The 1,153,433-nt window shown below is 45.6% G+C and overlaps 4 protein-coding genes, 1 long non-coding RNA gene and 1 pseudogene across 12 annotated transcripts; 3 read left to right on the forward strand and 3 right to left on the reverse strand.

Annotated features, from left to right (window-relative positions):
- Positions 1-114,643: 114,643 nt before the first annotated feature.
- On the reverse strand, positions 114,644-116,804 carry LOC144799210 (reticulon-1-A pseudogene; annotated as a pseudogene). The gene has a single exon (XR_013603774.1). The product of XR_013603774.1 is annotated as a reticulon-1-A pseudogene (transcript).
- Positions 116,805-209,061: 92,257 nt separating this feature from the next.
- ARL2BP (ARF like GTPase 2 binding protein) lies at positions 209,062-493,447 on the forward strand. Of its 4 annotated transcripts, none has more exons than XM_078671594.1 (7): positions 209,062-209,213; positions 273,940-274,009; positions 370,294-370,355; positions 419,147-419,253; positions 423,124-423,209; positions 461,501-461,597; positions 490,158-493,447. In XM_078671594.1, exons 2-7 carry the CDS (start codon positions 273,969-273,971, stop codon positions 490,254-490,256), a joined length of 492 nt encoding a protein of 163 aa, XP_078527720.1. In that variant the 5' UTR covers positions 209,062-209,213; positions 273,940-273,968; the 3' UTR covers positions 490,257-493,447. The 4 variants fall into 4 exon arrangements, with proteins under 4 accessions (XP_078527720.1, XP_078527723.1, XP_078527722.1 ...); XM_078671597.1 differs by lacking the exon at positions 209,062-209,213 and adding an exon at positions 270,953-270,973; XM_078671596.1 differs by lacking the exon at positions 209,062-209,213 and adding an exon at positions 273,391-273,411.
- LOC144799960 (uncharacterized) lies at positions 401,178-716,955 on the reverse strand. The gene is made up of 3 exons (XR_013603909.1): positions 716,902-716,955; positions 564,539-564,612; positions 401,178-401,478 (listed from the first exon to the last, which is right to left on the reverse strand). It is a non-coding gene; the product is annotated as an uncharacterized LOC144799960 (long non-coding RNA).
- XAF1 (XIAP associated factor 1) lies at positions 709,130-888,366 on the forward strand. Of its 2 annotated transcripts, none has more exons than XM_078671591.1 (8): positions 709,130-709,249; positions 767,325-767,460; positions 774,767-774,823; positions 789,179-789,389; positions 827,316-827,386; positions 830,121-830,507; positions 859,026-859,098; positions 883,944-888,366. In XM_078671591.1, exons 1-7 carry the CDS (start codon positions 709,218-709,220, stop codon positions 859,071-859,073), a joined length of 942 nt encoding a protein of 313 aa, XP_078527717.1. In that variant the 5' UTR covers positions 709,130-709,217; the 3' UTR covers positions 859,074-859,098; positions 883,944-888,366. The 2 variants fall into 2 exon arrangements, with proteins under 2 accessions (XP_078527717.1, XP_078527718.1); XM_078671592.1 differs by lacking the exon at positions 709,130-709,249 and adding an exon at positions 717,365-717,497.
- Positions 888,367-928,946: 40,580 nt separating this feature from the next.
- Positions 928,947-941,763, reverse strand: LOC144799562 (uncharacterized). 3 transcript variants are annotated; one of them, XM_078670930.1, is made up of 3 exons: positions 941,644-941,678; positions 939,341-939,680; positions 928,947-938,855 (listed from the first exon to the last, which is right to left on the reverse strand). In XM_078670930.1, exon 3 carries the CDS (start codon positions 933,068-933,070, stop codon positions 931,973-931,975), a length of 1,098 nt encoding a protein of 365 aa, XP_078527056.1. In that variant the 5' UTR covers positions 933,071-938,855; positions 939,341-939,680; positions 941,644-941,678; the 3' UTR covers positions 928,947-931,972. The 3 variants fall into 3 exon arrangements, 1 of the variants encoding a protein (XP_078527056.1); XR_013603839.1 differs by lacking the exon at positions 939,341-939,680 and having other exon boundaries at positions 934,279-938,855; positions 941,644-941,763; XR_013603838.1 differs by lacking the exon at positions 928,947-938,855 and having other exon boundaries at positions 939,514-939,683; positions 941,644-941,744.
- A 37-nt stretch (positions 941,764-941,800) lies between these two features.
- On the forward strand, positions 941,801-1,097,979 carry PSME3IP1 (proteasome activator subunit 3 interacting protein 1). The gene is made up of 7 exons (XM_078670931.1): positions 941,801-941,903; positions 965,108-965,241; positions 1,007,309-1,007,407; positions 1,025,282-1,025,403; positions 1,037,328-1,037,461; positions 1,053,447-1,053,511; positions 1,097,677-1,097,979. Exons 1-7 carry the CDS (start codon positions 941,890-941,892, stop codon positions 1,097,892-1,097,894), a joined length of 786 nt encoding a protein of 261 aa, XP_078527057.1. The 5' UTR covers positions 941,801-941,889; the 3' UTR covers positions 1,097,895-1,097,979.
- Positions 1,097,980-1,153,433: the final 55,454 nt, after the last annotated feature.

Genomic DNA, 1,153,433 nt, shown 5'->3' on the forward strand with positions numbered 1-1,153,433 from the left:
ACAGGCAGCCATGTTTTGTGTAGGCCCCAAAAATAAAACAAACACAAAGATAATATTAATTTCATGTAAATCAGCCCATTATGTTTCCCACGTGCATTATTAATTCACACACATTATAAAAAGAGGTGTTATTAACTGAAAATGTTTATCAAAATATGCAACAAGTCAAAGTCTATTAAGACAGGAATAATAAATCTAGATTACATGGATGAGCTGGGAAGAGAGAAACACATTCTATTAATCTTCAAAGGTAAAAAGGCCACTTTTTCTCTACATTGCAAAAAAACATGTTAATTCAGCAAAAGCATTTTCAGGCCTCACTTTAATGTTTTTCATGTGCCATGTTTTTAACCTGCACCAAAATGTGCGTGGCAATTTAAATGCAGCCTGTCTGAAGCACAAAAAATAAAACAATGCATGACTGCAGATTAAATCTGCTCCATCACTTTAGGAAAAAGGAAAAATCAGATCCTCACAGGGTGAGCATCCTGTGTCTGCCTTCTTCTCATGTTCCTGAGGAGTGTAATATCTGTCTACAGTTCCCTAAAAGGACCCTAAAGGACAGGGAGAAGACCAGGCTCCAAGGTTTGGAGCAGAGAAGGCAGCAAGGACAAGGTGGGTCTGGGCATGAAGGGGCTCCTTCCTTTGCCCATGCGCAGGCCTCTGTGGGGCTCCCCAATACGGAAAAGGCCAGAAAATGCCATCGGTCTCCGTCGACGTCGATGGCCTCGGCGTCGAAAAGAATGACCACATTCACGTCTCCCCAGGGCTCTGGGTCGAAGCGCCGTCGACGTTCGATGTCGAGGGGACTGACGTTGAGACCTCTGACGAGGCCGACGTCAAGGACTGACTTGTCGTTGAGCCATTGACGTCGAGAGGGGTCAAGACACCGGCGCTCGCTGTCGAGGCGACACCGCCGGTCGACGTCGACACGTAAGTCTGCGGCGTCGAGACGAAGATCAGCGTCGAGACGGAGGTCGTCGACGCCGAGGAGATCGCCGTCATCGAGAAGACGATCGCCGTCGAGGCGTCGACGTCGAAGCGACGGCCATCGACGCCGAGCAGACGTTCGTCGCTGTCAAGGAGACACACGTCGAATGGACGCTCAGCGTCGAGGAGGAAGCCTAGACGTTCTAGGACCAGGACGGAGTCTTTGGCTTCAGCGAGCACACGTCGCGGTGGCGCCGTCGCTAGTCTACGAGGGGTAGGGCCTCAAGATCGCTCCCCCTCTGGACAGAAGAAGAAGAAAAGGAGAGTGGGACAGTCTCCGGGCTCGGAGTACTCTCAAGTTTACTCACCCTCCAAACCGAGGTTGCCTACACCTCCTCCTTTGCCAGTGGATCCTCCTCCGCGTACCCCGACTCGTCCTCCACAACCTCCTACTCCTCCACCGCCTCCGGTTCCTCCTCCTCCACCGGCTCCGCCGTGGTCTGCCTTGCTACCTCGATTGCCGACGCCGCCTACGGGGCCTCCGCAACCTAGGCTCCCGGTTCGGCCTCCACAGCGCCCTCCTTTCCGGCCCGCGGAACGTCCGAGGCCGCGGAAGACGAGGTCTCGCCCAAGACTGGGAGATAGGTCCAGGAGTCGCCGTCGCTAGTCTACGAGGTCCAGAGGGTGCCGTAGGAGGGACAGGTCTAGATCCCGCCACACGATTCGTCCAGTGCCAGGGACTACTAGCCGACCCTGTCGGACTCCCCTCGGACGAGGGTGTCCCCGATCGACGACATTGTCTCCTTCCAGGAGGTGTTGCTGCGAGGGGCAGTGAAGCTGGGCATCACACTCACGGTGCCCACGCCCTCGACGTCCGTCATCTTCGAGACCCTGCACAAGAAACAGTTGTCTCGCCCCTTGTTGCCGTTGGTGCCTGGGCTGGTGGAACCCGCCATGGAGCTCTTCCTCACCCCGGCGGTTACGAAATCAGCGCCTTCCAGTCTGCAAAAGAAGTATCGGGCCCCTGACTCGGATCCTATGTTTCTTCGCTTGGACCCTGTGCCGGACTCGGTGATTGTGACGGCGGCGAGGAAGCAACACGCCACGCTCTGTCATCGACAGTACCTCCTGACAAGGTGAGCCGCTGGATGGATTCGGCAGGCATGAAGGTCTGCGGGGCATCCACGTCTCTGAAGGACGCAAGTGCCTCGGCCTTGCTGGGACGTTATGATCGGTCCCTCTGGGAGTCCCTTACACGGTTCGTGGAACTCCTTCCCATGGAGAACTGGGAGGATTTCCAAGAAATCCTTAATGAAGGACTGATGGTCTCCAACCAGGTGATCAGTTCGGCTGCGGATTCCTCCCTCCTGGCAGCGCATGGATACTACCATGGGGTCAACCTGAGGCGCCACGCCTGGCTGCGTCTGACGTCCTTGAAGCCCGAGGTGCAGCAGAGGGTTGCTGATCTCCCCTTCTCGGGTGAGAACCTCTTTGGAAAACATGCGGACGAGGAGATGGCCCGCATGAAGGCGGAGGCGGAGACATGGACGGCTGTCGGATTGGAGAAGCCGAAGGAACAGAAGAAGACCTTCCGCTCGTTCCAAAGACGGTACGGGGCGCAAGGCAGAGGGCATAGTCGACCGGCTGGGCAGCAACAGCAGCAGCAGCAGTTCCAGCGGCGCCTGTTCCAAAAGCGCCAGAGGGGCCGTGGTGGTCAGCAGGCCTCATCCGCGACCAAAGGCCCGGCTGGGTCTAGGCCCTGAGGTGCTTCTTCCCCCTCATCTGTTACCCGCTCCGGTGGGGGAAAGCATCCAACATTACCTGGCAGAGTGGAGAAACATTACTCAAGACAAGTGGGCGCTGAATATTGTTTGCAATGGTACAGTCTTCGGTTCACCAGTCCGCCTCCGACGATTCCACCGGTCAGCTCGCAGTTCCGGCTGCGCGAGCTCCAGGTGGAGGCCGATACCCTATTAAGAAGGACGAGAGAAGACGTCCCTCTGTCTCAAAGGGGAAAGGGCCTTTACTCACGCTTCTTCCTAGTCCAGAAGAAGGCCAAGAACGAGTTCAGACCCATTCTGGATTTGCGACAAGCAAACAAGTGGATCCGCAGGAAAAAGTTTCGAATGCTGTCTTTGCACCAAATTTATCCTCCGCTACAGAGAGAAGACTGGCTGTGTGCGATAGATCTGCAAGATGCGTACTTCCATGTGCCCATTGCACGGAAACATCGGAAGTTCCTGCGCTTCCTCGTCAGCGCCAATCTCTATCAGTACACCGTACTACTGTTTGGACTAAAGTCTGCACCCAGGACTTTTTCGAAATGCATGGCGGTGGTGGCAGCGCACCTGAGAAAGAACAAGGTGTTTGTCTACCCGTACCTGGACGACTGGTTGATCAAAGCCTCCACCTTCCAGGAAGCACAGTTGCACTTCAACAGGACGGCCGTCCAGTTGAACAGTCTGGGGTTGCACATCAATCTGTCCAAGTCTGTCCCGATTCCTGTGCAGTGCCTGCAGTACTTGGGAGCCTCCATCAATACACTGTCGGCAAGCGTGTCTCCTTCGGAGGAGAGACGCTTATCCATCCTTCGGAAGGCTCAGGCTCTCATAGCTGCACCATCTACAACAGTAAGGACGGTGTCTTTTCTAATGGGATCGATGGCCTCTTGTATCTTCCTCACTCCGCACGCGCGCCTACACATGAGGCCGCTACAGGAATGTTTGGAGGACCAGTGGGACCAGCGGAAAGGGTGTTGGGACGACCGGATTCAGCTGTCTCTTCAAGCCCAACAATCCCTGAGATGGTGGTGCTCGGCAGAGAATCTCCTCAGAGGGGTTCCTTTCCACAAGGACATCCCGACTCAGACTATCGTGACGGATGCGTCTCTCCTGGGCTGGGGAGCGCATTCAGACCATCTACAGATCCAGGGAACGTGATCTCCGGCGGAGTCCACGTATCACACCAATTTCCTGCAACTCAGAGCTGTTCATTTGGCACTGAAGGCCTTTCATCTGTCCTTCCAGACCAACTTCTTGCTTGTGCAGACGGACAATACGACCACGATGTATTACCTCAACAAGCAGGGGGGCTCAAGATCGCACACACTGTCACAGGAGGCGCAGGCGATCTGGCACTGGCTTCTAGCCAGAGGACTGACGATAACGGCAACTCATCTGCCCGGTGTGCAGAATGTTCAGGCGGACACCCTCAGCAGGTTGCTTCAAGAAAACCACGAGTGGGTCATAAACGACGAGGTGCTCGACGACATCTGCCATGTGGGGCACTCCAGACGTGGATCTGCTCGCCACTGCCGAAAACAGCAAATGCCGCGACTTCTCCTCAAGTTATTACCAACAGGGGACCCTGGGGAACGCATTATGGATCTGCTGGTTGAACAGCATTCTGTACGCTTTTCCACCCATTCCCCTGATTCCGGCGGTGTTCATCAAGCTGGCCCAATCCCGGGCGCGGATGATCCTCATTGCTCCGGAATGGCCCAGGCAGTGGTGGTTCATGGACCTGCTTCACCAGTCAATCCTGCCTCATCGGCGGCTGCAGTGTCGGCCGGACCTTCTCACGAAGTTCGGGGGGGGGGCAGATGGTGCACCCTAACCTCTCATCGTTGAGTTTGGCGGCATGGTTCCTGAGATAGTGCAATATGGCCACTTGAATCTTCCTGAGGATTGCATGGACATATTGAAGGAGGCTAAGAAGCCATCTACTAGGACCTCTTATGCTTACAAATGGAAGAGATTCTGCATCTGGTGCATGTCTAAGAACTATGATCCAACGACCTGCAAGGAGGATGTTATCCTTCCGTACCTTCTGCATCTAGCTCAGTCTGGCCTTAATTTCCATTCCATTAAGGTTCATCTGGCTGCATTGACTGCTTACAGAAAATGCCCTTCGCAGACCTCCTTCTTCCAGATTCCTGTGTTTAAGGATTTTTTGGAAGGGTTGAAGGTGTTCCCTCCTGTTCGGCTTCCTTTGCCTTCATGGGAACTGAATGTGGTGCTGTCCAGGCTGATGAAGGAACCTTTCGAGCCTATTCATAAGGCTTCACTGCAGCACCTGTCTTGGAAGGTGGCGTTCCTCGTGGCCATTACATCGGCCCGCAGGGTGAGTGAAATTCGGGCATTGTGTTGCCGGGAACCTTATACTGTATTTCATGCTGCTAAGGTTGTTATGCGTACTCACCCTAAGTTCCTTCCCAAGGTGATATCTGATTTTCTTGTTAATCAGACTATAACTTTACCAACATTTTTCCAGAATCCTTCCACTCCAGGGGAACGGTCTTTACATTCCCTGGATGTCAGAAGGGTGTTGAAATTCTATCTGGATAAGACCAAGGATATTCGTAGGTCCGACCAGCTGTTTGTCAACTATGGGTCGGTTAGGACTGGTCTGGCTACTTCGAAACAGTCCATCTCTAGGTGGATTGTGTCATGAATCCAGCTCTGTTATCGGAAGGCTAATAAGACCTTAGGGCAGAGGTCTTCAAACGTTTGTAGATTGAGCCCCCAGTTGTATTTTTTTTAGATGTTGGGCCCCCCACCACCTGACAGAAATTTCTGGAATCTGGTACACTACATAATCGACTGCCACGTGCATATCACGGGCCATATTCGGCAAATAATGTTTAACACAATAAGAGTGTTTAGTAAACTGCAGGTTTGTGAATGGGTGTGGTGAAATGACAGAGGCGTATTACACAGCTCAAAACACAATTTTCCAAGATAAAATGTGCGCAAATTCTTTTACTAGGATGCTTTGTTTTACACATGACCTAGATTAGTAATAACACCACCAACATAAATGTGTGGACCAGTTTTGATCTAAAATTGCATGAAACTAAAACATTTCTCTGCAAATAGTAATAGACTCTCTCACATCAATCACATTAAAAAGAAATGAAACAAAACAGTATTTACAAGAATCTGTTTAGGAATTATTCCAGGCCATCAGGGCAAAAACAGAGAGGGGAACCCCTGAAAGGCTGGATTGCAGTGCATGTAAATATGTCCTTTTGTAATTTAGGACGAAAACATTGATGGGGCACGACATGCCCATACTAACTTCGGGGGGGGGGCTAACACTCCCATCCAGGGCTGGCCCTTGCACTGGTCGCACATAGTGCAACGGTCTGTTTTGGCGCCCCTCCCCCATTTCCTCCTTCTCCATGAACTTCCTCACTACCACTCACCAACAATGCCCCCCATCTCTCTATAGCACCTTTCTGGCAAACATTTCATTTTTTTATAGTGCTACTCATAGATTACCCACACTCCGTTCTTTGATCTGCATGGTACACATTATTTGTAGCAGGCACATTAAACCTCTGCGCTGTGTGAGTGCATGGTGATCAGAGTGAGTGCATGGTGATCAGAGTGAGTGCATGGTGATCAGAGTGAGTGCATGGTGAGCGCTGTGAGTGCATGGTGATTAGTGTGAGTGCATGGTGATTGGTGTGAGTGCATGGTGATTGGTGTGAGTGCATGGTGATTGGTGTGAGTGCACGGTGATTGGTGTGAGTGCAGGGTGAATGGTGTGAGTGCAGGGTGATTGGTGTGAGTGCATGGTGATTGGTGTGAGTGCATGGTGAATGGTGTGAGTGCAGGGTGAATGGTGTGAGTGCAGGGTGAATGGTGTGAGTGCAGGGTGAATGGTGTGAGTGCAGGGTGAATGGTGTGAGTGCAGGGTGAATGGTGTGAGTGCAGGGTGAATGGTGTGAGTGCAGGGTGAATGGTGTGAGTGCACTGTGATCGCTGTGAGTGCACGGTGATCGCTGTGAGTGCACGGTGATCGCTGTGAGTGCACGGTGATCGCTGTGAGTGCACGGTGATCGCTGTGAGTGCATTGCTGTGATCTTTAACAGGGATTTTAAGTGCTACCTTGAATCGGTTGACATACCTGGTTGCGAAGCAGCATTTTTTAAAATTTCACTTAACCCTAATTTTATGTTTTCTGGTTTTTTAATTTACCGGCCACCTGGAAATAGTAATGCTTGGGCTGCTAATCTTGCCAATTTCATCTCACCTTACTATCTCAACGCCCAAAATGTAACCATACTGGGAGATTTAAATCTTCACCTGGAGGATAAATCAAACACTATTGTTACAAACCTCCTTGAGGACCTCGCCGCTTTTAATATGACTTTGCGAAATGAGGGCCCTACGCACAAAGCTGGCTAGACCCTGTCATATCGAATATAAAGGAGCTAAAGTGGCTAAAAACCGACCCCATTTGCTGGTCAGATCATTTTCTAACACTTTTTAGTATTACCCTCAGAGAACCCACACACTCATGTTCCACCCGCCCACCGACTCTCATGAGAAATTGGAAAAGGTTGGATTTGACTGAATTGCAGATTGCACTGAAGAAATCTCCCCCTGTTTTGGGTTGCGACATGGATAATAACGCGCTTGTAACTCATACATGGTTAGAGAAGGCGGTTGATACTTGCCTGTCCCTTGCTAGGTGTAGAGGGAATGTTCATCGTCCACCTGCTCCCTGGTACACTGAAAGTCTTAAAATAGAAAAATCTAAGTGTAAGGCGCTTGAAAGACAATGGCGTAAACACTATGACCCTTTAAAAAAAGAGACCTATCGCAAGGCTAGAAATCTTTATCATTCGGCCTATACGAAAGCTAAAGCCTGTTATGTAACGGAAACCATCAATACTGCTGCAAATAGATCACGTACCCTTTTTAATACGGTGAAAGAACTAGCTGGAGCTAATTCAATGTCCTCTTACTACCCAGAAATGTCAAGACTTGGCCACTTACTTTGTGGAAAAGATCGAGACCATCATCACTAACATTAATCCTCCTACTACGGATGACAGAGAGGACTTTCCTCCGATCACAACTGGAGGGTGTCGGCTTGAGTCTTGGCCTCTTATTACGCTGGACACTTTGAAATCTCTAGCTACCTCCATCGAGTCAGGTTCCCCATGTGATCCTCTTCCTATCAGTATTCTGAGCCAGTTGGATGACCCCGCCCTGACTATCGTTTCTGAGACACTTAATGCCTCTATTCGACTCGCGAAAGTTCCAGCGGCATGTAAACACGCCATGGTGAGCCCTTTGCTGAAGAAGCCTACTGCCGACCCTGAGGTGGTAGCCAATTACCGTCCTATCTCCCTACTTCCTGCCTTCTCAAAAATCTTGCAGAAGCATATTCACAGTGCTCTCAGCACATTTACGGAAAAAAACGGCTTGCTCCATTTCTCCCAGTCAGGCTTCAGGGCTGGACATTCCACCGAGTCCGCCCTTCTGGGAGTCACTGAGAAGATTAGGGAGCTCTTGGACGATGGGCAAACGGTTGCACTTGTCCTGCTCGATCTTAGTGCGGCCTTCGATACCATCTCTCACTCCAGACTGCTTGCCAGGCTGGGTGAGGATGGTGTCGGAGGGGCAGCGCTGGATTGGATTGAATCCTATCTTTGCAACCGTACCTTCCAGATCGCGTCATCTCAGGCTCAGTCGGACATTTTCAGCTCGCCCCATGGCGTGCCTCAGGGTTCAATTCTGAGTCCGCTATTTTTTAATCTGTACCTTTGTCCCCTCGCTGACTTAGCGGAGCGAGTTGGCTTAGAATTAATGACTTATGCGGATGATTCGCAGATAATTTTTTCTCTCTCAGAATCTGACCCTTCATCTCCATCTGTGCTTAAACTTGGCCTTCATGAAGTCTTCAGCTGGATGTCAAATAGCCAGCTGAAGCTCAATGGGGAAAAGACTGAGATTCTTCTCTTAGGTAAAAATAGGGACCTCTGGAAGGACACTCATTGGCCGCCATCCCTGGGTGCTTTTCCTACACCAGCTACCCAGGTTAGAAACTTAGGGGTGCACATCGATGACACATTATCGATGAAACAACAGGCCAATAAAGTAGCTGGCATCTGCTTTACAATTCTTAAATGGCTGCGCAAGATTATATGGATGCTGCCCTCGGTCACCCAGAAGACCGTAGTCAATGCCCTCATTACATCACGGCTTGACTACGGTAACATCCTTTACCTGGGTTCCAACCAAGCTGTTATTAGACGTCTCCAGCTTGTCCAGAATTCTGCAGCCAGGTTGTTGTGCAAAATCCCTAGAACAGCGAGGATTTCTAAACACCTTAAGGACTTACATTGGCTCAGGGTGGAAAACCGGGTACGGTTCAAGGCCCTGAGTTATATGTTTAAAATAAAGGCAGGTACCGCACCAAAGTATCTGCAAAAACTGGTTAGGCCTTATCTCCCCACACGCAATCTCCGCTCCTTAAATGCAGCGAATTTTGCAGTGCCCAGATTTAGACTGGCTAGAGTCGGAGGGAGGTCCTTTTCCTTTTTGGGACCGACCCTTTGGAACTCCCTTCCTCTTGTTATACGAAAGGAGGAAAACTTTGCCAACTTCAGGAAAAGCATTAAGACCTGGCTTTTCAATAAATAATCTGGTCTCTAGTCGTTTCTGCTTTTGTACAGCTCTGGTTCCATAGGCCTGGCGCCGGGAAACCCTTTGTGGGTATCTGTGCGCCTTACAAATGCAAAAAATAAATAAATAAATAAATTAATTGTGAGCATGGAAGTGAAGGGCGAGAATGACGAGTTGTCTGAATGCAGGGTGCATTCTCAGACACTTGAACTAACACAGCAGGTTATTGACAGCAGCGTAGGGTTTCATATATGTTAAACTAAGGCTTTTATGGCATTATCCCAAACTTCCAGTTTTATGGTTAGGGTTGCCAGCTCATTGTTTATTTTTGTACCAACTGGGCCATAAAAATAGTCACCTAAAGCTGCATTGTCAGCACTTGTCTGTGCATACTTTGAACAGCACATATAAATAGTAGCACTTTTAATTGTGTTCTAGGACTGCCTGAATGGTCCATGACTGATAATAAAATGGAACAAAGACAGAAAAGTCACATTACAAATGTATACATACTTATTTATAAGTATATTTGGTGTAAAGACAAGCAATTTGCAGGCTGTTTAAAAAAAAACACATGGCTGGCTGGCTGGCATTTTTCTTTTGGTAACTTGAAGCCCTGTGGGTGTTGCATCGCCTGCCTGTGTAATATTTAAAAGAAACTTTGTCTCCTTTCTGCTAACAGCTTCCTCCTGGACGGAGTTAAACTGGTAGAGCTGAAATGCTTCAGCTGCTTTGGGAGGCAGGATGTATCCTTTGCTAAAACTGAAAGCAAGGAACAGAGGTCATTTCAGCTGCAGTGGGAGGCAAGGAGTCTCCTCTGCTATGAAATCGAATGCAAAGGAACAGGACTGTCTGTTCATTTGCTTTCGTTTTTAGCAGAGACCCTTCCTCCCACTGCAGCTGAAGCAGCCCAGCTCTACCACTTAACCCCCTCCTGGGAAGGTTAACTGTTCGCTATGTACATAACAAAAGCGCAAGTCCTGCCTTCTCTATTCCCCTCCCTCCCTCCCCACTCCTCCAGCTCTCAGTCACCGGAGCTCACAAATAAACAGCCCCACAGATTGAAGAACTCTGTCTTAGGGTGTAAGCATAAGGCTCATTCTACCAGGGGCAAAGCAGCTACAACAGCTTTGCTTCGAAATTTTCCCATTGCAGAGATCTGCAGGGAGGCCACTTGGAAGTCGTCCACACCTTTGCTAAGCACTACTGTCTGGACTCGGATGCCAGAGCAGATGCTCAGGTTGGGCAGGCTTCGCTGCGGAATCTGTTCGCACAATAGTGGTGTTGTCTTTATTTCTCCACCGTCGGATTGTTTTTGGATGGGCTTGACATTCTATTCACTAGATTATGACTATACACAGAGATCCCCTACTACAGAAGGAGTAGTTTCTTACCTGTAACTCCTGTTCTGTAGTAGGGGTATCTCTGTTATAGTCATAAGCGCCCGCCCTCCTCCCCGGTGGAGAAAATGGTACTGTGATATATGCTACAGGCCTTGTTTTATGCACCTTCAGAAAGAACTGAAAGTAAAAGAAGGGGCTGAGCATGCTGGGATACCGAGGGTCTCCAGAGAGTTCCTTAAAGGCACGGTATCCCTTTTCCAGACACATAATGGCAGCTCTCTATCATTCCAAGGACTTGGTGAGGGAAGGAAAGTTTCTCTATGGGTGAAACTTGACAGATTGTGTTAAATGTGTTATTGATGTTATATCCTTGGCATTTCTAGCTGAAGTACTGGACAGTGTAGCCTTGTAGGTACAGGCAGCATTATTGTCTTTAATTTTCTCTTAAGTGTCTATGCAGAACTGCAATGAAGACAGTTTAAGAGATTATTTTTGATTGCTCCGGGGTCCATGCACATGGGCGGGACTATTCAGTAGATTATGACTATAACAGAGATGCCCCTACTACAGAACTGGAGTTACAGGTAAGAAACTACTCCAACTGTCGACGGCGTTTCGATACTATACATTACATTACAAGGATCATCATCAGGACTGCAATTTTACATTGCCTGAACTGAAAGAATACAAGCCTGTTGAAAGATAGGAGAAGAAAAGGCAAGAAACGTTGCTAAGCAACCATTGCTAATAAAACCAAGAAAACTGCATAGTTACTTCAATTCTGACCATGCTTAATCGTGGAGCCTTTCATACGTGATTTGAGCAGTGAAAGGTATTCCATGACAGGGTAATAGCTAGCCGAGGGGTCACAGGTGAATTATTGTGCCTAATGAAGTGGGTCGGTATTGTTCGAGGGATTCGTGTTTAGGTGAGAACTCGTGCGTAGGTCTCATTCCTTAAGGGGGTGACTGGGGCGCACGAGTGCAGAGAATAATCTCACCTTAAGCTAAAGGCAGATTGGATTTAGACGATGCGGCGCATGTCAATTGGAGCACAGGGCGTCCAAGGTGCGCCAAGGTTTTTCATGGAATAGTTACTCCAGTGTATGAACCATCCGGGGAGTTCTGTTAACGAAGGACATAATTAGCGACATATGGTGGCTAATTGTGATAGATGGCGAGGTGCTAATAGTGCGCGTCGCGCGGTATACCAGCGTCCCCTCTTCAAAGTTTGCCTGAAAATACCCTATCCCTTTTCATTACTTTTTGGTCATGTCTTATATGTTGATGTTTTTTATGTACTGGATACAGGACTGTATCCCACTGTATATTTGTGCACTTTAATCCTTTTGAATTTCTTCCTACATTGATTTAATTGGTTCCTGGCTGGACACTTCCTTGTTTATAGTACACATTGTTGACCATTGAGAAGGGAAGCATGTGTAATTAATTGGTCAATAAGAAGTTTGTGTTCCTGCTATAAAAATTGATTTATTTTTTTTAAACTATTTTTAGATCTTATCTTGCATGCCAGCTTCCTCCCTGTTGTTTATAACTGATGCATGAAAGACAGCAGGGTGCTGCTTGTCATGGTAGTTCAGTATAGTCTCCCAACCCATAGGGAAGACATACATGGGGACTGCATCATTGTATCCCCTCTACAGTTACTGGAAGAGAGAGGCACTATATGGAATCATCATTGCGATGGAGCAGTGAGAATCTAGTAGGCATGTCACCCCCATCCTCAAAAAAAACAACATACCCTCTCCACAAATTAAGAGCCCCCTTATTCACTTTAGCAGACTCTATAAACTCCAACAATTTTAACATAAGTGCTTTGACAGGTGATAGGAGACCTTTATCATGTCTGCAGAAAGTGGGCCATTTGGTAGGCCTTTCTCAAGAGAAGTAGTTTGCCAAAAACAGAGGATGATTATCAAACATAAGCTGGCCTAGCTGCTGAATTGGTGCCTCGTGAGGTAGTAGCTGAAATCGATAATAGGAAAAGAAAGTATGGGGATTAGAATTGTTCAAGCATTTGGATTTGTAAACTGTCATATTACAGTAAAGGACACTATGAGCATGCTGAAAAGTGAATATAAAACCATTGAACCTGGAAAGAAGTTATTATAGGTTTTGTCAACTAAGGTGGAGAAACTGTAAACAAAATCTCCAGTTGTGCAAAAGGGTTGGAGAAAAGCTGCACATACCATACAGAGAGTAGAGTTTTCTGAGCTTAAATCATTCCAGTTAAAGCAAGAGCTCGGTAAGCAAAAGCAATGTTCAACTTATGCTTTGCATGGAGGAGGAAAACTTGGCAGACAATCCCAAGCCTAATGCTTTACAATCTGTGTTTTGTCTTTTGAAGTCAAGGGAAGAGTGGGACTCTGCAGGAATCAAACCTGCACAGAAATGACAGGATTTCAGTAAGCTACCACACTAATGTAGGAAGCTTGCTCTCTATATAGTGGACCAAAGCGAGGTACACTATGTAGAGAACCCAGGCAACCCATATTGGTTTACTTAAGCAAAAATGATAACACTAAATGCTCTCTTTTGTTGTAGTGTGTATCTGAGCAGTTTAGACTTATCGGAGGGTAGTGCTAAGCTTTTGTTGTACTCACAAAGGCAATAAAGGAGACCCACTCAAGAATAAATCTGAGACCAATTTAGAAAAATAAGTCATTTTTTATGTAAATTTTGATACCAAGAACTTCGTTATCAAGTAAGTACTTTTTTAAATATAGATTTTTGCAGGTAAGGAAAATGTTTACTTAAATGCGTCTTTGCACAACAATGCTTTCCAATGGGGAAAAAAGGCACATATTGCATAGAATTATTTATGTCAGTTACTGGGGGGCTCCTTCTGGACTTATGTACGTGTCGGACCAAGGCCCAAAGTACAGCCAGCAGTTACTCGTTATCTGCCCTGGGGTACTCTGGTGCAGAGGTGCTGGTCGGGTTGGTAACTTTGCATTCTATGCTTGTGGAAAGAGGGGAGCACCTAAAAACAGGCTGCAGAGGGGGACTTGGGGGCAAGTCCAGGAGTTCCCAATGGGGGGCTCAGGTCAAACGGGTCTTGCGAGCAAGAGGGCATAGGAGTTTCGTTGGTACCCGGGCTGGTCGGCTGGGCTCTGTGCTTCAAAGGCCCCAGGCTTGGTTAAGTCCCGAGTTCAATTTTTTTTAAAGTATCCTAGTCAGCCTGGAGGAAATAAAACTGAAGAAAAAAAAATAACTTTCTAAAAAAAGGTCCCTACTGATCTACTGATCTAATGCGATGTTTAAGACAGACGGTACTAGCCAAGCGATCAATCTGGGTCCCTACAAGAAGCTTAAGTTGGCCTAACTTATGGACCTCTGTAAAGAATTGAACCTTGCAATGGGGTCTAAACCTATTAAGGCTCTTCTCCATAGCCTGCTTGCTGAGCATGATAGAGCCATGGCAATGGAAGAAACCCCTAATGGGTCAGGGCATGGAGATATCAGTGAGGATGATTAATCCTCAGATTCCCCAGCTGACATCATCCTTTCCCGGAGTACCTCTGGTAGTACCCCAGATGATATAGAAGAGAAAGATCCTGTTCTTCAAAACCTAGCTAGAAAACTAGCTCTAGATGTTAAAATCGTAGCAATAGAAGAAACAAGAGTGGAGGTGGTCCTAAGACCCATCTCTGGTGGCATCAAAATTTAAAATAGGGAGAAAGATTAAGCGTTTTACCCTAAAACCCAAAGGGGATTGTCCCCAAATATGAAATATGTAGAAGGTGATGATATCACCAAGTGGTTTACAGCCTTTGAGACGGCTTGTAGGATGAGGAAACTCAACCAGAAGTATTGCTGCTCTCTACTCTGGGAGGTGTTTTCAGGAGAGTTCAGGGATAGACTCATGACACTTAGGGGCCGATTATGATCGCGAATAATCCGCATCCTCCGGGCCGGTGGAAGCCACCGCCGGCCCGGAGGATGCGGATTATCCGCTGCGGACAGGAAAAAGACCCCCCGTCAGATTAGGATGGCTGGGGGATCTTTTGTCCGTCCGCAGCTGTTCCGCCGCGGTCTCCTTACGACCGCGGTGGAAAAGCTCTAACATGGCTGGCGGTGTCTATCAGACACCGCCAGGCATATTAGGATGGCGCCGTTCCTATGCCTTTCCACGGCGGCATTTTCCCGTGAAAAGGCATACGGTCTTTTCTTTGGGGGGTGCACACCCCCCTGCCTTTGCGTGCACAAAGCGGCAGGCACCACGCGGTGCCTGCCGCTTCGTGCATGCAAAGGTCAACATGCACTGTTTAACCTTGCGGCGGGTGCTGCTTCAAGCAGCATCCGCCGCAATGTTAAACATACAGGATGTGACCGCCAGGGTGGCGGTCACATCCTAATTTGCACGGAGGGGCCGCCGTTGCCCCTGCGGATGGTCCCTCCACCTCTGGGGTGGCGGACAGACGCAGGTCCGTCCGCCATCCTAATAGGGCCCTTAATGAGACAGATGCTAAGCCTTAGACCTCCTGATGGATACCCTGATTAAGGGCTTTGGACTCCCCACTAAGGAGTACAGAATTAGGTTCAAAGAGATTCACAAAACCTCGAGTCAGACCTGGGTAGATTTTGTTGACTTCAGTCAAAACACTTGGTGGCTGGTTTAAAGGCAACAAGGTGCAAGACTGATAGGCTATATAATCTTATCAAAGAGCATCTGTTGAGTAACTGTGTTTCCAAACAATTGCATCAGTACTTGGGGGGACCTAGGTTCAGTCTCTTCCCAGAACTGGTAAAGGAGGCTGGCCATTGGGTCAAGACTAGGGTGTCTAAAAAGTCTCATTGAGGGGTGAACAAAAGAAAGGGGTTGATAAGCCTCCCAAGGGTAATATGGTAAACACTCTAAAGATAAAAGCAAAGAATCTTCTAAAGCCCCCCCAGAACCTGTTCAAGATGGTGGGCCTGAGACAGTACACCGACGAAGGGTGGGTACCAGGGTAAGAACAGCGACCCTAAGAAGGCTTGGTGCTTTAATTGAAGAGCCATTGGGCACTGAACTGGAGACCCTATCTGTCCCAAAAAGGTGTCCACTAGTGCACCCCCAGTTTCCACTGGTGTGGCGATTTCCCAGATGGGATCCTTGGTGTGCCCTGACCAGGTCATAGAAAATGAACCCAAGTGTCTTTACCCACTTGACCCTACTCGCACTGCTAATAGCAAACCTACTGTTTGCACAAATTAATCCAAACATTTTGTGTATATGCTTTACACACTTTTAATGTGTTAAACAAACATGTAGCCTTCAAAAAACATGTAACATTTTTACTTAGCAATTTTTTCTATATACATTGATAATCTGAAACAATAATTGCTCAGCCTATACAAAACAACACTAATCATTAATCTATTGCGAATCTTGAAGTGATGCTGATGTTATTGCAAGTCCCAATGCATTTCGGGATTATATCCCTTCTTCAGGGGAACTGAAAAAGATGTTTGGTAAAAAGCACTGTCAACTGATACAATGATTCAGCACAATGCAATGTGAAAACAGTAATGAAATTGCATAAATGTTATCAGGATGACCAATGAAAGAATATAGATTGATCAACAGCAAGTGAAAATCAAAAAGAACAAAGTCAAATCAAAACTGTGAAATACCCAGTGCTCAACAAATTCAGCTGTGCCGCACTTACCAACTTCTAACTGTAATAACAGTGTACGTCAATCAAGATGATCAATAAATGCTGGTTGCTAAAGAGAAATATGCAAAAACCTCTTACTCAGAACCTGAATATAGTGCCATAAATCACGGTATACACAACAACATAACCGACATTCCATACTCAGGCTTATATAACCCACCTGACCAATGCAAATCTGAAATGTTAAAACCTTTGCAATGTAAGCTTTCCAATAACACAGTGAGTTGTAGCCTAATTCACACCAAGGAAAAAAATTAATCAAAGGGTTAAACATACTTCAAATGAATAATGCCAAACCTCTGAATCAACGACTATGTCGCATGTGAAATACAAAACCAATAATGCCTCTCAATTCGACTAATAGAACTTAGTTGTTTATGAAGTACCTTCATCAATCCTGAGTCTTCACCCAGCGATGTTTGGCCAATTCCATGAAGGTCACCGTGGAATTTAAACGCCAAAGTCAAGAACCGCTATTGCTTCTAATAGCCACGCCAACAGATGTGGAGAACTGGTCGCTAAAAAATAAAGTTCAGTAGGATTACTGCACGCGAACATAAAATGTTTGGTGCGATAAGCTCGTACAACCGTGATCTATATAATACCTTAAACTGCAGCAAGCACTCCACCAAGTTTCCGTTCAACTCTCCTCAGGTCTTGCTGCTGTGGGCAGTTCAAAACTCAAGTGCCTGCATATAATGCCTGAAAAAAACTCATTAATCAATGTCCCTACTCATGCTAGAAATTCCAACAAACAAGCCTATCCTCCACAAACCGTACCTTCCAATGTTGAATACACTACTCCTGAATCGAACCAAACTGACCGGCTTCTCCCCGCCTTTGCAACACTCCTCAGTACAAATACGCGAGATCATGATGCACAATGTCATCATTGTCGACGAAGGACAACTCGTGCTGTGATTCTCAAGCCCAAAATGCCCGCCATTTTGGAACAGGTAAATACGCAGATTCCTACTTCTGGTAACTAACCCCTAATCTCCCAAACAGAATCATCACGTTCTAAATAATGTGCAACTTGATTAACGCTTCTTATTAATCCCGGTGCAATAAAACAAGAAAAGGAAAGAAAACATGGATCACCCGAAATCGTGCTCAAAATTCATCACCTGGTAGAAAGAAGTATACATTCAAATATCAAACACCACGGATCAACAAATTACATCAGATAATAGTGCAGATTTGTCACATCATATGAAATAACAATTTCTCATGATCATGAAATGAATATGCAATAACAAAAAAAAAACTCATTCTGATATTAACAATTGATGATGTGGGTTCGTTACAACAAAAAGTGTAAACTGATCCTGGCTAATTGGACACCTAATGCTCACATCGGATGTTTTTAATGTGAATGCACTTTCTCAATATGTGACTGTATGATACTCATAATTGTTACAAAAAGCAGATCATATCAAGCTTATCGTTGAGCCCTTTCAGTGCCATTGTCTCCCAAGAATTTGATCCACCAGATCTCCCGTTGTGAAAGCCATTTAGCATTATCTCGATCTGACTCCACTTTGATCTGCTCTAAGACTAGAACGCGTAATTGTGGGATTGAATGACTCATTTCAGCCCAATGTGTAGCAAGACTTGAAGTAGTAGTCTTATTTATAATCCTGCTCTTGTGTTCAGTAATGCGCACTTTTATTTTGCGCTCAGGCTTGCCAACGTACAATTTGCCACAAGGACATTTAATGCAGTAAATGACGTATGATGAGTTGCAATCTGTCTGACATTTAAGTTTTATACTTTTGCCAGTTTGAGGATGTACAATATATGTTCCCACTATAACATTATTACAGTATGTGCAGTTTAGGCATTTTCGCATCCCTGAGTTGCAAATTTGTTTATGCTCTTGGATGGTAGGATTAGTCACCAACTCATTTAAATTCTTATTCCTTGTATACGTGAATAAAGGTGGACTCATAAACAAGTCTTGAAAATCTTCTTCCTGTTGCAATAATTCCCAGCGAGTTTTCAAAATTCATTTGGTTTGCGGTGATTCCGTGGAAAATTTAGAGACAAAAACCATCCTATCTTGTTTCGTCTTGAATTTCACTTGTAGTAGGGCATCTCTTGTTACTGCTTCAATTTTTTTTTCTGCTGATTGTATAATACTAGAAGGATACCCACGAGCCAAAAACCTGTGTCTTTGTCTTTCTACTTCCTGCGTAAATGCTTGCTCAGTAGATGCAATGAGTTGAATCTGCAAAAATTGAGAATATGGCAAATTTTGCAATAGTGCTCTTGGGCGAAAACTAGTGTATAATAAAGCATTGTTGCGGTCCGTGGGCTTGTGATAAATTACAGTTTCCAATTTAAAATCCTTAACAGTTACCAATACGTCCAAGAATGGAATTTTTGAGTTGTCAATGGTATGCGTGAATTGAATTCTCCTGTTTCTGGTGTTGAGTTCTTCCATTTTGGTAATTAGCAAGGATTCAGGTCCTCTCCATAATAAGATGATGTCATCAATGAGATGTCATCAATGAATCTTTTAAAAAAGATAGTATGCTCAATCCATACTGCATCGGAAAGAATAAAATCATTTTCAAATTTTGCCATGAAGGTATTAGCAAATGAAGGAGCTCCAGAAAACCCCGTGGATGTACCACTGATCTGTAAAAAATAGTCGTCCTTCCATTTGAAGTATGAGTGCCGTAAACAAAATTGTAACCACTCCAAAATAAACACTTTGTGTGCAGCCACTTGAGGTAACTGTAAAAGTGCCTATTTGCATGCCTCCAATCCCTCTGCTAATGGGATAGATGTATATAGTGCGGTGACATCAATCGTACATAGGAATATGTTGCGATGCTCTAGATCAACAGATTGTAAAAGTTGAAGAAAATGTGAGGTGTCCCTCGCATACGTGACCCAATTTTGCATGAAAGCTTGCAAAAATTAATCAAATATTGGCCCAGTGGCTCAAAAATAGACCCGCAACCTCTAACAATTGGTCTTAATGGAGGATCATGTACATTTTTATGAATCTTCGGAAGCATGTAGATTTTAGCACATCTAGGCTGTGCGGTAGTCAAAAAGTTCTTGGTGTTGACATTAATCTATTCCATTTCAAAAGCTTTACTTAAAATAAGCTCCAAGGTGTGTGAGATCTCTGTAACTGGATTATGTGGTAATTTCAGATATGTAGTCTCATCATGGACATGTGCCCAGACTTTGGTCTCATAGAATGAGGTGTCCATTATCACTAATGCTCCACCTTTATCTGCCTTTTGAATAGTGATGGTAGTGTCATTGGCCACATTTTTAATGATGTTCTGTTCATGCTTGTTAATGTGTTTCCTGATTCGTTTATTCCAATGCAATTTCTGAAGATCCTGTTTAACCAATGTTTCAAACATGTCCAGTGTCTTGTGAGACATAGGTGGCATGTAAGTACTCGGGGCTCTTAATTCCTTGTATTCCCCCTGGTTCTTTTTGTTGTGAATATTCCGGCAGAGTTGGCGTAATCTGAGTGTACGCATAAATTTGAAAAGATTGATGTCAGTTTCAAATTTATTGCTACTATAGGTAGGTACAAAAGAAGTCCCTTTCTCAAGTACTTGAAGTTGTTGTTTATTCAAGTTTTTAGATGATATATTAATCACCAAGGTTTGTTTTTGCTCCGCAAGTTCTGACTGACTGTCTCTTTTCCTACGATGTTTTTTTTTGGGTCGATTGATTCTGGTGGTTTTCCTATTATATGACCCCTTTCTAAAAAAGCAGATTTTTGTTGAATGATGCCTTCACTGCTGGATGTTTGAGCTCCATCTCTCTCAGTTGTAATAAGAGATGTTTCTACTGTGATAGGTTGTCGTGAAGCTGATAAATCCTTGTCTGACACTACGCTTTTCTATGAAGATGTTAACGGTTTGGGGGGAGGCCTTCTCTGGGCGTACACCTCAGCCCAGGTGTACACCTCATTGAGCTTGTAATCTATTGTGTCTCTTTTGTACTTGCGGAGTTTCCGGTCTTGTGTCTCTTTGCCATATCTGTCAAGTTTTTCTTTGAGTTCTTTTAACATAGTTTCAAACTCTTCAGCTTCCAATTGTCTTGATATCTCGCTTTTCAATATGTCGAGTTCTTCTTCTAAGTCCTTGATGGTTTTGGACAATTCTTCCACAAGTAGTAAAATGAGATCCAGGAACATTTGTTTAATATCGCATACCACTTGTCCATGAAATGCTTATTGAATTGGAATTTGAAGAGCATGGGTTTAATTGGTAGACGTAGACCTCGTGGAAACCTCTGAACTTTGTGGTACTAAATGAGCGTTGACGCATCTAACTTTTGATTGAGTACTCTCCTAGACAAAAATTCTAGCTGCCGTAATTATCGCGTGACTGATCCACGCTTTGTGCTGAATGTTTGTATATCCAAAGTCAATGAATAAATATCCACCGCTTGATCCGATGTGTACGTTTTTGTATCCACTTTGTTGTCTGTGATGTTTGATATTGAGTCAAATTACATTTTGTAATCAATGGGTGCAACTGTACTGGCAGCTCAAAATATGAAATAGTAATAGTTTGTGCTGTGCACACCTGTGTTATCTAAACTAAAACTCTATCCTGAGTAATCACCTGTTTCATCAGTGCATTCTGGGCGGGAAGGAGGATGCTACCCTCCGTTGAAACTATAATAAATGAGTGGGCTCGAGAATCACGGCACAAGTTGTCCTTCCTCGACAATGATGACATTGCGCATCATGATCTCGCATATTTGTACTGCAGAGTGTTGCAAAAGCAGGGAGAAGCCGGTCAGTTTGGTTCGATTCAGAGGAGTAGCGTATTCAACATCGGAAGGTACGGTTTGTGGAGAATAGGTTTGTTTGTCAGAATTTCCAGCATGAGTGGGGACATTGATTAATGAGTTTTTTCGGGCATTATATGCAGGCACTTGAGTTTTGAACTGCCCACAGCAGCAAGACCTGAGGAGAGCTGAACGGAAACTTGGTGGAGTGCTTGCTACAGTTTAAGGTATTATATAGATCACGGTTGTATGAGCTTATCGCACCAAACATTTTATGTTCGCGTGCAGTAATCCTAGTGAATTTTATTTTTTAGCGACCAGTTCTCAACGTCTGTTGCCGTGGCTATTAGAAGCAATAGTGGTTCTTGACTTTGGCATTTAAATTCCACGGTGACCTTCATGAAATTGGTCAAACATCGCTGGGTGAAGACTCAGGATTGATGAAGGTACTTCATAAACAACTAAGTTCTGTTAGTCAAATTGAGAGGCCTTATTGGTTTTGTATTTCACATGCGACATTGTCGTTGAGTCAGAGGTTTGGCATTATTCATTTGAAGTATGTTTAATCCTTTGATGAATTTTTTTTCCTTGGTGTGATTAGGCTACAACTCACTGTGTTATTGGAAAGCTTACATTGCAAAGGTTTTAACATTTCAGATTTGCATTGGTCAGTTGGGTGATATATGCCTGAGTATGGAATGTCGGTAATGTTGTTGTGTATACCGTGATTTATGGCACTATATTCAGGTTCTGAGTAAGAGGTTTTTGCATATTTCTCTTTGCAACCAGCATTTATTGATCATCTTGATTGACGTACACTGTTATTACAGTTAGAAGTTGGTAAGTGCGGCACGGCTGAACTTTTTGAGCACTGGGTATTTTGCAGTTTTGATTTGACTTTCTGTTCTTTTTTTATTTTCACTTGGTGTTGGTCAATCTATATTCTTTCACATTGCAACGTGCTGAATCATGGTATCAGTTTACAGAGCTTTTTACTAAACCTCTTTTTCAGTTTCCCTGAAGAAGGGATATCATCCCAAAATGCATTGGGACTTGCAATAACATCAGCATTGCTTCAAGATTCGCAATAGATTAATGATTAGTGTTGTTTTGTGTAGGCTGAGCAATTATTGTTTCAGATTATCAATGTATAAAAAAAATTGCTATGTAAAAATGGTATGTTTTTTGAAGGCAACATGTTTGTGTAACACATTAAAAGTGTGTAAAGCATATACACAAAAATGTTGGATTAATTTGTGCAAACAGTAGGTTTGCTATTAGCAGTGCAGGTAGGGTCAAGTGGGTAAAGACACTTGAAGGTTCATTTTTTATAGTTTCAACGGAGGGTAGCATCCTCCTTCTCGCCCAGCACGCACCGAAGAAACCGGTGATTACTCAGGTTGGAGTTTTAGTTTAGATAACACAGGTGTGCACAGCACAAACTATTACTATTTCTGACCAGGTCATAGAGCACACTGATGCCACTTTATTCTCATAGGGTGGTGTGGATGTAGCTTACCTGGCTGTCTGGCCCAGTAATCTGGAAAAATACAGACAACAGCCAAGCATTAATGGTGTTCGAGTGGAAGCACTGAGAGATGTAGGTACAAGTGTCACCATGGCGACTGAAAAACTGGTATCTCCAGAACAGTACCTGACTGGACAAACTTAACCAGTCACCATTGCTGATAATGTGACCATGGATCTTTCTATGGCCAAGATGTCCTTGGAGTGTAGGAGGAGTTACTATCCAAAAGAAGGTGGTCGTGTCCACTGCAATTCCTGTTGAATGTCTGCTAGGGAATGATCTGGATTCCGCATGAACTGAGGTAGAGTGAAGATCCCATGCAGCCATGCTGGGAATCCCCAAATGGATGTGCGTAAAAGCCCGAGCACAGAGCAAAGTCCAGGGTAAAAAAGAGGAGTTGGATTCTGGAATAATGGCCCAACCCTCCAAGAGAAAAGGTAAGAAGTCTGGGAAAGCAACTTCTGAACAGCCACCCATTCAGGTCACTCTCCTCAAGACCTGTCAGCCCCCGAGGGAACTGAGCCAGAGGAACTTAAGCCTTTCACGGCAGAGCTCTTATGCCCAGTGAGTTCCTCTAGGGAAGAGCTGTGCCAAAGACAGAGGCCCTGTTGTACTCTTGAAAGCTTGATACATCAAGCTGCTGCATAGGAACAGGGAGATGTTAGTGGCTCCCGCAGGATCCATTGGGAGGAGGGGCGACTCTATACTGAGGCCAGAGACCCCAAGCCTGTTACCACTAGGAGAGATAGTGCCTCAGCAATACAAAACGTTTTTACTCTCATTGGCCAATGTCATCCCCTAGCTGGTCATCCTGCCCAGAGCAAAACTTGGAGTAGGCTAGTCACCCACATCTACTGGCCAAACATGTCCCGGAAGGTGAAGGTTTGTAACTCCTTTGTTGCCTGGCAAGCCAGTAGCAAGACAGGAAACCACGCAAAGACCCCCTTAATTACACTTCTAGTGGTTGGGGGGGCGTCCCTTTTAAAGGGTAGGGGGTTGATGTCGTTGAACCCTGGACTTTCCAACAGCATCGGGGAACAAATTCATACTGGTAGTCATGGATCATGCCACCAGGTACCCTGAGGCTATACGCCTAGGGACTGTCTCTGCTCCTCCAGTTTGCCAGAGCCTTCTTAAGTATTTTTACAAGAGTGGGTTTCCCTAAGGAGGTGGTGTCAGACAGAGGTAGTAACTTCATGTCTGGCTAACTGAAGACCATGTGAAATGAATGTGGTGTGAATAACAAGTTCACTACTCCATGTTATCAACAAACCAATGGTTTAATTGACAGATTCTACAAAACCATGAACGGTATGATCATGGGACACCCTGAAAAACTCAGAAGGAGATGAAATGTCCTATTGCCATGCCTGCTTTTTGCCTACAAGAAGTACCTCAGAAGGGAGTATGGTTTAGTCTCTTTGAACTTCTGTTTGGGCATCCTGTTAGGGTACCATTGTGTCTAGTTAAGGAATGCCGGAAGAGGCCTTTCAAAGAGCTTAAACAAGACATTGTAGACTGTGGTTGGCCTACATTCAAGGATCTTGATTCCGGTCCAGGGAAGACATGGCTTGGCAGTTAGGGCTGGACTGTTCCCATGAGGCACAGGGTCAAGGCTGATTTGCATATGGCCATGTCTGAACTGGGGTGGTGTGGTGAGCAAAAAAATATTAGATTTAGGCCCAGATCTCTGTACTGGAGTGAATGTATGACATTGTTCTGCATTCTGTCCATCAACTGTTGTTTTTACATTCAAGGATGGCTGAGTACATGGGTAAAGCATCCAGAAACCTTGAGGCCAGCCAAGAGCTTCGTAAGGTTTGGTATGACCAAAACGCTGCACTGGTGGATTTCCAACCAGGGTGAATGGTATGGGTTGTGGAGCCTGTGGCACCCAGGGCCCTCCCGGACAAATGGAGTGGTCCCTATCCTATCCTTAAGAGGAAAGGTGAGGTCACATCTCTAGTAGACATAGTCACTTGCAGGAGCCCCTACAGGGTCATCCATGTCAACTCCCTGAAGCCTTTCTATGACTGGGCTGATGAGAACTTGCTCATGGTCACTGATGAGGATCAGGAAACCGAGAGTGAACCTCTCTCTGACCTCCTCTCCTACAGCCCAAAAGATGGGTCAGTGGATAGAGTTGCCTTTTCAGACACCCTCTCTGCTCAACAGCAACCTGACTGCAAGCAAGTCCTGGAGCAGTATGCAGAGCTCTTCTCCCGAACCCCTGGTCAGACAACCTGGTGTACCCATGATGTGGCCACTGGGGACAACACACGTCAAAAATACAATATATAGACCGTATGATCAAGTTGAGGAGAGCATCAGAGCTGAAGTCCGCAAGATGCTGGAATTGGGAGTCATTGAACCCTCTGAGAACCTCTGGGCCAGCCCAGTAGTGTTAGTCTGAAAACCTCATCCTCAATGCTGTTAGAGTCCCGACTGGACTTAAACAGGCCTTGGTTGCTACAAGCGGTCCGGTACTGCGGGTATCGGTGCTGTGCGGCTCTGGTCGATCCTGGTGTCCTCTCATTTGGTGGGGGCAGGTCTGACCTTCAGGAGTACTGGTACCTCTTCTTTGGGGGCTGCTGCGTCGGGCTGGCTCGGGAGCAGCAACATGGTAAAGCAGAGTCTAAAACGTTGGTGCCTGCTGTGAGAAGTTGGCCTGATATATGATGCTCACTAATTCTAGTGATCACCTTGTATCAGTCCAAACAACCCTTATGGGGATTGGTTGTAAGTCAACCTGATAGACCAGCTATCCTAGTAGCGTGGACAAAAGCAGTCTTTAGGCTAAACTCTTTTGGCATGTGAAGCCAGCTGTTTTACCACAATATAACCCCTTGAATACCAGATGAAAGGACACCACACAGGTTGTTATGAAAATAAACGATATATTTATTAATAACAACACCTCTGAACTCTTTATGAGGTCAGAGGGCTAAGCACATGACAATACTACAAAAGAAATACGAGTTCGCACAATATCTATACAAGTGCCTTAGGGGCACGACAAACCATATACTCAAAACAATGGAATGCGAGGAAGGAAAGTACTGTAAGAAGATCCAGAGGCTGGAGGATCGGTGGGACTACGCTACAAACTAGGTAAGTAAGGAGCAGGAGGCCCATGGGACTCACGTGCAGAGTGGAAACTCTCACGCGGGATGCGTACCAACGTCTATGGATGCTACAGTTTACAAAGTTACGGATTCCGGACGAACCAGGCTGGATGGAGGGAAAACAACAGTGGACCTGGACACTAGGATAGTGGACACAGACTTCAGCACCTAGAAGTTTTAGTTAACTAACCCACAGGCTGCGGGTGCATAGGGCTGAAGTTGCGTCGGGTTTGCTGTGTGGATCCCGGTGATGCCTGAAACAAGAAGTTGCTGGCAGGCAGCCAGATGGAGGAGTCCGGTGGTTCCAAGGATGGAACTAGGAAGAAGGAAGTCCTGAAAAGGAAGGGGACAGAGTCTTGGTCACTAGCCAGTGACGGTGCTGGAACCAGGAGGGAACCAGGTGCTGTCGCCGCGTTCAGGTGAAGGAAGGGTCGCTTCTCTCTGTAGCTGCGCGGACCAGGAACTGTTCTTCACGACCAGGCTGGAGGCACGAGCTGTCCCACGTAGTCTGCTGCTGTTGGCGGTGTCGGATCGTCGATCGGGACAACAGGCCTTGGCTAATGCAAGCCACGCGGTGTAACAAAGATGGCGTCTGGAGTGGACCAGGAGGGTCCGGGGTGCTTCTCTTTCACAAGGAAGCAAGGGCCAGTCTGGGGGACCAGACTAGCAGTGTTGAAATCTTCGGGTCGTTGTCTCAGAGGTCACTAGCCAGCCGGCAAGTGACCAGACAACAGGAAGGGCAGCAACCAGGCAAAAGGGCCCCACGCAGATCACGGGGATGCTGGGGGGCTGGTCGTTGGTGCAGGAGCTGCGTCGGTGTGGGGCTTCTCAGTCCCCAATGCACTCACTCGAGGAACCCTCAGGGGTCGTGCTGGAAGCGCTGTGCAGGTTTCTTCAAGATGGCCGTCTCCACGTTGCTCGTCGCACCCACGGGTCCCAGCTGTGCTGTGGATGTGGGTAGAGGTCAGAGAGGTCTGGAGGTCCGGGTCTTGTCGAGCTGGGTCGTCGGATTCCGGGATGGAAGGACTTTGCAGCAAACCGCACAGGAGCTTGATGGTGCCTGCGAAGCAGGATGGTCACTCCCTGACCATAGGGGAGATTCTTCAGTCTTCTGGTGTCCAGGAGGTCGAAGGTCAAGAGTTCTTCGTGGAAGTTGTCAAGAGTAATCTAATCTGGAATGGGACCAGCTCCTACCTTTATTCAGCTAAAGGGGGCTGAACTACGACTAGGTCCCTCCCCTGGGTGGGACCAGGAAGGGGGGTGGTTACACCCCCTATCCTTTGTCCAGTTTCCCGCCAGAGCTGGGGCTGGAGTGCCCCAGCAACTGGTTGGAACCGGTGTATGCACAGGGCACCTTGTGTGCCCCAGGCATGTCTCATTCCTTTCAGCCTTGGCCTACCTAATACACAAAATCCTGTCTGGGGTGGTGCTAGCACCTCCCAAGGCAGGAAACCCTTTGTCTGAGTCTCCCTTGCTGGAAGGACTCCCAGCAGCAGGAGGTCAGACTTGTGTCTGTGGTGGCAGCATCCATTTTGTGATGCTGAGGCTCGAGTTAACTTTAACCGGGGTTTACAGTTACATACATGTCGTGTCCCTCTAGAAGGGTGGAATGCTAACCCCGTCGCCAGAATTGGCGAGGGGTTATTATTCCAATTCGTATGACACCTTACTCGACATGTTTTGATAATGCTATGCCAAAGTTAGCATTTAACCGCGAGGATTATAATGCACTTAAGAGTATATGGTATAGCGTTATCATGGAACAGCTATAAGGACTTGGTTCCGCAAGCTGCAAACGGGCTCAGCTCATGCCAGAGCACCATCTCACATAATTCCAAGCACTCTGCCTTCAGGATTGATAAGGCCTGCCATAGGAGTGACTGATAGGAATATATGTGTCCATTTTAGGGTTAGATATAGGAATACTATATCTAAAGCAAAGGGTGATTACACCACCTTGCCCCAGCTGTCGTGCAGCCAGTTGTGTCAGATTTGGGTGGCCAGCCAGGGGTGGCATAATACATGCTGCAGCCCCTTGTAGGCCCTGGGTACACCTATGCCCTGGATACCTAAGGTATACTGTACAGGGACTGATAAGGTGGCCCAGTACCAATTGGTAAATGCACCTAGGGTACATGGTTGTAATTTAGAGAGAGAACAGCTAGGCTGTGGGTCTGATTAGCAGGCCCACAGCCAGGGAAGGTCGTAAACCAGTGAAGCAAAAAGCAAAAATCTGGGGTGGCCATGGGATTGCAGACCCCACTCTCCTACATAACCCCCCCCCCCCCCAACTTAGGGACATTAAACTAACCTTGACCAGGTGAGTCTTCTTGCTCTAAGTGGAAGTACCTGGAGAGACCATCTGCATTACCATGGTCAGTCCCTGGGCGGTGCTCCACTGTAAAGTCCATCCCCTGTAGGGAAATGGACCACCTAAGAAGTTTGGGGTTTTCACCCTTCATTTGATTTAGCCATAAGAGGGGCGTATGGTCGGTCTGAATCTTGAAGTGAGTACCAAACAAGTATGGCCTCAACTTCTTCAGGGCCCAAACCACAGCAAAGGCCTCCCTCTCAATAGCTGACCAACGTTTCTCTCTAGGGGTCAGCCTTCTACTTATAAAAGCAATGGGCTGGTCATGACCATCAATATTCAGCTGAGATAGAACAGCTCCCACACCCAACTCAGAAGCATCTGTTTGGACAATGAAAAGTTTGGAGTAGTCTGGACTCTTGAGAATAGGTGCAGTGCACATGGCCTGCTTTAGGTCATCGAATCCCTTCTGACAGCTAACTGTCCACTGAACTTTCTTTGGCATTTTCTTACTTGTCAGGTCATTAAGTGGAGTCACAATGGTTCCATAATTTCTGACAAATTTCCTGTAATAACCAGACAGGCCCAAGAAAGCTCTGACCTGTGTCTGGGTGGTTGGAGGAGCCCAGTCCTTTATGGCCTGTATCTTGCTCTCCAGAGGTTGAACTTGGCCTCCACCTACAAGGTGGCCCAAGTATACAACTTGACTCTGCCCTATCTGGCACTTAGTAGCCTTGATAGTGAGGCCTGCCTTTTGCAGGGCCTCTACAACTTTCCTTAGGTGGATCAGGTGATCCTCCCAGGTGGAGCTAAAGACAGCAATATCATCTAGATATGCTGCACAAAAGTCATCCAACCCAGTGAGAACTTGGTTCACCAACCTTTGAAAAGTGGCAGGTGCATTTTTCAAACCAAAGGGCATCACCACAAACTGGTAATGACCTCCTGGGGTAGAAAATGCTGTCTTGGCCTTGGCATCCTCAGCTAACCTGATTTGCCAATAACCAGCTGTCAGGTCAAATGTACTTAAGAAAGTGGCAGAAGCCAACTTATCTATCAGTTCATCTGCTCTTGGTATTGGATGGGCATCTGTGTTAGTGACAGCATTGAGACCCCTGTAGTCTACACAAAACCTCATCTCTCTCTTACCATCCTGGGTGTGAGGTTTAGGTACTAGAACTACAGGACTAGCCCAAGGGCTCTCTGAGGGTTCAATGACTCCCAATTCCAACATCTTTTGTACTTCAGTCTTTATGCAGTCCCTGACGTGGTCAGGTTGCCTGTAGATTTTACTCTTTATAGGCAGACTGTCTCCAGTGTCCACCTCATGTGTGCACCAGTTTGTCTGACTGGGGGTCAGAGAAAACATTTGTCTGAAGGATTGAAGGACTTGCTTACAATCCTTTTGTTGATGCTCAGTGAGGCTGTCAGAAAAGACTACACCATCTACTGACCCATCATCAGGGTTCTCAGTGAGCAGGTCTGGGAGAGGGTCACTCTCTTCCTCCTGTCCCTCATCTGTGGCCATGAGCAAGCCCATGTCCTCCCTGTCAACAAATGCTTTGAGCCTATTCACATGAAGTACTCTGTGAGGGCTCCTGGGAGTTCCCATGTCCACCAAGTAGGTGACTTCTCCCTTTTGCTCAATGATGATGTGGGGTCCAGACCATTTGTCTTGGAGAGCTGCTGGGGCCACTGGCTCCAACACCCACACCTTCTGTCCTGCATGGTAAACAGTTAGGACAGCCTTTTGGTCATGCCAAGCTTTTTGAAGTTCTTGGCTGGCCTCCAGGTTTTTAGATGCCTTCTCCATGTACTCTGCCATCCTGGAGCGGAGACCAAGTACATAGTCCACTATGTCAAGTTTAGGCTTTTTGAGAGGTAACTCCCATCCTTCCTTCACAAGACATAGGGGTCCTCTTACAGGATGTCCGAACAAAAGCTCAAAAGGGCTGTAACCAACCCCCTTCTGTGGGACCTCTCTGTAAGCAAACAGAAGGCAGGGTAAAAGGATGTCCCATCTTCGCCTAAGCTTTTCTGGTAACCCTTTTATCATCCCTTTGAGGGTCCTGTTGAAGCTTTCATCAAGCCCATTGCATTGTGGGTGATAGGGTGTGGTAAATTTGTAATTTACACCACACTCCTTCCACATAGCAGTCAAGTATCCTGACATGAAGTTTGCACCTCTGTCAGAGACAACCTCCTTAGGAAACCCCACTCTGGAGAAAACTCCAACCAGGGCCCTGGCCACAACAGGAGCTGTAGTGGTCCTAAGGGGAATAGCTTCTGGATACCTGGTGGCATGATCCACTACCACCAGTATAAATCTGTGCCCAGATGCTGTTGGGGGGTCCATTGGTCCAACAAGGTCAATCCCCACTCTTTCAACGGGAACCCCCACCACAGGTAGTGGTATAAGGGGGGCCTTTGTTGTGCCACCTGATTTGCCACTGGCTTGGCAGGTGATACATGAGCGACAAAACTCTTTAGTGTCCTCAGACATATGAGGCCAGTGAAAGTGTGGGGCAAGCCTGTCCCAAGTCTTGTTCTGGCCTAAGTGACCTGCAAGGGGAATTTCATGGGCTAAGGTGAGAAGGAAACCTCTAAGAGACAAGGAGATGACCAGCCTCCTGGTAGCACCAGGCTTGGGGTCTCTTGCCTCAGAGTATAGGAGTCCATCGTCCCAATATACCTTATGGGCACCTGTAGCATTCCCTGCAGCCTCAGCAGCAGCCTGCTGTCTGAGGGGTTCAAGAGAGGAACAGTCTAACTGTGCCTGCCTCAAGTCTGCCCTGGAAGGCCCCCCTGTCCCAAGAAACTCAACCTGTTCAGGCTCAAGCTCTTCTAGGACAGTTCCTTCTGGGGTCTTGGGGTCAGTCTCCTGAGAGAGCTGATCCTCCACCTGAGGCAGGGGGGAAGGGTCCACCTTACCCCTACTGCTCTTTCTCTTGGGTAGTGTCTGGTCCATTCTTCCAGGATCCAGCACTAGTTCAGCTGGGCATTTCTTGGCCTGTGACCTAGTCACAGCAAGGACATGTGCTGACAAACCTAACATTTCCACATGAGTCCTATACTCCGCATCTGACCATAAGGAGGATTCCAAATCATTGCCCAAAAGACAGTCCACTGGGAGGTCTGAACTAACAACAACCCTTTTGAGGCCATTTACCCCTCCCCAGGAGAAATTAACAAGTGCCATACTATGGGAGGTAGTGGCATTGCTAGCATTGGTCACCAGGTAGTCTGAACCTAGTATTACCTGGTCATGGTCCACAAAGTTTGGTGTCACCATAGTGACACTGGCACAAGTGTCCCTGTAGGCCTGAGCCATTTTTCCATTGATCAAAGGCGTCTGCCTGTACTTGCCCAGAGTACTGGGACTTATTTTAGGGGTCATATCCATGTCCCCAGTACAACCAAGAACAGCCTGAGTAGGTGTCCTGACTAAGTCAGAGCCCGCCTCAGTTCCCAGGGTTAACCCCACTATAGCCTTGGGAGGATAACTACCACTACTTACTGTACTAGGGGGTGCAGGTGCCTTAGGGGCAGTAGTGGTAGGAGTTGGGCCTTTCTTGGTGCACTCACTAAACCAGTGAGTATTACTTTTACAGTAGTGGCACCATGGTTTCTTCTGACCATTATTCTTCTTCTTCTGGGAATTCTGGCACCCACCCTCTTTAGATTGTTGGGGCCCTGTTGAAGACTTCTGGTCATTTTGCTTATTCTCATTACCCTTGGGGTCTGCTTTCTTTTGGCCACCACCCTGGTTCTGGTTCTGCTGCTTGACCCTTGTCCTGATCCATCTGTCTGCCTTCTTTCCCAATTCTTGGGGAGAGGTCAGATCTGAGTCAATAAGGTGCTGATGCAACAACTGATTCTGACAATTACTTAAGATTTGTTCTCTCATAATTAGATTATACAAGCTTTTTGGGAGACTGATCCTGGACAGGTTACAGAACTGGATCGATGAGATGGAGATCTTGACTCCTTACCAGGCGGGATTTAGGCAAGGGGTGTCCACAACCAACCAAATTTTTAGGCTCAACCTATTATATTGGAAAACAGCACTAATTGAGGGCGGCACTTTGTACACAGTGTTTGTGGACTTACGTGCCGCCTTCGATTTGGTCCCAAGAGCGAAATTATGGCAGGTTATGGAGGAGATGAATGTCCCGGGAGAAATTTTGGCAATCCTTATGAGACTGCACCATAACAACTATGCGAGGGTTAGGTGCGGTAGAGGTGGCAAACTAACAGGAAGGTTCCCCGTTTCCAGAGGGGTAAGGCAGGGTTGTGTGCTTGCACCGACCCTGTTCTGCCTCTTTGTGAACGGGGTAATCGCGCATTTGGATAGGATTCCCAATATTGATGCCCCAAAATTGACCGGCAGCAGGGGGCCTGCAATTATGTTTGCAGATGACACCCTGCTGCTGTCTAAATCCCCGATGGGCATACAACGAGTCTTGAATGGTTTTCTGGAGTTCTGTACAGATAGGGGACTCGAAATCAACCCGCAGAAAACCAAATTCATGATTCTTAACCCCAAGCCCCTCAACCGCCCACCACCCACCCTAGGCACAGTCCAACTGGAACGGGTCCACACCATCGAATACCTGGGGATTACGCTCAATGAAAATCTAACGTGGCTACCCCACCAATTAAAGGCAAATATCAAACTGGCACAGTTGGCGGGTGGTATTATGAGTTAGCGAATAAATCACCCTATCGGCCGCTTACCCCCGTTATTCAAATTTACAAGGCACAGGCCCGGGGAGGTGTTATTTATGGGGGTGAACTCTGGGGGCCATATCCCATCACTAAAAATACTCACCACTGAGAACAAGTTCCTGAGGCAGATCACTGCTCTTCCATTGAGCACTCCAATTCTCCCTTTAAGGTTGGATCTGGGCCTCCGGCCCATAACGGAGGAGTTGGGGTTCAAACCCCTTGCATTCTGGAGACGCCAATGGAGTAGCCCAGATCTCTGTATCTACAGAGCGGAGCTACAGGAATTCCTAACATTGCCGAATGCCACAAGAACCCCGTGGCTAAATTACATCGAGTACTTTTGAGGCAATAGGATTCCCTGAACTATGGTCAGATCCGGTTAACACAAGTAATAGGATCTCCAGAAAAGTACTATCGAGAGCCTATTATGACCAAATGCTCTTACAATCCATCGATGGCATCCGAGACGGATCTCTAACCAATCAGTTCATAAAAATTAAAGACTCCTACCAACTGGAAAGTGTCCTAGATGCCATGACTCCGGCAATAACTAGGAAACTATTCCTTCAATGGAGATATGGGACTCTCCCTTTGGCATCTTTCACAGCAACATGGTCTTCCCACTCCTCTACAGAAAATTGCCCTGCGTGTCTCCATGTAAAAGAGAACGATGTACATGTGATTTTTTTCTGTCCAGCCTATGAGAGGAGCAGGAAGTACTGGCTCGTTCCTTTACTTAAAAACATGGGATTCAGAACTTTCTTGCCTGCCTATAGAGTTTTAAAGACTGATTTGGCCCCAACTCTGGTATTTGCACTATCTAAATTTTTAACTTCAATGTGGTATGCCCGTAAACGCTATATCAAGAGACTTGGTGAGTTAGTATAGTCTCGATTTCTGGCATACCTCAATCATATTAACTAACCATGATCACTACTGTTATTTAATCCGTTCTTAAATTGTAAATGAACTGTTTTATGATGTCATGTATATCTTTTATGATCATGTGATCGAAATAAAGATTTTCGAACTCGAACTCGATTATACAATCCTGTGTAATCAGTAACTTTACTTCCCAGTAACCAGCCTTCAAAAGCCTTAGTGGCACAATCAACAAAGTCAGCCCAATCCTGGGACTGAATTTTCTGGGTGTCTCTGAACAGCAACCTGTACTGTTCAGTTGTTAAGCCAAACCCATCAATCAGTGTATTCTTCAGGACTTGGTAATTGTTAGCATCCTCAGCTCTAGTAGTGAGGAGCTTATCTCTACCTTTACCTTCAAAGGAGAGCCACAATATAGCTGCCCACTGACTCTGGGGGATGCACTGGACAGTGCAGGCCCTTTCCTAAGCAGTCATCCATTTGTGGATGTCATCCCCTTGTTTAAAGGGGGGCACTATCTTACTCAGGTGTCTAGTATCAAAACTCCTGTCTTTATCCTTAGGGATATTGCTGCCACCAGTGGGGACTGCCCCACTCAACTGTTGCTCTCTAGCAAAGGCAAGCTTCTCTTTGGCAAGGGCAAGTTCTTCCCTCTGGATCCTCAGATTAGCCTGTTTCATCCTTGCTTCATGTTCTCTTCTCTGAGGGGAAGTCATTCTCCTCTGGGGAGAAGTCATTCTCCTCTGAGCAGAGGCATGAGAGTGCATAGATCTATTGGAGTCCCTAGAATGAGACCTATCTCTTCTAACTCCAAAGTTAGGCCTGCTTAGGGTCAGTACTGGGGGTCCCCTAGATCCTTCCCTATGAAGGTCTAAGTTGGCCCTAGTAAGTCTGCTGACTAGCTCAGGACCATTGTCTGCCTCATCCTCAGAAAGAACCTCTTCATCCTCCTCCTCAGGATCACCAAGGGTACCTTCTCAGGCTGGCATGCTCTCCTCTGTATGAGTAGCTTTTCTAGCTAGCATCATATGTCTCTAAGAGACCTAACAGAAAGGGAGTGGTAGGGTTAGAACCCTGTTTCAATTTCCTGGAGGTACACAATTGTCTCATCTCCTGGAAACTGAGAGCTGCATATCTGGAAAGGACCTGTGGAGGGTCACTAGCCACTAGGGGAGTCTCTGTGGACTCTCCATGGGTAGACATGCTTCTAGTGTGGTGTAAGTGATGCACCTACCTACACTATGGGTTTACCTACTGATCCCTTGCTAGAGTTGTAGTCAGGGTGTGCTAAGCCCTGTTACACTACAACAGCTGGTTCAGTAGAACTCAGAGTATTTCTAAGCTTGTTATATGTACCTAGGTACCTTATGTGATCTTTCAAATGATATCTCAAGATTATACGTGGTAAAAACAACAGCAAGCTCAAATCCCAACCGCTGCACACCAATGTGAGAAGTTGGCCTGATATATGATGCTCACTAATTCTAGCGATCACCTTGTATCAGTCCAAACAACCCTTATGGTGATTGGTTGTAAGTCAACCTGATAGACCAGCTATCCTAGTAGCGTGGACAAAACCAGTCTTTAGGCTAAACTCTTTTGGCATGTGAAGCCAGCTGTTTTACCACAATATAACCCCTTGAATACCAGATGAAAGAACACCACACAGGTTGTTATGAAAATAAACGATATATTTATTAATAACAACACCTCTGAACTCTTTATGAGGTCAGAGGGCTAAGCACATGACAATACTACAAAAGAAATACGAGTTCGCACATTATCTATACAAGTGCCTTAGGGGCACGACAAACCATATACTCAAAACAATGGAATGCGAGGAAGGAAAGTACTGTAAGAAGATCCAGAGGCTGGAGGATCGGTGGGACTACGCTACAAACTAGGTAAGTAAGGAGCAGGAGGCCCACGGGACTCACGTGCAGAATGGAAACTCTCACGCGGGATGCGTACCAACGTCTATGGATGCTACAGTTTACAAAGTTACGGATTCCGGACGAACCGGGCTGGATGGAGGGAAAACAACAGTGGACCTGGACACTAGGATAGTGGACACAGACTTCAGCACCTAGAAGTTTTAGTTAACTAACCCACAGGCTGCGGGTGCATAGGGCTGAAGTTGCGTCGGGTTTGCTGTGTGAATCCCGGTGATGCCTGAAACAAGAAGTTGCTGGCAGGCAGCCAGATGGAGGAGTCCGGTGGTTCTAAGGATGGAACTAGGAAGAAGGAAGTCCTGAAAAGGAAGGGGACAGAGTCTTGGTCACTAGCCAGTGACGGTGCTGGAACCAGGAGGGAACCAGGTGCTGTCGCCGCGTTCAGGTGAAGGAAGGGTCGCTTACCTCTGTAGCTGCGCGGACCGGGAACTGTTCTTCACGACCAGGCTGGAGGCACGAGCTGTCCGACGTAGTCTGCTGCTGTTGGCGGTGTCGGATCGTCGATCGGGACAACAGGCCTTGGCTAATGCAAGCCACGCGGTGGAACAAAGATGGCGTCTGGAGTGGACCAGGAGGGTCCGGGGTGCTTCTCTTTCACAAGGAAGCAAGGGCCAGTCTGGGGGACCAGACTAGCAGTGTCAAAATCTTCGGGTCGTCGTCTCAGAGGTCACTAGCCAGCCGGCAAGTGACCAGACAACAGGAAGGGCAGCAACCAGGCAAAAGGGCCCCAAGCAGACCACGGGGATGCTGGGGGGCTGGTCGTTGGTGCAGGAGCTGCGTCGGTGTGGGGCTTCTCAGTCCCCAATGCACTCACTCGAGGAACCCTCAGGGGTCGTGCTGGAAGCGCTGTGCAGGTTTCTTCAAGATGGCCGTTTCCACGTTGCTCGTCGCACCCACGGGTCCCAGCTGTGCTGTGGATGTGGGTAGAGGTCAGAGAGGTCTGGAGGTTCGGGTCTTGTCGAGCTGGGTCGTCGGATTCTGGGATGGAAGGACTTTGCAGCAAACCGCACAGGAGCTTGATGGTGCCTGCGAAGCAGGATGGTCACTCCCTGACCATAGGGGAGATTCTTCAGTCTTCTGGTGTCCAGGAGGTCGAAGGTCAAGAGTTCTTCGTGGAAGTTGTCAAGAGTAATCTAATCTGGAATGGGACCAGCTCCTACCTTTATTCAGCTAAAGGGGGCTGCACTACGACTAGGTCCCTCCCCTGGGTGGGACAAGGAAGGGGGGTGGTTACACCCCCTATCCTTTGTCCAGTTTCCCGCCAGAGCTGGGGCTGGAGTGCCCCAGCAACTGGTTGGAACCGGTGTATGCACAGGGCACCTTGTGTGCCCCAGGCATGTCTCATTCCTTTCAGCCTTGGCCTACCTAATACACAAAATCCTGTCTGGGGTGGTGCTAGCACCTCCCAAGGCAGGAAACCCTTTGTCTGAGTCTCCCTTGCTGGAAGGACTCCCAGCAGCAGGAGGTCAGACTTGTGTCTGTGGTGGCAGCATCCATTTTGTGATGCTGAGGCTCGAGTTAACTTTAACCGGGGTTTACAGTTACATACATGTCGTGTCCCTCTAGAAGGGTGGAATGCTAACCCCGTCGCCAGAATTGGCGAGGGGTTAGTATTCCAATTCGTATGACACCTTACTCGACATGTTTTGATAATGCTATGCCAAAGTTAGCATTTAACCGCGAGGATTATAATGCACTTAAGAGTATGTGGTATAGCGTTATCATGGAACAGCTATAAGGACTTGGTTCCGCAAGCTGCAAACGGGCTCAGCTCATGCCAGAGCACCATCTCACATAATTCCAAGCACTCTGCCTTCAGGATTGATAAGGCCTGCCATGGGAGTGACTGATAGGAATATATGTGTCCATTTTAGGGTTAGATATAGGAATACTATATCTAAAGCAAAGGGTGATTACACCACCTTGCCCCAGCTGTCGTGCATCCAGTTGTGTCAGATTTGGGTGGCCAGCCAGGGGTGGCATAATACATGCTGCAGCCCCTGGTAGGCCCTGGGTACACCTATGCCCTGGATACCTAAGGTATACTGTACAGGGACTGATAAGGTGGCCCAGTACCAATTGGTAAATGCACCTAGGGTACATGGTTGTAATTTAGAGAGAGAACAGCTAGGCTGTGGGTCTGATTAGCAGGCCCACAGCCAGGGAAGGTCGTAAACCAGTGAAGCAAAAAGCAAAAATCTGGGGTGGCCATGGGATTGCAGACCCCACTCTCCTACACCTGCAGATTGCAGTGGAGTAGCTCCTCTACTCCAAGGGAGATTGCTGGCAATTTGCAAAGGGTGGGCAATCTACTGGGGTTCTTGGTAGTTGCTCAGCGGCAGGACGAGTCACTCTGTCACGATAGTTGAGAGTGGTGCAGGCAGAGTTTGGCACCAAAAGTCTACAACATGTCTTCAGTTATCGTTCTCATGTGGCTCTCTTTGTCCTCTTCTTCTGGATCTGTCAAACTATAAGTGTCTGGCATCAGGGTGTGTCCCTAAATACTCCATTTAGGAGCAATAAGGGGAGTGACGGGTAGTAGCCAATAAGCTAATTACCTTTAGGGTGACTACATCCTCTAAATAACAACTTCGTGGTAACGACTTGCGTTGTAGCGGCCCCGTGGTAAAGGTATGCGTTGTTACAACCTGCGTTGTAACAACGTACATCCGGCCGGAGCAGGCATTGTTTCTGCTCTGAGTGTGGGATCTTACATGCAGTGGATCAGAAACCTGTCTGTGGTGGCAGGCTGGTCTACACCATTGAACCAGTACACGGGAGGTTGGTAGGTTTTCAGGGGGCACCTCTAAGGTGCCAACTCGGGGTGCATGTATTAATAAATCCATCACTGGATTCAGTGTGGGCTTATTAACACAAGATGTTTGAGACCAAACATCCTTAGTTTCAGTGAAGGCATCATGTCACTGGGGGAACGTAATCACCAGTGCCCAATACATATAGTCAAGACGACTTCCTTGTTCACTGGCAGTGTCCAAAAATCGACGTGGACATCACAGAGGCATATCTGCTCATGCAGATATGTCCTCGCTTGTAATATAATGCACCCTTTCTTAGGGCTCTAAGGCCTGCTGTATGGGTGGCTTACATGTATTCTATGGAGTTTCTGCATACATGGCACACAGGAGGTGTACCATGTTATCCTCACTTTTCTCTGCACCATGTCATGCAGCCTACAATGGCAGTTTGAGTGTGCTGAGGAATCCCTAAGGGTGGCACAATATATGTGGCAGGCCATAGGAACCCTCTTTAGCAACCCTGCTCTATGTACCAGGGGTACCTTTTACTAGGGACTTACAGGGGGTGCTAAAGATATTGCTTATTGGGGAAACATTTGTACAGTTTGAGGGTAAGAGATCTGGCACTTGGGACTTGGATAGCAGGAACCCAGTGCACTTCTGTCAAAATTGCACAAATACCATGCAAAAAGTGGGAGGGACTATGTCAAAAAGGTGGCACTTTCCTACAACTAACCATGCATTCTCATTGCCAGCAAGCATACTATAAGAAAGAGTTCTGTAAGCAATGCCATCTTCTCAGCCGCACTGCTGCTAGACTGTACTATTGAAGACACAAACAATTGTGTCTGGGATGGGAATTGTCCCTGAAAGCCAACCGTCTTGCCTCCTATTTATGGATTTACCTGAAAGAAATACCTCACAAAGAGGATTATTGATAAATCCTACTTCCTTATCTCCAAAATTGTCAAGATGGATGTTACTATGGTCTGTGTCAATGACCCATGCACAAATGATTTATTAAGAAATTGTTCTTGATACATTGAATTTGAGACTCACCATTGTCGGAGGAGAAACTGAGTGTTAAACATCTGCAGAGAGATGACATATTTTCTACTAGAGTGGAAAGTTGGAGAGGCCTATGGTGTAGAACGCCACATCATTCAGTCTGATTATACAACATTCAAAAAGTAATCAAATGGTTTAGTACAAGCAGATGGGGATGGTGTTGGCAAACATCAGGAAGGCTGACTATTGGCTAGAGAAAGAAAAACTCAGCTTCTCAAATTGTAATATGCAATGAGCAAGTGCTCCTATGAGATTCTGTTAAGCATGGGCGTAAAATCCGTTCCGCTCGTGGATTTTGCGGATTTTCAGCAAATTCGCAATCCGCGAACTCTCGCGAACTTGCAGAAAATTCGTAAAATCCGTGCGAAGCGGATTTTTTGCTTGGTCGCACTTGCCAACTAGAATACTATACAATTTCGCGGGAGTAAACACTTGCGAACACGTAGATGCGGCGGGCAGCAACAATCTCGCAATTGCGAGATTGCAAAATTTGCAATTTCGCACAAGAAATCCACCAGCAGGCAGCATAAACCTTGAAAATTATGATTTTTATCAGAATAACTCCTCAGGTTGACATTTGCCTGCACTTTTTCTTTGCAAGCAGTCCATTTGGGGGGGGGGGGGGGGGGTGGGAGGAAGGAAGTGCCCCACAGTCTCCAACTTCCTGTTCCTGTCCAGCAGGCTCCTCCCAGTGCTTTCTTCATGTGCTGGTCACTTTGATTTGGATCTTGACCTGGAAGGGTTACTTTTTGTGGATGCTGCTGGATATTTGGATTTTTGCAAAACTGAAAGCACTCAGCAGGTGCAAAAGTTCAATCTTATCATTAGTAACCTTTCCCTGTAGTGCTTCCTGAGGGGCCCCTTCAGAGTTCATTTGCCTACTTGCAACTATTCTATGACCCTCCTCTGACCCTCACAGCAGGCTCAGAGAATAGCTACAGGTATACAACAAAGGTCCTGTTAAAAAAATTACACTGCAACAGAAAGCAATTACAGACAAAACTGAAAGCACTCAGCAGGTGCAAAAGTTCAATCTTATCATTAGTAACCATTCCCTGTAGTGCTTCCTGAGGGGCCCCTTCAGAGTTCAGTTGCCTACTTGCAACTATTCTATGACCCTGCTCTGACCCTCACAGCAGGCTCAGAGAATAGCTACAAGTAGGCCACAAAGGTCCTGTGAAAAAAAAATTGCACTGCAACAGATAGCAAATTACAGATAAGGAAGCAGGTGCCAGCCAGACTGGAAGTTTAAATTCAGTGACACATTAATCAACCCCAAATTAATTCATGTCAGTTGAAGCAGGGCAGGTGTGCTTGCTTTTTTTCACCCCCATAATCTACAGTGATAAACCAACCAGAGGGTGGCAGTGATGTACCAGAGGGTGGCATGGGTGTACCAGAGGGTGGCAGTGGTGAAACAGAGGGTGCTGTGAACCTGTGATGATGAACCAGACGTAGAAACAACATAGTCGCGGCCGTTGCGAGCCGACAAGTAAGTTCGCAATTGCGAACTGGTACACAACCCTCGCGAAATGGCAGAACCCCTTGCGAACACAAAAAAAAAAAAAATCCGCAAATTCGCGAGAGTTCACGGATTTTGCGGATTGCGAATCCGTAAATACGCAAGTTCGCGGATTGCCAATTCGCAAAATCCGCCCATGCTTAGATTCTGTGATAATATAACTGTGTCCACTTAGTACACAGCACCCAGAGTCAATTGGTAAGTGAAGGGTTTTCTTTTGTAGACCTTCAAAGTAGGTAAGATGAAATGAAAAAAATGTCTTTATTGGCCTCTGTAGATTCTACAGATTCATCCATATGCCCAACGGCCTAGGGAACTCCAGTAGAACTTGATATGAAAGACCAGCAGAGACCTGAATCTTTTTGAAGGTTCAATGCAGACGGAAATCTAAAATAGCAAACTTTTCTTGGGTAAATACTGTTTTTGCCAATTATTCTTTATACATCATATGAGCAGAAGGCATAGATGTGGATTTTTTTCAATGTAAAATACAAAAAAGGTGATGAAAAGATTGCGCACAAATAGTCTAAACTAATTGCAGTCACTCTGCGTATCATGATAATCCATTGCTTTTCACTGACTGCGTTACTCTAGACAGAGGCCAAATGTCTGCAAATCAGTACTGACCCTGCTCCTCATAGGAACAATCAATCCTCAATTGAAAGGTGATGGACCCTCCGGTGGAGACACAAGCAACTTTAGACCTTCCAAAGTTAAAGCAGTTGTGTTAGTTAAAAAGAAATACCATAAAGGCACTTTAACGTTTCTTTGGATTCTGGCATTAGTACCACAGTTTGTTACTGTATTTTCCAAGGTATCCTGAGTATTAATTGACTTCTCTATGGATGTCCGCCTGCCAGAAAGGTGGAATGTCATATGAACTCTGCATGAACGAAAGGACAATTTGTATACCACTAAACGGCTACATTGGAAACAAAGTTTCCTGACACTTGAGTGTCAACCAAAACATTCAAAATGGGTTGTCCAAAATGCTGACTACAACAGGTGGGTAGCAAGCGAGTGCCTAGATGTTAAGTACAAACAAAAAATATTTAAATTGCTTTCTATAAGTCCTGAAATTGTGTTTCCTTCACCCCTGCCAGAGAGCGTCTACCAGTTCTGGCTCTCTTAAACTCTCTGACCCAAAAAGCATAGCGTGATCTCAGCTGCCAAAACAATGAGGATATGTATGAATGCAAATTCTGATTATGTAAACATTTATGACATGTGCATCGAGTTTTGAAATGACACCTTACCAAACCAGGGAAGCAGTGATGTTTCACCAGTTCACAGCAACTCACCGGAGATGGGCATAGAGAACTGTAAGGCTTAAACCAGTCTAGATGTGGCATTTTGGAGCAGTTGCAATCTATGCAGGACAACTTTAGGCAGTCTACCTAAGGTGAGTTGCAGTAATCTATTCTGGATAGGATCAGAGCCTGAACATATCTTTTCTAGATGAGGCTAGTATGAAACGAAAGAATCTTCATGATGATTTTCAAAAGCCTAAAGCCAGTGATACATGTGATTTAATGTGCTCATCAAAATATAGGTCCGAGTCCACTCAAATTACAGGCATGGTGGTAAGGAGTTGGCAAGGACCCAAATGATTCAATTTTTCTGACCAAGTGGCACCTGACCCGAAAAACACTATCTGTTTTTTTTTATCTGTTCAAAACCATAGTGCCTGCACTCATCCAATTGGAAAACTCATGGATGCAATTTCAAGAGTTAATAGCCATTTTGTCTGGACTTTCGATTCAGCCATATCATTTGTGTGTCATCTGTGTATGAATAAAATATAGTGCATAATGATTCAATCAGGTTTGCCATCGGAGCAGCATAGAAATGAAAGAGAATGGGACTTAAAACCGATCCTCGGAGAACAGTCATTTTGGGATTTGATCTAAAGTTCTCTAAAGCTACTGCTTACATTCGATCTTTTAGAAAGTAAGAGAACCATGCAAGCACTGTGGCCCCAAGGCAAGATGATTTCAGTCTCTATAATATGCAGAACTGGGAGATGGTGTCAAAAGTAACTGTCAAATCTAATAACATCAGAGCTCCCACTCTTACTCCTTCTACGATGTCTCTAATATCCAGGGTTGCATTCGCTAGCACTGTCTCTAAAGAGACACCCTTACGAAAGCCTGATTGGAATTTGTGATAAAGGTAATTAGATTCAAGATATTAAACTACCATTGTACTACACTATGTGTGAGTCTTTTAGTATTATCTGGACTGTACAAATCCAACAAGAATTCAACCAGCTTATTCAGAATCACAGTAATGCTCCAGTGTTCGATTATGCTGATCCACTTGTACAATACATTGTACATATTGATGCTAATTAAGGTGGACGAGGTGTAGTGTTGTATCAAGATGAATATAGGGAAGCAAGACTTTCTTCGGCAAGTGGAGGATTGTCTGCATCTGAGAAGAACTGTCCTCATACTTAGCTGAACGGGGCAGTAACTGCATGGTTTCATAATCACCTGGATGGAGCACAGTTCACTATGAGAACAGTTAACAATTAATTAATTTGTGTTCAAGAAGGCCATGTAAGGTACAACTGGATGGCTTGCTGCTTTCTTTGTTAGAGTTCCGAATAGATTTGTGGCATGGCAAGACTAACATCAATGTAAATGCTCTATCCCGGAGAAGTCTGTCCGTTTCTTAAGGATAGATCTACCTGCAGATTTCTCCCAGGTGGCAGACTAGTCTGGAAACCTTTCTTCTCCAGTGGCAATTCTCAAGCGCTGTCAGCAGGTGCCAGGTGGCTTCCAACTCAACTACACCTGCTAGACATTTGCTACGGATGTCACCCTCAAAGTTTGCTCAGACATTCCAGGTGGCAAACATGGTGGTCAGAACTTGCATCAAGAAGCAGTTTCTTCCTAGGGCCCCGAAATTCGTCCCTATGGAAGAATTATTCAGCTTGATGCCATTACAGAGCTTGGGAAGATTAACATTGCCCAGAGGATGATGATTTGGAGGCTGACAATTTTCGTCCTCCTTACTCGAATGCTGGACTTGATTGTCTACAAAATGCTAGTGGTTTAGACCACTCTCCAGAAAGAAACATCCCTTACCTCTCTCAAAACAGAGGATGTATCCTGCTTTACCCACAGTGGAGCATACAGTTGTAGAAATTCTGGAGCGGGCTTTACCTTCCAAGAAACTAAAATCTGACATTTTGATGTAAGTCTTGGAACCTAATTCTTCATTTGTAGAGTCCTTGCTCCTATTTAACAAGGGGCTTCTGGAACCTGTTTTGGCTGTCTGGAGAAAGCCTCTCTCAGGCCCAGGAATCCACAGTCAAACAGTCAGATGACCTAGACCAGCTCAAAATGACTCAAAATTCTTGCCTACATAACAGTCTTCAGAGTGCCTGGTGGTTCAGCATTTGTATTCCAAACTGAAATTCAGTATCTTCCTTATAGTCCCTCCTGACAGGGGGCTTAAGTGTATGGATGCAATGGATAGGAAAGTTTCTACATCAGGCAGTCTCACTCTTCATACAGCATAAACCAAATGCTTACTTGGCCGCTATTTCCATGTCTTTCCATGCTTTGTGGGAATTGGCTGAGCTGTCATTTGTAAGTCTACCCCAACACATGAACACGCTATTTGTTTCCAAATGTGGTCAGTGGCTTGTAAATGTCAAAACCGACCCTGAAATGTCTTGCAATTTGACCACATCCAATTGCTCTGCTGTTAGACTTTGCCTGGATTTCTTACAGTGGCTTCTCTGGAGATGTACAGGCCAACCTGGTAGAGTTGCACTACAACGATGAGTGGATTTTGGAAGGACGGCTGGCTCTGAGTAGGACCTTTTCAAGAAAGACATGGATATGACTTGGTTACTGGAGCTGACCTAGCCAGCAAGATAGTTCTATCAGCAACGCAGGAAATTCTAGGACTATTTCAGAGCTCAGCAGTCCCAGCAGAGGTAACCCACTCTAATTGTCTGCATGGCTCCGCAAAGGTACTGCGCCTTTCATTGTAGGGGTGGATCAAATGGCCTCCCATCACCAGCAACAGTAGATCAGTATCCTTTGGCGGCTCTGCTTCCTCAAGATTTGTCTATCTCTCCTCCCTTACAATACCATTTTCCATTTTGGTCTGGGGTGGGAGGAAAGTGTCCTACTTTCTGTCAATTGGTAGACACTCTTGACTGACTACTGGGTCATCTACTTGATCCATAAGAGCTACATCCTACACTTCGCTCACTGCAGATTCCCCTCATTCCACAACTACATGCTCTTTGGCACATAGAGGCAGACGTTATTGCCCTGCTGAAGAAAGGGGTCATAGAGTTGGTGCCCCAGAAAGAAAGGGGAACAAGTTTCTATTCCTTTTATTTCATGGACCCCAAAACGGACCATGGTTTAAGTCTGATCCTGGATCTCATTTATTTGATCATGTTCATTCAGCAGGACAGTTCAAGGTCATGGATATTTGGGAGATAATTCTGGGATTTCCTGACTCAAATGCAAATTGAGCATCCTGCAGGTTTCGCTTAACAGATGGCAGATGAGAGCCATCTAGTGTTGCTTGTAATGGCAGTGACTCCAACACCAAGCGAGTTCTCTCAGCTCAAGTACAGATGTTCCAGTTGATCTCTTTAAACCTTCACTGGTGGTTGGACCTCTCATCTGGAATCAAGCTGTCCACTCATCCCTTCACAAACACAGGCTACCATGGTAATGGACACCCCCTTGATAGTGGCCATCTGGTCAGAATGATGACATGGAATTGTTTAGCCACTTAGTAGCAGCACCTGCACATGAGTGTGTGGGAGCTGCGGACAGACTACCTCGCCATGGAGGCATTTCTCCCTTCCATCTCAGGGCGCACCACTCAAAGCAGGTCAAACAACACCACCATCCATTACAGCAACAGGAAAAGTGCTGTGAGGTCGTGGATACTACATTGGGAGGAGATTTACCTGCAAAAGAGGAAGCAGTGATGTAAGGTTTTCCCAGTACTGGCCCATATGGCAGGTTAATTCAATATGAGAGCACATGCTCTCAGTCTCCACTCAGAGGGCAGTGGAACTTACACCCAGAGGGATGAAAGTAAATTTCTAAAAACTGGAATGTCCTTCTGTGGACCACTTTACCACAACCCAAAACAGAAAGTGTCTTGGTTCTGTGCCATACACTTCACTCTGATCCGTTCCCTGAGAGATGCTTTTGTTTTCATATGCCTTCATGTTCAGAAACCTTTTGTACATATTCCCACCAATCTTTCTTCTGCTGGATGTGCAGGTGGACCCGGCACTACTGATCCTGACAGCCCTAGACTGGGCAGGGAGAATCTGGATCTGTTGCCACTCTGCATTCTCCCATCTCTACCTCTGCTGTGGAGGGTGGACTTCGATTGCAGCTGGATGGTCCGGTCTTCCACCTGAATCGTCATATGTTGCAGGTACAGAGGTGGAAACTGGGTGTAACAGCTAGTCAGTTTTGCCATGCTTACAAGGCTGCAGATGTAATCTTGAATGCTTTAAAATCCACTACAAAATTAAATAATCGAGGTCGCTGTAACATTTGTGAAGTGGTTGGAGTAAGAAGGCTTGGATTCTTTTAAATAGCACATTCCTAACATCCTGCATTTCACAATATCTCTTGCACCGCCACCCTTTTGACTTTCAGGTGTCTCCCTGATGAACTATTGATGTGTGTTACCTTTAGTGCATGTGTTTTTTACAGGTCTGCTTTTTTGTTTTCTCTCCCCCAGTTCATTGTTTCTCAGTGGAATCTGAACCTTGGGTTGTCTTTAATAATGCCAGATTTGAGCTGATGCACAATTATCCTATTCGACTTCTTACCTTGAATATAGTATTGTAGTACCAATCACATAAGCTTGAAGGGTAGTGGGAACTACAGGTCCTCTCAGTTTAATCCACTTTCACAGTTTTCATCCTGGATTATTTGGTCTTCTGTAAATGCCCAACCTTCTTGACTAGGGTAGTTTTGGCTTGTGATATGGACCAGTCAATAACTCTTCCCTTTTCTTCCCTCCTCATCATCCCACAAGGAAACGAGTGTTCTCCTACTACATTGCCTACTGGACAGGAAGTAATGGATGAACAGCTGTTTATGGGCTTTGCAAGAACAAAGAAAGGCAAGGTGATAACCAAGTACACCATTGTGTTCGTACTGGGTCATTCTATTGTAGGAAAGTGGAATATTATGTGGTATGGCTGGGTAGCCTTACTGTGTAATATTCTCACAATAATCCAAATATGGTCCTTCAATTCACACTAATATATGCTTAGCTCAGTCCTGGTAGGGTGGCAGAGAGGAGTCAGTCTTTACTAGATGAACATCTATTTAGGATTTCAGAGTACCAACTTGGATGATAAGTAATTGACAAAGCTTCAGAGCAGTCCGACACAAATTTATAAAAATAGAACGTATTTTATCTTAATTTGGACACCAAAACGAAAAGAATAGCATGCATATAACCAGAGTTATAGATTTTTTAAGCAATATTAAATCAGTGCAGAAAAATTCATTGACAAAATAACATTGCGGTCAATGGCAAACGCCACTAGTGACTATCGGTCAATTGCAGGTTGAGGTATGTGTAACCCTTGGGCCAAAGAACCAGGACATGACAGTCAGATACATTTTACCTAGCCCGTGGAGTCAGTGTGCAAAATTGTTGCGACTGTCCTTGGTGCGGAACCGGTGCCGCAAGTGGTGCGGATTTTACCGCTTACATGGTGCTGCAAGAAACAGAATGCAAAAACACAACAGATACACAGCTGTTGACGTCGAAGATTGTTCCATGGTGTTCCGTGTTGCTGCAGTGTTGAGTGTGGGGGTCAGTTAACGGATTGGTGACCAACAAGCCTTGGCAGTGGTGAGCACAACAAAAAGCTTCTGCAACTTCACTTGATGACGCAGCAGCCTGAAAGTTTGGGGCAGGCGAGACTACAACTCCCACAATGCACTGGACCACCTGGATTTGGGCGATCCCACAGAGGACCTAATGGCTAGCGATTCTTTGGATCCGGCGTGTGTTCTTACCTGCAATTTGCAGGAGACTAATGCCACTAGTCCAGGGGAGACTGAGTGTTCTTTTGGCTTCCACAAGGGTCCCTTTCTTTGGATGTGTCTCGTTTTAGCAAAGGACAAGGGTCGTATACTCCATTCCAAGTCTGTTGCATTGGGGACAAAGTATCCTACTTTTGCTTTGGTGCTGTGGCAAAATCATGTTGTCTGCGACATGGGTCTCCTCTTGGTCCTTCCTTGAAGTAAGTTATTCAGATCCGAGGTTCTGGTGTTTTGGGACCCAGGACTTTAATTCCTAGATTTAGGGAGTTAGGGATGTGGGAGCTAGTAACCAATGAGCAGCTAGTCCCTGCTGCTAATCCACCCCTGATGAGACAACATCCGGTGGTGTATGTCACCTTTTCTACCCAGAGCCCACTATTTCTGCCCGCTAAAGATGGCAAAGCTCTATTTTAGGTGTACAGATCAGGCTACCCACCCTAGAGGTGTGGCCAGCCTTCTTGGAGGTGTACACCTCCTGGATATTTAATTTCCCGTCTTGCCCGGATGCAAGTGTGCCTATGGAGGACTGTGTCCTCCTCAGAGAGACAGCCCAGATGCATATCAGAGACAGTGCAGCCTTTGAAGCTCACCGCCTTGATGTACCAATTCACCAGCCTGACTGGTAAGAGGGAGGTGTGACCTCCTTCCTGCCCATGCCTTTGTTCCTGAATCCTGGGAGTGATCACACTGCCTAGCAGAAGGTCTGAATACTGTTTTGGTGGCAGCCGGTGCTGGAAAACGCGGGCAGGTCAGCCAGAGCACAGTAAAGCTGGTGCAACCAGTTGGGCAACCTCAAAGGTGCCAGCTGAGTGCTTGCCACGTCACCCAGGGCATGAGATTCGTGTCAGGGGTGAAAAGGCATGTTGTTAGCCAAACATTACGTATTTTAGTACCATAATGGAGTTGCCAATCTTAAGATTGCCCAGTTTCAGTCCATCTTATCCTATGAAAAGCTAACACTTATAGTAGTTTTAAATGAGGAATGCCACTATAGGGACTTAGAGACTTGCACTTATATGCCCACGCCTTTCATATAATGTACCCGGTCTCCTGGGCTGAGGATGCCTTTCCTCGGGGTGTCTGACATATATTAAATATAGTGCATTGACTGTGTTACACATGGTGAGAGTACAGTTGAGTTCGAGCAGTTGTCACCACTCCTGCAGTCTGCAAAGGCATGCCTGCTGTCAGTAGTTTGCTTGGGTCTCCCAGGGTAGCACAAATCGTCCTAAACTCGGCAATTGTGTCACTGCTGCTAATATGCAAGTTGATGACTGGATTTCTGGAGCTCTGGATCGTATTGCACCTATAGTTGAGAGGGTAGCACATTGAAACAAACCCTCAGCGGGCTGGTTCAACAAGGAATTATGAGAAACAAAAATCCGGAATGCCGGAAAGAGAACCTAGCTAGTAGAGTAGATTACTATCAGTGATAGATGTAATCTTAAAAAGGAAAAAAATATCCTTTTTCTTGAGTCCCCTCACTCACCGGAGTTTCCTCACGGTGACATGCTTCATCATTGGGGCCCACCCAACCCGCTATGGGTTGAGGCGTGCTGCGACTTGCAAAATACGTAGGAGCACTTAAAGTGAGGAACTATGTGTGGTGCAGTGATGTGTGTTGGTGGAGTGGTGTGGGTTAAAAATAACTAACTAGTGGGCAGAATTGCTTTATTCTTGCTCCTAGTTGATATGTTAAAAACAGGGTGGGTCTCTAGGTTTTCTTGGTAATTCAATGAGTCAGGAGCCCAAGTAGAGTGCCAACATGTTTCGAGCTGTACCCCTTAAGCTCTTCTTCAGGACAGCACAGGGACCAGCCCTATGAGTACCACTCCAAAGTGTAGTGTGAGAAAATGCCTAACATTAAGCATTTAGATTCAGTCAAATACACTTTATTCGATTTATAAAAAATCATAAAAGGGATAAAACATTTATATACATACATAAAAACATTTATATACATACTTAAAAAACACATCCGCTTCATAAGTTACAAACACCATACGGGGACATCGTAAGTAAATGCAATACACATGATCCTAATGTACACAGCATAGATAGTACATTTGAATAGAAAAATTAATTATACTAAATTAAGGGGCGCTGTGTTTGTTTTAATTCTAATTGCTGCCACTAGAAACTAGCCACGCAAAATATAATGCGGGTACTATTCAAGGACTGTAGATGGGCTAGAGCAGGCCTCACCTGAGTGAAGCCAACCTCCCTCAGGATTGGTACCAGATATTTTTGCCTTATGTCCGAATATAACCCGCAAAACATAATAAAATGCATGGTATCCTGTGGTGAGAATTTGTCACAACTACATGGTGGCCCCCCTTCTGGTTTAGCCCATGTTTGATAACTACCCAGAGAAAAATGGATCAAATTAAACCTAAATTTAATCAATAGGAGTCTATGGAAGTGCTTAGTTACGATCATAAGGTATGGCTCAAGTGAGGGGGAGATTGTTAACATGTAATGTGCTCTTACAGAAGGTTTTATCAATTCCTGCTCCTCACGAGCCAGTCTTGCCCTCTCCATGAAGTGTGTTTTAATCCAATTGACGTCCTCCCTCCTAATACTAGATGGTAATAGAAAGAGTTCAGGGCGTCCTAGCTGGGCGAAGATGTTTCTCAAGTATTCCAACCAAGGTATTTTCTTTACGTGATCCAGTGACATAACGTCAGTCAAGATTGCATGATTAAGAGATAGCTCATGGTTGAGCCAAGTCTTTACCCAAAATATTAAAGGTGCCAGGTTAAGCTTGTCGGTACGTAGTCCAGACCAACCTCGCAATGAATTGAAAAGGTTGGTGTGGACTGCGGGACAGACAAAAGATGTCTCAAAAACCTGTTCTCCACTCTTTGGATCAATTCGTTAGATGTATAGCCCCATAAAGGTGAGCCATACATGGTAATTGGGATGCATTTGGTGTTGTAGACTTTTAAAAGGGCCTCCATGGGCCTAGCCCCTAACCTTTTTGAAAACCCATGAGGGCAGACGTGGATATGGCCATAGATATGCTCTTAGCCTTCACCTGGGGGCCCCACGTACCCCTCTCGTCAAAAAGAACCCCCAAATAGGGGAACACAGCAACCCTGGAGACCACATCGCCCTTGCACATGAAAGATTTAGATTTACACTTTTTTCTGTGGTAACCAACCACCATCGTGTGGGATTCTTTAGCGTTTACTTTTAGGTCCAACCAATCCCTAAAAACACCAAATGAGTCCAGCAAACGCTAAGGACCCACCCCGGTGCTGGCTATTAAAACTGGTATCCTTGCTCCTCCTACATGCGGAACGTCCCCCTCCACTGACTCTAGATGGTTAACCAAGCCATTAATATAGATGGTAAAAAGGAGGGGTGCCAAAATACACTCACACAGATTTAAAGCGACTCATGCACCTCCCCTCCTTAGTGACCCTAACTGTAGCAAACAGATCCTGATGGAGGGACGCCATAAAATTTACCAGCGACTTATCAATCCCAATCTCCAAAAGAATTTCCCATAATTTGGCCCTGTTCACTAGATCGAAAGCCGTGGAGAGGACCATGAATGCCAAAAATAACGACCCCTCCTTGGCTACAGTATATTTGGAGATTAACATGTGCAGGTTACAACACTGATCCAGGGTGCCCCTCTTAGCTCTAAAGCCATACTGGATGTTTGATAATCCCTCACTTCTCTCGATGTTATCCCTTAATTTAAATACTAAAACTCTGCCTAGTATCTTGATCGCAGAGTCTAGGAGAGAAATGGGTCTGTAGCACCCCGGGTCATCTCGCTGCCCTTTTTTAAAGATTGGCACGAAAATTGATGTAGCCCAAGTAGTGGGGATGGTGTTGCCATATGCAGCCGAAAAAACGTTAGTGAGCACCTTAGCCCAGAGCTTTGGGGAAAGTCTGTAAAGATCGGCCGGGACACCATCCGGCCCGGGGCCTTGTTCTTAGAGGTCTCCAGAATGGCTCTCTTCACTTCTCTTTGAGTAAAAATAAGAGGAGCAGACCCAAGTGCCACCCTCGGGCAACCTTGAACTCCAGAGTCTGTGTCGCCGTACACATTTCTGAATTCCCGAAGCCATATGTCTTCAGGGATGACACAGTCCGTATCCATATTATCTAAGTCTGAGAAAAATGGCTGATTTATCGTTGACCAAAACTGGGTACTATCGCGCAATACGTTGATAGAGAGTAATTTTTCCCATGCTGCATTTTTTACATCGTTCTTTCTCCTGTTAGTTATTGACTTATACTCCTTCCTTGAAATGGCAACAGCTGCCTTGTCTCTCGGAGTAGATTTAAGTGCTTGCAATAATGCCCTATGGGCTCTTGAGCAATTGGAATCAAACCATCTGCGATGTTTAATTCCCCCGAGCCTGATTTGGCAGTCAACGCCTTAGAAATTTGTATACATATGGATTCGAAGGCCCCCATAATCTCATGGTTTGTGGCGTTATGATCCTGGCAAATCAACATATTCCCCTCAATATTGGGGAGTAGTTCTTCAATAAAGTTTCCAGGGATCACCTTGGCCCATTCTAACCTTCTCCCTCGGTCAACGGGGCGTATGGCCGGCCCTGATTGTGCGGGCCAAGACTTAGTACCCATTGAACCTCCTCAATACACCTCAAGCAGCACCGGATTGTGGTCACTATATATCGATACAATAGCTCTATAGGACGCAACCCTGTGTAAGATGCCTGGGGTCAGGAAAATGTAATCTATTATGGACCCGGGGTTAGTACCTTTATAAGTAATTGTTCTTGCCCCCCCATCAGTGTTAATTGATTCAAAAAGGTTCAAATTAGCCAGCATTTCCTCAAGAGCCTCTCCTGCCTTTGTATGCTCAAAGTGTGGGGCCGTTGAGCATGGTGGACCCTCAAGTTCTCCATTGTTGCACAGGTCCTTGCAGAGGTGAATGTTAAAATCGCCCATTAAAATGAGCTCAAAAGTAGTGTGAATATTTTGACTGAGCGTAAATAAAAAGTTTTCCAAGACAACAATGTGTTCATTTCCATTGTTCCTATCCCAAGAATTATAAAAATTAATTAGAATAATTTTGCGGCTAGGGGAAACTACCCATTCCACAATTAAGAGATTCGGTGTGCATACTTTGACCATATTCAGGGTCCCCTAAGTTGTAATGAAAAGAGAGTAATAAGACCCCCCTTAGCCCTACCAACGGTGCTTGGGACAGCCGGAGAAGCAAAACTAGTAAAGCCATCCAACCAAAAGCCATCCAATTCAAAAAGGTTAAAATTAGCCAGCATTTCCTCAAGAGCCTCTCCCGCCTTTGTATGCTCCAAGTGTGGGGCCGTTGAGCATGTTGGACCCTCAAGTTCTCCAGTGTTGCACAGGTCCTTGCAGAGGTGAATGTTAAAATCGCCCATTAAAATGAGCTCAAAAGTAGTGTGAATATTTTGACTGAGCGTAAATAAAAAGTTTTCCAAGACAACAATGTGTTCATTTCCATTGTCCCTATCCCAAGAATTATAAAAATTAATTAGAATAATTTTGCGGCTAGGGGAAACTACCCATTCCACAATTAAGAGATTCGGTGTGCATACTTTGACCATATTCAGGGTCCCCTAAGTTGTAATGAAAAGAGAGTAATAAGACCCCCCTTAGCCCTACCAACGGTGCTTGGGACAGCCGGAGAAGCAAAACTAGTAAAGCCATCCAACCAAAAGCTGGGGGAAGTGTCCCGAGATTCCTGAAAGGCTATAATGTCGTGGCTGGTAACAAAATCGACCCAAACTGCATCTGCCCTCTTTGCTCTAATTCCGGCTACATTCCAGCTAATGATTTTGCAGACTGCTGGTGCATCGAGGTGGATAGCGCTGGGGGTAGCAGATGTAGACGGGACTAGCTGTCAATCCAATTCCTCTATCTCTGAGAGGGGGGCAAAGTGATTGCTCAAGACTGGGCCCTCACCTCCTAAAAATATAGGTACTGACGGAGGAGAAGATACCACCCGGGATCCTAGCCCTCCAATTGGGGGATATATATGTGTGTGCCCAACTGCTCTATCCCCTCCCACTACTCGATTCGGACTCCTCTTTACTGTTAGAGGGCAATGAGCCCCAAAATGGGTTACTAGGGGCGGGTAGAAAAAACCCAGGGGAACCGGTCTCATGTGGCCTGAATCTGAGATCTCCGAGCCATCCCAGAACAATCTATCGGCCAGGTCGTGGCAATTAAAGTTTACTATCCTATTTAGAAGATCCAGTGTAGATTCACCTTGGCCTTCATTAAGTCGGGGTACACCATTAAATATGGCAACTAATGGTGCTGCCTCAGGGGGAAGATCTAATTTCACTTGGCAACCTCTTGCCCACCTACTTGGGACAGTACTTGGGGACTGTAAATAGCTACCCGGACAGCATGGATTTGAATGTATTGCCTCTGTGCTAGAGAGGGCTGTGTTTAAATCCCGGGACCCATTATTGACTGTGGCCTCCTCTTTATCACACCGCGGCGGGCCAGATTTGCCAACAACCTCGCTAAGGTTTGTGCCCTGTCGATCTATGCCCACTCTAGGTAGTGTCGGGGCTAATGTATAGTCATTTACAATTCTATCAATGAGTGAACATTTCTTTAACAGACCAGTGAGACAGGTATTTAAAGTTTCCACAATGTCTTTTGCAATGCCCACTAGCAGGGGCTCAATGCGGTTAACAAATAAAGCTTCAAGCTGGACGCCCAGATTATCATCTGACGCATTTTTAACAATGGGGGTGCCTTCCGTTTTTTTTCCATCTTTTTGAGTTCTGCTTCAGTTCTGGACGGGTCGCTTGGGTGCTCTGTCCCGGGATGTTACCAGAAGAGGGACCGGACATTTGTGCCACTTGTGAGTTGGGATTTACCACGATCACCTCCGGTTCTAAAGGAATATGCGGTAACTGAGCAATATCAGCGGAGTTGGAACCATTTGTTGTCGTATGGGGAACCAAACCCAACTCATGTTCAGCACTCGCAATTTCTTTAGTAAGGGCTCCCACAGCTGAGGAAAGATAAGATATAATAGTCTCAGAGTGTCTTGGGACCTTCGCATTCTCCCCCCCCTCCTCGGCATGTTGGGCTTTCTTGCGCTTACCCATGGTTCGGTCGATGTTAGGGGGTTGGCCCAGCCCTGACTCCTCCTGCCCCGGCGCCGCCCGCGCGCGTCCGCGACGCGGAGGGAACTCCTGCTCTTTATGCACTTCCGGGCGCGCTGTCAGGCGGAAGTGGGCGGTGCAGGCAAAGGAGCCTGGGAGCTGTAGTCTCCCCTCTCTGCGGCCGCGCGGTGGTGCTTGCTGCGGCGGCAGGGGAGACCAACAGCGTCAGGGCCCCAGAGCGTCTGATGTGGCGAGTGTTGCAGCCTCCGGTCCGCAGGTAAGTTTGTTTGCCCCCGTGCAGCGTTTATGGCCCCCGCTCCTCAGTGGGAGCTCCTGCTCTTTATGCGCCCCGCGGGTGCGCTGTCAGGCGGAAGTGGGCGGTGCGGGCAAAGGAGCGTGGGAGCTGTAGTCTCCCCCCTCTGCGGCCGCGCGGTGGTGCTTCCGGCGGCGGCGGCAGGGGACACCAACAGCGTCAGGGCCCCAGGAGCGTCTGATGTGGCGAGTGTTGCAGCCTCCGGTCCGCAGGTAAGTTCGTTTTTCCCTGTGCAGCGTTTATGGCCCCCGCTCCTCAGTGGGAGCTCCTGCTCTTTATGCGCCTCCGGGCGCGCTATCAGGCGGAAGTGGGCGGTGCGGGCAAAGGAGCCTGGGAGCTGTAGTCTCCCCCCTCTGCGGCCGCGCGGTGGTGCTTGCTGCGGCGGCAGGGGAGACCAACAGCGTCAGGGCCCCAGGAGTGTCTGATGTGGCGAGTGTTGCAGCCTCCGGTCAGCAGGTAAGTTCGTTTGCCCCGTGCAGCATTTATGGCCCAATAAGGGTTTAGATTCAATAAAAATTCAATAAAATCATATACATACGACACAACGATATCCAACATGGATTCACCCATGGCCTGTTAGCTGGCGGCCATTTTGAGAAGTCCCCGCTCTAGTCTTGCTCTCATGAGTAGGTGGGAACACTTCCTTTAATAGTGGCTCCTGGCACTGAGACGGAATCATCCGGTCTCGAGGGACACCGAGTAGGTAATCCGGCAAGGAGAGAATCGTGACAAGTAAGTCCATTTCTTTGCAGAAGCAACTGACCGAGGGCTTCCACTGTGTTTGACACACACAGTCTTCCCTGGCAGCCCGATGCGGTTTATCCGCCATCCGCGGAAAAGTAATTACGCTTTCATCTCTGTTTTTAGATAATTTCGCGGGTCTCCTATCCCCCGATATGACCATGAGGCTCAGCATAGCCTAACAAAAAGTATGTTTAACATTACGTGTTTTTTGTCTTGTATGTTGTCTTACCATTGTGTTTATGCGTGTGACTTTCACTATCATGGGTCTTTTTAAATTCCAGAAACGCCATGCACACTGATCTAATGTCCTTCTCTTCCAGGACCACAGATGCATGCGGTTTCACAAGGGCATATACGGTAAATGTTTGGTGCATATTTTTGTCATTTTTCCAGATCCAGGCACAATAGCATGACAGCATCCTAAAAAAGATATAACATTCATGCATTTTCAGAGAATTAAAGCACTGCACAGTCGCTCTTGCTTTTAAGTAAACACGAGGGAAAGAGAAGATCCTGCAGAAGGCAGGGCGCTATACCCTAACTTTGTTCTTCTTTTTCCATTTACAGATAACGACTGAATACTGCTGAGTCGTATGTATATGATTTTATTGAATCTAAATGCTCAATGTTAGGCATTTTCTCACACTACACTTTGGAGTGGTACTCACAGGGCTGGTCCCTGTGCTGTCCTGAAAAAGAGCTTAAGGGGTACAGCTCGAAACATGTTGGCACTCTACTAGGGCTCCTGACTCATTGAATTACCAGGAATACCTAGAGACTCACCCCGTTTTTAACATATCAACTAGGAGCAAGAATAAAGCAATTCCGCCCACTAGTTAGGTATTTTTAACCCACACCACTTCACCAACACACATCACTGCACCACACATAGTTCCTCACTTTAAGTGCTCCTACGTATTTTGCAAGTCGCAGCACGCCTCAATCCGCAGCTGGTTGGGAGGGCCCCAATGATGAAGGATGTCACCGTGAGGAAACTCCGGTGAGTGAGGGGACTCAAGAAAAAGGATATTTTTTTCCTTTTTAAGATTACATCTATCACTGATAGCAATCTACTCTACTAGTTAGGTTCCCTATCTGGCATTCCGGATTTTTGTTTCTCATATACTAGATTAGGAGGGTGAATCTAGCATCCATCCCTCTAACTCCCCCCTCTTTTGTATTTTTCAACAAGGAATTAGCCATGCTTAAAAAGAATTGTAAGCGCTACGGATACTTTGATCAGGCTAGCATGGATTACTACATTTCATCCTTAAAATAATATCATAGTCGCATTAGGCATGTGTGATTGGAATTTTGTTGTAACAAAATTGAGCTGGCTCAAAACTCTTCTAGAGATATTTTTTTCTATTGTCAAGACTTTATCCTTGCTAGATCAAGTTTCCGCTGCTATTCCTCCCTTCGGAGGACAGATGCAACACTCTTGCTGAATATTTCTCTGACAGAGTAGCAGCCATTTTTTTTTCTTTCCCGGAGTCTGCTAAAAATGCCCCCTGCCTCAATGTCTGGTTTAAGCCTTCTAAAGACTCTGATAGATTACTTTAGTTTAAACCTATCGCACTCTTTGAGCTGCAGTCTTTCATTTCATCAGTCAAGCCTGGCTCGCCTCTCAATCCAGCTTCTCCCGTTAATCTGAAGCCCAGAATGGATGAGCTTCTCAATAATTATTTCACGGGGACTCAGGTGTCTCTGAGCTGGAAGCATTCTTCGGTGGTCCCACTGCTTAAAAAGCCTTCTCTAGATTCCTCTAATCTCGAGAATTATAGACCGATTTTGCTGCTACCTTTTCCGTCGAAAGTGGCAGAAAGGTTTATTAATCAGCAGCTCTCACGGTTTATTGAGGAAAAGAATCTTTTGCACAGAACTCAGTTGGGCTTTCTCCCTCAGTATTGTACGGTATAGTACGGAGTCTGCTCTTCTTGCCTCAGAAGCCATGCACCAGGTTATGGAGAGAGGAGACACTGCAGCATCATTGCTACTGGAGTGCGGCTTTTGACACTGTATCTCACAGCCGCTTATTAGAGCAGCTGTGGAGCTACGGGGTTGGCCATAGGGCCCTAAAGTGGCTGCCTTCCTTCTTGCAGGGTCCTACTTTGCATGTTCTACAGAACCCTTTTCGATCACAGGTGGTTTCACTGGCACAGGGGGTGCCACTGGACTGGATACGTCTCCAGAGGCTGTCTGCTTTCTACCCCTACCGTGGCTACGGAAGAGGGAGACTCTTATGCAATGGTGGTGCAGAGCACGACTGAGATCCTTGACCTTCAGCTACCCTCGTTGGCAGTCAAGACTAATCTCTTGACAGAAGTGCTGCAACTGGGAGTCTCCACGTCGGAACCCTTAATCTCATTCAATTACATCTTTTTTAACGTCCTGTTGGGTACCTAGTCCAAACCCAGCACAGGGGCTCTTGTAAATAGGGTGATTTCTCACTGCCATCGCTCCACACTTAGGGGCCCAAACTTCCTCGTGCAACACCCTACCCCTCAGAGCTTGGTGGTCCAAGCCTCCAACTCCAAAGGCACTTTCCCTACCGCTCCCCCGCATAGGAAATCCATGAAGCTGGACTCCTTTGGGAAGATGTTTTCTACTGCCAGCCTGGCATTGCAGTCTGTGAACACCCAATGCCTTTTGGGCAGTTATTTCCACACTTTGTGGTGATACGGTTGCGCAAGTGTTGCCACATGCCCCAGGGGAGGCCTGGGCTGTACTCTCCCACGCTGTCGCCTATGGGAGAGATGCAGCAAAGTTCAGTATTTGATGCAGACTTGACACAACTGACTCACTAGGCAGAGCGGTTTCCACAACAGTGGCCCCTTAAGTGCCACACCAGGCTGAGGATGACTGGCTTTTCGGGGATGTCCAAGCCTCCCATATGGACATGCCCTTCAATGGCACCCGTCTCTTTGGAGAAGAGGCAGATTTGGCACTCGAGCGCTTTAAGGATTCTCCTGCTACAGCCAGGTCCTTAGGCCTCTCTGCTACCCCATATCCAATTGAATCCGCCTTTCACAGCTACGGAAGGGGCTTCCAACCCTTCCAAATCCTGACCAGCCACATGTTGTACAGGCTCCCCAGCGTCTGCTTGGCTGACTGGGTGGTACCCACAGACCTCGTGTGTCAGGTGGCCAGTGGTCTGGTCATTCCACCATCCCCCACTGTATCAGCAAACCCTCCTAGTCTGCCACTTTATCACCATGGGCACCCAGATGACTGCAGGATTCGCCATCACCTGCCCCACTGGCAGTCCAGAACATTGGACAGGTGGGTTTTGCAGATTGTCTGAAGGGGCTATGCATGCCCTTCAAAATTATCCCTCCTGCCATGCCACCATCCCACGATCATCTGACGGAGGATCATCTGTCCTTTCTCCACGAGGAAGTCACAGGTCTTTTGGCCAATGGAGACATAGAGAGGGTTCCAGTGCCAGAATTAGGCTGTGGTTCCCTCTACTTTCTGGTTCCCAAAAAGGGCAAGGGCCTTCGTCCTATCCTTGATCTCTGAATTCTCAATCGCTTCCTCAAAAAAGAGAGATTCTAAATGCTCAAGTAAGCTCAGGTCTTGTCTGCTGTGGACCTAGGAGACTAGGTGGTAGCATTGGACTTGCAAGATGCTTATTTTCATATTCCTGTCCTGCCTACCCACAGGCGCTATGTGCGGTTTACGGTATGCGATTAGGACTTTCAGTTCACCATGCTTCCCTTTGGCCTTATCAGCGCCCCTGGGGTGTTCACCAAAGTGATGGCGGTGGTTGCAGATCATCTGCGGAGGTCAGAGGTGCCAGTCTTCCCCTACCTTGACGACTGGCTACTGAAGGCGGGCTCGCCTCAGGCTGTTGTCTCCTACCTCCAGAATACGGTGAACCTTCTGCACTCGCTGGGGTTCACTATCAACATGCTGAAGTTTCACCTAACTCCCTCTCAGATGCTCCCTTTCATCTGAGCTGTTCTAGACACAGTGCAGTTTTCGGCTTATCCTCCCAAGTGGTGAGTCCAAGATATTCAGGTTATGGTACTGATATTTCAGCCTCTATCCTAGGTTTGGGTGAGAAGGACTCTGAGGCTGCTGGGCCTTACGGCCTCTTGCATCCTGCTAGTGACACATGCCAGATGGCATAAGCAGGCTCTGCAGTGGGACCTGAAGTTTCAGTAGGCACAGCAGCAGGTGATTTGCTCTGATTTGGTCCAGATCTCAGAGGGAACTGCAAACTCTCTGCATTGGTGGCTAATCAACCTCGATTGGTTCAGAGGCAGGCCCCTCCCTTCCCCAACCAGATCTCACAGTAGTGATGGCTGCGTCACTCCTGGGATGGAGCAGCCATCTGGGAGAGATGGAGCTCAGAGAACTCTGGCCTCTGGCAGAATCCTGATTCCACATCAACATGCTGAAGCTCTGTGCAGTCCAATTGGCATTGAAAGACTTTCAGGCCTCCATCAGGGGATGGCTGGTACAATTGTTCACAGACAAAACCACAGCCATGTTGTATTGCAATAAACAGGGCGGGTGGGGTCATGGACCCTTTATCAAGAGACCCGACATCTCTGGACATGGCTGGAACAGCAGGTTATATCCCTGGTGGTTCAACAGCTGGAGGGTTCTCTGAACGCCAAGGTGGACAAACTCAGTCGAAGATGTCTAGCGGATCACGAATGGCGTCTCCACTGGTAGGTGGCACAAGGTCTCTTTCAGCAGTGGTGAGAGCCTTAGTTAGATCTGTTCGCCTCTGTCGAGAACGTGCATTTTGCACCCTGGAGTTTCCTAGGCGGCGTTTGCTCGGAGACAATTTTCAACTCGAGTGGAGTTTAGACCTCCTGTATGCTTTTCTGCCCATACCACTCCTGCCCAGAGTTTCAAGAAGATCAAGAACAACTCTGCCCAAATTATCCTTGTGGCTCCGGACTGGGCACGGAGAATCTGATATCCCAAGCTACTGAGCATGACCATTGATCCTCCGATCAGGCTGCCCCTTCAGGAAGATCTCTGTTGCAGCAGCAGGGGAGGGCTCTTCACCCGAACCTGTCCACTCTCCATTTTCTTGCGTGTAGATTGAGCAACAACAGTGGACTGCTTTTGACCTTCCTCCTGAAGTCTGTAATGTCATCTTGGCAGCCAGGCATCCTTCCACCAAGATGGTGTACAGCTGCTATTGGAAAACATTGGTGGCATGGTGTGCCTGAAAAATCAGTTGATCCCCTTTCTTCCTATATTTCTGAATTTCTGCTTTTTGTTTTTTCTCTTGCCCATTACGGTTCTGCTCTGGGCCCTATTAAGGGCTATCTAGCCGCCATTTCTGCCTTCTTGCGGTTGCTTGATCAACCTTCTTTGTTCAAGTCCCCTATTGTACATAAATTAGGTTTTTACTTTTTAGGTCTCGCCTACGCAGTGTGCATGCGCTGCATAGGAGACCTTTAGCCATCGTTCAGCTCTTTTTCCAAGCACCAGCTCGTGCTTGTGGCGGCATACACCTTGCGGGAGCGCGTAGGGGCGCGCCATAAACACGAATATGTGCTTCGAAAAAGAGCTGACTGCTCTCCCGGCTCAACATCCTTGCACTTTCACTTTCGTTCGCGGTGAGCGCGCGCGCGCACGCACGCACCACTCGCGGGCTCCACTCCTGCTCCCTACCTCATCTCCCTCTCTATTCTCGCCCACACGTTCCTCTCTCTCCTCGCCCACTTGCTCCACCGTCTCCTTTCTGAAGACCGCTTGTCTGATTTATGTATTGATTTCGGTTTTAAACTGTTTCTTTATTTTAAAATGGAATACGTTTTATAACCACACAAAAATGTGTGTTTTTGCACTATGTTGTTGTTGGCTTTTTCCATAAGCTTCCTGGCGACACTCAGCGTGAGCTTGTTTTAATATTGTTTGCAAATAAAACTACAGATCCCATGTGAAACCAGGAAATGGTTTATGTAAATCACGCATGTGCTGCCCTTCAATACTGTGCGCAATCTGCAAAGGGGTAGTTTATTTTACAAACTTTAAAATTATCTAAACTGTAACAAATATCTTTTTCTACAAACACATGCGTGCATAATACTACGTTGATGTTTGCTTTGTTCCCATGCTCATTTTAAAAAATTGAAATACTGCTGCGCTCCTGTTTATATAATGCTATTTCCTTTTTCCAATACCACCATCTCCTTGTGGTACAGTATGCATTCATGGTGTCCTATGGGACCTCACTTGATGTAAGCTTTATACAATCTTTTCATCTCGTGTGTCTTTCCTTTATATTTGCACTCCGTTGCTGTATCGGTTTGCTCCCCGAACCTCGACTCTTTTTGTAACAATGTCGGTTTTTCTTGTAAACACACAGAAATGTATGTGTTTTTACACTGTTAGTGATGCTTTTTCCACTAGATTCCTGGTAACACTTGCTTTAAGCTTCTTTAAATATGGTTTGTAAAAAAAAAAAAGAAAATACAGAATCAGTGCATACCAGGCAAATGGTTCATTAAACACAAACTTCCTCATTACAATAGTAACCTGCAAAAGGACTTTCCATTTTCTGAAATGTATAAAAATATAACTGAAACAAATTTCTCTGTGGAAAACACACGTGCACATATTACGGTGGGGTTTCTCTTTTTTCACGAGCGTTTAAATAAAATATTTTGTGAAAAGCATTAGCGGTCATTATTTGTATACTTTGATATTTTATTATTTTTCTTCAAATCACCAGCTCCTTTTTAAACAGCATGCAATCATGGTATCCTAAATTTAAAATTAACTATAATGCAACTGCTATCTCTTTTAAAATAAGCATTGGCATAGTCAATAGGTCTCGCCTTTGGGACCTTATACGTTTTTTGCCATGCAACAGTTGGTGTTGTTGCACCAAAGATATTGTGCTGCATAACTAAATACTTAGTGGAGTGGTGTGGCTCACTGGTTAGAGGCGGCAGACTGAGTGGAGTGGTGTGGCTCACTGGTTAGAGGCGGCAGACCCGGAAGCAGAGGACGGCCTGGGACCAGGGTTCTATCCCCGACGCGGCAGGGTCGTGGACCAGGGTCAGCGGACTCGATAATTCTCGCCTCGGCGCCTACTCTAACAATGGATCACACTCGGCAACTCTGGGCATTAGCTTGCCTCATCTCCACAACGGCCCCCCACATACGCCGGGGATGCCTGGTTTCACTTTGGAGATACCCAGTAGGGACCATCTCACAGGGAAAGCCAGGACGGGTTCCCCAGCGGTCTACAGCGCAGAGATACTCCTTCGGGAGTCGATTCTAGCGCTTTAGAAACCCACAATTAATTAATTAATTATAAGGTCCCAAAAGCGAGACCTATTGGCTATGCTAATGCTTGTTTGATGTGTGTTCCCTTTGAGCTGCTACACAGCTGTCCCCCTCAGGCTTTTCACCTTGAAAACAGCCTTCCTTATTGCAATAACATTTGCCCGCAGAGTAAGTTAGCTCCAGGCCTTATCATCGAAGCCATCTTAACTCTGTCTATCCCAACTAAGTGGTGCTTCGCACAAGGGCCTCCTTCCTACCAGAGGTGATCACCCCTTTTCCTGAGAGCCAATCTATCACCTTACCTACCTTTTATTCTCCTCCACGTCCCTCTAAAGAAGAGGAATGACTCCAATGTCTGGTCCCAAAAAGAGCGTTGTCATTCTACCATGAGGCCACACGAGATTTCCGGATGGACGACTAACTCGTTATGGGGTATGTTGGTGTAACTCAGTGAATTTACATGTCATTATCAGGGGGCTATGCAAGTCTGTAGCTGTGTTCTCCCCCGCAGAAATACAGCAGCACCTTGTGTCAGTTAGTCTCTCTCGTCCTACTCCGGAACAAAGGCTGGAACTGGATGAACCGATATCCTCAGAATACAGGCCGGTCTCTGTGCCCTGGCAACGGGAAGGGCCCGCGGTCCAGATGGTCTCCCTACAGAGGTTTACAAAGCTTATTCCACTCTTTTGGTGCCTGAGTTACAAATGGTGTACAATAATGCGCTCTCGGATTCCGGCCTTTCAACCTCGCAACGGGAGGCACTCTTGGTCTCCCTCCCTAAACCGGACAGAGACATAACTGAGCTAGGATCATATAGACCGCTGTCAATGCTTAATACCGATTACAAAATCCTAGCCAGTATTATTGTAGCCAGGTTGGCCCCTTTGGTCCCTTCACTTGTGCACCCCAACCAAAACGGTTTTGTACTATCATGCAACACTTCTCTAAACATACGGCGGTACTTTTGACTTCAAGAGTACGCACCCCAGTTATGGCTTGGATCGGGCTGCCTTGTCCTCGACCTGGAAAAAGCCTTTGACTTGCTCCAGTGGCGCTATTTATTCTCGGTCTCCACCAATTCAGATTCGGGAAACTGTTTATGCAGCTAACGCGGTAGCTATACACAGATCCCCTTGTTAGGGTCCGCGTCGGACAGCAGATATCTGAGCCCATTCCCATTGGCAGGGGCACCAGGCAGGGCTGCCTGCTCTCACCTCTGTTATTTTCATTGGGAATAGAGCCACAAGCACCGGAGCTGAGAAAAGGGGAGTGGAGTGGGGTATTCTCCTAGGAGATGGCCTGCATGTCGTGTCTCTATATGCACAGGACCTGCTCCTATACCCGAGGGATATCCATAACATCCCAGATGCGGTTTTAGAGATCCTACTGCTGTTTTACCAACTGTCGGGCTTGGGGTTAATTGGAGGAAGTCTTGCCTATATAATTTCAATCCTCGTATGCAGGACCCGGGACTTACAGTCAACGAGGAAAACATACAATGGCAACTGACGACCTTCCGGTATTTAGGATTCTGCATCTACCACTCCGCCGAGGACATCTGGCAACCTCACTAGGGCAATAACGTCTATCAGATCGCTGATGAGGTTCTGGCGGACTCTTCCGCTGCCTGTTATGGGTCACATCGTGCTCATAAAAATGATAGTGTTGCCCAGGATGCTCTACTATTTTACCAACCTACCAGTATACATCCGAGCGAAAATGCTTCACGAGCTAGAGCACTGGATAATGGAGTTCATTTGGAACAGAGGGAGACACAGGGTGGTGTTACAGATATTGTACCCACCAGTAGAGCAGGGTGACTGGCCGTCCCTAATTATGAGCTCTACTACCTAGCCGCCCAAGTACAGTGGATTATCGAAATGACTAGCGGGCCTGTGGCTGGAAGACACAGCGACACGATCCCTGGCATGGACACTGACTAACATATATCACCTATTCCACCCTGCGACTGGGATACCTGTGCCTAGGCCTGGGCTATTAGCTATGGCCCACCGCTGTTACAGGCGCAGTCTGTACCTCACTTGGGGGATGGCCCAATATGCTCTGGCACTGCCCCTGCAGGGCACTCAAAGGAGTAGGGTGGTCACCACGTGGACGGAACTGGTGCCATGGCACGCGGCAGGGAAACAAATGATGGGTGACTTACTAGAAGATGGAAAATTGTTGACATTTGAGGGCCTATCACAGAATCAGACATTCCACCAGGTCAGTTCCTAGTATATAATTTGCTAGTAGCCTCACTGACGTGGATTTGGGGAAACCTAGATACTGAACCCCAACAGCATCTGGCAATACAATATTTACATGTAATTGGGTCGGACAGCCATATAATACACTGGTTGGCTGAGGCACTGTTGGCGCACTCAAGGGATCTGCTTGTCTTATTGTGGGGCAAGTGGGAGTCAGATAGAGGAAGTCCCTGAACTGACGCAGAATGGGACATGGTTCTGGCCAATGCTACACATATACCACGGAATACTAGGTTCCGCCTTATTCAATGCAATATAATCCACAGGGCATACCTTTCCCCTATAATTTAAGTAGGTACTTCCAAATGAGCTCTGCGGCCTGTCCCCGATGCTGGGTGCTGGTAAACTACACATTCTATGGCCATACAAAGCTCTGCTTCAATACTGACGGGAGGTGACCTTCTACCTAGCCATATGTACAGAACGAACACAACTACACACTTGGTAAGAATGTATATTGGGTTTGTTCCCTAGATCTAAGAAATACGAAGCAATGTCCAAGTTCCTGGACCTGGGTCTGGTCACAGCCAAGCGATTAATTACGTTCAGGGGGAAAAAACGACTTCCCCCCGGCCTCCCCTGCCCCCCAACCCCCATCACATGGCATGGAAACAGTCTTCTAGCGTGGGCACAAGCGGAAAGTACAGCACTAAATAGGGAAGATACTCTGAGGCTCAAAAAATATCCCATTGCAAAACACTGGGACTCCATATTAGGGGGCCTACAATGTATCACTGACCCGGTAGCCGGGGACCCCACAGAAGGGGACATTGGAATTGAGACAGAAGTAGCAGGACCTCATGCGTGTAGTCCTCTGAAATGCATGATAGTTATCCCTCAATTGACTAATGTATTGCTGAACATCAGCCTGCTCCACACAGATGCTAAATGTTTATATTTTGATCATTGTTATCTATTACTAATGTCAATACTCACTTCTCTGTCTTCATCTAATTTACCAATGTATGTAAAACAATACACAAAATGCCAATAAAGAGATTTAAATTAAAATAAATGGGGTATGTTGGTGCAAAGAAAGGTTGGGCAGTGCAGAAGAGGACCGTCCCCAGATGTGTTGTGCTCTGCATCAAAATCTGCTACGCACTGGACAAGAAGCAGCCCTCTGAAGGTTTGTGGGCTGGTTCTATCAGAGCTAAAGCGGCCACCACTGCATTAGCACCTGGAGTTCTGGTCCTGGATGTCTGCCAGGCAGCAACATGGGCTTCCCTGCACACGTTCGCTAAACATTACTATCTGGACGGTTAGGTCCGCATGGATGGGCACTTTGTCCCTTTGGTCCTGCAGGATTTTCTCATTTGAAATTAGTTCACAGTCCTTCCTACGGGAATGGTATTGCTTGGGTATCAATTTAAAAGGTAAGGAATATGCAGCTAGAAGTCTCTATCAGAAGATCAAGTTACTTACCTTCAGTAATGCTTTGTCTGGAAGAGACAATATCCAGCCACAAATTCTGTATCGCCCTCCCCTTCTCCCCACTCTGCGAATGAAATTCTAGGGACAGGGATGTCTCCTTTTAGGGCCCTAGTTTTGACACACCAGTGGCGACGCGGATGATGGTGACGATGGATGCAGAGCTACTGTTGCTATGGGGTACTGCTCACGAAAAATCTTCCAGATCCGGTCTGACACCTGGGAAAATTCAAAAGGTAAGGAATCTGCGGCTAGATATAGTCTCTACTAGATAAGGCATTAGCAAAGGTAAGTAACTTTTTCATATCTCTCTCTCCCCCTTTCTCTCCCTCCTTCTCTCTCCCTCCTTCTCTCTCCCTCTCTTCCTCTTTCTCTCTCTCTATCTCCTTCTCTCTTTATCTCCCTCGCCCCCCCTCTCTCCACTATGTAATTCTAGTTTGGTCAGAGTTTATAGGACGAGCATTCTGTTTTGCTAAAAACGTTGGAGCTGTTTGATGAACCTTCACTTAATTTTCCTGGAAAAAGGTTTCACCACCCATGCTCCTGCCATGGACGTTTTGGGGTGATCCATCATGTGGGGCCAAGAAAAGGGAGGGGGGACCCCAAAACGTTTTCCCATGTTAATTCACAAAATATATTTTGGGAAGCGATACAGGAAAAATGACTGAACAGAATTATACCAAATGTGGCAGAAAGTCAGAACTTTACTCTGAAAGCATGCTTTTCGTTAGCTATTTTCGAAAAATTTGCTTTGAAAGAAGTGCTCAGCGTGGGTTTGAAAGGATTTAAAAATAAATAGGTATACATGAGCAGTTACAGTAATGTAGGTCTTCACCAGTAACATAAATTAGGGTGATCTGATTGGCTGAGGGAGCTCTTTCTCCCGGGCTCTGGGGGGCTGTGGAGGGGTAACAAACTTTTTTTCATTTAAGATTTGTACCACAGTATTCCTACGGTACCAGGTAAGAAGCCATCGGTAAAAAATTGGCAACATGGGTATTTGACCGGCACTGCAAGAGTACCACGGTATTCAAAAATGTAATAAAAAAATTAATTGGCTGCCCACTGGGGAATGGATATAAGCGGTGCAAAGTCCTATAATGGCTAATAAAGGCCCACTCTGTTATTATAAGCGCTCTCTTTCAGCTTCGGCCAATTACTCTAGAGTGGGCCTTTAATGTCTGATATAACCTGCTACAGCTTCTCCTGAACGTTTATTTTTAATTTTTTTTACTGTTAGCATTTATCTACTTCTTCTAAACAAAAATCTCTACTGTGGATACTACCCACTCTCACACAGTAGTAAACTCTCGTCCTGCAGACTACAAGTCCCAACATGTATTGCTTTGCACCTCACTTCTCATCTGGCTTTCGGCCATACAAAAATTCCTGTTGATACGTTGTCCTTTCTGGGTTACCGAAACAGCCCCCCATCTCCCCACGATCTTCAGGAACCAGGATCTGGTCAAAGCTAGTTCGATTAGAATCTTTGGTCAAAACTGCTTGAAATGTTGGCGTGGCTAGCGGTGTCAAGATGGCGGTCGCACTTTGAGAGTGCTCCGGGACCCCCTCCGTCCTCCACCTGCCATCCACCCTATGCAGCCTACCTGACAGCCATCCATTGCCTGTGTGGGGACCTTGGTGCTGCTCGCTGTCCCCCGATGCTGTTTTTGGCCGCCTTTGTCCCTCCTTGCGGTAACTCAGCTCCTGGCCGCTCGCGGCCTGATCCCTCCAAGATGGCGGCCCCCATCCGACGCTGCTAACCCGGTGTGCCTGGTCCACCTGAGATCCGCGACGCTTTCCTCCCGGTGGCGGAAGACCGCGACTGTGGGTCCGAGGGGCTGCTGTCCCTCCGACGGGCGCCGAGTGGTGTGGAGCTGCCGGGTGCTGGTGGCCGCGGACGCTATCTGCGGCCCTCGTGGCCCGGGCCTGGCCGGCGGCGGTGATCTGAGCCTGGAGACGGCGGCTGCTGTAACCGCCGAAATCTGACGCTGAGACCTGGGGAACTGAGACCAGCGCTGCTGTCCAGGACATCGCAGGAGTACCCGCTGAGGTGAGGGCACCCGGGGGTTGAGGCGCCGGGGTCCCCGCTTGCCACCCGAATCCTGGGCCCCGCGGACGCCCGTAGGTCTTCCGGTGCCCTGCCTGGCTGGGCCCCGGGGCCCCCCGAGGAGAACTACAATATGCCGGGGGTCAGCGGAGGGCAATCCCGAGACCCTCCACTCCACCTACGCATGGACACCTCTGCCCCCCCTGGCTGCCGTGTGAGACTTATGACATTGGGACAGCGGTGATTGGCCCCCTACGCTGCCGAGGGACGGCGGCGCTGCGGCTGTGGCTTGTGCGTGGGGATCTCCCTCCGGAGAACACGCCTGCGGACTGAGGGAGTCGAGCTTATCGGGGTGGCCGGGTTGGGTGAGGCTGGGCCCGGTGCTCCCTTCTGGACTCTGCACCCCCTATTGACTGCACCGATACGCCCCCTGACCCGGACCTCGGCCGGACCCCGGGACTGGCCCTTTCGGGGCGGCAGATCGCCCTGGGGCCGTGCACCAGGGGCCCCACAATCTTTCCTTCTTTTGTGGAGTGCGCCCGCACACGCCCTATACCTTGGCGGGCCGCGTGGGGCTGGAGTCTGGAGGAGCTTCCGGGGGGGTCTCCCCGGGGCCCGGTCTGATCTGAGCTTGTATCCGCCGCTGTACCTGAGACACCCTGGGCCCGCAACGTCCCGGTCTGGGGCCAGTCTGAGGACATCATATCTGCCGTGGACTGTTGGGGTGCTGTCTGGCCCTGGGTGGCCACCCCGGCGCCTCTTTTGCTCCTCCCTCCCCTCCTCGACGGCCAGTCCGGAAGACTCTGTTTTGTGGTAGCCTGGAGCTGGGGTGAGGCCTGACCACTGAACCGGGTGGATGCGACACTGCCTTGCCTCCTGCCCGCTCCCTCCCGGCGCCTGATAGCTGGCCACCGACAACCATGGGCAAACCCAGCGGCCCCCCGGACTCCGGCTCCACGACCCAAATGAAGATGGACCAGTTTGCAACGCCGGATCGGAGGCGCGGTGGGGAGGGGGCGGTCGGCCCGACCCCGGCCGGAGGAGACCTCTCGACCATCTTGCAGGCAATCAACGCGTCCCACGTGTCCGTGGAGAACAAGATAGGGGAGGTACGGATTGACATGGCCCTCATTCGGCAGGATCTTCGCAAGGCCACAGAGCGCATCACGGAGGCTGAATCCCGCCTCTCTACTGTGGAGGACGACGTCAACTCCCTCAAGTCGCAAATGGCCTGTCTCCGATCACAGACCTCGGAACTCCATCGCCGAGCCGAGGATGCCGAAAACAGGGCGTGCCGCAACAACCTGCGCCTCCTGGGCTTTCCCGAAGGGGTGGAGAAGACCAACACCGCCACCTTTATTGAAACCTGGATCTGCTCCTGGATGCCTGAGGGCAAACTTTCCCCTTGGTTTGCGGTGGAGCGGGCCCACCGCTCCCTCGCCCCTAAACCACCACCTGGTGCCCCCCCCGTCCCATCATCCTCCGGGTCCTTAATTTCCGCTATAGGGACGCCGTATTGGGGGCAGCCAGAGAACTGAGACCGCTGCACCACCAAGCCTTCAAGACATTGGTCTTTCCGGACTGCTCGAGAGAGGTCCAGTCACCGCGCAAATCGTACGATGAGGTCAAGGAAAAACTTAGGGCACTCGGTCTGCGCTATGGTCTCCTCTTCCCGGCCCGACTGAAGGTAATTTTCCAGAACAAGACTTTTTTCTTAGATTCCCCTCAGGCTGCTTGGACTTGGCTCACGGAGGAGCGGCCTCTCCTGCCGGGGGCTTCTCCCCCGCCGCTCCAGCGGGCCCCGGAGTGACCGATTCGGACCGCGTCGCGACCCAGGAGACGCAGGACCGGATCCTGGAGGAGGGCCGGCCGCCGGGGTGGTGGCTCCCAGTCACTGATGACACGGCCCCAGCACTCCCCGCCCCAACCTCAGGAGCGAGGACCCGCGCTCCAGCCATCGGCCTCCTCCCTGATTGACATGGGTAGTGTCCCCGGACCTAGTGATACTCTGAGACGAGCCGTGTCGGACTCTGATCTCTCCGGAAGCCCTGTGGTCGCGGCATGGATGTGGACACTGGACCCTGATCGACGCTACTGCCGGGGCCCGCAGCTCCAATCTGGATTTACCCACGGACCCTTGTACACGGACCGGCCCCTACGGACTCACCCGCTGCTTGCCGGACTAGTTGGGTGGGATATTTGTAGCACTGCATTTCTGTCCTTCGACACCTTGGTCCACAGATACTTGTACTTTTGCTTCCTCTAACTTGCTGTTAACACTTTATCCGTACAAATGATGGGGGTCTGATCTAGCCACGTCACGATCTCGTAGTTGCTAACCATTTTAGCTTGGCTGTTCGCCTCCTCGTGAGCATTAGTGACTTGTTCTAGGGCGACAGATGCTTCCTGTTCTGAAGTATAGGGTGGGGGGAGCTGGGAGGCGAGGGTGGGGGGAGAGACCGTTGTCTCTCGAGGTTTGGTTGTTGTTGGCCGCCTCTGGGTTGCCTTGTTCTGTTCATGTGAGTAGTCACAAGTCCTGCTGTGGTCTGCAACTGTCACATATGCCCCTGTTTTCCCTACCTGGGCCCCAGAGACCTAGATTCTGCTGGATCCCTCCCCCTGGTGGGGGTGGACCCCCGAGTCCCACTTGCTTCACACCAGACCCCGCCCCCACATATGACCCGCACCTCTGACACGCCTCTCCACATCCTCTCCTGGAATGTGAACGGCCTCCTGGATCGCATCAAACGGACTGCCGTGCTGCGTGCAGCCCGCTGCCACATGCCTGCTGCCCTGCTCCTCCAGGAGAGCCACCTTCTGGGTTCTCAGTGCCATTTCTTAGCAAGTTACCGGTTCTACCGGGTCTGGCATTCCGGCTTTACCAGGGGCTCCCGGGGGGTGGCCATTCTTCTGAGGCGAGGGCTCCCCTTCACTGTAACCCACGCTGTCACCGATACGTGGCCGTGTCGGGCTTGATTGAGGGCAACCCCTTGAACCTCCTTTGCGCCTATGCGCCCCCAGCACTCCTGTCCTTCACTCTTCGGCACCTCACACGAGTAGTTTCCTCCCTTCCCCAAGGCCTTACAGTTGTCGGGGGAGACTTTAACGCCATCCTCTAACCCTTCCTCGGTGCAGGGGCTCGCCTCTGCGAAAAGTCTTGTGGGCTGGGCTTCGGCACTGGGTCTCTGTGATGTATGGAGAGTGTGGAACCCTAGAAAGCAACAGTATACCCATACGTCTGCCGCCCACCACACCCACTCACAGATAGACTTGATTCTGATGCCCGCCACAGACTGCCAGCTGGTGTCCGGGGCAGAGATTCTCCCCCGGGGAATCTCTGACCACTCTCCCATCGCTGTCCGCATCGGGTCCCCATCCACTGGCCCTAGGACTACCTGGCGCCTCAACGCGTGGTGTTTGCAGGACCCCGAACTGGTAGAATCCCTTGGTCAGGAACTCCGACACTACTTCTCTGCCAATATGGGGTCGGTCCCTTCGCAGGGAACACTCTGGGAAGCAGGCAAAGCAGTGCTTCGAGGAGTCGCCAGGGGGCTTGTGCATGCAAAGCGTGCGGCCCAGTCTGCCCAGCTGGCACAGCTGGAGTCCAGAGCCGTTCGCTTAGAACGGGCTCAGCTGGAGGCTGACGCTACTGATTCCTCCAGACAGCTGGCTCTGGTCCGGGACGAGATCCGGCGGCTTTCCCTAGAGCCCGCCCAAATGCTCTGGGGATCCTCAGTTGCCCGTATCTACGGATGGGGCGACAAAAACGGGAAACTGCTCCACAATCTGGTATCCTACCCTAGATCCACAGCATTATCCCTTAGATCCGCACGGCCCAGGGGACATGCCAGGTAACCTCTCAGGCCATCGCGCAAACCTTTGCACAATATTACGAAACCCTTTATACTGCAGGCCCCCCGGCGCCTCCCTCATGGACTTGATGGCAGAATCCGGACTATGCCTACCGTGTCTCCCCAGGGAGGCGGCGGATACCCTCGATGGCCCGCTCACTCTGGAGGAAATCCGCGGGGCCATCACCCTGTTACACTTCGGCAAAACGCCAGGGCCGGATGGATTCCCCCAGGAATACTACTCTATGTTCCGTGAGGATCTGGTTCCCCATTTGACGGAACTCTTCCGCCATGTTGTGGACGAAGGGTCCTTCCCGTCTGAATCAGACGTGGCGACCATTGTGGTCATCCCAAAGACACACCCCCCCTCCCTAGACTGCACCGACTATAGGCCCATTTCCCTGATTAATACCGAAATTAAGATCTTTGCCACTGCCATTGCCCAGAGACTCCGGCCCCTCCTGCAGGACCTGGTCCACCCTGATCAATGCGGGTTTATGCCGGCCAGGGGCACCCGACACCGCGTCCGCCGTCTCCATCTTGCCCTGGCCCATCGCCATCGGCTCTCACCCTACCTGGCCCTTCTCCTTCTCGACTTCGAGAAGGCCTTTGACACGGTGGACTGGGGATACCTGGGAAACGTTCTGGAAAAGATGGGTTTTGGCCTTCCCTTTCGCCGCCTGATCCGTCCTATATCACAGCCTGATAGCCCGTGTGCTCGTCAACAGCAGATTCTCCGAACCGTTGCCGATCCGGAGGGGTACCCGCCAGGGCTGTCCCCTCTCCCCACTCCTATTCGCGCTGGCGGTGCTAATACGACAGGACCCCCTGATCCGAGGCTGGCAGTGGGATCGGAGCCAAGTGGACAAAATTGTCTTATATTTGGATGACGTGCTGCTCTATTTGGCCGACCCGGAGCATTCCGGCCCTAGGTCACTGAGAGCCCTTTCAGCCTTCGAGCAAATCTGGGGTGTCCGCCTTAATCCGGCAAAATCCACGCTGGTCCCCCTCCACCCCTCACGGGCCTGCTTTGACTGGCAGGCGGTGATCCCCCTCCGGAGGCACTCATTCAAGTATCTGGGTGTATGGGTGACCCTCCTGCCTGAACTAGAGTGGGCACTCAACATCGCCCGCCTAGTCACCCGGATGAAAACCGATCTTCGGAATTGGCAGTCCCTACCCCTTAATCCGCTGGGACGAAGCGCCCTCTTTAAAATGATGATCCTCCCCCGCTTCCTTTATATTTTACAAAACACCTCGATCCCCCTCACAAGCGGTTGGTTCCGGGAACTGGATAGCACGCTCATCCGATTTCTATGGGGGAGGGGACGCTCACGGTTGTCCCTGCCCCATTACCGAGTTCCCCCCTTTGACTGTGGTATGGGAGTCACCAACCTCTATGCCTATTACCTGGCCACCAAACTCTTTGTGATCCACGACTGGTTCGCGGGTGGCTGGTCTGACTCCGCCTACCGGGTAGAACTCACTGTCCTCGATTTCACACAACTGCAGGGCTTCCTGTACAGCTCCCCAGTGCCGCAAGCCATGCCCTCCTTCACCAGATCGGTCCTTATGGCTTGGCGCGCTGCCCTTCGTCTGGTGTGCTGGGAGTGGAAGTTGACTAGACAAACGCTCCTCTGGTGTGGCACCTGGCTGGGAGAAACCGCTTCCCTGGAGGGTTCCGCCGATGGGACCTGGTGGGAATAACCCTACTAGGAGACATGTGGGTGGGGGACCACATACGTTCCTTCTCTGACCTACAGCACAGACACGCCCTCCTACACTCCCAGTTTTACAAATACTTACAACTCTGCCATGCCCTCCACATTCACCTCCCCGTACCTACACCTACTTCCCTTACGGAATTTAGTCCCCTGGAGACCCAAGTCATGATGGGAGATCTGGGGCGGGGGGGTGTCCTGAATATATCGTGCCTTGATTAATAATTCCCCCACATCCCTGGACCGCTTCAGAGAGCGCTGGGAGGGCTGAGTGGGCCCTTTAGATTAAGCTGATTGGAGTGATGCCCTTATGGCCCCCAAAACCCTAACCACGTCTTCAAAATTGCGCCTGGTCCAGCTTTACTTCCTCCACGCGGCCTATTTGACGCCTGCCCGCCTCTTTCGAGCGGGTGCACGAACCTCCCCGGCCTGTGCCCGATGCGCTGGCACCCCGGCCGACTTCTATCATATGATGTGGTTGTGCCCGGCCTTGGAACCGTTCTGGAGAGGGGTGGAGAGAGAACTTACGACTGCTTTGGGTTGGGTGGTTCCCCACGACCAGAGACATCTGTTTCTGGGAGTGTTTGATGGACTGGACGGCTCTCGAGCCGATAAGCGCTTCTTGGGAACGGCGCTGGCGGTGGCGAAGGCCCGGGGTTGCCCGGAGCTGTTTCATAAAGTATGGGGCAAATGGTTTGGCTTGTTACCATCTTGATGGGCCCCACCTTGATACATCATCGTGCTCGGTGGGTGCCTGTAACTTTTTCCGCTAAGGCTGATATGCTCTGGGATGCCGGGGGGGGGGGATATTTTAATGGATTATGTGATTTACGGCAAATGAATTTCTTTGTGTTGGAAAATTCAATAAAATTTGATTATCAAAAAAAAAACTGCTTGAAATTTTAAGGTGCAGTAATCGTTTCTATGGTCACTTAAGCTCATCCGACTAAGTCCAATCAGATCCACTCAGAACTGCTAACACAGAGGAGTCTGGCCCCCTTTCCTACCCCCCTGCGACAGACTCTTTTTTGAATGCTTAAGGAATAAAAGATTTGGGTTCAATTTCAATTCACAATTACAGTGCAACCCATTTGGTCACACAGTGAAGCTCTGAGTCAATTCAATCCAAATCTTTATTCGGCACAAATACTAATACCATAAAAGATCATAAAATATGTAACCAATAAATATAACATTTAAAAACAATCAAATTGTCCCTGTAAATTTGCACTACAATACAATGCTTTTCCTGAGATGTATAGCGCTCCAAATATAATGTGCAGTACCAAAACCTACAAAACGATATTCTAGTGCAAATCTATGGTGTGCAGCGGTTTTAAAATCCCTGATATTTTGTGCAATAAAAATTGGTTAAAAGTAACATCTCTTGTAACCAACATAAAAACCACAAAATAAGATAAAGTGCTGCGTGCTTTGTGTTGATACACAAAGCTCAGAGTCATTAAGTATGATTAAATATGAATGTGTTACAAATTCAAAGCCAAAGTAATAAAAATCAGTCACAGACACATGGTATAGCAATACAAGATTTTCAAAGGAAAGGCAAATTGGTGTACAAACTTTATCCTCAATAGCAAGTAACTGATGAGGATTTCAGTAGCACTCATACAAAGTATAAGGAAAACAGTATAGTGGTGGGATTTAACGTTTTTTCCCTCCTGCCTACAATACATGAGATTACATTTTTTTGCCAACTAACCTACACTAAAGAGTGCTAAATGGAAGCAAGTGTAGATTCAGAAAGTTAGAAAGGTGTCAACATAAAAGAACTTCTGTAGAAGTTCTTTAAAGCAAAAGTATTGAATAACATGAAGCCAGGCAACACAAATAGCTCGTTGAGGTCTGTACTGCTCCTAATCTAAAAGGAATCTGAACAAAGCTAAAGAGTATTCCCTAGTTATACACACAGAAGGACCCTACTAAAAACAGTATCTAAGATCCAATTATTGACCACCTTCCTTGGCAGACACACTCGTAATTGTTCCATTTTGATCCACATATTCAAAGTTGTCTTGGATTACATCCCCTCATTCCCGACAGACAGTAGTCCTCCTTTCTGCTCAATAATTTTTTATCACCCTCGACTCCCCTCATGCTTCCCTATCTTGTTAACACAATGTACCTTTCACCATTCAGTAGATCCTGTACCAGGCACCTACAGAGGAAAATAAAACACTGCACCCAAAGAAAACATTCACGGTGAAGGTTAAACATTGTGAAATCCAAATGCTTAGGGCCTTTGGTCAGATTAGCAAAGTGAAGATTCAATACAAGTTGCAACTGCATGAATACAGATACATAGACAGTGTTGTTATAAATGTAAGATGCAATTCTGATTGATACTTGTTCCATCACTCTCTAAGTGGCTTTAAGTGCACTTGACTTCATTAGTCACATCATATCACATGAATGCATAAGACCCTAAACGAACTGATTCCTTTAGCCCATTTCCTCTCACTTTCTTTTTCTTCCCTCGCTTTTCTTTTCCAGACTCCTCACCTGTCAATACCGGATAATATTTGGCTTCCTCTATCATATCCATCCTCCACCTCTTCTGCATCCTATCTTGCATATGCATACATACGTACTGACCTTCTAGCTCTTCCCTGATATCTTTCTCCCTAGCATAAGCAGGACACTCCAAACAAAACATTGAGTGCTTCAAACTTTGTAGGTCTAGGTTGTGGTTTCATTTTGTATAAAACCCTTCTCAAATTTTCTATAATCCATATATTAAATATATCATAGCAAGGAAACGCCAGTGCACCTTCCTTTTCAGTGATATTGTGACATTGTTTGAGCCAAATACAAGTGTGAAGCCCTATGTTTATCGCCATATAGTGACCTGCAATATCCACAGGCGGTGCCTCTTCTCCCTCTCTAACAGGTACGGACACATCTCCCCTAACTAAATCCCATATTACTTTAAAGCATTTCATTTTTGATTCAATATGTCAAAAATCACAATAAAAATGATCCAAGAAAACAACAATTTCTACACAATTGGTTTTCAGAATCAATAGACAATACCAATGCGGCACCCTTTGATGTAACCAACAAATAACAGCACAGCTTTACACCAACCCACCAATCCCAGTTTGGCACATTGTGACGCTGATCTCACTCCTTGAAGTGCTTCACTCTCATTTACAATTTTCACGTACACACTCTTTCAACTTCACACATAGGACCAAATACAATACAATAGCAACAAAAAACAATTGGTTGCTTTACTAAAGAAATTGACAGAATACAATGACACAAGAAACTCTATTCTAACACGCATTCAAGCGAAACCTCAACTTGCGTGTTATTCACACTGATCAGTACAGTATCCCTCTTACCCGGATCAGTACAGTATTCCTCTGCACAAAAGGTCAACCATACTAATCGTGCTTCTCAATCACACGTAAAGATAAAGTCTTTAACTCTATTGGGCTGCTGACGCTGTCTCATGACAAATCTCACAAAACCCTAGCGGACAATTACAACACAGTGTCTTCTACATCTTTAATACCATCCAGGACCTTAGGCCACATTGGACCCATTAAAAACTTCTCCACACTAAACACCACATTCACACAAAATTCGCAACACCTCCACCAAGCATCACACAATTATTACAACACAGAAAGTTAAGCGCAAGCCAAGCACACAACCCTGTTGATACTCACACCTGCGCTGCTATTCCTCCTGCACCGGACACTGGAAATGCGCTGATCTTCCAAATCGAAAAATTGATTTCTGAACTGGGACTAAACTAAACTGGGACACTAACTCTTTTCTTAGAAAGACCCCTAACTCCCGATTTCAAGACCCAACCATCCTCTACTACCATTTTGCTGACGCAAAGGAGTCAGCCCCCTTTATTCCTCCCTGTGACAGACATTTTTTGAATGCTTGAGGAATGAAAGAGTTGGGATCAATATGAATTCACAATTACTGTGCAACCCATTTGGTCACACAGTAAAGCACAGAGTCATTAAGTAGGATTAAGTATGGATTTATTAAAAATGTAAAGCGAAAGTAATATAAATCAGTCTCAGAAACATGGTATAGCAGTACATGATTATCAAAGGAAAGCCAAATTGGCCAACAAAGTTTATCCTCAATAGCAAGTAACAGATGAGGATTTCAGTAGCAATCGTACAAAGTATAAGGAAAATAGTATGGTGGTCGGATTGAAAGTTTCAGTCTTCCTGCCTATAAGGCATGAGATATCCTAATTTTCTGCAACTAGCCTACATTAAAGACTGCTAAATGAAACCCAGATTAGATCCATTAAGGTAGAAAGGTGTCAGCATATAAAATCTTCTGTAGAAGTTCTTTAAAGCAAGGGTATTGCATAGCATAAAGCCACGCAACGAGAATAGTGAATTGAGGTCTGTGCCGCTCATAGTCTGAAAGGAATCTGAACAAAGCTCAAGAGTATTCCCTAGTTATACCCACAGAAAGACCCTTCTAGCAACAGTATCAAAGGTCCAATTAGTGACCCCTTCAAACGATACTCTTTGGCAGACTCACTTTCAATTCTTATTTGATCTACATATTTGAAGCGGCCTTGGACTACATCTCCTCATTTCGCACAGACCGTAGTCCTCCCTTCTGCTTGTTCATTTTTATCACCTTCGACTCCCTTCATGCTTCCCTATCTTGTTCACACAATGTGCCTTTCTCCATTCATTAGATCATGCACCAGGCACTTGCATAGGAAAGAAAAAAACTGCAACCAAAGAAAACATTCATGGTCAAGGTTAAACATTGCTCCAGAATTTTCCCAGTACCGGGCAACTGGCAAACATGTGAATGTCATCCGCCTCTCGAGCTCAGCACCTTTTACGTTTGGCCTCCCCACCGCCTCTTATCCTAATCAGCTTCGCCGGTGACCGGGAGATTCTTTGTAAGGTAAAGAAGTGATTCCTTCCTAATGCAGCAGACTTAATTACAGAATAAAGCATGCTTAAGGATGCTTGCCATAATTCATCCAGCTCTTCACTTGGAAAGTAACCTTCCCAGCCAGATACATGGGTCTGATGCTTTCTTTGGCTGCAGCAGCCAGATATCCATACCAGTAAGCAACCTCTTTCTTTCTCGGCTTCTGATCCTGAAGGTCATTCTCCGTAGGATTTTCTTTTTGGGCGGACCACCTCCGATTTCTGAACCATGCAGATATTTGGAAAAACTTAAACCTGGAAAGCGCACTGTTCATCAAGTCTCTCCATGCGTCCCATGAGCGGCACGTACCCCTTTCCACCATCTCTTACCAGCGTGTTTTTCCACACATTTCCAGGGTATTGCCAAGCAATCCAATAAATATGCTGGAGTTCCAGGAGAGTCCTACAGTGGTGCCCAATCACTATGGTAAGAGATACCTAAAAGGGATTGTCACTCGTGCCATGTTTTTGCTGCGGGCTTTAGAACTTTCAGCCGAACTTTCTTGAAGAATTTAGGAGCCTTGAATTTATACATAAAGCCCACCTCTGATGTATTAGCCATCATAGCGTGGTACATACGATCCACAAGTGTACTATCAGGCCGGAGCAAGAGTATCCTGCTATTCTTCATTTGTTATGCCCAACAATATAATTAGAAGTCAGGGAGTTCCAATCCACCACTTCGTAGCCTTCTTCTCAACTTCTTCCAGGAAAGTCTTATCCCCTTTCCAGCCCAAATAAAAGATGTAATTCTCCCCTGTATTCTTACGAGGATCTTCTTGTTAAATTCTAGTGGTATATTATCGAACAAGTAAGAAAACTTAGGTAAGATAGACATCTTGACCAGGAGAACACGACCATACAAGGGAAGAGGGAGATTATGCCATTTCTTTAGAGTCTTATCTACTTCCTTAAAAACGTTCTCTAAATTCACCTTGGGGACCTCCTCTAGATCCTGTAAAATTGTTACCTCAAGATATCTCTGTCTCTTTGAAAGTCTGATGCCTCGATGGTCCTGATTCCATGCCTGTAGTATACAAAATCAGATCATCGGCGTATGAAGCAATCTTCCTAGAGAAGGTTCCCACGATGAAGGGGTTACTATCCCTATTATGCCTTAAGCTTTTTGCCAGGGATTCAATGTATAGTTTGAAGAGGACGGGTGACCGGGGACAGCCCTGTCTGGTACCCCTTCCTATCTTTACCAAAGCTGTGAGGCTTCCGTTTGACCAGTATGTGTGCTTGAGGTGCCTTATATATATCTTACTCAGGACATTTCAAAACACCTCGCCATACCAAACGCTTTTCATGTGCCTCTCAGGTATTTCCAATTTACACAATCAAAGGCCTAAGCAGCGTCAAGGGTTACTATTGCTAGGGGGTTCCCTGAGTAGGAGCAAAATCTATTAAACCTATCAGAGTGTGTGGGAGTTCCCTCATCTGCCTTCCTGTAGGAAGCATTTCTGGTCTTCATTAATTAGCACCACGGCTATCTTACATAAACGGGATGCCAGTATGTTAGTGAAAATTTATTTTATAGACGCAGATTAGCAATGATTTTGGTCAGTATGACTGACATTGCACTGGATCCTTGCCTGGTTTTGTAGTGTAGTTCCTATTATCCCAATAGGCTCTGCGCATTGGAATAATATCTTCAATAGTATAGACCTAGGGCAGAGGTTAACTAGGTCTTCTACTGACGATATTAGACTTAAAGTTTTTGGTTTTGCCAGCTAGCTCAGAGTTCACTAGAAACTTTCTCGAATAGACAAGGAGGAGTTTAACCTCCCTGGATAGACAAGAAGGGATTTAGTTTCTGACAACCATAGAACATGACAACTTTGCTCTCCCCTAATCAAGAGTGTATCTCTAGAGTCGTGTGAAAACAAAAGACAACTTATTTTACTCAGTCAGTTCAGTGCATTCTTAGTTTCACCAGATTGTAGAGAAAAGGAAGAGACGGGCGTGTTCAATAAAAAGATGTTATTTATTGATCAGTCTCTTTTCTCATACAAGAGAAATGAATCGCTATTATTGCAATACTTATAGTTAAGTAAAGTGCATACAGTAATAACAGAATTATAAAATAATACTATAAAAGCATTGATATGGTTTCTTAGCCATATGATACTTAAAATGGATAAAATAGATACATACATATATACATTGACTAATCGTACTCAACTGGTGCTTCTAACTACGCCTACCCCAATGTACCTGACCTAAGCCTAATACGTGGGTGGGAGTAGATAAGTAGCAGTTTATTTATTTGGATGAGCAGGTTCCTCTTTTTCCGATTTCTGCGAGGAAGTCTGAAAAGATTGAGAGGGACGTGTATCAAAATCTTGATATCTATCCGGTTTCTTTATGTTATCCCTATTTCTAAGGTTGTATTTTTTCACAGAGGGCTCCCTTTGGGGAGACTTGTGTCCTTGGTCCAGAGATCTTTCTCTCCGCCGAGGAGACCTTCCTCTGGACTGGAATCTCTTTTCTCTTGGATTGGATTGTTTGTTTCCATCCCAGTTCTTCTTTTGACTGTTTAGATTATTTTTAATAAATATTATTTCAGGACTTTCAATTAGTTGGGGCTTCACTGGTATTCCACCCAAACTATCTCTACCTAGTTCTTCATAGGATTTTTCTATAATTCTGGCAATTTCAGCTGGTTGGTCAGCTATATCTGTCTCTTTTAACCTCTGGCGGATCGCCACATTCGCTGCTTCTCCTTTTATGTTGGCTAGTAATATTGCCGAGACATGCTTGAAGTCTTTTAGTAATTTCATACCGAGAGTTAAAGCGGGTTCTGGACCGTATTCGTCTTGAATTTGTTTTAGCACATCTGGTATTACCGACATGGATGGTACACCATGTGTTTTTATGTAAATGGAAGCAAAGACTGTACCCCAAGTGTCACAGTCCTCCACGTGTGGTGCGATTCCCATTGGAAGAGAGATAGTCAGAATCCTGTGTTTATCCACAGGGGTGGTGTCTGGAAACACCGCCTCTATTTGGGTGATTTTTTGTGCTAACCAGAATGGTATTTGTTCCCGTTTAGCTGGTACTTTACCTAGGCAGGACTGTATGTTCTGTGGTGTAATTTTATTTGTGTTCCCCTGATGTGGGGTCAGCTGTGGAATTTTAACTACAGGTTGGATGGTTGAAGTCCGCATTACATATTGGACTAGTTGTCTATATATTTTAATTAGTTGTTTTAGTTGTACTAAAACATCTGCTGCAGACATTCTTTCGATGTCTGGATGTGGTGTGTATCCGGCTAGGACCGGCCACGTTGCTCCTGGTCTACCTAGTGGACCGAGCCTGGTGATATGATTATTATGTTCTAGGGCGCCATTAAACAAGAGCAGGTGCTCTTGGAATTTGAGTGGTACTTCCACTTCCTTGAAAGGAGTGTAGGTATCCGGTGGTTCCTCTATTTTATAATAGTGGAACTCCTTTGTTACAGCATTTGCTGCTGGAAAGTTTATCCATGAATAGAATACCTCTGTCTGCCGATATTCGTGTGCCTCAATTACGAATATGACTGTACCACCTCTTGGTGTCAGTCCATTGTCTATAAGTTTTAGGGTTATAGATTTCCTTATGTTGACCGGGATGAGTATTGCATCTGGGTCATTTTCCAGCAGACTATTGTCTGCTACTAGGAGTTCAGCTGCTATTCTAGCTGTCTCCCTTTCTTCATCACTGTCTATCATTTTACCGACAGGAAGGTTATTCTGTTTGTTTGCAGATCAGGTTTCTATGGAGACAAAGATTAGATGCACAATATTTTGGAACAGTGTATCCTTCAACGTTGACTAAACCAAGAACCATACATAGGAGTCTCCTCCTGCGAGGTTTGGCGGATATGACCTTTCACCCACTCCAGACGTCTTTGGAGTATTATGGGAAAAAAGGGGTTCTGTGTGAAAAAGCACGACTGAGTTACTCTAATGTCTTGCGTTAGTTTTATCGCCTATCCAAACGTTGGGCGCCATGTAGTGTAGTTCCTATTATCCCAATAGGCTCTGCGCATTGGAATAATATCTTCAATAGTATAGACCTAGGGCAGAGGTTAACTAGGTCTTCTACTGACGATATTAGACTTAAAGTTTTTGGTTTTGCCTAGCTCAGAGTTCACTAGAAACTTTCTCGAATAGGCAAGGAGGAGTTTAACCTCCCTGGATAGACAAGAAGGGATTTAGTTTCTGACAACCATAGAACATGACAACTTTGCTCTCCCCTAATCAAGAGTGTATCTCTAGAGTCGTGTGAAAACAAAAGACAACTTATTTTACTCAGTCAGTACGTGCATTCTTAGTTTCACCAGATTGTAGAGAAAAGGAAGAGACGGGCGTGTTCAATAAAAGATGGTATTTATTGATCAGTCTCTTTTCTCGTACAAGAGAAATGAATCGCTATTATTGCGATACTTATGGTCAAGTAAAGTGCATACAATAAAAGCAGGAGTATAAAATAATACTGCAGAAGCATTGATATGGTTTCTAAGCCATATGATATTTAAAACTGATAAAATAGATACATACATATATACATTTGACTAATCGTACTCAACTGGTGCTTCTAACCACGCCTACCCCAGTGTACCTGACCTAAGCCTAATACGTGGGCGGGAGTAGATAAGTAGCAGTTTAAGTTAAGTTTGTTTTGCCAAGGGACTGACTCAAGAATTCTCTGCAAGGGGTTGTTCAGTTCTGTACCTGAGGTCTAGAATGATTGAGGGCTGGTATCTCTCGTCTCTTGTCTTGATATTCCAGCTGCCTGCGAGGGCTGCTTGGAAGCGCCGGAGCTGGATTTCTCGGCAGGAGAAAAGCAGCGTCTCGTTCTCAGCGCGTCAGGAAGGCGGGGCAGCGCGTGTGGGCTTTGCTCTCTGCTGGGCTCCTCAGCGCGTCTCGCTGCTCCGATCTCATCACCACCGCGTGTGTTTGCTTAAAGCAATGTCGGTAATATTTATACCTGTAAGGTGCCGAGATTGACGTAAGGATGGACATGGATACGTCAATAAGGATGTCATACGAACGGGCTTGTTCGCACATCCTTTTGCTGAAGTTCTCGGTGAAATCAAAACAATGGGCGCAGGGATTTTCCCAGGTTGTCATAGGTTTGATTTGTTTTGAGAACTCCGTATGCCTTATCAGGGGCTGGAGGAATAGTGCTTGCCTAATTAGATGGCAAGCGTTATGACCTAAACGCGTTCCTGTGCCGTGGTGTGGCTTAATCAGATAACGGTTTTTTGTACCGTGGGATGGCTGCTAGTTAACTATTAACCAGAACAGGGTCAGGAATAGGGGGATCGATACAGAACCTATAGGAATACATCACACCCACTCCACGCAGACTATGTCCATGTTTACAAGATCTAGGCATAGTAAATATACTAGTAGAGCATGTGTATACCGTACCACCCCAAAATACATCCATATGCATTTTGAAAACATGAAATATACGAAAAGATATATATATGCATTATATGCACTCAAGCAGTATAACAATGCTAAATAAATCACGCATATTCATACATCATTATTAATAAAATATGAAAATTACACATGAAATGGCTCTTAAGACAGAAGAAAAAAAATGCGAGACCATTTTATCACAAAATAAAATATATTTGAACATGCCAGAGGGCAGCTAATGTCTCTAAAGTTCCTAAAATAGAAATTTAGTTCCCTAAGAATAGTTTCTACTTTAAGCAGAAGATAAGTGTCCCGAAAAACTGCAAAATATTTTGGGGCCGCTGAAAAAATTATGTTCCGCTGTCCGTAAACTGGAAAAAAATTGTTCATGATACTTTATTATCAAAGTTGAAGGCCAAATTCAGGGTGTTGGGAACGCCGTGTGCTAGCCTGCTCAAAAGTCATTATTTCTGCTCTGGTGAGAACATCATATCATTTAGACTCTCGAAAAAACTGTCAACAGCTTCCTGCGAAAGTTCCATTAACTCGGAAAAAGATGTTACCATGCATTCATGAAAACCAATTGGAAGTGGATTCCGCACTCAAATTGTTTGATGTTTTAAATGTTCTAAATGTTCAGTTTGTTTCGTTTGGTTCAGTGGTGCGTAGGTAGGTTACCCTACTGAGCAATAGGGTATGTCCAATATAAATATCCTATGTGGTTCCTGGCACTCAAGAATCACTCCTGCCTCGCACTCCTTTATATTTTCCTTAAATAGTTAGTCCATTCAAGTAAGTTTTGTTCATCATATTTTATTTTCAATCATAATCATTATTTTTCATACTCGTGATTTCTTCCTTATGTATTGTTTTCATACCATGTTTTATACATTTTGTACTTCCCAATGCATTTCAAGCAATAAAGCCCTTCCTCAGGGGATTCTTTCTCTTTGCACGATCGTCAAGACTTTGTAAATGGATTCGTGGTTCAAAATCACGATCTGCACAACTCAATGTGTTCTCGTCTCGTTGTCGGGTCTGCGGGCGTTTCCGGGTTTTTGAACCACGAATCCATTTACAAAGTCTTGACGATCGTGCAAAGAGAAAGAATCCCCTGAGGAAGGGCTTTATTGCTTGAAATGCATTGGGAAGTACAAAATGTATAAAACATGGTATGAAAACAATACATAAGGAAGAAATCACGAGTATGAAAAATAATGATTATGATTGAAAATAAAATATGATGAACAAAACTTACTTGAATGGACTAACTATTTAAGGAAAATATAAAGGAGTGCGAGGCAGGAGTGATTCTTGAGTGCCAGGAACCACATAGGATATTTACCATGCATTCATGAGCATGATTGCCTTCATTGATGTTTTGATCAGCATAGCTGACAGAAGGTCGTACCTGATCGATGCTGCTTTCATCTTGAACCTCACTACCCCTCAATCGTAGTGGTGAAGTCTCCACGAATGCCGTCATCAGGATTGGTAGCCGCAGGGGACAGCACAATGCATGAGCCGTGACCGGACCCAACAAAGTTTCTGCATCCATTGGCGCATCCGATTGTAGCGTCAGACAGGTGTCTAACACGCATTCTTCTCCGCATAGCAAGTACCTTAATACAGGTAAAACACAGCTTTGCCACATTGGTCTAAATGAAAGAAACCAAGTCATGTTTAGGTCTCTAAGCCGGGACATTCCAAGGATTTTAGATATCCGGTCCCGGTATCCAATGGCTAGGATTGTTTCTTCCCTTGTCGCAGGTGTTTTGTCTGTGACACGGTTTGCCATAGCGAAATAACAGAATCAAAAATAGGATTCCTGCCACTAGTCCCAAAAGGAGAGGAAGTCCACCAAAGATGGAATGGACAAAGTCCGGAAAAATACCCAGAATGGCTTTAAATTGTGTTAAAGCCCCCGAAAACACTGTCTTAAATACATTTGAGACTCCACTGGTATCAGAAATATTTAAGATTTCGTTCAGGATTTCTGCGAAATGTATGGGGGAATTAGTTGATAACAATGAATGAATCTCTGCCGTTGTCCTTGCAACTTGGAGATCATACGTTTCTTTTGATGACGTGAGCCTGGTCGGCGTCTGAAGGAGCACTGTTTTCATTCTGCTTAAAGTATCAACTCGAATGGAAGCAATTTTCAAATTCGGCCATAACCTTGCCTCCCTGTCTGGCATTGCGCTGGGGAACAATACTCGTTCACAGCACATAACCTTCGCAGTCGTAGTTATGAGATAAGCTATTCCGGGCACCAAGCTACAACATCTGCGGTCTACGATTATAATGTAACTCCCGTTCGATAGTCTCCTAAAGAATGGTTCTATTTGTGTCGCAGGTGTGCCTAGCTGGTGACATGAAAGGTTATTTGAGGACCCTTCACAGGCTCCGTGTAAACTAATACCATTACACAGAAGTGTACCGCTTAGTGACATGGCACAATTATTGCCACTAAGAAACACTTTCCGGCCTTTATTACTGACACAAGCATGTGAATAGGGCAAGTTCCATGTTGACTTAATGTACCCTTTACCCAATTTTTCGTACATGCCAGCCTGTATATATTTTTGGCAATATTGAAACCTGAAAGTAGATATTGGAATATTAATTATTCCATGTATTATCCATTCACTGACAGGTCGTTCCGACATTGTCAATGGTAATCTCTCGAGTTTCTCAATGCTCAGGATTGTATAATCAGCACCCTTCTGTGCCATACTGATTTGTTTATCAGTAAGGTTAAAGATATTGAACAGTGACGTTGTGTTGATTAAACGCCAAGGCACATAGCCTGAACGCAGATTTTGTAACGTCCAGCCAAGTTGTACAATAGAACGCAATTGAGACTGACCGTGTTGTAACAACAGTAAGTCTTGCGATATTATGTCGATTGCTGAAGACACAATGCTGTCCAAAGAGTATATTCTGGAGGACAGAGTCATTAACCCATTGTCCACTACAGAAAGTGATTTTTCCAAATTAATACGTTCAATTTCCCGTATTCTCTCTGATGTTTCAATTTGAGTTATTTTCCAGGCTTCGTTATAAGCTGCATATACAGAGGCTGCTATGAAGCGTTTTTGACGCTGTTTGCGCGGTCCCATAATGAAATCACGCAAGTCAGCACCATCAGTAAGTAAAGTCAGGTGTTGCTTAATTTCTGCCAGTGTGGATGTTTGTAGCCATTGAAGGCAGAGCTTGCCCACACTGTACGTGGTAATTATCCCTGGGTGTTGTCTTTGGGAATATCTAGGGTCTGGCCTGGTCAATGTGAACCCTTGGATTTTGTTCAGGAATCTGTCTTGACAGTTATTTGTATCTGTGGGCCAGATAAACCACTTTTTCAAATCAGGATGTGTTCTGTTTTGGCTTAATATATGGTTTACGTCTATCTCAACATCTATAGAGCTATTACTGTTCATTGATGGCTTTGGAATAGACGGTTTGTTTAAGTCTTTGATTTTGGCTAGGCCAAGACAGGTAGTTTGTTGAACAGTGTCATTCAAAAATATAATTTGTTCTGGGATCATGCAGGCTCTAAACAATGATTCTATACCTTGTACTTGCCATTCCTTTGTACCCCAAACACCTTTTACTTCAACATTTTTGTCCCAGTATTCAAATCCAAATGTACTCATTTGCTCAAAAAACGAGTCTGAATATATATCAATTTAGTGTTTGTAAGCATGGACTTTGTACCTGTCTTATTTGATAATTTGAAATAAAATGTTTCTGCATTGCTTGTGTTGAACCCTGAAAAATATGAATATTTGTCATAAAAAGTTCTTGAGCTACCTTTTGGAGGGGTTGCACAGTGTTCCCATTGATTATAATTCAAAACATTTCTAGGTTGTGCAGATTTATGCAGATAATGATTACTATAGTGATTATAGCAGAACATTTTATCATAATTAGACGAACCCTGCAAATAATCATGTTTTGTAAATTTAGCAGACATCACTAGGTCAGACATCATATTATTAATGCTTTCAACGTCCCAATCATCAGCAACTGAGCTTGGTTTTACAAAGTCACTCAATGAGATCTTGATTTGATGTGGATACTTCAGGATTTCAACCGGACCATAGATTTCATAATCAGTATTGTCCCATGCTACCCCACCGGGTATAGGATTGGCTGTGAAGTTGACTGAAGAAAGTTCTCTTTTCTCGACGTGTGAAGACGTGTGTGGTTTGAGGACCAGGTTGATTATCTGGCTTGCTGTGTCCATTTTAGCATATTTTCCCTCAATGAAGTGTCCCAAACATAGTACCATGATGAGCCAAAGTATGAGGATAAGTGCACCTAAGGCCACCCAGAATTCTATCCACGGAGAAATCAGATAGGTTTCTTTCAGATGTTGAAAAAGTTCCTTAGCTTTATCTTTAAAGGTTTTTGTTGATGTTTGTTCCTTTGATTCACTCAGGTCTTCAGATGAATCACTGAAGTTGATGAAGTAACCGGATGCCGTTCTGTCTATTGTTCCTATTGTTTCAGGATTGCTGTTTGCTTTATTAGTGTGTTTTGTTGCAGCAGCATAGTCATTTGTTACTTCATTGTAGATTGGTGTGTCTCTGCTAAATGTTTTTATTTGGGTTTTTAGAGGTTTAAGTTCCATAGCATTGTTGCATAGTCCTTGTTGTTGTTCTGTTGGCATTTCAAATGTGAGTAGCCTCTTAGATTGAACCTCTGTGTTTGTAGCAAACCTTGGTGTTCTGCTACTTATCGGGAGTCCACTTGGCCTACTGTTTGTTATCGGCCACATGACTGTGGTTTTATCAGGTCGATTGATACAACCCTGTTCTCCTTTTTACCAGCAAGGGGCGGTAGTACTACTGATCTTGTCCCGTTGATAGACAAGACAGGAACTGCTTTTCTGTAAGAAGGCCCAAATTCCTTCTTTACCGCGATCTTTTCTCTGACTAGATCCCCGACTTTTGGAATCCAGACAGGTCTTGCTGGGACAGGTGGTTTTTCTTCAGTGGTCGTTGGCTGTTGTTTCAACTTTATGTTGCTCAGGTCTTTCCTTGTTTCGTTTAAGTCCTGTAAAATAGCCAAACGATCTTTGATATCAAAGCTTTTTTCTTTAACCACTGAAGTCTGACTGTCAAGATCTAAGATCATCATTCTAGTTCCAAACAATAATTCGTACGGACTGAATCCCCTCAGAGAATTTCTTGGCAGGTTATTTAGACTACGTTGGACACTTATTAGATGTTTGACCCACCCAGCTCCCGAACCTAATACCTTCGCTGTTATAGATTGCTTTATGTCACGGTTTTTTCTTTCTACGATTCCGTTTCCCTCGGGATGAAATGGACAAGAGTACCGCAATGCAATGCCCATGCTGGTCATGGCCTCCTTATAAGCTCTAGAGCTAAAAGCAGGACCCTGGTCAGAATGCAGCATGCCAATTGCGTATGTGCCGATAAAGACTCGCAAATCTTTTATAACAGTTCTGGCGTCAGCCGATCGCTGGGGCCACATCCATATGAATCTCGTGCATGAATCCACTGCAACCAAGATATATTTATAGTTACCATCCCTTTGTAAGGGACCGCAGTGGTCCAGGTAAACACAGGCTAATGGTTTATCCGAGATTAGAAGGGGCGTCTGCGCTGGTCGTCTCACTGTTGATACTTTCATTTTTTGACATATTTCACATTCTAGAACATAGTTCCGTGTTTGTCTTCTCATTTGTGGCCACCAGTATCTCTGTTTTAATAACGATACTGTGGCTGAGACGCCAGCATGTACAGAAGCAAGTCCTTCGTGTGCCACTATTATTAGTCCGAACCTATGTTCCATGTTTGGAATTGCCCTATCCCCCACTCCAGGGATTCGAGCAAACGGAACATTGTTTGTATCAGTTATATATGAGTACTTCACTGGAAAGCCTTTCGGGAGTGTTTCTATCGAATCTTTTTCTGTAGCGCTGACAGCTTGCAATATATCGCTGTCTATTTTTGTTTTTGACCGTGTGATGGCAGCTACGGAAGCCGTTTGTACAGCTGCCTTCGCGGCCTCATCAGCCAATGAATTCCCTGCAACGTGAACGCCATCACGTTGATGACTCAGTGTATGTATCACGTGAGTCTTTGGTAGTTCTTTTTGCAAATGAACTACTTGTTCCCAAAGCATTTTATGCTTGATTGTGCCTCCTTTTGCATCCTTAAAACCATTCTGAAGCCAGATCTGCAAGTATTCATTGTAAGACTGAACGCAATAATACGAATCGCACACTATGAGTGTGGGGAATTCTCGATCCGTATTTTCAAGCGCCATCTTGAATGCTAGTAGTTCAGCTCGCTGAGCTGTACAATCTCCTAGAGATTGTGTTTTAGTGACCGCTGGTTTAAATTTCCCTTCGTGCCAGCGACCTTTAACAATCGCGCACGCAGCACTGTAAGCTTGTTTACCCCCTACTGCGGGTTGTGCTGACCCGTCTGTATATATTATACAGCCGTAGTGTTCTAGAGGCAGAATTTCGATTGGCGGAGGACATTCAAATTCGTATTGGAGAAATTCTTGTGTTTTTAAGTTGGGATCAAATTCGTATACCACGTCTGTTGCAGCAAGAGAATTAGCCCACTGTATCCACCTTGGATGGAGTGCTTTAGCATTCGGAATGCTTGCCTTTGTTACCGCCTCCAGGGCTGGTATCGGTGTCACGATGATTATTCGTTTACCTTGTGCTAGGGCCCGCTCCTTTGCTACAGCAGTCTGTACCGCGGTCAGAATTTTTTCCGTTGGACTAAATTTCATTTCAGCCTTTGTGTACAAGTGTGATTTGTATGCAATTGGTACCTTTTCTCCCTCATTAGAGGTCAGGTATGTGAATCCGCATCTTCCTGGGATGACTCGAATCACAAGATTCCGTGTGTTGTCACGTGTTTCTAATTTTGTTTTAATTAACATGTCTGTTTGTAAAGATCTCAAAATTTCTGTGTGTTTTTGAGTCCAATTGATTCTTTTAAAATCTGGTTTTATTAGATCATAAAGGGGTTTAACCCTTTCTGCGTAATTTGCAATGTATGTTCTTCCGAAGTTTAGGAAGCCTAGAATTGATTGTAAATTTTTTAGTGTTCTAGGAGCTTGGAGTACAGCACATTTCTCTAGGAAATTGTCAGCCAGGCTTTTGCCTTCACTTGATAATTCATATCCTAAAAACAGGACTGTTAGATGGGCAATTCTTGATTTTTTAAAGTTGAATTTGTAACCCTCTGCTACGAACCCAAGTATTATGGTGTTCACTCTCTTCAAGTGAGTATCCAAGTCATCATCTGTTAGGTAAATGTCGTCGACATATGATAATGCCTCGTCATCGTATGTTTGTAGTAATTCTGTTACTCTTTTTGAGAATAATCCTGGGCTGTTCTTGTGCCCCTGGGGTAAACGGCAGAAACTTTTTTGCGAGCCATTTACCGAGAACGCAGTCAAATATCTGCTCTCTGGTGCTATATTTTGACAAAAGAATCCATTAGAGATGTCTAATGTTGTTTTGTATTTTTTGCACACTATGTTATTCATTAGTGCAGCACTATGCGAGTTTTGCACTGCAAAGGTTTTGCAACACGAGTTAAGGTGTCTGTAATCCAAAACTAGACGATATGAGTTGTCTGGTTTGGAGACAGGAAACAAAGGATTGTTCATTTGTGAGGTGCAAGTTTCAATCACCCCCTGGTATTCAAGTTGATCTAGGATCTCTTTTACCTGTTTTTTAGCTTCTTGCTTAATTGGGTACTGCCTCTGTGCAGTAGGTTGTGATTTTAACTGGATTTTGTGAGGAGGAGAGTCCTCATCCCATCCCACATGATTTTTATATAAAGCAGGAGCTTGAGCTACTGCCCACTTTCTAGCAAGTGTATATTTTTTATGAATTGGAATATGATTTGAGAAGGCAGGCATAATTATTTCTTCGCCATGAGGACACTCCCTGACAAACTCTGGTGGCCAGTCTTTCTCAGCTAGAAGGATGTCATAGCCCTGGGAGAGATTATCCCAAAATAGTCCCCTTATTTTTCTAGTCTTATCCCCTTCTATACGTAATGTAATTTCATATATTTTATGAGGTTTGCTAACTCTGGTATCTGCAGTTTCCACCTGAATGTATTCATTCGTGTCCACTGTCTCCAGATGATTCATAAGGACTTTCGAGCTATGCTCACTTCTGCTGCGCTGTCTAGCATTGTCTGAGCCCATTCTCCGTTTTTCAGCTGTGTTCTCAGTATTCTCGGCATCTTTGATTACTTTAATACTGGCTACCTTCTTTTTTGGAAATTGTAACTTTTTATTTGGATGAGCAGGTTCCTTGTCTTTGGACTTGACGTGCTCTTCCCTGTGTTCTGATCGTCCTCTTCTTTCCGATTTCTGCGAGGAAGTCTGAAAAGATTGAGAGGGACGTGTATCATTATCTTGATATCTATCAGGTTTCTTCAGATTATCCCTATTTCTAAGGTTGTATTTTTTCCCAGAGGGCTCACTTTGGGGAGACCTGCGTCCTTGGTTCGGAGATCTTTCTCTCCGCCGAGGAGACCTTCCTCTGGACTGGAATCTTTTTTCTTTAGGATTGGATTGTTTGTTTCCATCCCAGCTCTTTTTTTGAGTGTTTAAATTATTTTTAATAAATGCCTTTTCAGGACTTTCAATTAGTTGAGGTTTTACCGGTATTCCACCCAGACTATCCCTTCCTAGTTCTTCATAGGATTTCTCTATGATTCTGGCAATTTCAGTTGGTTGGTCTGCTATGTCTGTCTCTTTTAACCTTTGGTGGATCGCCATGTTTGCTGCTTCTCCCTTTATGTTGGCTAATAATATAGCCGAGACCTGCTTGAAGTCTTTCAGTAATTTCATACCAAGAGTTAAAGCGGGTTCTGGACCATATTCATCTTGAATCTGTTTTAGCACATCTGGTATTACTGACATGGATGGTACACCATGTGTTTTTGTGTATATGGAAGCAAAGACTGTACCCCAAGTGTCACAGTCCTCCACGTGTGGTGCGATTCCCATTGGAAGACAGATAGTCAGAATCCTGTGTTTTTCTACCGGGGTGGTGTCTGGAAACACCGCCTCTATTTGAGTGATTTTTTGTGCTAGCCAGAAGGGTATTTGTTCCCGTTTTGCGGGTACTTTACCCAGACAGGACTGTATGTTCTGTGGTGTAATTTTATTTGTGTTACCCTGATGAGGGTTCAGCTGTGGAATTTTACTTGCTGGTTGGACTGTTGAAGTCCGCATTACATATTGGACTAATTGTCTATGTATTTTGATTAGTTGTTTTAGCTGTATTAAAAGATCTGGTGCAGGCATTTCTTCAATGTCTGGATGTGGTGTATATCCGGCTAGGACCGGCCACGTTGCTCCTGGTCTACCTAGTGGACCGAGCCTGGTGATGTGATTATTATGTTTTAGGGCGCCTTTAAACAAGAGCAGGTGCTCTTGGAATTTGAGTGGTACTTCCACCTCCTCGAAAGGAGTGTAGGTATCCGGTGGTTCCTCTATTTTATAATAGTGGAACTCTTTTGTTACAGCGTTTGCTGCTGGAAAGTTTATCCATGAATAGAATACCTCTGTCTGCCGATATTCGTGTGCCTCAATTACGAATATGACTGTACCACCTCTCGATGTCAGTCCATTTTCTATAAGTTTTAAGGTTATAGATTTCCTTATGTTGACCGGGATGAGTATTGCATTTGGGTCATTTTCCAGCAGAGTATTGTCTGCTACTAGGAGTTCAGCTGCTATTCTAGCTGTCTCCCTTTCTTCATCACTGTCTATCATTTTACCGACAGGAAGGTTATTCTGTTTGTTTGCAGATCAGGTTTCTATGGAAACAAAGATTAGATGCACAATATTTTGGAACAGTGTATCCTTCAACGTTGACTAAACCAAGAACCATACATAGGAGTCTCCTCCTGCGAGGTTTGGCGGATATGACCTTTCACCCACTCCAGACGTCTTTGGAGTATTATGGGAAAAAAGGGGTTCTGTGTGAAAAAGCACGACTGAGTTACTCTAATGTCTTGCGTTAGTTTTATCGCCTATCCAAACGTTGGGCGCCATGTAGTGTAGTTCCTATTATCCCAATAGGCTCTGCGCATTGGAATAATATCTTCAATAGTATAGACCTAGGGCAGAGGTTAACTAGGTCTTCTACTGACGATATTAGACTTAAAGTTTTTGGTTTTGCCTAGCTCAGAGTTCACTAGAAACTTTCTCGAATAGGCAAGGAGGAGTTTAACCTCCCTGGATAGACAAGAAGGGATTTAGTTTCTGACAACCATAGAACATGACAACTTTGCTCTCCCCTAATCAAGAGTGTATCTCTAGAGTCGTGTGAAAACAAAAGACAACTTATTTTACTCAGTCAGTACGTGCATTCTTAGTTTCACCAGATTGTAGAGAAAAGGAAGAGACGGGCGTGTTCAATAAAAGATGGTATTTATTGATCAGTCTCTTTTCTCGTACAAGAGAAATGAATCGCTATTATTGCGATACTTATGGTTAAGTAAAGTGCATACAATAAAAGCAGGAGTATAAAATAATACTGCAGAAGCATTGATATGGTTTCTAAGCCATATGATATTTAAAACTGATAAAATAGATACATACATATATACATTTGACTAATCGTACTCAACTGGTGCTTCTAACCACGCCTACCCCAGTGTACCTGACCTAAGCCTAATACGTGGGCGGGAGTAGATAAGTAGCAGTTTAAGTTAAGTTTGTTTTGCCAAGGGACTGACTCAAGAATTCTCTGCAAGGGGTTGTTCAGTTCTGTACCTGAGGTCTAGAATGATTGAGGGCTGGTATCTCTCGTCTCTGGTCTTGATATTCCAGCTGCCTGCGAGGGCTGCTTGGAAGCGCCGGAGCTGGATTTCTCGGCAGGAGAAAAGCAGTGTCTCGTTCTCAGCGCGTCAGGAAGGCGGGGCAGCGCGTGTGGGCTTCGCTCTCTGCTGGGCTCCTCAGCGCGTCTCGCTGCTCCGATCTCGTCACCACCGCGTGTGTTTGCTTAAAGCAATGTCGGTAATATTTATACCTGTAAGGTGCCGAGATTGACGTAAGGATGGACATGGATACGTCAATAAGGATGTCATACGAACGGGCTTGTTCGCACATCCTTTTGCTGAAGTTCTCGGTGAAATCAAAACAATGGCCGCAGGGATTTTCCCAGGTTGTCATAGGTTTGATTTGTTTTGAGAACTCCGTATGCCTTATCAGGGGCTGGAGGAATAGTGCTTGCCTAATTAGATGGCAAGCGTTATGACCTAATCAGATAACGCGTTCCTGTGCCGTGGTGTGGCTTAATCAGATAACGTTTTTTTGTACCGTGGGATGGCTGCTAGTTAACTATTAACCAGAACAGGGTCAGGAATAGGGGGATCGATACAGAACCTATAGGAATACATCACAGTTTCAAGATGAGCGAAATAACAGCCTCACTCCAGGACTCGGGCATAGGAGATCTCTCCTTAGCACCTCATTGAATTGTTCTAGCCAGACCGGAATTACTACCCCAGAGAACATTATATAGACTTCATTTGGAATCCCGTCCAGCTGCTTTCCCCTTATGTTTGACTGCTGTCAGGATTTCATTCCCCGTTTTTCCTGGTTCAAATATTGCTGGTCCTCAACACTCCGTTTAGGTAATTGTTTCCCTAAGAGCCAGTGATCTAACACAGCCTCATCCACCTCGAGGTGTTCTAAATATAAGTCCTGGAAGAATTTTAAAAAGGCCTGCTCTATTCCTTCCATGTCCTCTACCACTCTATCCTCTTCATCAACCTTAATTCTCCTTATAAAGTTTTGGGACCTGCCCATCCAAGTCTTCTTAGCCAACTGTTTTCCACATATCGCTCCCTGCTCATACTCCCTCAACTTTCTCACATCCCATTGCTGTTAAGGTTTCTTCTCCAACTTCAATTTAAACTAAAATTGTAAGCCCTCAACTTTTTCTTCTAGACTCTTTCTTGTGTTTCACTGGAAATACCCTGATTTCAAGTCTTCTTCCACTGCTGCTAACTTCTCTTCCAGCACAGAGACTTGCTTTTTTTCTTTTTTTTCCAAGCCACAGAGGAGTTCCTTAAAACCCCCTCAGCTAGGCTTTAAAAGCATCCCACAACACATAAATAGGGGTTGAAGCTAGGTTCCACCTAAAAAACTCAGTTGCTCCCTCTTCTATCCCTTTCATAATTCCTGGTTGCAGAAGTAGCCTTCTATTTAAAGTCCATCTTCTTAATACAGGACATGAAGGTAGTTTTAGCTTTAAACATAAAGCATTGTGATCAGAAATATGGATAGGTTGACATTCAATATCCATGACTCTTTCTGCTTCTAAAGCCTCCAGAAATAAACTGTCTATCCTGGAATAGTGACCGTTCTTCTTGCCATAAAAGTAGTCATTTCTGGTCTTGCCTTTTACCTTACGCCACACAACACAGATATTCAAATTGTCTAATATAGATAAAAGATAAGCCTTGATTCTTGGTGAGCTGAGTGCGGGCTTATGACCTGTCTAGGGTATTGTTTAATAACACATTAAAATTGCCTCCCAATATAAGTGGAGCATCAAAATCTAAAAGGCTAGAGAGCAAGATGTTCAATGTTGTAACATCATCCACGTTCGGACCGTAATAGCTGGCATGGGTGTTCAAGGTCTGTTCAGCTTAGATCTCCGCTATTATCCAGAGCCCTCCTTCATCTGCCTTATATTTCCGTAGCTCTACCCCAGAGTTTACTTTCATTACTATGGTTACTCCTTTGTTTTACAGTGTTGCTTATCTGTAACTACAACCTTCTATAACCATCTTTGCTTTGTAAATAGCCCTATACTTTCAGAGTGTAATATATTAGTCTCTTGTAGCATTATAACTTAAGAAGAGTATTTAAGGTCTAGATGTTGCCTTCTTTTAACCCTTAATCGATTCACATTCTATCCCAGAATATTGATCAGCCCGCTGTAATATCTCTTTCCCCCATTACCCTCTATCGAATACCCCCCAACAACCTGTGACCCGATCTAACCTATATGAGGGGGAAAAACATTATAATTCTCCCTATACTCCCTACCACGAGTGCACCCTCCCACTTCTTTCTCATGGCATACTAAGCCAATTTGAGCTACCATCCATGTTTCCAGTCCAGTATTGACAGTCCAGTATTAGCTAACTCATAACTTCTCATTAACCAATATATCTAACCTACTTATCGCTTGCAGCTTTCTGGGCTATGAAATTATCCATATCCTCTGGGGCAAGGAAGTTATGCATTTTGTTGGACCACTTAACTTTCAGGATTGCCGGAAACCTTAATTGCACTTGTGCCCACATTTTCCTGATAAGCTCCATTTGCTTAACCAGCTCCCACCGTCTATAGTGCTGGAAATGTCCGACCTGTACCTGCAATGATTTATCCTTTAACGCTGCTCCTAGAATTTTCTCTTTGGTAGTATAAGACTGAAAATTGACTAGAATTTTCCTGGGCTTCTACCGCCCGGGATTCAGTTTAAAGGGATCTCGATGCACTCTCTGGATCTCGGTTTCCAGATTCGTAACAGAGACCACATGGTGAAAAGCTTTTGTCAGAAGATCTACCACAAATTACTTAAAATCAGCCCCCTCCGCTCCTTACTTAACCTCCAGGATCCTGATGTTATTTCTCTTGGAATTGTTCTCCATTCTCTCTAGTTTCTCTGTTAGATCCTTCTCCCTTCGTTTTAGCCTTCCTACCTATCGAGTGTTATCGCTCACATTTAGCCCCAGCTCCTGAACCTTACTTTCTAGAGCTTCTGTGATTTGTGCAAGGATTGACATCTTCTGCTCTAGACTCCTACACATGCCTTGTATCACTCTCTGGTTAGCTTCTGATGTTGAGAATCGTTCCTTAATCTCTAATGAGATTTGGCTTATCCTAACCTGGACCGTCTCCTAGTCTGACACGCCACTGCCTTCCTTTCCTGGGGAATGGTCCAGTGGGACACAATGTTTGCGTCTCTCATACACATCTGCTGTGCTTTCTGCACCACTACTCCTCTTCCTTATCATTTAACGTTAAAACGTATCCCTCCAGTGATGAATATCTATTTATGGTAGGGACATCTGGATGGATTACGAGATTATCCACTTCCCTAGGTTTATCCTTTTCCTGACATACCAATTTCTCCACCGCTCCTGGGGTTTCCGTATTAGACATAGCATTTACTTTAAAGTGAAGGAGTTACTCTGGGACCTTTTAAGACAGTCTTGTTTATTTTCTCTTTTATAACAATGTCTTTCTTTTGTGATATTCTATTAAGGGGGCTTTTAGCCTTACATAGAGTTGACTCTAATGGCTGCTTACTCTTTCCTCTAGTAGGACCAATTTGGGTATCTAAATCTTTTAATAAAAAGGTGCTAGATCTAAGCTTGTATCTTTTCCCCCAAATCTTGCTCCTTAATGGCTAATTCTGCCAAATACAACTCTCTTTGCTCTCCTATCGCCACCGCCTCCCTCCCTTTAACCACCTTACCCTTCAGTTGGAGGCTCGCAGGTTCCATATGATCAGGCTTGGCAGTATCCTTCCGACATTCTCCCCTCCGTTGACTTGGCAGGGTCAGTAGGCAGTTGACGGGTCTACCCTGCTTTTTCCTATGCTGCTGTTGCTGTGCAGCTACTTTTAGTGCCCACGCGTTGCACATGTTGCAGCCACCACCTCTTCCTATGCTAGTGCTGACTCTTACAGCCCCCCGGACTGTTTCTGTGTCGGGAAGGGCGCACTGAGCCGCACTGTTGCTAGAAAGCGCACTTGCTGCCGTAAAGCACTAGAGTCCGGGGTGCCTGTACATTGTCCCTCAAGCATCTAGAAATAGGAGGATTGCACCTCGCCACTGACGTTTGTACCCTTCCTCATTCTTCGCCCCCCGGGAATAGCAGGTAAACCTTCAAACACTTAACACCGCATTCTCGCCGCACTCTCCTGGAACCCATGAGTGGAGCTCCCGACCAACCCTGCTAGCTGGCCGCCATGTTCCCTCCTGCTTGTGCACTAGGCACCTGCAGAGGAAAGAAGAACACTGCAACCAAAGAAAACATTCACAGTAAAGGTTAAACGTTGCGAAACACAAATGCTTAAGGGCTTTGGTCATGTTAGCAAAGCAAAGATTCAATGCATGTTGTAACCGCGTGAATACAGATACATAGACAGTCCTGTTATAGGTGTAAGATGCAATTCTGATAGATATGTGTTCCATTATACAGTAAATACAGGATACCTTTAAATGAATATGTGAATACCTGAAGATTTATTTAGGTTATTGAAACACACATGCGCAAATATACATGAGAACTGAAATTCGTTGTTATCAGGTATACTCACGTTTTTGCAGGAACATCATGCAAATGGTGTAAATTTCCTCAACTTCCCCAGATCATCTACTGTAACCAACTTAGTCAAAGTACTCACAGTAACCCGGGGAAGAAGGGAGAAAAAACGAAAAGGGGGCAAAACCCAAAGGTTCCATGTTGTATCCCAGCCTGGGGTAAAGGCAAGCAAACAATGAAGTCTCTGTGGAAAATAGAGAACAAGAGAACAGGTATGTATACACAGTGTTATGTCCCTATGAATACCACTATTCTCGTAGTAAAACTAGCATCTACCTGGTAAACTCCCTTCTTCCGTGTGCATGGGTGGGTGGAGTAAGTAAGAGTGTGCAGGTACCTGGATAGAAGGAAAAAACAGAGAAGCATATTTTAGATAGTGTTAGATACTCTGATAGGATAGGTATCGATGGAATGCGTTAATGAAACCTACCTTAAAAACAACAATTAATTACTTTCTGGTTCTCTGATATGCCCCCATAAAAGTATTCTCCTTAGCAGCAGGGTATATAACTATTCCTTTCTTTCTTCAGGATATAGTGTAAAACAATAAAGGAAAAACCAGACCTTCTTGAACCTGAGCATCAATTAGATAAGAATGAGGGAAGTAATTTGAAAAAAACGAAAAAACTGCGAACAAGCTCTGTTCATTAGGTACAGCAAAGCAACTGGTTCATTGCGCTATGAGTACCACAAAAACAGGAAACCATTCAGGGGGTTTCTTGGAGCCTACCGTATCTGATAGAGGTGTCTAGCCACAGATTCCTTAACTTAGAATATCCCCAGGCGTCAGACTGGACCCGGAAAATTTTGTGCAGCAGCACCTCTGCGTGCCATGGTGCAGCGCCGTACGGCTCCGCCCTGATGTCGTCCATGGACGTGACATCAGCGGAGCCATATATGCCTCGCCCTGGCGCGCCTACTTCAGTTTTCTTCTTTTCTGCGTCACAAGGCGGATCCTGGAAACCAGCAGTTCCTGGCCTAATTTTGGGACTTTTTTGGCACCGTTGGTGTCGTACCAGAACAGTGTGCAAAGCCTTCCGGGTTAAAAGCCTGTGAGGCCTGTGTGCGTCAGATATCTGGCACTGACCTGCACCTTATTTGCATGTGGTGCCTTGGTGTGCACGACGACTCCAAACAATGTGGCGACTGTCAACAGATGAAGCTGAAGTCCCTACGGGAATGCAGCATGAAGCTGTTGGCCGCATGACTGTCCGGCCCAGCCTCTTCTCGTCGCAGCTCTCCCTCTCCAGAGGGGGCTCGTTCCCAAGGCCGCTCCCGCGACCTAAAAAATGTAAGCGGAGCCACAAGCGTCCACAGAGGTCCACCTCTCGTAGGCGTGCCACTGGCGCCCACTCCTCTCATAAGGGGTCAGCTAAAGGCACCGGGAGGTCACCTCCTCCATACCCTCCTTTTCCAGGAGTTGGAACGACGTGTGCTGAAATGTAGGCCTACTCCCGGGCTCTTCAGGCCTATTTCGAGTCCCCCTCTACCTGGCGCGTCTTCGTGCCCACAGAGGTGGAGGGTACTCCAGCCGGGCCCTCGTCGGTGGATTCTTCCCCGACCAGGGCTGTATGCACCGACTTCGGAGCTGAGGTGACGACGTTGGGCCGTGGCCCAGACAATCTTGGTCGCTCTAGCACACGCCACCAGTCAACGCATAGCCCTGTGCAACTTCCTGCGCAGACGATAGAAGCGGCGTCTGTGACGGCGAGCTCGGCGCCAGGCTCCATGTCAGAACCGAAGCCGGGCTCAACGTCCGAAGCCGGGCTCGACGTCCAAACCCACACCCTAAGCATGATCCGACGTCTGGGGCAACGCTTGATCCGACGCCGGTTGATGTCGAGGTAGCGCCCCCAGTGGAGGCCGTCGACGTCCAGTCGACTCCGACACGGCGCCCACCGACACCGCTGTCGACGCATCCATTGCCGCCGGTGTCCATAAGTTCATCGACACCGGTGTTCATGCCTGAAGTTGACCTCCCTCCAGATTCCTCCCTTCTGACTCCTCAGCGGTGTCAGGCGACACCGGTATCCGCAGCAGTCCTTACAAAAGCTGCTGCTTCCCCTGGTCGGGGGCCTCTGGTACAAGTCCCTAGTGTGGCATGGCCTCGGGTCATTCCCCGGCCCCGCTCTTTATGGCAACTGGGAGGATTAGCCTCCAACCGCCTCCTACAGATGGCCTCTTGTCCCCTCCAAGGGTGACTACTGAGTTAGGGGCCGCCTATGTGCAGACTATCAACAGGGAAGCTGCTATCCTCGGCTTTCAGCCTCCTGTGGTACCCCTCATTCCCGATCCCTTAATGGATCTATTCCATCTGGAGCCCATTACCCTTTGGGGGTGCTTTATTAGAAGTCCTGTGTGGCACATGGGCACAGCCCTCTTCCAGAGCCTCGGTTGATCGGGCCGCTGTTGGTAGGCACCGTCCTGCCCTGGGGGATCCACTTTGCCTGTCCCTCCACCCTACTGCTCAGGGCCAGGTAATTCAGGCAGCTTTTGGAGTGCAAGACTCCTCCAATTTGCCTTTGTTTCCTCCCACCCGGGAATCCCGGTGGCTGGATGTATGTGGAAGACAGCTTTTTGCTTCTTTTAGCGCGGCCATCCGCACTTTAAACACTACATGTGTATTTGCACGTGCGTCCTCCGCACTCTGGGACTCCGTGGCTAACCTTCATCCTTCCCTTCTGGAGGATTTGCACCCGGAGTTACTCCGTATTGTCCTTCACGGCAAGGAGATGTCACATTTTGTAATACGGTCCTCCCTGGATATCACAGACTCTTTGGGCCGTGCTCTAGCATGGTTGGTGGCCTGGCGTCGCCATGCCTGGATGCGTGACAGTCGCTTCCCTGATAATATTAGGGACAGCCTCCAAGACATGCCATTTAATGGAATAGACCTTTTTGGGTCCCATGCGGACTCAGCAATCTCGAGGCTTCTGTCAGGGCTGCCGTAATTCTGCCGTGCCACTGACTGACTTTTTTTTCTGATTGCTGGGCTTCCTTTACGGACCAGTTTTTATCAGAGCCAGGTTGGTGTCTCTGTATTGTCTGTATACCCGTATGGCTGGGTTGTTTTGTTATCAGTCCTCTGAATGCCTGTTTGCCAAGAGGACCCCCCTTCTTGCCAGGAGTTGACCCTTGCCCTATGTGGGGCATTGACTGGTGGCAGGTGTCTACATTTGCCTTTGTACGCTCCTGTGGAGTTTTCATTGTGGGTATCCCTCTGGGACTCATGTACCCCTTTTTACTGCATTCCACAGAGTTGCATCGCTCTATTGTCTGTTGTTCTTCAACTCCTGGTCTAGGTCTATGCTGTGTGGTATCTACCTCACATGGCCTGGCATCCTGGTCCGTTCTTTGGCGCCAGCCCCTTCTGGGTTGTTCTCGCCAGTAGGGAGTTGCTGTGGGCCTCTCTGTTGTACGTTCTTATCGCTTATTCCCCAGCAGTTTTTTCCACATCCCCGCTGCTTCCGCGCAGGGATTTCTACGTTCTGCTGGCATTCTTAATGTGGCGGCCTCATGGAGCCAGTTCTCCTTGAACTCTGTTTTTCTTGGCGTCTAGGGCCCGTAAAGTGGTCCTGAGTACTCCCTTGTTAGGCTCGTCTTTTCTTCTAATTGTCTTGCGAGGAGACTGTTCCCGCTTCTGGACTGGAGGCATACGATGCTTATAGTCTGGACTAGTTTCACTTTCTGCATGACTGTGGGTACTTTTGAGCGTGCCCTGGTCCCCGGGTTTGAGCATTCTCAATGAGGCTGTTTCTGCGCCATGTTCTTCCTAGTGGCTTGTGCGGGCTTTCCTGCCTTGGTATTGGCCCAGTCCTCTTACATCACCAGATCTTCTCTGGTGTTTATAGGCTGTTGCCTTCTTGCTATTGTGTGTATCTCAGCTGTTCTTGTTGTCTTGTTTCCTGGTGTTCCTTCTGGCCGCATATGAGCGTCCTTCTGGCTGTGTATGCCTTTCACACGTCTGGCTGGCGAGGGCCGCCGCAGTACTCTTCCTCTGTGGTTTATGTGGGGGCGATACGCATTCTCCCCACCATACCACTTACCAGTCTTTTGGGTTGGTTTTGTCGACTGCCGCATCCTGCGGTTCTTTCACGCCATAGGTTCAGTTCTACTTCCTGCGAGGTGCTGAACTTCCTCTTCACGCCAGTTTCTTTACTGGGCGTGTTTATGTTCCATGTTGGCCCGTGCTGGGCAGGGATCAGTATTCCGCTGCCTTCGTATCTTTACAGGAGCAGGCTCAACAGATTTTTACACTGTTCGAGTTGTTTAGCTGGGGATAGCTCTGGCTTCTTGTAAACACCTTGGATCCTGTGGATCCTTCATACCTCTCTGCTCGTCTTCTTTTGAAATTTGGCATTTTTTCAATCAGGCACAAGCGTTCTGGCTTGTATTTTTCCTTCTGTCATCCCCTCTACATATGGGGGTTTTCGTGTTTTTCTGGATGGGCTGTGGTGCCCTAGCCTCCCCTTGATTCCCGCTCTCTTCAAAGCATAGGGGTCTGGTGGTTGGCTGCGCTGTCATTTCTGTCCCCAATGTGTTTCGTCCCCTTTGGTTGCCAACACTCTTTTGGTTATGTTATTGACGGCTAGGTCCTCTCTGGACCTTAGTGGGGTTCAGTCACAGTCCCTCCTCCTCTAGGGGTGTGGCTTTGGTATCTATTCTAAGTTAAGGAATCTGCGGCTATACGTCTTTATCAGATGAACAAGTTACTTACTTTCGGTATGTCTGGTAGAGACATAGTCTAGCTGCAGATTCCTTAATGCCCGTCCGTCCTCCCCGTCCTGCGACAACCTTTTCAGGTTGGGCTTCTTGCCTTCGCCTCCCTTTGGGTGGCTTTATTCCTCTGCGGGGTGACGTCTTCTCTTCACTCCAACTTACTAGGCTACATTCTGTTTCGTGGCTCTGCTCTACCCGTTCTTGTGATTGGGCGGTATGCTCATATGCCATGTGTCCTTTACAACCCTTACCCTGCGTTGTCCGATGTGAGTCTAATTCTCCCCCACCCCGTCCTTCTCTTCTATCTGCTTCAACCGCTTGAGGTCTCTTGCCTCCCATGCACTCTAGCAGTTGCAGTCTCTGGCAATGCTGCATTTGGTAGGTCTCTTATTGGGATCGGATGTCTCCTTTTGGTGACGCATTATGGTAGTTTGTCCTTACTCCTGGGTTCTGGACTGGTGTTCCTTCACTGTCATATATTGTGGTTGCAGCCTTTCTGCTGGCTGCTGTTATGGTTCACCAAGGTGCTATGGCTCAATGGTAAGTCTTGTGCCTCTGGGGGCACAGGATCACACAGGCCAAGGGTTCGAATCCTGCCTATGCTCTGCATCTTCTCCTACCTCCAGGGGAGGTTTTAGCCTTTAGGATTGAGGGGGTCCCTCCCTGAGTGGTGCTCTGTTCTTTTCCCTCACTCAGTTTACAATATACGGTGCCTGGCACTGTCTTTCTATGGTGATGTTTTTCAACATACCTTGTTTTTTCTTTTTCTGCACACTGTTCCCATATTTTCACAGTTTTTAGGTTTCGCCTGGCCGTAGCACTGCGCAGCAGTGCTCGCGCAGGCGAAATCTTTTGATGTATAGTGGGGGGCTTTGTCCCGCCTCTCTCTTCCATTGGTTAGCTCCGTAAATGGAGGCTAGCCATTGGAAGAGATTGGTTGTCAATCACTCTTTCCCCGTCACGACGTGATTCGGGGGCGTTTCTGGGTCTTTTTTTAAGTCCCACCCTCTCCTCTTCCCATTGGCTGGAATTTTACCTTCCAGCCAATGGGAAGGGGAGAGCACGAAACCCCCCCCCCCCAATCCCAAAATGACCTTGTTTTATTGGCTACTTAATTGACTATCTTTTTCCCACCGCCGGGGGCTTTTTTTCTCGTCCTGGACCCTTTTTATATTTTGTTAAGTTGTAAATTATGGTCTATTTATATTTTAAAATATATATGTATATATATGTGCGTGTGTTCGCTGTATTGCCTCACGACAGCCTCTACGTAACTAGCGCGTAGAACACATCGTCAGTAGCGTGGAGCGAATACTGCTCTGTTGATTGGCTTATTTTTCCGAAATATTTGTTTTTGATTGGCCGCAAATGTTACAGCTTATCCTCAGTGGTTGCCTTTTTCAGTGCGGTAGATGATTGGCTGTTGAGATTTGCGGGGCGGGCGGACTCGCCCTCATACCGCCTCTTTTTTTGCAGGAGATATTCGTTTGGGTCGCCGTCTTCTCTTTCCTTGGCTACGGCAGGAGGGGTCGAGAGAAGCCCCCGGCAGCAGCGACACCACCACCACCACTACCATCAGGGTGTACAACATGTCCGAATTCGACGAGTTTGAGCGGCAACTGAACGAAAACAAACAAGGTGAGGCGCGTGGTAGAGGGGGAACTTAAGCGGTCCCAACAATCGATGTGCGCAGCGGCCTATCGCTGGAAAATGGAGGATGCTCTAGGCCTAAAGCCTGTTCTCGAGTAGTTTGGGGGATTTTGTCTTAGTATTTCTAGGCTAATTACGCACGCTGCAGAGACTTGACAAGGGCATCTGTGAAAGAATGTTGGTCGTGGGGCACGAAATGCATTTTTATAAATGCACCGTGGTCAAGCTCACGTACTTGACCGACGGGATGTTTCATTGTTCACCCCATTCCCTCTTACCAGCAATGATTAAGCCAGCCCTCCACTTTAAGCGCATTGGTTGTAGCACCGTGGGAGAGCACTGATGCTAGAGCTCTGCCCCGGTCTCTTTCATCCTTTTTTCCACCCTTTTTCCTGGCGGCTCGCTGCACATGGCTTTTGGTCTAGGCACGCGAGCACATGAACAGTGTTTTGCCTTGAAAACTTTCAACGGGTAGGGGTGCAGGCTTTGAGGTGTTAATATAACTTGCCACTTTTATTAGTAAAGTATGACGATGTTTTAGATCTTTTCATAGCACACTCGTTAAGTGACATTTTAAATACTGTAATGTGTTATTTGGATCGGATAGCGATAGATACTTTAAAGTATGAGGTCTGAAAACATTGGCTTGTGTTCATAGTGCATTTAATGCCACTGAGGCAAATTACGTTTTGAAATGAGCACCAAGGTTTACTGTGGAAACCTGATGAAGGCACGACTACTTATATATTAGTCTGGCAAAGCAGTACGGTTGCACTCGTGCGCTCTCTCTGATTACCGTATTTTATGCCAGGCAGTTAGTCAGAGAACTTTATTCGGACATTACGACTGTCAAAAGTGCAAAGACGTACAAAACAGTGTATTTACCAACGCATGCATTGCCATAATTCTTTCTGCAAACAAATGTTAACTGACAGATTAAAATATATCAACTTCATAAACTGTTAAAATAGGGACGTGTGTGGTGAGGAAGCCGAATGATGCTCGCACATAAAAGAACCATACGAAGCATAGCGTTAATGCATTATAAGTGCAACGTCCGAATTCCTATTAGGAGGATCCATCAGCTAGACTGACCACTATAAACTATGATTTGTAAAAATCCATTTATAAGTCTGTATGCCGGTAGAATAAAACCTAGACAGAATTACACTAAGGAGATTGCTCTCACGGGTTGGACCTCATAGGCAGATGTAAAAAAAAGTGCAAGTGCGTTTAGTGTAAGGGTACCATAATGCATACATATTAGGAAAACCAATGGGAGCACAACTTGCATTGTTGTTGGTCACTTAGCTTCGTTAGAAATGAGCATTGGTAAGATAAATGAAGCAATGTGTACAAAATAGTTTGGTAGTGTTGCCGTTCTAAATTGCAATTGTACGAACACTTGAGTTCCTCAGTGGTCCCATGGATAAGCAATGGCTTGCCTATCTATGAAGTCTTAAGTTCATCCGAGCCTACTTCATCTTGCTCATTGTTACTACGTTGCTTTTTGTTTGAAACTAAATCCTTTTTTTCACTTTATAGAACGTGACAAGCAGAACCGTCACAGGAAACAAAGTCACAGTCGCTCTAGGAGCCGCGAGCGAAAGCGTCGTAGCCGCAGTAGGGAAAGGCGTGGCAGAGACCAGCGTAGTGGCTCCCTGGACCGAAGACGTCACAGGTATGGGTGTGCCGTTCGTTGGCTTAGACCAGTGAAAGGGTGGGACCACCGTTTTTATTTCCATATCTTTTATAAGTCTATTGCATACTTTTTTGGTCAGCCCACGTTCGCATAATTCCTTTGCCACGAATCTCCACCCCCCGCCCCCTTAATCGGTTTCCTCAAGCTATATATACATTGTGCATTCTACCTATGCGTTTTAATTGCTTTGTTAAAGACTGCTTATTCCTTTCTGATCTATGTTTTGTGACTCACAATGGAAAATTGATTGTTAACCACTCGTTTTACTCCTTATCGATTTTTGTCTAGGGATAACCTTGTAGAACACATACAGCCATCGTTTGATAAGAGGTTAACATACCAATTCCGGGCTCCTGACATAGTTGGGTGCTTTCACACATTTCGCTATTTCTGTCTCAGCCACTGCAAGTCTTTATTGTTTCTCCTGTTCACAGCAGGTCTCCCAGGCATGAGTAGAAAAAAAAGATCCGCAAGTACTGGGATGTCCCACCTCTTGGGTTTGAACACATCACACCAATGCAGTATAAAGCCATGCAAGGTATATATTTTAACGAGCATCCCACGCCAACATACCAAATCGCTTGTTGTATAGATGTACGTGCATGTATGTACACTACCACAATTAGCTATTTCCCTTTGGGCATCTATTGGATGTCGTCATTGGTGGGCTTTAGTATGTGTCTACGAAAGCAACGTTTAAGCATATTTGCAATTCAATTGGGCTTCTTGACAGTGCCCTAGCAAACCGCAACTCGGTGGAGTGTCTATGTATATATACACATTGTACAGACATACACACAAGCAACTGGAGGAATCCTCTGGTATTCATTTTGTATTCACGCTACACCCATGTTTTGTGTGTATGAACCCTTTTGATATTTGGGAAAAAAACTTGCTTCTCTTGGTCCATAGTCTTTTTCTTTATAACAGGTTCTCTCTTGTCTTGCTTCCTTCGGCGAATCGTATCTACCTCTGGTACAGGGATAGTGTTTGTTTTGAATGTTTGGATTGGTGTTTCTCTCTCCTAGCCGCAGGTCAGATTCCAGCAACAGCTCTCCTTCCGACCATGATCCCAGATGGACTGGCCGTGACCCCTACCCCTGTGCCCGTCGTCTGCAGCCAGATGACCAGGCATGCCCGCCTACTCTACGTTGGAAATATCCCCTTCGGAATCACTGAGGTACCCGTGGTTTCCATATGCCGTCCTCCGTTCTCTCCTACCGAAAAGCTTTGTGTGCAGTAGGTGTATAGTAAAGATTGCATTGGAACCTGGTCACAAAACGAACTACCTTTTTCCCCCATTTTCAGCTCCTCGTATCTTATATTTCAGGTTTTGTGGCCGTTCAGTTAGTCCCACCAGGATTCTGTCCGTGTTTTACTTTCCTCTAGCAGTGCATGTTTCAGATGAACAGGCTTTTTTTTCTGCCCCCGAATTTGATGGGTATAGACACGAGGAAATTGAATCTTCTTTGGAATCCAAGCTGTTGCATTTTAATTAAGCTTGGTGCACTGAAGCTCTATTATTGTGTCCTTTTGTTTGAACCGGCTGCCACGTGTTGGAATCGAGCTGTGCATCTCCGCAGCTGTTTTCAGCTATTATACCCCAATTCTCTGTAAACTATTTGTGTAATGGCCGCCGTTCAAATAATAAAACCTGCCATGGCTAGACTGTCATGGCTTCGTTCACTGAGTGAGTCAACCGCCACCTTTAGAAGTTGTGCAAGATACATTAAACAAAAAAAAGGACAGAGAAAGTCTGATCGTAAATAGTGTGCATAATATAGAACATGTACTTTTAGTAGGCCAAGAGGCAGCCTGTCGGGGCAATTAATTTAATACAAATACCTCTGCACAATAAGAGGACGGAGGGATTCAGGGTTTAACAGTATATATTTAATCGTGCAGTAGTTACTTTTAGGGAGCGGTGATGTTGCTGCTAGACTTCCTGGACGGTTCCCAGTGGTCTAGGTTTCTAAACTGGTTGTGGGTTTGTTTGTATTCCCCTGCCCATGGTGGCTGGTGAGGGTGGGCGTTAGTTGTTCCTTGTCGTGGGCACCTGGAAATAACCATGTAATGGACTGTATCAGGATAACCCATTCCAAAATTACATGGCTGACTAATGTGTTTATTTGACCATAAGCTTCTTTTGCAGCTAGCGATCAAAGGTCAATTGGTGTTAGATTTTTATTTTAAAATGGAAAGTATACAAATAAAATTGACTCCCGCTTAATAAAAACAAAGATCAAAGAGTTGTTTCCATTTCTTTTTTAAGTGAATTGTGGGGCTGAAATCCCTTCGTAGCAAAATAAGTTTGCTGCCATCGTCCAAGGCAAGTAGGAGCTTCTAAATTTTAAGCCTGCTCTTTGTTATATATTCAGCGGGTTGGTGCCACATAAACCCTATATCATGTTGGTGTTATTTTGTGTTTCCTTCTTCATTTTCTGCCTCCTCTGCAGGAAGCCATGATGGATTTCTTCAACGCCCAGATGCGCCTTGGAGGTCTGACACAGGCCGCAGGAAACCCTGTGCTGGCTGTGCAAATAAACCAAGACAAAAACTTGGCATTTCTGGAGGTGAGATTCTAATTCGGGATCTATTCCACGTCTTGTCTTAGTCTCCTCCCATTCACACCCACCTCTGCCACTTAAGCGATCTCGGCATGGTTTTATAAAAGGTACACTTTTCGAAAGGGAGTTGGCGCTGCATGTGACTTAATTCAAGCCTGTACCACAGTGGCCTTCGTTGCCTCTTTACTAACGATTGGCTCCGGTATAACTTCCCGTAGGAATCATTTGCAGTTTATCACACATTGCCCAATTTGCTTCTGTAATACATGTCCTAGTAATGTAGATTTTGAGCATGACTTGAGTTGATATTGAATGGGCAGTGATACTTCTGGGATTGTCATCGGTCACTATCGTGTTTACAGCCGGGATCCTGGTTGGCAGTCCGTATAATAACTATCATTGCTGTTGACTATCCACGTGCAATGGTGTCAAGTTTGAGTTGTGGCATAAACTCGTTTCTTCGTTTTAAGGTCCTTGAAGTACACCTCACTTTTTTGCCGTGCAACGTTGTATCTCTGGAGGGTATGAAACGTTTGTACAGATTGCCAGATTTTCCCTCTTTTGCAGTTCCGCTCGGTGGATGAAACGACACAGGCCATGGCTTTCGATGGTATCATTTTCCAGGGGCAGTCTTTAAACATATATAGAAAAAAGAAGAAAGGGGATTGAGACTGCTCTGCCCGCACTATAAACAAGAAGTTCCAATTATTTTTATAAGAAAGAAGGTGCTGGTGATCTGGGACACAATCCCCTGAATCCCAATGATAGAAGGACAAAGCCTTGTCTCTCCAGTATACTGCACAAAAAATAGATCCCGCACCCTTCAAATATCAATTGTAATATTCAAATATCAATATCACTTATCAATCATATAATACTTGTAAACATCAAATTGTTCTCCCAAGAATCTTGCGGAATCAGTTTCTTCCACAAAAGAGTTCCTTTATTCATCAATCATAACAAATTCAATAGCCAACGCGTTTCGTCCGTGATCGGACTTCTTCAGGGCTATACAAAAAAGAAATATACAAGATAAAATATTTACATATACACAAATATATACACCATTATTGCATACACACAAAATGTATGTCCATTAAAATTTGTACAGAAATAAAGAACCAGATAATACAAATTGCAATTATATTAGTACCATTAAATTTCTTATTCGAGGGAGAGCATAAGTCTGAGAGCACAAGGTCACAAGGACCCCAAAAGTAAGCACTGTAATAGTGTCAAACAACTAGTTTCCGCAATTAAGGCTTCTTGTGTCTGATGACATCATTATAAAAAACTTCATTGTAGAAGCTCTATAGGAATAGTCAAAATCTATATATAAAGCAAGTACCTTGTTCAGTTTCTCCTTTAGCCTTAAGGATAATTGTTCCTCACCTATGTAAGATCTGGTAATCTGAAATTACAATATTATGTACTTAGTAAGCAGCAAGGCTCTAAGATCAAGCCTTTATTCATCCAGTGATTTAAAAACAAGAAAAGCATTCTAAATTACAATGTTGTTCCCATTAACAGTCACTATAATGTATACACATTTCATTTGATGCATGTTATACTCTCAAAACTGAAACATGATATTACTCTATGCTCCTAATAAGCAGAACTTAGGTGTATAGGTGAACATTAATTTTTAGATCTTTTCTCTTTCCTGTCAGGACTGTTCATATGAACCCAAGAGATCATACTCTTAACGTGAAAACCCATGCTGAGAAAACAGTTAGCTCAAAAGACTTCACTTCTACTTATAATTCTCTTAGCACTACATTTGCAATTACTTACAGCTTATGTTCTGAACAATCAGACTTCAATACAGGGGAATGTTCCAAGATAAAAAGATCTTTAAATGTGGAAAGCCTAAGAAAACAAATAAATAAATAAAGGAAAAAAGGAAAAACAACTTGTTTGGTGGGTGTCCTATTCATTGGGCATAGTAAATAAATACATATTGAAGAGACAATAATTCAACTTATAAGTAAGTTGTGAGTATCTATTATTATTGTCCGACTAACCCCAATTACGTCGAAACTATTGCTACCGGATACAGTTTGTCAAACGATATCAGCGGCCATCTTGGCTTAGTCACACGTTTTTTCAAAAGTTATTTCTTTTTGCCAAATTCATCTTAGGCGATTAGACAGAGAATAAATTATGAAGTCACTACAATATCCCACAGACATGGCGACTAGCACTAGAATGGTTCTCCAGCAGATCGAAACTCACCGCAGAAAGTATCGGCACGTCGTAGAAGTGTGTTCATCTGGTTCAAGAAAGAGAGCACTGAACCACGAGTTTATATACCACTTGTGTTAAACAATCAGTCATCAATTAACACAAATAAATTGGTAATTGACCCCATTATGGTCGAGCGATTGTGACGTGTCTCCGTTGTTGTTTTTTTGGAGCGCCATTTTGAATAAGTCACACTAAATGTCTATAAAGTTCTAAATAGGGCCGCCATTTTAGGCTGGTCATTCTCTAATGTGAATAGTCGGCCCTTTTGACCTAGTCAAAAAAGTCCGTGTAGAGACCTTAGATTCAATATCACAAAGTAAGATTGCCGCAGATCTTGAGGGCGGATTGAAAATGTACACTTTCAAATCGTTCTTTTCGTGTACGTGATTGTGTATACAACACCTTATAATCCACCAAAGCAAAAAATCAAGATAACCTTAAAATTACGGCGACCATCCTAATCTAGTCAAGTCTAGATGTGACGTGTCGGCCATTTTGGCCTAGTCAAATTAATGCACGTATGCATAATAAAAGTTCAAAAAGGACTTTATATATGAGGATTTTTTACAGATATCGAGACAATATGAAAGTTCTCTGAATAATCAACCAGTTACATATAGTTTTTTAGACATGGTCAACAGGAACGTATTATAATCGATACTTCCATAAGCAATCAACTTGATAGTTAGCCAACATTTGTATCACTTTACCATGAGTTGTAAGTTCAGTATGAAGGCCTAATATGTTGGTTAACCGCAAGTTACACTTATATGTTGGATTGTAGTAGATTATAGGAACTGATATATACCGGACAGATATAGCAAAGTTCATTGGAAGAGATCTATTCAAATACAGACAAACAGCAATCCTAAAATGGCAGAGGCCACACAGTCAGAGATGGGCATATTTATTGACTCTTACAGAAAATGATGGAATTCATTATTAACATTGAGTCCATGACTCACTGATCGAAGTCTACAAATCCAGCGAGCCTCTAACTGTCTAAGATATGTAGTCCTATCACCTCCCCGGGTATTAGTCAATGCTCTATCAAGTGCATGAAACCTAATATCCTTTTTTAGGGGATGACACTCCAAAATATGTTGGGCCACTGGACTACGTATATCGCCATGACTGATATTTCTAAGGTGTTCCTGAATTCTTTTTTTTTTTTTTTTTAGGTCTATAAGCTTTATTGATACTTTTTTTACAAGTCACAATGCATTCCACAGAATTAGATCAGCACAGCTTTAACTGCAATAGTAAAAATCTTCACTTGCAATTTCTTGCATCACGATGTTGGTAATGTCCAAATAACATTTTTTGCAGCGTTCAACATTCTAATCCACATATTAACTGACGTGAAGAAACGGGGTTTGCTTAAAATCAACTACGTTGGTGCGATGTAGTGCAAGTTGCAAAGTTTATGCGTTGGTGCCTTTTACTTTTAACAAAGACGTGTTTCTAGAAATATTTGTTGTTTTCAAGCAAATGTGTTACAAAGCTGGTCAAAATCAGTCTGTTCTCGGAAACATCAAGCGCTGTGGAGAAGCTGAAAGTTTGAAGCTTTGTGAAACAGCATATATATTTGCATTATCATACAACAGTAAAGTCACAAGACAGCAATTACTCTTACCAAAAAAAGCAAGGTGTCCCTCACTCCTGCTTTCATGGCACCATTTCTTAACACCTCCTTTTAAAAAAAACCTGCATCTTTTCAAATCACAAACCATACACATTGTCCAATTTGTAAGAACCTGTACACCCGCTCAGCTGAACCTGCACTACGATTTATTAAAACGCGGCAAGACTACCCCAGATGAAGCACATTGTACAGCTTTCTAAAAAGCTTTAGTTCAAACCAATGCTTCCCACAGGAGAAACGAAAAAAATTAGTTTTAAATCCGTACATAGCAGCTGACAATACTTAAGATAAAACAAATGGCAATCAAAACAGGTACCTATCTCCCCCTCCCCCTCCACAGCCAATGTTGTCCTCCCTCAAACACTTGCTAAAAAATAAAGATCTCTGAAACTGCACTTAAACATCAAGAGTTGGTTGTCCCTTGGTTAGCATTCCTGTGTAATCCAAAATGAATATACCCATCAAAGATAAAATTCCTATTGATTTGTTTCAAGCTCTTTATTCAGCTTTGGGCTTCAGGCCAGGGATTTTAGATTGGATCTTAGCAACAACATCTTTAACATTCCTGTTTACAAGTCCTAGGTAGTGATCAATTTGAGTCTGATGTCTTTCATAAATAACTGGAACACTGAACAGTGAAATCAGGGCCAAAATCAGTAGTGTCAGACCATTGAACAAGGCACCAACATATGTGAACACCCACATCAACACTGCAAACTTTAAGGAATCCACCAAGTCCTCTACCAAGAAGAGACGCCGGAGCTCCTTCATAGCGCAGTTTAAGTGGTCCAGTACAACATTGCTGTATTTGTGAACCAGCTCGTCAGACAAAGCAACATCCCGCTCCAAGTATGCCCTGAATGGATGACCATCATCGGATTTCTGGATAGCCTGGAAAACTCCTTTGTACATTCTGTAGCTGATAGTAACAGAAAGCAGGGCTAAAGCAATGTATGCCGACACACTCACGATGCTAAAGACTGTCAAAGACAGCAGAAGAAATAAACTGGCTCCAAACACCACTCCCGATTTCTTGATATCTCGCCAGTAAAGAAGGTCCACAACTACAGAGCCGGAGGGGCCCCTCCGCCGGGCCGGCTCCTCCTGGGGGGGCGAGGGAGGCGCCAGCGGGGCCAAGGGAGTGATGACCGGGGCGGTGGGTCTGCGGTCGGGCGGCACTTCCTCCTCCTCAGATGGGGCCGAAGGCTGCGGCCTTTCCGGGGCTTCTTCCTCCCAAGACGGCTTCCGTTTCATCTCTTCTCCCCAAGCTGGCTTCTCCTCCTCGTAAGCCGGCGCTCGGGGCGGCACTTCAGCCCCGGGGAAGCGGACGGTGAAGGGCGGGTGCGAGAAGTCGCCGGCCCCGCCCGTTAGGTCCAGCACCTCGTTGTCCCCGAAGTCATCCTCCTCCCAGGGCCTTCTCTCGGCCGGGTCGTCGTCCTCGTCCTCTTCCTCCTGCGGCTCCCGGTGCACGGGCGGCGGCGGTTGGGCCCGCTCCCCGGTGTCGAGGAAGCCGCCGCTGGAGGAGATGAACGGGGACTGCGTGGGGGGCTGCTCTTCCATGGCCGCGGCGTCGGTTGGAGGGACTCTGAGGCCGGGCGGGTGACTGGAGCCTGCTTCTGCTGCCGGGGCCGGTGGGGGAGTGGTGCCGTGCACGACCGGCTCACAGTGCGAAAAGGGAGGGAGCTGTTCCTGAATTCTTACCTTTAAACATCTTGTGCTACTACCCACATAGACCATATTGCAATTGCAAATAATCACGTACACCACAAAAGTGGTGTTGCAGTTGATAAATGTGGTAATCCTGTGCTTTTTAGGGCTATTATAACTGAAACTCTCAATCTTGTTGACTCCATGTTTGCATACAGAGCAAGTAACATGGGGAAAAAGACTAGCATCAATGTATGCCTCTTTGACCAGTCCAAGATGGTGGACCCAGCTTCGCGTGCATGCGATCTTTTATGGAATTGTTTTATTGTTAGACAAATAATGTAGGGTAACATTTATATTGAATATATAAACCTGAATACGGTGTGAGATCAAGGCTTTATTTACTATGCCCAATGAATAGGACACCCACCAAACGAGTTGTTTTTCCTTTTTTCCTTTTTTCCTTTTTTTTTTCTTAGGCTTTCCACATTTAAAGATCTTTTTATCTTGGAACATTCCCCTGTATTGAAGTCTGATTGTTCAGAACATAAGCTGTAAGTAATTGCAAATGTAGTGCTAAGAGAATTATAAGTAGAAGTGAAGTCTTTTGAGCTAACTGTTTTCTCAGCATGGGTTTTCACGTTAAGAGTATGATCTCTTGGGTTCATATGAACAGTCCTGACAGGAAAGAGAAAAGATCTAAAAATTAATGTTCACCTATACACCTAAGTTCTGCTTATTAGGAGCATAGTGTAATATCATGTTTCAGTTTTGAGAGTATAACATGCATCAAATGAAATGTGTATACATTATAGTGACTGTTAATGGGAACAACATTGTAATTTAGAATGCTTTTCTTGTTTTTAAATCACTGGATGAATAAAGGCTTGATCTTAGAGCCTTGCTGCTTACTAAGTACATAATATTGTAATTTCAGATTACCAGATCTTACATAGGTGAGGAACAATTATCCTTAAGGCTAAAGGAGAAATTGAACAAGGTACTTGCTTTATATATAGATTTTGACTATTCCTATAGAGCTTCTACAATGAAGTTTTTTATAATGATGTCATCAGACACAAGAAGCCTTAATTGCGGAAACTAGTTGTTTGACACTATTACAGTGCTTACTTTTGGGGTCCTTGTGACCTTGTGCTCTCAGACTTATGCTCTCCCTCGAATAAGAAATTTAATGGTACTAATATAATTGCAATTTGTATTATCTGGTTCTTTATTTCTGTACAAATTTTAATGGACATACATTTTGTGTGTATGCAATAATGGTGTATATATTTGTGTATATGTAAATATTTTATCTTGTATATTTCTTTTTTGTATAGCCCTGAAGAAGTCCGATCACGGACGAAACTCGTTGGCTATTGAATTTGTTATGATTGATGAATAAAGGAACTCTTTTCTGGAAGAAACTGATTCCGCAAGATTCTTGGGAGAACAATTTGATGTTTACAAGTATTATATGATTGATAAGTGATATTGATATTTGAATATTACAATTGATATTTGAAGGGTGCGGGATCTATTTTTTGTGCAGTCTTTAAAGATCCCTTGACCACACGATAATCAGCCACTTCCTGGCATGTCTGAAAATCCTTCCGTATACGTACCAGGTAAGACTAATTACAAAATGCATGTCGGTGTCAGTAATTCGGTACAATTTTAATTAGCGTGTCATTGTCATAGCATGCTGGACACTTGAGTGCACAACTAGCCAGCAAATAAGTGGTACTTCACATTTAACCCAAGTCTTTGCTAATCGCATGGTCTCTTCCTACAGGTGTGGTATCTACTGTGGTGCCAGACTCTGCACACAAGCTGTTTATTGGAGGTTTCCAACTATCTGAATGTTGACCAGGTAACCATGGCATAATTTGTAACATTTTCTGTACTGGTTTGTCTCTGTACATTGAATATGTATTATGGTCAGCTCAAGTTGGTATTAAGTTTCCGGCTAGAAGAGGAGTTAAGTGGTAGGGCATAAAGCGTCCCATAAACTGTACTGCAGAAACCAAATCTTCAAATATGTTTTTACCTATGGCGGCAAAAACAATCAATAATACATATGAAACAGTGGTGAATTCATAAGATTACATGAAGTTAAAATGCAAATAGTTCAAAACATTCAGCAATTTTGAGGGTTGCTGTTACCATTGACCATCTTGCCGTCTTATAGTTGTGCTTTCTTAGGTTTCGCTGAGCCAGCGCATGCGCTGCGAGACATTTAGTGTATGTGTGGGCTTTTAAAAATACTACCACACGCTATTGGCTGGCATAGAGCGTGCGGTTAAGCGCTCAATGACTAGCAGAGGCGCCATATGGCTTTACTCTCTCGTCGTGGTGCGCTCACACCACTCGCCAGCCTGCATGTTTTTTTTTCTTCATTTTTGCGTGCACGCACAACTCCCGGGCCTGAATCGGGTCTGTTGGTGTGTGAGCCCGATTTGTGGCGGGCACCGGTATATAAGCAGAATTTGGTTTGAACGTCAGCCTTAAAAGTACGATTATTTGATGTGATTTTTTTAGTTTTTTTGTAAATGTGTATTTAACCATCTTTTTGGTTTATCTCTAAACTTTGTGGAACTGTTCATGTGTCCATCCTGCTGCAAAATGTAAAATCGGTGAGTAATTGTGATCTTTAAAAAAATTACAAGGAAACCAAAAAGTTTAAAAACAGCTAATGCTCGGTCATCCCGCCTTTGGTATTCAGAACAGTCCTCGATGGCATATCACCCGCATGTGTGGCAGGTTTGGCGCCATTGCAGCTTTATAGGGGGCCTCTTTTCCCCTGTGAGTGTGAAATTGGCCTCTCATAAAGACTGGTGGAGACCACAATGTTGTGGTATGCAAGTGATAAACAAATGGTCAAAAGACCACATTTACACCCAAACACATGGCTGGCTCTTATTTCAAAAGGCCCTTTTTAGGTTTCGCCTGGCGTCCACTGCGCTGCAGTGTTCGCGCAGGCGAAATCTTTTGAGTTTCAGTATGGGTCTTTAACCCGCCTCTCTGTTCCATTGGCTAGCTCCATAAATGGAAGCTAGCCATTGGAACAGAGATGCGTCAGTCATTGTCCAAGCAGATTCGTGGGCGTTCTGCCGATTTTTTCGCTCTCCGCCCCTTTAACAACGTCATTGCGGCGGTGGGCGGATGTTTTTTTTGTCATGGTTTTTTTTTTTTTAAGTGTCTTTTGCCGGAGTGGGCTGCAAGATTTAAGTTGCCAGGAAGTACTTTGTATTTGCGATCAGGCTCGTGGCTGTCTTGCTGTCCTGCCTTCCCCCGCCTCCCCTCCCGCTGTCCGTGTCTCCGTTCCCACCCCCGCTCCATTGCTTTGCATGTGCTTGTTTTTTCCCTTGTTGGGCTCCCTCTACTTCACTCATCTTTTTCCCTGACTCGGTGTGGAAGGTGATGGGGGTGTAAGGGAACACAAACCGGAAGTCGCTTGACAAGACTGACCTTCTTAGGGCAAGGCGTCCCTCCTGTACGCATTTTTGGGAAGAAGGGGCAGAAGGAAGAAAGTAGATCCCATGCACGTGCACACTAAAAGCCTCGGTTCGGGGGAGCTTGAGATCCTTATCCTCACGCTGGAAGTAAGGGCACCAGGCACTACAGACTTGAGCAGGGCAACAAGAGGGTGACTCTCTGCTCAGCGTGTGGAAAGGACTGTGAATGGGAAATCCTCAACGCGCACGCACTTAGAAAGGAGTAAGTGGCGGGAAGAGGGCAAGCTTCCCTCTTTCCAGTACTTCGTTTGCTGCTTCCTTTCTAAAGCGCCTTGACGCGACCGAGTTTTTATGTTGGGCAGCTGTAAGTGAAAACAGCCCGCTGGTCTTGTTTTTTATTGTGCTTCCTGTAACCTTTTGCGCTATTTTGGATCTTTCAGTGTAGGTCTGATGTGCCCTTCTACTGAACGTGCTGGTCAAATAGGAACACTTGGTCTTACTGTTGTTGCTCATGTTCCAGTTTCATGATGTCCGGTTGGTACAGCGCGTATTAAGTGTGTGCACTCGGAGGAGGAGCCAAGATGGCGACCGGAGCGGACGTGTAGTCGCCCGGCTCCGCTGGCCCTTGCATTCCGCTTTGAAATCCTGATATTTTTCCTGGTTGCATCCAGCGGCGGAATGCGTCTGAGGATGTGCTGAGCGCACCGATCCCTTTTTTGACCTTCTAGCGCGCTCGGATGCTGGGAAAACTTGCGGTGCGACTCCCTCCCCGGACCCTCGCTTCAATGGCCGCTCGTCGTCGGCTCCTGGAGGCTCGGAGATGACCCGCTCAACTGGATAGCGCGGATGACTCAGTGGCGGCGCCTTTCCATCTACAGCTGTCACCACCGCACTGACGCTGATGTCTGCTGCAGACTCCGCTTGCACTGTGACTGCCGACTTGGGCAACTCGTGGATGGTGTTTTTGCTCCGAAGGGGAGATGGGCGACACATGGTGCCGGGCGACCTAGCTTAGTGCAACCGATTGACCCTTCCTCCGTTGCCCGGCCCGATCCGAGACGGCTTGCGGGAGGTGTTCCTGATTTGCTCTCGGCGCTGGTGTCTCGAGGACATGCTCGCCCATTCTGCGCCCTCCCCAGATCCACTATCGTGTGACGGCGCCATGGCTCCCTTTGTTCTGCCGCGGCTGAGGAGGAATCCCTCATTCCTGTCTGTGGACGACCTTACCCTGCCAGTGCGGTACATCGACTTGCGAGCACCGGCGCTGGAGCCTACCTCGAGGGTCCTGCTACCTTCACTGTCCCATGGGTCTATCCTGGCCGCCCTTTGTGATCTCCGCTCGGAGATGATTGATGGCTTCCAGGCGCTGTGTGCTCGCCTGGACGCCATGAGGTTTGCCGAGACTCGTGATCGCAGCGCCTGCCTTCAGTCGAGTGTGAGTCTGCTTTTGCCAACCCACGGTGCTACACTGTTTTCCTTTGCCTGTGCTGATACTAAACTTGCGGATTCCTCGCCCGGGGCCGACGGCTGGCGGCCCTCTGATCCTGAGACTGCTACATTGTTTCCCCTTTCCTCCTGGCTTGACTTCTTGATGTCTGCACCACCGAGTTTACTTGGAGACACGACTGAGCGACTTTTACCCTACGTGTCGACTTTTGTCTGCTGGTCTTCATCCCTCTCCCCGTGGAACTTTTGCCCTTCGGATGCTCTTATTGAACTGAGTTTGGCGGACAACAGACCTTGTACAGATGGCCGGTGGCCATTTTGTGATCCTGCTTCGTCTTCTTCTTTTAGGCAGCCATGTTATCCTGATGTGTGCGGGGGGAGGGGCTCTCCTGTTGTACTCTGCATTAAGCTGCATCCACGATCGGGCCAGGGTTAAGCTGCTTTCTCGCTGCTGACTGCTTTTGTTAACTGTAGGGGATGGGGTTGGCCCTGGCTAAATGTGTGTACTGGGCTTATGTCGCATGATGTTTTTATACAATTGCATTGTATGCTCACTTGACTCTGTATCGATGCTTGCCTTCTCTCCTTGTTTTATCTGGGGCGGTGTCTAATCCGGGTTAGAGTTTTGGGATGCTCTTGAGATCAGGCCGGGGATGTGATTGACCTCCTTTGTGTTGCTTCTGCTGGGAGATGGGTGGGGGCCCGGGAGGGGTCGCTTCCACGACGCGTTATGAAACGATTTTTGTGTCTCTCCCCACCTTTTTGTGCCCTTTTCTGTTTTGATGCTCTGATTTGTTATCGTGGGTGGTGGGGAGTTTTCATGGCCGGGAGCTCGGGTGATTTCGGAGATATAATATGGCCCTCCTTCACTATTAGGGGATTCTTTTCCATTTCCTTCTTTCTTCTCTATATTTCGGGTTTTCATTGGGCGACAGACACGCTGGCGGGGGGGGGTAGGCCGTGGCCTCCGCATTGTTGTAGGGTGGGGGGAGGGATTATTGTTTCATTCCTTCTTTCTATGGCCTTCTATTTTCTGCGCTTTTCTCTCCCTTTTTCTGTCCTGGGTCCGGTGCGCCGGTTAGTGGGAGTGGGTAGCACTGCGCGTGGCATGTATTTCTCATTTGATGTTCCTGTTGTTTTGTCTTGATCCGCCATGTTGTTTTCTAGACTGACTTTTGGGGTTAATATCGTACTATGCTGTTACCTGCTCCTGATGCGAAGTGATGATTCGGACTCAGTGCTCCTTGATCTTTATTCTTTACTGTTTATGTTTACGTTATAGCATTTAAAATTAACCTTCGCTGCTCCGGTTAGCCGAGCGGCGCGTATCGTTTTTGGCGTTGCTCCTTGATTATTACTGTTTCTTCTGGTGCCGCTGGGGCTTTGTATTGTTCGCTATGGTGCTGAAAGTATTGTGGCCGGCCTGATGGTTGTGGGCCCGTATTTGTTCTCGTTTTTTTTTTTGCACCAATAAAGGTTTTAAAAAAAAAAAAAAAAAAAAAAAAAAAAAAGTGTGTGCACTCCAAGCAAGTCGTGCTTGAAGCTGACTACATGGAAGGAAACACCCCGCCCATAGCAATACCTTCGGGTCGAGTGGGCGCTATATAAAACTGCAAAACAAAAAAAAAATATATATATATATATTTATGTGTTGACATATATACGTTTGTGCGCAAAATCAAATTGAAAAAATTCCATCTCCTACAAGGAACAGGAAAACACAAAAAAGTACTTGCGTTGAGTAGTGCAATTACAACACCAACTGGTATAACAGCAATGGATGCTGAACTAATGCAAGATTTGTATGAGTTACGAGACGAAGGCAACATCACGTCTGAGCCTCTCAGCCAAATGTCCACAGAACAAGTTCAAGGACCACTAACTGCTTTCAAGGTAAAATCAAAATTCTGCCCGGTGATGATACGGGATAACATTGATATCTTTCATGAGAAGGTGACACAGGAACTAAAACTCTTGTACAAAAGGCAGAATGAATCTAAAAAAAGATATACAGACAAGGATGAAGAGTATTTTAAGTTGATGACTAAATTAAAATCTAATATCAACATAATAGTACGCCAGTCGGACAAGGGAGGAAATATCGTCCTTTGACCGCGTGACATGTACATGGCTGAAGCAATCAAACAACTTGGTGACAAAGATTGCTACAGGCGCTGTGATATGGGAAGTGTAAAGGCATCCTGGCAGACATTTTATTCCAGCCTAGTAGCATGGAAAAGCACTGGCCTTTTGTCATCAGAAGAGTTTCGCTTTCTCAAGAATGATTTTCCTGTGATGCCAGTGGTATACTTTATACCCAAAATCCACAAGAGTAAGGAAAATCCACCTGGCAGGCCCATTATATTGGCATGTGGCAGTTTGTTTGAAAACGCAAGTAAATATGTGGACTTTTTCCTTCAGGAACATGTGCGATCATTCCCATCTTTTATTCTGGACACAGGAGATTTGCTATGCAAATTAAAAAATGTGGTTTGGAACAATGACTATGTGCTCATATCAATGGACGTTTCCTCATTATATACAAGTATCCATCACAGGGATGGATTGAAAGCAATAAATAATTTTTTGAGGAAACGTCCAATATGCTATATGGAGCACAACAAAATGTTGATGGCAATAATAACTTTGTGCATAGAGAACAACTATTTCATGTTTGCCAAACAAGTGTTCCAGCAAATCAGGGGCGTGGCAATGGGGGCCTGCTTCTCCCCCAGCTACGCCTGTCTACATATGGGGCTGTGGGAGGAGCAGGTCCTATTGTCGGAGGACAATGGGTTTGTGAACAATCAGATAGCACATATGTATAGATATATCGATGATTTGCTATTCATATGGAAGGGTACAGAAATTGAGGCACAGACATTTGTGGATTCACTGAATGTTAACAACATGAATTTGAAATTTACGAGCCACATTAGTAAAACCTCTGTGTACTTCCTGGATGTGGAGATCTTTGTCTCAGAAAGTGTTTTGAATACCAGGCTGCATAGGAAAAATACGGCCGGGAACTCGGTATTACATGCTGAGAGTAGTCACCCGGCGCATCTGATCCGTAGCATCCCCTATGGGGAGATGCTGCGGATCAGAAGAATATGCAGCCTTGACACTGACTGTTTTAAAGCTCAGTTGGAGTGTCGCGCCAGATTCATCAAGAGAGGATACAGTCCAAAAGTAATTGATAAAGCTATGAATAGAGCCAATGCACAGGGTAGAACTCAGGCACTGATAACTAAAAACGTGACTAACGATATCCCTAGTGAGGAACAACAGTTGAGGCTAATTCTAACATATAGTAACCAACATCCTGCTATAAGGAAAATCATCAATAAGAATTGGCCCCTCATGAAAAATGACCCCACATTGGGTGAAAAACTCACACGCTCTCCCAACCTAACCTTTAGGAAGGCCAATGCCATGAGCAATACTTTGGTCTCCAGCAGCCCTGAGGCAAGGGTTAATTGGGGAGAGGAGTTGGCCTAACGGCTAGGGCGCTCGACCTCGGACCTGGAGGAACTGGGTTCGAGTCTCGGTAACGACGCCAAACATCCTGTGATTCTGGGCAAATCACTTAATCTCCCCGTGCCTAAAATGAATGTGTGTCTGTCCTCATGTAACGTAACTGGTGCTATGTAAAGCGCTCTGATACCTGATTCGGTTCGGGTCTAGTTCGCGCTATATAAAACTCTGCAAAAAAAAATAAAAAATCCTATATGGATTACTGGGAGCAAGGGCTTTATCAAATGTGCCACCTGTAAGGCGTGCAAACAAGGTGTTAACAAGACAGAATATCATAGTCCCTTCAGGAACAGACCTATCAAAATTAACAAGAAATTAACCTGTAAGACGGAGTTTGCAGTGTATGTGCTGGAGTGCCCTTGTGGCCTACGGTACGTGGGGAGTACCAAACTTGAATGCCACAAGAGGATACTCCAGCACATACGCGCGATCAAAAATAGGGATGAGTCTTACCCTGTAGCCTGTCATTTTGATGTCATGCATGCCAAAAACCCTGATGAGCTCAAATATTATGTGGTGGACTGTGTACCCCCATTGAGACGTGGTGGTGACCGCAACATGAAACTGAGAATGTTAGAAACAAAATATATACTCGAACTACATACAAAGACATCGAATGGAATGAATGCCAGTGAAGATTTTTATACTCATTTATAAACATGATTGAAGGTCTTCTTTTTATCCATTTGTAAGTTACTGTATTGTATATATATCAATGAACTATCCTCGCTGACCGCCTATCAAGAATTACAGCATTTTAATTACTGTTTTGCACTTACTTGGTTTTAGGGAATGCACATATTTTAAGATACACATTGCACTTTATCTTGGACAAATAACTACAAATGCCCACTTGGGCTGTACAATCAAGCATTTTGCCATGAGCACATTGGTAGTGGTGGTTATCCTCTGTATCCAAAACGGCTTTTCTCAAATGTAGTTACTTTGAGATGTGATCATAATATTGCCTTTTGAAACAAATCACTGGATTTTAATTAATCCTGTTTGATGAAAATGATTTCTGTGGGCTAAATTGATCAAATTGCTTTTATCATGAATGTTTTATTATATATTTATATATTTAAATATTTATTGATGATTTGCACAGAGGGTTTGCACTATTTTGCACAAAATTGAAAATTTATTTTACAGCTACTATTTTGCACAAAATTGAAAAAAGTATTTTACATCTACTTTGCACATGGCAGGTTCAACAGTCTTTTGTTCATGTTTACTCACAACTAGTTGCACTGTCACTTTAAATGTATGGCCTGCCCCATGTAACATGTCAGGTGATCAAGGTCCAAGGGGGACCGAAACGCGTCATGGCGGTGGTGCTGGGCAAGAAAATTAAATAAAAAATATTCAGCACGAAGTTGGGTGCGCCTCGTCTCTTTGGAGAGAATTCCAGTGGTGTGAGTAGAGAACAAAGATATATTTATGTGTGTGTGTATATGTTGGTTTCCGTCTTCGTCTTTGCCTCCGTGTTCTGGTGTTCTGTTGTCTCCTTGTATTGTTGTGCGTTTTCGTGTCTGTCGTCTTTGTTTTCCGTCTTTGCGTGGCTCGTGGCTGTCTTGCTGTCCTGCTTTCCCCTGCCCCCCCCTCCGGCTGTCCGTGTCTCCGTTCCCACCCCCCCTCCATTGCTTTGCATGTGCTTGTTTTTTCCCTTGTCAAGTCTGCTGCTTTCTCTGTGAACCATGCCTTCTGGCATTTCTCCACGCAGTCGGGTTTATTTCACTGTGGGGGTAAAAAGTTAGAGGCTTATTAAAATTCCTCCCGCTGTCTGACCGGGCTGGAAATCCCCCACATGCTTCGTGCCGTCCAATGGGGAGCCCTCGCCACGCTCTTGTTTCACTGGCTGCCGCCGTACCCTGCCGACGAACCTCCTGCCTGGTGCGCCTATCACTGGTGCTGCCCGGAGGTAAGGCTACTCTCTCCCACTTGTCTTGCAGAGTTGGGCTCCCTCTACTTCACTCATCTTTTTCCCTGACTCGGGCCGAGGCTGATCCATGGATCGACGGTGTGTCCTGGAGATCTGCCCTGCTATGCAGACTCACGGTCACAAAAACGACTTTCTCGCGGTGCCTTGCTCTGTTGTCCTAAAACACACGGGCGATCCCAAGGTGCTAATCGTGAGCAGCAGTAGAAGGAAGCACAGGGTCAGAAATCTTACACGAACTACTAAGCGCGGGGTAAGTTGCTAATTTACAGACTAAAAGAAAGCCTCATCCTATTCAACAATGCAACACATTTCCATGTATGTATGAGACCGAGCAACATGGCCGATGCCCGGTGAGCTGCCTTCCCTCTAGCCTTGTGGGTATTTGTCCCTTGTCTACCCCATCCTCCCAGTAACACTTCCGGTCACTCCACTCTCTCCTCGCGGCTTCCCCTGTTTCGTTCCCACTGTAAAACCCTCTTTTCTTCTTGTTTTGGTTTTTTTTTGTCCTCATCTCCACCATGGTTGTAATCTGCCGAGCTTCTGAACTGGGAAGAAAGACATATAGTGGTACTGACATGCTGACTCAGTCGAAAACTGGTAAGGGTACAGACGGTACGTGGGATTGCCAAGACCCTGAAGCTATGTCATTCACCCTGCCGATCTTACCCCCAGTTGCTTGTTAGACAGAAACTAACCATAAGCCAGTTACCATTATTGCTTATATCAACCAATACGCCAAACGAGGAAGGCGAGATTGTTTAGCAGAGAAAGTATATCATGGCTTCGTAATCATCGGACGTGGGGGGAAAAAAAAAAAAAAAAAAAAACCCTGCACAACTAGTGAGACCAATCAAGTAGGTGCCAAAAAGCTCTTTTTCCTGGTTTTCCCGCCCTGGCGAGATCTAATTTTGATATTTGTAGCATTGAGGTACACCAGTCATGTAAAGAAGGAGGAGATGCCTCTTTCCACCGCCTACAGATTTCTCTGCGGGCCACCAAGATGGAATAAAACAAGAGGTTTTTGGCAGGACTTCGCTTCTGGTCTACAACACCGAAGATTACTAGCCGAAGATCAATAACCACTGTAAAATCGGTGGAAGATGTAAGTTTGTTGTTAATTAGATCCCAAAAAGACCTCAGGTGAGGGCAGTCATAAAACATGTGTACATCAGAGGCTGCCACTAGACCACAGCGAGCACATGCCACCGAGCCCCCTGTTGAAAATTTAGACAACCTCTGAGGGGAATAGTAAGCCCTATGAAGGGTGAAAAGGTGGTTCCTACGGAGCCAGGCTGGTTTAACTAGGTCCCACAAGACTTTACAAGACATTAGCCATAGATCGTTCAAGTTCAGGGATGGCATCAAGGAACCCCACAGTAGTTCTGGGAGATGGAATTCCCCATTGATCTCTTCCAAGATTAAATTATACCATAGGGAGACTTCCTTGGGTACTGTTGGTTTATTGAGCAAAAAGGATTCCAGTTGACTGCCTCCTCCTAAGGGCGTGTTATAACGACGAGGGGCTCTAGCTGACTGCGCTTGGGCCCAACTTGAGATTTGCAGATACTTCAATCTAGAGAAGTTTGGGCCCACCTTGCTCGCTTGATGTTCCCAGGAAAGCGTGGTCCCTTCCACAAACAAGTCACCCCATGTTGAGATTCCGGCGTCTTTTAGTGGAATTACCAGTATATCGTTTGTCCAGCCAGTAGCAGCAGGAAAATCCCATATAGGAGATCTGTTTGAGTAATATCCTAGTTTGGTTGCAGCTCTGAGATTGTACCAAGTTCTTGCTAGGCCCTGCAGCATCTTTAATTTGATCTTCTTGAAAAATTTAGGGTCACCAAACTTAAAAAGAAAACCCGACTGCCCAACTCCTTCGCCCTGTAATAATGCCGTAAACATCAACCCTATGCCTTGGTCTGATGGGATTTTTAACAACATTCGTGCGTGTGTCATTTGAAAGGCCCACGCATATATCTGAAGATCAGGACCGGCCAAGCCACCTTTCTCCCTACGACGCCTTATTTTCTTCCGAGCTATTTTTACACTTTTATTTTTCCAAATAAATGAAGAAATGTCACTTTCCATCTTCGCCACGAGTGATGTATCAAAAAATAATGGTATAGTATTGAAAATAAAAGTCAACTTAGGTAAAATAGACATTTTCACTAAGTTTGCACGACCCAGAACTGTCAAGGGGAGATGCTTCTAAGACGCCATTAACTTCCGGCAATCTTTGGCAACTATTGCAAAGTTGGTAGATGCAATCAGATTGATATCTTAGACCGAGATATCTCAAGTTACTACTTAGTTGCTCATTAAAACCTGTTACATCGCTGTTCCATGCCATAATTTCGGTTTTAGAAGCATTTACCTCATACCCTGAGATTTTCCCGAATTCCGGTGCTAGATTTATAGCTGCCGGGAACGCGGTACTAATCTCTGACGTCATGATCATAATATCGTCTGCATACAGGGACACCTTTTTTCCCCAATCTCTGTACTTAAAAGGCTTGATGTTATTATCCTCAGGAATTTTTTGAGCAAACGGCTCAATGTAAAGATCGAAAAGCAGAGGGGATAAAGGGCACCCCTGCCGTGTGCCCCTTTTGATGGTAAATGGCTCGGACAGACCTCCGTTAACCAGGACCGATGCAGATGGATTGTGGTATAGGAGTTCCACCGCTCTGCGAAAAGCCCGACCCACGCCGAATATTTCCAAGGCCCCCGACAGGTATAACCAATTGACCCTGTCTAAGGCCTTGGTGGCGTCCAACGTGAGGATTGCTAGAGGCATAGAGGAGCTTGTCGCCATGTCGATTGCTCCTATTGTGGAAAATTAATTCGTATTGGTAAACATTGTCTGCGCCTTCTTGCCTTTTTCCCAATGCCACACTTTCGTCGCACACGGCAGCCAGTTTAGATGCCTTGATCAGACCCCCCCTCTCTGCACGCCGCCGATCCTCAGCACGGCTTTCCACCCTCGCAAACATCTCCCCCACGCACTGGTTACCCTCCCTCTCTCCCTCTCATGCATGGGCCATAAAAACTCCTCCATCTGCGCTGCTCTTCCCTGGGAATCACACCCCGTGCCTGCCCGACACCTCCCTTTCTTCCTATGCGCTATCACACCCTCTGACACCCCTCTTCCTCCGTGTCCGATTGTCCAGGCCGGTCCCAGGCTATCACCTAGCCCGGCGGATGCAGTTTATGGCCCCAACTGTAAAGAATCGCCCCTCTTCAAAGGAGTTACGATAGATCAAGGCCCCCACCCCATGAGATCCGTCACACCACACGCATTCCGGGAATCGGCGGAATGCCCTGCTGTTCCTGTCGTCAGATGACAGTCCTGTATTATGATTGGGGAGGGGATTCTCACTGTAAGGGTGCGTGGGAGCGGGTCTGAAGCGGAAGATTCCGGGGATGTCTTTCATACTTCAAAGTACCTTTATTGTAATAAAGAATGTCTTCCTGCCATAAAATGCGTGTATAAGAGGCCAGGCCTGAGAGATGCAGTTAGAGCACCTCGAGAAGATTCCCTGTTGGTCTGATCTGACGTGTTCTCCTCCGGAGAGAATAAACCTTTGTTTCCTGCCTTCCAGTCCCCAGCGCCTGCCTCTTCATTGAATTATACTTTGTGGGATAAGAGGTGACATCGCCGAGCAATACTTAAAGTTATTTTGTTCGTTGATTGCCTTCCTGCTTTAAAATTGGCGTCCCAAGCGTGGGGCCCATCAGCGACACGTGGATCCAGTGGGAGAGGTCCTGACGACAGAGTGAACGACTGCAACGATCGGGAGAGCTCCTGTCCGATAGACCCTCGTCTGACAGCCGATCATCCGAACTTCACTGGTTCCGAACCGACCTCTCTCGAGTGATCTACGGTCCTGACTGGGAACCATCAGGAGTGCTGCGGCAATATCGGAGATTGGAGGACGATCGGGCGTTGGACGCGGAAGACGAGAAACAGCCCATGCGGTCCGGGTAAGGTCGTGTAAAAACGACAAATTGCGAAACGATGATGGTTCTTTGAGACATTCACTGCTTACAAACGAGGAAGAGTACAAATACTCTATCTTCCTTTGTGGATAGTGAAGGGTGGGTAACGTGGACTTTTGTCCCCTTTTGTAATCTGTCGTGCCTATCTTTTCTCCCCACTGTTTGTTTGATTGATTGATTGTCAGAGTAGCTCCCTTTTCTTTGATTGTCAGAGCAGCTCCTTTTTGAGGCATTCCCTGCCCGCAAACGGTGAGGGATAAAAAGAGTCTCTCTCCCTTTGCAGATAGTGAAGGATAGGTAACGCGGACCTTTGTCCCCCTTTGTAATCTGTCGTACCTATCTTCTCCTCACTGATTGTTTATTTGGATCTAGTTCTCTTGAAGCATTCACTGTTTGCAAACAACGTAGAATAGCAGTATTCTGTCTAGTCTTTGCAGGTAGTGAAGGATAGGTATTGCGGACCTTTGTCCCCCTTTGTAATCTGTCATGCCTATCTTCTCCCCACTGAGTGGTAGCTGATTCAACCCGGACCGCTTGTTAGAGGTGGATCATCCAGTCCCACTGGAAGGCACCCCTAACAAGGACATGCTCACAAAGCATGGATTAGTCGCTATAGCATATAGCAAATTATGGCACAGGTATACGAAGAAGGAACCCCAGAGTCAGTGGCCACTGATAGGATCCTTTGAAGAAAGCAAACTAGACGCATTAGATGAAGTTCTAAAAACTCGTAGAACAACACCGACCATGCTAGACAGCGTTGGCCTGTGGCGCAAAGAAGCTGTACAGCGAAAAAAGAAAGAGGAGGCTAGGAAAGACAAGGAGCTACGTAAAGCAGCTCACCTAGCCGCAAAGAAACTAGAGGAAGAGATAAAGGAGAGAGAGGAAGCTAAGCGGAAACGAGAAACCGAAACATCGAGTCAGTGTCCCGTTAGAACACCCTCTGCGCTCTACCCTGAATTACCCTTGAAACAGCGAACCAACGATGATCTCTTATTATGTCCTCCGATCATCTACATGCCCCCTCCATATGCCCCTTCCCAACCTTCAGCGCAACACTCGCTGCCCCCAAGCACAGGAGAGAGTAGCCCCAGGGCCTCGGCCCCCATGGCCTCCGCGTCGGCCGAACCCCTTGTACCAGATATAAAACAAGCAGCAATATTAGATGACCATGAGGCCCGAAAGACAGATCTCACGAGAACGAACAGGTTGAACAAATATGAGCGAGCAGGGATTGATAAAGTAGTCAGGACACTAGTAGAACGAAAGGAGAGTGAGGAGCACATCATGGATATGTTCAACTCATACGCGGGAAGCCACAGACGACACTTTGTCGTACGACTGTGTTATTACGTCCTAAATGCTTATGAGGACCGATACCGAGACAAAGGTCCCGAGAGCCTAACGGCTCTGTATAGAAAAGTCGATATCGGGGATGAGGGCGAGTGTGACGTGACGGACCTCCTTGCGCGTACGCTTGAGGTTTTCCGCCACCTCACTGAATCAGAGTTGGAAGCTAAACCTACGACACCTGTAGCGACCGAACCACGAATAGAGCAACCTAGCACCATGATGCCGATAAGAGAGGCTGCCCCCTACTGGGTCCCCCCACGAGGTCAGGGAACACACGATGATGTCAACCATCAGGATGCACGAGGGAGGGTAGTGTACAACTGAGTCTACCAACCATGGGATCGTCAGGATATTCTGACGTTCCGAAAATCTCTACCTGATTTACGGAAAAACCCCACTGCCTTCTACACTGAACTAGGTACAACCTTAGGTTCCACTGTCATGACCCTAGCGGACATCGATTTGTTCTTCGGGTTATGTCTGACAGCTGATGTGTGGAAGCAGATCCGCAAGGTCGACCACCTTGAGCTGTTCGGATATACCTGGAGACAACTCGATGAGATCGACAAGCAACTTGGAGCCGGACAGAAACCCGTAACGGCTATTCTTGAACTCCCGGACAAAATCGTCCAAAAACTCAAAACCCTGATTCCCGAGAAGAAAATAGACTGGTCAATAGTGACGGCCTGTAGACAGAAACCGCAAGAAGACGCCTCGGAATACTTTTCCAGGTTAGAAACGGTGTTCTCCGACTACAGCGGCCAAGATATGACCACTGCAACCGGACACCACTTGTTCGTCCAGAACTTTGTGAAGGGTCTGGTGCAAGAGGTTTCTCAAAAGCTGCAGGCGAGCGAAAGCAGCTGGGCAGCCTCTAAACCCGCGGCTATCCTCCAGATGGCCCAATACTATGAGCATCAGAAGAATGAGAACGACAGGGCATCCGAACGGAAAAAGAAGGAGTTGAAAGAGAGGGTTATGATAGCTCAACTGCAGGGGGTGACGATGGGTAGGGAACCCTCCAAAGGAAACTACCAGTCGACAGCCCCTAAGAATACACCCTCCAGAGAACGAACGTCCGTACCCTATGCAGGTCGTAGGGATTTAGACGAAAACCAATGCGCGTTTTGTAAGGGATACGGTCACTGGAAGTCGCAGTGCCCGGTCCTCCATGAAATGTACAAGAACCGAGAGGCCAGGGACGGGGCAAGCGGACGAAAGAACAGGGACCAGGGACGGGGACACACCAATGACGCTAACTATGACAGATCAAACCGACCTAACACCTTTGACCACCCACGACAGAATCAGTATCAGCAGTCCGATTGCGAAAACGCCCACGACTTCGCATAGGACAGCCAGGGACAAGGGAGGGATCCAGTCGAGCTTTGTGTTAACCAGCAAGGTCCTTATGTCACTGCTAAGGTCCTGGGTACGAAGTCCCCATTTTTGGTGGACACTGGGGCAACACGTAGTGCGTTATCTAAACGACTGATTCCAAGGGCACCCTTGTCTGGCTCACACGTGACATCAATAGGCTTTGATGGAACGCCCTCTACTAATCCCTTATCTGCACCGATTCCCTTTGACTTAGAGAACAACATCACGGACACAACCTTCCTGCTATCCTCCAACACACCCGACGCCATTATGGGTCTTGACCTCCTGAAACACTTTCGAGCCACCATTCGGTGTTCCCCAGACGGAGTACGAGTCATACTATACGATAACCAGAATCTGTTCAGGCCTTGTCCCACCCGACGCATGTTTTCCATCACTGACGCCGACTTGTCCCTACTAGACACTTTACCCTCGTACCTTTGGGCCAAGACCGACTCGGACGTAGGACGCATGATGATAGACCCTGTGCACATCACTGTACGGTCAGACGCTATGCTCCCAAAGCTCCCACAGTATCGGATATCGCCCGAAGGCGAGAAGGCATTGGTTGAAATCATTCAGTCCTTAGTCGATGCAGGAGTGGTAGAGGAAGTAGTCAGTAACGTCTGTAACAGCCCTATCCTACCCATTGTTAAGAAGCAAGGCGAGGGAGATGAGAAGGCTTATCGCTTCATCATTGACCTCCGAGAAGTGAACAAAGTAGTTGTACCTCAGTACCCAGTAGTCTCCGACATCACCACTATCTTGACCCTGATCCCCTCCACTGCCACTGTCTTCACTGTCATAGATCTCAAAAATGCTTTCTTTTCCATCCCCATCCATCCAGACAGCCGATACCTCTTCGGCTTCACCCTAAAGGCCCGTTCATATAGATTCTGTAGAGCACCCCAGGGCTACACTGAAAGCCCCAGCATCTACAGCCAGGCTCTCAAGAGACAGCTGGACGCAGTCCAGCTTCCGGACGGAGTGGTGTTAATCCAGTATGTCGACGACATTCTCCTGGCTGCCGACACCACTCCACTTGCCACCGCAGCCACCATCCAACTCCTGCACTTCCTCGCGGAGAACGGTCACAAGGTCTCCAAGAAGAAGCTGCAGTTCTGCCAACCCCAGGTGACATACTTAGGCCACCTCCTGTCCAAAGACGGGAGGAAGCTCACACCCGATCGGATCCGGACCATCCTAGAGACCCCTGTCCCAAAAACTCAGCAACAAGTTCGCTCCTTAGTAGGTCTCACGTCCTTCTGTCGGCAGTGGTTGCCAAACTTTAGTCTCATAATCAAACCTCTACTCTCTCTGTTAACAAAGGATGTTCCCTTCCCACTCCCTTGGACCCCTGAATGCCAATCCTCCTTTCAAGAACTACGAGATGCCCTTTGCTCAGCCCCTGTCCTAGGAACCCCCGACTACACCAAGCCCTTCTCCCTCTTCACCCACGAAAGGGAGGGGTGCGCTTTGTCTGTCCTAACACAACCCATGGGTCCCAAACAACGCCCTTGTGCCTACTTCTCTGCCACTCTTGACCCCGTAGCCAGAGCTCTGCCCGCCTGCCTTCGAGCGGTAGCTGCCGCCTCTATCCGATAAAGTGAGGGGATCATACTTTCGAATTCCCTCACTGTGCTGGTCCCCCATGCTGTCGACACACTCCTGACCCAGACCAAGACTCAGCACCTGACTAGCGCACGACTGACTGGTTACGAATTGACTCTGCTTGCACCTCACATCACATTGAAACGATGTACCACTTTGAACCCTGCCACTCTGTTACCCCTCCCTGATGACGACCCCAATTTATCCCCTATGCATGACTGTGTGACCCTCACGGACGAGCAAACTAGAAGTAGAGCTGACCTCCGTGACACTGCTATCCCAGACCCTGATGGAGAGCTATGGGTGGACGGCTCGTGCATTAAGCTCCCCGACGGTACGACCTCAGCTGCCTATGCAGTCACCACAGCCCGGACAATAGTTGAGACGGCCCGCATCACCCAACGGTCCGCACAAGCAGCAGAACTGATTGCCCTCACACGAGCATGCATCCTAGCAGCAGGCACAGTCGCAAACATTTACACTGACAGCCAGTATGCCTTCGGGGTGGTTCATCATTTTGGACTCTTATGGAAAGAAAGGGGATTCCTGACTTCACATGGCACACCCATCCTTCACGGAGATCTAGTCTCTGCCCTGATCGATGCAGTCCTCCTCCCCAAGCGGTTAGCGGTGATCAAATGCCAGGCGCACAAGAAAGTAACAGATCTCATTGGACAAGGGAACGCACTAGCTGACACCACAGCCCGAACCACAGCCGAGAATAGGACGACCACACGCATGTACGTGACTAGGTCACAGACGGAGAAATGGAAGGACGCTAGAGAACACATTAGGGACATACAAATGGCCTGCTCCCCCCAAGAGCTGACTGAATGGGCAAGGGTGGGACTGAAAGATGATGAAGGCTGCTGGCTGACAAAAGACGCGAACAAATGGCTGCTACCCAATTCCTACTTGATCCCCATACTGACTATGGCACACTCCCCAGCACACATAGGATCTGCCCCCATGATTGAACTCATCACCCGAGTCTGGCACAACAACAAGATTCCAGACTCTGCTAGACGCCTAGTTCAGCAATGCTTAATCTGCTTGCAACACAACCCAGGGAAAGGAGCTGTTGTCCCTCGGGGTGGGTTCGGGGTCCCCGACCATCCCTTTGAAGTCCTACAGATGGACTACGTTCAGCTAGAACGTTGCCTGGGTTTGAAGTACGTCCTTGTTGTCGTGTGCGCCTTCAGCAAATGGGTGGAGGCCTATCCCACACGCGACAACACTGCCATGACCACTGCCAAAGTCCTGTTAAAAGAATTTTTACCCCGATATGGCCTTTGTCGAATTTTATGGAGTGACAACGGCCCCCACTTCATAGCTGAAGTTATCCAACTTATCCTAAAAGGGTTGGGTGTAAAACAGAAATTTCACACAGTCTTCCACCCCCAATCTGCAGGCCTGGTCGAGCGTCACAACGCCACACTCAAGCAAAAAATCTCTAAGATTGTTGCCTCCACCGGACTGAAGTGGCCTGATGCCCTCCCATTGGCATTGCTATCAATGCGTTCCACCCCCACTAAGCACCATTTGACCCCCTACGAAGTAGTATTCGGGCGACCAATGAACATTTGGGCCGCGCCTAGGCCAACTTCGATTCATGACGTCCCAGACGTCCTAATGTCTGACTATCTGTACACCCTCACTAAAACCTTAACTGTCATTCATCAACAGGTGCTGCAAGCCATCCCAGACGCTTCCAGGGGCCCAGGACACGACATTCGCCCAGGGGATCACGTCTTGATCCACAACTTCCAGCGTGCCAGAAGCTTGGAACCTCGGTGGACGGGCCCCTGGCAAGTCCTAATCACTACACGGACGGCTCTCCGAGTAGAAGGCAAGCGTCACTGGGTGCATGCGCACCATTGTAAACGCTTCCCATCAACCCTGACGACGGAAGAAGACATCGCGACTCAAGAAGAGCTCCTGACAAAAGACAAACCATCATTGAGCTGTTACACCGACACAGAGGCACTCGAACTGGCAAAGTTTCCCGACCCCACCGTGCCGTCCAGAGAAGGGTACAACCTGCGTAAAAAGGGAGGAGCTTCGGCAAAGCAGACCACTGACTAGGTAAAATCTCAGAGCAGTAGCCTAAAACACTCAAGGTTGCCCAAAGAGAAGTCAGAGGAAGTCGGTGGTTCTGCCCGCGACCGAGCACTCTGAAGATGATGGAAGCGCCCGATTCCCCAATGATGGAAGCAACCGGATATCCGAAGATGACCTACCGAAATCCAAAGACTGACAAGCTGCACAGCTCAAAGACTATAGCCATTTTCGTTACCCTTCTCTCTTGTCTCCTCCTCATGACAACCTTCTGGATCGCCGAAGAAGGCACACCCGCTCACAAAACGTTGCTCCCCACTGAACTACCGACAGCTACCTCGGAACACTTCTTGATTGCCCTTTCACCACAGCTCCGAGAAAGGCGCAGGGAGTTCTGGAATAACTCCTTTGTGCAACTGCTACACCAACACAACCTTGCCGCTAATGCCACTAATTGCTGGATCTGTGGGCTGCTGCCCCATGCAACCGGACACTCCATCCCATTCATTCCTTTGCCTTTTTCCATCCACGGCTCCTGTCTTGCCTGGCTGATCCTTCTGCAAGAAAGCTTTAAAGACAATGCCACTTCAGAAAGAACTGTTTCACATTTCTACCACGGGATATGGCTGAATAAGACTGGGCGAACCGCTACTCCCTTTTGCCCTCTGACCTCTGGTGCCACTATTCACATGGACATCCCTGCCAAAGAGCGAGTCTAAATGCAGGTGTTCCATAACCCAGCCAGACCCACTTTCTCCTACCTCCGGAAACGAACAGCCGCCACTCTGACTGTGGCCCTGTCTGTCGTCAACGTCTCAGGCCTTGTGTGCATCGAAGGCCTGGGAACGCAACTGGTGGAACAAAGCGCCTGCGCCATCACCAGAACACTGGATTCATCCGACCCTCCCTCCTTTGTTACTTCTCCAAATATGTATTTTGTTTGCGGCACCAAAGCATACACCTGGCTCCCCAAAGGTTGGGGGGGCACTTGCTACATTGCCTTCATTCTTCCACCTACGTATGTGGCCCCGGCAAGCCACCACCGGCAAAAGCGTGCAAGGGACATCGACCAGGCCGACTCTACAGGGGCACAGTTCTTGGATGCCGCGAAGGGACTTGTGCCATTCTGGGGTCCGATGGCGAACAGCCGTGCCATCCGACATTTGACCCAGGCAGTTGAAAGCACCATGAACATCACAGCTGGCATCTTGACCAATAACACCGCAGAGCTTCAGGCAGTCCGCCTGGTGGCTCTTCAGAGCCGCCTTGTTCTTGACGTGGTTCTGGCAGACCGAGGAGGAGCATGCCGCATCATTGGGTCCAGCTGTTGCACCTACGTGCCAGACAATTCACCTTCTGTTTACAAGGCCATCGAACACCTCCATAGACTGTCCTCTGAAGTGCACCAGGAACAAGAAGGATGGTCGCTTGGGAGCTGGTTCTGGGACTCACTGAAAGCCTGGGGGTGGAGGTTGTTCACATTCATTCTAATTCCGATTGTGGTGCTATGCGGGTGTTGCTTAGGTATCCAATGTCTGCCTCCTCTGTGTTCATTATTTTCGAATTGCATTTGCCCAAAGACTTTGGACTTACAGACTGAACGCATGAAAGCTTTGTATGATGCAGAAGTACGTGGCATTATGGGGATCGACCTGAATTAACAAGTTGGCGAGAAATGTTAAAAGGGAGGACTGTGGAAAATTAATTCGTATTGGTAAACATTGTCTGCGCCTTCTTGCCTTTTTCCCAATGCCACACTTTCGTCGCACACGGCAGCCAGTTTAGATGCCTTGATCAGACCCCCCCTCTCTGCACGCCGCCGATCCTCAGCACGGCTTTCCACCCTCGCAAACATCTCCCCCACGCACTGGTCACCCTCCCTCTCTCCCTCTCATGCATGGGCCATAAAAACTCCTCCATCTGCGCTGCTCTTCCCTGGGAATCACACCCCGTGCCTGCCCGACACCTCCCTTTCTTCCTATGCGCTATCACAACCTCTGACACCCCTCTTCCTCCGTGTCCGATTGTCCAGGCCGGTCCCAGGCTATCACCTAGCCCGGCGGATGCAGTTTATGGCCCCAACTGTAAAGAATCGCCCCTCTTCAAAGGAGTTACGATAGATCAAGGCCCCCACCCCATGAGATCCGTCACACCACACGCATTCCGGGAATCGGCGGAATGCCCTGCTGTTCCTGTCGTCAGATGACAGTCCTGTATTATGATTGGGGAGGGGATTCTCACTGTAAGGGTGCGTGGGAGCGGGTCTGAAGCGGAAGATTCCGGGGATGTCTTTCATACTTCAAAGTACCTTTATTGTAATAAAGAATGTCTTCCTGCCATAAAATGCGTGTATAAGAGGCCAGGCCTGAGAGATGCAGTTAGAGCACCTCGAGAAGATTCCCTGTTGGTCTGATCTGACGTGTTCTCCTCCGGAGAGAATAAACCTTTGTTTCCTGCCTTCCAGTCTCCAGCGCCTGCCTCTTCATTGAATTATACTTTGTGGGATAAGAGGCGACATCGCCGAGCAATACTTAAAGTTATTTCGTTCGTTGATTGCCTTCCTGCTTTACACTATGAGGTCATACGTCAGCTCGAAGAGCTGGCGACCCTTCACGAAGCCCTTCTGGTTGGAATGTAGGACTGCGGGAGCGACCCGGCCCAGCCTCTTAGCCAAGAGGGACGCAAAGATGTTGTAATCCGCGTTGAGAATTGAAATGGGGCGGTATGAACCGCAGTCGGTGGCGACCTTACCTAGTTTCAGGATAAGTGTGATGGATGCATTATTCCAGGAGATAGGAGGTAGAACTCCTTCCTGCAAGATTTGATTAAATATTACAGCAAGGAAGGGAGCAATTTCACCTGCGAGGTGTTTATATATCTCGTCCGGCAAGCCGTCAGGCCCCGCCGCCTTACCCCCCTTGCTGTTTTGTATTGCATTCACCACCCCTTCTTCCGTAATCGTCTTGTCTAGAGATGAGCTTTGTTCTGGGGATAGTGATGGTAATGAAATACAATTCAGCCACTCCTTTATATTATCAGGGAAAATATTCATGTCCTCCTGGTAGATATTCTGGAGAAAATCTTTGAAGGCAGATCTTATCTCTAAGTCCGAAGATACGGTCCCAGCCCTGGTTGTTATGGAATCTATATTGTTCCGACTCCGATCGGTTCTGGACTTCCAGGCTAGTAATTTACCTGCCCCTTCTCCAAATTCAAAATGGGCTAATTTACTAGTTTCCCATTTCTGGAGGATGCGCTGATTAAGGACAGAAGCCAGTTGACCTTTGAGTTCCAGCAACTTCTCCTGCTTAGCCAAAGCAGTTGAATTAGAAACATTACTGCAGGCCTCTAGGGGCCCGATGTAGGTAAAAGTCATTTACCGATTTTAAAATACCGATTCATACCGAATCGGTATTCTGAAATCGGTAAATGATATGTAGAGAAAAAAAATCGTAAAAATACCGATTCGGTAACAATCGGTATCGTGTTTCTACACTTACCGATTCGGTATTTACCGATTCGGTATTTACCGATTCGGGAAATACCGATTCGGGAAATACCGAATCGGTAGATACCGAATCGGTAGATACCGAATCGGTAATGGCAATACAACCGTATGGGCCAAGGCCCATAGGAAAGCATTGTCAAAACCGATTCGGTATTTCCCGAATCGGTATTTCCCGAATCGGTAAATACCGAATCGGTAAATACCGAATCGGCAAACACGTGATCGGCAAACAAGGAAGTGAAACTAATGAAAGCAGCCAATGAGGTGGAAGCACCCTCCCCCACCCTAGCAGGGAGTGGCTACCCATGCAGGTGCAACTCAGCAGAACTTTCTGGAAAGGAAGCCAGAGCTGAACAGGGAGAGTGAGCAGCAGAGAGAGTTTGGGGAGTACTGTGTACACAGTCAAAATGGCAAGCAGCTCTGAGAGCTAGAAGGCTGACAGGAAGAGAAAGGTCAAGTTCAGCAGCTTGGAGCTGAAAGTATTGGTGGAGGAGGTGGTGATGGTACACAGGCAGCTGTATGGGAGGCTGTCCCTTACAGTACCAGAGTCAACGAAGAGGAACCTGTGGAGTGCCATCAGCGAGAGGGTGAATGCAGTTGGTGTGACCCCCAGGTCCATGGATGACCTCAAGAAGAGGTTCTATGACATCCGGAGCCTCACCAAGAGGAAACTGGCGGAGATCAGCAAGCAGGCAGGACTGACCGGTGGCGGCAGGAACCCCGCGCCCCCCCTCACTGAACTGGAGGAACTGGTATCGACAACTATCGAGAGGGAGAGTGTGGTCGGAGTGGGGGACCTGGACAGCTCAGTCAGAGCCAAAGCTAAAGGTAAGAAGCATGCACAGCATGACACACCCTACCAGACACCTCCCCATTGGCCCCCATGTACAGCCAAACCCCAGTCCAGTACTGCTAGCAATATAAATGTGCAATGCATGATGTGAAATGTAGCCAGCTAATGTAGGAACATTTTACAGTGCACATGACACTGCAATGCACCTTAAGAAATAATCTGAGTAATGAACTTGACATGTGCAATGCATTTATTGTAGTGACAGGAAGACATTTCCACTCAGTTGACAAATGCTACTTTATTCCTAGGGCCACCATCAGGTAGTGGAGCAGCAGCTGCACAAGCATCAGCACCAGCAACAGCAGACAGTGCGGTGGCAGGGCCAAGCAGCATGGCTGAGTCGCAGGAGGTGGAGGACAGCAGCGAGACTGCAATTGAGGATGACTCAGGACATTCCCTCTTGTTTCCCCACTCCCCCCATTTGTCGCAATCCCCAACACTCCAGTTCTCCCCAGAGGACACACCCACATAGTACCAGCCAGCACCTGCCACAGCTACAGCCAGGAGAATTAATGTGGCCCCATTGTCCATCATGGAGGGAGATGCGGGTCAGGCACCAGATCCCACACCTGTCACACCTGTCACACCTGTGGCACAGCAGCCCATACAGCAGACCAGCACCGAACGCCGCCGTCCACGCACTTCCAGCAGTGGCAGTGCTATTCCATCACGGGAGGGCAGCGTCTTCCAAGGGCTAGAGGGGAGCATGGTCCGGATACAGCGGATGCAGGCCAAATCCATCCTTGCTTGTCACCGCCAATTACGACAGCACAACCTGCAGATGGGGGAGTTGACAAAGGGGATTGTTGACTTAGTTGCAACCAACCGGGAAATAGCCACAGGTATGGGCAGAATGACAACTGCCATGACACAGCTGTGTGCAAAGTTGGACCAACATGAGCACATACGGCGCAGGGATGCCCGAGTACAGAACCGGGCAATTAACAGGCTTGCGGCATCAACAGCCCTGCTATGCCGCCGAGGGGCAAATATGGAGGAGTGCCTCACTAATAACACTGCTGAGATGACCAGGGGCATGGCCCGCATCACCAGTGCCATGGAGGCACTAATTATTTCTAACACTATTGTGAATCCTGCCCTGGACGTGGCAGAGGCTGGGGACAGCAGCAGCCGCAGCAGTCCTGCCAGCGCAGTGTTCGAGCCGCGCCGGAGCACCAGGCGCTCGGCAGAGGCAGCCGGACATGCAGAAGGGGGGAGGCGCATCCCAGTGGGTCTGCAAAGCGCAGCAAGAAATGAGACTGCCAGTGTGGGTGAGGCAACCCGGCCCATTTCCTGACCACATATTGTTTTTTTTTTTTCATGTGTTGCACATCAGTGCTGTGACGTTATACCGAAAATTAAAAATGGCATTTCTTCACATTCACAACGTGTCAGTGCATCTGTACTCACTCAGAAATAGTTGTCTGTTATCTCCTCACGTCTGTACCTCCCATCACTTGGTGTAGGCACTCCAGCAAGTTGTGTTAGTGGCACAGCTATGTCATCGTCAGGGTCCTCGTAGTCAGACAACTCTACCTCTGTGCCCTTCTTGACCGCAAGGTTGTGCAACATTGCACATACAGCAATCATCTTGCAGCAGGTGATGGGGGTATATTGTCTTGCACCTCCGCTCTTGTGCAGGCATCTGAACCTGCTTTTCCAGATGCCGAAGGTCCGTTCTACTACATTCCCTGTGCTTTTGTGCGCACGGTTATACCTCCTTTGGCTGGGTGTTGAGGGGTTGAGGTAGGGGGTGAGAATGAATGAGCGGAGGGCATATGCACTGTCGCCTAGAAGAAAAAGGGGTAACATTACTCACATGCATACATGTACTTCACACTGCTATTTAGGTTATGGGGGTCTGACACTGTGTCTTACCTAGGAGGTATCCTTCACCGAATTCCCCTGCCGTCAGCCGTGCATAAATTCCGCTATTTTGAAAGATGTAGGAGTCATGGGTACTCCCTGGAAATTTTGCTACCACGTCAGTGATTACACACTTGGCATTACAAATCACCTGCACATTTATGGTGTGCGTTGACTTCCGATTACGGTATATGTATTCCGTGTCAGCAGGGGGACAAATCGGAATGTGTGTGCCATCTATGCAGCCAATGATGTGGGGGAATCTTGCCATCTGGTAGAAGTCTGCTTTTGTCTGTACCAGTTCTGCATGGGTTGCAGGGAAGGAAATGTATTGGTCCATCCTTTGTATCATGGCGTCTAGGAACTTGTGGAAGAACCGGGACAGGCAACTCTGGCTCACCCCTCCTACCACAGCTACTGCACTTTGATAGCTGCCAGACGCAAGCAGGTGTAGGCTGCATAGCACCTGCACGTGCACTGGGATTGCGTGTGCCCTTGGGGTAGGGTGCTGCAACAGGGGTTTGAGGTCCCTAATGAGCTCTATGATGGTCTCTGGGTCCAGCCTGTACCTCTGTAGGATCTCTGCTTCTGTCAACATGAACAGGGTGATCCGCTGTCTATACACCTGCTCCTGTCTCAGCCATTCCCTCTCTCCTTCCTGCTGTAGCCGTAGCCGTCTTGCTATGACATAACAAGCTGCCATGGTGCAAGCAGAAATGCATTTTGGGTCCTTTTTTATAGGTTGCACCTGGTTACCACCTGATTCCAATCTATGGTAAATACCGATTCTTAAATACCGAATTTGACGCTAAATCGGTATTTCAGAGCTTTCCTACATCTCAATCTTCAGTTTTGCACACAGAATCGGTTTTATACCGATTCGGTAATTTTACCGATTTGATAAATTTACAGAATCGGTATTTTTTTTCCGATTCTGTGTTTTTCGGAATCGGTATTCTACCGAATCGGTGAATTTTCCGATTTCATATTTTTTACCGATTCGGTTTGTTACCGAATCGGTATATTTGCCGATTCGGGGTAATTTCCGATTCGGTATTCTAACGAATCGGTAATTTTTCCGATTCGGTATATTCAACGAATCGGCCGGTTTTGGGACTGCTACATCCCGAGGGCTCGATACCTGTCGGTAACGGCCGAAAATACCGATTTTCGGCCGTTACCGACCGACCTACATCGGGCCCCTAGTTCGGTTTGGATCAGTGACAGGTTGGTTTCTATAGATACAACTTCTTGGGTGTATTGCCTCCTGCGGAATACAGTTTTATTCTTGATAATCCCTCGCAGGGAACACTTAAAGGCGTCCCATACAGTACTAGAACTCGCAGAGCCGATCTTAATTCGAAAGAATTCTTGTGCTTCAGCTTTAATACATGCGAGATCATCTGAGGATGTAAGAAGGGACCAATCAAAAGACCATGACCTGACCGGAGATCTAGTCAAACCAACAAGATCTAAAGAAACTGCGGAGTGGTCCGACAGGTGCGATGGTAGGTAAGTGACATTTTTTACCGAGTCGAGCAAAGCTGTACTTATTAAAAAAAAGTCAATCCTGGATTGATGATGATATTTAAAATTTCGAAATGAGAAACCGGTTTTCTGGCCTGCTCTTATTCTCCAGATATCTATGATTCCGTATTGACTCATAGACTTGAGTAGAAAAGCTCTGGATTAGACAACGTTTGTTGTCGACTAGACGGGGTCTTGTCTAGCAAGGGGTCAAGTACGATGTTAAAATCTCCTGCTATTATGACTGGTTCTGGGAAGTGCAAAAGTTCGGAAAATAATGATTCTAAGGCTGACGGGTCGTCCTGATTAGGCCCGTAATATCCTGCTATAGTAAAATGTGAGCCATCTATAACCACTGTGGCGATAGCCCACCTGCCTGCGGAGTCTACCTTCTGCATTATAAGTTTTGTAGTGGATAGATTGTTTAAAAAGAATAGTGACCCCTCTAGTGGTAATTGTTTGCGAAGTAGAAACAGACAGATCTATCCATCTGTTTTTTTTTTTACCAAATCAAGCAGCTCAGCCTCAACCAGGTGTGTCTCCTGGAGTATAATGACCTGCACATCCGAATCCCGTAAGTATTGTAAAATCCTATTTGATCTGGGCTTGGTGCGCAGGCCATTAATATTCCAGGAGAGAATCCTAAGCGTGCTCATGGCTGGTAAGGCTAATTCGGCTAGACTTACAGTCTTTAACCACTAACTGAAATACGATACCTGTCCATGATTTAAAAATAGAAATAAGATTATCAACAACCAAATCGGAAATGAGGAACATTTTATTCTTTTTTGCCAAACCCTCCACACCCAAGTGAACCCCACCCACCCTTGAGGAACCCTTGTTCTATCTAACCGGAACATGTCCGGTTTTTGGTACCCCTAACCCTTTTCTGAGCCCCTGCAAAGCATTTTAACTTATAATGTTGAGGACAGAGTAATACTGCTATTGAGGCTTATCTACTTTAGTTCCCCTAGAATTTGAACCAATCCCTCAAGGTGCAAGGTAGCTACGGTTGTGTTTTTCACCTCATTTATTTATTTATTTTATTTATTCTTTTGTTATTTTATTTTTTCCCCCTTTTTTCCTCTTTTTTTTTCTTTCCTTATTTTACTTCCCCCTCTCCACTTTTCCCCTTTTTTTTTTCCTCTCTCCTTTTTTTTTCCTTTTCTCAGTATTCTCATATACTCATATTCACCCTCCCCCTTTTTTTTTGTTGTGAGAAACCCCTTCCCTCTTACTAGTCTGTTATGATGTCCTCTACTAGAGATTTATCTTTTCCTTTTATATATACATATTTATATATATATATTTATTTCTATTATGCATGTCACCCTATAAGAGAAAGGGAAGGGGGCTAGAAGGAGAAAGGAGACACAGCAACTGGGATGGTCAAAGAAAAGACAGAAAAAATAATCTAGCTCTCATAATTCTCATCCGGAGCCGCCTTCGGCCCCCTTTGCACCTCCAAAGGTCATCAGTAGGTCATCTGCAGCCTGAACTGAGCGAATGTTAAACATTTTATTATTCATCATAATCTTCAGAGCTGCAGGAAATCTCAACTGTACTGTCGCACCTAGATTTCTAAAGGCCTCCATCCTCCTGCCCAATTCCCATTGCCTATCTAGGGTGGCCCTTGATAGGTCAGATCTTATTTGGAAGGGAAAGCCTACTCCTGATAAGGATTTTTGTTTGAGCTAGATTAAGGACCTGGTCTTTTAGTGAATAAGTGTGAAAGTTTACTAATATCTTTCGTGATTTAGTCCTCTGTGAGCTTAGTCTAAAGGGGTCCCTGTGTATTCGCTGAATGTCAACAGCTAGCTCCTCTTCCGTATGATCTAGATTAAGAGATTTCTTTAGGAGTTGGATGATGTATGCCTTGATATTTGAACCTTCACTGCCTTCTGGCACGTTCAAGATACGAATATTCAAACGCCTAGAGTTGTTTTCCAGAATCTCAATTCTGTCTGCCAGAGCAGTGTCCTCTCTTTTTAATTTAACAATTTCCTCTTTAGCATTATCCACCTCAAGAGAGATCCCAGCAACTGTTTCTTCAAGCACACCAGTTCTTGAAAATAGACCATCTATCTTGCTGACTAAAGACTCACAATAAGATCTGATCTCTTTCTGGATTTTTGTCGACTCTTCAAATCCCCGTTTCATGTCAGCTGACAAGTTGGAGAACATAGGTAATAATGAAGAGACTGAGAGATCTGGGGGGATGCTAGTGATGGAAACAGGGGGGCTAGAAGATATAGCACAGGTGGAAGAGGGATTAGGAACTGTTTGCAGCGGGATATTCAGTTTTAAATCTAGATTGGAGTCCTCCTCTAGACTCTGACTCTGACTTTGCCTTTGAACCTCTACCTCAACGAAACTGCTTGATGCGGCAGGAATTACTGGTGTCAAAAGAGATTCCGCTGAAGAGCCACCAGCACTGATATTACTTCCGACATTTAATTCTGCCGATGGTTTAGTGGATGGAGTAATGCTCGGGGTAGAATTAGCATTTGTCAAAAAAAGGCTAGTAGAAGTGCTTCCCACCCCAGGTTGAGCTTCAATACAGGACATCTCTATATTATCAGGTGTAAAATCAGCCGAAACCAAACAACCGGACTGAACCGTAACCGTGAATAGGTCTGGGGAGGCACTCGCTGAGGGGGCGTAACTCTGAGCCAGGTCTAACACTTGAGGGATAGCCTTGAAGTAAGAGCGGAGCGATGGCGTTATCTTAGAGCTAGAGTCAAGGACTGTTTTAGCTGACTTAGGTTTTTTTGCTTGTTTAGCTTTCACTTCAGTAGAAAGGTATGAGGAAATTTTAGAGGGGGTTTTAGTATTACTTGTTATTTTAAACGACTCATAATCCGCTTCAGCGATTCCCGGAGTCGCACCCCCAGACTCGAGCCTAACTGGCGTCTGTGCTCCAAAAACAGGGGACCCACTCCTGTCCCCCTTCCTGTTATTCGATTCCCCCCCCCCCCCTGTTTTGATATTTATTGCCTCTTTTGCCTCTATACCCCTTGCTGGATATCTCTAGCTGTATGTTAGAGGGGGTTACAGATGAATTAAGGCAGGAGCTTCCTAGAGTGGATACTCGTGGCGTAGGTAACACACTGAGATTCCCCCGCTCTACATTGGAACCCAAACCTAACCCCAAACCAAATGGTCACTGGGACAGTTTGCTGACAGCTGCCCCCCCCCTCCTGGCTTCCCCTTCACCTCCTTTATTGAAGTTGCACGTCGGGAAGAGCCGGCTACTGTAGCTGCTGAAGCCGCTGGTGCAGCTGCTGCTGTTTTGTCTGCTATATCAATCCCCTCGAGCTTAGCGGCGTTCTCCACACGCTCACAGGGGCGGAGGTCTCTACGGAGAGACCGCAAGTGTCTCCCGCGGCGGAGCTCCAGGGCGGCCTAATGCCACGGCCAGAATCCCGACGGCGGTGACTGCTGCAGTGACGGGATTCAGAGGATCGCCGAACCAGGCAGGAGCACGCCCCTCTCCCGACACATGGATAGGGAAGAAAGACCGTCGCGTAAACAGTCCTGTCCGCGAGAGCAATCTTCGTTATTCTGAAGGTTTTGAAAGTTTGGCGATTCTTCAGCAGAAGACTCAAAAATAGCAACGGAGGTTACTCAGGATTCCTGCACCGGGAAAAACCCCTCATTGCTCGTGAGAAGAAAAAATGTGCACCGCTCCGCTAGGGCTCAGAGCGGAGTACCGCGGCAGCTATCCTACTGCCGCCATGTTCCTCCTTGAACCGCCGATGTTGCTTGATAAAACCCTCTTGTACTTCCCTCGCGTGCGTTTCTACCTCGCCACCCCTGACACGTTGCACTTTCCATGTGTTTCTCTCCAGTCCCTCTCATTGTGTCACCTGTTCTCTACAATCTGCTTCGCGTTCCTGCTTCTCTCGTCTTTCTCTCTCCCCTACAGATCCCCCCCTCTGTTTCTGTAACCTCGTCTCCTGTTTCTCTCTCCTCCAATGTCGTAATGAAATCTCTCTCTTAAGCCTATACCTTCTGTGTAGAGTTCATCTCTCTTCGGGTTCTCTATCCTCTCGACCATCTGTTTCTCTCTCCGCTTTACTCTCTCCTTTCTGCTTCTTGTTTGTGGACGATTCACTACACCCAGCCCCTCTCACACACACTGGATTATCTCTAGCTTTCCTTTTGTTTCTCACACTTGTGTGAGTGACCCCTCTTGCACTCTCGGGGCATTACTGTTTACATCTCTACCCCTTCTGTGTTTCCCATAACTGCTTACCAGCAATGCTTCTCACCCCTTATCCTATTGGGTCTTTGTTCTCACACTCCCTTCTCCACTATTACATGGATCTGACACCCCCCCTTTACTCCATACTTTACCCTCCCCTGCACACACACAGCTATGCAGTTTAAACTTTGCGCCCACGGGATTCCTCCCCACCCACCCCCTTATAGCAGGAGAACACTCTGCAGCCCTAGCACCTTCTTTTGTTTTTCCTCTTCTTTAGGGGTTCACACCTCTCTCAGGTGCTTTTTACCTCAATCCTACTCTACCCCCCCTCGGATTCTCTGCCTATCTCCACTCTCTTTCTGCCCGCCGTCTCGTGTCCCACTCTGTCTTCCCTCACAGACGGGTCTCTTCAGTTCACCCCTTGGATACCAGAATCAGGGTGCTTTGTATACGCTGGTACATCATCGTGGTTTTTTCTTTACAGTGTCAAGCAAGGTACATTGAGTCTGCAGGTCCTCACAATACTCTTTATTCTTAGTATAACTCAATGACGTTGCCTTGTGAATGGTAGTACATCAGACTAGTCTTGATTTATTTTGCTCCACATCAAACTGTACAATGTTCTTTAGTATATCGCAATGCAATGTGTTTAGAGCAATTCCCATTGTCTTTGTATGAAGTATACCACAATATGGCTGCATTGTTCAATAGTACATCGCAGTACCCTTATTATATACCCCATGTTGAATGAATTGTGTTTACTGGTACATCACAATGCCTTTTGTTTATATTATAACACAACCACAGACAGACAGACAGCATGCTACTCCACTGGGACTCAGTGTTATTAGGGAAAGGTGTTTAGTAGTTAATGGTGTATTGCCTCAGTCAGTTTCACTGTTAGGGGGAGTGATTAGTGTTTTGTTTTTGTTTAGTGATTAGTTCTGTTTGGTAGAAATTAGAAGAGCGAGCTGCTTACAGTATTGGCTGTGCGCGGACTATTTGGTTGGGTTTATGCAACCGGCTAATATGTGTTTTTAGTTTGTTTGTTACACCTTTGCTTGAGTGAATGCGGCGCTTGTTTAGGATGCATGTTGGTGCCTCTGAAATAACCTGTACGTGGTTGGGGAAGGTTTGGTTGATCTTGTATGAGTTTATTTCTGATTCTGGTGCTCTGTGGCGTGACTTGTACAGTCAGTTGATTCCAGAGAGGAAGAACCAGGTCTTTTCTGCCTTCCTGAATGTCAGGTGAGCTTCAACGCACCCTTCATCCACTGGGAGTGAGCACCATCGTTTTGCTGCTTGCACAGAGAAAGATGTGCAACCAATGGTTTTCTTTTTGTAAGTCAGAAAAACCAGTTGTGGTGTCAATCTACAGCGAGGTAATCTTTTCAGGTAGTGTGTGTTGATCTTTTGATGGAAGGTTGGTGCTGTTCTATTCATGGCTTTGTGTGGCATAAACAGGGTTTTGAAGGTGGCTCCCTTTGTAATGGGCAACCAGTGAAAGGCCTTCAAAGTAGCAAGATGTTCTCTTATGGGTTTATGTGCAGGAGCTGTTGTAAGGGCTAACTTCTGGATTCTTTGTAAACACCTCAAGACACAGAATCTTTGGTTAGGCTGGTGGCATAGTTGTCATGGATGTGCTCTGCATTATGAAGTCAGAAGTATTGCTGACATGCCATATATTTTCAAAAGCTAATTTTGCTGGGGCAAAGTCAGACACTTGTAGGAGTACTTCTGGGAAAGTTATGTTGGCTCTTAAAGGCCAGTGCTGCAGAGGGGGGGGGGGAGTTGACCCTATTGTCAGGCAGCCTGGACAATTCCTTTATAAATGATAATTTGGTCATGATATTTCTGGCAAACAGTATTGTTACTAATGACCACTGTCTATGAGGTCGCCCGAGTGGGCGAAGCAAAGGTATGCAGTCCCAGAGTGCGGCTGGAGAGTCATGGGGGCATTGCATCTAATTTGACTCTCATGGCGTCTGCTGACCAAGTTTTCCCCTGTCAGTTAAATACTAAACCCTCTCGCCCACCATAACAATGCAGGATGGGAGTGGAGTGGGGAGTGGCCAGAGCAGGTGGATTGATTTACAAATATATTCGAAATTCTCCCTTCTTTATTGATGTGAGCAAAAACACGCATACACTCACAGCAAAGCATATTGAAAAAGAACTACTACTCAACATATGAGCTCTTACACCTGTTTTTTCGATTATCAGCCGTCATGTCTAACAAGTAATGGGATCTTAGGTGAGAATGATGGCAGCACATTTCTGGGAGAGAATAAAAGTGACACGTGGAAATGCTTGAATTACTCTAAATCACTAGCAGTGCATTCATGCTATCGTTTTAGCTCATCAGTATCATTTCAGAAAGAACCAATCACTTGGGCCTTGGTTTTGCTCCTCGCCCCCCCCCCCCATTTATGTGTGTGTGTTTGTGCTCTGTGTGTGTGTGCAAATGCAATAGGTCTCGCATTTCTGAGAGATTAAGCTATTGGCATTGTAAATGACAATGCCATTTATTTATCTGTTTTCCAAACCAACACATAAATACAAAATTTGTCATTTACAATGCCAATAGCTCTAACTTTTACAAAGGTGAAACCGTTGCATGGTAAATGCTTGTTTGGTGGTGGCTTCGCGTTCTGACGCAGAAAAGTCTTCTGACAAGAACTGATGTCGACGCACCTATGCGGGGCAACTATGGCTCCGCTGATGTCCATGGACGATGTCAGGGCGGAGCCGTACTGTGCCGCCCCCGGCGCACAGAGGTGTTGCTGCACAAAATTTTCCGGGTCCAGTCTGACGCCTGGGGATATTCTAAGTTAAGGAATCTGTGTCTAGACTATGTTTCTACCAGATACATTGTTACCGGAGGTAAGTAACTTATTCGTTGGGGCTAGAAAGCCGAGAAGACTTCCCAGAGGACAGGAGCCTGACGCGATAATAGCAGATTCAGCTTGAGAGCAGGAACAAGAGCCGGAACACCGAGAAGCAGAACACCGAACAGACAGGGAAAACCCGGGAGGAGCCGCGATGACCCAGAAGTGCAGAGAAGAACCCAGAAGGACTAATCCGACCCGGAGCAAGAATGCGAAGCGTCACTGCTCAGGTGCTGCCGGGTCTTAAGCTCCGCTGTTGCCTTCTACGCATGTGTCAGTGCAGGAGCCGACCATAACTGTAGTTCCCTGGCCGCACGCACTTGGCAAACCTGACAGTTGATACTGTAAAAGAAGCATTAATGTACACATATATAATTGTCGAGGTTACATGGTTGTCAGGAAGTAGGGGCGGATGACTCCGGGTGAAAAGAAAACTACAGCGAGAGTCTGTGGTATCCTGAGGTACAAGACAATAAAAGCGGGGTTCTGCATTCACAGAATATAACTGAGAGGCAGATAGAAGGTGTGATAACGGATGGTTTGCTAACCATTGATAGAGCAAACAAAATCAAGTGGAAGCACCCTTTAAGATCACAAAGCCAAAAAATCATGTAATAGGCCTCAAGCCCAATAAAAAAAAATATCTTTCCGGGCATGTGGCATGTGGGAAGTGAAGGAAGGAGAATCAGAGGAGGAAACGGAACATGACATAACCGGCTGGAGAACTGCATTATGGGAGAAGAGCTTCTCAACTCCTCAGAGAACGCCGGCTCCAGACGACAATGAGCCACCCAAGGAAGCCGTGAGCAGCCCCAGCGACCAGCGACACTATGGGAAGCCCCGCCATGTCCCTGGAGGGACGTGGCTCTTGCAGGTACGTGTGCAGTGGACTGGGAAGAAGGTGAAAGCCTATACTAGCATAGAAAATGCTAAGGGAACCCCGGTGTAAGGCCACAGGTCCCAATACTAAAGCTCTATAAAGAAAGCCAGGAGGTTTTTTTTTCTCTTTTCCATTTCCCTTAGTTAATGAGGAAATTATATTGTTTCCCTTCGCTTGTTTGCTCTCCTGCCAATTATATAATAAAGCCTAGGCTGATAACTAGGAGAGAAAATGTAAAGGAAATTGAGAAAAGCCAACACTGAGACACTTTGTGGTGGAGAGTGTGGGTGATCTTTTTCCCCTCACCAATCCTTCCCCTCCCCCTGCATAAACATACAATTAGACCAATAATCTTACCTGCATGTTTCTTCTTTGTACGAGGGGTATTATTCCAGTGGTGGTCCTGGTCTCCAAACCCTGTAGGGAAGAAGAAGAGATAAGGAAAAAGCGATCACTAAAGTCTCTGGAACTGATTAAAATAAAAAGAAGAAGTTTAAGAGGAATTATCACGGTCTCAAGACTCTTATATTCTGCTACAAATTCACAATGGTAAATGCACTCTCTATATGGCTTTAAGTGCATTTCATTAGTTACATCATATCACATGAATACATAAGGCCCTAAACCAATGTATATGCAGCCTAATCAATCATAATAAGTGGGGAGCCAAAATTACGCTTCTCCAGAACCATCACCTCTCCTACCAGATCTGTTGGTGTGCAAGCCTGTGGCTCATTTACTTGCACATTACGAGGCAACTACTCCCAATGGACATTAGTGCTCCCCGATGGACCCATCTCTACTTTATCAAATCTCACACATTAGGATGAAGTTTAAACACTCACAATTAGAATGACAGACCAGCACTAAAATTTAAAAGTTTACTCAAAGAACATAGGTACATACTGTAGGAAGCTGGCTCTGTATATATTATACCAAAGTAAGGTATAGTGTGCACTGTGGATCCGCGAAGGCTTCACAGAGGCTAAAGTAGATAATATTAATGCTCTCTTTTGTGGTAGTGGGGGTGAGCAGTTAGGTTTTTCAGAGAGCATTGCTAAGCATTTGTTGTACCCACACAGGCAAGAAATTACAACACACTCAGTGACTAAAATCCAAGACCAATGGTTTGTAAAAATATTACTTTTTTGTATATTTATTTCATACAACCCAAGATACTTTGTTGCAGTAAAATACGTTTTGCAATATTACTGGTTTTCATTGTAAAAAGTGGACACAGTGCATTTTTCAATCGGTACCATGTTATCCTATAGGAGGAAAACACAATCAGCAATATGCAGGTAAGTAAATGATTAACGATATTGAGCTTTTGGATGAAGAATCAGTACTATGCAAGGTTCAGGTAAGTGACCTCACTGCACCACCAGCAGCTCTGGGGCGGCCGGGTGCAGAGGTCAAACTCAGGTTCTGTTGCCAATGTTATCCAATAAAGAAAGGGGGCAATCGAAGTGGTCCTACTTACAGGTAAGTAGAATGGTTTGGTAACTCAGTCTCTGGGGGTTAGGTTAAGCACAGGGGTCGCAAGGCACCACCAAACTTGCACCCTCAGCGGCACCTAGGAGGCCGGGTGCAGAAAGCCAACACAGCATTGGGCGCACAATGCAAACAAATGGAGAATCTTGGAATCTTAAGACAGCTAGGTTAGGGCAAGACAAAGCCTCCAGAGCACTATGGAGCTCCAAGAGAGGCCGCTCCCACCAATCCTAGGGCTGCTCTCATGCTGGTGAGAGCAGTCCTAGGATTGGCCACGGGAGTTGTTGCATCTGGTTCCTGTGTTGTAAGAGGTCCGGAGTGAAAAAGTAGCTGAGTTCAGGTATGTTTTAAAAAAATATATAATTTTTTAAGCGCACACGCATGCCTGTCCCCATTTCCATAGATGGCAGCCGCCACTTCTGCAGGCGTCAATGTGGAGTCTGGCTGGGGTCAACCCATGAATGATTCTTGCTCAGGATCGCTAGGAAACCTTTCGTGGACCGGTGGGCCTCTTGGACTCGGCCATGGCCATCGGGTGCAGAGGTGGTCGACTTCGTGGTTCCACAGGCAGAACTTTGGTCTTTAAACTTGTTTTTTTTCTGGACAGGTCTGCTGTTCACAGGAGATCAGGAGTCTTTTTTGGAAGTCAGGTAGTCCTCCCAGGGTTCTCGAGGTCACAGAGTTGCGGGACGAACCGCTCTACTGTAGCAGGGACTTTGAGGGCAGAAGGCACGCCGGTAGGGCTGAGCACAAGTCAGTTGGTATGTTCAATCTTCGCTGCTGCATGGCTCTACTTTGTCCTCTTCTTCATAGGTTCAGGTGTGCCCCTAAATACTCAATTTAGGAGTGTTACAGGGGTTAGGAGGTAGTAGAAATAGGCAACTTACCTTTAGGGTGACTACACCCTTTGTATGTCCACTCCCTCTGGGGAGGGGGCATATCCCTAACCCTATTGGCTAGAATCCTCCAATACAATATGGAGGATTCTCAAAGGAGGGAGTCACTTCAGCTCAGGGCACCTTAGGAGTGGTCCTGGCTGAGAGGGTACACACCTCTCTTGCTTACTAATTTTCCCTCCGACCATGTCGCCAAAAGTGGGGCTTTGTCAGGGGGTGGGCATCTCCACTAGCTGGGGAGACCATGGTCAGCATTAAGCCTCTGAGTCTCACCACCGTTCTATGCTGTTACTGTTTGGGGGTAGGTGTGAAGCACCTCCACCCAGATCAGGCTTTGTTTCTGACCCATGAGAGCAAAAGGCTCCCAACTCAGGGGGTCAGAAACATGTCTAGAGATGGCAGGCTGGTGCAAACTAGTCAGGCACATACTAGTGGTTTGGTAGGTTTGCAGGGGGCACCTCTGAGATGCCTGCTGAGTGAATTTATTAATGAATTCAGCACTGGGATCAGTGTGGGCTCATTAATCTGTGATGCTTGGTACCAAACATCTTGGAATCTGGTGAAGCCATCATGGAGCTGTGGAACAGCTCCTAGCCCGTGTACTCAGTATGGCTTCACTGTACACTTATAATGTCTAAGAATGGACCTAGACACTATTGGGGCATATCTGCTCATGAAGTTATGCCCTCACATGCAGGGGCGTAGCTTCACAGGGGTGTTTGGGGTGTTATACAACCCTAAAAAATATATTATTTAATAAATAGTTGGGGACAGGAGCTTTCAGTGGGGTATGGTAAGGTATCAGTCAGATTTCACCTGCACTTTGTAAATACTTATGCAGAATAAAACAAATAAACACACACTCGTCTCTGTTTTGAAGGTCTTAAAACATGGTTATTTGATAAAATACTGTGTTTAAAGATCCTCATCACAATTTGCACTCCTTTCCCTTTCCACTGGCCCTTAAACTCCCCCCATGAGCTGCTTCTCATATAACGATTAACGTGATATGCCAGTGTGATTGTTGGAAAAGCTGAAGCTTACCACCCCTCAGTCTTACTGACCAAGCTGCGTCCCTGCTCCCATGAGTTGGAGTGCACCCTGCCTTAGGGTTGTAAGGCCTGCTGTAGGGGTGACTTACCTATAACTCCTGCAGTGCTGGTAGGCCTGGCACAAAGGGATGTGTGCCAGGTCCAATCTTCACTTTCATCTGCCCAAAAACATGCAGGCTGTTACTCGGTCTGAGACTGTTAAATTGTCCTTGATTAGATACATCGCGTTCAATGTGACTGGGAAAGTCTCAGTCCTCTTCAGTGTAAACCCACAATTCTATGGCAGGACCGGAGGCTCAGATTATGCTTTCTCAATTTCTTTTCTACTCAACAGCAGCCAATGAAAAAAAAGTAAACATTACAATAAACTACATTTCACATGAGGCTTTGAACGACGCCTCCTTAATCATCCAATAACAACAGAGGTTAGCATATAAAATAATAAGGCACCATCTTAGCTTCCTCTTTCTTTGCTGCTCCGCAGTCAAGATAAGTGCCTCATTATTTTGATCATGCTTTGTCTCTGTTATAACTTTTATGATGCCTTATTTGGTTAATGTATGCATTTTTATGTTAGGATGTAAACGTATGATTGCCTTTAATCATTGTTTTGTAGCGAGTTAGCGCCGCACCATGTTCATCGCGCACGACCTGGCCTTGTTACTATAACTATCCCAGCGCGTGTTGCGCGGTATTTTTATTTTACTTTATTGTCCGCTTTTAAGCCCAGTAGTGTGTTTTCTTTGCTGCCGGTTCGCGTAGCGAGTGCATTGCCCATTTCGCGCTTCATGCTCGGGCTGGGATTTGGCCCCCGCCCGCCTTGAAGGGAGCAAGGCGCACGCCGGAGCTTGATCATGCCGCCTCTGTGCGTCTCGGGAGCCTGCACGCGCAGGTGTGCGCGGGCATCTCCCTTTACAAGCTGGAAAGATGCCTCGCCCAGGGCTGGTTTGTGGGTTATCACAGCTGGCTGACGGCGGAGCCCATCCCAGGCCTTTATTCAAATCTGGCAGCATTCTTTCAGTCACCGCTTGTGAAGGGTTTAACCCCTGCATTACCAGTGTTTACTGGGAAATCATTTTTGGCAACCCTTGTCTGCGCAGGCAGGTAGGGTCATATGTCTTCCATTAGTCCTAGCACCAATGGCTTCTTTGGTATCTGTGTGGCCTCCACTGCCCCAGCCTTGCTCCTGACCGCCACCCAACCTCTTTGAGAGCTTGGGTAGCAAAAAGTATGCTTCTCTCTGGAGAATTTAGAGATATATAGATATAACCTAAATACACTACAGAATGTCGGACTGCGAAGTCTATGAGGAGGCGGTAGCTGCGTTTGAGCATCCTGAAGATGCAGATTACTATTATGATGACTCTATGGACACTATCATTGATAAGAAATTAGATGCTAAGCTGGATAAGGTCATATCCTCTGCCTTATTGCCTATTTCCCAGCGTCTGGAAGAACTAGTTGGTAATAACCCAGCTTCCACTGGTTCTTCTGCTCCCGCCCTCCTCCCCCTCCTGAGCCAGCTGGGCTTCCCTGGCCCCACGTTCAAGTTTACTCTAAACTGCTCAGTGCTAAAGAGCAGGCCCACGGTAACAATCCTGCCCCGTCCTCTCCAATTCCTTCTCCTCTGTCCCTGTTCCCACTACAGATACTGACACAGATACGGATTCATCCCAAGAGTCCCGCCCTCACAAACGCGCCATGAAACGCAAACACTCCTCTTCACCCTTCCAACCTTCCCTCTTTTCTTTTGATCCTTCAGATATAGTTCATCCCCGTTCCTCAGACTGGGTTCCTCCACCGGCAGTGGCAGAATGTATGCAAATCCACTTGCGCAAGAGTTTTGACAAAGAGGTACGTGCCCCCCCTCATATCTGAATGCCCACGGCCTGATCTGGCTCACAAGGTGGCCCTTACCCCGCATATTGATTTCTCTATGACCACTTTCTGAAAAAGTATAATAAATATCCAAAAAAGGGCATAGATCGCGCCCTTAGGGCGTGCCAGGACAAGTTGTTAGACGTTTCAGGCCCACTAGCTAAGATCCTGGAATTGGCCCTTCAAGCACAAGAGACCGGGGCTGCTATTCAGCCGGAGGTCCTGGCGGGGTGGATCCTGAGAGCAATTTGCCTCCTTGGCAACGCCAATTGCGCACTCTCATCGCAGAGGCACAAGTCAGTTCTTCTGCAAATCGACCCACAATTGGTGGAATTGGCCCAGGCCGAACCAAGCCCTCTGGCTGAGGGTCCGCTTTTCGGGGAACGTTTTGTCAAAGACATAGCGAAGTTCCTCAGCACTTTTGCATCTTTAGACAAATCGCAGTCCTCACTGAAGAAAGTCGTCATCCAGTTTCTGGATATCAGCCTTCATTCAGCCTGGATAGCTTGACTCCAGTGGTGTGGAGAGCCTGGGACTCACGTCTGAGCATCCCTAGCCCACTTGGGGTGAAAATTGCAAAAAGTTTATACACCAAGCTTGGGCTCCATCCACCCGCAAACGATATTCTGCATCATAGAGGCGATGGGTGGGTTGGTGCCTTCAACGACAGGTGGATCCCGTGGGATCAGATGTGAAGGAAGTATTAAACTTTTTATCTGAATGTGCTGAATCAGGTCTTTCATACAGGTCTGTTAATAATTTCAGGTCAGCTCTCTCGGCTGGACACAATCACATTGATGATAAGCCAGTAGAGATGCACCCCCTTGTGTGTAAGTTGCTGAAGGGCATCAGAGTGGCTTGTACGCCTCGTCCCAGATATACTACGTTATGGGAAATTTGTAAAGTTTTGTCTTTTTTGGAATTCTGGCCAGATAACAATGTTTATCGTTAAAACAATTATCTGCTAAACTTACTATGTTATTGTGTTTAATCTCCTGTAAGAGAGTTTCTGATGTGCACACTTTAGATTTGGCAGGAAGGATGTTCTCCCCACAGGGTGTGTCTTTCATAATCTCTAGAAGGACTAAGACCATGTCACGTTCGTGTGAGTATCCTGCCTTTCCTCACAATGACAAATTATGTGTTTTAAAGTATTTCAAAGTATAAGAGGCACGCACAATAGCTTATAGAACAGATCCCTTTGGTCACTTGCTGTTAGCTATTCAAAAATTATTTCGGTCCAGTTTCAGCGGCCACCTTGGTGCGCTGGGTCCGGTGAGCTATGTCTGAAGCAGGGATTGACATTTCTGTTTATGGTGCGCATTCCACCAGAGGCGTTATGGCCTCTAAGGCATATATTCTGGGGTCTCGTTTAGAAGGCATTTTGAAAGCTGCAGATTGGTCTTCTAACTCAACGTTAAAGTGTTTTATTATAAACCTATTGCGCATGTTTCTTCTGTTGTGGTAGGTCAGCTTTGAACCAGCATAATCTGAGCCTCCGGTCCTGCCATAGAATACAACATTTTCCAGCTATCGCAGCCAGAATTTTAGATTCTATTAAGGACACGGAGGCGAGGATTATCCCACCCATTGGGACAGTTAAGATGTCAATTCTCATGTTGCAAGACACTTAACTATGCAATGTTATTTTTTTCCCACCCTGCGATATCAAACCTGTTGGGTTCCTTATTTTCAAACTTGTTTCTGTTTCAGGAACTCACTCCAAACAGAATTAATGCTACAATGATCCATGGTATGGATCTCCTTGTCGTTGGAGGATTGCTGTCGTATCCGAGAATGTTGGGACGTGCTCTCAATTGAGAGTTGGATCTGCTGTGACTGCTTCCGTTGAGAGCCAGGACTGTTGTGTTTTTTCGGACACTTTCAGGTCTGTTTTTTGCAAAGAAAGAGGAAGCCAAGATGGGGCTTCATTATTTTGTATGCTAACCTCTGTTGTTATTGGTTGATTAAGGAGGCGTGGTTCAAAGCCTGACGGGAAATTTAGTGTATTGTAATGTTTACTTTTTTCTCATTGGCTGCTGTTGAGTAGTAAAGAAATTGAGAAAGCATAATCCTCACCTCCGTGTCCTTAATGGAATCTAAAATTCTTGTTGCGATAGCTGGAAAATTTTGTCTTTTTTATTAGTGAAAAACAACAACGATCACGTGATAACCTACGTAATATCCAAAATGGAAGAAAACACATTTTTCTGAAGTATGTGTGATATTGATTTCTTGTGCAGGAAACACTACAATAAAAAAACAGATCCCACATGACCTTCTGTAATGCTAAATATTACCAGCACGTAATTCATTAATTAAACTAAAAAAATTGCAGCGTCCCTAACTCGTCTGAAATAAAATGTAATTTCTTAAAAATAACATTTGGGCAAATTCCTCACCTCCGACAGGCGGTCTATGTTCACATGCTCTGTATATTTGTCAACGCATTGAAAGAGAATTAGATGCAGTAGTCGAACTGGGTCGGATCGGCAGGGCACGGCGTGCCTCTACATCTTTAATTCTAAAGATTCCATTCCCCTACTTTTTTATTTTGAAAATGCGTCCCAGGACGCAAGAAATCGCCATGGCCTATAGATAAAGCTTGGCCTTCCTAGTGTTTGTGACTGGCGGGGTGGCAGAGAAGTAACAGGGCTCTGTCTTTTCCTCCTTGCACAGAGAAGACAAAGACAGTGTCCGCTTCTGCTCTGCCGCTTCAGCTGCTCCCCCCCCTCTTTCCTTCTGCCCTCTCTTTCTGTCTAGCAGTTCTTCTCTTACTGAAAGGCGTGACTTCAAGACAGGGTTCTCACTCTCTTTCCTCTCCTTTCTTTTATTTGTTCCTCTGTGAAATGGATACAAAAAAGAAAAACACTTTTGCTGGAAATGTCGTATTTTTCTGACATTTTAATTCCAAAGTGTAGCATCGTGAATAAAAGGTTAAAAATATGAAAAGTAAATAAAGTAAGACAGAGTGGTAGCAAACTGGCCAGATTGATTGTATTCATACCCAAACACATTAGCGCCACTTTTACAGAGTTTGCCAGTGAAGAGCTATTGTTTAGGTCTCGCCTACGCAGCATGCATGCGCTGCTTAGGAAAGAGACCTTTAGCCATTGGCACTGCTGTGGGGGCAAAAACGTGCGTGCGTTGCATTACTTCCCATGGCAAAGCCTGCACATCTGGTGATTCCCTTGCGGGAGCGAGCAGCGCCATATGGTCACAATCATCGCGCTTTGCTGCTCGCTCCCACAAGGGAATTGCGCAGGCCCCCCTCCCGCCGAGCGCTTGTGCTGTGCTGGTTTTATTAACCACGGAGCAGGCGAGCATATGGGGATAACTGGCTCCATGTCCCTCTGACAGAGTTTAATGAAATGGGGCCAGGGCTGCTGTCATGGCATTCATGGGTACATGATAAATTACCGTAGTACCCCTGGCAGAAGCTTTACGTGTTTTTGTGTGCGCCCTTGTGAGTCAGTGAGCGTTTTAGTGGCTATAGTTTTGTCAAAGACATAGCGAAGTTTGTCAGCACTTTTGCATCTTTAGACAAATCGCAGTCCTCACTGAAGAGAGTCTGTCATCCAGTCTCTTGTAGGGCCGGCCGTGGAAGGGAAAGCTCGGCAGGCCGCTACAACAATCCTAGTCCCCAGCGAGGCTTCGCTCCACGATTCCGGTTGGTACACCCAGGAACCAGAACAGGCTGGCTTCTACCCCTCCAGATACCGAGGCTTCCGTGGCCGGTATAACAGGGGTGTCAACAGGGGCTACAAGAACTTCGACTCCCAGTCATCCGGTACGTCCGCTACTCTTTCCAACGATCCCCCTCGGGGGCCGATCCTTACATTTTGTGATGAATTGGACACAGTTAACCTCGGATGCGTGGATCCTCCACACGGTTCAGGGTTATCAGATAGAGTTAACAGACTCCCCTTGTCAAGTGGCTCCTCCTTTTCCTCTCCTTTTTTCCCTACAGGAGCAAACTTTTATTGATTCAGACCTTCAAGAGCTTTTGGCCAAGCAGGCTAGTGCCATAGGACCCTTCAATCCCGGCAGGTTTTGCAGCAACGTTTTCTTGGTGCAAAGGAAGGGAGGAGGCCAGAGATTACTTTTAAATCTCGGGAAGGTCAATCCCTTTGTGGTATACAGACATTTCAAGATGGAGGGTATCCATCAGTTGAGAGATCTTCTTTTAGACAGGTCCTGGCGGGGTGGATCCAGAGAGCAATTTGTCTCCTTGGCAACGCCAATTGCGCACTCTCGTCGGAGAGGCACAAGTCAGTTCTTCTGCAAATCGACCCACAATTGGTGGAATTGGCCCAGGCCGAACCAAGCCCTCTGGCTGAGGGTCCGCTTTTCGGGGAACGTTTTGTCAAAGACATAGCGAAGTTCCTCAGCACTTTTGCATCTTTAGACAAATCGCAGTCCTCACTGAAGAAAGTCGTCATCCAGTCTCTGGTAAGGCCGGCCGCTACAACAGTCCTAGTCCCCAGCGAGGCTTCGCTCCACTATGCAGGGGGTACACCCAGGAACCAGAACAGGCTGGCTTTTACCCCTCCAGATCCCCAGGCTTCTGTTGCCGGTATAACAGGGGTGTCAAAAGGGGCTACAAGAACTTCGATGCCCAGTCATCAGGTATGTCCGCTACTCTTTCCACCGATCCGACTCGGGGGCAGATTGATACATTTTGTGATGAATTTGACACAGTTAACCTCGGATGCGTGCCGTTGGACCCTTCATTCCCGGCGGGTTTTGCAGCAACGTTTTCTTAGTGCAAAAGAAGGGAGGAGGCCAGAGATTAGTTTTAAATCTCAGGGAGTTCAATCCCAAAGTGGTATACAGATATTTCAAGATGGAGGGTATCCATCAGTTGAGAGATCTTTTAGAGAGGGACTGGATGGTCCGTTTAGATCTAAAAGACGCTTACCTCACGGTTCCCATTTGCCCCTTCCACCAGAAGCTTCTCCAATTCTCCTAGAAGGGGCAATGGTACTGGGATCTTTCACTCCATTTCGGACTGTCCTCAGCTCCGTGGGTGTTTACCAAGCTACTAAAGCCGGTGGTCACTCGTCTGCGCAAGATGGGAGTTTGCTTGATCGTCTATCACGACGACATGTTACTTCTGGCGCAGGACCGGACCCTCTTGCTCACATATTTAGAGTGGACAACCTCCCTGTTGCAAGAATTAGGGTTCGTGATAAACCTAAAAAAATCAACGACCACCCCGAGCCAATGGATGGACTTTGTGGGGTTTCAAATAAACTCAGTCACCGACCAGTTACTCCTGCCTATGTCCAAAATCAAATCGATAAAGAGAGAGATATCCTCTCCACTCTGTCTAAACAGATGATCTCATTAAGATCCCTAGTGAGGATTGTAGGCCTACTGGCTTCCTCGATTCAAGCCATATTCCCAGGTCCCCTTCATTACAGGGCTTTACAGTGACTCAAGATCTTTTATCTGCAAAAAAGATATTCGTACAACCACATGATTCCCCTTTCTCCAGAGGCTAAGAAGGAGCTTCATTGGTGGTTAGAACACATGGAAGCGTGGAATGGCAAGGCCATTTTCAGGGCCTCTCCAGATGTCATCATAGAGTCCGATAAATGCTAAAACAACGGTTGATGGACAGAATGCAGAACAATGTCGTACATTCACCCCAGCACAGAGATCTGGGCCTAAATTCTTTGGTTTTTTTCTCACCATGCCATTCCAGTTTGAACCCAGTTATATTCAAATCAGTCTTGAACCTGTGCCTCATGGGAACAGTCCAACCTGAACTGCCAAGCCAGGTCCTCCCTGGACTGGAAACAAGCATCCTAGGACCGGTTTCGGTGTTTCACTTCTTTCAAATAAACTCAGTCACCGCCCAGTTACTCCTGCCTATGTCCAAGATCAAATCGATAGAGAGAGAGATCCTCACCACTCTGTCAAAACAGATGATCTCGTTAAGATCCCTAGCGGGGATTGTAGGCCTACTGGCTTCCTCGATTCAAGCCATATTCCCAGGTCCCCTTCATTACAGGGCTTAACAGTGAATCAAGATATTTTATCTGCAAAAGGGTATTCGTACGACCACATGATTCCCCTGTTTCCAGAGGCTCAGGAGGAGCTTCATTGGTGGTTAGAACACATGGAAGTGTAGAATGGCAAGACCATTTTGGTGCCTCTCCAGATGCCATCCTAGAGTCCGATACCAGCCGATGGGGCTGAGAGATGTGGACACTTTGCCACCGGAGGACTATGGTCCGCAGATGAGTTAAAGTTGCACATCAGTTGTCTGGAACTTCTAGTGGGTTCCTTTGTTATAAAATCGATCTCGCCTCTGAAGAGCAATTGTTGCATCCTTCTCAGGATGGACAATGTTTCCGTGGTACGATACATCAATCGCCTCGGAGGGACAAAATCCCGGCTGTTGGCGAACATTGTAAGGGAGTTTTGGCACTTTTGCCTGGATCAGAAGATCAGTGTGATAGCGGAGTATCTGCCCGGCAAACTCAATCAGATAGCGGATTGGAAATCCAGGTTCCTGCAAGATCTTCAGCGATTGGAAACTCTATCCTTCGCTTTTTGTAGAGATCATGAATATGTGAGGTCCTTGCAGGATTGACCTCTTTGCCTCTCGTCTCAATGCTCACCTCCCACGCTTCTTCAGCTGGAGACCGGATCCGATAGCGATTGGAACGGATGCGTTCCTTCTACATTGGGGGTCTCAGAGGAACTATGCCTTTCCCTTCTTTGCTCTAATTCCGAGAGTGGCGGACCAGGTCCGTCGACAGGAGACGTCAGTAGTGTTGGTCACACCATTGTGGAAGACTCAGTCGTGGTTTTCAACACTATTAGAGTTATCAGTGGACTTACCTTTTCAGCTACCTGTACTTCTGATGCTTCTCCAGGACCCAGTGGGATCTCCTCATCCTCTGGTCCTGCAGAACCAGTTGTCCCTCATGGTTTGGACGCTCTCATGAGACACATACGAATTGAGGGCCTTTCATAGGTGGCTGCCGAGTTTATACACCATTGCAAAAAACACAGTTGATGGACAGAATGTAGAACAATGTCATACATTCACCCCAGTACAAGGATCTGGGCCTAAATCCATCGTTTTTTGCACTCCACACCACCCTGGGTTAGACACTGGCTATATGCAAATCAGCTCTGACCCTGTGCCTCATGGGAACAGTCCAGTCCGAACTACCAAGCCATGTCTTTCCCAGACCGGAATCAAGCATCCAAGGACCGGTTTCTGGCTATCAGCCTTCATTCAGCCTGGATAGCTTGACTCCAGTGGTGTGGAGAGCCTGGGACTCACGTCTGAGCATCCCCAGCCCACTTGGGGTGAAAATTGCAAAAAACACAGTTGATGGACAGAATGTAGAACAATGTCATACATTCACCCCAGTACAAGGATCTGGGCCTAAATCCATCGTTTTTTTGCACTCCACACCACCCTGGGTTAGACACTTGCTATATGCAAATCAGCTCTGACCCTGTGCCTCATGGGAACAGTCCAGTCCGAACTACCAAGCCATGTCTTTCCCAGACCGGAATCAAGGATCCAAGGACCGGTTTCTGGCTATCAGCCTTCATTCAGCCTGGATAGCTTGACTCCAGTGGTGTGGAGAGCCTGGGACTCACGTCTGAGCATCCCCAGCCCACTTGGGGTAAAAATTGCAAAAAACACAGTTGATGGACAGAATGTAGAAATGTCATACATTCACCCCAGTACAAGGATCTGGGCCTAAATCCATCGTTTCTTTGCACTCCACACCACCCTGGGTTAGACACTGGCTATATGCAAATCAGCTCTGACCCTGTGCCTCATGGGAACAGTCCAGTCCGAACTACCAAGCCATGTCTTTCCCAGACCGGAATCAAGCATCCAAGGACCGGTTTCTGGCTATCAGCCTTCATTCAGCCTGGATAGCTTGACTCCAGTGGTGTGGAGAGCCTGGGACTCACGTCTGAGCATCCCCAGCCCACTTGGGGTGAAAATTGCAAAAAACACAGTTGATGGACAGAATGTAGAACAATGTCATACATTCACCCCAGTACAAGGATCTGGGCCTAAATCCATCATTTTTTTGCACTCCACACCACCCTGGGTTAGACACTGGCTATATGCAAATCAGCTCTGACCCTGTGCCTCATGGGAACAGTCCAGTCCGAACTACCAAGCCATGTCTTTCCCAGACCGGAATCAAGCATCCAAGGACCGGTTTCTGGATATCAGCCTTCATTCAGCCTGGATAGCTTGACTCCAGTGGTGTGGAGAGCCTGGGACTCACGTCTGAGCATCCCTAGCCCACTTGGGGTGAAAATTGCAAAAAGTTTATACACCAAGCTTGGGCTCCATCCACCCGCAAACGATATTCTGCATCATAGAGGCGATGGGTGGGTTGGTGCCTTCAACGACAGGTGGATCCCGTGGGATCAGATGTGAAGGAAGTATTAAACTTTTTATCTGAATGTGCTGAATCAGGTCTTTCATACAGGTCTGTTAATAATTTCAGGTCAGCTCTCTCGGCTGGACACAATCACATTGATGATAAGCCAGTAGAGATGCACCCCCTTGTGTGTAAGTTGCTGAAGGGCATCAGAGTGGCTTGTACGCCTCGTCCCAGATATACTACGTTATGGGAAATTTGTAAAGTTTTGTCTTTTTTGGAATTCTGGCCAGATAACAATGTTTATCGTTAAAACAATTATCTGCTAAACTTACTATGTTATTGTGTTTAATCTCCTGTAAGAGAGTTTCTGATGTGCACACTTTAGATTTGGCAGGAAGGATGTTCTCCCCACAGGGTGTGTCTTTCATAATCTCTAGAAGGACTAAGACCATGTCACGTTCGTGTGAGTATCCTGCCTTTCCTCACAATGACAAATTATGTGTTTTAAAGTATTTCAAAGTATAAGAGGCACGCACAATAGCTCATAGAACAGATCCCTTTGGTCACTTGCTGTTAGCTATTCAAAAATTATTTCGGTCCAGTTTCAGCGGCCACCTTGGTGCGCTGGGTCCGGTGAGCTATGTCTGAAGCAGGGATTGACATTTCTGTTTATGGTGCGCATTCCACCAGAGGCGTTATGGCCTCTAAGGCATATATTCTGGGGTCTCGTTTAGAAGGCATTTTGAAAGCTGCAGATTGGTCTTCTAACTCAACGTTAAAGTGTTTTATTATAAACCTATTGCGCATGTTTCTTCTGTTGTGGTAGGTCAGCTTTGAACCAGCATAATCTGAGCCTCCGGTCCTGCCATAGAATACAACATTTTCCAGCTATCGCAGCCAGAATTTTAGATTCTATTAAGGACACGGAGGCGAGGATTATCCCACCCATTGGGACAGTTAAGATGTCAATTCTCATGTTGCAAGACACTTAACTATGCAATGTTATTTTTTTCCCACCCTGCGATATCAAACCTGTTGGGTTCCTTATTTTCAAACTTGTTTCTGTTTCAGGAACTCACTCCAAACAGAATTAATGCTACAATGATCCATGGTATGGATCTCCTTGTCGTTGGAGGATTGCTGTCGTATCCGAGAATGTTGGGACGTGCTCTCAATTGAGAGTTGGATCTGCTGTGACTGCTTCCGTTGAGAGCCAGGACTGTTGTGTTTTTTCGGACACTTTCAGGTCTGTTTTTTGCAAAGAAAGAGGAAGCCAAGATGGGGCTTCATTATTTTGTATGCTAACCTCTGTTGTTATTGGTTGATTAAGGAGGCGTGGTTCAAAGCCTGACGGGAAATTTAGTGTATTGTAATGTTTACTTTTTTCTCATTGGCTGCTGTTGAGTAGTAAAGAAATTGAGAAAGCATAATCCTCACCTCCGTGTCCTTAATGGAATCTAAAATTCTTGTTGCGATAGCTGGAAAATTTTGTCTTTTTTATTAGTGAAAAACAACAACGATCACGTGATAACCTACGTAATATCCAAAATGGAAGAAAACACATTTTTCTGAAGTATGTGTGATATTGATTTCTTGTGCAGGAAACACTACAATAAAAAAACAGATCCCACATGACCTTCTGTAATGCTAAATATTACCAGCACGTAATTCATTAATTAAACTAAAAAAATTGCAGCGTCCCTAACTCGTCTGAAATAAAATGTAATTTCTTAAAAATAACATTTGGGCAAATTCCTCACCTCCGACAGGCGGTCTATGTTCACATGCTCTGTATATTTGTCAACGCATTGAAAGAGAATTAGATGCAGTAGTCGAACTGGGTCGGATCGGCAGGGCACGGCGTGCCTCTACATCTTTAATTCTAAAGATTCCATTCCCCTACTTTTTTATTTTGAAAATGCGTCCCAGGACGCAAGAAATCGCCATGGCCTATAGATAAAGCTTGGCCTTCCTAGTGTTTGTGACTGGCGGGGTGGCAGAGAAGTAACAGGGCTCTGTCTTTTCCTCCTTGCACAGAGAAGACAAAGACAGTGTCCGCTTCTGCTCTGCCGCTTCAGCTGCTCCCCCCCCTCTTTCCTTCTGCCCTCTCTTTCTGTCTAGCAGTTCTTCTCTTACTGAAAGGCGTGACTTCAAGACAGGGTTCTCACTCTCTTTCCTCTCCTTTCTTTTATTTGTTCCTCTGTGAAATGGATACAAAAAAGAAAAACACTTTTGCTGGAAATGTCGTATTTTTCTGACATTTTAATTCCAAAGTGTAGCATCGTGAATAAAAGGTTAAAAATATGAAAAGTAAATAAAGTAAGACAGAGTGGTAGCAAACTGGCCAGATTGATTGTATTCATACCCAAACACATTAGCGCCACTTTTACAGAGTTTGCCAGTGAAGAGCTATTGTTTAGGTCTCGCCTACGCAGCATGCATGCGCTGCTTAGGAAAGAGACCTTTAGCCATTGGCACTGCTGTGGGGGCAAAAACGTGCGTGCGTTGCATTACTTCCCATGGCAAAGCCTGCACATCTGGTGATTCCCTTGCGGGAGCGAGCAGCGCCATATGGTCACAATCATCGCGCTTTGCTGCTCGCTCCCACAAGGGAATTGCGCAGGCCCCCCTCCCGCCGAGCGCTTGTGCTGTGCTGGTTTTATTAACCACGGAGCAGGCGAGCATATGGGGATAACTGGCTCCATGTCCCTCTGACAGAGTTTAATGAAATGGGGCCAGGGCTGCTGTCATGGCATTCATGGGTACATGATAAATTACCGTAGTACCCCTGGCAGAAGCTTTACGTGTTTTTGTGTGCGCCCTTGTGAGTCAGTGAGCGTTTTAGTGGCTATAGTAAGCCACTATATTCCTGTACGGTTAATCTGTATGCATTGATATGTGCATGCCATGCACATAACCCTTTCGCCCCTCAGTCCTTTGTCGACTTATTACAGCTAATCTGCTTTTAATTGAGTTATACGAGGCTTATGCAGCACGACTAAAAAGAAATTAATCCCAGCATTCCCTTCCAACCCAAATGCATGCCCCGGCCGCCTTCCCCGTCTGCTCGGCTCCGCTTACTTTGCTAGGACACTGTTGCTTGTTTTCTATGACACAAAGTAGCAGGGCGTAGTGTTGTTAAAGAGGCTTACACTGAGAGCTTCACAGTACAGAGGGAGGACAGTCCGTGGTTTATCTGCATCCTCTGAACTAGCATCCAGTGGGTGGTGACCCACAGCAGTGGCATCAGATCGGGGTGTAAAAGCATCAATATTAATCTATTTTAATCAATTGCAAGGGATTGTTGAGCTTTTGAAGGGCGCGTTCTACATTTGTTCAAGGCTGTGGGACTCACGTAAACTAATTGAGGAGGTCTTGATATAACAAAGGAGCATTTGCCACCCACCCCCCTTCTGTCTGCCTGATGTCATGAAGTAAGACCTTAGACATGTTCTGAGCAAGTAAGCCGTGGGGCCATCCTTTGAATAGACACAGCTGGAGCGGGACAGGCATCATGTTAGGATGCCTAGTTTTCATTTCCTATGATTTCCTCTGTTTATGCAACCGCCTCTAATCTGTGGCGTATGGTGTACTGAAATCAGACGTGGTCAGAACACCGATATAATATAGATTGTTAGTAAAAAATTGTTTCAGTTGTTTTCTCCATCTTCAGTGTCGTCTTGGGGTGGTTTCCATGTTATGTCAGATGAATGGGTGACAGTGGCGGATGCCACTGAGGGATACATATATGGTTTTGGATAGCCTATCGAAGGGCCATGATTAGCATTAACGTATAGATTAAGAATATGAAGGTTGTTGAAGTCTGGTTTGATGGAGAATGATCCTTTCAGGTGAGTCTGGACAGAGTTTGTTTTACGCTGCAGTCAGCTGCTCCAGGGTTTACTGGGTCCTTGCTCCACAGGGTCACTGTTCAGTTGTTGGCACTGTTAAATCTTTGGGCATTTCCTGAAGACTGTAACTGTACTCTTGTGGGTGGTTTGAGAGCCCCGATGGGGCTCTAATCCAGAGTATTCGCTCCATGTATTGTCGTTTGTACTATTAGCAGATAATTTGAGTTGGTTGTTTGGCTATTACTAGTCGTAATGTTCAGTAAGGTTAGCTTTTTCATATGTGCTGGCCACTGATTCAGCAAGCCTTATTGTGCTCAGTAGTTTGTCTTCTCCTGTGATCTGTTGTAGTCTTGTACAAGTCTTATGATGTAATTTTTTTCTCTCAAAGCGAAGGAAGGCATTGTCGCCTAGTTCTGCACATGTATTTATCCTCTGCGAAAACATTTTTTGGTACATTTTTAATAAATTGCAATACAATAGTTGTGTACACAGTTCAAGTCATACACACAAGTTGGTCCATTTTGATGCAGAAGCAGCTTTTTGTCGAGTGATGTTAGTTGGAGGTACTTCCGGACTGCTGTTTTATTTTGAAGCTAAGTTGAAGTTGGATCATCAGATTGGTTCCTAGGTAAGAAGTGCAAACGCATCAAACAGCATATAGTTTGCACGATGGGCAGCCTCAACAGAATTTAGAAAAGCTCCAACCTTCCCACTAAAATTTACTTTTTGGGTTCTTAATATTTTTTTAATTCAATAAAATATGTAACCATTTGCGTTTGTTTGACTATTATTTCCGTATTTTTGTGTATTATTCAGTGGTTCAAATCATCATGGTTGCTTGGAAGGAGGTCCCCGGATTCTAATAATGATTCAGCGGAGTCTCTGGATTCAAGTAATGATTAAAGGGGTCCTCAGAAAGAATGAAAATTTGAAGCGCCGCCCAGCCTCCGGGATGTGGGCTAACTGGCTGTGTACTGTACTCCTGTCATGTTACCGATGGGGATGCCACAAGTGTATTGGTTGGTCTATTGCGTGATTTTGTTTCTACTTCTGCAATAAAAATATATTTCAAAAAATAAAAAATAAAAAGGGGTCCTCAGAAGTCAAAAGGTTAAGAACCACTGTCCTAGAGCGTTACAAGACATCCCATTCAACCCCTCTGTAATAAACACAGTGGGGAGTGTAATCATACCATTTGGTTGAGGGAACAAAATCTTTTAGTAGAGAATCTGTGTTGGGTGATTCACAACCACAAACTTGTGTCAGCTCAAAGTACCAACAGACCAAATTAGTACTGTGTGCAATATAAATATCCAATACAAAGGCATATTCACCACTAATCCCTTTGGGATTCCGGAGTACTGTGGTACTCACCGAAAAAGTACTTCGACTACTTGCACGGGGTAGTAAGCGCTATATAAATGCAATTAAAATACAGTAGAGAATTATAGATGGGTAACTATGTTTTTCACCTTGTGTATCTAAGTGACATCAAGTAGATAACTAGTGCACAACTTGTGTACGGCATTACTTGAAACTGACGTGGAAAAAATATCTGTTAATCAGATGGGGTGTTAAATCCTGTACTCTCAACGTTGGGGTTTCAGACGGTGTCGGGGGTCTTACTTTGTCCTGACTGAGAGTGACGCTTAGGTGGTTGAGATATATATATATTTCCTGTTGTCATTTAACTTCCATTTCAGTAATTGACTCTAGGCATAGTATATTTGAAAAAAACTAACAGTTGCTTGTTGGCCCAGGCCCGGTCAGGGATTTCTGTTATTCCCTGTGTCAATCGTTTGCGGGATAACGTGTAGAGAGTGCATGTTAATGGTAATTGTAGTCTTACGAAAATGACTTATTCTGCAAAACAGGGCAGGTTTTTCCTGTGTGGCTTATGCACCTTACTGTCTCTGCTGATATTTTACTTGAACTCCTTTATTCAAGATCCAAAAAAGCCATTCATCTGTTTTGCTGTAAAGCTAACTAGTGTACAGTGCAGTGAAGAAAATAACTGATTTACTTTTCCTGAATAATGCATGCATTAGATACTTAAATGTGAAAAAGTGTGATGATTGAATGTGCTTTTCAGAGATAGAATAGTACATTTTGCAATCCAGTGGAAGCACTACCTAGGAGGCATAAGATACAGCCAATAACATGAAGGTGAGATTAATAAACTTGTCAAGGATGATATGAGATGTGATTTAAAATGCCGCAAACCAGTGGGTGAAGGAAATCACTGGTGTAGGCCAGCGGTTTACAGGGGCCTGACCTAAAGTCCATTCATTGTGTTTTTAACACAAAGGGTTGGCAAAAAGCATAGCAAAAAGGGGCATTGTGTTATGTAAGAATGGGAATCAAGGGGCTGTCCAAATAAAATAAAACAAGCATTGACATAGCCAATAGGTCTCGCCTTTGGGACCTTATAAGTGTTTAACCATGCAACAGTTAATATTGTTGCACTAAGGATATTGTGCTGCATAACTAAATACTTATAAGGTCCCAAAAGTGAGACCTATTGGCTATGCCAATGCTTGTTGTTTTCTTGGCTTTGTTTTCCCTGGGCTTGGACCTAGTGCACCAATCCTGGAGGTACTGCAAGGTGTGGATTGAAAAATAAAATGTGTATGGCGGCTCTACGTCCAGAGATGTTGTCTTTTTAGATCTCGTCCTAAGCAACGCGCATGCATTGCATAGGAGGGGACCTCATGTAATCGACTTGCTTTGTGGGCCAAAAACGTGCACGCATTGCATTGCTTTCTATCACAACGTGCGCACGTTTGCCAGCCGCTCCCTCCCGCGAGTGAATCACGCAGGCCCCCTCCTCTCTCCTCTCCCCCTGCTGCGAGGCGCGCACGCTTTTTGGAAACGCCGGGTTCCATCAGAGAGAAAATGATTACGCTCATTGGGTAAAAAATATGCATGGTTGACGGTTTCAAAAGAACCAACAACAGAAAAGGTAGCAGCCTGCAGGAAGCGTGAAAATCGAACTTTACAAAACTTGCCACACGTTTGCACAACACGCACTGACATGAGCGATCCTCTCAGTGCCCATTTATTGTACTGAGGCATTGCTTTTCCTGCCCCCTCCCTCCTCCCCTGCCCCGGGGCTGGCGTGTATCAATAAAACCCGCAGTAATGGGAGCAGTGCGGGCCCTTTTGTTCACTCTGCTCAGGGTTTGACAGGCGTGTGCCGACAGATTGGCCGGAGACAGAGTATAAAACAGGTTTTTTTGTTCCTGGATACTGTTCAACAGCTATAGGTGCGGATTGTGGGGGAGGGGGCAGAGTGGGGTTTCGCTTTAGTGCCAGGGACTTTTGAGAAGGTTTGAGGTCGGGTGTGCGCTGTGACACTGCAGCATTTCTTGTGTGTGAGAACATCTGGAGCAGAGCACCGGGGGAGGGGAAGGGCTGTACAGTACAGCTGGAATCCTGCACTCGGGTAGTTCTGTTCGAGCTCCTGTTTCCTTCATGCTGGATCAGTTTCCATGGCTGGAGGGGAACAGGGAGAGAATATATGTGGCAAGTGCAGCCTCCTACTGCAAGGACATACGAAAGCCGAGCTTTTTATAAGGGATTTTGACTGAGGTAGTTTCATTTATACTGCGCGCAGTAGGTGCCGCGAGGCTGTACAAGAAGACAGGCAGTAAATAAATAAAGCTGCAGTTCACCTTTCGTATGCAGCACACTGGCTCTGATTGCCTCTAGACCAGAGTTCTTCAAACTGTGGGGCACGCCCCCCTGGGGGGGCGCGACACCATCCCAGGGGGGGCGTGCACTCGACCCTAACATCTGCTTTTGTTGTCCTCCACTGTTCCCCGCATCGCAATCTTAACCCATTTCAAATGGGAATTTCTTTTCATTCGAAACTCCGGTGACAGAGGGTTGGAGGGGGGAGGGAGGGGAAATCACTGGGCGCGCCGTGTCATGCTTTTGTCTGCTAAGTGATAAGAGTTCACCGTCCCAGGAGGGGGTTAATTGGTTGAGCTGAATGCTTCAGCTGCAGTGGGAGGCAGGAAGTCTCCTTTGCTAAAAACGAAAGCAAACGAAGAGACAGTCCTGTTCCTTTGCATTCGATTTCAAAGCAGAGGAGACTCATTGCCTCCCACTGCTGCTGAAATGACTGTTCCATAGCTGCCACGGTTTCAGATAGCTATGTGTTACACTTTATAATTTCAGTGTAATTATGAGTGACATTTCAATCACTGAGTGACACTTTTCTCGCGAGCAAAATCAAGCAGTAATGACTAAGGACATTTATATAAACATTAGAAATGACACACATATTGGAGCATTCATTCAATTAATTCACTTGTATAAATTCTAGACCGCCTTGGCTGCAGAGTTTACGTGAGTTATCAGATCTTTAAAAACTATTTCTGTAATATCAAAATTTGCATTGTGTTGCTTGGCTTTTGAATTCCATAGGATAACTCTGTTATTTAATGACAGAATCCTACATTGACTTGAAAGTCATAATTGGCTAAATATATTTACGAACAAGCTACCTGAGAGCTTCAGAATATTGAATGGCATTTAAATGTGACATATTGCTTTCCATTGTCATGCTGCCAATGGCATTCCTATTTGATTATATTTTCCGAAATTCAAATGCTTTGTATGATTGTGGTGGTATTTAATTCACAGTTCTTCTTACCCCCATACACAGTCCTCCTTCCTGTCACCTCACTCAGGTAAACTTGTGTGCCATTCTGCTCACTGCCACTTGGATCGCAGGTGGAAAAGGTCTAACGCCACTGTATGTCGATTGGATAGTAAAGACTGTGAGCCTTATAAAGTTATTTGCTGCCTCGTCGCCACTGTAGCAGACTCAGTTTCTCTACCATGCCGGCGGTGGCTAGGCCGCCAAATCTACAGTTGTCTGCTGTTAAACAGACCCATACATACATGGGTAAAAGATACATCATGGCTGCAGGTCAGCCATGCCGGCATGGTGTTCTTGTCATCACATGTGGTTCCTGATTGTAGGCCTCCTAAAGCAGAAGGTGGTGAGCCCATCCTAAACTAACACCCCCCATGCTGTGATAGTGTTCTTCCGTGGTGTGGTGCTTTTCTGCTCTACTACTAGTACTACACAAACCTAGTCACGTAGCTCAAAAAAACTGTAACAGCAATCTATTCACGGCAGCAGTGGATAAGTGTTTAAAAAGATGTAATTGATAACTACAGTTTAGTTAATAGATTATCTGCTCTATCAGGAACTTAATTATTATTCATGATCGTCACTAAATGTAAATGTGTGGGACTTGTAAAGCGCACTGCTGCCCGTAAGCGTCCTGGCGCTGAAGACCACTGGGGAACCCGTCCTGGCTTTCCCTGTGAGATGGTCCCTTCTGGGTATCTCCAAGGTGAAACCAGGCATCCCCGGTGTCTGTGGGGGGCCGTTGTAGAGATGAGGCAAGCTTAATGCCCAGAGTTGCCGAGTGTGATCCCTGGTTAGAGTAGGCACCGAGGCGAGAATTATCGAGTCCGCTGACCCTGCCGTGTCGGGAATTGAATCCTGGCCCCGGGCCGTTCTCTGCTTCCGGGTCTGCCGCCTCTAACTAGTAATACACACCACTCCACGTCACTGGACAGCAGCTGAGCCCGGATGCGGCCCGGATGGCTTGGTCCCTCCCAGTCACATGGTATATTACCGCCACCGATGTGCCATCAGTCATGCTGCAACCAATGAGCACAGCAGCTTGCTGCACCCACTCTCACTGCGACTGTTCCACCCCATTTCCCCCCGGCGCTGCACAGTGACCCTGACTCGTGAGCCAGCCAGCCTCTCTAGCCCTGATTTTGGCTGACTGGTGCAGGTGGGATCCAATGCCACATTGGAACCGTCCATGAGCCATCTTTACCGCAGATGGTCGACGGTGCCCTGCATTGGCAACGGTAAAAATCAGCGGCAGCTGGCATTAGTTACTGTTGGAAATACCTCAGTGTGCTGCGGTCAGAGCGGCGAGTTCAGGAGGAGCATGAGCTGCGCATGTTAAGTTAAAGAAATACAGGCGGCAGCAGGAGGACCGTCGGAAGTGACACACATAGCCTAGTATTGTGAGTCTTCTTCATCTTTGGGCACAAACTGCAAACTGCAGTGACGTTGACACTTTAAGTTTGGCGCCATGTCTGTCAGCCCGGCCTGGAAGTGCGTCTAACATGAATCCTACAATTACATTGTAGCAGAACTAACGCGCAAGCCGCAGAGCTGCAAATAGATCTAGCAACATTATTTGTCGGATATGGCCCGTGATATGCACGTGGCGGTAGATTACAAAAATTTCTGTCAGGTGGTGGGGGGGCCCCAACATCTAAAAAAATTCAGATGGTGGGTGTAGGACTTGGCCCTTTCCACAGAATTTTTTCACTTTTTATTCCTTTAATTTAGGGTGACCCTTATTGTAACAAAAGTGAATAGGCCTTGTGTAGTGGAGATGCCCTGCGTAATGTTAAACTAATGTTAAGGTGCAGGTGCCCTCTTCCCCTAACATGGCTGCCCCTGACCCCTGCTACTGCAGCGCGGTCTTTGTGGGTGCATTCTAGTGGCCAGGAGCTGGCTGGAACTCTCATACAATGTATCAATACTAGCCTGCCCATAGCCAGAATGGTGGAACCTCCTAGAACCTCCTGGAACCTTCTGGAACAGGTGAGGTGACACCAACTGCCACTGCCAACTGGCACTATAAAAGGAAAGGGAGGGAAACTTTCCTGTGAGATTGAGGGAGCACAGACCTGGGGAAGAACCTACGCAGGAGTTTTAGGCAGTGGGGCCTAGTCAGGGACTTATGATACTGGGAGTGAAAGGGCTTAGATGTTGCCTCCCAAGTGTTGAAGAATCCTGAACTTACCCCCTGATCTGGCCCGGCGGGAGGGGAACCCAGAGTCCACCTGAAGGGAACTGGCTGAGGAGATTTGATATCAGCCATCAACCCCAACCCCCCCCCCCCTTTCAAGGAACCCAGAGACTGCTATTTACAAGGGAGCAAGAAACATAAAGCGCCAAGAAGAAACAAAATCCCCAAAGGACTATTGAGAAAACAACCAGGTATTGGCGCTGTGTCGCTCCCCGCGATCCCTGACGCCACCTGGGATCCCTTTTGCTGGTTTGCCACTGTTGTGTGGCCTGTCCTGTTGGTCCTGCTGATCGGATTCCAACTTAAATGAACTGACTGCTGGCTAAGCGCTCTTATTCCCTAGCGCTAGCACCCTGAACTACCTGTCCTGTTTAAACTGTGAACTGCCTCCCACTGAAATAAACTACCTGTGAAGCGCTATTGCTGAAACTACCTAAGCGCTGGAATGGCCGAGTGCTGCTCTGCTTTGTGCCCAGGCGTGGAGTACCTGAAGCACTGTAGCCTGTAACCTGTTGAATGCCCAAGCGCTATCTCTGCCTAGCGCTAGCCCACTGAACTGCCTAATTTATCACAGCTTACTGAACTGCCCAGCGCTGTCGACCCCAGAACTGCTGTGCCAGAAGAGCGCTGGGTTTTCCCCTCAAGCGCTGCACTGACAGGAGTGCTGTGGCCTTCCTAGCTCTGTAATTGCCAAGCGCCGAAGTCTTTGCGCACTGTGCCCCCGAGTGCTGTACTTGCCCGCGAAGTGCTGCCTGAGAGTGGGGGACTCACCGGCGCTGCCCTGTAGAGGCGCCGACACTGCCCTCATTTGCCCCCGGCGGCCCCCCTACACCAGGAGAGGACCGCCGCCGTGCGCCGCGGGCCGTGCCAGGCCCGGAAGAGTGAGCGGAGGAGGGGCGTCATCCGGCCCAAGAGTGAGGAATCCCCGCGGCGGCCCCCGGTGCCTGAGGTAGGCCGCCGTGAAATCCTGTCAGGCCGCAAGAGGCCTGAAGCCGGAGTCCGGCATCACGTGACGGGGGCGCGTCACAGCCTCCGCCCCCGCCACGCTGTGATTGGGCCTTGAAGCCACGCCCCGCAGGCCGCCCTGTCATTGGCGGCTGCGGGTGCGCCTAGCCTCGGCCTGCGTCTAGTGATCCCGGCCCCCGGAGCCATTGGGAGGACCGGGGCTTGTCTGTAGACAGCGAGGGGCCTTCACCGCTGCATCGAAGGCCCCAAGTAGCCCCCACCTGCCGGTGCAGCCCCAGTGAAGGCCCGGACCGGTCCCCTACACACGCCGGAGAATCTCCGCATGGGCCTCAGAGGCCGAAGATTGAAGATAACCCCCGGGGAGGAGGGCGGGAGGCCGCAGAAGGCCCGAGTCCGCCCCTCCCCTGGGGCACTATGTTGTTGGCCCCCGCTGTGCCCACAAGGCTTCTGGAGCTGGGCCGAAGGCCAGTATTAACTGGAGAGCCCACAAGTTAACCCCTGACTAGGGGAATGGTGAACACGGATGCAGAACTACTTTTAGGGGATCGGCTAGGCCCCTGTTCTAATGATTGTTCTGAAATGTTTAATCTAGCCTGAGAGTAATAGGGTTACCCCCATAGCTGGGGAATAGGTAATTACCGATCATTAATCTGCCCTGGTCAACCACAAGATTACTCGTGGCTTATAAAATGTGGAAGGCATTTTAAGAGAATTGTATGGAGTCATCTAGAATGGTTTGGAATCGCCTAGGAAATGTTCTGCAATATTGCTAAATGAATAGGCGACATTTACTTAATGAAACACTTGGTGCTGGGAAATGGAATGGTTATTCTTCCATAGGGAAATTGGTAGTTAATTGCCTGGTTACCTTTGCCTAATGAATTGTTACCCAATCTTTAATGAGCTGTAGCCTGGTCCTCAGGGAACTGTTTTATTTCTGCATAGGGAAGGGTTATATGCCAAGTGCAATGTTCCCTAAGTACAACTCCTGGAAATGTTTAATGCTGGGTAATGTAACGTTTTAATCGTTATTGAAATAAGTTATTGTTATTGAGAATATGAACGGCACTACATGAAATGTTGTTCTCACCTGCAAACAGGGTAATTCCTAAAGAAAAGTCCCTACTAGATTATGGGGGTGTTTACCCTGGTATTGGACTGTTTTAGAGGTCCCAAGGCCCACAGTTTATAGGCCTCAATTCATAAAAAGGTTAACCCCTGATTAGGGGCTGTAATAGAATGCCTACAGTACCAGGATGAAGAGTATTAGCGAGGGCTAGGCCCAAACCCTGGGATTATCCATATTTCGCCTAGTGTCCTGCTCAGCCTAGGCCTTATGCATGGTTTACCTGTTATTATATGTTTACTTCTGCTCAGAGAAGTGGTTACTTCCTGGATGAAATGTTGGTGCATAATTAATGAAGAGTTCTACTTCTACTATGGAACTGCTTAATGCTCATTCCTGCTGGGAGTGATTCTTAAAATGGTTAATCCTGCACAAGGGGATGTTTATCCTTAATGAAATGTTTTCTCCCCTTTAGTGCCGCATTTACTGGAAGCCTTCAGTTATTTATTTACATGTTTACTGCTGTGAAACGCTCACCCTTGCTTGGTGAGAAGTGGGTAAAATGCCTACAGAACCAATAAGATGCAATGCCATTTAGTTGCCTTTTGTAATGTATTTCTTACAGGGTCTGACAAGGAGCAAGGCTAAGGTCAGGCCTGTGGTTATCTATACTTAAAATTATCTAATATTCAATATTTATATGATATTTAATATTTATTCCTCTGAGTATTTATTACAAAGTGTTGAAACATATGTATTCTGAAGGAAAACTAATAAGTAATTGATACTGTAATTTGTGATTACCCTGACTCTGCTCTATATAAAAGTTATCTAATTTTTATACAAACTAACTGGAGTGGCGTCACTCATTGCGTGCCCATTTTTACTGTCTCAGTGGTTGTGTGTGCTGTATGGTCGCTTTACACGTAAGCTTTCGGATGCCTACCCGCTCGTGCCATGCTACCCACGGGGAGCTGGTGACCCCAGTTCCAACAGTGGGGCTTAACCTACCAACGTTTGAAGACCTCTGCTCTAGACGCTTGGGTTTGGTCCGACAAATTAAGCGTCATTGATATTGTAAATATACATTTTTTTGTACAGCGCCTTTGCCAGCTGGCTGTACGAGTTTACAAAATCAAAATCGCCACTTATGCTAGTAACACACCACAGAATTATGGCGCTGGTACCATAACACAACGCTACCAATCACAAGGCAATGCCAGCATATATCACCACACTGCTGAACTATGCTCCCCTCATCAGTGTTTTGCTACGCACAGCATGATAGGCTCTACAACGCATTACAATAGTATGCCACCTGCACCGTGATGCTGTTTCCTTCTTACCAGTACCACTATGTTTGAAAGTGCAAAGATACGCGGTATAAATGTTTTGCAAGATACCGGAGATGGCATGCATTTGTGCTTGCTGCAGTTAATGTTTCTGATTTTATCAGGGAAATGAGGAAATCGACAGTAAAAAGAGGCCAAACAGACCATAAAACACACCCACAAACGGCGAAAACCGGCCCACACACAGGCCTGTCAGACCAGCCCTTCTGGCACTGCCAGATTGCCGCATCCAGGTGTTTATAGCCGGCAACAATTGGGTTGTAGTTGAAGGCAGTGTGAGTTTTTCTCAGTGGGGCAGGATGGTGTTCAGTGGGGGAGAGAATGTGGCACTATGGCCAGAGCTGCTGAATTTGGAACTGGGGAATCAGGTTCAGCCTAAATAACCAGTCCACCAAAGCACTCTCCTCAGAGAGCACAATCCCATGCTAGATCTTAGAAGGTGTCGCAAGACCTTGAAAGCTCTGGTGTCGTAGCACCAGCAGGTGGACCCTAGCATGACAAGTGTAGGTTAACCTTCAAGGCTTGTCCACCTCTATCCATACTGAAGTTCACCTCCAGTCTTGCGGGCAGGCCTATGAAGCTGCACACCCTAGAACAACAGCCACTGAGATCACAGGACCCTTGAGTAGGGCCAGCTCTTGGGTGGTGCAACCCGTGTGACAGCACCCAGTGCTGACTTTAGCTATATAACCTTAAATAATCATGTGTATCCATTGGGTGATTAAACTGGGCAGTGAAATGCCAAACAAATACTAAAAATTGGGATAATTGCGCATTCTGGCCACACCTCTGGCTCCGCCCACTGATCCAATCCTTGGGTTATTCCCTCCCTCTGATTCTCCGCCCAAAGTTTCCCTACTTTATTCCCCCCACTTCCAGGGCTTTAAGTGGGCCTGGTCTCACTGGGTCGGAGCACCAGCAGTTTTTTAAAGGGGACCAAAAAATGGGTCTCTTTCGGGCATTGTTTTATGGCTGCTGACACTGCAGTCCGTTTTTTCCGGACTGCAGCCACAGGGTTGTATGTTGTTACAACAGATTCCGTTGCAACGCATGCGTTACAATGGAATGCTATTTCAACGCACAACCTTTACCACGCATACCTTTACAACGATTTTCGTTGTAAATGTATGCATGGCAAGGGCATACTCTTGGTAAATGTTATACCCCTCCCCTGTACTCTTACATGACCCCCACAGTCCCCACTCCTTATAATTACCCCTACCCTTAACCGTTATTCTTTTTTTTTTTTTAACTAAAATTCCCCTTACCTTTTCATGTCGTCTCCTCTCCATCTTCCTTGGTGACGTCGTACGTCGTAAAGAGGAAGCGGAAGTTTCTTTCCATTTCCTCTCAAACAACACTGATTGCCTCCGTTTTGGAACATCAGGTACGTTTTTTTGGGGGGGTAGACCCCCCCAAGCCCTCTTTTTAGGTCTCGCTGGCGTTGCAGGGCGAAGCCCTGCCGCCAACGAGACTTATAGTCACCGTGTTTGCCTCCAAGGGAGGCAGACCTGGAGACAGACCTGTGCACGAACCGATTCTAGTATGGGCACGAGCTCAGGTCTGTCTCCAGGTCTGCCTCCCTGAACGCGCTTCAGGCTTTGCAGGGCCGCCACAGGCACAAGCCGCACGGAACGCCAACGTGCACGCTCACGGCGTCACGCTCCTACCCTCCCGCATCTCTTAGAAGGCTGTTCTGCGCTCCAGGCCGACTTGTGTTTTTTTGGATCCATTTCATGGTGAGCAACTAAATCAAAACAACCGTGACGTCTTATTTTATATGTGCTTGTGCAAACTTATTTTTCCCAGAGGAGGTAAGAGTTGTGAGTACTGTATGTTGCACAAAAATAGACTGAAATCATGCCCTACACCTTCATTTGAGTGGCAGAGCCTGCTTCGCACTGTCTTCAATCTCTGTTTATATGTTTTTGTGATTATTTCTTTAAGGAAAGATTGCACGCTTTCATCTCCCTCGCCCTCCATCTTGCTTTTGTAGAAGTTCAGTTCATTGGGGAGGCTTGTTGAGTTACGCAGTGTGCCAGCCCTAAGTGAGTACTAAGTGGGATGGGTCTTTGCTTTCGGGCACGGTAATAACCCAGGAAATCGCATGCTTCTACTTCCTTGCAACCCTTGAACTTCCGATGCAGGCTGACAAGGCGCCATTGCATTAGGGGCCGGAGTTAAAAGCCTAATGTTGTATTAAGAGCTGCCAGACTCTGAGAGGCCAGGGCTGGAAGGATTCTTGTCTCAGCATTATTCGCCTGCAGCTGGCACGCCTGATTAACGCCAATTAATGCAGCCAGGAGAAGCAGCTGCTACCCTTTGCATGCTCTTTTGTACCCCTAGCAATACTCCTGCTACCCCTGGTCTCGGGGATCATGAAGGCAGCGTCAGGAATAAGATGGAACCCGTTTTCTACCCCGTCAGCAGCTAAATGTACCATGTTCAGAAGGTAAATGTGGGTCAAAGGCGGAGTTCGAGGTGGGCAGGAACTATTGGGATCGGAGTTCAAGCTTTTTTTTGTTTTCTACACGTAGTATATATATATATATTATATATATATATATATATATATATATATTATATATATATATATATATATATATATATTATATATATATATATATATATATATATTCGGCTCTGCCCTGCCTATGGCTGAGTTTGTATTGTCGTCCAGGGCAGTCAACCAAAGGAAGAAAATAATTTCGCGAAAGGCGTGTATTGTATTGTAGCTGAATGTATATAGTGCTTCTTACCTCTGAGGAAGTGCGCTAGAAGAGGGGTAAGCACACTTCACCGCAGGGAGTGTATCATGGGAAGAGTGCAGATTCAGAATGTAGTTTCAGAGTGCAGATTGTGAGTGCAGATTGTGAGTGCAGATTGTGAGTGCAGATTGTGAGTGCAGATTCAGAGTGCAGATTCAGAGTGCAGATTGAGAGTGCAGATTGAGAGTGCAGATTGAGAGTGCAGATTGAGAGTGCAGATTGAGAGTGCAGATTGAGAGTGCAGATTGAAAGTGCAGATTGAGAGTGCAGATTCAGAGTGCAGATTGAGAGTGCAGATTGAGAGTGCAGAGTGCAGATTGAGAGTGCAGAGTGCAGATTGAGAGTGCAGATTGAGAGTGCAGATTGTGAGTGCAGAGTGCAGATTCAGAGTGCAGATTCAGAGTGCAGAGTGCAGATTCAGAGTACAGAGTGCAGATTCAGAGTACAGAGTGCAGATTCAGAGTGCAGAGTGCAGATTCAGAGTGCAGAGTGCAGCTTCAGAGTGCAGATTCAGATTCAGAGTGCAGATTCAGAGTGCAGATTCATAGTGCAGAGTGCAGATTCAGAGTGCAGAGTGCAGATTCAGAGTGCAGATTCAGAGTGCAGATTCAGAGTGCAGATTCAGAGTGCAGAGTGCAGATTCAGAGTGCAGAGTGCATATTCAGAGTGCAGAGTGCAGATTCAGTGTGCAGAGTGCATATTCAGAGTGCATATTCAGAGTGCAGATTCAGAGTGCAGATTCAGAGTGCAGATTCAGAGTGCAGATTCAGAGTGCAGATTCAGAGTGCAGAGTGCAGATTCAGAGTGCAGAGTGCAGATTCAGAGTGCAGAGTGCCGATTCAGAGTGCAGATTCAGAGTGCAGATTCGGAGTGCAGAGTGCAGATTCGGAGTGCAGAGTGCAGATTCAGAGTGCAGAGTCCAGATTCAGAGTGCAGATTCAGAGTGCAGATTCAGAGTGCAGATTCAGAGTAGATTCAGAGTGCAGAGTGCAGATTCAGAGTGCAGATTCAGAGTGCAGAGTGCAGATTCAGAGTGCAGAGTGCAGATTCAGAGTGCAGATTCAGAGTGCAGATTCAGAGTGCAGATTCAGAGTGCAGATTCAGAGTGCAGAGTGCAGATTCAGAGTGCAGATTCAGAGTTCGGAGTGCAGATTCAGAGTGCAGATTCAGAGTGCAGATTCAGAGTGCAGATTCAGAGTGCAGATTCAGAGTGCAGATTCAGAGTGCAGAGTGCAGATTCAGAGTGCAGATTGAGAGTGCAGAGTGCAGATTCAGAGTGTAGATTCAGAGTGCAGAGTGCAGATTCAGAGTGCAGATTCAGAGTGCAGATTCAGAGTGCAGATTCAGAGTGCAGATTCAGAGTAGATTCAGAGTGCAGAGTGCAGATTCAGAGTGCAGAGTGCAGATTCAGAGTGCAGAGTGCAGATTCAGAGTGCAGATTCAGAGTGCAGATTCAGAGTGCAGAGTGCAGATTCAGAGTGCAGATTCAGAGTGCAGAGTGCAGATTCAGAGTTCGGAGTGCAGATTCAGAGTGCAGATTCAGAGTGCAGATTCAGAGTGCAGATTCAGAGTGCAGAGTGCAGATTCAGAGTGCAGATTGAGAGTGCAGAGTGCAGATTGAGAGTGCAGATTCAGAGTGCAGATTCAGAGTGCAGAGTGCAGATTCAGAGTGCAGATTCAGAGTGCAGAATGCAGATTCAGAGTGCAGATTCAGATTCAGAATGCAAATTCAGAGTGCAGATTCAGATTCAGAATGCAAATTCAGAGTGCAGATTCAGAGTGCAGATTCAGAGTGCAGATTCAGAGTGCAGATTCAGAGTGCAGAGTGCAGATTCAGAATGCAAATTCAGATTCAGAGTGCAGATTCAGAGTGCAGAGTGCAGATTCAGAGTGCAGAGTGCAGATTCAGAATGCAAATTCAGATTCAGAGTGCAGATTCAGAGTGCAGAGTGCAGATTCAGAGTGCAGAGTGCAGATTCAGAGTGCAGATTCAGAGTGCAGAGTGCAGATTCAGAATGCAAATTCAGAGTGCAGATTCAGAGTGCAGAGTGCAGATTCAGAGTGCAGATTCAGAGGGCAGATTCAGAGTGCAGATTCGGAGTGCAGATTCGGAGTGCAGATTCGGAGTGCAGATTCAGAGTGCAGATTCAGAGTGCAGATTCAGAGTGCAGATTCAGAGTGCAGATTCAGAGTGCAGATTCAGAGTGCAGATTCAGAGTGCAGATTCAGAGTGCAGAGTGCAGATTCAGAGTGCAGATTCAGAGTGCAGAGTGCAGATTGAGAGTGCAGATTGAGAGTGCAGATTGAGAGTGCAGATGCAGAGTGCAGATTCAGAGTGCAGATGCAGAGTGCAGATTCAGAGTGCAGATTCAGAGTGCAGATTCAGAGTGCAGATTCAGAGTGCAGATTCAGAGTGCAGATTGTGAGTGCAGATTCAGAGTGCAGATTCAGAGTGCAGATTCAGAGTGCAGATTCAGAGTGCAGAGTGCCGATTCAGAGTGCAGATTCGGAGTGCAGATTCGGAGTGCAGATTCGGAATGCAGATTCAGAGTGCAGAATGCAGATTCAGAATGCAAATTCAGATTCAGAGTGCAGAGTGCAGATTCAGAGTGCAGAGTGCCGATTCAGAGTGCATATTCGGAGTGCAGATTCAGAGTGCAGATTCAGAGTGCAGAGTGCAGATTCAGAGTGCAGAGTGCAGATTCAGAGTGCAGAGTGCAGATTCAGAGTGCAGATTCAGAGTGCAGATTCAGAGTGCAGATTCAGAGTGCAGATTCAGAGTGCAGAGTGCAGATTCAGAGTGCAGATTCGGGGTTCAGATTCGGAGTGCAGAGTGCAGATTCAGAGTGCAGATTCAGAGTGCAGAGTGCAGATTCAGAGTGCAGATTCAGAGTGCAGATTCAGAGTGCAGATTCAGAGTGCAGATTCAGAGTGCAGATTCAGAGTGCAGATTCAGAGTGCAGAATGCAGATTCAGAGTGCAGATTCAGAGTGCAGATTCAGAGTGCAGAGTGCAGATTCAGAGTGCAGAGTGCAGATGCAGAGTGCAGATTCAGAGTGCAGATTCAGAGTGCAGATTCAGAGTGCAGAGTGCAGATTCAGAGTGCAGAGTGCAGATTCAGAGTGCAGATTCAGAGTGCAGATTCAGAGTGCAGAGTGCAGATTCAGAGTGCAGATTCAGAGTGCAGAGTGCAGATTCAGAGTGCAGATTCAGAGTGCAGAGTGCAGATTCAGAGTGCAGAGTGCAGATTCAGAGTGCAGATTCAGAGTGCAGATTCAGAGTGCAGAGTGCAGATTCAGAGTGCAGATTCAGAGTGCAGAGTGCAGATTCAGAGTTCGGAGTGCAGATTCAGAGTGCAGATTCAGAGTGCAGATTCAGAGTGCAGATTCAGAGTGCAGATTCAGAGTGCAGAGTGCAGATTCAGAGTGCAGATTCAGAGTGCAGAGTGCAGATTGAGAGTGCAGATTCAGAGTGCAGAGTGCAGATTCAGAGTGCAGATTCAGAGTGCAGAATGCAGAATCAGAGTGCAGATTCAGATTCAGAATGCAAATTCAGAGTGCAGATTCAGATTCAGAATGCAAATTCAGAGTGCAGATTCAGAGTGCAGATTCAGAGTGCAGATTCAGAGTGCAGATTCAGAGTGCAGATTCAGAGTGCAGATTCAGAGTGCAGAGTGCAGATTCAGAGTGCAGATTCAGAGGGCAGATTCAGAGTGCAGATTCGGAGTGCAGATTCGGAGTGCAGATTCGGAGTGCAGATTCGGAGTGCAGATTCGGAGTGCAGATTCAGAGTGCAGATTCAGAGTGCAGATTCAGAGTGCAGATTCAGAGTGCAGATTCAGAGTGCAGATTCAGAGTGCAGATTCAGAGTGCAGATTCAGAGTGCAGATTCAGAGTGCAGATTCAGAGTGCAGAGTGCAGATTGAGAGTGCAGATTGAGAGTGCAGATGCAGAGTGCAGATTCAGAGTGCAGATGCAGAGTGCAGATTCAGAGTGCAGATTCAGAGTGCAGATTCAGAGTGCAGATTCAGAGTGCAGATTGTGAGTGCAGATTGTGAGTGCAGATTCAGAGTGCAGATTCAGAGTGCAGATTCAGAGTGCAGATTCAGAGTGCAGATTCAGAGTGCAGAGTGCCGAATCAGAGTGCAGATTCGGAGTGCAGATTCGGAATGCAGATTCAGAGTGCAGAATGCAGATTCAGAATGCAAATTCAGATTCAGAGTGCAGAGTGCAGATTCAGAGTGCAGATTCAGAGTGCAGAGTGCCGATTCAGAGTGCAGATTCGGAGTACAGATTCAGAGTGCAGATTCAGAGTGCAGAGTGCAGATTCAGAGTGCAGATTCAGAGTGCAGATTCAGAGTGCAGATTCAGAGTGCAGATTCAGAGTGCAGATTCAGAGTGCAGATTCAGAGTGCAGATTCAGAGTGCAGATTCAGAGTGCAGAGTGCAGATTCAGAGTGCAGATTCAGAGTGCAGATTCAGAGTGCAGATTCGGAGTGCAGATTCAGAGTGCAGATTCAGAGTGCAGATTCAGAGTGCAGATTCAGAGTGCAGATTCGGGGTTCAGATTCGGAGTGCAGAGTGCAGATTGAGAGTGCAGATTCAGAGTGCAGAGTGCAGATTCAGAGTGCAGATTCAGAGTGCAGATTCAGAGTGCAGATTCAGAGTGCAGAGTGCAGATTCAGAGTGCAGATTCAGAGTGCAGATTCAGAGTGCAGAATGCAGATTCAGAGTGCAGATTCAGAGTGCAGATTCAGAGTGCAGAGTGCAGATTCAGAGTGCAGAGTGCAGATTCAGAGTGCAGAGTGCAGATTCAAGAGTGCAGATTCAGAGTGCAGATTCAGAGTGCAGATTCAGAGTGCAGAATGCAGATTCAGAGTGCAGAATGCAGATTCAGAATGCAAATTCAGAGTGCAGAGTGCAGATTCAGAGTGCAGAGTGCAGATTCAGAGTGCAGATTCAGAGGGCAGATTCAGAGGGCAGATTCAGAGGGCAGATTCAGAGTGCAGATTCAGAGTGCAGATTCAGAGTGCAGATTGAGAGTGCAGAGTGCAGATTGAGAGTGAGAGTGCAGATTGAGAGTGCAGATTGAGAGTGCAGATTGAGAGTGCAGAGTGCAGATTCAGAGTGCAGAGTGCAGATTCAGAGTGCAGATTCAGAGTGCAGATTCAGAGTGCAGATTCAGAGTGCAGAGTGCAGATTCAGAGTGCAGATTCAGAGTGCAGAATGCAGATTCAGAGTGCAGATTCAGAGTGCAGATTCAGAGTGCAGAGTGCAGATTCAGAGTGCAGATTCAGAGTGCAGAGTGCAGATTCAGAGTGCAGATTCAAGGTGCAGATTCAGAGTGCAGAGTGCAGATTCAGAGTGCAGAGTGCAGATTCAGAGTGCAGATTCAGAGTGCAGATTCAGAGTGCAGAGTGCAGATTCAGAGTGCAGATTCAGAGTGCAGAGTGCAGATTCAGAGTGCAGATTCAGAGTGCAGATTCAGAGTGCAGAGTGCAGATTCAGAGTGCAGATTCAGAGTGCAGAGTGCAGATTCAGAGTTCGGAGTGCAGATTCAGAGTGCAGATTCAGAGTGCAGATTCAGAGTGCAGATTCAGAGTGCAGATTCAGAGTGCAGATTCAGAGTGCAGATTCAGAGTGCAGAGTGCAGATTCAGAGTGCAGATTCAGAGTGCAGAGTGCAGATTGAGAGTGCAGATTCAGAGTGCAGAGTGCAGATTCAGAGTGCAGATTCAGAGTGCAGAATGCAGATTCAGAGTGCAGATTCAGATTCAGAATGCAAATTCAGAGTGCAGATTCAGATTCAGAATGCAAATTCAGAGTGCAGATTCAGAGTGCAGATTCAGAGTGCAGATTCAGAGTGCAGATTCAGAGTGCAGATTCAGAGTGCAGAGTGCAGATTCAGAGGGCAGATTCAGAGTGCAGATTCGGAGTGCAGATTCGGAGTGCAGATTCGGAGTGCAGATTCGGAGTGCAGATTCAGAGTGCAGATTCAGAGTGCAGATTCAGAGTGCAGATTCAGAGTGCAGATTCAGAGTGCAGATTCAGAGTGCAGAGTGCAGATTGAGAGTGCAGATTGAGAGTGCAGAGTGCAGATTGAGAGTGCAGATTGAGAGTGCAGATGCAGAGTGCAGATGCAGAGTGCAGATTCAGAGTGCAGATGCAGAGTGCAGATTCAGAGTGCAGATTCAGAGTGCAGATTCAGAGTGCAGATTCAGAGTGCAGATTGTGAGTGCAGATTGTGAGTGCAGATTCAGAGTGCAGATTCAGAGTGCAGATTCAGAGTGCAGATTCAGAGTGCAGAGTGCCGAATCAGAGTGCAGATTCGGAGTGCAGATTCGGAATGCAGATTCAGAGTGCAGAATGCAGATTCAGAATGCAAATTCAGATTCAGAGTGCAGAGTGCAGATTCAGAGTGCAGATTCAGAGTGCAGAGTGCCGATTCAGAGTGCAGATTCGGAGTACAGATTCAGAGTGCAGATTCAGAGTGCAGAGTGCAGATTCAGAGTGCAGAGTGCAGATTCAGAGTGCAGATTCAGAGTGCAGATTCAGAGTGCAGATTCAGAGTGCAGATTCAGAGTGCAGATTCAGAGTGCAGAGTGCAGATTCAGAGTGCAGAGTGCAGATTCAGAGTGCAGATTCAGAGTGCAGATTCAGAGTGCAGATTCGGAGTGCAGATTCAGAGTGCAGATTCAGAGTGCAGATTCAGAGTGCAGATTCAGAGTGCAGATTCGGAGTGCAGAGTGCAGATTGAGAGTGCAGATTCAGAGTGCAGAGTGCAGATTCAGAGTGCAGAGTGCAGATTCAGAGTGCAGATTCAGAGTGCAGATTCAGAGTGCAGAGTGCAGATTCAGAGTGCAGATTCAGAGTGCAGATTCAGAGTGCAGATTCAGAGTACAGAATGCAGATTCAGAGTGCAGATTCAGAGTGCAGATTCAGAGTGCAGAGTGCAGATTCAGAGTGCAGAGTGCAGATTCAGAGTGCAGAGTGCAGATTCAAGAGTGCAGATTCAGAGTGCAGATTCAGAGTGCAGATTCAGAGTGCAGAATGCAGATTCAGAGTGCAGAATGCAGATTCAGAATGCAAATTCAGAGTGCAGATTCAGAGTGCAGAGTGCAGATTCAGAGTGCAGAGTGCAGATTCAGAGTGCAGATTCAGAGGGCAGATTCAGAGGGCAGATTCAGAGGGCAGATTCAGAGTGCAGATTCAGAGTGCAGATTGAGAGTGCAGAGTGCAGATTGAGAGTGAGAGTGCAGATTGAGAGTGCAGATTGAGAGTGCAGATTGAGAGTGCAGATTGAGAGTGCAGAGTGCAGATTCAGAGTGCAGAGTGCAGATTCAGAGTGCAGATTCAGAGTGCAGATTCAGAGTGCAGATTCAGAGTGCAGAGTGCAGATTCAGAGTGCAGATTCAGAGTGCAGAGTGCAGATTTAGAGTGCAGATTCGGCGTGCAGAGTGCAGATTCAGAGTGCAGATTCAGAGTGCAGGTGCAGATTCAGAGTACAGGTGCAGATTCAGAGTGCAGGTGCAGATTCAGAGTGCAGAGTGCAGATTCAGAATGCAAATTCAGAGTGCAGATTCAGAGTGCAGAGTGCAGATGCAGAGTGCAGATTCAGAGGGCAGATTCAGAGTGCAGATTCGGAGTGCAGATTCGGAGTGCAGATTCGGAGTGTAGATTCAGAGTGCAGATTCAGAGTGCAGATTCAGAGTGCAGATTCAGAGTGCAGATTCAGAGTGCAGATTCAGAGTGCAGATTCAGAGTGCAGATTCAGAGTGCAGATTCAGAGTGCAGAGTGCAGATTGAGAGTGCAGATTGAGAGTGCAGATTGAGAGTGCAGATTGAGAGTGCAGAGTGCAGATTCAGAGTGCAGATTCAGAGTGCAGATTCAGAGTGCAGAGTGCAGATTCAGAGTGCAGAGTGCCGATTCAGAGTGCAGATTCGGAGTGCAGATTCAGAGTGCAGATTCGGAGTGCAGATTCAGAGTGCAGAATGCAGATTCAGAATGCAAATTCAGATTCAGAGTGCAGAGTGCAGATTCAGAGTGCAGATTCAGAGTGCAGAGTGCCGATTCAGAGTGCAGATTCAGAGTGCAGATTCAGAGTGCAGATTCAGAGTGCAGATTCAGAGTGCAGATTCAGAGTGCAGGTGCAGAGTGCAGATTCAGAGTGCAGATTCAGAGTGCAGATTCAGAGTGCAGATTCAGAGTGCAGAGTGCAGATTCAGAGTGCAGAGTGCAGATTCAGAGTGCAGATTCAGAGTGCAGATTCGGAGTGCAGATTCAGAGTGCAGATTCAGAGTGCAGATTCAGAGTGCAGATTCAGAGTGCAGATTCAGAGTGCAGATTCAGAGTGCAGATTCAGAGTGCAGATTCGGAGTGCAGATTCGGAGTTCAGATTCGGAGTTCAGATTCGGAGTGCAGAGTGCAGATTCAGAGTGCAGATTCAGAGTGCAGAGTGCAGATTCAGAGTGCAGAGTGCAGATTCAGAGTGCAGATTCAGAGTGCAGAGTGCAGATTCAGAGTGCAGATTCAGAGTGCAGATTCAGAGTGCAGAATGCAGATTCAGAGTGCAGATTCAGAGTGCAGATTCAGAGTGCAGAGTGCAGATTCAGAGTGCAGAGTGCAGATTCAGAGTGCAGAGTGCAGATTCAGAGGGCAGATTCAGAGGGCAGATTCAGAGTGCAGATTGAGAGTGCAGATTGAGAGTGCAGATTGAGAGTGCAGATTGAGAGTGCAGATTGAGAGTGCAGAGTGCAGATTGAGAGTGCAGAGTGCAGATTCAGAGTGCAGAGTGCAGATTCAGAGTGCAGATTCAGAGTGCAGATTCAGAGTGCAAATTCAGAGTGCAGATTCAGAGTGCAGATTCAGAGTGCAGAGTGCAGATTTAGAGTGCAGATTCGGCGTGCAGAGTGCAGATTCAGAGTGCAGATTCAGAGTGCAGATTCAGAGTGCAGATTCAGAGTGCAGGTGCAGATTCAGAGTGCAGGTGCAGCTTCAGAGTGCAGGTGCAGATTCAGAGTGCAGAGTGCAGATTCAGAATGCAAATTCAGAGTGCAGATTCAGAGTGCAGATTCAGAGTGCAGAGTGAAGATTCGGAGTGCAGATTCGGAGTGCAGATTCAGAGTGCAGATTCAGAGTGCAGATTCAGAGTGCAGATTCAGAGTGCAGATTGAGAGTGCAGATTGAGAGTGCAGATTGAGAGTGCAGATTGAGAGTGCAGATTGAGAGTGCAGAGTGCAGATTAAGAGTGCAGATTCAGAGTGCAGATTCAGAGTGCCGATTCAGAGTGCAGATTCGGAGTGCAGATTCAGAGTGCAGATTCAGAGTGCAGATTCAGAGTGCAGATTCAGAATGCAAATTCAGATTCAGAGTGCACATTCAGAGTGCAGATTCAGAGTGCAGAGTGCCGATTCAGAGTGCAGATTCAGAGTGCAGATTCAGAGTGCAGATTAAGAGTGCAGATTCAGAGTGCAGAGTGCAGATTCAGAGTGCAGAGTGCAGATTCAGAGTGCAGATTCAGAGTGCAGAGTGCAGATTCAGAGTGCAGAGTGCAGATTCAGAGTGCAGATTCAGAGTGCAGAGTGCAGATTCGGAGTGCAGATTCGGAGTGCAGATTCAGAGTGCAGATTCAGAGTGCAGATTCAGAGTGCAGATTCAGAGTGCAGATTCAGAGTGCAGATTCGGAGTGCAGATTCGGAGTGCAGAGTGCAGATTCAGAGTTCAGATTCAGAGTGCAGAGTGCAGATTCAGAGTGCAGAGTGCAGATTCAGAGTGCAGATTCAGAGTGCAGAGTGCAGATTCAGAGTGCAGATTCAGAGTGCAGATTCAGAGTGCAGAATGCAGATTCAGAGTGCAGATTCAGAGTGCAGATTCAGAGTGCAGAGTGCAGATTCAGAGTGCAGAGTGCAGATTCAGAGTGCAGAGTGCAGATTCAGAGTGCAGAGTGCAGATTCAGAGTGCAGATTCAAGAGTGCAGATTCAGAGTGCAGATTCAGAGTGCAGATTCAGAGTGCAGATTCAGAGTGCAGATTCAGAGTGCAGATTCAGAGTGCAGATTCAGAGTGCAGATTCAGAGTGCAGATTCAGAGTGCAGAATGCAGATTCAGAATGCAAATTCAGAGTGCAGATTCAGAGTGCAGAGTGCAGATTCAGAGTGCAGAGTGCAGATTCAGAGTGCAGAGTGCAGATTCAGAGTGCAGATTCAGAGGGCAGATTCAGAGGGCAGATTCAGAGGGCAGATTCAGAGTGCAGATTCAGAGTGCAGATTGAGAGTGCAGATTGAGAGTGCAGAGTGCAGATTGAGAGTGCAGATTGAGAGTGCAGAGTGCAGATTCAGAGTGCAGAGTGCAGATTCAGAGTGCAGATTCAGAGTGCAGATTCAGAGTGCAGAGTGCAGATTCAGAGTGCAGAGTGCATATTTAGAGTGCAGATTCGGCGTGCAGATTCAGAGTGCAGATTCAGAGTGCAGATTCAGAGTGCAGGTGCAGATTCAGAGTACAGATGCAGATTCAGAGTGCAGGTGCAGAGTGCAGATTCAGAGTGCAGAGTGCAGATTCAGAGTGCAGATTCAGAGTGCAGATTCAGAGTGCAGAGTGCAGATTTAGAGTGCAGATTCGGCGTGCAGAGTGCAGATTCAGAGTGCAGATTCAGAGTGCAGATTCAGAGTGCAGGTGCAGATTCAGAGTACAGGTGCAGATTCAGAGTGCAGGTGCAGAGTGCAGATTCAGAGTGCAGATTCAGAGTGCAGAATGCAGATTCAGAGTGCAGATTCAGAGTACAGAATGCAGATTCAGAATGCAAATTCAGATTCAGAGTGCAGAGTGCAGATTCAGAGTGCAGATTCAGAGTGCAGATTCAGAGTGCAGAGTGCAGATTCAGAGTGCAGATTCAGAGTGCAGAGTGCAGATTCAGAGTGCAGATTCAGAGTGCAGATTCAGAGTGCAGATTCAGAGTGCAGATTCAGAGTGCAGAGTGCAGATTTAGAGTGCAGATTTAGAGTGCAGATTCAGAGTGCAGATTCACAGTGCAGATTCACAGTGCAGATTCACAGTGCAGAGTGCAGATTTAGAGTGCAGATTCGGCGTGCAGAGTGCAGATTCAGAGTGCAGGTGCAGATTCAGAGTACAGGTGCAGATTCAGAGTGCAGGTGCAGAGTGCAGATTCAGAGTGCAGAGTGCAGATTCAGAGTGCAGATTCAGAGTGCAGATTCAGAGTGCAGGTGCAGAGTGCAGGTGCAGATTCAGAGTACAGAGTGCAGGTGCAGAGTGCAGATTCGGAGTACAGAGTGCAGATGCAGAGTGCAGATTCAGAGTGCAGATTCAGAGTGCAGGTGCAGATTCAGAGTGCAGAGTGCAGATTCAGAGTGTAGAGTGCAGATTCAGAGTGCAGGTGCAGATTCAGAGTGCAGGTGCAGATTCAGAGTTCAGAGTGCAGAGTTCAGAGTGCAGAGTGCAGATTCAGAGTGCAGATTCAGAGTGCAGAGTGCAGATTCAGAGTGCAGATTCAGAGTGCAGAGTGCAGATTCAGAGTGCAGATTCATAGTGCAAAGTGCAGATTCAGAGTGCAGATTGAGTACAGAGTGCAGATTCAGAGTGCAGGTGCAGATTCAGAGTGCAGGTGCAGATTCAGAGTGCAGATTCAGAGTGCAGGTGCAGATTCAGAGTGCAGAGTGCAGATTCAGAGTGCAGATTCAAGATTCAGAGTGCAGAGTGCAGATTGAGAGTGCAGATTCAAGATTCAGAGTGCAGATTGAGAGTGCAGATTCAAGATTCAGAGTGCAGAGTGCAGATTTAGAGTGCAGATGCAGAGTGCAGTTAAAATGTTGCTAGGCTAGGGCTTTAAAGACACCCCAAATGTGGAAAAGACTGCTGTTTTTCTTTGGTTTTGTCCAATCTTGTCCAGACGGTCACGCCTAGTATTTTTTTGCAACTATCTTTTCTCCTAAAACATTAATATGCAGGATTTCTGAGGGGTCTCCCCTGTCAGTCCTCGTGGTTGTTTTTTGTGAAGCCCCTGCAAGAAATGGCCATAAAACAATTGGCTGTTTTAGTTGTCTAGAAACACCACAGATTCTTCTTGACCTGGGCGTGCTCCACGACTTGCAAGTGGAACTTCACAGACAACTACATAAAAAAAAGCATTTGCAATGCAATAGGTCTCGCATTTGCGAGAGTTTAACCTATTGGCATTGTAAATGACAATGCCTTTTATTTATGTTTTAAAAACCAACACATAAATAAAAGACATTGCCATTTACAATGCCAATAGCTCAAACTCTAACAACTGCGAGACCTATTGCATTGTAAATGCTTGTTCTTTTTTAGCATTTACCACACATGCCTTTTCTATGTATCTCCTAGTAAAGGTATGCGTGGTAAAGGCTGTTATTGTAACCACGCATGCGTTGTAATGCATGCGTGGTAAAGGTTTTCGTGGAAACTGCCGCGTTGTAGTGGCCGTTTCCCCAGCCACAGCAGGCACTTCATGTGCGGGTGCTAACACTGCTCTCTTCTCACTAGTGGAGAAGTTACGGCATGACCTCATGCCAGGTGAGCGTTGTAGGGGAAGGGAAATCCTTTAACCCCTTGCACACTCGTGACGGAACCATTCCGTCACGAGCCACGGTGGGGCTGTGCTGGTGACGGAATGGTTCCGTCGTGGCCCGGCTGCCGCGCCGATTTCACGCCTGCGCGGCGCGTTCTATTGAGCGGGTGGGGCCGTGACGGAACCATTCCGTCACAAGCACAGCGCCACCGCGGCTCGTGACGGAGTGGTTCCGTCATGAGCATGGCGGCGCCGCGCCCCCCCCCCCCCCCTGCCCCCTAGCGCCGCGGCGGAATTACCGCCGCGGCCAAGGGGTTAAAGAGTCATTTTCGCTCTGGATTTCCCTTCTCTTTTTGCAACTCGGGAGCAGCAACACTGCCCTGGTGTCACCAGGGCTTCAAGTGGAAGATTTTTCAATATTATATACAAGCCATAGTTGCTGCTTATTTATCTAATGCAACTAACAACCATTGATAAAGCCAACAGTCCTGGCTTGTTTTAGGTATGATGTTACTTGTTGTCAGTGGCGTAACGAAACTTGAGGGGGCCCCCCTGCAAAGTACATGGAGGGGGCCCCCCATTCTCCGCGTTAGTCAAGAGCTCTCAGGCCAGCGACCTGCCATACTGCAGGGGCTCACCCCAGACATAAAAAAAGGATTCTGGTTCCTTCATTGGTCACATCCACCTTTCCATTGGGGCGTTTTACATACATCAGTAAATACTGCTGCTGCACCTTCAAGCAAAGTTACATGACACTGCCTCCAGCTGGCCCACCAAACACATCCTCCTACTTAATGACCCACCTTCAAGCAAAGCCCGCTCAGTCAACCACCTCCAAACACAGACGACTGCCTTCGTGCCTGCTACTAACTCCTCCATTACACTCTACTCTCACCCCTACGAAACCCGCAGTTATGCTTTTCCGCCCACCTTTAAACCACCCCTCAGATGTCACTGCGAACCCGTGACCGCCGCCCCTTGCTCCCCAGTCCACCACCGACAGAAAGACTGATGGCCGGTCCCCATCTAACCACTGCCTACCAGTAAAGACAGAGCCTTTCAGCTGCTGCCCTGCCCAATGCCACTGTAGTAGTTTAAAACATGTTAAACAATCTCTTAAACTGACCACCCAAAACAGTTCTTCCTGCTAGCCTCTATGGCATTAGAGCCGTTCTTGCTACTTTTCATCCTCTGCATGATGCACACAATAATATTTAAATGTACAAAGGGTCTGATTTTTATTTCCACACGCTAACATTAATTTACCTATGTACCCCACTAAACCATACCTCCTGTCAAAGGCAAACCTGATCCCATGTGTAGCACCAGTCAGCAAATACACCATGGACAACCAGAGAGAATGCGCGTTCATGTAATTAAACCTACAGTGACAACATAGCATTTCCCCAGCCACTGTCAGCCCAGCGAAGTCTGCAACCGGAAGGTAGCCATCTATACCTACAACATCTACAGCGCATTTCCACTTCCTCTCAATGACAGCTCCTGATACATATACCTATGACTTCTGGGCGGCATCTACCACAGACCACAGCATTCTTTGTCTGCCTAAGACTAACTGTTGGACAGGCCCCACGAAGGGCTCGCTCCCTCCCCGCATGACAGGGCCCAGACACCGGCTCTCCGGGGGCTACCCGCAGAAGCAACCCGCAACCCGTCCCCTCCGGGACGCCTGCTCCCGGATGTCTCTGTGTCACGGGCCCGGGCCCCCGTCAGCCCCATTGCCCGGCCCAGCCGCCATCTTGGACACTGCACCACGCGGCCGCGTGGCCTCAGCTCGACCCCAACCCTGGACCTGGCCAGGCCCCGCCATCCCGGCACCACCATCCACCCAGGAGGTGAACGGACCACTTGGCAGGCTAATGGGAGAAAGAAGTGTCGATGGCTCTCCCCCCGCCAGGTGCCGATCGCCCCCAGCCTCCCCGGGTGCTGGCTCCACCCCCCTGCTGGGTGTCTGGACTCCCTCATCCCGGACCTCCCGACCTCCCAGTGCGAGGGTCCGGACATCAAAGGGCGCCAGACCTATAACTGAGGCAGCCCCAGAGCAGGAAGGCAGTTGTATCCTGGAGTCGAGAGACACCGAGAAGAACTCATCCTTGACAGACTGCTGGCGCTGCCGCAGCCCTGCCTTGTGAACTATCGCCCTGCCTGCTGGCGCTGCCGTGGCCTTCTGCAACCTTCATCCTCGTGGGACCTGCTGGCGCTGCCGCGGCCCGTTGTAACCGTCATCCTCGTTGGGGCCTGCTGGTGCGGCCCGTTGCCATCTACGACCTCTTCGGGACCTGCTGGCGCTGCCGCGGTCCGACCCGTCCGAACACCGAGCTCGAGGATTGTGAGCTACCGCCGTTTCACCTCAGTACCAGTCGGTACCAAGACTGTCCCGCTACCCCCTTTCCCTACTAGAGACTAGAATTGAGAGGATCATCGTGTCCTGACCTCCTTGTATCGTACTACCTTACTTCCAGAACTGCCTATAAAAGGTGTTAATCTGATCTTCGTGTGGTGTCCATCTGTGGGGGGGGGGGGAGTTACTTGTCTGTACGATCGCTGGAGACGGCCCTCACCGGAGGCCTCTCCCCTTGTGCTCGGCCGACCCTCCAGGTCCCCGTCTAACATTGGTGGCCAGCGGCGCGATCCGAACCAACGCGTAACCGTACAGAGAGTAACTCACCCTACGACTAATCCACAATGACGACCAGAGAGAGCGGATCTGCAGAGAAATTCCAGATGGAAAAACTGGAAGAGTACAACCACCGAGAGCTAAAACAATTTTGCATAGAACTAGGCATTGCCACCAACGGTCTGAGCACGAAAGAGGACTTCAAACATGCCCTAGAATCCTGGGCAGAGACAAATATCGCCGGACCCCGGGACCCCGAAGCCCCGGAGACAAACACCACTCTGACGGAAGAAAGGAGAACGGATCTCTCCCGGGAAGAGATCCGAGAACGAGAGAAAAATAGACTACACGAGTTAGAGTTGGCACGGCTCAAATTAGACGGAGAATTGAAACTGGCAGAACAAAAGATGAACTTAGAACACTTACGGCTCCAAGAAGAGCGAGAGGAAAAACAGAGACAGAGAGAACTCGAAGAAAAAGACTGGCATACGAACACGAGTGCAAGCTGGCGGAGATAGAAATGCGCAAACAGAACAAAGACCTAGGGGTGCCCGAGCAACCGCGCCCCCCAGGGACTACCGAACAGAAGGTCCACATCCCCAAAGATGTGGTCCGTGAATATTATCGGAACGACGACATACAGCAGTGGTTCAAGGCCTACGAGATCGCCATGACTGCCCACCGGATCGCTCGAAGTGACTGGGGAGCCGGTCTATGGGGGAGATTCGTCAATGAAGGCCGGGATGCCCTGCTGCAGCTTCCGGACCATCAAATGACGTCCTATGACCACATGAAGGCCGCCCTCCTCAGTCGATATGGGCTAACGCCCGAGATGTACCGCCAGAGGTTCCGCAACTGCACCCGGATTCCGGGTACAACCTGGATAGAATATGTGAACTATTTCAGCCGAGCCTTCGAGGGATGGATCAAGGGTAGCAATGTAACCACCTACGAGCAGCTCTTCAACCTCATTGTGTGGGAGCACCTCTCCAACAACTGCTTCGTCGAGCTCAGGCAGCACCTCCTCGACAGCAAATTGACTGACCCACGGCAGCTCGCCGCCGAGGCTGACCGATGGGAGAGCACCCGAGTGACCCGGAGTGGGCCAAACGAGCAGAACAGAACCAACCAAGGTCATCATCGTCCCCGAGGAGGAGGAGGAGGACAGGGCCGGGGCAGAGACGCCGTCCCGGCCGCTCCCGCAAACAACGCCCCGCTCCCGGCCGGCCGGGGCAACCCCCCGATGCGCCCGGGGTTCCGAGCCAACGTTACGTGTCACCGATGCCAACGAGTCGGCCACTATGCCAGTGACCCGACCTGCCCAAAGAACCAGACCCCCGGGCCCCGCCAGATGGCTGCCGCCGCCCTAGGGGAAGAGCAAGTCTCCGAAGAGCCTGACGAGTACGAGCAGGAGCAGCCCGAGTGGGAACCCGCCGCCATGACCCTGGCCTGCCTAGGGGGAAGAGACCTGATCCCGCGGGCTCCCCTACCAGCCAACACCAGGAAATACAGTCAGTGGGTGAACATAAATGGGCGTAAGGCCGAAGCCCTGCGTGACACCGGGGCCAGTGTGACGGCCGTCCGTTGTCACCTGGTGACCCCAGAACAAATCCTGCCAAACGTTCTTTGCCCCGTCCGATCGGCCGACAATTCGGAGAGCCTGTGTCGGTTGGCCTGCGTCCCCTTCGAATGGGGAGGAGTGTCCGGTATGCTAAGAGTGACTGTCCGCGACGATGCCCCCGTGGACTGCCTCCTGGGGAACGATCTCGAGAGTTCCCCGTGGGCAGCCGTGGAAAGAAGAGAGCACCTGGGGATGTTGGGCCTCCCGGGCTGGGCGTGTGTAACAACCCGGTCCATGGCCGTCGACACCATCCCTGGATCTGAAGAACCCGAATGGCCAGCACCGCCTCCCCCGATCGCTCCAGAGGGAAGCTCCATCCCTACCGACCCCCTGGAACAAACCCAAGGAGAGGCCGCTCAGCCCCAAGACCTTCCCGACCTGGCTCAGTGGCGTCAGGAAGGGGGGCCCACCCAAGAACAATTCCGGCAAGAGCAAAAGACATGTTCCTCCCTCGAGGGACTGCGACAGCAAGCGCTCGCCCAGAGCGCAGGAGACACCGCAGGAGGCCACTGGATCTATTGGGACAATTACTTACTGTACAGCGAACAAAGAATAGCGGAGCTGGGGGCCAGTCGAGTGCTGGTGGTGCCCCTCTGCTTCAGAGACTTCCTTTTGAACTTGGCCCATGATGTCCCCCTGGCTGGACACTTGGGGCAAGACAAAACATACAACCGCCTGGTGACTCACTTTTACTGGCCGAAAATGAGAAATGACGTCTCCAACCACTGCCAGTCCTGCCCGACCTGCCAGGCCAGCGGGAAGAGCGGCCGCAAACTCAAGGCACCCCTGCAACCATTCCCCGTTGTGACCACCCCGTTCGAAAGGGTGGGAATAGACATTGTGGGGCCCCTGGACCCCCGAACAGCACAAGGGCATCGATTCATCCTGGTCCTGGTGGACCACGCCACCCGCTATCCTGAGGCGGTTCCCCTTCGAACTGTAACCGCACCAGTGGTGGGTCGAGCCTTAATGGGAATCTTCTCTCGGGTGGGCTTCCCCAGGGAAGTCGTCAGCGACAGGGGCACGAACTTTATTTCAAAATATATGAAATCCTTATGGCAACAGTGCGGAGTCACCTACCGATTCACAACCCCCTATCACCCGCAAGGAAACGGACTGGTCGAGCGATTCAACCGCACTCTCAAGGGGATGATCATGGGGCTGGAAGAACCCCTACGCCGCCAGTGGGACGTGCTACTACCGTGCCTCCTCTTCGCCTACCGAGAAGTCCCCCAGAAGTCCCTCGGCTTCAGCCCTTTCGAACTCCTGTACGGACACCCTGTTCGCGGGCCTCTCAGCCTAGTTAAAGAAGAGTGGGAAATGGCCCCCCTGAAGACCCCTCCAGACGTCTACAAGTACCTCCTGACCCTCCGTAATCAGACTCGGCGATTCAGAGAGATCGCCAAAGCCAATCTTGAAACCAGTCAGGAGGACATGAAGACGTGGTACGATCAACATGCCTCCTCCATCGAATTCGAGCCTGGCCAGCAGGTATGGGTGATGTCCCCCATCGAACCTTGTGCCTTACAGGACAAGTGGACGGGGCCCTTCAAGGTGATCGAGCGTAAGAGCCCCGTCACCTACCTCATCGACATGGAATCCCCCCGGAACCCCCTCCGGGTCCTCCACGCCAACAGACTCAAACCCCACTTCGTGCGCTCGGAGCTCAGCCTGCGGATGGCTACAGACAGTGGGGCGGAAGAGGACTCCGAGCCCCTCCCTGACCTACTGGGGACCGGGGAAAAAGATGGTTCGGTGGACGGGGTCCAACTCTCCGAGGCTCTGACCCCGGAGCAGCGCCAAGACTGTCGGGCCCTCCTGCTGCCATTTGCAAACCTATTCTCCCTCACACCCGGGGTCACCCCCTGGTGCCTGCACGACGTGGACACTGGCGACAGTCCTCCTATCCGACACCGGCCGTACCGAGTACCAGATCGGGTACGCACCTGCATCCAAGAAGAAGTCTCCAAGATGCTCGCACTCGGAGTCATCGAACCCTCGGACAGCCCCTGGGCCAGCCCGGTTGTACTGGTCCCCAAAGCTGCGGCCCCGGGCACCACACCCGAGCTCCGGTTCTGCGTCGACTATCGGGGTCTGAACGCTGTCACCCGCACCGACGCTCACCCCATCCCCGAGCCGACGAACTAGTTGACCGCATGGGGGCGGCCCGCTACCTAAGCATCTTCGACCTGACGGCGGGCTACTGGCAGATCGGCCTCACCCCCAGGGCACAAGAACGATCCGCTTTCTCCACCCCGGATGGACACTACCATTTCAGAGTGATGCCATTCGGCATGAAAAACGCTCCAGCCACGTTTCAACGACTTGTGAACCAGGTATTGGCGGGCCTCGAAGAGTTCAGCGCCGCATACCTGGACGACATCGCGGTGTATAGCCGCCACTGGTCAGACCACCTCCGCCACCTCTGAGGGGTCCTGCAGGCCCTCCAACGGGCCGGCCTCACCATCAAGGCCAGCAAGTGCCAAATCGGCCAGGGGTCCGTGACCTACCTCGGACACCAAGTGGGGAGCGGTCTGGTGGCCCCCCTCCAGCTCAAGATCGCTGTCATCCAGTCCTGGCGCCCCCCCGTAACCCAAACCGAGGTCCGAGCCTTCCTGGGGCTCACCGGGTACTATCGGCGGTTCGTAAAGGACTATGGCAGCATTGTGAGGCCCCTCACGGAACTCACATCCAAGACCAACCCAAGAACCGTCAACTGGACTCCCGACTGTCAAGCGGCCTTCGAGAGGCTGAAGGCCGCCATGTGCACCGCTCCTGTGCTCCAGGCCCCCGACTACAGCCGTGAGTTCATCGTCCAGACTGATGCATCAGACCATGGCATCGGGGCCGTCCTCTCCCAACTGAACCCCGAGGGAGTCGACCAACCAGTGGCCTTCATCAGCAGACGCCTACTGCCCCGAGAACAGCGCTGGAGGACCATTGAGCGAGAGGCCTTCGCAGTAGTATGGGCCCTCAAGAAGCTCCGGCCTTACCTCTTCGGAACCCACTTCCGGGTACAAACAGATCATCGGCCCCTGCAATGGCTAATGCAAATGCGGGGGGAGAACCCCAAACTATTGCGATGGTCCATCTCCCTGCAGGGGATGGACTTCACTGTGGAGCATCGCCCTGGCCAAGACCACGCCAACGCGGATGGCCTGTCCCGCTTTTTCCGCCTCGACGAGGAGAGTCCCCAAGAGGATGGGTGACTCTCCCCGCCTTCAGCTGGGGGGGACGCATGTTGGACAGGCCCCACGAAGGGCTCGCTCCCTCCCCGCATGACAGGGCCCAGACACCGGCTCTCCGGGGGCTACCCGCAGAAGCAACCCGCAACCCGTCCCCTCCGGGAAGCCTGCTCCCGGATGTCTCTGTGTCACGGGCCCGGGCCCCCGTCAGCCCCATTGCCCGGCCCAGCCGCCATCTTGGACACTGCACCACGCGGCCGCGTGGCCTCAGCTCGACCCCAACCCTGGACCTGGCCAGGCCCCGCCATCCCGGCACCACCATCCACCCAGGAGGTGAACGGACCACTTGGCAGGCTAATGGGAGAAAGAAGTGTCGATGGCTCTCCCCCCGCCAGGTGCCGATCGCCCCCAGCCTCCCCGGGTGCTGGCTCCACCCCCCTGCTGGGTGTCTGGACTCCCTCATCCCGGACCTCCCGACCTCCCAGTGCGAGGGTCCGGACATCAAAGGGCGCCAGACCTATAACTGAGGCAGCCCCAGAGCAGGAAGGCAGTTGTATCCTGGAGTCGAGAGACACCGAGAAGAACTCATCCTTGACGGACTGCTGGCGCTGCCGCAGCCCTGCCTTGTGAACTATCGCCCTGCCTGCTGGCGCTGCCGCGGCCTTCTGCAACCTTCATCCTCGTGGGACCTGCTGGCGCTGCCGCGGCCCGTTGTAACCGTCATCCTCGTTGGGGCCTGCTGGCGCTGCCGCGGCCCGTTGCCATCTACGACCTCTTCGGGACCTGCTGGCGCTGCCGCGGTCCGACCCGTCCGAACACCAAGCTCGAGGATTGTGAGCTACCGCCGTTTCACCTCAGTACCAGTCGGTACCAAGACTGTCCCGCTACCCCCTTTCCCTACTAGAGACTAGAATTGAGAGGATCATCGTGTCCTGACCTCCTTGTATCGTACTACCTTACTTCCAGAACTGCCTATAAAAGGTGTTAATCTGATCTTCGTGTGGTGTCCATCTGTGGGGGGGGGAAGTTACTTGTCTGTACGATCGCTGGAGACGGCCCTCACCGGAGGCCTCTCCCCTTGTGCTCGGCCGACCCTCCAGGTCCCCGTCTAACACTAACTGAATGCTGTTGGTGAACGCTTCTCTTCCCCTTCCTTACTGCTAACTAATGGAGGATAACAAAAAAAATATATAGTATTTTCTTATGCAAATAACGTGTCAAGCACTTTCATGCGCGCAGTCCTCACCAGATCCATACGTATCAAGATACGCTTCTTACAAGCATAGCACAAAAGGAGGGTTCTGGGGTTTTTCGGCCAGAGAATTTGGTTTAACAATGGTGTAAAATGATGCATTTTCAAACACAAATTCCAGAAGAATTTGACAAAAAGCATTAGTTTGTACAGACATTCCTATAGAAACACTCAAACAATATTTCATAGAATTCCTGTTTTGCCAAGTAAGCCGACATATGCAAAAACCTAATCTTTTCCTAGATTTATTTCTCATCTCTTCCTTGTATTTATGTCCTACATATCTTCTTGTCTGCCACTTCAGTTCTTCTTCAATAATCACCTCATACTTTGTAACTCCTTTCCTAATTGCCACCTCACCCCTTCCTTAACTGTCTCCTCCTCTGTTATTTTGCTGTTTCTTCAGTTGTTTCTTGATTGCTACCTCACCCTTTCTTCTATCTCACTGCATCCATTCCTTGATTCTCTTTTCGTTCATAATTTAGCTGGCCTTTGCCTCTTCCTTAATTGTTTGTCGTCCATTTGTTTGATGTCTCCTCATGCCTTTCTTTACTATATCCCACAGGTTCTACACCCACAATTCTTCTAAAACAGGGCTTGCACTACCGCATCCTGTAAAGATATCCTGTGTCTACAGCTACTGCACTAACACTCAGCACTCAGATGTTCTGCACTCACAGATTATGGACTAACACTTTGAGCCCACACGTTTTGCATTCAAAACATTCTTGGCACATAGTCTAAATCAATAACTAATTTCCTGAGCCCCATTAACAATGGTTTGGGATCTGACCTGGTGGACATGTAAGCAACATCTGGTTACCTTGTTGCAAGTCATTTGATTTCAGTTTAAGTAGAAGGTTGGTAGCAGAGGGCTGAAGTAGGTCTCACCCTAGAATGCTTAGTTCAGTACTTGCTGTCAGATTACAGGCTTCCATCATAACTCTTGGGTCTACTTTGGTCAAAGTTTCTGGTTATACCACAGACTGGCCTAAGATGTCCCCAGGTAACAAAACATGGTGTCTTAGTATGTTCTAGGGTGACTTCCATTAACCTATTTCCAAATGCCCAATCAAAGAAACAGAGATGCGTCTCCCCGGAGTGCACCACATAACTACACAACTGAGACATAAAAAGTTTAGAAATTATTGCCCACAAAAGTGCACCTTTGTGTGCAACATAATAAGTATTCTAGAAAATGTGTAACCTAAAATTTTATAAACAAAATAGAATGTTGGCAGTGGTGAGAGGGGGTTGTCAATACATGGAAAGTTTGTGCTCATTGCTTAGTTCTTGCAGACTTCCATTTTTTATGTCACTGTATACATTCATTGTAATAAATGGTGTACCCTTTTATTCTGCTCGAGGTAACTATTAGTCCCTATCCATGCCTGCTGTTGCTCACTGTGGCGTGCACTTGCTCAGACTGAAGGTGTGTTAAAAATAGGATATTAAACAGCCCTGAGCACAAGTAACATGTATGCCAAATTCTCTAACATGTTTCATACACATCCAGCAAGAGCTGCTGTTTTGCGACAGGAGTGCTTTTTGAGAAATAGCTTCTGCACGATGACTGTCCATGGTGCTTCCTAATGCATGGTCTGGCTGTGATATTCCCTGAAAACAAGGGGGCAGATTTACAAGCCCTCTGCCCCACCAGTATGTCACTTTTCGTGACGTACTGCTGGTGCAGGGGGCTCCTCCATATTTACAAGGACCATATTTACAAGGACAGGAAAAGCCACCCAGCGTGACTTTTCCTCTCCTTGTAAATACGGCCCCTTCACACGCAGCACTTTGCGTTGAAGGGGCTTTCCATGGTTGTTGCTGTGGGTGTTCCCACGCAACACCCATGGAACAAGACACATCTCCAGATTTACGAGAACTCGTAAATCTGGAGATGCGTCTGAATGCTACGCCACCCTAGAGGTGACGTAGGGAGGCGCAACGAGGAGAAATGTTTTCATTTCTCCTCGTTTTTTCTTCTTTCAATGCGTGCTGCATTCTACAGCACGCATTGAAAGAGGAAAAAGCCTTTAGTGATTGTTTTTGTTCAGGAAGGCGCCCCTTCCTGCACAAAAACAATCTCCTCATGGCACAGGCATGGTGCAAGAATGCCTGCGCCGGCGCTTGGCAGGTGTTTGTGCACCAGCGCAGGGGAGAGCACAGGAATGCGACATATTCTTGTAAATATGTTGCATTCCTGTGCTCTGAAAGTGCCGCGGCGTGGCGCAGACAAAGGGCTTGCGGTGCCATGCTGCGGCACTTTCTTGTAGATCTGCCCCAAGGGCTGTTCCTGGTGTTTGCAACACAAATGCCTCTTTCCGGTCCTCCCTAAACTTAGGTCGGTCTCTGGTTCGCCTGTGCACACGGCCTTTCCTGGGTCATCACTGCTTGATGCAGAGTTGTAGTCAGACCTAAATCTGCCAAAGCGCAACACCTATCAGTGCTGTGAACAAGCGAGGATCTGTTTTACTTCGAGTATTATGAGCACTTCCACAAAACGCTACCGGCTCTCGCGTTTCCATTTTCCTACCTGTGTAGCTCAGAAAACCATGTTTTTTCTTTGCTTTCTGAGATTCATATATTTTGTCATCTTATTAGAAAATTTGGACTACAAGTCCCACAATGCAAAGAAACACCACCGTCTGAATGAGCTATTCATGCATGAACCTTTAAAACTTGAGAGCTCTGTTTCCACTACTACACGAAGTATGCATTTACCCCCTCTAAACCGAAATTGAAGATCATCCTGGGCAAATATCTATATTTATGCTTGCCTCCTCTCCCCCATCCCATATGCACAACCAGAATATTCAGAATATACCATGTCCATAGAATTAACAGAGCAGGAGCGTGTTACTTAAAAGTCAGAAATTATTTTCACCTGTGCTGGATGCTCTTCTTGTCATCTACACTCCTAATTGTGTTTTCATGTCTCAGTGACGCTGTTCACAGCTCGGGTGGGGTCTTTGAGATTTGCCCAGTGCCATCCCTCCCTATAACGAGGCCAAAAAGGTGTAAGGTCACTGAGTGACAGACAGACTCATGGAACACAGGCTGAAGCTGAAAGCACCCGGCCTGTGTTCAATGACGAAGGCTTTCCCAACGTCAAATAAGGGTGTGGTTTTACATAGTTTAAGACCACAATGGTTCAGGGATGAAAACAAACAAGCCCTGCAAAACATGCGACTACTGGCACCTGCGCATTATAGCATAAGCCTTTCAAATGCGCCTGACTGAAAGCAAGGCAGATATAAAGGAAAAAACATATCTATGTGGTGGCAGTAAAATAAAGGAAATACAAGGTGGAAAGTTGAGAGGGCAGCGCTCCGACGCTCCAATTAACCCACTGCTGTTCAGGGGGCCCCCTTCATGTACTGAAGACTGGGGGCCCCCCGCACTGCAGGGTCTGCGGGGGTGTTTGTTACGCCCCTGCTTGTTGTATCATATATCTAGATGCAATGACAGAAACCGCAAAATACAAATCGGGGACACACTATGCTAAGAACAGATTTTTTAGTTTGAGTGTTTTAAGCCACGCCCTTAATTACACTGGCCACCCTCCAGACCCTCCAGTTTTTTCATCCCACTTAAAGCCATGCCCACTTCGACCACAGATTAGATGCAACGTGTCTTGAATACGAGAAACAACAACCTCGACAGACTTCAGTAATCATTTCGCATCGCGCCCCAGAGACGTTTTCCACAGTTTATAACAAAGGCATTTTACGCTGGGAGAAGAGGAATGTGGGTAGTGTAGTTCACAGAGATTAACCCGCCATGAGTTATTAAAGAATCGACCAATACGCGCCGCCCGGGCATTTTGACTCCGTTTCTTAATATTATATTCCTTGCATCCCAGGGGCTGTCTAACCACCTCTCTCTACACCAGCAGCTATGAAGAAGGGACGTTGTGTCGGCTTTGGCATTTCACGTGGCGAATTTCACTCCACCGCAGCTTCCGTCTCCATGGCAATAACTGACAGTCGAGTGACTTCGCAATAAGCGCTACTCTGATTGGACGAGGCTTTCGCAAAGTCGGCGTCTGATTAGAGGGAGTGTATTGAATACCGAACAGGCATAGGTGGTGGAACTAATAAAGCAACCAGCGGGGTAAGTACTTTCTCTTCCTTTTTCGGGGAGAACTCCAAAAACGTACTCCTCCGTTAGATTACAGTGGACAGCCACATTGTTTGTATTTGAAGACCCAGAGAGAAGCCACAGCGCATATGTTTTCGTGAAGGCCAGGCCGCACAGCAGAGCGCCAGATGTCCAGCCACAAGCTTCAAAACAAACGTTCGGCCAGGTCAGGCAGGCGCCTGGACTGTTCTCCAGCTAAGGGAGTTTCCAGCCCCCCTTACGAAGATACGCTTGCTAGAGTATGCGTTCCTGAAGCTGGCACGTTATAATGTACATAAACGTATCGAGAGGCATCTTCCTTATTACTAACTTTCGCTGTTTGATTATCGAAAAAGACTTGAGCCAGCCCATTTTGCAATTCATTTTGGAAGTCAAAGGCGGCCTGTACAGTAACCAGTTTAATGCATTGTGTATTTTTAGGGGCTTACCTGCTTTAACTCCAAGTGTATAATGCATTGGCTGCAGTAAGAATCTTGCGCGGTCTCTGGTTGAACCATACTTTTTTCAGGGAGTGACTTCACCAATGATACAATACATTTGGATAGCAACGTGGATTTTATGCCACTCCTAGCTATGTGATTGATTACTGTAATAAATAACCATATCAAGGATTTTGTGGTTAAGATTCATCTTGTATTGTATTGCAACATTTATATAGCGCTTACTGCCCCTATTTGGGACGCTGAAGCACTTGCCTGTGTGTGGAAGTGTTTTGTCTTTGCCTTGATCCTATGAGTGAAGTGTTTCCGTGTCATGGATGATGACCATTGAGGAGCGGTTATGGCATAGGACACTGCACTTAGCAGAATGATGAATGAAGAGGTGTGAGTTATGGTTTTCAGTAAAGCTTTTAGTACCTTACCAGTTCCCTTCAAAGTATTTCTTATTATACTTAGCTGGTTGCTTCACTAGGCTGTCCATTCTTGGATATTTTCTCTCCTGTTGTGGCCAGCCAATCAAGCATTTGCTCCCACTGGACCTTCACTCCTGCCCTAGCTAGTGGGCCCAGGGAAAAAAACACCCTCTAGGCTAATCGTCATGTTCTAATTTTTTTTTTTATTGAATTCGCAGGACTCTAGCAAGAGTCCCTTGAAACCAACCGTCCAGATATACAAATATGTTGTACCTTAATTTCTCAAAAACTACTGAACGGACTTGCACCATATTACAAAAGTGCGCTTTCTGTGCCAAGATCTAACTCCCTGCCATATTTGGTATAATTCTGTTAAGCAGTTTTTGCTGTATGGCAGTCCCAAACATGAATTGAAAAATGCTTGGAAATTTTGCATTTTTGAATCACCTCTTTTTGGTGACCTCCACTTGTCAGATCACCCCAAAACTTTCCAGGGAGGAGCTGAGTGAAAAAGCCAGTTTTGGAAAGTTTCAAGAAGATTCGACTAAATGGCCCCAAAGTTATTAGCAAACCAAAAAGGCATTTCATTTGGAAGCACAGACCTAACTATAGCTACCCAGTGGCGCTGTCACTGGCTATACACAGAATATATTTATTTGATTTTGACCTTTGATTTGAAATCACGCTTTGTGAGTGCAGTGTTTATTTATATAAAAATATATTTTGACAGAAAGTGTGTATAAAATACATTGTATCCCAAAAATAGAAATGGAAAATCTCAATTAGTTGTTAAAAAAATATGAAATGAATATGTATATATTGCTATTTGGTTTAGGCTTTCTTTATGTGTACGTGCTGTATACTTTTGATGTTGTAACTTTTTTGACCTCCTACCTTACTTCCTTATGCCACAGGATTACGTTCACTAAGCTACTTTAACCTGTACGTGTTGGTACTGAATAGCTGTTTCAGTTTAGTTTGAGTAATTTCTACTGGTATTTTACACTTTAATACCATTCAATAACAATAATAATCCTATCCTTCCCTCTTGAGTGCGCTACAGCAATAATTTTGCTATTGCTAATAGACCAAGTATTTCCGTTCAGATCTCTCAACATAATTTAGGGCCCTTCTTATAAGGATTTTCCTTCCCCGAGTTGTCACGCTGAAGCAGTCCTGTGCCAAGAACTGGAGCACTGCTTCCCATAATTTGTTGTATTGCTTGTCTCTATCCTTTCACTTGCCAACAGCTCCATCCCCTACATTAACCATAACCTCTGTAATCATAAATTAAATCATGCTGCTTCTTTTTTCTTTATAAGGCCTGTTTTGCTGCCAATAATAACAAGCATTTACAATGCAATAGGTCTCGCAGCATTAAAGTTTGAGTTACTGGCATTGTAAATGACAACGCTTTGCATACGTATTTTTAAAAATTTGCAATTGGATGTGGTGATGTCCCTGAGTGATGTGGTGGTGTCCCTGAGTGATGTGGTGGTGTCCCTGAGTGATGTGGTGGTGTCCCTGAGTGATGTGGTGGTGTCCCTGAGTGATGTGGTGGTGCCCCTGAGTGATGTGGTGGTGCCCCTGAGTGGTGCCCCCGAGTGATGTGGTGGTGTCCCCGAGTGATGTGGTGGTGTCCCCGAGTGATGTGGTGGTGTCCCCGAGTGATGTGGTGGTGTCCCTGAGTGATGTGGTGGTGTCCCTGAGTGATGTGGTGGTGCCCCTGAGTGATGTGGTGGTGCCCCTGAGTGGTGTCCCTGAGTGATGTGGTGGTGTCCCTGAGTGATGTGGTGGTGCCCCTGAGTGATGTGGTGGTGCCCCTGAGTGGTGCCCCTGAGTGATGTGGTGGTGTCCCGGAGTGATGTGGTGGTGTCCCGGAGTGATGTGGTGGTGTCCCTGAGTGATGTGGTGGTGTCCCGACTGGGGTGGTGGTGCCCCTGAGTGATGTGGTGTGGTGCCCCTGAGTGATGTGGTGTGGTGCCCCTGAGAGATGTGGTGCCCCTGAGTGATGTGGTGCCCCTGAGTGATGTCGTGCCCCTGAGTGATGTGGGGTGGTGCCCCTGAGTGATGCGGTGTGATGCCCCTGAGTGATGTGGTGGTGTCCCTGAGTGATGTGGTGGTGCCCCTGAGTGATGTGGTGGTGCCCCTGAGTGATGTGGTGGTGCCCCTGAGTGATGTGGTGGTGCCCCTGAGTGATGTGGTGGTGCCCCTGAGTGATGTGGTGGTGTCCCCGAGTGATGTGGTGGTGTCCCCGACTGGGGTGGTGGTGTCCCTGAGTGATGTGGTGTGGTGCCCCTGAGAGATGTGGTGCCCCTGAGTGATGTCGTGCCCCTGAGTGATGCGGTGTGATGCCCCTGAGTGATGTGGTGGTGTCCCTGAGTGATGTGGTGGTGTCCCTGAGTGATGTGGTGGTGTCCCTGAGTGATGTGGTGGTGTCCCTGAGTGATATGGTGGTGCCCCTGAGTGATGTGGGGGTGCCCCTGGGTGATGTGGTGGTGTCCCTGAGTGATGTGGTGGTTTCCCCGAGTGATGTGGTGGTGTCCCCGAGTGATGTGGTGGTGTCCCCGAGTGATGTGGTGGTGTCCCCGAGTGATGTGGTGGTGTCCCCGAGTGATGTGGTGGTGTCCCCGAGTGTTGTGGTGGTGTCCCCGAGTGTTGTGGTGGTGTCCCCGAGTGATGTGGTGGTGTCCCCGAGTGATGTGGTGGTGTCCCCGAGTGATGCGGTGGTGTCCCCGAGTGATGTGGTGGTGTCCCCGAGTGATGTGGTGGTGCCCCCGAGTGATGTGGTGGTGCCCCCGAGTGATGTGGTGGTGCCCCCGAGTGATGTGGTGGTGTCCCCGAGTGATGTGGTGGTGTCCCCGAGTGATGTGGTGGTGTCCCCGACTGGGGTGCTGGTGTCCCTGAGTGATGTGGTGTGGTGCCCCTGAGTGATGTGGTGTGGTGCCCCTGAGTGATGTGGTGCCCCTGAGTGATGTGATGTGGTGCCCCTGAGTGATGCGGTGTGGTGCCCCTGAGTGATGCAGTGTGATGCCCCTGAGTGATGTGGTGGTGTCCCTGAGTGATGTGGTGGTGTCCCTGAGTGATGTGGTGGTGCCCCTGAGTGATGTGGTGGTGCCCCTGAGTGGTGCCCCTGAGTGATGTGGTGGTGCCCCTGAGTGATGTGGTGGTGCCCCTGAGTGATGTGGTGGTGCCCCTGAGTGATGTGGTGGTGTCCCTGAGTGATGTGGTGGTGTCCCTGAGTGATGTGTGTGAGGGTGATAGGGTTGTGAGGGTGAGGGGGGTGAGGCTGTAAGGGCGAGTGAGGGTGTGTGAGGGTGAGTGAGTGTATGTGAGGGTGAGGGGGTGTGAGGGTAAGGGTGACGGGTTGAGGGTGATGGGGTGTGAGTGAGGGTGAGGGGGTGTGAGGGTGAGGAGGTGTGAGTGAGGGTGGGTGAGGGTGAGTGATGGAGGGTGAGTGAGGGTGGGTGAGGGTGAGTGATGGTGGGTGAGAGTGTGAAGGTGAGTGAGGGTGTGAGGGTGAGTGAGGGTGTGCGGGTGAATGAGGGTGTGTGAGGGTGAGAGGGTGTGTGAGGGTGAGGTGGTGTGAGGGTCCAAAGTAAATGGTGGCAGGGCAGACATCATGAGATAGAGGGAAGAGACTGCATGGTGACTGCGTTGGTCAGTTTCAGAATCAGGAGGGGCAGAGCCAGCACAGTCTACGAGGGATCAACGTGTCTAGAGGCAAAGCATAGCCGATTTTGCATTGCAGCTAGCAAGTTGAGTGTTCTGAAGCTGAGTGTCCCTAGAGAGAAGCCTTTGAGGAGCAAGGCTACTATAAACAAGCATGGCAGGCTTTTACTTTCCTCCAGAAACAAGCTCTCAGCATTGCTGTGGCGGGGGGTGGGTGGGTGGGGAGGGCAGAGTTTGAAGTCTGATGCCGAGGCACAGACAAATGGTGGTGCGTGATGTGCACGCGGGGGGCGGGGGAGCGGCAACCTTTGAAGTCTGATGCTGAGGCACAGACAAATGGTGGTGTGTTATGTGGCTGGCGCTGCTGCTGACATCTGCATCATTCCAGTGGTGCATGATGACTTAAGTGTGAGCATGCATCAGAAAGCTTGCACACCAGAAGAATGTCATGGGTGCAATTTGCTTTGCTTTTTTTATTTATCAATACAAGATGGTGGACGATGCTTGAATCAGTAAATATTTTTTCATGCAAAAGTGCAAATAAAATAAAAAATTAGAACGTGGGTGGTTACGGATGAGCAAATTAGGGATGCAGGTGATGGAAGTCTTTGTTTAACAAAACCAGGAGTGGCTGAAGTCACCCAAGTCATACCTCCAGTTAACAGCACGGCTTGGAAGGAAAACAACAAATTGGCTCGATTTAGGATTCTGTGCATGTCTAAATTAAATCAAACTATTATTTTCCATAATATATACTGTGATCTTTGGGCCGGCCCTTTTAAACTATTGGGTTTACTCAGTCAATCACATCTTGCTAAGCCCTGGGGAGGATTTCTATCTTCTAATGCTATTGTCTGCGCCCTTGCAGCTCAAAGGAGCGCATATTGCAATAAATTAGGTACTGTTTTATACATCTCTGTCCCTCTGTTGGTTCCTTGTGCTGACACATGTACAAACGCACACGTGCGCATGCTTCTCTTCCAAGGTTACATCCAGAATGGTTGGATTTACCAGTGCCTGTTCTTCTTCAGTAATTTAGCCGTTCAGCAGGTGATATGTTCATCCAGCCTCAGATTAAGACGTTGCTCTCCGGGATGGAAGGAGCTTCAGAGGCACCCGGGTTTATTTGCACTGTTTCTCCCTGACAGCATCTCAAGTCCCGGCGCGCTGCCTGCCTGGCTGTGTCATCTGCGTCCACTCGCGTTACCTGCTGTCGGAGCTGCTCTAATCTTTCCCGGCAGAAAACGCTAAGATCACATAGCCTAAATGGCAGAGTAACAATGTAATCAATGTGTATATCTGGGTCTATACGTGTTGATAAATGAAAAATGCTCTGTACCTAACTTGACTATGCGGCACAGTACATAACAAAATTCAAAACGGAACAAAAAGCTTGCTTAAGAAAGCATACAGACAGTAAAATAAGATAATGACAATCAGAACCCGCTGCTTAATTAATTTAATTCTGAAACAGATGAAAACAAGTCTGGAGCGCTGTAGAGAGAATCAATAAATGAAGACTATGGTCAAGGGGTCTCACATCAGGAAAGTCAAAGAGTCTGGACCCAATTTCAGTGACAGGTACTCGCAAACAGTAGATGATGCTGAAACCAGGATTTGATTCGAGATTTTGAAATCGCAGATGTCGAACGGGCAATTGGACCACTTTGCAAAGCAACATGGAATATGTCCAAAAGCAGTTAACAATTGTTAGTCGTACACAAGTTGGCACATCAAGGAAAACAGCAGCTTTGATGGGCAATTGCACTGTACTGATCAGATGAGTAAGATACCAGCAATCAACAGGAAGCACAGCCTGTTATTTCAACAGAATGCTCATGTTGACACACTAAAAACAGTTCAAGAATAACAAGCAATGGGATACCACATACTTGTGCTGGCGCGATCGAGGGCTGGAGGCACCCGATATCCCACAGAGCAACAACAAGCTTCGACGCTTATCAGCGCCGCGCGCCTCTCTGCAGACTCCCCCTGCATTCCAGAGAGGTGCGCAACGCGATCCGGTCCTTTCTGACAAGCTGTGGAGAAAAGACCTGGCCGCGCGCACAACGTTATCCTATGGGGAAACGCTGCGCGCGGCCAGGTCTTGTCTCACTTCGGCGTTCTCAGACTGCTGAGACACCGACTATAGTTCTCTGGCGAGAACGCGCTTTCAGCGCGTTACTAGCCGAGACCTAAAAAGGAGATTGTTTTCTTCTTGGATTTAAATTGTGGGTGTATCTTGTCTGATGATGCACACAGAAATATAACTGATGGATGTTGGGGCCAAGTCCAACTCCATTTCCTTAGAACTTTTTAGTACCTCATTCCACTATGTAAGTGTAGGCAATGCCATATGATGTGCGGCAATGTAGCCCACCCCTGCAACTTTTCCAACATGTGGCACTGGTGCTGTCAGTGCGGGGTAAGGTGCCAACCTATCTAGAGTTTTGTATACTACCTCTCTATCTTGTGAATGTTTGACATAATTATATGTTCCTCTAGTATCTGATCCCATTGGTCCCCGTCTAAAGTAACCACCTCTTAATTTTCCAAGTGTTTTCAGAAAGGATATTGTTTGTTTTATGTAGTCTAGAACAAGTTAAGGGGGGTAGGTGAAACCTGCAGCCCTTAAAGGGTAGAGAGATCCTCTAAGGTGAGAATGGAGGGATACGTCCTCCCTGTGGTATACTATACAGCAAAAGGTATCCCTTCCAGAGCGCGACCGGCTCCTTGAAGGCTAATGTAGGACCAATGGTAGGCCGCGTGATAGCACCCCCACTATTAGGGGTGGGAAGGTAAAAGTGAGCCTTTTCTTTATATAACCCTCACCCACTGTAGTAGTGGCATGCTTCATCATCCAGGCCTTCTGTTCCCATTGTTTGCATTAATCACCCACGGATGTTAGTGCGTGTTGTTTAGACCAGGGAAGTCACTCCTTTAATAAATACCTCAGAAAGCCTCTCTCTGCATGAGTGAATTCTATGAGCCCTCAGTCAATGGTCTTTCTGTCATTTGCACGTCACATACAAAGATATCAAACCAGTTCATTGTGTGTTGGTCAAATTAGTGTTTCATCTGGTCGAATGTTTTGATGGTGTCTGTTCATCGGTATGAAGTTACTGAATTTGAAAGTTCCTGTTCGATTCCATGGCTGAAAGCCTTTAGGTTGATCCACCTCAGATCGTGCCCTACACATCTTAGGACTTTCCCCGTTTACAACACCTTTCCAACCAATCGAAGCAATGACGGTTCTCTATATCTTAATAACTGTTTATATAGCTTGTGGTAGCTTTGAGCACTCTTCCCACCATACAGGTAGTGCATGTCGGACATGTTGCCCATGGTGAACCTGCCAATCCTGATTGAGAGCTACCTGGTTGATACATACACCTATTCATTAATGACCATCAGGTTTGAGGTACCATACAAATTTAGAATGTAAGAAATACATATGCCTCCTTCATAAACCATTATATAAAGAGTGTACATGGCAAACCAATCGCTTCCAGCCCCATCCCATTATCGCAAGTTTGCACTCACCTTCCTGAAAGAACATATTGGGAACGTAAGGAATGTTCTACAGAATGTGCAGAAATGTAGGAGCTGATACATTTTTCAAGATTGCAGTACATCCTAACAGTAAAAAAAAACACAGTCTTTTCCACTGTTAGATGTTGATTTGTAAATTCATGATTACAATGTTGTGTGCGATTGATGGCCACCTCGCATAGAAAAAGAAATCTATGCTCATCCGCTCGGGATTGGAATCTAGTAGTGGTCCAGTGTACTTAGTGTAGGTTTGGGGTAAGAATTACCCCAAACCTACACTAAGTAAAAATCAAAATCATAAAAATTGTTGTCAAGTACAGTGACTTGAATAATCTACTCAACCTAACTGTAATGAGCTTGACCTATAAACTGGTTTCATATTGTGTGATCCTAGGCAAATATTTTGTTTCACGGAGTCCCTTTTTTCTTTATTATCACATATGAGAAAACCTTCAAATATGTGCACTACGCATTCTTGCTGTATAAAAAGTATTTTTGTTTGATTTAGTAGACTAAACATTAGTCCCATTTATAATCAGAATCTAGCCCACATATAGGGTAAACATGACACCTAACTTACCTCCGAGTTCACTAATAGCATTGTTAGCAGGTCATGGGCAGAAATGTTTCTTGGTTCATGTTTAAAATCAAATGATAATGTGCAATTAATGATAATGAGTAGAATTTGGATTTCAGCAAATAGTTATCATTTGCACATCACCAAGTAAAATGTTCATATTTGTTTTGATCCTATTAAAATCTTTGTTTCTACCACACTTCGGAATTACAAAAAAGAGCTTTCCTAACTGCGTATTCATTTTACAATATGTGTACACTTCATTTAAAGCGCCTTAAATGTTGTGTTAGAAAAACCTGATATCTTACAGCCTTTCCATTCACACTCCCTGTACTCCATCACGATTGTCAGGCCGTTCACTTTACAAAATCCTCTAACTTTGCACTGCGTCCATCATCTTGTTGTGTCTGCAAATTTGTAAGAAGACATAAACTGGTATCTGATCTCTGTCTTTGAACGCATTGCAGTTACAAAATAAAAACAAGATTTAAACGCATCTGTGTTGCTCATTTTCTCACTTTCTCAATGAAACAGTACACCTATTCTTTGCCAGCTTAAGCTTTCTCTCCAGAACGGGCCAGTAAGCCCTAAAAATAGCTCGCCCTGATAAAATGTGACTCGGCAAACCAAATGGCCAAGTGGATTTTTCAAGGCCTGTGGAGTGGCGTATCCCATTTGATTCAGTAATCTGAATGCCTTTCTTATCTTGGACTATATATTTAAGCATTGTCATGGTATGCCATGGCTCGGCTATATAAAGCCAGATACCATATGCATGAAGAAAAATCCCATCCCCATTCTTTGATTCCCACCTAAAACCCCCTCACCAGTGGGGCACTTCTGATCCAGCAGGCCAGAGGCTTGATGGTCAGTGCAAAAAGCACTGAGACGAAGGGGCAGTCCTTTCTAGTCCTCCATCCAAAGTTTAAAGTTTGGGACAGTACACCAGTGATGTGCAAAGACAAAGTGGGCTATGCTGAACAAAAGTTTCAACCATGGCCTTAGGCTAAATCCTGCAACAAGATGAGGAGAAAATCTTATTTGACAGAATGTAACACTACTTCTGCATTTAAGGGAAGGAATGCTACCGGCTCTTCAACATTTTCCGCCCATTACATATAATTAAAGACACCCCACAGGTTCCGCTTAGTTGACCTTTTGGGCACAAATCTGGGCTAGTTCAGATGTTTGTGAGAGGTAATAATTGGGAGGAGTCTACTGGCTAGCACTCTGGCCAATACCATAGGTTCAATATTTAAGGGAGAGTGGATGATAGGAGGAGCACTCAGTAGTTGCCTTTCCTCCTTGTGTGTAAGAATTATAGCATGCCTCAGGTCATCGGGCAGTTTTTCTGACTCTTTTGCTTCACAAATGTTGTGTATCCCAAAGCCAACCTCACTGGACAGTCTCTTGAACAATTTGCCCGGCTGCTTTTAGGTCCAGGCATCTTCCTTTTACTGCAATAGTTTTAGTGATCTGGTCTTGTAAATACCTCATCTAACCCGCTTCTGTCCTCTTCCACCAAGTGTGCATGCCATAGCTCACTGAGGAATTAGGCCATTGTTTCATCATCACGCCGAGGCCAAGCTCAAAACATATTCTAATAATAATTGGTAAATGTGTGCATTATTGCTTTGTCATGGGAGGAATTAGTCCATATCCTACATATTCCCAACCTATCTGGACTACTCATCCTTTCTGTACTGCAAGGCAGTCAGGCTCATGGCTTAGTTGCCCTCTTTATTCAACTCCCTCTTGGTCCTAGTGTAAATCGCCCCAACTGCTTGATTCGCTAAACTCTTATACCCTTCTCATGTGCAAGCCAGTTGGTGAACAGTATGTGGTTCAGTTGAACTCTCCAGCTGGCCATCCGAGTTCTAGAGGCTTTCCCAAAGTCTTCTGATGTTCTCTAAATTCTCGTCTTTTTTATACTTTACTCAAGTCGGCACATGTTGTTTAAGGACGATTTTGTGGACTTTAAGTACTCCTTTGAAGGGAACTGAACCAGTGGCTTTCTGTAGACTCAGTTATTTCTGTGTCTACAAGTTCCCTGCATTCAGGCTCTGTAAGAACCCTAGTCGCAGTCCTCCACCTACGATAGTTATGATTATGGGCTAGTGATTGGAAATACACGTACATGGATATTAATTATTGTCCACAGGAGAAATCCCTGAATCTGATGTAACGAAATAACGTGATGTTTATTTCTCCTTTTGTGCAGTGCCCTGACAGGCACTACAGCCTGATGTGCTTATTGTATATAGTATAAGACTTGATTGTGTGGGAGAAAACTTCAGGACATTGCATTTTGAATGAGTCAGTAAAATATATTTAACAAAGCAGCAGACTAGTGCTGCTGCCGACCCCAGACAAGATTCTGCCCTCCTGCTGCTGAGCTGGGCTTGAGCAGGAGAAGGTAGAACAATAGGTTTCCTGTCACAGGGAGGTGTGACCACCTCCCAGAAAAGACTTGGTGTATTGGGCTGGGGTGGGGGCGCTTGCCAGCGCCACCAGACTGCTTTCAAGGACACATTTGGTGCCCTCCTTGCATATTCTAGTTATAACCAGTTCTGGTAACCCTTGGATCCCACTCTGGTGCGAACCTGGTCAAAGGACATGGGTGTATCCTCCCCTCTGTCCAGCCCCTCCTTTGGGAGAGAGCCAGGAGTCATCCTAACCCCTTCTCTAGGGTATTTAAGGGCTTACCTGTGGGTTGGTCCTCGGATTCATTGTGGGACAAGACTCAAGCCTGAAATCACGTCACTTTTCGACCATCTGAATACTTGGACTTCGCCTGGAACCAAGACTGCATTATGGAAAACTCGTGCTGCTCCTGGACTCTCTGTTCTGCAAGTCTTCGTTGTCTGTGTCTGTGCTTCATCCAGGATCTTCAGCAGACCTGTGGGCATCAAGAACACCCAAAATAATCTCCCTTGGAGTGAAGGAGTCACTTCCCTGCATCTGAAGGCACCACAAAGGAAGCTGACTGGTCTACTGCTCCTGACGTCCCACAAACTTCAAAAGGCTCAGCAACACAGATTGTTGTTCTGCAACTCTCTCAAGGCCTGATCTGTCCTGCCTGTAATTTTGAGGCCAGTAATCCTCTTCCGAACAGCTGGGACCGAACCCGTGTGCACAGCGTCAGCTTGCCGTTGCCAAGGCTTGTTGGCTCTGCACTCTAGAGATCATCGGCTACAAGAAGCTCCAGCCTCCAGCATCTCTTCCTGCCAAGATCTTCGTCCTCGCTGCATCCTCTACACCGTGGGCGTTCTTCTTTGGTGAGCTGCTCGATGTCCTCTTGTGACTCCTGCGCCTTCGGCCTGTGGGTCCTCTCGAAGGTCTTCTCCTGCTTCAGTGGGCTCACCTACTTGCTCAGGGTCGGTTCTGACTCTCTGGCACTTGGTGAGTACCTTGGATCTTGCTGGTCCCAACGTTGCTCCTTCATCATTTTCCTCATCTGTTGCTGCTGACAAGGCTTGTTGGTGCTCCCGCCAGACACCGACCCCCTGTTTCTTGACTTCTAATGTGGGACAGCTCATGAACGGCTCCTGGTCTTTCTCAGCATCGCCTGGTCCTCACAGCTGCAACAACAAGGTCACTGTAATCACTCCTGCATCTTCGGTCATCTGTGGTCATTACACTTCCATGCCTCCTGGTCACCTCCGAGTGGCATAGACTCTGTCCCCTCTGCTTGCTGGTTTTTTTTCTTCAGGAATCCACCCTTGACTTCCACCAGACTCCTACACAGACCTCGCCAGCTGCATCTTTTCTGAAGTCCTCCATTGTGGTCTACGGCAATATCCGACGTCACTTTGCAACTATGCACCCGGCTTCCCCGGTGTAGGTATCCTGGTTTCTGGGGTATCCACAGATGGGGTGACTCCAACCTTCTGTCTTCCACAAGGTTTTTTAAGGGTCCACTGGAAAGGGTCCTTCTTCTTCAAAACTGCAACGCAACATTCACATTGACTTCTATTGAGTACGCAGCTGTGTTTCCACTCTGGACACTGCCTCCGTGGGGTTCCTGGATACTTACTTTGGGTGTCTCCTTTTGTCCTTCGCTCTTTTGAGTCTCGTGGTCCAAGTCCCGATTTCAGTTGCAGTCTGCTTCCACTTTCTTGGTATATGGTTGGGTCTCCCCATGGAGACCACTGTGTATTGTGCTTACTTACCTGTTTACAATTGAAGACGTGTGTGTATTCTAGTTGGTATCTCGGGGTAGAAAATATTCCAATGTGTTAGTGAGTGTTATATAATAAATAGACATATTTTTATAAATAAGCTGTGTGTGTGTTTTGTTTCCATTTAATCTACACTACATGATTAGATCTGGTAAAACAAGCTGCTTAACAGTACTTCTGGACTAAGCCTTGAAGGCGGCTTTCCACAGCTACCACGTAGAGAGCTTTCTATGTTTGTCTAAGCCCTCTAAAATTGCCATAAGGGTTTTCTGGATTAGTGCAAGGTGCTTCACTTAAATAAGTGTGCACCATATACTAAGCGGGCCTCCTGCAGAGGCCTCGAAAAATATTACTGCTACAGGTTACATGATCAAACATAATATATTTTGTTTTCACACTAGCTTGGAGTGCAAATTTCATTGCTCGTCAGGGCCACATTATCTTCAACATAGCCAAGTTACCAGTTCACCTCATGCAATGTCTTGTGGTGAAATCACTCCTGTTTACAAGTTAGCCATCAGTTTCAGCATAGATGCCTTAGCATGGTCCAGAGGTTAAGCATGTGTTTTTTTTTAATCCCTAGAGCTCCCAAATGGGCCAGTGATGTGCTTTTCCGCATTGTTCCATAATCAGCAATGTAGCAAGACACACCACTAAACAAAAATAGAGCAGAGTTGAACAGTGGCAGAAACCATCCACATTAGAATAAATTCTATTGGAAGTTTACACCTTCTTCTAGTTTCATTAGTTTGGTAATGGGCTAGTTTGTAAATATAACTGTGGCAGCAAGAACGCCACATTATCTTCTGGATATGTCTGCATGGGTCAGTTGAGAATGTTCTCATTTGGGCATTTAGCTGTGTGATAACACCCTGGTAGACCCTGTAACATATCAACATTATAGGTTGAACTGTAATGTGGGCTTTCGTGGATGGGAAGTGATGTGAGGGCAGGCAGTATGAGGAATAATAGTGCTTCTGATAGGGCAGGACTCATGGTGGGTAAGAGAAAAAGAGGTAAGATAGATGGAGACACATTCAAGCCCTTAATATTCTCTGTCTCCCCTTTCAGGTCTTGCTACTTACAGCTTTAGCTGTTTGTTGCAAGTGTTCTTGCAGGCATTATGTAAAAAAGAGAAGTGTAAAGAGGTATAGAGAGTTGTTGGTGTTGTTCTCGAACTAAAGATCCACAGGCAATTTTTTTTTAAATACAGCGAAAATACCGTGATTTTGTCAAAATCACCATGTGATATTTTGCTTTGTAGGCCATTTAAATTCACTACTTTCAACAAAAACTACATCTTCTGTTTTATCGTTCTTCTTTTAGGGCACAGCTTAACTTTGCTAATGCAGTCTGTTCAGCAAAAGGGTTCTTTATACAGCTGGCAACTGGACATATTGGTACCAATAAACATATTGTTGGCTTTGGTCTGACCGTCTATACCACTGGATTCTTTTTTTTTTTTGAGTGAGTTTTTTTCAGCCATTGACTTGTGACTTTTTCAATTAAACATGGCTCAGCCCAGCTGCATATTTCTCTCTCACCTAATGCTGTTGGCTGTTTGTATGTATTGTTTTGCCTCCAATGTATTTTGTGCATTGCAAGGTATGAGGGATTATTGTAGCTATCTTTGTTGGTTTCAGCTCCTTCCAAGTCTTCCGACTTTCCCCTGTCTATTGGTTCATAGTTCCTCCCGCCACCCAGTGGTGGAATTGGGGGGATCTGAGGGGCACAAAGTGCCTATACTTTTTTAATTTTAGAAAAACAGTTCCCCTACTTTTTGTGAAAAGACAATAGTCCTGGGCTGTTATTTCCGACAGCGAAAATACTTCAACTGAAGTATCAGGGAGAGAGTCTACTGTGCTATGAAATCTTCACCATTTTAAGCATAACATAGTTGCTAGCACGCAACATTGAGCAGTTTACATATATTTTTTTTTCACAACAAAATGTTTATTTTATTGATCAGGTAAGGCATATATATATGCAGTCCTCCACAGTCAGGAGAGCCCTGCCAAAACATCAAAGCATGTATGTGCACATCACAGACCCAATCAGAAACAACCCCACCCACCCTCCCCCAACACCCACGACCATCCAATGACCCCTCTACCCACCCCTTATCCCTCCCTTACCCAGCGCACGCAAGTCCAACCAGCCACCAGAAACTGTTTGTATCAAGCAAGGAAACAAGTGTCTCCTCAGGCCTGGGGCCCATCTTCCAAATCCACATCATCGTCAGGTTCCACCGGAGGATCCAGAGTCAAACCCCTATATTCCGCCCACCTCTTCCATATCTTGTAATGTTTTCGGGGGCATCCCCTGGCCTCGAACACCGGGCGTTCAAGCCCCATACAATAGTCCATCGCTGTTTTCCAAACGCTCAGCGGGGGGGCACGATCACTCTTCCATGCTTGCGCCAAGTCCCGCTTGGCCACAACAAGGCCCAGCAGCAGGTGACGCTTGTAAATGTTTCCCCCAACGCCCTCCAGCACATGAAGAAGAGCCAAACGGGGAGTCCGGGGAAGATCCCATCCCAGTACCTCCGACAGGCAGCTCCATACACCCCGCCAGAATCGGGTCAGACCAGCACAAGACCACACAGTATGCAACAGCGTATCCATCTCAGCTCCACATCGCAAACACTCTGGGGACCCAATCAACCCCACTTTCCACAGTCGCTCTCGCGTATAGTAGGCCCTATGTAGATATTTAAATTGAACCAGTCTGAGGCGCACCGCGATTGCAGTCCCTCGCGGGGACTCCAAAGCTTCTCTCCAGTCGTCTTCATCCCATGGTCCAATGTCCCTTTCCCAGGCTTCCTTCAACTTAAGTAGGGAGGAGGAACAATGAGTGACTAGGGTTTGATAAATACGTGAGACCTTCTTGTCTCCAAGGTCTCCCATGAAAACCTTCGCCTCCAGAGGGCTAAACTCCGGCAGCGATTCCAGACCCACTAAGCTGGGCCCAAGCGCTTGGCGGAACTGTAGGTATTTAAAAAATTGAGTGTTGGGCATATGGAACTCGTCTTTAAGTTCCTGGAATGATTTGAGGGCTACGCCGGATACGACATCACCCAGGGAAGAGATCCCTATAGAATCCCATCCGCCGAACCCCGGCAGCGAGGCCAATGCGGGCAGTCGCCCGTTATTCCACAAAGGAGTCTCCGCTGTCAATCTACCCCACCAGCCCATGCGACGCAGCGCCTGTCGCCATATCATAAACACCACCTGCGTGGCTCGGGGCAACCGCCTCCGCAGTCCGGCCAAATACAAGATCTTATGCAAAGTGTGAACTCCCATCAGCGAGCGCTCTAAGGCGTATGCTGGGTCTCTCCTATCCCCGTACCACCATTCATTCAGCACTAACAAGTGGGAGGCTTGGTAGTATGACAGCACGTCTGACAGTTTACATATATTTAATGCATGATTGAGCTTCATCTATGCTGTAAGCCACCAAGCTGGTGTTTTATCACTCCGAAAGAAACAGAAATAGTGTATAGTGTCTTGTAATAACATGCTTTGTAACAACCAGAGTTCACTTCTTAGACCCAAAGCACATACCGTGTCACAACCACTAAAATATAATAGTGTTATATCTTGGATGGGCAATTTGGTTGATAAAATGTGTAATTTGTTACTAATTTCTTCAGACCGCCTTCTGGGAAAATGACTACATTCTCTATAAAGGTGGTTCTTAAATGTCTGTAGATAATACAGGAAAAAGTATGATGTACACATTGAAACGTGTTGTGCACAAAGAAATGTGTTTTCCTTGTGTAGTGCTTTTGTACTGGTAAGCTATTATGCTCGGATTCATACTACATTTGACAGCCCCTGGTTTAGTTTAGCATTGGGTTTGCAATTATTTTGCTGCTAAACGACATTGGTTAGAAAGGCCCGACACGGTGGTGCAATACTTATACATGGGAAGTGCTGCTGTTACGTTGTACTGCCTCTCCATAGACACCATTCCAGCATTTTCCACATCTGTTTGCACTGTGAGAAACTGATCGAAGTGGTTCATGCTTAAGGCGGCAGCTGTGATTTTCAGGTCACACATACATTTTATATACAGCATTCCCACAGCCAAGCTGTCTCTCAGTTCCTGCTTCACACATGAGCTACCCTTCAAATGAAAATGCTTCTTCACCAAAACACAAGAGTCCACTATTACTGCTTGATTTATAAAAAAAATTGGCACCAGCCCTGCATTTAGCACCTATAGGTAACCACTGAACCCAGTGAAAACCTATGCTTGCCACGCACCACCACAAAGGAGCACCGAAGGAACGCTCATCACCTGCACAGATGACATCCGCATGATCCTGGACAAAGGAAACATGGCGGCCTTCTTCCTCCTGGAACTCTCTGCAGCATTTGACATAGTTTACCACCACCCCATCCTTGTCTGACACCTGCAGGAAATTGGCATTCAAGGACCTGCTCTCTACTAAATCTGCTCATTCCTGACAGGCAGAACGTAAGCTGTCAGTATGGCCTCATACTCATCGGAAGCTCACAAACTTGTCTGTGGAGTGCCAAAAAACTAGTCCCTCAACCCTACCCTCTTCAATGCTTACATGATCCTTCTAGCCAGGGTCATCCACATCCACAACATCCGCATTCTCTCCTACACCGATGACATGCAACTTGAAATCTACCTCTCGGACAAGACCCACAACGCATGGAAATAGTTCACAGCCTGCTGGCAGAAGTCCCCAACTCGATGAAGTTGACTATCTAGAGCTAAACACCGACAAGACATAAGTAGTGTTTAGCATTTGTTCATGAGCATTTTCTCTTAATACATTTGACCAGGTTTTTGTGGCAAAATCTGGCAATGGAAAATTGTGGAGTATAGTTAATAGATACACAATTCAGAATCAGATTGGGGCTCAGACTTCTATTTGCGCTCTGATGGAAATAAAAAAAAAACCCAGCATGAAATCATGGCCTGAGTAAAGTTGGTAAAGTTATAGAAGGTAGGTAGGTAATATTATGTTAACACAGAATTGTTTATCTCTGTGTTGCTATTATTATGTCCATGTAGTGGTGTAGGGTTCAAGTATATTGTACTGCATTTTAATTGTATTTCTATAAAATCTACGACTCCTTATAAGAATTTGAAGCTCCCTGCTTTGTGAGAGTACTATGGATGAAATGTGTTTGTCATGTGACCTATAAAGATTCTGTATATGTTGTGCATGATGTTCAGAGTTGTGCTCATGCCATGTGTTGTCAGTAGAGATGCCCGTGCAAAAGCTGAGCCCTGAGAATGTTTGCTATGTAAATCACACAGGAAATATTACGTAAAAATATTTCATTGTTCAAAAATTTAAAAAGCACATTTCTTTAACACGTGAAGCTTTGTCGTTAATATGTCACATTATAGCACTGCACTGAGAAGTATTTATTAAAAGATATGAAGAAAAAAGTTTTGGTGAAATAAAATATTTGCTCAGGATCACACAATTTAAGTGGTGAAGCCGCTATTCATCCAAGTTTTCTGGTTTCACTTTGTACAAATCCGCCAGCAAATGGGTATCTTTATCTTTCCTTATGTTAGGTCTTTGATTTTACCTCTTCGTGACCGCCTCCTAAAAATCGGATTGGAGCACTTTAGATGACAGTGTTTTACATTACACCAGATCACATTAGTTGTTTTTAGGCATGGGTAGATTAAGCGATTTGCCCAGAATCACAAGAGTTTGAGCTGATGCCAAGACTCGAACCTGGTTCCCCAGTTCCAAAGTCAACAGCACTGGCCGCAACACCACATCATGGCTAGAGGGGGGGAGGCAGGCAGGCAGGCAGGCAGGCAGAAAGAATCTGCTTGAGGTTCCAACAGGACATTAAGCTGAGACAGTCAGGCTTCAGGCTCGAGCTTTCAGTGGCTTGCCCATGCATGAATTTGCAGTGGAGTGAGAGATTGGTGCACTCGAATGATTCTAATGTATTGATGGATAGAAAGGTGTGAGTGCATTGTGTCCTATATTTGAAATGTTTTGGTATGGCATGAAGAGTTCTATCCTTCCAAGGTGTAAAGATAGTGATTTAAGCAGGTTAAGGTTACACAAGTTTACCCAATTGCCCCCAAAGCAGTCTCTATGGAAAGAAGATTCCAGATGCATTTTGCAGTACAACCAAACCTACTGCACCCACAATAAACTGTGCTAAAAACAACAATTACCTAAAGCCCTTTTAGCCCTATGGGTCTTCGTACTTGTGCTCAATCTGTTGCGGGAATTCTGCGCCTACACAGAACTATGTGCAGGAAAACAGGACCTCGGTGTACCAACCTATCACCTTAGTACCCAAAATCCCAAACCTGACTAGCTACAGTGTCTCATTCGTTCTACTCCAAAAATCACGAAGCTACAAATGATTAGACAACCAGAACACAACACTCCAGACTTTCTCAGGAATCGCGGTAGCAAGACATACTCTTTCGCTCACTCACTTGTACTTGTCTACAATGAGACTAGGCAGAGTCACTGTAATAGTTCAAAATGTTTGATCGAGCCACTACAGTAGCAAAATGCATAAACTAAGAATGGTTAGCATGGTTACAGTTCCATAGAATATAAAAGGGGATGTCATTTTATAAAGACAGTGAAATAAGGACCAGAAGGCCTTAACCACCCTCCCCTTGGATGGAAGAAGTTTATTTATATAAAGGAAGAACTCTGGGCTTTGACAGCAGATCCCATACCTTAAAGCCTGGATGTAAGGTTTACATCATAGGAACAGCGTAGCTCTTCTCCATGGAACGGCTTTCTCCAAGTGTGTGTTAAAACAACATGCATCCCCGTAATATCAAAGCACGAGTCTCCGGCATTGCAGCTGGGTTTAGCATGTCTAGGTACTATGGGCTGACCAGAATAGAATAACAAGGGGCATTGTTTTCGACCTTGTACAAAGTGTTCAGACTAAACTTCAAGAGCGCAGCAGAGAACGTGAAAAGCAGACGGTTCTCATGTGAAAGGCATAAACGAAAGAGTCTTGCAAAATAAAGTCATGTAGTAACGTGTGCAAAAGCAGCATCATGGCAGCGAAGCTCATGCAAACTTAGCAATGTCGACAATGTCCCTAAGGGCCATATAACACCCTCCCTCTGGCAAAGTCATAGGACATATACAAAGGACTAAATCAGAGTTCAAAAGCTAAGCAGGGTTCAAAGCGCTGTTAAAAAACGAATTGAGGAAAAAGGGAATATATATATAAAAAAATATCAACTGTTCATTGACACTACTAACAAAATGTGGCCTCCATGATACTGTTATTAGGGGGGAGGTTGTTAATCCATCAAAGTACGTTAACTCAAGAATGCAATTCCATCCAAAAGATCATCCCTGTCGTTAGTTGAAAAATGGGATGCCATCAAATCAAGTAGGTCGAAGGAACAAACATGCTCCTCGTAATCTGATGCTTCCAAAAGCATAACAGGACAACTTGTGTGATATTAGATGAAACTCTGATGCAGGAAGTTCTGCACAGCCGCACAGATGTCCCATTCAGCCAATAATCCAAGCACTGCTGCACGTGTCATACGGCACTCCCCAGAACAAGCCTGGTCATGGGCCTCTAAGGGACCCATCGACTGGTTAAAATCCGGGAGTGGACATGACGTATTGGAGAGACACAAATCCATAGCCCAATAGAAGGGGCATCGCTGACAGTAGAAGACTGGTTGCATGCAAGCAAAGTAGGCAAAGCGATAAATTAATCCATAACCCACTCTAAGAGTTGAAAGGTGATGAAAAATCTTTGTTTCAGTTAATACAAACCATAGAATATCGAAAGTACTTATATTCTCCGTATCTTAAAAAATATTTTGCCAAAGATTTCAAGAAGATTATACAAAAGTGATTTCATACAAAAGTTTACAGTGTTGCTGACTTTCTATCTAAAAACAAAACATAAAATAATTTAAAAACCTATCTAACCTATTAAAACCAGAATACGTAGACCAATTTATAATTGCCAAGAAGCAGGGCTACCGTTGCTTCTTATTTTAGTCCCAATATTATAGTAAAAAATGCAGTCCCTACTACCAGTTCATATTTGTTCTTTGCTAATGGACTTAACGTTTTTTGTTGTTGTTTGTTTTAGTACTTGGCAAACACTACCCCATCAATGGCATGGTTGTTTTGTTATCCTTTTTCATTATTATCTGCTCGTATCGTACCAGAAATTTCATCATCTTACAATTTAAATGGGAATCCGTTGCGGCCAATCCCTTGATTATTGCGGTTCTACAAGACCTAATACCTCTCTCATTAAATGCCTTTTTTTAAAAACCACACCAGAGTCAACCTTGAGTCAGGACATATACACATAAGATGAATGAGGTCTTGCTTCTCAGTGCCACATGGTGTGCATGCCGTAGGCCCAGTGTATATCCATTTCGACTGATCCGCTAAACTTGGTAGTAGCCCAAACCTGGTGGCCATAAGTTTCTGTTTTAAGTAGTATGAATATGTTGTACTCAAATATTCAGCCGGACGTAATTTTGTATAGGACTGTATTACCATCCAGGCGTGAGACCTCTTTGCAAAATTATTTTTACCCTCTATTAATGCATGTAGTTTCTCCATTTTGTTTACCACTTTATGAAAAACAGGAAAAGGGGGGACTGTGCCCAAAGTTCTTTGGACTTTGTTTCTTCCATGTCCATTTTCAAAAACTTGCCATAATTGGAGTGCTGATCTTCTTCCTGGGCTCGCCACAAGGCATCATGTACAACGTTGGCTCGACTCCACCAGATTTTATACCAGCTCTTGACATATGCATAGTTTCTCCCAATCCCTTGATGGATAAGGCCAAATTCCAACCTCACCTGCGCCGGGATGCCCTAGGGTAGCTGCGCGCTATATAAGATTTTAAAATAAATAAATAAATAAACCTGTGCTGGTGACGCATTCTGCGGTAACTTAAAAACCCTTTTGTGTGCTCTCACTTGAATCTTATCCAACAGTTCAGCATCTGTTCCATGTAGAATGGCGCTTGCGTACTCCACTCTCTGCATCAATTTGGCAGCCATTACGTCTAATAAAGGCTTTAAAGATGGACCCTTTAGCTTTTTTGAGAGGGCACAAAATGCGTATATTAGACCATTCCCTTTTGTTTCCAAATATTGTTTATGTTTTTGGAAATGTAAACGATCACCAATGTACAGCCCTAGATATTTGTAGTTATTAACTACCTCTAATGTGATTTCTCCCAGCCTGACAGGAAATTTGCGTCCTGCCCGCTTTGCAATAGTCATCGTCTTTGTTTTCTTTATCTTGATTTCCAAAGCGCTGACCTTTGCAAATGTCGCTAGCTTGTTTAATGATCTTTGTAAGCCAACTCATGTCTGACTGAGTAGAACTATATCATCACCATAAGAAAGATGTGTTATCGACATGGACCCAGACGAAGTGGATGAGCATTTGTCTCGTTTAATTTTATAGAGAGATCCGCCATAAAAAGATTAAATAAATGGAGGGCTAGTACGCAGCCTTGCTTTAGCTCTATTGCCGTGTGGATTACCCTTGAAATTCTCGTACCATTTGCAATTTTTATTCGTATCCAGGTTCCAGTATACAATTCAATAATGGCACGCAATAGTAATTCTGGGAGACCCATTTTCTTCAATTTACACCACAATAGACCTCGTTCTATGCTGTCAAATGCTGCTTTAAAATCAATAAAACGGAGCTGTATTTTTAAATTCAAACGTTTACACCTTTCTGCAATCATGGTCAATGCAAGTATATTAGTTGTTGCACCGAACCCCTTGCGAAATCTGGTTTGATTCAAAGGAATCAACTTATTTTTAGTAGATCATTCCACTAGGTCCTCCAAGATTAATGAAGCGTAATATTTCGCTTCCAGATCCATTAGAGCTATGAGCTTATAATTTGCAGGATCCGATCTGTCTCTGCCCTTGAATATTGGGTTGATTATTGTACCTTTCCAACTCATCGGCAGATTATTTGATCATTTTGCCTCCATAAAAAGTCCTGACAACTGGCTCGCCCAGTATTCGTAGTCACTTGAGAAGATGGCCTGCGGTATTCCATTAGGCCCTGGGGCCCCATCTCTTCGACCTGATTTATTATTTTCATTACCCTATCGGCTACCTGGTAATCTGGCGTTATTTGGGAACCCTTAATTTTAAACTGTTCCTTAGGTGTATCTGGAGAGTAAGATTGCAAGCCAATATAACTTTTTTTATTTTCACCACCTGTATCTTTCTTAAAAGTACTACTCAAGTAGTTTACCGAGTCCGACTCCATCACACATGCGCTATTTATAGTTTGGGAGGGTCCGGATATTCCATTTATTATTTTCCTAAACGCTTGATTGGTAGATTGTTTGGCGCAGAAAAGAAGCCTTGTCCAGAACTGCTCCTGGTTCAATTTTTGATCCTTCCAAATTTGTTTTTTATATATTCTTTTAAGATTTTGTATATCATTCCAGGAAGTCACATCATTATTTATCCTGTTCTTTCTAACCGCCTTCCTAATTTCTTTCCTTAATGTTAGTACATTGTTTGACAGTTTCACGGTCTCCCTGCTTCTTTTATATTTTATATGCTCCTGTTTGGGTGCGAGCCTCATGAACTTTTGTAGTGAAAGTTGCCCAGTTTTCAACTTGGTTGTTTTCTGTAGCTCTGTTTGATTCTAATACCTCCTTTGCTAGCTTTGTTATCTCTACTAGATTACCCGCCGAACATCTTATTCGCTTCAAATTAGTTGTAGATAGATTACCTATTCTTGTGGGGGCTCCCTGATGCTTGTTAAAATTAGTTATTATTTCGAGATGCTGATATGAATGATCACTGTGTGTTGTAAACTTAATCATGAATTTCCTCACATGGTTCAGTAAAGGTAAAGACAGAATTGTAAAGTCTATTATTGACTGAGCATTTATGCCTTGATATGTCCAAGATGGAGGCCTATCATCTTGCGTTCTTCCATTTGATATTCTTAGACCTAGATGTTCCAGGACCATAACTGTTTGTTGACCGATTAAACCCCTGCGTTTTGCCATTGAAGGTGTTGTACTGGTACAGACCAGAAAACATTTTGCGCAGTTATTAACTCATCTTCCTCTGGGGTGTAAATAAGGTTGATATTGAAATCCCCTGTTATTATGATTTCCCACTCTGGGTTTGTCAGTCTGTATTCTGTAATTATCAAGAATAGTTTATCCAACTGCTGTCATTGGTTTCCAACATTTGGATGCTAATAGATATTTATTAATAATATTGTTGTTAAATCATGTATTGACAAATTGTCTAAGTTGCTCTGAACCTATGGTGACTGCCGTTGAAATGTATACTGCTAGGCCTCCCTTTATTTATTTATTTATAAAGTTTTATATAGCCCGAACTGGCTGATGTCCGGTGGAGCTGCTCTCCCATAGCGATTTGAACCTTACAGCGTTGACGTAATGATTTTTATAATTAGCTACTTCCTGCGCTCAGAGTTGCTAATGGCAGGCATCCAAAAACTTGTTGCATTCGATCACGGTACAGTTACAACTGGCCTAGTCAGTGCAGTACTACAAGATGAGCAGCCATTGCACCGCAGGAACAGAAGAAGCAGGATTCCACCAGCTAATGCCAGTATTAAAGGGAATCCTCAGAAGATGCTGGGAAAAAATGGGATGAATAAAAGCTGGTATTACTCCAAATATTGTTCTGAAAGGAAGTCACAAGGCGAGATCCCACACGTTAAAACATGTGCAAGGCCTTTAGTGTCTGACGCATTGAAAATTTGATATATAAGCTTTCCAATCAAGTGGGAAGTTAGTATTCAGAAGGGACTGTATCTCGCTAGATGTTCTAGCCACCTGTAACTCGAAGGTCTCTCGAGCCGAAGTGAGGGCTACTTCTTGTTGGAATAATAGCGCTTTGAGCCTGCTCAATTTTTTGAAATCCGTCTTCAAAGTGTGAATAGAAGGCCAAATTGAACTATCTACACTCCCTTGCGGGGGCGGGAAAAGCATATTGCTACAAGTTACGCACTGGGAAACTGTTACTAAATATGGGACTCCTGCCCGTAACCCACAGCAGTCTTGGTTGTTCAAAATAAGATAACTGCTGTTAGAAAACAAACATGGGAATTATTCACGGCACTGGTGTCCCTTTTAGAAAACAAGCCAGATTAGGCGCCGAAACGTTAAAAGCGCTGTGCAATTTAACATATTTGCAAACCAGGAAATGTCCCACTGTGGAATCGCAGTCCTCCCCTGTTAAAAAACTTCCTAATCTTCCTGCTGACATCTGTAAGTGAAAGGCAGGAACCACAATTTGTGGAGAAACTCGCTACCCAGTGGTTCAAAACAACCAATTGGAAATTTTTGCATGCACAGCTTAAATTGAAACAGCGAGACAGGGAGAGAGAGAACCCCGTGAATTAACCAAACAGCAGAGTCTGTTTCCACTACAGAGAATGGTAAAGGCTCTAATTGTTCAATATGCAACAGTGTGAAGGCAGCATCTTTCATGAACATAAATCTCTGTTTATCAGTTAGATTAAAAGGTAGAAACAAAGCAGAAGCATTCAAATAATCCGAAGGGTCTTTTCCCATCTTGAGTGTTTGCAAAGTCTATGCAAACTGCATAACAAATCTTAATTGATTCTGACCGTGATCCAACACAGATACATCACTCTGAACAATATTGATAACAGATGAAACAATATTATCCAATGTATAAATTTGTGATGAAAGTTTATTAATACTATTGTCGGCTACGGCAAGGACTTTGTCTAAATTTGCTTGATTAATTTGGCAAAGACAGAATGCTGCTTCCATCTGCGAAAGCTTCCAAATTTAGTTGTAAAGCGGCATAAATAAATCTCTCAGATCTTGGATTTCATGGCCCTAAGATAAAAACAGTCAAATTGATGTCATTCGACAAGAGCGCCAGGTGTTTTTTCACAGATGCCAAGGTGGAATGTTCCAGCCATTGTTGGCATAATTTACCCACCGAGTACGTGGTGAACGAATGTGTAAGTGGATAACGAGGATCCTGTCTAGTCTGTGTGAAACCATGTGTTACATTATAAAAACACAATGGACATGCATTTGAATGTTTGCCACACCAACCATCAGGATGAATCAAGTTCAGAGACGTTGAAAGTGCCGTTTCGAAACAATGCCTGTAACCATCGATAGTATAATTCGTCTGAGCACTCCAATTGTCGTATTCCACCAAGGACGGAATGGACGGTTAATTCAAATTTTTTACAGTGGCCAAGCCAAAACAAGTTTTTTACACTGTATCATTCAAAAATAAAATTTGAGTTGGAATCAGGCAGGTACGATGTAATGCTTCAGTTCACTGAACCTTCCAATTATTAGTACCCCAAATTGACTTTAACTCAATGGTCTCTTTCCAGTGATCACAACCCTGTGTGGCCAATTTAGCCCTAAAAGAGTTTGAGTATATTAATTTAGTGTGGGTCAATATGAATTTAGATTGAGGAGACAAGTGTCGTTTAAGCAAGTATTAAAAATGCAATAGGCCTCGCCTTTCATTAAGTTAAAGCCATTTGTTTTGCTATACAATACCATTAGCAACTCAAATGGCTTTAACCTAATCAAAGCATAGGTATACTTCTATGTGTACTCAGATGGTTGTGCCTATTCCTTTCACTATGTTACAGAAACCGTGAGCTGTACGGGATTTGCAGAGGAAGGACTACATATGCCCAAGTACAGGTGATACGGTTGTATCTGTTGCAACCGTCTCTGGGGTATTTTTATGTATCTTTATACATTAGAGATTCATTTAATATAGTTTTGTACACAGTTGCAGTAGCAAAATAATAGTGGTCCTGAAGAAGGCATGGGACGGATTAATGTCCATAGGTGCTGAAACATGTTGACCCTTTAGTTACGAACATCAGACTGTTATTTGTTATAGACTGTCATTTTTGCACTGTTTTTAGGTTTGATTTGTGCAAGACAATAATAAAGGTCAATTTTAATACACTATCATTTCTTTTCTTATGCACTGCATTCTCTTCCCATAAAAACTTAGTTGCTCTCATCTGAATACTCACATACTGTCCTTGATAAAACATCCTTGGGCTCCCTCATCCTTTTGATGAGGTTGTAGCCCTTAGTGTCACGATCGTGACATCAATGAGGAGACCCAGATGATGAAGCATGTCACCTACGGGTGAGTGATGGGAATCCGTCTACTTGAATATCATTGTCTAGTATAACAGTTTCTATCTTGGAAGCTGGCGCACACATTTGGTTTGGTATGTTTAGGAAGGTATATTGTTCAGAGATGTAGGTTTAGACCCCTGGATACCTGTGTGTATAAATGTTCTGGTGGGGCCAACTATCCAGGCTAGGTCTTTAACCACTTGGCTGCTAAGGCACCTGATGAGCTTCCATTGACTTTCCATTGAAATCAATGGAAAGTCCATGACGAGTTACCCTTGTCATTAGCGCTGAAGTGGTTAAATATTGCCTCAGATCCCCTCTCAAAGTGTGTTTGTAGTGAATGATTATCTACGTCAAAGGTTGCGGCAGCCGCCACAACGTCTAGACCGTCAAGGTCTGCCCCAAACATTTTAATACCAAAGAGCATTTTGTAAGGGCTCCGTCCACCCAGAGATCTTCTAGGGAGATTATTGAGTGCACATTGAACCCCATACAAGTGTGCCAGCGAGTTCCTGCCAGTACCTAAGACTCTAGCTGTCAAGGATTGCTTTAAGTCACGGTTCATTCGCTCCACAATTGAATTGCCCTCAGGCCTACATAGAGACCAAAACTGCACCAGTACCCCTTTCGACTTCATCGTGTCCTTGTATGCCTTGTAGGCGAACGCTAGACCTTGGTCCGAATAGAAGTTACCACAAGCAAACATCCCGACAAAGACACGCAAATCCATGGTGACATTTCGAGCGTCAGACTGCGTTGTGGCCAAACCCAAAGGAATCTAGTTGCCAAATCTGCTACAACAAATCCAAAAGGATGATTAGAGATACACAGCTGTGTCTGTGGCGGGCGTGTGACCTGAGACGGCTTAATTTGTTGACAAATGTCACAAGAAAGTACATAATTACGGGTCTGTTTATATAAACCACACCACCAGTAATTTGCTGTAAAATAGAGACTATGGCTGACACCCTGGCATGTGCAGAAGCCATGCCCTCGTGCACTGCTTTTGATCAAAGCAGGTCTGGTGTCCAAGTTGGGAATCAACCGATCGCCAACTGAAGGAATCTTAGCATAATGAACCTGTTTGGTAGTTATATGATAAGAGTATTTAGTGGGGAACCCATGAGGATGAACAGTTCCCTCCCTTGTGGCAGCTACTGCTGCCAAGATATCATTATAAATTTTAGCCATGGATCTTGTAACTGCTGCTTTGGAACACGTGGCCACTGCTGACTTGTCCGCTTCATCAGCCCAAAAATTACCAAAAGCAGGTGCTCCCACTCGCTGATGGCCAAGAGTGTGGATAACCTGTGTGAGGGGCAGACATTGTTTAAGGTCTGCCCCTCGAACCCAAAGCGTCTTATGCTAAATTGCGCTGCCTTTAGAATCTCTATAGTCATTTTGAGACCAAAAGAATAGGTTGTCATTGTAAGATTGAACACAGTAATAAGAATCGCATACAATATGGGTATTCACATTAGGCTCAGCAAACTCAAGAGCAAGAATAAGAGCACGCAGCTCCGCCAATTTTACCGTACAGTCTCCTAGTGCCCGAGCATGAACCATGGAAGACTTAAACTCTCCATTCATATTTGAGCCAGCAACAATTGCGCAAGCCGCCAAATAAGCATGCTTAGAACTACGACCGGTTGAGCCAATCCATCGGTATAGATGATACATTTGTATTCATCCAAAGGAAGGAAGGACCGAGGAGGAGGAGGAACATGTTCATACTGGAAGAACTCCTGTGTCTGAAGAGAAGGATCAAAGATAAACGTGACATCAGCAGATGTCAATGATGCCGCCCATTGTATCCAACGGGGATGTAAAACCTTAGAGTTTTGCACACTCGCCTTTATCACTGCTTCTAAAGTACGGACTGGCGTGACCATAAGAATGCGTTTACCCTACGCCAGAGAGCGTTCTTTCAGAATCGCCATCTGCACCGCTGTCAAAACTTTGATTATTGGAAAATCGCATTTCAGCCGACGTGTACAAATGTGATTTGTATGCAGTAGGTACTGTGTCACCCTCATTGAACTTCAAATAAGTGAAACCCACTGTCCGTGGAACTATACGTAGTACCAGGTTCGCGGTGTTATCATACGTAAACAAGTAGTTAGTCGCAAGCAAATCAGATTGAAAAGAATTGAGGATAGGGGTATGTTCCGGATAGGGGTATGTTCCGGAAGCCAACTGGCAGAAGAAATGTAGGTTGTATCAATGCATAAAGTGGTTTGATACGCTGGGCATAATTGGGAATGTATGTCCTCCCGAAATTTAAAAACCAAGCAAGGACTAAAGTTTCTTCGGTGTCGAGGGGGGTTGCAATTGCGCACATTTCTCCAAGAAGTGGGGTGCGAGCCTCTTTCCTTAATTATTGAGCTCATAGCCCAAAAAGAGCACCGCCAAATGGGCGAAGTGCGATTTTGCAAAATAAAATTTTGTATCCAAAGGCGACAAAGGACAAAATTATATTCTCGACTCGGACTAGGTGCGGCATTGTCCATCAGATAACTATCATCAATGTACGAGAACCCATCTGGACCTATGTCGTGCAACAGGGACACAACACGTGCCGCAAATGCCCCGGGCTATTCTTATACCCCCTTAGGCAAACGCGCACATTTTTTCTGATTTCCGACGGCGGTAAATGCTGTCAAGTCACGACTCTCGGGTGCGAGAATATGACTGTAGAAACCATTGGAAATGTCCAGTGTAGTTTTGTATTTTTTTACGGACCAGATTGTTCACCAGCGCTGAGCTGTGAGTGTTTTGCACTTCATATGTGCAACAATGACTATTCAAATTTCGGTAATCCAATACAATCCGATATGAACCATCCAGTTTTGATACCATAAAGAGACGATTATTCATTGGTGATGTACTTGGTTCAATCACTCCTTGATACTCTGTGTTACAGTGTCACAAACGTGAGCCTTAGCTTCACGCTTGATTGGGTATAGAGGTTGTGGCTGCGGCATAGATCGTAAAGGTATCTCATGAGCCGGTGAATCGACAACCCAGCCCACTTGATTACGTTACACCGCCAGGGCAAGGGCAGCAGCCCACCCTGCCACGAAAGCCTTGGCATGCTCCTCAGGGACGAAACGCAAAAAACTCTGAAGTCTCATGTCCTCCCTCCTAGGAGCTGCTAACACAAAGGGTGGAGGCCAGTCTGCCTCTGCTAACAAAATGTTGCATGAGGAGGTTAAATTCTCCCAGAACACCGCCTCGATTGGACGCGGTATGTCACCTTCAATTTGGTAAATCATGTCATAAAGTCTATCCGGGGGGGGGCAACCCTGGTATCGGCTGTTTCTACTGTAATAAATGTGTCAGTTGCTGTTGCCTCACGACAGGGACGCAGTGCCTCCCGCACTGTGATAACCTCTGCTGCGCTGTCGAGCAGAGTCACCGCCCATGTCCAGTCTACGAGTTGCGTTCTCACCGTCTGAGGCAAATCTCACTGTTAAAGCAGCAACTTTCTTCTTTTGATATGGTGGTCGAAAACAAGGCAAATCCTCTTGTTTCCTTTTACCATAAAATTGTCGAGGCTGATCGCCTCCCTATGGTGTAGGTTGACCCTTGCCACGATCCTGGCGTTCCCCTCCACCCACTTGAGAGCCTCATGTGTCCTGTAAAAAACGAAGAGAGCGCTGATCAGGGACTTGACATCTATCAGGAGACTTACTTTTCGCAGGATCGCGTAAGTCATAAATACGCTCAGAAGACTCAGGTGTCGGTGAATCAGCACACAAACCTTGCTTCTGTTGTTGCTGCCCCTGTTTTTTATTTTTCCAGGTTTTTTTTAGGAAAGAACGGGCACCCAACTTTATCCGTCTGGGCTTTTTGGTGTGTTTTGAGATTGTGTTTGCGTTTGAGTAAAAGGCTTACCTCCCAGACTATTGTTTTTTTTTGTTTTTTTTATTTGTAAGTTTTATTGAGCACAAAGTGGTCATACAAATAGCACACATCTGCGTTTGTCCTGATACAGAAGCGTGACGCTCATGAGCAATCAATCAATGAAGAGTGTAAACAATAACAAACAGAAACAATGCCAAATGTCAAATCCCATATCATTACATGGTCACTATTACAGTCTGTGTAGTCCAGATACATCCTCGTGCCTAGCCGAGCACGCTCCCCCTCTGAAACAGAATGACATCATTGCATCAAATATCCATACCATTCAGCCCACAACCTAGGCCCTGTCAGTGAGACCTAGTCATTCAGAGTCCAGCTCAACCCGGGCCATTAGGTATTCTCGCAAAGGGGCCCAGATATCCCTCGGACGGGAGGCAATTCCTCAGCGTACATTTCCAGCTGATCCGGGCAGTAAACCATATCCCTGAGCCAATCATCTGACCTAGGATACAGTCTACTGCCCCATGTGAACAAGGTACGCCTTTTTGCCAAAAGTAAGGCCAGCTGCACAAATCTCCCCAAAGCACCCTTCAAGTGTGGGCCGTGGCCCAACAGGCACAATGCTGGAGTGTTACATAAAACCAATCCCGTAATGCTGATAAGACGACCCACCACGTCCTCCCAGTACTGGAAGACTCGTTGACAATGCCATGCAAGATGTATAAAGCCTGCCTCCCCCATCCCACATCGCCTGCAGTCGGAATTCGCCCTCAGACAGATCGTCCACAGCTTGTGGGGAGTGTGAAATGTTTGGTGGAGGAATTTAAGGTGTAGTATACAAAGGTTGCTGTTGGACGTCAATCGCCCTGTGACCGACGCGCGTCCACTCCTCCTCCGTTATGGGAGGGTCGATGTCAGCATTCCAGCGTGTTAATCAAGGGGCAGAGCTATGTGGTGGGCCCTGTATATCTTAGTGACCAGCTTACGTTTCATGGGTGTCAGTTGCAAAACAGATAGAGCCGCAGGTTCATCCGGAAAGCATGTGTAGTGTTCCTTCATCACGCGCCACAATCTAAAGCATGTGAATTGGAAGAGTAGTGTGGGATTTTGGATGTACGCCAGGTCCTCACCCGATATGTACGTACCGTCTGGGAACAAGTCGCTCATAACTGTGATGCCCGCTGCCTTAAGTGCTGTAATCGACCCCCTGTCACTGGCAACCGCTAGCGCCGCATGTCCTGCTATGGGTAAAGCAGGCGCGTATAGTGGAAGTCTTTGTGTCCGACGGCCAATCGCCTGCCACGTTGCCACTGTGGTGTCGATGGTATTGATCTCTAGCGTGGGTGTATGTCGGTGAGTGTGCGTTAAAATGCCACATAGGGGGACAGGATGAGCATCTCCCTCTTCAACCGTGACATGCGGCACAAACCCATGCGGCTTGTACCTGTAGAATGCATGCTGTGCCTGGCAGCACAGATAATAAACATAAAAATCAGGTGCGTTGAAGCCCCCCCTGTCGTAAGATAGAGATAAGGTTTTCCAGCCTATACGTGGCGGTTTGGCGCCCCAAGTCAGCCGCAAGAGTTGCGTTTGCAGTGTTTTAAAAAAATGCATAGTTAGTGGGATCGGTATATTACAAAAGAGATATAAAAATCTAAGTAATATCACCATTTTTATGATAGAGATGTGGCCCGCAAAGATAGCGGGAGACACTGCCATCTGTCAATCTGCGTGACAAGGGCGGAGTATGCAGCACCATAATTTGCAGTTATCACTGTCTGAGGGTCCCAGTGTAACCACACCCCTAAATACTTAACAGGGTCGGCTGACCAGACCAACGGATAGTCGACCGTGGGGGTGTAGTTATGGCTGAGGGATGATCACCGACTTATCCCAGTTTATATGTAATCCGGAGAATAGACCAAATTTCATGTATTCCCTTAGTATGGGGGCAGGTAAGTGTTTGGCTCACGAACGTACAGGACAATATCGTCCGCGTCCAGCGAAATCCCCACTGGGCGATTATGAAATCTCAGAGCCGCCGCTTTGTGCAGCTGTCAAATTTTACAGGCCAATGGTTCCAATACAATGGCAAATAGTAGTGGGGAGAGAGGACATCCCTGTCGGGTGCCTCTGCTCACCGTAAATTGCTCCGACGTATCACCACCCACTCGGACCCTCGCAGTGGGTTCCGTATATAGCAACTGGATCCACTGTAGAAAAACAGGGGGGAAGCCCATCCTACGCAGGATGTGCCTCATGTATCGCCATTATATGGAATCAAATGCCTTCGCGGCGTCCAGTAGGACCGCAACAGCCGGAAGATCGGGGTCCAGGACATGTAACATAGCGAAGATAGTGCGTTGGTTTAGAGAAGTGGAGCGATCAGGGACAAAACCGGCCTGATCAGGGAGTACAAGAAGTGGCATTAGGGGGTTGCAATTTGGTGGCAAGAATTTTGGCTAGTATTTTGGCATCAAGTTTAATAAGGGATAATGGGCGGTATGAGTCACAGCGTTCGGGGGGCTTGTCCTTTTTCAACAAAGTAATTATCAGTGCCTGTCGCAGCGTGGGGGGCTGTAAGAATGTCCGAGTGGTCGTTACAATGAGTCACTAGTCATGCGGGGTATCAGTTTAGAGCGTCTTTATTGGGAACGTTTGTTCTCTTTTCTGATTAAGGACAACTCTCTTTTCTCGATTATACAGTTCATGATATTATAACTATGTACAAGAACAGGTGATGCGTCTGACGCTTTCCGGGGTGGCTGGTCTGTTCGTGGGGTACCGTCTTCCTGGTGTTGGTCTGTTCCCCGTTGGCTCTTCCCGGAAGGAAAAAGAAAAAAAAGGTCGGGATCAGTCAAACTGCTTTTTCTCCTGAAATGCTACGTGCTACAGTCACCATAAATCGTGGGGATATAAGGGAAGGTAGGGGTGTGTGGGAAGGAGGCCGGCGTGAATCATCCAGTTATCACCCCCACTGGAAAGCACCCCTCAGTGGTACTTGCCTTGGACCACGGCCCGTCCACAGGGACGTGGCGTCCGGACCCGGGGTGTTTTCTCCCTTCCTGGGACCGCCGGGCGTGAGCGCCTTGTACAATCTTGGGGTGTACTCCCACGGGTTCCGGTCCGCACCTCCTCCGGGACTGCTGGGCTTCTCCGGACGCTGTTTCCTGCCAGGACTGCTGGGCTCCTCCGATCTCTGCTCCTCTCCTGCTCCGCTGGGCTCCTCCGGTCTCTGTTCCTCTCCTGCTCCGCTGGGCTCCTCCGATCTCTGTTCCTCTCCTTCTCCGCTGGGCTCCTCGGATCTCCGCTCCTCTCCTACACTGCTGGGCTCCTCGTCTTCCTCCGGGCACCATGGAATCGCTTCCTGTAGACGCCGCCGGGACTCTGTGTGTGCCGTTCTTTTATTGTCCGTCCTCGCTGTCCCCGCCTGCCTATGCACACTAACAACTAGACCGGCAGCTACTTCCGGGCGGTCATGGGTGTCTCCGCCCGACAGGCTCCACTTCCGGTCTTCAACCGCGGCGGACTCCTCGACCTCACCACAGGGGCAATCGGCCAGAGTCAAATGCCTCTGCATACATCTCCAGGATATGGGGAGCCAGTATGTCAGCGAATGCCTTATAAAATTCCGCCGTTAGGCCACCCGGACCGGGGCTTTCCCATTCGGAAGCGTCTTAATGGCGTCCGTAACATCCTCTATGTCTATGGGGAGACTAAGATACTTGCGGTGTCCGTCCGAGAGCCACGCACAAGCGACGTCGTTGAGATAGTCATCCATTTCCGACTCGTCCATCCCTCCCGCAGAGGTGTATAGCGTAGAGTAAAAACGACGAAATTGTTCCACTATAGCAGGGGGAGAAAAATGGGACAGGCCATCATTATCTACAATATGGTCGATTGGGAGCAGACAGGACCTCGATTGCAATCGGCCGGCCAGCGTTCTGCCCGGCCTCCCACCCTCGCCGTACCGTCTGGCCACGTGTCTACTGGAGAGGTATTTCACCTCGGTGTCTGCGAGTGTGTTGTATTCATCTATGTGGGCACGCATATCAGCGATGATGGCGATCGAGGGAGCTGACTCGTACTGTGTTTCGAGCTCACGTAGTTTTGACTCCACAGTGGAAAGGCGACCTCTGATGTCTTTTAGTATTCCAGCGAATGTGCCTATGCACACGCCCCTGATCGTGACCTTGAAGGCCTCCCATAATATTTCCTGGCTTTCAACCGACCCCGCATTATTCTCGAAGTAGTGCACTATCGCCTTTTTTATGGTGTCGGCGTATATCGGGTCAAGAAGAGACTCCGCCCGAAAGCGCCAAGTGAACGGTTTGTGAGGGTTGTGTGGGACGTGCAAAGTCAGGACTACCGGGTTGTGATCTGAGAGCGTTCTGGGGAGGTTGCGGATATCTGTAACCCAAGTGTGCACGCCCTCACTCAGCAGCCAGTAGTCTAGACGGGACCATCCATTAGTCGCAGGCGTAACGTGTGTCCCCCCCCGGGACCCCCAAATTCCTGTGTCTCCAAGCATCGTGCAAACCAAACTCTAGCATGCCATCTCTCACACATTGAGCTACCCGGGCCATCCTGGTGTTCAGTGGATTAGAGTTATCGACAGTGGGGTCAAGATAAGTGTTGAGGTCACCGCCCAGGATAAGTTCCGTGTCTGGCCAGTCTCGTAGCACCCCAAATAGGTGCGAGTAGACCGTCGTGTCGTCCACCGCAGGGCCATATATATTCCCAAGTGTCACCAATACGTCGCCCATTTTGCCCATCACAATCGCCCAGCGACCCTCCTGGTCTGTATGTGTGCGCAAAGCCGTGAAAGGCACCCCCGTCTCACCAGCACAAGGACCCCCGTAACATATGAGGAGTAAGAAGAGGCTAATTGGTATGACGCCCAGCGCCTGGCCACCCTGTCTTCTGTCAGTTTCGTCAGGTGTGTTTCTTGCAATAGCGCTATTTGCACTTGATGTCTATCTAATTGCGCTAATACCTGCCTAATTTTTTTCGGGGAGTTGAGCCCTCTAACGTTCCAAGTGACACAGTGATATGTGGACCCAATCATATGTCGCGTGTCAGAACCCGGATGTAGCATTTAAACATGTAATAGTGGGGTGCGCCCAACCGGCACAGAGGTGAATCATAATGAATCGTGCAGTACGTAACATTGGCATACAATAAACAAGAACAACCCCGCCACCCGCCTCCCACTTCAGCATACCCAACCTGCTAAAGACATGCCCCTCAGTCAACTCCTTCAAACAGCCCAACAATGGTAAACGTAAGTTCCGTTGGGGATCACCCATTTGGGTGGTCGTGTCGGCCATAGCCACTCCCAGGTGAAATAGGGAGTGGTGCAACCCGTTATTCATTGCCTCCCCCCAGCTCTTGCTTCGGCGCCACAATTAAACATTGCATAGATAGAAACGTAGGAACCTGCATATATCAAAGGCCTCTCACGTGGTAGACAAGCAACCCGGGCTCCCGCTCCTCAATTACAGCATGTCATACCCTGCTAAGGGTCACACAATAACCCCCTTACTGTTCAATCACCAATGTCCGACGTTTGGGAGGTAGGGGGATGCTGTTTCTGGCGCCGTAGAGTTTTTGCGTGTGCCATCGCCTGCTTAGGAGTCGCAAAAATCTTGCCATTCTCCATGGTGCCAATCCGGAGTCGGGCTGGGTACAACATTGCATACGGGACCTGATCTTGCTGAAGGAGCTTCTTGACGGCTTGGAATTCCTTGCGAGCTGCCTGAACATTCGCTGTGAAATCCGGGTAAAAGGACAGTCCGTTGCCCTGATAAGTGATGGAACCCTTCAATCTTGTGGTGCGGAGGATGGTGTCCCGGTCTCTGAAATGGTGTAGCCTCGCAATGATGGGTCTCGGTGTAGCCCCCGCGGCGGACGCGCCGCAAGTGACCGGTGTGCGCGTTCAACGGCGAATAGGGGAGACAGATCGTCCTTTCCGCAGATGTCTCGAAGCACCCTCCACGTACTCCTCTAAATGCCCCACGTTTGTAGATTCTGCCAGGCCCAAAATACGAATATTGTTCCGGCGCGAACGCGCTTCGATGTCCTTATTCTTGGCTTGCATGCCCTCTAGCAGCTTAGAAATATCTGAAGTTTTCGCTGCCACTTGTTGGAGACCATCTTCTGCATCTGAAATGCGTTGTTCGGCCTCCCCGATCCGCTTTGCTTGCTTGTCTAGTTTAGCAGACAATTGGTCCATTCTGCTATTTAGAGCTTCGATCTTACCGTCTATGGCCTGTAGGCTCATCTAGATGGCCGCCAGAGCTTTATCAGTCTGACCAGGCTTTGTCCCCTTGCGTAGCTCAAACGTGAGTCGGGGTTGGCACTTGTCCAGTTTACCCATGGCTTCGGTAGGGTATCTCAGGTGTTGGCGAGCTGTATCCGTGGCGCACATCTCTATGTGCGTGTGTCAGCACAGGTGCCCTTATCAACCAGGCAGTGCAGGAGGTAGGCCCAGCCCAGCCTGTGTCTGGCGCAGTTGGAACCTCCGATTTCACGCCACGACTCACCGCACTGTGTGAGCAGGACAGCAGCGCCCAAGTCATTTACGCTCGATCCGCTGCCCCCCCCCCCCCCCCCCCCCCCAGTAGTGCGAGTATCTCAGCAGGGTGTCCAGAGGATCCTCGAGGCTGTGCGGCGCTTGAGAGCGTGCAGGATAAATGGGCCTCCGCTCAGTTATGCTCCGCGGTCCACCCGCAATACAAAATGGCAGACGGGGCTCTGGTGGCCAGCGCTGCGCTGCGACACTGCAGGAACAGGCGACACAAAAAGCATTCGCCAGCAGCCAGGCAGATAGATGTAGTCCGGTGTCTCCGTCCGCAAATATAGGGCAGCGAAGCGTCTCTGGAGCAGTGAGGGGGGGTCCACTACATTCTTGGTGAGGGGCCGGCGACTCGTTCCGATGTGCACTGTTTTCGCCCTCCGTGGCCACAGGACCCGCACCGCGCTGTGCAGGGGAAAAGGAGCCTCAGCACGTCTCGTGGGCTGTCAGCGCTGGCTCAGTTTAAGAGGAGAAGGCGTAAGGTAGGCCGCTGCAGGGCGATGGCATTTATGCGGCGTATCGCGGCCCACTCTTCACCTCAACGCCGGGCGTCTGCGTGACAAGTCGCGCCCGGCGGGGACCACGCACTGTGACCGCCGCCGCCTCCGGATCGCCACCACCAGTGTCTTCCCGCCTGTATCACGAACAGACGCCTTCTCGCCCTCGACAGCGTCCAGCGAGGCGATCTTCTGCCCTGCGCCCTGTCGCCGGAATGCAAGCAGCGTCCCACAGTCTTTGCCTTTAGATCGCGGCCGCCATTACGCGATCCACCACAGCAGCCACCCGATCTCCAGCGATGCGACTCCGAGCACCTGTATGGGATTGCCGCACATCTATAGATAGCTCTGGGTGTCAGGAGTACAGTCCCAGCAGTATAGCGCCGATTCAGCCGAACTGGGGAAGGATATCTGCAGGATGATTGTAGGTGGCAGGCAGAGCAGCACTACAGTGCGGCCATTTTCCCGAGCCTCAAGCCACGCCCCAACTCCCAGACTACTGTTACCAATGGTTTTATAAGCCTTTGCAATAATCTTTGGCAATTCGGCTTTTTATCTGGGTCAGCCTCCAAACGGTTTGCCACCTGGAGGCTTACAGCTTCACCCTTGACATTAGCGAGGATCATATTAGCAACCACGTCGAACACCCCCACCAGTCTCATCCCCAACTCTACAGCCGCTTTGGCTCTGTGTTTATCTTGAACGCGTTTTATCATGGAAGGTAGTTTTCAGTCATGGAAGGAGTGCCGGAACACTTTGGATATACTGCCGCAAACCCCTTGCCCCAGGTTTTACAATCAGCGAGTTCGGTAATTAAGTCTTTAGGCAAACTAATAGTTAGTATCCTGTGTTTTTCCACAGGACTGGTATTTGGCAAAAAACAGCCTCTAGTTGTCCATATTTCTTAGCAAGCCAATAAGGTAAGTCATTCTTATTCTGTGAACGCTTGCCCATCAGTGAATTAACCATCAGCGGGCTGATGGTCACAGCACCAGGATCCGCAGGTTGCGCAGTAATGCCAGGTGGTCCCACCTGAAAGCTGCACGTCATGAACTGTATCACAGCTCTATGCATGCGTATAAACGACGTATGTAACACTTGGAGTTCTGCAAGCGTCGCTGTTGTCAGCCGACGTGGGTGTGGGGTATACCCAGCCAAAACGGGCCACGTGGCAACATCTATAGATAAAGGAACTAAACGGACCAGCGTTATTGGGTAAGGAAGGGCGCCATTAAACCAAATTTGGTGTTGCCAAGCTGTTAGCGGAACCTCAAGAGCACTATACGGTTTATATTCCTGCGGAGTCGCGGTGACAGTAAACTCGTGAACAAACTGTCTGTTCCATCGACTGCCGGAAAGGTAACCCAAGAATAAAACACCTCGAAACGGAAAGCTGGATCCGCTTCCACTACAAAGATAAGAGCGTCACCCGCATCAGGTACTCCATATTGAGCTGAATATGCCCTGAGCGATGCGCGAGAAGGAGGCGTAAAATCAACCGCCATATTCAATAGTTAGCAAACAATAACCTAAACCGTGGCAGCGCAATAACAAGTTAGGAATAAAGTGAAGGAACCTTTTAAAACTTCCAACTTGAAAGAACCCATATCACATCAATATAGGAGGTTACACCGTCACAGCTGTCTCCGGAAACAGGAGTGAGGGGATTGTGGACAAGCACAAGCACTACTCAAGAGTCTTGCAAATAAGAAACAGACCAAACGCTGGCAGCACCATGTTGCGGGATTATGCACCTACACATAACTATGCGCAAGAAAACAGGACCTTGGTATAAAGGAGTGTACCAACCTATCACCTTAGTACCCAAAACCGACTAGCTATAGTGTCTCATTCGTTCTCCTCCAAAAATTACAAAGCTACAAATGATTAGACAACCCAGAACACAACACTCCAGACTCTCTCAGGAATCGCAGTAGCAAGACATACTCTTTCGCTCACTCACTCGTACTTGTCCACAATAAGAATATAGAGTCAATGTAATAGTTCAAAATGTTTATTTTAACTATCGTGCTCTACAATACTGTATACGAGCCACTACAAGCAGCAAAATGCATAAACTAAGAATGGTTAGCATTGTTACAATTCCATAGAATATAAAGGGGGATGTCATTTTATAAAGACAGTGGAATAAGGACCAGAAGGCCTAACCACCCTCCCCTTGGCTAGAAGTTTATTTATATAAAGGAATATCTCTGGGCTCTGACAGCAGACCCCATACCTTAAAGCCTGCATCTAAGCTTTACATCACAGGAACAGCGTAGGTCATCTCCATGGAACGGCTTTCTCCAAACAACATGCGTCCCCGTAATATCAAAGAACAAGTCTCCGGCATTGCAGCTGTGTTTAGCATGTTGTGTCTAGGTACTAAGGACTGACCAGAACAAAATAACAAGGGGCATTGTTTATCGACCTTGTACAAAGTGTTCAGACTAAACTCCAAGACCGCAGCAGAAAACGTGAAAAGCAGGTGGTTCTCATGTGAAAGGCATAAACAGAATCTTGTAAAATAAAGTCATGTAGTAATGTGCGCAAAATCAGCATCATGGCAGCGAAGCTCATGCTAACTTAGCAATGTCAGTAATGTCCCTAAGGGCCATATAACAAATCCAAACTCTGACTAATTAGACTGCAGGCAGCGGAGCTGTCTAGAATTCACACTTGGAGAGCCTGTAAGGTGAGGGTTTGGACAGTGCTTAATTTGAGCTGGTGGAGGGCACTCCGTTTTGGGGCCTAAGGAGCCCATCCGAACTTATTTTTTGGGACTGGCATTTATTTTTTTCTCATCCAACATTTCCCGAGTGCAAAAGAGGGAAAATACACAACGTAGAAGGAAAGATGGGAAAGCTGTCATAAAGAGAGAAAGCATGAACCTATAAGAGAGAGTGATAATGGGGTGGGAACGTCTGGAAGTCGGTTAAAGAGGTATGAGGTTTATTCCAGACTATGTAGCCTTAGTATTCTTTGAGTTGGGGTTTCGCAGGAGGAACAATATGCCCACTGCGCATGAGAACTGCAATTGTTGTATATGGTCTGAGGGAGTCCACGCAGTTCTTTAACACGGATTCAATCAGTGTGATGTCTCCCTCAGATGTTCCAGAGGCCGTGAGCATGTAAATTAGAGCTGTGCGAAATGTTGAATCCACTGGTAGAGTTACAATTATATAATTTTGTTAATCTAATTACACGTGTGCCTAGATGTTTCTGCTATGATGTGTTTTTTTGGCAGAACAACTCCCTATCAAACACCATTTTGATCTACAACACTTAACCAGTGGAGAGACACCAGTGCAGCACAGGGTAGATAAACTGCCACATGCTCCTGGTAAAGAATGCAGAAAGTTACCTGGGGCTCCTAGGGACACATTCACTTTTGCAGACTTTGTGGTGTCTGATGCCACCTATGAATCCAAAGACTCATCTGTAGCTTGGGGAACTATCCCCCGTTCACCCCTGAAACCGTTATGTAGCAAAACTCTCAGAAAACAAATGATTCTAGCCTGAATCTCATCCTTCCCTCAAAGATCCATATGTACCGTGAAAACAATTACCCACTGTTTGGCTTTTACATGACTATCTTCTAGCAGATGTGTCTTGCTGTGCAAACTTTGTATTAGTACCATCCTTTCTACTTTGATTTTGTAGCACTCAAGCATTCCAAGTTGTGCTTCCTAAAAGGTTTGAGCATGCGAAAGCCGGCAACCATAAAAAAGATTACAAGGCTCAATATTTTGTATTAGAAATGTAGTTCTTACATTGAGATCTACAATATACAAAATTACATTCATCAGTACAACTTTAAAAAAGAGCTATTATTTTCTTTTACATTTTACAACACATTAGTGCATTCATTTGACAATTTATACTCTCCATTGCAGCTCTCGCCGTTGAAATATGTATATATTTATATATCTTTTTAGGTTTCGCCCTGGGCGTTGCAACTGCGTAGCAGTTGCTCCGCCCACGGCGAAACCTCATAATCCTACATATGGACTTTGGTTCCGCCTCTGTCTCCCATTGGCTAGCTCCATAAATGGAGGCTAGCCATTGGGAGACAGAGGCTGTCAATCACGCTTTCTCGTGAAAACGCGATTCGGGGGCGTTTCTCGGGCTTTTTTTAAGTTCCGCCCCTTTGTCCTGGGCCGCGCTGTGATTGGCTGCCGGCCCGGAAACCCCCGTGACGTCATTCCCCGGGCCGCGCTGTGATTGGCTGGCCGGCCCGGGACCTGACTTGTTCTGCTTGCCATTGGTTTACCTGTGGCATTGCTATTCTTATCTTGCTTTCTATTGGCTGTTTATCCTATGGTAACTTCCAGTATAGTCCCTAAGCAAAGCAGCGGAGCCTACCTACAGTTTTCCTCCGCTCAGCTCGCACTTGCTTTAATTGGGTGCAGTGGGCCATCTGTTTTTGCATTTGTTTATTTATTTTGGAAATCACCCCCTGTGTCAGTAGGACTTAACAGTACCCGGGCGTTCCCAGGGCAAGAAAATATGGGTAGAGCGGAATGCTGTTTAATTTTTTAGCGTGGTCTGACACACGTCCTGCCCCTCGCGCCGAAGAGACAGCAGACATCAATAATGTAGCCTCTCACAGCAAACCTGGCAGCAGCATCCCCGGGTGCCGTCCGGCATGCCAGCTATGTGTTTACACTGGACGGAGGGGGCAGCGGGGAAACGATTAAAGCTGCTCTGATCGGGATTGGGGGAAGATTGCTCAAGCTAGAAATCCCTGAGCCTTCCATTAGCAGGCAGGGACCCACGGCACTGCGCACGCCTGCCCCGGCTCTCGGTATCACTCAGGCGGGTTATCTAGTATCTCCCGGCTCTTCGGTGCTTCCTGGGGAATCAGGAGCTGGCTTGGCGTGCAGAGGCCATTGCTAGGCGACGGGGCCTTTACACCTTTGCCACAGAGCCGGGGCTTCTTGGTCGCACACAGAGCCTGATTTGCAGGTCAAAAAAGCGGGGAGCGACCGCCCTCCAGCCATCCCCCCCCCCTCCTCCTTCAAACCCGCCCGCCACCTGAAGCACCGGCGGCACCCTTCAGGGCTGGCCAAGGCTCGGCTGAGGGGACTGGACGCCTTTCACAGAAGAACACACGATGAGAAAACTCATAAATTTGGAATACTTCTCAGTGTAGGCTGTGGCTTGCTGGCAGTGTTTAGGGCCATTAATTTAATTGACATCGGGGTTTGGGCCTGTTGACAGTGTGCAAAGCTTCGAGTTTGGAGGACAGTGGGGGTATCACTGTTAATGAGCATATACTTCTGCCTGCTAGCAGTGTTTCCGGGCAGCGCTGCATCAGAGGCATCGCGGGCGCTGCAGGGAGTCTGCCAGAGTGACTGGTGGTTATGGTCTGGGTCAACATGTTGTGTCACTGCTGTGCAGCCGTGACCAAGTCACCATGACCCCGTGCAGCTCACCGCCGCGGCCGCCGGACGAGAGACCGTGTGTGAGATAGTCAGCGAGACTGTAAAGAAGACAGGGAAGACAGCATGTCAAAGTTGACGTGAGTTTATACTGTGTTTGATTCGTACTAGTTACTTTCCGCCAGGCTGCAGGCGCTGCTGCCACTGACTTAAGTAGCCTCTGTCACTGTGTAACTTTAGCACAAGTTCACGCACGCTGCAAATGAGATCTCATTTATTCAGACTGAGACATTAGACACAGAGTAAAATCTGCAGGCGCAGGGCTGCTGTCTCTCATCCTGAGTGTGAGGTTATGCACGGCAATGTCAGTCAACCTAACAGAAGACGGCTGCGCTAGGAAAACCGCATCATGGGGAATGGGGATTGTAGTCTTAGCTGCATATTAAGCATATTAGTTACTGTTCCTCTTCATTATTATAACAGAGGTTACTGTCAATACACCACAAAGTAGCGCGGGACAGGCTGGAACAAAGTACGATATAAAAGGCATTTTTATTTAGCTATATTTAGGTCAGTAGATATGTTGCGCAGGATAATTTCTTTCTAAATCTATTTCTCTATAAATAGGTTGATGTAACTTTTTGAGACATAGTCTCGCACTGCTGCGTGACTGCAGGAAAATTAAAATGATGACCTCCGACCCTGCCTTTTGATTGCTGAGTGAGTGAGTTGCAGGACTGGACTCTCTGACGAGGCAGGTGACCTGGCAGTAAGTAAACACCCGTAACTCGTAGCCCCAAGTAAGTGAGACTGGGACCTGCATGGCAGCGCGTCATCAGCTGCTTGCAGTCAGTGCCGGTCATGAAGGTCTGCCCTGGGCATGGCTGTAGGCTCGAGGCTGCTGGCTAGCTATGACCAAGTGTGTGCTGCCTCTTTGCCCAAAATGCCTGGGGGTGCTTGCTGTTGTCTGCCGCAGCAGTTAGTGTTACTACTCCCTCGGCCAGCCAACAGCCACAGCTGTCCTTTACTTTTGTGCAGCAGCAGTAGCGGGTAGCGGCGGACAGTGACTGCGGGGATGGGCAGGGTACCAGTGGAGGAGGCATTCCTCCTCTTGGGACGCATCTTTGTCCCGTGTAGAATACATAATTTATGCAGGTGATTGGTAGTGGAGGGAATTCATTTTTGGGGTCTGAGAGAGTTATTTTTCTTCCACCATATTTTCTTCCAGAGCTAGAGAGAATTACATAAAGGGAGCAAGAGGAAGGCAGAGGAAGATCATGGAACAGTGACAATTGGAGATAGCAGGAATGAAAAATAGCCTGCAAGAGTGAGATAAGGAGACAGGAAGTGTAGGTTGATTGAAGAAAGAAGCATGATGTGGGATCACGGCACACCGAAAAATTATACACGTATCAAACAGGGTAATGTTAAGACTAGTATTTGACTAGAGCTCAGCAAACCTAAACCATGTAGGATAATGGAAAAAAACAGAATGAAGCCCAGATGCTCAAATGGGTCTAATGTATTATATTGATATGTTTCCCTTGTTTTCATTGCTTGAGTTTGTTCACGAGAAAGTGTCACTCATGGTCGAACGAGCTGCAGAGGGCAGGAGTCACCGCAGCAGTGTGGTGTCGGTTGCTTTTGTAATTTGTTCACTTGTTATGTGGCCGCCAGAGGACGCCCTGCCCTGACTCTATCCCCGTGATCCCGGGCTCCCGACCCACTCTTAAAACAGCAAAATCACACCTCAAGAAAAAGGCACAAACATGGTGGATTATTCAAGATTTGAACGTCATCAGTGCACCCTTGCACGATTACCCTGAAAGAAGAAACCGGATTATGAGTGGAAAGGTGATTTTCAAACTGCTTGGTGTCATCAAATCATGCAACACTGAAGCCAACTCCAAAGCATAGCTTGATCCTGCAGTGCATTCAGAGCTGGTAGTTGATGCCTGTTCTGTGATCCTGGGCACCACCCTTGTGAAACGTGAAATAACACCGATTTACCATATCACTGGACATGCCATTCCGAACCTGACAAAACATGAAAAGGCCTGCTCGCGTGCTTAAAAAGGGATTCTTGTCCCTGTATGGATACACAAACATTTCCACAGATTTTCTAAGAAAAGGCTCTCACCGTTTTAGTGGCTTTCATCTAGTGCTTAATTTGAGCTGGTGGTTGCCAGTGGAACCCATCGGCACTCCTTTTTGGGGACCGTCACTTTTTCCCCCCTCATCAGACACTTCCCAGGAGCCATAGAGGAAGAACAGACAAAGGGGAAAGACGGGGGTCGAAAAATACGTTGAAAAAGTCTAAAAATTAGAAAGCAGGACCCCGCAAGAGTGAAAGGGTCAGGGAATGTCGGGAAGTAGTGAGGCACGAGAAGGTCAAGACCGACTCGCTGAAATGTAATATGAACGCTGGCCGCGGGCTTGTGAGCATCACTTTGGAGACCAACCCTTATTATTTTACAAATTAAGCCACCGCGTCGTCATCACCACATGTGGCAGCCCGTTGCCTCGTCGGGCAGAAATCTGCGGGTTACACCTTCAGTCCCACTGCCTTTGAATCAGACGTCGGCAGGTGAAGGCACTAGACCTTTCTTCCATCTATAGTCTTTTACAGATGTTTCTGCTGGCCTGCGGTCTGTCTCAGCCCCCTGTTGCTAACCAGTACGTTTGATAACTCTAAAGCGTGTCTGTCCGGTTGCTATGAAGGAGAAGGGCCTCGGTGCTATCGTGAAGCTTTAAAGCTCATTTCTGAGATAGACCTTATTGATACCCAGCATTTAATGAACTTTGACCTGGTCAAGAAGTCGTCCAAGGATTATTGTTTCAAGAAGCGGACGGCATATGTCCAGCCTGAGCTCACTAATCACGAAAGTGACTGACCGAGAGCACGTGTCCAGTCATCCCGTGTGTGTCCCTGAGTAGAAGGGCCTTCGACTTTGCACACAAGGGTCCCTGTGTCCTTTTGGCTACTAAATGGCTTCTGAGGCGAAAGGTGTGGCTGTCTTCTCCGCCCACCGCCCTCGGAAACCCGCCAACCCCCACAGACCACGCACACAACCTGGGAATCATCCTGGACTCCGAGCTCAAAATGGACCGCCAGATCAACTCTGTCTCATCTTCCTGCTTCCACACCCTCCGCCTCCTTCGTAAGACCTTCAAATGGATCCCCCTCGAACACCGAAAGACAGTCACTCACGCCCTGGTCACCAGCAGACTCGACTACGGCAATGCACTCTACGCCGGAATAAACAAAAACCTCATCCGCAAGCTACAGAACATCCAGAACGCCGCCGCAAGACTGGTCCTCAACCTGCCAAAACACTGCCACATCTCCCAGCACCTGCGCACACTCCACTGGCTCCCCGTCAAGGCGAGAATCACCTTTAAGATGCTCACCCACGCACACAAGGCCCTCCACGGCACCGGACCAGCATACCTGAACAGCCGACTCAAATTCCATGCACCCCAAATGACCCTACGATCAGCCCAGCTTTCCTACGCTGTGGTCCCCCGCACCAGAAAGACCAGATCGGGAGGCCGCTCCTTCTCCTTCCTCGCGGCCAAAGCATGGAACGCCCTTCTGCTCCACCTGAGACAGACAACATCGCTCCCCATCTTCGCAAGAAACCTCAAAACCTGGCTCTTCGACAGACCCCCTCCTTGATGGAATGGAACCTGCACCCCCCCAACCCCCCCACCCCTAGCGCCTTGAGACCCTTACGGGTGAGTAGTCACGCTTTAACAAACTCCTGATTGATTGATTGATTGTGTGAACTGGTGTAAGAATGTGCCACGTGTGTCAGTCCGAGAAAGCAGCCATGACCCGAACCATTCCGACGTCTCAATGGATGATTGATGTCTGTAAGGAAATGGACGACTAGAGCGCTCATCACCACTGACAACATGTTTGCTACCTCGGATTCATATAGCCTGCTCGTGTGTTCTTGAATGAACCCTTGTCTCAAGCCGTGCTCTCATCCGTTTTATTTTTAATTTATGTGTGTTGTGCAAAGGTTCCGTAAACTTGCTACATAAACTGTTTTCATGTCTTCAAATCTTGACTAAGGAAAAAAAATTGCCAATTACTGGGTGTTGCAACAGTGAATGTGTGCAAGCTCTGTTGGTACTTGCATTAGTCTCAGAAAGTTATTTTTCTCTCCTGAACTAAGTGAGCAAGTCATCCAGATGCCTTTGGGTATAAAATGGGCAATGATGTGTTTTTTTTTTTCCAAAATGATTTAACATGTTCAGACGGCAGGAAGGTCTGAAAGATGACTTTGCTTCTTTGAGCGCGCTGTAGAAAAGTTTTGGCCTTTTTATTAGTTTTTGGGTCGCTCGCTTAATTTATAAATCCCTGGTAACACTTTCTTTAGTAGGGAATGGTGGTCACTGAAATGAGGATAAGTGTAAGGCATTAACGTCTATTATGCATGTTTATGGTGTGACGACATAAAGCTCTTGGTCTACAGCTGGGTTAAACCACAAGGCAGGCAGCCGAGTGGTTTGTATGTATTATAAGTTTATTTGAGGACAGTTTAAACAGCTTTATTTTTTTTTTCAACGGGGAAATGTTTATGAAAATGTAAGCAAAAAAGTGTGCCATTTGATTTTGTGTGTGTGTAGTGTGGGGATCTGTGTGGGGGGGGCTCTGTGTGTGTGTGGGGGGGCTCTGTGTGTGTGTGTGTGGGGGGCTCTGTGTGTGTGTGTGGGGCTCTGTGTGCGTGTGTGTGGCTCTGTGTGTGTGTGGGGGGCTCTGTGTGTGTGTGGGGCTCTGTGTGTGTGTGTGGGGCTCTGTTTGTGTGTGTGGGGCTCTGTGTGTGTGTGGGGCTCTGTGTGTGTGTGTGTGGGGCGCTCTGTGTGTGTGTGTGGGGCTCTGTGTGTGGCGGGCTCTCTGTGTGTGTGTGTGTGTGGGGCTCTCTGTGTGTGTGTGGGGCTCTCTGTGTGTGTGTGTGTGGGGCTCTCTGTGTGTGTGGGGGGGCTCTCTGTGTGTGGGGCTCTCTGTGTGTGTGTGTGTGTGTGTGGAGCTCTCTCTGTGTGTGTGTGTGTGTGTGTGTGGAGCTCTGTGTGTGTGTGTGTTTAGGGCTCTGTGTGGGGGGGGGCAAGGGAGACAATGACCATGTCCACCTGACAATCTCACAGGTCCACAAAAAGTTGCTTGTGCTTGCAGTACTGCCCCCCCCCCTCGTTGCTTGTGCTTGCTGCCCTGCCACCCGTTGCTTGTGCTCGCTGTCCTGCCCCCCCTTGCTGTCCTCCCCCCTCGCTGCTTGTGCTTGCTCCCCTGCCCCCGTTGCTTGTGCTCGCTGTCCTGCCCCCCTTCCTGTCCTGCCGTTGCTTGTGCTTGCTCCCCTGCCACCCCGTTGCTCGTGCTTGCTGTCCTCCCCCCCTCCTCATTGCTTGTGCTTGCTGTCCCCCTCGTTGCTTATGCTTGCTGTCCTGCCCCCTCGTTGCTTATGCTTGCTCTCCTGCCCTGCTATTGGCATTGTAAATGACAATGCCATTTATTTATGTTTTTAAAAAAAAAACATAAATAAAAATAATGTCATGAGCAATGCCAATAGCTCTAACTTTTGCAAAGGCGAAACCATTGCATTGTAAATGCTTGTTTTTTTATGGTTTTAAAAATCTGTTAATTTTTTAAGGCAGGATGGGCAAATGTAACGTTAAGTGGTCTGTACATCATTATAACATAAGGTACATATTTTTTCATCCCAATTTACATTCTGCCGTGCATCTGTCACAGTTTTTAATGGTAAACATTTCAGCTTACACACCAGTATCCATCTTTACACTCTATGTTCCAGATTCCAGTTCAAATATACCTGAGGGACTGCTACCTGACATGATTGAATAAGACGGGGGAAACATTGTTTTGCTCTACATGTCTCTATATCGTTTTCCATGGAGCAATTTTTCATAGCATATTTAAGATATTTTTTAAGATGAACATCTGAGCTAGTCAAAGAAAAGTTCTGAAGGGCAGTAAAAATATTAGTTAAAAACGATCCACCCTCAACAGTATGAGCAACACATTCCGAGGCCGTAGGTATCCTTAAGGACTTTTCGTTATTATGTAAAATACAATGGTATCATCCTAAAATAGCAGCCAATCCTCTCATGAAAGCGCTCACCAATCCTAATTCTAACCTTAGGGCTTCTATAGAGACCATAAACTTTAAAGTGCAAATAGCGCAAAAAACCTTTCGCTCCACCTTATGCATAAAGTACCACTGATTGGTATTTATTGTCTCTATAGCATATAAAAGTGTTGGTGGAATCTTCATTTTTTAAAATACTGTTAGGAGATGATTAAAGTGCCTGTGAGCTGTTGCTCCATAAGGTGACTTTAGCGCATTTCCATATGCAGAAGCCTTATTTGATATATGTGCAATATGTTTGCTGTCCGCCAAGTTTGCTGACATTATCCTTACAAGATGAGGGTAGGATTTTACTACTTCAGTGGCAGAGTTAATATAAGGCCACTTATACTTTGTTTTTACCCAAGTCCCCTTTGGGCAAAACCACATGACCATTGTTTATTTATGTTTACCTTCAAGAACTGAGCATCTGAATATGATCACAAAATATCAAAACATCTCTGAAAACCTTTAGTAGTCCGGTCTAGCAGGACTATATCGTCCACATAAAGGAGAGTGCCTAAAGGATAAGAGCCTAATTTTGGGGCATCACCAGCTGCTTTACTCCACACACCGGGCAGCTCCACCCTATATATTTAGAAAAAGAGGGGTGCCAAGAGACCCAAGTTTTAAACCATTTCTGGTAGGGGTTTTTGGTGTCATACCCCGCCTACCTCCTAACATAACATGACACCAGGTCGCGGTGTGGAGAGCAGTAATGGGTTTCAGAAGACCCTGTGGTATTCCCATGGCGCCCAACTTCCTCCAAAGGCCCAACTTCCTCCAAAGGGTCTACCTATCTATGCAATCAAAGGCAGTTGAGTAGTCCATATAGGCCACATAGACAGGCATCCATCCCCCTTTGTTTCACGTATTTCTCCAGTATGAGATGTATGACAGTTATATTATTCAGAGTTGAATGGCCTGCTCTAAACCATGCTTGCTTCAATGGAATAATATTTTTTACTCCACCCATTCTACTAGATTAGGTAAAACACATTTAGAGAATATCTTTCCTTGGCATCTAACAGGGTAATCTGCCAATAATTACTAGGTATGTTTAGGGGGCCTTTTTTATGTAGTGGCAAGATTACACTACGCCTCAACAAACTGGGGACCTCCCCTGTATAACAATACTGGAAGAGCACCACTAAGTAGGAGGCCCATAGGTCCATCTCCAGTTTTATGATAGTAGTGGGTAAATGATCTGGACCTCTTGCAACAGTATTCCTGGCAACCTTAAGATAAATGCAGCACCTTCTGTCTAGAATGAGGGAAAAGGGGAGGACGTCTCCAAATAAATATCCTACCAAGGGACTCTATAACAGTATCGCTATCCATTTGATTATTCAAAGCATAGAGGGAAGTTATGTATTTCTGCCATTCCATGCTCGGAATATAATTTTCTAGGGTTGAGAGAAAGAGCCGATATTTTCCCCAGTATTTTTCCAAAAGTCTTTTTGATTTTTACATTTCACTACTTCTGTTATGTTTACCCAGATGTTATCAGACCTAAGTCTTTATTGGATTCTTACCCACCTAGTTCTTCTTCATTTCAGACAAGAGATCCGCTTATTATACTCCTTGGAATAAAAGGTGCATTGCCTTCTTTGTAAGTGATTAATACGCTTATTAAAAACAAATAATTTATTGAAATCTTTAGACTGGCTTGTGGATTTTTTTTTACATAAGCTACATACCAGATTCGGGGTTACCCTCACAAATTTTCGCATGTTCTCCTCAAAAATGGCAACAGGTAGCCAGCTTGATGGGGAAAGGGTTTCAGTGATTTTCTTCAATCCTACTGATGGAGTCTGCCTACCTTTCTTAGCCCATAATATCTTCCAATTCACAGCCCTAAATTACATATAATCACTATCAGAGATCTGCCAGGAATGTATATGCTCAGGTTTGCTATTGATAGTAAGTAGTAGAATATTGTCGTGACTCCAAATATTATTTGCCACCTTCAAATCTGATACATAGGGAAAAACCATGTATGAACTAATAACTTAGTCAATTATCGTAGTTGATATTGCTGAGACATGAGTGGGATTAGCTAGAATTTCGCTCTGTAACCTCCCATTCAGGATAATTAAATCATGTTCCCTTCATGCTCCAGGAGCAGATTTCCTCTTTTATTTCCCCTTGAGCCGGGGGAGCATGGTGGCCGGTATATTAATGGCCTCTTCCCCTTCTTTACCCTTAAATAGAGCGAGTGAATGATTAGAAACGGAAGCATTAAGATCTCCCATTATTAGAACTTTAGAAATTCCTACTTTCTGCATAATCTTATTTATATAATGAAAAAACTAGCAGAACAAATGGTTGTTTTCCTGACCAGGTAAAATATGCAAATTGACCAAAATAAAAGGAAAAACGGTGCATTGGCCCGAATTCTGCTCTGGAAATACATTGCAATGTAATACATTTGAAGAGTGGCAGTACAACTGATATTTCCAAGTAAAACTTGTTGACCAAAAAGTGTCACAACCACCATTAGCATGGGCTTTCTTTGACTTGCTGATGGCCTTTTTTTAATTTATTTTTATTTTTATGAACAGCACAATAATGGAAACACAATGCACATACAGAACAATCAGAGGGAGGAAGACGATAACAGAGTTATGGTAAATGGATCGGTTCGTAGACAACAGAAACAACCAAATGGAAAAGGAAGCTATTACAGTGACAGGGGAACGGAAATAACAATCCTGACAAAATAAAACAATTATCATAGGAATGACATTCAGAAAAAGTTTCCCCATATCCTTTCAAATTTCCTTAATGATCGTGCTCCTCTGAACTTGGTCAGAGCAGCCTCCATGGAGTGTATTTCATTGACCAGCAACCACCATTCCAGAAAGTGAGGGGGCTGAGGGGAGATCCATGCTCGAGCAATAGTTAATTTGGCGCAGGACATTAATATAGTGACTAGATTTTGCTCTAAAGAAGAGAAAGAATGAATGTCTAATAAAATCAATGGAGCCGACAATAGCGGTGGCTTACTCAGTTTCATTTTCAGAACCTTTTCTAATGCTGACCAAAACTCCTTTAGCACAGGGCAAGAAAAAAACATTCTAGGTCAGCGCCGTCAAGGTCGCACTTGGGGCATTTAGTACGATCATTATAGGCAGGATTGATAGACCATTTAGAGATTACTTCGGGAGTGTGATAGAGCAGACAGGTGGTTTTAAACTGTTGCAGCCTTAAACTTGACGAACGAACAAGGTTGTTTAGGTTGGTGAGAGAGTGAGCAATCTGGTTAGATGTTTTGTTGCACCCCATCTTCAAACTCCATTTCTCTGATAATTTAGAGCAGTCGCCTGTCTTGTAGGTGTTTAAACATTTATAGCTTTTACTTATTAAAGACTTGATCTTTGTTGAGTAAAAGCAGTCCCATATGTCAGAGTCAAGAGTTTCTGAGATTTTCACGTATTAAAAAGTCGTGGATTTGAATATATTGAAACCTCATTGAGTCTGTAAGTTTAAATAGATTCTGGAGTGCCCCGAAGTCTAAGAAACCTTCAGCCCCGTAGAGATCCCCCAATGTTCTAATTCCATGAGCGGACCATTTATTTGCCCTGCCATCATTAAAGATCCCAGGAAGACCCGGATTTCCCCACAATTGCAGTCTGGAATGAAAAAAAGAAGTGTGGCAAAAAGACAGGATATTGAACTAGATTTTGCAGAATCTCTGGCCGTCTTAAATTTGACTCTTTTGTAGTAATTTGGGTCGTTTCATTTTAACAAAAACATTCTGGAGTCGGAGTTGAGCATAAGAATGTGAACGCAGCCGACCTATAAAGGTAGACCAGTAGTATAGTTTAAAGTCTGGAAAGTTAAGTCCCCCTGCCTCTGCGGTCCTTTTTAATAATGTCAATGACCTACGAACCTTTTTATAGCCCCAAATAAAACTACTAAACAGACCATCTAACTTCTTAAAGAAAGAATTTGGGAGTGCTAGGGGTATAGAACGAAATAAAGAAATTTGGGAAGCACTTTCATTTTGATCAAGTTTATTCTGCTTATGATGTTTAAGGGGAGTTTGTGCCATTTTTTCAGTGACAAAGCTGTAGATTTTAATAGAACATCGTAGTTTACGTGGACAATGTCACTAATTTTAGACAATATTTTGACCCCCAGATAATTAGCAACCTTACAAATTCCGGTAATACTTTCTTGTGGTTTGTAATTTACTGCTATTTGTGTTTTATTGATATTTAATTTGTACCCTGAGACAGCACCAAATCTGTTAGCTTCAAGGGTGATACCCTCTAATGCCTGGGATACATCCGTGGAATAGATGGCGATATCGTTCGCATATGCGGTAATTTTCAATGAGAGAGGGCCATGTCTAAACGGTGTAATACGGGGTTGTAGCTGAAGGGCAGACAAAAAAGGTTCCATTGATAAGGCAAAGAGCAGGGGTGATAAGGGACACCCCTGCGGAGTACCGCGAAAAATGGAAAAGACGGAAGAAGTCAGCCCCGCATAGCTGATACTCGCCATGGGTCTATCATATAGTGCTCTTATCCAGCTGACAAAAGAACCCCCAAATCCCATGAAAGACAGAGTTGACCAAAGGTAGTCCCATCCCACTCGGTCGAAAGCCTTCTCAGCATCTAGTAAGATCATACCGAGTGGGACGGACTCTGTCTCAGCTATATCAAAGGCAGTTATGGCTGTGTTTATATGTGCCGTGGTGTCTCTGCCTATGACAAATCCGTGCTGTTGAGGATTTACTATTTTTGGGATATATGGTGCTAATCGATTAGCAAGAATTTTGCAAAGACCTTGGCGTCGGTGTTAATCAGAGAAATGGGTCTGTAAGACCCACACTTGTCTGCCGGTTTGCCTTTTTTGAGGAAAAAACCCATTTTCGCAGTATTCCAGGAGCTGGGGGCCTTCCCGTTTTCCCCTTTGAATTGAATCACTTGCAAGAAAAGAGGGATCAGTTCTTCAGTGCATAGTTTATAAAGTTCGACAGGGATGGTATCTTCACCGGCTGCCTTCCCCAACGGTAGTCAGGAAATAGCATGTCTGATCTCTGAAATAGTGATCTCCTCCGATAGTTGATCTAGCCCTGGTAACTTATGTTTCTCTCTAATGTTGGTTTCCAAGTAATCCTGAATCTTTCCTGCATTGGGTTTATTCTCAGGGGTATATAGAAGATTATAAAATTCCACGAAAAGTGCGAGTATCCGTGCTGGCTGAGCGTGTGTAATGTTTTTAGAGTCCCTAATACTCTTAATCATGGTATGAGCCCTATCCTCCGCAACTTTGTGGGCCAGTATTTTTCCTATTTTATCTCCTCCTTCATAGTGAGTGATTTTTAATTTATGCAGTTTGGCGCTGCTCTTTTCAATGAGAGTTGTTTTCAGATTAGCTTTTAGCCGTCCCAATACCAACCCAATATCATCAATTTTAGAAGAGCCAGTTCGAACTGCGTCTGCTAAGAGCGACTCTTGTGCTGAGATATTAGAGATTAGTATAGTATTAGCCTTACGGTGTTCAGAGTTTTGTCTGAGAATATATTGTTGGGTAAACCCTCTAATGCTGGCCTTGCAGGCGTCCCAGACAATTATGCATGAAGTTGAGTTGAGATTAAATTGAATAAATTCGGAAATATGTTGCTTAACTCGTATTATAAATACCGGATCTGATAATATGTACAGAGGAAACGAAAACATTCTTGGGCCTAATGGAGCTTGTAAATTATTAAAAGTTAATAGGATTGGGTTGTGGTCCGAGGTAACACGAGGACAAATCTCCATAGACCTTGTAGATAGTATAATGGTAGAGGCCCAAGCCATATCAATATGAGAACATAATTTGTGTGGAGCGGAGTAGTATGTATAACCGGGGATCTTTGGGTAGAGAGAGCGCCAAATATCCCTGATATTATGTAATCGGCCAATTTCCAGAATAGCTGCACGGACTTTACGCATGCGCTGAAAAGCGCCCTGTCTGGTGGTGTCTAGCCGATATTCCATGATACAATTGAAATCCCCCATCAGGGGTAATTCCCCTTCCCACCCCAAAAGCACCGTGTTTAATTGATCAAAGACGTAATCTTCATCGCTATTAGACCCATAGATTACACAGAGTACTACATATTTGTAGTTTCCTATAGATATTTGAGCAATTGCCCAGCGGCCGTTTGTATCTGAGGTAGTTCTAAGCGTTTCTGTTCTGATACGTCTATCCTTGAGAATAGCAACTCCTCTGTTTGATACTTGTAGCATAGAGCTAATTATCACATCATAACCGAGTTGGCTAAGTAGCTTCCTATCCTTAAAAGCAATGTGTGTCTCGGATAAAAAAATAAAATGTGGGTCGGATAATCTAAGCTCTTCCAAGACAAATCGTCTTTTATTCTTACTGTTTAACCCCGCAACATTCCAAGCCAGGCATTTTAATTTATACATTTCAAAACGTAAATTGGAATCATTCTACAATTCTGTCCATTACATAGACAAACGTGTCTTCTTCCCAACATGTTCCATAATATACCACTTTGTGCTGTTTTTTTTTTTTATTTTACCCCCTGAAGCCCGACTCTCCCCAAGGTACCCAGCCCCCCCCACCCTCCCCCCCTGTCTTACTCTCCATCTGGAGAGAAAACCCTCCCTTGAACCTGCTGCCGCTGTAGAGGCAGCTAAGGAGAGCAGCAGTCATGAGAGCTACCTGCCGCCTTACTACTTTTCAAGAAGATAAACACTGGGAAAACAGAGAAAAAAAAATATATAGAAGAGACGGAGAATAGAAAATTCATAAAGTTTCATAAGAACAATATCTATGCTGTGCTTGGTAAAGAAAAGTGAATCGAACATTAGCCTAGTTGTGATAGCAAGGTCTCTGCCTCCTTCTCATCCGTGAAAAAATAAGTGTGGCCTCCCTTAATTACCTTTAGACGGGCTGGTTCTTGTAAGAACACTTGCACTCCTTTCGATTAAAAAGGATCTATAAGCTTCCTTAACTTCCACCTCCTATCCATGGTGGGTTTGCTCAAATCTGACTGTACAAAAAAGGACAGGTTCTCCGTAGTGACCGGGGAGTTGGGGAGTGCCTTCAGGGAGACTGCTTGCCTCAAAAGAAAATTACCAAAATAAATAAGAAAAGGTCTAGGGAATTTGCTTTCTTTATTCCTTTGGACTAAGGGAAGCCGATGAGCTCTCTGGATTTGGGAGTCCCAATCCCAATCCGCTAAATCGGGGAAAGCCTTGGATAGTAGAATGACAAGATAAGCTCTCGCATCTGACCCTTCGACCCCCTAAGGCAGGGGTCTTCAAACTTTTGTAGGTTGAGCCCCCCCAGCTGATTTTTTTTTAGATGTTGGGCCCCCCCACCACCTGACAGAAATTTCTCAACTCAACCGCCACGCGCACATTCCGGGCATATTCAGCGAATAACATTCAATACAATAAGAGTGCTTAGTAAACTGCAGGTTTGTGAGTAGCTGGGTGTGGTGAAATGACAGAGGCTTATTAGACAGCTCAAAACACCACTTTCCAAGATAAAATGTGTGCAAATTGTTTTTACTAGGATGCTTTGTTTTACATATGACATGGATTGATAATAACACCACCAACATTAATGTGACGGGAGTGCCTGTTTTTCAGAGACGGTCAATCTGTGGATGGATTTTTGCTACTGCCATCCTCAGGTTGTGCTCCACATCCAGTCTTGAACGGTACTTCGTCTTTAATACCGCAAGTGCTCAGAACCCAATCTCGCATAAATGGGGCGAGCTGAAAGGCAAGAGAGTTTTGATAGCAGTTTCTCCCAAAGCTGAATATTCTGCAGACATTTTCAGCCAAGACAGGGACTGTAAGGGAGACAGTGTTGTCAGATGTTTCGAGAACTCCCAAGCTCAGAGCTGGAACACGAGAAACAAATCTTCTCTAGAAATCATTAACAAATGTTTTAGGCAGGATTATAATGGGACAAAATGCCCACCAACCAGTTATGGATCCGAAGACAGTTGAAAGTCCACAGAGAAGGCGCTGAACAAACACCTCACTGAGAATTCCTTAGTGGTACGATAAGTTGCTTGCCTGAAGTAGTAGTGGTTTGGGACACGTCAGGCTTATGTTTAAAAAAAATAGACTAATAATAAATTAATGATGTTGCCTAGTTTACTTCAGAGTAATGTTGTCTGACACACTTTGTGATGGTAGGGACATGTGGGTGCCCTGGACCAAAACTATTTTGGGGGCCCCTGTTCAGTACAGTTTTGAGTTTAAATGATTTATTTTCAGCTCTGCTATACCCTATTTAGCCAGGCTACTAACGGTGCACAGGCACTGTAGTCGAAATTCTAAAAGCGTTTACTGTTAATATTCAGAAGTGTCTCGATCAAGGGCCCCCTGGAAGGCTGCATTGTAGTGTATTTAGATGTCTCCTTTTGTAATTTAGGACGAAAACCTTATTGGGGCACAACATGCCCATACTTGTGTACAGGGGTGAGTGAGGCGACCATATGAAATTGGGGGCGCATGTTAGTGCAGAGTGGGACGAATGAATGTATAGTTAGTGGTGGGCTTATTGGAGTGAGATTGCAGATTGAACAGTGAGGGGGATAGGTGAGTGAAGTGTCACGAGTGCAGGTTGAGTAGTGTGCTCGTGTGACTGCAGGCTGGGTGAAAAGCGCAAGTGAATTGTGAGTGCAGAGTGATCACTGTGAGTGGAGGGTAAGTGGGTGAATGGTGTGAGAACATGGTGATCATTGTGAGTGCAGGGTGAGCGGGTGAATGGTGTGAGTGCATTGTGATCGCTGTGAGTGGAGGGTAAGTGGGTGAATGGTGTGAGTGCATCGGGGTCAGTGTGAGTGCTGGGTGAGATTGAAAGTGAAGGGCAAGAATGAGGAGTGAGTGGTCTGACTGCAGGGTGCATTCCCAGACACTTGAAGTAACTCAGCATATTATTGACGGCAGCATAGAGTTTCAAATGTGTTAAACTATTGATATTGTGGCAGTAACCAGGAATCAGGGTGGAGGAAATAATGTGCTGATCCCTCAACAAACTTCCAGTCTTATGATTAGGGTTGCCAGCTCATTATTTTGATGTCACAGATGGTATAAAAATAAGCAGTCACCTAAAGCTGTATTTTCAGCACTTGTCTGTGCACACTTTGAACAGCAAATATAAATAGAAAGAACTTTTAATTGTTTTCTAGAGCTTCATGAATGATCCATGACTGATAATAAAAGGGAACAAAGATAGAAAAGGCACATTACAAATGAATCAACAAAAATAAGGGGGGACCGGGAGCTCGTTAACATTACAAATGAATACATAATTCTTATTTAGAATCATATTTAGCAATTTGAAAGCTGTTTAAACAACACATGGCTGGCTGGCATTTTGCGCGCCTGCCTGTGTAATTTTAAAATAAACTTTCAGGGACGTTTTAAGGATTTTGGGGCCTGTGGGCCAAATGTATTTTTGGGGCCCCTGTTCGGACCAGCTTTGATTTTATGATCTAGTCTCCGCTCTTTCATGCCTTCTTTGGTCAAATACTAAATGTGTGTACATAGGATATTCAGGGATAGTGATGTGTGTTTTCAGTATGTAACACAACAGCAGTTCACTAATATTACTGTAAATAATCTGTCACCACCTTCTATTTCGCATATGTGAGGTCATGTATTGATCTAAAATAAACTTTTTATATGGAAGTCGCATGACGCATAAACACATTTTGTCTGCAAAATGTATGTAATAGACTTTTACACATTAAAAATGAATGATTGAAAAACGATATTTACAACATTGTGTTTTTGTAATGATTCAAGGTCATGAGGGCAAGACTGTAGAATAGAGCTGGCACTTTCAGTCCCCCCCACCCAACCCCTTTATTTATTTATGCGTTTTTATATAGCACAGACTTTACCCGAAGGGGTCAGAGCGCTTCACAATAGGAACAGAACTGATACATGAGAGAACATTACAAGTGAACAAATTACAAAAGCAAACGCTAAATTACATGAGGCAAAAGTGACAATCATGAGCAAACAAATACAAGAGAAAGTAAACGGAGCATTATGTCCCTGGAAACTTTGTCTCCGTTCTGGGAAGAGCTAACTCTCCCAGAAGGGGGTTAATTCACAGAGCTGACATGCTTCAGGTGCAGTGGGAGGCGAGGGGTCTCCTCTGCTAAAAAACAGAAGCGTGTCCCACTGCAGCTGAAGCTGTCAGCTCTGTGATTAACCCCCTCCTGGGAGAGTTAACATAACAAAAGAACGGGCACCTCCTGCCCTATCGATCTCCCCTCCCTCCCCCTTCCACATACCGGAGTCCGGAGTCCTTCAAGAAGACTTGCACGGACAGATGGACGACTGCAGGGCACAAAGGTCAAATTGAAGTGGAGTTCGCGCCCCCCCTGGGAAGGTGTCGCGCCCCCCCAGTGGGGCGCGCCCCTCAGATTGAAGAACACTGCCCTAAGGGATGCCAAAAAGTCTCAGATTCGGGCGCCGTTGGCGATTTTCTAAGTCTTCCACCTTCAGCTGCAGAGATGTAATCTGAGCATCGTGTTGACTCAGGGAAGACTCAGTATGGACACAGTCCTCTTCTAAATGTACCACTCTCTTTTGCAGCTCCTCTATTTCCTGTGACACCCGCCCCCAGTTTTGAAGTCACCTCTGATAATGCATTCTGTAATTTATTATTGTCCTCCCGCAGTTGTAAGAAATGTTCTTGAGCCTCCAGACGGTGTTTTGTTAGGGTTAGCAAAATGATGTCATGGGGGAGAGAGCAGTCTCCGAAGAGGGTAGCGATGCTGTGTTGGTAGCGTCGGAGATTGGATCAGTTGATTTATGTTTGGACGGTGGAAGAGGATCCTGTAACATAGGAGTAGTTGTAGGAAATGAAATTTTATGATTTGATGAGGCTACAATGGTGGTTGTATGATGGTTAGGAGCCAAGGTAGAGTCAGAGGGCGAAGCGTCTAGTATAGTTACTGAGGCCACCGAAGACACCGAAGACACCGAGACATCAATATTTGATGGAGAAGGGCTTGTATTTCCATTCTCAATGTTAGTGGTATTAATATTAGTATTGATGTTGGTAACTGTAGGAGATAGAACCCTTGGTACCACGGGAAGCCTCTGCGGAGACTCGAGAATCGATAGGCTTGTGCCGGATAGCTGCAAGGTCGTATTTCTAGCTAGCCCTTTAGCCTGTATCCACTTTCTGAGAGGACTCTTTTCCGTGAGGAATGACTTTTTCAAAGTAGTAGTAGTATTGATCGTTGGCCCCTCGGAAGAGGCAATTCTCCCCTTCTTGCGCTTTGACTTAGCTTTAGTTTTAGATTTTTCCCTTCAGCTAGCTAGAAATTTAGCAGTATCTTGAGAAGAGCCGGGTGTGGAATTAACAAGCTCCACGTCCTCATTCTCGTCCTCCACCTCCACCTCCTCGTAATCCTCATTGGAGCCTGTCTCGTCACCCTCCGCCTCTGCCTCCGCCTCTGTCTCTGTCTCGCCCTCATCCCAGGAAATGAAGAGGTAGCGGTTTCTCTGTTAGCTTGTGTGTTAGCTTGTGTGTTTTGGATATTCACCGGCTCAAGACTAGTTTCCTCCTCCAAAGTACCCTCCGAAACAGCATCTCCCTTCTTCACTCGATCTACCTCATGATCATTAACTGAGCCGCCCCCGGCTGATGTTGCCCCCTGTTGCCCCTCAGTTGAAACAGTATTAGGGCCCCTTTGCACCATTGGGGGTTGAGCCTTTAAATTAGAGGGGGGAGAAATGTCAGGTATAACTGAGATCATCTGGTCTGAATTGATGTTGCTGCTATTGATATCTTCCTTACCAAGCGACACAGTATCTACTGCAACAGAAACAGGTAATTGAAAAGGCTGCTTACCCGCTCCGACTACCTCTGCAGCCCCCGACTGCAGATTCAATATATCCACTGAAGCCTGGTGGAGTGAAGCTGCTGCCGCTACCGCCGCAGTTATAACTGGAGTTCTTGAGGCAGAGGCCGAGATCGAGGCAGGGGCCGGAGCCGAGGGTGGGGGGGTTAATTGCAAGGTGGCTGCGGATTCCGTAGCGGCTGCTTTAGCCGTCCGTGTGGATTTCGGCGGATTTTTGGGGGGTGCCATTCTCTCCTTCCTTCTCGAGACCTGGGCCGGAGCCGGAGCGGGCTGCCCCCGCTGCAATGGCAGACCTAACCAGCCGAGAGTAGAAGACCGGACCAGCCGAGAAATTGTGCACCTCGTTGTATGCAGGAAGCCGCTGGTAAGGTAGGACCACAGCATTCGTCCTCTCAACTTCTTTGTGTTCCCACAATGGAAATGGTAATCCTGAGACACCAACACGAACAGCCTACAGATTCATAAAGTTTCATCAATCCGTCAATAAGCGAACTTCGCTTCCTTGCCTGCCTGCCTTACAGATTCGCCAGCTCACAGCCCGCTACACACCATTGGTCAGCAGACAAGCACACAAGCAGAGCCGTTAGTCCGTTACTCCCGATTGCCAAGTCCAATAACCGCCGTCAGCTTCTAATTACCCCCCGATAGTCAGGGAAAGCTAAAGGTAGTTTTCTTCTCGGTTTCTTCTCATAACTACTGGCATTGTGAAACAGATAGAGACAAGTGTTTTCCCAATTGCTTTCTTCTTCGTATTTGTTCCCCTGTTACATTTGTTAAGGCGACAGGAGCCTCAGAGTGAGCTGCTGCTTCTCGGCGTCCTCACCCCGCCATCTTGGACACCGGTCTACTCCAGGTCCAGGACTTGCTGATAACATAGTAATTTTCTGCCTCAAATATGTGCCCCTGTTTATTGTAGACCTATTACCACAGGACCTAATATGTCCAATACGTCCAAATTCCGGATTGTGAAAAGATTACAACATAATTCATGATGATGTGTGTTTTCTTCCAAATTGTATACAATATTTCCACATTCTTCTGATACCATTCCACTCATCCAAATTCTCACATCAACATTCACCGATATTTAAACAAATTCACATGCCATTCTCTCTCCATCAATCTTTTAATACACCCCTCACTCGACACACCAATGTCATATAGCGCAACATAACTCTCCCAATAATCTCACTATACATTCATCCAGTTCACCACGTGCCACTTCGTTCAGCTGACCTCATCATGATTCAGCTGTTAACATGATTGCACTACCAAACGCTCAGAGTGGGGCCAGTGACCTGTTTTACGCAGCTTGATTGACCCTGCTGTGCGGGTTCTTGACCTGTGTGGTTTGTGGGACCCAGGAGGTAACCACTATACTGTAGCTCATACCTGTGAGATGCTCTCAGCCCCATGACTACGGTATGAGGACAGAGCCAATAACAAATTTACATTATCCCATGATGGATAGTTTTCACCTGCAGCGCCCATGCCTCTTGGTCCTTGGTCCCTGTCTCTTGATGGTAGTCTCCTAGTCAAGGCCTCAGACTGTCAGATAATAGTTACCGCCTTTGTGCATACTAAAAGCAAAAAGGTGTGCTTTATTAATAAAAGAATGAGTTCATGCTTTTCATTAACAGTGCTGTAAGTTATAACCAAGAAGTCTAGAAAACTAGAAAACTCTTTAGTAGTTCATTTTTAAATACCATTTTCAAATATCAGACAAAAATGTAATTATGTTTTGCGATACCTATCCTGTCATTTCTACCTGTTAAAGCTGCCTACGATGCCTAGATACCATACTTAATCTACATTACCTAACATACCATAACTAACATCCAGTACCCAAAGGATTATACCGACCTATTGAACCTACCTGCCTTGCCCACTATAATTTAGCTACAATAACTGACCTAACCTACCTACTATACTTGACCCTACTATACTTGACCCACTATACATACCAAACCGAACCTACCTAATTGTCAAACCTAGGGCCAGATCCCTGTCCACCGTATTGCAAGTGCATTGTATGAATGAATGAAGTGCATTATATCCTGTGGAACTTGTAATAAGGTGGATGGGATATCCATCATGTTTGTGATAGTAACCCATCCTCCAAACTCTAAATCAGGCCCCTAATCTATATCCTCCCCTGCTGTGCGTATATATTATGTCTGCCCTGTGGTGTTGTGAAAAGGGGCAAGGTATGCCTGTGGGCCCACTATTAACAGCTTAAAGTGCATCAATCTGCTACAGACAGCACTTTTGTATAGCTCGAGAGACCTCTAGTATAAGCCAAAGGTAGTGCAGTCTACATGGGAAAGTGCTGCTTGCAGCTTTTAAAGGCTTGATATTGTGAGTGCCATTGCTTCTTTAACAATATGAAGCCCTGCTGGGTTTGCCAATGCTTGTTCTTCGTCCCTTACCGGAGACCACCATCACCAGCGAATAGAAAGGCGAGAAGAAATGCTGCTACTCCTTCTATGGTTGAACCGTTCGTTAGGTAGCTTGTGAGACAGAATGGTTCACATAGCTTTAACATATAGGAATCTTTCTGGATTGTTATGGTTCAAGCAGGACACCAAAAGGAGAAGAAATCAGCCTGATCTCTGTATCCTTAAAGGACGTCTTGCTAAATGATGGACCTTCTAGAAACCTCTATGGCAGGGGGAACAAGAAGTCAGGGTAAATAGCAGCAGTCCTTCCTGGAAGACGATGGACACAGGAAGTGAAGAGCAGCAACCTCCAAGACGCTGAGTAGAGCGTTGGAGTATTCGATTCCAAAGGCGTTGGTTGGATTACCGGTACGCACCTTAGTTTGTTTACAGACGACCGACGGCGACGGCGCTTTGATAATGTCAGGTGCTTGTATGACAGAATGCTGTGGCATCTCACTATGGCAAGGTTGGGGGAGTATGGATGGGAACATATAGGGTTAATCAGTGGCGCCACCTAGCAAGTTAATAATATTTTCATTGCATCCTCCCTTTGTTGCCTTGACATTTACCATTACAGGTGGGTGGAGCTGCTAACCCTGTGTTTTTAGAGATTGCATTTCTCACCTCTGCCAAGTCTGTAATTCACCTTGCTTCTCCGTCAGTTGCGCAGGTGGTGTGGCACTCGAGCGAGTTATTTAAACCGCATTTGTGTTAATGAGCTTTGAATGCACCCATCTCTGCTACTGGGGTTTTACAATTTTGAAACCGGCATTTATCGTAAAAGAAGTTTGCCGCGCTTTTCTTTTGTGTTTTAAATTAAACATGATAGTGCGATTACTATGTGAAAGTTACAACGTTTTGACTTTAACCTGATCTTGTTTTCTGTGTTAAAAGATTTTGTGTGCACGAGGAATGTACCAGTAATGATGGAAAATTTTGAAGAAGAGAATTTTGCGGTATCAATGTAAGTGGAAACATTTCTTTGTCGTAGACTTTGTTGTTGGACTTGCAGAATCATATTTGTCCAAAATAAATTATTGACCGTGATATACTGTTTTTGGCCTCCTGCGAATAGCTTGTCTCGCAGCTTGTCTCTTAAGTAAATGTATTCTTGCATAGTAAATAATATTAAGTATTTGTTGTAGCTCTCCGAGTAAAGTGTTTCAGCTATTGGGACATATGTTTAGTAAGGACACCATATTATATTCCCCCCACCCCCCCTCCCAATCAGTTACTGACAATTCATTGAAATTCGTTCTTTTCGTCATATGACCAATGAAAAGTAGAGTTGTTTATTTAGCAAAAGAAAGCAGGTCAGTGTTATAAGTAAGCCATATTACATTGCTTCTGTATGTTGGGGGACATAGGAGATCGACGCTCTGTTTAAAAGCAGTCTTTAATTCAAAAACAGTGATTTTGTATTTTCTTTCGAAACTGTATTGGTGGAGATGCAGCCGAGCAGGTCTGAAAAGAGCCGCTTCATGTGAGCTCTGTAGATCGTTAGTCTTGGCCTCTGCTTTCCCAAAGAAGGTATTCCTATACCACAATATGTAAATGGCTGGGCATTCAGAGTCCGTTATTAAGCATAGCACAAAGAAACTGGCTCTCCATTTCAGGGACAGTGGCTTCAAAGAATTTCCCTAAGCAGCACTCTTCCCCCAGTCATCCGGGGCAAAAGTGCCGGTTAACAAAGAGGGGAGCATCGCACTCCTTTGTTCATCCTCTTGTCGTAGTATATACTAAACTTCTCCCAAATAAAGAGACCAGGAGTTGGCAGGGCATATTGGAGTCTAGGCTCCATGGTAGAAATCAAGAAAAATGTGAGGCAGCATATCATTAAGAAATTCCTCCTTCGGTTCATTGGAAGCCAACCACTATATTTATTTATAAAGATTTATATAGCGCAAACTTGGCCCAAGAGGGTATCGGAGCGCTTTACATTTAGGATTGTTGCATTAAAATTTACATCAGATACAAGAGCATAGTAAGATACAGTACATATATTCGGAGGACAGCGAGTGATCCACAGGAAAGAGTCTGATTTATAGAAGTCCCCAAAAAAAACCCTCATTGAAGATCCTTCAAAAATATCAAGTAGATTTGAAGGCAGACAAATGAGGTTGAAAAAAGAATGAAGGTTCTTGAATCAAATTTCTGCTTTGAATCAAATACAGAACATCCTGAAAGGGAGTACAAAAGGAGTACAACAGGTGTTTTTTTAATATGGCAAGCACCAAGAAAGGTATGACGATTTGCACAATTTAACTATAAACATAAATGTACCACTTGCAGACCCTCAAATGCATATCCAGAATACATGTCTTCGGGATGCCATTGGAAATAGAAATGGAAGGCCTGAAGGTGGTTATGGAATATTTCCCAATGATGCAGATTAACTCAGAAGCTAGACCCTATGCTTCAATATTCAAACTAGAAAAAACAACACAGGGTCGTGGCTCTGACCCAGTAAGGCTAAGCCTAATGTAACAAAAGAACAACACAACTGCCAGTACTGGACTTCACTTTCTGCTATTTATACTAACCTTTATGAATGAATCATACCAGTCCATTTTTTTTTAATTTACGTCACTTAGTTTTTTATTAAGTCATTTTTATAGTGAAACCATATTACTTCATAAAGATATCACTTATTTTTTGTGCATGTACAAACAAATATAACACAATACACTTCAGAGCATCATAATTTAAATATACATTACATTTACAAATTTACAGCACATCCATCATCCATACTAGGCATCCATTCATACCTCATTCATAACTACAAAAACACATAAAACATTCTTTTGAGCCTAATGTCAAAGAAATGGGTTATACGTCCAAGTAGATGGTATTACACTTTGTTATTTTGACATTAACAGTCTTATTTAGTTAGAACAATCAATTTAGGGACAGAGCTCTTTTCTATTCTTCAGGAAGGCCGAGATTCAGGGATCTTAGGACCCAAAGAATTTTCTTTTTTTACAAAACAAACATCCTAGAACACCAATGTTTTATGTCCTTCCCAAGCTCCATAAGGATGAATCGGACCCTCCAGGACGCCCGATAGTCTCAGGTTGTTCGTCACTCATTGAACCAGTTTCACAATACATAGACTTCTTTTTAAAACCTTTCATTGCAGAGATTCCAGCGCACCTAAAAGATACAACAGCATTTTTAAATCAAATAACATCAGTTGAATTTGATGCAACCAAGCAATTGCTAGTAACGATGGACGTAGTCTCGTTATATACACAGATATCTCAGGAACAGGCATTGGAGACTACTACATTCTTTCTTGAACAAAGGGAACGCCCAACAAGAGTCCCCACGAGTTTCATAGTCCAACTAGCAAAATTTGCTTTACAAAAAAATTATTTTCAGTTTGATACGGATTTCTTTTACCAGATCAAAGGGGTAGCCATGGGCTGCCCCTTTGCACCAGAATTGGCAGTACTGTTCATGGGCCTCTATGAAAATAAATTCATTTATAACAACAATCCATATGCTGAATACATCAAAAAGTATATGAGATACATCGACGATGTATTTATGATCTGGTCGGGGACACAAGACAAATTAGACGAGTTTATGACTTGGCTAAACCAAAGGTTGGAAGACATCAAATTCACCTGCACATCGTCCAACAAAAATATCACCTTTTTGGACGTGAAAGTCTATGCAGCGGATGGCACGTTAGGCACGACATTGTTCCGTAAAACAACGGACCGAAATAAAGCACTCCATTACACGAGCCACCATCCTAGAAGTCTTAAACAGAATCTGCCATTCGGCCAATTCCTTAGAATAAGACGAAACTGTTCTAACAAGGAGGAATACTCTTTTCATGCCAACGAATTGGTAGAACGATTGCTTGTAAGAGGTTATCCGAAGAAACTGCTAAGGCATTCGTTGAAACGAGCCTGGTGGGTCCCGAGGGACACACTGTTACAAAAGAAAACACGACCAGAACAAAAAAGAATTGTCTGTTGACCACGTTCGGACCTAACGCTAACCATTTACGTAAAATGGTGTTGCAAAACTGGCATTTAATAAAGGACCTACACAGTGACCTCCAAGAAGCGCCACTTTTCGCTTTAAAAAAAGAAAAGTGTTGCAAATCACATCGTGAGGGCAGCATTGCCCCCGGCCGCAAAAACAACGCTACGAGACATGATGGGACTACCTCCGGTAGTAGGCCACCATAGATGCGGAAACTGTTCATGCTGCACACAGACAAATGAAGGCACAGTGTTCAGTTTTAACGGAATTCACTGGAAACATGAGGCTTTCACCAATTGCCAGACCAGGAATGTAGTTTATGGGATTATCTGTCCATGCCCCAAACTATATATTGGAAAGACTACCCAGGAGGCACGCCAGCGCATTACGCAACATAAGTCCAGAATAAGAAAGGAGACACCAAATGCCCCTTTAGTACAGCACTGGCTGTCAAATAAACATAAAGAGGAGGACCTGCGGTGGACCATTATTTCCAAAATCAACAACGACCTACAAGGAGGAGACATTGAGGTGAGATTCAATCAGCGGGAAGCATTACTCATAATGAAATATAACACAGCAACGACAGGGTTGAATGAGATATCAGAGATTTTCAGAGGTAATCTGTGAACCCAGTAATAATGAGTAATGGCGTTGAATGCTGCACTACAAATTGCCCCGCATGACGCCAAAAAGGAACCCCCAATCTGGTGTGTACCGACTTTATATACATATATGAACATCATATGCAAGGATCAGTCTAGTTTCTAGCGAGATATGTCCATACAAGGTGCAACCAAAATATAACGCTCAGTGGAATTTACTAAAATATCTACTTGGCCATGGGGCAGGTTGCTTAATAAATCTACTTGTCCTGTAACGAAATGTCCCTTTGGTTCCATGTAGTGCGGCGACAAATTATGGCAGCAAACTCATTGTATAGGAGCTCTGATATAGCCTCTCTGATTATGCCAGAGCTCATACCACAATTGTGTTTGCATACTTACAATCCCCTTATGTTGCCATGTTTTCACAGATCTACTACATACTGGGGCAGAAGGTAAGGGTAAGCAATAGTTCCAGGGTTAGAATGCCCTTTTGACTCTGTGCAAACCTACTAACTTGCATGTTTTAAGGGGTTTCAACAACTCCTCTCAAATTTTTTCCCATTCTGAGAAATGTTGGAAATTTACTCCTGACAGTGGTTGGAGGGAAAGTGAACTTGCAAACACTCAGATTTTCACATTAGCTAATCTACACATGCATATTTGCTCATGTTAAATTGCAGTTCACAAATATTTTCTAGGAGTACTAAGTCTTGTCCTACTTCTGTAAATTCTTGGGAATTCACGAAAGGCATATAGCTGCACTTAATACAAGGACATATACCAAGGGTGCACTTTTGAGACTTTCTTTAATAATTGGGCCCCTAATTTGGTCTGGCGTTGACCATGGCCTTTTGCATTTATTAAAATTCTGACCCTCTCTCTGTATCTGCTGGTTTCACTGTGAGTGACGGCATTCTGCTCTTTCACAAGGATCATTATCAGCACACGAGTTTTGTTCACTGATAGAAACTACTGTGGCAGTGTGTGCTTTTTGAGACCAAAATACATTTTTAATTTTGCCAATGTTTGTTATAATGCGGAGGGCCTGGCAGCTCCCACACCAATAAGGTTTTACAAAAACCATGCCAAAACAATTCGCATTTTGACAACTAAAAAGCTGACCACCAATTTCAGACCTACTGGGTTTGCCAATGCTTGTTTATTTTTGTTTCCCATAACCTTATTAAAACAGGTTACACTGATTTTCCTTTATCAATATTTTTGAGAAACCCTAGCATGCATCAACACATGTTTCTAAATGATTCTGCAAAGAAATGGTACCTGAAATGTACAGTAGGTTAGCGAAATGTGTATTTTTCCTGCTTTCATTTTTTTTATCAACTTTTCAATCTTTTTTGGAAAATGTTTTCAGATGGCTAAAAGAAAAGGAGGTAATGCATTCCAATTTTTTATGGCTGCCAAATAGCTGAAAGAGCGCGCACCCTTTCTTGCTCTTTGGATTTTAGTGACTTTACCCAGATGAGCTCCGGTTGACCTGAGGTGGCGAATCGGATTATGGGGGGACAAGTAAATCATGGGGATAACTAGTGCCTTTGCCCCATAGACTCCGAGGACAAAAGCACAGGGCTTTAAAAATAATTCTTTTGTTAATAGGCAGCCAGTGCAGGGAGTCGAGGGCTTTCACGGAGGAAGCTTTTCTAGGTAAGTTAAGAACTAAGTGAGCTTCCGCATTCTGGCTGCGTTGCAGCCTATGGAGACATATTTTTCTTGCTCCAAGATAGAGGACATTTCCACAGTCCAATTGGGACGTTACAAGAGCATGAACTAGGGTTTTCTTGGCTAAAATAGGGAGGATATCCAGGGTTTTTCTAGCATTTTGAGAATTCCAAAACATTTCCCTGTGATCTTCCTAGTGTGGGTCTCGAAGGAGAGTGTACGGTCCAGCCAGGATCCTAGATTTTTGACTCCCACCTTAGGGATAGGTGTAGGACCCAGAGTCTGGGGCCACCACGCTGTGGACCAGAAGGAGGGGAACTCCCCTACAACCACAATCTCAGTTTTGCTCACTTTCAGTTTGAGACAATTACTTGACATCCAGGAAGCAAGGTCACTCCAACAGGAAGAAAACTGGTTGGCTGCTTCTTCTGAGTTATGAGACAGGGTGACAACAAGCTGCTTGCCATCCGCATAAGATACAATGGTGACATTGTATCTTTCCACGATCTCCGCCAGGGGTCTGATGTAAAGATGAAAGAGTTGGGCTCAATATATTGAGCTTTGTTGGACCCCTTGTGAGAGTGCAATGCTTTTGGAAATGTGTGGACGCTGTGTAACTTGGAAGCTGCGATCCTGGAGGAAGGAAATCATCCACCTTAAAGCAACTCCCTCCAGCCCACCTGAACTAAGTTGCTGCTAGAGCAGTTTGTGGGATACCATTTTGAAGGCTGCGCTGGGTCCAACGGGACCAAAGGTACAGTCTGACCTTCATCCGCACACCTGCGTATTGTCTCCGTGACGAAGAGTAATGCTGACTCCGTACGTAGCTCTGAAGCCTGATTGTATGGGGTGAAGTAGGTTGTGCCGATTGATATGCACAACCAATTGTGTATTCACCACCTTCTCTCCAAATATTTGCATCAAATCAGAGAGCATTCTGGGAGCATTATACATAACCTTATATTGCTAAACTTTGAAAACGTGTGTGGACACTTTTTTATACTGGAACCAATGTTCGTAGTGCAGTCAGAGCTTAGAACATTTACTTAGCGCGCTCATCCTAATAATAAAGGCTTTCAAATAATGAGCCATAAATACAAGTTTGAACAGCATTAACATGTAGACAAAAATATTACCTTGATCGCAGACAGTACCAATTCCTGTTCCATAATGTGGTACTGCAAACTGGCAGCCAAAGGGTTTGTGCTGCAGGGGGGTTGGGTCTACTTGTCCCAAGGACAAAATACACATGAAAACTTGTTGCGCTTGACCCCAAACAATATGTCATGGGCGTCAGGCTATAGGAATTCCCACATCCCTGCTACAGATACTGTTGGATATATCTTCATCAACTCATTTTTTAAATGGGGAAGCATAAGCCCTCATAGATTCCCCATAAAGTGGTTCCTCGTACTAACCTCAATGTTTTTTGCAAAGGGCAGTGGGAGTCATTGACAGAGATTTTGCTAGCCAAACATCGCTTGTCGCACTCTCCCCCCCTCTTTTGTATGCCAAAGTGCCCCACTAGCCTTATCGTTTGCTAAAATTTTTGATGTAAGAACTACAGCCGACAGTCAAGCTGCCAGGTTAGGTGCCAAATATGCACCAGCTAGTACCCCTACTGTACATCCTGGGGAGGTATAACTCAAACTCCAACCTAGTGGCGCTAAAACCAGGGACTAAGTGAGTAAAAGGAAGAGAGACAAAGTAGGTACTAAGTCAAAGAGGCCATGTCCCTCAACTCTTTCCCCTAGGAAGGAGTATGTGGTAGTAAAGAAAGACAATCTCACAGATAAAATGAAAGACCAATGCAATAAAATTAAGGAATCCTTGTTTGGCAAGTTTGAACCATTTTATTAATTCACTTTTTGTTGTTCAGCAGCTGGTTGCAGTGCCACTTGTTATTTCTTGCCCAGGGGGCACAACTCCTAGTTCCCTGCCTATTCCTTCAGCTTCCATCATCGCAGCTGTTGTTGGCATCATCCCCTAACCAATGTGCCAGTGGCTCAATCCAGGGTGGCCAGGAGGGAGCAAGCCGGAGTAGGAACATGATCATTGAGTGGGTTAAGGGAAATCGAAAGGGCAAGAGATATAGGTGAAGCTAACCAAGCATTCAAAACTATGGACATCACCTTTCCTCAGCTTACCCTGGAATGTACCCCGCATGTCATAGATCTAAAGGATGATCCGATTTTCCTATACACAGACGACCTGCTTATTTACCTCAAAGATGTTAGGTCATCTTATGCTTCAATTGAGCGAATATTGCTTGAATTTGCTAAAGTTTCAGGACTCCGTGTAAACTGGGACAAATCATGCCTGTACCTTTTCTCGGAGACCACTTCGAACCCACGACTGTTCCTCAATAACAAGCCAATCCATTGGCAGGTGTCGGCATTCCGATACCTCTGGATACTCATCTACAGAGAGCCTGCAGACCATCTTGTAGGTAATCTGGTGCGAGCCATCACTGCGATACGGGCGCAGATGACTTTCTGGGGCACTCTTCCTCTGACGGTCGTGGGGAGGATAGCGGTACTCAAGATGGTGGTACACCCGCAACTGCTGTACCACTTTGTAAATGTGCCCTCATGCCTCAAACCAGCGCTGTTCAAAAGCTTAGAGTTGGATGTCTGGAAGTTCATATGGGGCAGGTCGCGCAGCAGGGTGGTGCTAATCAAAATTTACCGTTCGGCAACCAGCGGGGGGTCTTTCACTATCCAATATGGAGCAGTACTATCTTGCAGCGCAGCTCCAATGGGTGGCGAGATGGCTTGATGCGTGCCATCTGAAGGATTCAGTGACTTGTGCCCCGGGACACACCCACCCGCAGATAGTGGTGTTGGTTGTTCCACCCTAACAGAAAGGGCAGTCGGCTTCCCACCTACTAGTGGAGGTGGCCCACTACTGCTACCGCTGCAGTCTGCAAGTTACCCGCCATGTGACTCCGTATGCGCCGTCTCTCCCCATCCTTGGCACATCCAGAGGGCGCCGAGCAGTAACCAGTGCGGAACGTCCCCAATGGGAGGAGGCGGGTAGCCTAACATAAGGGGACTTATATTGCGACAGGCAGCTCCTGCCGTTCGGGACCCTTGCGGAAAACACAGGCCTCCACGGGGTTAGTTCTTATTACAGTGGCACGCACTCTATAAGTGAAGGCATGGGGCGAGGTTGCACAGTAGCCGGCCACGCATTTGACTGTGCAATATCTGCATGAGCTGGGCGCAGCCCGCCATTTAGTCAATTTGTTTGTGGAATCAATAAGAATATACACAGCTCCGCGGCTGGAATCCCTTTGAGCCCACTGGGACGCGGATCTAAAGCACCCCAGCACCTAACACGAATGGGAGGATATCCTCAGGAGCTCCACCCGTATCCCCCGCAACGCCAGGTTCCGGCTCATACAGTACTATATAGTCCACAGAGCATACTTAACCCCAGCCAAAATAAATAAATACTTCAATCTTACCAATGCCAGCTGCCCTCGCTGTGGTGAGTTAGGAGGGGATTTATTACATGTACCATGATCCTGCACATCCATACAATCATATTGGGGAGCGGTCACCAGAAGTTTAGCACAGTGCACAGAGTGCACACTTACCTGGTCATGGGAGGTGTGTATTTTGGGGTTATACAAGAGGTCTAGTAAGCATAAAGTAACATCCCGCTACATTGACTTAAGGCTAATAGTGGCCAAGGGCCTACTCACGAGGCTTTGGAAATCCCTGTAGCTCCACCCCCCCCCTGCGCGAAATACTGGTACCAATCGCTACTTTGCTGGGCACAGGCTGAGAGCATAGCATTGCGTCAAGAGGACATGATAGGCATTAGGAAACAGCCGATGGCGGCGGAATAGGACGCAATCCTGACAGACTTCGCGCCATATGGCAGAATCCCCCCAGGACTCAGACAATAAGTCTGAGTAAATGGCTGGCTAGCACTTGGTGTCCCGGATGATAAACGCATGGCGAGCTAGTGCATAAGACATAAGCTCATCACTACGTGCTGCTTGACCGAGCTGGGTGTCCAGCCTCCCACCTGCTGACATTCACCCAGGTCGAACATCACAACGCACGACGACTACTTATCAGGTAATGAGAATCTTGGCAGAGGCATACATCTAAAGAACAACACAGCTATGAACAATGCACATGTGTAGATCAGCAACCAGGCAATCAGATAAGCGTAGTTCAGAACATGGCGCCGCCATCTATACCTTAAATTCTTTTTATGAGAGGAGAGAAATGTGTTATCTACCCTGTTACATCAATGTTATGTTGCAAGCTGTTTTAAAACATTGTTTTTCATGGAAGCATACTGTTATGTACGATCACTCTGACTAATTATTGATGTAAAAAAAATGCTGGAAAATAACATTTTGCATTGTTATATAACTACTGAAATGATGTGTACCATAAAATGGAAAAACAATAAACACATTTAAACACATTCCGACTTTATTAGCATCTATGAAAGATTACACTGCCCTCAAGAATAAGACAACCCACTGGCTCAGGAATAATTTTTCAAACAAGGTAATAATGTTCAAAGGTCCCCACCTGGATTGCCTCTCGTAAAAAAGGAAGCAAATGGAGATTGTGTGATCATTAACTTTAGAACCTCAAACATGGTAAAAACACTCCTTAATCACCTTGGTAATCTGATTCAACCTTCAGGATCCATACAGGTGTTGCCCCTGATATACTTTTATAAGCCTTCTGTCCTCCCAAATAATAATGTTACAGCAAGTGCTACCTCCCCTATAACCAATAGGCCAACCTATAATGTGGAAGTCCAAAACTCGTTTGAAGCATTGACCTCTTTGGAAGATTTGGACTGATTTTGCTCTAAAGTGAAATGGGAAATTGGGGATGTTGATTTTAAATTTCTTACACAGGGAAGCCCCAAGTCACCGGGTGAAGGAGAATTTTCCACAGTACAATATCTTGAATCTGATCATCCACCCCATGGAACTTACCAATTACAGGATGATGCTAAGCTGCTACAGTCTAAGTCTCTGGCCCAGCTTGGAACGGTCTCAGTTTTATTTCCTGGAACGTTTTGGGAGCTCGCTCAAAATTCACAAATCCTGATTGGGTTAGGTTTGTCAATGCCTTTGAAAATATCTGCTGCCAAGAAACATGGAGGGCAGAAATATATTGATGGGAATCATGCTTTTATTCAGCCTGCCCTGCAGTCAGAGGCAGGAAGGGCTAAGGGCGGCTTTGCTACTTTTTTCTCTTGTAACTTTGGTCTTCTCCTTACTTTTTTATAACTCTTATCTTTCCCTGCTGAACATGATATTATGTTGATTAATTTCTATTACAGTATCTTTATTTAGAGCTGTAATTATGTGAAAGACCAACTTGATGGGTTTTGAGATGACTTCTTCCAGAACACATATTGCAGAGACTACGTGATATGGGTTATGGACTTTATTATTACTTTATGTCAACATACTGACAATCGTGTAATAATAATAATAATAGATAGCTTATAGAGTGCGTGGCTACTTCCTATGGAAGTGTCACGGCGCTAGTAGTGCTTTTTAACATAGGCATGGGAAACCGGTGGTGAAGAGTTAGGGAAGAGCAACGAGCCATGTTTTTAATGCTCTCCTGAAAGTTTGTTCAGAGTGGATCTTCCTTAGATATTCTGGCATTGTATTCCACAGAGTGGCAGTTTTAACTGAGAAAGAACAACCTCTGTTCCTGGCCTTTGAAAACCGTGGGACGACCAGAAAATTCTTGTCATTAGATCTGAGTGCTCTGTTGTTACTGTATTTTACAAATCTTCGCCTCAGATATTGCGGACCAATGCTGTTCATTGCTCTATGAGCCAAAGTAAGGGCCTTGTGCTCTACTCTTCTTTTCACTGGTAACCAGTGAAGACCGATCAGATGGGGAGTTATGGGATTGGTGTCAGTACAACGCGTTGTATTACAACGCATTCCGTTACAACGCAGATTTTACAACGCGGGATCCATTACAACGGATGTCATTACAATGCATGGCATTATATCGCAGATGCTATTACAACGCATGGCATTACATCGTAAGTATAGGTAAGTTGACTTTTTTTTTTAAAATGTTATTTAGTTTATTGTAATTAATTTTTTTAAAATAATTTAATTAAAAGACATTTAAAAATTGTCATTAATTTAATTTAATAAAATAATATCTATTTAATAAATGTAAATATATTGAAAATTGTAATTAATTTAATTAAAAAAAGTAATTAGTTTAATGTACATATTTTTTATAATGAAATTAAATTAAATTAATAATATTAATTAATTTAATTAAAAAATGTAATTAATGTAAAATAATTAATTTAATTTATTAAATATATTTCAATTAATTTTAAAATGGTAAATATAATTTAATTATCCCTAAAGCCAAACCCTGCCCTAAAACCTAAAAACACCCCTGCACCCCAAAACCCAAACCCTGCCCTAAAACCTAAAAACACCCCTGTACCCCAAAACCCAAACCCTACCCTAAAACCTAAAAACACCCCTGTACCCCAAAACCCAAACCCTGCCCTAAAACCTAAAAACACCCTTGTACCCCAAAACTCAAACCCTGCCCTAAAACCTAAAAACACCCCTGTACCCCAAAACCCAAACACTGCCCTAAAACCTAAAAACACCCTTGTACCCCAAAACCCAAACCCTGCCCTAAAACCTAAAAACACCCCTGTACCCCAAAATCCAAACCCTACCCTAAAACCTAAAAACACCCCTGTACCCCAAAACCCAAACCTTGCCCTAAAACCTAAAAACACCCCTGTACCCCAAAACCCAAACCCTACCCTAAAACCTAAAAACACCCCTGTACCCCAAAACCCAAACCCTGCCCTAAAACCTAAAAACACCCCTGTACCCCAAAACCCAAACCCTGCCCTAAAACCTAAAAACACCCCTGTACCCCAAAACCCAAACCCTACCCTAAAACCTAAAAACACCCCTGTACCCCAAAACCCAAACCCTGTCCTAAAACCTAAAAACACCCCTGTACCCCAAAACCCAAACCCTACCCTAAAACCTAAAAACACCCCTGTACCCCAAAACCCAAACCCTGCCCTAAAACCTAAAAACACCCCTGTACCCCAAAACCCAAACCCTACCCTAAAACCTAAAAACACCCCTGTACCCCAAAACCCAAACCCTGCCCTAAAACCTATAAATACCCAAACACCCCAAAACATATACCTCAGTACCCCAAAACATATACTCCTATACTCATACTTATTTAAAAAATCACTATATTTAATTTATAATATTTAAAAACTAAAATAAATATTTTTTTTTATAATTAATAATAATTAAATCAATTAAATAATATTAAATGAAATAAAAAAAAATTAAATACTTACCAATACTTACGATGTAATAGTATGCGTTGTAATAGCATCTGCGATGTAATGCCATGCATTGTAATGACATCCGATGTAATGGATCCCGCGTTGTAAAATCTGCGTTGTAACGGAATGCTACGTAAAAGTTGCGTTGTAAGTGTAACATACCGGAGTTATGTGGTGATGCAATGGCACGTTCCGCACAAGCCTAGCTGCAGCGTTCTGAATAATCTGCAGTCTTCTGAGTAAGTACTCCGGTAGTCCCATGTTAAGACTGTTCGCATAGTCAAGTTGAGAGGTGACCAATGCGCACACAACAGTCTTCCTGTAGTCCATAGGAAGATAGTGAAGAAAGCTCCGGAGAGCCTTCAACTTCCCAAAACACTGCCCAGAAACATGGGCAATTTGCACTTTGCTAGACAATTGTGTGTCACACTTGAAGCCCACATTCCTGGCAGAGGTAGCTGGAAGAGGCGGGGGATTTAGCTCAACCGGCCACCAGAGCTCTGGCCGTGGGGTAATAGGTTGATTAAAAAACAGGACCTCCGTTTTATCTGTGTTTAATTTTAAGCAGTTCTCTGTCATCCAGGATGAGATGTTCAAAAGACACTGCTTAAAATTAACAAAGGCAGTCTCGCCATGATCTTCGAAGGAGAACACTAATTGTGTGTCGTCCGCATACGAGACGACCATCACCCCATATTTCTCAATTATTGCCGCCAAAGGAGTAAGGTACACATTAAAAAGTGTAGGGCTTAGGGCCGAACCCTGCAGAACCCCACACTTAAGGGGGCTGGCGTTGGAGATGTGAGATTGGAGAACCACTTACTGCATGCGCCCCTCTAGAAAGGAGCGGAACCAGGCTCAGACCGTGCCTGACACCCCAAGACCCTTGAATCTGTTTAAGAGGCTCCTTTGTGACACTGTGTCTAAAGCCACGGATAAGTCCAGCAGCATCAGCACCCCACAGATTCCTTGAGCTACAGTTTCCCGGATAGTCTCTGCTACGTCCAGCAGAGCCGTTTCCATACTATATCCGGATCTAAAACCAGATTGGAAGTCGTGTAGGTGATGGCTTGACTCTAGGAAGTGTGAAACAGTAAAGGTATCGGATCCTACATCTGACCAACCCGGATCTCAACAATAGGGAAAACAGAACAAAGTGGTTGGACAGGATTATTCATAAAACAATTACCTAGACACACAGTCAATCTGTACCATGTGACCACTGGATTATTATTCCAAACAAATTTATTTTTCTTTTTTATATATATTTGTCAACAAATTTTTGAAAAACAAGCACAAACAAACACTGTCAGATCAAAAAAGGTTCATATATACAGTATCTACAAACGTACATATTTACAAATTTGCAACAATGAATCAATCAAAAAGTGATTAAACACACCAAAAAAAACATTCACATATATAATAGTCCAAATGAATTGCAATTATATACAGTGCAAAAATTAGTCCATAAACAAAAACAAGCACCAGTCCTAGGAGCTAAAAAACCAGACGACAGGCGGGATTGAGGTCGAAAACAAGCCTGCCTGTCTACAAAAGCCTGTGGTATAATGTTTTCTAGGGTTGAAAGGCTAGGGTACAGAGTGGTAATATGATTTACATCCTAGCGACACCCTTTGTTGTAGCCACAGGGTGGTATTGACTCTAGGAAGTCCTTAAGTTGTTTCTGGACTTCCTTTTCTAGAATTTTAGCCGGAGCAGGAAGAAGAGAGATGAAATCTTTGGGCTCCGTGGGATCTGCATTTTCCTTTTTTAGAATGGGCTGGACATTTTTCCAGCTGAAGGGGTACACTCCCGTAACCAGCGAGGAGTTCCAGATCTCATTCAATACCCGGAGAAACCAAGGTCAAGAAGTTTAAAAAATCTGGCCGGACATGGGTCCATAGGAGAGCCTGATTTTATCTTATTAAGTTCCCCCAAAGATATTTCTAACTTTAGTGTATGTGGTTTTAGGAATCCAAGGAACGACATTCATACCCATTTTAAGCATACAGTATATGGCTTGGCACTATATACCCACATTTTGAAGCACAGTCACATTTTTTTCCATTGACATGTTTTATAGGTAGAACGCCAGTTGGAACTGGGGTCACCAGCTCCCCGTGGGTAGCATGGCACTAGCGGGTAGGCATCCGAAAGCTTATGTGTAAAGCGACCATACAGCACACGCAACCACTGAGACAGAAAACTGGGCACGCAATGAGTGACGCCACTCCAGTGAGTATGTATAAAAATTAAATAACTTTTATATATAGAGCAGAGTCAGGGTATTCAGGAATTCACAGTATTATTACCTTATTAGCCTTCCTTTCAAATACATGTATTTCAACACTTGACAATAAATACTAGGTGAATAAATATTAAATATAAGATAAATACTGAATATTAGATAATATCAAGTACTAGAAAACCACAGGCCTGACCGTAGCCTTGCTTCTTGTCAGCACCTGTAAGGAATACATCACAAAAGGCAACTAAATGACATTACATCATATTAGATCTGTAGGCATTTTACCCACTTCTCACCAAGCAAGGGTGAGCGTTATACAGCAGGAAACATGTAAATAAATAACTGTAGGCTTCCAGTAAATGCGGCACTAAAGGGGAGAAAAACATTTCATTAAGGATAAACATCCCCTTGTGCAGGATTAACCATTTTAAGAATCACTCCCAGCAGGAATGAGCATTAAGCAGTTCCATAATAGAAGTAGAACTTCTCATTAGTTATGCACCAACATTTCATTCAGGAAGTAACCACTTATCTGAGCAGAAGTAAACATTTAATAACAGGTAAATCATGCATAAGGCCTAGGCTAAACAGAACACTAGGCGAAATATGGATAATCCCTGGGTTTGGGCCTAGCTAATGCTCTTCCTCCTGGTACTGTAGGCATTCTATTACATCCTCTAATCAGGGGTTAACCTTTTACGAATTGAGGCCTATAAACTATGTGCCTTGGGACCTCTAAAACAGCCCAATGCTAGGGAAAGCATTTCCTTAATCTAGAGTAGCCTCTCTTCAGCTAGAAATAAACAGTTCCTTAGGCAGAAGTTAGGACATTTCATTAAGTAAGTATCCCATAAAAAGGCACAACATTTCCTGAGCAAGAATAGGCATCCCCTTAGGTAAACATCCCATTAGGTTAGAGTAAAGGGAGCAATTCACCAATGCAACACATACAATAAAGGCATAGCCTTTCATTACTTCCTAATCAGCATTTCATTTTACACTGGTAGGCAATGCATCATCATTTCTCTAGGCATGGATAAATCAATGAACCTGCAGGGGGATTTCTCCTTGTGAAACTCAGTCCCTGCCGAGAAGCAATCTGACTGAAGTAATTCCACAGCTAGGGACTACTTCCTCCTCAGTCTAGTCACGAAATGAGCAATTTTGGGGTTTCTTATTCTGTCATTAAGGGCTATTGCCCATATCAAAAGGGGGGGCCTTCTACAAATTATTAGGACCCACTGGGCTCATTGACAGTGTTCCCAATCACACAGGCTCTCAGGGCCAGCAGGGCCCAACTTCAACTTTCCCCCGGGGAGGGGCGAACTCGGGGCCTTCTCCGGCCTTCCGCACACCTCCCCGGGGATTACCTGTCTCTTCGGCTCCTCAGGGAGCCCTTGCGTGGATTCCTGCCAGTCAGGATGAGGGAGGGGGCTCTTGGGCTCCTTCTAAGCCCTCCGGTGGTTTGTGGGCCAGACAGGGGAGGCTACAGCGCTTGAAGGCACAACAGCCGTCTCAGGCAGAGTCAGCGCTCATCAGGGCAAAAGCGCTTCAGGCAGGAATAGCGCCCAGGAGCTTCGTGGCGCTTTAAGAGTATAGCGCTTCAGGGCCCAACAGTCTGCAGGACATGAGCGCTTCTCAAGGAGGCACAGCTCTTCAGCAGGTGATCGGAGGGATAGCGCCTGGGACACAGCGCTCTGTCCAAGTCAGCAAGCTGAAGTAAATTAGCCAGTTCAAATGATGCAGGACAGCACTTCAGGCAGTCATAGCGCTTCAGGGTTATAGCGCTTCTGCAGGCTGTTACAGTGCTTGAGCCTCAGGCAATTCAGTCAGGCTAGCAGTTCAGGAGGCTAGCGCTACGCAGAGATAGCGCTTAGCATTCACTTCAGTGGGGCACTTTCCTCAGGACAGGAAATGCAGGGTGCTAGCGCCAGGGAATAAGAGCGCTCAGCCAGTAGACAGTTTATTTTAGTTGGAAGCAGGTCAGCAGGACCACCAGGACAGGCCACACAACAGTGGCAAACCAGCAAAAGGGGTCCCAGGTGGCGTCAGGGAGCGCGGGGAGCGTCACAGCGCCAATACCTGGTTGATTTCTCAATAGTCCTGCGGTGATTTGGTTTCTTCTCGGCGCTTCATGTTTCTTGCGCCCTTGTAAATAGCAGTCTCTGGGTTCCTTGAAGGGGGGGGGGGTTGGAGTTGATGGCTGGTATCAAATCTCCTCAGCCGGTCTCCTTCAGGTGGACTCTGGGTTCCCCTCCCGCCGGGCCAGATCAGGGGGCAAGTTCAGGATCCCTCAACACTTGGTAGGCAGCACCTAGGCCCTGTCACTCCCAGTGTCATAGGTCCCTGTCTAGGCCCCACTGCCTAAAACTCCTGCGTAGGTTCTTCCCCAGGTCTGTGCTCCCTCAGTCTGACAGGAAAGTTTCCCTCCCTTTCCTTATTTAGTCCCAGTTGACAGTTGGCAGTGGCAGTTGGTGCCACCTCACCTGTTCCAGAAGGTTCCAGGAGGTTCTAGGAGGTTCCACCATTATGGCTATGGACAGGCTGGCAGGCTAGTATGGATACATTGTTTGAGGGCTCTAGCCAGCTCCTGACTACTAGAATGCGCCCACAAAGACCACGCTGCAGTAGCAGGGGTCAGTGGCGGCCATGTTAGGGGAAGTAAGCACCTGCACCTTAACATTAGTTTGACATACACAGGGCTTTCTTCACTACACAAGGTGTTGGACCTGCGATGGGCAAGCCCAGCACAAAGGGGGGTAGCTTGGCTCAAGTGTCAAGGCAGTGAAGGCTGTAGTGCTAAGCCGGCTCTGACCCAATAATAACCCCCTGCACAGTCACACTAAAAAGAAGGACACCACACCACTGCTGTAGAAAAATACGATTCCTTTATGTAAAAGTTCTCTGCTTGTGAATAGGGATCAATTGGAAAGCACAGTTACATTTCACTTTTCACAAAACTCTGGGATTCAGGTTAAGAATAAATACAGGGAATAAATACAATACCTAGGAATTCAGGAATACTGGTATTGCATAAATATTGAGAATAACTCTGTTCAATAAATAGATTAAATAGCAGGCTCAACTGTCACCATTACATGAATTAAATACCACTTGTACATAGCGCATTACTTTCTAGTTCATTTAGTCTTCAAAGCCACGTTTCCATTTTAATAACGCTGCCACCAATTAGAGAAAGTCATGCAGTTGACTCTGGTAAGTAACACACTTTTAGTAAACGGTTGTTTACAGTACTTGTGGAGTTCTGAGGACTGCCTGCGGTCACACGGTGAGCGGGGACTCCTTTTAGTTCACTCGGGAACTATGCGCGTATGACTGGAAAGACAAGGAAACCCAGTAAGTCCTTCATTCGGCCCTACGCGGCCACCGGGGAAGGATGTCCGCTGCCGGTGGGGGTTGACTCGAGCCTGCAGTGCTACTGCGGCCTCCTAGGCGGCTCAGTTCGACGTCGCTGGACGGACAAACGGCCGCACACAGGGGTTCTTGCCTTCAGCGCTCACTTAACTCAATGTCGGGCACAGTTCCACTTTACCGCGGCGCACCAACAGGGGAATCAGATTTCCTCACAACGGCTGGATCGATTAGCGATTCAGTCGGGCACAGTATTCTCCTACGCCAGCATCAGGGAACTCGCGGGCTCCCGGGACCTCCCTCCAACTTCCTCACACGGGGGCTGGTCCCGCCCACAGCAACAGTTTCCCGGGTCTCGGAAAGGGCAGGGACGCAGATCCCGACCAGTAAAGGCCGGCCTCTCCCCGCCCCGGCGCACCACCTCACCTTCTCACTTTAAGCACCAACCAGGAAGCGCGCAACGCCGGTGGGGCTCGGAGGCGCTACACGTGAAGGGGGGCACAGGATGAGGTCACGGTCACGGCGATCGGGCACACGCCTAGCGACCCGACTTCTTCCTCAGTCTGACGCCATCGGGGGGGGGGGGGGAGGCACACAAACTCGGCCACAGTCTTCTGGGGCACAGAGGCGCTAGCTGGGCAGGCGCTGTAGGCGCAAGGGTTCAAAATTACGCCTGACTGGAACGCCAATCAATATCCACAATATTAACCCTTGCCACACTACTGCCTGTACTCTCAGCCACCTCAAGGGTAAGCAGGGCAGGTATCTTCTCTGGTGTCAAGTCAGGAATAGGGGTCACACCTCTTCAGCAGCTATCAGCATCTAGGTGTAGTAGTCTAATCAACTCCCCTTTCTCTTCAATAAAATGGCCGCCAGGGTCTGGGCTTTATATAGCCAGAGCCCTGAGGTACTGGCACCAGCCAGAAGGTTCTAGAACCTTCCCTGGCTGTGTCAATGGGTTGACACATTCTGAGGTGTCTTATGGTCACTCACAGCCACCATACTGGGGCTCTGGAGCGGCCATTTTATGTACCTGAAGAAATCTTAAGAATTCCTGTCAGGAAAGCGCGCCAACCAAAAAGGGCGCCAAAACCTCAGAAGGTCAGGGTTCAAGGAGGCTCCAATGGGAGTCACTCTCATGAGGAAAATATGTGTCCACCATTTTAAGGTTAAACACACACAGGTTGCCAACCTCAGTTTTAATGGCCACAGGGTTCGCCAGGCGCCTTGTACATAGGTGCCAGAAACCTTGTGAGCAACTGGGTGTCAAGGAACACCTAGCCCCATGAAACAACACACAAAAAGGTCCTGGTAGACAAATAAAAAGCGACAAATTTTGGGAGGTACAGGGGAACAAAAGAAATTATAGTGGTGAGGGGACTCTCGGAAGCAGACGGGTCCAACACAAGGCCTATACCCTTTTGTTACAATAGGGGGCACCCTAAATTAAAGGAATAAAAAACGATTCTGGGGAAAGGGCCAAGTCCTACAACGCCTGTATCCCAACTTTCTCAGGAAACTATTCTGGAAACAGTATTGATTAGTTTATGATATCGGCTGAGCTTTCTTCCCAACTTCTAGATTTTAAAGTGGTTAGTAAATGAGCAAGTGATCATAATCCTTTCATATCACTCTGAACTCTCATTCTAAACTAAAAGGCCTTAAAAACAAGGATAGGATAGTATATTCCAAGATTAAGGAATTAACCTGTTTACCGCGGCGAACATTCCGCTGCGGTGCGGGCGTGGCTGCGTCAGCCAACCGAGCGGGTTAAAGCACGGAACTGGTTAAAGCTAAAATGCAACAAGGTTAATCACTTGTATTTCATCGAGATACTATGGCAGAGTCCATTAATTCTATTTAAACCTGCCTGAGGAGATGGGACCTGATAATATTCAAGCTAGGCTCAATAACATTTACAGGTCAATATCAGAAAATGTAACCTCCAATAGCACAACATCGAAGTGCTTTGTTATGGGGATACACACTTAGAAAAGGTTAAATATTGAATTATTTGAGAATCTTTTTTAGTTTATCTTGTAGCTGGACTTTACTATTCACTCTTAGGATCCCAACATCTCAGTAGGAACATAGAGGCTAGATTTGCACACAGACTAAGGCACAAACCAATTAAAGAGATATTAAGTACAAAAGCAGATGTACCTCAGCAGGGGCATAAGGTGCAGGGGCCATCTAGTGTGTTGCAAAATGTTTTGCACTTAGACTACTGTCATTTGCTGGAGGTACTGCCCCTTTTATTGCTACAAGGAATTAGGAATACCATACTTGATTGGGCTTGCACCTCTATTGCTTTGGATTAAGAGCTGGAGAACCTTGGAGACGGGTCTTGTTAGACCCTGCATTGCAGATTGGTTATATCTTGATAGGGTAGATCATATTAATTGGTTCTCCTTTTTGAGGAAAACCTTCCAGATCTTAGGCCTCCCAGAACTGTACAAAAACCCACTTAAGATTGCGCTTAAACACAAAGAGGTAATCAAACAGTGTTATCTAAATCACTGTATGAACTTACATCAAGAGAGGGCCCAGTTTAACAAATTAGGGTGGGCACTTTGAAGCATTTCCCCCACTTTGGCCTGTGGGTGATGAGTGACTCTCCGTCTTAGGTATGCCAACAGTGGTTCCCAGATGTCTTCAGGCGGGATCTCGGAGGGATGAGTTCCCAGTATGCATAAAGCTGTTCTTGGCAATTAATTGAGTCTTTGACGCCTGTCATCTCCCCAGTGCACAGCGACTTGTTGTTTAGCCAGAAGCAGGAACAGGGCCTTGAGGTGCCGGTACTCAGGGGAAATGTCTTTAATGTATGGCAACAGACCCACTAGTGGAGTCTGCAATATTGAGTGGCAAGTAATCTAATGCAGGATCAAATAGACTTTGGACCAGTAGATCAGCACCCGCTGGCACACCCAGCAAGGTGTAGGAAGGAGTCCCGCGGGACAGCACAGCCCAGCACAGGCTGTGGTCATCATCGGCAAGCTCTGTTTGGCGCAGCTGCACCGGTGTGCGGTACAGTCGGTGCAGGAATTTGAAGTGGATAAGCCGGAGTCTATAGTTGGGTGAGAGGGCGTCGTCCACAGCAGTATGACCACTGTGCATCAGTGATGGGGAGGGGGATGCGTGTTGGTGGCCAAGGGCAGCCTGAGTTGCTGGGGCACGCACGAACGCCTTGTCCTTTACCCAATATGCAAGGGGAGGGATTTGTTAGCATGTGTTCAAGTTTATGGAGTACAGGGGGTGGTGAGAGGAACGTGTCATACAGCACATGGCAGGTGGCTCGCAGCTGATGGTAAAGAAGGATGTCTAACATTGTGGTACAAGTGTGTTCGTCTGCTGCAAACGGGGTAGGAATTTGCCATCCGGATATATTTCAGCAAAGAACCATCATCCTGCGAGCACCATCATCTTGCAGTGGCGGCAGCATGGGGTTGCCTGCAAGGCGAATGGAGTGACCGTAAATGCACGGAAGCTGGGCGCAGCACAGAATGCCGTCACACACCCATCAGGTGCACTAACTATTTCAATTTCTGCCTGTGGCGGCTTGTAGGGCTGGTAGAGTGCTGTGGTCAAGTGCAAAGGAGCTGCCTGATTGGCTTACACTGCTGCAAGGGGCTGAAAGCGTGTTGGGTAGAGTCATAAATGAGTATATTCAGCCTCCGCACACAATCCGTATAAGGTAATTTCTGATGGATACATTTACCTGTGGATTACTCACCTTTTGAATATCCCAATGCGTCAGCATTCCATGCAATCTTTTCTTCCCAGCTTTCCCAAGTTGACAAGGACGTCATAATGCCTCGGCTCCATATGCGACTCCGTTTGACGTCATCAGAGCCATAAGAACCCCTAGTCAGCGTACTGACATTAAGTTGCCTTTTTTCTGTGCCTTCGATGGGTAAAGGTTTTTTCTAGGTTCTCCCTAGTACTTGGAAATCTTGTGACATTTTTGCCTGGAAATATTAACGTTGTTGCCTCCGAGGAAGTCTGAATTTAAGTCTTGCAGGGAAAGTGAGCATAAAATAGCGATCATAGATCGTCATGGCAGCTGTCTTTGGTGTTTCAGTTCAGATTACGACATCAACACCTGTTCTTGCCAAAAGATGAACCCCAAGGTGTTGAAGGAGAGGGAGGCAAAGCTCTTTATGTCCAAGGTGAGAGAGGAGAAAAAAAGACGGCGGAGGTCTTGTACTCGGTCGGAGTCGCCGTCTTCCCACTCTTCAAACTTGTCTAAGAGAAAACACAAGAGGAAGCGGTGTTATGGTTCTTTGAAGACTGACTCACCGAGGTCGGTGCCCCCGGATCCGAAGACTCGTGAAGGCTCCGAGGTGAGGTGTCTCCGACTCCATCTCCAGAGGTCACTCCTGTGCCGCCCTCGAGTCAATGGGCCTTAAATCCACCTGGACACTCTGATTCAGAATCATCAGTACCAGATTCAGTTCTACCACCGCCGCAGCCTATGCCTCCTCGACAGGAGCAAGAGTATCCTGTGTTTCAGACGGTGACTCCATCTGGTGTGCCTGCGGGCCCCATGGGTCCTGTTTCTTACTCCTTGGGAGGTTTTCCGGCACTCTATCAGCAGGCACCATCCTGCCATTTATGCTGATGGCCCAGGTTCCTGGCCTCCTCCGGCGCTGAGAAAGGCGACGCCATCACCAGTGGAAGAGGTTCGACAAGAGTCTCCAGTGCCGATTTAACTTCCAGTGTCGACTGGATCCGTGCCAGCGTCATGCTGCTCCAGTCTAGTTGCCACGTCGCTGACGCCAGTGTTGCCTTCATCAATACCCAAGCATAGGTCCCGGATAGAGGCCCAAAGGCTTATTGAGGAGGTACAGTATTTTTATTAACAAAATTCGGATATGGAAGAAGGTGAAACCGTTTCTTAGGATCCGGAGTTTGAAGGATTGGAGATAGTAAGTGGTTTGGGTCCCTCCTCTGAGGGGGAATTGCTGTCTCCAAAAGGCAATCCACCGCCTGAGGTCACAGCATACCACGCTGTGATAAAAAATACTTCCGAGATGCTGGAGTTATCTTTGCGTTCTACTGAACTCAAAAGTAATTTGCTAATAGAGGTATTACATTCTTCAACATCCTCATTAGAGACCATGCTGCCTTTCAAAGAAGCTCTCAATGAGCCAATTCTTGAAATTTGACAGAAACCTGTGACACTGGCAGTAATTCCTAGGTCTATTGCAAGAAGGTATAAGCCTGCTCCTGATATCCTCCATTCTTGTCTAATTCTAGACCTGAATGTTTTTTGGTACAGGCTTCCTGTTCTTCAAAGCTAACGCCAGGATTATTTCTAACGACTCCTGCAGATATGGAGTCCAAGAGAATGGAACAGTCTGCAAAGATGGTGTTTTCTTTTGGTAACATGGCCTTGAAGTCAACCAATGCAACCTGTTTATTGCAAGGATATATCCATGTGTTAATGAGATCAGCCAAGGCAGTGGTACCTAAGTTGCTTGATGAAGTTCAGGGACATTTTTCAGAATTACTGAACGATAGACAAGTGGCTACCTGTCAAGTCATTCAGTTAGGTTTAGATATGGCTGATTCAGTCGCCATGGCGAGGGATCTTCAGTTGCCACAAGGAGGCACGCTTGGTTAAGGGGTCTGGCTTCACGCCAGATGTGCAAGCAACCTTAACGGACTTGCCATTCGATGGTTCAAGGCGGTTTAGTGCCAAGGCGGATTCTACCTTTGAGGGATTTAAGTACAGCAAAGCAACTGGAAGACCTTCAGGCTCAGCGTAAATTTATAGGCAATTTTGTAAGTTCCAGGGGTTTGGCTGGAACTTTTCCTTTTGAAGCAGTAGCCTATTTCAGCCACAGCAACAGCAGCAGACATCCAATCCCCCTACAGAAGTTATAGGGGGTGGGGTAGAGGCAGACAATGTGGAACTGCCCATCAGCTTTCTTTTTCCTCTTCCTCTCTAGCCAATGTCACAAGAAAACAGCCCTAGTTCTGCCACCCTGGAGCATACTTGTCCAGTGGGAGAACAGTTTGCCTTTTTTCTAGCTCAATGGAGATCTGGAATAACAGATCTTTGGGTTTTGTTTATTGTGGAAAATGTGCACTACCTACCCTTCCAAGAGTTCCCCCACCTTTTCCTCCCCGCAGGGCTTTTGTTCAGAAGAACATGTTCTGTTCCTCCAACAGGAGGTTCAAATTCTACTTCAGCAGGGCTTCGTAGGGTTGGTTCCAGAGCAGGAACGGGGTCAGGGATCATGTTCCTGGTATTTCCTTATTCCTAAAGGAGGACGATCCCTTGCGGATCCTCGACCTCAGGATTTGGAACTGGTCCCTCAAGCAGGAAAAATTCAAGATGCTGATCCTTGCACAAGTGAGTAAGACTGGATGGTTTTAATAAATTTGCAGGATGCGTATTTTCACGTACCGATTCTAAAACACACGTGAAGTGCCTCAGTTTTAAGGTGTGGACACAGCATTATTAGCTTGCCATCCATCCGTTTGGTCTTACTTCCGCACCTCGAGTCTTTATGAAGGTGATGGCAGTGGTCGCAGCACATCTCAGAAGGTGGAAAATACCAGTATTCCCTTACCTGGACAATTGGCTGATCAAAGCCAAGACTCCAGAGTTGCTGTTGCATAATTTGCAGTTGACAACGCAGTTGTTTTTTAACCTTGGTTTTACTATCAGCGTACCCAAATCTCACCTAAAGCCCAACTGCCTCCTCAGAGGATTCTAGACATTCAAGCTATGATTCCGATATTTCACAATGGAGCTATGGTTCCAGTCCTGAAGGTCTTACGCCTGCTAGGTCTGAAGACCTCCTGCATTCTGTTGGTCACCCATGCCCGCTGGCACATGAGGGCCGTCCAGTAGTGCCTCTGCAAGCAGTGGTTTCAAAACATAAGGGATCTCAGAGAGTAGGTCAAGATCTCTAGAGACACTGCAGTAGATCTTCAGTTGTAGAGTGTGCCCTGCAGTCTGCCTCAAGGGAAGCCTTTTTCCCCTATGCCACGGTCATAACAGATACCTCCACTCTAGGTGGGGAGATCATGTGGGGTCTTTGAACTCCAGAGGAAAAGTTGTTACATATCAATCTTCTGGAATAGCAGGTGATATGTTTGGCTCTCAAGGCATTCCTCCCTTCCCTTCACAGTCAGTTATTTCAAGTCTTAAAAGACAATACTACCGCTTTGTAGTACATAAACAAACAGGGAGGAGTGGAATTGTATCCTCGGCTCTACGACTCTGGTCCTGGACTCGGGACCACCAGATCTGCATCATGGCAATTCACATAGCAGGAGTTCTGAACGTGCGTGTGGTCATTCTCAGTTGGCACTTTTTCTGCTGATCATGATGTGGCATTTCCATCCAGAAACAGTACAACACATTTTCTGGCTATGGAGGACCCCTTAGATAGACCTATTTGCCAGTAAAGAGAACATGCACTGCCTGTCGTTCTGCAGCCTTCAGTATCAGTTGCAGGGAGCTCTCAGGACATGTTTAATTAGACTTAGGCACTCAGCTGTTTTACGCATTTCCCCCCAGACCCTTAATTCCTTCGGTGTGGAGGAAGATTCACCAAGACCGGGCCCAAGTAATATTAATAGCCCCGGATTGGCTGCAAAGGGTTTGGTATACAAACCTTCTTTACCTCTCTCTGTTCCCTCTGCTCCGTCTCCCTCACAGGGCGGACCTCCTCTCAAAGTTGCAGGGGCAGGCTGTACACCCTCACCTCCAGTGCCTGCACCTACATGCCTGGAGATTGTACAGGGCAACCTGAGTTCTTTTTCTCTTCCTCCTGGATGTGGGTGATGTTATACTATCAGCCAGAAGACACTCCACCAAGTCGTGTTATCCTGGCAGATGGGCAAAATTCATAAAGTGGTCTGGCTAAAATTCCATTGACCCTGTAAAAGCCCATTAATCTGACATTTTACGCTTTGCACTGTCCCTTGCGCTGCAAAGTGCGTGTTTGCAAAAGTTAAGGGGTATTTGTCTGCCCTTTCGACATTCCTCTGCTTACCAGACCAGCCCTCCCTTTTTATGTCCCCTACAGTGTTATGGTTTATTAAGGGACTTGCGAACAAATTCCCTCCCACTCCGTTTATCATGCCTTAGTGGGATCTTAATTTGGTGTTAACCTTTCTTATGGGTGCTCCGTTTGAGCCCCTACATAGTTGTCCCTTAAGGTTACTTACTTTCAAAATGATTTGTCTGGATGCTATAATGTCAGCTAGACATGTTAGTGAATTGCAGGCATTAAGTGTGAAGCCCCCTTCACCACTTTCTATGCAAACAAGTTGGTATTTAGAACCAGGGCTGCTTACCTGCCAAATGTGATTACTTCCTTTCATTTGGGCCAGTCTATCACCCTTCCTACTTTCTATTCTCCCCCACATTGATCTAACCTAAAGGGGAAGAAAGGCTTCAACATTTGGACCTTAAGAGAGCTGTGAACTTTTATGTGGACAGGACTCGTGATCTCCGTCTGGATGATCAGTTGTTTGTTGGCTATGTGGACAACATGAAGGGGAAAGCAATGCATAGGAGGACATTAATCCAGGTGGATCATCCTGTGTACTGGAGTGTGGCATAATAGGGGAGTAGCCCCCCACACAAGCGAGGAACCCATTGGTCCCAACCTGTACCTATCTGAAACAGCCCTAAATTTAGTACAAGACAAGCAAGAAGAAGGATCGAATAGCCCTGCTAAAGGAAGAAGAGGCAGACACCAACTGCCTTGGCCCGACCCTATTGTCCTGTCCCGACCTCAACCTATTCCAGCGGAATCCCGGGATGTCCTGCAGCCAGCAGCCCCCAGAACCTGGAGGACCTGCCCTGCCTTCTTTACAAAGACTTTGCCTCCTGTGAGCACCGGACTTGCTCAAGAATCAGATTCTGGCTCCAGCCGAATCCATGAGTCTACACCACTCTGCAACCGACGCCCACGGTGACCCAGCACTACAAGGAGGTTCTCCAGCGATCCTGACTTGGGACCTGGTGACCCCTGACCTACCGCAAGCCTCCCGACGACACCTGCAGCCTCTATCTGGAGGGTCCTCCCAACCGCGACTGGTAAGGCAAACTCGACACCTTAAGACACACATGCACCCAACACCCCACAGCTTTGGGTGGCCCAACCAACGGTGTACCGGCAACCCCCAGGATCCCAACTTACCTCTCCAACCGATGGTCGCCTCCAAGAAGCCTCCTTGCCCGAACCTGCAGTGTTTGTTCCGACCGGAGATCTCCCATTGTAAACAACAGGGCACCAACGCTGATCCAGCACCCTGCGCCAGTAGCCCCTGTGCAGGTGTGGGGGCACCTTGTGTTCTTACTTGGATCACCCTTCGCCCTGAGCTTAACCCTAGGAGCTGTTCTTCCTCAACCCTATGGCCTTCCCGAGTGCAGCCACCAACTGACGACCCCTTAGCCCCAAGGGCTAACAGTGGGCCTCCGCACCCTGCACCCGGCTGCCCCAGTGCCGCTGAGGGTGCTTTTTGAGTGCATCCTTTTTTAAAAAAAAAAAACTTTATTTTAGTTTTTTATTGCAACAGCAAAACAATCCCCCCCGCAATTGGCATCAATAATACAATACGTGTATACTGTTCGTTCACCTCATTATTGAGTGCATCCTTGACACTGGGGGAACCCTTGTTCTAACCCTGGAACTCAACCCTCAAGACGGTTTACATACCTGCAGACCGATAAGCTGATTTTTCTCCATAGGGTTGCATGGACAGTTTTCTTCTGAAAAACTTGTGTTGAGAGTGTTTGTATGGAAACATAAGAAACGGTGTTTTGATGAAAACTGCTTTACTTACCTTCTATCTAGGAAATGTTTCAGTGTGATATCTAGGCATATCACCCTGAGTAGGAAAAGTTATTAAAAAAATACTCTAAATAGTAATCAACAGTAATCCTAGAGTAATTACAACTGTATGTGAGTATTTTACAAGCCTGTAACAAAAGTCATTCTCATCCAACTTGCTTGTGAAGTACAATTCTATTTACCTGTGCCAAGTTCTGCTTGGTTCTAAAAATTAAATACAACTAAAGAAATATGTTTAATACAAACAAATGGTCTGAGTTCAGTCTTTGAGTGTGTGACATCATTTCTTGCCTGAGTGTGTACAATAAATGCTGAACACTACCCTTTAATAAAGCCTTACTGCTCGCCGACACTACCACAAATAGAGAGCAAGGTATCTACTTTTGCCTCTGTAAGCCTTTGGAGATCCACTTGACTGTGTGTACGCAGAGCCAGCTTCCTACAGCGCCCCATACTTCAGAGACTTCGTAAATCACCAGAAGGTGTGAGGCCATAAAAACAGCATATTTCTTGTAAAAAAAGGTAGTGAGGCCGCCCAGGCCTGGCACCTAGCCACTGGGAAGGCCTTGTATTACTTGGAGGATTTTCTCCACTGTAAAGGGAGAATCCAGGTAGAGACGGTGGGCTTGGTCAAGCCATAACAGCTGAATAGTATCTAGATAGGCCAACAGTTCCTCCTCGTCCTGAACAGTCCATGCACTGTAGAACCTAGAGTTAAAGGAGGTCATAGTTTGTATCAGCCCAGCGGTGATTGTCTGGCACTCTTGGTGCTCATTAATAAGCTTCAAAACATGAGCCGAAGCCCAAGGCCTGCATAGTATGTTAGTCAGTGTCTTTCCTAGGGTGGTCTCCCTATCTGTAGCAGTGCACATTTGCCTCGCGGTTTAAATATCAAGTCTCTCTCTCAGCCTCCTCATATTCCGAGAGTGGAGGCACTTTAAAACCTCAAATTCAAGGTCCCTTTCAAGCATAGCAGGTTGCCCCTATATTGCTTGGAGAATACCGACTGCTTCCCAACGCAAGTGCTGCGTATTCAACCTTTAAAGCCTCCCACAGTGTTGACGGTGAGCAGACCGACTGCTTGTTTGTAGCAAAAAAAGTCAATGATCACCATTCAGACGTCGTCCCGGAGGACCGCATCACGCAGGGTTCCGGAAACCAAACATCTGGTGAAAGCCCGTGGGGTGGCCAGTAGCTGGGAGATCTGAAGCACAACAGGAGCATAGTCTGAGAGGGTTCAGGGCAGATGTGTTGCAGTGGCGGGCCGGGTAAAGACATCCAGAGTGAGTAACCAATAGTCTATGTGCAACCAGGCGCCATGCACTGTTGTAACGCAGGTGCCCTCAGCGCTAGATGCATGTGTCACTCGCCAGACGTCGGTGAGGCACTTATCGGTCATGAGTGTGTGAATTTGCTCTGCTGCCTGAGGATTGGGACATCTAGAGGTGCCCGATCGAGTACCACATTGAACTTGCCTCCCAAGATGACCGCGCCTGGACCCATGCCTGCGATCAGTTGCCACACTTTGGTGAAGAACTCTGGTCTATCAGTGTTGGGGCTGTAGATTGAGGCCAGGATGACTGGGTGCCTATGAGGTGTGCCAGCATGAAACACAGATCTCATGTTGTTGTCGCACACAGCCTGCCGCAAGTACCAGGGCAACCCTTGGCCGGTCTTTCGGCTGGTCATTTAACCCACTGACATTACAGGCCAAGGCATGAAAGTAGTCATCGAATTGCTAAGTAGGGGGTGGTGTGTCTGCGTGAAGATGGGCTAAGAGCAACCAGTCAGCTGCATGGGACGGTGACGCAGTGTGGTGCAGTGCCTAGGGCAAAGCATGTTGCAGGGAAACCTTAAAACATAACCCAATAAACAATACCACCACCCTGCCCAACTTAAGCCAAAAACTAGGTGGAGAGCCCACATCCCACATCCCACCCCCACCCAATCCCACGTCTAGAAAACAATCAAGCACGCTAGGAATCATCCCTTGAGGCTTCCAAGAGCCAAGCAAACGACCCAGTCAGAAGCTAACTGGGTGGTTAACTGAGATGGAGTTGGTATGGGCTCCCAGAGCACGTATACAGAGCAACAGAAGAGCGGAGGCAGGATAAAAAAGCAGGCCATGTGCAGTCAAGGACTAGTGGTACAGAGGAAGTGCCGCCGCGGGGCGGGACAGTGCAGTCTGCTCCATAGGGGTTACTCTTTGTCACAGAGGCGGCAGTCATCGTGATGAGGCGGGGATGCACGGGGAGCTGTTTTCTGGGAAGAGATTAGTTGAGGGAATTTTAGTGCTGCGTTGGCATCAGTAAAATAGTGGGGCTTCCCATTGTGGTGTGTGCGCAGCTTGGCATGTTATTGCAGAAAGTAGGTAATGCTAACCTTCTGGATAAGTCTTTTGACTGGGACAAATTCACGGGGGCCGCCAGCCTGAACTCTGGGTACAAGGAGACATTGTTCCCTTGATATTGGCTACAGTGTTGCTCCCTAGCGAGTCGGATGACCACATGGTCCCATTAATTAAGAAGTCTAGTGACTATGGGTTGTACCGGAGTGCCAGTGGGAGGGAGCGGGCTCAGGCATCTGTGCGCCTGTTCCACAATAAAGACAGCCGACAAGGCGTCCACAAAGTCCTCCATTTTATTGATGGCTTTGGATTCCAGAATCTCAATGATATGAAGGTTGTTACGCTGGGAGTGCACTTTCAAGTCTTAGCTTTTAAGTTTGATGACCTCAAGGACTTTGTCCATGTTGAGCCGATGTTCACCAGCCGCCATCTGAACATCCTCTGCATCAGATGGGCCTGCTTCAAGATGATCCAGCCGGTCCTCGTGCTTATCCTCCCGTTCCTGCATGCCATCGATGCTGCTTGTGAGGTGGTCATGTTTGGTGTTGATGGTGCGTAGACTATTTTTGACATCCACGAAGATCTCTTTGAGGTCTGGATCTTGTAGAGAGGCTCCCTGAGATTTCTCTGGGGGTCCTTCATGGCTTTATGTGACTGCCGCTTCCCCTGAAAGGCCAGTTTGGCCTCCACCTTCCCCATGTCTGGCAGGCTGGCGGGGCTGGCAATACGAAGGGAGGCTGAGGGGCGCAAGTGGGTGAGTGCCCCCAATGCCTTCACTAAGGTTCTCTCAATGCCAGGTAGGGATGTGCTCAGGGCGGTCCATCAAGAAGGACATTGCAAGATACCTTAGGGGCTGCATGAATATCTGGCAGCACCTCCATGCCAGTCAGTTCCCAGAGTGAGCAGGGACCTGGTGGGTGCCAGGGCACAAGCAGGCCGGCATCGCAGGGGGGTAGGGTACATCAATGTGGACCCTCCGCTGGCATGTGAGTTGCTGAAATGACAAGGCCTTTCAAGGAGCAGGGTCCAGGTGGGGGACTCCGCACCCACAGGATATGGCAGTCAGAAGCAGGCCCGGCTGCAGGAAAAGGCTCGCCCTCCCCCCAAGCACAGGGCCATGGAACTGGGGCACTGCAGGAGGCACTTCTCTGTGCAATGTTAGTGGCGGTTCCTCTCGTGATCAGCGAAGGGTCAGAATGTGTGAGGCTGCGGACCACTGACAGGAGTCAACTCACTTGGAGTTCAGGGCCACCTGCATGGTTCACAGACATATTGTTGTGCCTGCAGTCCAATTCAAGGCCTAGGCAATGCACACTTCAGGCCGTGCCGCGAGCGGTGCCTATTCAAAACCCCGCTCACCGCGGCAGTGTCTCGAAGGCATTCTCTGTATCTGGAGGCCCTATCCACGTAGGAGACGCAGGCCCCCTCTCCTCCGCAGTGCACAGGCACCAGGAGCAGCTCCTGCTGCCCTCTTTCTGCACCGTCTGTGCCCACTGGGGGCAGGGTGCTAACCCACAAGGTTGACAGCCTTTCTCCGCACCTCTCCAGGAATCTGCAGGGCTGCGACGCCGAAAGTTTGGGGGCTCTGCCTCTCCCCAGATCCGCTGGTGTCCCACCTCTACAGCAAGAGCTTTTGCTGCAGAACCATGAGGCGTCCTGTGCATTAGGCCATGACCATGCAAGATGGAGAAAGTCTGCCTCAGCCAATCCACATCTGGCGCACTTATAATCTGGGAGGGGTCGATAGCGATGAAGTTGGGTGGGTGTATAGTAGATCCTATAAAGAAACTTATAATAAATAAGGCGGAGTCAACTGTTAGGGGCAATGTGCCCAGTTTGTGCACACCAGTATTCCAATTGGTCATCCGTAAGGGTAGCATCAATGTGTGTTTCCCACCCTGTATGCACCTACCCCCATGTGTAAGGAGCCTTGGCTTGCGCAGTGCAGTATAAGATGGAGACTGGATGGCGTGGAGTATCCACTTGAAGTATAGCATTAGGGAAGTCCGAAGTGGCATCTTGACATTGTAGCACAACCTAATGTACAGAAAGATGTCTAATGGGGATGTTGGTTCTTTGCCAAATAAGTCATCCCGGAAGATAAAAGAGCTACCTGATATAGATCCGCCCAATTTTGAGATCCGCTCTTCTGAAGCAGTAGCCTGCAAGAAGCCTCATGATTGACTGGAAGAAATGGGTGATAGAGAAGTGGTAGGAATGGAGAATATATGATCACCATGCCTAACTTCCAGGCCAGTATGTGCCAGGCATTAAAGGTACATGCAAGAGTGGATCCAGGACAGTGATTACGCAGCAGAGGAGGAGCCCAGAAATGAGGAAGCGGGGCTAGGGGGCCATATATCCCTGCTCCATTACTAGATGATGGAGTAGGCTTACAACAATGTATGGCATGATGAGCCTGAGCACAAAGATAGTACTTGTCTGGGGCTTTAAACCGTCCCTTGGAAAATGGCATTGTTAGAGTGTCCCATTGCAAAAAAGGGCTGCTTGCCTGCCCACGCTAACCTTATCTGATGTTTTTAGCACTTGGACAAAGAACTACTCAGTGGGAGGGGTATGTTGAGGAATAGGTATAAAAATGTAGGTAGTATCATCATTTTCATCAACACAATGTGGTCTTCCAATGATGGGGGAAAAGAAATTCAGTGACTATTATGATCAGTAAGTGCAGATAATGGTGTGCCATAGTTAGATCTAATTATTTCCTCTCGATCTTTCAAGATCACAACCTCCAGATATTTAAGGAAGGACTGACACCACTGTAGAGGGAAGTTCGGGACAAAAGGCTTTGCAGCTGGCGTTAGTGGAAAGAGTTGCAATATTTCCCAGTTAATCTGTACCCCTGTACTCACGGAGGACACCATTAAGACTATATCAGGATGGTGCAAAAAGAGGGTCCTGTCATCCGCATATAGCACTATCAATAGATGCCTAGAAGGGTAATGAAGCGCATAGTTAAGGTGACATTGACTCCACTTGGGGGCTAGCGGCTCCACCGCCAGGGCAAAAAGTAATGGTGGCAGCAGACAACCCTGTTGTGTGCTTCTGGTTATAACCATGGGGGAGAAAATGGATCCATTGATCCTAACCTTGGCTACGACCTGTGAATATAAAAGTGCCAGCCAGGCCAGAAAGGAGAGAGGAAGTCAGATCTGCCGTAATAGTCATTAAAAAATCCCAGTCAATTGAGTCAAAGACTTTGGTGGCTGCAGTCAGGGCGGGGTCAATATCTTGAATCACTGTGAACAATGTCTAAAAATTGTGAGATGTGGACCATCCGCGGATAAAGTATGGTTGGTCAGGGCGTATTAAAATTTCATATGGAGTAATACATGATTGGCAAGTACTTTTCTTAAATTTTAACATCACAATTAATTAGAGATAATGGTCTAAGATTTGCAGTGATCAGGTGGTTTACCCAGTTTGAGCAGGGTAGTGCTCATAGAGGGGGGAAGTTGGCCCTTGTTTTTCTCTTCCTGAAAGACTGAGCTAGCACAGGCACCAAAAGATCAACATAGGCCTTGTAAAAATCAACTGGTAGACCATCTGGCCCGGGGATTTGCCAGCCTGCAACTGTATAATCACCTCCTTGATCACATCACTAGTAATTTCTTGGGCCATGAAGTTTGTTTGGCTGTCATTGAACCACCCCAAAGCTACGTCCTCCAAATAGGAGTCCCCGTCAATGGGCTACGATCTCCGAGAAGTTTAGAGGGAACTATAAAAAGATGAGAAAGTATGGAGTACATCCGGGGTATTTTTGTGTAGTTGCCTCTTATCATCTCAAGCCTCCAAAATATCATTTGTTGAAGGTGGTTTCCGGATTATAGTGGCAAGAATGTGTCCAGGGCGATAGCTTTCCCCATATACCTTAGCATTGACATACTTGTCTCGGTATAGGCATTCTCTCTCCGCTATTTCATGGAATTCAGATCTAATCGTCCTAATTTGCTGAGCCACGGTAGGATCATCTACACCTCGCGACTGAGCTTCAAGTTATTTAAGTTCTCCCTCAAGTCGACCCAGGTGATTGCGCAGTGAGCGCAACACTTCCCCAATCTTGGCAAGGCAGATTCCACAGATCGTGACTTTAAATGGCTTTCAACCGGTGCCCAAGGGGGATGATGGACGGAGCTTATGAGCAAATCAAACACTCGCCCCAGTCAACTGATCTGGGTTGAATCAAAGTGAGCAAGGGACCCACGTCTGGGCATACCCTGCCAACATAGGGCAAATAAAGCGATACCAAAGGGGATGATGGAAGGAGCATTTGAGCAAATCAAACACTCACCCCAGTACTAATCTGGGTTTAATCCATCATCATGAAGGATAACTTTGTTTTCATCAAATTGCAGGTTGTATTTCTCTGGCGAGGTATAGCACGATTGCTGTAATTTAGGAGTCTGGTGATAATCGGTAAAGCAGGAGCACCAGTTTGTAGAGGGGCCAGTAAGGCACGATGTGCTTGTTTTTACTATATTATTACTATATTATGTGATTATATTGATTATACTGCCTTATTCCCTGTATTTTGCTGGAATGTTCTGATCTAGTGACTTTTATGGTTTTACTGCAAAAAAACTGGATAAAATTGATTGATTGACTATGAGGAATGTGGCGGAGTCTGCCTAAACAGTGTGGTGAGTGGCCGCTCAACAATTTTACCTGTATTTGCAGATTCTGGCACTCCTAAAATACTAAGATTGTTGTAGCGAGGTCTTGTGTCAAGACCCGCAATGAATTGTAAGACTTTTTTCCATGTTGAACAATTTGTTGCCTTGAGACGAAACAGTATTTTCCACTGTGGAAATGTGTTGTTTCCCTTCTTAAAGTCGCCCATCATGTTTCTCACGTTTGTGCTTGTCCATTCGGCTACGCATAGTGTCCATTTTGAACTCAATAAATGAACGAAGTGTTTTCATGTCTGTTGAGTTAGAAAGCTCATTCAAGGAAGTGCCCCTGGCAGAAGGCTGCTTTGTCCTACTCTCCGGCACGCAGACAGTACAACAGGAATCAAATTGTAGCTTGGCCTGATTGCCATTGGATTTGCCCCTGGTGCTTACAATGAGCTGACTGCTGGGGTGACCAGGGCCAGAATGTAGTTGCTGATAGAACAGTCGTACAGGTAGTATATAGTTGGCAACACCCATGCGCCTCCCAATACCACCACGTCAGAACAGTGCAGGTGGTGATTAAGCTATGATTCTCAGGTACAAAAACCACAGAAGTGTGCCTACACCACCCTTACTTTTATACAATTCAACTTGTAAAGGCCAAACACTCACTTTTATAGTTTGACCAGGCATTTTTTATTTTATACCATTCATTTTTTTCTTTTTCTTTCAAAAACTTTTTTATTTTTAAATGGCAAAAAGGGAATGACTGTACATTTATATATGTACTCTGTGGTTCTGAAATTCTGGACCCTGCTGTTGTCCCGGTATCGAGGTCCAATACCCGTGTCCCGAAACATCAACATACCATGACGAATTTGGTGTCGACAGACCGGTAATGACTAGGACATCATCCCTGTATATTTGCGTCATGATCGAGGAATGCCAACACCCCTAAATCGTAGTTTCCGTTCCGACCCCTCAGACTCCATTTTGTAAACGGCATCCATCTTGTGTCTTGCCCTCATGATAAGTCAATTGAGTAAGGTCGAGCTTGATCTAAAAGGACACGTCCACCTCTCCCTGACTCCCCCCTGACCTGTCCCAACTGACTCCCTCGCCTCCAGCCAAACCTGTTTGGGCAGCTCCTCGCCCAGTGGCCGAATACGATAGCATCAATGCATAACATACCACAAACCATTCACCGCGTACAGATCATGTTTTCTACACACACACACACCTGTCCACGCACCCTGTTTATGTCCAGTTTTATGACTAGGAGGTGCCCTTCTTTATTGGGGTTTCGTCGATATCTGATGGGAGTTCCGGGCCTGGCCGGGTAATCTATCACAAATTGGACGTCTAAAATATGGGCTTGCCTACATGACTTCGCTCTTTGTATTATTGTAGAAATATGTGTACAGCCATATCATAAACTCAAGAATTCTTGCTTGCAGCTATTATTTCTGTATATAAGGAGAAGGCTTGTTCTGTAAAAACGAACAGTCTCCTGAGAACACACGATCCGCGTTGTCGTGCTTCTAGGACACATGTTACTTGGTAGCTGCCAATAAAACTTGATCTCTGACTGCGACTAGAAGACTCCGTGTTTCTGTGGTCCGGAACAAGGGAGAACTCAGAGGTCTTCGGGTGTTATTCCCTGGCACCACCGGGTTCTTAAAAACCCGGCACCTCAGTTGGCGCCCCACGTGGGGCGGTATCAAGCGACGACGGTCCAAGCCAGATGTTCGTGAGGAGCTTCGTGTGAAAATTCCAGAGGACGGCCAGCCACTTCAGCGACCCCTGTATGTCGACGTGGTTCCGAAGGTCTTTGCTGCGAGGTTCCCTGCGTCCCGACGGCTATGAAGGACTGCTGCCCTGACTATCGCCTTGTTTTGGACCCAGTGATCCTTGGTAGAGCGAAACGATAGACGAGTCTTCTAGCGACGTCACCGATCTTCAAATACTTCAGTTAAGTATAAGTGGAGCGTCTCCCAGTCCTTAGTTTGATCCTTAGTTTTTGGTATCCTTGAGATACGCTTTGATTTGGTACTTGCAAGCCCCAAAGCCGAAGGACTCGTGTTTTCACGAGAAATATCGTAATCGATAATCCTTTGAAGTTTGAAGCTAAACGAGTGAGCAAAGATGCCTTGCTTTAGCGGACTTGGAAACTTGTTTTGTCTTGGTTGTAGTAAGGACTCCCAATTAGAGGATTCTTGTCCGGTTCCTCCGATTGGAACTCCAACGTATGAGCTCTATGTGAAGCATGGCGTAGGTCCTATCACATATAATGAAGTGTGGATAAAATACACCCGCAAGGATGGTGTTTTAAAGTGGCCCCAATATGGTAGTTTTGACCCAGAAATCTTAGACAACCTAGAGGTCAAATTGTTCAAGAAAAAAGCCCGGCCGGCAATGTTTGACTCTTTTCGCTTATGGCGCAAAGAAGCCAAACAGAAAGAAATGAAATTAGCAAAAAGGAATAAAAGAGGTATGTCAATGGTACAAGCTGCCGTTGCATACAGAGATAACGAGGAAGAGCAGGAAAGCGAACAAATACTTAGGAGCAAGAAACTAGCAGTAGATAAATGCTTCCCGATGTTACCAAATGAGGGACGAGGTCAAGAGGAAAGATCCGAGAAGGATCCGTTAATGTCCCAATTATTGAGCTCACCTCCGCCGTATGCGTTAGACGCTACCGCACCACCAAAGCATTTTACTATACCGCGCCCCGGCGCACGTAACCCAGCTCTTGCACGAACGCCAGCTCCTCCTCAGCTGGTTTCTACTTCTCCGGCGCAGCCTTCTCAAGGGCCGCCATCTTTGCTACATACTCCATCTACTTCTACCACTTTGCCTACAGCTCCAACTGTTCCCTATGATACTACGTCTGCCACTGTTTCAACTTCCTCTGCTATGGCCTCGATTTCTTCTTCGCCTCAGCCTGTCTTTTCTGATGCATTTGCCCCTCCGCAAGCTTCTCCTTCTATTAGACAAAGAGTGACAGGTACCGTCACTGGTCTGCTTTCACCTTTCTTCGGGTTGCCTAAAACGACCCCTAAAACAGAAGATAGACAGTTACGTAGTCAACTGCCTGATTACGAGGAAAGAAAAGTGCTGAATGAACTAGCCCGCCAATGGATTGCGGATACTGTTAGATATGATGTTCAGTCTGTTATGGAAGTTTTCCGTCAATGGAATGCACCCACTCAGAGATACGTATTCGAAGAGATGTGTGTATATCTGTGCGAAGATTTGGAGACGAATGATCCCAAATACACAATGGACGAACTATGGCATACGCGTTTTAAGTTCCATGAAGGTATGATTATAGGTGCAGATGTTGAGAAAGCGATAGAGTTGTTGTTCTCTTATAGGAGTAAGGGAAACGTCTCTAGATCATTGTACCAAGACGACGTATCCGGTAGGAAAAGAGCGAGACAGTACCCCATGAGAGAGGTTCCTCCGGTTTGGAGGGAAGGCGATGCGAATGTAGTACCGCCAATTCTGCCACATTTCCAGCGTGTATGGGTACATGTCCCCTGGAAAAGATCAGAAGTTTTAGCACTCAAGCAGACACTACCTGATCCCCGTAAAAACCCGACTGGGTATTATAAGGAGTTATCGCAGACTGAAAACTCATGCATAATGAATTTAGCAGATGTAGACATGTTGTTTGGGAATGTTGTCCCACATCCTTTATGGAGTAAAATTCGTCATACGGACCATGACCAAGAACTAGGTGATTCATGGGCTAATATTACCGCTATAGATGCTAGACAAATTGGTGGTTCTAAACCTGAGCCGTTAATAGCCGAACTTCCCGGTAGAATTATCACGTACATGAAAACATTAATGCCTGAGTTACGGGTAAACTGGGACAAGCTATCTGCGTGCAAGCAGAAGAAGGATGAGAATGTGTCTGACTTTTTCACGAGATTTGAGGAGACTTTCACCGATCATAGTGGTCAAGATATGGCTACCGAGGGTGGTCAAAGATTGTTTGTAGACAAATTCGTACATAATTTGCTTCCTGAACTATGTACTAAACTAAAAGATTCAGAGAGTGCTTGGGCTGTCTCTACGTCAGCGCAGATTTTAGCTACAGCCCAGTACTATGAAAATAGGCGCAAAGACGAGCTAGATAAGGCAGACAAAAAGACGAAAGATTTAAAAACTAAAGTTCTTCTCCAGCAGGCCTATCCGCCTCGTATGGCTAGTCAGCCCAATTATCAACAACAACAGCAGTATTCGAGAAACGCGCAAGGAAACGAGTTTTCCCATCAGCGTCTTCCGTATGGCCCGAATCAATGTGCGTATTGCAAGGAAGAGGGTCATTTTAAAGGTAATTGTCCGGCTCTTGCGCGACGTTTAAACGGCGTTTCAGGTGTAAGGGGAAGAGGTGTTCAACATGCCCCTAGAGGTAGGGGCCGTGGAAATTTCACCCAGAACACAGCTTCTTTTCCGCCTCAGAATTCCATGAACAGCTTTGACCAACAGAATAATGCATCGTCTAGGTCAGCTTAGTACTATGCTGACGACTATTACACCGAACACGAAAATGAGGGTAATGATTGCTAGGACAGCCATGGACAAAGAGAGGGAGTCGTTTCAGTTCCAGTAGATCAGAATGGACCTTATGTCGAGGTAATTACCTCAGGAGTGTCAGAGCCATTTCTGCTGGATACTGGTGCTACAAAAAGTTCTATTATGCACTCGAAACTTCCTGGCGCACCTTTGTCTGGCGAAATGAATGTCGCAGTAGGTTTCTCTGGCGCCCCTGTTAGAAACCCAATCTCTAGTCCCATGTCCCTTTCTGTTGGCCCATGCGAATTAGAAGCACCCCTCATTTTGACAACAGGTTGCGGTGAAAATTTGTTAGGTTTGGATTTACTAAAGAGGTTGTATGCGACTTTGTACTGTTCTCCCTTGGGAGTACAGCTTACTTTAGGTAAGAAAGTCGTTTCTCCAATGTATTTGTCAAAGGAAAATATTCCAACTGAATTATCATCACTTCCTGATATACTTTGGGCTAATGGTTCTAATGATGTAGGTCGTTTGGAGATAGCACCGTATGTCATAACTTTGAAAGCCAACGTTAGGTTGCCACGTATTCCCCAATATAAAATATCCAGCGAATGTGAAAAGGCGTTATTGACGATTGTTTATGACCTGATTGATAAAGACGTCATCGAAGAAACAACAGGAAATGTTTGTAACAGTCCAGTTTTGCCTGTCTTAAAACGTACTGATCCTTCACAACTGCCTGTGTACAGGTTCGTGATCGACCTCAGAGAAGTGAATAATGTAGTTATCCCACAGTTTCCAGTTGTCCCCGACATTACTGCTTTATTGACAATGGTTCCAGCTTCAGCAGCTTGGTTCTCGGTGATTGACCTGAAGAACGCTTTCTTCAGCATCCCGATTGCTGAGGAGAGTAGAGACATTTTTGGCTTCAATTTAGGAGGACGAAGCTTCCGCTTCAAGTGCGCTCCTCAAGGCTACTGCGAAAGCCCATCAATATTCAGTCAGGCCTTGAAAGCACAACTGGACACGATTGTTCTACCAGATGGTTCAACTCTGATTCAGTATGTAGACGATCTGCTGATCGCTGCAGACACTGAAGAGATTTGCAAGAAAGCTACGTTATCATTATTACGTCACTTATGTGACATGAAGCACAAAGTCTCTCTTTCCAAACTACAATTTTGTCGACAAGAAGTAACCTACCTAGGTCACATCTTATCGAAGGAGGGAAGGAGACTGACACCAGAAAGAATACAGGCAATTGCAGAACTGAGTGCCCCAAGGACACAGAGAGAGGTTCGAGCCTTCTTGGGCATCACATCGTACTGTAGACAATGGATACCGAATTTCTCACTACTAGCCAAACCCTTGCTGGCACTACTCTGTAAAGACACGCCCAATCCTATGCCCTGGTCTGAAGATTGTCAGACGAGTTTCCACGAGTTGCGTGATGCATTGTGTTCGGCTCCTGTGTTCGGAAACCCCAACTACAGTAAGCCTTTTACATTATATGTCCATGAGAAGGAAGGTTGTGCATTATCAGTCTTAACACAACACTTTGGGGACAGACAGCGCCCATGCGCGTATTTTTCGGCAACTCTAGATCCTGTGGCTAAGGCACTACCAAGTTGTCTGAGGGCTACCGCCGCAGCAGCTGTCTGCATTCGACAGTCCGCTGGATTAGTCATGAATAATACTCTGATCGTTATGGTCCCGCATGCAGTAGACATTTTGCTAAAGAGGACGAAGACACAACATCTCACTAGCGCTCGACTATCCAGTTACGAACTTACACTGTTAGCAAGTCACATCCACATAAAGAGGTGTGATACACTCAACCCCGCTACGCTACTACCCATCCCGACAGAAACAGACGAGATTGATAAACATGACTGCTGCTTTAGGACAGAAGAAGAGACAAAAGGGGGTGTAGACTTACAGGACACTCCCCTTCCTGAATGCAATGATACTTTATGGGTTGATGGTTCATGTTTCAAGTTGCCAAATGGTGATACGACTGCAGCCTATGCCGTAACAACATTACACACCATTATAGAGACCGCGCGCATTTCCCACAATTCTGCACTTACAAGAGCATGTGTGTTGGCGAAAGGAAAGCGAGTGAATGTGTACACTGACAGCCAATACGCCTTTGGTGTGGCTCACAGTTTTGGGAGATTGTGGCGTGAACGTGGGTTCCTTACGTCACATGGTGCAAAGATACAGCATGGTCAGCTAGTTAATGAGCTCCTCGAGTCACTGACCTTGCCACTACAAGTTGCCATTGTGAAATTCAGTGCACACAAAAAGATTCAAGACGATGTTGGCCGCGGGAATGCATTTGCAGACGAGGTTTCGAAAGAGACTGCAAGGAACACAATGAGTACAATACCGCCTTGTCAACTGCCAAAGCCCTTGTCAAAGAATTCTTCCCTAGATTTGTTATGCCTAGAATCGTCTGGAGTGATAATGGAAGTGAATTCGTAGGACGTGTGATGAGAAGAGTGTGTGAGTGTCTAGGCATACGCCAAAAGTTCCACGCTGCAAATCACCCCCAATCAGCTGGATTAGTAGAGTGCTACAATGGCACATTGAAACTCAAACTAGCCAAGGTCCAAGCCAGCACAGGTCTTAAATGGCCTGACGCCTTGCCTCTAGCACTCTTGTCAACCAGAATGACCGTCCATTCCAGATTAGGACTTAGCCCCCATGAAATAGTGTTTGGCCGCCCAGCCAACGTCTGGGGCGTGCCAAGGCCAAAGAAACTCAGCGAAATAGAACACCCCGTACTGCTTGACTATTTGTGCGAATTGACAACTAAATTGCGTGTTTTTACACCAACAGGTTCACAGTTCCTCTCCGCCAGCCTCTGATGATCCAGGTCACTCCATCGAACCCGGCACTTGGGTCTTGGTGCGGAATTTTCGGCGCACAAACAACGAACAACCCAGGTGGACCGGACCGTACCTTGTGCTTCTTTCCACGAGATCAGCCGTTCGGGTGGAAGGAAAGAAAAGTTGGATACACGGGACCCACTGCAAACGGGTCCCTCTGCCCCTTCCATACGACCGGTGGGTCAACGAAGGAATTGCCGACTCCGAGACAGAATCCATACCTCGCTTCATCCCTTTCAGCGATGCACGTTTAAAAGAAACTGGTACCGAAAAGGAGAGTGATCATATTTTACAAGGACTTGTGCCACCGTCAATGCAGTTGGACACTTCAGAACCTAAGACATTGTTTGAAGACCACACCGTACCTGGGAAACGACAATACAATCTAAGGTCTAGACAAAGAGACTAATAAAAGGCAAACTAATATGAATTTCCTTTCCCCTAAGAACTATTTTTGATTTTTCAGCTCTCTCACTCTCAGGGAAATTGCTCATTTTTGATTTTCGAACCGCCATCCGGTTCTGCTGCTAGGGTCGCGGTTGAAGTCTGGGGAGTGCAGCTGGGGACGTTTAGGTCAACGGTTCTGGTTGGTCCAAGGGAGTTACCCCGGACTGAACAGAGCGCACTCCCTGGCAGAATCAATCTACCACCGCGGGCAGCAACTAGAGGATGTAGTTTCCTAGGGTAAAGAGACCTACCAGATTCACGAACATTGAAAGACAACTATGCACTGTACTGGCCAAAAGAAGGTTTTTGATAACATGTATTTTAATGTTGTGTAGCATAACGATGTTTTTGACTGGTTATACTCTATTCGTATTCCAAGTTACTTTTTCAAATGACACCCGGCCACCACCTCCTCCTACTATCTCTCCACACTACTTTCACCCTCTACCTGAACACGAGTCTGCCAGAAGACTCGAATTTGTAAACAACTCATTTATTCAACTCCTACACCAACACCAGTCCATAATGAACACATCGAACTGTTGGATATGTGGACTCATGCCACACACAACTGATAAGGGTATCCCATACTTCATCCTGCCATTCAGTTATTATGGTTCTCTGTGGGCTTTCCAGACCATGTTCCTGTTCGCCCTAGAACCATACCCAACCCGTTCCATTGAAAGCGATTCCAACAACAAGGCACTAGTGGCAGGGATAAGAAATATGAGTAGGGAGTTCGACACATATCAAACGATCCCCAAAGATGAACTCACTCCATACAGTCGTTGGAACATAACTAAGAATGGGATTTCCCTGAGTAAGGGACAGACAGCAAAGAAATCCCGCCCAGTTTGGATAGTACCCCACCGAGGTCACTTATGTTTACAAGGTATCGGTAGGGATCCCAAAGCACAATTAGGAAAGAGCATATGCACGGAAACATATGTGTTCGCTTCCCGAACTTCCCCTATATTCTTAGCAGCCAAAGGCACGTATTTCGTCTGCCACGACCAAGCCTATACATGGTTGCCCCCTGACTTCTCAGGCACGTGTTTCATCTCATTTCTGCTGCCTCCCACCTACACGGCCAGAGCAGATTACCATCGGACAAGGACAGCTAGAGGTGTCGTGAGTAAAGACGACACCGCGGGTCAGGAATTTGCAGACTTCGCAAAGGGTTTTCTGCCATTTTGGGGGCCTATGGTGAACAGCAGGAATATTTGCCAGTTATCGAGGATATTTGAATCCGCCGTGATTACAACGGCCGGAGCCCTTGACAACTTGACAACCGAGCTTCAGTCGGATCGACTTATGACCCTTCAGAACCGAGTTGCCCTAGATATCATACTCGCCGATCGTGGTGGTGTATGCAGAGTGATCCAATCTAGTTGCTGTATTTTCATCCCTGACAGTGTACCAGGCCATCTCCAAACTACACGAAATATCTGGTTCCCTTCACGTGGAAAAAGGAGATTGGTCCCTTCTAGGGTGGTTCTGGGGCCTGATCACTGCCTGGGGATGGAAAACACTGATCTTCGTTGGGATGATCTTAGCGCTTCTGTTTATGTTCTGCCTGTGTGTACAGTGCGCTCCTGCACTATGTGGCCTCTGTGCTACCCCATGTGTAAGGAAGCCTGTGTCAAGGGACGAACTGAGCAACAGAATGATGCTACAGCAACATCTCCACGAATTCATTAATACAGATTTGGACTCAGATTAACATGAGTTATTGCCTTATATGAGGGCAAAAGGAGGGTCTGTGGTTCTGAAATTCTGGACCCTACTGTTGTCCCGGTATCGAGGTCCAATACCCGTGTCCCGAAACATCAACATACCATGAAGAATTTGGTGTCGACAGACCGGTAATGACTAGGACATCATCCCTGTATATTTGCGTCATGATCGAGGAATGCCAACACCCCTAAATCGTAGTTTCCGTTCCGACCCCTCAGACTCCATTTTGTAAAAGGCATCCATCTTGTGTCTTGCCCTCATGATAAGTCAATTGAGTAAGGTCGAGCTTGATCTAAAAGGACACGTCCACCTCTCCCTGACTCCCCCCTGACCTGTCCCAACTGACTCCCTCGCCTCCAGCCAAACCTGTTTGGGCAGCTCCTCGCCCAGTGGCCGAATACGATAGCATCAATGCATAACATACCACAAACCATTCACCGCGTACAGATCATGTTTTCTACACACACACACACCTGTCCACGCACCCTTGTTATGTCCAGTTTTATGACTAGGAGGTGCCCTTCTTTATTGGGGTTTCGTCGATATCTGATGGGAGTTCCGGGCCTGGCCGGGTAATCTATCACGAATTGGACGTCTAAAATATGGGCTTGCCTACATGACTTCGCTCTTTGTATTATTGTAGAAATATGTGTACAGCCATATCATAAACTCAAGAATTCTTGCTTGCAGCTATTATTTCTGTATATAAGGAGAAGGCTTGTTCTGTAAAAACGAACAGTCTCCTGAGAACACACGATCCGCGTTGTCGTGCTTCTAGGACACATGTTACTTGGTAGCTGCCAATAAAACTTGATCTCTGACTGCGACTAGAAGACTCCGTGTTTCTGTGGTCCGGAACAAGGGAGAACTCAGAGGTCTTCGGGTGTTATTCCCTGGCACCACCGGGTTCTTAAAAACCCGGCACCTCAACACTACTGTACATTACAACTTATACACATTCATAGAACAATACATATATACATTAAAGTTGATTTCCCACATCATACATCCCAAAGAAAATTCTCAAACAAAGACAACACATCATAAGTTCATATACAATTGATTTCAATAAATGAAAGACAAAACCACAAGGACGAGGAGTATAACCAATAAATGAGGCTTAATCAATATTTTTTATATACAAACTAATGTTATTTTAAGCTATATGGCCATTAACTCCTCTGGTCTGCCGACGCATTTCGAAGCCAGGAAACCAGTTCCTGGATTCTCATCAGGGCCTTTTTCTTTTGTCAAGTTTTTATGAGGCAAGAAGCTTTGTGCAGTGCTTTCCTTAATCTCAAAGACTTCTTTTATTAGGTTCCACTCGGCATGCAAATGGCTCCTTACTGTGCGCTTCACACAACACTCTTTCATGTGGTCTTTATCTTCTAATGTTGTAGGAGTCTTATTTCTCTTTTACACGGCATTACAATTCATTTCGCCAGACATGTTGTTGAAAGCAGCCTCCTTCGTTTATAATTAACTTGCGGACGAGCGCAAACATCAAGCCCGGCTGTAAGCCTCCAGGTCCGCCACCCTTCATTTCCTAACCCGTGTGAAGGGTGGCAGACCTGGAGGCTTACAGCCGGGCTTGATGTTTGCGCTCGTCCGCAAGTTAATTATAAACGAAGGAGGCTGCTTTCAACAACATGTCTGGCGAAATGAATTTTAATGCTGTGTAAACGAGAAATAAGACTCCTACAACATTAGGAGATAAAGACCACATGAAAGAGTGTTGTGTGAAGCGCACAGTAAGGAGCCATTTGCACGCCGAGTGGAACCTAATAAAAGAAGTCTTTGACACAAAGATAGCTATGACTAAAACGTTTTCTTATTTGGGCATCATTTTTAATAATAGGGGCACATGGTCCTCAGCAATCACCTCCCGGAACCTGGCCTTTGCTCGCAAGATTGGTGCGGTTAAACAATTTGCTAAAAGACTGGGTGGGAAACCTGTAGATATATTACTTAAGATCTATGCAGCGAAATGCGTGTCCACAGCCGTTTATGGGGCTGGCATTTGGGGATTGGCAGATAGCACCCAAATACAAAGGGTGGAAAATGCCTTTTTGAGGTACCTTTTAGCAGTCCCGCGTTCCACATCTACTACCATATGCCATAAAGAACTTGACAGAGCCCATATCAGTGATCTGATAAAGATAGCGCCAGTTATGCTGTGGTACAAGATTTGGACATGCGAGGACACGACCTTCAACAGGGAAGTAATCCATGACTGCCTGGACCAAGCCGCGGGCTTTAAGCAGCCATGGCTGGCCTTCGTCAAGAAATTCCTGACCTCTATTGGCCAACCAGATCTCTATTCAAACCCAACATCATGCCCACAAATATCAAAAAAAGCGTTAAAAGGGGCATGCCTTGGTTTATTGGAGGAGAGGAGATATTACTTAGATGGGAATAAGTCCACTATTGTAGCCCATCGTCAAATTCTCCATGACCAAGGCCTTCATCCATATCTGGCGCCAACCTATTCGTGTTATCATAGAATGCTTTTGTCACGAATGAGGACGGAATCTTTTTTCAGGCTAATAACGTTCCCTGCCCCAAATGATTGGTCTGTGAAGTTGATAAAATGCCCGTGTGACGGCTTAGCCACCCAGTCTAATATACACTGCATTTTCTTCTGCGAGTACTATCAGTGGGGGAGGAAAAAATACTTGCTACCATTGCTAAAGACATGGGGTTTGCGAAGCTGTAAATCTGCCCTGCTTAGATTGTACTTGCTTCAAGATGAGTCAACTATTGTAACGGCGATAAAATTTTTGACTTTCATCATAAAATGTAGAGGGACCATGCGCAACGATTAGAGCCTGAGGTTTAATGAGTATTATTCTGTGCATAATAACACCAAATAATACACAATAATGAAACATTTATCTCAAGCGATGTATTAATTCAATGAATTTACCCATTGAACATAATGAATTTTATGAAAACTTTTTTTAAAGAATTTTAAGATTTGGCTATTTGTTTGTTTATACGACATGTCCTTTTTATAATCGAGTTTTAAATGAATAAGCTTTTTAATGTGTTTGTGTCTGTATTATGCTTTTATGTTTGCTTTTATGGTTTTTTGTCAAAGACCGAATAAAGCTATCTTTGAATCTTGAATCAGTACTTCTGTTGTATCTGTGGTAAGCTGCAGACAGTTGTTCTTCATCCAGTCGGCGATGTTTGTCATGCAACTATGGAAGTTGGTTCTGGTGGTGGTGGTGGTGGTGTCGTCCGTGACTGAGAGGATGAGTTGGGTTTAGTCTGTGTAGGAAATTATGTTGAGACCGTGGTATCTGACGATGTTGGCCAGCGGGGTCATATATGCATTGAGCGTGGGGCTGAGGGAGGAGCCCTGGCGTCTGAAAATGTTGCGGTGGTGATAGCACTGTTGAGTAGGGTGGCGAGTTCCTGGCCGATCCTTTGGTTTCCAAGGTTGAAGATGTGGTGTGGGCATGGGTCTGTGGGAGCTCCAGAGGGATGGATTTAATGGTGGAGGTGGTGTCTTGGGTGGAGAGGATGTTCCAGGTGGGCAGTGTGAGGTTTGTGTCGGTTACGGTGGGGCATATCTGTCCAGGAATTCTGTTGGTGTGGTTTGGGGTTTGAAGTTCTCTTATATTGTTGCGATCTTCTCATGAAAGAAGTGGGCGAGGTTGTCGCACATTTCCTGTGGGGGTGTAATGTTGTTTTCGCTGGCAGCAGGGTTGGAGAATTCCTTAACGATGTTGAAAATTTCCTTGGTGGTGTTGGCACTGGTTTTGATGCATGTGGCAAGGGCTGTCTTTTTTGTTTCCCTCATCAGTTGGTGGTAGAGGTTGAGGGAGGTCTTGAAGGCTGGCCTGTCGGATGTGTCCTTGCTGGTGCACCATCTCCTCTCCAACTGTTTGCTGTCTCGTTTCACTGTTCTAAGATCTTGGGTGTACAAGTTGACCTTTTTGGAGAATTTTCTCTGGGTGTTGCTCTTGATGGGCACAATGCTGTCTGCACAATTGCGGGTCCATGCATTGACGTTTTTCACTCCCTCTTTGAGGTTGGTGGCAGTAGCAGGGTTGGAGGAGCTGATGGCGTTCGCCCAGTTGGGCTCTGAGATTTTGTTCCACCTCCGGTGGGGGGGCGTTAGTCATCTTGGGGGTGGTGATGTAGGTAGGGGCTAGAGATGCTGAAGTCGACGATGGAGTGATCGGTCTATGTGAGTACTTAGACATGGCTGTAATTGACGCAGTAGCTGCAGGTGTATAATGGGTCCAGCGTGTGTCCTGCAGTGTGTGTAGGGTGCTCATACTGTCAAGGAGGTGTGTGGTGTTTTTCTCATTGGGGTCGTCAATGAGGAAATTTATGTCGCTGAAGAAGATGTAGTCCTTGGAGTCTAAGGCTAGGGATGCAATAAAGTCTACGATGGTGTTGCAGAAGCTGGACGCGGGCCTTGAGGTCGGTATGCAAGGGTGCCTCTGATGGTTGAGTGAAGCATGCAGCACAGGGTTGCGTTCCCTCCGTGGTCACATACAGTCTTCCCACAATCAAGGGCAAAGAGCTCCTAGTATTGAAATGAGTAATGTAGCAACAAATGCAGCGGTATCCCAGTAGGGGTTACAAAGAGCCTGTTGAGGTCAATCCCATGTGACCAAACAGAAGCCTAGTCTCGCCTCACCCCCACTCTTCTGTCACAGGTGGGCACAAGCAGACTCCGGTCTTCCCCATAATCTCCAGTCTCATGTGTATTCCATGGTGACAAATGAGGTTGAGTTCCCTAGTATCCCAGGCCTTTTATCCATCCCAACATTGAAGTCAGGTAACCTCTTTGCAGTTGTAGTTTATGCAGTGAGTGTTTTTATCTCAGTCTCAGGCCTTCACCATAGAAAACAGTGTACCAAATGGGCTTAAGCAGTATGGGTACCAGAAGAAGCGTGCACTGCTGCCATCAAGGTATCATGCGCCATCCAGAGGCCTGAACCGGACATCAGTGCATGAGGCTCATATACCGGCATCTGTTTCAGGATTCACAAGGCCAGCCCTCCAGCCAACAATTAGAAATACCAGTTGAGGCTTCACAAGTGTCAGATCCCCAGTTGCAGTTTGGAGACCGCAATGCCCCCATCTAGATTCACCACTCCCTGGCGGTAAGCCCTGTAAAAATGTGGAACCGCCACATCAGCCAGTGTAGTGGGGAATGGACAGGCATAGCCTGCGCACTAACCAGCCAGAGTATAGTTGTGTAAAGTCTCCTGGGGTCCAGCGTTTATAGAGACAGTGGAGGCAGCAGTGCAGTCCCTCACCGTAACGCCTCATCCAATGACTGCTGAGTCGGCGGCCAGCCCTGCGCACACCAATCCTCCTCGAGGCAGCTGGCATTACCAGCGAAGCTCCTCGGCGGCCCTGGATAGCGGCCCGCCGCAAGAGCAGGGGGGTACACTCCTTTCTCCCCCTGACTCCACAGCATAAGCGATGTCAGTAATGCTGCTGCGGCCAGCTGTGTAATACTTCAAAAAGGATCACCAGGGCAACGCCAATCGCTCAGGCAGCCGCCATGTTTGCTCGCGGCACAAGCCGCTCAATTCGACTCCCCTCTGAGCAGGGGACAAAAAACACCAAAAAAGGCTTGATTACATCTAATCATGCAATCTTTGTAAACTTTATTAACTGTATAATTAATTAAAATCAGTACAGTAAAAACAAACCGTATATAAAAGCTCAAAACAATGATTTCAAACTTCAGTGCTGGGTAAAATATAGCACCCCTCCCCGAGTCCCACGTAGTCGGCCTTTCCCCAGTATTTATGGACCTGTTGTTGAAGCCCCCGTTTGTGCCCTGAAGATGATCTACATTTCGGAGCTCTTGAACTGCCCTCTGTGGCTCACTAAGTGTCTCTCAAGGGGAAATGCTCTCTTGGGGGGAGTGCGAGAGGGGCACTGTCATTAGTGCATCGTTGAGGGATCCCATCAGCTTTCATCTGCAGCGTTTGCCATTCACTTCCACTGGGTTTTGCTACTTTTGTTGACGACTTTTAAGGCTATTCTGATTTGATGGATACACTTCGCCAGTCTCGCTAGAGCCATTGTGTTAGTGGTTGACAGACACAAGGTTGATGCTTCGCTGCACAACTTTATACCTTTGTTGATACAGATCGGGTGCAGAAGTCGCCGGCGTTCGTTGTTGAGTTTGGGATAGCAGCATAAGAGATGCAACCAGATTTCCTCTTGTAGTGGCACAGTCTACAAATTATGGATTCCCCTCTTCAGGTCCATGCAGGATTGAAATCCGCAATCCCAAGCGTGGTCATCCTCATGAATAAGATTTCACTTCTGGCCTGTATAGTGAGGGCCTCACTTAGGTAGGGTTGTGCTTTTCCTGCCGTGTAGGAACTGTTCAACAGATCTAGGTGAGAGCTTCGGCGGAGAGTTTTAAGGTCGAAATCAAAGGAGATTTTGCATACTTGTTTGTTAACAGCTCTCTTCCAGGCATTCAGGGGAATGTCCAGCCGCGGAATGCTTTCTTTCTCTATCTTCAGTACTTTGATTGCATTTCCTAGCCTAGTGTGCCAGGCCGAGCCTGGCCCCTCAAATATAGATCTCAGATTAGTTTTTTAGGAGTTAGCCGGTGCCCTTAATAGCCTTGGATATAGCTTTATGATCTCCCACTGGCAGATCAGGTCTGGCCTTGCCAGGCCTAGCTCCAGAATTAGCCTTGTTTTTCTTGCTGTCCTCCGTATATATAGCACTGACTTTTATGCCTTGACTTGGGCTGAATTGAGGTGAGTGTCGAGTTTCCCAGGGAAGGCAAGGTGGCCGTAGCTAATTGCTGGAAGGAGCTTCGCTCTTAAAACTGTCAGAATTGGGCTGGCGGATGGACTGATCAAATGCTGGCTTAGTTTTTAATGGATGTGTAACCTTGCTGGCCTTGGAGCTCTGCTGTTTTAGGTGTACATTTGTCTTAGCCCGTTCCGTCAACCAGACCTCTAGGTAGTTGTATGAAGCCACCAAATTAATTTGCACGTTTCCCAATTGCCACAGTGCATTCTTTTTCAGATGGTAGGACCCAAAATGATGACCTTGGTTTTTCCTTGATTAACTATCAGGTTGTTGATGATGTTAAAACTGTTTATTGAGTTTAGGGCTCTTTGCCACGCCCACCTTGTATGGTCCTTTATGACTGTGTCGTTGGCATACTGTAAAACTGGCTGCCTCACACTTCCTAATCTTGGGGCACTAAACTGGCTCCTTTTAGGGCCTCCCCCAAATCCACCGTGTATAAGTTGAAGAGGAAGGGAGCCAGCACGCATCCTTGCTTCAGTCCATTCTCCGTGGTTATTTTGGGGAAACTGTGCGGGCACTTGTTTTGGCCCGCACCCAGGTGTCCTCATATAATGATCTTATTGCCTTCAGGAGATTTTTTGGTATGCCCCTGTTTTCTAACTTCCACCATAATCTTTTTCTGACTACTTTGTCAAAGGTTGTACTATAATCCACGAAACAGCAGAAGAGTGGGGGATGGTGCTTCGGGTTAGCCTGGGCTGAAAGGTGTGCTAGCGCCAGAACATTGTCCATGGTTGATGCCTCTGACCTAAAGCCAGTCTGGTGCAAGGGTATTATGTTTCTCTCTTCGACCCGAGTCTTCAGATCTTTCAAAAGTATGCAGGCATATGCCTTGGCTTCCAGATCAAGCAGGGCAATGAGCCTGTAATTCAACGGCTTTAGGTGGTCTCCTTTTTTAAAAATAGGGACCAATATGGAACCCCTCCAATTCTCAGGAGTTATGGCAGTTAGGAAGATGTAATTGAAGAGCAGGGTTAGGAGTGATGCCCAGAACTCTAGTGCCAGTTAAAAGACCGGTGCTGGAATCCCGTTAGGTCCAGGGGCCACACCATTCTTCATGCCCCTGATGGTTTTGATGACCTATTGGGTGTTTATCCGGGCCGGTGAAGTGCCATGAGCACCGGCCGGAGATCTGTTACCCATAGGGACTTTGCCTGGGGGTGGGGTCCTGACTCCTGGCTTTGTGCTAACTAGCTCGACTTGCTCGGCTGGGTCCGCCCTAACACTTGTTAGATTTCCGTTAGTAGACACTGTTACATATAGCTGCTTCACATATAGCATCCAATCTTTTTCTGCAACTCGATTTTCTCTTGAGGGTCCTCGATTGCTCAGCTGGTTTATATGTCTCCAGAGTCATGCTGGATTATTTTATTTGAGCAAGGAAAAGACTTTGAGCCATTTTCTTTCCATATTGGCTTTTTTGCATTCCCATAGTTTCTTCCGTAAAGATGCCCTTAGCAATGCAATTGATGGTCCCTCTATTTAGCTGCCCCCTCTTTTCTTTTCTGTGAGGGCCTTACGTAGAAGCCTTTTGCATTGTCGTATATCGTTATTTGGACAGGTGCTTCCTGGTCTCAGTTGTCCTTTCGGTCTCAGGTTTTGAGACTTGGGGTTCCCGAGCTTGTTTTGTAGGTCCTCAATAATGTTATCCCATCCTTTTATGGGTGAGAGCTCTGCGGGCAGGCTCCCTTCCTGTACCTTGCCCAGCCATGTTTGTAGTGTGTTCCCGGTCTTGTCTGACCACATGATCCTCCTCCGGACGCTGTGTTTTTCCTCCACACTTGTCTCCCCAATGTGTTGGTAGATGGTAGCTGGCTGTACGTCCAGCTGAAACTCTGCTCTTAGTGGCCTGTGATCGCTTTCCCTCCGATCTTCGACTTCAAAGTCTTCCATTCCAACTTTTTCCAGTATGTAGGTTGATGTCAGCTTATAATTGTTCAGAAGGTCATGCAGGGGAGCTGCCCTGCGTGATCCCCGATGGGCTAATTCTGTTTTGTCAAGATCTTTCAGATTAAAATCCCCGGCTAGAATAACCTGATATGATTTGTGTTTGTTTAGCAGGTCTTCTAGGTTCTGTTCATACACAAAAAGACTCCTCCTACCAGACACATATTCTAGTGTAAAAGTGACTCTCTGGGAAAATCAATTTCTCTTATTTCCCTTTTTATAAGAATATCATTTATTCATATACGTCACTGTGTCCAAGTTATAAGAAACACACACACTGCCCATCAGCTACCACTATCAGATCCCACATTCCATCCAGTGAAAAAATGTGAGGAACGAGAGAGAGCACCTCACGGAAGAACCGCCACAAGGTTTTTCCGTGTCGGCCAGTTTTTACGCTATCGGCGCAACTGTTCCGATACAAATACTTTCCTGGAACAATCTGAGGAGGTGATCGACAAACTGGCAGTGAGAGGTTAGCCTATGAAGACAGTGAAAAAAGCACACAAAAGGGCTCCTAACACCCCACGTGAAGCTTTATTGGAAAGAAACATTAGAACCAAGCAGGATTACATTCCAGTGGTTACTACCTTTGACCCTCTGTCCACTCAAACCAGACAAATTATACGTAAACATTGGTGTCTACTAAGTACATCTTCGGATGAAATGCCGCCGCCGCGCTTTGCCTTTAAGCGAGCGCCCAACCTAAAAGATAAACTGGTCCACACTCGCAACCCCAGAGTGTCAACGACCAGTTCGTTTCCAGTGGGTCACTATCCGTGCGCTAATTGCTCAGTATGCTCCCTCACTGATGCCACCAAGGAAGTCATTTTAAATGATGGGAGCGTCTGGCATCTTCGACGCTTCAGCAATTGTAATACCTCGCACGTGATCTATAGACTCACCTGCAGCTGTGGTCTGCACTATATTGGGTTGACGTCGCGAAAGATAAAGATTCGCATTCAGGAGCACTTAAGTACACTTAAGGCAAAAAAACTCTCTACACGTCTTATACAACACTTTATTGAGAAAAAACACGAACCCAGGGATTTGAGATGGGTGGTTTTGGAAAGAGTGTTGGGTGAGTCTCACAATATTGAAAACATACTGGCCAGAAAGGAGGCGAGATGGATCTACTCCGAGAAGGCGGACAAGGAGGGTCTTAATGACCTTATCGAATGGGATAAGGTTAGCAGGTACTGAGCCCCAGTGTTCTGGAAAATAGATTACTGTCTATGCCTAAAGCTGAGTTAAAAGATATATCTAGCACAGGTAAACGTTATGCACACCACCTAGAACTGACCTTTTTTTCCCCTTTTTTCGTTTGGACAATTATGGTTTATACCATTCCTCTCATCGCAAATTGTTATGAAGCGGATTGGGTGAGAAAAATTGTGTGAAACTCAGTTGTCCCTAACTAACATGTGGCATTTGTATTTGAGTGGGTGTGTTTTGACAAATGTATTACAGAATTTTTTTAAAGTTATGGATGGTGAGAGCTGTTGATCTTTATATGTGTCTCCCCTGAGGTGCTTGTACATTGCTCAGCACCTGTGGAAAATCTCTTAATAGGGGACATATCGGCGTGTGGAGAGAATTCGTGGTGTAATAAAGTTTGTGTATACATACACTCCACTGTGATAGAAAAGTCGTCACTGTTGGCCAAATAGTAACGATAGTGAGAGCCCACGGAAAAAGACATTGAAATAGTATTACTTGCGATGGGCTCTACACACTTTAAGATGGCCACCATTATTCCGCACTACACCGTCCTTCACCCGGAAGCTGCACACCGATGAGCGCGTTTGGGGAAGTGACGCGTACAGCGGTTTAAATGAGTTTGGAATGCTGCGTCCGCAGTCGGTGCTCCTTGAACGCCGGTGGGACGCGGCAGCGGTAAGGTAGAACGGAGGCTCTGAGATCTGCGGGCGGGCGCCGATGTAAATGTGGTGCGCCGTTGTTGGCGTCAACTGAGTGAATTCGGGCATTTACCCGCGGGTTTTAGATCAGAGGGGTGCACTTGCCTAGCGACACTATGATTATTATAGGTGCACGAAAATGAACTTTTGAATGAGACTAGCCTTATGAAATGGAGGGAGAGTTTCACCTTTGTGTTGTACACGTTCTTTTAAAGTGTATAGCTCTAAACTATGAACAAAGTAATGATTCCAAGGGACTGGCAGTTCGGTCAGCTTGCCCCATGGGAGATTCTATACTTACTATTACTCACACTAAGCGATCACCCTCTACAGTCAGAATATATAAGAGTTGAACTCTTGAGGCACTGATATGTACAATTGTTTGTGTCTTCCCCCCTCTGCCCACTCGAATAGAACCCTAGCAGTGTGGAGGGTGTTCGCAGGGAAACGTGATCGATTGACACGATATCCCGGACAAGAGGTGTGCTGGTATGTTGTCACTGCGCCACCTCAAGGTAATTGTGTTTTGAGTGATCCAACTGTCACTACATGCAACAGATTTTCATTATTGTTGCCCGGTACAGCAATTTCTTAATTTCTTTTAAATTTGCTTGTCTATCATTTTCTACCACTGCAGGTGTTGAATTGAAAAACACAGAGGAATGAGTGAAAGGATGAACCCCTGTAAGCCCTGATGAAGTTGCGCAAATTCACAGCAACGAAACATGTTGGCAATTGTACAATATGTTGGTTATAACAGAAACCAATTTCTGATAGATACATCTGCTGTGTGGATTCTTCACCTTGTGAATATCCCCCTTGCGTCCGCAACATTCGGAATTTTTTCTTCGTAGCACGCCGGCGTGGACGACGTCACAGGAGCACGGCATCGCGCGTGACTCCGTCTGACGTCACCGACTCCTTATTAGACCCACGTCGGCGTGATGACGTCAGTTCCCTTTTTTCCGCGTCGTCGACGCTAACGGTTGCTGGGATCTTCTGCGACACATAGTAACTTTTTTGTGTTACTGTTTCTAAATTGAATAATTCTTCTTCGTCGAGAATGTCGTCGAGGAAGACAGGATTCAAACAGTGCGGGTCTTGTGCTCGTATGATGTCAATTACCGATCCGCATAACGATTGTTTATGGTGTCTTGGATCGGACCACGATGTTAAAAACTATCGATCCTGCTTCAAGATGAATCCTAAGGCGTTACGAGAACGTGAAGCTAAACTTCTTCTTGCGAAGGTAAAGGGAAGAGATACTGGGAGATCTTCGAGGTCGACGTCCAGACGCTCGAAGTCGAGACAGAAGTTGCGTTCGAGGTCGAGGTCGGCTTCGAGGTCCAGGGCGAGGTCGAGATCCAGAGAGAGGTCGAGGTCTGGATCCAAGTCAGCTTCGGGTCATGCTTCGAGCTCATCGAAGAAGAAGCACAAGAGGAGAAAACATAGCTCAAGACATCATTCAGAAAAAGAGTCTTCGGATTCGAAGAAGTCTCGTAAGCATCATAAGGACTTCATATCTCCTTCTCCTTTGCAATCTCTTGGAGGTTCCCCGTTTCCGGAACAAGAACCGGATCCGGAGTCACACCATTCTTCGGAGCATGAAGAGGAAGAGGAAGTTCCTCGAGCTCCGACTCCGGTAGTAGTCCCTGTAAATCAAGAGGACCAGAATGAACCGGTGTCGGAGCAGCCTCCTTCAGAACAACCAATAGGTTCGTACCCTCCTTTTCCTCGTCCTGGACAGGACCCCTCGCATTTCCTTAATGCGATGTTTGGGGTTTATACGAGAGCAATGTACCCCACTGGTGCACCGGCTGGTCCCATGGGTCCATTATCTTACAACTTGGGCATTCCTCAAACTTACGCCCCAGCTCCTTTTATGCCATTTATGCCGGCGCCTTATACACCTTGGCTAGGTACGGCTCCACCGAGGTCATCGACTCCGCATACGGCTTCGCCGGCTCCGGATCAACCTCGTGATTTGGATCGAGGTGCCACGCCAGTTCGTGAGTCTCGTCCTCCAGCTGCCCCGGCTCCTCGTTCGACGCCGGATCCGGCTCCGTCGGAGTCGTTACCGGATCCATCGACTTCGGTTCGTATGGAGTGGTCGAGATGCAGAGCTCAACGCCTCTTGGAAGAAAAGAGGTATGAAGATTCTGATGTAGAAGAAGGTGAACTTCTAGATCAAGGGGACTGTTTTGAAGACCTACATAGTGCTAGTGGTCTGGAACTCTCTCCTGAGTGGGGTTTACCATCAGTTTCTGATGCACCATCTAAGGACATGGCACCCTACCATGTTGTTATTAGGAAGGCTGCAGATCTACTCAATCTGACCTTACCTACTGTTGAGTACAAACCTAACATACTCACAGAGGTTTTACACTCTCCTTCATCTATTATAGAGCCTACACTTCCATTTACTGAGGCTTTAACTGAACCAATAATGGAGGTCTGGAAGAGACCGTTGACTGCTCCTGCGGTTACCAGGTCTGTAGCAAGACGCTACAGGGTGGCACCTGGTGACCCCGAGTTACTCTCTTCACATCCTTCGCCGGAGAGTCTGGTAGTACAGGCCGCTTGTTCCAACAAGTCTGCAGGTTCTTTTCCTCAGGTACCAGCAGACAAGGACTCTAAAAAGTTAGATCAATCTGCAAAGAAGATTTTCTCCTCAGGTAGCATGGCTCTAAAATCTACTAATGCTACTTGCCTTTTGGGGAGATATATTCATGCGTTGATGGACTCTGTGAAACAATTGTCATCTAAGCTTCCAGAGGATGATAGAAAGATCTTTAATGAAGTGGTCTCCGATACTCAAGCTGCAGCCCGCTTGGTAATTCAGAGTGGCATGGACACAGCGGACTCTGTTGCCAGGATTATGGGCTCTACTGTTGCCACCAGAAGGGCCGCATGGCTGAAATCTTCCTATTTCTCTACAGATGTACAATCCACGTTGATGGACTTGCCTTTTGACGGGACAGGCCTCTTTGGGGAAAAAGGCGGATGTAGCTTTGGAAAAATTCAAAGATAGCCGGGCTACTGCAAGATCTTTGGGTCTCCAGACAAGAGGTTCTACCACTAAGAAGTTTAGGGGGTTTGGTAGATCCTCCTTTCGTCCCTTCAGACAAGGCCAGCAACAACAGCAGCAGCAACAAAACCCTCTGTACAAATCTTATAGAGGTAGACAGAAGGGTCGTGGACGTGGTCGCCAAGTCTCCTCTTCCTCTACTTCCTCCAATAATACCCAACCCCCACCTACATCAGCAAAGCAGCCCTAGATCCACCATTCTGGATCATGTGGGTCCGGTAGGGGGTCGGCTTACTCATTTTCTACGGGATTGGGAATCGGTTACATCAGATGTTTGGGTTCTCAATCTCGTAGAGAATGGGTATGCACTTCCTTTTCAGGAGTTCCCTCCCAATTACCCTCCTTGCCAAGGTTATTGTTCAGGGGACCATCTTCTTCTCCTGCAGGAAGAAGTCCTGGCACTGTTCCGAAAAGGTGCGATAAAGGTGGTTCCAGAGCATGAAAGGGGTCAGGGGTGCTACTCCCGGTATTTCCTGATACCCAAGAAGGATGGCAGGCTTCGGCCAATCCTGGATCTCAGGATTTTGAACCTCTATCTCAAACAGGAGAAGTTCAAAATGCTCACACTTGCACAGGTTCTTCAAGCGCTGATGGAAGAAGACTGGATGGTGTCGATCGACTTGCAGGATGTGTATTTTCACAACCCCACTCTGAAGTCGCACAGTATCTTCGTGTTACGGTGGGATCGCAGCACTACCAGTTTGCGGTCCTTCCTTTTGGACTTACTACTGCGCCTCGAGTTTTCCCCAAGGTGATGGCAGTGGTGGCTGCGCATCTCAGAAGATCGGGGATTCCTGTGTTCCCCTATCTAGACGACTGGCTGATCAAGGCGGAGTCGCCGGAGAATGTGCTTCATCATCTGCAAGAGACAACTCAGTTGTTGCACAGGTTGGGTTTTTCGATAAATGTACCCAAGTCTCACCTGGTGCCCTCCCAGCGCAACCTGTTCATAGGTGCGGTACTGGACACTACTGTATGTCGTGCATTCCCTCCACCTCAAAGGATTCACGACATACAGGAAATGATTCCTTTATTCTACAATGGAGCGGTTGTTCCAGTCCTGAAGGTCCTTCGTCTGCTCGGTCTGATGGCTTCTTGCATTCTGTTGGTCAATCATGCACGCTGGCACATGAGGGCACTCCAGTGGTGCCTCCGCAGGCAGTGGTATCAGCACAACGGAGATCTTAGGGAGTCAGTGAGGGTCTCCAGAGTAACTGCAGCGGATCTGTCTTGGTGGAGTGTGGAAGGCAATCTGTCACAAGGAAAGCCTTTTCAACTTCCTCCATCAGTGGCCACAGTGATAACGGATGCATCCACTCTCGGGTGGGGTGCTCATCTGGGGGACCTGGAGGTCAAAGGGCTTTGGTCTCCAGAGGAAAGGTTGCTTCATATCAACCTTCTAGAATTGCGGGCGATACATTTGGCGCTCAAGGCCTTCCTCCCTTCCCTTCGCGGTCAGTCGGTTCAGGTCCTGACGGACAACACGACCGTGATGTGGTACGTCAACAAACAGGGAGGAGTAGGGTCACAGTGTCTCTGCAGAGAGGCTCTGCGTCTCTGGTCCTGGGTTCAGGACCACCAGATTTGTCTGATGGCAAATCATCTGGCCGGAGTTCTGAACGTTCGTGCAGACAGTCTCATTCGGCAGTTGTCTGCCGACCACGAGTGGAGGCTTCACCCGGAGGTGGTTCATGACATCTTTCGGATGTGGGGGACTCCTCGGGTGGACCTGTTCGCCTATCGCGAGAATGCTCACTACCTGTCATTCTGCAGTCTCCAGTTTCCGATGCAAGGAGCTTTGGGGGACGCGTTTCAGTTGAGTTGGAAAAATCAACTCCTTTACGCGTTTCCTCCCATACCCTTGATTCCTCGGGTTCTGAGGAAGATTCGCCAGGACCGGGCCCAAGTCATATTGGTCGCCCCGGATTGGCCAAGAAGGGTGTGGTACACAGACCTTCTCCACCTCTCCTCTCACCCGCCGCTCCGTCTCCCTCACAGGGCAGACCTCCGCTCTCAGATGGAGGGGCAGGTTCTACAACCCCACCTCCAGACATTACACCTTCATGCCTGGAGATTGAACGGGGCAACTTGAATTCCTTTTCTCTCCCTCATGATGTGGTGGATGTCATTCTTTCTGCCAGGCGTGACTCCACTAAGTCCATTTATTCGTATAGGTGGTCTAAGTTTGTCTCTTGGTGTAGGGAGAGGGATGTTGACCCTTTGAAGGCTCATTTGTCTGACATTTTGCAGTTTGCTCTTTCTTTGGCGCAGCAAGGATTTGCTATTGCCACGGTCAAGGGGTATCTTTCGGCTTTGTCGGCATTTCTCTGTTTGCCGGATCAGCCTTCTCTTTTTAAGTCTCCTGTGGTTTTAAGATTTTTGAAGGGACTCACTAATAGATTCCCTCCTACTCCTTTTGTTATTCCTCATTGGGATTTGAATCTTGTGCTGACCTATTTGATGGGTTCTCCCTTCGAGCCCTTGCACAAGTGTCCCATGAGACTTCTTTCTTTTAAGATGGTCTTCTTGGTTGCAATCACCTCGGCAAGGAGGGTGAGTGAGCTTCAGGCTCTTAGTTCTAAGCCCCCATTCCTGACCAGTCATGCTGAAAGACTGGTTCTTAGGACCAGGGCTGCTTTTCTGCCTAAGGTGGTAACTCCCTTCCATCTAGGACAGTCCATTACCCTTCCTACCTTCTATCCTCTCCCCTCACCCGTCTAAGGAGGAAGAGAGACTACACCGTCTGGACCCTAAGAGGGCGGTGTCTTTTTATCTGGACAGAACTAAAGACTTCCGGATGGAAGACCAGCTGTTTATTGGTTTTGCTGGCTGCAAGAAGGGCAGAGCGGTGCACAAGCACACACTTTCCAGGTGGATAATCCTGTGCATCAAGATTTGCTACTCCCTGGCGGGTAAGGACCCTCCTGAGGGTATTAGAGCACATTCAACTAGAGCAAAGTTTGCAACATCTGCTTTGTCTAGAGGTGTTCCTTGTGAGGACATTTGCAGGGCCGCGACTTGGGCCTCCCTCCACACTTTTGCGAAGCATTACTGCTTGGATTCCGAGGTGAGGAGGGACGGCCACTTCGCGCGCTCAGTTCTCCAAGATTTCCTGGTATAGCAGAGTGGACGCCCTCCTCCGGGAGTAGGGACTGCTGTGGGACTCTATTCACAAGGTGAGGAATCCACACAGCAGATGTATCTATCAGAAGAACAAGTTACTTACCTTCGGTAACGCTTTTTCTGGTAGATACAATATCTGCCTTTGGATTCCTCACATGCCCACCCGCCTCCCCGTTGTCCACTCTGCTATACCTGGTTTTTATGTGTGTATATTTTCTGCTATTTTGCTAATTTTGCTGCGCACTTTGTGTGCGATTTTGATTTGTATGTACTGTGTACATTGTATATTAGCATATTTGCTGTCGTTGGTCCGTCCGGGTGCCTCGAATGCACGGAAAAAAGGGCGGAACTGACGTCATCACGCCGACGTGGGTCTGTAACGGGGCAGCCCGGCCGCCCCGTTCCGTTGCCATGGAGGACAATGTGACGGACAATGGAACACGGTGCGAACTGTCTATCACTCCCCCCTCCTCCTCTTGTCTCCCACAGCAGTCGGACGATCTAGAGTACGGAGGAGGGAACTTCTCACGCATGGAGAGTGAGGACGACTGGCCCTTTAAATCAGACCCGGAGTCGGAGTGGGCGGGTGAGCAGGAAGAGGCGTTCCCTGTAAATACGGAAGCGAGGGTGAACCAGGGGTGCTTGTACACCGGAGGCGAAGGAGAGCGGAAAGGAGAGAGCGGAGTGAAGACAAGATCGAGAGGACCGGAGGAGCCCGAGCCCGAAGGCGAGAGACCGAGGACGGAGGAGACGCCTGGAGGCCCAGGTCACCACGAGCCGCCCAGCCACTCACCCGGGGGAGGTGTGTGGCTAGCCCAGGTCCGGAGTGCCGAAGGCCAAGAGCAAAGACGGACCCCTTGGACTGCCGGCCCCGCCGAAGCCCGGAAGGCTATCGTCGGACAGAGACTGCCACACCCCGAAGCCAGAGAAGTGCACGGAGTCGTTCCCCAAGAAGACCTGTCCCCCATAGGAAGACTTGTACCGATTTCCTGTTGGAGACATTAAAACCCCCTTTGACTAAAACCCGTCTGTTGCCTCTCCCTCCTGCGCCGCGCAAGCCTGCGCCGGCTACAGGGTCTAATAAGGAGTTGGTGACGTCAGACGGAGTCGCGCGCGATGCCGTGCTCCTGTGACGTCGTCCACGCCGGCGTGCTACGAAGAAAAAATTCCGAATGTTGCTGACGCAAGGGGGATATTCACAAGGTGAGGAATCCACAGGCAGATATTGTATCTACCAGAAAAAGCGTTACCGAAGTTAAGTAACTTGTTCTTTAGTTTGACAGGCTTGGAGCCCAGAATAAAGGTCAGAGTGGCCAAGCGAGCCTCTCAATTTTATTGATGAGAATCACATTTTTGTGTTGTTTCACGTGGGGTGTATGCTTATGTGGATGTGTGCACAAAATGGGAGTTATTATTTATGTTTCCTGATTAGTGAAGTGAGTTGTTGATTTCACTTTTCGTTTCTTTCCTTTCCTCTTCTTTTCACGAGTGAGAGAGAGTTACCGATGATGATAAGTGGGTAAACTGGTAATCACCAGCCAGTAACCCCTTGTGGCAGTTCTTCCGTGAGGTGCTCTCTCTCGCTCCTCACATTTTTTCACTGGATGGAATGTGGGGTCTGATAGTGGTTGCTGATAGGCAGTGTGTGTGTTTCTTATAAATTTGACACAGTGACGTATATGAATAAATTAAATTCTTATAAAAAGGGAAATAAGAGAAATTGATTTTCCCTGAGAGTCACTTTTACACTAGAATATGTGTCTGGTAGGAGGAGTCTTTTTGTGTATGAATAGGCTTTGAGTGGGGGGCAGCCTCCTCCTTTCTTTTTCCCCCTGTGCTCCAAGTGAAGTGAGGCTTCTAGGTTCTGTGCCAATACCTCCAGCTGATCTTTCATGAGCGTCTGTACTGGATTGATAGAACAGTTTATTAACAACAGGCGCATTGGATGTTTATTGAAACTCAATCCTTTGTTCTGTAGGGCTTGCAGTCCAGGGAGTTCGAGTTGATAGCTGTGGCAGCGACGGCACATTCATGTTTTATAAAAACTGATAAACCGCCAGCTGGACGGCCGAAATGATTCCTTTTTATGGCTGGGACCTGGTGTTCATAGTACCCTGCCAAGGGGGTGCTGGACAAGTCCCATGTTTCCTGAAAACAGATTATATCCCCGCTTCCCAGGAACTGCTTCAGATTTTCACTTTCGCAGATTTTACTAATCCCTGCTGTCTTCCAGGAAATTATTGTTAATTGCTGCTTGTGGGTTGATCCTGGCCCAGCATCTCCTTGACAGGCTGACTTTTGTCGCAGTTCGGAATACTGTGGCCTCCTCCTTGCGAGTCCCTTTTGATCGGAGATAAAGGAGGTGGTGCGTATAACCCGATGGTTATTTTGGCATGAGATTCTGATGCCCATTAGATCCCTTTGGCCCGTCTGGCTTTTGTCCGAGGGTCCCGAGCTGTTTATCCCGTGCAGAACCGACCAGGTGGCCTTGCCCCCAGTGTCTGGGGCCAGGACGTGTGGGTATCTTGGATGCGGCAATGTCTGAACTTCAGTGCCCCACTCGGCTAGTAGGGTGGAGTTGTTCACAACGGCTTGTTGTATTTCTTTGTTCTTCAGGCCCACCACTGATGTGTCACCATGTGTGTCCCCCTTCGTGCTCAGGAATTTCACCCATTCTAGGTCCCCTGTTTGTATCTTGTCTAGGGTATCCAGGTGTTTGAAGAGACGTAAAATGTTGCTGCGATTCAGGATGTCATGCTGTCCCGTACTAAGGAATCTCGGTGTGAGGACCACCTCATATACGACTGCTGGTGCACCCACAGTTTGGGCCCTTTCTCTAGCTGACAACTGTTGTTGATCCTGTGCTGGTACTTCCTTGGTGGATTGAGGCAGGTCATGCTTGGGGCCACTTGCTATGCCAGTTATTGCTCCTGATGGCAGGCTGAAGCCCCAGGCTTAGTTGTGATGGATTTGGGGTACCCGACTGTAGCGTTGATGTTGCCGAGGTTATCTGGATGAGCAATTCTGCAGGAGATGGACTTATTCCGGCCGTTGGATCATTGTCTATAGGGTGATTTGGCCTTACTAATGACTTTTGACCCTTCGCACTTGGAGGTGCTTGGTGATGTGGTTGGCTTATGCTGAATTTCCAAAGGCGGGGAGACCGGGGGAACCTTCTTGCCCCAGTTTTTGTTGGTGAAAATTGGGTACAACTGAGTGACTTTTGTGTCCGCTTGTAAGGGCAGTTGATTGATCTTCAATGACTGCAATTGTCTGTCAGTCAGAAACCTTTATTCGATTCCAAATGAATCATAAAAGTCCACAAAGAAAACATACAATTGTCTCACTTTTAGCTTTGTTTTTTTCTGTTGCTTCTTCAGCTTCTTTTTTGCTCTCCTTGATAAGGAGGGTTTGTATATGTCCATTGTGCATGAGGTGTGATCCTGCAAGTCTGTTCTAATGGCGTCGCTGGCCCTGAAGTTTCAGCTTTGTGTGTCTTTGGGTGTTTCTTAGCTGCTGACGGGATTATTTGTTGTGTGCTCTGCACTTTTGTCGTTGTCGGCTATGTTCTTCTGTCCTGATAGAACCCCTGCTGGCTGTGTCGCCTTCGGGATGTGACTTTTGTGCTTTGCCCGATCGTCTGTGTTGTTTAAAGTCCGTGCCTCCATACGCCCTTTCGCTATCTTAACTATGTCTGCTAGAACCTCGGGAAGAGAGGCCCACTTCTCAATGAGATTTGAGCAGCGACAGGAGCAGTTGCCCCGGTTGGAAACCACATATTGGGAGATCCTGTTGTCGAGGTCCTCCACCTTGGAGCTTATGTCAGGTAGGCGCCCTGCAATTGCTTGTAAAAGATCTATTTGGACTTCTATCTTGGTCGATTGCCACAGGAGGGCTTTAGTAGTGGCGCTGTTTGTCTCAATCGAAGATGATTTCTCTGGGACCGCATCAGCGTTGCTATTGCAAACAAGATAGTCAACTTTTGAGTTGGGGGCCCATGGGGGACGCGGAGGGCCACAACAGGTTTGGGGTTAGATCAAGGGTTCTTTCGATCTTTTCTCCAAGGTTGTGAAGGAACTAGGCTGTAAGCTCCCCACCACAGGGGACTCTGGGGCCTGGGGAGCTGGGTGGGACCGGGAGTTAGTTGGTTTTGGCTCTTTGAATTCGTATTGGGGCTCACTAGTCTCCGTGGTCTGAGGGTATAGACTAAAGGCGTTTGGCTGGTGGATTTGCACCGTCGTCATTACTGTGGGCTTTGGGCAGAGCTGTGTCAAGAGTCTTGCTGGTTGTGCTGTCCTGCCCATTGTCTGTAAAAAAGAGGGGGGAGTTCCACACCTGAATAGGCCTTCCGGTTACTTTGGGTAGGGATGCTCGTGGGCTGCACTGGCCGTTTCCTGGTTGGTCCTAAGTTCGTCGCAGGGGGAGGTCTTGTCCTTGAGTTTGCAGGTATGATCGGGCAGTCGTCTACTATGTTCATTAGTGCTGCTATCTTGAGCCAGGCGTGGCCCATCGGGGAGGGCGTCCTGTGTAGTGCTGTAGTCACTAGTGGGGGGGTCGTTTTTCTTGATGAGGAAGTTTCTAATCAAGCCCCTTTAGTCTACCTCTTGTGGCATTTCATTTAGGCGATCTGTTAATGATTTGCTCCTCGTAGTCCTTGTTGTTGTCCCTTTGTTAGGCGGGTGGCTCGTGAGGCTTTCTTCCGGAGCTATGTTCCATCCACTCTGGTTTGCCAAGGGATCAATGCCATCCTCCAGTGTACAAGTTAAATCCGCCTCTCACCAGTAAGGTAAACAAAACTTATTAAGAGTTAGATTAGAAATGTTCATTACCAGACCTAGAACCAAAAGAACCTTTGGGAAAAAAATCTACCAGGCCAACATTGTGGCAAGTGACGATGATCACACCCAAGCCAGTTCACACTAGAAGGTGGAAAGCCCATTTTGGAAAACTGAGACCAATTTATGGGATAGTTTGCTCTCATATCGCACAAATTACGGGAGAGCTAATTAGTGAAAAGAAAGGTTGAATAAAAAGAAAAAAGTGTCTGAAAAAGAAAGAGAGATCAGAATGAGCAAAGGAGATAGGGAAGAACCAGAAATAATGTTGGCATGGAAAGAACTGGAAGATGGTGGAAGATGGAGAGAAACATGAAGACTAGTGATGGATATGAGAGGTAGGATATAGAATGAACAGAATAAGAAACAAATAAGAGAGTTTAGGACGAACGAGGATGAAAAATGAGAGTGAGGCAAAAAGAATGAGTGAATGGCATGAGGGGAAGAGACATGAAGCGATAGGAAGGAGACCATGTGAAAGAAGGACAGATGCACGAGGATGGAGATAGGGAGAAGAGCAGTGCCTAATTTAAACCAGTGGTTTCCACCCCTTCCCCCCACCCACCCCACTGCTGCTTCCAGGCAGCAGCTGCAACTGCTTCTTTGTTCACAGAGCCCTAAAATGTGATAAAAAGCAGAAATGTAAAATTAAGATTCCTCATATCCCAGAAACGAAACAGCTGTTTTTTCTTCAAGGCGAATTGCGCAGGCCACATGCCATATTTGGCAACCCCATGCTTAAAAAAACACCCAACCTCCCTTTGCCTGTCTGCTTTTCTAAGATTGAACAAACAAAACAGACATTTGTGCAGCAGGTAGGTTATTAACATTTAACATTAGAACGCTGACCTACCACCTGTGGCTTGTTTAAACTGTAACAAGATTATGGACTATTTCGCAGAAAGATTTTTGAAGGTCGAATACTCCTAGCGATCCCTAAATCCTTTAAAACTCCTAAATATCCATTACCCTCACCCACCTATGAACCCTAAACACCCCTTATAACCCTTACCACACTGAAACCTTAATTGTCCCAGCACCTGAACCCTTAAACCGCCCCCTTTTTAAAGGTATAAGAAATATTATGACATTGAAAAAATACCCGCTTGGTAAAGTACTATCTGGTAAAGTACCAAAAAATGTCCCACGTGTTACTTTACCCTCGTAATTAGATCCTGCTGGTTAAAGACTTAAGGCTGCTTACTGACTGCTCCAATGTCGCCCTAAGCATAATTATTTGCATTCATCCTACCACGTAATGCTCTTATGCAGTCACTGTTGACTGACTGCCTGCTTTACTCAGGCCCACATAGTACTCTGAAGCGTCTTTAGGCGCGGGGCATACAAAATGTGATACTCCTAAAATATGTAAGTCTGAAGTTCCTAGGTGTGGCGCCGCGGCCAGGGCGACTGACGCTGGAATCTGGGGACCACGGTTCGATCCCCGGCTCCGGCGGCAGGTTAGCCCAGCACCATGTGACTCTGGGCAATAGCTCGCTTAACCTTCCCGACGGCCCCCCAGCGCCTAGAGACCCTTACGGGTGATTGTGCGCTTTACAAATGTGGACTTTACTTTTTTTTTACTTTTAGCTAAGATGCAATCTGTAAAATAGTAGGTTCCAAAATTAGGGGAAGGGGGTGGGCAAAATAGAGAAGGCCCTGCCCGTTTAAAATGAAAGTCACAGTATTAATCAAATTTTGTTTTTAAAGGGACACAGCCGGGCAGCAGGTCAGACATCTTCATAATTTTTATTGGTAGCAAATAGGGTTTAACAGGCATGCACTTTTGCCGCTACTTACTCTGCTGACGTGGCATCTTCATGTATCTTCCTTTTTCTCCAGTATTAGGGGTGTCTTTCATAGATTCACATGCCTGAATCATTCCCGGTCGTCGGAGTGGGAGTCCCATGGTAAATAAAATAGCAATAATATGCCATAATATCATAGTAAAAACCAGTAATTCCCAACCAGGAAGTAAAGTAGCCCAAGCTACAGGAGAAACAACTTCCACACTCATGACTATCCTAGTCATTTTGTATAGACCAAACTGCAGCCAATCAGGCGACAGCACCCACCAGAAGGTTCTCCCCAAAGGCTCAGGCTCTCAGAATTTCTACCGCACATCGTGTGAAGGGAGTCTCCCTGAGCTCTGCTCAGTACTTCTCTATTTTCCTTCTGGAATCTAGTGTTTTGAAGATGTCTACCAAGAAATCTCTATTCAGGCCTTGTGACTCTTGTGGTAAGCTCCGGCTTTTTAAAGAAGATCCCCACAAGAAGTGCATTTACTGCCTGTATCCTGAACATCAAGTGAAGGACAGCAAGATCTGTAGGACCTTCCCTCAGAAGACCCTCAGGGACAGAGAGGGCCGTCTGCTTTTGTGACTACAAAAGCTCAAGGATTTGGATTATCCTGCTTCTGAGGTAGGCAGTATTGCCTCCGGGTCTACTTCAGCCTCTGGGAAGAGAGCTGCTGATGAGGTTTTAACTTCTCCTGGGGCTAAGGTTGCGAGGAAGCAACAACCTGCTAAAGGGTCTGACAGGTCTTCCACATCTAAGGCTACTCCCCCTGTTAAGGAGAAAAGTGGTTCGGCTACGCCCCCAGGAAAATCCACAAAGAAGTTACCTCAAACATCTTCTGAGAAGACTTTACCTCAGAAACAGACCCTGTCGTCGACGACGCCGTCGACACTACGTCTACGTCAACGGTAAGTTTTTCCTCTCCTAAGCCTGAGATGATTATGTCGACGGCTTATTCATCGCCGACGATGGTCTGTGTTACTGTTAGACCTATTTCGTCGACGGCAGAGTCTTCATCTTCTGCCATCGTCAGCGCCTCGTCGACGGCTAAACTAAAGAAGATCCTGTTGACGACACCGTCGGCGCTTGTTCTCCCGTCGACGAAGAAGCCACCGTCGACGGGATCGTCGACGACTACCACACCGTCGACGAAGACACCATCGTTGACGAAGACACCATCGTTGACGAAGACACCATCGTCGACGAAGACGTCGACGAAGTTACCATCGTCGACGAAGCCAACATCATCGACGAAGACAACAGCGTCGACGAAGACACCACCGTCGACGGAGCCATTATTGTCGACGACGAGAACTATACCGTCGATGATGACCTCATTGTCGTCTACCGCCAAACTCAAGTCGACGGGTCCTTTGGTAGAACCCCCGTCAACGCCTCAGCTATCTTCTTGTACCACTTTGCAAGTGTGGTCGCCGTCTACGGCTTTTCTGTCGACGCCAAAACCGTCTTTGCTTCAGAGACGTGGTTCAACCTTGGAACTTTTATCTCCTCTGCATATTTCACCGCAAAAAATACCTCTACAGGTTCCAGACAAGCTACTGGATTCTGAGGACAGTGAGGAGGATTCTGTTATTGAGGAAACATTTGGAACGACGACAAGTCCTTCCGAATTGAATATAAAATATCAAGAGGACGAACAAGAAGATCAGCTTTCGCCTGAGCAAATGACATCAACTGTGACAAATGTCCCTTCAGCTCAGGTGCCAATAGCATTGCTCACCAACCTTCAATGCATGCTAGATGACTATTACAGGCGTTTTCCGCCATCGGAGTCAACAGGCTCTGTATCTCCTGCACCTGTGGTTGAGACGCCTTTGCCTGACCTCAGACCTCCAAGGTCTCCTCCACCTACATAATCCAATCAGCCGGACGAACAACGTTCTTCAGACGAAGAAGAAAGAGAAGAAGGAGAAGTCGATAACGAGCCATTGATGTCGGAGTGGGATGATTACCAGGTTCAAACTCCTTCTCCTTCGCCACCGGCTACTTCAGATTCACCTCCAGTGGACATGGGTGGATTCCACCTTTTAATGGAGCGGGCCACGAAACGCTTCCACATTCATATGGAGCATACAGAACAGGAATGCTTCCTATATGATTTTAAAGACCAGCCAAGGAAGCAAGCGAAGTCAATACCCATTATAGATTTCATCTGGAAGGAGGGGATTAAAGTCATGTCTAACCCAGCTTCCATTCCTCCAGTCCTTCCAAGGATTGATAAAAGGTATAAGGCTCCGTAGAAGTCCCCTGCTTGCCTTATAGGACAACCAAAACTGGATACAGTAATTGTTCAAGCTGCACAAAAGAGATCTAGGAACCCTTCATCTCCAATCGCGGCTCCACCCGATAGAGACAGTAGGCGCCTGGATGCCATTGGCAAGCGTGTTTCAACGATGGCAGCTACCACGGTCCGAGCTGCTAACTCATTGGCAATCCTGGGCAGATATGACCGGCAAATGTGATCAGATATCTCGCCATACATAGACCAACTTCCAGAACCTTCTAAGTCTGAAGCGCAAAAGATCACACAGGAAGGTGAGAGGATCTCAGCTGAGACTATTGATTCTGCTGTTGATGTGGCCTCAACTGGCTTCAGGCAATTGGCAGGTGCTGCTGACCTGCGTAGGCAAGGGTGGCTACGCTCCACTTCGTTCCGTCAAGAAGTGCAAACAAAGGTATTGGATATTCTTTATGACGGAGAGTTTCTGTTTGGTCCGCAAGTGGAAGAAGCCCTGCAGACAATCAAAAAGGATACAGAAACCGCTAAATCCTTGGGCACCCTGCAATTTCGTAAGCCTCCCTTTCGAGGAGCGAGAGGACGTGGATCGTTCTCTAACCGAGGCGGATATACGCAACAGTCCTCTTACAGGCAGGGGAATCAACGCTATCAAACACAGCGTTATCAATCCTTTGGTCAACAAAACAATAATTATTCCCAGAACAAGAGGAGACCGGCCTACCGCGGAAAGGATAAACGACAATGAGCCTTATCACCTGCCACCGCTTCTGTCCCAATCTCATGCAAAAATTGGAGGACAAATATCAAAATTCTACTCAAAATGGTCATCGATAACATTGGACAGGTGGGTCCTGGACATTGTGGCCAAGGGCCTGTCCTCGAATTCGAACAGTTTCCTCCGAACGTTCCCCCAAAGGGACCACCTCCAGCTCATCTAAAGGAGCTGTTTACCCAAATCATTTTGATGTTGATGTTGAAGAAAGGAGCAATCGAGAAGGTTCCTCAAACTCTGAGGGGAACAGGATTCTACTCCCGAATTTTTCTAATAAAGAAGAAGTCCGGAGAATGGCGTCCAATTCTGGATCTCCGTGCCCTAAACAAATATCTGAAAAAGCTAACATTCAGAATGTTAACGCTACAGGAAATACTGCATCTCCTATCGGCTGGAGACTACATGGCCACCTTGGATCCCCAAGATGCGTATTTCCACATCCCCATCTTACCTCGACACAGAAAGTTCCTGCGATTCAGAGTGGCTGGCAGTGATTATTAATTCAAGGTCCTTCCCTTTGGACTACGCTCAGCACCCAGGGTCTTTACAAAGGTCCTGGCTCCGGTAGCAGCACACCTCTGGCTGGAGGGAATACATATTTGGACGACTGCCTTATCAAGGCCAGTTCTTACGCAGACACAGACCAACATTTACAACAGTGTCTAGCTCTCTTTCAATCTTTGTGCCTTTCCATCAACGTCAGCAAGTCCCAGTTGGTACCATCCCGAAGACGAGCTTTCTTGGGAGTGACCCTAAACACCAAGCTGCTCCAAGCCTTCGTGTCGGACGAAAGACAAGTCAGAATACAGGACATGGCTCGAAATCTACTTTAAAAAAAGTCTGTTTCAGTCCGACGATTCAAATCCTTTCTGGGGATGGTATCGCCTTGCATTCCGTTGATAACGAATTGCCGTCTCAGAATGAGGCCTCTTCAAGAAGAACTCCGCTTACAATGGCTGCAGGTCTCGCGTTCATTCAAGGACCTCATCTAGATCACCCCTCGCATGCGGGGTTCCCTTCTCTGGTGGATGCAAAGAAAGAATCTGCAACAGGGCTGCACGTTCCTTCAGGACGCACCAAACTTTACGATCACCACGGACGCATCCCTCGAAGGCTGGGGAGCTCATCTTCAGGGACTGACAATCAGCGGCAAATGGAGCCCTCAGCAGAAACGTTGGCACATCAATCTGTTGGAGCTGAGAGCCATCTTCCTTGCCCTCAAATCATTTCGGGCCATCATTCAAGGAACCACTGTATTGGTCCGCACGGACAATACAACAAGTATGCACTATGTCAACAAACAGGGAGGGACAAGATCAGCTCTCTTGTCTAAAAAATTAATTATGTCTGGGGAAGCTTTGCTTTACTCTGTGTTTTTTTTCTCTCCATCATTTATAGTGAAAACGTTTTACCCCTGAAGAACGAAGTCTGTATCAATGATTGATGCTAACAACAACACAGCATTGATTTTCAGGACTTTACTGCGGTGAAAGGGTTCTGTACAGTGAAAGTGCTTCAACCTTACAGATGGCCATGTCCGAGTAATTTGGGCCTAAAAATGGTGCTTAGCCAGGACTGCCAAACGGTCCTAGAAATATGGGTGTTCAGAAATCTTTTTTTAAAAGGCATATGTCCAGAACTCTCCTGAAAGTTGGTCAATTGGCTAACATCGAATAGGCTGACTTCTCCTAAGGTAATGCATTTCCCTCTGTGATTGATCATTCCAAAACCAAGATGGCTACTTTACTTAATGCACTCCCAGCATTGAAAGGTTACTCTGTAACCACAAACAAAAGGTTAGATGGTCCTGAGTGAAGTGTTAAAGTTTAACAAGAATTTACAACAACAAAATCTCTGTGTTTCCTTAGTAGCTTTTATGGTCTGCCTGAAAGGGTAGATCCCAGTTTAGCCTAAGTATAGTTCTCCATGTACGCATAAGAACTAGCACTTCGTACAGAAGGTGCTCATTGATGGATACTAATACTCCCCATAACCTTAAAAATACAATTCTATGTTCTGGGTAATATTGAAAGCATTGCGATTTGTATCTTTCTTGTTTTTTATTTTGTTTGTTTTAAATCATTTGTTAGGCATGCTTCATTCTAAAATGATCTACATTTAATGTTTTCCGCATTCTCCTTATTTGCTTTGCATCATGTGATTGCAATAGGATGTGAACCAGATTGTATGTTACTTGTTTAGCAGCTTTTAATTACTTTCTGAATTAAATGGCTCCCTGTTTCCTTAGTGGTCAGTATCCCCCATCGGCTACCCAGACAGGATGAATGTTGAAGAGCACTTTCTTACTTCAAATTCTTACAGTGGCTAGAAAGAAGGGAGAAGGAGGTCAATTTGTAGTTTGATAACTTGCATGTTGAAACTTCTGTGGCATACGTTTTAAGAAAAGAATAGGCAACAACATTTAAATGTGAAGGTCTAGACTCCCATCTGTGGGAATTCTCCTTTCTCCCCTACTATCCACTTGTGGCTGTTGAGCAAAGGCTTCAGGATTTGGCAGCCCCTTCCCTACTCCCTCAGTCCTTTATCCTTCCTTAGTATGGCAGAAATATGAGAAGGTATGATGCTGTTTCCATTTCTGCTCCTGATCGTGATTTTTACAATCGGTACTGAAGGTTGACTTTTTTTCATCTGATCTTTGGACAACATCCAATAATACTTTTTCTGATAGATACATCTGCCGTGTGGATTCCTCACCTTGTGAATATCCCCCTTGCGCCAGCAACGTTCGGAAATTTTCTTCGTAGTACGCCGACGTGGGCGACGTCACAGGAGCACGGCATCGCGCGCGACTCCGTCTGACGTCACCGACCCCATATCAGGCCCACGCCGGCGTGATGACGTCAGTTCCCTTTTTTCCGCGTCTTCGACGCTAACGGTTTTCGGGATCTTCTGCGATACTTAGTATCTTTCTATTAATTAATTGCCACTGTTTCTCTCTTACGACTTGTTTCTTCTCCGAAGATGTCGTCGAGGAAAACAGGCTTTAAGCCATGTAGGTCTTGTGCCCGCACGATGTCCATCACTGACCCACATAAGGATTGTTTGTGGTGTCTTGGTTCGAGTCACGACGTCAAGAACTGCAATTCCTGTTTTAAGATGAATCCAAAGGCGCTTCGAGAGCGTGAAGCTAAATTACTTTTGGCAAAAGTAAAACAGGATTCTGGTCGTTATTCGAGATCGACGTCACGAAGATCGAAGTCGAAGCAAAGGTCTCGATCGAAGTCGGGATCGGCGTCGAGGTCCAGAGCGGGTTCGAGATCTGGAGAGGAGTCGAGATCTAAAGCGAAGTCAAAATCCAGAGAAAGATCTAGATCTAGATCTAAATCGGCTTCAGGTCACGCTTCGAGCTCCTCGAGGAGAAAGCATAAGAGGAGGAAGCACAGTTCGAAACATCATTCGGAGAAGGAATCCTCTGATTCGAAGAGAAGGTCTCACAAACATCGTAAAGACTTTGTCTCTCCTTCGCCTGCTTTATCAAAAGAAGGTTCTCCAGCCCCGGAGCCGGAGCCGGATCCGATATCCTCGGAGCATGAAGAGGGAGAAGAGGTGATTCCTCTAGAACCGGCTCCAGCGGAGTCTCCTGTGGACCCGGAAGGTCAGAGTGAGAATGTGTCGGGACGGCCTCCATTGGAACATCCGGTAGGTCCGTACCCTCCCTTTCCTGGTCCTGGACAGGATCCCTCGCATTTTCTAAATGCGATGTTTGGAGTATATTCTAGGGCAATGTACCCCACTGGAGCGCCTGTTGGTCCCATGGGTCCATTATCGTACAATCTGGGTATTCCTCAGTCGTACGCCCCGGCTCCATTTATGCCTTTCATGCCGGCGCCTCTTCCACCATGGCTCGGTACGGCTCCACCGAGGTCTTCGACTCCGCATGCGGCTTCGCCGACTCCGGATCGACCTCGCAATCGAGATCGAGGTACCACACCTGTTCATGACTCTCGTCCTGCTGCTCCGGCTCCTCGATCGACGTCGGAACCGGCTCCGTCGGAGTCGTTACCGGATCCGTCGACTTCGATTCGATTGGAGTGGTCGAGGCGAAGAGCTCAGCGTCTTCTCGAGCAAAAGGATGATGAAAGTTCTGATGTGGAAGAGGGCGAGCTTCCTGATCATGATGATGATTTCGATGAGCTTCGGGATGCTAGTGGTCTGGAACTCTCTCCCGAGTGGGGTCTGCCTTCGACTTCTGATACTCCGTCTAGGGACGTGGCTCCCTATCACGTGGTTATTAGGAAGGCTGCTGAACTTCTTAATTTAAAGTTGCCCACAGTGGAGTACAAGCCCAACATCCTCACTGAAGTCTTGCATTCTCCTTCTTCAATTGTTGAGCCTACACTGCCATTTACTGATGCCTTGACGGATCCAATAAAGGAGATTTGGAAGAGGCCATTATCTGCTCCTGCAGTTTCAAGAGTTATTGCAAGGCGCTATAGAGTGGCTCCTGATGACCCGGCATTTCTTTCTACGCATCCATCTCCGGAAAGTCTTGTGATTCAGGCGGCTTGCTCTAATAAGGCTGCAGGCTCTTTCCCTCAGGTGCCAGCTGACAAAGAGTCTAAGAAATTAGATCAGTCTGCGAAGAAGACTTTCTCTTCTGGGAGCATGGCTCTTAAGTCATCAAATGCTACTTGCCTTTTAGGTAGATATGTGCATGCTCTAATGGACTCAGTGAAGCAATTGTCATCAAAACTTCCTGAGGAGGATAAGAAGAACTTTAATGAAGAGGTCTCTGACACTCAGGCTGCTGCCCGCATGGTCATTCAGAGCGGCATGGACACTGTGGATTCTGTTGCTAGAATTATGGGTTCATCCATTGCGACCAGGAGAGCCGCATGGTTAAAGTCTTCAGATTTCTCTGCGGATGTGCAGTCTACATTGCTGGACTTACCCTTTGAAGGAACTGGCCTTTTTGGTAAGAAGGCTGATGTAGCCTTGGAAAGGTTTAAGGACAGCCGTGCCACCGCAAGATCTTTGGGTCTGCAGATGAGAGGGTCGACGACTAGAAAATTCAAAGGATTTGGAAAATCTTCTTTTCGTCCCTTCAAGCAGGGTCAACAACAACAGCAGCAGCAGCAGCAGAACCCTCTATATAGATCCTATAGAGGTAGACAGAGGGGTCGTGGACGTGGACGTCAAGTCTCCTCTTCCTCCACTTCCTCCAATAATGCCCAACCCCCACCCGCATCAGCAAAGCAGCCCTAGATCCACCATTCTGGATCATGTAGGGCCAGTAGGGGGCCGGCTTACTCATTTTCTACGAGATTGGGAATCGGTTACATCAGATCTTTGGGTTCTCAATCTCGTAGAGAATGGGTATGCACTTCCTTTTCAGGAGTTCCCTCCCAATTACCCTCCTTGCCAAGGTTATTGTTCGGAGGATCCCCTGCTTCTCCTGCAGGAGGAAGTCCTGGCACTGTTTCGAAAGGGTGCGATAGAGGTGGTTCCAGAGCAGGAGAGGGGTCAAGGATGCTACTCCCGGTATTTCTTGATTCCCAAGAAGGATGGCAGGCTTCGGCCGATCCTGGATCTCAGGATTTTGAACCTCTATCTCAAGCAGGAGAAGTTCAAAATGCTCACCCTTGCTCAGGTTCTTCTTGCGCTGATGGAAGAAGACTGGATGGTGTCAATCGACTTGCAGGATGCGTATTTTCACATCCCAATCCTGAAGTCGCACAGGAAGTATCTCCGTTTTACGGTGGGATCGCAGCACTACCAGTTTGCGGTTCTTCCCTTTGGACTTACTACTGCGCCTCGAGTTTTTACCAAGGTGATGGCAGTGGTGGCTGCGCATCTCAGAAGGTCAGGGATTCCTGTATTCCCTTATCTAGACGACTGGCTGATCAAAGCAGAGTCGCCGGAGATGGTGCTCCATCATCTGCAAGAGACAACTCAGTTGTTACCCAAGTTGGGTTTTTCGATAAACGTACCCAAGTCTCACCTGGTGCCCTCCCAGCGCAACCTGTTCATAGGTGCGGTACTGGACACTTCTGTATGTCGTGCATTCCCTCCACCTCAAAGGATTCACGACATTCAGGAGATGATTCCTTTATTCTACAATGGAGCGGTTGTTCCGGTCCTGAAGGTCCTTCGTCTGCTCGGTCTGATGGCTTCTTGCATTCTGTTGGTCAGTCATGCACGCTGGCACATGAGGGCACTCCAGTGGTGTCTCCGCAGGCAGTGGTATCAGCACAACGGAGATCTCAGGGAGTCAGTGAAGATCTCCAGAGAAGCTTCAGCGGATCTGTCTTGGTGGGGCGTGGAAGGCAATCTGTCGCAAGGAAAGCCTTTTCAACTGCCTCCATCAGTGGCCACAGTGATAACGGATGCATCCACTCTCGGGTGGGGTGCTCATCTGGGAGACCTGGAGGTCAAAGGTCTTTGGTCTCCGGAAGAAAGGTTGTCTCACATCAACCTTCTGGAATTGAGGGCGATACGTTTGGCGCTCAAGGCCTTCCTCCCTTCCCTTCGCCGTCGTTCGGTTCAAGTCCTAACGGACAACACGACTGCGATGTGGTACATCAACAAGCAGGGAGGAGTAGGGTCACAGTGTCTCTGCAGAGAGGCTCTGCGTCTCTGGTCCTGGGTTCAGGACCATCAGATTTGTCTGGTGGCAAATCATCTGGCCGGAGTTCTGAACGTTCGTGCAGACAGTCTCAGTCGGCAGTTCTCTGCCGACCACGAGTGGAGGCTTCACCGGGAGGTTGTTCACGACATCTTTCGGATGTGGGGGACTCCTCGGGTGGATCTATTTGCCACTCACGAGAATGCTCACTGCCTTTCATTCTGCAGTCTCCAGTATCCGATGCAAGGAGCATTGGGGGACGCGTTTCAGTTGAGTTGGGGAGATCAACTCCTTTACGCGTTTCCTCCCATACCTTTGATTCCTCGGGTTCTGAGGAAGATTCGTCAAGACCGGGCCCAAGTCATATTGGTCGCCCCGGATTGGCCAAGAAGGGTGTGGTACTCAGACCTTCTCCACCTCTCCTCTCACCCGCCGCTCCGTCTCCCTCACAGGGCAGACCTCCTCTCTCAAATGGGGGGGCAGGTTCTACACCCCCACCTCCAGACATTACACCTTCATGCCTGGAGATTGAACGGGGCAACTTGAGTTCTTTTTCTCTCCCTCACGAGGTGGTGGATGTCATTCTCTCTGCCAGGCGTGACACCACTAAGTCCATTTACTCCTATAGGTGGTCAAAATTTGTTTCTTGGTGCAGGGAGAGAGATGTTGACCCTTTGAAGGCTCATTTATCTAATATTTTACAGTTTGCCCTTTATCTGGCGCAGCAAGGTTTGGCTGTTGCCACGGTCAAGGGGTATCTTTCAGCCTTATCGGCGTTTCTATGTTTGCCGGATCAGCCATCTCTCTTTAAATCTCCGGTGGTTTTGAGATTCTTGAGGGGTCTCATAAATATGTTCCCGCCTACTCCTTTTGTTGTTCCTCATTGGGATTTGAATCTTGTGCTGACCTTTTTAATGGGTTCTCCCTTCGAACCCTTGCACAAGTGTCCATTGAGGCTTCTCTCTTTTAAAACGATCTTCCTCGTTGCAATCACCTCGGCAAGGAGGGTAAGTGAGCTTCAAGCTCTAAGTTCCAAACCCCCATTCCTGACCATTCATGCTGAAAGGATGGTTCTCAGGACCAGGGCTGCTTTTCTGCCTAAGGTGGTGACTCCTTTCCATCTTGGGCAGTCCATTACCCTTCCTACCTTCTATCCTCCCCCTCACCCGTCTAAGGAGGAAGAGAGACTGCACCGCCTGGACCCTAAGAGGGCGGTGTCGTTCTATCTGGACAGGACTAAAGACTTCCGGATGGACGACCAGCTGTTTGTTGGTTTTGCTGGCTGCAAGAAGGGCAGAGCGGTGCACAAGCGCACACTTTCCAGGTGGATAATCCTGTGCATCAAGATCTGCTACTCCCTTGCTGGTAAGGACCCTCCTGAGGGTATTAGAGCACATTCTACTAGAGCAAAGTCTGCAACATCTGCTTTGTCTAGGGGTGTACCTGTTGAGGATATTTGCAAGGCCGCGACTTGGGCCTCCCTCCACACTTTCGCAAAGCATTACTGCTTGGATACCGAGGTGAGGAGGGACGGCCACTTCGCGCGCTCTGTCCTCCAAGATTTCCTGGTATAGCAGAGTGGACACCCTCCTCCGGGAGTGGGGACTGCTGTGGGAATCTATTCACAAGGTGAGGAATCCACACGGCAGATGTATCTGTCAGAAGAACAAGTTACTTACCTTCGGTAACACTTTTTCTGGTAGATACTATATCTGCCTGTGGATTCCTCACTGACCCACCCGCCTCCCCGTTGTCCACTCTGCTATACCTGGTCTTGCTGTATATATGGTTTATACTATTGATTTAGTTCTATATGTACTGTGTACATTGTATATTTGCATATTTGCTATCGTTGGTCCGTCCGTGTGCCTCGAAGGCACGGAAAAAAGGGCGGAACTGACGTCATCACGCCAGCGTGGGCCTGATATGGGGTCGGTGACGTCAGACGGAGTCGCGCGCGATGCCGTGCTCCTGTGACGTCGCCCACGTCGGCGTACTACGAAGAAAATTTCCGAACGTTGCTGGCGCAAGGGGGATATTCACAAGGTGAGGAATCCACAGGCAGATATAGTATCTACCAGAAAAAGCGTTACCGAAGGTAAGTAACTTGTTCGTTAGTAAAAAAAAATATTTGTTTTCCCTTGTGTATTGTTCTGGAGGTAATTTTTGGATGGTAAAAGCGAAAGTGTCCTACATTCTATTTGTTGCCATCTAGGTGGCTCAGTGAAGTAAGCATTCGCTACAGACATCTGCTGTCATCTTCAGCACAAGTTCACATCCTGTCTAAGGTCATCTCGTCCTTCCATCCTTCGGATGAGTAAATTGAGAAACAATAACATGGATAATAGTAATACTTTATATGGAGTAATTAGAAACAACAGTGGCATAACATTAATCTCTGTAAAAAAAAAACAAGTTTACTATTGGTATTCTTTCAGTTTTATTTTATGCGGATCTTACTCTTGCAGTTTTGTTGGCTGTAGGCAGACATTCTACCACAGTCTCTGAATGGGTTAGATTTGATCCTTTTCATTTTCATCATTTCCTTAGTGCCACCTTCACCCAGAATAAAGATCGCATGTTGACTTGAATTGAAGCAGAGTAAAACACTGAGTAGATATAAAAATACCAATAGTCAAAATACACATACAACCTCCATTCTGGTCAGTGGCGCATGGGGGGAGATTATAATGCTCCACTAGAGATCTGATTTTACTACAGTGCCTTCTTCTTTACAAGTCCATTTTTTCAGAGAGAGATATATTTGACTACCGTGCCACTTGTGATCAGGGAATTTTTCTTTCTGGTGTTGAATTTTAACCACTGCTCGTGAGGTTATTGGCATTCCTTGAACTTACAAAATGTTATGGTTTAGCCTATGTGTACGTCTAGATTCAGAACTTCCAAAATGGTATCTACTAACATCAGTCCCTTTGGCACTTTTTGTACTCTCTCAGATTCTCCTCTTGTACTATTTGTACAGGCTGAAACATGTAGGATCTTAACACATCCCACTTGGTTTTAATCGTGTGCCAGGGAATTGAGAATTAAGGTTTTTGTAGATGATGCATTTAGATAACCAGGATTTAGTTTTTGTCACAGTGAAAAGGTTGAAAGTACATGCTGATCAGAGAGTCGATACCATCCTCACGCCCTTCTCCCCTTTACGGGGGATCTCATCTGGCAGTTTATAAGAGGTTCACCAGGTAAACATACTTGCAAGTACATGTTAGAGGGTAAGCATTAAGTGGCAAGTCTTGTAATACTACATTACTTAATCAAGCCAGATCGTAGGTACCACATGTGGGTGCTACTTCACAAGAAGCACTACATTATGGGAAACCCTGGGCAAGCTCATACTTTTCGGACCAAAACACCAGAGATAGTTGCGTCTATGACTAAATTCCTCCAGTTGATGTTTAAACCAGTCTACTTACAGTCAGTCAGTCAAGAAGCTTTTATTCGATATGCAAGATAACTTATAAGCGTACACAAAATACAGTAAGTACAAGAATAAAAAGACATTATTTTTTAAAAAACAGTATTTAGATGTACCTTTAAAATGGATAAAAGGACGTGTAATGTCAAGATAAATTAGCTAAAAATGAATTAAACCGCAATTGACAATCTCTTGCATCGGATCAGCCAAGACTGCTTTAAAAATTTAGCTACACCACAAACAATGGGGGGGGATGTGTCCGTCATTAGGATGCGCATGGCTACCAGATAACTACTCGTGCCCATATTGCGACAAAGGGGTTTAAGCCAAAAACTCCTAGACTTAGCATAGTCGGGACACTCGAACAGGATATGCGTAATGGATTCTATCCTGGTGGGACAGCATGCACAAAAAGGAGACGTGTGAGCACATGATTTCCACTTAGACACCAGTGCACCGACTGGGAGGGAGCCCACTCTAAATTTAAAATACAATGCTCGATCAAATGGTAGAGTAATAAGGTCCAGATACGGCTCGTAAACCACAATATCCTTTACTATTAAAAAGGCAGCTGTGGATTTACAATGTCCAGAGTTTGTAACTAGCTGGTCCTTAACCCAATTCCAGTACAGTCTTTTCAGGACCTCTTTAGGTGGAGCCGATCTAGACAACCAACAATTCCCCAGACCCAGATCCTCCAAAAGTTTTTTGACGTCTCTCAGCCACTTGATTTTTGCCCAGCCACCCAAGCTCATTATCTCAGCCAACCCTTCAGCATACAATTTTAACTCTTCGCCCCTCCAGATGCGTGCCCATAAGAGCAGTGGGCGAAGGCGGGCTTGGTCTTTTATGTTCTTACATCCTGTGTCCAGCAGCACAGGCACTGTTGGCGTACTTGATGGGATGGCGATTAGGGATTTCAGGAGCTTACTCTCTGCTGATGCCAAGGAGTCCAGACAGCAATTCCCCCACAGTTCTGCCCCATACAAGGCTGATGTTACTACCTTAGCCTTGTAGATGTCGATTACTGGGGCAAGCGACCTCCTGGGTGATGCCCGGAATTCCCTCAGGAGGGCACCTCCCACTCTCTTATGGTTCAATACCATCTTAGCAATGTGGGGCGTCCAGTTCATGCTGTCCGTGATCCGAATTCCAAGGTAGTCAAAATCGGATACTTTTTCCAAGGCGACAGAGTTGAGAGTGGGGGGGCGGCCCAGTTTCCTTGGAGGATTTAGAACTAGAAACTTAGTTTTGTCCACGTTGATTACTAAGCCTTTTGCACCGCAGAAGTCCTGGAAACGAGTTAACAGTTTCTGCAGGCCTTGCGGAGTCTTTGATATCAAGAGCGTGTCATCCGCAAAGAGCAGGGTGGGGATCCTCACTCCTCCGAGACAGGGGGCGTCGGCTGGTTCTTGCTGGAGATATTCCACCACCCCATTCACATATAGGGAGAAAAGGGTGGGGGCCAAAACACATCCCTGTCTCACACCCCTAGACACTGGGATTTTCTCTGTTAGTTCTCCATTTCTTCCCCAGCGGACCTGAGCAAAGGTATGAGCATGAAGGCTTATGAGGAGGGACAGGATGTAAGGAGGCAATCCCAGCCCATGAAGCACCCTCCATAGCTCCTCCCGGGGAACTAGGTCAAAGGCAGTCCTCAGGTCTATAAAGGCCAGATATAGGCTGCCCTTGCCTAGTTCCACCACCTTCCACCCAAGGAGTGCCAACCTAAACGCCTGCTCAATCGTCCCCATTCCTGCCCTGAAACCTGCCTGAAAGTCTGATAATATTTTATTTTCCTCCACCCAATGAAGGATCCTCCCAAGTATGGCTTTTCCTGCTATCTTTTGGGTGGAGTCTATAAGGCTAATGGGGCGGTAGTTTCCCGGGATTTCTCTGCATCCTTTTTTATAAATCGGGACCACCACCGCCCCCTTCCAGGAATCGGGCACTGACCCTCCCATCATAATGTCATTGAGGAGTGCTGCAATAACCCTTCCCCATACCACTGGATTTGCCCGCATAAGATCCCCCGGTAGACCATCTGGGCCTGCTGCCTTGAGGGGGGCTACCGACCCTATTACCTTTTCAATCTCTAAAGGTGTAAAGAGGTTATAGGTATGGGGACCAGATACCACTGGGAAGGTTGCCCTTTCACTTAATTCCCCATCCGCCGGGAGGTATAAAGCCCCAAAATGGTTTACCCAGCTTTGAGGGGGAATACTACATGGTCTCATAGATTCCTCTGGCCTGTTCCGGGAGCCTACTAGGTTCCAGAATTCCCTAGAGTCTTTACTTTTGCTAGCACGGAGTAGGTCCTCACAAAATTTCTCTTCCCACTCCATCCTGGCACTTTTAAGGGAACTATTGTAAGCCTTCCTTGCTTCCAGTATAGCACTGTGGGATTTATGTTTCAGTGCCTCTACGAGCAATGTTTTGTGTACCCTACATGTTTGCGTGTACCATCCATTACCCTGCTTTTTTCCTCGTTTATTTCCTAACTTAACAGAGGGGATAGTAAACACATTGGTCAAGGCCTCTACTAATGAGACAAAAACCCCACTAGCCATACCCACCCCTGTCGGGAAGGACCCCAGATTTGACTCAGCTTGATTTAATAGGGTTGAGATTTCTCCAACTTTTTCCTCGGAGAGGACCAGTTTAGCCCATTTTAGGCGCCTACCACAGAGAGAGACCACAGACTCGTCAGGGGGAGCTACTGCGGCATCAAGGGGACCCTTTTTAAGAGAGCACCACCACTGGGCCAAGGTCAAGGAGAGTGGGTTGTGGTCACTATCAATCGTTGGGACCACCACCATGTCCCTCGCTTGGCTCCAGAGATACACCTCTAGTAAGATATAATCTATTCTAGAGGTGTGACCTGGTCTATTGTATGTATGAGCCCCCACCCTGTCTGAAGCTGTCCTTCCGTTCACTGCTCTTAGATTTGATTCTAGGGTCAGGGAGTATAATTGTAGCGCCACTTCTGTCCATCTCCTGATTGGTGGAATCTCTAAAACAGGGATCCCTAGTCTAGCATCCTCCTCGTCCTGGTCTAGGCCGACATCCGAGCCCAGGGGCTCGAACGTGCAGTTCATGTCTCCCGCTACTAGGATACATGACTTGTGTGGAGTTATGTTCAATAGTGGCTCCAGGAGAGATAATACAGAGGACTTCCTCCCGCCCTTAGTTCCTCTAGCATACACATTGTAGACATTCAGTATAATTCGTCCCCTACGGTCTCTTAAACTAATATTTTGAATGTCCGGGGAACCTGTCTGTGTTTCCTCTATTTTGCAGTCTAGGGAGGCTGCTACCCATATGAGCAGACCACCCGAAGGACGTCCTCTCCCTGATTCAGAGGATAGGGCAGGCACATAATGGGAAGAGAATCCCACCCTATGTACCGGCTCCAAACTCCATGTCTCTTGAAAAATGCATAAGGAATGCTCATCCACCAGGGCATTCCAATCTGGAAGGGCCAACTTTCTTGCGATCCCTGCGATATTCCAGCTGAGAACCTTAAAGACCTGGTCCGTCACAGTTGGTATATCGCCGGTCGCAAGAACACTACTGGCCGGGGACCTCACAGAAGGAACATGCAAATTACACTCAAGAGGGGTTGGCAGAGAGACTACCGACCCACTGTCGCTTACTAATGAGGGAAAGGGTGTTCGTGGTGGTGACCCTACCCTAGGGCCTATTCTGTTAACTGATACCACATCTGTAACTGCAATTACCCTCATGTCGCCCTCCTGCAGTCAACAGCTTCCTGGGCCCTGCGGGTTCAACCCGTTGGCACCAGGACCCCCAGCCCTTTGTGGGTCCAAAATTTGGCAAGAGCCAAAAGTACTAGGACCCTCCCAAGGCGGCGTGGCAATTTGCCTGGGGTAGAAAAAAGTTAAGTCCACTACTTTGACCCCTTGAGAATCCATGCTTTTTATAGGGCCACAGATTGAGCTCACTACTCTAGGATCTTGGAAGTTTATTATCACACAGTCCCCCTCCTGTGTTTTTTCCCTTGCCCTATCCACCCCACTCTGCGAACACTTAAAATAAGCCCATCCACTCCAGTCGAAATAGGCTTGTTTAACTTTAGCCAGTGGATGCACTTGTTTTTAAGTGACTGGTGGTTTTCCAGTTGACCTTCCTTCAGTGGGGGAACATTTACCAGTACTGCAACAAAAGGTTGGCAATCTGGGGGGAGGTTTATGGGGGGGATCTGTCGTCGTGAGTTAGGGCGGACCGCTGTGGTAACAGCTGGGGTTGTAATTAAGGGGGCAGTTTTGGCAACCATTCCTGACACTGATCCCTTAATTTTGTCTTGTTTACCATGTATTTGACTTTCTTTAGGTTTATCCTTACTTGCCAAGGGCTGCCTTTGTGGAGTTTGCTTAGGTGTAGATTTTGCAACCACTATGGGCGTTGTCTTTCCCTTAGGGTGAGGCCCTGCTACAGGTGGGGTAGAAATTTTAGGGACTTGGGCTCGCACTCTGCTAGGTTCAGACTTATTTGACCTGGTAAGGGAATTAGAGTCTACCTGTGGTGACGAGGAAGCTAGAGGAACTACCTGGGGCGCACTCCCCTCTAGGCCAATATCCTGGCTATTACTTACTCGATTTAGATGTTTGAAAGTGGTTTTAAGTGAGTAAAAACCATCTAGAGTTGATTGCTCCAGTTTGTCTATTCTAGCCCCCAAGCCCTTAACCTGAGTCAGCAAGGGCATCAAGAGACTATTTACCCTCTCCAGAATGGAATCAATAGTCATGGAGACAATAACTGCAGGGGCATTATCAGTACTATTGCAAGGGGGCGTGCAGTTATTTGAACCCATTTGAGAGGCTACAGTATCCCCACCCACCTCTGTCTTGTCCTCTTGCACCAGCCCCATTGCATTGTTCCCGCCCTGACCAGAAGGCTTTTTTGTTTGTTTAGAGAACACGGCCTGTCTCACCTGCCTCTTCTTATTAGAATTGGCTGCCTTTTTAGTTTTGTCCCTTTTCTTTTGCTTACTTGCCTTGTGCGTCGATGGCGCCACTTCTAAATTTACTGTGGTAGGGACTGGGGCTATGGATAACGGTGACTGGGTTGCACCATTATTTGGAGGCATAGGTGATACAGGTAACGGTGGTACAAATAAGCTACCCTCCTCCTCAATGCCACTAGGAGGAAGCGTGGCCGAATACTCCAACCTGTCTGTGTTTTGCCCTAATTCGTGCAGCGAAGGGGGGTCAATGGGGCAACTCTGGACAGCAACATGGAGGGCACGTTGGTCTCGCTCACAAGCCGGTGTCAATGCCTGTGCTAAGGCCCCCAAGGATGAGCGTCTAGAAGGAAGATAGACCTCAGAGAGACGACGTTCGGAGATAGCAATTTCCTTGTCTATGACTGCCGCCACTCTAGTTATAAAGCGGTCCATGGTTCCAATTACTGGGCTCCCACCGGCAACTCCCCTTTCGCACTCGCTCCTGAGTAATTTACCTGAGCGGGTAGACATGATGAAGGGCAGAAAACCCTAGTGAGCCACGCAACCCGCCTGAACTCGGGGATGGATGACAGAGATGTGGCCCAGCCCTGCCTCCTCCTGCCCCGGACGGCCACAGACGGCCCTCCCTTTGCTCGGGCTTCGCTTGGCGTCCCGCTCGCGTCCCGCTGAGCGTTGGGCAGAACGTAAAATAGGCACGTTGCAGGCGGGGGGCGTGTCTGTTGGTGGGCGCGTCCGCGCGCACCTGGGGAAGCAGGGACTCCTGGACTTCCGAGTCCCTGCTAAAGCGCCGACGTGATGTTTTCCTCAAGCGCCTCCAAGTGCCCAGCGCTTTAGCCTCAGCTCTCCCAGCGAAGCGGGTGCGGCGAGAGGCACAGCCCAGCACAGCCCAGCACAGCAGTCGGTCCCGAGATCGAAGGGACAAGCAGCAACAGGCAACAACCTTCACAAACTCCCAGGTGGGTCTACTTACAGCATCCCAGTACCAACTCACCTCTGCTGCACAAAGAATCCTTGGGAAAAACATCCTGTTTCTGACCTACAAAATATGCATTGTAAGGATTAGAGAGCAAAGTTATTCTTTCTAGAGTCCACTCTCTAATTCACAAGCAAAAAACGACAAAGCAGAAAAACAAGATAGTTCAGTGCCCGTATCGAACACTTTTACTCTGTGCACCAATCAATCTAAAGCTAGCTTACAACCCCACCTTTGATACTTCTCCTCCAAGAGATCATTTCATATTCAAGTAGTAGGTTAATGCTTCTGATTTTTCTCTTACTCTTTCGTGGCAGAGATTAAAACCATAACCCCTTCAGTTTTCTATGGATGATCTAGGCACACTCCCTACTTTAAATCAGAGACAAAGATCTTTTAATCAGTCCCCCTTTCCCCTCCTCCAAATATTGGAATACGCCTTCAAAGGTTTTAAAGCCAGAGGACAATAAAATAAGGTACTTTCGATGTTCTAAGGCTAACAAACTATTTAAATATGTTCTGTGTGTGTAATCAGCACAGAGATACGTTTACATCCAGGGCTCCCAATTTTATGGTATATTTTTTCAACATTTCTGTCTGTATTTATCCATGGTTTTTTTTGTGACCATGTTATTGGTATTCATCCATATCGATTTTGTGTTTTCCTAATAAATGAGAGTTGTAAAATGGTTTGTTTCTGCGTTTCATTAACTGATAAACATGCACTCATACTTTGATTCCAGTCATGCTTTAACAAATTAAGCAACCAAATATAACAAAACACTACAGCCACAGGTAAACATTAGCATTATTCTACAAATATATGTTAACGTAATCCTGTATTTAGGGAAATCACATCTTTTTTACCCCCATGCTCTCTGTCTGCTCAGCTGTTGGCCTGGAACTCGAAAACGATAGCACAAAAAAACCACTCACAAGAAGCACTATTTTTATTATAGGTGCTGAGAGAGGGGAAAAAGATGGCACCAATGCTTCTTCCTGAAGCTCAGCTGAAGTTGTTTGACATTGAAAAATGGTCTGATGGCTTCGTACATAAATTTTCAAAGCTTTGTCGAAGGAAGGAAATTTGTTATTGTTTGAGATCTTAAACAATTTGGGACGTTTTTGTGAAGGAAGTCTCCAGTAATCCGAAGAAAACAAATGTGACTGTCTTCTGTGGTAGATCGAAGTGGATACTCGGAGGCCATTTATTGTAGTTAGATTAGTTTAGCAAATATTTCCGATAGAGTACTCTTCTCAATGGTCAGAAGTGAAATTAAGGTCTTGGGTAAACCAGGATAATGTCAGTACATTTGTGGAGGGAATCTCTAAAAGAGAATGTTTTCAAGTGTTTACTTAAACAAACAACTTTGTGTTAATAAACTCAGCTGTGATGGAAGACTGTCTAAAATATAAATAGATTTGACACCAGAAGTTGGCTTTTTACGTTTCAGACATCAGTACGCAAGAATGAAGGTCAAATCACACACACACACACGAAATGCAGAAGAAAAATAAGGGTGGGAGGATTTAGAAATAGGCAGTGTTCAAAAGGGGATCCAGTGGTGTATTACCAAAGGTCATGTTGTGTAAGGGAAATCATTTGTGCATCTTTCACAGTTAATAGCAGACAACAAGTGCGTGTTGAGAAATAGTTTTTGTGACAAAATGGATCCATTTATTAAAAAATGAAACCAATTTGTGTGTATATATCTATAAATATGTGTGTGTCTGTGAAGCAGAACTAATGCATTAAAAAAATATTAGTGTTAAAAGACCTTTATGATATCATGGTTTTTGAAGGTATTTTATGACCTATATTGAGAGATCTTTATGACATTAAGATGTCTGAGGCCTTAGACTTTAAAAAGTGTGATTTCAGAGATTTGTTACTGTTTTAGCCTTAACGATCTATGAAACGAGTTGTTGTTCAGCTCTCTAAGGCCCGAGATTGTGATCATTCTGTGACATTATTTTCCTCTCCTGCTGCTTAAATTAAAAAAAAATTATAAGATGTCCTACGAAATTGAATTCCAAGCGTATTTGAACTAGCTGTAATACTTGCATCTTTTAAGGTATTTCCTTTAGTCAATGCTTCTCTAACGAGTAGCTCTTGAGATACTGGTACCTCGCCAGCTACGTGTGAGTAGCTCTCATGTGTGCAGCCCAGCCTAGTAAATCAGAAGCTTTGCTTGGTTTGAGTTAACATATGTTTTCCAAAAATGGAAAGCAAGTGTTTGAGATGAAATGTATGCATTTTCAGAACTCATTAGCTTATGTTTGGAGAAAAATATTTTAATTTCCAAAATATATTTAAAGCTGATTCTGATAGATCAATCATTCAGCACTGTGGAGACTTATTACTAATAAATATTGCTTTGATACCAAGGCACTGTAGCTATGGCTATTGTCCATTACCCACGTAGAAGCAATCCACATTGACAAAGCCTTTTTTTACATATTTGTTGGCAACCCTGCCTGATGTACTGAGGTGATCACTGCTCGTTATCTTGCATATATATGGTGGCGACAAATATCATCTTGCCCTGATGCCGTCACCTTTACAACAATAATAACATTAGTAGCTCGGGATGATTTTCATTGACAATTAGTAGCTCTTACTACAGAAAATTTCTGATAGATACATCTGCCCTGTGGATTCCTCACCTTGTGAATATCCCCCTTGCGTCAGCAACATTCGGAAAATCTTTTCGTAGCCTCGCGCCGACGTGGACTTAGACGTCATAGAGACACGGCCTCGCACGCGACTCCGCTTACGTCACCGACGCCTATAATAGGCCCACGCCGGCGTGATGACATCAGTTCCCTTTTTTCCGCGTCGTCGACGCTAACGGTTATCGGGAATCTCAGTAGCCAACTGATACTTTGTTGCCTTTTTGTTACATTTGTCTGCTTCTCTGTTCCCATTTTCTTCGACGATGTCTTCGAAGAAGACCGGCTTCAAGCCCTGCAGAGAGTGCGGTAAAATGATGTCTATTACCGACCCGCACAATGACTGCATCTGGTGTTTAAGTTCTGACCATGATGTTGATGATTGTTCTTCGTGTCGGAAGATGAATCCGAAGGCCCTGAGAGAGAGAGAAGCAAAGCTCCTGATGGCAAGACTGAAGGCTGGAAGGGAGAAATCGTCGAGATCTCGTTCTCGAAGGGCGAGGTCGAGGTCTAGATCTCGTGAAGGTTCTTCCTCGAAGTCGAATTCGGAACATGCTTCGAAATCGAAGAAGAAGCATAAGAAGAGGAGACATGAGTCCCGACATCGTTCCGGTAAGGAGTCGAGGTCGAAGTCACCGAAGAAGGTACGTTCTAAGGTGGTTACTCTTGATGTCTCTGAACCTGAGCCTGAAGGTGAGGCCTCGCCTTCGGAGTCGCGAGTGCGGTCTCCGACTCCAGCTCCGAATCCGTCTCCGAATCCGTCTCCGGCGCCATCCACGGCCCGAGAAGAGGAAGAGGTTCAGGAGGATGTGGATTCCGCGCCTGTTGAAGAGCCGAATCCGGACACTCCCCGAGGTCAACCTGAAGGTTTTCAGCCGCCCTTTCCTACACCAGGCCAGGACCCATCAGCGTTTCTTAACGCTATGTATGGCTTCTTTTCAAGGGCATGGTACTCCTCTGGTGCACCTTCGGGTCCCATGGGTCCTCTGGCTTTTAATTTAGGAGTTCCTCACTCCTATCCTCCGGCTCTGTTTATGCCTTATATGCCGGCTCCGACGCCGCCTTGGCAGTTTCCGGCTCCACCGAGGCCATCGACGCCGATTCCGACGTCGCCTGCTCCAAGTCGTCCTCGAGTACATCCCTCTGAGCCATCGAGTTCGATTCCGACGTCGATACCGAATCCGTCAGAGCCGATGGTGGATCCGGTTGCAAAGCGTGTGAAGGAGAGATCCAGAAGGGAGGCTCAACGCCTTTTGGAAGAACGGAGATTCTTGGATTCACATTCTGATGTGGAAGAAGGTGAATTGAATGAGGATTGTTTTGAGGAGTTGGCTGACACAGGAAGCCTAGATTTCTCTCCAGAGTGAGAGTTGCCCTCAGGCTCTAGTACGCCTTCTAAGGATGTTCAACCTTATCATTTAGTTATGAGGAAGGCTGCTGATCTCCTTAAATTAACTTTGCCGACTGTGGAATTTAAATCCAATATTCTAACTGAGGTCTTACATTCTCCAAATTCAGTAGTGGAACCTCTACTTCCATTTAATGATGCCTTGACAGAGCCCATTTTGGAGGTATGGAAGAAACCATTGTCGGCTCCTGCTGTTTCTAAGAGTGTAGCCAGGAGGTACAGGGTTGCTCCTGAGGACCCTGCCTTTTTGACCTCTCACCCTTCACCGGAGAGCTTAGTCATTCAGGCTGCATGCTCTAAGAAGAATGTTAGTGCTTTTCCCCAGGTTCCATGTGAAAAGGAGGCAAAGAAACAAGATCAGGTTGCAAAAAAGACCTTCTCTTCTGCTAGTATGGCATTAAAGTCAACAAATGCCACTTGTCTGATGGGGAGGTATATGCATGCCCTTATGGATTCTTTGCGTGTTCTTACTCCTAAGGTTCCTGATGCCAACAGGAAGGACTTTGAGGAGGGGATTTCAGACGCACAGGCAGCGGCTCGCCAGGTTATACAAAGAGGTCTGGACACTGCAGACTCGGTGGCGCGCATCATGGGCACTGCTGTCGCTACTAGAAGGTCTGCCTGGTTAAAATCCTCTGACTTTTCGGCGGATGTTCAGGCAACTTTATTGGATCTTCCCTTTGATGGGTCTGGCTTCTTTGGGAAGAAGGCTGATGCGGCCCTTGAGAGATTTAATGACAGTAGGGCTACTGCTAAGTCTTTAGGTCTTCAGATAAGAGGCTCTTCGACCAGCAGAAGATTCAGGGGTTTTGGTCGCTCTTCCTTTCGGAATTACCGACAAGGTCAGCAGCAGCAGCAACAGCAGCAGCAGCAGCAAAATTCCATATACAGATCGTACAGGGGAAAGCAGAGAGCTCTCCCTCGTGGGCGTCAAGCCTCTTCCTCCTCCACTTCCTCCAACCCTCCTGCCCCAGAAAAGCAGTCCTAGATCCGCCATTCAGGATCATGTGGGTCCGGTGGGGGGTCACTTACCCATTTTCTACAGGATTGGGAATCGGTTACATCAGATCTTTGGGTTCTCAATCTTGTAGAAAATGGGTATGCCCTTCCCTTTCGGGAATTCCCTCCCAATTACCCGCCTTGTCAAGGTTTTTGCACCGAGGAACACCTGTTGCTTCTACAGGAGGAAGTGCAGACTCTGTTAAAAAAGGGTGCGATAGAGGTGGTCCCAGAGCAGGAAAGGGGTCAGGGATGCTACTCCCGGTATTTCCTGATTCCCAAGAAGGATGGCAGACTTCGTCCAATCCTGGATCTCAGGATCTTGAATCTCTTTCTGAAGCAGGAGAAATTCAAGATGCTCACCCTTGCTCAGGTTCTTCAAGCGCTATTAGAAGAAGACTGGATGGTGTCACTCGACTTACAGGATGCGTACTTTCACATCCCAATCCTGAAGTCGCACAGGAGGTATCTCCGTTTTACGGTGGGATCGCAACACTATCAGTTTGCGGTCCTTCCATTTGGACTTACTACTGCGCCTCGGATCTTCACCAAGGTGATGGCAGTGGTGGCGGCGCATCTCAGAAGATCAGGGATTCCAGTATTCCCGAATTTAGACGACTGGCTGATCAAAGCAGAGTCGTCCGAGAGGGTGCTCCATCATCTGCGAAAGACAACCCAGTTGTTGTACAGGTTGGGTTTTTCGATAAATGTACCCAAGTCTCACCTGGTGCCCTCCCAGCGCAACCGGTTCATAGGTGCTGTGCTGGACACAACTGTATGTCGTGCATTCCCTCCTCCTCAAAGGATTCGCGACATACAGGAAATTATTCCTTTATTTTACAGTGGAGCGGTCGTTCCAGTCCTGAAGGTCCTTCGCCTGCTCGGTCTGATGGCTTCATGCATTCTGTTGGTCAACCATGCACGCTGGCACATGAGGGCGCTCCAGTGGTGCCTCCGCAGGTAGTGGTATCAACACAACGGAGATCTCGGGGAGTCTGTGAGGATCTCCAGAGAAGCTGCGGCGGATCTGTCTTGGTGGAGCGTGGAAGGCAATCTGTCTCAAGGGAAGCCTTTCCAACTACCTCCATCGGTGGCCACAGTGATAACGGATGCGTCCACTCTAGGGTGGGGTGCTCATCTGGGGGATCTGGAGGTCAAGGGTGTTTGGTCTCCGGAGGAAAGGTTGTTTCACATCAACCTTCTGGAATTGCGGGCGATTCGTTTGGCGCTCAAGGCCTTCCTCCCTTCCCTTCGCGGTCGTTCGGTCCAGGTCCTGACGGACAACACGACCGCGATGTGGTACATCAAATAACAGGGAGGAGTGGGGTCGCAGTGTCTCTGCAGAGAGGCTCTGCGCCTCTGGTCCTGGGTTCAGGACCATCAGATTTGTCTGATGGCAAATCATCTGGCCGGGGTTCTGAACGTTCGTGCAGACAGTCTCAGTCAGCAGTTCTCTGCCGACCACGAGTGGAGGCTTCACCCGGAGGTGGTTCACGACATCTTTCAGATGTGGGGGACTCCTCGGGTGGACCTGTTCGCCACTCGCGAGAATGCTCACTGTCCGTCATTCTGCAGTCTCCAGTATCCGTTGCAAGGAACCTTGGGGGACGCGTTTCAGTTGAGTTGGGGGAAATCAACTCCTTTACGCGTTCCCTCCCATACCTTCGATTCCTCGGGTTCTGAGGAAGATTCGCCAAGACCGGGCCCAAGTCATATTGGTCGCCCCAGACTGGCCAAGAAGGGTGTGGTATACAGATCTTCTCCACCTCTCCTCTCACCCGCCGCTCCGTCTCCCTCTCAGGGCAGACCTCCTCTCTCAGATGGAGGGGCAGGTTCTACACCCCCACCTCCAGACATTACACCTTCATGCCTGGAGATTGAACGGGGCAACCTGAATTCCTTTTCCCTCCCACCTGACGTTGTGGATGTCATCTTGTCTGCCAGGCGTGACTCCACTAAGTCTATCTATTCTTATAGATGGTCGAAATTTGTCACGTGGTGTGGGGAAAAGTCTATAGACCCTTTGAGAGCCCATTTGTCTGATGTTCTCCAGTTTGCCCTTTCTCTGGCTCAGCAAGGGCTTGCTATTGCCACGGTTAAGGGTTATCTTTCTGCGTTGTCGGCATTTCTCTGTTTGCCTGACCAACCTTCTCTTTTCAAGTCTCCTGTGGTTTTAAGATTTTTGAAGGGCCTCACAAATAAGTTCCCTCCTACTCCTTTTATTGTGCCTTAGTGGGACTTAAATCTTGTCTTGACCTTTCTGATGGGTGCTCCCTTTGAGCCTCTTCACAAATGTCCTTTGAGGCTTTTGACTCTTAAGACAGTCTTCCTCGTTGCAATAACCTCGGCAAGGAGGGTAAGTGAGCTTCAGGCTCTTAGTTCCAAGCCCCCTTTCTTGACCATTCATGCTGATCGAATGGTTCTTAGGACCAGGGCTGCTTTTCTTCCTAAGGTGGTTACTCCTTTCCACCTTGGTCAATCCATTACCCTCCCTACCTTTTATCCTCCCCCGCATCCTTCCAAGGAGGAGGAGAGGTTACACCATCTGGACCCTAAGAGGGCGGTGTCTTTTTACTTGGACAGAACTAAAGACTGTCGTTTGGAGGATCAGCTCTTCGTTGGTTTTGCTGGCTGCAAGAGAGGAAGAGCTGTCCACAAGAGAACCTTGTCAAGATGGATCGTATTGTGTAGTAAGATCTGCTACTCTTTGGCCGGTAAGGAACCTCCAGAGGGTATAAGGGCTCATTCTACAAGAGCTAAATCTTCTACCTCAGCATTGGCTAGAGGTGTTCCTGTAGAGGATAGTTGCAGGGCCGCGACTTGGTCTTCCCTCCTCACTTTCGCTAAGCATTACTGCTTGGCTTCCGAGGTGAGGAGGGACGGCCACTTCGCGCGTTCTGTCCTCCAGGATTTTCTGGTTTAGAAGAGTGGACACCCTCCTCCGGGAGTGGGGACTGCTGTGGGACTCTATTCACAAGGTGAGGAATCCACACGGCAGATGTATCTATCAGAAGAACAAGTTACTTACCTTCGGTAACGCTTTTTCTGGTAGATACAATATCTGCCTGTGGATTCCTCACTGACCCACCCGCCTCCCCGTTGTCCACTCTTCTATACCAGAGTTACTGTAATGTAATGTTTATTTCTTTTGTTGTCAAGGAAATGTTTCAATTGCTTTCCTGCATTTGCTTTACACTGTGTGTTTGCCTTGACTATTGTGTACTGTGTATACTTTGTATATATCTACTGTCATTGGTCCGTCCGTGTGCCTCGATGGCACGGAAAAAAGGGCGGAACTGATGTCATCACGCCGGCGTGGGCCTATTATAGGCGTCGGTGACGTCAGCGGAGTCGCGTGCGAGGCCGTGTCTCTATGACGTCCAAGTCGGCGCGAGGCTACGAAAAGATTTTCCGAATGTTGCTGACGCAAGGGGGATATTCACAAGGTGAGGAATCCACAGACAGATATTGTATCTACCAGAAAAAGCGTTACCGAAGGTAAGTAACTTGTTCGTTTGAGACCCCCTACGTTAATCTTTCTTAGTTCTAATCTAGGCAAAATCAAGGAGTGGCATAAAACCATACCCTTTTGGGGCTTTTACGTGCTAGTATGATAACTATTTGTTTAAATTTGTTAGTCACATGAAATCCAGTCTTCACATTTTACTTATTAGAAAGTTTATAAGTCCTCAGGTCTTGCATGATAATATAATTTAGTTTTGTTGAATTATAAAAATAAATATTCTAGCAAAGTTCAGTCTTGTAAATAGTGCTGCTAAAGAAAGCATGTATTTTGGTGTCTTTTCTTGTTTGTGAAATAGATTTAAGCATTTTTTTTACGTAAAAAAAATACGTTTGTATTGGATTTTACATTTATATATTTTTGTCATTGAATTTCCTGAAAAAGGTGTATCAACAGCCTCACTCTTTTTTTTCAGTTCTTCCCCCTCTGATGCTGAGTTTGACACTGCTGTTGGATACTTAGAAGACATTATAATGGGTAAGGTTGTAGAAATTGGTGATGAGCCACACGTTCTAATGCCCTGAGGGCCACTTTCAGACTGCTTTCGGAGATGAAGCAATAAATAAGAATTTTGAATTGCTAATAATATTGGAACTTACAACACATTAAGCACATGCTCAAATATTATATTGTTTTTCGATCAAGTGGTTTAAATTATTGTGAGTTAACATACACTTTTTAGGCTTTCGGCCCTGCTACAATTAAATGATGTATATCTACAGCTATTGAAATACACTTTAACATGATGATGGTCTGTCCTAGGATTTTGGCGTAATAAACCACTATTTACTGGGTATTCCTTCACTGGTGTTACGTCACTGGTAGATGTCTTCAGCAACAATACTTTTTAAATAGATTATCAATACATTAATACAGTGGTGCATTCAAGAAGCAACAACGTTACTAGGTTCAGAACATAATTAATGGAAGGAGTTAAACTTGTGTTTCTTCCAGCAAAGGGTTAGTGTGAAATATGTGTGAAAGTGGAGCACTTGGTTGCAAATACATGGGCTCCTGCCAAAAAAGGGACTGGCCATTTTTTGTAAGTCATCAAAATCTAATATTTTCAATGAATCTTATCTTACATATGTATCTACATGCTCCAAATAAGATGTTTCTAATGTTTTGGGAACAAAAGTCAAATAGAGTTGGGTCAAAATGTTGCACTTCTAAACAGAAGCATCAGCAACCCGTGCATAAAATTCAACCATGGTACTTCTTTTGTGTCAGATTGTTTTTATTGAGTTTTAACAGGGCACAGCATTATACAGTGTCACCAATCGACAACAGGATCATCAGCATTATACATTTGAATGCTATTGAGACACACAGTTTCCAGTGGGTATTGACATCCGCTGTTGTGATCAAATGCACCAGTGATAGCACTGTCAACAAGTGAAAGAGACATTTATATAGCGCATGGCTACCCGGAGGCATCCCAGAGCTAGAAACAGCTAACAAAAGAGAACAGCCAGACTAAGAAAATAGCCAAGTCTTTAAAAGTTTCCGGAAGGCAATATGATTGGGTCCCTTACGAAGATACAATGGAAGGGTATTTCAAAGCCTGGCGGCAATAAGTACAAAACGCTGGCCTCCACTACGGGCTTTCCTGATCTTAGGTACAATAACAAGATTCATGTCATCTGAACGGAGGCATCTTTTAGCCCGATAGGGCTGAATGATGGAATAATTAATGGTGGGGCCCTTTCCTGCTAAGGACTTGTGGACAATACACATCGCTTTGAATTTGACTCTCTCACTGATTGGAAGCCAGTGGAGAGAGTTCAGTGCGGATTTTGCTAACTGGAATTTGGGGATACCCAGAAGCATTCTGGTTGCCCAGTTTTGGATGGTCTGGAGTTTAGATTAGGTCGAGATGGGAGCACCCTAGTAAAGGGCGTTTCCATAGTCCAGATGAGACCAAATCAATGCCTGAACCATGAGAAGGAAGTAGGGCAACAATTTCAGGATACCGTGGCACCCACCTGCTAAGTGGCGTGCCCGTGTCCTGAAAGTAAAGTCATGGTCCAGCCAAACACCCAGGATTTTTAGCTGAGTCTTGGGAGTGGGGACAGGGCCCAGGGAGGTCGGCCATATTAGGTTGAGTTATGAAACAATCAGAGAGAGAGATGGTGTAAGACACTATTATTCCCCCAGGTTATGTATGCAAAACAAAAGAAGAGTGTCAAATGCACTGGTATCTATGTGAAGACACAGCGGCAAAGACTGTGAAGAGGACTGTGAAAAAACTGTGAAAAAACTCTTCTCATTGACACATTGGAAACCTTGGTTTTTTTTTAGGAAGCCCTCACTCACCAACCTGGTTGGTGACATGCTTCATCATCGGGCCCACCAGGAGAAGCCGAGTGCCTCCCTGGTGTGCTACAACGCCAGATTACTGCTGAGCTGGTTTTTGTGACAGTGGTGTGAAAGGTGATGTTAAAAATGTCTAAAGCTGTACCAATCACAATGATTTATTTGTTGGTCAGTTTCGATATGGTTAAAAAGGGATATGCGTGGAAAAACTACCGCAAATTATGATGGGAGTTTCCACTTAAAGTGGGGTCAACATGTTTCTGCCCTTCCTAAGTGTAAGAATTACATGGGCATTCGTCAGGACCATGTAGCGTGTACCTTGGCGGTATGGGCGCGCTAAGGCCCACCCTGACCAAAGGACGTGAAAGTTAAAAACTGTTTTATGTGTAAAAAAAGTGCAAAACAGAACACAAACCACAAGTTGTGGGATTTACCTCCACTCAGAGGAACCTGTGTAATCTGGAAAGGAAAAAGACAAACATACATGTAGGACAAAACAAATGATCATTGTTTACAAGTATGAGGTTGTCAGGACAGTCTCTGCGTTTAGGACGCTGTAAATTGGTCTAGAAGGAGACCTGGTGCCATAAATCTATTTTAGTGCCAGGAAGCGCTGTAGGGGTGCCCAAAGGGCATTACAGGCATGTGGGCATGCACTATGGCAGAACATTTTTTTTTGCAGGCCGTGGGACAGAGCGGCTGAATTTACAGCACTCGTGAATAGAGATCAAGCGACCAAATAGTGGTGGTCTGAAGTGCTACCTCCTACAGGAATGGGAGGACACACAGGTGTTGATATTTTAGAGCTCACTTGTGTAATATAAGATCCACGCCCCATGGGTCTCGGGGGGGGGGGGGGGGTGGGGGGTGGAGGCGAAAATGGCACACCCTGTAAGTCAAATAAAGGAAAGGAAAACCTCGTGAATTTGCGCGGTTTCACAATGAAGACAAACAGGACATGTACTTAGCTCAGAGTTACTGATGTGCAGAATCCTTACGCCCGCAACGCCTAGCACCCCCGTGGCACCTAGCTACTCCTGCTCTGGACCCCGTGGATGTGGGTCTCGGCGCCGGGGAAGCTAAAATGGTGTGTCGATCGGGGCCGGGGAAGGCGGGGTTAGCCGCAGCCAATCGGAGGCTGTTCTCACGCTGAGGCTTGGAGGCAAAGTCCTGAAAGGACCAATCCCGAGCCAGTATCCATACGAGGCTTGGGAAGCAAGCTCGGTGGGCTGTAACCAAAGGGAGGTTTGGAAAAGCGGAACGATGCTTGGGAAGCAAGTGTCCTCGTCCTGTGTGAAAGGGATGTCATGGCAACGTATAAACATTGCTGGGGAAAGAACTCAGCACTGAATTTGCCGAGATAAGTGGACAACATTCACACCGTAATTGCTATCGAGATTTGGGGAATGTTCTCAAATAATTAAAGTGGGAATAGCTCCATAAGGTAATAGGAAAGGAAAGGAGCTTAGTATGGTAGAGGTCCTATACTGCGCCTGTTATTGGAGACTACAAGAACTGGCACCGCTGGGGATAATTGCTGGTACTGTACCCCAGTTCAATGTGTGGTAACCGGTGTTTACTTTAGGTTGCAGGTACACCAACTGTGCACGTCAGAAGTTTCAGCGTTTCAGTACTGAGGACCACGGGATCTGGTTGTTTAATCCATTTAGGTGTGTACCCAGTCTATACACCCACCGCTGTTCTTTTTCAAAACGTATGCTAGCAGTGTTGGTAGTTGTTTCAATGTGCTCTATGATGGTCCATCTCAAGTCATTTGGTGTGTGGTTCTGTTGGATGATATGGAATCTTTATCCACGCCCACACCTTTTAAGAACTTCTCTGCTGCGGAATACCAAGCCCTCACAAACCTCAAAAATGACAGAGGAATTACAATAAAACCTGCAGATAAGGGAGGGGGCATCGTCATTCAAAATACCCTAGACTATGAGAAAGTCTGTATGGATCTACTCAACAATGAGACCAACTATACCCTTCTGAGGGAAGACCCCACCCCGGAACTGAGAACTCGGATCCACAATATAGTGAAAGAAGCAGAAGAAAACGAGTACATCTCTAAAAATGAGGCATCCTTCCTGATGGCAGGAGGTACAACTATTCCGTATTTCTACACCCTACCTAAAACTCACAAAAACAAAATTCCACCACCAGGGAGACCCATAGTGTCGGGCATTGGGTCCCTCCTGGAACCACTGTCAACTTTTTGTGACCATTACCTTAAGCCTCTGATACAAAAAAGTACCACATATCTCAAGGACACAAAGAACTTGCTACAACAACTTGAAAAGATCACTTTTGAGGCAGACTCGGTCATCCTGGTAACGCTCGATATCGAGAGCCTATATACTAGCATTCCCCAAGACGAAACCCTGAAAGTTCTAGCAACAGCCCTAGACTCCACCGTCTGGGATTACCAAACGCCTAAGTCCTTTATACTCCAGTGTGCGACGATAGCTCTCAAGGAGAACTACTTCGAACACAAGGGCAAACTATACCTGCAAACCACTGGAACCTCCATGGGCAGTACATTTGCTCCAAGCGTAGCGGGGTTGTATGTCTATGATTTCGAATCTAGACACATCTTACCATCTGACAACCCTTTTTCCTCCTCCATAGGACTATGGAGGAGGTATATTGATGACATCCTCTTAATCTGGAAGGATAATGAAACATCCTTGGAGCAGTTTTTGAACTGGATCAATACCTTGGATACCTATCTCAAGTTTACACACAGCTACAGCAGAAAAGAAGTCATCTTTCTTGATGTGGAAATCATGGTCAGTGGTACATCCTTGACCATAAAAACACATTATAAACCGACGGCAAAAAATAACCTTTTGGAATTTACAAGTTTCCATCCTAAACCACTGAGGGAGAACCTTCCCTATGGTCAATATCTCAGGATACGCAGGAACTGCAGCAGTGTCATAGATTATAAGAACCAGGCATCAGACCTAACCCAGAAACTGAAATCAAGAGGGTATCCGTCCAAGATACTTGAGATGGGCAACAAACGGGCTAGAAACCAACCCCGTGAGGCCCTCTTAGAGGATACTATCAAGGAACCAGCAGAAATACCTCTAACTTGTGTCACCACTTATAGTACCCTCTCCAACCAGATGAACAAGAAATCTATAAACAAACATTGGAGCATAATCAGGAGCAACAGAAAAGATTGGCAGAAACCACTTTTCTCCTTTAAAAAAACAACCAGCCTCAAGGATACCCTGGTGCATACCCGACCCAAGGTCGACAAACTGAACCATCCAAACCCTGGATCTATCACCAATGCATGGGGCCTACCACCAATAGTAGGGCACTACCCATGCTCTAACTGTAGCGTATGTCATCTGACGACACACACAAAAGGACTTTCCTTAGAACCGGGGAAAACCTGTTTTCAAAAGAAACATACCAACTGTAATTCAATGAACGTCGTATACCTCATCACCTGTACGTGTGGGATGAAGTATGTTGGGATGACGACTCAAAAGGTCAAACAACGCATTTGCGAGCATCGCAGCAACATCAGATGCCGCAAAGTGACTACTAAACTAAGCGAGCACTTCATCCAACAGAACCACACACCAAATGACTTGAGATGGACCATCATAGAGCAGATTGAAACAACTACCAACACTGCTAGCATACTTTTTGAAAAAGAACAGCGGTGGGTGTATAGACTGGGCACACACCTAAATGGATTAAACGACCAGATCCCGTGGTCCTCAGTACTGAAACGCTGAAACTTCTGAGGTGCACAGTTGGTGTACCTGCAACCTAAAGTAAACACCGGTTACCACACATTGAACTGGGGTACAGTACCAGCATTTATCCCCAGCGGTGCCAGTTCTTGTAGTCTCCAATAACAGGCGCAGTATAGGTCCTCTACCATACTAAGCTCCTTTCCTTTCCTATTACCTTATGGAACTATTCCCACTTTAATTATTTGAGAACATTCCCCAAATCTCGATAGCAATTACGGTGTGAATGTTGTCCAGATATCTCGGCAAATTCAGTGCTGAGTTCTTTCCCCAGCAATGTTTATACGTTGCCATGACATCCCTTTCACACAGGACGAGGATACTTGCTTCCCAAGCCTTGTTCCGCTTTTCCAAACCTCCCTTTGGTTACAGCCCACCGAGCTTGCTTCCCAAGCCTCGTTTGGATACTGGCTCGGGATTGGTCCTTTCAGGACTTTGCCTCCAAGCCTCAGCGTGAGAACAGCCTCCGATTGGCTGCGGCTAACCCCGCCTTCCCCGGCCCCGATCGACACACCATTTTAGCGTCCCCGGCGCCGAGACCCATATCCACGGGTCCAGAGCAGGAGTAGCTAGGTGCCACGAGGGTGCTAGGCGTTGCGGGCGTAAGGATTCTGCACATCAGTAACTCTGAGCTAAGTACATGTCCTGTTTGTCTTCATTGTGAAACCGCGCAAATTCACGAGGTTTTCCTTTCCTTTATTTGACTTACAGGGTGTGCCATTTTCGCCTCCACCCCCCTCCCGAGACCCATGGGGCGTGGATCTTATATTACACAAGTGAGATCTTAAATATCAACACCTGTGTGTCCTCCCATTCCTGTAGGAGGTAGCACTTCAGACCACCACTATTTGGTCGATTAATCTCTATTCACGAGTGCTGTAAATTCAGCCGCTCTGTCCCACGGCCTGCAAAAAAAAATGTTCTGCCATAGTGCATGCCCACATGCCTGTAATGCCCTTTGGGCACCCCTACAGCGCTTCCTGGCACTAAAATAGATTTATGGCACCAGGTCTCCTTCTAGACCAATTTACAGCGTCCTAAACGCAGAGACTGTCCTGACAACCTCATACTTGTAAACAATGATCATTTGTTTTGTCCTACATGTATGTTTGTCTTTTTCCTTTCCAGATTACACAGGTTCCTCTGAGTGGAGGTAAATCCCACAACTTGTGGTTTGTGTTCTGTTTTGCACTTTTTTTACACATAAAGCAGTTTTTAACTTTCACGTCCTTTGGTCAGGGTGGGCCTTAGCGCGCCCATACCGCCATGGTACACGTTACATGGTCCTGACGAATGCCCACGTAATTCTTACACTTAGGAAGGGCAGAAACATGTTGACCCCACTTTAAGTGGAAACTCCCATCATAATTTGCGGTATTTTTTCCACACATATCCCTTTTTAACCATGTCGAAACTGACCAACAAATAAATCATTGTGATTGGTACAGCTTTAGACATTTTTAACATCACCTTTCACACCACTGTCACAAAAACCAGCTCCGCAGTAATCTGGCATTGTAGCACACCAGGAAGGCACTCGGCTTCTCCTGGTGGGCCCGATGATGAAGCATGTCACCAACCAGGTTGGTGAGTGAGGGCTTCCTAAAAAAAAAAACAAGGTTTCCAATGTGTCAATGAGAAGGGTTTTTTCACAGTCCTCTTCACAGTCTTTGCCGCTGTGTCTTCACATAGATACCAGTGCATTTGACACTCTTCTTTTGTTTTGCATACATATTAGGTTGAGACCAAGAGGAGATCGGTTACCTAAAATCATCAACTCACTTTTATCCCCATTCAATTTCACAAAGGAGTCGTTCATCCGTTTGGCCGTTTCCTCTAGACAGCAACGTAGGTTAGATGAGGAGTTGTCAGCTCTATTGAGCCCCATCACCAGTTGTGTGTCGTCAGCATAGGTCACTATGTGTACGCCAAAGGGTGACACTGATTCTGCTAACGAACACATATAAGCATTAAACAAGGTGGGGCTCAAGGATGATTCTTGAGGGACTCCACAACATAGGGGCAACTGTTTGGAGGTCTATCATTGTCAAAAACCTGGAAAGATCTGTTACATAGGAAGGATTGTAACCAGTCAAGAGCAACTCCAGTTATTCCCGGTTTCCTGAGTCTGTGTACCAGGGTAAGGTGGTGGACTGTGTCGAAGGCAGCACTGAGGTCCAATAGAATGACCACAGCGATGCCTCCAGAGTCCACAATCCTTTTAGACTCTTCCACAACTGACAACTGAGCTGTTTCTGTTCCCTGACAAGGTCGAAAGCCTGTCTGAGATGAATGTAGAAGGTTGTGGGTCTCCAAGAATGTAGACCGCACTGAGTTAGTGTGTTTTTCTGCGATTTTACTGATACCAGGAAGAAGAGATATGGGACGATAGTTCCCCAGGGCAGTAGGATCAAGGCTAGGTTTTTTGAGAAGTGCCTTCTCCATGGCTTCCTTCCATAAAGGAGGGACCACTCCAGAGGAGAAAGAGGCATTAATCAGCTGTAGAATAACGGGGAAGACGACTCCTACAGCCTGTTTCAGTATCTTTAAAGGTGCAGGGTCTTTTGGTGAGCCACTTTTTACCTAGGCCAAGATGCGCTCTAGAGCCGAGTGATCCATCAGAGGGATGGTGTCCAGGAATGGTTGAATACTATGGGTACAAGTAATGTGTCTTGAAGAGTCTCAGTTAATCCCCAACAATGATCCCCTCCCCCAAAAAACAATGTAAACTATAAACCATGAGTGAGATTAACAAAGTCATATGTTGTGGAATAAGTGCAGGTGTACCTGGCCCGAGGGACCAGTCATAAAATAATTTGTAATCGGCCTCCCCATAGAGTGGTTGAACCGTGGTATGTTACGCCATAACCTCCGCCAGTGTTCCTCGGGGATACCTTCCCCCAGTACAGTGGACCAGAAGTCCATGTATCGTGGTGGAATTTTAGGGGCTGTGTTAAGTAAATGCAAGTAAAGAAAGGAAATGGTACTCCTAGCACCCTCCGCTTGCCTTACACATTTTTCAATTGGGGAGAGTTCTCTAGTGGTGGTGTCTTTCATGTCTGGATGCAGTACCCAGTGTTTCAATTGTGTGTAGTTGTACCTCTCGGAATTTGTGAGTCCAAAGTTTTGCTGACAATTTTCAAAGGTAAGAATATCCCATCCTTGAAACAAGTCCAAAATGATGAGGCACCCACCTTATCCCCAGAGATTGCAAGGGCCTGACTTAAGTACCGGAAGGAAGGCTGGATTTAAATGGATTGGCGTGAACGGGGAAGGGAAAGTGGTCCAAGCTGAGGAGGTATTCACCTCATCTCAGGCTCTGAGGGTCATTTTTTTGGGGTGTGCTAGTGTATGCATTAGGGGTTTGGTCCACTTTTGGTTTCCTCAGTAAGTTCCAGATATATCTGCCCACTACTGCCCAGTCCATGTGAAGCCAGTGTTTTGTCTGATTTCCCCAGAGATCATTCGGAGATTGCTCTCAGTTGTGCTGCTTTATAATGAGAGGGAAAGTCTGGTAAACACAGTAATTTATTAAGGAGTTGGTCTCTATTGCCCTGCCAGATAAAGGTAGTCACCAGAGAGCGCAGTTTTGTGAAGAGTCCCACTCTACCTGAATTGGAAGGCCCTGAAAAGGTATAAAAATAGTGGTAAGACAGTCATTTTGATTACTTGGATGCGATCCAACCATGAACCCTCACCTTTTGAGGTCAGCTTAGATTTGCCTCAGAAGCAGGGGATAGTTGGCCCCATACAGATCAGATATTTTAGAAGTGATTTTAACCCCCAAGTATGTGAGCTCTTTTTTGACCCCTTCAAAGAGGGTGTTACTCGCTAGCATCTCCATCTCTGACAGAGGGAGAGTCATGTTCAGGATGAAGGATTTATAGAGATGAATACTGTAGCCTGCTACTTTCTCAAAAAGAGCTAGTTCTTGTTGTAAGGCCGCCAAGGAAGTCACAGGGGCGAAGTAGAGGAAAGCAGCACATCATCTGCAAATAGTGGCATTTTGTGATTAATAGATCCAAAGGTGAGGACTTGAATATCTTTCTCCTCTCTTATCCTAGCTGCTAGTTTTTTTTTACTGAGTGTGAATAAGAGCAGTGAGAGAGGGCATCCTTGAAGAGTTCCCCGCTCTAATTTAAAGAGGTCAGACACTACCCCTTTCACCAGTACTCGCAACAGTGGATTTGCATAATTATCCTGGACCATGATAATAAATTGCTTGCCCTTGACAAAGTTACAGAGAGTGTGAAAAAGGAAAAAAACAATCCACCCAGTCTAAGGCTTTTTCGGCATCTAACATCCGTTAAAGTGGCAGTATGAGTTTCTATTGGCCTTTTTACCAGGTGGATAACCCTCCTCAGATTATCATGTGTTTGTCTCCCCTTAATAAACCCAGACTGATCTGGGTGAATCAATCATGCATAATGTCTATAAATTGGGATTCCAAGATCTTGGTATATAATTTAGCATCCCAGTTTAGTAAAGCGATGGACCTATATGAAGAACAGTATTATGGATCCTTCTTTGGCAGGACTGAAATTAGAGCTTCACTCATAGAATGTGTAATCCATCAAGAGGTAGCTATGTGGTTGAAAGTTGGGTACCAAATCAGAACTGAAAGTTTAATAAAATTGGGCTCTGAAGCCATCCAACCCAGGTGACTTATGAAGTTAAAGAGCAGAGATGACTGCCTGGACCTCGTCGTCTCTGATTGGACTACCTAGAGTCGCATTTTGGTCCTCAGTCCCTTGGTGAAGAGTTATGTTATTTAGGTATTTTAGTTGAGTTGTTTGCACAGGTTGCTCAGCAGTGTACAATTGTTTCTAGAAATCTCTGAAGGCAGCAGCGTTGTCAGTTTCCTTTGTTGCCACTCGCCCGCCTTCTAGGTTGATACAACCAATTGAGTCCGTCTCGTGTTTAACTTACAGTTGGAAAGCTGGGCAGACTCCCACCTTATTTCTCTCATTACATCCTTCTTAAAAGAGACTTTCCAACCTTGAAATCCAGGGCATTCCCCTGTCCTGGACTCGGCCTTACCTTAGCTGCCGGACTCAGCAAGTATCCCTCTACCCTTTTGTCTCTAATGAGAAACCACCGAGTTGCAGGGTCCCCCCGGGCTCGGCACATAGCCCTCTCTTTTTTTAACACCTACCTTTTCCCCCTCGCAACGTTAGTTGAATCTCAAGGGGTGAGAGTAATCTCTTATGCCGATGACACCCAATTGGTGTTTTCTTTTGAAGACCACTCGGAAGCTGCATTCACTAATTTCTGACAACCTGTCACTATTAGTCACTAAATATTTCACCCTCTGTGATTTTATGTCATTTCTGTCCCTGACAGCCACTTTTTACAAATTGAGTGATACATGTAAGATTTCTATAATAAGAAGAACTTTTCAAAGTGAGAATTGTTGTGTGTGTCCTTACATATCATACCGTAAATGCTGACTGAGTGAATTATATAAAGAATAATTATATTCACGAATATAGCAAAGAAATTCAAATCCGACAGAACCAATTGTTTTTGTTTAACTTCGTGAGAGAGAGGTGAAATGTCTGGTGGCCAAATTAAAAGGTAAAAAGGAAAGGAAGACTTCGAGGTCGCGGTCGAGGCGGACGAGGTCGAAGTCGAGATCGAAGTCCTGCATGGCGTCGCCTTCGAAGTCGTCATCGGGACATGCTTCTAGATCAGCAAAAAAGAAGCATAAGAAGAAAAGACATGGATCTCGTCATCATTCTGGAAAAGACTCGGATTCGAGACCGAAGTTGCCTAGGAGGAGACATAGAAAAGATGAAGTATCTCCTTCACCAGAGATTCTGGATACGGAGGTGAGGCCACGCCCTTGGAGTCGCCGGAGCATTCACCGGCTCCGGTATCGAATCCTTCTCCGGCGCCGTCTCCTGCTCGAGAGGAAGAAGAGGCTCCTTTACCAGAGGGTTCGATGACTCCGGTTCATCCACCTGTAGAAGAGGAGGCGAATCCGGATCCTCCACGTGAGCATCCAGTGGGTCCTTACCAGCCCTTTCCAGCTCCAGGTCAAGACCCTACACAGTTTTTGAATGCGATGTATGGGGTCTACTCAAGAACTTTGTACCCCTCTGGTGCACCGTCAGGTCCTATGGGTCCATTGGCATATAATCTGGGAGTTCCCCAATCATATGCTCCAGCTCCATTTATGCCCTTTTTGCCGGCGCCAACTCCGCCTTGGCATTTCTCGGCGCCGCCGAGGTCTTCGGCGCCGATACCGTTGTGGGTCCGACCTCGAGAACATCGGCCTGTGCTCCCGGATCCGATCTCGACGCCGGCTCCAGCTCCGGTTCCATTGGAGTCGATTGCAGATCCGACGACGCCGCTCTTGAAGGAGAGATCGAGGCGTGAAGCTAAGCGCCTTGTTGAAAAGCTGAGGTATAGAGAGGCTGAAGCTGAAGTCGAAGAAGGTGAGCTTCAAGAGGATTATTTTAATGACTGGAGGGAAGCTAGCGGTTTGGAGCTTTTGCCTGATTGGGAGCTATCTTCTGTTTCAGATGCCCCTTCAAAAGACGTTGCACCATACCATGTGGTCATCAAGAAGGCTGCAGATCTTTTTAATTCAAGTCTTCATACTGCTGAATTCAAATCTAATCTTTTGACAGAAGTCCTCCATTCCCCATCTTCTGTTGTGGAACCATTACTTCCTTTTATTGAGGCTTTAACAGACCTATATTGGAGGTTTGGAACAGGCCTCTCACAGCTCCTGTAGTTGCTAAGGGGGTTGCGAGGAGGTATAGAGTGGCGCCTGGTGACCCAGAATTTTTATCATCACACCCTTTGCCGGAAAGTTTGGTGATACAGGCAGCCTGTTCAAAGAAGTCTGTTGGTGCTTTCCCTCAAGTGCCTGGAGACAAGGAGTCTAAGAAACAAGATCAAACTGCGAAGAAAATATTCTCATCGGCGAGTATGGCTCTTAAGTCATCTAATGCCACATGCCTTTTGGGGAGATACATACATGCATTAATGGACTCTGTAAAGCAGTTGGCTCCTAAGATTCCGGAGGAGAACAGAAAGGATTTTAATGAGGTGTAAGCTGACACACAAGCTGCTGCGCGTCATGTTATACAAAGCGGACTTGACATTGCTGACTCAGTAGCTAGGGTTATGGAGACTTCTATTGCCTCTAGAAGAGCAGCCTGGTTAAAGTCATCTGACTTTTCTGCGGATGTTCAAGTAGCCTTATTGGATTTGCCCTTTGATGGTTCTGGTCTTTTTGGCAAAAAGGCTTTAGAAAGATTTAAGGACAGTAGGGCTACAGCCAGATCTTTGGGGTTGCAGACCAGGGGCGTTGCGAATAAAAGATATAGGGGTTTTGGACGTTCCTCCTTTCGACCCTACCATTAAACTCAACAGCAGCAGCAACAGCAAGATCCGCTGTATAGATCCTACAGGGGCAAGCAAAGAGCTCGTCCTCTAGGACGCCAAGTCTCCTCCTTTTCCTCCTCTTCCTCTCCCCACCCCCCTCCATCATCAACAAATCAGCCCTAGATCCGCCATTCCGGATCATGCGTGTCCTGTAGGGGGTCGGTTTACCTATTTTCTACGGGATTGGGAATCGGTCACATCGGACCTTTGGGTTCTCAATCTAGTGGAGAATGGGTGTGCACTTCCCTTCCGGGAGTTCCCTCCGAATTATCCTCCTTGGCAGGGTTTTTGTTCGGAGGACCACCTGCTTCTCTTGCAAGAAAAAAGTCCTAACACTACTGAAAAAAGGTGCGATAGAGGTGGTTCCAGAGCAGGAAAGGGGTCAGGGATGCTACTCCCGTTATTTCCTGATCCCAAGAAGGATGGCAGACTTCGTCCAATCCTGGATCTCAGGATCTTGAACCTTTTTCTGAAGCAGGAGAAGTTCAAGATGCTCACCCTTGCGCAGGTTCTTCAAGCGCTGCTGGAAGAAGACTGGATGGTGTCAATCGACTTGCAGGATGCATATTTTCACATCCCTATCCTGAAGTCGCACAGGAAGTAGCTCAGTTTCACGGTGGGTTCGCAACATTACCAGTTTTCGGTCCTTCCGTTTGGTCTTACTACTGCGCCTCGAATCTTCACCAAGGTGATGGCTGTGGTGGCGGCACATCTCAGAAGGTCAGGGATACCTGTATTCCCTTATCTGGACGATTGGCTGATCAACGCAGAATCTCCAGAGATAGTGCTTCATCATCTGCAAGTCACAACTCAGTTGTTGTACAGGTTGGGTTTTTCGATAAATGTGCCCAAATCTCACCTGGTGCCCTCCCAGCGCAACCTGTTCATAGGTGCTGTACTGGATACAACTGTATGTCGGGCATTCCGTCCTCCTCAACGGATTCGCGACATACAGGAAATTATTCCTTTATTTTACAATGGAGCGGTTGTTCTAGTCCTGAAGGTCCTCTGTCTGCTCGGTCTGAAGGCTTCCTGCATTCTCTTAGTCAACCATGCACGCTGGCACATGAGGGCGCTCCAGTGGTGCCTCCGCAGGCAGTGGTATCAGCACAACGGAGATCTCCAGGAGTCTGTGAGGATCTCCAGAGAAGCTGCGGCGGATCTGTCTTGGTGGAGCGTGGAGGACAATCTGTCTCAAGGAAAGCCCTTCATCTTCCTCCATCGGTTGGCACAGTAATAACGGATGCATCCACTCTAGGGTGGGGTGCTCATCTGGGGGATCTGGAGATCAAGGGTCTTTGGTCTCCAGAGGAAAGGTTACTTCACATCAACCTTCTAGAGTTGCGGGCGATACGTCTGGCGCTCAAGGCCTTCCTCCCTTCCCTTCGCGATCAGTCGGTACAAGTCCTGACTGACAGCACTACAGCGATGTGGTATGTCAACAAGCAGGGAGGAGTGGGGTCGCAGTGTCGTCGCAGTGTCTCTGCAGAGAGGCTCTGCGTCTCTGGTCCTGGGTTCAGGACCATCAGATTTGTCTGATGGCAAATCATCTGGCCGGAGTTCTGAACGTTCGTACTGACAGTCTCAGTCGGCAGTTCTCAGCCGACCACGAGTGGAGGCTTCATCCATAGGTAGTTCGTCACGTCTTCCGGATGTGGGGGAACTCCTCGGGTGGACCTGTTTGCCACTCACGAGAATGGTCACTGCCCGTCATTCCACAGTCTCCAGTAACCGATGCAGGAAGCTTTGGGGGACGCGTTTCTGTTGAGTTGGGACTCAAAACTCCTTTACGCGTTTCCTCCCATACCCTTGATTCCTCGGGTTCTGAGGAAGATTCGCCAAGACCGGGCCCAAGTCATACTGATCGCCCCGGATTGGCCAAGAAGGGTGTGGTACACAGATCTTCTCCACCTCTCCTCGTGCCCTCCGCTCCGTCTCCCTCGCAGGCGGATCTCCTCTCTCAGATGGAGGGGCAGGTTCTACACCCCCACCTCTAGACCTTACACCTTCATGCCTGGAGATTGAACGGGGCAACCTGAATTCCTTTTCTCTCCCACATGATGTGGTGGATGTCATTTTATCAGCCAGGCGTGACTCCACCAAGTCTATTTACTCTTATAGGTGGTCTAAGTTTGTTTCTTGGTTTGGAGAGAAAACCATCGATTTGAGGGCTCGTTTATCTGACATACTTCATTTTGCGCTTTCTCTGGCTCAGCAAGGGTTTGCTGTAGCTACAGTCAAAAGTAATTTATCGGCATTGTCGGCATTTCTCTGTTTGCCGGATCAGCCGTCTTTATTTAAATCTCCTGTTGTCTTGAGGTTTCTAAACGGCCTTACAAATAAATTTCCTCCTACTCCCTTTATTGTGCCTCAATGGGACTTGAACCTTGTACTTACTTTCTTGATGGGTTCACCCTTTGAATCTTTACACAAGTGTCCTCTGAGACTGTTGTCTTAAAACAGTCTTCCTGGTTGCAATTACCTCGGCAAGGAGGGTAGGTGAGCTTCAAGCTCTTAGTTCTAAGCCCCCATTCTTGACCATTCATGCTGAACGAATGGTTCTCAGGACCAGGGCTGCTTTTCTGCCTAAGGTGGTAACTCCCTTCCATCTAGGACAGTCTATTACCCTCCCTACCTTTTATCCTACCCCTCATCCTTCCAAGGATGAGGAAAGACTTCACCGCTTGGACCCGAAGAGGGCGGTGAGCTTTTACCTGAACTGGACCGGAGACTTCAGAGTGGATGACCAGCTCTTTGTTGGTTTTGTTGGAGCCAGAAGAGGCACGGCAGTGCACAAGCGCACGCTGTCAAGATGGATTGTCTTGTGTATCAAGATTTGCTACTCTCTGGCGGGTAAGGAACCTCCTGAAGGGTTAAGAGCTCATTCCGCTAGAGCAAGGTCTGCTACATCTGCCTTATCTAGAGGTGTGCCTGTAGAGGACATTTGTAGAGCGGCGACTTGGGCTTCCCTCCACACTTTCTCGAAGCCTTACTGCTTAGATTCCGAAGTGAGGACGGACGGCCACTTTGCGCGTTCTGTCCTCCAGGATTTTCTGGTATAGGAGAGTAGACACCCTCCTCCGGGAGTGGGGGCTGCTGTGGGACTCTATTCACAAGGTGAGGAATCCACTGACAGATGTATCCATCAGAAGAACAAGTTACTTACCTTCGGTAACGCTTTTTCTGGTGGATACAGTATCTGCCTGTGGATTCCTCACTGGCCCACCTGCCTCCCCGTTGTCCACTCTTCTATACCTAAGTTATTGGCAATGTTTTAATGTATATGTGTTGCTTTCAAAAGTAGTGTGTTATTCTACTTGATTAGCTTCATTGTCTTCACACTATGTGTGTTATCTTGACTATTGTGTACTGTGTATACTGTGTATATATTTCTACTGTGATTGGTCCATCCGTGTACCTCGAAGGCACGGAAAAAAGGGCGGAACTGATGTCATCACGCCGACGTGGACCTATTATGGAGTCGGTGACGTCAGCGGGGCCGCGCGCAATGCTGTGCTTCTGTGACGTTGTCCACGTCGGCGCAAAGCTACAAAAAGAATTTCCGAATGTTGCTGATGCAGGGGGATATTCACAAGGTGAGGAATCCACAGGCAGATACTGTATCCACCAGAAAAAGCGTTACCGAAGGTAAGTAACTTGTTCTACTGTCCCCTGGGACAGAGACGTTTTAATGCATGGGCAAAGTGGGCTCTGGCCCACGGCCCCAGCCTTTCAGGGGGCCCCCTGACAGAGTCAGCTCCGTTCTCCAGAGTTTTGCCCTAATGACCTTGAATGTTTCTTATACAGATTGTATTAAATACTGTTTTCTTTTATTTTATTTTTTATGTACCTGATGTGTGAGTCTAGCACAGCCATTTTGCAGAGAAATGTTGTGTTTGTTTCATGTAATGTACATAAAAAAAGTTTCTTTTAGATCAAAACAAAGCCTAACATATAAGAAATGGGAGGGCGTCATAGAGATTATTTGCAGTAATATTGGTGAGGTGCTGCTGTGTTACAATATTGAAAACACACATGACTAACCCTGAATATTAGGTGTACACAGATTTAAGGCCTTATTTATGAGAAGTGATGCATCGCTGCGTGAAAACAGGGATGCATCACTTCGTAGTGCGCCCTCCTTGCGACATGATGGATGCGTCATATTTACTGTGTGATGCATCATGTCGCAAGGAGTTACAGATATGTCAGTATTTCGGACGTATCTGTAGGTGCAAAAGTGATGCATTGCTGGGGTGTGTGTGTGAAAATAGACGCAACTCCAGCAATGTGTCCTTTCACATGGGGCTGCATCAGTCTTACACCTGCTGTGAGGCAGGTGTAAGATATTGGTGCAATGGCGAACTAGTAGTGGCGCACTGAGTTCTCATGGATTTCAATGTTCTACTTCTACGAGGCTTTTTGCGGGGCAACACCCACCCTGCATACATTATACCTGGCACTAGTATAATGTGGTGCAGGGTTTACAAAGTGACGCATCTGCCTAGATGCATCACTTTGTAAATAGGGCGCAATATTGCACCTTTTTACGCTGCCGGCATCGGCGGCATAAAAGTGAAGCAAAACCTCATAAATAAGGCCCTTACAATTTGGACGAGTGTTCCTAAGCACTGTCAGGGACCTAATGAAATGAAATAGTGTATTTCATAAGCGCGCAGCTACCCAGACTAGAGTGTTTGCTGGCACGCAGGGCTTTAGCGCTGGTGGCGACCCGTGCAACAATTTTTGATGGCGCCCCCCACAGACTCCCTTACTACCACCCTTTAACTGTGCCCCCTCAAGTCTCCATAATCACTCTCTCTCAGATGTATTTAGTTGTATAGCGCCACCTATACCAGTGTAGGGTGTCAGAGCACTTTACATCACACACACATTACACAGAGACAATCAATCATATTTGTGTAAATCAGTGAATAGGAAATGTTACATTAGACAGAAGACTACAAGGTGAGTCACATGTTATTTATACTGGTCGGCAGTGTAGTTTGAGTGCTTGGTCTGGAGAAGCACAGACTCAGTATTCAAAACATAACCATGGTTGGGGGTTACATTTATTAATAAGGATTGTTTTTCTACCAAAAGGAACCCTTTTTGAAACATTAGAAAAATGAAAGAAGAAGAAAAAAATCATAATGCTCTAATCTATACCTTGCAGTTTGATTGCAGCTCTTTGATGACTGTTATTATCTCATTGTTCCATGTTGGGATTTTAGCATCTACCCTACTAGTAACAAAAGGATCTTTCTGACAAAATCACTGACCTTTCTAAACCATATGCACTTTGTGATCTGCATGGTACACATTCTTTGCAGCAGGCATATAAACCCTCTGTGCTACCATACAATGAGTTAAAACTTCTACTAGACAAAACTTCTTCTCTCTCCAGAAAGAAAGTTATTCACCAGAGTTTTCTTGACATTTTTATTGTTGTATGAAAATTGCCTTAGGCCAGCAATGCAGCAGCAGGTGCTTTTAAACCATACAATACTTCCAAACACGGCGCACCCTCCAAGAATCAGCACCTGGTGCGGTAGCACTGGTCGCACTGCCCTAGAGATGACCCTGCTGGTGCATGACAGCGGGAGTAAAATGTGTGTAAAAGACTCATCAGTTATTAAAAAGCCAGGTTTATAAGTTCTTCCTGAAAGAGAGTAGGTCTCTGGTTAGTGTCAGAGACTAAGGGAGGCGATTCCACAATTTAGCGCCTAGAACACCAAGGGATCTGCCTCCAGTGCTGGCACGGCATATTTTAGGCACGGTGGCAGGTTGGCATGGGAAGATCTTAGGGGTCTAGATGTTGTGTATGAATTAACACGCTTATTTAGGTAGCCAGCTCCTAAGCCGTGGAAAGCTTTGAAGAAGATGGTCATCGCTTTGAAGTCGATCCTTTCTTTTATGCGGAGCCAATGTAAAGACTTAAGAATAGGAGTCATACTAGATCTGGGTTTAGGTCTCAGGATGGCTCTGGCCGCCGCGTTTTGTACCACTTGTAGGTGCTGGATTAGGGATTTGGGAAGACCGAGGTACAAGCTGTTGACATAGTAAAGCTTTGATGACATCAGAGCCTGCTCTCAAGCGGTAACAGTGGCAGGAATTTTGTTTAGCATCCTGCGTATGCCAAAGCAAGCACCAGTTAGATTTTGGATTTGAAAGCGCATGGAGAGTGTCTTGTCTATGACAATTCCTAAGTTTCTGACTTTCTCTTTTTTCGCGGGCGGGGGCAGCAGATCTTTTGGCCACCAAGAGCTCCAGTCAGGCATTTCTAGAGTACCAAAGAAAACAACTTGAGTTTTTTCAGGATAGCACTTCAGCTGATTGATCTTAAGCTAGTTAAAACCCTTTGTGAGGCAAGACCTAATCATTGCCCCATCAAAGTCGGTTCCTTTTTCACACGTAAAAATCAGCTTAGTGTCATCAGCATAGGAAACTATTTTGGCGCCCTCTTCCTCTTCCAGAAATGCAAGGGGGGATAGATTTTTATTAAAAAGGGTAGGACTGAGAATGGAGCCCTGAGGGACACCTATATTCATGGCTGTGACCGGGATGAGAAAGGAGGTAGCCAGATGTCCTGAGATCTATTTGCCAAGAAGGATGACATCCATGTTAAGGCGGTCCCCCCAGGCCGATGTTAGCATGTCTCTCCAGGAGCCTTTCATGTGGGTCTGTATCGAAGGCCGCTGACAGATCAAGCAGTATCAGAACAGCCTTGCCTCCCTGGTCCAGCTTACCCTTGAGGAATTCAGTCACTTCCATCAGAGCGGACTCTGTACTGTAGTTAGCCCAAAAACTGCATTGGGACTCATGAAATAGCTTCCCATCTTCAATGTGTTTTTGGAGGGCCTTGTTTACATGCTTCTCTAATACTTTGGAGAGGGCCGGAAGAAGGGAGATTGGCGTGTAGGTGGCAGGGTCAGTCAGTTTGGCGTTCGGCATGTTGCATGAGGAGAGGGAAGCATTAAAGAGCTGGTTTACTGTGGGGTTTATGGTGGGAGCTAATAGGTTCATGTTATTCGCAGGACATGGGTCAGTAGGACAGCCAGACTTAATGCTTTGGAGGAGGGTCAGTGACTCTTCAAGCTGAAACTCAGGGATAGCTAGTAAAGATGGAGGATCCAAGAGGTGAAATTTGCTTTTAGAACTAAAGTAGAAGGTCAGTCCTTCCTCTGAGATATTAGTGAAGGCTTCTTGGATCATGAAGATCTTTTTGTGGAAGAGTTCAGCTATTTACTTAGACCATTCTTCCGTGCATGGCCCTTAGTTTGTGCCAGCTTTCGCGGCGGTAAAGGATTTAACTATGCTAAAGATTTCCAAACTCCTATTTTGGGCATTTTCCATTTTGGTTTGAAAGACTTTTTTCTTGGCGGCCTTCATGAGAATTTAATGAGCTTTTAAGGTGTCTTTATTCATCTTCCTGTCCTCAGGTAGATAGGATTCCACAATTTCTTTTTCTAGATCTGAGGGAATCGTTAAACCATGGAGCTGGTGGGGCCGACCTCTTTGAGGAGCAGGAAACAACCGGTACCGTTGCATCAATGTTGGTTCGGAGCCATGAAGCTATTGAGAGGACGTCCGAGTCGGGGCAGCCAGATAGTTCCAGTGAGGAACGACCGAGGGCGTCTGCTAACATCGGGATGGATATTTTATGGAACATCCTGTAATTAGGGACCATCTGCTCTGCGTTAGCCTGGGGGGTTGTGGCAGAGTTGGGAATAACCAATTTTGCTAAAGATTTGGTCACGGGTATGGCCCTTCTGATAGGTGGCCAAAGAAATAGATGGAAACATGTTGCAGGCCTGCAGCGTCTCCAACAAGGGAATTATTTGAGGGTCTTTTCCATTGTCCATATGTATATTGAAATCTTCCAGAATAAGGCAGTTGTTGTATTTTAAGGCCAGGGAGGTTGTGGCTGTATTAAGCGTAGTAATAACATTTCCAATTGCACTTAGAGGTCAGTAAATCAGAAAAACAGCTATGCTATGATGGGTGGATAGGGTACAGCGGAAGCCTAAGGACTCTGCACCCTCGATGTTTTCCATCTGGATGGGAGAGCAGTCTAGTATTTGATTGTAAATTATGGTGACACCACTCCACCTTCCCCCTCGGTCGGTCCCTTCCAAGGATTTTATAACCCGTAGGGATGGCCAAGATGATATTACGGTTGGAGGCTTCATACAGCCAGGTCTCAGTGAGAAATAAAAGATCAGGCTGCTAGTCTAAAAGTAGGCCATAAATGTGTGGTTCATGCTTTTGCATAGAGCGACAATTTAAAAGGGCGGCCTTTAAGTCCTCTGTTTTCTTATTGTTTTTACACTTATTGTTGTGTGGGAGGATCTTGGGGGCGAGTTTCCTGGGCTGGAGGAGAGATCAGTTGCACTTATTGCATCGAAAGTCTACCTCCAAGCTCGGATCAGCCGCTGTACACTGACATAATGGTAGCCACCTAAGGCTAAGCAGTTTTTCCCTTTTGTAATATGATGGAAGCAACTCACCGGAGGGGAACTGGGCAGCATAGCCGGTGCCGGATGCCTCCGGGCGCAGACGGGCTTGCCTTTGGCCCGCCAGAGGTGTGCCCGCTGCGCACGTCCGCTGCGCTCGTCCGTTTGCAACTGAAATATATAGGCTAATGCCTATGATGCAAACTGGATCGCTAATGCAGCTGAGGAAGCGGAAACTGCGTGGGGGGAAGTGAGGAGCCCAATAGTAGCCCCAGCCCTCCACACAATTGGCGTATCAGCCGCGGCGGACCAGGTCTGGAGGAAAACTGAGATGTGAATCTGTGCAGCTAAAGCGGTGTAGGCAAGCAGAATCAAGTAAAGTACAAGTGCGCGTAGGTAGGAGGACTTGTTAAAAAGCACAGAGTAATTCAGCCACACATATACAATTTAAAAAGTATTAAAAACCTGTAGCAGGGCAGGAAACACTAAATCCTACTGCTGTCAGCTGCACGCGTCCATTTACATCGGGAATATATAGGCTAATGCCTATGGTGCAAAGTGGATCGCTAACACATCTGAGGAAGCGGAAACTGCGTGGGAAACAGGGGGTCAAATTGAATCTTGAATTCAAAGCTGTTCCGAACAGGGGCCCCCAAAATATATTTGGCCCAGGGCCCCCAAAATCCTTAAGATGTCCCTGCCCTGGGAGGGTCCCCTAAATCTGTCCAACCCTCTCCTGTGGGTACAAAAGGGCTTACCTGGCTGTAGACCCTAGATTCGATGTGGACAAGATTCTGAACAAGATACCACTGAACTTTAACTGTCTGGACACACTGGACTTTTCTGGACGTTGTTTGGGCCCGACTTAGTCTTCCTCTCAGTCTGAAGCAACGTCTGTGTTCCGTGCACCATACAGGCTCCTTGCAGGACATGTGGAGCATTAAAGACAACTGAAGATATCTCCTTTGGAGTGAAGGCGTCACTCGCATGCATTCGCAGGCACCCAAAAACAACTGTCCGGTCTGCTGACCCTGAGCTCCTACGGACTCAGAAGGCTTCAGCAACACTGGAGGTGGGTTTCTGTGTCCCTCGAGGTCCGAGCTGTCCTTTCACCAAGTTTAAGGTCAGAATCCCTTGGGGCTGCACTACCCGATCCCCTGTGCACTTCGTATATTAGCAAATGCATATACTACTTGACGTTTTCTGAACAAGTGCACTGGGCACCGAGTAACCGCAAACTCTGGCACCATTTCCTACAAAGAACTTCTGCCTCCTCACACAGAGTGCTCTGTGGGCTTCTGCTTTGTATTGCTTGAGGTCCTCTCGCAGCTCCTGTGCCTCCGGCCTGTTGTGTCCACTTGAGGGTTATCATTGCTCTTCTTGGGCTCCCATGGTTGCTCCAGGTTTTCCCTGTCTCCCCTTGCTGTGGTGAGTCTCCTGGATCTTGCTGGTCCGAACCGTAATCTTCTTTGACCTTCTGCGTTGGTTGCCGTTGCCAAGGCTTGTTGGTTCTCCCGCTGGTCTCTGACCCCTTGGCACTCAACATCCTTCATAGAACATCCGACTCCTGGTGGTCCTCGACGTCTCCTGGTCCCCATGGCTGCAGAGTCAATAACCCCCTCAATGCACCTGAAGCACCCGACATCGGTGGGCATTCGTATACCGAGCCCCTGGTCACCCCTGAGTGACCCAGACTCTGTCCACTCTGCTTTCAGGAATTCTTCGACAAGAATCCACCCTTGGATTCAAGCGGACACTTTTCTTCCTTCCAGCCGTGGCTCTTCTTCAAAGTCCTCCATTGAAATCGACGGCGGGTTCCAACACCACTTCAGACCTATGCCCCTGGCTCTGGTACTACGGTATCCACAGGTGGGGTGGCGCTCCAACCTCCCAACTTTCACGAGGTTTCTTCAAAGTCCACTGGAAAGGGTCCTTAAACTTTAACCACAACTTCCTCATAGAATTGTACGGAGCACGCAGTCGTGTTTCCACACTGCACCCGTCCTCTGTGGGGTCCCTACTTAATCACCTTGAGTGGTTCCTTGGGGTCCCAGCGATTCTACGTCCTCTAGACATTGTCTCGACTCAAGTCGGGGTTCTTATACCACTATTTTATTATATGATGTGGTCTCCCCCTGGAGCCAACTGTGTATTAGTGCTATTTACTATTCTTTCTGTGCTACAGTATTATGTGCTTTGTGAGTATCTTTGTGTAGAGGGTACTGTGTCATACTAGAGAGTGTTATAATAAATACATATTTTTATAACTACTATGTGGGTCTCCTTTCATTTAAGCAATACTATAAAGTTGCATTTTGGTATAACAAGCTGCTTACATTCCTTTAAGACTAAGCCTGAAGGCTGCTTTCTACAGCTACCACTTGGATAGCCATATAAGAGTATCTTTGACCTACTCTCCTGTATGACAGAGATGGAGCTCGCACCCTCCCTGCTGTTGACGCACATGGGATACCCGCATGATCTCCCCTAATCCAAAAGACGATTTGTTGCAATTGCACTCCTTATCTCCAAAAAGCAATAACTGGCCTTAAACTGGGGTAGCACTTTCACCCACATTGAAAATGTGGTTTCGCAGCATGATATACTGCAATACAAACAGTGACACATATGCACTGCTACAACCACTGGCCTCCAGGCCCCTTGATATATGGCAGCCACTCCACTCATATTTATTAACTGTGCAGGACACAGGAGACATACTACCTCCAATGCAACACACCTTCTTAAATACTGGGACGGAGAAGGAAGCACATGGATCCACTGGGGAGTCCACAATGCGACAGTGATGTGCATGTATGCTATTGTTCTTTTGTTACTCAGGATTGCCGTGGTTAATATTTGTTTTGATGACTTCTACGTGTAAATGGATAAATTAGGCTATCTGGTTTTCAGTTTAAACCTATATTAACTGATAAAACCCCAACAAAAGGAAAATAGCTATCATCGATGTAAACATATAAACACTGAAAAAACACCTTTGCCACCACAAACTAATTGCCATTCATAGAAAGGAAAAGATGAGTGAAAGGGTCATTTTTATGTCTTCCTGAAGGCCCATGTAACTTTGTTATACAAGGTAGCATCAAGAAAGACGGGGCTTACATTAGTCTGCTTGAGTTTTGTTGTTCAAGAAGTCACTAAAACTTTGTCTCTTCTTCCTTCTGCTTTTTTTCAGTTTTGTGGTCTTTGGTCTAAAGAAGCTGTGTTTAGAAGCATGTTTTAGGTCTTATTTAGTTATTTTATAAACTGTAGGGAATCGGGAAATATCAAAATCAGATTTGAAATGTTGGCTACATTTAATTTCACTAATCGGTAAAATGGCTGGTATCATAAGAATTTTTCCTAATATGTACCATCACTACACCCACAGACAGAGAATGGGTGAAATCCTTTAATAAATCAACCTCCTTTTCTAGTGAGTCGGTATTGATTGCAAGTGAATTGCCAAACACCCCAGTTTTTAAACATTCAATGCAAGATGAAGTGACAGGTATATGTGAAAAGAACGTTGTCACCAAGCATCTGAGGTAGTGGTGAAAACATTACAGGCTTTTGGTAAATATGGAATGCAGTGTCACTAAAAAATTCCTTCCAAGCTCAATAAAGATTGGAGTGATATTGTTTGTATTTGCAGTAATTCAGCTACGTATATGAAAGAGTTGTATGATGGTCTGTCAACATCGATACCTGAGCTGAAGTGCTTCCCTGTAAGAGATCCTTGTCACTTGCTACATGGTATGCTGAAAGCATCTTTACATTCTTCAGAGATAATGAAGAATGCTATTAACGTTGTAGTCCATTCTGGTGCAGTAAAAATGTATTTGGACCTCATATACCTAGGCTGTGGGGTTTTAGGTTTAACCCTATAATAACTGATAAAACCCCACTGAAAGAGAAATAGCCCTCACCAGTGAAAACATATAAACACTGAAAATACACCTGCACAACCACAAACTAAATGTCATTCTTAGAAAGGAAAAAGAGAGTGAAAGAGCCATTTTTTTTCTTCCTGAAGGGGCCAATACAATGTAACCTTGTTAGACGAGCTAGCAGTAAAAAAGACTGGGCTAACTTTATTCTGCTTGAGTTTTGATGTTTAGGGATGCCACTAAAATATTGTTTCTTCTTCCTATTGCTTTTTTCAGTTTTTGTGGTCTTTGGTCTAAAGATGCAGGGTTTAGAAGCATGTTTTAGGTCTCGTTTAATTATTTTATAAACTGTTAAGCATCAGGAAATATCAACATCATATTTTATATTTTGGCTGCTTTTGATTCTTCACTGATAGGTAAAATGGCTGGTTTCATAAGAATCTTTCCTAATATGTGTCATCACATTTAGCCACAGAGAATGGGTAAAAACCCTTAATACATCAGCCCACAGTTTCTAGTGGGTCAGTAATGATAGTAGGTGATTTGCCAACACCTCGGGCTTTAAACATTCAATGCAAGGAATAGTGACAAGTGTATGTATAAAGAGCGCTATCACCAAGCATCTGGAATAGTGGGGAGAACATGACACCAGACTTTTGGAAAACATGGAACGTAGTGCCGCTTGGAATGCTCTGCAAAAAAGGTTCTTTCCAAGTTCAACAAAGATTGGAGTGATATTGTTTGTATTTGCAGTGATTCAGCTACAGCTACGTATATGATGACCTGTCAAAATTGATACCCGAGCTGAACTGATTCCCTGTAGGAAATCCTTGCCACTTGTTAGATGGTATTCTGAAAGCATCTTTACATTCTTCAGAGTTAATGAGGGATGCTGTTGACTTTTTAGTCCATTCTCTGGTACACTGTTTTCTTATGCACAGGAACTAAATGCAAATATTTATAATTTCTTGCTTTGTGTGACATCAAAGAAAGAGTCATCCCAACTGTGTCCTTTAGCTGATTGTTCTCAGTCCAAGGGGCTCTAAATGCTATATTATCCATGTGGCAACCGTTTACATAATTTATGCTGAGTGATGATGCCAAAGGCAAGAAATGTGAGGATCTTTGGTCGCATATTGATAGTGATGTAAAAAAAGTACACTCCACTGCATTATTAGATTTTTACAGGAAAGCATAACTGCTGTAGTGGACATTATAAAAAAAAAATTGGAGTCTGAAAAAACCCTTATCTGCCAAGTGTTCAGCATAATTGATGTATATGTAAAACATCTCCTTAAGAGTAGGCTCGGCGACACCTTTAGTGACTTTGGCACTGCAACATGTTCCATGTTAGAGTGCTTGCCACTTGGTAAGCACAGCAATGTTGAAGAGCAATTCAGGAACGTTTATTTTACAATGTATGAGAAATGGCTTGCAATGATGCATAGAAATGTCCCGTCACCACCAATTGCATTTGAAGTCAATGAAATCTCACTGTGGTACTCTGTACAAGTTCTATATCCCTTCCATAAAGGGGAATTTCCTCCGTAGTTTCAAAAGTGCTGCTTCATTTTTGACCCCTTCAATAACTCTGAGGGCATAAGTGCCCAGCTCAATGCAAATGTTGCAGAACCTGCCATGAGAATCGCATTGTTCAAGTGCACCAGTATTGGCATGGAGAGCTATGTCAGTGGCCAGAGTTAACAAATTGTGTACTGGCTGTTTTGGCGTTTGGACCTCATATACACTATACGTACACTGTCTATATACCATTAATGGAGAAAGCAAGCAATAATAAAAGCAAAACGTTCCATAAAGACAGGAAACACACTTTTTCTGTTGTTTTTAGTAGCGTGCAAAAGTGTAACCACTGATAACAACTGTTTTTTAAGGTTTTGAAATCACTTGAAAAACCCCACAAGAATCTACCAAAAATAGAAACTGAAAACAGGAAAGCCGACCCTTACCCAAACCACACAAACAGAAGAATACAAGAAATCACTAGGTTACATAAAAAAAAAAATCATAATTACATTTCAAGATCAGATCACTACTGATATTCTAGCTATTTGTACTGGTTATATTATTGTTAGTCTAATCAAATATACATGTGGATTGATCGAGGTCCTTGTCCATAGACAACATTCCTGTTGACAGTTGAAGTGACTTACTGTACCTAACATAGCTTAGTATAGCCATTAGAGTTCAATCAAAGAAGGTCAACTGGTTTGTGTAAAGACCAGTTTCTTTGTTCTGTGATTAGTAATACTTAATCCTACTTACAGTAGCCCACTTGAGCATCGAAAGTAGCGGATCAATGTGTTGTCTTCAGATCTCAGAGCAGTCTAAGTGTTGCCTGAGGTTTGTTATGGGAGGAATTTGCCCATTACAGAGGACTTAGTCTCCTTTTTGAATTGTGGAGCATAGGTGATTCTTCTATTATTCGGTGGGAGCGAGTTCCTTGGTGTAGCACCCGTGAACGCTCTATCGTAGGTTCTCTACTTACGGAAGAATGCTGGTTTCAGTTGGTGTGCTGTTTCTGTGTCCAGGAGAAACATCCTAGCTGTAGTGTTTTTGAGTGTTCAGTAGAATAACAAGCAGTACAGATCCCGCAGGAGTAGTGTCCGCTAACTGGAGAAAGGTTCCAAAGTGTTGTTAGTGAAATGGGTACCTTTGCTCCAGGTCTAGTGTGTACCAGTTGATCTTGTAAATTTGATGTCCTTCTGAAGGCAAAGCTTGGTCATTCAAGTTTAACATTACCTGTACTCAAGATGCTCCAATGTTTCAATATGATGGCCTTCACTTTGTTAGGTAAGGGTGTGACGGTAGGGATGCAAGTCATTGTATCATCCTTGGTTCGTGTATTGTTTTCTAATAGAGACTCCCTGTTGTTATTGCAGGACATCCTTTGATACAATGCAAGTTTCAGACATGGCTGGCTAGGGGACATTTTGAAGGGCTTTTACATTCACATTCGCCAATTAGAGAGCCTTGTCTAATGTGAAATCTGTTTATTTCTCGCCTATTAACCACTTCAGCGCTAATGACAAGGGTAACTCGTCATGGACTTTCCATTGATTTCAATGGAAAGTCAATGGAACACCTCGCACACCCTTAGCAGCCAAGTGGTTAATGCACAAACCATTTTACCTCATGGCACATGTTTACATTTAAGCTTTCGAAAATTAGGGGGTATGGGGAGCACTCCCATACTTAACATGCTCAAATAGTTCCATCCATTTTTACTAAATTTCTCATTTGCGTGCTGGTAGGATTAGTGCCAAAACCCTATGGAATCTGTGAATAAGTCCATGAAGGGGGCAGTATGTTGCCCCAACCGACCGCACTATTGCATAGCGCCTGTCTGGCAAACATTTTCTTCATTTTAAGTGTTTTAATCCAGTATTTTTCTTCTTTAACCATTTTTAGTCTGTTTATCTGAAATTTTCATCCTTTGTTTCCATCCACGAACGGGATATTCATGCCATTTTTCAAGTTTCTAGTGAGAATGCTATGCCCATCCGAGCCTTTTGCATAAACACGACAGATGCAAGGGTTCTTCTCAAACAGCGTTTATTAAAAACCAATGCATTTCGAGCATCTAGTGCTCTTCGTCAGGGTACGCTGTAAACAATACAGAAACACATATATAATAACTTCATTACAATGCAAGGTCATACTACATCTCTCCTTGTTACTTGATACCTAATTAAGTGATACGAATCTGGCTGACTAAGAACGCCTGAAACATCTAAAACAGGTATGTGGAAAGTGAATGGAAGGGGAGCGAATGGACGATGATAGACGTGTTCGCAAGATACGTTTAAGAGCTGGGGAGCGGAGAGAGAATGTAGCATGGAAGGTGGAGAGGCAACATGGGACGGGATGAGAGAATATATAGGGTGGTCACTTAGAGTAGAAGGATAACATACGATAAGGCGAAGAAATATTTAGTTAAAAGGGTTGGTGCTTACATGTTTACACGTTTGTTTTTTTAAAAAGTGATTAGTTCGAAATGGTTGCAGAGACGGTTTTGATAAACTATATTTCCAGAACGCTATCATATTTAGTTTAGTCTCTCAATTAGGTATCAAGTAACAAGGCTAAAAATGGTTAAAGAAGAAAAATACTGGATTAAAACACTTAAAATGAAGAAAATGTTTGCCAGACAGGCGCTATGCAATAGTGCGGTCGGTTGGGGCAACATACTGCCCCCTTCATGGACATACATTTAAGCTTTAACATGGAAACAGCCTTGCTAGTTGTATTACATCAGCAAAACCTTTAGGGAGCTCTCAAGCTCTGACCTCAAAGGATTCATACTTAGCTTTCCACGAATTCACAGGATTGCTGAAAACAATCCCCTCACTTATTCCTAAGGTTTTGATGCATTTCTATGTTCATGATAAAATAATTTCTGATTTGTAACCAAGATCTCATATTTCCTTGGTTGAAGAAACTCTCTACAACATTTGTTTCCAGGGCTGTAAAAAATGTCCTGGATAGCGCAACAACCTTTCGGAATGTGTGTATTTTTCAGTTTTTGTTGTGAATGTATTATTGACAACAACCAGATGAAAACAACTATTGCCGGGTGGGATGCCTAATGCATATCACATGAGTGGAATGGAAGCTAGTCTGTGGAGAAGTGTGGCTCACTGGTTAGAGGAGGCAGACCTGGAAGCAGGGGTCAGCCCGGGACCAGGGTTCAATTCCCTGCTCGGCGGGGTCTTGAGTCCTAAAATGTCCATGGACTCGACAATTCTCGCTCTGGTGCCTACTCGATTCACGGGTTCACACTCTGCGACTCTGGGCAATAGCTTGCTTAATCTCCACAACGGCCCCTCGCGGTGGGATGCCTGGCTTTCACCTTGCGGATACCCTGCCGGGGTTATCTCACAGGGGAATACCAGGACGGGTTCCCTAAGCAAGCGCTTAGAAACCGCTCGGTGATTTGCGCTATATAAATTCCTGTACATTTACATTTACATTTAGTCCAAAACTTAATTCTCCTTCATCCAAAGCTAAGGCAGCAACTGTGGCTTTCTAGAGGCTTGCCCAAATAGCAGAAATAATGTGTCACCCATGGACTTGGGCAACCCTGCATGTTGTTTATAACTCTTACTCTGTGGATGTGTGTTTCTGTGAATGGCTTTTACCCAGAGACTTCTCCGCAAATCTCTGCTTGTGTGGTGCCAGTTACATGCAGTCTACCATTTCCACTGTTTTTGAGGCTGAGTAATTAGGTTACCATCCTGTTGTGAAGCGAGATGACTGGAACGGTAGAACCCCTTTCTTAGCTATTCTGATACTATTATTTTCCCTTCTTTACAAGCAGCGCCAAGCTCACCCCAGTTAAGCAAATGCCATGTTCCCACGAGAGTCAGAAAAAATACAGGGAAAAACTTTCTGTTGGCATGCTTTAAGTACAGGTATTTACCAAAAACTGTGGTTAAGAACCAAGTGCATCATAATCGTCATGAACATAATGTTTCTTCTGGATACATCTGCCTGTGGATTCCTCACCTTTTAAAATACCCCTTGTGCAGCATTCCACAGACGCTTTCCTCCATAGCTCTCCTACATTGACGAGAAAGTCACAATGGAACGGCTGCGCTCGCGACCCTGCGGAAAGTCATTGGAGCTATAAGAAGATCTCGTCGGCGTGCAGGCGTCAGCTTCCTTTTTTCTGCACTGTCGACGCTTAACAGTTTTTCCAGGGCTCTCCATTTCTGAGTGTTTCATTGTTCACGTTCTCCTGAAATTGAAGCAGTGAAATTGCTACTCAGAAGAAAATTATTGATTCTTTCTGTATTTGCTTTCACTTTTGCCAACAATGGACTCATATTAATTTCAACTAGCCTATCTAGGTCGGCTGTGATCTTGACACCTAAGTACATAACTTCGGGAGCTACTCTTATGTCCTGAAAGTACACCCAGTTATTTTGTATAATTTGTGTTTTTCCTTTATTAAGTGAATATCCTGACACTGCCCCAAAAGCTACAGCCTCCTGTTCAATTTCTGAAATAGCTAACCCTGGCTCTGGGGTAACCACCGCCACGTCGTCTGCATAAGCAAGTGTTTTGTATTCATAGTCATGCAACTTTATCGGGAGAATGTTAGGGTTCCCTTCCAGTCTGCGCAGAAGTGGGTCAAGATATAAGGCAAATAACAGTGGCGAGGCCGGGCAGCCCTGCCGTGTGCCTCGTCTTATACGTATTTCTGCAGTATACCCTCTGTTTATCCTCACCTTCGCCGTAGGTTCTAAGTACAGCGCCTGTATAGCCTTTATATAGCTTGCTCCTACCCCAAACCACTCTAAGGCCTTCCACAGATACCCCCAGGAGACCCTGTCAAAGGCCCTCTCTGCATCCAAGAAGATGGCCGAAGCAGGGTCTCCTGTGGCACCTGCAGCATCTAATATGGTGACCATCTGCCTTATATGTTGTGTAGTCCCCTTCCCGGGTATAAATCTGTGTTGTGTTGTACATACCAGACCCTCAATTACCCTACTTAGTCTTTGTGACAATGCCTTGGAGTAGATTTTTGCATCGGCATTCATAATTGTTATTGGCCTATATGAACCGGGATCCAAATGTGATTTGTTTTTTTTCAAAATTACAATGATGTTTGCTCCGGCCCATGATTGTGGAATATTTTCCCCCCTCTGTGCTTGGCTTAATGTTTCCATCATGTCAATCCCCAGGATATCCCCAAAAATTTTATAGAATTCCGCCGGAATTTGGTCGGGCCCCGCTGCCTTCCCTGAGGGGAGTTTAGTAACAGCATTATGGACTTCTCCCAATGTCAATGGTAGCTCCAGTGCCTCCTTATTCTCCTCACTCAGTTCCTCATGTAAGGTTCCTGATAAGTAGTCCTCTATCTCAGTTTCAACATTCCCCAGATCTTGATCGTATAGATCAGAGTAGAACTCCCTAAATACCTCCCTCACATCCTCTACCTTGGTCACAACTTTTCCCCTTTTATCCTTAATTTCTTTAATTTCTCCAGCTGCCAAATTTTGTCTGATACGGACTGCAAGCATATGACCTACCCTCTCATTAAATTCATAACATTTTTCCTTTTTCATTAAATAGTTACTTGCCGCTTTATTTGCCAAACTTTCGCTGGCCTCTGCTCTTTTCAACTCTATCTCTAATAGAATCTCCTCAAGATGTTCTTGGTTAATGACCGCTTGTATAAGCTGTTGTTCTAGATCCATTAAGTCCTGTAGTCTATTAGCTAATTCGAGTTTTTCATTTTTACTCCTGTGGAGGGTGTAGGCCAGTGTTTCCCCTCTTATTCTTGCATTAAAGGTATCCCATACCACCCCTGCAGATGCAGAGCCTCTATTTACTTCCCAGAATTGTCTAATCCATAGCTTCATTCTATTAAAATAATCTTCTTCCTTGAGTAGCCCTCTTTCAAATGTCCAGTTATATTCTTTATAGATAGCGCTAAGGTTCTGTGGGATAGTTAATATAAGAGGGTTATGGTCTGAAAAAACCCGAGGGAGCCTTTCTATTTTTGAGTCTGGTGCTAAAGAGCTAGAGACCAGAAAATAATCCAGTCTAGCGATAACCTTGTGAGGAGCGGAGTAAAAGGTGCTTCCTGTTCCAATGGGGTTGTTAGTTGACCAAACATCTACCAATGCATTGTTAACCATTAAATTACCAATAGCCCTTCGTGTTCTCTTTTTACGATCACCCTGCATCCCCCCACCCGACAAACCCAGCCCTGATAATCCATTAACATTAAGATCCTCGCAAAATATCACCGGTTCTGCCCACAATGCCAACTCAACATCTAAGAAGTCAAATAATTCAGATTCATCCTCATTAGAGCCGTATACTGATACAATGGTATATCGTCCCCCAGCTATCTCCCCTTCTATCATAGCCCATCTCCCTCCATCATCTTCTTTCTTTTTCTTTACCTGCATAGCTCCTTTTTTCGCGAAAATAGCCACACCTTTTGTTTTTGAGTCTTGCTGTGTACATGCTAAAACTTCATAACCAAGTTGATCCAAAAGATATTTATCCTTTCCCCTCACATGCGTCTCCTGAAGGCATATAACGTCTAGTTTCAATAATCTACACATCGCCGCGACTTTCTGTCTTTTCCCACCATCATTTAGCCCACAAATGTTAGATGGGCCGGATCAATGTAATAAAAATTGTAACATTCCCAAAAATTCTGTATATGTTTAGGTCGATCCCGTTATTCTTTGACAACATATGGTTCAATAAGCTAGAAGCGATCTTGAATAAATTTATTTGGGTTAAAGGGGAGACAAGGAGAGCCTATAGACATCTAACGGTATCCAGAGAAAAAGGCGGCTGGGGGGCACCAGACTTTAGGCTCTATTATTGGGCTGCCGTAATGCAGTATTGTCAGGGGTTGATAGGCGGGGGAGGTACAGAACACACAATGGAAGCCAATACTGGATTTACTAATGTTTACACTACATTACTTGGAGAGGGGGCAGAGAATGGGTTTTTAAACACAACTGACTTTAGTTATTTTAAACATACACGGTTTAAGACGTTAAAGGCGGCCTATAGGGTTTGGAAAGGAATGACAAAAAAATTTGGTCTAGGAAGGTATAATAATTATACAAGACTGTACACAAACTGCTCATTACCGAGGGACATTTTTAGGGACATTACTATGAGGGACTGGCATAACAAGGGTATAGTGAAAATAGGGAATCTGCGGGGCGTGGCTTGCCGGGCGATGATGGCGGTCGCAGCGTTGTAGAGCTCCCGCCTGCCCTGACATAATCCTACCATTTATCCTGACCCCCGAGCCCGCTACCTGCCCTACCTGAGTGGCGATTGTCCCTGGCAGCATCTGGACTTGTCCGGTGAGGCGCGCTGTCCCCCCGGCTGCTCTGGTGAGCCGACATCGGATGTGGAGTGGTGCGGCCTGGGGCCGGCAGGCGGAGCCGGGACCTCAATTTTCGAGGCATCGGCTGGCGGCCGCTGGTCGGACCGGTGGGAAGCCTTCCTGATTGGTGCCTGCGACACCGGAGGTGAAAGGAGCTGCGGCGGTGACCGGTGGAGCGGACTCCCACGCCGGGGTGGCCCCTGGAGGCTCCGGTACCACTGCGGCCTATGCTGACCCCGAGAAGCCGGGGCCTCGATTTTGGAGACGCTGAGCTGACCCGCGCCTGGGAGGTGGTGAGTCGGCGCTGGGTGCCCCTGGGGTTGGTGGACCGAGCTCTTGCCACAGGACGCCATTCGTCGTGAGGAGGGGGTGCCACGGGAGACCCCCCGTGACTGCGGCCCATCTGCATTGTGGGTTGGCCCCCCTTTTGGTGGCGTGGGTCCGGAGGTACAATTCCCTTGCTTGGGACTGAGGCTGCCTGGTTCCCGGGGACGTGACGGAGGGCTCCCCGGACTGCCTTTGCTGTGACGACTGGGGGACCTGGCCCCCGGGGACGCCGGAGTGGTGCTGTGCTCTGCTGGGCCTCTGGACGCCGGGACCTTGAGGTTGGCGGTCCCCGCCTGGCGCGACCGTCTTTGGCTCTCTGTCGGGGGAGCCGACGCTGTGGTCAGTGGCGCGTGGGGTCGAGGGCCCCTCTGCGACTGGACTTTTACGGATCCTGCGGCTGTGCTGGCTGGGCAGTGGATCGGTGGCAGGCAGTGTCCAGTGCAACCTATCCCCGCCAACCTGGGGATCGCGCCTGCTGCCCAGGAGTGGACTGTGGCCTGATCCGACTGCGACACGCGGAGAACTGTGAGTGCCCCCCGATTTGGTGTGTCCACCTGCGGTGTGCAGCTAAGCCCCCGAGTGCATTCTACGTCTACTTTACTGCGGGTGCGGAGGGGTTCGCCCGACTTCCCCTGATCATGACAAGAGGTGGGGGCGGCGCTGGACCCAACAAGCAAGGTCCAATCGACAAGTTTACCGGACCCAGCGGGGGGTCAGGAGCCTCGGGTGGCGGCCAGAACGCGGGACCTGACAACGCGGCCCTGATGGCGGCCATCACGCAATCCAGGGACTCACTGGACGCCAAGATCGGGGCCGTTGGGGCTGATGTCATGCTTCTGCGCCAGGACCTTCAAAACGCGGTTGCTCGCATCACGGAGGCTGAAACCAGGATCACGGGAGTGGAAGATGATGTTGGTGCCCTAAAGAAGAAAGTGGCGGAGATGGACAAGATTCAGAGGGGTCTGGCACTCCGAGTTGAGGATGCAGAAGGGCGAGCGCGCAGGAATAATCTACGCTTCATTGGCTTTCCGGAGGATTGCGAGAAGGGGCCCATAGATGCGTTCTTGACGCGTTGGCTAGAAGGTTGGCTCCCCCCAGATGTCCTCTCGAGCTGTTTTGTGATCGAACGGGCCCACAGAGCCCTGATGCAGAAACCGCCTGTGGGAGAACGACCGCGCCCAATCATCGCAAAAATCCTCAACTTTCACGATAGGGATACCATACTTCGAGAAGCAAGGGCCACGGACGCGTTGCTGTTCGATAATCATAAGGTCATGATTTTCCCGGACTATACCAGACAAGTGCAGCAGCAGCGTCGCTCCTTCCAAGATGCGAAAGCCAAGCTCCGGGGTTTGAAGATTCCTTATTCACTGCTCTACCCGGCCCGTCTACGCGTCGTTTTCCAGTCCAAGACTCACTTTTTCGATACTCCAGAGGCAGTGTATGGTTGGACGGATGAGACTATCCGGCTCCGGCCGAACGCCCAACCGGGCCTGAACCCAGGGCCATCACGTGGATCGTCGCAGGAGAGGAGTGACTCCTCCACTAGGGGTAAAAGACGCGGGAAATCTCGGTCGCGGAGACGCTCCCATTCCGGGGGCGCCCCGCGGGATGGTGTACAGTCCGACACTGATCAGTCCGGGAAAGGGCTTTGATGATCATGAGACCTCCATTTCCTAAGTCAGTTCTCTTTTCATCAGTGGACTATCCGAGAGGCCCGGAGCAACTGCCGCGATGGCCGAGGAACTAACGCCAGGGGTGGTGAGACCCAGACATTGGTTTGGTGGGGCGCTGTTGGTGAGGCCTGATTGCCTCGCCCTGACCGTGTTACAGGTCACTAGTGGTTCATTGGGGCTCGGGGTGTTGACATATGGGCAGCCTTGTCCTCTCACGTTGGGAGGCGGCCCCGAAGGGTAGTTCCCGTTAGTTTGGGGGGTGTAGTGGGATCCATTGGTATGGGTGGTTTTGGGCACTATGTTTTGGGCCCGAAGCTCCCCATGCCGCGACAGGTACTTCAAGGTTTCATGAGGTATAGGGGTGGGGGGAGGCGGAGTGTTGGGTGTTGGGTGGTTTGTGGGGTTGTGTCAGTTGGGGGAGCTGGGGGGGTGTTGGACGGGATGCACGTGATTTTGGCTACAGTGATTTGCATGCTACAGGGTGCCTGGGCTGGGTCCTGGGGCTTTCTGAGACTTTTTCGTCAGGACAATGGCTGATCCCGCACAATTGACACCTACTAGTGGATCTATGAGAATTTTAAGCTGGAATGTGAGGGGGATGTTGGACAAAATTAAGCGTGGGGCAGTGTTGCGCTGGGGCAAGAGAGACTCAGCTGATGTCATGCTATTGCAGGAGACACATATGTTGGGAACAAAGGTGCTAAGCTTACAGCGCTTTGGCTACACTCAAGTGTTTCATGCGGGATTTTCTAGAGGTTCGAGAGGGGTGACCATCCTTATACACAGGAGACTGTCCTATACCCACGAGCGTCATTGGCTGGATCCCCAGGGTCGATATGTCTTTGTCAAAGGGGTGATAGGCGCGGAGCCGGTGGTGTTTGGCTGTGTGTATGCCCCTCCTCCTCTACAATGGTCCCTGGCTGAGCGCCTCTTTGCGTTGTGGGCTGAGATTCCGGACTCTTTGGCTGTGATAGGTGGTGACTGGAACGATGTGGTAGATGTGTGCCTGGATCGGCGAAGGCTGCAGGAAACTGCGGTGGCCACCTCCCCTACTCGCTTGAAGGCGATGGTTGATGGGCTGGGCTGGGTGGATGTCTGGAGGCATTTGCATGCCAGGTCGCGTGAGTACACATATGTCTCTGCTGTGCATGGCTCCTTCTCCCGACTAGACTGTGTGTTTGTGCCGGGGGCCTTTCTTGACAGAGTGAAGCAGGCCGTGATTCAGCCTCGTGGGCTGTCGGACCACTCCCCAGTCGTAGTACAGATCACACTGCACAGGTCGCCCCAGCCGTTTCGGTGGCGGATGTCCTCGTGGCATCTCCAGCAACCAGACTATACTACTCACATGCGCGGAGCGATTGCCCACTACTGGCACGAGAACCTGACTGAGGAGATTGATGGGGTGATGGTCTGGGAGGCCATGAAGCCCACGTTGCGAGGCGTCGACATAGCTTGGTGTGCTGCAGCCCGTCGACGTCGTCGTGAGGCTATAATGGCGGCGTCAGATAGAGTAGGGGTGTTGGAAGCTCGGTGTCGGACTGACGGTAATGGGGTAGCTCTCAGGCTGCTCCTGCAAGCGCAGCAATCTTACGCCTCAGTTTTACTTGACGAGGCGCGACTGGCCTGGCTGGCTACGAGGAGCAGGGTCTACCAATGGGGCGACAAATCTTGCACCATGCTCCATAGATTGTGCCAACAAACACTGCAGCCGGTTACTGTGCCGGGCCTCGTGGACGAAGACGGGTTGGCCATGACGGATCCGGCTGCCATTGCGGCGAGCTTCGCTCGCTATTATGCGATACAATATGCCCCTCGGGACAGTCTCCCGCCGGAGGCTATTGACAAGTTCATCGCTGACCTTCCCCCTCGCGCGATTACAGACGAAGCCAAGACCGCCCTTGATCTCCCCTTGACGGCGGAGGAACTAGGCGATGCATTGGGTCAACTCAACACTGGCAAGGCGCCCGGACCGAGCGGATTTCCCAGCGAATTTTATAACAAATTCCACTTGCGGCTGGGGCCGCATTATAGGCGGGCACTAGAGGCAGCGCGGGAATGTGGTAGCCTGCCGATTGACTGGCGTCAGGCCGAAATTGTGGTTTTTCAGAAACCAGGCAGACCACCCGACAGACACGAGTCATATCGTCCCATATCCTTGATCAACTTTGAGGCCAAATTGTTGGCCAAGGCGTTGGCGAACCGCCTCCTCCCGTATATGGCGGACTTAGTCCACCCGGATCAAGCGGGCTTTATGCCCGGTAGGGCGACGCGTCACAATATCAGGCGCGCGCAGGTGGCCGTCGATGCGATGGGAGCGACGGGAGAACAAGCGGCGCTTCTACTAGCGGACATCGATAGGGCATTCGATTCAGTCAGTTGGACTTATCTCTTCGCTCTTTTGCCACGGCTCAACCTCGGTCCAATTTTTGTCTCGTATGTCCGGCTTCTATACACAGACATCACCGCCTCGGTGCGTGTTTCGGGGGCTGTGTCGGAGAAGTTCCCAGTTGCCAGGGGGACTCGCCAGGGGTGCCCCCTCTCCCCGTACCTTTTTGCCTTGGTCATGGAACCATTGGCCGCGTGGGTGCGCATTGATGCACAACTTCGGGGCTTTGTGTGGGGAGCTGGACTCTCGGACAGGATTGCGTTATACTCAGACGATGTCCTCTTCTTTCTGACAGACCTTCACCGTTCTGGCCCGCGGATCCTAGACATAATGCGTATTTTTGGTGAAGTGTCGGGACTCTTCCTTAACCCGCGTAAATCGACTTTATGGGTGCTGGGCGGGAGATCGGAGGTGTTCCCCTGGGCCTCGGCCTTGCAAGTCGCGGTTGGTGGTCTAAAATACCTGGGAGTTTTCCTGTCTGAATCTGCCGCGGTTGCATGGGAGCGCAATGTGTTGCCGGTGTGGGACAGAGTTCAGTCGGACGTCAAGACCTGGTCTCGCATGCCCCTTAACATCTATGGCAGGTCGGCGATTTTTAAGATGGTCGCCCTCCCTAGACTCCTTTACCAGCTTCAGAACTTCCCATATAGGGTTGACCCACAATGGTTCCGTCGCGTGAATTCGGTACTGGGACGTTTCCTGTGGGCAGGGTGTGCCTCCAGAGTGGCACTGCGGACTTGTTTCCTGTCCACGTACTGTGGTGGTCTCGCTACATCAGACATACTATCCTACTACCAAGCCTCTCATCTGCTGGTTCTGAATGAGTGGTGGTACGGTGGGCGTGATGACCCGGCATACGCCCTGGAACGCTTTCTTATGGGGGATGCCACGCTCCACACGCTGTTATACTCGGCCAGCCGGCGGCGGAAGCTGCCGCAGGCTACTCAGGTGGTTTTCATGCTTTGGAGACAGGTGCTACGTCGTATGGGCTGGTGGGGTCGCCTAACAGCGGAAACGCCACTCTGGAACAATGGCCGGCTCCCTGCACTTGCCTCACTGTCGGGGTTTAGTGGATGGGACTCTATTGGGATCTCGACGCTAGGCCATGTCCTTACTGGGACTACTCTTAAAACCTTTCAAGCCCTTAGCGCCGAATTCGACATGCCCAAGACCCAATTTTTTAAATACTTACAACTGCGTCACGCTCTTGCGCCGAGTCTAGTGGGGTTAGACCAACTCCCAGAATTTAGCCCCGTTGAAGCCAAGCTCTTCATGGGGGATCTGGGGGATAAAAAAGTCTCCAAAATTTATCAAACCTTAATTACTCACTGCTCCTCTTCCCTCTTGTCGTTGAAGGCCTCCTGGGAAGTAGATGTTGGCCCCTTGGATGAGGATGATTGGAGGGAGGCACTGGAGTCCCCCCGTGGGGCAGCCATCGCTGTGAGACTCCGATTTATACAGTTCAAGTACCTGCATCGGGCCTATTACACCAGAGAGAGACTGTGGAAGGCTGGCCTCATTGCCACCCCTGTATGCCTGCGTTGTGGGACGGAGAGCGGTACGCTGCTGCATACTGTGTGGTCGTGTGTGGGTCTGACTCGATTCTGGAGTGGGGTTTGGTCTTGCTTGTCAGAGGTGCTGCAATGGGACCTTCCTCGCACGCCCAGACTAGGTCTTTTACATATCATGGATCAAGTAGGGGGTAACATCTATAAGCGTCACCTCCTTCTGTTGGGCCTGACGGTCGCCAAACGGGATTTGGCAAAGGCGTGGAAGAGTGACCGCGCCCCCCCACTCAGCGCATGGAGGGCGGGACTAGATTTTCTTATGGGACTGGAATTGCCTGTGTTTGAGGCCAGGGGCTGCCCCCGCAAACATTACAAGATCTGGAAGCAGTGGGCAGAATACAGAGACTTGCCATTGGATCCTCCCGTTGACCTGGATGATGGACTGCCTACCGGCAGTGACCTCGGGGCCTAGGTGGCTCCTGGACACCTATTGTGCTTTACACTATATGCTGCAGCTGATGGTGATCACATGCACTGGGTTAGGGTGGGATAAGGGGTGGGTAGTCGGGGGGTTTTTTGGGGTTGTTGGCTGGGGGCGGGACGGTGGGTGGGGGGTTAGTTGAATGTCTAGGCTGTTCATGCATTCTATTATGTGTTTTCCACTGGCAGTGTCCTCATGGCTATGGAGTACTGTATGTATGATTTGCCTGAAACCCTTAATAAACACAGTTGTGAAAAAAAAAAAAATAGGGAATCTGCTTGACAGCCAGGGGAATATGCTACAGTTTGGGGTGTTACAAACGAAATTCGGGTTAAAGCACCAAAGTTTCTATAAATATCTCCAAACCAGAAGTTTCTTAATGCAAAAGCAGGGCGGTCGGGCAGGGTTGGGTCAATGTAGAGTCATGGAATACATAGAAACTGCTAACAAATGCACGATAAGACAGCTATACGCCGAACTGAAGGATAGTAAAACTGATGAAAGGGGGAAATATGCACAAAAATGGTCAGAAAAACTGGGGTCAGGGCTAGAAAACTTTCAGTTATCCTTGGATCTGGGCAGAACGGTGCTATGCTCAGCTACCCTGCAATCACAACACTTTAAGACAGTGTTCTCATTATATCACACCCCGGCTAGAATCGCCCAGTGGGGCGGTACAACCGGAATAACATGCCCCCGTTGCGACTCAAGTGAAGCAGATATTGTACATATGTTTTCGCAGTGTCCTCAATTGTTCACCTTGAAAAAGGCTATTGAAGAGTTTTTGGATAAGTCACTTAGGATTAAGATAAAACTTACAGATGAATTAATTATTTTGGGGGTAGGGGACACGGCAGATGTTCTGCCAGTAGAATTTATTTTTGTTTCACTTGCGGTTTATCGCATATGTATAGCAAGAAACTGGTTGGACAAGGCTCCCCCCCCGTTTCAAGTTTGGATCGCAAGCCTTCTGTCTATGTACAATCTAGAAAAAGCAATATATGCTAGGAAAGGTAGGAGAGCTAAGTTATTAGGTAACAGAATATGGCAACCTATTACAAGGTGGAAAAATAACAGGTTAAATCTAGGATAATGGATGGAAGGCTGTCATAATACCCTATAGATGCTGTTTCTCTTTCTTTTGTTTTGTTATATTGTAATGGGTAGTACATATCGCTCATATGTTTGGTGTATTCCGTATGTCACAATGTAACAGAGCAATGCTGTAATGTATGCAACCACTTGCGAAACTGTTGTGTGCTGTAACATATACAGGAATATGCGGAAAACATTTTTTTAGAAAATGTTTAATAAAAATATTAAAAACAAAAAAAAAAAGAAATTGCTACTCAGAAGAAATCTGGTTTCAAACCTTGTAGGGAATGAAGGTGTCATATGTCCATCATGGACCCCCATGATGATTGTCTTTGGTGCCTGTCGTCGGACCACGACGTCTACGGATGTTCATCGTGCCAACGCATGAATCCAAAAACCCTCAAAGAGAGGAATGCCAAGTTGTTCATGGCCAGGGTGAAAAAGCAGAATAGGTGCCGAAGAAGAAGAAGAACGGGATCTATGTCCAAGTCACCGACTCTACACACCTCAAAGTCATTGAGGAAGCACAAGAAGAAGCGGCGTCATGGTTCCAGACATTGTTCTTCTAAAGATAAGTCACCGAAGTCGGGGTCCCTGGTACTACGGCGTCACACAAAGGATTAATTCTCACTTTCCGCTTTGCCTCAGGTGACTCTAGTATACTCTGTGGCAACGAGAGGCTCTCAATGCCCAGGGAAGCGTCTCCTTCGCCTCCACCCACTCCGCCTCAGGCTCCAGTGTGTCCGGCACCGCAGCCGGAACCAGTCTTACAGCCTCAAGTGATTCCTGAACAGGCGGTACCAGACCCGTACCTACCCTTTCCAGCCCCAGGTAAGGATCCTTCACATTTCTTGAATGTGATGTATGGCATGTTCGCCATGGTGGCTAACCCTACTGGTGCACCTGTTGGCCCCATGGGACCGCTGTCTTTCATCGTAGGAGGCTTACCATCTTATTTTGCACAGGCACCTTTCATGCCGTTTTTGCCGAAGATGTGGCTGGTTGGCCTCTCCCAACGCCGAGGTACTCAACGCCGGTGGAATCCCCAGAGGAAAGAATGGAGTGTTCTCCGATGCGATCTGGCAGCGTTTCAGCCTCTCCTGGCGCCTTCAGCTATCCCTGTGGAGCCTCCACCAACACCAGCCCCAACGTCACCGGCACTGCGTCTGGCACCGCTGACGCCGATACCCAAGTTGAGATCTAGAAGGGAGGCACAGAGGCTTCTGAAGGAGGAAGAATTCCAGAAGCCACCGGAGGAGACTGAAGAGGGGGAAATTATTGATCCCATGCAAGAGTTTGAGGGACTACAGGAGGCTAGTGGGTTAGATACTTCTCCGGAGTGGAAACTCACTTCTCCCAAATGCCTTCCTTCGCATAAAGTCTCTTCTTACCACTCATAAGGAAGGCGGCGGATCTACTGGACTTGCAGTTGCCTACTGTGGATATCATGTCATACATCCTGGCAGAGGTTCTTCACTCTCCTTCTTCTGGGACAGAGCCTCTGCTCCCATTTAATGAGGCTTTGATGGACCCAATCTTAGAAGTATGGCAGAAGCCTATGACTGGCCCTGCTGTGTGCAGATCAGTGGCAAAAAGGTACAAAGTAGCACCTGGAGATCCAGCTTTCCTATCTACGCATCCATTACCTGAGAGCTTAGTAGTTCAGGCTTCTTGCTCTACAAAGCAGTCTTCTGGCCCTTTTCCATCCACGCCTGGAGATAGGGAATCTAAGAGTATGGAACAATCAGCTCGGAAGGTGTTTTCCCCAGCCAGTAAGGCATTAAAATCGAAAAATGCAACATGCCTACTGGGAGGCTACATTCACGCTTTGATGGATTTGGCTAAGTAGGTGACCCTAAGCTTCCAGAGGACGTTCAGGGCCATTTTGCGGAGGTTCTGGCAGACACTGAAGCTGCGAACCATCTGGTCGTTTAATCTGGGCTTGACACAGCTGACTATGTTGCTAGGGTGATGGATTCCTCAGTGACAACTAAAAGTCACGCCTGGCTCAGGGGGTCTGGCTTTTCTCCAAATATGCAGGCCACCCTTTTGAACTTGCATTTTGATGGCTCTTGTCTCTTTGGTACTCCAGCAGACTCAGCGCTGCAGCACTTTAAGGATAGCAGGGCAACAGCTAGATCGTTAGGCCTTCAGTACCAGCCTAGAGGCTTTGGCTACTGTAGATTTCGAGGGTTTGGCAAGGCTATGCCCTTTCGGGCCCGGCAGCAACAGGCGAACACTCTGTATAGATCATACAGAGGGAAAGGTAGAAGTCACCGGCAAAACTCAGCTCACCAACAAGTCTCCTCCTCCTTTCCTGTGTCCCCAACTGGTGCAGCAGGGAAGCAGCTCTAGATCCCCTATCTTAGATCATGTTGGTCCCGTTGGAGGTCGGGTGTCCCATTGTCTATGAAATTGGAGATCAGTTACATCAGATCTCTGAGTGTTGGATCTTGTAGAAAATGGTTACACCCTTCCTTTCTGGGAGTTTCCCCCTCCTTTCCCCCCTCCCCATGGCTGGTGCTCGGAGGACCATCTGTTGCTCCTGCAACAAGACATTCTGTCTTTACTAAAGAAAATTGCAATAGTTGTTCCGGAGCAGGAAAGGGGTCAGGAATGTTACTCCCGGTATTTCCTGATCCCCAAAAAGGATGGGCCATTGAGATATGTCCTAGAACTCAGGATCTTGAATTTTTACCTCAAACAGGAGAAATTCAAGATATTGACCCTAGCTCCGGTTCTTCTGGCTCTGCAGCACGAAGACTGGATGGTGTTGATCGATTAACAGGATGCAGATTTTCACATTCCCATCCTGAGGTTGCATCAGAAGTATCTCTGTTTTACCCTGGGATCTCAACACAACCAGTTTGCGGTCCTTCCGTTCGATGTTGCATCTGCTCCACGGGTGTTCGCGAAGGTGATGGCGGTGGTAGCGGCACATCTCAGAAGATCGGGATGCCTGTTTTCCCCTATCTGGACGGCTGGCTGCTCAAAGGAAAGGCGCCTGAGATGGTGCTGCATCATCTGCCGTAACAACACAGCTGTGGTTCGACTTGGGTTTTTCGATAAATGTAGCTAAATCTCACCCGGTGCCCTCTCAGCGCAACCTGTTCATAGGGGCAGTACATGACACTATGAGTCATGCTTTTCTGCCTCCTCAGAGGATTCTAGACAATCAGGCTATGGTTCAAATTTTTCAAGATGGAGCGACTGTTCCAGTCCTAAAGGTCTTACGCCTGCTCGGTCTATTCGCTTCCTGCATACTGTTGGTGAACCATGCACACTGGCGCATGAGTGCTCTCCAGTGGTGCCTCCGCGGGCAGTGGTTTCAACACAACAGAAATCTCAGGGAGGTGGTCAGAATCTCCAGAGACACTGCAGCAGAGCTGTTATGGTAAGTTGTTTCAAACAACCGGCCTCAAGGGAAGCCGTTTCAACCTCCTTCTCCAGTGGCCACAGTGATAACGGATGCCTCCACTCTAGGGTGGGGAGCTCATCTGGGGGATCTGGAGGTTAAGGGCCTTTGGTCTCCATAAGTGAAGTAGTGTGGCTCACTGGTTAGAGGCGGCAGACCCGAGAGCAGAGGACGGCCCGGGACCAGGGTTCGATTCCCGGCGCGGCAGGTTTCTGGACCAGGGTCAGCGGACTCGATAATTCTCTCGCCTCGGTGCCCACTCTGATCAGCGTTCACACTCGGCAACTCTGGGCATTAGCTTGCCTCATCTTCACTAACGGCCCCACCAGACCGCCGGGGATGCCTGGTCTCACCCTGGAGATACCCATTAAGGGACCATCTCTCAGGGAAGCCAGGAAGGGTTTCGCAGCGGTCGAAGCGCCTTGGGACCCTACGGGTAAGTAGTGCGCTATATAAATGCCTATACATACATACATACATAAGACAAATTGCTTCACATCAATCTTCTAGAATTGCGGCCAATACGTTTGGCTGTCAAGGCTTTTCTTCCCTCCCTTCACGGTCAGTCAGTTCAGGTCCTGACGGGGCAATACTTCTGCGATGTGGTACACAAACAAACAGGGAGGAGTAGGGTTGTATCGTCTCTGCAGAGAGGCGCTGCAACTCTGGTACTTGGCTCATGACCATCAGATTTGTGTTGATTGTGAATCATCTGACCGGGGTGCTGTGTGGACCGTCTCAGTCTGCAGATCTCAGACGATCACGAGTGGCGTCTTTATCCGGAGGTGGTCCATCACATTTTCAGAATGTCGGGGTTTCCTCAGTTGGACCTGTTTGCCACTCATGAGAACGCGCTTTGCCCGTTGTTCTGCAGTTCCCAGTATCTGATGCGGGGAACGTTGGGGAGCGCATTTCAGCTAGATTGGGGCTTACAGCTTCTTTACGCGCATCCTCCCATACCCTTGATTCCTCAAGTTCTGAGGAAGATTTGCCAGGACCAGGCCCAAGTCATATTGATTGCTCCAAATTGGCCAAGAAGGGTGTGGTACACAGAACTCCGTTACCTCTCATTGCACCCTCTGCTCCGTCTCCCTCTCAGGGAAGACCTCCTCTCGCAGGGGCAGGTTCTACACCCCCACCTCCAGAGCTTGTACCCCCATACCTGGGGATTGAATGGGACATCCTGAGTTCATTCTCTCTTCCACCAGATGTTATTAGCCAGGAGACACTCCACCAAATCTGTTTATTCTGGTAGGTGGGCCAAGTTTGTTAAATGGTGTGGAGAGAGATCAATTGATCCTTTGCAGGTCTGTCTGTCTGATATTCAGAGTTTCTCTGTTTCCCTGGCTCATCAGGGTTGTGCAGTGGCTACTGTTAAGGGCTACTTGTCTGCTTTTCTTTGCTTACCAGACCAACACTCTTTGTTTAAGTCTCCCATAGTCATGAGATTCATTAAGGGTCTCATTAACAAGTTTCCTCCCACTCCATTTATCATGCCTTGAATGTAATCCTTACTTTCTTGATGGGGTCCCCCTTTGAACCACTGCATAGTTGTCTATTGAGATTTCTAGCATTTAAGACAGTTTTTCTGATTGCGATTACTTCTGCCAGGGGGGTTAGTGAGCTGCAGGCCCTTAGCTCTAAGCCTCCTTTTACCTCAATTCAAGCAGGTAAGATGGTTCTTAGTACCAGAGCTGCGGTCCTGGCTAAGGTGGTCACTCCCTTCCACTTAGGGCAATCTATCACTTTACCCACTTTCTATCCTCCCCCTCACCCTTTTAGGAGGAGGAGAGACTTCACCGCCTGGACCCTAAGAGTGCGGTCAGCTTCTACCTGGACAGGACTAAAGACTTCAGGTTGGATGACCAACTCTTCATCCGATATATGGGCATGATTAAGGGCAATGCTGTCCACAAGAGAACTCAGTCCAGGTGGATCATCCTCTGTATCAAGATCTGCTATGCCTTGGCAAAGAAGTAGCTTCCTGAAGGTATTTGAGCTCATTCCACCAGAGCTAAGTCTTCGTCTGCGGCTTTGGCTAGAGGTGTCCCTGTTGTTGACATCTGCAAGGTGGCAGCTTTGCCTCCCTCCACACTTTTGCAAAGCATTACTGCTTAGACTCAGAGGTGAAGAGGGATGGTCCCTTTGCACGTTCTGTGCTGCAAGAGTTTTTGGTATAGATAGGCGGGCACCCTGCTCTGGGAGCAGGACTGCTTAGGGATTCAATTCAAAAGATGAGGAATCCACAGGCAGATGTATCCATCAAAAGAATAAGTTACTTACCTTTGGTAATGTTTTTTCTGGGGGATACAGCATCTGCCTGTGGATTCCTCACTGACCCACCCGCTCCCTGTTGCCTGCCTGTTTATTCCCAAAAAGGTATTGGCATGAAATTCATGTATTTTACTGTTATTCAAAATATAATGGTTGTCACTAGGAAATGTCTATATTTTTGAATTTTCAGTTTCTCTTGTTCTTTTAATCGCATACTGTGTATACTTGAGGAAATGGTGTGTACTTGTGAAATGTTGTCGGTTCACCCGTTCGCCTTGAAGGCACAGAAAAAATGGGTGGAACTGACGTCAACACACCAACGAGGTCTTCTAATGGCTCTGATGACGTCGCGAGCAGAGCCGTTCCATTGTGCTTTCCTCATTGACGTGGAGAGCTATGGAGAAAAGTTTCCATGGAATACTACACAAGGGGGAATTCAAAAGGTGAGGAATCCACAGGCAGATACTGTATCCACCAGAAAAAGCATTACCAAAGGTAAGTAACTTGTTCTTCTGGTGGCAAGGGAGACTGTAACCAAATTGGCACCCCAGTCCTCGAGTCTTTTTCCTTGATGATCACTCGTTTTTAACAGATAATGGTATCTTATCACAGCTGAGAGACATCAAGAACTCCACACAGATCTAAGCTGATTAGAACTTCCCTGGAGTCGATCATGCTGTAGCTGGGTGTGTTAAAATGTTCAACTGGTTTTCTGGCGATTTTCTGTTCATAAAGGTAAAGCCTTGTTTTTCTAAGGGGGTAAGTGTATTGCCTCAGTATTCATAGACTCCAACATACACAAATCCTTCACAAGTGCAGTTGTTTCAAGAGCTCTTAACAGTTTGCATATAAAGACCTACAGAGAAAAACAAGATGACAGATGTATTACTTGAGATGTCTGTATTGTTTTTTAAATCTGTGTTTCCTTATGTTATTTATGATAAGAGATGATTCTAAAGGAACATTTGCTTTCAGGCTCATGTCGAAGTAATTATATAACTTATTGAGTGTAAAGATTACCCAGAGACGTTTTGGCGCTATAGTGACCAGGTCAGATATGCCATACGCTTCTACTGACAGAGCATCCAAGTTTTAGTGATTTCCGAGTTTCTATGTTGCTAGTGGTGTGAGGCTAAGTCATATGTATAGTATGATTTACGGTTCCTCCCCTAGGTTTTCATCTATTCTTAAAAGGGAGGATTTGTCTCGTACTTTGACATAAAGTCTTTGTCCACTAAGCACAGCCATTAATGTTATATTGCCCCAAGCAACATGCTATGTTCATAGAATCATAAAATTGGTGCTAATTATTTTGTTAAATTATAAGTTTTTATGTTCATTGAAATGTTGAATTTGGTTGTTTTTGTAATGTAGATGAAGAATTCCAACTGCTGCAAAGAACATTTATGGATAAATATTACTGTGAGTTTGAAGATACAGAAGAAAACAAACTAGTCTACACCTCCATATTTAATGAATATGTAGGTATAAAATACTTTTTTGTGCTTTTCTGTGACTGACTGGTAGGCCTTAACACATCACACTTTGTCTTTGTCAGCAAATATTTTCAAATTGGTTTGAGTTATCTTCAGCAGCTAGCGAGAATATGGATGTCCTTCTCTCCCGTCATTCAGGCCCACAGGTTCAGTAAAACGTATATTTTAAAATAAAATTAAGCGTTTAAAATAAAACCTTTACTTGCAGAAATAGCAAGCCAAACTGTCCAGGGTGTGGAATTCCTATGCTTGATGCCCACTACATATTGTTTGGAATCCATGTCAACATTTCATGTTTAGTTTGCCCACTGTACAAGTAGGCCCAGCTCCTTCCTGAACAAAGCCTTTGACCTCCAGTTAAAAGTATCACACACTGTATGAATCTGTGGAAAAGGATTGTCTGTCACTAAGGCAAGGTTTGTTTCTGTATGTGTACGTTGTCCAAATGTTAGCACATGATTCCTTAATGCAATTCCCTTACTATTTCGGCGAGCTCTCTACGGAAATGTAGTGAGATGTGAGTTCAGCTTGCAGTACTGACAGTGATTCCAGTGTAAAAAAAGTGTACACGTTTGCCTAATTTACCAGTTGGAAGCTTTTTATAAAGCTCCCTGATTATATGGAAATACATAAGTATGAAAACAAGACTGGTGATTACTTGTCTTCAAAATAAAATGTATACACAAATAATTGCAACTTGAAAAAGTTTTGCTATGCTATTGTTAAAATTAAATAAATCCCTCAGGGCATTTAGGAAAACGTGTTTGATGCATCCTAATATTTTTAAAACTATTATTAATGGGGAATCAGTGTAAAACCCTTCTGGGCAACAGGAAAAGAAATGAGGGGGCTCACTAAAAGAAAATCACCAAAAACCATTCACAGGTATGTTTATTTCTCTGCAGTAAATGCAGATTTATAACTTTTAGAAATTAAGATTTTACGGATGTATACCTGGAAATTATATTCCCTGCAAATGTCAGGATTCCATTTTCGCATGAGCAGATCTTCTTACATACATTTGCTAATGCAAAAATCTGCAGAGCAATTGCAAATTCCCTATCCCTAGTTACCCTGTTTTCCATCACCCTGGAAACAGTTTTACAGTTGCCCTTGTCAGGAGTACATTTCCAGGTTGTTTCCAGTGTGGGGAGAGATTGAAGAGGAATTGGTGAATACCCTTAAAGATATTGGATTGTGGATGTGCAGAGAGTCACTGGGCATTCCAACAATGAAGCTTTCGCTTCTAGCCGACTGAGCCCCTGTATGTAGATTTGGTTAAAGATGGCAAAACCTGAGAATTGCTTGAATCTAAACGTTGTTGCAATATGAGCCTTAACATAATCCCTCGAACAACTAGATATTTAATAAAATTCCATTCCAAACCCCTGCTGTAACACCAAGGCTGGGGTGATCACTCAAGTCTATTCACCTCCTACCATAAATTCAATCTTGATGCATGTTTGCTGATACATCTACCAGCAGTCATGGTTAACCCCTTCAGTGCTGGCCACGTTCAGCCGACGTCGCGTGCACTACCTCGGTAGTGCTGCGCACGTCCGCTGAACGTTCCGACCCCGCCCGCGCAATAGAACGTTCCGCACCACGCGGAACGTTCAGCGCAGCGGAGGGGTTACAACCTAGTATCCAGACATCACTTTTTAGGTCTCGCGTGGCGTACTGCGCACATGCGCAGTCGAGCTCGCGAGATTTAATGTTTTTAGGAGTACTTCACTAGCGAGGGTTAAGCCCTGCCCCTCTTCTCCATTGGCTGGCGTCCTAAAACAGTGGCCAGCCATTGGAGAAGAGGTCCTAGTGACGTTCTTCTTTCTCTGTAAGCCCCGTCCTTTTCAGACTGGCTTACTTGACTTATGTTTGTGGTAAAAGCTTTCTTATCTTCTTTAAGGGGCCATCTGTTTTGCACCATAAAGAAGATAAGAAAGCTTTTACCACAAACGTAAGGCCTCTTTCCCCTTTGTCACGGACCCTGACGCTGTTTCCGATCATCGCTGGACCAGGACCACGAGGCGAGTTTGGAGCACCGCGCTGCCTGATACAGCCCCCCCCCCCATCCTACTGTTTAATGGCAGCGCGGTTTAGCCAAATATGAGGCATTTAATTGGATCATGTGCGACCTGGCCCCCAGGTTAGGCCGGTTTTCATCAGGCCGCCGATTTGTATGGAGTGGGGGCGGGCCTTGGGCACGGAGAGCACAGTGGGGACCCTACCCCTTTCATCCCCAGACTTCATGCTCCCTGCTGCAAGCAAGTGTCCCCGATAGTGGTGGGGCCTACCCCCAGGGCAGGCCTGTTTTCGAAGAAGCTCCCGAGTTCGGGCTCGGCGAGTGGCCAGCCTCCCAGCCCCCCACCCCCCCACCCCTACCGCTCTGAGCGTTGTACTATGATGTCGTGTGGTCTGGCATCCCGATTGTAATTATGCCCCCGAATTTTTGGTATGGATCGGGGTGGGAGGAGGCCTCGGGCTCGGCGAGCGAGGCCCATGCTGCATCCAACCCAGAACCCCCACCTCCCCCCCACCGCCGCGAGAGCTGGTCCCGTAAAACTTGCACCAACATACACACCCCATGCCTCACGGCACACTGTGCTTGCACCAACACACACACACCCCGTGACTGATGGCACACCGCACTTGCACCAACATACACACACATGCCTCACAGCACACTGCGCTTACACCAACATACACTCCCCATTTCTCACGGCACACTGTGCTTACACCAATATTCACTGATGCCTAAGGGAACACTGCGTTTGCACCACCATACACACCATACCTCATGGCACACTGCACTTGCACCAACACACAGATCCCATGTCTCGAGGCATGCGGTGCTTGCACCAGCACACACCCCGTGATTCATGGCACACTGGGCTTGCACCAATAATCACTCGTGCCTCATGGCACACTGTGCTTGCACCAGCCACACACACTATGCCTCATGGCACACTGCGCTTGCACCAACACACAGACCCCATGTCTGAAGGCATGCGGTGCTTGAACCAGCGCATACACCCCATGTCTCAAGGCACACTGCGCTTGCACCAGCACACACCCCGTGACTCACAGCACACTCTGCTTACATCAGCTCACACTCCTGACTCACGGCACACTGTGCTTGCACTAATAATCACTCATGCCTCATGGCACACTGTGTTTGTTCTAAGAATATGTTAGTTGTGATGGAAAATTAAATGGTATGCTTAACACATGGACAATTGAAAACATTGAGCTTTTAATTTATATCAGACAATCTTGAGTATTTCCACATGTATCTGATTCAAGAGTATGATTGAACCTGACCATTTTAGGGTCTTGATAAATAAGAACTTAAGTTTATGAATTTGAGTGAAATGAAAGGGTGCTTCTCTTTCAAAGGCTGTTTTCCACTCCTTTTCTTCTACTATGATTAGTTGTTTAGTATGTCCTTATGTAATTGTCAGTAATTAAACATTTCCTTGTGAACGTTTGTTCTTTTGATAACTGACTGGCATTTTCCCTGTGTTAAGTGTTAGCGTTTTTTATTTAATGAAACTGTGAGTGGGGTGCTTAGTAAAGCAAAGGCTTTGATGACCTATTTGCTAGATGTAAAACAGTCTACTCTCCTGAAATATCTGTCCCTTAATTCTTTTTTTTTTTTGCAAAACGTCAGGCATTTTAACAATGGTGCAGAAAAGTACGTTATTACCCCCCACTATATTAGCTGTGGAAATTGGCCCAGAGACACCATATTGTCGGCATGTAACACAAAAGCATGTACCCATTTTTGTATTTCAGAATGGATAGGTAGTGTGAACATTTTACATTCAAAATGCACCTAAACATGAACTTCTTTAGATTTCTTTAGTTGAGAAGTACATTGAAGAGCAACTACTGGAGAGAATGCCAGGATTTAACATGGCTGCTTTCACAGCATCGCTACAGTAAGTTGTATTTTATGCTTTTTTGGTGATTTGTAAGCAGTGTCTGTATTTTTTTTGCATATAATGTTCAAGTATGATCGTATGTTTTTTCTTTGAAGATTTATGAAGTTAATGCAAGGCTTCATATCAAAATTATTTACGCTCGTTTGCAGATGGTGGTAAATCAGTTCCATCATCAAACAGCCGCCGTGTATTTTGTAGAAAAATCTGCTTCATCACGGCCACGTTGTGTCAATTGTAAGTTATCGCCTTTTTTTAGCCCACAAACACATTCAAGTCTAGTCAGATATTCTTTATTCGGTTGTAAAAATAAGCCATATATGGTACAGACAAAAAGCATAACATTTCTTATAGGCGATAAGCTTTTAAGTAATTGTACAGCACCAGATACTAAATTGGCCACAGACAAACCAATCTTTACGCCTGATAATAACATCAAGTAAACCAAGGTGGGACTGACTTGGGTAAAGTGGGAACCGGCAAACAATGGAAGTATAAACAGTTTACACTGTTATTATTAAAAGAACAAAACATTATAAAGTGCTACATGTCCTGAGGTGAGTTGCCATGTCATCCACAGGGAATAACAACTGACTCAAAAGCACTCCTTCATGTAAGGGTTAGCAGATGGTGGCTAAGGTTTAGTCTAAAACGAGTCCATAAGAACCAATTTATGGGTTGGCATATCCAAGTGAAGGTAGGGTTCGATAAGAACAGTAGTTCTGATAGATACATCTGCCGTGTGGATTCCTCACCTTGTGAATATCCCCTTGCGCCAGCAACATTCGGAAATTCTTTTCGTAGCTTAGCGCCGACGTGGACTTGGACGTCATAGAGGCACGGCACCGCTCGCGACTCCGCTGACGTCACCGACGCCTATAATAGGCCCACGCCGGCGTGATGACATCAGTTCCCTTTTTTCCACGTCGTCGACGCTAACGGTTTTCTAGGATTGTACTGTAGCTTCTTAGTAACTTTGTTACTCTTGTTCTATTATTGCTGTTTCTGTTTTCTTTGAGATGTCGTCGAAGAAGACTGGCTTTAAGGCTTGCGGAGAATGTGGCAAGACAATGTCTATTACTGACCCGCATGAGTGCTGCGTCTGGTGCCTGAGTTCCGACCATGACGTCGAGGATTGCCCTTGTTGTAAGAAGATGACCCCAAAGGCCCTGCGGGAAAGAGAGACGAAACTCCTTGTGGCAAGGCTGAAGAGTAAGAAGGTTAAAAAGACTTCGAAGTCTCGATCTCGGCGGTCGAGGTCGAGGTCTCGTTCGAAGTCGCACTCGAACTCGTCTTCAGCTCATGTTTCAAGATCCTCAAGGAAAAAGCATAAGAAGAGGAGCCATGAGTCACGTCATCACTCAGGGAAGGACTCTGGTTCGAGGCCGAAGTCGCAGGTCAAACTTATTAATAAAGAAGCGGACGTTTTGGCGTCGGAGGCTCAGGACTCTGTTGGTGAAGCTTCTCATCCGATTTCGCCCGAGTCACCGAAGCAGATGGCTATCCCTTCTCCAGATCCGTCCATCCTTCTGGTCAGGAGGATGAAGGTGAGGTGCTGGAGGTTGGTGAGGCCGAGGTTCCGGTCCCTGCGGGTTCGTCGACCCCGGTTCCGGGGCTCGAGGAAGAGGTCTACGTCGTGTCGACTCCGCCTCCTCGGAATCAGCCCGGAGGACCGTATCCAGATTTTCCGGCTCCAGGTCAGGATCCATCCCAATTCCTGAACGCCATGTTTGGTGTTTATTCTAGGGCGATGTACCCGTCTGGTGCACCTGTTGGTCCCACGGGTCCTATGTCTTTTAACTTGGGTGTTCCCCAAGCTTATGCTCCTGCGCCCTTCATGCCTTTTATGCCGGCTCTACCACCGCATTGGCATTTTCCGACACCGCCTGTGTCGTCAACGCCGAAGCGTACGACTCCGAGACTGGATTCTGTTCGACCTCGTGTGATACGACCTCATCCGACTTCGGGTTCGACGCCGGCCCCGGCCCCGTCGGAGTCAGTTCCGGATCCTTCGACTTCTATCGTGAAGGAAAGGTCACGGAGAGAAGCCCAGAGACTTCTGGAGGAAGAACAATATCGGTATGCTGATATGGAGGAAGGAGAGTTGCAGGAGTCTGAAGATCCTTTTGAGGACCTGGGAGAGGCCAGTGGGCTTGAACTGTCTCCTGAGTGGGATTTGGCTTCGGTGTCGAATGTGCCTTCAAAGGATGTGGTGCCTTATCACACTGTTATCAAAAAGGCGGCAAATTTGTTGAACATTACTCTGCCCACTGCTGAGTATAAGTCAAATCTTCTAACTGAAGTTCTTCATTCACCCTCCTCTTCTATTGAGCCAATGCTGCCCTTTAATGATGCGTTAGCTGACCCCATCTATGAGGTTTGGAAGAAGCCTTTGTCTACTCCTGCGGTTTCTAGAGCAGTGGCAAGGAGGTACAGGGTTGCGCCTGGTGACCCTGATTTTTTGTCAACGCACACCCTGCCTGAGAGTTTGGTTGTGCAGGCTGCCTGCTCGAAGAGGTCTGCTGGTGCTTTTCCACAGGTTCCTGGAGACAAGGAGTCCAGAAAGCAGGATCAGTCTGCCAAGAAGGTCTTCTCCTCAGCCAGTATGGCGTTAAAGTCAACCAACGCAACTTGTCTGATGGGGCGGTATGTCAATGCCTTGATGGATTCTGTTAAGCAGTTGGTTCCGAAAATCCCTGAGGAGGATAGAAAGGATTTTCAGGAGGTGATATCGGACACTCAGGGCTGCTGCGAGGCAGGTGATTCAGAGTGGGTTGGACACTGCTGATTCGGTGGCGAGAGTCATGGGCTCTTTCGTGGCCACTAGGAGAGCCGCATGGCTTAAAACGTCGGAGTTCTCTACATATGTTCAGTCTGTTTTGATGGACTTGCCTTTTGATGGCTCAGGATTGTTTGGCAAGAAGGCTGATGCGGCCTTGGAACGTTTTAAAGACAGTAGGGCCACTGCGAAATCTTTGGGCCTTCAGTCCAGGGGTACTACTGGAAGGCGCTTCAGAGGATTTGGCAGATCTTCCTTTCGTTCCTACAGACCATCTCAGCAGCAGCCACAGCAACAGCAAAATACGCTGTACAGATCATACAGGGGCAGGCAAAGAGCCCGTCCTAGAGGACGTCAAGCTTCCTCCTCCTCTTCTTCTTCCCCTTCCCAGCCCACTGCCAACGCAGCAAAGCAGCCCTAGATCTGCCATTCCGGATCATGTGGTCCCAGTGGGGGGCCGGCTTACCCATTTCCTACGAGATTGGGAATTGATAACATCGGATCTTTGGGTTCTCAATCTCGTGGGGAATGGGTATGCTCTTCCCTTCTGGGAGTTTCCCCCAAATTACCCTCCTTGCCAGGGTTTTTGTTCGGAGGACCACCTGCTTCTCCTGCAGGAAGAAGTCCTGGCACTGTTCAGAAAGGGTGCGATAGAGGTGGTTCCGGAGCAGGAGAGGGGTCAGGGATGCTACTCCCGGTATTTTCTGATCCCCAAGAAGGATGGCAGACTTCGGCCAATCCTAGATCTCAGGATCTTGAACTTTTACCTGAAACAGGAAAAGTTCAAGATGCTCACTCTTGCACAGGTTCTTCAAGCGCTGCTGGAAGAAGACTAGATGGTGTCGCTCGACTTACAGGATGCGTATTTTCATATTCCCATCTTGAAGTCGCACAGAAAGTATCTCCGTTTTACAGTGGGATCGCAACACTACCAGTTTGCGGTCCTTCCGTTTGGTCTTACTACTGCGCCTCGAGTCTTCACCAAGGTGATGGCAGTGGTGGCAGCACATCTCAGAAGGTCGAGGATTCCTGTATTCCCGTATTTGGACGACTGGCTGATCAAGGCCGAGTCGTCCGAGAAGGTGCTCCATCATCTGCAGGAGACAACTCAGTTGTTGCACAGGTTGGGTTTTTCAATAAATGTACCCAAGTCTCACCTGGTGACCTCCCAGCGCAACCTGTTCATAGGTGCGGTACTGGATACAACTGTATGCCGTGCATTCCCTCCTCCTTAAAGGATTCGCGACATACAGGCAATGATTCCTTTATTTTTCAATGGAGCGGTTGTTCCAGTCCTGAAGGTCCTTCGCCTGCTCGGTCTGATGGCTTCTTGCATTCTGTTGGTCAACCATGCACGCTAGCACATGAGGGCACTCCAGTGGTGCCTCCGCAGGCAGTGGTATCAGCACAGCGGAGATCTCAGGGAGTCAGTGAGGATCTCCAGAGAAACTGCGGCGGATCTGTCTTGGTGGAGCATGGAAGGCAATCTGTCGCAAGGAAAGCCTTTCCAACTGCCTCCATGGGTGGCCACAGTAATTACGGATGCATCCACTCTAGGGTGGGGTGCTCATCTGGGGGACCTGGAGGTCAAGGGTCTTTGGTCTCCGGAGGAAAGGTTGCTTCATATCAACCTTCTAGAGTTGCGGGCGATACGTCTGGCGCTCAAGGCCTTCCTCCCTTCCCTTCGCGGTCGTTCGGTCCAGGTCCTGACGGACAACAGGACCGCGATGTGGTACATCAACAAACAGGGAGGAGTGGGGTCACAGTGTCTCTGCAGAGAGGCTCTGCGCCTCTGGTCCTGGGTTCAGGACCATCAGATTTGTCTGATGGCAAATCATCTGGCCGAGTTCAGAACGTTCGTGCAGACAGTCTCAGTCGGCAGTTCTCTGCCGACCACGAGTGGAGGCTTCACCCGGAGGTGGTTCACGACATCTTTCAGATGTGGGGGACTCCTCGGGTGGACCTGTTCGCCACTCGCGAGAATGCTCACTGCCTGTCTTTCTGCAGTCTCCAGTATCCGATGCAAGGAGCCTTGGGGGACGCGTTTCAGTTGAGTTGGGGAAATCGACTCCTTTACGCATTTCCTCCCATACCTTTGATTCCTCGGGTTCTGAGGAAGATTCGCCAAGGCCGGGCCCAAGTTATATTGATCGCCCCGGATTGTCCAAGAAGGGTGTGGTACACAGATCTTCTCCACCTCTCCTCGTGCTCGCCGCTCCGTCTCCCTCACAGGGCAGATCTCCTCTACCAGATGGAGGGGCAGGTTCTACACCCCCACCTCCAGACCTTACACCTTCCTGCCTGGAGATTGAACGGGGCAACCGGAGTTCTTTTTCTCTCCCGCCTGATGTAGTGGATGTCATCTTGTCAGCCAGGCGTGACTCCACTAAGTCCATCTATTCTTATAGGTGGTCAAAATGTGTTACTTGGTGCAGGGAGAAGTCTATAGACCCTTTGAAGGCCCATTTATCTGATGTTCTCCAGTTTGCCCTTTCTCTGGCACAGCAGGGGCTTGCTGTTGCCACAGTGAAGGGTTATCTCTCAGCGCTGTCGGCTTTTATCTGTTTGCCTGACCAGCCCTCTCTTTTTAAATCTTCTGTAGTCTTAAGGTTTTTAAAGGGCCTCATAAATAAGTTCCCTCCTACTCCTTTTATTGTGCCTCAGTGGGACTTAAATCTTGTTTTGACCTTTCTGATGGGTGCTCCCTTTGAGCCTCTTCATAAATGTCCTATGAGTCTTTTGACTCTTAAGACAGTTTTCCTCGTTGCGATAACCTCGGCAAGCAGGGTAAGTGAGCTTCAAGCTCTTAGTTCCAAGCCCCCTTTCTTGACCATTCATGCTGATCGAATGGTTCTTAGGACCAGGGCTGCTTTTCTGCCTAAGGTGGTGACTCCTTTCCACCTTGGTCAATCCATTACCCTTCCTACCTTTTATCCTCCCCCACACCCTTCCAAGGATGAGGAGAGGTTGCACCGTCTGGACCCCAAGAGGGCGGTGTCTTTTTACCTGGACAGAACTAAAGACTGTCGGTTGGATGACCAGCTCTTCATTGGCTTTGCTGGCTGCAAGAGAGGAAGAGCGGTCCATAAGAGGACTTTATCAAGATGGATCGTCCTCTGTATTAAGATCTGCTACTCTTTGGCCGGTAAGGAACCACCAGAGGGTATAAGGGCTCATTCTACTAGAGCTAAGTCTTCGACCTCAGCATTGGCTAGAGGTGTGCCTGTAGAGGATATTTGTAGAGCGGCAACTTGGTCTTCACTCCACACATTCGCGAAGCATTACTGCTTGGATTCCGAAGTGAGGAGGGACGGTCATTTTGCACGCTCTGTCCTTCAGGATTTCCTGGTCTAGAAGAGTGGACACCCTCCTCCGGGAGTGGGGACTGCTGTGGGACTCTATTCACAAGGTGAGGAATCCACACGGCAGATGTATCTATCAGAAGAACAAGTTACTTACCTTCGGTAACGCTTTTTCTGGTAGATACAATATCTGCCTGTGGATTCCTCACTGACCCACCCGCCTCCCCGTTGTCCACTCTTCTATGCTACAGTTTCTATTATGTATTTGTTTTATTTTCAAGGGGTTGTTTATTTCAAATGTTTTGTTGCATTTGCTTCACACTGTGTGTGTTACCTTGATATTTGTACTGCGTATACTGGGTATATGTCTACTGTCATTGGTCCCTCCGTGTGCCTCGAAGGCACGGAAAAAAGGGCAGAACTGATGTCATCACGCCGGCGTGGGCCTATTATAGGCGTCGGTGACGTCAGCGGAGTCGCGAGCGGTGCCGTGCCTCTATGACGTCCAAGTCCACATCTGCGCGAAGCTACGAAAAGAATTTCCGAATGTTGCTGGCGCAAGGGGATATTCACAAGGTGAGGAATCCACAGGCAGATATTGTATCTACCAGAAAAAGCGTTACCGAAGGTAAGTAACTTGTTCTTTACAACCGAATATATAATTTAACTGAACGTTTGTGAATTGCCACTCTTTCATTGGTTTTAAAAAGCTTTTTTAGGCCACAAAACATCACTTTTGAAACTTGAGTCTGGATTACTGAAGATTTCAGTCCACCTAAGTATAGTAAAGCTGGATTTAATATTACTAATCCATGGGATAGAGGCCACTCGATCCAGACTCAAGCAGTCTTTGTAAACCAGACGTTTAAAAAGTTTCTCGAGGTGGAGCCGAACAGATAACCAGAGGAGAAGCGGCGTAACTGTAAAATGTACTCAAAAACAAGTTGTGAGTAATACAAACAGGAGTACTCTGAGAAAGACCTAAACGTCGTCTTAAAAATGTATCCTCGATTACTGCTTGAACAGAAGTTTCCGCAAAAGCTCCATATTTCACTACCATAAGCAACTACAGGGACAGCACTATCAATCTCAAGCAAAATCTTAATGGAGGAGGAGGGCGCCCTGCAATGTCTGCGGAGGAGGCGGTCGGCGGACGAAGAGTCGGAGGGCGCACCGGGAATCAGGGGAACGGACCACGCCCCTATAGATCCGGGCTCCTAGCTGCGGGACTGCTGGCTGTGCGGCAGACTGGCCCCGGCCACATGCGGGACTGGAGGCTGTACTGCGGAGGTCCGGGATGGGGCGGACTTGATCACTTGCCCCTTCCACCCCTCCCCCACCCCGGAGGTGCGAAGAGCAACGTGGTGCTGTGCGGAGGACCGCGCCTGCCCCAGTCGATAACCAGCCTCAGGGAGTGTGTGTGCAACCGGCCGCTACGGCGGGTGCACACATGAGTATCCTGGCATAGTGGAGGAGAGGAGCCAGCACAAAGGGAGGTAAGGGGGTCCCCCAAGGAGAGTAGAAACGGTGCTCTGGTGGCAAGTGGGGGGCCCCACCCCCTCTTTCCCCACAGACTGGGTGCAGTAGGAAAATCCCACTGTGGTCACTGAGACCGCGCCCCTCACGCACTGACCACTGGCCAGTCAAGGAGGCTGAGCGGCACAAAGGACTCATTGCCAGCCACACATACTGGTCCTCAACAGGCCCCCGGACTTTTTGGACCTTTCTACGTGCTGTGTTCCTTCGTCGTCGAGTGGGTGGCTCACAGAGGGCCCCCACCCCCCTGGTTTGTCACTAGAGACACTACATTCCTAGGGAGCCCCCGTGGGTAGCCCCGAGCGCCGGGACACCTAGTGGGACACTGCGCCGCACAGGAGGGGCCACACATGACCAGCTGACACTGCCTGGTATGACGCCCCCTGGGCGGACCCCAATACTGTTTTTAGCTACTACGGAGCCCGAGCAACCTTGACCGATGCCCGGTGGAGCTGTCCTATACAGCTATAGAAGAGTCTGGCCCCTTGGCCGTCACCTACCCAGCCGGTCATCTGTCATTGTTTTCCTTGTCTCCCCGTTTGTGTCTCCTTCGCTCGCCCTCCACCTCCCTCTGTGATTCTCTGATTCATACTGATATTACTATGTAACCCGTAACTCGCTTATTCAACTGATGTAGATAACAAAACAGTTTTTACCTACCACGGAGCCTGAGCAACCTTGGCCGATGCCCGGTGGAGCTGTCCTATGCAGCTATAGAGGAGTCTGGCCCCTTGGCCGTCACCTACCCAGCCTGTCATCTGGCATTGTTTTTTCCTTGTCTCCACGTTTTTGTGTCTCTTTCCCTCCCCCTTTGATGGAACTATGACGACGCCCCCTGGGCTGACCCCTAAACTGTTTTTACCTACCACAGAGCCCGAGCAACCTTGGCCGATGCCCGGTGGAGCTGTCCTATACAGCTATAGAGGAGTCTGGCCCCTTGGCCGTTACCTACCCAGGCAGTCATCTGACATTGTTTTTCCTCTTCTGATAGATACATCTGCCTTGTGGATTCCTCACCTTGTGAATATCCCCCTTGGGTCAGCTACGTTCGGAATATTCTTCGTAGCACGCCGGCGTGAACGACGTCATAGGAACGCGGCATCGCGCGCGACTCCGTCTGACGTCACTGACTCCTTATTAGGCCCACGTCGGCGTGATGACATCAGTTCCCTTTTTTCCGCGTCGTCGACACTAACGGTTTCTGGGATCTTCTGTTGTTACAGATAGAGACTTTGTTGCTTTTTGTCTGTTACTGTTCCTGTTCTTCGTCGAGGATGTCGTCGAAGAAGACGGGTTTCAAGCAGTGTGGCTCGTGTGCCCGAATGATGTCGATTACCGATCCACATGATGATTGCTTGTGGTGTTTAGGTTCGGATCATGACGTCAAGGGCTGTCCATCCTGCTCTAAGATGAATCCGAAGGCTCTGCGAGAACGGGAGGCTAAACTTCTGTTAGCCAAGATTAAAGGTAAAGAAGCCAATAGATCTTCGAGATCAAGATCAAGACGCTCCAGATCGAGGCCGAAGTCAAGGTCGAAGTCACGATCGAGGTCGCGATCGAAGTCACGATCGAGGTCGCGATCGAGGTCGATGGCCAGATCGGAGTCGGCATCGAAGTCGGCTTCTGGGCATGCTTCGGGTTCCTCGAAGAAAAAACATAAGAGGAAGAAGCATAGTTCTCACCATCATTCGGGGTCGTCGGACTCGAAGAAGAGGTCTTCTCGGAAACTTCACAAGGACTTTGTGTCTCCGTCTCCTGTTGGTGGTACCACGCCGATACGGTCTCGAGAGCATACACCGGAACCGGAGTTGGTTTCGAATCCGGGTTCGGGCCAGTCTTCGGAGCATGAGGAGGTCGTGGAGGTTCCACAGTCACCGACTCCGGAGGATGACCTGGAGGGTCTTAAGGGTCAGGAGGAGCCGAATCCGGAGCAGCCTCCTGCGGAGCCGTCAATGGGTTCATACCCTTCCTTTCCTGGTCCTGGTCAGGACCCTTCGCATTTCCTAAATGCTATGTTTGGAGTGTATGCGAGGGCAATGTACCCCACTGGAGCACCTGCGGGTCCCATGGGTCCTTTGTCTTTTAACTTGGGTGTCCCCCAAGCTTATGCACCGGCGCCCTTTCTACCTTTTATGCCGACTCCATATCCTTCTTGGCTCGGTACGGCGCCGCCGAGGTCATCGACTTCGCGCACGGCTTCGCCGGCTCCGTAGCGACCTCGAAGTTTGGATCGGGGCACGACGCCGGTTCCTGTTTCTCAACCTCCTGTTGTTCCAGCTCCTCGTTCGACGCCGGCTCCGACTCCGTCGGAGTCGTTACCGGATCCGTCGACTTCGGAGTGGTCGAGGCGTAGAGCCCAGCGTCTCTTGGAGGAGAAGGAGTATGGGGAACATGAAGTGGAGGAAGGCGAGCTTCAGGAGCATGAGGATTGCTTTGAGGATTTGCATAGTGCAAGCAGTCTTGAACTTTCTCCAGAATGGGGGCTGCCTGTGGTTTTGGATGCGCCCTCTAGGGATGTGGTGCCATACCATATGGTAATCAGAAAGACTGCTGAGTTGCTGAACTTGACTTTGCCTACAGTGGAGTTCAAGTCTAATATCCTTACAGAGGTCTTACATTCGGCTTCTTCGGTCATTGAGCCGACTCTGCCATTCACTTAGGCTCTGACTGAACCGATTTTAGATGTCTGGAAAAAGCCTTTGTCTGCACCTGCGGTGTCTAGATCAGTGGCGAGGCGTTATAGGGTGGCTCCTGGAGACCCTGAGTTCTTGTCATCTCACCCTTCGCCAGAAAGTCTGGTGGTGCAGGCCGCTTGTGCGAACAGATCAGCAGGCTCTTTTCCCCAGGTTCCTGGAGATAAAGACTCCAAAAAGTTGGATCAAGCTGCTAAAAAGGTTTTCTCCTCAGGTAGCATGGCTTTAAAATCAACGAATGCTACTTGCTTACTAGGAAGGTATGTGCATGCCTTAATGGACTCGGTCAAGCAGTTGTCAGCTAAGCTTCCGGAGGAAGACAGGAAAAACTTTAATGAGGTTGTTTTGGACACTCAGGCGGCAGCCCGCCAGGTTATTCAGAGTGGCATGGACACGGCGGACTCTGCGGATAGAGTGATGGGTTCTTCAGTGGCTACCAGAAGAGCTGCTTGGCTAAAGTCCTCGGAGTTTTCCGCTGATGTACAGGCTACTCTTATGGATTTGCCTTTGGGAAGAAAGCGGATGCAGCTTTAGAGAGGTTCAAAGATAGCCGGGCGACGGCTAGGTCTTTGGGCCTGCAAGCGAAAGGCTGGGCCACCAGGAAGTTCAGGGGCTTTGGCAGGTCTTCCTTTCGTCCTTTCAAACAAGGCCAGCAGCAGCAGCAGCAGCAGAACCCTCTTACAGAGGTAGACAGAGGGTTCGTGGACGTGGACGGCAGGCGTCTTCCTCCTCTACTTCCTCCTCTAATACCCACCCCCCACCTACAACAGCAAAGCAGCCCTAGATCCGCCATTCCGGATCATGCGGGTCCGGTAGGGGGTCGGCTTACTCATTTTCTACGGGATTGGGAATCGGTTACATCAGATCTTTGGGTTCTCAATCTCGTAGAAAATGAGTATGCACTTCCTTTCCAGGAGTTCCCTCCCAATTACCCTCCTTGCCAAGGTTATTGTTTGGAGGACCACCTGCTTCTCCTGCAGGAAGAAGTCCTGGCACTGTTCAGAAAGGGTGCGATAGAGGTGGTTCTGGAGCAGGAGAGGGGTCAGGGGTGCTACTCCCGGTATTTCCTGATCCCCAAAAAGGATGGCAGACTTCGACCAATCCTGGATCTCAGGATCTTGAACTTGTATCTGAAGCAGGAAAAGTTCAAGATGCTCCCTCTTGCGCAGGTTCTTCAAGCGCTGTTGGAAGAAGACTGGATGGTGTCAATCGACTTGCAGGATGCTTATTTCCACATCCCCATCCTGAAGTCGCACAGGAAGTATCGCCGTTTTACGGTAGGGTCGCAACACTATCAGTTTGCGGTCCTTCCGTTTGGACTTACTACTGCGCCTCGAGTTTTCACCAAGGTGATGGCAGTGGTGGCAGCACATCTCAGGAGGTCGGGAATACCTGTATTCCCGTATCTGGACGACTGGCTGATCAAAGCAGAGTCGCCAGAGAAGGTGCTCCTTCATCTGCAAGAGACAACTCAGTTGTTGCACAGGTTGGGTTTTTCGATAAATGTACCCAAGTCTCACCTGGTGCCCTCCCAGCGCAACCTGTTCATAGGTGCGGTACTGGACACTACTGTATGTCGTGCATTCCCTCCACCCCAAAGGATTCGCGACATACAGGAAAGGATTCCTTTATTCTACAATGGAGCGGTCGTTCCAGTCCTGAAGGTCCTTCGTCTGCTCGGTCTGATGGCTTCTTACATTCTGTTGGTCAACCATGCACGCTGGCACATGAGGGCACTCCAGTGGTGCCTCCGCAGGCAGTGGTATCAGCACAACGGGGATCTCAGGGAGTCCGTGAGGATCTCCGGAGAAACTGCAGCGGATCTGTCTTGGTGGGGCGTGGAAGGCAATCTGTCTCAAGGAAAGCCTTTCCAACTGCCTCCATCGGTTGCCACAGTGATATCGGATGCATCCACTCTCGGGTGGGGTGCTCATCTGGGGGATCTGGAGGTCAAAGGTCTTTGGTCTCCGGAGGAAAGGTTGCTTCACATCAACCTTCTAGAGTTGCGGGCGATACGTCTGGCGCTCAAGGCCTTCCTCCCTTCCCTTCGCGGTCAGTCGGTTCAAGTCCTGACGGACAACACGACCGCGATGTGGTAAATCAACAAGCAGGGAGGAGTAGGGTCGCGGTGTCTCTGCAAATTTCTAGCAATAAGGACGGCATCGTCCACATAGAGCAATACCGGAATGGAACGGCTGCAGTGCAGATCTGTTGGAAGCAGCAAACACCTTTGACCATCAGGTGCTGGCAATGGGGGGAGAACTGGTGCGCACAACAGGAGAAGTCGGGTTTTGGGGCTTGTGGCAGTCCTCAGAAGATGACCGAATATGGGGGAGGTGGTGTAGCTATTATGGACTGTCGATATGATTCCATACGGTTTTAAAATATTGATGTCTGAGCTTGCTGTATTATACGAAGACAGTTTTATCTTTCGCTCTGTGTGACGCAAAACCTTCGATAAAGTTGATTATAAAAATAAAATCTACAGGCAGTCCATCAACACTAGGAGCCTTGTTAGAGGGAAGCAACCGTACAGCATCCCCCACCTCATTATGTGAGAATATCACAGGAACACCAAGAGTATGTGACAAGGGGAAATTGCAGGGTGTGGAAGGAAAATTAAGCCCAGAGTAGATATGCTCAAAATGTTTGACACAAAGCTCTGGCGAGATGGTACAAAGTAAAGCAGGGTCAGTTTCAAGCTTAAAGATCAGGTGATTAATAACTTCCTAAAACAAGGTACCATCACGCATCCTGCTAGCAGAGAGCAGTTGTTCCTATGCCTCGTTCTGCAAGGCTTGTTGTGATCTCTAAGGACAGACTTCAAGGCATCCATCATTAAGCGATAAGCCTTGGAACATTTAGCATCGTACCATTTGGATGGATTTGCAGCCCTAGGACTGGATTCTGAATTCAGAAGGAGCTTAATATTGTCACAAATAATCGACAATGAACTCTTAATACTCAAATCGGAAGAGTCGCTCCTCAAACATAACTTAATCTCAGGGTAACAACTTTTAAACAAATTTGAAAGGAAGGTATCCGGAATCACATCATTCCACTTACGGCGTTGGCGACTAGAAACAGAATACTTCTCTTTGTGGGAGGCTGCCCCTGTATCCCTACAAAAAAAGTCTGCTAGGGGATTATGGTCACTCAAAGGGCATCAGACCACCGAACAATTCAACAGCAAATTAACCAATGATGAAGAAATAAAAATATAATCAATAACGCTAGTTGCACCTCTCCCAGTAAAAGAAGGTGTTGGTGTAGAGCAGCGTCTGTCAAATAAATGCTCACTCAATTTAATTTCAGTAAGCCAACAAGTCTTTTGCCCCAGATTGCTCTCACCGCCTTCTGTCTGCAAAGACTCCTCAAGTGTTCCATAAAATTCGAATTTTCATTTCAAATTTGCATCTCGTCAAAACATTTTCACGCAGAAAATAAATGTAAACCGTTTCCGTATCTGATATAATTTCCCAAGCTTGGGTCAGCCATGGTCCCTCTCAGGGTCTCGCGATACTATGCAAATTTCCAAAAAATAATGTGCACCTGAAAGGACAATAAATAGTATAGCTACACCGTTGTTATCATAAGACAATTGTTACCTAATTGTTCAAGTTAATCATTCAACCAATATTTGATCGAGTTTCACCCTTTTAGATTGATTGAATAAGTGCTTAATTTGCTTGCAGCTCTGTAAGTGACCCTGACTGCAGTGCACTTAAGGTCACATACTTAAAACAATCAACCATGAAACAGCAACGTTGGCCTTCTATCAAGGCAGGCACTCGTAACACAGAGAATATTTCACTGCAGTGGAGGCACAGCGTTGGTGCTTTCTGGAGCTGCTGTCGGGTGTTCCCTGAAAGCCAGTTGGGGGAGGTCAGATCCCAGACTCCGCTGTGCATAGAAGAATGGCTGGTGCCAGCCTGAACTGCTGTGACCGGCCTGAACTGCTGTGACACCAGTCCCGGTCATGGGCCAAGGCAGTTCAGTGCTGAGCCCACAGTATATGACCAAGCAGAGGCTGGCTGCAGCACTTGGAGCCAGTGGGAGACTTGGAGGTGGGCTGCACCTCTTAGATGGGTTGCCATCAAGTCATTGAATGCCACAGTGGCTTACTGTTGGCTTCTTAACACCTTTGAATTGTAACACACCATATTGTTCCCTAGCATGTCTTTCCTAAATGCAGTAATATACTTCCTTCGCTTACCTTTCAATATTTCGAACATAAGAATTGAGAGCAAGTCCGGGTTAGTTTCCAATTCATCAAATGTAGTAATAGCAGCAGCAGTTGCATCCTATTAACTCTTTGACTTTAGTGGTTCATGAATTTAACTGAAACGTAGCACAAAGGAAGTTGTGATGCTGTGGTGGAGGAGGAGAATCATATTAAGGAACGGGGGGAAAAGATAAAATGAGAGCACCGGAATATAGTACCTAATCTTGGGTACTCCTTAGTAATGTATCTTTTAAGCACACCCCTATCCTGACCAGTGCAACCTTCAGTGGATTGGTGTGGTTGACCTGACTTCAGCCCACAGAAACTTGCATTTCTGTGATTCATCATGATCATGCTTTGACAGCAGTTAAATCGCAACCTTTTCTTAGTTTATTAGGGATGAATAGGATGTTTTAAAACCGGTTCTAAAGACCTGCCTTGACACAGCAGCTTAATCGATTAATACAGAGTTGTCCTTTGGAGGCAGGCACCAGTGTATTCCATAGGCCTTTCAGGTGGCATGCTGAGAAAGTGGACATAGAGCCACATCAAAATCACTACATCTAGCTTCACCCACTTGACGGTTCCATCAACAGTCCTGTAGATCTCCTGAGTCCTACAGGTCCCACCCATCAAGTCAAAAGCAGCCATCACAGCACGTTCCAGAAATCCAGCATTTTTTGAGCATTAGTACAAGGGCAAATGAGGTGTTGGCAGTGGTCAGTAGCAGCAGTGTTTATCCTCTTCCATTAGGCTGCTTCTCCAACGTAACTTCAACTTTGTCTCAAATGTTTATGTTCAAGCTATATACAGAGGGGTCTTATTATTTTTTAAACATTTTAGAAACTTAACCTCACATCAGTTAATGTGTTGTATTATCCAGCTGGGTTATGGTAATCTATTTGTGTTCTGCTAATTCCTTCCTAACCGTATTCACCTCCCCATTTAATCTTAACTTCCTATCCTTGATAAAGGAGGTCCTTGCTCTTCTCAACAAAGATTGTAGAGAACTCTCCAAAGGCAGAGAATGGTTTGCAATTCTATTCGCGCTATTTTCTAGTTCTCAAAATATATGGCCAGCTACTGCCCACATTGAACATTTGGATTGTCACCACATTTTTGAGGAGGGAAAAAATCAAATTGCTTTCCATAGCACATATTCTGCAGGGCTTGGTCCATCAAGATTGGATGGCAGCCTTTTCCCATATCTCTATCCTTCAATCGCACAGACATTACCCACAGCTGCTCAACAGACATCAGGCCACCGGTCTAAGTATTTCAGACCTTTTGCCCTACTGAGGGAGGTCGTTCTGATTTTCTCATTTTTTATGTGTGTTTGTGACCGCTTAGAAAAGCCATAAAGCAGGCAGTGTTGAACAGATAATTTTGAGAAAGTGTAAGTAGATGGCCAGTTGTTCATTGGTTTTGGATGGTAAAAGAAAGGGAAAGATGGCCCATAGCATGAATTTCATGGGGGATTTTTTTCGCATTATAATCTGTTGGGCTGTGGTGAAGAAAAAGCCTAGGGTTAAGGTAGCTTTCTCTGTATTATCTAAGGTGTTTCCTGTCTAGTATCTGTTGGACTGTGACTTGGACATCTGTACATATGTGCACGACCAATTACTGTTTGTAATCCCAAACTAAAAGTGATCCTCATTTTCTCAAACCGTGATTGTCTCAGACCTGCCTCATAGGGAATGCATAAACAGATGAGGAGTCTGGAGGAAAAAGTTGCCATCACAAGAATAAGTTACTTACCTTTGCTAACGATGTTGCAAGTAAATACTCTGGGGTTGATTTAGATCTCGGCGGTCAGGTTACTCCATCATGATGATGATGGATATCCCATCCGCTGAAATATAAATCCCATTATATCCTATGGGATTTATATTTCGGCATCATAACGGTGCTGGATATCCAATCCGTCGGAATATAAATTCCATTATATCCTATGGGATTTATATTTCGGGGAACGGTATATCCGTCACCTTTGCGATGGAGTAACCAATCAATCAGGCATTTGAGCACGACTACTCACCCGTAAGGGTCTCAAGGCGCTGGGGTTGGGGGGCGGAGCAGGTTCCAGTCCATCAAGGAGGGTGTCTGTTGAAGAGCCAGGTTTTGAGGTTTCTTGCGAAAGTGGGGAGCGATGTTATCTGTCTGAGGTGGAGCGGAAGGACGTTCCAGGCTCTGGCCACGATGAAGGAGAAGGAGCGGCCTCCCAATCTGGTCTTTCTGGTGCGGGCCCATGATGAGTACTTCTGTTTTGTTGGTATTAAGTTGTGGGCACCTGTATTTCATCCATTTGGCGACAGCTTCCATGCCTTCTCAAAAGTTGTGTCTGATGGTGTTGGGTTCGTTGGATAGGGAGAGGATGAGTTGGGTGTCGTCTGCGTATGACACAATGTTGAATCCGTAGGTTCTGACGATTGGGGCGAGCGGAGCCATGTAGACATTAAAGAGCATGGGGCTTAGGGAGGAACCCTGGGGGACTCCGCAGATGGATTATGTAGGGTCCAAGATGAAGGGAGGTAGTCTGACCTGCTGCGTTCTGCCGGAGAGGAAGGAACGGATCCTTGTGAAGTCTGCATATTAGGGTGCGGTGAGAGACTGTGTGGAACGCCGCTGAGGGGTCGAGGAGGATGAGGGCACCTGTTTTTCCTTTGTCCAGTAGGGTGCAGATGTTGGCTGTTGTGGCGAGGAGGGCGGTTATTTCTGAAGCCGGATTGGGAGGAGTCAAGGATGTTGTGTTCGTCGATGAATGTGGCGAGTTGGCTGTTGATGGCTTACTCAATGACTTTCGCTGGGAATAGGAGCAGGGAGATGGGTCTGTAGTTTTTGAGGTCGGTGGGGTCTGCCGAGGATTTCTTCAGAAGGGGGTTGGCCTCGGCGTGTTTCCAGTCGTTGGGGATCGAGGCGATCGTCAGGGAGAGGTTGATGGTGTGGCGGAGAATGGGTGCGATGGTGTTGGCGGCTCTGTTAAAGATGTGGTGGGGGCAGGAGTCCGTTGGGGCCCCGGAGTGGATTGACTTCATTGTCTTCAGTGTGTCTTCGGTTGTGAGGGCTGTCCAGTTGTCAATCGCTGGCTTTAGGGTGTCGGTGGTGGTTGGTTATGGTTCAGTGTGTTGGTTGCCTTCGTTGAAGTTGTTTTAGATGCTCTTGATTTTGTGGTAGAAAAAGGTGCTGAGTTTGTTGCAGAGGTCTTGTGAGGGAGGGATGACTCGCTAGTGGGTTGGGTGAACTCCTTGATGATGTTGAAGAGTTCTTTGCTGTTGTGTGCGTGTGTGGAAGTTCTGTCTTCAATCTCTTTTTTCCTCGTTTCTCTGATGAGTTCGTGGTGGGCGTTGGTGGCGGCTCTGAAGTTGTTGTAGGCTTCTGTGGATTTGGTGTTCCTCTAGGCCTTTTCGAGGCGGCGGCAAGTGCGTCTGGACTCTCGAATTTTGGTGGTAAACCATCTGCTTTCTTGGCGTGGGTGTTGTTGTTTTTCTTGAGGGGGCAATGGTGTTGGCAATGTCAGAGATCCATCTGTGCAGGGTTCGGGCTGTGGTGTTGGGGTCATCGTTTTCCGTGACGGTTGGGGTGGAGTTGCTGAGTGAGGAGGTGAGCTGGCCGTCTGTGATTTTGGTCCAGTTTCTTCATGGGAGTAGGTACTGGTGTCTGTGGATGGTGGGTGTTCTGAAGGTGAAGTGGACTCATCGATGGTCACTCCGTGGGAGTTCGGTGGTGTGGCTGAAGGTGATGGAGTTTCCTGTTGTGAAGAGGGGGTCGTGGGTGTGTCCTGTTGAGTGTGTGGGTTTGGTCACGATCTGGCGGAGTCGAATGTTGTGGAGGTTGTCCAGGAGAGATGTGGTGTTGGGGTCCAGTTGGTTGTCGAGGTGGAAGTTGAGGTCTCCCAGCAGGTTGTAGTTGGTGAATGTGATGGCCTGCAGGGAGATGATGTCCGTGATGGCGTTGGCGAAAGGTCCGCGGGGTCCAGGGGGTCGGTAGATGAGGGTTCCTTGGAGGGTGGTGGTAGGGCTGGCCAGTATCTTGAAGTGAAGTTGTTCCATCAGGTCTGTGGGCTCATCGGGGAGTGTGCTCAGGCGCAGGGTGGATTTGTGGACGATGGTGATTCCTCCTCCCGGGCGGGTGGGGCGGTCCTTCCTGGAGATCTTATATCCGTGGGGAATGGCGATGTCCGGTCCCGAGGTGGTGTTGGTCCAGGTTTCGGTGAAGATCGCTATCGAGGAGGTCCCAGATTTCTGTGGCGTGTTTGTGGAGGGATCGGACGTTGAGGAGGATGCATTGCAGGGTCTTGGGTTCGGTTGTGTTCTTGTGGGCGGGTTGTGCGTGGTCTGTGTTCTTGGCGGTGCTGTAGGTGTGCCGGCAGCGGTGACAGATGAAGGGTCCGTGGGTGTCGGCTGGTGAAGCTAGCTTGCAGTTGTTACGGCCTGGGTTGACTGCGTGGAGTGCTGCTGGGTCGTAGCGTTGGTGGGGCGGAGGCCCAGGGTTCCTGGTGCTGGCCGCGGACGGGCACAGACAGGCTTGCCTTTGGGGCGCCTTCGGTGCGCCAGCAACGTGCCCGCTGTGCGGCTGCCATTAAGTAGGGGTTGAGGAGGGCTGGGCAGCTGGGAGTCGGGAACGACGAGGGGAGCTGGATTGGGCCGGTTGCGCTGGTCGTGCTGGGGGGGGGGGCGGCGGGGGAAGTAGCGGGGTGGGAGAACGGTCGGGAAAGGAGGAATAAAGGAGAATAAAAGTGAAATAAAGCAGAAATGCAGAAAAGTGCAGAAAATAGATTTAAAAAGAGGGTGAAAATGAGTGAAAATCGGAGTGGAAAGCGGAGCGAGAGAAGGGAGCCAGAGGTCCATTGGACCACCAGGGATGAGGCGCAGGTAAACCTGCGGGTGGAGCAGGGCCTCGAACACCAACACTCGAGAGTGCAGGGGCTCGGGGGAGGCCTCACTCAATGGTGCAGCTTCGAGGGTGGGAGAGCAATTTTACTGACAAAGAGTCCGTGGTCTTGGTCCCATCCGCCAAAATCTAAATCAGTTTCTGTGTATTTCAGAGATTGCTTATCACCAACTTTCCTCCTTGTACTGAGTGATGTGGTCAAACGATTTCAGTGATACTGTGTTTTAAATGCTTGGCTATATATTGGTGCATTGCTTGTGGGTTTTGTTATTTCTCTGAATAATGTCAGAAACACATAAGGAACTGACGATAGCGGGCAGAACTGCACTTTATATGGCTTCTTGTGATCAGGTGTGATGTAAAGGCGACATCGCTATGTGACTACCCAGTGCCACTGGGCAGAGACTGATATAAGTAAAGTTTCCAGGTCCAGGCTGGCACCTGGAGGTTTTCTCAAGGTGAGGCATCTGTGGGAAGATAAACTAGCCACTGGAAAATAGCTTATTAAAAGTAAGGAACTTCTTCTGGGTTACATTACACTAACTGTTTGTGAAGCATTTTTTTACGTTCCGTTACCCGCTCTGTATTAAAAGTGAGTTTGAAAATAAGACCAATGAGCTACCCATCCCCTTGTCAGTGTGTGCTCTGTTTATAAATCTTTCGCTATTAATGCAATTTTTTTCCTTGTGTGTGCTCCCTCCTCCCATATGCTGTTGCCATATTATTCTTGCAGTGGCAGAACCTTATGGAATGCTAGTCAATCCAAACTCCAACACTATCAGTTGGCCCTTGGTTATTTTTTGTCCTCCATGTCCCAGTGGTGTTTGAACACTTGGCCTTCTCCTTTAGCTTTTTCTTCTTCTAAAACAAAAGGATATTCTTAAAACAGTATTTCACTTTGCCTTTTCAGTTTTGGCTACAGATTGTGTAAGCCTTTTGAAAACCGCATTTTATCAGTACTTCAGAAAAGTATGTTAAGAAGTACAGGGCTTAGGGTCAATCCCCTTCAGCCGTTGCCTTTCATGTGTTTTTCATGGATTTCCATTGCTTGGATGGGCTTTCCATCAAGGTCATAGCATTTTAAGGATACAGTATTGTCCCGTTTGTGTTCCCATTACATTAAGAAGCCATCAAGTAGTTTATAAATACAACATGTAGGTTGAGACCCAGTGTGTGTTATTTGATATATTTACTGTGCTGCCACAATAACATTTCTATATTTTATATATTTTTTTTATGTATGAGGTGTTGGCTGTTTGGATGTCTTCGCTTACTGCAGGGCGCTAGCCACTAACAGCAATTTTGTTTACAAATTTCCACACTTGTAGACTTTCTTAAAGGTACAACGAGAATACTCTATTTGTCAAAAGTTTCTACTATCCAATATTTTACTATGTATACCTTTTAAGTTGATTACTTTCAATGCAAACGTCTTCTGACTCCTTTTCATAAAAAGTTCTCTACACGAACAAGTTAACTCTGCTAATGCAGACTTTTCACCATAGGGACCTACTCCAGCATATGTATTAATATAGCTCAAGATGGTGCTTTATTAAATGATTTTCTTTTGATAATACAACTAGGACCAACATAATTGTTATCTTTTAACTGTTACCAAACACTTCTACTAACAAAAAACCCCAGATATATTGGTTTTGCCAACACTTGTTCATCTCAGCTGTTTTTCCTCAACTGCTCTCACTTTGCTGGCTGTTTTTTTTAAGAAAAGATTTGTGCAGGTTTTCTTTCACCATCCCACACTGTAAAAGAGAGCCCTATTTGAGGGGAGGTCCATATCCGGGGTGAGGAACAGAGAAGGAATTTACCTAAAGGCCAAACTTTGAGCTCTGGGGAGAGATTCCTTGTCTCATACACAGAAGTGTGCCCCCTCCCTGCATTAAGGTTTACATTTTGTCAGAGGGCCAGCGTAGTTTTCGTTTTCACCATGCATCATTCTGGACCACCCTTGACACACCCTTGTTTGCTCTTAGAAAAATGGTGCCACCATCTGTGTCGTTTTACATTTGATAGCATGAGAACCTTCCTATTGGCATGCCCATGTTCAAGACCTCATCCAAGGTCTTTGACATTAAGGACTTTGATGTTGAGGAGGCATACACTATTCAGGGTTTCAACATATAGGACGTCACGATCAATGTTTAAGATGCTGTCATCAACAGATGCAACAGTGATGACCTCCAAATCGACACCTATCTTTCTGCAGAAGCTGTACACTCAAGAACCTATGGCATCAATTTCTGCCCTCCTCTTACATGTCCTTTGCCTTCTGTTTGATTCTATTGTCCAGATATTGAAAGGTCCTGTTCAAGAAGACATAGCAGAACACCACACAGCAGCCACACTTCAAGATGACAGGAAGGTCATCTTGAACTATTCTGTTCTCATTGTACTCTGACTCCTCTGGGAAGATGACCTAGTACCAGATGTGAATTAGGATGAAGCATATAACCTGAAAACTACCGTCCCTTTTTAGTGGTTCCCAAATAAAAGGTATAATTACTTTTAGCATAGTTGAACATATGCTGATGTCAGGGGAAATATCCAGGCCAATGTGCACAAGTGCAGACATTACTTATCTTTGGAGCTCTGCAAAACATGCACCTTGCTGATCCCGGATTGAGTTGATACCAGGACCTTTGGAGTGAACTTTGGATACCCTACTGAGTCAGATTTTGTCTTACAAATCAATTCAGTAGAAAAAATATGGTTCAGGACCATGATCTTGTCTTTTTAAAGAGTTGTGGTTAGGTTGTGACTCCACTCCAGAAAAGAAAAACATACTCTTAGAGCAGGTGGAAAATGGTATGTGGCAGCACAGCTACTTCTGTGCAAGCAGCAACCTAAACCCAACTGTTTGGATAAAAGCTGTATAATCTGTGCAAATACGAGACATACAATTTTAAAGTGTTGTACAGTGCATAAAAAAGGAACCGTACAACAGATAAAGTAAACGGAAGAAAAGACAACTATTATTCACATGATCATGGATGTTAGATAATTCAATTCAAGGAGATGAGCCATCAGCAACGATTTAAGTGTGAAGATGAATGCAAGAATCCTGGTTGAGTGGGAACTCGTTCCCCATCTTTGGTGTTAAGAGACAAAACAAGCAGAAATGATGTGATGCACAAGGGGGCTGAGGTACAATTATAGCTGCAAAGAAGCAGAACAAAGAGTGTGTAAGGAAACCAATGATAAATGTAGCAGAACCAAGGTGCGCACACACACACACGCAAAGACTAGAGAGAGAAATTGAAACCTAAATTGAAATGCAAATGTAGCCAGTGAAGTTGGGCAAGGAGATGTGTGCAATAGGGATATGAAAATATAGAGGAACACAAGAGTTTAGAATAATCTGAATGAACGCAGCAACATATTCAGGAAGACCAACAATTGAGTTACACAACCATTCAAGGCCGATAAAAACTGAGGTTTGGTGTAGTAGTTTCTCAGAAGAAAAATAAGTATTTTAATGATTTTTATAAACATGAATACAACAAACTTTGGATGGAGGAGATTTGATGAGAAACATTAAAGTGAAATCAAAGATAAATCCAAGGTTATGAGCTGATTTGGACACATGTTGTGAAGGCAGAAAACAATTGCAGGCAGAGTGGCGATATAAGATTATGCAGGAAAACTCTTATGAATTGAAAAACGTGAGTGGACACCCCTCACTCAACAACAACATCAAAGAAACCTGTGTTTGAAGAGAAGAGTTGAAAGAAGAAAAGTTAGAGAGGAATTGTAGTCATCAATGTAGATGTACAGTTTCTCATGTACAAACTTGTATTTGAAAGATTGAGTAGGGCTCAAATGAGTTTACTAGTAGTATTTTTTAGTGGAGAAGAAGGCCTAAATTAAGAATTCAAACACACTTCTAATCTTAAAACATCAAATTACTGGTTGAATAAAGAAATGTTCAAAATGTTGCTATTCCATTATATCTATAAACACTGACATAAAAGTTCTCAATAGATGTTCCTGGTGCATATTTTCAATCCCCTTTCACGAAGACGAATTAAGAGAGTGCTACTGCAGGAGAAACACCTCATCAGTTGGTCATAACAGATGCTCCTGTTATTGGTTGGGCAGCAAAAACTGATCACCTGTCAGTTCAAGGAACGTGGTTCCAGAAAATAAGCTGTATCACATCAGCATGCTGGAATTATGATGGGTTAACTTAGCCTTGCGATCATGCTTTTTCTTCACTCTGTCACACCCGATACTATTGCGGTGCAAACCTGCAACATGACTACCATTTACTCTGGATAAGCAAGAAAGGATGAGATCCAGGACCCTGTCAAAGTAGGCTCTAGCATTTGTTCCTGGCATTGGGCCTTCAGGTCACACCTATAAATAAATATAAAAAAGCAGACTTCTTCAGTAGATCACTGGTTCATCAGTGTCCAAAGTAAATACAGATGTTTTGAACAGTGAAGAGCATCGCAAGTAGACCTCTTTTCCAAGATGAACATAAAAATCGAAGGCTTCTTGTCTAGGCTTCAGGAACCTACTCCAATGGGTATGGATTTTTCATTAAATGCTGTTTTTCTATACTCCTAATCCTATCTTGCTAAGAGTCATTATCTAGCTCAACAAAGCCAGGGCAACCATGTTATCCAGTATTTGGGTATCTTTCATAGATTCACGCGCCTGAATCATTCCCCGTCGTCGTAGTGGGAGTCCCACGGTACGTAAATAACAAAGTAGTAGGTCAAAAATAGTACCTTTCCATAGCTATTATGGTAGAAACCATATATTATATAGCCTATTAGTCTCCTTTTACAAAAAGGACCAAAGTGAAAACTCAGCCAATCAGCAACCAGCACCCTCTAGAACCTTCCCCAGAGAAGCTGAGCCCCTCAGATTTTCACCGCATTTCGTTGTGCAAGGGAGTCTCCCTGAGCTCTGCTCAGTTTTCTTCACTTTTTCAGATAAGTTTCTTTCAGATTTCTTTAGCAAGAATGTCTGATAAAATTGGATTATTTAGAGCCTGTAATCCTGTGGGAAGAAGAGAGTGCATGTGGATGATGCACATAATGACTGTCGCTATCCCAGCCATAAGACAAAACAATGCAAGATCTGCCGCACCTTCTCTACTAAAACCCTGGGGGATAGAGAAGGAAGACTTCTAATCTGGCTAAAGAAGAAGCAGTCTGCTGCCTCTGATGTGGATAGCGACACATCCTCTTTGTCAACCAAGAGTCCCAGGTTGCCTGAGGGTCAGCTTGAAGAGAGAAGGAAACATTCTAAAGTCTCTCATGTGGCCAAGGAATCTAAAAAAAAAAAGAGAAACAGCCTAAGGTCTCATCAGAGATTGGTTCCCCTCAGTCCTCAGGAGTGCCAGTGGAAAAACCAGGGTCTTCTGGCTTTACCAAAGGTAAATCAAGCCAAAAGTCTTCTTCAGCGTCAAGTCACCGTCGACGCCTGTTTCCACTTTGACGACTGCTGTGACCCTCTCGTCATCGAAATCGTTGACAGCGTTAACCACATCAACGGCAAGTATTAAAGTTCCCTTACTGTCGATGCAGCCTTTATCGTCGATCACTACGCCGTTGACGAGAGTAAAGTCTTCATCGTCGACGAGCCTGTCAGCAACGCTATCGTCGACGAAGACAACGACAATGACACAACTGACGACGAAGTCATCGTCGTCGATGACAGCGACGAAACCGTCAACGAAAATCCCATCATCGATGAGAACGCCACTGTTGACGACGCCAGTGTCGACGACTGGAGATGTCCCAATGACAGCAGTCTCACCGGCTGTGACTGTAACGTCGACTATCACTACTTTACCGTCGACGACAAAAATGTCTCCGTCGTCGACGAGACTAACAGCTCCATCAACTCCATTTCAACAATCTGCCAACCTCAAGTCAGGACACCAAAAATGTCTCCGTTACCTCTAAGCCATCTTTTGGATATTAAGGATTCAGATGACGACGAAGGCCAGTTTCAAGCCGCACGAAGTCCTTCTGAACTTAATGGTAAATATCAGTAGGAGGATGACGAGTATGAGGATGAGGAGCAGTTTTACCATCATTACCAGGCCACGCCTGTTCAGTACCAACAATACTTTCAGCAGCCTAGTCGGCAGTCTTCGCAATTTCCTCCGACATTAATTTTAGACCTCCAGAATATGTTGGCAGACTATAAAAGAAGATTTCCTCAGGAGGATATTGTCATGCCTCCTCCACCTCCTCAGGTGCCTCCACATGCACCGCAGCCTCCACCTCCGACCATGTCCCACTACTCCTCTGCCTCCCAGAGAAGACCCTACTATATCAGAGGATGAGCAGGAAGAAGGAGAAATTCCAGATCCCACTCCACCAGCGGATGAGTGGGATAACTATGTAGCACCAGTGCCATCCCCTCCGCCTCATCATCCCTCGGACTCACCTCCGGATGATATCGGAGGATTTCACAACATTATGGATAGTAGATTTCATCTTCCTACAGTGCTGCACCAGTTGGACTGTTTCGTTTATGATTTTAAGGACCAGGCAAGAAAAACTCTCAGATCAATAACCATCATTGATCATATTTGGGAAGAAGAAATCAAAGTCATGAAGACACCAGCTTCTGTGGTTCCGGTGCTTCCAAGATTGGACAAAAAATATAGAGCACTAGAGGGCTCTCCTGCGTGTCTTATATGTCACCCTAAACCTGACGCAGTGATCTCGCAGGCGTCTCAGACACGGTCAAAAAATCCATCTACGCCTATAATTTCTCCACCAGACAAAGAAAGTTGACGCCTTGATTCAATTGGGAAGAAGTTCTCATCAATGGCGGCAGTCTCCTCGGGCGGCTAATGCTTTAGGCATTTTAGCCAGTTATGATAGACAAATGCGGTCTGACATAGGTTCACTGAAAGAAGTCATCCCTGAGGATAGCAAAGATGAGTTTCTTAAAATTCTCATGGAAGGAGAGAGAGCAGCGTCGGAAATCATTGACATTGCTATGGACATTCTCACAACAGGTTTCAGGCAATTAGCTGGCGCTGCCATTTTCCATCCTAAAGTTGAAACACAAATTTGGGTTATGGCCTATGATGGGGACAGCCTGTTCGGCAGCCATATTGATGAGGCACTTACCTCCATCAAAAAAGATGGGGACACTGCTAAAGCGCTTGGAACCCTACGATACCGCAAAGCGCCCTTTCGGGGAGCCTGAGGCAGGGGCTTTTCCAATTTTAGAGGGAATTACCAACGTTCCCAATACTATCAAACCTATCAACCACAATACCGTCAAGGTTACCAGCAGCAAACTTACCGCCAGGCAAATACAGCTGGTTTTTCCAGACAGGGCTCCAAACGAAAGCGAGGATCCCAAGGCCGTTACACCGGTCGCAAGCAGTTATTTCAACAGGGTGCCAGCTGCTTCCCTTTTCCTCCAGATTGGTGCGACAATCTCAGAACGCGAGACATCACTTCAGACAAATGGATCTTGGATCTCATCTCTTATGGCCACACGTTGGAATTCATCCAAAAACCGCCCAATACCCCTCCCAGGGGATCGCACCCACTCACCTTCCCTTACTCAAGAAAGAAGAATGGGCCATGCTTCAGAAAGGGGCTATAAAAAAGGTCCCCTTTTCCCAAAGGAGGAAAGGTTTTTACTCCCACTTCTGTCTCATTCGCAAAAAGTCGGGAGAGTGAAGGTCTATCCCAGACCTCAGAAAATTGAACAAATTTCTAAGGAGCCAGACTTTCAGAATGATCACTCTTTCGGACATCCTACGACGCCTCAACAAGGGCGTTTTCATGACTTCATTGGCTCTCGAGGATGCATACTTCCATGTCCGTATTCACCCAAAACACAGAAAATTCCTAAGGTTCACAGTGGCTGGTACCCACTATCAATTCAGAGTTCTCCATTTGGCCTCAAATCGGCACCACAGACGGTCACAAAATTCCTCGCTCCAGTGTCAGCAGCCTTGCGAAGCAAAGGTCATCAGGTATTCCCTTACCTCGACAACTGGCTGCAAAAGGCGCCGTCTTCTCGCCTGTGTGGAGAATGACACGAAAGATTGCCTATCTCTTTTCCACAAGCTGGGTCTCTGTCAATTATCAGAAATCCTCAATCTTTCCAAACCAGATAACATTTCTGGGAGCCAAGCTGAACACCATCCAGAACAAAGCTTTCCTTTTTGAAGAAAGACTGCACAGATTACGGGCATTAGCACTCAAGCTGTGCACAAAAAAGTGAGTTTCTGTGAGAGTGTTCAAATCTCTACTGGGGATGATCTCTTCCGCAATAGATCTTGTGCCGCTAACTCGTTTGCACATGAGACCTCTTTAGGATGAACTGCAGCGTCAATGGATTCAGACCTCAGGCTCCTTCGACGACGTAATCTTCGTCACTTCTCGGAAGAAGGAGGCCCTGAGATGGTGGACCCAGACTTCACATCTGTCCCAAGGTTAGTCTTTTCTTCCAGTCCTCCCAGATTACGTAGTAACAACGGATGCTTCTATGGAAGGTTGGGGAGGACACTTGCAGGACCTACAAGTTCAAGGGAAGTGGTCCTTGGCTCAACGGCAGATGCACATAAACAGACTGGAACTGAAAGCTATTTTCCTCTCTCTTGGGCTTTACTTCCTCGAATACAAGGGTCTTCGGTGTTCTCTCTGACAGCAGAGCATGTCCCGGGTCTCCGGAATACCTTAGCGGATACATTAAGCAGGACGAACAACAGCTGTCACGAATGGGAGCTGGAACAAGCACAGCTGGACAGGCGCTGGATCTATTTGCGACCCACCTCAACTCCAAATGCTGATTCTATGCAAGCAGATTCCCTCTCCCAAACTCAGGGATCTATGCATATGCTTTTCCCCCCATTCCTCTCATACCCAGGATCCTCACGAAGATGAAAGGGGAGCGTTGCTGCATCAATCTGATTGCCCCCAGGTGGCCCAGGCAACACTGGTGCACGGAACTCCTCAGATTCGCAGCCCATCCGTCTGGTTCCAACGCCAGCGCTGTTGATACAGAACAAAGGCCAAGTGCGTCACCTGGAGCCAGCTTCTCTGCAGCTGCATGCTTGGCTCCTGAGTTCTTGGAATTTAGAGGCTTGAACATTGACCAAGACTGCAAAGACATTATTGGCAAATCTAGAGCTGAAAGTACCAACAAGACCTAAAAGCTTAAGTGGAAGTGCTTCTGTATATGGTGCAAACGTACGGAGTTAGATCCGTTTCTCTCTGCTCCGGAAGACATCCTACCTTACTTGCTTTCTCTAGCAAGATCAGGCCTTTCTCACTCGTCAGTGCGAGTTCACCTGGCGGCCATTTCAAGATACAGACGATCACCACATATTCCGACTTTATGGTCATTAAGAGTGGTAAAACAATTTATGAAGGGACTATTTAGAGCTTTTCCGCACATCAAAGCTCCACTTCCGGAATGGCAACTTTATGTAGTGTGGTCTCAGTTGCTAAAACAACCATTCAAGCCCATTCACAAGGCAGAATTGAAGTATTTGACCTGGAAAGTCGCCCTTCTTCTATCTCGTACTTCGACAAGGAGGGTTAGTGAGATACAGGGATTAACTATTTCCAATCAATTTCTGCGATTCACTGATCAAATGGTCATTCTAAGAACGAACCCCAAGTTCATTCCTAAGGTCCCTTCTCTCTTCTATTTCAATGAACCAGTCATTCTAAGGACGTTCTTCCCTAACCCATCCACGCCTGCCCCAAAACTTCCTGAGGATGATCAAGTTTATTTTCTTGAGGCTCTTTCAGATCCACAAGCAGCTGCCCATTAGGTCATTCAGTCGGGTCTGGACACTGCAGAGTCCATTGCCCAGGTGATGGGTTCTTCAGTTGCTATGAGAAGACATGCGTGGCTCAGGTTTTTCATCAGATGTTCAGGCTGCTCTACTGGATCTAAGCGATACAAAAGGGGATGATGGACAGAGCGTTTGAACAAATCAAACACTCACCCCCAGTCAACTGATCTGGGTTTAATCCATCACCATTCTTTAGTTCACTCAGCCACCCCAGTTCAGACATGGCTATATGCAAATCAGTCTGACCCTGTGCCTTGTGGGAACAGTCCAGCCCGAACTGCCAAGCCATGTCTTCCCTGGACCGGAAACAAGCATCCTGGGACCGGTTTCGGATTCATAATCCTCATCAGCCAGGCTATCTTGAATCCAGTGGCCAAGTGAACAAGGGACTCACGTCTGAGCATACCCTGCCACACTTAGGGCGAACAAAGCGATACAAAAGGGGATGATGGACGGAGCGTTTGAACAAATCAAACACTCACCCCCAGTCAACTGATCTGGGTTTAATCCATCACCATTCTTTAGTTCACTCAGCCACCCCAGTTCAGACATGGCTATATGCAAATCAGTCTGACCCTGTGCCTTGTGGGAACAGTCCAGCCCGAACTGCCAAGCCATGTCTTCCCTGGACCGGAAACAAGCATCCTGGGACCGGTTTCGGATTCATAATCCTCATCAGCCAGGCTATCTTGAATCCAGTGGCCAAGTGAACAAGGGACTCACGTCTGAGCATACCCTGCCACACTTAGGGCGAACAAAGCGATACAAAAGGGGATGATGGACGGAGCGTTTGAACAAATCAAACACTCACCCCCAGTCAACTGATCTGGGTTTAATCCATCACCATTCTTTAGTTCACTCAGCCACCCCAGTTCAGACATGGCTATATGCAAATCAGTCTGACCCTGTGCCTTGTGGGAACAGTCCAGCCCGAACTGCCAAGCCATGTCTTCCCTGGACCGGAAACAAGCATCCTGGGACCGGTTTCGGATTCATAATCCTCATCAGCCAGGCTATCTTGAATCCAGTGGCCAAGTGAACAAGGGACTCACGTCTGAGCATACCCTGCCACACTTAGGGCGAACAAAGCGATACAAAAGGGGATGATGGACGGAGCGTTTGAACAAATCAAACACTCACCCCCAGTCAACTGATCTGGGTTTAATCCATCACCATTCTTTAGTTCACTCAGCCACCCCAGTTCAGACATGGCTATATGCAAATCAGTCTGACCCTGTGCCTTGTGGGAACAGTCCAGCCCGAACTGCCAAGCCATGTCTTCCCTGGACCGGAAACAAGCATCCTGGGACCGGTTTCGGATTCATAATCCTCATCAGCCAGGCTATCTTGAATCCAGTGGCCAAGTGAACAAGGGACTCGCGTCTGAGCATACCCTGCCACACTTAGGGCGAACAAAGCGATACAAAAGGGGATGATGGACTGGATCTGCCTTTCGATGGCTCAAGATTGTTTGGTACAAAAGCGGACTCTGCTTTGCAGCGTTTTAAAGACAGTAGGGCTACTGCAAGATCTTTAGACCTGCAGTCTCAGCCTAGGGGCTATGGCTACAAGAGGTATCGAGGTTTTGGGAAGGCGGCTTCCTTTCGAGGCCGTCAGCAGCCTCAGCAACAACAACAACAGAATCCTCTGTACAGGTCGTACAGGGGAAAAAGTCGAGTCCGTCTTCGAGGGGCCTCTCTGCAGCAGTCTTCCTCCTCCTCCTCTTCTCCTGTCCCCCCACGGCAGTGGTTCCCAAACTTTTTCGACCTGTGGCTCCCTCGACCTAATTGGCAGTTGGCCGTGGCTCCCCATCATATCACTTTTTTTTACCGGTGGAGGAATGTAAGCCCGTTTTTAGGTCTCGCTTGCAGGCAGCGCGCTATGGTGATGATCGCTTGTGTCTAAAAAAAACTCCTCTAAAATGGGGCGTTTAGCCCACCCATTACTTAACATTTTTTGCATCCTTTTCACTCTTTTTTGCTGCCTTCGAATTCGACAGAATATTTGAGGCGTCACTTCATTTTGTTTGCGAGGGCATGACCAAAGTACAGATTACTTAATGTTAATTAGTGTCCATTGGCTGCTAATGCTGTGATTAATGTACCATTTCTTCTTTTTTTGGCATTTTATTTTATAGCGCGAACTCGACTTGAAGGGATCAGCGCTTTACAGGAGCACCAGTTACATTCCACAAATTCATATTTTTCTTTTTTTAGCACTTCAAATGAGCACTAATTACATCGAACAACTTCACATTTTTTATTTTTGGAAAGAAAAGGTGATTGAGTGATTGGCCCAGATCCAGAGGATGTTGAGCTGATGCCAAGACTCAAACCAGGTACCCCAGGTTTGAGGATGGCAGCTCTGTTTTAGCGCCACATCCTACTTCCCCCTCCCATTCAGTATCCTGCCGCCCTCATTGCTTTTAGCAATGGAGCACAGAAGCTGTGCTGCTGTACAGAATGGCTCAAAAATAATTGACAAAGCCAATAGATCTCGCATAGGTGAGACCTAATGCCTTTGCCAATGCTTGTTGCTCACAGCAAAGTGGAACATTTCACAGGACACCGGTTCTTCCCGTCTAAGATTCTGATACGTAAAAAAACGAATTATACATTCAGGACTGGATATTTTTATTGTTAAACTATGGGAGGTTTGAGTTTTTCTGTGCCCATAGTTCCAACTCACTTCAACCTTCCTCCACATCTGACACTCCCTGCCCCTTTTGCTCACACTCGCAGGTTCTTTTTCATCCCTACTTTCTCCCTTTGCTTTGGCTTTTCCATATTTCTCTTTCTTCTCCCTTTTGCGTTTTTCTCTCGGTCTCTTGCCCCGGATAAAAGTTTGTTGAGGAAAAACAGGTGCCAGTCCCCAAAAACGTGTGCCCGTGGGCCCCACCTTCAAGTACCGGCCAAAATGAACCCCTGCAATTGCCGCAAATTAAGTGCTGGTGCGGAGCACCGGAAACCACTGGCGCAAATTAAGCACTGGTTAGGGGGGTATTGCTCAAGCAGTGCCAGACGTTCCTTTCTGGGCACAATCAAAAAATAAAAATGGGATCATCAGCGTTGGCTCTGAGGCCAATTCTTTGTGGGGTTCCTGAAGTTTCTACCCTATCTCTACCTCTCTTTAGCATCTCCTTGAGGATACTTGTTTACATCATCTCCCATGCAGATGATGGAGAAGGTCTCCGTCAACTGGCCAAGCCCTTCGACCAGGATACAAATATTACATTTCCTGTGAAACACATCCCCGGTGGATGACAGACAACTTTCTTCACTTGAGTCGAACAAAAAGAGAAATCCTGACAACCACCTACAATCTAAAAGATTTCTGTCAAATCAAGAGAAATAGGAGCTACGCAGCCCAATCAGAAATACATTTCAGAATATGTGTAGACGTTGCTAGGTTTTCTAGTGAATAAAACTGTATTGGGTAAAACCTTTCAGTGTCTGAGTTTACAGTGAAAACGAGGTCCCAGTACATTCCCTGCGATGTTTCGATAAGGTATGACAAAGATCTCTCATTTGTATACCAAATCAAGCCAGTCATCAAAAATATCAATCATCAACAGATAATGCTTAGAAAGTTTTTTCATGTCCTGTAGTTAAGACACCCGGGCAGTATTATGAATACGGCGCACTTTCCCTGTTTCAGCGATGGTGCACTTTTCAGAAAGTGCACCGGGTGCAGACAGGGAAAGTGCACTGGATGACATAGAATGCACTGCCCCAGAGAGGCCACAAACTCGTGCTGCCCTCGGGGTAGTGCATTAAGTGAAATATGGAGCAGCTGTTTAAGTCGCTCCGTGTTCCTTTTCTGGTGAAAGAAAATAGGAAAAATACCAGTTCCAGGTTCATGGTCTCAGAAAACCCTAAATACGGATAACTGCAGATAAAATGAAAAAACAATGCAGACGGAAACAAATACAGAGTAGAGTGGAGCCCTAATTAGAGAGCAGTACTGACGTTGGTGGTGGAATCTGTCAGAGGGCGTCAAAAGACGCATCATTTTTTATTTACTACATTCTCACATGATTAGCTGCTACCTCGGCACAAGCTCTTTCCCAAATTGTGCGTGGCGCCCCTGGCAACTCCTAACGGCGCACCAGGGAGCCTCGGCGCACAGTTTGGGAAACACCGCCCCACGGGTACCACGGGAAAACAGCTCTAGCTCCCCCATCTTGGAGCATGCTGGTCCTGTAGGGAGTCGGGTGTCCCATTTTCTAGAGTTTCCCCCTCCTTACTCTCCTTGCTAGGATTGGTGTTCAGAGGACCATGTACTGCTCTGCCAACAGTAGGTTCTTGTCATGTTGCAGAAAGGGGCGATGGAGGTGGTTCCAGAGCAGGAAAGGGATCAAGGATGTTACTCCCGTCATTTCCTAATTCCCAAAAAGGACGGCTGGTAAAGTTCAAAATGTTGACCTTGGCTCAGGTTCTTCTGGCGCTGCAACAGGAAGACTGGATTGTGTTGATCAATTTGCAGGATGCATATTTTTATCTTCCCATCCTGAAGTCGCGTCAGAAGTATCTCTGGTTTATGGTAGGGTCACAACACTACCAGTTTGCGGTCCTTCCGTTTGGTCTCACTTCCGCACCATGGGTCTTCACAAAGGTGATGGCGGTGGTGGCAGCACATCTCAGAAAGTCTGGGGTTCCTGTTTTCCCTTACAAGGACGACTGGCTGCTAAAAGCCAAGTCTCCAGAGATGGTGTTGCTCCACTTGCATGCAACAACGCAATTGTTGTTCAACTTCGGTTGCTCAATAAATGTACCCAAATCTCACCTGGTGCCCTCTCAGCGCAGCCTCTTCATAGGGGCAGTACTGGTCATACTGTGCGTCAAGCTTTCCCGCCTCTGCAGACCATTCTCGACATACAGGAGATGATTCCTACTCCTGCTTGGTCTGTTCGCTTCCTGCATACTGTTGGTCAACCATGCACACTGGCACATGAGGGCACTCCAATGGTGCCTCCACAGGCAGTGGTATCAGCACAATGGAGATCTCTGGGAGAAGATCAGAATCTCCAGTGTCACTGCGGGCGGAGCTGTCTTGGTGGAGTGTGCAGGGCAACCTGTCTCAAGGAAAGGCCTTTCAGCCTCCTCCACCGATGGCCACGGTGATCACAGATGCCTCCCCTCTAGGGTGGGGTGCTCACATGGGGGATCTGGAGATCAAACGGCTTTGGTTTCCAGAGGAGAGGTTGCTTCACATCAACCTTTTGGAATTGCAGGCAATACGTTTGGCTCTCATGGCCTTCCTTTTCTCTCTCCGCGGTCAGTCAATTCAAGTCCTGACGGACAACACTACCGCAATGTGGTATATAAACAAACAGGGAGGTGTAGGGTTGTATCTTCTCTGCTGAGAGGCTCTGCAACTTTGGTCCTGGGCTCGGGGCCATCAGATTTGTGTGTTTGCAAATCATCTGGCCGGGGTGCTGAATGTACGTGCTGACAGTCTGTCGGCATTACTCGACCGATCATGAGTTGCGTCTTCATCCAGATGTGGTCCATCACATCTTCAAAATGTGGACGTTTCCTCAGGTGGACCTTTTTGCCACTTGGGAGATCGCGCACTGTCCGGCGTTCTGCAGCTTTCAGTATCCGGTGCAGGGGGACGTTGGGGGAAGCGTTTCAATTGGATTGGAGCTCGCAACTCATTTATGCGTTTCCTCCAATACCCTTAATTCCTCAACTACTGAGGAAGGTTCACCAAGGCCAGGCCCAAGTCATTATGTTCGCCCGGATTGGCCAAGAAGGGCGTGGTACACAGATCTCTTCACCTCTTGTCGCTCCCTCCACTCATTTCCCTCTAAGGACAGACCTCCCCTCGCAGTCGCAGGGGCAGGTTCTACACCCCCACCTCCAGAGCCAGCACCTTCATGCCTGGAGCTTGAACGGGGCAACCGGAGTTCTTTCTCTCTCCCACCGGATGTGGTGGATGTTATTTTATCATCCAGGAGACACTCAACCAAATCTATTTATTCCTCTAGGTGGTCTAAATTTGTGAAATGGTGTAGAGAGAAGTCCATTGATCCTTTGAAGGTCTATTTGTCTAACATTCTGGGAATTTCACTTTCCTTGGCCCAGCAGGGTTGTGCTGTGGCTACAGTAAAGGGATGTTTGTTGGCTTTTCTCTGTTTACCGGATCAGCCGTGTTTATTGAAATCCCCCATTGTTATGAGGTTCATTAAGGGCCTAACCAATAAGTTTCCTCCCACTCCCTTCATTATGTCTCAGTGGCATTTGAATCTAGTTCTTACATTTCTGATGGGGTCATCTTTTGAATCTCTTCATAGTTGCCCATTGAGGCTTCTTTCTTTCAAGACTGTCTTTTTGATTGCTATTACCTCGCCCAGGAGGGTAAGTGAGCTTCAGGCTCTTAGTTCAAAACCTCAGTTTTTAACCATTCATACAGAAAAGATGGTTCTAAGGACCAGGGCTGCTTTCCTGCCTAAGGTGGTTACTCCTTTCCATATAGGATGGTCTATTACTTTACCTACCTACTATCCTCCTCCCCACCCTTCCAAGGAGGAGGAGAGACTTCATCTCCTGTACCCTAAGAAGGCGGTCAGCTTCTACCTGGACTGGACCAGGGAGCTAAGGCTGGATGATCAGCTCGTTGTGGGCTACATTGGACGAATAAAAAGAAAAGCTGTCCACAAACTAACATTCTCCAGGTGTATCATATTGTGTATCAAGATCTGCTACGCCCTGGCCAAGAAGAAGCCACCTGAAGGTTTTCAAGCTCTTTCCACCAGAGCTAAGTCTTCTTCTTCTGCTTTGACTAGAGGTGTTCCTGTTGTGGACATCTGTAAGGTGGCAACTTAGGCTTCCCTCCACACCTTTGCGAAGCATTACTGCTTGGATTCTGAGGTTAGGAGGGATGGCCATTTTTCATGCTCTGTTCTGCAAGATTTTTTGGTATAGTCAGGTGGACACCCTCCTCCGCAAGCGGAACGGCTTGGGGATTCAATTGAAAAGTTGAGGAATCCACAGGCAGATGTATCCATCAGAAGAACAAGTTACTTACCTTCGGTAATGCTTTTTCTGGTGGATACAGTATCTTCCTGTGGATTCCTCACTTACCCACTCGCCTCCCCTTTGCCCTCCTGTTTATACCGAGAAAGTTATAAATGTCTGACATAGTTTTTTTTTATATATGTCATTTTCAAGCATACAGTTTGCTGCTAGGAAGTGCTTTGTTTATTAACTTTTCCTTTCTGTTTATGTATATACTGTATGTATTTTTGTATATATATTTTGTACACTGTGTGTACTTGTGGAAATGTTGTTGGTCCTCCCGTTTGCCTCGGAGGCTCGGAAAAAAGGGTGGAACTGACATCAGCACGTCGATGAGGTCTTCTTATGGCTCCAGTGACGTCATACTGTGGCGCGAGTGGAGCTGTGCTTTTATGACGTCCTCGTCAACGTGGGAGAGCTAAGAAAATAATTTCCAGGGAATGCTGGAGCAGGGGTAGTAAGGTGAAGAATCCACAGGCAGATACTGTATCCACCAGAAAAGCGGTACCGAAGGTAAGTAACTTGTTATTTTAACCATTAAGACATTGTGTATCCCAAAGCCTAGTGAGTGCAGCACCGATCTGTCACTAGCATGTGTTACAGGCTCAAAGCTTGCCTTGTTCCATTCATTAGGAGAGGATTTCCTTCAGTAAAAATACTAATTCCTTACCCCACCTGACAACTATAAAACGTGCCCATGACCCTTCACTAGTGCTATTCCCCACTCAACCTAGGTGGTCCTTGTTACTGTCTTGAAATTCCACTTCTGAGTTCTTCTGGAATTTCAGAATATTTAAGAATGTAACTATAGGAAGGTCAGCAATGTTGAAGAAGATTTTTTAAGACCTAAGAGTTCACCTTTGACCTCTTCTGGGAGTTCTCTTCTCCCCATGGTATGTAGAAACCTGCTAGAAACCTGGGTATCATCATCGATGACAAGTTGACCCTGTCCCAACACATAAATAAAGTGGTTCATACCTGCATTGGGCAGATGAGAAACCTAAGAAAAATCTTCAAGTGGATTCCACTTGCTTCCCGGAAACCCCTCATCCAGGGCCTCATAATCAGCCGCCTTGACTATGGGAATGCACTATTGGCTGATGTGAACGAAGGCCTCCTAACCAAACTTCAGACCGTGCAAAACTCCGCTGCAAGGCTGACTCTTGACCTCCCTCCTCGTACCCCTTCAGCCCCGTGCCTAAGGACTCTCCACTGGCTCCCAATTAGAAAGCGCATCAAATTTAAGATCTGCTGCCTAGTGCACAAGTCCATCAATGGACAGGGGCCAACATACCTTCAGAGAAAGCTCCAGGGCTACTGCCCGGGAAGGACTCTACGTTCATCTAATAAACACCTTTTAAAAGTCCCAAAGGTCAGGACTGTCAGAAATGGTGACAGAAGTTTCCCAAAAATAGGCCCCACCACCTGGAACTCCTTACCACTCTTCATTAGAACCAACCCCAACCACAAAATGTTTCGCAAGAATCTAAAAACCTGGCTATTTTAAACAACCCACCGCCCCCTGTTCTCTCCAACTCAGACTCAGCAGCGCTCTGAGACCGAATGGTGACATATGCGCTATACAAAAATAAATACATACATACATACATACATAGGTCCTGCTTTAATGCCAGGAGAATGATCTTACTTTCTTGAAGTGATGCAACTATAATCACATTATTATAGAGCCTTTGTTCAGGGAGCTGACAGCAGCGGAGAAGTAATGTTAACCCCTGCTATTACACTTGACATTAGTTATGTATCTTGTAGTTATAGTCATGAAGCTATCAACATTTTTCATCCAGAGAATCTATCCAATAAGAATATCAATGTGCTGTAGTATGTTGTAATATGTCATATGTAAAAATTGTACTTTGGGAATTATTTATTTACTGTGTGCCTTGGTCAGTATAAAATAATGTATACATTTGCTTTGTTCAGAGTACATGGTTTAAGGATTTTCCCTGTTTTAGTGGATACATTTGTCAGAGAGCATTTTAATGAGACATTTTAAAATTCTTTTACAGATTACATAAAGATGAGATAGCCGGGGATATATTTGACATGCTTCTCACTTTTACTGACTTTTTGGCATTCAAAGAAATGTTTATTGATTACAGAGCAGTAAGTATTTCTCTATTTATTTAGAATTGGGAGTAGTCATATGCGCTTCAACGCTGATAACATTGTGACCATAGTTTTAAAAAAACAAACTTGATGGATTGGGCCAAAATATTCCATTGTATTGCGTATCTTCAATCAGTGCTTGAAAAGGAAGGAGACAAGTGCAGGTAGTAACTATCCCAGAGGTTTCAGGTCCTAAGTAGATGTGCAGGAACACACCCAATTAATGGTAATACATTGTTATTGGGAATTGTGGGTACTTTAAGGCATGCCAGGACTTTTGCATTATAATACCAATCTAGAGTTTCAAGACCGCAAAAGACCTCTGTGCCCAGGCATTGTATGAATGTGTCTTCTATTTGAAGCTCATTGTCACTCACCCTTATAGTGTTGTCAGTGGTGGGTAGACGCTCATAGCTATAGCAGTCCTTAATCTGGGGATTATTATATTCAGGATCTGTAACATATGCAGCACATCGTCTACATACAGAGAGTTGGCTGTGGGTGAGGATTGGTTGTGACAACTCTATTAACAAATCTATCTTTCCCTGTTCCAAAAAGTAAGGGCTTCACTGCTAGGGCAAGGGAGAGGCTGCGGCAAATTAGAGGAAACCTAAATCTAAGAAACCTTTGCGTGGTTGCTTTACCAGCGTTTTATTATGTGTTTTAGTAAGGGAAAATGGCTGATTAGAGGCATCCTGAGGGGTATGAGTTTACAGGGACTGGGTAGAAGAGTAGTCAGAGACTACAGGGTGGTAACGGGAAGGAATAGGACTGCAGGTCCTATGCGTACTCTCTCAATAAATTTGGAGTTGTTAGAAATAGGGTTGTTGGTTGACTGGGGTGTGAGCCCTGGTCAAGCAGCAACCACAAACCTAGTCAGGGTAAGGCACAAGAAAATCCCAAATTAACCTGTGCTCACTGTGACTCTGGTAGCCTGGTACAGAGCAGTCAGGCTTAATTCAGAGACAATGTGTAAAGTTTTTGGGCAACACTTCAAACAGTAAAACAGTAAAAAAACACACACAAAAAATCCCACACCAAGTTTAGAAACATAGAGTAGATTTTAATAAATAAAACAAGACCAAAACGACAAAAATTCAATTGGTAGAACTGGAGATGTCGAATTTTAAAGCTTATAGTAAAAGATAGCACCAAAAAGCTCAAAACGCTATAGAGGGATACCTGGTCACAACGGACTGGGAAAAAGTCACAAGTTCAGGTCGACCCCGATTGACTGCTTGCCGGCTACAGGGACCTGGTTAGGCCAGCTGAACATTGTACAGCAGAAGGTTCCGAAATGCAGTGAGGCTGCCATGCGAGTCATGTTGTCGAGCATGCGAGGCGAAGCCAAGGTAATGTGTTGGTTCTGGTGTGCGGTGAAGGTGCGATGTGGAGCTTCTGCGTTGTCATTGAGGCTACCATCAATGAGGGATGCAAGGAGCTTTCGCCAGGAAAGACGTTACGAAGTGGTGGTTCCAAAGGCGATGCGTCAGTCCCAAGATGCGGGAGGCTACAGCAATGCACGTCTTTTGCAACTGGTCCAATCCCCAGTGACGATGTGTCGGATCTGCTCAGGGATGTGGCGCTAAGCCGAGTAAAGGCATCGGTTCTGCTTGGGGATGCGTTGCTCAGCAGAGAAGATGCATCAGGTCCGCTGGCAAGCACCATAGACCCACTTCCAAGGGTCCAGAACTGGCGGAGCTCTGCTTGGCAGGGTAGACTCACAGGTAGCAGAGTCCAGGTAGAGGGGTGGAAAGTCTTTTATGTCCATGAGACCTCAGGAGGCCAGTCTACTAGCCCTTGGAGTCACTCTGGCCTGTGAGAACAAGTGATGCAGGTCAGTCCTTCTCACCCAGGCAGGGGTGCAGCAGGTCATCACAGCAAAGCAGCAATCCAGCAGAGTGGCAGTCCTTCAGCAGCACAGCAGTCCTTCTTCCTGGCAGAGTATCCACAGGTCCAGAAGTGTATTGAAGTGGTGGTGTCTGAGGTTCAGTACTGCCCAGTACCCAGTGGTGCCTTTGATGTGGGGGAGACTTAAGAGACAGGTCTTTGAAGTGCTCAGAAGTCCAGCCCTGGTGCCAGACTCACCATATTTTTTTTTTACTTTCTTTTTTCTTTTATTTAACAGTCTTTATTCTCTTCACGTTTAAGGAATAAGCAATAGTTTGTCCTTATCACAGTTTTACATCAACTTTGCATTACATTCCCTTTGATTCCCCATGTAGTGCGCCGTATACTTCAGAGAATGTAGACTTAACCTCCAAACTCCCCTCTCCCCCCCCAAGCCAACTTTTAGCTATCAGTTGATCACTCGAGTGGGTTATGCAGCCCTTTGTGTGGGAGCAGGACACATCCTATTCAGGTGTAAGTGAAACTTGGTCCAGCTCCTCCCTCCCATCCTGCCAGGATGAACCATCAAGTCACACCTAAACTCCCATTGTGTGTGGCTGTCAATGGGGTATACACAAAGCCCAGCCGCCACCCACCCCAGACATGTGATCAGAGACAGGCAGCAGGCACCAATTATCTAAAGTGGCCAACTTTCTAAAACTAAAAGACACATAATTGATGGACAATATGCAGAACAATGCAGTTCGGGCTGGACTGTTCCAATGGGGCACAGGGTCAAGACTGATTTGCATATGGCTGGGTTCAAACTGGAATGGCATGGTGAGCAAAAAACGATGGATTTAGGCACAGATCTTAGTACTGGGGTGAATGCATTCTGTCCATCAACTGTTGTTTTTAGGTCTCGCCCTGGAATGAGCATCCAAAGGATGCGTCCAGGGTCGGAGACGTATAGTTAGCTGTCTCGAGGGAAGGAAGGACGAGAAGGTGTACGAGCTTTGCTTGCATATCACTGCCTGCACGCGCACCGCCACTCACGCATGCGCACATACACAGCCACACCGCCACTCACGCATGCGCACATACACATCCATACACAGGCACACACACCCCCCCGTCGCCGCCGCACCTACACGCATACACAGAGACCCCTCCACACACACCAGCCCCTCTCCTCCCGGCTCCACTCACCGGTGTCTGGCAGGCGCTCCCCGGGTCTCCAGGCTCCTTCCCTTCCTCCGCAGCTGCAGGCTCTCCCCACATCACGCGGGACTCTCTCTCCACATGGGAGCCCCGCCTCCTCAGTGCGCCCGCTTCGCCCCGCGGGTCTTCACCCGGTCCCCCATCTCGGGACCGGGACTTTAAGGGAAACAGTATCCAGGGCTCCTTCCTGGTCACGGGAGCCCCGGGGCCGCAATGCTCACGCCACTTCCAGCTGCCGGCTCCTCGTCCTGGTTGCACGTCAGGTCCCGGGCCAGCAGCCAATCAGAGCGCGGCCCGGGAAAGACGTCACAGAGGTGTCCCGCAGTACCGCCCCCGGCCTGCCTGTAACGAGGATGTTTTGCGGTATGTATTTATTTATTTATTTAATTTGGCATTTTTATATAGCGCAGACTTTACCCGAAGGCGGTATTTATTTATGTATGTATTTATGCATTTTTATATAGCGCAGACTTTCAACACACAGATTAGCGATGTGAGCCACACTTAAGTGTTTTTTGCGGCCCTAAGTCGCAACGCATTTTTATGTTTGGGTTTTTAAATATCTTAATCATGTTCCTAAACTGGTATTTTAGTGTGCCCTATATAAATGCTGTAGATAAGCCAAATTAATCTGGTGGTCGCTTTTAGTTGTATTTTGTGTGCATGCTTGCATTGCTAAATCAGTTTCTTTCTCATCTTCTTTGCTTCTTGAGGGTTCCTCTCCTTTAAACCCAATTTCTTTTCAAGCTGAAGGACCAGGAATTTCATAAGTGTTAAGCGTTGGTCCATCAGGACTAGATTTACATTGAATTTGCATGAAAATCACTAGCCACGTGGGGGGGTGGGTGTGTGTAAGTGTCGGAGTGTGAGCAAAAAAAAGCATATACCATTTTAGATAGTTTCTCCAGTTGTGCCCTACTGTCACAAAACATAAGTAAATCCCAATGCTGCTGTGCCGATGTTTGGGGAAAATGTTGTGGTTGGCATATGAAAACCAGACAACGAATAATATACCTGGAATTAAGATGTCGCATGAAGACAAAGTGATCTAGGCAAACCCATTATATACACATGCAGTTCAATACACATGTATGGTTTTTAATGCGTACAAAGTAACATTTGAGGGAAATGTACTCTGCTCCTTGCAGGAGTCCTAGGCATATCCAAAAAATCCAGTAACTTCATCTTAATGCTCCCAAACATGGGCAGTAATTAAACGACAAAACTAAAACAAAATAACTGTAATTTTAGCCCAGCAGCACTGCCGCATTTTTTTTACTCAACCAAACTCCATCAAGGCAGTCTTTGCCGTTTTAAGGAAATGTTGTTTTTCCCAGATAATCATCTTTTTGAAAACTGGTTATTTAATAACACTGATATGCCTAGGACTCCTGCAACTGGAGAAACTATCTAAAATGGTATATGCTTTTTTTTGCTCACACTCTGACACTTACACCCACCCCCCCCACATGTGCATGTGTACTGGATTTTTTACTTGGGTGGATGTTACCGCAAATAGTTATGTGTTCAGTTTGCATTTGAACTTAAGGTGCGTCTCAAAAATATTCTTAAAAAATACACATCACCTAACTGTACGCTCTAGTGACATTCTTTGTTCGAATTACATCTTATGGCTTCTTCTGGCATATTTGAGTGGGAAAAAAACTGAACATGTATTCAGCATTTCGGAAAAAAGTGACCTACCTTGTATTGGGTTTATATGTCCCTTTTTATAAAAACAAAACGTAACTACTGCAAAAAAAAATAGCCAATGCCATTTACAATACTAAAAGCTCAAACTTTGCCTAATGCGAGACCTATTGCATTGCAAATGCTTGTTTCATTTGTCACCCCGAGTGGGACGGGTATGCTCAGACGTGAGTCCCGTGCTCTCCATGCCACTGGAATCAAGCTGTCCAGGCTGATGAGGGATGAAAGCCCGAAACCGGTCCTAGGTTGCTTCTTTCCAGTCCAGGGAGGACCTGGCTTGGCAGTTCGGGCTGGATTGTGCCCATGGGGCACAGGGTCAAGACTGATTTGCACATGGCTGTGTTCAAACTGGAATGGCATGGTGAGCAAAAAAATGATGGATTTAGGCCCAGAACTCTGTACTGGGTTGAATGTACGACATTGTTCTACATTCTGTCCATTAACTGTTGTTTTTGCAACTTTCTGAAAGTGTCATTTTCAGAATTGCAATTAAACATCCAACTCCATCACCAGTTTGGATTTTAAATTGTGATTCCAGAAACACCAGACTTGAAGTGTTTATCTCTTGCCAATTGGGAATCACACTTATAAAATTTAATGAGGTAATCCTAATGTTATCCTATGGGAGCGGTAGGTCTTGCAGTAGTGACACACGAAATTGAGAGTTTTTTCCTACCAGGACATTTAAAAATTAAACGTTCATGTCCTGGCTTTTAAGTACATTGCACCACCCCCCTTGGTTATCCAGGGCCTACCTTAGGGGTGACTTTTATTTGTAAAATGGGAAGGTTTGGTCCTGATGAAAGGTTTGCTTTGTCGGGTCGACATGGCTGTCTAAACCGCACAAAGAGTCTCTGTGATAGAAGGCCTGAGCCATGGTTAGAGGGGCTATTTAAGTGGGATTCACAATCAGTACTGCAGACCCACTAGTAGCATTTAATTTACAGGCCCTGAGCACATGTAGTGCACTGTAATAGGGACTTATAAGTAAATTAAATATGCCAATTAGGGATTAGACAATAATACCATGTTTAGGGGAGAGAGCACAAGCACTTTAGCACGGGTTAGCAGTGGTAAAGTGCGCAGAGTTCTAATGCTCGCAAAAACAAAGTCAGAAAAGTGGAGGAGGAAGACAAAAAGTTGGGGGGGAACCACCCTAATGCTGTCAGGTCTAACAGGAATCAAAAAGCATGAATAGTCTTCATGAAACTCCACTATTGGGCCATCAGGGCCCTGCACATTTAGCTCTGCAAGGCCTTTAATAGATATCTATTTACTTGCCCCAGTATTGGACGTTCATAAATTCCCATGCTTTGTATCATTCCCCCGTCGTTGGAATGGGAGCCTCGGTAATAGAACAATACCATAGCAGTATGTACAAAAGTGAAAGACAGGCCTATGCCTCATCTAATTTTGTAGCCTATCCGCCTCTTTTTGTAAAAGAGACCAAAAAATTGCAACAACCAATCAGAGTAGCCTCACCCCATAGAACCCTCCTGAGAGAGCCTCAGTTTTGGAATTTTCTTCTTTTTCTTCTTTTTCAACTCTAATATGTCTGATAAGGAGAAGAAGGCATTATTCAGAGCTTGTGCTACCTGTTCAAAGAAGAGGCTATACATTGAGGACAAGCATAAGGACTGTATATACTGCTTGTACGGGGATCACAAGGCCACAGATTGTAAGATCTGCAGGACTTTCTCTACGAAGACCTTGAGAGACAGGGAAGGCCTCAGCTGCGTCCTCCAGGAGATCCAAGAAAAGGGGTAGGTCCTCCCCTTCAACATCTTCTGAGCCCCCTGTTAAGGCCCTGCAAGTGACCTCTGATAGGTCTGAGAGGCCCAGTCCCAAACAATCTCCTCACCAAGGTGTAAAGGAGAGGCTGGGACGGACTGAGGAGACACAGTCATCAAAGAAGGTACAGAAAACCCCTTCTATTGCTTCTCCACCATCTGAAAAGGAGAAAGTATTCAAAAAACCTGCTACTGTCCCTCAGGAAGGAAAATCGGATAAGAAATCTCGTCCGTCGACGACGAAAATATCAGGTACGTCGACGACGACATCCAAAATTCACTTGGGTTCTGTTACAGCTCCGTCGACGGCAGCTTCGGCGACGGCAGCTGCAGTGATATCTTCGTCGGCGTTTAAGGTACCTGTTCCCTTCTCGTTGATGATGGTGCTTACATCTTCAACGTCGACGAGAATGACGACGTCGTCGACAACGACAGCGGTGATGATTATGACGACAAGCTCGTTGACGACACCGTCGACGATCAGTCCACCGTCAACGAGGTCCATCTCTCCGTCGACGGTCGGGCTCGTCGACGACGTCGTCGCAAATTCAAAGGGTCCACATTTCTATAAAAAGACAGCAGATCACCCCAGAGATGACATCTCCTCGCAGAGTAGCACCCTTGCCTCCAACTTTGCTTTTGGAGGAGGAATCAGATGATGAGGATGGCCCTTATGGGGATGCTTACAGCCCATCCCAACTTCAAGTGAAGTACTAAGATTCAGACTCTGATGACTACTATACGGAGGGGTGCGAAAGGGAGAGGTTTTTCATCGTACAGAGGGGGCAACCAACAGCGCTACACTTCTTACTCGCAGTCCTTTCAGTCATACAAGCTCCAATACTCACAGCGCCAAGGTCAATCGGCGTCTTTCTCTCGCCAACCACCAAGAGGACGACTGGGACATCAGGGGAGAGATACGTCTAAACGACAATAGCGGCTTCATGGCTCTGTGTACTGTTCCTCCCCCTCTAGTAACATCAGTGGGGGGGGCAGGATATCAGAATACCTCCACAACTGGAAAATTATTACATCGGATCGATGGGTCCTCAACATCGTACAATTCGGCCACACACTAGAGTTTCAAGAATTTCCACCATCCAGAGCTCCTCACGCCGCGGAATCGAAACATCTAAATCTTCTACGTCTCGAAGTTCAACAGCTGCTCATCAAAGGGGCGATAGAATCGGTTCCTCAGACCCAATAAGGGAAATAATTCTATTCCAGGTTTTTCCTGGTTCGCAAGACGGAAGAAAAGTGGCGCCCAATTCTAGACCTGAGGGAGCTCAACACCTATCTCGTAAAACTCTCTTTTCGGATGGTTTCTCTCCAGGATATAGTGCGTCTCCTAAATCCTGGCGATTATATGGCAACTATAGATCTAGAGGACGCATATTTTCATGTTCCCATTCATCCGGCCCACAGGAGGTATCTTCGCTTTACAGTAGCCAAGAGCCACTTTCAGTTCAAAGTCCTACCTTTCGGACTAAGATCTGCACCGCGGGTATTTACACAGGTATTGGCACCAGTGGCAGCTTTTCTCAGAATCTTCTCTGCAGGTGTTTCCCTACTTGGACGACTGGCTGATAAAAGCTCCAACTTCTCAAGCAGCCTCAAAAGCAGTCGAGGATTGTATTCAACTTTTCAGTCATCTGGGTCTGGGCCTAAACAGAAGTAAGTCTGTCCTTCTTCCGTCCAGGTCGGCAAGATTTCTGAGTGCCATTTTGGATACAACTCTTTGCAAAGCTTTCCTTTGAGGAGAGACAGAACAGACTGATTCTTTCTGCCAACAGTTATCAAAGGAAACAAACTCTTTCAGTCTGTCAGTACAAATCCCTTCTAGGATCGATGTCATCTTGCATTGCATTGATTCCGCACTGCAGGCTTCACATGCGTCCCATGCAGGAACAACTAGACTTGCAATGGCGTCAAGCAGAGGGGTCTTTCGAAGACAGGATAAAGATTACTCGTGTTATGAAGAAGGCGATCAGGTGGTGGACTATAACAAGAAATATCGAGGAAGGTCTCTCCTTCACGGTTCCTCCCTCTCAGTTAGTCCTGACCACAGACGCTTCTCTAGAAGACTGGGGAGCTGTATTACAGGCTCTTCAAGTGAGCGATCACTGGTCTCCAGAGCTTCGCACCTCTCACATCAATCTACTAGAACTGAGAGCAATTTGTTTAGCTCTACAAGCTTTCCTTCCCAAAATTCGAAATTCTTCAGTCCTGGTGGTACAAACAACACAACGGCCATGCATTATGTGAACAAGCAGGGTGGAACAAAATCCAAACTCCTTTCAAAAGTGGCACAGGAGATCTGGGAATGGGTTATTCCTCACCAGTTATCACTCTCAGCAGAATATCTACCAGGTTCTCTCCATGTGGAGTCGGATTCATTGAGCCGCCTAAGGTCGGTCTCCCACGACTGGGAATTGGATCAGAGAACTCTCGACAGAATATTCTCTCGTTGGGGCACTCCTCTTGTGGACCTGTTCGCGACTCCACAGAACAAGAAATGGCAATTCTACACAAGCAGGTATCACCATCGAGGGTAGCTGGGGAATGCCCTTTTCGATAGCCTGGTCAGGCGCATTTCTTTACGGCTTTCCACCGATTCCTTTAATACCAAGGATACGGAGGAAACTCAAGACGGAACCCTGCACCATGATTTTAATAGCCCCAGCTTGGCCCCGCCAATTTTGGTTCACAGAGCTCCTCCTTCTATCTCAGGATCAACAAATTCGCTTGCATCCAATTCCTAACCTGCAGACGATGTCCCAGGGCCAAGTAATGCATCCGGACCCGAGCTCTCTGCAATTGACAGCTTGGCTCCTGAGCACCGGGAGTTTAATGCTTTAGATATCCCTCAAGATTTCAAGGACATTTTAGCTCAAGCTCGGGCTCCTAGTACAAACAGGACCTATCGTGCAAAATGGAAGCGTTTTTGTACATGGTGCCAAAAGGAAAATCTTCATCCTTTTACTTCGGCTCCTCATAAAATCTTACCATACATATTGTCTTTGGCCAAATCAGGTCTTCAACACTCTTCCATTAAAGTGCATCTGGCAGCAATCTCGAGGTTCAGACGAATAACCTCTGGCCCTTCTCTTTGGTCCGCGAGGGTGATCAAGCAATTCCTAAAGGGTCTATTCAGGGCTTTCCCTCCGGTGAGACCTCCTCCTCCAATTAGGCAACTCAACCTGGTCCTTGCCCATCTCATGAGGGCTCCTTGTGACCCAATACATAGAGCGGACATGAAGTTTGTGTCCTGGAAGCTTGCTTTTCTTTTGGCGATAACATCAGCCAGGAGAGTTGGAGAACTTCAAGCTCTCACAATTGTTGAGCCTTTCTTACAGTTCAAAAAAGAATCTTTGATCTTACGGACAAACCCAAAATTTATTCCAAAAGTCCCTTCGGATTTTCACCTAAATGAGACTATAGTACTAAAGACTTTCTTTCCTCGACCTTCATCTCTGGCGGAGAGATCTCTCCACACTTTGGATGCCCAAAGATGCCTGAAGTTCTATCTTCAACGTACGAAAGAATTCAGGAAGACTTCGCAACTTTTTGACGCTTTTAGCACTCCAAGGAAAGGTTTGCCATTGTCAAAGCAGGGGATATCACGTTCGATTGCCAGCACGATTCATTTCTGTCATCAAGCAGCGGGAAAGCCGCTGAGAGGACGGATCAAAGCTCATTCTACGAGATCAGTATCATCATCTACGGCTCTGTTCTCTGGTGTCCCTATCAAGGACATTTGTAGGGCAGCTACATGGAGCACTGCCCATTCATTCACGAAATACTATTGTTTGGATTCTTCCACAAGGAGTGATACAGCAGTCGGACAAGCAGTCCTGAAGAATTTATTCCAGTGAGCGGTGAGCTTTCCCTTCTATCCCTCCTTCCTTTCTTGCACATTTTGTATTTGATAATATTACCTATTTATTGTTACGAAGTTTTTTGGCCAATTATGATAATACTTATACTGTGTTATGCTGATATGCATGTAACAAAATGTGCATTTGTGGCTTACTGCTAGATACAAAGCATGGGAATCTATGAAAGTCCAATACTGGGGCAAAAAAACAAGTTACTTACCTGTAACTTTGGTTTCCCAGTATTGCTACTTTCATATACTCACATGCGCCCACCTGCCTCACCTGGGAAAGCTCAGCCTTCAGCAAATGTAATTACTTTTACACAACGGCTATGAAAATCTGAGGCTCTGAGGCTCTCTCAGGAGGGTTCTATGGGGTGAGGCTACTCTGATTAGTTGTTGCAATTTTTTGGTCTCTTTTACAAAAAGAGGCGGATAGGCTACAAAATGAGATGAGGCCTAGGCCTGTCTTTCACTTTTGTACCTACTGCTATGGTATTTTTCTATTACCGAGTCTCCCATTCCGACGACGGGGGAATGATACAAAAGCATGGGAATCTATGAAAGTACCAATACTGGGGAATCAAAGTTATAGGTAAGTAACTTGTTTTCTTTTGTCATAAACTGAACTTTCAGTTACTCTCCTGCTGTTCATCGATCCCTGCCAGTGCAATATGATCCAGGTAACCACTTTGCGTCTAGGTTTTGCATGTTTAGATGGTAACAGAGACTGATACATGAGCAATATTATGCAAAAGAAAGGCACTCCTAAATAGTTTTTGCAAGGTGTGGTCTGGTATCCTGGATTTTGATTTTGGACAAGGCCTTACACTGATCTAATGTGTGTACAAAGGCTTAGGCCTGTCCCTTGACATGAGTGAGTTGTGGACCAGGAGTGGGGCACTAAGTGATCTTTTCTTTTAGTTACAGTAGACTTCTGTCCCTGTCAATGGTTTAGCATGTAGAGTGGGGGTGGCAGTGACCTGTGTGTTTTTCAGTAGCTGTAACCTGTTTCATGGTGTCATTGCAACGGATGCCTACTGGCGTACATGTGTAAAGCTCTGCAACTACACGCTAACCCAGGTCCCAGTACTAACATCCCGTTGCGTGGTATATGTGTGCATGGGCTTTATGTTACTGCTTTACAGTTTTACTGTGGGACTCCCACTTCAACGACGGGGAATGATTCAAGCATGTGAATCTATGAAAGATATCAGAACCACAGTAACAGGTAAGTAACTTATTTTCTTATCCTTATCCGGCTATTTTTGTAGTATTCCAGTACATTTTTATGTGTAAAGTGTATTTTCTGTAGCTAACTTCAGGAGGTTTTTGTGTACTTTTCTGATAGATACATCTGCCGTGTGGATTCCTCACCATGTGAATATCCCCCTGCGTCAGCAACATTCGGAAGTTCTTTTTGTAGCTTTGCGCCGACGTGGACCCGGACGTCATAGAGGCACGGCATCGTTCGCGACTCCGCTGACGTCACCGACGCCTATATTAGGCCCACGCCGGCGTGATGACATCAGTTCCCTTTTTTCCGTGTCATCGACGCTAACGGTTTTCTGGGATTGTCTGTAGCCTTTGCTGTAACTTTGTTACTTGCTATTCTTTCTAGTCTCTTTGTCTTCTCTCTTTCGACATGACCTCGAAAAAGACCGGATTTAAGGCCTGCGGAGAATGTAACAAGATAATGTCCATCACAGATCCACATGAATGCTGTTTGTGGTGTCTGAGCTCCGACCACGACGTCGAAGAATGCCAATCCTGCAGGAAGATGACACCAAAGGCCCTCCGGGAAAGAGAGACAAAACTTCTTGTTGCCAAGTTTAAAGAAGGAAAAGAGAAGAAGAAATTAAGATCGCAGACTCGACGCTCGAAGTCAAGGTCTCGATCGAGGTCGCGATCGAATTCGTCTTCGGCCCATGCTTCAAGATCTTCAAAAAAGAAGCATAAAAAGAGAACCCATGAATCCTGACATCGATCAAGGAAGGAATCGGGTTCCAAGCCGAAGTCGCAGGTGAAACTGGTCGAGAAGGTGATAGTATCTTCGGCTTCGGAAGAACAGGATGCCGAAGTTGAGGCGTCGCATGCGAATTCACCGAGTTCGCCGAAGCAGAAAGCTGTTCCATCTCCGGACCCATCCCATCCTTCAGGTCGGGAGGATGAAGGTGAGGAGGAGGAGGTTGTAGAGGGAGAGGCTCAGATGCCCGAAGGTCGTACGACTCCGGTGCAACAGCCTGAAGAGGAGGTCGATGTCGTGTCGACTCCACGCCCTCAAGAGCAGCCTGGGGGTTCATACCCTGCCTTCCCGGCTCCAGGTCAGGATCCTACGCATTTCCTGAATGCGATGTTCGGGATTTATTCAAGGGCTATGTGCCCCTCTGGGACTCCTACTGGTCCTATGGGTCTGTTGGCATATGGTCTGGGTGTTCCTCAATCCTATGCACCTGCGCCCTTTATGCCGGCTCCAACGCCGCATTGGCATTATCCGACTCCGGCGAGGTCTTCGACTCCGAAGCCATCGACGCCGAGATCGATGACTCCGATTCCATCGACGCCAGTTCTGTCAACTTTGATGCCGAACCCTGAGCGACGTCGTGGATCTCTTCCTCGTCCGACGTCGAGTTCGACGCCGGCTCTGGCTCCATCGGAGTCGATGGCGGATCCAACGGCTTCGAATGTGAAGCAAAGATCAAGGCGTGAAGCCCAGAGGTTGATGGAGGAGGAAAGATATCGAGAGGAGAATCTAGAGGAAGGTGAACTACAAGAGTGAGGATCCTTTTGAGGACCTGTCTGTAGCTAGTGGCCTAGAACTGTCACCTGAATGGGACCTTGTTTCGGTTTCTGATGAGCCTTCAAGGGACATGACACCTTATCATGTAGTGATAAAAAAGGCTGCAAATTTATTGAATATTGCTCTACCAACTGCAGAATTTAAATCTAATCTGCTCTCAGAGGTTCTTCACTCTCCCTCATCAGTAACTGAACCGTTGCTACCTTTAAATGATGCCTTAAAGGATCCAATTTTGGAGATTTGGAAAAATCCTGTATCAGCTCCTGCTGTATCTAGGGCTGTAGCTAGGAGGTATAGAGCGGCTCCTGAAGACCCGGAATTTTTAACCTCTCATCCTCTGCCGGAGAGTTTGGTGGTGCAGGCGGCCTGTTCCAAAAGATCTACAGGTGCATTTCCGCAGGTCCCAGCAGAAAAGGAGTCGAGAAAACAGGATCAGGCTGCTAAGAAAGTTTTCTCCTCTGCCAGTATGGCTTTGAAGTCCACAAACGCAACCTGCTTGATGGGGCGTTATATCCACGCTCTTATGGACACTGTGAAACAGTTGGTACCCAAAATACCTGAGGATGATAGAAAAGACTTCCAAGAGGTAATCTCTGATACTCAAGCTGCAGCAAGGCAGGTTATTCAGAGTGGATTGGATACAGCGGATTCTGTGGCAAGGGTCATGGGCTCTTCCATAGCGACAAGAAGAGCTGCGTGGCTGAAGTCTAGTGAGTTTTCCACAAATGTCCAGGCGGCATTAATGCATCTTCCATTTGATGGGTCTGGATTGTTTGGAAAAAAAGCAGACACTGCTTTGGAACGCTTTAAAGACAGCAGGGCGACAGCAAAGTCGTTGGGTCTCCAATCCAGGGGCACTTTTGGAAGACGTTCAAGAGAATTTAGCAGATCTTCTTTTCGAACCTATAAGTCAACCCAGCAGCAGCCACAGCAGCAGCAAAACACATTATATAGATCTTATAGAGACAAGCAAAGGGCCAGAGCTCGGGCCGTAACGCTTCCTCTTCTTCCTCCTCTTCCCCATCCCAGCCCCCAACCACCGCAGCAAAGCAGCCCTAGATCCGCCATTCCGGATCATGTGGGCCCAGTGGGGGGCCGGCTTACCCATTTTCTACAAGATTGGGAATTGATAACATCAGATCTTTGGGTTCTCAATCTTGTAGAGAATGGGTATGCTCTTCCCTTTCGGGAATTTCCCCCAAATTACCCTCCTTGCCAGGGTTATTGTTCGGAGGACCACCTGCTTCTCTTGCAGGAAGAAGTCCTGGCACTGTTTCAAAAAGGTGCGATAGAGGTGGTTCCAGAGCAGGAGAGGGGTCAGGGATGCTACTCCCGGTATTTCCTGAAACCCAAAAAGGATGGCAGGCTTCGGCCAATTCTGGATCTCAGGATCTTGAACCTTTACCTGAAACAGGAAAAGTTCAAGATGCTCACTCTTGCACAGGTTCTTCAAGCGCTGCTGGAAGAAGACTGGATGGTATCGATCGACTTGCAGGATGCGTATTTTCATATTCCCATCTTGAAGTCGCACAGAAAGTATCTCCGTTTTACGGTTGAGTCGCAACACTACCAGTTTGCAGTGCTTCCGTTTGGCCTTACTACTGCGCCTCGAGTCTTCACCAAGTTGATGGCAGTGGTGGCAGCTCATCTCAGGAGGTCAGGGATACCTGTATTCCCGTATCTGGACGACTGGCTGTTCAAAGCGGAGTCGCCGGAGAAGGTGCTCCATCATCTGCAAGAGACAACTCAGTTGTTGCACAGGTTGGGTTTTTCGATAAATGTACCCAAGTCTCACCTGGTGCCCTCACAGCGCAACCTGTTCATAGGTGCGGTACTGGACACTACTGTGTGTCGTGCATTCCCTCCACCTCAAAGGATTCGCGACATACAGGAAATGATTCCTTTGTTCTACAATGGAGCGGTCGTTCCAGTCCTGAAGGTTCTTCGCCTACTCGGTCTGATGGCTTCTTGCATTCTGTTGGTCAACCATGCACGCTGGCACATGAGGGCACTCCAGTGGTGCCTCCGCAGGCAGTGGTATCAGCACAATGGAGATCTCAGGGAGTCAGTGAGGATCTCCAGAGAAACTGCGGCGGATCTGTCTTGGTGGAGTGTGGAAGGCAATCTGTCACAAGGAAAGCCTTTTCAACTTCCTCCATCGGTGGCCACGGTAATAACGGATGCATCCACTCTCGGGTGGGGTGCATATCTGGGAGACCTGGAGGTCAAGGGTCTTTGGTCTCCAGAGGAAAGTTTGCTTCATATCAACCTTCTAGAGTTGCGGGCGATACGTCTGGCGCTCAAGGCCTTCCTCCCCTCCCTTCGCGGTCAGTCGGTTCAGGTCCTGACGGACAACACGACCGCGATGTGGTACATCAACAAGCAGGGAGGAGTGGGGTCGCAGTGTCTCTGCAGAGAGGCTCTGCGTCTCTGGTCCTGGGTTCAGGACCATCAGATTTGTCTGATGGCAAATCATCTGGCCGGAGTTCAGAACGTTCGTGCAGACAGTCTCAGTCGGCAGTTCTCTGCCGACCACGAGTGGAGGCTTCATCCGGAGGTAGTTCGTCACGTCTTTCGGACATGGGGAACTCCTCAGGTGGACCTTTTTGCCACTCTAGAGAATGCTCACTGCCCGTTATTCTGCAGTCTCCAGTATCCGATGCAAGGAGCCTTGGGGGACGCGTTTCAGTTGAGTTGGAACTCGCAACTCCTCTACGCGTTTCCTCCCATACCTTTGATTCCTCTGGTTCTGAGGAAGATTCGCCAAGACCGGGCCCAAGTTATATTGATCGCCCCGGATTGGCCAAGAAGGGTGTGCTACTCAGACCTTCTCCACCACTCCTCTCACCCGCCGCTCCGTCTCCCTCACACGGCAGACCTCCTCTCCCAGATGGAGGGGCAGGTTCTACACCCCCACCTCCAGACCTTACACCTTCATGCCTGGAGATTGAACGGGGCAACCTGAGTTCTTTTTCTCTCCCGCCTGACGTGGTGGATGTCATCTTGTCAGCCTGGCGTGACTCCACTAAATCTATATATTCTTATAGGTGGTCTAAATTTGTCACTTGGTGTGGGGAGAAATCTATAGACCCTTTGAGTGCACATTTTTCTGATGTTCTCCAGTTTGCCCTTTCTCTGGCGCAACAGGGTCTTGCTGTTGCCACAGTGAGGGGCTATCTTTCAGCGCTGTCGGCATTTCTCTGCTTCCCTGACCAGCCATCTCTTTTCAAATCTCCTGTAGTTTTAAGGTTTTTAAAGGGCCTCACGAATACGTTCCCTCCTACTCCTTTTATTGTGCCTCTGTGGGACTTAAATCTTGTTTTGACCTTTCTGATGGGTGCTCCCTTTGATCCTCTTCACAAATGTCCTATGAGGCTTTTGACTCTTAAGACAGTTTTCCTCGTTGCAATAACCTCGGCAAGGAGGGTAAGTGAGCTTCAAGCTCTTAGTTCCAAGCCCCCTTTCTTGTCCATTCATGCTGATCGAATGGTTCTTAGGACCAGGGCTGCTTTTTTGCCTAAGGTGGTGACCTCTTTCCACCTTGGTCAATCTGTTACCCTCCCTACCTTTTATCCTCCCCCACACCCTTCCAAGGAGGAGGAGAGGTTACACCGTCTGGACCCCAAGAGGGCGGTGTCTTTTTACTTGGACAGAACTAAAGACTGTCGGTTTGATGACCATCTCTTCATTGGCTTTGCTGGCTGCAAGAAAGGAAGAGCGGTCCATAAAAGAACTTTATCAAGATGGATCGTCCTCTGTATAAAGATCTGCTACTCTTTGGCCGGTAAGGAACCTCCAGAGGGTATAAGGGCTCATTCTACAAGAGCTAAGTCGTCAACCTCTGCATTGGCTAGAGGTGTTCCTGTAGAGGATATTTGTAGGGCGGCAACTTGGTCTTCCCTCCACACTTTCGCGAAGCACTACTGCTTGGATTCCGAGGTGAGGAGGGACGGTCACTTTGCACGCTCTGTTCTCCAGGTTTTCTTGGTCTAGAAGAGTGGACACCCTCCTCCGGGAGTGGGGACTGCTGTGGGACTCTATTCACAAGGTGAAGAATCCACACGGCAGATGTATCTATCAGAAGAACAAATTACTTACCTTTGGTAACGCTTTTTCTGGTAGATACAATATCTGCCTGTGGATTCCTCACTGACCCACCCGCCTCCCCGTTGTCCATTCTTCTATGCCAGTGTTTCTATTATGTATTTATTTTATTGTCAAATGTTTTATTGCATTTGCTTCACACTGTGTGTGTTACCTTGATATTTTTATTGCGTATACTGTGTATATGTCTACTGTCATTGGTCCGTCCGTGTGCCTCGAAGTCACGGAAAAAAGAGCGGAACTGATGTCATCACGCCGGCGTGGGCCTATTATAGGCGTCGGTGACGTCAGCGGAGTCGCGAGCGATGCCGTGCCTCTATGATGTCCGGTTCCACGTCGGCGCGAAGCTACAAAAAGAATTTCCGAATGTTGCTGTCGCAGGGGGATATTCACAAGGTGAGGAATCCACAGGCAGATATTGTATCTACCAGAAAAAGCGTTACCGAAGGTAAGTAACTTGTTCTTCTTTACTTCTTAGAAAGAGTGATACAATAAAACTCTAAGGGTCGTATTACGAGTATGGTGGTCCACAGGACTGCCGTACTCATGGTGGCGGGCCAACCACCGCCACACTGCGGCTCCGCCCACAGTATTCGGAGTGTGGTGGTCGGGCGGCCTTAAAACCGCCGGTATCAAGGATCCCGCTGGGCCATTGGTCTGCAACTGGCCTGAATAATCTGGCGGTGCCGCAGCCGGCTCCTGGCGAGCAGATTCCGAGTTGCCTAACCATGGGTGACGAAGAGGCATCTAAGGGGGCCCCAACAGGGCCCCTTGCCAAATCAGGGCCTGGGGGTGAATGTGGGGGTACATGTGGTGCACCCTGTAATTGCACCCCCTGTTCCTGCACTGTGTGGCTGCATGCCACACTGTGCAGAAAAGTACTGCAGGCGCTTTCACGACGGCGGTCTACTGTGAGAACTGACACAGCTGCCGCCCGCCCGACCTGGATTAAACTCTGAATTCGGCGGGCAGATGCACCACAGCTTTAGCGGTCCTCCTGTGGACAAAGCAGCGGCGGTGCCGCAAGAGGACCACCAAAGTCATAATAAGGCCCTGAATTTGGACCACACAACTATCTCATATAAAATATATAAACTTTTGACTTTACTAAAAGAAAGAATGGATATTTCAGAGTAGCTTAATTTCTTTCAACAATACATGCTAGTGGCTGCATATTGAAGATGTTTGTGTTTTAGCTTCCTACCCTTATTCAATCTATTGCCCCATTTACTTTACAACTTTACATTTTGCCGGGTTACCATTATTCCCCCTATAATTTTGTTCAATCATTTCAGAGGACACTAGAGAATTGAGCCTACATGGACGCTGTTGACTGTTTGAACTTGAAAAAAGTAGTTTGAAATAGTTAATAAAATCATTCCTATCTATTCCGAACAATCTACCCAATTTAAAGTTAAATGTACTGTGTCCTTTTAAAGTTATGTGCCTTTTGCTAGACTTTTCCTTTGTTTAAATCTTTAGCTTATTATAAAAGGGTCATTAAGACTTGAAAAGAAACTATTACCTTAGTCATGGCCTTTTTAAATACTTGATTTTAGGCATAAGACTGATGTTATACTCAATTTGGTGGGATTTTTAGTATGACATAATGCAAAATATGCGCTACATATTTTAAAGTTATTTATTCAGGTTGAAAGGAATTGAGCATTCCAACCAAGTATGCGGTTAGCAACCTATATCAGGCTTTGTAAATGCATATTCCTTGCATACTGGCCAGATCACAATCAGTTCCAAAAGAGTAATGCAGGTGCAGCACTCTTGGACTTCGCCTTGTTATGCGAGATGTGCAAAGATCCTTCTTGGAACCCACATTCTTCCAAGTCTGTTTAATAAAAGACTAGCAAATAACTTTAATCAACATTTTCACTTACTATTAATACCCTTTTAGTTTATTTTGCCTTCTTGTTTGTTCTATATGGCATTTAAATCTGTAGATGTTCCAGTGCTGGAGAAGAAAGTTAGTGACCATTTACATTTGTTTTCCATTGGTAGCTTCCAACATCCTGACAAACAGCCTTCACTGCCTCATGTTGCTCTTTGCCTTTCTTTCTATTGTTTCCATGTGAAAGAAAATGCATTGGTGATGGTGCATTCCCTTTGATGGGATCTAACATGCTTTTTAAATCAGTTCTAATTTTTCTTCCCAAAACAGAGGGGACTACAAGTGTACTGCCTTTGAAACATTTGTCCAAAATGCACAGCATACAGAATGCATAACTGCAGAACATATTTTGTTCTGCTCCAATGTAAATATATTGAACCAGTTGGAACTTGTTGTTCTTGACTTTAACTTTACGGAACTCGCTATCAGCAGTTAACTAACAACCTTCATCGTCTCAGTTTCAGTAAATGAAATGGTGCCGGTGGTCAAACCTGGTGCAATCAGATATGGGCACACGGAATTCCAAGGCTGTGTATTCTTAGATCCACCTCATTCATCTTTAATTCACTAACAGACATCACATTTGTCTTGTTAATGTTAATTTTCATGTTAATGTTACTAAGATTTTTAAAGCACTCTGCTACCCTGAGGTGTCCTGGCACTATACGCTACCGTCTGAAGGAATTGGTGGCTGTATCTGTGGTCAAAAACATTCACCTGAAAGCCAGGTTTTTAATCCCTTCCTAAATGTCGAGTTCCTTAAAAGGAAAGGAAGACTGTTCCATGCTTTGGCGGCACAATACCGTAAACTCCTGCCACCCCAGCTCTGTTTTTTGATGCGGGGGAGAGTAACTTGTTTTGCTTGCGTGGAACGTAAGGCTCTTCCAGGAACTTACCACTGACTCAGCAAGTCAGGTCCAATACCATTAAGGGCCTTAAAAACTAGTCACATAGCATTAAACTGGATCTGGAGTTCGACAGGGAGCCAGTGAAGGGCTCTAGGTTCTGCCCTCACCGAAACAAACGTAGGGGTCCCTGAAAGCAGCCTGGCTGCCGCATTGTGCACAATCTGGAGTCTAGCCAGTTGTCTCTTCTGGATGTTAATGAAGAGACCATTGCAATAATCCAGACGTGAGAGAATGAGCTCCGTGACTGCTTTTTTCATACTTTCTTCCGGAAGAAAAAATTTGATTTTACGCAGGATGAAAAAACAAGAGGAGACGACCCTACTGACCTGATCACCATAAGCCAGTTTCAAGTCCACAATCACTCCAAGGTTTTTCGCCCTGTCCATCGGAGTTGGGGGCACGCCCATTGTGTCTGGCCACCAATCAGGTGTCCACAGATGTGCCGTGTTCCCAAAGATAACCTCTTTTTTTCCTGCGTGAAGTTTAAGGCAGCTTGATGCCATCCATACAGCGATTACCTGCATACAATTATGGCATTTTGAGCCAGTCTCCACCTCAGCGCCTTTTTGAATTGATAACACAATTTGTGTATCATCGGCGTAAGAGGTTAGCTGTGAGCCAAAGGATCTGATCAAAAGTGCCAGTGGGGCAACATAAACATTAAATAATGTCGGGCTGAGCGAAGAACCTTGTGGAACTCTGCAAGGGAGAGAAAAGGGCTTAGAGCTGTCTCTGCCAAGGTCCACTGTTTGTGTTCTATTGGCCAGAAAAGATTTCAAAAGGTCCCAGGCCTTGCCATGGACTCCGACCGCCGATAAACGGTCCATCAAAACTTTATGATGGACCGTATCAAAAGCGGTGAGAGGTCTAGCATAATAAGTATGGCAGCCCCACCCTGATCTAAGGCCTCTCAAATCTCATCCATAGATTTTATTAGCGCCGGCTCAGTGCTGTGTTCCGGACGAAATCCAAACTGCGTGGTGTCTAGCAGGGAGTTGGACTGAAGGAACCGTCTAAGTTGACCATTCATGACCTTCTCAATCATCTTACCCGGGAAGGGAAGACGAGAGATGGGTCTGTAGTTACTCGGGTCTGTAGGGTCCAAATTAGATTTTTTAAGTAGAGGCAGGATAGAAGCTATCTTCCAGGGGCCTGGGAAGTGACCAGTGTTAAATATAGAGGCAAACCGTGGAGTGAGAGCTTCCCCAATGGTATCTGGGACGGCTTTCAGCACAGAGACTGGACAAGGGTCCAAAGGAGACCCAGACCGAATCTCTGATATCAGTTTAATGACTCCTTGCTGCTCCAACGGATTGAAGTGATCAAATCTAGGGGGGCGCCCATTATGCTCAACGCTCACTGAGGGCAGCACCTCGTTGGTGGCATTGGATGTGAAAGTGAAGGAGGAGAAAATATTTTCAACCTTTTGTAGATAGAAAGCAGCCTCACACAGTTCAGTGTTACTTTCTATCTTAGGGCTGGAGGCAGTAGTGAGCATGGAGATAGTTTTAAACAAAGCTTTGGATGAAGAACTAGCCATTCTAATTTGTTATCCAAAATAAGCCTTTTTAGTTTCGCAAAGCACTTTCTTGTAACTGGCAAGACCTAGTTTGTGAGCCTCTGTCGGAGGTCTTATACTCTCTCCTCCAGGCTCTCTCCAATTTTTTGCAGTCTAATTTATGGTTTTTTAGGCTTTCGGAGTACCAGGGGGCTGAGGGCACTGAACGCTTGGGGATACACCGTTAGGCGCCAATAGCTTACAGGCGGAATCCACCCAATCTGTATAGTTAGTCGTGGCTTTTTCTACATCAGAGGAAAGTGCAGGTAAAGAGTTTTCTCTTCCTGGGGATACTCATCAATAGTCCTAAGCAGTGAATTATCCATGCCCATGTGTGGGACCCCGTAGCTTATAGCTATATATATATATATATATATATATATATATATATATATATATATATATACACACACACATATATGTACATACATATACAGGTGCATGTCTCGAAACTAAAGTCTAAACATACACCCAAATATGTATGAAAACCTACATATACGTAACTATGCAGCCCCATAAAAGAATCCAAACTTAAAAAGGGACAAACAGCCAGAAACAACTCAGCAATACATGTATGGTAATAAGTTACTTAAGACATCTTGTAATAGAGACCATACACCCAAATGGCTTCATACAAGAATCTTTTATTTTCCAGAACAAGGAAAAAACACAAGTAATTGCAGGCAGTTTGGCCCATAGGCTGCATAGGAGTTACTGTCCTAAGACAGAAAAGACAACTGGCACCTCGCCTTTAAGATTTACAAGAATCTAGGCACTTTGCCTTTAAGAACCTTAGAGAGCCCTATGCTCCCAGCATGCACCACAGGTGGCAGTTAGGTCAGTTCTTTTTGTAAAGGCATATAAAAACCACTTAAAACCTGTACTAACATTGCTAGACCGGGGAGGCGGGCGGGGTGCTTATGACTTTGATGAGTATACCCCTGGAAGAGAACTAGGATTACAGGTAAGTAACTTATCCTTTTAACATATAGTCAAGAGCAGCATTATCAATATTCTTCCAAGCCCTTATCGTTAAAGCTGCCTTGATTGAGGGTTTATGGAGACTGTGCGTATATTGTTTGAGCTCAAATAGCACCGCCGAGTGATCAGTCCAAATAATTTGTTCTACATTAGTGTAGACAAGATTAGGGTTGTTAGATAAAATGCCATTTAATGTATGGCCAGCAGAATGAGTGGGATCTAACACTAACTGCCTGAGGTCACCTCCACTGAAAATCTGCTGAAGTTTCACGTTGTCTGGATCAATGGGGTCTTCGAGATAAAAGTTAAAATCACCCATGACTGTAAAATACTTGATACATGATCCATCCTCTAGAAGGGAACCTATAGAGTCTAAAAACGCACCCCTGGGTCCGAGGTTTGAATGTTAATTGACAGTGCCTCGCATGACTGATTGGATGCTTTAATGAAAGTGGGTTTCAAAGAGTGGTGATAAATTACTGCCAGCCCTCACCTCTCTTAAGAGGTCTATCCTGAGTATGGCAGAAGAAGCTGGGGGCGTAGCTTTAACAAGCATATAACATACAGGGTAAGAGGGTCTCAGGGATGTTTAAAGACCCAGCCAGGCTCCGTCCCCTACCAACTAACATGAATAACTAAGAAAACCTGGGAGTCTAAATAGGAACAAGAAAAAAATATTTTAATCCTAGCAAGTGATAAAACCAATAGGTAGGTGTATCCCAATGTCCAGAGATGGATTCCCATCAAAGTCTTGTTAATGATCAATATTCTCATTTGGTCATCCAACATGTTTCTGCCAAACGGGGAAAAAAACCTCCTAAGGCTTTCTTCAGGGCCTCTGTTCTAAAAAATTGTCGCAACTGCAAATGTTGGCCCCTCAGCAGATATTTGTTTGAACTGCTATGATTGCGCTGTTCTTGGTTTTAATCTGAAAGAGACTGATAGCCATTAAAGTTTGCTTCGCTGTCTTTCTCTATTCTTTTTTATCCTCACATATTTTTTTTTTGCACTGCACTAGTTCCCACTTAATGATCAAACATATGGTCAACGAGCAACTCGGGGGCTACAACCCTGTCTCTTATGGAGGGTATGGATCCTGTCTCAATGATCTAGAGACTCACCATCCCTACCTTTGGATGACCAAATGAGAATATTGATCATTAACAAGACTTTGATGGGAATCCATCTCTGGACATTGGGATACACCTACGGTTGCTAGTGGCTATGTGCGTTGGTACATGAACATTTTGCTAATGTTTGTAAGGATTTTTCCTCTGCACCTGAACGTTGGGCATTGGTTTTATCACTTGCTAGGATTAAAATATTTTTTTCTTGTTCCTATTTAGACTCCCAGGTTTTCGTAGCTTTAACAAGCTCAGGCCCTGAGGCTTCATCCGATCAAGATTCAGTAATAAATGCTAATTTAATGTCATGGTCTTCCATGAACATTGCATATTCCACACTGTGCTTGATAAGGGACCTGGCGTTGAGCAAAAGACATTTAAGGGGCGTCTGGCTTACTTGTATGGGACTGGTACAAGATGTAGTGCCATAGGAAATGCCAGAATTTACCACAGAACACTGCAGAACTGAGGCACATTTAGGGCAGCGTTTGGCCCGTACCTCCAAAAAAGCATAGGGAGTAAGCCTTGGACAACAAGCCCTTCCACCCTCCGGGTCTCGGCCCCGAAGCTGCTCTCTGGAGTAGATTTGACGGTCGGTTACACTTGGACCAGGGGGACGGGCCCTGAGCCCGGCTCGAGCGCGGACGGGCGCAGACTGGCTTGCCTTCGGCGCGCCAGCATGGTCTTTTATAGGCTCAGAGAAAAGCTACAATGCTAACCGCCCAAGATGGCGGTGTCCTGATTGAACTCCCGGTTTCGGCCGCAAACCGCGTGCCTAAAGCGCAAGTGCAGAAAGCAAGGTGCCCAGTGTGCTCACAATGGAAATTAAAGAAAACAAATTCCTCAAAGGTTGAAAACAAAGTGCACAGAACATTAGGATTAAAAGAATACTGTTTACCAGCCTGGCGTGCGTTGAACACAGCTTCGTCTCAGGCAGTAGCGCTTTATCTCACTTCTGCATGTCCCTGCTTTCTCCCTTTGTGATGGTGTTTATTTCGTTCTCTTCCTCCTCCTTTCCTCTTTTTACATTTTTTCCTCTATTGCTCTCGGTAAATGTCTAATGCAGATAAATGTCAGGCCCTAAAAATAAGTGCTGGTTCCCTTCACCTGCCCAAATTAAGCACTGTTGCTTCTCCACCTACATCAAACTCTTTAGGTGTTGACTTACTGCTCCATTCCCATTGGCTCTCCCTTTCAATCTCATTCAATCACTCATTTGTGTCTAACTGAATGATTGTGCTCGAAACTGTCAACGATAAAGAATATTTATATGACCTTGCTGTTTAACCGCTAAGTGTTCAACTAACATTTCACCTTTTCATTTAACCCGTTTACTGCTTCGAACGTTCAGCGCCAGTGCTGAACGTTCGAAGAAACGGGTGCAGCCGCGTCGGCAACGGACGCGCGCAGCACTGGCAAGGTAGTGCTTGCGATGACCGTTGGCCGACGGCAGCACTAAAGGGGTTAATGCTTTCACAAAAGGGTTTTTGTTGACAAACTGAGCAACATGTTTTGTTGTATCGTTGAAGTTTTTCAACAGTGCAGGCCCCCCTATTCCCAAACCTGCTTCAAACAGTGGTGGGTATATTGTATGTGGGCACTCAAGGTAATGCTGAATATTTAGTGTCAGTTTTTGTAATGTAATCAATGTTCTGTGCGCTGCAGCCAAGGCTATGTGCGCCAAGAACCTGACCATGCATGCGAGTGCAGCGACAAATATCAATGCAAACACCACTCCAAATGTTTGCTTTAAGAAAAGTGAAAAATAAGGCGTATTTCTACACATACAGCTACATGTGAGGGCTCGTAAGACAGGTTTGCGATATAGATACACACCATAAAGTAAATTGGCTACACAGGCAAGAACACTCCGGGTTTAGAAAAGCACAGGACTCCAGCGGTTGTACTATTATAAGACCCATCCTACACAGGGCTGCACTAGGAACCCAAAGCAGCCCTGGCAAATATTTTGAGACCAGCCCAGTATTGTACACAGTGAGTGCCGATAAGGAGCCTGACCATTACAAGCAGTGTTCGGGGGAGGCGGGTTCTCCCCCGAAGAAAATGTGGGCAAAGGTGGCACATTCAACAGCATATTTTGCATTATATATTCAATTGTATTAGCTTTTAAAGCATAGTAAATCATGACCCCAGACCGCACCATGATTCAACAATCTTTGTGAAGGCATTCCAATGATTATCTTACTGTTACTCTTCATCTGTGCCCCATATATCTCCATAGCCCCTCTCTCACATGTATTTAATTTGTTTTATAGGGCCTCTCATTCCAGTGTAAGGTGTTGGAATACTTTACATCACATACAAATACAGAGACAATTAGTCATCCGTGTGTAAACAGTGTATAGAAAATGTTACATTAGACAAAGGAGACCACAAGTGTAGGATTCATGTCATTTATACTGATAGGCATTATTTAAGAGTGCTTGTTCTGGAGAAGAACAAACGTCAGGATTCAGAATGGAACACAGTCCTAAGGGTTTGCTTTACTAACAAGAATTTATTTCTACTCGTATCCTTTTAGCAACATTAGGATAATGAAAGACTCGAAAAAAACATAACGTTCTAACCTGTATCCGGTAGTTTGGTAGATTTCATGCAGCTCTTTGATGACACTTCATAGCTCACAGTGCTAGATTATGATTGATTTATGAACTGCACACTAACAAAAGGGTCTTTGTGACAAAAGCATTACCCCACTAAGCTATGCACATTCTGTGATCTGCATGGTACACATCCTTTGGAGCAGGTATAGTAACCCTCAGTGCTACCTTAGATGAGTCAAAACTGGCACTACACAAAACTCTTCTCATTCCATTTTTCACCATCAATTATCTTGACGCTTTTATTGTTGCCTGAAAACTACTGGATAAACAAGGAACTGTGCAGTGGATCCTTTCAAAACTGCTGCACTGTTTGTTTACTACTGTTGCAAATCTTTGGTAACGATTTCATAAAATTGGGATATGGTTTTAAATGTTGCATCGTAATGAAATTTGTCAATTTTAGAAAACGTTGCGGATTTGCCGGAAAAGACACAGAGGCAATGGGGTTTCCCCAGCTCTAGTGCAAAGCTGTCTGTAGTTCATAGGGAAAAATGACATAGAGGTTGGTGTTGCCAGTCTTGACCCAAATTCAGCATCTGTTGAAAGTCCTGGTGCGTTCAACACAATGGCAGTGCGGCTAGACCTGCTGAGTCTGGTACTGAGGAACCGGCCTCAACTCAAGATCCTGTGATTCTGGGAAAGTCGCTTACTTTACCAGAGCCGAAAAGAAATGCTTATCCCGGGGTTCATATAAACTGCCCCAATGACCACTGGGCGGGTATGGGCTATTTATACCCACAAAAACCAGCCTTTCTACACTATGCTGAAAGTAGAGCAAAATCACCAAAGATAGAAATGTTGCAGCCTCAGGCAGGGAAACCCTGAGTCTTGCTAACACTGTTCTTACCTTCATCATGAAATCAGAGAGTGCAGAAAGCACATTTCAGCGCTACAAATCACGATCCTCAGGTTTGAGGCCAAATGCCATTTGGGGGCAATTAGGCCCCTGTTCGTACCAGGGGAGCTTTAATGAGCGTTGTGACTTTAATGTGCAGCATCCTGACAGAAGTGGCCCTCTAACATGGAAGGTGCTTCATGACCGTCATCTTTTGATATTGACACTGTTGTGATGCCCATTTCTAAGTTTGACTAGTGCCATTGCAAGTAGTGTTGGGTAAGCCAGGCTTTCCCGAGATTGCTGCCCCATCTCCCCTCAACAAGCAAGTTACCGATCTTCACGCCGCTCACATTTAAAAGGCAAAAACAACAATTGATGGACAGAATGCAGAACAATGTCATACATTCACCCCAGTACAGAGATCTGGGCCTAAATCCATAGTTTCTTTGCACTCCACACCACCCCAGTTCAGACATGGCCATATGCAAATCAGCCTTGACCCTGTGCCTCATGGGAACAGTCCAGCCCGAACTGCCAAGCCATGCCTTCCCTGGACCGGAATCAAGCATCCTAGGACCGGTTTCTGGCTATCATCCGTCTTCAGCCAGGATAGCTTGACTCAAGTGGTGTGGAGAGTCTCGTCTGAGCATACCCGTCCCACTCGGGGTGACAAATGCAAAAACAACAATTGATGGACAGAATGCAGAATAATGTCATACATTCACCCCATTTGCTTTGTTCGCCATAAGTTGGCAGAGTATGCTCAGACGCGAGTCCATTGCTCACTTTGCCACTGGATTCAAGCAAGCCTGGCTGAAGACGGCTGAAATGCCAGACACCGGTCCTAGGAAGCTTATTTCCAGTCCAGGGAAGGCATGGCTTGGCAGTTCGGGCTGGACTGTTCCCATGAGGCACAGGGTCAAACTGATTTGCATATGGCCATGTCTGAACTGGGGTGGCAGAGTGGGCTAAAGAACGGTGATGGATTCAACCCAGATCTGTTGACTGGGTGTGAGTGTTTGATTGGTTCGGATGCTCCGTCCATCACCATCCCCTTTTGTACATTTAAAAGGCAGCGGCGTGAAATGGTCTCTAGTGTGAAGTGTGTGCACGCTTCAAACGAGACACTGTGCGCTTTGGGTAGTATAGGTACACGTGTATGTTGAACCTTTCAGGGAACAATGATTGTAATATATGAATTGTACTAATAAAATAATGACCAACATAAATGCAGATGAAAATTAAGAAGTGATAGTGCTACTTTTTATCTTTTTTCTACTTTTTTATAGGAAAAAGAAGGCAGGAGTGTGGATTTAAGCAGCGGTTTAGTTGTAACATCCTTATGCAAGTCTTCATCTTCCCCTCCTCAGAACTTCTTAAAAAATTAATTCACTGGACATTTTTGATTGACCTCCAAAATTTCCATGGGACCATGTCTTGAATGCTGAGAAGACGCCAACAGAGGTTTTCAGGAAAAGATGATGTGAAAGGACTGTTGCACTAAACAGCTTCCATCTATTACATGTTAAGTGTTTGATGGTGAATGTGGCAAAGAAACAGCATCATTTTAAATCGGAATTGTTTTTTCCTACTAACTGAGTACAAGACAGTAACAATTGCTTGTCTTGGAATTTGGTTAGAATAACTATCTGCCTGTTAAGCTGCAGAACACTGCATAATACAAAAAGTGTGCCAGATGTATGTGGTGAGGATGTGTATGTGCCTATGTCAAACTTGAGAACAATGGAAATGTTATAGTTTCTTGTGGTGAAACATTTTACATTTCTGTTTTAAAACGTTATCATGACTGTATGAACAGCTTCTCTTACACAAATTTGCAACTACAGGTATTTTTTCAGAAAATATTGAGGAATGAGCCCGGGTAAAAGGGACTCATTCAGACTCGCCTGCTTAAGAATATATTTATTGATTTGAAAAGTATTACAATGTAAAATATTTTCTTATCTGCATTCTCAATTTTAAGACCACAAAAATACCCTGAGGAGTATTCATTGTGGCATGTTTCTGCTGGTAACTTTTCTCATACTATTGTTTGATGAAATATAAATATAAAATAGTAGTTTAACAGTTCAGGCATGCCTATTGTACAAACGTGTGCCTTCTCCCACTACTGGTAGCTTTGCCATCTTCATTATTTCCTAACAGTTAAATTAATGATTGTTCTTTGATGTCAGTGAACACATTCAAGGCCCTATCCTCTAATTTTCATCTAAAACACGTTTTCATTAATAATGCCATGAGTTTTATCTTTAGCCTGACTTAAGAACTGCCATGTGTTGTGTGGACAGATTGATTCTTGTTGCTATGGCTTAGATATGTTCAGATTTCTGTCTGGTCGTAATATGAGTGGGCAATTTATTTGTGGACCTTGCATGAGAGTGTTTTGGTCTATGGTACTAGAAACACAACTGTAATGTAGTTCACATTAAGGGTTATATCCCCTTGCTGGCTTTGTATTTTCCAGGCATTTTATTATTCAGACTTGTCTTTCAATTGTACAGAAACAGCTCACGCTTCTGAAATGAGAGTTCCATTATGGGCACATAGATCTTGTACTGAAAAGGTTTCAAGCCCTGAAAGGGACTTGATGTTTAGTCAAGGAGCAGGAACACTACTTTATGGATTTTTGGACCCAATGTAAAGTGACACTTTGCCAAAGAAAATGGTCTATCTTTGGTGGCTGCAGGGACAATCTAGTTCCTCTCAATTTGTGGCCCGATAGATACTTGGCATGTCTTCTCATCTGTAGCCAGCGTATTTCCAGTGAGGTTGGTAAACAGGGAAAATATTTGATCGTGGGCATAGACCAGTTTAATATGGGATATTGTTTGGGGGTTAAGACAAAATCCGAAGATGGTTTCTGATATGGGCAGGGGTTGACAACCCTTTGGAGTTTTTTCATCAATGGTAACGTTTTGCAAATAGTGCGTATTTATCATTACTGCTGACCACTTTTTGCATTTCTACATATCAGCAGGTAGAGCACGCATTCTTTAGGTATATGTTGCAAAGCGTTTAGAAGAGAGTCCGGAACGCACAGAATGTTGATCTAGCCAGCATATTTAGCATATCTGTTCATTTACTTGTCATTCAACACACAGGCGTTATCTAGTTTATCCCATTATACTCTTCTTGGCATTATTCCTCCCCTGTGTAGTTCCCATTCATGGTTAATATAATTTGCTTTATCACTATTGTGCTTTGGGCTTGCTACAATGCAATTTGATGAAACAACCAGACAGTGGCCTGTTAATTGGTTTAAACTGACGTGCAAGAAAAGCACATTGGTTGCCCTTATACCAGTTTCCCTGAACCTGTGTCCTGTGCTCTGCTTCTTAACTGCCATTGCTTTTAATAATTCATCCCATTGGAGACCGCTACAGTGAATTCCCCATACCTGAAACTACATGTTTCATACTACCTTCAGTCCCCGAACCCATGCCCTAATCCTCTCTTCTCATACATTACTCTTTTCTTACTCATTGAGTGAGGGAGAGAAAGGTATACTTTCTTTCAAGAACGCATATAAATTGCAGGTGAATATAGATAACGCAAACATGATCATTTACCTGAAGCTGGTAGTCCTTGAGATTACTTTGGGGGGGGGGGGGGCAACACTAATAACAAGAATTACTTACAGTTGGCTGATTCCTTTTAAGATATATAAAAACGTATATTCAGCTTGGCAGAAAGGTTAGAATGGAAACAAATTATTACAATTTTGCGAAATATTTGATATATTTTGTTTAATTATGTTTCTCCAGTTTTGTGAAACAAAGGCAAAAGAAGTTAGTTTTTAAAAACAAAATTCAACATGGTCATTTATATATTTTTTTGCCAAGCGGATTCTAAGATTTGTGTCAACTTCAGAAAATGCAGTCCAATGGGTTACATCATTCTAAATGTATAGAACTGGAAGGCATATGTAAAATGTGGCAAATTAGATACGTCTGGAATTGAAATAACTGGGTTTGTCCCCGATATCAGTCCTGTCATCTGTCTACCTCATATGAAATAGGATGGTTTATGATGGAGTAGAGGAAGGACATCTTTATTAGCCATTTCATTGAAAACAATGTTTGGGTACTGAATGACTGTTTTGGTAAGCTTCAAGTAATGGCCATACTCTCTAAACTGATTTCAATGGTCCTTTTTAACAGATAAGACTTTAAAAGGTTGTTTTTAAACTTTCCAGTTATAAATGCCTATTTCATGTGTGTGTGATCTACTGAATTGGATTTGGAAAATATTCACCACATCTACAGTTGTTGCTCCTTTACATACTAAATCAGTTTCCCTTTCTAATTTGAGAAACATTGTTTGTTGAACATTCAATAGTAAATTGTTACCTATAAAAATGTGAACATTTGTGCTCCCATTTTATGCCAGTGGTTACCTTTTATTAGAATAGCTCTTTCTGAAATGAAAGCATGAATGATAAATGGTTGATTTTATTATCTTTCAATAAACAGAATCCCTGGTTATGAAATAAAACTGTACTACAAAATTATACGGCAATACATGTTTTTTAAAGTAAAAGTTTACGTGAATGACTAAATGGTATACTGTTCTTACTTTTCATTACAATTACTTGTTAATATGTTCAGTCCAAGATCTTATCCTCAGCCCAGTACAATAGGGGCAAAGAATGTAAAGGAAACAGAAAAAAGAAATCCTCAAATTAAGAGCAGTCTACTGTTATACAACATGCCACTTTTTCATTGCAGTTTACCTACCGATCCTTTCATGATGCAGGTGGAAACTGATTTACACAGTGATTTTGATGTTGTGAGTGTTACAAACCAAGCAATTTTGTCAAATCTTTTCCTGTGTAAGTGTTGTATTCATTATCACTTCAGTTAACATTGTGTTGGTGAAAAAGTAGGTGAACATTTCTTTTAATGTTATTGTTGCCATTTTTATTGCATGATTATATCCCAAAAGGTGTTAAAATTTGATGTATTTTGATGTTACAAGCTGCAATAGGTTAAAAAACAACAAGCAAAACATCCAGAAATCATAAGTTGGAGAGATCACAGGTGAAAACAGAGTGAACCAGATCAAAGAGCCGGTCATTCAGGTATCTAGCCCCAAAACTCTGGAACTCTATCCCCTTGTGTATCCGTACTACTTCTAACCATCTACTCTTTCGAAAACACATTAAAACCTGGTTGTTCTCTTCTGCTTAGGATTCCCTTGTGATTTGGCACTTTGTCGCCTCCATTCTGGCCGTACTATAATTAGGCATGTCCGCAAGCGCTGGGACGCCCTGTTGCTGGGGTAGCCATGCGGTATATAAACAATTATAACATAACATAACACATAACAAAGGTGGGTATGGATAAATATAGAGATGATTAAAATAAACTTTTTTCTATGGTAGCAGAACTATCACAGATTTCAATCAACGCTTGAGTACAGATTACCAAAAGAAGATTAATGTAGAAAGACAATTAAGGTTTTGAGGAAGATATCCAAACGTTTATACGTGTTTTTGAAGCAAAAAAATTGTAACATGATGAGAAGGGGTACTAATGGGTCTGTAACAAGCATAGCCACTGTATGCATGGCTGCCTTCAGAGGTGCAAGATACATTTTTGTTGTTAGACGAGAATTTCCATTGTCCAGCTTACAAAGTACTGTAGTGACTAAGACAGTTTGAAGTCTGATTCAGGGATATAGAATTGTATCCCAAATTGAGCATTTATGGTTGATTGTTCTGAAGTTTGTTTGCTGTGAAGAAAACGTCTTAATCAAGGAATCATGGAGTGTATCAACGATTTCACAGCTGTTTTGCTTTGAGGTACTAAGAAAAAAATAGTTCAATTTGAACAGGGTTGAGATTCAGTAATATAAAGTAGTCTGAGTTAGAAGAAAAATGTTTACAGGGAAGAAATCTTTTAAATACTGATAAGTGTCATCAGCATAGAGATGGGAATACATATTTGAATTGCTGATAAGTGTGGCTTGGGGGTCATATTAAAGCTAGGATAAAGCTGTGCAGTTTCCTGGAGGAGGGAACTTAGCCAATCATAACAAGTACAATTTGGTAACGCTCTCTCAAGACTGAGACGAGAGGAGATGAACCAGGAACATACTATCCCAGCTGATCCTTCTCCCCCGGTGCATCTGTGAAGTTGAGGGAACTTGCTGGGACGTCACTAACCTCTGCGGAGTCTCTGTGCACTGCTCGCCGCTCCCGCTGCGCGGGAGCCGCTTCGCCCATGGGAGGACCCACCAACGCGGACCTAGACTTGCCTGGTTGCTGGCTGCCGAGGGAGACCGCCAACAGAGGAGGCTACAGGGGTAAGCGCAGCAGGGACTCGCTATCCCAGGAGTCCCTGCATGACCACGAGTCATCGGTCAGCGCCCCCCTGTGTGCCCCGCCCCCACCGGCAAGCAGCTAAAAGCATAGCAGGAATCAACCTGTCTGTGATCCTTCTCCCCCCGGTGCATCTGTGAAGTTGAGGGAACTTGCTGGGACGTCACTAACCTCTGCGGAGTCTCTGTGCACTGCTCGCCCGTGGGAGGACCCACCAACGCGGACCTAGACTTGCCTGGTTGCTGGCTGCCGAGGGAGACCGCCAACAGAGGAGGCTACAGGGGTAAGCGCAGCAGGGACTCGCTATCCCAGGAGTCCCTGCATGACCACGAGTCATCGGTCAGCGCCCCCCTGTGCGCCCCGCCCCCACCGGCAAGCAGCTAAAAGCATAGCAGGAATCAACCTGTCTGTGATCCTTCTCCCCCGGTGCATCTGTGAAGTTGAGGGAACTTGCTGGGACGTCACTAACCTCGGCGGAGTCTCTGTGCACTGCTCGCCGCTCCCACTGCGCGGGAGCCGCTTCGCCCGTGGGAGGACCCACCAACGCGGACCTAGACTTGCCTGGTTGCTGGCTGCCGAGGGAGACCGCCAACAGAGGAGGCTACAGGGGTAAGCGCAGCAGGGACTCGCTATCCCAGGAGTCCCTGCATGACCACGAGTCATCGGTCAGCGCCCCCCTGTGTGCCCCGCCCCCACCGGCAAGCAGCTAAAAGCATAGCAGGAATCAACCTGTCTGTGATCCTTCTCCCCCGGTGCATCTGTGAAGTTGAGGGAACTTGCTGGGACGTCACTAACCTCTGCGGAGTCTCTGTGCACTGCTCGCCCGTGGGAGGACCCACCAACGCGGACCTAGACTTGCCTGGTTGCTGGCTGCCGAGGGAGACCGCCAACAGAGGAGGCTACAGGGGTAAGCGCAGCAGGGACTCGCTATCCCAGGAGTCCCTGCATGACCACGAGTCATCGGTCAGCGCCCCCCTGTGTGCCCCGCCCCCATCGCCACTCCACAAGACCAGAGGAGAGCCCGCCTTGCGGGACGCAAGCGGGACGCCCGGGGCGAAGCCCGGGCAAAGGGCGGGCCGTCTGTGGCCGTCCGGGGCAGGAGGAGGCAGGGCTGGGCCACCCCTCTTACATCTACTGCAACAGGTCCTAGTTCGTGGTGTTTCACTGTGGGTCCGGAATCCAGCATGTCAACCCGTTCCGGTAAGGCCTTGAGGGGTGGCGGTGAAAGTGCCCCAGGGGGTGCTATGTTCGGTTCTATGGACAAATTCCTCACCAGGGTGGCGGCTGTTATTGACAATGAGATCGCCATATCAGAACGGCGCCTCTCTTTTGACTTTCCCCCTTCTAAAAGTCCTTCTTCGGCATTAGTGATGTCCTCATCAATCTCCATTTCCCCTGCACCCTTGCTTGGGGATTTACCAGGGGATTCTCATAGTGCAACACTAGAGGTTGGATCAGATGGGGTAGAAAGTTTGCTGATTGATCCTCACCTCGTCAGCCCTTGCACCGTGGTTGTAGAGTCTCGCCCTGACCTTCCCACAGCCGGTTCTTCTGGCATTCAGTCCCAATACTGTTCTGACGCTCCCACACTCGATCCACAACTTCCGCCCAAGACTCGATCTATCCAGGGGCCTATGAAAAGGAAGGGGAAAAGGGCGACCACCATTCGAAAGGGATGTCACTCCACGCTTATTAAGCACGCCAGGTATCAGCCCCAGAGGGGCCCCACACTCCCAGGTGCCGGAGGACCTGCACCACCTGGGAACTCTAATGCCCCTCCAATTGCAGCTGACACAGTGCTACCCCCCCTGCTGGTCCCAGCAGTACCTGACCTAGCCAACGAGGGTCTCTTTCTGGAGCCGATCGAGAAACTGGTCAGGTCTCTTTTGGTACCACTTATCGACCAAGTCAAAAGGTTGGGGGACAGGCTTGACGGTTTTGAACAGGTTACCAGGGACAATTTCTTTTCCCTGAAAACCCTGTTCAAATTACAGCCGAAGCCCAGCGTGGATAGGACAGATAGGAACACTGGGAAAGAGGTTTTAGTGAGTCATCCTCCAGGAGAACAGTTGACACAGCCGCCCAAGCGACCAGCTTCTGGGAACGCCTCCTCGGTCGCCTCCCAGGATGGCCCGAGGCAGACAAGGCCGAATGTCTCCACTCATGCTGCCCAAGTGCATGCTATTCCTCCCCCAGTTGTAACAACCCCTGTGCCTAACCTAGGTCAAAGGAAACACCAGAAGGGAGGGACGGGTCCAACTTCACAACCTGGGGCCGCTTTACACGCCAATACTAGTGGTACAGCGACAACCCTTAAGGCTAAACCCACCACCCTTCCGCCCAAAAACCCTTCTCCATTGGCTTCTTCGCAGAAACCTACACGAAAGTGTCCCCCAGTTAACCTCCCCCCTGAGTGCCACCCATTTGTTGTTGTCCTCACCAAAGTCCCCCCTATTAGGAGTACCCAGCAGGAAAATCACCAGGCGCTTAAGAATAAGGTCATCCATTGGCTGAAAATCAACAGGCCCCTCCCTCCGGGAGTGGATGGCATAATTCTTGGCGTACGCAGGGTGGGATGGATTGGACACGGGAAAAAATCTCTTGAAGGGGATTGTGTGGTGGTTAATTTCCAAGACGCAAGAGTCGCCCATTTGATATGCTCCCAAGGGCGATCCACGGCTGGAACGGGTGTCGATGCAGTCGACTTAACATTCTTCTACCCACGGACTATCATGACCACTCCTACCTTCCACCTTGGACAACTCCCCTATAATAGCAGTCCTGGGGGCCAACTTCTCGTAGAAAACATCGTCCACGGTCACCCTTCCCCGGGAGTCTTCTCACAGCAGTTATATCCAGCTCCAGTGATACAGAATTGGGGTTCCTGGGGTTGCTGACTCTGTGACGCTCCCGGGGAGGCCCTTGTGGTTTTGAGTCCTGCTGCCGAGCCTACACCCCTCCTTAAAACCCGTAGCCCCTCGACTACATCACAAAGCCAGGCTACTGCCGAGTTTGTAAAAGAGCAAGGGGAGACCGGGGCATCTTCTGACCTTCTGGTTAGCCTCCCTGGTGTGGGTGTTGTGGACACGCTGCACCCTGTCGAGGACTGTAGCATTACGGCTGTGACGGACCCCCCGATTAGGGTTTTCAGCTGGAATGTGGCGGGCCTCGAGAGGAAGCTAGCGCTGCCGGACTGGAACGCGCTAGTGGAGCAATACTCCATATGCCTGTTCCAGGAAACCTGGAGTGGGGTGCCCCTGCACAAGGCAGGATATTCCACCCACTTTTTGCCAGCAGTTCATAGTGCAACTGGTAGGGGCCGCCCTTCGGGTGGCCTCTTAATTTGGGTGGCTTCAGAACTCAACTGCAGGGTGGTGGAGCGGGATACCAAATGCCCGGATCTCCTCAATATATTGTTGAAAAATCCCCAGGGTCGAGTCATCCTAAATATTTTTAACATTTACGCCCGAGGCACAAAGGGGGTAGAGAATCCCCAGTAATAGCCTGTCTAGAAGCCCAGCTTCGCTCGTCATCTCATAGGTCTTGTACCTTGTTGGCGGGCGATTTCAATTGTACCTTTGAGCCCCTGGACCTCGAAATTCTAACCGATCAAGAGGAACATGACATCAGGTGGGGGATTCCGTCCCTTGAACTCAGTCCCATCAAAAAGTGGACAGAAGTGGCCCTCCAGATCAACTCATTAGCTATGGAGTTTGGTCTGAGGGCTGCCAATGGCAGGACTAGGTCCGACAAAGCAGTGGCCCATACCTACAATAGGCCAGGGCATACGTCACGGATTGATTACTTTTTCCTTGACACACACCTGTGGAGCATGGTGGAGGACATGGTGATTATACCATCTGTCGAGAGTGATCACAACCTCCTCTCTCTCACCTTGTCTCACAGGCGGCTAATTAGCACTGTGAGCAGAACTTCTCGTAACCCCGCCTCGGACCTGTCAGTAGTTGCCAACTGTGGACGGCGGCTAAAGTGGGCGAAGTTGGCACTTTCAGAGGAGAAAACTTCTGCCATCAGGCAGCTTCTTGCCTCAGCCCTAGTCAATCTTGACCCCCAAGAGGATGGGTTGCTGGAGGTGGCCCCAAGGTTTTGTACCATAACCCAGGCTATTAGTGACCTCTTTGTAGTTCCAGCTAATACGAATAGAAGGAAACCAAGCTCACGAGCTAGACAGGGCTGGTACAATCAGAAGTGCAGGGAGGCGAAGTCACTTCTCATTGAAGCAGTCAAGTCCAAACTACCGTCTAAGACTAGGGTGGCCAGGAGACACTATGCACTCTGCCAAAAAAACGCGAAGATGGAGTGGGAGGATAACTTCTGGCAGGATCTCCTGGCTGCCAGTCGTGGGAAAGACGCCAAAGGTTTTTGGGACTTGGTGGGCAATAGGAACCGTCCCGATGACACCCTGAGGACCTGTACCATCAATGCCCAGACATGGTTCTCCCACTTCCAAAAACTTTATTCTGCCGCTGAAGGCCCACTAAACGACCCTTTTAACCTCCCGCCCTTTACCCTAGTTCAAGACCTGGAATTTTTTTCTGTTTTGGATGTTACAAAGCAGATTAAAACCTTGGTACCATTAAAAGCAGCTGGTCCGGATGGCCTACCAGGCGATATCCTCCGAGCATATCCGGAAGAATGGGGGGTACTAATCTCTGCACTCCTCAATGCAATCGTTGTGGGAGGCCCTGTGCCAGATTCTTGGAGAGGAGCGGAGGTGGTCCCCATCTACAAAAAGGGCAGCCGGGATCTACCTGGGAATTATAGGCCCATAAGCCTAATAGACTCGAGCCAGAAACTGGCGGGGAAAGCCATTTTGGGGAGGATCTCACAATGGGTGGACGATAACCACATCCTGTCCGATAAGCAAGCTGGGTTCCGTTCAGGCACAGGAACGATCGAACAGGTCTTTAGGCTCTTGCTACTATACTGGAAGGTGGTGGAGCTGGGCAAAGGCAGTCTTTACTTGGCCTTTATTGACCTAAAGACTGCCTTTGACCTGGTTCCTAGGGAGGAACTTTGGAGGGTGCTTCACGGACTAGGGATGCCCCCGTATATACTAAACCTCCTTATCAAACTGCACAACAACACCTATGCCCAGGTCAGATGGGGGTTGAACGGGGAAAAGACCGATAAGATCAGGGTCGAGAGGGGAGTAAGGCAGGGTTGTGTCCTGGCCCCCACCTTATTCTCCCTCTATATCAATGGAGTGGTAGATCATCTACTCGGCGAACCAGCAGACGCTCCCACTCTGGGAGGCGTAAAAATTCCAACTTTGCTGTTCGCCGACGACACCCTCCTCATCTCTAAAACCCCCCAGGGTCTCCAAACACTACTGAACCGCTTTCAGGACTTTTGCACCACCAAGGGACTTGTCATCAACGTGGAAAAAACCAAGTACCTAGTTATGCATCCACCACGCAAACTTGGCCGCCCTCCCATTCTGAACTCCATACCCCTTGAAAGAGTGGCAGAATTCGATTACTTGGGAATTCGACTTAACGACGCGATGAGTTGGACCGCCCACATTAATAAAATGACAATGGCCCACAAAAGGGTGGGGGGGGCCCTCCTCAAGGAGTTCAACAACTCAACAAAACACTGTGTTGCCCCTCTACTAGACATATACAAAGCACGTGCGGTCCCTGCGTCACTCTATGGAGCCGAACTGTGGGGCCTGGGCAAAGTGGACTTACTGAGCAAGGCCGAAAACAAATTCATTAAAGATCTCCTTGCTATTCCATCGAGTAGTCCGACTATCCCAGTGCTCATGGATACTGGCTGCAAAGCTATAAGGGATCAGGCCCGTCTCCGACCCCTCTTGCTCTGGGCTCGCCTGTGGAGGGTTCCTGAGCTAAAATCTTATGCCAATGGTCTAGCTGAGGTGATGCACTCCGACGGTTGGCATAGCATTAAATGGCTGAAGGACATTAAACATCTTTTAGGGGACTTAGGCCTGGACTCCTGCTGGCATAGCCACTCCGCTCCCCCAAAGGAGACCTTAAAAAAACTTTTTTGGGAGTGGGTTTGTGTGAAGCGCACCAGCAGCCAGCAGCACTGCAAAACCACCGCAGCTTTTCTGCTGTTAAAAGATGTCGTCACCTACGAGCCGTACATGGACATAATATCAATTGCCATGGATCGGTCCCTGTACATTAAATTCCGGTTAGGAACCCTACCCTTGGCCGACTTCTGCTCCCGGTGGAATAAACCCCAGTCCCCATCACGCTTTTGTGCTCTTTGTCCCGATAAACCAGAGACGGTGCCACACTTTCTTTTCGAATGCCCGGACTATGGTCGCCCCAGATCACGTTGGCTTGGTCCTATCTGCAGAGAATTGGGTACCCGTCAGCACTTTATCGCCCTCCGGATTCTTTTAACCAATACAGCCCCTCCCATTGTTTGTGCTGTTGCTAAGTTTTTAAAATGGGCTTGGTTGATTAGACATAGAAGACTGTCCATATCAATTTAATCCTCTTTTTTAATTAATTTATGCTGATCTAATGTGTTTTATTCTTTCACCGAATGTACAGTCATACTTTTTTTCGACATGCTGTTTTTATCTTTTGTACTGCTTTTATGATATATGCATATCGAAATAAAGCAATCAATCAATCAATCAATCACTATCCCAGCTATAACCCAAGCAGTGTCTTAGTGTTTCCAGTATGCTCTTTAGACCTCTTCTATGTATCAAATGCCATGGATGCATCCATGTTAAGTATGTATGAGTCAGGGCGGTCGACCTCGGAGCCAGGGAACAGGGTTCAAGTCTCTGCAGGGACGCTCAACATTCTGTGATTCTGGGCAAAATACTTAGTCTCCCTGTGTCCAACAACAATGAGTGTGTCCGTCTTTAACATAACTGTTGCTCATGTAATGTGCTCTGATACCTCCGGGTCTAGGTCGCGCTGTATAAAATTCAACAACAAAAAATCTAAAAAGGAATGGCCATTGTACACTATTTTCAGATTGCCTGCTTTGTTGCTGCAGTTTCATCTAATACTTGGTTGGAAGTCACCTAAGAGATTATGGCAGATTCTGCATATGGGTACATCAACGTGTCATTAAAAAATTTGATAACAACCAACTTCTTCAGGACAGCACTAAGTTTCAGTCTCCCCCACATTTCAAAAACACATCAGGGGAAAAAGCCAAATTACTGCTTCAAATCCTTCCTCAAGCATCAAGTCATCTAGTAAAGGAATCGTCTGATGGATACATCTGCCTTTGGCTTCCTCACCTTTTGAATTACCCCTGCGCCAGCATTCCACGGAAACCTTGTTCTTAGTTCTCTCGCATCTACGAGGACGTCACAATAGCATGGCTCCGATCGCGACTCCGTATGACGTTATCAGAGCCATAAGACAACCTCGTCGGCGTGCTGGCATCAGTTCTCTTTTTCTTTCTGCGCCGTCGATGCATAATGGTTTTTTCTAGGTATCTATTTCTTTGTAGACTACTTTGTTGCATTTATCCAGAAACTGTTTCTTCGATCATGGCTACTCAGAAGAAGCCTGGCTTTAAATCCTGTAGGGAATGTGGGGGCCATATGTCGATTACAGACACCCCGAAGACTGCCTCTGGTGTTTGTCGTTGGACCACAATGTGGAAGAGTGTTCCTAGTGCCGTTGGATGAATCCGAAGGCACTAAAGGAAAGGCAGGCTGAGTTGTTCATGGCCCGAGCGACGAAGGAGAGGAGGAGTCGGAAAAGGACGAGGTCGAGGTCGCCGAATCCGCACACCTCAAGGTTGTCTAAGAAGCATGAGAAAAAGAGCTGACACGGGTCCAAGCATCGTTCCTCGAAGGAGAAGTCATCGAAGTCGTTGTACCCGGTCCGACGTCGCCACAGGAAGGATGATATTTCTCCTTTTCCTTCCTTGCAAGTGTCTCCTGTGCACACTTTGACACTGGCTCTCTGATGCCGAGGGACTCTCCGACGCCCAGAGGAGAGTCGCCTGCACCTATGGACGCTCCGATCCCGGATCCGGCCTCGCAGTTGGAGCCTGTTCCATGACCTCGATCTTCCTAGGTCAGGTGGTTCCGCATCCGTATACACCTTTTCCTACTCCAGGGGCGGGTCCGTCGAATTTCCTTAATGTGCTGTATGGCATGTTTGCCAGAGCGGTTAACCCATCTGGCGCACTAGCTGGCCCTGTGTGTCTACTTTCATTTAATTTGGGTGCCCCCCAACATTATGACCAGGCTCCATTCATGCCCTTCATGCCAATGACTCCATCTTGGCCTCTCCCGATGCAGAGGTTCTCACCGCCAATGCCTTCTCAGGAGTAAAGGATGGACTTTTCTCTGGCTCCTTCGAGATCCGTTCTGGCACCTTCATGACATTGGTTGGTGCCTCTGCCCACTTCGGAAGGTCCTCTGTCGACGCTGGCTCTGAGGTCTCCGGCGCCACGTTTGGCTCTGCCAACGCAGACTTCATAAACTAGATCGAGAAGGGAGGCCCAGAGCCTCCTGGAAGTAAAATATCAGGAGTAGCATGAGCAGGCTGAGGAGGGGGACCTCGCCAGAGTGGGGGCTCTTATCCCCAAAGGCTGTTCACTCTTAAGAGGTGGCCTCTTATCATTCGGTAATTAGAAAGGCTGCTGACCTCCTGGACGTAGTTACCAATGGCAGAGGTCAAATCTAATATCTTGACAGAGGTGCTGCAATCTCCTTCCTCTGCAGTAGATCCTTTGCTCCCTTTCAACGAGGCTCTGATGGATCCTATTTTGGATGTATGGCAGAAGCCAATGTCTGCCCCTGGTGTTTCAAGGTCAGTGGCAAGGCTCTATAAGGTGGCCCCAGGAGACACTTCGTTTTTATCATCGCACCCCTCACCTGAGAGCCTTGTGGTACAAGTGTCTTGTTCTTCAAAACAGTCTGTTGGTTCTTTTCCTTCTACTCTGGGGGATAGGGACTCCAAAAAGTTTGAACAATCTGCAAAGAAGGTGATCTCGTCGACCAGCATGGCCTTGAAATCGACCAATGCCACGTGTTTGATGAGGGTTTACATCCATGCTTTGATGGATTTGGCCTAGGAGGTGATCCCGAAATTGCCTGAGAATGTTAAGGGTCACTTTGGTCTCTTCGGTGGTGACTAGGAGACATGGCTGGTTGAGAGGATCAGGAGTCTCTCCAGACGTCCGGGCCACGTTGTTTGACCTTCCCTTTGACTGGTCAAGGCTCTTTGGAACCAAGGCTGATTCTGCCTTACAATGGTTTAAGGATAACAGGGCTACTGCTAGGTCCTTAGGCTTGCAGTCACAGCCAAGGGTCTTTGGTGTCCGGAAGTTCAGGGGCTTTGGGACGGCGGCTCCTTTTTGTAGCCGGCAGCAACAGAACCCTCTGTAGCGGTCATGCAGAGGGAAAGCAAGAGGTCGTCTGCAAGGGGATGTTCACCAGCAGGTCTCCTCCTCCTCTCCTGTCCCAACCACTGGTTCTGCGGGAAAGCATCTCTAGATTTCCCCTTCTTGGAGCATGTTGGTCCTGTTGGAGATTGGCTGTCCCATTTTCTAAAAAATTGGAAATCTGTTATGTCCGATCGTTGGGTTTTGAATCTTGTAGAAAATGTGTACGCCCTTCACTTCCAGGAGTTTGCCCCTCCTCGCCAGTGTTGGTATTCGGAGGACCATCCAATGCTTTTGCAACAAGTGGTCCAATCCCTGTTACAAAAAGGTGCAGTAGAGATTGTTCCAGGGCAGGAAAGGGGTCAGGGATGCTACTCCTGGTATTTCCAGATTCCCAAGAAGGACAGTCATTTGCGGACGATCCTAGACCTCAGGATCTTGAATATGCACCTCAAACAGGAGAAGTTCAAGATGTTGACCGTAGCTCAGGTTCCTCTGGCACTGCAGAAGGAAGACTGGATGGTGTTGATCGATATACAGGATGTGTATTTTCACGTTCCCATCCTGAAGTAGCATCTGAAGTATCTCCGTTTTACGGTGGGGTCTCAACACTACCAGTTTGCGGTCTTACTTTTGCACCTCAGGTCTTCCCAAAGGTGATGGCGGTGGTGGCAGCCCATCTCAGAAGGTCGGGGATTCCTGTATTCTCCTATCTGGACGACTGGCTGCTGAAAGACAAGTCACCAGAGATGGTCCTGCACCATCTGCAAGTAACAACACAGCTGTTGTTCGACTTGGGTTTTTCGATAAATGTGCCCAAATCTCACCTGGTGCCCTCACAGCACTACCTGTTCATTAGGGCAGTACTGGACACTACTGTGAGTCATGCTTTCCTGCCTCCTTAGAAGATTTCAGACATTCAGGATATAATCCCAATGTTTCAGGATAGAGTGACTGTTCCGGTCCCGAAGGTCTTACGCCTGCTCGGGTCTGTTCGCTTCCTGCATACTGTTGGTCAACCATGCACGCTGACAAGAGAACTCTCCAGTTATGCCTCTGCAGGCAATGGTTTTAACACAACAGAGATCTCAGGGAGGTGATCAGGATCTCCAGGGACACTGCAGCAGATTTGTTATGGTGGGGTGTTGCAGGCAACCTGTCTAAAGGGAAGCCGTTTCAACCTCTTTCTCTGGTGGCCACATTGATAACGGATGCCTCCACTCTAGGGTTCGGTGCTCATCTGGGAGATCTGGTGATCAAGGGCCTTTGGTTTCCAGAGGAAAGATTGCTTCATATCAATCTTCTGGAACTGCAGGCTATACTTTTGGCTCTCAAGGCCTTCCTTCCCTCCCTTTGCGGTCAGTCAGTTCAGGTCTTAACGGACAACACTACTGCGATGTGGTCCATCAACAAACAGGGAGGAGTAGCATTGTATCGTCTCTGCAGAGAGGCTCCGCAGCTCTGGTCCTGTGCCCAGGACCACCAGATTTGCATATTTGCAAATCATCCGTCTGGGTTGCTGAATGTGCGTGCGGACAGTCTCATTCGGCAATACTCTGCTGATCACGAGTGGCGTCTTCATCCAGAGATTGTTTACCACATTTTCAGGATGTGGGAGTTTTCTCAGTTGGACCGGTTTATGAGAACATGCAGTGCTTGTTCTGTACTGCAAGATTTTTTTATATAGGTAGGCAGACACCTTCCTTCGGGAGCGGGACTGCTTGGGGATTCATTTCAAAAGGTGAGGATTCCACTGGCAGATGTATCCATCAAAAGAACAAGTTACTTACCTTTGGTAATGCTTTTTCTGGTGGATACAGTATCTGCCTGTGGATTCCTCACTGACCCACCGCCCTCCCCATTGTCTGCCTTTCTATACCGAAAATAATTTTGAGTTTAACATGACTGGTATTTCTTTGTCTTTGAAATGATATGTAGCTTTTTGCTATGATATTACTGGTATTTTCAGTCTCTTTTCTTCCTTGAAAGATATACTGTGTATATTGGTGCCTATATTGTATACTGTGTATATTTGAGAAATGTTGTCAGTTCACCCGTTTGCCTTGAAGGCACGGAAAAAATGGGTGGAACTGACGTCAGCACACTGACGAGGTGTTCTTATGGCTCCGATGATGGCATACTGAGTTGCGAGTGAAGTCGTGCTATTGTGACGAGGGGGAGAGCTAAGAAAACAGTTTCAGTGGAATGCTGGCTCAAGGGTAATTCAAAAGGTGTGGAAACCCAGGCAGAAAAGCGTTACCATAGGTAAGTAACTACTTCTTCTTGTACAATAGGACACATGACGTGCATCCGTCTCAGCCACTGCAATTGTATAATTACAACGGCAAGAGATTCTCCATTTTGCCCGAAATAAGGCTTATTCATGAAATAAGGTATTCTATGAGATATTTCTTCCTCTTCTCAAAATTCAACACGTTGGACTTTATATGCAGATATAATTCTCAGGATCTCAGAAGTCCAAAACTTGATTGACTATCATGCTTTTCACTACCTCAGAATCCTCATATAGAGCGTACCTGGAGCCTCCTATAATCTTTAGATAAGTAGCTGTTGTTGGACCTGCGATGGGCAAGCCCAGCACAAAGGGGGGTAGCTTGGCTCAAGTGTCAAGGCAGTGAAGGCTGTAGTGCTAAGCCGGCTCTGACCCAATAATAACCCCCTGCACAGTCACACTAAAAAGAAGGACACCACACCATTGCTGTAGAAAAATAAGATTCCTTTATGTAAAAGTTCTCTGCTTGTGAATAGGGATCAATTGGAAAGCACAGTTACATTTCACTTTTCACAAAACTCTGGGATTCAGGTTAAGAATAAATACAGGGAATAAATACAATACATAGGAATTCAGGAATACTGGTATTGCATAAATATTGAGAATAACTCTGTTCAATAAATAGATTAAATAGCAGGCTCAACTGTCACCATTACATGAATTAAATACCACTTGTACATAACGCATTACTTTCTAGTTCATTTAGTCTTCAAAGCCACATTTCCATTTTAATAACGGTGCCACCAATTAGAGAAAGTCATGCAGTTGACTCTGCTAAGTAACACGCTTTTAGTAAACGGTTGTTTACAGTACTTGTGGAGTTCTGAGGACTGCCTGCGGTCACACGGTGAGCGGGGACTCCTTTTAGTTCACTCGGGAACTATGCGCGTATGACTGGAAAGACAAGGAAGTCCTTCATTCGGCCCTACGCGGCCACCGGAGAAGGATGTCCGCTGCCGGTGGGGGTTGACTCGAGCCTGCAGTGCTACTGCGGGCTCCTAGGCGCCTCAGTTCGACGTCGCTGGACGGACGAACGGCCGCACACAGGGGTTCTTGCCTTCAGCGCTCACTTAACTCAATGTCGGGCACAGTTCCACTTTACCGCGGCGCACCAACAGGGGAATCAGATTTCCTCACAACGGCTGGATCGATTAGCGATTCAGTCGGGCACAGTATTCTCCTACGCCAGCATCAGGGAACTCACGGGCTTCCGGGACCTCCCTCCAACTTCCTCACACGGGGGCTGGTCCCGCCCACAGCAACAGTTTCCCGGGTCTCGGAAAGGGCAGGGACGCAGATACCGCCCAGTAAAGGCCGGCCTCTCCCCGCCCCGGCGCACCACCTCACCTTCTCACTTTGGGCACCAACCAGGAAGCGCGCAACGCCGGTGGGGCTCGGAGACGTCCGAGTCCCCCGCGCTTGGCGCTACGCGTGAAGGGGGCACAGGATGAGGTCACTGTCACGGCGATCGGGCACACGCCTAGCGACCCGACTTCTTCCTCAGTCTGACGCCACCGGGGGGGGGCGGGGAGGCACACAAACTCGGCCACAGTCTTCTGGGGCACAGAGGCGCTAGCTGGGCAGGCGCTGTAGGCGCAAGGGTTCAAAATTACGCCTGACTGGAACGCCAATCAGTATCCACAATATTAACCCTTGCCACACTACTGCCTGTACTCTCAGCCACCTCAAGGGTAAGCAGGGCAGGTGTCTTCTCTGGTGTCAAGTCAGGAATAGGGGTCACACCTCTTCAGCAGCTATCAGCATCTAGGTGTAGTAGTCTAATCAACTCCCCTCTCTCTTCAGTAAAAAGGCCGCCAGGGTCTGGGCTTTATATAGCCAGAGCCCTGAGGTACTGGCACCAGCCAGAAGGTTCTAGAACCTTCCCTGGCTGTGTCAATGGGTTGACACATTCTGAGGTGTCTTATGGTCACTCACAGCCACCGTACTGGGGCTCTGGAGCGGCCATTTTATGTACCTGAAGAAATCTTAAGAAATCCTGTCAGGAAAGCGCGCCAACCAAAAAGGGCGCCAAAACCTCAGAAGGTCAGGGTTCAAGGAGGCTCCAATGGGAGTCACTCTCATGAGGAAAATATGTGTCCACCATTTTAAGGTTAAACACACACAGGTTGCCAACCTCAGTTTTACTGGCCACAGGGTTCGCCAGGCGCCTTGTACATAGGTGCCAGAAACCTTGTGAGCAACTGGGTGTCAAGGAACACCTAGCCCCATGAAACAACACACAAAAAGGTCCTGGTAGACATATAAAAAGCGACACATTTTGGGAGGTACAGGGGAACAAAAGAAATTATAGTGGTGAGGGGACTCTCAGAAGCAGACGGGTCCAACAAGCGTCCCCCCCAGCTGAAAGTGGGGAGAGCTACCCAACCCCTTGGGAGTTCTCAACACTAAGGCGGAAATACCTGGAGAGACCGTCTGCATTGGCGTGGTCAACTCCGGGCCGATGTTCCACCCGAAAGTCCATTCCCTGTAGGGAGATAGACCACCTCAACAGTTTGGGGTTTTCCCCCTTCATCTGCATGAGCCAGCGAAGGGGTCGGTGGTCCGTCTGAACAAGGAAGTGTGAACCAAACAGGTATGGTCGCAGCTTCTTCAATGCCCAGACCACCGCAAAGGCTTCCCGCTCAATGGTACTCCACCTCTGTTCCCGGGGAAGCAGTCTCCGTGACAGAAAGACCACGGGTTGATCCAGACCCTCTTCATTGAGTTGCGATAGCACCGCCCCAATGCCAATATCGGATGCATCTGTCTGGACAATGAACTCTTTCGAAAAATCTGGAGCCTTCAGGACTGGAGCTTTACACAATGCTTGTTTCAGAGTGTCGAAGGCTTGCTGGCAAGCCTCCGTCCAGATGACTCTCCTGGGTTGCTTTTTGGCCGTGAGTTCTGTAAGGGGTGCCACGATAGTGCCATACCCCTTCATGAACCGTCTGTAGTAACCTGTGAGACCCAGGAAGGCTCGGACCTCAGTCTGGGTCTTGGGGGGTTTCCAGGCCATGATTGCCTCAATCGTCGCCTGAAGGGGCTGCACCGTTCCCTGGCCCACCAAGTGACCTAAGTACACTACCGACCCCTGTCCAATCTGACATTTGCTGGCCTTGATCGTCAAGCCAGCCCGTTCCAGGGCCTGGAGAACGGCTTGCAAGTGCTGCAAGTGATCCTCCCAACTGCTACTGAAGACAGCTATGTCATCCAAGTAAGCAGCAGAGAATGACTCCATCCCGGTGAGGATCGTGTTCACCAACCGCTGGAAAGTGGCAGGAGCGTTCTTGAGCCCGAAAGGCATAACGCAGAACTGGAAGTGTCCATCAGGTGTGGAGAAGGCTGACCTTTCCTTGGCTCCATCAGTCATGGGAATCTGCCAGTACCCTGCAGTGAGGTCAATGGTACTGAGATATTGGGCAGCTCCCAACCGGTCAATCAATTCATCCGCCCGAGGGATCGGATGAGCATCGGTTTTCATTACCGAATTGAGTCCTCGGTAATCCACACAGAATCGTAATTCTGGTGTGGTGCCAGGTGGGGCAGCTTTGGGTACCAAAACCACCGGGCTGGACCAAGGGCTGCTTGAAGGTTCAATGACTCCTAGCTCCAGCATCTTAGCTACCTCGCTTCGGATACTGGCCTTCACCTTGTCAGACAGCCGGTAAGACTTTGACTTCACAGGTGGGCTGTCTCCTGTGTCCACGTCGTGGGTACACAGATGGGTCTTACCCGGGACAAGGGAGAACAATGGAGCGAATGTCCCCAGGACCTGGCGACATTCCCCCTGCTGCTCAGGAGTCAGGGATGGTGAGAGTTTTACTCCCTCCACTGACCCATCCTTTTCTTGAGACGCAAAGAGGTCGGGGAGAGGCTCAGTGTCCTCTTCCTCCGATCCGTCAGTCACCATCACCAGCATGACTTCGGGCCTCTCATAGTGGGGCTTGAGGCGATTGGCATGTAACACCCGATGCGGATGCCGAGGGGTCCTTACGTCCACCAGATAGGTAGACTTGCCCATCTTCTCCAATACCTCATAGGGGCCTGTCCAACGGTCCTGGAGAGCACTCAGCTCCCCCGGCTCCATCACCCACACCTTCTGTCCAGGCTCCAACTCCACTGGGTGAGCATTGTGGTCATACCACGCTTTCATGACTGCTTGACTGGCTTCCAAGTTGTCAGAAGCTTGCTTCCACAACTTAGCCATTTGGCTCCGGAAGGCCAGCATGTAGCTCACCACATCCTGGGGAACTTTCCGGGGAGACTTTTCCCAGGAGTCCCTCACCAGGCTGAGAGGTCTACGTACAGGGTGCCCGTACAAAAGCTCGAAGGGGCTGAAGCCCACTCCCTTCTGTGGCACTTCCCTGTAGGAAAAGAGCAAACAGGGTAGGAGGACGTCCCATTTCCTCCGCAGGCTTTCGGGTAGACTTCTGATCATACCCTTTAAGGTTTGGTTGAACCTCTCCACGAGGCCATTGGCCTGTGGGTGATAAGGAGTGGTGAACCGGTAGGTCACTCCACACTCCTTCCACATTGCCCGCATATACGCTGACATGAAGTTGGTCCCCCTGTCAGACACAACTTCTTTGGGGAATCCCACTCGGGTAAAGATCCCCATCAGGGCCTTCGCCACTACCGGTGCAGTAATGGTTCTCAGAGGAACTGCCTCTGGATACCTTGTGGCGTGATCCACCAGTACCAGGATAAACCTGTGACCGGATGATGTCGGTGGACCTAGGGGCCCAGCAATGTTGATGCCCACCCTTTCAAAGGGGGTGCCAACGACGGGAAGTGGTTCCAGGGGAGCCTTCAGCTTCATCCCTGTTTTCCCACTGGCTTGGCATGACACGCACGACCGACAGTATGTGTCGGACGCCACCCTCATTCGAGGCCAATAAAAGTGGGGGACAAGCCGGGCAAAGGTCTTGTCCTGACCCAAGTGTCCTGCCAAGGGAATCTCATGAGCCAACTCTAATAGGAAGGCTCGATAACACTGTGGGACTACCAGGGCCCGTGACAGTCCGTGCACTGGCGCCCTGGGTTCACTGTAGAGGAGACCTTCCTCCCAGTAAACACGATAGTTCCCAGACTCGTTACCTGCTGCCTGGGCTTCAGCCTGTTGCCTTAGACCCTCGAGGGTGGGACATTCCCTCTGTCCCTTGCTTAGTTCCTCCCTGGACGGTCCTCCCTCCACTCGCCACTCAGCGGGGATAGGTAGGTCCTCCATCAGAACCATGTCCTCCTCCGCGGACTCCGGCTCCACCTCCACAGGTGGCCTATCTGTCTCACGGGGCACGGACATCGAGGCAGGCTCCTCCTGTCCTCGAGATGCTCCCTCATCAGCAGCTGGGCAGGCCATTGTTCCAGGCTCCAACCCATGCGACTTCTCCTCCCGAGCAGCCGCAGACCTGGTACTCACACAGGCCCAATCAGGTGTACCCAGCATCTCAGAATGAGTCCAGTATTCCACCTCCTTCCAAACATTGTGCTCCATATCATTGCCCAGCAGACAATCAACTGGCACGGCGGGGCTTACGGCAACTCGAAGTGAACCTGCAACCCCTCCTCACTCAAAGGGAACCTCGGCCACAGGATAGTGGCCCATTCTGCCGTCAGCCATCGCGGCTGGATGAAGTACTCCTGGAATTACCTGCTCTGAGGACACCAGATGACTCCTTACCATAGTCATACTGGCTCCTGTATCTCTCAGAGCTTCCCCTCTATGGCCATTGATGGTGACCCACTTCCCATACTTGGCAGTATTTGAGGGCACCTGGATCTTTGGAACCATCTCCCGATCACCCAGGGACACTAAGGTGACTCCCGCCCACTCCCTCCCCTTAACTAAGGGCATCTCCTCCCCGAGCACTACACTAGCAACTCCCGGGGCCTTTCCTCCAGTGGGAGGGGGTGGTCTCTTTGGGCATTTCACGTCTCCCTTATAATGTCCAACACCACCGCACTCAAAGCAATGGACAACCCTTGGCTGCTGACTCTGGCCAGGATTAGGGTGCTTCTGCGGGTTAGCCTTAAAGTTGGAGAAGGAACTTTTCCCCTTAAAGTTATTTTCGGGGCCTTTGGAGAACTCCTTTTTCTTATTATCTCCCCCCTCTTTCTTCTGGGGAGCGCCCTCTCCGGACTTCTGAGAATCTCCTCCCGTCCCCCTGGTGGACACTCGGGTACTTGTCCAAATGTCCGCCTCCTCAGCAAGCTTACGGGGGCAAGTAAGTTTGCTGTCTACCAGGTGTTGCCTCAGCTCGGGAAGACATTTCTCGAGTAGATGTTCCTTGAGTATTAGGTCGTACAACCCTCGATAGTCTTCCACCTCACTACCTTGGACCCACCCATCTAGGGCTTTCTTGGCATAATCCAGGAAGTCAACCCAATTCTGTGAGCTCAGTTTGTGGCTGCCCCTAAACCTCTGCCGGTATTTCTCTGGGGTCAACCCAAACATTCTGATGAGCGCCACCTTCATGGCGGGGTAATCTACCTGCTCCTCCCGGTCTAGGGCCAATAGGGCATCCCTACCTGTCGGAGGCATGTAGCGGTACAATCCACCACCCCAATGCTTCTCATGGATCCCATGGGCTCTTAAGGAAACCTCATAGGCTGTCAGCCACTTGGCTATGTCGTCTCCAGCGGTATAACTGGCGACCACGTCCTTAGGCAAATGAGGCCTGGGCTCCCTGACAAATTCCTTTGACACGACACCCCGCGGAGTGATGTTACGGGCTTGGAGGTCGAGCTCTCGTAGCTTGAGCTCATGTTCTATCCTCCTCCCTTCTCTCTCTCTCCTATCCTCCATCTCCAGCTTGGCCAACTCCCATCTGAACTGTCTCTCCTCTCGGCTAACTCGGTCTCTGACAACCCTCTTGAGGATACACTGCTGCCCTCCCGTAAGGCTACCTTGGGGCTGATTGACATCTCACCCACCCCCAGGGGACATTCTGCAGTTACCTCGATGACAGTACCTCTGTCTGACTCCTCCTCCTCTACCGTTCCCTCCGGATGTGCTTCCACCCAGGCTCGCAGACTAGTACGGAGCTCCTCTCTTTTGGCCCCTCGCCTAACGAACACTCCCCTTTCCTGACAGAAATCCTTGAGCTGTGCCACAGTATAGGTCTCCAGCTCTGACATTTCGAATTCCATCTTGTCAGTGAAAAGTGTGGACAACCACCCCGAAGTAGGTTATAAGGATATGAGACTCTGAGGGTCACCTCCACCCACCTCCAGAAGAGAATTTGAAAAAAACAAAATGTTAAATCAGAGGGCCGCTGGGAGAAAACTCCGGGTGTGTATCTGTGACGCACACTGAATTATTATGGGGTACAGAACAAGCACGGCTCACAATCCCACCAGCTGCCGCCAATTTTATTTTGGACCTGCGATGGGCAAGCCCAGCACAAAGGGGGGTAGCTTGGCTCAAGTGTCAAGGCAGTGAAGGCTGTAGTGCTAAGCCTGCTCTGACCCAATAATAACCCCCTGCACAGTCACACTAAAAAGAAGGACACCACACCACTGCTGTAGAAAAATACGATTCCTTTATGTAAAAGTTCTCTGCTTGTGAATAGGGATCAATTGGAAAGCACAGTTACATTTTACTTTTCACAAAACTCTGGGATTCAGGTTAAGAATAAATACAGGGAATAAATACAATACATAGGAATTCAGGAATACTGGTATTGCATAAATATTGAGAATAACTCTGTTCAATAAATAGATTAGATAGCAGGCTACACTGTCACCATTACATGAATTAAATACCACTTGTACATAGCGCATTACTTTCTAGTTCATTTAGTCTTCAAAGCCACATTTCCATTTTAATAACGCTGCCACCAATTAGAGAAAGTCATGCAGTTGACTCTCGTAAGTAACACACTTTTAGTAAACGGTTGTTTACAGTACTTGTGGAGTTCTGAGGACTGCCTGCGGTCACACGGTGAGCGGGGACTCCTTTTAGTTCACTCGGGAACTATGCGCGTATGACTGGAAAGACAAGGAAACCCAGTAAGTCCTTCATTCGGCCCTACGCGGCCACCGGGGAAGGATGTCCGCTGCCGGTGGGGGTTGACTCGAGCCTGCAGTGCTACTGCGGGCTCCTAGGCGGCTCAGTTCGACGTCGCTGGACGGACGAACGGCCGCACACAGGGGTTCTTGCCTTCAGCGCTCACTTAACTCAATGTCGGGCACAGTTCCACTTTACCGCGGCGCACCAACAGGGGAATCAGATTTCCTCACAAAGGCTGGATCGATTAGCGATTCAGTCGGGCACAGTATTCTCCTACGCCAGCATCAGGGAACTCACGGGCTCCCGGGACCTCCCTCCAACTTCCTCACACGGGGGCTGGTCCCGCCCACAGCAACAGTTTCCCGGGTCTCGGAAAGGGCAGGGACGCAGATCCCGCCCAGTAAAGGCCGGCCTCTCCCCGCCCCGGCGCACCACCTCACCTTCTCACTTTGGGCACCAACCAGGAAGCGTGCAACGCCGGTGGGGCTCGGAGACGTCCGAGCCCCCCGCGCTTGGAGCTACACGTGAAGGGGGCACAGGATGAGGTCACGGTTACGGCGATCGGGCACACGCCTAGCGACCCGACTTCTTCCTCAGTCTGACGCCACCGGGGGGGGAGGCGGGGAGGCACACAAACTCGGCCACAGTCTTCTGGGGCACAGAGGCGCTAGCTGGGCAGGCGCTGTAGGCGCAAGGGTTCAAAATTACGCCTGACTGGAACGCCAATCAGTATCCACAATATTAACCCTTGCCACACTACTGCCTGTACTCTCAGCCACCTCAAGGGTAAGCAGGGCAGGTGTCTTCTCTGGTGTCAAGTCAGGAATAGGGGTCACACCTCTTCAGCATCTAGGTGTAGTAGTCTAATCAACTCCCCTCTCTCTTCAGTAAAATGGCCGCCGGGGTCTGGGCTTTATATAGCCAGAGCCCTGAGGTACTGGCACCAGCCAGAAGGTTCTAGAACCTTCCCTGGCTGTGTCAATGGGTTGACACATTCTGAGGTGTCTTATGGTCACTCACAGCCACCGTACTGGGACTCTGGAGCGGCCATTTTATGTACCTGAAGAAATCTTAAGAATTCCTGTCAGGAAAGCGCGCCAACCAAAAAGGGCGCCAAAACCTCAGAAGGTCAGGGTTCAAGGAGGCTCCAATGGGAGTCACTCTCATGAGGAAAATATGTGTCCACCATTTTAAGGTTAAACACACACAGGTTGCCAACCTCAGTTTTAATGGCCACAGGGTTCGCCAGGTTCCTTGTACATAGGTGCCAGAAACCTTGTGAGCAACTGGGTGTCAAGGAACACCTAGCCCCATGAAACAACACACAAAAAGGTCCTGGTAGACAAATAAAAAGCGACAAATTTTGGGAGGTACAGGGGAACAAAAGAAATTATAGTGGTGAGGGGACTCTCAGAAGCAGACGGGTCCAACAGCTGTGCACTGCTTTTTTAATTCAATAATATATACTGTTTTCTCGTGCTCCTAGGATTACTCCCCGCTCGGGAGTATGGAATAGAACAACAAGGATAGCACTGACACGAACTGTGTGGGTGTCTCTTAGGGCACTGATTGAAGAGCTGGAAGCTCCAGTCAATGTTTAGAAATGAAATAGTTCGTTGAAACCACTTACTATATATCTCCAAAGTATTTTATTCATACTTCCATGTGGATTAATACTTGTTCATATATTCATAGAAATACATTTCTCCATAGTGAATTGATCACAACAATCCTTCATCAGGGAAATCTGTAAAGCAAAACATATTGCTATAAATCTTTTGTATACCACAAAACATTATATAAACCTAAATTCATTGCTCATACTAAATGACATGATAACATTTACTTCTTAATGCAAAACATCTAAGGTTGATGCTATAGGAAAACATTCAATGTGAAAACACCCCTAATTTCAATTAAACAATAGGCTTAGTAGATTCCTGTAATTCTAGTTCCCTTATAACGTTTGCTATTTGTGTGTTATGGACTCCATGTTTATAAACAATGTAACATATGTCAAAGATAAAAAGACCAATAATTAATTGCACGGGTGCGCTCTTAGTGAATCGAGATGTTAAACTATGCTCGGCGCGTGCGATATGACCACACATACCTTGAACAAAGTACCATTCTGATAAATCCCACTGTCACGTTATACGAGCGATATTTAGGATGTGATAACAAGTTGTTCAGCTCTAAGACCCAGTTGCTATAACTTTCATATGTGTTCTTACCGTGTATCGTTAATCGAAGTTGCTGCAAGGATGATGGACGCGGTTATGTCGGCCTGTTACGTATGCGGGTAAAAGAAGGGCGGACTGGTATTAGGAGTTATCGCAAGAGGACGCGAAGTAAACATTAAGTTTAAAGGGACCTCGCTGCACTTTGTTAATGAAGATAAACTATAAAGAGTGTGAAATGTGTTACGGCGGTGATCTACGAACTAATGAGAAATGTCACAAATAGTTACGAGTGAATACCTCAGGGAACCTTATGCACAAAAGCACTGATATGCCATGAAACTATGCGGTCGCTAATTACATACATAAAATGAATACAAAACGTTACACTGCAAAGTAAAATATCAGCATATAATCTGCACTGTAAATTGATGTTACAGTGATCAAACTGAACCATATTCATAAATAACAAGAGAATTCTGTCCGTTCATTCATTCCTCTCGGTTTCAGAGTTTGTAAATGGTATATCCAAAAGTTCTCACGCTTTAATAAAGCTTTCTTATTGTCCTTGTCATGACTTTTTTCCACCACTTCCAAAATGCAAGCTTTCAATTGACTTATTTGGTGGTTCGCCTCAATGAAATGTGTAGCCACTACTGATTTGGGTGCTTTAGTCCTGATATTGCTTTTGTGTTCATTGAGCCTTATTTTTAATTTGCGTTTCGTTTGACCAATATAAGCTTTGCCCCATGGGCATTTGATCATATATATTATATTGGTGGTATCACAAGTTGCATTGACGTGTAAATTTATTTTATTCCCTTTCATAGGGTGGTTGATGCTCTTGCCTTCAATTATATTGTTGCAGTTGCTACAATTTCTGCAAGGAATTGTGCCTTTGTAGTTTATTCTGGGTCCAGTTTCAGAAGTGTGTTTAATTATTTCTCCCAAATTTTTGGCTCTGTTAAATGCAAAAACAGGCATTTCATCAAAAATGTTCTTGAAATCTGGTTCTGCCTGTAATAATGCCCAATGTCTTTTGATAGTTTTTTTTAAAAGGTGGACTTACGCATCAGAACAAAATGCAATATGAAGAAATCACACAATTGACTGAAGCCCGAGCAGAAACATTTGCATACGCGAATGAGGAAACATCGAGAATTTACTCTCTTATCAATGAGGAGTCATCTGAATATACAACATCCAGAACAAAGGAACAACATGTTAAACAGCTCCTCTATTTATCACGCAAAATCATTAATCAGCGTCTGCACGCCAGCACAATGATAAAATATCCTAAAGGCATCAAGAATCCCTTGAGGTCTTAGAATATCCTTAAAACCTTCTCTGTGTAAAAATTCAAAAACAATTCGCCACAAATGGTATGCAATACTTAATAAGTGTTCGCTCGATTTAATTTTATTAATAATAGAAGAACTATCACAAATTCTTCAAGAGCTTGAAAAAGATATAACTATAGTGAAAGAGGAATTGGGCAAATCAATGACAAGTGAAGAACTTAATAAAACCTTGGAAGATATTAAAGCGCAACTGGCAAAACACACGGAAGAAGTCAACGAAAGGAAACTTCGTAAATATCGTCGCGATACCCTCGATTATAAATTAGATGAGGTGTACAACTGGGCGGAAGCTTATGCAAGAAAAAGACAAAATAGTCAATATACATCCCACACTGATACTTCATCTACGGACACAGACACTTCAGGAACATCAAGAATGACACCACCCATACAAAAACCAACCACCAGTTCAAACCAAGGATCACAGCCTTTTTTAGAGTTAAGTTCAAACACAGGGGACGACCAAGGAGGTCAAGAAGAAAGAAACAACTCGGAGAAAGAAAGAAATCTTCCACAGACTCGGAATGTCACGTCAAAAAAGGAAAAGAAGAAGAACCGAACGTAAATAACCTTGTAATTAACATCTCCAACTTTAAATTTTCCAAATTACAGATTAAAACATTACAAAAAGGTACATCATTTGTTCCTACAGCACAAACAAACCATTTGGAATTAAACATCAGTTTCTTTAAACTTATGAGAAAGTTGAGACTCCGTCATTTTGTCGAGAATGTGGTTCCGGAAAGACAGGAACTAATAGCAGATTCTCTCAAAGGACTTACGACTACTAGCACCTATATGGCACCTCTGAGCCACAAGACATTAGATTTATTCGAACAACTAGTCAAACAAGATCTGGCTAAGATTAACTATCGAAGACAGACAAAAACCAAAAACCTCTCACAAAAAGAATATGCCATTTTACAATCAATAGCGAATAATAAAACCATCATCTGCCAGAAGGCGGATAAAGGAGGAGCTTTGGTTATAATGAACGTAGAGTACTACAATTCTCAAGCAACTCTCCATTTACAGGATGAAAATACATATATGGAACTAGAGTGTAACTCCACGAACGAGATACAAACCGTTTTAAAAAAACATCATCCAAAATGCCGTATCTAAGGGGATTGTAAATGAAAAGATGGAAAAATACCTCACGACAAATTATCCTAAAGATCCAAAGTTTTACCTTACTCCTAAAATCCATAAGGATCCAGTCAGTCCCCCATGTCGACCCATAGTGTCTACATGGGGAAGCATCCATGAACCTGTGGGTAAACTGATAGATAGGTACTTACAGCCCTTTGTGAATACAATGAGTACATTCATAAAAGACACCACCGACTTTTTGAATAAACTGACCACCATAAACCTACAACCGGATGAAGAAATTATCATGTGCATCATAGATGTTCAAGCTCTATATACCTCCACACCGCATCAATTGGGTATGGAGGCAGTGGAAGAAGCATTACTCCAAATGGATTATGAAGAATCAATGAATGTGTTCCTTATGGAACTTCTCTCAACTTCACACTTATGCACAGTTATTTTAAATGGGAGAATAAATGGTACCTTCAGAAGTCAGGAACGTCAATGGGCAATTCGGCAGCACCATCTTATGCCAATGTTTTCATGTATCAATATGAAAAAAAACACATTCTACATAATGACCAATGGAAGAACAACTTGCGCCTATATGTAAGATACATAGATGACATTTTTATTTTATGGAAAGGAACCAAAGAAACTTTGATCAACAACATGAAACAACTCAACGATGTAGACCAACGCTTACAATTCACATATGAAACTGACGACAAAAAAATCAACTATCTGGATGTCAACATAATGAAAACGAATAATAAATTTGAAACATCCTTATACACAAAAAAGACAGATCGAAATAACCTGTTATCATACCAAAGTTTCCATCCTACTCCGCTGAAGCACCATTTACCGTATTCCCAGTTGTTGCGAGTCAAAAAAATCATTTCAGACCCAGAGGAATTCAAAGAGCAGTACCAAAACATGTTACAACGATTCAGAGATAGAGGATATCCAGAGCCAATCTTAAAATCGTCTATGGAAAGAGTACAGTTAAAAGACAGAAACACTTTGCTTACAGCATCAAAAACTAACAAGGAAATAAAAATCACATGTGACAGCAAATTTTCCACAGTAAGTCCACTTTTTAAAAAAACGATCAAAAGACATTGGGAATTATTACAGGCAGAACCAGATTTCAAGAACATTTTTGATAAAATGCCTGTTTTTGCATTTAACAGAGTCAAAAATTTGGGAGAAATAATTAAACACACTTCTGAAACTGGACCCAGTACAAACTACAAAGGCACAATTCCTTGCAGAAATTGTAGCAACTGCAACAATATAATTGAAGGCAAGAGCATCAACCACCCTGTGAAAGGGAATAAAATAAATTTACACATCAATGCAACTTGTGATACCACCAATATAATATATATGATCAAATGCCCCTGTGGCAAAGCTTATATTGGTCAAACGGAACGCAAATTAAAAATAAGGCTCAATGAACACAAAAGCAATATCAGGACTAAAGCACCCAAATCAGTAGTGGCTACACATTTCATTGAGGCGAACCACCAAATAAGTCAATTGAAAGCTTGCATTTTGGAAGTGGTGGAAAAAAGTCATGACAAGGACAATAAGAAAGCTTTATTAAAGCGTGAGAACTTTTGGATATACCATTTACAAACTCTGAAACCGAGAGGAATGAATGAAGGGACAGAATTCTCTTGATATTTATGAATATGGTTCAGTTTGATCACTGTAACATCAATTTACAGTGCAGATTATACGCTGATATTTTACTTTGCAGTGTAACGTTTTGTATTCATTTTATGTATGTAATTAGCGACCGCATAGTTTCATGGCATATCAGTGCTTTTGTGCATAAGGTTCCCTGAGGTATTCACTCGTAACTATTTGTGACATTTCTCATTAGTTCGTAGATCACCGCCGTAACACATTTCACACTCTTTATAGTTTATCTTCATTAACAAAGTGCAGCGAGGTCCCTTTAAACTTAATGTTTACTTCGCGTCCTCTCGCGATAACTCCTAATACCAGTCCACCCTTCTTTTACCCGCATACGTCACACGCCGACATAACCGCGTCCATCATTCTTGCGGCAACTTCGATTAACGATACATGGTAAGAACACATATGAAAATTATAGCAACTGGGTCTTAGAGCTGAACAACTTGTTATCACATCCTAAATATCGCTCGTATGACGTGACAGTGGGATTTATCAGAATGGTACTTTGTTCAAGGTATGTGTGGTCATATCGCACGCGCCGAGCATGGTTTAACATCTCGATTCACTAAGAGCGCACCAGTGCAATTAATTATTGGTCTTTTTATCTTTGACATATGTTACATTGTTTATAAACATGGAGTCCATAACACACAAATAGCGAACGTTATAAGGGAACTAGAATTACAGGAATCTACTAAGCCTATTGTTTAATTGAAATTATGGGTGTTTTCACATTGAATGTTTTCCTATAGTATCAGCCTTAGATGTTTTGCATTAAGAAGTAAATGTTATCATGTCATTTTGTATGAGCAATGAATTTAGGTTTATATAATGTTTTGTGGTATACAGAGGAGTTATAGCAATATGTTTTGCTTTACAGATTTCCCTGATGAAGGCCTAGAGCCAAAATGCATTGGAAGGATTGTTGTGATCAATTCACTATGGAGAAATGTATTTCTATGAATATATGAACAAGTATTAATCCACATGGAAGTATGAATAAAATACTTTGGATATATATAATAAGTGGTTTCAACGAACTATTTCATTTCTAAACACTGACTGGAGCTTCCAGCTCTTCAATCAGTGCCCTAAGAGACACCCACACAGTTCGTGTCGGTGCTATCCTTGTTGGCCTCCTATAATCTGCCATATACTGGCAAGTCTTACATGTGGAATTGTATAAATCATGGATACCTGTTGCAATTGAAAGCAGATCGGCAGAGGTGAAACAGACAAACTGTGGTGTCTTAACTATTCTCCCTGGTCTTTTGTGGGTTATGGGCTGTTGAATATAGTTTCACTATTTATGATGTACATGTTTTAAATCAAGCTTTAGGGTATTCTCTGCACATACTTGACAAAAGATGGTATATGTATTTGTGCAACACTCAGCATTGTTATATTAAAGCTATGTGCATTTTTTTATAATCTCATGTGGTACTCATTTATGGTGAATACCATGTCTGGAATAGAGCTTGGTTTGTGATTAGTCTGAGTGATTTTTAGAATTGGTTTTGACTTTTTTTCCTGAAGGGAATTTTCTGAATTGTACTGTCCATTAATTGTGGCCTGTCTAATCGAGTGGTACAGGCAAGTGTATCATTGATGGTTCCACCACAATGTTAGAACATGAAACTTGATCATTGGATAGGGTCTTCCTCGGGACAGGATGTGGAGAGACCCTACTCCACAGTTTAAAGTTCTTTCAGTCTGGGGCTATAGACACCCCTGTTTTTTCTGCAAGGCTCCTAGAGGTGGCCAGATCCTTGTATGAGGAGATGCATCCAGGGCCGGACTGGTGCTTTCGGGCACCGAGCAATCCCCCGGTCGGCTGGAGGGGGTGGGGGCCGGTTTTGGATCAGGGGGCCGGTTTTGTGAGTGAGGGCCGATTTTCGGTCCGACCCGACCGTCACAGCGTCAGTGTGTCAGTAATTCACTCACAGAGAGAAGAAGGTGTCGTGTTGTGACTCGGAGTCGTGTCTGACATTGAGTGAGACTCGTAGACTCCAAGTTCCAAGCAGCCTACCCATACTCCCGACGGCACTAGCAGCAGCAAGCCTGATTGACCGGCGGTGTGTTTGCACACTGAAGTGCAACCTAAAAAAAAAAAGCGGAAGCGTTTCAGGAGGGTGGAGGGAGGTGCCTGTGCGCAACGCGCAGTCATGCCCTGCCTCCTCCGGCGCATCTGCGAGCCTAGGGTGCAACTTTGATGTTCCAGCATGCGCATTGCTTTGTGGGCAATTAAAACTGCGCAGTCAGTCTTGCAGCCATCATCACGATGAGTGACGAGAGCCAGCCAGGAGAGGACCGGAGCGGCCATAATTTAATTATTGTACTGTGGTGGCTAGCCCGCTGCCCGTCCCTGGAAGTAGTAGCCCTCCTGTCCTCCTGTGTCTGCCACCAACAGCAGGAGCCGGGCCGACCCGTGACCGTGGTCCGTGACCGTGAGTAAGTGTATTTTTTCCGCCCTGGCCGGCCCCCGGCCGTACCGACAATTACTCTTATCATCATCAATAATGACTCATCTTTAATGTCTTCACAAACACTGAAGTTGGCGGGCGGGGCGGGGCGTCGCGCTGGTGGTCACACACCTCTCTTTTCCATGAGGAAAAGCCCCTTCATTGTCATTCTTCTGCAAATCATGTTAGCATTAAAATCTTTATACTGAGTTTTAGTAGTGGGGCCCTTCCCTATCTTTCATCAGTATGTTTCATGTTTTTCAAATAGCTTGCAAAAGGATTGGTTTTCCACGTATATTAATTACGGATTGTTTTTCTAGTTTAGGTCAGATTACGAATGTCTTATCGCAGTACCTTTTGATTTGTTATTTGGCTTGGCTGTCAGAAAATTAATTTGCCTCGGTGCATTATCTTATTTTGACCAATCATAACTTTTTACACAAAGCCTTTAATACCGATTCTAAACACTGTAAATTACCTGTGTTATTGTTACCCAGTCGGCCTCGATGGAATTCGAGCTCGTGACCTGCAGCTCACTGCGTACATCAGCAGCGAAATGTCATGTTGCTATGAAACCAAACAGGTCATGCCCTCTGAGGGTGGTATTGTTTCCCCTCTTCTACTGCTGGCAGGTGCTGTCCCTTTCCTCGTGCTACTTTAATGACTTCTGCTGTGGATGACCCCTCAGTTGATTTATTTTTACAAATTCCAGAGTTAAGAGTAAAACTGCTTTTTCAGTCGAAAATCAGAGAGGGAAACGGATTCATATGGCAAATAATGAAAGTGTTCATTTAAATATAAAAGTTGTAACAAAAAGAATGCAAAACGTCAACTGAAAGTAATCCAGTAAAGCAAACTATTTGACTGAAGCGTTGGTACATACTTTATCTAGAGAGGTCGTCATCATTACTGGAACCTAGAACCACAGTAGCTTCCCCTTAATGGAACTCCGGGAACCATTTTGTACTAGTTAATCAATAAAGCCCAGGCCAGGAAGGTGTCCTGACTGAACAAGGCCCACTTATAGTTCAACGAAAAACACACCTTTGTTTCAGGTCCGTTAGAGGGCACTTACTTATTCAAGTGAGAGGGTAGAAGAAACAAGGAAGAGTGGGGACACGTTTAAAAAAGCTTTGATGCGGCCAGTGTTGACTACATCATATGACAGAAATAGTACCTCAATCACGGTATGAGCAAGGGATGGCCACCGTAGGGACACTAATCAAACCTAAATAATCTCTAATTGGTCCGTGTGCCACAGAAAGAAGAGGAAGGGACGAGTTAGCAAAGAAGAAGGATAATGATACCAATCAATGGTTCCAAGCCCATTATTGAACACAAGAGCCTAACAAGGGAGAGGGCATTCACTGACACATGCTATCACATGTTCACGCCGGCAAGACCTAAACAAGCATTTAAAATGCAATGGTCTCGTCCTTGTTAAAGTTAGAGCTATTGGCATTGCTCATGACATTATTTTTGTTTTTAAAACATAGAAATAAATGCATTGTCATTTCCAATGCCAATAGCTTAATCTCTCGCAAATGCGAGACCTATTGCATTTGCACCCACACACACACAGCCACACGCTCCCACACACAGAGCCACACGCACCCACACACAGAGCCACACGCACCCACACACACAGAGACAGAGCCAGAGCCACACACACACACAGAGCCCCCTCCCTCTCTCTATCTCTTTCCATCCCTCTCTATCTCTTTCCATCCCTCTCCCCATCTTTCTCTCATTCCACTCCTTCCTCTCTCTCATTCTCTTCCTCTGTTTCTCCCTCTACTTCTCTCTCTCCATTGCTCTTTCTTTCTCGCACCTCCTCTTTCGCCCTCCTTCTCCCTCCCTCCCACTCTTTCTTTCTCTTGCCCTCTCTCTCTCTCACTGCGCTCGCTCGCTACGCGCCGGACGGGGGCTGGCTCGCTACGCGCCGGACGGGGGCTGGCTCGCTACGCGCCAGACGGGGACTGGTCTGGCAAAATTTGCCAGGGCTGCTTTCAGTTCCCAGTCCGGCCCTGGATGCATCCCTTGCTTCCTTAGCGCTCACTTCGAAAACTTGGTAAAATCCGGTCAAATCAGAGACTCTAATGATTGTCTCAATTTTCTAATCAAGCCTCCAAAAGGTTGCCTGTATTTTCTTTTCGACCGTGGTGCCCTTCCTGCATGATTTTAAAGCAGACGCGGACTGCTTGAAAAGAACAATGTTGTGGATGTGATCATTTCAATCATGAAGAAACCACCTACGGATTGATCTACTTACTCTTTGATGAAGGGCTCAATTCAATCACCTTACATTCTACTACTCTTCTTTGGGAAGTAGGGGCTGTCACATTTTCCAGGGCTCACTGCTGGCTACTGGCCCTTGCCAACAACACTGCAGCATAACCACCTCAAGCAACATCAAGAATGAGCCCCACTGTGTCCTAAAAAAGGCACTCAGAACTTACATTTTTAAAGTGCTTTGAAACTACTGCCATATTGGCGAATGCAGGTCGCTAGAGTCTGTTGTGTGGTCATAACAGAGTTGTTATACAACTCTAGTGTCAGGAGAAAAGAGATGGGTGAGAACAGTTACAGTTTATATGGTCTCTAACCTGCCTCCATGACAGCTCTATTCATAGTCATGGGAAGGTGAAAAATGGAAGTCACAGCTGAACACAAATGTAAATGCCTCTCTCACCTTGCACAACACACCAGCTGGTGATAACTGCCAAAATGAGTCTATAGCTGCTCCATTTCATCCAGGACCCCTGGCTTGGGGCAGGCTCAGCTGCAGCCCACAGCTAGGAGAGTGGCTTGCTCTCCCCAACTTCACAGAGCACAGCAGCATCATCCCTGAACTGCGATGGAGGTGGGAACACCAAAACAGACCAGACTCCTGCAGAGTATAATTAGGAGCTGAAGAGCTGTTAGACAGAGTATGTTGTATCCAGAGTTGGGAACAACCGTGAGCACATGACACGTCCTTCCCTTTCATGTTATTTATACTCATGAACCTGCTGTGAAATCAAATGGACTGAGAATGCCATTTACCGCTCACGTCTTTGTTTTTAGAAACCATGATAAAATCTAATGTTACTACTTTTATGACATATTTTTCAGGCACTGTCAGTCCTGCTCAAGCTGCGGAGTCCTTAATATATTTATTGTCAAACTGAAAGGTTGGGTCAAGGCATACAAGTCCTGCACTCGTCAACACGAAATAATCAGAGTAGAGATGAACTATATAGTGGTACAATGAACCAGAGACGTAACCCCCTACATCTCCATAAAGGAATTACTTCCCAAGGCAAAATCCTACAAGGTGGTTCAGCACTCAGCTTACAAATCAGTTAAATATATAGCAAAGTTCATAGTGCATTGTATGTAGATAAAAATAACAAGGCACTATCTTTTCAATAAACAAATGTAGGAGTCGTTCCTTCTTCCAAAAGTTTCTTTATTCATCAATCTTTCTTAAAATCACAGCATGTGATTGGTAGGCAACACGTTTTGTCCACCTGGGACTTCCTCAGGGCTCGGCATGCGAATGGTATTCTTGCATGTTCTTCGTGTTGTACTTTTTAAAAGTCGACTGGACCGGACACCCTGGGGCAATTGTACTCCATACATCCTTTACATCATATTTCTCTGTTAAAAAGTACAACATACGACAAGACCATTCGCATGCCGAGCCCTGAAGAAGTCCCAGGTGGAGGAAACGCGTTGGCTACCAATCACATGCTGTTATTTTAAGTAAAATTGATGAATAAAAAATAAATTAACTTTTGGAAGAAGGAATGACTCCTACATTTGTTCATTGAGAAGATAGTGCCTTGTTATTTTTATCTAAGCACTATGCACTACAAACTTTGCATTATATTTAATTGATTTGTAAGCTGAGTGCTGAACCACCTTGTGGGATTTCCTTCATATATTTATGTGGTTGCGTTCACAGACCTCTGCTAAGACCTTGAGTATGCTGGTCTAAACCATCTTCACTGTGGTTCAACACTTCCTGTGCTTCTGTCAATAGACGTTTACATGAAACAATGGCTAGGAAACCATGTAGCAAGAAAAGAGGTCTTAGAATGTCGAAAGCATCACAAGGCTACCTTGAATGAGAGTAAAAAGGAAGACCAAGCTTTCCATTGGGATTGGCTCACCATGGTATCTGCTGATTGTAATCCCAGAAGTTTTTGTCAGACTGTTATCTATATGAGCGCTTGTATCCAGGACAAATAGTGAGTATCTCAATTTCAGTTGATCTATAGCTGTAACAACATCTTTATCTGTGTTCTTGATATTTCATATAGCCCCATCTCTAATTATTAATCCATAAAGTTTATTTTGACATAGGGGAAATCATAAGAGCTCATCTGGCAAAGCCCCTCAGCCTGATGCTGTTGCCGTTATTAGGATATCTAGGCCCTGTTAACATAAATTTGTTGATAATGTTTGCACTACTAATTTGCCATGTCTTGATAGACATTTATTATAGTCTCCATTTTTTAAAAAGTTTACAGATTGAAACCACAGTGTTATAGTCCCATTTCAATTGTTTATTCTTTTGTTAGGATATTAGGGAAAGCAAATTTGGGAATGAGCTAACTCAAATAAATACTCTATGTATCTGCCAATATGGTTGTAAAGAGCACATTGGAAATGTAGAGCAATGCCTTCATCTAAATTTATTAATTGGCAAATACACCATAGGCTGGCATTGGTAGTTATATTTAGCATTCATGGACCTATTGAGTGCGTTTGACCGGGTCAGTCTCTATGCCGTGGCACCTTTTATTAGAAATGGGTCTAGATCTTGTGCTGGTCACTTATTCTTGCTAATTTGCACAGTGATTTTACAGTAAAGGTGAGATTTAGTCCTAATGGGGAATTATCAGAATCTTTTTTTTTTTTTTATATTTCTTTTTATTAAAAAATTCTTAAATATACAGCAAGGCAGAAAAATATATTACATACAGTACAGATTCCAGAACGGGGGAGGAAAAGCAATACAAGAAATCAGTAATCAATGTATGAAAAAGGGGGGGAGGGGGGAGGGCTAGGCAGAGGTAAAACAAATAGAAAACAGCGAGTGGAATGTGGGGCTAGGGGGAAAGTGGGACATCAGGGACATCTACAACAGGAGGCTCACATATATCTCCATGATAGCCATTCCAAGGTCCCCATATTCTACACCATTTCCGGGGGCGGCCCGAGCCAAGTACACAGTCTTTTCTCTAAACATGCACCAGTCCATGTTTTGCTTCCATGCCGCGACCGTTGGCGGCCTCGGGGATCCCCACAGTTGAGCAATATCCCTCTTAGCAATCATGGCTCCCAAGGTTACCCATTGAGTTTGCGCTACATTATGATCCGTGGGCTCCCAAACATTCAATAGACAGCGTCTAGCCTCCGGCAGGAGCGCAATCCCAGTGACCTACTTCATTACCTCATGGACCCCGTTCCAGAAAGTCAAGATCTCACGACATTCCCAGATGATATGAAGTAATGTCCCCACCTCGCCCACACAGTGACCTCCTTCATTACCTCATGGACCCCGTTCCAGAAAGTCAAGATCTCACGACATTCCCAGATGATATGAAGGAATGTCCCCACCTGCCCACATCCTCGCCCACACATAGCGGAAGTACTCCGAGTTACTCAAGTTAAATTCCTCCTGCAACGTCTCAAAAGATTTCACCTGTCCCTGGACCCAGAGATCCCCAACCTTACTAATACCGCGTCGCGCCACAGACGTACAGCTGTCTTCGTAGGTCCCGACAAAGCCCCGATCACCGATTTGGAGTATAGTGCCCTGTATTAATTGCCACCAGGCAGTAGCCATCGATCCATGGCGAACGCGGGGTTCAAGTCGGGACCATACATGCCGTGATTAATCGCTCCTAATTGAGACGCCCAATAGTATCGCTTTATGTCCGGGAGAGCGATACCCCCATCATACCACGGGAGCGTCAGTTTGGTGAGCGAAATACGAGGCCTACCATCCCATATCAATTTTCTTTGGAGATCCTCGATCGCCCGAAAATAGCTAGCGGGGACAATATCAAAACTATTCTGAAGAGCATAGAGAAAACGAGGTAAAGACATAATTTTGAAAAGGGCAGCACGACCAAGTGGGGAAAGTGGAAGCCTACGCCAACCTGAAACATCTTGCTTCAATCTAGACAAGGGCAGAAGAAGATTACGTTCGTACCGAACTGCGGGTTCCAATGAAATGTAAATACTGAGGTATTTAAACCCCGTTTGCGCAATCTGGATGGGACAGTTTCGCGGGAGAAGAGGAACGTCGCCAGAAAGAACGTATAAATAGGATTTTGTCCAATTAATGATGAGGCCTGAGTTCCTACCAAATGAAGTCAAGACGTTGCACAATACTATCAAGGATTTCCGCGGCGAAGTCAGATATAATAAAATATCGTCGCGTAGAGCGAGATACGATCTTCGAAGTCAGAGGACCAACGGATACCCTTCACCGACAGATCCCATCGGATCCACACGGCAAGGGGCTCGAGGGCCAAGGCGAACAGGAGTGGCGACAAAGGACAACCCTGACGAGTTCCCCTCTCGAGACGAAACTGGGCAGAGACACGGCCATTAACAACAATTTGCGCGAGGGGGTCCTCGTAGAGCAACCTGAACCAACCAATAAAACCTGGTCCGAACCCGAACTTTGCCAACGCGGCCCATAAGTATGGCCATTCCACCGTATCAAAGGCCATTGTGGCATCCAATGACGCCAAGATGGCCGACTCACGCAACGTCGACGCTCTCGCGAGGACACCGTGTAGGCGCCGGAGATTCAGGGCGGTGTTCCTATGCGGGATGAAACCGGATTGATCCGGGTGTATTAGCTCACCAATAATAGTAATCAATCTATTAGCCAGGACCTTAGCCAGAATCTTAGGTTCAGCATTTAATAGGGAAATCGGACGATATGACGCACACCTTTCTCTGGGCTTCCCCTCCTTGTGAATAACCACAATGGACGCCAACCGCTGATCACGGGGAAGAGAGCCACATTCCAGAGACTCCAAAAACATGTCTCGCAGATAGGGAGCGATTTTATCAGATCTCAATTTGTAGAGTTCGATAGGCAGGCCGTTAGGACCCATCGCCTTCCCCGAGCGCAAAGAGCGAATCGCTAAAGCCACCTCGTCTGCTGTTATTGCGGCGTCCATTTGCGCCCTATCTTTATTAGAGAGTCGCGGCAAGGTTATATCCCGTAACAAGAGATGTGAGTCCTCCTCCGGTCTCTCTGAGACAGAGGAGTAGACCGTCCGGAAGTGATCCGCGAACTGCTGAACAATCTCTTTAGGGTCAGAAACACGATCACCACTAGTCGTCACAATCACAGGCACTACCTGACTGGCCTTATTACTCTTATCCAACCACGCAATTAATTTACCGGCCTTATCCCCCACATCATAAAGACGTCCCTGCTGCTCTCTACCCATGGCCTTAGCCGCGTCGGTGACCAGAGCCCTGTAGTCAAGTTGTTTCAATCGCAATACATACAACACAGCGCGGGTTACCCCCTCTTCCAGACCAAGCTCCAAGTCCGCTATCTCCACTTCAATCTTGACCACTGCCTCATCCTTCTCCTTCTTAACACTCGCTATCAGGGCCTGACCCCTAATGAGAGTCTTAAAACCCTCCCAGAGAGATACGGCCGAGGAAACCGAGCCCTCGTTTTCCGAAAAATATTGGTCAAAGGATTTTACCAAGGCCGTCCGAGTTTTGGGGTTTCGGAGGTACCAGGGGTTAATCGGGGCCGTCCGGCCCTCAGACTCAGAGCCCAGCTCCATCCGCAGCCACAAAGGAGAGTGGTCAGAAATACCACGAGCCAGATGTTTAACCTCGGTGACGGAGAGGGCCTGTGCCGCCTGTACTAATACATAGTCGATTCTGGAAAGGCTACCATGTGCACCAGAATGGAAAGTATACTGCTGTTGCACCGGGTGCAACATTCTCCAACAATCAACCAGACCCAAGGCATCAAGGAACTCAGACAGCCAGTAATGGGAACTTCTCAGATCTCTGGGTGGGTGTCGATCCATCATACCAGAAACCACTACATTGAAGTCGCCACCCATGAGCAGTGATCCCTCAGGAAGAGTCAGAAGAACATGCTCCAAGTCAGCAAAGGTAGTCGTGTGCAAGCCAGGGGGCACATAAACAGAAACCAGGGAAATGGTCCGGCCCTCCCATCTACCTGTAAGAGCAATATAGCGCCCTCTGTCATCAAGGACAGTGGAATCTATTTCAAGTGGGAGAGAAGTCTTAATTAGGATACCCACTCCTCTGGAGCCAGAGGAGAACCCGGCATGAGCGGCCAATCGGTACCCCCTCCTGTTCATAGCACGCAAGTATTACCAATCAAGTGCGTCTCCTGAAGGAGGACCACGTCTGGGGAAAGACACTTCAACAGTTGCAGCACAACACTATGTTTTATCCGATCCCCCAAATCATTTACATTCCAACTCATCAATTTCAGCCCTCAACCCCCATCCCGAAATAGAAAGAGGATCCAACCCTGGGAAGAATACTGCACCTTATTCAAATTATACAGAGATACATTGCCTTGCAAAGAAACACACACATTCCCCAACATAAACAAAAACCCCAACCCCCCCAACAACATCCCGTTACAACACCCCACACCCTGCACCCCTGCGGAATAGAAGAAAACCACCCAAACTTGCAGTGTGCCTGTCGCCCCCCCATCTAACTAGGCTACAAAAAGAAAAACAGGAGGAAAGAGACCCACTACTGACCCTGCAACCCCCAAAATATAGATCAAGTCAAATGTCAGGATTATCGAACCACAGTTCAAGGCACCAGGATACCGTCCGCCGGTATCTATTCTTGTTCCGTCGGGCTCCCGTCCGCTCCACCAGACTGTTCCTCCGATGGAGGCTGACCAGAGAGAGTGTCAAGCCAGTCCGATACCACCTCCGGACGATCGAAAAAATAAGTCCGCTCCGCATGTTCAATTCGTAACTTAGCCGGAAAAAGCATGGCATATTTGAGGCCCATGTCTCGCAATCTTCTCTTCACACCCATGAAACCAAATCTTTGCCTCTGGACCGATTGGGTAAAGTCCCGGTAGAAACTGACAGTGGTATTTTCAAATTTTGTAGGGCCACTCGTCCGCGAGGCCTGCAGGATAGCGTCCCTGTCTCGAAAATTGAGGATTCTGGCTATTATAGGCTGTGGCGGGGCTCCCAATTTTGGCTGTCCACCCGGAACTCTATGAGCACGTTGGATCATGAAGAACTTGCTCAGTCCCTTAGGTGCAAGGTGGCGAACAATTACGTCCTCAACAAAGAGGTCAGCTGACGGATCTTCCGCCTTTTCCGGAACTCCTATGATACGGACGTTGTTTCGGCGAGCCTGCCCTTCATAATCCTCGAGACGACGCAGAATAAGGTCACTATTGGTCTTCAAGCGACGGACATCAGTCTGCAGATCAGTGACATCACCCGTCAGGCTGGAAGTCTTAATGTCCAGAGATTTAACCTTCTCATTAGTTTTGCCCAGATCCGCACGGATCAAATTGACGTCAATAGCCACAGTGTCGAGTTTATGTGCGAGAGCCTCAATTTGGTGCCCTAATGAGGACTTGATTCCATCGATCGCTGCCATGACATCTTGTAATGTCGGCTCGGTCGCCGTAGTTGACGGATCCCCCGTGCCAGCTCCACCGGGAGAACCCTTAGGCTGGGTATAGCGATCCATATTGTTAGATTGAGTGGAGCCACCTCGCCGAGTGTACTTAGGTTTCAGCCTGTCGCCCTCCGGTTTCCCCGCCATTAGGGGAGATGGGCTAGTGTGACTCTATGAAGCCAAGTAAGAAGACGGCAACCCCTGGCCTCCACGGGCGAAAGCAGCCCCGGCCAGAGGGCCCGAGTTGAAAGATCTCAAAATCCGGCAAAAGCAGTCAGAATCACAGACGTGGGCGACCAGGCAGTCGTCTGTAGGCACAGGGGTAGGCTCGTTCCCAGTCACGGGGCACCTTGGAGGCGAAACCGATAGTGAAACCAACCAGACCGGTCGTGCCAACCCCCTCAGGCCGATGTTGTTCAACTACAGCTCGGGTAGCAGGACCACTCCACAGCCGGGCATCACGGAGGCTTAGGCCGCAATCTTCAAGGCACCGTAGCCCCGGCTCCCGGGGTCCGATTAAAAATCGGAATGCAGATTTCACCTCACGCGTGGTTCGTCTTCACGAGAGCATTATTGAAGAAAAGGATATAGTACAGGATTGATGCGGGAGGTTGCGAGGGTCTCGAGAGCCCTAAGCTCACGCGGCCATCTTGGTTGCGCGCGAAGCTCCTCCTCTATCAGAATATTTCATCTTCAGAAGAGGAGTACATCAAGGTTGCATCCTGGCTCCTCGTATTTATTTTAAACATAAATAATGTTAACTTCTTTTGCTGAAACATTGTACTGATGTCTCCATGATCAAAGAAACTCCCATCCCAGTTTTGCTATATTCAGACAAGACAATGCGGTGTTATTGGCCCGTACCCCTAGGGCATTGAGGAAGCTGATTGTATCTTTTACTGCCTTTATGTAAAGTATAGATCTGAGCACCAAGTTTGCCAGATCACAGATCATGTATTGCGGCTCTGTCAGTTTCAATCTGTGTGCACTTTCTACAAACAAAATTACTTTAGCTAAGGAACATGATTTCCCATATTTGGGGATAGGTTTGAATTTTTCTTCTTCTTGGAAGCCTAATATTTCTATTCGTTGACAGAAATTTCTTCATTTTGAGGGTGCCCTACAAAAATTACTGTTGAAGGAAGGAACGTCAGGAAACAGAGCAAGTTCCAGTTACACCTTTATTGGTCATCCACTCTCCTCACTATCCTGGAATGGTGTCAACATTCAAACCTGAGCTCCAGAGGGAGGAGTCAATTGGGTGGGGGAAAGAAGGGGCGCACGGAACGTACCAAAAGAGAAAAGATAACAGGAGATTACAACACACTTACCTTGCTTATCTACTGAAGCATTTTTGATTTGACAACTTTGTCACAACTCCACAATTGGCCATTTTCGAGAAGGACAACATTTTTTAATGTTTTGGCTATACGACAAGGAGGGTAGAATTTGCTTTGGCTATGTAAGTCCTTCACGTTACTCCTAACCTGCACCACATCACCTACTCTCCATTTAGGAACTTTGGCGCTGTTCCTTTTATCGTACCATTCTCTATACTTGGCTTGATGCAGTTCGACCATTTCTCCAACTTCTACTTGATCGGGGATAAGCCACCTTAACCCCTCCTAGCCAATTTGGGTTGAGCTTGTTACAGGATTCTCTTCTCCTGAGGGAAACAAAAGGAGAAATCCCTGTTACCAGATTGGGTGAGGTGTTATATGTCCATAAACAGTCACGTAGGTATGATCCTATATCGTAACCATTTGTAGTGGCTAGTTGTATGTGGGCCTTATTTGAAAGAGACACTTTAGTGATAGATTACTTACCTTGGAATATCCCCAGGCGTCAGACTGGATCCGAAAGTTTTCGCTAGCAGTACTTCTGTGCGTCAGTAGGTGGCGTCGTGCGGCTCCGGGTGCGTCACTGGCATCGTATGCGCCGAGATGACATCACAGAGACTACTTAGGCGCCACCCATGCGCGCTGACGTCAGTTCTTTCTTTTTCCGCGCCAGTAAGTGCAGATCCGGTTAGAGCACGTACCTAAGTGACTTATTGACTACTTTTTTGAGACTTTTGTCTCCTGTAATTTTGAATCTACTCTGGTGCACGTAGGGATGCATGGTTTTAAGTCTTGTGGGGCCTGCCATCGCAATATGTCAGTGGCGGACCCCCATGACGTCTGTCTCTACTGCCTGGAGAATGATCACGACTCTCGGTCCTGTTTGGACCGTCGGGCCAGGGCCCTGAAGGCCTTGAGGAAACAGCGCCGGAAGCTGCTTGAGGTCTGGCACTCGTCCCAGTGCCGTTCACGGTCCAGGGGCCGCTCGAGAGAACGTTCGCGGGGCCACCATCATCGCTCCTTGGGCTCCAAGTCTTCGCCCTCGGATTCGGGTAAGAGACAACACAAAAAGAAGTCGAAGAAGCGTTGTCGCTCTCCGCCGTCCCCCCGTCAGTCCCTGGATGCGGACGAGGAGGACAGAGGTTCTGCCCCTGCGGCTCTGTCAGAGCCCGGGAGTCCTGCGGCCTACCCACCTTATCCGGGTCCTTTGGCGACTCCCACACAGGTGCCAAAATTTCTTGCTACCATGGACCGCCTGTTTAGGCCTCGGGCTCCCGCCGGTGGGCCCACGGTCCCGTGTCAGAATCCTGTCGGGCCGCCGGCGTCGCAGGATCCTGCACCGCAGGCTCTGGCCACGGCGCCACAAGGTCCCACACTGCCGCCTTCGGCCCCAGCGCCGCCGGCGCCGCAGTGGATGCCATTGGTTCTGCTCTTGCCCAGGTTCCAGGACAATTTTTTTCCTACCTGGGATCCGAATTGGGACACCGCGCCGGTTCCGCCCCGTCCGGGGCCGTTCCTGGTGCCGTTTGTTCCTTCCCAGGCCCCTGCCCCACCGCCGCGGCCTTTACCACATACGGCGGAGGTGAAGGAGGACTGGGAGGGGTCTGAGGACCCTCTTGCTCGTCAGTATGATTTTGAGCAGGACTGGTCGGATGAGTTAGAGGAGGCCTGCGTCCTTGATATTTCCTCTGACCCAGGGTTTGCCTCTCCCCCGCCTACCATGGAGGAAGGCGCCTCTTACATGGTGGTGCTCCATCGTGCAGCTGAGGTCCTCAACCTTGATCTCCCTATGGTGACCCTGAAAACGAATCTCCTCACTGAGGTGCTCCAGTTGGCGTCCACTTCGTCGGAGCCCCTACTGCCCTTTAATTACGCCCTCACTGGCGTCTTACTGGGCACTTGGTCGCGGCCAGCCACAGGGGGCCCTGTGGATAGGAATGTTGCCAGACGTAATCGCCTGGCGCGGTGTAACCCTGCCTTTCTGACAGCTCATCCTACGCCCGAGAGCCTGGTCATCCAGGCTTCAACGTCCCAGAGTGCCTTTCCCACGGCTCCGCCGGATAAGGACTCTAAAAAGCTGGAGCAGTTCGGCAAGCGGCTGTTCTCTCCGGCCAGCTTAGGGCTGCAATTGGTGAACACTGCATGCCTATTGGGCCGCTATTCTCACGCGTGTGGGATACAGTTGCACAGGTGTTGCCTCAGTGTCCTGAAGAGGTCCAGGCTGTGTTGTCCCCGAGCTGTGGCCGAAGGTAAAGATGCGGCTAAGTTTGACATTCGGTGTGGTTCGGACACCGCAGACTCACTAGGTAGGGCAATTGCTACGACTGTGGCGCTTCGGCCCCACGCCTGGTTGAGATCTATCGGGTTCTCATCAGATGTCCAAAGCTCGCTCATGGACATGATGGCACTCGCCTGTTAGGCTATAAAGTGGACAGTGCGCTGGAGCGTTTTAAGGACTCTCGGGCTACGGCCAAATCCTTGGATCTCTACACCTCACGGCCGGCCACGTCCACCTTTCATTCCTTTCGTGGCCATAGAAGAGGCGCCAATGGCCACTCGTTCAGTCAGAAGCTGTGGGTGTGGAGGCCGCCGTGGCGGCACAGGGGGCCAGTCCACCTCCGCTGCTGCAGCCTCCGCCTCAAAGCCTTCCTAGTCCGAGCTTTGGGGTGCACCCCACGCTTGTGGGCGGCAGGATTCGTTATCACCTCTCCCACTGGCATTCTGTCACTTCCGACAGGTGGGTTCTACAACATGTCCGGAGGGGTTACTCCCTCCCCTTCGAGTCTACCGCCCCAGCCATGCCACCTCAGTTCCACCGCATGTCGGGGGATCACTTCGCTCTTCTCCAACAGGAAGTTATGACCCTCTTGGTCAAGGGGGCCATTGAGCGTGTTCCTGGACCAGAAGTCGGACGTGGTTGTTATTCCCACTACTTTCTGGTCCCCAAAAAGGACAAAGGGGACTTGCGCCCCATCTTGGACCTCAGGAACATCAATTGCTTCCTCTGGAAGGAGAAGTTCAAGATGTTAACTCTGGCTCAGGTCTTGACTGCCCTAGGCACTGGAGACTGGATGGTAGCGTTGGACTTGCAGGACGCATATTGTCACATCTCCGTCCTGCCGGCCCACGGGCGTAACCTGCGGTTCACGGTAGGCCAGGGGCGCATTTTCAGTTTGCCGTGCTCCCCTTCGGCCTTACCAGCACCCCTTGGGTGTTCATGAAAGTGATGACAGCGGTCGCAGCTCACCTGCGCAGGTCAGGGGTGTCAGTATTCCCCTACCTCGACGACTGGTTGTTGAGGGTGGGCTCGCCCCAAGCAGTTGTCACCCACGGCCGACCTCCTGCATTTGCTGAGGTTCTCCATCAATGTGCCGAAGTCGCACCTGAGTCCCTCTCAGAAGCTCCCCTTCGTCGGAGCGGTTCTGGATTTGACGCGGTTTCGGGTTTATCCTCCCGAGCAGCGAGTCTGGGATATATAGCCTCTGATTCCGATTTTCAGCCTCTATCCCGGGTTTCAGTCAGGATGACCCTCCGGCTCCTGGGCCTGATGGCCTCCTGCATCCTGGTTGTGCAGCATGCTAGATGGCATATGCGGGCTCTGCATTGGGACCTGCAGTTCCAGTGGGCACAGAATCAGGGCAACCTGTCCAATCATGTCCAGATATCGGAGGACACTGCACATCAATTGCAGTAGTGGCTGATAAATCGCGATAGGATCAATGGCAGACCCCTCTCCCTTCCCCAACCGGAGCACACAGTGGTGACGGATGAGTCCATCCTGGGATGGGGTGGCCACTTGGGAGAGGCGGAGATCAGAGGCCTCTGGTCTCCGTTGGAGTCCCAGCTCCATATCAATCTTTTGGAGCTTCAGGCGATCCGACTTGCACTGAAGGCATTCCTTCCCTCTGTCCGGGGAAGTGTAGTGCAGGTGTTCACGGACAACACCACCGCCATGTGGTATTGCACCAACAGGGCGGGGTGGGGTCCTGGACCCTATGTCGGGAGGCATTACCTTGGTGGTTCAACACCTGGCAGGTTCTCTGAACACCAGGGTGGGCGAACTCAGCCACCGGTGCTTGATGGATCACGAATGGCGTCTGCACTCAGACGTGGCGCAAGATCTTTTTCAGCAGTGGGGAGAGCCTTGGTTAGATCTATTCGCCACCGAAGAGAACGCGCAATGTCAATAGTTCTGCTCGTTGGAATTTCCAAGGCGGTATTCGCTCAGCGACGCTTTTCATCGTGAGTGGCGTTGCGCTCTATTGTACGCCTTTCCGCCTATACCTCTTCTGCCCAGAGTGGTGAAGAAGATTCGGCCTGACCGGGCCCAAGTCATCCTTGTGGCTCCAGATCGGGCACGAAGATATTGGTATCCCAAGCTACTCAGCATGGTGATCGATTCCCCCGATCCGACTGTCTCTGCGGGAGGATCTTCTGTCGCAATAGCAGGGGACGGTCCTCCACCGAACCTGTCCAGCCTCCACCTCCATGCGTGGAGATTGAGCGGTGACAGTTGACGGCTTGCGATCTTCCTTCCAAAGTCTGTGATGTTATTCTGGCAGGCAGGCGTCCCTCCACAAAAACGGTATACGCCTGCAGGTGGAACAAGTTTGTGGCATCGTGCACAGCTGAGTCTGTGGATCCCCTTTCTGCCCCTCTTTCTGAAGTCCTTCTGTTCCTTCTTTCTTTGGCCTAGCTGGGCTCTGCTCTGGGCACTATCAAAGGTTATCTTTCAACCATCTCGCCTTTCTACGGCTTCCACATCAGCCTTTTTAAGTCACCGGTTGTTAACCGTTTCCTAAAAGGCATTACGCACATGTTTCCTCCTGTGCCGTTCATTATGCCTCAATGGGACTTAAACCTTGTCTTAACATACTTGACGTGCGCTCCCTTCGAGCCCCTTCACAACTGTCCTTTGCATCTTCTCACTCGCAAGACGGCTTTCCTGGTAGCTATCACCTCTGCCAGATGAGTGGGTGGGCTCCAGGCTCTTTCTTCCAAAGCTCCTTTCCTTTCTGTTCATCCGGACAAGGTGGTTTTAAGGACCCCTCCTTCTTTCTTTCCAAAATTTGTCACGCTTTCCAGATCGTGCAGACCATCACTTTGCCCACCTTCTTTCTGCCTCCGCATCCTTCGAAAGAGGAAGGGAGGCTCCCCCGGTCGGACCCAAAACATGCTCTTTCATTCAATCTGAAACGCACACGACAGTTCCAGATGGGTGACCATCTCTTTGTTGGCTACGTGGGTGCCAAGAAAGGTCGAGCCGTGCACAAACGGACCATCTCCCGGTGGGTCATTCTGTGCATCAAAGCTTGTTACTCGTTGGCCAAGCAGGAGCCTCCTGTGGGGCTGTGTGCCCATTCTACCATGGCGACGGCAGCCACTACTGCTTTAGGAAGCGGCGTTCCCTTGCAGGACATTTGTCAGGCAGCTAAGTGGGCCTCGCTGCACACATTTACCAAGCATTACTGCCTTGGCAGTCAAGTCCGGAGAGACGGCTTTTTTGGCCGTTCTGTTCTCTGTGACTTCCTGGTGTAATCTTGTTCGCAGACCCACCACGGGGTGGTATTGCTGGGGTATTTATTCTAAGGTAAGGAATCTATCACTAACGCTTCTCTATCAGATGCACAAGTTTCAACTTGTGTAACGAGATATCTGCAAGAGACATTAGTTAGTGATAGATTCTTTACCGCCCCGCCTATCCTCCCTGTTCTGCAAACTGATTTCTATGGTTAAGGTCATCCCTTTTAGGGCCCTAGTTTCATGGCACCAGTGGTCAGTTTCTTGCATGGCTCTGCGTTCTGGTGCAGAAAGTAATGTACAGAACTGACGTCAGCGCGCTTGGGTGGCGCCTAAGTAGTCTCCATGACATCATCTCGGCGCATACAACGCCAGTGACGGACGTGGTGCCGCACAACGCCATCTACTGACGTGCTTTCCAGATCCAGTCTGACGCCTGGAGATATTCTAAGGAAAGGAATCTATCACTAACTAATGTCTCTTACAGATGTATTTTTACACAAGTAGTAACTTTTGCAATTAGTCTATTGGCTCGCTCGACTAGACCATTTGCCTTGGGGCAATACAGGGCAGTCTTCTCATGCTTAATGTTCAGCTTGGTTAGAAAGTCCCTCATAGGTTGCGATGTAAACTGCACCCGTTGTCAGTGACTAGGCCGTAAGGTATACCTTCCTTTGAGAAAACATTCTTGAGGAAATCCAGCACAGTATTAGTGTTTATACGATGCACACATTTCTGAGTGATCCAATGGGAAGTATAGTCTATTAGAACCAGCATGAATCTCCTCTGGATACCTAGATTGTCCATTGGTCCAATTATGTCCATGGCCAGCTTGCTCCAGGAATTAAGGGGCACTTCGACAGGGCACAAAGCGGTTTTGCAAGTGGACTTGGATTAGTCACTTCTGGCACAACTTAGACAGTCGTTCACGAGTTGTTCTACCATTGTATCCATTCTAGGGAACCAGAAGTTCTCCCTCACTCTACTTTTTTAGGTCGAGCTAGACATAAGCAATGCGAAGCATTGCTTAGTTTGCGAAGACATCTATTGTCACCCGTTTCTGGGAATGTGGACAAGAGAGGGTGCACGAGCGCAGATTGCACCTCGTGGGCGCGCACGGCGCCGTGCCCCTCTCTGTCTCACATTCCAGTGCGCACACACCACACAGGCACACGTACGCAAAGGCACAGGCACAGGCCCCCCCCACACACACATACACATACACCCCCCCCACACACACACACATACACGCAGACAGGCACAACACACGCAGGCACATACAAGCGCGTGCACCCCCCCTTCCCCCCTCTTACAAACGCGCACACACACACTCCCAACCCCGCTCACCGGGCACACGCAGGGCTTCCATCACTGGGGGGGCGGGCACCGTCAATGTGCCCCGACGTCCCCCCTCACCGGCTCCTCTCGTCCTGTCCCTCCGTGTCAGACCAGACTCCGCAGCCCGCTCCGTTGTTTCTCCGCCCCTTCAGTGCGTGTCATGCCTCTCCGTTCTCCCGGCCGGAAATCCTTTTTGCGTGTCAGGCCTCGTTTTCGAAACTGAACTGCCCCGCAACAGTGTATATAATATCGGCAGTCGTTCTGCGCACTTGGTATTGCAGTCCTCGGCATTTGCAACCTTACACCCTATTATGTGTCTGTTATGGTCGCTCATTATATGTGTATGTGTTACGTATAAAAATCAGTTTCCCCGAAAATAAGCAACGTTGCATTTTTTATACTGCTGGCCACGTCCATTATATAGAGCCTCTGTCAACCCTCCGGATATTATTACAGAAATTTTTTCATTAAGTGCCTCTGTACTCCTATTCGGACCTGTGGGATCTGCAAACATGCCGTCAGGAAGCAAGGTAAGCAGAGGACAAGTTTTCCTTCTGGTGTTGTGCATGCTTCGTGCGTATCTCTGATTGTGTGCGCGATTTGCAGCGGCTCCATAACTTCTGGTGCAGTTGTTGTTTTGAGCTCACAACCATCCCTTTCTTGGCCCCTTGACAGCTGCTTAGAGGCTTCGCAGTCCTACATCAGCATTTGCCATCTCTCCCCCCAAAACAGAAAGTTGAGAGCCAGAGTGTGCTCGTGGCTTCTTAAGGAGGGGCAGACCCTGAGAATGAGGGATACTGCGACAATGTGCGCCCGTGCATTCCTGCGGGCTGTGGAAGCCGCTTCCGGATTGGGAGCCTCTAGTTGGGATTCCTGGGCATTGATCCGCTCGATGCCTCCTGCATGCTTAATCCCCCCCCCCCCTGTTTAATGCTTTCGATTAGACGAGCCGTTCTTGCTGGCTAAGCATGAGGCGATCGAGCCGCCTGGGCAGAGTTTTATGACACGTCAATTCCCGGGACCTGTTGACGTTAATCTATCTACTTGACTTGCAAATGTACCGAGGGAGAAAGGCGTGTTGTTGTTTCTCCTCAGTGACACGGCTCCTTGGTTGGGTCCAGACACTAGAAGTTGTTTAAGTGACAGCACAGCTGCACGACGTGAGGGGGGCGTGTTTGGGTTCAAACGAGGGGCATGCTCACTCTTCGCCTTTCAGAAAGCTGTGGGCGTCGCAGGGTTGGTGTCGGGAAAGTGGATGCACGGTTGCATGTGTTGGCTACAAGAGAGGTCTATCAGTACCCTTAAATGGAACAGGCGATGTGTTGTGAAACACAACTCAAAATGTTTAATTTCAAGCCCATTCCTGTTTTGCTCTCCATTCTGATCCTCGTAGTTTCATTTGTTCACGATAAACACGGGCTACACGTACCAGAATAAAACGGCTAAATAACAACAAAATAAGAGTTCCCAATTTTACATGGTATCTGTGATTATTTTTTTTGCCTTCTGAGTCTTGTAGCCCCAGTATAAAACAGCACTACCAAACCCATTTTTTAAAGTTGAATTCTGGGTCCTGTAGCCTTCAACAGAGGAATGGGTCTGGGAAACTTGAGTGCTGCCAGATCAAACGTGGGCTTCTCGCACTCCACAACGTGAGGGTTTTCTGTAGAGGGGGTTTCGGTTGCATACATTTTGTGTGTTTGTTAAGACGGTCACCTCACTCAGTGGCCTCTGACAGTTTCATGTGCTGGAATTTTCACCCAAAGGCCATTGATATCAAGTTCGATTACTTTTATTATTAAATAGAAACAAAGGTTACATCGCCCAGGATGCATTTGGTTGTCAGGTGAAAGTCCCAGACTGAAGAGAAACTGTTCTTGATGACAGAGAATGAGGTGGCCATACTCGCCCTGTCCACGCGGGTAGGACTCGCCTGCATCCACGCATGTGACCCTTTTACAGACTTGCATGACACTATTGTTTGTTACTTTCCAGATACGCAGAGAGCACTGTACCTGCTGGAGCAGTACTGGTCTAAGTTGAACCAGACTGAAGACAGTGGAGGGCAGAGAGACACTAAACAGCGAGATGCTGCTAGCATTGAATCTCTCCTCCAGCACAGACACCGGCATCGCGCCTGTAAAGCACCTAGAGGAAACAAGGAGGGAGAGGGGCACTACTACATTTGCGGGACATTGCATTTCAGTCCAGTGATGTGGGAATATGCACCGAAATGAGTCCGTCTAACCTTCGATGTTTGGCACTTAGCAGGGCTGCAAAGAACATGTTAGGAAAAAATAAGGTGCCTTCTAAATGCAATGAAATCACTTGCTTAAACACGCAGAAGCGTCTCAACTTAGTAAATCAGAATACATGCTAGCTATTGAAAGGGAAAGTTTTAATTTTACTACGATTGACCTCATTCATAAAATTATCTGTGCTCTTTCTTTGATATATCCTAAATTCATGAAACTGCATAATTTCCTGTTAAAAAATCCTACTTAATTATGCTGGTTAAACTCTGGAATAATAGCTTCCTCTTTGCAAACAATTTAGAGCGAGAAAATATGATACATTAATGAACCTTTTGCTCATCAGAAAGGTGACGTAAGATCACGTTGTGTAAGGGCTCATTCATCTACGTGTATCCCATTAGGTTTTCGTATGCAGAATGACCTGCAAACTACACATTTTGGCCAATATCTCACAGTTTCCTCACATTTGAGTGCAGGGAAAGTTCTGTAAACCGCCAGGAACCATATAAGTACTACCACCCAGCCTTCCCAGGTTTTTTACACAGTGTATTGAGTTGGAGCGGCTCAGGAGGCTGGAAGCCAAAAGGTGGATTGATTCTGCTCTTATTGACATTGTTGTGTGCCTGGTTCACAGGAAGCTGTCTTGCAGATAGAAGTAGTTTAAACACTGCGTGAACATGATTTGGTTCCCAGTTTTATTTAACAAGCAGAGGTAAATCTGACATTGTGCATGCTATTGCTCAGTTATCTGAATCAGTGGCACATGTTGAAATGATTGAGCTGCAACAAGGGACTCAGGTTATTGGGGTTTATATTTCTCTATCTATCTATATATCTATCTATCTATTGCCCTCTCTCTATCTATCGCCCTCACTCTATCTGTCTATCGCCCTCACTCTATCTGTCTATCGCCCTCACTCTATCGCCCTCACTCTATCGCCCTCACTCTATCTATCTATCTATCTATCTATCTATCTATCTATCTATCTATCTATCTATCTATCTATCTATCGCCCTCAGTCTATCTCTATCTATCTATCTATCTATCGCCCTCACTCTATCTGTCTATCGCCCTCACTCTATCTGTCGATCGCCGTCACTCTATCTGTCTATCTCACTCCCTCTATCTATCGCCCTTACTCTATCTATCGCCCTCACTCTATCGCCCTCACTCACTCTATCTATCTATCTATCTATCGCCCTCACTCAATCTATCTATTGCCCTCACTCTATCTATCTATCGCACCACCACAGCATCACTCGTCGCCACCAAAACATCACTCGGCGTCACCACTGCATCAATCTGTGCAACCATTCAACATTCAACAACAACTGGTTCAAATATGTTCTTTCTATGTTTCAAACTTTATTACAAATGTCACAAAAAGATGTTAATATTTCACTTCTGTTCTTGGATTTTCGTCACAATAAAATACACTGAACATAATCTTCACAAAAGTTATTTACAAAAGTTTAAGCTATTGCCATTTTACATTACAATAACTTTTATTTAAGTCTTAATTATTAAAAAAATGTAAAAGCCATTGTTATTTGTGATATCAATACATCTAAGTCACGTAAATACAACACATATTGCATTACAAATGCTATAGGTGTCACATTTGCCAAAGTTCAAACTATTGGCATTGTAAGTGACAAAGCTATTAATTTCGCTATTTTCAAAACCAACACATAAACAAAAAATGTGTCATTTACAATACCAATAGCTCAAACTTTCCTAATGCGAGACCTATTGCATTGCAAATGCTTGTGTAATGCTGCGTCCCAAATGGCCCTCATGTGCCAATTCTACTTTTCTTCTTCTGAGACCTTCAGGCGGCACAATTCTGTTTTTCCGGTATACTCGACTGGTGCTCAGTTCATATGTGACCTCCCAGAAGTCTTTGAGGTCATCTTCTAGATCACTGCACTTGATAGGCCAACCTTCCCTCATTATTTCCATTAGCCTACTTAAACTCTTATCTTCTTCCATTCCCTTTTTCCATTCTTCTTCTGTTAGGGCAGGGTCATCCACCACCATGATGAGGGAACTGTCTACCATTTCTTCTGGTTGTTCTATTTGCAAGGGTGCCCTTGACAGGAAATCAGCAATTTTGTTGTCTTCGCCAGACACGTATTTTGACTTTGAAAATTACATTGTCCAGTCCCAGAAACCATTTACTTATGCGGGGGTACAGTTTACCATCCCTTTTACAGTGAAGATGAAGGTAAGGGGCTTGTGGTCCGTTTGAATGGTGAAAATCAGACCCCAGAGAAAAAACTTAAAATGCTTCACTGCCCAGAAACAGGCCAGGGCCTCCTTTTCAATCACCGAGTAATTACTCTTGGCCTTAAAAAGGCATCGGGAACCAAAGGCAATGATCCTTTCTCCCTTCCCATCTTTTTGGGAAAGAGTGGCTACTAGTCCCTTATTGAACGCATCAATGGTAAGGATTGTTTTTTAATTAGGATCAAAGGTGCCTAGTGCTGGTGAATTTATGATCTGTTCCTTGAGTGTGTCTACAATCAACTTATGTTAGTTATGCCATTCAAAATCCTTGCTTTTCTTTAACAGTTCTCGTAGGGGTTCACACTTGGATGCAAAGTTTTCAATAAACTTGGCCATGTATTCCAATAATCTGAGGAAGGATTTAAGTTCATCCTTATTCTTAGGGTAAGAAGCGTCCTTAACAGCTCTTAAAAGGTTGTTTTTTGGTCTAAACCCTTGCTCGGAAATGGAATGACCAAAGTAATTGTTAGACCTGGCACCATTGACGTGGGTCTCCCTTCCATTTTTGCTGTTGCCTCATGTATCTTTGCTGGTGTTAGATGCTTTGGGCACTGTGCCACTGCTGTCCAGTGCCACAGTGCAAGTGCTCCCTACTGTAAATTGATATATTAATCAGTGGTCCCATGTTTGGCTATTTGGTTTGCTTGTCAGACCCTAGTCTAGGGCACTGAGTGTGCCCAGGGGGTGTAAATCCACATGCTGCTGGTGGGCTTGCAGCACTGGTTGTGCCACCCACAGAAGCAGCCCTGTAAAGTGTGTCTAAGGTCTGCCATTGCAGAGCCTGCGTGCAGTCTGGTACTATCATGATGACTGGGCAAGTGCACCCACTTGCCAGTCCCTAAACCTTCCTTTTTCTTCATATCAGTCACCCCTATGGTAGTGAAGTTGGTTTTAACATTCTGTGTTTGCAAATACCACTTTTAGAAAGTAGGTATTTGCTTGTCTAACCATTCAAACCTGCCTCTGCTAGGTTGTGTATTCCTTTGTCTGGTTTTGTGAGTGACAGGGCTGGGGAATTCCAAGAGACGGGCTCAGTCACCCAGTGGTGAATAGAGAGATCTTCATCTAGATGGGAGGGAGGAGTTGCACCTGAACCTTGAATAGGGCTGTGCCTGCCTTCCACAATGCTGGCTCCACCTCCTGGGGAGCGGATGATGTCTCTGCCCTGCACTCTGAAAGAAGAGAAGAAGTCCTGTAAACAAAGTGCTCCAGGACTGTACTTGCCTTCCACAATGCTGGCTCCACCTCCTGTGGGGCGTCTGATGTGCATGCCCTGGACTGTGAAAGGAAAGGAGAAGCCTGGTAAACAGAGTGCTTCACAACTGGTTTGGACTGGGCAAAGGCCCCTCTCCCCTCAGAGAACAAAGGATTTTGGGGTATAACTATTTGGACCCTGATCCCATGAAATTAGATCACTTTTGGATTACAAGAAGAACACTTTACTGAGGAGAGACTATTCCCAAGCTGAAGTGCTGCTTGGGGTATTGGCCTGCAGTGGTTGCCTTACTGCCAAAGGAAGGAGAAAGGAACTTTGTGTACTTTGCTTTCAACTTGTGAAAGATCTCCAAGGGCTTGGAAAAGAACGTGCCTCCTGCTGAAGTCTCAGGGACAACAGACTTCAACCCCCAGCTCCCCAGAGTTCTTTGGAAGTGCCTGCTGCTGTTTTGGGCTTTCTGAGGAACTGGGTGTCGCAAGGAGCTGGAAGCGTGACACAACAAGAAGTGTGTCACCGTCGCTGGGCCTGCCGTCGCAACTCCAAAGGAGGGTGTCGCCGCTTGAACTGTCGCACTGCACCGCATAGAGTTGAGTTTTTATGGGAGCCCATGGTATAGAGCCAGCTGACCGGTGTTTCCGTTTATTATTTTATTTTGTTATTTTTTTGACTGAATAAATCAATTTAATTTATGCACGAGATCACTCGCAGATCTGAAATTGACTTTCAAGAGCCGGCAGATCCTGTATTGACTGAGTAAGCAACCTGTGCTTCTGTGATGAAGATGGCAGTCGAAATGGTGAGTATTGACTTGTATAGACAACAACTTAGGCTATCTTTATATTTGCTAAGATTCTTACAGGGTAGCAGACTACTGATGAAAGCTTCCCTTCTACTGAGGCTCTTACGGAACAAGGCAAAGACCCTTGAATGTTGGCATACTTGTCTCCACCTGTTTGCAGGTCTTCTTCAAATAAATATTGTGCTGCTCCATATGATACCTCTGTACGCATCTTACTAGAGTTTGACCACCCAGGCTTCTGCAATAAGTTTAAGCGAATATGCCGATGTGACCGCCTTATTGGCTAGATAAAGCGTTGCCTTGTGGGATATAGCTGATTTAGCTCCACATCAATGCCAGGTTGCTCAAAGAGTCTTTTTAATGAGTTGTTGTAAGATGGAACAGATACCCACATGCAGATTGAAATTGCATTTATATAGTGCTTAACACCATGACAAAGACGTTGAAGTGCTTTATGGCAAGTAGCACACTCCATTGGTTATTGGAATTAACAGGGGGCGTAGCTTAGTCAATAATATTAGGGGTGTGTGAGACTGAGATCTCCCAACAAAAGATGCAGAATACCCGTCTAAAAAAAGACCGTGGACTCTGGGGCATTTTGAGTTTGGGTGAGTTAGGGGAATTAGTTTGGCATTTGGAAAAGTAGGAACATTTTTGGCAACACTAATAAATACATAGAACCATTTCTGTCTAAACGTCGCACACCAAAACATGCTACATATGAATAATAAGTGTCCTCCTAACGCTTCCAGATTCTACACAAATTGCCCTACTTAACAACTACTCGAGGCCGACGCAGAGTGGACAAGAATCTGGAGTAATCGACCAACTGAGGCAGTTCATTACGACCCTTGACCCAGCAGTTGTTCTAATAGTGGGTGGTGACTTTAACTGTCAGTTCGAGCCCCTTACCAACGCAAGTATAGATGGCCTATCTGACGAGGACCGGAGGACGGGTATTGGCGTATTCCCGAACCACAGATCTCTCCAGTTAGAGCATGGACGCCGTTGGTCCTCCAAATAAACTCGTTCACCCTTTCATCTTTGAGGGCGTGCAATGGTAGGACAAAATCGGATAGACCAGGCCGACCAACTTTTAAGAGAGAAGGGCAAAATTCCCTCATAGGCTATATTTTAATTGAAGCCAGAACCTGGAATATGGTTCTGGATTTCCAAATACACCCAAGAAAAGACAGTGATCACAATGCCCTGGTTATGACACTTAAACCAGGGAGTCTGGGCCTGTCTAACCCGGCAATGGTGACCAACCCAGTACAATATCCCCTTTGTTAACCAACAACAGGCGCAGAGCCAAATGGCCACATATACAGGGTACCCCAAACAGACTTGCATTTATATATCAACAGGTAGTACCACATCTAAGAGAAATGGGCGAGGTTGGGGCTATGGATATGCCACTAGGATTGGATAATAAGCCCCTGGAAATACACAAAGAGTTGGTCTCTAAACTGTTTGATGTGTTTTATCCGGAAGGAAGTAAAAAGGCAAGACATGTCGCCACCCATCCCTGGTTCGACCCCAGCTGCCGGAATGCTAAAAAAGATTTGTTACTCGCTGTAAAAGCAAAGGACAAGATAAGGACCAAGCAATGCCGGCATAGATTTAAACAGGCTATTCAAAGGTGAAAGAAAGAATGGTATGCCAATAAATGGAGGATCCTAAAATTGCACTTAAGTGTAAGGACTCTTAATTCTTTTGGGCAATCGTTAGTTCTGGGGGGAGTGAAGGCAGATCAGCGATCGAACCCAATATAGCTGCAATTGTCTGGGAAGCACATTTCAGAGCCTTGTATGCATACTCAGGCGATGACAGTTCCTCAACCCAAATCCCCGGCCCCCCCATGAGCATCGATTGGAGGGGGCCTGGGATATTACTGCATCTGAGGTCGAAGCCGCCATTGCTAAACTTTTACCCAATAAGGCACCAGGTCTAGACAAGCTCCCGGGGGACTTATTTCGGTCTGAACCGAAAATTTGGGCACCATATTTGGGTGTTCTCTTTAATGCCATATTAAAGGGCAAGGACCCACTGGATACCTGGCTTGGAGCAGAAATAGTCCCCATCCACAAAAAAGGCTGTCCCCTAGTGCCGTCAAACTACAGGCCTATCAGTTTGATAGATACTACTCAAAAACTGACTGATGGGACGGATTCTTTTAGATAGAGTTTAGGTCTGGATAGAGGAAAACGAGATCTTGAGTCCCCTCCAGGCCGGCTTTAGGACGAGTATCTCGACCTTGGACCAGATATTTAGACTCCAGGTTTAGTACTGGAAAACGGTGAATGTGGAGGGTGGCAGCCTCTACCTCATCTTTGTTGACCTACGGTCAGCATTTGATCTGGTCCAGAGGGATAAGTTGTGGAGGACTTATTTTCATGAAAAAAGCATCCATCTTTTCATCGTCGGTAAAGGGCCAGACTTTAACATTTTCGTGTACTGGTAGCAGCTGCAGACCAGTGCTCCCCAACTGTGTCTTTTCTTTTATTTAAGAGCAAAATGCCTGTTTGAGCAGTTGGTTTTAAAGAGTTTCGTGAACAGGGCAGCTTGCCTTCCACCCTTGAACCATCCCAGAGCCTCTATCCCTATAATCTTGACAAACATGTACTATATGTTTTGCTATATTAGTTGCCACATTGTTAGTGTCTAATGAGGTTCCTGGTTGTTACATAAAAGTAGGGTAGCCTTTGCAAGTAACCAATCCGTTCATTTGGAAGGTGTACAAGGGGGATGGAACACTGGATTTCATTCTGCAATTAAAAACTGCAATTAAAATTAAATATTACAATTAATTAAGTCAGAAGCTTAAGAGTGGCTAGTAGCAGTACTGGGATATTTACTGATTAGAATTTTGAAAGTACTTGAGCGCGCGTCGCGGCGGTTAAGATGGCCGCTCCTCCTTGAGCTCCGCAACCTTGGTGGCGCTTCACATATGAAGGACCCGCTTTTACACAGCGCATCCTTTCAAACACGGCGGATTTGGACGTCGGAACTGCCCATGAGCTTCTGGGTAAGCTTGCTGCTCATTTTGCTCATTTTTTGACGGAGAAACTTGCAACGTAGCGTTTTCTTCGATAATGGCCGCCATTTTGTATTTGCGCTCTTCCTTCTACCCGTTTTTTTTTTATTAACAAGTGACTTTCCCGTCGCCAGTCCTCCTGCTATGGTTTCTCTGCCTTCCTTTTTCCTTTTTGCTGCATGTATTTCGCTGCGCTTACAATTTTTTGCTTCCAGTTGCCTATGAATTACTTATACCTGCTGTACCTTATCCTCCTGTGGTGATCGCCGTCAGTGGGCTCTTTGGATTAGTTCTTGGCCCTGCCACTGCGTGGCCTCTTTGTTGCTGTTGTCCGCTTTACATGCTCCAAATGCTTTTTTCAGGATATTTCTGACTTTTTGTGGTGGCTATTCTGGAGCATTTTGTCATGTGGGCATTTTCGTGAGGTGTTTGCTCCTTTATCTGCATTGAGCCCCCTTGCATCAGCCACAATGGAGCATACGCATAATTCAAAGGCCTCTTCTGCTGCTTCTGCTGTGCGCAAGGACTCTAACTCTTCTGGTAAGCGCCTTAAAAAAGACCCCCTTTACCTGCTAAGTCTCCACTTCCTGTTACGCTTGAGGACATTATGGAGGAGCTTCGCCTCATTCGCCCTTTTATTGCGGATACCACCACAACACTGCAGAGACTTGACGAAAAATGGTCTACCTTAGACAAAAGGGTAACTGATGTTGAACAACAGATTAGTGATGTTCAGGATGTTGCCGCCAAAGTCGTCAGCCTCACCAAAGAAGTTGATCTGCTTAAGAAAACCTCGGAGGACTTGGAAAATCGAAATAGGCGCAATAATCTGCGCATTTATGGTGTTCCAGAAAATTCAGAGGGGTCTGATATCATCCACTTCTTGAAGTCGCAGGTGCTGCCCATCACTGGTATCCCTAAACACCTGGATGTGAATATTCAGAGGGCGCATCGTCTTGGACCTAAAAATTCTTCATCCTCCTCGAAGCCCAGGGGCATTATCGCGTATTTTCTCCTCTACTCTGATTTAATGACTATCCTTCACTCTGCTAAGCAGCACAAGCAGTTACTATGGTCTGGCCACAAACTTTTTTTCACCCAGGATGTTTCAAAGCCGACTGCTGCTCGTCGCAAGGAGTTTCTGGACCTAAGACCTACGCTTCGCGCCATGAATGCAAGATATGGGCTCATCCATCCGTGCTTCTTCAAGGTCACGTATAAGGAAAGGACCTTTAGCTTCGATGACCCAGCTGACCTTCGGAAGTTTATCAATACCCACAAGGATGACACTATGGAACACAGCACTTCTTTATGTTTAATTGTTTTTCTTGGTTGTTTTATACTTCTTTGTTATAATGTTCCTCGTTATATGTTGTTGTTCTCTTCCCTTGTTTTTTAGATATCCCTTCCAAGTGTTTGATCCCACCTCTCCTTGGCTGTACTACCCTGCTGTGCGTTCTTTCTGTCACTTCCCAGTATGCTGTTTTTCCCTCATGATGTTTGGTAAGTCTTCTTCATTTGTCTTATACTGTCGTGCATGGTCTCAATGCATTTGTTTTTGTTCCATTTACTTATATACCCCTTCTTTATGAGACTTTGTTTTCGATCTTCCCTTTTGTTGTGCGGTCATCCTCCCTTGCTGCTCCGGCTCCCACCTTATTGTTCTGTTCATGTTCTGTATGGCTAGAGCCTTTTGGTTTTTTGCCATCCTGTTTTCTTCGCTTTATCTCTTGGGAGGTTTTGTCTCCCAACTCTTTCTTCTTCTCTATGTTCTTTCTTCTCTTCTTCTTTTCCTCTTGGGATACTGTTCATGTGTTTCTGCTCTTCCTCTTCCACTTTTCTTTGTTTCTTTCTTTGGCATTCTCCTCCATCCACTCAACTCTATTTGTTTTTTCCATAATTTTGTTTCATATGTTGCTATAAGGTTGTTTTTAATTTCCTTGGGCTTTAATTGTTTTTTTTTCTGGTTGCTTTTCACTCTCACTCTCACCTAAAGCTTTTTGCCCTTCTTTGTATATATATTATCTCTTTTCTCCTACTTCTCTGCCCTCGTATATATTTTCTCTCTCAATTCATAAATGAAAGGCCTTCGTGTGATCTCATGGAATGTTAAGGGTCTTCGTAACCCGATCAAAAAGCAAAGGGTTTTATCTCATTTAGCCAGATTAAAATGTCAAGTTGCTTTGTTGCAAGAAACTCACATCTCTCAAAAAGACCTCTCCTCTCTGCGCAAGCAATGGATGGGTGACGTTTTCTGTTCACCCTCAGTAAATAATAAGAATGGTGTTATCATTTTATTTCATAAATCTCTGTCAATTCAGCTTAAAAATGAACTTTCAGATTCCAATGGTAGATGGTTGTATTTGGATGTTGTTGTTAATGATTCAGTTTTTTCCTTTTGCAATGTGTATGGCCCTAATGGTATAGATCTTACTTTTCACATACGAATGCTAATTTAATTGTTGGGGGTGATTGTAATCAGCTGATGGATTGCTTCCTGGATCGTAAGTCACAGACCAGATACACTCCCAATAAAATGCAAAAATCCTTTTGTAAGGCAATCTCCTCTAGAGGATTAATAGATTCCTGGAGACTCACTCACCCAGATTCCCTGGAATTTTCCTTTTTCTCCCCCGTCCACTCCTCTCACTCCCGGATTGACTACATCTTTCTCACTCAACACACCTTTCAATTCGTGTCCAATGTTGAAATTGGCTCAATCCTTATTTCGATCACGTCCCTGTTATTCTAAATATGGATTTTCCCTCACCTACCCCCACTTCCCATCGTTGGCGTTTTAACAACTCTCTCCTTTTGGATTCCCAATTTGTTGATCAATTCACAGATTTCATGGATGACTTCTTCCAAACGAATCTCAATTCTGCCTCTCAGTTCCATTTCGTTTGGGATGCTTTTAAGGCGTCTGCTAGAGGCTTTATAATTGAATTCGTATCGCGAAAAAAGAAACCGGCTATTGCCAAATCCTCTATCGTTCTTAAACAACTTAAAGAACTAGAGCACATTTTTTATACATCTAATTCCCCTGACGCTTTATCTTCCCTTGTCAAAGCCAAAATACAATTTAACAAATTCTCTTACGAGTCGGCTTCAAATCATCTTTTAAAGTTCAATTCTAAAATGTACGGAGGGTGTAACAAAACTGGTAGGTCTCTTGCAAATTATCTTAAAATCAAGAAGCAGAAATCCAAAATAGCTGTTATTACCGACTCTAGTGGGGTCCGTCATAGTACTGATGATGAGATTCTTGATTGTTTTGTCCAATAGTATTCTTCCCTATATACACCAGAGTCGTCACCTTCCCCATCTCAAATTGATTCCTTCTTTTCTGACATTCCCAAGTCTTCGGCCTTTGATCTTGATCTCTCCCCACTGGATGCCCCAATCTCTGGAAAATAAATACTTCAGGCTATTACTCTCTTACCCAAAGATAAATCCCCTGGCCCGATGGTTTTACTGTCTGTTTTTATTTTCAATTTAAACACTGCCTTATACCACATCTCTCCTCTTTGATTTCTTCTTTTCTTTCTGCTGCGGGCAAGTCACAAGGCTCCTTTACACAAGCTATGTTGTGCCTCCTCCCTAAAAAAGATAAGAATTATCGGCCCATTTCTTTTATCAACACGGATTGTAAAATTTATGCAAAGATTCTAGCCTCCCGTTTGAATACTCTTGTTCCAGAACTTATTAATATCTATCAGTCTGGTTTTGTCTTTTACGGACAATTCTAGAACTTTTCTTAATATTATTCACCTCGCATCTAGCATGAAGACCCCTTTAGCCGCCATCACCCTTGATGCTGAGAAAGCTTTTGATAGGGTGAACTGGGATTTCATGTTCGGTGCTCTTCGTTGGCATGGTTTTAGTCCCCATATCATTAAACTCATCCAATTATTATATTCTGCTCCCTCTACCTCTATCTGGGTTAACGGCGCTCAATCATCTTATTTCCCTTTGCATAGGGGTACTAGGCAAGGTTGTCCTTTGTCCCCTCTCCTTTTTATTTTAGCTCTGGAACCTTTTCTTGAAAAAATTCGGTGCTCTCCATCATATTCTGGTTTTGTCTACAAAAACCTGATTATCAAATTCACGGCTTATGCTGATGATATCTTACTTTATATATCGAACCCTGCTACTTCTCTACCTACTTTATTTTCCTTGCTTGCTGACTACTCCTCTGTCTCTGGTTATAAGTTGAATATAGATAAATCTGAGGTTTTGCCCCTTAATAAATATTGACTTCCACATATGTTTCACGGTTCTGGCTTTGAATGGAATTCCAATAGTATTAAATGTTTGGGTCTTTTATATACGGCTTCTATTAAGGATACTATCAGGATTAATCATAAGATATCCTCTCCAAACTCTCTTCTCTTATTGAACGATGGTCTCCCCTGTTTCTAACCTGGTGGGGTCGATTGGCAACTATTAAAATGATGCTTCTCCCCATAGTCAACTTTTATTTATCCATGCTGCCCATTTCCCTTCCAGCATATTTCTTTACACTTATCAATCGCATCCTTGTTCGTTTCCTTTGGAACAATCGCAAATCCAGGATATCTTTGTCTCGCCTACAACAACCCAAAACTTTTGGAGGTGTCAATTTCCCCAACCTTGCCCGTTTTCATTCCTCTTTCACGTTAAAACAAATCTGGCCATTTCTCGCGGATTCACCCCCTTCCCTCAGCACTGCTTGGAGTGCCTTAGAGCTAGCTCAAATCATGCCTTTCCCCTTTCGTGCTGCCATCCTCCTATCACAACCCCCGAAACGATTTCTTTCACCTACTCTTAAGCTCTCCAGGGCCCTCTCCCTCTCTTTGTTTCGATCTTCTTATTCGCAAAGGCATCTTCACTCTCTTACCCCTCTATGGTATAATCACTCTTTGAAAATTAAAAACAAAGCTCTCTTCTGGAAAGAATGGATTGATAAGGGTATTATGCACGTTAACCAACTTTTGGTTAATGGTTCCTTAGTGGATTTTCCAACCTTTTGTTCTTCCTCTCAATTGTCCACTAGGTATTCTTCTCAATTCTCTGACCTTTCCACAGCTCTCTCTGTTCTTCATTCGCACCACAATTCTTTATCTGATACTGTCCCGCCTGATGCTTCAACATTGGATTTTGATACTCCACATAAAGCTGCTACTATTTACAAGATTCTCTCCCGGCCTCCCCTCGATTGTCCCAAATCCAAATCTGAACTAGCGTGGCAAAAAGATTTGTTACAGGATTTCTCTTTGCAGGTTTGGGAGTCTATCTGGTCTAAGATCCATACTGTGTCTCGCTCGGCTAGCACCACCCAGACTCTGTATTTATTCTATAATCGCCTTTTTTTACTCCCTCTGACCTTTTCAAGTTTAAAAGTCTAGATTCCAGTCAATGTTGGTCCTGCCCTCACCCTGATAGTAATTTGCTTCATATGTTTTTTGTTTGTCCCCTGGTTAAATCCCTTTGGCAACTTATATGGTGCAAGCTGAATGAGATATTATGTTCCAGTCATCCTTTTGATATTATTCACATTTTTTTAGGTGGTTCTTCTCCTATTTGGAATGTTTCCCACATTGTTCGTCAATTTATAGATCTGTTTATAGCCATTTCTTTGCAGCTAATCACTTCGAACTGGAAAGATACCTCAAAAATCTCTCATGCTGCTAGTTGGAACTTGTTATGTCATCATCATAGACTTGATCGTGCCCATGCTACAACTACCCCTCTTATTATTAAGAGAGATTTGTTATGGCTGCCTTTAACTGATTTTCTTTCCAGACATGTACCTTAGTATGCCCCTCTCTCTCTCTTTCTTTTAATTACCTATCTTTACTTCTTTTCTGTTCACTTCCTCTCCTTTCTTCTCTTTTCTCCTTTCCTTTCTGCTCTTATTTCTCTCTCTCTTTCTTTTTTCTTCCTTTCTATATTTCAAAACCTCTTAAAAAGGCATCTTCTCTGAGTATATTTACTAGGTTTCCCCCTTTTTGGGATTTATTGTTTTATTCCACTCGCTGATTGTAGTATTTTATTTCCTTATTTCCTTATCATTGCTTGTGTTCTGTACTATTGTTTTACTTGGCATATTTAATTCAATAAAGCCCTTTAAACATAAAAAAAGAATTTTGAAAGTATGTGGTTTTGGCCAAAAATATCTTATTCCCCTAGTACTCTAGCATTCCCAATTGGCCAGCTGCTGCTGGTGGGCCTGTGAGTGAAAATTCAGAGCTCAATATTTTGGGAACTAGTTATCCATGCCAAATACATATTTTGTCTATGGGTCTGTAGGGGGTTTCTGACCTCTTTCTGGATAGGTTCAGTTCCTTCTCAAGGCATGAGAACGTAGGCTCATCAAAAAGGATTCGTACATCTCTTGTTCACATTTTGCAGGGAGTCACTAGTTTTGTACTTCTAAAGTCTTTTCAAAATCCTGTGTGTCTTCTGACACCATCAGAACCTACCAAGGGAAAGAACTCAAAAACTAGGCATTGTGCCCAACTTTTTGAAGGCAAGTTAGAAGACTGTGGATCAATATAATGAATCTGCTGGGGAGTGGAAGCATAACGGGTATACTTTGGGGATACCCTAGCTACCCTATCTATTTTATATACAAATGTAAACACTCTAAATATATATTTATATACACATAGGACGATTTTTCGCGAATGTCTTGCATCTGCCAAAACTCTAAATAATACTCAGTTTCTATTGTTGATGCAGGAGAACAAGTTCTCCAGACAGAGTAACTAGAGTTCATCACGTGAACCACTGGAGCAGCTCTACCACTTTCACTTAATTTTATTCAGGCAACATCAGCAGTCTCCAGGGTGTAAGGTGCAGTGTGCAGATGGCCCTGGAGTCTCAAATTGGTGCTTCAAGTTGTGGATACTTCTATCACTAGTCAGATAAGTAGTCTTCTTTGGCATTCCATGCACACCCACCCACACACGTGCATCTTCATGCACCCATACAAAACATGTTTTGCAAAAGTGCACATTCACCCCTTGGGATATCTTGGCACTAAATATCAGATGTGTATTGTTAACTAAATCAATGATACTGATTGATTCTAGACCTGGGTGAAATTTTATTTACACCAGAGTAATATGAGTAATTTCAATAATGTTGAGTTACTCTTTTGACATAATATTACCAGAAATTGCACAGTTATGTCCTTTTGTGTATTTATGAGCAATTAGACCTAAAAATCCTATAGTAGGAACACAGGAACAACAAACTTACAGTGCTGCTATTTATGTGATGCTGTTATTAGCGCAAAATGCATCCTTTGCTCCATTTTGGATGCAAGAGTGTATTTTACACTAAGAAAATAGAGTTAAATGCTGGGTTATGCTCCTTGCATAATCTTGGGTACTTTTTCCTTAATTTCGCATAAATGCATTGCAGCAAATTACATGAGTTACGCCCACCTCTAATTTTATCGACCTCAGGAGAATGAAAGGCTAAGTGAAGCTGTTGATATTCAAACAGATTTCTGGAAATATTAGAGACCCCTGCACATGTACACACTCGTGTGCACATATACATTTATGTCCACATGCACACACACACATATGCACAACCACTTACACACTGAAGTCCACACTCACCTGCACACATAAGCATATGTGTACACTCACATCTGCATACACATATTAATGTGCAAACACAAGCTCTTGTGCACAGGCTCACATGTGCACTCACATGGACAAACACTTGTTTTCACACACACATGTATGTGCATTTACTCATTTGCACACACACACACACACAATATCCAATAGTTGTTTTAGCTTACTGCTGTGGTTATAATTTTCTAGTGGGAGCAGAGCATCCGCCTCATCACCATTCCCGGGCAAAGTCAGGTAGGTCTCATCACATTTCTTGAAAGCAATAGGGTACTCTGCAGCGCGAACACACGACAGGATGTAAGGACAAGGGGTGGCATATAAATATTTCCCTCATAGACCATAATACCTTTACATCCGACATAGTTCCTGTGTTTTTTAGTTCACTTCACAAGTACACCAGTGAGAAAAAGGATCTTCTCGTAGTTTTTTATTTTATCAAAACATTTCATTTCTTTTTATCAAAAATATTTTTTCTCTTTTTATCATATTATTTCTTTGAGTGTTTAGTAAAAACATGATCATAAATAATCCTTAATACATACAATCATTGGTTCATTTCTTTTTAAACCATGATCATTATGAATCAAATATGAAATTAAATTGCATAACAAACATATGTGGCAAAACACCCCTGGATTAAATTAGACAAAAACAATCATACTTCAATCATACCACTTTATCCAATCTCACATCAACTACACTCATACAATATTTGAACGCGGTAGAGTTTGTCTATGACAAGAGAGAGTCTCTGCCAACAACAGAATCTCAATGCAAAGCATGACACTCGGCACTAGGATCAGCCAAGGTCTCCCTAGATGCAGCTCAGCCAAGTCTGACTTTTTTATTCTGCCTATATGAGGGAAGCTACTTTGGTAAGAGGTAGAGGAACCCCATTGCCAGAAGTTTAGTCTGTGAATCAGCCTACTTCTGAATGAGATGCATTGCTTGGGGTCACTGGTGTCCGTTCACAGCGCTGATTTCTGACCGCATCTGCTCTCTACCCCTGAGCCTGTTATGGACATCCTACTCTGCACATAGGCAAACAATCAGATCAGATCTATCAGTCACTGGGGACAAGGTACCTGAGTGACTATAAGTAGGGGGGATTCCACCCCCACACACAACCTTGTGCTCTCAAAGAAACCATTCCATGCATTAACTTCACTTTCATTAATGACTTAGTTGTGAGAGGCAAATTGAATGAATACATTATAGATATCTTATGTTGCAGGGATATGGTTTCAAAGAAAGAGATTAAGATAGACCTGCGATTTTGAGTAGTCTGTGTATACAAGAGGCATGTAGAAGGGAAAGGAGAGGGATATTCAAAACATATAAGGGAGGGAAAAATTGCACATTTAAGTCAAGGTCAATTTTTCATGCAGGGTTTAAGAAACGTAGCAGGTGGAAATTATTTTCCGATAGCATGCAATATGATCATGTAAACTTAAGAAGCAATTTTAAAAGTATCTTCCACAGGAAGGTATCTAGAGACAGTTAAACTTTCGAGATGTGGCAGGAACTCACTGCAAAAAGCAACCCCAGTGATTGTTGCGACGGTCAAGCTGTGGCATTTATGCACATCTCAGTATCCACATAGCTGCCAAGGTTTCAGATTGCTGTGTGAGATTTGCAGAATTTTTGTTTTTGTAAACTTTATTTAGCAGTTTTGAAAATGCAAAGCAGAGCACAGAGTTCAAGTGTACATATAAATGTACAGTTAGACATATCCATTTCAGCAAAATCATCAACGCACAATAGGGCGGGGCAACGGTAATCACAGCACAGTTGTTGTATCTTAAGACCCCACCAATGGACACGTCAGTCCTACACTCGAAGGAGACCCCTCCCGACCCTTCATTAGTCCATGCAGACCCAGTTATATCTATAGTTCCACTTATCATAGTGTGTAGGGTATATACACTCACATTATGAATACTACTTCCCTTTCAACCCACCCCGTCGGCTCCATGCCTTGCTCTTGTTGCGTAGGAGGGGCTTGCTGCTGTGACGCAAGAAACTTTCGGAACGGCCCCCAAATATCTTTGGGTCTAGAAGAAGTTGGAACAGTACTGGCATACAAATCACTTTTTGTTGAACAAGTCGCGAAGCTTCGGATCCATCCAGTCGGTGCTCTCGTGCTGCCCCAAAAAATAGCAACTTCTCTTTTAGCTAGGAGTAGGGAGATGGCAGCAAATCTGCGAACTTTCAAGGGAATCTGTACCACATATCCCAGTAGTGCTATTTCAGGCAGAGGTTCCATCGGGGTTTGTATCATTTTGCTTAGAAGTTTATGGACTTCCACCCAGAAAGCGTGGATTTGTGGGAAAGTCCAGGCAAGATGTGAAAAGTCTGCTTGTGGGGCCTGGCACCGCCGACAGGTGTGGGGTCTAGAAGGATCTATCTTGTGTGTACGGGCGGGTGGAACATAAATTCTACGCAGGAATTTAAAGTGTATCAGCTTATGTTTGCTGTTCAATGATACTGTTCTGGTAACCCTGCAGCATGCCAGCCACTGTTCGTCCGTGATTGACTCCCATGCCGAACGCACCCTTACATCGTCCACTGGCACCAGGTCAGAACATGCCCTATACATCTGGGATATAAGGTGGAGCCCTTTGCTGTTGCCTATCACTAGTGTGAGGGGGGGGGAATGAAGGGGGTTCCAGCGGATAGTCTGGAAATCTATCTCGTAACGCTGAGCGTAGTCTAGCCAGAATAAACCTGTCCATGAACGTAGCCTCTGAGAACGTGGACATATCCTCCAGGTCAAAGACATGGCCCGCGGGAAAGAGGTCTCCTAGTGTGTGAATGTTGAATTTGCTGCAGGTTCTTTGCACCAGCTTTTCACTTGTGATAGGTAATACGTTGGCATTTGGTAGGGGGAGAGAGGAGGAGTACAGTGTCTGTGTGCGGGTGACTCTGCTCAGTTTGTGCCATGCACAGCTGGTAGTGGAAACTGGTTGTATAACTTTAGGATCTCGAGGGATACCAGTGGGCAGGATCGAGGCGAGTGTGGTGGGTAGGACGAAATCCGATTCCGGACGGAGGTAGGTGACCCTAGCATCTGGGTGATACCATGTGTGTGGGAAACTGCACTGTGCAACTAAATAGTATAAGTGTAGATCAGGGACCCCATATCCCCCCGATCACAGGGAAGGGTCATCACATGCCATTTTCCCCTGGGTGTCTTGGTGTCCCATACTAGCTTGATTAATAGGGACCATAGAATACTGAAAAATGTATTGGTGAGTGGGATTGGAATGTTGTGGAATAAATAAAGGAACTTAGGGAGGACTATAATTTTTATCAAGGCTACACGCCCTGCCATGGAAAGAGGGAGTTTAAGTCAGGAGTCAATTTGCGTCTCTAGCTGGGAAATTGCCACCCCATAGTTGCGACGCACAATCTGCTCGGTATAATGATGGATATGAATCCCTAAATACTTTACCGATTCAGCGCACCAGTCTAGTGGGAATTCTAGGGTCCAGCAGGGCGTTCCTGTCGTGAAAGGGAAAATAAACGACTTGCACCAGTTAATCCCCAGGCCAGAGAAAGTTCCAAATCGGAGGATCTCCCTGAGTAGCGGGTCAAGATTTGTTTGAGGATCATGTACATAGAGGATTGTGTCGTCTGCATATAGGGAAACTAACAATGGGCCTGTTCTAAATACCAATCCTCTGTGGAGGTGTTTTTCCTGAAAGTGCCTAATCAAGGGGTCCATTGCTAAAATAAACAGTAAATGAGAAAGGGGGCATCCCTGCCGCATGCCGCGTGATAAGGCGAAGGGCGCAGAGAGGGTACCGTTCAGTCGGAGTCTAGCAGTAGGTTGTGTGTATAGCAGGGCAGTAGTTGCGATGAAACCCTGTGGCATTCCCATGCGTTGCATTATAGAGAGAAAGAAGGGCCACTCAAAGTGCGGAGATTGAAGGCAGCGGACTGGTGTGGGATGAATCCCGAGATTTGCAGAATTTCAGTGTAATTATGAGTGGCATTTCAATGCCTATGAGTTTCCACTTTTTATTTTAAAAGCAATTAATGTACGAAAACGTATTATTTTTTAAACGATGAAATTCTGAAGCTTCACTAATAGATGTGATGTTTAATAACTGCTTCTTTGGAATATAGTTGAAGTTACCTATTTATTCTTAAATACATTTTTTCTCAGACCGTTTTTTATTGGTTTTAATTGCTTACAACTGTTTTTACCACTATATCTACTTTTATGGTTGTTTATACATACCGAATAAAGTTCTTTGAATCGACTCAACTATGAGTAACACTTTCTCGTGAACAAAATAAAGCAATGAAGATGAGGGAAACATAAATATCAGAAATCACACATGTACTGTAGTTCCTATATCCCTGGTAGGCTCTGCGCATTGTAATAATTTACACTATAGTTTTGACATAAGACTGAGGTCAGTATGTCTCTATCGAGTATATTAAACTTAATTGTGTGTGTGCCAGCTAACTCAGAGGTCACTAGAACTTTCTCGAATGAACAAGAAGGGATTCGTTTCTGACAACCGCATAAACATGACAACTTTGTTTACCTTAGAGTCGGAACAATATCTTCAGAGTCGTGGAAACAATAGATAACCGTTTCACTCAGTCAATCGTGCATGCTTCGTTTCTACAGAATTGTTGCACAGAAATAGATAGACAGGGCGTTTCAATAAAAAGGGTTTATTGAACAGTCTTATTTCTCATACAAGAGTTATGAGCTGCTACAATCGTAAGACAATGCGAAGTATAATGCGTACATCGTTAACAGTAATTTAAAATAATACTGTAATAGCATGGTTTGTAGCTATGACATATATAAAAATACATATATGAATAACACAGGCTAAAATACTCCACTGGTGCTTCTAAAATAATCCTACCCCAGTGTACCTAACCTAAGTCTAGTACGAGGAAAGAAGTAGGTGCTGTTTTAGTCTGGTTTAGTTATGCCAAGAGTTGCCAAAAGTTTCTCTAGGTTCTAATCAGCTCCATACCTTAGAAGGAGAGAGGTTGGTATCTCTTTCCCGGGACTCGATCTCTAACACCCCGCAAAGGGAGTCAGAAACACTGGAGCTAGATTCTCGGCGAGGAAGATGACAGTGTCTGGTCAGTGCGTCAGTTGGGGAGATGACTTCATTTGGGACTTGCTGTGGTGAGCCGCATTGTGCAAGTAGGTAGCTGAACCGCACCTTGCAATAGCAAGTAAAGGTATTTTTATACCTTGAAGGTGTTTAGGAATGCCAGTATTGACGTAAAAGTCGGGCATAAGAACATCATAAATGAACCCCTAAGGAATAGATGTTCATGCATAATAAATGAGTTCCTGGAGAAATCAATATTCAAGCAAGGGAAAGTCCTAAAGGCTTAAGAGTCTGGTTTTCCAGGAACTCGTTGTGACGTAGATGAATGGATGTAAGTAGCCATGCCTATATTTGGGTAGCAAAGACTTTGCCTAAACAAGGGCTGGATTTCTATGCCTAAATAAGGGCAATGTGAATTGTACCTATATAAGGGCATGAATCTGGAAATTCATACGGAATCTAAATCGATACACAACACACCCATTTGAGTAACGAGGAACTCTAAGAAGATCTTAGAATTACTCAAAGCACCAGAAATGGAAGAGTTTGAAATCATGGTTTTAAGTGGGATGAAAATATCGGGGGTGTCTAAAAGGGGCATGCATTGTCTACGCAATTAAGCGTATTACTTGAACACATAACTTACATTTCTCTGATTTCCATAGTGTGCCGTCCAACCAGTATTTTGATGCTTCTCTGAGGTTGACAACTGACATATCTCTAAAAAAACATTGATTTTGTTAATGGGTGTTCTTAGTTGAAGATAAATGAGTAAAACCAATGATTTTGTTGTAAATAATATTGAAAATGCTTCAATTATTAAACAGTGAGACTCTGAATTTAACAGCTGAGGCCTGTACTAATGGTAATGGTCCTCTGGGTGTCTCAGTCACTCCTGTTAAGTACCACCTATGTTAGTCATGTGCGTTCTTAGCATACCTTTTCTCTCCATATCTGCATATCTTTCACAGGTGCAGTACAACTAGAGTCTACTTGTTTGTGTCACCTTTGCCTTGAAATTTTCATGCCCATTGAAGAGAACAAATTCGGTAATTAGACTGCAAGGCAGTACACCTGAAAACACTGTGAAGGTCGTAACATGTTTTTGGGTACTTACTGACGCTGCCCATCGCATACATGGGATGGCCACAATGGGGAATATAACAGTATGAGTGATGTTGTGTGGATGAAATACGGGGTTTTGAGTTTTGGCAATCTTTGTTCATCTAAATTTTCTTTGCAAAACCCTGTGTGTACACTGTTTGGAATGGGGGGAAACTGTGCACAAGTCATATAGATGGCAGTCATGACATCTTGTATGAATGCCTATCAACAATATGGAGTAAATGGGTGGTGCTCATTTTATCGGTTGTAGCCCGGAAGGGTCATGCCAGGCAGCTTCGTGCTGTTGGGGTAAAATTGAAGCATTGGCAGAGGGTGGGTGTTTTTTTATGACAGTGGGTCCATACCATTGTGCTTTCCTGGGATAGTAGTGGCAGTCACCATGTGTTCGCTAGGCCCGAACACGACACACCGCAAGGCAAAGGGGAGGCCTAACCACAAGGACCAGCCAGCTCTAACCTATGCCGGAGCCAACCCGGGCAGGCAGAGCTGAGAGCTGGGGGTCGCTTGCAGAGACTGGTGCCCCCACCACTTCTATGGAGTGCGGCAAGGGGTTTGTGGGGTGCATCACCTTTCAGTCATAGATTCCATTAATGGCTGCACCACCACTCTCCCAGAGCGACCCCATGGGTCTGAATATACTGACTGGCAGTGTGGTACGAGCGCAGTTACAGGCTCCCGACTGTGCTCGCTATAAACTAACCTCTGTCCACCGCCCTGGCCTTATTCAGGCTGTTGAATGAGCAAATTAAATCCTGAGATTCCATCTCAATGAGAGGTCACATTAGTAACTTTGCTGCATGGTGATTGAAATATTGTAGCCAGCCATGACCAGAGTGCGCTGCCTGAGCCAGCCCCAAGCTTGTCTCAGCAATGCTCGCTGCCAACTAAAACCAAATTGCACAATCAATGGATTTAAGCAGCGCTCCGGCTTGAAAGCTGAGGAGCGCTATAAATGCGTGACAATGTATTTCAATGTGGTGATGCGGGCAACCACACTGAAATGCATTAGTCCAGCACCTTATGCGTGGCACTTGGCAGGGTTGTATCCATAACTACTTTGATAACACCATTGAGGAAGGCTTTGTGCACAACACCCCACTGCAGATGCAATATAAATACTTGCAGACTCAGAAAAGACACCTGTGTGTACATACTATAGTAGTATAATAAATACTGTGAAGTAGTGTAACATTTTATGTATGCAAATCATTTTACACCATACAAACTATAAATATAAACCTATGTTAGGTAAACACCCACCGACTTAATTTATAACAGGGCAGTTAATAAACAATTTGCAGCAATAATCTCATAATTCTTAGTAAATGTTGTGCATTGTGGATGTGACCCATTCATCACCTTGTTCAGAAGTGTTTGGGCAACAACTGCCCTCACCCAAGAGCACTGAGCTCCACAGACCAGAAACCAAAGTCCACAGAATGAATGTATGTTGTGGTCACTATGACTCTCCAGCATCCACCTTATCTTGTAATGAAGCACACGAGGGGCCATATTATGCAATGCTAACAAGGACAGTGCGCCTGGAACTAACAAGGAGATAGCACTGTATTACATTGAATGTGCTGCCCCCATGGCAACAGCGAAGTCATGCTACCCTCGGCGCAGCGCATTAAAGTGAAATTTGGAGTGGCTTTGAAGCAGCCGCTCTGTGTTTCACTGTGGAGGGGGCAAGCCACCTGCACTTTTAAGGGGGATAAGAGATCCCCTTGCAGGTGGGTGCATTGATCTGCCTGCAAGGGGATGTTTGGGGGGATCCATAGAACTCACTTTCCACCTTCAAGAGGGCTGCCATCAGGAGGCGCACTGACAGTGCACCACCTTTACTGTGGCGCTCTGTCAGTGCACCTCCTGACAGCTTCTTTGCCTCTGAGCCTGTGTCTATACCGCAGAGCAGGGGTAGAGACAAAGGGATTTCCTCATTTGCATCAGGCCACGCCCCCACACAAATGAAAGAACACCCTCTCGTGATAGCACTGGCGCTATGTGTGTGCTAGCGCTATCTGTATTACGGAAGGGGGCGGACAAGTTTCTGCTGCCCATCTGTAATACAAAAGTGCCCTGGGGTAGGCAAAGCAGGCGCAAACGCCCTGTGCGTCCCATGGCACTTTGTATAATACAGCCCCTGGTGCTAACAAAGATGATGCAGGCTGATATCACAATGTGTCTGCTGTAGCCTAGTCAGTTGGTTTACCGTCATCTTGGTAAGACACGCCTGGATGAGAACTACAGGTTTTTCTAACAATGTTAAACACCAGTGGATTGCCTGCCCTTTGATAGGCAGTGGATGTTTGGTTACCAGGTGGATTCAGCATTCAAAAGCATAAATCAAAGGCAACTTCTCATATTTAGTACATTTCGAAAGCAATACAGGAAGTTTAGGTTCTAGCCAACATTTTGTGAGATAGAATTCTCAACAGTAGCAGCTAGAACTTCAGTGGCTATTTTTAAAGCCCACAAAGGTTGTTTATCAGGCAGTGGCAGGCAGGGTCAGGTGTCTTCCACTTTTTCCTCTGCTTCTCCAGCTAGCAAACCTGATTGGTTTTATTCTTTTGTCGCCTGTGGGAGGCTTTCTTGAGAAACCGAATGAGATAACCTCTGAACATTGGATTTTGCAGATTGTTGAAATTGCGTATAACCTTATAGAACATGGTTATAATGTTTCAAGGTTGCTATTTCTCTTAATATCTGATTCTGTATAAAGAGGGAGCTGGATTTGTGTCCATTTTTAGATTGTCTCTTCCTGAACAAGTTTTAAAAAAGGAGATAGCCAAGTCGTTGACTTTACACCAAGTTTTTGGGGATTTGCAGAAGCATGACTGGATCCCTAGAATCAATATTTCCACATTCCTACAATTCCTTCACACAGGAAGTATCCAAGATTTGCTAGGGAAGATCTTTTATTCAATTGCAAAGTACTGGCCATTTGTCTTCTGATGGCACCTACATTTCTTTATGAAGGTAAAGGCAGTTGTGGTAACTCATTCACAAAAAGTTTCCATCACTGCATCTGGATGACTGATAGATCAGACTGATTTCCTACACCCACTTTTTCACTAGAGCTTGGTCTTTCAGTAAATTGAAAAAACCTTTCCCAATTCCTTGTTAATTTGGTACATTGGACCATCTAGGACAACCAACTTATGTGAGAATTTAGTCCACAAGAAAGGACTTCTGACATTCCAGACATGATTGCTTTATTGAAAGAGAATCCTCTTTAGCCTGACAAAGTTGCTTTTATATCTTCTAGGACAGTGATTCCTAAACTGGGGGTCTCCGATGCCTTCTAAGGGGGTCTACGACTACTTTGAAAATCAAATAATATAAACAGATTAATAAAGTATATATAAATAAAGAAGCTAAATGTACAATTGAACATTTTAAAACATACTTTAAATGTGAAGGAATTTAAAAATGGAGGCTAAAAATAAATTAGTATCCTCAGATTGATTCGTGGGAGCAGGCAGGTGTATCTCAAAATATAGTATGGAGGAATAGTGGCCTCAATTAAATTTAGAAAAGCTACAACCTTTCTATTAAAATTACATTTTGACTTCTTTTTTATTTAAATGTGATTGCAAATTAAATAAAATGTGTAATTTGTGTATTTATTTGATTGTTTTTGTCCTGCATTTTTTGTGTATCGTTTTGCAGTTCAAATCATCAACATTGCTTAGGCCACCGTCCCTGGCTTCCAGTAATGACTCGTGGGGGCGGGGAGTCCCTGGATTCTAATAATGATTCACTTCGAGTCCCTGGGTTCCAGTAATGATTAAGTGGGGGTCCCCAGAAGACAAATGTTTGGGAACCACTGTTCTAGGATGTACAACATCCTGTAACAATACTACAGTATCTGAACATGCACGGGGAGAGGCCTCTCACAGCCTATGCATGAAAGCTGTATAATTTTGACAGTGATCAATTGCCAAGAAAATATGCTTGTTAGCACTTTATCAAGTGGGGAAGGAGAATGAGACTATTGAGGAAGCTGACCTCCACAAGCCATGAGTGGCACCTTTATCCTGATGTGACTTGTTTGCTATTCCCGTATTGGGGATAACTGAGATAGGTCTTTTTGTGACCAAGGACAGCAGGTTATGAAGTGAGTTCTGCTTAATCGAGCATCTTTTGGACGAATCTCTAGGTGTCACTGTCTCAGGTTTTAACCTTCTGACTCCACTCTGCTTTCACCTCTACTGCTGATGCACAAGGGGATTAGCAACATTCAGTTTCTTTGGGTTAATGATCTACTGACTCCTCTAGTTTGGTTTGTTGGCTTTGTATTCGGACCTTCACCTTTTATGTGCAACTTCTTCATAGCCTCTCCCTCAATTGGAAGACTTGTTTTGTTGCAGTAGTGGTTCGAGGGAGGTTGTTACTCACAGATTTCAAAAGTGCTTAGGCCTACAGCCTGAAACCTGAGAGGTTAACTTCTTCTGTGTGTTTCTTCCACAAAATGTATTGGACATTCTTTTAACGGCTTCTAGATGGGAAACGTCCATTACAACGCATGTAATGCCTTTACAACACAACTTTTGCAATGCAGGTGACATTACAATGCAGGTGACATTACAACGCATGCCCTTACAACGCATTGTAAGGTGAGTAATGGAGGTAAGTGAGTTAAGTTTGAATTTTTGATTATTTTTTATATTTGGGTCTTATCCAAGTATTGTTTAAATTTGAGGTTAGGGGTGGGGAAGTTTTAATTTTCTTATTTTTAGTTTTTATTTAAAAAAAATTATATATATCATAAACATTTATTAAAGGGGCAATCCATTTCCAGGGATGAGATGGTTGGGAAACTGGGTGTGTTATAATAATCAGGTATTACATTTAATTTTTTTGAATTAATTAATATTTTGTTTACAAGTCTATAGTTAAAAAAAAGATATATACATTTTTTTTTTAAAGGATTGGTTTTGGGTGGAGTAGTGCATTAGTACTCAGGTTTTATTTTTCAAACATCAGTATTATTACACATTTAGAATGTCATTACATTTAAATAAATAAAATATAGCAAAAATATATTATATTTATTAAAAAATTAATTAAATGTTCTTTGCTCTTATTCCCTGAGACTAGATGTTTGGGGGAAATGGGTTTGGGGGGGGGGGGGGTGTATTAATACTCGGGTATTAATTTTAATACTTGAGAATTAATTGATATTTAGTATCTGAAAGAAACACGTTAGTGTTAGATTCCTTACTTTAGAATATCCCCAGGCGTCAGACTGGATCCGGAAAGTTTTTGTCAGCATTACCCCTGCGCGTCGCTAGGCGTCTGCAGCTCTGCATCCGTCGTCGGCGTCGTGATCGGTGGGATGACGTCGCCAGAGTACTTAGACGCCGCCCTCGTGCGCTGACGTCAGTTCTTCTTTTTTCCGCGCCAGCAGGCACAGATCCAGGAAGAGCAGTACTCCAGTCAATTTTTGACTAACTTTTTGGATCACTTTTGGTCTCTACTCGAGTCGACCTTTGACTCGCGGTGCCGGTAGGGATGCCTGGGTTTAAGCCTTGCGAGGACTGTCATCGCTTGATGTCGGTGACTGACCCCCACCGTCGGTGCCTTTATTGTCTCGGGGCCGACCACGATGACAAGTTGTGACCCGACTGCCGGGCCTTGACCTCGAAGGCTAGACGAGAGCGGTCCCGTAAACGACTCGAGCTCCGGCCGATGGCTCTGCGCCGCGCGAGGTCCCGGTCGAGGAGGAAGTCGAAGGACCGGTCGCAGAGCCACGGTCATCACCGCTCGACGAGTCAACACCACTCGTTGGGCTCCAAATCTCAGGTAAGTCGAGGCACTCGAAAAAGAAGTCAAAGAGGCGTCATCGCTCTTCTGCCCCCCCCGACGCTTGCGCGACGCGGGTGGGAGTTCGGGCAACACTGCCCACGCAGCTCCGCCGGAGCCGCAAGCGCCGTGTCCAGCTCCACACCCGCCGGTCCCTGGGCTGCACGCAACACTGGAGGAGATACGTGACTTCCTCGTGGCCATGAGGACTCGCTTCCCTCCGTCGGACCCTGTCGAGGCGCCTTCGGGACTCGTGGGTCCATCTGGGAGTCCTAGCTGGCTGGCAGCTTCGGCCCCGGCGCCGTCGGGTGCTTCGGCGCCACCGCCGTCGTCGACTTCGGTCCCGACGCCGCAGGACCCCTCAGGATCCGGGCCCGGATCAGGGTCGTTGCCAGTCGACCTCACGACTTCTCCGCTGGCGCCGACCCCGAGGGTGTCACCAATGACGCCGTCCCCGGACGACGTCGTCCCCAGTCCCAGCCCCAGTCCGGGTCCGGCATTGGACCGGTTCCGCCCAGCGCCGTCTCTGGCACCAACAGGTGAGCAATTCACCTACGACCCGGCTCCATCATTTTTCCCTGACTATCAGGAGATGGATGATGAGGGAGACTGGGAGGGGTCTGAGGACCCTCTGGCACTGCAGTGCCAGTTGAGCCAGGACTGTGCAGACCAGCTAGGGGAGGCCAGTGGTCTGGACACTTCGCCCGACACTGGATTCATCTCTCCTCCCTCCGTGGCTACGGAGGAGGGGGCTGCTTACAGCGTGGTGTTGAACAGGGCGGCCAAGGCCTTGGCTCTTGAGCTTACTGTCGCGGCCGTGAGGACTAACATCCTCACTGAGGTGCTCAAACCACAGGGAAGCTCCTCAGAGCTTCTACTGCCATTCAAAGAAGCCCTCACCGAGGTTCTGTTGGGCACCTAGTCCAAGCCCTCCACAGGCCTCCCTGTGGATCGGAACGTGGCCCGACGCCACCGCCTGGCTCCGGGTGACCCGAGCTTCCTGTCCATTGACCCCACCCCCGAGAGCCTGGTGATCCAGGCCTCTACCTCCCAAACCGCATTCCCGACAGCTCCTCCGGATCGGGAATCCAAAAGGTACGATCAGTTTGGGAAGAAACTGTTCTCCTCCTTGAGTTTGGGGCTGTGGTCTGTCAACACCGCTTGCCTTTTGGGCCATTATACCCACTCTCTGCGGGATACGGTTGCAGAGGTGCTGCCACAATGCCCGGAGGAGGCCCGGGCAAAGCTCGCCCAAGCCCTGAGGAAGGGCGGGATGCGGCATGCTCTTCCATACGGTGTGGACTCGACACAACTGACTCGCTGGGTAGGGCGATTGAAACGACGGTGGCGGTTCGGCGCCAAGCCTGGCTGAGGTCCGCCAACTTTTCGGGCGATATCCAGGCCACCCTCATGGACATGCACTTTGATGGCCGTCGCCTCTTTGGCAACAAGGCAGATAGTGCGCTGGAGCGTTTCAAGGACTTCAGGGCTACGGCCAAGTCCTTGGGCCTAGGCCAACGCGAGTAAACTTCTGCTTTTTGCTCCTTTTGTGGCCAAGGAAGGGGCGCCCCCACACGTCCAGCCAGCCACAGACCGCAGACCCAGGCTCAACGCGGTCGCGGACGTGGTTAGCATCGTGGCGGTACCAGGGGACACCGGCTGGCTCAGTCCACACCCACCCCTGCAGCATCTGCCTCTAAGCCTTCCTAGTCCGGCATTTCAGGCCCATTCGTTGCCAGTTAGGGGCAGGGTCCGCCATCACCTCTCCCACTGGCGTACCATCACGTCGGACAGGTGGGTGCTGCGAAATATCCGAAGGGGCTACTCCCTCCCCTTTGAGACGACACCTCCAGACATGCCACCGCAGTACCACCATATGTCGAGGGATCACTTGCAACTTCTGCAGGAGGAAGTTATGGCCCTCTTGGCCAAGGGGGCCATCGAGCCCGTTCCTGGGTCAGAAGTAGGACGTGGTTGCTATTCCCACTACTTTCTGGTACCCAAGAATGGCAAAGGAGACCTAATCCCTATCTTGGACCTACGGAGCGTCAACGGCTTCCTCCGGAAGGAGAAGTTCAAGATGCTGACTTTGGCTCAGGTCCTAGCTGCCCTGGACCCAGAAGACTGGATCGTAGCGTTGCCCTTGCAGGACGCGTATTTCCACATCCCCGTCCTGCCGGCCCACCGGCGTTACCTGCGGTTCACGGTAGGCCACGAGCGCTTTCAGTTTACCGTGCTCCCCTTCAGCCTTAACAGCGCCCCACGGGTGTTCACGAAAGTGATGGCGGTGGTCACAGCTCATCTGCGCAGATTAGGGGTTTCAGTCTTCCCCTATCTCGACGATTGGTTGTTGAAGGCGGGAGCGCCCCAGTCGGTCTTCTTCCAACACCAGACTACGGCCGACCTCCTGCACTCGCTGGGGTTCTCCATCAACGTGCCGAAGTCACACCTGTGCCCCTCTCAGAAGCTCCTTTTCATCGGAGCGGTTCTGGACTCAGCGCAGTTTCGGGTTTATCACCCCGAACAGTGGGTTTGGGATATTCAGGCTCTGATTCCGATCTTTCAACCTTTATCCAGGGTCTCAGTCAGGTTGACACTGCAGCTCCTGGGGCTGATGGCCTCCTGCATCCTTCTGGTGCATCACGCCAGGTGGCGGATGCGGGCTCTGCAGTGGGACCTGAAGTTTCAGTGGGCACATCATCAGGGAAACGGTCCGACCACGTCCTGATCTCGGAGGGCACTGCGAGCCAGTTGCAGTGGTGGCTCACGAACCGTGATTGGGTCAGCAGCAGATCTCTCTCCCATCCCTAATCGGAGCACGTAGTGGTGATAGATGCGTCCCTCCTGGGATGGGGGGGCAACATGGGAGAGAGGGAGATCAGAGGTCTCTGGTCTCTGGCGGAGTCCCGGCTCCATATCAACCTTCTGGAGCTGCGGGCGATCCGTCTTGCACTGAAGGCATTCCTTCCCTCTGTTCAGGGAAGTGTAGTGCAGGTGTTCACGGACAACACCACCGCCATGTGGTACTGCAACAAACAGGGCGGGGTGGGTTTGTGGACCCTCTGTCAGGAGGCTCTGCACCTCTGGACATGGCTGGAACACCAGGGCGTCACCCTGGTGGTACAACACCTGGCAGGTTCCCTGAACGCCAGGGTGGACGAACCTAGCCACAGGTGCATGATGGATCACGAATGGCGTCTGAACTAGGACGTGGCGCAAGGTCTCTTTCTGCAGTGGGGAGAGCCTTGGTTAGATCTATTCATCACCGAGGAGAATGCACAATGTCATCAGTTCTGCGCATTGGAATTTCCAAGGTGGCACTCGCTCGAAGATGCTTTTCGTCGCGAGTGGAGCTGCGGTCTGTTGTACGCCTTTCCGCCTATACCACTTCTGCCCAGAGTGCTGAAGAAGATCAGGCGAGATCAGGCCCAAGTCATCCTTGAGGCTTCGGACTGGGCACGAAGATACTGGTATCCCGAGCTACTCAGCATGTCAGTCGATCCCCCGATTTGTCTGCCTCTTCAGGAGGACCTTCTGTCGCACCAGCAGGGGACGGTCCTCCACCCGAACCTGTCCAGTCTCCACCTACATGCTTGGAGATTGAGCGGCGACAGTTGAGGCCATTTGACTTGCCTCCTGAAGTCTGTGATGTGATTCTGGCAGCCGAGCGTCCCTCCAGAAAAACGGTATACGCCTGCAGGTGGAACAAATTTGTGGCATGGTGCACAGCAAAGGATGTGGATCCACTCTCTACCCCCCTTTCAGAGGTTCTCCTCTTCCTTCTGTCTCTTGCCCAGCAGGGCTCTGCTCTGGGCACTATCAAGGGCTACCTCTCGGCCGTTTCAGCCTTCATAAGGCTTCCTGATCAGCCTTCTCTTTTCAAGTACCCTGTTGTAAATAGATTCTTGAAAGGCATCACACACATGTTCCCTCCTGTTCCCTTCGTGATGCCTCAGTGGGAATTGAAACACCAAAGGTAGTGATGGACGGAGCGTTGACAATACAAACACTCACCCCCAGTCAACTGATCTGGGTTTAATCCATCACCGTTCTTTAGCTCACTCCGCCACCCCAGTTCAGACATGGCCATATGCAAATCAGTCTGACCCTGTGCCTCATGGGAACAGTCCAGCCCGAACTGCCAAGCCATGTCTTTCCTGGACCGGAATCAAGCTTCCCAGGACCGGTATCAAGCTTCCCAGGACCGGTTTCTGGCATTACAGCCGTCTTCAGCTGGGCTTGCCTGACTCCAGTGGTAATTGAACCTTGTTCTGACTTTTCTGGTGTGCGCTCCCTTTGAGCCACTTCATAACTGTCCTCTTCTTCTGACTCTTAAAACTGCATTCCTGGTTGCCATCACCTCTGCCAGGAGAGTGAGTGAGCTCCAGGCTCTATTTTCAAAACCTCCTTTCCTCTGAGGACTCGTCCTTCTTTCCTGCCCAAGGTAGTCACAGCCTTTCACATCGGGCAGTCCATCACCTTCCCCACCTTCTTTCTGCCTCCGCATCCTTCGAAGGAGGAAGAGAGGCTCCACCGTCTGGACCCAAAACATGCGCTCTCATTCTATCTAGATCGCACACGCCAGTTCTGGGTGGACGACCAGCTCTTTGTTGGTTATGTGGGAGCTAAGAAGGGATGGGCGGTGCACAAGCGGACCATCTGTCGGTGGGTCATCTTGTGCATCAAGGTTTGCTACTCCTTGGCGAAAAAGTAGCCTCCTGTTGGGCTGCGCGCCCATTCCACTCGGGCCACGGCGGCTACTACTACCCTGGGTCGGGGAGTCCCCTTGCAGGACATCTGTCAGACAGCTACGTGAGCCTCGCTGCACACGTTTGCTAGGCACTACTGCCTGGACAGCCAAGTCCAGAGAGATGGCTTTTCTGGCCGTTCTGTTCTCCGGGACTTTCTGGTGTGATCTTGGTTCACAGACCCACTACCGGGGTTGGTATTGCTGGGGTATCTATTCTAAGGTAAGGAATCTAACACTAACGTGTTTCTTTCAGATGCACAAGCTAACACTAACGTGTTTCTTTCAGATGCACAAGTTACTTGCCTTCGGTAGATTCCTTACCGCCCCACCCATCCTCCCTGTTCTGTGAACCGATATCTAGGGTTAAGGACATCGCTTTCAGGGCCCTAGTTTCATGACACCAGTGTCGGTTTCTATCTTGGCTCTGCGTTACTGACGCGGAAAGCTATGTACAGAACTGACGTCAGCGCGCGAGGGCGGTGTCTAAGTACTCCGACTACGTCATCCTGTCGATCACGACACCGATGACGGACGCGGAGCCGCAGACGACGCCTAGCAACGCGCAGGGGTACTGCTGACGAAAACTTTACGGATCCAGTCTGACGCCTGGGGATATTCTAAGGTAAGGAATCTAACACTAACTAATGTTTCTTACGGATATATCGTTACCGAAGATAAGTAATTTGTGCTTTAGTTATATAAAGTTTTTAAATAATTGTTTTATAAATTTATAAAAAAGGTTTTGGCACCTTGTGGCGTGGGGCGAGTGAGAGACCTTACACTTCTTATCTTTGGATATGGTTTTATTTTCTTTACAGTTTTTCTTGTACGTGCAGAGAATCTTAGTTGTGCAACTACAATAGGGTCTACTTCAAGGGGCTCGGTCTCTTCGTCTTCGGTCTCCACGATGTCGGATGTCCCGTTGTTTTCCTCGGGGTAATGAGAGAGAAAAGGGACCGTCAGAACTCGTTTTCTGATAACTTTTAAACCAAGGGCCCAGGGGGTGAGGACACCGCTGCTCGTGCTCACATGCTACTCCTTAGTGTGCTTTGGGGTTTGTGAAAGTGCAATGGGAGGGAGAACAGTTTAACAAGCAGGACGCAGGGAGTGAGACTGACGCTACTGACTCTCGTTATTAAAGATAGTCGGTATTACGCTACGTAGTATCCCGCCTCCCGACCCAGCCTGCTAAACTCTCCAGTACCTGCTTTAGCCACACTCCTCCCTTCGGAGTGTGGCACGGGGGTTCGCGGAAACTTTGGCCTCCTGGCTTTCCTTCTTAGAGGTTGTCACTCTGCTCCGGGCTCGTCTCTCCGCTCCCGTCCTCCTCGTGTCTCCGGCTTTCTCCTTCTCCTTCTTCCGGGGTGTCGTCACACGCCGTGCCTTGTCCTTCATGGCCTTTTACCAATCGTGCTACGCTCACGTCACGGATGGGCGTGTCCTCTTCTTCTGTCGACGGCCAGTTAAAGGAACACTCCTCATTCTTGTCGAAGTCCGGATCAGCTGTCCACGGCGACCAATTGTCCTGAGGGGAAGGAGGGGAATCGTTTTCAGTGAGCCACCATTCCTTTGGGGTCCCACGTCCTCTCTATGCTCCATGTCACACACCTATCCTTTGGGACAGGAACCAGGGGTTTTGGGTGGGGGAGTGTATTAATACTCTGGTATTATTTTTAATACTTGGGAAATAATTGATATTTAGTTTTATTGATTGATAATTCTAAAAATACTTACAACATAATAATAAAAAGGCTTTGGCTCATATCCTCTGGGATGGAATGCATGGGAAACGGGTTTTGGATGGGGAGTGTATTAATACTGGGGTATTATTTTTTTATACTTGACTATTAATTAGTTCTTATTTTTTAATTAATTTTATTATAAAATTGTTAAATTAATTTTCAATATTAAAATTATTAAAAGTGATATGCAGACAAACAGGGTTTTCTGGGTAGGAGGAGATTTGATATCAAGTTTTAATAATAAGCTATCAGTACATTGTTTATGTATATTTAATTTTTAATTCAATAAAATTATTAAACATAAAAAAGTATATTAAATGTGTTTACAAATTAAAAAAAGCATATATGTACAACATGGGTTTGCATAAATAGACATTGATAAAGTTAAAAAACAAATTTAAGTAATAAAAATGTAATAGTTAACAAAACAATCAATTGACACATTAATAGTATTGTAGGTAATTTTATTACATTAAAAAATAATCAAAAAATGTTTTTTAAAACTTTAATTGTATTATTTTAAAAAATTAACATAGATTTTAAACTGTATTGTAACATATAATTCCTATTTTCTTTCCCACGGTTTCCCATTGAAGTTAATGAGAGAAATTTACCTTTTGTCCTCTTTACGAAAAGAAAGGGCGTTGCTGCTTGTACGTAAGTTTTGTCATTGCGAGGATCGCCGCGGTCCGCATCAGAAGCAAGGAAGAGCTGAGTCCAGGTAAGGCAAATTTAAGTTATTAAAATTAGATTAAGGGTGGCATAGTTTGTGTATTGTAAGGAGAGAGGAGGGAGGTTGTAAGAACTAGCATAGTTGTATTTTTTTTTGTGGTATGTTTTAACTTGAAAAAGTTCTCCTAAACAGGTAGCAGTTGTAGGCCCATGTCGGGTTGATTGCTTTCCTAACACTTTTTGTTAAGTAGAACAGCACAGTACAGTTTTCAGCATATAGTCTGTTGTAAAAAATGGCTTTGCCAAACTGTGTCCATTTTGGTTAGTTTATCTCAGATCATGGCTTACATCATGGATTATGGATTATTTACTATGGATTAAAGAACTGCTGAAGACTCTTGGTGAAATGTGGGATTTTACACAAGTCCTTGAGTTGAAAAAAGAAGACAACTGAAAGTAAGAAACTCGACTTTGAATTTATAATTTATTTATTTATTAGAAAAATGCCAATTGAATTAGGGAAATTCATTGTCAAACAGGCAAGTAAGGTGGTTTAGGAGTTAGTGTTATTTAGAAATGTAGGATGTGTGCAATACTACCTGGGTAGTCTGAAGCCACCATCAACGATAAATGTTGAATTGCACCCAATAGTTGCTCTGACATTTCGGTTTTTTTCAGACTACAAGTCAATGATTGCGCAATTCTCTTTTCTGGGATACTTAGCTTATTCTTCAAAATTTCCAAAAAATGATGAAAGTTAGGATGTGGTTTACCTATAGATTTGTTGAAGGAGTTGTGCCATCCATCTATGGCATTATTTGTATTTGCTCCTCCCTCTAAGCAGGTCGAGTAGCAGTTCCACCACTACACATGGAAACGTGGCTCCCTCCTGCGACTGAAAAGGGGGGGCCCTCGGCCCCCCCGCACGCATGGCGGCGCGGCGACCGCTTCACCCCTTCTCTCCTCGGGTCTTTCGACGGTGGGGGCGTGCCCTGGGGGCGCGGCCCACCGCCGATTGGCCGGCGCCCCTCTTGACCCGGAATCAATGGACTGGTTCCGGGTCGGGGGGGGCGGGCGCGAGGAGGGGCCACCCGGCCCCTCGGGAATAAGAGGTAGGGAGCGCCCAGGAGACTCCCTTGTCCCTGGACGCTCCCTCGCTGAACGTTGTGCCCCGCGTTCGGGGCTTCTTTGTTTTAATAATTTTCTCGCTTTCTTTTCCAGGTATTAGTTCGGTCGGCGCTGCATAAGGAGCTCGCGTGGAGCGAACCGTTGTTCGATCGAGGGATATTGCCTGGGACGTTGTGATCTCTGCTCTTTGTTTTCACAGGCTTAGGGGCCCCCAGCCACGTGGGATACCGCCGAAGGAACGGACGCATCGCCTTTGGTCCGTGAGGCAGGGAGCCGCCGGGAGCACAAGGGCGCGGTGCAAAGAGAGCGTGGCGCGGCCGCCTTCAGGCTCCGTCAGGTATCGTAGGGGGGCGGTGGAGCGGGCGGGTCTTCGCTGAGGCTGTGCGGGAAGGACTGGGGTAGGGCTCTCCGTAGAGCGGTTTTCCTGCCTTGGGACTCGAACCACGGGGACGCGCGGTGACATCAGCTCAACGATTTAGATACTCTTGCCCGTGAATTTTTCTAAAACGAGAGGAAGCAGCCCGTGTTGCATTTAAAGGTGGCAGATTAGCGCGCTTGCGAGCGAACGCCTAATAGGGCCGGGGTGGGGTGATTTCGAGTTAAAACGAGAGCGGTAGGCTACTCGAGCACGTGGCACTAAGGGAAGCGAAGCAGGGTCGACCAGGGCAGCACCTGGAGGGGAGACCCCGGGCATACAGCGCGATTGCAGGGGATAGAACCGGGACTCAAGGGATATCGGTTTTCCAGGAAGGTGGTGGAGGAAAGGGTGGCGTAACATTCAGTGACTGTGTTTAAAGGTGTATTGCGTTACCTGAGATAACATTGTGATTGCCTAAACCGGTAATTACCTTATATGTTCTGAATTATCTTCCCATTGCTGAAGGGGGGAGTGCAAGAGGCAGGGGTTGTTACACAAGTGATATTGGACAACTGTTAGCTTTTCACTGTTTTAAGTAAACGTGTGCAACTGAGGGAAAGTACCCTGAGACTTCATTACTATCCCCTTTTTTCTCATTCGAAATAATAGTGAATTGCTAATCTATAACTGTTCTTCACGGCTGTCCTTGCCTTTTGTGTTAGTGACCACTACCAACGGTAACAGTTATAAGAGGTAGTGTCCTTTTTTCCTGCTTTATTACATGATAGTAATACCTGTTTTCAATTCCAGGCAATTTTAACTACATTATTGGTGCCTGTTACTCGCAGACAAGGACACGACGTATTGAGGGCTGTGACCACGGATCATCACCGCCGGCGAGGGCGTGGGACTGGTCGGTAAGAGGGGTACGGGGGGCTAGCACTCATCGCTCCTGGTGACCGCCGGGTGGGTCTACATTAGGTTTACTCACCCCCTTACATAAGCGGACAAGCCGCTAGTGTTGCGGTCGCCGTTGCATGGTGCTGAAAGCCCCCTGGTGACCCTCCATCTGAAAGGTACACACAGTTGACCTGTTGAGAACAGAGTAGGCAGCGGGTGTTTTGTCTGTGAGGGTAAGTGTCATGCCGGGTCCAAGGGGTGGAAAAAGGGGGTCCAACATGGAGGCTATGATGCGGGCTATGATGCGGGAGATGAGCGACATTAGGCAACAGCTAGGACAAATTAAAGAGCGGGAAGCGCGGTTGGAGGATAGAGAGGGCGAGGCACCGGGCCCGTCCGGGAGACCGGTCCGCAAGAGGGTGGCACCAGTGCCAAGAGGGGAATTTGTCACCCCGCAAGGGAAACCTAGGTCCAAAAGACCCAGGGAGGCGGTCCCCACCCCAGGCCCAGGGGATCCGTTACCCGTCGCACCCCCCGCGGTGGTCCCACCCCCGCATGTGCCTACACCCATTGCCCCTGTGGTGCCGGTGCCGACAGGTCAACCAGTAGACGCTGGGGCTGCTTCCGCACCGGTGCCCACAATCCCGGGTACAGGCGGGCCACACCCGGCGCCCGCTCTGCCAGCTGTGCCAGGACCACTGGGCATAACCCCAGTGGTACCTGTTGTCCCGGGGGGTAAAGTAGATTCAATGCCACCCGAATTGTTATCTCAGTTAACGGCCATGATGCCATGGCTCCAAAAAGGAGGAGCCTTCCCGAATTCTGCAGACCATGCGGCAGAGGCGGCAAGGTTCGTAGAAAAAATCAGAGCGGCACCGATCGCCGACAGTGTTGCATTGCCGATTTCTTCTCCCCTTGCAGGTCCAAGTGTTCCCCAGTTGGAAGGAGTTCAAGGGCAGCCGCCCCCGGTGCCCGCGCTTGGTAAGGAAGTGGCATTGCCGCTCTTGGGGGACGGTGTAGTACCTTCCAGGAGCGAAAATCTAGCTCAACATGTGTCTTTAGCTGTTAAAGAAATGATTTGGGCTGACAAATACGTGTACATTTATTCTTTATTATTGGATAATAGGGAAATGGAGCAGGCGAAAGCACTGAAAGAGTGGATGCTCCCAAGTGAATGGAGGGCGCAGTGTACTAGATTCAGGGTTGAGGAAAATCTCAATAATTGGATGCAAGCATGGGCCGTGTTCACTGCAGTTAAGGCTGAGCGTCCTCCAGATCTGCAGGCTGCATTGGCTTGCTACTCAAGCAGGATTGTGGGGTGGAGTCAACAGTATTCTGGGGAAGCATGGAAGGGTTATGATGTAAATTTTAGGAAGGCATTGGAATTCAATAGAGCATTACCATGGGACTCGGTAGATTCCATGGCCTGGCACAAACAGTTCTCTGACACTGCACCTCCCCCTCAGTTCGGTGCGGGCAGGGTGTTCACTAGACCGCAGCAGCCCTTTCGGCCCCCCCAAACGAGTGAAGTACCTGGGAAATTTAGGGCGGGTGGGCCAGAGAAGAAAGGAGTGTGCTGGGATTTTAATAAACGTACCTGCACAAGGGCCTCGTGTAAGTTTAGGCATGCATGTGCCTCCTGTGGGCACCCCTCTCATCCAGAATCTACCTGTAGGTCCAAGCAAGGTAACACGGGACAGAGGGGTAGGGGAAGGCCACTGTAAGTCAGACCGGTCACGCCCCCCCACTCCAGTGGATGTGGTGGCAATGATCCCATTCTTGAACAGATACCCTGACCACAAAGCGGCCACCCTACTCCAGGAAGGTTTTTCAAAAGGTTTTAGGATCCCGGCCGGGGGATACTCAGGCAGTGCGCACTGTAGAAATCAATTATCTGTCACACACAATCCGGCTGTTGTGGCCGCCAAAATTGACAAGGAGATTTCCTTAGGCAGGATATCTGGCCCTTTTTCTGCAGTGCCAGTACACAACTTTGTGTGTTCCCCACTGGGAGTTGTCCCCAAGAAAGAGAAGGGGCAATTCAGATTGATTCATAACCTATCAGCGCCAAATGGGGCCTCACTGAATGATGCCATAGACGAAGATATCTGTAGTGTTAAGTACGCCTCTTTTGATCAGGCTGTGACCTTATTACAGGCCACTGGACCCGGGGCGCTGATGGCGAAATCAGACATAGAGTCCGCCTTCCGCCTCCTCCCAGTCCACCCGGCAGACCAACATCTTTTAGGTTTCACCTTTAGAGATAGGTTTTACATGGACAAATGCATGCCTATGGGTTGTTCTATTTCTTGCGCCTACTTTGAGACGTTTAGTTCATTTCTTGAATGGGCCATGAGACAGGTGACAGGCCACCAAAGGGTCATGCATTACTTAGATGATTTCCTCTTCCTCGGTGCAGCGGGTTCTCGGGAGTGCGCAATGGCATTGCAGGAATTTTGCGTGCTCATGCGGGCTTTTGGGGTCCCGCTTGCGCCTGGGAAGACGGTGGGCCCGACCACCTGCTTGGAATTTCTGGGCATCGAGATTGACTCGATGGAGAAATGTTTTAGACTACCTAAGGACAAGGTGCGCAAATTCAAGACGTCGCTACAGTTATGCCTCCGGAAGGAGAAGGTCACTTTGCAGCAACTACAGGAGGTGGTGGGGCAATTGAATTTCGCGTTAAGAATCATCCCAATGGCTCGCCCCTTCTCTCGCTCCATCGCGCACGCGATGCAGGGGCTGAGGGAAAAGCACCACCGCACGCGCCTATCGTCTGAAATTCGCCAGGATATGCTTATTTGGATGGCATTCCTGGAGGATTTTAACGGTAGGGTGGTCTGGCCCGGCCCGCTCACTACATCAGCGGAGTTAGGACTATGGACCGATGCGGCCGGTAGTGTGGGCTTTGGTGCCATCCTGGGGAATAGGTGGGTCGCTCAACAATGGCCAGAAGAATGGAACACATGGGGTTTGCTCGGCAACATTGGCTTCCTGGAACTTTTTCCAATATGGGTGGCACTGATGGTTTGGCCCGAACACCTATGTAACCAATCAGTGGTGTTTTGGTCAGATAACATGACAGTGGTGGAATGTATCAATCAGCAGGGGGCGCGGTGTCCTTTCATACTTCGTCTGATCAAAGAAATTGTTCTGCGTTGCCTTAAGCTGAATGCTAATTTTAGAGCCAAACATGTCCCTGGTGTTTTAAACAATGCTGCTGACGCCCTTTCTCGCTTCAAAATGCAGGTTTTCAGGGAACATCTCCCCACAGCAGACCCCTCGCCAGCACACTTCCCAGCAGTACTTTGGCAGATTGGTGCCCCAGATTACAAGACCTCGTGGTCGCTAGCCTAGCCCCCAGGACCAAGACGGCTTACGAAGGGGCGTTTCTGTCTTACTGTTCTTTTTTGGGGCCACAGTGGGAAGTGCTTTGGGCAAAGGAGGATGGGTTTGCAGCCTATTTAGAATGGATGCACAAAGAGGGGCGCTCAGTAGCAGCGGCAACCAGACATAGGGCAGCGGTGTCATTCTTCGCTCAAGCTAGGGGCTTCCGGGATCCCACCAATACCTTTATGATACGCAAGGCTTTAAGGGGGTTGCGCCGTATTCAAGGACACCAGAAAGATAAAAGGAAGCCCATGGGGTTGGCCCGGCTCACAGCCTTACTGGGCACGCTGGAGATTGTCTGTAACTCAGAGTGGGAAGTGCTTCTTTTTAGGGCGGCATTCTCCCTGGCATTTTATGGGGCACTGAGAATTAGTGAACTTGTGGCAGGAGCTAAGGCTGACATACTAGGTGGCTTGCAGAAGGCTGGGGTGACGATAAGGGGTGACACCATGTGGGTGATTATCCGGAAATCAAAGACCGATCAAGAAGCTAGGGGTCACACCATAGTTCTGCAACGGGCCCCCGACAACCCGTGCTGCCCGGTGAGGCACGTGGAATCACTCATGGGATTATTGGTCGGTTCAGCAGGCAGGGCGTTGCTCTGTCACGCCGACGGGAGCCCCTTGACCAGGTATCAATTCAGGAGAGTGTTCGAAATAGGGGTCACAAAAGCGGGTCTTGATCCTAGAGATTTTGGTTCTCATTCCTTCAGGATTGGGGCAGCAACCGAGGCGGTGGCGGGGGGCCTCCCAGTGGAAAGGGTGAAGACAATTGGGAGGTGGTCGTCAGACTGCTATAAACGTTATGTTCGGATTGACATGCTATGATTACCTGTCACTCACGCTTGGTCTCTTTTCCGCTCTTTTACAGTTTCTCAGACCTGTTACGCAGGGGAGGAATTGGTCGTCGGGCACCGCCAATATTCATCGGCACGGAGCGGCGACCAGGAAACAACAAGGAACAATGTCTGGATTGTTGGTCATTCATATGTTAAGCGAGCGGAATGTGTTTTCCTGTCAGGTGACAAGAAGGAAAGGGCGGCACAACTAGGGTTGAGTATCATGTTCTTTGGCAGAGGAGGGTTGTGTCTTCACGAGTTTAGGGGATTCTTCACAGGGCTGTTAGCACGCCAGCGGGCTCCACCGTCAGTGGTGATACTTCACCTTGGGGAGAACGATTTGGCAACACTGGGCAGGCGCATCTTGATTGAGGAGATTATCTCGACGGCGGGTTGGATAGCTAGGACCTGCCCCGGGTGCACACTAGTATGGTCACAACTAATACCTCGGCTTCAGTGGCGGGGGGGCGATTCGGTCAGGGCGTTGAATCACTCGGTAAAGAGGATCAACACACGGTTGGATAGGTTGTTCCGAACCCCCTTGTTACAGTCAATACCTCATGGGTGCATTTGGGGTCAAAAGTTTTACTTGAAGGACGGGGTTCACCTAACAGAGGAGGGTAATGTCCTATGGGCTGACAATATCTGGGCTTGGCTAGAGGGCTGGGGTAGGAGGATATGTCCTTAGATAAGGGGCTAGTAGGGGGAGGCCAGATCGTCGGTTAACAATACTGGCCTGTGGCGGTAAGGTCATTATCGGTGAGCACATATTTGAGGTCTGAGGGGGCGGGCATCATCCTATGGAGGTTCCCGCCCAGGGGGAGGAGCCTGCGGGCCACTCCCAGTACTCCAGGGGCAAGGTAATATGCAAAGGAGCGCGGGTAGGAGTAGTTCACGCTTTCCTTAGGCTGGTAGCCACCCCGCGCGCGTGGACTCATGACGCCACCGGCGCAGAGTAAGGGCCCTCCTTTAGTGGGTAAATGGAGTTTGGGGCGTAGACCGGGCAATTCCCGGGGTAACACTGCGCATGCGCACTTCTAGGGGGAAGGCGCCGCTTGTAGGACCTGACACCGGTAGTGACCCTGCCATATGGCCAGAAATGTACAAAAATCAAGATAGGATGTTTAGTTAAGCTAGTAACAACTTGTATTAGAGTTTTGTTAAGGTCAGGCTCTCAAACTTGTTGATAACGATTGTATAATTGAATGTCCTGCTGATTTTTGTATTTCATTGTTGATTATGCAATTAAAACCCTTTTTTAATTTCATACTTTAATAAATACGGCCGGGCGACTAGCGCCCGCCTTCCAAAGAGTAAACACGTCTCGTGTCCACGTTCCTTGGTGTTGGGTGCCAGATTGGGGGGGGGGCGGCAGCTAGTCGCTGACCATGTGAAAAGGGGGGGCCCTCGGCCCCCCCGCACGCATGGCGGCGCGGCGACCGCTTCACCCCTTCTCTCCTCGGGTCTTTCGACGGTGGGGGCGTGCCCTGGGGGCGCGGCCCACCGCCGATTGGCCGGCGCCCCTCTTGACCCGGAATCAATGGACTGGTTCCGGGTCGGGGGGGGCGGGCGCGAGGAGGGGCCACCCGGCCCCTCGGGAATAAGAGGTAGGGAGCGCCCAGGAGACTCCCTTGTCCCTGGACGCTCCCTCGCTGAACGTTGTGCCCCGCGTTCGGGGCTTCTTTGTTTCCCACCCACCATCCCTTGGTACAAAGTTTAAGCAGCGTTAGGTCCGGTCTAATGGTAAGTTTCATAGGTATAGACTGCGGGTGAGAGTAGGTTGTTGTGGTATTTGGTGATCTGTTGTCAGGCCTTTTTTCCCTTTGTAGAAGATGAGGTGTGAAGTGAACTATATTTGAAGATGTGTGTCTTTAGGCCTTTTTTCCTTTGTAGATATACGTAGTTATTGTGATTATGAGCAATATGCGTGAACCGAATTGTAATTTTATGCCATGTGTCGTTAGGCCTTTTTTCCCTTTTAGCTATGCGTGAATACTGTTCTTTATTAGCCAGTGTAGTTGTCCCTTAGCCTTTTTTCCATAGGTCGTCGTATTTATTAGGTATGGGGCATGCGGTAAGGTCATTATCGGTGAGCACATATTTGAGGTCTGAGGGGGCGGGCATCATCCTATGGAGGTTCCCGCCCAGGGGGAGGAGCCTGCGGGCCACTCCCAGTACTCCAGGGGCAAGGTAATATGCAAAGGAGCGCGGGTAGGAGTAGTTCACGCTTTCCTTAGGCTGGTAGCCACCCCGCGCGCGTGGACTCATGACGCCACCGGCGCAGAGTAAGGGCCCTCCTTTAGTGGGTAAATGGAGTTTGGGGCGTAGACCGGGCAATTCCCGGGGTAACACTGCGCATGCGCACTTCTAGGGGGAAGGCGCCGCTTGTAGGACCTGACACCGGTAGTGACCCTGCCATATGGCCAGAAATGTACAAAAATCAAGATAGGATGTTTAGTTAAGCTAGTAACAACTTGTGTTAGAGTTTTGTTAAGGTCAGGCTCTCAAACTTGTTGATAACGATTGTATAATTGAATGTCCTGCTGATTTTTGTATTTCATTGTTGATTATGCAATTAAAACCCTTTTTTAATTTCATACTTTAATAAATACGGCCGGGCGACTAGCGCCCGCCTTCCAAAGAGTAAACACGTCTCGTGTCCACGTTCCTTGGTGTTGGGTGCCAGATTGGGGGGGGGGCGGCAGCTAGTCGCTGACCATGCTGACCTGCTTAGATGGCCAATCCATGTGTCTTCTAAGTAATTTAGAAGGGGTGCCAATCTGTCCTCGTTTTCAGTAAAATAGTAATATTCCGTAAGCAACAAAGCAAAGTGCTGTTAGTTTCTTCAATTCAAATTACAGTTTACTGTCTATGTAATCCTCAACTGAGGATGTTTTTTGAATTTTTCGCCAATAAGCCTGTGAAATTTAAAAAAAAAATCCTTGAATTTAGGTATCCGTGTACATTTTGGTGATTGTGTTAATCATAGGTAATTCAAAGTCAATTAACACTTTTCTTGTACTTTTATTAATGGTTTTAGCTTGCATCGCTGACAAAAATGTTGTATATGTTGAGGTTTGTTTATCAGGGAGTAAACTGTACACTAAGGACACTACTGTATGATTAATATAGGTGTGAATAGTGTATATTTGGGTGAATGGGGGTGTGTGGAATTAAATGTCCCATCCATCACCAAATATCACTACTCTCTAACTTAACAAGATTATGGGGTGTGCTAAAGATTGGAATACTTTCAAGAGGGGCTTGTTGTCATGCAAAAGAAAGGTTTCATTAGTAACGGTTACAGTAAGTTCAGGTGGAATGTTAATATCAGAAAAGGTTTGGGGTGTTTCACGCAAGGGGTTACTTGCCTGTTTTTTACGCTGAATAATTCTGCCTAGATTGGGAATTGTCGGCATACAACTTGCTACATGAGTAGGAATGCTTTGTGATACCGCCCTCAAAACTGAGCCACAGGGTTCATTGGAGGTGGATGCCAGGGCTTTTAATTCATTTATATTTTCTCTTACTTCAATCTCCATTGCAGATCCAGAGTGGTTATGCTCGGTGGTCCTTTCAACAGTGTCACCAAGAGTAACCGCCCTGCCTGTGGAATGGGATGAGTAAGAACGCACACACCTCCAATGACACCTGGGCTCAGTTAATCTCTCCTTACAATAAACGTAGACACTGTAACTTTACAGTCTATTTCCCCTGCTTGATTGCAAATATTTGGCTTCTTTGCTTGCTGTCATTCTCTGAAGAAAGAAGAAAAACAGATCAAAATAGTTTTTTGTGATTTTGTATGTGGTTGCTTTTAAGAATATTTTTCCTGCAAGTGAAAAGTTAGTGTTCATTAATTATTTTACAGCTTTTTTAACAGAATTGTACCAGGATTTAATTGCAATGGCTTAATAATGTTGGTTTGGAATTGTTTGCTGCTTTGTTACCTTTGATGAAAAAAAAGGTTTATTTTGGATAGCTTTGACAGAATTAAAAAGCGTACCTTTTTTAGGTTTTATGTCGTGTGGTTGTCCTGGCGTAGATGCTGGTTTTCGTTGGATTGTTCTTTCAGTTGTTGTTTATGTGGTGCTGAGAGCTTTTGAAACTTTGGTTCTGAGAGAAGTGAAGAAATGTTATACGTTTTTTGCTTGGTAAATTTTATTTTTGCAAATACCCTGCAAAGAAATAGACGAGTGCTTATGTACTAGAAAAAAAGTAATTTGCTTTTGTTTGTAAGGTTCAAATTTTTAATGCAATGTTACATTTTCAAATAAGATGCTCCTTTACTTGAAACCTGGATTTTTTTATAATTGTGGTTTTGGATCATTTTTACCTTGTATACTTAGGCTTCTTCAGTGTTGATGGGCTTGTTGTGATTTTTGTGGTTGAAGATATGGTCCTCTACTCTTGTTGGTTTATTTGCTTTAATCTGTTGAGTATTGTAAAGAAAAAAAGTGTTTGATTGCATGCTTGTTAAAGAACATAAATGAAAATGTGAAATTTACAGTTTAAATAAGTAAAAAAATGTAAGTACAATTAATTTACCACCACTTCCATCCAGCACTTTCCCTGAGGCAAGCATTGGTTGGAGTAGGAATAGTAAATTTGCCCCCACCACCATCCAGCACTTTCCCTGAGGCAAGCACCAGTCGGAGTAGGAATAGTAAATTTGCCCCCACCACCATTCAGCACTTTCCCAGAGGCAAGCACCTGTCAGAGTAGGAATAGTACATTTGCCTCCACCACCATCCAGCCCTTTCCCTGAGCATGTTCCCTGAGGCAAAGTCCTGAAGGTGTTAAAAAAGTATTTTTAAAACAAATCACTGATCAGTGTCTGCTAATATATTATTGCTGATATCAATAAAGATTTTTTTTTGTTCAGATAATTTTTTACACTTTATTTACATTTTATTCTGTAAAGGATTATTTGTTCTAGGTAGGTATTTGGTGTTGCTGTATGTCCAATTTCTGTTAATATCAAAAGCAACATTTTAATATTCTTTCTTTTTTTGCTTCTGGGCTTCCTATTTTTAAAAACATTTTGTTCTTTCATTCACTTATATTTCAAAGGAAAGATAATTTCATGAATATCTGCTGTAGATTAGGGGCTGATTTTCAAAATCAGTAAATGCTGTAAATAAGTTCAAAATATATTGTAAGTACTTGAGAATTAGGTGTTAGGCTTCTTTTCTACGTTTTTGGGGGGTAAACGAGAATTTAAAACAAAATAGGTTTTGGAAACAGTTTGTTTGCGTGATTCACTACGTGACAGAATGTATACTTTATTTATCGTGTGTAAAAATGTTCTTTTAGACGTTCCTTCTCGGAATGTCTGCCATTTTGAGTAGATGCTGGCTCAGGGGCTGTAAGAAAGAGTTGAATGACTGCCCTTTTATGTGCTTCCAATTGATTGTATGTATAATTTCTTTTTGACTCTGATATTTGTATTATTTTTTTTAAATGCTGTAAACATATGTGTAATTTTCGCTGTTTTTTTTTTAGACACTCAAAGATAAAAACACCACGCCTCGATCAACCTGCTAGGCTAGTCACCAACTATAACAAACTTACACTTAACCTAATAAAGAGCATGAGAAAACATTGGAGCATACTCAGAGCAGATAAAACCTTGACACAGTTTACCTCACAAACCCCCCCAGATCACTTATAGAAGAGGCAGAACACTCAAGTCGATTCTCAGCCCCATGATTCCTCCTGTTGACAGACCCAGCAATTGGCTTTCCTAACACACACAGGGCTTCTATTAATGTGGGTGCTGTGGGGTGCATAGATGGGCCAGGGATACTACAGTATTTTATGGACCAGGTGGATATGAATATAAAATTAAAGGTCGTATAAATTGCACTACGAAGTATGTTGTATACATAATCACCAGTAAATGCAATAAACAATACGTAGGAAGCACCATCCCAATGCTAAAAGAAAGAGTCAGCGAACATGCCAGGGCTCTGAAACAAGGCAATGAGAAATACCCCATGGCAATTCAAAGGGGCAGATTCTCAGAATCTGCCCCTTTGCGACCGGTATTTTTGCATTTGGGATGCATCATCCCAAATGCAAAAATCGCAAATAGAGAAATCGATAAATTGTGATTATTTGCATTTAAGGAATCTCAAATTGAGATTCCTTAAATGCAATGCATGAAAGTTTTAAAAATAGCGAATTCGCTAATAGGGCACGCAAATTACCATGAAGTACAACTTCATGGTAATTTGCAAAAAAGTTTCATGTTGCGCACACACATGCCCTAAGGGCATGTGTGTGCGCAACATATGTGCACAGATCAATTTCAGGGGTGCAACGGAGTGTCCTTTGGACACCCCTGCACCCTGGAAATCGCAATCTCAATTTGCGATTCGCTAATTGTGATTCGCAAATTGAGATTGTCTTCCCATTCATTCCTATGGGCCTCTAGGCCCATAGGAATGAATGGGGAGGTATTCCTTAATTGCGACTTGCAATTTGCGAGTCGCAAGTAAGGAATTCTAAGAAATCGCTATTTTTTGTGTGATTTCTTGATGCATTCCATTTTGTTATTCCTTAATAGCAAATCGGTATTTTTCGCTATTAAGGAATCGCAAAATGGGTTGTTGATGCATCTGGGGGATAGAGTTTACCTTGACGCGGCCCTTCCCCCAGCAAACCCTACATAAGCGCATTTGCCTGGGCATCTTGGGAGCCTCCTTTCCGGGTAGTGGGGTCCCTCTTGATTATCCCGCCCAATACTGCACTTGATATACTTTCCAAAAACTGTACACCGGGCTTTCCTATATATGGCATTACTGTGCCTGTCCCCCTGGTAAGGTCCCAGGGCGGAGTACCAATTTGCTGTGGCTCGCTATTGTTGAACCTCTTCATTATCCTTAGCCATATAATGATTGCGCACATCCGAAGAGGGATGTGTCCATTTTCAGACACAGGTGGGGATGTGTCATCTATATCCAACCTGGTATCTATGCAGATTTCTTGCTCCTACTAGGAACTTCGCGCTACGTAGTTCTTTAGATTCCGGGTAGCCAAGTGGATAATTAGGGGCATTATGTATTTCACTCGGGGTGCTTTCTATCCTCTTTTGACATGTGTTACACTCACTATCTTCTAACTTAATGTATTCCCCTTGTTACAGCTCAGCCAGGCCTCTGGCTCCCTCCTGGATACTTTATCCACAACTCATGACATACCCTATCACTGTCCGTTCCGTTGACTCTTCCTTTTACTGGTGGACCGGGTCGGAATTACAACCGTTTCGGAGGTTAGACAACGTCTTACCCTTAAGTTGTCCACTCCATCGGACATTTCCCCACAGTTGCTCCTCACTCAATGCTTTATGTCTCTCAGTGGATGTTTTCACACGTAGACGGAGTAATTTTCCGAGGTACTTCACTCACTACAACCTCCTTGACCAGCCGGTTCAGAAGTACAACCGGCAGAGAGGTAAGTCTCCTTCATCTCCGCCCATTTTTGATTAGTCCCGACCATCTTAGACATGATCCTGACTCTTGGTCCCTCGCTTTTGTCATTCTCAAACCTTAGATCTTTTCGTATTCCCTGAAGGTAGGATCCTTTTGTCTGACGGGGCTTGCCATACCCACAGACTTCTCTTCCACTGATGTGCTAGTATTGCAGGGTAATTGTAAGCAGTGCATGTGGCTACCGACCATGTTGGGGCACACCATCTATGGTCTTGTCTGTTGCCGCACCTACTTACCTTTCGGTGCACCCTTTGTGGAGGTGTAACTCTTCACCTCTCCTTGTATCTCCTCTCTCTACTCACCACTGAACTTACCTACTTACCTTTCGATGCACCCTTTGTTGGGGTGAAGCTCTTTACCTCTCCTTGTATCTCCTCTTTCTACTAACCACGTAACCTACCAGGTTTTTTGGCTTTTCTACCCTTTCTTTCTCCCCCTCAAGCCTCATTCCTTCTTTTCTATGAATATCTTTTGATTCCACAAACTGATGTTCTTCGGAGTCTACTTTTCTCCTGTTTATCCCAGTTTACACCATATCTTCGCTATATCCTACTCATTGTAGTAACGTGTATTCACCTTGTACCACCCCCACGTTTGTGTATTGTTACTATGTTGGTACAGTCACCAAGACGCATCACCTTACACTTTGATGATGTATATTCACAATCATGTCACATTTTACTCACCATGGGTGTTCATCTTCCACAGTTGTCGTCTGAGACAGTATCATGTGATCACTGTCATATACAAGAGACTGAGACAATGTTTTTTATCTACTTATCCTTTCGGCCTGATGAAGTCTTTGGTGAAATACTCAGACGAAACATGTGTTGGCTGGGCAACCTTGCAAGAATAAAGAAGAATATACATCAACTTCTTAACCGTATATTGTGTCTTAAAGTGCATGCATATATTGTGTTTGTTGGTCGAATTTTGAGAGACAGAGTACTTACTCTGCAACATAGTCAAGACGTGTGTACAGGTTTGTTTTCAAATGTATTAGACCATTGGTCTTTAATGTAGGGGGTTCTGGGTCAATCCATTCCTGGATGCACCATCCCACTTCACACAACACAGTTACTGGCGTACACCCTCGGCAGGCGCCACATTCCTTTCTACTCACACAAACCCTGTTCCTCTCTTGAGCTATCCTTCAGTATCTGGATTAAATACCTGCATCCTCACCACAAAATCAAGGCACCGAGAGGTGTGACAAATCGCAGACTCTGGGGCCAGTTGTGAGGTCCGGGAGTGCCCTGAAGAGCTCAAAATAACTGCGGCCCGAATTGGCCTTCGCTCAGCGTCACTGGCTGGGGGCTGTGGTGAGCGGTCTATCATTGTACTGTGTCCTGCCCAGCACAGTGTGGTGGGGGCTGCTTGCCTGCTTGGTCCTGCGGCAGCTGCCCATGAGCGGATTGCTCTGGCACAGCCTTTTGGAGTGTTGCTGACCTCCGGTGGTTCCAGGGGATTACGCCGCCTGTCCTGGGCCTGGGCGACTGCTGAGGGAGCGAACATGGCTTGGCACTCGAGCTCTGAGAGCACGACGGAGCGCTGCCCTTCCACGATGCTGTCACAGTGATGCAGGTGAGAGCGGTCGTGATCCTACTCCCCCAGTTGCTCCCCTGATCGCTGCAGTTGTTCCCGAGGCCTGGGACACATCTCTCCTCATTGCAGGCTGAAGCGGGGGCCTACTGAAATTGCTTGCTCCCTATGGGACACAGTAAACTTGCTTGTATACTTGGAACAGTATAGCAGCCTAACACTGGGTCTGCTGGAAGGCCCCAACGCCAATCCCTGTAACCGCCAGCGAGGTGTGCACCTGTCACCACTTACCTGCATTTCTGCATATGTTGCAGTCCTCAGTTGGGGATTGCCATACCAACTTGCCTACTTGCCATCTTGGGAGTCAAATCAAGCATAACCAGGGACAAAATCATCACAATAGAGCCAACACAGAGATTAAAGACAGGTAGGGAGGAGGGAGCCAGCTTGCTTTTGTCCTAATAGAAGGTTTTGGGGTGCCTCTGCATTATTGCCGTGCCAGCACTACTAGCAATTGACAGTGAGGAAACATCATGGGGAAAACCGAGATGTCGCAAACCAAATTACAGTTTGAGCCAAGGAAGTCACAGAGGCAAAACAACCAGGACAAAAATGCCTCCGAGTTGAGCTCGGAGGCTGGCGACCCTCCCCAGGGTTCAGACCTAAAGCAAATACTGGCTGCCATTCAGCATAATCTGAATAATATGGACTGTATAATTGACGCATTAACCTTTCGGATGGACAGGATGTCCGAAAGAATAGACAAACATGTGGAGCGCCTCGACACTATTGAAAAATGAGTCTCTGACGCAGAAGATACCCTAAACTCCATGTCTCGTTTGCATACCACCATCGAGAAACAATTACGGATTGTCCAGGAAAAGGCAGAGGAATTAGAAGCATGCTCGCGCCGGAATAATCTCCGGATTGTAGGCATTGCGGAGTCCACTAATGTCCCCAACATGGAGAGCTCTGTAGAGTAGCTACTTACCACATTGCTGGGAAGAGACTGTTTCTCTGCCATCTTCGTGGTTGAGTGGGCACACCGAACGCTGGCTTCCAGACCAGTCACTGGGCCCAATTATAGCGAGGCTTCTCAATTACAGAGATTGAGACAGCACTCTGCGCAAAGCCAGAGAATTGCAGGGTCTTCAATACTAGGGGATGACAGTGTCCCTTTATCCAGATTTTACACAGCATATGCGTGATACAAAACATCTTTTTGTGCCAGTTAAGAGGAAGCTTCATGTGCTGGAATTGGACTACAACATGTTGTATACAGCCAAGTTACGATTTACTGCTGACAGAGTCACACATCTATAAGGCATCAATGCACCCAGTAGGGTTTGGGGTCTCCATGACATAGATCCCCATGGCAGTCCTGCGGGTCTACCTGCTTCTTTGTGTGATCACTCTAGTTGGCTAGGGTTGGTGATCGCAGAAGCAGACAAAAATGCAGCTGGTCCCTTACCAACACTTGACTCGATTCGCTTGGACAATTCGTTCCACGCAAAACAATGCAGGGTAATTTGCAAGTTATAGAGCCCTTTGTAGTTTTCCCTTGATGTTCACTGCAATAGTCCTCTTTGCTATAGATGTTTATCTCTGAGGGATATGTACAGGAGGTTGCATCTAAAGGTATTGTTTGTCGAGGATACCCATTATATGTTTTAGTATTCCTATTACGAGAGTAACTATGTCGGTCGGCTCAAGCAGGGAATTGAGCCAGGTGACATCTGCCTCACAATGTGCTCCACATGGGGAGCATTGTTGTGTCGCATTTGGTTTAGGTATAACTCCTAACTTGTAGACCAGAGTAGGAGGGTACTCAGTGGGAGGGAAAGGGTGGTTTTCAACTATGCACAGTTGGGATTTGCATCGCGTGGGTGTGGGTGGGAGGTTGCTTGTATGGCGAGACATGCATGGTAATTAGCGGATATGAAATTCTGTTTATAAGTTGGGCGTGATCATTATGGGCGGTGCCTCAGCTTGATACCGTCGCGAGCAGCTAGCAGCTTTTTCAGCAATGGGTAAGTAAGTTTTTTAAAATGGCATGTAAGTGGGTTAAATAATCACAGAAAGGTCAGGAGGGTTGTAGTGTATCTAAAGAGGCATATGATTTATGTGGCCCTATTACAAGAAACTCACCTGTCATCCCAGAGTAATATGTAGTCACAAAATCTTTTTCAGGGAGTGGTCAGTGCAGCTGAATGTATGTCTCACGCTAGAGGTGTAGCAGTCTGGGTGAACCTAAGGTCAGGAATACCAACGCATGTAACAAAGACAGACCCAAATGGCAGATATGTTACTGTACGTTGCCAGAAAGATGGGTTAACTGTTAGGCTAGTGAATGTATATGGACCCAAATACACATTTCTATCGTAGACTCGAAGTCAATCTGATGTGCCACAGAGATACCCTACTAATAATAGGCAGGCATTTCAATCGTGTCCTAGACCCGCTTAGAGATCGCTCCAAGGGTCCCGCCCACCGTCGCTCTATCGCCGCAGCGCCCATCCTAGACCTCATGGATGGCTTAGATCTGGTGGATGTTTGGAGGCAACATTTCCTGAGGTTGTAGGATGCACACACTACTCCCCATGACATACAAACTCAAATTGACTATTGGCTTGTCCGCAAAAGCCTTTTCCCATAGGTGGAGGAGTGCGCCCTCCACCTTTGTCTTGTACTTACTCGGATAACACTCCTGTACAATTGGGTCTAAAATGCCCCATTAGGCAGGCCCTGGCATTTCTTTGGAGATATCCCCCTTACTCACTAATGGACCCTGTATTTACTGCAGAAATCACACAGGCAATAGTGGTTTTCTTCGAAAAAAACATAGGGTCTGCAGACAGTTTCGCCACCATTTGGGAGGCATTTAAAGTCTATATTCAAGGGATAGGTATTTCTAAGCATGCAGAAGTGCTTCGGTAACTGAGGGACCAATTATCAAAATTGGAGTAAGAGATCTCAGCCGTTGAGCAGGCTTTCCAAAGGTCAGGTGATGCAAAGGTTTTGGGTGATATAAAAGTAGCACTCAAGGACTTTCAAGATACAGCAGACAGGGAAGTCAAACACCTTGGTAAATATGCCACGGCTATTATCTATGGGGAGGGGGGAACGACCAGGTGCCACCTTAGCAGCCTTAATACGTCCCAAGTGGGAAGTAGACACTACTGAAGGAATTTTAAATGAAAATGGCCTCCCACTACACAATAGACAAGACATTGTGAATCGATTCCATAGGTACTATTCCCAGCTCTACACCTCCCAGTCCCTCCCAGAAGACAACAATATCCAAGATTATTTGGAGCATCTCCTTATGACATGGCTAACAAATACTCACAGAGAACACCTTATGGCCCTACTCACTCCGGACGAGTTTAAAGCAGCGATTAAGTCTATGCGCTCTGGTAGTGCCCCAGGCATGGATGGGATTACAGTCTCATTCTACAGGGCCTGTCAGGACCAACTGGTCCCTCATCTAATGTCCTTGTACGAAAGCATGGCTGAAGCCCGAATAATGCCTCTCTCGATGAGAGAGGCCTTGATAATCATGCTGTTGAAGCCAGAGAAGCCGCCTGAGGCATGTTCCTCTTAAAGAGTCCTGTCTTTATTCAACGTTGACACCAAGATATACGCCAAAATATTAGCCACTCGATTAGCTCCGTTGGTACCACTTGCGGTCCACCCAGAGAAAGCAGGATTTGTACCTGGTCACAACCTTACCTTAAATTTACAAACTGTATTTGGTTCAGTTCAAAGACTAGACCCGGGAGTCAAGGCTGCAGCAGTCTTTTTGGACGCCAAGAAGGCGTTTGACTCTGTTGAGTCGGTGTTCATGATGGGTGTGTTTAGGAAAATTGGAGTGGGGGAAACCAATATCAAACTGGTCACGACACTGTACACCCTACCTAGCCTAGGATACGACTGGGAAGGGTGAGCACGGCCCCTATAACTATGTCAAGAGAGACTCATCAGGCTGCCTGTTATCCCCTCTCCTATATGCATTGGTGGCTGAGCCTTTGGCATGCACTTTACCGGAAAACCACAATCACAGAGGGTTACAGTTCCCAGGATACCCGTTAATGATTTCAGCATATGCTGATGATACCCTTCTCTATGTTCGGGACCCCGAGACACATCTTAGTACCATATTAACTGAGGTGGTACAGTTTGGGAGGTTTTTCGGGCTTCCGATTAACTGGATGAAATCGCAAATTTTTCCTCTAACTCCCTGGGATACCCCCTGCTAAGACAGACTTTCCTATGCAGTGGACTTCTGACCGGGTCGGATATCTTGGGATACAAATCGACACAGACTCCACCGTAGCGATAGCAGAAAATTATGGGACAGCTACTTCAAGGTTGAAAGATGACATTAATAGATGGATAAGGCTTCCTCTCTCTTTGATAGGGCGCAATTCCCTAATGATGATGGCGATCTTTCCTCGATTTTTATTCCTGTTAGTTAACATCCCCATTCTGCTAGCACGCAGCTTGTTTGAAAAGCTGCGCACACTCCTAATTAAATCTGCTTGGGCCGGAAAGCAGCCGATTTGCGCTTACACATATTATACAAGCGGATTCCCCAGCGAAACTTATAACGGCATTATATTCCTCTGCGCAGAAACCCAGGAAATTACAACTACATAGGGCCAGACAAGAATGGCCAAGAGATCTTGACGTACTAATAGACAATAAGTGATGGTCATACTGCTGTGAGGCGACTAAGCGAGTGTCCTTGAAAGGCAAACATTGTTTAATTCATTTAAAATATACTAACAGGGTGTACTACACTCCAAACAGATTGTTTCGCTATGGGCTATGAGACACTGCGAAATGTGACAAGTGTGTTGAGCAAGATGCTGGGTTCCTCCATGTAGCGTGGCTGTGTCCAAGTATCTGACATTTTGGTAGAAGGTCTTTTCGGTACTGATCAAGTTCACTGGACAGCACTTGGTGCCCAGCCCGCTGGTCACTCTGCTGGGTTATGACAGGGAGATAATAGCCAGTTGTGGGAAATTGGTGGTGATAGAATTGCGGCTAGCTAAGTGTAGAGTGGCTATGCGTTGGGCGAAGGTTCCCATACCTCTCATCACAGAATGGAATGCAGATATGCTTTATTGTAACACACAGTCTGATGCATATAATGAGCTACTTCCACCACAGTGTCGCCCCAAGGGTTTTTGGGATTATACCATCAATACCTGAATGGGAAAGAGACAGGTGGGCCGGAAGGAGGAAACACCTGAACTGGACATTCAACGGAGATCACATAACTACTATGCCCTTTATTTGTTTTATATTGTAACCAATGGCAACTGTTAAGGCCTAAATACCTGGAACTCTGTTTGTTTAATTGGTGATCTGTTAACACGCAATCCAATATCATATGCACTGTCTTTGATATGTAAAGGTGAGCCTGCTTCCCACTTTATTCAAATTATATGTATTGTTTCCTGAGTCAAGCATGTGTATATATGAAAGATGCAATGCTGGAATAGAAATTAGTTACTTACCTGTAACTACAGTTTTTCAGTGTTGGTATCTTTTTGATATATTAACATTCAACCCTTCCTCCTCCTGGTCAGAGGGTAATTTCTATCATGTGTGCTCCTCACAATTGTGGTATGAAATTTGAGAAATGGTGGTCTCTTGGTAAAATATTGGGTTGTTTCAAATGAGGTAGATATGCTCCTAAACAAACACTTATTTGAGGTCTGTGTCCATTTTAGCATTCTTTACTGCTATTTTACATTTGCTGGGAATACCCAGTCTGATTACAGGGAATGATTCAAACATGTGAATATTTGAAAGACACTAATGTTGGAGTACTAAAGTTACAGGTGAGTAACCAATTTATACTCCCCTCAAACCTTTCCCCCAATATTCTCCTCTGTATGGAGACAGAGAAGAATCCATAAGCATCATCCCAGTCCTGCTGCACCTAGCACACTGGGAAAGCTGCTTATACTGAATGTCCTGTGCCTATTGATGGGCCTTCTGCTCTCCAGCTCGTGTTATCCTTGTTGGTCTCTGACATGGTAACCTCCTCCCTCAAAAATGTTAGAGGTTTGTCTCGGCGCAAAGGTGAGTTATGTTGCCGAGTGGCTTCTCCCCTTCCTTATATCCTGACTACTTCCTTATTCCCCCTGTTTGAAGTAATGACATTTGCTTTGGAGGGTGTTTGGACAGAATATCTAGTTAAAAATATAGGGAGATAGAAATATTCAAAATCAAATTTTGTGACACACAAATATTATGATGTTAGAACCCCTAGCGCAGACTATTAGACTGAACAATGCCATTACCCCTTTTAAATCATCAGATTATGAGTGTAAACTGGCATTATATGCTGACGACATTAGTTTATACCAGCAACCCAGAACATTCTATGCCGCAACTGGAATACACTCTGAGGGAATTTGGTAAGGTTTCAGGGTACCTGGTAAATTCAGATAAGACTGAAATAATGTGCTGGAACACAGTATATAGAAATGGTTCTGAAAGTAGAGAATTCAGATATCTTGGAATAAAAGTAGTTAAAGAATTAAACAAAATCCCGCTGTTAAATCTGGGAAAAATCGAGAAGGATGTAGATTATCTGTTTGCTAAATGGAAGAACCTCCCCTTGACCATCTACGGAAGGGTCAATTTAGTAAAAATGTCAGTACTTCCAAAGCTGACATATATCTTCAACGCAATCCCACTAATCCTTCCTAGTAAAAACATCAGTAGAATACAGGGAAAAATTGGTAGTTTTATTTGGGGTCAGAAGAAGCCAGGATGTCGTGGAAAAAGCTGAGGAGGAAGCTCCTCAAAGGAGGATTAGCGCTCCCGGACATCAACTGGTACCTGATGGCTTTCCAATCCAAGGGTATAAGGATGCTATTATCTTACCCTGAACAATCGGCATGGGGTAGAGTACTCAGGAAATTGGTTTTGGTGGAGGGGTTGGGGTCCATGGTGGCTTTTTGTACAAATTTGGCGCACCAACATTTTTCAAGAGAGTTCGGCTTAAGGTGTTGAAATAGGGTACTTCTCTGATTTTGCCCCAATTTGGGACTCTCCCGGGACACCACTCTGTCTGAAAGATAGCTTTGTGACACCAATCAAGAATTCAGGGATGGTTAGATGGTCAGATTTGGTTGATTCAGAGGGCATTCTTCCCTGCAAACTTTTACAAGTCAAGATAGGCCCCAGTTCTCAAGATTTAATTATCTTTAATTAAAATCATGGTATGAATCAGAAATTCAGGACATCTCAGGAAATTGGGAATTAGAACAGCTGTTGCAAGATTCGAGCCCAAGGAAGAAAGAGATAGCTCTCCGGTATGCAAGAATTCAAGAAGCAGAGGAAGTTAAGATTCCCTCCCCAAAATCGATATGGAATTCAACGCCACTTGCCCCGAATATCGAGGAATCATTCGAACCATCATTGAAGACCTTATACAAATATGTAAAACCGGCCACCCTGAAGAAAAAAACCATTTATTCGTTATAAATAGGCTATATTATACGCCAGCAAGAATTGCAAAATTTCCCCAGATCCGACACCAAGCTGTCCCAGATGTGCCCAAATTCATGCCAATGACTTGCATATTTTTTTCCAATGCCCAATACTAGATATCTTTTGGAAGGGCGAGGGGGATACTCTATCATCTATTTTTGACATGGATATGGAAGTAGACCTAACCCTAGTCTTCTTTGGTATGGACGATCTAACCAAGGGGGCATGCTTACAGAATCAAAAAGCTCTCTTATTATACTTAATACTTCTAGCAAGAAGAGAGATCTGTATTAAGTGGAAATCTCCCCCCCCCCAGGTAGGGAAGACTGGCTTAGAGCCGCAATTAACATGTCAAGACTAGAACAAGATACTGGAGACGATGGCCCTCCCAACATTTGGCAACCCTTTACAAGATGGGCACGGCATAGGCACTTGATTAGTTAAATAAAGTTTTAATAATGAAAATGGTTCCCGGTATTATGGTCCTATGATTACACCAGTCCTCAACCACGTGAGAAGGCCAAGGGGCCTAGATGGAAACAGTGAGCCAAGGGGCCCCCCAGAAGCAAAGAGAGTAAAGTGGCTTGTGAAAGTCTTGGTGAAGATGAGGACAAAAAAAAATATTATGATGCACAAATATGGTTGACAAGAATATCATTTTTTGAGGTAAGTAAAATCATTTTAAATATTATTGATGTTTTTAATATCATTTTCACTGATATAGTGGTTAAAAATATAGTTATAAACTATTTTTATGTGTTTTAGTTGATATATTAATTTTCAGTTACTATTTATATAAATGTTGTTGTTTTTTAAATATAGCTTGTAATTTTAAGTGATTTAGAATTTATTTTATTTTAGAATAGTAATTTATAGTATGTAAGTGGGTTGTTGGGTTTGTAGGGGGATAGGGTGGTAAGTCAGGTGATAATTAAGAATGATTTAAACATGTTATTTAATTATATGATTGATACTTATGAAAATTATGTAATACTGATTTATTTTTGTAATATGTTATTTGTGGGCTGTTAAGTTTGTAGGGGTAGAGGGTGGTGAGTAAATTAAGTAATAATTAAGTTTATTACTAATTGTTAATTATTTAATTGATTTATAATTATGTAATTTATTGAATACATATTTATTTTGCTTATATTTTAGTTGTGTGTTGCTAGGTTTGTAAAGTTGTAGGGTGGGAAGTTCAGTAATTATGATTTGACAATGTATTACTAATTATTAATTTAATTGGATTTTAAATTGTGGAATACTTATTTTCATTTTGTTTTATTTGCAGGATGCCGTGTTATTAGGGGTCCAGGGTGGGAAGTTAATTAAATAATAATTATTAAACAATTAATTATTTAATTTATTTTAACTTTGAAAGTCATGGAATAGTTATTATTTAGTTATATTTTAAATGTGCCTGCTAGGTTGTGTAGGGGTATAGGGTGGAAAGTTTATTAATAATTAAATAACAATTATTTATTAATTGACACTTAGGTGTCGATTAGGATGGCGGCCGGACCTCCGTCCGTCCGCCACCCCCGAGGTGGAGGGACCGTCCGCAGGGGCAGCGGCAGCGGTCACATCCTGTATATTTAACATTGCGGCGGTTGCTGCTTAATGCAGCACCCGGCGCAAAGTTAAAAATGCATGCTTAGCATGTGCATGCACAAAGCAGCAGGCACCGCGCGGTGCCTGCCGCTTTGTGCATGCACATGCAGGGGGGTACCATAGGTCCCCCCCATGTGCACCCCCAACACCCTGGGGGCCCGCAAGGGGCCCCCAAAAGCAAAGGTCCACATGCTTTTCCATGGCGGAATATCCACCGCGGAAAAGCATGTCTCCGCACACATCATAATATGACTGGCGGTGTCTTGCAGACACCGCCACCATATTGTGGTCCACACCCCGTGGATCAGCGGCAGGCGGACCTGCCGTCCGCCGCTGATCCCACCGCCATCATAATCTGGCGGTGGGTGTTTTCAAGGACCGCGGCGGTGAATCCGCATCCTCCGGGCCGGCGGTGGCGGATTCACCGCCATCATAATCAACCCCTTAATTTTGTTATTGATTATTATGTAAATGTATTGTTTTTATTTTTTTTAATACATAGATATTTTTATGTTAATTAATATTTCTTATATTAAGAGTTTCATATTTTTTCTACATTTAGTGGGTTACCATATATGTAATGTGTTTGAAATGAAATGCTTTCCCTACTCTTGCTTAAAGTGTAGTAGGGATAATTAACCTCTTTGCAGTCCAACACTTTCCCTTCTGTTGCTCTGTTTAGAGTGTGAATAGTATCTTTCCCTACTGTTGCACAGACAGGAGTGAAAATGGTAAATTTTACCCCTCCAAAGTTTAAACTTTTTCCCCTGCTGTTGCGCTGTTTGGCGTGGGAATAGTACATTTCACCCCTCATAAATCTAATTCTTTCCCTACTGTTGCCCTGTGTATAGTGTGAAAATACCAAATGTAACCCCTCTCAAGTTTAATACTTTCTATAGTGTTATGTTAATTGGAGTGGAAATAGTAAATTTCCCCCCTCCAAAGACCAATGCTTTCCGTACTATCGCACCGATTAGAGTTCGAATAGTAAACTTTATTCCTCCGAAATCCAACTCTTTTACTTCTGTTGCGCTGTTCAGAGTGGGAATAGGAAATTTAACCCCAGTGAAGGCCAACAATTACCCTACTGGTGCTTAGACTGCGAGTGGGCACAGTAAATTTAACCCCTCAGAATTCCGATTTCTCTTCTGGTGCACTGACTGGAGTAAGAGTAGTACATTTAACACCTCTGAAGTCGAACACCTTCCCTATTATTGCGGTGACAGGAGTAGGAATAATAAATCTAACCCCTCCAAAGTCGAACACTGGTAATAGTATATTTAATATTCTTAGACTTCAACAGTTTTATAGCACTAATTGTTTTATTTTTTATACATATATTTTTTCAAATTTATTTCAACGGGTATAGTATTTGTAGTAAATGTATTTTGGGGATTTTTCAAATTGTTTTTACTGTCTACATGAATTAATAGATTTGTTCCTTAGTCAATTGTTTATTGTTATGCTTTTATTGTGTATGTACTATATATACATAATATGTGTGTGTGTGTGTATATATATATATATATATTTATATATATATATATATATATGACGGCTCCAATTCTTCAAATAATCCCATCCGGGTTAGAAGAAAACAGAACTCACGGGGTTTGTATTTCAGCAGAAATGTATTCCATCAAGAACGAACGCGTTTCGGGATGAAATCCCTTCGTCAGTGTTATCAATGAACGATTCGCGCTGCGCCATTTTAAACATACATCAAGGGTCATTACCATCGAAAAGGGGACTCCAAGACGAGCTCATTTTTGGGCGCCATCTTGGAGTGTGTTTTTTGATATTCAATAAACCTCCTCTACATGGTTCATTTTCTTGCTTAGGTGTTTAGCAAATAATCATGCCGTGTATCGGCATATATGTAACAGCGAGAATATAACCTCCTGTTACCATCATAGCCAAAAGCCCATAGTAACCTCTGTCTAAATACATTAATCCAAACAAGCGATATGGTACAACTTTAAACCAACGCAAACGATACTTATCAGTCGTCCTAATATATGTACATTCCAATTATCTATCTTGCCGTATATCGGCATTGGCGACCTTAAATATGGCCGCAAAACCTTCATAATAATAGGCAATGTTCAGACTAACTATACAACCGGGCTCTTGACATTCTTCTGACCCAACATGGCTTATCTCAAATGATGCATTCCAAATATCAAATTAACCAATCTTCATATATGTTCCATATTAGCAGTAATTTACGTATACCATATATTTCATACATTTTCAAATCCAGCATTACCTAAAACATGATTTTCAATACATTACAGTTAGCCCAAATGAGAGGACAATTCTTCCCCAATGTTCAAGCCCCCTGGTACCTTGGTCTCTAAATCAATTATATAACGAGACTCCAGTCTTCTGAGTGTTTGTAACTTGTTACCGCCCCGTGGACAATTTGGGACACAATCTAAACAGAAGAATCTTAAAACGTCCCTGTTGCTGTCATGTTTGATGGCAAAATGCCGGGCTACCGGATAAGTGAAATCTCTGTTTGCTATTGCTCGCATGTGCTCCAGCACCCTCAATTTTACTGAATTAATGGTGCTGCCAACATATCGTAGTTGGCAAGGACACATTAGGCAATAGACTGCATGATCTGTGTGGCATGTCATGAATTTGCCTATCCTCTTGCCCCCTTTGCATCCTTTTACATCATACGACAGAGTTCTTTTACTGGCTACACAGGCTTTGCACTTCCCACAAGGGAAGAAGCCCTTTGCCTCCTTCAATGTACCCTTCTTTCTCTCTATGGGTTTTAAGTGGCTCTGAACCACGTAATCCCGTGGGGATCTTGCTCTCTTGAATGTTATCAGTGGAGCAGCCGGTATATCTGGGCCAATAATTTGATCAGTTTTTAAAATGTGCCAGTGTTTTGTCAATATTGATGGTAATTTAAAGGAGTTGGCTGAATAAGGTATAATCATGCGAAATTTGCCATCAATGGTGGAATTTATCTTTTTTACAAAAAGAGAACTTCGGGGAAGCTTCCTCACTTTACTCAGGGCATTCTGTAGAAGATTCTGTTTGTACCCTCTATTAGAGAATCTGTCCAATCTGTCTCTTGCTGCTTTTTCAAAGTCTGCGTCTGTGGTGCAATTACGCTTTAATATAAGAAATTCCCCATTGGGGATACTATTTATAAGTCTCCGGGGATGGCTGCTAGAAGCGTGTAACACACTGTTAGCCGCCGTGGGTTTACGATATAATTGGGTATAAATTTTCCCTTCTCTCACACCCACTTGTAGGTCTAGATAATTCACCTTTTCTTTGCTCACTTCCCCCGTGAACCTTAGGTTACAGTCGTTATTGTTCAACATGGAAATGTACTCTTTGGCCTCTGTCACAGGCCCATCCCATACTAGGAACAGGTCATCTATATACCTGCACCAGGCAACCACTTTGTTGTTCCAAGTGGCGTTCTCAGTGGCCCAGGCTACCTGCTCCTCCCACCAGCCAACGAATAAATTCACATAGCTGGGGGCGAAGCAGGAACCCATCGCCGTGCCTGTCAACTGCCTATATAAATCTTCCTGAAAAAGAAATATATTATGATGTAGGCAAAAATCAATAAGTTCAAGTAACATCTTATTGTGCATGTCATATTTTAGTTGTCTTTTGTTCAAAAAGTACTCCACAGCAAATAGACCTCGTTCATGCTCAATGCATGTGTAAAGACTGGTTGTCTAGAGTCACAAAAGCATAGGTGGATTGCCAGTCTAACTTTTCCACTTTTTTGATGAAATCAGTGGTATCCCTGGGGGATTAGCAATGTTTTTGTGTACTTTTGGTAGGTGGTAAAATGAGGGCAGTATCGGGTTTACAGTTTTTAGAAATAAATACTCCTCCAATCCAATCATCTGCTTGTCGTGCCATATTTTTAATAAATCATATAGCGTGTTGATGCTTGCAAGATAGTCTCTCTTAGTTACCACGGCATAGCAGGTATTGTCTTTCAATTGCCGCATGGCTTCGGTCACATATTGTTCCCTTGACATGATTACAATGTTTCCTCCTTTGTCGGAGGGTTTGCAGACAATGGAGTTGTCCTCCGACAGTTTTTTTATGGCCAGACTATGTTCTTTTGAGATGTTATAAGATGTCTTTTAGAAACTTTGTTTCGTCCTCATCACCATCAGATCTCTGATTACCGCATCTGAAAATGTATCGATGGCGTCTGTTGCAGTCTGGGGAACAAATTTGGATGTCAGTTTCAACCCACTATTGGGCGATTCCTGGTCAATCTCTATGTTTGCCAGTCTTTGTGTCAGGGTGGTTGTTATGCTGCTTGTCTCTAAATGACATTCCGATCTTAAGTTCTGTAACACCTCACAAGCGGTCAGATCACTGACAGTGAGGAGGTCGGTGTCTTTCTTGGTGGTTCTTAGATGTTTGATTTCTTTAGCAGTTGGTTTGACCTTAAAGAATTTGTGTAATTTGATATTTCTTATCAATTTAAAAAGATCAATCCTAGTTTGGGTATACTCCATGTTGGTATTTGGACAAAACGTCAGACCCAATTTTAGAACGGATTCTTCTTCAGATGTCAAAATTCTCTCGGATAGGTTCACTATAGTGAGATGGTCAGATGAAGCTACCATCTCCCTCTTCTCTGGCTCCATGTTACTCTTGGAGTCGTATTTGCTTGTCCTCGACCTCTTCCCTTTCCAACCACCACGTCTGGTTTGGCGGCCTCTTCCGGTGGTTTGTTTTTGCCGTCCCTTAGCCAGCATGCTCTGATCACATTGAACTCCCGATGAAAAGGAGTTTTGCTGGTTGTCGGCACTGGGTCCGCTGTCTCATCCCCTGATACCTCACTTGCAGTTACATCAGAGTCAGAAGTTTCAACTCTTGCTTCTGGTGAGGTTCTTGGCATTTGTTCTTTTCTCGCCAGATCCTTTCGTGGTTGGTCATATTTTTTAGAGAAGGTAAGGACCCTCCCCATAGCATAATCACGTTCATCGCGATCAAACTTTTCCTGCTTTCTCAATTTAATCTTCATTTCGTATTTCTGCAACCTTTTCTTCATAGCTGCCCTTAGTTGTTCCTGTTCATCTTTATCTTCGTTTTTTGAAAGTAATTCTTCCATTTCTTCAATTTCTTTCACCACCTTATCACGATCACTCCACGCAAATTGGACCAAGATCTCAAGCATATATCCCTGCAAAGATGTTTAACATGTCTGAACGCCCAGACGCTGCAGGGGATATTTTTAAAAACAAAAATCCCGACATTTCAAAACCACCTCCGAGATCCAACACGGAGGCAACCAATACATTAACAATTCAGTTCCAGAAACTAGAGATACTGTACGAACGAGAATTACGCAAATGGTGGGAGGGGACATATTTGCAAGGATATATTGAGGTACAAAGAGTACCCAGAGGATTACGTATTTTCACTGTCCCTGCGTACGAAAATCCTGATCCCCTCTTACTAGAAACATGGGCCACGCACATAGCTAACTCGTGCAAAGGGATGCTTGAGATCTTGGTCCAATTTGCGTGGAGTGATCGTGATAAGGTGGTGAAAGAAATTGAAGAAATGGAAGAATTACTTTCAAACCAACCACGAAAGGATCTGGCGAGAAAAGAACAAATGCCAAGAACCTCACCAGAAGCAAGAGTTGAAACTTCTGACTCTGATGTAACTGCAAGTGAGGTATCAGGGGATGAGACAGCGGACCCAGTGCCGACAACCAGCAAAACTCCTTTTCATCTGGAGTTCAATGTGATCAGAGCATGCTGGCTAAGGGACGGCAAAAACAAACCACCGGAAGAGGCCGCCAAACCAGACGTGGTGGTTGGAAAGGGAAGAGGTCGAGGACAAGCAAATACGACTCCAAGAGTAACAAGGAGCCAGAGAAGAGGGAGATGGTAGCTTCATCTGACCATCTCAGTATAGTGAACCTATCCGAGAGAATTTTGACATCTGAAGAAGAATCCGTTCTAAAATTGGGTCTGACATTTTGTCCAAATACCAACATGGAGTATACCCAAACTAGGATTGATCTTTTTAAATTGATAAGAAAGATCAAATAACACAAATTCTTTAAGGTCAAACCAACTGCTAAAGAAATCAAACATCTAAGAACCACCAAGAAAGACACCGACCTCCTCACTGTCAGTGATCTGACCGCTTGTGAGGTGTTACAGAACTTAAGATCGGAATGTCATTTAGAGACAAGCAGCATGACAACTACCCTGACACAAAGACTGGCAAACATAGAGATTGACCAGGAATCGCCCAATAGTGGGTTGAAACTGACATCCAAATTTGTTCCCCAGACTGCAACAGACGCCATCGATACATTTTCAGATGCGGTAATCAGAGATCTGATGGTGATGAGGACGAAACAAAGTTTCCAAAAGACATCTTATAACATCTCAAAAGAACAATGTCTGGCCATAAAAAAACTGTCGGAGGACAACTCCATTGTCTGCAAACCCTCCGACAAAGGAGGAAACATTGTAATCATGTCAAGGGAACAATATGTGACCGAAGCCATGCGGCAATTGAAAGACAATACCTGCTATGCCGTGGTAACTAAGAGAGACTATCTTGCAAGCATCAACACGCTATATGATTTATTAAAAATATGGCACGACAAGCAGATGATTGGATTGGAGGAGTACTTATTTCTAAAAACTGTAAACCCGATACTGCCCTCATTTTACCACCTACCAAAAGTACACAAAAACATTGCTAATCCCCCAGGGAGACCGATCATCTCTTCCATAGGGGGGTTAACTGAAAACCTCTCGAAATTTTTGGATCATTATCTATTTGACTTCGTACTTTCTCTGAAATCCTACATTAGGGATACCACTGATTTCATCGAAAAAGTGGAAAAGTTAGACTGGCAATCCACCTATGCTTTTGTGACTCTAGACATAACCAGTCTTTACACATGCATTGAGCATGTACGAGGTCTATTTGCTGTGGAGTACTTTTTGAACAAAAGACAACTAAAATATGCCATGCACAATAAGATGTTACTTGAACTTATTGATTTTTGCCTACATCATAATATATTTCTTTTTCAGGAAGATTTATATAGGCAGTTGACAGGCACGGCGATGGGTTCCTGCTTCGCCCCCAGCTATGCCAATTTATTCGTTGGCTGGTGGGAGGAGCAGGTAGCCTGGGCCACTGAGAACGCCACTTGGAACAACAAAGTGGTTGCCTGGTGCAGGTATATAGATGACCTGTTTCTAGTTTGGGATGGGCCTGTGACAGAGGCCAAATAGTACATTTCCATGTTGAACAATAACGACTGTAACCTAAGGTTCACGGGGGAAGTGAGCAAAGAAAAGGTGAATTATCTAGACCTACAAGTGGGTGTGAGAGAAGGGAAAATGTATACCCAATTAGTGTTACACGCTTCTAGCAGCCATCCCCGGAGACTTATAAATAGTATCCCCTACGGGGAATTTCTTAGATTAAAGCGTAATTGCACCACAGACGCAGACTTTGAAAAAGCAGCAAGAGACAGTATGGACAGATTCTCTAATAGAGGGTACAAACAGAATCTTCTACAGAATGCCCTGAGTAAAGTGAGGAAACTTCCCCGAAGTTCTCTTTTTGTAAAAAAGATAAATCCCACCATTGATGGCAAATTTCGCATAATTACACCTTATTCAGCCAACTCCTTTAAATTACGATCAATATTGACAAAACACTGGCACATTTTAAAAACTGATCAAATCATTGGCCCAGATATACCGGCTGCTCCACTGATAACATTCAAGAGAGCAAGATCCCTACGGGATTACGTGGTTCAGAGCCACTTAAAACCCATAGAGAGAAAGAGGGTACATTGAAGGAGGCAAAGGGCTTCTTCCCTTTTGGGAAGTGCAAAGCCTGTGTAGCCAGTAAAAGAACTCTGTCGTATGATGTAAAAGGATGCAAAGGGGGCAAGAGGATAGGCAAATTCATGACATGCCACACAGATCATGCAGTCTATTGCCTAATGTGTCCTTGCCAACTACGATATGTTGGCAGCACCATTAATTCAGTAAAATTGAGGGTGCTGGAGCACATGCGAGCAATAGCAAACAGAGATTTCACTTATCCGGTAGCCCGGCATTTTGCCATCAAACATGACAGCAACAGGGACCTTTTAAGATTCTTCTGTTTAGATTGTGTCCCAAATAGTCCACGGGGCGGTAACAAGTTACAAACACTCAGAAGACTGGAGTCTCGTTATATAATTGATTTAGAGACCAAGGTACCAGGGGGCTTGAACATTGGGGAAGAATTGTCCTCTCATTTGGGCTAACTGTAATGTATTGAAAATCATGTTTTAGGTAATGCTGGATTTGAAAATGTATGAAATATATGGTATACGTAAATGACTGCTAATATGGAACATATATGAAGATTGGTTAATTTGATATTTGGAATGCATCATTTGAGATAAGCCATGTTGGGTCAGAAGAATGTCAAGAGCCCGGTTGTATAGTTTGTCTGAACATTGCCTATTATGATGAAGGTTTTGCGGCCATATTTAAGGCCGCCAATGCCGATATACGGCAAGATAGATAATTGGAATGTACATATATTAGGACGACTGATAAGTATCTTTTGCGTTGGTTTAAAGTTGTACCATATCGCTTGTTTGGATTAATGTATTTAGACAGAGGTTACTATGGGCTTTTGGCTATGATGGTAACAGGAGGTTATATTCTTGCTGGTACATATATGCCGATACACGGCATGATTATTTGCTAAACACCTAAGCAAGAAAATGAGCCATGTAGAGGAGGTTTATTGAATATCAAAAAACACACTCCAAGATGGCGCCCAAAAATGAGCTCGCCTTGGAGTCCCCTTTTCGATGGTAATGACCCTTGATGTATGTTTAAAATGGCGCAGCGCGAATCGTTCATTGATAACACTGACGAAGGGATTTCATCCCGAAACGCGTTTGTTCTTGATGGAATAAATTTCTGCTGAAATACAAACCCCGTGAGTGCTGTTTTCTTCTAACCCGGATGGGATTATTTGAAGAATTGGAGCCGTCATATTTTCCGTGGAACACCGCCGCGGAGACAGCACCCGCTATTTGAGTGACTCGTGGTTTCGGTGTTTGGAGCTACAATATATATATATATATATATATATATATATATATATATATATATATATATATATATATATATATATAATATATATATATATAATATATAATATATATATATATATATATATATATATATAGTATAATTATTTATTTTACATTATATTTTATGAGTATTTTAATTATATTACAATATGTTTATAAATATATATATATAATACATAATAGTGGAGTATATTACATTATATTAATTTTTATATATTAAAATATGTACATTTACTACTTTAAACTCTATATAGGTTTTTGAAAAAAATCTATATTTTTGTATGTTTTTATCACATCCACAGGACAGGTGACTTCTGGAAGGATGAAAATGTGCGTTTTCATTCTGGGCTTAAAGTGGGTTGTGTTGTTCATAGACAAACCATTTCTAGATGGATTTAATTAACCGTGAAGCACAGTTATGAGTCAGGATCTGGTCTCAATTCAAAAGAGGTATGGCTTTAACTTCAGGTTTGTTGAGAGGTGTTCCTGACATTTGATTTGTAATGCTACGACTTGGTCTCCGATTCACTTGTTCATAAAGAATAATTGCGTGAAGATGGAGAGCAGTGTTCATTCTCATTTTGGTATGGCATTGTGGAAGTCTTTCTAGGTTAAAATTTTGTCTATGTAGACTCCAATATCCCCCCTGCAAAGAATCCTCAGGAGCTGGCATCCATTAGAACAGTAAGTTACTTTCATTCTCGTAATTTCACGCTCTGATGTGATGGATATGGTGACTTCTGCATATTCTTTATGCACTCCCATCCTCCCCATTTTAAGATATCTGGCTATTTTATGATATTTTGTTGTGTTGTAAATTATGTGGAACATGGATAGAACTGAGATCTCAGGCACATTTGGCACCTGATCACTTTGTACAAATCTACACAGCTTAATCTAAAGTATCAGTTCACCATTTCCAGTGCAGCATGACATTCTCTTTTGAACTGTACTATGCAACATGATGCTGATGAATTAGGATGGCTGAGGATAACATTTTCACTCTACTCTAGTGCCTTGAAGCGTAGGTGCGTTCTTCAGCACAGAAAGATGCTAGAAAATAAAGCTTTTCATTTTGTGAAGGAAATACTCTGCCTTGTTTTAAAAATATTAACTTTTCCAGGCAGCATACCATTCACAAATGTTACTACAGTTCTCCATCATCAGATTACATGGAGCTCTGCTTCACGTAAATGTTTAAAATCTTAGGGGTCCATTAGGATGGCGGGCGGGCCCATTAGGATGGCGGGCGGTTCGCCCCCGCTAGGCCGGGGGTAGCCACCGCCGGCCTGGTGGGGGCGAACCGCCCGCCATCCGTCCCGGAATGACCCCCCACCATATTAGTATGGCTGGGGTGTCCGTGGCAGACGGAAAGACCGTCCGCCGCATTTCCGCCCCAGTCGCCTTGCGGCCGGGGCGGAAAAGGGTTTATATGGTGGGGGTGTCCATCAGACACCGCCAGCCATATTACCATGGGCTGAGGGAGCTGCTCAGGCGGTCTTCACTTTGGGGGCCCCCTGCGGGCCCCCATGGTGAAGGCGAGGTGGGGGGTGCACATGGGGGGTACCTGTGGTACCCCCCTGCAATTGCATACACAATGCGGCAGGCACCGCGCGGTGCCTGCCGCTTTGTGTATGCAAATGCATCACAAGCATTTTTAGCATTGTGGCGGGCGGTAATGAGAGCACCGCCCGTCACAATGTTAAACATGCATGATGCGCCCGCCACTGTGGCGGGCGCATCCTAATACCCCCCACGGGACCCCCGCCCTTATGGCGGGCGGTCCCTTCCACAGATGGCTAAGTCCGTCCATCATCCTAATGACCCCCTTAGTGTTTATTTTAATAAAACTGTAACCACTTAATTCAGGTGACCTAAACGATACAATCGTATATGATTTATTTTTAACTTTAAAAATAGCCATTCCTGTGACAACAGTGCTCTACATCAAAATACTACTTGAAGGTAACCTTACTGACAGACATTTTTAAAATTAAACAAGTGGAAGGCAACCAGGCCACATAGGCACCTTTCACATAGCCAGCGTTTCAAACCAACATCCCATCACACCTTGCTGCTAGAGACCCGGACGGACAACAAAATGTTCAAATAATGTACCTCATAATGGCCCAGTCAGACAGAACAAAATTACAGCATTGAATTTCACACCACCTGATTCTGGGTTGATTTCATGTTTACACGATATAGCGGTGTTAATAATTGTTGAGTTACAGTCGAAATGGTGTTGATTAAATGCAAATTCAGGTTCAGCGGAAAGCTGGCTGCATATCATCCACAAACAGATTGTCAAACTGAAAGAGTTAACCAAGAGTTATAAACATATTTAAAATGTTGTATCCAAGTTCGAAACTCATGATTGGATCATTTGGGGGTTGGCTGAATTTTGTCTAAATAACACTATTCATTCCTCTACTGGTCATAGTGCATTTTATATCATGCAAGGTTTCAATCCACATTTCATAGCTTATATATCACTCACAACTTCTAATTGTCCATCCGTCGAAGAAATAATACAACAATTAGATAACATTCATGAGTGTGCATCAGTCAATTTAGCTGAAGCCATACAATGATGCAGAGAGAGACAGATTAAAAATGAAGGAAAGAGCATCAGTACCAGAGGTTTTTAATGGATTTCCACACGCTATAATGAATTGCATGGTAAAAGAACGTTTCAGCCAAGATTTATAGGACCTTTTTCTATAAGTAAAGTGATTAGTCTTGTGGTTATGAAGTTTTTTCAGTTTCCTTTAGTTTCCCAATGCCTCATGTTTCCTTATTAAAGCCAGTTAAGAAAGATATAAAAACACTGCTTGGATCCTGTGTAATATCAGGTTCAGGTATATTGGGCTGAGGAAAAGTTAGAAAGAAATGCAATATTTGTTAAAAATGGAAGGGTTAAGATGTAGAATAAAACCTTTGGGAGGTAGCACAAAATGCTCATGCCCCTTAGGCTGTTTATAAAGTTCATAAAGAAAACTCTGACAAATCTGAAGAAGACCCTAAAAGGGGGATTCGGTCAAGATTCTACAAAATGTGTCGAGTTAAAGGTAATAACAAGTTGAACGTGCGCTCCATGCACAAACACGCCGTAGAGATCTGGAACCTACTCGACTCCCTCTCGCCCGACATCACCTTCTTCACGGAGACCTGGATCAACGCCTCCTCCGCCCCTGACATCAACATCGCCATCCCGGATGGATACAAGATCCAGAGGAAGGACCACCCCAACCACCCGGTAGGGGCCTCGTTATCGCCCACAAGAACACCCTCCGCCTCACCACCTCCAGTGAAACCTTCCCCTCCGCTGAAAACCTGCACTTCAGGATCTCGACCAGCCTGAATGCCACACTTATGAGGGACCCTCGTCTACAGACCCCCCATGACACCCTTCATCACCACCATCACCTACTTCATCGCACCCCACGCCATCACCTCAATGAACTACATACTCATTGGAGACATGAACTTCCACCTCGACATCCCCAGCGACCCTAACTCCATCATCCTTCGTGACAACCTTACCGACATCGGACTAAAACAACTCGTCACACACCAACCCACAGAGCAGGACACACCCTCGACCCCATCTTCGCAGCAGGAAACAGCATCTACTTCAGCCACACAACACAACCGCCATAGACCGACCACCACTGCGTACACTTCACCGTCAACAAACCCAAGGCACCCAAACCAGACCCACGCCCACCACGAAGGAACTGGGGCAAGGTCACTAACAAACAACTTACCTCCACCCTCACCCGAGACAAACATACCTGGACATCCGACGCAAACACCACAGCCAGAGGACTCCACACTTTGATCTCCAACTGCATGGACGAGCTTGCTCCGCTACGCAACCCCGACAAACAGCGCCCCAGAAAAGTCGCCTGGTTCACCAGCGACCTCCCAGAAGCCAGGCGCACCTTCAGACGCCTGGAAAAGAATTGGAGAAACACCAAGACACCCAAAAACGACACCATCTACAAATACGCCATGACAGACTACCACAACCAAATCAGAACCACCAAGAGGAACTTCATCCAAAAACAGAATTCTCGCCAACTTCAAGGAACTCTTCAGTGTCATTCAGGAATTCACCAACCCATGCAGCAAAGCCACAGACATCACCCCGTCCCAAGACCTCTGCGACAAACTTGGAGCCAAATTCCACCTCAAGATCAAACCCCTCTACAACAACTTCACCGACTACCCCCAAACGCCAAAGCTGGCCCCCGCCTCCCAGAGACATCATCATCTCCAACTGGACACCGATCACGACCGAAGACACCGCCTCGACCATGAAAGACATCCACTCGGGGGCCCCCACTGACCCCTGCCCCCCTCACATCTACCACAGAGCCGTGGCCGCCATCATGACCAAACTGCAACGCACCACCAACACCAGCTTCAAAGCAGGCACCTTCCCAGACGACTAGAAGCATGCAGAAGTAAGGCCCCTAATCAAGAAGCCCACAGCTGACCCCACCGGCCCATCTCGCTCCTCCCTTTTGCAGACAAAGTTGCAGAGAAAACAGTCAACAGGGAACTGACATGATTCATCAAAGAGAATGTCGTCCTTGACCTGTCCCAATCCGGATTCCGAAGCAACCACAGCACTGAGACTGCCCTACTCGCTGCCACAGTTGACATCCGCACCCTCCTGGACCAAGGCCACTCCACAGCACTCCTCCTACTGGACCTATCAGCGGCGTTCAACACTGTCTCCCACCAAACACTAGTAGTCAGACTACACTACGCTGGTATACAAGGAACAGCCCTGGACTGGATCCGATCATTCCTCACCATAAGAAGCCAAAGGATCAGACTGCTATCCTTCCTCTCCGATCCCATGGAAATCACCTGCAGAGTCCCACAGGGGTCATCACTGAGCCTGACCCTCTTCAACATCTACATTGCCCCCCTTGCAACCATCGTCTGACAACACAGCCTCAACATCATATCCTACGCTGACGACAACCAGCTCATCCTCTGCCTCACCAAGGACCCCACCAATGCCAAACTCAACTTCCAAAAAGGGATGCAAAATGTCGCAGTCAGTATGACCAATAGCTGCCTGGAGCTCAACGCCGAGAAAACAGAAGTCTTTGTCCTCTGAATCATCCCTTCAGCATGGGACAACACCTGGTGGCCGACCGCCCTCGGAAGCCCACCCACCCCCTCAGACCACGCTAAAAACCTCGACATCGTAATCGACTCATCACTCGCCATGAACCATCAGGTCAACACCGTCACATCCAGCTGCTTGAACACCCTCAGCATCATCCGCAGCATGTCAACCATTAGGAGAGCTTCTTCCAAGAAAGCAGAAACCCACACAATACATGTTCCCGATCACTATGGGAACACGTTTCTAAAATAGTGCTTACCCCTCAAATGAGACGTCGGAGATCAAAGTGTTGATAAAAGAGTCTGCATCAGAATATTGGAAGGATGGCATGTATGTCACTCCCTCCTTCTGCAAGGTAAATGGAGAGTCCCTTTGTGTTTTTAATGACCACAGATTGTCAGACACTAGTGGATGTAACATTGGATACGCACTCTGTATGAGAGGAATACTGTTCTTTACAAGCCAACATGTGGGATGCTCCATTGTTATCCTTTTATTATTCACAGCCGTGAAGATTCGCGGAAGCGATGAAACACGTGTCGGCTGGGTGTTTCTTGAAAGAAAATTAAAGAACTTCATTGGAATAATACTGTACAGGAGATCCCTGATTATTCTGTTGCTTTGTTGCTTTCTTTTTTGTATATTTACTCATATACGACAGAATTGATTTTCACGTGTGTGCATAGGGTACTTTACTTACCTACGAAAGCTCCACTGGCTCCCCATTGAGAAAAGAGTCAGCTACAAAATCGCCACTCACGCCTACAAGTGCCTACACAACAACGGACCCAAATACATCAATGACAGAATAAATTTCCACGCACCCAAAAGAAACCTCCTATCTACCAACCTTGCACGGGCCGAAACCCCACGCACCCACAGAGCCAGAGCAGGCGGAAGATCCTTCTCTCACATTGCAGCCCAGACCTGGAACGAACTACCGGCAGACATCAGAAGCGCTCCCTCCTTAAACACCTTTAGGAAGACCCTCAAGACCTGGCTCTTCGGCTAAACAGATCTGGGGACCCCCCGTCCGTCCCGCCCAGTGCCTTGAGACCCTCACGGGTGAGTAGCGCGCTTACAATTTCCCTGATTGATTGATTGATTGAAATGGCATTTGTTAAAGGCTCACCGCAATTGGAGCGATAGATATTAGTATATCCAGGTATAAGGGGAAGCCAGTGTGAGCAGCGAATGCCATGACCAAAACAAAACTAACTTGAATCTCGCAGCATTTCAGATACAGTGGCCATCTTGACATCGTGTAAAAGGATAATGAAGTGAAAGTCGCATCGCTTCCCAAGACTGTTCGTGTTTGGTAGTCGTTGGAATATCATCATGTAATCATGTGGTAGGAGTGTTAAATTGGAATGTTGACTGCCTAGTTTTTACACTATCATTACAATTTTTAAGAACTTGTATATTTGTACCTATTCTATATGTACACTATTCTCTACCACTTTTTTGTTTTTTTGATACATTCTTATTTTGACTTTGCATCGCTCCTGTTTCATCTTTGACATTGTACATATTGTCATTTTTTCATGACTTTACAGTCAGTCAGTCAAATTGGCTTTATTTCGATACAAAAAATATCTTAAAAAGCAATACATACACATTGCAACAAGAATAAAAAGATAAAAGCCTAGCCATAAAGTACAATCATACAAAATATAATACAAATGGCAGCAATAAATTACCTAAGATGGTCTTGACAATTTGACCTAGATTAAACAATATGCATAAGTCTTTTTGACCTAATCAGCCATGCCCAGCTTGAAAACTTCGCTGAGCCACAAACAAACAGGGGCCGTGTATCAGACTTTAATATTCGCAAAGCCACACTGGAATGTCTGGTACCAAGCTCCTTGCACAGGAGTTTTAACCAGCTGTTGCGTGGAGCTTTGTAGGCAGGGCATTCGAACAAAAAGTGGGACACCGACTCTGTCCTAGAAGAACAAAAAGGGCAAGAAGATACAGTTGGTGCCGCGATCTTCCAGCGTGTAGTCAGTTCTCCCACAGGAAGCATACCTATTCTAAATTTAAAATATAAAGCCCTATCTCTGGGTATTGAAATAATGTCAAGATAAGGTTTCCGAAGGGCTACATCCTTCACTATTAAAAATTCTCTTGCGGATTTGCATAGATTGGGGTCGGTATTTCTCCTACTCGTTACCCAATTCCAATACACTCTTTTCAAAACTGACTTGGGAGGGGCGGACCTAGAGTGCCAAGCCTCTCCAAGACCCAACTCGCCTAGCAAATGCTTTACATCCGTTAACCACCTTATTTTTGACCAACCAGACATCGATAGTACTTCCTTCAACCCCTCCGCATAACTGCCGAGTTCAGGGACCCTCCATATGCGGACCCAGAGAAGAAGGGGTCTCCGTCTGGCCTGGTCTTTGATGGAACGACAACCCATGTCCAGGAGCAGTGGGAGGGTGGGGTAGCTATTGGGGAGGCACATCAAATCCTTCAGAAATTTATTTTCTGAGCAGGATAGCTGATCTACGTTCTGGGCTCCTCAAAGCTCTGCCCCATATAGCGCCGCACTAACGCCTCTTGCCATATAGATATCTAACACCGGGGCAATAGGTTTGAGGGTAGATGACCTCTGTTCCTTAAGAAGAGTCCCCACCACCCTTTTGTGACTTAGTAACATTTTATAGAGGTGGCTATTCCACCTCATGGTATCGGAGAGGCGGATACCCAGGTAGTCAAACTCCTTGACTCTATCCAGGGTTACCATATTCAAAGCTGGTTGCCGTCCAAGTTTTTTGAAGGGTTCAGGACCAAATATTTTGTTTTTTCGGTATTGATCTTTAGGCCCCTAATCTCGCAAAAAGATTGAAAACTGTCGAGGAGGCTCTGCCGACCAACCGGGGATTTGGAAATTAAACGGGTATCATCTGCAAATAATACGGTGGGTATTCTCCTCCCTGCCAGTGATGGTGCGTCAGCAGGATTTTTAAAAAGATGCTCCACCACTCCATTGACATATAGTGAAAATAGAGTGGGGGCAAGAACACACCCCTGGCGAACTCCTCTATTTACTGTTATTCGAGCGGTCTTTTGGCCCTGATTGCCCCACCGTACCTGCGCAAAGTTGTCAGCGTGAAGCTTCATTATTAATGACAGTAAATACGGAGGCATTCCCAAATCAAACAATACCCTCCATAGGCGCCCCCGTGGCACTAGTTCAAAGGCAGTCCGTAAATCGATGAATGCGAGATACAGACTGCCTTTTCCCAGTACAACCACCTTCCAATATAACATCAGCAGTCGGATCAACTGCTCAATGGTCCCCACACCCGCTCTAAAGCCTGCTTGGAGGTCAGACAGAATCCCATTTTCTTCCGCCCACTGGAGCACCCTCCCGAGGACTACCTTCCCAGCTACTTTCTGTGATGAATCAATTAGGCTTATGGGCCGGTAGTTTGCTGGGTCATCCCGTCCCCCTTTTTTAAAAATTGGGACGACCTCAGCACCCATCCAGGATTCTAGGAGAGTGGCACCGCTATAGGTTGCATTGAGCAATGAGACAATAAGAATCCCCCATTTCGACAAGTTGAGGTGAAGCAGATCCCCCGGTAGGCCATCCGGCCCTGCTGCTTTATTGGGCACAAGTGATTTGATAGCATTCTCCACTTCCTTAACAGTAAATGCTATACCCTCCCTCAGCCCTGGGGGGGCCAGTGATGGCAGTTCAAAGAGGCCCAACCCATCTTCCGCAGTTGCAGCATAAAGGCGAGAGAAATGTTCAAACCATGACCCCTCAGAAATGTTACATGTAATGAGCGAGTCAGTGGGCCTATTCTTAGATCTCACTAAATCCCAAAAGCCCCTAGAATTCCTCCTTGCACTTGCTGCTTTCAGGTCACACCAAAACTGATTCTCCCACTCCTTCTTAGCTTCTCTGGTAGCAGCCCTATACTTTTTCCTGGCAATACCGATCAACCCAATTTCCCTTGTTTTAACTGCATTAATTAATTCCCTTTTTGCCCTCCGACAGGTGTTGGAATACCATCCTGGGTTACCTTTAGGACAGCCCTGTTTGTCTGCTTTACCACCTCGGCTGCCTACAATGAAGAGGTCGCCCAGAATTTTGGTAGTATGGCAAAAAAGAGAGGATACCTCCTGGGTGTTCATACAAATGGACTTCAGCCTGATTACAGTTTTAGACATAATTGACCCTATTTCTAGAACCTTCCCCTCATCAATGGCAACCTTGTCCCATTTCAGGCGTCTCCCACTGTTCGAGGGACAGACTTCACCTGTCAACCTCGCAACATGAGGCGCCTGAAGAGCTTTGTCCACTTTCCACAAAGGGGTCAGGGACAGAGTGAGTGGGTTGTGGTCACCGTCCGGGGATGGTAAAACCGCCATATCTAACAGGTGGGCCCAAAGCTTGAAGTCCAGCAGAATATAATCAATTCTGGACGAATGGCCAACCCTGTTAAACGTGTGAGCACCACAGGGGTCCGAGGCTGTTCTTCCATGTGTCGCTCTTAACCTATATTCCAGAGTAAGGGCATTTAATTGTATCGCCCGTTTAGACCACCTCTTGATTGGTGCCACCGTTAAAGGTGGAATTCCTCTCCTGGTGTCCTCATCTAAAGTACCCAGAAAGTCATCTGCTGCCAGGGGCTCATAAGAGCAAATAAAATCACCGGCAAGCAAGATGTAGGCATTGGTGCTACATGTTCTAAGTTCATCCTCAAGGGCCACTAGAGTTGGAGATGCCAAACCCCCATTGGGGCCTCTAACGTAAATGTTAAACATCTCTACGGCCCGGCCACTATGTGGCTAATCTGATAGCCCAGTGAGATGCTAGCCCAGATAAGCAGACCAGACCAGATGGACGACCCCTCCCTGAGGATGAGGCAATAGCAGGCACAAAGTAAGTCATATACCCGACCTTATAAAGTGGCTCCAGGCACCAAGTCTCCTGGAAAATGCATAACCCAAAAGACTCGATGAAGGTATTCCACTCTGGCAATTCTAGGTTTCGGGAAAGGCCCGCTATATTCCAGCTGACAATCTTCAACACGTTATCGATTGTCACTTGCTCAGCTAAGGGACGTTGCATGATCAGACTAGACTCGGAACCGGGTTCCCTTGTTGCACCCGCCGCCGCTACCAATGCACTAGAGGCAGTTGGACTTAGACCACCAAGTACGGCCATATGTAGTGAACCAGAGGAGAGGGCAGTAGGGGATTCAAGAGGGCAGAAGAAACCCGTGTTCTCATGACTACTCGTGCCAAAGCTCATAGGTGCTATAGCAACAGCAGGTACATTTCTGGCTGGTTTATGGCCATCGCGTCAACAGCCCCACCATGGCCAATGAGAGCTAGGGCCTGTATTCTAATACATCAAACTAAAAGGAGCTGGGTCCTGAAAGGGGTGCCTACTTCTCCTTCCCTCCCCATTCAAAGGATTGCTGAGCCATGGGGTTACTGGGCACGGGTTAAAGTAACTAAGGTCGCGAGTACTAATATCAGAAATACCACCATTAAATTCTTGACTACAAATATATCTGGCTACTCTGGGGTCTTTGAAATTAACTAAAATGCAATCACTCCTTAGATCTTTGGGCCTGGTGCCTACCCAGCTGACCCTTCTCACAAGAATAACCCGGCCATCCATGAAACTAGGTAGAGGTCTATTTTCCCTGAGCCAGAATAGTGTTTTATTTTTAAGTTCGATATATGACTCCTGTTTGCCTGAATTAAGTGGAGGAACCCCAGTGAGAACAACTACAAAAGGCTGACAATCAGGTGGTAGGTTAGCGTGGCGGGCAGTAGTTGATCCCTTCTCACCTTCTTGCTGGCCTTTTGGGGCTGGGATCGGGTTGCCAGGCCCAATCACTGTGTCTCTTTTACTATTATCAGTGATCTTATTCGTAGCTAAACACCCAGCACCAATATGTGCGGGCTCTTTAGCCTTCTTAACAGCTTTGTTCTTTTTCCTAGAGACTTCAGGATGCACTAAGACATCTACGGCAGCCATCCCTGAGTCTGACAGATCCCCTGAGGAGGCCGCCGTATGCACAGAGGTTGCATTTGTATCAGCAGCCCCCTGCAGTATCCCTACTGAGTTAGGTGGAGAAATAGCTTCCGGAGCTGTTCCGAATCTGTTCCCCACCAACCCATCCTCCCTAATTTTAGAGTGAAGTTTAATAAAATATTTTAAGGAGAAGAAATTGTCCAGAGAGGCCTGCTCGAATCTGCTCTCGCTCAGTCAGCCCTTTTACTCTCTCCAAAACTGGAAGGATCAGAGACCTCACTCCTTGCTCGATCTGAGCAATCAGTGGGGTTTCAGGTAGGGGGCCTAGAATGGGGACAGTTTGCGACTCTACATTTGACTGCTCACACGAGGTGCCGGGCGTCTCTCCTCCCAGAGATCCATCGGGATGCTTAACTGCGGGCCCCTTACCCTTCATAGTCCCACCCCCCCTGCTGTAGGTCTTTCTCAACTTTTTATAGGGTTTGGAACAACTACCCTTACGGGGGCTAACAATACGTTTCCTTTTAATAGGAACAGCTCCGTCTGCTACCAGTGGTGCTAACGCAGGCTGGGGAATATGAGCCTCATGGCTAGGGGGGAAAGGCAAAGTGTCTAAGGGAGCAAGAGGCTCAACAAGCCCTGGAGCTGGTAGGCTGGTTCTGGCCCCACCCTGAGCTATAGAATAAATCCTCTCCAAACTAGCTCTAATGGCATTTTCCCGTTCATAATCAATGCCAATGCCAGTAGAAACATTAAGCAAGGCTTCAGCAGCATGCACAGGGGAGGGGACCAGAGCCAGAGGCCCCAAGGAGGAACGTTTATAGGCAAGGGATTCACGTGAGAGGCAACGTTCCGTCAAGGCAATCTCTTTCTCAACAATCGAAAATGCGCGGGTGATAAACTGGTCCATTGTTCCACTCACACATCCGCCTCCCCCCCTCAAGCTCTTACCAGAGCGTGTTTACATCGACATGCGGAAGGAAGCCTACAAAACAATGTGCATTTATATACCAACTCAACCAGTGGAGCTATACAAGGTAGTAAGAATTAGCAGTCCACCGGGGCCACCGGGGTGAAGATCTTAGAAGGATGGCCCAGCCCAGCCACTCTCGTTCCCGGACGGCCACAGACGGCCCGCCCTTTGCCCGGGCTTAGCCCGGCGCACTCCCGTGCGCTCCCGCGCAGCGTGGACAAGTGAGCTAAATAGGCCACGTGGTGGCCGGTGGGTGGGGCCGAGCAATAGACGCAGACCAGGTGTGATAGGTCTCGCAGGGACTCCTGGATAACTGAGTCCCTGCGGCGTCCAGGCAGCCTGCTCCTTCTCCTCACGGTCAACAAAGCACCTCCCAAGGTCCAGTGACGCGAAGCTGCACCCGCGAAGTGGGTGCGGCGAGATGCAGCGTCAGGCAGGCAAGCACGGGTAAGCTCAGGCGGCGTCCTCCACAGATGTGGGCTCCCCTGGGTGCAAGTTAGGAACAACAGCAACTCCCCTTCATGACTTTACAAGATTAGAACTCCAGTGCAATAAATGTTCTAGTAAGTTTATGAATTATACAAAAAGACTGCACCACAAGAACAAAACAACAAGTAATAACCATTGTTTTCTTATATTTCCAGTGAGAAAAACTGTATTCAGTTGTAGAGAAGAAAGTGCTGAGTTAAAGGACTTATCACTTGAGTTAATTAGGAAAATAGACTATCTAATTTGAATGTTACAAGGTTCTGTTTTTTTATGTAATATTGTTTCATTGCAGACTTCCATAATCAGGTGTTATGAGCCTTGAATCAGTGTTTTTCTCTCATTTTCTTTCCCTTTCTCCCGCTCTATTGACTAATGTGATTTCTGTTCAATAGGAAATCATGGTCTCTCTGTGGACGTTAAAAGGATCAGCTTCATTGCACGCCTGGAAATCAGTAACAAAAGTCAGTGGACTATGACGGTTGGTTTTTCCACACCCAATTCTTCCTTGTTTGGAGGAACCAGACCAGATTTGTTCTGCCAGTAGTTCTCGCCTGAACAACTGCATGATGCTTAGGCTGCTGCAGCAGCTAAGCCTCATTTTCCTTGACAGAAAACACCTCCCATCTCCCTCCTGTGCTCTCCCCACCCCACTCTGAAATCCCTTCATAAATATACCAGCTGCTTAGCATGTACCCAATGTATGAATTAATCCAAGCAGAACTGGGAATTCCATGTGGTTTTGTTTGAGTTCAAAATATTTTATTGAGATTTCTTAATGAACAATCAAAGACATACAATAAATATTTTTGATCTACAGTATTCATTACAATACATATATTCTTATATTCATTACAAGAGATATGAAACTAATCAGAATCAAATCAAGGTAAAAAATAAAAAGTGGGGAAGGAGGGGAAGGAGGGGAGGGAACATCCAATAATAAACTAATGCTTTATCTATAAATAGAGCTACTATAACATATTACATAACATTATATAAGAACATTACTCATGAGAACAAGTAGTAAATATATCATTGAGATGCTAAATAAATGTCAACAGGAATCCAAAAGGAATGAAAAGAAACAGAGTTATGATTAACTCCAGTTAGAGATAACTGGGCACCTCTTTTGTAAAAATAACCCATGACCACCAAGCATGAATTGATAACTTTGAAGCATCTTTCCAACAGAAGGTAATGGATTTTAATACAGCTGAAATTAATAAGTTAAAAAGTTTACTTTCAAGGCATTTAAATTCTGCGATAAGGTAACAGATTTGCATATTAACAGTTTATAGGATAAGTCTTCATGTATACTTAATATCTTTTTAATAATGTCCCAAACTTCTGACTAAAATTTGGAAATTGAAGGACAATCATAAAGCATATCTGTAGTGAACCAGAATAGGAATTACAATGCCAACATATGTCAGATTGAAGTAGTAGTTTAGCTTGGAATAAACGTGTTGGAGTCCATAAACAATTAAATAAAATATACAAATTGGTTTGGTAAATTGATACAGTTAACCATCCAGCTATAATACTAAGGCATATATTTTCTCATGTATCAATAGACAATGAAAGCGATAATTCATCATTCCAGAAAGCTGCAATTATATTTGTTACTTCCTAAAGTATTTGACAGTTTTTTTTATATAAAATAGAAACCCCATGAGTTGACAATGATATAGTTTGGATATACATAGATAAATCAGGTTTAACATTATTAGGACTAGCTTGTTGAAAAGAATCTAAAATTGAATTACTTAAATACTCGTATTTAGTAAGTTCAGATTTAGATAAACCAAACTTTAATCGTAACTCCTCAAATGGTATAAAAGTATTATTGGAATAAACATCTTTAAGGTAAAAAATACCAGCTTTAATCCATGAATACCAAAAACTATTATTTCTATTCAATTTAATAACATTGCTATACCATAGTGATAGTTCATCAGTATTATTCATGGGATTTAGAAAAATGGAATCTAGATCATTAAAAATCAATTTAGTGGATTTAATAATAACAGATTTATGAAGAAATGATGATTTGTTAGACATAGTTAACAGAGTTGGCAATGGGAACGGTTGTACAATAGATTTTTTAATATGGAGCCAAGTAGGTGGATTTTGTAGAAATGAATGATTAAACCATATGGATCTTTGTTTTAAAATAAAAACTTTATGATATAGAAAAAATCTGGGATACCGAATCCAGCATTACATTTATGCATTTTTAATTTCTTATAACTAATACGAGGTGCTTTATTGTTCCAAAGAAATTTAGAAATAAGTTTATCAATATCTGTATAACATTTTAATGGATATTGAGTAGGAATCATGGCAAGGGTGTAAAAGATTTTAGGGGCAATATTCATTTTATTAGATTCCATTCTATCCCACCATGAAAGAGGTAGTGATGACCATTTAGACGTTTTATCTTTAATATAATCTAGGACAAAATTACTGGTTAAAGTCATTGTTGATTTTATAATAAAATACCAAAATATTTTAATTTATTCTTTTGCCAAATAATTTCATCATGGGAATCATATCAGGAGAACAATAAATATTTAAAGGAACAAATTCAGTTTTGTTAGTGTTTAACTTGTAACCTGAAACCATAGAATACTTTGCTATAATGTCTAATAAAGAAGGAAATGAGGATAATGGATCACTGATAAATAAAAGTACGTCATCAGCATACGCCAAAGTTTTAATAATCACCCACTTAATATTGATTCCGGTAATATCACAATTTCTTATAGAAGTAATAAAAGGTTTCATACCAATTAAAAACAATAGCAGAGAAAGGGAGCATCCTTGTCTTGTACCTCTAAAAAGGGAGAATTTATCTGAAACTTGGCCATTAATAAGTAAACGAGCAGTGGGAGCAAAATATAAAGCTGAAATCATGCGGATAAAAGTATCAGTAAAATTAAAAGAGGATAACGTACGAAATAAAAATTGCCCAATGCAGTTTATCAAAGGCTTTTTCAGCATCTAAAGCCATAATTCTTGAAGGAATAGTTAACGTATGACCTTGTTCAATGACATGTAAGTTCTTGTATTATTTGCAGAGTACCTATTTTTCATAAATCCAGATTGGTCAGGATGTATGATAGACTCTAAAACAGGAGAAAGACGCGTAGCCAATATTTTAGCATATAATTTACAGTTGTGATTAATTAAAGAAACAGGGAGATAATTAGATACAAGGGAGGGGTTCTAATCTGGTTTGGAAGTACAATAATTAAAGCCTCAGTAAAAGAACCAGAAGTAATTCCTGAAGAGCCAAATGTTGTAAAAAGTTGAAATAAAAAAGGTAAGAGTTGGGGTTGAAATTCTTTATAAAACTCCGCCAGGATACCATCAGGACCCAGAGATTTATTTTTTGGGGAAAGATTTTATAGCAGATAAAATGTCATCTTTGGTAATGGGAGAGTCAAGTCCAATTTTACCTTTTTCAGAAATCTTAGGTAAACCACATGAGGATAAAAAAGAACCAACGAATGAATCATCATGAAAATCAGGTTTGCTATATAACTTAGAGTAAAAATCCAAAAATTCATTAACAATATCTTTATGAGAAAATGTAGTTTTACCATTTGGCCTATGAATAGAGTTGATTTGAGATTTATCTTTTTTAATATGTAGGTAATTCGCTAACAGTCTTCCAGATCTATTGGCATTGAAACTAAATTTTGCTTTGGCCTTAGCAATATGAATGCCGGCTCTTTTACTAAGAAATGTATTAAACTCATAGCGCAGCTGTTGCAATTTAGTTCTATATTGAGTATCATTAGACGTAATAAAAAGCCGTTCATATTTCGCTATTTGTTTTCCTAACTGTTCAATACTTGCATTAAAAGTGTTTTGTTTTCATGGGCCATAATAGAAATAGTAACCCCTCTAATATAAGCTTTAAAAGCATCAGATCTATTAATCATTGAAGTAGAGCCTTCAGGATTAAATTTAAAGAGTACTTAATGGTAGATAATAGTCTTGGCTTATTATGTTCATTGAGAGCTATACCTGAATTCATTCTCCATCTAGACTGTTTAGTAAAGGATGAATTTAAATTCAAAATACAAGAAATCATAGCATGATCAGAGATATCAATATTACCAATCTTTGGAGTAGTAACAGAGTTAATCAGCTGTCTTATGAAAAATATATAATCGATCCTAGAATGAGAATTGTGAGGAATTGAAGAAAAAGTAAAACATGTTTCTGTAGGAAAATATAGACGCCAGATATCAACTAACTTAGTGGTTTGAAGAAATGATTTAAAAGCAAAGTAAACCTTAGGAGAATGGGATTTAGTACGAGATAATCTATCTAGCAAAGGATCAGATATGACATTAAAATCACCTGCAACAATTAAAGGCACATTACCAATTTTTAAAACCTCAGTTGAAAGATTAGTCCAAAAAACAGGATCATCCGCAGTAGGACCATAAACATTTAATAAAAATATGATCGAGTCATAAACTTTAACTTTAACAATTAAATATCTCCCTTCCGTATCTATAATTTTACTTCGAATTTGGCAATGCGATTGTTTTGCAAATAATATAGCAACACAATTTTTCCTGCCATTAGCAGGAGAAGAAACAATATTATCAACCCATTTTTTCTTCATATAATCTAATATTTTATCATCTACATGAGTTTCATGTTAAAAAACAAAAATCAACTTTGCAACTACCTAACTAATCTAAACTTTTTGTACATTTAACTGGATGGCATAAACCTTTAACATTTAGTGAAACTACTTTAATATTGGCCATAATGGAGGGAAAAGAGAGAAAAGATTAAGAAGAGGAGTGTAAGAATAAAGTACATGTACTAACATGACAGTAGCTCTAGAACTTGCAAAAAGGAGAGGAGAAGGTGAAACAAAGAAAAGGAGACAAACAAGATACATAAATATGAATAGTGAAACACACACATTATCTGCAACCATGGCCGGAACCGTTGAAGCCCAAAATATGAATGAAATAATTTATAAATTTGTCAGAAAGATCATGTTGGAAAAAAGTCAAGTAGTAGGGTCATGAGTATCCATTGAATGCTGCATTTGTTGATCTAAAAAATGACGCAGTTCTTCTGGACGTTGAAAGGATTTTGAAAAATGATCTTTCCAAATGCACATTGTGGATGGATCAAAAAGGCCGTATTTATTTGTGGTAGAAAGGACAAGAGATACCCTTTGACACCCTGAGACAGCAATATGATTTAGCCCCATCAGAACACTTCCGGTATATACAGATACGCCACGCCTTAACGACGACACTGACGCCTGAAACTGAAGTCCCAGAAGCGTCCCCTCTCGAGGATAGACTACTCACAGACTACATGCCATCGAAGGCGACATCCCTAACTTATCGTAAGTTAATAAATAATTTACCTGACCCGACAGGGCCCTTGCGGGTGAGGTGGTCTCATGACTGTGGGGACATTGAAGATTCAGAGTGGCAAGAGGCGCTGGCGTCTCCAAAAGAAGTGGGCATCCCCTCGCGTCTCCGCTTGGTGCAGCTGCGTATATTACATCGATCACATTACACTAGACACACACTGCATAAGATGAGACAGATAGCACACCCATACTGCTTGCGGGGTTGTGGTGAGGAAGGGACTTTCTATCACACCATATGGGACTGCCCAAGAATTGCAACTTACTGGACACAAGTAATGAGAACCATGTCTCAATCGGAGGGGGTTTCCCTACTGCCAGATCCTAGACGTTGCCTTTTGAATACATGGGAACCTAATGATCTCACACGTTCGGGACAAGGCTGGATGACGCTGGGTATGTTGATGGCGAATAGGAACATAGTGCAGAGGTGGGGTGGGGCGGAGTTGCCTACGCTAGCGGTTTGGAAACATGATATGGATGCAGCGATGATTTCAGAACGGGCAGTGTTTTGCAATAGGGGCTGTCCCCAAAAATGGAGTAAAATCTGGGGCGCATGGAATGACTATAGAGGAAACATTTGTGAACCTCCCTCTGTTGATGATGATTCTAGCTCTGATTCCGATTGAGGCATTAGGAACGTTGACTGTGCTGAGAACCCCTGTCACGACTGTCGGATTGAGATATATTTGTACTTGTGACATAATCATATTTGTTTCTGCTGGAAGGATACTGTGCACAATCTGTTTTACATATTTACTGGACAATGCATTGCACTGTTTTGAAAATGGCAATAAAAATATTTTCACAAAAAAAAGGCCGTATTTGTATCCAAGGCTTCTTAACTGAGGGCGGAGATCAGTAAATTCCTTACGTATTGCAACAGTTTCTTTAGCAAAGTCTTGGCGAATAAAGATTTTATTACCATTAACCATCAATGAAGGAATTTCTCTTGCTCCTTTTCTAACCATAACCAAATGGTGATAGAACTTTAAAAATCATCTATCTAGGTTTAATATGATGAGGGTTGCGATGTGAGGGAATTCTGTGGGCCTGATCAATGTCAAACTTTTCTGGAAATTTGATATTTAAAAGACCAGGAATTAGGTTCTCTAAGTATAACCAACAGTTAGATCCCTCAACTACTTCAGGTAAATTAAATATGCAAAGGTTGTATTGTCTATTGCGATTTTCCACATCCAAAAGAAGTGAGCATATTGGAGATATTTTTGCCACAATTGGGGGGAAAGCATCTAGTATTTTAATTGAGTTATCAGAAATTTTCATTGACAAGCTTGCCATTTCCTTCTGCACATTTTTAACTTCTGTCACAATAGTGTCAGTATTCGCTCGAAGCGCCTAAATTTCTTCCAAAAGGAAGGTTCAGATGACTCAACCACTTTCGATTTTATTGGAGGGGGTGAAGCCTGCTGTCTCCTTTTATTGCTGAGAGGATTTTTATTTTCCATTTTCGTAAATAAATAATAAAAATTGAAGAAATATGAGCAACTTATGAATAAATATAGTACAAGATATGAAGTAATCCTCATAGAGACTTGTGCAGCAGCTAAACTGGACTGTGGGTGTGGTTAGGCCCCAAGCCAGGCCCTTTCCTGAAGTTCTCTCCGTCCCCTTGACAGACAATTCAGGCTGTACCTTGTTACAGAGCTCGGAGCAGGAACCAGGGAGCTGGAATCACCATTTCCTATGAGCAGAAAAACCGGAAACCTCCTCACAATGCAGGTAGAAAGTGAATTATATGAGCGACCCCATAAATAGCACTTTCCTGACAGAATTTTCGTCGTTAATCACGAAAAACGGGTGAAATCGCGGAGGAGCTCACAGGGTGGCGGCCATCTTGATTCGCGCGCTCGTGCGTATCCATTCCATGTGGTTTTGTGACTGGAAAAATGTGTTTCACACAGTAATTCTCCATTCCAGGGGATTTAATTTGTAATTGGACAGTACTGAGGTGGATTACATGCACTCTAATGGTAAACTCACCTGAGATTTTACCATTACCGTCCAACTCATAACTAGAGCCAAAGTGTTTATAACTTATGCTTGCCATCAATTTGCCTGCTTCTGCTGACTGCAGGTAAGTTGACCAAGTCTATTAAAAAAAGCTTGCAGTTGATCTGCTGTGATCTACAGGTCACAGTTTTGAATCCCAGGAAAAGCCACCTCAATTTTCAGAGGTGAGTATATTGTGCCGTATTAAACTGACTGATAGTAATAATTGATATTTACAGTTATTAGAAACAGCTGAAGTGTGGTATGAACCCTTATATAAAATATGGGTATATATTTTTCTCACTCTATTTTCTTAGCATTTAGAGTGCGCGCAAAAGATGCAGATTTTCCCTGCACTTTTTCCTCTATAGACACCAAGCATGTAAACAATTTTTGCAGGTGTTGGAGGTATATGAAGGTGTTTGTTTCAGAGAAAGCAGTAGTTTAATATTTGCATTTTCATTGATAAATTCAGTTTTCATACTAGATATTCATTGATAGATTAGGTAGTACTCAGCAACTTTCTTTGGAATGTGACTAATAGAATGGACTGCACATTCTACTTTCTGGTCACTACTGTCCTGTACGGGTAAGGCTCCGTATAGAAAAAAATGATGATAAAGCTGTATGGGAACTTTAAAACATGCCATTTTCAACAGGTCACATCAATTAGTTGAAAGATATTTGCTCCACGAATGTCCAACTTGCGGTTAAAAAGATCGAAATCCACCGTTGGTTAGACATTTGGTTAAAAATGATATTATATATCACATACAGAGCTCCATGTATTTGAAATTGTAAGAGATCCAGGAGGTGGAAACCACAGGGACAAGCTTCTAAAAAGAGAGATTTTTGGATGAGGGTTTCAGATTTACTACTTCCCAGAGAATTACATTATCAGCAGAATTGTATTTGTTTTTAGATATCATGGTGATGCAGACACCTTGAAATGGTGTGCAAGCACAGTCTTCTAATCCAAGCGGTGTGCGGACTCTGCTGGAGCTGTGTTCATAGGTACTTTTCTTGGAAAGAGGATCATACATCGTTAATTTTTGTTTTTGCAGACAGTGACAGCCCTCTGACGTCTTCAGAGTGGATCCTAGGTTTAAGAATCACACATGTCAACTTAGCAGTACCAATAAAGTCACATTCTCCTTGTTGACTTGGAGCTACATTTGGTCTCATTGGCACAATCATGATGTGCGAAGGATTTCCCTGCCAGGAGTCCTCCCCTCAAGTGTTACAATCGAGACAACTACTACTGCAGTAACAGTCTGAAAATTTGTTACCCCTCCTATGACATGTTGACTGTGTCTTTAACATAATGTTCATACCTAGTAGGTTATTTCAATGCCAATAACAAATGTGGCAGCAAACATGCCCTAATTGGTAATTTAATTATCAGCAACGATAACCACCGCAATTACACAGCCGATTTATTTTGTGAAATAACTGACCATAATATTGCTAGTGCTGGTTATTTTGCAATCCTCATTCTGCAAGATCATGTGAACATCTGATGACATTAGTAGGAGGTGTGGGGTATTACTGTCACGCTTCTCTTTAATTTCATCTATTGTACTGTTACTGAATCATGATGTAGAGTTCTTTAAAGATGAGAGTTTTTACCTCTTTCACAAATTGCAGCAGGGTTGGGGTAGTCCAGAGAAATAAAGGGCTATCATTCCAAATCCTAAGTGCATTAAAGGAGAAGGCCTGGTGCCTTGTTTTTTCTTTCTTTTTTTTTTTGCAGTGTTTCTTCTCCAGTCTAATGGTGTCCTGGCTGTGAGTGTGCCGAAAGGAACAGGAGATGGGTGGCTTGTCGCTCTGGTATGTTAGGGTGCTGGTTGTGATGACTTCGATGCAGCTGGTTTTGAAGAGGGTGTGGGCCAGCAAGGGGAGTCAGTGGAGTTCTCTCTGGATGGCAGTGTTCTGACAATATTTCTTCAGGCCGCTAATGAAGGGTACATCGGCAGGTATGATGTCTCTAAGGGGTGCCATTGTGGCATCGGGGAAGCTGTGGAGCAGGGTAGTGCTGCCATCTCAAGATGAGAGTGTGACGGCTTGAACAGAAATTCTAAAGTTCCTTGCTTGGAGAAATAGTTCAACTTTTAAGCACAGAGAGTAGGCACAAGAGTGACGGTTAATTTTGTTCTTTTTCAGGTTCGGACTAGTATTTGCATGCTGTTCCTTTGAAATTGCCGACAGTCTGTGTTAGTAGGGTTAAGCTTTAGGTAGATGCTGGTTTGGTGTTAACCCTAATATTATGGTAGTCACACCCAGGTGCATTTCATCATGAATATCTAGCCTGTTTGTCTATTCCCGACACTACATACCGAAATGTTGTCAATCATTTACTTTAAATAGCAATAATATATTATCGTCTTAGGTGGTGGCTTCCAGTTCAGCCCACCACAATCCAGTTCACCCAATAACAATCCAATCCACCTCAATCCAATCCACCTCAATCCAATCCACCCCACTGCAATCCAATCTGTCCAACTCAACCCCACCCGCCCCATCCTACGTCAATCCAATTCACCCCACCCCAATCCAATCCAATCCACCCCATGCTAATCCACCCCACTCCACTGCAGTCCAATCATCCCAATCTACTCCAGTCCACCCCATATGCGCCAATCCAATACACCCCACCCCAGTTCAGTCCACCCCATTCAATCCAATCCATTCAGCCTACCACACTCAAATCCGTAACGATCCAATCCACCCCACTCCAGCCCAATCCACCCCACTCCAATTCAGCACACAACCTTCCAATCCAGTCCAGTCCACACCCTCCACTCTAATTCACCCCACTCCAAACCACCCTATTCTAATCCAATCCACCCCACCCCGATCCAATTCAATCCACCCCACCCCACCCCAATCTAATCCACCCACTCCAAATCACCCCACTCTAATCCACCTCACCCCGTTTCAATCCACCCTATCCTGCCCATCCGCTCCAATCCAACCCACTGTACCCCAATCCACCCCAATCCATCCCACCCCACTACCTCAATCCACTCCAGCCCACTCTATTCCACCCCACTCCATGAAACTCTACGACACTACACTCTACAACACTCTCTGTCACTGAACTCTGCTCCTCTCTACTCAACTCTACGACACTCTACTCCCCTACTCCACTTTATGACACTCTACTCCAACAAATCCAGTCTACAACACTCTACTCCCACTCCACTATAGGACACTCCACACCACTAATGTTTAACCATGCTGAACAGCAGCCACACTAGTGTTCAACATGGCGAAAGCACATTGCCAAAGCCAATAGTTATGGTATAGGCGAGACCTATTGGCTCTGACAAGGCTTGTTACCTGTGTCACTGAAGTAAGGCCTACAGGCGCATTCATTTACATTTCTGCTGCTGATTGCTTCGCTCACCCTTGACTTACATTGGGTTGGTATGTAGTGCTCCTCAGTGCATGTGTGGTCTACATGTGTTGGGTGTATGTGTTCCTTTAAATGGTACAGTACAGGGATAATGCAGTACTGTGCAGTGAGTATATGCTACATGCATGTGCTGGGTGTATGTGTGCCTGTGAGTGGTACAATGCATAAAGCATGTAGTGCTGTGTATGTATGTATGTATGTATGTATGTGCTTGGTGTATATGTGCATGCAAATGGTACCATACATGATGTGTTACTGTGCAATGCGTGTACGCTGTATCATGTGCTGGGTGTATGTGTGTCTGTGACTGGTACAATTTATGAAAGATTCTAGGTTCTATTTTGGGAGACCCAGGGCTGCATGGCGATGCATGAGGAGAGGAGGCAAAGAAATTCTCCCAGACAGATTTGTATATTGCTGCATTCTTGAAAGCTAGGTGGGACACACTGGAGAGCGGGAGAGCCAGGCTCACCCAGTAAACTTCAAAGGGTGCTCTTTGATTTAGAGAGAGGTCATAAGGAAGGTCTGGTCATATCTCCAGAAGAAGATGGGGCTGCTAGGAGAATCCTAAAGAGTAGGGCTGAGGTCCAGGGAATAGCCTTTTGGTACACTTCTCACTGTGGCTGACATACAGGTGTGAACCTCTTGTCACTCCCATGGCCTGTGTTGTTTGGCGATCAGATTTGAAGTTGCTCCTGCTGTGACAGACGGCTTTCAGGAAGAAGAGATAACAGAGGAGTGGGCACTTCAAAAGGAAACAGACTCCCAACATAAACTTCAAAGACTCAGACTCTAAATCACATTTGGTGTCTAGATATGGGCTCTAAGAACGGTAGCTTTATTCCTCAAAAACTGTTAACTGTTAAGCAGCTCTGCAAGACTTCTGCAGGATTAGGCCCAAGGGCTGCTATTTTCCCTGCTGGGTAAGGGGACATCACCCACGGAATCCAAGAATACCTGCCCAGGAGCACCAGCGTCTGTCTGTTTGCCAAGACCAATGTGCACTGTGAGGAAGAGGAGAGCATTGGAGAGAACGAGGTCCAGAGGTGAATCCTGGCAAGTGGATCTCTGCAGCGAGGTGTGAGGAGGATGTATGACGTTACATCGCGGGCACACAGATCGCGTGCTGTAACATCGCGACCATGACCTCGCCCCGACCATTACAACGTGAACAAACACATCGCAGCCTTTTGCAACGCGATTGCATTGCTTCCCATTGGCCCGAACATCACCCCGCAGAACATCACGTTGCAGTGCAAAACAACGCGATTTTTTGTATTTGACGCGTGAACCTGCCTCTACCCCTACCTCTACCCAGCCATAAATATTACTAGTCCTGTGCATAATTTGCATTTCACAAGCTTAATTGCGCCGTAAATCTCGACTAGTCAGGTACTCCTAACATGCGTGATTTACTGTTTTCCTAACTTGAACATTGCAGCTTTCTCTCGCGGTTCGAGCTGATGTGTTTCTCACGGCCGTGAAACTAGATGCTGACAAAGTGTGATGTGCTAGCAACGTTCAAAATCCGCCATACTGGAAAGTGGGTGGAAGTGAGGAATATGTTCCCAAAATTATTTATTCTCATGAACAAATCGCTCTTCCAATGAAAAACATCCCTAAATTTGCCGTTTTCAAAAGGACACCTGGTTCACAAAACAACTGTAATGATTGCACGTGCTACGAAATAATTTTTTTGAAAAAAAACATGCAGCTATGCTCTTTATTTTATGGAAACGACTCTTTTAAACCATTTCTTTAATCACTTTTCTACACTATCTCTCTTAAATATGGATTTTCATAACTATTTCACAATTCTGAATTCCATGAATGACGTAGAGACTGGTCCCTAATCACATCTTGCTTGAAAGACAGTTAAACAGATATTGCTAGAAATTGTTGGTTGACTAATTGTTGATGCTTATGACGTCCCAGTCTGCTTTTACAAGGTGAGCAAAGAATGGTTTTCATACTGCAGTAAACAGTTGAAAAAAACCACTGGACTACAGATGCGTTAAGTAGAAAAAAGAAATAGGGATTACTTTGATAAACAGAAATAGATACTGCAGACATCTCATTGGCGGTGTAGATTCCTGCAACTGCACGTTTTTAAAGCGACCAGCCTATTCCCAGGTTCCTGGAAAATGTAATCTATCAGTGAAATTGTTTCTTTTATTGTTTGCTATCAGCTGTAATTAATGTGCGTGTGCAGTCCCATCCAACCAACCACCCATCCATCTACCCACCCATCTACCCATCCATCCACCCACCCATCCATCCATCCACCCACCCATCCATCCACCACCCATCATCCATCCACCCACCCATCCTCCATCCACCCACCCATCCATACATCCACCCATCCATACATCCACCCATCCATACATCCACCCATCCATACATCCACCCATCCATCCATACATACACCCATCCATCCACCACCACCCAGCCCCCATCCATCCACCCACCCATCCATCCATCCATCCACCACCCATCCATCCACCACCCATAATCCATCCATCCATCCATCCATCCACCACCCAGCCCCCCATCCATCCATCCACCCATCCATCCACCACCCATAATCCATCCACCCACTCATCCATCGAGCCACCCATCCATCCATCCATCCACCCATCCATCCATTCACCCATCCATTCACCCATCCATCCATTCACCACCCATCCATTCACCACCCAGCCCCCATCCATCCACCCAGCCACCCACCCATCATCTATCCATCTACCCATCCATCCGTCCACCAACCCATCCATCCACCACCCATCATCCATCCACCCACCCATCCATACATCCACCCATCCATACATCCACCCATCCATTCATCCATCCATTCATCCATCCATCCACCACCCATCCATACATCCACCCATCCATCACCCATCAATCCACCACCATCCATACATCCACCCATCCAGCCATCCACCCACCCACCCATCCATCCACCCACCCATCCATCCACCACCCATCATCCATCCATACATCCACCCATCCATCCATCCACCCATCCATCCATCCATCCATCCACCCACCCATCCATCCATCCACCCACCCATCCATCCATCCACCCACCCATCCATCCACCCACCCATCCACCCACCCATCCATCCATCCACCCACCCACCCATCCACCACCTATCATCCATCCATACATCCACCCATCCATACATCCATCCATCATTCATTCATGCATCCACCCATCATTCATTCATGCATCCACCCACCCACTAGTGATAGCCACCGTTTATTAAATATTTACATCTGCAACATTATAACATATGTAGCCTGTAATTACACAAAAGATATCACTGTAAATACATAAAAAGTACATGTAGCGCTGCACTTGAAATTGTGGCGACTTGATAGGAGGCTCGAACCTTGGTTGATCGCACCAAAGTCGGCAGAGCTAGCCGCCAGACCACATCCTCTCCCTGTTATCATCTAGTCGCTAAATATAACATATATAAAAGAATTCGCTGCAAATGCACCTAAATAACATAGCCACTGTTTATGAAATATTGACATCTGTTTCTTAATGACACGTTTTGTACTGAAATCCTCGCTTATTAAATATTGACACCGTACTGAAATAATCGCTTATGAAATATTGGCACCTGTTTCTTAAATATGTACCTGAAATCATGAAGTCGCAGCGAACTCACATAGCTACTGTTTATTAAATATTGCCACCTGTTTCTAATTACACGTTTTGTAATGAAATCGTCGTTTAAATTCACCTAAAAAAACATTTTACATCTGCGCTGTAAATGTTTCTTTTGTTTAAATTCATCTAAAAAACATTTTACATCTGCGCTGTAAATGTTTCTTTTGTTTAAATTCACCTAAAAAAACATTTTACATCTGCGCTGTAAATGTTTCTTTTGTTTAAATTCACCTATTTCCATATGCGAGGCTGATGTAGAAGCATACGTCCGATTTTACATCTGCCCTGTAAATATTTCTTTTGTTTAAATTCACCTAAAAAAACATTTTACATCTGGCGCTGTAAATGTTTCTTTTGTTTAAATTCACCTATTTCCATATGCGAGGCTGGGCACTGTTTCTGTTGCAAGCACACCTTGGCATCGCTAGCGATGTAATCGCTATCGATGTATATGTTATTGCGATGTAGTAGCATGCGTCCGGATAACATGCGTTGTGATGCCGGCCGCGATGTAAAGTCGCGTTGCGATGGCAGATCGATGCGATACATTCGATGTAATGAGTGTTTCCCTGTGAGGAGACTGATACTGAACCAATCGGGTTGTTGCCTGTTTGCAGGGGACGTCGGCAAACATTCGTATGAAAGAGGAAGGCCGCCATGAAGTGAGACATGATAGTTACTGCAGCGAACCGATCATCTCCCATGAGCAGGTTAAGTCAGCAACCCCAAAATGCCAGATAGAGCTGATGTGAAAAGGACTGCCATGCTGAGCGGGCCATAGCCCATGTGCAGTGATGAGTCACCAACCCTGAATTCTAGGTGAGGCTGTCATGATGCACACTGCTGCACCGAGCAGGCTGCAGCCCATGTATGGTGATAAGTCGGTAACCCCATAAGCCAGACATGCCATCATGAAACAAGCAGCTGTGCAGATTGAGGGGGAGCCCCTGTGCAGTGGAGGGAACGTGACCCCACATGCCAGAGGGGGCCACTGTGACCAAGCAAAAAGTGTGACCTGGTTGAGACCATCATCGGAGGAGAAAGGCGGCCATGGTGACACTTGTGAACCTGAGCCATGCTAAGGACCAACACCAGGATCGTCGCACCCTGTGGGAAGAGATGAAATTACCACTGCCTCTAATTCTCCTAGAGAAATTTTTAAAATTGCAAAATTCCTTATTGATACCCCGTCCATTCCCCTTGATCCTAGCAAAGCTCAGACACGTTGTGACAATCAGGCGGAATATCTTTAGAAGAAAATACAGAACATTTCTTCTGCATTTGATTCACCTACGGTGGCTTATGATAATGGAACTATCCCACCACAGACTACGCCACATACATTGGATGAGTTCCCTCTGCTTAATGAGGACTCACCTGATATCCTCATGCGGAAAGTTAAATCTGGGTCACCTATTGATCCCGCCCCCCCCTGTCATCTAACTAAGATTATAGACACTATTAGGCCTGTCATCCTCAATATTTTAAACTCCTCCATCACTACAGGTCTAGTCCCTTTGGCGTGGAAATGCGCCCAAGTTAGAGCACTACTAAAAGAACCCACCTTGGACCCAGACAACATGGCCAATTATCGTCCGATTTCACTCCTCCCCTGGGTTAGTAAATTGTTGGAGAAACATATCAACGTCTCCATCACACAATTTCTGGAAAACAACCTTTTGCTTCACGACTCCCAGGCAGGTTTCCGGCCCAAGTTAGGAACTGAAGCTGCTCTTCTGACGGTGACTGAGGTGGCAAGGAAACAGATGGACCAAGGTGGCACTATAGCAATTATGTTGCTTGATCTTAGTGCCGCCTTCGACACTGTTAACACCAGCATTCTTCTTCACCGCCTACGCCAAATAGGAATCTCAGGGAAGGCTATACACTGGCTTCAGTCCTTTCTGGAGAATCGTTCCTTTGAGGTAGTAGAGGGCAACACCCACTAAAAAATCTGGCCCCTTGATCGAGGTGTAACCCAGGGCTCCTCTTTGAGCCCTACCCTTTTTAATGTTTATATGCAACCTCTTGCCGACTTTGTGAATTCGTTCGGTCTAGACATAGTGACCTATGCCGACGACACGCAATTGGTTGTATCAATGAACCAGTCCAATACCTCTCCCCCTAACCTCAGTAAATGTCTGGTAGCAATTAATCAGTGGATGACCTCTTCGCACCTGAAGCTTAACGGTGAGAAAACGGAGCTTATGATTCTGGGCAATCCAACTATCGCTAGCCCTTTGTCAGACTGGCCCCCATGCATGGGAAACCCGCCCCAACCTAGAACCCAAATAAAGAGCCTGGGCATGTGGCTGGACACAAATTTAAATTTTACACAACAAGCAACCATTTTGTCCGCCACCTGCTTCGGCCTTATGCGCATGCTTAAGAAAGTGTTGCCACTCCTTCCCTCCCAAGCTCGCAGAATAATGGTGCAAGCCATTATTTTATCTCGCCTAGACTATGGGAATTCCTTATACCTGGGGGCTCCTGTCTCTACTATAAGGAAGCTCCAGATTACCCAAAATACGGCTGCCCGCCTCTTGCTAGGCCTTAACCGGCGAGAATCAGGCACAGCGGCCTTGAAGAAACTTCACTGGCTTCCCATTAAGGCCAGAGTACTGTTCAAATCTATGTGCATTATGCACAAGGCCATGTGGAAGACCGCTCCATCTATGATTTGTTCTTTGGCGACCCCCTACCTCCCTCATAGATCCCTGAGATCCAGTACAGCTTTCCTGGCCACAATAAACAAAATCAAACGTGCTAGATGGGGCGGGCGATCCTTCTCCTGGAATGCCGCCAAGGCCTGGAACTCCTTGCCTAATACCCTTCGCAGCGAATCTAACCTGCTGAAATTCCGGAAAGATCTGAAAACTCTTCTCTTCATCTAACTTGGTCTTCTCAGCCCACATTGGTCAGACAATATAGCGCTACGAGGCCTCCGGGTTGTTTGCGCTTAATAAAACGCAATTAATAATAATAATAATAACTTACCCAGCGTGGAGAAGCATCAAGAACACCCCCGGCTGCTGCAGGACCATGTGTAAGCCAGTTGCAGCCCACCTGGGCCTCATGTGAACGATATACAGGAGATGGTCGGTGCAGCTCCAGCACCCTCGGAGGGGGCACGCTCAGAAACTCTGGTCACTCCGATCCTGCTGGTGTAGGCAAGACTAATTTCAGTCCAGTTGGACCCGGGTAACTTGCTTGCTAGATAGCGCTTTGGCGCTGGAACCCTTTTGACTTTAATACAGAGTCGGAATGGGACTCCTGGGATTCAGACCACTGGGGGGGGCGGGGGGGGGGGGGCGTACCTATAATGAGTTTGGGAATAATCCCTATTGATAATCTGAGAAAAGTTGGACTCCGAGATCCACCTATGAAACACTAGATCCCTGTCCCCAGAGGACAGTGTGTATTGTTTATAGATGTTGTATTTTGCTTTGTGGTCATATATAGTCTTTTTTATCACAAAAGCAAGTATTTGACTGGAAAATCATTTATTGCTGCTGTGCGTATTTTGAGTTGTGAGCCAGTGTTCACCCACTCGTGTCTACCCCTCCCTCCCTCGAGAAGCGTTGAACTGCTTGACCACTGCTACCACTGAGAACATTTTTTTAAGTACTTTTTTTTCAATTTGGGATAAAGCAGTTGATGGACACGTATGGGCGGCAACCCCACAGCAGGCTCAATATACCATAAAGACCATTGCCACACGAGATTCAGACAATTGTAAACACCAATAAACATGTTCATACCGTTATATGTATATATGCATGTCAGTGGGGCATATACACAGCAGTATTATAAGCAATCGCTCTCTCCACCAGCCGACCCGCTCTCGTTGGTGTTTGAATCACTGGCGTCATTCACATTTAAATCTGTAGCTAAGAGATTCCTGCACAGTTCTCTCCACGCGCTAATGTCCTCTTGCAGTTTCTCATCCTTCCTGCACACTTTCATGTCTACCTCCTCCGCAAGCGAACATTCACTCACATCCTTCATCCACTGAGGGGAAGCGTCTACATATCCATACTATGGCTATCCTTCATCTTGCTAAAACCAGGGTTAGTTGCAGCAATTTGTATGCCATCTTACATTTTTTGGGTCTCTGTATTTGTCCCAACAGACAATGAATTGGAGTGGTCTCCACTGCTACCACTGAGAATTAAGTGCAGAAAGGGTACTTGGACAAGGTGCTCATGGTCCATAGTAGGTCGGGCGCCAGGATATCAGGAGTAAAAGACGTCAACCCCCACGGTTGGGCCAGTAACCTCTGCTTGCCCTGTGGCCCTCTGAACGGAGTTCTGACACTTTGCATTAATGAATCATGCATGCACATTTTTCAACTTATTCATAAGGTACCAATGTTGCCTTAGTGGTAGACAATTCTCTTTCACTCGTCTACACTGTGGGACTCTAAACTTGCGAAGGGTTTGTGCTGCACAGGTTTGGGCATACTTTTCCAGTGGAAAAAATAAACGTGAACACTTTTGGTTGACCCTAAACAACATGTCCTGGGTATCCGGTGACAAAAATTACTCACCACTTCACATTTTAATGATATTTTATGTACTCGTTCGTCTAAAAAAATGGGTCCAGTGTTAATGATTACGGTTTTCATTTGTTTTCAAACTTAGAATAAAAGCTTGTGTAGCAGATGATAATATTTAATATAATTTTACAATTGAAACTGTAGTTCTCCAGTTGAATTCCTGTCATGACCATGCAACCCTAACAAAAGATACATTGAGTGTTTTATTTTCTATGTATATGCTGGAGATTTACTTGATAATGGCGAGACAGTTGAGGACTGAAATATTATTTTCTTTTGAAGAATGGATTGGGCATCACAAACGATCACCTGGATAGTTATCACGTTTGTGATGTAATGTTTGCATACTGCATTGCCTGCTTTATTTAGCTCAATAAAAGGAAAAAATAAAAAATTTGCTCTTGTAATTTTGACTGGAGGTTAACCATGACTTTTAGTAGAATCTTGTGAAGAGTATCCATCCCAGGCAGAGCAATCCTATAACGAACACGCCTGACAGGTTTTCGTGTGCACAAATGTCACTTATTAGCAGTAGAGGGTGTTAACGAGAGATAAAGGCGAAGGGAAAAGAGACGGTGACTAAAGAGATGAGAACAATTTGTTGAAATAGTACAAGAGACAGAATAACGGCTCTGTTGAAAAGCAGAATAATGGAGATCTTAGTATCTTACTAACTACATGGATATCACAACTAAACATGTTCACAACCTCCACTGGCCTAGACCTAAATTTGTGTTGGGCCGTACATTAGCTGCAACGTTTCTGGTTCAACCTCCAAAGCGCAGGTTTAATGCAACTATTACTGATTATGCCTAGGTAATAGCCGGGCTACTCAGTCATAAGTTGTAGACAGCGTTCCAAACTAGTAAGGCCCTAGGGCCACATGTACGATCCTTTCATTTACCGGCTCGCAATTTGCGACTCATTGCGAGTCGCAAATTGCGAGGCGCTATATGAAATGTATAACAGTGTTATTACACTGTTTTGAGATTCCAATGGGGGTGCAAATTGCGAGGCTCATTAATATTAATGAGCCTCTCGCAATTTGCGAGCCCTTTGGGAATGCTAGCCCTCCCAGGGATGGTGGCCTGCTGGGCTCAGCAGACCAGCATGTCTGGGACTGCATGTTAATAAAGCAGCTTTTTTTTTTTAAATGCAGACCGTTTTCCTTAAAGTAAAACGGGATGCATTTTTTGAAAAATGAAATGAAACGTTTACGTTTCATTTTTTAAGGGCAGGCAGTGGTCCCTGGGATTACTGCCTGCACTTAAAAAATATTTTTAGAGACATTCACAAAGTGGAAGGGGTCCCCTGGGGACACCTTCCAAATTGCGACTGCATTACCACCCTCTTGAAGAGGGTGGTAATTTGCAAGTGTTTTGCGACCGCAATTGCGCCCTCAAAACTTTCACACATAGCATTGCGGACACAATTAGGAAGGGAACCGCCGTTCTAATTGCGACTCGCAATACCTAAACAGCGAGTCGCAAATAAATTGCGACTCACTATTTAGGAATTTTACATGGCCAACAGTGATTTTGCATGCGAAACGGGTGCGCAAACCCATTTGTGCATGCAAAATCACATCGTACATCTGGCCCTTAGTCTCTTCAGTAGATGGCAGCTCCGCTCTCAACACATTTTGTTTTAATGAGATAGAATAACTGCCCACAAAGCTTCAGGTTTCTGTGCGTTTCACCTGTTCTCCTCTCCTTTTTTTAGGTCGAGGACCGTAGGCTGCGCTTGCGCAGTCTCGTTCCGAGATTTAATGATTCTTAGTATGGGAGCTTGAACCCGCCCCTCTTCTCCATTAGCTGGCTTCCTAAACGGAAGCCAGCCATTGGAGGAGAGGGGCAGCACTCCTTTCAAGCCCCGTCTTTTTCTGATTTGGGGGCGTCTTTTTTCCACTTCTTTCTTGTTTTCTTTCTTTCCTCTTCCCATTGGCTGGAATTTTACCTTCCAGCCAATGGGAAGAGGAGAGAAAGAAAACCACGCCCCTGAATCAGAAAATGACCGTGCTTTCTCTGAGGCATTTCTTCCTCGCCTCGGAGAAACATGGTCGTGCTGCTTGGTTTCCCGCCCGCCTCTCAGCCACAGGATTTCACACCGGAAGCCGAGGAAGTCTTCGAGGGACCCCCCCCCCGAGCCGGTAAGTCCCTCGTTGCTTGTGCTTGCTGCCCCCTAGTTGCTTGTGCTTGCTCTCCTGCCCCCTCGTTGCTTGTTGTGCCTCTGTGCCCTGCTTGTGATCTGGTTTTTGTGCCTCTGTGCCCCCCTGCCCCCTCGTTGCTTGTGCTTGCTGCCCCCTCGTTGCTTGTGCTTGCTCTCCAGCCCCTGCGTTTCTTGTTGTGCCTCTGTGCCCAGCTTGTGATCCGGTTTTTGTGCCTCTGTGCCCTGCTTGTGATCCGTTTTTGTGCCTCTGTGCCCCCCTGCCCCCTCGTTGCTTGTGCTTGCTGCCCCCTCGTTGCTTGTGCTTGTTGATGTTATGAGTTTTCCCTACTTCTTTTATATGGCATAGAAATGTTGCCGTACTGCCCATGACTTTTTGCAGCTTACCCAGTGTTCTTCCTAGTGAACGTGACATTCATGCAGCCCCTTGGAGATGTTCCAAGACTGTCCAGTTTACTTTGCATCGTTTCAGTGCTCTTCATGTCCCTAAAAAACGAGATTGGTGGCAAAAATGTATGAAGGCGCAACTGCTTAGCTCTTCTTCAGTGGCTCTCATGCTAGAGTAATTGACATCTTAAAGGCAGCCCAGTAAGATTGCTCCCAATTTTGATCGTTTTGTTTATTGAGTCTTTTGTTGTGATGAAAGTGGAGTTTGGGGACATCTGAGACACAGCTTACCTTTTTAATGTAGTTCAAAACAGCCTTTACGCTGATGGTATAATGCTTTATCTTGCACTGTGTTTGTCAAACAACAAAAGAGTGTGAGCGAAACAAAAGTGTAAGCACAAAAACAGAGAGAAAATATCGACCTACGGAAATCACATTGGAAATCGTTAGGGATTTTTTATAAGCCCTCACTCACCACCCTGGGTGCTGACATGCTTCATCATCGGGCCCACCAGGAGAAGCCGAATGCCTCCCTGGTGTGCTAAAGTAAAGTAAAGTCCACATTTGTAAAGCGCACAATCACCCGTAAGGGTCTCTAGGCGCTGGGGGCCGTCGGGAAGATTAAGCGAGCTATTGCCCAGAGTCACATGGTGCTGGGCTAACCTGCCGCCGGAGCCGGGGATCGAACCGTGGTCCCCAGATTCCAGCGCCAGTCGCCCTGGCCGCGGCGCCACACCTCTTCCCAACAGCAGGATACTGTGGAGCTGGTTTTTCGTGAGAGTAATGTGAAAAAAGTGAGTTTAAAAATGTCAAGGTGCTGTACCATACAAAAGTTGTATTCAATGGTCAGCCTGACATGGTTAAAAATATGTGTTTGGGAAATCTACCAAATAATGCTTTGGGTATTTCCACTTAAAGTGGGATCGACATGTTTCTGCCCGTTATGTGTAATTTTACTGGGCTTTCATCAGGACCGTTAGTAGTGTACCGCTCAGCACCTAGCGATTCCTACAACCGGACCTCATGGATGGTGTCCATTGCTCGGGAAATGCTAATGAAGAGTGCCGGCGGGGGAGGGTTCACAGTGGTAGTTCGCTAGCCAATCAGGACACAGGCATGGGAGTGAGGCTTGGGAAGCAAGCTAATTCACTCTGTGTCGTAGGCGGGATAATCTCCAAGCGCCTCTAGATTTGAAAACGAGGCTTGGAACACAAGCGAAGCAGGGTGCGCGTCGGGGGAGTTGAAGCCGGCTGTAACTTTATTAGCTTCAAAGGACGGAGGCAAAATGAAACGAACAAAGCGGCAGGTGGCGCTTTGCAGGCACAATAAGAAGATGTCTGATTGCACACAAATTCATGTGTGGTAACACATAAATGATCCCTGGGTATAGTGAGACCCTGAGGGCAAAAAGTGTGGACAGAACAAGGACAGGACAGTGCAGTGCACTGTGCCTCCCCATACTGAGAACATTTTAGCACATATTTAAGGATGTATCATGGATGCGGAGTGCTGTATCAGCATCACCAAAATAAAGTGCTCTTAGTATTGCAGATAGAGGCCTTGTTCCACCTGCCTTTGTGTTTAGCGACATGCTTTCTTTGGTTAAATGTTTGGGGGGGTCTTGACTGGATGTTCATTGGAGTATGCACTGAATTATAAACCCTTGTTTTAAAGAACCATGAATACGACATGTTGTAAATTGCCCATGCTTATTTTTGGCAGGATATATTTGGTGAAAAGGTTTGTTCTCCCTGGCCCTGTTTTAATATAGCTATGTGAGGCACCCCATGCTTTCTTTACCAAAAAACCTCAAGTCCCCAATTGTGAAATGTATTTGGACTAAAAAAATATCCACGCTTAGTAGAGAAAGTCAAATCGAGTTCTGGGAGATGGAGGCTGGTCGTTTTAGATCTCAAGGGTCATTTATTTTGCTGCGTTGGTCTCATTTGCAAAGATTTTTGGAAACCCACTCTACATCTTGCACACAATATGATAAACATGGTGTGGGATTAAAATTTAAGAGTGGTTCGGGGGTTGTATGGTCGATTTGTGCCAGATTTTGTGCACTTTTAGAACATTTGGGAAGGTTTAGAAGTAGAATTCCTTCAGAGTTTAGTGGCACATTTCAGATGTTCTCTGCAGGATTTCTCTACAGTGTATTGCTAGATGACGAAGAAAGATCATGGTTTCTTTGTATGGGGCAACACTTGAATAGAGGATAACCTGATTTTCTGTGATTCACATAAAGAGCGTAATCTGCAACAGAGATCCAGGTTTCTATTTTGAAAGCACTGTTAAATTTGACATTTCCATGGCACGATTAATGGTGTTTGAGGGAGGGCTGAGTACCTGGTTGGGATTCGCTTGCCAAGTGAAGAACCAGTAAGTTATTTATAGACCAAAAACTGGAATAAACCCCATAAAATAGAAAGCACCAAAGTGCAAATCCATTTGGCCACTGCTTGTCTGAAAAACAGCATCCATAGCATGCTTTCTTTCCTCTGGCATGCCCGAACTGACAGACATTTCATCATAATGGGGGTTCCAAAGTGTTAGACATAATCCCTCATGTATTTTTTCCTCTTACCTGTGTCTTTGGTAGTATGAAACAAGCGAGCTATTTAACTTTCTTAGTGTTAACGACAAGAGCCACGAATTCAAGAGAAAAGAGTTCAGTGAAGCAGAAGTGCAAAATTACAAGGGAGAATTGTCCCACCTCCTTGACTGACCAAAGCCTTTATAACCTTTTGAATTCATTCACTGACCTTCTGTCCATCACTTCTAATATCACGGTCCTTTGGCTAAGTATGTAAGAATGAATTTTGGATAAAAAATATCTTACAAAAGTGGCCGGCATCTTTTTACATCTCGGTTGACAATCACTGCTGTCTACCAGACATGTTGCTTACAGTATACATAGATTGGCCTTTGGGTCTGCCCTTCCGACCACTGGCTTTTTTAGACCATCATCTTTCAGCCATTGACTTGAAACTTTATCATTTACATCTTGGTTTAACTTATAGAAGTATTTGTCTCGCACACAATGCTATTGGCTGCTGGGTTTATCATTGTGCCTCCAATGGGTTCTGCATTGCATTGTAGGAAGAACTATTTTACTTCAAAAAGTACATAATTCAAAACATTGTGTGACATTCAATCCTGAGTCTCACACATGGGTTTTAAGCACAAAGCTTAACCTTATTTCTTATTTTTTTCCACTACAGAGGACATTTTACGAGCCTGGCCTTAAAATAGCTGCCTCTATTAGGTTGTCTATTTGACTATTTTAAGGTCAGTCAAACATTCGAGACCCTATAGAAAGCTTCAGAAAAAAAGATCCTTTATATATCCGTCAGTCATAAGCTCTCTATTATTGGTTGCAAAATGGTATAACCAAACAAGGACCAGAGTTCTGGACTGTCCTAGGGTACGGTTAGCGATAGGAACAAGGTATCCATCTCCCACATTAAGCTAACCATCAAACCTATAAAGGCCTTCAGTTCAAGACGTATTTCCGACAATCTCAACTATATGATTAGTTGGTGTCCATCTTTGTTAGTAGTTATTGCAAAGCCTGTTTGATTGACTCACTACAAGAGCACCATGAGTTTAAACCAAAACATCTTGAAAATAACAGTTTGATCGAAAAAACTATAAACAATGACAGACTAAAAATTCTCAAGAAAAAATGTTTTTAAGCATTATACAAACAAATTTAATTCTATGGTCTCTCAAAAGCCTAAAAGCGAAAAGCTCACGTTTAATATTATATTTTTCAGGCAACACTATATTTAAAGAGCGGAAGCATAAGCTACTCCAATATCCCTATCCTTAAAACCGCACAAATGTAGTCTGTTCATATTACGCTCGCGAATTAGAAGCCACCAGTCGCTGAGACACACAGATATGGCCACTTTACCTTGATGCTGTGGGTCCTGTAATGCAGCAGTAAGATGGATTTCCTTCCGAAAGGCCATCAGTTTTACATCCCATCTCTCGCTGTTCGTAAATTTAACCCATTTGAGAATGTGCATTTTAGTTTGGCCACATCTCAAAGCTGTGGGGTAAAGATTAAATCGTATTCTGTTGCTAGACCCTAGTAATTAGAATACTTAGTAGCACGCTCACTTTACATGAATAAATATGTGGATGTATACTCACATGATGCACTGGGCTTTACATTGGTTTCTGCTGGGAAAGTCTGTTTGAAAAACGATTGGCAAATCCAATAGGTCTCGCCTGTGCTAGAGCTATTGGCTTCGCCAATATGTTTTAGCCATGTTGTACAGCAGCATGGCTTGTATTCCGCATGGCTAAAACATTTTAGGGTAAAGGAAAGTGGCCTGGAGTGGAGTGTTGTAAAAGTGGAGTGGAGTGTTATGGAGTAGTGTGGAGTGGTGTAGAGTGTTGTAGAGTGGAAGGGTGTCGAGTGGAGTAGAGATGAGTGGTGTAGTGGAGTGGCTTAGAGTGCTGTAGAGTGGAGCAATGGAGAGGGTGTTGCGTATAGTGGAGTAGAGTGTTGTAGAGTGGAGTTGTGTATAGAGGAGTAGATTGTCATAGAGTGGAGTAGTATGTTTTAGAGTTCAGTTGCATTGAATGTAATGGAGTGAAGTGTATAGAGTGGAGTAGTGTTGTAGAACAGAGTGGAATAATGTGGCATAGAGGGAGTTGCATAGAATGTTGTAGAGTGGCATAGAGTGGAGTAGAGCATCATAGAATGGAGTATCATAGAGAGTAGTTATCTTAGAGTGGCCTAGAGTGAAGTGGCATAAAGTACAGTGTTGCAGAATAGATTGGCATAGAGTGCAGCAGCGTAGAGTGCATTTGTGTTGAGCAAAGGGGTGGAGAGTGCATTGGTATAGAGTACAGTAACTTAGAGTGTAGTGGCGTAGAATAGTGCAAACTAGATTGCAGTGGTGTAGAGTGCAGTGCCATATAGTAATAATAATAATATAATAATCCACATTTGTAAAGCGCACAATCGCCCGTTAGGGTCTCTAGGCGCTGGGGGCCGTCGGGAAGATTAAGCAAGCTATTGCCCAGAGTCACATGGTGCTGAGCTAATCTGCCGCCGGTGCCGGGGATCGAACTGTGATCCCCAGATTCTGGAGTCCGTCGCCCTGGCCGCGGCGCCACACCTCTCCCACAGATTATTTCAGAGTAGAGTGAAGTGGCGTAGAGTGGAGTGGTACAGGGTAGTGTGGAGTGGCATTGAGTAGAGTTGCATAGTGTGCAGTGGTGTAGAGTAGAGGGGTGTAGAGGGCAGTGGTACAGAATAGATTAGAGTGGCTTGGAGTGATACAGAGTGCAGTGGCATAGAGTGCAGTAGAATGGCATAGAGTTGAGTGGTGGAGAGTTGCGTGCAGTGTCCTGGATTGCAGTGGCATAGAGTAGAGTGGCGCAGAGTAGAGTGGTGCAGAGAGCAGTGTCATCGAGTACAGTGGTGCAGAGTAGAATAGAGTACCGTAGAGTGGATTAAAATGGAGTGGCATAAAATACACTGGTGCAGAGTAGAGTGCCATTTAGTACATTGTTGGAGAGTGCAGTCTTGCAGAGCAAAGTGTTGTAGAGGTCAGTGGCCTAGAGTACAGTTGGGCAGAGTATATTAAAGTGGCTTAGTGTGCAGTGATTGAGAGCACAATGTGGTAGAGAGGTGTATCATGCAGTGGCGTAGAGTGCAGTGACATAGAGTTTTGTAGTGTATAGTGTAATTGAGTGCAGTGGTGCAGAGTAGTTGCTGTAGAGTGCAGTGGCATGGAGCATTGGTTTTGAGTAAAGTGATGTTAAGTGCATGGGTGTAGGGGTTTAGAGTAGAGTGGCATAGAGCACAGTGGCATAGGGTAGTGCAGTGTGGAGTGTAATGGTGTGGAGTGGCATAGAGTGGAGTAGAGTGACAAAGATTGCATTGGCATAGAGTAGATTGTTTCACAGTAGCTTGGAGTGAAGTGGTGCACGGTAGAATGGAATGCTACAGGTGCAGTGGCGTAGAGTGGATCGTTTCAGAGTAGAGTGGAATAGCATAGAGTGGAGTGGTGCAGGGTAGATTGTAGTGGTAGTGTAGTGGTTTAGAGTACAGTGTTACAGAAAACAGTGGTATAGAGTGGAGTGGTGTATAGTGGAGTGGCGTAGAGTGCACTGGCAAAGAGTTTTGTGATGCATAGTAGAGTGGGGTAGAGTGTACTGGCATAGAGTGGAGTGGTGCAGAGTAGAGTGAAGTGGCATAGAGTGCAGTGTCAGAGTGCAGTGATGCACAGTAGATCAGATTGGCGTAGAGTGTCATGGCGTAGAGTGCATTGGCGTAGCATGCAGCAGAGTGGCATAGAGCAGAGTGGTGCAGAGTAGATAGAGTTCTGTGACATAGAGTGCATTGGCACCAAGTAGAGTTGTGCAGAGTACAGTGGCATAGAGTTCAGTGGCGGAGAGTGCAGTGTTAAAGAGTAGAGTGTTGTAGAATGCAGTGGGGTAGAGTGCAGCGGCATAGAATGGTGCTGAGTAAAGTGATGTAGAGTGCAATGGTATAGAGTGGCATAGACTAGTGGTGTGCAGAGTAGATTGGCGTAGAGTGCAGTGGCATAGAGTGTATTGGTTTTGAGTAAAGATGTATAACGTGCAGCGGCATAGAATAGAGTGGCATGGAGTGTAGTGGCGCAGGTGCAGATTGCAGTGGTGTGGAGTGGCATAGAGTGGAATGACCCAGTAGAGTGCAGTGGCATAGAGTAGATTGTTTCAGAGTAGAGTGCAGTGTCTTAGTGTAGATTAAAGTGGCTTAGAGTGGATTGACATAGAGTGTGGTTGCATAGAGCAGGACAAAGCAGAGTAAAGGGCAGTGGCATAGAGGGCAATGGTGCAGAGAAGAGTGACGGAGAGTTCATTGGCAGAGAGTGCAGTGTATCGGAGTAGAGTGGCTTAGAGTGCATTGGTTTTGGATAAAGTGGTGTAGCGTGCATTGGTGTAGAGTGAACTGACATAGAATGGAATGGTACAGAGTAGATTGGAGAGGTCCAGGGTAGAGTGTAGTGGCGTAGAGTAGTGTAGTGCAGAGTAGAGTGCAATATTGCAGAGTAGACTCGTGAAGTGCAGTAGTGTATAGTAGAATGGCGTGGAGTGTATTGGCGTGGAGTGCAGTGGCATAGAGAGCAGTGGCATACAGTACAGTGGTGCAGAGTAGAATAGAGTGGTACAGAATGCAATGGTGTAAGTGCTGTGCTGCAGAGTAGGTTCAGTGGTGCAGAGTAGAGTGGAGTGGCGTATAATGCATTGGTTTTGAGTAAAATGGTATAGAGTGCATTGCGTACAGTGAAGTGCTGCAGAGTAGGTTCAGTAGCGCACAGTAGAGTGGAGTGGCACTGAGTGCAGTGGCGCTGAGTGCGGTGACACTGAGTGCAGTGGCGCAGAGTAGATTGTTTCAGAGTAGATTGCAGTGGTGCACGGTAGAGTACAGTGGCACGTAGGCGAGTGGCGTAGAGTCCAGAGTAGATTAGAGTAGCGTAGAGTGGATTGGCATAGAATGCACTGGTGTAGAATGGAGCGTGCAGACTAGAGTATTAGCGTAGTGTGCAGTGGCATAGGGTGCAGTGTTGTAGAGTGGAGTGGTAAAGAGCGCAGTGGTGCATAGTAGGCTAGTTTTGGGTAGAATGCATTGGCATAAAGTAGTGTAGAGTAGAGAGGCGTAGAGTGAAGTGGCGCAGACTGAAGTGGTGTAGAATAGAGTGCAGTGACGCGGTGTAGAGTGGCGTGGAGAGGATTGGCGTAGTATGGAGTGGTGCAGTTAGACTGCAGTGGTGTTGAGTGGTGCAAATTAGAGTGCAGAGGGATAAAGCGAAGTACGGATGGTGTGGTAGTGTACTGCCACTACAGACAACACATCTTCAGTTGAAATGACCATTACATTTGCACAGAAATACAGATTCACTGATAAAATATTACACTGCATGTTAGACCTGGCATCTTGTGACGTATTTCCCTTGTGTTTTTACTTCCTGCCCTTCTGTTTTTGATGGTCTGCTGGACTGTGTATTACTGGTTTAGTGTCTCTGCACACTTTTTTTAGTGCTATCCAGTGCTAAAATGCAAGTGATCCTACTGTAAATTGTCTTATGATTGCTTTATCATGATTTGTATACTGATGTACTGGTAAGTCCCTATTAAAATGCACTGTGTGTGGCCAAGGCCTGTAAATCAAATGCTACAAGTGGGTATGCAGCACTCGTTGTGCCACCCACACAAGTTCCCTTTCAAATGTGTCTCCGACCAACCACTGCAGTGTCTGTGGGTGCAGTTTTTAACTGCCATGTTGACCTGGCAAGTTCAGTCACTTGCCAGGCCCTAACCTTCTCTTTTCTCACATGTAAGTCACCCCTAAGGTAGGCCCATGTAGCCCCATGGGCAGGGTGCAGTATATGTAAAAGGTAGGACATGTAGTAGTGTGTTTTTCATGTCCTGACCATGAAATACTGCCAATTTCGTTTTTCACTATTGAAAGGCTGTCTCTCCCACAGGTTATCATTAGAGCTGCCTTGTAACAGTTTACAAGTGTATCTTTCAATTGGAAAGAGATAGAAATTTGGAGTTTAGGTTCCATGAACTCAGGATTTAAAAATACATCTTTGGTGAAGATGGTTTTCAAACTATGGGCCCGATGTAGGTAATTAGTATTTACCGATTCGTAAATACCGAATTTTACCGATTCGGTATTTACAAATCGGTAAATGCTATGTAGGTATTTTTACCGATTTATTTACCGAATCGGGAATATTCGGTAATTACCGATTCGGTAATTGCCATTGATTCCTATGGGCCTGGAGGCCCATAGGAACCAATGGCAATTACCGAATCGATAAATACCGGTAAAATTACCGAATTGACAAGGCGGACAGGGTGTCACTTTGACACCCTGTTGCACCCCTGATTCAGGCTTTGGTGCCATGTGACACACATACATGCCCTTAGGGTATGTATGTGTGCCACATGGCATAGGTGTACATGCACAGATGTGCATGTACACAGGAATTTGTTATTTACCATCAAATAGTATTTGATGGTAAATAACGAATTCTGAAGAGTCTGTGGCACTGTTTTCAGTGCCAGCTACATCACAAATTCCCGATTCTGTAAATTTACCGAATCTGTAATTTTAGGGCCCCCTACATCTGAAACTCCAAATACCGGTCGGTAACGGCCGAAATCGGCCGTTACCGTCCGGTATTTGGTGTCCTACATCTGGCCCTTGGTGTTTGAAAATACCACTTTTAGAAAGTGGGCATTTTCTCTCTTTATCATTCTGTGTGCCTCTGCCTGCCAGTGGAATCAAATGCTCGATTTATATTTATAGGGGCTGTTTGTGCATTCACTCCAGACACTCACATAAAGGGAGCTGAGGTGTGCCCGGCATATCCTGATGGGTCTTCCTGGGTGGGTTAGAGTGGTGGGAGGAGTCGTCACTGAACACCTGAAGAGGCTGTGGCTGCCTTGTACAATGCTGTCTCCACCCCCTGGAGTGTGGCTGGACCAGAGAGATCAGAACTGTCTTTTACTGAGCAAGAGAGACTTTCTTACAAAGACTTCAAAGGGAAAAAGGTGTATAAGTATTAGACCTAAAACACCAGATCTTTAGATTACTTCTGGAATCGAGAGGAACCTCTGCTAAGGAATAAGAGCTGTGAGGAGGAGTACTGCCTCTTTGCTGTGTGTTGCTTTGCTGGGTTGGCCTGCAGTTGCTGCTTCTGCCAAGGAGAAGACAAAGACTGGACTTTGCTGTGAAACCTGCTTGAGAAGAATCTCCAAGGGCATGTGTGCGCTTTCCTCCTGTTCTGAAGTCTCTGAGACACAAAGACTTCACCTACAGCCTTCTTGAACTCCACTGTTGGGAGTTCTGACCTGCCTGGGGATGCCTATGCCTGTTCTGGGCCCCTGGAAGTTGTTCCTGCTACAGAAAGCTGTGATGAACTAAAGAAACCACAAAATCAATGCTTTGCTCTTCTGCGACTGTTTTATTCAATTTTGCACTGCTGTGCAGGAGAAAATTCCAATGCACGGGCCCTTTGAGGTTAAAAAACGGGTGCAGCGCCTGTCCGTGGCCAGAAAAACCACAGCACGCCAAGCCCCGTGCACCAATCTTTAAATTCCGAGATCACTGCACTGGCTACGATGCAGGCCCCGCTGGCCGGCTAAAAGAATTGACGCATCATCGGACCACGGTTGAATAAATCAACACAGCGCCTGTGTGTCTGCTGCCGCATCGACCTCCAGCACATCCGGATTTCCATGCATCGCACCTCTGCGCTAAATCTTCATCAACACTGGGGCTGCAGTAAGAAACCGACGCACGACCTTCCCGCACAGTAAGAAATCGACGCATCACCTCCTCTCCAGTAAGGAACTGACACACCACCTCCCCTGTGTGGCATTAAGGAACTGACTCATTACCTTCTGCTGGAGCAGGTACTTTACAACAAAAGTGACACATCCATAGTTTTCTATGGACAGAACTGTTTTTACCTTTTAAAAGTCGTATTTGGAAGCTCGCGACCGCAATGGCCGCTCTGTAGCTCGGCTCCGTCAGCCTTCCTGCCCAACACGCAAATCCTGTCAAATATCCTGCCCCGAGACGACACACTCGGGAAGAAACGGAAACGTAAAGTGTTGTTTTTACTCACCGTCTGATCTGGGGGCTCCTGCGTGCTGTGGTTCCGAGGCTGTGCTCTTGCTCGGCCCGGCCTTCGAGGTGTGGAGACCGGAACCTCGCCTGCTTGGATCGGCCGGGGTGGCGGTGTCGACGGCGGCCCCTGACGGGAGAGAGAGCCGACGGTGAGAAGCCGTTGTGCGATTGTCCCGGTGGATACTGACCGGGCCTGTTCTGGTGGCCGGGAGGCCCGTGTGGAGTGCGGTGCGCCGCGGACGGGGATCGACTGTGCAGGGGGTGTCCCCCCCGTTGCTGCCTCGTCCGGTCATCCTGAAGTCCTGCGCCCGGAATCGGCTTGTGATGCCCGCGAGTGGTGGTGCAGGCGGACCCCCCGATTTGGTGGCACATCTTTCTGCACCAAGATTGCCATTAGTGGGGCGCTGGTGTGAATTCCAGTGAGGTCCTCGCTTGGGGGCCCGCTCCGGGAGTTGCGGAGGGTGGTGACGCCGCTGAACCCTCAAGATGGCGGCCAACGACTTGGGATACGGCTTTCCTCGAGACGGCGGACTTGTGTGGCTGGATTGCGTGGGGGCCTGGTCGCATGAGCATGAGCCCACGATTGGTGATGTTCTTGACGCCCTGCAGTTCCTGCATGCGGCCTTGGCCCCCAGTGCCCCAGTGAAAGGTATGCGGTCCGCCGCCATCTTTGATGGACCGTTCTTCATGGCCGTGGATCTTCTTTCTTTTCTTTTCCTTAGTCCTATGGCCCTTTTGTATCCCTTTATCGGAGCGCCGCGTCTGTTCCTGTCTCCCTTGGTATGCTTGAGGGTGGGTACTGGAGGCGCATTGTTCTCTTTCTTGCGCTTCGCGCGTTTCGATTATGATTCGCATGCCCACCTTGCTGGTGATATCCTTACTTCTTTGCGTGCTTATTACTGTGGGGTGCTTGCTCCAGCGCGGCGTTCTCTCTTTCTCGTTTACATTATTTCTTCCCTTTCTCCTTCCCCTTTTCCCCTCTTTTTTTCTTTTAGGTAGTATGGCGGGTGTTTATACTCACTGTCGCTATTCCGGTTCCTCTGTTCTGTCTAAAAAGTGTAACTGGGTGATAAGTGGACACGCGATGAGCCACGGTGGGCGCTGCTTTGCTATGTGGCGTCTATTTCTTGTATGGTGTACACTGTTGCTGATAATTATCCGCATTGATGCCCTTATGTTTTGCTGTTGCTTCGTGGCCCACTCAGGGAACTCGGATATTCATACACTGCAATTGATCCTGCGATACTCCTTATTTAAAAAATTAACCTTCTTTGCTCCTGCTCGATGGCCGTACTTATCCTTTCTAGTCTGACTTAGTTGCTTTTGTATTGTTGGCTGATTCCGGTGACTATCCTTCCGGAGTCATCGGCTGCTCCTATTGTGTCGTGACCGGCCTGAATGGTTGTAGGCCCGTATTTGTATATTTCTTACTGCACAATAAAGGTTTAAAAAAAATCGTATTTGATATCTATTTGATGGAATTTTGTCGTTTTGGTCTTGCTTGGTTTAGATAAAGATACTTTATTTTTCTAAACTGGTGTGATGTCCATTTGTAGTGTTTTCAATGTGTTACTGTGTGTTATATGCAAATGCTTTACGCATTGCCCCTGAGATAAGCCTGACTGCTCGTGCCAAGCTACACAGAGGGTGAGCATGGGTTATTTTAGGTTTGTAGATCTCTTATCCTGATTAGAAGGAAGGGTCCCTACGTGCCAACTAGAGACCACCATTTCTAACAATCCAAAAATGATAATGTGTGGAAATGTCGTCTCCTAGTGTATTGATTTGCTTTGATCATAATAAAATAAGTGTTCACCACCCTTCAGAACTACCAAAAAATGTGCTTCATTTGTGCTTTTCTAATTTCATTATATTCTGATATGTTTACATGGTTCATTTACAGACATTTAAATTTTGTTGTGTGCTACAAAAGAAAAATAACATCTGCAACCTTCCTCAAGCACATCCCCAGGAGCCAACATGATTGTCACATAAATCCTCTCACTTTAAATTCAGAGAAAGAAAAGTAAACACTAAATTATTTGGAAGACACAGCCTGACATTTGACCTTAGTCTTTCAATGCACAGCAAATGTGACAAGATTAGAACAAAATTTAAATACCTGTTTAAAGAAATCGAGCACTGGTGCAAGAATATGGTCAATAGAGTGTGGGCAACAGAAGGGATGGATTCAAGCTGGACAGCTTAAAACAAATAGTGCCAGCAATAGAAAGCAAGCAAATGTGAGTTTCAAACCCAAAAGCCAATGGTAAGCAACTGGAGAAATGCTTTCCCAGGTAAGCTTTCTCAATGTCCCCAAGATGTCTTTAGCAAACCAGACAGCTTCAAACTAAAAAGCAGGGGCGTAACAAAGGCCCCCGCAACCCCCGCAGTGCCGGAGCTTCAGGGGGCCCCTTAAGCCCAGTACCCTGTCAGCAGAGTTCATGAGTGTGGTCGGGGGGGGCCCCCTTCATGCACTTTGCCGGTGGGCCCCCTCAAGTTTCTTTACGCCACTGCTAAAATGCACTCTACAGAGTCAGCAACCACTCTGCATTTCTTTGTTTTGAAACCCTAGTGGAGTAAGGATTGCATAACAAGTCTGTTCATGGTGCCTTACTATGTGATGGTCCTTAATCCCTAAACTGCTGGGCCTTTTCTCCCTCAGTACAGATCCCTTTTTTGACTATTTGGGGTAGTTTGGGCTTAAGACTCCATAACTTTTTGTCCACAAAAGAAAGGTAACCACACCAAATTTGAGTCCTTTTTTGCAACACCCTGTGGATTCTATAGGTACCCAGGGTTTGTGGATTGCCCTGGAGGGGACCAACAAAATAGACAAAAAATAGCTACATTTTGAGATTTCATTTGGATAAATAGGAAAAAAAGTGCTCTGGATAAAAGTGTCTATTTCCCCCTAAAAATGGCATCAATACATGGTTTGCTGTGCTAAAGTCACCATCTTTCCAGCTTTCAGCAACATGCAGAGCTGAATAAAAAAACGAATTTGTTTACCACAGTTTTGGCATTTTTCAAAGACGTACACAATTATTTCTATTTTTTGTGCTTTCAACCTATTTCCAGTTTGTATTGGAAACCAGTGTGAAACGCATAGGTGATCCAGGAAAGCTATAGATTTCTGAAAAGTAGACGAAATTCCTAATTCAGGAAAGGGTAAAAAGATGTAGGTCTCTAAAGGTTATCCAAAAGAAATTTATTGTTGAAATAAAGAAATATTGAAAATTAGTAGGAAAACACCCAGCCATTTGTGACATTTTCATCTGTAACTTTTTGTCACGATGTCAATATTCCATTACGTCTGCTAGAACCTTCTGGTTGTGGGATTATAAATGGTTTGTGGGTACTCCAGGAACCCAAGGTACCCAGAGCCAACAACCGAGCTGCATCGTACAATGGTTTTCCATTGTGTAACGATCATAGACCAATTCCCATGGCGAAATATGAAGAGTTAAAAATTGGTATCAAGAAACCCATGTATTTCTGAAATGGGCACAAGATATGGAGTTTAGGAGAAGTGGTTATTTGTACATCTCTGAATGTGTAGGTAAACATACTAGCATATGATTTAGAGGGTATTTTTCAAAATGTCTTCTTTTTTACACACTGGCTTATATTTGGAAGGCACAAATGCAGTGCAATCCAATTGGTAATAACAAATGTTCTGCTATTCTATGTGCCCACTTGTCTTCTGATAAAAATGATGCAGCACTTATGTGGGTAGGCCTAGTGCCTACGACAGATAACAGGCCAAACCATAAAATGGACGCATCACATTTTCCCACTGAAAAAGGACCCTTTTTCCCCAATGTGGGTAGCTGTGGATTTTGACCCTGTGACCGGGAGTCCCATTCACCTGCGATCACCTTCTTTCCACAGGCTGACCCTTACACCATTAAGGAGGACTCCACCGAGGCTGAGAAGGCAGTACTTGATGTTTGGGCTAGAAGTCAGGGCCAACACATAAAGACACATGGATATCCAGACATCGTGTCTTTAAAAGAGGAGGAGTCACACAGATTCGACGTACTGAAGAGTACCCCAATAGATGCTGGTGGGAATACAGAGGAGGCAGCAATTCATCAAAGAACTGGGACAGGAACCGAATCTTAGGAACCAGGTGGAAACGAGTTGATGTGCTCGGCCAGCTGAGAGGAAGACGACCGCGGTAGAAGGGGAGGTCATATCCCGTTTCCAGGGGGACAAACCCAGCAGAAAGGCCAGCTATCCCAGCCACACCTCAGGAGTGTGACTTCTGCAGGTGCGTGACAGGGTCAAGGCATGGGGAAAATGGGCATGAAGGAGCAGGCGACCCTGGGCTACTAATAATTACGGTTGTGGTCATGCATCTTTTTTCTACCTCACCTGGGATTTATTATTGGTGCGTACGCCAATAAGGCTTTACGACTAGAAACTCTTTGGCAAAGCGGTTTTCTTTCCCGCTTTTCACCCACTGAGCACTATTCTTCTTAGCCCAGAGTAAGGGGGCTACCATGTTCTACAACACAGTGAAGGTGGTGGTGTTACATATAGAGAATAGACAACGTACCTGGCAGCCACTACATTTTTGGAAACTAGGAACCTAGAGAAATCCAGAGTGGGTGACTTGCATGGCTCTCACCAGATTTTGTTACCCGGAATCCCTTGCAAACTTTCACTGAAACACACATTTGGCTCACATTTCTGTGATGGAAGGTTCTGGAATCTGTGGGGAGCCACAGATTTCCTACCACACATCATTACCCCAAGTCTTCCAATAAAATTGATACCTCACTTGTTTGGGTGGGCCAAGAGACTTTGACACAAAAGGCCCTAAAGTGCTACATAGAGAGATCAGCAATAGGAGCATCTGAGGGATTTGGGACCATACTTCACAACCACCCATGGAAACCTACAAACCACAACCATTTTTGTCCCCTCATTACTGGTCCCATTGACCTTTGTTTCCGTTCCTTTCGCAGGCACTATAATCAGCCACACAAGTGGTGCAGCATTTTTATTGGCAGAAGTGGGGTTTCCATAACAAAAATATAAGGAAAATGCGTGATTTCATGCAAAGTTTGAGGTTTGCCGGGCATCTTGGGTAAGAAAACTTCATGGGATTGACCACCCCGGACTTCCCCAGGTGTCTAGGTTTAAAAAATGCGCAGGTTTGCTAGGTTTCCCCGGTGTCATCTGAGCTAGGGTTCAAAATCCACAGCTACCTACTTTGCAAAACATTGGTCAGTTTTGAGTGAGAAAATGTGATATATCCATGTTGTGTTTTGGGCCCTTTCCTGTTGCGGGCATTAGGCCTGCCCACACATATGAGGTACCATTTTTATCATAGGATTTAGAAGAATACTGAGTGGAAGGAAGTTTGTGGTTCCCTGCAGGTTCTAGAACTTTTCTTCACAGAACTTTGAGGATAATGGTTTTTTTTTGGTCAATGTTTGAAATTTGCAAAGAATTCTGGGTAAACAAAACTAGTGAGAGCCACACAGGTCTCCTCACTCTAGATTCACCTAGGTGTCTGTTTTCCAAAAATGTACAGGGCTGCTAGGTTTTCCTAGATCAAAGGCACAAAATACACAGCTACCCACTTTACAAAAAAGAGTACGTTTTGAGTCGAAAAATGTAATGTATCCATGTTGTGTTTTAGACCATTTTTTGTGAGGTACCATATTTATTGGAAGACTTAGGGAAAAACTGGGTGGAAGGAAGTTTGCGGCTCCCTGCAGGTTCCAGACCTTTCCATCACAGAACTTTGAGAAAAATGTGTTTGAGATTTGCAAAGAACTTTGGGTAAAAAAAACCCTAGTGAGAGCCATGCATGTCTCCCCACCCTGAATTCCCCTAGGTGTCTGTTTTTAAAAAATGTACAGAAGTGCTAGGCTTTTGTAGGTGCTGGCTAGTGCCCAAAATCCCAAACTACCCACTTTGCAGATAAAGGGTTAGTTTTGAGTGTAAAAATGTGATGTATCCATGTTGCGTTTTGGGCCATTTCCTGTCACATGCACTATAGATTTCCACACAAGGGAGGTTCCATTTTTATCGGAAGACTTAGTTCATGCTTTTGTTTGCAAAGATTAATGCATTAAATCTGTCGGCAATTCTTGTTGTATGAGGGTTTTTCTACTATGTCCAATTCATTTTTAGTGCAAGTAATTAGAAGCATGCACAAACAAAAGAGAATTGTAGAATATTTTTGGACCGTGACGAGATCATCCTCCCAACCTGAACATAAATTGTATTGTATTGTAATTGCATTTATATAGCATTTACTACGCCTGACGAGGCGTCAAAGCGCTTTTTCGGCGAGTAGCATGCTACTCCGGGACCCATAGAGGATTAGTGTTGAATTAGTATAGTGAAACATGCAAGTACATTTTAAGTGGTGGATAGGTTAGTCAGTTATTTGGATATGGAATGCTAGCAGAAGGATAGAGGAAGAAAAAAGGTTTGTATTTATATAGAGATTATTACCCCTGATGGGGTGTTGAAGCGCGCTCCTCCGGAAACCCATAAAGGATTAGTGGTGAATTAATATGGTGAAATATGAAAGTAATTTCAGTGGTGGATATTAGTCAGTTATTTGGAGTGAGAAGGATAGCAGAGGGATAAAGGGGAAGAAAGGTTTGCATTCATATAGCACGTTACCCCTGATGGGTGTTGAAGCACTTTTCTGGCGAGTAGCACGCTAGTCCGGAACCCATAAAGGATTAGTGTTGAAAATTAGAATAATGAAATATGAAGTAATTTGAGTAGTGGATATGTTATTCAGTTATTAGGATTGAGAAGGGTTGGGGAGGTGTAGAAAAGGGAAAAGATTTGTATTTATATAGCGCTTGTAACCCTAATGGGGTGTTGAGACGCTTTATTGGCGAGTAGCATGCTACTCTGGAACCCATAAAGGATAAGAGGTGAATTAGTATAGTTGAATATGTAATTTGAGAAGTGAACATGTTAGACTGTTATTTTGATTGAAAAGAATAATGGAGGGATAAAAGAGTAAAGGTTTTTTAAGGTCTTAGCAGTAGGAGGAGGCCTTTGGATGAGTAAAAGGAGTTTTGGATGGGAGGAGTAAGAGGGAAGGGTTTAGAAAGGTTAGTTTTAGGGGATCGGTATAGTAAAAGAGGTGTCAGATGATGCAAGGCGGGGTAGAGTAAGAGAGAGTCTATTAAGCGTTATTTTAGGGATCATATTAGTGGTATGGGGTTTGGGATAAATGAGAGTGGATGTAGAGGACATATAGATAGATGTACAGGATGAGAGACAGGGTAGTGCATTGGAAAGAGTAGAAGAAAGAAGTTTGAGATGAGTCAGAAGGTTGGGCTAGAAGAGGCTGACAAATAGGGTAGTACATTAGAAATTCTAAATTTGAAGAAGGTGATAAATATATGGATCCATACGTATCTTGAAAGTATATAGATACATAAAGGAGGTAAGATTAAAGATGTAGATTAAAGATATTGATAGAGGAACAGGATGAGAAATAGGGTAGTGCATTGGATATGCTTTTTCAGGAGAAAATCCACAGGAGAAAATCCTACAGATCCAAGTACATGGAAGGTACATGGATGCGAATGGAAGTAAGTACATGTAGACCAAAGATTATTTTTTATTTATTTATTTATTTTTCTAAACAACATAATTATTCTACATGTTTATACAAACAAATACACAAAAAGATTGGTACATATCTATAGTGAACACAAATGCTTATATACAGAGGGATATGCTGTAAATTTCTGTTTGCGTATGGTGCTTATGTGGGGAAGAGCCCATTCTTGAGTAGTTCCTTTAGAGCGGAGGTTCTTCTGTTAAATGTGTTTGGTGATTTTATTCCTGATGCCTGTCGTGTCTCAAATGTAATGAAGACAGACACGTGTGTAGTTATTTAGGAGCTTTATTATCTGCTTGTTATCAGGTCCCTGTCCCTACTCTAACTGCCTTTCCATCCCGGTTTCCTGCTCCTCCCCTTCCTGCTCCTCCGACAAACTATCCCAACCACTAGACTGATGCACACGATACTACATCTCCCCCTTTCTTAACAAAATAGAGTTAACTTCAAACATGTTTCTAATTCCTTGACTGGCCGCACAAGTCTGCGGGGTGTCCTCATAGGTCATAGACACGTTGCCGTTCCAGGCTTAGACTCAGTCAGCTCCCCAGGCGTTGGCAAGGTATAGTCTGTTGGAGACACTGCATTGTTCGAGCTGTCGGCCGCCTTGACAAGAGTATCCTTGACTGTGGGAGCGCGCCTTTGAACATGCGAGACATTGTGTGTGATCTTCTGGTTCTCAGATTCGTTGCGACTTCCAATAATCTTCCGAGTTATCCACTCATTTACAGATTCTGACGCAATCGTGGTTGCCTTTTGTGAAGTGACAGTTGATGGCTCAGCTCGATGACGGCAATCTGTCTTTCTTGGTGGCCCTCGTTTGACTGATGCTCGATCTCCTTAAAGAGTGGACGGTGTTCTGGTTCTCTTTCGAACCTCTGCATGAGTTCTTACTTCTTTTTGTATCTTCCGGTCGGGGACAGCAATGTCCTCTTGTTCCGAGTCGTGCATACCAGGCAGTAAGGCACTATCTGACATGGGTGGCTCGGTTTGGTCTTGGAACTCATTTGTTGACCCTGTTTGTCTGACCCACTTCCACTCGCATTTGGGACTGGTGGACTCTTTGATCATCCAGGCATGTGTATGTTTCTTCCTTATCCACCCATTTTGCCTTCCCTGCTGAGTGGCAGGATAGTCCTTTCTCACCCGGTGGGTGCTGTCTCGGATATCTGGTTTCCTTCTGCAAGCGCGATGAGTCAGCCTCGCTGACCCCTTCAGGGGTGCCAATATATTCTTTATGTCTTGAAATAGCTGTGACGTGTTGTATTGTGGGGTGATCACATATTCTGAGTGATTGGCGTGAGATATGCTGCTCTGGACGGGGAGAATGTTCTCTGATTCTATTGCGCATTTTGGTGATTGGTGCCATGAGAATTGTAGGGACCTTGACTCGGTTGACCGGAGTGACCGTACAGACATATTTTCTGAATTGGAGGAGCCTTCTGCTGATTTCTTCTGAGAACGTTTCTTTGAGAGCGTTTTGACTGATACATTTCTTGAGCTGGTATTCTGTGATGACATGCTCCTGGAGTCGGAGTCATCTGTAAGACATTTTTGTGAGTGTAGCTTTTGAGGTGTCCTTTGTGTTGTTGCTGTGGATAGGTTATTTGCTAGCCACGCGTTTATTTCTTTGGTCTGGTCGTGGAGCATTTGGTCTCTGTCCCTCTCGCATGATATTAACTGTCTCTCCCCAGTTTTTTCATTGTCGTGGATGTCTTTAGTGCACATGCCTATCCCTTTCCGGTGTCTGAGTGGCTTACCACGCCTCATGTGACTTGTTTCTTCCTTTCGTTTGTTGGGTGCACTAACAGCAGTGACACTTGTGTAATGTGTCTTCGTGCTTGGTGCTTCTTCAGAAATGTCTACAACATTTGATGGGCAGTGGGTTGCTCGGGTGTGTTTGTATACCGGTGTCCAGAGTTGACGTGACTTGTCCACTCGTCTGTATTTGGTCCTTTCCCCGTATCCATTGGGCAGACTGTCATCTGTCTCCTTTGTGTGGTCTGTCCCACTTGATGCTTCATCCGAATAGTTTGTAATGTCTGTTGAATGATTCAATGAAGACGTATCAGTGAGGCTGTCGTAACCATCCTTCACCGCCTTTTGTATTGTTAACTCAGGGTGTTTCACGTCACTTGGTTTCTTCCGTTGTCTTGTCTCTATTCTGCCTTCGCCCTCCCTCTTTCTGGTTTTGTTTGTTTCTTGGGCTTTCTCCACAGACATGATAGACGTCTCCATTCTTTTATCTTCGTGACTTGCATTCGGGTGCAGTTCTTTTGCTGATTGTCTTGCTTTAACCCGCTCTCCAACGTCAGCCCTCCTGGTGATTTCTTTTAGCGAGAACTGCCCTTGAAGGATCTTGCGTTTTGTTTCAGGTTTTGAGCAACCTTCAATTACCCGGAGTCGAACTGCTTCCTCATCTGTAACTGTATTGAAATGGCAGTGGTGCACTTGGCTTTGTAGCCTTGTTATGAAGTTTGGTAATGATTCTCCGGGTTTCTGCCGGGCCGCGTTGAAGGCGATGCGTTCATGATCCACGTCGTCCTTTGTGTTGAAATGAGCGTGTAGCGTCTCTTTGAGTTTTCCATATGTCTCTGTGTCTTTTGCTGAAAATATTCTGAGTAAGCGTCGGCCTTCGTGACCTACACGCTGAAGTAGCAACAGTAGACGTTTTTCATCCCTTCGCTCACCGGTTGTTTCAAGAAAGTCATCCAGTGATTTCAGCCACCTGTTCCATTGGGGACTCAAACTCTGATTGTTGGTCTGCGTCACTGGGGGTGGTATTTCAATGCAGGGTTTGGATGTGTGTGTTTCTTCTCTCACCGACATGATGGTGAAATGTATAACAATGTCACGGGACTGTTCCCTTTTCTTCCTGTCTTCTTTTGCTGACTCCCCCCCTCGGCCGATAGTCTTTGTTTGGTCGTTTCCTTTGGTTTTGATAAGATTCGCTGCGCTCGGGTGACTCTTGTATGTTGTCTGCCCCTGGCGCGACTGTCTCGGTATGCTTCAGTGAGTTAGGCTTGGATCTCCTGAGGTCAAATGGCCACCATTCAGCTGCACCATGCGTGACTCGTGGCTCTGCAAATTCCCGCTTTCGCTTCTTCTACTCTTAATTATTTGTCTTCATGTGGTTCTGACGTTTACTTTGGTATTTGCCTTTGCTCGTGCTTGTTCTGTTCAGGATCTGCATGTGCTTGTGTTTGTTGCATTCGAGATTTGTACTGGCTTGTGCTTGCTGTGTTTATCGTTGCTCGTATCAGTTATTGATTGTGTTCAAGTCGTCTTTGTCCGTTATTTGTGCTTGTTTACATTTTGCGCTTCTCGCATTCACTCGTGGTTGCTTGGGTTGGCTCTAGTGTTTGCTCGTGTTTTCACCATTTTCTTTGCATGTGCTTGTTTACTTGTTCAGCCTCTTGCATTTGCTCGTGCTTTCTGTATGTCACCGTTGCCTTTACTTGTGCTTATTTATCATTTGTGCTTGCATGCTTTTGTGTCCATTTATCTTTTGCACTCGCCAGTGCTTGTTTGCTTGCTTCCATCAAAACTTGTTCACTGATATAGTCTGGCACTTGCCAATGTTTGTTTACTGCAGCTGTTCCATTTGCCACTGCTTGTTCCTTTTGTTTACTTACATTGATCACTGCTTGTTGTGTTTCTTTTCTTGTCTTTACCAATGCTTGTTTGTCCTTTTCCAGTGCTTGTTTTGCAATTTTCAATGTTTGTTTTGTAGCTTCCAATGCTTGTTTAACAGTTGCCAATGCTTGTTTTTACAATTGTCAATGCTTATTTTGCAGTTTCCAATGCTGCCTGACTTCAAAATGGCTGCTTATAATTTCCACAGGGAACTGTCCTTATGGCTGCCTGACTTCAAGATGGCCGCCGTCACTGAAGTCTCAGTTCACACGAGACTTCCTCACTGCTCATTCTCACCAGGGCCAATTCAGATAGGACTCACCGGTAGCCGGTCTCAAAGGCAGCACTTTCCAGGTCTCCACACCTTTTCCATAGCTGCCACGTTCAGGTAAGGTTGGGCTCCCACCTTGCTTCTCTGGGTCCCGCGCTCACTCGGCGACAACTTGCCAAATCCCACGCATCGGGGGTGAGATCCCAATGTCGTGTAACGCTCCAACTCAGTCTTTCTGGCGCTGATCAGTGGGGCTTTCCTGGGGGCACCAGGCAACATCAGGGGGCACTCCTTCGTGGATTGTAGTGGTAGGCAGAGTCGGGGTGGGCTCCCGACCTCTGCTCGTTCAGCGCGTGCCAACTTGCACGCATCAGGGGTGAGTCGCGTTTTTGGCGCGATCAGACGCACCTCTTCTAAGCGCCCCAGCGCTTATTATTTTCCGCTCATTCTGGGCTCTACACAGTTGCCTAACTGTGGAGCAGGGGCACATACTGCTGGCCTCTCGATCTAGGCGGCAGCCTCGCTTCCCACAGCAGCGTTTCTTCTTTTGCTTACGCTGCTCGGGACAGGACACTCCTTCAGGGTTCTGTGGGTGGCAGATGCACCAATCCCATCCTCGTCGCTAGTTGTCGTGTCTCAAATGTAATGAAGACAGACACGTGCGTAGTTATTTAGGAGCTTTATTATCTGCTTGTTATCAGGTCCCTGTCCCTACTCTAACTGCCTTTCCATCCCGGTTTCCTGCTCCTCCCCTTCCTGCTCCTCCCACGAATCTATCCCAACCACTAGACTGCTGCACACGATACTACAATGCCAAGCAGTTAAATGGTACTGCTTGGCAGCGAGATAGTGCTTAGGGTTGTCATAAAAACACTACAGGTTCATGAATAACTGGGGAAATATTGTAAATATAGGTGAGCTAACTTTTAATGAGTATTGCCATATGCTGCAGATACTAATCCATGATCACAATCTATATATTCAGCAGTAATTGTTCTCAATTAATTTTCCTCTTACATCCAAAGTGAGCTTTTTTTCTGACGAGAAATGGCAACACGGTTCCCATTCACAAACATTTTAAGATTTGCCAACAAAATGAATTTCGCTCGCTTTTCATCACCCACTAGGTCTAAAAATCCAAAATTAATGTCAAACGGAAGTGAAAAATTAACGCTATACACTGAAAACAAAAGAAGCACTGCTGAGCTGAATCATAAATTGCATAGATTATTCATTTATCCTTCAAGTATTCATATTTCTGGGTAGGTGAGATGATTACGTGCATATGTACAAGTGACAATAGAAGTGTATGATTTTCATCAAAATGCAGTTATGGGGAGATCCACTGACGAGGGCAGTTCCAGGGCAATAGTGGTGTGGCAATAAATCTGCAAAGTATATACATACATACATACTTACTCACCAAATGCCATGGTGATGAAAATAATGCTTGATCTTAACTCAGATTCTGGGGATCATTCTGGGCCACATTCCAGTCCACCCTTTTTCACCTTCTATGCCACACTATGCAGACACCAGCCATATTCAAATCAGCCTTGGTTCGACCCCAGTAGGAACAGTCAATCCCAAACTGCCCGACCAGTAACCCTCAAGACGTAAAACAGGCCACCCCAGAACAGTTAGGTCTACTTACTCCTCAGTACTTAAGGTGGTTTAGCTTGAGTCATGCTGGATGGTGAGCACAGACCAATGTCTGGGCACATCCGTTGCACTTGGAGTGTGTACTGCGACAAACAATCAAGTGATGCCTCTTGAGATCAGCCATATGCAAATTAGACTTGATCGTGTTCTTAAAGGAAAATTCCAGGCGGAATTCCTAGGGCAGGCAGCGTCCACACAGGCACACAAGCAACTCCTACTTGGGCTTCATAAGTGGGGTATAGCTTGTGTTCTGTGGCACATTAAGCACAGGACCCATGTTTGGGCCTACCTGTTGCACTTTAGGGTGTCTACTGCAACAGAAAACAAAGGGATGGAAGTAATCTCAGCTAGTGGCAGTCACTCAGGCTGCATTCCAGTTCATCATTTTTTATCTACTCTACCACATTGGAGACCAGCCATAAGCAAATCAATTTTGAGCTGGCTCCAATAAGAACAGTCCAACCTGAACTGCCTGCCAGGTCTCCTCTAGACTGAACATAAGAAACCCCTGATAACAGACATCTCCAAAACTAATACAGGCGAATACCCTCATCCTCCTCTTCTTTCTGCAAGTGGTATTCAGGCTCCCCATGGTTGATTTTCCCTATGCTTCCTGAGATGGTTCTATTAACATATTCAGGGGAACAAGCAATTAGATGATTAATTTTTATAGTGGAAATTGAATGTCAGTCCCTTCAGTCTTCTGCACCTTCTGAAACTCAAGCTTAACATCTTGAATTATTCTTCTCTTTCAAAGATAGTGGATGCTACAATAAAAAAAACATGGTATCGCTCAGTTGGGTGAGTTATCCAATGTATAAAAGTAGTAAAGTGGCTCATGCATCCCGATAGACTGGAGTGGTCTCCATGAAGTACATATTCGGATCACTTATAATAGATAAGAAGACCATGTTGTGAGAAAGTGCCATTTTTCTTGCATTGGTATGCCCCCACTTTTTGCTGAACTGCTGATGTGCTTTGACTGAGTGTGCCCTGGGCTCCTGCCAACCAGGTACCCAGGGCCTGTGTTCCTTCCCTAAAACTGTGTTGAAACTAAAACCCAATTGGCATCTCTGGCCACCTGTCAGCCCCTAGTAAATGGTACCCTAGGTACCCAGGGCATGGTGACCAGAGATGACCCCTAAGGGCTGCAGCACTTATTGTGCCACCCTTAGGGGCCCTGTACCCTGACACCCACACACTGCCTTTGCAGGCTGAGTGTCTAAGTACAGAACTAAACAAAGAGTCGACACGGCACACATCCCTGTGAGCCATGCCCACAAACCCACTGCCCTGGCATACATCAGTGACCCCTCTAGCTGGGTGCCCTATGCCAGTGGTGTGGGCACAGGTGCATGAGCCCTGTGCCCCTACAGTACCCAGGGCCATTCCTGGGCACTGTAAGTGCAGTGATGCCATTAGGAGTATATGGTGCTGGGAGGTTGTCATTACGAACTCCCAGCACCATAATGGCTACACTGAAGACTGATACGTTTGATATTAAACTTCTCAGCACATTAAACCCACACTGATGCCAGTGTGGAATTTAATGCAAAATGCACCACAGAGGGCATCTTAGAGATGCCCCCTGAAACCTAAACTACAATCCACGTCTGGACTGAGTGGCTGACCCAGGCTGCCACACAGCAGACATGTTGCTGGACCCCTGGGTGGAGAGCCCCTCGATCTCCTGGGCCTGCAACAATGCACATCCTGGGCGAGGTGCTAGGTCTCCTCCCCCAGGATGGGCAGGGGGAAGCTTCAAAGGCATGCCGCCTTTGTGAGCTTCTCCAGGCCACTTGCTGTACTCAGCAACTGACCCCCCATTAGTTCTAACCCCCACTCTGGCAGGAAGACTGGCGGGAAAACGTACGTCAGGAAGAGGCGTGTGCCAGCCTGTGCCAACCCCACCCATCAGGTGGGAGCGGCGAGGTGAAGCATGACCCCGGGCTCCGGACATCTTGAAGATGGGGAGCCCTGCCCAATCACAGCTAGGCTCCTGCCCCCCTCCCACAGGAGAGGAGCAGGCTAGGGGGTGTACCCACCCCAGGACAGGGACCTATTGGTCCCTGCCCTTGCCCTAGCCCTACCTGTAACACCCCTAAACTTAGTATTTAGGGGCACCCTGAACCTTCCTTCCTCAGATCCCGATAAGAAAAGAAGTAGGAAGATCAAGAAGAAGAAGACCCGCCGTGCAGCTGCTAACAACAGGACGACACCAACTGCATTGGCCCCCGTCCTACCGTCCTGTCGATTCTGGAAACTGCTCCTGCTTAATCCCGGCGACTCCTACGGACAGCAATCTTGGGACACCCGGAGGACCTGCCTGCCTTGACCCTCTTAAAGATTGGGACTCCCACAAGCAGAGGATCTGCTTCAACAACTATACCCCTGATGCCAGCCAGGAAGCACAAGACCAACCCCCCTGCACCCGCCGAGCCCGGCTCGTGCCCGAGTGATCCAACACCACGAGGACATTCCCCCGGCAACTTGGACCCAAAGTCCAGTGCCCAAAGACCCTCCTCGACGAACCAAACGACGCCTGCAGCCTCAGAACCAGGGTCCCCTCCAACTGCGACCAGCTGAGGGTAAGATTTCCCGATGCCCAAAGACCCCCCTGCACCCGGTGCCCTGCGGCTCCCTTTGCCACCCTTTGGGGTACCTACCTCTTCTCCAAGATCTCAACTTACCTCTCGAAGTGGTGGTCGCACCTGAAGAATCACCGTCTCCGAGTCTGCAGCCTTTGTTTCCTTTTTAGGTCGAGGGACCTATAAGCTGCGAAGCAGCTTCCGGTCCGGAGAATTAATGTTATTTAGTAGGGCTTCAGAACCCGCCTCCCTGCTCTGTCTCTCCATCATTGGCTGGCTTCCTAAACTGAGGCCAGCCATTGGAGGAGAGAGCCGTCCCTCCAAAGAAGCCCCGTCTTTTTCGGATTTGGGGGCGTAAGTTTTGCTGTTCTTTAGACAGTGACGTCGTCCGTCACTCAGCACAGCAAAACACGCCCCCAAATCCGAAAAATGTCGTAAGCTTTGTGGCAGCCATTGTTGCCCAGCCGTCGCCGAGTAAGGTGATGCTGCCGCTTTCCACCCACACTAGAGCCGCTTCCTCTCCTCTGACGCGGACACGGGCAGTCAGGTAAGTTGTCTTTTTTTTTAATGTATTTTTTAACCCCCCTCGCCAGTCCCGTCCCCCCGCGTGTCCCGTCCCCCTGCGCGAGTCTTGTCCCCCCTGCGAGTTGTAAGAAAAGTTCGCCCACTAAAGGTGGTGGCGGTGAGGCGGAGGTGGGCGCTGCACTCAAAGTGGTGGCTGGCGCTGCTTTTCCAGCAGCCGCGCTCCGGAGGCTGCGTCTCGTCAAGCACAGGAAGTGTCAGCTGGTGGAGCCGCAGGACTCGGAGACGGTGCCCCTGGCAGCAGACTGGCCTCGGAGCTGCCATGGCCGGGAAGCACAAGGAGATGTCGGACGACAGGTAAGGTTCACGTCACAGACAACAGCGGATCCCTCCCCGAGGGCCCTGACGTCGGCCGGGGCCGCTACAGGTGGGACAGCTCATGGCCGCTATTGAAAGCCTGCTGTAAGCATTACTGGATGTCACTTGAATCCGGTTGCGACGGGTCATACCGCCCAGCTCTGATGTAGTAGTCAGCCGCACTCTGCATTCTGGTACTTGTAGTTCCGGTTGTACTATTGGCAGTGTAATACACGCGTGCAAACTGCTATTGACTGAAAAGGGCAGGACTGATTCATGGTAGCTCACAACATGGGCCCACCTGTCGGGTGTGAGCGCCTCCCATGAACACAAAGCGTTGTCCACCACAGAGGTTCGATGTGACTGGGGATACTTCCAGAATACTCTGTCTGGATTGGCAGTGGTAGCTGTGGCACACTATTCGCCTAACATACAAAACACGACCAAGTGCAGGAGGTAGTTGTGTTTGTTTACGCGATGGTGGATGACTGGAATTATCATGGGGCTCCATCAAATGGTTTAGCCATAACATATACTTTAAGTCCCGCTTTACGAGCAGAATCTGTTCACGTAGGAATGCCATGGCCCTGCACCCTGTGTCTTATCCTACTCCCCCATTTGCCCTGAGCAAGTGACCAGGAGCCCAGCTCCCACAGCCACGTGGCCTGCTAGCCAGCAGCCACCAACCGAAGGCCCCCTGCCTCTCATTGGATAACATTGGGCCTAACTACCTCTGCACCCAGCTGCCTCTGTGCCGCTGAGGGTGTACCAACTGTACCTACCTGACCCTGGAGGACCCCTGAGTCTATGCCCAGGACCTTAACTCTGCCAGTCGAGTACTCACCTGAAAACCGATAACTCACTTACCTGCCATTGGTAACATTGACTGGTTTGACTCGAAAAATGTTCTAAGTGTGAAGTTTTGAAACTCTAAAATATTCCTATAAAATCAGCCGAATACCGAATTCCGAAGTACTCACCTGTGATCAGGAGAGAAGCCAGTACTGTACCTTGTAGCCCAGTACTGAACCGCAAAGGTAGTCCTAACCGGGTTTACTAGTAACCTGAATTTTCTCCATGGGAACCCATTGTCTGCTTTTCTGCGAAATTTCTTCTGTCTACTTTTGAAAACTTTAAATATTCCTTAAAAATCATACCAACTACTGAAACATAATTACTTACCTATCTTAAGTAGAGAACCCAGTGCTGGACCTAGGAGCCCAGTACTGGATTACAAAAGTAACATACTTTACCTGTAACCTGAGTTTTCTCCCATTGGATAACATTGCTAGATTTCCACTGAAAAGTTTCTAAGTGTGAACTTTTAAAATACCTTTTTCTTCCTTAAAAATCATTGCAATAACCAAAACGTTTTTACTAAACTGTTTGCAGCTTAGACCCTAGGACTGAATCTAGGATCCAGTCCTGGACTCTCAAAAGTAATCTACAAAGTAATCAACTGTATTTGTGTAGAAAAACGCATTGACCTCAATGGTAAATTGTGTTTAGAACTGTGTTGCTTACTGCAAACCCTGTACCTATTTTGTTTCCAAAGTCAATATCTTTCTACAAAGTAATTATCTGAGATCACTCATTATTGAGAAAAGCATATTTTTATACCTGTTGGTTCTAAAAATAAAACAACTATATATTTTGATATAAAAACAATTGGCCTGGAGTTCAGTCCTTGAGTGTGTGAAACCTTTTGCTGACTGAGTGTGTACAACAAATGCTTTACCCTGTCCTCTGGTACTGCCTTACTGCTCGACCAAGCTACCACTTTTGAGAGTAAGGTCAGCCCTGACTTTAACCTCTGTTATACCTCTGGGGTTTGTGGTCTCTATACACACTATACCTTACTTTGGTCAAGTGTATATAGAGCCACTTTCTCACACATGTCTTCACCTTTGTGACTCCTTAGGAGTGACAAAGGAGAGTTCCCTTCATATCTTCCCTTGGTAATCATGTTTGTGTTAGCCTTCTACTCATTTAGATTTCTTTATGAATCATTCAGTCTTTCTCTTCATAGTGATCTGATTATAGATCAACGTTCTAGCTAGGATATCCTTTTCCTTGCTGCAGTTACTGGCTGCAAGTTCTACTACCATCCCTTACCATGTTGGCTTTTCCATAATTGTTTTCCTACTTTAATGTGCCTGATCTAATTTAGCAGATTTCTTCTTAAGACCTGCTGACAGCAGAAAACCTAGGGGCTGATTTAATTATTTGCGGACAAAGTAATTACCAGCACCATGGTAGAGCATTTTACATCCGCCATTGCTAGGGTACTCCGCCTGCCATATTTAGAGATGTCCCTGAGAGGATCACATCTTTCTTCCAGCAAAACTAGCCTTTGACCACCTTGCCTATCTCAATGGTTACCATATCATCCTACAAAGACTCTAGCAGGGTTAAATGCACAAGCAACGTGGGGTGCTAACCCCTGATTGAATAAAACCTCTGGGAATGACCACATGAGGTATTTTCCTTGGGTCTTGAGGCAGCCAGAAGTTACTGGCCCGAAGCCATGATAAGTACTATTGTTTACTACTGATGTTCCAGGGCCTGGATACTACAGCTCTCTATTTGGAGTGACCAAGTTCTTACTTCATACTCTTGACTCTAAAGGTAGCATGGTCAAGCAGTCAAAGCATACTCCTGCAGGAGGCAGCTGATTTGAAACTCAGAGACCATAGACTCGGAGACAATAGACACTAAAAGTTGGTGGGCCTGCAAATTTCTAATTAATGGGTCACCAGGAAAATATTTGGCATGTAAATTGGGCAAAAAACTTCACTTAAATGGAGAATAACAAACTTTCAAATTTTAAATAAGTATATTTCTTTATAAGTATTTCACTTTAGTAGGTTAGTTTTATCACTGCATTAAGTGTCATTTGATGGAAGTGATAGTTTTTAAAATTACCCCGCCCCACTCTGCCATTGTGAACCAAGAGGCCAGTCAGGTGTCATATGCCCCCCATATGTAGCCGAGCGTCTTAGTACTAAAGTACCTACGGAGGATTTGTTACCGGTCTTATCCTGAGCTCCTGTATTTCAAGGTGCTGTCAAATGCAGTGAAGATGGAAAAGGAGGCACAGTAAGATGTGATAAATGGCTAGAATCACATAATTCGGTCAAATAAGGTGAGGAGGTCAGGATTGACCGGTTTCCTGGTTTCACATAGCACAATCCAGCCACAGACGTTCATGAAGAGCTTTCATTGTGCAAACGTTCTGCATTTTTAAATATCTCAAAGGGGCATACGTGGGTGCAGGATTCAGATGTGCTGGACCGCTCTTCATTATCTCCCAATCTATATAAAGATCATGACGACTAGGGGTGGGTGATAAATTACGCTCTGCTGTTGGAGTTCGCAGAGTGTGGAGTCTGGCCAAATTCCTCCAACCTCCGCTTGGCAGAGTTTTTCCTTGGTAAGTTTGCAAGCGCTTGTGAGAATTGGCATCCTGTAGCACGATTTTGGGCACAAGGAAGGCACCCAGCAAGATTTTCTCAAAATTGTTGGTCGTGACTTTTCTCAGTGAGAAAGTTACCGCTCGAGTCGCAACTCTACTGGAGCGGCAGCAAAGAAGCAGCACCCTCTGCACGCCGCGTGGTGACATTCACACTGATTTTGCAGTGCGAATCAAGCTCCTGCCACTAAAAATCAGCAAAGCAGCACGACGTGCCGATTTCTGCCCATTCGCGGAATACTGAGGAATCTCGCTGAGGTTTCATGTGACTTTGAGTTCTGCCCACCCCTTATGATGACACAGTACTGGGCTGGGTGGGAGGGCAGGCCTGTACAATGAGATATGGGTATAGGCATCAGGGCTGGCAGAAGCCACTTGATGAACTGGCTCATTTTGGGTTTCAGGGTCCTAGAAGACCTTGAGCTGAGCCAGAGCCAAGCATATGGCTTGATCTTTTGGTATCCTACCGGTGTCTAGTCATGACACATAATAATGATTCCTGACCCAGTTCTGAGCTATACTTTATATAAAGAAAGGTATTCATTAACAGCTATAAAAGTTTGAATGTTTTTAAGTACATTTGGTACATGTCCATTTGATAGATTCATATAAGGTGGTACATACCAGATCCATGCAGTAAAACAAATCGTGCCCATTAGATACAGACTACTGTTAAATAAACTGTCCATGTCCCTCAATATTCCTTTCCTCTTTTGCAAAAAACTGTGTCTTGACACAAAAGAGCAGAGTCAAAACTAAACATTGTTTGCATTTTTTTTAGTATAACAGTGGAAAAAGGGTTCTAAAAGAAAGAAGGACCATAAGCTATACTTACAGCCCCGTCAAATGAAAGCTGCCCTCTCACACTTCCTGGGAAGTGCCATCATCTGAAAAGTGGATTTTCCTACACCTTGAGAGCATCGATCTATTTAAGACCCAATCATCTCATGAAGTGGTGAGTGTGGACCCCCGTATTTCTTAAAATCTGGTTTTGGCTACACCCCAGGCACATACCACCAACACTGGCAGTCCAACCTAAAAAAACAAGCATTTGCAATGCAATAGGTCTCGCATTAGGAAAGGTTGAGCTATTGGTATTGTAAATGACAATTTTTTTATTTATGTGTTCGTTTTGAAAATAGTGAAATTAAAAGCTTTGTCATTTACAATGCCAATAGTTTTAACTTTCGCAAATGTGCATTTGTAATCCAATATGTGTTGTATTTACGTGACAGATGTATTGATAATACAAATAACAATGGCTTTTAATTTTTGTAAATAATTAATACTTAAATAAAAGTTATTGTAATTTATAATGGCAATAGCTTAAACTTTTGTAAATAACTTTTGTGAAGATTATGTTCAGTGTATTTTATTGTGACGAAAATCCAAGAACAGAAGTGAAATATTAACATCTTTTAGTGACAGCCGAGACCATTGCATTGTAAATGCTTGTTTGTTATGCGCGGGGGATTAAGTGATTTGCCCGGGATCACAGAATGTTGAGCTAGCGCCGAGGCCCGGGTTCTCAGTTCCAAAGTCGGAGCCTCGGCTGTTACACCACAGTCTGCCTGTAAATTCTGTAATTGCTTCCCTATTGCAGTAAGGCTACAGAACCCTGCTCAAACTGGTTCCCCCGCTTTTAAAATCAGCTGTCCAGTCCTTCGCCGCCACTGCTGGGGCATGACCCCTTGCTTTCAATAGGCAACAATTAGCATTTCCAGCATGGCGCTACATGTTACTTAGGCTACTACTTGTCTGGGCGCTGTGCGTTCTCTGACAACATTTGGAAGCGAGTTCTTATTAGCGGTTAGGGTCCGGCCTTAAATTGCATTGGCTTGGGGAAAACGGGGTTTGCTTTTATGGCATTCTTCCAAGCCGTTCGGCGGGTATGTCAGTCTGTTTCTTCCCTTATTAAACGTCTAACCGCCGGCAGGCTTTAATTAACATGCGTGACTACTCCCCAGTGCAGTGCCCGATATACCCCTTTTCGGAGGCTGGGGGGTGGTGTGGTTGCCTGGGTTCGCAATCCAGCTATTCAGCCCCCAGTACTGCTTATATGCAACCTTTTATCTCACGGAGTTATCCTACTTGCTTTGGAAACAGTCAACAAGAAGTTAAGGTTTCTCAACCCTGAGCTGCGCCCATCTGAGGCTTCCCTGGTGCTCGAGCGTGCACGTGCAGCTCAGTCCCAGTTAGCCCTCCTCTGCAAGTCAATCACCATGACCCGGAAGGCAGACTAAGACGCCCATTGCATTCTGCCTGGCTGGAATACTTTCTGTACACGCTGTACTTTTTATAATCATCCAAAATTAATTATTTCTTTATACAAACCCGTGTGTTGCCTCACACTGTTGGATTTCTGCAGCGGACGCTTTAACACCCGGAGCCAACTCATGGACAAGCCCTCATACCTGTTCTGTTTGTCGCACCCGCACGGGAACATGACCCCTCAGTCGCGGTAACTGCCTTATCGCTCCTCCCCGCGCCCAGCTGCGCTCGGAATAGAGCCTAAATGACCAGTCATTCAAAGCGTGCATCTGCTCCAGTCTCAGTAACCAGAGACCCACGTTTACTTCACATAAACGTGCCGCTGCCCACAGATTCTAACCTATGTAATAATACTGGTGGCGGTGTCCATAATGCGCTAGCACTTACGGTGCTCTGTCCAGCCCCATCCTTGACCTAACGCCACGAGGCCGCTCACCCATGATGCACCGCTACCACCTACCAGTTGAGCGCGAACTGGATACCGGTATCCACGGCTCGCAGGCTCCTTCAAGCCTTTCGGGTCTGCTACAGCCGTCTCGCTTTCCTGACGCCGGTCGCCCCATATCGAGGTGTCCTGCTCCCGGATGGCTTCCCTCCCTGGGCACCGCCATTCTGGCTCCAGTGCATCTGAGCGGCCTGCCCTGCTGCCGTTGCTTTTGTCACTGCGCTCCCCGGCATCGTCCTGGTTCCGCTGGCGGAACTCCGTATTTCCGCCTTGCGGATCACGCTCGAAGTCCTGTGATCACCTTTTTGGGTCCTGGAAACAGCCAGCCAGAGTTGCGTCGCCCACGAAACTGTGGCGGTCCTTTGCTGGTGGGGACCCATAGGGGGAATCCCAGCGAGAAGTGATCGTGGAACTGGGCGTCCCGCGTTCTGGACCCATACAGCCTGGTTATCAGTAAAACAGGCACAGTGAGCTGGGCAAACATCGGTTGGCACCGGACCAGCACGAGAGTAGCGGAGCGGCTTCTGAAATTCTTCTTGCGCTGCTCGCCAGCACTCAAAAATCATTGGTGCCGCTTTCCCAGTTCCCTGATGAACAAGTCAAAACAAAACCTAAGAGCCGCGTGCGTGAGCTTCTACCGTAGACAGCTCACGTCGCGCGGCTCTTAGGTTTCGTTTTCCAAAGCGCATGGCAGAGTCGCGCTCGCACACATGCGCGCTCACGAGGTCAAATCCGAGAGGGAAAATGCGCGTGTCAGACTTCTGTCCACATATATAGTATACTAAAGTATACATGAGGTCCCTTCGCTACGCTCGACCTAAAAACAGAGTTGTTTTTTTTACAAATATATAATATGCTTATTAGTTTTCCGAAAATATTAAATAAACTTGTACATTTCCTTCAATAAGATGTTAACAGGCCAATCAACATTTCTTTTACTGTGTAATATAACAACAATAAAGAAAAATTGAAAAACATACTTAACATGGTCACATTATACAAAGAATCATTTTTCTCAGAGGTGGCCAAATTAATGTTTCATATCTGATATAAATTATATCTGACATGGCTGCATGTTATATTGTGCTATATATATATGTCGTGATATGTTCTTCTTTTGGTACCACGTGTGAGCACTGGTGTTGTATTGATAATGTTTGATTGCTGATTGAAGTGTGCTGTACCCACCGTCGATATAGGGTAAGTGTGTGGTATTCTACTCATTTTTTATTCACTTTTAGGGTACAAGAAATCCTGCGTTTTTCATACTTAAAAAAATTAAAGACCTAATTATTGCAGCTTATGTTTGTATATACTTGCAGCATTAGCTTGATTTTTATGTAATCACAGTGTTCTGTGTGTAACCTGCATGTCACATGTTTTACGTCAAGAGCATTGAAAACAGAATTCCCTAGTTACAAGTAGCACCAGAGTTTTACGGAAGAGTCTGTTGCAAGCTTCTTCTACGCTGCATAAAAAACCAAACTGCACTATAGTAGTTCTGTAAGTCCTTAGGACATTCACATGACCGGCACAATACTGCAGAACTATGCATGTCTTAATGTTGGTAGCATAAATCACTTGGGGTTATGTAGTTTAAGTGCATAACTGACAACATTCTGTGACCCAAACTAATCTGATTTTTCTTGTTTCAAAATGCCTAATTAGCATACTGATTGTGTCGCACGAAAAAGCACCATGACCTTTACTGTGTTACTTCATTATAGTTTGAAGGTTGATGGCAGCTTCATTATAGTTTGAAGGTTGATGGCAGCTGCTGGAGTTGACACTGCCATTCACTTTGAGCAATGGCTGTCCATAATTATTCAGGCTGGTTGGATGAATACCGTGTGCCAGGAGCTGTAACCACCTCATCATCAATACTTCTGCTCACCCATGTGCCTGGCCTTGACCTTCCATGGTTTGGCTGCACATACATGCTCATCAGTGCTGTCAAACATTAAACCAAGCAACATGCACTCAAGAGTTTGAAGGATGAGATCTGTTTGATTTTAAGAAAAGGCCTATTCGTCTTCCCTTTGCGTCTTGATTACTTTCTAATTTCTCATTCATTAACTAGAAAAAGCTACTCTATTCTGGCCATTGAATTTTCAGACCATTCGATAATTATGCTTGAAATCCTGGTTAATATTTGGCCTATATCTCCCCCTACCTCCAGATTAATGTTGGTTTAACCCCACTTTTTTCCATTTTGGAAGTCATTCAGAGCTTGATTCAGAGGTCATGTGATGGCATACAAATCCAAGTTATGAAAATGAAACAGCCACAGAACATTTGAGAGCCACAAGGGACTTTAGACTACATAACATAACAATCCTATGAGTGCAAAACTACATCTGATATTAACGCCTTATTTCAAACTAAACAAAGCCTGGCTGACTTTTTTCCTCACTCGGGAATTTTTGAATAAGGAAAGTATCAATGGAAAGCATATGAGGAAATTGAACATATTGGAAAATGACTAGCCAGGTCAAAGAAAGCAAAATCAAACACTAATAGAATCCTAGAGATAATAGATCCAGATACAAATGTGATAGTTAATCATGATGAGGCTATTCGAGAGATGTTTCGCAAACATTGCAAAGATTTGTTTCAGAACAATGATGTTGTTTCACATGATGAAATAGCTAGTTATTTGACTACAATTTTTCTTGTAGCTTTATAGGAAGAGCATCATCAAAGCCTGGGAGTTCCAATCATGTCGAAAGAGTTGAGAAGATTTTAGGTACAGTGTCTAACTCTAAGGCCAGTGCTAGTGAGAGCATTCCTGTTATGATGTCCAAGGATTTTTCCCTGACTTGTATATTTCTCAATTGAAAATTGTTATCAAATCATGCGAGGAACTTAGGGTCATATGTAGGTAACTTGGAAATACCGATTCCTAAATACCGAATTTTACCGATTCAGTATTAAGAAATCGGTATTTCCGATGTACATAAAAAATCGGTCATTTTTACCGATTCGGTAAAAATCGGAAAAATATTACCAAATCCTCAATATCGCTCGGTATATCTGAATCGGTTATACCGAATCGGTAAATATTACCGAATCGGTAAATACCGAATCGGAAATTCAAAAAACCAGCAATTGAGGAATCAGCCAATCTTGTGCATCCACCACCCCTCCCAACCAGGAAGTGGCCACACCCATGCAGGTGCACTCAATCAGAACCTTCTGGAGAGGCTGGGAGTGCAAAAGGTGAAAGGAAGAGAAAGCTGAAATTCAGCGCAAAGGAGCTGTAGGTGCTGGTTGAGGAGGTGGTAAAACAACATACCAAGTTGTTTGGGAAGCAGTCCTTGCAAGTGGCTGAATCTGAAAAAAGAAAGATCTGGCAGGGAATTCAGGCACAGGTGAATGCCATAGGAGTGACCCCCCGGGACATTGAAGTGCTTAAGAAAAGATGGTATGACATCAGGAGCATCACCAAAAAGAAGATGGCGGAGAACAAAAAACAAGCCAGCCAGACAGGAGGAGGAGAGAACAGGGCACCTGCCCTGACTGAACTTGAGCAGTTTGTGGAGTCCACCATAGAGCCAGAAAATGTCTGTGGAATCGGGGATGCAGACCGCTCAGCCAGAGCTGCTACCAAACAAGGTAAGAAGCATGCACAGCATTGTGCACCCCCCCTTTCCTATCCCCAATCCCCAGTTAGGCTGTGTGAATCCCACTCCAGTACAGGTTTTTGTAAAGACCAGCAATGCATTATGGGAGATGTAGTCAGTGAAACCCCTATCATGACAGTAATCACACTGAACAACAAGGCATGTGACACACATCAGTGATAAGCAAGCATAGGACATTGAGATAGTGTGCCAGAAATGTAAATGTATTATAGCTATGCAGGGCTGCCGGACTACTGAGCTAATGTACAATTTCTGGCCACAGGCGAGACATCGCGCAGGTTTGATCAGAGCAAGGCAGGAAGGGCACCCCGGAAGGAAAGAGCAGAGGAGGCAAGTGCAAGAGCAGGGTACACCACACCACCACCACCGGCATCACACCCACTGCCAGCCTCGCCACCACTGCCAGCCTCGCCACCACTGCCAGCTTCACCACTACTGCTAGCCTCACCACCACTGCCAGCGTCACCACAACTGCTAGCCTCACCAGCAGCAACACCACCTGCAGTGGTAAGACCCAGGAGGCATGCTGTTGCCACGCTCCAGGATATGGAGTTGTCCTCAGAAGACACAAGGAGAGGGGGAAACATCAACTGTTCCAGTGGATGGCAGTAATGCTGGTTTTCAGTTCACCTCTGAGAGAGCACACACAGGTGCCAGACGCCGCAGGGCCCGGGAAAGCAGTCCACCTTTACAGGGTGAGGATCATGGTATCTTCGCAGGGCTGGAGGCAAACATGGTGAAGGTGCAGCGCCTGCAAGGCAAAGCAATTCAGTCTGTACAGCGGCAAATGAGGCACCTCAACAACAAGATGGGGAACATTGAGAAGGGCATCAGCACTATGACCTCCACGCTGGCTGAGGGCATGAAGGGGATGGCTGAGGGCATGCGGGACATGTCCCAGTCAGTGATGATGCTGTGCAGCAAACTGGATGAGGACACGGTAGCACGGCACAGGGAGAGGCAGAAAATGGAACACCATACAAAGGCAGTGAACCGCCTAGCAACTGCCACTTCTCTGCTCTGCAGGTGCTCCGTGGTCATGCAGGAGGGGCTGGCGCAGTGCAGCCATGATGTCTCTAGGGGGCTGCTCAAGGTAACATCTGCACTTGAAGTGCTGCTGACAACTACTGGTGCTGTGGATGTGGGGGACAGCGAGGAGGCGACCAGTCGTAGCAGCATTACCCCCCCTGCAACTGACACCCGGAGGAGCAGCAGAAGGCATGGGGCTGGCACTGGATCCACAGCCAGTGAAGACAGTCAGCTGATAGCATCCAGCAGTGTTGTGCGTGGCCATAGACGCTGATGCAGCCCACACTTTGTGCACTTAACTGGGTGAAGTAACCCATGACATCCTCTTGGGGTTGTCACAATTTGAACTGGCTGGTTGAGCCCTTTGTGTAGTGGCGTAGTGCCCAATTATTAAAGCTACGTCATTTACACATAACAACTGTCTGTGTCTCCTTACTTACTTAAAAATAGTTGCGTGTGATCTCTGCCCGTCTTTGTCTCCCATCTGGTGCTGGCGCCACTCCTGCTGCGCTGGGCTCTGGGTGTGCAAATTTATCATCATCGTCCTCAGAGTCAGTCTTTTTTTTTATTAGCCACGTCTTCGTGGTGGTTCGACAATCAGTAGTAGTTATTTATTGATTGATTAATTAAAATCTTTACAAAAGGGTAAAATGCTCCATTATGTACATTTGAATTACAATACATCATAAAAATTGCTTTTTAAATAGCGGTGAATCTTTAAAATTACATACACTCATTATTAAAACTGTTTAAATAAAATAAGTTCATATGTTTCGGAGTTAATGGAGAATATAGTCATTATAATGATCAATGTTACATTGTTCTAATTTTTTTGATACAATTGTTAAAAAATTTGTCAAAGCAGAATTAATGGGAACATCATCTCGGCAAAGACATCGAATCACTGCTTGTCTGCAAGTCCTTATCCCTCTTTCATTAAATAACTTTTTTAATAATGTTAGTCTTTCATGTTTTAGTTCTGGACAGAGGCAGAGGAGATGTATAATAGTTTCCTCTCCAGATTTGCACAACCTACACGATATATTGTGTTCAAGTTTTTTCCAAGGTAGTGCATGGGATTCTCCTGGCCATATTCCAAATTGTGCTTTGATGAAAATATGTTTACTTCTCAACGACCATGCTGTGTCCAGATACTGCTGAGGCCTCTTTTTTTTGTAACCATTTATTATGGACCATGCGTGTTTCCTTTTAACAAAGGTCTCTTTGTCACTTATCAATGATAGGTAATCTGTTGTTTTATTCACAACTTTTTAAAAAGATTCCTGGGTTATGGTAGTAGTCCAAATCTCCCTAACCTCAAATTCATCCAGAGCCTTGTCCAGGTATTTCCAGGCAGACGATTTATTATTACCCTCAATTTCTTTCCATAGAAGCTGTGAAATTAAGTTCTCCTTATCATTTTTCACTCTGTTCCATACCTTGATTATATGACCCTTTCGTGCATGCAGTTGATTATTCAAGCCGAATTCCAGCCTGACTTGGGCTTGTGAAGCATTTTTTGGTAGTAGAAAGAGGGATCGAAAAGTTTTTGCGATAGCATTATTAATAATTTCTTCATCTTTTCCGTTTAGGGCCTCACTGCCATAAGTTAAAGAAGGTAACAATTTCGCCGATATTACCTTAAGAAGTGGTTGGTACGTTAAATTGCTTGTAGACTTTTTAATTATCCCAAATGCACCTGTTAAAGCATTTGCTTTCCTGGTGATGTCAAGTTTCTGAGGGCTAAAGTTTCCATTGTCGTTAAATATGACTCCCAGATATCTATAGGTTTTAACTTGCTCCAAGTTCTCCTTTCCCAGGAACCATTTTGAATTGTACTTTCGTCTTGAATTTTTTGTGACAACCATAACTTTAGATTTGGATTCATTTATTACCATATTATTTTCTATCTCGTATTCCTGTATGCGTGTTATTAAATGTTGTAGGCCCACCTTTGTGTTACTCAGAAGGATGACATCATCTGCATAGAGTAGATTCGATATATGTTTATCTGTAAGCTTAGGTGGGTGTGCATTTATGTTGTTCAAGGCCTCCGTCAAATCAGCTAAAAACAAGTTAAATAATAAGGGTGCTAATACACATCCTTGCTTCAATCCACCTAGCGTTGGTATTTCCTTAGTTAATGAGTGACCATTACCGATATGTACTCTAGCCCAATTATTTGTATTCAGAAGACGGATCAGGTGTAATAACAAGGGAGGAATCCCTTGTGCATGTAGTTTTTCCCATAGGCGTTCTCTGTCTACACAGTCAAAAGCTGATTTAAAATCAACAAAGCATAAATACAAAGGTTGTCTTTTTGTGATTGCTTTGTCGATTAAAACAGATAGGGCTAAGATGTTAGTAGCTGTTCCTAGTCCTTTAATGAAGCCGGTTTGGTTAGGCGGGAGAATGCTGTTGTTCTTTGCCCAATCAGATAAAGATGTTAACAAAAGCCCTGCAAATAATTTTGCATCGGTGTCCTGTAGGGTTATTAATCGATAGTTTTCCGGCAACGCCCAATCTCCTTTTTTATATATGGGGGATATTAAAGACCCTCTCTAGCTTTCCGGTATCACCCTTTTCCTGACTACTTCTGTGAAGACCCTTGGAAGATGTTCTGCCCATGCGTCAGGATCCTCTTTATACAGGGCAAAGGGTATACCGTTTCGCCCTGGTGCTCCATCTTTCTGTTTCTTTATTAGGTTAGCAACTTGTTCTTGTGTTATTTCGAGATCAGTTTCTTGCCTTGGAATTAGAGTTTCCTTCCGTGAGCAGTGCTCTTTGATTCCAGGTTTAGTAGAATATGGATTTAGATGGTGCCCCAAAAAATTCACCCATTCCGTCTCAGTTAGTTCTGATGAGACTACAGCTTTATCAGGCCTAGTTAGGCTATTTATCATCTTCCAAAACTCCCTTTAGTTTCCTTGGTTACTGGCATAAAAAATTCGAGTCCAAAGATTATTATTAGCTGCCATTTTTTCATTCCAGATTAATCTCCTTAAATTTTGATTTAACTCCTTTAAAGCGGCTTTAGTTTCTTCTTTATTGGGGAACTTTGTCAGCTCTTTCCTTAGTCGATTTCTAGTTCGTTTCATTTTCTGTACTGCATATGGAAGGTTGATTTGGTTTACCCTTTTTTCTGTTCGAGTCACATATCTGCCTCTATGGTCATTGTGGTTACCATTATGACTAGGTAGTTTGGAAATAAAATTGGCCCATTGGTCAATTGTTGATGTAGCTGGTGTTTCTTCGAAACATTCCATAGCCAGCTTTAGAGCCAGATCACTGGTCAATCGTTTGTTATTTGTTTCCCAAGTTAATTTCCGGTAATTAGTGGTTCCAATTTGACCTTGCGTTGTTAAATAGATTTGATGTTTTTTGTTTATAAATGATGTGGTGATAATTTGCTGGCTGTGATCACTCTCTGGGACCTTCTTTAAATAGTACGAAGTACAGTTGGTAAAAATATTCAATGATACCATAGTATAGTCAATACGAGATTTGGTATTATGGGTCTAGCAGGACCATGCCGGAGGTGAATCCGTTGGAAATCTACCATTAAGTGTTCATAGCCCCAAAGCTTCCATATCCTTCAGAAAATTTAGTCCTATTTGATTTTGTCTCGCTTTAGTTTAGGTCTCTAATACTTGTGCCGGATTTAACCATTTGTGATCTTGTGACTGTGTCAAATCATCTCTTGAAAAGGATACTAGCAGATTTAGATTGAAATCTCCTGTAATAATGAAATCCATAAAGGGGTCCTCTATCCTTTGCTCTACCAAGTAGGTGGAAAGAGTAGCACACATGGTCTTCCTAGAGGTAAATGTTGGTGGAATGTATGTATTAACCAACTTTAGCGATATTTTGTGTTCATAAATCTTGTATTTTAGCAATACAGACTGAACATTAAAGTTGTTTGTGACTAGTTCCACATGTTCCACATTTAGATCAATTGAAATAAAAATCGCTAGACCGCCAGAGGGGCGTCCATAATTGCTTTGCTTAATAGCAGGTTCAAAATATCCTTTATAGCCGTGGATTATAAACGGAGCTGTTGCCCAGGTATCCTGTTATACAATTAACAGATAATTCTTAAGTGATTGAGTTATATTATCCAATTTTTTACCTATACCATTTATGTTCCAAGAGCAAATTGTTATAGCCTCAATGCCATTATTTGAATTTTTAACTGATGTTTTCTGATTTACTTGTTATTGTTTATTATTTCCATGTAGGGCCATTTTAATCCATGAATCATTTATCCCATTTTCCTTCTCTTTCCTTTTGTCTTCTGATTCATTTTTGACTCCTCTATCTATTTGTTGTATTGGATTTTTTAGCACAGAGAAGGATGGTGGCCCCTTTTTTCCTTTCTCAGAACTTGGCAAGTTTTCTACTTTTATGAGTGGTGTGGGGTATTCTTTTGGCATAACTTTACTGATCATTATTCCCCAACTATGAAAGATATCTTATTCCTTCATAATTTGTTCCGCTACAGCAGAGGATGTATCTGTTATTACTGTTAGTGGCAGTAAACCTTCTGGATTTTGTAGGAAGCCAGCACAATCTATTGCTTTAGTTGTCAGATTTGCTAGAGATGGAACCGATTTGAATAGGCACAAAAGGTTGCCTCTATTTAACGTATCTTGATGTCCTCTGGACTCATATACTGGCTTGAAGATTAGTTGTTCCTTCCTCTGATTTTCCGTGACCCTTTCACTGTTTGTATTCAATCCCTGTTTAACTATATTTATAAGTCGTTTGTTGTTACCACTTCTAACTATTACTATTTGGTCTCCTTTTGTTGGATCGGCTACATCCTCTATTAGATCAATTGCTTCAAATGGTTTTACCGGTTTGATGGGTGAAAGTTGTTTTATGTTTGTTTCTTCGTTTAGAGTTTGTGTCAATATTTGTTGTTCCAAAATGTCAGTATTCAGTGTACCTGAATTCTTTTTTACTAGCACAGTCTTACCTATTTCCCGTTTTACTGAACTGATTCTGTGGTAACTTTTTGATTGTATGCCAATCAATGCTTCCTTTTTGAGCGTTTTTTCCACACAGCCGGTTCTGATCTTATGGTCTAGAGGCTCATTTAGTGTGCGATTTTTCCAGACTTTAGAGGATTTATCAGGAGCGAGATCAACTGTGTCACTTTCAAGATCAACTGTGTCACTTTCAGATTTCTTATCTGTTGCGGTCTTATTTTTCCGGTAATTTATCATGTTCATGTGTTTTCCATGTTGTGTAAAGATATCATAATACTTAGTTTTTGTTGTAATAGGTTTTGTTAACGGGTCACTACCTATGTCCATTTTTACTCCCATTGTTTCTCTTAGAGGGAGTTTTCCCATCTTTCCATTATTGATTTTATTTTGTATAGTGCCCTCTTATGACCCTTGATCTGTTTCATCCTGCACCTTTACTTTATTTCACGCTTTGCGTAATTTTTTCCTGTGCCTTTTTGTCATTTTGAACGGATTCGGGTCCAGATCAGTTTTGTCCTCATCATCGTTATCCCCTTTTTCATTTGCTGCTAATTGATTATTAGATTTCCCATTTATGTTTTTTTTGGTGTCCTCTTGAGTATTAAGTAGTGTTGTAACGGATGATTGATTTTTAACTTCAAGCTCACTTTGAACTGGTAGGTAAACCTTTTTAATGTGCTTAATTTCTGTTATACAACTTATACTTCATTATCATCTAATTTCCTGCTTTGATCCCATTTGAGAGTTGCCTTAACATCCTCTAATATAGTACTAATAACTTCTGGTATGGTTGTTAGTTTGTTAATTATTGGCACACAAGAACATTCTAAATAAGAGGTGGATTGATCTGCTTGGGCTCTGGTTATCAAACAATTAAGGTCAGCTAATTTAAGATCTATTCCTGCGACCGCTTTTGCCATTGTTCCTAATATGTCAATTTGTATATCCATTTAATTGGACTGAAGTGACAGTGCTTCGAGGGTAAGTGATGACGTTTGGTAAAAAATATCCCAAATAGAACCCAAATCCTGATTATCAGTGGTTTTAATGCTTTTGCTCAGCCGTGGTTTCTGTTCGATAGTAGGGGTATTTCTTAAGTGGCTCCTATTATAGCCATCAAATTGTACTAATTGCACTGGTTCAGAATTACGTCTTGGTCTGACTCCCACAGGTTGTGTAATTTCTATGCCCAAGTTTGCTTTAACAGATTGTTTCACTAAATCAATAGATGACAAATTCAGTGGTTCTTTTTTTTTAATACTCTGTTCATTACATAGTGTTTGCAAACCTATAGTTTCATCCTTGTATGACAGCATAGCTATTTCCAGAGTAGGTGAAGCAGTTTCTTTTTCCTAAAAAGACTTTCCTGTGGAGAATCATCCAATGTGTTATAGTTATTAATTATCGGTACCAAACTTTGAGCAGTATTTTTCCTTATTTCGACTTTAACTTCTATAGGCATCCTGGATGGCATGGTTACTATACCTGGTTCCATGGAGTTTTCAACGTATGAGATCTCAGTTTTTATTCTCTCTATAGTATCCACTACAGTGTCCCCTTCATGTAGATCCCTTATGCACATTAAGTCCTGGTTAGTGGCTTGCACAGGTGTTTGATTTAATGACTTAACCGGCTTATCAGGTTCGATGTCTCCATTATTTATTTCCTCAAAGCCTTGTTTTAGTCTAAATTGAGGTGTCATAATTTTCTGATTATTAATAGGCATGATAGGTGTCTGTAAGTTTTCCTATTGCTGGATCGCTTTTTATTGACTTCAAAACTCCCGCTGGATCCTTTAGAAAATCAACTTTTTGAGGAATGTTTATACTTTTTTCGAACATCCTTGCAATTGGTGATATGAGCGTCTGACTCAGCTTCTTAGGTTGTGCTTTAGCTTTTTTTAATATGCTTGGTACTTTAGACTTACGTGACATCGTGCTGGGGGAGCAATTGGCCTCTCCTTCCCAGAACGCATTGTTTTTTGAAGGTGTTTATAAGATAAAGTATGAAGTAACAATCAAACTCCCAGGAAGGCAGACCAACCAACAGTACCTTTATACAACCTTATACCTTATACCTTATACCTTATACCATTGTACAACAAAGATTAGTCCTAGGTAAGTACTCAGTAAGTATTCAGTAATTTTCAGGAATGCTCCTACAGCAGCTGGTAGATAATTTTAGAAACAGTTTGGCATACACAATGCAATATATATAGCTGTGTGCTGGTTAGAAGCTTTTCCAAAGTACATGTGCTGGTTAAAAAGCTTTCCAATGAGGGTCTCACGACTCTTAAGCCACTTAGGATTGAAAGTCCTGTGATTTACTTATGTTTTACTTATATTTAATTTGTATTGTGCTTGTTATTGTATATTGTATATTGTATTTGGCTAGTAGTTGGTTTATTATTGTTTTTTGGCAGCGCTCTAGCAGCAACAATCCGAGGATAATCTGAAAATTCCTCACCACATCCAGCAGGCACCGTGGCTCCTTCCCCCTGCTTCCTTCAGAGGGTACTTCAACCCGCCTCTGCCTCCACCGCCTTAGAAGAGAACTAGTGAACCGCATACAAGCTCACCGGCAATGTCCCTCAATGTCCCGCAGTCCTGTAGGCCCACGATGTACCGTATCACCTCCCCAGCCTGTCTGCTCACTATCTGCACGCCCAGCCCTCAAACGCCGAGACCACCAAAGCCAAAACCACGAGCCGCTAACCACCTCACAACAAGGCAGCGCGGCGCGGGGCGGCTTGGCAGCGGGACGTGATGGCTGTAGGGCAGGCACTGGCAGGCACCGGGAACAGCAGCCGTCGGGGATTGGTAGTGGTAACAGTAGCGGGTGGCAGGTGGCGGTGTACCGGCAATGCGGTAGTGCAGGAGCTCAGCAGCTCAGCGGCTCAGCAGGTCAGCTCGTCAACGCTCGGCAACACGACGGCCAAGGTACGTGACTCCTCCCTCAGTTCGGTTCGACAAAAACTACAAAGTATACCGTTTAAAGATGGCTGTTTAAATTTATGTTCCTTTCTTAGTGGCAAGGTTGTGAAGCATAGCACAAGTTACAATGATTTTGCAGCAGATGATGGGTGTGTACTGATGGTCGCCTCCACTTTTGTGTTGTCAGCTGAACTTGCTTTTTAATAGTCCAAACGTGCGCTCCACAACGTTGCGTGTTGATTTGTGTGCCACATTGTATCGTCTCTCACTTGGGGTTGATGGGTTTAGGTAAGGAGTGAGGATGAATGACCGCACAGCATAAGCGCTATCACCTAGGTGAGAAAGAGAGTGCGATTAATAACAAACACCAACACATTCATCAGCAGTATACATCAGGGTGTGTCACAGTGATTTACCTAGCAGGTATCCTTCTCCAAATTCTCCCGCAGCCAGGCGTGTGTAGATCCCACTGTTCTGGAAGATGTATGAGTCGTGGGTGCTCCTTACCTAATTTGGCCACGATGTTGGTGATTATGTTGACAGCATCGCAGATCACCTGCACATTTATGGAGTGGGTGGACTTTCTGTTCCTGTAAATATACTCAGTGGCTGCAGGTGGGCAGATTGGAATGTGTGTGCCATCAATACACCCTATGACATGCGGGAACTGTGCCATTTGGTAAAAGTCTGTCTTGGTTTTCAGCAGTTCCGCCTGTGTGGTTGGGAAGCTTATGTAGTGATGCAGTCTATGCATCATGGAATCCAGGAACTACCTAAAAAAACGGGACAGGCAATTCTGAGACACCCCGCCTACCGCAGCTATCACCCCCGGTAACTGCCAGGTGCAAGTAGGTGTAGGCTACAGAGCACCTGCACATGGTGTGGTATGGCGTGCGCCCTTGGTGTTGGGTGCTCCAGGAGTGGGTGCATGTCCCTTATCAAGTCCAGGATGGTGTGGGGGTGTAGCCTGTACCTTTCATGGATCTCAGCCTCAGTCAGTTGGAAGAGTGTGATGCGCTGTCTGTAAACATGCTCCTCCCGTCTCCAGATCCTCACTCCTGCTGCCTGTAGCCGTAGCCACCTTGCAATCACATAGAAAGCCGCCATAGTGATCACACTGTTGCATTTTGGGACTTGCTTATATACACTTCACCTGATTACCACCTGCTTTCAATCAGTGTTAATTACCGACTCCTATTACCAATTTTACCTACATCTCTTTTATTGTTTTTACCATTTCTTATTTACCGATTCGGTAAATTAGGAATCAGTAATTCAGATTCGGTAATTTAGAAATCGGTAATAAGTAATCGGTATTTACCGATACCTAATTACCGAATCCTTCCCTACATCGCGCATGCCTATTTACCGGTCGGCAACTGTGAAATTTACAGAATTTCACAGTTTCCGACCGGTATTTGGGCCACCTACATATGGCCCTTAGTTCCAATTTCTTTTTCAGAAGCTGTTGGGGCTAGCTTTGTAATGAAGGGTTGACCTCCAAATAATCCCAACTCTTATAGACCCATATGTTTGCTTAATGCAGACTGCAAACTTTTTATGTAACTACTACCTTTCCAGGTTTCACTTATTGGCCAAGAAATGATCCATAAGGCTAAAAATTGATTTTTGCCTTTAGAAATCAATTGCAATCAACACAAATTATTTAGTACAGGCTGATGATTATTTCTCAACTAATAATACAAAAGCTGCAATCATTGTAATAGAGGCTGAAAAAGCATTGATTCTAGTCAGTTGGACATCTTTACTTCCGATTCTCACAACATTCAAATTCCTGAATCCATTTATAATAGTTAAAAAAATCTATATCCCACGCAGTTGCTAAAGTAATAATCGATTCCAAAGACACAGGAAAAGTGACAATTAATAGACATAGCCACCAGGAGTGTCCTATGTTACTATACTATTTACATTCTTCATTGAAACCCTGCCTTCTTTACTTCGAAACAGGCTTTTTGAAGGTTCTCCCCCCTTTTTGCCCCCATTTGGACTGCTAGCTGCTGGTTGTTCGACTTTGAGAGTGCATTGAAGCCTGTTATCCAGACCTCAGTACCAGTTTTCCAACCCTAAAACGTATATCAAATTAATTGTGACATTAAATATGGCTTAATGATCAAGTCGACATTTATGTCACTTTCAAAACGTTTGACAACTTTAAACAGTTGCCATTTCTGTGTTCAGCTAGTCCTGTGACTTCACATAGGCTTTAGCACACAGACAGAGATCTACCTGCCTGGGGAGACATGTGAATGACTCCTAGGCCAGGAACAAATGCTGTTGCTGCAGTGGAAGGTGTGAACCCTTCCCACAGGATGGCTGCCTAGGCCAGGGTGTTAGCCCACAAGATGAGCTTCAACGGTGAAGCCACTTTTAAAGGATTACTGTGATAACACTCTCGGGCAGGATGCCTTTTGTTTTTTGCAGACCGAGTGGAGAAAGGGTTTTGGAGGGCAAACTCTCCGCCAAACCGGTTTTACCGTGGATGTGTAGCCCTCTGGTAGCCACACCCCTAAGGTGGGAAACAAAGCTCCTCGCTACCAAGGAAGAGGCATGTCATCTTGAAAGGGGCAAGGCTGTGACAGTCTGGGAAAGCTATATGACATACATCACAGGAACCTCATCACTAGGTAGGAGGGGACCCAATAGCCCATTGCCTAGTGATTGCATGGTCTCCTCGAGGTGCTTTCCTGGGATAGATAAGGCACCCCTGGCACCCTGCTCAGTGGTACACACCTGACTTGAAGTAAGGACCAAAGAATGTCTGCCCTACTGCCCTCAACCTGCACAAAGAAAGGCAGCACCATCGAGAGGGCTTCACATGCTGCACTTTTGGACTAGTGAGATTGGGACTGTGCCTGCGGCTCCTAACCTCAGGAAAAGTTGGTTTCCTGCCTTTAATGACAGGAGAGACTCTAAGGACAGTCAGCGGATCCCCTGGAACCAGCTCCAAGGACACAAGAGATGAGAGAGCCCAAGACACATTTCTGGTATCCCAGGCAGAAGTCTTTTCACTGCCAGACGCCAGGCACCCCAAAGGACAATTTGGAAATTGGCAAAAGTTGCACCCGTGTCTGCTGGACCTGTGAGTGTTGGTTGTGACCAGATTCATCACCTCAAGCAGACACCAGCCTTCACCAAAGATTTGCACCCTGACCGCTCTGTTGAAAAAGCGTAAGGTCTGTATGTTTGTGGTTATATTTAAAAGTATTTAAATGTTCTAAAATCAGTATATCCGGAACCCCCTGGTGGAATTTGCACATCAAGGTCTCTAAAAATTCATACAATATACACACGATTATATAAATTGTTGTTGTTTCTCTTTCTTGTTGTGTGACTTTCTTATTCCATTGCTGCTCAGAGCCATAGATACTAAGGGTTGAGCTAAAGGTTTGCAAACAAGCCTGACTGGACTTAAGACAGATTTTGCAACAAGGCCCCACAGCCATATCATATAATACACTCAAATCCTCTCAGAATTTATTAATGAATGTGGCTGCCTGCTTTGGACATTTCAGTAATCACATTATTCTCCGATGACGTTATATCGTATTTGTTGCAAAAGAAACAATTGATGGACGGAATGCTGGACAATGCAAACATTCACCCCCAGCCACAAGGATCTGGGTTTAATCCATCATTCTTTTGCTCACCACACCACCCCAGTTTGGACTCAGCCATATGCAAATCAGTCTTGACCCTGTTCCTTATGGGAACAGTCCAGCCCGAACTGCCAAGCCAGGTCCTCCTTGGACCGGAAACAAGCATCCTGGGACCGATCAGGGCATCACCCTTCATCAGCCAGGCTAGCTAGAATCCAGTGGTGTAGTGAGCACGGGACCCATGTCTGGGCATACCCTTCCCACTTAGGGCAACATATGCAAAAGAAACATTTGAAGGACGGAAGGCTGGACTATGCAAACATTCACCCCCAGTAACAAGGATCTGGGTTTAATCCATCATTCTTTTGCTCATCACACAACCCCAGCTTGTACCCAGCCATATGCAAATCAGTCTTGACCCTGTTCCTTATGGGAATAGTCCAGCCTGAACTGCCAAGCCAGGTCCTCCCTGCATCGGAAACAAGCATCCTGGCACTGGTTTCAGGGCATCACCCTTCACCAGCCAGGTTAGCTAGAACCCTGTGGTGTAGTGAGCACGGGACCCACGTCTGGGCATACCCTTCCCACTTAGGGTGACAGCCTATTTTGTAACCTAGTAGGCTTAAGTTCTGAGTTGGCGCACTCTAAATTGCTACTGCTGATCAATGGTTAGAAGCAATTTAGAGTGCGCCAACTCAGAACTTAAGCCTACTGGGTTACAAAATATGCTTGTAAATGCCTATTATAAGGTTCCCTTTTGATTATGGTCGCTCGTGTTACGCGTTAATATTTCCGCGTTACACGATAAACTTTAGTTATTTACTTTAGTCACCTGTTATCCGATATACCGCATTAAAATGGCAGCCATGTTGGAGTGGCTTTTTTCGAGGTTGCTATGTCCTACTTCTATTTTTACTTTTGTTCTATTTAATGCCAGAGAAACATGGCACTGGTGCTAGACGCCGCGCTTAGGACCACTCTCTTTTTCAGTTGATACTGGTAAGCATTACCGTATGCTTTCTCCTATTTAGCTATTTAGCAGGTGTGCTCTTGACTGTGGTACCATATTGCATGACTGTGGGGCGTTAAAAATAGAATAGATAATATGTCCCTGTTATACGATAAATTCTGGTTATTCATTTTAGTTAGCGGCTTATCGACATATCGCGCTCAAATGACGGTCATGTTTGAGTGGTTTAATTCAGGGTTTTAAATGCCCTACCTCTACTTTACCTTTGTTCCATTTAATGATAGAGAACATGGCGCTGGAGCTAGACGTCGCGCTTATGAGTACTCTCTTCTCTAGTCGATATTGGTAAACGTTACCGTTCGTTTTCATCTACCTAGTTGGTTGTGCTCTTATGATTGTGGTCACTTACAAACAGATTTGAGGTATTAGATCTCGGTTCCTTTATTACCTTTTAGATTGATTTTACTGTGGCGTGTCTTAGTAATGAACCTTTAATTATGGAGCTATTGATTATAATCTTAATATACCCAGGGAGGCTGTGACAATGCCTTCATGCTAGGGGTATAATTTTGACGACTTTAGTGTAATAATGAATTGAAACATGTCGTTCTCAAGTGTGTGATTAGATGATGGCTTTACGTTGAGGTCTGAATGTTGGCATACAATAGTTTACACAGGTTGGTTTTATCGCAGGGCTCATGAGTGTGAGGTCAGTCTACCTATACGAGGAGGTCTTCTGTGAATACGCGTTGCACAGGAGATTGTGGATGTTTGCTGATATTCGTGTTGGATTTTTTCTATCAATAAGTGAGTATTTTATATTAAATGTTTATCCTTAAATATGGGTCTGTGATAGTTCTTAACATAGGAGAAGACTGATTGGTTGTTTTTTATTTATTGTCTCCATGTTTTTAGATTTCATTGATGCTTTCTTGAAGTTCTGTATGATATACTTTACTGTGCAGTGCGGTTATTGAATTATGATTTATGGAATACATCGTGACATCTTTGGTGATTCTGGTTGAGCAAGCTACTATTACAATGGTGGTAGTTGCAGTTAATTTCCTTTGCATTATGTCTTGGACGTTGGTTCTTTCCTTGGTTTCTTTTTTATTGGTCTCTTCTTGTCTTTATATCTAATTAGCTCTCTCACAATTTTTGTTTGCTCAAAACAATCCTGGGATCTCTTTAAAGAAATCCACTCACTTCTGCTTCACACATTATTTCTTTTTCATGATCTGGTGATTTCCGTTTGGTATATAGTGGGCTGTTTCTCGTTATGCCAGTGTGATGAGTTTATAAGATGATTTTTTGTATCTGTGTATGTTGTGAGGAATAGGGGATCTTTGTTTTCACTTAAATCTATATACACACATGGTGTACGTTTTTGTTTTGTTTGGCTCTGTAAATTTGCTTTGTTACTGTGTGTGGAGCTTGTAACATTGGCTGTTTGTTACGTATTCTAGCCCTGAAGAAGTCTGTGGCGTACTCCGCTTTAAGACGAAACACGTGTTGGCTAGTATCCAATCGAAAGCTTTTTTGAGGAATAAAAGAAGAAGAAAACAAACACTTGTGAACACATTTATTTTGAATTATATCTATTACTTTGGGCTTTTATTGCTCGGGATTCAACAAATTTGTCCTGATTTACATATGTCTGGGTTCAAACTGGAATGGCATGGTGAGCAAAAAAACGATGGATTTAGGGCCAGATCTCTGTACTGGGGTGAATGTATGACATTGTTCTGCATTCTGTCCATCAATTGTTGTTTTTTCATATTGTATTTGTTGGCTGTACAACAGAATAGTCAAAGGACATTATAGAGGATTCACAATTTTACCTTGATCAGTGGTTGTTAAATCACCCACTCTAAACCTGAAATCCTTTCATTTTATTATCCTGATTGGGATCTTCCAGGTCAAATCAGAGGTCAATTTTCTTCTACCCATCCACTTCGATATCTAGGTGTTTCTCTCATTTCAAACTTCCCTAATTTTTGTTTCTTCACTATCGGCCAGATGTATGATATCAAGGGTTTGTGATTTACTAAAAGCAAACTTTTGCGATTCGCTATTAGGTAATCGCAAACAGTGATCTACTACGGGGTATTTTACACAGTTTGTGATTCCCAGTGGATCGAAAATAGATCTACCTCGTTAATATTCCTGAGGTAGGTCGCAATTTGCTACCCAATGGGAACCACTAAAATCACAGGGATGATGACCTGCTGGGGCCAGCAGACCACCAGGTCTGTGATTGTGTTTAAATGAAGTATTTTTTTCTTTTTAAAATGCAGCCTGTTTTCCCTAAATGAAAATAGGATGCATTTCAAAAAGAAAAATTAAAAGTTTTTTTAGAGTAGGCAGTGGTCCATGGGACCACTGCTTGCTCTTAAAAACGTTTCTACAACCATTCACATAGGTGAAGGGGTCCCTTGGGGACCCCTTCCCATTTGCGTATGGGTTACCACCTACTTGAAGTAGGAGTTAAAATGCGAATGTTGTGGAACCACATTTCAGTCGCACACCATTCACACATATCACTGCGAGTCACTCTTCTGAAGGGATGCGCTAAACATGCCCCTTCCTAATATTGAATCGAAAACCCATGTTGCGATTCGGTAATAGCTTACCGAAATCACAAAATATGGATTGGTACATAGAAAAATGCTTTTTTCTGGTAGCAAACGGCCCGATTCTGTGAATCAGGTAATTTAAGACCTAAAAAAAGCATTGCACATCTGACCCCAAGTCTGTATTTTAAAGAAGGTTCACCAACTTTTAAGTCAATGGCAAACATTGCTACTATCAATAATTGGCAAAATCTATCTTGCTAAAATGTTGATTTTTAACTCTTTTTCTATTTTTATTTTTCACTGTCTTTATTAAGGTTAATCAATCCTGTTTTCAAGAATTGGATACTTTAGTACAATAATTTCTATAGAGAAATTAACTTTGTCGCATTCAATTTATGAGTCTACAGCTGAACAAAGAATGTGGGCTTAGCTTTGCCTCACTTTAGACTTAGTTATCAAGCTAGAGTGGCAGAGCCGGGAGTTGAGCCCAGATCTGCAGTGCAGGAAAGCGGTGCAGAGGAGGGTGAAGAGCGGAGCCCAACGCAGAGAGCTCTAGAGTAGAGTGGAGGGGTGCCGCCCACAAGAATGTTAGACTCAGCAGCTGAAATGTGTGAAGAAACGTCGGTCAGAGCTGGATCTCTGGCTGCCCCATCCCTGTTCTGCCCTCTGCCTCCTTTATCTGTCATCACCACCAGATTGTGCTTTGCCTGCCACACCACCACGCCGTGTCCCACCCCTTTGCTTGACCTGAAAGTTCAGTTTGAAGAGGTGAGGCAACAGCAGCACCAAATAGCTGTATGGCTGAATGTTTTTTTGCAGATAGAGCTTTGGTTGGTGTCTCCTGGGTGGCAATTCAAGTCTGAGACGGCCAGCCAAACACATATGCACATAGCACTCCTCCCATGCCCGCCCCTCCTTGTACAACCTGGCTCAGAGCCGGCAAATGAAAAATAAAAAGAAACTAGAAGACCGTTTTATTTTTCATTTGCTGACTCTGAGCCAGTCAGTGGGGCAACGTTCCTCTGCCATTGCGGAGGAGCCACCGCTGGGGAAGGAAGGCTCTGGCACATGCTGGTTCTCTTCAGACTTTTTATAATTTCATGGGGAGATCACATTTTAACCACCTCCTACAAATCTATAAAATAAAGAGATTTTGAGGAGGCTTTGTCGGCTAAGCTCTGCTATCCCCGTACACTTAATATGACTCGTGCTTAATCTACCACATATGTTCAAGCCAAGACTAATATAGTTAGATTTGGCTATAAGCTCCTATATGCCTCAGTGCAGGCTTTTCAGAGGGATCACCTAGACAGGAGATCAATAGACTGAGTGGCCTATTAAAGAAATGTAAGAATGACCCTTTAGTTCTTTAATTGTAACTTGGGCCATCATAGAATATGGACCCCAGGGCAGCTTCGATTATTTCTCAAAGCTCAGATAGTTCTGCTAAGCTTCACCCAAGATGTAGAAATTTGTGCTAAATTGAAATTATATAAGAAGCTAACCTTGTGTTGGCTGTTTTGTGATCAATTATCTTTGGTACTTTCTGGAAAGATTTATCACCATGATGTAACAAAGGACTGCAAAGCTTACTCCTGCGTTGAATCCATATGTGGTATTCTTAGCTAATTTGCAGAAGGCATCATTTAGGCACTATATTATGAAAAATAAATGTTTACTTTTTTCTGAAACAACAATTTGATGGTGCACCTTATTTCTGACAATATTTTGCACTGACATCAACCTGTTTTGGTAATAACATATCCGATAGGACTACATTCTTCGGGGGAGAAACATACACTCATTTTAGAAAAGACTATAGACATTGGTATTCAGATTAAACCAAATCTATCAAGAATATAAGATTCCTAATTGTTATCCTTTTATGTCATTGATGGACTCTGCCAGGCTTTGGAATCTTGACGATGATGACTTGGTTCCTGACATCTGGTACTTACTTTCCCTCCCACATCAATTTAAACAGTGGTTGAAGGATCTTGGCTGATGTTTCAGGGTCAGCCTTAAACATTTCTGCATTCAAGTTGACTTGGTCAGGAACTTTTCTGTTCTCCAAAGATCGGATGGCAGTGATGGTTTATTTTTCTGTGGCGGGGTGGTGATTAAATCCAAGTCTGTTACTGCGTCCTAGTTGTCCGCTTTGCTTGTTGGTACTAGTCTATTTAAGACTTGTACTTGACCTGTACGCCTGCTTGCCTGCTCCTGCCATTCTTTTGACTGTTCTGTTTGCTACTAAGTACTGTTGCTTATACTTCTCCTGCAGCTCCTCAGATTTGGCCTTGATGAGTTTCATTTTTGCTGTCCTACTGTCTTCAATAGCTTGCCATTGACTTCTACTATCCATTCTTTCCTCGTCTTTGTCTTAGTCCCCAGGCTTGTTTCTGTGCTCTTCACAGATCTTGAAGAGACCTGTTCCCATTTCCTGTTGACTGTGTCTGCAGCTTGCTCAGAATGATCTTCCGTGTCTGCCTAGAGTTAGAACCGACTTTTGATTTGTAAGACGAATGCCTTCTCGTCTTGGGGTGCTGTGATTTTGCTACATGGAAGTGCTGTCATACTGATGTTTTGTGTTCTGTTTTCCTGAGCTTCAGCTTGACTAGAGTGGTTACTAGATGTTGATCACTGACAATGTCCGCTACCGCCTCACTCTGACATCTTGCAGTGAGCTTCTCCAGGTGCCGCTCTTCAGTTGGTCAATCTAGTTTCTGTTTCTAACACTGTGTGAGCACCACTTTAACTGTTGAACATCACAGCGGGGAAAGAGAGTCCCTCCCATGACCAGATCATTTGTAGTGCATTGTTCCACAACCTTACTTTTTCTGGCTTAGGGTAATGGCTATGCCTTCAAGATGTTGGTCATCGTCCCTCCCCAAGTAAAGTACTGTCTCTCCTGTGGTGGTTTTTATTCTGCCAGATCCGGTCCACCTATTTTCGCTGACCCCCAGGATGTGTATGTTGTAGTGCCTCACCCCAGATGTTACTTGAGCCAGATTTCCTGTGTCATACGTAGGGTCTCATTTATATTACCGTATTGTTTAGCCTGTTGGGACATCCCTGGGGAGTGCTTTCGCCCCTAGTCTGTCCGGGCTGTGTGTGGCAGCCTTTGAACAGCATCATATCTTTACCCATGACGGCCCCTGGGTGGACCACATTAAACTCTGGCGTTGGTTCATAGATGATGTTCTGCTGATTTGGGGTGGAGACGAACTATCGATCAATGATTTCCTACACGGGTTGAAGAGTTGGAAACCCTTACTACACTTTACATCCCCTATCACATGAACTAAACTTCAGGTTTTAGATTTGGTGATTGTACCCAGGGAAGGAAAGCTGATTACTCAGGTTTTTCACAAACCCACGGACAAGAATGGCCTTCTATCATTTAATAACTTTCACTCCAAGTCTTTATGGGAGAGCCTCCCGGTGAGCCAGTTTTTCAGTTTACGGAGGAACGGCTCAGACATAAGAGACTTTAGAAAGGAGTCAATTGAACTATCTGACAAACTCCGAAAGAGAGATAATCCAGATTGGGTGATAAAGAAAGCCCAGAAGAGAGCATCCAATTGTAATAGGGAAGCCCTTTCTGAAAGCACAGAAAAACCGGGAGTTACTAACACAATCTGGATTACTATGTTCAACATTGCATCAAATAATATAAAATTCATTGTATTGAATAGCTGGCACATTTTGAACTCCAATGGCCTTAATCTTGACAAATCACTATTCTCTTTCAAGAGAGGTGCCAACATGAGGGATCTGCTAGTACACACTATGCCCCATCATGAGACACAAGTGCAACTTCAGAGACTCTGGTACTTCCCGCCAGTAACAAACCACACCAGATGTGGTGTTTGTGACGTGTGCCATCTCACCAAGGACACTAAGTATTGACGTAAGTCTGAAATATCCATGGGTGCAGAAGAAACATCCAACTGTAACTCGGAAAATGTAATTTACCTGACTAAATGTCCTTGTGGATTGTTATACATAGGGATGACAGCACATAAAGTAAAGATACGGATCATGGAACACAGAGGTAACAACAGATGTCAGAAAGCCATGACTACATTTACTACAGATTACCTAGAGAAAAAACACACGGTGGTCGGCATCCACTGGACAATGCTAGATAAACTGAATATCCTGAATACAGTGCGAAACACCAAAAGGATTCTGCTGCTCAGGGAATAGAAGTGTATATATAGGATCCAAGCAACGAGAATGGATTGAACAATGAGATTCAGTTCAATTTACTCAATAGGTTGTGACTACTAACATTCCTGTCCATACTGATCCCGGATATTGTTCGGGTCTGAGTGCCCTTTTGGAACTAAAAAATGACAATATCCAGACTGCACCGTGTTTTTACACTGAAGTTAGGACAGGGGAATGTGCCTGCAATGATCAGATGTAGGGTGGATACTATTCTGACACTTTCGGCAAGATTAGTACGTTGGAAGGGCGTTTCCTGCTTTCATCCAACCCAAGACTGAACCAACACACACTTATGGTTAGAGCGTTATCATGTGCTCCTTTAATACAAAATCACTACAATTGATGCATTGCTCTGAGATGGGTACATTACAAACTGCAATCTTAATACATATTTTATCCACCGAGACAATGATGTTTTCTTTTAATTAAAAATCCATTGGGAGAGAACACCAGAATTGTACTATGTTTACAAATTATTAGAATGTTGGTGAGTGTATCACTGCAAGACTTTAAGCCTTATACATTCGTGGTGGAAGAAGAAGGAGAGGACAGGAAAGATGACATGTGCTAGCCCAGTAGACGTCACGATCAAGTGACCACAACTGAAGTTCACATGACAGGCAGAAACGTGTCAAGTAGGAAAGCGGAGTTGAACGACCAGTACCTACACAGCGTATGGAGGAAAGTGCAGGGTCGGCAGCCTCACCTTGACAAAGTAAGGAGAGGGTGGGAAGGGGCGGAGCTACTAAAGACTAGAGAGAACAGAAATACACGGGCCTCAGTGCACCAGTGCTTCCATACCTGATGATGAAATGAACATGTAAGCGGGCTGTACCTAATAGCAATCTAGAGACCACCAAAACATACAGGCTGCTGTGTCTTAGCGACCCCCAGACCTAGCCTCGAGAATAAAAATATATATGAACGGGCAGGGGGGCCACCAGACAAAACTTACAATTATGTGTATTATTCCATAAAGTAACTAGTGTTTGACTGCAGTGAGCCGCCATCTCTCCTGCGCCTTTTCGAGCTTCAACGACTGTGAAACTCTGTAAGATTTACTCAAGACATTGATGTTCCGGGTGTCCCACTTCTCTCTTAACTATATTCACACTGATCACAGGGTGATGATTGGTGTTGGTCTCTCTTTTTAGCGATAAATGAACTAATTGTATTAATTAGAAGAGCCAACAGCAGAACGGTAACACACAGGTTTACAGAAGAACCTGTAGTCATGTTACCTGGGGAATATGTGAACCAGACCTCGAGTGGTGACTATGCTTGAAAACAATGAACAAGTGTGGTAAGATTGACCTAGTTAATGAGGGTCGTGCTACAGGCATGGACTGTGTACCTGCAGACCTATTTTTGAATAACAGAGCCCACTGGAGGATATATATTCTGTATGTGGCAAATGCCATAGCACAAGGGATGGAGGCACCCAAATCATGGAAAGGTGCAGAGATAGTGCCAGTGTACAAAAAAGGGGATAAGTCGACAGCAGCTAATTATAGACAGATAAGTCTGATCGACTCGATCCAAACAATTGTGGGCCGGCTAGTATTGGGCAAAATCCCCTCCTGGATGGATGATGATAGCCTTCTGAGTCACCTCCAGGCTGGCTTTCGCCCGAAAACAAGCACCATAGACCAGGTCTTCAGGTTTATTATGTTATCCTGGCGTACGGTGATCCTGGAGAAAGGCACCCTGTATGCCGTCTTTGTCGATCTAAGGGCGGCTTTCGATCTTGTCCCGCCTAAAATTCTGTGGCAAGTTCTTGCAGGGCTGGGGATGGCACCTGAGCTGTTGAGCCTAATCGTCCGCCTACATGAGGCTACGTTTGCCCGGGTTCGGTGGGGTTGTCAGGGAGAGGTAACGGAAACCTTCCCGGTTGAGCGGGGAGTGAGGCATGGTTGCGTCATGGCGCCGACCTTGTTCTCGCTCTTCGTGAACGGGGTGGCTGAGTTCGTCTCCCTGATCCCGACTGATGCCCCGGCGATGTGTGGTGAGCGGGTCCCGATCTTCATGTTCGCCGAGGATACATTGATTATGTCAAAAACGCCAAGTGGGCTCCAGCGCGCTTTAAAGCGCTTTGAAGATTTTTGTCTGAAGAGGGGTCTTGAAATAAATACGGCAAAAACAAAGTTTATGGTCCTTAATGTCCGTACATCATCTGGGCCTGCTAAACCCTTCAAAGGAGTGATGTATATGAATGGCGCCCAGTTGGAGCGGGTTGACGCCTTCACCTATCTGGGGGTCACACTCCAGAGAGATTTGGGGTGGACCAGCCAACTAGATATTGCAGTACTAAAACACCGCCAGCAGGCTGGCATTCTTCTGAAAAGGTTTAGCTTATCATCAACAAAGCCCATTAGCCCACTACTGGAAGTCTATGGGATGAAGGTGCTAAATTCGACATTGTATGGTGCTGAGCTTTGGGGTTTTCAAAATTTTAGAAATTTGACGCTCGCAGAAAATGAATTTCTGCGAAAAGCAACTAGCGTCCCTATAAGTAACCCTCTAACACCTCTAATGTGGGATCTGGCAAAAAAAGCGGTCCAGGATCTTGCCTCTCTACGGCCTTTGTTGTACTGGCGCCGACTGTGGACCGCAGAGGAGCTCCAGCAATATGCACAGGGACTAAGGGAGATTATGGTTAAGGATGGTTGCCAAAAAATACATTGGCTGAAGTCCATTCGGTCCCTACTACTTAGGCTGGGATTGAGAGAATTATGGGACGACCCAATAAATGCTGCATTCCCTTCCAAGAAAATTTTGAAAGAAAATTATTGGGAGATGGTAAATGCAGAAGCTTGTACAAGGGGTCTTTCCTCACACCTAACAGGCCGTTTTCTAGAGTACAAGGCCCAACCGAAACTGGAAATATACTGGGATGCCATAGAGAAACATCAGGATCGTAAACTCTATTTCCAATTTAGAGTAGGCTCCCTTCCAGTTAGCTCCTTTACAGCTAAATGGGCAGGGGAAAACGGTAAGGATAAATGTCCCAAGTGCGGGGAAGAACGAGAGACAATAAGCCATCTCCTCTTTTTTTGTCCCTTATATACTGCACCTAGAGCCATGTGGGTTAAGCCTATTTGCAGAGCGATTGGTACACGCAGGTATGCAGAGGCCTTAAGAATTTTATGTACTGACCACAGCCCCTTAATTGCTATTGCTATGGATACATTTCTGAAATGGGCCTGGGTAATCCGTATGCGCCTTATTGCGGCAGGGCTCTGATTACTAAGTATTTATGTGTAAACATGTGGGACGACTTATTTTATGTGACCTATGTGCAATATCCCCTGTACTGTTAAAAAATGAAGGATTTTGTTTTATGATTCTAGATTTTATGAAATTGAAATCATTGATATTCGGCAATAGTCCATAGCAGTTTAATTTATTCTTAGATGTTTATTGTACTGTTTTTATTGGATTTTTTACATTGAAAAACTGTGGTTTTATGTATGTTTTTATGAATGCTTTTATGACTTAATCGTCGAATAAAGTTTATGTAAAGTAAAGGTAAGATTGAACTTATGCATGTTATCTGGTTGCACAACACAGGCAGCCAGATCTCTCAGCATGAAACTATGATTCTGACTGCTACATTTTCATCTACAGGTACTACCGAAGTGTGTTTAATCAGCCCCAGAATAGAGTGGGTCTATCCTCACCCGACTAAAGTAAGGTAGAAGAGAAGGGGAATATAGGGAACCTTAGGTCCTGACGAGAACCGTAAAGACCTGTGTATGGGCTAGATTCAATCAGTTGAAACATGTTGCCAAATATGCAGTTAGGAGGGGTGAGGGGCTACTAAAAATCCCCAACACCACCATCCTATATCTATTTTAATCCTGACAGGAAAATACAGGAATAAAATACATAGGCGGATATTCCTGAACCAGTTTTAGATTCTATGTTCTGCACTTATATCTTATTTTGGATCCCTACAATTTTATGTTTGTATTGTCTTCCCCCTCCCTGTTGCTCCACCCCAGGTGTTGGTCAGAACAGTGTTGTTGTATAGCAAGCTTTATGATGAAGCATGCCCCATATTGTGGATGAAGGCAGTTTTAAAATACAAGCATGTGCCACTGAGTACATCAGTGTGTGTCTATATACTCCTATTTCTTCTTTGTGTGTGTGGTTTTTATTTCTGCCAGATCTGGTAGACCTACTTTCGCTGACCCCCAGGATGTGTATGTTGTAGTGCCTCACCCCAGATGTTACTCGAGCCAGCTGTCATGGGTCATATATAGGTCCTGATTTCTATTACAGTATTGTTTAGCCTGTTTGCAACATATTTTACAACCACGCTTCTTTATGTAATTCCTAAAGCATAGATCAAAGTCCACTTACTGCCAAGAATAGATGAGCTATACCCTTGTTGGAAAGGTTATAGATGTACAGGTGCATCTCAATATACAACATATTCCCACTGCTCACGCATTGCACATGTATAAGTAAGATGCTATACTTTTTCCCTTATGGCATAGGTTGTAGGTGTAAAGGTTTTCTCATGAATAGACGACCTGTTTACACTTGTCCAGGGCCTCTGAGATTATGCAATTCTGTGGTCATAGGTTTGCCCCATAATTATGGATCTACTACACCTGCCTCAAAGTTCACCATCTGCATATTTTTCAGATTTCAACTCACTCAAAAAAATTGTACTTAAATTGATAAAGTGTTACGGAAACAAACGCTGTACTGTGCAGCCCCCTTTGCAAAGGTTAAATTAGTCACATTTTAGTTGGTCATTGCTGTAATTTGTTATTAAATTGGTCCATTTGATCTGAAACGTTTGGTCAGACAGTGATGATGTGTATTAAAATGACAAAACAACGAAATATTAATGCCACAAAATATGCAACATTTTGCCACATAATTGTCCTTTACTTGCCACATCATTTATTTGACGATGCCACATAAATTGTGCCTTCTTTCTACATAATTCCAGCAGCCCTATATATGGTGCAGATGCCATGGTAAAGCTTGCAACACTTTGCATGTTGCAATAGAGGGACAGTAAACATTGGGGAACAGTACAGCATTGTCCTGCTCTGCAAAATTGGCTAGAGTATCCATTTTCCTGCAGGTAGTAACTTACATCTGTAGAAAAGTGGTAAGAAATGATGGCTGATTGCAACAGCTATATTAAAGCAAGACTTGGTTTTGCAAATTATCGTTCATTATCCTTTTTGTCTATTTTGCAAGTCGGTTCTGCCCTGTGCACTTTGAAAATGTCACCTAAACCAACTTTAGAATGTTGTGAAGTAGTCCTTCAGCACTTTAGGAGCTTGTTGTGTAGTCGATTTTTAAAGTGTCGATTACGTCGCACGTAGAATTGATCGGAACCGACATTCGCCTACATACAGCTCAAGGGGGTTTCCTTCTCACGCTCTTGGCGTAGTCTGGGAGGAGTCAGCTGAACTTCAACGGGTGTTTCGGTTTCTTTTCTCATCCCGAGTACAAGAAAGAGAAACAAGGGCGAGAGGCGGCAGAACAGACCTTGAACGCAGCTGAATATGGAAGAAGAAACGCAGTTTTGCGGTAACTGGTAAGACTATTCATTGCATAGCTTTGTGTTTTTAATTAGATCTCAGGAAATTGTGGCAGCAATGCAATTATCAAACATAAGACAGCAGCTCCGGGGAATATATGCCTCTTAGAAACTGCCATGGTGAGGCTCTGAGATGGTTTATTTAATTGTATTGTTTGTTCGTTTATTTATATAGCGCGGCTTGTTACCCTTTGGGGTATCCAGGCGCTGCCCATGGGTATGGGGATCGAGTGATTCGCCTAGCATGGCAGGATGCTGCGCTGACGCCGAGAGTGGAGCTCGGGTCTGCAGCTCCCAGTCGGCATCTCTGGTCGCTGCGCCACATTCTCAACCCCATTGTGACCCTGGGCGTAGCTTCCTTTCGTGCAGGTGGTGCAGTGGCGCCTGGGCACACCTTCTCGAGGGGCCCAGAGAACCCCGATTATTCCTGTATTTTATAATTCACACAACAGCCAGGGGGGCATTTCCTTCCGTGCCCTAGGGCCCGTGGCACCCTGTCTTCGCTACTGTTTGTGATCGGTAGGAGTTTGGCACTTTGTCCATTTTTTGGCGAGCGGCGGCTCAGTTACGTATTTATTCATTGCCACTAGTGCGACTGACTTCGAAGCCTGCTGACAGCTGTCTGGCACTCGAACGGCGCATTTCTACATTTCCCGTAGGAATAAGAGACAGGGGACTTTGACACACCTGCAGTTTGCATTTCTGATAAAGCTAGTCATGCTGTTGCGAAACTTTATTCCAGGAGCCGGGTTTCTCAGTAAGTGCATGGAATGGAAAAATAGAAGTGCAGGTATCCTCTACCAGGGTAAGTACTTGCTTCTGAGAGGTGCCGATACTCTCCAGTTTAACGTACTGTACCTCTGGTGAGAAGTGCCAGGGCCGTTTCTAGGTGTTTTGCCGCCCTAGGCGAGAATTGAAAAATACCGCCCCCTCCCTTTTACTAGCATCACTCTTTCCCCCTGTTATCCAGGTGTTGGTGAATAGAGGCCAGCTTTGGTGCCTCTCTATCTAGCCTGGACTGTCAAATCCGTATTAAAGTCAGTCATCTGTGTCAATTGTTGCAGCTATGTAAGTATTATTGCCCTGTTCTGAGGGTATTAACTCAGTTATGCTATCATGGACTTGAGTTGAGAGAACTGTAGGGTTACTGGCCTCTACCACATCCAATCACACCCAACACAGGCAGATACACAGACCCATGCAGAATCAAACCAACCCATAGTATACTGCTTTATGGGGCGAGATAGACAAGATATCAAGCAATGCCAGGATAATCTTTTTCTGGGCCACTTATGGATTCAGGCATGCAAATACTTCTGCCTGTTCGATAAGCATCAACTGAGGGTGTTGTGTGAGGAGTGCTTATCAATGTGCACGCTTCAGTCAGTCAATGGGCTTTATTTCGATAAAACATATCTTTAAAAGCATTACATAGAACAACAAGTTAAAAACCATGACATATAAAATACATCCACCAGTCAGTTAAAATAATACACATAACAACAATAAATACTTAAGAAGGTCTAGCTACAATGACCATAATTAAACAATTTCATTAAGCCCTTTAGATCTGATCGACCAGGCCCATCTTAAGAATTTTGACATACCACACACGAACAAAGGCCGGGTGTCGGACGTCAAAATTCGCAGTGCGACTATGTGATGTCTGGTGCCCATCTCCCTACACAATGGTTTTAGCTACCTAGATCTCGGGGATTTATAAGCTGGACACTCAAATAGGAAGTGGGCAACAGACTCGACTCTTAGACGTACAAAATAAGCAGAAGGGTGAAGTTTGGGCCGGGATTTTCCAACGTGCAGTCAATTCACCCACTGGGAGCATACCTACTCTAAACTTAAAATACAGAGCCCTATCTGCCGATTTTGAAATTAAATCAAGGTAGGGTTCTCGGAAGGCCACGTCCTTAATCCTAAGGAACTCAGTGGTTGCTCTACATTGCTTAGGGTTGGAACTACTCTTATCAGATACCCAGCTCCAATAGATATTTTTAAGGACAGATTTAAGGGGGGCAGATCTAGTAACCTAAGCATCCCCGAGCCCAAACTCTCCAAGGAGGTATTTAACGTCCCTAAGCCACCTAATTTTGGACCAACCAGGCAACGTCAGTACTTCCGACAAACCTTCCGCATAATTGGCAAGTTCGGGAACACTCCACAAGCGGGCCCAGAGTAGTAACGGACGGAGCTGAGCCTGGTTTTTGATTGAACGGCATCCCATATCCAGTAGCAGGGGTAACGTCGGGGTACTCTGTGGAAGAGCCATCAAGTCCTTCAAAAATTTATTCTCAGAACTGGATAGCTGGTCGACGTTATGAGTCCCCCAGAGTTCGCTAACTCCTCTTGCCTTATATATATCTATCACAGGGGCAATAGGTTTGAAAGAGGACGAGCGTTGTTCTTTGAGGAGTGCCCCCACAACCCTTTTGTGGCTTAGCAACCTCTTCTGAAGATGAGAGTTCCACCGCATAGTATCAGTTAGACGAATGCCTAAATAATCAAATTCCTTGACCCTTTCTGAAGACCGTCAGAGGTACCGACGGTAAGAGCGGTGCCTCCTTTATCCTGAGCTGTTGCCAGGTGGGGTGAGGTTTTGTCCTCCATCTTATTAAGAAATTTGTGAATATCATGAGGAATTCTGAGCTGTGAGATGCTATACTCACAATATATCCTTTTTGTGTGAGTTGTTAATAGCAGTAGCTTGATTTTGTGTAGAGGTCCTGACGAAAGCACAGGGTTGTATCTTTGGCCTGTAAGTGCTGAAACATGTTGACCACTCCTGCTAAGGGCAGCTATTTGTTAAAACTGGTCCTAGAGTTTTGTTTTTAAACTTTGATCGTGACTTACAATAATAAATCCTACAGTTTGCTCACGCATCAATTTTATATATTTTTTGCACTTTACATTCTTCTTCACTTCACTATTTGCACTGCACTATAATACTTTTTCCCATACACTTAATACTGCTCATCTAGTCTAAACATATCCTTTGACACTCGAGAGCTCTGATTTACATAGAGCTGGTTTGTCATTCTACACTTAAAGGATACCCAAATGATGAAGCTTATCACCAGGCTTGGTGATTGATGGGAATCCACACACATAAATGTATTTGTTACTTTATCATATCACACTTTTGGAATCTTGTTAAGGAGTTTTTCCCTCTGTTCTCTTTTTTCTACAGACGCTGGTATATATTTTGTATTTACATGTTAGTCTGGGGCTGCATATTCCAGTTGGTCTCTAAACTTTGGCCTCTGACCCTACCTCATTTCTCTTGTGTGTTTTTTTCCTTCCCAAGGGCACCTGGTTTAGTACAGGAGGCCGTCCGAGTTTTTTAGGGGGGGTTCAATACCAAATATTTTGTCTTATTAGTGTTAATTTGAAGCCCCCTACTTATACAGAAAGACTGAAAACTATCCAGGAGGCTCTGTAGACCCACAGGGGATTTGGAGATCAGAAGGGTATCATCAGCGAATAGGAGGGTTGGTATTCTCTTGCCCGCCAGGGATGGAGCGTCAGATGAATTTTTCAAGAGGTGCTCCACCACTCCATACACATACAATGAGAACAGAGTGGGGGCAAGGACGCATCCCTGGCGGACGCCCCTATTCACTGGCATTCTAGCAGTCTTCTGACCCTGCGTACCCCACCTCACCTGCGCAAAGTTTCCAGTATGGAACTTAACCAGTAAAGACAATATATATGCAGGCATCCCCTGATCGGACAGTACCTCCCACAGGCGATCCCGGGGCACCAGGTCAAAGGCAGTCTTTAAGTCTATAAAGGCGAGATAAAGACTGCCTTTGCCTAGTACGACCACCTTCCAGTATAAGAGCAGCAATCTAAATGACAGCTCAATGGTCCCGGTGCCTGACCTAAAGCCTGCTTGGAACTCAGAAATAATTTTATTGTCATCGGCCCACTGAAGCACTCTCCCTAGGACCACCTTTCCTGCCACCTTCTGTGTAGAGTCAATTAAGCTTATGGGGCGATAGTTAGCTGGGTCGTCCCGACCACCCCTTTTGAAGATCGGAACGACCTCAGCTCCCCTCCAGGAGTCTGGGATTGCCGCACCATGGTAAGTAGCATTAAGCAGAGAAGCAATGAGCCTCCCCCATTCTTTAAAATTGAGGCGGAGCAAATCCCCCGGTATCCCGTCTGGTCCAGCTGCTTTGTTTGGAACTAGGGATTTTATCACATTCTCCACTTCCTTAGCTGTAAAGGTAAAATCCTCACTCATCCCGGGGGGGCCCAATGATGGTAAACTAATCGGCCCCTGCCTTACATCCAGGTTGGAAGTGTAAAGAAGAGAGAAGTGATCAAACCATGTTTGCTCAGAGATGTTACATGTTATGAGGGTGTCAACTGGCCTGTTCCTGGCCCTAACTAGATCCCAAAAGCCCCTAGGGTCCCTCCCCGCACTAGCTTCCTTCAGGTCGCACCAGAACTGGTCCTCCCACTCTTTCTTAGCTTCACTAATAGAGAGCTTATACTCCTTCCTAGCAGCACGAATCAACTCCGGTCCCTTGAGTTTGACGGCTTTCAAAAGTGCCCTTTTCGTCTGCCGACATTTCCTGGAATACCACCCCGGATTGCCCTTGGTTCTCTGGCACTCCCTAACGGGGGGGGGGGCCCAACTGTGTGTTAAAAATAGGTTTCCCATGGCATTGATAGTGTCACAAAAAAGTAAAGATACCTCTGGGGGATCCAGAGAGGTAGTGTCAAGCCTGGACAGGGCCGCTACCAAGAGAGCCCCAATGTTCTGGACCTTCCCCTCATCCAGGGCAACCTTACACCATTTGAGGCGCCTCCCACAGTTAGAGGGACAAACTTCTGCGGTTGACCGTAATACAGAGGGTTCCTGCGAGCCAAATGTAGCCGACCACATGGGGTACAAGATCAAAGATAGTGGATTGTGATCACTGTCCGTAGTGGACAGAACTTTCATATCGCGCATAAAGCCCCAGAGCTTAAGATCGAGTAGGATGTAATCTATCCTCAATGAATGGTCAACCCTGTTGAACGTGTGGGCTCCACAAGGGTCCGATATTGATCTGTCATTCACCGCTCTTAGACCATATGCCAAAGATAGGGTATTAAGCTGGATGGCCCGTTGGGACCACCTCTTTATGGGCGATATTGTTAGAGATGGGATACCCCTCCTGGCATCCTCATCAGAGGTACCCAAGATGTCCTCTGCCGCAAGGGGCTCAAAAGTACAGTTGAAATCCCCTGCGGCCAGGACATACATGTCATTACTACACTGGCTAAGTTTGTCTTCAAACCCAGATAAGGTTGGGGATGGTGAGCCACCTTTGGTGCCCCTAGCATGAATGTTAAATATCTCCAAAGTACGCCCTCTCTGGGGCCCCCTAACTGATAATCTTAATATGTCAGGAGAATTGGTTTCTCTGTGCCTGATGTGACAGCCCAGAGAAATGCTGACCCATATAAGGAGTCCTCCTGAAGGGCGACCTCTCCCTGTAGGGGGGGATTGCTGGGGGGGCAAAATACGTGGTATACCCAACCTTGTAGCAAGGCTCCATACACCAGGTCTCTTAGAAGATACATATCACAAACGACTCATAAAGATATTCCAGTCTGGGAGATCTAATTTTCTGGAAATACCCGCAACGTTCCAGCTGACGATCCTCACGTCATTATTCGCTATAGCTTGCTCTTTTGGAGACTGTCCCAAATCGAGACTCCAGTGGCCTACCCTCAGACTCAACCGGCTTACAGTTGGTCTCTGGTTGAGAACAAACAAGCACAGGCTTGTTCACGGGGCTGGGAATAAGAGAGGGAGAGAACTTGAGAGGATGAAGAAACCCATGTGGTACACCACACTCAGACACCTTACAGCACCCGGTCGTGTCGGCTACAACAGGTGGCCTCTCGCCAGGAGAGTAGGCGCCAAGTCAACAGCCAGGCCCCAGCCTATAGGCTCCACGGCCTGTATTTGGCATATAGGACCTAGGGGAGTGGAGAACATAGGGGTAAGACCCTCTATCCCTCCCCCCCAGGTCTGATAACTATCATTCTGGGGAGTTGCTGGGTGAAGATGAAAATAGCTAAGATCGTGAGTGCCAATTCCTATATTACCTGGGCTAGAATAATGGTTACAAATAAACCTTGCTACCCTAGCATCCCTAAAATTAACCAGAATGCAATCACCCATCGTGTCCTTTGTCCTATTTCCTACCCAGCTGACCAGTCTAACATGAAGAACCTGCCCGTCAAATGAGCTAGGGAGAGGTCTGTTCTCCCTTAGCCAAAACATAGTTTTATTTTTAAGTTCATTGTACGATTCATGTTCACCCGCCTTCTGCTGTGGGACCCCGGTAAGCACCACTACATAAGGCGGACATTCCGGGGGTAGGTTGATGTGGGGGTGGTTAGTAGCTCCCTTCTCAGCCCCGACATGGATTTTTGGTAGAGCTGGTGGGTGACAATTTTGGCCTCCTCTTCCTCCCTCGCTGTTATTAGTGGTATTGCTCTAGGCAGGGAAGCTTTGGCAGGGACCTTTAGTCCCTTTATCCAAGTTCAAAATGTGATTAGGGCTTATTGGGGCATTGGTGTGAGTGAGACCACCTTGGGCAACAGTGCTCACACACACTTTAGCCCCGGGACTACCCCTGGCACTTTAGGTACCCCTCACCTCTATGGGTGGGGGATCCCCCGGGGGACTATATTCGCCTCTAGCCCACCCTCCCAGTTTTTAGAATGTAATTTGATTAAAGACTTGAGTGAAAAGAAGTTGTCAAGAGTGGCTTGCTCGAATCTATCAAGCCTCTCCATCAAGACTTTCACTCTTTCAAGTACCGGGAGTATCAATGATTTCATTAATTTCTCAATTTGGGCGATAGGGGGTGTCTGGGGTAGAGTGCCTACAGTAGGAATAGGCTGTGGATTTACATTCTCTAGCACACTAGGGGTACATGACGACTGTCCACCAGTAGCAGAGGTCCCTTGTGACCTAGAGGTAATCTGCTTCTCCACCACCCCCTGTCCCATAGGTTTCGCACAGCCCTTAAGACAATTTCCCTTGAACTTCTTGGGGGGTTTGGGATGGCTACCCCTTTGATAACTTATAGCTCTTTTCCTTTTGATAGGTGCTGCTCTGACTCTTTTGACAGCCGCTACCTCTGAATGTACAGGGGGACCCTCAGGGAGAGTAGAGTTACCCAAGGGGACGTGGTACACTGGAGGCAGGACAGGCCCCAGTACTGGATATGCAACCGAATGCCTGCAGGATTCTAGGCCATTAAGCCTCTCCAGGCTAGCCCTTATGGCACCTGATCTAAGCTGGTCAGCACTAGGGGTAGCTATATCCGGGAGCTCAGCTGCATGTACAGGAGAGGCCACCAATGCCAAGGCCCCAAGGGAGGAGAGTTTATGAATAAGGGGCTCAAGAGAGAGACGGCGCTCAGTAATGGCAATCTCTTTCTCGATAACCGAAAAGGCACGAGTAATAAACTGGTCCATTGTGCCACATACATAGCCCCCCCACCCTCGTACTCCTCCCAGAACGAGTTGTCATTGGCATGGAAAAGCACACTTAGCTATAAGAAACGCCCGACAACTGATCTAATGGGTCAGTCTTGGGTACATGAGTAGTATCCTGATACCTGATAATGTCCAGTCCTTAGAGGGGTGGCCCAGCCCAGCCACGGGCAGCCCCGGATGGCTTCTCCCGGGACGCTCCCGTGCGCTCCCGCGACGTGGGGGTTGGTGTTTGGTTTTAAGCGCCTCCTGGCGTGTAATCCCCAGAAGCGGGGCCGCAAGGGCACTTGGGAAATGTAGTTCTTTGCCCCTTCGGTCCCCCCCACACTGCGGCCGCGCTGAGATTGAAGAGCTGCGGCGGCGGGGAGAGACCGGATGCGGCGATGGACAGCTAGGCAGGAACGCGGGTCCCAAATGAAGTCCCCCGACAGTGGCCAGATGCTGCAGGCAGGTAAAGTTTTTTAGTTTTTAGTTAGGTCCCCACTCCACCGGGTTTGGTGTTTGGTTTTAAGCGCCTCCTGGCGCGTAATCCCCGGAAGCGGGGCCGCAAGGGCACTTGGGAAATGTAGTTCTTTGCCCCCTCGGTCCCCCCCCCCACTGCGGCCGCGCTGAGATTGAACAGCTGCGGCGGGGGGGAGAGACCGGATGCAGCGATTGACAGCTAGGTAGGAACGCGGGTCCCAAATGAAGTCCCCCGACAGTGGCAAGATGCTGCAGGCAGGTAAAGTTTTTTAGTTAGGTCCCCCTCTATTCAGTCTTCCCCCAACATAACTTAGATGCCCTCTTCATCACTGAAACCTAGAGCACACCCTCCCTCCTTCACACACATCCTGGACATCCAACATATACACACTCAAAACAGGAGGGGTGTTTGCAGTCATACATAGAAATCTGGAACTTACGTATTTCAAGCTCTTCTCCTGCCGCTTTTCGCTCTCAATACCCGAAAAAGCACTCTTACCTGACGTCTAATCTTTAGACTCTGTTTACTCTCTGAAATAACTGTGCAGACTTAAGAATCTGAGGGGTATGGGCTTATTGGCAATCATGGAGAGTGAGGCGCATTTCGGAGAAGGATGAACTAATGGTAAATTTCTAATAAACTGTTATGTAATCACTGGTCCCTGGGAGTGGGAATGTTCCTGATCTACTACGTTTTTGGGATGATGGCTACAATTGTAGTGTTTTTTTTGTTGGTTTTTTTTGCACTGTACTGTCGGAATTGCTAAAAGAAATACATTCTTTAAAAAAGAAAAACTGTGCAGACTGAAAAGTTGCATTAATCTGAGAATAATATGATATGTAAATGCAAAGTCGCACATGCCTGTGTTTAGCACAATACAAAGTGTTAGCACAAAAAAAGACAGAACATTCCTCGTTCACAGGCCTACTCGGTATTGCCTTTCACGAAGGTTTGTTCCAGATCTCCAACAAGAAGTTTAAATCATATCTCTTTTAGCGGGCCCTGGGGCTGGAACGATTTCTTCCCAAACGCGCATTTGCATTTGCGCATTTGTGCTCTTTATATTATCATATTTTTACAGATACCTCTGTGTAGATCTCCATATATTTGGCAGGATTATGAAAGTATAACAATTATGAAAAAAACGTTGAGATGCGCTAAATGCGTTCTGCAGATGGTAGCCATCACATTTCACACTAATCACAGTCTCTACGGGCGTACGCTGTATTCTGACGAGTACAGCACAAATAACAAGGGATATGTTTATTTAACAAACGTTCATGCACGCATGTTTTTTACCACCCTCCTCCTTCTGCTGCCCAGTCCTGCCTAATGGTAGAAACGGCCCTGAGAAGTGCAGTTACTCTCCCTTTCCTTATAAAGAACTGCAGGTGCTCAGTCCCTGCCTTTTTAAAGCACTGTTTCAGTATACGTATGAGTGGCATTCTACCATCAAATGTGACACTTCGAATGACACTTTCCCGAGAGTAAAACCATGCAATGAAGGCCATGTGAAGAGATAAAGTATTGCAGATTTGTGAACACTCACAAACTGTTCCGGCATGAATTCCTTGGCAACACTCAAGGCTGGTGATGAAGGTGCTGGCATGCTCTTTTTAGGCCTCGTCCTATTAATCGTGCAAGCGATAATAGGACGAAAGTATAGAGGCTCATCCAAGCTCTGAAACCATCGCGGATTACGTCGAGTGCATGTGCACATGCACGCGCTTTTTACCATTTGCTCCCCGAGCCGCCTGCCTCCGAGAGCTTTACTTCAAAGGGATCCGCACCCCCGCCCACTGCTTCACACTTTTCACGCCCGCCAGGCCGTGTCTCGCATTTCTCCTCCCCCCCTAATTATTCACCCCTGCTGTTGCTGCCCACAGCCTCCCCACCATCTTGTGATAATGCAAAGCTCGCATTTGGCTAGTTTTGCTCTTTTGCCGGTTTCCATCAACTGTTTCCTCTTTTGTTACTCCCCTCTGATTTCGGAACCTTTTATTCTCACACTCTACATCCTTATGTCACCGTTTCCACTTCCTAGCCATTTCATTGCTACAACCATATCTATTATGTCGCAGTCCGCTTTCTATGCGCACTGTTGATGTACAGGTTTGTTTATATCCGGCGTTCGAAGGCCCGTGAACTTGCAGCGTCATTTAATTACGCCCCTCTCTCCCCCGGTACCAAGCTTAATGTTGGCGCTTTCACTTTTAAAACACGGGCGCCCATGGCTCGTTTTAAGATCCTGGGACAAGAAGCAGGGACAGCGCTGGCTCCTTCAGATCTCCACTCCCACACTGCTCAAAGAACCCCACCACTGCTATTTTGCTTGTTTGTTAAGGGGGCAGACGGAACTCAAAACACAGGGGCACAAGTGGGCTGCACCAAGACACACGATTATGCTCTATGGTCAACAACACTCGCAGCCGACCGACAAAAGGTATTTTTCTATTTGTTTACCACGGGCCACCACACACATTCTTTTTATGTAGACGGGTGCCGTGCTTTATTTCACTTATTTCACTATGTTGTGTTGTTTTGTTATGTGTGGCTCAATGACATGCAGCATTTTGGCAGCCGCACTTCTTACTTATAGCGCGGCTTGCCAAACCATTTCTTTATTGCAAATATAACTCTGTAAAGCAGCAGCATGCCAGCTTGTTTCTTTCTTTCTTCTGATTTGGCGTTACTGTGCAATTTAAATATGTCTGTAGCTACTCTTCGTCGTGTGTCGCTGCTTGAACTGTCCCTCTCCCACTTGGCTGTTTCACTGGTGTACCCCCTCCCTCTCCCTCTTACCCACTCTGCTGTTGCTCGCCCAGCGCCCCTCCTGCGTTGTTACACTATGGTAGTTTGTTACCCCGTCTCTAATGCGTGCGCTTGTTTTATTTGCTCATTTAATTACGCCCCTCTCTCCCCGGTACCAAGCTTAATGTTGGCGCTTTCACTTTTAAAACACGGGCGCACACTTTTAACACTGGCGCCCATGGCTCGTTTCCCTCGTTTTTTGTGCCTTTCTGACCCTATTAGACTCGTTTTCTGTGCCCTTCTGCCCCTGTTAGACTCGTTTTTTGTGCCCTTCTGCCCGTTAGACTCGTTTTTTGTGCCCTTCTGCCCTCTGTTAGACTCGTTTTTTTCCCCTTGCAACCCCAGCATCACTCAGCGCAACCCTAGCATCACTCAGCGCAACCCCAGCATCACTCAGCGCGACCCCTGCATCACTCAGCGCGACCCCTGCATCACTCAGCGCGACCCCTGCATCACTCAGCGCGACCCCTGCATCACTCAGCGCGACCCCCTGCATCACTCAGCGCGACCCCCTGCATCACTCAGCGCGACCCCTGCATCGCTCAGCGCGACCCCTGCATCGCTCAGCGCAACCCCAGCATCGCTCAGCGCAACCCCAGCATCGCTCAGCGCAACCCCAGCATCGCTCAGCGCAACCCCTGCATCGCTCAGCGCAACCCCTGCATCGCTCAGCGCAACCCCTGCATCGCTCAGAGCAACCCCTGCATCGCTCAGCGCAACCCCTGCATCGCTCAGCGCAACCCCTGCATCGCTCAGCGCAACCCCTGCATCGCTCAGCGCAACCCCTGCATCGCTCAGCGCAACCCCTGCATCGCTCAGCGCAACCCCTGCATCGCTCAGCGCAACCCCTGCATCACTCAGCGCAACCCCTGCATCGCTCAGCGCAACCCCTGCATCACTCAGCGCAACCCCTGCATCACTCAGCGCAACCCCTACATCACTCCGCGCCATCACAGCATCAATCTCTGCAACCATTCAACAACAACTGGTTCAAATATGTTCTCTCAATGTTTCAAACTTTATTACAAATGTCACAAAAATATGTTAATATTTCACTTCTGTTCTTGGATTTTCATCACAATAAAATACACTGAACATAATCTTCACAAAAGTTATTTACAAAAGTTTAAGCTATTGCCATTATAAATTAGAATCACTTTTATTTAAGTATTAATTATTTAAAAAAATTAAAAGCCATTGTTATTTGTAATATCAATACATCTAAGTCACGTAAATACAAAACATGTTGCATTACAAATGCTATAGGTGTCACATTTGTGAAAGTTATAACTATTGGCATTGTAAATAACAAAGCTATTAATTTAGCTATTTTCAAAACCAACACATAATGATGAAGGTGCTGGCATGCTCTTTTTTTGAAGTTGGGAGCAGCGGCGGCTCCTCTGCAATGGCGTTGGAGCGTGGCCCCACTGCCTGGCACAGAGCCAGAAAATGTAAAGTAAAACGATATTCCAGCATCGTTTTATTTTTAATTTCCCGTCTCTGAGCCCGCTTGTACAGGGCAGGTGGGGCATGGGAGGACGAGTCCTTTGGGCACTCCCTAAGTGAGCATATGGGTTTGGTAGAGTCCAAACACACATGCGCATTTAGGTTTCTTCAGCCCGGCTTTATTGAACAGCCAAGCTGGAGAAACACCCACAGACTCCCTGTCCTCAGGCCAATCCCGTGCTGTTCTCATAGCATGAAATCAGCACAGGGATTAGATGGAGTTTGTCCGAGGGACTGCTGGGACCAGGAAGAGGACAGGAGGTGCGACGTGAGGCGGTCAGCGGCTTCAGTTAAGTTATTTTTTTAATATATATTACTAACATCACCCACGCGTTCCCCCACCCGCGTCCTGTCGCTCCACTACACCACCCTTTGTTTGTGGCAGCCGCCACTGGTTGGAAGTGCCATCAACGTATGTACAAATTATGCTGTTGGCATCAGGGTTTGAATTGTGGGGCTTTTATGTGTTGAAAAGTGACGCACCAGTGGCATAAGAGGTTTGTAAATAAGCCCCTGGGTGTGCTCAGTTTCCACTTGGGGCAACAGGACAGCACTTTTTTAGGTTTTGCCTGCACAACAATCTCTTGTGTGAAAAAAAAAGAAATCTTAAAAGGGCTTAGAACCCACTCAATACTTACCTGAACTTACCATTGGTTCATTCCCACGTCGCTCTAATTTACACGATTCTCATTGGTCAGCACGTCATCACTACCTGTTCTGCTTTCCTGTCCATGCCATGTGATGGAGCTTGGCCCAAGTACAGCTTCGATTCACTGGCCACTGGCTAGTAGTCAGTATCCTTCCACTGCCGACACATCTTGAAGGTACTTAAAAAAAAAATTGCTATTGAGCACTCTATACGAGTGCATCTGTAGGCCATCTTCTCTTCTCCCTGGCGCTCTTCCCACATCATTCCTGCTATAAACACTAATTTACTCTAACCTCTTTTTCACCCCCCACCCTCAGCAGCACTATCGGTTGTCTTACCACCCTCTTCCCATGTTGATGTTTACACTCTCCCCATCTGTGCCCTCGTGTAACCATATTAATTTTCTCAACAGCCCTCCTCCCATCGTCTGTTTCTCACCACCCCGAACCACTCTTCCTCCCACCACCTGTTTTTGCCAGATAGTTTGTGATCGCATTAATCAGAGACCAGGCTTCATCTATTTTTAGTTTGAAGTTATTGCTGTGTATGTATTTTGCTCCCACCATCTATTTCTCATCACCCCTACCCCGCCCTCCTCTCACCTTCCATTTTTGCCCATTGCACTGGAGTTTGTGATCGCAGTGATCAGAGAATTGCTTTATGCAATTTTTAGTTTAAAGTTATTGCTGTTTTTGTATTTTGCTCCCACTGTCCGTTTCTCACCAAACGACCCCCAATTCCTGCGATCGCAGTGATCAGAAAACGCTCTTAATGCATTTTTATTTTAAAATTATTGCTGGGTTTGTATTTTGCTTTGAGCTAACTGTTAATCCATTGAGGCGGCTTCAGGGCGTGTCACAGTATTGTTACCATACACCGTGTTTATTTTAGCTTATTGTAAAATTTCACCTTCTTGCATTCATGAACATAACAATGCATTCCTTATGTGCATTGTGTTTGCAAAGAAGCACTAACCTTTCTGATGGTAAAATAAGATGGCTGCAAAACATTGACAAAGCCAATACATTTTGCATAGGCGAAACCTATTAGCTTTGCAAATGCTTGCTTTCATTGCAACAGAGCTGCCTCTAGGGCCTCTTTGCACTGCTAAATGCTTAATAATGTGTTCCTAAAGCATTTTGTGATCAGGACACCAGCACTAAAATGTGTTAGTCTAATCTCTGATGCTTGATTCCTGGCAGTGCTACTCACCCCTCCCCTCATGATTTCTCTACAATATATCAAATTTAATGAAATAAGGAACCTCTGGTCAGACCCTCTGTTTGGGCCAGACGTGATAATGAAGACTACCTCTTTGGTTTCTTGCTTTTCACAACAGGCATGACCTTCTATGTTTTGTTCTGGTAAAGATTTAACAAATTCTAATAAGATCTGGTTTAAATCTATATCTATACTATTATTATAAAGAGAGAACAGAAACCTTTTGGCAAGGTAAACTCTGGAACCACAGCGCCAATCCACACACCCAATACATTGTTGTAATCCTCAGGGTGTGTAGATGGACATAGGCTGCATAAAATTAAAAAAAAACGTAAATTAAAAAATTAAACTTTAAAAACAAAGTAGTCCCCTAAAAGTAGCGCCGGCCGCGACGTAGCGCTGGCCGCGACCTAGCGATGTCCGCAACGTGCGTGATGACGACAGGTGGGGAGGAGCGGTGACGAGCAGCGAGGAGTGGCGGTGAAGTCCGGAGCGCGGGGAAGAGCGGCGACTCAGGTAAGGCAAAGGCGAGGCGGGAGGCGGGAGGCGGTCTGGGCAATGTCGGGGCGGGCGGGGGCCGGGCGGGAGTGCACCCAAGCCTGAAATGTTGCCCCCAGCCCCCTTCTGCCCCGGGCAACGCTGCCGCAATCCGGAAATGCTGCCCCCAGCCCCCTTCTGCCCCAGGCAACGCTGGGGCGGGCTGCTAGTAAAAATAATAAAGAAACAGTTTCTGTGCACCCAGCAGTACATCATGTGCAAAGCAGCAACATCCTGTCCTGTATATTTGTATTCAAGGCATCTTTTAAAAAGGATTGATCACTGTATAGCTGGGTTGATTGTGATAAGTGGTACTCTTAGCAGGTATCTAAAAACACAAAAAGGGAGGCAGAGGGAGATTTTAAGACCAGCGGTTATTCACTCCCGAATCGGGGCCTACACACAACAAATACCTGGGTCTAAGCGAAACAATTTTTTGAAACCTAGAATGTCAATTAAGTATTCCTTTAATAGGACAAAATCCCTCACCCACCAGAGGTAGCATGCTTAATCATATAGATTCTTCTCACACCGTAACTACAGTCACCATGCGGGCTGTAACTCCTGCTCTAATCGGGAGGAGCGCTTCAAATGTTTTAGTATGTTATAATGTACCCATTGGAGTCAATGGTGTGGTGAGGCTACCGGTGTGTGAAAAGTGCTCTGGTGCCAACAAAAACATGTAAGTGGCATGATGAAAACTTACTTCAAAACAGACGTTATGCTTTATTGTTGTCTGTCTGGGTCAGGATTTTAAAAAAGTGAATACACAGGGAAGCACTCTATTACCTCTGCCCATGTACTATCTTGTGGTCAACATGTTTTTTGCCCTCACTAGAACCCTTAGCTGAGGTGTTAGAGCATTCACCAGGACCTCAAACAATTCACTTCTGCTTTCAGTAAGAAAGGCTAAATAATGCATAAAAGGAAAAACCAGATACAAAACCATAAAGAAAGTGGTCATCAATATTGGTACCAATAATTCTGACCCACACAGACAACAATAAAACATAGTCTGTTTTGGAGTTAGTTTTGACCTCACCGCTTACATTTTTTTTTGTCTTCACCACAGCACTTTTCGCACTCTCTTAGCCTCACCACACAATTGACTTTACAGGGTACATCATAACATACTAAACCATGGAGGAACTACGCGCCGATCCAAGATGGCCGCATGAAGGCTCAGCTCCGCCGGACCTGTCCCCCTGCCCTAACATCCTGTAATTTCTCCTGATCGTTGACCTCACCGCTAGTCAGATGAAGGTGAGCGGTGCGCATTCCAGTGACTCCGACCCCGCGGGGACATCGGGGGCTGGAGGTACGCCTCTCGTCTTTTGAGACCTGTCTGCTGGCTGGAGCCGGGGGCTTGTGTCAGCAGGGGAGCTGGCCACAAGTGTAACAACACCGGGGCCGCAGACCGGAAGTTGTCGGTTGAGCCCGGGTACGGACTTGCTGCTGCCTGTGGTCGGAGCAGAGTAGCGGCGGCGCAGTGAGCTGCGGTGTGTCCCCCCGCCTGGATGATTGTGAGTGGAGTAGCAGCGGCACAGGGGACTGCGGTGTGGCCTCCCGCCCGGGGCTCACAAGTGGCTTCTCCACGAAGGAGTAGAGGTGGTGAAGGGAGCGCTACTGACAGCCAGGGAGCAGCGCGGAAGAGGATAATTGGTGCCCCTGGTGTGCGTGGACAGTTGCGGGTGCCTGTTTTGCATGCCCTGACCGGGAGTTCGTCGGTGGTAAGGTGCCCCCCTGCAGCCTAATGGGGAAGCCCTCCGGTTCTGAGGAGATAGAGGCGGCGGTGCTGAGGATTACTGGACTTTAGAGAAGGAGCTGTTGCCTGAGGGGCCGCCCTGATTGTGTGCTGGCTGTTGACGGCCGGGGCTCCCGTGGGTGGGACCTGCACCTATCTCTTGTCACAGACCTGTCTGGGCACCCGTGTTCTTGGGTCCCTGAGTGGGCAAACGTTAGTGTGAGAGGCGGAGGTGGTGCAGTGGTTTCATCTGGGAGCTAGCTGAGTGCAGGAGTGCCCCCTCCTTATTGGGCCACTTCTCTTGAGCATCTGGATCGCGGAGCTGTCCCCTCCAGTGGGTGAGGCATTGCGGGGGCCCCTGAACATCCTTTGTTGGGCGCAGCGGTCAGCTCGCTCATAGTGGCCCTGGACACAGCTGTGTGAAGTAGGCTTGACGTCGCCTTTCTGGCCCTATGATTCCCCTGTGGCCAAGGATCTGAACTCCAGAGGTCCAGCTTGTGCTTGGTGACTGCTGCGTCGCGACTGAGCCTTTCCGGCGACCTGTTCTGGGGCCCAGATCGGTTGAGGGCACTGTTCGATTGCCCGGTGCTACCCTGGCTGAGTGAGTTGTGTGCCATTGCTGCGCCCGGGCGGAGTGGAGTGGCCGGGGGTCCATCGAGGAGGCATTGAAGATGGCATCTAAACCCGAAGTTGACAGGCAGCAGTCAAGAACCTCCAAAGGGTCACGGCAGGTCCAGACTAATAAGCTTGACCGATACACGATGCCTCGGGGGTCACCGCCAGATTCGAGACGGATTCAATCGATCGGAGGGGACTCTGCTGGCCCCCCGGCTGAGCCGACATTGCTTGATGTGATGGCGGTGATAGACGGTGTAAAGTCTTCAAAAGATGGAGGTGCTGGAGAACAAGCTGGACACTGTTACCATTGAGGTCAATCTCATACGGGTGGATCTCACTAAGGCAAGTGAAAAAGTCAAGTCTCTAGATATTAAGACCGCCAGCTTAACGGATGACGTGGCTCAGCTCCAACAGGAAGAAGTGCGAGACCTCAAGGCCTCCGACACCCTGACCAATCAGAACCTGGACGAAAATGAGGGAAGAGCTCGACGTAATATTATCCGCATTATTGATGTTCCCCAGAAGGCAGAGGGCCCGGCCCCACACCTGTTCGTCGAGGACATCATCCTTAACCATCTCAAGCCCAAGGGGCTGGGCAACTTCTTTACGATTGAACGAGTACACAGAGTGCCGGGGGGGGGGGAGACCCAGGCTTGGGGCCCCCCTTCCCCCAATGATTGCGAGGGTGTTAAACTTTAGGGACAGAGACGCTATCCTGCAGGCTTCCCGGTCGGGAGGGCCCCTTAGATATGAAAACGCCACTTTTTCCTTTTTCCCGGATTTTACACAAACTGTCCAGAAACAGCACCAAAGCTTCCTCGGAGTAAAGAAGAAGCTCAGAGACGGAAGATTGAAGTATGCAATGATGTTCCCGGCCCGGTTGAGAGTGGAGGCTGAGGGGAGGGTCTGTTTTTTTGACAACCCAGAGGTGGCTTCAGACTGGTTGGTAAGTCGTCCCCCGAGCGGACTGGAGAGGCAAGACCGTGATGGAGGTGGCTGACTACAAGAGCAGGAATGACGGCGACCGCAGGCTATTTGGGACTTTTGATAACTGCTAGGTAGTGGGTCTGACCCACGTGTACTTTGTTGGTTTTGGTCCCAGGACTACATGCTGTTACGGACACAGAATGGGGTTGTTCTTCAAAGGGTTGGGGGGAGATGTGGTCCTGACTTCCTCCTCTTTTTTACTTTTAGTTAGTCAGTAGTTTAGTCTATGGGGCGACAGGCACACTGCCATTTGGGATTGGGCGGAAGCCATGAGCAGGTGTGCAGAGAGGGGGGGTGGGGGTTGGGAAACCTTGCGATTTCTATGTCCAAGGGATTGTTTGTGTTTTGTTTGGTTTTGTTAATGACAGGTGACAAGGATGTGAGTGTATTGTTTCCATACCAACACTATGTCGAATGTCAGACAGGGATCGGGTATAAGTGTGCTTAATTGGAATGTAAATGGCCTGGGGGACAAGCTAAGAGAGGAATGGTTAGCCAGTATTTCGAAGGCTTTCCCGGATGGTGTGCTGCTACAAGAGATACATCTCATAGGGAACCATTGCATGGCCTTGCATAAAGGAGGCTATAAGTTGGTGGCAGACGCGGGGTTCACTTCAGGGTCAAGGGGGGTCGGTGTCTTGGGAAAAAATTGCTTTCCCCTGACTGTTCAGGCTACTAGGGTTGACAAGCGCGGTAGGTACATAGGAATATCAGGGCAGTGGGAGGGTAGGACGGTCACATTCGTTTCCATTTATGTCCCGCCTGGTCTTCAATCCGACACCTTCCGTGTTCTGGGCTCTATCTTCTTGACTTTGCCCTTGGGCCGCCTAGTGATGGGAGGTGACTTTAATGCGGGAATGGACGGTGAGGTAGATCGACAGCCCGCTCGGGCGTTGCAACCGGCACAGCGGTGGCTCTCCGACTTTCTAGAAATGACGGGGCTGGTGGATGGTTGGCAGGTACGCAATCCAAATGGGGTGCACTACCCACATGTTTCTGCCGCACACCATAGCCTGTCTAGGATAGACTACGTGCTGGTGCCAGCGGATCAGGCCTACACTGTCCGGGGCGCGCGGCACCTAGGGAGAGGCATCTTGGACCACTCGCCGGTTTGGCTCCTGTTGGAGATTGACTATTTTAATGTAGGCAGAGTTGCCCCCATTAGCGCTTGGCATCTAAAAGATCCTGCAACTAAGAAGGAAATGATTACGGTCACGGACAGGTACTTTCAGGAAAACAAGGGAACGGAGGATTCGGCTCAGACTCAGTGGGAAGCATATAAAACAGTGGTCCAGGGGGAGGCCTTGTCCCTGATCGTCAAGAAGAAGAAGGAACAACTGGCGGAGTTGGAAAAGGCAGAAGAGGAAGTGTTGAGATTGGAAAGGGAGGTAGTTCAGGCTGCCACGCCGGAGGGACTGCTCCGGCTAAAACTGCGGCAGGATGAGTTTAGGGGCCTCGCTAGGGACAAGGCCAAAGCGCAGAATGAGGAGACACAGAGCCGAGTGTATGAGCATGGAGATAAGGCTGAGAAGCTGATAGCCTGGCTTGAAAAGGGAGAGTGGGCATCGCGGCTGGTGCCGGAGTTGCAGGGGAAGGACTCCTGTAAAATTACAGACCCACAGTTAGTGGCAGGCTTTCGCGGAGTACTATAGTGGGATATACACCTCTGAGGAGATGTATACAGAGTCTGAAAATAGTGCAATGATCAGGGACATCCAATTGCCCGCGCTTTCGGAAGAAAACCGGAAATATCTGAATTTGCCACTCACGGACGACGAAGTGGCGCAGGCTATAAGGGGGGTACACTCAGGGAAGGCCACGGGTCCGAACGGAATTCCCATAGAACTGTATAAGTTGAGCGCCAACCGGCTCGCTCCGTTCCTCCGCTCCATGTATGGGGAGAGCAGGGAGAAGGGACAGCTTCCGTATGACCAGCAAGTGGCCAACATTGTGGTCATTCATAAGGCGGGCAAACACAAGGCGTGTTGTTCATCTTATAGACCTATCTCTTTACTGAATGCCGAGCCTAAGGTTCTTGCGAAGTTGTTGGCGACACGGCTGGTCAAAGTTATCACCTCCCTGATACATGTGGATCAGTCCGGTTTCATGCCGCGTCGAAATATGACCCTCAATCTGTGCCGACTGCATGGGGTGCTGGGCAAGTCCCCTACGATTCAGGAGCCGGCGGTATTGGTGTCCTTGGACACCACTATGGCTTTTGAATGGGTTGAATGGCCCTACCTATTTGTGGTGTTGGGGAAGATGGGTTTTGGTCCTGAGTGCGTCTCCTATATGCGACCCCTCTAGCCAGAGTTGTCGTAAACAATCGAAAATCCTCTGACTTTCCCCTCGGGAGGGGTACGAGACAGGGTTATCCCCTTTCCCCGCTCTTTTTTGCCTTGGCCCTGGAGCGGCTTGGGTTCGTTGAGGCCGGTTGATTCGTGGCTTGCGCTAGATGGAATGGGAGGACTAAATCTCATTGTATGCGGATGATATCTTGCTTTATCTTACTAATCCGAGGGTATCCCTGATACGTTCCTAGACGTGCTTGCTATTTTTAAGAGGTACTCAGGCTTCGCAATCAATAGGTCAAAATCGGCTATTTTCGTTCTCAGAGGGGACCCGCCGGTAGTTCCGCATACTTGCCCGATGCGAATTGCACCGGTAGGGTTTAAGTACCTCTGCATTTATGTTACGCTTGACCCGAAACTACGATTTGCTAACAACCCGGGCCCCCCTCTGACTCGACTTAGGGGAGACGTGGCGCGTTGGAAGGCACTCCCGCTCTCCCTTCTGGGTAGAGAAGTGCTTTTTAAAAGGATGGCCCTTCCCCGGTTTTTGTACGCACTTGCGATGCGATGGATCCTGTTCTGGCCTCCTACTTCAAAGACATAGAGACCCTACAGAGGCAGCTTCTGTGGGACGGTAAGCCCCGCATCAGCTCACTCTTCCTTGGTACGACGGGGGGATAGGACTACCGGACCTAAGAAAATATTACTGGGCCTCGCAGTTAGCCGCAGTGAATCACGCTGTTTATGGTGCCCCCGGAGACCCAGGATACGCCATGGACCGCTGGCAGGTGCCAGGGGGCGGCTTTACTAGAGCGCTGTATGCCAAGCCTCGTCGGTTCCCCCTAGCGGGACCCACGGCGCATGCCGTTCAGGTGTGGCATGCGGCTAACAGACATCTTAAGTGGGAGGAGAAGCTCACGCTCGCCACCCCGTTGTGGAGTTAGGAGAAGCTGGGAAGTCTATTGAAGTCTAAATGTTTTGACAAATGGGACCTCATCTGGATCACACAGATTAAGGATGTCTGGGGAAGGGGCTCGGTCCACACATTCCACTCACTTCAGCAACAATACCACCTTAACGACCGTGAACACTACCGCTACCTTCCGATTAGCCATGCACTGCTCACACACATTCCCAAAGACACGTTACTTCCCGACGCTTCCCCCCTTGAAGACAGGGTGTTGGACGGTCACCTCCCTGACAAGACCATCTCCTTAATATACAGCAAACTCATAAATAATATGGAGGACCCGTTGGTACTTCGCACTGGAATGATGATGGGTTGGAGTTTGATGATGAGGACTGGCGGGAGGCGGTTTCCTCTCTGCGGGTGGTAGCGATACAGATGCGGCTCAGGTTGGTGCAATTAAAGATTTTACACAGGTCATATGTCACGGGGCTGGGTCTGATCTGGATGGGTCGCTCAGAGGGTGGGGAGTGCAGGAGGGGATGCAGGGAACTTGGAACGTTCATACATATTTTGTGGCACTGTACGGCGGTGCAGACGTACTGGGGGAAGATACACGATAAGTTACGAGAGCTCCTGGGGGTAGAGATAATGCCGTAGGCCCATAGGTGTATCCTTAATGTTTGGGAGCCCACAGATCTGAATGCATACAGGAAGCAGTGGGTGACATTGGCATGCATGATAGCCAAGCGTAATATTGCTCAGTTGTGGGGAGCAAGCCAGGCGCCCCGGGTAGAGAAGTGGGTGGAAGATTTGGATTGGTGCATGTTTAGAGAATGCTCAGTGTATGCGGCTAGGGAGTGTCCTGAAAAGTGGGGGAAGGTTTGGGAGGCTTGGAATCACTACTGTGGGGATGTCTGTGTGCCCCCGATAAGCCCAGCGGATGTGGAGGTGCACGAGCCCCATTGATCCTTTTTCACTATTCTGTTTTGTATTTTCTTGATGTAGGGAAAGTAATGATGAAACCTGCTAAAGTTTAAACTGTCACCTGATGTTTTCTTTTTCGTTGTTTCTTCAATAAAAAGAATAAAAAATAAAAAAAACATACTAAACCATCCGAAGAGCTCCTCCCGATGATAGCGGGAGTTGAAGCCTCCGCCATGACTTGCTGTTACGGTGTGAGGAGAAGCGCCTTGATGAAGTATGCAACCTCTGGCCTATCAAAGGAATACTCCACTGACATTCTTGGTTTCAAATAATTGCTTTTCTTAGTCCCGGGTATTTTGTTGTGTGTTGTCTAAGCAGGAAAATAACATGTGCTAGTTCTCAATGGGAGAAATGCAGAAACACAAAACAATATGATCCATGTGTCCCTACATCTCTTCTAAAACTACTCCCAATCCACATAGAAATCGTGTCAATAGCCTTTAGCTCCTTCGCCTCTTCTCTCAGAGAGCCTTAGAGCACAGAATCAGCTTCTGCTACCTAATTCCTCTGGCAGATATTTATACTGGTCAGCCAACCACTGCAGCTTGCTAGCCAAAAAATGCACCACACCGCACAGCTTTCCCTCTCCTAGAAAAGTGCCATCCTGGACGATGTTGTATTTGCACACATCCAGCACAGGAGTGCTAGGAGAACAAGCCTTGGTCTTGGAAGGCTAGGACGTTATTTTATTATTATTTTCTATTGCAAGCATGATCCACAAAAATGTAAGGAAAAGAAAGAAAATATGCCACCACCTAAACTTGGCCACTGAATGCTTGCAAAATAAAAATTAAATATAAAAAATGCTAACTGAACTGGCTGTTTTATTAGTGATGTTTTTAGGTAACAAGACTTTTAGTTGTGAAATGCATTTTATTATTATTTGTTAAGATGACAAGACTGAATCACCATCTAACCAAGCACTCAAATCGAAGGCAACTGCAATGTCATTTAAAACATTTATAGCAACAAATTTAACAAGCATTGGCAAATCCAATAGGTCTCCCTTGTGAGACCATTTGGCTTTTACCAATTTTTTGTAACAATGCTGTACAGCATTACCAAAAAGAAAGGCATGATGATGCGACCGCCACACACATTTGTAGGCATGTGCATGAATTCACCATGCATGCACATGCCTACAAAAGGACAAAGGGTTTTTTCTTTTAACTCACAGAACTTAAATGGAGTGAAAGCGTTTTTTAAAAACTTAACATAAAAGGGCTTTTTTAAAAGAAAATAATAAAAGGCATGAGTGGGTTGTGTGTTGTGGTAGTGGGGAGAAGCAACACGACTGGTGGGTGGACAAGTAACACGAGGAAGAGAACATGAGAACAAAGTGGAAAACACACAAGCGAAAAAGAGCAACATGGAGCACCGGGGAGAAAAGCACACATGCGAGGGAGCGCAACAAGAATGCAGGTGGGAGAGAGAAAGACATGGGCTAGAGAGGGCAACTTCGATGGGGGGCAAAGCTCACAAGTGAGATAGCTGGAAAACATGTGATTTCATTGAATGCTTGAACAAAAAGGAAAAAAGTAGTTCCCTAAAGGAGAACAGAGGAAGCTTACAAGCCAGCCGATCAAAGAGATGCTGAGGGGCTATTCTCCATTGGCAAGACAAGCACAAGATGGACAGGCTGAAACAAGGAAAGCCTTCAAATTAAAAGCTAACAAATAAGAGGAACTGTAAAGCCAACCAATAGTAAGATGTGTGTGGGCTGCAAGTCCACTGTATGTTTTGCAACCGGACAGCTCGTGCTATCTGGTAGGCTCGATGAAAAGGGGGAAGATTTTTTTTTTACATTTTAATAGGGCACCCGAATTGCGGTCTAAAAAATAGCCATTATGTAAAGTAAACATAAAAAATAAATAGAATAAAAAGCACATGTTAAACCTACTTTCCAATTGAAAGGAAATGAACTATTTTTAGGTGGATGTGTAATTCGTTCAGGCTTTGTGCTGTGACTGAAAGTGCATTGAGCCAGTAGTTAAAATGTGCTGACCCATTGCCATATGCTGTGGTATGCTGAAGCAAAAAGTCAATGACAATTTACCAGACAATTTCGATTAAGCATGCTGACCAAATAATTTTTTGGGTATGTATACTGTGTATGCTTTTTTTTGACTAACAGGTGAGACAGAAAGACCAGACCTAAAAATAAGTTGATGCCTATTGACAGGGCCGGATATCCTGTAATAACGTGTTAATAGGGAGTATTGTTAAGAAAATTGATACCCAAATTTCTTTGTAATTCTGCCTTACATTCACAAAATGTTAGTCCTTTTTATGTTTCAGTGGTGTTATATCCACAACTTTCAGCCATGCTTTAAACTCCTCCCATCTTAGTACTATGCTTGTGTCAACTTCACTGATATTATCCTACTCCTCCCAGCCCTGCACTGAACTACTGGGGACTGACTGCCTGTACCCAACGGTGGAAGGTGTCAGGAGACCCTTGCTTGTCTGTGGCTAGAACTTCCAAGGAATTTCTTGTTCTTCTGCTGCTGATGAAGCTTCTGGCTATCCAATAGAAATATTCAGGTTTTTTTCTCCGTAGTTTTATATAGCGCAAACTTGACCGGAAGATATCTGGTATCAGAGCACTTTACACAAGCACCAGTTGCGTTACACTAGGACAAATTAATTTTTTTGTTTGTGGGCACTTGTAGAGTAAGTGAATTGTCCAGAATCACAGGATGTTGAGTGTCATTGCCGAGACTGAAACCTGGTACCCCAGATAAAAGATCGACTGTCCTAGCTACATCTTCTCCCCCGTTGCGTGACTGTAGGCTTTTCTGGACTGTAGAGCCCTCAAAATGCCACACCTCTTGCTTTTCTCAGTTCTTGTTTACAGTGGTTCTCAACAGCCAGGTTTACAAAAGGGAGTCTAGTAAACAGTACAATAGTACTCTGGCAATGAACTCAGTGTTGAGTCAGAGCTATTAGAAAATAAATTAGTGTTCATTTGCATTTAAGTGATAGAGGGCAGCTGCAAATAAACTATTCTCAAATAACTAGAAATGTTAGCAGTCCAAACATGTTTTTGATTCTTAACTGAAAGACCAGATAAATCTTTATTGATTCTAATGGCCAGTGTAAAACAATAAACTGCAGCTTCACAATCTTTTTTGCCATCCCAAAGGACTTAGTTACTCTAGACATTTGTTTACTAGTTTCGTTCATTGGGAGCAGGGAGACAGACATAATATAGCTTACTTTACCATAATATGTCTGTTTCTTGGTGTAAGTTTCCGGACACTCTTTGTTTAAGTCGGATAGACCTGCAGGCGCACCACTGGTGGTAAAGAGCCTTCCAAAAAGTGTCCACATCAAATGTAAAACCCTCACCGAAAGCTCCCCACTCAAAGTTCACTGGATCCCCCAAACATGTCTAGAATATCTTTTCTGGTTAACCTTGGAGAAGCTGGAAGTGGCCACAGAAGCCCCTGGTCTTTGTAAGAGCACTGGTACTGGACCAGCAGTCCTCTTACGAATGGTAATGGTGTGATATCCAGTTAAGGGAGGGCAGTTCTGGCCCAAATTAGACACCCAGATGAACATTGTTGCAGTTCCTGGGACCCTCAGATTGGCACTTTATCTGTGTCCACCCAGTTAGTCTAACACAATGCTTCATCTGTACCCCATCCGTACATGCACTCACTGCTATGTACCCCACAGCCAATTGTCCATATGAACACCCTCCTCTGGTGTCCATCATGTCCCCACCCAATGCTACTTGTGGTTCCCCTCAGCAGCCCAGATGCCCATTGCGTCTCTTTTTGCCTTCAAGTAAAAATTGCTCTCTCTTATCCCTTCCCCAGTTGTTATCTGCCAAAAGCCCACTCCCACAGGTATCTAACCCTGCTACAATTGTTATTTTAAGTGTCCTTACATGTGGTTTGCTCTCCCACAAGGCCCCTTTCAACATCCTCTGCAACCAATTGCCTCCTCCCTGTGTACCGCATGTGCCCCCTGCCACCAACCAATGTCACGCCACTTCCCCCTTGGGTACCTCTCAGTGCCCATCCCAAGACCTATGACTGCACTTTGTTCTTAGTGCCCTGTCCCTGTTTGACATAAAAGTGCCCCAACCTAAACTAACCTCTCATAGTGCCCCCAGGAGATGTGCCCCCTTCGCTGCCTACAAGTACAGCTAAACATTGTGCACCCCAACCAATATGCGTTCAACTTGTGTTCCGAATGTGCCCTGTTAATGCCCCCGTAGTCCCTTTCAGTACCCAAAGGTCTTCCCTCACTCCACCACCTTCTTTGTTGTAGTTACCAACTATCCTTCGACCTACCGTTAGTTCTCCCATGTATCCATAACGCTGCAATTTCTTTTACTCCATCCACTTACTTTATTCCTTTACTTCATTTCCAACTCTTTACCCTAAACCTGACCATGATGCATAACATTTCTTTACATATATTTTTAATTTGAGTTAATCAGATTCCATAAATTTTAACCTCTACCCCTACTCTAAATTAATTAATTTATTTTTCTTAATTAATTACAAAATTAAGTTGCTTTATCCTAATGCTACATCTAATCTCCAACTCTAAATGAAATTAAACCAATATACGTTATTTAATAATACATATACAATACTAATATCAACTCTAAGCCTATTTATAATCTGTAATTACTTTAAAATAATTACTGACTTTATTGTAATTCTAACTGTAGTTTAAACCATGTAACTCTTTCCATTTAAATAATTTTACTTCAATTACATTACTTTTTGTTGCATTTAATGAATGCTTACGGTAACCCTGCATTTAATTAAATTAATAACAATGCACTTTTTTCTAACCATAATGCTAAACCTAACCTGTTAAACAAATGTAAATGTAATTTATTTAATTTCTTTCAGTCATTTAACACTAACCTTAACTATAAACTTTATTGATTTATTGTAAATTGAATATAATGAAATTAATTATATGAATACCAACAATATATATAAAATATGCATTCATATATTAGGGATAAAGTAGCCCCTACCATACTGTTATAAGGATATTGCAAGTCACTAAGGAGTTCCATAACCATATAGAGGAACAAGGCAGAAGGTTATGGAACTCCGAAGTGGCTTGCAATATCGTCATCATGTACGCCAGGGGGTACTTTATCCCATATAATACATGGTCACACCATCACCATTCCCACAAACCACTGAAAACCTTGGTGGGTAGCTCTTTCATATGAAAGAGCGTGCATGTTTGCAAACATGAAGAATAAAAATAAAACCTCTTGTGGAAAAATAAACACATCGAAACCTGTTAGATATTTGTTGCAAACAGATATTAGAAATAGTTCAATACAACTCAGTATTTTTTTTTAAAGGCTCCACTAGCTTGGAATGGGTAGAAACATGCAGAAAGATTCTAGCTTTTCTCTATCTAAAGAGTTCTCTCTGCTTGTCATAGTAAACTATTAAAATACAGCAGAAAAAAGAAAAGCAACTTTCCGGTTCTTGCTTTAAACAGCTACTTCACCGCAACAATATTTCTCCTCACACACCACCAAAACGACTGGGGTCGCAATTCTCCTCTCCCACACTTTCAGGGGCAAGGTGGGTGTGAAACGGGCTGAAATCAAGGGGAGATTTTTAGCCTACTCGGTCACTATCAATGCTCACACCTACACTATTGGCTCTATATATGCACCAAATGAGGGGTAGGAGGTGTTTCTGAGGTGAGCAGTGATGAAACTAAAAACCCCACCAGATCGTCAACTCATACTGGGGAGTGATATAATACGGTCTTTGACAATCAACTGGACCGGTCGATGCGGCGATATGGGTAGGCAGGTGCTCTTACACAGGCTGGGCGGGAGTGGCTGCGGGACCTGAGGCTGGTCGATTTTTGGTGTTCATTACACCCACAATCTACAGATTACACATTTTATTCACTCGCACATAAAACATATGCCAGGATTAATAACTTTATTGGGTCCTTTTCGCTACTTCGAAATATAAAGGCTTCAGCCGTCGGGCCTCGCTCCCACTCCGATCATGCTGCGCTGACACTCACGTTGGCTCTCCCCTTCAAAGACAGACCAGCATATATTTGGAGACTGCGTGGTAAGCTCCTACAGCACCCGGAGGTAATAAAACACCTCAACACAGCATTAAAAGAATTCCTAACCCTCAATGATACCCCTGACATCTCCACTGCTACACTTTGGGAAACGCTTAAAGTATTTGCTAGGGGGGAATTTATTGCTACCTCGGCAGCGGACAATAAAATTAGGAGGGAAAAGAGGGAAGACCTTACAAAGCAAATGCGGGCACTAGAGCGCAATCATAAGAGAACGTGGGCTCCTCGGGTGGTGGCAATAGCTAGAAACAAAGAGTTGGCAACTTGCCGGTCTAGATCTAGATAAGGCAGAGTATGCCGCCCTTCGAGTAAGCCATACCTTTTATGTAGGAGGAGATAGGTGTGGGTGCCACCTAGCTAACAAACTCCATGCTCGGCGCAGGCGGCCTCGGTCCACAAAATCTACGACGAGACAGGTAGCGAGCGCTTTAATGACAGAGACATAACACAAGCTTTTCGTGACTTCTATGCAATACTATATACAGCCCAACCTCTCTCAGAATTAGACTCCCTTGCCTACATCCAAGAGGCTACTCTCCCGAAATTAACAGCGGATCAGGTAGACAGTCTTGGCAGCCCAATACGTATAGAGGAGGTGATCTTGGCAGTCCCTCGCCTCAAACTTCCTAAGTCCCCTGTCCCTGATGGATTCCATGCCATCTTTTATAGGACATTTTGCTCCACCTTGGCACCTATCCTACCAGGCTTTTCAACGAGATAGGTGATGCTTCTGATATTCCCACTACGATGCTAAAGGCCTCAATTGTAGTGATCCCGAAGTCTGGGAAAGACGCCCGACATTGTACCTCATACAGGCCGATATCTCTTCTGAATACTGACTTAACGCTTTTTACGGGGATCCTGGCGGCTAGGTCCTAACCTAGCCGCCAGGATCCCCGGGCGGCTAGGTGGTTGTTGGACCTGGACCAGTCTGGCTACATGGTCACTAGCAATGCAGTGATAATACAAGACTGCTCCACCTCCTTGACAAAGCACAACATCAGAAAATGGAGCGTGTAGTGATATCGGTTGATGGTGAAAAGGCATTTGACCAAGTACATTGGAAGTATCTGGAGGCTACTCTTGCACGGTGTGGGGTGGGCGACCACTTCCGTAAATGGATATTTAGCTGCTATAGTAGTTCCACGGCCACTGTCCGGGTGAACAGCCATTCCTCTGACTCCTTTCCGATTACCCGAGGGACGAGGTAGGGGTATCTGCTCCCCCCGCTCCTATTTGCACTTTATATGCAGCCTATGGCCCAGAGAGAGTGTGGGAGGGCCAGTTAATCCCCGAGGTCTGCTTGGGGGAGGGGAGGGGGTGATACCCATACTATCAGTTTATATGCGGACGATGTTTTGGCCACTCTGGAGGATCCTCGGAGTTCTGTCCCTGCTTTTCTTGCTGAACTTGGAAAATCAGTGGAGGTCTCTGATTTCCGGGTCAATGTTGCATAATTGCAGGCCTTAGGGGTCTCCTTACAGCCTCATATTAGAGAGGCTCTCACACGCTCATTTCCACTTCATTGGGAGACAGAGTTGATCCCTTATCTGGGGATCAACTTGATGACCTCCACACACTCTACGGCTACCCTAAATTATAAATCTCTCCTCTCCCAGATCCGCAAAGACTTAAATCGCTGGAGACCTCATAGCCTTTCCTGGCTTGGATGGGTGGCGGCACCTAAGATGAATGCATTGCCCAAAATGTTATACCGTGTTCAAATTCTCCCAGCGGAGCCCCCTCCTGGAGTCACTAAATTGCTCCAACAGGAATTTTTCTCACTTGTGTGGTCTAACAAAAAACCTAGATTGAGCAAAGAGATAAGTTACAGACCACCCGGGAGGGAGGACTAGGGGCCCCCAATATAGCCCGATACTACCAAGCAACTCTGTTACAGGTTTTATTGGAATGGTCACATGCAGAGTAGGAAAAACACTGGCTTTTTATGGAGATAGCGATTGCAGGTCAGGCACTGTGGGGAATCCCTTTCCTTCACAAGACCCAACGCCCAGTTGGACTGTATTGCTCACCAGTCATTCACACGACCTTAAAATCCTGGGACTCCACTGCGATAAAGTATGGATTAACTACCTTTCCATCACCCCTCACACCTATAGTTAAGAATACGGATTTACCCCTGGTCTGGCTCAAAGGGCCTTTCAGTATTGGGATAGAGAGGGGTGCAGATCCATCGGGCACCTCTTTGATGTGGAGGGTCCCTTGGCCTTCAAAGACCTCCGCTCCATATTCGCTTTGCCGTAATCTGAGCGATACCGCATCAGATACAACACTGGGTCATGTACCCCTCGATGCCACCAGGGGACCAGAGACCACTAACTACCTATGAAAAATGGCTGCACACTAAGACATCCAGTGCACACCTCATTACCGAACTCTATCACCAGCTGCGCCCCCGAGGCAGTGACCCTCACAATGGGTCAACGGCGTTGGGAAACAGAATTAGGGCGGGCGTTGTCACAGGGGGTGTGTAGTGACATTTTTTACCGTGCACACCACTGTGAGGAACTTTTCCAGTATCGAGACAGTGACCAAGATAGTCTCATACTGGTACCTTACACCCCCCAGAATACACAGGTACAACCCCAACCGATCCCTGCGTTGCTGGAGAAATTACGGAATGGAGGACACCCTGACACACATACTATGGGATTGTCCAGTTATTTCCTCATATTGAGAACAAGTAATATCCGATATAGATCACCATTTCAACACGCCGATACCCTGCTTCCCGGCTTATGTTGTTTTTGGTCTGCCCAACAAGCTCACGTTTCCCCTTAAATCATCGTGTAAGGGAAGGCAAATGGGAATAGCCCTGGGAGCAGCATTGCAAAATGTATTGTCCCATTGGGGCACTGACAGGATACCCACACATCAGGGGTGGTTGCACAAGCTATGGTTTGTTATGGGTATGGAACACATAACTCTTTCACTACAGGGAGATGGGGCTTGGTTTTCAGACCTATGGCACCCGTTCCTTTTATTACTTGGAACAGAGATGAAGGAGCTTACATGCCCCAAGTACTTGCACCTGCTGAGGCCCCACAGGAATCCACTCCATCTGCATCAAATGACAATGGGGCTGGCAGGCCCTGGGTCGGCTAGAATGATGCTATAGCAAATTGTCCTTGAGGGTGGGGGGGTTCAGTGGGTTTGGAGTGCATGGGGAGATCTCCGGGAGGGAGAATGGGGGTAGGGAGAAGGGAGGGGTTGTTGGGTTTGTTTCCTTTGTTTTGACATAACATCTGAAACAATTAAAAGATTTAACCCTAAACATCTATTTCAGTTATGCTCTGTGACCTGACCTGCCTTTCACCTCGCTGTGGGCTCTGACAGAAAGACATTGTAATAAATTATAGTAGTCGAGTTCTGACAGCTTTTTTTAATCACCAGCGACTTGGTGCGCTACAAGTTGCTGATTATAGAGAAATTAGGGACTGCATATTATATAGGGATTTCAGAATCCCATGTATTATAAATAAATGAATTGCCGATAGTTTATTGTTGATTTATATTTGTATTAATATAATTGTATATTTACTTTAAAAGTTGTTTTCCTGAAACTTTGCAAAGTAGTGGTGTAACACTCTAAATGTGCTTTCATAGTAAATGTAGGAAAGTGAAGTCAGATTAAATAAAGAGCGAGAAGTAAAGCTCAAATACCGTCTTCCAGTGACCCGAATTGTACAAATTCCTTAGTGAACAGTAGCCACATGTGACCCCTAGTCCCAACTGCTGCCTCTAGGTGCCCCAGTTTTTAGGTCGAGTCTAAGACAGCTGATGCGCTGTCTGCAAGACTGTTATCTCCTATTCTATGACTTGTGGCACACCCAGCGATTCTTATTGGCTGTTGTCTGTGTCAATCAGAAATGCAGCTTTGTTATTGCTGTAATTCAGTAACAACCCCCTCCTTTGTGTGCTTAGCTTTTCTTCTGGCGATTTAACTTAGAGAGCATTTTGTTTGGCCATAGCACTGTATTTTCAGATGAAGCGGCAAATTCTATGGCAGGACGGAGGCTCCGATTATGCTTACTCAATTTCTTTACTGGCAAACAGCAGCCAATCAAAATACAGTAAAGAAAACAACTACAATACCCAGAAACACAGGGTAACCATAGAGTATGATAAGGTATAAATAGGGTCATAGAGGTGAACACTTCCTCTTTCTTTGCTGCTTCGCAGCCAGTTAAGTGCTTTTACATTACTCGCTTATTATTCTAACTGCGTAGCCTTACCGCTTGACTTATGCTTTATTGCTGGTGTCTTGTAACGCTGTGTGCGTAGTTCTGCGCTTGCATTGCCGCTTTGTCTGTGTGCTTAAGCACTGTGCAGCGCGTCTTTATCCCTAAACCGGCTTCTGTGCCGGTGCTTCAGGAGCGTGTGCGTCACCTCCCGACAGGGTTTTTCTTAACCCGGTCTTCTTTTGTGGAGCGGGAGCGGAGCTGAAAGGGCGCGCGTCTCTCGCGCACCCTTTCTAGGTGGCAGCGGCTGTTCGCGCATGCGCGACGGTTTGTTTACACGTCTCTTGGAGCGTGTACATTTTTTTCCACACGCAGCCTGTGCCTCAGCCTGACAGACACGGAAGACTGCTTCTGAACGCCCTGCTTGCTGCGCTTGAGCTCCTTGACACCCACATTCAATTAAAAGTTTGTGAGTTGTAAAATTTTGATTAGGCTTTTGCCTAGAGTGGGAAAATAATTATTACTTTTCATATCGTGCAGGTCTGCTCCCTCCACATCTAATTCAGTACTTTTTCACAGTGTCCCTGTGTTATCAGACTTGCGCAAGGGGTACCACTCCCCCAATTTACCAGGCTTTGCCTTTTTAAGTGCTAACCTTCACTGGGCATTCTCGACTGACCTGTCGCTATAGCAGAATACTGTGACGAGGAAGGTTATGGATATTATGAGGAGGAGGAATCCTCAACTTCATTTGATGATTTTATGGGCCAGGAACTTTGTCAGGCAATTGCGCCTCTGAAGAAACATCTGGCAGATTATGCTGCGCAACATGGCTGGGTGCCTCCTTCCTCTGGGCGTTCCAAAAAGTCCCCAAAAAATCCACATTCCAGCCATTTTGAGAAACTTGCAAAAACACTTTCTGCTCCTTCTGCAAAGAAGCGCAAGGTGTCCTCTCGTTCTGATCCTCCATCTGACACGGATGACGACACGTCCTCGTCTTCTTCCTCCGAGCCTTCTAAGCCGCCTCCCTCCAAAAAATCACGGAAGGAGCATTATGTTGACGCGCCTTCTTCACCACAGTTATTAACCTTCAATCCCTCTGACATTATCCAGCCACATTCTTCTTCTTGGTTGCCTGCCCCTGAAGTGGCTCAATACATTCAATCCCACATCCGTCAATCCTTTGACAAGGATGTGAGAGCGCGTTTGCGCTCTGAGTGCCCACGTCCTGATTTACCAAACAAGTTGGCCGCTACTCCTGATGTGGATCCTACAATGATCACTTACATGAGGAAATATTCGAAGGACCCTACCAAAGGCTTAGATAGATCGTGGCGTTTGTGCCAAGACAAACTTTTGGATCTCTTGGGCCCACTTACAAAAATTCTGAATTTGGGATACCAGGCCAAAGAATCTGGTTCCATGATTGACCCCGATGAGCTAGTCGGTTGGTCTCAGCGGGCTGTCTGTATACTTGGCAACGCTAACTGTGCCTTGTCCACTGAGCGCCGGCGCTCCATCCTGATGAAATTAGACCCACGACTTACGGATTTGGCCTCTTCGGAGTCGGGCCCTATGGCCCAAGGTTTACTTTTTGGTACCCCCTTCCTGAAGGAACTGTCCAACTTTGTTTCCACCTTTAGTGGCCTTGACAAGGCCCAGTCTAATTTGAAACGGGCTTTCCGTCCGGTTTTTGGCAGGGCCGGGCGAAGGGGGCGTTCGTCCGGCCGTGGTTCCGACACTGCTCCCCAGCGAGGGAACAAGTCCCAACGTGGTGGTCAACAGCAATATTCCTCAAACAAGTCTTCCTTCTACCCATCTAAGAGGAATAGAGGACAACCTGGCAAAGGTGGATACTCCGGAGGTCATGGAGGACGTCAAGACTCTTCCCCATCAGGTGAGCTTGATTTCAGCTTCAAATGTAATTTTGGGGGGAAGGATTCAATTTTTTCACGACAATTGGCGTTTGATCTCAAACGATGCCTGGATTCTGGAGACGGTGAAAGGGTACAAAATAGAATTTTACTCTCGCCCCCACCAAGATCTTCGGCCTCGCCCACTTGTTTTTTCCCAACAAGATCAGGACTTCATATCCGCGGAAGTCTCCTCTCTTTTGACAAAGGGAGCCATCATTCTAACTTCTCCTCATCCCCAAGGGTTCGTCAGCAATGTTTTTCTCATGGAGAAAAAAGGGGGAGGATCTCGTTTAGTCCTCAATTTAAAGGACTTCAACGGCAATGTGGTTTATCGCCATTTCAAGATGGAGGGCATTCATCTTCTGTGAGACCTTCTTCAAGAAGGGGATTGGATGGTTCGTCTCGACCTAAAGGATGCTTATCTGTCAATACCGATTTATGCTCCTCATCGCAGATTCCTTCAATTCCAATGGTTGGGCAGATGGTACGAGTACAAGGTTCTTCCTCTCGGCCTGTCCTCCACTCCGTGTTGCTTCACGAAGCTCCTTCGTCCAGTGATGGAGTCTTTGCGGTCACGCGGGGTGCGTCTTATAGTCTATCTAGACGACATTCTCCTTTTGGCTCAATGCCCTGTTCTTCTACAGTCTCACTTGCACTGGTCCATAGACCTTTTGCAATCCTTGGGTTTTCTTCTCAATCCCCTGAAGTCCGATTTTTCTCCATCCCAAACGATATCTTTCCTGGGTTTTCAGATAGACTCGGTCTCTTGTCAGCTTCTTCTTCCAGGTCAGAAGATCAGGTCCATCAAGAGGGACTTGAGATCGTTTCTTGCTCAACAGACTGTCTCGCTCAGGTCACTGGCCAGGATTGTAGGTCTCTTATCGTCTTCCATCCAGGCAATCTTTCCAGGACCTCTGCACTATCGGGCCCTTCAGCGCCTCAAAATTCGTCATTTGCAGAAGGGTCTTCGTTATTCGGATCACATCCTCCTCTCGGAGGATGCCAAGACGGAAATGAGGTGGTGGTTGGACCACATGGATTCCTGCAACGGCCAGGCTCTGTTTGGGAGGACTCCCGATGTTGTGATAGAGTCCGATGCCAGCCTTTGGGGCTGGGGAGCCCGTTGCGGATCAGTGTCGACCGGGGGTCGTTGGTCTCCGGAGGAATTGACCCTACACATCAATTGCCTGGAGCTGCTGGCGGGCTCCTTTGCGATTCGGTGTCTCACCCCTCAGAAAACGAATTGTTGCATTCTTCTCCGAATGGACAATGTTTCGGCGGTTCGTTATGTGAACAAACTGGGGGGTACCAGATCCAAACTTCTTTCGGAGATTGCGAAGGATTTTTGGCACCTTTGTCTGGAGCGCAAGATCACGATTATTGCGGAATACCTGCCGGGTTCTCGCAATCTGATCGCGGACTGGAACTCTCGTCACCTGAGAGATTTCAGCGATTGGAGGCTCCATCCTCGTGTGTTCGCAAGCTGTCCCGCTTTTGGGGGACTTGTCATCTGGATCTCTTTGCCTCTCGGCTCAACACCCAGCTTCCCCGATTTTACAACTGGCGGCCGGATCCGGAGGCGCTAGCCACGGAAGCATTTCTCCAGACGTGGCCTCGCCATCTGTGCTATGCATTCCCGCCGTTCCTCATGATTCCCCGGGTGCTGGCCCGAGCACGTCTATTCTTGTCGGAACTGATTCTAATCTCCCCTCTTTGGAGGGCTCAAGCGTGGTTTCCAGTTCTTCTGGAGATGAGCTGCTCGACGCCGCTTCTACTTCCTCACATGTGGAACCTCCTGTTGGATCCGCTTTGCGAGCCTCACCCACTGGTGCTGTCCGGTCAGCTCCTTCTGGTAGCATGGAGAATTTCGGGGGACGCTGGCAAATCCAGGGCTTATCGGGCGACGCTACCAGATTTATCAATGAGGCTTGGGCACCCAACACACACAAGCGTTATGCATCAAGTTGGAAGCGCTGGTGTGATTGGTGCTCACAGCGGTCGGTGGATCCCGTTTCAGCGGATCTTTCTTTAATTCTTAATTTTCTGGCGTCCCTAGCATCCTCGGGGCTAGCCTACAGAACGGTTAATAACTTTCGTTCTGCAATTTCTGCAGGCCATGTGCCTCTTGATGGTAAACCAGCGGGAGAACATCCCCTGATCTCTAAATTGTTGAGGGGCATCCGGATGGTAAAACCTCCTTGTCCCAAGTATGTAGCCCTTTGGGATGTCTCAGTTGTTTTGCGTTTCCTGTCAGCCTGGCCTTCTAATTCTCTCTTGACACACAAACAACTGTCAGCCAAGCTCACTATGCTTTTGTGCTTGGCCTCTTGCAAACGGGTTTCTGATGTGCGGGCCTTGGATCTCGCTGGTCGGTCTTTTTCTCCTGAAGGTGTTACCTTTATTATTTCAAGGAGGACTAAGTGTAATACGCCCTCAGTCTCTTACCCTTCTTTTCCCCACAATCCTCAGTTGTGTGTGGTTCAGTGTATTAAAGATTATGAGGTAAGTACGGCGCCTTTTCGGCATGATTTACAGGGCCAATTGCTTATTGCATTGCAGAAACCTTTCAAACCGGTAACTCTGGCTACTTTGGCACGTTGGTTACGTTGGCTCATGCATGAAGCGGGCATTGACATTTCTCTGTTTGGTGCTCATTCTGCTAGAGGAGCCATGGCTTCTAAAGCTTTATCCATGGGTGCCAGCCTTCAGGACATCATGAAGGCTGCGGATTGGTCATCTGAAACTGTTTTCAAGACTTATTATTTTAAGCCTATTCTTGATGTTGCATCTGTTGTGGTGGCCAAGCTTTAAACAAGCATAATCGGAGCCTCCGTCCTGCCATAGAATGGAAAATTTGCTAACATTCGTGCCAAGAATTTTCAATTCTATTAAGGACAGGAGGCGAGGATTATCCCACCCTTATTTCATGATTGTCTTTATATATGCATATTGCTTTTATACTGTATACCTCTGGTTCTTCTTTATGAAATGTTTCCCTCCCTGTAATGATTACTATGTTCAACTTTTGGGGAACAGTTTTTACGGCCTCTGTCTCTTTCCCTCAGGCTCCGACCTTAAATGAGGTGTGCCGGGATTTTCTTCTCCTGATTGGTCTCTTGCTGTTCCTCTGGTTCTTTGAAGTTCCTTCTCCACGTCAGCCGGGCGAAGACCTCTCCGGGGGACCCCTTTGATGGATTGTTTACCTTTATGTTGCTCTACTTATTATTGACTATGGACAAAGAAAGAGGAAGTGTTCACCTCTATGACCCTATTTATACCTTATCATACTCTATGGTTACCCTGTGTTTCTGGGTATTGTGGTTGTTTTCTTTTCTGCATTTTGATTGGCTGCTGTTTGCCAGTAAAGAAATTGAGTAAGCATAATCCTCGCCTCCTGTCCTTAATAGAATTGAAAATTCTTGGCACGAATGTTAGCAAATTTTCCATTGTGCATCCAGTGAACTTTTGTCCATGCTTGCTAAGCGCTCCTAATGGCGGCCTTTCCTTTTGTTCGGCCGGCCACGTCATTTGGTTTTTAATTAGGCCACCACAGGAGCCACCTCGAACATCAAAGTCAGCCAATTTCACCCTCACCCTGGTATCAAATAGTTAGGACAAAAAACACAAACTTTCTAAAAGCTGAATTTTCAGAATTATGACTATAAATTCAATTTTACCATTAAGAGGATTTAAAATTACAATTCTCTAGAGACCAAACGTAACATTTCTACCTATTCCAAATTGAAAGTAAGCACTTATTAAATGTAAAAAGGCAACAATGTTATCCTATGGGAGAGATAGGCTATACAATGGTGAAAAATGTAAGAGTTTTTCACTACTCGGACATGTAAAACTTAAAAATACATGTCCAACTTTTTACATACAATGCATCCTGCCCTATGGGCTGTTTAGGGCCTACCCTAGGGGTAACTTTTATGTATTAAGAAAAAGGTTTAACTGCTGCTGGCTCATTAGTAGCATTTAATTTACAGGCTCTAGGGACATGTAGTACCACTTTACTAGGGACTTACAAGTAAATTAAACATGCAACCTGTTTAATCATGTTTAAGGGAGAGAGCACGCACACTGGTTAGCAGTGGTATAGTGCACAGAGTCCTAAAGCCAACTAAAACCGGTTCAGAGCACAGGAGAGGTGCAGGCAAAAGGTTTGGCGGTGACCCTGTAGAGAGGGACAAGTTCAGCAATTATATTTACTACTTTATATAAATGAACCTATATAGATACCTAGCAAATAGTATTTGTGGGGGGTGAGCGTGAGAAGAAATGCATATGCCTATTTACTGTTTCTCCATGTCTTGAGCCTGGTTCTTTAAATTCTGCAGTTTAAATGTGAACACTGTCAATGTCGGTCCATGGTTGGCCGTCTTTAAAACTACCCAAGTGCACACCACTGGTGTATACAGGTAAGCCTTAGCTTCATATTTTATGTCTCAAAAGTCCATTGGGGCCCTAGTACATTTTTCTTAGAAACTGGGGAAAAGGCCGCTGGAAATCTTACTAAAGATCTATCAAGCAAAATGCGTGAGCATAGCCTTGTATTGTCGTGTATTTCTATAGGTTCTGAATCGATCCCCCTATTCCTGACCCTATTCTGGTTAAACTACCTAGCTAGTTAACTAACAGTCAGCCCATGAGGCAAGAAAACCCCCATGATGCAGATACCGTTATCTGACGCAGTCACACTACGGCACAGGAACGTGTTATCTGATTAGGTCATAACGCTTGAGATCTAATTAGACAAGCGACATTCCTCCAGCCCCTGATAAGGCATACGACGTTCTCATAACAAATCAAACCTATGACAACCTGGATAATCCGTGCGGCCATTGTTTTGATTTCACAGAGAACTTTAGTAAAGAATGTGCTAACGAGCAAGTCGTATGACATCTTTATTGACGTACCTATGTCCATCCTTACGTCAATCCCGGCACCTTTAAGGTATAAATATTGCCGACCTTGCCCTATGCAAACACACGCGTGGTGACAAGACGGAGCAGCCATACTTGCCGAAGCCGAGAGCAGAAGCAGACCCCGCAGGCAACAGCCCCGCCTTCCTGACGCGCTGAGAGACGCGCTGCTATCTCAAGCCGAGAGACCCAGCACCGGCGCTTCCGGGTAGCCCTCGCAGGCAGCCTGGAATATCGAGAGCAGAGAAAGAGATACCATTCCTCATTCATCCTAAATTCCAGGTACAGAACTGAATAACCCCTCACAGAGAATTCTTTAGTTATTCACTTGGCAAAAACAAACTTAACTTAAACTGTAACTTTCTATTCCCGCCCACGCATTAGACTTAGGTCAGGTACACGGGGTAGGCGTATTTAGAAACACCAGTTGAGTACGTTTAGTCAAATGTATATGTGTATGTAAATATATTTTAATCATTTTAAACATCATATGGCTCAGAAACCATATCAATGTTTTTACAGTATTATTTTATACTATTGCTTCTAATGTATGCACTTTACTTAACAATAAGTATTGCAATAATATCGATCCATTTCTCTTGTACGAGAAAAGAGACTGATCAATAAATAACATCTTTTATTGAACACGCCCGTCTCTTCCTTTTCTCTACATTCTGATGAGACTAAGAATGCACGTACTGACTGAGTAAAATAATTGCCTTGTGCTCACACGACTCTTGAGATTGACTCTTGATTAGGGGAGAGCAAAGTTGTCATGTTCTATGGTTGTCAGAAACTAAATCCCTTCTTGTCTAATCAGGGGAGTTAATCCTTCCTTGAACATTCGAGAAAGTTTCTAGCGAACTCTGAGCTTAGCTGGCAAACCCAAAAATTAAGTCTAGTATCGACAGTAGTAGACCTAGTTAACGTCTGGTCTAGGCCTTTACTGCTGTAGGTACTATTCCAATGCGCAGAGCCTATTGGGAAAATAGGAACTACACTACAGTATGGGGCTGGTATTTGGGGTTTCCATGATAGCTCAATTATCCAACGTATTGAAAACACTTTTCTAAGGTTTGTTTTAGCTGTCCCAACTAGTGCCCCGTTTTTTAATTGCCATTCTGAGCTGGGGCTTAATTATATTTCCGATTCAATCAAGGCCCAACCTTTACTGCTTTGGCGCAGAATTTGGTCTTCAGAGAGTACGGCTCTTAACAGAGAAATAATAAGAGATGCAATGAGCCTAGAAAATGCCCACAAAATGTTATGGCTAAAATACATCAAAAAAAATTTGAACGACATTGGCCACCCGAAATACTATACTTCTCCTGATATGAGGTCCATCAATCGCAAGGAGTTTAAAAAAGTGTGTATGAACCACCTGGTAGAAATCAGGTTTACCCTTGAGATTGACAAACACATGATGGTTACACACCAAACCATCACCATTACATGTGAGATTCAACCGTATTTGCTACACGTAATGGATGGGTATGAAAGATATCTATTGACTAGATTCAGATTCGGGACCTTCCATCGCTTGATTTCCCTCCCTGTTATTAATGACTGGTCAAGGGAACCTTGCTGCTGCCCTTGTGATAACATCTCCCTGCAGAGTACCATACACGCAATTTTGTTTTGTAAGTACTATAGCAGTGAAAGGCGCAGATGGATAATACCCCTACTTAAACAGGGAGGATGGAGGCAATGTCGCCCAGCCTTTATGCACCTACAGATGCTGGGCAATTTTTACTGTATTGGCTCAATGGTGGGCTATTTAAAGAGTGTGATTAGGGCCAGGACATTTTTAAATAACTGAACTAATGGACTTCTATTGTGATGGCCCTTTGCATTGTTAAACGGATTAATTAGGATTGTACTAGACAATTATGATTCTATTGCATTCACACTTTATAAATATTTGGTCAATTTCCAGTGATAACTTTGTATTAACGAATCTTTTCGTTTTAATGATGATGATGCACTTATTATGCACTTATTGTTATATGTATGCTTTTATGATTTTAAAGCTTCAAATCGAATAAAGCTCGTTTCTGATTCTGATTCTGATGTCTCAAAGGTAATTCTGAGAAAGAAACTGGCTTGTAAAAACAATTAAATTCCTTTAATTTTCTTTGGCAAGATGTTAAATATAAGTGGAGATAATGCTTACCTTACCCCTACAACCTTTCTTTAATCCGAGATACGCTTTGATCCTCACAGCCTATGCTTCCAGCTGCTTTCTGCTTACTGGCTTAGGAACAAATCCAGGTTTGGCTCTTTTTCTTTTTCATTGGGTCGGTGCCTTCCCTGTGATCCATTCATGCTTATTCCTTTGAAATTTTCCCTTACATTTTGAGAACATAGTGCTTTGCAGCATTGCATTAGCAAGCAACTTAGGTTGTCACGGGTACCTAGATGTCATCGTCCATCTTTAGTGTTTGGCCTGCTTGCTGTAGAGAAGCCAAATCTTTATGGCAGCCTCCAACTGCCACCCCATTTCTTTGCCCTCTGAGTACCAGAAACATCAGAGCTTTTCCCCTTATTTTATGGGTTCTAGAAGGCCTTTCTCAATCTTTGCCCCAAATGCTCGCACACCTTGCTGAAGCGCCTTTTGAATAAGTACCACAGACACTCACTTCCTAAGCCCCAGATGATGCTGCTATGGGCCGTCTTCATGTTTTCAGATACCCACTCCTCCTTCTCTCACAGTGATGCCCAAACTGCATAAGCCTATCAACATGAGCATGTTTCGGTCCCTCTATGTGCTATCGGCATCTGTTCCCTTGATGACCTTTACCACCAATCACCTCTTTAGGGTGCCTCCAAATGTCCCTTCTTCCCCAGATGCTCACTCTCAGTACCCACACCTTAACCGTCAGCAATATGTGCTCCCAGAATCCCACTATTTCACTTAAAGGCTAAGTTGTCATTTACCACACCACTCATTTTCCTGTAAACATGCCCATACATGATGTCTCTCCCCCCCCCCCGCCTCAGCTGCCTACTCCACGTGTCCCCACTACAAATTGATCCCATCATCAATCAATCAATCTTTATTTCAGTTAGAATAAAAATAAAATCTACAAAAACATCTATAAATAAATCATTAAAAAATCTGAATGGAACACGATTGAGACAACAAAAGAAGCAAAGTATAAAATTGTATTTAATATAACATTGTCCCGATCTTTGAAGTATGAGACATAAAAGATGGCACAGCAGAACAAACATCCAGCGAGTGCAAACGTTTTTAAAAATGCAAAGCCAGTCTACAGTGCATCACAGAGACATTTCTTACAAAAGGTCTTCAGTAAAGTACTGTCTCTTACTGCTTTATAAAACTTACACACAACAAAAAATGCATAGTCGACCGAGCAAGACGCTAATTAATCACACGGACAACATGATTCCACATTTGACCAGCTTTTTCTAGTTGGAAAAGCAACTATAAAAACGTGCAATGTCCGCACGAAAACGTGTCAACAGGAACATGTGATAGATATTGTAGATAAAATGGCAAACCTTCCTTGTCTAACAGATATGAGTAGGTGATCAGTGTTTTCCCATCTGTGGGTCGGATCGTGAGCTGCTTTTTGGTGATCCGCGAAAATCAGAACAATAATTAAAGATGCATTTAAATTTTGTGTTTAACTTGTCAAATTTACTGGTGATTTAAAGACAGAGGTCAAACGTCAGGCTGCTGTATTCTTTTAACATGGGGATTGGTGTTTAGTTTTCTTTCTCTGACTGCAAATGAGAGGAGTTTTTAAAGTAAATTATGTGACAGTGTAGGATGTTATTTTTTGCAATACACAACAAACTGTAAATATCTGTAAATGAACTGTATGCATCCAGCAGTTTGGAAAGCAAAAATGAAGCATTGCTTTTTGCAATTCTGAAGAGTGCTGGAAACAGAGATTTTAGTAGGATAAAAACAAATCAAGACACTTGATGATGGACAACTGATAAACATTCGCAAAAAAAAAGCTTTCCACACAATATGACTTGTGTGCTGTATAGTTTTACAGTAAAACTGTATATCTTTTCAAATTTAGTGTCCATTTCAATGGAAAATGTGCTGTCTGTAAACAACAATGTGCTACCACATCATTCTTTAATTACATTAAAAAATCGCCCTGACTCATGTCCATAAAAGGGAGGTGGGTCGCAAAAGTTTGTTCTGAAAAGTGGGTTGTGGTTCTAAAAGGTTTTGAACTATTGTAATATAAATTTAATAGAAAGGGTGCCAAGACACATCCCTGCCTATTCCAAAAGATTTGGTGCATTTGCCGTTAGGAACTAATTGTGCTTTATCAGAAACATCAGAGTAGAGATAGCATAGAAATTAAACAGTTGCGTAATCTACTCCCATATTCAACATTATTAAGTGTTGTTTGGAATGATTCACACAAACAAATGCACAGGAGAGATTCGTGAACGCCAAGTGAAGGGAGCCCTCTTTAGCTATAATGTATTTACATTTACCAATCAACAAATATAGATTCAGTGCCTGTTACATGGTTCTTAGCCCTTGTCTGAACCTAAACTCAATATCAGTTAGGATAGTTTCGTCTTCGGCCCAGTTAATTAATCGAGCAAGGAGGATGTGAACCACCAGCTTTACCAGTAAGTCCAAGAGAGATAGAGAGGGTGGTAACATGTTGGATCTTCTTTATACCCGTTCTCAGAGATGAGAACAATAGTAGACTGCAATGACGAATTGGGCAGGTCGCATTTATCAACTGCATTCGATAAATTGTTTCAATAATGGTGCTCAAAGATAGTGTGTGCTTTGAATAGGTCCAAAGGGACTCCATCTGGACTTGGAGCTTTCCGCCCTCTGCTCGAATTAATGGCTGAAAGTACGTCTCAGGACTCAAATAGTAAAGAATTCCTCTGAGCTCTATCCAACATCCCAACAGCAACCTCAGTCATAGATGGCTTAGCATAGGTCTCTCTTAAATACTCAACACATACATCTGCTGTTATATTCACCTCAATAGATGGTGCTGAAGTCTTGTTAAAATAAGAAAAATTAATTACTTTCCAAAAGGCAGAGTTATTGTTATTAGTCGCTGCTGCTATCAGGGAGGTGCAGGCTTCCTCTCTGATCTCAGACCGTCTTATCTGTAGGGCACTACTATTACAGTCATGTGCACAAGTTTTCACTACATTCCCATCTCTTTGTATCTTGCTAAGTGCCGCCTTAAGTTTACTATGTTCTCGCATGCATATAGTATGAAACCAGCCTGCATGTTTATGCCCTTAGTTGGTTGGCAGTCTGTCAGCCGCCCCTTAACAAACCTCCCCATGGTCTCAAATGCCTCCTTAATTTTAGTGTCCTGTGGATCCATGTGCAGACATACCATAACTTCTAGATAGTGCTGTTTAAAATGATCAGAGAGCAACTCATTGGCATTAATACTTCTCCATTTAATAACTTTGCTGCTAGATCTGGTCACCCTGATGTCTTCTATGACAGCCAGATGTTTGGGCTGACACACAACTAGACATATCCTTTTGGGAGTGGGTTTGTGATCACTGAGACAATTTGGAATAACTTCAAAAACAGAAGAGCCCCAACAAGACTTTTCGAAATATAAGATAAAGTCTATCGTGCTGAATTTCCCCGACCTCAAAACGCAGGCACACTGGGTGATTGATTTGGTCATGAACTAGAATCTTGGGCACGGACAAGGTTATATTTCATAACACAGTGGTTCAACACTTCGCCATAATGATTGTGTATAAAATGTGACATATCATCTCCCTCAGTCCATCAGGCTGAATACCTGTATGGATGGCAGTTTACAACAACGAACATTAAAATCCCCCACCAACAATATTGAAATGTCTTTGTTTTTACTTGCTAAGTCGTTGCCCAAATTTTATCAACAGTATAAATAGTCTCAGCACTTCGTGAACCGAACAAGTTCTTAAGCATATTAATCACAACCACTTGGAAACCCCCTGGTGAAACTAACCACAACATTTGATATAAATAGGGAATTTGACGAGAATTTTTGGGGTTTCCCAGGGAATAGGAATGATACCAGAATAGCCAGCTCCCCCACCCCCTCATTGCTGACCGTGCATGCCCTTGAATTACACCAGAACACTTCTGAGTAGTCAGCCTATAAAAGTAGCCCGGTGGGAGAGCAGTTATATTACTCGGTTTAGAGAGTAAACTATTGATAGTAGCCAATATACTTCCCACCATGGATCTAAACCGAAAGTTCTCAACAACGCAATCAACTGAACATGGCGTAGGTCGAGACCTACCTACCCACTTTACACTGCTCACCATGATTATATCATGATAGAGTTGTTGGAAGCCACCCACCCTCATGTTCACCAGCGCACCTCCTTATTCTTGAGCTCAGTCAAAGCGAGTATCCTACAAATGCTGTACATCATTAAAGATCATTTTTATAGGGGATTGCCTCGGGTGCAGGGCATCATCCGTAGGTGATGTCAAACCATCAGACCCCTGGGGTAAAAACAGTGGACTTGGATCATTTTGTACTGGTCCCCTAATTACAGATGGATTAGTTGCCTTACTCCCTCAATTGCCCCAATTTAGCACTCTTGCTACACTGAGTTAATTAAGGGCATGTTCTGCTGCTCGCTTGGTACTATCTTGGGCAAACACCAAGCCCCATTTTCAGCTGACTGATTCGGGATACTTATTGTGGCTAAGATCGTTGCTACGGTAGACTCGTCACGGTAGACTCAAGCCCTTTAAGTGTTTTTAAGAACAGTATGCAACATTCCCGAAATAGCCCCCTCCATTAGACAGTTACAATTAACAACCACCTCAGATAATGACCACTGTTGGGACATGTTCTCGTCCTTTCCTACTTGCCCACAGGTACAGTTGCCCTTGACATTCTCTGATATAATCGATTTTCCTTTTGGCCTGCAGGTCTATGGTCAGCTTTCATTTTCTGAGCACGTGGGGACTCAGTCAACCTAGGAGGGGATATATCAATCAAAAAAGGAACATTAGAAACACATAGGTTAGACTTAGCCACAGCTTCGGTATTGCTTACGCCAACAGAATTTTTCATAAGGCTAGTTTACAGAACCATGGGATCAGTGGTAAAAACCTCTTTAACTGCTCTTTGCCAACGTTCTGACCTTCCTTCAACATTTACAACTTCATTATCAATTACCCCCATCGCATTAGACAAAAAGTTCACAGCATCCAATCAAATGCAATCCTTAAAGCCAAAAAAAGGTGGCCCAGTCCAGCCTCCTCTTGCCTCTAACAGGGCTAGTTGGGTCTGCCTTGGCCGAGGGGCAGCCCTGCGTGTTACGGGTTATTACGATGTGCTGCACAGTGCCAGTCGGCATACCTCTCCTCTAGGTCACTTAGGCAATGTGAGGCTCGTAGTCCAACTGCAGTCAAAAGTTAAACAAAGCATACCCCAAATTGATTCATACCCTAGGTTTTATAAAAATCTAACCTTTGTGCTCCAGCCCCCAACAGCCTCCTGAAGAGCTGCAGACACCACTCCATGTCCCAGAGGCCACCTTTCTAAAAGCACATAGTGTTACCCTGAACAAGTGTCCCCTCTTCCTGTCTTTTACCAGCTGTTACCACTAAGTGTTTCCCAGAAACCCTAGCTACTCAAACCATCTGTACCAAAACACGAATTACTCGCTATTAGTGAGTGCCTACAGCTATCACCCCAGAGTCAATGCCCTCTCCATGTCTCAGGCGCCCCCCAACCTAATGCCCTCTGCGCCCTTCACATGTCCGCCATAAATATCTTTAGGCCCACCCTCACTTAGTGTCATAGATGCCCCTCACAAACCATTTCCCCCTTTTGATTGCTATCAACGCTCTCCTTGCAGCAAATACCTCCAACCTACATATTTTCTCTGGTATGTAACCGTTACAACGCAACTTTTACAACGGACTACTTTTACAACGCAACTTTTACAACGCAGGATCCATTACAACGAAGTACCATTACAACGCATTTTTTTACAACGCAAATACCTTTACAACGCATACCATTACAACGTAAGTATAGGTAAGTATATAATTATAGTAAAAATGTTATAGGATTGGGTTTTTGGGTAAAGGGGTATTTTTAGGGTTCAGGGCTAGGTTTGGGTTTTTGGGTAAAGGGGTATTTTTAGGGTTCAGGGCTAGGTTTGGGTTTTTGGGTAAAGGGGTATTTTTAGGGTTCAGGGCTAGCTTTGGGTTTTTGGGTAAAGGGGTATTTTTAGGGTTCAGGGCTAGGTTTGGGTTTTTGGGTAAAGGGGTATTTTTAGGGTTCAGGGCTAGGTTTGGGTTTTTGGGTAAAGGGGTATTTTTAGGGTTCAGGGCTAGGTATGGGTTTTTGGGTAAAGGGGTATTTTTAGGGTTCAGGGCTAGGTTTGGGTTTTTGGGTAAAGGGGTATTTTTAGGGTTCAGGGGTAGGTTTGGGTTTTTGGGTAAAGGGGTATTTTTAGGGTTCAGGGCTAGGTTTGGGTTTTAAAAATAATTAAATTCAATTAAAATTAAATTAAATTAAATTATATTAAATTTAATAACTTACATTTTTAAAAATATTATATACTTACCTATACTTACGTTGTAATGGTATGCGTTGTAAAGGTATTTGCTTTGTAAAAAAATGCGTTGTAATGGTACTTCGTTGTAATGGATCCTGCGTTGTAAAAATTGAGTTGTAAAGGTATGCGTGCTAAAAGTATGCATGGTAACGTCATACATCCATTTTCTCTCTTTGTGCCTTCAAGTGACCAACTCTCCGTTTCTGGTACTTTCCCCCTGCCCTCCCGTGCCCACATCGCCACTGCTCCCTCTAAAATGACTACTACACAGTTGCTTTTCTTACAGGTCCCCAGACTAGTCGTTCTACAGCGCCCCTCAAGTCCCTTCTCCAATTTCCTTTTGTAAGATATTCCTCCTTCCATTACACAAGTTACACCAGTCTCTGCTAATTTGCTGCTGTGTTGTTAGATCTGAAATGCAAAAGCAGCATGTTCTCCCTTGAAAAGAACACTATACAAGGAAAAGCCATACTAATTGGTTCCCTAAACAAAAACATGTCCTACCATAAAAAGCCCAGAAGGAGCTCCCTCGTACAAATCACGAAAAAACTTAAAAAGGAGAGCAGTGAACAGTAAAAAATATATATCCGTGGAAATGACCAACATATTTACATGGCAAGTTAACAAATCATTTTACATGGTTTATGTACATGTTTGTTCTACTTTGTAGTAGCAGGATTAAGGCTCAAAGCTTGCAAGTTTACCTCATGGCATTTATTTCTCATGATGTAATTTGGCCACACAGTGATTTCCTCTGATTTGGTTCACGTAGTGCACACTTCTCACATTGTTACATCTCAGGCGTGAGTAGATATCTAGCTCTTACTGTTTTCTTCTTTGCGTTCCATGATTTGTAGGCCTACAAATTGGGAAAGGGGGAAGAGTAAAACCACAATAAAACCAGGTCTTGATAATCCATCCATACTTTACAAGAAACAACTTGAAATCTGCATCATAAAATGTACTGCAATTTCATATATTGTTGTTGAGTCAAAAGCCATGTGGTAGATTTCTAGTGATGTAGTATTGTGCTAAATTAATACTTTTGAACCCTGAAATATTACCATGCTCAAAAACACTTGTGTGAGTTCTAAGGCACACACACACATGGCCCGTCCATTCTGTTATCTCCCCACACTCATACCTTTCTTCAGCCTACATTTCTGAAACTCTTAGTTCTTCCTTGCTCAATTCCAAATTCAGGGTAGTAGACTTTCTCGTAGCTTCACCAGACCTTTTCGACCTGCACTAACAGGTCTACAGAGCTCGAGTTTAGCTGGCAGTTTCCCTGGTTCGGGATTCTCTCTTACCATTTCCTTCGTCTGAGATGCAGGTAATTGCAGCTTCACAGCACTCAGTTCCTTTAAGTAGACGTTACATCTCAGGACATTTTTGCAGCACAGAAAGGTCCACATAAACCTGTTAAGCAGCTCAGGAAACTGGTATCCCCAGTTCTTAATAACCACAAAAAGTGAATGGGGAGTTTGCCAAGTATATAAAGATGTAAGGGAAAGATACGGATTGCTGAGACACACTGGGAGCAGTGTGGTTCTTTATATTGGCAAGATTATGGACTGGGTCGGGATAGAGTTTGGAATTGCATTTACAAATTCTTGTACCATAGTGGTGTTTCTGGTGCATTAGGGAGGTGAGCAGGCAGATTTATGGTAGAAAGAGAGAAAGTCTGGTGTTTAAGGGGTACACAGTTACCCATGAAGAAAGATGCTTAGACTGTCTCGTACAGCTATAATGTCATTCTTATTTAACATGCGAATAAAGAACAGTTTGCCACTGTTATGAAGGCTAACATTGTCTTCATAATGGGGAATTTTCTTTGGAGTCAGCTATGGCATTACAGACGTGTTATGCTTTTCAAAGCGGCAACGTTGTTTTCATCGCGTGGCACCAATCTCTCTGACTCTGATGGTAAAGATGTGGGCATATAAAGTGTCACATAAGGTGGGACTGGAGTCGTATTTTCCTGATGATTTTTGGTAGGTGTTCATTAGTGAACCATTGTGTAATCTCCATAAATTCCCACTTGTTACAATACGAAAAAACTGATATAAAATATAAATAAGCCACTTACAACGATATAGGTTTCAGTAGAGAAATAGTTAGACAATATAGAAATTCAGCTCAAATTACTTAGGACATATGTCAGAAAATAAAAACAAAATGTACTTTAAATAGGATAAACTAACAAACAACTTTGTGACTCCAAGCCTACCTCAGTGAGACACAGAACACCCTTGTGATTACATCCAAACCTAATGTGTATCTTTAGTTCATAGACAACGTCACCCCTGGTACTGTGAATTAGGGCATTGCAAGGTTCTCCAAAGTTGGTCCTGGATGGCCGAATACATGGCAGATTTTTAAGACAACTACATTTATCTAAATGGGGATATCCTAAAAATATGGCATAGACCTGGCCCTCCAGGACCAACTTTGGAGAACCCTGGGGCAGTAGGTCCATTATATTGCCAACGATCCACACTCTTCGCCATTCACTTAACATTCCAGAGAACTACCCTTCATCCGTACTCCTATTCTGAGACTTTGTTGACCATATTATTATTGAATTGATTGGAGAGAGTTCTGTAAAAAGGTCTCATGTTCTCCTCACTCAAAAAGAGCGGTTTACCGTTTCAGTGACAAAAACTTATTGAAACTCCATAAATGTAGCTATCTTTTGTCCTATTTCAAATGTACAATTTTTGACAAAAATACAGGGAAACTATGTGACAGAACAGTTGCATCTGTTCACCCTGAATTCTTCCCCGCTTCATCAATTTGTTGTTTGCTTTTGATATGCCGTGTGGAGGGTGATTACTTCTGTGTGGAGTATTGTTACCATGTCCAACATTATCATCTTCAGGGGTGATGAGATAAGGTGAATTTACTTATTGTTATTTCGAATGGTACAGAGGATGAGACTGGTCTCTCTGTGTCAGACACAATGTGGTGTTCTGAGTACTGTACATTTACTGCTCACTTCAGTATGTTATTCACATTCCCTCTTTTTCATTAACCCGCTCTGTGGCATCTATACTACTTGTGCTGAACTACCATCTTCTTTTGCGGTTTCCGGAATTCAGTGATCAAAATAAATCTATGCATTGAAACTAGTAATTAGTGAATGTTTGTTAACAGCCTTAAAATGAGGTGCGGAGGAATGGATTGAGCCACTTGTTTCTCTGACTAAGCCAAAAGATCAGTACACCACTGGATGGTTCAATTTAGCTCCGCCAGTTCTTAAAACACAACATCCTACACATTTTAATACATAATCATACCAGTTGGAGCAGCATAGTCTGGTCAGGTTTGTCTGTTGGAGGCAGCTTCCCTAGGTATTTAGTTGTGCAGATTGTCAATGTATCTATTTAGTAATTTTATGAAACATACTGCAGCACATTTCAGTCTTCTGGAACAATAAACTTGAACCAGGACCAGAACTGTTCAACAAATTCTGTTAATAACAATTTGAGGCCCGGTAACCGGGCACACACTTTCCTCCTGGACCACCTCACTCCTCTGACTCCTTCCTTCAAAACTGTAGTTACTAATGAATGTCCACCTTAATTGTTATAACATTGTCTACTTGGGCTTTTCTGATGGTACTCTATCTTATATTGAGATTGCATGTAGCCCTGTGGCTGATTTTTTGATCGATCCTATGGGCATATCTTTCCTTAGTTTGCCCTTCATCGGCATTAACATATATTGTGTTCCCATTTAAAGATCTAAGGCACACGCACATGGTCTGTTGTATCTTTTGTTCCACTGTAACATAGCTGCCCCAATTTGAACATGCACAATCAGCCAAGCAGCCTTTGAAAGAAAACTAGGTATCACATTTTGATTGTGTCTGAAAGTGTTTTTTTAGTAAAGTCAATGGTCTGTGAATCAAAGAGATCACCAACAAAATGATCCCCATACATTATCACTGGACCAGTGCTACTTGATATAAAGGTAGAACTCCAATACATACCCTACTATATGCACAGATTTAGCACTGATCACATGAAAAAAGTTCCAACCAAGAAAATAATTAGGTACATAACTGAGCACAGGAGAATTTGTAGGTGGCCTTCACAAGTAAGTAAAAAGTAAACAGATTCCGCTGGGCAAGCTGGTTTTGAAACTTTTGCTTCTCGTGTACCAGAACGCAGTGCATGCGAGCCTCGAATCAGACATATCTGGCCATGCATACTCTGGGGAAACGCTTCATTATTAAGTTGTGTGCCAAAGTAACGCCCTCACAGCATGTTCTGTTCCTCAGGAACCAGCGGCAGTCAAGAGCAACTGATCATCATGCATTGCTGTAATATAGTGCAGAGTGGTAGCGCGTGAGGTAGTGGATCCAGAATTGCTTCCCCAACATGACTGCGACACTTGCAAATATTCCACCAGAGTACTTCAGAGCACAGTTGACCCGGTGAATAAGGGAAACCCTGACAGCAACATCCAATATTTCCAACGGCCCTTTGGCACTGTTTTGGCTTATAAGCATGGTGATGGTTTGATTAAAATGTTATGGTATTTCTACTTGGAATCAGTTTTCAAATTCCTCAGAATGAATCCCTGTCTCTGTATTGCTATCTCCAGAATTGTTGTGTCTGAGTCTGAAAGATTTACGTCTTGAAGTATGTGTAGCAGGGTAAGATTTCTCCCTAGTCTGAATATTATCAAGGAGTTCATGCTCTCTCAGCCCCTGTTGCATACTTACGATGCAATAAAGGTGTAGGAAATGAAGGGTGGCATATGTGATGAAAGTTAGGTGTAGCAGAGCTCTAACCTTACAGAATTGAAAGGTGTGGAATTGTATATTTTCGCATGGGAGTTCCTTATTAATGACAGAAGGAAATCTGACCTTGTGCACAGTAACCACACCTATTTCTTGATTTGATTGAAAGGATCTACTCACTGAACAAAACAAAGGTTAAAGTAATGTTATAACTGGATGAATTTAGCAGAAACAACGTTTAGGTTTTAAAGTTTTAAAAAACATAGAAATTCTGAAGTTATAGTTAGTAGCACTTATTATAACTTACGCCCACGCCATGGACTGCTTATGACCTCACAAATAACATCACTCATGACATGTTCTATGACATCATTTATGAAATCTCAAATGCAGTCATTGATGACATTACTGATGAAATCATCCACGCTTTTTTGTGCGCATTGCTCTATAAACGTGTATAGCTTTAGAGTTCTAAATGTACGTACAAAATAACTCAGAAAAATATGAGCCATGATAAATGTTATCACAGAAACAACTCCCTTAGTTGTAGAAAGTATGTGTTGTTCACCACATTAACCCTATACTATACACTCCCTAGGTAGCATAGTTCACATTAACATTCAACCACATATATATATATATTCACAAAACACTTACTGGATACAGTGCTCAATCTGTAAACACCCGTTCAGAGCAAGCCATGTTCCTAAAAATACTGAACGTCTCTTCCAAAAACAATAGCCTAGTACGGACAACTTTGATCTGTATCAAACCCATGATAGCCATCGAAGCTACATTGAGAAATAAAGTTGATATAAGTAGAAAAGTGAATACTGTAAACAGTGTTGAACTCAAAAAACACAAAAATTCAACAATATGATCTCACATATTACATTATTACTAACATGTTCTATGACATCATATATGACAGATGACATCTCAAATGACAACAGTGATTACATCACCCAAGCTTCTTTTGTACACATTACTCTATAAACTAGTATTGCATTCATGCCCGAAAGTAATTACAAAATACTACACAGAGGCAGCCAGCTCCATGCTACACACAGCCTTTGGTTGTCCATGGTATGGTGTTAGCCTCAAGGCCTGTCTTGCAGCCAGTCCCTGCTTCCAACTCCCCGCAGTATGTCATCCCCACACTTCACGCAGACTTTGGCTGTGCGCAGTGGGGTGTTGGCCACAGGGCTTGGTCCTGTGGCAAACCCCCAGCCAGGCTGCTAACCCCCACTGTGCACAACCTTTGGCATGTGCAGTATAGCGTTTGCCTTTGGGCCCAGGGATGCCATCCCCTGGGGCAAAACAAGTATATTAAGGAGAATGGGGTGTGCAACCCCATCCCTGACTCTTAATTGGGCCCGGGAACCCCATCCCAGGGGCCAGATCCAATAAAAATGGGAGAGGGGCCATGTGACCTGCCTCTCCATGCTTAAAAGGCTCAGAGGACCCTATCCCAAGGACCAAATATTATTAAATAGAGGAGGAAGGTGTACAGCCCCCCTCTCTGACCGTTAATAGGCCCTGTAGACTGAATCCTCGGAGCAAAATACAATGTAAAAGGGGGAAGGGCTATGTGGCCCCCTCCCTATGCCCCATTAGGACCCCATCCCCCTAGGCCCTTCATTTTTTAAAAAGAGGAGGGGGACCACGCGGCTTCCCTCCCTGAGATTTGTCAGGCCCCAGGGACCTCATCACCTAGGGCCGTCCATTTTTTAAAAGGGGAAGGAGGCACGGCCCAGGGACCTTATTCCCCTGGGCTGCATTACAATTATAAAGGGGAGAATGATAAGGACCCAGGGACCCCATTCCCTGGAGCTGAGTAATGAACCCTTCGCATGCTGGTGATGAACCCCAGCCGTCACGCTCCGCGGTGCTCGTGTGCGGATGACGGCTGGGGTTCGTCACGGCCCGCCCTGTTCGTTTGTATACCGCACAGCGGCGAAAACGGGCCAGCTGCGAAGGGGTTAATTAAGGTAAGGGGAAACTCTGCCCCCTCCCTGAGCCTAAACAGGACCCAGGGACTCCATCCCTAGGGTGTGTATATATATTCCCTGGGACCTACATTATTTAAAGGTGGGTACCCTGGTTCCCACCCAGTGCTCCCACAATGCACACAATGAGGGAAGCGAGCAGTGCCCCAGGGCCCCGCGTCCCCAGACGGGACTCTGTATGCTGTGGGAGCCAGCATTGCTCCCGGCCGGAAGGTGCAGCTATTTATGCTGCTCCCTCTGGCAGGACCAAAATCTTGTTCTGTTTCACCACCCACATCAGTGCAGAAATGGAAACAGAACACAAGTGTGCTCCCCGCTTGCAGAAGCATTTTTAAAACTCCCGCCCACTGGGAGCAGACTTTGTGTTTGCTCCCATTTGGCAGGAGATTTAAAAAGCCTCCCACATACACAGTATGTGAGCCGGCCCTGAGGATGGGATCTCGGGGCCAAAAGAGGCTTAGGGATGGGGTTGTGTGGGGCCCTTCTCCCTTTTTAGGTCTCGGCTAGAAGCGAGCGAAGCTCGCTCTCGCCAAAGACCTATAGTTAGCGTGTCAGCTTTCCAGGAGGACAGCACTGGCCGCGCGCGGCGATTTGTTAAGGTCACGCGCACGAGAACGCGCTCGCGGCCAGGTGCTGTCCTCCTCGAAAGCTGCCTCCCTTCCCCGTGCAGGGCGGGCCGCCGCGCTGCCTGCGGCGACCCGGAAGCATTGCCGACCAGAGCGCAGCTTGTTATTTTTCCTATACGCTTGGGGCTTGTGCCGATCTGTATGCACAGAGGTCAAGGACAAGCACGCGGCTTGGAGCTTGTGCCGATTGCTATGTGGGTTTGGCATAACTATTGTGTAGCGTTTAATTAATTTTAATTATTACTTTACGCTTGGGGATTGTTTTATTTTGTTTCCCTCTTGTTAATCAACATTGACGTCCGTTGCACGCCCCTCCGCATGGCTGCAGCTGTGCGCTGCACTCACTGCTCGGTAACGCGGCTCTGCTGCTGCTGGTTTCCCACTCACACTTCCTGTAGCCCAGGGGTAGCTTGGGTGGCTCATGTCCAGTGTACTTAAACCCCTCGGACTCACTGGCTGAGCACACAACAAGCCAACCGTCTGAAGGCAGACAATGAGGGCTCTCGCCCCCCTCCCACCGCTTAAAGAATGTCATGTTTCTCTCGCAGACAGCCCGCCTAGAGCGCCATGCAAGCACACATGGCGGTAAGCAAACCGTACCATTGTTTCAAATAAATCACAATATTGGAGTAACGATAACACAGTCCAAAAGCGCGATAATACAAAGTGTAATTTCTGGACAAAGTGGAGCAGGGCACGCTGAAGCTTTATAATATGTTGGGTGGGATTTCCACGCACCTCTGACTTTGAAGCTGAGTGAACCGGGTTCGAGTCTGGCGGGAGGCTTATGCTTAGGCTGTGATTTTGGGCAAATCACTACGTGCCTAAAAATGAATATGTTCGTCGGTAACGCAACTGGTGCTTGTGTAAAGCGCTCTAATATCTTCGGGTTGAGTTTGTGCTAAGTAAAACTGCAACAAAAAAAGCCCAAAGACCACGTAGTATTGCCTATTCTCAACTTTGTAATCGTCAAACGTTAAAAAAAAAAGCTAATACAAGAGGGTTTGAGGTGGCTCTAGAAAAAGTACTAACACACAATGATGATTATAGTATATATTTTCTTTACAAATATCGCCCAGTTTTGCAAACTTGTAGATTGATGTGTTTTTCTGTTTTCGATTAAACCCCGTCATGTGTCTGTGCGCCCCTCATTCAAACCACATTTTAAACGCTGGGACTCATGTGCATCAGTTTCTCATGTGAGTCACCCTTTACAGGAAATTAGTTGTATTGTCAATGGATGAGTGGCAAAAACCTAAGACTTTTACTCTGTATTTGCATCGTGTCTCTGTGACTCACTTCAGCCGCAGCAGCTTTGTGTGAAGTTTGCTTAGCTCGGCCTGCCCCCAGCAGGGACGGTGTGGAGGCTTTTGTTCATCGTCAAGTCGGTGCCATTTCATGTTGGTCTGTAAAAGGTTCTTGTTGAACTGTATGGCAAAGCATTCCCCCACACCGAGGACAGCAACGCCACTGCCAGGGAGACAAGCATTTAGCTTTCATTGAGCCGCCCTCTTAAGAAGCATTTGCAATGCAATGAGTTTTGCATTTAGGTGAGTTTAAGCTATTGGCATTGTAAATGACAATGTCTTTTATTTATGATTTAAAAATGAAAACAAAAATAAAAAGCATTGTCACTTGCAATGTCAAAAGCTCAAACTTGCGTAAATGCGAGACCTATTGCATTGCAAATGCTTGTTTTAAATGTGACAGCCCTGGGGGATAGGGTCCCAGGGCCTTTTAAAGGCTCGGGAAGAGGTGGCCGAGCACCCCCTCCCGATATTATTTAAATTGGGGCTTGGGGAATGTGGTCCCCGAGGTCAAAGACTGCCTAGGGAGGGGGGACCATGCACCCCTTTCCCCTTAATTAAACAATGCAGCCCTGGGCCACCATTTGAAACATTTTTGTTTGCTATGATCCCATGTGAGACCCGCAGGATCATGGCACAATTGCTGTTTTCTTCTTTTTTTTCTTTTGGCCTGCAGGGAACTTTCCGCCCCCCCCCCCCCCCTTGGTTGGCCGGGTATCACTGCCCTCCCCCTTATATAATTTGTCTTATACAGGTTTAAGACGGGTTATTTTTCTCATGTTACAGGCAGCCAATCAGAGCGCTAGCTTCCACGGGCCCAAGGGAAAAAAAGCTCCCTAGGCTGATCAGAACTCTCTTTTTTTAAATTGGGGTTTGAGGGACTCTCGCGAGAGTCCTGTGAACCCAACCGCCCAGATAGCCAAATATTTTTTAACCTTAGTTTCTCAAAAACTACTGAACGGATTTACACCAAATCACAAAAAGCACGCTTTCTGGACCAAAATTTAGCTACCCCAACATTTATTGTAAGTCTGTTCGTTGATTTGTCAAAAGGTGCCAAAGTTATTAGCATTTCCTATGGAATGCTGACCTAACCATACCTACCCAGTGGCAATCGCCATGATTAGGGAGAGGTGTGGCGCCGCGGCCAGGGCGACTGACGCTGGAATCTGGGGATCAGGGTTCGATCCCCGGCTCCGGCGGCAGGTTAGCCCAGCACCATGTGACTCTGGGCAATAGCTCGCTTAATCTCCCCGACGGCCCCCAGCGCCTAGAGACCCTTACGGGTGATTGTGCGCTTTACAAAATGTGGATTATTATTGAGTAATTAAGATTTAATGTGTGGTGTGTGTGTGTGTACATAGCTATAGCTATAGGTTATTGTTTAATGCATTTTTCTGTCTTTTGCAGCAAAAAAGATGTGGCTTCGTCAAATTTTTCTCTCCATGAAGTTCATTGCCTGCGTTTTCTCAAGGTGTGTCCAGAATGCGGTCAATCAGTCCCACACAAGGATATGAAACAACATCAAGAGGAGAACCATAGGAAGGTGAGCTGCAGCATGTATGTTGAAGCAGCAGGGCTATCAAAGCATGTTTACATATTCAACATCTAGAGGGTAAAAATAGGCTGCCAAGTGTTCGAAAGAGTAATTGGAGATTCTGGTGTTAAAAGTCTAGTCTTACTTTCCCTAGACATGATAAACAAATAAAAATAAAGAATCTGAGATATACAGCGTGAACTCTCTGGATTAATCCCTAATTCTCAAGTTGATGTTGGGGATAGTCCTGCCTTGCACCCACAAGAGACCTGCAAGACACCCAAGACTTAGTAGTGTCCTCTGGCTCTGATTTTTAATGCTAGCCCTGTATGTTGGTGACCCAACTCCATGAACTCCAGCTGACCCTGCCAAAGAAACTGACTCTCTTAGACTCTACATCTTATTACAGCCTTCCAAAAGGCTGACATTTTGTTCAGGGCTCTGTTGATGTTAAGGTGACCACACCGTGAGTGGCCACTGTTACAAAAGATCTCATGCACCATAACAAGCCATCCTAACTGCTGCAAACTGAATGTCTCTTAGTGTGAACCATTATATCAACCTTTGTGAGGATCAAAGGCTATATTGGCTTTGTAGAGAATAGAACCTCCCAGCTGCAGTGTCCATCCCGTTCAATGCTTCGCATACCCACCACACGGCAACCATCACTTGCTTGTCCTGGGCTGCTCCATGCACAAGTGTTCTTTAAAGGGCACAGCAGCAGCAATTTAGGTGCTGCATCATGCAATGCTCTCATTATGCAGGGAAACCGACATGCTGTGTCATCTGAAACGTGTTAGAGATTTATTGTAATATTCAGAAATATTCCAGAAAAGTGTTTCCATCCACCCATTTGGTCAAAATACTTTTGAGGATTTACCCCAATCAAGAAGTCTGTTTGTATAGAGAAGGCTTTTTCTTTAATGGCATTGTCTAAAACCCATTCCTTTGCTCTGTAATTCGCAGAATGAATAAGTATTGTATGTAGAATTTTGAAATTGAGTGGTATTTGTGAGGGGACTCTGTGAGCATGCAGTTAAGTCTTGAGGGTAATCTCAAAGGACATTAATCCGAATTAATGATTCAACAGAGGATTGGAGCATCTGAAGTGGTTTTCAATTTGCATGTGGTTCTTGCACGGCTGAAATGTCTTTCTTTAAATTGGCTGGTTTTACTCTCTGGTCACTGACAACTTTTTTTGCAACTGGAGACATGCCTCCACTTGAAGAAACATTCTGTACCTTAGAAAGGAAATGCTCTCTGTGAGTCTACATTCATTTATTTTTATTAATGTTTTTTTTATTTAAGAAGTTTTATATAGCGCTTGCCTGACCCGAGGGTATCGGAGCGCTTTACAACAGTTACGATGTAGAGAATCACAAAATACAGAATAATGTAGGTCGATTAGCGGCGAGTTCAGTTATGCGGCTTGTGGACATAGAGTCGCAGCTGTGAGAGGTGACTGTTTCCACACTCTGGCTGCTCCTATCGGTTCCCTAGGGAGCGGTTGAGGAACAAGACTTTGAGCTGGCTTTTGAATTTTGCAAAGGAGGTAATAGTTCTGATGTGGGGGGTAATAGAGTTCCAGATTTTGGGTGCGCTTGCGGCAATGGATCGAGTTGCAGTTTTTTGTTTCCTAGTTTTCAGCTGGATGACTAGAAGAGAGTTTGAGCTTCTGAGGTTCCCGGTCTGACCGGCTTTTTTGAGTTTGGCCACCAAATATTCTGGTTTGCTGGTGTGCAAGGCTTTGTGTGTGAGGCAGGCTGTTCTGAAGCTAGCCCGCATTTCCACTGGGAGCCATTTAAGTTCTCTGAGTGCCGGAGAAATGTGATCAAATTTCTTGATTCCGGTGACCATTCTGGCTGCCGCCTTGACCGTTGTTTTGAGGGGGGCAAGATGTGATTTTGCTACTCCTGAGAGGACTGCATTTCCATAGTCGAGTCTTGACAACAACAGTGCTTGGGTGGCCTTTTTGAGATCATTGGACGGGATGAAAGGTTTTATTTTGTTCAGTAGTTTTAGGTTGAGGAAGGTGCTCTTGGCTGAGTTCTTGATCTGTGAGGTCATGTCCAGTTTTGGGTCTAGCGTGATACCTAGAGATTTGACAGAGTCGGCCAGGGTGAGGTTCCCATTGAGCGCATCGATGGCTTTTAGCCATTCAGCAATTTGGGGGTTCCCCTCTTTGTTCGAGATGAGGAGAACTTTAGTTGTATCCGGATTTAGTTTAAGGTGGTTGCTAGACAGCCAATGTTGAATGTCTCTCAGTATGTCGTTGAGTCTTTGGATGTCCTTGATGGAGGACGATTCCAGGTAGATCTGCGTTTCGTCAGCATAAAGATGGAAGCGGATTTTGGCTTTTTTTAGTAGTTTGATGAGGGGTTCCATGTAGATGTTGAAGTTGTGGGGAGAGCACTGAACCTCGCGGAACTTCCTTGTTGACTGGATGCAGATCAGATGCAAAGTTTTTGATTTTGATTCGTTGGGTGCGGTTGTGTAAGAAGGATGAGAACCAATCGAGGACCACCTCGCCAAGTCCGGCTCGTTCTTGAAGAGCCTTAATGAGAAGTTTGTGGACTACCGTGTCGAAAACTGCTGATAGGTCTAGGAGGATGAGGAGGCAGCAATGGTCTGAGTCTAGTGATTTATGGATATCGTCGATGATGTTGAGGATCGCGGTTTCAGTGCTGCATCCTTTTCTAAAGCCAGACTGATGGGAGTAAAGAAGGTCGATGTTGTCCAGGTGTTGGGTTAGTTGTTGGAGTACGCATCTTTCTAGGATTTTGGACAGAAGAGGAAGGTTAGAGACGGGTCTGAAGTTGTTCATATCCTTTATGTCAAGGCCGGGTTTATTCAGCAGTGGCATGACTTGTCCTACTTTAGGGCAATTTGGCACAACTCCGGTGCGGTGCTAGGGAGAGTTTCAGTTTGAGTCTAACCGTATATTTGACATCTTTGTAGAAAACAGAACTGATGAACAAGGTCCTCTTTTAAATTCTTTTCTATTGAGTAAGTTCTTACTTTTCAAACAGTCTTATCAAATAAGAGATATGATAATTTCACATAACAAGTCGGCAACTATGGTTTCCAAAAACACTTCGATGTCAAGTACATCTATAAAATAGCTGTATGCCTGAATTCTCATCCATTCTGTAATTGTATCTACCTTATGCTACCACTTCTACAGTTCTACAGTACATTCACTACTAGTTTATGCTGCTAACCATCTTCCAGCTGTTTAGTTTTGAACGTGCCAGACAAATGAATAATGAAACGTAAGCCACCATGATATCCCTGAAACTCCTATTTTGTTCACTGAATGTTATTACTTACACTTTCCCACTATTCTCTGCTTCTCTTAGTTGCTGATAGGCCCGTAACAATCCCGCTGTAACACAGAAGAAATGGCTTACTCTTGGACACATGCTACTGATGAGTATGTGTGTTCTCCTGCTCTCAAGGATTTAAAAACTGAGATTACAATGTAATATGCTATTCGTCATGCAGCAGAGTGCTCAGTAGTTGGTGATTGGATGGAACACGTGATTTAGTAGTAGTTCTAGTAGTGATGCAGTGGAAAAGAACCCCCACATTATGCAAACATGAATCTATCGAGAGCAAAAACTAATAAAACACACAAATATTTAATGATAGAGAGGAGTAAATTAATATTTATTATTAGAACGCTGAAATGTTGAGAGTTCTATTTAAGACAATGAAGTAAATCAGGGCCAATAATGTTCTGTCTTCTCCAACCTTCCAGTGCCTGTCTTTCTCTTTCTCCCTGTGTATTTTAGAGTATTCTACCCTCACTGGGTAGAATGTTCTAAGGACTTTATACACCCTAGCCCTTGGGCTACAATGGTTGTAAAGACCATCTCCCTTGCTATCTGCCTTTGCTTGAGCCACAGCCCTGTCACACGGGAGCAGACTTTTGTCTCACTTATAGCCCTTGGTGGCGGGCTATAATGCTTTATTAAATCACACTGTTCCAAGTTATGGACTGCTTTGAAAATTAAGCACAATATTATCAAGCAATTGTACAACTCAGTGGCTAAAATACTTACTCCCTCCAATACACCCTGGGGTTTAAATTATAGTTAACCTTCTAGCAATGGTTTATACATGGTCCTATCGAAACCTACTGCGTGTTGGACCACATATGCCGAACTGAAAAAATAAGGGTAATTCAACTGGTAAAATAAAATTACTGACTGATGACATAAGAAACTGTTTGCAAGCTGCAGCTAGAAATTTGACTTTAGCAGTTCATTACTTTGCGATAACAATATATGCAAAAAGTTGCATTTTTTGCAAACCATTTGTAAATGACCAGTTGAAATGACTCCCCAGGGCATGTGAGTATATATATAATTGAATTGCAATTCATCTGCACTTTGATTAGAATGGCATTACAGGTTTAATACTAGAGACACATGCATATTCTTTTGCCTCTAGAAACATTAGGACCTCATTCCAAATATCCCAGTAAAATAATACAATAGTGCACGAGGAATTACCGATACCCCCTGTGGATAATACTGTAATATTACATGTTTTCCCATTCACTGCAAAACCTTAAAATACTTTATATTATTTTATTGCCCAGGATTTAATCTGGAGAAACCTCCCTGCCTGATCATGATGCGACTGCCGCCTCTCCCATTTTAACATTGCGGCTGGTGCTGCTTGCTGCAGCACCCACCGCAATGGTAAAATGCGATGTTGTGCATTTCCATGCACAAGGTGGCAGGTACCACGCAGTGCCTGCCACCTTGTGCATGGACATGTAGGGGGGTACCATAGGGACCTCCCAAGTGCACCCCCCATTCTCCGGGGGCCCCGCAACAGGCCCCCAAAGCAAGTCACCACCAGCCTTTCCATGGCGACATCGCCGCCATGGAAAGGCCTTTAAAGATCAACATCATATTATGGATGGCAGTGCCTGCTAGACACTGCCACCATATATGAGCCACAGCACCGCCCAGCTGGCAATCGTAACGATTGCCGACCGGCGGAAAAGCGGCAGACGGACTTTCCGTCTGCCGGTATACCCACCGCCATCGTAATGGTGGTGGGTTATTCACGTTACGATGGCGTGACGGTCGCCAGCCCCAGCACGGCGGTGGTGATCGTTACGCCATCGTAATCAGCCCCTAAGTCTCTGTCCGTCAGCATTCTCACCACCTGCAATATGACTGGCATACGGTCTCATTCACTATGCTTTTTCTATGAGTAGTTTTGTCTTACTCTTTCCCTTTGTGTGACTACATTTCTAGTGGTAAGTCAAACCTAGTCAAGGGAAAAAGCTTTGGTATTGTGTCCCTTAGTCTTTCTGACTGTCTACTTCAGAAGTATCCAGTGCTGGTCCAGACGGACTGCATCCATAGCAGATTATCAGGCTCCTCTCACTACAAAAATGAAAGTGGCTATACCCAAAATCTGGCAACAATCCAGTCTTCATCCAGCCAGTAATAACTTCTAGCAATTTGAAGTCACAGGACAGGGACCAAAATCTTATTCATACGAGTAGAATTTCTGGTAAACACCTATTAATTGAGAAAGTACTTGGATGGGCAAATTGTGGAAAGCACATGGTCAATACAACCAAAATGTGTTGTAAGCCTTGGGACCAGGGCAAGAAGTCCTAGTTGTCCTGTTACTGAGATAAAGAGATTGTGCTAATCACCAAGGACCCGATTCACAAAGAACCTCCAAACTCGTGGCCTAGGCACCGCAGTTTTGACAGAATCTCTGCAATGAGAATTCTAATTGCAGAGATTCCACCATGAGAGCGGATACTCCATAACGACTGTGGATCCTCTGCCGTGAGTGCAGAGGCTCTTTATGAATTGGGTCCCAAGTGCATTAGGTCTGTAATAAAAGTTCTCCTTGAAATAGTTTAACACACAGACCCTGATTATGAGTCAGCAAGATCGGAATTCCCATGAGAACTCGGCTTTGCCCAATCACAACTGGCCTAGTGTTCCCAAGTGCTGGAGCACTGGACTCATTTTTACCAGTAGAAATTCTGATCCGTAAAATTGCTTAAGGCAGGTGGTAAATGTGTGCATTAAACGCCTGCATAACAGGGAACATGGAAGGGAATACTGCACAGCAAATCCATGTTGACACAGTTATTCCCGATTCGGTGGGGTTTGACTCATAATTGCATGTTACTGGTGAGGTGTTACTGCACATTATTAGTATGCACCCGCCAGCATCAAGTAACTTGTAAGCGGGCCTTAATATCCGCTGGTGTTACCTAGACTCCTGTTAAAACCTCAGAGCATGAAGGCTTTATCATGTGTTCGTGCTGAAAGATAGGCGACCATCCACACTGTTGAAGTAGTCGCCCTGAAAGATCAAAGAGTTTTAAATTCTGCCTATACCCATATTTTGTCATGTTAGCAGACACCAGTACTGTTGGTTACCATCATATTGAGAGCCACATATAGTAATTTTTGACTTTTTCCAAAATGGTGTTTAAGGGCCAGATGTATCAAGCATTTTTTCCTGTTCGCAAACGGGCTAATTCACAGATATATCATCCCAAAAGGCATTAGCAAAATAGGGAATTGTGATTCCCTATTTTGCGAATGCATGTAAGGAATTCCTTAAATGAAATGCAGGAAGCAAAAAATATTGTGACCTACCTTTAAGGAATCGCAAATTACCACCAACTTCAAGTTGGTGTTAATATGCGAATTCCATGAAAAATGCATTTTTTTGCATTTTTCAAGGTGCCTTGTAGCGTACATACAAAGGGAATGTATGTGCACCACATGTGCACATATGCATATTCCAGGGGTGCAACAGGGTGTCAATTTGGCACACTTGCATCCTTGAAATTGTGCATGCAATTCCCATTCATTGCTGTTGGCCTCTAGACCCATAGGAATGAATGGGAAGCCATTCCTTATTTGCAAGTCGCAAATAAGGAATATGTAGGATTCGCAAAATTTTTGCCAAAACCTACATACATTGCATTTTGCAATTCTATAATAGCGGATCAGTAAAATTCACTATTATAGAATCGCAATATGCAATCTTGATACATCTGGCCCTAAACCTTTTCAAGTAATGGCGTTATTCATTGTTTTAGATGTTGCCAACGGTTTGTGACACAGTGCACTTAAGGGTTTTGTTAGTGTAGGGTCATCCTCAACTGTGAAGAATAGCCCCTAGAGATTTGGTATTCAAACCTATTTTGCATGCCAATGAGAGGGGACATTATCTGGCTTCTTCTTCCCGAAGGGAGAACATGCAAAGTAATTTAGTACATTTAAATGTATGCAACTCTCTCTCTGTTTTACAGGTTAAGTGTGATCTTTGCCATCAAAGTATCCAGCAGTATCTTCTGGAAGAGCATAAGGTCAGAAAACATATTCAGTACCATATATGTATTAGACCAAGTATTTTCTTTTTAAATATGCTGATTATTGACTGGAATCAATGGAACATGTTGTATAATTTGAACATTAAAATCACGAGGAAATAATTGTTAACTCTTAAGGAAAGCTGCCCAATGTTCCTAGTTTAGCCTATATCCAACTGCCAGACAGTTCAAAACAGATGTGTGTATGTAGTATGTATGATGTATGTATGCATGTATTTGGTATTTCTACAGGGTGAACATAGCCAAAAGGTAGAGGAGCTCTATGTTTGGTGAAAGACAAGCATAAAAGAAACAAGTATTACAATAGGATGCTGGTTTCTAGATGGTTAATGCATTGTCATGTTGTTTTCTTTAAAGAGGTGAGTCTTCAATCCATTTCTAAATTAGAGCAACGTTGGAGTGGTCAGATAGGAGCCTTGGCTGTGGGAGTGCAGAGAACCACCAGAGTTGGTTAACTTGTCCGCAAGATAGGCGGGTGCTGGTCGTGATATCGTGGGGAACCAGTGCAGTTCCATCAGGATGAGGGTGATATGATCATACTACTTCTGTCCCTGGATGAGACGTACTGCTGTGTAGGATGCTGCTAAGGAGTGCCACTGTGGAGTCAGGGAGGTCCTGAAATAGGGCATTACCACCATCCAGATGCAGGAATACATGGACTTGAAGAGCAGTTCAGTATTCCATTTCTGGAAGAAAGGGTTTGACTTTCTTAAGAAGCGAGAGCTGGTATGAGGTCCTTTTCATTTTATTTTGGCAATGTATTTCTTTAGTGTGAGATTGGTGTCTAAGGTGAATGCAAGCAACTTGATATTCAGTGAAAGCTGGGGTTCACGTGTCATGTCGTGTCATTTTTATACTGAATCATGTTTGTAGGTCTTAGCAAATAACATGAATTCTGTATTGGGTTTGGGTTGACAACTATATATGTGTATATATTTTTCATACACATAAAAAATAATTTAAAAATGTTATAAATAAACTACAAAATATATATATATATATATATATAAAATATTTCCAATTTAAATATACATGAAACAATAAACAATATATAAAAATAAGTTCTACTAAAAATGTGTTAAAAATTACATAAATGTATATATATATATATCTAATCTTGACAACTCCCGTCGGCTTGTGCAAATATTGGTACGTTATGCGGATAGTGACTGTGTGAAGACTCAAGCAAAGATTGAGGAATTGAACGCAGAAATTGAAGCTATGTGCACTGAGGAAAGCGCGGAATGCACTAAGCTAAGGAGTGAAATGATGGCAAGGTTACAGAAAGAGGAGGACATAATTAGAAAAAGGAAAACTTACAAGTTTCAACGTGATAAGGCTGATTATGATGAGGGGCGAAATTTTACATTCGCGAAAAAATATGACGCTATAAAAGCCAGTAAAGCGTTTAAGCCTGTCCCCCCTTCGCAACCGTCTACTTCCAAAGCCATGCCTGGCTTAGTTCAACAGGAAGACACTTCTGAATCCAATCTCAGCTCCAGTGTGAACAGCGACACGGATTCCAATACTTCGCAGGCGGAACCCCGGCTGGGGTTTACCTGGTTTTCGCTGGCCCAAGAGGTGGAGTGTCTACGCAAGGACAGACGCGAGACTCTTTGCCCCAGGGTACCAGCGCAACAAAAATTAAAAGCCGCAACGCAAAGCGCTACGAGCGCCGAAAAGCCAACTCAAGGAGTAAGTCAACAAAAAAGGAAAAATTTCAACAGGCGGTGGAACAAGAAGTGAGTAATTCAGGTACTGCCCTTTCTGTTTTAAATCTCACCAATATTAAATTCTCAGCATCTGAACTGCGTATTTTGTCGATGGGACTGTCATATTGTCCTCCTAGTGACTTCAATTATGCCAATATTAGGATAGATTTATTCAAATTTGTCCGTAAATTGAAGCTACAAAAACACTTTGCTGGGAGTAAAACACGGGCAATCGGGGTGAGAGCGGAAATAAACAACCAAGGGCTCTTGGCGCGCGATGACTCGTTGCTTCATGACATGGAGTCCCTCAGATGTGAACAATCAATTTCGCAGAGTACTCCTGAACAGCGGCACACCAATTTAGGGAGTCTAACCAACTTCAAGCCACGTTCCACCTATACGCCTGTCATGCTGTATGACAACATAGACATATTCCATGAGGCAGCTATTAAAGAAATCAAGGTGCTGTACACTAAAATGCTCAAAACTAAGCAACACAAATACCAGCAGAACGACCAATACATGAAACTGGTTAAAAAGATCCAACAAGATGATAATATCATTGTCAGACAGTCAGATAAAGGGGGCAATATTGTGCTGTGGCCCAGGCAACTCTATTTGGAAGAAGCCCTCTCTCAATTGAACAATTCTGACTGTTACAGACATTGTGATGTGGGTGTGGTAAGAAAAGCCCAGACAGACTTCTACTCCTTGCTATGGTCTGATCAGTATGGATGAACTAAAGTTCCTAAAAAATGACCACCCCATCATGCCTGTACTGTATCTGATCCCAAAAATTCATAAGGATCCAGCTAAACCTCCTGGTAGACCTATTATTGCAGCGTGCGGGGGTTTATTGGAGACTACAACAATTTATGTGGACTCATTCTTACAAGAACACGTGCAAAACCTACCATCATTTGTCCAAGACTCCAATGATTTCCTCCGCAAAGTTAAGGATATCGAGTGGGATCCGAACTGGTGGCTAATAACCTTAGATGTAACATCATTGTACACCAGTATTGTGCAATCAGAGCTATTGAATTTTATTTGGGACTAAGACCTAAAATCATGTCAGAACACAATGGGATGATCTTGTCTATGATAACCTTTTGTTTGAATCATAATTTCTTTATGTTCAACAACCAGTATTATCAGCAGATCAGGGGGGTAGCCATGGGGGCCTGTTTCTCTCCCAGTTATGCCTGTTTGCATATGGGCTACTGGGAGAGGCAGGTCCTCTATGGTGGGCACGCTGACACTGCTGCAAGTTCTATTGTTCGGTGGTATCGTTATATAGACGATGTGTTCTTAATCTGGCGCGGTACACTAACAAAAGCTGAGCAGTTTATTGATACTCTCAACTGCAATGACTATAACTTGGCGTTTACATCAGACATCAGCCAATCTCAGGTACACTTCCTTGACATTACCATTGAAATCAATAAGGGTAAATTACAGACCAAGCTGTATAGGAAGCCTACGGCAGGGAATACTGTGCTTCATGCCAGTAGCCATCACCCCGCCCATCTGATCTGGAGCATCCCCTACGGGGAGATGCTCCGCATTAGATGTTTGTGCAGTACTGACGCACAATGTAGCCAGGCTCAGGAAGCTAGCAAAACTAGATTTTTGGCTAGGGGCTACAAGGTAGGGGAGATTGATAAGGCCATGCGTAAGGCAAATGCACTGTCTCGTGACTTGGCCCTTGAGCGCAAGCGAAAACCTAAATCCACAGAGATGCATGATAAACAATCTGTCAGACTGATCTGGGCTTACAATATGCAACATGGCGCACTCAGAAAAACTGTTACCAAACATTGGGATCTAATTAGATGTGACCCTATTATAGGAGGAAAAATGCCGGGCAAGCCATCAATCACCTTTAGGAAACCATATTCTATGCAGGATGCCCTAGTTAAATCTAGTCCAGAGGTGGCTACACTTAAAAACTGGATGGATAAAAGCAGGAGCTTCAGAAAATGCTCCAGCTGTAAGGCCTGCCTCCATGGGGTTAACAAATCAGAATACACTATTCCCTTTTCAGCTACCCCGCACAAGATTAATAAACAACTAACTTGCAAGAGCGAATACGTGGTGTATGTGCTGGAGTGTCCTTGTGGCCTGCGATATGTTGGTAGTACCAAGTTGCAGGTTCATAAGAGGATACTCCAGCACATAAGAGCCATCAACACTAATGACTCCGCGTATCCGGTAGCTTGTCACTTCAAAGAGTGCCATAACAACAACAGTGCATTATTAAAATACTATGCCATTGATTCTGTGGGCCCTCTTAGGAGAGGAGGGGATAGAGAGGGAACTTTGAGAATGTTAGAGACCAGGTACATCCTAGAGATGGACAGTAAGACACCAGGAGTTCTCAACTCAACAGAGGATTTTTACACTTGCCTTTGAGCCTCACTTCCCTCTCACAATATCTTGCAGTACAGATCATGAACTAGACAGTATGGATTTACTATACAGCGGACCCCGGCAGAGTGTACACAGAGCTATTAAACTGTTACAACATCATAGGCCCTATGTCTGATGAGTAATGTGGACACAGTAGTTGAACATCATAGCCTAGGATTAGGCTATGCAATAAGTGAGAAAAAAACAGTAGTAAAGAAAACAAACTTATTTTAAGTTAATCACTATGCACTGTCACTTTGGTTGTAATATTTCGAATGCTCCATGAGAAGGCTAGCAAAGTTATGATATTACCGTTTTTGTAATAACATTGGAGGCTGCGATAATGTATTGAGACAGGTATTATCTCCTCCATGGCATAGACACAGTAATGTGCGCCAACCATCATAAAATGTGCAATATTTGAATATGAACATCAGTGGGTGTTTTACTTATCATAAGTTAAAATTTATTTTAACTTTTGTATGGTTTTATCCTGGTTTTATATTGATGAATTTTATCTGATATATAATTACAGGCAACATTATAAAGTGCGTATTTTTAAATGGATTCTTTACCATGTGAATATGCCTATTATGTGTTCTTAAAAACCTTAATTTTGGCTATAACTGCTTTCACCTTGCTGAGTTTGCACATGTATAGTCGCTTAACGGGGATTATCCCGTAATTTGAGTAGCCTTACAGTCTGTTTTTCATGTTTATGAACTTACTGCAGGAGCATCTGACTAATGCAACCAATCACTGTTCAAATATGCTTGCACTTGCACTTTACATTTTGCCTTCCCTCCCCTATGCGTCATGTGACCAAGGCCTCTGTGAAGGCCGAAACGTTATGCTGAGGTGGGCCTTCCACGCTATTGAATAAAATCACTGCTCACCTGCACCCTGGGTCTTCCTCTCTTCTTCTGCGCCGATGGTATCCGGTATAAGGGCTCCTGGCGAGAGAATGCTGAGATTGTGTATATATATATATATATATATATATATATATATATATATATATATAATAAATATAACATTAAATACACAAACACATAATAATAAAAAATATGTAAACAATAATAAAGAAACTATTAACCCCTTAAGTGCTGCCGTCGGCCAACGGTCGTCACGGGCACTACCTCCCCAGTGCTGCGTGCGACCGCTGGACGTCCAGTTCAGCACCGGATAATGGACAGCGCAGCACTGGGGAGGTTTGTTTACTAGCTCCCAAGTGGTTAAACTCCAAGTATAATAAATATACTCTTCCCACTCCAGTCTGTGCAACACCAGGGAAAGCGTTGGAATCAGTAGGGGTTAAATTTACTAATCCCACTCCAGTCTGTACATCAGTAGGGAAAGGGTTGGACTCAGGAAAGGTTACATTTACAATTTCTACTCCAGTCTGTGCAACAGTAGGGAAAGCGTAGGACTCAGGAGGGGTCAAATTTACTATTCCCGCTCCAGTGGTTGCAATAGTAGGGAAATCGTAGGATTCCGGAGGGGTAAAATTTACTATTCCCACTACATTCACTGGTATAATACAGAAAGAGTTCTGCACTGCAAACGAATTACTTTTATTTTAACAACTCTTAAATACCCCAAAGTATAAAATTCTAAATGTAAAAACTTAATGTCTTAATTTTTTTTAAATAACATAAATATTGCAATTTTGACTATTATCGATTAACACAAACACTATTGATATAAATAAAAAACACACTAGATTTCCACAAACATAACAGCCAACAATCAAAATATGATGGAAATAAAGAAAGTATAACCCAATTAACATATTAAATAATAAAAAAGGTTTAAATAAATGAATATTTAAAAATATATATATATGATTACTTAAATACCTTCCCCATTCGTCTACAAACTAAACACACACCTAAAATATACCTTAACAAATATAAGTTCACAACATAATTATCAATTAAATAAATAATAATAAAATAATCATGAATTATCAATAAATAATTTCTTAACTTCCCTCACTGTAACCCTAAAAACACAGCAACCCACACCTGACATATAGGGCCAGATGTAGGTAAATGTCATTTACCGATTCTCAAATACCGAATTTTACCGATTCGGTATTTAAAAATCGGCAAATGAGATGTAGTGGAAAAATCAGTATTTTTTACCGAATCGGTAAAATTCGGTATCTGACTTTCAGAAATTACCAAAGGATGGCCCATAGGAATGCATTGGAAATACCGAATCGGTAAATACCGAATCGGACAGCAAGCAAAAGTGAAACTTAACACAACAGCCAATCAGGTGCAACCACCCTCCCCCTTCCTACCAGGAAGTGGCTACACAGGCAGCTGCAACTAATTAGAAGGTTCTGGAGAGGCAGTTGGAGCAGAGAGACTGGGAGCAGCAGCAGACAGAGTTTGTGCACTTTTAAAAGTTAAACATGGCAAGCAGCAAGGACACAGAGCAGACAGAAAGAAAAAGAAAGCTCAAATTCAGCAGCATGGAGCTCCAGGTGCTTGTGGAGGAGGTGGTTAAGGTGCACCCCAGACTTTTTGGAAGGCTGTCCCTTTCTGTGCCTGAATCAGCTAAAAGGAAGCTTTGGCTTGAAATCCTTGAGAAAGTAAATGCAGTGGGAGTGACCACCAGAGTCATTGAAGATTTAAAAAAGAGGTTTTATGACCTAAGGAGCCTCACCAAAAAAAAGTGCTTACCACCACAAACAGGCCTCACAAACAGGTGGAGGAAAGAACACAGCACCCCTCCTGACTGACCTGGAGGAGATGGTAGCCACAACCTTCGAGCCAGAAAGCGTCCGTGGACTGGGAGAAGTGGACAGCTCGGCGAAAGCTGCAACTAGAAAAGGTAAGATGCATGCACAGCAATCCCCCTCACACCCTCATCCATCCCTCACCCCTTGAAGCTAAGTTACCCCAGTCACAGTGTGTCTGTGCAAAACAGTAGCAATGCATCATGGTACATGTAGTCAGTTAATGAAAGAGCATGTCAGACAGCACTGTAACCACCAAGTTAGGCAAATGATTGCAGACAGAAGGGCAGGCAGCATGTAATAAGTGCAATTTCATATGTTTTATTGTAGTGTCTGCGAGACATTTGCACCTAGCTGATATGTGCTCATATGTCCACAGGTCACACATCCAGAAGGCAGTCTCAGGAGGCAGAAGGCACAGCACCCGAGAGGGATGAAAGTCATGAGCCAGGTCCCAGTGCATCACAGGACACAGGTGTTCAGAGTGGGCAGCCACCTTCCCAAGAACCTGACATCAGTCAAGAAATGCAGGCCTCCCCAAGACCTTCACAGTCCCCTCTATTGGTTTTGTCACCCGAAATGCCAGCATCCTTTGAAATAGAAACACCTGCTGCACACCCTAGCAGGAGGTATGTCGTTTCCCCACTGATGGAAATGGAGACAGCTGCTGGTGAAATCGTGGGTGAAAACTCACACAACTTGCCTGAAGCTGACATCTCTGCCACACTGCAGCCCAGCACAGACCCTGTACCAAGTACCACTAGACGCCGCACAGTACAAGGAAGGAGTGCAGGTGCACGTGGGGAGGGGTCCAGTGTCTTCCAAGGCCTGGAGGGATCCATGGTCAGGATTCAGAGGATGCAGGGCAAGGGCATCATGTCCTGTCAAAGACAAATGCGCAACCTCAACATCAACATGCAGGAAATTGGTAAAGGCATCAGGGAACTGGTGGAAGTTAACAAGAGCATGGCAACAGGCATACATGACATGACCCAATCCATGCAGCAACTGTGCACAAAACTGGACCGTGAAATAACATCAAGGCGCAGGGAGAAGCAGCGCGCGGAGAGAACTGAGAAATCTATCCACCGCCTGGCAACAGCCACATCCCGCTATGCAGGCGTAGCATGAATAGTCAGGAAGTCCTGACTCAAAACAGCAATCAGCTGACAAGGGGCATAGCCGGAATGACCGGTGCGCTGGAGGCTCTACTCAATGCTCAAAATGCACAAACTGCTGCTATTGACGTGCCGGACACCGAAGGTAGCACCAGTAGGAGCAGCATGGCAAGCCCCCTTGTTGTAGAGACAAGGAGGAGCAGCAGACGACCGGGTGAGGCTACAGGCCAAACGCCCAGTGAACAGAGTGAGCCACATACATCTGGGAGTGCAAAGCGTGGCCGCAAATGAACACTTAATAGAATGGGCCACTGCAATTGGACATACAATTTTGAATTAAGGAAGTTTGTGTTGCACATTTGTGCCTTTAAAACCTGCCTAGTGACAATATACAACTACGGTGGGAGCATTCAGCACCTGTCTGTGTGTGTTTGCTCACTGTGAGCATTGCAGTGAACTGCTTACTGTTGCACTTTTGTTCTTTAACATACCTAGAAATATACTTAATAAAACACATGTTCATGCTTTCAACATAGGTCTCAGTCTCATCACTTACTCAGAAATAGTTGTGTGTTATTTCCTCACGTCTGTATCTGCCATCACTTGGTGTTGACGCTCCAGCAGGTTGTGTTTCAGGCACAGCAGTGTCCCCGTCATGATCCTCGTAGTCAGACAGATCCACCTCAGTACCCTTCTTTACAGCAAGGTTGTGCAACATGGCACAGGCTGCAATTATCTTACAGCAGGTGATGGGGGTATACTGCCTTGCACCTCCACTCTTGTGCAAGCATCTGAATCTGCTTTTCCAGATACCAAAGGTCCGTTCGACGACATTCCGTGTGCTTTTGTGGGCCCGGTTATATCTCCTTTGGCTGGGTGTTGAGGGGTTGAGGTATGGGGTGAGTATAAATGAGCGGAGGGCATATGCACTGTCTCCTAAAAGGAAAAGGGAATACATTACTCACATGCATACATGTACTTCTTACTGCAATAGGTATTATGGGGGTCAGACACTGTGTCTTACCTAGGAGGTATCCTTCACCAAATTCCCCTGCAGTCAGCCGTGCATAGATGCCACTGTTTTGAAATATATACGAGTCGGGGGTACTCCCAGGGAATTAAGGTCAGTGATGACGAACTTTGCATTGCAAATCACCTGCACATTGATGGTGTGGGTGGACTTCCTATTCCTGTAGATATATTCTGTGGCAGCAGGGGGACAAATGGGAATGTGCGTGCCATCAATGCAGCCAATTATATTTGGAAATCGAGCCATCTGGTAAAATTCAGATTTTGTTTCCACCAGTTCAGCATGGGTTGTAGGAAAAGAAATGTAATGCTCCATCCTCTGTAACATGGCGTCAAGGAATTTGTGGAAAAACCTTGAGAGGCTGCTCTGGGTCACCCCACCCACCGCAGCAACCACGCTCTGGTAGCTCCCAGACGCAAGCAGGTGGAGGCTGCAAAGCACCTGCACATGGGGTGGAATAGCATGTGCCCTTGGGGTAATGTGCTGCAACAGTGGTTGGAGGTCCCTGATGAGCTCCAAGATGGTGTCTGGAGCCAACCTGTACCTCTGCAGTATCTCTGCCTCTGTGAGCATGAACAGGGTAACCCTCTGCCTGTAGACCTGCTCCTGTCTCAGCCATTCCCTCTCTCCTTCCTCATGTAGCCGTAGCCGTCTTGCAATGACATAAAATGCCGCCATTGTGCAAACAGAATTGCATTTTGGGTCCATTTTTATAGGCTGCACCTGGTTACCACCTGATATGAATCCATGGTAAATACCGACTCTTAAATACCGAATTTGAAGCAAATTCGGTATTTCAGAGCTTACCTACATCTCAATCTTCAATTTTACCAATTCTTAATTACCGATTCGGTATTTTACCGATTCGGTAAATGTACCGAATCGGTAAATTTACCGATTCGGTATATATTCCGAATCGGTATTTTACCGATTCGGTAACTTTTCCGATTCGGTAAATTTACCGATTTAGCCAATTTTCAGTCACCTACATACCGATTGCTCAATACCGGTCGGTAACGGCCGAAAATACCGATTTTCGGCCGATACCGACTGGTAAAGGGCTACCTACATCTGGCCCATAATTTCAAAAATATCTTAATTACACAATCTACATAACTAATTATTAATTAAATCATTAATAATAATGTAAACTAATTATTAATAAATTATGACTTTACTTCCCACCCTGTACCCCTATAACCCCCAAACATGCACCTAAAACATATCTTAAAAATTAAATACATGTCAAAATTTACATAATTATCAATTAAATAATTAACAACTAAAAATTAATGATAATTCATTAAAATTTATTTACTTCCCACCCTGTACCCTTACAATACCCTACAACCCACACTTAAAACATAGCTTAAAAAAATGATCACACAATTGCATAATTAGTTATCAATGATCTAATCAATAATTAAAAATTAATTAGTTAAAATGAATTTACTTCCCAACCTGCACCCTTAGAGACCCCACAACCCGCAACTTAAACATAGCTTAGAAATAAAATAATTACACAATTTACATAATGAATTATAAATTAAATAATTAAAAATGTAATTATTAATTCATTGTAGTTAATTTCCCTCCCACCCTGTACCTCTACAACAAATTAATTACACAATTTACATAATTATTTGCCAATTGAATAATTAATCATAATGAAAATGATTAATTAATTATAGTTAAATTACTTCCCACCCGATACCCCTACAAAACTCACAACCTGCAAAGACACTAAAAATTACAATTACATTAAATTAAAAAACAACAAAAAATGTACAAACTATATAAAAAACATTAACAATAATTATACAAATAATTTATAACATATACAAGTAAAACATATACTAAAATAAAAAGAAGTTTAAAAAGATATTATTAACAACAATATTTTTGTAAACCATATTAACATGGGCTTTTTAAAATCGATGTTAACAACATAGATATTTTTGACATCAATATTTGTTATCGAGATTTTCTCCGAACACCATTTGAAGCCATACTGCTAGTCATGCAGAAGATGTTTAGCACAGATGTGCTCTTGAAGTTTAAGATAGATTCCTTTTTTCAATGCTCTTGATGAATGGTTGGTAAGAAATGGACCGGTAGTTGGCAAAGTCATTAGGGTCTAGGGTAGGTTTCTTTAGGAGTAGGAGGATCTGGTCTGTCTTATAAGCTTCTGGGAAGATGCCTTGAATGAGGGAGAGATTATTTAGAAGTTGTTTAGATAAGTGTTGGATGTGGAGTTGATAGGGTGAGAGATGAGTTCAAGCATAAGGTTGTCTATCAAGAGGTCTTTGAAGGATCTGAAGGTTTGGTCTTTGGCTTTGTGCTGTCCTTGTTTTGGTGGTAGGACGCTGATCAGGGAGATAGGGTTGGCCATAGTCGATCCTGTCCAAGTGTATGGGTGGTCAGCATTGGATTGTTGGTAATGTTGAGAAGACGTTTGGCATTGGCAGTAAAATCTGGTATTTTATGGCAGGTAAATGTGGGGAAATAGTTTTTTGTTTACCAATAGTTTGACGATTGCAGGATATTGTAGCAAGTCACAATCCACTGGATCCCGGGTCTCTATTTTGTAAAAAATGTGGGTTGTACGGTTTCACTCGGTGCCAGGCATCCCCAATGCCAATTGTTGAATCCATCACAAATGTCAAATTTAAGTTAAAAGTGGTGCTTCCAAAATATGTGTGACACTGCTTTGAGTTTTGGCTTGTTCCTTTCCTGTAACAGAAGTAATATTTCTAGCACTACTTTGACAACTGAAGAGCTTTATGTCATGAGCAGTTGGTGCCTTCCATGCCAGTGATATTGCCCTGTATTCTGCTGTATCTTGAGTTTTGTCAATATCTCGGCTGGTAAGATTTGCTGGATGCCGCTGTCCATAAAATTAAAAACTGAAACAATCCTATATGTGTGACATAGTAGCGGTTTTCAGCACTTTGCACGCAAGTACAATATACCGATCCTCCCGTGTGGTACGATCTTTATTGGGAAATAGTCCTCCCATCCTGTATTCCAATACACATTCTTTTAAAAACTCTACCCCAATGAGTGGATGCACATAACATGCAGTAGTGGGATTTCCACTGACTTTGTGCCTGTGGTATTCTGGCTCTCAGGGAGAGCTACTGATGACAGGCATTTGAAAAAAAGTAAAGACCAGGTGAAATTTAGCAAGGTGTGATTTGGCATGGATCATGCAAGATTTCCTTTAATTGCCCACAAACGTCAGACAGTTGCTAAAACACTATTCCCTCGCATGCATATATCAGTACAAAATGGAATTTGCTGCCAATGGTAAATATCTTACCATTATGCATTTCCCCAGTTTAGAAGTTTGTTTCTGAAAAACAAAAACAATGATGTAGTGGCCCAACTGGCATTACATTTTCTTCTGAAATCTCCCAGGAAAAGTTCTTCTACATTTTGTTATTGGTCAACACGGACCTGGCTGGGGTAAGCCCTCTTCCACCCGTGTGCTTTGAATGCCCATCTGCCAACTTTAAATGATCCACTAAAACTTAGAGGTACTTTGTAACATCTGTTTGGAGCCAGTGGAGAAAACCCCAAGATAAGGAAGCACAATCACTAAGACAACAGCAGCATTCGGTGTTGTTAAATTCTTTGGAAAAGGCTCAGACAGCACAGGCTGGAATCAAACAGGCAAAGTGGTTGTTGGCATAAATCGATGCTAATTGCAGTTCTCTCAGTTCTGCTGTCCTCTCCCGTTTGCATCTGCCAGGTCTTATTTTATTTTTAGAGTTTTTTTATAACGCGAACCAGACCCAAGGTAGGGTAACAGAGTGCTTTACAAAGTGAGCAGGGAAATCAAAGCACATTTATTACCAACAACATAGATAAACAACAAAGCAAATAAGTAACAAAAAGGACACAGTAAAGTTCGGGGATATAGGCAGAGTAGAGAACAGCTCTGCGATAGGGAGTCAAATCGAGTTCGAAGAAGTCTTATCTTCAATATATCGTTTCAAGCTGGCTTAGAATTTGTGTGGAATCTAAGGTAGGAGTTTGCTCATCAGGAATGATTTTGGTTCCTTTTTGAAGAGGAGTGTTGAGGTGATTTTTCTGATGAGTGGCGGAAGCGAGTTCCAGATTCTTGACGCCGCTCCAGAGAATGCTCTGTTGGAGGTTTTAGTCTTGTTGAACCTTACGGGTTTCAGGGAGTAGGTTATCTGTGCTCCTGGAATGTCTGTTTACTCCAGATAGAGTACGTTTTTGGGCTAGGAACTGCAGGGTATTGTGGTGTAATGCCTTATGAGTAATACAAGCAATCTTTAAGTGAATACTGGCTTCGTAGGGTAGCCAGATGAGTGCCTTCAGGTGTGGTGATATGTGGTTGAATTTCCTTGATCCTGTAATGAGTCTAGCTGCGGCTTTGAGGCAGGCTTTTAGAAGTGAGGTAGAAGTCTTGGGAAGCCCAGAGAGGGTGGAGCAACTGTCCTCCAGCCTTGAGATGACTAAGGCCTGAACTGCAGTTTTGAGGTCAGGGATCTCTATAAATGGCTTCATTTTTCCTAGATAGTTGAGGTGAAAGCGGGCATTTTTAGCCATAAAGTCAATGTGAGCTTGCATGTTAAGATTCTTATCCAGTGTGACCCCAAGTGAAATTGTGGAGTCCACCAGCGTTGGGGTGCAATTCAGGGCAATGATCATTTTGGTCCATGCCTTGATTTCTTGAGAGTTATTGGGGGGGGGGGAGATTAAGAGAAATTATGTTTTTTGTGAATTTAACTTGAGGAAGTCTTGGCTGCTTTTCTTCGCATCTGGTTGTGTGGTATCAGGGTTGTTGTTGCCTCTGCCCCTCTGGCCCTACTGTATCTGTCTCTTCAAATCCTTGCTGTGCTCTTATTTATTCTGCCTTGACTCAGTTACTAATTTGGTGGGCAGGGCCTAAATGGGAATCAGGAATGTGTGTAGAAAGAAGAAATAAGTGTGACTTTGTATTTACATACACATATATGTTCAAACAGACAATCACAGAGCCTAAATGGGAGTCTGGTGTAGCAAAGCCTCTATTCTGATTGACATAGTAACTCTCCTGCATATTTATACTGGACTGGATAATAAGTATGTGGATATGTATAAACATCAATTTATTATTAGTTGTTGGCAACTATTTCAGAGAATATGTTAAACAATAATAATAATAATCTGTTATATATCTGGTACTTTCCCAAAGTGTTATTGTCACAGACCACTTCTACTGAGGCCCATACACTAAGAATGAGATACACAAAATGTTACCAATTAATGTTCTCATGTTCTCTTTTCCATCTGAAGGTAGCAGAGTGTGACGAGCGCTCCGTAAGATGCGGATTCTGTGAGCTGGATCTGTCCTTCTGCAAGTTACAGGACCATGCTGATACCTGCGGCAGTCGCACACAGCTCTGCCATGATTGCAAGAAATATGTAATGTTCAAGGACCTAGAAGACCACAAGCGCAGCTGCCTGCCTTCCACTGCCGCGCCTGACAACAGCGTACGGAAAAAAGGTAATGCATCTGACAATGTAAGATATTTCATCTCACAAATGTGAGATTAAATATCTGCTATCACTGTATGGATTTTGTGATTAGTTCCTTTTTTTCACAGGCAAGTACATACCATTGACTTTTGCTGTAAGTTGTTTTGTTACTTATAGCCAGCCATACCAGGGGCAGTGTGGCCTACTGCTGCTGGTTCTTTTGCAGCTTTTCTCCTTGATTGACCCTCTGCTATCCCTTTCTCCACATGTCCCTCCAACATCAATGCAGCCGCCAGCGGTACATTCTCCTCATCGGTGTAACCATCTGCTGTCAGTGCTCATCCACCCTCAGGAGACTCACCTGAAGTGTATAGTCATCCAACACTATGCCTGTTCTTGCATTCCATTCTTCTACTGCACTGAAAAAGCCACCTGTGATGAGCTTGGGTCCTTGTACAGGCAGTGACAAACCAGGGCACATAGTCAATGAAACAAATGAACATTTTTACAGATAAGAAATGGGGATCCTGCAAACCTCCCTTTTCTCCAGGATCCCACACTATCCAGGAACAACACAGCGCCAGTTCTTGTGGAAATTGTGAGGATTTTGAAGCAAAAACTAAAGCATCATCTCCCTCCACTCTGATGACTCCCTGGCTCTTGTGATTGATCCCATGATGTTATGTAACTTATAGCCTCACTTTTTAAAGTTGGAAGAACTACTCTTGAGTACTTCACTTTATCAAGGACCCCACACAATCACTGGGGCTTCCTATTGCCATGTTCTGTTAAAATTGGGGCGGGTCAATTTCATTAGAAACTACAGCATCACTGCTTGCTCCAGGAGATTTGTTCTCTGTTATGATAGATCCTTGAAGTCATCTGATGACCAGCTTCGTTTTATAATATTGAGCTGTTCCTATAAGGCCCCCTTCATTCCCAATAATCCACACCCCCAACTGACATCAGATACAGTGAAACATGTGAGAATTCTGCTGAAAAACTACAGTTTGCATTCCTCGCTTCTAAAGAACCCTCTTGACTCGGAATGGTCCAGTAAAGTAGTGTACCTTATTCCTTCTGCCTCATAGCTGCATCCTCCATGGAATCTATCGCCGGCTTCTCAATAAGGATGCAAATAAGCTTCTGGTGACTCTTGCCAGCTTCCAAGGTTAGTCCTTCAAGGTGAAAGGGAAGCAGTTTCTGGCCTGTAAGGACCCAGAAACCGCTCTGTGGAGGCATTCCGGCTCTACTAAGGCTCAATGTTCATGGTTCCACCACCACCATGCATATCCTTACGCAGGACCTAAGACCAAAACCAACCTTCCCTCACTTGTTCTCCCCGCCATTGCAAGTCATCCCATCTAATCCAATCGACCCCCCAGCCCCCTTTTGTATGTTCATAAGAGCTCACTAAGCACAAATGTGCGAAGGGAATTTATTATCTCATATCTCACCATGCCCTAGATGCCCACTTTATCACTTGTATTTATCTCATTCCACCTTCATGCATATCTTCAATGGACTTATTGTAGATGGCAGCCTAGTCATCATAAATCAAACCAATGACTCATTTGCCACCTCTTGCGCTGCTCCACTCACATTACCATCTGTTTTTTCACTTTGCATCCCCTGGCTATGCGAGAACCTGGACTTCTTTAGCGTTAATTCTTTAACATCTGTCCGTAAAACTGAAAACATCTACCCTGGCAACTTCCTGATTTTCCCTTCAGAAAATCAGTGAAAGAATCCCTACTGAAAATAGTTTTTTTCCTTAACCTCACCTTCCATACAGTCAAATCCAACCACAAACTTGTAAACTACACAGACCTCATCCTCTCTGCCACTCCTGTTGTTACTTCTGTACAGCCCAAGGTACTATCTGGGCTTTATCCAATCCTGAATATCAGTGGTCCATGTCAAAGTGATGATAATCCCATCGGAATTAATCCTCTTTAAATAGTGGCAAGCTCCAACCTTATATAAAAGATGGGCCTTCTAACCTGCAACTGTCTTGCTTCACCTCCTACCACTCTGCCAGAGCCAAATTCTTGATTTCTACGTAGACCGCTGCCTTTCATTGAAAGAGTACAGAAAAAAGACAGCTTAGACTGCTCGATACCATCTAAGATTCATCTGAAGGATTAAACCTTCCCCCAGCCTACATCTTCCATCCACAGTGCAATCTATTGTTTCCTCATACATGGCTAGAGACACATCCTCGGTCTCAAACCTCCTGGATGCCACCTTAACCCCGCTCTCCCTCACCCTCAATCCTGCACCCCCAATTGCCTTCTTATTGCAGCTGTTCACCACATCACTGGTCATTACATGTCAGCACATTACTCTGATTTGCCCCTACCCCTCCACCACAGCCCCGAGGTCTTTCATTGGCTTCCTTCCCCTCACGTTTCAACCTAATTTTCCATCCTTTTTTGACCATCCAGTAAACAGGATTAGCTGTGAGAAACACTCTTTCTTCATGTTTAACAGCCACACCCCATTGAGCACAAACCTACTGAAACTAGAGATCCCCTTAACAAAGACACTTTCTGCTGTGCCCCAATCATCAGGTGTGAAACACACTTCTTTCTGATATTGTTCCAGTGCCTGTCCTTTAGTTTAAGTTGAAATCTTCCTTTTCTACCAGTCACTCACCTAATCTCGCCTTACAGTTTCTGGGGTCGCCGTTCCCTTCCAATCTCAACTACCTAGTCTACGTGTGTATTTGTACGCCTATTGTAGATGCATTCATGTCATACTGTAAGACATTCAGTAAAACTCCTTCCATGCTTCTGTCATTTCCATAGACTAGATGTGCCTTAGAACTAGGCTCTTTAGGTTGAAATGCCTGTAACATAACTTTGCATCAATCAAAGAAGTTTACTCCAAAGAAAGAATACTGCAGCTCATTCACCTCTCTGATGAAGAGGTTCATAGACTTTTTAGTTGATTTGCCAGCACAGGAGAAGCCAATGTCGAGGATTGCTCAATGAGTTGAGAGTTTGCTGCTGACCGAGTGCTCTGCAGGTCAGGAGTTCCAATGCCAGCAAGGATAACTCAACCTTCTGAGTTCAATAAATTGAGTAGCAAAAAGTTGGGGAATAGTAACACCTGTTCAGTTCTTTACTTAGAAACAACTGAAGTGAGGTATGAGGGAACTTTTTAAAAGCATGATAATATTATTCTTAAAAGTAAGTTATTATGTGCAATTCCTGTCGTCACTGCTTGGAAGTTTGCATGCTGCAGTGGGCTACAAGATCCCAGAGCTCATGTGTTCCATGACAGATCTCTCTATTTGCCGAGTTTGTGCAACTAATCAGATTTGTAGGTCGAAATTGCCAATCTGTTTATATAAGGCTGCTTTTCATTGCAGCTGAAAAGGCAAATACTGAGCGACACTGGGATACCACTAGTGCACTTTCCCCATCTGTGCCAGACTTAATGCACTAGTAAGTGGGCATGCTGTCACAAAAGAAGCATCCTATATGATAGAAAGGTGAGCACATCAAACTACTGCAAATATCCCATGACAGCACTCTCATCCTGGTGGACGATGCAGAAAAACAAAACTGGAAATTCACGGACAAACAAGGAAGGCATTAAATTGCTGTTGTTGTGGTGTGCTCCCTCACACAGAGAAAGAAATGTCCTGTCAGGGGTCTTTTATGCTTGAACTTTGCAAGCTAAATCATTTTGTTGGTCTATGCAAAGCCTTATGTCAAAATGGCAAATCATGTGGGCTGAAAATGTGCCAAAGAAAAGTGAGACAAGCTATGGATGATCCTGGGTAGCTTGGCAAAAGTGACATGAGATAAGGCAAAAAGAGAATACAATGCTCGATGACATGTGTGGCTGTAGTTACACATGCTCTGCATACTCCTGCCATCTAGTTTTGGGTCCAGAGTTGGGCAAGTAGTAGTCAGCAGTATTGTTATCGTTTGCGCCTCTCCATCTGCGACTCCTATGAAAACTCCACCAGTTCAACTGCGTTCGACCGAAGCCCCTTTGAGGCCAACCTTACCAGTTGTTACCAGTCTTCCCAAAAAAATGCTTCACTGGTAATGGAACGCATGCCTTTTCGGTTCTGCCCGCGATGCCATGCAAAGTATCCTCACATAGACCAACACTTGGTGTGCAACTTGTGCTTGTCCCCTGAGCCACGTGCAAGTCATTCTGCTCCAAAAAGACCCTTCGGGATTGTAGAGCTCGTTATCTTGAGATGTCATACAGAGCCACCGATGACATTCCCGACATCTGTTGTGACAAGCGTGCCAAGGAGCAGCCATCAATCGACAAGGAGTAGTCCTTTTCTGTCGATGAAATTTCTGGCTCCAACTCGAAGGTGACTTTGAAATAGAGGATGGCTCCCCTTGCTCATGTCCACCAGCCCACTCCTGCCAAGAAATATTCGGCACTTCTGGTCTCAGAATTCCAGGTTCCCGGGCCACCACTGCTGAGAAGCCATGGACGGCACCGAAAAAACACTACGAATGTCCCACCTTTGGGCACACACCAGAAGAAAATTCATAACCAGGCATATACTGGACGTCTACTGGCCACAGCTTCCTCTCCTCCACCATTGAAAAGGAAGCGTACCTTTGAAGAGGCTTTGGAAAGGCCATTCCCTCCTAAGAGGAAGATTATGGGCAAGGCTACGCACCCTCCACTCCTTGCACCTCCCATACCAACTCCACCACCTTCACCCGCACCTCCCCCACTGCCACACTCTCTTGCACCACCATCTCCTCCAGGAGAGCCACTACATGACTCACCACAAGGGTGTCCACAGTCAGATACTGGTGGATATGGAGGACCACAGGGAGATGACCCCTGGGACACCTATACATGGATCCCCTGGCTGCCACGGATCCTGGTGTTTATCCTGCACGTCCTTCTCCTCATGAGGACGCTACCTCTTACCAGGAGGTTAAAGCAAGGGCTGCTACTTTTCATAATGTGGAACTTCATCAAGAGAATTTAGAAGATTACTTTTTATTTGACACACAATCCACCAAACATAGGGCTACCCAATACCTGCCCACGGTAAAAGGCATGCTTAGTCATACTAATGACATAATTTACGACCCTATTAGGGCTAGGGTTGTAACGCTTAGGATGGATAAAAAATACAAACCGGCATCATCTGATCCCATATACATGAAAGGACAGTTGCTGCCAGGCTCCCTAGTTACCACGACAGCACACAAGTGTGCCAACTCTCAGGCCACCGAAGTCACCTTGCCACTTGTCAAAGAGAGTGGAAGAATAGTTGCTGCAGGGTAAAGAGTTGTAGCTCAAGCTGCCAACCATTGGTGTATTGTCAGCTCGCAAGCTCTGCTAGTATGCTATGACCACACCCGCTGGGACGAAATGGAAGATCTACATCAATATCTTCTAAAGGAACACAAAAACGCAGTCAACAGTTTGCTTCTGAGGGGAAAATGATTACACCTCCATACAGTGTCCACTTGATGTTGCTGACACCACAGCCAGAGGAGTTAATACCAGCATTTTACTTCTGCAACACTCTTGGCTCAGAATCTCTGGCTTTAAACTTGATGTTCAACAAGAAGTCTTAAACATGCCCTTAGACAAGGAACATCCGTTTGGTCCTCAGTAGACCCCACATTATATTAAGTTAAAAAGGACTCTGACTGCCAAAGCTATGGGGGCCCTTCATACACCTGCTACCAGTGTTTTGTCGTTGCTCAGGTTAGCATGGAACCTCAAAATACACCTCTTCTGAGGCTTCCAACTCTAAACTAAAAACAACAAGGACAGGGATCCTTCTCTAAGTGCTACTATCGAGGCTCCTGCAGAGGTAACAATGCCAGATGTAGAGCTAAGGGTGCCTCCCCTCGTGTAGAAATATCCTCTACCAAACACGGACTACTCTATCCTTCCCCCGATCACATAACACCTGCCCTAGGACAGAATTTACAATTGTCTACCTGTATGGGAATCCATCACATCAGGCAAGTAGGTATTAGCCATTATCCAACATGGCTATTGTCTGGAGCTCTCTACCACACCACCCAACATTCCACCTCGTGTTCACAGGATGCCCCACGAGTATCTAGCATTACTCACACAGGAAGTTCGCGCTCATATCCTCAAAGGTGCTATAGAACCCGTCCCTCTTCAACATTAGGGTTCAGGGTTATACTCAGTATTTCCTAATCCTCAAAAAGGATGGGTCTTTAATGCCAATATTAGATCTCAGGCCGTTAAACAAATACATCCTATCAGAACACTTCCATAAGGTTACCTTACAGAATGTCATTCCACTTCTTCAACAGGGTGACTTAAATGGCAACACTAGACTTAAAGGATGCCTGCTCCACATACCACTACATCCAGCTCCTCGCAAATACTTAAAATTTGTCATAGCTTGCAAACATGAACAATTCAGAGTTTTGCCTTTCGGGGTAACCGATGCGCCTCGAGTGTTTACCAGATGTCTGGTAGTGGTTGCAGTGTATTGACGCAGATAAACTATCCACATATTCCCTTACCTGCATGATTGAATTCCCAAAAGCCAGCACTCTTTATCAGTGCCAACAGCACACTCAGATGACAATAGATCTTCTCCACAGTTTGGGGTTCACTATCAACATCCCCAAATCTCACCTACAATCATTACAATTTCAACCACACATAGGAGCAATCCTAAACACACAAACAGGATTAGCCGACCCCAATCCCGTAATAATGAAAACATTTCAGACAATTCTGCCCCAGTTTTAAACCAACCAACAACTCACAGTGAGGATAGTCATTTGTCTACAGGTATGATGACTTCTTGTTTTCATCAGAAAGAAGAAGAGGTGCATTTGCGTATTAAACTAGCACCTCCCGACAGAGAAAGTAGGAGGATGGATGTGCCAGTTAGGAACTTGTGTCAAATTACTGAAGATGGCTAGTGCCCCTGCCCTTACAAGTCTTACATCGAGGAAATCTTGGATTACCTTAATCCAGTTGGAGAAGAACTGCCAAAACATTGCAGGCAAGATTTTAAAGAGATGGTTCCAGAGATATCAATTGTCTCTAAAATAGGTCGTCAGTTTGGTAATTGACCTGGCAGCATCTAGCCACTACCATGATATCTCCCTGCGCTATTCTTCCTGGTTATGCCCCACTTTTCTTAAACCTAATGCTCAGCTAAAGATTCTTAACCTACCACTTTCTGGCTCTTCCTTATCCATCAATACATAGAGGGAAAGATGAAAAATGAAACAGAGGCCTTAAAGTCTCTGGATCTGCAGAAAAAGACATTTTTCAAATTTCAGTACAGGCAGAGAGACTGCTGCAGTTATGCTCGTCAGAGGGTTTATTACCCCTTGTTGGCCTTATCAACAACCTCAAAAACATTAGCAGGGCTGTAGGATACTCTTACTAATAGAGAAGAGGATTGAAGAACAAGTTAGGCCAGTCTCAACTGGTCACCTCTTCAGGACCCACCAAATTCCAGTGTTCATCAAAGACACCTTCATCCCTTCATCTTCCTGGGAATCACTCTAACGGAGAATGGAAAAATCGGGGGACAAATCACAGATGACTGACAGGTGCTCGCTTTTGTCATGAATGGGTATTCACTATTTTTCAACACAGCTCCTCTGTGTGTTCCACAAAATACAAACCGGCAGATCTGAGAAAGTAGTAGACCTTCATATCACTGAGGAAAGTTGCAGTAGAACCTGTTTCTTCCCCACAAAGGGAAGAGGCCTTTACTCAATAGATTTTCTGGTTCATTAAAACAGTACAGAAAAAGTAATCAGACCTCCAGATGGTCATTAAAAAGGGAAAATCTCATCCGTTAGCACTTCATCAAATGTTCCCTTCCCGCATCTTAGGAAAGGGGACTGAATACGTGTCCTAGATCTGTAAGATGCCTCCTTTAACATTCCAATTCTGAAAAGACACAGAGAAATCAAGAGATTCATAGAAGAAACATCCCACAAGTAGTATGCAGTGCTTCCCTTTGGCCTAAATGAATGGCAGTAGTGTCAGCCTACCCCCATGTCAAAACATTAAATTGCCCATAGCTATCCAGTTAGCTCATCAAAGGCAATGGTGCTCAGAGTAGTACAGAACTTGCAAATAACAACTTCATTGTTACACCAAATAGATCAACAAATAAATTCCCAGAAGTCTGGTATAACCCATATAAAAGTTCTATATTATCTGAGCGCAAACTTGGACACATTACAAAGTAAAGTGTTACTTCAGGAGAGAGTGTCATCAATCTGAAATGTCCTCTTCTGTGGAAGACTGCCAAAGCTCCAGCCCACTGAATTTCCACTTTATTGGGCTCCATGGCCTCCTGATTTCAATTGTCCTGATTAGAAGCATACACAGGAGAACTCTCCAGCAATGTCTGGAAGATCAGTGCTCTCAAAAGGAGAAGGGATAACAGATTCATCCTAATAGCAGCAAAGATCTCACATTTCTTTCTGATGGTGCAAAAACGCCAAATTGCTGCAAGCAGGTGATTCCCACCAAAAGCTTGTGATAAATGTCTTTGTGTCAGGGTGGGGAGGCCTACCAGGAGGTGTTGTGGGCACCAGTGGCGGCTGATGACTGCAAAGTGGTGGGGCGAAAAGATAAGTATTTTTCCTCTACAGTAGGATTCATTTCTGTAGCATTTTGAATGTACTAAATCTACCCTAAGATGCAATCCGTTATGCTCCAGAGGTCAAATGCTCCTGTCTTCTACTGCCTGGATGTAAAGATGTGCTTGCTAAGCCTGGGGAACATAAACCTTAAGCTGGGCAGCCAATTCAAGCATTGCTCTCATGCTGCTTCTAATACTAAACAGTATAAGAGCAGCACTAGGATTGACTGGGGCATACAGACACAACGCTCCATAGAACACCGATTGGGCTGTGTTTCTACTCTCCCAGCTCCTCAGTGGAAGTCTTGAATGTGGAAACCTGAACTGTGCATGTCAGGCTAGCCACAGCCAAATAACAGCCAATCTGACATCTGCAATTCAGTTAAACACAGCTTCAGCTAGTTTTCTTAACCTCCCTCTGCTTGCTAAGAAAGACAGCTCCCTAGCCCCACCCCATTAGGAAGTAAAGTGAATGGAGGTACAGGGAAAGTATTTAATTGGAAAAAAGTAATGAGCCTGGGAGGTAGCAGCTCGCAATAGGGGGCCAATGGTTTTTCCCCTATGGATGAGCTGCCCCTGGAGGTCACATCAGTTTCTTGGAACTCAGACCAGTCTGTCGAGGTCTCAAGGACTTGCTGTAGTCTCTGATAATGAACACAATCTTGATTCTGGCTGTGGGCGTTTCCAGAGATTTGTCTTTGAAGGCAGTTCCCCTACCAGAAGTCCTAAACCAGCAGGCATATTTCCTAAGCAGGTATACAAAAAAACACAAATGATATCTAGATAATGGTATTCTTTAGGAAATCTTTACAGAATGGGGCTATCCATACAAGTAATGCCTTCACCATGTTTCAGAACAAAAATTGTCAGGACTTCACATTCAGGCTCCCAGAACCAGACCCTCTGGGCAATGTGCTTTTGAAGAATTGGCTGAAGACATTACCCTTTCCTCTGATTCCTGAAGCTCTGGAATTGTCAGGCAACAATGATCCTCCAGAGTGGCCCAGACAGTGGTGGTAACCTGAATTGCTACAAATGTCAGTGAAATCACACAAGATGCTTCCATTCAAATCAAACCTCTTCACCAGATTACAGGGCTATATATTTCACCTGAACCGTACATCCTTGAATTTGGCATCATGGGTCATGATACAACATGGATATCTGAATTTGCCACAGTCATACATGGACATTTTATGGGAGGCTAAAACCCCTTCAACAAGGGATTGCTATCCCTTCAAATAAAAGAGCATTTGCTTATGATGACAATAAAAAGGGTATAGTTCTGTCACCTGCCATATCTATTACGTCTAGCTCAAGCAGCGCTGCAGTTCTTTTCGATTAACGTCCACTTGCTAGCTATAACAGCTGATATGACGCATCCTAATCAAGCTTCATGTTTTAACAGCGCTCTGATAGCCGATTGGGTCAAGTTCGCGCTATATAAAACTCTGTAAAATAAATAAATACATTTCTGTCATAAAAGCGTTTAAAGGCTTTAAGAAAGTCTCTACTCCTGTAAGGACACCCCAAAATCTTGGAAGCTCAATTAGGTTCTATCAAAATTAATGAGTCCGTTTTTTTCACCTATTTACAAGGCTTCATTGCAAACTCTGGCTTGAAAGACATGTTTCTAGTGGCTATTACTTAAACTTGTAGGACTAGTGAAAATCAAGTTCTTCCAGCAGTTGAACCCTCTGTGGTGTTCAATGCAAATAGAGTAGCATAGAGAACCCATTCTTTTTTACTCTCCTAACTGGTATCAGAATTTCCTATTACCCCATCAATCAATCAATCAGAGCATTTGTATAGCGCACTACTCACCCGGAGGGTCTCAAGGCGCTTGGGGGAGGGGGGTCCGCTACTGCTCGAACAGCCAGGTCTTGAGTTGCTTCCTGAAGGAGAGGTGGTCTTGGGTCAGACGGAGGTGGATGGGGAGGGAGTTCCACGTCTTGGCCGCCAGGTAGGAGAAGGTTCTTCCTCCCGTTGTGGCTCTTCGGATGCGGGGGACGGCGGCGAGGGCGTGGCTGGTCAATCGAAGCTGGCGGGTGGGAGTGTAGAAGGTCAGGCGGTTGTTGAGGTAGCTTGGGCCTTGGTTGTGGAGAGCTTTGTGTGCGTGGGTGAGGAGTCGGAACGTGATTCTCTTGCTGACGGGGAGCCAGTGCAGGTCTCTCAGGTGTCCGGCGATGTGGCTGTGTCGGGGAATGTCCAGGATGAGGCGTGCTGAGGCATTCTGAATGCGCTGGAGTCTTTTCTGGAGCTTGGCTGTGGTTCCGGCGTAGAGGGAGTTGCCGTAGTCCAGTCGGCTGGTGACGAGGGCCTGGGTGACCGTCTTCCTGGTTTCGGTGGGGATCCACCGGAAGATCTTACGTAGCATGCGTAGGATGTTGAAGCATGACGAGGAGACGGCGTTGACTTGTCTGGTCTTGGAGAGGGATGAGTCCAGGATGAAGCCCAGGTTGCGTGCGTGGTCTGTTGGTTTGGGGGCGCTGCCCAGGGCAGGGGGCCACCAGGAGTCGTCCCAGGCGGAGGGCGAAGATCCCAGGATGAGGACTTCCGTCTTGTCTGAATTCAGTTGTAGGCGGCTGTTCATCATCCACTCGGCTACGTCCTTCATCCCTTCGTGTAGGTTGGTTCTGGCGGTGGCAGGGTCGTTGGTGAGGGAGAGGATCAGCTGGGTGTCGTCGGCGTAGGAGATGATGTTGAGGTTGTGTTGGCTTGCGATGGCCGCAAGGGGGCTCATGTAGATGTTGAACAGCGTGGGGCTGAGTGATGATCCTTGTGGTACGCCGCAGATGACTTTGGTGGCCTCGGATCTGAACGGGGGGGCGGCGGACTCTCTGTGTTCTTCCGGCGAGGAAGGAGATGATCCATTCCAGTGCCTTCTCCTGGATTCCGATGTTGTTGAGGCGCTGCACAAGGGTGCTGTGGCAGACCGTGTCGAACGCCGCGGAGAGGTCCAGGAGGATGAGGGCCGCTGTTTCTCGTTGTCGAGCAGGGTTCGGATGTCGTCGGTGGCTGCGATGAGGGCGGTCTCGATGCTGTGGTTGGCCCGGAAGCCGGACAGCGAGTGGTCGAGGGATCCATTCGTCTCGAGAAAGGCGGTCAGCTGTCTGTTGACGATCTTCTCGATGACTTTCGCAGGAAAAGGAAGGAGCGAGATGGGGCGGTAGTTTTTGAGGTCGGAGGGGTCCGCTGATGGTTTCTTCAGTAGGGCTCTGAGTTCGGTGTGCTTCCAGCTTTCTGGGAAGGTGGCGTTGTCGAAGGAGGCGTTGATGATGTCCCGTAGATGGGGTGCGATGACGGAGTCGGCCTTGTTGAAGACGTGGTGAGGGCAGGGGTCGGTTGGTGATCCGGAGTGGATGGAGTTCATCGTGCGGATGGTGTCTTCGGTGCTGACCGGGGTCCAGGCGCGGAGGGTGGTGGTGGGGGGAATTGGTACGGTCGTAGGGTGCGTCGGCTGTGTGCTGAAACTGTTGTGTATGTCTGCGATCTTGCTGTGGAAGAACGAGGCGAGCGAGTTGCAGAGGTCTTGCGAGGGAGTGATGTCGTTGTTACCGGCGCTAGGGTTCGAGAGCTCTTTGACGATGTTGAAGAGTTCCTTGCTGTTGTGGGCGTTGTTGTCCAGTCGTTCCTTGAATGCGGTTTTCTTGGTGGTGTGGATCAGCTGGTGATGTTTTTGAGTGGCGAGCTTGAGGGCGGTCATGTTGTCTGTAGTTGGGTTTCCACCTCGTGAGGTTGATGGCGGCTTGGTTGGGGTTCGCTGAGCTCGGCGGAGGGTTCTGGCTCAGGGATGTGGCGAGCTGGTCGGCTGTGATCTTGTTCCAGCTTCTGCGGGGGACCTGTTGCGGGTGGTGGTGGAGCGTGGTCCTTCTGAAGCTGAAGTGGACGCAGCTGTGGTCTGTCCAGTGGAGTCCGGTGGCGTGGCTGAAGGAGATGTCCTTGCTGGAGGAGAAGACGGGGTCAAGCGTGTGGCCGGCGTAGTGGATGGGGGTGGTCACCAGTTGCTTGAGTCCGAGGTTGGCGAGGTTGTCCAGCAGGGTGGTGGTGTTGCGGTCGTTGTTGTTCTCCAGGTGGAAGTTGAGGTCCCCGAGGAGGATGTAGTCAGTGGAGGGGAGGGCGTGCGGGCTGATGAAGTCGGCGATGTCTTCGCTGAATTGTGTGCGTGGTCCCGGGGGTCTGTAGATGAGGGTGCCTCTGAGGGTGGTCTAGGGGTCGGTGTGGATCTGGAAGTGCAGGTATTCGGCGGCTGTGAGGGTGTCGTCGGAGTTGGTCGTGATGCGGATGTTTTTTTTGTGGACGATGGCGATGCCTCCTCCAGTCTGGTTGACGCGGTCCCTTCGGGTGATCTTGTATCCGTCCTGGATGCCGATGGCGATGTCGGGTGCTGAGGAGGCGTTCATCCAGGTTTCCGTGAGGAAGGCGACGTCTGGAGATGTGGTGTCGAGGAGGTTCCAGAGTTCTACGGCGTGCCTGTGGACGGAGCGTGTGTTGAGCAGGATGCACTTCAGGTGGTTGCTGCTGGTGCTAGTCTTGGCGGGTGCGGTGCAGGTCCGGATGCAGGAGAACTTGCAGGATTGGCAGGTGAAGGGTCCGTGGGTGCGTCCTGGGGTGGCTCGGTGACAGCCGGAGGTTCGGCCGGTGTTGAGTGCGTTGAGGGTGGCGTTGTCGTAAGTCCGGCGGGTGGGCTGGCATCTTCGGGGGCCAGGGGGTCTGGCGCTGGGCGCGGTTTAGGCGCGGACGGGCGCAGACGGGCTTACCATTGGCGCGCAATCGGCGTGCCCGCTGCGCGTCGACGCTGCGCCTACGCGTGCACTCTGCTATAAATGGAGAGTGGGGGGGAGGGGCGAGGGAGGAGCAGCTGGGAGGCGGGAGCGGGGTGGCGAATGGGAAGGGAAGAGGTCCTACGAGAGAAGGGGGCGGGCCGCAGGGGAGCAGCGGCAGGGAGCGGGGAGCGGGGTGCGACGGCAGAAAGGCAGGAAAAACGGCGGCAGTACAGGGTCACTACACGGGGGGGAGGAAAACGACAGGCACAGAAGCAAAGCAGAGAAAGGCACAGGGGAAAATACCACAACAGGCAGAGGAACAAAAGCAGGGTAGGCACAGGGGCTGATAGCACAACAGCAGTAATAGCAGAGAAGGGCACAGGGGAAATAGCACAACAGCACTAAAGCAGATAAAGGCACAGGGGTCACGCCTTCAGGAGCGGAGGGAGCAGGGAGACCGGGTGAACTCAAGGAGGAGACACGAGGCGGGTGGGTACTTTCCCAGTTTTCCTTAGGAATCCATCTTCATCAGCAGACCAATCTGTGGGTTTCAGGAGAGTTCCTCGCGTTTATCTTGACAAGACAAAGATCTTTCTCAAATCTAATCAGATCATCATCAACTATGGTCATATTCGCCAGGCTCTATTCACTTCAAAACAATCCATCTCTAATTGGATTGTATCTTGCATAGCACAGTGTTATTGTAGAGTGTATTATTCCACTAGAGGAAAATCCTCTACAACGGCCTGGCAAAGAAATATTTGCTTTCACACATATGCAAGGAGTCCACTTGAAAACCCGTTTTTACACATTTACAAGGCAAAATTCTCTTTGAATTCAATACAAAAGTTAATACTAGGATTCTATTTTACTAACCCCATATTCAGAGTTCTTCCAGTTTCGCATGTCAGTTACCATTTGTATTCCTTACGTCTAAGAGCCATGAGGGTTGATGGTGTTTTTGGCTTACTTCTCTACACTAACATTTATTACTATCATTGAATATGCTGCAATGTGGAAGAAATGGTTACTTACTTGTAGTCCTGCTTCTGCATTGTATGAATGTACATTGAAATCATACATGACCCGCCCTCCTTCTTGGGTTCATTTCTTGGCCATCCAGCATAAAAATGTCTGAAATGTAATCCTTGAGCCTTAAAGCAACAGGGTGATTTTTTAACTCCTAACATAAGCCTGTAGGTATCCATGTTTCCTCATTACTTAGACATGTAAGTAGCAGTCTGTGATATAGGTGGTGTAGTAGTTTGAGAAAGGGTTTTTGATGTTACATATAGTCTAAAATTCAGAAACGTTTGCCTATGAAAGGCTAAGGGAGGGTGCGACGCAACATCTGGACATTTTGTGCTCTGCAACCTTTCCATTCATACATGGATATATATTTTGATAGGGAGTGTTTCCAGGTCCCAGCACTCAGCGTGAACTCATTCTAACATTTATAATTTCACTGAAGATTCCTACATTACGGATCCAGGACTACAAGTAAGCTAGGTTCCTTGTAGCCTGCACGTTTGTGTGCCCACTCGGCCTCCCACCTATTACTGCACATAAAATGCTACGAGGGAGTCATACAAACATTGAAAATATACAAATACATGCCTCAATTCTTATTAGCCCAAAAAAAGAAAAACGTGTTCTGGGCATGTAAGCTGTAGATCACATGCTTTGCATACTTCTGCCATCTAGTGTTGAGTCCGAATGTTTGCAAGTGGTGTTTCTTCGAAGAAATCTTTCCTGTCACAAGGTAAGGTGACTCCTCCTTTCGGTGCTAGTGTGCATGGGCATCAACTCCATTGTTAGATTTTTTTTCCACCATCGGGTTTGGACGAGTATTGCTGCGTGCCGGTTCAAAAACAGTGCCTCTGGTTCCCTCGATGCGCAATCCAATTACCATCGACGGTATTGTTTCCTATTGTGTTTCCCATTTGTGAGAAAGTGGATTTATATATACTGGACAATAAGGCAGTACAGTGTGTATAGAGTCCACAAACCCCAAAGGTATAACAGAGGTTAAAGTCAGAACTGACCTTACTCTCCAAAGTGGTAGCTTGGTCGAGCAGTAAGGCAGTACCAGAGGACAGTGTAAAGCATCTGTTGTACACACTCGGTCAGCAAAAGGTTTCACACACTCAAGAACTGAACTCCAGGCCAATTGTTATTATATCCTTAGATATAGTTGTTTTATTTTTAGAATCAACATTTATAAAAAAGATACTTTTCGAGATACGAGTACTCTCATGTAAATACTTTGCAGAGGAGCAATAAGTTTGTACACACAATAATTATAGGATAGCTAATAAGCAATACCGTTCTGAAACACACTCTAGCATTGAGCTCAATGGGTTTTTCATAGGAAAGTACAGTTGATTACTTTATGGATTACTTTGGTAGTTCCAGGACTAGATCTTAGATTCAGTCCTGGGGTCTAAGCTGAAACCAGATTAGCAAAAACGTTTTAGTTACTGTGATGAATTTTCCTGAATATAAAGCTGTTTTAAAAGTTCACACTTAGAAACTTTTCAAGATGATTCTGACAATGTTATCCAATGGGAGGAAATTCAGGTTACAGGTAAAGTACGATCGCGTTACTTTTGTAACCCAGCACTAGTCTCCTAGGGCCAGCACTGGGGGCTTAACTCAAAACAGATAGGTAATTGCGTTTCAGTATTTTGTACGATTTTTAAAGAATATTTGCAGTTTCCAAAAGTAGACACTTAGAAGAGATTTCATAGAAAAGCAGACAATGGAGAAAATACAGGTTACTAGTAAACCCGCTAGGGATTACTTTTGCGGTTCAGTACTAGGCTGAAAGGTACAGTACTGGCTTCTCCCCTGATCACAGGTGAGTATCTTCGAATTCGGATTTTGGCTGATTTTATAGGAATATTTTCAGTTTTCAAAACTTCACACAGAAAATTTTCGAGTCAAAATGGGTCAAAGTTATCCAATGGCAGGTAAGTGAATTACCGGTTCCCAGGAGAGTACTTGATTGGTGAAGTTAGGGTTCTGGGCGTAGATTCAGGGGTCCCCCAGGGTCAGGTGAGTACAGTTAGTTCAGTCCCAGCGGCACAGGAGCGGCCGGGTTCAGAGGTCGGTAGGCCCAATGTTATCCAATGAGGGAAAGGGGGCCTTCGGTTGGTGGCTGCTGGCTAGCAGGCCACGGGGCTCTGGGAGCTGGGCTCCTGGTCACTTGCTCTGGGCAAGGGGGGAAGTAGGATAGGGCAAAGAGGTCACAGCCAGCGGCACTCGGGCGGCTGGGTGCAGGGTGCTTTTGAGCCGTCGGGCGCTCAATGTTATTCAGTGAGGATCTTGAAAAAGGAACAAAGGCTGCAGGCTCGGGGACGGTGACTCTCCAGGGGCGACCAGCAATTCGAGAGGTAAGTTGGGATCTTGGAGCACAGGTAGGTACCCCAAAGAGAGGCACAGGGGGCCGCGGGGCGCCGGGGTGTCTTTGGGGGTCGGAAAAGCTTACCCTCGGCTGGTTGCGGTTGGGGTGGCCCCTGGTTCTGAGTCTGCAGACGTCGGCTCGTTCGTCGAGGAGGGTCTTTGGGCACTAGACTTTGGGTCCCAGTCGCCGGGGGGACGTTCTCGTGGTCTTGGTTCGAGTTGGCCCGGCCCGAGCTCGGCTGGTGCAGAGTGGGTTGGTCCGGAGCTTCCTGGTGAGCACCAGGTGGGTTGTTGCAGCAGAGCCTCTGCTGATGGGAGTCCCAATCTTCGAGAGGGTCAAGGCAGGCAGGTTCTCTGGGTGTCCCAAGGTTGCTGTCCGCGGAGGTCGCCGGGATTAGGCAGGAGCAGTTTCCAGGATCAACAGGCCGGTAGGGCTGGGGCCAAGTCAGTTGTTGTTGTCCTGTTGTTAGCAGCTGCGCGGCAGGTCTTCTTCTTCTTGATCTTCTTTCTTCTTTTGATATCGGGATCTGAGGAAGGAAGGTTCAGGGAGCCCCTAAATACTACATTTAAGGCGGTTACAGGTAGGGCAAGGGCAGGGACCAATGGGTCCCTCTCCTGGGGTGAGTACACCCACTAGCCTTCTCCTCTGCTGTGGGAGGGGGGCAAGAGCCTCCCCATCTACACGATGGCCGGAGCCTGGGGTTGTGCTTCACCTCGCCTCCTCCACCTGAGGGGTGGAGTTGGCACAGGTTGGCACACCCCCCTTTCTGACGTAGTGTTTCCTGCCAGTCTTCCCGCCAGAGTGGGGGTAGGACTGGTGGGGGGCTGGTTGCTGGGTACAGCAAATGGTCTGGAGAAGCTCTCAGAGGCAGTATGCCTTTGAAGCTTCCCCCGGTCCATCCTGGGGGAGGAGACATAGCACCTCGCCCAGGATGTGCTTTGTTGCAGACCCAGGAGAGCAGGGGGCTCTCCACCCAGGGGTCCAGCAACATGTCTGCTGTGTGGCAGCCTCTGCAGCCACTCAGCCCAGACGTGGATTGTAGGTTCGGGCTTTGGAGGGCATCTCTGAGATCCCGCTCGTGCATGTTACATTAAATCCCATACTGGTATCAGTGCAGGTTTAATGTGCTCAGAAGTTTGATACCAAACTTGTCAGTCTTCAGTGTAGCCATTATGGTGCTGTGGAGTTCGTAATGACAACCTCCCAGCACCATATACTCTTAATGGCCTCACTGCACTTACAGTGCCCAGGAATGGCCATGGTACTGTAGGGGCACAGGGCTCATGCACCTGTGCCCTCACCTCTGGCATAGGGCACCCAGCTAGAGGGGTGACTGAGGTATGCCAGGGCAGTGGGTTCTGTGGGCATGGCACACAGGGATGTGTGCCATGTCGACTCTTGTTTTAGTTCTGTACTTAGACACTCAGCCTGCAAAGGCAGTGTGTGGGTGCCAGGGTACAGGGCCCCTGAGGGTGGTACAATCAGTGCTGCAGCCCTCAGAGGTCTTCTCTGGTCACCATGCCCTGGGTACCTAGGGTACCATTTACTAGGGGCTGACAGGGGGCCAGAGATGCCAATTGGGTATTTTGTTTTAGCATAGTTTTTAGGGAAGGAACACAGGCCCTGGGTACCTGATTGGCAGGGACCCAGGGCACACTCAGTCAAAGCACATCAGCAGTTCAGAAAAAAAGTGGGGGCATACCAAGGCAAGATAGATGGCACTTTCTCACACCATTTCTTCACGTATCGTATCGGTTATAGAAAAACTCTATTTCGATCAGAAAATTCGTGGAAGGCTGTCGAGACTAGCCACGTCGGTCCACCTCACATTTGATGGATCGGACTCCATTTAAATTCTGCGCGGGCAAGGCGAAGTTCCTGCACACGACTCGCATGAAGTGTGTAAATTGTGCTCATCTCCGGAGCACAACGAACAGGACTTCGACATGTGCAAATCTTTCCCTCGAAGAAAATGCTCCGCAACCGTCGGGCTCGATGTCATGAAATGCAGAGCCAAAACATCGGGTCCATTTCGAACCTCTTCAGAGAAGATTCTGAGCAAGAGACATATGATGCACTAGGGGCAGAGGAAGAACAGGAAGAGCCTGTTTCCGTCTTAAAATCCGGCTCCGATATCGACAACGACATTCTGCAAGGTCAGTGTATTGTGAGTACGGAACCTCCCTTGCCCCAAAGTCCAAATCAGCCCAAGAAAAAGGCTTCGGTCCGACCTCTGCCTTTGGGCCATGGTCGGCACCGAAAAAATGTCTCCAACGCCCGCCTTCCGGCTCGGCACCGAAACATGCAATAAAGCCTTCCAGCTCAGGATCGAGTCGTCCACATTTGGGCACTGAGCCCAAACCTTTGCCCCAAAACAGAACCCAGTTTCCGAGCTGGTCCCTTCGACACTGAATCAAAAATCGACATCCGATCCGAAAACACCAACACTGAACATCTTGGCACTGAGACACAAAAATGCTCTTCTACCACAACAGGAGCCTCGTTTTGACGTCTTGCCTTCAAAACTAGACCCAAATCAGACAGAACTGTATATTAACCCTAAAACTAGACATATTTCTACTAAATTGCCACATAAACGTAAACATGATGTGGAGGACACTTAACATATTCCTCTAAAAAGAAGCATGTTGGTACTAACCCTTCTCCTCCTCCTCTATCACCTCCTTCCCCACAAAACCAGCATTTACTAATTACACCTACTAATTCACCCCAACCACAAACACCTGATGATCAGGATGACGGAAATTTGGGAGATGATACTCTGCCTACAGACCCCTGGAAGGATTATAATACTGATTCACCCATCTTGACCTTTATCCTACAAAGCCTTCCCCACCAGATGACAATGTAGGTCGCATAGAACTATTAATTAGGGCTGCAGAATATCATGGGGTTCAATTACATATGGAATCCCTAGGGAAGGACCTTCTCTTTGAGACTCTTAGTAGTTCACAAACATCAAGCTACAAACTCCCTATGCTCAAACGCATGTTGAGGCATGCGGACGACATATTTAAAGACCAGGTTTGTGCACGCATTCTCGCCCCTAGATAAGATAAAAAATATAAACCTGCACCATCAGATCCAGCTTTCATTAAAGGCCAATTACCATTAGACTGTTTAGTGGTTTCTAATGCCCATAAATAGGCCAATTTACAGATGTCAGGAGATGCCCCTCCCCCCCCCTCCAGACAAAGAGTTTAAACTCATAGACGCCTCCGGGAAAAGAGTAGCCGCCCAAGCAGTAAATCACTGGCGTATTGCTAATACCCAGCCCATTCGAGCCAGATACGACAGAGTGCACTGGGATGAAATGGAGCAATTGCTCCAATTTCTACCAGATGAGCATAAATCCGAAGCTAAAGACTTAATACAAGAGGGGAAGCTCATCTGTAATTATTCAATCAGGTGTCCTTTAGATGCCGCTGACACTGCAACTAGGGCAATTAATACTAGTGCAAGTAATACTAGTGCATTATTAAGAAGAGATGCTTGGTTAAGGATTTCTGGGTTTAAACTCGAAGTCCAGGCTTCCATTCTTAACATGCCATTCGACAAACAACATCTCTTAGGTCCCGTTGTAGACACGTCCTTCGAGAAAATGAAACAAGACACAGACGTAGCAAAGTCTATGGGAGCCCTACAGTCCCCTTACAATCGTGGTTCCTTTCGTCGCTCCTTCTATCGTGGGGAGTCAAAGAATATTTATTTGGACACTGCCTCTACAATATAAAATGGCAACAATCAGTCCTCTTCCTCAAGAGGTTTCTTTAGAGGAAGGTACAGAGGCAACAACGGTAAGGGTAGATGTAAAAGTTCCACAACACGTACCTCCCCCTCACCTAACAAGCAGTGACTTACCTCCGCTTTCCCCCAATCATTCAACACCTGTTGGCGGACATTTTTCACAATTCCTCCCTGTCTGACAATCAATAACTACAGACAAATGGGTGCTAGGAATTTTCCAATCTGGTTATTGCCTGGAGATTACCAACAATCCTCCAAACATTCCCCCACGTTCATAAAAAAATTCTCTAGAGCACCTACACCTCCTCAAGCAAGAGGTTCAGTCTCTCCTACTAAAGGGAGCCATGGAGCCCATGCAGCTAAAATATCAAGGGTCAGGCGTATACTCCCTATACTTCCTAATACCCAAAAGGACGGCTCTCTAAGACCCATACTTGACCTCAGAGAGGGAATCATTGGATACAATGGGATCATTTTCACATGCTGACACTTCAACAAGTGCTCCCATTTCTACAGCAAGGCGACTTTATATCGGATGTATGATGGTACATCGCACACCGTTACAACGTGTGCTTTCAGCACGCAGTCCCCACATCGCCAAGACTATCACTTTGCAAGTTTTCACAACGCATACCGTTTCAACTGCAATGTTGTTTACCCTATAGGCAATGCCACCAGATGGCATACAGACAAATTGCACGCCATTACATTGCGTACTGTGTTCTCTTTGGTGCTTGCAAAGTCCCTGGAATGCGGCTTCAGTGAAACCAGGGCTTTGCGTGCGGCGTTTTTGTTTTTTAATAGCAGTACTTAAGTAGGGCAAAAATTCCAACGTTAAACTATGAAATAATTTTTAGGAAATGCAGCATCACAGGCAATTTCATGAAGTGTACATTAGTTTCCGAACAGTCCTACCCCACGTCACCAAACGTCAACGCTGTGTAGGTCCTCACGCGGTTATAAAGCTTGGATTCCCTCTGCATCATAGAAGTGCCGCTCAGAAGTGATACACTTCAGCTCTGAGGGAAGTGATTCTCTCAGTAGTAGAGAGGATGCCCTCAAATGTTATAAACATGTGCTATCAGGGGAAGTGTATTCCCTCACCTCAAATGTGAGGCCCCCCGGTGTTATAAAAATTGGATGCCTTAGCAGCAAAGATGTGGCCTGCAGAGGTTATCAAACTTGGATCACCTCAGCAGCAGAGGCGAGGTATAAACCTCCGCTCACGGGGAGGGTATCAAAGTCAAGTCAAAAAAATGTATATAGCGCACTACATACCCAGAGGGTCTCAAGGCGCTAGAGGAAGGGGGGGGAGGTTTACTTATCGAATATCCAGGTTTTAAGCTGTTTTCTGAAGGCTAGGTGGTTTTGAGTAAGGCGGAGGTGGGTGGGAAGGGAATTCCAGGTTTTGGCCGCTAAGTAGGAGAAAGATCTTCCCCCCATGGTGGCTTTGTGGATGCGCGGCACAGCGGCGAGGGCTTGGTTGGACGAATGCAGCTGGTGGGTGGGGGTGTAGAAGGAAAGGCGTGTGTTGAGACAATCAGGTCCAAGTTCGTATAGGACTTTGTGTGCGTGGGTGAGGAGACGGAACGTTATCCTCTTGTTGACGGGGAGCCAGTGAAGGTCTTTCAGGTGAGCGGAAATGTGGTCTGTGCGGGGGATGTCAAGTATGAGTCTGGCTGAAGCATTTTGGATGCGTTGGAGTTTTTTCTGCAGTTTTGCGGTGGTACCGGCGTAAAGGGTGTTTCCGTAGTCCAGACGGCTTGTAACCAGTGCGTGGGTGACCGTTTTTCTTGTTTCGGTGGGGATCCAGCTAAATGTTTTTTTGAGCATGCGTAGGATGTTGAAGCATGAAGATGAGACGGCGTTGACTTGTCTGGTCATCGAGAGTGAGGTTTCCAGGATGATGCCCAAGTTCCGTGCGTGGTCCGTCGGTATGGGGGCTTTTCCTAGGGCGGTTGGCCACCAAGAGTCGTCCCAGGCGGAAGGGGGTGCGCCTAAGATAAGGACTTCCGTTTTGTCCGAGTTCAATTTTAGACGGCTGTGCTTCTCAGAAGGGGTTCCCCTCAGCCACAGAGACCGGCCCAGGCCTGGTTCTAGCAGGTGGGCCAGGCCCGTCTAGACATGACCTGTGGTCCTCCATGTAGACAGAAGAGTCCATGGACAACAAACCTGTTTTAAGCGAAAAAGAAACAAATATGCACCCTGACCTTTTCTTATTACAAATATGCACACTCATCTCTACGCTTTGCTTTTGTATAACATAATGTCAAGTAATGTTTATTAGTCTCATGAGTCAGAAGTGCGTTCATGAGCAAGGTGCCACTAATTCCAGAACGGACTTCCCCACATTTTACATTTCGTGTGAGGAACGTTGCAGGAATTAAAAAATATCTGGATTTTGCATGAGAAGAGCATACAGATCAGTAACAAACACTTGTCCTATACTTCCTAGCCTCCTTGGATGGATATTCCATTCATCCACCCACCTTTCCACACATCCAGCCAGCCTTCATCCATCCACCCTTTCTTTCATTCATCCATTCATCCACCCAGCCTTTCACCCTTCCATCCATACATCCTTCATCCATTCACCCTTTCATCCATCCATTCATCCACCCAGCCTTTCACCCGTCAATCCATACATCCTTCATCCATCCACCCTTTCATTCATCCATCCAATCATCATTTATCCACCCGCCTTTTCATCCATCCACCCACCCGTCCATTCATCCACCCAGCCTTTCACCCGTCAATCCATACATCCTTCATCCATCCACACTTTCATCCATCCATCCACCCATCATTCATCCACCCACCTTTTCATACATCCATCCACCCATTATTCATCCACCCACCCTTTCTTTCATCCATCCATCTTTCATCCATCCACCCTTTCATTCATCCACCCACCCTTTCACCTGTCCATCCATAAATCCTCCATCCATCCACCCTTTCATCCATCCATCATTCATTCACCCACCTTTTCACACATCCATCCATCCACCCATCATTCATCTACCCACCCTTTCACCCGTCCATCCATCCACCCTTTCATCCATCCACCCTTTCATCCATCCATCATTCATCCACCCACCTTTTCACACATCCATCCATCCACCTATCATTCATCCACCCACCCTTTCATCCATCCACCCATCTTTCATCCATCCATCCACCCATCTTTCATCCATCCATCCACCCATCCATCCACCCATCCATCCATCCACTCATCCAGCCATCCACCCACTCATCCACCCATCCATCCATCCACCCATCCATCCATCCATCCACCCACCCATCCACCCACCCTTTCATCCATCCACCCTTTCATCCATCCATTCACCGATTCTTCATCCATCCTTGAGTTTAAAAAAAACACAGGCTGTTGATTTATATCTCTAATGTGCTCCTGTTGTGAATCTTTGCCCGTGCTATATTATTAAAAGATCAATTTAAAAATGAAAACTGGACCAGACGGAAATACAGTGACTTGTTAGTGTTTTTAATGTTTCCCTTCACATCCCTAAAAACTTAATGGAGCAAAGCCAATAGGCCCATGTCTATGCTTCAAGTGAAGTGGGTTGGTGTGCATGAGTGGGAGCTGAAAGTGTGGTTACTCTCAGAAGTGCAAAGATGTTTTTTTTACGCTTTAAAATTACCTCAATGTTTCCCTTCACATCCCTAAAAACTTAATGGGGCAAAGCCGATAGGCCTGGGTATATGCCAATAGGCCTGGGTCTATGCTTCAAGTGAAGTGGGTTGGTGTGCATGAGTGGGAGCTGAAAGTGTGGTTACTCTCAGAAGTGCAAAGATGTTTTTTTACGCTTTAAAATTACCTCAATGTTTCCCTTCACATCCCTAAAAACTTAATGGGGCATATCCAATAGGCCTGGGTATATGCTTCAAGTGAAGCGGGTTGATGTGCTTGAGTGGGGGCTGAAAGTGGGGTTACTTTCAGAAGTGCAAAGATGGTAAGTCTGTAAGCAGAGCACAGAAGTACACTATCCTTTAATGTTCATTGGTAACGCTGTGGTGTAGAAAACCGCGATGTTACAGCATGCGCGATGTAACAGCATGCGTTGTTTCCTAATGCAATGTTAACGTTCCCGCGATGTAAAATGTACGTTGTTATGCACCCGCGATGTTTGCACATCATTGTAATGGGTGTTCACCCTTTATATCTACTCTAGACTTAAAGGACGCATATTTCCATATTCCAAAACATCCTGCACATCGCAAGTATCTCAGATTTGTGATAGCGGGGCAGCATTATCAGTTCAAAGTGCTTCCATTTGGAGTCACCACTGCTCCCAGAGTATTCACCAAATGCCTGGCAGTAGTCGCTGCTCACCTGTGAAGACAGCACATTCATGTCTTCCCATACTTGGACAACTGGCTCATCAAAGCCAGCACTTACCCAAAGTGCCTCCAACACACTCAGATAACACTCCAATTACTGCACCGCCTGAGGTTCACAGTAAATGTGTTGAAGTCTCATCTTCAATCTTCCAACACAGAAACCTATCTGGAAGCCACTTTAGTATTAAATATCTTTTATTGAGCATGTCAACACAGAATGATCATCAAACAAATGTGAGTGGTTTCCAAGCAGTTCGTTAAAAAATAGGGTTCGATTACAGTGGAGGAAGTCCAGGACAATACTGCATTTCCAAAAGCAAAATTATACACAGCAAGCCGCCTACAACCCATCATGGGCCGGACGCGTTTCAAACATTGCAGCACTACGCGAAGACCGCCACAGTTCCTTCTGTAGACCTTCACCTCCGTTCGCCTTCGCGGCTCGGAGCCCGCCCCAAATGCCGTACAACGCTGCTGGTCGACACACTCATCAAACAACAAACCCCAAACCCCTCCCCGCACCCAATGAGCCTAACCCCCCCCGTCCCCAACTCCCCCTCTACCCCGTTAACCCCCCCCAACAGTCCCGACCCCCCCATGCCCTCCCTCACCCTCCCCCCTTGGTCCATGGTCTCGTTCCAGTTGGTGTGACAACATCGTCTAGCAGCCTAACGGGCGGATTTGGTGCCCTTCCTTTCTTGGTCCGTCTCTGTCAGCCTCAACAATCTAAGGTATCTCGGGCAGGTTACCTCCACGAACTCCGAGGACAGGAGGGCCAGAAACGGCTGCCAAAGTTCAGCATATTTAGCCCCCTCTTCCGTTTTATACAGAGAAAGCCTTTCCATACCCAGGACCATCCACAGTCGATGGAGCCAGCCCTGGTGCGTGGGAGCCGAGCGCCAATGTGCCAGGATATTTCGTAGCGCCGAGCCTATCGCTATGGCCATCAAGCGTCCCCGTCGTGATCGCAAGGGGTAGGTCAATGTATTGGGGAGCCCCAGAATGACATATGAGGGGAAGCGTGGAATTTCGGTGTCAAAGTGGGTGTCTACGTCATCCAGTACCTGGCTCCAATAGTCCTGCACAAATCTACAGTCCCAAAGTATGTGCGTGAGGGTACCCAGTTGTCCGCATCCCCGCCAGCATAAGGGGTCCTTGCTACTGTCCATTTCATACAGCGCTCCGGGGTGTAATACCAATAGGTCACCACCTTCGTGAGAGTGTCTGTGAGCCCCATATGGTAAGCTGAGTGTCGCGCTCTATAATATATCCCTTCCCACTCCTTGTGTGTGAAGGACCTCCCCAGTTCTCTCTCCCAACGTGTCCTACTCGCGCTGTAAGTGTACCTGTGTTCGTGTGTGAGCTGTTTGTAAAGGTCAGAGATTAGCTGCTTGTCGGACTTGCGCGTAATGAACCAGTATTCGAAATCCGTCAGTCGCCTGTTCGCCTCCGATCTCACCGTCATACTAAGGGCCCAGTTTCTAACCTGGAAGTAGCGGAGCCTCTCGGATTCTGGGAGGCCGAATTCCTGGCGGAGCTGTGGAAAGGGAACTATTCCCTCGGGACCATACACGTGGCAAAGAGAGCGACATCCAGCCAATTTCCAATGTTCGAAGGCCTTCCCATCCATCCCCGGTTGAAAGTCAGGGTTATCAAGGATGGGAGTGAGTGGTGATGGCAAGGTGGTGAGGCCGAGTGCAACCCCAACCCGGTCCCAAATCTCTAGCGGGACTCGAGTGATGAAGGACGCGTAAAGGTTGTGGGGCCTATGGACCTTATGCATGAACGGGATCTCTTGCAGTGTCCTTCCAGCGACCGCTTGGTCCTGGAAGAACCAGTGCTTCCCTGACTCCCATTGGACCCACTCCGCCATGAAACGTAGCTGCGCCGCCTGAAACTATGTGGCTAGGTTCGGAATCCCAATCCCTCCGTGCTCTGGGGCAATCATCGCTATCTGGGCTTTCAGGCGCGGCTTCCTGCCATTCCATATAAATTGTGAGAGCTCTGATTGCATCAATTTGATCCAGCCTTTAGGGGGAGCGAGGGGAATAGTGCGAAAGATGTAAAGTATCTGGGGGAGAACAGTCATCTTGATCGCCACTACCCTGCCCAGCCACGACAGCGGATAATGTTTCCACTGTCCCAACTCCCGTCTGACCGTCCGTCGTAGGTGGGTATAGTTCACTTCCACCGTGGTCTGTAAGGAGGGAGCTAATTTGATGCAGAGATACGGAACTGCATCAGTTGCCCACTGTAAGGGGAATTTGTCCTGTAGCTCAGTGCGCGCTTTCGACGACAGAGACAGATCAAGGGCCACTGACTTTGTCATGTTGACTTTAAAGCCTGACACGCTGCCAAACCTCTCTAGGTCGACCATGCAGGCAGGGAGAGAGCTCCGGGGCTCAGCAAGAGACAACAAGACGTCATCGGCGTAGAGACTTACGACGTGTTACTCCGCCCCAAATTTAATCCCCTTAACTTCCGGGTCAGTTTGGATTAGCTGTGCCAGCGACTCCATGTAGAGGGCAAATAATAGAGGGGATAGTGGGCACCCCTGCCTGGTGCCTCTTTCGATCCTGAATCGGGGGGAGGATAGACCATTAACCCGGACCGTGGCTGAAGGGAATTTATAGCAGTTCATCACTCTGGTCTGGAACTTGAGTCCCATTCCGGCCTTCACTAACACCTTCGCGAGGTAGGGCCAGTGCACCCTGTCAAAGGCCTTCTCCGCATCGATGGCTAACATCATATATTCGCCCTGTGTGCGGGACGCTTTCTCAATGAGGTGGAGGGCCCGTTTGGTGTTATCGGAGGTCTGTCGCTCCGGTATAAAGCCAGACTGGTCCGGTTGAATGAGGTCCCCCATGCAAGGGCCCAGTCTGGAGGCGAGGATCCCGGTCTAGAGCTTGAGGTCCACATTCAGGAGGGAGATGGGCCTGAATGCCCCGCAGTCAGTGTGGTCTTTGCCCGGTTTGGGTATAACCGCAATGGATGCCTCGAGTAGTTCCCCAGGGATCCCCCCTTCCTCCGCGAATGAAGTAAAGAGTCTGGCCAGCAGCGGTGCCAATTGGGCACAGAAGGTTTTGTAGAAGGACGCCGGCAAACCATCCGGTCCCGGTGCCTTGCCAAGTTTAAGTCGGGAAATCGCCGAAACAACTTCCTCTATGCGGATATCCTTCTCTAGTCCCTCAGATTGCTCCTGAGTTAGGGCCGGTAACGGGATTGACTCCAGGAAGGCCATTTCTGCCTCCGGCGGCCAGGATGCTTGTCGGTCTTCCGAAGTTTGTCTCCGCCCGCCGTACTATTCGAGATCTACACTGGCTGCCTGTAGGGCAAAGAATTAAGTTTAAAGCATTGTGCTTAACTTTTAAAAATTTTAAATTTGCTTCTCCTCCTATTCTGTCACAGGCTATTCAACACTATGCCCCGTCCAGAACCCTCCGATCCTCAGGCTCAAATCTTGCCATTGTGCCCCGCTTTAAAAGAGCTAGAATGGGCGGTCGCTCTTTTTCAGTATTGGCGGCGGCTCTTTGGAACTCTTTACCTATCACTCTTCGTGATATTCCTGATCTGCTTCTTTTTAGGAAGGCATTGAAAACCTTCCTATTTTCCTCAGTCTAATTCCCTCTGTTTCTTTTTACCTTTGTTGTGTTGTGTTCACCATCTCTGGAAAGCGCCGGGACGCCTCTTGGCTGCGGCATCTGAGCGCTATATAAAAATAAAATAACATAACATAACATAACATAACATATAGAGTAGCATAGAAATCGCTAAAAGCACCTGCTATCGCCCGATCTCCGGTGACACAGGCGCCATCTCTCCCCTTCAGTTCCCTGACCTCCCGTTTCTGGGTGATTCTGCGTAGCTTATGCGCCAGCAGCCGCCCGCATCTGTCTCCACCTGTGTAGTATGCATGCTTCAGCCTCAAAGCTGCATACTCTGCCCTGTCCATGTCCAGCGCCGCCAGCTGCTGACGAGCAGCCTTCAATTGGCGCCAAATCCTCGGGGCACCTGTCCTCCTATGGATTTGTTCTAGTTCCCTTGTCTTCTGGGTTAGCTCATCCCTCTTGACCTGACGTTCTATGTTCTCCGCAGTTGAGATCGAGATAAATTCACCCCGCAATACGGCTTTGAGCGCAGCCCACTGAGTGGCCAGCGTGGTGTTCCCGTTACTGTTATGGGACAAATAGTCCTTTATGGCTCCTTGAATCCTGGAGACTGCCTCTTTTTTGGAGAGCAGAGAGTCCCGTAGTCGCCACACCCTGCCCGCCCTCGGGCCCGTCGGCCCAGCGAGAGAGACCATGACCGGGCCGTGGTCTGAGAGGGACGCTGTGCCGATCTCTGCCCTGGTGATGAGCGACCGCGCAGCTGTGGAGACAAGCAGGTAATCTAGTCGCGCGTATGCTTTGTGTGCCGCTGAGAAGTGTGTGTAGTCAGTCTCACCTGGATGAAGCTCGCGCCATATGTCCACTAACCCCAGGTCCTTCAGTCGGGCCAGACCCGCTGCCGATAAAGCACCCACCTGATTAGAGCGCTGACAGGACCGATCCCGTAAGTTGTCAAAAACCAAGTTCAAGTCCCCTCCCAACAGGAGGTGACGGTCTATGGTGTCAGTGGCCTCCGTGAGCGCATTGTGCAGAAACTTTTCCTGGCCTTCATTGGGCCCGTAGATCGAGCCGATCGTGTAGGTCAGATCTCCTAATGCAAACCTGTAAACCAGCAGTCGTCCCTTGATTTCCGCTATCTTACCCAGCACCCTTCCCTTAAATTGGCGTGCCACCAGGATTGCCACCCCCGCCTTTTTCTCTGTGCATGAGGAAAAGAATTGCAAAGGAAACTTGCTAGATTGGAGGCGGTGGCAGTCTCTTGCAAGAAGGTGCTGTAGGAGGCAGATATCTGCCTTGGACTGCTCTAAGAGCAAGAGGACTGCCTTGCGTTTCACAGGATTATTCAGCCGCCTCACGTTCAGAGTAAGAATCACAAAGTCGACTGGAGACATTCAGGGAAAGAAGTCCGACAAGTAGCTAGTACAGTAGCGACCACAGTGCCCCATCCGGGAGACCAACCCGCCTCCACCCACCTCCACCATCCCCCCCCCAGGGAAGCAGACACACCACACCACCATCGGACCATGAACCACATTCCTACCCCATCTCCCACCCACGGCCCCGCTCCAAAACACTCACCCCAACTTAAACTCCCCCCCCCAACTGCAAATTGGCATTGTCTCTCATCCAAGGATGAATAGGAAGAAAAAGGAAAGTAAGGGCGAGGGACGAGGGGCGCGCCCTGTATTATGCTGCTGGAAGACCCCCTCTCTGGCCTCGGTGCCGCGTCTCCGGTGCTAGCGCAGGGCTCCCCCACCATGCGCGTCTAGCTCCTCACCTCCACTCCGGACCAGTCTTGGGCGCCCTCCGTGTCGTCTCCTTCCAGGCCTCCGGATCCGCAGTGCCCTCAACCGGCCGGCGGCGATGCGCGCCACTCACCGCGTCCCGCGGGCCGCGACTGCCGAACACACTGCCCGTCTCTTGTTCTCCCGGACGTGTGGAGATCGCACTCGACACCCCCAGAGCGCCACCGCCAGCGGGTGTGGTGCGCACTTGCGTGTCCCGGTGGGGGACGGGGCGCAGCTTGTCTCGGGGGTCGCTACTCCGGGCCTCCAGAGCACGGCCACTCGTTGGTGCGCGGGCCCTACTGCCTCCTCAGCGACGCGGGGGTTGGGCTCCACACGGCCTCCGGGTTCCAGGCGGCCCGCCCTGCTCGCTGGTGTGCTGCGGTCGCTCGGGGGTGGGCAGCCAAGGACGACTCACCCGTCGCCGCCAAACTGCCAGGGGTCCGTATCCCCGATCCGGCCAGGCCGCAGCTCCAGTGCCGCGGGGGGAGGGGCGGCCCGCGGTCTCCGCGGCTCAGGCAGTCCGCCGCACTCCGCCTGTCTCAACGTGCTGCCACCGCGCCCCCGGTGGGTTTCTTGGTGTCGTAGATGCTCACCACGGCTCCGACAGCCCAGGGACCCCGTGTCACGGGTCCCGGTACGTCGGAACCGGTGCTGGAATTCGGCTGCCGGCGGGAGCTAAGGATTTACTCGACCGCTCTCGCCGCCATCTTGGCCACGCCCCACTGGAAGCCACTTTAGATATCAAAGACCTCTAGCTAGTCCCGAAGCAGCCAGAATTCGCAATATTCAGGCTCTAATTGCTCGGTTTCAGCCCAACCACTCACTACCAGCTCAAGTGTATATGCAACTGCTGGGAATGATGGCATCCCCATGCAAGGCTTCTCATGCGTCCCTTTCAAAAGGAACCAGTCGGAGGGTCAATTGACCGATCTAGTGTTGGTAAACGGCCGCACCCATCGTCTCTGCAGTGGTGGAACCCACAAAATCTGTCCAAAGGGCGGCCCTTCATCGATCTTGTTCCACAGACAGGGCTAACAGCAGACGAGTCGCTCACTGGTTGGGGAGCTCATCATCAACATTACACATTTCAAGGCTTGTGGGGTCAAAAGCATATACATAAACCACATAAACCACCTAAAGCTGCTAGCAGTGTTTCTAGCATTCAAACCCTTTCAAATTCACCTTGTAGGCAAAGCTATCCTAAGCCCCACCGACAACATGACAGCCATGTACTATATACAATAACAGGGGGAGACACACTCTCTCCAACTAGCACAAGCCGTTTGGAAGTGGGCCATACACCACCGAATTGATCTCCTAGCAGAACACCTTCCAGGAGTAAACAATCAAATTGCCAACCTTCTCAGCAGACAAAGGCAGCAAATCCACGAGGGGAACTTCATCCTCAAGTTCTCCTCCCATACTTTCAAAGTTGGGGTTTTCCCCAAATAGATCTATTTGCCACATGAAAACGCAAAATGCCCAAGCTTCGCCTCCAGATATCCACACCCATTCTCCAAAGGCAATGCACTATTGATGAACTGGTCAGGGATATTTGCCTACGCTTTTTTGCCTCTCCCACTTGATCCACTAGTGGTTCGGAGGCTCCGGCAAACATCCCTCACACTAATCCTAGTAGCTCCCACATGGGCCAGTAAACCTTGGTTCACAACCCTGTTGGAGGTGTCAGTAGTTCCATATCAAAAGCTGCATCTCGCATCCAGTCTTCTCACTCAGAGCCATGGAGAAATAAGACATCCAGATCCAAAATAACTCAACCTTGCGATCTGGCTTCTGAAGTCATAGAGTTTGGTTATCTGAATCTACCACCAGACTGTATAAACATAATAAAAGAGGCCAGAAGGCCTACTACAAGAGCTTTTTATGCAGCTAAATGGAAACAATTTGTTATGTATTCTAATAATACCAATATCAATCCCTTGGATGCTTCCATACAAAGTATCATCTGTTATTTATTAAAATTGCAGCCGTCAGGAATAGCATACACATCCATCTGCGTACATCTCGCTGCAATAGCTACTGTAAAACCTGGCCCTTTTTGCAGGGTCATCCCTAACATTTTTGCCTGACTCTTGTATTTTTTCTGACCTGGTTTTGTTGGTTTTATGACTCTGGGCACTTTACCACTGCTGATCAGTGCTAATGTTCATATGCTCTCCCTATTGTAAATAACTATATGAATTGGTATTCCCATAATTGGCTCATTTGGTTTACCTGTTAGTCCCTAGTAGAGTGCACCGTGCGTGCCCAGGGCTGGTAGAGCAAATGCTGCTGGTGGGCCTGCAGCGCTGATTACGCCACCCACAGAAGCAGCTTGTTTTTCACTGTTGCAAGGCTACCTGTTCTCCATAGGCCAGAATGGGCAGCTTGATTATTACACCTTATAATCCTAACTGACTCAGGGAACATTGTAGAAATTCGATTTTAGTATGCCTGAACTCAGAAAGATAAAATACATATTTTAGTGAAGTTGGTTTTAACATTCTGTGTTTGCCAATACCACTTTAAGAAAGTAGGTCTTTTCTTGCCTAAGCCTTCATGTGTGCTCTGCTCTTATGTGTATTGACTGTCTGGTTTTGGAGGGTTAGGGCAGGCTGAGTCAGACCTATAGTGATTAGAGAGATCTGCATTTGGAGTAGGGGAGGGTTGACCCTTTTGATCTGAGCAGGGCTGTGCCTGGAAAGAGGAATTCTGGCTCCACCTCCCACTGGGCGTCTGATGGCAGACCCCCTCTTTCTGAAAGGAAGGATGCAGCCTTGTAAACAAAGTGCTCCAGGACTGAGCAGAACCAGTGGTGGCTGGGTTCAGTGACTTGTGACTGTTTAGAACAAAGACTTTTGGGGTATAAATATCTGTGCTGAAACCCCTACAATTTGTATTACTTCCGGATGTCAAGACGAACCTCTGCCCGTGTGACCAAGGAATCTGCAGTACTTGGACTGCCCCTGTGCCAGTGTGCTGTTTCTGGGGTTGGCCTGCAGTGGTTAACAGTGTACTTGGAATAAGAGGGGTAAGGACTTGGAGAGAACTTTCATGGATCTTGCTGAAGCAATCACCCAAGGGCTTGAATTGAGCTTGCCTCCTGTTGAAGTCTCAGACACATTAGACTTCACCATCAGCCTTCTGAATCCTCCCAGCGAGGACTTCTATTTGCAGGTGAGGCTCCTGTTGAGAATTCTAGGGCGTCTAGTTCTACTGCAGAGAACGCGGGCTGAAATCACTGCAACACACCTTTGCAAGCCGCTTCAGCCGAAAGCGCCATTTTGGGAATCGCGCTGCTGCCGTTGAGTGCTCGCAACCTGAAATCATCGCACCGCACGATTGCGGGCCGCTGCAGCTGAGAGCGCCATCGAGAATCATCACGCTACTGCCGCTAAGTGCGCGCAACATCAAGATCATCGCATCAAGAGCGTCGTATCCCAGCGATCGGCGCATCACAACATCGCATAGCGGACGCATCGCGGCTGCCATTTCCCTCGCATCGCACCAGGATCGCCGCTTCCGAGTGGAGCGCCATTTCTTCGAATCGCAACCTGCTCACAACACGCATTAGCAGATTGGCGCATCGCCGGCCTCGCATGTAGACGTTCATCGCATCGCCTTCCCTCCCATCAGCAGCTCGGCGCATTGTCTGCTCCCTCGCGGCAAGGAATCGATGCATCACCGGCCTCGCGTGGAAAGAATCGCGCTACAGCTTCATTGCGACATTTTGCTTATTTGCACTGCCAATCCAGGTACTTTGTGAGTAAAAGGGTCGCAGAGACCACTGCTTTGAACTGAAACTTTTTTTGCACACTTTGAACTATTTTTGCAGCATTCTAAGAGTATTTCCACTTTACAGTATTGTGGCTTTTTGTCGTTTTGGGTCTTGTGATAAGTCTATATAAAGATACTTATTTTTATAACTACTTGTGTGATGTCCCTTTGTAGTGTTCTTCACTGTGTTACTGTGTATGGTCTTAAATGCTTCACACACTGCCTCTGAGATAAGCCTGTCTGCTCGTGCTATGTTACCACAGGGTTGAGCAGGGGTTATCAAAGGGTGTAGCCCCCTTACTCTGACTTAGGAAGAAGGGTCCCTACTTGGACAGTGGCCAGCCATTGCCAACTAGAGACCCCCATTTCTAACAGCTGTGTACCTACAAAATAGACCGCACTTGATTCTGTTTAGGGTACCAGTTATCAAAGCCTTTATGGAAGGGCTAAAAAGAGTAATACCACCAAGACTTCCACCAGCCCCAGTGTGGAATCTTAACATAATCCATACACGATTAATGGGTCCACCTTTTGAACCAATGCAAAAAGGTGAACTACAATTTCTTTCATGGAAAGTAGCTTTCCTCTTTGCAATTACCTCACTGAGGAGAGTAGGTGAGTTACAGGAACTAACCATAGAAGAGCCTTTTTTCCAGCTTCACAAAGACAAAGTGGTTCTTTGTACTAACCCTAAATTTCTACCTAAAGTAGTTTCTGCCTGTCATATCAACCAATCGGTTGAATTACCCGTGTTTTTCTCAACCTGATTCAGTGGCAGAACGAGCTCTACACACCTTATATGTTAGAAGAGCTTTGCTATATTACATAGAAAGAACAAAACTATTTTGCAAAGCAAAACAACTTTTTGTTGCTTTTTCTTTACCACACAAAGGTAATCCTATATCCAAATCAGGTATTGCTAGATGGATGGTCAAATGTATTCTGACATGTTATGCAAAAGCAAAAAGAACTTTTTCAATACTCTCTAGAGCTCATTCTACTCGCAAAATAAAGGCTACTATGGCTTTCTAAGAAAACATTCCCATAGCTGACATCTGTAAAGCTACAACATGGTCTTCACCCCACACATCACCAATCACTAGTGTGTAGATGTGTTAGCGAGAGAGCAAGCTAATGGTGACCAGGCAGTACTTAAAATACTCTTTCAGACAACTGCAACAGTTACAGGTCAGCCACTGCTTTGGGAGAATACTGCGGTATAGTCTAAGCAAAGCATGTGATCTACAGCTCACATGCCTCGAACTGAAAATGTTACTTACCCAGTAAGCATCTGGTCTTGGCATGTAGAGCTGTAGATTCACATGCGCCCCCCCGCCTCCCCGGGTACCTATATCTGTTGCAGTTTCTTACTCATATACATACGCATGGACATCTTATTCTACACTTACTAACTCCATTCTCACCCTCTGCTGGAAAACAATTTAACAATGGAGTTGATCCGCACGCGCACTATCACCGAAAGAAGGAGTCACCTTACCTCATGGCTGGAAAGACATCTTCGAAGAAAAACAACTTGCAAACATCCAGACCCAACACTAGATGGAAGGAGAATGCAATATATGTGAATCTACAGCTCTACGTGCCAAGAACATATGCTTACTGGGTAAATAACATTTTCCTTCTTTCCATGTCCACACAGGCGTTGTTGCTAGTTAAAGCAAATTTGTAAAGGGTTGTGGTGTGTGTACTTGCATTCCTCTACAGGTGCTGATGCACAATATTTCCTCCCGGTGCACTCATTTCTTGAAAGCTAGTTTCTGCAATTAATCTGATTTTATGACACACAATAAAAGACTTTTAAAGCCCCAACTCATTTGGTGCCTGGCTTGCTGCTTATTCTCTAGTTAACGGTTGGTGAGCTTGCAGTCCAATGTGTGTCGATCAGATGAAAGTGTACACCACTTTAAAGTGAACCACAGCACCCCATGAAGTTGGAGCTCATTGGGCGAAGCTACTCTGTTGCAGCTCACATATGACATATAGACTTAACTCGAAGCACATTCTTTTTGGTATTAATGCATTCTTGCCATAATGTTTCACTTCTAACAGGCCATTGAAAAGTAATGTCCGGCCTAAAAAAAATTCTATGTTTATCAAAAACAAGATGATAATGGTATTCCAACACTCTGAATTGAGTAGCTGTGTATACAGTGATTTAATGTAAGTAAATATCATGTTAGATTTTTTCAAGCAAAGAACTGTCTTTCTGCATCTCACATTAAATCTGGACCTGTTCAGATTCACTGCATGTGCCGTGCCTCTGATGGGCATGTAGTGCACGCACACAAATGTGAATGAGTCTGCCTAAATCTGATTCTCTACTCTTGCGGAGACATCTGTTTCTAGTGTGCATTTGCTGAGTTTTTGAATGTTTCTTCAGCTACATATAGTTTGGTTAGGTTCTCAGTTTTAGATTCTCACATTGCGCAGTTTTGTTGTCCTGGACACCCAAGAATCTGTTTGTTTTCCAGCCATTTTAAGATTTGTCAGTAGGTTAGATATGTAGTTGGTAAATGTAGGGTCACGGTTGGAGTACAGTGTGAGGCTACTTGGGGTAGGTATTTTGGGCCTTTGGTATAGTAGGCTTTTTGACTTGTTCAGAGGACCTTGAACTTGATCCTTTGAAGCGCAGTCTTGCAGGCTGGTTTTGTAATATTTGCAGCCTATTGATGAGTGTCCTTAGAGGTCTTGTGTAGATAAGGTTACTGTAATCAAAGGGAACACTTATTTATGCAGTAGTTAGGGATCGGAATATGTAGCAAGGTCTACTAAATTATGTTCAAAATTATGTACATTTTGGGTTATAATGTGGCACATTGTGTGGCAGAATTGTTATGCTATTTTGTCATTCTGACACCACAGAGTGCTTCCTGACCTCACAAAGTGTATGAAGTGCTTTACATTTGTAAATACAATCATAAGTACTCTCAGCACAATACCTCAGTGCTGCAATCTGGAACTAGATTGTAAACAGTGAACCTGAAAATAGGGGTTGTCCTACATTGGGCACTTTTTTTTAGTATCTTTTGATCCGGTTAAGCTAGAATTCTTTTTCTTTAAATCTAAAAACGTATTGAATGTGTAGTACGTGACAAGTGTAGTAAATCTATAGTTATGTTGAGAATGCTTCCAGATCGCAGAATTCAGTTGCCCCGACGGTAGTCAAGGCATGCCAAGACCCGGACATTGTGTAGCTTCACCCAGTCCTGCGTGAAATGGTTGGAGTATTTTCTGGAGGAGAGAGTGAGCTGCCACTGATTTGCCTTGCGGCTAGAAGTCAGACCTCACCTTCATTCTGTAGAATAGGTGTAAAAAATGTTGGTGTGTATTGGGGTATCATTGATTTATACATGGAAATGCTCCTGTTATTGATTGAGGAGTTATTCCAGGGGTAAACATAACATTGAAAAGTAGACAAGAAACTGGAGTTCCCTGGGGCATGCTGTAGGACACTGATCATGATGATGATTCCGTTGAGATGTTCATGTTTTTCTGGATATCTTTATAGAGACTTGATTTAATGTTGCTGGCAGTTGTTAAGAAAAATCTTGCATGTGCCCCCTGCTCCAGAAAACAAATAATGGCTACCATTGCCGCTCGCCATAGTACTTGATTCAGGTCACAGCTAAGAAGAGTGTGCACACATCCATCCTTTTGCTACACGCAAAGAAAATTATTAGAGGGTACAATAGTAATGAACTATTTGTTACAATGCTTTTATGTTGCTTGCTTTTACCAAAAATAAACAATTTTGATTTACTAATACTTAAAGTAATAGGACATATAGCTCCAATGCATATATTTCTCCTAAATCTCAAACATTCGTTATTTGTTCTTCAAAGATTTCAGTAAAAAGGTGTGTTGCCCGAAGTGTTCAACGAGGCTGACAGAAAGCACATACCTGCGTCACCTGGTAAGCTTCATGCTGCATGTTTGGTGAATGATTGAATCAGAGATCTGTAGAATGACAACCTACCACTAAAGTAGCTTTCACCCAATAGGAACTGCCAAACTATAATGACCTGGTAGCAAATCATCTTTCCTTGGAAACCTTTGGGGGGATGGTCCATGACTTCATGGCTTGTTTTAATCCCATATGATCGGTGACCAGATGGTTTAGTAAGGTAAAGTGATCCAAAGAATCACCTAGCCTAGAGAATGATATATCACCTTTCCCAACAACAGTGAACAACAGTTGAAAGATCTAAGAGTACACTCACAGCGTTGACGTTTTTATTTCACAGTGAGAAAGAGTGGGCTCAAAGCATGTTAAGGCTTGTGAAAAATCTACTGTGACAGGGAGCCATGAGAATGGAGCATTGTGAAATTCTAGACCAGGGGTTCTTAACCTTGGGTCCACATCTCCTCCTCAGGGGGTATGTGACTGTTTAGAAAATTATATATCAGCAGAAAGAATAGTAAAAAATATACACATAAAAAACCAAAATTGAATTTTTTTTAAACACTCTGTAAATGTGAAGTAATTTGAAAATGGAGGCTAAAATTAAGTTGCTATACTTAGCTTGTACGTGGGAGTAGCACAAGCACAGCAAACAGTAGTTCCGGTGATTGGTTGCCTTAGCTAAATTAGTAGTTTGCAGCCACACTACTATCTTCCAGTTATGTTATGTTATGTGAATGTATAAAGCGCATGGCTACCCCAACATTGGGGCGTCCCAGTGCTAGCATACAAGGAGGCCAGGAAGGACGAATTAAGTGGAAGAGAAAAGCCAGGTTTTAATCAATTTCCTAAATGCCCAGTGATCTTGTGTGCTCCAAGCAGCAAGTGAGGCGGCATTCCATAGGGCGGAGGCAAGTGCCTTGAAGGAGTGTCCGCCCGCTCGCCTCCTGCGCACTCTAGGAGTACAGGCCAGGTGCAGATTGGCAGAGCGCAGAGCTTGCAACGGAACGTATAGAGAACAGAGCCCTTGCAGGATTTGGGGGCCTTAGCCATGTAGGATCTTGTGCGTGGTGCAACTCTCTGTTCAATCGGCAGCTAATGAAGACGGTGAAAAAAATTGGAGGCGTGACAATGCTTCGGAAGGGCAAAAAGGATACGTGCTGCCACATTCTGTGCCCGTTGAAGTCTTTTGGTGACTGCTTAATTCACCCCAAGTAGGAGCCCATTACAATAGTCCAATTGAGACAGCACTACTGATTGGACAATCGTTTGGCGGATAGATGCATCAAAGAATCCCAGGATGGGATTTAGGCCGCGTAAGAGGCCAAAACAAGTCCCCGCCACTTTTTTTGCGCGGTTCTCAAATGAGAGGGCATTGTCAATCACGAACCCTAGGTTCTTAACTGCCATTTTTGGTTGGGGAGGAGTGCCCAGAGCACTCGGCCACCATTGGTTGTCCCATTGAAGGATATCCCGACCTACAAGGAGCACCTCAGACTTGGTGGAGTTCAATTGTAGGCAGTTGTCTGCCATTGTGTCTGAAATGGCCAGAAAATCCTCTCGGAATTTCACTTGGTCCTGTTTAACGTTGTTAGAAAAGGTGACTCATGAGATACTAAAGGCCTGTGTTTGGACATTTATGTAGACAAAAAAACATCACTGCTCAAGTGAGCGAGCAGAAGATACTGCTACTCTACCAGATAGAAAACTGAAAAATGCATTAAAGACTCACAAAACAAAGAAAATAAACAATCTAAGACAAGGGGAATAACATTTAGACAGTGAGATAGGAATCATGGAACTACCAAGGCAAAAGCAGTGCAGATGGGTGGGGTGGCAAATAGTGTAATTAAGGCAGGTCCTCAAATGAGAGGGGAAGCCCGGATGCATATCAAATTTATATAGTCTCTGATCTGACTCTGTGCTCGGTGATGCAAAAATACTATTTCTCCATCTTGGAGCCGCACCTATAGGTGCAAGCCCAAACTTATGTGAATGCTTAACTGTATATTTCGGGACCCAATGGGTATGGCAACATAGCGCTTTGTTTCAGTGGCATGGCAAAGATGATTCACTTGATGATGGTCTGCCACTGTATTCCTCTGACCTTTCACCTTCCTCAGGTCAGATGTGGCACAAGTGACTATCAAAAGCATAAAGTAGTAATGTGTTGGCCCTGTATGCTTGCAGTATCAGTGGTTAGCGCGATTAATGCAACATGTGAGATACAGAACACTAATATTTCCAACCCTTTATGCTGGGGTAGAAATATTCTCTCCCCAATGGTGTAATAAAGAGGATGTACACTTTATGAATTAGGATTTTGAAGTGGCCTTTCAATCATTATAAACTGAATTTCTACCTATAACCCCTTCACTTTAATCTCCGGGAGGGATCTTTAGTCATCCCTAAAAACAATCAGCTTAGCAATGATGGATACATACACCAGTCAATGAGTATACACAATGTAAAACATTCTGTACAGGCTTGCCTATTAAGACAATAACAAAAAAACGTTTAATCCTTTTAATACTAAATGACCACTGGAGCCAGAACTAAAATGAGCTCCTGTAGACAAAGGATTGTGAAGCATTTTAATTACATGTGATATATTTTGACTTGTTAAATTGTAATCTTTAGTCATTTTTATTGACCTTGTTTTTAAATTGAAAACTCTTGATATCAAAACCAATTTTCCATTAATGTAAATACTTCAATGTGTTTTTGCCCTTCTCTTTAATTACAGAATGAGTGCAGTCCACTGTCCCAGTCTGTTAGCCATGTTCCTTTCATGCCACGCAGAAGAAATACAGATAACTTCAGGTCTAATTCTCCTGTGCTTAAACCTTGGAATGATATCCAGGCCTCTCTCCCGGACAAAGCATCAACAGAGAAAGATGATAATGTAATGAAGGAAGAATCAAGAGAGTTCTCATTTGGATCCCGTTGTCTTACCCCTTGCACACAAGACACATCTTTGCATTTGAAAGGTCGGCTTAGGCATTCCTCTTTTAACTATAACAAAAATCAGCATAGTGGGCTTGCTGGTGCATCTAACACGGCGTATGATGTCCTAAAGTCCTGTTCTCACTGCAGTATCCTTCTGCCTTCTCCAACTTTAAAGCAGCATGAGGTAAGGGCAACATGCAAGACTTATACTGTTGAACTGTAGTAATGTATACTTTACTAGTGTTGTGGGATGTTAAGTAGCCAATTATACCTTTCTTGATAACTCCATATAAAGAAGATCTCTTGTTGATTGGGGGATAGAAAATCACCTGTTTTGAAAATGCTATAGAAGACCGTGCTAATTTTGATTTAGTTTTACATAAGCACCACATCAGAATTCCACAGAGGTCATCCTTTTTAAAGTCTTATCTCCGGTAAACCTCGCAGACATACTCACTTCCCTTAAAGATGATGTCTTATCACGTCCTTCATCAAAGCTCTCTCTGCCACTTCTCACCATTATCAATGACTCCCTCACTCCTATGGATCTTCCCAGCAGCTCACAGGAAAGGCCAGATCATCCCACTCCTACAGAAACCTACACTAGACATGATGATCTTGGCGACTACTGGCCCATCACTCACTTACTGTTCATTAGCAAGACGAATGGAATATCATTATATGCTCAACTTCAATATCACATCAGTGCTAACCATCTCCTGCATGACTACCAATCTGACTTCAAATCACACTGCAGCACAGAGGCCACTACCTTATCAACGACAGACAGTGCCCTCCTGACCGCAGATGAAGATGACCCCTGCCTCCTGATATTGCTGGACCTCTCAGCTGCCTTTGACACAGTTAACTATTCCTCTCTCATCGACACTCTGGAGTCTCAAATGGGATTCACTTACAATGTCCTACACTGGTTTTCCTCTTGCCTTTCTAACCAGCATCAGTTTCTTCACATGCGCACTTTCAGGTCCCAAATAACCCTTCTCACCTGCAGAATCCAACAGGGTTCCATACTGTCCCATTATCTTTAACCTCTACACTGACCCATGGTGCTTTACTCACAATTAACAGCAACAATATTCACCAATATGCTGACGATATACAACTCTACTTGCAAGACTTCTCGGCTTGAGACATCCAACGCCTCAAAGACTGCCTGCCAGGGGCGTAGCTAGAGCTTCTGGCGCCCAGGGCTATCCCTCAGATTGCCGCCCCTGGCCGATAGCGGGAGGGGGAGAGAGGGGCTTGGGAAAAAAGGGTATATTTGCTCCGGAGCCCCCAATGAAGTCAACAGTGTAGCTTGGCTCTATCGCGCCAAAAACCTCCAGCTTGTTATTGATATATAGAAGTTAATTTCTCACAAGGCCTAGTGACTTAGCGAAATCCCACACTGCTTTTGTGTTCGGACATTCTTGGCATGCTTTACGTCCTAACGTTTGACATACTCCATTACTCCACCCCGTTATCATGTATTTTTAACCTCATTCCTCATCACCACATTCAGTACCTTCCAGTCTGGGTTGCGATCCCTAGCTATGTGCGTGCCCATTAATTTCTGGTGCTTTCCAGCCGTTTTAAGATCTTATAGTTTTGTGTTGCTCAAATTGGTCTAATTTATTATTTTTATAAGTTTCCATCATCTTTATTGCTTGATTTTGCTCACGCGGAAGAGTCACTCACAGTTGTTGAAATGTCACTTATAATACACTGAAATTCTAAAAATGTCACACACAGCAATCTGAAACCTAGGCAGCTAATGATGCTATTTATTTCAAAAGACATATTGAGCAGTTAAATAAAAAACAATTAGTTGATTACAGCACTGCGCACAGCGCCACCAGCTATATTAACCTGAGGCTGAAAGTAAGTTGCATGGCTAGTCTAAGTAATTACATTACAATACAATGAGGCATGATGGGGGGTCAAGCCTCAGGAGAAGAGGCTGACTGAGGAACACATAGGCTAGATATCTATGCTGTATTATTTCAAAAAGACAATTCGAGACACTGAGCAGTATTAATCCTAAAGCTAAACGTAAGATCCATTCTCAGCCAGACTGCCTCTTTGCATCCGGCTGTATCCCTAGCTGGGAATAACCCCCACAATCATGCTCTACGCTACAAGTTGTAGGAATACACATCACCCTTATTAGCAGGCAGTATATTTTAAGTGTGTGTGGTCCAGAGAGGCAAAAACGCAGGATTTTAAACGTACCACTGTGGTTGGTTTTATTAAAAAGAATGTATTTCTACCCCACCTAACCCTGTTAGCAACATTGGGATAATGAAAACCTGGTGGAAAAATTAATTTCTAGCCTATACCATGCAGTTTAGATGCAGCTCATTGATTGTGTTTCATATGTATATATGTTATATTAGGATTGTAACATAAACTTCAAGTAACAAAAGGATCTCTGTGACAAGAGTAGTAACCCCCTGAGCTTGCAACATAAAATGCAGTGTAGTGATCTGTCTGGCACATGTTCTGTGCAGCAGGTACATTAACCATCTGCGCTACTTGATGATGGGTGAAACTGCCACTAGACAAAACGCTTATCTGGCTTTAGCAGGAATATTATTCCCGAGCGTTATCTTGACATTTAAATTGCTTCCTGAGCAAAGAGAAAGGAGAACATGAACCATGGTAGCTTCTGACTTGCAGATGGAGCTCGAAAAGAAAAGTAAGCGCTCCAGCACTGCATCGCTTACTGTAATATACAAAGCACACAGACTTCTCCACTGCCTGATGTAAAAAGTAAAATGAAATACAGTCAGGAGAGGGAAACCTGGCGCACGCTATGTGCACCGGGCACCTGCACCACAACAGCAGAAACAAACAATGCTGTTGATATTTAAAGAAAAGCCAAACCATTGCTACCTTGGCTGTTGAAGCAAAAAAAACTATAGGGAAAAGGAGGGAGGCCCTGCGCTTGTCGACGAGGGAAGCCTGTAGCAATCTTCGCAGAAAGCTCAAAGTCAGGGGCGTAACACAGGCCCCCGCAGCCCCTGCGTTGCGGGGGGGCCCCGCGGCCCCAGGGGCCCCGGTGCTCCAGGGGCCCCGGGAGCCAGCAAACACTACATATCGTCAGGAATTTCCTAATCAAAAATGGTTACCGTGCATGGCAGTCGTTCGTTGCATCAGCACCTGGTCCTCGCTGTGGCCTCTTCATATTGGTGCGCAGCGCGTGCTGATGTCTCCGTGTCCGCGGCTGCGCAGTATTCTCCCTTAAGGTGGGGGCTGGTCTGGTGACCATTATCAAGCGCATTCCGCAAGCGTGACTGGTGAGGCGAGGCGAGGCGCCAAGGCATCACAGATGCCAGAAATGACTGAAAGGGGCTGTACGCCGCAGGCCGCAGCCCGCAGGCCATGACTTACTTATTTATACCCGCAGGTGAGTCTGTCCATGCATCCACATCTGAGGAGCAAGGAGTCCATGTTAGAGGGTGAGCTGGAATGGGATGCGTGGTGGGGCGGGCGGCCGGGATTAAAAGTGAAGTGAAACGTCATATAGGCCTCGGTTCTGTTCTGCGAAGTGCAAACGGAGACCGTGAGGATTGCTCCAGACCAGTGAGGAGTTTTTATTCATGAAGATTCAAAGCTGCCAAGGTTTCAGATGGCTGTGTGTGACATTTTCATAATTTCTTTACAAATATGATTTAAATTCCAATGATTATGCGTGACACTTTGTTACGAGCAAAATTAAGCAATGAAGACAAGGGAAATAGATAATTATCAGAAATTACACAAATAAACTCTGTCTCTTAGATAATCGTGCAACTGTTGTAAAGCACAAGAAATACAAGGGCGCTAACCTGCACATGCCAGGTCAGGAGGTCGAACACACACAAATGTTAGTCTTACTGTATTTAAAACTCAGCCAGCACCGGGAGGCAGCAGCAATTCCCAAGGCCCGGCTGCGGGCATACATTTTAATTAAATAAATACTTCCTGTCGCTGCTTGTGCTAACCAGATCCTCTTCAAGCAGCATCACGAAAGTCTGTGAGAGTCTGCCAACATAACACCTGACGTGTGAAAGCCCAGGATCCAGAGGCTTCATTAGAGCATGGAAGTATCTAGAAAGTTTGATGTGATTGATACTACCCACCATTCGTTCATCATGTTTCTCCAGTGGTAGAATGTGATGCCGCCAAAAGGTCACCGACACTGGGGTTGGCGCCAGTTCCTTGCTGGAATGCAGCAAGTCAGGGAAGGTGCATCCCCTGCACGGACGTTCTGCATGCCACGTCACTAGGGCAGTCACAGGCTGAGGAAGCCCACGAGGTGAGGTCTCAGCTGCTAATGCTGTCAACTGAGACCACTGTGACAAACGAAGTGCAGTGCTGGTGGTAGGCTGTAAAGCGTGCCTTAAGTTCTTTGCAAAGAAGCAAACCGTCCTTACCGCTGGTCTCTTCAGGATTCACGTTCCCCTTTAATTATCCTGATTTGCCCCGTCACTGCCACTCTCCGGTACATTGGCAACTGCTGGAGGTAGCTATCCTTGGGTACTTCGCCAGGGTGACAGTGAGTGGGTTCTAGTGCCTAGCTCCCCAGAAAGTGACTGACATTGTGACACAGTGCCGCAGGCGGTGGTGTGCTGCTCCGGGGACCAACAGGGGCACAAAGTCCATCATGTACCTGTCCTGTTCAGAGTCGGCTTGCCGCAGGAACCAGCTGTGCAAGCCCCGCTTCAGCTGCGCCAGCCTTCATCATTAGCTGCTGTAATGGCAGCTTTGATGTTTGCAATCATTTCCCTGCTTTACCATCCGTGCACAGGTGGTCAGACCATTAGTAAAGATGGTGAATAATGCATTTCAATGCCTTGATGTGGACCACCACATTAAGCTGCGTTACTCTAATGCCTGATGCATGGTACTTGGCAGGAGGACTGATGATTGTCACAATCATCATGATTAAAAAATTTGATTTATTGCACCCACGCAACGGTGCAAAGCTACAACCATAATCAAAGGTGAGAGCATAATATGGGCCTCCAGTCTAGAAGTAATCGGCGGCCGCTTAGTCACCAAAGAAACATACCTTACAGCATACATAGATAGTGGCCTGTGCATTGTGACAATTTCTCATGTTTTACCTGATTCACCTGAAGTGATAGGCTTACAAGATGTAGCTCTACATCTTCCCTTACTGTTCTGGAAAAGGCCTTTCTCAATGATTTTTGCTTTTTTGCGCTCTGAAAAAACAGAACGTGTAGGGGTGGGATATGTTCGATGCCTCATACAACCTTAAAAGTTGAGATTGTTATGTGGACTTCCTTACACTTTTGAGAACACTTGTGCCTAATACATGCCTTTGGTGCCTCGGTGGGCTCTGCAATTACAATCGCAATTGAAATGTCACACATCAGCAATCTTTAAAACTTGGCTGCAATGCCGCAGGTACGTAGGCACATTGTTTCAAGTGCTTGTTGGAAAATGCAGCCGGCTTTCTGGCAGCCTTGCTTCGTTTGTATCTTGGGGGTAATATTTTAAAACAGGTCTCTTCTGACAGTCATACTAGTGGTTGTTTTTGCCATGGCATTACTTCACAGCCCTTGCCTCAGCCTGAGGCTAGTGCAGTATGGTACTGCAGTATGGTGCCTGTCCGTGCGCGAGTCAGTGTCACACTTAGGCAGCTAAGATGGATTTGTGTGTTGTAACTATTCATGTTGGGGCTACTTCACATCCTGTTGGGTTGGGTCCCACGTGGACAGAGAGGCCCTGGAGTCCTGGTGCTCTCCTGATTGATTGCTGGCAGGGGTGGGGGGCAGTGTGGGCAAAGACTGGCAATCTTAGGGACGTCTCTTCAGCAGGCAGCAAACTTGTATTTCATAAAAGCGCATGGAAATGTGCAGATTAAGTATCAGGAGGTGTTTTAAATACTCCTTTTACCCCCACATACAGCATGGGGGTTTCCATACTGGTCATGATGTGTACCACAAGCCATGTCATGTGCTTAAACTGTGTTCCCAGCTGCTCTGTGTCTTAAAACACTCCTAATAGCTTTTGACAAAACACACTTCCAACCCGTAGGTTGGCAAAAACCTTTGATTTCTCTTTGCCGGCAAGAGGCTTAGGTATGTGTTTTTTAATGATGCTTGGCCACCGGAGTTACTTTGTATCAAGGTGATTCTACGTTGCCAGCACTGCGCCCTGTGTATTGCGGTGCAGTTTCTATGCCCTGCAGGTGTTCGACTTCAAGGATGGCATGGCTTGGAAATGGCTAAATTGGCCTCTGTGGAAAAGAAAGACAACAAGCTCAACAAATGACCATCTACTATACAATGAGAGGCCATACTGTGCCATTCCATGTCTCAGTGCCCTTCCATTACTGGTGTTTTAAGATCTTCAAGTTTCTTCTTGCTCAAATGGGTGTAATTTCTGATATTTATATTGTTTGATTGTCTTCCTTTCATAATTTTGCTCGCAAGAAAGAGTCACTCATAATCGTTTAAATGTCACTCATAATTACACTGAAATTATGAGAATGTCACACATGGCAATCTAAAACCTTGGCAGCTATGCCCGCAGCAGCCCGTGTTCCAGCCTCCAGGGGCCCCTTCAGTGCTGTAGCACACAGGTAGCACTACACTGTCTCGCCGGCATTGGTTGCATCATGAGTTGCCTCATAACAGTCCTGCCTCATAAATTAAATGGTGCGTGCCACGTGCAGTGGGTGCAGGTGACCTGAGCTTCCAGGCCCAGCAGCAAGGGGGTTGAACGCAACTGCCTTGAGGCCAGAGACCATTTACAGATTTACATACCTTTATACACTGGTTACAGAGGCTTAGTGTTTTTCTGGTTCCAGTACCCCCGGGGCCCCACCTCTACCTATTCCTTGCATTTAAAATTATCAGTCATGTATCATTCAGGCAGCCCTAGAACACAATTAAAAGTACTTTCTATTTATATTTGTTGTTCAAAGTATGCACAGATAAGTGCTGAAAGCTTTAGGTGACTGCTTATTTTTGCTCCGTCTGGGACATCAAAATAATGAGCTGGCAACCCTAATCATAAGACTGGAAGTTTGTTGCAGGATCAGCATACTATTTATTTCCTCCACCCTCGATCCCTGATTAACGCCATAATAGCAATAGTTTAACTTATATCTGAAAACCCTACGCCGCCATCAATAACATGCTGAGTTACTTAATGAGTCTGGGAATGCACCCTGCATCAGACAACTCACTCCTAATTCTCGCCTTTCACTTTTACGTTAACCCTGCACTTACAGCAATCACAATGCACTCCCACTGATCACAATGCACTCACACCATTCACCCGCTCACCCTGCACTCACAGTGATAACTCTGCACTCACAATGCACTTGCCCTGTTCACCCTGCATTCCCACGAGCACACTACTTACCCTGCCCTCAAGTCACGCTTCACTCACCTGTCCCCCTCAATGCTCAGTCTGCAAGCTCATTTAAAAAAGCCTATCACTAACCATGCATTCTTTCATCCCACTCTGCACTTACATCCACACCCAAATTCATATGGTTACCTCACTCACCCTGTCGTCACTCCTCTTACCCTACTCACACTGTTGCATTGCTCACTGTGAACTCACATGGGCACTCCTGTCACCCACACAGCGCAGAGGGTTAATGTGCCTGCTACAAAGAACGTGTACCATGCAGATCACAGAACTGAGTGAGAGTAAACTATGAGTAGTGCTATAAAAAAAATTAAATGTTTTCAGAAAGGTGCTATAGAGAGATGAGGTGCATTGTTTGTGAATGGTAGTGAGGGAATTCATGGAAAAGGAGGAGGGAGGACGTGCCAAAAAAGACTGTCAAATGCCATCCAGAGACTTTTTGAGGCATGGGCAAAGTGGGCTCTGGCCCAGGGCCCCAGACTTTCAGCAGCCCCCTGATAAAACCAGCTCTGTTCTGTAGAGCCTTGCCCTGATGGCATTAAATGATTCTTGAACAGATTGTTTTAAATGCAACTTTCCTTCACTTTTTTTCAATACTGGTGATGTGTGTCTATTACAGACATTTTGTAGAGGATTGTTTTGTTTCATGCAAAATCCATAAAATTTTCTTTTGGATCAAATCAGGACCTCACACATATGAGAAATGGGAGAGCATCACAGACATTATTTGCAATAATAGGCTGCTGTGTTACAATATTGAAAACACGCACCACTATCCCTGATTATTACACATAAACATATTAAGAATTTGGACTAGTGTGTTTGTGCACTGTTTGTGACTCACCCAAAGATAGCATGAAAGAGCTGAAATAGGATCATAATTTCAACACTGTTCTTACTGGGGTCCCCAAAATATGTTTGGCAATTGCCCCCTAATATCCTTAAGATGTTCCTAGTGCCATCTGAGAATATGATGGCCCTAATTACCAAATGGGCTGGCACGTCTAGGTCCATGGAAAAGATATTTTGTGCATAAAGTTCAGCAAAAAAAAAGAAAAGCAAAGGTGCAGAATATTTCAACTCTGCATAAGTGTTTCTGTGGTGGTGCTCAAATAAAAGGGGAATTTGTTTGACTAGATAGGTTTGATTTATGTATGCTGCTGCTTGCTGTACTTGTTATTGTTGTACAAGTCATTTTGAAATATTTGCACCTTCATGCACAAGCACAGACCAAAAGGTCATTGGTTGACTAAAGTGGTTTGATTTTTGTATGTTGCTGCCTGCAATTCTTGTTACTGTTTTGCTAGTTACTTTGAAATATTTGACACTTCAAAAAGAGAATTGCTAGTTTAAACTGGTTTGATTATTGTATGGTGCTGTGGTTGTTATTGTTTACCAGTTGCTTTGAAATATATGTGCCTTGATGCACACACTAAACGGGGAATTGTTTGACTTACCTGGCTTAATTTTTGCATACTGCTGGACTTGTTTTTATCATGCACTTTGAATGTATTTTCATTTTGATGCAAGAAAGACAGTTATTTGTTTTACTAATCATGCTTGATTTTTGTTTATTGCTGGCATGGTGATTAATTTATTGTGCACTTTGAAAGTATTTGCTCTTTTCTTTTGCTTTACCAACTACAGTTTGTATAGATTGTCATTAGATATGCTTTGTTTTTATTCTACCTGCAGTGTTATTTATGGTGTTGCTAGCACATGTCTGCAATCTGTGTGCCTTAAATCTTTTGTCAATTCTATTTCAGACCCTTCATAGTTATTCTTCAGCCTTAGGCAATTCCTGAGACAATAGGACCGCTCTTTGGCATTGTTCTGATTGCTTCCGTTCCTGAGACAATAGGATTGCTCCTTGGCATTGTTATGATGGCTGCAGTTCCCGAGACAATAGGATCGCTCCTTGGCATTGTTCTGATTACTACCTCAATTAAATAATCTCCTTTTGACATTATTGTTACAAATTGGTACCTTTTATGTTAAGAGGGTTTCCCACTTTCTAATTAGAACTTTGAGAAAGACTATATAGAGGCCGAAAAAGCGCTTTGACGCCTCATCTGGGCTATATAAATGCAAAATACAATTTCATTTCAATGTTGGAGGTTTCAAATCAAAATATGCCAGATTTTTCGGTGGTGGGGCAAAGTGGTAGGTGGCTGGCCGGGCCGCTGTGGGGGGCCCCCTCCCTGTGTTTTGCAGGGGGGCCCCCACAAGTTTTGTTACGCCACTGTCGGGTGCTTAGACTACCATTCAACCATATTCTATACTTATCCTTTCCACTAATAGATTGAATTTAACCAATCCTGACTCCATACTCCAAAGTAAGGAAACTTCGCCGAGAAAATAATCATATCAGCAAATAAAGCTGCAGCGGCGGAATCTGTATTGACACACGTGTTTATTCCTCAGTTTCTTTGGTAAGTGCTTGATAAGGCCTTTGGCAAATAAATTTCCTAGGGAACTGAGAGTATGTTTTTAATTATACGACACTCGAAAAAAAAAATTTGTTTCTTAGATGGTAACTTGAAACTGAATACAGAAATCGGTGGCCCCTCTGTAAGACGTGAAGTGGAAATAGTTTTGGATATTAAGGTAATTTAACACCTGAGAGTTGTAGTGCACTGAGAGGATCTCTCCAACTTTGGAGTGAGAGTATAATAGGCATTCCTTTTTTATTCGTTTAAGGAAAGAACTCTCTCTGATGCGAGCAGCAGGATTGAGCTGGCACATTTGAAACCAAGGGTTCATGGTGTGAAAAAACCTTTCTGTAATATTGAACAAATTCATCCTACTTAAAACCTATAGCTGAGGTATGTGTTTAAGAGTATATGTTCGGAGGAGCCAAGATGGCGACCTGAACGGACGTGTTGATTCCCGGCTCCGCGAGCCTGTGCACCCAGCACCGACATCCTGCCTTTTATCCTGACTTTTGACCGCTGCGTGGCGATGCTATGACCGCGCTGCTTCTACCTGTGATCTTCCGAGGTCCCTGCGTGCCGTACTGGGAGAGTTATCGTCGTGCTGCCTGGACGACCGCCGTAGACCTGGCTCTGGGACCCGTTTGCCTCCTCTCCGCCGGCGGTCACTGACCCGGCAACGGCCTGCTGCACCCGAGGTGCGCCGGTGCGCTCATCCACGTTGCTGTCACACGGGGGAATCTGACGGGCCCTTTACCACCCGAGTGCCTCGCTCCATAAGGACGACTCGTCGTGCAGCCGTTTACCCGCTGTGGCTACCTTCCCTGGGTGGCACTGCGACTCTTCGCAGCCGCTCCATCTTAGTGGTCGCCCCTGTGCTCGCCTTCGCCTAGATACGGAGCGGCAGTGGCATCCCCCGTGCGGCGCTCCAAGGCCGTGTATTGTGCTTGCAGCGGCGACCCGGAGTGCGCTCACTTGAAACCGCGCTCGCCCCCTTCTCCGTGTACACATCCTGGGGCGGAAGCAATGGCGGCTGCCTTCCCTGGGATGGTGAGGGCTGTCTCGTGTTGCGACTATACCACCCTGCCCGTTGGCGAGCCGGCTACTGCACCTAGAGAACCATTCCCTACTGTGGAGCTGGAGTGCCTGCAATCGATACCAACATACGGGGCCATCCTGGCCGAACTTGCCGGGCTCCGCCGTGTTTGGCGTGCCTTCTTCGGTGAACTGGGTGAGCGGCTCGACGGTATCCCTCTCTTGAATCGGGGGAGTTCGACCACCTATCAGGACTGTACTGGCTCGCTTTTGTCTGTCTCTGTTGGGGACGCCGGGATGCGGAATGAGCGCGGGGAGGTGTTGACTTTCCCTGTTTGCCGTGATGCCTGTGAACGGCCGTCCAACTGCTTCAGTGGCGCTACAATGTTTCCCCTTTTGTCGGGGTCTGAGACTTTGTCTATGGAGAGGTTAGTGTTTCAAACTTTGACTTTGCTAACATCGGTCCCCTTTGAACCTGCAGCTTTGCAAACATTTTATTTCTGGCGACGGATTGGATGTCTCTTCATGAGTTCGGGGGTGATTATCCTGTGTGCCTGCAGCTCGGCAAGTGACTGGTGGTGCCCATTTTGTCTCTGCCTCCTTTCTTTTCATCGGTGGTGGCCATTTTGTCCTCCGGCTTTGTTTGAGTTGGACCTCCCCCGGAGGCCATGTTTGAAGAAACGCTGGGCTGAGGGAATCTTCATCAATGCTCGTTATGGACTGGCTGACAGAGACTCGACTCGGACTGCTCTTCTGATATGTTCCTTGTAATTCTGTGTGCCTACTGTGCCAAATTGTCTGAGTCGCGCTGCTTCTTTCTTCCTTTGTTTATGTTCCCCCGAACTGCATAATATTGCGCTGCTTTTATCTCTTGGCTGGCGTAGACCTGAATGGAGCTGATATCCTGGTACATTTGTACGCGCTATTTGCAATGGCCCTTTTCCATTTTAGGTCGCAATGGATGTGTCCGATTTTTGATCCTTTCTCACGGGGTGGATGTTTTGGCGGGCTGGGGGTCTGGGGGTGAGTATTGTTGTTCGTGATATTGAAATTTGTGTTGATCGGCTGGCGGGGACCCGGACTGTAACGCTATTTCGGTATACTTAGGGGCGCTATTTGTGATATCCCTTTTCACATATGGTTATAATGACTGTCTTCTTTTTGACCTTGTGTAAGGGGCGGAAGTTTTGTGCGGGCGGTGGAGTCCGGGAATCGGTGATTGTGGCCCTCCTCCGGGGTTAGGTGTTTCATGGGAGTTTTAGATTAGGTTGTTCTTTTCTTGCTCCCTATATCTTCGGTGTTATGATATTTTTCTCCTTTTCTTTTCTTATTCTCTTATTCTATATTTCGGGTTTATTGGGCGACAGACACACTGCAGGGGGGGGGGTAGGCCGTAGCCTCTGCATGCTTGTAGGGTGGGGGGTTGGGGGTTGGGTTTTTTGGTTTCTTCTGTTTCTATGGTGCCTTGTTTTTCTTCTTTCTTTTAGTTCTTCTTTTCTTTCTACCTTGGGCCCATGTCGATGTTGCTGGTGGGCGGGTGGCGGTAGTTATTTGTTACGATATTGGCTCTGATACCCTTGCTGCACAGTTTCTGGGCCGCCATGCCGCCGGAGGGGACTTGAGACTGGGCAGCTGGCTATGTGTGATTCTGTGGCTATTGTTATATCACGCCTACATGGACCCTTTTTTCTTAGTTTATAGTTGCTATCTTCAATTAAAACGGAACAGTTGGACTTTAATAGTTGCTACAGAAAACTTTTAAAATTAACCTTCAATGCTCCTGAGGCGCGATAGCACGTGATTTACAGTGTACCTCCTGACTGCTCGATTATTGGTATTGCTGTGCTATTGCGTCACCATGTTGCATGCGCTCATGCTCAAACGATATTTGTGGCCGGCCTGAGGGTTGTAGGCCTGTATTTGTACTTTTTTATATGCACCAATAAAGGTTTTCTGGAAAAAAAAAAAAAAGAGTATATGTTCGATATTGGTAACAATCCAATAAACTCCGTATAGAGTGAGTGTTATAATTGCCTCTTATAGAGATAATACACATTTGTTATCGTAGGGAATATAAGTGAAAACGTCCCTATAAGATTGTTCTCTCACATTTAGTTCTTATTAAGTGGAACTGATAATGCTAGAATGACTAGTTATAAATAATGTATACCAGAATGGTCTAATGTTAATAGATAAGGCAAACTGCCATTTATGTCAAAAAGATGTTTTTAGTGTTGTAAATACTGCCTACTGACCACTAGTGACTATATGTTCTATCGATTAATAGTTATAAATTGTCATTGGATCTGTTAAGTAATTATTTGTTCTCTGTCATTTGGAAATTGTCCTGATGAAGGTGTAAGAATCTGTATATACACCGAAACGCTGCGTCGACAACTCTTTTCTCACATAACGCCACCTGTATCATAAAAATTATTTCTATCTTTTGTGATGTATTTTAATGATTTGTTTTTAACTATGTTTTTTTAAATTTATTGTGAAGCCAATATTGACTGCATATGTATTGTGTTTTTAATAAAAGGAACAAATGTATTTTTGACATAAGGAACGAATATCTTTATTTCATCATATAATATAGTTTTGCTCACAGTGGTGTATTATTTCAGTATGGCAGTGGTATTATGTTTGTTGTATAGATCATTGGTTCTACTTGCTTTTTAACTGTGGTTAGTTTTGGGACAGTGTATTTTTCTGGTCTAGACTACCATTCATACACTGTTAAATAAAACTTAGGGTTCGATTCTGAATGGCGCGGCGTGAGATGCGATAAATCTCACAACCAACACTGAGATGTTTGGAGTTTCTTGGTTGTGATAACTATTAACTATTCTGAGTTTGCCCTGAAAATGGGACTTAACACGCAGACCTTGTTGCTTAGCGCAACAAAATCTGCATGTCCTGCTACTTATTAGGCATTCTGTACCCATTATATTCCACAAGTTGGACCAGCCAAAATTTAACAGGGGTATAAACTTTATCATACAAACTTTATCGTACTTGGCAATTACTGGGCTACTGCCTTTTTCCACATAATGTAGATTTGCCTGAGACTGCGTTTCTGAGAGCAGGTATTTGCTAGGGTCTTGACTTCAGCAGGCAGAAAAACGTACTCTGACTGTGATATGTCTATTGGAACTGCTATCCCACCCCCAAGAGTGCGTTCCAGGAGTGCACATAGAATAATCTGGCGTTCTTGCAGTTGAAGCAAAGAAATGCCAGGTTGTTGAAATCCAAAATGGCGCACTGAACTACAGATTGGAAAAGTGATTTCTACACAAGGGCCGCGGCTGAGGTCGCTGACGTGAGATCAGTGAGTGGCTCTTTCACACTTAGGTTGGAAAGACAGGCAGTTATTGTAACTTCTATTGTTTGTTCTGCATGCCTTGGGTGGGGGTGACACTCGTGGCTTATGCAATACAACCCATAAGGAATCGTGAACTTGTTCTCTTAATTTTTGTGGTACCAGAGGGGCTGAATTGTAACGAATGGGACATTCTTAGGTCTCGGCCTGCGTAGGCTGCGCTTGTGCAGTCTCGCCGGCGAGATCTTATGTTTTAGAGTGTGGGGCTTGAACCCGCCCCTCTTCTCCATTGGCTGGCTTCCTAAACGGAGGCCAGCCATTGGAGAAGAGGGGGGTCTGTCCGTTTAAGCCCTGTCTTTTTGGGATTCGGGGGCGTGTTTATTCATGTTCTTTCTCTCCTCTTCCCATTGGCTGGAATTTTACATTCCATCCAATGGGAAGAGGAGAGAAAGAAAACACACCCCCGAATCCGAAAATGACGCTGCGTTTCTCGGAGGCATTTCTGTTTCACCTCAGAGAAACATGGGGGTGTTCGACTGCCCTCCTGACGGCTTGTTTACTTTTCTCTACCACGCTCCGCAGGTTGCCTCGCTTGCTCTGCCCTCTTTCCCCTCTCATCATGCCCACCATTCATCTCTCTCGTTCACAGCGCAGAGCCACTTGTTTAGCTCTTAGCTGCTCCCTGAGGCCAGCACTTTCTTCTATTCAAAATATACACTTTTCTGCCCGCAGCCTGGGCCATCATCGCGACGATAAGAGTAGCGTCCCGGCTGGTGTTGATGACATTTTAACAGCGCGCGATGCATCCTGCAGTCGCGTGCGTCATCGTTCTCTGCAGTATTTTGACAATCTCCGCCCCTCATTCTTTCTGTGTGACAGCCACTGCCGGTTGAGACAACGGCCGGTGCCAGGGACATGGGAACGGTGGATTACGAGAGCTTGCCGCTGCCTGTGACTCAGATGATCTTCCAGGCCACCTCCCACTGACGCGCCCAGACTCTCTAACTACAGGCGCCCATGGCTTCCCTCCTGATGAGAGGCTGCCGCAAGCCCCCCGTCCTTAAGCTCCCACAGGTACTTGGTCAGGGAAGCTGCTAATGGTAAGGAGCAAAATGGTAAGGGAAGATATGACCTTGTCTGCCCGTCGTGTGTACCCGCCCACGCAGGCCCTCAGTAGTTGGACGTGGAAGGAAGCTTACATATATCGGATCCTTGGAGGAAAATGCTAAATGGCGAGATAGAAGTAAAGAGTACACCGATGTGGCAGTTTGAGAGGCACAAGGAACAGGGCCAAGGGCAGGAGCAAAGAGCACGTTTAAAGACATAAAGTCAGAGGTTAAGGTGAAGGGTTACGATGACACGGGTAAATGTAAATACGAAGGGGACAGATGACAGATATGGTGCCTTCCATCAAGGCTAAGAGTAAGCAATATATCTCTAGCCCATGATTGCTGTGACAAGGAGGATGCACCTGGGCAGAGAGCAACGGCCTGGAGAAGTGTGATAAAAGTTGTGCGAATACAGTGTGACCTGCTTTCATTGTTTAGTTAACTTTCCGGGAGCGTGGGAAGGTACATACGCCACGGGCTTTCTTGCTGAGTGCTAGCATGGGCGTGACACTGTGCCCTGGGTGCGATTGACCTGGAGGTACCTTCCTGCTTTTTACTCCCCCTGTCCTCCCAACTAATCAAGTGATCTAATACCTCAGGCGATGAGCCAGGTGAAGCTGCCATTCAGCCATCCCTTTCTGTTCTCCACTTACAAACCTGGTCCCGTGGAGCTGCCCCCCTTACAGCAGGATCAGACCATGCCGGGATCTCGAAGATGGTCGAGCACACCTAGAGTTTATCTCAAAGGTTCCTTGTTCCATAGTTCGAAATTCAGCTATATTTCAGTTTTGTGTGCAAACACCTTTACAATAATCTTTGTCCATGAGGTAGTAAAGGCGATGCAGTTGATCTCGTTAGCCTATTTATTGCTCATATATCTGTTACCATAGTACAGTAACACCAGTCAAAGGGGCTCCTGGGGCTGGATAAAAATAATTTTTGTAGTGGAGTTTGACAGTGCCATAACCTAGTTAAAAATAAGTCACGTTGTGATTGTTTTTCTGCCCTCTGTTCCCTCGTTGCGATTGTTTTTCTGCCCTCTGTTCCCTCGTTGTGATCGTTTTTCTGCCCTCTGTTCCCTCGTTGTGATCGGTTTTTTTGCCCTCTGTTCCATCGTTGTGATCGTTTTTTCTGCCCTCTGTTCCCTGTGTGTGGCTCTCTGTGTGTGTGTGTCTCTGTGTGTGTGTGTCTCTGTGTGTGTGTGTGTCTATGTGTGTGTGTGTGTGTGTGTGGCACTCTGTGTGTGTGTGTCTGTGTGTGTGTGTGTGTGGCTCTCTGTGTGTGTGTGGCTCTCTGTGTGTGTGGCTCTGTGTGTGTGTGTGTGGCTGTGTGTGTGTGGGGGGCTCTGTGTATGTGTGTGGGGGGGCTCTGTGTGTGTGTGTGGGGGGGGGCTCTCTGTGTGTGTGTGGGGCTCTGTGTGTGTGTGGGGCTCTGTCTGTGTGTATGTGGCTGTGTCTGGCTCAGTCTGTGTGTGTGTGGCTCTGTCTGTGTGTGTGTGGGGCTCTGTCAGTGTGTGTGTGGGGCTCTGTCTGTGTGTGTGGAGGGCTCTGTCTGTGTGTGTGGGGCTCTGTCTGTGTGTGTGTGGCTCTGTCTGTGTGTGTGTGTGTGTGTGTGTGGCTCTGTCTGTGTGTGTGTGGCTCTGTCTGTGTGTGTGTGGCTCTGTCTGTGTGTGTGTGTGTGGCTCTGTCTGTGTGTGTGTGTGGCTCTGTCTGTGTGTGTGTGTTGGGCTCTGTGTGTGTGTTGGGCTCTGTGTGTGTGCTGGGCTCTGTGTGGGTAGCTTTTTTTGTAGGTGGGTCTGTGTGAGGATGGCTCTGTGTGTGTGTGGGTGGCTCTATGTGAATGACTCTGTGTGGGTGGCTCTGTGTAGGTGGCTCTGTATGTGTGTGTGGGTGGCTTTGTGTGTGTGGCTCTGTGTGTGGGTGCAAATGCAATAGGCCTGGCATTTGCGAGAGATTAAGCTATTGGCATTGTAAATGACAATGCCATTTATTTATATGTTTTAAAAACAAAAACATAAATTAAAAATAATGTCATGAGCAATGCCAATAGCTCTAACTTTAACAATGCTGAGACCATTGCATTGTAAATGCTTGTTAATTGCTCAAGTGATCCACTGAGATGTTGTCACTGTTAGTGTACACATTCTGTGAATGCACGTCAATGTGTTCTTTGTCTTTTGAACATATTTTTATCAATCTGGATGCTATCCTTTCTAATCCTGTTTTTGTCTCTTTTGATAACAAAAGGGCATGTTTATAAGGGCAGTGCGCCACTGTAGTGTCACTTTTTACGACGCTCCCGTGGGGCAATGCCCTGCTCCATATTTACACTTTGCGTGGCTTAACGCTGCTTTGAAAATAATGCCCCCTTTCACGCAGGTATCTGCGTGAAAGGGACGTCCAATGGGTGTTGCTGTGGACGTTTTACCACAACACTCATTGCTTATTTACGCTGCCCCAGATTTACAAGTATCTGTAAATCTTATGTAGCGTCAAAAACTAATGCCACTGAATAGCAGGCGTTACATTGTCGCAACAAGGAGATGTTTTATTTTTTTTGCTCTTAGTATGCAGCACACATAGAAAGAACAAATTGCTCTTAAAGATTGTTTACGTGCAGGAAGGTGTCCCTTCTTGCACATAAACAATCCTTCCCTGCAACACAGACTTCCTTGCATGGTGCAAGTTTGTCTGTGTTGCAGGAAATGATTGTTTATGTTTATGCTCCACTCTAATATAACTTTCCATTACTACTAGTGTGCTTGCATTCATACTGAGGGCTCCTCTGATATGATAGCAGCAGAAAAACTGTACATTTGTTTTTCCTTAATATGGTGTTTTTTTCTGTTTTGTTACACCAATTCGTAAAGGATGCTGAGAATTGGAGCACTCAAATGCAGAGTAGCAAAGGATTGGGACTTCCAGAAAGTTACGTGCAATCGTACATGTATTTGTAGATCATGATGAAGTAGCCACGCATGTAAAGCATGAATGAACCTGGCCTCATGAGTGTCTGATTGATGTACATCAGTAGTACAATACAAATACAGATGTTGTACATTATGGCATCTATAAGCATAGAGTGGTAAGGAAGATTGACAGCTGAGCGCGGTTTAGTATTTAAGGCATTGAAGGAGGTATATCTGTACAATACAGAAAGATATACTCTACACAATTATTATTTTAACTCACATATCATTTATCAGTTGTACTTATATTCAGCAAAGTACAAATGGTGCGAATCAATCTAAAAGTTAAGAATGTGGTGTAAAGCAATAAGTACAGGGCAAATATTCCTTTTCACACTGTTTGTAATTTTAGGTTGACCTTATAAGGGTGCCCAGGAAAATACCAATATTGCCTGTTAAATAGTTTTAAATAATAAACAACATCAAGGGACTAAGGAACATATAGGTGTAATTTAGTGAAACCTTCAAAAGAGAAATGATTGAGAGTAATCCAATAACTCTAGCTTTTCTTTTTTGAGAGTCCCAAAAAGTAAGCAAGTTCAGACAGTGTACTCCATCTCAAAGCAGAGGAACGTGTAGTTTCAAAGTTCTGCGCTCTCTCCTAAGATAAATGAATTTGCCTATCTGTTCCTGTCTGAATTTGGCCTGGCAGATTGTCCTTGTGGTAATGTAACAGGGACAATTTGCATAGATATGATAGCTACTGCCCTAGCATGCATTCTGCATGGTGCCCAGCTGCAGTATATGTATTCTGATCCTTTATTCCATAGGAAATACAGTGGCTTCAAGATGGTCTCTCTGGGCCTGATTAAGTGTTTGAGGTGCAGCGCTGGGTCCGCTTCGCTACTGCACCAACGCCAAACCCACGGTCGGGTTATCTGCCACATTGCAAGTATTTCTCATGTCTGACGGCCTTTTTTTAACATTCCCACAGCGGTGCCCTGAAAAGGGGCACCGCAATAGAAACACCAAAAACAGTTCCTGCCAGGCCTGGACTGTAAAGTTCATGCCATGCAGGAACTTGGTTGCGTGCATACAGGGAGGCACAACTACAGGGGGCACATGTTGTGCCTCCCTGCATGCATCCACATGGCATGTGGCACCAGGGGGCTAGTTGTTTCCTCTCCACTACAGTTTTATGAAAACCATGGCGGAGAGGAAACTTGTAATATGCTTGGAGGGACCACAGCAGTCCTGCCAAGCATATTGTGGCCTCCTGACCTCGGCAACGCTGCCAGGGATCAGCGGTTCCCTGGCGGCTGTGGCAGGGCAATGGTGATCTGACCACTCTAACTGTAACAGGGCGGTCAGAAGACAGCCGCTGTCACGCCTCCACAAGTTTGGTGGGCCATAGACCGCCAGACTCGTAATAGAGCCCTATGTAGTCATTCTCAAACAGTGAAAAGGTCAATCAACTTGCTTCTGGATCCCCCATGTTTCTGCATTTCCATCCCGGGTAAGCTGGTATATTTGATACTACAGCAAACCGAGCCAGAGCTATTGTGAGTTCCACCCAATCAACGGACTGAAGAAAAAAACTACATTTCTGAGCACGATGAATTAGAAACTTACAAACTGAACAATCCCATGTATCTGCTGAAAAAAAATTAGAAACTTTGTTAGTGGGAAATGTCTACTACCAAGGCTAACTTGTGAGTTGAGTTTCAGGTATAGCAGGCAGCACCCGCGTAGCTAGGGGGGGGGCGAGGGGGGCGGTCCGCCCCAGGCGGCACTATTTACAGGGCGGCTGCCACGTGGCACTAATGACCCATGATGACGGCCTTTATAATTTATTTGGGGACACTGACAGACTGTCAGTGTCCCCAAATGAATTATAAAGGCCGCCGTCATGGGTCATCAGTGCCCCTACAGTGACAGATGTACAGTGCACCCCCACACACACTTGCGGCTGTTACTTGTGCAAAAAACGCGAGACGGGCGCAGTCCGCTGCGGCCCTCACGTAATGCGTTTCAGGCGGGAAACAGTGGATTGGCTGGGTGCGGCTGAGACGACGGCGCTGCCCCTCTGCAGCCAGTGATCGAGTTGCCGAGGCCGGGAGGCCTAACTGTTTGTTCATTGCGATGATGGGGCCAGCGAGATGGAAGCGGATGGCTGCAGAGTCAGACCCTGGTGAGGCATCCTGCTCTGCGATGGGAGATCCGGAGCGGTTGCGGAGGCAGTGCCGCTGCCTAGCCAGTAAGGTGAGTGAGGCTAAGGGACATGCCCGTAGTGGGGCCCCAGGGATCTGGCGTCAGTGCCTGTGTGCGGCTGAGCGCCTGGAAGATAGTGGCAAATTACTAGCACTGAAATCCAGCCTACTGTTAAGAGCCGCACTACCGGCTGGTGGTGCAGCGGCTCTGGATCAGTACTGTACTGCCTGCCTGGCTGCCCGCACGGGCCTGGATTGCCGGGGGAGGGGGAGGGGGGACTGTGCTGTGCTGTGCTGTGAACACACGGGTGCCGCAGCGGCGACGTATCCCCGGGGGTGAGAAGGTGCAGTGATTTGCGACATGCATAGAAGTGTGGGAAAGTGTGTGTCTGAGGCCTTCTACCCGAGGATGCATATTTTTTGCCTGCCGTCTGAGTGTGCATGTGGGCAGACTCTCGCTACGCTGCAGGGTCTGCACTCAGCGCATGCTGCAGATGCGTTTTCAGTATCCTGCCAAGTTCCAACAGACTTGGGCCCCCAGGAAATGCTGCCGCCAGCCGAGCTTCACTGTGCCCACTAACCTCAACACCAGGACATTTCAGGGCAGCCCTGGGAATCAGGCCACTCAAAGTTGTTAAACTTTGAGCAGTGGCGTAACAAAACTTGTGGGGGCCCCCCTGCAAAACACAGGGAGGGGGCCCCCCACAGCGGCCCGGCCAGCCACCTACCACTTTGCCCCACCACCGAAAAATCTGGCATATTTTGATTTGAAACCTCCAACATTGAAATGAAATTGTATTTTGCATTTATATAGCCCAGATGAGGCGTCAAAGCGCTTTTTCGGCCTCTATATAGTCTTTCTCAAAGTTCTAATTAGAAAGTGGGAAACCCTCTTAACATAAAAGGTACCAATTTGTAACAATAATGTCAAAAGGAGATTATTTAATTGAGGTAGTAATCAGAACAATGCCAAGGAGCGATCCTATTGTCTCGGGAACTGCAGCCATCATAACAATGCCAAGGAGCAATCCTATTGTCTCAGGAACGGAAGCAATCAGAACAATGCCAAAGAGCGGTCCTATTGTCTCAGGAATTGCCTAAGGCTGAAGAATAACTATGAAGGGTCTGAAATAGAATTGACAAAAGATTTAAGGCACACAGATTGCAGACATGTGCTAGCAACACCATAAATAACACTGCAGGTAGAATAAAAACAAAGCATATCTAATGACAATCTATACAAACTGTAGTTGGTAAAGCAAAAGAAAAGAGCAAATACTTTCAAAGTGCACAATAAATTAATCACCATGCCAGCAATAAACAAAAATCAAGCATGATTAGTAAAACAAATAACTGTCTTTCTTGCATCAAAATGAAAATACATTCAAAGTGCATGATAAAAACAAGTCCAGCAGTATGCAAAAATTAAGCCAGGTAAGTCAAACAATTCCCCGTTTAGTGTGTGCATCAAGGCACATATATTTCAAAGCAACTGGTAAACAATAACAACCACAGCACCATACAATAATCAAACCAGTTTAAACTAGCAATTCTCTTTTTGAAGTGTCAAATATTTCAAAGTAACTAGCAAAACAGTAACAAGAATTGCAGGCAGCAACATACAAAAATCAAACCACTTTAGTCAACCAATGACCTTTTGGTCTGTGCTTGTGCATGAAGGTGCAAATATTTCAAAATGACTTGTACAACAATAACAAGTACAGCAAGCAGCAGCATACATAAATCAAACCTATCTAGTCAAACAAATTCCCCTTTTATTTGAGCACCACCACAGAAACACTTATGCAGAGTTGAAATATTCTGCACCTTTGCTTTTCTTTTTTTTTGCTGAACTTTATGCACAAAATATCTTTTCCATGGACCTAGACGTGCCAGCCCATTTGGTAATTAGGGCCATCATATTCTCAGATGGCACTAGGAACATCTTAAGGATATTAGGGGGCAATTGCCAAACATATTTTGGGGACCCCAGTAAGAACAGTGTTGAAATTATGATCCTATTTCAGCTCTTTCATGCTATCTTTGGGTGAGTCACAAACAGTGCACAAACACACTAGTCCAAATTCTTAATATGTTTATGTGTAATAATCAGGGATAGTGGTGCGTGTTTTCAATATTGTAACACAGCAGCCTATTATTGCAAATAATGTCTGTGATGCTCTCCCATTTCTCATATGTGTGAGGTCCTGATTTGATCCAAAAGAAAATTTTATGGATTTTGCATGAAACAAAACAATCCTCTACAAAATGTCTGTAATAGACACACATCACCAGTATTGAAAAAAAGTGAAGGAAAGTTGCATTTAAAACAATCTGTTCAAGAATCATTTAATGCCATCAGGGCAAGGCTCTACAGAACAGAGCTGGTTTTATCAGGGGGCTGCTGAAAGTCTGGGGCCCTGGGCCAGAGCCCACTTTGCCCATGCCTCAAAAAGTCTCTGGATGGCATTTGACAGTCTTTTTTGGCACGTCCTCCCTCCTCCTTTTCCATGAATTCCCTCACTACCATTCACAAACAATGCACCTCATCTCTCTATAGCACCTTTCTGAAAACATTTAATTTTTTTTATAGCACTACTCATAGTTTACTCTCACTCAGTTCTGTGATCTGCATGGTACACGTTCTTTGTAGCAGGCACATTAACCCTCTGCGCTGTGTGGGTGACAGGAGTGCCCATGTGAGTTCACAGTGAGCAATGCAACAGTGTGAGTAGGGTAAGAGGAGTGACGACAGGGTGAGTGAGGTAACCATATGAATTTGGGTGTGGATGTAAGTGCAGAGTGGGATGAAAGAATGCATGGTTAGTGATAGGCTTTTTTAAATGAGCTTGCAGACTGAGCATTGAGGGGGACAGGTGAGTGAAGCGTGACTTGAGGGCAGGGTAAGTAGTGTGCTCGTGGGAATGCAGGGTGAACAGGGCAAGTGCATTGTGAGTGCAGAGTTATCACTGTGAGTGCAGGGTGAGCGGGTGAATGGTGTGAGTGCATTGTGATCAGTGGGAGTGCATTGTGATTGCTGTAAGTGCAGGGTTAACGTAAAAGTGAAAGGCGAGAATTAGGAGTGAGTTGTCTGATGCAGGGTGCATTCCCAGACTCATTAAGTAACTCAGCATGTTATTGATGGCGGCGTAGGGTTTTCAGATATAAGTTAAACTATTGCTATTATGGCGTTAATCAGGGATCGAGGGTGGAGGAAATAAATAGTATGCTGATCCTGCAACAAACTTCCAGTCTTATGATTAGGGTTGCCAGCTCATTATTTTGATGTCCCAGACGGAGCAAAAATAAGCAGTCACCTAAAGCTTTCAGCACTTATCTGTGCATACTTTGAACAACAAATATAAATAGAAAGTACTTTTAATTGTGTTCTAGGGCTGCCTGAATGATACATGACTGATAATTTTAAATGCAAGGAATAGGTAGAGGTGGGGCCCCGGGGGTACTGGAACCAGAAAAACACTAAGCCTCTGTAACCAGTGTATAAAGGTATGTAAATCTGTAAATGGTCTCTGGCCTCAAGGCAGTTGCGTTCAACCCCCTTGCTGCTGGGCCTGGAAGCTCAGGTCACCTGCACCCACTGCACGTGGCACGCACCATTTAATTTATGAGGCAGGACTGTTATGAGGCAACTCATGATGCAACCAATGCCGGCGAGACAGTGTAGTGCTACCTGTGTGCTACAGCACTGAAGGGGCCCCTGGAGGCTGGAACACGGGCTGCTGCGGGCATAGCTGCCAAGGTTTTAGATTGCCATGTGTGACATTCTCATAATTTCAGTGTAATTATGAGTGACATTTAAACGATTATGAGTGACTCTTTCTTGCGAGCAAAATTATGAAAGGAAGACAATCAAACAATATAAATATCAGAAATTACACCCATTTGAGCAAGAAGAAACTTGAAGATCTTAAAACACCAGTAATGGAAGGGCACTGAGACATGGAATGGCACAGTATGGCCTCTCATTGTATAGTAGATGGTCATTTGTTGAGCTTGTTGTCTTTCTTTTCCACAGAGGCCAATTTAGCCATTTCCAAGCCATGCCATCCTTGAAGTCGAACACCTGCAGGGCATAGAAACTGCACCGCAATACACAGGGCGCAGTGCTGGCAACGTAGAATCACCTTGATACAAAGTAACTCCGGTGGCCAAGCATCATTAAAAAACACATACCTAAGCCTCTTGCCGGCAAAGAGAAATCAAAGGTTTTTGCCAACCTACGGGTTGGAAGTGTGTTTTGTCAAAAGCTATTAGGAGTGTTTTAAGACACAGAGCAGCTGGGAACACAGTTTAAGCACATGACATGGCTTGTGGTACACATCATGACCAGTATGGAAACCCCCATGCTGTATGTGGGGGTAAAAGGAGTATTTAAAACACCTCCTGATACTTAATCTGCACATTTCCATGCGCTTTTATGAAATACAAGTTTGCTGCCTGCTGAAGAGACGTCCCTAAGATTGCCAGTCTTTGCCCACACTGCCCCCCACCCCTGCCAGCAATCAATCAGGAGAGCACCAGGACTCCAGGGCCTCTCTGTCCACGTGGGACCCAACCCAACAGGATGTGAAGTAGCCCCAACATGAATAGTTACAACACACAAATCCATCTTAGCTGCCTAAGTGTGACACTGACTCGCGCACGGACAGGCACCATACTGCAGTACCATACTGCACTAGCCTCAGGCTGAGGCAAGGGCTGTGAAGTAATGCCATGGCAAAAACAACCACTAGTATGACTGTCAGAAGAGACCTGTTTTAAAATATTACCCCCAAGATACAAACGAAGCAAGGCTGCCAGAAAGCCGGCTGCATTTTCCAACAAGCACTTGAAACAATGTGCCTACGTACCTGCGGCATTGCAGCCAAGTTTTAAAGATTGCTGATGTGTGACATTTCAATTGCGATTGTAATTGCAGAGCCCACCGAGGCACCAAAGGCATGTATTAGGCACAAGTGTTCTCAAAAGTGTAAGGAAGTCCACATAACAATCTCAACTTTTAAGGTTGTATGAGGCATCGAACATATCCCACCCCTACACGTTCTGTTTTTTCAGAGCGCAAAAAAGCAAAAATCATTGAGAAAGGCCTTTTCCAGAACAGTAAGGGAAGATGTAGAGCTACATCTTGTAAGCCTATCACTTCAGGTGAATCAGGTAAAACATGAGAAATTGTCACAATGCACAGGCCACTATCTATGTATGCTGTAAGGTATGTTTCTTTGGTGACTAAGCGGCCGCCGATTACTTCTAGACTGGAGGCCCATATTATGCTCTCACCTTTGATTATGGTTGTAGCTTTGCACCGTTGCGTGGGTGCAATAAATCAAATTTTTTAATCATGATGATTGTGACAATCATCAGTCCTCCTGCCAAGTACCATGCATCAGGCATTAGAGTAACGCAGCTTAATGTGGTGGTCCACATCAAGGCATTGAAATGCATTATTCACCATCTTTACTAATGGTCTGACCACCTGTGCACGGATGGTAAAGCAGGGAAATGATTGCAAACATCAAAGCTGCCATTACAGCAGCTAATGATGAAGGCTGGCGCAGCTGAAGCGGGGCTTGCACAGCTGGTTCCTGCGGCAAGCCGACTCTGAACAGGACAGGTACATGATGGACTTTGTGCCCCTGTTGGTCCCCGGAGCAGCACACCACCGCCTGCGGCACTGTGTCACAATGTCAGTCACTTTCTGGGGAGCTAGGCACTAGAACCCACTCACTGTCACCCTGGCGAAGTACCCAAGGATAGCTACCTCCAGCAGTTGCCAATGTACCGGAGAGTGGCAGTGACGGGGCAAATCAGGATAATTAAAGGGGAACGTGAATCCTGAAGAGACCAGCGGTAAGGACGGTTTGCTTCTTTGCAAAGAACTTAAGGCACGCTTTACAGCCTACCACCAGCACTGCACTTCGTTTGTCACAGTGGTCTCAGTTGACAGCATTAGCAGCTGAGACCTCACCTCGTGGGCTTCCTCAGCCTGTGACTGCCCTAGTGACGTGGCATGCAGAACGTCCGTGCAGGGGATGCACCTTCCCTGACTTGCTGCATTCCAGCAAGGAACTGGCGCCAACCCCAGTGTCGGTGACCTTTTGGCGGCATCACATTCTACCACTGGAGAAACATGATGAACGAATGGTGGGTAGTATCAATCACATCAAACTTTCTAGATACTTCCATGCTCTAATGAAGCCTCTGGATCCTGGGCTTTCACACGTCAGGTGTTATGTTGGCAGACTCTCACAGACTTTCGTGATGCTGCTTGAAGAGGATCTGGTTAGCACAAGCAGCGACAGGAAGTATTTATTTAATTAAAATGTATGCCCGCAGCCGGGCCTTGGGAATTGCTGCTGCCTCCCGGTGCTGGCTGAGTTTTAAATACAGTAAGACTAACATTTGTGTGTGTTCGACCTCCTGACCTGGCATGTGCAGGTTAGCGCCCTTGTATTTCTTGTGCTTTACAACAGTTGCACGATTATCTAAGAGACAGAGTTTATTTGTGTAATTTCTGATAATTATCTATTTCCCTTGTCTTCATTGCTTAATTTTGCTCGTAACAAAGTGTCACGCATAATCATTGGAATTTAAATCATATTTGTAAAGAAATTATGAAAATGTCACACACAGCCATCTGAAACCTTGGCAGCTTTGAATCTTCATGAATAAAAACTCCTCACTGGTCTGGAGCAATCCTCACGGTCTCCGTTTGCACTTCGCAGAACAGAACCGAGGCCTATATGACGTTTCACTTCACTTTTAATCCCGGCCGCCCGCCCCACCACGCATCCCATTCCAGCTCACCCTCTAACATGGACTCCTTGCTCCTCAGATGTGGATGCATGGACAGACTCACCTGCGGGTATAAATAAGTAAGTCATGGCCTGCGGGCTGCGGCCTGCGGCGTACAGCCCCTTTCAGTCATTTCTGGCATCTGTGATGCCTTGGCGCCTCGCCTCGCCTCACCAGTCACGCTTGCGGAATGCGCTTGATAATGGTCACCAGACCAGCCCCCACCTTAAGGGAGAATACTGCGCAGCCGCGGACACGGAGACATCAGCACGCGCTGCGCACCAATATGAAGAGGCCACAGCGAGGACCAGGTGCTGATGCAACGAACGACTGCCATGCACGGTAACCATTTTTGATTAGGAAATTCCTGACGATATGTAGTGTTTGCTGGCTCCCGGGGCCCCTGGAGCACCGGGGCCCCTGGGGCCGCGGGGCCCCCCCGCAACGCAGGGGCTGCGGGGGCCTGTGTTACGCCCCTGGCACCCGACCTTTCCACCACAGTGGTGTGCCTTACCCTCTCTGACTAAAGCTCCACATCAGGGCACAGTCTGAGATGCATTTAGTCTCAAGTTCCAGAGTGCACCCTCAAGTGCCGTCACTTCCCCCAGTAGCTCCTTCTAGGCACCACATGCTGTCTTAATTCAGGTAACCCTCCCCTACATTAAACAGAATTTATTCTTAGACTTTAATACCTTGCATAATATTTGAGTTGTGGACGTATTGTGATGTTGATAGAGGAGATTTTATTGTATACTTTACAAATCTATTATAATTTGGTATTTTACTAAGTGTGTTTTAGTTTAATGGACCACGGTTCCAATAAACTGAATTTGACTGACAGACAGCAAACTAAACATTCTGTTTCAAATGCTTCTTATAGCGCTTCTGTCTCTCTGAAATATTCCCTAAATCTGTCTGGGATGGTTCACCTGACAACTCACTTACCTTGGACATAAAAGTTATATTTTAGGGTGGGAGAGTTTAGACATTTTGCAAAGTTGGAGGTGACACTCACTTTGCTTCCAGCTTCTTCTGTTCTAAGGTGGGGTGTATACAGTTTATAGGTGGCAGTCATGGGAAATGCTAGGTTTCCAGCTGAGCTCAGTTTTGCCTCTGAAGGACACATTAAAAAAAATGCCTACATTGAAACCAGTTGATCTTTAAAGGTGTGTGTCCTGGGTGAAAACCCTGGCACTGCCTCCCCCACTAGTTGTGGCATTCACATCATTCAAACTATCCTTTATTCCCAAAAGTGGCATAGCTCATATGAAATAATTCACAACCCCGAGTTTGCTACATAATGTTTTAGATTAAACAGAAAGAATATTCAAGTTTTACACTGGTCTTTTTATCGTTTCTTCTTCACAGATTTGAGTGCTATGCCTCAGCATTTTTTTAAGTGCAGAGGGAGCACTTTCATGGGCTCGATGGCAGCAAAGAAGTACCACATTTTATTTTCGTCTTTTTGTTTCTTTCAGCAAAAATGCAAGCTTCTAGCATCGTTGCCAGATTTCCAAAGATCATGAATCTCACCTCACAGCAAGGAAAAAGGTAATAAAGATTTCACGATTATTTCTATTTGGTAGGAGTCATTATTTTTAAAGAATGTACATTCACCTTTCCTTGGACCTGAACTGGTAAACCTTTCCGAAGAGAACTTGACAGTTTTTGTGGGATGGGAGGGGACTCCCTATATTCCATTTGATATTTCACATAACAAAAATATCACATTCACTACATCAGCTAATTCTACATCGTCAAGTTAAGTGAAGTTTGGGATACTAAGGGCCTTATTACGTGTACGGCGGCGTGGTGGCCGTCCGACCACTGCGGCACCGTGCACCATATCTCGAGTGTGGCAGTCGGACCGCCACAGGACTGCTGCAGCTGCTGGGGATCAAGGATCCCTTGTCGGTAGCACAGCAGTCACAGGCTGAAATATGTAGGCGGTTGCTGTTGCGACACTGCCAAGCATATTTCGAGTTGTCGGTCCTCCTCCCTATTCGAGGTTGGTGGGAAGGCAACAAAGGGGGTCTAACAGGGCCCCCTTGTGCCTCCGGGCCTGGGGGTGAATGTGGGTGGGCACATGTGCCCTCCTCGATTTGCACCCCCAGTTCCTGCACGGTGTGGCATGTTTGCCACACCATGCAGAAGGCACTTTGAGAGCGGTGGTGTGCATGGTAGGCTCTCTTCTATGTGCCTATTAGACTGCCGCGGACAGGCCACTGTAGGACCACCTGCCAGACCTGGATTAAACTCCTGATCTGTAGGGCGGTTGCACCATGGGTTGCACCGTCCGCTGTAGGACCGCCAAGCTTTTAATAAGGCCCTTAATATATACACTTACTTAGTGACATCCACTAGTGCTATAGATGTATTCCACGATACGCCAGCATAATATTGGCATATGGCTGGAGTAACTCTGGGAAAAGTATTCACCAATAGCATACTGTTTTCGTCCCTGCATCAATCCCCAAAAAAGAACAAATATATTTTCATGTCAGTTTTTCACAAGGTGCTATGTCGAAATACAACCAAATAATATTAACATATGCATGCATAAAATGGTGGCGTAGAAAAGATGAGCAGTGTACAGCAGTGGTTCCCAAACTGGGGTCCGCGACACATTCCCAGAGGGTCCGCAGGCAGCAGTTTTAAAAGCAATGCAAAGTTCGTTGTATAAACAGCAGTTTTTGGGCAGCAATAAAAGTGTCAAGATATCTCCGGTGATTAATGTACCTGCTGGAGAGAGATGGGTGTGGTGCGCGAGGTCCGGGCCTCGCGCAGGATATAATTAATTAAGTAACGGGACACACACACAGGTTGGAGGGTACGCCGGAAAGACCCCGAGCGGTCTACCGCGCTTTTATTATATACCTCGGGCGTGCCCGTCCCGAGGGTGAAGGCGTGCGTGTGTGTGTGTTGATACAATGTTGTTGAGAGGCCGGGTGGCTCTCTACATCCCTCCTTCAATTTAGTTCATATCTAAACTGTCCATGCACATGGCTAAGGGGAAGTGCACACAAAGTCTCGGAGTCTTTGGCTAGGCCCAGGATTGGGCCGCAGGTGATATCTGTGGTTGTGCCGGACAGGAGATCCAACAGCCCCAGCCGGGGTTGTTTCGTCATCTCGGGAGGAAGAGGCATACCCAGGTGCTTCACTTTGGGGCCCGACAAGTTGACGCCTGTCTTCTCTTGGCTGGTCATGGCTCTGGAGGGGCACTGAGTTTTGGGCCCCCGTTCTTACATCGTCCTGACCACCTGAGCCGGCATCGATGGTTTCATCAGCGTCCCTGGGAACGCCATCCGACATCCCTATTCTTTTGAAGCAGGACACATTTCGTGTGACGGTCTGTTGGCCGAGACGGGCAGTCACCATTGTTCCCCGAATTTTCTCCACGATCCATCTTTCCGGTTCAAACGGGGTTCTGAATTTCCACCCAGGGTGCCGATCTTGTACCACTACGGTGTCTCCCTCCTGCAACCCGGGGTGTCTTGCATGTCTCCTTTCACTTGCTTTCTGGTTCGTGACAGTTCTCCGTGCCTGGATGGCGGCACCATCTCTCTCTTCCGGTGTCCACGTAGAGGACGCAGGGATGTTGCCCCTTGGTGCCCTTTTGAACAGGACATGTGCCGGTGCGCAGTGGGTGGTGCTATGCGGAGTCTGTCGGTATGCACTCAGGAATTGGTCCAGCGCAGCTTCCGGATCTTTGTCATCGTTGACGGCGATGCGGAGCGCCCTGTTGAGAGTCCGCATGAGCCTCTCCACTTCGCCGTTTGCTTGCGGCCACAACGGTGTGATCTTGCGGTGTTTGATCCCCAGTCCATCCAGGTATGCCTGGAATTCTCTCCCTTGAAACGGGGGTCCGTTGTCCGATTTCACCTCCTCTGGGAGTCCCATTGTGGCAAAGATGTGGTCCAACGCTTTCTTGACTGGTCTGAATGCTGTGGAAGAGAGCAGTTCCACGACGGGGAATTTCGAAAAGGAGTCCACGACTACCAGCGTGTGTCGGCCGTCTGGGAAGCTCCCGAAGTCTATGCTCAGCTGAGTCCAGAAGTTGTCGCCGCTTCTTCGGTGATGACTGGGGCCGGAGCTGGATCTGACCCCGTGATGGTGCAGGCATGACAGGAGCGCACCATTTCATCCACCATGCGATCCATGGCTGGGAACCATACTTTGTTGCGTAGCCGGGCCTTTGTCTTGGCTGTTCCCTGGTGGCCCGTGTGGGCGATCGCGAGTGTCTGTTGTTGGAGGCTTGCAGGTACCACAATGAGATGCCCTCGCAGTATAATGCCTTCATCACCGACGCTCAACTCATGGCGAATCTGCCATAGCTGTTGTCGGGCATGGCTTATTTCCGGTCGAAGTCCTTGTGCTCCATCCAGAAACCGAGTCCAGCTTCCTGTTTCCAGGGCTTTCTTGACGCGGGTCAGAGTCTCATCTTCAGCGGTGGCTTCTCCGATCTCCGGCAGGGTGAGGGTCTCCGGGCAAGCGGCCATGGACACCATGTGGACGAATTCCTCCACCACTTGACCATCCGCCAGCGGGGTTGCTTTTCTGGTTACATCGGGGTGCCTGGACAGATAGTCTGCTGGATTGTGGGCGCCCGGCCGGAAGACCAGGGTGAAATTGTAGCCTTGTAGCTGGACGGCCCATCGTTCAATCCGCGGGGGGGCAAACCTGGAGGATCCAGTGAACAGGGGTAGGAGTGGCTTGTGGTCGGTTACGATGGTGAAAGGTTGGCCACAGAGATATAAGTGAAAGTGGTGGCAGGCCCACTTGATGGCTAGCGCCTCCCGCTCGATTTGAGCATACCGTGTTTCGGTGTCCGTGAGGGCCTTGCTCGCATATGCGACGGGCTTCCATTCATTCTGGCCGTACTCCTGCAGTAGAACTGCGCCGAGACCTACCGGGCTGGCGTCCACGACCAATTCGGTCTTCCTGCGCGGTTGGAAGTAGGCCATCGTGGCCTTGTCCAGAAGGCTCGCCTTGATTTCCTGGAAGGCCTGGTTCGCTGCGCTCGTCCATTCCCATTCTTGGTCCTGTCGTGTGAGTGCGCGAAGGGGCTCGGCCAGGTCGGCCAGGTTGGGTATGAATCGGCCACAGTACGTGGCCATCCCGAGGAAGCTCCTCACTTCGGTGGGGTTTCTGGGCGTGCTGGCATTCTGGATGGCTTCCGCCTTCTTTGGGTCAACCCGGAGCCCTTCGCGCGTGAATCGGTAGCCGAAGAAGTCTACTGCTTCCTGGTAGAATGAGCACTTCTCTCTGTGGAGGGTTAGTCCGTGTTCCTGTAGTCTTTGTAGGGTGGCCCTAAGATGTGCATGGTGTTCCTCCAGTGTGTTTGAGTAGATGAGAATGTCGTCGCTCAAGTTGATGACCCCACTCAGCCCGGACAGAACTTCCTTAATCGCGTTCTGAAACACCTCGGCCGCTGACGACACTCCGAAGCTGAGTCTTTTGTATCTCCGAAGTCCGACATGGGTGGAGAAAGTCGTGATATATCGGCTGCTTTGTTCAAGTTCTAACTGGTGGTACCCCGCGTTGAGGTCAACTTTAGAGAACCACTTCGCCCCATTGAGGTCAGCGACAATGTCGTCCATGGTGGGCGTGATGTGGCGCTCTCTTTTCACTGCTGTGTTTGGCAATCTCATGTCGACGCACAGTCTGATGGCGCCAGGCTGCTTGGGTTTGGGGGCTACCACCAGTGGGGACACCCAGGGAGTCGGTCCCGACACCTTCTCGATAACGTCAAGGTCTTCGAGCTTCTTCAGCTCTTCTTCCACCTGAGGGCGGAGGTTAAATGGCACTCTTCGGTGTCGCAGGGCGACAGGACGGATGGAAGTGTCTATGTGCAGTTTGACTTTCTTGCCCTTGAGCTTTCCGAGGCCACTGAAGAGCGCAGGGAACTCTTCAAGCATGTTATCGGCGTGTGACTGGTGGACTTGGTTGGCGAAGAAAACCAGTCCCAGATCCTCTGCTGTGTTGCAGCTGAGCAATGTACCTTTCTTCCCTTCGGTTATGTGGAACCGGGCTTCTGTCGTGTACTCACCATTGCGAATGGTGGTGCTGATGACGCCGCGTAGCGGCATGGGTTCTGTGCCCCCATAGGTGTATATCCGGGCGTTCGACGGGTTAAGAGTGGGTTTAGGCGACATTTGGTCATACTGGTCAGAGTCCATGACGTTCACGGAGGCTCCCGTGTCAATAAGTGCTCTGATTTCGGAGCCTTCCACGGATATCGTGCACATGGGCGGCGGCCTCTTCCGGGTGGCAATCCTGCTGACATAGGATACTACATACACCTCATCGTCCTCCTCGTCTTCATAATACGGCTTCCGGCCCTGGGCTTGCGTGTCTGGAGGCGGGTGTTCTTGCTCTAGTGATAGTTGTCTCACTCTGGATGTCGCCGACCGAGACCCATATCCGCCTCGCGACCTCTGTGCATTGGGCCTGTATCTTCCTCCTTGGCATACAGCGGCAAAATGATTGAGTCTGCCGCACTTCGAGCACGTCTTTCCTTTTGCGTTGCACACGGCGGTCGCTGCATGGTCTCCCCCACAGTAGGCACACTGAGCGTCCCGGGGTTGCCACTGTCGTGTTCTTCCGCTCGTCGGTCTTCTTTGTACTGTGTCAACGGTTTCCTCCTTGATGGGCGCCATTTTGGGCACGGCCTGCGGAGCTATGGGGGACCGTAGCGCCAGCTCCATTTCGTCTGCTCTGGAGTCCGACAGTTCGTGGGAGCGAGCGAGGACAAGAATGGCGTCCAAAGTGATGCCCGGTTGCCTGAGGATGAGCTTTCGGAGTAGTTTCGATTTGCAACCCACGATGATTTGGTCTCTGATTTCCTCACGCGGGTCGGCGAATGGGCAGCTGCTGGCCAGCCGGCGCAGCCTCGCATAATACATGTCCACGGATTCAGCCTCAGTCTGCCACGCCCGCTTGAACTTGAATTTCTCATAGTCGGTGTTCACCTGTGGGTCAAAGTGGGTATTCAGCGCGGCCACCGCCGCGTCATAGTCATCATCCTCACCGGTGTTCGGGAGAGACTCGAAGAGGTCGTATATTTCTGGGCCTCCATAGAGGATCAAGAGCGATCTCTTTACGGTGTCATCAGTTTCTCTGGTTCCCCTAAAGTATAGGTTTAGACGCCCCAGCCATGCCTTCCATCGCGGCGCCGCAGTTGCAGGGTCCGCAGTCTCGCTAAATGGCGGGATGGGGGCCACTCCGGTATGGGCATGACTGACCACGTGGGAATCCGCGTCTCGACGTGCAGGAAGGCCAGCGGGTCCTGGTACTGCAGCAGTCGTGGCTGGCGCAGTGGGGGCAGTTGTGGCAGGCGCTGTGGACGTGCCACCCATGGCGGGGTCGGACATCTTGGTGACCTCTCAGTGTGGGCAGAGGGACGCTCACGGGCATCGTCCATTGGAAATGGCGTGGACAGTCGTCGTTCGGCCCCCTTGCTTTGGATATCCCCAGGCGAGACAGCAGTAGCACTTGCCAGTGCTTGTTTATTTTCCAGGGCGTTATCTGGTGGAAGCGGCGTGGACGGCAGTTGACCAGCCGCCCTGCAGATGATTCCCCCAGGCGAGACAGCAGGTGCAGTTACCAATGCTTGTTTTCGTTTTTTTTTTTTTTCTTGTCTAACGTGCACCGGGCCGGAGCAGGCTGACACCTCGCGCAGATTGCAGTGCGGGAAGGCGGAGGGCCGGGCAGGCATTGGAGGCTCCGCGTGGCCGGGCCTCGGGGCTGACATGCAGCGTCTCCCCACTTCGCCCCTCCCCCGCCGGGGCAGCACGTCCAGGGACGCGCGTTTGCACCACGCGCACAACGGAGGGCGTGCCCCCCAGGCAGCAGCGTGCGTAGCGCGGGGGGGAGCCAGGCAGGGCCCGCGGGGGTGGTGACTCACCAGGCAGCTCCCGCCGGCTGAACACGCTCCGTCCCAGGAGGCGCGTGGGCGGGAGCTGACGTCGAGCAGGGGTGACAGGCCGGCAGACGGGCTCCGCGGCCGGAGGTGACGCCAGGTAGGCGCAGCGAGCAGCAGGGCAGGAGCGGGCAGCTCCAGGGGCAGCCAGGCACGCGCGGGGGCGGAACCGGCCTCGTCGCCAGTGTGGTGCGCGAGGTCCGGGCCTCGCGCAGGATATAATTAATTAAGTAACGGGACACACACACAGGTTGGAGGGTACGCCGGAAAGACCCCAAGCGGTCTACCGCGCTTTTATTATATACCTCGGGGCGTGCCCGTCCCGAGGGTGAAGGCGTGCATGTGTGTGTGTTGATACAATGTTGTTGAGAGGCCGGGTGGCTCTCTACATCGGGGTTTTGTCCAGTGGCAGCTTTGAGTCTTCTTAGAAAGCCCAGATGGTTAATATGCCTGCTGCAAAGAATGTCTACCATGCATTAAAAAAATACAGTATTTTGTTTTGTGCATAGCTGTGTCAGTTCCTGCTTTTGCCACAGAGCCTCTTTTGTTATTATGCAGTTCACAATTTCCAATCGCATTTCGCAAAGTGAGCTATGAACTGAAATCAAAGAGCTGCAAGCAAACTGCATGGTACAAGTTAGTAAGTTATGATTTTTCCCAGTCTTTTATTATCCCAATGCTGCTAAAATGGTTTGTTTAGGTAGAAATAACTCCTTATTATTAAAGTCAATGCTAACCCCTGTGTTATGTCCCGAATCCTGAGTTTGTGCTTCTCCAGACCAAACACTCCTACAAAATGCCTACCAGTATGGATGACTTGTGAATCCTACACCTTGTAGTCCCCTTTGCCTTATGAAACATTTTCTAGTCACTGATTTACAGACGTACGATTCATTGTCTCTGTATGTGTGTGATGTAAAGTGCTCCAACACCCTACAGTGGTATGAGAGGTTCTATGAAACAAATTAAATACTTTTGACAGTGGGGCTATGGAGAGATGAGAGGCACTGTTGGAGGGTAGTAGTGAGGGAACCAATGAAGATTGACAAAAGATTTTTGTATGCTGGTGCATAGTAAGGTCATTATTTCAATTCAATATATAATGACAAATGTGTTTTAAAATGCACCATTTCCCCCAAATTTTCTTGGGGGAGAGGCCCCCAATGCCCCCTTTGTAGTCGTTAGACTCATTCGCTGCACTTGGTGTGCACTGTATGGGGACTAGTCTGACAACATTTGCCAGAGCAGCTTTAAGTTTCCAGTCCAGCCTTGGCAGGAGTAGGAGCACCGGGTTGTGAAATAAAACCAAACAATGAAAAGTTAGTCACGAGATGCCGCACCAACCTTCCCATTAGGATTTTTCTAGTTTTGCAAATATTTTAATATACAAATACTAAAATCTTTAGTCATTTAAGTCTAGTCTTTGTTTGATGTGCACACGTGTGCTTTTTTCTTCGCATTACAGTTTTAATATTTGACATTTAAATAATGCAAATTGCCTAGGGGTCCCCGACTGCCAGTAGTGACTCAATGGGGGTCCTCAGGAGTGAAAAGTGTGGGAACCACTGGTATACAGTCTACACAAATATAAACAGCATATGCAGACCTTACACAGCGTGCATATCATAATCGGCATGTGAAGATGGACTTCACCAGGAGAGTGGCCAGCTTCCTGCAAAGCAAATGTTCACATCCACAAAACACAGTTTTTTTTTAACATTTACAGAAATAAAATGGTAAACTCATTGAGTATTTGCCTCTGCTAAATGTAACCCTTTGTTAGTTGGCCCCCATAACCTCTCCCTGTTGCACTATGTATCTTGATTATTGACAAAGATTTAGACAGTTAGCAGTATTACTGTGTATACCAATTTGTATCTCATTAACATTGAAAGTGGGTACAAATATTATTTTTCTCCCTACACAACTCTTGTTCCAAATGCTATGGGCTTATAATGTTGTTAGGTTTCAGAAATGCAATGGTTGCAGCAGGTGAGAGCTTGCTATATATTAGAAGGTGTACAGTCATAATATCGAGTCAATTATTTCGACTGGACAGAATATCGAGTAAAAAATATAGAATGGACATAATATCGACTAGACATAATATAGACAACAAAAATATCGACTAGAGAAAATTAATATCGAATAGAATGGACATAATATCGAATCAAAAATATAGAATGGACATAATATCGACTAGACATAATATAGACAACAAAAATATCGAATTTAAGGTAAGTTAATAATAATTTTTATTTTTTGTGTAATATAAGTCTGTAGCGGGTTGTGGGTTTATAGGGGAATAGGGTGGGAAGTAATTTAATTCTAATTAATTAAATATGTTAATTTATTTATTGATATATATTTAGAATTAATTGTTAATTAATTATTAATTGGTAATTAATTAAAATATAATTGGTAATTAATTATAATTGATTAATTGATAAATATTTTAATTTTAGTAATTTATTTTCTGTAGCGGGTTGTGGGTTTATAGGGGAATAGGGTGGGAAGTAATTTAATTATAATTAATTAAATATGTTAATTTATTTATTGATAATAATTTAGAATTAATTGTTAATTAATTATTAATTGGTAATTAATTAAAATATAATTGGTAATTAATTATAATTGATTAATTGATAAATATTTTAATTTTAGTAATTTATTTTCTGTAGCGGGTTGTGGGTTTATAGGGGAATAGGGTGGGAAGTAATTTAATTATAATTAATTAAATATGTTAATTTATTTATTGATATTTTAAAAAAATTAATTGTTAATTAATTATTAATTGGTAATTAATTAAAATATTATTGGTAATTAATTATAATTGATTAATTGATAAATATTTTAATTTTAGGGTTCAGGGTCAGTTTTCAGTTTTTGGGTAAAGGGGTATTTTTAGGGTTCAGGGTCAGTTTTCAGTTTTTGGGTAAAGGGGTATTTTTAGGGTTCAGGGTCAGTTTTCAGTTTTTGGGGTAAAGGGGTATTTTTAGGGTTCAGGGTCAGTTTTCAGTTTGTAGGTAAAGGGGTATTTTTAGGGTTCAGGGTCAGTTTTCAGTTTTTGGGTAAAGGGGTATTTTTAGGGTTCAGGGTCAGTTTTCAGTTTTTGGGGTAAAGGGGTATTTTTAGGGTTCAGGGTCAGTTTTCAGTTTGTAGGTAAAGGGGTATTTTTAGGGTTCAGGGTCAGTTTTCAGTTTTTGGGTAAAGGGGTATTTTTAGGGTTCAGGGTCAGTTTTCAGTTTTTGGGGTAAAGGGGTATTTTTAGGGTTCAGGGTCAGTTTTCAGTTTGTAGGTAAAGGGGTATTTTTAGGGTTCAGGGTCAGTTTTCAGTTTTTGGGTAAAGGGGTATTTTTAGGGTTCAGGGTCAGTTTTCAGTTTTCGGGTAAAGGGGTATTTTTAGGGTTCAGGGTCAGTTTTCAGTTTATGGGTAAAGGGGTATTTTTAGGGTTCAGGGTCAGTTTTGGGTTTTTGGGGTACAGGGGTACTTTGTAAAAATAAAGTAATATTACATTTAAATTACATTTATTTAATAAAATTAAATTATATTAAATTATATTATAATATTTTTTATTAATTTATATTCAAAAAATTATTATATACTTACCAATACTTATGTTGTAATGGTATGCGTTGTAAAGGTATATGCGTTGTAAAATCTTGCGTTGTAAATGTATGCGTTGTAAAAGTTTTTGCGTTGTAAAAGTTTTGTTGTAATGGTAGGCGTTGTAAAAGTATGCGTTGTAACGTCATACATCCCTGGAGTGGGAATAGTAATTTTAACCTCTACGCTATCCAGCGCTTTCCCTACTGTTGCACCCACTGGAGTGGGAGTAGTAAATTTTACCTCTACGCTATCCAACACTTTTGCTAATGTTGAACTCACTATAGTTGTAACAATAAATTTTAAACATTTTCTAAAATGTTATATATGTTTATTTAATAATATGTTTAAATATATATATATATATATATATATATATATATATATATATATATATATATATATATATATGTGTGTGTGTAATTTTTGGTGATATAATTTTTTTAATTATATAAATTATTTATTAAAATTATATTTTTTTAATAATTATTTCTAAGTTTATATTAAATATATTTATTACTATATTAGTTTTAACTTACTTTTAAGACATTTTAAAAAATCGATATTTTGACAGTCTATATTTTTGTAAGTCGATATTTTGGAGTCGATATTTTGGTACTTACCTGTTTGAAGATAGGGAGTCGATATTTTGTCAATCGATATTTTTGACTCGATATTTGTGTATCTCGATATTTGTGTCGTCGATATTATGTCAGTGATCCATATTAGAAACCAATGGGTTCTGAGAACAGGTCCATCTTCGAATTGATGTAAATTAGTCACTAAAACGGGCTGTATTTTCTTTAAACATAGTACTATTTTTTTTACATTGTTACTCATTTGTCTAGTTGGGGGGGGTCACTAAACGTGTTTGAGACGGGTGGGGGAGGGGCTCCCATTTCTTCTAATGGACTTTAGCTCCAGTATTCGGCTTAGCAATAGATTTTCTCCCCTGGCTCAGCTTGATGACCAGGACTGATTCACTGCCCCAGACAAGATTGTACCTGGTGTTGAAGTTGATTTTTCCCTCCCTCGTAGGTTTCTGAAGGTGGTCAGTTGGAATGTCACGGGGCATGGGACTTCGTTTTAGATGAGCAGTGTGGGAGGAAGTTAAGACGTAATGACATTGTCTGTCTACAGGAGACCTTGGCTGCTAAGGGGAGTGGATGCTAAGTGGATGGCTTTGCTACTTTTTATTAGTTAATGGGACACCCTGGAAACACGGTAGACCAAAGGAGGGTCCTGTGACCTTTGTGAATCTGGATTTGGGTTGTAAAATGGAGGGGGTCCCTTTCAACTCTTTAAACGTTTTATGTGTTCGTTTGATCTTTCTTAATATGTTATGGTTGTTAATGATAAATGTATATAATTCTGTTACAATGAGTAAAGCTCCTGTTACGGAACTTAGAAAGTTTTTAGAAGATTATTTCCTGGACCTGACTAAACATTCAGTGATTTTGTTATCAGGTGATTGTAATCAGCGTCCCTGCTCAATTTGTAATTATGATGTGGGTATGGATGTTCCTTCCTGTGTCTCTGATCAGGGGGCAATTTCACACACGGCAGGAGGAGTTGGTAAACAACCTGTTATCTGATTTTAATCTGGTCACTTTATTGGCCCGGGATGAGTTTAATTCTGTTGACTTAGTACCTACGTATAAGGGCGGAGGTTACAGTACAACTATTGATTTTATATTGGTGTCAGCGAGTCCTTTTCTCTCCTTCATCAAATTTGATATAGTTTGGGATGGCCGTAGTGAATATAATTGGTCGCTAGCTACTTTTTGCTGGGAAGATTCTAGGAGTGTTACTCCTTTTTTTTAGGTCTCGTAGAACCAACGCGCATGCGTTGTTTTTCGAGAGTATTGTAGGCAAAACAAACTCTTCAAACCAGCGAGGATTGTCCCCAATGCATGTGAGGTACTCAACTGCGACGCTTCTCCAGCGCGCGCTTGGCCTCACTTCTCAATCACACCCCATATGGTGTTCCCTCCCACTCGCTCGCACATAAAAGGCTGCTGCTCCCCCGCCAATGCGCTCCCGCTCCGCCCCCCACAGCAATGCCAAGAGCTTGTTTCTGTGGCTTGTTTTTTTCGTGCGTGCTTTCTATGTTCTGTTTTATCTCTCTGTCTTTGCCGGCCTTTTTTCCTCTCTTGCATCTTCTTCTGTTCTTTTTCTTTTCTTGGCTGCTCTCTCTCCATATATAGTATTCATTATTCTCTGATTGCCTCGGTTGTTCCTCCCGCAGTCTTTCCTTATCTCAACCCATCTTTCGTTGCATTACAGCTCCTCCCCGTTTCTTGCTCCCAAGTATAGCGCCGCGAGGGGCGAGCAGTGTGTTCTATATCAGTGTATACACTCACTCATTCCGTCGCACCCAGGCTCCCTCGCCCCTCCTTAACTCCCCGGACCACCCCCTACCCCCTCTCTTCACACTCCCCCTCTCGCTCTGCGGTAATAAGTGCTCTGATGAGCTCTCTGCCCCTCCAGAACACACAACGAGAGCTGCCTCCGAGGCTCTCCTTCAGACAGGAGCCGAGGCTGCAGCACAGACTCAAGGGCAGGGACAGGGGAGAGTGCACACAGCTGGAGTCAGACGAGCTGCACCACCCCACAGCGGGGGCTCCTGCATCACCATCCACAGACCTTCCCAGCCATCACCACTGGGTTGTTCAGCCTTCAAATGTTGGTAAAATTATGGGGATTTATAAAATACGGCAGCTTGTGCCACTCTCTCACTTCTCTTTCATTAATTCTCCCCTTCTGCTACACATACAGTTGCACACCCCTACCTCTTCCTTTTTGTCCATTTGGGCGCCCACTCTGTGTATCAGCCTTCCAATGTCGATAAATATTTCACTTTAGCCCAAACAAAGTTCTGGCGTACAGAAAATAATCACTTTCCCCTATAGGCAATGCATTTTTTAAAGCTGCGCCAGTTACTGCCCCATAGCAAGTGTATCTTTTTAAAAATTTGTACTCATCTGATTTCCCGCACATTCTGTAATTTCATTCTTCCTTATCATTCTTCAGTTTCCCTCATCTCTCTGTCTTCTTGTCTCATTACGGCCCTCAAAAACTCACTCGCCTCTCATTGTTGATCACCTTTAACTCCCTCTTTCTCTCTCCATTTATCGTGATAATTCTGTTTTCTCGTTTTCTCCATCTGTTTATCTTTCATTTTTCTGTGCGTTTATCTTTCATTCCTCCTTTTTTGTCCGTTTCGGCCTTTTTCGCTCTTTTCTTTGCTTTTATTATAAAAATAATCCATTTCAGTTTATTGTAGTATCCTTCTATTTATTTTTTTCAGCAGGGTGAATTGCAAATGTTAATTTCAAAATATGAAGATGCGGTGTTAGAAATTCCGAAATATAGGTACTTGGCAACATGCTCGAAGTGCACACCGCGCCAGTTAAGTGTGCAGACGAAAAGTTTTAGTGGATAGGTGAATGTATGGGTAGGTCAAACCTAATCTAGCACTCATGGCCTTTCAACTCGAGCCACGCTGCACCTCTACCCCTTCTGCCCTCCTGCTCTCCGGCCCTCCTGGGCCCTGATTGCTCCTGTATATTCTTCTTCTTTCAGTTTTAATTCTGCTCGCCCCTCCCCCACTGTATTCTTCCGAGGCTTCACGTTCCTTCCCTTTGCGTTGCTCTTTGTTCATGTTCTGCCCCCTCTCTACCTCCCTCTTGTTTTCCTCACAAGCTTGAAGGCAATCTGCTTCCCCGCCCCCCTGGTGTTTATGGCTTTTCTCGCTCGCTAATGCGTTTTTTTCCCCTCCCACCCTTCCTTTGATGTCCACTGCGCCTGGCCTCTGCCTGTCGCCTCTCCGTCCTTCACAGCCCCTCTCTGTCATGGAATCTCAAATTTGGGGACTACATCTTCAAAACAAGCCTGTTCATGTTGACACTTGCAAATTGAATCCTTTCTTTCTTTCCTTTCATCCTTTCTTTCCTTCCTTTCTTTCTTTCCCTCCTTTCTTGCCTTCCATTTCTTTCTTCCATTCCTTCCTTCCTTCCTTTCCTCCCTCCCTTTCATTCCTTTCTTTCTTTCCTTCCTCCCTTCATCCTTCTTTCTTTCTTTCTTCCCTTCCCTTCCACATTATCACTCAGCACCACCACAGCATCACTCAACACCACCACAGCACCACTCAGCACCACCACAGCACCACTCAGCACCACCACAGCATCACTCAGCGCCACCCCAGGATCACTCAGCGCCACTCCAGCATCACTCAGCATCATCACTCAGCGCTACCCCAGCATCACTCAGCGCTACCTCATCACTCAGCACCACCACAGCACCACTCAGCACCACCACAGCACCACTCAGCACCACCACAGCACCACTCAGCGCCACCACAGCATCACTCAGCACCACCACAGCACCACTCAGCGCCACCCCAGCATCACTCAGCACCACCACAGCACCACTTAGCATCACCACAGCACCACTCAGCATCACCACATCATCACTCAGCTCTACCCCATCATCACTCAGCGCTACCCCAGCATCACTCAGCACCACCACATTATCACTCAGCACCACCACATTATCACTCAGCACCACCACAGCACCACCATATTATCACTCAGCACCACCACATTATCACTCGGCACCACCACATTATCACTCAGCACCACCACATTATCAATCATCACCACAACAGTACCACTCAGAACAACCACAGCATCACTCTGTACCACCACAGCATCACACAGCAGCACCACAGCATCACTCTGCGCCACCACTGCATCACTCAGCACAAACACAGCATCAGTCAGCACCACCACAGCACAACTCAGCACCACCACAAAAGCACTCAGCACCACAAAGCACCACCACTGCATCACTCATGACCACCACAGCTTTAATCAGCACAACAACAGCATCACTCAGCACCACCACAGCACCACTCAGCACCACCACAGCATCACTCAGCACCACCACAGCACCACTCAGAACCACCACAGCACCACTCAGCACCACCAGAGCACCACTCAGCACAATCCCAGCATCACTCAACACCACCCAGCACCACCACAGCACCACTCACCACCACCACATTATCACTCAGCATACCACAGCATCACTCAGCACCACCACAGCATCACTCAGCACCAACACAGCACCACTGAGCACCAACACAGCATTAGTCAGCACCACCACAGCACAACTCAGCACCACCACAGCAACACTCAGCACTCTACCTTCCAACTCCACCCTCCAAATCCACCCTCCAACTCCACCCTCCAAATCCACCCTCGAACACCAACTCCACCCTCCACACTCCAAATCCACCATCCAACTCCAGCCTCAAAAATCAAAACCACACTCTTACTCCACCATACAAGTCCAAGTACACCCTCAAAGTCCACCCTTCAAACCCAAACCCACCCTTCAAGCCCAAATACACCCTTCAACCCCAACTACACACTGCAACTCAAAAACAACCTCCAAACCCAAATCCACCCTCCAAAACCAACATCAAAATCAACCGTCAAACACAACTGTCCAAGTCCACCCTCAAAATCCACCCTCCAAAGCCAGCATCAAAAACTTCCCTCCAGCTCCACTCTCCAACTACACCCTCCAACTACACCCTCCAACTCCACCCTCCAACTCCACCCTCCAACTCCACCCTCCAACTCCACCCTCCAACTCCATCCTCCAACTCCACCCTCAAAATCCACCCTCAAACTCCACCCTCCAAATCAACCTTCACTCGATCTATCGCCATACACACTCACTACACTACTACACCGCCCTCTCTCTACCACTATACGGCCCTCACTCACTCTACCGCCCTCACTCACTCTAACGCCTTCTATAATTCCATGTTCACTTCTCTTCTCCCGTACTGATCTGCTGCTCTCTTCCAGCGCCTCCTTCTTTAAGTCCCAGTTCTCTTCTACTGTGCAAATATGTTGCTGTCTTCCACCCCAACTCCTTCTTTAACTCACTGTTCTTTTCTGCGGTGCTAATCTGCTGCCTCTTCCACCCACCTCCTTCTCTAACTCCCTGTTCTCTTTTTTTCTCGCTCTGCTCATCTGCTGCTCTCTTCCACCACACCTCCTTCTTTCAGTCCCTGATCTCATCTCTTCTCCTATAATAATCTGATGCTCTCTTCCACTACCTCCTTCTCTAACTCCCTGTTCTCTTCTCCTGTGCTGAACTAATGTTCTCTTCCACCCGCATCATTCTTTAACTCCATGTTACCTTCTCCTGTGCGTACCTGCTGCTCTTGTCCACCCCAACTCCGTTAGCTTCTCTTCTCCTGTGCTAATCTACTGTTCTCTTTCAACATGCCTCCTTCTCTAAATCCCTGTTCTCTTTTCATGTGCACGTGTTTGCTTCTCTTGTGATGATATGTTCCTCTACTCCAACCACCTCCTTCTACAACTCCCTGTTCTATTCGCTTCTCCTATGCTGATCTGCTGCTCTCTTACACCCCACCTCCTTCTTTAACTCCATGGTCTCTTATCTTCTCCTGTGCTGAACTGCTGTGCTATTCAACCCACATACTTCTTTAACTACATGTTACCTTCTCCAGTGCTGACCTGCTGCTCTCGGACACCCAACATACTTCTTTCACTCCGTTCACTTTTCTTCACCTGTGATAATCTGCTGTTCTCTTTCAACCCGCATCCTTCTCTAACTCCCTGTTCTCTTCACCTGTGCTAATATGTTGTTCTCTTACACCCACTTCCTTCCTTAACTCCTGGTTCGCTTCACCTGTACTTATCTGCTGCTCTCTTCCACCCGCCTCCTTCTTTAAATCTGTTTTCTTATCCTGTACTGATTTGCTGTTACCTTCCACCAACTCATTCTCTAACTACCAGTTCTCTTCTTCCATGCAGATCTGCTGTTCTATTCCTCCCGCATCATTATCTAGCTCCCTGTTCTCTTCTCATGTTCTGATCTGCTGCTCTATTCCACCCCACCTCCTTCTTTAACTCCCTGTTCTCTTCTCCGGTGCTGATCTGCTGCTCTCTTCCACCGCCTCCTTCTCTAGCTCCCTGTTCTCTTCTCTTCTCCGGTGCCAACCTGCTGCTCTCTTCCACCCCACCTCCTTCTTTAACTCCCTGTTCTCTTCTCCTGTGCTGATCTGCTGCTCTCTTCCACCCGCCTCCTTCTTTAACTCCCTGTTCTCTTCTGCTGTGCTGATCTGCTGCTCTCTTCCACATACATCCTTCTCTAACCGCACACACATACATACAACCACACACACGACCCCACAACCACACACACCCACAACCACAACCACCCACAACCACATACACAAAACCAAGCCCACACACAACCACACACACACACAACAGCACACACACATCTATCGCCCTCACTCTATCTATCTGTCACCCTCACTATCGCCCTCACTCTATCTATCGCCCTCACTCTATCTATCGCCCTCTCTATCCATCTATCCATCTATCTATCTATCTATCTATCTATCTATCTATCTATCTATCTATCTATCTATCTATCTATCTATCTATCTGTCTCACTCTATCAATCTATCTATCTATCGCCCTCACTCTCTATCTATCTATCTATCTATCTATCTATCTATCTATCTATCTATCTATCTATCTATCTATCGGTCTCACTATGTCTATCTAACTATCACCCTCAGTCTATCTATCGCCCTCACTCTATCTATCTGTCGCCCTCACTCTATCAATGTATCTATTGCCTTCACTCTATCTATCGCCCTCACTCTCTATCTATCTATCTATCTATCTATCTATCTATCTATCAGCCTCACTCTATCTATCTATCTATCGCCCTCACTATCTATCGCCCTCACTCTACCTATCACCCTCACTCTACCTATCACTCTCACTCTATCTATCGCTCTCACTCTATCTATCGCTCTCACTCTATCTATCGCTCTCACTCTATCTATCGCTCCCACTCTATCTATCTAGCTATCTATCGCCCTCTATCTATCTATCACCCTCACTCTATCGCCCTCACTCTATTTATCGCCCTCACTCTATCTGTCTATCTATCACCCTCACTCTATCTGTCTATCTATCACCCTCACTCTATCTATCGCCATCACTATATCTATCGATCGCCCTCACTCTGTCTATCTATCTATCTATCACCCTCACTCTATCTATTGCCCTCCCTCTAACTATCTATCGCCTTCACTCTATCTATCGCACCACCATAGCATCAATTGTCGCCACCACAACATCACTCAGCACCACCCCAGCATCAATCTGTACAACCATTCAACAACAACTGGTTCAAATATGTTCTCTCAATGTTTCAAGCTTTATTACAAATGTCACAAAAAGTGGTTAGTATTTCACTTTTGTTCTTGGATTTTTGTCACAATAAAATACACTGAACATAATCTTCACAGAAGTTAATTACAAAAGTTTAAGCTATTGCTATTATAAATTACAATAACTTTTATTTAAGTATTAATTAATTGAAAAAATTAAAAGCCATTGTTATTTGTAATATCAATACAGCTAAGTGACGTAAATACAAAACATGTTGCATTACAAATGCTATAGGTGTCACATTTGCGAAAGTTATAACTATTGGCATTGTAAATGACAAAGCTATTAATTTATCTATTTACAAAACCAACACATAAATACAAAATTTGTCATTTACAAGACCAATAGCTCTAACTTTTCTAATGCGAGACCTATTGCATTGCAAATGCTTGTTTTATATAAGCATCCAGTTGTAACCACAGCTTAGGGCCGCAGTATCAGCTGGGCCAAGGTTATTCCTACTGTTTTTTTCAGAGTTTTGCTGCAGCATGTCACACTGACTTCTCTTTCTGATCATAATATTTTGGATTCTTTCCGTTGCCCCTGTTGTTCCGTTGTCTTCTTCTAGATCTCGTCCCTCTTCTCCTTGGTTTTCTTCCCTGCTTCGTGAGGAGAAGAGCTTATGTAAACAACTGGAACGCAAATGGAGAAAAAATTATGACCCTCTGGCTAAACGGGCCTATAAATCTGCCCTGAACAAATTCCATAAGCTGAAACGCTCTACGATGAGAGCTTATTTCTCCAATCTTATCCATCAGGCACAGAATTCCTCTAAAACTCTTTTTAATATCGTGAAAGACTTTGTCAATCCTCCTGCCACGAAAACCCAATGTATTCCAACGCAAGATCTTTGCAACGGACTTTCGGATTTTTTTCAGGACAAAATTATTAAACTCTCCTCTTCTTTTGATACTGTTGCACCCTGCCACCCCCCTGATACAACATGTCCCAGTCATAGCTCATTTAATCATTTTGATGAGCTTACCTCCGAACAAGCCTTGTCCTTGCTAGTTAAAGTTAAGTCCGGTTCTCCTTTGGACCCACTCCCTGCCAAAATCATGGGCAATCTTGCTCCTACTCTGGTTAAACCTCTCCTCACGATTTGGAACGCTTCTCTGTCGCGTGGTCAATTTCCCTCTGATTGGAAACAGGCCAGGCTAATCCCTTTTCTAAAAAAACCCGGTGCTGACCCTTTACAATTCACCAACTACCGGCCCATCTCACTTCTGCCTAAACCTGCTAAAGTCTTGGAGAAAGTGGTACAGACTCAGTTGGCCCAATATTTGGCATCCAATCAGCTGTTACACGAATCCCAGTCCGGCTTTAGAGCGGGTTACAGCACCGAGACTGCGTTGCTAGAGATCTCAGAAATTATTAGGGAATCAGTGGATAAGGGCGAGGAGGCCATGTTGGTCCTCCTCGACCTATCCGCTGCATTTGACACTGTATCCCATGACATACTAGCAACTCATTTACATCAGCTCGGGATCAGTGGCACAGTACTGGCCTGGATTAAGTCCTTTCTGTCGAACAGGTTCCAAAGGGTCACATTGCACCCATTTGAATCGGAGGATAAACCTCTTCTGTGCGGGGTGCCCCAGGGCTCTGCCCTCAGCCCTCTATTGTTCAACATCTACGTAGCTCCTCTTGCTAGGGTAGTTGAATCCTGGGGTGTCAGAGTGGTCTCCTATGCTGATGATACTCAGCTTATTTTTTCATTCAGAGGCCACTCTGACTCCCATTTTTCTAATTTTAGAAACTGCCTTGGCAATATCTGCACGTGGATGTCTGCTAACCACCTGGCGCTCAATGCCGAAAAAACTGAGGTTCTTTTCTTCGGTCAGAAATCTCCCCCGGCCAGCCTGTGGTGGCCCACTGTTCTGGATCCCCCTCCTAAGCCAGTGCAGGCTGCCCGCAACCTAGGCTTTACATTTGATAACACCTTGTCTGGTAAGTCCCAAGTCAACAAGGTTGCGGGGGCTTGCTTTGCGAAATTGCGCATGATCAGGAAGATATTCCCGTATCTTCCTCAATCTTCCCGCAAAACGGTGGTCCAGGCACTTATCACCACACATTTGGACTATGCTAACAGTCTGTATGCGGGTGCCCCCCAGTATTTGATTGATCGCCTGCAGATTGTCCAAAACGCCGCGGCTCGGCTTATTGGCAATATCCCTGCTCGCTCCTCAGTCAGAGCGTATAGAGATGAGCTTCACTGGCTCCCTATAGCTCGGCGTATTGATTTTAAGATCTTGACCTTGGCATTTCGTGCTATTCATGGAATAGGCCCGTCTTACCTGAGCATACGCCTTAAAATTTCATCTTCAGTTAGACATCTCAGATCTAACAGCCTTCGTTTACTGATCGTCCCAAGATTCAGACTTTCCAGGTGTGGCGGCAGAACTTTCACCGTCACGGCTGCCAAACTCTGGAATAGCTTACCTTTGGATCTTAGGTTCATTGAATCTGAGACGGTCTTCCGACGTAAACTCAAAACCTGGTTGTTTACTAATCGGTCATAATAGTGTCTGCTCCTTTTATTTCTTTTCTGTAGGATTTACTCCTGGTATCTTCTCTGGGTGGCATTCGGGTAATCTTAGCGCCGGGACACCTCCGTCGGAGGTAGCCGTGCGCTTTATAAGATTCAAAATAAATAAATAAATAAATATGTGTAATGTAGTGACAAAGCCCTTACTAGGGTGGCATCGGTTCCCCCTCCCATTGGTCATAAATGATTTGATAAAAGTTGTTCAAAGGATCATAAAGCTCTTTTGACAGCTTTGCACAATAAGCCACGAAGAAAGGAAGAGGTGAGAGTGGGCACAGCCTTGTATAATTCTGCCTGTGAGGAGCAGAACAATGTTCTTAAAAGGGAGGCCTGGGAGAACTTACTTATTGCATGTTCACTAAAGGATAGTTCGACTTCTTGGAAGGTGGTGAATCAGCCCCTTTTTAATCAGTAAAGTCTGCCCAATCTGGCTGAAACAGTCTCAGCTCATGCCTAGGCCACCTATTTTGAGTCTATTTATAATATGGAAGGATCGACTTTGTTTCCCACAAGGTTTCGAGAGAAGGGTGAGACATATTTTAGTTAGGAGGAGGTGAAAGGCTCAGATGGGGTTCCAGGGGATTTATATAAATCCTGTCCCAATCTTTGGGCCCCTTGCATGACCATGCACTTAAATGCTGCAGCCCGTGGACCTTTGCCCTTGTCATGGCAAAAATCTGTGATTGACCCTGTTTTTAGGTGTCGCCTGAGCCAGCACGCATGCGCTGCTCTACGAGGCTTCTAGTAAGGACTTCCAACTTGGACCACGCGCTTGTGCGTGTTTTTTTCTTTTTTTTGATCACACGCTATTGGCCTTTGTGTGCATCTTTCTAAGAAAGACAGCACGCAATTGGCCAAAGGCGGGTGCATGCCCTGCCTTCTCTCTCCCATGACCTAGGGAGCTCGGGAGCAAGCAGGGGTCCCGCACTGTGCCTGCTGCATTCTTTAAATTTTTTGCAGTTCGCGCACCACTTTACAGGCTTTTTTTGTTTTCTTTTCTTTTAGCGTCTTTGCAGTACGCATGCACCACTCGCTGGCTCACTGGCCCAACATTATCACAGGCTTGAAGCTTGAATGCTGTCAGTCTTGTCTGGTGTCTAAAGCCCCCACCCTTCCAAGAGCCCAATATGCAAGCCCAGTACCAGTGTAAAGTGCTGCAATACTTGCATCGAACCTGGACAGCATTGGACACCTGCCCTCCAGCCTGGCAGGCTCATCAGTAGTTTAATTCCCTTGAGCTGTAAACATCTGTTTCATTGCATGCATTAGGTTTAGATGTTACTCTGGAACAGCAATAACATCCTTCTTGGCGCCCACTCAGCCGTGCAATCCAAACAGAAGTTATTGTGTTTCCTCGCACACAGGCCACCCATCCTCTGACACGGGAGCTCCCCCTGAAAACAGGTGGGGGAGGGGCGCTTCTGAGAGGCTCTGCCAGGCTTCACAGGCGTTTATAAGCACCAAGCCTCAAAGTGACTCAAAACAAAGAACCTCACAGGAAAAGAGGAAAGTAACTGATGCTATTTAACAGCAGAACACAAGTATTGGTACACAAGTCGGGTATTGACAAGCCAGCGATTTTTTTGCAAACATTTACAACAGCCATTCAAAGTTTAAAATTATGAAAAGTGAAACTCTCCATTCTAAAGGTGCCAGGTAATGAATGGGTTGCATAAACATACAACATTGACCAAGCTCAAAAATACAGCAAAAAAAAGAAAAACTCACGAAATGCAAAAGGAGAATAACCCATGAGGCTTGGCACTTAAGTGGACTTTTTTTTTATTAAGTAGAAATGCATAAGCAGTCTGCCACACACAGTAAGACAGCCCCAAGTACACTCTTATAAGGTCCCAAAGGCTAGACCTATTGCCTATGCCAATGCTTGTTAGCTAAGGGAATAGAGCGGACCCGTTTGCTACAGGCCTATATCGTTAGTGTACGCTGAATTTAAAATAATTGACCAGGTCCTGCGCAATTGATTACCAGCCTGAGCAGATGAGCATGTTATCTTGTCTGTTATACAATATGGATTTAGGACTAGGTGGGGGACGGTGGAGCAGAATGTGAACTTATATTTGCTTATCAACAAATATACGAAAGCCGAAAAGGGGCCTATTTACTTGCCCTTCATAGACCTCAGCACAGCTTTTGATACTGTTAACAGAGCTAAGCTCTGGGCCATGCTGGAGTTCATGGGGATTGTGAAGTCCCTTGTCACTTTTTCGCATAATTTGCGAGAGGGGCTTACGGCCTCTGTGACGTATGGCCCCAATGAGGAGTGCACAATATACTTTAAGCTGAGTAGGGGAGTCTTTCAACAGAGTTGTACATAGTAAAGGTGATTTTGTAAGACACTTGGAACGAACTCACATCAAGCTGACCATTGATATTTATAAAGCAAAATGTATCCCTAGAGTTATCTTTAGGTGTGAGATCTGGGGACACAAGTCTTGTGCCTCTATTCAGGTAGCAAAAAATAATTTTTGGAGGCGTGGGTGAAAGATCCCTCAAAGCGTCCCTTTTAAGATTGTCCATGAGGAATTGGGTTTATATTTTAGATTTAATTGAAATCCGCCCACTGCCTCTATGGCTCTCAGTTTGGTTGAAAGGTGAACTTAACTTTAATAGAGATATTGTGAGGGATCGTATTTGTCTGGAATGGTAGCATTGTTGTATACCATGGTTGTATTATATCATGCACACCTTGAGCGACCTTACCAGTCCTGATCCTTTTTTTGATCCAGATTGTATTTGCAAAGCAGACATCATGTGGGTCAAATGGGCATTTTACTCCAAGGCATGTGCGAAAAGGGAAGTCCTTGCATTGATCAAGCGCTCACTGACCCATTATTCCATGGTCAAATCAATGAATAATATTGGATTTTATTTGACCCTAGATATGCCCTGCCTTCATAGAAGACTTCTGACCTATTTCAGATTGAATATGTTCCCTCAGCTTTTGTGAGGATGGTATACACTTGCGATTTGGCTTCTATTCCGGTCACTCAGCAAGTTATTTTCATTTGTCCCAAATATAAAACACTTAGGCCCAGATGTAGGTAAAACTTATTTACCGATTCTTAATTACCGAATTTTACCGATTCGGTAATTAAGAATCGGTAAATAAGAAGTGGGGGTATGTAGGAACATCCAGATGTTCCATTTACCGAATCGTTAAGAATCGGTATTTACCGATTCGGTAAATACCGACCGGTAATGCTCCATTCATTCCTATGGGCTTTGAAGCCCATAGGAATGAATGGGGCATTACCGGTCGGTATTTACAGATTCGGTAAATACCGATTTTGACAAGGGTGCAGGGGGTGTCACTTTGACACCCTCTAGCACCCCCACAAAAGGTTCGGGGGCCATATGGCAGGCATACCTGCCCTAAGGGCAGGTCTGCCTGTCATATGGCACAGGTGTGCATGCACACATGTGCATGCACACCTGAATCGGTATTTTAACATCAAATACAATTTGATGGTAAAATACCGATTTTGTAGGCCTTGTGGGACTCAGAAGAGTCCCACCTACATATCAATGTTACCGATTCGGTAAATATACCGGTCGGTAAATTTACCGACTGGTATATTTACCGAATCGGTAAAATTACCGATTTTCCCTGTTTACCTGCCCCCTACATATCAAATGCCAAATACCGGTCGGTAACGGCCGAATTCGGCCGTTACCGACCGGTAAAACCCTACCTACATCTGGCCCTTAGATATAATTTTATTCGCCCACTTTTCCTGTCAATTAATTTTACTGAAGTGTAGCCTGCCTTACTGTTTCTGAAATGTTTGTCCACTCCAAATGTAGGTTTTTATTTATCATGGTTTTTATCTGTTTTTTAAAGTCCGTTTTTGGAGCTGTACTGTCTGATTTGTGATCCAATTTTATTGCTTACTTTTTTATGTCAAAATGAATTGCATGATTTTATGTACTTCTATGATTTGCATTGTTCAAATCAAATAAAGTGATACGTTTGACTTGTCTATCTTTTTTTCTTTACAGTTACTGGGGACGACATTCCATTCCGAAGACACCGTTCTGGCGACGATTTAAGCTTAATGTTGTGAACGAGGATAGATGAACAGATTGAAACGCACAGATTTTGCAGCACAAAACAAGAAATAGGAGAGTTTATACTTATATTATAAAATATGCATTACACATGGTGCAGAGAGCACTTTGTAAAGGAGTTGGGGTCAAAATTAAGATCGGTAAAAAAATAGTCATTTGTCTTCATATCTATAGTAAAATTATTTAAAATGCAATAAAGTAGGTACAGGCTCAATTCACAAGTACATACCTGGTAATCATGAAAACACATTAGAAATTTCAAATGAACAATGAATCCAGATTTTCAGTTGATAATACACTATAAAAAAATAATTTGGCAGTCTAACTTTTGTAGCATGTGGTGCACTAAATCCTGAATATACACCCTTTTTCAGATACACACTACTGCTGTTATAGTTTCCTAAATCTGTTTTAGGAACTATTTTATTTATATGGATTTTAATGTACAAGCATACCAAACTTGGGCTACAAGCAAAAGCTCCTTGGCCCTTAATAACATAGCTATAACACATTGATCCATGGTTACTAAAACATACATAAAACAAATTATTATTCTTGTTATTTGGCATTCATATCTCCCACAATCTACCATTGGTGTGGCATGAGAGCACTTTCAGTAGTCAGGCGAAGTATTTCCAGAGTTGTCATGACTCAATGGGATCCGGTTAAGGCTGTGGAAATATGCAGTCAGTAGGTTCATGGTAGTGTGTCTTTTAGGCAACTTTCTCAACTTTTGAGACTTTAGTCAGGCCAAAATAATGTACATTACATATTTTCATTTTGAACACAGTTTATGTATAGTTTGCAAAATAACACTATGAACATTTCGTTATATACAAAACATAAATTGGTATTACAGTTCGATAAGAAGAGGGCACACCTGATTTTAGCTAACACCTTCTAAAAATTTCCCACACAGCTCTCGCCAGTTAATAATTGCATTAGATCATTTTGGTGAACTTTCCTCCTCAGGTAACTAACACTGCATAAAAGTGCTATTATTTTATTTCCCATAATACCATGCGTTTAACACGTTTAAAGATCCTAGCCTGCGTTCCCCGTTTATAATCCAGTGCGCATTCCAGTTTTTCATAGCTCAGAGTGCTTTTGAAGCCAAGTCCATATTGTGTTAAGAAAGCATGAGAGGAGGGCTTTGTATTCTAATCCAGATAGTTCGAATTGGCATAATATTCATACTATAATTACATAGTACTATGCATACAATGATTATTCGCAGAACGTAAATAGGTCCGCTGTCCTCAACTAATCTTTTAATGCAATTTTACAGCTGGCCTTTAAAGCCTCGATGGAGGTCTTATTCTCTAAAAAGGAATCTCTACATTGTAAAACAGAAAGCAACAACATGTTAAAAAAAAGCATTGGCAAAGCCAGGAGGACTGACCTTGCTGTACACCATCGACAAGCAACAAGGAGCATGGGGGAGGGAGGGAATTTTTGCTGGTGAGGGAAAACACACATAATCAGGAACATGAGGGAGACAGCAACAAGGAGTGTGGATGGGAGTGGAGGAAAGCTGAAAAACACATGCATTCTTATATAGTGCTTAAGCAAAAAGAAAAAAGGTAGTTACATAAACATGAGCAGTGGAATGATAGAGGCCACCAAGTGAGAGAGATGGTAAAGAAACTTTGCTCCAGGGGTAAAGGAGGGGCAAGAAAAGCCATTAAATAAGACGTAAGCAAATGAGTGTCAATAAAACCAACCAAAGCTAAGCTATAGGTGGGCAGTAAGCTTCTGGAGGTTCTTTGTAAGTCCACAATAGGTCTTTTGAAACCCAATCAGACGTCTGGCATGCTCGACTTACAAAGTAGGAGATATGCACATGTGCTTGTACTACAATTCTATCTTTCTCATGAGAGTGTAGCTAACAAGCACACTGAAATCTAACAGACATTGTAGTGTGAGTATACATTTATCATTGATTAAAAAAATGTGGAAATAAACTAGTTACAAATGCATTTTTCCACCAACCAAAAAGATATGGGTAACTACCAAGAAGATAAGAAACTATAAATCTGAACAAATACAGACAGAGGTTCTATAAAATAAACAGCATAAACCCAGGGGCACTAAATATAAAATACTGCTTTTTATACCACACTCAGTGGTGGTGGCCTAGTTTCTTAGTGCTCTCTATTTCTGACAGCTAATGGGACCATCATATTATTCTACGTCCTTTACTGTTATGGATCAGGCTGTGGCGTGTACCCGAGTTGCAAGTATATAGAGATGGGCTCATAGAAATCATGGAGCTTGATAGCTTCAATGTGATACCCTGGATTAAACATGTTAAATTCTGGCTTACCCTACTAGGTCTAACGCATTACTGGGAACATCCAGATTTACTTCCACCTCATTCAAAATCTATGGTAAAAAAGTGCTTTTGGACGTACATTACGGATATGACCAAAAACGCTTTATCTAGTGGGTCACTTGTAATAAGGTTTCTTACCTTTAAAAATGATCCATTCTTCGAGACCTTTTTGGATGAAATAGAACCACCTCTAGCAAAGACCTTATTTTTGAAATTCAGATATGGTAATCTCCATATCGGTTCAACATTGGCGCGTTGGTCTGGCGGTGTAAACTCGGCAAACCATGTAGAAGATGAATTATGTACCATGTGTGGATGTAATCAAAAAGAAAATGAGCTACATATCCTCTTCTTCTGCCCAGCATATGCACAGGCTAGAAGGAGATGGATTAAACCAATATGCTTAACATTAGGTGTAAGATCATGTTCACATGCACTAAGGATTCTTTTGACTAACACTAGCCAACCTATTGTATTTAGTGTCAGCAGATTCTTGCATAGTATTTTTTTCCAACGAAGAAAATTGGGTTATAAATTGTAAAAAGCAGAAATGTTAAAATCATTGCCTATTAATAACAGAGGGATAATTGATTAAACATTATTTTTGCTGTCCCTACCTGTTCCTACTAGATTGAATAGTTTTTACGAATGTTTTAAACTTTTTGGTCTTTATCTTAGAATCGACATGAAAATTGAATGAATTTATATGGCAAGTTGTGTATTTTAAAAGAAATGTTTTATTGTATTTATGTAATTGTTCTTTTATGGTATTCATGCCGAAATAAAGATTTATCAGATCAGATCAGACAGCTAATGAACTCAAAGGTTAAATATAGAACATGATTTGACCAGGAAGGCACAATTTGACCAAATGGTGAGCCAGGATTCGAACGACGAGGCCATGGCAAACAACTGCATAACAACTAAATGCACTTGTTCTCTTTTGCGGTCAAGAAAAATTATCATTGAGGAGCCCTGTAAAAGTTCCTCTAGAACTCAGGATTCTCCAATGTCGGTCCTGGAGGGCCAGATGTTTAGCGTATCTACATTTAGGTCCAGGACCGACATTGGAGAACCCTGAATGGAGACTGCAGGTGTAACATCAAGTAACTTCTTGATGTGGACTACATATCTATATAGACACTCTCCATAGAGCGCATCTCTCAAGTTTTAAGATCTCTAAAATGGCTCTCAATTAATTTTTTTTAAAGTGCATTTTCAGCATGTCTTGCATCACACTCAGTGTCCTCCATCACAATACACCTTCCTATTTACCATTGAAACTGAAAATTCTCGGAAAACACTAAAACTCTAGGAACAAAGAAATGCTTGCCAACTCAGGAAACAACCATTAACCAGTACTTCTCAGAAGCTGCACCAACATTTGGACCACCATCCCTCTAGCACTATTAACAACAACTTAGTCCAGGGCCTTCATTAGGGAATGAAAGAGCTGAGCACTGCACTCCACAATAAAGGAGGCACCTTCCAGATGCGCATTGATTTTGAAGGTCAGACCTGTATGAGAATGATATAAAGAACACATCCTCCTGTTATGTTTTGTTACTGTAATACCACTCCCTCTACTGAGGATATGGAAAATATGTTTATGTCTATATGTATGCAAGCCTTCATGTTCCTATTAATCTAATTGTTATAATAAATGTCAATACCTTTCTGCTCTTGGTATTAAGCTGATTGTTAGCATGGAAGGACCCCAGCTCGTTGTGATGTTTAGCTTTTATATGTTTATCCATCTCCTTCTTTATAAAGTGCTATATTGTCATGATTGATATGGTCCATGCTATATAAATTAAGTTAAAAAAAAGTAACAAAAACGTATTTCCTGCCTAATAACATTCAAGCAAATGGTGAAGGGTGTCAGTTTATAAATTTGAAAATCAGTTCTGCACAGATTTGATTATAAAGGCTTCTAACTTTAACGTCACACCCAAATGTCCACACAACATACAAATTCAACTGGTAATAAACAAGACACTTGACCTTTTTTCCCTTAAACACGTGCAAAGTTATTTCTTTATTCACATGATCCTGGCATCTCTGCTAGTGTGTGCTTCGAGGTTGTTGACATATAGAGAAAAAGGTAAAAAATGTGAGCTCTACAATGCTCAGTATCTATAAGGTGTTCCACCTGCTGACGGACCTGAAAGAGCAGCTGGAAAAGCAGAACACTAAGGAGAGCAACATGGGCGCGTGGGTAGTGGATAAGACAGGGAAAAGCAGTGCATAGGAGTAATGTGGGAGAGAAGCAGGTTGAAGAAAGGAACAAGGAGCACTGCACAAGAGAGAACAACTCTTGAGAGAGTACAACACAGAGTGCAGGCACAAGGGGAGAAGTACATGATGCACAGACCACTTGCGCATTTGGGAGGAGCACACAAGGGAGCGGGAGACAGCTGGAAACACATGCACTCTCATGGTGTACTTAATCAAAAAGGAAAAAAGTAGTTCCCTAATTGTGAATAGAGGAAAAGACAAAAGTAAAGTGGATACACTCCAGGGGATAGACAAACACAGTTTGCACAAGACAAGACAAGCTATCAAATAAGCAAGGAAATTAAAGTGGCAATAATGCCAATCAATGGTAAGCAATGAGCGGGCTGCATACCCCTTGTTGTTTGCAAGCTGACAGTATTGTATTTTGCAAGGTCGAACTTAAAATGCTTAGTTATAAGTTGTTGTAGAGCTCAATACCTGAATTTTAATCAAGTATGCTAAGTGTGCCTCCGGTTAGCCTTCAACAAAAGTATTTGATATGATTCTTCATGGCCTGTCCTGTCTCAGTCTTCTGGCACAAAGTTTCTCCCTGGCCTTTCACACTCTGTTCTTGGCGTATATAGCATTATCTTGTTGAGTATTTCAGACTAAGCAATTAGCAGAAAAAAAGGCCTGAACCCGTTTTACTTATTTTCATTCTTTTAATCTTTGCCCTTTGAATAATAACAATAAATGACAAATGAAAATATCAGATTCTATGAAACATGTTCACAACTCAACAATAATTATTTAAAACTGATAATTCATATTCGAGCAGACTTGATTAGAGGGTTGTATTAAAAAATTACATTGATAAACATATATTCTATATTTGTCACATATCTAATCAACATGTGTAACTAAAAAAGCGGAATACCTAGAAAGGAAAAACAGTTTATATTTATAACAAGCGTGTGGTACACTCCCTGTCCCCAGTTCTCTTTATAAGTGAATATGATCATTCATTAGTTTGGCTCTGGGGGAAGTTCAATTCCTCCAGCCGATTAATCAATTCAGAACCACATTACCCCTGACCCTAAAATGGTTTTTTTGTGGCAACCCATGACATCTGCATGGAAATAGTTAAGGCACATAATTCCTTAATGTAAATAACCTTTATCCAGAAAAAATTAAAACTCAATTATCAATTTTCAAAACCTCCATGAATAAACAGGTATATTATCTCTGATCAATTCTGCATTAAAAGCAAATATCCGTAATGACTATGCCACAGTTCACTCTTTTTGTACCATTTTAATCGTGCCTCAGTTGTTTACCTATGTGTGCATTTACGTTATATATACATGCAACAATCTTTCACACCCTGTAGAGTATTTTTGTCATACAAAAAATATGCTTACCGGTTGAAAGCATATAGATTTAATTCCATCCCCTTTTTATCCTTTTAAAAAGTGTCAAATAGAAAATACAGCTTTGTGCTTTCTGGTGCTGAGCTGCTCTATATGCTAACAAGCTCACTAAACACATAAATAACTCCAGATCTTGGCACTATACTAGCTACCTCTGATCGCATGCCTAACACAAAACATAAAAACATACACTTTACAGTTTAAGATTAATTCTACAGACTACCTACAGTGCAAAAGTTTTATATCTGTTTCTTTATCCTATGAAGCTTTGAAACATAATACAAATTCAGCATAATGTATTACCAGCCAGAAATTACCTCCAGCTCTTGTGTTGTTGGGAAGGAAGTTATTTCGGTGCATTGTTATGTTTGTGTGAGGAGAGAAGCCTATAAGTTCTGCAGTTGTTGAATAAAACCAAAACTTTAAATTAAAATCAGAGCCCTTCTTGTTATTTTGCATATTTTTGATGTCGAGAAGATCAACTATAACATGAGGATTTTAAGCAGCTAATCTAATGTATCTGTACTGGTACCATATATACTGTAAATTCTCCTCCTAAAAGCTTACTATTTTCATTTAAAATTGATGACATGTCAAGCAAATCCCTTTCAAAGGTCTATGGTCATTTCTCGCAGAGTTAAATAATTAGGTAATGGTAAGTCACTTCTTTGATCGCAGAACACTCGTTAATAGGCAGTATTCTCCTTTCCCTAGTTTGTAGCCTAAATGTGATACATAAAAGTATGGTTGGAAAATGTTTCTAAGTGTGCATGTTGGCAAACCTATTATGGAATTTAACCTTTCAGGCTCTGCTCACTTCTGTGTCGAATAGGGAATTATCTTGGTTAGTAATATAAAAATGCATTAGATCTATATATGTGTGTAAGGAAATGCTTCTTTTTGCATGATCACCCACAAATCGTTGTACTGATGCTGCTGGTTTTTCGATTCTGAAAGTATACTGAGTCCTGTCAAATGGCATCAGTGCCAGTGCTCTGACCCTTAAAAGGTAGTTCCTGTGGGTCCATAGAGAGAAAAAAGGGAGTTTTTTGATTTGTGTTCTGTATAAAGGGAATGCTCCTTTAAGAGATGGTGCCTTCACCCACCCCAGAGGGTGTCATGCTTCATCATTGGTCTTGCAACTCATCGGGACGGCGCTGCAATGCCGGATGGGCATCCTTGTGGGTTTTCTTGTTCATAGTGTGTGAAAAGTGAGGTTTTACAAAAGTGAATTAAAATAGGTTTAGTGATGTTCCTAGTCAAGTAAGTTTATTGAGAGGAGTGCTCTTTTTTAACACACTTCACATTAAGTCATCAGTGAGAGGGTACTGGTCTACCATTCGGTTTACACAGCTCCCCTGCCACCTACCAGAGGCTCATGAATTCCCTACTCCCGAATCATCAGGGGTATTCATCCGCCTATCTGGACGACATAGTCATGTATAGAAAGACTTGGGTAGACAATCTGACACACCTTCATTCTATTCTATCAGAAATTCAAGCCAGATTCCACATTAATGCAAGAAAATCTAGGTTTGCCCACCAAAAAGTCAAATATCTGGGTTATCTCCATGTGGAGAGTGTTGTAGAACCCCAGACTGAAAAGATAAAAGCCATAAAAGAAATGTCCTTCCCAAAAACAAAAAGGGAATCAAGAGCATTTCTGGGCCTCTTATGGTATTATAGAAGATTCATACCACATTTTTCTGAATTGGCCGCCACTCTTACAGATTTGCTGAAAAAACTAGTATCTCCATCAGTCTTCAATAACTCCCTTGTTATAGTCCTTGAAGCCTTTCAGAAATTTAAAATGGTTCTCACCACGGCTCCTGTCTTACTCTCACCTAACTTTAGTAAACCATTTATTCTCCAAACAGAAGGGCAGGAGAGACCTCTTCTTTATATTAGTCAAAAGCTGTTCCCGTGACAATGGTTCTACCCTACCATTGAGAAGGAATGTCTTGCTCCTAAATGGGGTATTGAAAAACTTTGTTACTGCCTGAAAGGCAGACCATTTGTCCTATACATGGATCATGTTCCCCTCATTTGTCTACTACTGAATAAAGGAAATAAGGACAGGTTTCTACAGAGGTTCTTAACATTGCAAGCCTTCCAGTTTGAAATACATTATAGGAAAGGCAAAGAACAGGCAATGCCGACTTTATCTCCATTTTGCCCTATTCCCCGATCAGGAAAATCCTAGGGTCGATCAGGAAAATCCTAGGGAGGGGTGTGTGATGGGGAGGAGGGCGTAGACTCTTCAGTCCTTTGGCCCTTCCCTGGTGCTTGTTCCGCAGGCCCCCTGAAATGCTTATCCCTTTAATTAGACTTCAGCCAGATCAGAAGTCGTGACCCATGACCTTGGAATATGGGCATGCTTGAGGACCAATCACAGGAGGAGATGGCACTCAAGAGCATAACCTAAAAAAAAGGAATTCTGAACACTTACCTGTGGCTTTTACCTCTTCATTCGAGGGGCATTGTTTCTTCATGGTGGTTACAGTATGCTTGACCCTGACCTAAGAAGAGAGAGAAAGGACTATATCACTACTTTGCGACCAAAAGTTTGAATTAAGAGCATAACCTAAAGATTACGGACTTCTGTTTCTTATATCCTGCAAAACCTTACTGGTCCATCTATACTTAACATTACGCTAATTGGTGGCACATGCTTTGTGTCATCAACATCCTAAGGCCATGTACACAGTCCACCACTTCCTTCTGTGGAGACTGAGGTTCCTTCTCGCCTTTCTCTGGTTAAAGTGAGTTGACCCCAAATTGAATGTCCATACAGAAGTTCAAAGGAACTGAAAGCTACTCCGTTTTGCAAAATCTTTCGGTAAGCAAACAAAAGACATGGCAGTCCTTGTGAGGTTCTCTACCAAAATTTCCATCATGCGTTTCAGGGTTTTGTTAAACTGTTCCACCAAACCATTGGCTTGTGAGTGGTATGCCATGGAGAAGTGGTATGTCACACCAGCTTGCTCCCACATCTCTCTCATAAGAGGAGATGAAATTGGTTCCCCGGTCAGAGATTACCATCCTTGGAAATCTGAAAAGATCCTGGGAAAGCCTGATTTTGCCCTGTTCCTGAGTGAGAAGGTCTGGCCTTTTGTGGAGCTTCTTCTATGTGTGTGTGGGCGTGGTAACAGACATCTTGTGGAGGTTTGAGAACTACGGTTGTCGGGCCTACTTAGAGACTACCAGGATGAGAGTGAAGGACATTTGTTGCAGCTTTCTTATCAAGTATGGAAGAGTGGGAGAGAATGAAAAGTGTAAGCAAATATCACTGACCAGATCATCCATAATGAATTATCCATGGACTATGGGTGCAGAAATCTGTAGGTGGAGTTTTGGCATTTTCCATTTGTGGGGGTGGTAAATAGGTCTCTTTGTGGAAACCCCCATCATTGAAAGTAGGATAGTAGTACTTGTTGGTGGAGTTCCCACCTTGTTGATTTGTCCTACTGAGCAGGTTCACAAAGTAGTCTACACCTGGGAAGTACTTCGCTAGGAGGTGTATCTGATGGCCAATCAGCCAATGCCAAATCTTCTGTGCCAGTGCTGACAGCTGTGGCAAGTGAGTGTCGCTTTGTTTCTGTAAGTAATACATGGCTGTCATGTTGTCTGCTTTTATTAATACCACCTTGCCCTGAATGTCCCGAAAGAAATGTTCTCTGGCCAGATAGATGTCAAGAAGCTTGAATTAGTCGATGTGAAATCCATGTTGTTGGGGTGACCAGAGACCCGGAACTCTCATGGTATGGAGATGCGCCCCCCCAGCCAGAAAGAGAAACATTGGTGATGGTCACCTACGGAATGGGGTCTGAAGAGCGCCTGCCTTGCACCAGATTGTTGCTGCTCCACCACTGCAGTGAGCAACGAGTACTGGCCCTTACCGACATTAGATTCTGTAGAAGATCTTCTGCTTCTGGACAATGTGTTGAGAGACACTCCTGCCACAGATGCATGTGCAATCTGGTGTGGAAACTATGGCTATGCATAAAGTCATTGTTTCTAAGGGAAACATCACAGTTCTGACAGGAAGGGGAGGACTTTGCCGAAAAAGGGGCAGTCGCTTTTGAGTAGCTAGTACTCTGAGGATTGGGGTAAGCCTTACCCACGAAGGCATTGAGTAACCCTATAAAGGGTTGAATATGTTGGAGATGAAGGTGGGACTTGGTAGCGTTTGTTGTGAATCCCAATCTGTGGAGTAGGTAGAAGGCAGCCTGGGTGAGTGCTGCCTGCCTGCACACTCGATAGCCAATTGTCAAGATAGGGGAAGACGTGTGCCCTCCCCTACTGAGGTGGGATATTACGACCGCTAGGCGTTTTGTAGTAGCACCTAAGGGCAACACATTCAATTGTTAGTGTTATCCACTTATCATGAAGCACTGGTAGCGCAGATGAGCTAGACGTAATGGTATGTGAAAGTAGGCATCCGTCGGATCTAGAGCAACCATTATGTCACCTTGCTGCAGCAGGGGTTATAGCATTCTGCAGGGTTGAAATATGGAAATGTTGTGAGAGGCTATATCTGTTCAGAGGCCTGAGGTTGAGGATCGGTCTGAGGGAGCCGTCTTTTTTGGGGATTAAAAAGTATGGGGTACACTCCTTTGCTCTGGTGGTGGAAGGGCACTGGCTTTATGGCCCCTTTGAGCAAGAGCGCATGTACCTCTTCTTGAAAAAGATGGAGATGTTCGAAGCTTAGGGTGTGTGCAAGAGGGGGAATAATTGGTGGGGTGGCAAGGAGTTCTAGGCAATATCCATATTGGACAATACTTGGAATGCAGCGGTCAGAGGTGATTTCTTCCAAATGAAGAAGAAACCCCTGTAACATTACCCAACTGGTGTGATGAGATCAAGGGGTTGCAGGGAAGACAATGTTTTGAGGTGGACGCACCTTTACTGGGAGTGCCTCTATTTTAGTTGCCCCTATAATTAACCATGTGTGTATCCCATGTCTGCTTGTTGGTGATAAGATTGCTGCAGGTGTTGGTTTGGAATGGGGCTGTTCTGGTGAAGTGGCCTTTGCTGCACACCTATACCGTTGCCTACAAAAGGAGCTCCTGATGGGCGGTGTTTTAAGGGACTCCATGCTTTTGGCTATTTCAGTATCTTTCTTAATTGTCTCCAGCATTTGATCGAGTTGTGGACCGTGCTCTCCATCAAAGGGCAGGCCAATGAGGTGGTGTTGCACCACTGGCCTCAAGCCAGAGATATGAAGCCACAAATGTCTCATTAGAATCACAGATGTGTTACCCTCTCTGGGTGCTGTATTGGCAGCATCCAGAGAACATTAATGGTGGCATTGGAGATGACTTTATCATCGGATACAATTTAATCTCCCCTTTTTCTGAATTACTGTGGGAGGTGCTGTAGGAGGCTTTCCATCTCGTCCCCCTGGACCCTATCGTAGCATGAGAGCAGGCCCACAGAGTTAGCAATCAGCCAGTCCATGGCAGTTCCTAGCCCAACCCTCTTCCCTGCAGCATCACTTATTTTGCTCTCCTTATCTGGTGGGGGAGCATCCTCTGTCACTTGTGCAGAGGCCTGTTTATGAGTGGTGTGTACATCAAGAAGTCCAGCGCAATGTGTCTCCTGAGTAAAATAGTTATGAAGGAGAAAGCTTAGATTGTTAATCCACTCTGGGAGTAACTACCAGGGTTCTGATAGATGTCTGTAGTAGAATTGAGTACCCTATTTAATGCTGTAAGGAGCTGAATGGAATGCTCTGACTTGGAAAGTGTTTCCACAACTAAGTCTTCCTCCTCAGTGATGGTGTGCATGTCCACCTTATTGTATTGTGCAGCCCTTTCCTTGACACCATGGTATGTGACTGTGTTATCAGGAGGTGAGGCCCTAGGTGGAACTGGCTCTAGCACTACTTTCTGGGGGGATGGGGAGGTCTGCATCATAATCCTCCTATTGATAGTCTGTGGGATGAAGATAAAAGGGTGCCTCATTATACCCAGCAGTGGTGTAAGGACTGGGGCTGCCTTGGTGCCGACAGGAGCATGAAGGCTGGGGAGGCCCTAGAGGCGGCACAATTTTATGTACTGGGCTGGATGCCCAGTTTCCGAAGGGACAATGACCTTCCTTGGTGTGTGTGGCTGTTTTTAAGGTTTATTGTGTCTGGGTTCAGTCATACTCATGACCCAATGTGGTTAGAGGCCTAGTGATAGACGTGGAATGAACATCTTGCTGCTAGAGCTCTTCTGGCTTGGAGGTGTCGGATTGGATTACCTCTGGGCTTTACTAGTGCACAGGCAGGCCTTGGGATTCAAATTCTTCTTCTTCCTCTTTTTCAGCACCAGGGATGGGCCTCACCAGAGATGTTGGGTATTGCATCTATGGATTGGCGCTGCATTGTAATGTGTACTAGGCATTTATCTCTATATTGCAGATGGGTCTTTTTGCAGAAAAAAGCTAAGCAAAGGGCACACTCAGTGTCCTTATCACTTGGAGAAAGGCAAACATTACACACCCTGTGCTGGTAAGTCCAGGGGTGTTTTGCATCACACAGAGGGCACTTTGTAAAGGGTGTATGTTCCATTTCCCATTGTAGCTTTCATTCTCGGGAGTTGATGGAACGAAAGAAGAAATTAAGAAAATTAAGTATAACCAGAGTTATGGATTTTAGAAGAAAAAATAAATAATTGCAAATCAATACTGCAAAACTTTAGCATTGTGGTCAATGGGAAAAAACACTACTGACAATTGGTCACTTGCAGGTTTAGTTGTGTGTAAGATGATGCAGGTACCAGGACCAGGCAACGACAGTCAGTTGAATTTTACCTGGCTCATAGGGTCCGAGTGCAGAGTTTGTCCTTGGTGCTGAAGCAGGAGCCGCGGGGGAGTTGGTTTTACAGCTTAGATGGTGCTGGTGAGGAAAGAGATGCTAAAAGTCGACAACGGGGCCATTGATGTGTGGAAGTGTGGCTCAGGGGTTAGAGGCAGCAGACTTGTAACCTGAGATCGGTCCTGGACCAGGGTTCAATTCCCCGCCTCGGCGGGTCTTGGTCTAAAAATTCCACGGACTCGATAATTCTCGCCCCGGTGCCTCCTCGACTCACGGGTTCACACTCTGCGACTCTGGGCAATAACTTGCTTAATCTCCACAGCGGCCCCTCGCGGCGGGATGCCTGACTTTCACCTTGTGGATACCCTGCTATCTCACAGGGGAATACCAGGAAGGGTTCCCTAAGCAAGCGCCGGGAAACCCACTGCGGGTAGCTGTGCGCTATATAAGCTCAACTACATTTACATTTACATGTGGTTGGTTGAAGGTGCTGCAGAATTCTCTCATGTTGCAGCGTCGAGTAAAGGTACTGGTAGCCAGAATGGCCACCAACAATCCTTGGCAGTGGTAGGATCCGCGAGAAGTTCTTTCGACATCCGAGGGTCCAGGGGGAAACTGTAGCCACATGAAACCTGCTGGAGGTCAGGACTACATTTCTCGCAATGCACTGGACCATCTACTTTTGGGTGATTCCTCGGAGGGGCTAATGGCCAGCTATTCTTTGTCTCTGGCGCGTTGTATTTACCTGCGAACTGCACTGCAGGGGACTAATGCGGCTTTTCCAAGGGAGTCTGGAGTTGCTTTTGGCTCTCAAAGGGGTCTCTCTGTCAGGGGGTACCAATCTTTGGTCCGGGACGAGTTGCAGTTGTGCAGTGTCAGGATGGTTTCTACAGGTGCAGAGTATAACACCTTTGTTTTGTACAGGTCTAGTCGCAGACTCAGGTCTCTTCTCAGTCCTTTGTTACAATTTGAATCAGATCTAAGGTTCTGGTGCCAGGGGTGCACCTTCAATCCTAGATTTAGGGGCATTAGGGGTGTGGGTGCACTTGGCCAATGGGCTACAAGCCCCAGTGGCTAATCTGCTCCTGAGGTGAATTAATTCGGGGTGGGGGGTGTCACCTTTTCTACCCAAAACCTTCTATTCTGACACTTTTAAAAATGGCAGAAACCTTCCATAGCTGTTCAGACCAAGTAGCCCACTCTTGAGGTGTGGTAGCTTTCTGGGAGTGTACACCTCTTGACTACATCATTCCCCCCCTCCTGCCTGGGTGCAAATGTGCTGCAGGGAGGGGGAGGGCTGTTTCCTCCTTTGGTAGGCAGACTAGTTGCAGATCACAGGCGGTGTAAGTTTTGAAGCTCATCGCCTTGATGTGCGACTTCACTAGCCATCCTGTCAGGGAGGGAGGTATGACCTCCTTTCCATTCAGGCCACTGTTTCTGACTCCTGAGAGGGTGCACACTTCCTGGCAGGGGGTCAGATTCCTGTCTTGTTAGCAGCGGCTGTGGGCTGGTAGCCAGAGCACAGGAAAGGTTGGGACAAACAGGTAGGCAACCTTTAAAGTAGCCACCTGGTTGCATGCCACAGTGACCTCAACATGAGATTCATGTCAGGGGTTAAGACGCACATTGTTTGATACCGAACGTGATGTTTTGGTGGTACCATAATGCAGCTGGTGACCTCTAGTTTGCCCGGGTGCCAGCCAATGTTATCCTACGGACTTCTGATCACGTATATTAGCCCTTAATGGAAAAGGCGACTATAGGGACATAAAAGCGTGCACTTATATGTCCTCACCTTTAATATAATGCACCCTGCCTCCGGGACTCGGTAGGCGTTCCTCAGGGGTGACTGGCATATATTTAAAATAGTGCTTTAACCTTACAACATATGGTGAGGGCAGCGTCGAATTTGAGCAGTATATACTTCTCCTGCAATCTGCAATGGCAGGAATGCTATCATTAGTTTACTTGGGTCACTTGGGTGGCACAGTGCTTCAGGCCCTGGTGACCCCTGTAACTCCCATGCCCTGAGTACCACTGGTACCATTTACCAGGGACTTATAAGGGAGTTACAGCCCTTGTCAATTAGAGTTACCAATTCACATGTATCAGTTTTAGGTAGAGGGCACTGGAGCCTGGGCAGCAGGCTCCTGTGCACTTTCAGAGACCTAACCAGCGATGTTGGAACAAAAGGTGTGAGGGTGGGGCACACTAAATGAACACTTTCCTACACTTTTCGAATGGGTTTTCTTTGGCACCTGCTGTGTGTGTGCAGAGCAGGTGCAGCTGATCCTCAGTAGCTGTCTGCGGCAAATGTAGGTTTTGTTGTAGAAAATTCATTATATGATTTTTATTGGTAGTTTCATTCCAGATCTTTGTATTTCAATAGTCTTATATATATTTGATAGACTTTTAATTTGAAGCTGTGTAGTCTTGTCAGTGTTTGAAAGTTTTACAAGTGAGCATTAGGGCAGCCCGCAGGCTGACTGCCCAGGAGATTGTTGGTTTGCTTCTTGTAACTGCCTCTGAACATGGCATCAAGAATGACTTGCTTTGGAGGTAGAGGACCAAGTAAAAGATTCTGGCAGGGAGTTTCCTATCCGGGAGGAATCCACTATTAGTGCCCATGAAGTCGCTCATTTACAGGAGGACACAGAAAGACCTGTTGTACGGATTGTGAAAGCTGGATTGCAGTCAGTGACCAAAGGAGTTCTCACTGTAAGTGCTGAACCCTCAGCAGGCCTAAAATGGTGATGCCTTTTTTTGCCTGTTAAATGCTTCATACATAAGGGGGTCTAGGTGGCAGCTTCAAATTCAAATCCAAAATAGCTTTATTCGGGTTCAAATTTAAGAATCCATAAAAGCACAGAATAACATTTTCAACCAGCGTACATACAATATAAAATTTGAAATGTAACATGTCCACTTGAGGTCAAAACACGGAGTTAACAAAATCAATACAAGATGCTAAAGTCAATTCATTGATAATCTAGATCTCATCATGCTTTTTAAAAACGTTGGTACAGCATACAGTGTCGAATCATCCTCCAGCATTTGTAGTCTCAGTAGTGCTGTTCTGCATTGCCTTAGTCCCCACTTCCTGCGCAGTACAAATAAATATTTTTTCCTTATTGAGGTATAATATTTACAAAAAAGGATGTAATGTATCAAAGATTGGTTAGAGACACCATCACACGGGCACTGAATTAGTGATTTCGACCAGTTATTAACAACAGGGAAGGTCAATAGTCTAAAAAGATTCCCTCCCCTGAAACGTGTTAATAACATCCACGTGTAGCTGCTTTTCACGCACACTAGGTATTGTTGTATACCTTGATTCTGTAGCATTAATTGATTCTGAATCACCGAACTTTTCTTGCCCTCCAGTTACCACCTTTTATTTTCTAAAAATGTGAGGCAAATTTCCTTCAACCTTTTTCTAGAAATTACTGCCATGGTCGGGGGGTTGTTGAAAAATTCAGGGTGCCCAATATCGGTAAAAAGTGTTTAACATAAATAAACCATTACATTTTTCGGCTCCCATGTAGTTTTAAGCAGTCTTTAATGATGTCCCTATTCAATTCTGTCTCTTGAGAGACCCATATCTTGTGCCATAGCAATATTGGGCTTATTTTAATGAGGTCAGTTACATAAACTAATCCCAACTCTTGGTGGCAAACATAAGTGGAGGTAGACCTAGGGGTAGCTAATAAATAGCGGACAAAAGCGTTTTCACACAGCTGAATCTCGCCTGTGTCCGCAATCCCCCAGATCCTGGCATCTTAGGTCACAATGGACACGCACTTAGATCTATAGATGTCCAATAAGATGTTTACGGGACGGCCCCCAAGTTTAATAGCAAAGTTTCTCACTGCTCCAATGGCACGTGAAAAAGCTAATTTCCTAATATTGACAGCTGCAGTCCACTTGCCACTCCTCTCGAAGTTTATCCCCAGATAGGAGAAAGTCTTAGTACTTTCAATCCTTGTATTTGAGAGGAAAATATTACAAAGAGCATTCCTCTTTTTTGAACAGCACATACTGAAGGTTTTGCTGCTGTTAATTTTAAAGCCTCTCATGTTCATGTAGTCAGAGAAAGCTGTGAGGGATCTTTGAAGGGCCACCTGTGTCCTGGCCATAATCACAGCATCATCTGCATACAGAAGAATTGGGGCAGGATTACCACCAATTTGCGGATAATCCTGTTTATACTGTGTTAGGTGGGGTGCTATACTGTTGATATATAAGTTAAATAAAAAGGGCGCCAGTATACATCCTTGGCGGACACCTTTTTTTATTGGAAATTTGGTGGTACACTCCCCTTTACTTCCAAAACGAACCCTAGCACCAGCCCCCCTATATAACTATTTAATAAAATTAATCAAACTTGTAGCAACACCCAGTTGCGAAAGCGTTTCCCATAAAAATTCGTGGCTCAGACAGTCGAACGCCGAATTTAAGTCCACGAATGTTAAAAACAACTTGTCCCCCATTGCAACCGCATACTTTCCAATGATTATAGCTAAATTCAATCCCTGTTCAACTGTACCTAGGCCAGCTTTAAAACCGTATTGAAATTTCGAGAGGACTCCAGTGTCCTCTGCCCATTCGTGAAGTCTAATTAAGACAACCTTTCCCGCCACCTTCATTAGGGAATCTAACAGCGAGATTGGCCTATAGCACTTTGGGTCGTTGCGGTCACCTTTCTTAAAAATGGGGACCACAATAGCTTCCTGCCATGTTAAAAAGAACCCTGTTTTATTAGCACAATTTAAGACGTTAGTCAATAGAGGTGCCCAGAGTTTGGTATCAGATTTGTAGATATCAACAGGAACCCCATCAGGGCCTGGGGCCTTACCCCCTGAGCTCTCAGAGATGGCTACTTCCACCTCTGATAGTTCAAAGTTAATATCCAATTGGAATAGACCCATAGGAAAATTGTCCTTCACTCCCATAACTTCGACCTCCCTATTTGTGGGTAGGGTGTCCTTTTTATAGAGTTCTGTAAAATAGGTGATCCAAGTATCTTCCTCTATTGCTATTTCTATGGTGTCTAATTTTCTGTCAGAAAAAAAGGGGGCGTTCACCGCCTTCCAGAAGGCTATATTATCCTTCTGAAGGCAGGCCTGATGTAACACGTTCCATGCCTCACTTCTTATTTCCTGCTTCCTTTCCCTAATTGCGGTGTAATAGGCGATTTTAGCTTTTCTAATCTCCGCCGGACATTTAGGGTTACTTTTAAGTGCAATTTTTAGGGCTGCATGAGATTTACTGCATTCATGATTAAACCAGCCCTCGACCTTATCCCTTTTTTGTTTTCTCAATGGACCCTCCAGTGACTTACTGATCTCCTCCGTGATATTGCAGAATGATGAGGTAAATAAGACCCCGTCACTCTTTTCCGAGAGGCAGACAGTAAAATCATTCGATTTATTTTTTATTAAATTTTTTAAAAATCCTGCTGGCTCAATTTTATTCCATTTTAATGTATAACCATTTTTTTTCGCTAGATTTATACTGTAACGGTATAGATTACTAACTGTTCCGTCATTTCCTAAATTTTTTATTTTAATGTCTAATAATAATAATCCACATTTGTAAAGCGCACAATCACCCGTAAGGGTCTCTAGGCGCTGGGGGCCGTCGGGAAGATTAAGCAAGCTATTGCCCAGAGTCACATGGTGCTGGGCTGACCTGCCGCCGGAGCCGGGGATCGAACTGTGATCCCCAGATTCCAACGTCAGTCGCCCTGGCCGCGGAGCCACACCTCTCCCAATGTCTAGGGAAAAACTAATAGGATAGTGATCACTGATTGCAATCTCGCCCGTTTCAAAATTAAGAAAGTTATGAGAAATGCTGTTTGATGCCAAGACAAAATCTATTAGAGAATTGCATCCCCTTCCATTGTATGTAGGTGTAAAATCAACCTGTGGGGTGCATAATTCATTACCAAAGCCTAGATCTATCTCGAACAACAAATTATTCACAAGATTCCCAAACAGCGTATGAGCAAAGTGAGTGCAAGGATCACCTTCCTTATTAACCAGCCCACATATATCAGTGTGACAGTTTGGACACAAAAAGCAGTTAAAATCACCCACCCATAAAATACGATTCCCCGAGAAACAATCCACATCGGATTTAAGCATCAATTGCGATAGACTTTCAAATACATTAGCCATTTCATCCTTGGGAATATTGTTATAAAAATTTATCAGATTGATCGTCTCCATACCATCGAATATAAGTTCAACCTTCTGATAATATTTTGAGGCCTGACTAAATTTGCCAACCCTGACTTTCAAAGTATTCGAAACATAAACACCTGCCCCTTTGAGATGGCTCAGCAGCTGTATGGAACGTGCGATACCCATTAATATGGAATTCTTCCCTCTCCCATGTCTCTTGGAAACAGACAATAGAAAATATATTTACAAAGGGTAAGAAGGCCGGATCATTTAGCTTATTAGACAGTCCGGCAACGTTCCAAGATAGGAAAGATAAGGTCTTACCCTCGACCACTACCTCCTGTTCTAAAGTAGTGGATGTCTGTATATCTGTGCCGACACTCGCTCTATATTGTGTGTCACACGGGGTTGTTAAATTAACTTCCGTACTATCCATGTCCCCTATTCCCCTCTCTATAACTGGAACATTGGTACCTATTTGGATGGCTATGTTTGTGAGTTACCTGTTTATTATGGGTTTGCTGAGTCGCCAGATCACTCATCTCCCCTTTAACAGAGCACCCAGTCCCGCTACTCTGAATTCGATCAATGCTTGGATTCAGTCAGTCCACCATATCTAGCGTACTAAATCTATTTTGAAGCGGCAGTGGGTATTGAGTGTAAGTTGGTCCATAGTATGTATTGCCAGCCCTGCCATGGCGAATATGAGTAACATAAGACCAGGGCTCTCCTTCGTCTAATTGGTTCGAAGGAGGATAAAAATAAGTCAATGGGCATGGTTCTATCGAGGAACCAGAATCTCTGTAGTTGTTGTTCCAGGAGCAGATGTAGTCCACGGTCCGGGGATCTTTAAAATTAACGACTACACAGTCCCCTACAATGGTTTTTTGCCTGGTTCCCAACCAAGGTAATCGACGTACCATCACAATTTCAGCCCTGACATGAGGGGGTAAGGGTCTATTCCTGTTAAGCCAATATGACACCTTATTTTTTAAACATATAAATGGCTCTTGGCTAGTATCCTTTAACTCAGGAACACCAGTTAGTACTATCACATAGGGGTTTGCTTCTGGAGGTAAGTTTATGCTACAAGCCCTCCTAGATGCTTCTGCAGATACCTCTTCTGGGCCCTTTTTCTGTGGCAAAGCAGGTTGTAGAGGACCTTTTCCCATAGTGGTGGGCAGCTCTGGCACGCACACGGCTGCCTGAGCCTTCGTGTCTTTAAGGCAAGGTCGCTCGGCGGTGGCTGCAGGCTGGTGAGCTAATTTCGCCTCTACAACCGACTTAAGCTTAGGTGTGCTAATAGGGCTATTTTTAGAATTTTTATGGATCTTAGAACTTCTCATGGTCGCTTCCAGCTTGGAGAGCTGCTTTTCAATCCCAGCAAGTCTTAATTCCAAGTTAAAAAAAAAAAAAAGTCTTAATTCCAAGGGGGCGAGGCTCGTCATTAATAATCCCTTCAACTTTTTGACTAGCTGATTATCTTCCGACTCGTCAATCGCCACTCTGCGGAGAGCATTACTGGTGTTAGTGTCAACGTCATCTCCGTGCAACTGTACTTGGTTTACAACCTCCGGGGATGGTGGGGCACATTCAGTCAGAGACTTCTGCAGGTCTGCCCCCTTTGCGTATCTAACATATCGTGGCGTGACGTGTCCTTTAGGGGATTCGTTTTTTTCTTTCCTGCTGCGGCAGACTTGGTTTGCTTTCTCTTGGGGATAGCACCTTCCCTCTTCCCACGTAGCTGTCTAGTGTCAGTTCTTATAGAGGAACCATCTACTTCTGTTACCTGTGTAGCCTCTAAGTCTGCAGCTACTAATAGGTTTGCAAGCTCCCAAGCTCCAAGCTCCCAACTCCCAAGACAAGAGTCTTGGGAGTTGGGTGGGCTATGTATAAGGACCTCGATATCCATCCTAGATTCGGGCGTACGTACGTTCGCAAGATGGCCCATGGACGATCGTTTAGCCATGGCCAAGTCTTGTGAAACCCTCCGCTCCATTAAAAATATCCCTTCATCAATTACAGAATTTGTTCTTATAATGAAGTTATCCAATGTTCCCAACAATAATGACCCTGCAGCAGCCCTGCTTCTACTTTCGCGTGTAGACATGGCTAATCCCAAATTATTAAATCCTATGCACAACAATGCAATAACAATGCTGTAAGGACTACAATTTTTTTTTAGCAGAAGCCAAGATTTTTCAAACTGATACAGTCACCAAATACTGGAAGTTAGAGGGGGGGCCCGGTCTGGTCTTGATCGGTCTTTAACGGGCTACAACGGGCCCCCTCTTGGCCCGGGCTTCGCCCGCGATGCGCGGGCAGGAGGCTGGCTAAATAGGGGAAGGCGTGGGCGGGAAGAGGTTCCAGGTACGGCAGGTGGCAAGTTATTATTATTATTATTATTAGGGTTTTGTAGAGCGCGTAGTAACCTGTAAGCATCCCAGCGCTGGAACCTAGACAGTCGAGAGGGTGGGTTGCAGGGGAAGTCAGAAAGATCAGGGAAAGAGGAGCATTTTCAGTGATTTTCGGAAAAGGAGGTGATTAGATTCCATCCTCAATTTACGGGGGAGGGTATTCCAAAGGTTCGCCGTGTTCACAGAAAAACGCTGTCCCCCCCGCGCGGGCCTTTTTCACTCTGTGAACTGTAATGAGGTGCTCGTGGTCCGACCGGAGTGATCTGGTGGCTTTTTTAAGGGGTGATAAAGTTTTTGAGGATGGGGGGGCCTTTGTTGTGAAGGAGTTTATGGGCCAGGCAGAGAGCCTTGAACATCACTCTTTCTCTAACTGGCAGCCAGTGAAGTTGCTTTAAGGCTGGCTTAGCCGATGATCTGGGCGGGGTATTAGTGAGAAGCCGGGCAGCGGCATTCTGAATTCTCTGTAAAATATTGAAGGTGGCTTCGGGGGCTCCCAGATAGATGGCATTGCTGTAATCCAGCCTAGATAGAATAAGGCCTTGGATCAGCAGTTTCCGGGAGATGGGAGGGAGCAGGGGGAGGATTTTCCTGACTGACCTAAGAAGCCCAAAGCAGATGCCCGCCGTTTTTTTTGCCTGGGTTTTGAAGGACAGGTCTTTCTCAAGCCAGATTCCCAGCCTCTTGACCTCGGTTTTGGGGACAGGGGGTTCACCTAGGCAGACTGGCCAGATGTTAGGGGGAAGGGAGAGCCCTTTTTGTCCAAGAAGCAGAATTTCGGTCTTGGACCCGTTGAGTTTCAACGCTGAGTTGTTCATCCACCCCTGGATTTCAGAGAGGCAGCTGTGGAGGTTGGATGGTTCTTGGTTGGGATGGGAAAGGGTTACCACCAGCTGGGTGTCATCGGCATAATTGATGATTTTCACTCCAAACGGGGTGACCACCTCCTCCAGTGGGGACATGTAAACGTTGAATAACGTCGGGCTTAATGACGAGCCCTGCGGCACTCCGCACTGGAGGGGAACTGCTGGGGAGTGGTTGTCGTTCTCCCAGACCTGGAAGGAGCGGTGGTTGAGGAATGACGCAAGCCACGCCAGGGCGATGCCCTCCACTCCGATGTCTCTGAGGCGCTGGATTAAGACCCGGTGGTTGACAGTGTCGAAGGCCACACTGAGGTCCAGGAGGATCACTGCCACTGATCCTCCTGTATCCAGAATGCATCTGGTCTCCTCCACTGCCGCCAGGAGGGCGGTGTCCGTGCCCTGCCCTGGGCGGAATCCAGTCTGTGAGCTCCTGAGTAAGTTGTTGGACTCTAAGAATAGCGAGAGCTTTTTATTCACTAGTTTTTCAGTGATTTTACTAATCCCAGGGAGGAGGGAAATCGTCCACAGAGACTACTGGTCCTCGCAGTCCCGCTCCCGTAAGTCAGCCCCAAAGGTTTCCAAAGGTCAGCCCCAAATCGGCAATGTTCCAGGGACGCTGTGGGAAGATCCGGGTATTAACAACAGAGCTTAATATAAAACACAAAGTCCTGACTACGAGCGGCTCCCGCGAAGCGGGGGCCGCGAGTCGTTTTATAGTGCAGGAAGGCGGGGCGGGAAGAGGTTCCAGGTGCGGCAGGTGGAGAGCCGCAGAGACTACTGGTCCTCGCAGTCCCGCTCCCGTAAGACAGCCCCAAAGGTCAGCCCCAAATCGGCAATGTTCCAGGGACGCTGTGGGAAGATCCGGGTATTAACAACAGAGCTTAAAATAAAACACAAAGTCCCGACTACGAGCGGCACCCCAGGGTGGCAGCTTAATTTCGTACAATTTCCCCATTGAATGGTCAAGAATGTTAGTGTTAAATGTCCTCTATCTAGATAAACGCATTATAATCTCCTTCTCTGTGATTCTTCTCCATTGACAAAGCCAAGCACATGTGTTTAAACTATGCTCTGTAGTCATATTATCTGCAGGTGTACCCTCGAGAGGTGCCTCGTCCCCTTTGCTTACTGGAAGTGTAACATCCCCTCTCACCAAATCCTTTGTTTCCCTGAAACTTTTTATGATGACAAATCAATTTGAAATACCATTGAACCGAATGGAATGATTTTGTTCCGTATATGTCAATTTCCTTTTGAACCTATTGAATTCCAGTTATTATGTTTCATTGTTCTTGATAACAAATCCAAATACCTTATTCACTTTTAGAAAGCTAATCCCAGCCCAGCACTGTAACATCACCAACCAATCACTGAGAGAAAACACACCAACCGACCAATCCCAGCGCGAAACACTATCACGCACAACCTCGCTCCTCCTTTACAATTTTCTTCATACTTGCACAACTGTAATTATCAACTTTTAGAACATCTTCTTGTTTGCTCTATTAATGAAACAGCTATTACAGTTAGTAATTCCGTGGAGTTACTGAAAAACTCCACCAAATTCCGCTGAGTTCCGCAAGCAGGTGGAATTTTGCTCAGCCTCCCCTAATCTCTACTGTCTCACACCCGGCTGATTTATCGTTCACACCAGCCAAACTGTGAAATTGCAGCAGGAATAGTCAGGTATTTAGGAGGCATTTGTAGGAATCAGGCTCTGTATATACTATACCAAAGTAAGGTATAGTGTGCAGTCCAGTGGATCCCCCAGAGGCATTACAGAGGCTAAAGTAGATTATACCTTACTTTCTTTTGTGGTAGCGTGGTTGAGCAGTTAGGCTTATCAGAGGGTTGTGTTAAGCATTTGATGTACACACACAGTCAAGAAATGAGGCACACACTTAAAGACTAACTCCAAGCCCAATGTTTGTATAAAAATATTACTTTGTTACTTATATTTTAGAACCAAGAAGAACTCAGTTGCAGGTTAGTACCAGTTTAGAAATAGCAATACTTTCAGGTGCAGTAGGAATGTGTTGCAAATAGCAATAGGAATACTTTACAGTAGTATTAGAAATACTTTGTGGTGTCAATCAACAGTAGCAATATTTAGCAATGCAGAAAACAGCAAGTAATACAATGTAATCCTATGGAAGGAAAACAGTTCTGCACATTAACAGGTAAGCACACAACTTACAATCCTAGGCTTCGGTGTTTCGACCAACACAGGGCAAGGTTCAAGTGGGCACCAAATCTGCACCACCAGCGCACAGGGGCAGTCGGATGCAGAGGTCAAAGATGGTGCCTGGAGCCCAATATTAGTCTATGGAAACTGGGGTGATTAGAGATGCATGGTTTACAGGTAAGTACCCGTGGTTGCAGGACACAGGCCCAGGGGGCTTAAGCAAGCACAGGGGGGCTACAAGGCAGCACCAGTCATATACCACCAGTGACACAGGGGTGGCCGGATGCAGGGTGCAAAGACAGCGTTGGACACCTAATGCAATTGGATGGAGGAACTCGGGTAGGCCCATACCAGTAAGCTGGATGAAGGTGACCAACGACTGGACAGGTACGTTTGGATGTCAGTGGACACCTGGGCACTGTTGGCTGGGCTCCCTAAAGTCGGGGGCTGCGGATGCAGGGTTGTCTTTAGACGTTGGAAAATCTTTACCTGTGGTGGTCAGGGGGACCCTTGATTCTGAGACTGCAGCCATCTGCGTGTGGACCAAGAGAGGTCAGCCACCGATGGTTTGGAGGTCAGGATCGCTGCACTGGTGTGGCACTCAGACTCGGGCATAGGCGTCAGGTGCAGAGTGGGCATGACTTGCTGATCCAGAAGCAAGGGAGTCCTTGGTTTTGCTTTCTTTGTGGACAGGGCTGCTGTCCTCTGGAGTTCTTGGTTTTTAGGGAAGGCAGGCAGTCCTCCCAGGGTTGTGGAGGTTGCTGGGTCTGCAGTACAAGAAGCTTCTTTGAGCAGGTATCTTCGAGGGCTGCAGCCAGGCCTTTAGGGCTGGGGCCAATTCAAGTTGTCTGGAGTCTTGACTTCTGCACGGCTCTTCAGTTTGCCTTCTTCTTTAGGTCACCATGAATCTGAGGCTTAAGTTTCAGGGGTGCCCCTAAATACTACATTTAGGGGTGTTACAGGTGCTGGCAGGTAGTAGCCAATGGGCTGCTTACCTTTTAGGGTCACTACATCCCTTTGGGGAGGGTGCATCACCTAATCCTATTGGCTAAAATCCTTTCATCCTACATGGAGAATTTTCTAAAGAGGGGGTCTCTTCATCTCGAGACACCTTAGCGGTGGTCCTGGCTGAGAGGGGACACTGCTTATTAATTTTCCTGCCGACCTTGCTGCCAAAAGTGGGCTTGGTAAGAGGGGCTGGCATCTTCACTAGCTAGAGAGGCGCTAGCTAGCATAACAAAGGGCAGGAAGCCTTTGAGGCTAACCGCCCTGAATGCTGTTCCTCCTTGGAGGTAGGTGAGAAGAACCTCCATCCCAAGCAGGCTTTGTTTCTGACCCAAAAGACCACAAGGCTCCCACCTCAGGGGGTCAGAAACATGTCTGAAAGTTGACAGACTGATGCAGATCAGTCAGCTGCACACCAGAGAGTTGGTTGTTTTTCAGGGGTCATCTCTAAGAAGCCTCTGAGTGCATTTTACAATAAATCCAACACTAGCATCAGTGCGGGTTTATTATGCTGAGAGGTTTGATATCAAACTTCCTAGCATTCAGTAAAGCCATCACGGAGCTGTGGAGTTGATAATGACAAACTCCCAGCCCATGTACTCAATATGGCTTCGCTGCACTTACAATGTCTAAGAAAGGACTTACCATTTCAAAAAAATGGGGTTTACCCAAATATGGTCCTGGACCTGGGTATTATGCGATAGAAAAGACAGTGGTCCTAAACCTAGTTTGGTAGAGATATGAATCACTTGACCTGTTGGGTATAATTCATTAGTTGATGCCTGAGCTATGGAAAGAAACTTGAATTGGAAGCTCACTGATCTTAGTTCAATATTTATACATTAAATGAACACAATGCAACAAACCAAAAACCTCATTCACCACGTGGTTTTATTATATTAAGTTTTGCTGGTGAGCCTCGGCCGTGCAGGTCTTCATCAGGACCAAGGTAGGGAAGGGCAACCTTATGTAACACGAGCACTTCTCTCACGCATGTTCCCCCTTTGAGCAACCTTCCCTCTTTTTAGGTCTCGGCCTGCATAGGCTGCGCTTGCGCAGTCTCGCCGGTGAGATCTTATGTTTTTCAGAGTGGGGCTTGAACCCGCCCCTCTTCTCCATTGGCTGGCCTCCTAAATGCTGGCCAGCCATTGGAGAAGACGGGTGTCTTTCCATTTAAGCCCCGTCTTTTTGGGATTCGGGGGTGCGTTTTTTAGGTTCTTTCTCTCCTCTTCCCATTGGCTGGATTTCCCATTCCAGCTAATGGGAAGAGGAGAGAAAGAAAAACGCTGCCCCGAATCCGAAAATGACGGGGCGTTTCTCTGAGGCATTTCTGCTTGACCTCGGAGAAACATGGTGGTCCTTTCCCCCTTGCGCTGTTCTTGGGGCTCTCTGAATGTCTGTCCCTTGGGGCCCGGCTTCTTTGTCATAGTAGCATTCATCAGAAGATTCACTTTCCACTTTCCCCTACTGAGCAGCCATGCAAAGACAGGAGCGTGCTAAAAAAGAAGCATAATAATTAAGCCCCTTGCGCGAGATAGCTGGCGGCGCGCACACCCCGCACAGGCCATACGCAGTTACAAAAGGCCGGGCTGTAGCCTGGTGCGCGTGCCTGCGCCGCCGTGTTTTTTTCCCCTCCCCTCCCTCTTCTCTTGCAGGCGTCTTGCCCCCCCTCCTTTGCAATCGCCAGCGCCCTCGCACCGCTTCGCCTCTCGCCGCTATCGTTCTTCCCTTCGGAAGGCTGGCCCGGCGCCCCCGCCAGCTCACGCGCTCCTTCTCTCCTGTCTCGCGCTCCCTCCTCACGTGTTCTCCCTGTCTCCCCGGCCCGGAGGTGGGGGGGAAGGCAATCCTCTCCCTCACATGACCCGAGTGTTTGTCCCCGTGATCAGCAGCGCCGATACCCCGTGTCCCTGCGGCCCGAGGAGGGAGAGGGAGGCCCGCCTGCCACCTGCGTGACTACTACAGCCTGACAGCAACCAGGAAATAGGAGGCGCCCGACCGCGGTGGGCCCAACGCCTCCACGCTCCTCCGCGCTACCCCGTGCTCCCCCTTCCAGAAATTTCCACCGCCCCACCCCCACCCCCAGGGACATGCTGGATCCAGGCCTGGACACGAACTCCAGGTGAGTGCGGGGGAGGGCCCACTGACAGCCACGGGCCGAGGTAGGAGGCTGACTTTGTGAATAGCAAGCCGCGGGAGCTCTGTTTGTGTAGCGTATGACAAGGGGGATCAGCCGTGTATATCTAAAGAGAGTGATTTATTATTCTCGCTTATAACGCGTCGGTGTCATGCATTGGGGAGTATAGCATGTACGTGCACACTGTAAATGCGTAGAGATGAATAGTTTTGTGTGCACTCACAATATTGGTGTACTATATTCTATGGCTTAGTATATGTCTGTTCGAATATAGGTACTCTATATACGCACAAAAGGTATTCGTACGCAGGCCTGAACAATCTGTATATATGTACTAAAATAATATTTCCTCAAGTGGTTTTACTGTAATGAAAAATGCTAAACAAATACGCAACAATGTTTATGGTAAGTATTCTAAGAAACAATTTCACTGTTGTAGTGTCCAGCGACATGCCTGTTTGCTCCTTTCGTGAACGCAGTTTGGTTCTTTCCCTACACTGAAGAGGAACGAATGGGCTCACGTATAAGTGGGCCGTATGGTCAGAGCGGCAGTTGAGTATTGACAGGTCCGTGCCTCCTGATCAAATCTCAAAATTAACTTTGCTTCAGCTTTACATTTGTTGTAAACCCCAAATTACCATTAAAAACAATGCATATCAAACCACGCTACACGAAATGCGTGCAGCAAATTTAATAAAGTGAACATTCATACATGCACACCTGTCCAATATTTAAGGCTAGTTAGTACAAGATTTATATGATATACAATATTTTATCATGTATTTAAGTCAGGTCAGAAATATGAAATTAACCTTTATTTTGGAATGCGCTGCAGGTGTTTTGTGTTGCTGTATATGATTTACATTTTAATTTTTAGAGGTACTTTATGATGTGTTTTCTATAGTTCGGCTTGTTGTGCTCGCTTTTCTTGCCTCTGTTCCCTCGTTGTGCTCGCTTTTCTTGCCTCTGCCCCTGGTTGCGATTGTTTTTCTGGCCTCTGTTCCCTGGTTGTGATCGTTTTTCTGGCCACTGTTCCCTGGTTGTGATCGTTTTTCTTGCCTCTGTTCCCTGGTTGTGGCTGGTTGTGATCGTTTTTTCTTGCTTCTGTTCCCTGGTTGTGATCGTTTTTTCTTGCCTCTGTTCCCTGGTTGTGATCGTTTTTTTCTCTTGCCTCTATTCCCTGGTTGTGATCGTTTTTTTTTTCTTGCCTCTGTACCCTGGTTGTGATTGTTTTTCTTGCCTCTGTTCCCTGGTCGTGCCTGGTTGTGATAGTTTTTCTTGCCTCTGTTCCCTGGTTGTGCTTGTTTTTTCTTGCCTCTGTTCCCTGGTTGTGCTCGTTTTTCTTGCCTCTGTTCCCTGGTTGTGATCATTTTTCTGGCCTCTGTTCCCTGGTTGTGGTCGTTTTTTTGGCCTCTGTTCCCTGGTTGTGCTTGTTTTTCTGGCCTCTGTTCCCTGGTTGTGCTCGTTTTTCTTGCCTCTGTTCCCTGGTTGTGCCTGGTTGTGATCGTTTTTCTTGCCTCTGTTCCCTGGTTGTGCCTGGTTGTGATCGTTTTTCTTGCCTCTGTTCCCTGGATGTGATAGTTTTTCTTGTTTAAAACTTTTCTGCAGAAAATTCTTGCCATTGGGTGTTCCCAAATGTTGACAAGCATGCTTCAGGTCCGTGCATGCTAGTAACGCTCAAACGCTACAGCTGTGTGTGTGTGGTGCCCTGTGTATGTGGCGCTCTGTGTTTGTGGCGCTCTGTGTTTGTGGCGCTCTGTGTGTGGCGCTCTGTGTGTGTGGCACTCTGTGTGTTGCGCTCTGTGTGTGTGATGCTCTGAGTGTGTGTGTGGCGCTCTGGGTGTGTGTGTGGTGCTCTGTGTGTGTGTGTGTGGCGCTCTGTGTGTGTGGCGCTCTGTGTGTGTGTCGTGCTCTGTGTGTGCGTGGCGCTCTGTGTGTGGAGCTCTGTGTGTGTGTGTGTGTGGCGCTCTGTGTGTGTGTCTGTGGCGCTCTATCTGCGTGTGGCGCTCTGTGTGTGTGTGGGTGCCGCTCTGTGTGTGTGTGTGTGTGTGGCGCTCTGTATGTGTGTGTGTGTGGCGCTCTGTATGTGTGTGTGTGTGGCGCTCTGTGACGCTCTGTGTGGCGCTCTGTGTATGTGTGGCGCTCTGTGTGTGTGTGTGGCGCTGTGTGTGTGTGTGTGTGTGGCGCTCTGTGTGTGTGTGGCGCTCTGTGTGTGTGTGTGTGTTGGGCTCTGTGTGTGTGTGGGGCTCTGTGTCTGCTAATACTCTCTACTACTCTCTAATGCTCACCTATTGCCATTGTAAATGACAATACCATATATTTATGTTTTTAAAAATAAAACAAATTCCATTTGCAATGCCAATAGCTCTAACTTTAACAAAGACGAGACCATTGCATTGTAAATGCTTGTTTACCTATTTCATTGTTGAATTCAAATTGATCGCTCACCAGCAAACCTTAATATATTAAAACCGTGTGGTGAATGAGGTTTTTAGTTTGTTGCATTGTGTTCATTTATTGTATAAATATTGAACTAAGATCAGTGAGCTTCCAATTCAAGTTTCTTTTCATAGCTCAGACATTAATTAATGAATTATACCCAACAGGTCAAGTGATTCATATCTCTACCAAACTAGGTTTAGGACCACTGTCTTAAGAAAGGAATTAGACACTTTAGGGGCATATTGTTCATGCATCTATGCCCTCATCTGTGGTAATATTGCACCCTGCCTTAGGCTGTGAGGCCTGCTAGAGGAGTTATTTACATTTGCCATAGACAGTGGTTTGAAGGCATGGCACACAGGCATGTGTGCCATGTTGAGTCTTCAGTTTTAGCTGCACCAAAACACACAGTCTGCAATAGCAGTGGGTAGGTGTTTGGTGAGGGGTCTCTGAGGGTGGCACAATACATGCTGTAACCCTTAGGGACCCTCTCTGGTCACAAGACTTTTGGTACCAGTGGTACCTTTTACAAGGTACGTATATGTGTGCCAGAGGTGTGCCAATTGTGGGAACAAAGGTACAGTTTATGTAAAAGAATACAGGCCCTGGACCCTGATTAGCAGGGACTCAGTGCACATTCAGTCAAAGTGTATCCGAAATCTGGCAAAAGGTGGGGGGTAACCATGCAAAAAGGGGCTCTTTCCTACAACATTCAGCATGAATTCATGTCAATATAAGCCGGGGTGGGGAGCTGGTCTACTTTCATGAAGTGCAGAGAGCAGGAAAAACATTATTTCTCATTTGGAATAGAAAGGGACTTTATTATGCACATCATGCGTGTGCACAGACACACACAAACCCCGGCCTCTTACACACACACAACCACTGCTCCAATAAAGACAATATTTCACTATCATGCAATCTTCATAACACACACATAGTTCGCCATCATACTTGAAAGGACAGACAAGGGCTTTGCTGGCTTTATTGTATCAAAAACAACTTTCCAGCAATATGATGAATGGACTGATAATAAGGGGATATGAAAACAACGACAAGTTTGAAGAAGAAAACAGGCTCCTGTGCGCGATCACTGACAGACCCCAGGAGGGGCACGCACCGCAAAGCAATGCAGTATTTCAAATACAGAAAGCATTAACTGGTCACTGAGGGGATCCAATACATTTTACAACCCATAGAGAGGACTTGCATGGCTCACTAACACTGGTGTTATTGGTTCTGCAATAGAGCATTCGGAGTCTTCACACACACACGAAAGCCAAGCTATTCTTAAAAATTCTATTAAATAGATTTATTCCACAACTTTCTCTAGTAACTGGTTATTTCTCACTTTTACTTCATTGTACCCTGATCTATACAATTTTTGTGATGTGTTAAGGTAGCCTTTGCAAAGTTACTGTGCACCATGAATGAAAGAAAAGTGTTTTATGGCATTTACTTTTATCATTAGGAAAAGTTATTTAGCACCCACATGTCACGGAGAGGCGCAAGGCATACCTGTTCAGGAAGTACTTGTTTTTGTTACTCTAAAGAAAAAGAACTAATAGAAAACAGAACATATTAAAATCAACCGAATGTCAATCTTTTCAATTAAAAAAAATATTGTTTCAAGCAAAAACATAAGCGGAGACGTTTAACTAGTGTTTAATGATATCTTGTAATATGATATATGCTTTAAGGCCCATTGTGTGGTTTGCTGCGCTCACTGCTGGCATTGCCCATGGCTGGGGGCCCAGAGGAAGGTGGCGGCTTGTAGGCCTCTAGGAGCGGATGGAAGCTGCAGCTGGTGTCCTGCCGCCACAGCCTCCTGCTCCCGATGCTGGGGCTGCTCTCGGTCTGCCTCTGAAGACATGGAAGCCGTTCAGTCCAGGAAAGCACGGCCCTAAACAGTCCTGGGATCGGATTAGCGCCACTGTTTGCAGGCCGCCAGCTGGGGACGGACAATACCAAGGCCGTAGAGAGGGGTGCAGGGGGAGACAGGTCAATTCAGGCACACATGGCGGGGCTTGTCTAGCTAGTCTGCAGTCTCCAACTCAGACTACTGTGCGCCCTCCATCATGGCGAAGCAAACAAGAGGATCAGGATAGTGAAAGGCATCTGCTGGGAGCACCATTTACTGCACGTCTACCTCCTTGCCCTTTATAACTGTGGTACAGTCCATTTCGGGAGCCTTTGGCTTAGATTGGATGAGCACGCCGGTAAACTCTGCTCCGCCAGCGGTTCGTAGAGATTTTGCTGAACTCTACCCTCCAAGCAGAGCACAGAGTTACAGAACTCCGTAAACTTTGGAGGCATAGCAGAATTTAACGCCCACCTCTAATTACAAAAATCCAAGAGTACACTTCACATTTGCAAGTGAAATCTCGACCAGTGTGAAATCACCCAATTAAATGTAGTTTCTCCCATTTGCGCAATTAGATTCAACTAACACCGATCAATGTTAATCCGACACAACAATACTTAATAACTCTATGTCACTGGTGTAGGTAATGGTACCTCACACCCCACACCCTAATCCTGCAAACAAGGTTTTTTCAAATAAATTTGTAATATCCTAGGATCTTTCGCTACGAAGAGCCTGAAATCTTCAATAAATGTCTTCAACAACTTATTGATACTTTCTCTCACCCACTCACTCAATCCAAGGTATTAATCTAAATGAAAAACACAACCACAACACATTTGCCCTATTAATACTCACACCTTCAAAACTACAACCGCCTTCAAACACCGCTTTGTCTGACCCTCAAGTTCTGGACATTGAATTCACGAATCTTGAATGTTTAGGGTAAAGGTTTGGGTAACTATTTTATAGCTCCTTTCAGGGTGTAAACCATCCTCTGCTACCAGATTTGATAGTGTGGAAATGTATAAATAGTTTAACCCTTTAACTTTTGACCGAGATCCCCAACTCGTCTCTCGGTTGACAGATCTTTGCCACCGTGTTAGAATGAAACAAAAATGTAAATTCATCAACTTACCGTAGCTTAGAGTTCAGTCAATGATGAGAGGTTTGGTAAAGTTTTAAGAGTTTTATTTCTCATTAAGAGATTAGTAATATTTTTTGTCTTTTATTCAGATGTCAGTTATATCCAGCTACAGAAATATTGAGAAAAATGTGGTTAGAGGCAGCATGAAAAATAAAAGCGTTTTCCATCAAAGAAATAGTCCATATCTTAATCTAAAGGACCTAACATAACCTAGCACAACCAACCTTTTGGAAAAGAGCAAAGATTCGAGCATCAACCTAATAGTCGCAAGAAAACTATCTCCTCATTAAGAGCAGTTCTGGAAACTCTGCTGAGTTCCCCATCAGTTGCAGTAGCAACCAGTCAGATCGTATAATTGTAGCTTTGCTTCTGTAGCTCTAGCGCCAAGAGACCTTTTGGTGGATGTGCGCTTCAGAAAAACCTGGTAACATAACATAGCAATCCAAGTTAAAGATTTAGCATGAAGAAAGTCTCCTCATGAAGGGTACGGAAAACCATAAAATTACCGTTAGCAGTAGCTTATAGTAATTCAGGCAAACACAACAAAGTGCTAAAGGGCATGGCAGGGGAGCTGCCAGGATCGCCACAACTTGTCACTGGCTGAACTCTATTAGAGTAGTTAAATCTCAACTAAAAAGGTTATGTTTAACCGCATGCGTGCGGGCGGAATTCCGCTCGTACGCTGAAATAATCAAAAGCGCATGTTACGTGACGAGCTGGGCTCGTCATCAGCGTGCGAGGAGGCTACCTGATGACGAGCCCAGCTCGTCATCAGCATGGAAGGGGTTAAATATCCTATTTGGAAACGTTTGTCCCTTTGTTGGAAACTATTACTCAAACTATTGCTGAAGATATTGTGGAAACAAGTCCAAAGAACACCCCCAACATGATGGACATTAAAAAGAGTTTGTGTGAAGAAGTCTAGTTTTCATTTTAATTGAGCAGCTGTCTTTGTTAATGCACATGTGCAAGGCTCATGCAGTGCACTTCAACTGACTTCTGAGGAAGAGAGGTAGTGTTTCTCCTACAAACCTGACAAACGGTAAAATAAAACGAAGTTTCAGTCAGCCTATGTTAATGAAAAACTCAGCGCACATGTTTAATCAGGCAAAGTCCTGTTTGCATTGAAACGTTTTGTCAAATTTCTGCCAAAAGGATATTTCCGTGAGGGGACACTAAAGACGCACCTTTCCAGTGAGCAGTCATTTGGAGTTCACAGCTAAGTGTCTTCGTCAGAGTAAGGTCTTTGCTGAGTAAACAGAAGGGTTCCCAGTTACGAGGTATTTTATTTTTTCCTTTTTATATTTATTGTTGAATTGATGCTCTTCTGAAATAAAGATGAATCAGCCCAGAGGTTTGTCAGTATTCAACACTTCCTGTTGCAAGCAATTTGTTTCCAGGAATTACTATTTCCTCTGAAATGCCAATTATCTCTGTGATTGATTGCCTGGCTAAAATTTGTTTTGACTCCTGCCAGCAGGTCTTTTTGGACCATAAATTAAGAGCTGGCATTTTCTCTTTTAAAATTTGCAGCTAGTTGAACACAAGAAAGTCACGCAATTTACAATTATAAAAAGAAATATTTTAAATACCAAAATCAACCAGTAGGAAAACTCTTCCAAAATAATTATTAATCAAATCATTATATATATATATATATATATATATATATATATATATATATATATATATATATATATATACATATATATATATATTTTTTTTTTGCAATTTATTTAAGAGTTAATTCAAAAAGAAGTAATTAAGAGACAATTGGAAAATATATCTATGTATTTACGGCTACCACATTACTGAGAACAGGACAGGAAGAGACAATCTCTGAATAAACGTGTATATACATTGTCTTTAAGTAATTAATAAGGGAGGAGCTATTCCACAGAGTGTTACAGGTAAAGGTTTAACAATTCATGGTAGAGTTGTAAACATGTAAGTGAAAAATTTAAAAGAATGTGCAGTATTTCTTGTGCTTTATTATAGGAATCCACATATAACAACCACAAGAAATCACTGGAATAGTAAGAGGCATTGAAGGTGGAGTTCCAGATTCGCTGTGGCAGTCTCTCTTTCTCTATCCACTTCCCCTTTCCCCCCTCCTGGTGTACTGTGGCAAAGACCAACTATTGTTTGTCAGGTACAGTGGTTGAATAGAATTGGGAGCCATGTCTGCTCCTGTGGAAATTGCAATTGGGTATCTTGACAGTAGGTGTGCATAGAAAGCATTTAACTCTATCTAGAAGCACATATTCTATAGAAAGGCCCAAAACATATGTTGTAAAAATAGGTGCTTAAGTCGTTTCCAGCCAATGAAGATGGATCTTTCGATGGTCTGTCACCTCTCCTCTCAGTTCTCACAGTAAACGGTCATGTTGACATGATGCTATTTGAATGCTGCTATAGCTTATTACAAAAAGATACATCTAGGAAGGTTCTCATCAGAACTTTTGCGAACCTACTTTGTTAGCAGTTCTGTTGTCATTGTGTAACAATGGACACCTCTATGAAATGAAACAATATCTAGCATGTTCTGGGTAGATCACAAGAAACATTTTCTTCGGCAATCCATCATTCTACTAAACATTTAATTTATGATATCACATAACAGGTGATTTAATCTAATACGATGAAATCATATGGTGTGAGGAAAGAAATAAATTTTCTTGAAAGAGCACATTTTCTGACAATGACACATTACAGCTGAATACTGGAATAAATCAGCAGTTCTAAAAGGCATTATTTTATTAAAGGGAAAGAAAAAGCAAAAAAATGAGGCCTAGTCATGTAAGCATTATGAAAATGGGAGCTTTCTGCCAACTAATAAGCTGCACGTTTGTTTTTACATGTTTAAGAAATGCACATTTTCCTATGGTTTATTTTTTTTAAGCATTCTCTACTTTATTGAGAAAGTATATTTTAGCATCCATGTACGGTTAATATTCTCCAAAATGTTCTGCTCTATCAAAGAATTGCCGCTTGTATAACTATAAAACGGAGTCAATTAAGCACCTCATTTGTTTATGTCCTAGTTTACTAGATATACTAAAGAAATATTTGAAAAATGCAATTCATTTAATTAATTGTAGATATGTCAAAGAGGCCATTGCCTATTGTTTTTCTACAAAAGACTGCCAATTTATTGGGAAATTAACTTGAACAGGCTTCAACTACGGGCAGTAGTAAAGATTTTTGGGAGGTAATTAACGCCCCTTATTTTAAAACGCAATGGATTCTACTCTGGATACTAATGTTGGAGAGGACGACTGGGTGGTACATTTTGGAAACATCTTTTCGCCTAGTGATCCATCCGTCTCACCATCTAAATCCTCAGCTGATTCTACTCATGTCCATTTAACATTTACGCTGAAGGAAGCAAGGAATGGGCTAGAGGCGTGCAGTGCGGGGAAGGCCCCGGGTCCCGATGGGGTCCGGATAGATCTTTTACAGGCGAATGAAGACCTGTGGGCCCCCCTGTTAACCAATGCTTTTAATAACATAGCAATAACAGGCCCGCCCCCTTCGTGGTCAACCAGTGTGATAGTTCCGATCTATAAAAAGGGCGACAAGGGCAATCCCAAAAACTACAGACCAATTTCCCTTATCGATACTACAGCAAAACTCATGGGACACCTTCTTCTTGTGAGATTAGAGACATGGGCACAGGACAGAGATATACTAAAGCAAACCCAATATGGGTTCCGGTGAGGGATGGGGACAGTAGACCAGTGCCTAAACCTCTCTTTAATTATGGATAAATACATCGGGGCGAAGAATGGGAAACTGTATCTTGCTGTTATGAATTTATCTTCGCCATTTGATTGTGTTTCCCACTCTAAGCTCTGGTGTATAATGGAAGATATGGGGATTGATCGGGCTATAATTGATTTCATTCGCCAATTGTACTCTAATGCTTCGGCATGTGTTTGTTTTGGGAAAAATGGTGAAGGTACCCTGTTATTTTAACATCTCTAGAGGGGTAAGGCAAGGCTGCGTCCTCGCCCCATTTCTCTTCTCTATTTACACTAATGGGGTCGAGAGGGCCCTTGAGGATGCAACCTTGGACGTCCCTGTTTCAGGTTCAAAACGTCTGCCGATTTTTGCCTATGCGGAGGACGCTGTCCTGATGGCCAGAACAGGGCTAGGTCTCCAGTCCCTTATTACAGCTTATGCGTCAATTATGGCTTCGCTGGATTTAAAAGTTAACCAGTCCAAGTCATTTGTAATGGCCATTGGGGCTGTTAAAAGAGAGAAGCAACCACATTTTAATATGGATTCTGGCCTAATTACTATGGTTGAATCATTCCCTTACTTAGGGGTGTTATTTGACAATAAACAATCATGGGCACAGCTGGTCAAAGGAAGAGCCTTAGGGATGTAGAGGAGTGTAGGAGCAATAAAATATTTTTCTAAAATATTTGGGGGCAAAACCATTAATTCCAATTAAAATCTATTATGCCAAGGCAAAGTCAGCAGCTAGCTATGGAGCTGGGATTTGGGGTATGGCATCTATTGAGCCATTGTAAATTATTGAAAACAGATTTTTTATATCTGTGGTCTTCCTCCCAGAATCATTCTCGAACTATGTAGCCCACATGGAACTAGGTCTGTAATACATTACAGATTTTATCAGACTGGTCCCTCTTCAGCTTTGGCTTTCCATCTGGCACATGGACACAGTGACCCTAACCCAAAACATAATTAGAGATATTTTAAAGATGGATTAGGTGGTTGAAATGTGTGAAGCAGGAGTTAACCACCCTGGGCTTGGTGGAGCTTTTTGAAATCCCTACAACGTGCAAAAAGATGTCCAAACAGAAGTTGGCAGACATCTTTATGCACCGGGCTCAATATATCCAAAGGAAAGGAATTATTGTAAGCAGGCAGCCCTCATGTATCAACTAACACCATCATTGTTAGAGGTAGGATATTTTTACTTAGAAGATATTCCCATTGCCCACCACAAATTCATCCTGCTGAGGTTCCGTCTGAGCCTTTTACCTTTAATGTTAGGGTTCCCAGAGAGGACTTTTAAACATTCAGAATTGTCCCTCTGTCCTTGTGACTTAAAATCCCCCCAAAGTGACCTCCACATTTTATTTTTTTGTGGCTTTTATCAGAGGGAAAGAAATCAATTTATTGTACCCATTTTAAAACAATACAATTTTAAGCAATGTCGGGATGCCTTATACTTTTTTTAATCCTTGCCTGATCCTTTAGTGTGTTTTTTGTGGGCTTGTAGGAACAAAAGGAGACATGTACAACTGTAAAAAGGTTATGGATCGTTTTATTTTCTTTTGTTTTTTAACTGATATGGCTCAAAACTTCACTGAAGAATGGATAGGTGTGTAAAGGTATGCCCCCTTGGGAGATAAAGGAATTTTATTGCTTTTTTTTCTCTTTTGCGAAATGTTTATATAACTTTTTATCTCTAACTGTGAATACTTGCCATGTACTTTTATGATCTTAAATGCAAAGATCGAACAAAGTTTTAGAAAGAAAAGAACTAGATTTTTAGATTATGCTTACTGTCGTTTTAAGGAAATGTGATTGAAATGCTGCTCTTATGGAATATTTGTAGATATATTTGTGATATCAATGTATTCAATGTCTTTATTATTGTAATGACTATTTTATTATATTTAATACAATAAAGACATTCATTCATTCAATACAAGTTTGTGTTTTACTAACTATAAAATTGTTTATATTTTACATTCGAAGGTAGATGGGTTGCAGCCTTGTTTTTCTTAGTTTGACCTCAGCGAGGTATGTCTACACTACCTCCAGCCTGTCCTACTCTCTAAAGAATGATACTTTTCTGTTTATAAGATTTTTGGTGTTTTTGTTCGCACAATATTACTCTTGCTGGCAGATTCAATGCATCAAGAGCAAAGCCAGAGGTGAAACTAATGCTCTCATTTAGAGTCTGGCTGAATGGGTGCACCACAATAACACTGAGGTGCTTCCACACCACCCCAAACTTGCTGTTCCCCGCTTTATTTAGAGATGATGAAAGGGCCATATTTATACCGGTGGTACTGACACCATCGCTGGTGTAAACCTCTGACCTCGTGGTCCATCTGCCAAGTGCTGCCAAGTCACAATGATGGTCGTCCCAACCAATGGAGGGCGGGGATGCTATCACTATTTTCCGTGCCTGAGGCATGGTGGATACAGACAGAAAACAATTTGGAATAGCCACCACACGCAGGAAGTTGGCTCTTTGTGCGCCAGGCCACCTGTTTTTGTATTGAGAAATAAACTTCTGCTTTGAGAGTTATTATCAATACAAAAACGTTGCAGAGTGGGTGGTTTAAAAATAGTATCTACCTGAACGTGTGCAGTGGGCTATTTTAAGGTGGATTTGGGCAGATAGTATGGAGGATGAAGAGAAGAATGCTAGCATGATGGGAGGCACACAAGGCATGCCTTGTCTGCTGATTTGGGCAGGGGTTATAGAAAGGCTATGGGCTAGAATGCCACCTCTTTGTGCAGTAATTTTACCTGCTGGATTTTCTGGCCACTACAATTGGATGTTTTTCTCACACCAAGCATATCAGAGTGAAGGAAAACTGGACCTCTTAATTGAACAGAATGGAATTTCACATTGGAATCCAGCTCCACACAGTTCTCAGTTGGGGCCCATGTGTTGCACGTGGGCTGACTCCATGAAGTACGAAAAATTTGAAAAAATACAAATCCTCCTCCACCTCCTGTAAATTGGATAATGTCACTGGTTGAAGTGGGTGGGATCTCTTGGGAACGACGTTTTCAATCTTTTTTTTATTTTTTATTTTACAATAACAGTTTTCCTATTTTTTGTTTAAAAGCAACCGTTCCAGAACAGATAATGCCAGCATTCAGGTGCTTCTCGCTGAAAGGGAAGGGGAGTGCTACTTCTGTTCTGTTAAACTAAGGAAGAGGCAGATAAAGAAACAAGAATAAAGCCATCTCTCTTGAAAAAAATATAAATGTATGCAATTGATTAATATGCAAATCTAAAGGATGCTTGGGAGCACTGATATTGATAATGGATAGTAGCTGGAGGCTTCTTGGTGACAAAGACTTTTTCTTTTTGAAAGGTAATGCAAGAGTATTTCAGCTGAGTTCTGTAGTGTGCCCTTCTAATGGAAAGTTATAAAAGGAGCATTGGCAAAGGCAATAGGTCAAGTCTACGCAAAAGCTATTAGCTTTGTCAATGTATTTTAACCGTGCTGTACAGCAGTGCTGCTGCAATAAAACATAGTGCTTTTCTTTCTGACTGGAGGTACGGGACAAACAACACAACACGGAGGAGGAAAGTGCAAGCAACGCAACACGGAGGGGGGCGGGGCAAGCAACACAACATAGGGGGGAACGGGGCAAGCAACATAACACAGAGGGGGATAGAGCAAGCAACACAACTTATGAGGCACGAGTGTATGATGTATTTATGGATGTAAGTTTGTATGTATGGTGTGTGTTTAAAAATATATGCATGTATTTATGCGTATACTTAATGTGTTCATGCAGGTATATATTTTATGTATGCCTGTGTACGTGCCTATATCTGTGTATTTGTTTGTTTCAGTGTGGCACAGAGTGCCTTCGGGCCCACTGATTGAAGCATAGACACGATAGAGTTAGCGCCAGTAGCACAGCTTGTAGGCGCCTTATCAATAATATACAATCAAAACATATTAACAAGCTATAAGCTTCAAAATCAAGGCACATCATCAAAATATAATTTAATACAATAATGAAGAGTGGCAGAGTAGAACTAGGTGAGACACCATCTGACTGACGGTGAACGAATATGGGCGAGTCAAGGGGTATGCTAATGGTCTAGAGGTGCCTTTCATTGTGTGCAGGAGTCAAAAGATTGAATGGTTGAATAAGTGGCGTGCTGCTGAAAGAGATTTTGTGAATTGAGGGGTTGAGAGTGACCCATTCAGTAAATAGGTGAACGATTTACAGTGACTTGGTCCATCAATCAAGGAGTGAAAGAGTAAACAAAGTTCTTAGTTTTCTTGAGTATCACTCACAGCAAGCGGACCTTCAGGAGCTTTGTAACTATGGGTTGTGTTACTGAAAAGGTGGAGATAGGCATTTCACTTATCTTCAGTTCCCAGGCTGCATCTGCCTCTTGTCAAAATGTCAGGGTTTGTGTTATTACGTATTTAGGCAGTCTTCTGTGGCCTGTGCCCATCCATGGTTCCAGCCCGCGCCCTTTGCGGTGACCACAGTTCTCTGCGTCGGATGGCTCACCACACCGACCTCACGGCTCTATTGGAAACATCACCAATAAGGTGTAGTGTAGTTCCTATATTCCCAATAGGCTCTGCTCATTGGAATATTGTACACTATAGTTCTGACCTAGGACTGAGGTCAGTATGTTTCTATCGTGTATATTAAAATTAATTGTGTGTGCCAAATAACAGGATAAAATACTCAACTGGTGCTTCTAAAATACGCCTACCCAATCTACCTAACCTAGGTCTAGTACCAGGGAAAGAAGTAGGTGCTGCTTAGCATAAGTTTTAGGTCTGCCAAGAATTGCCAACGGTTTCTCTAGGTTCTAATCAGCTCCATACCTTAGAATGAAAGAGGTTGGTATCTCTGTCTCGGAACTCGATTTCCCAAGACCCCGCAAGGGGAGTCAGAAACACTGGAGCTGGATTCTCGGCAGGAGGATGTCAGCTTCTTTGTCAGTGCGTCAGCTGGAGAGTCGGCTTCCTTTGGCACTTGCTGTAGCGAGCTGCGTCGGGCAAGTAGGTAGTCGAACTACACTGAACCACAACGTGCTTTGCCATAGCAAGTGAAGGTATATTTATACCTTGAAGGTGTGTAGGAATGCCAGCTTTGACGTAAAGTCGGGCATATGAACGTCATGGATCCTAAGGAATAGTCGTTCATGCATAATAATGAGTTTCTTGGAGATATCAATATCCAGGCTAGGGGAAGTCCCTTACAGCTTAAGAGTCTGGTTTTCCAAGAAATCGTTGTGACGTAGATGAACGGATGGAAGTAGCCATGCCTGTATTTGGGTAGTATGGACTATGCCTCAATAAGGGCTTGATTTATATGCCTATATAAGGGCAACACGAATTGTACCTATATAAGGGCATGAATCTGGAAAATTCATTTGCAATCTAAAACGCCATACAACAAAGGAGGTGCAGCACCCCATCTTTTCTTTGCATTAACAGAGCTGATAATGTTCAGGCCCATACCCAGGACACAAGTCCTAATAAATGTAGTGAAGGGACTAACCACATTCAGCAGAATGCAGGTGACATCATGGCGTGTGACATTACGGAGCGTCACATTGCACGTGGCACCACAAGAAGTGGCATCACGACTCACATATGCAAAGAGGAAATGAGGAATAATAAAGATATTTCTCCTTGTTTTGCCTGCCTCAAGTAGGTACACCATTTTGTAAGTCTTTGTAAATATGCGTTTGCGTGAAAATACATGGGTGGATACACGGGAATGCCCATGCACCACCCATGCAACGCATAACTGAAGCATGGTAACTCAAGGCAGCACTATTTGCTGCTTTGCATTACTTTTTTTCACAAATCGGGATTTGCGTGGGTTTGTAAATTCCAATAAAAAATTTGCGTCAGGCTGCACCAAAAAATTACACAATCCTGATACAAAATCTTAGTAAATCTGGTCCTCAGCATATACATTTATTATATAAAACTGCCACCAAGAAATTGGCATCAATGAGAAATATGACAGTAAATCTCTTCTTGATTAATTGGTTGCAAAGGCTACATTTTAAAAAGATTGTGGGGTTGAGGCACCTACGGCAGAGATTGTGAGTGCCAAGTGCATCTCAGGGAATAACAGCAAGGGTAGGACACCTCTTTTTGTTATTGCATTAGCTGGAGAGAACTGCGTTTTGTCTGGTCACACTTTTACACAGAGGGTTAATGTGTCTTCAGCAAAGCACATTGTGTAACATGCAGATGCCAGATTTGTACTTTATGTTGATTGGTAAGAGAGTTACTACTTTTAACACACATCTTTTTGTTACTTACAGTTCATAAATTGTGACTCCTACACCTTGTAACCTTCATTGTCTTTTGTAATAATCCTGCACATTGATTTACACATTATTGTCAATGATGTGTGAAAGTGATGTAAAGCGTTCTAACACCGTCGATTGCGATGAATAGCACTAGAAAATAAATAAAAAATAAGTGGTACTTTGTTAATTGCGTAAATACTCGTATAGACCATCACATCTGACATTCTTACAGTGAGTGCATGCACATCCCTTATAAAAAGGGAATTGAACAAAGTCTAAAACCTGCCTCCAAATTGTGCTTTCTCTTAAGTACTTGTAAAGTGATAACATGCTGTGTGCCTTTTTTTCCCTCAATTACATTGGAATCTAGTTGTGAGGCTTCAGACTGGAACAAAGGGAGGTCAGATGGCCCTTTAAACCAGGCCTTACCTTTGGCCCACCTGGGGGTGAATATAAAAAAGCCTCCACGTGCCTGCACCTTGTTGTCAGAACAGAAAGCAGTTAATGGTCAGACACTGCTGAATGGGTCCTGATTTGGGAAATTTCACTGGGACACAAAGGGAAGCTGTGTGATGGACTGTGAATGTCAGCCCCCTCTTTATTTACGTGCTATGGAAACAAGCACTGAAATACAAGCACGGCCCCGCGGCCGCGAAAGTTAATTGTGAGAGGGGGAGCAGGAGGAGAGCCCGTGAGTGGTGAGCGCGCGCTAGGGAGAGAAGTCTGCTGTTTTTTTAAGCACATACTTGTGCTTGTGGCGCGCTCCCGCAAGGAGTATGCCACCACAGGCACGAGTGTGTGCTTCAAAAACAGCAGAACGACGGCTAAAGGTCTCCTATGCAGCGCATGCGTGCTGGGTAGGTGAGACCTAAAAATGGGATACCTCGTAAAAAAATGCCAAAATTGTGGTAACAATTTATTTTGTTTATTCCGCTCTGTATGTTCCTGAAAGCTGGGAAGGTGGTGACTGTAGAGACGCTCCTATGTATGCAATACTAGGCACCATATACATATAAGATCACGGCTGCACTACATAAAGACTACGCAGACAGACATGATTGCAGATCCGATCCGGAAGTGACGAGCGATCCTGGCCCATTTATTTATACCCTTAGACCACGCCTGGCCAAAGGTTGTAACAATGTGCGGAGGCGTTTCCGGGGCACCACACAGCCCTGGGAGGAACAACTAGACCGTTACATCCCATCCCAAGTTGGTTCTTCAACCATTAATAATAAAACATGCTTTAACATACAAAATCAGCCAGTCTCTTGCTAGGGCGGGGATTCGGCCTGAGGTTGTACAGATGATGACAGTCTCCCTGCCTACGTTCCCTGTAGGGAGATGGCGCGCACCTGACCGGACGTCACCGCGCACCGCCTCGCGTGCATCGCGCACACAGGACATCGCGGGAGAGAGTCACGCCGCCGGCCGCTTTAAAGAAGCGAGCGGCGCGAACATCAGGCACTTTTGAATGCGGTGATGGTGGAGCGGGCGTAAGGAGTGCAGGTGCTGGGGCTTGTGGTTCTTGTGGGAGCGCGGGGCATACTGTGGCCTTTTGTTTAAGTATTGCTGTTAATCAGAGCCCCTTCACGTGCTCCGATTAACAGCAATACTTAAACAAAAGGCCACAGTCTGCTCCGCGCTTTACTAACAAAAGCGTGGTCCGTTTCCAAACACAGCGTGTGTTAAAGTACGCGCTGTGTTTGGAAACTGACTACATTTAGTTAGTAAAGCGCGGGGCAGACTGTGGCGTTTTGTTTAAGTATTGCTGTTAATCGGGGCCCGTGAAGGGGCTCTGATTAACAGCAATACTTAAACAAAAGGCCACAGCGGCTGGGGAAACCAGTGGAACAGAAGACAAAAGGGGCACAAAAACAGGGAAAAACGAAGTGGGACAGAGGGCAGAAAGGCACCAAAAACGAGTGGGACAGAGGGCAGAAGGGCACCAAAAACAAGTGGGACAGAGGGCAGAAAGGCACAAAAAAACAAGTGGGACAGAGGGCAGAAAGGCACCAAAAACGAGTGGGGCAGAAGGGCACCAAAAACGAGTAGGGCAGAGGGTAGAAAGGCACAAAAAACGAGTGGGACAGAGGGCAGAAGGGCACCAAAAACGAGTGGGACAGAGGGCACCAAAAACAAGTGGGACAGAGTGCAGAAGGGCACCAAAAACGAGTGGCATTTGGCACCGCAGACACGCGCGGTTTGGTTCCTGGCGCACATAGTCATGGTTGCAGCACACAGAGAACCTCCACTGCCGCACACAGAGGAAAAAAATTAGAGGGAACATTGCTCCATGCTCTTGTCGTGGATTCTTTGGAGAGGGCTGTTTCTCTGGATTTTGAGACATGGCTTCATCTGGACCTTCCTCACTGCGGTCATGGTGGGGTTCAACAGTCTTGGACTGATCCGTGGTTGGTGAGGTCTCACCCGGCGAAGGAACTGGCTTAAACCATGAATTGTTCCGCGTGACTACCTCACAGTAACGGCCATGCCATTTGTTGACTTCACAGTCCACAGCACCGGCTCGTAGGGAGTTCGGAACTTTCCTCCGCTCCACCTGTTCCCCAACCAGCACTGAACACCCCGGAGTCACTATTCTGACTCGCGCTCTCCGGCGGTGACTTGCTTTGTCGTTTGTCTGCTGTCTTCACGCTTGGGCGCTGGCTGGGTCATAAGGCTCTTGTCTCCAGTTGTCGGCCATGGGCAACATGTCTCGCCGAGGTCCAGTCAACATGAGCGACCATGGAGATAGTTGAGTGGTACAGTGAGGCGTACCTCGGTACTCTCTAAGAAACCGTTGCAGGGCGATCTCTGGGTCAGTGTGTTCAGCCATCGCTATGCGCAGTATCTTGTTGGTGGTGCGCATAAATCATTTGACCTCGCCGTTGGCTTGCGGCCACTGAGGTGTAATTTGGCGGTGCTTGATTCCCAACCGGTTCAGGAATTCCTTGAACTCGCTGCCTTGAAAAGGAGGCCCGTTATCTGTTTTAATAACCTGGGGCAGGCGAAATAGCACAAATGCTTTCACCAGAACTGGTTGCAGGTTGGCGAAAGCTGTTGATGACAGGAATCCAACTATTGGGTACTTGGTGTAACTGTCAATTAAAACGGCGGTTACTCTCCCATCGGGGAAGCTCCCAAAGTCAAGATTTACCCATGACCATGGGGATGGAGCGGGGTCTTCGGTGATCACTGGCGCAGGAGGTTCAGAATTGCCCGAGATTTGGCAAGCTCTGCAGTTGCGCACAACGTCATCCACACTGTCTTTGAGACCCGGTAACCATACCTTCTCCCTCATCCTTGACTTCATCCGTCCGATACCTTGATGGCCTTCATGCGCTAGGATTGTCGCTCTTTCTTGTAAGCCTTGCGGTATAACGATGCGTGACCCCCTTCGGATGACTCCATTTTCCACGGCACTGAGCTCGTCTCGAACTTTACAAAATGTTCCCAGGCGGGTCCTGTCCGGCTCACTCCATCCTTGGATGTTCTTAAGGAATCCTTCCCATGAACCATTCTTTAGAGCGTCAGACACTCGCTTGATAATCGGGTCAGTATCCATGTGAGACTTTATCTCGTCTATCGAGAGTGCTCGCGGGCATGACCACTGTGAGACTATGTTGACTAACTCTTCTGTCTGTGTGGCCTGTTCGCCGTCTGTCGGTACAGCGGACGGGGGTGGCGTACAGGAAATCAGCAGGATTCTTGGCATCTGGTAGATACACCAGATCCATTTGGTACTGCAGTAATTGGATGGCCCATCTCTCAATCCTTGGGGGTGGATGGGGCGCTGTCCCTTTGAAAAGTGGGAGAAGTGGCTGGTGATCTGTTACGACTTTGAAGGGGTATCCACTCACATATAAGTGAAAATGATTGCATGCCCATTTGATGGCCAGTGCTTCCTGCTCTATCTGTGAGTACCAGGCTTCCGTTGCTGTCTGGGCCTTACTAGCAAACGCTAACGAGACCCAGGTTCCTGGTTCCGTCTCCTGAGTGAGTAGGGCTCCCAGGCCCACTGGGCTTGCATCCACTAATAGCTCTGTTGAGCGGGAGGTGTCGAAATATGCCATGGTCGTGCTAGCTAACAATGCGGATTGTACTTGTTTGAAAGATTTGTCCTCCACTCCCGTCCACTGCCAAGGAGTTTCTTTCAATTGTTAGGTGTCTCAGCGATTCCGCAATGGTGGCAAGGTTCGGGATGAAACGTCCACAATATGTCGCCATTCCCAAGAAGCTTCTCGCTTCAGAGGCATTTGTTGGCGCAGGAGCAGACTGGATCGCTTGTGATTTCCTGGGGTCCACCTTGACACCTTCTGAGCTGAAAACATACCCGAAGAAATCAATTGTTTTTCGGAAGAATTGGCATTTGTCCTTGTGAAGGGTCACGCCATGTTCTGCTAGTCGCTGAAGAGTGGCTCTGAGACGACGGTGGTGTTCTTCAAGAGTTGCCGAGTGTATGAGGATATCGTCGCTTACATTGAGGACTCCCTGGGGTCCTGACAACACTTCCCTCACAGCGTTTTGGAAAATCTCTGCAGCTGAGGATATTCCAAGTTAAACCTCTTATAGCGACGAAGTCCAAGGTGAGTAGAGAACGTTGTAATATACCTACTCTCCTCCGCAAGTGTTAACTGATGATACCCGAAGTTGAGGTCTAATTTTGAGAACCATTGTGATCCGTTAAGGTCAGCTAGGATATCATCAACTGTCGGCGTTAGGTGTCTTTCTCTTTTTATTGCTTGGTTAGGCATTCTCATGTCAATGCAGATTCAGATTTTTCCTGGTTGCTTCGGTTTTTCAGCTATTACCATGGGTGACACCCAAGGCGTTGGACCAGTTACTTTCTCGATCACCCCTTGTTGCTCAAGCTTCTGAAGCTCCTGCTCTACTAGTGGTCAGAGATTAAAAGGGATCCGTAGATGTCTCAGGGCCACAGGTTTCACTGCCTTATCTATGTGTAGTTGTACGGGTGGTCTCTTTATTTTTCCAAATCCTTTAAACAGTTGTGGGAATAAATCCAGGATGTCATCAGTTTGTAGAACTTTTATTGCATTTGCAAAAGCAATCAGATTGAGGTCCTCAGCAGTATGACTCCTTACTAGTATGTCTGCTTCCCTGTCTACTACGTGGAAGGTCATTGTCACAGCTTGGGTCTCCGACTTTACCTGGACTGTCATTTTTCCTTTCAACGGAAGTGGTTTCTGGCTCCCGTACATCGGAATCCTGATTTTGGACGGTGTCAGTTGTGGTCTCGTGTTGAGCTTTTTGTAGTGTTGCGACCCCATTACATTGAACGTCGCTCCTGTGTCGATCAGGCCAGTCACAGGTGCCCCATCTATCTCAATGTTGCACTTGGGTTGTGGACATCGTCTCTTTTTGAGGTCGCCAGCAAACGACACAAAGTAACATTCCTCATCTTCCTCCGTGGAGGAGTCGTCCAGATGCTGGCTGTGGTGAGCAGGTGGCCTTGCCGATCGTGACGTTGTGGATTCCTTTAGCGACAAATTTCTTACCGCTCCTGTCAGCATTCTTCTTCCTGGGTTGCCTCTACCTTGTGAGCCTCCACGACACACACTCACGAAGTGGTTGGGGATGCCACACTTGGAACACGTTTTTCCTCTTGCTGGGCAGCTGTCTGGAGGGTGCTCTTCTCTCCCGCAGTATCCACACTGCGATAGTCGTGCCGTTCTGATGGGCCATCTTCCTCGCCCGCCCCGGGACAGTGTGCGAAGGGCATCAACCCGCTCCATTTTGACGTTAGCGGTTTGCTCTGCGTGTGGGTGGAGCGCGGTTTCCATTGCTGTTGCCCGGATGTCTGACAACTTGTGTGAGTGGGCAAGGATCAGGATTTCCTCTAGAGAAATGCGGGGTTGTCGAAGTATCAGTGTCTTGTTGCGGCATCCTTGAATGAGTTGCGCTGTCACCTCCTTGGTTTGATCATCCTCAGTGCAAGTGCTTGCTAATTCTCTGAGTCGTGCATGATAAGCGTCCATTGACTCGCCTTCTCTTTGCCTGGCTTGTCTGAGCTTGAACCGCTCGTAGTGGGGGTCGAAATGGGCGTTTAAAGCTTTGACCGCAGCATCATAGTCGTTGGGTGCGCCAGTGTTCCGAAGGTGTTCAAACAGCTTGTAGATTTCATCACCAGCAAAGTGTAAGAGCAACTATCTCTTGACGGCTCCGTCAGTTTCCCTCTGTGCCACAAAGTAATTGTCGAGGTGGCCGACCCACACCTTCCATCTTGGTGACACAGTAGCGGGGTCAATCAGTTCGCTGAAAGGCGGAAGTGCGGCAATCTGAGAGTGTATCGGATATTGTTGCGCAGGTGGTGCCACACCTGTTGAGCTGCTGGTGGCACCGGGCTCGACATGTCGTCTTTCTATTTGTTGGCGGTACTTGTGTGTTGCCACGTGCTAGTGATGTTCCCCCTTTTGTGTGCTTTGGTTTCTTTTCTTATATATGGATTTTTTTTTCTCTCTCTGGGGCTTTGTTGTATTTGCCACTGCTTGTTGGCCTTTCTTCTTTGTTGTGCGCGCTCTCTGTGCCTTGTCCTCCTTTTCCTTTGTGTTGCACGTGCCCCTTCTCGGTGTGATATCGTGCCACAGTTATGCCGGTCTCTCTCTGGTGCCTGACTGTCGTTGCCTTGACAGTGCTTGTTTGATTTTTTAAAAAAAATGTTAGTCAGTTATTTGAAGGTTCTGCACTTTCTGTTTGTGCTTCACACCACTCGCGTGGTATTTCTGGTTCCCTCACAGCTGCTCAGCCTTTCGCAGCTGCTTATTTGCTTTGCCGTGTCTTTTCTCCGTTTTCTCGGCCTCTGCCTGGGCCCCTGGCTGCCTCTGCGCATGTGCGCACTCGCGGGGACCTCCGGGCTGCGTCACAGCGTTGTCCACAAAGCTCGTGCTGTTGAAGGCGAGCGGTATGGCGTGCTGAGCGGGCCGCTTGCACCCTCTGTCAGCTCACCTCGTCTCCGACACCGTCTCGCCGCTAATTCAGCCGCTGGGCTCCGCAGGACTGCACGCGTTGTCACCGCCGGACCGGTTCACGCGGTAGGTGTTGGTGCTTCACAGTGGGTGTGCTTTGGACCATCCCACCCTCGTCACCAGTGTAGGGACGCTCCTATGTATGCAATACTAGGCACCATATACATATGCATGTAAGATCACGGCTGCACTAAATAAAGACTACGCAGACACACATGATGTGCAGATCCGAGCCGGAAGTCACGAGCGACCCCAGCCCATTTATTTATACCCTTTGGCCATGCCTTGCCAAAGGTTGCAACAATGTGCGGGGTGTTTCCGGGGCACCACTCACCCCTGGGAGGAACAACTAGACTGTTACAGTGACCTTAGCACAGCAAACCTTTCGGTGAAGCCACTTTTAGGCAAAAACAAACAGACACTTATATCCAGATTACTTTTTTCCTAGCTTTTCCCAAAAATTCAAAATGCAGCTATTTTTTGACAATTTTCCCGGTTCCCTAGACAACCCCTGGCTATCTAGAATCCGAGGATGTTGTAAAAACCAGGACGCATATTTCCCGTGGATACATTATGTGGGAAAAAAGTTACGGAGCTGTTGACCGGTGGGGTGGTTTGAGAATCTCTCAGGGTTCGCAGGAGAGATTTGTCCAACCCCGCTGACTTTCTCCCTCTCTTGGCAGTCCTTTGGCCTCAGAGTCACTAAAAGGTACGCTAGTGCTGCAGCACTGCCAGCTGCCCATTGAGGTCCAGTGTTTAGCAGCATCACTGGCAGGCAACGCCCTCGTCACTCCCAAGGCGGAGCTAGCATAAAAGTCCAATAAGAAAAGAAGCCCAATTTTCCCAGGAAACAAAACGAAAACAGAGACAACCTACAAAATGAGTGCGCGCAGCAAAAACACAGCCTAGGGACTATTTTTATTCGACCCGGAAGTACTGACATTACCGACAAATAACATCTGTTAAAACACCAAAGCAAGGAAAAAGCGTTTAAGGCTGAATTCACCGAAGCTCTGTGTAAGTAGTTGTCACCTTATCGAATAGCATGGGGAAATTTAGCAATATGAAGTAAAACAACGTATTGTTGTTGTTGTGTGATGCCGCTGGCTTAGAGCTTTGCTTTGGAGAATACTGAACGTTCTATTATGGTACGGTGGTTTTATGGTGCATGGTACCGTACCCTGCCTTTAAGTTAACCGAAGAGGACATTTACTGTACAGGTGTGCATCCTCCACCGTTCTTCGTACTATGCGTGTGAGCCTCGCTTAACGGCAGTGTGCATTGATCAATTTTTTGCACATACCCACTGGTGTGATAGTATTTATTTTGATCAGTGTTTTGAGACATTTTTTTCCTCCGCTCTTAGTGTTTTAGTGTGCGAAGTGCAATGGTCATTATGCTGTGCATGCGAGTTAAAATTTTACACGTTTTAACACTGCTGCATTCAAATAAATACAACCCATGTCAAAAAGGAAGATCATCCTGGACTCATCTGATGATTACAGTCAGGCTATTCCTGCAATTATCTGGGGAAGTCATCCCAAGCCATCCTGAAGTATGCCTGTAGGACAGGGGTCTTCAAACTGTGGGGCGCGACCCCCAGGGGGGGCGTGGAGTGATACAATGAGGGTCGCGCATTCGTGTCAAACTTCTGCCCAGGCCATAGAACTACGAGGGCTTCAGCCCCCCTCCTCCTCCTCTGTGTCTTAGCCCGTGCTGCTACAGTGCAGAGGATTTAAATCTCACTTTAGCCTCCCTTGCGAATTCCTTCCTCCTTACGAGAATTTTGAATATTCCAGCTTCCCGTTCCATAGTTATCTGCTTTCTTCTTTAATTTTCTACCCGGCCACGTCCCCCTCCCTCTCCTCTCCAGGTGTGGAACCGCTGATCGAGGTTTTTAAACGTTGGTTGCTTGCATTGCACTCCTCGTTGCCTTGCCACGGGAGCAGCCAGGTGCAGGGTGCGGGGGCCCTCGGTGATAAAGAGCCTGTTCTGGCTCCGTGGGGCCAGTCGTAGCCCCTCCCTGCCTACAGGACTGGCAGGGGACTGCATACACCAGTGTCACTTTGGAAATGTGAACGGTCAAGGGTTACAGCTCTTGACAGACTTGGCCTCTGCCATATATGAGGCGCCTACTGGACCAGCTGAGAGCCTGAAGGTCATCTTTAAAAGTCCCGAATTCGGGTCCTTTCCTACAGCTCGGCATCTTCGGATGAACCCCAATAAACCCCCCAGTGATGCATGTAAAGCGCCTCGTTCAACGCCTCAAAAGAGCGCAGCAGGCGCTGAATCTCTGTGCCACCGGAGCATCATGCGGGAGAAAGGTTAGCATGCTTTCATCAGCAAAAAACGGAGACAATTGTGTATAACGTGTTAATTTTTGACGCCGTCGTATGATGCCATTTTCACACCAGTCAGAGCATGTGAGTGAGAAACAGGATAACAAGCGAGCATCAAAACAGCTCCCAAATCTTCCACGTGACTCCAAGAGACGTACATATACTTTCAGTGAGCAAACCCAGTGAGCTGTACAGCTCGAGCTGCTGTGGGCTGGGCAGGGTCTGGAGTCTTATCCCTAGCACACCAGAGTTTTTAACAGGTCGTTAAAGACCATTTGCATATTTACATGCCTTTGTAAACTGGTTACCGAGGCTTTGCTTTTTTTCTGGTTCAAGTACCCCCTGAGCCCCCACTCTGCCTATTCCTTACTTTTAAACAACTTTATCACACAGCAGCTGTGAATAAAACTCCAGGAAGTTAAGAATGTCACAGGTCAACAACAAATGAAATTAACTAAGAACTAAAAAAAACATTCATACATCTCAAAAGGTTTTTTTCTGTTCACCAAGGGGCGGATTTACAAGCCCCTTGCGCCACTTTTGCGTCTCTTTTCATGTGTTAAAAGTGGTGCAAGGGGCTTGTAAATCTGCCCCAAAATGTTTTTCTCTTTTGCCGATTTCTATTATAAGAAAAATGTATCTTATAAAAAAACATTATATACAAGTCCTATTGCATCTCGGCACTTGTGAGAATTTGGTCCTGTGGATGTGCTGGAGTTGTAAAAAATGTAAAGCACTTTAGGGCAGATTTACAACAAGTAACAAAGCATGGTTCAGCAAGTCATTTTGTTGCGCCGTGCTCTGTTAGTTTGGAAAGCACAGAGATGCAACACATTTACAAGAATATGTCGCATCTCGGTCCTTCCCCTGCGCTGGCGCACAAGCTTCAGCCATGCGCCGGCGCAGGCACCCTCGCACCATGGTGCAAGGATGCCTGTGTCGTGGGGAGACTGTTTTTGTGCAGGAAGGGACACCTTCCTGCACAAAAACAATCACTACAGGCATTTTCCTCTTTCAATGCTGCTGTAGAATGCAGCACGCATTGAAAGAGGAAAAAATGAGGAGAAATGAAAATATTTCTCCTCGTTGCGCCTCGCTACGCCACCATTCACACGCATCTCCAGATTTACGATTTCTCATAAATATGGAGATGTCTTGTTCAATGGGTGTTGCGTGGGAACACCCTTGGAACTCCCCTTCCACGCACAGTGCTGCATGTGATGGGGCCATATTTACGAGGAGAGGAAAAGTCAAGCAGGGTGGCTTTTCCTCTCCTTGTAAATATGGAGGAGCCCCCTGCGCCACCAATACGTCACAAAAGTGACGTAGTGGTGGTGCAGGGGGCTTGTAAATCTGCCCCTGAGTATGTAGGCTTAGGAAACCGTTTGTTAACCTGCGGCACTGGCAGAGCCATGAATCCAGGCTTTTTGCCCACTGCTGCTCTGGGTCCAAAACTTGTTGTGCTGCCTGGACCAGAGCTGGAGTTTGATACATGGGCAGATTCTGCCTCCAGGTTTGGAAATTTTTCTCCTGAGGGGGTCCTTACACCTGAAAATGTCGACAGGGGGGTCTCTGCATCCAAAAGTTTGAAGACCTCTGCTGTAGGACAAAAAATCTAAATGTGATGACGAACCTAGACTCATCACAAAAACTACAGTAGGATGGTGTTCTGATGACTTCAACTGGCAGGGAGTGATTACCTTTTACAACTCCACGAATACTAATTGACAACTTCAGGATGAGGGCGAATTACTCTAGGATGGGTTCTAGGTAATTTAAGGATGACTGTCAATTATTGCAGGATGATCCTATAACCGCTCCAGGATGGAAGTGGATTACTCTGGAATGAGCCCATGACAATTTCTGGATGAGTGTGGATTATTCCTGGATGATCCTATGACAGCTTCAGGGTGGCTATTGATTACATCAGACTGGCCCCATTATATTTTCAGAATGAGTGTTGATTACTCTAGGATCACGTGGTGAAAGGGAGGCATGTTTTTATCCTTGATATTTGGATTTAAGCGGGGACTCCAAGACAAGTTCATTTTCACGGTCTGATGCGTCATTTTTAGTTGTGGATTTTTGATGAAGGACACTAGCCATCCCCGCTAAAAGGGCCAGGTTTTCAAGTTTCTGCAAATTCATCCGCGAACTTGCATCACCAGGCTGAGAAGTTGTGCTTTCAGCATGAGCTTTGTTACCAACTCTTATATAATCCAGTCCACTCTGCTTGGCTTTTTTGTCCTTGCATTTTTTCTCTGCAATTTCTTCCTCTTGTAGTTCGCGTAACACCCTCTTAAGTCTACCAGCGCTTCCCCGATTGCCACAGTCCATTAACATCTGCTTTTTCTCCAGTGCCCTTTGAAGTAACACCTGTTTTAGACCCTCTGTTGTGCCAGAATATCTTGCAATTATCTCTTGAAAAATATCCTGAATCATTAGACACTGTTTCTTCACTAAAAAAAAGCAAGAGAAAAAAATATATATTTACATATAAACTTCAAAACAGAAAAGAACACATTGACCACTTGCAATATATCTTCACGCTCTAGCCATAATATATAAATAAAGAGGTATTGATAATAAAGGACACATGTACAATCTATCCATAACCAAGTAAGTAAGTTTTCCTTAATAGACAGTACACATTGTAAGCCTGAACTTGAACCTCCTGAAAAAAGTTGCCTAAATAAAATAGTTTATCCAAAAATGGCTGCCTAATAGTAGTGCCACAAGCTAAACGTTTCAGTCCTTTTCATAAGTGTTACATTTGTCTCTGGAGAGCAATCCAAGGCATATGTGGGGACATGCATGTTCATTTTTACTGTCCATTATTGGATTAATTAATCACAAATGTAGGTTTTTACTGAAACAGGTTGGTAATTTGTACCTTTATCCTGCAGTTGCAAACTTATTATAAAGGTTTACTTATTGTGCTTACCAGATGATTGGAACAGAATCATAGCTTTACCGCTTCCGTGCGGCGCCGATTCCGCCCCTGTGCTGGACATTCCAGAACAGGGCGTGGTCGTGATGGAACCGTTCCGTCCTCAGCACAGCTCAGCCGTGATTGATGACGGAACGGTTCCGTCACAAGCATCAAAGGGGTTAAAATCTCTCTCTTCGGTGATTGGCCGACCAGCTTCATCTACATTTTCGACCAGCCATTTACAAAGAACTTCCCCGGGATTGTCCAAAAGCAGGAAGTCACCATCTTTTCAAACACACACAGAATGATCGCAAGGGAAAAACAGGACGTTGAATGAAGCCATGATTATGTCCTGCTAGATATAAAAATCAGGAATTAGTTTGTGTGTGGTTTAAGTTTCAGAGGTAAAATACAAAGCATATCAAACCGATTAACAGATTTAATTGGAGAAAAGAACCCCAAAAAGTACACTGACCTGGTGCAATTTCTATCTAATATGCCTAGATTTTGGAATACAAAGAAGTGTTTGGGCATGCACTGAAGGCCATTGAGGAAATTACCTAATAATCAACTTTATTTTTGGAGAGCCAGAGTGTATGCTTAGGTCTTGCTGCTCAGGACAAATAGTAATAGCAAAGTAGAGGCATTATGAGAGAAATAGAAGAACTATCAATAAGTGAACTTTCACACTGGGGTTCGTGACGGTAAATCAAGTTACCTATCCCCACAGATGCATAGAGAGTCAGATGCCTGCTACCCTCTGCCCACCGGCACCCCCAACATGAAAGGACAAGCGTTAAAAATGCAATAGGTTTCACCTTTTATTAAGCTAAAGATATTAGCTTTGCTAGTAGTATTGTACGTTAATTGTGCAATATGTAATGGCTTTATAAATGAAACAAAAGGCATTACAATGGCAAATACATAAAGCAAAAGCATTGGCATAGCCAATAGGTCTCCCCTCTGGGACCTTATAAGTGTTTTGCCAGAGGTGTTTGGAAGTTTGGTAAGAGATGCAATTTAACATAAAGGGATCCAATACCTCGTTGACACATGCAGTACCCACAGTTCACACGAGAAGAGGGCATGGGGAAACCTGTTATAAGATCTCAATCAATGGGGAAGGCACGCGTTACTGCAACTTGTACGTGCTTCCACCTTATAAATATTTAACACCTGATCCGAGGCAGTCGAATGCTAGAAGCGAGAAAGGAGAGCGCGCGGAGAGAGAGAGATATTAATGTGATTTATCTCCGGGCTCGATCCCTCTGCCTCGGTACTTTAGCAGTAGGTCAGGTTGTAACTGGATAATATATGGCTGGGATCGATAGTGGCAGATGTAACAAGACCTGCTTCATTTTTACCGAGATCTTAGCGGTCAAGGTAAATTAGCGCAAACAGGGAATTAAGTAATTGGCCCTGTCTCAATAATATATACAAACGAGTTAAAAACATTGCATGCACATGGAACGAAACCAGAATGATAGCCTGTTTTGCGAAAGTAGATATTGCAAGATGTTGGAATGCGTCGGACTACGTTTCCTAAATAGGGCGTAAACCTCAATCGCCACAGGCAACCAGGCCTTTCAATTACACAAATAGCAAACAAAATAAGGAACCAGCATTACAACGGCTAAGTTATTTGAAGCATTTATCCTTATGCTTTGAAATGCATCCATGAAAACTGCCAGTATTTTAGAAGATGTGCTGCTCTGCACACTACACAGCTTGGGGAACGTGACCAGGATTCAACAATAGAGCACACATTCATTTAGTAATGACAAGGCTCAACAATATACAATATTCACATAAATAAATGTGTTTAGCATTCTTTGATTGACAACTTTTCAGTAGATCGAAAACTGTTCCATTTGGTCGAGAATCTTGAATACACGCAGGTGCACTTGGAACCAACATGGGACCTACAATATACGGCAGTAATTTATTTTTCCTTACGGCGAAGAACTTGCTGTAAAACACATTTTTTAGGCTTTTTGCAATTTTCCACAACTTACACAGGCACGCACTACGTCACACATACACAAAAATACACATGCTCAAACACAAAAGGTGCATATTAAACAAGCAGGCAGGCTGATACAGACAAACATCAAACACACAAAATACACACACATTGCAACGCAGGCATTCATTATACACGTACGAAGCACACACATGCAGGGAGCTGTGTCTGAATGTGCATGAAAACTCGTGCTTTTCGAAAAATGAGGAAGCTGGTCTGGGACAGAAATTGAGCAGCTGGGACAGAGAGCGAAGAATCGATGCTGCTCTTTTTTAACAGCTACAGCACTTACCTGAGTATACGCTGGAATCGATGAAGGAAGTGGAGTTGGAAAAATAAAGAAATCTGTCCCTTTAATGGCCATTGCACTCACGGCGGCAGTCTTCGTTCTTGCCGTAGACCAATGACGTCACTTCCGGCGCTCGTATGTGCGTAGGCTTTTGCTAGAGGAATCCACCGGCTTCCGGTATATGAAAAGGTGAGAGAGCTGCTCTCCACTGAGGATCTGCGGTTCGAGTCCCAGCCAGCCGGCAGACTGATGGTTTACAGTAGGTGATTTTGGCATTGTGTTCGAGGCAGCTGTGCTTTTTAAAAATGTATTTTAGTATTGTGATGGAGTGAATTCGGCAGTCACCATGACGACAAAGCTTGTTTTCCTTTGCAAGACCTGTTCCTCGGGCCATGAGCAGGTCTGTCCGCAGTTGTTTAAAGAGTCTAACAATCGGATTTCACTGAACTATGTGTTTATGGAAATACTCTATGAGGGAAGTGCAGCCTGGGGGTACAGAAATTATCATATCACAGCAGCGCCTCCCGGCATTCCGCATTCATAAAAAGTTTGGGGGTTTGTAGGGCTTTTGGATTTTAGGGCGTACATGGTCATTTTAGGGTTGAGGGTGGGTTTGTGTTTTGGGGGGCCAAGTGTTATTTAAGGGTTTAGAGCATGTTTAGGTTTGGGGTGCGAGGGTTAATTTTAGGGTTTAGGGTGTGTTTGGGTTTTAGGGTACAAGGGTTAATATTAGGGGTTAGGGTGTGTTTGTGTCTGGTGTGCAAGGGTTAATTTGAGGGTTTAGGGTGGGTTTGGGTTTTCGGGTGCAAGGGTTAGTGTTAGGGTTTAGGGTGTGTTTGGGTTTTAGGGTACAAGGGTTAATATTGGGGTTTAGGATGTGTTTGGGTTTGGTGTGCAAGGGTTAATTTGGGGGTTCAGGGTGTGTTTGGGTTTTGGGGTGCCAGGGTTAATTTGAGGGTTTAGGGTGGGTTTGGGGTGCAAGGATTAATTTGGGGGTTCAGGGTGTGTTTGGGTTTTGGGGTGCCAGGGTTGATTTTAGGGTTTAGGGTGTGTTTGGGGTGCAAGGGTTAATTTGGGGGTTCAGGGTGTGTTTGGGTTTTGGGGTGCCAGGGTTAATTTGAGGGTTTAGGGTGTGTTTGGGTTTTGGGGTGCAAGGGTTAATATTGGGGTTCAGGGTGTGTTTGGGTTTTGGGGTGCCAGGGTTAATTTTAGGGTGTTTGGGTTTTGGGGTGCAAGGGTTAATTTGGGGGTTCAGGGTGTGTTTGGGTTTTGGGGTGCCAGGGTTAATATTGAGGTTCAGGGTGTGTTTGGGTTTTGGGGTGCATGGGTTAATATTGGGGTTCAGGGTGTGTTTGGGTTTTGGGGGTTCAGGGTATGTGTGGGTTTTGGGGCTCCCAGCTGCAGGAGGTCAGACGTTTATCTGCAATTCATTGTGCAATCATCCAACAGTTTGCATTTTTCTGGAAAACTGAAACCAAAGTGGTGGACGTGCTCTTTAAATAGACAAACAATTCCTGTTAAAATCACCAGACGTAAAAACATCTTATTGAAAACACAATAGTACATTTGAAGTATTCAGATGCTTATTTTCAAACCCCCCCCCAAGTCATCAGGAACTATGTCATCTTGTAAAGTTATCGGAGAGTCATTTACAAGTCATCCTCAGATCATCAGGAATAATGACACCTGCTGAAGTCAGCAGATACTAATTTTCAAGTCCTCCTTAAAATATTACGAATAATGACACCTAGAGTCATCAGGTACTCCTTTTCAAGTCATCCTTTAAGCATCACGAATATTGACACCTACTAAAGTCATCAGATACTCATTTTCAAGTCATCCTCAAATAATCAGGCTGAGCTTCTGCAGCTTGCTGATGACTTCAAGAGCTTGACGATGTCTGATGACGTGTAAATGACTTCTAAGGTAGTTGGATGATCATCCAATGACTCTGGGATGGCTTCTAAAGTAATCCTGTTTGACCTGGGAAAGGCAGTGCCTGTGGACCTAGAGGTTTCTACTCTTAAAACTATTGGTTTGCATCAGCTACGAGGCTCCAGATCTGGCGATACCTCAATGCCCATTTTTTGATTTTTGAGAAGGGAAGGGTGTGACATTTCCCAGTTGAGGTAACTACTAGATGCAATTACATATGCTCATTTTGAACTAACAAAAACCATAGCTATACCGTAAACGCATTGGAGAAAAGTAAGTTAAGAAATATAGGTCGTCATCGTAAATACGTATTTCAATTTGTATGAACATGCATTGTTGTTTAAAATGTGGATACCTTATTCATTACATACATTTTAATACACTTGTCATCACATGCCCCACCTTGTTTCTTTTTCCTGTACATGAGGCATGGCCTAGTTGAGTGATGGGAACAAGATAGGATTTATTTTATCCAGAGTGGAGTACTTGTCTCTGTGCGACATTTGTAGGTATGGGGAACAGCGTCACACACGTAAATGCACTGCATTAGTAAAGGAATCCCTTGTATTGCCAGCATTAATGTGTCTGCAGTCATGGGTGCATGGTTACATAGATGCAGAGGCACTTCATCCTTTTTTTAAAGGGACCAATAAATTCAACTTTCAGACATCAATCAATCAATCATGCCATTTGTAAAGCGCACTACTCACCCGGGAGGGTCTCCAGGCGCTTGGGGGGAGGGGTATGCTACTGCTCGAACAGCCAGGTCTTGAGTTGTTTCCTGAAGGCGAGATGGTCCTGGGTCAGCCGAAGGTGGATGGGGAGGGAGTTCCAAGTCTTGGCAGCCAGGTAAGAGAAGGATCTTCCTCCGGCGGTGGCTCTTCGGATGCGTGGTACGGCTGCGAGGGCGAGGCTGGTGGACCGTAGCTGGCGGGTGGGCGTGGCTATCACTGCATCGCAAGGGAGGGAGGACCCTAGAAGTCTTCAACATTTACCTGAGGGGCTCTAATGCTGGGGCTTCACGTTTATCATCAACAGGCCTAAGCAGCGAACTAGCCTCTTGTAACATCGATTCTTATGTCCTTCTTGCGGGGGATTTTAACTGTTGCTTTGAGCCATTGTCCAGGGAAGACATTCTGGATACCTTTGACGAGGACTCAAGGAGAGGTATCCCTATTTTAACTATTGATCCGATCCCTAAATGGACGCAAAGCGCAATAGATATTAATGCCCTTTGTCTGGAACACAATTTGAGACCAGCCAACGGCCGTTCCAAATCGGACCTTATGGGAGCCCATACATACAACAGAACGGGGCGAACTTCCAGAATTGACTTTGTCATGCTCAATTTTAATCTTTGGCCCTTCCACCAAGACATGGAGGTCATTGTATCTTGTGACAGTGACCATAATCCACTCTCCCTTTTGATCACCTTCCCATGGCAAGATGGGACTCATGTTGGCCCAGACCACAAGTGGAAAACCTCACGTGAAGTCGCTCCCTCTAATTGTAGTAGACGCTTGAAGTGGGCAAGAGTCTCGGCGGACGAAGAGAGGCTAACACAAGCTGGGTCTATTCTGCTAGAGGCCGATTCCAAGCTCGATACACTAAGCCCCACTGGTAAAAAGATCTTACCATTGTTTACAGAGACCATAGAGGCTTTGAGTGATTTGTTTACTATCTCCCAATCGAGCAACAAGGTGGGTCTAAAAGGTGCTTCCACGTCCAGAACCAAGTGGTACTCCTCGAAATGCCGGGCAGCGAAGGGGGCTCTTATCTCTGCAGTTAAAGATAATGAGCCAGATAAAGTAAGAGCTGCAAGGAAGATATATAAAAGAGCTGTGCCCGAAGCAAAAGAGGCATACGATCTAAATTTCTGGCGGGACTTGGCCGAAGCAAGCAAAAGGAAAAACGCCAAAGAGTTTTGGGATCTGTTAAGAGCCAGGGAAAAGCCCATTGATCGGCAAATAACTTGCAATATACCTGGTGCTGTATGGTTGGAACACTTCGCCAAGCTGTATTCCATCCCACTGGGGGCTTGCCACCACACCTTGGCTCCTTTACCTTGCCCTACAACTGTCCTCACAAGTAGTGACGGTCCATTTTCTAGGCAGGAGGTAGAAAATGCAATTAAGGGCATTGTTTCCAACAAAGCTGCTGGCCCTGACGGGATTCCGGGCGACTTGCTAAAAACCTATCCGGTGCGGTGGAGCAGATTGATCACTTCCCTCCTAAACGAGGCCCTGCTGGGAGGGTCTTTCCCCGATTCTTGGAGGGGAGCGGAAGTGGTCCCTATTTTCAAGAAAGGCTCAAGAGACGACCTGGCAAACTATCGCCCCATCAGCTTGCTGGACTCAACTCAAAAGGTGGCGGGCAAAGTTGTCCTGACCAGGTTATTGCAGTGGGCAGAGGAAAATCAGATACTGTCCAATTATCAAGCAGGCTTTAGAACGGGGACTGGCACCATCGAGCAGACATTTCGCCTCCTTATGCTCTATTGGAAAGTTGTGGTGTTGGGGGGGGGGGGCAGCTTGTACTTGGTCTTTATAGACCTACGCACAGCGTTTGATTTGGTCCCACGAACTTTATTGTGGAATGTTCTTAATGAGTTAGGCTTACCACCTTACCTGTTAGCCTTACTGATCAAATTCCACGATAGCAATTTTGCCCAAATTAGATGGGGTTCACAGGGCGAAAAAACACCTCACATTCCGGTGAACAGGGGCGTCCGCCAGGGTTGTGTGCTTGCCCCCACTCTGTTTTCTCTTTATGTTAACGGAGTGGTGGAGCATCTCTTACAAGATCCATCTGATGCACCGACCCTGGCGGGGAAGAAAATCCCGACGCTCCTGTTCGCGGATGACACCCTTCTAATTTCTAAGTCTCCAGTGGGTATCCAAAAATTGCTATCTAGTTTTAAGTCCTTCTGCGATGATAAAGGCCTGGCCATAAATATAGGAAAGACCAAGTTCCTTGTCCTCAACCCCCCCAAAAAAACAGTTGTTCCTCCTGTTCTAGACTCTGTCCATTTAGAGAGAGTCAAGGAATTTGACTATCTGGGCATACGATTATCCGACTCTATGAGCTGGAGGGCACACCATCAGAAGGTGTTTCTTGCTCACAAGAGGGTAGCTGGAGCCCTGCTCAAACAGCAGCGAGCATCGCCATTGAAACCCATCGGGGCAGTCCTAGATATTTACAGGGCAAAGGTTGCAAGCGCAGCACTATACGGCGCAGAACTGTGGGGCTCCCAGAAAATTGATACCCTGGTCTCCCTTGACAATAACTTTCATAAAGATCTTATGAGACTGCCCCACAGCACTCCTACAATCCCCATTTTTCTTGATGCGGGCTCCCGCCCAATATGTGACCAAGCAAAATTACGACCTCTTTTATTATGGTCTAGAATCTGGAATGTCCCTGAACTCCACAGCTATGCAGAAGCTCTGGAAGACCTTCTGTCCCTTCCAGGATGTTACAAGATTACCTGGCTTAGGGATGTTAAGTGCCTTCTCTACAAACTGGGGCTAGGTGATGCTTGGGATAATAAAACAGCTCCGTCAAAAAAAGTACTAAAAAAGGCATACTGGTCGTGGGTGGACAACGAAAGAATGTCCAATACTAATCACTGTAAATCTGTCGCCCAGTTTTTGTTAATTAAAGAACTCCCTTTTAGGGAACCCTATTTGGATTCTATCCACAACTCAGGTGACAGAGCACTGTACATTAAATTCAGGTTAGGTGTACTCCCTCTTGGCCAATTTACCTCAACCTGGAAACCGCCCTTACAAACTGTGCCATTTTGTCCCTTTTGCGAAATAAGGGTTGAATCTGTTGCACACCTCTTGTTCGAATGCAACACCTATGTAGCACCTAGAAAGTTGTGGCTGAGACCCTTATGCAGGAGTCTGGGAACAAGATCCCATTCAGAAGCTCTGCGTATATTGTGCACTGACCCGAGACCCTTTTTTGCCTGCTGTATGGCAAAATTCTTAGGCTGGGCCTGGCGCTTAAGAACTGCAAAAAAACTGTTGATACAGTAGTATGCTCTCTTATATTACCTAAAAAACTATTCTTGACTGTTTTATATTGTATACTGCTAAATATGTTGCTCATTGTACTGCAAGTCCCAATTATGTTTTTATTGTTGTGAAGTGCAGCTTTTATGATATGTTTTTATATCGAAATATAGCTTACTATTACTATTACTATTGCAATTACATATGCTCATTTTGAACTAACAAAAACCATAGCTATACCGTAAACGCATTGGAGAAAAGTAAGTTAAGAAATATAGGTCGTCATCGTAAATACGTATTTCAATTTGTATGAACATGCATTGTTGTTTAAAATGTGGATACCTTATTCATTACATACATTTTAATACACTTGTCATCACATGCCCCACCTTGTTTCTTTTTCCTGTACATGAGGCATGGCCTAGTTGAGTGATGGGAACAAGATAGGATTTATTTTATCCAGAGTGGAGTACTTGTCTCTGTGCGACATTTGTAGGTATGGGGAACAGCGTCACACACGTAAATGCACTGCATTAGTAAAGGAATCCCTTGTATTGCCAGCATTAATGTGTCTGCAGTCATGGGTGCATGGTTACATAGATGCAGAGGCACTTCATCCTTTTTTTAAAGGGACCAATAAATTCAACTTTCAGACATCAATCAATCAATCATGCCATTTGTAAAGCGCACTACTCACCCGGGAGGGTCTCCAGGCGCTTGGGGGGAGGGGTATGCTACTGCTCGAACAGCCAGGTCTTGAGTTGTTTCCTGAAGGCGAGATGGTCCTGGGTCAGCCGAAGGTGGATGGGGAGGGAGTTCCAAGTCTTGGCAGCCAGGTAAGAGAAGGATCTTCCTCCGGCGGTGGCTCTTCGGATGCGTGGTACGGCTGCGAGGGCGAGGCTGGTGGACCGTAGCTGGCGGGTGGGCGTGTAGAAGGTCAGGCGGTCGTTGAGGTACTTGGGGCCCAGGTCGTGGAGAGACTTGTGTGCGTGGGTGAGGAGCCTGAACATGATCCTCTTGTCGACGGGGAGCCAGTGCAGGTTCCTCAGGTGGCTGGAGATGTGGCTGCGTCGGGGGACATCCAGGATGAGTCGGGCGGAGGCGTTCTGGATGCGCTGGAGTCTCTTCTGTAGCTTGGCTGTGGTTCCGGCGTAGAGGGCGTTTCCGTAGTCCAGTCGGCTGGTGACGAGTGCCTGGGTGACAGTCTTCCTGGTCTCGGTCGGGATCCAGCGGAAGATCTTGCGAAGCATACGCAGGGTGTTGAAGCGCGATGAGGAGACATCGTTGACTTGTCTGGTCATCGAGAGGGAGGGGTCCAGGATGAAGCCCAGGTTGCGTGCGTTGTCGGTTGGCTTGGGTGCGGTGCCCAGGGCTGGGGGCCACCAGGAGTCGTCCCAGGCGGAGGGCGAAGATCCCAGGATTAGGACTTCCGTCTTGTCCGAGTTCAGTTTCAGGCGGCTGTCCTTCATCCACTCGGCGACGTCTTTCATCCCTTCGTGTAGGCAGGTTCTGGCGGTGTCGGGGTCTCTGGTGAGGGAGAGGATCAGCTGGGTGTCGTCGGCGTAAGAGATGATGTTGAGGTTGTGCTGGCGTGCGATGGCTGCGAGAGGTTTCATGTAGATGTTGAAGAGGGTGGGGCTGAGTGAAGATCCTTGCGGGACGCCGCAGATGACTTCGGTGGCCTCGGAGCGAAATGGGGGGAGGCGGACTCTTTGTGTTCTTCCGACGAGGAATGAGATGAACCACTCCAGTGCCTTCTCTTGGATACCGATGTTGCTGAGGCGCTGGACTAGGGTGCGGTGGCAGACCATGTCGAACGCAGCGGAGAGGTCCAGGAGGATGAGGGCCACTGTTTCCCCCTTGTCGAGCAGGGTCCGGATGTCGTCGGTGGCTGCGATGAGGGCCGTCTCGGTGCTGTGGTTGGCTCTGAAGCCGGCCTGCGAGGGGTCGAGGGATCCGTTCGTCTCGAGGAAGGCGGTCAGCTGTCTGTTGACGATCTTCTCGATGACTTTAGCAGGAAAAGGGAGGATCGAGATGTGGCGGAAGTTTTTGAGATCGGTGGGGTCCGCTGTAGGTTTCTTCAGGGGGGCGTTGATCTCGGCGTGCTTCCAGCTCTCCGGGAAGGTGACGGTGTTGAAGGAGGCGTTGATGATGTTCCGGAGATGGGGTGCGATGGTGGAGTCGGCCTTGTTGAAGACGTGGTGTGGGCAGGGGTCGGTCGGTGATCCGGAGTGGATGGTATTCATCATGCGGGCTGTGTCTTCGGTGGTCACCGTGGTCCAGGTGCGAAGGGTGGCGGTGGGGGGCGTTGGTTCGACGGTTGGGTGCGTGGGTGGGGCGCCGAAGCTGTTGTGGATGTCGGCGATCTTGCGGTGGAAGAACGAGGCGAGGGAGTCGCAGAGGTCTTGTGACGGAGTGATGTCGTTGGTGCTGGGGTTGGAGAACTCCTTGACGATAGTGAAGAGCTCTTTGCTGTCGTGGGCGTTGTTGTCCAGTCGTTCCTTCAGGGATTTCTTCTTGGTGGTGCGGATGAGCTGGTGGTGCTTGCGGGTAGCGTGTTTGAGGGCGGTCATGTTGTCGGTGGTCCGGTCGAGGAGCCAGGCTTTCTCGAGGGTGCGGCAGGTCTTCTTGGAGTCCGTGAGGTCGTCGGTGAACCAGGATGCCTTCTTGCTTCTGGGTCTGCTGGGAGGGTTCTTTAGTGGCGCGAGGTCGTCGGCGCAGGCGGTCAGCCACTGTGTGAAGTTGCGGGCTGCTTCGTTGGTGTCCGTTGTGTTGGCGGGTGGGCTCTGATAGTTTCATGTAAACTACACCAACTAATGTCGAAATCATTTAGCTGATGAGGGTGATCCAGCGCTCTGACTGAAAAACTGTCTCACCAACGCTATCTATCACCACAATACTCACCATTAATCATGAATCATTAACACAGGCCCATAAACCAACGAGACAATTTTTGAGCGACTGAATCATGTGACCTAATTAATCAAAACTATTTACATATTTATATATAACTGCAGTTTGTCTTTTCTCACCATGGTTTTTAAACATATATCATTTTAATTAAGTCACTAAGGCGAATGGATCAACTGATGGCAACTAGACCATGAATAAACAAGACTAGCTTGTCTTTCAAATCTAATTTTTATTATCTTTATTTTTCAAAGAAAAAGCATTGTCCTTAAGAATCTTTATTTTATTAGCAAATAAGAAAGCAGCATTTTAAAAGGAAATGATTTATTAGACTGACATTCTCAAGGCAATTTCAGAAAGTATGAATATTAGTAAATAACAGGTTCCATTCCCTAAATCTATTTCCCTGACTATTCTCACTCCGCCTGGAAAGGAAAATCAATTAAATTCAGCTGTCCTTGCGTGAGCCAGAAGTCCGACAGCGTGTCACGGCAATCAGGATTAGGCGAGAAGAAGGCGCCCTCCTGCCCATGAGGGCAGGTATTATACATTTCTAACTAGCTAAACTTTCTACATTTTGTATACTTTCTTAGAAATCCAGGCTCCTTATTGGCTGTTTTTATGTCAGTCCACATTAGGTCATCACTGTTTCCAAACCAAATTCAGGCTTTCACATAAGCCCTATTGTCCTTTGCTTTCACGTCTTTCGGCTTCCTCAAAAGAGTTACATTTTCTCTCGAGTAACAGTCTAAGACTTCCTCGCCTTGGCAGTCACGTTTGGCTTCCTGTCCTTGAGCCTTTTTCTCCAAGAGCACGTTCAGCACAATTAATAAGCAGCTTTTTCTGTCAAAAATGTTAACGTGGTAAAAGTCTCCACATTCTGCGCATGTGTGCAAGGCTCCACTCTGGACCATTTTCCGCAACTGCATCTCTGTCAGCCATTTCTTTGCATCATTCTTAGGCCTCACTCAGAAACTATTATTCAAAGAAACACAAGACATCAATTTATTAAAGAACTGAGACCCATTCTGTTACCCACCCCCTTTGCAAATTTAAAAACCCGTTAATTTATGTTGCCTAGCTGAGCACACAAAGCAGCATTCATATCTACCATCTTCTTTTAAACCGCAAAGATTCTCCACGAGCTTTTGTCACAGAAAAGACATAACATAAGCACACAGATAAGCACATGCCATTAGTTAAACAGCCGCATTTAATACTGACAAAGACAATAGACAAAGTTAGTATATTATTTCCTTCGCATTTGCAACATAGAGCACATTAATCCCACGTGTTTTCTGATAAATGCATTTTAAAACTAAGTTGAGTAATAATTTTCAACGCATGCTTATTAATACAGTTACATTTGTTATGGAAGTTTAACTTTGCAAGTTTGAACAAAATATTGTTCATCACCTTGCTCCATCAAGGGTGATGCAGCTATGCTGAGCTTGTTGGACTTTTTCGGTGGCATTCAACACTCTGGATCTGGACGTAGTTCTTGATCCACTTTGACCAGTATGTTGTGAGAGTTAAATCACGTATTTACTCCCTTTTTGGTGCAAATTAGTGATCTTTCTCTACAAGGTTTATCTTTTGCAGTAACATGCGTTCCAAGGGAGCCTCGGCTTCTCCTTTCGTAGTATAATCTACGTCTGCTGCTTGTCCATGAGCTTCTAGAGTTGATAGTCGTAGGATTTCATAAATAACCAGATAATCCCAAATCTCAAGGGGGGTTTATAGTCCGATTTAACTTGCTTTCATGTTATCTATAGGGAAGTCCAGGTACGGATGAGGACCAATTGACTGAGCCCTAAGGTTGCCAAAACAGAACTTTTGAATGCACAGTGCAACGCAAGTCTGTGATGGTTTCTAAAATATATTGTTTATTTCTAGCAGACCAATATTACATCCTAATGGTCTCTAATTTAATGAGAAAAAGTCTTGACACAAACCTATCTATGGCACTGAAGGCCAATGTAATAGTGAGTTCCACTTCCTAGTATCTAATGGTGCTGAGACCGGTATAACCTTTTCTAACCGACATCCATTTAGACCCGAATACTAGTTATATGGTGCCAATTTAGACTATCCTACAGTCTTGCAGGTAGGTGTACTACAATATGTTTTGAATAGACTGCATTTGCTTCTCAAACAAGTGGCTAATGTTAAGAATGTCTGCAAGTTAGTGCTTGTGACCGATATTCAGAGGGAACTTTGGCTTCCAGAGAAAGTAGGTTCAAATTTCTAATTTGGACTCACCAGGCACTCTGCTTTGTCTCGTATTTCTTTATTTATTTATTGAAGTTTTGTATAGCGCTAGCTGGACCCAGAGGTATCAGAGCGCTTCACAGCAAATATACATAAAACAACAACAAGCAGGAAATAGAGTCCGTGCAACAGTAACTTGAGCGGAGTAAGGGATGGTGATCTGGCGAGAATCAAATTGTTCAAGGTTCCGCTAGAAAGCAGACTACCATTGTCCCGTATGAGGGTCATCTTAGGCACCAGAGTGTTCAAGGAAGAAGGCTTTGAGTAGCGATTTGAATTGCGGGAAGGAGGCAGTCATTCTGATATGAGGGGGGATGGAGTTCCAGATTCTGGGGGCATTCCCCGCAAAGGATTTGTTAGATGTTTTTCGCTTCTGTGATTTCAGAGGGATGAGTAAAAGTGTGCTGGAGATTCTGAGGTTCCTGGACTGACCCGCCCTTTTGAGTTTAGAAGCCAGGTATTCCGGTTTGCCTGTATGTAGGGCTTTATGAGTGAGGCAGGCTGTGCGGAAGTTGGCTCTTTGGACAATCGGGAGCCATTTCAGTTCTTTGAGTGCTGGGGAGATGTGGTCAAATTTCTTTGTTCCTGTGACCATTCTTGCTGCTGCGTTGAGGGTGGAGGTGAGTGGTTCCAGGTGCGTCTTGGCCGTTCCCGTCAGCACTGCGATGCCATAGTCTATTCTGGAAAGCAAAAGTGCCTGGGTGGCCTGTTTCAGGTCTTTGGGGGGGAGGAAGGGTTTGATCTTGTGTAGAAGTTTCAGGTTCAGGAATGCGCTTTTGGCGGTATTAGAGATGTGGTTTGTTCATGTCCAGTTTGGAGTCGAGGGTGATTCCTAAGGATTTTGCGGAGTTTGTTGGTGTCAGAGAGACATTGAGAGCATTTAAGGCTTTGAGCCATTCCACTAATTGTGGGTTTTCAACTTTGTTCGATATTAGGAGAACTTCTGTTTTTTCTTCATTCAGTTTGAGGTGGTTGGCTGTGAGCCACTGTTGGACCTTCATGAGTGTCGCATTTAGTCTGTGAATGTCTGCTATCGAGGTGGTTTTCAAATATAGTTGGGTGTCATCTGCGTAGAGGTGGAATGGGATGTTGGAGTTCCTTAGGAGTGAAGTGAGGGGTTCCGTGTAGATGTTGAAGAGTTGTGGAGAGAGTACTGACCCTTGGGGGACTCCTCTGCTGACGGGGAGGGGGTCAGATTCGAAGCTGTTGATCTTTATTTTTTGGGTGCGGTTGTTCAGAAAAGAGGAGAACCATTTTAAGACTGTCTTTTCGATGCCCGCTCTCTCTCGGAGGGCATTAAGTAAGAGGGAATGATCCACGGTGTCGAATGCAGCCGAGAGGTCAAGGAGGATAAGAAGGCTGCATTGGTTGGAGTCGAGTGACCTGTGCAGATCATCTAGGACATTTAGGATTGCGGTTTCGGTGCTGCAGCCCTTCCTGAACCCTGATTGGTGCGGGTCCAATAGATTGGAAATCTCCAGATGTTGGGTTAATTGTGCAAGCACGCATCTTTCCAGAATTTTGGCTAGGAACGGAAGGTTTGAGACCGGGCGGAAGTTGTTCAGGTCAGTGAGATCAAGGCCAGGTTTTTTTAGAAGAGGAGTGACTTGTCCTAGTTTGAGGCAGTCTGGGATGAAGCCCTCTTTCAAGGAGCTGTTGATGATCTTGGCCCAGATTGGGGCTAGAGTGAGTTTCATATCCTTTGTCAGTCTCGAGGGCAGTTGATCGAGGGAATGAGATGATGGTTTAGCGGCAGCGATAAGATTGCTTATCAATTCTTCCTTAATCGGCTGGAAGGAAGACCAACGGATAGATGGGATTACAAGGGTGTTGAGGTTGGGTGAAGGATTCGTGCTGAATGAGCGATCAATTTTGGCGATTTTTTCATTGAAGAAACTAGCAAAGTTTTCGCACAGGGTCTTCGATGCTACTATGTTGGATGCCTTAGGGATGGAAGTTTGATTCCTGATGATGGTAAAGAGTTCTTTGGAGCGGTTTTTGGCGTTGTCAAGGGAGGAGCAGAAGAAGGATGATTTTTTGCTTTTGATGTGGGTATAATAATTTTTGCGAGCTGTCTTGAGGTGGTCCTGATGGAGGGTGGTAGGGTTGGTCCTCCAGGTTCTTTCCAAGTATCTTAGATGTCTTCTTTCCTCATTCATGTCAGTCGAGAACCAAGACCTGGAGGGGATGCTTCTGGGTTTTTTTAGTTTCAGAGGTGCGAGCTGATCCAGGGCGAGCTCAAGGTTGGAATGGTAGAGTGAGGTGAGATCTGAGGTTGAGAGGGACTCCTTCGTGTTCGGGAGGAGTGAGCTGAGACCTTCTTCTAGCTTGTCTCGGGGGATTCTAGAAGTGTACCTGACCCACTTAGGGGGGGGCTTGGGTGGGTTGGAGGGATAGGGCTGGCTGAGTAATATGAAAGAGAATGATGTGGTGGTCTGACCAGTCAACCAGTATGATGTGATCGATCGAGATTGCATTTTTGTTTGCAATGATGGAATCCAGGGTCGCTCCTCTGTAATGCGTTTCTTCTGAGCAGTGTTGGATCAGATCATTGGCCTGCAGAAGGGAGTTGAGAGATTGAATCAGCGGGTTAGTGGGTTCGTTCCATCTGAGGTTGAGATCGCCTAGAATTAGATTGTCGTCGCTGTTAAGAGTTGATTGGGTGATGAGATCTGACAGTTGAGTTCTAAATTTGTTGGAGTTGCCTGGGGGATGGTATAGGAGATGGCATTGACGTGAGCTCTGACATTGAGATTTGATGTTGATCGACAGGCATTCAAAGGAACTGTACAGGCCGGAGGGAGCTTCGGAGATGGAGATGTCATTTTTGTGGATAATTGCTATGCCCCCACCTTTGTGTATGGGTCTGTCTTTACGGATGATTGAGAATCCGGGCGGGACCAGCATGTCCAGAATGGGGAGAGATGCGGTGTTTAGCCATGTTTCCGTGATGAAGGCTACATCCAGGTCATGGGAGAGGATGGCTTCGGCTATTTCCGTTGCATGTTTGACTGCGGACCGGCTGTTGATAAGCATACAGTTCATGGGGGGTATTTCTTTCGCTTTAATCTTGTCGGGTTTGGCTCTGGGTATGGAGGAAAGAAACGGTGGAGGTCTCGTGGCTCTGCTGGGGGGGGGGGGTTTCTACCTACACCGGTGATGACTTGTATCGAAGAGGAGAGAGTCGAGTTCGTGTGTGGAGCCTGGGCTGACTGGTTCGGGGGGAGTTCGTACGAGGCAACGAGTGCGCTCACTTCCTGGGGAGAGAGGGAGTCGGTAGTTCTTCTGGGAATGAAAATTCGAGGTTCCGACAGGTCCTTAGTGCGAGGGTGCAGGGGATCTGGGTGAGGGTGGACCTGGATGGTGTTGGGATAGTCATTCCTGGGGAGGGGAGGAGGGATGTGGGGTGGAGGGGATGGAGGAGAGGGCATCTGGAGATTCCCTAAGGCAGATAGGGTTTCTTTCAGGCCTAGGATCAGGGTCGCGATCTGCGCCTCAATAAGGTTCAGGCGATGCGCCATCTCGGGTGAGGGGGATAGGAGGGGGGGATCTCTGTAGGGGGGAGGATCTCTGCGGGGAAGGGGCTGAGTGCTAGTTGTGGTTTAGGAACTGGGGTGAGGGGGGGTGTGGTTTCTTTGTGGATGAGTGGGGGGCTGAGTACTTGAAGTTAGGGAGTGCTGGGGGGAGGACGGGGGAAGGGGGAGCTGGGGAGTGAGAGGATGCAATGAAGTAGTCGAGAGTAGACTTCCTAAATCTTTGACATCTGTAAGCAAGTTTTTATTAATGGTATCTACTAATAATGAAAGTGGTGTGGTGGTAAGAACGTTTGCTACCAAGCTCCGGCAATATGGAATGTCATGTGTTGTGAAATTCTGAAGATTTCATATTATTCCAAGGATGAGTAAATTGTAGTTTTATTAATCATCAGGTGGATGACCTTTCTCATTATTCGTTGATCACAACGGGATATTTAAGATGCCAGCACAGGAATTTGACGGGTGCTTTTCAACTAAAGGCTTGCCTATTTTACCAAGTATGGTACACTAATGCCATGGCACGACCTACTAACCAGACCATAAATTGACCCTTTGGGAACTTGAGCACGGTGAAGGGATTCAGGAAGGCCTAAGCTAAACGTCTTCTTCAAACAATTATTCAGTGACTGCAGCAACTCCCACATACATTTTAAAACAAGCATTGGAACTGCAATAGGTCTCGCCTTTAAGTTTAAGCCATTTGCATTGCTAATGTCATTGTGTTATAGCTATCTATTATTTAGTGTATGTATGTGATATATTGTGGTTGTTTGTTGTTAGAATTGTATTTGTTAGCTGTGTAGTAGTTTAAAGCATAGCGTTAGGAGTACAGGAACTAGAAAGCCGCATGGATTGGGGAGGGCAAGGGCATCAGTGAGAGGGTATGGGGAGAAGCGCACAGGCAACAGAACGGGAGGGGGGAGGATGGAAAACACAGAACTGGAGGAGGTGTGAACAAAGGGATGGGGAAAACAAAACAGGAGCGAGGGGGAACGGATGAAAAGCAGGCACCACTTTTAACAAATATAGCTTTCACAGATACAAAAAATGACAAGGACAATTTTTACATAATAAAAATGAAGAAAACCTTTTCGACGATTATCGAAAGAGGGGCTCGGATGCAAAATCAGTTATGCAGCAAAAGAATGCAAACCCAGGATGGATCCATATTCACGGGACTGGATCGTCTTTGTTTAGTGGTTACTGCTCGTGGGTGAGCAGCTGCGTAAGCGATAAATGAGCTGTGGGTATGTAAAGAGGCTTCACAGTCGGCGTCTTACATTTCTGACCTTGTGCCATCCATCATCTTTTCTGTATTGTAAAGTGGAGCCTGTTCTATCCCGTTGCACAAGTAACAAAACATTTGACACACAAGGCTTTAAGTGGGCAGGGTTGCTCTGGGTTTCAGACCCCGTAGCATTTTAAAACAAAATTGAAATGGGCCTCTTTCGGGCCCTGTATTCATGTTTTTACCTCTGCATGTAGAAGGCACTGATCTATTTCTGAACAATGGAGGAAAAAAAAGATTGAAGCATTCCATGTCGCCCCTGCTTATATTTCACAGCCTTTACTTAAACTGGCATTCGCTATGAATGTTTCCTTTTCCAGGATGCTGTGTAAAGTATTTTTTTTTCTGACCACGCTTTACTCTTGTCTGGTGCATAGCTCGAACGGAGTTCCATCCAGGTGTTTACAACAGGGTGCATGTGAGTTTTGGCTGAAGGTAGTGCCAGTTTCTCTCAGTGTCTGTTGGGGGCAAAAAGGTGCTCAGAACACATGCTCATCCAATCCAGGGCCTCTTTAGAAAGCGCACAGAGCCATGATCCCGTATGCCAGTCGCAGTTGTGATTCTATGCAAATGTGTGGGCATGGTGACGCTCTATGGGAATTTTAGTGTACATGTTTAAGCCACTCCCTTAAATATTTAGGCCTTGCCCGTTTCAAGGACCCTCACTTACTTTTATTTCACTTAAAAACCTGGCAACCTGGATTACCCTTGTTTGCACTGGGGCTCTTTAAGGAGGACAGGGCAGGAGGAGCGCGGACTCCGGGCAGGAGAGTTGTCGACTCCGGACAGGAGGTTCGTGCGCACGGAAAATGGTGACTGCTGCATGAGGATTTTTAGATCAAGTTGGTTGATTTTGTCAATAACTTGTCTGCTGCAGGCTGCTTGGGTGGCCCACAGGTAGTGCACATAGAGGTTGGGTGGGACGAGGATGCCTCCAAATGGTGCTGTCCACAGTTAACATGGAGGGTAAAGTCAAGAGACCCGTTGAGTACACAGAAAGGCAATACTCGTGTGGCAATGGAAAGCGAGTTGCCACCTAATTGGAGGCTAGGATGCAATATAAGACTGAAAAAATGAACAGAGTAAAAGGGGTAGAGGTGGTAATGTCTTGTCAATCAATGCCTGTGCCTGAATGATCGAACCAGTAACCAGTCCCAATTGGTCTCATATGGCAACTTTAGACAAATAGGACTGCACGCACTTAAGATGTATAGCAACTTCAGATTCTCGCATAGCTTACATGCATCCCCTAATTCAGCTTCTATGCGCAGGATCTCAACAGTTGTTACTCTGTGAAAGGTACAGAACAAATTTGGCTAAGCATGTTCAAGCACGATTAACGTACTGCCCAGGAATGACCTTGAAGTACACAGCGTCAAGATTTTTATTAACATGGCGCACATAGTAAACAAAACACAAACACTTATAAACACGGTGCCAAAAGTAAAAAGAGCGCAACGAGCATGAAGAAAGATGAAGTGCGGCAAATGAAGCGGCTGCGCATTTTTCTTTTATTAACACAGCGCCTAAAGTAAACATAAAAAACACTTATTAACATGGCTCCCAAGGTACCGTTGTTACTCTGTGAAAAGTATGGAACAAATTTGGCTAAGAATGTACAAGCACTATTCATGTACCGCCCAGGAATAGCCTTGAAATGCACTGCACCAGGTCTTTATGAACATGGAGACTAAAGTAAACGAAACACAAACACTTATGAGCACAGCGCCAACAGTAAACAAACAAGTAAAGCGACATGAGGTCCAATGAAACTCACGGCGCGGCTAACTTAGCCCTTCGCCTCAGGAAGCCCATTAACAATGAACAATGTAACTCTGAGGAGTTTGCTTTTGGATGGGGGGAAGGGGAGCTGGTAGGATTGCCAATGAGGAGCCAGCGTTTGCCCTAAACTGAGCTAGCAGCACACCCCCCTACGTCACGCCAAACAAAGATGGCATCGGCCTGTCCACATGGTCCGTCCTAAAAGTGGACAAGGTGGTAACCTAAAAGCTCGATTTTTCAATCACGCTCCAGCGTTTAACATAAACGCTGACGCAAGTCAACTGAAAACAAGGGCATGGCTTTAAGTTTGCTTCCAAACTGTATCGATTCCATAAGGCCCTCACAGAGCGAGCAGCGCATGCACCCTGCTATGCCAGGCGAGACCTAAAAATGGACACCTCTGACTTATATTGAAAATAACTTATGAGCTCCAAGGAAGATCTTATTGAACTGTGGTCTGGCAACAGAGTTCAAAATGCGTAGGTTTAAAGAAGGAGTATCTTATTGCCGCCAATACTAGTACTTTTAAGGTCTTGATCAACAAAATCCAAAGAGATAACACAATAAATGGGGACTGTGAGAGGAACCTCTTATGGAACCAGATTAAGTAAACTCTTTTTATACACCTATGTATAATGTTAAATCGCTGTACGTTCAATACCTTTAGTGTATGAGTTGGGGACTAAACTGCCCTTCATGTGATATAAACGATCTGTGGGTGATGTTTGTTTTACTGTTAAACAACTGACTGATTTACACAAGTATTTGTTGATTTCTTTTTTCAGATTTTCTTCATGTTTCTGTTATATATTAAATGTGAATAACTGTCTCTAGTTGAAAATTTGGCAATGTTCAAATGAAATTATTTAAATGTGATTCACAATGTGTGTACCAGCAAAATAATGAGTAAAGTGAATTAAATGGTAAGTGAGGGTGCATTCTATTTTGGTAACCATATGCATTTCCTCCTTCAGGCCTTCTGTGGTATTCTGTTTTATGAGTGGACGTTGGAGCTCGGCTATGAGCGCCAGTGACAGAGAGATTTATCAGACGTTCTACAGTGTTCAGGGTGTTCTGTTGTACATTGCACCTGTGTATTGGGTGCAGCACTGAAGTATGCCACTTATACACATAGTGCAGGCATCCATCCGCAGGCTGCAGAGTAATGTTTTTGAAGTTTGTGAATCGATTGCAGTGGAACCCCCTGGAAACCCTACTATTTCAGTCAGCTGGAGTGCTGAACTTGCAAAGTGTCAGATCGCGTTTTCACCTAGTGCCTGCTTGGTATCTGTAGACTTGCAAACTTGATGTGCTTTTCATATTTGGAACACCTATGCATGTGGACTTGGCATTTACCTTTATGTGTGAGCTGCTTCTGCCAGAGGATACACTTGTGGATTTTTTCCTCATAGCATTTTGCCTCTTTCTGTACTGTGAGCAGCTGCCTCTCATCCTCTGTCTGTTTACCCTCTCTCCTTTTCTTCTTTGAGCGTGACTTTTTTTTTAAACAAACATTATTGGTTTATTCTGCAGTGCCTTCATTACATATTGTATCCAGGATCTCGCTATATGTTTAGTACAAATGTGTTCCTTTATATACGTATTGAGCCCCAAATAATACATATATCAAATTCATTACAACCATCAACATTTGGGATTCTTGATGCAAGTTCCAGTCTTGTATTATCCCAGTTTATGATGGATGTTATTCCAAAAACGACCCCCCCCTTCACTTGGTACTCTGTTGCGCCTGATGCATAAGATGTCTAGTACTTTATTCACAGGTTGCATCTTCTACAAATTATATATTTAATGGTTGTTTCTTTTGTTGGGTGGGTATAAATAGTTTGTCCAGGTGGTAATGCTGAGGGACATGTTTCTCAAGGTTTAACTGGTCTGTAGGGGTAGTAGATTGGGAGGGCAGTTGATGTGCGAGGAGCTAATCTATAGTTTTGAAGGACAGTGTGTCCCATTCCATAGAGATTGGTGTTTTGCGGAGTCCCCTGTATTCTTCCCTTCAGAGCGCACCACTTTCTGCTCTCCCCCAGTGTATCACTTCCTCCCGCCAACTCGTGCTTGGTGGGGATGGAGATTTCCATCTTCTAGTTATTCTTTTGGCCAATAATAGTGCCAGGCCAGCAAATTTCACCTGTACTTTATGCTTTTTAGGTACCGCGATGTAGGCCCAGCAAACAGCTGCCAGGTGTATCACTATTCAGCCCCTCTGCTGTCCTTCTTATCGCATCTGTCACGTATGTCCAGTATGGTGACGGTGCTGGGCATGCCCATAACGTGAATCGGGTTTGCGTCTGGGTCTACACACCTCGGGCACTTTGCTGGCATTTCTGGAAACATGCAATGTAATCTATGCAGTGTTAGGTACGCTCTATGTACAATCATATATTGGATGCATTTGAATCGAGTGTTCTATGATATTTTTGGGGAAAAGCTAATATTTTGTGTCATTCCTTATCCTGAAATTCCCTGCCCTGGTCCGACTCCTTTTTTCATGTAAGCGTGCCAGGGATACAGCGGAATATGTACGTAAACTCTTGTAAGCCAGCGGGTGAGGTGCCTGTCATTTCCCATGAGATCAAGGAAATGTACAAGCTCATGGTTGGGGTGTTCTATTCCCTGCGGGAACCAGTGAACGTGGGCATATCTGGTAATGTGTGCATGTAGGAGGAACAATGTGTCAGGGATGCCTTGTTCGTGGATGAAGTCTGGGTGATTGAGCAACGTCCCAGTTCTGTACTCACCACCATATTCACACCCGCCTGTTCCATCCGCTTATCTGATGGTATGTCAGTGTACCCATAGGGGTGGCAAAGCCAAGAAGTGGGTTATTCGGGGCATAGGGAATCGCTCATTTCGTGTACTTTAGAGCTGCATTCCAGTATATAATGGCTATCTTCAACAGTAGTGATGTCGTTTTGGGGATCTGTGTCCACGGGAGCAATAATGCGTGTAGCACACTGCGTGCAAGTCTTTCTCGGAGTGTACGCTATTTCATGCAGATTATGGCCGTCTATCCAGTATGCCAGCCAGTATAGTTGGCTCGCTAAGCAGTAGGCTTGGAAGTCGGGAGTCTACGACCGTTTCCCCAGATCAGTTCTGTCAGTAGTGTGTTTAAGATTATAAAGCAGTGGGACGGGATAATTCAAGGCAAATTAGTGAAGTAATATAACAATCTTTTAATGTAGCAATGCGTCCGGCTACTGATAGAGGAAGGGAAGTCAAGAAAGGTGCTTGTGATCGCAGTGAGCAGTCTCCCTAGTAGTTGTTCGATCACTTTCCTTGAGTCACGAATATCCTGCAGTATCATAACAAGCTTATCAGGTTGTGAACCCATGTTGGTGGGTGGTAAGCAGTCCTCCGTTTGCGCAGCAGAGGGATCCCCAGTACTGCTTTGCTGTGAGTTATTAATATCCGAGGTCTCGGTTGTCTTCCCACGTGTGCAGCCCATCTCCAACCAGATGCACATATAGTCCTGGAGGTTTCAGTTTAGAGTTTGCGTTTTTCTGGGAAAATGGTCGGCGAAGGGGTCAGTCACATGCCTTTTCTTGGTTCCTAGTCGCCTTGCAACCACTTCCAACCTTTTACTGTCTCATTGAATTAGAGGCCTCGTGGAATTCCACAAGCGTTATTGATGTTGTAGTGACTTTCTTCCTCAGGGTATTTGTTAGCATATGGCTTTCGTTAGACTGTGTCTCAACACTCGGTGCCCGCCTCTGTGCAGTATTCTCAGCCTGTATTTTAATTACAGATCTCTAGGCCTATGGTATAACAGCGGTGGGACTCTGAGGTCCTCCCCCTATACAGTGATTCTGTCTCTGTGTTAGTGGAGGGGGCCATACCTGTTTCTTTATCTTCATTATAAGTTTCCCAAATGTAATTTTGAAAGGGTGAGGAGAGTTCTGGCCACCCCTCTTATCTCTACTTGCACCGTGTTGTCTGATTGAACGCACCGGATTGCCGGAGTCACACTTGGGCTGAAACCTTAAGCCTCTCTCTCCCCGGGGAGATTCCGGTCATCCGGGCTTAGTAGCAGCTCCGTGACCTAGCGACTCTCCATGCATGGCCTAGGGCGGAGGTCGGCTCCAGATGCGGTCGCACCATCCCTCTCTGCTTCCTGCAGGTTGGCTTTCGCTCCACCGGGTCACTCGCCGCAACTTCTATTGCAGGGAGGGTAGGGGCATTGTCAGGCCCGAGCTGCGCCGGAATCGGGGACCATACCTCGGGCAGCAGCCGGGTCTGTTCAGTCCCCACCAGGGCCCCGGTACCTTCTGGGCTCAGGCGTTCCTCATCTTGGCATGGCCTCACTTCCTACGGGGAAGGGAATCTGTTTCAGCGGATGCCGGTGCTAGCTAGGCCGGTGCTGGGGGGCGCCTCTTTGCTACAGTTGTACGTTGACGCAAACTGCGCAATTTCTCTCCGTGAGGTCTGGGGCTGCCGCCAGTCCCAGCAGCTGCCGTGCCTCCATCCCGGAGGTCATAGCTCTATACGCTGCTTTGAACTTGCAAGGTATGTTTCACTTGTGTGGTAGCATTTGGGTTAGGCCCTGCTGGGCATCTCTCTGTTATCTCCACTGCGAAGAGGGGGCCCGTCTAAGGCCGCGCTGTCTGTCTGTCTGTCTGGTCTATCTTGTCTATCTAATCTAATCTATTTTCAGGTAAGGGTCTAAAACTCTGTAGAACAGATTATGTGCTTCTGAGACACAAGTGACACAATTATGCAAATTTTACTGAAGAATGAGAGAAGGCATTTATGCCAACTATTTGATAGAACTGTTGAGGAAGGCTTCCTGTTTGTAAGTAGTAGAGATTTAGCAGTGACAAGGCCACTGAAAACAACCATCCAAGGCGGAGTAATGTTGCAGTACAAAACCATTGAAGTATTTTCAGAGACGCTTCTCCTGAGTTTTTCTGTTGTAGCACAAGTTACTAGCATATGAGTAAGTTTAGCTTGAGAGGCCACTACTGTTAATAGTAGTACAGTCTACAACTGTGTAAAGAATTTCCATATTTCACTTTTGAGGAGAGAACAAAACCTTCACTGAAAGATACAACCGGTCTGCAGTTTAATATTTGTTGCACCGTGACAGTTTCTCTGAATGCATGCTTGCCAATTTACATTTTTGCCTGCAAAATAAATGTATTTCTTTTCCTTAAATTTACATAACACGATGTCTTCATAAAAATGTAATGCGTTATAGTCTGCTGAATCTACAACAATAGCTTTTTTTCTTTTTAAAACTAATCTAATTACAATGACTATAAATACTATGGCATGGTTTAATGAAATGGGAGATATAAGACCACTATTTCCTTCCCTTTTCCAGGATCACTTCTTTTGAAATTTGTCCATTACTGTTAATGATGGCTTTAACACTGTACAATTCTAAATGCCTCCACAATGGGTTGTAAACATGTACTGGAGTAGAGGTGTGGGTAGCATTGACAAGTGAAAACGAGATATAGTTTAATCATTGCATCTCTGATGCTTTGAAACCAAGATAAACAAACAAAGAAGTGATTTTAATGGTTATCTTTGCATCTGTATCACTTATCATTAAATTTGAGAGGCATTCATTGTTGGTATTTTAAATAACCAAAATGTGGTTTAGCAATCTGGATCACAAAGTGGATGATCAAATTTGAGTAATCTGAAACCGTTAAATTGGGCTTAATGTATACTTTTACCTGTATTTCTAACCATTTTACCAGGAATCTCACAATGGAAGGAGACCCAGGCAGTAGTATCATCAACAAAAGGTTTGTAACAGAGGCAGAGGTGGGAGAAATTCGAAAGCGAAGGCAAGAAGAATGGGAGAAAGTGCGAAAACCAGAGGACCCAGAAGGTAGACCTGTACTTGATATTCACTAGTGAGTTTGGGGTTTTAATAATTGATTATTATTTTGTATTTGTTATTCCTATTAGTTTTTAGCTTTAATGATATAATTGTAATGCTTGTGTTTCTTTTCAACAACTTTATCTTTGATAAATGTGTACATACAACGAAAATACTACCAAAGGAATCACTTTGATTCAAACTGTATGTGTAGAGTTGCAAACATCTTTATATAATGTTTCCCCAATAGAGAACTAATAAATTAATTTAATTCAGTAAACAAAATGGGGTGCAATCAACAAGAATAAATATTTACAAGCAGTCAACCTCAAATAAAATCAAATGAAATATGAATTTACATTTAAGTCATTGAGAATGGAGTTAGAAAAAAGGCCGAAAGTGCATTATTATGGGGGCGTGGCCGGCAAGATGGGTGAATAGATGGGACACTTGTCCGCTCTGAAGGCACCTATCAATGATTCTGCCTATTCCTGAACAGAGTGCACCATTTGCACTCCTAGGGCATGAAAGCAAAAGAGAGGCACTGGTGACACTGTACTGTTTATCGATCGCTTTGAAGACCGTCAAAGCTCTTAGAGACGAGTTGATGCAAACCCCACTGCTGCGAAATTTATGATGCAAGATGGCAGTGGAAAAATAAGTGTACACTGAAGTTACCTAGGGCCTGAAGTGGAATAGCCCTACCAGACTTCTAATGTTAATATCTATCAGTACTACTCCAGCTTGTCGGTATGTGGCTCAACAACTCTTCTTATAGGTAGAGCCGTTACGTTGGATGGTTGCCACAAGGAAATTCCCTTAAAATGTTCCTACATGTCTAGGATAAGACTCACTTATGTACATACGTACCAGGCCACACTGATATCTTTGATCTGAGACTGGGTGATGAAGAAAGAGATTAAATGGATTAACTTCTTGACCGATTAAGGAGCATTCTTGTATTTCCATATGCTGACTCTGCAGACAAGTCCTGGACAATTGTATTTTTATTTTGTTATGCAATGTTAAAACTATGAAAAGCATTAACAAAAAGTGCATTCTGACATTACTAAACACTTAGCCCCAGTTATGCCCAGTTTAAATGATTTGAGACAAAACCCTATTAGAATAATATGAAGTGCTTGCGCATTAAACTAGGCGCACACACTGCAAACTAGGTTGCCTTTTGTTCGATTAAACTACAGTAGTCACTTGACTGCAGCTAGTTGTGGAGTTTGAACGGAATGGCTCTCTCTGAAATCCTCATGGTTCTTTAGGTCGAGAAATGTATTACTCGAAATTATTGTGTTGAACCAAAGTCTCTTGAACAAGCCGGATTTCCTACAATGCATGTTAACTTTTCAAGCGTGACGCTTCTCCAGCGCGCGCTTGGCCTCGCACACCACATCAAAGGCTTCTGCTCCCCCTCACTCACACCCCATCCCCATATGCTCCTTCCCTCCCTCCCACTCGCTGGCTCCCCCGCCCCCCCCCCCCCACCAGGCTCTAACCACGTTTCAAACAATGGTCTTTTAATGTATGCTTAGCGGCACCTGATTCATTTTATTTACTTCAAGCACTTTGTGCGTTTAGTTTCCCCACCCTGTTTGTTCATGTCGATCTGAGAATGTTGCCAGCAAACTCATTCGCAGCTTTCCTATGGCTGCTTTTAAAATTCCCGTATTTTTCTCGCTCCTCTTACTGCTTCAGTTCGCTCCCCCCATCATTCTGTGCCAGCCGTTGACAGGAGGTGGAAAGCAGACACTTGAAACAAACACACAACTGGGCTGAGGCCAATAGGCACGGGAGATTAAGCGATTTGCCCAGAATCATGGTGCTCAGTCCGACCGCAGCTCTGCAGTGCAGTGCTGCTCGCACCCACGGCTGGATGTTTTTGTGCCTGAACACGCTTTCATTGCCAAACACATTCATGCAATGTATTTATTTTATTTCATTATGAGCACTTTTCACCAAACACGCCTGAGCCGGCCCCCTACATGCTGCAGATCAGTCTCATTTAGCTTGCGCTTCAGTGTAATCAAGTACCGCGGATGCTGCAATTTATGCACATGTTTATGTTTTTGGGGGTAACCACGTTTCAAACAATGGTTTTTTAATGTATGCTTAGCGGCACCTTATTCATTTTATTTACTTCAAGCACTTTGTGCGTTTAGTTTCCCCACCCCACCCTGTTTGTTCATGTCGATCTGAGAATGTTGCCAGCAAACTCATTCGCAGCATTTCCTTTAAAATTCCCGTATTTTTCTCGCTCCTCTTACTGCTTCATTTCGCTCCCCCCTCATGTCTTCCCCTTCAAATACTCCCCCCCCCCCCCCCCCCAAAAAAAATCATTATGTGCCAGCCGTTGACAGGAGGTGGAAAGCAGACACTTGAAACAAACACACAACTGGGCTAAGGCCAACAAAGGACAGTGTTCAACATTGTGTATCAATGCCTTGCTGTCACACATGGCTCGTTGGGGTTTTATCTGCATTTCTCATATCTACATCGTATTCCCTAGCACAATAGGGATTTCCTGAAAGTGTGAGTCTTGTCATAGAACATACTTGTTTTCTTTCTCACCACAATGGTTGTATCCGTGTCTCACCTTGCTGCTCATTCCGTGTTCTCCCTTTTCCACTTCTACCATCTCCTCACCCACCATTTCTTCACGCCCTAACCCTCTCTATGCCCCCTTACCCCACCTAACTCTCTTCATGCAATCTCCCCATCTTCCTTTCACATACGTCTGCCCTACTCCTAAGTCCCAAAGCTGAAGACAGTAAACAGGGGGGTCCTCAATCCTCACCAGGCAGAGGTCTGTAAATAACTAGCACAACAGTAGCCCCCCCCCCCCCACACAGCCTCCTTAACCTATTCGTTTTGGTTAGAGTGCACACAGTACAGCCCTCTACCGCCACCACTCTACCTCTCTCTCTCCATCAACACTCTACCACCCTATCCACCACCACCCTATCCACCACCACCCTATCCACCACCACCCTATCCACCACTCTAGCACCCACACTCTAGCACCACCACTCTACCCGCCCACCACTCTACCCTCAAAATCCACCATCCAAATCCACCATCCAAGCACTACTACACCCGCCAAATACAACCTCCGACTACATCCTCTAACTCCACCCTCCAATTTCAACACTCCAAATCCACACTCCAACTCCTTCCTCCAACTACAAATCCACCCTCCAAAAACACCATCCAACTCCACCCTCCACCTCCAACATACAAATGCACCCTACAAATCCATCCTCCAACTACAACTCCAGCCTCCAAATCCACCCGCAAACTACAACTACGGACTCCAACTCCACCCTCAAAATACAACTCCACCCTACAACTCCACCATCCAAATCATCCCTCCAACTCCACCCTCCAACACAATCCCTCAATGCCACATCAGCACTCAATGCCACATCAGCACTCAATGCCACATCAGCACTCAATGCCACATCAGCACTCAATGCCACATCAGCACTCAATGCCACATCACCACTCAATGCCACATCACCACTCAGCGCCACATCACCACTCAGCACCACTGAATGCCACAGCACCACTGAATGCCACAGCACCCCTCAATGCCACAGCACCCCTCAATGCCACAGCACCCCTCAATGCCACAGCACCCCTCAATGCCACAGCACCCCTCAATGCCACAGCACCCCTCCGCACCCCTCAATGCCACAGCACCCCTCAATGCCACAGCACCCCTCAGCGCCACAGCACCCCTCAGCGCCACAGCACCCCTCAGCGGACAGCGCCACTCAGCGGACCGCATCCCTCAACGCCACAGCATCCCTCAACGCCACAGCATCACTCAGCATGACTCAACGCCACAGCACCACTGAATGCCACAGCATCACTCGGCACCACTGAATGCCACAGCATCACTCGGCACCACTGAATGCCACAGCATCACTCGGCACCACTGAATGCCACAGCATCACTCGGCACCACTGAATGCCACAGCATCACTCGGCACCACTGAATGCCACAGCATCACTCGGCACCACTGAATGCCACAGCATCACTCGGCACCACTGAATGCCACAGCATCACTCGGCACCACTGAATGCCACAGCATCACTCGGCACCACTGAATGCCACAGCATCACTCGGCACCACTGAATGCCACAGCACCACTCAACGCCACAGCACCACTCAACGCCACAGCACCACTCAGCGCCACATAATCACTCAGCACCCCTCAATGCCACAGCACCCCTCAATGCCACAGCACCCCTCAATGCCACAGCGCCACAGCATCACTCAACGCCACAGCATCACTCAGCACCCCTCAATGCCACAGCACCCCTCAATGCCACAGCACCCCTCAATGCCACAGCACCCCTCAATGCCACAGCACCCCTCAATGCCTCAGCGCCACAGCACCCCTCAGCGCCACAGCACCCCTCAACGCCACAGCACCCCTCAACGCCACAGCACCCCTCAACGCCACAGCACCCCTCAACGCCACAGCACCCCTCAACGCCACAGCATCCCTCAACGCCACAGCATCCCTCAACGCCACAGCATCCCTCAACGCCACTTAACGCAAAAGCACCACTGAATGCCACTTAACGCCTCGGCACCACTGAATGCCACAGCATCACTCGGCACCACTGAATGCCACAGCATCACTCGGCACCACTGAATGCCACAGCATCACTCGGCACCACTGAATGCCACAGCATCACTCGGCACCACTGAATGCCACAGCATCACTCGGCACCACTGAATGCCACAGCATCACTCGGCACCACTGAAGGCCACAGCATCACTCTGTGCAACCATTCAACAACAACTGGTTCAAATATGTTCTCTCAATGTTTCAAGCTTTATTACAAATGTCACAAAAAGATGTTAACATTTCACTTCTGTTCTTGGATTTTCATCACAATAAAATACACTGAACATAATCTTCCCAAAAGTTATTTATAACCGTTTAAGCTATTGCCATTATAAATAACAATAACTTTTATTTAAGTATTAATTATTAAAAAAATAAAAGCCATTGTTATTTGTAATATTAATACATCTAAGTCATGTAAATACAACACATATTGCATTACAAATGCTATAGGTGTCACGTTTGCGAAAGTTAAAACATATTGGCATTGTAAATGACAAAGCTGTTAATTTCGCTATTTTCAAAACCAACACATAAATAAAAAATTTGTCATTTACAATACCAATACCTCAAACTTTCCTAATGCGAGACCTATTGCATTGCAAATGCTTGTTGTTTTTGATGGTCCCTATTGCTATTTTCAAAGCCATATTAGATTGCTGAGAACTGTATTATAGCTCCTGTCCGGATCCGTCTGAGAAGGAACAGATTACACTCTACATTGCTGCCTCTTTGTGCACGTTTGGCGTTTCCCTTGTGGGAGCTAGCAGCAGCGCCATCTGTTAGTGGTGTCTGGTGTGGTTAGTCTGGTGTGTGTCTACGCGTTCAGAACTTGCTTGTCGGGGGGGGGGGCGGCGGGTGTGTGTGTGTGTGTGTCTGTCTGCGTGCGCGCTCCATTGTGACAGGGAACAGCATGCCGGAATCGGAGCGCGTGTTCATGCACGCGACCTGATCCGATCACGGCATGCTGCGCGTGCACAGCTGTTGTTGTAATGTAGTTCCTATATTCCCAATAGGGTCTGCGCATTGGAATAACATAAACAATAGTTTAGACGTAGGACTGAGGTCATCTAGGTCTCTACTGAATATGTTAGACTTAATTAGGTATGCCAGCTAGCTCAGAGGTCACTAGAAACTTTCTCGAGTGAACAGGAAGGAGTTAACTTTCCTGAATAGACAAGAAGGGATTCGTTTCTGACAACCGCATAAACATTACAACTTTGCTCCCCCCAGAATAAGGAGTAGATCTCCAGAGTCGTGGAAAACAATAGACAACTATTTCACTCAGTCAATCGTGCATGCTTAGTTTCACCAGGAGTGCAGAGAAATAGAGAGACTGGTGTTTTCAATAAAAGTTATTTATTGAGCAGTCTTCTTTATCGCGCAAGAGAAGTGAATTGCCACAATTGCAATACTTATCATAAAGTAAAGTGCATACAGTAAAAGGAGTATTATAAAATAATACTGTAAAAGCATTTAAATAGTGTTAGACCTGTCTGCCCCTGTAAGTTCCCTCACAATTATTATTTATTTTGTCCCCTTTGGCATGCCAGTGAATCCAGTTATGTATTTTCTTTTTTTTAATGTCCACCAGAATTTTTCCAGTGTTCTCGTGGGGGCTAGGTGTTTCTTGGGCCTATTGTTTTACCAAGGCCTAGTTTTCCTCACAGAAAGCAACTGTTAGAACATGATTCCTAAAATGGTGGCTACTAACTGCCATAACGGTCACCTAAGGGTGGCAGACCCATAGGCTAGCATGAGGAAGGTTCCAGAACCAACTAGTAGCTTCCAGGGGTCTGAGGCCAGCCTATAAAAGGCCAGTGACCAGGGAGCCATTTTTGGGACAGTATTGGAATTGACCAGTGCGGAGAGAGGCGACTTGAGGAGGAGGATATCACACTAGTAGTGACAAGATCGACCTTTGGGGCCGGCTGTTGCTCTACTGGGAAGTGACCCCTCATAGGCTGACCAAACCCCACTGCCACAGCAACCATATTCAGAAACAGAAGACTCCGTGGCAAGTTTTATAACCATCAGTGACTCTCGCAGCGTGGCTCTCAAGTGACCTGTGAAGTCCTGCCCTGAAGGCACGTGTGCAGTGGAAGCGAACCTGGACACAGTGACACTCTGAATGGTAAAGGAATCAGGGGTCAAGGAGTTAAAACTGCCGCGACTGCAGCACATGAGCCCGGAGTCCACATTGTGAAGAGAAGCGGCGGAACCGGCTGTTGACCTTACCCGAAGGAAGCGCCACTGCCGTGTGGGATCGGAAGAGGAGGAAGAGCCCAGCTGAACCGTGTTGCCATCCGGAGGAACCTGAGGTAGCGTCGGAAGAGGCGGGGAGACTGCAGGAGGAGGCCGGACGGGGGCGGAGCCTTCGTGCCTGAGGAGAGCGTCTGCGAGGATCAGGAAGCGGCTCGAAGCGGCGGACTGAGGCAGTGGTAACGGAGCAGCGGCTCAAGGGAGAGACAGTGGCCGCCGACACTCGTATAACGCAGCACAAGTGGGCGGAGAAGCCAAGACACCACAAGTAAGCGTGGGAGAGTGGTCGGGCGGGGAGGAGCAAACGAGTCCCTGACGGAACTTACCCCAAGTAGCTGAACAACCGGGGACACGTAAGGAGACAGCAAATTACCTGTGTGACACTCATTTAGGAGATATAGCAAATCCGAGACAATCCTCTCAGTGAGGGGTTGATCCATGTGAGAAACTACCTGCCCATAACGGAACTTGTGAGGGAGAGTAAGCTGGAAGCCGAGGGGCTTCAGGGAAACGGGAGGTAGCGAACCAAGTGGGGATCACCAGAGAGTTCTGGGGGAACAAAAGGGGATTGGTGGTGAACATCCTGGAGGGTGGAGGACACGATATCCGAAAGGCTGGCAGCACCTGTGTTTACTCTGATGGGCTCAGTGGTTTAATAAGTTCGTAGGGTGTTGAGAGCTGTTCTTCAGGGATGTAATATCTTGCTTGTCTTCTCCAGTAATTCAAGTATTCGCACCAGTGCCTAATCGTGATTGTATGAAGCTGTGCGGGGGAGCTGCACCTGGCGAAATGTAATGTACCAGATATGATTTATTGTAAAGAAGCCTGTTTAATTATCAACCCGAATAGATGGGGAATGTAAGAGATTGCAACTCTAAGTTGTAGGGATTTCTCAATGTGACCTTCATACTTGGGGGTAGAGAAATACTGAAATTGCCAAATGAATTTTGCGATGAACCAATAATTGAATGTGATACGGTTAAATGATCTGAAACTGAAACCCGGCTCTAAAGAAAAGAAAGATGCATCAAAGAATTTTATAAAAGGAACCGGTATTTTTCTAAACTGGTGTGGTGTCATTATTTTGGTTGGTCATTCACTGGGTTACTGTGGGTGAGATTGTAAGCACTACACAAAGCCTCGAGGGGGTTTAGCTGATGCTGCTCTGTGCCAGGCTACCCTATGTAGTCTAGAAAAACCTAGGTCTAACATAATTGGTGCTTCAGCGGTGGGATAACGGGTTTGTGCTTACAACCACTTATTAGTAACACAGTGCTTACCACAGGCCTACACCTGGAGTTTTCTCCTGGCGGACTTCCTAATTACTACTTTTGTTTTTTTCAAATTTACTCCTGGTGGTGGGTGGAGGTGACCCTCAGAGTTTCCTATCCTTGTAACTTACTTCGGGGTGGTTGTCCACACTTTTCACTGACAAGATGGAATTCGAAATGTCAGAGCTGGAGACCTATACTGTGGCACAGCTCAAGGATTTCTGTCAGGAAAGGGGAGTGTTCGTTAGGCGAGGGGCCAAAAGAGAAGAGCTCCGTACTAGTCTGCGAGCCTGGGTGGAAGCGCACACGGAGGGAACGGTAGAGGAGGAGGAGTCAGACAGAAGTACTGTCATTGAGAGGCTTGCAGAATGTCCCCCGGGGATGGGTGAAATGTCAATCAGCCCCAAGGTAGTCTCACGGGAGGGCAGCAGTGTGTCATCGAGAGGATTGTCAGAGCCCGAGTTAGCCGACAGGAGAGAGGAAAGGCAGTTAAGGTGGGAGATGGCCAAACTGGAGATGGAAGGGAGGAGGATGGAACACGAGCTCAAGCTACGAGAGCTCGACCTCAAAGCCCTTAACATCACTCCAAATGGTGGCAGCGAAATCAAAGAATTAACCAGGGAATCCAGACCCTACCTACCTAAAGACATAGTTGCCAGCTACAGCCAAGGGGATGACATAGCCAAGTGGCTGGCTGCCTATGAGGTCTCCTTAAGAGCCCATGGGATTCAGGAGAAATACTTGGGGGTGGATTATATAAGTATATGCCTCCCACTGGTCGGGATACATTATTGGCACTAGAACAAGAGAAGCAGACCCACTACCCCACCATGAAGATGGCGTTCATCAAAAAGTTTGGGCTAACCCCGGAGAAGTATCGCCAAAAGTTCAGGGGGAGCCACAAGTTAAGCACCCAGAACTGGGTGGATTTCCTGGACTATGCAAGAAAGGCATTGGAGGGTTGGGTGAAAGGCAGCGAGGTAGGGGACTATAAAGGTTTATATGACCTCATACTCAAGGAACACCTACTCGAGAAATGCTTTCCCGAGCTGCGACAACACCTGGTGGACCGCAAGCTGACCAGCCCCAGGAAGCTTGCTGAGGAGGCGGACATCTGGGCTAGTACTCGGGTGTCCTCAAAGGGGACTCGAGGGGATTCCCAAAGGGCCGGACAGGGCGCTCCTCAGAAGAAGGAGGGGGGAGATAAAAAGCGGGAGTTCTCAAAAGGTCCCCAAAACAGTTTCCAGGGAAAGGGAACAGGTTTCACCCCTAAGGCTAACCCGCCCAGAAACCCTCATCCTGGCCAAAGCCAGCAGCCAAGGGTTGTCCACTGCTTTGAGTGTGGTGGTGTTGGACATTATAAGGGAGATGTCCAATGCCCAAAGAGACCACCCCCTCCCACCGGAGGCAAAGCCCCGGGAGTAGCCAGTGTAGCGCTCGGGGAGGAGTTGCCCTTAGATAAGGGGGGTGAGTGGGCGGGTGTCACCTTAGTGTCCCTGGGAGAACGGGAGATGGTTCCTAAGATTCAGGTGCCCCCAAATACTACCAAGTATGGGCAGTGGATCACCATCAATGGCCAGAGAGGGGAAGCTCTGAGAGATACAGGAGTCAGTATGACTATGGTGAGAAGTCAACTGGTGTCTCCAGAGCAGGTGATTCCCAATGTACTCCACCCCGCCGCGATGGCTGACGGCAGAATGGGCCACTACCCCGTGGCTGAGGTTCCCTTTGAGTGGGAAGGGGTTGCAGGTTCACTACGAGTTGCCGTAAACCCTGCCGTGCCAGTTGATTGTCTGCTGGGGAATGACATGGAGCACAATGCTTGGAGGGAGGTGGAATACCGGACTCCTTCTGAGATGCTGGGTACACCTGATTGGGCCTGTGTCAGCACAAGGTCCGCGACTACCCGGAGGGGGAGTTCGCTTACGCTGGAGCCTGGAACAATGGCCCAGCCTGCTGCCAGAGAAGAGAAGGACAGTAGGCAGGAGGAACCTGCCTCAACATCTCTACCTCGTGAGATAGATAGGCCACCTGCGAAGGTGGATTTGGAGTCCACGGAGGAGAATGTTACTTCCTTGAAGAACCTACCCATCCCTGCTGAGTGGCATGTGGAGGGAGGTCCTTCCAGGGAGGAATTCTGCAAAGCTCAGAAGGAGTGTCCTACTCTTGAGGGGCTGCGGCAACAAGCCAAAGCCCAGGCAGCAGGGAACGTTGTAGGGAACTACCAGATTTACTGGGAGGATGGACTCCTCTACAGTGAGCCCAAGGCACCCGGACATGGTTCATCCAGGGCCTTGGTGGTCCCTCAATGTTTTAGAGCCTTTCTTCTAGAACTGGCTCACGAGATACCCTTGGCAGGTCACTTGGGTCAGGACAAGACCTTTGCCCGGCTTGTCCCCCACTTTTACTGGCCTCGGATGAGAGTGGCGTCTGATACCTACTGTCGGACGTGTGTGTCTTGCCAAGCCAGTGGGAAAACAGGGGTGAAGCTGAAAGCTCCCCTGGAACCACTTCCAGTCGTTAGCACCCCCTTTGAAAGGGTGGGCATCGACATTGTAGGGCCATTAGATCCACCGACTTCAGCTGGTCACAGGTTCATCCTGGTTCTAGTGGATCATGCCACAAGGTACCCAGAGGCAATTCCTCTGAGGACCATTACTGCACCTGCAGTGGCAAGGGCTCTGATGGGGATCTTCACCCGAGTGGGTTTCCCCAAGGAGGTTGTGTCCGACAGGGGGACCAACTTCCTATCAGCTTATATGCGGGCTATGTGGAAGGAGTGTGGTGTTACCTACTGGTTTACCACTCCTTATCACCCACAGACCAATGGTCTTGTGGAAAGGTTTAATAAGACCTTGAAAGGCATGATCAGAAGTCTGCCTGAGAGCCTGCGGAGGAAATGGGACGTCCTCCTACCCTGTCTCTTGTTTTCCTACAGGGAAGTGCCACAGAAGGGAGTGGGCTTCAGCCCCATCAAACTTCTGTATGGGCACCCTGTACGGGGTCCTCTCAGCCTGGTGAAGGACGGATGGGAAAAGACTCCCAGGAAGCTTTCCCAGGACGTGGTGAGCTACATGCTGGCCTTCCGGAGCCAAATGGCCAAGTTGTGGAAGCAAGCTTCTGACAACTTGGAAGCCAGCCAAGCAGTAATGAAGGAGTGGTATGACCACAATGCTCACCCAGTGGAACTGGAGCCTGGACAAAAAGTGTGGGTGATGGAACCTGGAGAGCTAAATGCCCTCCGGGATCGTTGGACAGGCCCCTTTGGGGTATTGGAGAAAAAGGGTAAGGCCACTTACTTGGTGGACCTTAAGACCCCGAGACAGCCCCACCGGGTGCTTCATGCCAATCGCCTCAAGCCACACCATGAGAGGCCCGAGGTCGTCTTGATGATGGTGACCGATGGAGCAGAGGAAGAGGAAAGCGAGCCTCTCCCTGATCTTTTCTCGTCTCAGGAAAAGGATGGGTCGGTGGAGGGAGTGATTCTCTCACCATCCCTGACTCCTGAACAGCAGAGAGATTGCCGCCAGATCCTGGAGCAATTTTCCTCACTGTTCTCCCTTGTCCCGGGAAGGACCCACCTGTGTACCCATGATGTGGACACAGGAGACAGCCCACCTGTGAAGTCTAAGATCTACCGGCTGTCAGACAAGGTGAAGGCCAGCATCCATGGAGTGATTGAATCTTCCAATAGCCCTTGGTCCAGTCCGGTGGTTTTGGTACCAAAAGCTGCCCCACCGGGCGCCACACCTGAATTAAGATCTGTGTGGATTACCGAGGACTAAATTCAGTAACAAAGACTGATGCTCATCCGATCCCCAGGGCGGATGAACTTATTGACCGGCTGGGAACGGCCCAATACTTAAGTACCTTTGACCTTACTTCCGGGTACTGGCAGATTTCCCTTACTGATGGAGCAAAGGAAAGGTCAGCCTTCTCCACGCCTCAGGGTCACTACCAGTTCTGCGTGATGCCCTTTGGGCTCAAGAACGCCCCTGCCACTTTTCAGCGGCTGGTGAACAAGGTCCTTTCTGGTATGGAAGCTTTTTCTGCTGCTTATCTGGATGACATTGCTGTCTTCAGTAGTAGCTGGGAGGATCATTTGCAACACTTGCAAGCTGTTCTCCAGGCCCTGCAACAGGCTGGCTTGACAATCAAGGCCAGCAAGTGTCAGATCGGTCAGGGTTCGGTGGTGTACCTAGGCCACTTGGTGGGCAGAGGGACGGTGCAGCCCCTCCAGGCGAAGATCGAGGCTATCATGGCCTGGGAGCCCCCCAAGACCCAAACTGAGGTTCGAGCCTTCCTGAGCCTCACTGGTTACTACCGTCGTTTCGTGAAGGGGTATGGCACCATTGTGGCACCCCTCACTGAACTTACCTCCAAGAAACAACCTCGACGGGTAGTCTGGACGGAGGCTTGTCAGCGAGCCTTCGTGACTTTAAAACAAGCATTGTGTACTGCTCCAATACTTAGGGCTCCTGATTTTTCCAGAGAGTTCATTGTCCAAACAGATGCATCAGAACATGGCATTGGGGCAGTGTTATCGCAACTAAATGATGAGGGCTTGGATCAACCCGTGGTCTTCCTATCCAGGAGACTACTCCCCAGGGAACAGAGGTGGAGTACCATAGAGCGGGAAGCCTTTGCGGTGGTTTGGGCTCTGAAGAAGTTGCGTCCATACCTGTTTGGCTCGCACTTCCTGGTTCAGACCGACCACCGACCCCTTCGTTGGCTGATGCAGATGAAGGGGAGAATCCCAAGTTGTTGAGATGGTCCATCTCCCTACAGGGAATGGACTTCCGGGTGGAACATCGGCCTGGAGTGGACCACGCCAATGCAGACGGTCTCTCTAGGTATTTCCGCCTTAGTGATGAGAACTCCCAAGGGGTTGGGTAGCTCTCCCCACTTTCAGCTGGGGGACGCGTGTTAGACCTGTCTGCCCCTGTGAGTTCCCTCACAATTATTATTTATTTTGTCCCCTTTGGCATTCCAGTGAATCCAGTTATGTATTTTCTTTTTTTTAATGTCCACCAGAATTTTTCCAGTGTTCTCGTGGGGGCTAGGTGTTTCTTGGGCCTATTGTTTTACCAAGGCCTAGTTTTCCTCACAGAAAGCAACTGTTAGAACATGATTCCTAAAATGGTGGCTACTAACTGCCATAACGGTCACCTAAGGGTGGCAGACCCATAGGCTAGCATGAGGAAGGTTCCAGAACCAACTAGTAGCTTCCAGGGGTCAGAGGCCAGCCTATAAAAGGCCAGTGACCAGGGAGCCATTTTCGGGACAGTATTGGAATTGACCAGTGCGGAGAGAGGCGACTTGAGGAGGAGGATATCACACTAGTAGTGACAAGATCGACCTTTGGGGCCGGCTGTTGCTCTACTGGGAAGTGACCCCTCATAGGCTGACCAAACCCCACTGCCACAGCAACCATATTAAGAAACAGAAGACTCCGTGGCAAGTTTTATAACCATCAGTGACTCTCGCAGCGTGGCTCTCAAGTGACCTGTGAAGTCCTGCTCTGAAGGCACGTGTGCAGTGGAAGCGAACCTAGACACAGGGAGACTCTGAATGGTAAAGGAATCAGGGGTCAAGGAGTTAAAACTGCCGCGACTGCAGCACATGAGCCCGGAGTCCACATTGTGAAGAGAAGCGGCGGAACCGGCTGTTGACCTTACCCGAAGGAAGCGCCACTGCCATGGGATCCCTGTCGTGGGATCGGAAGAGGAGGAAGAGCCCAGCTGAACCGTGTTGCCATCCGGAGGAACCTGAGGTAGCGTCGGAAGAGGCGGGGAGACTGCAGGAGGAGGCCGGACGGGGGCGGAGCCTTCGTGCCTGAGGAGAGCGTCTGCGAGGATCAGGAAGCGGCTCGAAGCGGCGGACTGAGGCAGCGGTAGCGGAGCAGCGGTTCAAGGGAGAGACAGTGGCCGCCGACACTCGTATAACGCAGCACAAGTGGGCGGAGAAGCCAAGACACCACAAGTAAGCGTGGGAGAGTGGTCGGGCGGGGAGGAGCAAACGAGTCCCTGCCGGAACTTACCCCAAGTAGCTGAACAACCGGGGACACGTAAGGAGACAGCAAATTACCTGTGAGACACTCATTTAGGAGATCTAGCAAACCCGAGACAATCCTCTCAGTGAGGGGGTGATCCATGTGAGAAACTACCTGCCCATAATGGAACTTGTGAGGGAGAGTAAGCTGGAAGCCGAGGGGCTTCAGGGAAACGGGAGGTAGCGAACCAAGTGGGGATCACCAGAGAGTTCTGGGGGAACAAAAGGTGATTGGTGGTGAACATCCTGGAGGGTGGAGGACACGATATCCGAAAGGCTGGCAGCACCTGTGTTTACTCTGATGGGCTCAGTGGTTTAATAAGTTCGTAGGGTGTTGAGAGCTGTTCTTCAGGGATGTAATATCTTGCTTGTCTTCTCCAGTAATTCAACTATTCGCACCAGAGCCTAATCGTGATTGTATGAAGTTGTGCGGGGGAGCTGCACCTGGCGAAATGTAATGTACCAGATATGATTTATTGTAAAGAAGCCTGTTTAATTATCAACCCGAATAGATGGGGAATGTAAGAGATTGCAACTCTAAGTTGTAGGGATTTCTCAATGTGACCTTCATACTTGGGGGTAGAGAAATACTGAAATTGCCAAATGAATTTTGCGATGAACCAATAATTGAATGTGATAAGGTTAAATGATCTGAAACTGAAACCCGGCTCTAAGGAAAAGAAAGATACATCAAAGAATTTTATAAAAGGAACCGGTATTTTTCTAAACTGGTGTGGTGTCATTATTTTGGTTGGTCATTCACTGGGTTACTGTGGGTGAGATTGTAAGCACTACACAAAGCCTCGAGGGGGTTTAGCTGATGCTGCTCTGTGCCAGGCTACCCTATGTAGTCTAGAAAAACCTAGGTCTAACATATAGTTTCTGAGCCATAAGATACTTAAAACGGATAAAATATATACATACATAAAATCATTGACTAAACGGACTCAACTGGTGCTTCTAAGATAGTGAGCTGCAGTTTAAGTTAAGTTAGTTTTTGCCAAGAATCTGAATCAAGAATTCTCTGAGGATCTAATCAGCTCCGTACCTTGGTTATAGAATGAAGGAGGGCTTGTATCTCTTTCTCAGGACTCGATCTCCCAGCAACCCGCAAGGGTGACTGGAAACACTCGAGCTGGATTTCTCGGCAGGAGAAAAGACAGCGTCTCTCTCAGTGCGTCAATAGGAGGGTCGGCTTCCTTCGGCTCTCGTTACAGCTGGGCTTCGGGTAAGTAGATAGCCGATCTGCACCAATACCACCGTGTGTTTGCTTAAGGCAAGCGCTGGTATATTTATACCTGGAAGGTGCTGAGTTTGACGTAAGGTTGGACATAAGAACTTATAGTTCTTTCAGGACTCCAGGAGTTCTTGGACAAATCAAAACAAAAGCAGGGGGAATTCCCGGGCTGCTGGACGCGTTGTACTTTCTAGGAGTCTATGGGAGTAGCCTTGCCGTATTTGGACTGCACAGGCTATGACTAAATATGGATATGATTCTTATGCCTTTATAAGGGTATGATTTGTTATAACCACACAAGGGCATGAATCGGGAATATTTAAATAGGGTCCTAGATACGATCACAACACCCACTCCACGTATAATGTCCATCATTACAAAATACTAAGCAATACTAAACCTATAACGATGCATGTGTTTTCCAACCCACCGAAAATACATAACTTGCATTCGAAATGGTATATGGTGTATACACGAAAAATGAGTATTTGTACTGTACGTGTTTCAAGCAGTGGTATCATTCAGATAATGCATACATAAATATTGGCTGAATGAATTGCGAAAAATTACATTTATGAAATGGCTCTTAATACAGGAAAGAAGGTCGAAACCATTTCATCACATATTTATACAAGACTGTACATGTGCTAGAGGCTGTATCAAAATATTGTCTCTAGAGTTTCAAAATAGAAGTTCTCTTCTCTAAGAATAGTTCTACTTTAAGCAGAGTACCATGTGCCAAAAAATAAAAGGTAAATATTTTGTAAATGGAAAAATAATTTCGCTTTCGGTGGAAGAAAAACAAATAGTTCCAATTGTTTTCAGTAGTGTTGTTTATCAAAAACTTATGGCCGAATTCAGAGTTCAGGGAACGCTGTGTGCTTTTCTTTTTCGAAAGTTATTCTCGTTGTTAGGAGAGAACATCAAATCACACAGGCTGGCGAAAAATTGGTCTACAACAGTAGGTGAAAGTTAGACTAAGTTCGAAAAAGCTGAAATATTGCATATGTGAGAATCATTGCCATCATCGGTCTGGATCAGCAATGCTCACAGAAGGTTGTACCTGTGTGCCTCTTTCATCTCGTACTCCACCGCCACCTAATCGTAATGGTGAAGTCCCAACGAATGCCGTCATCAGAATAGGTAGCCGCTGGGGACAACACGCTGCATGAGCCGTTAACGAACCAAGCAAAGTATCGATATCCATAGGTACTGCTGATGGTAGTGTAAGACAGAGGTCCAACACGCATTCTTCTCCGCATAGCAGGCATCGTAGAACAGGTAAGATGCAATCTTGCCAGATTGGTCTGAATGCAAGAAACCAGGTAGTGTTCAGATCTTAGTCGAGCTAAGCCGAGTACTTTAGTTATTCTTTCTCTGCATCTCATCACAAGGATCGTTTCTTCCATTGTTACCTGGGCTTTGTCTGTGGCTTGACTTGCCATATCGGAGCAAGAGGAACAAAAATAAAATTCCTGCTACGAGTCCCAAAAGAAGAGGCAGGCCACCGAACACAGAGTGCACGAAGTTCGGGAAGATGTTCAGGACTGCTTCAAAGGGGCTAATAGTCGCGAAAAAATTGTCTTAAATACATGTGCGATGCCACTGGTATCAAACATGTTTAAGATTTGACCTAACATTTCTACGAAATGCACAGGGCAATTTGTCGATAATAGTGTATGTATCTCTGCCGCTGTCCTTGCAACTTGCAGATCATACGTCTCTTTGGACGAGGTTAAAGGCACAGTTGTCTGTAAAAGAATAGACTTCATTCTGCTTAAAGTATCAATTCGAATAGAAGAGATATTCAGAGAAGGCCATATTGCTGCCTCCATGTCTGGTTTGCTGTTTGGATACAATACTTGCATACTGTGGTAAATTAAATTTACTTATTACCTCATTTCTGAATTTCTATGCTTAATAAATCATAATTTCTTGTCAATGCAAAGCGAGGGGTCCGTGGTGCTCAAATGAAGGAGGAGAAGACCAATAACTCGAGTTAAGGGGAGCGCTTCCAGCACCAAGCGGGCACAGGAGCAATCTCTCAAGTCCCTCTCTTGAAGTGGGGGTGTCTTTATTTTCAACAGCAGAATATTTATACAGTCTTGGTCACGAGGCAAAATAGAGGAACAAACAGGTCGTGGCAGATAGAGGAACAAAGATCAGCAAGAGGAGCAGAGTGTGAAGAAATTGGGGCGTGTCTTAGGCTTCGTGAGGGGACTTGCGATGTGAAATAGTCTGACAGTTGGAAGGGGGAGGCTTCCTCGTTTGTGGTTTGTGCTCGTGCTTCATGTCAGAAACATGAACCATCTCTGCGGGGGGGGGGGGCAGGAACTCATGTACTGGTTTCCCGGACTTGGCAGAAACCACAGGGACAGATGGTGAAAATGAGGAAGGCCAGGTGCAGGGGTGTCGTGCTCGTGCTCGGAGTCTTGGGACTCCAAAGGGTGAATTAAAAACAAAATGGTGCCGGCTTTTAATGTGGGCAATTATTAATCGCGCAAAGGGGATCGCGCAAAGGGGCATAATTAGATCGCGCAGAGGGCAGCGAAGGGGCATAATTATAGATTTTATTTTCACATTCCCTCCTTGCCCCAGAGTGTACCTACATTATATCTCAATTTGCATGAGATCATTTATACATTCTTGTAACATGATTCTTTCCCTTTCTCTCTGCTGGACAAGTGGTTTAGGAATGCATTTTTCAGCGCATAGACCGCACAGGGCAGGACCACATTGGATGCAAAGGCAGCATCCAGTTATTATCAGGAGTATTATACCTGCTGCTGACAGCAGTTGCCATCCCCAGGACGATATCTTCCAGAACCAGTCAGACCACGTCCAAGTGACAGGTTCTTGATGTAAACTTACGGCTATCTTGTGTAATTTTGTTATGGCCGTGTATACAGATGGGGAATTATCAGAAATAAATATACAGCAGCTAGAGCCTATAATTTTACAGGCTCCGCCTCTGTCAGCCAGGATGATGTCAAGGACAAGGCGATTTTGGAGAGTAACCAATCGTATGGCGGACTGCTCCTGGGTTAAGCTCCCCAGGGCAGACGCCGTCTGGTTTACAACAGCCTCTAAGGTCCTTGTCAACCTGCGTATAAGCTTGCTGTTCTGTACAGGGCCAACAAAGAAGAAGAACCCTTTGTTAAAATCTGTATACTGTTCCCATGAAGTTTCTGTTTGGTCAACCAAGGAGGTATCGATCGTTCTTTTATGTCTCACATGGGGCACTAGGAGGTCTCGGTGGTAAGTGGATGGGGCCACAAAGACAGGGGGTAACATGAATGCTATATAGCAAGTTCCCCCCCAGTTCAAGGGCAGCTGCACATAGGCCGTTTGGCCACAGATGAAATAAGTATGGCGAGATGCTAGAAATGAGGACTTTCCTCTGTCTTCAAAACTTATAGTGGTATGACAGTCACTGTGTCCTAATGGAACAGAGCCATTTTTCTGGATGCACAGGTGTCCTTTTACTGGTGAGACCGAGATGGAAGGGGGACCAGCATTCTTTTTAGGTTTGGTATTTAACATCTTGTAGGACATGGTCATGTTCCCTTGCTTGTATTCTTCACTTTCTAGGACTGTACCGGTCGCCTGAGGATCTCCCTCCTTATTAGGGTAACAGGCAGTATTGAGTACCTTGTTTAAATCCCCCCCAGGCCACCCATTCTTGCATGAATTATTTCCGTCAGGGCAGGAGGTGGGGGTAGTATCATCAGCTGTTATTAGGGCGAACCAGGCTTCACAAGTTCCATTATAAGAGAATGGGAAAGGAAAAAGGGGCATCCCTCCCTTTTTCTGATGAGGTGGGATGCGGCCACATATCCAACAATTGGTGCTATTACTGGCCTGCTGAGTGTGGTGTTCAGTCACAATGTCAGTGGGATTGGCAGGGCCATCAGCAACAGTGTATTTTTGTCCAAAAGGTTTCCGGCAGTGGCTTGCGTGGAGCCAGCCCTTCCTGCCCTCGACCTTCACTGCTGTCCGTGTTGTTAGTAGTACGAGTCTTGGCTTCTTCCACCTGGGCTGGAGGGGACTGGTCCGGTCGAAGTTCCTCACGAGGACCCAGTCCCCGGGTTGGATGGCGTGTTCTTCCAGGTTGGTTTTGTCAGGGAAGGTGGCAGCAACCTGAGAACGACCAGATTGGAGTGCAGACATCAAGGAAGCCAGGTAGTCAGTCAGCATAGTACTGTCAACATCAGTTATTCTTTTAGGCCTTGGTGTACCCCACATATTTGGTGGTCTGCCAAAGACCACTTCATATGGAGATAAGCCAGTTCTGGAATGGGCTACCATACGCATGTAGAAGAGGGCAACCGGTAAGGCTACCATCCAGTCCACGCCTTTGTCAGTGCATTTCTTGGCCAATTTTGTCTTCAAAGTTTGGTTGTGCCTTTCTACTAGACCTGCTGCCTGAGGATGTCTTACACAGTGAAACTTCCAAGTGTACCCTAACAGAAGAGACACTTGCTTCATTAGTTCAGAGGAAAAAGGTTGGCCGTTATCTGAGTAGATGACACGGGGCAACCCATACCTCGGGAAAAACTCTCTAACTAATTGTTTAGCAGTTGTCGTTGCAGTGTAATCTGGGACGGGATAGGCTTCTGTCCATCTGGTCAGAGCACACACTACAACTAGCCCATACTTGTGACCTCTACATCTCTCCATCTGGATATAGTCCATCTGGAGAACTTCAAATGGATGGTCGGGGGGTTGGAATCCTCCCTGTTCCACCTTTGTGCCTTTTCCTGGGTTGAACTGATTACAAATCATGCACGTTTTAACTTTTTGTTTGGCTACAGCTCTCAAATGTTTGTTGTGCCATATATTCTGTATGCTGTCTAACATTGCTTTTTCTCCCAAATGCGCTGGTCCATGTATGGTGTTTACCATAACCTGTACCATGGCATCCGGTAGAAACCATACTGCTCTTTCAGGTGTCATCCAGCCTTGATCTGTAAGGACCCCTCCTTTTTCCTTCCATTCTAGCAGTTCCTGTGGTGTGGCGTGACTTTGGACATCCTGGATGTCAGAAAAGGGGTCTCGTATTGTATATTGGCGGTGTGGTATACTTAATTCTGTGTTTGCTGCTAACTTGGCTGCACTGTCTGCAGAATCATTTCCTTTTGATATTTCATCTGTTCCTTTTGTGTGCGCTTTACATTTTAGCACTGCGATTTTCTCTGGTAACTGACTAGCCTCTAAGAGGGCAGTGATGAGTGTAGCATGCTGTATTCTGGACCCATGTGATGTGAGAAATCCTCTCTCTTTCCATAATGTACCGAAGTTGTGTACAACTCCAAAGGCATATTGTGAATCAGTGTAGATGTTAACTGACTTTCCTTTTGCTAAGTGACATGCTTGTGTTAGGGCTATGAGTTCTGCTGCCTGTGCCGACAGTATCTCTATCTTGTGTGCTTCTAAAGTGTCTGTACCATTTGTGACGGCATAGGCTGCTGCTAATTCTCCTGTGGGGAGTCTCATACATGAACCATCAACAAAGAGTGTAATTTCTGCCTTAGCAAGGGGAGTATCTTGTAAATCTGGTCTGGGCTTGGTCACTAAATCAATTATGTCAATACAATCGTGAATTTCTTCAGTAGGAGAGGTCAGTGGCAACAGTGTTGCTGGGTTTAAAATGTTGCAGCGTCTAATCTCAATGTGTGGCTGAAAAAGTGTCATCTCATATCCGGTGAGTCTGGCTATTGTCAGATGCTGGGTTTGTGTTCTGTTTAACAGAAGTTCTACAGCATGTGGGACCTGAACTATCAGATGATGTCCCAATACAAAATAATCGCTTTCTCTAATAGCTTGTGCAGTAGCTGCTACTGATTTTAGACATGCAGGCAATGCTTGTGCTACTGGATCTAATGTGCTTGAAAAATAACCACATGGTTTATGTTTGTCTGCTTGAAGTTGGGTCAGAACTGATAGTGCTGTACCTGAGTTTTCTGTTACAAATAATGTAAAATCTTTGGTGTAATTAGGTGTTGCCAGCACTGGGGCTTGACACACAACTTTTTTAAGAGACTGAAAGGCTTACGTGTGTTCATCTGTCCAGGGTAATTGTGGAGTAGCGCCAGCTTCGAGTGTTGTCAGCTGCACTAATGGTTTGGAAATGAGTGCAAATTGTGGGATCCACTGTCTACAGTATGAGGTGAGACCAACAAAGGCTCGAACTTGTTTCTGTGTTGTTGGTTGTGGTATTTGTTGTATGAGTTGGATGCGTTCCTGTGTAAGCTGCCTACCCTCCTTTGACAGCAAGTGCCCTAAGTATGCTGCTGTAAACAAAATTGGAGCTTACCAGGGGAAACTTTATGGCCATTTGCAGCTAGGAATTCTAGTACTAGTAGTGATGCTTCAGCACATGCTGCGTCAGATCTGGCCGTAATGAGGATATCATCAATATATTGTAGTATGGCTGTATCCGTGGGCATTTGAACAGTATCTAGTTGTCTTTTTAATGCTTGGCTATATACGCTTGGACTCTCTGTGAAACCTTGAGGAGCTCTTGTGAATTGGAAACTTTGTCCTTGTAAAGGAGAAGCCAAAAAGGTATTGACTGTCTGGGTGAATAGGTATGCTAAAGAATGCGTTTTTCAAGTCAATGACTGAAAAATGCGTTGCTTCCGCGTCTATGGCTGTGAGTAGGGTGGAGATATCTGGAACCACAGGGTGTTGTGGAACGACACATTTATTGAGCTCTCTCAAATCCACCACTAGTCTGTAGACAGGTGGTGTTCCTGGTTCCACTTTTTTATGAACTGGTAAAACAGGGGAATTGCAAATGTTAGAAGCAGTTTCCTTAATCACACCTGACTGTATTAGGTCCTGAATAATTAACATTAATGCTTGTTCAGCCTGAGGTGGAATTTTGTATTGCCTTATACGTGGTAGTTGGGCTCCCTCTTTCAGTGTAACCTTGTGAGGTGTTATTTCCATACATCCTACTGTGGTGGAATCAGTGGCCCACAGGGTGTGTGGCAAATCTTTCAAACGCTCATCTAATTCTCTACTTGTGTAGTGGCCCTTGAAATCTCGCAGAAATAGTCTGACATCTGTAGGTGAGCAAACAATGACAGCTCCTAATTCTTTCAATGTTTTTATACCAAGCAAGTTTTCTGAACATGATTTTGTCAATATAAGATCTGTAGTTGTCATGAGGGGACCAACCTGCAAGGGCAGTGGCTTTGACGTGACGTTTGTCACAGGTTGTCCCGAGAAACCCAGAGAAATACTTTTTGAACCCGAGAGAGGAGCCTCTGGGACCTCTTGATGGCTTATTGTTGTTTTACTGGCCCCAGTGTCTAGTAGAAACTTCCTATCCTCCCCAAGAAGTCAGACCTCTAAATGGACCTGTCTGATCTACTGGAATGGGGATTAGGGGCAGTTTGTCATCTTCTCTCTCTGGGCAACATCATGAGAAATCTGGGTAATATTCAGTGTAGGCGCTGTCTATAATATTCATTTGGGCCATTTGTGTTGTCAGTGGAACTGAAGGTGTTGAACTGTCTAGGGAACCATTCTGTTTTGGCTGATATGGGCGTGGCTAGGTCTTACCAGTAGCCAAATTGTGCTTTAAGACAGGGCAATCTTTAACGAAGTGTCCCATCTTTTTGCAATAATTACAAGTGCTTTTTATTTTTGTCTGGCTACTTGGTGTCTGTTGATGCTGGGATGCAGTTTGGGCTACTAATGCTTTCATCTTTGTGTCTTTCATGTGTTTCTTATCATTTTCTTCTTCATCCTTAATGCGATTCTGGTGATATTGTAGCATTTGTAACACCTGTGGAGGTGTATGTGCTTGCCAGGTACTTTCTACTTTTAGTACTCTGTCCTTAATGGCTGGCAAGGCGTTATCTACTAATTTGGAAACAAACAGATGCGGGTACGCTTCACTTGTCGGCGTAAGGCCGCTATTTACCGCAAAACACTTTTCAAGTCTAGTGTAATAATCTCCTATGTCTTCACCATGTTTCTGTTTGCAGGAGGACATGGCATCCCAGTCCTCCTTTTTCACTGTTAGTAACTGTGGTAGCACCTTTAAAATAGTGCCGGGAAGGGCTTTTAGTCTGTCTCCTATACCTTGACCTGCTACTCTAGTATTTTCGTCATTCTGAAGTTCAGTCCATCTAATGTGTTCACCTGCTACTTCCCAATCTTTTTCTCTTAGTTTGTCATATATACCTGATGGCAACAATAATTTCAGAATTGCTGTGATATCAGAAAGAGTATATGTTCCCATCATTAATACATCTCCTAATTCCTTAAAGAATCCAGCAGGATCCTTTGAGTGGGAGGGAACCATCTCTTTCATCCTTAGTAACTCAAGTTTTGTCAAGGGTACATAAATGAAGACGCGTTGTAGCGCTCCATTTGTGTCAACTCTGGGGTGGACCTCTCTCATGGGGAACTGGCGTGTTTGAGGAAGTCTATTAGTTGATCCACACGTATTATGGGGAGATCTATATCCAGTCACTTTCTGGTATTTCTGTCTGAAATCTATAAATGTGTTGAGAAAAACTGAACTATTGTGGAGGAACATGTTATCAGCGCAGTCAGATAGAAAATCTTCGAGTCTTGGATCATGTTTAAAATGAGTGTCATTAAGTGTGATGAGATGTTGTACCATGTAGAGACTTGCTAATCTTTGATGTGAGCGTGGTAATGCTAGAAAAAGTTGGGCTATGAGATCATTGTCATATATCTTATATTGAGAGACCCATAGGGTCGCAGTTCTGGCTATTTCCTCCTCCTCCGGTGTAAGCGGAGGTTCCTGGTCTAACCAGTAGTCTAATGCATTGGATGTATTTTCAAATAACACATCTGGAGATGACCGTTCAGAGTGACCTTGGAGGAATGTAGGCGGGGGTGTTCGTGAATTAGGGGCGGAAGAACGAACGGGTAGGACTTTTTCAGTAGGTTCAGTAATTTCCTCCTCAAGTTTCTTATTCTCTTCATTTGTTTGCAAGTTTTGCAGAATACGAGTCACATTACGAGTGAACCTGTCTAGTGCATCATTTATAAGTTCTAGACTAGTGTGGTCGGATGCGGAATCTAATAAGTAAAAAAGTGAACCCGGTACATTTCTTTCCTCCGCTAGTATGTGTTTTATGAAACAGCAAAGGAGGAACCTATACATGTGCATTTTTACAGGGTGTGATCTTCTTGTAGTCATATCGTTAATGGCTCGTGAGTTCTCTCCAGTACGAAGAAACTCAGAGGCCGCTTAAAGAAACGTGTCAATTGCTGGTAGATGTCTTATTTCTTCCCAGGAGTCATGAAGTATTTTACTTATTCGGCCCGCCTCCCCTGTGTTGCTCGGAGTTGGGTCATAGGGGCAGTCGGGAATTGTTTTACCTGGGTCTGGACCTACGGCACCCCCTTCTGGAGTGAGAGGTGGTGCGTTATGTTGTGAAAGGGGTGGCGGAGGCAGAGGGTGTTGAATTACTGGAACCTCATATGGAGGTGGAGTATCTAAGAGGAAATTGGTGAAAGTATCCTCTGGTGATGGGGCGGTAGGCTTTGCTGATGCAATGTTAAGGTTTTCAGGTGCAGATGGCAATACAGGATGAAAACCAGTAGAAATGGCTGATTGTTCCCTTTTATTCCTTTCACTAACTACTTCTTTCCCTATTTCTTGTAACTGTTCTTTCTTGGCCTGCTCTGACATTCTCTTACCCTTTTCAACTTCATGCAATTCCTTCTGTTGCCTCCTATGGGCTTCTTTTCTCCATAATTCTACTGAGTCACTCTGTGACTGGCGGACTCTCTTTTTCTTCCATAACTGTTCCTCTAATTTCATAATACATTCCATGTAAAAAGTACCATTTTCAGGCCATCTATATCTGTGTTCTAGGTCTTTAGTATAATCCACCCATAGATCACAATAAATAAGTGCACCGAAACCATGTTTTGCATACATGAAGTGTCCTGGAGTATCCCGAGGAGGAAGGGGAATTTCCTTCTCAAGAATACTCCTTTTGGTTGCCATCTTACGTATTTTCGAGAAAATAGGCATGATGGCAAGACTTTCAAAGATTTTAGAAGTGAGAAAAACACAAACAGAACAAATATCTTTACCGTACCCACGAAAGAGGTGAGTCCATCTTTTATACTAGTTTTAGTAGTCCTCACCAAAGATAGGTGAGAAACCAACAAAACGCGTATCTTTACCGCCCCCACAAAAGCTGTGGGTTTGTTTTTATACTTTTCAGCAGTACTCACCGAAAAATAACTGGAAGGCCTGTTGAAGATTTTGGGAAAATGCGGCGCGCAGTTTCAAGGTGGGATTTGTAGAACCTCGGACTCGTCTGCTTCGCAGGTTGGGCTTTGGTTCAGGACGTTCCGCTATTCCCCACTGCCTCGTGTGGATGCTGGGCCGCAGTCGGTCCCCCTCTTCGCCTCGAGGGAGTTAGCGGGAATTCCCCGCGTTGTGCACTTTTGAAGTCCGTCAACTGTCAGGAGGGGACAGTAGCGGGTCCAATATCGCCGGCGCGTGGGGGAAAGGGAAGTTCCCTATTCCGGGCGCCAATTAATGTGGTAAATTAAATTTACTTATTACCTCATTTCTGAATTTCTATGCTTAATAAATCATAATTTCTTGTCAATGCAAAGCGAGGAGTCCGTGGTGCTCAAATGAAGGAGGAGAAGACCAATAACTCGAGTTAAGGGGAGCGCTTCCAGCACCAAGCGGGCATAGGAGCAATCTCTCAAGTCCCTCTCTTGAAGTGGGGGTGTCTTTATTTTCAACAGCAGAATATTTATACAGTCTTGGTCACGAGGCAAAATAGAGGAACAAACAGGTCGTGGCAGATAGAGGAACAAAGATCAGCAAGAGGAGCAGAGTGTGAAGAAATGGGGGCGTGTCTTAGGCTTCGTGAGGGAACTTGCGATGTGAAATAGTCTGACAGTTGGAAGGGGGAGGCTTCCTCATTTGGGGTTTATGCTCGTGCTTCATGTCAGAAACATGAACCATCTCTGCGGGGGGGGCAGGAACTCATGTACTGGTTTCCCGGACTTGGCAGAAACCACAGAGACAGATGGTGAAAATGAGGAAGGCCAGGTGCAGGGGTGTCGTGCTCGGGGTCTTGGGACACCAAAGGGTGAATTAAAAACAAAATGGTGCCGGCTTTTAATGTGGGTAATTATTAATCGCGCAAAGGGGATCGCGCAAAGGGGCATAATTAGATCGCGCAGAGGGCAGCGAAGGGGCATAATTATAGATTTTATTTCCACAATACAGCAAATGACCCTGGAAGTAACGCTCACGAGATAGGCTATTCCTGGCACCATGCCACAACAGCTGTGGTCACTTATTATAACATAGCTGCTGTTGGAAAGCTGTCTGAAAAAAGGCTCTATCTGTGTTGCAGGGGTGCCGTGCAGATGACATGAAAGGTTGTTTGATGAACCTTCGCAGGCTCCATGCAAGTTAATACCTTGACACAGAAGTGTACCGCTTAGTGAATTTTTACATTTGTTACCACTAAGAAATGCCTCTTTTTTTCCCTTCACTATAACATCTATGTGTGTAAGGTAACTTCCAGGTTGACTTGATGTATCCTTTACCCAACCTTTCATACAGGCCTGCTGGTATATACTTTTGGCAATATTGAAACTGAAAAGTCGTTATCTGATTTGTGATTGTACCATGTATTATCCAATCAATGACAGGTCTCTCTGACATTGTCAATGGTAATCTCTCAAGTTTTTCAATGCTCAGAATCTTATAATCTGCTCCTTTTTGTGCCAAACTGATTTGTTTATCTGTAAAGTTAAAGATAGAAAATAATGACGTTATGTTGATTAGACGCCATGGCACGTGACCTGAACGCAAATTTTGTAACGTCCAGCCTAGCTGTACAATAGAACGTAATTGGGACTGGCCATGTTGTAACATTAGCAAGTTCTGCTCTATTATATCAATAGCAGATGATACAATGCTGTCCAGTGAATAAATTCTGGAGGACAGAGTCGTTAACCCATTGTCCACTACAGACAGTGATTTTTCAAAATTAATACGATCAATTTCTCGTATTTTTTCAGCAGTTTCAATTTGCATTACTTTCCAAGCCTCGTTGTAAGCTGCGTATATACCGGCGTATATGAAACGTTTTTGACGCTGTTTGTGAGGTCCCAATATGAAATCCCGCAAGTCAGCACCTTCTTTAAGTAAAGTTAAGTGTTGCTTAATTTCCTGCAGTGTGGATCTCTGTAGCCATTCGAGGCATAGTTTCCCTACACTGTATGTTGTAACTATCCCTGGATGTTGTCTCTGGGAATATTTTGGGTCTGGCCTGTTCTGTTTGAACCCCTGTCTTTTATTCAGGAATCTATCTTGACAGGTATTTGTGTCTGTGGGCCAGATCAACCATTTTTTCCAATCAGGATTTGTTCTGTTTTGGTGTAAAATATGGGATACGTCTAACTCCACATCTGTAGTGCTATTCCTATCAGGTATGGAGTTTGGAATTGGAGGTTTGTTTAAGTCTTTTATCTTGGCTAAGCCAAGACCGGTTGTTTGTTGAATGGTGTCATTCAGGAATATTATCTGTTCTGGGATCATGCAGGTTCTAAATAATGATTCTAGACCTTGTACCTGCCAATCTTTTGTACCCCAGATGGTTTTTGTCTCAATGTTGTTTTTCCAAAATTCAAAACCAAATGTAGACATTTTTTCATAAAGTTTTTCAGAATAAATCAATTTAGTATTTGTCAACATGTTTTTCATTCCTGTCTCATTTAACATTTTGAAATAAAACGTTTCTGGATCAGTGTTGTTAAACCCTGAGAAGTATGGAAATTTCCCATAGAATGTTTTCGAACTGCCTTTTGGCGTTGTGGGTCAATGTTCCCATTGATTATATATAAAAACATTTCTAGGATTAGCGGATTTATGAAAATAGTGATGACCATAATGATTAAAACAGTACATTTCTTCATAGTTTGATGAACCCTGTAAGTAATCATGTTCTGTGAATTTTGCTGACATTTGTAAATCTGACATCATATCATTAATATTTTCAAATTCCCAATCATCAGAGAAAGTACTTGGTGTTAAAAAGTCACTTAATGAAACCTTGAACTGGTGTGGATATTTCAAGAGCTCAATCGGGCCATAGATTTCGTAATCCGTTGTGTCCCATGCTACACCACCCGGTATAGGATTGGCTGTGATGTTTACTGATGACAGTTCTCTTTTTTCAATGTGAGAAGATCTGTGAGGCTTTAGGGCCAAGTTGATGTTCTGACTTGCTGTGTCCAATGTACTATATTTTCCATCAATGAATTTTCCCAAAATTAAAATCAAGATGAGCCATATGAGGAGGAAAAGTACACCTAACACAATCCATAATTCAATCCATGGTGAAATCAGATATGTTTCTTTAAGTTGATGAAAGAGTTCAGTCATTTTTCTTTGAAAGTTTTAGTTGCTGGCGTTTCTTCATGTTCACTTGGATCATCAGAAAAGTCGTCGAAATTGATGAAGCAGCCAGATGCAGTTCTGTCAATTGTTGGAATTGCTTCCGGATTTTCATTTATCTTTGGATATGTATGGTCAGAGGCTACATCATTGTAGACTGGTGTTTCTTGACGAACTGTTGCAATTTGAGTTTCAAGAGGCACAAGTTCCATGGCTTTGTTGCATAGTCCTTTTTTTATTCACTGCAGGTTTATCAAATGTGATTAGTCTCTCAGTTTGAACCTCTTGGATTGTAGCAAGGTTTGGTCTTCTGCTACTTCTTCGGAGTCCACTGGGCCTACTACTTATTATTGGCCACATGATTGTGGTTTTACCAGGTCGATTGCTACAACTCTGTTTCTGTGAGGAAGTCTGAAAAGATCGAGAGGGACGAGTTTCATTATCTTGATATCTGTCAGGTTTTCTTAATTTATCCCTATCTCTAAGGTTGTATCTTTTCTCAGAGGGCTCCCTGTGGGGAGACTTGCCTCCTCGTTCTGGAGATTTATCACTCCGTTGAGGAGACCTTCATCTGGACTGAAACTGTTTTTCGCTGGGAGTAGTTTGTTTATTACCCTCCCACTTCTTTTTTGAAGTATTGAGATTGTTCTTGATAAATGTTTTTTCAGGATTTTCAGTTAGTTGGGGTTTTAGTGGTTTCCCACCCAAACTATCTCTACCTAATTCTTCATAGGATTTTTCTATGATTCTGGCAAGTTCAAAAGGTTGTTCTGCTATATCTGTTTCTTTAAATTTCTGGCGAATCGCCACAGATGCTGCTTCTGCTTTTATGTTGGCTAGTAATCTACCTGAGACCTGCTTAAAGTCTTTCAGCAATTTCATACCTAGAGTTAGAGCAGATTCTGGACCGTATTCATTTTGAATCTGTCTTAGTACGTCTGGTATAACCGTCATGGACAGAACACCATGTGTTTTTGTGTAAATTGAAGCAAAGACTGTGCCCCAAGTGTCACAGTCCTCCACATGTCGTGCGATCCCCATTGTAAGACAGATAATCAGAATTCTGTGTTTCTCATTAGGAGTAGTATCCGGAAATACTGCCTCTATTTGAGTGATTTTTTTTTAGCTAACCAGAATGGAATTTGTTCCCGTTTTGTGGGTATTTTGCCAATGACTGATTGTATAGTCTGTGGTGTAATTTTATTTGTCTTCCCCTGATGAGGGGTGTGTTGTGAAATTCTTATTGCTGGTTGGACTGTTGCAGTCCGCATGACATATTGGACCAATTGTCTATGTATTTTAATTAGTAGTTTTAGCTGAGCTAAAAGTTCTCGATCTGACATTTTTTCAATGTCGGGATGTGGTGTGTAGCTGGCTAGTACCGACCATGTGTCTCCTGGTCTACCTAGTGGACCGAGCCTGGTAATGAGATTTTGATGTTTTAGGCGCCATTAAACCAGAGCAGGTGCTCTTGGTATGTCAACGTCCTCGAAAGGGGCGTATTCCTTTGGAGATTCCTCTATTTTGTAATAGTGGAAATCGTGTGTTGTTGGATTTGCTTCAGGAAAATGTATCCATGAATAGAATACCTCTGTCTGCCGATATTCATGGGCCTCTACCACAAATATGACTGTACCACCTCTTGATGATAGTCTATTTTCTATAAGTTTAATAGTTATCGTTTTTCTTACGCTAACCGGAATGATTATAGCATTCGGGTCTTCATTTTGGAGACTTGTGTTATCCGCTAGAAGTTGAGCTGCTATTCTAGCTCTCTCCCTTTCATCCTCACTTTCCCCAATTTTACTGAAAGAAGGTTTTTGTTTGCAGAGCAAGTTTCAAGGAAATAAAGATTAGATGCACAATATTTTGGAACACTGTATCCTTCAACGTTGACTAAACCAAAAACTAATACATAGGAATCTCTTCCTACTAAGTTCTGGCGGATATTAACCTTTTATCCACTCCAGACGTCTATTGGAGTTTTTACGGGAAAAAGGGGTCTGTGTGAAAAGCACGACTGAGTTACTCTAGTATCTAGTGTTAGATTATCGCCTTACCAAACGTTGGGCGCCATGTAGTGTAGTTCCTATATTCCCACTAGGCTCTGCGCATTGGAATAACATAAACAATAGTTTAGACGTAGGACTGAGGTCCTCATCTAGGTCTCTACTGAATATGTTAGACTTAATTAGGTATGCCAGCTAGCTCAGAGGTCACTAGAAACTTTCTCGAGTGAACAGGAAGGAGTTAACTTTCCTGAATAGACAAGAAGGGATTAGTTTCTGACAACCGCATAAACATGACAACTTTGCTCCCCCCAGAATAAGGAGTATATCTCCAGAGTCGTGGAAAACAATAGACCACTATTTCACTCAGTCAATCGTGCATGCTTAGTTTCACCAGGAGTGCAGATAAATAGAGAGACGGGCGTTTTCAATAAAAGTTGTTAATTATTGAGCAGTCCTCTTTCTCGTGCAAGAGAAGTGAATTGCCACCATTGCAATACTTATCATAAAGTAAAGTGCGTACAGTAAAAGGAGTATTATAAAATAATACTGTAAAAGCATTTATATAGTTTCTGAGCCATAAGATACTTAAAACAGATAAAATATATACATAAATAAAATCATTGACTAAACGTACTCAACTGGTGCTTCTAAGATACGCCTACCCCGGTGTACCTAACCTAAGCCTAGTACATGGGAAGGAGTAAGTGAGCTGCAGTTTAAGTTAAGTTAGTTTTTGCCAAGAATCTGAATCAAGAATTCTCTGAGGATCTAATACCTTGGTTATAGAATGAAGGACGTCTTGTATCTCTTTCTCAGGACTCGATCTCCCAGCAATCCGCAAGGATGACTGGAAACACTGGAGCTGGATTTCTCGGCCGGAGAAAAGACAGCGTCTCTCTCAGTGTGTCAATAGGAGGGTCGGCTTACTTCGGCTCTCGTTACAGCTGAGCTTCGGGTAAGTAGATAGCCGATCTGCTCCAATACCACCGTGTGTTTGCTTAAAGCAAGCGCTGGTATATTTATACCTGGAAGGTGCCGAGTTTGACGTAAGGTTGGACATAAGACGTCACTAAGAACTTACAGTTCTTTCAGGACTCCAGGAGTTCTTGGACAAATCAAAACAAAAGCAGGGGAAATTCCCGGGCTGCTGGAGGCTTGGTTTATTTAAAGAGCGCGTTGTACTCTCTAGGAGTCTATGGGAGTAGCCTTGCCGTATTTGGACTGCACAGGCTATGACTAAATATGGATATGATTCTTATGCCTTTATAAGGGTATGATTTGTTATAACCACATAAGGGCATGAATCGGGAATATTTAAATAGGGTCCTAGATACGATCACAACATTGTCTCCTCTTGGCTTCTTGTAAGCTGAGGCGACGACAATAGGGTCTCGCTGCGACAGGGCTTTCGCCCTGTGTCGCAGGTGCGAGACCTAAAAAAAGTGTCTTGGCTCCCTTCTAGAAATATGAACATAGTAGCTACCAACCGAGGTGGAGCTATGAGGTTGTTTACCATCCAGACCTATGAGAACCAATTTGAGGAAGGTAAAGCCCTTTAAAGCGGGATTACCAGTGGAAGCAACCGAATATTCCTCTTTAGAGAGAGTTGTTCTGCAATCTAGTCCAAACGAAAGGAACTTCAGAAGACACTGCAAACATGGACAGACTTGGGGTGACTGCTTTTTGTGTTTTACCTAGTCTGGCTCAAGGTGACATGGACTCACCTCGTAGGTCTCCAATTGAAGTAGCATAGGGCCACATTTGATTTCCAAATGAGAGGGCTTCTGATGCTAAGCTGATAACAGTGTATAAATACTGCCTGAATCCTCTCATTTGCCATTATGGGATGGGTGGATGGTTTGATCTGAGGGTTAGGATTAGGGGATCAATGCTGTAGGTCTACTCTCATTTGAACATGCCCGTCCCCCAACCAAGTTTTCCTAATTTCTTTCCCTTATTCTCCTTCCTCTATTTCTTCCTTCCTGTCATTCCTTGAGGGTGCTTCAGCCTTGTTCGTCAGCCTTATGCTGATGCAGAACTCTGTGTTTCCAGAGTTATTGCATTGGTGTTTGGGTGCGTCTCCTAGTTTTAGTCCTGTTCTCTTTATGCAGATTTACAAAATGATTTAAAGCTAAAACTCGCCCTTTTCCTAGTTTCTCAAGCCGAGAGGGCTGCTATCTTTGCAGTTTTGTCCGTCATGGACTAATTTTCCTGATTTGCAGTATTTTCGTTTTTGCAATTTCTTGGGGAAAATAGGCCCCTGTTATGAACCAGGAAAGCTATATATGCATTGAAAATGAGTCTGAACGCAGGTATGCGGTAATTGAAAAAGTTGTTAGCCTGTGTCTGCGCAATCGAACACAATCAAAATTATGTGTGGGGGAGCAAATTCATCCTTAGAACAGACCACAAACCCCTGGTAACTATTCTATCCCCAGGTGGAGGGTGTAACTCCACTACGCCAATTGCAAGACTTGCATCCAAACTAAAAGAGTACTGTTTCAAAACTGAGTTTGTGCCTGGCAAGAACAATGTGATGGCTCATTTTATGTCACACCATCCTTGTCAACAAAATGAGTGTGAGGTCTTGGATGAGTCTGATGTGGTTACCAGTATTCAAGATGTTGTTTCCGGTGATTTTGAAGAGATTTCAGAGGAAAGGTGGAGATTATGTGAGAAAAAAGACTTGTTATGCCAGACTATCAAACAGTACATTATGAGTGGTTGGCCCAGGAAAAAGGATTGAAGTGCTGAGGTTATGCCCTTGTTCAAGGTCGTAGATGAGTTGGAGCTAGATGGAGAGCTTATGTACAAAAGTGGTGTGTGCCACCCACCGAGGTGCAAGAATTGATCTTGAAACTTGCACATAAATCACATCCGGGCATGTCTTCCATGAAACAGTTGGTGAGAATTTTTTTCCGGAGGCCGGGTATGGACTGCATGGTTGATCGCACGGTCAGAGAATGTTATGTACGCATGCCAAGTGAAAAGATGTTGAGGGTTAGTATTCCTCCCTTGAAAAGTGCTTAATGGCCCGATGAACCATGGAAAAAATATGCATTTGACATTCCAGGTCCATTCATGTGTTTACCTTATGATTTGAGGTATCCGTGGGTTCTTGTGGACTACCACTCTAAGTGTCCGGAAGATAAATTTGTGCCACACACTACAACCAATATTGTGGTGAAATATTTCATGGAAGATTTTGCTAGAGAGGGTTGTCTGTCCATCCTGGTTACAGATAATGGTGTGCAGCTCACTTCAACAGAGATGGAAGAAATTCTTAAGTGTTATGATATTAAACATGTTACCACTTTGTTGTATGAACCACATGAGAATGGTCAAGTCGAGCGTTTTAACCATGTGTTAAAAGGGATATTTTTCCGATGTCATCAAGTTGGGAAGTGATTGGAAAAGCCTATTAATAGAAAGGTTGTAGTTGTATCGTATTACACCACACACAAATACTGAGGTCCGTCCTTTCAGACTTCTCTAAGGGAGAGATCCTGCATCCAAACTGTGTCCTTGGTGGTTCAAGGAGAAGAGTAGAAGGGGAAGAGAGAATGAGAGCGTGGTGAATGAAGCAGCAGGGAAGGTGAGAAATAAACAGTTTAAGACTGTGTGGTATGACAACAAGTGGAAAACTAAAACACATGATTTCAAAGTGGGTGACTGGGTGAAAATCAGAAAACCAGGTTTAATAAATAAGTGATCAGAAAGATTTAGTAAAGCTGTGAAAATCACAAAAATGTTCGCCAACAGTGTTATCACACAAGCTGGCAGAGTGTTGAATGTTAAACGTGTTGCAAGATGCCCAAACGGAACCTGCACTTTCAATGTTTTTAAAAAAAATTATTTTTATTGATGACCCGTTCACATAGGGCGCACACTTTACAGACATTAGCGACTAGGAGTGCATCAACTTTTTGAATTACCCCATGGATCACCCATCAGTATCATGAGAGCAGTACATTCCATACGTTTTTTTCTTATATTCTACTCTGGATCCCTTCCATTGTTCTGCTGTGGGGGTTCGCATTTACCTCCTGTGTAGTTGTTCCACCTATACCAGATCTATGACCATGTGCGGAGACACCCTCTAGATTCATACACTGTTGTCTGTGTCAACATGCACCAATCCATGTATCCCTCCCATGCCGCCAGAGACAGTGGCTCTTGCACTCCACAATCTTGCAATGTTCCATTTTGCGATTATCATACCTAAGGTCACCCATATTCTCTCTTTGGTGTTCAGGTCAGTGGAACCCCTTAAATTATGGTGCCACAATGTTATGCTATAATCAATATCACATCCCATCACCTCCGCCATACATTTCGGACCAATTCACCTGTATATGCTCGTACTCCCAGAGTATATGTATGAAAGTTCCTCCTGTCCACACCTTCTCATGCATCCAGGTTCCAATCTATAGCCCATCTTTACCATTGCAGGGCCCGCAAAATAGATTCTGTGGAGCACCTTTAGTTGTATCAATCTCAACATAGATGAAATAGCTACCTCCCTGGGGGAAGCCAGCGCTTCGAGTTATTCCTCGTCCTCCAATTCCCCCACATCATGCTCCCATTTTGATCGAAGCCGGAGGAGGGGGTCAGACAGATTATTAATGCATTTCCAACAGGTCAAGGTTATGGATTTCTCCGGCACGTACCCATCTAGGAGTCTATCTTATAGTGGGGCTGATTCCGGTGGCATCTCCCTCTTAACGGTCACAGTCTGTAGTGCGTGTTTGATCAGCATGTATCTGAAGTATTCTGTGTTGGCAAGTTCGTACTCTTTTTGCAATTGGGGAAAAGGGACTATTTCACCCGCCTTCCATAGATCCCCAACTTTAGAGATGCCAATTAAGTCCCATCGGTCAAAGCCCTTGCTTTTCCTGAGGTTGCCAAAACATCCGTAACCCAAAGAGGGATAGCGCTTGTTATTTTTCAGCACTTTCAATGTCGATGATGAGGCTACAGAATACTCTTTGATTAAGGTTTGGAGATTCTGTTCACAAGTATGACCACGAAATGGTCACCAGTGCACATTCAGAAACTAACCATTGTAGCAAGGGTACTGTTGCTTCTAGAGTCAAAGATTCATGTCCTGCAAGACAACACCCTAGAAGATTGTCAGATTTTGTAATCTAAGTTTGCGTTATTTTTCCTTTCCCCTTGAACCTCTTTTACATTTAATGGTCTTTTCTTTTATACATAAGGGAGGTATGTAACGTCCTCGCATGCTCCGCCATGCGACAGCCATCCAGCATTATTTATTAGGTCACTCAGCTGTGCATGTTTTAATGTGTGTTCTCATTCCATGCTGGAATTTGGACTGGTTGGTCAGCCCAGGAGGTCAGTTGCACTGGACCATCCTGCTGTCCAGTCATCTTGCTGTGCTGCTGAATAAAACAACATGAACATCTTATACTGAGAGCTGAGACTTCATTTCCAGTAGAAATCTAGACATATTTTTTAAACGACTGCGTTGTAACAATGCATACCGTAACCCGCATATCGTAACAACGACTTGCGGAGGGGGGAGAAGGTGTTGGATTTAAAATCCAACACCTTCCCTACTGTCCGCACGGACTGGAGTTGGAATAGTACATTTTACTATTCCAACATCCAGCGCCCCCCTCCGCAAGTCATTGTTACGACTTTCGGGGTAATGGTATGCGTAGTTACAATGCAGTCATTGTAACGACCGTGTTGTAACAACATGCGGGGTGATTGGCAGCGGAAATAATTCTTTACCACTGTTTTGATTGGGTGACTCGTATAATTTCATTGTTTACATTTTTGGACCTACTTTTTTCTTTTTTTTTAGCACGCGGTAAACGACGTGTTTTCTTACTCCACCCCCTTCCCCCCCAACTGTCCATTGCAGCAAAATAAACCCCTTCAGCTCTTCACTTGCTCGCCCTCTTTGCTCGTGATCCTGCTTCTCAGTGGCAGTAACTCACTCGTCCACTGCTGCCCCGCTCCTCCTTGCTTGATACAGTCAATTATTTTGTTCGCACTTGTTTTTTTTTGTTTTATGGGTTTCCTCAGCTGCAGTTTTCCACTGAACCCCTGGTCTCTCAAAGGCTATTTTGCTCACTTTTATTGCACAAGTTACAGCTCCACGATGAGTGCCCATCTTCAAGGAATGGTAAATCGCAATTAGAAAAAAGATACCAACTAGATTCCAACATGCGCATGTGCACTCATATGTAAAAATGCTAGGCACAGCTCATTTTTTTTGTTGGTTTTCTTTTTTTGCTAATACTGTACTGCATCAGCGCCAATATTTGCAAAATTAAAAGGTTAACACCTTTTCAAAAACAATACCTATTGACTTTGCTAGTGCAAATACTGACAATGCATCACTTCACCAGGAAACAAGCATTTGCAATGCAATATGTCTCGCAATAGGAAAGTTTGTGCTATTCTTGTAAATGACAATTTTTGTATTTATGTGTTGGTTTTGAAAATAGCTAAATTAATAGCTTTGTCATTTACAATGCTGATAGTTATAACTTTCGCAAATGTGACACCTATAACCTGGGGTTGCGCCGAGTGATGCTGTGGTGGTGCTGAGTGGTGTTGTGGTGGTGCTGAGTGTTGTGGTGCTGTGGTGGTGCTGAGTGGGTGCTGAGTGGGTGCTGTGGTGGTGCCGAGTGATAATGTGGTGGTGCCGAGTGATAATGTGGTGGTGCCGAGTGATAATGTGGTGGTGCCGAGTGATAATGTGGTGGTGCCGAGTGATAATGTGGTGGTGCCGAGTGATAATGTGGTGGTGCCGAGTGATGATGTGGTGATGCTGAGGGCAGAAAGGCACAAAAAAAACTAGTCTAACAGGGGGCAGAAAGGCACAAAAAACGAGCCTAACGGGGGGCAGAAAGGCACAAAAACCGAGTCTTTGATTAAAAAAAACTCAGCCATCAGACCAAACCACAAAATGTGAGTTCGACTAACATGACAGATGTAGTCTCGATTGACCTCTATCCTGAAATATCTAAGTGACCTATAATCAGTGTAGCTTCAGCGTCATCAAATCCGAGTCTTCACCAAGATAGCTTAAACCGAAGCCCAGAAAACCCATCACTGCTGTTGTAGCAGGCTCTTGCGCTGGCTTCACCACAGGAACTGGCCACAGGAACTCTCACCTCTTCCGTTAGGAAACTCCATTAAGGATTAGACATCTATGCTGCTGACGTGTCAGATCATCACCCGGGAGGAAGATGTACAAGCCTGACGTTTGTATAGTGAAAAGTTCTTGTGAGTTTTCACAGATAGTCACGTAAGCATAGGGCAAATACCAGGTGAAGGAGAGTGCATTTCTGAAGACCTTCTCCAAGTACTTGGGGACAAAAGCGGCAGGCTCACAGTCTCGACACATGGAAAACACAGAGGCACAAAGGCACACAGGAATAAACTACTTGACTGCACTGAAGCTGCATGGGACGCTCTGTTACAGCGGCCACAGGAAGCGAGCATTATTGCAGAGATCTGTAGTAAATCCGCAGGCCGCTGGTTGTAACCCATGAAGCAGACATGGCTGCAAGCGCTGCCGTGGGGAATTGTGTAAGGCGCCAAGACCGCACGAGTTTGCTTTGTGTGTCTGTTTACTAGCAGAAGTACTACTGTGCTGCACGCTGTAAAAATGAGCAAATATGTTTGCTTTATGTTTATTGTACGCATGTGAGTGGCTGCACACTCCTGAATCCAGCTCGGGGGCTCCCATCAAGCAAGTAATGTGGCGGGAGGGGTGAGGAACAGGGCAGGAGCACCGGGCACAAGGGGGAGTGGGAGGGGCTGAGATGCCTCATGGCTCCACGGAAACCAGGAACAACGTACTATAAAAAGCCGAACAATCTCTAATTAAACTCCGGTAAAAAAATGGGGATGGTTAGAAACAAAAGGACTCCTATTAAACAAGCCTGGAGTGCTGCGGGAATGAAGGAGCGCAGAAGCAGCAGGATGCCGAACTTAAGTTACATTTTGATAAGAGCGTCTCTGTCGCACAGCCTGGCGGCCGTGAAAGTGAAAGTACGGCCGACCGGCCGTGGGCAGTGAATAATTAAGGGGGGAGGAGAAATGCCTGAGGCAGAGCGCACGCTGGGGGATGCCTGTGGGAGGGAGGCAGATGGCTTTGATGTGCACGCGCTTTTCACGGGCACTGCATGGAATCGCCCGATGGTTAAGCTCTGGTTAAGCCCCAATATCTCTCGCAAGCTCAATGCGCAAGCGCATTGACAGGCGAGACCTAAAAATAAAGTGAATAAGAATCAAGGTGATGTCTGTATTTTTTTTAATGTATTGTGCCCAAGAATTTGGATTAACGATAGGTGCCATTCAGAATTTTGCTTTGTCCATTAGTGAGATTTTTAAAAAAATGATTTCATGGACACCAACTTACAATAGGTGCAGGTTGATATTTTGTATCTGACAAGAATGGAACAAAACTGCAACCATGTCAACTGTATTCTGAGGACCAAAATGATTATCAATTTGCCAAGGTGATGAGTACACAAAATGGTTTTGGGTACCATACAAAATCCATGCATTTCTTTTATACTAGACACTCTGAGACATTCCGTTGGAGTGTGGCTTGCCCAGGTCACACCACTTTGGCATTTACAAGGCATGGTTGGTAACAAACTAGGGCTAAAGCAAACACAATCTCCTCACATTTCTTCTGGAAAGCATTGGACTTTGTGGCTAGTGGCAAATGTTCTATCGTTTTATATTTCATTTCTACCAGTACTAATGTTACCCCCACGCGTGTGTGGCATATTAGTTGGGACAGGAGCAGCTCAAAATTGCATCCATGTCAAGTATGTTTTCCAAGGGTTGTGTCCGAAGATTTGTACCATAGGAGATGTTAGCAATTTTTGACCTCCGGCTTGGCACACCACCAATGCTAGATAGTTTCAAAGATTAGAGACCCATGGAATTCCCGTAAGGCATAACACAGTGAATCCCACCACATTTTCATGCCCAGAATGCTATGAAAGCATAAAACACGCTAAAATACATTCTTGGACTTACCCTTGAGTTTTGCTATTTGAAATTCAACTTATCGGAGCAAACTTTCAGCTCCGTAGGGATGTTTGTGAAGTATCTTGGAATGTCTTTATCTTTTCTTCCTTGAAATTTGTGACTATTGTTGTCTTGTTCTCTGGTGTATCTCCTTCTTCTAGAATGGACTCTAGAATCCAAAATATTTCTCCAGAAATGGAATAGTAATTTTGGGTGCACAAATACTAATGCAGATTTTCCTCCAAACTCAGAATCAGGGCTCATGTGTTTAATCTAATTCGATTCTGTGCTCTGTGGCTTGGAGTATGCTTATGAATTAACCATAGAGCTGTACTTCTAACCATACGGTAAACTGAAGCCTTTTTATTAGTCCTCTTGTTTATTAACATCTCTACTTTCATCTCTTGCATTTTAATAGTCCTCTTACCTTTTTATTCATACAATGTTTGAGGTCTCATTCATTTCCGCTATGGGTTTTCCTACATATGCTTGCCGCTTTCCTCCTTTAGATTTGCTGTCCCCTGGCATCTGAACATTTTTTTCACCTATAGGAAATCTGTAGTGTTTGAATCCCCCGCAACCCCAGTTCAGTAAGGTAACTTTACTAATGCAAATTCAGTTTCAGGAAACCATTCATGCTTTTGGTTCTTTTGCCCAACTCGAATTAGGTAAGCACACAATAAAAACTTTAACTCGGATTTTTGAGCAGCATTAACACACTTGAGGTTTAGCTATTTCATGGAATTTCTACCACATTTTTAACCGATTGTGCTGCTTTACAAAAAGCTGGAAGAAATTGCATAGCCGGCAGAATCTATGTGGACAAGAAACCATATATGTGCCCGGGGTCTTGCTCCTTGCCTCTGACTGCTGCTCCGCCATTCTCGGACTGCCCATCGCCCTCCAAAACCCTACTTTGTGTCGGGTACTAGGGGAAGCCGGAGACTGTAGGTAGGGGGCCAGAGGGGAAGCTGCTGGGAGCAGGCCGCAACAAGGGTCAGGTAACTTCCAAGCCTAAATACGCCCACTGCTCTCTGCCACGCGCTGTTTACCTCTGGTGGATTGCTGCTATCTTTTTGCACCTCACTTTGCAAGCCAAATAGCTTATGGAGTTGTTAAAGGATAGCAGAGAACAAGTAGACGCTGCTTTTCTTCTTTTTAAGACAACCTAAACTGTATTTAAGTATCATACATGGGTATTTTAATGATATTTTAGCATGCAATATCATAAGACAAAAACAGTTGGCTACTTCCTTTCAGTCTGTAGTCTTGACACATGACTGACAAAACCCAGTGTTATTTGCCTTAATGAGGCAAGCATGAAATATGACAGATTCTGCATCTGTGTTGGCAACCTTTCAAAAGGGATCCTTGTTCTGAGGAACGCTCCTTGACATTTTCTAGTTCTTCTGCAAATAATGTAAAGCTGTAATGCAAAAAAAGTGCATACTTCTAATCAGAAAGTAGAACAAGTTGTAAGTACAACATGATGCTGAGTAAAAACAAAATTATTTCATAGCTGCTTTCTTATGACCAACCTGGTTTAAAGTTGAAGCTCCTGAAACATAGCAACATTCTCAAATTCTATTTTGTATATGTGTTTGCAGTCGTGATCTTCCAATCCGTCGTGAAACCTGAGCCTAAATTGAAAATCATTATACTGTCCGGGATTTGAAACCTTGGGACACAATGTAAACACTGTATGCATTTATCCAACTCTAGGCCAGTGAACAGACATTGCCATGGACCTTGAAATCTGGAATCTAATTTCCATGCCCTCATTCGTATATTATTCTTTTGGTTCCCCACTCAAGCTAAGGTAATGTGCTAACTGTGTTCTTGTACAATCACGTCCTTAATGTTAAAGACTTATAAACAAATTGATTGAAAGCTGCTAGATGGTAACTTGTACAGTGTGAGGCTAAATAATAGTTGGGGAACTAGTAGTATATTTGAAAAACTGCAATTGAACATTGTCATAATTTTTCACTGGGTGTGGATTCCCTGAACATTGATGGCTCTGAACATTTGCAATTATTACTGGAGGAGTGGGGAAAAAAAAAGTCCTACAAAAGAATCCAAACTATTAACACCCATGTCCTTCTCTTTTTTTTTCACAAACAGATTGCCCGGAAGAGGTATATGATCCAAGGTCACTATTTGAAAAGCTACAAGAGCAGAAAGATAAAAAGCAACAGGACTATGAAGAACAATTTAAATTTAGTAAGCTTATTATTACTTTACATTATCTCCATTGTAACTCATAAGAAGGAAATCTATACCTCTTCCAACACACTTCCATACTTTGCTACATAGTGAACTTATATCTTTGTCTCATTTTACAGTGTGAAAGATCATTGGGTTTTGTTTACGGATGCTTGTTTGAGGAAAATATGTCCTAACTTTAAATTTACTGTGCGATACCTAATTACATTTCTGCTTTTTACTAAGCATTACCAATAATGGTGTGGTTGGTTTCAACATGTGTGTTACCTTCAAAGCCAAAGGTGTGAGTTCCTGACCACTAGCAGTGATAAATTCCCATACAAATAAATAGGGATTTGCTGGCACTTCTATTACACTTCTGCTTGTCATCTGGTCTTAAAGTGAGTGATGTGTGTGATACCTGAGAACATGAGGTAAGTATATGTTGACACATTGCCAGTTTTCTTTAAATAAATTGATGCATGCTTTGAGGAATCGTGAAAATGTCATTGCGCTTCTTAAAAATCTTGTGTTAAAACGGTCTTCAGATTTTCAACTTCTTTCTGTTTTAATGTCTTGGGTGCATTGAGGTTGTGTACCCAAATGGAAGCATCTTCTCCAGAAGCTTTGAAATCTATTTCTGTGTTTATTAGAAAGATGTATATGATCTTGAGAATCCTAATGTTACTTCTGTGGATGTAGTGAAATGATAGTTTGATTATATGCGCTCCGGGGAGGGTGTCCGCGCATTAGCGAGATACACCCTGCAGCCAAGGGAGCCCGGCTTCAGCCGGCCTACCCCCCACCCGGCCTATCATCACACCCCTCGAGATATTGGGAAACTCCGTGCGGGGAGGCAAAGGTGTGGCATAGCGGACAGCGGGCTGAACACGCATGGGAGCGTGAGGGCGAACCTACAGACTGGGAGTCTCAAGAGAGAACAGCAGTTCTCCCAGCCTTTGCCAGGTGTGTTTAAGAACGACCGCCTGAATCCACACAAGGTCTGTACATAGCGTCTAAAGAGCTACTGCCGCCAAAAGATAGACTTTTATTTTTCACCGGCCCGACATTATCGACATTGTCTCCACTGCCTAAAATGGCGGGGGCCATAGCAGGAGCAATAAATTCACCACCACCCCAGATGTCTGCATAGCTGCATTCCATCGAGATCAAGGATCACACAAACGGAGATAAGACTCTCTCCCCTCCCTTCCAAGCAGAAACAAGGAATCACCAACATAGAAGCTGGACTAACTCGACCTGCCCTCAACAGAAAAGGAAACTGATATCTCCAAAAAAGACAACAACAGACAAAGGACTGAAAAAAACCCTGTCTTATCTACTCTCTGGTGGCAGACATCTTGACCAGCCCAGAAACTTCTGAAACTACAAAGAGGTATTTTGTTTTATCCCCCCACATCGCTTATGTTAAATCACACCTAGACTCCCCCACACAGACCAAACTACAGATAAGACTCCCTCCCAGCAAGAGAGGATCTGGTCTTGCTCAAACAGAATCTAGAATCTGACTCTGCCCTCCCTGTGCCTAAAGCAACAGAAACTAACCGAGGACTGCCGTAGCTATCTCCTCTACTCTGGCGGCCATTTTGGAGTGGTCTGACCCCATCTCTCCTCTCTCCTAATCTCAAGTACTGAGTGTCTACCGTTTATTGTAGTATTATACCTCTACATGTACTTAATGCACTGACGGATACCTCATATATTTCTGGCTGTTCACTGGGGGCATCTCTGACCCCTGCTGCTTTTCTTTTGCACATGTATTATGTATATATACTTTGACCTGGTATATCATTAATATTATACCCCTTTATGTATATTACACCCCTCGCACTTTCAATATAGTATTGCACTGTTAACTACCTCATATTTCTAAAAACTACATATCTCTTCACTCTGTATACCTGTATCTTGTTCCAGTGTATCACTAATATTACACCTCTAGACTATACACTGTTATAAGCTGTACCCTTCTTCCTCTATCTCAGTACTGCACCAACTGCTACCTCATACTTTTATTATTATTATTACTATTCTACCTCATACCTGTATTATTACTACTGGTATCTTTATGCCTATTCTACGTCAATCTCCCTTCACATATTTCTGTCTCCATCCTTTTCGGTAAGGTGAACCCATTCCACGCCTCTCCTTGGACTGCACCAATTACCACTTCCTACATCCTGTTTTCGTTGTATTTTGAGTCTGATTGTGATTGTTGTATTTAGATTTTGACTCTGACCATGTTTACAATGACTGCTGAGTCTGATTGTGATTATTGTATTTAGATACAGTGATTTAGATACATACTACCTCATATCTCTTTTGGACGCTACCTCATATCTCTTTTGGATGCTCACTAGTGTCACTTATGACGCCCTAGCTCCTACACCCAACATTACAGCCTCTAAAATGGAGCGCAGCGGCAAGCACACTTTTAGAATTAACTACCCTTCCACCCTCACCAAAAAAGCCACTAAACGTTATAAACATAACTTCATGAGGTCGCACCCTGAAACACCCTTTGCCGACACCTACTTCTCACCGGGCAATGGAGCCCTGAATACCGATATCATCTTCCACACCTCACGCAGAGCCCAATGGAGAAAAGCGTTCCTAACCCTACTCACCGTCTCCTCCACCAGGAAAACAACTCATGGCCTAACTCTCTCTATCACACCTTCCCACCTCTTCCCTGGCAGGACTTCCATTACTATCTATAACAACGGGATTGTCCTAATTCAATCCACGGACAAGAACCTGGAACTACTAGACAACCTGTTCCCCAAGTTCAAAGAGCACCTCTCCAATATGCGGACCCCCACCCAGATCTCCACCAGCACTATCACCCCTGACGTCGCAGCCCCCACCTACAACACCTCTACCCACAGCACCCCAGTAAATGGCCCTCCTGCTGTTAACACCCCACACTCCCCAAGGACAGACACCCCCAGCACCCCAGTAAATGGCCCACTTGCCGTCAACGCCCCACATTCCCCAAGGACAGACACAAATGTCCCCACCTCTTATACTAACTGCCCCTCTAACATGACCCCTTTTACCCCCACTCACATCCCCCCTATCCCTCTCCTCCCTGACGTAACAACCCCCACCCGCAACACGTCACCTGAACACACCACCGCTCGGAGTTTATCCACCCCCCCCCTCCCATCCCCCCCACGACAGACGCCTCTCCCCCCCCAGCTCCCTCCCCACTCTCACCCACGACACTCCCACACCTGACAGAACAACTCTCACCCACATCACGCCACCGTATGACAACATCACCACTCGGAGTCTACCCACCCCCTCTCCCATACCCCCCACGGCGGACACCTTTCCCCCCCCAGCTCCCTCCCCACTCCCACCCACGACACTCACACCCTCCCAACAACACACACAGAACATACCACCTCCCCTACCTTAGCATCCCCCTCTCTCCCACCTCCTATTCTCAGCCCTCACTACCCTCCGGTCTCCCCCACTGTCTTCAGCCTTCACTCACTCTTCCACTCGCCGGCACCGTCTCCCACTGACGGCACTACCTATGCCTCCCACCCACCGCCTCCACCGCCTACTTCACCCACACCCCCCGCCCACAAACACGCCCACTCTTTAAATGCCATCTCACCCATTTGCACCGCAGAACATTCAAACATCGCTAGTATATCCCCCCCATCGATCCCCTGCCCGCTTTCCAGCTCACTACACAACCATTCACCAATGGCTCTCACCACCTACGCCATCCCCAATGCACCCCCTGACCTGACTTTACCCACCCTCCAACAAGTGAAAGAGGATATTCTACAAATCAAAAAAGATGTCCACGCAATCAAAGACCTTCTCTCATCACAGCCCAGTCCACCTCCCATCTTCCCTCTACCCTACAAAGGACGCACCCGCCCCACATACCCTCGCCTCAAACGACATCCACGCTGGCCGACTATCCCCGTTCGCAACAACTCCCACCGCCCCCGCCGTGTCCCCAACCCATTGTCGGACCGCGACCTATGCTCTCTCCTAAGCTCTTACGGCCCAGGTCCGGTAAAACACATATTCAGCACGCACATCCCCATACCCACAATTCTCACAAACCCTCTGAGGCTCCCAACACTCAACAACAGAGGTTCCGTCCCTAACAACCTCAGAAAAGTTCCCCTCACTCTAGAAAGCTCGACCACCCTTCTCTCCCCCAAACTCAAATGCATCCTACTCAACTGCAGATCGGCCCAGAGACACTCCTCCGACATCGCTGATCTCGTCTCAGCTAGGGATCTGGACCTAGCCATTCTAACAGAAACTTGGCTCACTGAAGCCTCTACCCCGATTATGGACATACTAGTCCCCCCCAACTATCACATCATTAGGCTAGACAGGTCTTCGGACAAGACGGGCGGGGGAATTGCATGCATTTTTAGAAGCAACCTCTCCGTTACTAAAATCCCCTCCCCCTCCCTCTCCTCCTGTGAACTCCTCTGCCTCGACGTCACCAGCGAGGGCAAACAAGTTTGTGCTTTACATCTCATCTATCACCCGCCTGGTGACAATCCCATATTCACTCAACAACTCATGGACATGATCACTTCCAATGCCGGTCGGCAGACCACCCAAGTCTACCTGGGTGACTTCAATCTCCACTGGAACGATCAGAAAGACACAGTGGTGAATAGTCTCAAAACTTTCCTTAATGCGCTTGACCTCACCCAAATATGCGATAGACCAACACACGACAAAGGCTCGATACTTGATCTCATCATTGCCAAAGAGAATTCTACACAACTGGAGACGATTCTACCCTGCGACTGGTCAGATCACCACATTATCACCTTCTTTATCAATGAAAAAGTTAAACCTAACCCGGCTTAACCAATCAAAGCCAAAACATGGAAAAGGGACATGAAGAATCTCAACCCCTCTACCCTGCCTCCCCACATCGGCAATCTCCTCCTTCCCCCTTCAGGTGCCTCGGATGTTCAATCACTGACTGACCACTACCTTGAATCTATGAATACATTAGTCAATGAAGTCGCCCCACTGCAACTGAAGAGAGTCTCCACCAAAACTTCTAACCCCTGGTATGACGACAGACTCAATGACGACAGGCGTTCGATGCGAATGGCAGAGCGCACCTGGAGAGCGGACCCTTCAGCATTGCACCTCAAAAGGCTTAAAAACAAGAGAAATGCCTACTTCAGGAAAATAAAGCGCACAAAGTTGGACTTCTTCAGCCGCCAGTTGGACCAAGCAAAAAACAGGCCAAGAAAACTGTTCGAACTAATCAAGACCCAAACAAAGGCACAACCCTTACAATCAAATAGCACAACAAGCGACACCCCACACTGTGAAGACTTCTCTGCTTTCTTTAAGCTAAAGACTGACAACATAAGAAATGACCTCATCGTGGATGTAAGCCGATTCCCCAACCACACCGGAATGGCTAACACTCAACCTAAAAACATGGCATCTTGGCTGTACTTCGATACCTACTCGGAAGAAACAATACACAAACTGCTCTGCACCTTGAAGCCCTCTAATCACCTCACAGACCCTCTACCTGCTAATGCTGTAAAAGACTTCATCCCCTTGCTCCTCCCTCTCTGGACCAAAATAATCAACTGCTCCCTGCAACAAGGCCTCATTCCAGACGCCCTCAAGGTGGGGCAAGTCACGCCTATACTCAAGAAACCTACAGCTGATCCGTCTGACCTAAACAATTACCGGCCCATCACCAATATCCCCACCCTGGCCAAACTGCTGGAAAAATGTGTCCAACTCCAACTAACAAGACACATTGACCAATTTGACCTCCTCAACTCTCATCAATCAGGCTTCCGAGCGAAACATAGCACGGAAACAGCTATGACACACATAATTGATGACGCCCTCCAAATTCTTGATCGCAATGAGTCCTGCCTCCTCATCCTTCTTGACCTCTCGTCAGCATTTGAAACGGTCAAACATGAGAACTTGCTGGAGCTGCTATGCACTAGAATGGGTCTATCGGGAACGGTTCTCAAATGGTTTTCGTCCTTCCTTCACAACCGGTCTCAGAAGTTCAAGATCGACAATGTGCTATCTGCACCTGTGCCTGCAGATCTAGGTGTTCCACAAGGATCCTCCCTCTCCCCCACATTGTTCAACCTCGTCATGGAACCGCTCGCCACCTTGCTCCAAGCTTCTAATGTCCAATTCCATATGTACGCCGACGACACACAACTGTACCTAAAGCTTCAATCCCCGGAAGATATCAAACATCTGAATTCCACGCTTATTAACACTCAATCTTGGCTAGCCGATAATCACCTCAAACTAAATGCTCTGAAAACGGAGTTCCTTCTCATCTCACCCCCGGCGAAAATTTCCACCACCCAAACATGGCTCAACAACCTAACAGCACTCAATGTCCAACCCACCATCGTGGACTCAGTGAAATCCCTGGGCATCACACTGGACGCCAAGCTCAACATGCAGCAGCACGTCAGCAAAGCCACAAAAGCAGCTAATTTCCAAATCAACACACTGAGGAAAATCAAACCCTTCCTCCCTGCTGAAGACTTCCAAACTGCTGTACAAGCGTTAGTCATCCCTCGAATAGACTACGGAATTGTGGCCCTCAGCGGACTCCCGCTATCCACAACAGCACCCTTAAGAGCCTCCCTGAACGCTGCCGCAAGACTCATTACTGGCTCAAGAAAACATTCGCATATTTCCCCAGACTTAAAGTCCCTAAAATGGTTGCCTTTTGAAGCCAGAATACAACTAAAAATTGCAGTTATGACACACGCGGCTGTGCACCACAATGCACCCAACTACCTCGCTCAAAAGTTGTCTATATCAGGAGGTTCGAGATCCAATAGAAGCTCAAAAAATCTACTCCTGAAACCCCGTAGATTCCGGGAAGAGAAAACCTACAAGCGCTCCTTCTCAGGAATGGCACCCAGGATCTGGAATGCGCTCCCTCCTGAAACAAGGCGTATCTCCTCCACTGCACTCTTCAAGAAAGAGGTGAAAACCATCCTTCTGGCCAAGATCTCCTGAACCCTATAGGTGCTGGATCAGAGACTCTGCATTGCCTTGTGTCAATGCTCACCTAGTCCTTTGGCACTATACCTCTACTTGATGACTATACTAAAACACTGGTATAAGCCTTCCACACATCCAAGTTGTACCTGAACACCTCTGTAGTGGGATCAATGACTTGTGCCGTCTCATATTACTTGCTTACCTGACTGTATATTGATATGTTTTATGTATGTTATTATTATCCTTTCATGTTAGTGACTACTACATTGCTCCCACTACCTCTGTTCATTCCTACTGCCCCTACCTTGTCATTGTGAAGCGCTCTGATATCTGTAAAGATCTTGTTCGCGCCATATAAAACTTTGAATAAATAAATAAATAAATATAAAATGGTTTTGCATCTGTGTGCCAGCAAGTGGGAAACAAAACCTGGCTAAAGTATTTGTCAGGGCCTTTTTTTTTTTTTTTTTAAAGAAAATAAATTGTTTTTTTCAGTAACTACTGTGCAATAAATGCTTGAGTTGATTACAATAAATAATAGCCTGCATATCAGATTCAGAACCTTGTGCAGCTTAGCAGGCAAGGCTGTATCTTTGACTTTATTAGTACGTATTAACAAGGCACATTTTTTCGAACACTGTGCTGTCCTGCTGCACATATCCGACAAACCCTGATACTCATTTTAGAACTTTTTTCCCTAACATTCTCAGTGAATGAACTCTTCAGTACTGTTTTTGTGAGGCATTTTCGTGTGGAAATCGGAAGGTACTGGGATTTACCTTTTGGGAGTCTCCTTAACCAGTGTTTATTCCACACTCCAGGATACCGGTGGTCCCATTAACAAGGATTGCTGTTTGAACCCTGGGAATACCCAAAGTAATGAGAAATTAAATGGAGCGGTTGGTAATTCCCAGTTAGATTCCCTTGGAATTCTATCTTCTCTCCACAGTTTCACTTGGGGATTTTAATTAGCCTAAATCTCTGAGTCAAACTTCGAGGTCTAAATTAACACCATATACCTCAAAGCTGCCAGTGGGAGCTAGGATATCTAATCTACTCCTTTTCAGGGATGTCACTGTTTGCAGGTATTTAGAGGGTATGAAGTAGACCAGTTTAAACACCAATTAAAAAAAGAAAGTAAAGTTTCAGTTAGAACATTACTTTATAAATAACAACCATAATGTGCTCCTGGACTTAGTCTGGTGGTGTTTTCTGATGGTATATTTCTCTCACTGTCCCCATATTTCTGTATATGGACTTAGACTGGTGTTAAACCAGAGGGTCATTAATAAGAGGTTGGCAAAGCAAGTTCTTGGGGACTAACAGTGTCTTTCTCCATCCTCTTAAAGAGGTTTCCACCAGTGGTGTAATGGTAACAGGCCTGTCCTTATCTGACCACCAGATTTGCCTCTGGCAAATTCTGCAACTCCTGCAGAACTTCCCTACATCCTGTGCTTTACTATGGTATATAGAAGGAATGAGCTCTGTCTTCTTAGAGTTCTTTATGCCTAGCTAAGGGAGCAAATGGGCATGGTGCTTCAGGAAATTTCTGTGTGCTTGAAGAATACACGCCTCCTGCCTGCTCCCAGTTCAGATTCCCATGGCTTGCAATGATAGTGCCCTTCTTTCCAGGTCAACTTGAACTGAGCAGCTACTTCACTGGTGAACTGGTCCTCTGCCTGCTTCCTGAGGCCAACCAGCGTGGAAGGTACTGACTGGTCTCACCAGATATCTACCTTGGAATGTCATCTGGCAGCTAAGAACTTTATGGCTCTTTGGGACCAAGCCTACAACACCTGGCCTCCCTCAGAAGGCTCAACTCCAACCCATCTAGAGTAGGAAGTACTAGATCCTGAATCATAATTTTTTTTTAGCCTGCCTTGGGTTTACTGTTATGCCTTAGAATTTTAGGTCTTTCCTCTTCAGGAGGTAGATCAGGGTGTTTGAGGGAAAGTTGGCATTTTGTGACTTAGTTAAATTGCTCCTGCCATCCTGGAGCAGTGAGATCGTAGCCCAGCAGTCACCATGTACCTATGTCATTACTGACCCCTACATAAATTGATTCCACATTTCAATCTACCTGTAAATCTGCCTTGGCCAGGCAGAAGTTAAACACTGAGCCACTGGATGCCTTTGCCATTATAGTTGAATTTCCTGAGGTCAACTAACTCCTTCTCTTTCATTGTCCTGGAGGTCAGTAACCTGGCATAGATGCACAAAGGCATTCCAGAGGAAATGTCTGGAGGAAACCGTGAGGGTTACATTTGTTATCCCTCAAGATTATCTTTCTAGACGTTTTAAGCAGCCTGGACGGCTCTTCTGTTCTTTCCCTGGAGCCTTTAGTGGTAGTGAAGAGCCTGGCAATCTGGCGGGATGCATGCTGTGTCCTTAAATGTACAGCTTTTCTTTACAAACCCTTCATTGCCATATTTAAAGCATGGGATCTGCCGCCCTCCTTCCCTCTTTGATAGAGAGTGGTTGCGAGTGGGGCCTTGTCAATAGTATGCATTGCTCTTAGACTTCTATCCTGTTGGAGGGCCTAGATTCTCGATTTGCGCTATCCACCCCTTGGGCTTAGATCTGTGCTGAATATGCCCATTCCGTCCTACACTGCTGCCGACCCACTTTTCTACAACCACAGCCAGCTACCTGGGATCAAGTTCCATCAAGTCAGCAAGGTAGTGCCAGACATCTGGTCACATCAGGAGAGGTTGGACTTACCATGGCAGTATGCATCTACAACAAAGTCATCTTAATTATGCTGACTAACCTTTCTTCCACTCCCCCTCTTTTTCCAGATCAGCACTCTGCTGTCCTCAGCCTGCCCTCTGCCTCTCCACGTTTGTTCCTTCTCTTCTCCCTCCTTCTCCTTACGAGCCCACCCAAATTTCACTAGCTAATTTTCTCTCAATTTCTTTTATCCTTTTTCTCCTAGATGGGATACTCCAATTTCTCGAGCTTTAGATCGTCAAAGGGGGAGTCCCCCTATGGCCAGTTTTCCAACGAGTAGCTCATGTGCCACTGGTAATTCTCCAGCTATCTGTAATTAGTTCTCCTGTGTCCTGTATAGTTACCAAGATGGAAAAGTGCTCATTTTAGAGAAAAACATATGTATTTTCAGAAATCTCTTAGTGGATGTTTCGGAAAAAAAATGGTTTAATTTCAAAAATATAATGGAGGGTAATATTTTATGTAATAAAACATTTTATTGGGTTATACTAAAAAAGGCAGTGCACATCTTTTCAGTACAGTTGACAGCATAACATACATTTGCCTTTTGCATATTTGACATCTCAGAGGAGAGGCAAGCTATGGTGATCTCATTCAACTCATTACAACTGCACAGTATAACCAGAAAATGCATCCACTTTAGAAGTTAACACAGCTTTTACAGCGGGATCTTCTCAGAAGTCAGTTAAATTCCTCCTGTATTATGATCGCTAGTGTGTATATTCTTCTAGCGCCTGTTTCCGCTCCAGTCAGCAAGTAAGTGTTCATTTCCAACTGGGAAATTTTGCTTTGATGGGGTTGGTCCCACTGGGATTGGGGGGACGGCATGCACCAGCTCTATCCTCGTGAGACCCTGGGCTGGAGTTCTAGTGTAAGTTACAGGTTGTATACATAATCGCATAGGATCTCTGTTAGGGAAGTATCATCTTGGGAGTAAGGCCGGTGGGAGCAGGGGGAGTTTGGGGGACCAGGGTACTGTCATTGGAAGGAGAAATATAAAATGACAAGAAGTGTAGACTTAACTATGGTGGCATAGTGTCATCCTTTACTGGTTCATGAGAGCCTTCATCATTGTTTCCCATCCCTCTGAAATGGTAAGTTTGCCCCAGCCTCTATATTCTTCTTGACGCAGTGCTTTGTATTTTAAGTCCGCCCAGTATGTCCCATTTCTCCTCCATTTCTCCACAATAGGGGAACTGGCCGACTTCCATCTCATTGCAATCACCTCTTTTGCTAGTAGCAGTGATATGTATATTAACCTGGAGTGAATCTTGGCTGTTGTGGGTCTAGGAAATCTACCCAGCAAGCAGCTTTCGATGGTATAGAAATTCTTATGAACTGTTACCCGTGGCACTTCACTTAAAATTGCTGTCTGATAAGATTGACATTTATGGTATGCCCATACCATATGTACGACGTCCTCATTTGGTGTAAGGCATCAGGGGCACCATGCATTCGTGCTTTGAAAGGTGCGGTTTAGTGCCTGAGAAGTGAGATAGTCCCTATGGAGGAAACTAGACTGTATAAATGTTACCCAGGCATTTCACAAGACCTTGTAGAGATATCCTAGGGCTGTCAGCCATTCTTAACCCCTTCGATGCTGATGACGAGCTCAGCTCGTCATCAGCTACGGCGCTCGTATGCTGATGACGAGCTGAGCTCGTCATGTAACGCGCTTTTTTGCATTTTCCAGCACACAGCGGGAAAATGCACCGCATCGATGAGGTTAAGAATGCAAACTACGACCTAGTATTGTATCCCACTTGTCTCTGAGGGGTTGTAGATTCGCTCCTGTATGTTGTAACAGGGCTTGATAAAGCATTGTTATCGTGTGGTGCTGTGGCCCAATCACGTGCAATGTGTTTACTAGGGTGTGTGTGAACAGCTCAAAGACATCTATTTGCCAGTGTAAATGTAGCGTCCTGCGAATCCTACTCTACAGTAAAATTTCCCCGGGTGAGGTTCCTCTGTTCCACTAATATGGGTAAGGGCAACAGTGTGGAATCTGAGAATAAGTCGCCGCCAGTGGTGATACCAGCTGTGTCCCGATGATGCATTTCACTGCTGGTTAGCGCAGTTGCACCCACGTTATCCCAGGAGTGGGATCACAGGACCATAGGTGGCCATAGTGCAAACACGCGCCCGCTTCCAGTAGGCCAGAGCAGCAAAAGGCAGTAGCTTTGAAGGGGGATGTGAACCACCAGTCAGTAGGGTATCCTCATTAATCACCTGTCTCATCTAAGTGTCTCTCGGCTAGCCAGCATGCCTCTCATTGTAACTGTGCTTCTAGGTAGTAATTTTGAAAGTCAGGTGCGCCTAACCCCCACCTATCTATCCTTTGGTAATCTCAACTTGTTAAGCACTACCCTACATCTGCCATTGGCCCAAATCAGGTGTTCTAATAATACATGTAATTCACTGAATAGTTGGGCAGATAACATAAAGGGGAGATTGGCAAATTAGACAGGATTCTAGGAAGCATCACCATTTTGGACAGTGCTATGCATCTCATCACTCGCAGGGATAACTTGGTCCAGAACGAGACCTGTTAGTGCAGTGATTGTATGGCCCGTTGCCCTCTATTATATCTAGTTCTTCATGATAAATATTGATTCCCAGGTATTTAAAGTTGTGGTATTCTCACCTAAGTGTGTTACCCCCTATGGTCAGGTGGAGTTGGGGGATGGGATTTGTGCAGTGGGAAGACACAGGACTTCCCGTTAATAATTGCTACACTTCAGGCGTCAGTAAGTGGGTTTAAGAAGAGCATCAATTTGTGTCAGGCTGGATCAGATATGGCATATATTAAGCAGCATATCATTGGCGTATAAGGACCCAATATGGACCTTTTCACTTATAGGAGTCCCTTCCTTGTCGCCTAGGGCTCTGTTTGCTTGCAATAGGTTTGAGAGCCAAAGCAAACAGAATGGGATAGAGGACAACTGTCTGGTCCCTCTGGCAATACCATATGCCTCTGAGACATGTTTCCCTTTCGTGGCTCTTACTAGTATAGTTGTTTAATCCAACTAATGAGTTCAGGACCCAGTCCAAAGTGATTTCAGACTGCATAAACCTAATTCCATGGTATAGTGTTAAAGGCTTGCTCTATATCTATACCGGCAGATTGGGGCATAAGAGTGGGGGCATGCTCCATTATTTGGTGCAGTCATCTCCAGTTCAGAAACGTGTTTCTAGCAGGGATAAACTCATTTTGATCTGTGTGATGTAGCAACGGTAACAGTGGTAGCAATCTTTCGGTGAGCAGCTTACTCAGTACTTTATGAGGTATATTCAATATGGACAAATAAGAGTACAGCATCATAGGGTCGCTCCCTGGTTTAAAAACCGAAGTGACCAATGCCCCCTACTAGAAGTCGGGAGTCTACCTGCTTCTTTTGCGGATGTGTAGATTATAAGTAACTTGGGTGCCAGGAGGGTCTCAAATGTGGCGTAGAAGTCTGTGGGTAGGCCATCAGAACCCGGACTCTTGCCTTTCGTCAGCAAACCTAGGACCTATTTTATGTCCTGCTCGGTAAGGGGTATCGCCAAGGCTTCTTTGTGATCTGTGATAGGAGAGATCGACAAGGAGCTCTGTTATACTAGACAGGGTGGGTAGTGGAGTAGTGGGGTATGTGAGTAGAGTTGTGTTTAGTAGGTTTTAAAGACTATATTGATGTCTAATTGTATCTGCATTAGGGAGATTTATTACTGCTAGTATTACCTTGTTGCCAGAGATATTGCAGTATGACTTGTGTATTACCCATGTAAAGGCGTGCTAAAGTGACAAATTCTTTACTCATTACTGCCTGATGCACAGAGGTGAGCAGTAGTGGTAATTTTGCATAGCATGGCCACTAATGCATTCTTCTCTGGTGTGGCCACTAGACAATTGGAGACCCCACCCTGTAGATTTTCGCCTTGCTGAATTTAGAGGCTGTGATGAGGATCAATGCACTAATCTTCATTCCTAAATGGGTTTTGAATGCCTTGCAAGGCCTTACCGATCCGTTACTTTAATTATCCATGCATTTTTCATTCCTTCCAAACTTTAGCCTCATTTTTAAGTATAGCATATCTCTTACAACTGAGTTTTATTAGTGGCCTTGTGACTGGAATGTACGTGTTCCCCCTGCTTGCCCACCAAAGTGAGTCCTTTTTCGTGGTCCTGCGGTAGTCGGACTTTAGTGGGCATTACCATGTAAGAGCATAACGTTGTTCAACACAGTTGCCATAAGTCCACATTAACGGTGCACACCACATTGCAAAACTTCTTTTCAGTTACTTGACTCTCTCAAAATAACATCAGTGAAGAACCAACCCTTATTCAAGGAGCTGAAGGGCTATGCAGTGTATCTAACACAACTTCAGTGTCCAGTCTATACTTTATTTGATAAAAAGAAAAGGATTATAATAACCGGGCAGTGAAATAGTAAGCTTAAAAATATAATGCACAAAAAAGGGTCTTAGGAAATCCTACCCAAATATTATTCTAGCACCCTCACTCTAGAACTCTTTTTACATTGAACACTGTGACCAGTGTTCACTAATGGGGGAAGGTTTGGAATAATGGCAGGGATACAGATACCCTGGCTATACTTTGATCTAGTTTCCTGTGGTACCACAGATGCTCTTGAATGAAGGGAGATATTGTTACAAAGCTTCCAAGCCCACCACACAAACATTAGGATTCCCGTCCTTAAGAATCCTTAGCGCTTCCTTGCTGTGTCTATGTGGCTGCCCATTAGTGACCACAATCTAGATCACTGGAGTCTTGTTATTAGTTTTGGGCCCAATGGGTCCCTTCAGTTAAAATAAGAGACTGAAGGAAAAATAATGGGACATTTTTCCACTCATTGTTTTTAAGCAGTGGCCTGTATCTCAGAGTTTAAAAGTTGCTGTAGAGTTTTACCATTGCACTTATGGCAAGTCACAGTATGAGGATGAAGAACATCCCTTTCTGTGTTTAACTGGAGTGAATGAGTAAAGTTTTGAATGATGCAGGCTCACCCTTCCAAGCTTGTAAAGACAATGGCGTAGATTCTCAACCTATGGGACTCTTGCTTTCCCAGGGCAGCTGGGTTGAGGTAACGTGGTAGCTTGTTGACAGACTCTGTTCCTTCAAATGTTATCACAATAGTCCTTACATACAGCTGCCTCTTGATTTTTCTTCCTTTGGACCGTGTCTCTTCTGCCTGCCTGCAGAACTGGCAGGCAGCTCAATCTGCTCTCTTGGAGCAGCCCACCACCTCTGCCCCTGCGCTCTTAAAAGATTGCAACAGAAGACTGAAGTGCAATTATGTGGGGCAAAACTACCTGTTGTGATGCTGGGTGCTTGCTAGGTGCCACATTCAGCCAAGGCTGGCTGAACTCATTCACTCGTTCAAACCACTGGGACAAGTTGCATGTCTCCTCAGCAACCCACTCCATTTCAATTAAATCTCTGTGACTTCTCCGGCAGCCCATCTCCTTTTCTTTTAATTTACCTCATTTTCCATGTTGGCCTGCTGTATCCTATTGGTGCCGCCTTTCTTCCTCTCCTCCAACTGCCATCCTCATGGGTTTGAGCTGCCTTGGTATCTGAAAGGCAGAGCTACACATCTGTGAAGGTATGAGACATAGCAGTCCTGTACTTCAACATAATTTCACCAGCAGGGCTTGAAGATGAAGTCTGATCAACTTATTTTCTGCTCTGGTAGTTCCATATGAAAAGGATACATTCATTGCTGCTGATTTGCTGCCGCTTTTCTGGTTGAGACGGGCATGTACTAATGTGGGGTAAAAAGGAAGATCTCATTGCTGCCCCTGCTGCTCACATTGTGCGTGTGTGTGTGTGTGTGTGTGTGTGTGTGTGTGTGTGTGGGTGGAGGGAGTCGGTTCATGCTCCTGCCTGCGTAGCATCTGTTCTGTTTTAATTATTCAATTCTGGGTATTATTCTTCATCGGCTGATAGAGATAGCACTCCTAGCAGAACTGCGACAGAGGGGCAGCATTGGAGTGGTAAGTCCAGGGACTGCTGGATTCGTACAGACTTGGGCATAGATGGAGGTATGCTACCTTATAAGGCCCCAGCAAGCCTCTTGTCCTGGGTTTCAGCTGTTGCTTTTCTAGGTGGAGGAGCACTCCTGGTCCTATTGTTGCAGGTGGTAGGAGAGTCAAGGGGCAGGTAGGTCTTCAGAAGGCAAAGGCATCTGAACAGTGTTGCAGTTGTCCGTATTGGTGCTGGGACCATGGCAAGTGGGTGCCCGAGTGGATGAGTGAGAGGGAACTACTTGTGTCAAGGGATGGTTCAGCTTATGGGATAAATCCAGTATGTCCCCTTCGAATGAGGTTATCCTGTCTGCAAGGGGGGCAGTTGCGGATGTTACTAAAGATTTGACTTGGTCCCAGACTGCTTTTCACATTAATCTAGAGCCACCCTTTTTGCTTCAGAACTTTTGGTCTGTGCCAGCTTTACATGGGAAGGACACAAGTTTACAGGTTTCAGGGGGCTGGTGGAGAGGCGAGTGGAGGATCCCAACTTTTTGGAAATTCAAGTAGTGACTCCTGCTTTAGTTTTCCTCCTCATCCTTGCAGAAGGTACAGAGGGGCTAGTGGGTAAAGGCAAATCAAGAGCACTCCAAGAGAACTCCCTACCTAAGGTCCTTGGTGAATTATAGCTTAAATCCTCTATATGAATAACACTATTTGCACGACTTGTAGAAGGGACCTCAAGGGCATTGGATGATAAAGGCTGAGTAATGGATAGTGGTTGCTCCAGGCAGAGCATAACAAAAGTAGGCCTCTCCCCCATGTCGAGCAATAGGCACCTCTTAGCCTGCTCAGTTTTCTTGTTGACGATGCTAACTGCCCGTACCAAAAAGGAGTCAAGTAGTACCCGCTGGAGGATGTTCAGAATTCTGTCCTTTGCTGGTGCCAGTTTACGCTTGCCCATGGTCCTAATTGAAATAGGGCAGGGGAATCCTGGGACTTGTGATCACTCCTGCAGCGACTATATCCAGAATGTCACAACCCCCTAGAGAGTGTCAGGCAATCAGGTGTGCCTAGTGGGAGAAGAAGCCAACTGACACAGGGCAGCAGGAAGGGTCATGTCCCCTATAAGAATGTCAGGTCATACCAATAGTGACAAGGCTGCAGGTACAGCAGAACCAGCAGGAAAAACCAGCAGCAAAACAACCCTAATTGTCCACGTACCTCCTCCCCCTGGTCCTGTGGAGCCGCTGCCTCCACCCACACAAGCAAAGGCCGTAGCTGATTGCAGAAGATGGCAGATAGTGGGTGTCCTGAAAGCTGACGTTCTAATGTTGGCCTGCTCGCTTATTGGAAATTGCTAGACTGGGCCCAGGCTGGGTGCTCAATTGTCCACCCAGAGCTCAATTGTCAGCAAATATCCCTGTTAGGCTAGGAGGGCCCTCCCCTACAACTGGAAAGAGTACCACAGCTGAGGCAACTGCCATGGCAGGCCCAGTGGTACGGCACCGCAGCCAAACGCAACAGCAGCACCTGCAGCCACTGCTGCCATTGTCCTGCCTTTCACCCACGAGTGTCCATGAGCGAGCAAGGTACATTGGTGGTCGTTGGGAGCAGCAACAATACTGCAACAGTGCTGCAGTCCGTGTCGAAGACTGGTGTGGTATGGAGACCAACCTTGCACCAGGTTGGGGGGGGGGGGGGGGTGGAGGGCTGTAAAAATGCAGCAACAGGTTCTGAAATAGGTAGCCCCAGCGCTCCCTTGGCTCCGTCAGTGCAGCTCAATTTGATCCCAACAAGCAGTGATCGGCATCAGCAGCCTTTCCCTCATGGCTCCCTCTGCGTGTGGCATGTGTGGGGGCACAAGCATTTCTTTAGCTCTTTTGAGAGCTGGGCTGATTCATGCTCCCTTTGTCGTGTAGTATTTTTATTATGCTATTTCTATTTTCCCCAGTCTATCGTTCTCACTTCTTTCTCTAGCCATTCATATTTTTTTTCTTTCTTCTTTTTATTGCATCTTGAATAAGTGCAGGAATAAATGTTTAACACTATACAACTATAAGATGTGTGAAATGTCATGCTTTGTTTACTATAATTGTTCATGGTTACAAAAATATTTGCATAGTAAATTTTTGTTGTTCAATTTTTGTTTAGAAAATATGGTAAGAGGCTTGGATGAAGAAGAGACCAATTTCCTGGATGAGATTTCCAGAAAACAAGAACTAATTGAAAAACATAGAAGGGACGAAGATATGAAGGAGTTAAATGAATACAGGATATCCTTTGTATTGAAATGTCAAAGTAGTGTATGTTAGATATGTGACTCATTATTGGCCCATTTATCTTAGTTTCATCTTTTTTTTAAAAAAAGGGGATTTTGAACAAATTGGCTCTCACATAACAAAACCAAATTTAAAAAGCAATTTTGTGTGAATTTTGTTTTTAAACCTGTTTTAATACAGTTCAAGGCTATGTGTTGTAGTGGGTAAGATTTTTACTTTAGACCCACCAGACCATATTCAGAGCACACTATTGGTTCCAATGTGGTGTTGAGCAAGTCCCCACATCTTTTTTTAATCTCATTACCCTTACCCAGCAAAACTGGGAGTGATGGTAACATGAGTCTTTTTAAAGGAAATTAAAGCTTGCCCATGAACCCACAATTTGTATGCAATTTGTATGCATTTGATCTTGTACTGTCAAAATAGGGGCCATCTTTTATGTGCTAGGTCATATTTTGTGTAAAAAAAAGTGTAATAAATTATCCTTCCCCCCCACAAACTTACTATCACAGTATTTGCTGCCCTTGGTGAGCCTTGAACATCTTACAAGATATATCCCAGTTGGCAGAATACCCAATCTGAACTTGACATATAGTGTATGTTTTTGTTCAGGATGACTCCAATCTAGGTATAACATACTGCCTGGGCTATGCCCACTATTGAAGTACTCCCCCAGTATACTCCTTAGTTTTATCATGGCATTTTTTTTTCTCCCACCTGACCCATAATAACACTCCTTTATAGTATGCATATGCCTAACAATAGGGCACAGGAACAGGTAAGTGATGCCTCCTGGAGCAACAGGAGAATGGCCTGAAAGTTATTTCATGGAATGTCAATGGTCTGGGGTGCAGTATTAAGAGTGGAGTGGTGATGAAAGGCCTCAGGCTCAAATGGCTTCTCCATTGTGATGGCCTAGTGTGGGTAACTCTATGAAAGTGCTAAAACTGAGGGATCGTTCCACGAAGACCTGCGGGACGCACTGGTAGTTCCCATTTACAAGGAAGGAAAACCGAAGGAGGACTGCGTGTCCTATCACCCGTTATCCCTGATCAATGTAGCGACAAAGGTTTTAGTGAAGGTGCTAGTCGATCAGCTTCAACGGGTAGTGGATACCTTGGTGTAGGCAGATCAATCAGGGTTTATGCCCCACTGGGCTATGCGGCACAATCTCCGGTGGGTATTCAGATGCCTGGTGCGCAGTGGACCGATTCAGGAGTAGGTGGTAATATTATCACTAGATGCTGAAAAGGCTTTTGATTCCCTGGAATGGCCCTACCTGTTGGTGGTCTTGGAGAAGATGGGCTTAAAGGGGTCACTTTTTGGGCTTGGCAAAACTGTTATACCAAGATCCAGAGGCCCTGAGTGAGAGTAAATCGGGTGCTCTCATGAGGCATAAAGATTAGGAGAGGCTTCAGACAGTGTTGTCCCCATTACTGTTCGTGGTGATTTCAAGACACTGGCGAGCCGGATCCGGAGAGATGCCCAGATTAGGGCCTTGTGCTGGGACCCGGGCTAGAAGGACGTGATATCCCACTACTATACAGGACTCCGTGCACCTGTTCTTGTCTCATCCCTAGCCCCCAATAGTGTATATACGCAATTGATTGATCTCAGATTAGCACATTTTACCTTTAGTAACTAGTAAATGGTACAAAGTGTACACAGAGCTAGTACGTTAAATGTCACCGGTGGGAGCACCACTTATTATCCCACCAATGCAGTAAAAGTGAAAACAAGTGTTCGAGGCATTTGGACTGCTGAATTCATATCGGTCCATAGATCGCCGCCTAGTGTTGGGTCCGGATGATTGCACCTTGTTGTCCTGGAAGAGTCTTCGAAGTATCACGAGAAAGGTGGTTCCTCCCCTGGACAATAGTGCGCATGAGCATCTTCTCCATCTTCAGATTGTTTTTTTCCGCCATTGGGTTCGGATGTTTTTCCTACACTCCAACTTCGGAATCGAAACAAAACTTTTCTAGAGGCCAAAAGGCCTTCGACTTCGGTATTGTTCTCGCTTGGTACTTCTTGACTCGGTCAAGCTTTCCATCTCGACTCGTGCCGTTGGGCCTTTTCGACGCCACGTGGGCCTGCTGTCGATGGAAAGGAGCCCGTTCAAAAGGTGCCCACAATGCCACTCTAAGTTCCCGCATACTGACAGACACACAGTATGCAACAAGTGCCTATCACCAGACCACAAGGAAGAAACCTGCCCAGCCTGTGCCCAATTCCGTTCGAAGAAAACGATCCAAATTCGATGGGCCGCTAGGCAAGAGATGCAGCTACAGGCACCGGAACCAGACCACATCTTCGAGGATGAACAGGAACTTCCAGAAGAAGATTCGGATCTAGAGATCGTCACCGTCGAGGACCACTCGGACTCCGATGACGAAATCCCACCGGGGCAAATCGTGAGTACATTCCTCCCGACACCAATTACCCCGTCACAGAAGGCTCCAATCGAGGCATCACCTTAAGGCCTTAGCCAAGATCCAAAACATCATTCGGCAGCCCCGCCGTCCGGCTCGGCTTCGAAAATAAAGACTAAGCCTTCAGACACCCCAGGTCTAAGTAACGTTACCCCAAAAAAGGTTCTACAACCCAAAAAGGTCATTGACCCGAAGGGCGTCGAACCGAAGAAGGCCGTACAGCCTAAGGACGTCGACCCGAAGAAGGCCGTCAAGCCAAAAAGCGCAGAAGCAAAGAAGGCCGTCGAGCCAAAGAAGGCCACCGAACCGAAGGGCGCTGCCCCGAAGCAGGTCGTCGACCCAAAGAAGGCCGCTGTGCCAAAAGTCGTCGAACCGAAGAATGTCACCGACACCGAGGGCATCGTACCGAAGCCTGTGGCCCAACCGAAAAAGGTTATCGAGCCAAACAAAGACACCGAGCCGAAAACAAGTGCTCCTAAAAAACAGTTGATCCAAGAAAAATCTTCGACTCGACAAGACAGTCAACCTGTCGAGCACAGAAAGCACATCGAACCTAAAGATCAGGTCGATCCGCAATCAATCGTCGAGCCGGACAAACAGCCTGAGCCGAAGAAGAGCAATAAAGCACCGAAAGTTGATGAAACAAAAAAGGTTGTCGACCCGAAGCCAACGGTAGATCCAAAAAAGACTGAGCCAAAAAAGTCAGACACAGCCACGGATAGTGGAAGAAGAACTCTTCCACCCAGAGCCATCAGAGGATCAGGCAAAAATATACATTCACCCTGAAACTGGTAAAGTTACTATTTTACACAGGAAAAAGAGGCCATTGGACACTGAGCCTCATTCCCCCATTCCTCTGAAGAAAAAGGACTTTGGGACTTCTCCCTCTAGACCATTCATTCCTTTCTATCCCACTATGCCTTGTGCTCCTTACTCTCCCACTCACTCTGGGGACAATGAGGGCGACACAGGGGAAGATCCACAATATGATATTAACTATCCTGAGGATCCTAACCCTCAAAATGAACCATGGGTAGAACCCACTGATCCATATGACCTGCATCCCATCCCTGACACCTCCTCATACCCAACAAGGCTGTCACCTACTGACGACACCATTGTCTTCAACCAGCTAATAGATAGGGCATCGCAGTACCACAACGTAGACATGCACAATGAACCTATAGAAGAGGACTTTTTATTTGACACATTCCCTACTACTGAGAAAAATGTCAGAACACTTCCTATGTTGAAAGGGGTCCTAAAACACGCGCCAAACATATTTAAAGATACAGCCAGAAAATGTGTAATCAATCCCAGGATTGAAAAGAAATATAGGGCGGCCCCTACAGACCCTGCTTGTATCAGAGATCAGTTGCCATTAGATTCACTAGTGGTGGCCAACGCACGCAAACGGGCCAACTCACAGACAACAGGAGAAGCTCCCAGGACTCCAATTCATGGAGAATTGCAAATACACAAGCTCTACTAGCTCATTACGGCAGAGCACACTACGACCAGCTTGAAAGTGTGATGCAACACCTGCCTGAGCCTTTCAAGGCACAAGCTAATGACCTCATACAGGAGGGAAAATTTATTACAAACGCCTCCATTAAATGTGTGCTTGACGCAGCAGACAATGCAGCCAGGTCCATTAACACGAGCGTCTTATTACGAAGACCTGCATGGCTGCACATTTCTGGCTTTAAGAACGAGGTGCAATCCACTATTCTTAACCAACCAGTCAATCAAGACTTCATTTTCGGGCCTGCAGTCGACTCCGTTTTAGACAAAATGAAGAAGGATACGGAAACTGCAAAATCAATGGGTGCATTGCAGTTTCAACAGCACAGATGTTCCTTTCAACGCTCCTCATACAGAGCAGCTACATGAGGCAATACTTCACAAACCTCATCTACATACAAAAGCAACACACAAGGTTCCTTTAACAAGAACTCCAATAGAGGAGGTTATAGGGGCAACAATAATAAGGGACGAGGACGTGGAGGCAATAACACCAGAGCCTCCACTGCCACAAAACAGTGACTTCATCACACTACCTCCAGACCACCTAACACCGGTCGGAGGCAGGATTCAACAGTTCCTACCTGTCTGGAACTCCATTACCACAGACAGGTGGGTCAGACAAATTATCCAGTATGGTTATTGCCTAGAACTCACTTCTACTCCACCAAACATACCACCCAGACACCGCCCTATGTCCAAAGAACACATCACCCTGCTATAACAAGAGGTGAAATGCATGTTGGAAAAGGGGGCCATAGAGCCAGTCCTTTTCCAACACCAAGGGACAGGAGTATACTCACTATACTTCCTTATTCCCAAGAAGGACGGTTCACTCAGACCAATATTGGACCTCAGACCCCTAAATCAATACATACTGTCGGAGCACTTCCATATGATCACACTACAGCAAGTGCTCTCGCTGCTCCAGCAATGAGACTTCCTAGCTACATTGGACCTCAAGGATGCGTATTTTCACATACTCCTCCATCCAGCTCCTAGGAAATATCTCAGGTTCACAATAGAAGGTCAACACTACCAATTCAAAGTTCTCCCCTTCGGGGTAACCACGGCTCCAAGAGTGTTTACAAAATGCTTAGCGACAGTAGCTGCACATCCCAGGAGGCAACACATCCACTTGTTCCCATACCTAGACGATTGGCTAGTACAAGAAAAATCCTACGAACAGTGTAAGACACGTCTCAAACGCTTCAGCTGCTACACAGCCTAGGGTTTTCGATAAACTACCCAAAATCGCATCTACAACCATCCCATATGCAACAATATCTGGGAGCTACTATAGATACCTCAGTGGCAAAGGCATATCCAAACACAGCGAGGATAGCCAGCATGCAGATACTCATTCGCAAATTTCTGCCACAACACTCTTTGCCAGCTCGAGTCTTCATGCAGCTCATAGGCATGATGGCGTCCTGCATATTCATTGTCCCCCATGCCCGACTTCAAATGCGACCATTGCAAGAATGTCTAGCACGGCAGTGGAACCAAGCTCAAGGACAACTAAAAGACCTAGTGTTGGTAAACAGTCGCACTTACAACTCTGCCGTGGTGGAACCCACTAAACCTTTCCAAGGGGCGACTGTTGCAAGAGCAAGTTCCACAACTAGTACTAACAACCGACGCATCACTGACAGGTTGGGGAGCCCACCTACTTCAATACACAGTACAAGGGCTCTGGACAATCAAACAAAACAAACTGCATATCAACCAACTAGAGTTGCTAGCAATATTCCTAGCTCTAAAAGCTTTACAAAAATACCTGTACAGCAAGACTGTGTTGATCCGGACGGACAACATGACAGCCATGTACTATATCCAGAAACAGGGAGGAACGCACTCCCCCCCCCCCCCCCCCCCCCCGCTGGCCCACTTGGCACAGAGCATATGGAAGTCGGCAATTCCAAAAAACATCTTTCTCCTGGCAGAACACCTCCCAGAGAAAGACAATCCAATAGCGTATCTGCTCAGCAGACACAGCCAACAACTACATGAATGGGAGATTCATCCCAAAGTTCTCCAACCATTCTTCGATCAGTGGGGGCATCCAGAGATAGACCTGTTTGCCACAAACAAAAACTCAAAATGCCGGTCCTTTGCCGCCAGGTTCCCACATCCGTCGTCGCAGGGCAATGCAATATGGATGAACTGGTCAGACAGATTTGCGTACGCTTTTCCCCCAGCACCACTGATTCCGCTGGTGGCACGCAAACTGCGGCAACAGTCACTCACACTGATCCTAGATGCTCCCACATGGGCGAGACAGCCATGGTACACAACGTTCCTGGAGCTCTCAGTAGTTCCTCATCAAAGGCTGCGCCTCGCACCCCATCTTCTAACTCGGAACCATGGAGAAATCAGACACCCAGATCCCAATCAGATGAACCTAGCGATCTGGCTCCTGAAATCTTAGAATTTGGATACCTTAACTTGCCTCCAGACTGCATGAACATCATTAAGGAGGCAAGACGACCAACTACTAGAGCATGCTATGCAGCTAAATGGAAAAGATTTGTGATTTACTGCAACAATAATCAAATCAACCCATTAGATGCGTCCATTCAGAACATCATATGTTACCTACTGCATCTTCACAGATGCAACCTAGCATACTCTTCAATAAGACTACACCTTCCTGCTATAGCAGCATACCTTCAAAACAGGCAACACCTTTCACTGTTTAGAGTACCAGCAATCAAGGCTTTCATGGAGGGGCTTAAAAGGGTGATTCCTCCAAGGCACCCACCTTGCCCAGTCTGGAACCTAAACGTAGTACTTACCAGACTTATGGGACCTCCTTTCGAACCTCTACACTCCTGCGAATTGCAATTTCTAACATGGAAGGTGGCATTCTTGATTGCCATTACCTCACTCAGGCAAGTTAGCGAGCTACAAGCACTAACAATTCAAGAACCTTTCATGCAAATACATACTAACAGGGTAGTTCTTAAAACAAAACCTAAGTTTATGCCAAAGGTCGTATCCAGTTTCCATATTAATCAATCAATAGAACTGTCAGTGTTCTTCCAAAATCCACAGTCGGTAGCGGAAAGCGCCCTACACACACTGGATGTCAAGAGAGCTCTGCTTTATTATGTGGACATAACGAAATCATTTAGAAAAACAAAGCAATTATCTGTTGCTTTTTCACCACAACATAAAGGGAATCCCATATCAAAGACAGGAATAGCCAGATGGATAGTTAAATGCATTCAGATATGTTATCAAAAGGCTAAACGCACTTTAACTCTACCCCCAAGAGCACACTCCACGCGAAAAATGGGGGCATCCATGGCTTTCCTAGGAAACATTCCTCTTGAAGACATATGTAGAGCAGCCACATGGACTCCCATACACACCTTCACAGAACACTACTGTGTAGACGTGCAAGCAAAACAGCAAGCTGCTGTAGGCCAGGCTGTCCTCAAAACTCTCTTTCAAACTGCTGCAGCTGGCACAGGTAACCACCAATAGAGGAGATACTGCTATACAGTCTATGCACAGATATCAATTCAGCAGCCCACATGCCTCGAATATGCTACTTACCAGTATGCATCTGTTCTTGGCATGTAGGGCTGCTGACATTCATATCGCCCGCCCTCCTCGCCTGTTGCAGCTGCAGCATTATCTTTGCATGACCATCTCTTACTTTACTATCTCCATCTCTGCCACAATGGCGAAAAACAATCTGAAGATGGAGAAGATGCTCATGCGCACTATTGGAGGAGCCACCTATCTCGTGATACTTCGAAGACTCTTCCAGGACAACAAGGTGCAATCATACGGACCCAACACTAGGCGGCGATCTATGCACAGATATGAATGTCAGCAGCCCCACATGCCAAGAACAGATGCATACTGGTAAGTAGCATATTCCTTCTAGGTCGGCTATAACAGCTTTGTTGGGCAGCTTTTAAACTGCCAAAGTTGACATGGCCATGCCCCAGACCTTCATTTTTACAAATAGGCAGCAATGAAAGTATCCATCATATATAGAACTAACCTAGCGGACAAGTGAGCAGAAGCTTATCTTAAACGCAGCAAAAGCTTCCATAGTTTTAAACCTAGCACCCAGTTATCAATTATTCCTTATAAATATTTATTTTTATTTTGATTAAATTTAAATGATCTCTCATCCTGCATAGGAGGCATTTTCTGTCTTGCGATTAAATTCTGGTTTTAAAAAATCTGGTCAGAATACATCTTTTGTCACCCCCAAGGCACACCATAGTAGCCCAGAAGGCAGGGTGCCTGGTATTAAAAAGAAAGACCTGTCTGATTTAAACTTTACATGTCCTGACAGTGAAAACTTCAAATTGTCGTCTTCGCTGTATTAAGATTGGTAATCCTATGGCAAACATCTAGTTACACCAGTCCCTCCGCTAAGTGCTCCCATTTAGGACCACCAAAGATATTACTACTAGGTATCAAATTAATTGTCACAATAAGTCCGACTCATTGCTACAACTGGATTTAATTTAACTTTTCATAGAAAGTCACCACCTTGTTGCCCAAACCTGTGGTAGCCTTACCTGTCTATCTGCAGCAGATTGTCGCCCGAGTCAAAAGGCTGTTCCCCTGTGTAAAGATTAACTCCATATCTGAGCCGCGGTGTGGCTGCATCGTGAAGGAACTCTCCAACCCCAACTCCAACACCAACGACATTCTGCCGTCGCAAGCCCTGTGCGACTCTCTCGCCACCTTCTTCCACCGCAAGATAGCAGACATCCACAACGGCTTCAACACCCAGACAGCCCCAACAGACAGCAACACAACAGACCCTCCGCACACCATCGCCCACGACCCTCTGCTAGCCTGGGCCAGCGTGAGCATCGATGATCCCATCAAGACCATGCACACAATCCACTCCCACTCTCCGTCAGACCCATTCCTGCACCATGTCTTCAACAGAGCAAGCAGCTCCATCGCACCCCACCTGTGCAACGTCACCAATCTCTCCCTCGAGACCGCGACCTTCCCAGAGATCTGGAAACACGCCGAGATCAACGCCCTACTCAAAAAAACCTAAGGCAGACCCAAGAGACCTCAAGAACTTCCGGTCCATCTCTCTGCTCCCGTTCCCGGCCAAGGTCATTGAGAAAACCGTCAACCGACAGCTAACCCGATACCTCGAAGAAAACAGAATCCTGGATCCTACCCAGTCAGGGTTCCACAGCAACCACAGCACCGAGACTGCCCTCATCGCCGCCACCGACGACATCAGGACCCTTCTGGACAACGGTGAGACCGCAGCACTCATCCTCCTAGACCTCTCTAGATGTCTACCACCGCACACTACGCCCACGCCTCAGGGATCCGAGACAAGGCTCTGAATTGGACCACCTTCTTCCTCTCCGGCAAAACCCAGTGCGTCCACCTCCCCCATTCCATTCCAAAGCCTCAGAGATCTGCGGCGTACCCCAGGGATCCTCCCTCAGCCAGACGCTGTTCAACATTTACATGGCCCGCTCGCAAACGTAGCCCGACAGCACGACCTCAACATGATCTCCTACTTCGACGACACTCAGCTGATCCTCTCCCTCACCAAGGACCCCATCACCGCCAAAGCCAACCTCCACGAAGGAATGAAGGCCGTCGCCGACTGGATGAAGACCAGCCATCTGAAGCTGAACACCAACAAGACGGAGGTCCTCATCCTCTGCTCCAACCATTCAGCCTGGGACGACTCCTGGTGGCCGACGGCACTGGGGGCAGCCTCGACACCCACCCAACACGCACGCAACCTGGGAATCATCCTCGACTCAACGCTCTCAATGACCAAGCTAGTCAACGCCATCTCCTCCTCCTACTTCAACAGCCCCCGCATGCTCCGCAAGATCTACAGATGGATCCCGACAGATACAAGAAAGACAGTCACCCAGGCCCTCGTCAGCAGCAGACTCGACTATGGAAACGCTCTCTACGCGGGAGCCCCGACCAAGCTCATCAAACGACTACAACGCATCCAAAACGCCTCGGCACGACTGATCCTCGACGTACCACGCCACGGCCACGCCCAGATCACCCCCCACTTGAGAAACCTGCACTGGCTCACCGTCAACAAGAGGATATCCTTCAAGCTCCTCACCCACGCACACAAGGCACTCCACAAGACCTGCCCAGCCTACCTCAACTGACGGCTCTCCTTCTACATCCCCAACCGCCAGCTACGCTACGCTGACCTCTCACTCGCCACCGGCCCGTGCATCCGAAGAACAACCAACGGTTGGAGATCCTTCTCCCACCTCACCGCCAAGACATGGAACACCCTCCCACTGTGCCTACGACAGACCCAAGACCCAGGACCTGCTGACCATCAAGAGCATACTCAAGACCTGGCTGTTCGATCAGTAGCTGTTTTAATCCAGCAGAAGGGAAACAGTTCCAGGAGAGTTTCAAATGAAGGCAAGGCAAAGCAAGGGATGGGATGTACTGCTCTTTGTGGAATCTGTGAGATGAGGCTGTGTCTGGTTTCACCGATGAGACATCAACATTGTCCATATTTTCAGCCTCTCCTCAATATATTAATTGACTGTGCCATTAACCCAGCTGTTTAGGTTCTGAAGGAAAAAATGCTGCTTAGAGATAGTCAGCATATAGTGGTCCAGGCCAAGGTACTGGTATATAATCAGAGTGACTCAGAAGTGGCCATCTCCCTTAAAAAGCTCTGCTGTCCCCTCTCCAAACCGTTGAAATTATTAGAAATAAATGTAAGCAAAATCGATCTTGCAGATAAGGGAGTTGTTATTGTCTCCTTATCTGGTATATTTTTTTTTCTCAGTCGTGTAGGGTTTCTGTAGTAAATGGAAGAGAAAGAGGTAGAAATAAAATTGCAGTGGAGTGGAGTGGAGTTCTCCATCATGCTCTTCAGTTCACCAAAAATGAGCTTTATGGTAAGAATAGAAGCAGTCTGCAGTTAAAAATACTATTTAAACCGCATACAGTGCTGCATTCAAACTAGTAATGGGCCAACGTGCAGTGCTAGGACATTTACAATAATGGCTCTGAGGGTATATATAAATTTTCATGGATGTGTAGAGTAGTGGTTCTTACCTTTTTGAGAGCTGTGGACCCCCATTGAATAATTACTAATGATGTGCAACAGAGATTCAAATGCGAGCCTAATCAAAATTTAACAAGTGTAAATAAAGTGAATCAGATAGGTGGGAATGTCCTAAATAATCAACTTGAGCTGCATCTTGTGTTCATATTAATAAGCTTTCTGTCATAGGAAGGTTACAACACAGTGTCCATATAGGTGTTGTTTTCTTGGCCAGTCATCTACACTTCATTCAGCACCTCAGTGATTGTTCATACCACCTCATCGCAGGCGCAATAATTGACTGTTTTTAACAACTTGCCTATAGAACATAAATAAGTACCATTTAACATAGGATACTATTTCTGTATTGGTTCAAGCTTGGTTCATTGGACCATTTTCAATCATTGACCAGTCCGGAGACAATACATCCACAAGAGAAATCCTTGCAGAGTTGAAAACATGTTCGCAGTTGATTTTGATGGTGTATAACTCAATTTTCTGAAGCTGCATCTATTGTTTGCTGTCTGGTACGAATGTAAAAACATGTACTGCTGTATGAAGCTGCAAAACCTTTGAGAAAACATTGGTGATTTAGCTTAATAATAAAATCTAAATATCAATCTGCACTTGCATTGAGCCCACAATATAGACTACCAACGTATTGTTACTGTAGGTAGATCTATACTTCCCTTTGAATGTTTACCTTGACAATAAGTTGGTAGTCCATATTTTTGAGTCTGTATATATGTGCAGATCTTCATTGTTGACCCTGATTATTGTGACATACAACCACAATCGTTATGTAAAAATGTTATTTGTTATTACTTTGATGTTAGGTTGTTTATTCTAGTTGAACTTTGGCTTTTGTATACCATATTGGGTTTTATCCTTAATTATTGTTTCACAGTGCTGTTGCAAAAGCCGGTGAAAATGTAGATTCGAAGAAGGAAGTGGAGAAGAAACCATCTGTAAAAGTAGCTGAAAACAAGAACAAATTTTCTCAAGCTAAGCTTCTTGCTGGAGCAGTCAAGCACAGAAAGTTAGTTTGTTTCTTTCCCATACGTTTGCAACTTTAAGCCTCTTATTGTGGAGTACTGCTGCTAGTGGAAAGCAGAGTAAGTCTATTGGAACAGCAGAAGCAGGCTCCAATGGATTCCTCTTTAAAATACCTCTTTTAATATGGCCAACCTAAGTAGCTATCCTCTTTAGGAACTTTACCATGATTTGTTTGCTCATTCTATAATTTATTCATAAAAGGGGGTGGTGATGGACAGAGCATCTGAATTAAGCAGAACACTCCTACCCAGTCAAAAATCAGGGCTTGATCCATCACCGTTTTTTAGCTCACTGCACCATCCCAGTTCAGAATCATTCTATAATTTAAGCAAATATTTCTGTCTTGAATGCCTGGCATGACATGTTAACAGACAACAGACGCCGGGACGCCCCGTTGCTGGGGCAGCTGTGCGCTTTAGAAATCCAATAACATAACATAAAATGTACCTTCTGATAGATACATCTGCCATGTGGATTCCTCACCTTGTGAATATCCCCCTTGCGTCAGCAACGTTCGGAAATTTTCTTCGTAGTACGCCGACGTAGGCGACGTCACAGGAGCACGGCATCGCGCGCGACTCCGTCTGACGTCACCGACCCCATATCAGGCCCACGCCGGCGTGATGACGTCGGTTCCCTTTTTTCCGCGTCTTCGACGCTAACGGTTTTCGGGATCTTCTGCGATACTTAGTATCTAGCTGTTAATTATTTGTCACTGTTTCTCTTTTGCGACTTGATTCTTCACCGAAGATGTCGTCGAGGAAAACAGGCTTTAAGCAATGTAGGTCTTGTGCCCGCATGATGTCTATCACTGACTCACATAAGGATTGTTTGTGGTGTCTTGGTTCGGGTCACGACGTCAAAAACTGCAATTCCTGTTTTAAAATGAATCCAAAGGCGCTTCGGGAGCGTGAAGCTAAACTACTTTTGGCGAAGGTAAAGCAGGATACTGGAAGATATTCGAGATCGACGTCACGAAGATCGAAGTCGAAGCAAAGGTCTCGATCGAAGTCGGGATCGGCGTCGAGATCCAGAGCGGGTTCGAGATCTGGAGAGGAGTCGAGATCTAAAGCGAAGTCAAGATCCAGAGAAAGATCTAGGTCTAGATCTAAGTCGGCTTCAGGTCACGCTTCGAGCTCCTCGAGGAGAAAGCATAAGAGGAGGAAGCACAGTTCAAAGCATCATTCGGAGAAGGAATCCTCTGACTCGAAGAAAAAGTCTCACAAACACCGTAAAGACTTTGTCTCTCCTTCGCCTGCCTTGTCAAAAGAAGGTTCTCCGACTCCGGAGCCGGAGCCGGATCCGGTATCCTCGCATCCTTCGGAGCATGAAGAGGAAGAAGAGGTGATTCCTCAAGATCCGGCTCCAATGGAGACTCCTGTGGACCCAGAAGGTCAGAGTGAGAATGTGTCGGAACGACCTCCATTGGAACATCCGGTAGGTCCGTACCCTCCCTTTCCTGGTCCCGGTCAGGATCCCTCGCATTTTCTCAATGCGATGTTTGGAGTATATTCTAGGGCGATGTACCCCGCTGGAGCGCCTGTTGGTCCCATGGGTCCATTATCGTACAATCTGGGTATTCCTCAGTCGTACGCCCCGGCTCCATTTATGCCTTTCATGCCGGCGCCTCTTCCACCTTGGCTCGGTACGGCTCCACCGAGGTCTTCGACTCCGCATGCGGCTTCGCCGACTCCGGATCGACCTCGTAGTCGAGATCGAGGTACCACACCTGTTCATGATTCTCGTCCTACTGCTCCGGCTCCTCGATCGACGTCGGAACCGGCTACGTCGGAGTCGTTACCGGATCCGTCGACTTCGATTCGATTGGAGTGGTCGAGGCGAAGAGCTCAGCGTCTTCTCGAGCAAAGAGATGATGAAAGTTCTGATGTGGAAGAAGGCGAGCTTCCTGATCATGATGATGATTTCGATTAACTTCGGGATGCTAGTTGTCTGGAACTCTCTCCCGAGTGGGGTCTACCTTCGACTTCTGATGCTCCGTCTAGGGATGTAATTCAAGTCAAAAGGTGCTACAAGGGACTTGATTCTAGGACCAGATTTGCTCAGTTTGGAGTCGTATTAGGATAATCGCACTCCAGTGTATCAAAAGAATATCACATATCAAAGAGAATTATAACAATGGAATAAATCACTGGAAGGAAGAAGATACACGGAACAAGGAAAATTATATTCATAAGAGGTTTATGGATTTTGGTAATAAACTTTACAAGTAGACATATGGGGAGACATATGAACCAACGAATTTTGTACAAAAAAGTAAAGAACAGAGGTATAAACAACATAAACACTTCAGTTCAATACTAAACATCAAGCTCCTAAAGAATAAGACAGACAACCAATAAAATTAATTAGCGATGGTTGTATGCTCGTGCATAAGCAACGTTGATGGAGATGATGTAGATGTCGACGTTTCGGTCTATGATGCTGCCGTCATGTAGACCATCATCAGGACCAAACTATTCATTGTTGGTGAAAATACCCCCTGAAAATGCTTCAGAGCTTCGTATGTGAATAAAGGTAATAAGGCCAGGGAATGAATCTGAGTAATGACGTATTGAAAGACGCTGTGCTATGTGAGTTGAACAGCCAGACGTCTTAGCTGGAATATGTAGTACAGTTCGTTCTCTAGTGGTTCGGCGCTGCTCGAAAGAGTCAACCGGAGACGGGTAAAGTTGGGATGTGGCACCCTATCACGTGGTTATTAGGAAGGCTGCTGATCTTCTTAACTTAAAGCTGCCCACAGTGGAATAGAAGCCCAACATCCTCACTGAAGTCTTGCACTCTCCCTCTTCAATTGTTGAGCCTACACTGCCATTTACTGATGCCTTGACGGATCCAATAAAGGAGATTTGGAAGAGGCCATTATCTGCTCCTGCAGTTTCAAGAGTTATTGCGAGGCGCTATAGGGTGGCTCCTGATGACCCTGCATTTCTTTCTACACATCCATCTCCAGAAAGTCTTGTGGTACAGGCGGCTTGCTCTAATAGGGCTGCAGGCTCTTTCCCTCAAGTGCCAGCTGACAAAGAATCAAAGAAATTAGATCAGTCTGCGAAGAAGACTTTCTCTTCTGGGAGCATGGCTCTTAAGTCATCAAATGCTACTTGCCTTTTAGGTAGGTATGTGCATGCACTAATGGACTCAGTGAAGCAATTGTCATCAAAACTTCCTGAGGAGGATAGGAAGAACTTTATTGAAGTGATCTCTGACACTCAGGCTGCTGCCCGCATGGTCATTCAGAGCGGCATGGACACTGTGGATTCTGTTGCTAGAATTATGGGTTCATCTATTGCGACCAGGAGAGCCGCATGGTTAAAGTCCTCGGATTTCTCTGCGGATGTGCAGTCTACATTGCTGGACTTACCTTTTGAAGGAACTGGCCTTTTTGGTAAGAAGGCTGATGTAGCCTTGGAAAGGTTTAAGGACAGCCGTGCCACTGCAAGATCTTTGGGTCTGCAGATGAGAGGGTCTACGACTAGAAAATTCAGAGGATTCGGTAGATCTTCTTTTCGTCCCTTCAAGCAGGGCCAACAGCAACAGCAGCAGCAGCAGAACCCTCTATATAAGTCCTATAGAGGTAGACAGAAGGGTCGTGGACGTGGACGTCAAGTCTCCTCTTCCTCCACTTCCTCCAATAATGCCCAACCCCCACCCGCATCAGCAAAGCAGCCCTAGATCCACCATTCTGGATCATGTAGGGCCAGTAGGGGGTCGGCTTACTCATTTTCTACGAGATTGGGAATCGGTTACATCAGATCTTTGGGTTCTCAATCTCGTAGAGAATGGGTATGCACTTCCTTTTCAGGAGTTCCCTCCCAATTACCCTCCTTGCCAAGGTTATTGTTTGGAGGACCACCTGCTTCTCCTGCAGGAGGAAGTCCTGGCTCTATTTCGAAAGGGTGCAATAGAGGTGGTTCCAGAGCAGGAGAGGGGTCAAGGGTGCTACTCCCGGTATTTCTTGATTCCCAAGAAGGATGGCAGGCTTCGGCCGATCCTGGATCTCAGGATTTTGAACCTCTATCTCAAACAGGAGAAGTTCAAAATGCTCACCCTTGCTCAGGTTCTTCTGGCGCTGATGGAAGAAGACTGGATGGTGTCGATCGACTTGCAGGATGCGTATTTTCACATCCCAATCTTGAAGTCGCACAGGAAGTATCTCCGTTTTACGGTGGGATCGCAACACTACCAGTTTGCGGTCCTTCCCTTTGGACTTACTACTGCGCCTCGAGTTTTCACCAAGGTGATGGCAGTGGTGGCTGCCCATCTCAGAAGATCAGGGATTCCTGTATTCCCTTATCTAGACGACTGGCTGATCAAAGCAGAGTCGCCGGAGAAGGTGCTCCATCATCTGCAAGAGACAACTCAGTTGTTACACAAATTGGGTTTTTCGATAAACGTACCCAAATCTCACCTGGTGCCCTCCCAGCGCAACCTGTTCATAGGTGCGGTACTGGACACTACTGTATGTCGTGCATTCCCTCCACCTCAAAGGATTCACGACATTCAGGAGATGATTCCTTTATTCTACAATGGAGCGGTTGTTCCAGTCCTGAAGGTCCTTCGTCTGCTCGGTCTGATGGCTTCTTGCATTCTGTTGGTCAGTCATGCACGCTGGCACATGAGGGCACTCCAGTGGTGCCTCCGCAGGCAGTGGTATCAGCACAACGGAGATCTCAGGGAGTCAGTGAAGATCTCCAGAGAAGCTGCAGCGGATCTGTCTTGGTGGGGCGTGGAAGGCAATCTGTCGCAAGGAAAGCCTTTTCAACTGCCTCCATCAGTGGCCACAGTGATAACGGATGCATCCACTCTCTGATGGGGTGCTCATCTGGGAGACCTGGAGGTCAAGGGTTTTTGGTCTCCGGAAGAAAGGTTGTTTCACATCAACCTTCTGGAATTGAGGGCGATACGTTTGGCGCTCAATGCCTTCCTCCCTTCCCTTCGCGGTCGTTCGGTTCAAGTCCTGACGGACAACACGACTGCGATGTGGTACATCAACAAGCAGGGAGGAGTAGGGTCGCAGTGTCTCTGCAGAGAGGCTCTGCGACTCTGGTCCTGGGTTCAGTACCATCAGATTTGTCTGGTGGCAAATCATCTGGCCGGAGTTCTGAACGTTCGTGCAGACAGTCTCAGTCGGCAGTTCTCCGCCGACCACGAGTGGAGGCTTCACCCGGAGGTTGTTCACGACATCTTTCAGATGTGGGGGACTCCTCGGGTGGATCTATTCGCCACTCGCGAGAATGCGCACTGCCTGTCATTCTGCAGTCTCCAGTATCCGATGCAAGGAGCATTGGGGGACGCGTTTCAGTTGAGTTGGGGAGGTCAACTCCTTTACGCGTTTCCTCCCATACCTTTGATTCCTCGGGTTCTGAGGAAGATTCGTCAAGACCGGGCCCAAGTCATATTGGTCGCTCCGGATTGGCCAAGAAGGGTGTGGTATTCGGACCTACTCCACCTCTCCTCTCACCCGCCGCTCCGTCTCCCTCGCAGGGCAGACCTCCTCTCTCAGATGGAGGGGCAGGTTCTACACCCCCACCTCCAGACATTACACCTTCATGCCTGGAGATTGAACGGGGCAACTTGAGTTCTTTTTCTCTCCCTCACGAGGTGGTGGATGTCATTCTCTCTGCCAGGCGTGACACCACTAAGTCCATTTACTCCTATAGGTGGTCAAAATTTGTTTCTTGGTGCAGGGAGAGAGATATTGACCCTTTGAAGGCTCATTTGTCTAATATTTTACAATTTGCCCTTTATCTGGTGCAGCAAGGTTTGGCTGTGGCCACGGTTAAGGGGTATCTTTCAGCCTTATCGGCGTTTCTATGTTTGCCGGATCAGCCATCTCTCCGGTGGTTTTGAGATTCTTGAGGGGTCTCATAAATATGTTCCCTCCTACTCCTTTTGTTGTTCCTCATTGGGATTTGAATCTTGTGCTGACGCTTTTTCTGGTAGATACTATATCTGCCTGTGGATTCCTCACTGACCCACCCGCCTCCCCGTTGTCCACTCTGCTATACCTGGTCTTTCTGTATATATGGTTTATACTATTGTATTGATTTTGTTCTATATGTACTGTGTACATTTGCATATTTGCTATCGTTGGTCCGTCCGTGTGCCTCGAAGGCACGGAAAAAAGGGCGGAACTGACATCATCACGCCGGCGTGGGCCTGATATGGGGTCGGTGACGTCAGACGGAGTCGCGCGCGATGCCGTGCTCCTGTGACGTCGCCCACGTCGGCGTACTACGAAGAAAATTTCCGAACGTTGCTGATGCAAGGGGGATATTCACAAGGTGAGGAATCCACAGGCAGATATAGTATCTACCAGAAAAAGCGTTACCGAAGGTAAGTAACTTGTTCTGTGCTGCTATTGTTCCTTACCTAGTGCTTGGAATTCAGTGTCAGTCAGTCAGTCAAATTACTTTATTCGATAATTCAATATCATAAAAAGACAGTAATGATCAATATATAAATTACAGTTACATTATTAAAAAGTTCACAAATTTCATAAATATTAAAAATATTAGAAAAAAGGTCAATACATATACAAAGTAGGTACTATCCCATCCATATTTAAAAAACACACTGTGTACATAAAATGCATGAATTATAAAAATACGTTCAAGTGTGGAGTTTCATTATCTTTTTTCTCTCCCTGGCAGCCCCCACCAAGAAACTAGCAACATGGGAGATGACCCTGGGACTGCTTAATAGTTGCAAATATAGGAGAGCAGGCCTCACCTGAATAAATATCAAAACAAAGAGAGGAGTATCCCCCTTGAAGATAAAGAAAAATAGTAGTAAAAACTCTCACAGCTGTGCGCTGCCAGGAATGCTACGATCAAAAGAGAGAGTAAGGGAGTTTGTTCACTCAAATGTGAACCTGAGATCACTCCTATTCCCCTGGGAGGAATTATATCAAAACACAGAGAGGAGTATCCCCCTTGAAGATAAAGAAAAATAGTAGTAAAAACTCTCACAGCTGTGCGCTGCCAGGAATGCTACGATCAAAAGAGAGAGTAAGGGAGTTTGTTCACTCAAATGTGAACCTGAGATCACTCCTATTCCCCTGGGAGGAATTATATCAAAACAAAGAGAGGAGTATCCCCCTGCTTCCTTGAGGATGGGGACAAGAAACTTCCTCCTTGCAGCCATATAATGGCCACAGAACATTACAAAATGCATTGTATCCGGTTTTGAAAAATTATCACAGGAGCACGGAGGCGCTTGATCGGGGGTACACCATGCTGTTAGTTGACCTAAATTCAGATAAATCAAATTTAAACGGAAACGCGTTAAAAGAAATCTATGATAAGGTCTGTTGACTAAAACCAGGTAGGGCTCAGGACCTGGGGGATTTGAAACCATAAAATTGGATCTAACGGTTGTTTTTCTGAGCTCCTTCTCTTCTCTGCACAAAGACAACCTCTGTAGCAATGCCACCTTTGTTAAAGCTACATCCTTTGCGGTTATATTTTCTGGCACAAGGAAGAGCTCTGGTCTTCCGATATTCTGAAAACCTTGTTTAACGTAAGATAACCACTTGATTTTGTTTGCGTTGTCTAAGTGGAGACAGTCCTTGAGTATGGAGTGATTTAGGGAGAGTTCCGCATTCAGCCAGGTCTTCAGCCAGGTTATTAACGGCGCTACCTTTAGTAGATCCGTAATAAAACCGACGCCCAGCTATGAATGCACCGAAAAAGAGGGGGTTGACTGCGGTACTGATAAAATTGTTCTCATGAATTTGTTTTCAGTGATTTGCAAGCAGTCCGTAGCACTGTATCCCCATAGTGAGCAACCATATGTCGCTACCGCCAAACACTTTGCTTTATAAATATTTAACAGGGCTTCTATGGGCCTTCCTCCGAGCTTTTTGCTAAAGGCCGTAATGGCCATAGAGGATCTTGCAAAGGCAGTGTTTCTTGCTTTAATCTGTGTGCCCCAATTCCACCTCTCCTCAAAGATAATACCTAGTTACGGGAATGTGGGTACTCTGCTTAGTTCCTCTCTGCCACAGAAGAAGGTTTTCACGTTTTTCTTTCGAGAACCTTTCCCTGTTATCATGATTTGGGATTTTTTTACATTAATTTTAAGGTCTAATGAGTTCATAAAAACTCCGAATGCATCCAACAAGCGTTGAAGAACAGCATCGTCCGCATACAAGAGAACAGGTATACCCAGATCTCCTGCATGTGGTATGTCTGCCATCACCTCCTTAAGCACCGGTTCAATGGCGTTTATATAAATCGTGAACAAGAGAGGGGCCATGATACACCCCTGCCTGACCCCCCTTTCTGAATGAAAGTGGCTAGAACAACGCCCCTCTGTGTTCACCCTAACGGAGGCCCGCAGGCCAGAGTGTAAATCCGCCAGGAAGTTTACCAAAGTTGGATCAAGGCCTAGGTCAATTAGGATCTGCCAGAGTTTCGAGCGATTCACGAGGTCAAAGGCCGAAGAAAGGTCCATAAAACCTAAATATAAGGACCCCTCCCTGGCGACAGTGTATTTGTCCACTAACAGTTGTAGGTTGAGACACTGATCCAAAGTACTTCTTTTGGATCGGAATCCATATTGGACATTAGATAAAATCCCTTTCTCATCGAGCCAATTCTGCAATTTGCGCAGGATGACCCGCCCCAGGATTTTGACAGATGAATCTATTAGAGAGATTGGCCGGTAACACGCTGGGTCTGACCGATCCCCCTTCTTAAATACTGGGACGATGATAGACTCTTTCCAGGATGATGGAATATTCCTATAATTTAATACATTGAAGACCTTGCTCAGGATTTCTGATAGATACATCTGCCGTGTGGATTCCTCACCTTGTGAATATCCCCTTGCGTCAGCAACATTCGGAAATTCTTTTTGTAGCCTCGCGCCGACGTGGACTCGGACGTCATAGAGACACGACATCGCTCGCGACTCCGCTGACGTCACCGACGCCTACAATAGGCCCACGCCGGCGTGATGACATCAGTTCCCTTTTTTCCGCGTCGTCGATGCTAACGGTTTCGGGATACTCTGTAGCTTCTAGTACTTTGTTACTATATTTCTTCGATTCTCCATTCTCTGATCTTTTTACTCGATTGTCATGTCGACAAAGAAAACAGGTTTTAAGCCTTGTAGAGAATGTGGAAAGATGATGTCCGTTACGGACCCACACCAAGACTGCATTTGGTGTCTGAGTTCTGATCACGACGTTGATGGGTGTTCGTCGTGTCAGAAGATGAATCCGAAGGCTCTACGAGAAAGAGAGTCAAAACTTCTTGTGGCTAAGCTGAAGACGAGTAAAGTTAGAAGATCTTCAAAACACTCGAAGAGGTCGAAGTCAAGATCCAGGTCGAGATCTCGAGAGGCGTCGGCCTCGAAGTCTTCATCGGATCACGCTTCCAGCTCTCGTAAAAAACATAAGAAGAGGAGGCATGAGTCCCGTCATCATTCAGATGATAAGTCTGGTTCAAGATCGAAATCTCCCAAGAGGATGAAGTCGAAGGTAATTCCTCCACAAGTGTCGGATCAGGAAGGTGAGGCCTCACCTTCGGAGTCGCTAGTCCATTCTCCGACTCCTGTTCCGGATCCGACTCCGGCTCCATCTTCAACTCCGGAGGACGCCGATGGAGTTCCTGTTGAGGAGGAGACTTCGAATCCTGTTATGGAAACAGATTAGAATCTGCCTCGAGATCAACCTGAGCACCCACCATTTCCAGCTCCAGGTCAGGACCCTTCTGCGTTTCTAAACGCTATGTATGGTGTTTTCTCAAGATCATGGTACCCCTCTGGAGCACCTTCGGGTCCCATGGGTCCAATGGCTTTTAATTTGGGTGTACCTCACTCATATGCTCCGACACCTTTCATGCCGTATATGCCAGCCCCGACCCCGCTGTGGCAGTACCAGGCTCCACCGAGGTAGACGCCGATATCGACGCCGGCTCGACCGAAGTCGACGACTCCGGCGTCGCCGACTCCAAGCAAGTCTATGGAACATCCTTCCAAGCCTTCGGATTCGATTCCGACGTCGGCTCCGGCGCCGTCGGATTCGGCATTGGATCCGGCTGCACTTCGAGTTAAGCTGAGGTCTAGGAGAGAGGCTCAACGTCTCCTAGATGAACAGAGAATTTGTGAGTCTCATTCAGACTGAAGGTGAGCTGGATGGGAGTTATTTCGAGGACCTGGCAGAGGCGAGTGGTCTTGAATTTTCTCCAGAATGGGCTTTACCATCAGGACCTGATACACCCTCTAGAGATGTTCAGCCATATCATGTTATGAAAAAGGCAGCAGGACTTTTAGGTTTGACTTTACCTACTGTCGAATTTAAGTCAAATTTACTGACTGAGGTTCTTCATTCTCCGAACTTGGCGGTGGAACCTTTACTACCATATAATGATGCTTTAACGGAGCCCATAATGGAAGTATGGAAGAAACCTTTTTCTGCTCCTGCAGTTTCGAAAAGTGTGGCTAGGAGATATAGGGTGGCTCCTGAAGATCCAGCCTTCTTGTCATCTCACCCTTCTCCTGAGAGTTTGGTGATTCAAGCTGCATGTTCTAAGAAGTCGGTTGGTGCCTTTCCGCAGGTGCCTGGCGACAAAGAGGCCAGAAAACAGGATCAAGTCGCCAAAAAGACTTTTTCTTCTGCTAGTATGGCATTAAAATCATCTAATGCCACTTGCCTTATGGGAAGATATGTACATGCACTTATGGACTCTATGCGTTCATTGATCCCTAAGGTTCCAGAGGATAGCAGAAAGGACTTTGAGGAAGTTTTATCGGACTCTCAAGCAGCAGCCCGTCAGGTCATCCAAAGCGGCCTCGATACTGCTGATTCTGTGGCAAGGATCATGGGCACGGCGGTTGCCACAAGGCGTTCAGCTTGGTTGAAATCATCTGATTTTTCGGCTGATGTGCAGTCTGCTTTATTGGATCTGCCTTTCGATGGCGAAGGACTCTTTGGAAAAAAAAGCAGACACGGCCTTGGAGAGATTCAAGGATAGCAGAGCAACTGCTAGATCTCTTGGCCTTCAGGTCAGAGGTTCTACAACCAGGAAATTCAGAGGGTTTGGTCGCTCTTCCTTTCGTTCATTTAGACAAGGTCAGCAGCAGCAGCAGCAGCAGCAACAGCAGCAGCAGCAGCAGAATACCTTGTATAGGTCATACAGGGGAAAGCAGAGAGCACGTCCTCGAGGGCGTCAAGCCTCTTCCTCCTCCACCTCCTCCAACCCCTCAGCCACGGAAAAGCAGCCCTAGATCCGCCATTCAGGATCATGTAGGTCCGGTGGGGGGTCGGCTTACCCACTTTCTACGGGATTGGGAATCGGTTACATCAGATCTTTGGGTTCTCAATCTCGTAGAAAATGGGTATGCCCTTCCCTTTCGGGAATTCCCTCCCAATTACCCTCCTTGTCAGGGATATTGCTCAGAGGAACATCTGTTACTCCTTCAGGAGGAAGTTCAAACTCTATTGAGAAAAGGTGCGATAGAGGTGGTCCCAGAGCAGGAAAGGGGTCAGGGATGCTACTCCCGGTATTTCCTGATTCCCAAGAAGGATGGCAGGCTTCGTCCAATCCTGGATATCAGGATCTTGAATTTTTATCTGAAGCAGGAGAAATTCAAGATGCTCACCCTTGCTCAGGTTCTTCAGGCTCTGCTGGAAGAAGACTGGATGGTGTCACTCGACTTGCAGGATGCGTACTTTCACATCCCAATCCTGAAGTCGCACAGGAGGTATCTCCGTTTTACGGTGGGATCGCAGCACTTTCAGTTTGCGGTCCTTCCTTTTGGACTTACTATTGCGCCTCGAGTCTTCACCAAGGTGATGGCGGTGGTGGCGGCGCATCTCAGAAGATCAGGGATTCCTGTATTCCCGTATCTGGACGACTGGCTGATCAAAGCGGAGTCGTCGGAGAGAGTGCTTAATCATCTGCAGGAGACAACCCAGTTGTTGTACAGGTTGGGTTTTTCGATAAACGTACCCAAATCTCACCTGGTGCCCTCCCAGCGCAACCTGTTCATAGGTGCTGTACTGGACACAACTGTATGTCGTGCATTCCCTCCCCCTCAAAGGATTCGCGACATACAGGAAATTATTCCTTTATTTTACAATGGAGCGGTCGTTCCAGTCCTGAAGGTCCTTCGCCTGCTCGGTCTGATGGCTTCTTGCATTCTGTTGGTCAACCATGCACGCTGGCACATGAGGGCGCTCCAGTGGTGCCTCCGCAGGCAGTGGTATCAGCACAACGGAGATCTCAGGGATTCAGTGAGGATCTCCAGAGAAGCTGCGGCGGATCTGTCTTGGTGGGGCGTGGAAGGCAACCTGTCTCAGGGGAAGCCTTTTCAGTTGCCTCCTCCGGTGGCCACAGTGATAACGGATGCATCCACTCTGGGGTGGGGTGCTCATCTGGGGGATCTGGAGGTCAAGGGCCTTTGGTCTCCAGAGGAAAGGTTGCTTCACATCAACTCTAGCGCCAAGAAACCGTACGGTGAACGCTGCGCTTTACAAATGTTTTAAATTCCAAATTCCAACCTTCTAGAATTGCGGGCGATACGTTTGGCGCTCAAGGCTTTCCTTCCTTCCCTTCGCGGTCGGTCGATCCAAGTCCTGACGGACAACACGACCGCGATGTGGTACATCAACAAGCAGGGAGGAGTAGGGTCGCAGTGTCTCTGCAGAGAGGCTCTGCGTCTCTGGTCCTGGGTTCAGGACCATCTGATTTGTCTGATGGCAAATCATCTGGCCGGGGTTCTGAACGTTCGTGCAGACAGTCTCAGTCGGCAGTTCTCTGCCGACCACGAGTGGAGACTTCACCCGGAGGTGGTTCACGACATCTTTCAGATGTGGGGGACTCCTCGGGTGGACCTGTTCGCCACTCGCGAGAATGCTCACTGCCTGTCGTTCTGCAGTCTCCAGTATCCGATGCAAGGAGCCTTGGGGGACGCGTTTCAGTTGAGTTGGGGAAATCAACTCCTTTACGCGTTTCCTCCCATACCTTTGATTCCTCGGGTTCTGAGGAAGATTTGCCAAGACCGGGCCCAAGTCATTTTGGTCGCCCCGGATTGGCCAAGAAGGGTGTGGTATACAGATCTTCTCCACCTCTCCTCTCACCCGCCGCTCCGTCTCCGTCTCCCTCTCAGGGCAGACCTCCTCTCTCAGATGGAGGGGCAGGTTCTACACCCCCACCTCCAGACATTACACCTTCATGCCTGGAGATTGAACGGGGCAACCTGAATTCCTTTTCCCTCTCGCCTGACGTTGTGGATGTCATTTTATCCGCCAGGCGTGACTCCACTAAGTCTATCTATTCTTATAGATGGTCGAAATTTGTCACGTGGTGTGGGGAAAAGTCTATTGACCCTTTGAGAGCCCATTTGTCTGATGTTCTACAGTTTGCCCTTTCTCTGGCGCAGCAGGGACTTGCGGTTGCCACAGTGAAGGGTTACCTTTCAACGCTGTCGGCATTTCTCTGTTTGCCTGACCAGCCTTCTCTTTTTAAGTCTCCTGTTGTTTTAAGATTTTTGAAGGGCCTCACAAATAAGTTCCCTCCTTCTCTTTTTATTGTGCCTCAGTGGGACTTAAATCTTGTATTGACTTTTTTGATGGGTGCTCCCTTTGAGCCTCTTCACAAATGTCCCATTAGACTTCTTACCCTTAAAACAGTCTTCCTCGTTGCAATAACCTCGGCAAGGAGGGTAAGTGAGCTTCAAGCTCTTAGTTTCAAGCCCCCTTTCTTGACCATTCATGCTGATCGGATGGTTCTCAGGACCAGGGCTGCTTTTCGGCCTAAGGTGGTAACTCCCTACCATCTGGGACAGTCCATTACCTTACCTACCTTCTATCCTCCCCCTCACCCTTCTAAGGAGGAAGAGAGACTGCACCATCTGGACCCTAAGAGGGCGGTGTCCTTTTACTTGGACAGATCCAAGGACTTTCGTTTGGAAGACCAGCTCTTCATTGGTTTTGCTGGCTGCAAGAAAGGAAGAGCGGTCCATAAAAGAACCTTGTCAAGATGGATCGTCCTCTGCATTAAGATCTGCTACTCTTTGGCCGGTAAGGAACCTCCAGAGGGTATAAGGGCTCATTCTACAATAGCTAAGTCTTCAACCTCGGCATTGGCCAGAGGTGTTTCTGTAGAGGATATTTGTAGAGTGGCAACTTGGTCTTCCCTCCACACTTTCGCGAAGCATTACTGCTTGGATTCCGAAGTGAGGAGGGACGGTCACTTTGCACGCTCTGTCCTCCAGGATTTCCTGGTCTAGAAGAGTGGACACCCTCCTCCGGGAGTGGGGACTGCTGTGGGACTCTATTCACAAGGTGAGGAATCCACACGGCAGATGTATCTATCAGAAGAACAAGTTACTTACCTTCGGTAACGCTTTTTCTGGTAGATACAATATCTGCCTGTGGATTCCTCACTGACCCACCCGCCTCCCCGTTGTCCACTCTTCTATACCAGAGTTATTGTAATGTAATGTGTATATATTTTGTTGTCAGGGAAATGTTTCATTTGCTTTCCTGCATTTGCTTTACACTGTGTGTTTTGCCATTTCTATTGTATACTGTGTATACTGTATGCCTTTCTACTGTCATTGGTCCGTCCGTGTGCCTCGATGGCACGGAAAAAAGGGCGGAATTGATGTCATCATGCCGGCGTGGGCCTATTGTAGGCGTCGGTGACGTCAGCGGAGTCGCGAGCGATGTCGTGTCTCTATGACATCCGAGTCCACGTCGGCGCGAGGCTACAAAAAGAATTTCCGAATGTTGCTGACGCAAGGGGATATTCACAAGGTGAGGAATCCACAGACAGATATTGTATCTACCAGAAAAAGCGTTACCAAAGGTAAGTAACTTGTTCGTTTGACCATAATTTTGAGTCGCGCTTAAAAATATCTGCGGGAACCCCATCGGGGCCAGGTGCCTTATTTTTCTGCGTTTCGTCTATTGCCCTTTCTACTTTTGTGACTTCGAAAGTAACATAATAACCCTCAACTCTCTCTTTAGTCATATATAATGACTCTTGAGGAGTGGTACTAGAGTATATGTTACTAAAGTGCATAATCCAAGCCTCGTCAGCAACGTTGGATTCAAGGGCACTATTCTCTACCGGAGCGAAAAGGGGTTGATTTACTACTTTCCAGAATTGAGAACTATTTTTTAAAACCTCTGGATCTAGTAACTGTGACCAAGCATTATCTTTTAGCACATTTTTTTCTGCTTTGTATAGCCTTTTTATAGGTTGCTCTTAGCTTGAAATTCAGTGTTACCTCGGACATGGTCAGAAAATGCCTCCTGGAAAATGTGACTTAAGAAATTGTACAGTGGAACAAGAACACCAGCATCCATATTCTTTTTAGGTATTTATAATTATATAGATGTAGTCATTATGGAGATGATATTAGGAATATCTGACGGTGTGAAAAGTAAGCATTGATGCATTTTGTCGGTGGATTCATTTAAATGCCCTTTACCAATGCTTAGGGGGAAAACACTTGGAATTACATTGAGGGTATTGCCACCAGATATCTGATAGACCAAAGCTTATAAATCTAGTATTTGAAGGTTTCGTACCACCCAAAGACTGTTAATAGCATGAGAGAAAATGTTCCTAGTGATGGATGGTTTTCAGTAGGCAGCCCCGTTTGCCGCAGACACATTTTCAAAGAATAATTGTATGTTTGACATAATAGCTGAGGAAACAGCACATCTTTAACAAACATTAATTTATCTTTTAAAGATTCACAGCATATGGCCTTTGAATGGTGATCAGTTTATTGCTAGATAATATACGGGGGTTGCTATGTCATTAGTATAGTCTCTGCCTGTTTGTCCTTACCAATCAACAAAACCGGGCCCTCCTTATCCATAATTCCCAGTTCAGGTCTTAGAAAATAAGTACATGTAAGATATCATTTTAGTTTTGTACTTTTTCAACTCTAAAATCTAATTTTCTTGCTTGTTTCTTTTATAGTACAGAGAGCTCAAGTAGTCCAAAGAAGCTAAAGTTAGACCACGAACACGATCGAAAGCAAAAAGGTATGTAGACAATCTAATCAATGCAAATTGGTTATCTCTGCCCAGAAGAGTTCCTTATTTCTGACAGTAAAAAAAATGTTCTCCAAAAAGTATAATTGTTTCCTTCTTCATGTAAGTGCGCATTCAGATTGTGACCTCTGATGTGCTGCTCTGTGGAGGACTTTAGGTGTGCAGATCATACTTTGTTGGTAGCCCTCAATTCATTTACAGTCCTGAGCAAAACACAATGGAGCATCTTGCAATACATGACTCCAGGCTGCCAGCGTTCCAATAGAGACTCCTTTTTTAGACTCTCTTAAACCTAAGCTAAATTGCACTGCATGTGCATCTTCTGAGTATTTCCTTGAATACCTCTTTTTAGAATCATAGCTTCAGAAACCAATAAATACAGACTATGTTAAAATGTTTCCATATTCTTGATATCTTTCCATATTCATCTGTTGTGATGAGGACCCTCAAAGTGAGCTAGGGATGACATGCTGTCGACATTTATATATATGTTCGAGGCATGTGGGCTGCTAAATTCATATCTGATGCATAGATCGCCGCCTAGTGTTGGGTCCGGATGATTGCACATTGTTGTCCTGGAAGAGTCTTCGAAGTATCACGAGATAGGTGGCTCCTCCCCTGGACTACAGTGCGCATGGGCATCGACTCCATCCCCAGATTGTTTTTTTCCGCCATTGGGTTTGGATGTGGTTTCGACGTCTCCGTGTCGGAACCGATAAACTTTCATCTTAAGGCCAAAAGGCCTTCGTTACCTGCGTCGGTATTGTTTGCGTACGGTCTAGAGCGTCGTCCGGCTCTCTAAGCCGGATATCTCCGGAGTCGACTAACTTCGAGGCCTTCTCGTCGCAGCAAGACCCGACGAACTTAACATGGAGCGGAGCCCGTTCAAGTTCTGCCCCGTCTGTGGATCCAAATATCCACACATCGATGTGCATCCGGTCTGTAATAAGTGCCTTTCGCCGGACCACAACGAAGAAAACTGCATGGCCTGCTCCAAGTTCAGGTCCAAGAAGACGCTCCAGCTTCGGCGCGCGGTGCGCCTTGAGGCCCAGCGAGCGACCCCGGCACCCGACAACATCTTCGGCGACCCTGACGAGGAAGGCGATAGCCATCATCTCCAGATTTCGCCACCGTCGACGGAGGTCCTGGCCGATCCAGAGGAATACATCGGAGGACAGGCCCCAGACCTTGAATACTTCGAGGAGGTAGGGGACGACGAAGAAGTTTATGGGGCCGTGGAAGATAGCTCAGAGGAAGAGCTATGCCCCGAGGTCTACGTTATTGAGGCTCAGGTCACGGGATCGCCACTCGGCCTTACCCACGACCATGCACCACTCTCCCCGGCCCCGCCTTCTGGCCCGGCCACGGACACTCAAGCGGAGCCGCAATTGCCCGTTTCGAAACCGAAACCTTCGGATCCTACGGGACACAAGATGGCCGACGTTCAGTCGAAAACGAAACCGAAACCTACGGACTCGACAAAACCTAAGATGGCCGACGTCCTACAAAAAATAACAAAGCCTGCTCCTTCATCGACTCCGTCGCCCTCCGGCACACAAAAGTCGAAGAAGGCTGTTGAGTCGACAGCGCCGCAGAAGGTACACAAAGAACCCTCCTCCAAGAAGGCCGTCCACCAGCCGTCGACCTCGGTTGCTCCGGCGCGGACACCTAAACCTCTTGAGACGCCTTCGGGCGCTGCTACGGCGCCGTCCGGTAAACGCACGGCCGTCCCAAAGTCTACTAAAAGCCACGAACCAAAGGCCGCTAGCTCAACGCATCGGCACAAGGATGCGGGATCTGCAGCATCGGCGCCAAAGCCTTCAACAGAGCCCCGAAGCATTGCGGCCGAAGATTCGTCGACGCCAATACCGTCGACACCACACAACCCCGACGACTCCGAAGATCGGCCGTCGGTTCCGAAACCCTCTGCCTCCTTTACGAAGCAGGTTACTGACTCCCTTAAACGTATAAAGGAAAAGGCATTATCGTCCACGGCTTCCACGCCATCGGCTCCGAAATCGGTGGACACACCTCAGAAGTCCTCAAGCAAGCTTCTTTACACTCTGCCACCAAAGGTGGCCCCAAAGGCCTTCGCAACCACGTCGGTGCCAAAAACGTCGGATCCATCAACACCAAAAGGCCTCTCGGATCCATATCTTGCCTCTGAGGAGCAATCTGCGCATTGTATCTATGCCCACACAGGGAAATTGACCCTTTATAAAAGGAAAATCACTTCCCAGCCACTGGAATCGTATGTTATTCCACTGAAGAAGAAGAGGCAGGCACAAGACATTCCTTTACTTGTGGAGCCTATTCTGCCTCCACCGAGAAGGAGTCCATCGCCTTCCCCCAACCAATCAGGAGGGGATGATGATGAACAGCAGGACCAATACAATTTCCCAGTGGACAATGACCCTGATGTTCAGCAGGACTCATATGGCGACGCTGGGGACCAAAGTGGGCATCAGGTGGTACATGATCCACAAGGTTTTGGGGCACGTACATCTCCAACAGAGGATTCTGCTGCATTTAATGCTTTACTCGAACGGGCAGCAGCAAATCATAATGTGGACATGCATGCTGACCCGGTAGAAGAAGACTTTTTATTTGACACTTTCTCCGTCTCGGAGAGAACAGTTAAAATACTTCCTATGCTTAAAGGTGTCCTTAAACATGCCCCAGAGATCTTTAAGGAACCTACCAGGGCAAGGGTGGTGAAACCACGTATCGAGAAAAAATACAGGCCAGCACCTGGAGATCCTGCATATATTCGAGGACAGTTGCCCCTGGACTCGTTGATGGTCGCAAATGCCCGCAAGAGGGCAAACTCCCAAACAACGGGTGAAGCTCCTCCCCCAGACAAGGAGTCGAAAGTGCTTGAGGCATCGGGCAAGAGGGTGGCAGCGCAGGCTGCCAATGTATGGCGTATCGCAAACACGCAGGCACTATTGGCACGATACGATAGGGCGCATTACGACACCCTAGAACAGCTCCTTCAACACCTACCTGATGAGTTTAAAGAAGCAGCCGAAACACTCATACAAGAGGGAAAGCTTATCTCCAACGCTGCAATAAAGTGTGCACTTGATGTGGCAGATACAGCGGCTAGGGGGATTAACACTAGCGTCATGTTGAGGCGACAAGCTTGGCTTCGTATATCTGGGTTTAAGCCTGACATCCAAACTACAATCCTCAACCAGCCCGTCAATCCTGACACCCTGTTTGGTCCAGATGTAGACACCACCCTTGAAAAGATTAAAAAGGACAACGAGACTGCTAAGTCCATGGGGGCGCTTCAGTCTCAACAATTCAGGGGAAACACTTTTCGTCGCTCAGGAGCACGTGGTGTTACCAGAGGACAATTGGGCCAACAAACACAATATGCGAGGGGTGGTGCGCAATCCTCGTACCCCAAGCAGGGTAGAGGGGGTTACAGAGGCAACAGTGCCAAGGGCAGAGGCAGAGGAAACAACAACTCCCGCTCCTCTGCCGCCAACAAACAGTGACTCTCTGTCACTGCCCCCCGACCATACCACTCTGGTCGGGGGGAGACTCCAGCAGTTCCTGCCAGTCTGGACGTCCATCACCACGGACAGGTGGGTGAGAAAACTTATCCAGTACGGTTACTGTTTGGAGTTGATATCCACTCCCCCCAACATTCCCCCAAGACACCGTCCTATGTCGGCAGAGCACTTGCACTTATTGCAGCAGGAAGTACTGGTGATGCTGCAAAAAGGCGCAATCGAGCTCGTACCGGTGGAGGAGGAAGGAACAGGAGTCTATTCCCTGTACTTCCTCATCCCAAAGAAGGACGGATCCCTCAGACCTATTCTGGATCTACGCCCCCTCAACATGTACATACTGTCAGAACACTTCCACATGCTGACACTGCAACAAATCCTTCCCCTGCTCAATCAAGGGGACTTCCTAGCAACCTTGGACCTCAAGGATGCTTATTTCCACATACCACTCCACCCATCCCACAGAAAATACCTCAGGTTTACCATTCTAAACAGGCACTATCAGTTCAAAGTCCTGCCCTTCAGGGTAACTACTGCCCCCAGAGTGTTTACAAAGTGTCTGGCGACAGTGGCGGCGCACCTCAGGAGACAGAACATACATGTCTACCCGTACCTAGACGACTGGCTTGTTCAAGCAAAGTCGGAACAACAGTGCGCCGCGGACATGTCCCACACTATTCAGCTCCTTCACAGCCTGGGGTTCTCGCTAAACTACCCGAAGTCGCACCTTCAACCAGCCCATGTGCGGCAGTATCTGGGCGCGACAATAAACACCCTGACTGCTATGGCTCAGCCAAACCCAGTCAGAATCGACAGCATTCAGTCGCTGTGCCAAAAATTCAGACCACAACACTCCCTCCCAGCGAGAGTGTTCATGCAGTTGATGGGCATGATGGCCTCCTGCATCTTCATAGTCCCGCACGCGAGGCTGCACATGCGCCCGCTCCAAGAATGCTTGGCAAATCAGTGGACACAGGCTCAGGGACAGCTAACAGACCTAGTGTTGGTGACCGGTCGTGCATACAACTCTCTGCATTGGTGGAATCCACACAACCTTTGCAAGGGCCGACCGTTCCAAGAGCCAGTGCCACAGATAATCCTAACAACGGACGCATCTCTCCAAGGGTGGGGAGCCCATGTGCTCCACTACACTGTGCAGGGACTGTGGTCCACCCAGCAGCAGAAGTTGCACATCAACTACCTAGAATTGATGGCAATCTTCATGGCGCTCAAGTCCTTCAAAGTACATCTGTGCAACAAAGTCGTGTTGATCCGGACGGACAACATGACAGCCATGTACTACATCCAGAAGCAGGGAGGTACTCACTCTCCACAGCTGTCTCATCTTGCTCAGAGCATGTGGAAGTGGGCCATTCAGAGGAACATCTTCCTCATGGCAGAACACCTCCCGGGAAAGGACAATCAGATGGCGGATCTGCTCAGCAGGTACAGCCATCAAATGCACGAGTGGGAGTTACACACATCAGTACTCCACCCGTACTTCCAGCAATGGGGTCATCCAGAGATAGACCTGTTTGCCACAAGGGAAAACGCAAAATGCCAAAGCTTTGCCGCCAGGTTCCCTCACCCAGAATCGCAAGGGAATGCGATATGGATGAACTGGTCAGGCAAATTTGCGTACGCTTTTCCCCCAGCGCCTCTCATTCCGCTGGTGGCAAGAAAGCTAAAGCAACACTCGATGACTCTGATCCTGGTTGCTCCAACATGGGCACGCCAACCATGGTACACCACGTTTCTAGAACTTTCCGTGGTACCGCATCAAAGGCTGCATCTCACATCCCGGCTCTTGACGCAGTACCATGGCGACATTCAGCACCCAGATCCGCAACAGCTCAATCTGGTGATCTGGCTCCTGAAGTCTTAGAATTTGGCTACCTCAACCTGCCTCTGGAATGCATGGACATCATCCGGGAGGCACGTAAGCCCACTACCCGAGCTTGCTATGCAGCTAAATGGAAGCGGTTTGTCATGTACTGTGCAGACAACAAGATCAACCCGCTAGATGCATCCATTCCTAACATCATCTGCTATTTGTTACATCTTTACAAATGCAATCTAGCGTACTCTTCCATTCGGATACATTTATCCGACATAGCGGCTTATCTACAGAATAGGCAACACCTCTCTGTTTTCGGAGTGCCTGCCATTAAAGCCTTCCTAGAAGGACTGAAGCGGGTCATTCCTCCAAGAACACAGCCAGCTCCAGTGTGGAAACTCAATGTGGTCCTCACTAGGCTGATGGGCCCACCTTTTGAGCCGCTGCACTCCTGCGAGATTCAGTTTCTCACATGGAAGGTGGCTTTTCTCATTGCTATTACTTCGCTCAGACGTGTTAGTGAGCTGCAAGCGCTCACAATCCAAGAGCCCTTCATACAAATACATTCCAACAGGGTAGTGCTCCGCACTAACCCCAAATTCCTTCCTAAAGTGGTGTCACAGTTTCATCTCAACCAAACTATTGACCTGCCTGCATTCTTCCAAAACCCACAAACAGTAGCAGAAAGAATGCTTCATACATTAGACGTTAGGAGGGCGCTAATGTACTACATTGACAGAACACAACACTTTAGAAAGACACAACAACTTTTTGTTGCCTTCTCAGCACAGCACAAAGGCAACCCCATTTCCAAAGCAGGAATAGCCAGATGGATTGTTAAGTGCATTCAAATCTGTTATCAAAAGGCTAAACGCACTTTAACAATACCCCCAAGGGCGCACTCCACACGCAAATTGGGGGCCTCCATGGCTTTCCTGGGGAACATTCCCTCAGAGGACATTTGTAGAGCAGCCACATGGTCTACACCACACACATTCACCAAACATTACTGTGTGGATGTGCATTCAAAACAGCAAGCAGCTGTAGGACAGGCTGTTCTCAAGACACTTTTTCAAGCTTCTGCAGCTGGCACGGGCAACCGCCGTTAATGGAGGGACTGCTATGTATTCTATGCATCAGATATGAATTTAGCAGCCCACATGCCTCGAACTTAATATGCTACTTACCAGTATGCATCTGTTCTTGGCATGTAGGGCTGCTAACATTCATATCGCCCGCCCTCCTCCCCGGTGCCCGTAGCGGCTGCAGATACTCTCTCTATATTCATCATTAGCATGGACACCCTTTACACTGTTTCACTCCATCTCTGCCACAATGGCTAAAAACAATCTGGGGATGGAGTCGATGCCCATGCGCACTGTAGTCCAGGGGAGGAGCCACCTATCTCGTGATACTTCGAAGACTCTTCCAGGACAACAATGTGCAATCATCCGGACCCAACACTAGGCGGCGATCTATGCATCAGATATGATTGTTAGCAGCCCTACATGCCAAGAACAGATGCATACTGGTAAGTAGCATATTCATAACTGAACATCTAAACATTTGATTATTTAGTAACATTTCTAAGCAGATGACCAACTAGTGTTGCTCTTATGCACGTGTTTTTTCATGTATTGCCTGGTACACCATGTCAATTTTGACATACTGTAAATCATTCTTTTTCACATATTAGTCTTTTTTAAACTTTGTGATATATTTTTATTGCTGCTAATAACTTATGTCTCTCTGAAAAGCATTGTATTTATGTTAAGATTTTTTTCGTACCACTTACTAGCTAGTTTGATCAGTTTTTGGTTCCTTAAATCTCAAATTACTACTCAAAAATAATTTTTCCAAGAGAACCATTTTCCTTTCTATCTATATAAACATTGCCCATCTTCCCTTTTAGCATTATCTTTGGTTGCCTTTGTTTCTTTTATGATAAAGTAATTAACAGTCCAGAAAACAAATATTCATTGCATGTGTTTGTCGTAGATAATTATGCTTAGCATTATCCTTCCATCTATTGTTGGCCTTGGACAATTACAAGCTGTTTTTCTTCAAGTCACAAGGTATAGTGACTCCTCCTCCGGTGTGTATTGCTCATGTACCTCGGCTCCTTTGTTAGTTTGTATTTTTCCGCCATCAGGTTCAGACGCCAGCATCGCAGCTCCAGGACCAAACTCAATTCCTCACCGAGACCTTGGCAGCTCCCTGTTTTTTTCTCTCCAACCGAACGGTTTTTAAGACCGAACAACACCGGTGGAGTTATTGAACATTTCCTAGCGCTGGCTCGGCCTTTCAAAACTTATTTGCCTCCATGCCAATGTCTACAAGGGAATAAATCCCAGCAAGACCAACATGAAGTGTGCAATCTTTGTTTATCACCAGACCACAAGGAAACTTCCTGCGAGGTGCATTCCTGTAGGACGGCATCTAGCGTAGAACTCATATTTTCAGAGTGCCACATTACTGCTAACGCCGTCTTACAGGAATACACATGGAGCACGCTGCTTTTCCATAACGGTTACCAGATGGATATTTGATACACAAGAGACGTTGGATACTCTTCACTACTGTCTCGCGGATCTGAACACTTATTGTACTTTTAAATGCGATAAATAAATACTCTTTTAATTTTGAATATTGCCATTCACTTTGGATCGCTGTGAGATATTGGCCCTGAGGAAGTCTGTGGCTTACACCACATAGAGACGAAACACGTGTTGGCGGCTAGGACTGTTTTTGAAGAATCATAAAGAAGATTATCAGTGTCAACATTCATTAAGAACTGTATTTGATTATTGAGAAACATGCTCAGGATTTATCCCCTTTTTTTGTATATAATGGTGTAGAATTGGTCTACATCTCTGGTAATTGGTGGGTGGTCATTACCTTATATATTGAATTGATTACATCACAACTCCGCGCAATTGAGACCGAACATCCTCATCTTGTTTTATTGATATGCAAACATTCGACTCGTATTTCGCCCCCTACGGCTATTTAGCCTGGGCCTTTCTCAAGGCTGCAAAAACGAGAGGGAAGAACAAGAGGCTGTCTATAATAGAGATTCTGGTTCCGATAAGACCATCACCATGGGTTGGAGTGAGGGAGCACCCAGGAGATCATGTGCAGACGGTAAGACTTCCTGTATTCGTGGGCCTTCTCCCCATTAGAGGAACCAGCGTACAGGGTAGACCGTTTGGCATTTGGCAACAACAGTTACTTTACGGAAATCCTATCGGAAAGGGAGAGGTAATTCGCTCCTCCCGGTACATACCCGAACAATTTATGAAGTCTGGCATAGGGCAACCAAAATGACTGAGTGGACAAACAAACTTACATAACAAACTCCTCTCTGGGAGGGTGGGCAATTGGGAGAGCTGACACGACTAACGGGATTTTGGAAATGGAGCCTTATAGGGATTGATCATTTGAGGGATGTCTGGAAGGATGGGAAAATGTTGGACTTTGACACATTGCAGGGACAGTTCCAAATGGGGAGGGAGGAGTATCTACGATACCGACCGATGCGCCATGCGCTTCATTGTCATCTGCAAAAGGGAGCCCACTTAACCAGAATACTCGCCACTTGAGGACTGTCCACTCCTAGATCCCATTATTGATAATGCCATCTCTCTGACTCATAGGAAACTGATTAACAACACCCCAGACTGAGGGAGGCCTGGGAGTCCGATGTGGGCCTATTAGAGGATGATGATTGGGCTGAGGCGCTACAGACCCCCAGGAAATAGCTATAAGAGCAAGGTTCCGACTGAGTCAGCTCCGTATTCTCCACGGGTCCTATGCTTCTCGAATAGCTTACGACCGAATGGGCACCTGTGAGACTGACGAATGTGTACGGGGTTGTTGCGAAAAAGGGTCTTTCTTTCATATACTGTAGTCATGCCCAAGGATTCAAACCTACTGGGGAGGTATAACCCGAGTGATGATGAAAGTGGTGGATGAGAGTGTCCCGCTTGAACCAAAGTGGCTCTACTTAGGAGTGACTGGTGAAACGACGTGGCCGCAATGGGCCAAGACTTGGCTGGCCCTGGCTGGAGTAGTGGCCAAGCGAAATATCGCCCAAACATGGGGAGCAAGGGCAGCCCACACACTCGCAGCCTGGAAGAAAGACCTAGACTGGTGCTATGGGGCAGAACTGGTGATATATCAGAGTTGGGGTTGCCCACGTAAAGGTGAAAAGATATGGAGTGCCTGGGCCAAGTATAGTGGCCTTTGATGAAGGCCGTCGGGAAGGTTGTGTATTGACGTGGGGGAAATGATGCTATGGTTTACGACAAGAGAATGAGGTTATCTAATAGTAGGTGCTTATGACGGGGGGCATATCGAGCATTGCAAAACCTGTATCATATGACTCTCCTAATATGTCATTTTCAATTGATATTGAGCTGAAGCTTGTTTTATGTTCAATAAAAAAAATGTTTTTGGAAAAGACTTCCTGTATTCAAAGTGTCTAATAGTGTCCAAAAGTTTTATATCCATTATGTGACAGTAGTGCCACCCAGATCCATGCAGCGGTCATTCGTTATATAAAAGGGGGGTGCTAGGTGTTTATCCTGTTAGTAGGTGCTAGCAAACAACATGTTGAAAGTTAGATTGATAAGCAGATGGGTCGAGGGCATGATCTCGAGTAATGGTGAAGGAGGGAAAAGAAAAGCAGGAGAAAGTGTAAGCTGGCTGACTGAAGAAATCAAGAAGGAGCGGCAGAAGAGGGGGGCAGGGGGGTAAGAGGTAGAAGAAGAGGAAGGGGGGGAAGATTTATTGATGGTGGGTGACCATTGTCTTATGGGGTAGATTAGTACTTTAAGCAGAATTGCCTTTGTTAGTTCTTGAAGGCATGCTTCGTGGCAAAGGCTGTTATAGAGAGGGCACAGTTACTTGACATTTTTAGTGTGAATAACAAGGACCCCCTGATCGGAATTGTCAGTTCCTGGGACAGGGACAAAAAATATGTGTAAATAATAACATAAATAGAACAACTAATATGGAAAGGTCTTAAGGAAAAGAATGTACTAACAAGTTTGTTCAGATAAAAACTCTATTTCATTTAATAAGTCTTTGTTTAAAAAAACATATATCACACATACAAATTACAAAAATTATAACAGCACAATAACTAATATCAAACCAAGTCTTATACAATTGTCATAAAAATAATAACACAAATTAAAAAAATTCACAATGAGTGGCAAACAGTATTCTCTCTGTGAATACTGTCATCATTGACACAAATCAATACTAAATTAGGGGACTCCTAATGCATGACCCAGAAGACCCAAAATATAATCAAATGTTGTACATTTATTGTATGAAAAAACAGTTAATAAATATATACATCTCAATGCATATGCAAAATATATTCTGTATTTTTTCTAAAACATACCAACTATACCAATACTCCTATAGATCTCAATCATACAGTCATACATGCTCATTCATTCCTCTTTATTACATGATGAGACATCCCAATAAATTATCTCAATATACTTGTCTAGTGATAACATGCTTTTATATTTTCAATAGTGTCCTAAACTTGAAAAACTGATATCAGAATATCAGGAAATTTCTTGTATATGATATTGACTTTGTTCTGCAATAAACAATATTGAAATTGTCCGGACATTCATTTATTATTTATTATGGCTATGTGGTCCACTATGTGCGTTTTGGCTAGAGAGCCTTCATCAGGAAGCAATGTATTTAGGAAAAAAGTCCTGTAAATCAGATCAGAGCCCAATCTTCTCACTTTCCGCAAACTCTTAAAAACCCTTCTTTTTAATAAACCAGAATAGCCCGAGCTGTATTAACTCTGCACGTTGTTTGCAGCGCTAGGACGCCTGAGGGCAGCTACCGCGCTATACAAATGCTCTTTTCATTTCCTTCATTCAAAGTACAACAGGAAAATATACTTCAAGGTCCTTCTAAAATCATTTAAAAATTGACTAAATATTAGTTTGTATGTCCAGTCCTAAAAGTGTCATCTTATAGCCCACACTAGTGCTCATGAAACCAAGATGAAAAAATAGGAAATAAAAAATAAATTAATATAGAGAAGCTTTAGTTGCCCAAGAAAACAATAAAGATGTTGTTAAAAAAATCTATCCAATTATGACTAAATGTCTGAAAATGAAGGGATAAAAAGAACCTGTCACCAAGAATCCTAAGGCTTTAGTCAGAAGATTCACCTGGTATTTAGAAATGCTGGTATAGTATTTATATGCTACAGATGTTCTGGTCAGTGTTTTTTGGTCGAGGACAGATACCATCTAAATGGGGATATGAAAAAGAATGACAATTGATAAAAAACATTAAAGCACGATAAAAAGGAAAGGACTAAACTGGATCACTTAAAAGCATGCATGAAATAGTTGGGAAAAAAGGGGAATTCACACTTACCCTACTGGTAACGCTGGTACAGCTAACAGGGGCCAGGTTTTCAAATGCGAGAAGTTACTCTAAAATATGAAGAAACCCAGCCAAGGATTAAAAGTAGTTCTTAATACATACGACTAACCTTGGAAATTAGAGTTCTGAAGCGGCTGGTTAACCTTACCTGCCTTTAAATTCTTATGTACAGTGGCCTTGGTTCACCTAAACTGCTGCCCAAGTATAGACATACTATGTTTGTGGCTGGCCAGCCGAACAAACAATGTGCGCGTCCCCGCAGGGAAGATGGTTGTCTGCTCTAGGTTGGGATGAAACCTCAGCGTGTAAGTGAGTTCTGCCCTGGGAACTAAAAATAGACGTAACATGTGACCTCCGTTAACATTCGAGGCCCGAATCGTACAGCCAGTAATGCCATTCTGCGTCTTTATTTAGGGCATTCTGGACTGTATCAAAGCAGATGATCAAGGCGCTTTCCTGTTGATATAGTTTCAGTTCTACATCACCCCCTTGTTGGTTTTGTTTCAGTTTGAATAAATCACAGTAAGAGAAAGTACGCTGATGAGTGATGATTCATAAAGTGCTCCACTGGTGGCACTTGTGGTTGACTTTGTGCCTGTTTCAGATAAGCTATTAAATTCTCATTTTTAGAAGTCTGATGTGGTGCTACAGGTTATTAAGTAGATAATGTTAGTGCTTTCACAGTTTAAAATATATAATTTTGTGTAGGTGTGACCATTTATTGCAAGTTCTTTGGTTTTGGATATGCCCAGTTTGCAGATAGAGCAGTTCTTTGAGGTGTAAAAGCCCTTTAGCTGTTGGAGAAAAGTAGTGTGTGCCTTGTCATCCTGTAGAAATTAAGGGGACAGTTTGTTCCTCTAATTTTCGCAGCCTTGAAAAGGCCCCAGGCTCAATAGCCAAAGGGGGGGCGAAACATGTGTCGGCAATCCAGAAAGAGTTAAAATTCAAAAGTTCAGACACACATGCCTCTTTCTTCAACCACAAGCTCAACTTGCAGTAAAATAAGTAATGGGTCTTTTAGGTATGATGTCTTCCTGCATTGCCATAGTACCACGCGCCAGTACCATATGCATCCCCTTTAGGAAACTGCAATCTCAATGGTCTCAGGCAGAGGGGCATCTACGAGATCTAGTGTTGGTAGGGCCAGAGACCCATTGCTCCCTGCAGTGATGGAGCTGCCACAACTTGTTTAGGGTTGCCACTTCAAAGCCCCAATTTCACAGGTTACTATTACCATAGACACAACCCTTCAGGGATGGGGAGCACATATGCAGGATCTCACAGTTCACGGTCTATGGACAGTATATCGGAGACATCTACATATCATTCATCTAGAACTTCTAGCAATTCAACTAGCCCTAAAGGTTTTTTGCAGTCACCTACACCAGAAGGTAGTGCTAATATGCACAGACAATAGGTCTACAATACATTATATCCAAAAACATCGGGGGGAGACACCTCACAGCTATCCCTCCTATCAGAGCGCATCTGGCAGTTGGCAATCTCTCACAAAATCCACCTCCTAGCAGAATGCCTACCTGTGGTGGATAACAACTTCCCAGATATGCTCAGCAGAACACATCAGCAGGTACACGAGTGGGAGATCAACCTACCACTATTCCACTCTTCAAAATATGGTGGACACCGGACATAGACGAATTTGCCACTCACCTCTACACCAAATGCCAAAGCTTCGCCTCTAATTTCTCTCACCCTCAACCCAAGGGCAATCCCCTATAGATTAATTTGTGAGAAGTATTTGCCTGCGCTTTCCCTCCTCTCCCACTCATTTCATATGTGGTACAGAAGCTAACACAAATGTCTCTACACTAATCATAATACCCCAACATGGGCACAGCAAGCATGGTTTGAACCCCTACTGCAACTATCTGCAATGCCACAAAAGAAACTACCGCTTTGGCCAAATATACTAATGCAAAATCATGGGAAAGTAATGCATCCCAATCCCAAGCAGCTAAATCTAGCGATTTCGCTCCTGAAATCCCAGAACTAGGGCATTTCAAATTGCTACAAGAATGTATGGACATCCTTAAACAGACTCATAGACCTAGAGCTAGAGCATGTTATTCTGCAAAATGGAAACGCTTTGTACATTACTGTACAAGTAAACAAATCCAGCCTTTAGCACCCACAGTGCAAGACCTTATAGGTTATCTCTTCCATCTCCAGCAAGTGGGGCTTGCTTACACATGTATCAGATTATACTTAGCAGCCCTAGCTGCCTACATGCAGAACAGGCAACATCTGTCCATATTTAAAATACCAGTAATTAGAGCATTCATGGAAGTCCTCAAAAGGGTTATCCCACCTTCCACTCCACCTGCCCCAGAATGGAAGCTAAACATTGTCCTTACAAGGCCTATGGGGCCACCATTCACACCAATACATTCATGTCAACTCCAATTTCTAATATAGAAAGTTGCCTTTCTACTGGCAGTCACTTCTCTCCGAAGGTTCTAACAGCAGGCACTTACTCTACAGGAACCTTTCTTTAAAATGTTCCCATCAAAATTATTTCTATGAACTAATCCAAAATTCCTACTCAAGGTGGTTTCAGCCTCTCACACAAGTCAGACCATACAAATACCAGTGGTCTTTCCTAACCCAGACAAAGTAGCACAGAAAAAGCCCTACATACATTATATGTCAAAAGGGCTATCATGTTCTGTATTGATATAAAAAAAATCCTTTAGGAAAACACAAGAACTAATGTTCGCCTTTCCCAAGCCTTACCAGGGTGCACCCACATCCAAGGCAGGAATTGTTTGAAGGATAGTTAGATGCATTCAAACCTGTTACCAGAAGGCCAAAATGGTGTTTACAGTACCACCACGTGCTCATTCCACATGTAAACAGGGAGTCACTATGACTTTTCTAAGAAATATCACTATAGAGGATATTGACAGAGCAGCAACATGGAATAACCCACATACATTCACAGAACTCTACTGTGTTGATGTCTTTACAAAACAACAAGCAAGAGTGGGTCAAGCTGTACTTAAAATACTATTTAAAATGAGTACTTCAACAAGTCGCTAGCCACCGCAAAGGGGACCACTGCTTTTATTCAATGCTAAGTATATGCATCTATAGCACACACATGCTACAAATGGACTATGTTACTTACCGTACAAACATCTATTTGTAGCATGTAGTGTCTTAGATTCATAAGCAATCACCCTCCTCCCCGGAAGCTTTTGGTTGCTGTATTTAATATTATATTTAGCACACACTTCTACATATTTTTCTCTATTCTGTCACTATATTGCTCCTTTCCTAACGCTCACCCGATGAGACAAAACAATTTAACAAAGGAGCTGGGAAACATGTGTAATACACACTGGAGGAGGAGTCACTATACCTCTTGACTCGAAGACTTCTTTGAAGAAAAGCAACTTGTAATAGTCCGAGTCCAACACTAGATGGCAGGATAATGTTAAGCATATGAATCTACAGCACTACACGCTATGCATAGATGCTTTCATAACCATTGGGTGCCCAAAGAGTTTATGGTTCAAGAATATAATCCCAATAGATCACCAAAATTATATTGAACATTTATTTTCCAGTTGTTTGTAGATTTATTATTGCTTGAAAGGGCAAAAGTAGATTTCCATTTTTTTTTTAACCTTTTTATTTCAAGTTTTAGGTAAACCGCAGAGGGACAGGTGGAAAATCACAGGACATTTGTTCTAAAGGTTCAATTTAGAAGCCGGTTTCAGAACAAGCTTTAGCATTTAAAAAAAAATCAATTAATGTTTAAAATTTCTGACAACCGCTTCAACCTCAGAACATCTATATTAGCCTGCCTGCCCATCTGCCCCCACCCCACCTGAGGGCCGTTCTGGAAGGGAGAGAACCCTCCTATACAAATTAGGCCAAGCTGTCTGAGGATCGCCAACATTGAAACATCTTTTTTTTACATGTATCTGGAAAGGCTGTCCAATATTTCCAATGTTTGCATTCCTGTCTTTAAGTATAGCCCTAATTTCTTCATAGCACGTAAGTTCCATAAGTTTGACCACGAAAGGGCCACAGTTGGAAGATCAGCAGCTTTCCATTTGTGAGCCACTGTCAGTCTGTCATCTAAGAAAAGATGAGTAGTAAGTTTGCCTAAATGGGAGGACAATGGAAGACTCCCTCCACATCCGTATGCCCAGATGATATCCTCTCTGTGGTAACCTGTAGTTGCATATACAATATCTTTGATCTGTGACACAACCTCTGTCCAAAACGACCTCCATTGATGACATAGGAATGCACGTCCCTCTCGCCCTGCAACCCCTCCACCACAAATCCGGACTGACATACATATTGCTCAGTCATACCAGTTTCCTATACCACCACTCCATGATCTTATAAGCATTAGATTTCTCTTGGGTGCATATGGACCACTTAGCTGTTCTCTGACAAATCAAAATCAACGTGCTGTTGGATAAACCCTGTCCAAGGTTCTCCGACCACTTGATTGTGTAATTACATTTTTGATTGGGAGGAGTTTTACACAGCCTTGCAACTACATCACTAGTTATGCCTACTTTTTATATCTATATATATATATGTCCTCAATACTTGTAGTTTCTCTACTCACCCAGAAACACTCACTGATGGCTGCCAAGCTCAATGCAACAACTATGTTAATCGGTATACATCATTGGGTAGCACGAGGAAGTCATTAGCACACCGTGCACTATTCTTGAAGGTGCCACTCTAAAAAATGAACCCCAATTGAACAGCTCCTCCTTCTACCCATTTCAGGCATTCCTTATCTGACATACCCAGTTCTAAGTTGGGGTTCCCCAAGACTAGTGTCCAGGGGATAGGAAAAAAAGCAATCTTTTGTGTCAAGACTGCTCTCCAAGTGAAACTGTCGTTTTGGTGGACGACATCAGGGACCCAGATTATTTGTGTGTCCGTTGGGGAGGCCAATGAAGATGGTGTAGTGGAATTGTGTAACCATCCTGTGGCACCACGGTCTTTCCCCCTCATGTGCACCCATAACAAAGGTAGAGCTGTCTTGAATCTCAGGACTTGTCTATCTTTATCTAGAGCCCCCTTTCCTTCATCAGGCTGTAGCCGAGAGCTTTTTGGAGATCCATTATTCCATATGAACCTCCGGATTTTACTCTGGAACACTTTAGGGCATTTATCTTGTCAGAAGAAGAGTCTAGGCATAAAGTTAATTGTGACACAAGTAATTCTCCCCTTCCACAAGATCACCAACTTCCCCCACCTATAGAGGTGTGTGAAAAGCACCCCAAGCCTTAGCTGTACATTAATGTCATGTAGCACATTTGTTGCGGGGGAGGAGTCACCCCTATGGTAAGGTATACCCCGGGGTGACCACTCAAACCCATGGTCAACTGTCTCTCTCCTACTGTCCCCCAAATATGTGTCCACACATATCCCCTTAGATTTAAAATAATTAATACCGTTTCCTCCTGGAGCTTCCAAATTATCTTGGAGTAGATCTGCAGTCTTTTTATATCTTGATCAGCCTTCAACTTTTGTGAAAAATAAAATAAAAGGTTCCATGGTCAAAGGAAAAATGGAAGGTGATAAAGGGCACCTATGCCCCTACCCTTTCACAAAACCATTGGGTCCTAAAACCTCGCTCCCCCTTATAACCTAGCAGTTGGTTTTTGGAAGTTAACTTGGATCAAGACTCCATTTCTCAGATCTAGATCATGTCTGACCAAGAGCCTCTTCAGATATGACCAGTGTACCCTGTCTAAAGCCATCTCCACATCCAGCGAGAGAAGGAGTAACTGTACCATATCCGTTGAGGCTTTATCGCTGACAGTCAGGGCCAATCTAATATAGTCTCTGGTCTACCTATCCTTGATAAAAACATGCTTGAAAGGGTGAGATAAAGATGGGGTACAGAATGTTAATTCTCTAAGCCAGAATCTATGTATGCTTTACATCACAATTTAGAAGGGCAGTTGGTCTATGTAAGCCATAAGACTCCGGATTTTATTAGGCTTCAAACTTTAAGTGAGCGTGGACCTCATCATGCTGGGAGTGACCGTGTGTGTTTCTGCAAAGTAATTGAAAACCTTGGTCAGAACCAAGCTAAGTATTGCTTGAAAGGCTTTATGAACTGAGTTTGATAACTCATTCGTAATATACCATTCACTCTTCCAATGTATTAAACATGTTGGGATCTCTGTTTGGAAAAGCAATCTCTTCTAAGCAGCCAGCCTGAAAAGTTGGTCGCATGGTTCATCCCTGTCTAATTTAGAGTAAAATTCTGTCAAGACATACTTGATACCTTGATCTGTTTACTAAAGAACTTTACTTCCTCCTTATCCCATATAGCCCATGTTGCATTCAAGGCTCTGTCAACTAATTTTATAGGCTTTTTTTCCATTCTTCTTTCTCATAATGTAGCTGTTTTGTATCTAATACTTTATGGGCTGCTTCCTCAATCAACATCACCACAAGTTACCCCATCTTTTCGTATCTCATTCTAAGCTTTGCATGTCCCTTTACTTTTTGTTCTTCTAGTTTTAGTATTTCAGCCATCACCTCTAACCTTCTATTTCTGTCCTATTTAGCAAGGTTTGCTGTGTGTTCACTTGATTCCCCCCTCAAAACTGCTTTGGCTGCATCACAAATTGTCAATCAAGGCATGCCATTTGTCAAAGTCAAAAGTTTGCTTTATCCGGTTAAAATTTAAAACCACGCCATTTGTCACATTTTCTCTCAAATAGTTCTCTCGAACAGTGACTCCTTTAAGTTTGCTCCCTATACTGTGTCTGTAAATGCTAATTCATTCATTTTCCGCACATGAGGTGGTAAAGTTGTTCGAACAGTCATATCCAACACCAAAAATATTGGTACATTATCTTGGGTCCCTATGTTAGCTGACCGAGCCACCTTAACCAAAGACTGGGAAAGGAGAAGATAGTCCATTCTCGAGTGAGCACTATGCACGCTTAATTAATACATTGAGTCTTTGTCCCCAGGGCATAGGTAGCGCCACATATCAATAAGGTTCGGGTCATAAATCCATACAAGAGGAGATTTCTGTATTATGCCAGGAATGTCCAACCTATTCAAAATAAGGTTGAATGCAAGATTTGAATCCCCACCTACCTCCAGGTCATCCATCTCGAACTGCAGTATGGTTGGAATTAAATGGTCATAAAAAGTTTCCTTAGTGTCTGTGGGTCCATAAACTGAAACCTCTTTAAACTGCCCATTATAAATGGTTGCTGTTATTCCTGCCATTGTCCCTTCACTGCCATTGTGCACTGTTCCCAACGGAACTGGGATAGGAGCCATAACTAGAATTACCAGCCCTCTAACTTTTTATTGAGTGATTGAAATCCCACAATTTTTCGCTACAATTGAAGTCTCTTCACATCTTCCTTTAATAGATGTGTTTCAGGCAAAATATATACATCAGTATCATTAATGAACAACCAGAGCAAAAGAGCTTTACATTTCACAGGAGAATTCAACCCTTGAACACTGTGCATCAAAAGTGTGAGGTTGGGACTTGCCAACTGGCTCATTTATAACGGAAGTGGTGCTCTTAGTCCCTCCTTTGTTTAGTTTGAAATTTCATTCTCTCCCATCAATTTCTTCGGGCTATAATCAACTTAGAAAAGGTGTCTGTCAGTCGCTAATAAATGTCCCTTTTCTTTCTCTGCCTACCATCCGGCCAAGAACATGTTATTAAAAAAAAAAACATAACATGTCTTAACTAAAACAAGAGTAAACATTTGAACATACTTCCATCTATTGGAATTCAATAAAACTGAAAATCTTTGTAAAAGGTTAGTCCTCGGGGGAGACTACATCTCCTCTGAATAAAGAGGAATTTTCTACATTTGTTTGAAAGACCAGCCTCTCCACTTCCACAAGTGATAGGGTCCCCAGATGCAATATGTCACTTAGCAAGTCTAAGTCATAAATTTCCCAAAAGGTTTTCAACACTTGGATTTTTTTTGTGTAGTATTCTAAGGTTTTCAGTTATTCATGTAATCACGGACACATTTTCCATTTTCTCCCTCTTTTTAACCCCATGTGAAAAGTATTGGCCATGAACACGTTAATTTCCTGGGTCATAAAATATGAGATATTGGCATAGATATCTTGGGAATAGCAAGGCCGCTTCACACTGCTTCTAAGCCTCTTGCTGTCTTTTTATTTTTCTAACATTTTGTTGTTCTTAATTGTTGGTGATGCTATTCTGGTCACTGTCTTTACAAAGTTCATCTGGGGCTAGTGTCCGTGACCGGGTTTAGCATCTTGGTCGCTTCTTGTTTATTTCAAATCGAAACAACCTTGTAGTTGGGCTTAGAAAGCATATTAAATGGGTAGCTCTACCTATAGAGAATCTGTTTGGTCGTCACATCTGTCATGGTTTTCAGGGATTTCCTTTTAATCAGTGTCATATGAGGCATGCCATGAAACAAAGAAATCATGGAGCCCCTGAATACTATGGGATCTGTCCTCCTTGCTCTTCTCATTAAATATTCTTTTTAAAAAATATATATATATTTTTTTTTATTTGTGTTGGATGTGGTAGGCGTTGTGAATAATTTATGTGACCTGTCCCACTCAACGGAATGATCATTGGGCGCCTACAACAGATGGCAAATATAGTTCCTGTGTATATTGCTCCAATTCTAGATCTGCCACTCTCTCCAGGATGCCTAGCTTGTTCTGTCGGGATCAATTTTCTGTCATTCACCTTTTCCCAGATAGTTTTATAGCGTCTGTCTAATTTTTCTACTGAAATGTCCACTTGTCTTGTTCGTGAGCCGCCCTCTCCCAGTGCAACCCCCAGTTGACCTACCCTGTGTTCCACTTTTTTGCAAAGTGTGATCTATCCCGAGATGGCTTGATGAGGTCTCATCTTAATGTTCCAATTTTACATTTGCCCTGCCCAGCAGCTGGAGAATGTCACCTCTTGTCTCCAGGGCATCTAGAGCTCCCTTGGCTGTCAGGTTGGTGGCCTCCTGCATACTCGATGTGACATTATCCCATAGAAGAGAGACCCTTTGGTTGGTTCCCCTGGGAGTGAAGCATGTCTTTAATTGGGGACACCTTTGGTGTGTTCGTTTTGGGTGAATACAGTTAGGACACTCATTAGACCTACAGCTAGAGGGGTTTACTTCCTTAATGTGTACACACCCAGTTATTGTCCTCTTTTTCCAGCTATTTAAAGCCCAGATTTATATTGGCATACTATGCGCTTTTCAGTGTTGTAGACCTCTCCTTCACAGGGTCAGAGAGGGAAATTGCCTCAAGTAACCTTTCACCTTAATCTCCGCCGTTGCCAAACCTTTTGGGATCTCTAGACCCTATGCTTGTTGCTGCTGTGCAATCTGTTTTTTAAAATTTCCTTTTAATATGAGACACTCTTTGGGGGACGTATCTAATCCCCTCACTTAATTCTCAGAGCATATTCTCAGAAGGCTTCCACTCAAATAGGCCCAATCTTCCTTCGACTGTGAATACGTGGCATCGAAACACAGCATCTCTCCTCCGCACCCACCACTCTTTATCTCTCTCATATGTCCAGCAACCTTACTCTTTCTCCTCTCACTTTAGTTCAAGGGGGCACAGCTTGCTTTTAAAATTACACTCCACCCTCATCCATCCCACTCTTTTCACTTCTTCCCAATGCTCACCCCTTCGTTTCCACTGATCTGCTGCTCCAAATTTATATCCGTTAGGATCCTCGGGCGTTCCCTTTTAAAATTACTACATTTAGCAGAAATTTTGTAAAATTGGGCACCGCAATGAGTGGAGGAAGCACCTTTGTGTCAGGTTTCGGCATGGAAACATTTACATGGGTCCAAGTTGATTTCCATCTTTTTTTTTATAGTAAGAGTGTCTTGGTTGACCTAAAGTCTTGTAGCAAAAGCTATGTAAATGAAGATAGCACTTAACACTTGCACCAGCATTAAAAATGATAGTCCATGCAGAAAAATGAGCTATAGTTCTTGTTACTAAATTAACTGTGCTATTTCAGTCCAACAGAGTTCAGTATATTTTGCTAATCACTACTCTCCAGTACAAGAAGTGGAACTCTACACTAACCCTCTTATCATTTCACCATTCAGCCAAAGAAAATGCATAAATAATCCTTACATTTTCATTTCCTACTGTGCGCCAATGAGAATCATTTTCTTCTCATCTCTCTTCCAATACCTTCACCCGCATCATCACGCTTTCTCTCCAACCTCTAATCCTACCCCTTCTCTGGTTGATACTTATTCCCACAATCTATCTTATCCTTCATGTGAATTTCTCAGCGCCATCTTTTCCCTCAGTTTTTTTTATATTCCCCACCTGCCTCACTTCTATAACATCTCAATCTCCTGCTGCCATCTATTACAGGATCACATTCTCTTTAACTTCTTCACTCTTCTTTTGCCTCTTCCGCATCCCACTCATCCTCATTCCATTTGTCTGTCATATATTCCATTCTCAATATAAATCCTCCCTTCGCTTATCTAATTTCCACCTTCCATCTCCTCTTACCCACAAAACTACTACTCTTATTTCCTCGAATCAAATCCATTTCTGCCTCACCTCCAACTTTACCCTCCATTTCTGTTACACACTCCTACTGTTGTACACCTCAGCTGTTATTGCTCTCTCAACATCTGAGCCTTCAGCTCTTCCTTCGATATACCCTCCCCGTCAAACATCAGCCTCACTTGTGCCATGCCTCCTGTACCTTTGCTTCCTCCCTCATAATTTCCATGTATTTTTTACTGCTTAGCCAGCTTGATTGAAATGAACACAATTCCACCTCTCCTTCCTCTCAGATTCTTTCTACAGAACCCATCTTATTACCAGAGACAACTACACACTTTCCTGTATCCTTCTAAATGCCAGATCCATGAAAAAGATTTTTGGGACTTAAACATTTATCGTTAGATCTCTGACCCCAGTCCTGACCTCCTCTTTATCACTGAATCTAGATTAAACATTAATACCGCTCTAAACCTAGTTCAAGCCCTACTGCAGGCTTAAACATTTTTACAGCTGGGGAGACACAGGATAAAGATATGCAGAACAGAAACCTCTAGACACTACGATTCCCCCAGGTTTCGCAAGTCTGGAACGAAAAACTTGCGGCCCCCATAACACAAGAGGAGGTGGGCACAACCATTACATCCCTCAAGCTTCACAAGGCTCCGGGCCCGGATGGCCTGACGGCTCACTTTTATAAGACCTTTGCACCCGATCTAATGGCGCACCTCACTTGTCTTTTTAACAAAATGGCTGAAGATGGAGGGGTGACCTCCTCGATGTCTGAGGCGGTGATTGCGGTAATTCCTAAGCCGGGGGAAAATACACACCTCTGCGCCTCCTACCGTCCCATTGCCCTCTTTAAATCTGGATGTGAAGCTCTACTTGCCCATCCTAGCCAGACACATGATAACATTAGGCGAATAGTGCACCTTATTGAGAAAGTTACTAAGCAAAAGATTATGGCTGAGCTCGTTGGGTTAGATGCCGAGAAGGCTTTTGACAGTGTGGATTGGTCATTCCTTTTTAACACGTTTAAACACTACGGCTTCGCAGATAAATGTATTAACATGGTCAGGGCTAACTACACACAATCCCGCTCTAGGGTACAGCTGAATGGGACCTTATCTGCCCCTTTACCCCTTATAAGAGGGACTAGACAGGGGTGCCGTTTGTCACCCTTATTGTTTGCTCTTAGCATCGAACCATTGGCGTTGTGTATTCAGGAGGCCTTATCGATTAAAGGGATCCTCTTTGGAGGAGACACCCATAAAATCTTGCTCTTTGCAGATGATGTGCTCTTATCCCTCACAGAACTGTAGCTCTCCCTCCCGGCTCTGCAGATCGAGCTGGCTAGATTTGAAGCAGTGGCGGGTTTCAAAGTTAACTTGGATAAATCTTATATATACTTAATCTGACTATTCCAGAGGTTGAGGCTGGCGAACTACAGACACATACACCACTCCAATGAGCTAAACATTCTCTATAGTACTTTGGAATCCAGCTGACACCCTGCCTGAAATGGCTTTATAAAGGCAACTTTCTGGCCGCTCTTCTCCAGCCCCAAAATGATCTTAAGCACTGGAAGCCCCTTTTCATCTCTTGGCTTGACTGCATACATGCGGTTAAAATGACGGTACTCCCAACATTTTTGTATCTCTTTCAAGCTTTACCTACTGAGCTTGATAAATAATTTCTTCCCAAGGTCAGGTTACTACTCACTCATTTTATATGGCAGGGAGGTAGGGCAAGACTATCCTTTTCTATACTGAGATTACCGTGAGCAGAGGGAGGAGTGGGTTTACCAGACTTCGGCCACTATTATACAGCGGCCCAATTACAGATAGTGGCAGAATGGTCTAAAAGGGAATCGGAGAAACACTGGCTCCATATGGGCCGTGCCATAGCGGGGAGGGTAATTTGGGACCTTATATGGTAACCTAAAAAGGAGCGACTCATGAATGCCTACGTTAGCACCCCCACACACACTACCCTGAAAGTATGGGAGACACTATCCGGGAACGAGCAATGGACCACGTTCCCCTCACCTTAATCACCGATACATTTCAACCCGTCCTTTCCCCCGGCCCTTTATGAGGGCCCTTTTAACCCCTGGATGGATGGTGGCTGCCTCATGTTGTCCGATCTGTTTCATAACTACGATATCTTAACTTTCGACAGCTGTAAAAGGGAGTTTCACTTAGAGCCTGATGAACAATTTCATTATCTTCAACTCAAACACTGGCCTCTTACCCCTCACATTTATGACGCGGCCACAAGAGAGAAAAAACGGGTTTTGAAACATTTGTACAAAAAGTGGGATCTTTGAGCGGGGTGATTTCGTCTCTTATACAGTTCCCTGCTTGCCTCCACGCACTCGCCGAGATCCAGGTATATGGCCATCTGAGAGGGGGTAGTACAAAGAGACATAACTGACAAGGAATGGGTCAGCCTCTGGTAAGACATCACCAAGTTTAACCACTCCCTAGAACTAAGGGAAGCACATTTAAAGACACTGATGGATTGGTACCTGTACCCCACTAAACTTAAACGGATCTTCCCGAACACATCAAATAAATGCTAGAGAGGGTGTGGTCTGCTTGGCAATTTCCAACACATTTGGTGGGACTGCCCCACGATAAGGCCCTTTTGTTAAGAAATCCTCTCACAGATTAAAAGCATACTGGGTTATCCTATACCGACGTCTATAGAGGGGTTCCTCCTGGGTATTAGGGATTCGTCCCTTGAGTATCGAACCAGAGCGGATAAGGCCATTATGTGGACATGCATAGGGGCTGCAAAGGTTACGATCACGGCGGCATGGAAAAGAGCAGCTCCCACCCTCTCCATATGGCGGCTCTGGAAGCTACTCTGTCTCGAGCAATTGATGGACATTTTGCCATGACGGTTATAAAAGTTTTGAATATAAATGGGGACCGCTGGTTGCTTACCTCACACAGGGACTGCCATTGGCATGTCCACCCTCTGTTATGGATATGCACCTCTTTCAGTTCTAACATCCTGCACACGACTAGACCACAGATAACACCAGAGACTTGTCTCCGCCACCACTTGAATTTTTTGTTGGAAGGGGGTGGGGGTTTTCTTTCCAGGAACCTTCCCGGTTGGAAGGGTTTGATTTAAAACCGGTCACAAAAGAAAAGATGGGTTGAATGTGTAAGTTTTTGTTTTATGGAAAGCCCAGTGCCTTTACATTACGTGAAACGGTACCTGTTACGATATGTACTTCACAAGGGAGGGCTTGGGCTAACACTGCATGTAGTGGCTCAACCTTTGTATAATTATAGATGCTATACTTGGTATACTTGCCTTGATACCAATTATGCTGTACCATTACGAAGTATATGCCAAATGCCAATAAACATAGGTTTGACACAAAAAATTATTACAGAAATCACCTACACAAAAGTCTACAGGAGTTCTAGTTCTCATCCACAAACATTTCTATCTACGAAATCATTTGAATATTATTTGGCTTCAAAATCCATATCCTTACTGGTCTAATGTTCTTCTACCCTATTCTTAACATCTTCATTTGTTTTCATCTACAGACCTACACTGTGCAATCTTGCATTTGCTTTTTTTTTATTTAAAGGATTTTATTGATGTATCCGCACTTTTACAACAGTGATGCAACAGTGTCGACACCATAACACACACAAATCAGAGAACCAAACCAGCAATATCCAAATATCATAAAAGTATAACAGAAGATATGTGAGCGACCTTAATGAGTGAGGAAAGATAAAAAAGGTGCCAGTTTATAGAAAATCTTTGGACTCCCAACCCTACCAATCACAGCATCTAAATCGACCCTTGCCCACATTTGGCTTGAATGTTTTAAATATTTCCTTGCAGGGTAAATGCTACTTCGAGTAACCCTAGAGATTTCCTCACAGACGCCCTGCCAATATTGCTGTAATACACCACATGAGTAGAAAATATGCACAGTGTCTCCTCTAACCGTGCCACACCTAAAGCATTTCAAACTAGACTGGCATCCCCAGTTGAATAATCGGTTTGGAGTGTAATCTATCTTGAAGAATCTTGAGATGATGTATTTTCAGCCTAGATACTGTAGTGTAGCTCCTATTTTCCCAATAGGCTCTGCGCATTGGAATAGTACCTACAGCAGTAAAGGCCTAGGCCAGACGTTAACTAGGTCTACTACTGTCGATACTAGACTTAATTTTTGGGTTTGCCAGCTAAGCTCAGAGTTCGCTAGAAACTTTCTCGAATGTTCAAGGAAGGATTAACTCCCCTGATTAGACAAGAAGGGATTTAGTTTCTGACAACCATAGAACATGACAACTTTGCTCTCCCCTAATCAAGAGTCAATCTCGAGAGTCGTGTGAGCACAAGGCAATTATTTTACTCAGTCAGTACGTGCATTCTTAGTCTCATCAGAATGTAGAGAAAAGGAAGAGACGGGCGTGTTCAATAAAAGATGTTATTTATTGATCAGTCTCTTTTCTCGTACAAGAGAAATGGATCGATATTATTGCAATACTTATAGTTAAGTAAAGTGCATACATTAAAAGCAATAGTATAAAATAATACTGTAAAAACATTGATATGGTTTCTGAGCCATATGATGTTTTAAAATGATTAAAATATATTTACATACACATATACATTTGACTAAACGTACTCAACTGGTGTTTCTAAATACGCCTACCCCGTGTACCTGACCTAAGTCTAATGCGTGGGCGGGAATAGAAAGTTACAGTTTAAGTTAAGTTTGTTTTTGCCAAGTGAATAACTAAAGAATTCTCTAGGAGGGGTTATTCAGTTCTGTACCTGGAATTTAGGATGAATGAGGAATGGTATCTCTTTCTCTGCTCTCGATATTCCAGGCTGCCTGCGAGGGCTGCCCAGAAGCGCCGGTGCTGGGTCTCTCGGCTTGAGATAGCAGCGCGTCTCTCAGCGCGTCAGGAAGGCGGGGCTGCTGCCTGCGGGGTCTGCTTCTGCTCTCGGCTTCGGCAAGTATGGCTGCTCCATCTTGTCACCACGCGTGTGTTTTGCATAGGGCAAGGTCGGCAATATTTATACCTTAAAGGTGCCGGGATTGACGTAAGGATGGACATAGGTACGTCAATAAAGATGTCATACGACTTGCTCGTTAGCACATTCTTTACTAAAGTTCTCTGTGAAATCAAAACAATGGCCGCACGGATTATCCAGGTTGTCATAGGTTTGATTTGTTATGAGAACGTCGTATGCCTTATCAGGGGCTGGAGGAATGTCGCTTGTCTAATTAGATCTCAAGCGTTATGACCTAATCAGATAACACGTTCCTGTGCCGTAGTGTGACTGCGTCAGATAACGGTATCTGCATCATGGGGGATTTCTTGCCTCATGGGCTGACTGTTAGTTAACTAGCTAGGTAGTTTAACCAGAATAGGGTCAGGAATAGGGGGATCGATTCAGAACCTATAGAAATACACGACACCCACTCCACGCTAACTATGGTCATATCTACTAATCTATGCATAGTATAACATAGTACAACATACTATAGAGTATAGTGTATACCTTACCACCCCAAAATACATAAATGCATTTTGAAATTTTCAAATATACTGAAAAATTGCAGTCATATATATTGTATGCACTTAAGCTATGAATTAAATGCAAAAGTAAACACGCATTGTTATGCATTATTGCTTGTTGGTATATGAGAAATACACATGAAATGGCTCTTAATATGGCTATACAGAAAAAAAGTCGAAACCATTTCATCACATAAAATATATTGTGAACATACCAGCGGGCAGCTAAAGTCTATATAAAGTCTATAAAGTATCTAAAAAAAAAAATAGAAATCTTAGTTCTCTAGGAATAGTTTCTTACTTTAAGCAGAAGATCAGTGTCCCGGGGAAAAAATATATAGAAAAATATTTTAAGGGCTTGCTGAAAAAGGTTGCTGTCCGTGAACTGGATTGTAATTGTTCATGTGACTTTATTTTTAAAGGTTGAAGGCCGAATTCAGGGAACGCCGTGTGCGAGTTTACTCAAAAGTCTCTATTTCTGTTCCGGAGAGAACATCATATCATTCAGGCTTTCGAAAAAACTGTCAACAGCTTCATGGGAAAGTTCCTCTAAGTCGGAAATAGGGGTAACCATGCATTCGTGTGCATGATTGTCTCCATTGACATTCTGATTTGCATTGCTGACAGAAGGTCGTACCTGTTCGATGCTGCTTTCATCTTGAATTTCACTACCCTTCAATCGCGGTGGTGAAGATTCCAGGAATGCCGTCATCAGAATTGGCAGCCTTTGAGGGCAGCACAGTGCGTGAACCTTGGTAGGAACCAACAGTGTATCTGCATCCACCGGCGCATCCGATTGTAGCGTCAGACAGGTGTCTAACACGCATTCTTCTCCGCATAGCAGACACCTTAGTACAGGTAAAACACACCTTTGCCACATTGGTCGAAATGATAGAAACCAAGTCATGTTTAGGTCTCTAAGCCGGGAGAGTCCCAGGATTTTTGATATCCGGTCCCGGTATCCAATGGCTAGGATCGTATCTTCCATTGTCGTGAGAGTTTGTTCTGTGACATGGGTTGCCATAACGAAAAATAAGGACTAGGAATAGGATTCCTGCAATTAGTCCCAGGATCAAGGGAAGTCCGCCAAAAATCGAATGGACGAAATCTGGAAAAATACCCAGTATGGCTTTGAATGGTGTTAATGCCATCGAAAATACTGTCTTAAATACCTTTGAGACCCCAGTGGTATCAGAAATATTTAAGATTTCGCTCAGGATTTCTGCGAAATGTACGGGGGAATTAGTTGATAATAATGTATGTATCTCTGCAGTCGTCCTTGCGACTTGTAGATCATACGTTTCTTTAGATGACGTGAGCCTTGTAGGCGTCTGAAGAAGCACTGTTTTCATTCTGCTTAAAGTGTCTATTCGAATAGAAGTAATTTTCAAACCGGGCCATGCCCTTGCCTCCCTGTCTGGAAAGGAGCTGGGGAACAAAGAACGTCCACAGCACTTGACCTTCGCCGTCGTAGTGACGAGATAAGGAGTCCCGGGCATAAGACTACAACATCTGCGGTCTACAATAAGAATGTAACTCCCATTATAGAGTCTTTGAAAGAATGGTTCTATTTCAGTTGCAGGTGCGCCTTGCTGGTGACATGAAAGGTTGTATGAATTCCCTTCACAGGCTCCGTGCAAACTAATACCGTTACACAGAAGTGTGCCGCTTAGTGACATAGCACAATTGTTGCCACTAAGAAACACTTTCTGTCCTTTGTTACTGACACATGCATGTGAATAGGGCAGGTTCCAAGTTGTTTTAAGGTACCCCTTTCCCAATTTCTCGTACATGCCAGCCTGTATATATTTTTGGCAGTATTGAAACCTGAAGGTTGAGATTGGAATATTTATGATTCCGTGGATTATCCATTCACTGACAGGTCGTTCTGACATTGTCAACGGTAATCTTTCTAGTTTTTCAATGCTCAAGATTGTATAATCAGCACCCTTCTGCGCCATACCGATTTGTCTATCAGTAAGGTTAAAGATTTGGAATAGTGACGTTGTGTTGATTAAACGCCAAGGCACATAGCCAGAACGCAGATTTTGTAACGTCCAGCCAAGCTGTACAATAGAACGCAATTGTGACTGTCCATGTTGTAATAACAGTAAGTCTTGCGATAATATATCGATTGCTGAAGACACAATGCTGTCCAATGAAAAAATTCTGGAGGACAGAGTCATTAACCCATTGTCCACTACAGAAAGTGATTTTTCCAAATTAATACGATCAATTTCACGTATTCTCTCTGCTGTTTCAATTTGAGTAACCTTCCAGGCCTCATTGTATGCTGCATATACAGAGGCTGCTATGAAACGCTTTTGACGCTGTTTGCGTGGTCCCATTATGAAATCACGCAAGTCAGCACCATCAGTAAGTAAAGTTAGGTGTTGCTTAATTTCAGGCAGTGTGGAAGTTTGTAGCCATTGAAGGCATAATTTGCCCACACTGTAGGTTGTTATTATCCCTGGGTGATGTCTTTGGGGATATCTAGGGTCTGGCCTGGTCATTTTGAAACCCTGTGTTTTATTCAGGAATCTATCTTGACAGTTATTTGTATCTGTGGGCCAGATCAACCATTGTTTCCAATCAGGATGTGTTCTGTTTTGGTTAAGTATATGGTTTATGTCTATTTCTTCATCTGTATCAGAGTTATTGCTAAACATTGTTGGCTTTGGAATAGACGGGTTATTTAAATCTTTGATTTTGGCTAAGCCAAGACAGGTGGTTTGTTGAACAGTGTCATTTAAAAATATCATTTGTTCTGGGATCATGCAGGCTCTAAACAAAGCTTCTATACCCTGTACTTGCCATTCTTTTGTACCCCAAACACTTTTCAAATCAACATTTTTGTCCCAATAATCGAATCCAAAAGTATTCATTTTTTCAAAGAATGAATCAGAATAAATCAATTTTGTGTTGGTTATCATGGTTTTGGTCCCTGTCTTGTTTGACAATTTATAATAAAATGTTTCAGCATTACTAGTGTTAAAACCTTGAAAGTATGAATATTTGTCATAAACGGTTCTAGAGCTCCCTTTTGGAGGTGTAGCACAATGTTCCCATTGATTATAATTTAAAACATTTCTAGGTTGTGCAGATTTATGCAAGAAATGGTTACCATAGTGGTTATAGCAATACATACTATCATAATTTGTAGAACCTTGCAAATAATCATCAGACATTACTAAGTCAGACATCATATTGTTTATACTTTCAAAGTCCCAATCATCAGCAAATGAGTTTGGTTTTGCAAAGTCACTCAAAGAGATCTTAATTTGGTGTGGATATTTCAGGATCTCGACCGGACCATAAATTTCATAGTCAGTGTTGTCCCAGGCTACCCCACCAGGTATTGGAATTGCTGTGAAGTTGGCTGAAGAAAGTTCTGAAGAAAGTTCTCTTTTCTCGACGTGTGAAGATGTGTGTGGTTTGAGGACCAAGTTGATGTTCTGACTTGCTGTGTCCATTTTAGCATATTTTCCCTCAATGAAGCGTCCCAAAGTAAATACCATGATGAGCCAAAGTATGAGGATAAATGCACCAAAACCCACCCAAAATTCAATCCATGGAGAAATCAGATATGTTTCTTTTAGTTGTTTCAAAAGTTCCTTCGCTTTTTCTTTAAAGGATTTTGATGATGGCTGTGTCTTTTGTTCGCTGAAACCTTCAGAGGAATCATCGAAGTTGATGAAGTAACCGGATGCAGTTCTGTCAATTGTTCCAATTGGTTCAGGATTTTTGTTTCTTGCATTTTCACTTGGTACTTCAGTATAGATTGGTGTGTCTCTGCTAAATGTCTTTATTTGGGTTTTCAGAGGTCTAAGTTCTATTGCATTGTTGCATAGTCCTTGTTGTTCTTCTGTAGGCGTTTCGAATGTGATGAGCCTCTTTGTTAGGACCTCTGTACTGGTAGCAAACCTTGGTGTTCTGCTACTTATTGGGAGTCCACTTGGCCTACTGTTTGTTATCGGCCACATGTTGTGGTTTTACCAGGTCGATGGATACAACTCGGTTCTCCTTTTTTCCAGCAAGTGGCGGTAGTACAACTGATCTTGTCCCGTTGACAGACAAGACAGGAACTGCTTTTCTGTAAGAAGGCCCAAATTCCTTCTTTACCGCGATCTTCTCCCTGACTAGATCCCCGACTTTTGGAATCCAGACAGGTCTTGCTGGGACAGGTGGTGATTCTTCAGTGGTTGTTGGCTGTTGTTTCAACTGTATGTTGCTCAGGTCTTTTCTTGTTTTGTTTAAGTCCTGCAAAATAGCCAAACGGTCTTTGACATCAAAGCTTTTTTCTATTGCCACTGAAGTCTGACTATCAAGGTCAGAGATCAACATCCTAGTTCCGAATAATAATTCGTACGGACTGAATCCCTTCAGAGAATTTCTTGGCAAGTTATTTAGACTACGTTGGACACTTATTAGATGTTTGACCCACCCAGCTCCCGAACCTAATATCCTTTCTATTATAGATTGCTTTCTGTCTTGGTTTTTTCTTTACACCATCCCATACCCTCAGGAAGGAAGTGAGAAGATTCCCGCTGGGCTGTGCTCATTTGGCCATTCTTTCCCCCCCCCAGGCTGGATTGCCTGAGAAAAAGAAAAAAAAATGGTCGAACGTAGCATGCTCTTAGCGTATATGCCATTTAGACTCGCAAATCTTGTATAATAGTCCGGACGTCAGCCGAGTGCTGTGGATCTACATTATAAGTGGGAACTAGCCTGTATATGTTAATCGCAAGCCATTCTTTTTGCTGGTAATATTATCTGCCTTGATACGACGGGGTATTAAACTGCTTCTCTCCCCACTGCGATCTCTGTTGCAGTTTGGGCAGTTTTTTACAAAGATGGTAAGATGGAGGCTCATGCCTGGCCACCAGTACCGTGATTGTAAATCTTCCAGAGAATCTTTTAATTTAAGGTGTCTGTGACCCTCGCCCATGTGTGCGTCTGCGATTAACAAGTTTCTCCTGTCCATGTTTGGAATCACTCTATCCCCCACTCCAGGGATTCGAGCAAAAGGGACGGAGTTTGCATCGATTATGTATGTATAATTGAGTGGATAGTTGATCGGTAACGCTGAGCAGTCGCCTTTTGATGACGTTTTCACCGCCAGCAATGTTTCACCGTCAATGTATTTTAATGTACGCTTTTTCCGATCTACGGGAGCCGATTTAGTGGCTGCCGCTGCGGCTGTCTCAGCCAATGAATTCCCTACAACGTGAACGCCATCACGTTGATGACTCAGTGAGTGAGTCACGTGAGTCTTTGGTAGTTCTTTCTTCAAAAGAGCTACGTGTTCCCAGAGAAGTCTCTGCTTTATTGGTGCATCTGTGTCATCTTTGTAACCGTTCTGAATCCATGTCTGCAAATCCTTGTTATATGCTTTGACGCAGAAATATGAATCTGACACTATAAGTGTCAGGAATTCGCGATCCGCATTATCTAGCGCCATTTTCAAAGCTATTATTTCAGTTTGCAGTTCTGAATTAGTTTCTACTGAGTGTGATTTTGTTAATAGAGGTCTTAGTTTACCTCCGCGCCACACTTCTTTTGTGATCTCACATGTGGGGTTGTATGCCTGTTCTCCCCAAACGGAGGGTTGAGCATGTCCGTCTGTATAGATTACACAGGCGTAATGTCGTAGAGGCAGAATGTCGATTGGCAGAGGATACGTTTTTTCATATTTTAGATTTTTTAATTCATCTAGTTCTTAAAAGACTGTCAACCAGGCAATACTTGATAATTCATATCCTCCGTACTGGATTTTCAGATGGGCAATTCTGGATTTTTTAAAGTTGAATTTGTAACCCTCTGCAGCGAACCCAAGTATTATGGTGTTCACTCTTTTCAAGTGAGTCTCCAAGTCATCATCTGTTAAGTAAATGTCATCGACATAAGATAATGCTTCATCATCATATTGTTGTAGTAATTCTGTTACTCTCGCTGAGAATACCCCCGGGCTATTCTTGTACCCCTGGGCTAACCGACAGAATTGTTTTTGAGTGCCATTTACTGAGAAAGCTGTTAAATATCTGCTCTCTGGTGCTATGTTTTGACAAAAGAATCCGTTGGAGATGTCCAAGGTAGTTTTGTATTTTTTGCGCACTATGTTATTCATTAGTGCAGCACTGTGTGAATTTTGCACTGCAAAAGTTTTGCAACATGTGTTAAGGTGTCGGTAATCCAAAACTAGACGGTATGAATTGTCTGGTTTGGAGACCGGAAACAAAGGATTGTTCATTTGTGAGGTGCAAGTTTCAATCACCCCCTGGTATTCTAGCAGATCTAGTATTTCATTTACTTGTTTTTTAGCTTCTTGCTTAACTGGGTACTGCCTTTGTGCAGTAGGTTGTGATTTTAACTGGATTTTGTGAGGAGGAGAATCCTCATCCCATCCTACATGATTTTTGTATAAAGCAGGTGCTAAGGCCACTGCCCACTTTCTAGCAAGTGTGTATTTTTATGAATCGGTATTTGATTCGAGAAGGCAGGCATAATTACTTCTTCGCCATGAGGGCACTCCCTGACAAACTCTGGTGGCCAGTCTTTTTCAGCTAGAAGGATGTCATAGCCTTTGGAGAGGTTATCCCAAAATAGTCCCCTAATTTTCCTAGTCTTATCTCCCTCTATACGTAATGTTATCTCGTATATTTTGTGGGGCTTGCTAACTCTGGTATCTGCAGTTTCCACTTGAAGGTATTCATTCGTGTCCACTGTCTCCAGATGATTCATAAGGACTTTGCGAGCTATGCTCACCTCTGCTGCGCTGTCTAGCATTGTCTGAGCCCACTCTCCGTTTTTCAGTTGTGTCCTCAGTATTCTCGGCATTGTTAACTACCTTGATACTGGCTACCTTCTTTTTTGGAAATTGTGATTTCTTTTTCAGTTAAGCAGGTTCCTTGTCTTTGGACTTGGCGTGCTCTTCTGATCGTCCTCTTCTTTCCGATTTCTGCGAGGAATTCTGAAAAGATTGAGAGGGACGTGTATCAATGTCTTGATATCTATCAGGTTTTTTAATATTATCCCTATTTCTAAGGTTATATCTATTCCCAGAGGGTTCACTCTGGGGTGACCTTTGTCTCGGGTTTGGAGATTTCTCCCTTCGCCTAGGAGACCTTCCTCTGGACTGGAATTTCTTTTCTTTAGGATTGGATTGTTTGTTCCCATCCCAGTTCTTTTTTGGTGAATTATTATTATTATTAAAAAACATTTTTTCTGGACTTGTAGTCAGCTGCGGTTTTACTGGTATTCCACCTAGACTATCTCTGCCTAGTTCTTCATAGGATTTTTCTATGATTCTGGCAATTTCAGCTGGTTGGTCTGCTATATCTGTCTCTTTTAACCTCTGGCGGATCGCCACGTTTGCTGCTTCACCCTTTATGTTGGCTAGTAATATAGCCGAGACCTGCTTGAAGTCTTTTAGTAATTTCATACCAAGAGTTAAAGCAGGTTCTGGACCGTATTCATCTTGAATTTGTTTTAGCACATCTGGTATTACCGAAATGGATGGAACACCGTGCGTTGTTGTGTAGATGGAAGCAAAGACTGTACCCCAAGTGTCACAGTCCTCAATGTGTGGTGCGATTCCCATTGGGAGACATATAGTCAGAATCCTGTGTTTTTCTAATGGGGTGGTGTCAGGAAACACCGCCTCTATTTGGGTAATTTTCTGTGCCAACCAGAATGGTATTTGTTCCCGTTTTGCTGGGACTTTACCTAGGCAGGATTGGATGTTCTGTGGTGTAATTTTATTTGTGTTCCCCTGGTGAGGGGTCAGCTGTGGAAGTTTAATCGCTGGCTGAATTGTTGAAGTCCGCATTACATACTGAACTAATTGTCTGTGAATTTTTAGTAGTTGTTTCAGCTGTATTAACAGCTCTGCTGCAGACATTCCTTCGATGTCTGGATGTGGTGTGTATCCGGCTAGGACCGGCCACGTTGCTCCTGGTCTTCCTAAAGGACCGAGCCTTGTAATGTGATTGTTATGTATTAGGGCGCCATCAAATAAGAGCAAATGCTCTTGGAATTTGAGTGGTACTTCCACCTCCTCAAAAGGAGTGTACTCATTAGGAGGTTCCTCTACTTTGTAATAGTGGAAGTACTTTGTTACAGTATTAGCTGCTGGAAAATGTATCCATGTATAGTATACCTCTGTCTGCCGATATTCGTGTGCCTCGATTACGAATATGACTGTGCCACCTCTAGGTGTCAGTCCATTTTCTATAAGTTTTAAGGTTATAGATCTCCTTTTGGCGACCTGGATGAGTATTATATCCGGGTCTGCTGTTTGCATGGTAGCATCAGCATCTGCTATTTCAGTAGCTAATCTAGTAACCTCTCGTTCTTCATCGCTGTCCATTTTGCTGACAGGATGGTATTATGTTTATTTGCAGATCAGGTTTCTTTATGGAAACAGAGATTAGATGCACAATATTTTGGAACTGTTTTATCCTTCAACGTTGACTAGACCAAGAACCATACATAGGAGTTCCCTCCTGCGAGGTTTTGGAGGATATAATAACCTTTCACCCACTCCAGACGTCTTTGGAGTATTTGGGAAAAGGGGTCTGAGTGAGAAAGCACGACTGAGTTACTCTAAATGTCTTACGTTAGTTTTATCGCCCTTTCCAAACGCGTTGGGCGCCATGTAGTGTAGCTCCTATTTTCCCAATAGGCTCTGCGCATTGGAATAGTACCTACAGCAGTAAAGGCCTAGGCCAGACGTTAACTAGGTCTACTACTGTCGATACTAGACTTAATTTTTGGGTTTGCCAGCTAAGCTCAGAGTTCGCTAGAAACTTTCTCGAATGTTCAAGGAAGGATTAACTCCCCTGATTAGACAAGAAGGGATTTAGTTTCTGACAACCATAGAACATGACAACTTTGCTCTCCCCTAATCAAGAGTCAATCTCGAGAGTCGTGTGAGCACAAGGCAATTATTTTACTCAGTCAGTACGTGCATTCTTAGTCTCATCAGAATGTAGAGAAAAGGAAGAGACGGGCGTGTTCAATAAAAGATGTTATTTATTGATCAGTCTCTTTTCTCGTACAAGAGAAATGGATCGATATTATTGCAATACTTATAGTTAAGTAAAGTGCATACATTAAAAGCAATAGTATAAAATAATACTGTAAAAACATTGATATGGTTTCTGAGCCATATGATGTTTTAAAATGATTAAAATATATTTACATACACATATACATTTGACTAAACGTACTCAACTGGTGTTTCTAAATACGCCTACCCCGTGTACCTGACCTAAGTCTAATGCGTGGGCGGGAATAGAAAGTTACAGTTTAAGTTAAGTTTGTTTTTGCCAAGTGAATAACTAAAGAATTCTCTAGGAGGGGTTATTCAGTTCTGTACCTGGAATTTAGGATGAATGAGGAATGGTATCTCTTTCTCTGCTCTCGATATTCCAGGCTGCCTGCGAGGGCTGCCCAGAAGCGCCGGTGCTGGGTCTCTCGGCTTGAGATAGCAGCGCGTCTCTCAGCGCGTCAGGAAGGCGGGGCTGCTGCCTGCGGGGTCTGCTTCTGCTCTCGGCTTCGGCAAGTATGGCTGCTCCGTCTTGTCACCACGCGTGTGTTTTGCATAGGGCAAGGTCGGCAATATTTATACCTTAAAGGTGCCGGGATTGACGTAAGGATGGACATAGGTACGTCAATAAAGATGTCATACGACTTGCTCGTTAGCACATTCTTTACTAAAGTTCTCTGTGAAATCAAAACAATGGCCGCACGGATTATCCAGGTTGTCATAGGTTTGATTTGTTATGAGAACGTCGTATGCCTTATCAGGGGCTGGAGGAATGTCGCTTGTCTAATTAGATCTCAAGCGTTATGACCTAATCAGATAACACGTTCCTGTGCCGTAGTGTGACTGCGTCAGATAACGGTATCTGCATCATGGGGGATTTCTTGCCTCATGGGCTGACTGTTAGTTAACTAGCTAGGTAGTTTAACCAGAATAGGGTCAGGAATAGGGGGATCGATTCAGAACCTATAGAAATACACGACAATACATTCACGAACCGATTACTAGCTGGATTGATTCAGCATAAGCAGGCCCTTGTAGTGATTAATTTACAAGTCCATTTGAGGCTAAGGTTGATATATTGTTGCATTGGTCTGAATTTAGTGGTTTATAAAATAGACTAATCCTCTCTCTCCCATGGGTTCTATGCAACAGTTCAATACACTGAACATGATTCAACTGCCCTGAGTCTTTAACTTGTTTGTTAAAAACGATTCCTAATCTGCATATACTTAAAAAAATCCTGTGCTTATGTAACTAAATCCGAAAAAGATACTGGATGCCCTATGAACAGCTGGCCAACTGATTGAAGGCGCGTGACCTAGATCAGTCTACCACTTACAAATCATTAGAAAAAGAAGGAATATCTGGGTTAAACCATAGTCTTATCACAAGTGAGAGGGTACATTCAAAATTTAGCCCTTAAGCCTCGCCACACCTTGTAAAACACCCAGAGGGTCTTAAACGGAGTATGCTTAAAGTAATAGAGGTCCTGGAACTGTACGCTTGGGCCAACCTCAAAATACAAAGACCACAAGTACCAGGACTCATGATCGATCATTATTTGAGACGTGCTCCAAGATAGCAGCCCAATAATACTACTTTAAACTAGGATAGTTGTAAGATCCATATTGAGCAGTGGGAACATTTATTTTGCCAAATGAACTGAACCCAAGAACTTTCAACCAGAGAGAAGAAAGCAGCGGTTAAATATAAAGGAACAGCTCTAAATAAATACATTAATTTAGGGAGAATCACCATTTTGATCAGGTTACAAAGTCCCATAAGACCTACTGGTAGCCTGTTCCATTGCTCAAAGAGACAATGTCCTTTACCACCGGAGAGTGCCGGAGAGAGCGCGTACTCAAAGGACATTCGAAGCAGAAAGCGGAGAGGATGAAGAGAAGATGGGAGTGCAACACGCCATCAAGTGGCACAAAATTGTATCTGTGAGGCAGCAGCCTCCACCTGCCTTACGGCTGTAGCCGGGTGGATGAATATTAACTGCCTGCGCCTCAACGGGAATAAAACTGAACTGTTGGTGATCGGGGAAAAAACCTTGATCTGGTCATCGGTGTGGTGGCCGTCTGAGTTGGGGCCCATACCCTCCCCCTCAGTGACTGTGAAGAATTTAGGTGTCCTTCTGGACTCCAGCCTATTCTTTGGACAGCACATTGGTAGGCTGGCGGAAAAATGCTACGGCATCCTCAAAACCATACGCAAAGTGCTCGATCTTTTGCCCATCAATATCAGGAAATCCTTGATACATGCCTTAGTCACCCCCCACCTGGACTATGGTAATTCCTTGTTCGCAGGTTTAATTAAGAAAAGGTTACAGCAGCTGCAATGTGTACAGAATGCGGCGACCCGACTGGTCTTGAACTTGTCCAGAAGAGCGTCAGGGAAGCAGGCCTTGGCAACTCTTCACTGGCTTCCTATACAGGAACGAATTTGGTTCAAAACATTGTGTATTACACACCGTGTTGCCCAAGGGAAAGGTCTGATCTATCTTCAAAAACTACTAACTATTCACTGCCCCAGGCGCAACCTGAGATCATTAGGTAGCATGCTGTTTCAGGTTCCACGTATTTACAAAGCAAGAATGGGAGGCCACTCATTTAGATATCTTGCTTGTAAGCGATGGAACGAGCTCCCCATTGAACTCCGCATGGAGCCGTCTGAAGCCAGATTTCGCCTCAAACTGAAAACTTATCTCTTCCCCAGAACATAATCCCTTCAGTGGTGCTGACTGTGGGAAGGTGCGCTCATTTAGTGGACTGTATCCATAGCGCGGGGACACACTGTATTAGTGTAACCAGGCGCTTAAATGGTTTTATTATTATTATTTTATGAAATAATAACCGGAGCAAACACTGGGTGGATGACTACATTGGGATTCTGATCAAGCCCTGATGAAGTCCCACTGGGATGAGACGCGTAGGCTGGGCCTAATGGATTGCTTCTTTCAAATTGGCATTTTTTAAAAATAAAATTGGACTCAAAGCTACTCGCAATACTCCTGAATAGCTTTTATTCGTCACATCATGACTACTTGATTTATTGCTGGAGAAAAGTCTGACCAACTGTTGATTTTTTAACAGATAATCCTGTATAGACCTGAACGCTCATTTTCATTATTTATTTCTTGACCATGTGTTGGGGTGGCCACATGGCAATGGGGTCACAAAATTAGAGCGTTGGAGTAAACAGAATTTGTATTAATTACACACCATTGCCACTGTGCTGTTTTCTAGTACTAATTATAGAGGCCATGATCAGAAATTGGTACGAAAGGGGGTGGTGATGGACGGGGCATTTGAATCAATCAAACACTCACACCCAGTCAAAAGATCTGGGTTTAATCCATCACCGTTCTTTAGCCCACTCTGCCACCCCAGTTCAGACATGGCTATATGCAAATCAGTCTGACCCTGTGCCACATGGGAACAATCCAGCCGGCACTGCCAAGCCATGTCTTCCCTGGACCAGAAACCAGCTTCCGGGGACCGTTTCTGGCATTCCAGCCGTCTTCACCCCGGCTTGCTTGAATCCAGTGTCAAAGTGAGCAAGGGACTCACGTCTGAGCATACCCTGCCACACTTATGGCGGCCAAAGCGGTACAAAAGGGGGTGGTGATGGACGGGGCATTTGAATCAATCAAACACTCCCACCCAGTCAAAAGACTCTGCCACCCCAGTTCAGACATGGCTATATGCAAATCAGTCTGACCCTGTGCCTCATGGGAACAGTCCAGCGCGAACTGCCAAGCCATGTCTTCCCTGGACCGGAAACAAGCTTCCGAGGACCGGTTTCTGGCATTCCAGACGTCTTCAGCCCGGCTTGCTTGAAATCGATGGATTTAGGCCCAGATCTCTGTACTGGGGTGAGTGTATGCCATTGTTCTGCATTCTGTCCATCAATTTTTGTTTTTGCAATGATCAGAAATTGGGCACAAGCTCACAGGCTCGTTTTGGTGGATGCCGCTGTGGCATAGTGCCAAAATATACATAGGGGGTGACACGCTCAACTGTGACCTGTGGTGCTCGGCACGGATTCTATTCTTGCACCAGATCATAACGCAAGAGTATCCCAAATCCTTCAAGATGTTCTATGAAGAATTCCACTTACCATCGACCCAGCAGGGGAAATATATACGCAGTTGTTTCACTGTCTCTCTAGAAGGCTGAGGGAGCAATGCAGTGGACTCTCCTGACGTCCCTGGTGATTACTTACCTCAACACCTAGGGCCTTTTTTTTAACCTGTTGCATGCACGCGTTGGCCAATGGTCGTCACGAGCACTACCTCGGTAGTGCTGTGCACGTCCGTTGGCTGACGCGGCCCCGCCCACTCAAAAAAACCACTGCACCGCGGCGGAATTTGTGCCGTGGTTGAGTTAAAGGAGTGATGTTGGGCCTCTATAATCTGATACAACACCTACACTCCCAGCCACAGATTGAGCGGCTATGCACCATCCAGGAGAATCCACTCCAGGTGGAGTACGAGACTCCGGACTGGGTCAAGCTGCTGGAAAATCTGGATCGCAGAGCACTGGAGGCCTGAATGAAATTTTGCCTCTTCAAAATGCTCCAACAGTGGCACTGGCCACCTGTGAAACTTAAGATATCAAGGCTTTTGCATCACTCTTACTGCTGGCGCTGCGACCATAAACATTGCAACATTGTGCACATGCTCCATGACTGCCCTGTCGTAAGCGCATTGTAGGACGCAGTTGGATATCAGCTAAGCGGAGCAGTAGTGATCCAAACCCTACTGCTGCACCATCTGATAATGCTTCAAGACACAGCAGACTGCCCCTCATTGTCTGGTCACGAATGCCAATTCCTCCACACGTCCCTCACAGCGGCCAAGCTTTGCATCCTACTCCACTTGCGCTCCCTGCATCCACCCACACATGAGGACTGGCTCACAGAAATGTTCAAGACCACCTATGAGAATCTTATCTACAATTTACAGGATAAGGCAGAAGTACACCAATCCACCGTTAGTAACGTTACAAACCCCTGTACTCTCGCTATGAACCCCATATCCTCTCCCATTTCTTAGGGCAACCCATGCTCTCATATATCGTGCATTCTGCTTGCCAGCACCAGTCCAGGTCAGTTTCCCATTCTTTTACCATTGGTGGGGCAGCTGCTTCCCAATTTGTAAATTAGTAATTTTATTTTGTAGTCGTTTGTTTATTGGTGTTCAGGAATGAAGTAATTCCACTGTGCATAGGTCCTCACACGGATAAAGTGTCTTAAGTGTACTGGGTTTGCCAGTGGGGAAAGAGTGAATTCTGGAACCTATTGATAAGGAGGAGGTTCTACTACCCCCTCAGACATCAGGCTGGTATCCAGTTAAGACTCTATTTGTCATATGTTGTTTTTTCTTTTCTCCTTTTCCCCTGATCTCTGTTGTAGCTTGGAGATTAGTATATTCGTCCAGGGATAACTGAGCTTGGAAGGCACGGGGAATTGACTTCTGAACTTCTTTTCTCGATCCTACACAACCGTGTAGTCCTGACACCTGAGGCCGTAACAACAAGGCACAGGTCTGAGGGTAGTTAGCTTTAGAGATTTATTTTGACCCCCAAGTTTTAGCTGATGTTAGAGTGGCTCACCTTCATCCGTACAACTGGTCAAACATCTGCTCCTTAGTGCACGTTAGACATAGAATTGCCCTCCTCAAGCCGTTGCATTATCAAGACTCCCCCTCTCTCAGTTTATAATCTTCAGATTTCACAACTTTTTGTGGAAGTTTTGCAAGCTGTTCAAAAGAGATCCATTTGGGTCTTGTTTGACTGAAGTTAAAATGATTATGTCGAGCCTGCAACAAGAGCTTGGTCTCCCCTTGTGACTAGGCTGCTCAAATTGAGGGCACCCTGAAATGAATGGAAAGCCATACATGCACTGACTATTAACTGTCAAGGCGTGTGACCCTACGTAAATTACGAAGACGTCTGTGCTTGCCATAAAACATCTGGTTGTAGCCAGAACCATGTTAGGAATCTGCTGACTGTTTAGCTACATTTTATTTCTATCCTTAGAGAGTACCTGAAAATACACGATTTCAACTTGGAATTAGTTGACTTTTGTAAATTTATATGTCCATGCGTTTTTAAATGGTTATTAACTCCTATGGAGTTTTGAAATGTTATGTCAATTTATATGATGTCTGTTATATATTATATATTTGGATTGTACATAGAAGCTAGGTTCAGTACTGACATTTGTTTACTCTATCAAAATACATCCAGTACATATGCAAGCGTGTTCTGCTCTGTCCTGGTGTAATGAGGCAGGTGGGAAGAAAAAGGCCATGGCCTGGCACAGGGCAGTCAGTGCAGGCCTGACAGATGTACTCTTTGTGTTGTGTAAGCGCTTTACTTCCTTTTTCAAGGAGAATGTCATTTTTAATGAAGGAGTATCAGAATGAAGAGTAGGCATGTTATGGTAAGGAACAAATCATTACATAAATCTGTGAAATGGCCCTAAAAAGGGCCAGGTCAAAGTTAGTGAGAGGCACATTATAGTACTTACTGAGCACAAATGTATTCAGTGACAAAAGTATTGTATTGTAATTGCTTCTATATAGCGCTTACTACCCCTGATGAGGCGTTGAAGCGCTTTTTCGGCATGTAGCGTGCTACTCCGGAACCCATAAAGGATTAGTGATGATTTAGTATAGTGAAATATAAAATTAATTTGAGCAGTGGATATGCTAGTCTGTTATTTGGATTGAGAAGGATAGTGGAGGGATAGTAGAGGGAAAAGGTTTGCATGTATACAGCGCTTGCTTCCCCCGATGATGTATTGAAGCGCTTTTCAGCGAGTAGCACCCTACTCCGGAAAATAGTTATCTTGGAAAAATGATTTTTGAGTAGTAATTTGAGGTTTAAGGGACCACAAACTGATCAAACTAGCTAGTATTGGTTAAAAATAATCTTAACATAAATACAATGCTTTTCAGAGAGACGTAAGTTATTAGCAGCAATACAAATATATCACAACGTTTATTATTAAAGACGGATATGTGAAAAAAGGATTCACAGTATGTCGAAATTGACAAAGTGTACCAGGTAATACATGAAAAAACATGTGCATAAGAGCAACACTAGTTGTGGTGCTGAATGCCCAGCCTTATCCTATAAGTACGATCCATAAGGATGGCTTTGTATGTAAGTAGTAACATGCTTTTCTCTTTTTTGCATTTGTAGGAAGCCCCTCTGGCAATCTCCTCGCAAGCAGCTCAGTCCGCGGTTCGATAGTGCACTGCCCTTCCGCCTCCGTGTGTATCGGTATCCTGCCCGGCCTCGGGGCCTACTCTGGGAGCAGCGACTCTGAATCCAGCTCCGACGGCGAAGGCACAATAAACTCTACCGGAAAGATTGTCTCTTCTATATTTCGTCCCAGCACTTTCCTTGAAGCTCCCTAAATTAAAATATTTGCTCCGTTAAGGAGGACCCTGCTAATCCTGTATTGCTGTTACTAAAAATAAAGGCTTCTATTTAAATTTTCAACCACGAGTGCTGTCATTTGCTAAAAGTAAATGATGAACGGTGGAGCATGTGTTTACTTAATGAAAACGAAACCTCAAGTCTAGTTTTATCATTACTAAGTGGTGTCAAAGTGTACACTATTCAGTGAGTCTCGTATTATGTGCAAAGACAATAGAGAAAAATACTTGAAATCTATTGTTCAAAATATAAGAAAGTGAGTTAAAAAATATTTGAAATTAAATTGGAATCCAGTTAATTACTAATTATTCTGCCAAGCTTAGAAAGTGTATTAATGAAAGTAATGAAAGCCTGTATAACAATGTACAATAAATTACTCCAAGTCTCAGTCACTGGCCCAAATGTAAAAGAAAATTGGCAGGGCCAAATAGTCAAGCTGGTACGATGATTATTCTTTTTTTGTGAGCATATGCTTAAAAAATTAAAGTCGAAATCATGCAGCCAACCAAATGTGACGCCAGATGATTACAATAAATGTTAAATAAAAAACAAAAATTGGCAAAGTGTGGTAGTGCCCCCCCTACTCTGACACTGAAGTGCACTTTTGTATTGATGGATTTGTGCATGCGATCAGTTAAAGTCACTCAGTAGTGCAAGAGATCATGGATGAAGTGGGTTGACTCATTGTCTCATGTTTTAGGCTGAACGAATTAAAATGTGAATGATAGTTGAACAGACCAATGGATAAAGAAGAGTGGCTCAAAGCCCATCTGTGTGTGTGTGTGTGTGTATATATATATATATATTTTTTTTTTTATCTTATTTTTATTACATGAAGCCTTTGAACAGGTGAAGCTTTCTCTAGGTCAGACCAAAAATAAAATTACTAGTAAATGTTATTTACCCAGCCAAAACAGATGCGAATTTCCGGCTTAAACCACAAGATGGCAGAAGCATGTCACATGGTATTGCTTGTGAAAGCAACACAGGTTTGCCAGTAAATTAGATATATCAAATGCATCAAAAACAAAATCGTATGCATCAGAGATTTGATTGTCATTATATCACTTGTGTTTTAGATCAAAATCAGATATTTATCTGTATGTTTTCGATGCAATTCCTATGCATTCTGATCGTTGCTGCCTCTGTCAGCAGCCATCCTAAAAAAAGCCAACATATAGTTAATAATAAAGGACTGATTTTACATTTCAGAAAAAAATCATTCTATGTACGGTTTGGTTCCAATTTTCATGCCAGGCGCTGAATACCTGATGCCTTGCTGAAACGAAATTTCGTTGTGTTTATAAGTAGTTGTGGCTATGAAGATATTGAAACTTTAACACAACGTTGAAAATTAAACTTCAGAGTGAATGTTACAGTATACATGTTATTTTAGAATATACCACTCGCAAGTAAGTAAGTTTATTCGATCAAATATGTAGATCATTCACAGGCTCAAAAACTACAATCTTTTTTGTAAAATACAATATACAATGGAATATAAATAATCATGACATCCAAAGTTATAAAAATTTAAAAAAGCTAAAAGGTCAATAAATACTTGTGATCAATTGACATTTAAAAATAAACAAAGAAATATTATTCAAAGCGTCAATATGTTGTTGCCCAACTATAGCTTAGCCTATTTTGTCCTCTAATTTACTTTACAGTTGTAACTTAGACCTGATGTGCCAGGTAAAAAGCAGATACCGTGATATGGGAAATACTAGCCATTTTGTTAAATCTGATCTAAAGACTCGGAATGCAGGTCGCCTAAACAATAGAATCCGACAAGAAGGTAAAAGCCACTTTTTCCTAATCTGTGCATAGTAGGGACAAAAACATATAATGATCTAATGATTCAGGGCTAAGAGTACATGCAGGGCATGTCGGAGTTACAGTGGCCCTTGTCCATCTGCTTCTAATATTGTTCAGCGGTAAAGTTCCGTACCTAAATTGTAGATATCACTAGTATCTTTATGAACTATAAAGGAAATCTCATCTCTGTATTTTGGGGCAGTTGTCCGGATTCAGTAGTTTCAAACTGCAGTGGTAACATTTCAGTTTTCTTTTGGTATGTATGCCTCAAGGAGGTTTCTCAGTACATTTTTCTTGTGTAACTAGGTGTACTTTCTTCGGTAACTTTGCATGTGACTATATATTTTTGATGGGCTAATACTTATCTAATCCTAATTCGTGACTGATGATTTAACTTCAGCAGTCATGATTCTTCTGTGATTTTTTTTAAAAGCAACAATGCAAAATCCAAAATTGCCTATCTAACCCTACCTCCATCTCCTTAGGAGTTCCGCAAGGATCCATCCTCTCTCCCTCTCTCTATAACCTTTTCATGGAACCCCTCACACTCATTCTTAAACAAGCCGGGATCAACTACCATCTCTATGCCGATGACACCCAACTCTATTATAAGATTAAAACCCATGCTGACATCCTTCACCTCAACAACACTCATCAAGATTCAAGCCTGGTTCCACACTAACCACCTCAAACTCAACCCTAAAAAAACAGAAATAATTCATTTTTCCCCTAAAAACAACCAGCTCCCTATTCAGAATTGGATCTCTGACCTTAATGCCCTCAACTGCTCCTTATCTTTGTCCTCCTCAGTCAAATCACTAGGTATCTCACTTGACGACCTCCTAACCCTCAAGACACACATCAATAATTCTGCCAAAGGAGCCCTCTTCACTCTCTGCCACCTTAAGAAAATCAAGCCCTTCATCCCTATCGATGATTTCAAACTAGCAGTCCAATCCCTTGTTCTTTCTCGCATCGACTATGGCAATGCCATTCTCACCGGAATTCCCAAGATCCACCACGCACCGCTTAAATCTGTGCTGTACCTTGCAGCTAGGCTTACCTCTGACTGCAAGCGATTCGACCACATCTCCCCTACCCTTAAAATCCTTAAATGGCTCCCCATTGAAGGTAGATCCACGTACAAAACAGCCTGCATTACACACAAAATTCTCCATCAGAATACACCGACCTACCTCGCTAACAAACTCACAAAAGACGGTTGCTCCCGTTCCTTGAGAAGCACAAACACCTTCCTTCTTATCCCCCCCCCTTCAAAAAAAGAAAAACCACCCAGTCTCGGTCCTTTTCCGGCAACGCTCCATGCATTTGGAATGCCCTTCCAACTGACCTTCGTTGCAACCCTTCCTACCCTTGCTTCAAAAAAGAACTCAAACTACATCTCCTCAATAAATATTGGGGACCATAATCCATATCTGCTATCTTCCACTGGCCACTTCTGTCCGACCTCAGATACATCTGCCTCCCTTCTTTTCAGCCTTACTTCGCCCTTCCTCCCCGTCTCTTCCACCTCCCTGTTTACCACCTTTACTCCTCCCTGCACCCCCCCTTCCCATGTCCTCCGTCTGCACTCATTTCTGCCCCTCCTGCTCTCGTCCTTACAAACCCAATTCTGACCACCAACCTCCCTATCCTCCTCTGTAATTTTCAATGTATGCCTGGTTATTTTTGATTATCACATCTCCCACTTTTCGGTGTTCTTATTTCCCATATTTATCATTTTGAAATATGTCTGGCGGAGACTTATATGTTGTTTATACTTATTTATGCTATGTATGACCCATGTCTTACTGACCTTCTTGTCTCAAAAATGTAAAGCGCTCTGATACCCCTGGGTCCAGCCAGCGCTATATAAAACCTCTAAATAAATAAATAAACAAAGTTAGATCAAAAAATCCATTAGCGTCCAGGTTCTGGAACAACATTCCTCTGCATAACAGACTCTCTCTATCACTTCTGAAATTCAAAAAGGAAGTAAAGAATTTGTATTAATCTTTTTATGGGAGTGTATGTTCAGTCATCAATAAGACCTCCAACTTCCTCAAGCAAAAAAGCCCATCAAAAGAAACCTCGTTGTCATAGGTCATGATTCAATGTGGTTACCAACTCCCTGCTTTGTACTACACTCCTTTGCTCCCTAACTGGTTTCATGCTTATACAGTGGTTCCCAAACTTTTTTGACCCACGGCTCGCTTGACCCATTGGCCATTGCCCGTGGCTCCCCACTGTTACTTTTTTTGGAGGGTGCGTGGGATGTAAGCCCGGCCTCGGGAGTGCTTGCATTTTTCTCCCTGAAGATAGTTGGGATGAAACTGAGGAAGGTATGATAATCATATACGTAGGGTGTTTTGTATTACTAGAGCGGCACCTCTAATAAAATATTCCTAGTTGCACTTCTTTGCCCATGCCTCTTTTAGAGTACACTCACACTTTTTTATCCCACTTACAGTGCTAGATAAAACCCCTATGTATGTAGGTCCCATTGCCAAAGTGTTTCTGCGCCTGAAGAATATTTGCATGCACTTCCATTTCTACCCGTGTCATATGTGCCAACACAACTGTCTCAGCAGGGTGACTAACAATTTGTTTAAACCACATTCAGCTTTATTGTTGCTGTCTCCTCTCTAAAATTGCCTCCTAATCAATGCAAGCCAAATAAATTCCTCTGATTTTTTGGGGGATTTTTTTTAAAGGTCCCTCTTTCTTGCTTCCAAATGTTGGCATTGTGGCGTATATGGTGTTTTATCTCCCTGTGCTCAAGGAGAGAGCAGGTCTGTCTGGAAATGGGTGTGTGTACTGAAAGAAATGTGAAGTGGAAGTACCTATGGTTCAAGTACAAATGTCAATACTTAATAATACTTAGTGTGTTTAATAGACAGGACAACTGTACTTTCCTGATAACTTGCATTGGTGAAAAATGCATTTGGGGAAAAAACAAAACTATTAATGATTCTAACAAAATAAATCCGGCATCTTCCACTTACTTTGGGAGTGTTGGAACGTGGGGATCCAGTGAAATATGGAGGTCATCTCTCTCGACATGCCATCAATTAGGCACTACCTTTACAGCTTTAGGAATGTCACTTACAAATCACCTGCATCTTATGTTCGAGTCTAATTATTTTAACTGAAGCCAACAGACCCTTCAACATTAAATGCATTAAAGTGCTTGGTGCGCGGCTCCCCTGGCTAGATTTGACGGCTCCCTAGGGAGCCAGGTCACGCAGTTTGGGAACCACTGCACTAATAGAATACCCACATACATTCAACGCTTTCAGAATATTCAACTATTCACTCCTTTTTCAATTGTTTTCAATGTGTCTTTTCTAGTTTTCTGATGGCTCCTCCTACCTGTAGACGTCTCACCTTGTGAATCCTATCTAGTGCCAGAGTAAATATGGAAAACTTGCAGTGGTTCTGTCGTGCTGACAGGTGACATCTTGTGGCTTCATCCACAGTACAGGACCTGCCTTAGATATAATGTCACATAGCCTTACAAGACGCCAACATAAAAAAAAATTCCACACCCATGAGTGTATGTTATGTTAAAGGTATTTGGTACCGCGCACATACACCAATTGGTTTCTTGGCGCTCGAAGACCACTAGGCAGAAGACATAGAAGAGTGAGGACAGCTACTCATAGGCCAGACGGAACAGATAGGTTTTCAGGGATTTACGGAAAGGAAAGTAATCAGGGATAAGACGGATAGAAAGAGGGAAAGAGTTCCAGGTGGATGGAGCAAGAAAAGAAAAGCAGGCGCCACCATGTTTCTTGCGTTTGAACCTAGGAGTAGTCAAGAGATTGTGAGCAGAGGATCTGAGGTGTCGAGAGGGGACGTGAGGATGCAAACAGAGAGAGATGAAAGCCGGGGCAGAAGTGGAAAGAGATTTAAAAATAGTACAACCCATTTTAAAGATGCAGCGCTGCGCCACCGGGAGCCAGTGTAGAGTCTTCAGCAACGGCGAGACATGTTGGTATTTAGGCTGCTGGAAGATTAGTCTGGCTGCCTGGTTTTGCATCAGTTGGAGACGGTGGAGGTGGTAAGCAGGGACCCCCACGTATAGACAGTTGGCATAGTCTAAACGTGAGGTAACCAGGGCCATAATGACAAGAGTTAGAGCCTCTGATGAGAGGAACCTTCGGATCTTCCCAATTCTGCGAAGGTGGTAGAAACAGGCCGAGGTGACAGCATTGATGTGCGGCCGCATAGTAAGATCACTGGAGATAGTCACCCCAAGGCTCTTCACGGAGTTGACTGGACAGGGGGGGGTACCCAAGGCAGGGGGCCAGAAGTTGGAAGTCCAAGGATGCGGAAGGCCGCCAATCAGCACCAGCTCAGTCTTGCTAGGGTTGAGCTTGAGCTGACTGAAGTTCATCCACTCAAAGATGGTAAGCATTGTGGTTTGGAAGTTGGAACAAGAAAGAGGGGAGGGATCAATAGGAAAGATGAGTTGCAGGTCATCTGCGTAATTAAAAGTAGTGACAGAAGAAAGACGAAGAGAAACTAAGAGAGGCTGCATGTAGAGGTTAAACAGAAGAGGAGACAAAGCAGAGCCCTGGGGAACACCACAGGAAAGTGAGATATGGGGAGCAGAAAAAGTGGACAATTGTACAGATTGGGAGCGGTGATGGAGGAAGGACAAAATCCAAGACAAGGCCGGACCCCAGATGCCAGCATTTCTGACGCGGTCGACCAGGATACCATGGTCGACCGTGTCAAAAGCGGCAGAGAGATCTAAAAGCACTAAGGCCTAAGGAGTGTAGAGCCAGAACTTCTCATTTTCAGGTCTTGCCTAGACAGCACATGCTCTGTCTCTTCAATACATGCTGTTCCTACAATATGTGCTTTAAGCACCACCCATCTTTTCAATTGGCTCCTTTTACTGTCCTTTGTAAATGCAGGCTTTTGATTGGTGAATAGGCTTAGTCGTCCCTCAGTTTTGGACTTTTGTATCCTCCCATGAGACTGCCCCTGTACCATCTGCTCTTACGCTTCAGGTTATTTAGGAAACTTGGAGAGCACTCTTTTTTTGTTGTTGTCCTGCCTCTGCTCCTGTTAAGTGTTCTGTATACTTTGTGCACGGGCTTCATGAAACGCTTGCAGCCGCCACTTCATGTGCCGTGCTGTTCGCCCGTCTTTGGTGTTTATTAAGCTTTGCTGCCACTTAATCTCCACGTGCTGAGCTCACATCAACCCCCCACCCCTTTTTTTTTTTGTTTTGTTTTGCACCCGTCTTCGGTGCTTCAGCTGTGCCGCTACTTTATGTACCTGTTCCGCCTCCCACAATGCTACTTACCCTTCCCACAACACTCCTTTTTTTTTGTGGTTGTTTTATTTTGTTGCTGTGCTATATAGCCCAAACTCGACCCAAAGGTATCGTAGCGATTTACAGTACCACCATTTGCATTACAGACAAACACATTAAATTTTCGGGCAGGGCCGATGTGGAGACTGGAACCTGGTTCCCTCAGTTTCAAGGTTGTCTGCTCTGGCAGTTGTGCCACATCCAACCACTGCTTCCTCCTCTTCGGTCCCTCCTCTTTTCCTCCTCCCTCACGTGTTCACTCTCCATGCCCGTCCACGTTTCATTTGCACCCATCCATCATTGGCTGCACACGAGGAAGGGCGGGGGCAACAGGTGACGGTGGCAATGTGGTTTGCTCGCTCTTTAGGGGCTGCTCGACCCACATTCATAGAAACAGCAAACAATTGCATGCGAGTCACAAGCTCGGGCTGGAGAGAACGCGCAAGACTCCGGTAGCATGCACAGCAAGGACAAAATACAAGGGGGGGGCCAATAGGCCCCCACGCAAGCATGGCGGCGGGCCCGGCCCCTCCAACACCCCGTCCCTTTCGGGGCCGCTCGCCCCGCGCCCTCGCCCCGGAAGTACTGGTGTGCTTCCGGGGCGAGGGGGCGGGGTCGCGGCAGCGAAAGGGTAAAAAGCCTGGGGAGCGCGGGAAGCGGCCTCTTTGTGCCCGCGCTCCCAGGCTCGCTCCTCGCCCACCGTGGGGCCGTGTAATTTTCTCTCTTGTTTTATTTCAGGTGCCGGCGGATTCTAAGGGCTTCGGTGATCGCCTGGTTTTCAGCCGACGTACGGCGGAAGAACAGCGGGAGGACTCCGGTTATTTTCTCTCGTTTTTCATTTCAGGTGCCCTGGGAAGTAGCGGGCAACGTGGAGCGACGTGCATCGGGGCGACAACTGTGGTGGAGTGTTTTGCCCACGGAACATGCTGCAGCACCCGGGCCCCCCCAGCGGCCCGTAATCTCTTTTCATTTTGTCCCCTCTGCAGGTGTGCGGTCTCCTACTAGGGAGCGAAGCTAGCAAGTCACCCGGAATGGCGGAGGAGCCAGATCGTGTGAAGGAGCGGACACTGTGGGTGGAGTGGCCCGAAGCTGCGGGTGAATCATGGCGCGCGAGGGAGTGCTGTGAAGTGCGGATGAATCGGCTTCGGGTCTCCGGTCCGAGGGGAGAGCAGCGGCGTCGTCCTCGGAGATACAGGAACATTTTTAAGTTAAGTTGCTTCGAGAGGGCACGCTACAAGTGAAGGCTGCCATCATTAGAGTGGGTGTTTTGCGGTGCGCTGATACCTGCGAGGGCTTACTTCCATGGCGCACGTTTGTTGTCTTGGGCACATACCGGGGGTTTTGACAATACTAGTGCCGGAGCCGTGCGGAGGGGGAGAGGGCGCCGCTAAAGCTTCCTCGCAGCCCTGAATGTATGGGTGTATCATAGGGTACAGTTCCCAGCAATGTCTCATTGGAGCACTGCGCTGTCGGCACCATTGTTAGTGCTTGCATGGCCTAGGGGCAAATAAGGATGCAATTGATTTGGTCGCACAATTGTCTCTCTCGCATGTTTTTATGTGTATGAGTAAGTTGGTGACAGGCGTTCACACACTCAACAGCCCTGCAGAACTGCAGTTCTAACATCGTTATATAGTTATTTTAAAATATTCGTGCCATGAAAAGATTGAGCATATATTTAATGAATTACTTAAATGTTTATCACGCTTTTATGCGGTGTTAGAGTCTACAAAACAGTTTATAATGATGTGGGAGTGCAGAATTACTAAAAAACTGAACACAGTCGGAGACCTTATAATATGCACCCAATAAGTGTTATGAAAGCTACAGTAGCACTTTTTGCGATGGGCTATAATGCTTTAGTAATGCCCAGAGAGCATGCCTTATCTACAAGTAAGCCGTGGGAGTGTGGAACAGCAATATGCAGTGGTAAACGTTTCGTTCTGTACTGAAGGGGACGCTGTTTTATATACAATTTACAAATCATAGAAGCGTGTAGTTAGCGCTGAGTTTAAGGTCATGGAAACGGCGTTCATGGAAACTGCGCCAGGAATATTATGGAAAAGTGCTGTGCATTGTTTTAACGTGGTGAAATTAGGCAGCATTCATTAGCGTATGTCAAGGGCTGCTGAGTAGATAACATCATCCCAAGGCAAAAATGTTTAACAATGCATACTTGCGTAACAAGCTTTGTATCTTCAAGTCAAGTTACAACCTTCATTGCAAATTTGCGCATAGGAACGGCTGCAAGTGCTTAGCAATGTAACCGTGCGAGAAATCTCAGTGCAGCTTGCTATAATTCGGTGTGCACCGATCTGGGACCTCATTTGCATTATCCAGAACATGAGCATTTGAATGAATAATTAGATTGATGTCTGTGTAGACTGTTGCTGCCATGGTGCCCCGCTATCGCTTTCTAATAGTTTCAAAATGGCCACAAGCTGAGACTGGGAGCTGCTGCCAATAATGCTCGTCTAACCAGGGGAGAGTAGGGACTCTGAGAGCAAACATGGACGGGGTGGAATTTAAAGTGGAAAATGGAAGGAGAGGCGCCTCCAATGTAAATTTCAAATGTGTTACGTACTTTTAACTTTGGTTTATTGAAGTAATGAAGCTCTCGGTTTATCATTTAGCTCGAAGTGTTGGTTTGTCAGGGAGAGGTGTGGCGCCGCGGCCAGGGCGACTGACGCTGGAATCTGGGGACCACGGTTCGATCCCTGGCTCCGGCGGCAGGTTAGCCCAGCACCATGTGACTCTGGGCAATAGCTCGCTTAATCTTCCCGACGGCCCCCAGCGCCTAGAGACCCTTACGGGTGATTGTGCGCTATACAAATGTGGACTTTATGTGGACTTTTGTGATTATTTTACCACACGTGGGTCGCAGAGGAGTGCTGGGTATTTCAGGGAGGAGCAACAAGAACAATTTTGTGCGAGGTTTCATTTGAATAAACTGTAAAGGGTGCCAATCTGCACAGTTTTCGTGCCTGACAAGCAGCACGTGGGTGATATTATAGGCAGAATGAACTGTAAGTGGCAAGTGGGACATGGGTTTTGTTTTGGCATGGGTTTTGTTTTTGACCGTTAGCTTGTGCAGGTTTGAGCTGGAAACATTTTCCCGGGATGCAATTTTCAGGTTGGGGAAAAAGCCAGGAGTGGCTGAAGGTGTCTCGGGTGACACGAGGCCTCTACCTCTATTCGCGTGAGGGGGAGACCCCAAGGTTGCACTGAGAAGCAGAAACTCTTCCCTTGCACGATTGAAAGTGGACGTCAGATGGTCCAAAAAATGTATGTCACACAATATATATTTCGGAGTACAGGGCCAAGGCAGCCGTCCTGAAAAATCCGAAACATCTTGCTTCATAGTTCAGCGCTAGGAGAAAGAAAGTGCAGGTATGAACTCGATCATGACCTGGTCCAAGAAGGGTTTGTATATGGAACGTGCGATATGCACACTGACACCTTTTAGCAACTTCCCACTAGCGAAGTCATTATGAACTGGCCTACGGGTTGCCTATTGGTGCCAGTAAACCAATTTCCTTAACAAGATACCAGTAAAACAGACTGTGACGTGCTCATTTAGTCAAATAAGACAGGTGACACATTCAGGAAAAGACATTGCCTAGTAAAATCTGTTTCTCTGCCAAGCACAGAAGTCAACCACGTTCTGTTGCAACTCAGGGCAGAAAGCCTAACATAGGGATTAGATTAGCATTCTGCCGTGGCTCTGGTATTAAGAGTCGAATGTTGCTCATTCTTAGGGGGGGTGCGTCATGTGGTTATCCCATGAACATCCAACTCTTCTATTCTGAACTTTATGCATTACTGAATGCAACGAGTCTTAGGGGACTTTGACGTCCAGGCCTTGGCCACTGGGACCAAAAAGGGAGTCATCAAGTGGATTGCTTATTTGAAACCTGAGTGAGAATCTGAGGTGTTGCCACTCTTGTTGTCTACACTGCTCACAGTTTGTCAGTGTTCCTCCTTTTCCTTGAGATGATTTGTGGGTGGTTCAGAAGGCCTTAAACATTGTTCTAGCCAGGTCAGGGTGCCAAGTTAAGTGAGCATAGTGCGAGAGGGTTTCCTGACATATGCTGCCCAATAGTCTAGGGGGCACAGTGCTCCAGTCTAAAGACCCTTATTGAGGGTATGTTAAAGACAACCTTATGAGTAAGCTATCCTAGCAACTCTTCTCTTCTGAACTCTGCATTACTGAATGCAACGAATCTTAGGTGGCGATGACTTCCAGGGCTTGGCCACTGGGACCAAAAAAGGTCGTCCTCAAGTGGATTTCTTATTGAAACCTGAGTGGGAATCTGAGGCGTTACCACTGTTTTGCCTGCATTTCTTACATTTTATTGCAGTGTTTCTCCTTTTCCGTGAGATGATTTGTAGACGGTTCAGAAGGCCTTAAACATTGACCCGATACAGAAAAGGGGGTGGTGATGAACAGAGTGTCTGAATTAAGCAGACCACTCTTACCCAGTCCAAAGATCAGGGCTTGATCCATCACCGTTATTTATCTCACTGCCCCATCCCAGCTCAGAACCTGGCTATATGCAAATTAGTCTGTCCCTGCCCCAGTGCATCATGGGAACAGGGCAGACCAAACTACCAAGCCAATTCTTCACCAGAAAGGAGACATTGACCCAGCCAGATCAGGGAGACAAATTATGTGAGCATAGTGTGGGAAGGTTTCCCTGACATACGCTGCCCACTATTCTAGGGGGCACATTACACCAGTCCAAACTACCCTTATGGAGGGCAGGTTAAAGACAACCTTAGTAGTAAAGCTATCCTAGTGGTAACTGTGGAGACCAGCCGTCAGGCTAAGGCTGGTAGGGAGGTAAAAGCAGCTTGGTTTTACCAGTATAAAATCTCTCGAGTGAGGGAATGAAAGTTATACCACACGAGGTGGATATTAAATATAGGTATTTATTCTAAACACATCCCTCTGGTCTCATTAGGAGGCTATGAGGCAAAGAATTACAGTCAGTAAACTTATTTAACACGCAGTAACTTAGCACAGTATACGTAGTGCCCTAGGGGCGTACCGGACCATATATCAAGTAAGTGGTATACGGACCACGGCAGGCATCCTGACAAGGCCTGCAGCCTTTAGAGCGGGGGGCCATTAGGAAGAACCCAAAGTAGTGACACATGGGGGCCCACGCGAAGGAAAATCCTTTATCTCACAGGTCATCTCATGTTAGCACTAAGATTCTGGGGATGCTTGCGATCATGTCTGGTTGACTGGGATGGTATTTACCAGAAGTCAAAGTGGGGAACTAAAGAGGCTCTTGTGCCAAGCAGACTGTCCCTTTCAAACCTATCGCCAAAAGACGTGGGTAGAAAACCAGGAATAGGTGGTGATGTCCTGGTCTGCTACAGAATTGTAATAACCATGTATGTGCCTATCGCCAAAAGACGTGGGTAGAAAACCAGGAATAGGTGGTGATGTCCTGGTCTGCTACAGAATTGTAGTAACCTTGTATGTGCCGTAGGCACCGCACTTCACACTGTGTATCGTCCTTGAGGAGTCATGAGGGCGCTATGGTAATCACGGTGGGCCCCATGCACGGGGTCACTGTACTGCACACTGGATATTATTCTCTAATGAAGGTCATTCTACAAGGCACTCTCCGTAACACTAATCGAAACACATTACATGGGACACAAACTGAGGCTGTGCTGAGCACTTGCAGTTGGGAGTGTTAATGAGTATGTGTTTGGCGTCTTATCTAAACTTAGCAAGTGATGGCAATGTAAGACTAGCACGTGTACAGCAGTTATCGCCAGAAACACTAATGGTTTGTGTTTATCCTTTTCATTTATGTATGGCCGGGTCCATGGTGGATATCTGGAGTGCTCCACATCACAACAGCTGCTACAGGTGGACAGCCCAAGGGATGCTGACGTCAGGTAGAGGATGGCAAACAACAACGCAAGTGTGATGGGCGAGCGATTAAAGGACGCAGGAGGTGCCAACACAGAGTTGATTGTTTCGGTGTGTAAGCCCTTATATGGGGCTGGCGGCAGTAATGTGGCAGGATGTGGTTTCACAAAAAATGGCAGTATTTGCCGTCACAGGAAAATGTATACCTACAGTAACGGCGCCTGTGCACGCAGGGCCACCAGTGTCCGCATGATATGCATAGATCACCAATTGGTAAGTGACAACGGTAGAGATGGGACAGTACACAAGGGTGTGCATTCCTAGCCTCGGCAACCCCAGGAAGGATAGGCCTATGCAACGCCTCGTTTCCCCGGTTCAGGAAGTGGGGACTTCCATGGTAGAAGTAGTATCATACACTTAACACTTTCCAGGCGTAGTGGCCGGGTGTGGATGGTTAGCAGACTGGACAGTATACCAGTGGGAAGGGTAGAATGGTAGTACCAGGATACCCCCGGTCATAGCATCTGCAGGGAGCCTCGAGAGGCGTGCCCCCCACACCCTCATTCATGTTAGGACATGGGGTAACGGTGATAGGACACAGACGGCACCATAGGGGGGGCTCAGTTTCCCCCAGGCTGCACGTAAAAGGGGGGGGGGGGACTAGGCGAGTGCAAGGAGTCACTCGGTGAAGAATCACTCGATAAAGAGGATCAACACTTGGTTTGAGAAACTATTTCATACACATTAATCGCAGAATATCCCACAGGGGGTCATCGCAGGACCAAGTAGACTAACAGTCGGTTGATAATGAGGGGTTGACGTTTATTAGAGGCTCTACTCACAGGGTGGGGGGTCCAGTGGACAGAGTCGGGGATGCCCTAGGGATAGGGAATTAAATAGCAGGGGTAGAGGGTTTTTGGATTAGGAAGTTATGACCTTTCAGTGTAGGCGGTTTGGGGGGGGGGGCCAGATAGTCGGTAAACTACCTGGCCTGTGGCGGTAAGGTCATTAATCGGTGAGCAGCATTTTAAGGTCCTTACGGGGGGGCGGACCCATTCACGAAAGGGGCCGCCCGCGGGAGGGGCCATTGGTCTCTCTCAGAACTTCAGGGGCAGGATATGATATCCCGTTTTAAAGGGTGCGGGGGAGGGAGTCTACGCTTTCCTCAGGCTGGTAGCCACCCCTCACAACACTATGACGTCACTAAGGTGCGCGAGTGTCTGGGCCCTCCTGTTATGGTTAAATGGAGTTCAGGGAGCGCACGTGGGTGTAACGTGCCCTGGGTTGCGCATGCGCATCTTCAACGTGAGAGCGCAGCTGTAAAAGGATCTGACACCGGTTGGCGACCTTGCCATAGGACTTTATTAAAGATATTAGAATGCAGTTTAATTTTCAGGATGATTAGATTACGTTAGGAAACACGCTGTACTAGCTATTTGTTAAGGTTAGCCCATCATACCATGTCGAAACGGATGTCAATCTAATCTTCTGAAAAGTGTGCATTTTAATAATTGTCAGAAATGTTTATTTGATTAAAATTTTTGATTTGTTTTATATTTTAATAAATACGGCCAGGGGGGGGCCCTGTACCCCCCCCTTGACTTCCAAAGACCCCCATGTGTTGACTGGTTGAATTGGGTAATTCAGTCAGTGTGTAAGGGGGGAGGTGGCCGGCAGTCCAAGACCATGATACAAGGGGGGGCCAATAGGCCCCCACGCAAGCATGGCGGGGCCCGGCCCCTCCAACACCCCGTCCCTTTCGGGGCCGCTCGCCCCGCGCCCTCGCCCCGGAAGTACTGGTGTGCTTCCGGGGCGAGGGGGCGGGGTTGCGGCAGCGAAAGGGTAAAAAGCCTGGGGAGCGCGGGAAGCGGCCTCTTTGTGCCCGCGCTCCCAGGCTCGCTCCTCGCCCCACCGTGGGGCCGTGTAATTTTCCCCACCCTCCATCCCTTGTTAGCAGTCCTTTGGGGCCTGACAAATGGTAAGTAGCAGGTTTGTCAATGTGCCGGACTATAGGTTTAGGGGGCTTGATCCAGTAGGCCTTGTATTTTCCGTTTACTGGAAGGAAGAACAGATGTAAATATCGTGCAGTGTCGTGATATTTTAACTAATTCTTTCCTTAGGCCTTTTTTCCGCTTACAGGAGTATGTGTATATGTATATGTGTTGTGCTTTACTGTGTATTAACAATTTTCTCCTTAGGCCTTTTTTCCTTTTAGAATAGCAATGTCGTATTTATTATGTGTGTCTGGCGGTAAGGTCATTAATCGGTGAGCAGCATTTTAAGGTCCTTACGGGGGGGCGGACCCATTCACGAAAGGGGCCGCCCGCGGGAGGGGCCATTGGTCTCTCTCAGAACTTCAGGGGCAGGATATGATATCCCGTTTTAAAGGGTGCGGGGGAGGGAGTCTACGCTTTCCTCAGGCTGGTAGCCACCCCTCACAACACTATGACGTCACTAAGGTGCGCGAGTGTCTGGGCCCTCCTGTTATGGTTAAATGGAGTTCAGGGAGCGCACGTGGGTGTAACGTGCCCTGGGTTGCGCATGCGCATCTTCAACGTGAGAGCGCAGCTGTAAAAGGATCTGACACCGGTTGGCGACCTTGCCGTAGGACTTTATTAAAGATATTAGAATGCAGTTTAATTTTCAGGATGATTAGATTACGTTAGGAAACACGCTGTACTAGCTATTTGTTAAGGTTAGCCCATCATACCATGTCGAAACGGATGTCAATCTAATCTTCTGAAAAGTGTGCATTTTAATAATTGTCAGAAATGTTTATTTGATTAAAATTTTTGATTTGTTTTATATTTTAATAAATACGGCCAGGGGGGGGGGCCTGTACCCCCCCTTGACTTCCAAAGACCCCCATGTGTTGACTGGTTGAATTGGGTAATTCAGTCAGTGTGTAAGGGGGGAGGTGGCCGGCAGTCCAAGACCATGCTAGAGTTGTGGCCATTTTAGAACAGGGGATTTAGTTCATTACAGGTCCAGCATCAGTTCCGCAGTAACTTTGCAATAGGATGCGTCAAATCCGGTGCACTTTTAAATATGACCATATTAATGATACCCACCAGCACGGGATTTTTCAAGAATCTGGCAAAATTTGTTATCTTTTCTTAAAGTATCACGCTTAAGGCCGGGGAATGTCTTTTATTTTTATTATGGTGCAGCGATTAACGATGGCCTTGGTTTTTCTGAATTACATTGCATACCTTGCGAATGAAAACTCAGGCACGGTTTTCAACATACCATGTTTGAGAAGTTTTATCCTAAGTTCTTGTTTAAAAAATATATGGTTGATCTAAAACTCAATAAACAGACTTTTGATAAAAAATATATTTCTTAACAAAACCTGGAGTATAGTACATAACAACGCTCCTGCCCTTTTGAGTACCTCTGAAATTTTTGTGACACAGTCCCATACCATTAATAATGTACCGGTATATATTCTGAGCTTTCAGTTGATGTATCAATGCTGACTGCTCCCAAACAACTCCTCACTCTTTCCTCTCTCTCTGTGCAGCAACTCCCCCAGATCTCTCTTTCGTCCAATCTGCTCTAGTCTCTTCCTCGCAAACTCCCTCCTGTTTCCCCCCCCCTTTCATATTTCCTTTCCCCTGTCCCATTCTTCTCTAACCATCTCTCTCCCTGCCACTCACGCACATTTCTCTCTAAACCGTCTTTAGCTCTGTCTCTCATGCACATATCCTGCTTCAGTATTACTCTCTCTCTCCTGTCATGCATTATCCCCGCCCCTTTACAGCAGCTCCTTTCCTATTTTTTTTAATTAGTTTTTCCATTGGTGTAATTTATTTTCCTCCTCCCCCCTCTCGTAACCTGATTCCCACTTTCTGGTTTTCCAGTGCAGTGAGGTCATAAGAATTACAATAGCGCTATGCAACTATGATCACTCAACTGCTAACAAAAAAATAAAGTAAAAAACATTCATTTACAACATCAATAGCTCTAACTTTTACAAATGCGAGAACGATTGCATTGTGATTTTTTTTAACAGATAGCCATTGTTATTTTTGGGTAAACACTTGTGACCACAGATTCCTCACCTTTTGAACATTTGTCCAGGCGTCAATCTAGATCCAGAAGATGTTCTGCTCCGGAAATGGCATGCAGAGCCAATGTAGGCGCCACTTTTGCATGCTAGCTTCGGTTCCTTTCTTTCCACACAATCGGACGCAGCTCCGGTGCTACCTCTTGTCTCTTTCGGAACTTAATTATTTAAAAATTATACAGTGAGCACGGGAAAGGTCACCTCCATAAAACATGTTTTGAACCTTCTAAAGATGGAGGATAAATTGAGTTGAGCAAAATATAGGTGACTTGCTGTACCTATAGATTGATTGAACAGTGTGCACCCACTAGCATCTCACCGGGGATTACAAATTATCGCACTTTCACTTTATGCGTCATTATAAACTCCTGACATGCAGGTGTGCACCGCACTTAGCAGTATACTGCAATGTCTCTGATCTGAGTATCTACACCATTTTCTCGTATCACACACACTTGGGTGTACCTCACGGTTACATTGCTAATGCCTAAGAGAGAGATCTCCTGAGCTTCATGCATATCTTGGACATAAACACCTGAATATTTCCACCAGTGTCCTGGCAATTGAAAAGACGTCGGAGGCCAGTGTTCTCAAAGAGAAACTTGATGCTTAATAGTGTGAAGTTTGGGATATTACTAAGTGTGATTTATGCCCAGAAATACCTGATGTTCATGTTTTGTTTATTATTGTGTGTGACGAATACAAACATTATTTACATGTATCACATGTGGAGTCTCTTTTGTGACAATCATTGTATTTATTGTGAGTGCTGAGCCAATTCTTTAGACATTGCCTTTGCGATAAGCCTGACTGCTCATTGCCAAGCTACCCAAGGGTGAGTTTAATCACCCATCCCTGCCGGGAGTGGTAGGTTCTACCTGGTTAGGGACATTGCCTCAGCCAACTAGAACATGCCATTTGCAACAATCATCTTCAATCCTTCATCAAAACTATTTTCGCATTATAATCTAGGATTCTTAGTGTCATTAAAAGATTTCAACTACTCGTAGTGTTTGAATGATACTCATTAGGAGGATATGTATACATTAAAATCCCAATAAGGGCAGCCAAAATCAAAACTATAAACAATTAATTGGAAAGCCATGCAAAGTCTTAATTTTAATCAAAAGGGAATCAAAAGTAGTCTGAAATAGTTCAGTCCTATCAAAAGCAAAAATTCTAAAAGGAGAAAATTCAGAGCAACATTTCACTTTTGTATTGGTAAACATTTATACATTTAATCATTTTATAATGTTATTATTTCACTTTATAGTGGTTCTTGAAAATCTCCAAGCAAAAATTGAATACTTCTCAAATCAATGTTTTTTTCATCTGGTTCAATTTTTATCAGATGTGCCCATTCAGGAGCTATATACTTCGTGTTCTGAACTTCTTCCTTGTCTACCTTCTTGTAGCAACACTTGCTGTTGTACCTCCCTCTAGTGAGTCTTCAGCATTTATTTCAAATTATTAATCAGCATCTTCTCCACCTACTGCTTTAGCTGATTTCTCACTGCAGGGTTTGGGACTTCTTTGTAACAATCTGCTTCATCCTCTCACAGTTTCAGGTAGGTGCACTTTATCTAAGCTTCCATCTTCTTCAGTTGCTTTTTCTGCTCAAGTTAGATGAAGCTCAACTCCTTTGTTTACTCAAGTCTAATTTGCTTGTTTTAAAATTTCTTTTTATTGAACAGCTCAATAGACAGTATAACATTTACCCTCGCATTCACATCGGGTATTCATTTACATTGGTCAGAAGCGCAAGTGACAGATTGAAGCAGGAATCGTCATACAAGCCAGGAGGAATCCACATCAGACCAACCACGCTCCCTAGGCAATCAGATCATATCGGCTTCTGCAGAGTCTTCCAATGGCCCCCTGTACTCCCTCCATGGCGCTCACACTCTTCCATGTTACTTTATGGACCCTCTACTTTTATAGACTGTTTCCTCTGCTCTTAGGCACCAATCCAAGCATTTTTCCCAGTCAGTTACTGAAGGGGGAGTGCTGCCCCCCCCCCCATCTCTTGGCAATATTGCGTTTCGCAACAACGGCCGCCAGGGGTAAGCCAATTGGTGACATACTTGGGCCAAACTGTATCTCCCTGAATGATAAGCAAGCACCACTGCGTAAAGCGGCACTTCAGTACCCACCACTCTGGCCATAATAGCTGTGACCCTCTGCCAAAATTGTACGATTTTAGGACACTCCCATAGAATGTGGAAGTCTGATTTGCTTGATCTTCATTTGCTTGAAAATTAAAACAAATTCTAGTTTGAACGTCTTGATTCTGTTTTTCTTTTTGATTGTTTTTCTACTTCCTCTGGATCCATGTATCAAACCTGATTTTTCTTAGTGTGCCACCAGCTTGTTTCACTTTTCTTCATTTTGAGCACACGCTCTCTTCATGCGAGATGCGTGGATCCAGTAGACAAAGCTCCATACTTCACAACTGTATTTGCCTCAAATATAGCTTGACGAGGTCCTAGCCACCTTGACTTAAGGCACAACTTCCTTACATTCTTCTTCACAAGGACCCAGTATCCTGGCTCCGATCATTGCACTGTTAAGAAACTGCAGAAGGTGTTGCAAGTTGCACCTGCTGCGAGATAGAGCATACTGTAGCAGCCAGGCCTTTGCAGTAATCCAAGATCAATGTATCCAGTAATGTTTATCAAAGCAATTGGTGGCATTCCTGGAATTCTCCCAGCTCTTCCCATGAGGATGTATTACAGTACACTTTTGAGAGGTCCATCTCATGCTTAGCAACACAAAAGGAAGTGCATTTATTAATTTCAGATAAGTTAACATACATTCTTTTGCTAGTTTGGTTTTCAAAATACCATTGTACCTTTAGATAAGTCCTGATTCTTCTGGATGATAAGTACTATAGATCCTCTGTTCAATGTTTAGAGCGGAACACAAGACTTTCATTCTTGAAGTGTGTTCCCTTCTCTGACTAAGTTACATTTGGCATTCCAAATCTAGGGATCAATGTCCCCAGTAGCAATCTTACAACTGTTACTGCATCACACTTACTTGTTGGGTATGCCTCTTTCCATTTTGAAAACAAGAAAACACATGACTAACATATATCTTAGATTATTAAAGGGTGGCATCTCTGTAAAATCAATCTGCAGTCTTGTGAAGGGACCAGTTTACATCCCTACAAGACTTATTTTGACAACTTTCTTTCCCACATTGTTTTGTGACACATTATACATCTCTGACAGAAACCTTCTTCAACTATTCTGATATGATCATTAAACAAATGAGTTTTAAAATTTCTCACTATCCCATCATGTTCCACGTGAGTAGGTCCATGGAAAGCCTCACCTTTTGCGATAGCAATTAATTTGACAAGAAATACCTCTAATTATCACATTTCCAAAGCTCAGCTTGATCTTGCTTATATCCTGCATTTTGCCACTTTTTCTTTTCCTCATCTGACATTTTATTTTTTATATTTGTTAGCTCCTCCAATGTGTGTATTGCCTTACAAGTAAAAACATGTTTAACTTTGTTGTCTGAGTGCTCATTTGTCTACATGGACATTGAAAGCAACTGTTGTGGAACTCTGTCAGCAAAAGTATTGTCCAAAGTTACTATGTCACCACCATGCACATGTGCTACATATTTAGCCATTGCAATTCTCAATGGGAATCTCAAAGCAGATAACCAGTCAAAAAGTTGTGACTTGGGGTACAAGATGAGGTCATGAAACCACTTTTTGACCGCAACTAAACGAAGCTGTGAACAACAACAAAACAATATTGTGTATCAGTGTAGATTGTAACACTCAATTCATTGGCTACGTAGCATGCTGTTATAATGACAATCAATTCAGCCACTTATGCCAAGGTTACATTGCACAAGTATGATGCCTCAACAATGTATGTCAATGTGCAAACTGCATATGCTGCTCATAATTTGCTCTGGAAGTCTTTCAAGCACGCTCCACCCACAAATAAAACCAAATCGATTGGCACATTACGAATGTCATCTCTTGCTCTAGTGCATAATTCCATCAAATCTAGACAATCGTGATCATCCACATTCTATATATCATCCCATTTTTTTTAAATTGCTTGGAAGTGGTAAAAGTTGAAGGGTTCAATATGTTCAATCTCTTTATTGATATATTCGTTGCTGCCAGTATCGCCAGTTTATCTTTGGTCAATCTCGAATTGACATATGCTGGGTTTTCGTGCAGGTTAATAGTGTCTCTAATAAATGAGACACTAACACGTTTAACCTGTGACCCATCACAGAATCACTGCTGGATTCGGTACCACAGGACAACATGGAGCTACTCTCATTCATTTTTCAAATGTCTTGAACTACCCTCCATTTCTCATTACCTTTCTGTGTGATCCTTTCTTCAGCTTCTCAAGGAAGTCAATGTGGAATGCGTGGAAACACAAGCTGGTTTCACTGTAATTTGCACTTTTAGTTATATTAGCATCTTTTCCAGTAAAACTCCAAACCTTTCTTTTTACTATGTGCCTTAAATCTAGAGGTATGCTCTCTTCTGTGAGAAATGCCTACAGCCTGACAGGAGAAGGTTAGATATTCCCACTGGTCTAACTGTGGCGTGATGGGCACCAGTATCAACCAGAAATGATACGGGATGGCCAGTTACTTCTCCTCCTATAAATTGGCCTTTCTGGTCTACATCTAGAACTGCACCAAGCACACAGTCCTCCTCCTCCTCACCCCTCGGCACAGTCATCATTTCGAGTCAGGCATATAACTCCATCTTTGTAGAACTCCCAGAGTAGCCACAGACTATAGAAATAGATCTCTAATCACTGGTGGTCTTATCTGGGGCTCCACCCTATTTCATTAAAATGTAAAAATACCGTAAATTCTGTGGAAATCCTATTGTGGTATTCTGCGCCTCAGGTTGTAGAGCTGGAGCTGAAGGCATAGTTCCTCTGACCTGCCTTGTATTCTGTGTATTCTGGACAGGTGTTGGTAGGGCTGAGGCCATTGACTTCCTGATCCCGTTCTGTGCCATTTGAATCATATTCTGCTGCATAGTATTTATTGGAGGCACCATTTGATGAAAACTGTTTAACACCTTTTCTCTTCCTTTGCTTCTCTTTTATTTTATGCCATGTGTTTTAATGCTGCGGTAAATCACTGTGTTTGATGTTGAACTCGGAGGATTGTCTTGCCACTGGCTAGCAGATTTCGAATTGCCCTCACCTGCTCCAGTATTATGGTCTTCACTGGAAAACTAGTTCTAGTATACAGACAGCAGAAACTGTACATGGTGAAACCAGACTTACTTCTGATATGTATCCTGATCCATGTATGAACATTGCCATGTGTAGCTCACATACTACCTTCTAGTTTCACTGTTCTTAGGCGCTTTTCATGTAGAAGATAGGGTGGACCCTTAACATTCCTGTAGCCAAGTTCTGTCTGGTGTAGCAGAGAGGAAATGTTTCTCTAAATTAACCCTCGGGGATTTAGTTCATTTCTATATGATCAGAATGAATCTCCAGCCACCAGCGAAGAAGTATTTCAGAGTAATGTAACTTTAAACTTGTTTCAAAGTAGCTGTGGATTAATCATGCTATGTTTTGGATGTCCCTTTAGAGAGAGCTTTATATTGGCTGTGCTCTTTCAAAGCTCCTCTTCAATTAAAAGGCCCAGATCAATCATTATTTCACACAATATAATGCAGCCAGACAACTTGCGTTTCATTAAGTAGCAGGGAGAGGGCAGGAATGCGCCACATCTATCAAGATATGTTGCATTCCTGACCTCTCCTTGCGCTCTTGCACTCAGTGCAGCCTAGCGCCAACGCAGGCACCCCAGCATCGTGGTGCAAGGGCGCCTGTGTAACAGACTGGATTGTTTTTGTGCAGGAAGGGGCAGCTTCCTGCATGAAAAGAATCCTTGGAGGCATTTTCCTCTTTCTAAGTGTACTGCAGAATGCAGCACACATAGAAAGAGGAAACAACTAGGAGAGAGAAAGATAAATCTGGGAATGCGTCCGAATACATGGGCGGATGTAAATGTAAATGTATTGCGACTTATATAGCGCACGTATCACCCGAAGGTATCAAGGCGCTTGCTTAGGGAACCCGTCCTGGTATTCCCCTGTGAGATACCCCGGCAGGGTATCCACAAGGTGAAAGCCAGGCATCCCGCCGTGAGGGGCCGTAGTGGAGATTAAGCAAGCTATTGCCCAGAGTCGCAGAGTGTGACCCCGTGAGTCGAGTAGGCACCGGAGCGAGAATTGTGAAGTCTGTGGAATTTTTTGAGCCCGAGACCCGCCGAGGCGGGGAATCGAACCCTGGTCCACGGCCGATCTCAGCTTCCGGGTCTGCCGCCTCTAACCACTGAGCCACGCTTCTCCACATGGGATGCATGGGAACACCCACACCCCACCCATGTAACGCCCTCCAGTGTAATGCAAGGCAGTGACTTGCCCTGCCCTGCATTATACTAGATTTACCAAACCGCGCAGGGTGCCTCGGCATGGCAAATCTCATTCTAGGAGGTGCGTCGCCTCGCAAGGCACAAGGGTGACATAAAACCTTGATAAATCTGGGTACCTAGTATCTGCTTCCCCCATTCAGCACTTTAAAACATAATCATAAGTGTGGAAAAGGTGGTCAGGAGGTAAGCAGAAATGAACTTACTCCTCTTAGTGAGACTTGCACATCCAGTTCTTAGTCATCCTTGTTTTAAATGACTTGCCCACAATCCCCCTCTGCTTATTATACTCTGTAATACCTAAGAATAGACAGAGACCACCAACTGAGTTTTGGGGACTTAGCAAACTTCTACAGATGGTGAAGAGATGGAGCTGTGCTATCAAAGTTCCCTGACCTGCAGCAGGGCATCCCATAGCCAAAGCCACAGCTCTGAAGGAAGGGCCATCCAGGAGCACAAGAGTCACTAATATGACACAGTATTGCCAGCCTGGTGTGCAGAAGTCCTCCCTTCTGCCAATTTGGAACTATTTCACGGAACATCTAAAAAGGCTGTTCGATATGCAAGCAGTATAGAAGCTGGTGGCATTTAAACCAGAATGTAAAAATAAATTGGCAGACCTCCACTTACTTTTGGTTCATTTATGCACACAGCTCATGTGAGGCCAATCATAATAGGCTACTGGCACAAATGGCTCCAGGTACAGAAAGTAAAAAGGTAGAAGTCTTGGTGAGAAAGGTATGCGTCCTAGGCTATAGATTTCTATAGACGACCAATGGAAAATGCAATATCTCTTAGTTCTACAGGGCCCAATTAGACAACCGTAACACTCTTGATATTTCTGTGTACCTTGAAGACAATTGCTCTATGTGATAAATCATTGCAAGCCTTATACTTGGATAACATACTAGGCTCAGACTATTAATGTTTTTGACCTGGGGTGTTCAATGGGAGCAGCTTGTTCAATATATAAATTGATGGTGATTTAGAGAAGATCTATATGGATACTAAGATAACTCTGGATAAGGGAGCTCTGCAAATGACTTCACTTTTTCTGAAAAGGGGTGGACCTTCCAGTCAATGATGTTACATTATGTCTCAAACCCCAAACAGACATCATCAAACAAAGGATTATTCTGGATTCCCTATTGTTGGTGATTGCTAGAGGTGAAAGACTGGGTAAAGAGGAGTGCTGTTTTCTCTTCACTTGATGTCCTTTTTTCAGACTTCTTACCAACCAGAAGTCACAGAGGTAAGGGCTACCTAACGTACTAGAAGTACCCCAATCATTGTGTCCAATGTGGGCAAAACAATATTGGTTTCTGCAGTTATGGAATGCAATCAATGCAGACCAAATAGTCCTTGATATTTAGATGGTGGTAATGACCCCATTTCACTTAAGAGAAGAATACATCAGAATATTTATAACTCCTGTAAGGGGAGTTCTGCAATGAGCAAGCAGGTGTACTCTATTAACTGTCGCCAACGAGAGTAAACTGGCCCGATATTTGACCTGATGCCAAAAGGTGAGTGGATAATGAATTTTATAATTCCCACAACACAACAGGGAGAAGGCAAGACCAAGATAGTACCTACCATTTGATAGTCGCAAATGCGTATTGTGGGTAGTATCCCACCTCACAAGCGGGAGACATGGGGCCTGATGTGTCAAAAGATGTTTCTTATTCTGTATGTATGGGGAAAGGTGTACTTAGCTGGATGTCTTGGATTGCAAGCCAGCATGACAGAAAAGTGAATGTAGGCAAGAGCACTAAAACACATATTTTCTATGAGCATGCTTTGTGTTAATTTGAAAAATAGACTGTCACATTACTAAAGTCCCCCTCAGTCAGCATATTGAAAGTAATCCCACGGTTCAAGAAATTTACGCCTCTGACTGCGAGGGTCTCCAAGATGCTGCTGAGTTTGATTGCATCCTGCATGCAACAGACTTGATGGAATGCGTAGACTCAAGGCACCCATCCCAGATATTACCACTCTGAACTGACACTTACCTCAGACCTTTGGGAAGGTACATGCAGAGAATAAGAGCAAAGGGGAAATTGAGACCCACAGAGCAACAGCTCATCAGAAATCTCCACTAGCCCAACACTGCCTGCGAATGACGTAGCACCTTGATCAACATGAAAACCGCATTACTCTGGACCTACAATGAGCTGAAAGGGTATATTGCCATTAAACACGGTCATTACATCATGCTATCTTTATCACAGCGTGAATACAGTTGAAACACTAGTCAATGCAGTGTATTAAGCTTATTGGTTATGAATAAGATTAAAGGAAATGTATTTAAAAATAATCCATTTGGAATGTGGTGGATCGGATTAAAGGGGTAGTAACCCTCAAAAAGAATGTATTGGTTTACTGATGTGGGGCTTAAAAGGGGTAGTAAGAGGGTTAACCCCAAAATGGATATATTTGATATAAGGAAGTTTTGGTTAAAAGGGCAGTAAAGGGAGGGCTTCCCCCCCAAAAGGCAATATGGTTTTTAGGATTTAGAGAGGGGTAGAGTGACAGAGATAGTAAGAGATGAGGAAGTTGACCTTCAATGGAAAATGTTTTTAGGGTTTAGGGATGGGTAGGATTAAAGGGGTAGTAAGGGAAGTTTAACCCTCACAAGAAAGTATGGAAAAGATTTTGGTGAGGATTTTCTGCACTCTAAGGTATTAAGAGTTGTATATAAGGAATATGGATTAATGGGATTGGGAGTACTTTATTTTAGGGATATTAATGTTGGCAGTCCTTAATTATTAATAGTTTGGGTAACTGAATTTAGGGGCACAGGGTTATTAATTTATTTAATTTTTCGGTTTCAGGGGGTGGAAGCCAAGGGGGCAGGGGCCTGAGTTGGAAAGTAATTTAGTTTGGGGAAATTCATTTGGGTGCAGGTTTTAGTATTTTTGATCTGAAAGAAACAGTTAGTTATAGAATTCTTACCTTATAATTAACCCCAGATGTCAGACTGGATCCGGAAGTTTTTCGTCAGTAGTACCCTTGTGCGTCGGAAGGTGGCGTTGGTCGACTCCGCGTTCGTCAGCGTCGTGGTCCCCGGGATGACGTTGCGCTAGCTACAGAGATGCCACCCTCGCGTGCTGATGTCTGTTCTTTCTTTTTCCGATCCAAGAAGCGCAGATCTGGAGAGAGCAGTACCCCTAGTCAATCTTTTATGATAAACAAATTTTATTGTTTTCACACATAATTTCAGCCACTCATCGCAATACATTGAAAAGGCATGAATATATTCAAAGGCTAGACTTTCCCAATATGTGGATCTAGTAGGGTACAAAAAATAGTATAAGTAAACATTTCCTGTAAATCTAAACCGATCCCCCCAACCACTTCCCCATACCCTATGATATTTCTTGGGACAACCATGTGCCTCATACTGTGTTTTTTCTCCCCAGTAAATTTTTGTTTGAACGTTTTTCTCGACTTTTGTCGACTTCATTTTAGTTAGAGTCCTTCAACTCCTGGTGCATGAGGGGTGCCCAGCTTTAAGACTTGCGGTTCCTGTAACCGACTCATGTCGTGCTCCGACTGCCGGACTATGGCCCCAAAGTCTTTGCAGGAGCGGTCTCAAAAGCTACTCGAGGCCCGGCAGTTGGCTCCGCGCCGCTCGAGGTCCCAGTCGCGGAGAAGGTCGAGGGACTACTCTTTGTCGAAGTTTTCGCACTCTGGGTCAGGTAAGTCAAAGCACAAAAAGAAGTCGAAGAAGCATCGTCGCTCTTCGACTTCTTCCCGTCCGTCGGCCGATGCCATGAGAGATGCAGGTGGTGCCCACCTGCTGGGTCGACTCCAGGTTTCCCTCCCTTCCCGGGACCCGGTGTGACCCCCTGCCCAGCTCTGGAGTTTCTACAAAGCAATGCATGCCATCTTTGGGCAGCCCGACTCAACCAGGGGGGCCTTTGGGCCCGCAGACTCGGCTGAGGACCGTGGGTCCTTGGTTTCGGCGGCTTCGGCAAAACAGGGTCCCCTTGGATCTAGGCCTGGATCTGGATCGGCGCCGGTCGACCTCGTTACGCCTCTCCAGCACCGATTCTACCTGCACCACATCTGCCACTGGCATTTGCTGTGTCCCCAGCCGACGTCGACCCCGGCCTCCACCTCGAGGAAGACACGGAGCCGGCCTAGCATCGACCGATGCCAGATCCGGCGCCGACGGGTACTTTTGTGCCCCTGTTCTACCCTGGCTCTTTGAGACAAGATTGGCAGCCAGAAGAGGGTGAGGAGAACTGGAAGGGGTCTGGAGACTCTTTGACAGACCAGATGGAGTATGAGCAGATCTGGAGAGAGGAACTGGGGGATGCTAGTGCTTTGGATACCTCACCAGACCTTGGCATGTTGTCTCCTCCTACCGTGGCTATGGAGGAGGGAGCGTCATATGCAGTGGTGTTGCGTAGGGCAGCCAAGGCTCTTCACCTCGAGCTACCTACGGTGGCAGTCAGGACTATCCTCCTGACAGAGGTGCTTCAACCGGCAGCGATCTCTTCGAAGCCCCTGCTGCCATTTAATGAATCCCTGACGGACATCCTTTTGTGGACTTGGTCCAGGCCCAATACAGGGGCTCCTGTAAATAGGATGATTGCCCAATGCCACCGCCCGGCCCCGGGCAACACCCCTTTCCTTTCCCAACACCCACCTCTGAGAGCTCGATATTCCAAGCCTCAACATCCAAGGGCGCATTCCTACCCCACCCCTGGAAAGGATATCCAAAAAGCTGGATTATCTTGGGAAGAAGATGTTTTCTTCCTCCAGCTTGGGACTGCGGTCGGTAAACACTGCATGTCAAGTGGGCCATTATACCCACTCCGTGTGAGACGCGGTTGCGCAAGTGCTGCCTCAGTGCCCGGAGGAGGCCCAGGCCATGCTCTCTTGAGCAGTTGCTGAAGGGAGAGACGCAGAGAAGTTTACCATCCGCTGTGGGCTGGATACTGCCGACGCACTTGGCAGAACGATTGCCACATCAATAGCCCTTTGGCGCTGCGCCTGGTTACATTTGACTTATGGACATGCCCTTTGATGGTCGTAGCCTTTTCGGCGACAAGGCAGACAATGTGCAGGAGCGCTTTAAGGACTCTCGGGCTATGGCCAGGTCCTTGGGCCTCTCCTCCACCCTTCCTGTGCAGTCTACATTTCGCCCCTTTCATAACTACAGAATGGGTGCCCCACTACCCAGAGCCACCGGCCGGCGCAGGCTATTCAGCCACAGCACGGCCAGGGATGTGGGAACCACCGCCGAGGTTCTGGGGGCCCGCAAGCGGGTCAGTCCACCACAGCCTCTAAACCCTCCTATTTCTTTTTTTCTTTTTTTGTTTTGATGGTTTTATATAGCGCGAACAAGACTCTTGCGAGTATCAGAGCACTTTGCAAGTCATATGTAGAAAGCAAGATATAGAATACAAGGATATAGGTAAAACAGGTATACAAAGCTCATAATCGTAAAACTAAGCTAGCGCAAAAATGAAAGGACGACTATGGAGCACAAAAACAGAACTAGTAATAAAATACAGTAAACAGTCCGAGAGTTCGCGTGAATTTAGCCATGAGGATCGCTTTCACTTCTTTTTTGAAGGAGGCAGTGGAAGGGTTCATTCTTATTTCAATGGGCAAAGCGTTCCAGATCCTAGGAGCCATACCAGAGAAGGATCGGTTATAGGTTTTTCTCTTGGCAAATCATTGTGGTTTTAGGAGAAGAGTCTTGGCACTCCTGGAGGCTCTGATGCCCGCAGAGAGCACCAGTTTCTGAGCTAGGTAGTGCGGGGAGTTGTGGTGTAGGGCCTTGTGCGTCATACAAGTGATTTTCAGATGACTTCTAGCTTCAAACGGTAGCCAGTTGAGGGCTCTCAGGTCTGGGGATATGTGAGAGTTTCTCTTTGAACCCATGATGAGTCTCGCAGCTGAGTTGATAGTGGCTCTTAGCGGGGCTGTCTGACCTTGGGAGGCCGCATAAGGTTACCAGCCCATATTCCGCTCGATTGATTACTAGGGCTTGAACTGCTTGTTTGAAATCGTAGGCAGGCAGAAAGGGTTTCAGTTTTCCCAGGGTCTTCAAGTGGAAGTTAGCTCCTTTTGTGGAGGCGCTGATATGCTTCTGCATCTTTAGGTTACTGTCAAGCGTTACAGCTAGCGATTTCGCTGAGTCAACAATGAGAGGTTGTCATTTGAGAACTGTTAAGTGCTTCAGCCAATCCAGGATAGTGGTAGTTTTGTTAGGGGGAGCGATTAAGAGGAATTCCGTTTTGAGGGAGTTTAGTTTCAAATGGTTTTCGGCCAGCCATGTTTGGGTTTTTTGTAGTGTGGTGTTGAGCGATTTTATGTCATCAAGTGAGTGGATCTTTATGTAGATTTGGGTGTTGTCTGCATACTTGTGGAAGTGAATCTTGGTGAGGCTGAGAAGATCAGTAAGAGGTTCCCTAAAAAGGTTGAAAAGGGTGGGTGAGAGGGAGGAGCCCTGCGAAACTCCTAATGTGACTGGCATGGGGTTGGACAGGGGTTGGTTGACCTTGAATCTTTGGGATCTATTTTGGAGGAAAGAGGCGAACCAGTTAAATACAGTTCCGGACGTTTCCATTCTGTGTTTCAGGAGTTCTAGCAGGTTGCTGTGTTTGACTGTGAAAATGCTGATGATAGGTCGAGTAGGATTTGTAAACAGACTTCGGTTTTGTCCAGGATTTTTAGAGCGTCGTCTATTACATGTGTCATGGCTGATTCAGTAATGTGACCTGCTCGGAAGCCTGATTGAAATTGGTTAAGCAGGTTGAATTGATCAATGTGACTGTTCAGCTGCATGTTAACGCATTTTTCCAGGAGTTTGGCTAGCATAGGTATGTTAGAAATCGGACGATATTTCTTTAGGTCCGAGGGGTCAGCTTTTCTTTTCTTTAGGATAGGCGAAACCTGACCTGTTTTCAGGATGTCTGGAATGGATCCTTGAAGGAGGGACGTATTTATGATCTTGGACCCGAGGGGTAGTAACAGAGCAATGAAGACTTTTAAGTAATTAGCCGGGAGCGGGTCTGTGAAATGATTGGAGGGTTTCAGAGCAGTTAGCGTCTTTAATATGGTATCTTCACTGTAGGTGTTGAAGTGGGACCAAGTTGCGTTGTTTTTGAGTTTGGATTTTGGGAGGTCATTAGCTTGGGCACCAACCGGGGCAGTGATGAATTATTTTTCATGTCTGAGAGGGATAAGAGGTCCTTGAGTAGATCTGATTTTATGGATTCTGTTTTAGAAGCGAAGAAGGAGGCAAATTCATCACAATTGAGTAGAGTAAGTGGGATAGCATTAGGGAGACTGGGTACGCTCTTGGTTTGGGCTTTGATGAGATCGAATAGCTTTTTGGGGCGGTTCTTGACTAGGTCTAGTTGAGTCCTGAAGAAGTCAATTTTAGATTTTCTGATCTTTCTAAAATAAGCGTTTCTGGAGATTCTTAGAAGCTTGAGGTGGTCAGCTGAGGGGGCAGCTCTCCAACATCCTTCAATTCCTCTAAGAGAGCGTCTGTCTTTATTTAGCCTCCATCATACCAAGGTTTTGAGTCTTTTGTGGAAGTTCTTTTCAGTTAAAGTGGGGCTATTTTGTCTAGTAAGTTGTTCATGGAGTGAAAGTAGTGATTGGTCAGCCCCTGGACATCGGCTAGGTCTTCCGGGGGACATAGAAGGTTTGAATTAGCTGATGCTATAAGGTCAGAGCCGACGTTTTTCAGGTTTCTCTTCCAGATCTTAGTTCTCAGGGGTTGTGTTGGGAATCGTTAAACAGTTTCCAAGACTTGGAATGTAATGACATGATGGTCAGACCAGTCGCAGGGGAGGATCGAGTCGAGCTGTGTGGAGTCCACTTTAGAGATTACTTGGTCGCAAATTGCGCCTTTGTCTTGTGTAGGGTTGTTACATATTTGGTTAAGATTAAGGTCAGCGAGGAAAGCTTTGAGGCTGTTTAACTCTGGGTTGTTCTAGTTGTCCCAATAAAGGTTGAAGTCCCCCAGGAATATTTGCTTATTTTTTTGGCTATCATTTGATGCTAGAATATCCATGAAGTGTTCTATGAATGCGAGGTTATCTCCAGGAGAGTGGTAGAAAGTGTGTAAAGAGCATATTTGTTTGTTATTATTGGCAATGTTTACGCAGAGGTATTCACATGAGGATAAAGCGCGGCATTGGAGTTGGTCACTGTTAGGCTGGTCTGGTGTATGCAGGCTATCCCACTGCCTGGCCTGTCCGTTCTGTCTAGTCTGGTGATGTCATAGTTAGGGGGTAGCAAGATGTCCATGATGGGAGTAGATGCTTAATTTAACCATGTTTCCGTCAGGGTCAGAATGTCTGGTTCGTTAGTGAGTAGTAGGTCAGCTATATCGGCTGCATGTCTAGATGCAGATCTGCAGTTTAGGAGAATACAATTTAGCCGTGTCTTGTTGGATAGTGTGGTGGGTTCGATTGTGAGGGGGATTCTAGTGAGGTTATTTTCAACTTTGCCTCTGGAGTTGTGTCTGGTAGCTCTGTATGTGTTGATCGGGATAGATTGTATTCGGGAGTCTGTATGTGAGATAACTGGAAGCCCAGCGTTATGTGGAGGGTGAGGTAGCGCGTAAGAGCGAAGGAGGGGCCCTAATTCTATAGCAGATAGAGGGTTTATCATCCTGATAGGGCGTGATATGGCATTAGGGTGTGGAACTGTGCTCCAACGTGGAGACCACTGAGTCTGGGAGCTTGCAAGTAGATGTTGGGTGCGACTAGAGTTCTTGGAGAGGTGTGGCGCCGCGGCCAGGGTGACTGACGCTGGAATCTGGGGATCAGGGTTCGATCCCCGGCTCCGGCGGCAGGTTAGCCCAGCACCATGTGACTCTGGGCAATAGCTCGCTTAATCTTCCCGACGGCCCCCAGCGCCTAGAGACCCTTACGGGTGATTGTGCGCTTTACAAATGTGGATTATTATTATTATTATTGGAGTGTGGGAAAGAACTGTATTCCTGTTTATTGCGAGTGAACTTGGGTTGCTGTATAATAAGGTCATGTAGATCCTAGCCCGTACTTTGAGGGCCAACAAATGCCAGTGGGCGGCAGGATCCGCCATCACCTCCCCCACTGATGCACCATCACGTCGGACAGGTGGGTTTTGCAAATAGTACGAAGGGGCTACTCCCTCCCCTTCGAGACTACCCCACCCTCCATGCCACCTCAGTACCATCGCATGTCAGAGGATCACCTGGCCCGTCTCCAAGGGTGCCATAGAGCGCGTTTCTGCCCCAGAAGTAGGTTGTGGTTGCTATTCCCTCTACTTCCTGATACCCTAGAAGGACAAAGGCCTACGTCCTTTCTTGGATCAACCGCGTCCTCTGGAAGGAGAAGTTCAAAATGTTGACGCTCGCTCAGGTCTTGTCTGCCCTCGACCCTGGAGACTGGATGGTAGTGTTGGACTTGCAGGACCCTAACTTTCACATTCCCATCCTGCCGGCCCTCACGGTTGGCCACGAGCACTTTCAGTTTACCGTGCTCCCTTTTGGCCTTACCAGCACCGCTCTGGTTTTCACAAATGTGATGGCGGTGGCCGCAGCTCATCTGTGCAGATCAGGGGTTCCAGTCTTCCTCTATCTCGATGACTGGCTGTTGAAGGAAGGCTCGCTCAAGGCTGTCATCTCCCACCTCTAGACTACGGCCGACCTCCTGCATGCGCTGGGGTTCTCCTTCAATTTACCAAAGTCTCACCTGACCTCCTCTCAGAAGCTCCTCTTCGTCAGAGCGGTTTTGGATCGACACAGTTTTGGGTTTCTCCTACCGAATAGTGATTCGGGGATATTCGGGCTATGATTCCGATCTTTCAGCACCTATCCCAGGTTTCGGTCAGAATGAGGCTGCTGGGCTCATAGCCTCCTGCATCCTGTTGGTCGATCATGCCAGGTGGCGTAAGCGGGCTCTGCAGTGGGACCTGAAGTTCCAGTGGGCGTAGCATCTGGGGAATCTGTCCGATTGCATCCAGATCTCGGAGGCCACTGTACGACGATTGCAGTGGTGGCTCATGAACCAGGTTTGGGTCAAAGGCAGATCCCTCTCTCTTCCCCAACCAGAACACACAGTGGTGACAGATGCATCCCTTCTGGGATGGGGCTGCCACATGGGAGAGGCAGCGATCAGAGGCCTCTGGTCTCCGGCAGAGTCCGAGCTCCACATCAACCTTCTGGAGCTTCAAGCGATCCGTCCTGCACTCAAAGCATTCCTTCCCTCTGTCCGGGGCAGAGTAGTGCAGGTGTTCATGGACAACACCACCGCAATGTGGTACTGCAACAAACAGGGCGGGGTGGGGTCGTGAACCCTATGTCAAGAGGCCCTGCACCTCTGGACATGGCTGGAACATCAGGGCATATGTCTGGTGGATCAACAACTGGCAGATTCACTGAATGCCAGGGCGGACAAACTCAGCCGCAGGTGCATGGTGGATCATGAATGGCGTCTTCGCTCAGAGGTGGTGCAAGGTCTCTGTCAGCAGTGAGGAGAGCCTTGGTTAGATCTATTCGCCACCGACGAGAACACGCAATGTCAGCAATTCTGCGCGTGGGAATTTCCAAGGCGGCACTGGCTAGGCCACGCTTTACGTAGTGAGTGGAGTTACGGCCTTCTATACTCCTTTCCGTCTATACCACTTCTGCCCAGAGTGCTGAAGAAGAACAAGCGTGACTGGGCCCAAGTCATTCTTGTGGCTCCGGATTGGGCACGAAGAGTCTGGTATCCCGAGCTGCTTAACATAGCCATTGATCCTCCCATCCGACTGCCTCTTCGGGAGTATCTTTTGTCGCAGCAGCAGGGGACGGTCCTCTACCCAAACCTGTCCAGCCTCCACCTCCTTGTGTGGAGATTGAGGGGTGGTAGTTTACGTCGTTTGACCTGCCTCCCGAAGTCTGTGATGTAATCTTGGCTACTAGGAGTCCCTCCAATCGGACGGTATACCGCTGTTGATGGAATCAATTTGTGGCATGGTGCACAGAAAAGGCTGTGGATCTCCTTTCTGCCCCTCTTTCTGAGTTTCTCCTGTTCTTCCTTTCTTTGGCCCAGCAGGGCTCTGCTCTGGGCACTCTTAAGGGCTACTTCTCAGCCATTTCAGCCTTTCTCAGGCTACCTGATCAGCCTTCTCTTTTCAAGTCCCTGTTGTAAAGAGATTTCTGAAGGGCATTACTAATCTTTTTCCTTCTGTTCCCTTCGTAATGCCCCAGTGGGACTTAAACTTGGTTGTGACATACCTTATGTGCGACTGCATAACTGTCCTCTCAGACTTCTCACTTTGAAAACTGCCTTTCTGGTGGCCATCACCTCTGCAAGCAGAGTGAGTGAGCTGCAGGCTCTGTCTTCTAAGCCTCCGTTTCTGGCTGTCCATCCGTACAAGGTTGTCCTAAGTACTAGACCTTCCTTTCTTCCCAAGGTGGTTACTTCTTTCCACATTGGCCAAACCATCACTTTGCCCACCTCCTTTCCGCCTCTGCATCCTTTGAAAGAGGTAGCGAGGCTCCACCGCCTGGACCAAAAATGAGCATTCTTTTACTTGGATCGCACCAAACAATTCCAGGTGGACAGCCAGCTCTTTGTTGGTTACGTGGGCGCTAAGAAAGGTTGCGCCGTGCACAAATGGACCATCTCCAGGTGGGTCGTTCTGTGCATTAAAGCCTGCTATTCTTTGGCTAACAGGGAGCCTCCAGTGGGGCTGCGTGCCCATTCCACCAGGAAGACGGCAGCTACTACTGCTTTGGGACGAGGAGTCCCCCTAAATGATATGTCAGGCAGCTACATGGGCATCGCTGCACACGTTTATGAAACACTACTGTCTGGACAGCCAAGTCCTGAGAGACGGCTTCTTTGGCCATTCTGTCTCCAGGACTTTCTGGTGTGAACTTGGTCCGCAGCCCTACCTTCGGGGTTGGTATTGCTGGGGTATCTATTCTAAGGTAAAGAATCTATACCTAACTGTTTCTTGAGATGAACAAGTCACTTGCTAGAAATTAGCAAGATGATTTGAAGTCAAGACTCATCATCTCCAAAATCACGACTCATCTGCTGATTTGAATTTAGGAATCATCAACTTCAAAATCAGGATTAATCTGCAGATTTCAGTTTTTGTAAACTATGCTTATAAGCCTGCAACATGATTTGAATTCAGTATTCATCATCTCCAAAATCAGGACTGATCTGCTGATTTCAATGTTAGCAATATAAAGCTATAAATTAACAAGATGATTTGAATTCAGGACTCATCTCCAAAATCAGGACTGATCTGCTGATTTCAATGTTAGAAAAATAAAGCTATACATTAACAAGATGATTTGAATTCAGGATTCATCATCTCCAAAACCAGGATTCAACTGCTGATTTCAATGTTAGCAAAATAAAGCTATAAATTAACATGATGATTTGAATTCAGGACTCATCATCGCCAAAATCAGGACTCATCTGCTGATTTCAATGTTTGGAAAATAAAGCTATAAATTAGCAGGATGATTTGAATTTAGGAATCATCAACTTCAAAATCAGGATTAATCTGCAGATTTCAGTTTTTGTAAACTATGCTTATAAGCCTGCAACATGATTTGAATTCAGGATTCATCATCTCCAAAATCAGGACTGATCTGCTGATTTCAATGTTAGAAAAATAAAGCTATAAATTAACAAGATGATTTGAATTCAGGATTCATCATCACCAAAATCAGGATTCAACTGCTGATTTCAATGTTAGCAAAATAAAGCTATAAATTAGCAAGATGATTTGAATTCAGGACTCAACCTCTCCAAAATCAGGACTCATCTGCTGATTTCAATGTTAGGAAAATAAATCTCTCAATTAGCAAGATGATTAGAATTAAGGACTCATCATCTTTTAAAATCAGGACACATTGGCTGATTTCAATGTTAGCAAAATAAAGCTTTATTAGCAAGAAGATTTGAATTCAGGACTCATCATCTCCAAAATCAGGACTGATCTGCTGATTTTAATGTTAGAAAAATAAAGCTATAAATTAACAAGATGATTTGAATTCAGGATTCATCATCTCCAAAATCAGGATTCAACTGCTGATTTCAATGTTAGCAAAATAAAGCTATAAATTAACAAGATGATTTGAATTCAGGACTCATTGAAATCAGCAGATGAGTCCTGATTTTGGTGATGATGAGTCCTGAATTCAAATCATCCTGCTAATTTATAGCTTTATTTTCCAAACATTGAAATCAGCAGATGAGTCCTGATTTTGGTGATGATGTTTGGAAAATAAAGCTATAAATTAGCAGGATGATTTGAATTTAGGATTCATCAGCTTAAAAATCAGGATTAATCTACTGATTTCAGTTTTTGTAACATATGCTTATAAGCCTGCAACTTGATTTGAATTCAGGATTCATGATCTCTAAAATCAGGACTCAACTGCTGATTTCAATGTTAGGAAAATAAAGCTATAAATTAACACGATGATTTGAATTCAGGATTCATCAGCACAAAAAAATCAGGCCTCATCTGCTGATTTCAATGTCAGGAAAATAAAGCTATAAATTAGCAAGATGATTTGAATTCAGGACTCAACCTCTCCAAAATCAGGACTCATCTGCTGATTTCAATGTTAGGAAAATAAATCTCTCAATTAGCAAGATGATTTGAATTCAGGATTTGTCATCTCCAAAATCAGGATTCAACTGCTGATTTCAATGTTTGCAAAATAAAGCTATAAATTAACAAGATGATTTGAATTCAGGACTCAACCTCCCCAAAATCAGGACTCATCTGCTGATTTCAATGTTAGGAAAATAAATCTCTCAATTAGCAAGATGATTTGAATTAAGGACTCATCATCTTTTAAAATCAGGACACATTGGCTGATTTCAATGTTAGCAAAATAAAGCTTTATTAGCAAGAAGATTTGAATTCAGGACTCATCATCATTACAATCAGGACTCATCTGCTGATTTCAATGTCAGGAAAATAAATCTCTCAATTGGCAAGATGATTTGAATTCAGGACTCATCATCTCCAAAATCAGGATTCAACTGCTGATTTCAATATTAGCAAAATACCGCTATAAATTAACAAGATGATTTGAATTCAGGACTCATCATTGCCAAAATCAGGACTCAATTGCTGATTTCAATGTTAGGAAAATAAAGCTATACATTAACAAGATGATTTGAATTCAGGACTCATCTTCAAAATCAAGACTGATCTGCTGATTTCAATGTTTGGAAAATAAAGCTATAAATTAGCAAGATGATTTGAATTTAGGATTCATCAGCTTAAAAATCAAGATTAATCTGCTGATTTCAGTTTTTGTAACATATGCTTATAAGCCTGCAACTTGATTTGAATTCAGGATTTATGATCTCTAAAATCAGGACTCAACTGCTGATTTCAATGTCAGGAAAATAAAGCTATAAATTGGCAGGATGATTTGAATTCAGGACTCAACCTCTCCAAAATCAGGACTCATCTGCTGATTTCAATGTTAGGAAAATAAAGCTATAAATTAACACAATGGTTTGAGTCAGGATTTATCAGCACAAAAACCAGGCCTCATCTGCTGATTTCAGTGTTTGGAAAATAAAGCTATAAATTAACAAGATGATTTGAATTCAGGACTCATCATCTCCAAAATCAGGACTCATCTGCTGATTTCAATGTTAGAAAAATAAAGCTATAAATTAACAAGATGATTTGAATTCAGGATTCATCATCTCCAAAATCAGGATTCATCTGCTGATTTTAATGTTAGCAAAATAAAGCTATAAATTAACAAGATGATTTGAATTCAAGACTCATCATCGCCAAAATCAGGACTCATCTGCTGATTTCAATGTTTGGAAAATAAAGCTATAAATTAGCAGGATGATTTGAATTTAGGATTCATCAGCTTAAAAATCAGGATTAATCTGCTGATTTCAGTTTTTGTAACTTATGCTTATAAGCCTGCAACTTGATTTGAATTCAGGAATGATGATCTCTAAAATCAGGACTCAACTGCTGATTTCAATGTTAGGAAAATAAAGCTATAAATTAACACGATGATTTGAATTCAGGATTCATCAGCACAAAAATCAGGCCTCATCTGCTGATTTCAATGTCAGGAAAATAAAGCTATAAATTAGCAAGATGATTTGAATTCAGGAGTCAACCTCTCCAAAATCAGGACTCATCTGCTGATTTCAATGTCAGGAAAATAAATCTCTCAATTAGCAAGATGATTTGAATTCAGGACTCATCATCTCCAAAACCAGGATTCAACTGCTGATTTCAATGTTGGCAAAATAACGCTATAAATTAACAAGATGATTTGCATTCAGGACTCATCATCGCCAAAATCAGGATTCAACTGCTGATTTCAATGTTAGGAAAATAAAGCTATACATTAACAAGATGATTTGAATTCAGGACTCATCATCTCCAAAATCAAGACTGATCTGCTGATTTCAATGTTAGAAAAATAAAGCTATAAATTAACAAGATGATTTGAATTCAGGATTCATCATCTCCAAAATCAGGATTCAACTGCTGATTTCAATGTTAGCAAAATAAAGCTATAAATGAACAAGATGATTTCAATTCAGGACTCATTGAAATCAGCAGATGAGTCCTGATTTTGGTGATGATGAGTCCTGAATTCAAATCATCCTGCTAATTTATAGCTTTATTTTCCAAACATTGAAATCAGCAGATGAGTCCTGATTTTGGTGATGATGTTTGGAAAATAAAGGTATAAATTAGCAGGATGATTTGAATTTAGGAATCATCAGCTTAAAAATCAGGATTAATCTGCTGATTTCAGTTTTTGTAACATATGCTTATAAGCCTGCAACTTGATTTGAATTCAGGATTCATGATCTCCAAAATCAGGACTCAACTGCTGATTTGAATGTTAGGAAAATAAAGCTATAAATTAACACGGTGATTTGAATTCAGGATTCATCAGCACAAAAATCAGGCCTCATCTGCTGATTTCAATATCAGGAAAATAAAGCTATAAATTAGCAAGATGATTTGAATTCAGGACTCAACCTCTCCAAAATAAGGACTCATCTGCTGATTTCAATGTTAGGAAAATAAATCTCTCAATTAGCAAGATGATTTGAATTCAGGACTCCTCATCTTTTAAAATCAGGACACATTGGCTGATTTTAATGTTAGCAAAATAAATTTTTAAATTAGCAAGATGATTTGAATTCAGGACAAATCATCATTAAAATCAGGATTCAACTGCTGATTTCAATGTTGGCAAAATAACGCTATAAATTAACAAGATGATTTGAATTCAGGACTCATCATCTCCAAAATCAAGACTGATCTGCTGATTTCAATGTTAGAAAAATAAAGCTATAAATTAACAAGATGATTTGAATTCAGGATTCATCATCTCCAAAATCAGGATTCAACTGCTGATTTCAATGTTAGCAAAATAAAGCTATAAATTACCAAGATGATTTGAATTCAGGACTCAACCTCTCCAAAATCAGGACTCATCTGCCGATTTCAATGTTAGGAAAATAAATCTCTCAATTAGCAAGATGATTTGAATTCAGGACTCGTAATCTCTAAAATCAGGATTCAACTGCTGATTTCAATGTTAGCAATATAAAGCTATAAATTAACAAGATGATTTGAATTCAGGACTCATCATCTCCAAAATCAGGACTGATCTGCTGATTTCAATGTTAGAAAAATAAAGCTATAAATTAACAAGATGATTTGAATTCAGGATTCATCATCTCCAAAATCAGAATTTAAATGCTGGTTACAATGTTAGCAAAATAAAGCTATAAATTAACAAGATGATTTGAATTCAAGACTCATCATCGCCAAAATCAGGACTCATCTGCTGATTTCAATGTTTGGAAAATAAAGCTATAAATTAGCAGGATGATTTGAATTTAGGATTCATCAGCTTAAAAATCAGGATTAATCTGCTGATTTCAGTTTTTGTAACTTATGCTTATAAGCCTGCAACTTGATTTGAATTCAGGAATGATGATCTCTAAAATCAGGACTCAACTGCTGATTTCAATGTTAGGAAAATAAAGCTATAAATTAACACGATGATTTGAATTCAGGATTCATCAGCACAAAAATCAGGCCTCATCTGCTGATTTCAATGTCAGGAAAATAAAGCTATAAATTAGCAAGATGATTTGAATTCAGGAGTCAACCTCTCCAAAATCAGGACTCATCTGCTGATTTCAATGTCAGGAAAATAAATCTCTCAATTAGCAAGATGATTTGAATTCAGGACTCATCATCTCCAAAACCAGGATTCAACTGCTGATTTCAATGTTGGCAAAATAACGCAATAAATTAACAAGATGATTTGCATTCAGGACTCATCATCGCCAAAATCAGGATTCAACTGCTGATTTCAATGTTAGGAAAATAAAGCTATACATTAACAAGATGATTTGAATTCAGGACTCATCATCTCCAAAATCAAGACTGATCTGCTGATTTCAATGTTAGAAAAATAAAGCTATAAATTAACAAGATGATTTGAATTCAGGATTCATCATCTCCAAAAACAGGATTCAACTGCTGATTTCAATGTTAGCAAAATAAAGCTATAAATTAACAAGATGATTTCAATTCAGGACTCATTGAAATCAGCAGATGAGTCCTGATTTTGGTGATGATGAGTCCTGAATTCAAATCATCCTGCTAATTTATAGCTTTATTTTCCAAACATTGAAATCAGCAGATGAGTCCTGATTTTGGTGATGATGTTTGGAAAATAAAGGTATAAATTAGCAGGATGATTTGAATTTAGGAATCATCAGCTTAAAAATCAGGATTAATCTGCTGATTTCAGTTTTTGTAACATATGCTTATAAGCCTGCAACTTGATTTGAATTCAGGATTCATGATCTCCAAAATCAGGACTCAACTGCTGATTTGAATGTTAGGAAAATAAAGCTATAAATTAACACGGTGATTTGAATTCAGGATTCATCAGCACAAAAATCAGGCCTCATCTGCTGATTTCAATGTCAGGAAAATAAAGCTATAAATTAGCAAGATGATTTGAATTCAGGACTCAACCTCTCCAAAATAAGGACTCATCTGCTGATTTCAATGTTAGGAAAATAAATCTCTCAATTAGCAAGATGATTTGAATTCAGGACTCCTCATCTCTTAAAATCAGGACACATTGGCTGATTTTAATGTTAGCAAAATAAAGCTTTAAATTAGCAAGATGATTTGAATTCAGGACAAATCATCATTAAAATCAGGATTCAACTGCTGATTTCAATGTTGGCAAAATAACGCTATAAATTAACAAGATGATTTGAATTCAGGACTCATCATCTCCAAAATCAAGACTGATCTGCTGATTTCAATGTTAGAAAAATAAAGCTATAAATTAACAAGATGATTTGAATTCAGGATTCATCATCTCCAAAATCAGGATTCAACTGCTGATTTCAATGTTAGCAAAATAAAGCTATAAATTACCAAGATGATTTGAATTCAGGACTCAACCTCTCCAAAATCAGGACTCATCTGCCGATTTCAATGTTAGGAAAATAAATCTCTCAATTAGCAAGATGATTTGAATTCAGGACTCGTAATCTCTAAAATCAGGATTCAACTGCTGATTTCAATGTTAGCAATATAAAGCTATAAATTAACAAGATGATTTGAATTCAGGACTCATCATCTCCAAAATCAGGACTGATCTGCTGATTTCAATGTTAGAAAAATAAAGCTATAAATTAACAAGATGATTTGAATTCGGGATTCATCATCTCCAAAATCAGAATTTAAATGCTGGTTACAATGTTAGCAAAATAAAGCTATAAATTAACATGATGATTTGAATTCAGGACTCATCATCGCCAAAATCAGGACTCATCTGCTGATTTCAATGTTTGGAAAATAAAGCTATAAATTAGCAGGATGATTTGAATTTAGGATTCATCAGCTTCAAAATCAGGATTAATCTGCTGATTTCAGTTTTTGTAACATATGCTTATAAGCCTGCAACTTGATTTGAATTCAGGATTTATGATCTCTAAAATCAGGACTCAACTGCTGATTTTAATGTCAGGAAAATAAAGCTATAAATTGGCAAGATGATTTGAATTCAGGACTCAATCTCTCCAAAATCAGGACTCATCTGCTGATTTCAATGTTAGGAAAATAAAGCTATAAATTAACACGATGATTTGAATTCAGGATTCATCAGCTTAAAAATCAAGATTAATCTGCTGATTTCAGTTTTTGTAACATATGCTTATAAGCCTGCAACTTGATTTGAATTCAGGATTCATGATCTCTAAAATCAGGACTCAACTGCTGATTTTAATGATAGGAAAATGTAGCTATAAATTAACACGATGATTTGTATTCAGGATTCATCATCTCTAAAATCAGGCCTCCTCTGCTGATTTCAATGTCAGTAAAATAAAGCTAAAAATTAACAAGATTATTTGAATTCAGGACTCATCATCGCGAAAGTCAGGAATCATAAGCTGATTTCAATATTTGGAAAAAAAAGCTATAAATTAGCAAGATAATTTGAATTCAGGACTCATCATCTCCAAAATAAGAACTCATCTGTCGATTTCAATGTTAGCAAAATAAAGTTATAAATTAACAAGATGATTTGAATTCAGGACTCATCTGCCGATTTCAATGTTAGGAAAATAAATCTCTCAATTAGCAAGATGATTTGAATTCAGGACTCGTAATCTCTAAAATCAGGATTCAACTGCTGATTTCAATGTTAGCAATATAAAGCTATAAATTAACAAGATGATTTGAATTCAGGACTCATCATCTCCAAAATCAGGACTGATCTGCTGATTTCAATGTTAGAAAAATAAAGCTATAAATTAACAAGATGATTTGAATTCAGGATTCATCATCTCCAAAATCAGAATTTAAATGCTGGTTACAATGTTAGCAAAATAAAGCTATAAATTAACAAGATGATTTGAATTCAAGACTCATCATCGCCAAAATCAGGACTCATCTGCTGATTTCAATGTTTGGAAAATAAAGCTATAAATTAGCAGGATGATTTGAATTTAGGATTCATCAGCTTAAAAATCAGGATTAATCTGCTGATTTCAGTTTTTGTAACTTATGCTTATAAGCCTGCAACTTGATTTGAATTCAGGAATGATGATCTCTAAAATCAGGACTCAACTGCTGATTTCAATGTTAGGAAAATAAAGCTATAAATTAACACGATGATTTGAATTCAGGATTCATCAGCACAAATCAGGCCTCATCTGCTGATTTCAATGTCAGGAAAATAAAGCTATAAATTAGCAAGATGATTTGAATTCAGGAGTCAACCTCTCCAAAATCAGGACTCATCTGCTGATTTCAATGTCAGGAAAATAAATCTCTCAATTAGCAAGATGATTTGAATTCAGGACTCATCATCTCCAAAACCAGGATTCAACTGCTGATTTCAATGTTGGCAAAATAACGCTATAAATTAACAAGATGATTTGCATTCAGGACTCATCATCGCCAAAATCAGGATTCAACTGCTGATTTCAATGTTAGGAAAATAAAGCTATACATTAACAAGATGATTTGAATTCAGGACTCATCATCTCCAAAATCAAGACTGATCTGCTGATTTCAATGTTAGAAAAATAAAGCTATAAATTAACAAGATGATTTGAATTCAGGATTCATCATCTCCAAAAACAGGATTCAACTGCTGATTTCAATGTTAGCAAAATAAAGCTATAAATTAACAAGATGATTTCAATTCAGGACTCATTGAAATCAGCAGATGAGTCCTGATTTTGGTGATGATGAGTCCTGAATTCAAATCATCCTGCTAATTTATAGTTTTATTTTCCAAACATTGAAATCAGCAGATGAGTCCTGATTTTGGTGATGATGTTTGGAAAATAAAGGTATAAATTAGCAGGATGATTTGAATTTAGGAATCATCAGCTTAAAAATCAGGATTAATCTGCTGATTTCAGTTTTTGTAACATATGCTTATAAGCCTGCAACTTGATTTGAATTCAGGATTCATGATCTCCAAAATCAGGACTCAACTGCTGATTTGAATGTTAGGAAAATAAAGCTATAAATTAACACGGTGATTTGAATTCAGGATTCATCAGCACAAAAATCAGGCCTCATCTGCTGATTTCAATGTCAGGAAAATAAAGCTATAAATTAGCAAGATGATTTGAATTCAGGACTCAACCTCTCCAAAATAAGGACTCATCTGCTGATTTCAATGTTAGGAAAATAAATCTCTCAATTAGCAAGATGATTTGAATTCAGGACTCCTCATCTTTTAAAATCAGGACACATTGGCTGATTTTAATGTTAGCAAAATAAAGCTTTAAATTAGCAAGATGATTTGAATTCAGGACAAATCATCATTAAAATCAGGATTCAACTGCTGATTTCAATGTTGGCAAAATAACGCTATAAATTAACAAGATGATTTGAATTCAGGACTCATCATCTCCAAAATCAAGACTGATCTGCTGATTTCAATGTTAGAAAAATAAAGCTATAAATTAACAAGATGATTTGAATTCAGGATTCATCATCTCCAAAATCAGGATTCAACTGCTGATTTCAATGTTAGCAAAATAAAGCTATAAATTACCAAGATGATTTGAATTCAGGACTCAACCTCTCCAAAATCAGGACTCATCTGCCGATTTCAATGTTAGGAAAATAAATCTCTCAATTAGCAAGATGATTTGAATTCAGGACTCGTAATCTCTAAAATCAGGATTCTACTGCTGATTTCAATGTTAGCAATATAAAGCTATAAATTAACAAGATGATTTGAATTCAGGACTCATCATCTCCAAAATCAGGACTGATCTGCTGATTTCAATGTTAGAAAAATAAAGCTATAAATTAACAAGATGATTTGAATTCGGGATTCATCATCTCCAAAATCAGAATTTAAATGCTGGTTACAATGTTAGCAAAATAAAGCTATAAATTAACATGATGATTTGAATTCAGGACTCATCATCGCCAAAATCAGGACTCATCTGCTGATTTCAATGTTTGGAAAATAAAGCTATAAATTAGCAGGATGATTTGAATTTAGGATTCATCAGCTTCAAAATCAGGATTAATCTGCTGATTTCAGTTTTTGTAACATATGCTTATAAGCCTGCAACTTGATTTGAATTCAGGATTTATGATCTCTAAAATCAGGACTCAACTGCTGATTTTAATGTCAGGAAAATAAAGCTATAAATTGGCAAGATGATTTGAATTCAGGACTCAATCTCTCCAAAATCAGGACTCATCTGCTGATTTCAATGTTAGGAAAATAAAGCTATAAATTAACACGATGATTTGAATTCAGGATTCATCAGCTTAAAAATCAAGATTAATCTGCTGATTTCAGTTTTTGTAACATATGCTTATAAGCCTGCAACTTGATTTGAATTCAGGATTCATGATCTCTAAAATCAGGACTCAACTGCTGATTTTAATGATAGGAAAATGTAGCTATAAATTAACACGATGATTTGTATTCAGGATTCATCATCTCTAAAATCAGGCCTCCTCTGCTGTTTTCAATGTCAGGAAAATAAAGCTAAAAATTAACAAGATGATTTGAATTCAGGACTCATCATCGCGAAAGTCAGGAATCATAAGCTGATTTCAATATTTGGAAAAAAAAGCTATAAATTAGCAAGATAATTTGAATTCAGGACTCATCATCTCCAAAATAAGAACTCATCTGTCGATTTCAATGTTAGCAAAATAAAGTTATAAATTAACAAGATGATTTGAATTCAGGACTCATCTGCTGATTTCAATGTTAGGAAAATAAAGCTATAAATTAACACGATGATTTGAATTCGGGATTCATCAGCACAAAAATCAGGCCTCATCTGCTGATTTCAATGTCAGGAAAATAAAGCTATAAATTAGCAAGATGATTTGAATTCAGGACTCAACCTCTCCAAAATCAGGACTCATCTGCTGATTTCAATGTCAGGAAAATAAATCTCTCAATTAGCAAGATGATTTAAATTCAGGACTCATCATCTTTTAAAATCAGGACACATTGGCTGATTTCAATGTTAGCAAAATAAAGCTTTAAATTAGCAAGATGATTTGAATTCAGGACTCATCATCATTACAATCAGGACTCATCTGCTGATTTCAATGTTTGGAAAATAAAGCTATAAATTAGCAGGATGATTTGAATTTAGGATTCATCAGCTTCAAAATCAGGATTAATCTGCTGATTTCAGTTTTTGTAACATATGCTTATAAGCCTGCAACTTGATTTGAATTCAGGATTTATGATCTCTAAAATCAGGACTCAACTGCTGATTTTAATATCAGGAAAATAAAGCTATAAATTGGCAAGATGATTTGAATTCAGGACTCAATCTCTCCAAAATCAGGACTCATCTGCTGATTTCAATGTTAGGAAAATAAAGCTATAAATTAACACGATGATTTGAATTCAGGATTCATCAGCTTAAAAATCAAGATTAATCTGCTGATTTCAGTTTTTGTAACATATGCTTATAAGCCTGCAACTTGATTTGAATTCAGGATTCATGATCTCTAAAATCAGGACTCAACTGCTGATTTTAATGTTAGGAAAATGTAGCTATAAATTAACACGATGATTTGTATTCAGGATTCATCATCTCTAAAATCAGGCCTCCTCTGCTGATTTCAATGTCAGGAAAATAAAGCTAAAAATTAACAAGATGATTTGAATTCAGGACTCATCATCGCGAAAGTCAGGAATCATAAGCTGATTTCAATATTTGGAAAAAAAAGCTATAAATTAGCAAGATAATTTGAATTCAGGACACATCATCTCCAAAATAAGAACTCATCTGTTAATTTCAATGTTAGCAAAATAAAGTTATAAATTAACAAGATGATTTGAATTCAGGACTCATCTGCTGATTTCAATGTTTGGAAAATAAAGCTATACATTAGCAAGATGATTTGAAGTCAGGACTCACCATCTCCAAAATCACGACTCATCTGCTGATTTGAATTTAGGAATCATCAACTTCAAAATCAGGATTAATCTGCAGATTTCAGTTTTTGTAAACTATGCTTATAAGCCTGCAACATGATTTGAATTCAGGATTCATCATCTTTAAAATCAGGACTCATCTGCTGATTTCAATGTTAGGAAAAAAAAGCTATAAATTAACACGATGATTTGAGTCAGCATTTATCAGCACAAAAATCAGGCCTCATCTGCTGATTTCAGTGTCTGGAAAATAAAACTATAAATTAACAAGATGATTTGAATTCAGGAGTCATCATCTCCAAAATCAGGACTGATCTACTGATTTCAATGTTAGAAAAATAAATCTCTCAATTAGCAAGATGATTTGAATTCAGGACTCATCATCTCCAAAATCAAGATTCAACTGCTGATTTCAATGTTAGCAAATTAAAGCTATAAATTAACAAGATGATTTGAATTAAGGACTCATCAACGCCAAAATCAGGACTCATCTGCTGATTTAAATATTTGGAAAATAAAGCTATAAATTAGCAGGATAATTTGAATTTAGGATTCATCAGCTTCAAAAATCAGGATTAATCTGCTGATTTCAGTTTTTGTAGCATATGCTTATAAGCCTGCAACTTGATTTGAATTCAGGATTTATGATCTCTAAAATCAGGACTCAACTGCTGATTTCAATGTCAGGAAAATAAAGCTATAAATTGGCAAGATGATTTGAATTCAGGACTCAATCTCTCCAAAATCAGGACTCATCTGCTGATTTCAATGTTAGGAAAATAAAGCTATAAATTAACACGATGATTTGAATTCAGGATTCATCAGCATAAAAATAAGGATTAATTTGCTGATTTCAGTTTTTGTAACATATGCTTATAAGCCTGCAACTTGATTTGAATTCAGGATTCATGATCTCTAAAATCAGGACTCAACTGCTGATATCAATGTTAGGAAAATAAAGCTATAAATTAACACGATGATTTGAATTCAGGATTCATCAGCACAAAAATCAGGCCTCATCTGCTGATTCCAATGTCCGGAAAATAAAGCTATAAATTAACACGATGATTTGAATTCAGGATTCATCAGCACAAAAATGAGACCTCATCTGCTGATTTCAATGTTAGAAAAATAAAGTTACAAATTAACAAGATGATTTGAATTCAGGACTCATCAGCATGAAGATTGGGCCTCATCTGCTTATTTCAATGTTTAGAAAATAAAGCTATAAATTAGCACAATGATTTGAATTCAGGACTCATCATCTCCAAAATCCGGACTCATCTGCTGATTTCAATGTTAGGAAATAAAGCTATAAATTAACACAATGATTTGAATTTAGGAATCATCAGCACAAAAATCAGGCCTCATCTGCTGATTTCAATGTCAGGAAAATAAAGCTATAAATTAGCACAATGATTTGAATTCAGGACTCATCATCTCCAAAATCAGGATTAATCTGCTGATATCAGTTTTTGTAAATAATGCTTATAAGCCCGCAACATGATTTGAATTCAGGATTCATCATCTCCAAAATCAGGACTCATTTGCTGATTTCAATGTCAGGAAAATAAAGCTATACATTAACAAGATGATTTAAATTCAGGACTCATCATCTTTCAAAATCAGGACACATTTGCTGATTTCAATGTTAGGAAAATAAAGCTATAAATTAGCAAGATGATTTGAATTCAGGACTCATCATCACCACAATCAGGAATCATCTGCTGATTTCAATGTTTGGAATATTTTTTATTTTTTTTTAAATATCTTTATTTGATTTTACAACAGTTATTATCCCCCCCCCCCCCACCCCTGGTCAGACAAGTCAAAGGATAAGAAGAAAGGAAAGGGAAGAGAAACATAAGAAAAAAAATGAAGCATAGGAGGACAGAAATACGGCAATAATCCCCAAAAGGGGGTCAAAATACTATCCATCAATAAATTACCGAAATTACATCATTTACCGGCATAACTGTAATTACTATATGTTACAGACCATTGTTCTTATCTGATCCATATTCTAAGTTTAAATTTCAAATTTCTTATTACTTAGTAGAGCATACTACGGAATATTACCTTGAAATTGAGACCACTCAATTAGAGGAGACCATATCTTTTGTCCCTTTATCCGGCGCTTCTTGCCTTTTGTTTTGTATATAGCCATTTCTAAATTAAAAATTGCTAAAAGTCTGGAGAACCACTGTTGGAATGAAGGAGCAATGGGGTCTAGCCAGGCTGAAGCTATACAGATCATTAATACTGCTATTGCAATAAAAATTAATTCATATCCGATTATCGGGTCTGTGGAGTTTGATACCCCCAAAACAATAATTTCATTGGATTAAGTTATCTCTGTTTTTAAACATTAAGGTCAAAAAATTTTGAATACTAGATTTTAAAGACGTTAGACCTACACATGAGGAAAAAATGTGAATACAGTCGGCATTAGGTAGCATACATCTAAAACAGCACGTGCCCTTCCCACTCCCCCATTTAGCAATTCTATCCGGAGTATAATACATGAAAAAACACATTTTGTAAAACTGCGTCTGCAATTTAGTCGACATAAGCACAGTTTGTGACAGGCCACAAGCGTATTTACATTTTTCCATTGTAATAGTTATTTCATTCTGCCACTTTTGTACCGCTTTCTCTAGGTCATCCGGAAATTGCTTTAACAAGAGAGAATACATCCCTCCAATCCTGAATGTTTTCTTGGAGGTGCTAAGTATGTCAGCTATGTCTATTTTATCAAATGTTGTATTTCCCCTGGTATGTTGTAGTAAAAAATCTCTTATTTGGAGGTACTTGAAAAAATCTCTCCATTCTAAGTGATATTGTTCTCTTAATTCCTCAAAGGAGAGTAACCCTTCTGTTGAGAAAAAACATCCAATATGGGTAATTCTGGTGGCATTCCACCTGTTTATACACACATCACTAAATATTTCAGGAAGAGCTGGGTTTTTTAGGAGAGGTGAGTAGAATGACAAACGCCCTATACCCAACAATTTTCTCAAATTTTTCCACACCTTAAAGCTACCCATTAATGTTTTAGTCTTACTTGTTTGTGATAACTGTCGTAGAGATATCTCCAGAGATAACCAGTACTTTTATAACCCAAGCTTAACTGGTAGATAGAGGGACCATCATTGACAGGGGCGGTCTCCTTCCCGTCAAGCTGGAAAAGCTTGTGACTGTATAACAATACCGAAGCCCAGTAATAAGCCCTTAGATTTGGGAGGGCTAGTCCCCCTTTCTCTTTAGGAAGTGTCAATAGTTTATATGCTTGCCGGGGTTGGGAGTATGCCCAAATAAAATTTGAGAAGGTACGTTCCATCACTTTAAACCATTGGTCTGATATTTCTAAATTTATTGATCTGAAGGTATAAAGAAATTTGGGAAAATACACAATTTTTAAAGCATTCACCCTGCCTATCAGGAATAGATGTAAATTATCAATGCGGCGAAGATCTTTCTGAATGTATGTAAGGTAGGTTTCATATTTATATCAACTAGATTCCCTAATTTAGAGGTGATACAGATACCTAGATATGTGGCCTTTTCCGTTACACGAGTGTATGTCATATCACACTTGTTATTCAAGATTATTTGTGTTTTCATTTGATTCAGTGCATACCCTGCAACTTTCCCAAAATCTTCTGCTTCTGCTTCGATGGTAGGCATAGCCAGGTTTGGGTCAGTGGTCACTATGGCAATATCATCCGCATAGGCAAGGGTTTTTGTCAGGTATCCTTGTGTCGAGATAGGAACTATGCCCCCATTGCATTCAAATCAACGGATGAAGGGGTCAATGTAAATTGCAAACAGCAATGGCAAGCACGGACACCCATGTCGAGTTCCTCTTGATATTGCCAGTTATTTAGAGAGACTACCATTAACCATGACCACAGCTCGAGGGTTAATGTATAATTTCTGGAGAGCCTGTATGAACCCTTGCTTGAATCCTACCCGGGACATTGTGAGCCACAGGAATGGCCAGGAGACCCTATTGAAAGCCTTCTCTGCATCGAGAAGTGCTAATGCCATAGGGTCTCCTGCCACCTCGGTGTTATCAAATAGACTGATCACTCGCCGAATATGATTTGTGGTTTCCCTCCTGGGGACAAAGCCATGTTGAACCTTTGAGATGATTTTATGGATGATTTGTGAGATGCGATTAGCTATTAATTTAGAATACATTTTTGAGTCAACATTGATCAAAGTGATAGGTCGGGAAGACCCCATCTGATCCGGGGGTTTGTGTTTTTTTGGAAAAATCACTATTTTAGCCATGGACCAAGAGGTTGGGGGCTGCCCCCCTGTAAATATATGCACACAGAGGTCTAGTATTAAATCGTTCAGTTGGTCCAGGAAAACTACATAAAATTCCAAAGGGATAGTATCCAATCCAGTTGCTTTCCCATGGGGGAGGTCTTTTATTGTTTTTACTATTTCCTCAGTATTCGGAATCCTCTCTACGTCTCCCTGATCTTCCTCATTAAGTTTATCGAATGCATCTTTATCAAGGTATTCCTTCATCTTTTCAGAATCTGCTTCACTTTCCTCCATATATAGAGTGCCATAAAAATGCCAGCATGCCTCTCTTATTTTCGCTGGATCAGATATCAGACCTTCAGTTGGATCTTGAATCTCACACATATTATTCTGTGAAGCTAGCTGTCTCATACGAATGGCCAACTGATGACCAACTAGCTCACTAACCTCATAGACTTTTTCACTGTGAGTAGCAGCTTTTTTAACCGCTTTGATAGTAAAAATGTTAGTGATAGCCGATATGGCAATTGCCACCTGATACTGTCTGTTCGTAATATCTTCTGTGGTTAGGGAGTCTCGCGTTGCCCTTATAAGATTTTCCTCAGCCTACTTCAGAATCTACTGTAGTTCACTGAGACACTCTCTTGCCAATTTATTAGCTCTTAATGAGTATTGTATTGTTTCTCCCCTAATCCCTGCCTTTAGAGCACCCCACACAAAATTTACCAAGGTACTCCCATAATTGTCTTTTATAAAGTTAGTGAGCCAGCCTCTCATATGATTGCAATATTCATTCTCAAGAAGCAGGGATCTCTCAAATGTCCATACTTTTGGTGCCTGATTCCTATGGGTCAAGCCAACCGTACATATCAAGGGATTGTGATCTGAAAGAACACGGGGTAGCTTTTTTACTTCTGATATGGCTCTTAATGAATTGGACATGAAAAAAATAGTCCAGCCTAACATGTGTCTGGTGCGGATTTGAATAGAACGTATAACCTGGATCATTAGGGTTGGACTTTTGCCATCCATCAACTAACCCATGTGTGATGCTTTATCACCCTAAAGACCGTAGGTTTTCGACCGTGATACTTGGAATATAAAGCTATAAATTAGCAAGATGATTTGAATTCAGGACTCATCATCTCCAAAATCAGGATTCAGCTGATTTCAATGTTTGGAAAATAAAGCTAAAAAGTAGCAGGATGGTTTGAATTCAGGACTCATCATCTCCAAAATCAGGACTCATCTGCTGATTTCAATGTTTGGAAATTAAAGCTATAAATTAACACTATGATTTGAACTCAGGATTCATCAACACAAAAATCAGGCCTCATCTACTGATTTCAATGTCAGGAAAATAAAGCTATAAATTAGCAAGATGATTTGAATTCAGGACTCAACCTCTCCAAAATCAGGACTCATCTGCTGATTTCAATGTTAGGAAAATAAAGCTACAAATTAGGAAGATGATTTGAATTCAAGACTCATCAGCTTAAAGATCAGGATTAATCTGCTGATTTCAGTTTTTGCAAATAATGCTTATAAGCCCGCAACATGATTTGAATTCAGGATTCATCATCTCCAAAATCAGGACTCATTTGCTGATTTCAATGTCAAGAAAATAAAGCTATAAATTAACAAGATGATTTAAATTCAGCACTCATCATCTTTCAAAATCAGGACACATTTGCTGATTTCAATGTTAGGAAAATAAAGCTATAAATTAGCAAGATGATTTGAATTCAGGACTCATCATCTTTCAAAATCAGGACACATTTGCTGATTTCAATGTTAGGAAAATAAAGCTATAAATTAGCAAGATGATTTGAGTTCAGGACTCATCATCACCAAAATCAGGAATCATCTGCTTATTTCAATGTTTGGAATATAAAGCTATAAATTATCAAGATGATTTGAATTCAGGACTCATCATCTCCAAAATCAGGACTCATCTGCTGATTTCAATGTTTGGAAAATAAAGCTAAAAAGTAGCAAGATGATTTGAATTCAGGATTCATCGCACAACAATCAGGGCTCATCTGCTGATTTCAATGTCAGGAAAATAAAGCTATACATTAACAAGATGATTTGAATTCAGGACTCATCATCGCCAAAATCAGGACTCATCTGCTGATTTCAATGTTTAGAAAATAAAGCTATAAATTAGCACAATGATTTGAATCCAGGACTCATCATCTTCAAAATCAGGAGTCAGCTGCTGATTTCAATGTTAGGAAAATAAAGTTACAAATTAACAGGATGATTTGAATTCAGGACTCATCAGCACGAAGATTGGGCCTCAACTGCTGATATCAATGTTAGAAAAATAAAGCTATAAATTAACACGATGATTTGAATTCAGGATTCATCATCACAAAAATCAGGCCTCATCTGCTGATTTCAATGTCAGGAAAATAAAGCTATAAATTAACAAGATGATTTGAATTTAGGATTCATCATCACAAAAATCAGGCCTCATCTGCTGATTTCAATGTCAGGAAAATAAAGCTATAAATTAACAAGATGATTTGAATTTAGGACTCATCATCGCCAAAATCAGGACTCATCTGCTGATTTCAATGTTTGTAAAATAAAGCCATAAATTAGCAGGATGATTTGAATTCAGGATTCATCAGCTTCAAATTCAGGATTAATCTGCTGATTTCAGTTTTTGTAAAATATGCTTATAAGCCTGCAACTTGATTTGAATTCAGGATTCATGATCTCTAAAATCAGGACTCAACTGCTGATTTCAATGTTAGGAAAATAAAGCTATAAATTAACACAATGATTTGAATTCAGGATTCATCAGCACAAAAATCAGGCCTCATCTGCTGATTTCAATGTCAGGAAAATAAAGCTATAAATTAGCAAGATGATTTGAATTCAAGACTCATCAGCTTAAAAATCAGGATTAATCTGCTGATTTCAGTTTTTGTGAATAATGATTATAAGCCCACAACATGATTTGAATTCAGGATTCATCATCTCCAAAATCAGGACTCATTTGCTGATTTCAATGTCAAGAAAATAAAGCTATTAATTAACAAGATGATTTAAATTCAGCACTCATCATCTTTCAAAATCAGGACACATTTGCTGATTTCAATGTTAGGAAAATAAAGCTATAAATTAGGAAGATGATTTGAATTCAAGACTCATCAGCTTAAAAATCAGGATTAATCTGCTGATTCCAGTTTTTGCAAATAATGCTTATCAGCCCGCAACATGATTTGAATTCAGGATTCATTATCTCCAAAATCAGGACTCATTTGCTGATTTCAATGTCAAGAAAATAAAGCTATAAATTAACAAGATGATTTAAATTCAGCACTCATCATCTTTCAAAATCAGGACACATTTGCTGATTTCAATGTTAGGAAAATAAAGCCATAAATTAGCAAGATGATTTGAATTCAGGACTCATCATCACCAAAATCAGGAATCATCTGCTGATTTCAAGGTTTGGAATATAAAGCTATAAATTATCAAGATGATTTGAATTCAGGACTCATTATCTCCAAAATCAGGACTCATCTGCTGATTTCAATGTTTGGAAAATAAAGCTAAAAAGTCACAAGATGATTTGAATTCAGGATTCATCAGCACAACATTCAGGGCTCATCTGCTGATTTCAATGTCAGGAAAATAAAGATATAAATTAACAAGGTGATTTGAATTCAGG

The sequence above is a fragment of the Lissotriton helveticus genome, chromosome 12 (genome assembly GCF_964261635.1).
Source record: "Lissotriton helveticus chromosome 12, aLisHel1.1, whole genome shotgun sequence".
NCBI lineage: Eukaryota > Metazoa > Chordata > Amphibia > Caudata > Salamandridae > Lissotriton > Lissotriton helveticus.

Coding starts and splice junctions, on each gene's coding strand:
- XAF1 (XM_078671591.1), top strand. CDS start 709,218: ATGGAAGAAGAAACGCAGTTTTGCGGTAACTG. Junction 774,824..789,178: donor ATCTTCTGGAAGAGCATAAG/GTCAGAAAACAT, acceptor TTCCATCTGAAG/GTAGCAGAGTGTGACGAGCG. Junction 827,387..830,120: donor GCACATACCTGCGTCACCTG/GTAAGCTTCATG, acceptor CTTTAATTACAG/AATGAGTGCAGTCCACTGTC.
- PSME3IP1 (XM_078670931.1), top strand. Junction 1,025,404..1,037,327: donor AGGAGTTAAATGAATACAGG/ATATCCTTTGTA, acceptor TTATTGTTTCAC/AGTGCTGTTGCAAAAGCCGG. Junction 1,053,512..1,097,676: donor ACACGATCGAAAGCAAAAAG/GTATGTAGACAA, acceptor TTGCATTTGTAG/GAAGCCCCTCTGGCAATCTC.
- ARL2BP (XM_078671593.1), top strand. Junction 370,356..419,146: donor CTTAGAAGACATTATAATGG/GTAAGGTTGTAG, acceptor TTTGTAATGTAG/ATGAAGAATTCCAACTGCTG. Junction 419,254..423,123: donor CCTCCATATTTAATGAATAT/GTAGGTATAAAA, acceptor GAACTTCTTTAG/ATTTCTTTAGTTGAGAAGTA.
- LOC144799562 (XM_078670930.1), bottom strand. CDS start 933,070: ATGGACGCTTATCATGCACGACTCAGAGAATTAGCAAGCACTTGCACT.